At 39.7% G+C, this 1,153,433-nt stretch overlaps 7 protein-coding genes, 2 long non-coding RNA genes and 3 pseudogenes across 17 annotated transcripts; 4 read left to right on the top strand and 8 right to left on the bottom strand.

The window, feature by feature from the left end:
• Positions 1-13,936: 13,936 nt before the first annotated feature.
• NUP205 (nucleoporin 205) lies at positions 13,937-80,366 on the top strand. Of its 2 annotated transcripts, none has more exons than XM_016121107.2 (43): positions 13,937-14,167; positions 20,533-20,675; positions 22,007-22,178; positions 24,014-24,158; positions 24,544-24,703; positions 25,136-25,364; positions 27,043-27,207; positions 30,537-30,712; positions 35,303-35,419; positions 35,596-35,733; positions 37,298-37,448; positions 38,416-38,621; positions 39,677-39,859; positions 41,291-41,341; positions 41,970-42,179; positions 44,887-44,986; positions 45,428-45,565; positions 46,698-46,887; positions 47,605-47,725; positions 49,144-49,225; positions 49,677-49,841; positions 50,168-50,292; positions 54,692-54,806; positions 56,643-56,792; positions 57,350-57,421; positions 57,774-57,931; positions 58,448-58,528; positions 59,230-59,421; positions 59,927-60,194; positions 60,283-60,381; positions 62,735-62,883; positions 63,733-63,924; positions 64,823-64,944; positions 66,377-66,515; positions 67,616-67,742; positions 69,467-69,543; positions 71,055-71,183; positions 71,397-71,523; positions 74,588-74,754; positions 76,301-76,424; positions 76,905-77,033; positions 77,542-77,615; positions 80,015-80,366. In XM_016121107.2, the coding sequence occupies exons 1-43, from the start codon at positions 14,140-14,142 to the stop codon at positions 80,165-80,167; spliced, it is 6,039 nt and encodes a 2,012-aa protein (XP_015976593.1). In that variant the 5' UTR covers positions 13,937-14,139; the 3' UTR covers positions 80,168-80,366. The 2 variants fall into 2 exon arrangements, with proteins under 2 accessions (XP_015976593.1, XP_036086761.1); XM_036230868.1 differs by lacking the exon at positions 13,937-14,167 and adding an exon at positions 14,945-14,969.
• Positions 51,607-52,382, bottom strand: LOC107498237 (annotated as a pseudogene).
• Positions 80,367-85,075: 4,709 nt separating the features above from the next.
• STMP1 (short transmembrane mitochondrial protein 1) lies at positions 85,076-95,846 on the top strand. The gene is made up of 3 exons (XM_016121106.2): positions 85,076-85,184; positions 93,243-93,296; positions 94,222-95,846. Exons 1-3 carry the CDS (start codon positions 85,170-85,172, stop codon positions 94,294-94,296), a joined length of 144 nt encoding a protein of 47 aa, XP_015976592.1. The 5' UTR covers positions 85,076-85,169; the 3' UTR covers positions 94,297-95,846.
• Positions 95,847-99,139: 3,293 nt separating this feature from the next.
• Positions 99,140-137,586, bottom strand: SLC13A4 (solute carrier family 13 member 4). Of its 4 annotated transcripts, none has more exons than XM_036230866.1 (17): positions 137,543-137,586; positions 136,640-136,874; positions 131,139-131,267; positions 122,194-122,330; positions 120,104-120,276; positions 119,652-119,706; positions 117,115-117,154; positions 116,256-116,333; positions 114,352-114,536; positions 110,948-111,067; positions 109,767-109,868; positions 108,293-108,394; positions 107,373-107,470; positions 107,063-107,187; positions 103,758-103,919; positions 102,438-102,575; positions 99,140-100,322 (listed from the first exon to the last, which is right to left on the bottom strand). In XM_036230866.1, exons 2-17 carry the CDS (start codon positions 136,736-136,738, stop codon positions 100,185-100,187), a joined length of 1,881 nt encoding a protein of 626 aa, XP_036086759.1. In that variant the 5' UTR covers positions 136,739-136,874; positions 137,543-137,586; the 3' UTR covers positions 99,140-100,184. The 4 variants fall into 4 exon arrangements, with proteins under 4 accessions (XP_036086759.1, XP_036086757.1, XP_015976588.1 ...); XM_036230864.1 differs by lacking the exon at positions 137,543-137,586 and adding an exon at positions 137,367-137,531; XM_016121102.2 differs by lacking the exon at positions 137,543-137,586 and adding an exon at positions 137,405-137,531.
• Positions 137,587-138,882: 1,296 nt separating this feature from the next.
• Positions 138,883-154,069, bottom strand: FAM180A (family with sequence similarity 180 member A). 2 transcript variants are annotated; one of them, XM_036230867.1, is made up of 3 exons: positions 148,551-150,004; positions 144,134-144,234; positions 138,883-142,641 (listed from the first exon to the last, which is right to left on the bottom strand). In XM_036230867.1, the coding sequence occupies exons 1-3, from the start codon at positions 148,600-148,602 to the stop codon at positions 142,297-142,299; spliced, it is 498 nt and encodes a 165-aa protein (XP_036086760.1). In that variant the 5' UTR covers positions 148,603-150,004; the 3' UTR covers positions 138,883-142,296. The 2 variants fall into 2 exon arrangements, with proteins under 2 accessions (XP_036086760.1, XP_015976591.2); XM_016121105.2 differs by lacking the exon at positions 148,551-150,004 and adding an exon at positions 153,703-154,069 and having other exon boundaries at positions 138,892-142,641.
• Positions 150,045-150,163, bottom strand: LOC118611114 (annotated as a pseudogene).
• A 126,444-nt stretch (positions 154,070-280,513) lies between the features above and the next one.
• Positions 280,514-331,697, bottom strand: MTPN (myotrophin). Its single transcript, XM_016121101.2, has 4 exons — positions 331,382-331,697; positions 299,269-299,382; positions 298,351-298,434; positions 280,514-283,789 (listed from the first exon to the last, which is right to left on the bottom strand). The coding sequence occupies exons 1-4, from the start codon at positions 331,451-331,453 to the stop codon at positions 283,703-283,705; spliced, it is 357 nt and encodes a 118-aa protein (XP_015976587.1). The 5' UTR covers positions 331,454-331,697; the 3' UTR covers positions 280,514-283,702.
• Positions 331,698-443,031: 111,334 nt separating this feature from the next.
• Positions 443,032-949,697, top strand: CHRM2 (cholinergic receptor muscarinic 2). Of its 3 annotated transcripts, XR_004954036.1 has the most exons (6): positions 443,032-443,090; positions 483,577-483,678; positions 483,793-484,026; positions 489,382-489,438; positions 490,519-490,647; positions 513,309-514,241. XR_004954036.1 is itself a non-coding variant. In XM_016122881.2 (2 exons), exons 1-2 carry the CDS (start codon positions 930,043-930,045, stop codon positions 947,889-947,891), a joined length of 1,461 nt encoding a protein of 486 aa, XP_015978367.1. In that variant the 5' UTR covers positions 928,232-930,042; the 3' UTR covers positions 947,892-949,697. The 3 variants fall into 3 exon arrangements, 2 of the variants coding, with proteins under 2 accessions (XP_015978367.1, XP_036086756.1); XM_016122881.2 differs by lacking the exons at positions 443,032-443,090; positions 483,577-483,678; positions 483,793-484,026; ... (1 more) ...; positions 490,519-490,647; positions 513,309-514,241 and adding exons at positions 928,232-930,055; positions 946,444-949,697; XM_036230863.1 differs by lacking the exons at positions 443,032-443,090; positions 483,577-483,678; positions 483,793-484,026; ... (1 more) ...; positions 490,519-490,647; positions 513,309-514,241 and adding exons at positions 944,928-945,389; positions 946,444-949,697.
• On the top strand, positions 859,182-859,300 carry LOC118611110 (annotated as a pseudogene).
• On the bottom strand, positions 912,553-920,634 carry LOC118610770. Its single transcript, XR_004954037.1, has 3 exons — positions 920,427-920,634; positions 919,042-919,109; positions 912,553-912,868 (listed from the first exon to the last, which is right to left on the bottom strand). It is a non-coding gene; the product is annotated as an uncharacterized LOC118610770 (long non-coding RNA).
• Positions 949,698-1,006,467: 56,770 nt separating the features above from the next.
• LOC107499056 lies at positions 1,006,468-1,007,976 on the bottom strand. Its single transcript, XR_001594191.2, has 3 exons — positions 1,007,800-1,007,976; positions 1,007,436-1,007,549; positions 1,006,468-1,006,829 (listed from the first exon to the last, which is right to left on the bottom strand). It is a non-coding gene; the product is annotated as an uncharacterized LOC107499056 (long non-coding RNA).
• A 31,494-nt stretch (positions 1,007,977-1,039,470) lies between these two features.
• PTN (pleiotrophin) lies at positions 1,039,471-1,127,876 on the bottom strand. Of its 2 annotated transcripts, none has more exons than XM_016122882.2 (5): positions 1,127,473-1,127,876; positions 1,056,531-1,056,646; positions 1,055,493-1,055,666; positions 1,054,522-1,054,683; positions 1,039,471-1,040,221 (listed from the first exon to the last, which is right to left on the bottom strand). In XM_016122882.2, exons 2-5 carry the CDS (start codon positions 1,056,643-1,056,645, stop codon positions 1,040,166-1,040,168), a joined length of 507 nt encoding a protein of 168 aa, XP_015978368.1. In that variant the 5' UTR covers position 1,056,646; positions 1,127,473-1,127,876; the 3' UTR covers positions 1,039,471-1,040,165. The 2 variants fall into 2 exon arrangements, with proteins under 2 accessions (XP_015978368.1, XP_015978369.1); XM_016122883.2 differs by having other exon boundaries at positions 1,039,471-1,040,218; positions 1,127,473-1,127,758.
• Between the last annotated feature and the right edge of the window lie 25,557 nt (positions 1,127,877-1,153,433).

The raw sequence follows: 1,153,433 nt of genomic DNA, 5'->3' as shown, positions 1-1,153,433 counted from the left end.
AGGTAAGAGGAGTTTTTCTTGTCTCTTATCTGTATTTCTATGGTCCTTTATATTCATCTGTATCACAGAGACAGTCACTGTGTATGTGGTTATGTGTTTATATGTCTGTTACTCCTGCAGACCTCTTTTTAAAAATTTGTTTTTCATGGTGGGTTCTCAGTAAATATTTTTTGGATTGAATTTACCTGAATAGAATGTAATATAATTGAAGCTATTCAGAACTTAGAGCATATTTCACACACTCAGATCAACTAATGTATTCAAAAAGAGTTTCGAGTGGGTTAAAAATAGAGATCTGGATCCAGGCAGTTTTGTTCAGAGAATTTTGAAGGGGTGAAATGGCTCTGGCTGCAGGCTAGGGTCTTTGTTATGAGAAAAATGCAAGCACGAAGAATTGCACAACACTACCAGGGAAATGTCTGGGTATTTTTGAACCTTTGGCAGAGCTGTATTTCTATCTGGAATATACTTCCTTCCCTTCCCTCGCATCTGCAATCTTAGTCGCAGCTTAACCCAGTAGCACGTAATAAATAAGCAAGATTTATAGAATTCTTTTTCTAAATCCTGATCTCTTGAAATTATGACCCAGGAATTGCTTTCCCACCAATAATTCTGAAGTCAACACGGTATATAAATATGGCAACTGCATGTCCTGACTTTTCCGCCTCAAGTTTAATTTAAAATATTATCTATCGGTGTCAGACTTTTCTCATTTTTGGTTCATATTTATGAGGGTCTTATAATAAATAGTTTACATATGTGAGAAAACTACTACATAACATTATTTTAAGGTATTGTGCTTTATTTAATTATATTTTTTAAATATAAACTGGTGAGAATATTTGGATGCCTCAAAAAATTTACTTGAACAATGTTCACTACTACTCAGTGCCTGGCTTATAATAGAAACTCAATATATATTGAATAAGCAAATATTAGTAAATTCTAAGAAAAAAAATTCCCAAATGTCACCAGCAACAAAAAAATGCAAGTTAAAAATTTGACACCATTAAAAAAATACCTAATAACGTATATTTTAAATTTATAAAATTTAGTGTTGGTGAAATTTGGACAATCAGATCAGGTATCTCCTCTGGCAGGAATGTAAAGTCTTTAAAATAATTTTGCAGTATCTTTTAAGAATATTAAAAAAATTCTTGCATATTAATTAATAATGTTACTTCTAGGAATCCGTTCTAAAAAATGTGGGTAAAGATGCACACATGAAGATGTTTATTGAAGTATTTGTAACAATAAAAAAATTAAAAGAAATCTAAATTTTAAGTAATAGGAACTCAGCTACGTAAATTTAGGATTGTATATCCAGGCACTGGATTAATATGCTGGTTTTTGAATTCTTACCACATAAATGTTCTGTGATTGAAATAACAAAGTTGAAAATGGTGATTTTGAAGAATTTTTAATAATGAAAATAATAATATTCATCAATAATATTATGCTTTTATAAAGAACATAAGAAATAAAGTAAATATATAGTATGAATAATAACAACGTGTTCATCTGGAATTAAATCAAGGTCGCTGACTATGGGATTATGGCTAATTTCAGTTTTTATTCTTTGCATCATTCTGTGTTTTTTAAATGCTCTGTAATAATCATGTGTTCTTGTTATAATCAGAACAAAATAATTTTTAAAATTATGGAGGTTTATTCATGAACCTCAACATAGAGATAAATATTATATTAGAAGCTAAGTGGAGTGAGTGAGGGAGTCAGCAGAGGTTTGTCCAAGAAAGCCTTGCCTGGAATGGGAGTCACAGAAGACCCCTCTGCAGACCCAGGGGAGGGAGTTCAGCTTTGCCAATTACAACCCAGAAAATATTTAAGTACTGAGGACTCTAACCCAAGATCATGGAAGAATTAAGTTTGCACGTGCTTAAAATAATTGAAAACTTCTCTAGCAGAAGAAGTGGTCAGAGAAGAGACTACCCAGAGTTTAAAGAGGGCGTTAATGAAACTGATGAGTATGAAGTAACACAACAAAGCAGAACACTTGTCTCCTAGAAAGATCAGCCAGTCACCCAGGCAGGTCCCCCACCTCTGCCTGGGAAGGTGAAAATTAACCAACTAATTTATTATTCTTATTCTCATTCACTTAAATATTTATTCAGGATATTAAGGGCCTCCTAAGTTCCAGGTACTGTGCAAGGCCCAGGGAATATATTGGTGAGTAATATACCAGGAAGTTACTTGTAGTTGAATAAGGTAGCTTTATTAACCCTTTGCTGCGAGAGAGAACACACACCATGGAGAACCATGGAGCATTCTAGTAAGAAGCTGTTAGAAAGGACTTAAAGGATTTGGGTTTTGGTTGAGCGGTTTTGGGGGAGAGTCCAAAGAAACCAAACTCTGGTCTGTATTGGGTATTTTCAGGAAGTAGGAGTAATTCTATGATTGGTTATATCGATATATCATATCTGTAGGGAGGACAGACTAGAGTAAGACTGAGACTGTAACTGAGGAAGAAGTGGCAGTTACCATGTTAACTGGAGGGAGGATATTTGGTATTTCGTAGCTTGGATGATGTGAATATTTTCCTTCTGTCCAGATATAATTCCAACTGGTCTTGTTTTGGTCTCTATTCATCATGGTCACAGAGCGCCCTTGTCTGATGCTAATGTTGTGTGACATTGTTTAGGTTCAATGGGAAAATATCAAGACCTAGCTATGAGTCCCAAAGCAGCTCATAGCCATGCCAAGCCCTAAGTGATGATATCAGGTCTGTTCCTGGATAGCAGGGGACTGCTTTTCTCTTTCTCACAAGTAGATAAGTGATTATAGAACTTCCGGTTACGCTAAGTGCTATAAAAATGAACAGGATGCAATGACGGCATCGAGGGTGGAGTAGGATTCACTTCCACAGGCTGGTTGAAGCAAGCTCTCTTAGGAGGTAATGTTGCAATCACGACGAGAAGCACATTACATTTGCTTATGTACGTGTGGGTCCTGGATCACAATGTAACACACATTTCTTATTATGGATCGCCATTTTAAAAAAATTGAAAGCCATGGCGTGGTGAAGATATTGACATGGGTACAAGGGTAAGAGGTGTCCAGATCACGCAAGTTCTTATAGGCAATACTGTATTAAGTATTAGATTGATCAATGTAAAATTATTCATTTTCACTTTTGACCAGGGTTTCACTTGGCTCAACTTAATACAATGAAACATCGTTAAAGGTTTCTAGCAGGAGAGTGCCGTGACTGGATTTACGTTGTAATGGATTACCCTGGCCACTGGGTGGAGGATACACGGGAGGCAGGTTGAGAAAGCAAGGAGGAGAAGATCAGCAAGGATGTGATTGCTTTGAAATACCCTGTTCTGATACTGACTCTTCAGATTAGTTGGCTTGGATATCTGTTTTGTTAATTACCCAGCAGAATGTGGGCAGTAGGGAATCGACTCATGCTAGAAACGTTCAAAAGAGATTGATGATAGTAAAATTAGAATGCCAATTTATTAATTCACAGCAAGAAGTAAGACATCAAGCAACTGAATTCTTGTATTTACTGGTTAATGCCAACTCTTTACATGGGTAACTAAATTAAAATCAGTAAGTTGTTTGATGGAATTGCAAAAAATCAGAGCAAGGGGAATCAGAGCAACGGCTAGCACACTTTGTTAGCATGACTCCTAGTTAGAAATACATTTTGCATGGAGGCCTGGTTTACGCTACACAAAATATAGCTGAAACAAAATTTTTACAGATCAGAACATACCCTTATGACTTGTAAGATAATGATATTTTCTGTTACATTCTATTATCTTTTTTTTTTTCAGTTAAAATTTTTTGAGGAATAGGCCCAATAAAATGATTTCAAGATCTAGTAATGGTTCACAACTCACAATCTGAAAATCACTAAGTCAGTTCCTCTTAATGCTAGCTGCAATCACACTCTGATAGCCTAAGTTGGGATGATTTCCTAACAGTCTCACCTTCAGACTTAGGGTGAGGATGCAGGCTGCCCTCTGTATCAACTTCCTGGCTTTCACGTTTCAGAGCCTTCTGCAATCTCCCTAAGCTCTGTCTCCTATTATCCTTCATAACCTGCTGGGGGCCTTCCTTTTGTCAGCTCAGAGTTGGCTTCCTGGTTTCTGCCCAGCTCCCAGGTGATGAAGGGCACCTCGTTTCAACTGCTTCCTTTCTCTCCTGGTCTTGCCTTTACCTTTCTGAGCAATGTGGCCCTTCTCATTCTGGATGAGACAGAAGCAGAAAATGAGCCACCCGCACAGCTGACGGGCCAGTGCCCCAAAGCTGAACTGGGCTACAGCACTCCACATTTCAGATTCGGCAAGTTGAGGTTATATAAAAGGATGCAGTTTCACCTCCCGCAGAAGTCCAGGACTGACTAGGCCCTTGAGTTGCAGGTGAAACGAGTCTGATTGAGGATTCTGCAATTAGAGTCATGATTCAAAATATCCAAGAGCCAGAAGGCCAACAGAGGACCCTGCAAGTGAGATTTCACCCTGCAAGAGTCTTACCAAGCAACAGTCTCTGCTTGCTGCTGATTCAAGCTTCCTGCCTGAACAGCAAACAGACAAATGCTTCTCAGCTCCATTAGGTCCTGAGCAGGTAGGGCTGAGATGAGTTAAAGGTTAAGAAAGCCAAGATGGACTATTGGGGGACATGACCCTCTAAGGAGGCCCAGATACAAGTGTTGTCATTCTACCCTCCTTTGTTTAGCCCTTACGAGTGTGGTCTTGCATAGCTGAAAGCAATACTAGCATTCACATCCATGATCAGGTCTTGGATTGGTCCTCATTTTTTGGTTTCATTTTTTAAAATTAATTAATTTTTTCAATTTTTTTAATTATTTATTTTTCAATTAGAGTTGACATTCAATATTATTTTATATTAGTTTCATGTGTACAGCATATTGGTTAGACATTTATACGATTTTCGAAGTGATCTCCCCGATTACTCTAGTACCCACCTGGAACTATACATAGTTATTACAATATTATTGACTATATTCCCTGGGCTTTACTTCACATAGCATAAGGAATATGCTATGTGAAAGGATTTCTGGTTGTCGAAAGGATTCTTAGATTTTTTTCCCCAGCCTCATGTCTCTAAGGCAGGATTCTTCCTACGTAAAGTACTGACAGCATTACAAAAAGGGAAGCAGAAATTTTGTTAAATTGCACCTATAAAAATAGTAACAAGATAATAAAATGTCCTAGAATTGGGGAATTCGGTCAGGAAAAGGTTATCCTTGGAGATTCACAGGTTCATGGATTCCACTATTGAGCCAGGTACTTCAGCTAGTTGGTGAAGGTCAGCCGTGAGAGGAAGGCGAGAGGTGTCTGCTCTCATTCTCTTTTGTGAGAGACTTAGTCACTAAAAATAATTTACCAAGTAATTCATGTGAGAGTGAAACTAGTCATGATTATAACATAAACTAAAATAGTGATTACACCGTTTGCATGAAATAGTCACTTGCAAGAAATCACGTCTTAATCCAGTCAGGCTGCTATAGAAAAATACCACAGAGTGGGTGGCTTATAAACAACCATGATTTAGTTCTCACAGTTCTGGAGGCTAGAAGTCCAAGATCAAGGTGCTGGCCTGGTCAGATGAGGGCCCTCTTTCCTGCTGCACACTTCTCATTGCATTGTCATTTGGTGAAAGGGGTGCGCTAGCTCTCTGGAGCCTCTTTTAATAAGAGCACTAAGCTCCCTTCACGAGGGCTCCACCCTCAAGATCTATTCGCCCCGCAGGGCCCTACCTCCTAATGCCATCGCATTAGGAAATAGGATTTCAATATATCCTAATTTGGGGGCACACAGACATTAAGACCATAGCAAATCCTAAGAGACAGATTGCAAATATATTATAGAAATTTGGAAGACCAAGTCCAAACTCATGAAAAGGTTGAAGATGAAATTAATTCTGGAAAAAAATGAAAGATAAGACAAAAAATTGTTAACATAAAGAGAGTGGTCTTTTGGGGAAAAGAAGAGCAAAAAGACCTAGATTTGTGACTGCCAGCCTCCTGTCGAGAGAGTGCCTGGACCACCTCACCCAAAGATTTTTAGCTGGCTTGGTAATATCTCTGGGTAAATACACTAGAATACTCTTTTGCCATTTTTTCTACTTATAAAATAGAATTAGTATGAGTCAGTCCCTCTATGATTGAAAAGAAACTGCTAAAATTGAATTTTTAAAGCCCATTCGGTCATGATGTATTATCCTTTCTATATATTGCTAAATTAGTTTTGCTATTTTTAGTAGTTGTTCCTATTAAGGATTTTGACATCTTATGTTCACGAGGGATGTTGGTCTGTAGTTTTTTTTTTCTTATAATGTCTTTGACTTTACCAGGTTAATAATGACCTCATAAAAATTAACTGAGGAGTGTTTACACCTCTATTTTATGAAAGAGTTTGTGTAGGATTGATATTATTTCTTAAACATTTCTTAACCTTCACCAAGTAAGCCGCTGAGGCCTTGAATTTTCTTTGTAGAATAGTTCTTTATTACAAATTCAATTGCATTAATAGATATACAGCTGTTTGCGTTTTCTATTTTGAAAATTTTTGTCTTTTAGGGAAATTGACCATTTTATCTAAGTTGTCATATATACTGATATGAAGTTGTTCATAATACTCCTTTATCTTTTAATTGTCTGTAGCATCTGAAGCAATATTTTCTCTTTCTTTCCTGATACTGGCAATTTGTGTTTTTCTCCTTTTTTTCTCATGATCAATCAAGCTAAGAATTTATCGATTTTATTTATTTTCAAACATTTGGTTTCATTGATTTTATCTTTCTTATCTATTTCCATTTTCTTTTTGTTTGATTTCCATTTATTTGTTTTCTTCTTCCATATATATTTAATTCGCTTTGCTTTTCCAAGATGCTTAATTTTCATTTTGTTTAAGATATTTTCTAATTTTGCTTGTGATTTCTTTTCTTGGCCCCTTCTCAGTAGATCTTTCTCTCTTAATTTTACTCTGCCCTGTGCGCCAATATTTTTCATTTATTTATTCAACAACTATTTATTGATCAACTGCTATGGGCATTAGGTCCTATTCTCTAGGTACTTGAGGGACATGAGTGAATAAAAGAAATATCCCTGCCCACAAAGAGCATACATTCTAGTATGGGTTACAGTGTTATGATTTGGCCAACATTTATTCCTAAGAAAGGAGTCCTTTCTTTTGAAGTCTTGACATAGTATTTCCTTCCTATATCTCCATTAAGACTCTATAGTACTTATTTGTAGCTATGAAATGATACCAGTGACTTTTACATTTAAAAAAATACTTAATGCCTCACATTTATACCTGAACAGTTGATTCAAACCACTTGTCTACAAATATTTCCTAAATTTATAATCTCCTTTTTGAGAGAGATGATGTTTATTGAAAGAATTGTTCTCCTCTGTCTGAAGACAGGAAGAAGGATTGGATTTTCATTAGAATCTTTTAGCTTTAACGTTCAATCAGCACCAAAGTTTCCTAACATTGTCAAGCAAAAAAAAAATTACTTTCACTGTTTGAAAAATAAAGAAAGGAAGGAAGGAGCCCTTCCAAAGACTTAAAGCCTGAAATGTTGTTAACATCTTTTCCCTGGTCACTTGCAGAGTGATCCTAGTTTTTAAAATAATGCATTTTAAAACAAACAAGTAAATATAAAATGAAACAAAAATGAATACCTGGTAAGGGATTAACATTCCGACTATATAAAGAACTCCTACAACTCAACAACAAAAATACACAATCAGATTTTTTTAAAATGGGCTAAAGACCTGAATAGATATTTCTCCAAAGAAGACATACAAATGGACAATGGACACATAAAAAGATGCTCAACATCACTAATCACCAAGAATATGCAAATCAAAACTACAATGAGATACCACTTTATACCCAGTAGAATGGCTATTATATATATATAATATCTATATTTTCATATGTATATATTAAAATAGCAACTGTTAATGAGGATTTGTAGAAATTGGAACCCTTGTACACTGCTGGTGGCAATGTAAAGTGGTGTAGCTGCACTGGAACAGTATGGTGATTTTTCAGAAAGTAACCGCAGAATTACCATTTGATCCAGCAATTTTGCTTCTGGGAATATTCCCAGAATAATTAAATATGGGGACTTGAAGAGATATTTGTATACCCATGTCCATAGCAGCATTATTCACAATATTCGAAAGGTGGAAGCAACCCAGATGTCCATCCATTGGGATGAATGGATAAATAAAATGTGGTGTATACGTACAATGCACTATTATTCAGTCTTAAATGAGAAAGAAATTCCAACATATGCTGCAACATGGATAAGCCTGAGGATATTATACTAAGTGAAAATCACCAAGTCACTAAAGGACAAATATTGTCTGATTCTACCTATATTGGGTACTTAGAGCAGTCAGAGTCTTAGAGTCACTGAGTAGCATGGTGTTTGCCCAGGGGCTGGGAAGAGGGTAGAGTAGGGAGTGTTTAATGGGTACACGGTTCAGTTAGCAAAAATGAAAAAGTTCTGGAGATGGATAGTGGCGATGGTTACAAAACAGTGTGAATGTACTTCATGCTTCAGAACTGTGTACTTGAAAATGGTTGATTTTAAGTTTTGTATATTGTATCACAATAAAAAAAAACTGAGTACCCAATCTTGCCCTAGATACTATGTGGTATGATTTTAGAAACAAGAAGGAATAGTATTTCAAGACTAGGTTTTTTTTTTTTTCTTAAACTACATTTAAAAAATGATTACTTTGCTTTAGGATTGTCATGCTTATGGCTGGAGATTAAAATCTTAAAATCATAGTATTCTGATTTTCTCCAGCCACATCAATTTTCTATTTAATTTTAAAATCATTTAAATTAGTCTTATTACTACTTAAGTGCTTATTAAATGTGCAATTTAAAATATATAGGGCTGTGTGACATGGTTGAGTTGACATTGTCATGGGAACCTCATTAATAGAATTCATCGATGCTATACTATTATTAGTACTGTGTTCATCCATCTTTATCAAATGCTCTTATTCACAGTTCCTTTTTCCTTTCTTTTATCCCCATACTTTACCTTCATTGTTCTTCAATCTGATTGTCCTATTATTACAGCAGAATATCTTCTAGGTGTTTTATGTTAAATTCATATTATTTCACTGAATTTTTGGAGCAATCCAAGAAAATTATTATTATTTCTATGTTAATAGATGCAGAAACTTAAGCCCAGAGAGGTCGAATAACTTGCTCATTATCACACAGTAAGTCACTGGCAAAGTAGATATTTCGATTCAGGGAAACCTGTCTTAATAAAAGCCTCTCTTCAACTCCACCAGCATACTATACCTTATTTTCACTCTCTACCTGAAATCCCAACTCTTCCATGACCTGGGAAGAGAAGATACAAAACACACAACACTGAAGAATGACCGTAAGCCAAACCGAAGCAGAGAAATGACACACACGATAACTTCATGTTAATCTGGAATCTTCCTTAAAATCTTCTTTCTCTAATTTATTTATTAATTTTTGCATTTTTTTGCACTTGGGAATATCTCCTATTGTTCTTCGTTTCTGAGTTTACATCGCGTCCCAAACAGTGTGGTAGTTTCTTTCAATTAATGCTTTCTTGTTCCTTGCACACAGTTTCACTTGAGTATTCTTCTGATGGGATGAATGCGTGCTCCTTCTTCACACTCAGACGAATTCTGTTTCCCTCATAACTCCCCACTCTCCTTCACACACTCACTGCCCAAGATGGAAGCCAAATAGTCATGCTATTTCCCAGAGTACAATTCAGACTCTTTTTGATCAGATAAATTGACTTTGCCACCAGGACTTTTACACTACTCTGCTCTAGCTTGTTTCTCTGTTTTATGCCATGCACCATTGTGACACATGCCTTCTGTCAGGGCCAAAGTGCCCACATGTATTTTTGGTAAACCTCTCAAGAAGTTTCAGTTAATTCCTTAGCTGGAGCCCTGGTGTTTTCATAAAAGGAAACATGGAGTATCCTGTTCTTTTCAGGTCTATGTTTGTAGTCCAGGCATCAGGAAAAGTGAGGCCCAGACTTCTTATTCTAGAGTTTGCAGGTGCTTGCAAGAGAGATGGTCGTTTACGAAGCTGTCTTCAAGGAGCTTATAATATAGTCTGGCAATGGGTAGGAGACAGTAGTTGACCTTTCCTCAGCCTTATTTATTCAACAACTGTTTATTGGCTCTCTGTTGGGTACCTCTACTCTTCTATGGGGAGCTTTCAGCCCAGAGGGACAGACAAAGTTGTGGAAAATTATAATGCATTATGAGAGAGCATAGCATTTAATCCAGCCTGAAGTAGGGGAGTAGGGTGTGAGAAGGTGATACCTGACAAGAGTCACCGGACAAAGGGGAACAGGTTATTCTAGAATGAGAAGATCATGCCAACAAAGATTCAGAGGCAAGGAAGGTGTGATTACAGTAGCCAGAGGGAATGCCCCGTGGAAAAGGGGGCTGCACTGGCGAAGGGCTCAGGGAGCTGGAGGGGCTGACTGTGTATGTATCTAAGCATAATAGTCCCTCCTCATCTCTGGTTTTGCTTTCTGAAGTTTTTGTTATCCATGGTCAACCATGGTCTGCAAATGTTAAATGGAAAATTCCAGAAAAACAATTCACAAGTTTTAAATAGCATGATGAAATCTCAGTCGGTCCTGCTCTGCCCCGCCCAGGACATGGATCACATAACCTTTGTTAGAGTATCCATGCCTATTAGTCACTTAATAGCCACCTTAGTTATCAGATCGGTTGTATATTGTTCTAATTGTTCTATTTTATTGTTGTAAGTCAGTTCATCTTTACTGTGCCTAATTTATAAATTAAATGTTATCATAGGTAGTATGTATAGGAAAAACCAGTATATATAGGGTTCAGTACTATCTGTAGTTTCAAACATCTACGGGGGATCTTGGAATGTATTCCTTGCATATAAGGGGGGATTCTGTACCTCCATTTAGCACCCATTTTGCCTTGGAATAGTTTATTTCTATTTAAGAAACATGAATATAGCACTATGTGTTGGATATTTTTTTACATAGTGTCACAGGGCAGCAAAAGAACAAAAGTGGAAACAGCAAGTCCTCTTAGAACCTAGGCTCAGAACTCACCCAGTGTCACTTCCACTGCATTTTTTGGTTCAAGCAAGTCACAAGGCCCACCCGGACTCCGGGTGGCAGATGATTACAGAAGGGCTTGAATTAATGGATGCGCGGCTTACTGAGGGCCTTTGAATAATAATCTTCCACAAGAACCTAACAGTTTTAGTGGGGAGATAATCGTCAGAGCACCCTGGGCTGTAATAGAGGTGGGTAATGGTGCAATATGGACGTAGAGAAAGAAACCCCTGAATTGATTAGGAGGAATCAAAGATAGCATCAGGGAGGCAGCATTAACACAGGCCCCGAGACTTAGAAGACTGTTGTGTTTGGGAGGTTAACTTGGTGGGTGGTGAGCAGAGGGTTGGGGAAGAGAAGGAAGTACATTTCAGGCAAATAGAATAGCAGACACAAGTCATCAATGCATGGTACAAGAAAGCATGCTGTACTGGGGGAAATAATAGTCATATTCAGAATGGTCAATAAAGGGCATTTGAGGAGGAATGGGAGTGAGGAGTGTGAAAGAGGCCGAAGCTGATCAGAAAGTGGTATGAGTGACTTGCTTAAAAGTTTCAAGTATCGTCTACAGCCATGCCACCCTGAACAATCCTGATCCTGTCTCATCTTGGAAAGCTAAGCAGGGTCAAGCCTGCTTAATACTTGGATGGGAGACCACCTAGGAAGACCAAGTGCTGTAGGTGAAAAAAATAAATAAAAAAAAATAAGAGACTGTAAGCTGACAAGGTCCTTGCAATCTGTGAGGTCACCAAGGGTTGCCTTGCCTAAAAAAAAAAAAAGTTTCAATTATTACCCTTAGATAATAGGTCATTGAGAAATTTTGATCAGGGCAAGCACATAAGCTGATTTGTGTATTTGAAAATCACTTTGGGAATCCATGAGAAGAGGATAAATGGAAGTCAGTCAGACCGATAAGACAATTGCAAAATGCCAAGAATAAGAAAATGAGACCTGACGAGAACAATGGCCTAGAGAGCAGAGAAGAAAAAAAGGGTTCCAGAAACATTTATTAGGTAAGACAAACAGCATTTGGCGATCGAAGGAAGAATATGGAATGACTACCTGGTTTCTGACTTCGGCAACCGAGAGGATGGATACAGGTGGTAGAGTTTTAAGAGAAACGTGCTCTTAAGTTTTGGATTAATTGATTGTTTTTGAAATGCCCACGTGACCATCAGTAGAGATGTGGGGTAGACGAGTTGCATACACACATCTGAAGCACAGGAGAAAAGACGGCACCACAGATAAAAATACACAATTCATCAGTAAACAGGTGGTAGTAAGAAGCCATAGATTTCTATAGAATGAAAAAAATAGAAGCCGCGGATGACAGAAAATGAAGAGCTACATTTAATGGTGAGAAGGGGAAGAGAAGTTTCTGTAGGAACCTTAAAAAGAAGAACTAGAAAGACAGAAGGAAAACCAAGAGCGGTGGTACCCCAGAAGTCAAGGGAAAGAATGCTTGCTTATAAGTGTGATGATGGGTGAGGGGGAGTTGCGGAAAGTTAGAGTTCCTTCATAGAAAGTTAAGTGATCTACAGAAGGCGAAATGTGTGGGATTTAAAAATATGTGGAGGGGAAGGCTTATAACAGTGCTGAAAAAGAAACTCTTCTTTGAATGCCACTTCTGCCAAGTTTCTGCTCAATATTCTTTTCACTTTCACATTAATTTCAGGAAAAATTCCTTTGCCTTTTCATTCTCCCCTTCACGCCTTAAAACCACTCTCGTTGTACTCTGGCATTTGTCTGTGTATGACAATGGCTTTCGAAAAATCACCACTGACTTTTGCCTTCCACCTAATGTACATTGTGTCACTTCATACTTTTTTTCTTAAAAAGAATAAATATGCCTGACTTTTGTCTAAATTATTTAATTCTGATTTCAGACAGTGAAATGGGAATATAAACTATTTCCTCACAACCTCTGTGGAATGTTGGAGAAGTTGATAGTGAGGTTGTAAGGCACATGGAAATCTGAGATAAGTAGCTATAATTACATCATCTCCCTAATAAGATTGTTTCAGGGATTGAAATAATGAAATAATAATAATACATAATTATATATAAAACACATAACGATGTATAAAGTAATATATAAATATATAATGATACTATTATTATGTATTATTATTATGAAATAATGGAAAATTCGCAATAAGTATCTGGTATGTGATAACAAATGGTAATGACCATATTTTAGTTTGAAAATTAGCAAACTAAAATTTAGCTAGAACGAAGGTCCAGTTATTTGGGGGTGTTTAGGTAATATATGGTGTTTACAAAATGTTATGTCTGGAAATTCCTTCAAAATAATCTCCCGTGTTGGGGGTGGGGTGCCGGAATTGGCCATGCTACTGAAGCTGGGCATTCGTTATTCTAAGTTTGTATACATTTGAAAATTTCATAATAAAAAGTTATGACTTGTTTTATTTTGATTTGTTTCACGCTATGCAACTATGTTGATGCAATACTCTTGAAATATTGAAATGTACTAAAACACGGTTTGTTATCGCTCAAATAGCTTTTTGAGGTTTAGGCACCTTACACCCCGCTCCACTCTCCAAAGTAAAGGAGTAATGCCAGGAATAGTTAATTTGAAATGGAGATGATGATTTGAATTTGCGGCTTTTATATTGACATAAATAGGCATCATTTCTGAGACTAGTTAATAACTAGTCTCAGAACATCTTTATTATTGTTCCCCCTAACTTTATCCATCATTAGAAACTACAAGTCCCAGGGTGCACTGCACGACTAACGTCAAATCAAGGACCTCGCATCTCTGAACTGGTTGCCCTCGCCTTATTTGAGTGGGAAGAATCCTGGCGAAAATTGACGTATGTGGGTTAGAGCAGATTTTCGAATCGTCGTACGCCTGGGTCGGTCGAGTGGGTGGTTCTGAGGGGATAGCGTGGCACCTTTCTGGTCAGGTGTCGCCTCGGGCAGCCTCACCCTTTTCTGGGGCTTTCATGCGGCACAGGGCTCCGTTGGTGCGCATCCAAGATGGCGGCGCTGTTGGCGGTAAATTCGGGTAAGTGCGGCGGGACAGAAGGAAACCTGCAGTAGGGCAATGATCCTTTCTTCAGCGAGCTACCCGGCCTGTGAGGTTCTTTGGAGTCCAGGCTCCCACTTGTGCATAGTGCCCTCTTCTCTCTAGCTCCGGGCCCAGAGTCCCGCCCCTTCCCAGTTTGAATGGCACGCGTCGGCGCTGCGGCTTAGCCCTTGATTTGGGGTTTGAGGGTCGAGGCCAGGAGGCTTTGTCCACAGTAAACCTGCACGCTGTCTCTAGCAGCCCAGGTCTGAGCGTGCTCCCTCCCTCTCCCCACCCCACTTTGTGTCTGCTGTCAGGATTTCGCCAGGATACGCGAGTCTCGAGCAATGAGGCCAGAGGACCTGAGAAATTTTTCAGCCACGAGCGCAGGCTGAAAACTCGCACCCCAAAGTAGGCACCGGGACCCCTCGTGGGTATTAGAGGGCCCTGCAGGAAGCGAGGGCCCTCGATTATGAAGCCTGCATCCCGAAAGGTGCCCGAAAAGCGTCGCCACGGGCTCAGCAGATGATTCCCAGTTTTGCGGTTGTGGCCCTCCCCTAGTTGCTGCTGTACCTTTGGAACGATAGATCTTGGGAAAGGGGTAGATTGTAGAAGGTAGTACAGGAACTCTGTAAGATTTGGGGTGGGTTCTCTTTTGGCGATTCTCAACCTGGGGCGTTTGAAAGAGTGGGTGCATTTTAAGTGTCACAGTTCCCGGGAAGCACTGTTGGCGCCTAGTGGGCGGGGCAAGGATGCCGGAAAATGAATTGGCTGCTCAGAATGTCAGTGTCGGGATTGAGATGTAAGTACCTTCAAGGGCAAATTAAGAACATATCTGTGTGATTAATGCTTGTAGAGAATCTCACGCAAGAGGACTCTTTTGGGTGCCTTTTCTTTCTGTCTATGCAGTCATTTGTTGGTTTTTATTTTTATTTTTGGTGCTGGTTCTACTTTCCACAGGACTGATATTTTTGAAAAGTTATCAGAGTTTTGCACATCAAACCATTTCAGAAACACTATAATAAATTATCTTATAATAATGAAGAATTATCTTTTTTTGAGCACCTGCTGTTTCCCAGGCACTGGACTGAGTTGTACTTTTATCTCATCTCATTTAGTTCCCTTTATGTACCTATGTGGCAGCTGCTATTAAAGATCCCATTTTACAGATTTGGAAATAGAGTCTTAGAGTAGTTAAGTAATTTCTCCAAGGTTATACTGCTAATGACCTCTAAGCCAGTCTTTGATACTTACATGCTGCTACTTAAACACAATCTGATTCATTTTATTACATCATATTTTATATATCTGGATGTTAGTAATGAAGTTACTTTTCTAATATTGTTATCCCACCCTCCCACCCTGATGTTAACTTAAAAGCAAGGTTTGCATGTAATATGTGTAGTTATACACATTTTTTAGTACATACTCATGCTATTAAGCATAAATCACTGAGAGAAAAAGGAGTTGTCAACAGTCACAAAGAATATACATTGTGTAATAAGACCTGTGGCACAAGTGTTTAATTGGCAACATAGAAAGGAAACATTTTTATAAGCCAAGAATCAGAATATTTTTTTAAAAAAATTAAACATTTTAGGGAAGCAACCCAGAGACCAATGAATGAACATTGTGGTTTATACATACAGTGGAATATTATTGAAAAGGAAATTCTGTCATATGCTACAACATGGATAAACCTTGAGGAAGTAAGCTAGTCACAAAAAAAACAAATACTAATTATTCCACTTATATGAAGCATCTAGAAACAAGGAATGTTGGTTGCTAATGGCTAAGTGAAGGTAGAAATGGGGAGTTATTTAATGGGTACAGTTTCAGTTTTGCAAGATGAAAAAGTTCTGGAGATCTGATTTACATACACAGTGCGAATGCATTTAACATTTAAAAACACTTAAAAGTGTTTAACATAAACTGTTAGGTGTGGTGTTTGTTTGTTTTTACCACAATTCCAAAAAAGTAAACATATTAAAGAGTTGTAGAAGGGGCAAAATACAGAGGTTATAGAGTTCTAAGACTTATGCTTGAGTTTCGGCTGCATGATTTACTAGTATTACCTTGGCTGAGTAGACATAGAGCTCGTTAATACACAACCATTAACACTGCTTGACAGTCCTTCTGTGGTAGTCTGGTTACCTGTTCTCTTCACAGCAGGGACTGTTTCAGACCTTTTTATACTCCTCAAATCTTTAACTTCCAACTGATCCTTTAGTTTCATAGTCACAGAGCAAATAGAAGCCAACAGTCAGGAACTCTCCTTCTTTACCCTCATACCTACAAATCTAGATATATCTATACCCTTTGTAAGTCTCTCTCTCCAAGGAAAACCCCACCCTTTATGCCCTTTTCCTGTTACTCCTTTCTTATACCTGCACCTGTCTTCTTGCTCCTTTCCTTTCCACTAACCTCCCTTCTTTATCTTGATCTCATGACTCCAATTACTGCCCTTTTATTCCTCTTCAGTCAAACCTTTCAAAAGGTTTATCAGTGTTCACTGACTTCATTTCCATACCTCCTCTCCCCCCGCCCCCCTAGTATCTTCCCATCCTCCTAAATAGCTCTCAAGAAAGTTGGCATGCTATTCTGTTTCACAAGTCCAGCAGACAGTTTTAATCTTTATCTTGCTTGATCTTTTGGGGTAAAGGCCAGAATCGTTAGTATGGGCTAGGAAGCCCCGTGAGATATGGAAGTTGCCTCCCTTGCCAAACCCTTCTTTTCTGTACTCAAGATCTTTTGGGCTTCTCCCTAATTCTTTGGAGTGCAGTGTTCCCTCTGCTTTGGGAACATACATACTCTCTTCTCCTTCTGGAATGCATGTCCTCACTTCTGACCCCTCAGTCAACTCCCATCTTTTATCCTTCAGATTTTAGTCTAACCGTCACTTCCTTAATGAATCCTTCCCTTCTCTGACGTCCCTGGCTAGGTTGAATATTCCTGATCTCTGTCCTGGGTATCTCTCCTTTGTTGTACTTAACAAATTGGATGTTACACTTAGGTGTGATTGCATGATAAATACTACATGGTAAGCTTACTGACTACATGATGTATGAGCAAATAAATGTCACTTGCTGGGGTTATCCCTAAACATTAAGGAAGACAAATGCACAGTGTTTCTCAAATGAACAAATCATTTAGGTTAAAAATACATATTTAGTAATTTGGAAAAATTTATAGTCTTTCATTTGTAATCAATAACAGGAATATTTTTACTAAAATTAGTCAAACTAAAGATAAATCTTTGTTACAACTACTTTCTGTGATGTGTTGGTATTAATAATGGACTAAAGAGGCCTGTAGATCTGTGTGTGTGTGTGCGCGTGTGTGTATTTTTGACCTATTATTGGTTGCCTCCCCACAAAAAGAGAGGGGAGTGGAATTTTTCTGTAGAACTTCCTGTGTTTATTCAAGCTACATATGTATAGCACAATGAAATTGATTAGTTCTTCAGAGGTTCTATTGTATATTAAGTATTATTTTTATAGACAGAGTTACTTTTGTCAGCTCTTTGTCACATTTTTAAAATACCTGTGATAAGACGTTTCAGATTTGCCTAGGAGTCATTTTTGATACCTTTTCTTTACATCCTGTGCCAGTCAGTCACCAGTTCTAACTTGACCAACAGGCCTTGTCTGTTTTACTGTCCTTATCCTAGTTGAGGTTCTGTCACCTCGCGAGTGGCTTCTTGACACTTCTTAGTGTAATTAATCCAACAGTCACACCATTGTGTGCCAGTTTTCATTTTGTCATCTGCTAGTATTAGAAACTTTTCCATTTACTAATAGGAAAGAAGTCCATCTGGTATTGGAATCCAATGCTCAAAAACTATGCTATCCTTTGCTGTTAGAGAGGGCCAAGAAAATGAAGTTGTTAGTCACCATCCAACTAGGCATCTCATAGCAGGTCACCAGGATCTAGGGTTGGCCCTCGTTTTGGCAGGCCCAGAACTCTAATATTTGTTAGTTTATCTAGAGTTGATTATATCCCAGTAATTGAATTTCTCTAATTAAACTCATTAAAAGACAGACATATGCCTTACCAGCATGCCAATTTATTGATCTTCAATGGAAGGTAATCTGCGTGGGTACTCATGCTGGTTCGCCAGCACATTCTTTACCCTAGAAATTTATATGACAAGCTGTATTTTTAATCAGAAGATTGGCAAGTATGGGAGCAAAGCAGGGGGTTGGATGGTTGCTCTCTATGTGTCGTCTGGTCATACTGATTCTCATACCCCACATCCTTACACCAAAGACCTGATATATCGCTTCCTGCCCTACCCTTCAGTTTAGAGTGGGTGTTCTCAGCACTCCATACATCATTACATCTTTTATTATACTGGTAATTTGTTTTTTGAAGTCTATGTTTAATGTCTATCTCTTGTCAATCTTTAAGTTCTATAACGGATCCCGTCTGTCTTGCTCTGTGTATAGTCCCAAGCACTCAGAAGGCCCTCAGTAAATATTTGTTGAGTGAATGAATGATCTACCTTGACTGATTTAAGTCTTGTCCTCCCCCTACACATCCCCCCTTTAAAAACAATTCCCAATACATTGCATTCTTCTGGCAAAATTGTTCATAGGATTGTAATGCATTTAATTAGGTTATACTTTTCTTTCATGTTGTTCTTATTATCCTGGTAACTTTATTTGGTTTTGTGTTTTTTCAGATAGCAGTTAAATGTATTTATAGACCATCTATTACTTGTTAGGCTATAGTTCTGAGTTTCATTTGTCGAGCGATTGATTGGTTTTGACTAGTTTCCCTTTCAGAGTCTATAAAAACACACGTGGGAACTGTATCTGATTGCAAACAGAAACCTTAGACTTCAGGGTAGTGTTTTTCAAATAGTGGGTCTTGAATAAATTTAGTGGGTCCCCTACCAAAAAAGGAAAGAGAATACAAAATATGAGTGCATTGATGTAATAAATGAATGAATATTAGTATATTATATAAAACTTGTTTTGGTTTTGCATGTATATGTGTATTGGATTGAGATATGGAACATTTCTTACCATGGGTTATAGTCCAGAAAAGTTTAAAAGCCGCCAATCCAGCATCTTTAATCTCACTTTTGCTCTTTGTTGCTCTTCGCCACCCAGGTGTTCCTCATCCTTCAGCTTGCCGCACCAGTGCAGTCACCCCCTAGAAGTCCTTGCCTATCATTTCGATCTTTTGAAATTCTTACATTGTTTTGTGGCAACAGTCACGTTGCTTTTTTGTATTGTTATGGAAATAACTCACTGATGTACACTTTGTCTCAAAACTTGATTTGAGTTTTTATAGACCGGGATTGTTTATCTTATCTCCTATGATATTGTACTGTTCATTTGTGGAGCTTAAATATTTTTAGGTGAGTGAATTTGGCTGATTTCAGGTGAATTTGCCAAGGTATGTCTAGATATGATCTTAATTTCTTCACTTACCAGACTATTTACCAGATATGTCTGAAATACCTAAATTTATCTTATTTTCACTTTCTAAGTTTTATGTATGGAGGCTGTATAGCTTAGTGGTTAGGGCACATTCTGATGCCAGACTGCCTGGGTTCAGGACCTACTTACTTATCCAGTGTGACCTTGGGTGAGTTTCTTGACCTCTCTGCCTCAGTTTTCCTACATATACAATGGAGGAAGACGTAGCTCTGACCTCATAGTGTTCTGAAATGAAATAATACATGTAAAGAGCTAAGAACCCTGCTCAGTGGCCCATAACAAAAGTTTAGTAAGTATTGCTTATTTTTACATATTACCTTTACATATCAAAATGTGATCCTTTTTATGCAAATTTACAAAAGTATTCCATATTTCTATGCTATTTTTTGATAGCTAATATCCCAGCTAAAACAAAGGACTTTTTTTTCAGCTGCTAAATTTTGCAAAATTCGTTTTTTCCCCTGCTCCTGCTTTTTATTTGGATGATCTGGAGGGATAGAAAGGCACTTACATTTATTGTATGCATACAATGTGCCAGGCACTGTATTGTGTGTTTTATTTTAGTATATCTCATTTAATCATTCAAGCCTACAAAGCAGATGATGTCTCTGTTTTATATGTAAGGAAACTGAAGTTTAAGAGGTTATTTCTTCACTCCGTCTCATACAGCTAAAAAAGCGGCAAAACTAGGTTTAACTGATACTCCAATTTAAAATCAGGATTAACTTTACATTATATTTAGATAAAATCGTATGCATATTTTTACTTGCGAATACTAAGTATGCCTTTATGTTAATGTTTGGTTTGTATGTATAACTCCATATATTTAAAAGTAGCCATGAGCATGACTAAAATGTGCAGACAATACCTTATGTTATTTTCCATGATACTGATTTTATATATTTTTCCTTTAAGCTGCTAGTCTATGGGGTCCTTACAAAGACATTTGGCAAATGGTGGGGAATGCTCTCTGGAGAAGACAACCTGAAGCTGTCCACCTGCTTGACATAATTCTGAAGAAACATAAGCCGGACTTCATCTCACTATTCAAAAATCCAGTAGGAAGTTTTCTTTGTTGCTTCTCAGATTTGCTTTTTCCCTTCCTTCCTTCCTTCCTTCCTTCCTTCCTTCCTTCCTTCCTTCCTTCCTTCCTTTCTTCCTTTCTTGTTTTTTTTTTAAAGATTGAAGGAGCAAGTTAACTCTTAATGCATGTACATAAAATATTATTACTTGTCCTAGTTACTTGATTCAGGTTTTCTCTAAAAATGTAATTTTTCCTAGGAGTAGTATTATATTCTTTTTGTTCTCCATAGAAGTTAATAGTGTATTTATTTATCTCTAGCTAGCAGATATCTTAATAATATTTGAATACAATTTAACATGTTTAATATAGTCTAGAAATATGAGCTTCCTTGGAATTTCTGACTTACAGTTAATAAATACATTTAAACTCAGTAAAATTGATTATGTTATTTGTTTCTAGGCACATGTCAACACTTTAGCTCTTCATAATGTCATGCGGGTTGTTAGCTGAGCTAATCAATTCTTGCTCATCATTAATCACTGCTTCCTGAAATCCTTTTCAACCGGGACTAGAGTATTTCAGTGGAGGCATTTATATTTAGAAATTTTGTTTGACAGTTTTCTTTTATAAACTAACAAGGCCATCTAAAAACTATACATGGGTTTGTCTTGCCAGAAATGGCCTTTTGCTTTTTAGTGATTTTTTGTTAGAAAGAGTCCTACCCTGTGAACCAGTTGAGCCAAGTTCCAGTCTTGCCTCTACCACTAGAATTGTACGCCCACAGACTAGTCATCTGATTTCTCTGGGCATCAGTTTTCTCATCTGCTAATGGAGGAGTTAGATTAAATGCTTTTTGTGGCCTTTTTGAAGGTATAAATGTCTAAGATTTTATGATCCATCAAGTAATTCTATATGTCCTTTGTTAAATATTTGAACCAAGTAAGACCTTTTTTGGGGATAGAACTACATTTTAAAGAATATATTAATAAACTATCATTAATTCATATATCCATTTGCTATTTCCCAGTTGAAGACCTTAATTTTTTTATTCAATATATAATTGGAAAAGTTCCAATTTTTCAAAAAAATTTGAAAAATAATATGCTATTTTATGTGCTTTCTCAAAATCTTGTAGTTCAGAGTGTAACAGAAGCGGTTATTGAGAAGATAGTAGTAGTGTAAAAAGGCAAAGGTGATGTAAAATATCATCTTATAAAAGTCTAGTTGCAGATTATTTGTTAAGAAATGCTTTTTTGTCATGTTATCAGGCTGCTTATAAATAAACTTCTCTAGGTAACAATTTAAGATCTAGTCTCCAACATACTATTTTTCATTACATGATCTTATTTACTTTTACCATTGCAGCCAAAAAATGTTCAACAGCATGAGAAGGTTCAGAAGGCTAGTACAGAGGGAGTCGCCATCCAGGGTCAGCAAGGGACCCGACTGCTTCCCGAACAGCTCATTAAAGAGGCTTTTATCCTTAGTGATCTTTTTGATATTGGAGAACTGGCCGCCGTTGAACTTCTCCTGGCCGGTAGGTTATCATTTAACTTTACCTATGGTAAGGTGTGGTATAGGATTCTAGCATTATTCACTCAGAGTTTGAAGTGGTATATCATTTAGATTCCGAAATAGTTTTTAAGGATGTTGTTAGTTTGAAAACTGTATTCAAAATACTACTTTTCCGTTATCTTTGACTAAGGCTTTAAGTTTAGCGATTGGCAGTGTTAAAGGTAATTTACCTTTTTTTTAGATAAGCTTTTACATGGTAGTTCACTAGCAAAGAATTGTTGGCTGCATCTCAGAAATTTTATAGCACAAAGCATTTGTTGTCCCATAATGAATAAGAAGATAAGGTCATTGCTCTTTTGGAGTTTCTTTTTGAGAAAGTGATTCAGATAATGAATAGATCAAAATAAGATAATTTCAATAATATTGAGTTCTAGGAAGAAAATAAAACAAGGCAGTGGGTCAGAGAGAGATGAGAGCTGGTAGGGGTCAACTTTAAAAAGATAACTTAGAGAAGGCCTCTCTGAAATTGGAATGTTTGACCTGCAGCTCGCATGATGACAGGGTGTCGGAGCTGTTGGGGAAGGGCGTTCTAGGCAGAGCAGACAGCAAGTGCTGGAGGTGAGAAGAAAGGCATGCGAAGGGGTAAAAAGACCACTGTGGTGGGAACATTAGGAAAGACACAAGGAGAGTAAAGGAAGACAAGGATAGAACAGGGATCAGATCGTTTTAAATCTTATAGGCCATGAAAATTATTTGGATTTCATTCTAACTGCAATAGGAAGTTGTTGGCAGGGGCTTGAAGTAGAAAAATTATATGATCTGGAATAACTTGGAAATTATTTCTCTGTCTTCCATACAGAGAAAATAATGAAATTACTGTAAAATAAGTAGTTAATTTTCATATATAAGAAGCCATGTGGGCATTTTGACTGAAGGAAAATCTAAGATGTCTAAAGATATCATGTAGCTGCCAAGATCCCTTTTGACCTAAGTAAGGCTGCATTAAAAGAAGTATGATACTGAGAATGAGTAAAGTAGTTTTCCTGTTTTATGACAGAGATGTTAACTGAACATGTTTGAGTTTTGAATTTCACTCATTATTTTGACTTAACAAACATTTAATCTGTGCATACCATGAGCCAGGCACTGTGTTAAGGTTCCAAGGATATAAAGATGAATAAAACCTCAACCAGTTTAAAAGAGTTTGTAGTCTAGTAATCGAGAAGGACATGGAAACAAGTAATTACGACACCATTAAGTGTGTTAATGTAAATTCGTGCAAGATTTAATGATGGTCCAGAGGGCAGGAAATTAAATTGGCCTTGGATTGTACAGAGAAGTCTTCACAGAGATCCTGAGGCTTAAGATATGTGTTGAAAACTGAGTTAGGCAGATGTCAAGTGGAATAGTCGTGCAACCCAGGAGGATGTAGGGCTTTAAGACGGAGGCAATCAATCACCTGCGGAGAGGTGTGAAGCAGTGAGATACATTTGGGGAACTGAAGGGAGCGGCGTGAGGGAGTGACTGCCTGAGGGGAGAAGAAGCCATAGGAAATGAAATGAACTACAGGCCGGTACTTTAAGAAGGACAAAGTGGAACTTACTCGAAGGACAGCACTTAAAAGTGAAAATGAAACATAAAGCCTATTTTATTTTCAGAGAAGACTCTAGGGGAAGAAACTTCCAAATATTTGAAAGATTTCATGTGAAAGAGAATACAACAGGGGATGGATGTTTGAGGTAGAGGACCCTTAGGGCCTCTTACACCCTGATATTCTGTGAGTTCTTTGAACACTGGGATAATAATTTTTGTCTTATCTTAAACACAAAAGTATTTACTAATTATTTTCTTTTCCAGGAGAGCACCAACAGCCACATTTTCCAGGCCTCACCAGAGGATTAGTAGCTGTCCTTTTATATTGGGATGGAAAGCGATGCATTGCAAATTCCCTGAAAGCCTTAATACAGTCTAGACGAGGAAAGACATGGACCCTCGAACTCAGGTCTGTTTGCTTCTTAGGATTTCAGGGGTTATTTAGAAATTACTTTTGAAGAATTATAATTTTAGAAACAAAAATTTCTCCTTAATAATTTAAGTAATGTCACATAAGAAGTTAAATCATATATATTCCCTCATTCCGCCAAGAATGATAGAACGATTTAAATGTACTTTATTTCATTTACAAATAAAAAATAATTCACTTATTTATGGTTAGAAGCTTATTGAAACCCAGTGATCCCTAGAAAGGGAGAATTAGGTTATAATTCATCTTGATTGTTTCTAGTAATCCAGCATTATTGTCAAAAGAGCGTTTGCTATACCCATATGAGGATGTATAAACATTACTGTTCATTATAACTTTGCGGATTGATTTCTTTTTTTTACAGTCCAGAGCTGGTTTCCATGACAACACGCTTTACAGATGAGCTGATGCAGCAAGGGTTGACTTATAAAATCCTTACTCTGGTGTCACAGATTGATGTGAACAACGAGTTTGAGAAACTACAACGTGAGAGGGGTTTGGGCAGTGAAAAGCATCGCAAAGAGGCAAGGGTTCAATAACGTCAGATCATGGGTTGTCAAATCTCAGAGGCCGAAAAGTCATGACAATTAGAATTCTTTTAGTATAAGCATGACAGCATATTCTTCTGGTACAGGCATGCATATTAAAGTGTGTAGGCAGTTGTGTCTATGAAATAGACTTGTATTTCAGTTTTTTTCTAGTCCTTTATGTGCCATTCTTTTTTTTTTTTTGGAGTGAACTCTTCAAGAGATTGGTTGTCCCATGCAGGAGCTTGCAACTTAATGAGGAATTAACATATGGGTTTGTTCATAACTCTAGAGGTGATATCATAAGGTCCCTTGTAGATTCAATACTTTTATATAGTTAGCCTTTATAAAAGCTCGTTTGTATTTTGGAATAAGACCAGGCTTCACTGTCATCTATTTATACTGATAATCATACATTTTTATTTCTAGGTTTCCGATCTCATCAAGGAGTGCAGGCAGTCTCTGGCAGAAAGCCTTTTTGCCTGGGCTTGCCAGTCACCGTTAGGCAAAGATGACACTCTACTCCTGATTGGACATTTGGAAAGAGTGACAGTTGAGGCTAATGGCTCATTGGATACAGTGAATCTGGCTCTCCTCATGGCACTTCTCTACTGTTTTGACATCAGTTTTCTAGAACAGAGCACAGAGGAACGTGATGGTATTGGATTTTATACCTATTAGTACATTTATTTTTTAAAAATCAGATTTAAAATTGTAGAGAACATTTAAGAAGGGTGGTATTTTAACTAATACAATACATTGTTATATTTCTTTTTGTGCACTTCGTTCATGTTTGAATATTTAGATAGAAGGTCACATTTTAAAAATAATTGCATTCTGTTACATATTTCTGTTGTCTTTTGGGGTCTTTGAATGGGAAAGTGTTAAAGGTTATGTAATGCATGTTTATGAGTTATGTGTGTCTAATTTACTTAATTGCTTGTTGCTTTACTATTTAATCATATTTCAAACCTTTCATGAAAACATCCTAAAGGGAGATGACTATTTTTAGTAATATACCATCTTTGACTTATGTTTTCTTTGAGGCAGATAAAATTTTACTTGGCAACTGCATAACCAATTAATTACTGCTTAGTACTGGGGATTGCAAAAATGATTCCCAAAAAGCAAGATTATTGCCACTTAATATAGATAGTTAATGTAGATAATAGATATTTAGAATTATTCCAGCAGTTACCCCCTGTCCACTTTTGATTTTGTCATCCACATCTCTCAATAGGTATATGAGGAGACTAGACATCTTCCACTCATCTTTGGTGACCATTCTTAGCCTGAAGGAAAGGCTTATCTGACACACAGCTACCCCTTACCTCCAAACAAGTCGTCACACAGTACTTTGTGTGTTACAGAATAAGCAGCACGTGTAGAACTACTGCTAGTTAGTGCACTGGTCAGATTTCCTGTATTGAATGAAATGAAGCACAGAATTAAGTAGGGATAGGCTGTGTTAATGGAAGATTGTAAGCTGTGACTTTCAGAAGCTAAATGGAACGCTTGGACGTTTCATAGGCTAAGATATAAAGATTTTTTTGTATCAGGTAATCGTATTGATTTCAGCTGCTTATATCGATTAACTCATTCATAATGTCTGTTGGTTATTCTGTATATCTTTGTTTAATAAGTGGGAGAAATGAGTTAATGCATATACAGTGGAAGACAGAAACTTTCAAAATACAAGAAATTAAAATAATTGTGTTCTTAAAGGTTGGGAACCACTGAACTAATTATTCACAAGATGACATCAATAGGAAATATAAGCAAATAATGAAGTAAAATAAATTAATTCTTTGGTATTTCCCATTATTTTAATACTTATTCAGAGTCCTGTTCTTATTTGAAGTACCATAGTACAATGGAACTATAAATTGAAAATTCATCAATTATCATATGGCTTTTTCATTTATGCCATAACCAGAATAGATACTTGTTTATAATTTGCCTCCTTTAATTTGGTCAGGTTTTGCTTGATATTTTAAATTTAGGCTATTAGTTTAAGATTCTATTTTGATCTAAATAGCATTGATTTATATTTTAGAATTTATATACAGGAAACATGAATGGCTCTTTAACTTTTTCTAATTTATTTATAGTACACATATAAAAACCATTGAAAATCATAGAATTTAAGATCATCATCAGCTTCTTTCATTTTCGGTTTGCACAATTTTTACAATAATGTACTTTTTGGTTTATCAAACATTAATGTTAATTCTTTGATGAGAATACTCTTGATTTTCTGATTTTTAGACATTTTTCTTGTATATCAAAAGTGAGAATTTTCTTTTTGGTACAGTGATGTGTTTTTGTGTTTTCAGACATGATTCATCAACTTCCACTGTTGACAGAGAAACAGTATATTGCAACAGTTCACTCTCGCCTTCAAGACTCACAGCCTTGGAAACTGCCTGGGCTGCAAGCCACTGTTAGACTTGCCTGGGCACTGGCACTGAGGGGAATATCTCAGCTGCCTGATGTGACAGGTAAATCGATTTTAGGTAATTTTGTTATGAGAAAGAACCCATCAATTTAAATGTGTTTTGGAAGAGGTGTTATCTTTGTCATTTATAAGCATGAGCATAGGAAGATACTTAGAATTGTATTAGATTATGATGTTGTGAAATATATACTTTTTATTTTTCTATTCTTTTTATTTTTCTTTTCTCCGAAAAGAAATGATATGAAATACTATTTCCCTTTCTTGGAGCTTGTGACAATGGTCTTTTAGCTTCTGTTTTTCCTTAAGAGTTTTAAAATTTGAAATGACAGTATCACGATATCTTTGTTTCCTAATTACATTGATTTTAATTATTTATTGTTAAAATTTATTTTATTTATTTTTTAATTGAAGAAATGATTTAAATTCCCCTCCCCCCCACCTCCTTCCTCCCCGCCTCCCCCCTACTCTTTGGTAACCACTAGTCCATTGTCTGTTGTCCATGTCCGTGAGTCTCTGTTTGTTTGTCCTGTTCATTTGTTGCTTTTAGTTTTATATCCCACATATAAGTGATATCATGTGATTTTCAACTTTTTTTCTGGCTTATTTTGCTTAATATGATTATTTCAAGGTATTTTTTTTTTAATTGACTATTTCATTTTTTTACATTTTTCTTCTCAGTTTTGCTCACACTAATTTTTCATATTGTGTCAAATTGAAAAGTAGTATTTTTAAATACAACATATTAGAAAGGAGATCTTAGGATCAGTTAAGAATAGATGTGGGATTCTGACTTAACAATTGCAACTATTGCACATCCTGTTCTGCTGTTTATATTCATGTAATTATCATATTCAAATAGTGGTGTCCTCTAACAGGATGAGAACTGTGCTTTCATTGTAATTTGAAGCACAAAGAGTTGTCATTTGTTTTTATGACAAATCTGGAAAGCTTTTATTAAAGTTTACAGTTCTTATCAATGTTTTATAGTGAGCAGATTCCAGTATCTTATCAATTATGTGATTCCAGAACATTTTGTTCACTAGTGTTATACCGTTCTCAAGAGTACTGCAGAAAGCATTTTTGTGTGTGTATATGTTGTTTTTTTTTAGCTAAGTGTTTTTTATATTAAAGCTGATAAATGACTAATTAGACATTTATATTCATGCACAAATTTTGTTTCTGGAGTATTCCCCCTATTCATTTATAAGTCTTATTTCAGTACTTTCCTGAAATAAAATTTACCCTTTAAACTTCTAAGTGGCTATGTGATAGTTACTGAAATTCATAACTTACTATTGCCCTAATCTTGAGAGACACAGTAGAATATGTAATAGTTGGCTATAGAATAATAGATAAGAATAGGCTAGGAATCTAAACCCAGTTTCAAGTTCTAGATCTTTGGCTATTTAATCTCTGTAGTTTTATATGCTTATACCAATTTATAAGCTTTGATAATTAGGGGCATAATCCATATTGACATTTTTAAACTATAAAAGATTTTTTATAAATTTGAATTATAAAAATTACTAGAAAAGATGAAAAGCTTATCTTACATTACAGAAATAGTCATTCCTTGAAATAATACAAGTTTTAACAAAGATCTCAATTTTGAAAAATTATTTCTTACTCTATAGACTTCTGAAAAATTTATCAAACATGCTTATTACATTATTTTATAAAGAGTATGTTTGGAATTTTATTAAACTTTACAAAATTTGAATATACTGTTTTTAGACATTAAAACTCAATTTACATTGTTATTAATGCCACTTTATTGCCTAATTAATCTTTGAAAAATAGTTCTTAACTTGATCATCATGCAATTTTAATGTCAACGTTTCTGAATTCAAGTGAAGGGTTGGACTTATTGTTATAAATATTTAATAACTAATTTCAGTAACTGTTATTAGTTATAATAAGAATTAAGGGAGTTTGTATGGTTTGGCAAGATATGTAGGCTTTATTTCAGAATGCAAAACAAAACACAAATCAAAAAGAAAAGTTCTGTTTTCCTCTGGTTGAATTTATGCGGATTTATATCTATTCCTCACCCTTTTCAAGGCAGTGAAAATGTGCTTTCAGTCGCACTGTGTATTTGGTCTCTGTGACAGTCAAGTAGGATAAACTGGGTAGCCGTTCTTTTCCAAAGCCAGATTACCACAAAGTGACCTAGCAGTTTTATGTGTAAAAATTAAAAGAAGTAAACAGCAGTGTGTTTCTGATGGAAGGACACAATGCCACCTATAACATACTGTTACCAAAAAACCTGAATGTAAGTCAGATCTGGTGTCTCTAGATCCAACTGCCAATTTTCAGGATATCCAGAACACAGAGCAATATGTTAACCATATCACTGGGACACATGCCACACCTCATGGTAGAAAACTCTAAGGATAAAAGTCCCAGTTTCTTCAGCAAATAAAGGGCAAGGGAAAAATTAAAAAGACGTGGGAGAAGCCTACATATGTGTCATTTAGTTGCAACATATAGTTCTTACTTGGATCTGGATTCAAGTAAACCACCTGCACAAAAGATAAAAAGCAAAAACCCAAACCAAAATCTTATAACATTTATGAGACAGTTGTAAATTCGACTACTGTCTGGGTATTTGATATTGAGGAATTACTTTTAAGATGATAACGGTATTTTGTATCTATATGGTTTATTTTTGTTTGTTTTTAAAGTATCCTTTTGAGTTGTATGTAGAAATACTTATGAGTGAAATGTCAAATTGTCTGGAATTTGCTGCAATCTGATTTGGGTAGAGAGGGGAAGTATATAGAGATCCAGATAAAATAAGATCAACTATAATGAATGGATAATGTTGAGGCTCGGTGATGGGTACGTGGAGGCTTGGTCTTTTTTTCGATGTCTGCTTGAAATTCTCCCCCCCCTCCCCCAAAAGCTAAAACATTTACAAGAAGACTGGTTTGTTTTCAGGTTAGGATTCTGCTTTTCAGTTTTTGCTACTTGACTACCAAATTTAGTGGATACTTAGATGGTCTTGTTGTTCAGGTTCTGGTTTCACTTGTTGGCTGTGAAGCCTTTTTCTGAATGAAGCCTTAGCATATTTTCATGTTAATGTTTTGTTAATAACTCCTTGTCTGCATAAGTATTATATCATATATCTTTGAAGTAATTTTTTAAAACTCATGTTGTTGCTGTGGTGAGCTTGTGGTTTTCTAATGTACTTTTTCAGTAGTTCTTTGGGGTTTGTGAGTTCATTAGAGGTATATACACAGTCTTTGTTTTCTGCATAACACATGCTAGGAGGTTGAGAGCAATTTTGAAACATCAACAGAGTATTATGAGATATTATAATCTAGTTTAATAACTTCCTCCACATAACTGTTTTTCTAAATATATTTCTAGCTCTGGCTGAATTCACAGAAGCAGATGAAGCAATGGCAGAGCTTGCAGTTGCTGACAATGTTTTCCTGTTCCTCACTGAATCCGTAGTACTGTCAGGAAGCTTCTATCAGGATGAATTTTATATCCGTAGAATCCATAATCTCATCACGGATTTTCTTGCACTTATGCCAATGAAGGTTGGTGGAATAATATAGTATGAGTAAAAAGTAGTAGGAGAATTTTGTAAAATAATTTCAAACTAGTCAATTAACCTTATATTTTAGGAAATAATAAAAATCTTTTATTACAGAATTAAATTTGACAGTAGTTGTGCTACAGCTTGTGAATTAGTTTGTGATTCATGAAAATGAAATAAGATCTGTTAACTGAGAATAAACTAGGAGAAAGGAATATTTGACATTAAGAATGGTTTATAATGAGAAAGTAAGTTAAATGACAATGTTTGTGTGGGCAGAAAATAATTAATGACATGCTACCCTAGGGATTGATGCTAGGGATTGATATAAATAAGTTACCTTATTTATATTTTATACGTGATTTGGAAGAAGCATAATGGAAAAATCTCCAGTTCCATAGATAATTGTTTAGACTCTTTTCTTAAAAAATTTATTTCTTTTAATTAGTTTCAAGTATACAGAACATTGATTGGACATCTATATAGTTCGTAAAACGATCCCCCCAATTGCTCCCTCCCTCCCCTGACCCTCCACCTAGCCAACGTATTAATGCAAACTGCATTCCCTATGCCGTGCTCCCCATCCCTGTGACCATCCATCAGCTACTAATTTGTATTTCTTTAACCCTTCACCCCATTCTCCCAGTCCTCCAACCCCCTTCCCTCTGCCCAGCACTAAATTGTCCACTATAGTTGTGAGTCTGTTTTTGATTAGACCATTCTTTTTATTCCTTAGATTTGGCATATAAGTGAAATCATATAGTGTTTCTCTTTCTCTGTCTAACTTAAATACCTTCCAGGTCCATCAAAGCAATATCTTTTTCCATCCCCTTCCTTTTCATATGTAGACATCTTGTTTTCTTATCCTTTCAGCCACATTCTCTTTTGGTTGGAGCACTTAATTCTTTTCCATTTAAGGTACTTATTGATAGGAATGTAGTTGTTACCATTATTTGTTCCTGTTTTTTGATACATGTTTTTTCTTCTTAAAGAAGTCCCTCCAACATTTCCTATAATACTGGCTTGGTGGTGATAAATTCCTTTCATTTATTTTTGTCTAGGAAGCTCTTTATTTGTCCTTCAACTCTAAATAATAGCTTTGCTGGATAAACTACTCTTGGTTATAGATCCTGGGTCTTCATCCTGTCACATATTTTGTGCCAAGCCCTTCTGTCCTGCATAGTTTCTTTTGAGAAATCAGCTGCCAGTCTTATGGGTGTTCCCTTATAAGTAACTATCTGTTTTTCTCTTGCTGCTTTTAATATTCTTTCTTAGTATTTAACCTTTGGCATTTTAACTATGATGTGTCTTGGTGTGGGCCTCCTCGGATCCCTGATTTTTGGAATTCTCTGAGCTATCTGGGGTTTTTTGTCCATTTCCTTCAACAAGTTAGGAAAGTTTTCCATCATTTCTTCAAACAGCTGTTCAACATCTGGATTTTCTTTAGTTACACGAAGCAGATGGATATTTGAACCCTTAATAGTGTTCCATATGCTCCTTAAATTATTTTTATAGTCTCAGCATCTCATCTCTTGCCATTCTGGTTGCATGTCCTTGGCTTTCCTGTCCTCTAGATAGGGCATTTGATCCTTTTCTATATTCACTTTGTTTATTCCTTTGTTTATTCCATTTAATATACTTCTCATCTCAGGTAATGTGTTTTTTATTTCAGACTGGTTCCCTTTTACAATTTGCATTTCCATTTTTATGTTTGTTATCTCTTTGCTGAATTTATCTACACTTCCCAAAAGTTCATTGAGCATCTTTATAACCAATGTTTTGAACTCTACATCTGTTAGATTCCTTGACTCCATTATATCTGGATCTCTGTTCTGTTCTCTTGTATGGTTTCTGCTTCTTTGTCTTTCCATTTTGGCTGCCTTTCGATGTCTGTTTCTATGTACTAAGCAAAGCTGCTAAGTCTCCTGGTCTTATTAGTGTGGATTTGTGAAGTAGGTGTCCAGTGGCACAGTCTTGAGAGGGGTTCAGCTGCAGGCCAAATTTTGCCCTCCAGTTAAGATTCAGCAAGCAATCCACTGATGCTATGCTTATAGTTACCTTAAATGCCACACCAGAAACCGAGGCCAGCTGCCTCCAGTGTGAGTCTAGGCACTGCTCAGCAGGAGCACCTGACTGGCTGAGGCTGTACCTACTTGGATGTGGCTTGGGTGGAGCCGTGAGTTGGGGCAGGCGGGGTTTCAGGGAATCCTCTGGGCGGAACAACCTCTATTATCCAGTTTGATGACATCAAGGCTATAGTGGTGCTGTGTCGAGCACACTGGCAGTGAGGAGGGCTCAACAGGGAACAGTGAATACCACTGGTACTTCTGTACAGAGCATGTCTTGCCTTGGCCCTCACTCCAACAATGTCTTCCTTTAAGTCCCTAGTGCCCCCTGCACATTGCTGAATCAGCACTGGTGCTCAGAGCAATAAATCCGTCACCACGAAAATCTGCTCATGAATGCGGCCTCTTATTAAGAGGCGTCTGCCGCAGCCTCCCTCTCACTCAGCCACTGGGGACTGCAGCCCTGCATCCTCACCCTGTCCTACCTTCTGCTGTTGCAGGGTGATTTCTTGGATTTTTCCCTAGTTGTATGTCCTGTTCATCAAGATCTCAGGCGATGTTTCCTTGCTGCTGCTCCTTGTTTCCATCACAATTTCGATTTGGTCGCCAGAGGGATGAACAGAACCTCTATCATCTACACAATTTTTTTTTGGACTAGACTCTTAATTTTAGTGTATAAATGAGCTGCTTCTGTATGAATAAGATAACGAATTTAAGAAATTAATACAAAGGATACTTTTGAATAAAGGGCTCAAGCTGTAACTTTGTCTATAAAAGAATTTCTTAGAGCCATTTCAGACATTTCCTTTACAGCATATGCTCTGTGTGCCATTTTGTGCCAAGGAAGCCATCAAAATGGTGATGGGAAGTAAATGAGGGAGTAAAGCATTATAAAATCACTTTTCGTGTATATGTTGATGGTATCTAGAAAGTGAAGGATGAGAGAAGTTTGAATAAACAAATCAAATGGCTTGGATAGGGTAAACAATGAATTTATTCACACAAATCTGGGATATTAGAATTTTTCAAAATAGATATGACTATTTAGGTTATCTATTTCTTCTTGAATGAGCTTTAGTGGTTTGTGTCTATTAGCGAATTTGTCCATTTCAGTTAAATTGATTGGTATAAAGTTTTCTCTAATAGTCCCGCATTATACTTTTCGTGTCTGTAGGATCTGTAGTGATCCTACAGATAAAGTGTTGTTCAAATTTTTCCTCTTTCATTCTTAATATTAGTAATTTGTGTCTTCTTTTGTTTCTTAATTAACTTAGTTAGAGATTTATCAATTTTATTAGTCTTTCCAACGAATCAGCTTTGGCTTCATTGATTTTCTTATACTTTATTTCACTGTTAGTGATTTCTGCTCTTTATTATTTTCTTTCTTTTGCTTTGGTTTTAATTGGTCCTTCTCATTTCAGTTTTTTAAGGTAGAAGCTTAGATTATTTATTTGAAACCTTTCTTTTTTTCTAATACAAGCATTTAATGTTACATATTTATCTCTACTGCTTTAGCTGTGTCACATAAAGTTTGATATGCTGTATTTCCTTTTTTGTTCAATTTATTTTCTAGTTTTCCTCGAGACTTCTTTGATTGATGGGTTATTGAGAAGTGTGTCATTTAATTTTCAGATATTTGAGGGTCTTCCATATATCTCTCTGTAATTGATTTCTAGTTTATTTTTGTGTGGTTAGAGGACATACTTTATTGGATTTCAATCATGTTGAATTTGTTGAGGTTTTCTTTCTGATCCAGAAGATGTCCTATCTTGGTAAATGTTCTATGGACATATGACAGGAATGTGTATTTTGGCTCTGTACTGTGGAGTGTTCTATAAATGCCACTTAGATAAAGTGTTGTTCAAATTTTTCATATCCATACTAATTTTCTATGCGTTTGTTCTATTGAATATTGAGAGAGGAGTGTTGAAATCGCCAACTGAAATCGTGGATTTGTCTAGTTATGATTTTTCTTTTTAGGGGAGAAGTAGTTTTTTATTTCAGTTGGCTTTTATTTCACACAAATATTATAAGGTAATGGTTTTCAGCAAGGGCTGTAATGTCCTTCAGAACATGTTTGGGAAATGAGAAGGACTAGCCTTGCCTGTTACTACTGTGGTATACCACTAGAGTGGTATTGTTGATAGTAGGTAGTCTTCCATATATCTCTCTGTAATTGATTTCTAGGGATGCTAAAACGTTCTTCAGTATTCAGGATAATCTGACCCAGGGAAGAAATGTCCCGCCCAAAATGTCAGTAATGTCCCCATTGAGAAACACTGTAGTTAAACTCAACTTCTCTATAGCAGAAAATGCTTTGAAATTTTAATATATTATAAATTATGGATAATAATGTCATAATAAAATTCCTAGCATTTTTTTTCATGTCATTAAAATGGAATAGATATTTAAACAAAGTTTTTCTTTTTATGTAGTCACTTTTAGACAATCGCCTAATTTCCTAATTTCAGTATTAACCCATACAATAGACTTAAATATTAAACCTTATGTAATACATTTAATAGGTGAAGCAGTTGAGGAATCGGGCAGATGAAGATGCTCGAATGATTCACATGAGTATGCAGATGGGTAATGAACCCCCCATTTCACTTAGAAGGGATCTGGAACACTTAATGCTATTGGTAAGCCGTTATCTTGGAATTGTCATCTCCTTTCTTCTATTATTTTTTTCCCAAACTGGAAAATTTCAGATCTGACATCTTGAATAGACAAGTGAATTTAATAAAAATGTAAATTTTTATTTAAAAGTAATGTTTGAGTTATAACCACTTTACCAGTCTTTGTTTACTCTTTGCAGATTGGCGAGCTATATAAAAAGAACCCTTTTAATTTAGAGCTTGCTCTGGAATATTGGTGTCCCTCAGAGCCTCTTCAGACGACCACTCTACTGGGTTCTTACCTTGGAGTGGCTCACCAGCGACCCCCTCAGCGCCAGGTGAACTTTTAGTTTTCCTACTTTTCTACTCTGGGATGGTAATTGGGGAGCCTGAAAATTGAAAAATGTCATTTCGTGACGGTATTGAGATTAACACAAATGATCACTAGTGTAAACTTTAGAAATTTACACTTTTTCCTCTTATTTAAGGAAATTTGAAACTCTTAAATTTAAGTTCTGATCATTTTGGTGTTTACATAGTCAGCCTTTTTATAATATACTAAGTATGTGTCAAGTCATTAGAGATAGGAAGTTGTCTAGTCTCTTTATGTGTAACTTGTTTGAATTTTATTAGTATTTATTTGTATTAGTCTGTCCTCTGAAGTCATGACAATAACCAATACACATTGTTCTTAACAAGTTGGGGAAGTTAGGAGAGGTACAAGTCCTAAAGGACAAAGCTTGGAAGTTATAATTGATGACAAAATACCTATGTGTCAATAGACAACATAGGAAAAAGTCCAGTTTCTATCCTATATTAACTGAAGTATGATATGCAGTAGCAAATAAGATGGATTGCCATATCTGTCCTCGTCTTTTTGGAATTTCCTGTTTTAGAAGCTTTCATATTGTGTAATTTTCATTTATGCTAGAATCTAAGATCAGATGCCATTTCTTTTTACTGTATTTCTTACATTTATTGTTTTATTTTTCTCCCCAAAACATTAAAAAATGTTTTGGAGAAGGATTTGTTAAAAATTTTAAAGATGTAAATAAACTTTATATTATAAAAATTTTCAAAGACGAGAGAAGACGAGAGATTAATTATAACAAATATCTAACATCTTAATATTTAATAGCTGTTAATGTCTTGCTGTGTTTGCTTCATCTACTACTGTTATTTTTACTACTTTTATTTTGCTGGAGTCCTTTAAATTATAGACAGTGTAACATTTCACCTCTCATTAGTATCTTAAAAATAATTATATTTTTCTACGTGATTACAGAACCATTGTTACACCTAACAGATTTAACAATTCCCAAAGATCTATAACATTTTCAGTTCTGAGTTCCAACTAATGAATCTGAATAGTATTTTTTAGTTGTTGATAATAGATTTATGGAATAAGGAAGAGAAAAAGAAAAACTAATAAATGAACTTACAGAGCAGAAGTGTAGGAACATGATATTGGCTGGGACACAAAATGGAATATGTTTAGATTACCACCAAAAATTCTTTTGGATTACTAGATCTTTATACTAAATTTTACTGAGTTCCAAGTATATCTTTGGATTTGCTGGTTAATTTTCGATGAGTAAATTTCTTCAATGGTTTTGCATACTTGGAATGTGAGTAGTCTTATGTTTTGTGACATTGAGATGTTTTGAAAAAAATGTACCTTATGCTCACAAAAATATTCTATAAATGCATTAAATTTCTAATTACGAGCTTGAAGAAAAGCAAATTTTCATAAGTAGAATACCAGATTATTTTAGGTTTGGGGTGTTAAATCAGAGCACTTAAGTAGTGCTTTTAGTTAATACATAGTCTTTATTAGCTAGTCCATTTTGCCTTAAATTTAAGATATGCTTTATGTAAACTAATGGTTTTTCCCTATTTCAGGTTGTCTTGTCAAAGTTCGTTAGGCAAATGGGTGACCTGTTGCCTCCAACTATTTATATTCCTTATCTGAAAATGCTTCAGGGGTTGGCCAGCGGGCCCCAGTGTGCCCACTACTGTTTTAGCCTGCTCAAAGTCAACGGTGGTGGTCATGGTAAGAAAAACTGGATATTGTTTGTTGTGACTCTCTCAAGTTCAGTATCCCCGTCTATTAAAGAATATTGGTCATTTGTGATAGTTCTATAAACTGTTTTTATAATAATGGGGAAAGAAGTACGTCCATGGCTTTACTCATAGTGATGCATTGATTATTTCCAAGATTGGGAAGTTTAAGAAATCAGAATTAATGTATAAAAAATTTTTAAGAACATATCTGGTGCTCAAAGCATATACCCCTGCCACTTAAGTTTGATTTCTTCATAAGTGCTTGTTTTCTAAATTTCTGTATTCAATGGTTTTTCTCTTGACCTCCTAATTTCCTCATTTAATTTTTAGACTTAGCTCTGGTTAAACCAAAAACATGGCAAAAAGGAAGGGAAAAAATATTTATTAAACATCTGCTTTGTTAGGTAGAAGTGATTACTTTCATTTTTACATGTGAGGAAAGTGAGGTTTAGAGAAGGAATTTGCCCAAGGTCAGAAGCAATTGGGGAACCGTGTTGGAACCGAGATGTGCCAGGCTCCAAATCCAGCCGGTGTTCCGACTACTCTGTCGTGGCTTACTTGTCTTGGCTGCTGTGCTTTCGCTCCCTGTATCTCTCTCTAGGAATTTAAGCTCAACATTTGGGAATTATTTAGTAGAAAAAGTCACCCTGTATATTTACATGACAACACAGGGCGCTCTCCTGGATATAAAATACATAATTGACGTCCAAAATAATTTACCTTTGTATTTACATGGTCAGCACCCATTCTTAGTCCTGAGGAAAAATTAATCCAGAGTTCTAGTTCGCAGGTAGATTCTAACCCATTTTCAAACACACGACTTATATAGACAAGACAATACACTACTTACCTGGGACAAAAGCAAAGTTTATTGTTTGAAATTTATTCTCTCTTTTCATTTCCAAGCAAAAGCTGAGATGTTTTTGAAAGGAATTCTGTGCTGTCTGTCTTTACAGTTGAAAATATTCAGGGAGCAGGGGGCAGTCCTGTTTCCTGGGAACATTTCTTTCACTCCTTAATGCTTTACCATGAACACCTCCGGAAGGATCTTCCGAGTGCGGACAGTGTCCAGTACCGTCACCTTCCTTCGCGTGGCATCACCCAGAAGGAGCAGGATGGACTGATCGCTTTTTTACAGCTCACATCTACCATCATTACGTGGGTAGGTAACCCGTCCACAGCTTACGAGAGTATACTTTTATTTGTATTCTAGCACAGTGGATTTAAAGGAGCCCTCCAATTTTTATGTAATGCCTTAAAGTTTATTAGTGATAAATTTAGTGCATATATAGGATTCTGTTCTTTGTTTCTTTATCTTTAGAGGGTGTAGTTATGATACTCTTGCGTACTGTCATAAGCTTGTATGAAAATAGCAGCCTAAATCTGAGAGAAAATATTCAGAAGACAAATAAGGATCAGTTATTGGGTTCACATCCTTCTTGAAAGTTTCCCTATATAGGTGTGGATAGATGTGTGTGTGTTGGTGTGTATGCATACATAAAAAATATTTTTAATTAGAAAGAAAAGTTATTTACAAAATTACTCTTTCTTCCCTCTCCTTATACCAAGCCAAATTATTCTTTATAAAAAAGCATTCTTTTCATTACATAATTTCTCTGCTTAGAAATCTCTTCTAGTTGCTTCTGTTGGTCACCAGAACAAAGTTAAGTTGCTCAGTCTGACACTCTGACGAAGGATGAGAATAGTTTCTTCTAACTTTTTGGTTTTTCCAGTAAAGCTTAATATTATTAAACATCAGAACAAAGTTAGTAATTATTTCTCATTGAATTAAAATGGAGTGATATTTGATACCATATATATCTCCATTTTTTCCTCAGAAAAGGATAAGTATTTATGTTCATTTATATATTATGTTACAGTAAAACATACTACATGGTTCCGGAAAGGTTTTAAAGTGCCTAGGTTAGCTTATGTGGCCCTGGAAAACCATTGATGTCTGCATGTATTATTTCCCATGCTTAGGGCTGTTAAAGTAATTCTACAAAGGCTATTTCTCTTCATTCTCTACATTGAGTGAGCTAGCGATCTGATTTGATCGACTGGTAGACTTCAAATATAAGCCTTAGCTTTGCATTTGTACGTACTAAGCATAGGAATACTCACTATAAATGCTAGAAATTTAGGTGATCACTCGTCATTTTTTTTAGCTTTTAAAAATGGAAAGCCTCTCTTGTTCTTTCTGTGCTCCATGCTCAGAGTGAAAACGCTCGTCTGGCACTCTGTGAACATCCCCAGTGGACCCCGGTTGTGGTGATTCTGGGACTCCTGCAGTGCAGTATCCCCCCTGTTTTAAAGGCTGAGCTGCTGAAGACACTGGCAGCTTTTGGAAAATCTCCTGAAATTGCTGCTTCCCTCTGGCAGTCATTGGAATACACCCAGGTAGTGTTACGAGCTCTCTTGTTTATTACAGTTTGGAGTGAGGCTTTATAATATCGTAAAAGCAAGAGCATCCAATTTGAAACTTATACCATGAACTTTCAATTAGAAAGTTACTATTTTGGTATTGAGCATCAGAAAATAGGCTAGGGTTTTTCTGTTGGATCGGTGACAACTTCACTAGGTTACTGGAGACTGGTTCTTAAGACTTTGTTTTTCAGTGTCTGTAGGATGTTAATGAATGATCAGAATTTCTCAACTCTCTCTTTGAGACCAGCCTTCAGAAGTCATCTGTATTAAATATGGTGAATTCACACACACACACACACACACACACACACACACACACCATATTTTTTTACTGCTACTTTCTTCCATGCCCTCCTGTCCTATACCAGAAGGATGAAGTGTCTATCAGCTTTTCTTTTTTTAGATGTAAGCCCTATTGAAATTTTTCTGTCAAGATATACTGTGTGTGGTAAAGTAAAAAAGGAAAATAATATGCTCCATAGAGACATTTTTAGGAAAATGGTTAGGTGGAATATGTTTCGATCTTGGAAATAATACAACATAAGGGGGCCTGTGATTCTAACATTCATAGAAGCAACTGTTTTGAAGCAGTAAAATCTTCTAATTATTTTCTAACATATGTGTCCTGAAGATGTTCATGATACTTTATAAAAACAATAATTAAGGGAGTTGATATTTGCTGAGAGACCTAGTCTCATTTAGTTTAATATTGATACTTCATTTTTTCATTTGTAAGTGTATCAATATTGACTTATCAGTGTCCTAAGTGCTTAGTGCTTCATTTTACCAAAGATGAAATGGGATTGGATTTAGACAGTTCTATCTTTAGAGCAAGGCTTTTTTTTTTTTTTTTTGGAAAGGATACCATCTAATAGTATATTCTTATCTTGCAAGAGAGTTCCGTAACATGACATTAAGTATAATTAATTATACCATAGACTGCGTATGACCCAGCGACATCGGGATAGGACATCTTAACTCAGAACTCTGCCCACGTTAAGAAACCTGCCCTTATCAAATGTACTTCTTGATTTTTCTGATGCCAACAGTAGCACTGGTTATAAACAGACCAATGTGTAGGACACTGATGAGATGTCATATCCGATGATAAATCCTTTTGCGATTCATGCCTAAAATATCTGAGAATATTTGCTAAAAATACACCTTGAGTACACTTAGAAATTACCAGTTTTCTGAAGCCCCGTTCATTGGAAGCTCTGCCTGACCCTACACAATTGCTAATGAAAGTACGCAGAGACTTCTCAGTTGTCACTCCTGATCCTGATCGACCTTGTAAGATGTGTGGGTGTGGTGGGTGAGGAATATGACTATTATAGTGCAAAGCTACTACTTTGCATTGGTTAATGAAGAAGACTCCTAACATCTCATTTTTATTATTTTAAGATACTGCAGACTGTAAGGATTCCAAGCCAGAGGCAAGCTATTGGTATTGAGGTAAAGTTTTCCTTTTCGTTTAAATGCTGTATTCATACAGTCACATGATAAACTAAGAAAAATTATTCTTACCCTGTTAAATTCCTGTCAATTTCACATTTAATGTGTTTTCATTTAAAGGGTTTTCTGGTCCATGTTGAAATGGAGATGAAACTTTGTATGAAAGGAACCAAAGTACTTTAGGTTTCAGAGTGAGAAAGGATGTTACATGGCAGCCATCTAGACTGAAAGTTTGGTTTGAGCTCAGTTAAATTAGGTTACTTGGGTCAACCTTAAGTGGGACTTTACGTGTTTCTTTTCTCTCTATGCTCCCTCTCCCTTTTCTAAAGAAACATTTAAGATTTCTGTTTTTAATTCAAAGTTGGGAACAACATGTACGAATTTAAAATTCTTCCATCTGATTGATCTAGATGCACATAATACTTTTGGATCGCTTCTAGGCCTTTTGGCTACAATTGAGTGTGTAATACTTTGGTGTCCTTTCCTCTAAATGAATAATGGTAATATCTGTTATGTGTCTTCTAGCGTGGTATTATAGCAATGTTAATGAGTTAATGTCTACAAAATGCTTTGCACATTATAGCTGATCGTTTTATATCACCAAATTTTCTTTATTTTTCTTTGGAAGGTTGAACTAAATGAAATAGAATCCCGGTGTGAAGAATACCCATTGACTCGGGCCTTTTGCCAGCTTATTAGTACCCTGGTGGAGAGCTCGTTTCCTTCTAATTTGGGTGCTGGACTGCGGCCCCCTGGCTTTGACCCTTATTTGCAGTTCCTTAGAGATTCTGTGTTTCTCCGATTCCGCACAAGAGCTTACCGGAGAGCAGCTGAAAAGGTTATGTTCCCGGAAAAACATTTTTTCTCCTTACTCATTTGTTGCTGCTTTTTTCTGTTTGAGGTGGAAGATGCTAGAAATTCATTTTAGCTTTTGCAAGTTAGTAAGCTTCATAGTCTTAGCACTGGAATGTCTATGGTCTGATTAGTTTACATGCATTAAAAAAATAATTTTGGGCAATAAAACCAAAGCACTGACTTAGTGTTCAGTAATTTAATTGATATGAATTTGCATTCATTCAGATCCTTAACTGAACAAACTTTGACCAGAATGGAACCAAAAATATTACACTTTTGTCTTTTGAAAACACAGTATCCCTTTATTGGGATGATATAGGTTAGGGATCGAAGTAAATTTAATCTTAACACCAATTTCTTTTGATTAGTAGCACTTCTGGGTTGCGGAGTCTGGCTTAGTGGGAAAGCGTGTTATGATCCATTAGGAGTGTCTGCCATGGATAGAGAGGCTGAAGGGCCATTGACATTTCTGCCCATATTTGCTCTGGTTGCAACACATTCACAACTGAGCTTACTGTATATATCATCTTATGTAATTCCGATATTACTGTGAGGCAGGTACTATTAATATTCCCATTTTACAGATGGAGGCTTAGCAAGGTTAAGGAACTTGCCTAAGGTCCAGGACCAGGATTTGAACCTAGGACTCTGATTCCAGATCCAAGCATAACCACTAAGCTATGTAAGAGACCTTTCCAGGTTCTGACGTAATTCACTTTAGTCTATAATACTGTTTATTGCCTCACAGAATACACTTGGATGTATCTTGTAGGGATATTTCTGCTTTATTTTTATAGTTTTCTATTTTTGGACCTGTTGGGCTTATTTGTTTTTGTGTTGATAATTATAAAAATAATTAAGTTCATGCTTACTTGGGTGAATTTAGAAAATATAGAAAAGTATAAGAAATTATATCATCTATAATCTTGTTGCCAAAGGAAAGATAACTACTTCTAGTCTTTATTCTATGCATGTATACTTAAATTGGTATAATTAATTAACATTAGTTTCTATCCTTTTTGGCCGCTAAACATAGTATCTATCATGAGGATCTTCTTTATACATTAGATATTTTTGAAATAGTCTTTTTAATGAGTGCATAATCATTACTTGTCTCTAGCATAGTTTATTTGTTCATTGCCCTATCATTAGATATAGTTCGTTTCTAATTTAGTCCCAAATAATTGAAGTTCATTTTTTGTCAATTGCTTTATAATTTTTGCTTTTTATGTAGTAAAAAGAAACACTGAAAAGGGTATACATTTTATTTAGGCCCTAGAATTATCTTGTTAACATCCATTTCCTTATTGGATGAAATAATAACAGCAACCGTGCCTCATTAATAGAAGTTATTTCAGATGGATAATGGATGCTGATAATTGCAATCTCTTCAATAGAGTTCTGATTTTTTTTTTTGTATTTGTTTTAAATATCGTATTTTCCTTTTCTTAAAAAAGGTCATTATGACCTAAGTATTCAGAAATCCAGTTAGCCACATTCTTCCCAGTTATTATTTTTCACCCATGCATATCTGCATTTCAAGTGCTGCTGCTTGCCCTAGCTACCGTTAATTTCAGTTTCACTCCAGCATATTTACCCTAAGAAATTTTCCCTCAATTTTGTGAATTTATTTCACTTGAATGTCTTCAAGTTTAACTTAGAGCACTATATTTTAGAACACTGGTTTCTCACAAAAACAGTGCTTTGATTGAGCTAAGTAACAAACAGAATTAGAGGCGATCTGTATATTTGTCAATTCTAAAATTCATTATTATGTGGTGAAAATCCTTTTCTTAAATGATCTTGAAAAGGTTGGAAAATATAAAAAAGTGAATAATTTAAAAATAATATTTAAAATCAATGGATAGTCCCAGTTCCCAAACTCAGCCTTAATAAAATTACTTGCAGTGGAAATAGTAATTTTAAAATAATAATTTGAAAAAACCACCCTGTCTACAGTTACCAAACAGTCTTTTTAAAATTCTATGGAATGGATTTTTTAAAATAAAGTTTTAATTTTACTGTCTGTACCATTGTATATATTTTTCCTTTGGCATAAATATATTTTCTTGTTGTTTCATAGCTTTTAAAAAACATTTTTAACCAAGAGGTGATAATGGGGTCATTTAGGGCAACCCTGCCAATGATTTTATGTCTTCTTAATGTCTTTGGCTAGAGCAATGGGATAGAACACTGGTCTGGGAATTAGAAATCTAGGGCTTGACTTCAGTATGTTTGCTGCCAAATTCATGCTGTGAGGTTCACTGGCTTAACCTGGGAAATGAGAGTGATTAGATGAGATAATTTCTCAGATCCTTTACAACCTGAAATTTTTAGGGAAAATATGAAATACTTGGGAGAAGTGTCCAAAACTGATGTTTAATTATAAATTAACTATGGCTGGACACTATGTGCTTTAGATTTGTTAATGAAGCCCAAATATCTACTATAGAAATGTTTGGGAAATGCTTTTTCAAATGTTTTTCCTTGAAAATTTACCAGTTCCTTATCCTTTAGCAAAATAAAGCAAAATGAATTGGGATTGCAATTTTGCCTAGCATAAATTAATAATGTAGACAGAGGATGTCACTCATTTTCTAGAGAAAAGTGGGAGGAAGGAAAAACCTAGCAAGGGTTTCTATCACCTTGGACTGTTTTACTGTTATTGACACATTTGTATCTTTCTATAGTGGGAAGTTGCTGAAGTTGTTTTGGAAGTGTTTTATAAATTGCTTAGAGATTATGAGCCCCAACTTGAAGATTTTGTAGACCAGTTTGTGGAACTACAAGGTATTTTTATTTCTTTCACTTTCATACAAGGTGTCAACTATTGATAAAACTATTTATAATTTGTAAATTATATATTATAAGTAATATATGAATTATTTGTTTATAAATTAAATTAGAATTTAATCTTTTTTGTGACACCGTATTAGTCATTTTAATTAGCAAGAGAAAATAAAGTAAAATTGTACTGAGTGGAAGACCAAGAACATCGCCTTACAGATTCTTTAGAGAGTTAACATATAATAAGTGGCTAATTGCTATGTGCAGATCAACTTATTTGAAAATTACCACTGTATACAGTTTGTGTCATTGTCTCTAAATTGAAACTTCCCTTTATCTGTTGAGATGCCATTTAATTTATAAGTTTCAGACATTTCATAAAAATCAAGGGTGTGACAAAAATACTAATTTACCATATCTTGGACTATGTTATGTTCTGTTTAGGAGAAGAAATCATAGCCTATAAGCCACCAGGATTTAGTCTGATGTATCATCTTCTGAATGAGTCACCAATGTTGGAGCTTGCTCTTAGCTTACTGGAAGAAGGCGTTAAGCAGCTTGATACCTATGCCCCTTTTCCTGGTATGAGCCTGAATGTCTTTATGTCTTGAAAACAGTTTAGATATTTTCATTTTTGTAAACTGGGGGTTTGAAATAATCAAATGATCTCTGAGGTTCTTTTTCACTGTAAGATTCTCTCTCTGTATCTACAGTGGAGCTTTTAGGGAGTCATGCGATGAAGGTATATTAAAAGTGAAAACAGACTAAAAGACAGAGACTCTCACTATAACTGTCTCATTTTAGGATCTTTTATAGGTAATTATAATATCTTTCTTTCACTTTAACATGTTTAACATGCCTCAGTTTAAATCCAAAGTACTTTTTTGTTTTGTTTTTCATATAATATTTGTAAAAGGACTATACCTAATGTTCACTCAGTTTTACTTATTATCTTTATTAATACTTATTAATAATTATCATTTGTTGAGTGCTTACTTGGCGCTTTTAAAAGCACATTACATGCATTAATGCATTTAATCTGCACGAAAGCCCTTTGTGGTAGATACCATTATTTCCAGTTAACAGATAAGGAAATTGATGTGCAAGGAGGTTTTACATCTTCCCCCAGTGTCAGCACTGTGATTTGAACGTTGGCAATTTGGCTTTGTATTTTAAATTTGAATGATGGGATTATAAGTGATTCTTATTTATATTTTATATTCTTATATATGTTTTTATTTATTTTTTTTCCGCCGAGTTTCCCACAATGAGTATGTATCACTCTAATCAGTTTCTCAGCCTCGGCACCATTGACATTTTGTGCTGAATAATGCTTAGTCGTGCAAGCCGTGTGCCCTGTAGGCATCCACCCCCTAGAGGACCGTAGCACTTCCCCAGTTGTGACAACATAAAGTGTCTCTAGACATTGCCAGATGTCCTCTGGGGCCAAAGTCACGCCCATCTGAAAACCATTGCCCTAAATAATTATGGCAAAGATACAGGAAAAGTGACTGAAAAGCTATTACATAAAAGTAACGAGCCATAAAAATTACCATTACTTGCATGGGGGAGCATTTTCATGAAGTTGATGAAATATTGAGAATTTGAGGGCTTTTTGAATCTCGAACTCATCTTTTACCTCATTTTCCTAAGAATCGACTATGAGTTTCGAAGATTCATGTAGAATTTTCTAACTTGAACTTTTGGTTTCCAGGGAAGAAGCATTTGGAGAAAGCGGTGCAGCACTGCCTTGCGCTTCTCAACCTTACCCTGCAAAAGGAAAACCTCTTTATGGATCTTCTGAGAGAGAGTCAGCTGGCTCTGATAGTCTCTCCTTTAGAACAGCTTCTGCAAGGAATCAATCCCAGAACTAAGAAGGCTGATAATGTGGTGAATATTGCCAGGTAGGTTATATTTGTAGGTAGAAAAATGAAGAAATCAATCAGATGGGCATTCTAGCTTTGATTGCCAAATCTGGTCAGATCCCGAATGCGTCAGTGTTTTTTGGCCTCACTTTGTTCTTGCCTTCTCTAGCTCCTCTGATGTTAATTACTCTGAACCTTGTAATATTTTTTCCTCTTCTGGATTATCCTATGTCCTAAACATTTCTAAGTATAAAACGATATAACCTTAATGCTGTGTATCTCTTGTAGGGAATTTAGATGTTCGGAGGATAGGGCTGGGGAGCAGACTTTACACTGCCTATATATCTTAGCTTCTGGCACTTACCAAAGCATCACCCTGATCGCTGTCCTCAGCTTTACATGGCTTTACATGGCTTTCTCCCTATGTGTGTCAATGTTCAAATTTCCCTTTTATTAAGACACCAGTCATTGGATCAGGAGCCTTGCTAATGACTTGGTCTTAAGTCGATTGACCACCTCTCCAAAGACCCTGTTTCCGAATTAGGTCATTGTGGGTTCAGATATAAACATAGGGATGTTGGAGGAACACAGTTCAACCCACAAGAGGGTATGCTGGTTAGATGGGGAAACCACTGTCTAATTTACCCAAAAGCGCTACACGGGTAAGAGAAGCTCTGGTTCTAAGTTTTCTTTTTTGAGAACAGTGAGAAGCCAAGTTTCATCTCATTGTTTCTCAACTGTTTTCTTGTTTTAAAGATACCTGTATCATGGCAATACTAATCCAGAATTGGCTTTTGAAAGTGCCAAGATCCTCTGCTGTATCTCTTGCAACACCAATATTCAGATAAAATTGGTTGGGGATTTCACACATGACCAGGTAACTGATTTTGTTATTGTTATTGTTAATTTTTGGTGCATTTTCAGTCCATACAGAAGTCATAGTATCTGTGGAGGAATCTTATTCTTGTTTGTGGAAAATTTCTCTGACAGTAAGTAGATTTATTTATGATGGGTGAAAACCTACCCATGTTCAAATTTGTATTTCGACATAATACCAAATACCATTTATAGTGATACTGCACATACTGTTGTATGTGATGATACTGTATATACTGTAATATGTGGCTCTAGGGCTTAACGAGATGATTGCTATTCTAAACACATTGAAGTGATTAGGTTTATAAGTGCAACTTCTGTTTGGTTTTTGCATCCTTTGTTTCATCCTTTGTCAGTTGCCTCTGTTCTGAGTGAGCCTCTGCGATGCTGAATGTATCTCACTATTGTGAGTTGTCTACTGTGGTTTCCTGGTAATCCACATTTGTGTCACTTCATGTGATATTACACCATAGAGAGTTTTTAGATGTTCTTCTGTTAATCCAATTTATAATCTCTATTTGCTGAATAGCTACAATTGGGGAAGATATTTTTTTCTCTTTATAGACATTTGTCCCATTGTATCTTTATGTTGGACTACTGCTTTAGCTAGTTGAAGAATTTTATTGTGTATTCCACAGTATTCTGTAACAGGCTCCTCTAGCACTTGAGTGGAACTGGTCTTTACATCCTGTGTAACTGTCCATCATATTGCAGGACTTAGCATCCCTGGTCCCCGACCACTGTCTGTCAGTAGTAGCCTGTAATTGTGACAACTCAAAATGTCCGCATATTTTTAAGTGCCCCTCATAGTGGCAATACCATCCAGGTTGAGAACCACTATTTATAGTAGGATATAGATATCTAACCTGGTTTTTGGATGAGATTCAGGAAAACTAGGAGTGTTGAAGATGAAGCTTTTCAGTTCACTGGCATTCATTTGAGTGTGAATTATTACCAATGTTAACATCCTGCTAGATTTCTTACGGAGTTTGAGTGATATATAATCTCTCAGCCAGAAATGTAAAATTGATAGTAATACACTTTTAAAGAGAGAAGATGAGAATTTTATTTTATATTTTAGTTAAGACCCCATAGTAATGAGTATATAATGAAGAGGTCATGAAATAGCAATTTAATGTTATTTGAAGAAATAACTACTTTGATTCTTTGGAAAAGAAAATGAAGGAAACCAGTTTTGAAACCAATAAACTTTAAAAATGCTTTTTTATTTTTATAGAGCTAACTTATGGCAATTTAAGGAACTGAGTTTTCTGTTAATTAAAAATGTAGTTAAAACCTAAATACTTGGAGTAGATTTGCTTTTTTTCTTTATAGACAATTGTTTATAAATATATATTATAGTTTCTCTAATATTTAGAAACTTTATAATTTTTTTTTTTTATGTTTACATGACTGCAGAGTGTAAGTCAGAAGCTGATGGCTGGATTTGTGGAGTGTTTGGATAGTGAAGATACAGAAGAATTTATACGTTTAGAAGAGGGTATGTCTTAGGTTAATGTATCTTTTTTACTTTATATAAATACTTAATATAAAGAAAGCTATTAAGTGTTTAGTTTGCTAGCATAAATGTACAAGGCTTTTGGGAGACCTCTAATACAGGTCTAAACTCAATGTAATGGCTACTTTAGTCACCTGAAACTAAAGAAAACATGAAAGTTTGGAATATAAGTTTTATATTTAAAAATTTTTTTTTCCTTTTACCATTTTTTAAAATTCCTATCCTCCCATCCTTTTCCCCTTTTGTAACCATCAGCTTGCTCTATCTATGTGTCTGTTTCTATTTTATTTTATTTATTCTTTTGGTTTTTAAATTCTACATATAAATGAAATTATAAGGTATTTGTCTTCCTCTGGCTGGTTTATTTCACTTAGCGTAATTCCTAAATTTGACTTACGTTAACTTTTTATTGTTTTGTGATTTCCACATTAAGGATCAGAACTTGAAAAGAAATTAGCTGGAATCCGTCATGAAACAAGAATCCACATCTTGAATCTTCTCATCACCTCTTTGGAACGCAATCCGCCCAGTCTTGCTCTCTACCTGTTGGGCTTTGAATTGAAGAAACCTGTCAGTACCACAAACTTACAAGATCCAGGTATGGCCATGAGACACATAGGCATTTATTTCATGTTTATGTATCTAAATGGTCATTTATTGAATTTGGGGATCATGAGATAATTCACTGAAAGAAAGAAATAATGTATGAAAAGTAATGCGATGAGTCAATCTTTAGGGCTTAGCTCAAGTCTGGACAAACTAAGCCTTAGAAAATTAGAATTTATCCATTTTCTGTATCAATATTTGAAAGGCTGTTTACAGTAGAGCAGATGTTTATGGGATTTAACTTTTATAAAGGTATTTTCAGGGTTTTAATGCAGACATTTAAAAAGAAAAGTTGAATTTTCTTTTGGTTTCATATAGGAGTGTTAGGCTGCCCTCGAACGTGCCTTCATGCCATCTTAAACATCTTGGAAAAAGGAACGGATGGGAGGACAGGCCCGGTGGCGGTGAGAGAATCGCCTCAACTCGCTGAGCTGTGTTACCAGGTAGACTAAAGGCTGTACCACGTAGCACTTAATAGAAGAAACTTGCTTGACTACATCACAGACATGCAAGTATGACAGTAAGACTGAGTTGAAATGAATTCATTTGGCGGTTTGACCAGTCTTTCATTTGTGGATAAAACCCATAATCCACAAACCCCGAGAATCCTAAACATCTACAGATCCTATAGGTTGGCCACTTGAAAAATGAGAGAAATTGGATTTTTGAGATAGATTTTGACCAGGTGGTGTAGAAGCTTTATAATGATGATGCTTTGTTTCAAGTTGCTTCTTTTTGTGGGGAGAGCCATGGATTTGGGTCATGGAACCTCTGGCTCCCCTCTCTGCCCCTGACTAGCTAAGCCATTTCGAGTGTGCTATGACACGTCTCTTCAATCTGTGAAGTGGGGTCGTTGTTGGACTTAAACGAGGATGTGAGCATGTAAGTGAAGGCTCTTTTTAATAACTACGTACATTATGCAGCTCTGTAGTTGTATGTGAGGGGCTAGAAAGTCAAATTCATGTAAAGTTTAAGCTATAATGAGAACTTAGGTTTTACTTGTATTTTCTTATATTTATTTCTTATTCATTTCATAAATATTTTAAGAACTAGGCTTTGTAAGATAGGACTGATTTTTCAATTTAAGTGGCACCCTGATTCATATTTTCATAAGAAGCACAGCATTAACTTCCTGCAACATGGAGATTTTTCTTTCCCTTTTTATAATTTTTTACTATTTTCTTCTGTCTTCTGGCTGTCCAAACATCCCTTTATTGTAAGTTCTACAGCTAGGTCTTCCTTTGAATCAAAATTAATTCTTCCTTAATGGGGGAACAAACTTGATGTATATTTTATAGAATTGTAGAATCTTAGAATTGTGTTATAGAATTTGGTGTACTAGAAACAATGGATAAGGTTAATCATCTACGCTGAAGGAGCTAGGCAGGTGAAGAGGGGGAGAGGAGAATCTGACAGACTGGAGAACCCATGCCCGCTCCTCAGCCCCTGCTTGTTTTTGCCATGTTGGAATGTAGGCCCTGGTTTGCTAGATCCTCTGATTTTCAAAACACTGTACTGACCAAACAAAACATGTCTATACCAGCAGCCTGCCATTTTATCACGCATGCTCTGCTACTTTACTCTTCAAAACGTGGTCCAGCATCATCAGCATCACCACCAGGGAGCTTGTTAGCGTGGAAGCCCAGGCCCCGCTCCAGACTTGCTGAGTCAGAATCTGTTGTTTTAACAAGAAGCACTGTTTTGTTTTTTCCCCTAAATGTCACAAATGGATTTTGTCACCATGAAAAGTCTGAATTTTAAACATATTCTTGGACTGGGGGCTCATCTCCATCAGCTCGTTCAGCTTGAGCACCTACCTATCTTATCCCCAGTGGCTTTTCCAGAACTCCCTTCACCATGAAGCTTCGTGAGGTTTCCCAATTCAAATTTGGGCTTCTTCAGCATTTTGATTTTTCTAACAAAGACATCATGGAGCGGATAAATAGATTGGCAAGCCTTTTGTATGTCTTTTCCAATGGTGTCCAGAATTAGTTTATTGACCACTTCTTTTAAGTTATTTGTCTGCACTTCTCAGGTCATAATTTTCATCTTCTGGATTTAGCAGACATGTCGATGCTGAGCTTAAGAGGCCTTCTGAATCTGATTGTTGCATTTTCTAGTAAAACCAATGCACAATAAACAAAGCAAATATCACTGTCTGTAGTCTTCACATCTACATGTGCTTTGATCGTTGTCTGCCATTTTTTGACCTTGGAGCACATTTTGTCATTGGTAAGAGCCATGCCATGGAAATTGGGCAGTTTTACCCTGAACACGCTCAGAAATTAAGTTGAATTTTCTAAATGCATCTTCATCATTCTGCAGATCAGGTAGTCTCACTTCAAAAACATGACCCTCGAGACCATCAGATGTGATTTGGTTCCTTGAATCCTCGTGTTTTCCCAATATTTCTAATATCGAACATAGCTGGTGCTTTCATATCATACCAATCTTTCTTAGAAAATGAGTCGACCACTTCTTTGTCTTCTTTTTTGCCACTGTTAGGCAGGTGCTTGTCCTTACTAACTGCCATATTGCTGCTCAGAGCCAGAAGGAGCACTGTTCCATTTTTAATGAAAGGTGCTTCCGTCGTGTATAGGTTTCTCTTTCACTCTGCTTCAGAAGAAAATTCAAATCTCTAAAAAGAACTTATTTGTTTAAGTAAGTCTGATTGTAGCAAAGGGGAATCATTTGAGGCCTTATTGATACCCTCATTACCCAGCAATGCAAGGCTTTCTGGGTGAAGAAGTCGAGATAGCCTTTGCCTTTGCTCTCTTTTCTGTAAGAATGGAGGTTTTCCCCATGTGATCTTGGGAACTAGGAGGGATGTGGGAAACTCCCTTGAAAATGGCTCTTGGTACTTTGGGAACTCACTTTTTCTGTCCTTCTCCCTCTAACGGCATTACCTCTCCCACATCTTAGAGCATCTGTTCCTGTGTCTTTTTACCTGACCATCTAATACAAAGAACTGGTTTTTGTTTTGATTTAAGAAGTTCAAAACAAAACAAAAAATCAATTATTTTTGTTGTTTATAGAGTTATCAAAAACAATGTCAAAACTCTTTAAAGGACAAGAATGTATCTATGGCAGAACTATTTAAATTTTACCTAGTGTTCCTTATCTTTTCCTTTGTGTGTGTTATGTATATTTAGTTCATTATACTCAGTAGTCATACAGTTTTGTGTCCTTCCCCTCCCCCCCCATAATCTTTCTGTGTAGCTACAATGTAAATTATATTTTGGTTGCTTCTAGTTTTTTTTTTTTTACTGTGTCCTGGTGAACATCTTAAGCTACCTTTTGTTGTTTTATATTTTTAGAAATGTATTTCTAGACAAAGATTTACACTCAGTTGTTGTTTTGTGTTATAAATTCACAGTGAACACTGACTTGGTGAATATTAAACCATTGCTCCTGGGGAAAACAGGGTTAGAATCCTGCAGTCCTCAGGTCTCAACATTTTTGTCACCCGATGAATGCATAACTTTGTTTTACATGCATTTCTATTTAAAGACACTTTATTTACTATATTTTATTAATTCATTAACATCAAACTCATGGTCAGCAGCACTAAAACTCTTGCCTAATGGAACTTACTCAACACCTGTATTTTCTCTCCTAAAGCACATTGATACCTTCTTGCACTTAGGAACACTACACACCACTTCAGTGCTATGCTTAGGGGTCATTTTAACTAACGAAATATCTAACAAAAAGCACAAATGCAAAAAATGGAGCACAAATAGACTGGGAGAGGACACTTGTTTACAGCATGAGAGCTGAAACAAGAAGGCAAAGCACAGCCTTGTTTAACTTTAAATGAGAGCAGACAAGTTTGGCAGCTCAAATTTTTTGCTACTCTGTGCCTTTCCATGAATGACCACAAAAGCATGTGAATGTTGATTTTGGAGTTACAAATAAACTTTAGCATGTAGATGACTTTGCAAGTATGGAATCGGGCCAATAATGAAGATAGATTGTTGGGTCAAAGGATATGAATAGTTTTATGACTTCAGATTTTAATTCAGAAGTAATCATAACAATTATAGTGGGTATTAAATGGTGCCAATAAGAGAGAATCTAAAGTACCTGCTGCATGGAAAGCATTTAATAAATATTTATGAAATGAAACATATGAATGAAAGTTTTCACAACCACTTTGTCAAATACTGGGATTTGCTTTTTACATTTAAGCATTTTGCTTATTTACCATAGAGGCTTGCCTTATTCACTTAATTTTTTTTTTTAATTACTGAAAGAACCATACTTTTTTTGATTATGGCCATTTTTATTTTTTCTCATGTAAAACATTTTTTGCCATTTTATCTATTTGGCTCTCTTGATGATATTTATATATCTAATGGAGATCTTTATATATATTATAGCTATTCACTTTTTCTTATATTTGCTATAAAAGCATTTATGCCTAAATCTATTTTATTAAATTTTTATTTTGAGTTTATATTCATTATTTAGTTGAATCTGTAGGTCTTTATAATTCTTCAATTGTTTGAATCCTGGTTATAATAATTAAAATACTAAGACTCGTTAATTAACTATATGTATGTATGTACGTATAAATAAATATTTTTAGGGCGATTTCAAGATTAGTCCTACAATAATGTCTTCAGCACTCTTGGTTGTATTCTTATAAATGTTCTTGAATTAAGGTGCTACAGACTGCTTAGAACTCTGAGCTTCTAAGTTTTATACTTGTGTTTGTTCATTCTGCTCAAATTGTTGATGGGCCTTAGTTTCCACTTAGTAGATCAAAATTCACATTTTATCTTAAAATGTGTAACACAAAAAAATTGACTTGGGGATTTTCTTATTTTAATTCTTAAGGTGATATATCAGTTATGTGCATGCTCCGATACATCCGGCCCTACTATGAGGTACTTGAGAACCAGCCAGGATTTCTTATTTTCTCAATTGCAACATTTACCTTTTTCTAATAAAGGTAGGACTTTTTTTTCCTTATAAAAAATTTGTAGTCGATGTTGAACGATTTTATTTATATAACATTTGATTCTAGTAGTTAAAATATTTATGGAATTCTGTTCGCATTTTGTTACTTTGCCTGTTACTTTGGGTTGCTTTCGTAATTCGTGCTAGAGAAGATGATGTTTTAGCTGCTACCACAAAATTATTTAAAAATAGTCAATCGAAGTTGGAATTTGATCTTTTTCCTAATAAGTAAATATTTTAAATTGTGTTGAAGGATAAGAAAATATTTTCTGGAAAGTTATTTTGTAAAAATCTTTTTATTCCTTGTGTATACATTGAAAACAATTCAGTCTTGAAATGAAATAATGTAAAACTAATTATGGTGGAAACTGTTTGTAACTTACTTTGTTGACATGACCAAGCAATTATCCCAGGGTACCAATGTTTTCTAGGATTCTACTTTATATAATTTTCTTTTTGATCAGTTTTTAACAATTTTCTGAATTCACAGTACATCCAGACAGTGGTGGCCTTTGGTGTTTTTTAAAGTTTACTTTACATCATCTTTATGTTTTAGGAAATCTAGGTTCACTGATTTTGTAATATATTTCCATTGTTGGCAATTATCAGCTTCTAATTTGAGAGTGATGGTATGAGAGAACCTTGGGAATTATCTAACAGCAAAAATTATCTTATGGCAAAGAACTTTCTTTTCATAATAAATATCTTATTTTTAGTCTTAAATCTGTTTATATTAAGAAGCTTTTTTAAGAAATCCTCTTTTATACCTAAATAGAAAACTTAATCTTGACTATTATGGTATCTGTTTTTTTAAAAAATCAATCTAGCATTACCTATTATTAGTAGTAGCGGTAGCAGTATTTGGTGTATTTTATGTTTATACTGTCATAATTTAGGACTTCAAAGCCAGGCATTAAAATAATATTGGATTCAAAAATGTGTATAAGTGATTCCCAACCCGAACTATATATATATTTTTCCCCAGCCCCAATTATATATATATTTCTTTTTTCCAAAAAGGTTTTAATATGCACGGAGTGGGGAGGGGCGCAGTCCTCAGCAGCGGCTCTCCTCAGCTCCTCGCTCTTCCTCTTGGTGTGGACGTGCCCCCTCCCTTTTCTTGATGAATTCAAGAGCCCGCTTTTCCTTGGAGACCCTGAGTAGCTCCAGGCTCTCAGGAATCATGTCCCACACAAACTTGCTGTGCTTCGGTGAGGCGCCTGCGGCGGTGGCCGGGCCTCGGCTTGCTCACATTCTTGGTCACCTCGTGGCCCTTGTGGAGGCTCAGGGGCGGCGCAGAGCACGGCTGCTGCTCTCCAGTGGCTGCCGCAGCGGGAGGCCCAGCCCTAACTGTGTGTTTGACCGGGTGGCCTAGACTATGCTGAGATACCACAAAGTTGTGCAATTTAAACTTATTTTAATTTTTAAAAAATATATTTGTGAAATATAAAACAAACTAAGATAATTTTTTATAAGTTATGTATTTAAGGGTTTTTTTTTTTTTTAAGTATTAAGTTCTGTATTAATGTTAAACTATGACGGACCCAGAATTCTGTAGATCTATATGAAATTATCCTGGTAATGGACACTTGATCCTCTCCTGTTTTTCCTTTCATTTTGCTCATCTTTTACAGATACATATTAGCTTACCTTTTCTCCCTTGATGTCTGCCTTTTTCAGTTTTACAGAACGATAAATTATTGTATTTCCAAGTTTCATAAACTATTGACTGTGTTCCATGGGAAGATACCTGATGAATTAAAGAATTTAGGTCTGTTCTGACTTGTGCTATTATTCTGGGAAACTGACTTATGTATTTAACTTCTAGAATATGAAATATCTATGTTGAACCAAATGTCGTGGCTGATGAAGACCGCCTCGATAGAACTAAGGGTGACCTCTCTGAATCGTCAGCGGTCACATACCCAGCGGCTCCTGCACCTCCTGTTGGATGACATGCCAGTGAAACCGTACTCAGGTGAACATGCGAATTGTTGGCATTAGTTTTATTGTGCTGCTGACTGATCTGGGTGAATTTAAGCACGAATCTGAATCTTGTGCTTAGTATGTGATTGCAGGCCAACGAAGTTCCTTCTACTTTTAGAATTTTTTTCCCTTAAAACACCAAATTTTTAAATCATCTCATTATTGTTTGAAGCGTCCACATTTTGCTATGTTCATATACACAAATATTCAGTGGAGTTTGTCACAGAGAGCCAGCAAGACCAAAGGTATTTTATTATGTATTATACATGCAAATTAAGCATAAGCTTCTCTAACCATCTCATTGGCATGATTGGGCCCTGCCTCTCAGAGTTCTGATTATCCCCTTTACAATCGTGAAGTGGATCCCACAGGGACAGAAAGAATTAGATGAATGTTGTTGATAAGCCCTTATCACATTTGCATTTTAATTATCTATTTGCAGAGGGCTCTTTGACCTAGAAACAGTGACCTAGAAATAAGATACTTCAAGTGTGTTTTTTCCAAGTATATTGTTCTTTTTCTGGTCTGTTATTATTGATGCCTCAACAGATGGTGAAGGAGGAGTAGAAGACGAAAATAGGTCTGTCTCTGGGTTCCTTCACTTTGACACTGCGACAAAAGGTAAAACCCTTTGAATTTGTGGTACATTTATAGCTATATATTAAATTGCGTAAAATTTCAAGAGAATTATCATGCCTGTACTTGCAAATTCATAACAGATATAGAAAAGCTACATAAAGGATTCTTTGTCATCCATAAAAACCTTTTTAAAACTGGGATTGTAAGACAGGAAAATATTTTTGCAAATGGTTTTAGTAGAAATAAAATCAAATTTAGATTTCAGTAAAGCGTTTAGTTTATAGACTCCCTTTCTGAACATAGCACTCACTGTCTTTCTGAGAGTGAGCTAAGTACAGTGGTTTGCTCTTCTCAGTGTCCCAAGCAAAACTGAACTACTTTTTATTTTCTCTAGTGCGTCGAAAAATTCTCAGTATTCTTGACTCAATCGACTTCAGTCAGGAGATTCCTGAGCCTTTGCAGTTGGATTTCTTTGATCGGACTCAGATTGAACAAGTTATCGCTAACTGTGAGCATAAAAATTTACGGGGACAGACGGTCTGCAATGTCAAGGTGAGGATTGCTTTAAAGTGTGTACAGTATTAAGTGGCTCAGACTTTGAGTCGAGAGAAATATAACCGTTCAGTTGTTGTTTTTCTGATAGACATTGGTTCGTTAGACTGTGTTTTTCAATTTTCAAACAGCTGAGAAATAAAAACAAATAGTCCAAACTAAATTTGCCTGTTTGGAAGGTCCCCCATCACCTTTCTCTTAGTAGTCATGCTGCCCAACTAAAAGTACGGAGTGGTTTTAACTGTTTAACTCTACCAGGTTAATAGCATCAGTAGAAAGAAGATATTCAGGGCATTTGCACTAACTTACCTGCCACAGAGATTCTTTGGTACCACTCTCTGGAATGTGAGGGGTACCTAATATTTTTGATTAGAAACTAGACAGTGCCACTGTTAGGTTTTATTTAAAAGTATCCAAAACTTTTCCCTCTAGGACAGTTTATAGTAATTGCCACTGGTTACTGTTGTAATAGTGTCTGAAATGGTCTTATTTTTCTTTCTTCATCCACTTTTATAGCTTCTTCATAGGGTTCTTGTAGCCGAAGTTAATGCCCTTCAGGGTATGGCAGCCATAGGACAGAGACCTCTACTGATGGAGGTGAGCCTCTTGCGCATATGTTAGTATTAACGTTTAAATTACTTAAACTATTTAAAAATTTAGCTTTAATGGAATCTTTCACTTTTGGCTTTATAACTTTTGTAAACTGAACTGCAGCTAATGTCTGGATGCCAGAATAAATAAATCTTTTCTGTGAGGCTGGTTAAGGATTTTCAACCTGCTCATGTTGTGTATTAGACTTCACTTGCTCGCTTTCATTGAGAGAGGAGAGAGTCATTTGTTATCACAAGGTGGGAGTTAAGAGGCCGGTGGAAAGAACCATGTACAGGGAAACACAACAGGCTAAGCTAAAGCAAAAGGCAAAGAATTAAAAGACACATCCGGGAAACATGCCATTGAACTTGAGTTTTAGGCAACTCTAGTGCTCCAGAGTAAGTATAAGTAGACATTTGCAAGGAGAAAGAAGATAGGATTAAAAAGCTCATTTCCACCCATACGACCTTCGCTCCCTGCCTTTCACACAAACACACACGCACACATAGAGCTGTGTAAATTTTTCATAGCACTAACTAGCTGCATAATGTGATAAGTTATCAGCTGACTGGTATGCATGTGGAAGATTTCCAAAATATACTATAATTGTTTCCAAGTTAACTGACATCGTTCAAAACAGGGACCTGTTAGTAAAAGACATTATTTGCCTCTGTGTTAACTTTGTGATCCAATTTCTCTGGCTTCAGGAAATCAGCACTATACTTCAGTATGTAGTAGGAAGAAACAAATTGCTGCAATGTCTTCATGCAAAACGGCACGTGCTGGAGTCATGGAGGCAGCTGGTAGAAATTATACTGACAGCTTGTCCCCAGGACCTCATTCAGGCAGAAGACCGACAACTGATTATTCGTGATATTTTGCAAGATGTGCATGATAAGGTGACATACTTCCTAAATGATTTTATACTGCCGAATATTTAATTACCAGGTGAACATGTAGCTTGCCAACCTCCTTTTTTTTTTTTTTTTTTTTTCTAATTTAGATTAGGAGTAAATAAGAGTTGTGCAGTGCCGATGCTAAGACTTTTTTTGAGAAAGAAAAGTATAGTGGTGGCTCTCAACCAGAGTGCATATCAGAATTATCTAGGGAGCTTTTTAAAAATACACAGGGACAGATATCATTCCAGATCTACTGAATGAGACAGTCTAGCAGCGAAGCCATTTATGTGAATTTCCATTAAGAACCTCTAGGGAATTCTGGTAGGAATTCCTCTGGTTAAGAACCCGTGTTACCCAGCATCCTATTTAAATTTCTATATATTAGCTTTTATTTTCTTTGAACAGTACAGTTCTATTCTCATGGTAGTTGAAAAGCTAAACGTATACACAATGTGTCAATAACTGAAAGCAGGGTCTCACTCTGGATTTGTCTTCTTGCTTTAAGATCCTGGATGATGAAGCGGCACAGGAGTTAATGCCGGTGGTAGCAGGTGCTGTGTTCACCCTGACTGCTCACTTGAGCCAGGCCGTTCGCACAGAACAGAAGCATCCATTAGCCTTGGGGCCTGGAGAGGCCCATTACGCTTTTACGCTTGATAGTTGTTTCACCTCACCTCCTCCAGCAGAGAACCCAGCGGTGGGTTTCGCTTCTATTGGAGATTCTTCACTTCACATCATATTGAAGAAACTGTTAGACTTCATTTTGAAGACAGGTTTTTTATTCTCAATTTCCTATAAATTACAGCTTTTGTCTTTGTTTTGACTTTAATTTGAATAAAGGGTCTTACTCTGTCTACCTAGGTGGCGGATTCCAGCGAGTGAGGACACACCTGTATGGCTCTCTGCTTTATTATTTACAGATCGCCCAGAGACCGGATGAACCGGACACCTTAGAAGCAGGTAGAATTAGATAGGTTTCTAATCTTTTCTGGTTTTAGGGATTGGTTACTTTAAATTAAAAAAAAAAAAAAATCACTTTTTCTTCTTTTAGCTAAGCAAAGCTATAACCAGCGAGTATAGAATCAGTTAGGTGCTTACTATAAAGTCAAGGAAGAATGTTTAGTTTTCTAAAATTATGAAGATAGCACATAAGTACCGTCAAAACAAACCCTGAAATACTGCTTTAGTTTACACATTTCGGTTGCTCCCTGTCTCGCCCCTCGCCCCACTGAGTGATAAGCTGGGCGTGGTGTGTACGCCATCCTTTTCCCCCTGCAGCGTATCACAGTACGTATCTCGTTGCATCTGTTAAAGTGGCTATGTTATTCCATAATAGGGAAGTAACATTTATTTTACCATTGGCCTGATTCATAGGCACTTAAATTCTTCCTAATTTCACTATCACAAAAAAAAGCTGCATCAAATAATTTTTTATATGCCTCTGTATTTTTCAAGAAGGATACTTCATGGTAGAATTTTCATGTGAAAGAGTGTGCTCATTTTCTTTTAATAGATTCTATCAAATGGCCCTATACCAGTTTGAACTCCCGTTAATAGCATGCATATATGTCTTTTTGTTCTAATGTGACAAATTCTAAGTAGAACTTGGTCAGAAGATAAGCGTATTTAAAATATTGATATGTGCCGCTTTCTCAAATGTAATTAGTGTTTTTAATTGAGAATAATAAGCTGGATTCTTTGGTCTCCAGATATGAAACATGTTTTTAACTGTTTAACAGACAAATATATATAATGCTCTAAGCCAGAGTTACTCTGCTATTTGAGAACTTGTCATAAGTGCCTTCTGTAATGGACTGACTCCTTGTGCCCTTCGAGAACCCTTATGAGTGTTTGTTATTTTGTACATAGATTCTTAAAAACTATTCTGTGTGTAAGACCCAGATTATCTCATACTATTTTTTATGGGCTATATATTTTTACATAATATCTTCCTTAGAAGGTATAATAGCCAAATGATGTATTTATAGAAATGTCCTACCTAATTAAATAATGTACAAAAAAAATGTTTTTAAGGTCATTAAAAATAAAAGACTAGTTTAGAAAGCTTTTTAAAAGAATAGGAGATTTCTAAAGAAAGATAGTAATGGGGATCCCACTCCATCTTTCCCCCACAACATAACTCCTCCATTTTCCTCTTGTCTAAAATTCTTAACATTCTGTAGTTGCCTAAAATTATCGTTTTAACATCCAAATTGGCAAAATCACCACTTAAGCACTAGGTGGAGCTGTACGTCATGCTTTTTGTAAGTCATTATCAAGATGTGGTAAAGCAGTGTGACCATAAAAGAAAGTTCTCTTTTTTTTAAATTCCCAAATGATCTAATTTTACAGTAATTTCCTCCTTTAATTTTTTCTTAGTCATAATCACTGCTTATTTTGACTTATTTTAAGTAGCAAATTACTTTTTCCCGTAGGTAATAGAGTCTTTAAGTTTCGAATTAGAAATGCTAAATTTAATAAGTATTTACTGAGCATTTATTTTTGTGCCAAACACTGTACCTGCCTTCTGTTTATTAAAACTCTGAAGGTTTGCCTGCTGCAAAAACTTGTGCAAAAAGCTGCTATAAAAAAGTGCACTATAGACCACAATATGGGTTACTTTTATTTTTTATGAGTAAGCTTGCTTTGTTTTTACTCCATTCTGATCAGCTTATTTTGAGAAACTTTTCCCAATTTAAAAACTACTGCTATGCAATAGTTGGAAAAGAAGTCATAAGATTAGTTTCAAATGCAGGTTATTGTTTTACATAATGTATTTCTGAAACTTTTCTAAAGGGTTTACATGAATCTTATGTGAAATATATGATCATGTCTTCATTGTACATTTAAATTTCATAATGGGTATACTTTTTCTTTTTAATAAACATTTCAATTAAAAATATAAAAGAATAAAAATATCTGATTTTTGGGCAGCAGGTCTTTGTCTACTTTGTACCTGATCTTTTTGAGTGAAATTCTCATAGATCTCAGTAAAAGTTAAAGGTTGCTTAGCAGAATAAATACAGGATATTGGTTCTCCTGGAGTTTCATAATTCATTTTGATTTTTAAAGAATAGTTTATCCTTTTCCTAGTACCACTGTTATCTTATGAGTGGAATAGTGTCTGTGCATGGAATATGCGCATTGTGTCTTAAAGTTTACCTGCTGGGGACTCGTGGCTGGTGGACTTTTGTGTACATGCAGCATTGCAAAGATTTTGTTGTTGTTCTGTATAAGGTTTAATTAATTACTCAGTTACCAAACTGCTTTTTGTTGGAGTGTTTTAAATTTTTTTCTGTTGTAACTCTTTTAGCCAAGAAAACCATGTGGGAAAGATTGACAGCCCCTGAAGACGCGTTTAGTAAATTGCAGCGAGAAAACATAGCCATCATCGAGAGCTACGGAGCCGCCCTCATGGAGGTGGTCTGTCGGGACGCTTGTGACGGCCACGAGATTGGAAGGGTAGGTAGCCCCTGTTTAGTGCTGTAATTGAATAAGTATTTTGACTTATTTAGGTCTAAACCGAATTAACTTTTCGATGTTACATATCAAGAATTATTTTCTGCAATATATTTTAGTGAATTTGCCTATTTGCTATAATTTGGACTCTCGAGTTTGTTTATTCATATATTTTGTTTAATTCTGTTCAAATTCTCCATTTGGAATTCTCCCTCAGAATAATCTTTCTGTTGATTTCGAGGTTAGTCTGCCATTGGTAGAAACAGTAGAGACACCGCAGAGAACTTTTTGCTAGTGGAAAATGACATTGCATTCTAATCATGTTTTTGAAAACTGTTGGATTTTAAGAAATAGGGTAAAATATAAATTGCAGTAACTTCTCAATTATGTTTTTAAAAGAGTTTGTTTTTAGGCATAGAAAAAAGAGTAGAAGGAGATAGACCAAAATAGATTAATTGTGTTTATCAGACTATGTATTTCCTATATAACTTTTCTATAATAAGCATGTAAGATTTTACAATTAGAGAAAAGGCTATTTTTAAAAATTCCTTTCCTCTAAAAATTAATGTTTAGATTCTGCTAAAATATTTAATATTATTATTTCAATGTATTAAGTTTTGTTCTAGCTATATAACTTTACCCCCCCCCCCAAATTTCCCTTTTGTTAATAAATAAATCTAGATTCTAGATACATAACATTCAATTTTACACACAAAAAAAATGGAAGAAGAAAGTTTTGTTGCAACCATTCTCCTATGAGAAAAGTTCTAAATATTTCCAGATGAAGACGGTCTCTGTCGTTGATTTTTGGGAGCCATCCCGTGATTTGGACTTTGATTTATCTTCCTGCAGATGCTGGCGCTGGCTCTGCTTGATCGGATCGTCTCTGTAGACAGGCAGCAGCAGTGGCTTCTGTACCTCTCCAACAGCGGCTATTTGAAGGTGCTCGTGGACAGCTTGGTAGAAGATGACCTTACGTTGCAGAGCTTACTCACCCCACAACCTCCACTTTTAAAAGCCCTTTATACCTATGAATCCAAAATGGTGAGGCTCTATGTTCACTTGAAGCTGGGTCAACTGCTCATTTTTTCTTGGGGCTAAAGATATATTAAAGAACGTTAATGTGGCCTGCATTTTGAATATTTCTGTCATGTGAGCTGTAATCATTCTAAGGAGTTTCATATTTGGGGACATGTGCTAGAAATGTATCTTCTAAGCAGGCTAAATTTGAATTGAAATGATCCAGAGAGAGTTAGTTGAGTAATAAGTCTATGACTTACTCAGGGTGATGATAGTGGCGAATGATACGACACTCAGTGCTGTATGAGGAAAGCAAGGAGCAAAGTTGTCTTTCCACGACAGAATTCTGACTATTAGGTGCCTATTGAACATTCTGATGTAGATGTACTTGTTCTGTTTTAAACATGGGATTTTTAATACAGTCTATAACTCATCATTTTCTTTCCTCCAAATCTTTTCTAATTTCTCTGTTGTCTTCTGGTTAAAAATATCATAGTGTCACAATAATAGAAGTGCTAAAGTCTTAGATTGTTCATTAACTCTTTTTTCCATTCATTTAACAAATATTTATTAAATGTGTATTATATGCGAGGTGTGGCACTAGGTACTAGAAATACAGCTATGAGCAAAACAGATGATCTTCCCTGCCCTCCATAAGCCCACATGATGATAACAGGAACTACAGTTTAGTTGAATGTTTAATTTGTGCTAGGTACTGCATGTGGCACTTCAGATGTGCTATGTCATTTAATCCTCAAAAAATCCATAAGATAGGTGGTATAATGTGCCCCTTTATAGCTAGCTCAGCATTTCCCCTCAGTGATGGTTCAAATCAGAAATGTGCCATGAGAGAGTCTCATTTTTATCTAAGGTCCTTGGATATGATTTCTTAACTGATGATTTTTCTTGCATTATTTCTTAGGCATTTCTGACGAGAGTGGCTAAGATACAGCAGGGTGCCTTAGAGCTGCTGAGATCTGGGGTGATTGTGAGACTGGCACAATGCCAAGTTTATGACATGCGCCCAGAAGTGGACCCGCAGGGGTAAGTGTCCATATAGATTGTTTTGTTTTGTTAAGTTCCCAGTAGTAAAGGATTATTGAGGAAAAAAGGAAATTTCAAACAGTTTTGCCACTGGACTATAATTCTATTTCAGCAGTATTGTTTAATCTTGTTGTGGGCTTTTTTATTTTTTTTTTTTTTTTCTTTTTTCTTTTTTCTTTTTTCTTTTTTTTTTTGGTTTCTGGTGGTATACCCCGGCCACTTACTAATAAATGGGAGCTGCTAATAAGGGTTAAAGTGGGTTGGGACCTAGAAGCTTTACATTTTAGAGCAATAATGTAAGAGGGAAGTGGAAGATTATTTTGTTAGTGCATGTTTTTCTTTCTGACTGTATTGTTCAATAGAAATACAGGTTTTCAGTTATAGTGGTCTTTAAAGGATCATGGTGAAATGATTACCTGTTATGGATTTCCTATTCCTATGACTGTGATAGTATTTTATATTTTTCTCATTTTAACATTTACCAGCTGCTTGTTAACTTGAAAACTTTAAGCCAAATTAAGTTTCAAGCTTTTTAGCACATTTCTTATATGTTAATATGGGTTTTCTTTTTCCCTTTCTTTGTCTACATGGCTGCAACATTGTTGGACAAAAAGCCTGCCCTCCTAACTATAAATAACACTTTGGTCTGTTTTAATAATTTTCTTCAAAAGATCCATTGCCAAATTGAGTATTTGAGTTTTTTTAGGTTTAACTATAAAGAGAGCTATTTTACCTCCAGAAAAAAAATTTTTTTTATATTGCTTTCTTAAGTTTTAAACATCAGAGTTATTATTTTCACCTTAGATGAAGAGGATTAAGTTATGTTCCTTAGTTCATGGCATATTATTATCACTGTCTGTAAAATCTTTCTCTTATTAATTTCCTGTTATTTTCTATTCTACTTCATTCCCTTCAACAGGCAATCGTTTTCTTTTATTTAAAAGTTTAAATATAAACATTTGCAATAAATAATATTTTATTAATACAATGTGCCAAGACCTAACCTTTTAAAAGTCAAGTGATTTTACAACCTCATTTTAACTTTTTTAAATCTTGTTTTTATATACATATAATATTATAATGTGGATTCAATTTCGGCTTTGGGTATAGGAGAGGGAAATTTGGGGAAAAACTTGTTTTTCTCTATTTCTTACTCTAGTCTCTAAAGCCCAAGGGAAAATTTGGAGCAGAATAAATATGTTTAGGACGTTTCAAATATTGTGTTTTTAAATTATGCAGATTTTCTTTATTGAGATTTTTCAAACAAATAAGTCCATTTATACTGTCGACATGGGATGCAGAGTACTCACTTGTAGCTTCACATCTTCATCAGCCCCCTGTGGTGGCTTGCATGGAGATGGTCAGGGACGTTGGAGTGTTACCTTAACCCTGGGACTATTGCTCTCTCCTTGTTCGGTGGAAATGAATGAAGTGTGTTTGGCATGAGAGACCCCCCAGTGTTCATCCCTACTCCGGTGGACCGGTACCGCCAGATTCTCCTTCCGGCTCTCCGCTTGTGCCAGGTCATCCTCACGTCTAGTATGGCCCAGCACTTGCAGGCAGCAGGGCAGGTAAGAGGAACCCTTAGTGTAGAAATCGTCTAGTGCCAAATCCTCATTTTACAAGTGCAGAAACCCTAGGTATAGAAAGCGTAAGTGAATTTACCTTAATAGTACTGTTGGTGGCACACCTGGGTATCGAAAACAGGCCCCCTTGAACTTCGCTCTGAACTTCATTGGCCTGTTTTTGTAGTCTTGTTTGAATGAGACACTGCAGCTAATTAGTAAGTAATATGGAAAGCAAGAGTTCTAAATTTGTTCTATAAAAGGAAGCAGTTCTTGTGATAGGAATAAGCAGGCTTCTAAATTTAATTTAACCAGGTATTTATTGAGAGGAGACTATTCACTATATTAGGCCTTGCAGAAAATGCAAAAGTTGGATGATATGCCACATTTAGTCGTGATATGTAAAGAATGAAGTAGTTCAAATAAATGAATTTTCTAACTAATAAAAATATTTTTTGGAGCACCAGAAATTAGTTTTATTGTCATCACTTTTCAGTGAAACTTTCAAAAAATATATATTTCTCTGTTTCTTTAATAATGCAATATATAATTTAGCCTTTCACTGATTACTTAGGCTCATCATTATAAATCCGTAATCTTTTATTGTATTGCTCTTATTATTGTGATACCCTTAGGAGCTATGTCCTAATAACTTACGTTAATTCTGTCTGCTTTCCCTGCCATCAGTTCAGGCTTATCTCGCCAAGACAGAATGCTGCTGTTTCTAATGTGGCACCTTATTTTATGCTGCATTAGTCTAGGTGACATTCTACCCCTTACACATGTGACCTTTGAATCAGTTCTTTAAAACTCAGTGACTGTCCTTGTCTGCTACTTTATTAAGATTAAGCGTTCTTGAAACAGAAGTTGGTCCTCTAAACCCAGTCTTTTACTGATTATAACAGAATCCCCCAGGGATCTTTTTTGACAAAGACAGATTACTGAGTTTCATGTCCAATGATTATGGGCTAAGGCCAGGAATCTGTTTAAAAAAATAAAAGGGGACACAGTACCTAAGTGATTCGGATGTTTGGCTTGTTTTGCCATAGTCTTTGCGAAGGCGCTTCTAATCAAGTTGAGGAGACATCTTCTTTTTCTCGGCTTAGGTGTTGCAGTTTCTCATTTCGCATTCTGATACCATACAAGCAATCCTGCGCTGTCAGGATGTTAGTGCTGGGTCTTTGCTGGAGTTAGCTCTGCTTACAGGAATTATAAGTAAAGCAGCACTTCCCGGTGAGTTGATTATGTTGAATGGACTTTTAATAAATCTTTACAGACTGACACATACTCTTAATAGAATGACAATTTTTTTATTACTTTGCAGCTACATATGACTTCTTTGAAATTGGCCTAAGAGTTCACTGCCTTTTTTAAAGTACTGTTTATATTTATAAATATGACATATGCTCATATAAAAAATTCAAAGAGTTCAAGAAAGTAATTAACACTCAAAATCCCACTACCTAGAAATTATCAAAAGTTAACATTTGGTAGGTAACTTTTCATTTTGTGTCTGAACAATGCTCATATGTACATAAGAGAGAAAGAGAAACAGAGATATATAGAGGTAATTTATATGACTGAGATTACCTTTTAGATGAAGTTTTAGAAAATAATTTTAATTTTACATGACTTAACAGACAGAAAACTAATCGAAGAAAAACAAGACATTGTTGAGTTCCAGGCAAATGTTTCTTCACTACAACAGGACAAGAGATAATAGTTCTTAAAAATCACTATGATTAAGAAAAGAAAAAGATTGTGAAAAATTATTAAGATATTTTGTTATTTTTCAAATTTTAATTTTTTATTACGTGTACATTTTAGACAATCGATTAACTACTGATGTGAAAGATGAAATGATGAGTTCTTTTACACTTCCTCTTCCCCCTCAGATTATGTTTGCTAATATTATTTTTACTTTGTCAGGTTTTATAACATTTACATTCAGTCCTGAAACCATAGTACCATAATAGCTCTTTAGTTTTACTTGTATATTTACATGAATTCACTGAAAAACACCAATTCTTTTTTTTTCCTCTTATTTTGATTTATCTCTTGGTAATTTTAATGTGTACTGAGATCCCCTCAACCAAGAAAAAGTATATTACAGTCCCTGAATTCTTTAATGTTTATGAATGGCTTGAAGTTGTTATTTTTAAATGATAGCATGGCCAGTTGTGATTTTCTTTTCCTCAGAACTTGTAATATTAATAACAGCTCATATTTATTAAGTAATTAGGTGCCAAGTATTGTTTTAAACAGCATGTTAATTTATTTAATCCTCACAACTATCATAAGATATAGAGTTGTTGTAATCCACATTTTACAGTGAGGAAACTGAGGCACAGAGAGGTTAACTTGTCTAAAGTCACACATCTAACGCTGGTCATATAGGGTTTCTCAGGCAGTGTGGCTTCTAAGCTTGTGCACTTACCTGCTAGGCCGTACCACCCCTGTAGAGTTCATGGTGCCAAAGATTAATCAGCTCGATTTAGGAATCCAAACTGTGAAGCTGAATGCAAACTTGTTTCTACATGTGCAAACTGTACCTTGCTGAAGGAAAAAGAAAAATAGCAAATGATATAATATCTCGAAGAGGTTAAAGAAAAAAAAATGCATTTTATTTTAGTTTTATATTTTAAATATTTTCATGAGAGTAATTTACTGTTGAATTTAGAAATTTTTTACTTTTATGGCCATAGATAAAAGACTTTTCTCAAAAACTTTAAAAAGTGCCTTTTAAAATCACAAATTGAATCTAGATTTAGATTGCATATGAATGAACTTGGGGTAGTGTACTTCATACTCTTCGTAAAGCCATATTTCTCAAAAGTTCTTCACGGCAGAATCTGTCTTCCCAGTCACATAAAATATATATGTGAACATACTAGAACTGCTCTTCCTAGTTTTTTAATGTGTTTATTTTATTGATTATTTAACTACACATTTCATAGGTATATTAAGTGAACTTGATGTGGATGTAAATGAAGGATCTCTAATGGAGCTACAGGGACATATTGGAAGATTCCAGGTAACTGTTCGTATTCCTTTAAAGAGCAATCGTAAGACTTTTAACAAAATACAAAAATCCCCTCACCCTTCCTCCCCAATCTGCTCCCTGGATTTGGACAAAACCCTTTCAGTAGTTTTAATTGATTCTTTATTATCTCTAAATAATATGCTTATATTGCTACTACTTGATTTTCCAAATTGAGGAATCATCTATTGACTTCCATTGAGGAGGACGATCTCTTTAGTCATTTTCTTCCACCATAAAATATGTATATTTCTCATAACATCCCCTGAAATGCAACATAATTATAATTTTGATAAGATCAGTGTTTAGTGTTACAGTATTATTACTCTGTAAATGTCTCTATAAATTTATGGTTAAGCCATGGACCATATGTGACTTTTCTGTGTAATGTTATGTTTGCTTTAGAGTAAGTCATTTTTTTTTTAATTTGCTTGGTTTTTATGTACTTATTTCTCAACTCTTTTCCATTGTGTAATCTTTTCAATATAGTCAACATATTAGATATTTTATCAGTCTGGGAGCCTCTTGGACTGCCTCAATTGAACATCTTCACTTTTTATTGTTTGCAAAGTAATTATATTCATATACCAGAATTTATTTTCTATTATTTTTGATACTGTAGTTTTCTTAACCAGTACAAGTTTCCAAAAGAAAAATTTTACCATTATCATTTTTATGTACAAATGTTAAAACTATAACGTAACTGGTATCACTGGTCCCCAAGTGTATACATACAGTACGTTTTGACTCACTGTCACACAATGCACCAGAAAAGGTTGTGCTCTAACCAGTAAAACCCAAATGCTCTGGGGTTTTGGGGTTGTTTTTTTTTTTTTTTTTTTTTTTTTTTTACTCTTTAACTTTTTTTATTAGTAGGGAGAAGAAGGTATTTTTGATGCCAATTTCAAAAAAGCTCATTCTTTCCCTCTGAGAACCTTAGGAAAAATTGTGTTCTCAGGTGAAAAGTATCAGCATTTCAGGCAGGTGACAGTTGACAGTTGCATTTTATCTGCCAAGGCTACTTGTGTGTTTGTTCCCAGCCTCTTTATGAAGTCCCCAAAAGTGGCCACAGAAGTAATAGCCTTTGTATTCGAGCTTTAGTAGACAAAATTATCATGGATGTGCCTATTACAAATCATCTTCTATTTGCCATCTCATTTTGCCTGTCATTGTTTATCAACTTGTATTTATTTAATGGATATCTACCAAGGAATTATTTGGTATGATACAGAAAATTCCTTAGCAGACACTTAGATTATAGTGGGGATTAACTGCTGTAAAAAATTGGTATTCTTTCAAAGAGTTGACTGCCAAGCAAATAACATTTGCAAAAAGGTTAATATTAATAGAGCTAACTTAAGTTGACTCATTTGAAAGTAAGAAATCAGATGCTTTTTAGAGAGTGATTCCACTCTCCACTGAGTTTTTTTTTATATCTCAAGAAAGAGAGGTCACTAATTTTAAATATCTACAACTAGATATGAACACTTATTTTTCTTTCATAGCGCCAATGCTTAGGACTACTAAGTCGCTTTGGTGGCTCCGACAGACTCCGTCAGTTTAAATTTCAAGATGATAATGTGGAAGGAGATAGAGTGAGCAAGAAGGATGAGATTGAACTGGCCATGCAACAGGTAAGAGGAGTGAGAATTGTGTACCTATTCTTGAAGCTTTCTGTTTTGGGGAATACTTGATAAAAATAACAGATGTGAGTAATTTTACACATTGATTTATAACTTTGTTGTGAATTTTACAAATTGATCTATAACTCTGTTTTTCAAATCTGGATTTACATATCAGAGCATGTGGGGAGTAATGTTTTTGCTACTTCTCTTCTTCCACTGTAGATTTGTGCCAATGTCATGGAGTATTGCCAATCGCTCATGTTGCAGAGTTCCCCTACCTTTCAGCATGCCGTGTGTCTCTTCACCCCAAGCCTGTCAGAGACCGTTAACAGAGATGGGCCCCGGCAAGGTGAGCCTTGTTCTTTCTTTCCGTATTTGAGGAGTTAAGTTGCCATGATTATGACAAGCTCGAATTGGGTCCGGTAAGATGTGGCTTTTTCTTTAATAAATAACAATGGGAAAATTTTCAAGCAAATTTAAGAAGGAAGGGATTGCTGTTGTCAGACCTGTGGATAGGCTGGTGAGCTTGAGAGAAGAGAGGAATTCAAGATATTCTAAGGACAAATTAGAAGAGCCATGTGGGGAGAGTATATTTTTGAGACCCCAAAGAAAGGATCTAGGATTGGAGAGTAAGCTAGCTGGGTGAAAAATATGAAAATATGATGGCCCCATTCTCTCCAAACATATATTGGACTGTTGGATACCATATAATATGTCTCTAAGACTCTGTTCTTTTCTATTTTTTAATCTTCTCCTCTGTTCTTTTCCTTGAAAGTTTTCAGTTGATCTATCTTCAAGTTCACTTATTCCTTCCTCGATCAGCTCCATTTGGCTGTTGAGTATATCCAGTGAATTTTTACTTCAGAAATTGTACTTTTCCGTTCTAGAATTTCTGTTTGGTTCTTTCATTCATTTCTCTTTCCTCTACCAAATTTTCTATGGTTTTATTGATTATGAGCCTACTTTATTTTCCCGCAATTAGGATAGTCATGACCGCTACTTTAAAACCCTCATTCACTAGTTTCCGACATCTAGTTCATCTGCGATTGGACTTGATTGGCTTTCTTGTGTCTTGAGAATATCTTCCATTTCCTTAGCTGTTTGTATGTTGGGTGATTTTTAACTGCATACCGGGCAGTATGAAGTTGCGAAGTGTCTGGATTCCGTTGCTTTGTTTTCCTCAATGAGCGTTAGTTCTTTTGTTTGAGCTGGCAGTCATCATCTTGACCCTACCTGGACCATGAACTCTGATCCTTGGGTGGCAGGTGCTCTCTCAGTTCCGGTCTTTTCCTTTTACCTGAGCTGTTTTTGAGTGTTCCATGCGTGCGTGGTTCTGGGCGGTCAGTGATGTGGAAAGCTGTGGGGATCCCCTCTCTAGCTCTTCCTAGATTTGCCCAACTTTCTTCAGTGGTGGTGGTTTCCCAGCTTCCCACCGTCTCTCTTTCGGTTTCCTAGGCTCTGATGACTTGCTGTTTCCGTTGGCACACTCGCCTCTGCATTGTGGTGCTTGTGCTGCTGGCAGCTATGCTTCGCCCCGGGCTGGAGGTCGTGGAGGCGGGAACTTGTACATGTGTACGAGTTTCGTCGGCCTCCCAGTGATCCTGCAAGCCCGGCCAGTGTCTCTTTGCTGCTGTTCACTCTCTGGTACCTTCAGGGAGTTGATTTTATATTATGTCGAGACTTTTTAGTTTTCTGTCATGGGCGGGAGATGGGGAGTGGGCCCTTGTCTGGTATGGTTTTAGTTTGTTATACTTGGAAGCAAAAGTCCTTCATAGCTGATAGATAGCTATAGTTAAAGATACCTTTTATTCAGTGATTCATCTGGAATAGTCTTGCTTAGGTGAGAGTATGTCTTAAAGAAACTGAGGGAATAACTATAAAGATTTATAGTTATATTCTATAAGGTAAGTGTTCGTTAAATCATTGAGATTGGATATATACAATAGTTCCTTTGATTTAATATTAAGCAAATTAGTTCTCCATAGTTCTAGCTTTTGCCTATATTCAAAAAGACTGCTGCTAGGAATGAAGATCGCTAAAATAAAAAGGGCCACCGTGGAAAGGTTCCCGCCATGGGGAGCGCTGATCCCTGAGGCCTTCGCCAGCACGAGGGGAAAGCTATCTTTCTAGTCCAGGTGGCTCAGGAAACATGAAAAGAGATTGTTTTCACTTGGAAGAACATGGAATGATTGAGAATTCTGCCCAATGACATATTTTTATTCAAAATAGTGGTTTGCCTGTCACCCATCAGTGACATTTAACCTAATCTATCCCTTCTATCTGGCAATTTGTAAATGAATATGAATCTGTTTATTAATCCCTGTAAGAACTATAGTTTGATGGAGACCTCTAACTCTGCCTCAAGAGCATAGTAATCAGTCTTGCTCCCCAGCATATCAATTTGGCTCAGATACTTAAAAAAAAAGAGTAGTCATCTTTTTCTTTCCCCCTGAACCCTGAATCTAACTTTTTAAAACAAATTGAATCTGAACATAACATTTTCAAACAAAACGGTAAGTTTGTCATTTATCCTTCAGAAACATTAATCATATACTAATAATATATCACCAGTAATTATTAAAATTTCCTTTAGTTTCTTCTTATTTTGAGTCAGTCTTTCACATACCATTATCATTCTTTGATCCTTAATACTTGAAGATAAACTTACAAAGCCTTGTAAATTGACCTTTATTTTTCCTTAGACTTATTGAGGAGTTCATAAGAACGCTTCCCTTTGCCAGTTCTAGACACAGGAGCGGGTGGGTATGTGGTAGGTTCGAGAATGCCTAGTTATAGAGAGGCACTTTAACCCACTGGTTAAGAACACACAGACTAATGATGAACTGCCTAGATTCGAGTCACAGTTCTACAAGTGACTAATGATGTGACTCAAAGTTTAAATCCAATGGTATTTTTTGAATATTTCAGTTAGTGTTCTTACCTCTTTGGAAGAATGACTTTGAGCTGGGAATTCAGTAACCAGAAAGATGCAGGCTAAATGAATCTATATAACTAGAGCAGTAGAGTGAGGTAGGAGTTACTCACCTGGGGTCGGGAAAGTCCAAACTTGTGTATATGTCTTGAATGTGTGTGTGTACGTGGGGGGTGGGTATAAAGGTTTACAGCCAACATGGAGTTCGGAAAGGCCTTCATCGAATAAAGGATGAGCTCTGTGTCCGTCAGCCAAATCTCCTTATTCTCTCCAGGTCTCCTGCCTCATGTACCTACCTGATTGCAGTATTTCCTATCCACGCCTTTGAACTGTGGTATTTAAAAGTAGTCTTGGGTTAGTTTTAATAATAGTTTACATGCCTGTAAATTCCTGGGCATCCCTTGTTTTAAAACAGATCATTTGAAATTCCTATAAAATGCTTATGAGAGGAACATTGTTTTTTATCATCACCTCTTATTAGATACCCAAGCTCCAGTAGTTCCATATTGGCGCCTGCCTGGTTTGGGCATCATTGTCTACCTGCTGAAACAGAGCGCTAGTGATTTCTTCAGCTATTATGACAGCCACCGACGGAGTGTCAACAAGCTACAGAATGTAGAGCAGCTTCCACCGGATGAGATAAAAGAGGTATGAATCTTATAATGAGCTGTGAAGCCACCGATTTTACTAAGGGCCAGGGTACCGGTGTCAGACTTGTGCGTAAAGATGACATGTTCAGTGAGACAAAAGGAATTGAAATGATTTCTCTGTGTGGCTTGAAGAAGAGTCCCTCACCTTAAGCACCACGCCTCGAAAGTGCAGAAACTCTTGAAAGAAAGACAGTGAAGTTGCACCTGTTCAGGAAAAACACCTGCCGTTCAGTAGAACGGCAGCTGGCCTTTGAGTGCAGAGTTTTGGTAATTTATGGTCTAAAATCTGTGCTGAGAAACTAGGTTTCTGTCACAAGTGCTTATTCAGTAGAAGTGATTTCTTAGGCTAAACATCTCTGTGCGTCCAGTATCTTCAGTATCTTCAGTGTCTGTTTACCAGGTTTTTCAGACAATGGGCCGGCGTGTCAGGCGTGACTGCCTGCTCTCGATGACCGGCAGCCCTTCCCCGCGTTTATTGCAGCTGCAGATGCTGAGCTGCTCGGCTTGCTCCCTAGGCAGCCTGGCCTCTTCCCTGTTTGTTCAGCACAGCTGAGCTGTGAGGCGTTGCTTGGCCGCCACCGAAGCTTCTTGGTGTCTCGTGGCAGCCTGGGCTGTTTTGCCATTCCTGGTTCACACCAGCTTTCCTGAAAAACTCCGTATCACTCTTAAGAGTAGTCAAAGCCTAGTCCCTTTTGGCACTCTCCAGATAATCCTAGAGAACACATATTGAGTGTTTATGATGTGCTAGGCCCTGAGTTCTACGTGAATACACGAGGCAGATATTGCTGCTCCCATTTCTCAAATGAGGAAACTGAGGCACCGAAAGTTTGCATAACTTACCCGGAGCCACACAGCTAGCAAGTCCAGGTCGGGGCAGGAGTTATTGGTTGGGTTCAGGTAGGCCCTGAAATTACGTGGTTTACGTGTGGCAGCCCTTCCCCCTCCCGTGTGGCTCATGGTGGATGCTAGGACTCGCAAGAGGAACTGCAACGTCACAGTGAAGTCTGTGGCCCTCCCACTTCAGTACGCCGTCTGCCAGACCCAGTGTCTGGATTCTAATCGAACCATTGTGATTATAGGTATGCCAAGTAACAGGTGGCTGGGGGGCTTCTGGTGGATGATCATATTTTTTTATGCTCTAGAAGTCTATTTTACATTTTCTTCAGAAGATACATGACAGCTGTTACAGAAATTTTCTATGACATTATTACACCTCCTGCTTGAAAAACCTACTGTTTTGTTTTAATTTGACAGAAAATTCAGTGTTGGTCGGCCCATCAGCAGATTGCAAAACCTGTTTCAGGCGTAGGACTTTGACAAGAAGAAGATGAATATTCATTTGTGAATTCAACTGCTTTTTTGGTTCTTTTTTTAAGTTACTTGCTTCCTAACTAGATAATATCTCTTGTCTGCAAGGATGTTTAAACTTATTTGAATGTTTTTCACAGTACTTATCACAAGGGACCCTCTTATAGTAGATTTTCATTACATTTTTGTTGCAATTTATGTCATTCTTAATACTGTATTTGTTTTCTTTTTCTTAGTTATGTCAGTCCGTGATGCCTGCTGGTGTTGATAAAATCTCCACCGCCCAGAAATATGTTCTAGCAAGACGGCGTTTGGTGAAGCTGATCAACAATCGAGCCAAACTGCTTTCTCTTTGTTCTTGTATCCTTAATGAAATCATAGTGGGACTTGAATGGTGACCTTTAAGAAAATCTGCAAATATAGGAACTCTTTACTTATTCTCACATTGCTTGGGCATCAAAACCACATGGAAAGGGACATAATTACTGTTCATTTTTTCCCCAGTAAATGCCTGATATATTTCCAAATCAACATTTTTTCTTATCTTTTAGAGTGTCTAATAATCCTGATAATGTATACAGATACTTTCTGTCAGGACAGAAGACAAGGACACTGGAGAGAGTGCTGGCACCGTGCCCCACGGTCCCCGCCTCCTTCCTCCTAGCATGCCTTACTGCTTTCTGGGGGGACACCTGCAGTGGAATCTTACCCGTCTGTTAGACTGAGGTCGTGGGTACATCACTAAGTGGTGCAGTCTCCCCGTTTTTCTCTTCCTCAGAAACTGTTTTTTAAAAAAACATGTGACGGAGAATGTTTTCCTTTCATCTGAGCTCTCTGTAGTCATCATAGAGACCTGCCTCTTTATTCTCTGGCGCCATCTGGAGTACTACCTGTTACATTGCACGCCCACAGATTCGCAAGATTCTTTGTTCGCTTCCAGGACCTTGTTTAAAAGCAGAAGGCTACAAGGTAAACTTTTTTCTGCAAAGTAGTGAACCATAAATGCCTATAGATTTTAGAGCCTTGAAAAACTAGATCCATTTTTATTTATTATTTTACGTTTCTAGGTTACCGAGAGTGGATTGGGTAATAAAGAGCTACTTAATTATTACATATAGTTATTTTGTATTTTACTTCTATCTCTGTGGGGCATAAGAGCATCTTAGAGGCTGCTTCTCAGCTTCTCCTCTTCTTTCAGTTAAGGGGTGACCCAGGTCCCGAGTCCCCTGGTCACAAATTATTTTCTAGAAGAATTGAAGTGGGTCGGCCTAGGCCAGAATTCTTGTTGCTAGAGTGAGCCTCTGACTGATGAGCATGATTTGTCTCCCTTAGTGGGCAAGAAACAGAAGAAGAGCTTGGGAACCCTGGCCCAGACCAGTGAAATGCTTCCCAGGGCCTTCCATTTGTCGTCAGGTTCTTTTACTGTGTCGTGGATATATGCTTGCAAAGATGGTTTGACTTTGTCTTCTTTCTCTAGATTCCTTAGCTTCAGAAGCCAATCTAGATTTTAGAAGTGGACTGACTATAGTGAGCCAACACGACATAGACCAGGTAAGATTCTAGTCTCATACTCTATTTTTTTTTCTTTTCGCTTTGAAAGTGTGTTAGTAAGATTATAACTTCAGGGCGTATACAAAGACCTTATGTGAATTCTGGCACGGTCACCTAACAGCTATGTGACTTGAAACAACTTACGTAACTTGCCTCCATTTCCTCATCGAAAAAAATGGGAATAATTTATTCCCAGAGTTTTATCCAAATTAAATGAGGTTTCATAGGTGAGGCTCCTAGGGTAGTGTCAGGAAATAGTAAGCATCCAGTAATTAGTAGGCATTATGATCTGGAAACTCCTCATTTCTTTGGATTAACTTCGTAGAATTTTTAGGCACAAAGGGTCACTCAGTGCTTAATTTTTCAGAAAATAATTTAATGGCGAGGCTATGAGGAGCCTTTAAAAATTTCACCGTAATAGACTGTAGTATTATACAGTCTTGTGTCACTTAATAACAGGGATACGTTCTTTGAAATGTGTCATTAAGTGAGTTTGTTGTTGTGTAGACACAAATCTAGATATTGCAGCCTACTGCACACCTAGGTACATACTTCGGCCTATTGTGCCTAGGCTACAGGCCTGTGCAGCACACTTAGGCTACACTAACTTTATTTTTTAAAATTTTTTCTTCAATAAATTAACCTTAGCTTATTGTGATGTTTTTACTTTATAAACGTTTCCATTTTTAAAAACTTTTAGACTCTTGTAATAACGCTTAGTGTAAAACACAAGCACATTGGACAGCTGTACAAAAATATTTTCTTCATATCCTTATTCTATAAGCTTTTTTCTGTGTAAAATTTTTTTCTTTTTAAACCTTGTTAAAAACTAAGGCACAAACGCATACATTACCTGAGCCCACACAGGGTCAGGCTCATCAGTATCACGCTGTCTTCTGCCTCCACATCTTGTCCCGCTAGAAGGTCTTCGGGGCAGTAACGTGCATGGAGCTGTCCTCTCCTATGACGACAGTGCCTTCTTCTGGAACACCTCCTGAAGAGCCTGCCCTAGACTCTTCTTGAGGAGGCATACTCTTTTCAAAAATATGTCCATGTTGGTTTTTGGCTTATTTCTTTTTTTTCATCACAGATTTGCTTGTAAGCAGATGACATGACATGAATATTCCTCTCGGTTGATGATGGCTACGTAGCCACTAGGTGATAGGAATTTTTCAGCTCCATTATAATTGTACATGTGGTCTGTCGTTGTCCCAAACATCATTACCTGGCATATGTCTATATAGTATTATGTATTGAGTAATCTCTTGATCAGTAGTATTGGAATTGGATGAAGAGCATTCCAAAAACAAGTAAAATGAAAACCTCATAGGAAACTAATAGCAGAGTCTTATTAGGAACAAAGCAGTTATCAAGATGTGTGGTATTAGGGAAAATGAATTACAGCTAGATTGGCTCCAGGGCATCTATAGCATCTATATGTCCTTAGCCAGGATTTGATAAAGCTTCTGCTTGTCCCTAATCCCTCTTGGTCACTGCCTTTGTTAAAGCTGAAGACGGCTTCATCTAGGAAAGAGAGGCTCAGTTTCAGCATTTTCCAGATCGCACTTAATCAGACGTTACAGATACCAAATTCTCATCTCCACCCTACTCAGAAATAATAAATCTGTCATTTTATAAAACCCTATAAACTTATCTCTTAGCGACTTTATAACAATAATCCATTTTTTGGCGTGGTGTGTTTTAGGGAAGCCAATGTTACATGTACAGAATTAGCTAAAGAATAGATCCCACAGAAGTTTAATAAATATACATGTTGAATTAATGACTGATTCGTTAGGCTGGTCTATTACAAAGCTAGAAGGAACTCAGGCTTAATAAAACATTTTCTCACGCTGTGCTTTGATTTTACTCCAAAACCAAAGACAGGTAGAGTCATAATTTTGCACTAATTTTAGCATTTAAGTTTAATACCAAAAAGATCCATCTGAAACCACATAGGCATTCTAAAATACATCTGGATTCTAAAGTGTATACCATGTTCCTGTCCCCCATTAATATTTTTTTAAAGTAAAAGTGTGCAAGTGTTTTTTTTCTCAATTGCAAAATGAAGTAGAAAGTAAAGCTTCTTTCCAATGTACCCTTTGCTTCTTTCTTAGTAGGTTCTGTATGGCCCTTCAGGAAAGGTTTTGTGCACAGTATCCATAGTTGTTATTTAAAGCAAATTTAAAATTTTACACATTTACATACGAAAGGAAAGAGGGAAAACCAGTATTATATGAATAAAATCTAGGGTGGAAAATGTGTTGTTTGTTTAATTCGGTATACAAGAAAGGGCCATTTATAAAAATCCAAAGCAATTTTAAATGAGAAGACACAGAATAAAAGAAATGCTTGAGACTGCGGTTTTAATCATGAAACGTCATCTGTCTTACCTCCAGCTCCAGGCCGACGCCATCAACACGTTCGGAGAATCACTGCAGAAGAAACTTCTGGACATTGAAGGATTATATTCAAAAGTTCGATCTCGCTATAGTTTCATACAAGCTCTTGTCAGACGTATCCGAGGCTTACTGAGGATATCACGGAACTGAGCCATGCCTATTACGCTCTTCTAGGGAAGAGATGAATTGAGGGAAAACTGTCTCCTTTTTATAGATTAGTTTGTCTCTAAATTATGACCAAAAAATATTTGCTATTTCTTTCTTTATATATGGACATCTTTTCTGTAAACTTCTTTGCCTGGTTTCATCCTCATTAGTAAAAAAAATAAACACTTTTTAAAAAAACAAATGCACGGTTAGTATTTTGAAATTTTACCTAGAAAATGATTATTATCGGGAATCCGACAATTAAACATTCCACAATGATGGTTTTTCCCCTAGGGATATAATTTTGAACGTTAAAGTCATAGTCTGGAAATTCTTATTCGTTCTCCCTCTGTGCCTATGTTACACTTCTGTGGTCTTCAGGGTTACTCCGTGGGGCAGTGTGGGCAAAAAACTACAGCCATGCTCGGAGTGGTGTACTCGGTACTGTGAATAATGTGTTACAGAAATGCCTCAAAAAGTCGCACCATCTCCCATGATAAGAATGACGAGGAAGGTACGGACCTCATTTTGACTTTATAAACGCACCAAACTGATCAGATCAGTTAAAAACTACACATTAAGATCCTCTGCTTATTAAGTATTGCTGAGGAAGAGATGCACCTGCCCTTTCAATGCTAAAACTCCTTAAAACAAAATATCTAAACTCTGTTTCTATCCCTTTTCTTTGCTCAAGAGCACATGCTGTGCCCGACAGCCTCTCTCCATGCCCAGGCCACAGAGTGCTGGTTCCAGCAGCTTGTCCAGACCATCAGCCTCACCCCGCTGGGATTATTATTTCTAGTCAGCCTGCTAAGCTGCAAATGCAGCTACAGTTCTCCCTGCCTCTCCCTCCCCCAGCCTCTGATCCCTGTCCGCTCGAATTTTGGAAGAAACGATGTCCTTTGGTGGTGTACAAAATGTTTTGATTCTGTGCCCCAGGCTTTTATCTTTCACTCCAATTTAAAAATTGTGTACTGTTTCAATCATACAAATAATATAATCAACCTAACATGCAGATGCCCCCTGTATCCTCATGCCTTACCTAATTTGATCAGATCTTTAATCATATTTGCTCTGGATCTTTTTTTTTTTTTCTGTTAAGGAAGTACAGTGAGGCACCTGCAAACTCCCTGATCCCATCATTTTACTTCCTTTCCAGAGGTGACTGACCATTGGCAAGAATTCACTGTTGATCTTCGCATTCATATTTTATACTTCCGCTACATAGTTGTGTATTCATAGGCATTAAAAAGTGTTGTTCTACAGGTTGTTACCCCATTTCCCATGTATAAAAAAGTGCAGCTCACTGCCAGCATTAATTTAACATTACAGGTAGGAATGCTGTGTTTTCTGGAATTTGACACTTTTGGCGACTATATTTCGTAAATGGAAATACCACTACTAAAAACAGAATGCTATCAATAGAACGATGTCATTTGTTTCCAAAGACTATTGATACACTAGAGCGATGCGAAAATAATAATAAAAGCGAGATATTTCATGGCAACCGTTGGAGGTGAGTTTAGGACTGTAATCTGCGCGTTATCTCAGGGTAAACGCTGCAGCCACAAGCGCCACCGGCAAGTATTCTCGGGGCAAACGGGAGATGGATTCATCTTTATATGTGTGTCATACGATGGAGCAATTTGCAGGTTGCTTTTTTTGTTCAACATTGTTTTTGATAATTCCTCATTTTCCTTTATTACAAGGATTGAATAGTAGTGTCACATTTTACAAATATCCTAATTTATGCATTCTACTATTGGTGGACTGGTATACATTTAAGTTCTTAATATTTTGCTATTATAAATGTCTGCAACGATGATGATCATACATGTCTTCTTGGATGAGACATGACATGTAAGAAGGTCTCTCTGGATAATTCTGAGTTGGAGATTAAGAGCTTTTAATTTCATTAGGCATTGCAATCTTTTTCTCAGCATTTACAAGAATTTACTTCTATCAATACGATGAGAGTTCCTATTTGTCCACACCATCGATAACATACTTTTCCCTGCAGACTTTATTTTTTAAGAGCACTTTTAGGTTTGAAACAAGATAGAGAGGGAGACAGAGAGATCTCCTATTTCCCCCCGCCCCCACGCGTGCACAGCCTCCCCCATTATCAGCATCACTTATCAGAGTGGTACATTGTTATCAAGGATAATCCAACATTGACATATCGCAATCACTCAAAGCCCATGCTTTTTACCTTGGAGCTCACTCTCGGTGGTGTACGTTCTATGGGTTTGTATAAATGTATGAAGACATATATCCCTCACTGAAACAGTATTTTCACTGCTGTGAAAACTCCTCTGCACTCTACCTGGTCACATCTCCATCTCCCCTTGTCCCCAACTCCCTGGCAACCAACGATCCTTTTATTGTCTCCATAGGTTCACCTTTTCTAGAATTTCATATAGTTGGAGCCATACAGTATGTAGGCTTTTTAGATTAGCTTCTTTCACTTAGTAGTGTGCACTTAGGTTTCCTCCATGTCTTTTTATAGCTTGACAGCTTTTTTTTTTTTTTTTTTAGTGCCAAATAATATTTCATTGTCTGGATGTACCATAGTTATTCACTCACCTACCAAAAGACATCTTGGCTGTTTCCAAGTTTTGGCAATTATGAATGAAGCTGCTATAAAGATCCATGTGTAGGTGTTTTTGTGGACATAAGTTTTCAGCTCCTTTGGGTAAATACCAAGGAGCAGGATTGCTGGATATTGTTGAGAGTATGGTTAGTTTTGTAAGAAACCACCAAACTGTCTTCCAAAGTGGTTATGAACATGGTAGTGGATTGCTGAAGAGGTGTTGGGATGAAGGTCACCATTAGAAGTAAGGATTCTGGAAAATAAGTGTATAGAATCTTTGAAGTCACCCATGATTGTGTTAGCTTGGGACTAAAAGGAAGGCTGTTAGATGCCAAAGCACTATGCTGTAGTTCCTGAAACTAATATATAATATTGAATGTCAACTGTAAATGAAAAATTTTTTAAAGAATAAAAGAACAAAAATATGAGTAATAAAATGGCAATAACAAAAAAACAATGAATGAGGGGACTGCTTAGGAAGTTAGTAGATTAAAAGACATCATAAAGGGGTAAAGGGAAGACATGAATCTTAAAGGAGGTGTTTTTATATGAGGACATTTCAATAATCTCTCAAAGTAGTAAGAGTTCTGTCTTTTCCATGCCCTATGATTATTTGGGGGTATGGAGGAAAGAGCCTCTGAAAAAGCCTTAGTGGAGCAGCCAGGCTTCACTTAAGACTTTATCTGTAAAAAGGGGATAAGATTTCATACAAGGAACTTCAATAAATATTTAGTGTTCAGAGACCATGCCAGGCACTTGCTGGGCACTGGAGATGAAGTCATGAACTGAATAGATGAAGTCTTCACCCTCATGTAGCTCACGGTCAGTCTGGTGTCTCACAATTCAAAACATGGTCCACAGACCACCAGGAGCTGCATCACTTGAGAGCTTAGTAGAAATGCGTAATGTCAGGCCCCATCTCGGGTATACTGAATCGGAACCTGCAGTTTAACAAGATCCCCAAGTAATATGAATGCACATTAGAGTTTGAGAAGCACTGGTCAAGACTTGATTGAGTCATTTTTATCCAGACATGTTGGAAAGTAGAGTGTGTTATAGCCAGCTACCAGCTTTTCCTCTCTCTTAGCAGGCACTTCAGTCCAAAGAGACCCTGCCCCTTTTAGTTATAATAGGGGAGCATAGGACACCAGCTTGACCAATCAGCATTTCTTTCCCAGGTATTTGACAATGGTAAGGAAAGAGTGATCCAGCCTTTCTATTGGTTGGACCACTTAATGAGTAAATCAAGTAAGTTTCATTGGCCATATTCTGGAAATCAGAAAAAAACAGAAGGCAAAGCGAGAGAACAATGAAGCAGATGTATGGAGAAAAGCAGAAAAGGAGCGGAAATGCTGCTTAAATTCCTGATAGCTTTCCTGTTCCCCATCATTGGCCACTTTATGATATACTTTCATATGGTTTAAGCTCATATGATTCGGTTGTTATTATTTGGAACAAGAGTTCCACTTACTAAAGCAGATATGGGTGAATTCAGAAGGCTGAATGTAAAGAAAAGGGTGTCTTGCTTTGTAAGTGTGTGTGTTGCTGGAGGCTGTTGAAAGATTTGAAGACATGGGAGCAGGTGGTGGCCCACAGTATGATGTGGTAGCTCTGTGCAGAGAGATCAGGTCTTCCAGAGCTCATTGTCCACATCAGACACGTGACAAACAATTATTGATCACTCACTTTGTCTCATTTGATCCCTACAGCAACGGGACAAAGAAGGAAGGGGAGCTTCAGAGAGGTTAAGTACCTCGTTCATGGCTGCCAGGAAGTGCAGGACAGTCATAAACTGGACCTCGCTGTGCGAGAATCCAAAGACCTCCACCTTAACTACTTAGGCACCTAACCTCTATCATAGGTGCTCAGAGCAGGTTACAAGCATTACCGGTGGAACTTGTGCAAAATACAGCCCTCCTATTGATTCCGCGCGAGTCTGGGGAAACTGTGTTAAAAAGCTCCGCAGGTGATTTTGTTTTCCATCTAGGGAATCTGCCTCATGCCGTCCTTCTAGGTCAGGAAGGCCTGACCTTGGCTGTACATCAGAATCACTGGGGTGCTGGTAATAATATAGATTCAGGGGCCCAGACTGAGATTTACAGAGCAGGATATTGGTACCGGGGCGTCAGAATCTGAACGTTAAAGCTGCCCAGCCCTGCTTGGGACTTGGGACTTGGGACTTGCTCCTAGCTGGCCTTCTCGCGCGTCGGCCGGTTCAGGCGGTAATTCCGGAGCGCTCCGCCAGAGGGAGCTGAGGAGCCGTTAGCGGCTTCCGGGAGCGAGAAGGAGGGCGGCGCGGGGCGGGGCGTGACCCGGAAGGCGACGGCGGGTTCCGCCCCTCGCGCGTGGGGAGGCCCGATAGGAACGGCCCACGGAGCTACCACCGCCTTTCGCTCCCTTCTCGCCGACATCATGCTCCAGTTCCTGGTGAGTGGTGCTGCCGAGAGGCGAGCCAGGGGTCTGGCTCAGGGCCTTCGGGGGCTCCAGACCCGCCGAGTCGGCCCGGGGTCCAGGTCCTGCGGTCCGCTGGTTTTGTTTCTGCCTCGCTCACAGCCTTGGCCAGCATTTGCAGCCATTCAAGTCCCTAAAACTCTTGAGGTGTCAGACAGAACATGCATTTTCAGGGCTCCCTTACTGTGTGCGGTGCCCCGCGTCCCTCGTGGAGCCCTCGTGTTGAAGCTTTTGGATCCTTAATGACTTTTCGTAACGCTCCCCCTTCTCTCCAGCGCCGACCGTAGACACTACGCCTTCCCTGACATAATGTTGGAGGGCGGAAGGGTCAGGAATAAACTGTAAGTTAGTAAGCCACCTCACGAGGCACAGAAACGCAAAGTCAGAGTTAGAGGCTCAGGGTTTTTATAGCTTCAGGCTTTTTATGGCTTCCAGACTTCGAGGTTGGCTGGGTGCTGGCGTGAATCAGACCCTGGTCTACAAGTACTTTTTCCAAAATGCTTACTGTAGGAGGAGAATGAGTGTTACCATGAGTAAACGAATGATTTCTTATGGTTCTTTATTTCAGTTAAAAAAAAACTGGTTTTCTGGTCAAGCTCAGGGTATTTCAGATTGCCTGGTGGAGGTTTCAGGAGATCTTGCCAATCAGATTTCCAAGCGAAGGTCTTTCTTCCAAGTTGAGCCTTAACAACTTGACGTTTTCGACTTCTAGTTCTAGTAAGCAGAGGCAGTTATTCTGATACATTCCAGGTGGCCAGTGAAATCTGGTGTTCTGGGAATGAGATGATTTCTCAAATGTTATATTCTTTATCAGAGAGATTAGGAAAAAATGCTCCTTCTGCCCTTTTTGAGATGGTAATTGGTTTTAAATTCTCTAGGCCTTTTGGGGTAGATATTCTCCATGCAAACTGTCCAACTAAGACAGGGCTGCTCGTTTGCTTCTGGAGGTTTCTCCAGTGTCCTACCTAAGTGTTAGTTTAGGAGTAACAGCAATAATTACTGTTTTTTTAGTTGTAGAAAACAGTTTAAAAACAGTATCAATTTGCCCCAAAGTGTAAGATAATGTAATTGAGCATCGGGCTCCAGCTGTAGCTCATTGATAAAGTGGAGGGCATTGATTCAATTATACTTTATCAGTGCTTTTGCAGAGTGAGTGTATTTAGTTTTGGAATAAACTCGCTGTGTATAAATATGAATGTGACTAATTTGAAAATTCAGAATTCTCAGCATTGAAGGAGAGATACTTGAAGCCATGCATTAAATTCCTAGCTTGGAAGTAACTGGAGCATGGATCTTAGGGATCATCTACTTCAAGCGCTTTTAGCCCTTTCATTTAGAAAACAATGGAGTTGAAGTAGATGATCCCTAAGATCTCCCCTCTAGCTTTTAACCCTGTGACCAGCCATCACGTCCTAGTGTTTATGAGGTCAGTCTTCTGGGTTTGAACTCTAGCTCCATCATTTCTAAGCTGTGGGAACCTGGACAGGTTGTTCAAATTCTCTATGTTGCATTTTCCACATGTGAAAATGGGAATCTACCTCATGATTTTGTTGTGAAGATTGAAAACGAGTTAATATATTAAAGTACGTAAAACATGACACTTAATAAGGACTCGGATATTGTTCAATTTCTCTTTCACAAGATATCAGTAATTCTGATTTCGTTTCTTCTCAGAAATAGGGATTAGTTTACCTTCACAAGGGTAGGTGAAGGTAAAAGTTTGGGCAGTGATCGAACAGTCACAAGTTAAACATGTGCCCTGTCATCACACATTTTGGAACCTTCCAAGATGTTTCCTACAGTTGTCATTTCCTGGAACACTATTGGAAAACCGCTGCGCTGGATTGAGTTGCCTATGAATTGTTCATTCCTCTTTGGATTAAAATATGTGCCCATCATCCCAATCTCAAAAACTCGTTCCTGTGGTTCTGCTGATTCTCCCCCTTCCTTTTACTGCAGTAGCTTCCTTAATTGCAGTATGGGTTAGCTACAATTGTTGTAAGGAATCTTTTGAAGCTTTTGAAGGGAAGCCTGATATGATACTGCTGGGGGCTTAGTGTACGGTGCCTGTTGTACTGTTACTGAAGTCATGTATGGCTTTTCTTGCCTCTCGAAGTGGCGGCACTTGGTGCTCTTGATCACCTGCTCTTTAATCCTTCCTCAGTCTTTGCTCTGCATCTCAGTACTTTCCGACATTCTTAAACATTACAACACACATGGCTTTATTTTCGTGGAAGAACCTGCACAGAGCGAAGGTGTCCGGTCTGGCGCTGGCCCCTCCGAGGGCAGGGGGGATCAGGGTCTTAGTGCACTAGTTGGGAAATGGCACTCTCTATTCCCGAGTGTTCATCCTGGCTGCCTTTCCTGCCTTCTGGGCACTGGGTATTGGCCAAGGCTCAGCCTCTGGCTCTGCTCTTTTCTCCAGCCCACTCTTAGGAGATGCGTGCCTGTCACCTCACCTCTTTGCCATTATCTTCCAAAACCACCTTGAGTCCTTTTCCCCGAGTTCCTGGTCCCCGTTGTCAGCTGCCTACTAAACATCTCTTGTCATATCCTTTATCTCAAACTCAGCACGCCTGGGCTCGTTACCTCTTCCCCACGCTGCAGCCCATGCCCCACCCCCAACTGCTTTGTTGTTCCCAGTCCTGGCTTTCTAAAATTTGAAAGATTGACACAATCTTTTATTTCTCTCCTTTATTCTCCATATCCTGTAGCTGCTATGTCCGGCACATACATTTACATACTATGTAATCTTGGACAAGTCACCTGATTGCTCTGTGCCTCAGTTTCCCCACCATAAACTGGGCAGTAACTGTACCAGCTCTATAAGGTTGTGAAGAATGGGAGTCAATTCATGAAAAAGAGTTAGAATGCTACCTTGCTTATACTGTAAGCACTCACATGCTCTGTTTTAGGTTAGCCTTACCAACCTGTGAACCTTCTTGCCTTCATACCTTCCCTCGTGGTTTCTTTTACACACACACACACACACACACACACACACACACACATTTTTTTTTTTTTACCTTAATCCTCTTGCCTTCCCAACTACTCTTGATGGCCCAACTCCTATCTTATTACACGAGCCTTCCTGATGACTTTTAAGTTCCTGAAATCTTTATACCGTTACGATCTCATTTGTTTAGGTTGTACATGTCTTTCAGTCATCATTTTAAAAAATCTTCTGAGTAATAGTCTTGCCCCTTGTTTGTTATATCTATTTCGAGGTACTTTTTAGTTTTGTCCTGGTGAGTGGCATCCTTTTTAAAATTACATCTTCAAGTTTTTGCTGACGTATAGAAATGCGGATAATTTTGCCGTATTGATTTTGTATCTAGCAGTCTTCCCTGTCAGCTCCAGTAGTTTGTAGATTTACTTGGAAGTGAATCAGGGAAGGCAATGCTGTTAAGGCAGTCAGATCTCCGGCGAAGGCAAAAATGACAGTTTTGTGTTCTTTTCCAACGTTTATCGCCCCCCTGCCTAGCCCTCCAAACTAGGACTTACAGTAGAAACAGCGAGAGTGGATATCCAACTCTTGTTTTTCGTTTTAGTAGAAATACTTCTCAGGTTTTAGTCCAATGTTTGTGTTTCTGATATCTTCTAACAGATTAAGAAAATTCTATTTCTAGTTTATGAATTTTTATTGACTTTTATTGGCTGTTGACTTCTGTCATGCTCTTTCCTCATCCGGCGATCATGATTTTCTCCTTTAATATAGTTAATATGAGTTACATTAGATTTCTAAACAAAGCACTTAAACTGTGTGGCCCGTTCAGATTATTTGGTGACGTTCTGTGTTTTGTTCACTGCATTTTCCGATATTTTAGTCTTATCTTTCTAGAATAGATCATAAATTCCATGGGAAGAAGCTACATACCTTATACTTCGATTTCCCAAGCACATAGCACTTAGTTAATACTTTGTGATTGATTTCATTTATTTAATTAGATATTCATCTTTTTTCTGATTACTACTCTCAGATATTCATAAGATATTTAAATATTTGAATCAACTTGTTTGAGAACAGGCAAACCAGTTCTACCTGATGTACCTCTTTCTAGAGTTTACTGGCTAACATTTTCATGAAAGTCCCTATTTAATTTATTGGCTTGGTAAAGATTAATAGCTTTTTTTTTTCTTTCTTTCTTCAGTCTCTAAGGCAAATTATTGAATATAAAACCTAGCTTACATCTTAAAATATGTGCTTCTCTGTGATGAGAGTGGAAGAGATATAGGTTATATATCCGCAACACATTTTTGTTTTAATGTACAGAATGTGGGTTTTATTACTTGAAGCAGTTGTTAAACATCTGATATTGTTCCCCACACCGTATCTGAAGTGGTTCAAGACTAAAAAGAGCGTGATTTTTTTTTTTCCCTGCCCCATTGGAATAGAGAGGTCTTTTAACAGCCTCTGTAGCTGAGACTAAAATAGAGATATAAAATTACCAGTTTACCTTTTATTAATGTTAGATAATGCGTACTTCTATTTTTTTTTTTGTTTTAGATATCTTTTTAAATGTTAGTTGTAGCTACATTTGCTAAATAAAATGAAATTATTTTTAGATTTCATAAGTCCTTGTCAGTAAATATAACATGATTCGGATTCTGTGTCATAACTTGGGTTGGGTGTGTACTTTTTGAAGATGTAATTTGATGAGTCATTTCAGATCTGCCTAGTAGTATTCACCCTGGGGTATTGCCAGGAGCCACCTCAAGATTAAAATTGTGGCTTTATTTACTGATTTACACACGTAACTTTTTTATTGGGGAAGCAGCAAAATGATCAGAAATCAGACTGCTTTGGAGCTGGCTCTCTTCTTTTTGACTTAGTGCTTTCTTATGTTAATAGATGTAGTGTTGTGACTAACCCCCTCTTGTATCCGTACATAAAAACTAGTCAAACAGCAGTTTCTTTGGAGCTCTCCTATGCAAAGCCAACCATTTATCTGCGTGGTCCTTGTTTTTTACTCTGATATTTCCATTCCTTTAAAATATTTATCCAATTTGGAAACCTCGAAGTTGTCTTTGAGTTCCTCAGTTTATCCAATATAGCTGATATTTTACTAAATCTTACTGATTTATTTTTATCATTTTGAGATGTAATTCACATCTATGATTCACCCAAAGTTTAGAATTAGTAGTTCTCAAGATATTCACCGAGTTTTGCAACCATCACTATCTAATTTTATACCTAATATTTCATTACCGCCCACAGAGAAACCCGCACCTATTGGCATTCATGTCTCATTGCCCTCTCCCGTATCCCTGGACTCCCGCTAATTTATTTTGTGTGTCTTTGGATGTGACAGTTCGAGACATTGCCTTTAAATGGAATCATACAGTACGTGGTCTTTTCTGACTGCCTTTCGCTTAACAAACTGTTTCCAAGGTTTATCCATGCTCTAGCATGGATCAGTACTTCATTCCTTTGGCTGATATTATGTCCTCTGGACAGGCCACATCTTGTAAATCCATGTACCAGTTGGTGGACATCTGGGTTGTAGCCACCTTTTGGCTTTTATGAATCACCTTATTGTGAACATTCTTGTACAAGTTTGGATGTATGTGTCAGTTCTCTTGGGTCTGTACCCTGGAATTGCTGCATCATGTGTTAACCCTGTTTTCAAAGTTCCTCAACTTTTTGAGGAATTGTTAGACCGTTTTTCAAAGTGGCCAAACCATTTTACATTCCTCACCAGCAAGGGATGAAGTTTCCAATTTGTCCACATCCTTGCCAACACTTGTTCCTCTTTTCAGTTAGGTGGTACCTCATCGTGGTTTTGATTTGCATTTCCTTAACTGCTAATAATGTTGAGTATCTTTTCGTGTGCTCATTGGCCACTTATTTGTATATCTTCTTTGAAGAAGTGTCTATTTAAAGCCTTTGCCCATTTTTAAATTTGTCTTTTTGTCATTCAGTTATAAGAATTTCTTGTATATTCTTGTATATTCTTATCAGATATATGATTTGCAAATATTTTATTCCATTCTATAGGTTGTCTTTTCACTTTCTTGATGGTGGTCATTGAAACCCAAACATTTATTTTATTGGAAGTCCAGTTTACCAAATTTTTTTTGTCACTCGTGCTTTTGGTATCATATCTAGGAAACCGTTCCTCATCCTGAGATCACGCAGATTGAGTGCTATGTTTTCCCCTAAGAGATTTGTGGTTTTAGCTCTTATATTTAGGTCTTAGTTTTGTTTATGACGTGAAGTAGAGGTCCAGCTTCATTCTTTTGCATGTGGATACCCAGTTGACCCAGCATCATTTCTCAAAAATGTCTTTGCCCCATCGAATGTCTTAGCACCCTTGTGGAAAATCAGTTGACCGTAATTGTAAAGACTTATCCGTGGACCCTCCATTCTATTTAATTGATCTTCACTGATTTTTAGGAAGAAAAACAGTTCATTCACATTAGCTTGCCACGTCCTCTGCAGGGAGCGCTGTGGGGGACCACGTGATGTGGAGCGGGACCGTGGGGAAAGCAGCCATCTGGGTGGAACACTGCTCAGGCCTCCAGGGCTCGGCCTGGCAGGCATTACGCATTCGTGGCCTGCAGAGAGGTTTCCCATTCACTCAGGACCTTCTGTCACCTGCTCCAGGCTGATGTCTCAGGCTAATGAGTCACTATTCCTCAGATTTCTATTTTAGGTTTTAGATTTTTATTTATTATTTATTTATGTTTTTGTCTTCTTTCTGTTTAACCTTGCCTATGGAGCATCCGATGAACAACATATAAAAATGCTTTCGGACTTCATGTGTTTTTCCCGACATTTCTCTTAATGTGCAACATTTATCTTCTTATGTTATATGTTTAATTTTACAGTATCGCATTGGTAGACCAGGCAGTATTCTGAAACTGGAATTCGATATGACTTGTCTAGAGGTCCATGGTTTTGTTTTGTTTTGTGTTTTACAATAACTAATGTCTGATGAAGTTGACAGAATGAAGCCACATTAGATATACCACATTTATTTTGAGATCCTGTGGTAAGAACCAGGAATCCTAGAATGTTGGAGCTGGGAGGAACCTTGTTAGTGTAATGTTTTTATAAATCAGGAGTTCAAATCGGCAAAGCTCCAAAGAGGTTAAGTGTCTTGCCTACAGACACACAATTAGGCAATGGCAGAACCAAAAGTAGTTTATTTTTCTTGAAATATTTTCAACCCCAAATTCTTCTTATTTGTTGTTAAGAGCTAACGTTCTCAGTTGATTTCTTTCCCCTCTTCTTTTAAGCAAATATAATACTCTTTCTGGGTTTGGAAAACTTCTGTCTACCTAGTTTCAACCGATAGGAGAGAAAAAAAATCTTTTTGCCTCTTAATGCCACCTGGATAAAAATATGATTTCACAAGATGCGTTTGATCAGTCCGATGATCAGAAAGTGGTCTGTATTAGAGACTGGATAGCCTCCTTTATGCTTCTTAATTTACTAACAACAAATCAATTGAAATTATGCTTTTGATATGTCAGAATCTTCTTTTTTTCTGTCATCGTATAGTTTAGGTTTTGAGTGTGTGTTTGTATCTAGCTGAAGTCGCCCTGACAAGTCACTTCACCATCCTGGGCTTCATGCTCTTGAAATATAAAAAGATTAAACTGTGACAGTTCCTCCCTTTTCTAAGACCTTTTTAAATAGAATACCTTTTATTTGATATCATGAGGAATAACACTACTCATAAACAAAATTACAAAAAGAAAACAGTCAAAGCTTTTAACAGCAACAATCATAATTTTGGCTTGGGTTTCTAGAACTTACAGTCAGGTGTTTATGGGGGGCCCTGAGGGGCCAAGGAGAATTTAGAGTAGATTGGTTCAGTGCTACCATTTATTCTTTTGCAAGGACATTTTCTATGTTTATTTTATAGAAGCAAGTCATAAATTTCACACTGTGCCCTATCCAGCCCTAGACTGGACCCTGGGGTCTTCTAACTACCCGAGCTCCTTAGGAGAACATTGTCTGTATGGTTCGGTTTGGTGTCACGTGGCACCGAGCTCAGTGTAACTCTTCCTGTTCTGTTCTTTCAGCTTGGATTTACTTTCGGCAACCTGGTTGGAATGTATCTGGCCCAGAATTACAATGTAAGTGACCATATCCACATCCTCCATGATTCCATGTAACCGTTTTGTGGTGACTTGTCTTTGTTGAAGAAAGGTGTGCCTTCCAGCATCAATGGGGTCCCTAGATCTGAGGGAAAAGTCCTGAATTTTGTAGAAAGATTTTCCATTGTTTGAAAAAATAACAGGAGTCTTAGCAAGCGTCTGTCCTCCATATCACCACAAGAGGGCAAAATAGCATCACTTTAGATGGTCTCCCAGTGATCCTGAGCTGTGTTTGTTAGCCCAGAGAATTAAGTTAGATTCTTAAAATTCTATGCCAAATCATGTGATAAGTGAGAATTGAAAGATTAATTGAATAATCTTTTCAGTCTCCCTACCAGGTAGTACAGATGACTGAGAATTTTGGAGATGGATCTCTGTAGCACAACACATTTAAGGAGGGCAGAGCTTTGTGAAGTGGGGAGTAGTATTAGCCTCACTTTATAGATGAGGTAGTAGAAAGCCAGTAGCAAAACTGCCCATCAGTGGGGATTCTGGAAAGGTAATGCTCGTTTTAAAGGGACAAGGATACTCCCCTTTGTAGTGAAGCTTTTTCTGTGACAAAGGAAATTCCATCTGTCAACCTTCACTTGAGTCATGTGGTTTTCTAGGCAGGAGCATATCACATTTATTGGTTATATGTACAGCTGCTGGTCAGCACTGGATTGAGGGGCGACTGGGCATATACAAGCTGAAATCGATGTGGCTTTCAGGGGGTAGGCATCCTTTAACTTACAACTTCAGAGATCCTTCTTACACATTTATGAGGCTAAGAAACACCACTATGTAGCAGGTCTCTTTCAGAGGAAAATAACTGTACAATAACCATTTATCTTTGGAAGAAGAGAAGTAGAAGAATATTGATCAGTTAGATACAAAATTATAATAATCTCTTTTCTCTTTAAAGATACCAAACCTGGCTAAAAAACTTGAAGAAATTAAAAAGGACTTGGATGCCAAGAAGAAACCCCCTAGTTCCTGATGCCCGCTCCAGCACTGCCTCCAGGATCCGCCGATTCTACTCTTCTCGAGGGCCTCCTTTACCATCTGAACCAAAAGCTTTTGTCTTACCTTCCAGTCTCCGCTAGACCCTGCATTGCCTTACAGCACAAATGGGGCCACCAGTTAAGAATTACCCTTACTTTTCTAACATCCTCGCCTCTTCCTCCTTCCAGCTGCTTGGGAGGTCCTGAGGCTGGAATTACGGTGCTAGATTAGTAAACATGACCTTTAATTAGCAGTCTCTCCCTTATTCTTTGGGATATCTCCTGCTTTTTTTTTGAAAGAAAAACTGATGAGTTTTATATAGCTGATCAGATACAAATGATGCTGATTTCACAGTCTAGCCATTATAACAGGTGTTTAAACATTCGCTACTAAATTATGATGTTTCAAGGCAATTAAAGCTGAAATCTAGAAGCCAGTTTTGGTGAATTATCCATTTATTTTATACTGTTGTCAGTATAACTGACATAACTTCACAGTTGCTAATTTAGCCAGTAAACCAATTTGCTACTCATTAACTGAGAAATTATACTGAGAACCCAGTCAAGAACTGGGGAATTTAGAAATATGTAAAATAATGGCCTTTGCCCTCAGAATTCATAGTCTAGAATGCACAGTTTTCTTTAATGGTGTATTTGATTTGGCTCTTTTCCCTCAAAAGAATCATACTTATTTTAAGGAATTACAGGTGCGCTTCACATTACATGATGGATAAGTGACAAGTTGTCTACAAAGGACATTTTATACCTTTTCACATTAAAAAATTATTTAGATTATAACTTTATAGCGATTCTCATAAGAAAATTTTTTGAGGTTTTTTTCCTCCAATCAGAAATTACCATTGTAATTTGTCAAATGTATAATCAGTCCATTTTTTACAATTAAACAAAAATGTTTGAATACGTCACTTTCCCCCATGGGTCAAGATATGGGAGTGATTTAGAATGAAGGGCCTCTCCCACCCCTAACTCCTAGTTCCTCTTCCTGGGGGGCAGCAACTGTCACTATTTTACCTGAGAAAGATTCTGTGCATGAACAAACACGTGGGCAGGTTTTTTTTGTTTTTGTTTTTGTTTTGTTTTTTTTGTTTGTTTGTTTTTTTACACAAATGATAAAGTATACATAGAGCCTGCCCTAGCCTTTTTTTTTTCTTTAATGGAGATCATTCCATATAAGTATATAAGGAGCAAAGGACATCTTTCCTTTTTTGGCTGCATAAAATTCTATCAACTGAAGATACCATAATTTATTTAATCTGTTACTGATGAGTGTCAGGTTGTGTCCTGTCTTGTGCTGTTTTATCCTGGCGTGTGAGACATTAGCATTAGATTGTAATTCGGCTTCACCCTAGAGGTGCGATCATGGGCAAACGGCTTGTTTTTCTGAAACTGTTGTATTCTCTGTAAGATCGGACTCAATACCTACCTCATAGGGCTTCCATGAGAAATAACTGACAGAATGTATGTGATGTGTTGCATGGCGCTTTGCAGATTTGCCCAATAAATAGTAGCCCTTAGTGCAAACGTGCTGCTTTTGGTCAGAATACTTTTGTTTCTCTGCAGTTACTTTTAGAGCCAGTTTATGAACCATGCAAAATTTGTCATCATTTTCTAGTCACTCTCTTGATGGTTGATGAAAATCTACAGTATCCGCTTTGACCATACCACCTTGCTCACGAGATTTGATCTTAAATGACTCAATTGTTACCAGGATGAACTACAGCCTTGAAGGATAAAGGTTTATCACCCTTGGCGGCATTCAGAATGCGACAAGCTTAGTGTTCCTCCTTATGCGTTGTGATATGGTTATTTCTGTGTATGGTCTCCCAGAGTGGCTTCTTTGGAGGCGAAGGTCACTTAGATATTAGGAGATCAGATCTTTTTATATTATTTATACCTTATGGACAAAGTTCATTTGGACTCGAGAGTGACACTTACCCTCAATGATAGGCTCATTTCTACCAGTGGGAGCCATCCAGGGAGCCAGTTCTCGTGGTCACCTTCCCCAGCTAAACTGCTGCACGGTGGACACAGGCCGACTTAGTGGGCGCTGTTCAGACACCCTCTCCTTGTCTTAGGTGCTTGCAGCAGTGAAAAGGGGCTCAGCGTTCTCAGGCAGGATTATCTCCACTGAGATATAGAAGGGACCCGGACCACAGATTTTAGGGTGAGTAGAGCAGGGGGTTGCATGCCGCGACTGTGAACGCGGCACTGAGTTGAGTGCTCTGGGCGTTCCGTAGGGACCCTTGCCTCGTAAAACCAGTGGAGGGATGGGACGAGCCACCACGAGACATGCCTTTTGTTTTTCCTTTAAGAAACATTTAAAAATTGTTGATGTGATTTAAGCAAACTTATCGCCACGTCTGACCAAGAGGAAGGTTACTCACACGTGAAAAATTAACTTCAGGGTGGATGCTGGGAACCTAATGAATACATTGAACTTGAAAAGCTTATCCTTAAACCTCCCAAAGGGAGAGAAAAACCAAAACCACCTTATTTAAAATCATCAAAAGGGGCTGGATTTTATGTTATTTTATGTATTTTAGTTCCCATTTGAAGTCTTTAGGTTTTTCTTTGAGTTGATGTTTTATATGAATAAGGAGTTACGTGCTTTTGATTTAAAGGGACAGCTTTATTTCTTTTTATCGAACTCATTTAATTTGCATTTGCGTGACTACAGATAAAGTGACGATGTGCGGGTTTTCCGGCTGTCCGCGTTCGGGTCCGTGGAGCATCGATTCACACGCACGGTATTTTCATCGCCGCTAAGCAGTCCGCCCCCTCGACGCTGTGCGGTGTGTGTTTTTCCCCTGAGGCCTCCCGCATTTTAACGCTTTTTCTGTTTTTCCCCCTGAAGGAACACTATATACTGTCCTGGAGCAAATGAAGCTTTTCTTAAACTCCCCGTCTTGGACTTCGCACGTAACATTTCCATTCCTTACACCGATAAATGAATGAGTTCTTTTTTCCTTCCTGACTGTTAGGGCCTTGTGTGGAAAGGAACAGGGTGGCGAAGGGAAAATATTTTGAGACGTCGCCCAGTCTTAATAGGGGAGTTTGTGGCACAGATTTTCAAATGTTCAGTGTATAACTTTCCTAAATCTGGCTGCAACGCATTTTTTCACAAAACTGAAGACCCGATGGGCGGCCTGGTTTGCGAGGCTCTGGGAACCAAGAATAAACAGAAGCGCTTGGGGCGCCGCAGACCCCGAGTCCTGGGCCCGCCTGAGCCGCTGCCTCTGCGGTCAGTAAGGCCTTCCGAAGGGGCGTCACCCGCCGTGCGGGTTGCACAGGTTTGGGACGAGAAAAATGCGCCACGTCAATAGTGCGGGCAGTTGTGCCGCGTCCGTGCCCTGAGGGCAGCCCCAGGGAGAGCTGCCTGTGGACTCGGGTGGCCTCTGCTTCCTTCGTGAGCTAGCAGTGCGGACATCTTTCCATACCGAGAGCAAACTTCCTCAATCGTGGGCCCTAAACGGGAAGCCAACTGCTTTATTTGGTGCTCGACTGAAAAAAAAAAAAAAAAAAACCCACAAACATCTAGGCTGACACTGAAGGGAAAACTGGCACTTTTTATCGGAAGGTGGCACGTGCGTCCTCGTGCCGTGTAAGTGCTGTTGGAAAAGGTGTGCGCCATGCGCTTCACGGGCGACTTAGAGGAACTTCAAAGGCAGCTTCGACTAAGCAGATGTGCTTGATGATTGAGAATAAGATGCAATTATACTTAGTGTCTTTGCTTCTCAGTTTCATCGTCCGTCAGATGAGCTCATATAAGGTCATCATTTGCAGCTTTTCCATCCATATAGTGTTGTGATAAAAGGTAAAAGTCATAATCTGTTTGCAGGAGGCAAGGCTACGAAGGGGAGCTGTTACTGTCCTGCGTGGAGTGGTTTTAGATGACAAGGGGCTGTCAGTCATAGCTGACGTTTCCTGTCACTGCTATGAGCAGTCTTTTTGGCCTGGGTCTCTGGTTTGGGGAGAGAACAGTGCTGTTCTTTGGAACGGTCGCTAGCCCAGACTGCGCTCCGAGGCGGCTGCTGGGGTGCATCCGGGGAGCAGCTGGCAGCAGCTGCAGCCGGGAGCTGCACCGCCTTCCCTTTGGGGTCCAGTCGGGTTCTTGAATAGCTAGACAGAGGCCAGTCATTCTAAGTCAACTCAATTCCAAGTCAGCGTCCCTTCCTCTTCAGTTGTTTATACTCCTGGGATCTTAATGATGATCTGCGCCTTTGTCTCATCATCTGACTGTGGGGCTCAGTGTCTCTCTAACAGGTCAGCATCTGACGATTTGGCTGCCCTGACAATAGGAGTAACACTGTGACTTTCCGAACATTTTAGAGCAAAATAACCGTAGAGATCCCAGCTCCGATCAAACCAGCTATCGTGTACCTAATACTGATACTGTATTTGGGCTCTTCAGTTCATCACTTTTATAAGTGGCCAAATAATTCAACTTCAGGTAATTGACAGGGCAGAAGCAGTAATTTCCATGGTTAAACCTGGTCAATCACATGCTGTGGTCACAGTGTTGACCGTCACAAAAGGAATGTACAATTCACAGATACTCGATAAACTGAGGGAGTGACTTCATGGATAAATGATTGTGGGAAGACATACAGCACATGCTAACAATAGTAACTTGAAACCAGTTAAAAATAATAACTATGGGATATTCCTTGTACCATAAGCATGTAACTTGTGGAAATCAGAATTATGTAGCACCAGGAAACGGCAGGGTTTGGGAGCTATAGTCAGTCATACAGCAAGGACATCTGTAGAGAAAATGGCATGGTTTTCAGGAGGAAAAAGGAGGCCTTGATTCCAAAGTGGTTTTTCTCAAGGGAAACATTTATTGAGCAGTTACAGTTTACTATATTGTATAAGTTGCTGGGGACTTTGAGGGACATAAGACATCTCCTGTTCCCTCACGGGGCTCATCTACTTGTAGCAAGAGACTGATGTATTTAGACCTTTCTGTACTTGTCTTCTCAGGAACAAACTACTCATTACATCCAGAAGAAAGCCAGTCAAATATCATTAATTGCACTGTGGTCTTAATTATAGCTTTGGCCTCCTTAATAAGACAGGCATGAACATTTTTTCTCCCTCCGAGCACTTAACCGACACCATGGTATTGATGGTTCACAATGCGTATAGAGAGACGCTAATCGCAATGTCTTCTTTCTCTACTTCCTTTCCCTCTGACAGAACTGTACCACAGAGCCAGCCTTTCCAAAACGGGAACGCCTGTTTCTTTATAGGAATTTGTTGCCAAGGGTAAAGAGAAGCCATGGAAGAGAAATGCTTAAAAGTGAATCCAAGTATTGATAAAAGAGAGCCGATTGCCACAAACTGCCTTTTTGTGGCGAGAACTTAGGGATGGAAACAGTTAAGAGAAAGGAGCTAATGTGAGGTCTCAAGATCTGGGTAAGATTTTCCTCCCAAAGAGATGTCACTGGTTTCACTGTCTGTGCATAGGTGGATAAGTTGGCTTTCTCCTTCAACTCCTGAAAAGGGATTACAAAATTGAGAATGACATCACACGTAGTGAGGCTGGGAGGTTTGCGAGGCTTAGCCTGTGAGGGGCAACCGAGACAGGTTTTCTTCTCTTCCTGTCTTCAGCAGGCAGGGGAGACTAGGTAGAAGGAAGTGAGAAAGCATTAGGTTTTCTTGAGATAGGGCGCTAAGGCAGCGGGGCAGAGAAGACACAGCCAAGCCTGTGCGTGGTTGTCGGAGGCCTCCTGCACCTCACTTGAGGTGGTAGGCAGCGGATCTTCTGCTGGGGTTCGGTGCTCCTGGTGGTTTTCCTGGCCTGTAGGTCAGGTTCTGCTGGGCGCTGGCAGCTGCTTTGGTTGGCTATTTGCCCACTGCGTTAGGCCTGGTTAGTGATGTTACTGACTTTAGCCCAGGCTGGGAAAGTGTCCAAGTGGAAGAGGCTAACTCCCCATGTATTGATGGCCACCATCACTATCACTAGGCCAATGATATTGACCCCCAGGCCAGCTTTCACCTGCAGGACACAAACCAGCAGAGCCTAGTCACTCAGGAGGCAGTAGCGCAGATCCTAGAGTGCTCTCCACCAAGCCCCTCCACGCCACCTCCCCGCCCCGCCCAGCCTTGTGGCGATGTGATCACAGCCCACCCGCCTGGCCCTGATCTGCTCCGCTCCGGTCTCCGCCTGGAGTGCTCTCGTGCTGCCTCGGGCGGCACTGGACTGTGGAAGGGCAGGGAGGGCTTGGGGTCGCAGCGGGCCCTTAAAATCCTCTCTACTTGTAGCACTCCCACTGTCTGTGAACGATAAGTCACGCTGAAGAAGGGTCCTGCAGCTGCACATGGGGAAGCGCAGTTGAGCAGAATGCCCGCGTCTCTGAGGCAGGGCCTTCTCGCCGTCCCCCGTGTGCTGACACGTAAGGGACTCGTGGGAGGGGCTGCAGTCTGAAGCCTTTGCCACCGTGACACCCTCCCACCCCCGCCTTTTTTTTCTCCTCAAGAAACAGCTCATGGAAGTCGTGTGTCTTGGGTCTGTCTGGGGAAATAGGTCAGCTGCCTCTGCTCAGCCCTTGCCTGCGGAGGTGACACATGCGTGCTGGCTTTGCTGCTTTATTCCGAGGGACTGTCACCTCATCGACTCTTCCCCCTTCCATTTCTGCCTCGGCGTGGACGCTCACAGGTGGCAGGGGAGGGACGTGGGGGACGATGGCAGAGCCAGGAGGAGAAGTGTACCGCGAGGATAGCTGGCACCGCGCCAGGGGCACCCAAGCATGCAGCATGTGGCCAGGACAAGTTCGCTGCTGGCATTCAGCTGGGAGCGTTGCAAGGGAAACACGAGTGCTAGGAAATGGCTCCAAGCAGACAACTAGGCGTGTCCCCTCTCTGCTTTGTGGCTTACGCCTAGGACCTGTTAACTACCCGGCCCTGGGCCTTATGGCATGGAGAAGCACCCGTGTCCCCTAGCAGGCGAGAGGTGGCAGCTCCTTTAGGAGCTGGAAGGGACCATGTAGAGCACTTAGTCGGCTCCTCCTCATTTAGCAGGTAAGGAAATTGAGGTCTCGAGTCAGTGCCCAAGCTGGGGGTAGAACCCAGGACTGGCTCACTTCTTGTCATCTAGTGCCTTTGCAAATTACCACCTCTGACAGTTTGCTTCCAGGGTCGGAGGCCGGGGGTGAATGGTGGGGGCACACACAAGATGCGGGGGGACAGGAGAGTTGGGGCAGGACTCAATACGACAGACTGAGGGTTGTTCAGTAAGTTAGAGGGGAGGGGTGGCTGTGACCCTCCTTCCCCGAAGTATTACAGACGACCTAGGTGGGCAGTTTGAACAGTAGAAAGGCTCTGACTCTACCAGCTTGTAGCTCTTTCCTCCATGTAATACTTAGTGGGCTGCTGAGAACGAGTCTGAACTCTAGTGAAACACTTTTTGAGACCCTCAGCAAGGGCAGACGGGCCCTGTTTCAGACAGTCAGGCCCCAGTCATTTGTATCTGTTTTTCAGCCTTCCCAGCCCGTATCGGCCCTGGTTATTAAGAAGCGTAGCGGTGGGTATAGGCCGAGGAGTGGAAGGCGGATACGCCCAACACGAAAATCAGCAGCGCCGCGTCTCTTCAGGGCCACCTTTTGTGAGCCCAGGTGAAAACTAAGAAATGAGCTGTGGACGCTGCCCTTTGCCATTGCTGCTTTTCAGAGTTTCTCGCTTGGGGGAGAGTTCAACAGAAGGATCCTGTTCTCACAAAATCCTTTTTACCTTCGGTCTGTTTGCACAGTTTCTCCTACTTCACCTTTTAGGAATCAACCAGCAGCTTTTTGAATGAGTATCCCCACTGGTCCAGTGAAGAAACTGCAGCAAAGACTGCAAGCTCATGCCTTCTGGAGCTGGGCCACGGCCGGCATCTGTCCAGCTCTCTGTCCATGTCCCCACTTTCTCCCAGATAAGGGTGGGGAGAGCACATAATTAGACTGCTCTTGGTGTTTATGGACCAGCCCCAAACCGTTTCACTAGTACCATTCTTTCTGCCACACTAGACTGAGTGTCGACAGTCCACGGACAACTGCTACAAAATAATAAACTTTAGGAGCCAGTCGCCCTGGCCTGGCCGCCGGGCCTGGCGGGAAAGGCGCCTGCGACTCACCATGTCTTTGATCTGGCAGTGCCCGTAGCTGAAGACGATGGCGTTGGGGGGGTTGCCCACAGGCAGCATCACTGCAAAGGAGATGCACATGGTGACAGGGATCAGGGTGTAGAGCGGGTTAATGTGCAGCGTTTCGGACTAGAAGAAGAAAGAATCCACAGAAACAGTGTTGACGTTAGACCTCTGCTTCCCGTCTTTAATATCACAAACGTGCTTCTAACGACGGCTGGGTGTTGGCTGACCTTGGCCGGACGCCTCGTGCTGGGGACGGATAAAGCACTGCCCTCAAGGGCGTCAGCGCTGGCCAGGCCAGACGCGCCTGTGCTACCCACTCCCATGGAAGCGTGGGCTCGGAGTTACTCCTCGGAGGGCTGTTTCATTTTCATTTCTAAGGAAGTGCTCTTTAAATTTTATTCCTTAGCTGAGAAATTTTTTCTCCAAACCCAGATCTCATGAATACGCTGCTTTGATTGCAGTAGAGATCTGTCACCCTTGGGCTACAGAACTAACAGGCTTTTTTTTTTTTCCTAGGTAAAGTATCTGTTAGAAGGATTACATGAGTTTGAACCCAGGGGCTGGCCCTCGGTGTTGCCTGGTTTTAACTGAGTGTGCTCCATGCTCACACTAACGAGATGATGGAAGGGAGGGGGCTCAGAGGGAGGCATCCGAGCAGCGAGCCACGCGGCGGGGGAGTTTGGGGCCAGACAGAGCAGGAGCATGTTGTTTCGGTGGGGACAGGGAAGGAGCCTTCATTTCGTAGGTGCCACCTCACAGAATGGTCGGATGCAGCACGGTGTCCGGGGCCTTACCTCTGGGGCTGCTTCCCCCCCTGTTCCATCACTAACACTGTTCTGAGGTCACGGAATGAGGCTGGCCTTGCTCCCCGTTCTCAGAACCTTCTGGACATTGAAATTGGGTGGAGGTGATGGTAGTTAGAGCTGAGGTCTTGGGCACTGAGGCTGAGTCTACCTCCTCCTGGGAGCATTTTGCCTTCGTTTCCTGTCATTTCTCTGCCCTTATCTCAGGAGCGCAAGGCCCATGATGATTGTGGGGAACTGGACTCCTAGAGTTCTAAGGTGGTTTTCTCCATTCTTGTTTCCTTGCAGGGCTGCCTCTAAATGCCTCTTTTGGGAAAGGTTTTCTAGAACCTTATGGCTTCTTTATCTGTTTCTTTACCAGCTGCTCTTTGAAAAACTTAATTTTTTCATACTATGGTTCGAACACCAGTTTGCCGTGCAAATGACGAGGAGGGGGTACGGCCGCGGCCACTGCAGACCCCCGGGGCAGCCCGTGTGGACATCGGGAGCCTGCGCTACTCACCAGGCTGCACAGGATGGGCAGGAAGATGGTGATGGTGGCCGGGTTGCTCACAAACTCTGTGACAATGGACACCAGGATGCACGCCAGCAGGGTGATGGCCCACGGCGGCAGGCTGCTCAGGGACAGCATCTGGTGCCCGATCCAGGTGGAGAGGCCAGAGCTCTGCAGGCCGGGGGTGGGAACAGTGAGAAGAAAGGAGGAAAAGCACGTTCCCAGTGGGACTCTGAGAGCCAGCAGCTCGGGGGCGTTGGGGGCCGGGAGGAACCCCGGGAGTCTGAATGTCTCCCTATTTCCTGGCGGACGCAGCCCAGTGGCATGCTTGATTTTTGTGATGAGATCATTTTTCTAGCCCAGAAAATCGTTTTTTTATGATTGTATAACATTCAGTCTTAGGGTTTCCTGGTCAGTCGCTGTCCAGGGAATGGCGACCCTCCCACCCTAATGGCCACTAGCACTGCAGTGATGGCTCGGCAGGGGTTGATCTTTGGGGTGCTCAGCTCCTCAACTTCAATCTCTACTCCTTCTGCAGCCTCTGACACGCTCACTTTATGCATCTGATCAACAGTGCCCTCTACACAGACCGCCAAATGTAATCCTTAACTCTGCTTTTTAAAATCCATTTCTTTTATCGCCTGAGAGAGGGGGAAAAACGTTCAACATCTTTGGATACTAACCTTTCTTATTTTTCAGTGGGCAGGACTAAACATTAGAAATTTTGCTTGAGGAATGAAAGGGGATTATACATCCATTTCCATCCAGTGGGGAAGGTGCCTCCTCCTGCCCTATAACGGTCATTCACTCCATTTCAGGTTGGCATTCCATCAGGGCATACGTCAGGGCTGCGACCCGCCAGTGCTTTTTGACGACACGAGATATGAGGGCGTATTGCCACTCTTAAGCTTTTTGCATTAGCAGCACTTATCGTGTCTACGCCAATGAACGAATATTCCCACTTAAAATAATTCATTGGGTTGGAAGCTGTTCATCTGCCAGTAGCGAGGGCTCTCTCCCCCTCCCCTGAAAAATTAAAGTCATTTAGGTTTTTGTACTAAAAATTCCCAGGTTGCCATATGCAACCTCCCTCCTTCCCTCGCTCCTTCCTTCATCTCCCTTCCAAAGTTGACATGCTCTGATTTTGCCTCTCTACCCCAGAGACTGCAAATGCAATAAAGGGATGAAGAGCAGGGCATAAAGCGAGGTGAGACCGTTTATGATTCCTCAGGCCGTACGTCCTGCTCATGCTTTATTATTAAAGACGCCCTCGCCGCTTTGTCAGCAGCTACTTTTTCTCCAGATTCATCAAAATCTCATCTGATCACAGGACTTTGGCCACCTCGTGACAACCTCATACGCAACTGATGGCCAAGGGCCTTCAGAATTCTTTCTGTCATAGCCACTTTTACCCTCGAGGACTTCCCCCCTGCCATCCTGACTGAGAGTTGCAAATCCAATATGTGGAGACTACATCACTTAATAGTTGGTACAGAGCCTTGAGGCCTGCAGGAACTCTGTAATTGTTATCTCCTGTAACACATTAAACCAGGGTCTCTGGACAAAGACAGGGGAGGGAAAGCTGTTAGCTGAGTGGAAATATTACATTTTTGAAAGAAATGGAGTTCTATTATCATGTTACCCAAATAGCACTTGTAAGTAAAGTGAAATAATTTAAAGGCAGCAATTTTCCAGAAGAACTATTTTATACTATAATTTGAGATAAATTAATAAATTAGACTGCAAAGTTAGAAAAAGAACAAAAAAGGAAGTCTTAATTTTTTAAACACTTGGCGTAGAAACATTTTACGTTGGATTTTCCTCACTACTGTCAAGACTGAAATTATTTCATACCCAGTGGGAATCACATATATTGTACCTGAATTATTTTATTAGAATTAGTAGAGCAAGGGTCCTACAGAAATGTTAACTGTACTATCTGCCATACATGCACAATTTGAGTTTAAAAGAAAAAGATCTTGCCAGGCTAGGCTTAGAGGCCAAAACTAACACCGGAAATTCAATAAAGGTAAATATGATATCTTGAACTTAGAATTAGAAAGATTGACAGCACATATTCAGGACTGGTTGAAGGTCTTGAGGCTTAAGAGTGGCTAACAATTAAAAGAATGAAGGGTTTTAGTTGCCCGCAATTGCAACATAAATGTTGGCATGAGTGCCAATGAAGCCTTGTAAAAGCTTCCATAAAAATCCGGGATGGAGCTTAGCTCAGAGAGGAGGGATGGGGCTTGGGTAGTATAACTGGTCCACTCCGACCACCTCTGGACCACGTGTGAATGAGGCCACAGGCAAACTAGTGAGTCCCGAGGAGAGAACCAGCGAGGTAAGGGGACACTGCTTCTGTGACGAATGGCTAAGGAGCTAAGGAGTTTCGGGAAAAAAACGATCTAAGGGGGTTAGTAACTTTTTTTATTTTAATAATAATTACCTAGGAGAGTTTTCCAGAGAACAGAGGCAGAACAGTCAGTGCAAGACACAGAAGACCTGAGCTAAGAGGAGGGAACAACTGTTCTTTGTTCCTCAGGGAGTGTCCTGTCGCTGGAGGGGTGTCACGTTGGGTAGAGACTCGGTGTCCTCTAAGGTTCCTTCCAAGTGTAGAGCTGTGACGTTATTAACGATGCAGATACGCCAGCCCACAGTGAATGGGTAGTCAGCAGTGAGCCAAGGTCGGAATGGGTTAATGCATGCAGAGAGCGGAGGGAGAAACTGCGTGAGCCTTAACCTGATCCGTTCTTAAGATCCTTCGCTGCTGCAGAAAGGGTTGGCATTTCAGGAAGTTGAACTACTTCCCACTAGCTCCCTTTAAAAGAGCTCGTCCCAGATTCTCCCAGTCAGGAAATCAGGGCGCATTTCCATCAGCTGTAACATAGATTCTCCAAAGGGGTCCAGGACGTGCACATGGACTGACCGAGGGACAATTTGTTGTGTGTTACTTGGGGTGTCTCTGGGCCTGACAGGCACATCTATCACAGGCAAATCCATAGAAGGAGATGGCTACAAAATCCAAATACCCTAGTTTTGGGCAGCGTGGGCCCGTCAGTGAGGTATGAATGCTGTGTGCCATGACTATTGCACAGCTGGTCTGTAACTCGGTCCTCAGTAGCACTAGCTTGGATGCTCAGGGAGGACAGGCTGTCTGTTCCTGGCTGACTGCTCCCCTTCCCAGTGACTTGGGTGGACACTCCCCTCTCCTTCAGCTCCTTGGAATCTTCCTGCTCAGAACCGTAATGATTCCATTAGGTAAAGTAGCTGGAAAACTATTTGGCCCAATGAGAACAGAATTCAACGGTTACCTTGCTGCCCGAAGCCAGAGCATAGCCTCCTCCCACCAGAATGACAATCTCCCAGGGCATGGTCTTCTGGAAGTCCTTCCACGTGATGATGGGCTCCGTCCCCAGCGAGGACTCCCGGTCCTCCCCTGGGTCACAGGTAGACAGGAAGGTAGAACCAGATGAACCATAATGGGAGTGATCTATAGAGTAGGGGCTGAGCTGCTATTTGGGGCAGAATCAGAGGGCCTTGGTCAGGCGCCTTCTGAAACTTCCGACTTGGGCATCACGTGACTAGAGCCAGCCCCGGCGTCTCCCCTGGCACCCCTCTCACCATCCTTCTTTTTCCCAAAGCAAGGCTTCTTCGCTGGAATCAGGAAGAGGAGGAAGCCGAGGAACACGGAGACGGTGGCATCGGTGCGGTAGCCTTTCCTAGCAAGAGAGAAGCAGGCTGGAGGAGGGCGTCAGGCGGCCCCGGGGTAGCGCCGCGTCTCGGCGCGGTCGGAACCCGAGGCCTGCCGGTAGGACCTAGTCGAGAGCGGGCATCGGTCTGCGCCTTGCCCGTTTTGCCATGCCATCCAGTGGTGGATTTAATGGGCAATGGTTATAGTCCAAAGGCGAGGCCTGGCTAGGGAAAATGACTTCGTGTGAATTTATGGGCCCATCGACTGGGATGGGTCCCAGAAGGAGTGATGAGGAGTTGCTTAGGTGAAGGAGACTAGAAAAGGGTGCGTCCTCTTTCCTGCGAGGTCTACACCTCCACGTGTGTCTTTTCTCAAACTAGAAGCTGTGCCGGCAGAGCCACAGGCTTGTGGCCCTGGCCCTCGGGAAGATGCGGGGCAGGGGTGCGGCCGGACCCGTGTTCGCCTCTCCCTCCACAGGCCTCAGCCACTGCACGGCCACGGCTACAGTTGGTATTGTACTTTAGGGACATTTTCTCCTTTAACTCTCACAACAATGAGATAGATAGCTGAGGTCAGAAGAGCTTAAGTGACAAGACCAAGGTCACACAGCTGAGATGCATTAAGTGGCGGCGCTGGACCCCAACTCCTGACCTGGTCTCGAAAGACCGTGTTTTCTTCCTGACTGTGTGTCCTGCAGCTTCCCGAGAAAGAGGGGGCTTCCACGGGAACAAAGTGACGTCCTGGCTTCATGTCTGTCCCTGACAGTCTAGGCGGGGACGCCTCTGAAAACCGCCGGAGAAGTTTCCAGGACGGAGTTGTTTGTTCTTAAGGAGGAGACGATATCACTTACTTTTCAAAGAACGAGTCCCAGCCGGGAACGAAGCCAGGCTCCCGCGTGAACCACAGCACCGTCATCAGGATGAAGAAAAATCCGGTCACCATCTCAGGGTAGCTGTGAAAGCAAACAGACCTGCTTCAGGAACGGCAAACGTCGTTAGCTTTGTCACTTGTTTTGGGATGCTCCTCTATTCAGAGCGTCAGTACCGGAGGCATACAACGCAGTTGCTGCTTAAACACTCTCCACGGCCGGCAGTGAAGTGAAAAGGCGAGACGGTGTTAGAAAATGTTAAAACCGTGTTTGTTAGAGGCACTTAGGTGGGAAGGAAAAACAGCATCGCACATTTATGAAATAATTTAAAATACAGCCTGCGAGGAGAGTGCAGTAAAATTGGCCCCTCAAAACGCTGCTGGTGGAGGTAGAAACTGCAACAGCTTTTTTGAGGCAATTTAACAATAAATCTCAGGATCCTTAACTTCGGTCATTCCTTTTATCTGAGAAAATAACCAGAAATGCACATAGAACCGTTACCTATTAAAAAACTAAACAGTAAAAAAATGGAAACAACCTACATATCCAATAATATTCCATGACATTGAATGCAGTTCAACGTGCGTTGAAATGATAATCATGCAACTAATAATCATGTTGCTATAGCAGAGTTAATTACCTGGGATCCTAATGACAGTCTCATGCTAAGTGAAAAAAGGCAAGATACGAAACTGTTCAGTATGGATTGAATTCTACGAAAAATACATATACATATAATTATATAATACATGTAATTTTGCAAGAAAAAAGCATAGAACGGTACATCATGTTAACAGCTAACACCAGGACGCTAGAAACGCAAGTCGATTTTTCTTTTATGTTTTCCTGTACTTTCTAAGCGTTCTGTGATGACCATGTATTCCTTTTGTAAATTAAAGTTTAAAAAAATACAGCTTAAACCTGAATCCTTTTACCCAAAGTTGTATCTGCCAATTGCCAGAAAAGGAGGAACAGCTCAAAACAGGACGCTGGGGCACTACGGGAAAGCTGACAGAAATGGCCGAGAGTTGGCGAGTGAATTCTCGGACCTTCTGTCTTCGAATCTGTATTTGATACCTCCCGACGCTCTCAATACAGTACAAAGTCCCCAGCTCCCTAGGAGTGGCCACTGGACCTGTGGTGGCTCACGCGAGGAGTCCTGACTTCAGGGTGGCTGCACTGTCTTGCGTCGTTCCTTGTCCGTCTGCCCCACCTATGACTCTCCACGCCCCATGCCACCGCGATGCCTCGGACTCAGAATATAGGGAAGAGGAAGGGCGGCCACCTAGAATCTGGACCAGACGTGGGCATTAAATAGCATCTCGAAATGCCTGGGGCCGTGGTTGTGGGAAATTCCTCCAGCTCAAGGGACCATGGAGAACAAGGCTGCTTCTGTGCTCGCTTTCCCTGCCTCGCTCGCTCTCCCGAAGGGAGACGGCGAGTGGCTGATTCTTACCTGATGGCTCCCAGCTTTTCATATTCCTCTCGGATCCTCTTCTCTGACAACTCTTCCCTTTTGGTCTTATTCTTCTTGCTCAGGGAGCAGGTCTCTTTAAAACTGAGAAGGGAGAATGAGCAAAACGGTAGAAGAAACACACTTCTGAGGCCCAGAGGAGATCGAGTATTAAGCAAATACTAAACTGCTGGCTTGTCTGATCACTATTCTCGTCTCCACTCACACGCTCTGCCCCTCCAACCCCATCTATCATACGACTATTATTTGCCAGGTAAACTGCCTCTCATCAGCCTTCTCCCCTGGCCTTTTGGGTTATCCATCTAGTCTATCAATGGGAAGTTATGGTCTTATGGATTTATGCAGATGTATTTATGTGGGGTTGTTTCTACATACTTGTCTTTTACATAATAGAGAATGTGACACGGCCTATGTGTGTAGATGTTTATATATTTGTGTGTTGCACACACACGTGTGTTGATCTGTCTAGAGACAAGGCTTTTCTGGGGTGAAATGCACCTTGGTTTTCTATTTGCGACACCGGAGGTATCAAAATAGTCAGCTATCACTGATTTGACAACAGTCTCTGAGTAAGAAATCAGTCAGTTCTGAGAACACTCCTCGACCATTGGGAGCATCGGGTTCCATCGACAAGTAGCAAAGCCTCATTATGCATCTTCCCTTTAGGCGCTTGAAGCTGATTAAATCTGGATATTACTGGTTATAAAGAAAAGGTTTGCTAAGCAGATGAATATTAGAAATAACATTGCAAGGGGAATGCCGACTTGTCATCTTGAGGAAAGTGAGCATATTCCATACAAATGCTCGTTTTATAAAATACAGCTTAAGGCAACTTCTACTTGGAATCATATTTCTTTAGAAGTTATTTGAAATTACTCTCTATGCTCTGAGAGCAAAGAAACTACATGGAATACTCTGAAGAGTGTTCTTTTAGACTTTTTATAAATCGGACATTTCTCCTAACCAGTTGTTTGGAATTAAGGACAGTTCACTGTCGAGCTCGGAGTGAAGCGCAGAGCTCCTGGACGCTTAGAGCATCCAGAAGAGACGGTGCCTGCCTCGCCACCCAGACCCCTGTGTTCCCCTAGGGGTGCCCTCCAGGGCTCGTGCAGTGACCTTGGATGAGGAGAGCCTCTGCCTCGCTGGCAGGGCCTGGGACTCACTTGCAGCCCAGGAACAACCAGTGCATCCAAAACCAGCTGACCACCAGCATGATGAGGGAGATGGGGAAGCTGAAGAGGAACCAGGTGCCAAAGTTGACCACTTCTGCAGCTGGATACTGGCTGTAGGGGAAAGAACCAGGGCAGTGAATTTCCATGTGGCATAAGCTAAATGCTCCTTAAGAAGACACATAGCAGAGCTAAGGTAGAGATGATTTCAGTATGGTAGAACATTATCTAGAACACACTTTTTGATAGTTGCAACTGTACAGTGTCCAGCCACGATTATGAAGTAAGCTAAAAAAGGCACCTAGACAACCGAAATTAATGTTACTGAAGTGTATACATTTTGCACTTGGGAGAATCACTCAGAAGTGGTTTGCTTTTAATTTATGTAAAGATTCTGATAAGTTCATTCATCTGGTTTTCAGGACAAGAGGACGGAGAGGGCAGTCTGGTATACTTTGTTTATGAAGTCACAGAAGGAATGTGGGTTTTGATGGGGGGAGCCAAGGCATCAGTTCCTGAGAACTTAAGACTCTAGGGCCTCACGAAGGTTCCCGGTGTTAACTGTGCCCACAGGAAACTCCAGATCTCGTATCAACATCCTCTGCTGTCTTTGGGGGCTAGGGAGGTTGCCCAGAGGACTCCTCATTCATTGTCGGGCAGAGCTGCACCCCCCGGCCCAGGTTATATTTCCTGGGGGGCAAGGATGGACCATGTGTGAGTCATGACTACATCCAAAACAGTGCCTGCATTTCTTTACCCTTGGGCCGTTCTTGGGGACTGAGCATAGAGCCCCTCAAAGGTGGGAAGAGACTGTGCCCCTCTTTTTGTGGTAGGCATTGCATGGAAAAAGAGAGGGGTGCCAAGAAGAGTAGGCTCCCCCACAGAGAATGCAATGGAAGCACAAGATATGAGTGTTTAATGTCTGTCATCGCAGGGACATCTACTCTTTTGCATTATGGCCTGGTCTTGGAGTCACTAACATTTATGTGCCTCTTGGAGGAGTTACAATAGCTTGCGCCCTCTGTAAAGGCCAGGGTGGGTCACTGATAGCGGGCATTGGGAAGAAGGGCTTTTGCAGTTAGAAGGATGTCCAAGGACAGAAATCATTCAGTGACTTATTGGGGACTGCCCTGGGCTACCAGGCATAAAGTCTGTTGCATCATCTCTGTACATAGAAGCCCAGGCCTTGCTCCAGGACCCAGGAAAAGGAATGGACTTTCTAATAGATTAAATAGACCTTCGTGACTAAATGCAAGGGCCTAATACCATTTATAGCATCTCTAAAAGTGACCGTGTGTGTGTACACATATATATGTATGTGTGTGTATATATATATATATATATATATATATATATATATATATATATATGGTATAACAGCTAATTTATAGACTTTTGAATATCAAAAATGAACTCTGGGGGTAGTCTGTTCACCAATGCCAAGAAGAACAGCATGGTGGCACTTTGAGACCAGTGGGGACTCTTGGAGTTCACCTTCCTTTCATAGAATCCCTGTTGTCCAAGTAAGCTACAATTATGGGTAAATGTACCATTTACCACCCAAGAAGTAGACTGAGAGGATATGAATTGGCCCAACCACAAAATGAAGCAGAAATTAAAGAGCCGAAACTCCGAGCCCACACAGAGTTATGGGGTGTGAAGAGTTTATGAAGCTCGGATGTTAGGGAATTAGGTCTTAAACTCTCATTGATCTTTCCTCCTCCTTCCCCTCTTCCTCCTTTTTTCCTTCCTTCTTATCTTTCCTGCTAAAATGAAAGCTGCGTTTCTCCTCCTGTCCGTGATTGATTTCTGATTTCTTCCCTCTGCACTGGATCCCATCCCTTCTTGTTTGCTCAGTGATGTTGTTCTACCAAACCATCCCCTCTCTCCTAAATCTTTAATTATCCTCTCATCTGGATCATCCCTATCAGCATGTAAATGTCTTCCATCTCAAAAACAGCTACTTTGCTCTCCCTTTACTCTCATCCCATGTCTCTCTTCCCTTCACAGCCAATTCTCCATTTCCTCACCTCCATCGTACTCTTCAACTCACTGAAATTTGGCTTCTTTTCCAATCACTTGACCAAAGCGTTCTTGCCTAGGTCACCAGTAACCGCCAACTCCTCTAATTGAATGGATACAGTTTTGTCCTTATTTTGCTTGATCATTCAATCAACTTTAAACAACACGGACCATTCTTTCCTCCTTGAAACACTTTCTTCCCTTGGGTAAAATGACGCCAGATTTTTTCTCTTTCCTGTCCGATGTCATTGTATTCTTTTATAGTCTATTTTAAATGCTCGAGCTTAGTATTTATGTCCCCTGCTCTACTTTATGCGTTCTCCTTGAGTAATCTCCTTCACTCGTATGGCCTCAGTTTCCACCAGGACTGACTACCAGCTCGTTTGTGGAGCCCAGTGCAAAATGCAAATGTGGGGTCCCTTGTTCAAAAATTATTAAGAATTTCAAGTTGGTGAAGGCAAGCGTGGAGCCCTTCTGAGCATGGTGTTACAAGTGACCATACTGGTTATGGGTCCATGAAGGCGGCTCTGCAGGCCATTGCAGATCTGTGCCAAAGTCTCTAAATCTGTGCCTTCCGCCTAGATCTGTCTCCTAACTGGATACATCAGTCTCTAATCTTTCTCCTCCTTTAGGTCAAGGGCAGCTCTGCTCCCCAGTTGCTGAAGCCACAAGCCTCACAATCAGACTTGGCCTTTCCCTCTTTCAGGCTCTTTCTAATCCTACCATGGCCTGTCGAGTCTATCTCTGAACATCTCTCAAGTCCGACCATTCCTCCTCCCCACTGCCACTGTCACCCAGGCCACCATCAGCTTTCTCCTGGGCATCTGCTGCAGCATCCGAAATTGTCTCCCTGCTACCTGTTTTCTCCTTTCCAAGCTATTCTCCACTTTTAAAATCCAAAATGAGTTTTCAAAACAATAAAACTGATCACCTCACCCTCTGCCTAAAATTCTTCAAAGCTTTTTCACAGCCTTTGAAGTCCAAGTCCTTTAGAAGGCCGGTGGTCTGCCTGTCCACCTCCCTGGCTTCCTTTCGCCCTCTCATTTTCTTTCATGGGCTCTGCTCTCTTGCTCTGAGCCCCGCTGCACACAGTTTTTTTCTGGGAACTCTCTGTACATCGAGTCTACTCAGCTCACGCTTCAGGTCTCTATTTCGCCATTGCGTTTACACAGGGTGACCTCCCCCAGTGGGGTTTTTCCCAGAAGAATCCCGCCCTGCTCAAGTCACATTTAACTGTAATGGCTTGACTGTCTCTTTTCCCTTTTGGAACTGAAGCTGTTCTAGTCCCATTTTCTGCTGTATCCTTAGCACTTAGTCCCGTTCCTGACACGCAGTGGGCGGTTAGGAAATATTTGTCGACCAAGTGGATTACTTACTTGTTGAAGTGTTCCAAGAAAATGAGGCTGGTGGAGGTGCCGATGATGGTGGTCAGGCCCCCGATGGTCGCGGCGTAGGATATGCTCAGGGACAGGCACTTGCAGATCATTTGGTCGTGCTGGGACTTGTACTTTCTGTTGAGTTCCTGGTTCCTGGGGCCGGAGGTCAGGACTAGTGGCTTTTCCTGCCAAAGGAAAATCAGTGAATCTATCTGACCCAGCTCGGGTCGCCTGGCACACAAGGCATGGAACACGGGCACCGTGGTGCCGTGGGAAGGCTTCGAACTTGGGTGTCAGGGAGATATACATCCCAATGCCAATGCTATAACTTCTCAACTCAGGGGGATCCTCCAAAGTGCGCTTTCTTCTCCTGTGAAAAGGGGAAAATCCTATTTTCTCTGCCAGATTGTGGTGAAGAGTAGATGAAGTAATATGTATGTACGTATGTATGTATGTATGTATGTATGTATGTATGTATGTTACTTAGAACACTTCCTGGTAGTTAACGAATGGTAAGCTATCATTATTTTTGTCGTTAATATTAACAGCATGTTCTATCTTGTACTTGAACTCCAGTAGAACTGGTTGCTCTCCATTTTGTGTCAGAATATAAATCGAAGATGGTTGTTCTATGTGGAATTAGAATGACTGTCCTGATTGGGAGATAACTAAAAAAAATAAGCCTGGGATTACAGGACTCTAGTTTTCTTTAGGTAGCGGGTCTACAAGTGTCTCTCTCCTTCCTTACGTCCTCATCCGTTTCTCCTTTCTGCCCACTGGTTTTTCCCGCTTTCTCCCTCCTCCTGGCATATAAGCCTCAGCCTTGCTGTGGTCCTCTCAGGGCCTGCTTGGTCGGAAGTCGCTGACCCCTGGTTGCAGGTATAGAGTGAAGAAGCAAGTGTCCTTGTGCCCTGCAGGCCTGGCCACCCCTCATCGAGTCTTCACGAGACTAGGAGTGGCTGGTACATATGTCGGCAAGCCAGGTCGTGGGACAACCGCGGGGAAGGGGCCACTTTACAATATTTCTCGAAGCCCTTAGCTATCTTCCTAGGAGGGCCCAGGTAGGTCTGGATTCTTCCAAACCTCCCTGAGAGATTCATTGATTATCAGAGCTGGAAGAGACCTCTGAGATTCTCTGGTCCAATGATTCCACGATCCTGTTTTCTAATGAAATTTTACGCGGCCCTCCAATATATAAAATGTAAATGTAGCATTTCATTGGCATACATCTGTTTTTTAACTGAGGTATACACAGGTGGTCGGGGAGACTTGGATTTGAATCAGGGTGCTCCCCATGTTAGCTCGAGGCCTTGGGTGCCTCATTTGCAAAAGGGGGTTCAAAATTGCTGCCTCGTTGAGACAAAATGCTTGGCATAGTTCTTGGTACAGAATAGGTGTTTAATAAGTGGTGACATTTATGATAATGGTGGATGTTAAGTAACTGAGATCATTTTGATGAACACAAAAATTTGAATCACGTGATGGCTGCGGTTTGATACCAGCTTCGACATCTGTTTTACTTCCGTATTTTGATTCGGTGGTTCAGTACCAGAAAACTCTATTCTCACAGCAAAGCAATTGCTTTAAAATCTCAGGATCTTCAAATAAAACATTTGCAGCGTTCCTGAAGCCCCTTTGAAGAATAGTTTGGACACCTCTGATCTAGACCAACCTCGGCTTTCATACTTGGAGGAAATGGGGTTCGGATGGTAGAATGACTTGCCGAGTCAACAGCGAGTTAGCTGTTCTAGCTCCATGGCACAGGCGGGCCAGACACAGACGTGACTACGAGGCCCTGGCGACGGCTCACTAGCCTGGAGCCCTCACAACTTCGAGGCCAGGGCCCCTTGGGAAGCTCAGGCATTTCGCGCAGGAAACAGGGTCAGGAGGGGTGGTCTAGTTACCTGGGGCGGGTGCTGCTTCCTGCCCTGGTGGTTTGCAGTTCTGACAGGGTTGGTGACTGTGTGCGCACCATTCAGGCTCTGTGGGGACAAAGACCGTCACACCGTCAGGATGAGGACGTGGGGGGGCCTGGGGAGCACTGCCTTGTCATGCCAGGGGCGCCCCCCGCTCAGCACTGTGAGATCTGGAGACCAGAACCTGTGCTCCACCTCACAGGTGCCCGTCCGGGCTGGGGTCAAGCACCCCATTTGAAGAAGTTTTTAAAACTTGGCAGAGTATGGCTCTGTCTTCAGAGCAGACCTTGGCTTTCTGGCGCTTCATTCGCTAATGAAGAATCCTTCATTTTTCTTTAACACAAAATGAAAAAAATAAATAAAGTCGCACCACAACGAAGCCCATAATCTGGACTGATCAAAGCCCATCCATTTGGATGGATGTGAGATGTCAAAGAAGCTTTGGGGGAGGGGGCAGCCAAGCAGCAGTGTGCAGGTAAACTTGGCTTTCTCCTATAAATGTGTCTCTTTTTCGTAATCAGATTTTTGTAAATGGAATCCCCCACCTCCCCCCAAAGAAATCCTAAGGATGAATCTGGCCCTTTAAAATCTGGATCGCTGAGTATTGGATTTCTATGAAAGAAAGGTCAACCTTAGGCGGCCGAGCCCAGTACTCCGGGCTGCGTTTGGTGCTGTGCTGGCCCTTGCCAGGAGCCCATCCAGGCTCGGGTGAGCGAGAGCACCTCTCTGCCCTCATGTCCATGGAGGCCACGCAGCTCTAGGACAAACTGTCAGGCATCTCTGTCCCTGAGTTATCTCGAGGGGCTTTCAAGTATCTCAAAGCACAGAAGAAAACCCAAGGCCATACCTTGTTCTGCATCAGAGAAGCGAAGTCTGTAGTCGAGGTGCTGGAAAGAAGCGAAGGAAGTGGGAATCAACAGTGACCAGACTGTGCGGGACGGGAATTCTCCCCACATACCCGTGACCGGTTCAAGGGACCCCTCTGGACTCTGGTTTCCCAGGCTACGGGGAAGCGTGACTTCACCCTAGCCTTCCTCCCCTTCCAGAGATGCTGCCAGGATGGGTAGGGACAGAGCGTTTCTTTTGAAGCAGAAGCGACACCCCCTAATGACAGTTAACATGGAGCGCTTTGTAGGCGCTGAGCACTCAAATGTGGACTCTAATCCCCATGACCTGGTTAATGCTAACAGGTCCGTGGTACAAGTACCGCTACCTGCATTTACAGAGCAGGAGACTAGGCAGAGAGAGGGCACGAACTTCCCGCGAGCAGCAGGGCGCTACGCGGTGGTAGGAAACCATTTCTGTCTGCCTGGGGAGGCCTGGCCCCCAGCACATTCTCACCGGCTGACTCTGGAGGTCTTTATCTAGGACGAGAAACTTGTGACATGCTTATCTGAGGTGACAGGAGCAGAAAGGGCCCAGACTCCACATGGCGAAAGGCAAGTGAGAACAAGAAGATGGAAAAGAATTGCTGCTGAGCACCTGCCCCTCGGCAGGTGGCAGTCATCTGTGCTGCTGAGTCTCTCCCACACCTGTGGGTCCCCAAGCTTTGCCCGGAGTAGAGAGGGAGGTGAGAATTTAACTTTCAGCGGTGCTGACAAACTGGATGCTAAATAGATGTTTCTGGTTCGTCTTAGTTCTGAGGACAGTAGGTGCTATAACTCACCACTGTGGAGACCCTGAGAGGTGCTGGCCCCACAGGCGGGACTGGGGGCCCTGTGGCCATCATCATCCCAGGCTACCCCAGGGAAGGAGAGGGGGCTGAGGGGTTCAGAGGGAAGCCTTCTTTGGAGAGAGTCGGCCTGCGCGGAGCAGAGTGTGGGATGCTTCCCGCCCCTCCTTCCCACACTGGGCGAGGATGGCAGGCGAGGAACCCCTCGGGCCGCACGGAGGGGGCTGGCCTGGGAAGAAGACTGGTGTCCTCACACTGCCAGCCGCCCTGGCACCCACCGGCAGGCTCTGCTGCGAGAGTTCCAGGGACAACTGGAGCTTTTTTCTGGAGTTTGGGGACACATATTTGTCTGGAAATGAACAAAGGCAGGACGCCAGGGGCTGTTGCTTGGGGGGCCAGAGCGAGGAGACCCCGTGCCACGGGAGCGGCCCACGGAGGGCAGCTGGGCTGCAGCCATCCTGCTGCTCCCGGAGAAGGGGACCGTGGGGGGAGCCACCAGAGCACAGAGCCCAGGACGGGGAGTGAGCGTCGTCCAGAGCGCCTCACCGCCGTCGGCCCAGGCTGTGCAGAGGTGGCCTCAACGGACACTCGGCTACAACGCCTGCAGCCTGCACCCTCCAGCCTCCGCCCTCACCCCGGAGAAGTCGGAGCCGCAGAGTGAGTGGGGAGAGGAGAGGGAGGTGGAGGGAGAGAGAAGAGTTGGTTCTTCCCTGCTCGCTTTTACCTCTTACTCTGCAGACCTGGGCTGGGGCGGGGCTGGGTGCGGGCGTGGGCATGAGAGAATATGGGAGAAGCTTTGGATGAGCGCTGGAAGTTTTGATAGGGGTCTGGAGTGGACTGCCGACTATCTGAAAATCAGATCGTCCTGATATATCTGGCAGGAACCGGAAGGGTTATGGGATTTGCCCGAGTTATCATCAAGGGCCAGTGGGGGAAATGCAACGGGCCATGGTGGAAGTCAGCGGTGGGAAGCGAATCAAGCTGTCTCCCGATGCCTCCCTTCTGCGTGAATCCCACTGCGTGGGCCGGTTTCACTCCATGTGACGCCTCCATTTTTTTTTTTTTTTTTTTTTTTTATGACAAGAGCAAATTGCAAAGCTGAGCTCTAGTACCAATCCAACTTTGAAAGTATAGTACTCATCACGGAATACCTTGAAAACTCCATTTTGCTATCGAACCTCCAAAAGCGACCGGCTGTTACCGGGGTGCTCATGCGAGCATTTGAGGCTCCATTTCTCCTTTCCTAGCTGCTGCTTTCCATCATCGAATGGCTCTCTCATCAACGGCCCTCTAATCCCGTCGCCTAATTTTTCTTTGCCGTATCTAACAAGACCAGATCTAATATCTGTAAAACTTTGTGGTTCTCTAAGAATCTCCAGTGTTTCTCCGTCAATAGATGAAACGCATTTTTCTAAGAGGGGCATCGATTTAGATGCAACTCTACTGGGCAGATGTGCGGGCCCAGGTACCCCGTCAGATTCAGTGCTGTGTTCTTAGCTCTTCCCTCATCACTGCAAACCCTCGTGGTTAAGGGAGGTGCCCTCGGGGTCTTGGCAGGTGGCTCCAGGTATGGGGAGGCAGCGGTGTGGCAAGAGGTGCGTGTGGCCCACAGGTCTACAAGAGCTGTTTGTTTATGGGCCCAGGTCCCAGCTTTCCTGACCTCGGAGGGGACCAGGAGAGGCTCCGTGTGGGAGGAGGGCAGTCATACTCACTCTTCATTGACAAAGATGAGTTCCAGAGAAGGCTGGCTGTTGTTCGCATCGAGACCTACAGCAGCAAAGGAGAGCTGGACGTGAGCTGTGGGGGCGGGGCCCCTTCCTGTGGGGGCTGCTGCCTGAGGACCCCTCCCCCGACCCCAAAGGCACGGAGGGACTCATGGCTTGTCCTGACCCTCGAGCGTTTGGGGGAAAGGAGGAGAGGTGGCTGCTGTACGTTGGGGAAGAAGGAAGAGCTGGCAATGGGTTGGGGGGAGAGGGGGCGGGTCGCAGGAAAGCTTCAGGTTACAAAGGCTTGTCTTGGATAAGAGGGGAGGGAAGCGGAAGTGGCCGAAGACGAGGGGAGGGACGTAGGTGAGGGGTCGTGGGGCGGGCACCCAGCTGGGCGGTGTCCCGAGAGGAGGGCACAGGGGGCAAAGGGTAGGTAGATGAACGCCAGCAAACTGTACTGATGGGCTCGGCCTCTTCGGTGCTGGAGTTGCTGGCCACCAGCTGCTCCTCCTCGGCGCTGACCAGCTCCTGCAGCACGGCCTCCACGATGGGCATCACCATGGCGGTGGTGGACGTGTTCGAGAGCCACATGGAGAGCAGCGTGGTGCAGCACATGAAGCAGAGCAGCAGCCTGCGGGGCGGGGAGGCGGGCGGGGCGTCAGGGCCGGCGGGGCGTAGGCGTGGGCGCGGGGCGTCGACCGCGGGGCCACCGGGGCCCAGCTGCCAGCCCCGCAGGGCTCCTTGGGGAACGCCCACAAGCCGGGTGGCGCTGGCCTAGAGAGCCGGCGCTGGCGATTACCCAGAAAATCGTTTTTTTTTTTATGTCGTGCAGTCAGCTTTGTGCTTCCAGGGCGTGGCACAGAGTAAGCAGTAAGTAAATAGTGGTCGAATGAATGAATCGCACTTCATGGGCGAATGGCCTGAGCGGGGTGAAAGCCCTTACTGGAACAAAGGCTAGGTGATAGGGTCGGGAGATGGGCTTACTGAGTGCTCGTCTCTCTCTGCAGACATTAGCTTGGTGACGATAGGTGTCCTGTGTACAGAGAAATTCCAGTTTTGTCCTTGCACCGAGCAATTCTACAAGTACCGTGACAATCCTTGCCTCGTAGCCGAGCCATCGTGGGTATTAGTGACCAAAGAGAGAATAACGTATGGAGCCCACACTTCCGCCCATTCCTTGAGCCACCGCCGACCTGCCCCTGAGGTCCCAGAGGCGCCGGCGTCACTGTGCGCGCTTCTTCAGCGGGTATCGTAAAGAGTCAATGCTTAGAGGAAAATGGTCATGAAGAGAACTCTCCTGCTGTTCCTCTTTGACTTTGAAACGTGCAGCGTGTGTTTGCACAGACATGGCTGTCACGCCCATGAGTCAAGCCAAGGTAAGGGCCACTGCGTTTAGTACTTCGGGTAGAATCACTGACTTTGCACAACTGGGGACCGTGCATCTATCTAACCTGAGTCTCATGTCTGGGGAGGCCAAGGTCCTGATGGTGTCTTGGTTTGGGCTGACAGTGAGCCGAGTTTGCCTGCCCCAGACAGGCAAGGACAGCGACCACCGCGGTGGGTGGAAACGTGCAGGGGGATGAGGCGAACAGAGATGAGTGGTCGCACAAGGGGATGTACGTTCTTGACGATAACAAAGAGGTTTTAAACAGCCCCGGCGTGCCGACGTGATGGGAAGGAACGCCACTGTGCGCCTTGGAGGTCGCGTGTGGGGCACAGGGTTACTCCCAGCGAGGGGGCGAATTACGCCGAATCAAGCTGCAGTTAAGTGGGCGGCAGGAGCATCATTTTAAGTGAAACCTGTTCTCATCTAAAGACCGATGATGAAAATAAATCCCATATTATTTGCTTATATCCCATGTTACTCCCAAAGGAGTCAGGCAGCTTATGTAAAATCTAGCAAGAAAGTTGTAAACTGGAAGGAAGTGAGAACTCTTCTCCAAATGGAAGGGGAGAGGAGGGTCATCCAACACAGCGGGAGTGAGGTTAACCCCAAACTGTCAACCCCAACTTCCCTGCTCGGCCCCCAAGGCTGTGGGTCTCTCGCTGGCCCTGGCAGCAGGGGGAGAAGAGGAAGCCACTGAGGGCAGGCGGTGGGTGCATTGCAGACTCTGGGTCAAATGCGACATGGCTACAGGTCTGTGGTCTGAACACAGGACAACAACAACTCAAGGTGGATGGAGGAAGCCGTCACCATCACGTCTCCTTAAACGACAAAGGACAAGGCACCACGTCCTTGTCCGTCCTGCTTCCTGAGACACTGGAAAAAGGTTGGGAAACAATTTCTGTTGGTCCATCTTGGTTCGCCTCACGGGACCCTCACCTGCTGCCTTCACAGTCTACGTTGCTTGGACTGTGACCGTAAGTGACCCCAAAGTCACACACTCAAATCTGTATTCCACAGTCGCAGGCCATTTCACTGGAGGGGGAGGTGGGAGCCGCATGGCCCTGGCATGTCATCCTCTCCCCACGGGTAGAAGAACAACCCGAAGCGGAACTGTCCCTGCGGCCCCCGGGGAGCTGGCTGGACGCCCCACGCGCGACTTACATGCCCGGCTTGGCTCCGGCCATGATGACCATGCGCAGGGCAATGCGCTTGTGCAGGTCCCACTTCTCCACGGCCGCCGCCACGCAGATGACACCCACCAGCAGCAGCGTGGTGTTCTTGAAGTACTCCGCTGCCACCTGCGGGAGGCCAGCTCCGTCACCTCCCCGCCCGGCCCAGGGCCCAGCCCCGGCAGGGAGCATGGGCCGCGGCCACCGGTAAGACCTGTTCCCACCCAGAGGCTGGCGAGCTAGGAGCGGGGAGACGAGGATTATTAAAATAGCCAACTGTTATACAGACTTAAATAAATTTTAAATATATATCCATGCATATCTTGGGCAGGCATTATACTTCTTCTCCAAGAAGAATAAACTTATTTAGTTATGATATAACTATGATTTCGAAGAGTAAACATACTTATCGTTTTATCTTAATCCTTAAAAATTGTTAAAATAACCCTAGGTTTGGCCCCAAATCTCATTTTTCTTTCGCTTTTAAGAATATTATATTTATTTTTTATTAGAAAGTCAATACAGGCTCATTACAAAAAATTCAAAATATAGAAATTTAAAGATAAAATTACCCTTAATCCTACTACTACTGTTAATACTTTGGTATGTTCAATTTTTTAATGTCTATGTAGATACATAATTGGATTTAGACAGTCTGTACAGTTTTATATCCTGCTTTTTAAAAACTTTGCATCATACCCTGATCATTTTCTTATAAGATTTAAATTTATTGGAAAAATTCATGTTGATAGTAGTATAATGTGCCGTAAAGCTTATTTGGCCATCTTCTTTTTGTTGAATACTTAAGGTTTGGCTTTTTATTTTCCTACTGCAAATGGAGCAAAGAACAATTTTCTGCTTGAATTGTTAACCTTACGTAAATGTGATTATTTCCTGAGGATAGAATTCTCGAAGGTGCCTTTACAACTAGCCTTCGATCTTAAAAAAATATTTTTCCAACTTAAATAAATCCAAATAATCCAAAGTTCCAAAGAGTTCCAAAATGATAATGGTACACGGAATACCCACACGCCACCTGTCCGTCCACATCTTATTTTTCTGAACCATTTGAGGGTGTGAGTTACATGCATTTTGGCTCTTTACCCCTAATATACTTCAGTGTCTATTTCCTAAGAAGAGGAATTTTCTCTCACACAAGCACTTCCCTCTTTTTTCCCCTTTTCAACTTCTTCCCTCTTTTTAACGATGAGGACATCAAGAATGAGGCCTGTTAAAAAGACAGACCGTATGTTTGGGGTCCACGGCCAAACTCGTCATTGGTCCCGTCTCACCTGGAACATTCTCTTTTCTGCTTGTACATACCGAGGAGACTTCAAAGCCCAGTTCAGGCCTGGTGCCCTCCAGAAAACCTTCCTGGAGATTCTAACCTCTGATTCCAGAACATTTTCCCTGCGGGCGCCATTAATTCCACACATCGCAGCGCTCTTAGGGCAGTGCTTGAATTGTTGCTTCACGCTTGTACTGTTTATCTATTTATGTGAACCCCTCTCCCTCCCTCCCAACTAAATTTTAGCTGCAAAAGGCCAAGGACCGTGTTTCTTTCTATATCGTGTATCTCTGTCTCTTAATACCTATAGGATAACACGCGAAAGTAGATGCTCAATAAATAGTCGTCACATACATGAAAATTGTTCCCAACAGTGGAACCATGACAGAAATCGAGAGGAAAAGATATCTAAAAAAGTTTAGCTTCTCATTTTAAAACCCTCTTAAAGTGAGAAAACGAGAACATTTTTAACTGCAGGAAGAATAAAAATTGAGTAGAAAAGGAAGCGTATAGTGAAATATATAGTGTTTAAGTCACTCATATTTACATAATCATACTGTTAAACTTTGATTATTGAAGTAACAAAAACTGTGATATTCCTATCTCAGGGGGATAGAGGCAGGGGAATCAGGGGGTATAGAGAACAAAATCTTCATCTGCTATAATGGGGAGTCAATTAATAATGTCTAGATGTGGTAACTCGATAAAATCAGAATACGTACAAGAATGCAGAGCTTAATGCTAGAAGAAACAGTTAACACATTTGAAAGTTATTGACCCTGGGCAGGGGGAGGTGGAACTTGGTGGCGGTGCAGTGGGGAGGGGAGGAAGAGATGGTTGATTCTTCATCGTGAGCTTTTCAGCATTGTCTGATTTTTTAAACTCTGCACATAACACTCCGATCACACAAAAGTCAAAATAAAAGCAGTCTGCTTCATTTCCCCCTTATCTTATCCCAAGGTGATTTCTGGTGGATGAAGTTTGTGTAGGAGAAGGAATATATATCTGTCTTCTTCCTGGAGGAAGACCCCTCCGCTTCTGGTTAATTTGGGTCTTGTTCTCAACCCCAGTCCTCACTAACTGTCACTACGCTCCTAGAGGGCAGAGAAGGCCTCCTGCTCTGCTGGGCTTGTAGCTCTGGGCCTTGCGCATGGATGGGGATGCTGCCCCCTGGTGGGAGGTTGGAGCACTGCAGGGATGCCTGAGGCCTACAGCTGAGCTGGGAGCTTAGGATCTTCCTCCTGCACCCTTACCTTCTCAGAATATCTAAGAGGCAGCTTTGCGGTAGAGCTGGTGCTTAAATTTCCTCTATCTACCATGGAGGGAAGTCCTGACACTGGCCCTAAATACCTGTGCCCAGAACCAGCTTTAGGAGGATATTGGCTCTGTGCCCTTTTTCTTATTTGGTGTTTGGTGGGCTGGGATCTATTCATACGCCCTCCCTAGCCCCTCTTAAGCGATGCCACGTGCTTGGGCAATGAGCCCGGTGTAGTCTGTGATTATGAGATAATGTGCTCAAGTCACGAAGAGTGAGGGCAGTACAGTCTGCCAGGATTGGACTGTGTGACCCTGGGCAAGTTATTCAACCTCTCTGGGCTTCATTTTTCTCATCTGAGAATAAACAAGGATTAAGTGAGTCCCTACCTTTTGTAAAGCTGTTAAGAAAATTAAACAACACAGAAAGCAGCTAGCGTGGCCACCTTGGGACTTCTAGTGGTGCTTCCTGTTACTGAGTGGCCCCCACAAAGGCTGACCTGGTCCGCTGAGGTCATTAGCACATAGAGTGAGCCCAGGCACAAGGTTGCCTTTTTGCTTTTATAAATTAAAATCCCGTCCAGTGGTGGTGTTTGTTAGCCGTCTAGCCCACTGAGTTTTCTACAATAATACCGTGGTTACTCAGAACCCCTCAGGGAACACCAGGGTTCCAGGATTCTTGAGGATTATCTTAATCGTTTTCTAAAATGTGTTGTGTGCTCATGCTTGCCATAAGCATTCTTTCCCCCGACTATCCAATTCCTAAGACTAATATTCTGTGAGGTAGGAAACTCTCTTGATGGAGAAACTTGTTTAGAATTATTTGCAAAGACAGAATAGATCTTGACATGAGGGCTCCTCCCAGGAGCAGAATGCACGGGGTTTGTGGCATTTGCATGGGTGGTTTCGTTGCCTTTTCTGCTTTCTCTGCTCTGTGGTTTTTCTCAGTATGCCAAATCACTGAGCTTGGAGAGCAGAGGTGTTTCTGGACTGCGTTTTAGAAGAGCCGAGTCTAGGAGGCTGCTTTGAAAAGCTGGAGCAGGGTACAGCAATTAAGAATTTGGGTTCCAGCCTTCAGCCTGCCGGGGTTTAAGTGGTCGCTTTATTGGCCGCATGTCTGCTTGGCCATGTGTGTTGTATGCTATTGGACAAACTACTGCGCGCTCGTGACTTGTCACTCCAACCTTTCCATGGTGATAGTAATGTCACACAGCTCATTTAATCCATCATGGCATGGGCCTTCAGTCATGCATGCAGGCTTTTAGGACAGTGCCAGGCATGTAGGCAGCACTCAATAAATGTCCATTATGATCACTGAAGAAGGAAGAAAAGATAAGAAGCTTCGAGATTAGGAATCAGGTGTGCCAACATGATTGAATGAGGGAATAAAAGAAAGAAGTAAAAAAAGATGGAGCAAGGTGGACCTAAAAGACAAAGATCCTTCAAATTGTCTTAAGTGACGGGTGAGTGTATTACAAGAGCTTTCTGACCCAGCCTGGGTTGAGAGGCACAAAGATCGAAATACTTTTGAATGTAGTCTATTACTAATCAGGTCACTGTCAGTGAATTGCAGGTGACATCTGTCAGTGATGAGCTTTTAAAAACATTACTTTCTTTGGACACAGTTATTTATTGCTCTCTAGATAGGTTAGGTTTTTAATTTTTTAAGTTTTTTTTTTTTTTTCTTTTGAAAGGGAAGAAGGGAGATGTGGCTCTATTGCTAAAAGTTTGAGGAGAATGGAAATCCGGAAGTTAACCTCAGCCGGGCACTTTTCTCGGTAAGAATGTGTGTCTCCCTCTTGGGGCCATCTCTTGGGGAAAACAGAGACAGACCAACCGATCCTGCAGCTTCCTAAGCCAGGCGCTGTGATAGGTCGGAATTTCTATTATTCTCAGTTTTCAGATGAGTAACTGGCAGTTTAGAGAGGTTCCACAACTTAGTCAAGACTAGTTAGTGACAAAACGAATTCAAACCCAGTTCTACCCTACTCCCAGCTTGGATCCTGACCCTTTCTGCGTGGCCACTCTGCTTGCTCATGGTGGTGACAGCCAGGGACCAACAGGATGTGTGGGTCTGACTGCGTCTGTTCTCCTAACACAGGCATTTGGTGGCGTTGGTTCGGTCCCCTCAGAAATGCAGACAGTTGGCAGCCTGCGGCTGGCCTCACAGACCCAGGCTGTCTTTGCAAGTCAGCTGTGAGTGCGCCTCCTTAAATGGCAGGAATGTCAAAACCCCCCAGGAGACCCATGGTGGCCTCTGGCGATGGACCTATTTTGAGGCTTTTTGGGTTCATCTACATAATTTTGCAACGAAATCCTGTAGACCCCAGGAGGGGACGCCTGGGCTGGTTCCCCAGCCACACAGCCCGATCCGGTGGGTCCGGCACTCAGCCTGGCCCTGCGGGCAGGAAGGCTGGTTCTGCTGGGTAAGAGTGTGTGGGCTCCACCGAATCACCTGACCTGAGGACAGAGGCTTTCAAACCACACTCGCTGCCTCTGAAAGGTCAGGGGGCCCTGGCAGCCAGTCCCAATTTGAATAGGGACTTCCTCTTCTATCTGTTGTATGTATTCGGTGTCCTAAACTTGGTTTATAGGAAAGGTTTTGTTGCTTAAGAAAGCATCTTTTTTTTTTTTTTTTTTGCAAACTGTACTTTAGAGAAGTCTAAAGGAAAAAAAGCAGAAATGCCCAGGTGGGTGCTGACCGGGTCGGATGCCAGCCCAGCTCCTGCACACCTGGAAGCGCTGGCACGAAGTACCCCGGCTTCTTCGGGACTGCAGGAGCCACCCCAGTGGAGGAAACTGGGGCTCTGAGCCCAGAGGCAACGGGGCTGGCTGATTCTTAGGCTGATTCTTAGGGAATAGCTCATTCCCACAGAAACATTAGTTTGGCCTCAAAAGACTGCGAGTTCTGTGGGTTCCCGGTTCCGGTCCCCACTGAAGGCGTGGGCGTAGAGCTCCGCTCTGGGCTGTGACTGCATGGCTGTGGGTGACGGGAAGCCCGGGTCAGGCAGGTGGCTAGCCCAGATGCTCAGCCAACGTCCCCACAGGTCTGTATGCGGGGCGCTGGGGGGGCAGCCTCCATGGTGAGCAGAGGCCAGAAAGGCAGGGTAGAGAGCGATAGATCAAATGCCCCCGCGTTTGAACAAACAGAGGACGCCGGAGTCTAGGCATTGGTCAGGAATCCAGCGGGTCAGAAAGATCAGGAGCAAACAGGGAGGCTGATCATGACATCAGACTCAAGCGTCACTTGGCTGCAGTGGCTGTTTTGTTATCCCAGCCAGAGCTGCCTCGTTGCCTCTCTTGACCTGGTAGGAACTGGAATCTGAACAAGACTTGCCAGGGGCCTGCAGTGCAGGGCCACTGAGACAGCGGAGGGTGTGCTTGTGTGTGTGTGTGTGCATGTGTGTGCATGTGTGTGCACGTGTGCGCACATGTGCACACGGGATTGGGGGGAGAGAGAGAGCAGAAGTAATCACTCCCAGAAGTAGTTCCTGACCCTGGGCTTCCTGGAGACTGTCCCACGCTCCATCATTCAAACCAGGCTGTTTGGTTCCCCAGAGAGCCCTTTGGCCCCCAGCTCTCTGTCATTCTCCTATAAACAGTAAACTTCAGCCAGCTGATTGACACTGATACTGTCCCAGGCTACGGCAACACATTAGAAGGGCTTAGAGGACTTAAGAAGCAGATATAAGGACAGCAGTGAGAGTCACGATGGAGGTGAAACAAAACAAGACAAAAACCTTAAAACAAATCTAAAATATAGGACCGAGCTCTGTATACCAGCAGTAAGAAGTACTGGCTAGATGCTCACAAGTTGATCATAGAATCCTAAAGTCAGAGGACCCCTAATCCCAATCCCTCTTCCACGGCACGAAGTCTACCTCCAGCATCCCTGGCGTGGGCATCTGGCTTGTATTTCCAGGGATGGGAACAGCAGGAGCACGCTGTTCTTCCCTCACACAGAGTGGGGTCTCCCTCATGGGGCTCTGACTCTCTGGTTCTAGTTTGACCTGTGAGCTTGGCGTCTTGAGCTGTAGAAGCCAGAAACCACGCCCCTCTCGAGTCTTCTCTTCATTCCTCATGGGACTCATGTTCTAGATTTTTGGTATCTTGCCTACCCACCTCTGAATGAGCTCCTTATCTGGAACCTGATGCTCTGGACACGTATATTTATTAATTCAGCAGATTTCAGTAAATATTGGCCAGTAGTTAAGAGCACACAATCTGGCTTTGTACAATTCTGGGTTCAAGCTCCACTAACTAGCTGTGTGACCTACAGTAAGTTACTTAACCTCTCTGAACTTCAATTTCCTTCTCTGTAAATGGAAGATAAAAATAATAGCCACTTTGTAGAGGATTAAACAATATAATGCATGTACGGGACCTCCCATAGCGCCTGGCATATGGTAAATGCTCAAAATTTTGGCAGCCGCATTGTAGTGATAGATGACTCATGCTGAGTTTGTACTCAACTAAGAGCCAAGGGTCTTTTTCACACAGACCGCTAACATTTATCCTTATTAAACTTTGTTTTGTCAGTTTTAGTTCATTGTCTCATCCTGTCAACATTGATTCTGTCGCCATACATTATCTAGCACATCCATCTTTGAGTCATCTGCTAATCTGATAACACGACTTTCGTATTTTCATTTGAGGTCTTTCTCTAGTCTGGTGCCAATATGTTACTCAAGATTCTTTAAGTTCAACTGTTCAACCAGCACTCAAGTTACTCAACTCTGCTGTCATCCAGCCCACATTTTTTTTTTTTCCCTTGGAAATTGTAAAGGCTCCAAAAAAAAAAAAAAAGTTATTTTATATTCAACAATTTCTATTTAAAAGACTAGGGAAATTATGAAGCTTTTTAGAAAGAAAGACTTCAATCAAAAAGAGGTCGACATAAATTTTGGACACCTGACAGGGTAAATTTCATTTGTCTAGGACATTCCCTCATGGGGAGTTGTATAAGTCTCCGCAGTACCAGAAAGTGAGGGTCTTTTAGGTTTTTCCATGTGATTTGTACTTTCTCTCGGGTCGAATGGAAACTTCTCGAGGTCAGGAGTCATTTCTATCGTTTCCCATCTCTTTTCAGGACCTGAGTTTCGCAGAGAGAAGGCCGTCTAAGCCGTCTAAGCTTCCCACAGGACAAACTCTTATGGTGATTTGTTAATCACCATAAAAATTAACCACTTCTAGGCATGCCTCTAGCCAACAGTGAGAAACTTGGAAGGGGCAGCTGTGAGAGTCAAGAGGGCAGAAATTACGCATTTTGTGTTTGTCACTCTGAGGGTCCCTGTCACGTCCTATACTGCACAGGGTGGATACAGAACTCAGAAAATATTTCTTCTGAATGTTGAATGAAAAACATGAGCATCAAAGGCTGCAGTCCCAGAGTGACGCCGATCCTATTCAGATCCCCGCCTGCATGTGCAAAGTACACGACTGATGCGCGATCAAGAAGCACTGCTATTGAGAAACACGAATTTCTTACACTATGAAGAAACACCAGTAAGAGAGTGGCCTGCGCCGCACGCAAGCCATGGACTTCATTAATCCTGGAGGCAGGGTTTACACCTGGTGTTATTTAAAGGACGAAGACATCATATGCGCTCCGAGGGAAGGGAACAATACTTTTAGCCAAGGTTTTTAGAAAGGCTGCGCTGAACGGTTAACTGGGTAGGATTTTAAAGATTGAAGGAATTGGAGAGAACTTTCCAAGGTGGAAGAATGGCCTGAGTCTGGACAAACACAAGGTGGGTTTGGGGAGTGACAAGTAGATGCTTCGTCTGGAACAGGGGTCCCCTGCCAATGCCCCGCCTAGCTTTTCCTGGTGCACCATGGCACACGCTGGTGCAGGGGGGTGGCCAGTGGGACAGGCATTTTCTCTGTCCGCAAAGCTAACTGGTTCACATAGAGCTATACGCCCTATCCTAAAAGCATCTTCTTCAAATCTGAGCATAGCAGACCTGTTCTAAGCTGCTCCCTGCAACCCAATAGCTAAATGTCACCAACCACAGCCACTTTATCGGACAGATGGGGTAGGATTTTCCACCTCAAATGCAAAAACTCGCCCTCTGCCTCCCCCAGTGTTTCCCGTCTCCAGCCCCAGCAATAAGATGCCTAAGCCTTCACCTCACCAAGTCACCTTACTCTCGCAAACCCGAAAGGGGCAGTTCGAGGGAGAGGAGGGTGTGGGTGGAAGGAGAGGAATTCAGGGTCTGGAACAGCACATGCAAAGGCTTAGTGCTCAGGGGTTGTTCTGGAGGGCAAAAAAAAAAAAAAAAAAAAAAAAAGCCTTCTGCTCAACTGCTTTCTTTGTGCATCTCCCTTTACCCTGAGCCCTCTGTCACTGGCCTGGCAGGGACCCTAGCAGGGGGCTGGGCCGCAGGGGGTCTAACCTCGCTGGATCGGAGGACTCCGAAGAACGGGTAGAGGAAGGCGGGCACCAGGGCTGCAGCTCCGAGGGGCACAGCCTCCGACACCCAGTACACGGCAGTCACGATCAGCACGTAAGCACACGCAGTCTCCTGCAAGGGGCGGAAAGTGGGCAGTTTAGTCACGGGGACCGCCACTGCCCCTGAAAATCCAGATGAGACCCAGGACAGAGGCAGCAAGGACCCGAACTCAGACGTGGGCTCTGGGCCGCGGCCCTGGCAGGTGCAGCGCGGGGTGCGGGGGGAGGGGCTGGCAAGCTGCGTGGGCGGCGGATCCGCGAGGAACCCCCACGTTGGTGTATGATGTAATGGCTGCTCCTAGCGTGAACAGGTGCCTGGCATGTGGTCTGCGCTGGTTTGCAGCAGGGTGGCCGCTGGACTGTGATGACGTCACGCCTCTGCTGCTTCCTGAAACTGTCTAGGGCGGGGACGGAAAGGAACTGCAGTATTCAGAGCCAAGGTCATACACTGTAAAAGTGGAGTTCCCGGCTTTAAGTTGGACCCAAGCAGGACATTTTGGTGTCAAGTTAATCAGACCCTAGAGATTCTTGGGGTAGTTGAAGGTAGGGGTCGATTTGCGTAATCGGTTCCCATGTGAGCTCAGAGATGGGCCTATTTGGGCCAGCTAATTCCTTGCGGGGGGTGGGGGGGGGGCTGTCCCCTGCATTGCGAGATGTTTAGCAGCACCCCTGGCCTCTACCCACTAGGTGTCAGGAGCGGCTCCCCAACTGTGACAACCCCAAACCTCTCCAGACAGTGCCAGATGTCCCTTGGGGGAAAAGTCGTCCCAGGCTGAGAACCAGTGCCCTAAGCCATGTCTGGCTCTCATCGCTCTGGGACTCCTATCCACCTGTTTGATGCACATGGAAGCATTCTCTGACCAAGGGAGTAGAGAGTGCTGTCACCTGGAGAGAAGCACTGGAAATTAACCAGCAGTTTTCCCTGCCCGTTCACTTTGCTGGTCGCACAACCTCTGGGTGCAAAGAATAAATTAGTACAACATTCTTATAAAAAATCAGCTCTCCTTAACTTCGGCCTCCAGTCATGGCGGGTGCCCGGAATGGCACAGATGAACAGTGTTGAGAAAAGTCACTGGTTTACTCTTGGGAGAGTTCACTGTCCAAGGGGCAGTAACGATGGACTCGGAGGGCCACGGTACGGAAGAGCCGAGCTGGCTGTGGGCTCCTCGATTCATACATAGTTCTCAACCATCTGGGCTCAGGTCTGACCTGCCCTGAGCTGGCTGGCTGGTGATCAAGGAGCCTGACAAATCTTGTTCTGTTTATCTCTCCCTTGGGGTCAGAACAAGTGTCCTCGCTCTCTCGCACACAAATCACAAAAGGTCGGCAGCGATCAGTGAGAGGCATCAGGAGTGATTAACCCAGCTGTTCGGGACCTGGGACCTCAGCTCCCTCCTCATATGCATGGATTATGGGGTTGGGGCTTGGGAAATGGGAATTGGCCCTGATAGTTGTTGACTGTAGCTCCTGCTGAGAACTCCTCTGGGGCCAAAAGTTCAGAGAGAGGTGAAAATTTTTTGGAAGCGCTGATAAGATAACAGAATCAATAGTGGAAAAATAAAAAGGTTCCATTTGGAAAAGAATGCAATTTAGAGAAATACACCCTTTGTTGCAGCAGTAAGATTACCTAAAGGAGTTCAAAGCCCTTTAGCTCACTTATTTTCACCTCTTACCTGGGAAAGAGACAGAAGGGCAGGTATTAACTCCAGTTGAAGATAAAGGAGACAGAATATCTGTCCCGCACTGAGATGTGCTTATTTTTTCCCTAGAATCTTCGGTTTTTCTTGCCTTAGTCATCACAGGGCCATAAATTAAGGGAGGGAGAAGGGGAGACAGAGAGAGAGAGAGACTGAGACGAGAGACAGAAACCTTTCTTGTACCAGGCACCACTTTGGTTTGAATTAGGAGAATTTGGGTAATCCGAAGTAAACTTTTTGATTGTAACTGTTGCTAAGGATTAGAATAGGTTACTGGAGAAGTCACCATGCCACCTTTCCAGCAGGATGATGAACATGGTAAACTACCATCCTTGTTACTGGACTTTCCTTAGAGCAGAAGAAAAAGACCAAGACCTTGAGAGGGGCCTTTTCATGTATTTCTCACCCAGTTCACACATGGAATTTATATAAACTGTTTTTTTTTTTATACCTTCTCAACCTTCTCAAAATTTAATAGGTAAGCTTATATTCAGACACCCCCAAAATACTCTGTGAAGTTTTATTAAAGGAGTCCTGTGCCCCCACATCGGTCCAACGTCTGGCAGGTAGCTCAGTCAATGTTGGTTGAACTGAATTGGGCTCCTCTGTTGGCTGACAGGTCTCTCTTATCTGCCGGAGAAGATATTTTGAAAATCCCAGGCCCCTCCTCACTGCCTCTGGTCAGCAGGCATGCTGGGGGGCTGGCGAATGTTCAGGCAGTGCTTTTAAGCGATAGTATTTTCGATTGTGAGATTTTTTGATTTTTTGTTTGTTTTTGTTTTGTTTTGTGTGTGATTTTTTTGTTGTTGTTTTTTTGTTTTTGTTTTTTTGTTTTTTTTTGCTCCTGTTTACAAATGCAAGACAGAGTTAAAAAGTGGCATTTCCCCATTTTGGATGTTTCCTGACTCTGCTACTAATCGATGCTTGCCTCTGCTCCTTTTCCATGCATTTCGACCATCCCAGTGATATCACATCCAAACCTCACTGGTAGGGGCTTTTGGTCTGTGTATTTGATGTCAAGATGAACCTTCACTCCCTCACCTGCCACTCACCTCCTGCTGTGTGGCCCGATTCCTAATCAGCCATGGACCCCGGACCTCTGTAAATGACCGTAAATGACCGGGAGGCCTTTTTGAAATTTACTTTCAGAGTTAGGTGTAGCTTTTATCCCCTTGGGGACATTAAAGCAGGGTTTGCTTATAGATAACCCCTCCCATACCTCTTCTTCTGGAATATGGTAAACAGAGTCTGGGCCCCTGGTTTTAGCAAGCTGGGCTGGAAAAAGGGAAAAGGTCATTCTAACCCTACCTGGAATGTAGCTTTTCATTCTGGAGAACCTCCAGACCTGCAGGCCGGGAGCTGCTGCCCAGGTTCCTTCTCTCAGCTCAAGTCCAGAGCAAAAAAAAAAAAAGTCCATTTAGGAATCTTAAGGATTAAATATCAGAATCTAAAAGTTTCGTGCAAGAAGGGAGGGCTGGGTGAGAGACATTCTACATGCTGCTCTGGGACCTGCTTGGGCACTGGTCACCTCCAGGCGCTTTTACATCATCGTGGAGGAAAAAGAGGGCTCTTGTTGACACTGTGACACACAGAGAAGTCACCTTTGCAGGGCATGCTGGGATAGGCGGCAAGCCGGCTGCATCCCGTTCTGAAGGCATGGGCAAACCTAGGCTCTATCTAGACGTCCCAAGGGATGTGGGGGTCGATATTCTGCCCTCCACTCATCCGTCTGCAGTGACTGGGAAGCACCGAGGTCATGAGTTTCTATTTTCTTGAGGCACTGGTTCCTCGGCTGGGGACAGACAATGTTGCCCCCAGGGCATATTTAGTAATATCTGGAAGCCTTCTGGCTATCACGGTGAGGGGGAGGGGCAGAGGCAATGTGAGCCACTGGCACCCAGGATGCTGCTAAACATCCTACGAGGCAAGGGACAGCCCTCCCTACACTACGAAGAATTGTCTGGCCCCGAATGTCACCGGTGGGGCTGCTGAGACACTCTGCCGTAAGGTGGACTCAGTCTAAAAGAAGGGGCGAGGCCATGAAAGGGCCCTCACTGACTCTTGGTTTTAGCAAGCCCAGGTTTGAAAAATTATTTACAGACTCGGACAGAGCAGGGGCTCACCTGTCTTTTATCTCTCCTCTTTTTTTCCCCCTGCCGCAACGCTTTTTCCTCAAATTTATAGATTATTTTGCCTATTTTAATAATTCGTTATTTTACTTTTTTCCTTTTTTGTGGTTATTTCTCACTAGTCATTGGTAACTAAGAAGCTCAAAAATGAGGTCCCAGAATGAAATGTGGGGAACACTGCACCCTGGAGTCGGGGTCCCCAAGGATGCGGCTGACTTAGGAGGACACAGGGGGTACCAGATACTGCTATGAAGAAGAGGGCAATGAGTCTTCAGTTGGCAGTCCCTTAAATCCATTTGCTATTTAGTAAAAAAAAAAAAAGAAAAGAAAAAAGAAAAAAAAAGAAAAGCATGAAAGGAAAAGAAAAAAAATCAGCTCATTTGGATAAAGCAGAAAATTAGTGTACAGTCCAAGAAATCTGTCAGCAGTAATCGCTGTCTGCCAATCCCAGCCCGGGTTTAATCAGCGTCTCCCTGGCACTCTGGGGTATTTATTCTACTAAAGGTTTAAGCCAGCTTGTTTTTAAGAAGCTGCATCCTAATCCCTTCTATTTAACTTTGTAACTTAATCTTGGTTACTTTACTCTGGGAGATGGGTGGAGGGCGCTCTTCCCCTCCCACAAACACGCTTAACCTCTCTGAGAGTATTTTCCTTAAAGTCCAAGGGGGGCGGGGGAGGGGGGGTGCTAAAGCCACCAAGAGGAGGAGGAGGAAGAGAGGCAGGAGGAGGAGGGTGACAGGGAGGTGGAGACAGCAGGGGAGGGAAGGGAGGCCAGCGATGGCCTGAGAAGCAAGCCAAGTGCAGAGGCGGAGTGGTGGCTTCTCTGCTCACTCAAACCCGCTCAGAAATTAGGTCACGGTCTGCAGTTGGGGGCGCTTCTTTCTTCCTTTCTTTCTTTTTCTTTTCTTTTCTTTTCTTTTTTTTTTTTATCATGTCGCCTGACTTCTCCCCTTCAAGCGCACGGAGAGGAAAACGCAGAGGCTACAAATCATGAAAGGACCAGGGCAAGATGCTGAGTTCCCCGCTCAACTCAAAGTTTAGAGGGAACTTTGGAGATGAAGTTCAAAGCCTGGTTGTCAGAGCCCATGACCCACCCACTGGCGCATGCTAAGTGGTCCAGAGCCCCCTCAGGACCACGCCCTACCCCACCCCAGCCCTGCTGTCCCCAATCCCCTCTGTCCCCCCATCCTCTCCTCAGTGTCATCGAGGGGAGGACTTCCCGCATCTGCCGTTGCTCTCCCGTACATATGGTCACATGTCGAGTGCTGACAACTACGGGAGACAGGGTGTCCTTCTTCTTATCGGCACGTGGGCCCGGCCCTGCTGCGGGGGAAGGCTGGCCCACGGATTTGTTTAACACTTCAGCCAGCTCAACAGCCTCTCCTCTAATCTCTTTCCTGGCTGGGGGCTCTGGGATGGGGGACTGGGAATGAATTAGAGGAAGGAAAAGGGTAGTTTTTAGGAATAGAGTATTTTCACCTCCTCCAGGAAAACGCTCCCATTTCTTCAAATCAAGCCCGTTGAGGAACTGTGTGGGCACCCCCTTCCCTCCACCCACCTCATCTCCTTGACCTCCCACCTGACCCACTGGCCCCAGGAGGGGACAGGCCAGTACTCACGCTGCTGGGGTGGAGCATGGGCAGAGGCAGCAGCAGGAGCGGCACCAAGATGACCAGCAGCAGCTTCCTTGCTTGGAGAAGGCCCTTCAGCAAGCCCATCCTGGACCTCCGCGCTCCGGTCCCCCTCGGAGCCCGCCGGGCCGACCAAATAAATGCCTTCGCTCCTTGCGATGCTCGCACTGGGTCCAGAAATGACTTCTTACGCCTTTCTCGTCTTCCAAGCGTCCTGTTTCGTCTTGGGGCAGAATAGGAGTGCAGTTACAGCCCCTGCTTGCACAAAAGGCTGGGCTCCTTGCCTCCTGTTTTAGGTGGGATTGGTGAGCATGGTTTATGCCCAGCAAAAAGGAACTGGGAGAGAATGGTAAACCAGGGCATAGTGGGTTCCCTCTTTGCTGGATTAGTAATGGAGGAACTTCATTCTAGGGCTTGGCGAAAGCCCCCTTAATCAATCAAAATTAAACCTCTGCTGCAGCTGTTTGGCCTTGAAGAAGTCATTTAAAGGCTTTAAAATTTTAAAAATACCAACAGACTATCTTGCCCTCCATCATTTTTCCTCCTTCTGATGGCCTGTTTGGGGGCAGTACCAGTTTCACTTCCTACCTGTGCTCACTGTACCCACCCCCCTTTCCTTAAAAAAATTCTAGTACCCCCCCTTACTTAAATCAAGCTCCCCCCCGCCCCCCACCCCCACCCCTCTCCCTCGGGTTTGTCAGCGGAGAATGCAGACTTGGGATGGGGCTGGGCTCCTCTCCCAGGACCTGGCACCTTAACTCAGTTCAAATTTCTTTCCTTCAAATTGATTTCCCACTTATAAATTGCCTTGAGCCTGGGCCTCCGGAGCAGAAAAAAAAGTCCCCAAGACATTCTTAGTTGTCACGGGACAAAATCTTGCTGGAGGCCCACCTTAACTTTCATTCACCTATGGGAAGCCGGACAGAGGCAATGGCCCCGCCCATTCCTCACGGCCAATCAGTGCATCGGAAAGAATGAGTCAGTATCTCTTCCAAAGGCTCTTCTTGATTGGTCCCAGCAGGGGCCTGCTGATTCTGCAGAACCTAGGCAATTCGAAAAGCTTATTTTTGTTTTTCAAACATTCTAGGGACTGGAGTCATGACCGTCATTGTAAACATAATCCCACTTCCCAAAAGCACTGCTTTATCGTTGCAAACTGTAGGACACAGAGCTTTCTTGGGGAGGGAGCCTGCTGACCTCGTCTTTAGGAAGATGATGACCCTGGTGGCAGGGAGAAAATAAAAAATATATATATATATTTTTGCCCCGGAGTGTGCAATATTAAACCTTTCAGACTTCCCTAGTGGCAAAGCGTCTAAGTCAGCAGAGAGCGTCAGTCTGTGAGAAAGACCACAGACTTTTTGTGGGGAGAATAGAAAGACAGCTGCCTCTCTGGAAAAATCAAGACGCCGATGTCATGTCAGAAGTGTCTGGAGTCCAGACGTCAGTGGGCTTTCTGGCCGGAGTAGGTGCTCAAATGCGTTTAGCCAAAAAAAGAAGCAGAGGGCTCCCTTCCGCCGGGCCGCAGGGAAGAGGTAAGAGGGCAAGGAAGAAGTTGATAAGTTCAGAGACAGGACCTCCTCGGGAGCTGGACTTTGGGCTTTCTGCTGCTTGGAGATTGGGAGAAGCTGTTAGCCTTTCTCAGAAAGGATATGTGGACTTGGGGAAAGGAAAGAAAAGAAAAAAAAACTAGAAAACCCCAAATGTTCCTTAAGCAATGGCCCTCAGTAGCATTGCCTTGGTCTGAGAGATGCTGAGCAGAGCCAAGGGTTATGAAACCCACGTTCCCTTGCATTTATGGAATGCTAGGAATGGCGTTCCAAGGTCTATACCAGTTGGAAATGATCCCCAGGCTAAAGGTAAAGTAACTGGAGAAATGGCTCCAGAAAACCAGTTCTTCTCGACTTCTAAGGCAGGTGCGGTCGTGGGCAGCCTAGGTCCCTTTAGAAATTATTTTGCTGTAACAGGATGGGCTATGATGACTTATCTCTTTAAATGCATGTTAAAGACTGGCTACTGTATTTACTACATTTGGGACTTATTTTTGTGATGATTTTGAAACTCAGCATGAATAATACCACATGTGTGATGTTTTGGTAGCACATATTAAAAGACACTGGATCATAATAAATAGCTGTGGAAATCGACATTGCTGTTAAACCCATGGACCACTTCAAATTTCTTGGTGAGATAATCTGAGATTACAAAGATTCCACTGAGCCTAGTAACTCAATCATGACATATTTATTACACCATCAGTGAATATTTGTTAAATAAAATTAGGTTAAGGTGAATGACACACACTAGGACCAGTAGTTCTTCAGGACTCTGTCCATTTTTTCAGATGAAGAAAACATTTTCCAGAATACAAGGCTTAAGACAAACGCCACTGACATGAGGTATCTAAAATAGTCAAACTCTTAGAAACAGAAAGAGGAATGGTAGTTGCCAGGGGCTGCAGGGAGAGAGAAAAGGGGAGTTCTTGTTTCACAGGTACCATTTTTGCAAGATGAAAAAGTTTTAGAGATCTGTCACGGACCGAGGTGCATATAGTTAACATTACTGTACTGTCCACTGAAAAGCGGGTCAGATGGTAAATTCCTGTTGTGTTTTTTTAGCACGATAAAAAAAAAGTAAGACATTAAAATGAGTTAGGAGAGTAAAGGATGCCATGTAACGTCACGTAACAAGCATTTAATTTGAGACTGGTTTACCTATGGAACTCCCTTCTGACTTATGTGATTCTCTTTTAGTTAGATTCGAAGTGGAACGACAGAGCAGTGAAAGCGTCAGCACACAGATGTTTTTCAACGTCTCTCAAGTGACATCAGAGGTAGCCGTGAGGATGCTAACTACAGAGGAAACTTCCAGAATTTATAGGTCCTCAAATGTCCCAGCAGTATGGAAATTGGTTCCATAAGTCACAGGCAAGTTTCCACCACAAACGTTGTCACACCCCAAATTATTCTGTTGCTGAGTAAATATGACACAGTGTGACTTGGTTGTGATGTGGTATGTACAGTGTGGCATTAATGGGGAAAAATGGAAGCTTCTGTTTCTTACTCCAGTCTCCTACGTCCCTGTTCATCGGGCTAAGAGTCGGGTTTTGGGGTGGCGGTCATGAGCGTCATATTTGATTTTGCATGCAAATGAAGCTATCGTTATAAAACTTTTTGTGGATAAACAATCAATTTGTATTCAGACTAAAAGAGTGTTTAAGTATCTAGTTACTGAAAATGGAATTTTCATTTGTCTTTTAAAAAAAGCCATGCCTTTCTTATTTCTATTTCGTTCAGTCATATATTGCCACACAAATATGGGCCCTGATTTATGCCTTTATGTTTTTTATTGCAGGGCGAATGAACAACGATTGTTGTCACTGGTCTGAGAACCATCCTCCCGTTCATGGATCTCCTGCCACTGGGTGCAGCCATGCATATCATGACAGACATGATAGGCAGGAATTATGAGGGTGGGTCCTTCCAGCTGCTGACTGAAAGAAAGCTCTCAGATCCCTCCTACTGGGGCCGAATCACAGGGTGGAATGCAAGGCTATGACTGTCAGGATATTTATTGTACAGTATCTAGGGATTGCAACTTCTGCTGATCCCCTCCCCACCCCACATCAAGGAAAAGTACAAATAGTGAAGGTAGATGGTGAGGCTAATCTGCCTTCTGGGCAATCCCAACCCTCTCTGTACATCCACCTTTGTTTTCATCGGACAGCTATACCCAATGGAGATCAAAAGCCAGCGTGCGTCAGAGCATGAATGCGGGCCGCGGAGGAGATAGAGCGAGCAGATGTCGACCACAAGAGATGCCTCAAGAAATGGATGCAAAGATAATCAGAATCAGGCCCAAAGATAGAGAAGCAGAGACCCCAACTAAACTAAACTAAAATAATAATAATAATAATAAGAGATGAGCAGAGTGACCATGTCAAAGAGAACACATAATATTAAAAAGAGAAAATTGAACAAAAAAGCGTACATCAGTCTGCATTTGAGGGAGGTAACAGAGCGGTATAGTCAGGGAGTAAGAACAAGAGCACACGAGTTATTAAACTGAGCCTGAGAACATCGGGGTGCAAAGCTGTGTTTTTCTCTGAGATCCTCTTTCTGCTTCCTGGTATTTCTCCCACAAGATCAGGCTGCTTGTGCTGCTAGGCAAACCTCACTTGTTCGAAGATTTTAAAGAACTCTAGCTTTTGTCATCATCAAATGACAATTGTTAAATACCCATTTCAGAATCAAATTTAACCCAATGAATCCTCACTCATTCGAAGATCAGACTACTGGGAATGTTAGCCTCCAGGACCCACTGCAAACCTAGGAGAAGCCAGAGAGACCTCTGAGCTATTCAGGAACCTATTAGAACCCAGGTACTTCTCCCCTAGCCTTCACTGATTAACTCTTATTTAACAGAATTACAACAAGCCTAGCTATCTTGTTTCTTTTTAGGTGGTGGTAGCTAAGGGACAACAAAATGTAAGGGGCCAGTGATGTTGGTCACAAAGAAAATGCACCGTGATAGCCTAACTGAGAGGAAGGCAGCAGAAAAACTCACACTGGACACAGAATTAGCAAAGCTTAAAAACTTCCAGGGTTGGTACAAATAGTCCAGCAGACCTCTCGGGTCCAGCCGTCCCCCCCTGTAACATCTTATAGTTAGTCAAATGATTGCAGAAATCTCAGAGTCGAGGCATCTCAGAGATTACGTTATCCAATTCCTTCATTAGAATGTTTCAAAGATACTAAACAAACGCTTAAGATGTCACATATGTGTAGTTTCAAAAGATAGCAAGTCAACATTGCTGAAACAAAAATTTGGCATTCGAAAGGGTAAAATTCCGTCATCTGAAAATCATTTTTATTGGGAGCACTTAATTCTCTGATGATGCTAAATAATTTTAGCATTAGGATAGAAAGGTGCGGCCGTTGGTCCCACCTCTTTATTAGGACTATCTCTCTGCGTTAGCTTGGTTTCTCTGTTCAAAAGACAAGGCATAACCCCCCTCATAAGTCTCCTCTGATGAGACCAGCCTTCAGATGAGAAGAGTCAAGATTTCTAGGTCATAAAATTACCGATTTTCTAACTGATTCTTCTCAGCGACTTTCGGAAAAGTCGAGAAATATATCCTTGACTAACAACATGTTTACTTGGCTATCGCACTAGCTTCTTTATATCTTACTACAGAACCTGCAGAAAGATGTTCATTCAACACAGCGCCCTGATCTCTTAGGACCAAAGAAATCTGTCCCCCATCTTCCCGCCATGCTCAAACCTCTAGGATGTCTCCTCCAGCTCTGTCCTCACTCGTGGGTGTTTGTGGCAGTCACTCAGGGTCCAAGCGTATCTTAGCTCTGCATGTCACCCGGCACACTGCTTGGCCTCTGGAGGCCTCTTGGCACCACGTCAGCCCTTTGTTCCAGCCCAGTTCACATTACGTATGACCTGAGTCAGGTGTGCTTGTCAGGAAGCTACCAGGGGCAAAGAGCATTGGGCTTACTTATTTTATCTCTGTTACTCTGAGTTGGTGGCATGTGTTTTGATGCTGGTCCCTGTAAATGGAGTAGAGAATGAAGAATTTCTGGATTACTGTGTGTGCTGGGCCCTGATCCTCGGTCCTGGTGCGGGCCAGTCTCTCAGAGAGACACTCTGGAGCCTGAGGACCGCATCAAGTCATGCCTCAGGGCCTGGAAGAGGCTGAGGAGGGACTGGGCCCAGATGTCCTTCTGATGCCCTTGGGACAGGGCTGTGCGGTAGGCTGCGTAGGCCAGGGTCAGCACTGTCCTTTCAAAGTCCTCCTTCTGGAGGATGCCGGGGTGTCTGGAGAGGGTGGCACTCAGCCGGCGGATGTCTGGGATGCGTTTGGGGATCACGTCATTGCAGATGGTGCGGAAGGCAGAGGCTTTCCTCAAGGAGGCGAGCTCCTCGTCTTTGATGGAGATCTTCAGGTCAGGGCCGATCTCAAGTTCAGCTAGCAGGAACTGGGTGAAAACACAACATGTAGAAAGACATGAGGATTTGGGCGTTGCTGAGGACACCATTGTTTTCATTATCACATCCGTTCATTTAGGGAGGCAGCTGCGGAAAAAAGCTTTGGAATCCAAGAGACCCGGGTTCCAGTGCCAGCTCTCCCACTAACTGTGTGACCTTGGATGAGTTACTTAACGTCTCTGAGCCTCATTTTCCTCCTCTGTGAAAGGGTTAGCAACAAAAATGCCTCACCAGGACGTTGTGAGAAGTAAATAAGACACATATGGGCATCATCTAACACTATACCTGGTACAAAGCTACTATTTAATTATTACCTTTTGTTTCCAGTGTCCTGGATCGACCTCTTTCCCCCTTCCTCCCTCCCCCCCACCGAAGGTCTGAAAGCATGAACCGACTATTTTGGATAATTTTTAAGTCAGAAGCTGCAAGCCGAGGGATGGAGAGAGCTGTGCTAGGAGTTAAGCAGGATACAGAGTTTCGTCCTCCTTTGTCGCCTGTTGTTTTGAGAGTGGGGGGGGGTCCGTTATACGCATACATTCCCGCTCAGGGCCAGGAACCTAATTAATACCTCTCGGACTCAGGGTCCTGACTCCTCTGTCTCCAGCTTTCCCCGGCTCTAATCCATCTCCCTGCTACTGTCTGTTATTTTTCTAGAACAGATCTGTTTATGCGACTCTCATGTTCGAGACTTGGCAAAGTCTGTGCATTTTCCAGTTTGTTCCCAGAAGCAGGATTTGAAATCTGCCCCCGCCTCAACCGCTTGGCTGCAGCAGGCCGTCTCTTTCTTGGTCAGATAGTTCTGGTCCATGGAGGACATTAGAGGATGTCAGGGCAGGAGGGGAATTTTGGAGAGCATTGTAGGTTGAGATTCAGGCCCAGGGAGACAAGGTCACATAAGCGATGAGTGGCAGAACCAGAACTAAGGGTCAGATCTTGAACCTGGAATTTTACCACTGCACTAAACCAAACGGCCTGGGAATTTTACCTGTGGTTTGGAGGGGAGGTGGGGCCTGAGTGTCAGAGATGTGAGAGGCAGAGGAAGGACGCCTGGGGGATGGTCAGGAACGGGGCTGCCACAGTGCGCTGTTACTGGAGACAGGGCTCCACTCGTAACTAGCTTGGCGTCGCCTGAACGCTACTGACAAGCCCTGCCTCGGAGGCTTTGCCTGAGATCACTGCTCTCCTGCTTGGGTGCTGCAGCTGGCGCCTTGGGACCAAACCTAAATCTCTAATTTTGCCTCCACTGCCCTCCCGATGCCATCATCCCCTGTTATGGCATGTGGGAAAGGTGAGCAGAATGCGAGGATCACCTTGCTTTGGGATGGGCAGAATTCGGCGGCCTCCGCACGCTGGTCTAGGCCAGTCCCTGTGGGAGCAGAGGCCACTCATTTTCACGGGCCCAGGTCACGTCTCCTTCCCGAAACAGGCAAGTCGCACTGCCTTTGGGATGATGTGACTTGACCACGTCCAACCTGTGCCTACCTCATAGAGCAGTTCTACATCCTCCAGGGAGCTCTGCAGGACAGGATTCAAAGGCATCGAGGATGATTTCTTTGGCCGATGGGCCGCAGGGAAGAGCAGGGCTGTAAGAAATGAAGGCATGAGCTGGAGGGGCCGTGTGCACTCGGGCCGTCTCCCTCCGGGTACCAGGAGGTTAGCTGGCCAGTGTCGAAAGTGGCCGGCTGGAAGCGGCGGTGGCCATAAAGTGGGAAAGGCGACAGACAACTCTGGTGTGTCCCAGGCACGTCAGGGGTTCCTATTTCAGACCCAGCAGCTCGGCAGAATCATCTCAGAAAGTTTTGAAATACATATGTACATGTCTGGGGAAATTTATATTAAAATAAAACAAAATAAAACAGAAATAAGCAAACAATGAAAACCCCTCAAATTCAACAAATGAGTTCCGTAATGACACTGTTCCCTAATAGTACTGCACATTTTAGCACTTTATCAGTACGAAGTGCGGGTTGATTTTTATTGACAAGCCTTTTTAATTTTTATTGACAAGCCTTTTTAATCGGAGGATCAGACTTTTGGCTCCTCCCCAGCCCTCTGAAATGCAGCTGCAGGAGAATTTGGCCGCAGGCAACAAATTAACAAAGAGCTGCCCCCAAGACCCTGACATGTGGCTCTAAGGCCATGGGGAGCCAAGCTCAGGACTCCCCCGCAAGGGCCCCCAGACTTAGAAATGCCTTTGGGACAAAGTCTATGACTTGCTAATGCTGTTTGTCTGTGGGAGCTGGAGGGAGATGGGTGGGCGGCTACAGGTAGAGAGGGTAACAAGAATTAGAATTTGAAGAGGACAAGTGAAGAAAACACTATGTTATAGAAAGCAGGAATCACCATTATAAGTGGCGGTTCTCCAGAGTCACCTGGGGCTGGGAGCAGACAGCCCCGGCCACACACCCAGCCCCTCTGTGCAGAAACGATTGGCAAGCCTGCCGCCCGCGGATAGGAAAAGGTACAGATTCTTCCAGATGCTGGATTGCGATCTCCCAGGACACTGGGCAGCTCACTGAAAAATCTATGAGATTTCAGGGTAAGCAGCGCCCCCTGGAGTTGTGCGAGGCACAATTTGCGCAGCCACACGTGACATTTCTGCTTCTTGATAATGGTGCCCTGCGGCCATCGAGAAAGGTTTCTGTGATGTCCAGTGTGCCGTGTTAAAGAAGGCGGGGAACCGCATAAGCTCTTTAGAAGGGTTTCTATCCGAAGTGATCAAGATGAAACATCTTTGATATAAAGGCATTTATTTCCTGAAAAGCTCACTGGTAGGAAACTCGCACTTCCTGGAAAAAGCTGGTTGGGTGGAGAGCTGCGGTAACAGTGCTTTCTCTGTCCTCATTTATTATCCGTACCACAGGGTCCTCCGGGCCTAGGATAAACATGGTGTTAGGTGTCTGCAGCCCCGGGCGGCGCGCTAGGGGCCGCTGTTGGCCGAGCAGATCCGTGCATTGAAGGAGGCCTTGCGGGGCGGCCCCGCTCTGCTCTGCTGCTGCAGATCCGTTGTGCAGAAGGAGGCTTTGAAATCCCGAGCAATAATATTTCCTGGCCCAGCACTTTAGCAGAATTTGTTCTCTTTGCCAGATAATTACCAGTTTCCCACAGAATCATAGATTTTAGGGCTGGAGGAAGCCTTTGCCTCTGTGCACCTAATTGCTTCTGCCTGTAGTTTCAGGTGGAGCTCAGGGGAGCGAGGCGTCTTCCACCCCACGGGTTTGCACCCTTGACCGCACCCAGGCGGCTTGCAAAAATACTGATGCCTGGGTCCCAGCCTCAGAGGTTCTTATGTAATTAAACTAGGGTACGACTGGGACAGTAAGGTTTTAAAAAGCTTTCTAAGGGCTTCTAACGGCAGCCAAAGTTGCGAATCAGAGGCCGCTTGACCTGAGCGTGTACGGAGGCCGTGTGGCCTCTCTCAGGTCAGCCCAGTGGTTCTCGACCTTGACGCTACATTAGAATCACCTGGGAGTTTTTAAAAACCCAGATGCCCAAGGCCACTGCCCAGGCCAGTTCATGGGCATCTCTGGGGTGCAGGGAGGTGGGCATCAGGGCTTTTGATGGTACCCACGTGATTCGAACAGGCAGGCAGGGCGGTGACTGTTGGCTCTCCCAGATCCACAGCCAAGCCGATGGTGCCACAGTGCAAAGCACACTCCCGTCCGAGGCCTTCCAGGGTTCACCCGAAGAGACCAAGGCAAACGCGTAGAGACGCCTAGAGGGCGCGTACTTTGACTCCGCTCCCTCCTCGCGGGGAGACGACCCCAGGACCAGCAAGACATGCCCGCGGCCTGCCTGCTCTTCTCCTCCTACGATGAGAGGTGGACGCACCCCCTTCTCAGGATAGGATCTGAGAGAAATTTTACTTCTTTACTTCTTCTTCCAGAGCTTCCCTCTTGCTGTGAAATGAAAGGTCTTGCTCTCTTAAAAAAACAAAGTAAAGTAAATCCACACTCTGGCAGGTGACTCTGGCAGGAGGGGAGGACTATCCTGAGCACAGCTGCCTGCCATCTCAGACTTGGGGGGGCCGCCTCCCACGTGGCAGCCAGACCGGCGCTTTTTCTTCACTCGACTGTTCCCTGCGAACAGCAACACCCCTCAACGTGCTCACCCCGGGCGGACCCCTGGCTCTCAAAGAGCTGGGAAGAAAATACTCCCTGATTCAAAGCTGAGTCGAATGGGAAATGTTACGGTTTCCAATAGCCCTTGTTCTCATGCTTTTTAAAATAATTGCAGAATTTGGGGAAAAATTGTTAGAATTAGCTTCAGCCTCTAGACGAGGGGACCCATTATTGCTTCAGAGAGTATTGTGGGGAGCGCAGGCGTCTGCAAGACAGCCCCTCCGCCACCTAGCGCCCCTGCCTCCTGCGTACCCCTCCCACTGCTGTGGCTGTTTTGACAGTGTGCGTCGGCGGGGACTTTTGTGCCCCCTTGGGCCGGGGAGGTGCAGCCAGCTCTGGGCCCGATGTCTCGGCGGCTGCCCAGGCTTGACTCCCTGTGACAGGGATGAGGCCGGGAGAGCAGAAATCAGTCTCCACCAGAGATGCTGCAGGTGATGGGCGAGAGGTTGAGGTACGTCTGCTCTGTGTCAAAACATTTGGGTGAAAAGTTGACCATAGAGTCAGTCACTGCCGACGCTTTTGTCCATGAAGGCGAAGTCTGGACCTTTCCCGAAACACAAATGGCCGAAACAAGAGCTGACCAACTCCGAGAGGTGTGTGTGCAAAACTTTATAGGACACTAGACTCAGTCCTACTTGGTCTTTCTTCCTGTCCCTTCCATCCTAGCTCCCAGATTTACAGAGGTCATTTTAAGTTTGCCCACCTCCTCGGTCAGCAATGGCTGCACCGCTTTGGGCAGCATGGTCTTTGCAAGGCTGATAAGGGGGAGACCTGAGTGCTCCCCGCAGGTGGGGGACTGACCTTCCCTGAGGCAGGCGCGAGAGCGGGGAATAGGCTAGGGAGACCAGAGACCCCATTCCTTTCTGGGCGCCACTGGAGCATCGAGCCTCGGGCAAAATGGCTGCTAGAACAGTTTTTCCAAAATCACTGAGTTTATGTACTTTTTTTGGTGTAAAATTGGGCCAATTTGTTTCTTTCTTCTCCACTCAATGCTCCCCACCCAGCCCACTCTCTGGCTATTTCTTCAGGATGTGAATGTGCCCACGAGGGCCACTCCGTGTGCCCAGGGGACACCAGACTCGCCCAGGTCTCCCCGCAGGAAGCCTGCTGCCCGGGCTCGCCTTGGAGCAGAGCTAAGAGCCTCTCCCTCCTCCTTCATGCCCTGGACGAGCGAGCCTTCCCGAGAACTTGAGAGCGTATGATTCATCGAACCGAGCAGCATAGAACCAATGATTCACTTGCTAAAGGTCATGCCGCAGGCACTAAGCCAGTCTAGAGACCGGATCCAGAGGTACGGGGACCACGTGCGGGAATAACTACGGGAAGGATCACGTCATTAATTGTGAGTGAATGAATGTATGCGGTATAAAACGTAACTGAATCACACATGTTTAAAAAGCATCTCTAGCTTTGATTTATAATGTGATATGCAAGGTCAAGTCGCTGCACCCCTTGATTACTCTCTTGCATTTATCCTCACCTCCTTTGAGCTCTCTTTTTTCCTGTGCGATCTCTCGGCAGAAGTACAGCCCATCTCCTGACCTGCTCCACACCTGCACCGGTCCGCCCGAATGCAGCCGGAGGGAACCGTAACCATCACGTTAAGCGGTCACACTTGAAATCCAGGTCGTTATTCTCACACGGGCCCTTACCTGCCACCCGTCCGGTTCCCATATTTCCTGATTCCTCCCACGCTATTTTACTGTGAAACAGATGGTGATTTCACACCTTCGGCTGGCTTCCTCCTGAAACCAGTTACCTGCCTCTGGCCCACTTACCTGCCTCTCCTGTTATTGAGTCCACGCTCCTGTCTAGAGCCCACGTCTTCATGGTGTGTGTGAGCTCCTGTAACAATATCGCTCACCTGTCCACCTTTCTTACACCAGTGAGTTTTCCCTCTCTATTGGATCTTTCTCATCAGCATGAAAACATGTTACTTCTTCTATTTACAAAAAAAAAAAAAATCCCTCCCGCCTGGCTGCTCTCCCTTCTCCCCTCTGTCTTCTGAGGGGAGTCCTGGCCACTCTCATTATATTTCGAGGATTGACTTTTATATATGCAGTTGCCTGTGGGAATTCCCTTTCCACTGCGTAACTGTTCTCTCTCCTAATTCTCTCTCTCTCTCTCTCTCACACACACACACACGCATCTGCTGTGTCTGCTGTCTTCCTATCTCTCTCAGTTGCTCAGGCCAAAACCCTGGGAGTCATCACTGAGTCTTTCTTCACGCCCCACATCCAGCTAATCAGCAAGTCTCGTTGGCGCTACCTTCCAAACAGATGTGGAATCTGGCCGCTTCTTGCCACATCCCTGCTCGCCCCTGGCCCAAGCCTTAGGCACCTCTCCTAATAGCTCTCTGCTTCCACCCTTGGCTACTGTCCTCCTTCTATTCTTAACACAGCCATTAAAGTGATTCTGTGCAAACAGGCCCGACGATGTCGCTCCTCTGCCCAGAACCCTTGATGGTTTCCCGTCTCAGAGTAAGAACCAAATGTCTTCAAAGGGCCACCAGGTGCCATTTGACGTCTCACCGGGTCTCTGGACCCATCTGTTACGCTCCCCTGGCTCCTGCCGCTGCTGTCACAGGCCTCCTCAGTGCTCCCGGAGCATCCTAGGTATGCTTTGGCCACAGTCACCTCCTCAGGGAGGCCCTCCCTGACTACCTATTTAAAATGATCATCTCTGCTCCCCTCTAACCTGTCCCTACTTTATCGCTATCCAACAATCCAGATGTCTTATTTCTATATGTATTCGTTGTCTGTTCCCCCCACCCCAGAGTGTCGGCCCCATAAGGCATGGGATTTTGTCCCTTTTGTTCACTGTTGTATTCCCAGCGCGTAGCATCCCGCCCATGACTGTTTGTTGAATGAATAAACAATCTCCGCCTAACACATTAACTACCTTTGTCACTAAACTCCATTTTTTTTTGAACAGAAGGCTTCACTGAATCAATCCTCGTTCTGACGGTGATTCTAGCACTTGTGTGAGGTTATGGGTCCTGCTAACTATCGGAAGGTAGGTGTTTCCTGTTTCCAGCATGACCTCCGTCCAACTCTGAGGAGCCCCCGTTCCAGCCTGGTTCAAGGTCGGCACCTGTCGCCTCAACCCTTCGGCCCCTCCAAGCCTTCTTGCCCAGACATACAGGCAGAAGCGTCCCTAAATGGAGAAGCCTATTTTTGCACTTTTTTTTTTTGGCGAAGCAACCCTTGGTTGACCTCACAGATTGCAAGGAATTTGTCAGCTTACAATCCCTTATTTTATTAATTTTTTTACGCCTAAAGCATCTGGTCTTCCTAGGTGGTCTCCCACCCAAGTACTAACCAGGCCTGACCCTGCTTAGCTTCCAAGATCAGAGGGGATGGAGCTTGTTCAGGGTGGCATGGCCATAGACCTATTTTTGCTTTGAGCCTGATCTTCCCTTCACCTTTTTATGATTAACAGCAAAGCACAGCGTTAAGCTTAACCACGGTTTTCACCGAAAATGACACACAGCCTTTCTACAGCAGAGCTTGTCGGGAGGGATCTTAATTGCAGACCATTTCACGCCAAAAGACAGCCATATTTTTCATGAATCAGTTGAAGCGACTCCATGGAAACACCAGTGGGTGTGGGAAGGAAAAGCTCTCATTTATAAAAGATCTTTTGCCAGATCCTACTCATGCCATTTACTTGTTTGCTCCTGGGCCAGTCCTTTAGAAACAGTGACGTTCTGCGTGAGCCAGGGTCTTGGCCCCAAGTGCTGGAGGTCCAACAGGAGTGCTTCTGAAAGGGCTGCCTCCCTTGGCCAGGCCTCCCAGCGGTGACCCAGGGGCTGCTGGGAGCACGGGAGCCAGAGAACACCCAGAAGGGGTGGAGAGGGTGAATGACAGCACAACTCAGATGCTGTAGGCCTTGTGGGGATCGTGGGGGCATCAAAATCCAGCCCTGTCCTTGCTACCGAGTGCTCTGGGGCACGTTAACTTCTCTAACTCCAGTTCTGTGTAAGTGGTCAGAACAGCGCCTGCCTCGTGCAGTGACTGAGGCGTAAACGAGGTGGCTATGCATGGCGTGGTCGGTAATGCTACTCCAGTTAGTTCGTCATGGGGACTCAACACTGACCACAGGCCCTTCCCGTCATAGGAAACACTCACGAGTGAAGAAGCACGCAACACGCACATGGACACCCGAAAATGACATAAATTCCACCGCGTAACTGGAAGAGTACCCTTCCCTGTCACACTGCTTTAAAAAGAAATAATTTACATGTATTTCATAACAACAGATATTTCTATAGTAATTAATACGTAGATTTATTATTATTATTTTTTTAAGACAAGCTAGTGCCCCCCGGCCCTCCAAGCGCTGCTCCGGCAGGAGTGGGGGGTAGGGTGGGCGTGGTCTTGGGTCAGGTGTGGCCAGTTCCCTGGGCTGGCCACGCTCACCACAGGTGAATCATTTGGTCTGATTCAAGTCGGTGAGGCCGGCATGGGGATCCTGGATGCCAGCATGGAAAGCTACCTCCCAGGGCAGGATCCTAGAGAGCGCTTCTCCCAGAGAGGACGGGAGTGTGGCCGGTAGGAAAAGGGATGTCCTGGCAGTAGGACGTGTTCCCTTTGGGTTTATTTCTACGTTTCTACACGTGGGCGCGAGGCGTGGAGTGGGGGTGGGGAGGGGCGGCTGGGGCTGAGCCCGTGGCGTCTTTAGCGTCTTTAGCGGGTGGTCGCCCTGCGACTGTTTTCAAAGGCAATTCTTCGAAATCAGGCTCGGATTTGGAGGTGGGGGTGGGGTGTGGATAAAGGAGAAAGGAACATTGAGTACATTTGGAAAAATTATTTGGGTGTGATCCCTATTCCATCTTTTTTTTTTTTTTTTTAAAGATGGCAATTGTGTATTCCTTGTATAATTAGAAAAGAATGTTAAAAATGAAAATAATCAACTCCGTGGAAGACTTTGATGATGGCTGGAGGAACGCCATATCACTTGTTGACTCTGAGCACTGACGTGAACCACTAATCTAGCGCTTAGTTAGCCTCAGCTGCCTAGTCCTGGTCCCCGTGTCAGCTGTGCTGGGTGTTTTTAAGTAGGTGGTGATTGTCATTGGAGGGGGGAGCGACGGACCCTCCCTAGAAAGGGCAGGGTGGGGCCAGGGCAGCTACTCCCGGGGGTTGCCATAGAATGCTCCAGTTGAGAATCTCAAGCTTTCTTTAATGATTTCTTTTTTTTTTTTTTTTTTCATGTTTAAGCGGCTAACGTTAATCCAGTGCTCCTTACTTACAAAGCATTTTTTTGGCATCCGGCCCTCGCAGTAACACAGTGAAGGTTAGTTTCGTTACTGCTCATGTGGTACCTGTTGGTGAACTAGAGCCCGGAGAGTCTGTGAGACTTGCCGGAGATCACACAGCCCGTCAGAGGCAGAGCGCAAATCCCTGAGTTCCCTGCGGGGCAGATCGGGATGGGGCTTCTGTGTTTTCAAGCCTCGTTACAGATTAAGTCATCGGAAATGGTTTCTAACAGGGAAATGCCTGTGCATTTTTAGGAAGAATGGTTATTGTCATCTCTTTTTTATAGGCTAAGTAGGTAAGGCCCCCGGGGCATTCAGGTGTGAGCGGCTGAACGTCACTCCTCAGACTCTTTAAAAGTTTGTGCTCATGATGAGCAGGGGACAGGTGGTGGTGGTGGGTGTGTGTAATGGCCTCATCAGAAATAAATTAATTATTTGCCCCAGGTGTGTGTGTGTGTGTGTGTGTGTGTGTGTGTTTAATGGCCTCACCAGAAATAAATTAATTTATTTATTTTACATGAATTATTTGCCCCCAGGACAACAACCAATCACTTCATAGCTCAGCTAAGAGAACTGGCAGGTTCCTAATCTCAGACTTAAAAATGAGGGAGTAAAATCCCCAATAAGTGCAGTGGCATTTGCTCGCCTCACCGTTTCAGGTCCGTCTGCTCTGTGCACCTTGTTCCCACATGGCTGTTCCTCCGTTCCCCGACACTCTCCTTGAGAACCGAGAGGCTTCTCCTTAGGCCACCGTGCCAGTCTTCGTCCTATTTTGGATCTCTAGAAACATCCACGAGCCTGACTTCTTTTCCCAGTTCTGTCTGGGAGAGACCTCAGTTGACTTTAGGCGGCAGACAGAAAGGTTTCCAGTTCAGACCGGCTCCGAGTGGGTGGCACTATTGGTCCCTCACTTAACAGTGATAAACTCACTGGCCGGAGGAGCTGTTGGTGTCTGCCAGCTGAAGCCAGTCCTGGGGCATAGAGGGAGGATGGCATTCTAGCTCTGAGGAACTACGTCGGAGGGAAGGGCAGTCAGCCATGCGGGTCTGGACCACACTGGGCTCCCTCCCTTCCCAGGTGGACTGGCCGGCTGGTGGGAGCAGCAGACCGGCCGACATTGGGATGCCGAAGGATGACCCTCCCTTTCCTGCCACTGGGCCAGCTCTCCCCAGCCGGAAAGATGTGTCCACTCCTGCTTAGGAAGCAGTGTTGAGACCCCAACCCGGGCAGCCCAGACCCAGAGCCTCTTGTCAGGCTCCGCAGGTAGCACCCCGGCACCCACAGCCCCATCGTGTTGGCATCAGACCTGGGCACCTGCTCTCCACATGCCCTGCCCCGCTGCAGCTGCCCGGGGTCGGGGGAAACTTAAGGAAATGTGTCCGCAGTCTCTGAAGCAGAGACGACTCGCTCTGGTGTGTCAGAGGGATGCTCCCTGCGCTTCCCACCTGGACCATGGCCTCTCGGCAGCTTTGATTTTTTTTCAGTGCCATTTCCCCCCATCACCTTTTAACACCTTCGAACATGTCAGGCATAAAGCAATTGGCAGAGACCAGAGAGAAGGAGGAACGTGGGTCTCCTAATTTCCTTCCCTCACTCCACACCCCCTGAATTCCTAATTGCATTTAAGGACAAATGACGACCATCAAACAAATAAATAAAAAGCAACTCACCTCGGCCCCACCTGTGGGACGCGGTCGCTTGCGCATCATAACACAACAGCAGAAGCAGCAGTGTCTTCCAGCACATCTTTTCCTTCCACAAAGGTGAGAGGTTGCCCTCCAACCCAGCGGGACCCCAGGAGCTACAGGTATGGGGTACCGGTCCTCCCTGTGAGACGGTACGGTTCTTACCCCGCTTCCCTCCTCAGAGGAGCAGATGCCCTCTCCCGCCTCGGAAGGTGGAGGCAGAGGTTGCCTCCGGGGGGCACAGGAGTGGGGACCTCTGATTCCGATTCTCTCTGGGATTGGGGGACTGGGCTTCCACAGAGAGACTCTGTTTTTGAGCACATCTGGAGTGACTCACGGGGCATGTGATCTCCTTGGCAGTAGGGTGGATAAATATAATTTCTGTACTTGAGTTCCATGTGTTGGATGCACCCACTGGAATTTTTCTTTAACAAACAGACTCGTGGAACTTGTTAGAGAGCCCAGCAAAGGGCTGGCTGCTGTCCCTGTCCACACACACATACCAGAGCCAGGGCGCGGGCTGCAGGAAGGGCTGGGAGGCTTTCCTCGCAGACGGGGCTGACTGAGCCCAAAGTTGCCATCAGGACAGCAGAATCATTGTAGTGTCTGGGCTGAGTCTCGCGTCCTATCTCGGAGCTAGACCTCGCGATATTGGTGCCTACAGGCAGTTCAGAGCCTTCCCCAGGGTCTGCAAGGATGGGGAGTTGGCAGGCTGTAAAGATCAGATGCGGAGACGTGCCATAGTGTGTACGTGTTGTACGTGTGGGTGATGCCAGGGACCCACAGGTGACCCTCCCTCTTCATTCACATTCATGACGCCCTGCTTTCTGATCTGCGTCTAGACCTGGGATCAAATACTTTGAATCTCCCAAGCAAAATGGTAGTGTTTTTCCGTGATAATTTGTTTGTTTGTTTTGATATTTAATCAGTCAATTAATAATTTTTTGTTGAGGTATAATTGACATATAACGTGCAAGTTTAAAGTATACAATGCGTTGATTTGATACACTTACATATTGCAATATGATTACCACTGTAGCATTAGCTAATACTTCTATCACATGACTTAATTATTATTTTGTTTCTGTGGTGAAAACATTTAAGATCCATGATCATTTCAAAGGCACTGCCGTAGGCACCTTGGTTTTGTCCAGTACCACCGCCTTACCTTCTCTGAAATGACAGACGTGCAATGTCGAAGCTTGAAAAACACTTACAGATGGTGTAACCCTGTGGGTTTCCAATTCGTAGGTATGTCTAGGGTGGACGTGCCACTCAGAGGTGACTTTAAGGATGTCCTCTGCTTCAGTCAGAACCTCTTTTATCTGTTACGAGAAGTTTCTTAAAAAAAAAAAAGGTCGACTATAAAATCTGACCATCGACCTCACTAATATAAATAATAGCGAGTGAATGGTAATTTGTTCCAGGCACTGTGCTCCATGCCGTCCTTGGATTAACCGATTTGATACTCACACCAAGCTATGAGATCAGTATAGAACAGCACTCTCCAACAGAACTGTAAAGTCACAATGTAATTTGAAATTTCCCAGTAGCCACACTTAAATAAAGTAAAAAGGAACAGGTAAATTAATTGCCATAATATATTTTACTTAACCCAATAGATCCAAAATATTAGTCTACCCGTAGTCAATATAAGTATTAATGAGATCGTTTGTTTGTTTGTTTTTTTATACCAAGTCTTTCAAGTCCAACGTGGATTTCATACTGACAGCGCATCTTAATTCAGAGCTGCCACATGTCGAGTATTCCCTGGCCACATGTGGCCAGCGGCTGCGTGCCGGACAGTGCAGAGCTGGAAGGCGAGAGGGCTCTGGGGGCAAACGGCCTGTTTTTATTTCATATCCTGGCTTTCTCTATGGGACGTCGGCAGAATTCCTGAATCTCTTTTCGCCTCAGTTTTCCTCCTCTGCAGAATGGAGATAACAAGAGTCCCTTCCTTCTCCGTAGGGTTTTTGTGAGGAATCAATGCACTAAGGACGATCTCTGGTACCTACATGTGCGTGGTACATACACACGAAGAAATAGATTCGGAGGGGTTAAAATTTGCCCGCGGTCCCCCCGTAGCGAGTGATGGGGCTGGGATCCTAACCTAGGCCGACGTGATTCCGTAGCCCGACTTCACAGCATTGCGTTTGGGAGCCGTGTAGCTGAGTGCCGTTAACCAGTTCTGGAGGCGCGGGGGAAGTGCTGATTTCTAGCACTTGCCAACATCCTGTGGAAAATACTCCAACTATGGATGATTTCAGGCTACCGAGGGCTTAACAAACGACTTGTAAAATTTCTGAATAATTAATAGTCGGCTCTCTGGAAGCCCAGATGAGCCGGGTCCAGCGCATCACTCCTCTGACTCACGAGGTCAGTTCCACTGGCTCTGACGACTTCTCTGCATCTGCTCTATTGTTCTCTTTTTGTACTTCCTTAAAAAAAAAAAATTATCTTAAAATTTTTTTATTCTTATTTTTCCAGTTTTGTTGAGATAGAACTTACATATAACACAGGTGTACGACGTGATGATTTGGTATATGTTATATGCAAAATGATCACCACAGTAAGTTTAGTTAATGTCCATCACCTCATGTAGTTACACATTGTTTTCCTTGTGATCAGAACGTTTAAGGTCTATTCTCTTAGCAACTTTCAAATATACATTACGGTATTATTAACTATAATCATCATGCTGTGCATTAAATCCCCAAGGTTTACTTATCTTATAACTGGAAGTTTGTGTCTTTTGACCATCTTTACCCATTTCCCCCATTTCCTGCCCCTGGCACCCAACAATTCGTTCTGTTTCTGTGAGTTTGGATTTTTTGTAAGTGAGATCATACAGTAGTCGCCTTTATCTGTCTGACTTATTTCATTTAATATAATGTCCTCAAGGTCCATCCATGTTGTGGCAAATGGAAATATTTCCTTTTTTTATGGCTAAATAATATTCCTGTGTGTGTGTGTGTGTGTGTGTGTGTGTGTGTATGTATCACATCTTCTTTATCCTTTCATCTGTCGATGGACACTTAGGTCGTTTCCATGTCTTGGCTTTCATAAACAATGCTGCAGTGAACATGGGAGTGAAGGTGTATCTTTGGGACAGTGATTTTGATTATTTTGAATATATACCCAGAAGGTGAATTGCCGGGCCATATGGCAGTTCTATTCTTAATCTTTAGAGGACCCTTTATACTGTTTTCCATAGTGGCTGCACCAATTTACAGTCCTGCCAACAGTGCATGAGGGTTCCCTTTTCTCCAGATCCTTGTCAATACTTGTTATCTCTTGTCTTTTTGATGGTAGTCATTCTAAGAGATGTGAGGTGACATCTTATTGTGGTTTTGACTTCATTTCTCTGTTGATTAGTGAGGTTGAGCATCTTTTCATATACCTATTGGCCACTTAATATGTCTTGGGAAAATGTCTATTCAGTTTCTCTGTTCATTTTTAAATCAGATTGTTTGCATTTTCACTATTAAGTCATATGAGTTCTTCGTATATTTTGGATATGAATCCCTTATCAGATACGATTTGCAAATATTTTCTCCCATTCTGATTGCCTTTTGTTCTGTGGAGGGTTTCCTTTGCTGTGCATTGTACTTCCTTTTTAAATCTGCAAGGGTTGCCCAAAGGCCCTAGCGTGTGACCGGGTTCCCTGTCGTTGCCCATTGAAGGTCGTCGATGGGTGCTGAAGCCGAGCCAGCTCCGCTCCCCCGGGCTTTCGCCAGCAGTCCCGTGAGTGAGGAAGGAGCCGACGGGGGAAGATGGACATGCCTTCCCAGCCGTGGGGAGACCAGGACCAGAAATCACAGTTTTGGCCTCCAGTCCTGGGCTGTTTCATCTGCAGGCTCCAAGCACCAAACTGTCACCTACTAGTTACTAAGCTGGGATGAGGACCGGCTTCTGGATTTGGCCTGGGAACAAAAGCGTTTGTAACTAATTTCATTTCATAAGATGATAAGCCAGGGCTTCTCTCCCACCGCTGCAACTTGGCAGCCAGAGTCAAATGTCTACGGTTTCTCAAGAAGCCCGACTGAAGTTTTGGGAAACTCTGGCCTGGTGCATGGATTTTTTCATTTTTTTTCCTCTGTTTCTCTCTGTGTTTCTTGTTTTTTTTTGCTGCAATTCTGTGCACTCTGGTGCAGTCTGGCAAGCAAATGGAAAGTACCACTTTTTGTAACAAATCACAGCAAAACCACAACTGTGGAGCTTCCAGATCTGTTAATTACGTAAAGAATATATTTTTTTTTTGGGGGGGGGGATGTGCTACTTATGGCAACACTTTTCAAGTTCATTTTCACCTCTAAACACCCCCCAGGCCTACCTGTATATCTCTTGTCATTACCAATGATTTTTCCAGCTGAGTCATACCTACTCTTTACTGAGTTCTGACCACACATCTGATTTTATTTCATTCAGTTTCCACAGCAGTTTTGTTCAGTAGTCACCATAACAGAGGCCATTTTACACATGGCAACCGGAAGCTGAGAAAGCATAAATGACTAACTACTAAATGGTAAACACTTCTGTATACTGCGATGAAAACGACACCCATAGAGCTGCTTCTGTATGCTGCAGGCGGGATGCAGTAGAGGGTGTGTTAGATCGGCTCCGTGTAATAGCAATAGGTGTGGGGAGAAGATTCTGTTCACGCCGAGGGCTCCAGCACAGGAGTGGTATAATCAATTCCCATTTGTTTGTCCTTTGTTCATTCATGCATCAGTTTTCGAGCATCTTCTCTGCGCCAGGCAATAGGTATATTAAACCAAATAATACACAGTCCCTGCCATCAGGAATCTTCATTTTAAAGGGGGAACTAGATACCTCCACAGATATTTAGAATGTGTGATGCTGCGTTTAATGATGGAGCATCTAATGGTAGAAAATGAGAAGGGCGGAGTATCAGGGAAGGCTTCTTGGAGGTGTTGGCACCTGAATTGAGTTGGATTTAATTGTTGGAGAAGGTATGGTGAAGGATGGGAAAATCTGAAACCTGTACCCTGCTGGGAGTGGGGAGTCATGGAGGAGTGAGCTGGTTAGCTTTCTGGTGGCCGGGCTGTTGAGAGTGGATTTGACTCTCAGGGTAGAAACCAGTCAAAGAAGGAGAAGATGCAAAGTTCTAGGGAAAGATGGTTAGGACCTGAATCAGGGCAGGAGCTAGTGGTAAAGGAGAGGAGGGTATGTATTTGAAAAAGATCGAGCAGGTAAAATCAGAAACACGTAGCGATTTCTCGAAGGAAGAGCTGAGCATGGGAGAGAGGGAGCAGACAAGGAGTTCTGGGGTGACCCCAGCCGAGGCTGAGCACGAAAGGAAGAGGTGCTGCTTTCGTGGTCACTGTGCTTTCAGGGCTGGAAGTATGGAGGCTGAGGTGTGTGCTGGGCGTCGCTGTCACCTGGCTTCTACAGTGCTTGCGCCCTGGTGTGCCCTCTGTGACATGCCGCTCTCTACCTGCTAGCCTGGAGGTAGGTGGCTTCTTGCTCTCTCCTTCGGGTGCTCACCTCTGCATCCGGATTCTCTGCTGTGGTCTGCAGCTTTGCAGATGGGAGGCAGCGTGAATTCTTTTTTTGGAGAGAAGAGTCCCTTATGGATGGATTCAGATCCGAATGACAATAGATTCCCCACTGGAGAGAATTAGGGACACTGTGACATCCTTAAGAACCCCTCCTTTATCTGGTTGACTCTATTCATCCCTCACATTCTGGCTCAGGTGTCCCTCTCCCTGGAACCCCCTCCTGGCCTCGCTGACTAGAGTGATTCCCCCAGTTAAGCAGGTTTGTAGCTCTGTGAACCTATCTTTTGTATCTCATCCCAGTTATAATTTTACTCTGTGATCAGGCCTATCAGACTGCAGACTGTAAACCCTATGAAGACAGGGATTATGCTCGTCTTCTCACTGTTGTATCCCCAGCACCTTCTGGCGCGTACTCTGTTCTCTACCAGCGAGGCAATCCAGCAGTAGGGATCTGGGTCAAGGTCCTGGCAGGAAACAGGTGGCACGTTCTGTAAAGGAACTAGCAGGAGTCTAATGAAGGGACTATGTATAAAGGAATAAAGGGTGGAGGGACCAATCCAGGGAGTAGCCATGGCGAGAGGCCATTACTACTTGTTATGGATTAAAATTTGTCCCTCGAGTCTAATATCCAAAATAAACAAAGAACTCATATGACACAATAACAAAAAAAACAAATGATCCTATCAAAAAAAAATGGACAGAGGACCTGAACAGACACTTCTCCCTAGAGGACATAAAAATGGCCAACAAATATATGAAAAGATGCTCAACATCTTTAGCTATTAGGGAAATGCAAATCAAAACCACAATGAGATACCATCTCACACCTGTTAGAATGGCTATAATCAACAAGACAAGTAATAATAAGTGTTGGAGAAGATGTGAAGAAAAAGGAACCCTCATGCACTGCTGGTGGGACTGCGAATTGCTACAGTCGCTATGGAAAGCAGTATGAAGATTCCTCAAAAAACTAAGAATTGATCTACCATATGATCCAGCAATCCCTCTGCTGGGTATTTACCCCAAAGACTTGAAGACTCATATCCCAAAAGATATTTGCATACCGATGTTCATAACAGCATTATTCACACTGGCCAGGACATGGAAGCAACTGAAGTGTCCTGTGATAGCTCTGGTGCATATATACAATGGACTATTATTCCACCATAAGAAGAGATGAAATACTGCCATTTGTGACAACATGGATGTACCTCGAGATAATCATGCTAAGTGAAATAAGCCAGACAGAAAAAGTTGAAAATCACATGATATCACTTATATGTGGGATATAAACCTAAAAGCAACAAATGAACAGGACAAACAAACAGAGCCTCATGGACGTGAACTATAGACTAGTGGTTACCAGAGGGTAGGGAGGTGGAGGATGGGGGAGGTAGATGGTTAAAGGGGGTCAAATATAGGGAAATAGGGGGAGCGTGAAGTGGGTAAAGGGGATCAAATATACGATACTGAAGGAAACTGGACTTTGGGTGGTAAACACACAATAGAATATACAGAGATCAAATTATAATGTACACTTGAAAATTATATAATTGTATGAACTAGTGTTACCTCAAAAAACTTAATTTTAAAAAAAGAATTAAAAAGAAGAAAAGTAAAATTTATCCATAATGTCGACAATAAATACTGTTAATTTTTTGTGTAAAAAAAAAAAAATTAGTCCCTCGAGAAGGTATTTTGAAGCGCTAACCCCAGTTCCTCTGAATGTGATCTTATTGATGTAATCAAGTTCAGATGAGGTCATGGGGTGGGCCTAATGTGACTGGTACCCTTATAAGAGGAGATGAGGAGACAGACAGATGCACAGGGAGGGGGCAGCCATGAGGTGCTGAAGGTGGAGATTGGAGTGATGCGCGTATAAGCCAAAGACCACCGAAGAATGTTTGCAACAGCTAAAAGCAAAAGGAGGCAAGCAAGGGCTCTCCCCTGTGTGTTTCAGAGGGAGCATGGTATCACCAATGCCTTGATTTTGGACTTCTAGCCTCCAGAGCTATGAGACAATATATTTCTCTTGTTCTAAGCTACACATTGCCTGGTACTTTGTTATAGGAGCCCTAGGAAACTAGTCCACTACTCCAGGACCTAAAAGGACAAGGGGAGGAAATGATTCGCTTGCAATGATCTGTAATAGAGGGGCCACCTGTCAGGAGCTGTGGACCAGGTTGGAGAATGCAACCTGCTGCAGACTATGGGCCATCAGGGAGGGGACCAGGGGAAGAAGGCCTTGATCTTCTTCCTCTGCCACGAATTTCCATCTCCTGCCTCCCATTAGCCAGAGGGCAAGGGAGCTTGACATTGTGGTCTGTAGAAGTCCATAGCTGCCTAGGCACAGAGCAGAGTGGCCAAGGGGGGACAGAGATCTGGAGGGCAAGAAAACCCCTCCCAGCGCACAAGTACAGTATTGAATGAATGGAAGAATGAATGGGCGTGTGACGGAGACAGAACTCCAAGTTCATTCGCGTTGCTAGTTTGGAAAGAGACAACTTTGTTGTGGAGCTTGCTTTGTTTCCAGCCTGAGAAGAGAGGTTTTTAACAGTTAGGACTTTTGTGTCTAGCTTTAAGCCCTGCCCTCTGGCTCAGCCTCCGGGTTCTGAGTCTTATGAAGGCTCCCTCTTTGTACAGCCAACACCTTTAGGCTGGATTCTATTTTAAGGCTCTAAGTGAGGAAATTTGGTATGACAACCGAAACACAGCTGTAATTATGAAGTGCCAGCCTCCGAAGTAGAAAAGTCATCGGCCCTGGAGGGTTGCCAACGTAAACGACTCAGTGGTTCGTGCTCACTTGTGCCGTGCCAGGCCAGGCAGTCCTCCTGAAATGTGGAGGTCCACTGTGCACAGAGGTAAGGGAACAATCGGATAATTCAGCTCCTGTGCCGACGTGAGGCCTCAGCATCCGGGCCGTTGCCAGCTCTGCTAGCCAGAGCAGTACTTCAGGGGAGTGAGGGTTAGGCCCACCACTCACGGGCCAAGTGAACAAAATGGGCCAGGTCTCTCCTCTGCTGGAAATACGGTCCAGATCATGCTGCCCTGGCAAGCCCTCTGAAACTGGATTTACATGTCACTAACACACCCGCAATGCAGTCGGTTCGGCTGCTTGGCTTTGTATAGACTGTATACTCTCCATTCCAAAGGCAGGTGCCTTGTCTAGAGGCCAGAGAGAGAGAGAGACTGCATTTTTGTTTGACTCAGGTTAGCCTGGGATCTTTGCATTGCTCAGATTAAAAATAACCTTGCTACTAGGCTTTTATTTTATTTATATTTTATTTTATTTTATTTTATTTTTTATTTTACTTTATTTTTTATTTATTTTACTTTATTTTTTTATTTTTAATTTTATTTTTAAATTTTATTTATTTTATTTTATTTATTTTTTATTTTTTTATTTTTTATTTATTTTATTTTTTATTTTTTATTTTATTTTATTTATTTTATTTTATTTTATTTATTTTATTTTATTTTTTTATTTTATTTATTTTTTATTTTATTTTTAAATTATTTTTTCATTTTATTTATTTATTTTTTGTTTTTTGTTTTATTTATTTTATTTTTATTTTATTTTATTTTATTATTTTATTTTATTTTATTTTATTATTTTAGTAGGTTGCTAAAACAGGGAGATAGAGCATGTAGAGAGATTTAGATGGAGTAGATTTTATTTGTTCCCATCTATCCCCCAGGCTTTCAAACTTTATTAATGACACTACTCATTTCTCTCAGAATCACCCCAGTTATCTTCAGGCAACAAAGATTCACGTGTAAGTCACTGTGGAGAAAATATAAGTGGTGGCACTGCCCTCTGAGGGGTTCCAATTTTTTCCTTATTTAGCAAAAAAGAACTGCCAATCCACTTCTGCAAAAGCAGAACTAGATGGGCACCTCTGGGCAGATGTAGAGACGCCTAATTGACTAAGCAGATATACAGCAGGCAGGAGACCTAGAGAAAAGATGCAAAACAACTGCTTTGAGAAGCCTCTTTGGGTATGAAAAGCTCTGGGGAGGAAGTCAGCTGATTCGCATGAGGGGTCCCAGGGTATTCTGGGAGGGAAGGGTTGGATATTCGCTTTATTGGTCAGGATTTGCAAGGTTATGCTGCTTTAACAGATAACCCCAGTGTGTCGATGGCTTGCAATGATAAAGGTTTGTTTCTCACTCATGAAGCATAGTCATCATGAGTTGACTGTGGCTTTACTCCATGTTATCTTCATTCTGGGACCTTAGCTCATGGAGCAGCTTCTGTAAGAAGCACAGATTTGTCATCATAGCAGAGGGAAAAGAGCCATGTAGAATTGGTTCCTATAATTTATACTCCAAAGTGACACGCATCCACATTTCGCACATTTAAATGTCTAAAAGAAGTCATTGGACAATTCCTGAGTTTAGCAGGGCAGGGATTTAAATTCTCCCATAGGAGAGAAAAATGGAGTAGTTGCTGAACACTAATGCAATCTACCACGTGTATTTCACCTTTTGCCCAAGATTCAGGATTAGAGAGATCTGCTGGAGTTGGGGGCAGGCTACCTCTTAGCATGGCCAGTTGTGGGGGTGGGCAACTAGATCTCCAGAATGAGTTACCAGGAAGTTTGAGATAAATAGACAGACAGACAGACAGACAGACATCCAACTGATCCACCTGACAGAGACAGAAGAGAGGAGGTAATGGTTCTGGGTCCATGAGGTGCTTGCTGGAGCCCATCTTGATCCAGTTCTTCTGAGACTGACTCCCCCTGGGAAGTAGCTGAAAGAATCCTTGGGGGAGGAGCTCAGACCTTTGGTGTAGTTTTCTTGACGGAGCGTAGCCTCGGGGGATCATGCTGTGGCTTCCAGGAGGCACTCTGCCTGTCTTCATTGCAAACCCAGGGGTGAAACTTTACTCCAGCAGCCAGCCTGCTACTACTGTTGGCACAGGTAAGGAGGACTGAATAAGACTTGGCCCCGAGACCTCTCATTTTCTTTGCAATTTCTCCCCCGTTCCCTATCTGCGCACTAATAAGGACTCAGATATCTTTGGATATCTAAAGGCAAAGGAGTTGGGGCCTTAGGAAATACAGACTAAATTTTCAGCTACTGTTACCTCTGGTTGAAGCATGTTATTTGTGCTAGACACTGTAAAGAGGGACATCTCAGTTACATAAAAAATAAGTTGCAGTTCCTCAAAGAATTATCATCTAGAAGACAAGACATTTAATTTAGGGGAAAAAAAAAACCTCACAGTCAAGTCAATAATTGGTAAGTACAGCAGACGTTAAATGTGAAAGACAAAAACCCTTCCGTACGTCAATCCACTGAGATGTTGGGGATGTTTGTCACAGCGGTTAGGCCAACCCTGACTGATATACTATATGTGTGGTGTGGGGGAGGGGAGGGGAGGCCTGAGAGAGGTGGAGGTGATGGTGGGGTGATCCCAGAAGGAATTTCTGAGAATGAAAAGTTCTCTGGCGTATTTGGGTATCTTGGCTACCCTTTGGTTAGATGCCGTAGAAGGAGAAGACATTGCTGAGACTTTATAGAGGAAGCAGTTGGCATCTCTGCCAGTTAAAACCCACCATCTCCCCTGCCCTCTCACCTAGAGGAGACTGGCTGAGTAGAGGTGAACTTACACGGTGAAGCTGTCACTTACAGTAAGTGGTGAGCTGGCTTTGCTCAAAGCCAGTGGGTGGCTGGGCTGGGAACCCAGGAGGAATAAATAGCCAGGGAGGAGTTGGAGGTTCCTGCTCCCAGCAGCCTTTGGAAACAGAGGCTAGTTATGCAGAGAATTTCCTGCCTTTGCAATCCTAATGCCAATAACCACAGCTTAGCGAATTCACCTCCTGGCCACTTTGGGGGAATTTTCAAAAAATACCTCAGAAACTCTTTTAGGTTTGCCCTTAAAATCCCAACTCAATCCAAGACTAGTTCATCTCTGAACCAGATTTTGGTAAATAACTGACAACTAGTTTATTTTCATAGGCTCTCAAAATGGAAAAACTCTTTTTCTTTTCCTCCAAATTTATAAATGCTGGGGGAAAGAATTTATTTGTGAAAGAACAAGGGGTGGGTGGAGGATGGGGAGAGGTTAGAAAAATACCTTGGGTTTTGGATGGCGCCCGTCAGAGCTAGCGCTGGCCAGGGGCTGGATGGGGCTGACTGGGGTGGGGTGAGCCTGTCAGGAGCTGCTTATACATGGTGTTGTCATTTTAAGAATAGGGTGAGACCAGCTCAGGGAACAAGACGAGGAGGAGTCACGTAACAGACAAGCACCTGCCTGTCGTGAGCTCAGGGACCTATTATGTCAGCTTGTTAGGATCCCAGGGAATAGTTTGACTCCCTACCTTGGAAAAGCAAAGCGGGTGGGAAGTGTGTGTCTCGATTTGAAGGAGCTTGGAAAACAGTTGGACATTAGGTCAGCCGGAGCAGATGAGGTGTTCCTGGGGCTACACCTGGGGTAATTTGGGGGACAGGCGGTGCCTGAAAGGGGGACATAAGAATTTGAATGGCTTGAGTAAAGAAAGACTAGTTACATCTCCATCTGGTCATCCTCCTCTCTTTTTTGTGGCTCGAGAGAGAGATGATACTAATTAGGACAAGGGAGAGGATAAGAGAGGCGTGGAGAAAAGTGGGGAGGTTGAGGGCTGAGCTAGGAGGGATGAGAGAAGACTGGGAGGGAACGGGATGAAATACGTGTTCCCCCCACTGCCCTGCCCGTGGTATGTATTCTGTCCCAGGGTTCTGCGTGAGGAGGGGGACTTCTTTGGTTGGTACCCATGCTGCATGTTAGGTAGCTCAATAGTAATAAATCAGACTGTTAGGAGTGCAAGCGGTCGTGGTTCAATACATATTCATTGAATAAATGTAAGGCAAAGTTTTTTTTTTTTAATGTGTGTCATCCAAACGATTGTTCCCAATATTTTCTTTGCATGCCCAGGAAGAGAAGACTGTAAAAGACCCGTTCTCTAGTTAAGTGGATGCCTAAAATTATGATGGAGTTAGTTTGTGCACTGCGATTAGACTCACAAGGCATATAAATCCATTAGAGCGAGGATTCGACAAAATAAAAGAAAGAATCAGAGTGAATGGTAGGAGTTCATTTAAAGTTTTGTGAACCCCGTTTGATGAAAGCGCTTTGGAGACCTGGCTGACAGTCCCATCGTGGGCCTTATCCTTCCCCACATATCTCGAAGGAGAAACCGCTTTTGTTTCCTGTGGAGGGCAGAAGAATTGGCTGAAGTAGAGACGTTTGTTTACATCTCTGCTGGCCTCTTTCATGGTGCTTCCAGTGGGCAGGACAAAGAGCATCTTTCCTTCAAGATGGATGTTATCTACTGAAGGGCAATGGCCGTGCTTCTTGTACTTGGCCGAGACCTCCAGTCTTCGCTGGTGCAGTCACAGGTGCAGGAGTCACATCTCCGTCTATGGGACACTGCTCTGCAGTTCAGAGAGAACATTGTCATAACATTGTGCAGGTAGGCGCTTGACAGCCGCTCTTAGAGAACACTTTGAGTTAAGAGGATTTTATGGCTGGAAGGTCATCTGATCTCTCTTTCTGGCTCATCATGCTGTGACCTTTGGAGGTGACTTTCATTAAAGTGCCTTTAAATTGATAGAGAACAAAATTTAGTCAGGTCAATCTGAACATCTAACTGGCTTTATTAAGTGACTTATGAGTCGGTCAGCTTCTCCTCTAGCAACTAGAAGGCTGCTCCTCTTAGAAGTTGTACAAAATGGAAGGTTTTTATAGGCAGAAAGAGGACGAGACTGAGCATTCAAAAGAGTGGGAGGACACGTTCTCTCAGGGGGCGGCAGGGGTCTTATCAGGCAGATTACTTCACAAGTGTTGATCAGGAAATTTCAGAGTGATTGGTTTGAAATTATATTCCTGGGAAAGGCTGAAACCGCCTTAGTTAGGTTAGCCATTAAGTTTTGGTTTGGTGACATGGCTTAGCAAAAGTGACTCCATTTTCTCTCTCACTTTTTTTTTTTATAGAATAAAAAATTAAAATAGGTACATGAGACTAATGAAGAAAATTAAATAAACACAATAACTCCAAAATGAAAACAATGTAAATACCCATCAGTAGGAGAAAGGATAAACAAAATGTGCTTTGTTCATACAAAGGAATACTATACAACAATAAAAAATATAAATTACTGAGATATCATGGGTAAACCTAAGAAACATTATATTGAACAAAAAATATCAAATTGATATGAAGTTGAAGAATAGACTAAACTAGAATATGGCGCTAGAAGTAAAAAGATGGTTAATTCTTGGGATAGAGTGGCTGTGGAGTGGAATAGGACATGAGAGAACTTTCTGGAATGATGGAAATGTTTTATCTGTTTTATCTTTTGATCGGGTGCCTGCTGCATGGTGTGTGTGTGTGAGAGAGAGAGAGAGAGAGAGAGAGAGAGAGAGAGAGAGAGAGATTTAGCTGTACCCTTAAGGTTTATGCATTTTACTGAATGTAAATTATACCAGAAAAAAAAAAAAACTTAAACTAAAACCCATACAGAATGGGAAATATGTGGTTAAGTGATTTAGGAACATTTATATTGATAAAGCTCAACGAAGCAAATTTAATAGTAAACAGCACTAATAGAAGCCCCCTTGTCTAGCAATTTAAGTAACTTGGGTTTGTTACTCAACGTCTCTAAGTTTTAGTTTTTCTTCTATCAAAAAAAGGGGGCTCATATGCTCCTTGTGCACAGAATCTTCCACATCCAATGCCACTGGTCTAGCCATGCAGAGGACACAAAAACTCTAATGGCAGACCTTGATGCTATTCTGCCAATGCAGCGAGCCAGTAAACCAGACTAAATGCAGCCGCCAGTGCCAGCCCTGTCCGGCTCGTTTTTCCTGCCTTTATGGTTACAGCCAGCGCTGCAGGAGTGTTGAAAAGACCTTATGTTTAGGCCTAGAGGGAGCGTCCCTCCCCGCTCACAGGGCTTTGCTTCCCTTGTGCTCCGGAGCTGCACTTGTCCTCCAGCCCGATGGTCCTGGAAGGTTCTTCCTGCTTGGTGAATGAGTTTGAAGCCAGAGAGAGAGGAGAGAGGGGAGAGGGGAGGGAGAGAGAGGAGAGGGGAGGGAGATAGAGGGAGAGAGGGAGAGAGGGAGAGAGGGAGAATGAGAATGAATGAGAATGAGAATGAATATATGAATGAAAATATGAATGAATGAATCTGAGGGTGCTCGACTCACACCCAGCCCCAGTGCCCCTTCAGTGCCTCAGAATCCCCAAAAGGGAGAAAAGTAGGGTGTACGGTTTGAACCTAGTCACTGGAGCAGCATCTGGGGCATTTTCCATCTTGCTTCCTTTACTCAGTCTGTCTTTCTGACACAGGGAAGCAGACAAGTTAAGTGTCTCTTGTTTGCTGATGGCAAACTTAGGCTCTGAAGACAGAGGTGTTCTAACTGGAGGTCCTTGGCAGGGGTCACACTCTACCCTCCCTGGTTTAGACTCAGGCTCAATGCAGGGGACCAGCTTATCGCTTTGATCTGGAGCCCGCGTCAACGATCCTTGGCTAAGACCTCCTTCTATGAGGAGCAGAGTTCAGTGGCAGCACAAATATTAGCCCCATAAAACCACCGATTCTTAGATGAGAAGGTATGGGGAGGTCAGAGACTCCCTATTCTTTTATAGATGAGAAAACATAAGCCTAGAGGGCGAAGTGGCTTGCTGAGGGACAAAGGCACTCGGTGGCAATCAGGAACACGAGCAGCTGTGCGGACGCAGTTTCTTCAGCCAACCAGATAGAACTGACCATGTTATATCTGTCCCACTAGACCAGGGTTTTTCGACCTCGGCGCTGTTCATATGTTGGATAACTTCAAAATTCTCTGGATAATTCCAGAATCATCCAGAAAACTTCTTGTTGCGGGATACTCCCCAATGCATTGTAGGATGTTTAGCAGTATCCATGGCCTCTACCTGCTAGCACTCCTCATCTCAGTTGTGACAACTAGAGATGCCCCCAGACATCATCAAATGTCCCCCGAGGGACAAAATTGCTCATGGTTGAGAACCAGTGCAAGATTTAGTCAGTTCTTTTCAGTTCGACACATAAAGATACATTGTGATGCCTTTAGTATTTGTAGCGCTGTCTTGTGCATCAGTCTGTCAATTATTTGAGGTCACAGATAGGCTCTATTCACCTTCACGTTTCCTGTGTCTGGCTTAGTACCAGGCATGTGAGAGATACGCAATGAATGAATGAACCATCTTCCTGGGGGACCCTGATATGTCAACTTTCATTCACTGCATATCTAGTATTATATTAAACCTCCGCCTGGTGCAGGCTGGAGGGGAGGCAGGAGAATGTCCTGCATGCCTTCTATCCGAGGGAAGTGGGGGCCTCCTGTTTATTTTGTAGATGTAGGGACACCCAAGCCCGTAGAGAATTTTTATTAACATTTATTTGAGTCAAACGGAGGATACAGGCCCGGAAGCAAGATCTCAACAGACCTAGGAAAATGCTTTGGAGAATAACACTTTGCAGTTTCTTTTATGCATTTGGGATTTAGGAGGGGAGGTAAAGAAGGTCAAAGGGAGGTGGCAGAAAGCAAGGCGGGGCTGGGATTACAGGAGAGTCAAGATTGGGAGCTCCCGTGAGGGTGGGCACTATTAGAAGGAGGGGTCTGAACGGGGGGCACTTCAAAGGTGTGCTAACCTAGGTGCCAGACACAATGGATAGGACTTGCTTAAGGCAAAGATAAGCTTCTTACGAAGGAAAGGAAGTTGTAGGCATGGGGTGTGACTCCTCACCAGGACCTGGCTGGTTTGGAATTTGTGATCAGATCACCCTGTGGGGTTACTTTCCGTAGAACCCCTTTTCTGTCTACAATCTGTTTTGTCTTCCACAGTCACGGGCCATAGAGGTATCATCTTCTTGAGCTTGGATTCTCATGCTTGTCATTCTTACAAAACAATAGAAATAGATACTACACTGAAGAGATTTTTCTCACTGAGGATAAAGCCAGAATTCTGGAATGTTAAGCTTTGAGAGTCTCATAGTTAAAAGAAAAAAGCCCCCAAATACGGCCATTCTCAGCCACGAGAGCCATAGAGGACATTGGTTATAGAGTTATAAAATTTTGGCATCGGGAAAGTTATCAATGAAATATAGAAAGGAAAATGCCACAAAATTTTGTCTTATTGCTTTTTTTTTTTTTTTAAATCCCAGAAATTTTCACCAATGCTGTTTTTGGCCAAGCTACTAAACTCTTCTGTGTCCGTTTGCCAAACAATAAAATGCTTGTGAGGGTAGAGTCCTCTTTTGTAAGGAAAAAAGGGGGGAAAAAAAGGAAAAAAAAGTTATTTCAGAAGACTGTATACACAAAGTAAACACAGAAAGTGAGTTTCAAGAGTCACTGGAACTTTATATTTTATGGTTGACTTTGTAAAGACAAAATATTGGAAGAGACTGAGAGAGGAAATACAAGCTATTTGGTTAGATCGATCTTAAAGGGGAATTAATTTTTTTTTTAAAAAAAAGCACTGAACTTTCCAAGGACTTTTACTGGTCAATTTAATTCAAATAGACAGAATGATTTGAACATAAATAGTGAAAGGAAACACAGTTAAAACAGAAATAAGGACAAAAAAGTTAATAAAGACAGGGCGGTGAGAGGGAGGACGAATTTTGTAGAAGAATGATTGGGTAAAATTAGGTTAATATTACTTTAAAAGGGACTTTTACCAAGCTGCTGAGGCATCAAGGACTGGCCCATCAAGTCTTCAGGTCTGGCCCATAAAGCCCTCAGGTCTGGCCTGAGAATTCATGTAATCCCTTCCAGACTCAGGTTGGCTAGGTGACCATTTATCAGAGATAATGACGTGCTTATGATTGACTGGTCGCTCTTGGGGAGGTAGGAGAGAACCCAGGACCAGTGGGAGAGCCAGAAGGCTTTGCGTCCCTGCTCAAAGGAGGACTTCCATACGGGACCCATATCTGGGATGGGAGGGAGGGGTCAGGAAGTTGGAGAAAAAATGCCAGCTGCTTCAGGGAGAGTTGGGAAGCGGTTTGTACTGGGACCTCCATCGTGGGCAGGAGCTGGGGCAGGAGGAGCTGGCCCTCTTGGTGTCCTGGGAGACTGAACTTTCCCATGAGTCAGGGGTGCCCACTCATAGAATTTAGAACAAGAAAGGCTTTTAGGGTCTAGGCTAATCTCCCAATTTTCAGACGGAGCCCAGGGAGATTGATGTATGCACGTGGAAGTCCTCCCTCAAACATTTCACTATCTCTTCTGGAAAGATGGTCCCTGTTTACTCTGCGAGCACGGAACATGTTTACTGGCTTTTCGGGTGTGCAGCGTGTCTTAGGCTAGCAAATCTGAAGCAGCCAGACAAGAAGCCTCTCCCCGTGAGATTTCTCTCTCCCGCTGTTCGACGCCGAACACAGACCTGCATCGTTCTGTATGCTTCTGGTGTGCACCCCCACAAATCCTCACTTGCAGCAAAAGAATTCTGTGGTATTTTAGGTCCAGGATGGTGTGGTGGCCAGAGCTGGTCGTGGAGGAAGGTACAGGAGACGTGGGGGAAGAGGGAGATGATGTAATCCGATTGCCAGGTTTAGCTCAGTTGAATTTAAATTCCAGATGAAGAATGAATGATTTTTTTAAGAGTGCTGCAAATATTGCGTGGCATATACTTACACACTAACATATTATTCACTGTGCCTCTGCAATTCAAATCTGACTTGACCGCCTGTGTTTTATCTGGCAAATCTTTCTTGAGACCCTCAGCAGCTAAGAAGCCGTGATGATGATAATGGTGCCGAGGCCGTATTGTGCTCTTCTCATTTCAAACAGACAGTGGCTGCCACGTCCTACCTTCCCTCATCCGCACGTAGTTTCTAGAAGTGACAGGAAACCCCGATGCCTTTGAGAAGTCCAGGCAGCAGAGGAAGGAGAGATGGGAGCTTTTGTAGGTCATCGTTCCCACAGACTCCTTTCTCCAGTTCCCTTTTGTCTTGCTTCAAGCGAGGGGAAGGGCACACTCTGTTAAAGATTTGAGGACAGAAGGAAGCTAGCACCCACTGGAGCATGTGTCCCGGGGAGATAATGGCTCTGGACCTGCTAAAATAAATGGTCTGCTTTGTTCTTGAATAATAATCAGCTGGCAGCTTCGTCCTCTCTTCCCGGCAGCTGGATGAGGAGCTTCTGGTTTGAGAGGAAGCTCAGTGACCTAGGGCTGAGCATATAGGACAGAGGGGGAGGGGGATTTACCGCAACAGGCAACCGCCCCACCCCCTGCCATAGTGATGCGGCCCCCCTCCAACAGTTTGCCCCGACCTGTTGTAATGCCCAAAGGTCTGCCTCCAGTCTTAAGCTTAATAACCTTCTCTTTAAAACACATGCACCCTGGAGACACACAACGTATGGAGCCACGTCCCTGTAGGATGAATTGTCTTCGGAGTCTTTCTCACTCCACATTTGGCTGAGAGCAGGGTCTTGGGGTTATTGGATCCTAGAACAGGAAATTCTTGTGGGGACTGAGTGACACAGAGGTTGACCCATAATGAGTGTATGAAGAAAGCCCAGAAATTAAGGGTCTGGGCAGTTCAGGAGAATTGGGGGGAAGGGGGAGAGGAAGGAATGAGAGGAGAGGAGGGGCAGAGAAGGTGGGTGGGGTGAAGCTACCTGCCTCACTCACCACCACCTCTGCTAGGGCTCCCATGAGCAGAAGTGTCCCTAACTTTCCAGATAAACCTGGGTCGTGCGTTGCTGAGGTCAGGGCATCTGAATTCCTGTCCTGCTCTCCTGCGTCGGTCAGAGCCAGTCAGTAACTCTGCTCAGTTCTCTCGCCCCAAATCCTGGGAGGCAAACGAGACCACAGAGCTACAACTGGGGGAAAAGCATGAGGCTGCAGGCAAGACACAACCCGCGTACTGTGGCTCGAGCCTCTTAACGGCTTCCTCTTTCTCGTGGGACAGCAAGTCCGGAGTAGTCAGTACACACTGGCGTACTGCTCGAGCATGCCGTCGGAATATAGATGACACATATCGTCCTGCAGCTGAGGAGGGCGAGGGGCTTGGCGTCAGTGTTAAGTAAGCCGAAGTGCCCCAGGAGAAGGAAATCACTAGAGCGTCTGTAAGAGAGTCCTGGCATCCTGGGCCTGTCTCTGCCACTGTCTACCATGAAGAAAAGTCCACCGTGCTGATGTGGTTTCCGGCGCCACCCATCGCGATGGAGGGTGAATGTCCGTCCCCACCTCCTACAGAGGTGGGTGCCACCTGTGGGGTCCAGGTAGGTGCATGGACCTCAGTAGATTCTGTGGCCACTGGATGACCTTTTCTCCTGAGCCCTCTACCCAAAACCTACCGAGGAGCAGCCACAACTCTTGCCCCGTCCCACACGAAGAATTCTTATGCCGCTGTTGGTTCAGCTGCACTTTATTCCTGGAGATTCAAGGCGGAGAAAAGATTCGGCGTGTGGCCTGGAGGTCCGAGGGCTTGGACCACCTGGAGCAGTGGGTGCAGTCGTCCCCTGGGAAAGAGTCCTGCCGCCCGTCTTCCTTAGGAGATCTGTAAGTCCCCGAGATTCCCTCCGCTCGGTCTCGGCCAAGTGACCGAATATTTCCAATATAGATAACAGAAGCATTTGGACTGTCATCAGGCCAGTTGCAAAATTCTCTCTTCGGATGGACAGATCGTGGCATAAAGGAAGGGTAGGGTTTCCAGGCCCAGAGCTCGGAGTCGGACCCTGACTCGCGCCAGCCGTCCTAGAAGTGTTCAAAGGGTGAAGGATGTGTGGGTAGCATGTCGCCTCCATGTGATGAAAGCTGCCCGATTTAGTGACAATCAGAGCTGGGATTTCCTGCCCTTTTCTCGTTGAATGGCGCTGGACAGGCAGTTAAACTCTCAGAGACGGTTTCCTCTTCTAAGAGGGGTAAAAATACTGGCTGCCCGTGTCACAGGGAGGTCGTGGAGATGAACACACGTTTCAAACGCTGAGCGTACACAGCCGTAAGTGTGTTTCTCCCATTGCGATCACAGCCGTGGATGGAGAGAATCGATTTCATAATCAAGGGGCAGCCCACACGGCGCCTCTAGCCTTACTGTCCCTGAGGCAGTGATTTCTAAGGCAGCGCCTTGAACACAGTAGCCGCTGATCAAAGTAAAAGTGACATAAATTAGTCTGAGTGAATGAATGACAAAGGTCCTCTCATCTCTACTTCAGCTCACCCCAGGACTTGGGATGCTGTGGTCCACGTAGGCTGTTCAAAGGGACTGTCCATTCTGAGACATCGCACATCATTAAATGTGTCCACGGGCAGGGGCTGGGCACCGATGAGGCCAAGTCCCATTAAATAAACCCCTTCTGCCTCAAAGGACACATGAACCTGCTTCCGGTGGACGCCTGCATTGATTCGAGCTCTGATCTTGCCCAGAAACTCTAATTCACTACTGGAAAGTATCTTTTCATTTTCTGGTTAAAAAAAAAAATATGAGTGTAAAAAAAAAAAAAATCATCGGCTGTCTCCAGAATCATCAAGTGAAAGCAATTGTCTGCACGATTCAGGTGCAACCCTTGGTGGGGCCAGGCGTCCTGGGCATTGGTACGGGGCCTGCAGACGGACAGAAAACAGCGGCTCGTGTTTGCCGAGTAGTCACTGTGAGCCAGACACAGCGTGAAGTGTCTGCACACGTTATTGCATTGAGTCCGCACGACGACCCACCGGGGTAATACTCTTATTACACCCACTTTATAGATGAGAAAACAGGGGTGCAAGGAGAGCAGGGGAGGTGCTCATGCAGAAAGTGGCTTAACTCCAGCACTGTCACATACCAAAGTCCGTGCTCTCAACCACCACGCGGCGATCTCCAGTCAGTCCAAGAGGAAACATATCCGCTTCGGCCTCTGACGACCCGTGTGCCCTTTCTTCTCCCGGGCAGCCCTGGGTTAAGTTCCACGGCGAGGCCCGCCGGGAAAGGAGAATGGGATTTGGTGTTGAGCTCTGGCCCAGCCAGGCTTTGAAGTTCGAAGCAGCCTGGCACCCTCCCTGGCCATGGTTGTGCCCCCTGGCAGTCCTTGGTGAGGGGCAGAGATTAATAGGTCAGGGACAGGATGTTCTGCCACCGCAGGACACTCCCTGAAGCAGGCGGGGGTCCTGCCTCACCAGCCAACACTGTCCCAGGCTCCAATCCCACAGGCGATCCAGGGGGCGGAGCCGAAGTGTCTTCTCACTCTCTCCTTCTTTGAAATGGGCTTAACAAGAGGCTACCAGGGGACGGAAGGATGAGCATATGCATCGTGCCAGTTGTCTTGGAAACCTCGGAATCAACTCCCTGCCTTCTCACTCCGCGATCCAGTGCTCCTGCTGCTCTTTCTCATCGTATCTCAGCCACAGTCGCGGTTCTGGGACGTCTTCCTGAAGACCCAGGCCGGGTTAGGGCGCCCCTACCCCATACATTCCGCTATTAGAGCGCATCAGCACATCAATGCTATCAGAGCATTAATTACCGGGATACTTGTCAGTCACCCCTGCACTGGACACCCCCTCAGATTGGGGACTGTATTTCCTGGTGTGTAGCAAATACTTAGACGTGCCCATTCATCTGAACCATTAAACTGAGTTGGGTAAAAAAAATATATATATTACAAGGATTTTTTTTGGGGGGGGAGGGGGTTGTCGTCGTTTTTCATGTTTGTGTTTTAATCTCCGACTCTTCCTCAGAAATGTTAGTTATCTCTGGACGGTCCCTCGCCTCATTCAGATCTCCTGGTCGTGATTTAGTGTTCCACGGAATTCCCGGGGCAAAAAAAAAAAATCATTTGCTTCCGCAAACCCTAATGTCCACTGTTCTGATAAAGGCTCCCAGCTGTGGCAAAGAGATTAGTTACTTGAAACTAATGAGCAAAGCTAATTACTGCAGTAGATTTGGCCAGGGACAGAGTGTACCAGAGCAGGCTGCTGGCAAACATGCCCCACCCTCTGACTTGGCAACTGAGCCAGTGAGCCCAGCACCTTTCGGTGTCTGAATTGCCTGTTCAGTCGCAGACAGACTTTAAGATCATGGTTTGGGGCTCAGTTGTTTGACAGGAACCAAGAATGAATTTTTGTGGCTTGTTCTATTTTGCCCCTGATTCCAATTTTTCCTAAAATATATACTAAAACAATTAAAGTCTGGCTGTTTTGAGGGCGTGGGATTTGGGATCCACCCATCCCTACCACAACTTCATTCCTCAAAACTCCTACAGGGCTCCTGTTCTCGAGAACAGGAAGCCTGCTCCTTGTCCCTTGCTCACACATGGCAGATTTCCACGGCTGAGGCTTGATGCTCCTTTCTCCGCCTGGAGTCAGAACCATGTCCCTCCTCATGCAACTCAAACTCACCTGCCAGGAAGTCATTGCCACGGACCCTACCTGATGATGCTCATGCCTTTATTTGGCATCCTGAGCTGCACTTGTACTGGACGCCAAATCCCATTATTAATGAACTATGTGCAACATTCAGATTCTTTCCTTTGGGTCAAATTTTGTGAAAACTGACCTGTGAGGAAGTAATAGTGGTTGGTATAAGATGAGAATTAAATACCATAAAGTGCTTAGTCCAATGCCTGGCATAATTTATATACATATTTTAGACATTTAATTTTAATATTCATCTTTAGAATATCCACTGTGAAACCCAGTCTTGGTGTCTATACTGTATGAGGAAAAAAAAATGCACGCATAAACCATCATCTTTGCTCTCAGAGTGAGGAATGACAAGGCATGTATGTGTGACAGGCGAGAAACAGTCGTCATGTGATGCGCAGGCTACAGGGAGAGAGATGGAGCAGGTAGAAGGAGTGTTGGAACTTAAAAGTGAGGCAAAGACAGCCATGGATGAGGTTAGTTGGGAAGGAGAGTCTGAAAGTGTAGATACTATTTTTACCAGAAACTATTGGAGAAGTCACTTAGGTGAGAGGAGAGGTGTGTAGAAGCCCAGAGACGGTTACCATGGAAACAAAGGATGAGAAGATTCAGAGGTGCAGGGTCATTGATAGGGTCTGTAAGAGCCGAGGGTAGGATGGCACCTGGGGTCGACTCTTTAGCAAAACTGTCAGGGACCCGAGCAGTAATGGCGTCATGAGAGGGGTTGGGAGATGGTGAGTATTTCAAAATCTGAGTATGGCAAACGTTGGTCTTCCTTGGACTTGTAGGGTGAAGCACATCATCCAGCTAAGTTAGAAGCAGTCAGAGGTGGGGTTTGAGAGGAATGGGGCCGAGGTGCGCTCTGGAAAATGGCAGATTCGGCCAAAGAGACAGTGGAGAGAAGAGGTGGAAAATGACCTATAACAAAGGCGATTTACCTCCAGGAGCCGGAGCTCCACCGCGCAAACCACAGAGGCTGCAGCAGGAAGCTCCGGGGCCAAAAAGAGTGAGCACCCACTTTTTTCGTTTTTATTTTTGCATTAAATCAACAAACACGTGCTGTGCTTTGAATCCATAAGGACTAATAAGAACTGTCATGGATCTAAGCTCTTGAAATTTTGTTTAACTTACAATGGAGGGATTCTCATCCCGTACAATTGGTCAAACTAAAGAAAAAAATGTTGAGGAATCAATACAAAAATAGGACCTGTATCTCTTAAACATTTTATTCTAAAACATAAGATGTACATTCATTCCCTAAGATTTTAATGTTGAATCTGGGCTTTTTTTTTTCTTTTTTTTTCGACTGTGGATACGCTGATTGGAGTTCCTTTATCTTTTCTCTCAGATGAGCCACATTCATAACGGATCGATAATGACCACACATCCTTCTCTATTCCTCTCATCGAGAGGTGGAGTCTAGTTTTCTTCTACTTGGATCTGACCTTGCCTTACTGATTTTCTTGACCAACCAAAGGCAGTAGAAGTGTCATTTTGGGGTTTCTAGGGCTAGGTTTGAAACTCCCCACTGGAATACCCTCATGGGAGCTGCCATGTAAGAATCCACTACCTCGAGTTCTCAAGGCTTGGATGATCACATATAGGTGTCCCAAAGGACAGTTCCAGCTGCGCTCAGTCTTCCAGCCATCCTCGTGAAGGTGTAAGCCACATGAGCAAAGCTGTCTCGCATCCTCCCTCACTGATACCACACGGAACAGAAAAATTGAATGGCTGAGCCCCGTCTGCATTCCTAACCCATGAAATTGTGAGATGTAACAAAATGGTAGTTGTCTTAAGACACTGAGTCTTAGGCTAGTTTGTTGTGTAATAGATACCTGGAAACTTGGCTGTAAAGAAGCATGGACACACGTTGATAGGACTGAGAGAGGATTAGAGATCAGGTAGTTACATTCTCTGATTTGCACATAATTCTAAATATTGTCAAAGGCCTCCAGAAACTGCCCACAAATTGCAATGATCAAAAGGAAGCTGCCTGAGCCTCTTTATTCACTTTCACCTTTCCTGCCCTTGAAAGTGAAGGGTCTCTCCTCTGTTTGCCTTTCCCGGATAACCTTGCTTGAAAAGTCCCAGCAAGCAGAGTTCGATGTATGGGTCAGTGCATCGTCTCGCCCTGTAAAGTTGTTCCAAGAATCTGTTCTCCAGTGGTTGGTGTCTGTCAGCCTCCCCAAGGCCCCGGAGAGTCTGAGATCAGAGACTGCGTTTCTTGTTTGTCTGACCTCGCTCCCCTTCCCCTCCTTCCTCAGGGCCTAGAGCCCAGTGCGGGCCAGCAGCCCAGCTTAGGGAGAACCCAGAGCTTCCTTCCTGCCTGAATGCTACGGCTCCCAGAGATGCTCCCATGACCAGGTCCAGCCCCGGGGGCCTATGATACATAGAGGAGCCCATGCTTGATTTAATGCAATTCTATAATACATTATTCATATATTGTGTGTTTACCCAAAGTCAAATCTCCTTCCATCACCATATATTTGACCCCCCTTCTCCTTTTTCTATCTCTTCTCTCCCTTCTTCCCTCTGGTAACCACTAACCTTGTTTGTGCCTATGAACTTTTGTTCGGTCTATTTATTCGTTGCTTTCAGTCGCATATCCCACAGGCGAGTGAAATCACGCGGTTCTTGAATTTTTCCATCTGACTTATTTTGCTTAGCGTGATAATCTCAAGATCTAGTCACGTCGTTGCAAATGGCGGTGTTTCGTCTTTTTTTCATGGCTGAGTAATATTCCATTGTATATAGATATCAAACAGGGATCCTGCATTTTCCTTTTACACTGGGCCTTGAAAATTATATGGTCGGTCCTGCCATGTGGTTGAGACCAGGAGCCACGGCTGTTTCATTAGTACAGCCTATACTATCTCGCTGAGAGCCAGCGGGGAGGTGGGGTCCACGAGGAAGGAGCATCCATATGGAAAGACGGATGCTGTTTACCCGTTTCCCTTGTTAAAAGAGAAACTGAGGGGTATTGCCATTTTTATGAGTTCATGCAAAAATCAGCACCAAATCGGAAGTGGTTAGGCGCACTCAGCTGACAGGAGCTGAGGGAAAGGCTTACACAGAGGAGCAAAGAAAGGAAATGATTTGACTGGCTATAGCTTCAAGCCCTGTTGGCTCTTTGTGATTGGTTGTCCTTAGCGTTTTGATGTCCTGACTTTTGAGTCGTTCACAGGCTTAGGTTTTGGTTTGCTTACGAAGGCTGCCACGCCTTAGAGCCACCTCAGTCTAATGTCCTTCTTGTTTTATTTATTTGACACCCTCTATATGACAGATCCCAATCCTCGCCCCTCACAATTGACAAAACGACCCAGAGTCTGGCAGGGCATGAGGGATGCTTGGCTGGGAAGGGGCTGGAGGCAGACAGTGCACTGCAGCTCAGGCCTAAAAGTGCTAAACCCAAAATAAGCTGACTCTCCAACCTCCTTCAGGAGGAGCCATGCTGAGGAAGCTTGTTTCTCCACCATCTGGGTTTTCCTACGAGATGCTGCAGGGCAGTCAGGAGCAAGCATGGCAGTGATAACCGGGGTGGAGTGGGGTGGGAGGGAGCAAATGAGAAGGGCCCCACCCGGGGTTCTGATAGGACCGTAGGAAGCTGGGGCAGCCCCTGTTGCGCCAATGCAAATCCAACTCCTTTGGCCAGCGCCCCTCCCGTAATAAACCGCTCCTCACTTAGAAACCACGTTTAAAACTGTCTTCTGCCTGCTCTCAGCTTGCCCTTTCATGTACCTGCCCAGATCCAGACACGGCTGCCTCTCCTTTGTCAACCAGCCTTGTCTCGAAAATCCAAGAGGCTGGTCAGAGGTTACCTACTGACGATTTTTTGCTTTTTTTCTTTCTCGCCCTAGGACAGTGATTCTCAAAGTGTGGTCCTTGAATGGGCAGTATCAGGATTACCTGGTAGTAATGCTAATTCTGGGATTCCACCCCACACCTACTGAATCAGAAACTCTGGGGTGAGGCTGGCGATCTGCATTTTAGCAAGCCCTCCTGGGTGCTTATGATGACTAAAATGGGAGAACCATTTTCCTTGAGACACATGGCTGAGGTTAAAACCCTTGATCAGCACCCAAAATTTCAGAGTTGATACCCATGCGATGGATGGGGTGTCCTTTTCACAAGGAAAAGTGATAGTAATGCTTTTATGTTCAATACCCGCCACCCCGCCACCCCAAACACACACACATAAATACACATGAAAGGCAGAAATGCTTTGCTTCTCATTCCTCCTCTACTTAACATCTGTTACCCATGCTTGAGTTATTTGAACAAGAGAACCAGCGTTAGAATAAACTTGCTCGCAGGGTGTCTGGAAGGCAGGTGCGGCCTGCCACTTTTAATGCAAGCTGAGAACAAACACAGCACACGGAGTCCAAATCAGCCTTCCGCTGCTAGAGACAGAGGTGGAATGTATGTGTTGCTGGGATGATACCCCCTAAAGTGCCGCCTTACCTTGGGGCCTTAATTAGAAGCAGCAGTGGCCCTCAGCCCTGCTGGGTTTCTATTTGATGTGATTGCACAGAAGAGCTGAGAGGGAAAACTCAGCCTTTTGTTAGTTCACACATTCCGGAGGGCTTTTTCATGGAAGTCCCTTTCCAGTTTCTTATGCGCGGTCACACGCACCAGGGTGATTTCAGGATGATTTACACAGAGCGAGCAGTTGGCGATGTCTGGTTTTCCCATGTTCGCCGTAGATGATCAGATTCAGTTCGCGCTGTCTCGGCCGCTCCGCGTCTCTCTCACAGGGCCTCTCCCTCCCCAGTCATCCCTTCTCATCGCATAGGCTCATCGCTGCCTTGCCTTCGCCTCCTCCCTGTGGGTCTGTCTCCTTTTCCCTCGGTTCTTCCTGAAGATGTCCTAGTGTCTAGTATTGGTATGGAAGCTTGAACGTTTAAAAACATATTCACTATAAGAGAGAAAACACCCATTTGAGATGTGGCCGTTTTAATTCGGAACCCACACCCCTGAATCGACCTGATAAATCAAACGAAAAGGCTGCAGAGTTTTTTCTTGTGTTTTTATTTATATCAACATAGACAATAGAGGACATACTGCAGGCTGTGAGCTAATGGATAAAGTGCATAGCCGAATGAATAACATGAAGCTGGAAAGACGAGAGATGTGGCTATCTTTCTGGATCTGCCACGTATACTGTAGAAATGAGTTCATGGGCTTAGCCCAGTGTAGCTCTTGGCTCAATGTCCTGTCTACTGTGTGGTACTTCTGGTATACCCTTACCCTGGGTTAACGGGAAACATAGGAACTGATGTCTTGACATATCAAAGTGATCTTGCACCTTAACACCGTGGAGCTGCATCGATGGAACAAAGTCTCTTACTGCTCTCTTGTCTTGACGCTCTAGGTTTTCAAATCATAGCTTACTTCCCCCCCGCCCCCTTTAAACTCGTTTGGCTTTCTCTAAGTACAAATGGGAATTAACTGGAAGAATGCTGGAGTGTCTCACAGAACCCAAGGCTAAGAACTACAGCCAGAGCTTCATGAAGGCCTGGAACCAGGAAGTGGGTGGGAAGTCGTCAAGAACCTCGTTGGTTATTTCGCCCTTACTTTTCTCTCATTTGGGCTCACCTGGACTCTTTGCTTCTTTCTCCGTGTTTGATCCCTGCTTCTTTTTCTCTGTAGACCAGCTTTACTTCTTTGGCATGACCACAACAAACATGGCTGCCACAAAATGGCATTCTTCGCTCCCTAGTTCCAGTGGGAGCCTTGAGGTTGTGCCAATTCTCAGTAGCTGGTAGAGAAGCTGAGTAGGCTAGGTTGGGTCATTTGTGACCTTGGCTATGGCCCTATCTGTGTGATACCAACATTACTGCCATGTTTCATTTCACTGGGTGGGGATTTGTTCTGCTCTGAAAAATTATCTCAGATTTGGAAATAAGACAAAAGGAGAACAGCATGTCCTTTCTATGTCATACTAGAGCATTGTTTAACCACCAAATGGTTCTTTAAATACCTAGGGGACTGTGCCTTTATTTGACTCACTTTCTACTTCTAATTAAAGGTCCATACTCTGTGAAGTTACATGATAATTTTTCTCCAGTAAATGCTCAAATGATTTCTATCTGGTAGAAAATATAGCCAAAGGTTTTAGTTTTATTACTCATAAGCACATTAACTAGTTTTGTACCTACCCTAGCAATCTTATTCCAATATCTTCTTTCTTTAATGACTATATAATCCTTAACCGATACTTCTCCTTTGAATTGGCCTCACTATCCTGCCGATTTCCTCATAAGTAAGTTGAACAATTCTTGATGTATGCTTATTTTGTATTCGTATGAGATTCATGTTTTTAATTTTTTGAAAATTATATTTTGTTCTTAGAAAAGAGAAGGAAGATTGATGTGACTCCTCAGAAGTGTTCCTTATCTTCCTCTTTGGTTCCTGTGAATTTCCTGTTTTTTGATGGCTTCCACATTTTACCAATGGCCTGGTCTTTTGCTTTAGGGAGGGTCTGCTTTTAGTAAATTATCTCAGTTTTTGTTGGTCTGAAATACATTTACTTCATCCTTGTTTCTGAAATGGTCATCGATTATACATTCTAAGTTGATTCTCTATTAGGTCTTTCAAAATATTATTCCAATCATTCCACTGTCTTCTGGCTTCATTTGGTGCCATTGAGGAATCAGAAATCAATCTAATAGCTATCATGTGATAGGTAATTTTTCTTTTCTCTCTGGTGGCTTTTAAGGTCTTATTTTTTCCTTTGATATTTTGTATACTGACTGTAAGAATCTTAATATGGATTCTGTCTTATTTGACCTTCTTGGAATTCATGGGGCTTCCTGATTCTGAGGATTTGTGTTTTTCATAAATACTTGGAAAAGTTCAGTTAAAGCTCTTCAAATATGACTTCTTCCTATTTATATTACCTTTTTCTTGAATTTTAAGTAATTATATGTTAGATATTTTCACTCTATCATTCATGTCATTTAATATTTATTTCATCATCTTGTTTTTCTCTCTGTGTTATGTTCTGGGTAATTTCTACAAATCTATATTCCGGTTTACTAATTCTTTCTTTAGCAGTGGTTAATATTCTCTTCTACCTAATAAACATATAAAAAGGTGTTCAATATCATTCTAGCCAGGAAAATGCAAATAGAAATTATTACACTCTCATCAGAATGGCTAAAATTGGAAAGAAAGACACTTCCAAGTGTTGGTAAGACTTGGAGAGGAGGAGTTACACTACTGGTGGGAGTATAATTTGATACAAGTGTTTTAGAAACAATCATCACTATTTACTAATGTTGAAGACTTTCATACCTTTTGAGCCAGTTAATTATGCATGTATAGGTATATAATGAACAGAAACAGAGGAACACATGCTTTAAGAGACTTATAAGATTGTTCATAGCAACATTGTTGATAATGATCCCAAACTGGAAACAACTCAAATGTCCATTAAGAGTAGAATGATAAATAAATCAATAGATGTTCATATAATGGAGAACTATAAGCAATTAAAATGAACAAACTAGCTATAAACAATAATGTGGATGCATCTCACAAACCTGATATCGAGTGAACAGAGCCAGATTAAAAAATATATATGTATTTTGTATGAGTCCACTTACAAACAAGCATAAAACTAAACCAAAAAAATTTGCAAAACTGGACTTGTGTTTAGGGGCAAACATTTAGGAGTTAAAACTATAAAAAAGGGAAAAGGTAACCAGAAAAGTCAGGATAGTGGTTAGCTTTGGAGAGGGTGGCATAGTGCAGTTACTAGAAGGGGACACTTAGGAATTTTCTGGGTACAGGTAATATTCTATCTTTTGACCTACGTGGTGGTTGCTTAAGTATTTATTTTTTAATAAATCGTGGAGCTATATGCTGTCATTTGGAAAACAGAATACTTTGATTTGTAAAATAATGAAAATACTACATATCTAAATTTGCGATGTGCAACTAAAGTGGTATTTAGAGGGAGTTTAATAGCCTTAAAATGTAAACATCGTAAAATAAGAATAGCTAAATTAAGGAATTGAGCCTACAGTTTCAGAAGTTAGAAACAACATTAAAATAGCCTAAAGAAAGTAAAATGAAGAAAATGACAAAGATTTGAGAAGAAATTAATGAAGTCGTAAATGACTATAGAATAAAAATGGTGATCAATGCAAAGAGTTTGCCCTTTGATGTGACTGACTAAATTAACAAACTTCTGGCAAGACTGATAAAGACATAAGGAGAGAAGACAGAATCAATATGAGGAATAAAAATGGGAACAGGCAGTGACGATTACAAGGAGACTGCTATGAACAAATTTATGCCAGAAACACAGACACTTAATTGAAATGGACACATCAATGGGGAAATATTGGTTTATCAAAACTAACTTACAAGTAAAAGAAAAAATTAAATAGTTCCATAATCATCAAATCATCGAATCACATAAATTGAATTAGTAACACAGAATCTTCCCATTAGGAAAATGCCAGGCCTAGGTAGTTTTATAAGCGGGTTTCAACAGAATTCAAGAAACATTATGAAAATATCACACAAGCCTTAAAGAGAATGGAAAAAGAGGAAACGCTCTCCAGCTCAGTTTACAAAATGAGTAAAAAATGTTCATTCCAAGAGCAGATGAGGGGACTATGAGAAAAGGAAGATTATAGGCTGATTTTCGTTGTGAACATAGATACGAACGGCCTAAAGAAAATATTAGTAAACTGAATTAACAATATGTAAAGAGACAACAAATCATGACTAAATTGGATGAGGGTTTTTTTCCCCAGAAATACAAGACTGGTTCAACATTTAAAACTGATGTGATTGACCACGTTCACAGATCAAATGAGAAAATTCACATGCTGTTCTCGCAATAAAAGAAGAAAAATTGCTCGATAAAATCCAACTTATGATACAGACGCTTAGTAAAGCAGGAAGAGAAGGGAACTTTCTGAACCTTATGAAGGACACCTATGTAAAATAACTTACAGGAGGCGCTACACATAATGACGAAATAGAAAAAGCAGACCCTTTAGCAAGCAGGAACAGCACAAGGATTCTCGCTTTCACCAGTTCATAGTCAGTACAATGAGGCAGAAAAAAAAGGTCGATAAGGTCTAGGGATTAGAAAGGAAGAAACAAAACTGTCATTATTCATAGATTATATGATTGTTTACATAGAATCTCAGGCAAGGTGTTAGAATAAACAAGAGAGCTTAGCAAGGCTGCCAATTATAAGCCCAATAATAAATAAGTCAATTGCATTTTATATACCAGTAACGTTTGTAAAATCTAACTAGATAAAGCTATCATTCACAGTAGCAATGAAGTATAAGGAAATAATATCCATTTTTCCAAATTGGAGCTTGAAATTTAAAGCATTTCCAGTAAAAATTCCAAATGTAGATTCTCATGGAAGCTGGCCTGATTCTAACAGTTATGTGGAAGGACAAAAGTACAAGTTTAGCCAACACAGTTTAGAAGAAAAAAGGACAGTGGAGAAGGATTAGTTTATTAGCTATCATGCCTCATTAGAAGGCAATAATAATGAAGTCAGTGAGCTATTAGTGCAAGGATAGATAAAAAGACCACGGGGATGGGGAGGGAGGAAACCAACCAGAGAGCCCAGACAAAGACCAAAGCACATTTGGAAACTTGATAAAATGACAGAAGTGTCATTATCGAAAAGCAAGGGGCTGCTAGAGTATTCAGGAATTATCCATATGGAATGTAAATGAAACTGGAGCCCTGTCATTCCACACACAAAACCAAGTCTGGATTGACTAAGGACTCAAAGTGAACAGGTTAACTTTAAGCCTTTTAGAAAAAACATAGACCATCTTTAAGACCTCAGGGTAGGATTTCTTAAATATTACACAAAAGGACAAGCCACCAACGACAAGACTGATAATTCTGCTACCTGAATTAAGAACCATTATAAGATTCTGGAAAAAGAGAGTGAGAATAAAAGCTCCAAACAGGGAGAAGACATTTGTGACACACGTTGATAATTATCCAGAATATATAAAGAACTCCTAAAAATCACTAAGAAACTGATAAACCACACAATATATCCACAGAAGACGAGAACAGGAACGTTATAGAATAGGAAACGCAGATAAGAACGTAAGAGAAAGACTCAACTTCGTTATTAATCATGAATGCAAATTAAAATGAAGAGATACTGTTTTATGTCACCGGACTGGCAAAAATGAACGATTCAGACCATGGATTGGTCTGTGGATGTGGAGCAAAGCATTATTGGTGGCAGTGTAAATTAGTACTTTGAGAAAAAATTGGCACCCTCTAGAAAAGCTAAAGATGCACAATATCACAGTGGCCCAGAAATCCCGCTCTGTACCCCTAGAGAAATTCTTTTCCAAGAGCATCAGGAGAGAGATGCACAAGAACTTTCATTAAAAAAAAATAATTTTCATTGCAGAGCTGTTGCTATTAACAAAAAACTGGGGAAAAAACCATAAGCATCCACCCAGGAGAAAATGAATATATAAATCATGCTATTTGCAATGAGAAATGAATGACAGCTCATGCATTAACCTGGAAAAAAAAAATCACAGCAACGACGTTGAGTGAAAAGAGCCATTCACAAATGAGCGCATACCCAGTGACTTTGTTTTTATAACATTTGCAAATATGAAAAAAAAAAACAAATGAGATTTCAGTCAGGGAGACGAATATATGCTGAGATAGTTTCGAGGTGTGCCTTGTAATAGACACATTCTGTTCAGACGAGGCTGTTCTCTGCCCACCGATTTCGGCAAGAGGCCCCTTGCTTGCTTCTCTGAGAGAGGAGGGCACTGCAGGCAGACTCAGGCCTGTGCCTGCTCCTTGCTGCACGAGGACCAGCCTGGCTGTCTGAACTCTCCCATCCTGCCAGAGGGGCCAGTTAACACTCTCTATTTTTATTCTCTTCTCTATCCACTGCTAGGCTCTGGGGTTGAGCCAAGCCCTATTTTTGGCAGGGAAATGTATGGATTCCTAAATTCCAAAGAAGATGCCTGGACGTGAATATAGTCTTGTTCACACCGATCACCTTGGTTCTATGGCTCTTTTATCTCGCATCTATGTCAAACCAACACGACACTTTTTTTTTTTGTTTTAAAAACTAGGATGTGATCTGAGAGGTATACCAGGTAACATCTGGGTACAACTGAAGTGAAAGTCAGTAAACTTGGTCCTGCCTGTCGGTAGCCACTGAAAGACACTTTCTGGCCATGCCACATCCGGGCAGGGATCCTGTGACTGGTGAGCAGCTCACGCAGCTCTCCTCGCCAGGGCAAGTGTCTGGTGGGAGATGAAGGGGAGGAGGGCAGGTGACAAGGGAAGGCAAAGGAGGACGGGTAAGGAGGGAGGCGGGTGGAGTGCGAGGGGAGGGGACCCAGGCCGGCCTGGGAACGAAGCTCTCCAGTGGCTGAGCCAGAACTCCTTGTGCAATACACCCAGACTTCTTCCAGCAAGTCTCCAGGCAGACCCGCCATTCATCTGGACGGTGCATTTTTCCTCACAGAAAATAACCATTCATCAGCCAGCAGCTCCTGGAATGCAAGCGAAGGAACATGGTCCAATGGGCCGGTCCTTCTTCGCCCACTGACGCCAATGGCTGTCAGGAGGTGACAGCGAAGGCTAAAAATAGCCTCGGCCTTACCCGCACCCTTCCGGGGCCTACGCTTTCCAGGGACTCCCCCCATGTCAACTTGGTCTGGGAGGGTATTTCTATCCTGAACTGCTTTTTCCCTCCAAGTACGCCAACTCGAAAACAGTGGTGTGCAGTGAAACATTCAGGGTGAAAAGAGGCGATTTCTGTGAAGTTTGAACACCTGATTCAAAACCGAGCTCAATCAGAGGCCAAGTTTCTATCAATGGTGGTGTGAAGTGAGACTCACACTCTCTCTCTCTCTTTCTCTCTCTCTCTCTCTCTCTCTTTTTCTCTCTCTTTCTCTCTCTCTTTCTCTCTCTCTCTCTCTCTCACACACACACACACACACACCCACCCACCCACCCCTAATTATGCAAGAGCCAAATGCTAGAAATGGGCCCACCTGCGAGTTGGTTGGCAGAGTTGCCTGAGAATGTCAACCTGATTGTTCCTTAAACTCAGTGACACTTTGAAACTCAAGAAGAGTGACCCCAAAATAACGATAAACCTTTCAACCTTTTCTGAGTTTATTGGCAACAGACTTAAAGATCATCTAACATTAAAGTGATCGTTGAGTTAAAACACGTACAGCAGGTGCTTGAATAACGTCATTCTTTTCAAGGTCATTTTGCTACAATGTTGATGAGATGCCACAGGAGCTTACCTCTTGTCACTTAGCCCGTGGTCACACTGGTTTCGTTGTATGCCATTTTGCTCTCTCTTGCTACCTCCATCTGTTTTTCCTTAGATGGTTCTCGCTTTACCTGTTCAATCTTATTATTTGTTTGTTTGTTTATTTTTGCAGTTACTCTTGGGTACCTTCTGTTCTAGTCAGGAAGGAATTTGCTCACACTCTTCCTCCAGCCCTGACTCTGGGCCTGATTGCTCTTCTTCCTTCTCCTCCCTGATTTCTGACTACCATTCTCATAATTTGGGCTTTATTCCTCAACTTTACGTTCCCCTGCTAGCTCCTAGCTCTGCATTCTCAGGGGAGGGGTAGGGAAAGGGGAAGGAGAGAGAGGGCCTCGCTGCCACTTCTTTGATGGGCTTGTCCTAGCCGCTTGCCACCATTTGCTTCTATCTGCTCTTCCCCAACAATCCGGATCTTGAACTTCCTTTCTTTGAGGTCAGCTTTGCCACGGGGGCCTTTCCTGTTAGAGCACATTATTCTCTTGCCTTTTGAGCTCCTGCTGCCCCCGTCGGTACAGTTTCTATGACTCAGGTACTTTATGGGGAAACATGGTGGTGTGTTTCTTCGACTGGTCACGCCCATTGTCAAGTTAAAACAATCTAATTAAATATTTGCTACCAGAGATCGAATTGCATGGACAGCTTAGATCTCTGGGCATTTCCTCCTATATTTGCTGACGGTAGAAGACAAGGCTTGAACTCTGCCATCTCCTCACCACTGGAAGGTCAAATTTCCTCTTTAACCTCATCATTATTTGTCAGATCTTTGCTGAGTACCTCCTGTGTGCTAGGTGATACATTTTTGTCTTTCGGGATTCAGGTGGATAAAGCACAGCCCCTGGCCTCAGAGAGCTTACCGTTTAGGAGAAATTAGCCACTGCAACATGCAGAGAGTAGCCTGATTTACGTTTATGGCCGGGTGTTTTATAAGAGTAGCTTTAACAATTTGTCTTAAGCAAAGGAAATACCATGTAATTCCCCTTGTTCAGCATATTCTTTTTAAAAATTACCATTTAGAAAAATAGGTAATACATTCATATAGTACAAAAAATGAGAACTATACATAGGAATGGTAAAATGGCACCTTCCCAAATCTGTCCCCAATCTCCTCAGTTTCTATTCCTCCAGCAGGTATCTAGTATTGTTTAGTTTCTCAGGGTTTGCTTTAGGAGGTATCGTTAAAGCAGGTACAAGCATTATAAATATATAGTCTTTCCCAACTCAGAAAAACAAGCAAACAAAATAAAACAACTAACAGTGTTCCTGGTATACCTTACTTTTTCCTCTTAACATCTTATGTTGGAGAACTTTCCATATCAGTTCTTTAAGAATTTTCTCATTCCTTTTTAGAGCTGTATAGTATTCCATTTTGTGTTCAGACCATAATTTATTTAATGAGTTTCTTGTTGATGAACATCTCAGTTGATTCCAATCCATTGCTATTGTATGCAATGCTTCAATAAATAGTTTTGTTCATAGGTCATTTTGCACATGTAAAAAAACAAAACAAAACTGTAATATAAACCCCTAGAAGTGGAATCATTGTGCCAAAGGGAACATGCCTTTGTGATTTAATGGATTTACTGAATTGCTTCCAAACAGATTGTATCAGTTTATATTGCCACTAGCCATAAGTGAGGGGACCTGTTTCCTCTACAGACTTCTGCCTTTTTAAACATTTAGATTCTTGCCAATTTGTTAGGTAGGAAAATGGTGTCTCGGTGGCTTTAACGAGGTGAAGGATTTGTATTTCTCATTTAGCCGACTATCCTTGCCCATTTTCTTCGGGCCACCGATCTTTTCACTGGTCAGTTTGTAAGGGCTTTTTGTACATGTGGGATGCGAGTTACAAACGTTTTTCTGTTTGTCATTTGTTTTTGTTTATAATAGTTCATTTGGCTGTTTGTTCTTATCCATGAAGAAGTTTCAATTCTTTTATAAAGTAAAAAAAGTTGTAATCTTTTTTTTTTTTTTTCCATGACATCTGGATTTTGGATCATTTTAGAAAGGTTTTACCCATTCTGAGGTTATAAATGAATTCTTTCATGTTTTCTGGTAGGTGTTTGTTTGTTTGTTTGTTTGTTTTGGTCATTATATTTAAATTTTTGATCAGTTTGAAAATGATCCTGGTGTATGGTATAAGGTATGGCTTACCAACTTTCTCTGGATGGACGACCCAGTTGTAACAGCATCTTTTATTTACAAGTCCATGTTTTTTCTCACCAATTTCCCAAATTTATTATATACCTGAATCCTTTATGTCTTCGAGAGTATTTCTGGATTTTCTATTGTCACATTAGTCTGTCTTCTTACTTATACGCTAGTACCACACACTTAAAAATTTCGAGGAGTAATAATATCTGTGAATACCACTCATTCCTTTTGCTTTTCCTACTTTATTTTTCACTGAGGACTTTAAAATTATCTTGCCTAGCTCCAGAAAAAAAAAAAGTCTGTTGGCATTTATGTTGATATGATGTTAAATTTATGAATTCATTTAGAGGATATGGACATATCACAACGTAGTATGTCTTTCTATTTGTTCAAATCTTCTTTCGTTTCCTTCAGAACTGTTTTCAGTTTTTCTTCCTATAGGCCTTGAACTTTTCTGGTTAAGTTTATTTTATCTTTTTCTTCTCTGTGGTTCTTGTTGTAAATGAGACCTTTTCCCCCGTCTGTCTTCCGACTATTTATTGTTTGTTTATTCTGTGCCTGTTACCTTATTAAATTCATATTTTTGAAGTAGTTTTTCTGTCATTTTTGAGGGGATCGTCTGGCATATCATCATAGAATCCATAAATATGATATGTGCATTAAAAAGTTATGTTTTATTTATTCCTTTCTAATTTTTATATATGTAACTACTTTCTCTTTTCTTGTTCTCAGAAAGTTATACATAATCCAAGCAAGTTCACGGTGATAGAGTTTGGGCACAGTTACATCTGCAGCACAGGCGTCTCCAAGGAGGGAATAGATAGAGACTCTAACCCTTTCTTTAGGAAATTTAGGTGGGAATGTAAGTTGGTACAGGCGCTATGGAGAATAGTATGGAAGCTGCTCAAAAATTAAAAATAGAACTGCCACATGACCCAGCAATTTCACTTCTGGGTATCTATCCAAAGGAAACAAAATCACTGTCCCAAAGAGATATCTGCACCCCTATGTTCTTTGCAGCATGTTTTTGATAGCGTAGACATGGAAACAACCTCAGTGTCCATTGATGGATGATTGAATAAAGAAAATGTATGTATATATATTCATATATATTTAAAATTCACATATTCCCACCAGCAGTGCATGAGGGTTCCACACACACACACACACACACACACACACACACACACACACACAATGTTGATCTTATAACTGGAAGTTTGTGCCCTTTGACCAATAACTCCTCATTTCCCACAGTGGTGTTAAAGCTTCGCTCGACTGAGTCGCATCCTACTGATGGCAGTGAATCCAGGGAGGGCTCGTTAACTCGAGGCCGGTGGTTCTCTGAGATCTGATGCTTTGAGCAGGAGCGCTTACGTGCCTCGCTGCTATGTGGTGAGTAGGCAGGGCTGCCCTTTGGTGTGCATCAGCAACCCCGGGATTTTGTGGCATATTTTTTTGGAAGGAAGTCCTGGCTTCTTACTAACTCAGGCAGCTGAGGGCTTAGAGACTTTATAAGAAATGTGATTTCCTTCTGCGTCCCCAGCGAGCGATGGGGAATATCGCCGTTCCATCCTGCCCTTTCTTCCAGGCGTTTCTCTCTCTGTACGTACTGTGTTCTGAGCAGCGTTAAGGGCACAGAGGCAATGCCATAGACTCCAAAGTACGTAGTAGCGAGGACTTCTGATTTTTCACACTGTTCCTCAAGAGGGTGGGAACTACCATTGCCAAACCACCAAAACTGGCTGGAAGCTCTCTCGGTAGCAGCCCGCTCAAACAGCCGGCCCTCGACCCCTGGTTCTCAGCCAGAATCTGGTGTCCGGTGTGTGAGTGTGAAAAGAACCGGGAGACTTGGTCGGGGGTCTTCAATTCTGGCCACACATCAGAAATTTAAAAGCTCATGGAGCGTTTACAAGTCCCCGTTGCTCAAGCCTTTTCCCCGGGAAGTCCTGTTCCAGTGGGGCAGGGTTGGGGCCCAGGGAGTGACTCGGATGTCCAGCCCAGGTCAGAAACCCCCTGCAATCGCTAGGGAGCTGAGTGGCCTTTGGGCAATCACTTGACTCCCTGGCCTGCAGCTTCCTCACCTCTAAGATAAGAACTCAGGTTGGAGGTCTCCAAGCCTGGCCGCAAATCAGTAACTCCCAGGGAGCTTTAGAAATACAGATTCCCGGTTCTGCTCACACTCACTGAGGCTGAGTCTTCGGGACCAGGCACCAGGAGACCGTATTTCTGAAATTGTAAAATACACAACACAAATGTTTTGACTTTTTTTTTTAAGCCGTACCGTTCAGTTCTGTTAAGGATACTGACATCGTTGTGCAACCAAGCTCCAGAGCTTTTCCACTTGCAAAACCGAAACTGTTTTTGAAACCACAGCTCCCCATCCTCCCCACCCCCCACGCCTGGCCCCTGGCGAACGCCATTCTGCTTTCTGTCTCTAAAAATGCCATTGCTCTAGGTGCCTCATAATCACTGGATTCATAGAGTGTTTGCCTTTTCGTGACAGGCTTATTTGACTTAGCAGAATGTCCTTAAGGGTCATCCACATTGTAATACGCTGCAGAATGTTCTTCCTTCTTAAAGCTGAAAAATATTCCATCGTGCATATGTATATTTTGTTTGTCCCTTCATCTGTCTATGGACACCTGGGTCGCTTCCACATTTTTGCTGTTGTGAGTCACGTTGCTAGGAACTCAGGTGTACAAATATTTCTTCGAGACTCTGCTTTCAATTCTTTTAAGTGTATACCCAGGAGTGGAGTTGCTGGATCATATGGTAATTTTACTTCTAATTTTTTGAAAAACTGCCGTACCGTTTTCCACAGCCGCTGTACCATTTTACGTTCCCAACAACAGTGCACAAGGATCCCAGTTTCTCCACGCCCTCCCCAGTCCTGATGGGTGTGAGGAATCTGCATTTTAAAGATGCTCCCAGGAGATTCTGGAATAGTCAGTCGTGGGGTAGGGACCGTTGGACTCAGTGGTGCCCTGAGCTCCTTCTCGCTCCCTGAAAGTGCCTACATTCAAATGACTAAACTTACACGGAGCATCAGCGATTGTCATGATTCGCCTATGCGCTATGTCAGTTCGAGATTATTTTCTAGCTCTTCTAAGTACGAGCACTTTTTCTGCCCGTGTTGACTAAACCGCTGGCGTCAGTGCCCGGCACGTGACAGATGACTCAAAAGCTAAATGAATTAATGAATGAGTAAGTTAAGTCCTGAAGGCAGAGATTATGCCTTCTGTTTACTATGAACCTCTCCGCGTACCCAGCAGAAGCGCTGGGATAGAGGTCAATACTAAGTGTTTGAGTGTGGAACAGACATGTACCTATCATTTATGCTAATACAGAAGTTAGCACATCGAGACGGCTGAGTGCAATGTGGCCCCCAGGTCACGGTGCTTGAGTGTCTTCCTTTTATGAGAGTTAAGGTCAAGGCAAAGCTTTCGCAGGCAGCATGAGAATGCACAGGGTCTAGAAGATGCAGCCAGGTGAGTCTGTGCATTTCTCTTCCTGTAAACAGAAGCTCCCAGGGCTAGCCAGCTGTTGGCACACAATAAGGAGGTCGCCCTGGAGCAGAACTCATGCTCCCAAAAGCCTCCCATTCAGTGTGGCTTGCCACTGCCTCATGGGAGCTGGGGCCCTTCCGCTCAGCCTGGCCCAGAGAGGCAGAGGGGAGACTGGGCTTTGTTCTCTGGAGGGTAGAGCAGGCGGTAGCACCTCAGCTCTTCAATGCCTTGGAGCTCACAGCCTTGTGGATGGATCTGGGGCTGCGTCCGTGGGTCCCCCACAGCCTACAGCCCTTCCGGTCTGGACTGTAGTCATGCAGCTTCTTCACATCACGGCCTTCCTCTTCGGTCCCCTGTCCCGGCAGGGGCAGGCCATCGGCTTCATCACAGCTGCTTCCTGCCTCTTAGATGCTCCCATGGTTACAAATCAGATCTTCCCTTGGAGTGGATGGCCTCAGAGTTTACTAATCATATTTACAGACAGTGTCATATTTAATCACACACAGTGTGTTGTTTGTTAACTTCGCAGGGCGGCGAAGTGAAGAAACGCGTTTCTTTCACGGCCTTGGCCAGAAGCATCTGTGTCATCTGCTCTCGACCCACTGATCGCTGACTATGCTCTGCCTTCTTCCTTCTCTCTCCAACACAGAATATTTAGTAGAACAACAGGCTCTTCCGGCCTTTCTGACACGGAGTTTTATCTTGGAAGTTAGCCATGAGTGAACTACTGAACTGATTTAAAAACCAGGATGCGTCTAGGAGACGGTCTTTAGAGAAGAACATATAGATCCATAAAATTAATAGCAGTGCATCCACGACAGTAACTGACATCTACATCGTGTTGACTCAGAACTGGCTGTTCGAAGCCTTTTCTCTCACACAGAGGAGAAAACGGAGGCCCAGAGAGGGTGGGCGACCTGCCCGCGGTCACACAGCGGGTTGTAGCAGAGTCGTGTCCTCTTGGTCATGGTCTAGTCCCCTCTCTCCACTCAGCTGCTTTCTCAGATGTCTTTGAAGGTCTCCTTTGTTTTCTATTCCTTACTCCACGCTCCCGGCACTTAGAAAAATTGAGGCTAAATTCACATGATGTAAAATTAACGCGTACATTCTAATGTGCACAATTCAGTGACATTTAGAACATTCACAGTGTTGTGCAACCCTCACCTTTCTCGAGTTCTAGAACATTCTCATCACCCCCCAAAGAAGCCTTGCACCCATTAAGGAATGGCCTTTCATTCCCTCTGTGCCCAGCCCTGAATAACCACTAATCTGCTTTGTGTCTCTGTAGGTTTGCCTCTTCCGGACATTTCATATAAACAGAATCCTGCAATAAGTGGCCTTTTGTGTCTGATTTCTTTCACTCAGCGTAATGTTTTCAAAGTTCATCCATGCTGTAACTTGAGTCAGTACTCTGTTCTTTTTTTACGGCTGAATAATATTCCACCGTATGGAGATACCACATTTCGTTTATCCATCCACGTGTTGGTGGGCATCTGAGTTGTTTCCACCTTCTGGCTGTTGTGAATAGTGCTGCTGTAAACGTTTGTGGACAAGTATTGGTTTAAATACCTGTTTTCAATGCTTTGGGGTATATGCCTAGGAGTCGAACTACTGGGACAAATGAGAATTCTATGTTTAAATTTTTGAGGGCCCTTCTAGCGCTGTTGAGCACGGCGAGTCTTGCCTTACTCTAAGAAGTCTGGGACAGGCTGGTGGTACAGAAAATGCCGGGGCCCGGCTCCTTCCTCAACTAGAGCCAATCCTTTGGCCTCCCTGTCTTCATGGATGACAGGAAAAGCAACTGGAGGCTCTGTGCTGGGTCTCTCAGGCTGACATAGCAGAGTGCCACAGACTGGGGGGCTTCAACAACAGAAATTCATTTTCTCATAATTCTGGAGGCTGGACGTTTGGGACGTAGGCGTTGGCGAGGTTGCTTTCTCCTGAGGCCTCTCTCCTGGGCTTGTGGATGGGCCGTCTTCTCCCTGTGTCTCCAAATGGTCTTTCTGTGTTTATCTGTGTTGTAATCTTGTTTTCTTATAAGGACGTGGTCACCCACCCATTTGACCGTGTTTTCCCTTAATTTTTCTCTCAAGGCCCTACCTTCTCATATAGTCCCATTCTGAAGTACCGGTGTTAGGAACTTCCACACAGGAATCTGGGGAGACACAATTCAGCCCATGACAGATGCTGTGAGGCTTGCCCACAGTGTTTTGAGTTTGAAATCTAGTTTCGGCCCTGCCAATTAATAGGCATGTAAATAAACATGGATGAAGGACGTAACCTTTCTAAACCCTAGTTTTCTCGGCCGAGAAAGGAAGAGGGCAATACCAGTCTTAAAAACCATCTTCCTCTACAGTTTGTCACATGGTCACCCCTGCTCTAGCTACAAGGGAGGCTGGGAAAGTGAGCATTTCCCTAGGGCATGAGCAAGAGGGAAAGGAAGTAGGAATGGCAGCTGGTTTGCCCACCACTGCTCTCTCTCTCTGCTCCAAATATACTCTTTGTATCTTGATCTCGGCACATTTACTCTTTCATATGGCAGTCAGCAGTTCTTTTCGTGTTTATCTTCTCTGCTAAACCAGAAACTCCTCAAGAAACGTCTTGAGTAATAGGTTGTGAGTAAGCGAATTGAGTTTAAAAACTTGCCTTTTGTGTTGCTTGGTTAAAACATTTTGTATTTTCTTTACGGATATTTTAGAATACAGACAGTCATTTCAGCAAACATCTGCATTCTCACCAAGCAAGGGATGATGCTTGTAAGATGCTCAGCACACTGTAAGGACTCAGTAGACATTAGCTCTTGGCATGCCCTTCAAGGCTCACAGCATTCCAGAGGAGCAGGCGCCGTTATTATACTCGCTTCACAGATGGGTTTCAGGCAAGTTAGTCTTCTGTTCTCAAACACTCAGTTGCAGAATTGGGCTCTGAATGCTGATCTGCCTGAATCCGAGGTGCATGAGTTTAAACTGTTATGCTATTTCCACTTTAAACTACGTTTCCTTTTCTACTTCCTCCAAGACTTGCAATTGAATGGCGGTTATATTCTTGGGTGCTGAGTTATATCCTTCATACTCTTTCTGCCTAGCTAGACAGGGGATCAGTGCATTTGCCTGGATGACACCAAAGGAAACCATCTGTCCTTGGCAAGCTGAAGTTGGCCCGAAGAGATGTTGCCTTGAGAGGGAGCTGTGAACTGTAATTCTTAGGGACCAGGGAAGTCCTCCGAGAAAGCCGTTCCTGAACAAACCCAGGAAATCCATGCTCTACAAGATGGTCCTCACCAAACCCTCACCTTCAAACTGGTCCTTAGCCTGAATCTGATCGCGACAAGACTCAGTCACGGAGATGGTGCTGGACCTCTTTCCTCTTCCTTCTGATCTTTGAGTAATTACTTCTCAATGCCTTACTCCCTTGGCTTTGTTTCTGACAATAAAGTTTGGTGTTTCCAGCCTGGTTGAAAAAATCTCTTGGAACAGTTTTCCTTGCTGTCAGATCTTCCTGTTCTTGGCTGCGTCAGGTCGAATTTGAATTCCACTTTGCCCCCAGCAACTGTGATCTCATCTCAGCTCCATGATGGGGCTGCCGGTGGCCCTCTGCGATGGGGGGCTTTAGACTAAGTAGAGCTTCAGCTCAAGAAAAATGTTCACCAGCTCTTAAAATACACACTGACCTAGATGAAGCACTGTTCCCTCTTAGCACTAGCCAGCCCGACCCATTCTTAGGCTTTATCATGAAAACTTAACTGTCTTTACACAGTGCCATATATCTGAAGGAAAAGTCAACTGTGTGCATGTTCTCGATGTCTTGCCATCCAGACGTTTGGCTCTAAGAGAACGCTGGAATCTGTGCGCATTCAACATATGGACACCCAATCGTTTGGATGAAGAATGAAAAGCTTAGAACGTACAGGGACACTTGGCGTTTGCAGAGAGAAGAGGTGAATGGCTGACTGGCCTTTGGAGCTGTTTCAGGCCGGTGTAGACAGAGCCTCAGCTTTTCTTATATCAACACAGACTCTGATTAAAGACCAAGCCAGGTCAAATGACATGAAAATGGGGGAGGGGTGCAGAGTCTAATTCTAACCTCTCTGCCCACTTCTTCCAGCTTCTGAGCTCCAGGGCATGTGTCGACTCGCCCAGGCTCCGTAACCTGCTTTCTCAACTCTGGCCTGACTTAGAATGCAAAACAACTCCCTTATCCCAGCATTACCACAGCTGCTTAGATGTGGACATTTAACCTTCTTAAGAACAAAATCCCATTACTCACCCTGTCCATTATTATATTGGCAAGAGTGCGGCCTCATAGCCTGGTATAAGTAGGCTAGCTAAAAATAGCTCACCTACACTGCATCTATGCTAAAAAACTGAGGCCTCCATTAAGCTGATAATTTCCGGAGCGAGTGCCTTTGGCCTGAGGTCGATGGATAAGGAGCTTCTGCTCGAGGCTGATGGCTGTGCGGCTTTGCTTTTTCTATCGTTCGCATTGTCTTTGGGAGGCAGTGGAAAGAGAAGAGACGTTGGTGCGAGACTGGCCTGGACTCAAGTCTTGGGCCCAACGCTTTCCAGCTATGTGACTTTTCTCCGTGATCCTGTTTTGGTTTTGTTTCGTTCTTACGAACTGAGATACTAGCTCCCTCTGGGTTGTGGTGAGGATTGAATGGGGGAAGGCGTGTAGTTAGTTCTTCTCTGTGTCAGGCATGTCGGTTCCCCATGCGGCTACCCTTCACCCCTACCCCAGGTAACATTCATTCTTCACACCTGTTACGTGTTTGTTATTCATGGTTTAGGGGGTGGAAGACGGAGGACACGGCCCAGTGAAATGCCGTCTCCATGTTCATGTAAGATCAGATGCAAATCTTGCACGTTCTCGTCTATCGAGGTGTTCCACACGCCTTGCCTCCTCTGGCCTCCTCGTTTTCCTTTTCTTTCTACGGCAAGATGAATTAGGTCACCCAGAAAGCACATTCTTCATCCAAAACATCAACACACCCTGTTTCCTTTGAACAGCAGAATCAAAGGAAAGCAAACAAGCAAAGCAAAGAAACCCATCCTGCGTGCAGGCCGGGAAGATCCTGGAGGCCTCTGGAATGCTTGGATGGGGGCTCTTCACGCCAGTGTCTGCAGGCAAGGGAGCCCTCAGGGCAAGCGCCATCTTGTCTCCTGCAGGACAATGTCCCCTGCCTTCAGAACCCCTTAACTTTTCTCTCATAGTTCCAAAGCTCCTGATGGCTGTCTATCTCAGCTCATAGGGACTCCTTCCTGTCCTCCACACACATTCGCTGTGTGCCAACCGTGGGCTAACGGTTGCAATCAGCCAAGTGGTTGGCGTTGGATTCCCAGGTTAATGGATCGAATGCTGGTTCTGGCACATCGATTTAATTAGCCTCAGGCAGAGGGGCGTCTTAAAGTGTTTACACTGAGACACGGCCAAAGTAGTAAACTACTTTGCTTCAATAGCATAAGAGTAAATTCTCAGTCCCTGAGTCTTCAAAATCTAAATAAAGATTTCTTCCAATCATTTGTAAGCGGCAGAATAAATAGCCTTCTAGTGCGATACGTAGAAGTCATTTAAGTGACGGCACACGTACCCAGCCAGGCTATTTCTAGGGCGGGGGGGGGGGACGTCTTTCTCTCTCTCCCACACCGCATTCCTGCCTGGACGTGTCCATGCTTTTAGGAGAACTGGGAGAAGCCTGCCTTTCTCTCCCTCTGGCGCTCGGCCCCCTGCCCAGGAGAGAGGGCGAGGTGACATCGAGCTGGGGAGAAGGGCCTCTGAGCATGTCCGCTGCTGCACCTTCTTGGCCAAGGGAGCTCAGACGCTAAGTCAGACTCTGGTTCTGTGAATCGTTCTCTGGCTCTGCCCGGGCTGGCATGTGTTTCCTGCTCTTGTCTAAATGTATATGAGCCAGATGCCCGCTAGAGCTTCACGAGGGTCGCACTCCGTACAGCTAACCTTGGCTTGAACTTCCGGTTTCTTCGGCTCCCAGGGGTGGAGAGGAGCCGAGGGAGTCAGAGCCCCTGGAGCCTCCTGGGCCCCAAGTCGTTGGATGTGCCTCCGGCCCACACCCCAGCTGCCCAGTGGTGGCCGCAGCTGCTTCTCCAGTTGCCAGATGGTCCAGGACATTGTTCCCTGGAGACCTTGGCTGGGCCTTTCCTCCTTCCCGGGCCTTGCTGACAGAAGGGTCCCATTTCTTCTATTTGGAGTACTCCTCATCCCTCTGGAGTCCCGACCATCCTCTGCTCCCGTCCTCAGAGGCCACCATCCTTTCTCTCCACTTCTCCAGGCCTCTGGGGAGAAAATTTTTGTCTTTTGCTTATGTGGAAGTTCAGTGTCTTCTTTGGACTTTTGATTCTGCTTTGGTGTAAACTGGGGGAGAGAAAATGGTCCTGCAGTACCAGGGACAGAGAGGAGGGGCAGGAAATACACACCTGGCCACGTAAGGGTTTGCAGGTTGTGCACTGAACAAATCCAGGGTCCTTGTCATACGGGCAGCGATGGGATATGCAAAATGGAGTTCGCAACCCGAGGAAAACGCTATCTTTGAGCTCTGCTTTCTCTCGTTCAGGATGGAATGGATGTATGGAGAGAGTAATAGGCTTTGATCCCTAAAGGTCCCAATCTGAGTCACCCGAGTTCTGTCACTATCTCACCGAATGGGCCTGGCTGCTTACTCTCCCAACATCGGAGAACCCCAGTTTCCTTATTTATGAAAGGAAAGCGAGAGCATCTCCTTTACAGAGTTGCTGCAAGAAAAAAAAAAAAGAGATCTTTTAATTGTCTGCTCAGTAAACGCCAATTCCCCAGGAGGGTTGTACTGGTTGCAGTGTTTGCCAATCTCACTATTGGCTTTTTTAAAGGGAAAATATGCAGGGCATTCCAGAGATGCTGAGGGTGTATCTGTTGGAGCCTGAAAAAGATACAATTGAAGAAAATAACAAGTTTATCAAGATATGTGGCCTGCTGGGCATTCCAGAAAGTTACAGTCTTAACCACAGCAACTTACTGAGCGCATACCATGGACACTGTTTGAAACACTTTCATGGATTATTGCGCTGGCAAAAATCAACTCTTCTTGGACACAGCATCCCAGAGCTTGTTCCAATAATTCTGTGTCTCTGAACAAGAGAGAGAAGATAACTCTTCTTTGCTTTCCAGTCTCCTTCCCATTTCTTTTGTAGCTCTTTGGGTCCCCAGATCTGGTCTGTTTCCATCAGCCTTTCTGTCTGTTTTGATCAGTTACTTACCTCTGAGCATGGACACAGCATCCCAGAGCTTGTTCCTGAGCATGAGCAGGAGACATTCTTCACAGATGAGCCCAGGACGTGGGTCTGTGAGCCAGTGGTGTGCTGGAGCCAGCTTGCATCTGCTGACAGGAGCCGACGGGGTGCGTCTCTCCCCAGCTTGGCAGGCGTGATGTCACACGAGTCCTTGAAATGTACCATGATGGAAGTATTTGCAGCAGGGAGACCAGCAGATGCTAGAAAGCTGGGAGCTGGTTTACAGTCACTCCACCGACTTGCTCACAGCAGCATGATGGCTGGCCCCCGGCCTTGCAGAGAAAAGCTCAACAGAGTGTTTCAGATTTGAAAGGGAGAAGTTGTAGAAAACCTTAATGCACAGACATGCTTTACATGGAGAATTTTAGGTAGGCAGATTTTTCGCATCTGTTAATCCCAGAAGCAAAGAAGACAAGTAACAGGTCATCAAGGGAGCAGGTGCATCTGAAGCGATGCCTCCTGCACCTGAAAACAGCTGAACATGCTCAGGGACACCTTAGGTGTCTTATAAAATGCAATGTTTCAGTATAGTCCGGAAATTAAACAGGAGGGCACAGACCTGGTAGAAACCTGGTGAACTAAAGGGAAAAAAAAAAAAAAAAATGGATTGGCAGCGTCTGAACTTCAGTGTTTCTACACAAGATGGCGCTCTCGTCTTAGGAGAAGGGGACAATTAGACCAATGCTAATTGCTGAACCAGAGGCCAGAGCCGGACGTCTGCATGTTGAAATCTATTGCATTAGGGCAATCGGTCTGAGCTGAGCAACATTAGGGTCAAAGTCACTGGCCCGTCGCTTTATAAATGTATTTCTGTGATTATGAGTCAGCATTCATTATTTCCACCCCTGGGGGGGGAGGGGAGTAGAAAAAAACCCAGCCTCGAGGCAAACCCTATTGCTGGTGAGTCTTATGTTTATAGATGAAGGAGAGGAAACTTGAACTCATCCCCTACTTTCAATAATTAACCCAAGGGTTCCTCTGCCCCTAATCAAAAGACAAAGAAGGTGTCAGAGATCTCTGTCGACCCTGCACGTCTGAATTCATGGTTTCCTCGGGCTCCCCTCCTCTCTGCTGGTCCATTCTCCTACCTTCTGCACATCACCGATTGATTTGCATCCACAATTAAATCCTACTGCAAGTTGCAAGGATTAGAGGGAACAAATATTGCTCAGATGAGGCTAATTCCAGACACCATACCTTGTCACTCCTCCAGCGTGGCACAGATGTGGGTGCTGACCAGTTTTCTCTGGGTACTCCCTGTCAGCTCCTCTCCCTTCAGTTGTCTTGTCATCGTGGCTAACCCGCAGGCCCTGGAACCCCCGTTCTCTGGGCCGTCCGCTCTACCCGAACACCCCAGCCCAAAGCCAAGCTTTTTCCTTGGGCTCGTCTCGGTCACAGATGCCAGCTCTCACTCTCTGACCTGGGTGGAACAGCGCTCCTGGAGGCTGCTTGTCCCGCTGGCCTGGTTGGTGTGGTGTTCCCTCTAGCTGTCACCTCCAGTGTCGTGTGCCGAGCTCTCTGCTGATTAAGGTCTTTCAGTCTCTTCCCCTGCTTCCCTGAGCTGAGCCCTTCTCTGGCCATTGGAGGCCATCGCCATCTCTTGGCTCCCACTTGCCTCATTGACCTGAGCTCCTGTTTCCCGAGCCCTTTGCTTCAACCAGGCCCCCTCGGGTTATTCCTCTGCCTCTCCAGGAAACAGAGACATTCCTAAACTTTCCGCTCTGCTCTCAGCATGGCCCTTTCAGTGGAAGTCATCCTTGGGCAGCAGAGCCTGGGCAATTTTATGAAATGAATCACCTCTTTGTTAAGTTTTGAGCAGGCTGTAGACACCCCGTGTATGTCAGATTATGCCACACCTCAGAGTCAAGAGAGGAAAATATGCGATAGTCTCATATTCTAACCTTTGCAGTCTTTGCCAATGACACAGGAAGGTCAAGATCTCACCTCGCCTGGTTGTGACCCAGACCTTTCGCTTCCAAGTTCAATCTCATTATGCTAGTTTGAAGGGAACAACCACACACAGTTGCCAGTATTCCTTGCTCTCTACCTACTCCTCCTCCTCTTTACATTTCAAGAATGCCAGGAGCAGGAGGAGCGTATGAGGTCCAGCGAGAGTTTATTTAAGGGGAATAAATCATATTTGAATGCTGCGGGAAAAGATCCAGTTAGTAGGAAAAGCAAAAGTATTCGTGATTGCCTGCAGGGAAGATCCCGGGTGTGGACAGGGGCCGAAGAAGCCAGGTCAGTTTGTGGCTCATCAGTCTTTCTGACAGTCAAGGCTCACTTCTCCTGGTGACCAATTCTGCCTTTCCCTTCTCAACTCTACTGTCGCAATTTCCTTCCTCAACCCAAGGTCTCCATCTGTTCTTGGAATTCCAATCTCTTCCAGCCTTTTCTATTTCGGGTACTGTGAGAGGTCGATGTCATTAATGGCCCCATAATGACTTCTCTCCATACATGCCTTTTGCCATGTAACTTTGCAGTCTCTACCCACTCCGACTCTGGGACAGGTGCCCTGCTGTGGCCAATGGGACTTGAGCAAATTGGATGAAAGCGTAGGCTTGCCAAAGACTTGTTTGCTTCCTTCTTTGTCTTCAACTCCCGCTTATGCGAACACACCAGAACCAGCCTCCTGGTGGATGACGGACAAAACGGAGGAGAGCTGAGTATTCGGAGGTGAGGCCGTGTTAAACCAGCTGGCCCCTCGCCGACCTGCCGGACACATAAGTAAGCCTGCTCTGATTAGCAAGACAGCTCAGCCAACCCATTAACTCAGGAGCGAAAAGAAATGTTTACTGCTGTGCTCCACTGGGGTTTTGTGGTTGTGCAATAACACTGTGGCAAGAGACAACTGATACTGCCAGAGAATACTTCAGAAGTATTCTGTGCCGTCAGAAGTATTCCTTCCCGTAAGATTCTGGGAGTAATTGAGCTTGCCTCGTCCATCATCCTTCTCTGTCTCTCTAGGCTAGCGGGAGTAAGTCGGGAAAGTGCTGAGAGATTCTGGTGACCTATTTTAATGATGATGATGATAATAGAACATAGAAGATCATGGCTCTGTGAGCCAGATGTGTGTAGGGGTGGCTTCTATCTGAAAACAGGGGCTTTTTAAATCCTCACCTGCCCATATGGAACTAAAGTCTAACAGTCAGGGCTTTGCCACCTGGATTATTGCAATCACTCTTTAATTTATTTATGTCCAGGTCAATGCATCCTGCCCACCACTGCCAGTGTTATCGGTTCCAAATACCACTTCACTTCTAAATTCTCTCTTTTCTCCTCAAGGAAATATAGTAATTTCCCCATGGCCTTCTGGGCCTAAGCCTAGGCTCAGTCTGGTATTTCAGGAGCCCTGCAATCCGCCTCATCTTTGTTTACTCCCGTCTCTCATTATTGCCTCCTGCCCGGCTGTCCTCACACACTCTGGACCATTCCAGCCCTGTGCCTCTCCCGATTCCTGTCGGCCTCCCTACCTGCTCCACCCAGCTCCACATCCCGACTACACCTGCGTGGAGACTACGTGCCCCTCGAGTTTTGTCCCTGCCCTCGCCTTGTCCATGCAGCTTCCTTGGGGGAACTCTAGAAGATACCGATGTTTGCCTTTTCGAGAACTCATAATATTTGTAATGGGAAGGGAGTGTCGCAGCCTCCCCTGTCCTCAATGGCCAGCCTTCAGAGGGCAAAAGCCACCATGGAGAATTTAGGTGTGTCCTCATTAGGGTGCTTAATTCAAAGCTTCTCTTGTACCCGAAGGGACAGCTGCTAAGGAATGTGTGATCTTTTTCTCATTCCATAAGCCCAAAGAGGAAGAAAGTAAGCACTATTCTTTATTATAATATGATTTCCCAATCTCATGAATGGAGATGGCACTTTGGAGATTATGAGGGAGTTAGGAAATATTTCCTTCCTAGTGGAAGCAACCGTCTCTGAGAATTAATATTTGTAGTAGTGTGTGTGTGTGTGTGCGCGCACACGTGCACACCTGTTTCAGCAGGTGCAACAGGTAACCCATTCAGGTGAGTGATCGCAGAGGCAGTCTGATCTAGAAGACCCTTCCGGATCCACCTGGAAAGCAGGATGTCTGAAGCTGTTCTAACTGGACCACTCTGCGGGATTTGGGGTATTCATGGCCACCAGTGACAATCTAGGAGAATTCTCAGGACCTTCCTCTGGACTAAGTGATTTAGACTCGGGGGAAATATCCCAAGGGGGAAAGGAGACAGTAACAGGCATGGTGGTCAACTTCAGTGCACGAGGGGAGGGGAGGTCGATTTTCCCAAAAGGGTGTAGATCCCAAGCTAGGAGGCTTGAAGAAGAGTTGCTTTGAGGAGAGGTGAGAATTCCAGGTCTGGGAGCAAGTGGGGAACAGACTCGTGTCCCGAGAAGGAAGCCTATGCGGAAGTGTCACCCTTTCAGACACCTCCCCTTAGAAGCCTGGGAAAGTCGTCCTTCATTTAGGGCTCAGCTGTTGAGTTTATCCTCTTAACTGACCTAGTTCCTGTGAGTATGCCCTCTAGTAGTCTGGCGTGGAGAAGTAGGGGAGATGGAAGGTCAGAACGGAGGGTTATGAGTGCACCTCAGCATTCCCAGGGGTTCATGACTTCTTTACAATATATATTTTTTAAATTCATGATTTTTAGTTCTGTGAAACTCTGAACACGGTTCATCTAAGATCTTTTGAATGAACATCCTGTAACCCAAACTGTTAGAACACTTCCATGCCTGCATTTCTACTTTGTATCCAATCCCATCTGCAACAAGCGACATCCCAGGGGCTGTATGAACCAAGCTTCCTAGCTGTAGCTTCGGCTGAGGAAGTGAGGAGGGAGAACAGAGCCATCGCGTGGCTTACGGTGGTGCAGCACGTCGGATGCCACAGACCCTGCACCTGCACCATTGCCATTTCACATGTGAATTATCGGGGGTCCTCCGGAGAAACAGAACCAGTTATAAATATATTAATATAAAGAAAGGGACTCATTATGAGGGCTTGGCTCGCGGAGACGTGAGAGGTCCCATGATCCGCCATCTGCCAGCTGGAGGCGCAGGGAAACTGGCAGCACAGTTCCCATCGAAATCCAAAGCCCTGAGAACCAGAAGCATCAGCGTCTGAGAGCAGGAGAGGATGGATGTCCCAGCTCTGCTTCCTCTACCTTTTTGTTCTATTCAGGTCCTTCATGGATGCGATGGTGCCCAACCTGTGCTGGTAAAGGCAGTTTTTCTTAGTCTAGTGATTCAAATGTTAATCTCTTCTGGAAATGCCCTTACAGACACACCCAGAAATAATGTTTTACCAGTTATCATGGCATCCCTTAGCCCAGTCAGGTTGACTCAGGAAAATAACCATCAGGACATATAAGCAGATAGAGTGTGTGGCCCAGTGGAGTTGGGTACTTTGTAACTTGCAGGTCGTTAAAAGTAAGTATAGTACTAAATTTACAACAAAGATTTTTTTCTTCCTTAATAGGGACAATGATGGGATTAAATTGAATGTCACAGTGTTAATCTTCAATGGGATTAGACAGCTTTGCAATGTTCTGAGATGATACATCATTAAAATAGGCATTTGAGCATGGCATTCTGCAAGTTTTGGTTAAACATGAGGTCTGCTTCTTCGGAACTGGCACACAAAACCTTGAAACCATGACCTTAATTTTGAACAGCACTCTTATGTAAATAGACTCTCTCTGAATTAGTTTTATGAAAGTCAAACTACAAAGCCAAGCCGATTAAATAAAGAATCAGCCCAGAGGCTATCGCTTTTCTATTATTAAACTCAGCACCACTAATTTGGTTTCAGCAAAAGAGGATCATTAAATTAGTGTTGTTAATTTAAATATTATTGTGTTTTCAGGATTTTTTTTGGTATGTAATTTGTAAATTCGCTTTGGTATTTATAAAATTAAAAAATTATACCAAATTTTATCTTTATACATATTCAAGTAATAGTATAAAAAATGTTAAATCACACTAGAAGGTCCCTAAAATGTTTTAGGGGCTATTCATTACTCTAGTTTGAAAAAAAAAAAAAACTGTGATTTGAGAGAAAGATTCTTGGGTTATGTACATATTATTGGCTTTATGCATGATAAATTCGGCTCCCCAATTATTTATTATGTTTCTTTGGTACACCTCACAGCACCTAGCACCAGAGTGGGTGTATAATAACTGATCTGTGAATACTGGCTCCATGGGAGTGGTCTAGTCCCTGCGAGTGGAGTGAACCTGGAAATGGATTGGAAAGAAATGGAGTGAAATGCATGCCTGTCTTGCAAAATTCTTTAGCTAGGCTGGAAGTTCTGACAGTATAAGGGCCTTTGCATCTCCCATGGTGCTTAAAACAGAGGCGACCCTCAGTCAATGATTCTAAAGTAAAAAGGTCTTATCCTCGACAAAAGGAGTAGAAGAGTAAACAAGCTCCAGAGTCCTGCTGAATACCCTAGTGTTTGTCATACACCTATACTTCTAAATGTGCGTGCATGCGTGTGTGCACGTGTGTGTGTACACACACACACACACACACACACGCATCCACACGCTTCTTCACAGGGCAGTGCGAGGGGCCAAAGCAGAACACCAGGACGGTGTCGTCCACCTGAAGCCTTGTCCCCAGAAGGCCTTCTCTGCATCTGGAAATCTGACCTGACCAGCTCAGAGGGGGTAATGTAATCCTCGGTCACATTTTCAGTGACGTCTCAAGTATCAGCAGCCTTTCTGATACGTACCTGGGGCTGAATTTCCCCCTGGGCTAGCCCGGGCTGGCCAAGCATTTCAGAACAAGAACACAGCTCCTGCTGGCATGGGCTTAACCACAATGGGACGGTGGGGGAGCTGGGGCGGCTCGGCCCTGCTGGAGGTCGGGGCTCTGCAGTTGGTTAAAGGCCAGGCAAGCCCTGGCTCATGTGCCCGGCGGGGGCTTTTGGCTCCCCGTGGGCTCTGTGCCATTTTCCAGGATGCGTGAAGAGAGCCAAAGGGAGAATCCAGCTTCCCCTCACCCACTGGAACTCCAGGGCTTTGGGTCCAGACTGGCAGTAGGACAAAAAAACAAAAAACAAAAAACAAAAAAAAACCCTCTGCAGGAGGGCCCAGGAATCTGAATTTGAAACCAGATCCCCGAGTGATTCCGACGCACACTAAATTTGGAGGATGACTGAGTTTATTAAAGGCGATCAATGCGGTGGGCCCCTCTGCGTGGCGGGGGTCCAGAATTTCTCCCCGTCTCTAGTAAAGCGCCAACCTCGAGATGGAAATGGCCTGGGAATAGAGCCACGGCCTGCTAAGTGCCCCGCCGCCCTGGTCCACGGCTCCCTGATCCGTGGTCTTTTGGGCCGCGGAGATGTGCCCTGCTCTAGTGTGTTTCTCACTTTCCCGATTTAAAATGTCGTGATCGCAACCAAGGACTTGCCCTTTCCCCCTGGCTTCCTCCTGCCTCTGCGGCTGTGTTTCCTTTTTCTTTTGGGGCCGTCGCATGCCCGTCACAGAGAGAGGAAAGAGCTAACGTGGCCGCTGTGATATCGTGTCTCTCGTCTGCGTCCTGCGTTCTGAGCTGTGAGGCAGGCCCAGGGCAAGGGAACGATTGCTGACGTTAGCCAAAGGCAAAGGGCCGAGGAGGACTCCCTTCTCTGGTACCGGCTCAGGAAGAGGGAGATTAGGGAAAGGCACCAAGCATCCTCTCTGTCCTCTCTGCTTCCCGCCTCTGCCTCTCGTCCAGCTTTCCGCTTCCTGTCACGTCACTGTGACATGAACGTAGAAAGTGTACATGACAGAAGTGAGGTTGGCCAGGGCCACAGACCGCTCTACTTTTCTGTCCTTAGGCTCGCCTCGTACCCATAATAACTGAACCCCCTTCCCTGTGCCTCAAAGCCGATGGAGAAATTTGACACGATCATGTTCTTAGTTGAGGGTGCTGGTCATCCTCTAGGTAATCACTATTATCCTGAAACACAAATTCATTCATTCCAGAAAAAATTAACCTGATAATGTCCACGTCTCGGGCAGCTCGATAGTGTCTCACTTTTAGCACACAAGTTTTTATTTCTCTCTCTCTTTCTGGTCGGGTCTACTAGGCGGCTAGATTTCAATGTGCTTTCAACAAACCGAGTACTCACTGCATGTTCTTTATTCTCTTCAGCGGCTTCTAAAGCTAATTTCTCATTAGAATCACTCGGGGGAGCTTTTGAAAGGTAGTTTGCTACTCCTTGAGACTCTGCTCCCCTGAGTCAGGGATGCGGCCCGGGCATCTGCATTTTTCTTTGTGATGAGTTTGGGAACCACGATCCCACACCATGGTGAGTGCTGTGGGGGATACGAAAGGATCACAACACCACTCTTGCCTTCGGCTGGGGATGGGTGTGTTAGACTCTGTGTAGCATCATGTTCTATCAAGTTAATAAGAATACGATATAATATAGAGCCTGTGTTGGAAAAAATATGGAGGGAGTAGGAGAGAAGCAGGTTCTTCCACCTTGTGTGGTTGTGGGGTTAGATGTGAAATCTTCTTATTTCCCAGAACGTTAACAGGTCGATCGTTTTGTCGAGGGTTGGAGAAAGTGAGTAGCCTGCCAGGCTCAGAGTTTCGCTGAGCTGGAAGGAGCCTTATTTATTTAATCCAATCCCTCGGTTTGTAGTGGAAGACACTGAGTTCCAGAGAGATGGGGAGACCTGCCAGAGGTCACACGGCAAGCTCCTGGCGGAGCGGGGCGAAAGTCTCAGGCTCATGCTAGAGTCACAGCATCTGCTGTTTGGGGAGAAACGAGCTCAGCACACACCACGAGCAACTTCATCTCTGGAAGGAAGCAGAGAGGGGAACTTTTTCACAGAACCCGCTTCTGGGAACCTCACCAACTCTGCTCAGTGGGTTCCCCGGGCCCCTGGTACTTTGGGTCTTTGTTTCTTTCCGCTGCCACCTCATATAGCGGTCAAGTAGAGGACATGCTCAGGAATGGCTACTGGACTTCGGCAGCGAGAGCCAGATTTGCCACTGGAAGTGGTTAAGCGCATTTCACATTGGGGTCCAGGGCCTACCATGCTGTAAGGGCATCCCCCCTCCGACCTGTAACACTCCTGGGAACGTCTAGTTAAAATAAAAATAGCAGCTTTGAAGCAGAGAGAGCCAGCATTCGGACCAGCCATAAGCAAACTGCTTGAGGAGGAGAGACAAGCTGTGAGGAAAAGTTGTGTCGGAGGTGAGGAAGGGAGCAGAGCACATGGAAAGGAACAAAAGCTTGTTTTTGGAAGCCAAACAATTGTCTTCCCTCTGTCTTTGGTGACAGGAGAGCGTGCTAGGAGATGAGATTTCTCTTGAATCTTATTCTGAACAGACCGGGGACCCTCTGTCTTTGGTGACAGGAGAGCATGCTAGGAGATGAGATTTCTCTTGAATCTTATTCTGTACAGACCGGGGAGTTGTGTCCATCCCCTCCTCTACCTACCTGCTGCTGTCTTGAGTGATATGACCCAAAATAATTATACCAAGGTGATATGCTTTAGGGAGGACACTGCTGCCTCTGGTATTTCCATTGGATTGTGAAATTCACATTTCTCACTTTTATAACATGTAGCAGTGTTAAGAAACATCTCACCAGGTCTAGGGGCTGAGTGGAACTGGCCTAGCTTTAAAAATCAAGGACACACAGACGCACATCGAAGATGAAGAAAGCAAATGGACATCTCTACGAACTCACCAGAGGATTCTTCCACCTCTTGGTTTTAAATGTATGCAGAAGGGCGATAGTGCTAAGACAAGGCTGCTTGTGAATTATGTCCCCTGTCCCTGCCACATTTCCTGCTGTGAGCTTGCAGCAAAAGGGCTGTGTGAGGATTTGACTAGCCGTCTCCTTTCCAACCCCCTATTTTCCAGCTGGAGGCAACTTGTCAATTCGGGCCACCTACTTGTCAGTCAGGAAACGCTGAGGACCCCGAATTCAGGACTCGTTCTGTGCCGGCTAGTTCCTTCCTCTCCGAAGACAGCTCCTTGCCCACCTGGGTCTTATCTCCACTTTACAGACTTGATCTCCTCTGCCGTTCACAGGTCGTCGGCCGACAGGTGACAGTGAGCGCCAGGGGCGCGGGTGCTGGGGGGAGAAGCAGGAAGGTGGGCTTTGCCTCCTCGAAATGGCATCATGGTGACATTGTGAAAAGACTTTCACGTCACACGTCTTGGTGTGTCCTGTGAAGTCAGGTGTCCTCAACTGTTTTTAAGTACATGATCTGAGGACACAGGGGGCCAGAAACAGAGGGTTGGCATTCAGAAGCGGGCAGCCGGGCTGGCGGTGAGCTTGGCTGAGAAGAGCCACGTCCGACATGAGCCCCTTGTGGCTTTGACCGCGTGTGGCCCAGTCAGCTTCCCACCAACTGGCGTTTTTTCTGAGCCTGGAGATTTCACTCTGAGCCCTGGGCTCTTGGTGGCCTAGTCCCTCTGCAGGAGGCTTGCATCTTCTGTGGACTTCAGTGTCATCAGATAAGATATAAGTCTCCTAGGCTCAAAAATGTCTTTGAAAAATGTCCGCCGCTATTGTAAAACTCTTATGTGTGTAAAATCCTGGGCCACGTTGTATGGCGTGAACATCTAATGCAGAAAGTCACATCCAGCATATGATATATAAGAATTCGTACCTATGCAAATATAGTTTCACAGTATTTTAAATATAGTCTCCCCGAAAGAGAAGGATCTTTAAACACAGGAGTCATGCCCGCAGGGTGACTGACTTTCCCAGTTGCCGAGAAATGTCCTAGTTTTAGAGCTTAAGTTCTGCATCTCAGAGCCGCTGACAATGTAAGGGGCCCGTAGGGACCAAGGCCAATGGTGGGCTTTGTGTTTCCCAGGAGGGCTGGAGGACAAATAAGCCTGCAATTCCTTCTTTCTTTCTCTCTCCATCCGCCTACCCATGGCACATGCAATGGAGCTTGCATTTGCTGTACGAAATACCCTCAAGACACGACTGCTTGATGCTCCTGGAAAGGCCATAAAAAATACAGGCTTTTCTACTGCGAAGCCCTTGACGTCACCTGCAGAGCCGAAAGCCAGTGCATGTGTCTGGATCTGTGATCGGTGTGTGCCTAGTGATGTGTGTGTGTGTGTGTGTACACGAACATGCATGCACATGTGTAGGAGCAAGAGGGAGCTTCTAACGGGTCTCACACATTCCCGTGCTTGTCAGGTTCATTCTACTAACTCCCGCTGAATAAAGTTGGCACTTTTCCTGGATGGGGTGGCTCCCTGAGTTGGGGTGTCTCACAGCGTCAGGAGGGCGGTGCCAGGGCCACATCTCCTTGTCAGATCTTGGCTGGGACAGGGGACAGGTGACCGGCAGCTGCTCCCGGCGCGTGCTTGGCACTTCGCTCCACTTGGCTTTGGTCTTCATGATCGCTCATCAGACCCATGCCTTTTGCTTTGTGGTGGTGCCGCCTGGACAGAGGGCCACTTAGAAAGGTTTCGTCCCTTCATTTCCTGTCTGACGTCAAGACGGTTTTGACAGCAGAGCAACGTCTGGTTCTGGCAAAGAGCTTCTGTGGTTTGGGGCCAAACTAATGCCAAGTCTGGGATCGAAGCAAAGGGATTTGCACACTGTTTCTGCTTATATACCGAAGGCTAACGAAGGGGTTAAGCAAAGCAAGGACTCGGAGTCTCCCCAGGAGCCTCGAAGGGGGTGACATAGGACCAGTGTAGTGGCCAGAGACAGGGACAGGCCAGACGGGCAGCCCCAAGAGTGCCCACCACGCAGCTCACCTGTCCGCTGGAGGAAAATATGAGAACGCTCTAGTCTGGATTCCTCGCGGGCCCAGAGTGCACATCTCGCACTCTCTCTTTTCTGAGAAGTAGGCTGGGGGACGGCCCCCTCCATCTGCATCCCCACACCAGTGTTACTACGGCCTGGCGACCGAATGAGTGATTTTTTTTTTTTGAGCTGGTTTATATGTAATTAGCCATTTTCTCATTATCTTGAGAAATGTAGGAGTAACATCTCTGCTTCTGTAAATGAATCTATGAGCCGAGAGACAAAGGCGAAGTGGGCAGGGGCCGAGGAAGGCAGGTCGGCTGCAGGTCCCGGCGGAGGAGTGAACGGTGCTTCACGTCCGTGTTTGTTTCTGGCACCAAGGGAAGCAGAAAGAGTCGGAATGACGCTAGCGCTGGGCCCTAGGATATCTTTCGGGTCAACTCGAGTTCCTGTTGTGACATGGCTTCTGCCAAGCACTGCTCATAAATTCCCGTGTCGCTCTAAGTCAATATCATCAGGCCCCTTCCATCCAAAACCTGTGCAAAGCGCTCTGTCGGCCCAGCGACTCCCTGGGGAAAAAATCTCATCTGGGCACTTAATATGCATTTTAATTATGTATGTATTTGTTTATTTACTTGTCGAATGCTCGTCTGCTCTCTTATTCTGAGGTCCAGCGAGAGAAGGGCTGTGGCAGTTCTGCTCAGCACTGTGACTTTGGGACCTAGCATAATACCCGGTGTAAAGTTATAAACACAGGTGACCCTCAAACAACGTGGGTTTGAACTGTGTGGTCCACTTATAAAGGATTTTTTTCAATAAATACTGTAACTATTTTCTCTTATGATTTTCTTAGTAACATTTCATTTTCTCTAGCTTACTTTATTGTAAGAATACAGTATATACTACATATAATATACAACATATGCATTAACTGACTGTTTGTGTTATTGGTAAGGCTTCTGGTCAACAATAGATTATCAGTAGTTAAGTTTTTGTGGAGTTAAAAGTTAAATGTGAATTTTTGACTGCGCAGGGGATTGGCGCCTTTAACCCCTGCAGTATTCAAGGGTCAAATTTATTGTATAAACAAATATCCTTTCCTGTGAGGGTCTGTCGACGTCTCCCAGGAAGGCCAGCACGGCTTGCTAAATGCTCGGGCCCACGGGTGAGTGGCTGTTGAAACGAACAGAACACAAACAGACTCCCTATTTTTGTTTTCGGAAGATGTATCCAGCGACGTTTTTTTCCCATCTCACTTGGTCTCCACTAACAAGCTTAGGATAGAAAGCAGAAGAATCTGATGCCTGTTTGTCTTTCAGGCCCTTTAAATAAGCCACTAAAGGAGGTTCTTCTGGGGACGGGGAAGGCAGGGAATGCTCTGTGGAGAGGCGTTGGCATACGGAGAGCCGGTTGGTCCCAGACAGGAGGCTCCCAAGTAGTTTGCTTCCGGGCCCTGTGGCCGTTCCCCATGCCCTGTGAAGGAGCAAAGGGGCAGACTGAGCAACATCTGCAGGATTCAGGGGATGCCGAGTCAGGCAGATGGATCCCCTGCTCGACTTTTCACGCGGCTCTGAGTTGCGGGGGAAGGAGTGAGGCCAGCAGAGTTCACGCCTGCGTAGCTCCTGCTTCCAGTTCTCTTGCCAATTAAACCCTCCTCCACCAGACGGGAGACAGAACCAATCTCACTGACCTCCTTGAATCCTGGCCGCAAATGAAACGAGGTCATTTGCAGCTGCTCACGGCCCCCGCTGTCGGGATGGCCCAGAAGGGCTCTGTCTCCCTTGGAGGCTGCCTAGCCTGGAGGCAAGGTCACCATCCCAGCAGGAGCTGTGCCTAGAACGTGATTTCACCCTGTCTGTGGTAGTTGCTGAAGGCTGATCTAACGGTGGAATAAGCTTGTATTTGGGACCCTGAAGCCAAAACTTCCCTCTATCCCTAAGAGAGAAAACAGACAAATCCTCCATGGAGCATGTCTCCTCCCCACCGCTGCGGTGTTACAGTGATTTCCTGGGATTTTGATGTCTGGGCTAACAAGCGATTCCCCAACATCAGTGCATTTACAGTGTGATGTTGTCTCTGCGCTAAAATAGTGTCACACTGTACATTTCAGTAACGAGGCGCTGATGTGGCTTCTGAGCCATCAGAGCGGATGGGCGATTAGACAAACTGATGATTCGGGATGTTATCTCACAGGAGGAGTTTGCGTCCGCATCAGGGCTGGATTTGGTACATAGGGAGGATCTGTGCTTCATGTTTATCTCTGAAGACTTGAATCAGGATGTGCTGTGCTCCGGGGAGATGCGAGAAGCAGGAAAAGGGGCCAATGCGTTTGAGGTCCTCGGAAGGGCCAGACGTCGTTTTCAGCACTTTCTGACGATCGGCTTCATCTAGTCTGATTGTCCCTGATCCTTTTGGGAGCAGCAGGCGGGGGCAGGCCAGAAAACTGAGTTTTAAAATGTTTGGAGGGTCAGTGATTGAGGAAACGACATGCCCACCTCCGCGATGACTCAAGAAGTGAGCACGAAGGTGCCGACTCAGTCGGCATTCTCACCCGCTGCGCTGGCCGCCCATGGCCTGCGTCCACGGCCTTGGAAGCCGGGTCTCAGGTCCGGCAAGGGTGGGCACTCGGCGTGCCTCTTGCTCCAGAGCCGCGGTTCTCATGCTGCTGACCTCGGAAGCACAGATTGTTTCTCGTTCAGCAGGGCTGGGGGACGAGGGCTGAGAGCTGGCATTTCTAACGAGGTCCCAGGGGATGGGCACTGCTGGTCCAGGGATCTCGGCGTGAGAACCTCTGCTTCGAGCATCCCGAGAGGAGGCCCAGGACTTGCAAAGGGCCGGGTGTTTCTGGGGAGAGCTGGGCCGAGGAGTCCTTCAGCCCTTCCCCCGACCCTGTTGCCGTCCGTCCTCACTGAACAGGCTGCTGAGTGTAGGGACAAGAGCAGATAATCTTCTCCTTCTGATGTTTCGTAATTCAATCCTCTCAGCAGTTTGCAAAGCCTTTTTATTTCTCTCAATAAAAAAAAAAAAAAAAAAAAGAAAGAAAAGGATCCTGGTGTCCTTGAAGACAGATGCCTTTTTAGCTTTGCTTTGTGGGTGAGTGGGGGGACTTTTAGCTGCCTATAAAGTGAGCATCTTAGGGAGCCCTGTCTCTTCAGCATCTAGCAGGGGAGCCAGCGAACAGTCGCTGTCCTCAAAGGTCAGGCCGAGACCCCAGGCTCCCGCAGCACTGGGTCCCCTGACCACTGCCATTCTGAGGCCCAATCTTTTACGTCGGCACCGGAGGAGCTGCTGGTGAAGGCTGTGCCAGGCACAGGGAGCCTCTTGGCAAACGTTTACTTAATAGAAGGGTGGAGTAAGGGGGGGCTCGCACGGGGTGGAGGGGGCTGCTAGGTTCGTATCTGGGAGGAAACTCTCTTCCATAGCAACAGACTTATTTCCAAGTGCTAGTCTTGTCAACCGACCCTTACTGGACAGAGGGACGAAGGTCATTGTCGAGAGCCTGGGCTGGACTCGTCTAAGCCTCCTTCATAAACGGGGCATAATGGCAGCCTTCACACTGTGGGGAGGGGACCCCTTGAATGTTTAGCACTGGGCCTGGCATGTGGCCAGCGCTCCATAGCTAGTGACCGTTCTGCTCGTGGATTTACCGCCCGAAACAGGCCTTTAGCTTTGCACCGTTGGAGAGCCTGGGAACAGGGTCCTTCTGTTTTCGTTTCTGAGCGGCACTGAGGCAGATGTGGCCAGGCAACAGGTTTTGATTATTAACTGGGACTCGAGCAGCCACGCTGGGTGAGGCTTCGGATCTGAAAGTCACTGTGTGAGTCACTGTGCGTCCCTAGAGAAAAGCCCGGCCTGGCCTTCACAGAGCTCAGGGAAGCAGCAGGAATTTGGAAGCCAAGCCCGGCCCCTGCCCCCCTCAGCGGCGTGAGGCCTCTGGCGGGAGCTCCCAGTGCTACCTTGGTTTTGCTCTGGGAGCAGGTGGGAGGAAGGTCGATGTGAGGTCACGAGGCACCATCTCCGGCTGCCCGCCAGCCACTGCTCACATCCTTCTCTCTGGTCTCATCAAAGAACCCAGGGGCCGAGGAGACCCCGGGGGCTGGCGACTAAGGGCGGGAGGGCAAAGGCTGGCGGCTCCTGTGGTCTGCTTTGCCACCTGCCGACTTCCTGCCCTTGGCACTCTCTGTCTCAGCGGCCCCTTCCCAGCCACTGCTCCACACTCTGGGTCCTCCCCTCAGCGCCCACCAGGGACTTCCACTTCAGGACGGGCCCTCTTTTGTCTCAGGTCTTCACGTCCTGTTCTGTAGTCTTTCATTCATTCATTCATTCATTCAAGCAGTAGTGATTACTGAGTGCTTTCCCTAGCCTCTGTGCTGAATGAAGCCAGGACCTACATGCCAGACTCACTCAAGCACATGGATGGTGGTGACAGATGTGGGTCCCTGGCCCTCAGGGGGCCCACGCACTCCTAAGGCCTTGGCAGCAGTAGCCTGGGGGCTCAGCCTAGGTGCCCACAGCATGAGGGGTGAGGCGAGGCAGCCGCCAGCTCCCCACAATAGGCAGAGGAGCAGACAGAAACCGTGTCTGTCAAGAAGGTGACGCTGCTTCTTACAGAAGCCTTGATGGTGAACGCTCGCTCTCCTCGGCTTCTTTTTGGGTGTTGCACGTTTGAATGAGAGACTTATTTCTCTGAAAAGGAAACGACCTTAACCACTTTCCATACAGGGAAGGAGTAGCTAACCACGTTCCATACAGGCAGTGGCAAGCTCTGGGCCCGCGAGTGTGTCTTAGGCAAGCAGGAGGATGTGCAGAAGCACCAGGGCCTCGCAGCCTTGGGGAGCCCACACGCTCCTCCCCGTGTCCTGGGGCTCCGCCTGGCTTTGTCCTTTGTCCGAGGTTGGCCCGGTGCCCAGCCCCAAGAAGTCAGCAAGTGCTTTCTTTAGTCTTCTTTCCGAAGGGTCAGCATGGACATTTTAGAATCTGGGGTGGGAGGGGAGGCATGTGTCCTGGAGCGGTGGAACCGAAGGCCTCAGATGATTTGATACACAGTTGCCTCTGTCCACCCCACGCTGAGAGTCCCTGTGTGTACTGAGAAATTTCTCACAGGGACATGTCGCGCTTTTGAATGATACGACAGACAAAGCAAGAAGGTGCCATCAGAAATGACGTTGGCAGGCCCCACCCAAGTTTGAGTTCAAAAGTGATGCCCCGCCCACTTCAATTATCAGAGCTAGTGGCTGTGTATCCCCCACACGGCTATGATTGGTCCAGCTCTCGCAACTTATGGCTAGTAAACAGCAAAACCAACCAACTAGCTCCCTTTGTTCTCATTCTAGGCTCACCCTCATGGGAGAAGAGGAAAGGGAGAGAAACAATCATTCATTCATTCATTCATTCATTCACTCACCCATTCACCTCCAAACCACTTATCGAGCCCCTACCAAGGATCGGGCATTGTCTTAGGCACGGGGATGTTGACATGAACAGCAAGCTGCCAGAAAGCACTTGCGGACATTCTCGGAGAGCTTGACTTCAAGGTGAGCCTGTAGGAACCTGGCTGGAGGAAAAAAGAGGCTGACAGCCCCTCCGTTAAGTTTGAAAGTCATCACTGTCTCCCTGGGGACCCCACCCTCTATAAGATGCGTGGAATCAGGAATGTCCGAGGTGCCTCCATCAGAGATTTTCCACTCAGTTGACCTGAGCTGGGTACCCAGAAACCTGGATGACCTGTATTGTTGATTTAATCCTCAGAGACGACAAGCAACCGATTAAAGAGGCAGAACCAATCACAGGTAGACAAGTCCTTGGTTCTGGAAGATGAGGCTCAGGGGTAGCCCCATACACTCCCAGAAAACAAACAAGTGGCAGTTATGGGTATGGCGTGAAGTTCGACAGTGAGGCATATACAAGCCGGCAGACTCAGAGGCCTCACGAAATGCCACTGGTATCAAGACCTCCTTGAGGTCTCGGTCTGCCCCCAGCCTTAATGGCTCAAAATTCGATGCAGCCAGCACATCCAATTCTTGAGAAAGATTTGCTCTGATCAAATGTGATTGGCTTATAGATCAAGTCAGAATGCCACCTTCTCGATTTATACAGAAAAACCACACCTATCATGCAGATAAAATGTGTCATAATGGTCGGTACCTGTCTCTTCCTATAGAGCAGTCTTCAAGCCAGTTGCCAACAGTAGACTGCTGGGTGAGCTTGGAAATGCGGACAAAGGGAGCGAGTTAGGTGGTTTTCCTGTTTTAGCCGTAAGTCGTGAGAGTTGAACCAATCATAGCCGTGGGTGGGATACACAGCCACTAGCTCGGATCATTGTAGTGGGCGGGGCACCACTTTTGAACCAAAGCTTGGATGGCACCTGCCAACATCATTTCTGATGGCATGTTCTTGCTTCATCTATGCTATATCTTCAGTTCAGCCTTACTGGTCTGGGAGTCATTTTGTCTCTTTTAGGAGACTTCGTCTCTACTGTCTTCCTTCTTGCATAGAAACAGCGGTTTGACAGGACAGTCTTATATCCCCTGGGGCTTTTGGTTGTCCCTTTGTACTGCAGAACAAAAAATTAAGTGTCCAGAACCCTGCCCATTGGTGACTGGTTTTGAATTGACTAAGATTTAGGTCAGAAATTCTGTCTTTTATAGATGGTAGAACTTTGTCAGTAAAGTGAGGAAGTCTGACTTACCCGAATGCATTTGGTTAGAGAGTTTTATTATAGGTATGACTTGTCCAGAGAGAGTTCTTTTCCCATGCTAAATTCAACAAAGTTATCTCTCTTGATTATTTTTAAACCAGGAAAATGCTACAAAGCTTTCTCAGTGTGATGGTTAATTTTATGTTAATTTGACTAGCCTCAGGGTGCCCAGATTATGCATTATTTCTGGGTGTGTTTGTGAGGATGTTTGCAGATGGGATTAGCATTCGAATCCTTGGGCTCAGTAAAGTAGGTGACCCTCCCAGTGTGGTGGGCCTGAATGGGATAAAAGGTGGAGGAAGGAGGAATTCATGCTTTTTTTCTACCTCACTATCTTAAACTGGGACATAGTAGCACATTTTCTCCTTGCTCTTAACTGGGATTTACACCATTGGTTTCCCTGGTTCTCAGGCCTTCAGATGCGGGCTGACTTACACCACCAGCTTTCCTGGGAATCCAGCTTGCTGATGGCAGATTGTGGGCCTTCTCAGCCACCATAATAGCAATTATGGAGATCGATGTGTGTGTGTGTGTGTGTGTGTGTGTGTGTGTGTGTGTGTGTGCGCGCGCGCGTGTGTGCGCGCGCACGCGCGCTCTTGCTTGCTTGCTTGCGTCTTTCTGTCTTTCTGTGTTCCTGCCTGTTTGTCTCCTACTGGTTCTATTTTCCTGGAGAATCTGACTCAGGTGAGAAAATCTCTACAAATTGGATTAGAAATTCTCAAACTATGAGGCTAAGTTTTAGGAGACGCAGAACACAGACTTCCTATAGAACTGCAAGAAGGCCAGGCCGCCCCATGTTCAATGGAGCTTGTCTTTGTGAATTATCCAGGATGATCCTACTTCCTCCCTTGATGGAGACTTGGGCCACCCAGTCTCCAGGAAAGCTGATGACTCTTACATTGGGAAGAACAGGGGACTTCGCACCAACCACTTCCGCTAATCTTAGGAGGCTTTATCCTACAGCCTGGACACTGCGTATCCGAAGCCTTAGAAAAAAAATCTAGTACCCTTTAGCCAATGGGTACTTTGTCTTTATTTATTCAGTGCATTTATTCAACACTAACTGGTAAATTCTGTGGAGAGACAAAAATAGTGTTCCTGCCCCCAAGGAGTATATGAGACTCGGGACCAAGATAGCTAGAACTTTGGGCTTATGGGTTTCAACTTAGCAAATTTGCGTTCCAAGCACTTTCTGGACACAGCTTTCTAGCTGTACAACCTTGGGTAAACCTTGTAAGTTCTCTGAGTCTCAGGTTCTTCACTGATTCATTCACTAAATATTTTTCTGAGCCACTACTATGTGCCGGGCACTGCGTCAGAAGCTAGAGATACAGTTTTGAAACTGATAATGCACATACGCTGCTCTCAAAGAATTCTAATCCATTAGAAATATTTATAAACTAAGGTCATGATGAAAGACGTTCGGGAGGCTGTGGGAACCTCTAGGAGGGTTTGTTCTCTGAGTGGGCCTTGTTCCTTTCCAGCTCAAAGCCTTCCACGAAGGGGTTCCTGTGTCTGGAATATTCTCCAACCCAACTGTTCCGACTAGTTGACGATTATTTATCCTTCAGACTTCGTGAAGTTTTTTCCGCTCACAGCTCTAGCTCTGATCTCAGTTCGTAATTATACGTAATATTTTGTGGTTCTTCGATGAATGTCTATCTCCTCCTCTCATCTTCAGTCTTCCTGCAGGCAGACAGCACGTATAATGTTGTTCATTTTTGTATTCCCGGTGATGAACAGGGTTTGAAATAGCCACTCCATAAGTATTTGTCGAGTAAACAAGGAATGATGAGCCAGGGTCTCTGGGGTGAGTATCCTTTGGTAAAGGAGATCTTGAGTTCAGGGGCTGGGCATGCTCTGCGAAGAGGGAAGTCATGGTGCTAATGGAGAACGTGGTTTCCCTGAGGAACCAGAAATGGGAATGACTGGATGGGGCGAATATTAAGAAATCAACAGGGACCAGGCCATACAGCTACTTGCAAGCCATCCTGAGAGCAATGGGAAGCCATCTGTAGGTTTACAGGTAGGGAAATGGCTTTATCTGTTTGGCTCCCTTCGATGAGCACGAGGGGAATGAGTTGGAGAGGGTGGGAATGAACCGGAGGGTGGGAGACCAGCTAAAGGCCCTGCTGCAATCTGGACCCAAAGGTTCTCAACCTTGACTAAATATGGGAATCACCTGGGGAAGCTTTTAAAAAATCCTGATGCCCTGGCCCCACCCTGAACCCGTTAAACCAGACTCTTTGGGGCCGGAGTCTGGGCGTCAGCCGTCAAAGCTCCCCAGGTAATCCTGGTGTGCAGTCGAGGTCGAGACCCATTGACCTGGAGGGCACAGAATGGCAGCCCGAATGAGGAAGGCAGCAGCGGGGCTGGAGAGAAGAGATTTAGGAGGTGGAATAAATTGAATTTATGGGAGGGGAGGAGAGGGTGACCTGCCTCCTAGTTTACCCCTCTGAACCCCTGGTGGTTGGTGGCGCAATTCATTCATTCCTGGAGATGCTTTAACAGGAGCATTTGCTCTGGCCCCGCAGGCTCTGGGCGGAGCTAAGCGCTTTCCCCGCCACCGATCTCCACTCCCCCCAAGTAAGAGCTGCCTCACGTTCAAGGTCGCTGTGGCACCGGCATCCTGTGTCTGCTCTCCGGGGTTCTGACCCTTCTCTGTCCTCCGGCACCACTTCCTCTTTTGCCTCTTCCCAGCTCACCTGGTTTCTGATTCCTGCTTCCCAAATCTAGCCAACACCTTGGCCAGCTCACCCATCCTGGCTGCCATGTCATACCTGTAATTTGCCAACGGCCGCAGCCGCGGTGAACAGGTAAATGAGGAAACTGTGGCTGGAGGTGTGAGGTCCCCTTCTCCCACGAGACCATCCAATGACTCAGTCTGTCAAGAGCAAAGCCTTTTCTCCTGAGACAGGTAGGCTTAAATGGAATAAGACTGGATAAGATATCAAAGCCAGACTCTTCATTAAAAGAGAAATTTGTTGATTTTTTTTGTTGTGATGTGGGGAAGGATGCTCAAGGTTGCAGCCTCAGTGATGGTGGGCAGAGGGCTCCTTCTTGGCCACAGACCTGTTCTGACTTGGGCCTAAGTACTATGCCTGGCCCCTTCTTCGGCTCCCTGGACGTGATTTTACTCAGGCCTGCTTTAATGTCTGAAGAGCGGGATACCTGCCTGGTGTCCTGTGTTCCACACCTGAACTCCCACCTGGGTGTTCTCTTCGGCCCAGTAATTTATTTCTGTTAAGTATTCTGGAGAGGAAACCAGTCAGCCTGTATCGATGTATTTATGGAGCTCCTATCATGTGCTCAGCACTGAGTGAGATTCCAGAAGATGTGTGGGTCACCTCCTGGGATTCTATCTGTCCGTACATTCGACAGCCGCCTGGGAAAGGCAGGATAGATAATGCTCAGGATTTATATGGAACTTTCATAAGCCCGCTGGCCTTTATTTTCTTGTCCTAGTTATGATCATCTCAGCCTCTATTTCACTGCGTGCATAACTCCCTGGGCTTTTTCTCCCTAGGTAGATGATAGATAGGCATTTCTTGGCTTCGGTTGCTCACTCAGTCTAAGCTTAAGTTTACGGCCATGGCTGTAGTTCCCGTGGGGAGCCACGGCAGGGCGACCTTGGGAAGAGTGCAGGCTGTCAGCGAGCCAGCCACCTCCTCAGGGGATCAGATGGGCACTGAGTCTCTGTGGAGTTTGGGTATGTTTGGCCGGGGCGGGGGAGGATAGGGCAGGAGTGCAGGAGCCACAGTGAGCTGGCAGGTGCCAGGGTGGCCTCAAGAATGCACAGCCAGGGTTCCTGGGAGCCAGGGCAGCCGAGGTGGTGGTGCGGGAGGCTCATGGCAGCCACCGTTAACCAAAGGATGTCATCTACCCTTTCCTTCCTTCACTGTCGCCTTCCATTCCCTGCTTTTCCTAACAGATTCTCTAAGCGAACCTCAAAAGGCACGTAGCAGGGAGCTCTCCTTCTTCCTGTTTCCGAGCCCTTTAACTTCATCCATCCTCTAGCCTTCATGCTAGCTGCGGAAACATCTACCCCACGTAATCTGTTCGTTTACAGCCTCATGAACCCTTTCGAGACACATTTTAAGATCTTGGAAAATGTCTCTTCACCTGGAGGGCCTGCCCGTCATCAGAGAGCGTTGGCTGACAGGGCCAGGAAGCTGTCTCCCCTGACATCTAGGGCTTTCGTGGTGTGAGCCAACCCCTGGGCACCGTTGCATGGAGTGCAGTGTGTGAGCAGCCCCGGGCGGTCTGTAAGGATGCTTTCTGCTCTAGCCTGTTGCGTTGGGCTGTTATTGCTCTGCTTATGCCAAGAGTTCCTGCCTGGTCACTTGGAGGAGTGGGCCACCACCAGCAGGACTCTACTCTGAAGAGATGGGCGTGAAGCTGCTCACCTAGGCTTCCTTATTCTGGACTGGAGCTGTGCACTTGTGCAGGGAGAACTCAGAGCTTCGTGCCTGAGGAGGGACAATCAAAGTGAGGGAGGCCCAGGAAGGCGTCCGCGGTGCCAGGAGACCTTCGGCCGTGAGCCCAGAGCTACCACCCGCCTCGCCCATGCAGAGGCCACACGTCTTTTCTCACTTTGTCTCTCTCTAAACTTTTCCCGTGTGAGTAGGGAGCTGCTCTCTTAACTTCTGCCAGGCCTCTTGTCCTCAATTTTCCTCAGGAAAGAAGAGGTGAGTAGAGGCTCAGCCAGGCAAAGCAATTCATTTCAAAGACTCAGACTGACCTGTGTTCCCCGTCCCACCTCCAGACTATTTGAATCTTGTAAACAGTAATGACATGTGTGTCCGTGCGTGTGTGTGTGTGTGCGTGCGTGTGTGTGTGTGTGTGTGTGTGTGTGTGGAGGACAATTTCGTTGTTTACTGAAGCAGTTGAGTGATAATTGCAGAGAAAGGGGAAAGCAGAAGGCTTTTCTCACACACTGTGCTCCTTACTGTCATTCTCTATGCTCATGTGGGCCCCGGTCCTCTGTCTGGTGAGTCAGGATGACAGGCGGGGCGGGGGGAGCACAGCAGGGGATAACGGGAGGAAGGAGGGAGGCAACCTCCTCCCACAGGTTGGACAGTCACAGGACTGGCTGACTCCTCTGGGGACGCTGTCAGCATGGTGGTTACAGCGTGAGGAAGGTGGCTATGCAAATCATTGTCTGCCCACAAGATGAGGTGCTGGTTCTGCAGGGAGCCTTCTGAGATAAAGCCACGATGGAAAATTCCTTTGGTGTCAGATCAAAAAATATTATTCTGTTGCAGCATAAAAAAGGCCGGAGATAGACAAATGGAACGAATATGAAACTATTATAGTTAACCTTCGTAGGTTAATCTGTCCACTTCTGTGTGATTATAGTTCATTAAAAATTTATCCTGCTTGAAATATCAACGCACATTTCTCTTTGATAACATGTATGCCTTAAATCAGCTTTTTGTCGCTGCCCGATGCAGAGAAGTTATTGAATGTTCAGGGGGTGTAGGGGTCAGGGCTGGAAAGTCAGAGTGTGATTTATGGCCACGTCAGGGTGAGAGAAAGCACAGGGCGCTTTCAATGAAACACAGCAAACGTTAAAATGTTATGTTGACGCCATGGCTTTGTGGACGTGGCTGCAAAGCAGCCTGGGATATGAAGAGGTGGTGTCAACGGCGGGCACAGGGGAAGGGATCCAGGGCTGAACAGGACCTGGTCTTGGGGGCGGTACACCCACAGTGTGTGATGCGAAATGGGGTTCACAGACTTCTTCTGTTAGGATCACCCAGGACTGGGGACGATGAGCGGATGGGCCAGGCGCCTGGGTTGGATCTGCAGTGGCGGGCATGGGACTTCTCGTTTTAACACGCTCCCAGGCATTCCGATGCACACGGACATTTGAGAACCTCTGAGTACAGGGCGCTCAGGCAGAGGTGACTGTCCACGGGCCCCATGGAAGATGCCATGACAGCAGGCAACCGTGGCAGCAGGCGGTGTTTGGGGACTCCAGATAATCTGTCCAGTTGAAAAGCAGCCCCCCAGGCCCTGACTAGAGATATGGGGTCTGCTCTGTTCCCCCAGAAGAGAGGGAGTGACGAGAGCAGACTCGGTACCAGGGCCTCAGTGTACCTGGGGGAAACTGGCTGTGCAGCAGTGTTTGGCAGGGGTTATGGCCTGGTGGGCCTGAGGCTTGGCATCTCCTTCTTGCCTTGCTCAGTTCTGGCTCCAGCACTGGGTGAGGCTGAGCTTGCAGGTGAAGCACACGGGCTGGTAGAACTGAGCCGTGGGGTGGGGGTGGGGGCAGGGAGCCAGAGGCCAGAAGAACAGGGATGACCCTAGAAGTGAAGGCTAGAGGTTTTAAGGAAAAGCTCTCTCTCTGGTGGAGCACTTTTCCATTTCCCAAACAAATCCACAGGAAAAGGAAGACTCAAATATCCTGATGGAAATACTATTTATAAGATTTTTCCTTGGGCTTGCTTAGGTGAAAAAAGAATTCTATGCTACAAATACAGAATTTCCTAGCAGGCCTACTCATACCCAGGGAGACCTTGACTTTGCCAGAGTGTCAGTGGGAGCAGAGTCACGTCAGGCAGAGGGAAGGCCAGCGGGCTTCTTTTTCTGTTCCTGGAAGAGAAGGCATCTCTCATCCCTCCACTCATTTTGAATCTGAAATCAGGGCTGCCCGTAAGGGAAGGTGCTCAGTTCCGGAGCAGCTCACCTGGACCTCTACCGCTTTACATTGAACCCCCCAGGATTACTTCTTTTGGTTAAACTTCCCTTTTTGATTAATCCCCAGACGAAAGTTCTACAGCAAGCCTGTCCAATTGCAGGGTATTTGACTCTTAGGATTCTTGTCTAAGAGAGTCCAAATCCTCTCTCACCGAAATGCCAGGACCCTGTTACCCCAGCCTCTCGTTTGTTCTACCTTGTCATGCCTTTCTTGAGTCAGGATAAAGAGCAATTTTCTGGAACAAAACAAGCAGTGTCTGAGACAGGCTCCATTGTCTCTTGGTATTTGCAAAGCATCCACAGGCACTTCCGGGAAGGGAAAACTTTTTGAATCACGCCCAGCCTACTTCTCCAGGGCAGGCTTACACCCACACCGGCTCGCCCATCTACGTCAGCATGCAGCCATTCTCCTCTGAGGCAGGAGTGCAGAGAAAGGGCAGGACTTTCCATTACAGCTTCTTTTGGCACTTAAAGTGTGACTCTGCGAAACACCGTTTCGTTTGGCCACTAGGTCTATGAACTTGCTCATTGACTGAATTTATTTTTTTTAAAGCAATTTTCCCTATCCCCTACTCTTTTATTAACCTGAAGATGTTTCTGCTTCTGGGGCACTTGATGTGGGTGAAGATGGGGGAGGTCATTAGGCTGGCTAAACTTCCGGTCAAGCTCTCCGCCTTTCCTCTCCGGCTCCCATCCTTTGTCTCATCTCAGGAAGAACTCAGGTTGCTCTTGAATGCTAAGAAAAGACGGATGTTGGTAGGTAGTTATCTTGGGACTATTTCTTTGAGCTCCCAGTTTAATCAATCTGTAACTACCTAAGTTTCTCTCTCTCTCTCTCTCTCCCATTTGTCTTTCCTTCCTTAGAAATAGCTGCTCTTAAGAGTTCAGTTTGCATTGTTCCAGACCCTTTTCTATGCATTTGTACACATACCTATGTGGGTTTTTAAAACGTAAACTAGATAATTTAGTATGTACTATTTTTCAATTTCCTCTTTTCTCATAATATACCTTATAGATTTCCCATAATTTCTCATAATATACCTTATAGTGTCCATTCTCTTAAATCCCTGTGTAGCATTATTTAGTATGGATGTACCATATTCTATTCCTCTTTTGATGTCCATTTAGATTTTGCCAGCTTTGGCTATTATAGTCAATCCTGCAATGAACATGCCTTTGTACACGTGAGAATATTTCTCTACCACAAATACCTTGAGGTTGTAATTTTGGGTCAAAACTACTTTTGGGTTAAAATGACTATCCACAAAAATCAAATAAGTACCTCCTTGTCAGAGTCCTTGGGAATCTTATTACTGTATTGATTTAGATTCTGAAAGAATTTGAAAGCCGAAACCATTTGCTTCAATTGGTTTGAGCATGAAGCCAACGAAGCCAAGAAATATTGAACTTGGTCCTCAACTAACAGTAGAGAGGACAATTACATTCCATGGTCACGGACTTCACCCTGAACCTTGACTTGCTGTTCCTCAAATGTTTATCATTGGTCCCCAAAGCACGTGGGTTGGCCTGACTGGTGCTGTGGCGTCACGTAACTCTGTTGGCATCATTATCAGGGAATGTAATGTGGATATAGCACTCCCCAGAGTTGTCAACGTCAAGTGCATGACAGGGCTTGTTACTTAAACTCTTTGAGCTGTGGTTTCTTCATCTAAAAAATGTAGGTAGCAATACCCGCCTTCTAGAGCTGTAGAGATGATTCAATGAGATCATGCCTGTAAACTTTCCAGCACTGAATCTGATGCATACAGCAAGTACTCATTAAATAGTTCTAGCTGTGATCACCATAATCACTCCTATCAATGTTTCATTTCTAAGTCCAGGGCAGAATCCAGATACCTGTGGGCAGAATGGCTGCTCGGGCCTAGGGAGAGAAGAAAAGAGGTTTGCAGGCTTGTCGCTTGGCTGGCAGCCACATATGCAAGGGCGGACTAGAAACGGGGCATTTCATGTTGCTGTTTGTCTGCGGTGTGACAGCTGCTCAGTGCTGTGTCGTGACTTCCGGGGGCCCTCTGATGAAACTTTTGCCATTCATGCGCCTCCTCCTGCATCAGAAAATATTGAAATGAAACATTGATAGGAGTAGGAGGCTTGAAGGGGCAGTGCTACTGGCATCTAGTGGGTAGCGGCCAGGGACGCTGGTGAAAATCTTACAATGCACAGGACGGCTCCCACAGCAAAGAATTACCTGGCCCCAAATGTCAGCAGTGTCAAGAGTGAGAAATCCTGCCTTAATTAGGAATAAGTTTGTCCATTTAAGAAGTAGAAAGGAGGCCCGTCTCTGGGCAACAAGGAGCCATAGACGAGTGAGGGGACTTGGGTCCGAGAGGTAGGCAGGAGCAGATGACAGAGGCCTTTGAAGTCTTAGAAGGGCTTTTATATTCTACTTCCTGAGTGCAAGGGGAAGTCATTACAGGCTTGGAGGCTGGATTTACCTTTTCAAATACACTCTGGCTGCCTTAAGCAGACTGGTGATGAGAAGACTGTCCAGGTGAGAAGAACAGGATGCAAGTAGGAAGCTGGGAAGAGCCGATGGGATTTTTCTGATGCATCGGGTTTGAAGGTTGAGGGAAAGTGAGAAATCGAGAAATACTTTTAAGAGTTCGGTTTGAACAGCAGGATGAGTGGACGGGATGAGCAGACTGGGCAAGGTTTATACAGAGAAGTTACAGATGGTTTGCAATGTCACATTTTTCACATCGCTGTTAGAAATATTCTAATTATCTAATAATAGAAAATTAATTCGATAAATTATGAAACCAGCATAAAGTACTATTATATAATATATCTATTAGCATGGAAATATGGTCACAATGCATCAAGTAATTTAAAAAAAGATCTTAAAATAGTATGTAGTTTAAAAGTTCATCTTTTATACCAAAATATTTACTCTATGAAGTAACAATTTAAGAGTAAAAGTGAAACTGTAAAAATAGTAGAAGAAAATATGACCAAATATTTTTATAATCACAGAGTTGTGAAACTTTGCATAGTGTGATATTAAAATCAGAAACTATGAGGAAAAGATGAATATACCAGACTATATGAAAAATTAAAATTCATGGAGGAAGAAAACCCATAGACAAGGTAAAAAAGAAAAAAAAAACGGAAAAATTTGCAGTCAGCATGACAAAATTAATATCTCTAGAAGCTAAATAAGTTTTATAAATCGATAGAAAAGAGAAATAGCCTAGTAGAAAAATAGACACGACATAATTCAGAAATTCCTAGGAGAAGAAATAAAATGGCCAATCAGTGTCTGAGAAATTCAGTCTCTCCAACTATGAAAAAAAAATGTTAATTGAACAGAAACAATGAGTTAAATTTTTACCTATCAGATTGGCAAAAACGAAAAGATGGATAATATCCATTTTTGGAGAGCGTGAGGGAGTGGAGACTGGCACAATCTTTTTGGAGTGTAATTTGGTACCATCGAAATGTAAATGTGCTTCTTGTGTGACCAAGCCGAGACGACTTTTGACTATTCAGCCGACACGAATAATGAGACAATGGTTCAAACATATAGGCACAAAAGTGCAAAGCTGCATTTTTGGCGATGGTAAAAACTTTGAAATACATGTTTCTCAGCAAGGACAGGCTAAAATAAATCGTGGGCCATGCGCAATAAAACAATATAAACTGTCGAATGAGATCCATCTGGGTCTCTTGATTTGAAAAAGCATTCAGGGCGTCGTTAAGCAGAAAAGCAAGTTGTAGAACGATTGGGATAATATCTCACTTTGTGAAAATAATTAAATAAAATAATGTCTTGGTAGGTAGGGTTATGCATGTTGAGAGAAAGTTCTGAGAGGCTTACATAAAATTATTTTCCAGGGAGTGGGATTTTGAGTTTCTAGTGTTACTTTTCTTTTTTGTTCATTTATTTTTAACATAGTGACATGTGTCTCAATATGCTTGGTGCAATATAAATTATATATTGGCACATTGGCAAGAATAGACTTAACAGAATTACGAGTGCAAGATATATTCCCTACGTCAAAAATCGTCTGCTTAGAATTTCCACCATTGTCTCTTTCTATCTAAATATCGCAATATATATAATTGGAAAATAAATAATAAGGTGTTAAGTAAATATCGCATATTTTAGCTCCCACTGTTTCCTGACATAAATGGATGTGCCAAGTTGTCAGAGAGCCCTTTCTTTAATAATAGAACCGACGCTTTTGTAAATCTTTGGAAAACACAGAAGTAGCAGAAAACAAACCAGTTTTGATTTATGTAAGATGTGCAAAGATAAAAGAAAACAGCAAAAAAGCTGAGTGAAGAAGGCTATAATATTTTACAAGCTCACTATGCAAAGAAAGAGTCCTGAGTAGAGAATATACCTATGTAAATCAGCTATTTGCATCATCTTCTATAATCCTGTTTTATTTTTTTTTGAGATATCTATTTAAACCTGCTAAGTATTTACGAAAATACATATATAATTTGTATATATACATATATTTGTACTTTAAGCAGTATATATGTTTATTTATGAATTTAAATTTATTCAAATCAGCACTGTAATAATGAACATTTGAAATAATGTGATATATGTGTGTATTCTCTGTGTGTTTATCTCTATATCTACACATGAATATCTGCTCAGAAGGTAACCAGCGACTACAGATATCATTGACTTGGTGTGAGTGGGTTTACAGATTTCATGTTTCCATGTCCATTTTAGTTGCCTGAAGTGTCCGATTTTTCTGTAATGAGAACATTTGCTTTTACAATAAGAAAAATTTATTTTGAGAAAAAAAAAGGAGGAAAAAGATGCCAATGGTGACTTTGTCTGAGCAGTAATAATCGGGGCAGAAGAAGGACGGCTGTGGGAAATGATGACGTAGAGGCAGAAAGTCTGAAAACTCCTGTAGAAATCTCCAGTGAGGATGAGGAAGACGATGAGACAAAGCTAGAAGTCGAGGCGGAGTCCCGGGGAGGTTCGTGCTTCTCTCTAAGCACGTCTGCCTAGCCTCCTGTGATGTGTCAGCACCGCTGCGAGGTTCCTTAAAAGCAGTCTCTCTTTCATTTTCCGCTGTCCCTTTAAACCTGCTTCAGGAGCCGCTTACGTCTCTGGTTCCTCCTACGTAACAGAAAGTTCTGACTCATGTCAGCCACAGTCGCAGTTAATTTAGAACGTCTGCTCCAGAACAATAACAACAATCAGTACTCTGGGCCTGGTTTAATGTTCGATCCTCTTCCCCGCGCCTCAGTTGGCCCCTTGATGTGATGCTGGGGCTCACTTGGTCCGTCTCTCCCCACTACCCACCTGTCCCTGGTCCTCTGCTCGTCCCTGTGCCTCAGATGCAGGAGGTGGGATCAGAGACAAGGTTGGCCCTGTGGTCAGATGGCTTTGCCCTCTCTGGGCGTCTCCATGGATTCCTTGGCCTTGTTGCTTCGAATGACTCTCAGTTCTCCCTTCAAAACCCACCCTCCTACCTGCTCAGTCCTGTTACTTCCAGGGTCTTCTTTTCTAGGGATCCTCTCTCTGAGCAGGATTCTCGCATATGGTCCCCATGAGCAAAGTCACCTCCCAGACCCAGCCCTCTGCTCTGATGCTGCGGGCTGGTGTGACTTCCTCAGCCACGAGCCAGGACCCAGTCCCTCCATCCCCGGCTGCAAGGGCACACATAATCTTTCCAGTGGTCCCACCGAAGCTCCCTCCCCGGGCCAGAGGAGAACGCAGACATCTCTTCGTCCTTCCATTTTTGAGGAATGAGGCCCACAGCCTTCTCATTAGAGAACCGTCATCCATTCAAAAATCCTTATGACCCTCAATCCTTTGACCCTTTTTATCCTCCACATGAGTGAGGGAATTTAAAAGTCATAATATAATGGTTCTTGGTTACTCTACTTTGAGATTTCACGCGTGGTCTAGAACAGCTTTGGAGAGTAATCTTCGTGATATCGTGGCTCTTCGGTCCCAACTTCTGATTTAACATTTGATTATATACAAATAGGGCTGAGCCGGGGTTAATACAGAGGGAAAAGCCGAAGCTACAGGAGGGAAGCCAACAGAGCTGGGGTCCAAGGCCTTGGTGAGGAATTGGTCTAGGAGGGAAGCGAGCGAGAAGGCAATTCTTAGATCAGCGGAGGTGGGCAAAGAGTACATAGAGCTTCCATCTGATGATTTCTATTTTCTCCACAAAATAGGCAGTTAGGGGTTTATGAAGCACAGCGGCGAGGAAAGGTCTCGATTGAATTGGTCTGACTCATTTGTAGGATGGAATTCTGAGGGAATTTCCAGTCCCTCTTAAAGTCGTGAAACCTGCTACAGTGACGTAGGCTGCTGAGATGGCCGAGATGAGAAGCTGAGGCTCACACTTAGCCTCTGCCACTATCACTGTCACTATCAGGAGAGGAAAGATGAGAGGGTACACACACCAAAGAAAGAAGGCTATTACATGACACAGGTGCACCAGGAAAGCCCAAAAGTAGCCAGAGTCCCTGGTTTAGAGAGGAAACATTTTATCTTTGCAAATAGACTCAAAGTTCAGGTTTGAATGTCCTGAGTCACAAAAGCCTCGACTATACACTAACCAGCACCCTGCTGGATCCTACAGCTCAAAAGAGGAAGACGACATGAAAAACAAGTCCTAATGTGGTCTGCAATTACTGACAGGTTTTGGGAAATGGTGGGAGGGAAGGATGAAGTCCTCTGTGCTCCTTCAGCCTTGGAACCCATCGTCTCAGAACCTGTCAGTTGTTTGGACCTGGCCAAACACTCCCAATTTTGTTTGAGGAGTACATGGATAGCCACAATTGACAAAGAAACTTTTTGATGTCTCAAACACCATTCCCTCTATTGAAGGTACGGATGATTGGGACTTTATTATTAAGTTGGTGTCATCTATGACTGAGCGTCATAATAGCTCCTTTAACTGTAGGAGATCAAATGATAAGAACTGAAATTAATATTTTGGTGGCAACCCAAGGCCAAGGGAAGAGGGAAAAGAACCAGAAAGGGAAGCATAAGAAATTTCCTCAAAGTTAAATGGCTGCTCACAATCTGAGAGATTAGTAGAAATTAATGAGCTACGATTTTAAGTAGGGACAGTTTCTCGGCGTTGACTAAAACAAATCACACGGGCAAACTCTACTAAGCCTAAGTGACAGGCTAGTCTTCCTAATTTTGGGTCTTAAATTGTTCCCCCATCTTTCAGGGAGTTTCATGGGGGTGTGTTGACTGACCTGGGCCACGGAGACACCATTTCGAATGTGCAGGAAGATGAAAACTCATATCCAAAGTAGAACTTTGCCTTTTCTTCAGAACTCCTAGTCCTAGACATGTCACATTGGAGAGGGAGGTGATAAGGGTCCCTGGCTTTGTGGTACTGAGTATATGTACGTGATCTGCATGCAATTTTCTCTAAAGGGAATAACAACTTCAGTCTGAACAAAGTGAAATGTGTCCTAGTGATTTTTAAAAGCATTACCACCCATAAAGACGACATCTTACAGGCAGTAGAAATAAAGGAAAGGACAGAGATTTCCTCAGGGAGGCTCAAAGCTTTCTGATTGCAATACAGTTAAAATCTCCAGTGCTAATTATTGTCTGGATTTATTCAGCCGAGAAGCTTCTGAAGTTGGCTGGCTTGACTGTGAGGTACTCCATTTCAATGTTCCAAAACCTCCCAAATAACCACCAAAGCAACTGTCTATCTCAATCTTCACTTAAAACACCTGCTTACTGATAGTTGATTATGTGTTTTGAGGCCTGTGATTGAGAGTCTAACACCTGGCTTATTAGGCTGACGTTTGATCATGTTTTGAAATGCAATTTTACTATTTAGCATGTAGTTTTATGCTGCAATACCTTAAGTGGATCGGAGGCCTCAAGACTCTTGTTTTTTTTTTTTTTTTTTTTAAATAATAGCTTGTTTTCCTTAGTGAGGAAATGAACTTTAAAACTCTGACACTATAATGCATCATTGTTCATTAAGACAGGGGGTTTCAAAATATGGTACAAACTGGAGTGGAGAAGCTTCTTTAAAATTTAGCTAGAGAAAAACTTGAGAGGCTCAGGGCCATGGTTACTAACCATGGAAATGTGGTTGCTGTCGCCTTTAAAAACAGCCACATACTTTCTTATTTATTTTATTAAAAAAGGAGCTAGTACGTGATAGAAAATGAAAGTGTTTTAAAGGGGTATGTTGATAAGTCTTTCTCCACTCTTGGCCTCTGTCAGCTCTCTCTTTCAAAGGCAAGTTGTGACCAGTTTCTGTGTGTATCCTTCCAAAGACATTTTATGTACATTTAGGGGTGTAAATATATTATTTCAACTATCCAAATGGTACCTTACTGTGCACAGTGTTTTTTATCTTTTTTTTTTTTTCATGTAATGGTATATCTTTGAGATTATTCAACAACAGACAAAAAAGAGCTGCCATATTATTTTTAGTGGCTGTATAGTATTCCTTTGCCTGGATTTTTGTTTTTATTTATACATTTAGCAAGCCACCTATCAATAGACCTGGAATTTGCTTCTAATTCAGTGCCATCATTAACGGAAAGAGTGCTGTAACAAGTATCCTTGATCATGACAGTCAACGATTAATTGCTTCTGTAGTGATGTACCAGTGTGCACTCCTGCCAAAAGCATAATAGTGCCTCGTCCCCACAGCCTCGCCAGAGTCCACCCTCCAATTCAGCTACAGTCAAGGGTTGTTTAAGCAAACCCCAACTTTTTCTAGTAAATCAGATCCTCTCCATCTTACTTCCTTACTGGTCTCTTCCTGGCTACCAAGGCAAAACTATTCTCTAGCCAGAGCCACTTCCTGCCTTTTTTTTGCTACTTTTGCTGAGTCAGCTCATTAGCTTTAATTGTCTACAAAATGATCCCCAGCTGTGTCATTCTTTCTGGCCCTGTGGAGTTATGGGAAATGCTGTCAAAGCCAGGGTGTGTCTGGAGGGATAGAGCAGGGTCTGTACAACCATTAGGCAAAGTTGGCAACTAGAGAATAAGTCAGATTCATTCATTCATTCATCCATTCATTCATTATTTTGGCTTGAAAACAGGTCAAACCCACAAAGTCAATGAGGAGCCAGAGAGCTTCATGCCATGGCAGCCATACTAGAGTTCAGACTTCACCCTTCTAATATCCAGAATTGCGTGTGAATGCACATCTTTAAGGGCTGTTCAAAGTCCCAGCCCCACATCCATCATCCCCACTTCCCATCTCCAAATAGATTGTACATATAGAAAACTAGACGTGACTCCCTCCAGGTCTCTTCCAGCCAGGAGTGTGCTGGAGATGGCTTTTATCAGCCTTTGGGAGCTAATTAAATTTTTAAGAATTTTGTGAGCTGGTTGTTAAACATATAAATTTCCAAATAAATGTATTCATTAAAAACAAAGGTAATAACTACCCAAGACACATCACTGCCTAATTGAGTTTTTTTACATCAGTTTTATCTATATGGTAGAAACGCTATGCAATGGTGTGCTAATGTGGTCTCCTATCAGCTGGGAGGCTGGTGCCATCACTTTGGTAGCTTGAAATCAGCCACAATGAGAGTATTTACACCAAGGAAATTGGCAAATGGTAGAAATCAGTGCTTAATTTATCTTTTGACTGTCTAGCCAATGATCCCCAACTTTTTTGACACCAGAGACCAGTGCTCGTATGAGAATCTATTGCCTGATGATCCGAGGTGGAGCTGAGGTGGTGATGCTGGCGCTGGGGAGCGGCTGCAGATACAGATGAAGCTTCGCTCAATGGCCTGCCGCTCACCTCCTGCTGTGTGCCCGGTTCCTAACAGGCCCCAGACCAGTCAGTACCTGTCTGCGGCCTGGGGGTTGGGGACCCCTGGTTTAGACTTAAGAAAGTGAAGGAGAAAATATTAATAGTGTAGATTAAATTTAAGTCTGTCATGACTCTAGTAGAAGGTGAAAGAGGATTTAGTTCAATGAACATAGTTTGTATAAGAGCAAGTTTATCAGTAGATCTCATCCTATTTATTGACAATAAATTTATTGGGCAAAGAGTTAGCAGACTGAAATGCAAGTCCATATGTCAAACCATGGTTGATTACAGATACAAGGCTTCAGCAAAAATCAATGAAAGCATCCTGGGAGAAGAACATCAACTATATGGGATCTGGGTATTCTATTTCTATCTGTGAATTATATATTATAAATATACATTCTTTATATCAGTAAAATGTACAGCAGCCTTACATATGTGTGTGTGTGTGTGTGTGTGTGTGTGTGTGTGTAAACATATATATGCTTTCACTTTTTTTTTTTGAGAGTTGGTCGTTAAGTATTTACTGGCACACCACCACCATCCCCAGCTCCAGAATTCTGTGACTGTACATTAATTCTTTGCCAGTATCTCAAAAGGCATGATGTCATTTCCATTAGTCCACATTCTGTGCAGTGGGAATAAGAGATGGCGAAGATACCATTTGCCTCTTCGCCTAAGGAATAAAGCCAGGGCCTGGAGAGCGTCTTCACGTCCACCACACTGTGTCGCTAACGACTAAGAAGGGGATTTGGCTTGTGGGGAGGAGCCAAGTCCTCATTAATTCACGCCAAGGTGGTGTGTGTGCCGGGAATACATTTTAACTTTCAAAAGTTCTCTCTGTCAATCCAGGATCTGGCTGAAATTACTCTGTAGAAGAATTCTTTTATTAAGACATAAAACCCAAGATACACAATTTTTTTTTACACTCTTGACATGAACCGAAGTTCGTTATTTTGTCCCTCATCTGCGGGAGATTCTTACTTATCTTGCCCTAATTGACTCCAGCAGTAAGACAGGTTCCTTGTGCATCCGTGCTCTAAGTCAATGCGTCAGGGGCCCCAAGAAACCGTGTTGGCGACCTGAGGGTCAGGATGAATGCCAGGCGGGTGCCAGGGGCGTTCCTGAGTATGTGTCATGTATTAGAGCGTATGGGACCGTGATAGTTCTTTAACTCAGTGTGTCATCCAGAACTCATCAAGGCAAACAAGAGACACTACCTCTGCTTATGTAACTAGTGAAGAGATTTATTGGATGGAGATTAGATTGGCCAAGGAACACTTCAGAAGGCATAGAGCCAGGTTTGGAAAGAGCCTCAGCATTGGCTAGTCACATTCCAAACAATGGCCTGGTGAAGCCCCTACACCTGCTTTTGCCATCACTGGACTCTGGGACCTCTGCTTATTCCACCTCTGTGGCTGGCCCAGAGCACTGATGTCCCTGCCCCAGGAAACTCAGAGCTGCTGCCATTCACTGCCACACGGCCAGAAGGATGGATGCTCTGCCTTTTTTTTTTTTTTTTTTTTTTGCGTGCGTTGTACTAAGACCTGACAAAGTCCAGCACGCACAAGTCTAGACCCCTTGCCTTTGTGGAGCTGCAAGGCAGCCTGGGAAATAGATGATTTGACTTTTTTCAGGATCTCTAGTGGGAAAAAGGCTCCGCTTTCCACTGAAAGCACAAAGGGGGGTGTGCCGTAATCAGAGGGAGGGGATTGACGGCTGCGCGGCCAAAAAAGAAAAATCGTACATCCATGAGGCCACATACTCTGCAGATGTGTATAAGTCACAAGTCAGCCGGGATGCGCCCAGGTCCATGGGAACCTTCCGGTCCCCTTTGGCTCCATGGCACTGCTGCTTCCCGTGCCTCCTCTCCTCTAACCAGGGTACTCTCTGACCCCTTTCTCCTCTTCTGCAGGCTCAGGGATGAGTCTGGGAGAGAGGCTGGCTCATCTCGTTCCTGTTGCATGCTCTCCTGTCTCTGTCAGGGACAGCTGGCTGACGTCACTGCTGCCCCATCACTCGGAGACCCCCTCCCCCCACCACGGTGGGTGTGTAGTCCCAGGGGCGGGGGCCTTACCCCCTCGTGCTTCCTGGGGGGGTCTCCACTGCCACAGCACAAGTCCTCTCAATACTGTGGCCCACATGGCTTTGGGATTCACAAGGGAGCCACCCCTTGCCTTGGTGCTTCATTTTGAGAAGCGCCTAGTCATCGCTTTGGGTTAGACAACTATCGAAATAACATGTTACATTTGTTTGGCACCGTAGAGTTTTCAAACATTTCCATAATGACGAACCCGCTTTGTTGTCTTAGCCACCGTCTGAAATAGCCATTATTATCTCCACCATGGGGGTCAAGTCGCTGAGGGCCCGAGGGCCCAAGGTCACACAGCTGCTAAGGGCTTGCGTTGGCTCCAGCTTTTCTCACACCTCGCTCAGCGCTCCAGGGACTGGATCATAGCGTTGTGAGGCTCCTAATGACAGTGGCACGTGCTGCTCTAAAGAAGCCGGTTGCCCAAGATCCAGTTCCTTGCTTGACAGCCTGTGCCTCCCCGGGCCCTGTCTGAGTCGTCCTGGCTCTGGGGCCAGATCTCATGCATCCTTACCAGAGGCGGCTGGATGTCTCAGCAAGAGCAGAGCTGTGGATCGAGTCCCAGACCCGCTCTTTGCCTGCAGCTGTCACTCTGCGCTCAGGACTTTTCTCCATTCCTGCTAGTCAAGGACTCTCTCGGAGGCAAGGCCAAAGCAGCGGCTGGAGCCGTCGCTGTCTTCGAAGAGGAGACCAATGGGTGGCATCCGCAAGCCCCAAAGTTTGGAAGATAAACGACTTCTGTTTCAGACAAACAGGGGTGTCCCATCGAGTTGTTCCAGCCTGATGAGATTACAGCTCAGAGGATCATGAGGAGTCAGTTCCTCCAGAGGAGGAAACACAGCTTGCACAAGAGCCCTGCAGGGCCTTCTGCTAAAGGTAACGTGGGGTCACGTGCTGAGACGTCCCAGGTGACCATGGGGTTAAGGCAAGGAGGAGCCGGCACGTGAAATAAGCCCGCAGCGTAGTGAGTGGTGAAGCCAGGCGACGTCGGGAAGGTTCACACACGGAAGCGTGACTTCGACGATCTGTTCGGACACAGCGAAGGAGCGATCGGAGTCCGAACGGGAATGCCGAGGGCTGTCGAAGGCGAGCAACGGAAACACGGAGAGGGGAGAATCCATAATGTCGATGCCATTTTCACTTAAAATTTTGGAATTTTGTTCATCATGAATGTTTTCGCATCTTTTTCATTTTTTTCTTTTTTTGATAAAGCATATGGAACGCAACAGTTACCATTTTAGCCATTTTTCATGTGCACAGTTCAGCGGCCTTAAGTATTTTCACACAATTGTGTGCGGCCGTCACTACCGTCCATCTCCAGGTCTCTTATGTTCTCAAACTAAAATTCTGTGCCCATTAAACTCTAACTCCCCGCTCTCCCCTCCCGCTAACCCCATTCTACCTTTCGTCTCTGAGAATCTGACCTCTCTATATACCTCGTGTATGTGGAATCGTATAAGATTTGCCTTTCGTGACTGGCTTATTTCACGTAGCACAATGTCCTCAGGGTTCATCTGTGTTGTAGCCTGTGTCAGAATTTCCTTCCTTTTCAAGGCTGACTAATATTCCGTTTTACATACATACCTCATTTCGTTTATTTATCCATCTATCGGCACATGACTTGTGTCTACCTCTTGGCTGTTGCAAATTATGCTTTGATGAATATGGAGCCACAAGTAACTGTTCAAGTCTCTGTTTCCATTCTTTTTGGGTAGATACCCAGAAGTGGAATGGCTGGATCATATGCTAATTCTGTGTTTAGTTTTTTGAGAAACCACCAAACTGTTTTCTACAGCGGCTTTTGCATCAATTTTGATTTTTTAAATATTGCATCAGAATACTATTGATCTTGATCACTAACATTTTCAGGACTCACTTCAACCTGGTCCCAACCCTAGAACACAGTGTGTGATGCCCGGTGGTTCATCCAAGGCACTGTGCCGAGTGAAGTCACAGAAGGACTCCTTGGCTGGTCTGTTATTTAGTGTTTTGTCCTTATTTGGGAAGATGACGCTTTGGGTGGTTTTTCTTGCTGTGAGACCAAGTAACGCCAGTCTGCTGCCTTGTGAAACTGGCAGAGATCTGTAAAGAAGCTGCCAGGGTTGGGGTGCGGTCTGTAACAAAGAGATATTGTTCTGATTGATAGGATGCACACTCGATCCTAAATGTTATTCGCAGCCCTTAATTCTATATGGTCCCCTTAGTTTTCTTATTTTTTTCAAGTGTTTCTTTTCCATAAACCAACTGGATTTTGATCATTTTGTCCAATCTTTATTTTTTGTTTTGTTTTTATTATCGGTAAAAAATAAATAAATAAAAAAGAGCAGCCCCAACCCTGGCATAAAATATGACCTGCATTTTGACACAACCCTTTTGGACAGCCTGAGCACTTGCTGGAATTACAGAAACAAAACGGTTCTATTCGTTGTTCCCAAAAGGAGAGAGAAAGTGCTCACTGATGCCTGTGGTGGTCACCAAGTGCCCTTTGGGACTGGAAGGTACCTCGAAGGTGGACACATCGGGGAGGTACCCATTCACTTCTTGAGATTTCTCCCCGGAAGGGCAATGCACTCCTTGGCTTTTTCTGTTCAATGTGGGATTCCCAGGTTGTAATTTCCATCTCCATTTTGGATGTTCCATGCTCCAGGAGGCTGGCGAATGGTGCCTTTGTTCTCATGCGCATCCGAGGGCACAGGAGCTTTCTGTTTACTCCTCATCTCCCACCCAGAGACTTTCTTTTCTTTTCTCACCTGCTTGGAAACTGGGTAGGGAACAGAAAATGGCATGTGGCTATTGGCTTGGGGGCGGATGAGCCACTTGAGAGCATTGTGCCTCAGTTTCCCCAATGGTTCAGCAATGACATCTGAGTTCTCACTGCCTTTTATCTATTGGGAAGGGTTCCTTTGATGTAAGAGGAGGAGATATTAATTAAATATCAGAGAGTATGACTGGCAGGCTACGCGTATTAATCCTACAAATAATTATGGGAGCCCCACTATGTAACTGACACCATTTCTAGACACAAAAGGTATAAGATTGCTAAAACATGGTTATGGTACCGTTGAAGAGGCGGACAGTAAAAGGGTTTGATAGAGCATACTTTTAGTACAGTGCCTAGTACAGCTCAGTAAAGGTTAGTCCCTAGTTCTATCTTTCTCTTCCTCCTCTTGCCTCTCTCCTTCTCTCTCCCTTCTTCCCCCCCACACCCCGATGCCCCTGCTTCTCCCTGTCTTCACCACCATGCCTTGCGACAGGCCTTAGGGATACAAACATGGAGTTATACTTCCTTCCCTTAATTTGCTAATATTCCAGAAGGAGACAGAGCTATGTTGACTGCAATTTGTATGTGTACAAGTAAAAACTATCAAACCCGGCCGCCTCCTCAGCCACCCCTCACAATAATCCCTTTACGGATTAGGAAGCAGGCTCAGAACAGTCAAGTGAGTTCTTGCAGACATGCAAAGAGTAAAAGCAAAGCCAAGGTCAGACCCAGGTCTTTCTGGTGCCAAAGCCTGAGCTGTTCTGACTTTTGGAGATGTTGGTCCATGTTCGTCCAATGAATATTCATTCATGGGATGCACTTGAAAAAGCCCAGAACAGGTAGAGCGGGAAGGAAACACAGAGGTGCTTAAAAGATTTTAATAGAACATTGGCCTTTTTTTTGTTTTCTCCTGCAAAATGTATGTAAAAAGAAAGGAAGAGAGTGAAAACAGAAACCAAGACCCATCTTCTATGCATCAGTAGCAGAGAAAGACAGACTTCGTCAAAGACGCCAGAACATTCACGACCCCCTCCTGAAGCTTAACCCCGCCCCCCACCCCGCATGGCTGTATTCGGAGATGGGCCTCTGAGGAAGTAGGTTAAGCGAGGTCATAGGGCGGAGCCGCTGCAAGAAGAGACACCGGAGAGTGGAGCAATCACTTGCGTTCTGTCCGTCAGTCTGTCTGTGTGTGTGTGTGCGCATGCGTGTGTGTGTGCGTCATGGGAGGACACAGGGAGAAGGTGGCTGTCTATGAGTTAGGAAGAGATCTCTGGCCGGAAACATCCTGGCAGGGCAGGCGGGCTGCCGCGCCTTCCTTTTGAGCGACCAAGCCATTTGCTGCCCCTGCCGACTTTGGGGTCAGTCACCTGCGTCCTCTCTCTCCAGTCCTGATCACTCTGCTTTGCAATTGCTCAGCAGAGACGATTTTCTTAGTTTTGACTCCAACTACTGTTTCTCGCTCTCTCTCTCTCTCTTTTTATTTTTATTTTTATTTTTTTTTTTACATATTTTATCTACTGTGAGGTGACTCAAGTGTGAGCATACTGTTTAAGATCCTTCACGGTTTCTAGTGACAAAGAATCACGAGGAGACAGATGTGTTATTTAATTTTGTCCTTACTGTATTGCTTTGTGTGTGTGTGGGGGGGCGTGAATGTGGGCTCAACTGGTTACTACTCCATAGTTACTAATTATTTCCAGGTTCACTATGAACTAGTATTTTCCAGATCATCCTGGGGGAGGGCGGTCCTTCCCCTTTTTCCAACCCCCGGTCTGTTAGTTGTGGCATCTCTCCAACCACAGCCCTTCGTGTTTCCTGTCCCACAGTACCACCAGCTCCAGGCCGCACCCTCCCAAGCTAAAATACAAAGGTGCATCTTTTCTTTACGTACCTAAATGAGACGCAAGTTGGGAAACTAAGTTACAGCGATGCCTTGTTTGTGAATGTGAGTGTGCGTGCGTGTGCGTGTTTACTTCACATCGCTGTTTTTGAAGTGTGAGCTGACGTTATTGATCTGCCCACATAGGGGAGACACACCTGGACATGAGGTGTACCTGCTGGTCCCTCCTTCTGCTCGCCTACTGGTGGCTTCTTAGCTTGCAGATGCAAACTGCTACTTACAAGCTCTCTAAACACTTGTGGTTCTGCCTCACAGCCTTAAAGCAGAACTGGAACCTTTTCCTAACATTAAGCTGTTTCTTTCTTATTGCTACAGGATTATGTAGTTGTATCTGTGGTTGTTCGCATTGTGGCATTAGTTCGACAGCCAGGGATCAAATGGAATGAATGGCTTCCGATGCAGGGGGCTGTGTAGGAGGGTGGCAACAAGATAAACTTTTGCGATGCTCAAATCTTATTCATCTATCCGTTTAGCCGTGTGGCCTGAGACAGATCTGTGGCTTCGCCTGTAAAGTGGGCATTATGATACAGACTCCCAAGGTGGGCGTGAATGTCAAATAAAGGGGCAGCTCCCAGCCCGTGCCTGGAGGTGCCCAAAATCTATTACTTTCCCTCCGTCTCTCCCCTGATCCTTCAACAGCTGGCTGCTGTATCTCCTCGGTCTCCCCATCCCTCTGCAACAACTCTTTCTAGGCATCAGTGGAAGATGTAAATCCAGTGGTTTGATTACTCTGAGGTCCTTCTATTTATATAATGCTGTGACTGTGATACAACAGCTGTTGTTTTGGCTACTGAGGGGTAGTTTGTCTGGCTTGTCCCCTAGCCCGCCCCTGCCATGATTAATTAATTCCTTGGTTAAGGGGCCAGGCAGTTGTTTATGACAACATTGATGAGGAGAAAACTAGAGATCATTTTTAAAAAGGCTTAAAGGGAAAATGGGGAGGACTAGAACCTGCCAGAAGAGGGTATAAAACTCGAAACTGCTGAACACAGCACTGGGGACAATCCCTTCTCCATGTGAGGCCGACCGAGTGACTGATGTTCTTGGAACATTCACTGGAAGGAAAAGGAGAAAAGAGCAGACTTGACGATTTTGGCAATTCTGAACCGTGGAAAATCTACAGAGAAGTTGGACTCTGTCCTTGACACAATGTCACCTCCTCTTTTTAGTCCTTCTCCCTCTGCCCATCATTCTGTCCTCTGTGGTACCCCAGTAGGCCTGACTTCCTCAGTTCTCACAAAAGGTACCTCTTCTTCCCTCAAATTGAGTATTCCAGGGGTGCCCAGTCGTCAGACTTCCCACCACGGAACTGGATCTGAGACATCAATTCGCAACACGGTTTCTCTCTATAGCATTATTTGTAAACGCTTCCAGAGGCATTTGCATTGTAACAAAATTGCTTCTTAATGAAATGATGTGTTTAGTCGGGCAGCTCTATACTAATTGTGGAAAGAATCGATGATGTGATTGCGATGGCCTCATGAAAGCGGCACTAACGTGATCACGGTATGAAGCATGGAAGAGGTATCAATCACAGTCTCACTCTGTGGGATCCCACTTCCCCTGGGGTTTTTATGTGTCTTGGACTCTTCACTTTAGGAAACACCTGGGCATCTGCATCGGTGAAGAGTGAAGAACAGATTCAGCAGGCTTGGAGAACTGCCTTGCTGTCTCATGAGGGACGTCATTTAGGAAAGGTATAGCCCTGGTCAGCAGCAGGTCACGGAGAGGTAGAGCAGGACCATTGGTTGAAACGTACAGGGAGACGGGTCCCCCCCTCCTGACTCCCCCAGTGTGAGGATGGCTGTTCTTGGAATCAGAACTGCCCAAAGATTCCAAGGACTGTCACAAGGGCTGCTCTCCAGGGGAATCTAGCCCCGATGGCTGATTGGACCTTTCCATCCTCCTTCCTGCCTCTTGCAGCCCACATCATCAAGGCTCCGGGAGTGAAATCCCAGGGAGCAGCCTGTGGGTGGAGTAAATTTTCAGAGGAGAGAGATACATCTTCCCGGTGGTTTATATTAGGTCCCCAGGCAAGTGCAATGCTGAGCCTCTAGCAGAGCTGGTGTTATCTAGATGAGAGGGGAGAAGGGGGTGTGGGGGCGGGGCAAAGCCTTCTTCCTTGAACTCACATGGCCGCCCAGTGTGGACAATGGACATTTCATTGATTTGCTGTGGGGGCAGCTCTCTGCAGGCTCCAGAATGCTTTTGAGTATGAATCATTTTTATTTTATCTCTGCAGACCACGTCTCCAGCAAGATAAGGAGGCATCTTGCCAAATCTAGATATGCCATTTAGGTGGGGGAATAAATTCAGATTCTTTGAGAATCAAATTAATTTTACTTTTGACCCCAGACAGCCTCTCTCTCCCAAAGAAAATGAATCTGAAAAATTTATATAAGGTATTCATGGTTCTTTGGATCTTATTATGCAAGCTGGACTCAATCTTTAGTATAGTAGAGGTTAAGAATTAAATATTCTATGAACTAGCAAGATATGAGAGAAAGCAGTATTTGATATTCATCTGGGAGTCTTTCCCAGTCCAGAAACTTAAAGACCAGTATAGTTTTATGGGCAATATTTAATAAGCTCTTTATATCCAATTATGTTCTTTTCCTATTTCTCTTATCAGAATTCTTCCTTTCAAGGATCTAAACTGATATTTAAAAAACCATTATTTACCAGAATGATATGCAAAGCTTTCTAAAGTGGTTATAAGTCAAATAAACCAGACAATACAGCAGTCAATCAGATAAAATCAAATATGTGGATGTTAAGTTACAATTTAAAATTCCCATTTGACATTTCTGCTCTTCCTAACTCCCGTAAATAATACTGACAATACTGAAAATTAAGTATCTTTTATGAATAACAAAAAGATCCTTTCTAATAAACTTTTTTTATAGTGATTGACTGATGGAAATTGAGGTAATATCATACTTAATGATGAAAGACTGAATGCTTGCTCCTTAAGATGGGCAACCAGGCAAGAAAGTCTGTTTCTACCATTTTTATTCTGAGATCAGGGTGTCAGCTTAGTTGGATCCTTTCCTGGTGGGCAGGTGGCTGCCTTCTCACTGAGTGCTCACACGACCTCTTCTTGTGCATGTGCTGAGAGAGAGAGTGAGCAAGCTCTCTGTAGTGTCTTCTCTTAAGGGCACTAATCCTATCAGACCAGGGCCCCACCCTCACGACCTCATCTAACCGTGATTATCTCCCAAAAGCCCATCTTCGAATACCATCACTTTGGGGGTTAGGGCTTCAACATATGACTTCTGAGGTGGCACAAACATTCAGTCCATAGTAGCACTTGGTATTCAATAGTGATTTTTAAATTTTTGAATGTATACTTAGTCATGAAAACAGATTATAAACATAACTTTCAAAAGACCCGCGTATGACATCCGATTCCATCTAAAGACATTGTTCGGTGCACAAATGAGTTTAAATAACTCCTTGGACCTAGGTCAAGACGGGGCATGGGAATCATTACTCTTTCTGTCTGCTCCATTCTATCCATGGAGCAGTGTCCAGGTATTGCGTGCCCTCTCGGTGTGGGTGCACGGAGTATTCTGCACTGGGGCTGTGAAGGTGACTGTGTGATGGAGGCTGCCCTTGAAGAGTTCACTTCCTGGACAGGAAGTCCCCGCAAGGCAGGGATTGTGTCTGGCTTACCTCCGAGCCTCAGCACTGGGCTTCACCCAGAGTCACTGCTCTGTACACATTTATTGAATTAATAAATCTAAAATGTGACAGTTCCTTCTGTTTGAGCAAAACTTCTTTCCCAAGCAGAAGAAGAGGCTTCTTTCAGTGTCTTGTGACCTGCTCTCTTGTTTCAGGTTAATTTCCTGAGTCAAATAATTCAGAAAAATTGGGAATAAGGGTCAAAATCCAGGCCGAAGCAAACATGTAAATGGTAAAAATTTCTCCCTAACTTCCATCCTGCTTTTCTCTGTCCTATTCTGTAGAACTTTAACCTATTCATCTGAGGCACAAGTCAGCCAGTGCTTTTTTTGTAAAAAGCCAGTTAGTAAATATTTTGGCCTTCCCAGGCAGTTGGGTCTCTTCTGAAAGTACTCAACCCTGTTGTGTTAAAGCTGTTAATGCTATGTATAACAAATGGGCATGGCTGTGTTCCAGTAAAACTTTATAAGAACAAATGTTGCATTGAATTTGGCCCATGAGCCATAGCTTTCTGACTCCTGCTTTAAGGTTGAAATCCATTACCCAGCATTCATCGAAGTCATGGAAGCTACACATCAGCCCGCAGGTAATGCGACTGATATTCCATGAAGGCTGCCTAGTTCTCTGGAAAAACTTTGTGAGACCCATGTTGAATCATACGTGAAAGTCCCTGATCCAGAATGTGAGAAAGCCGTGCCGGGACTGCCCACACTGACATTCGTGAGGTATCTGTGGTACTCTGACTCTTTACAGCTCCTGTGGTGGTGTTTGATGGACATATGCACGGCAAGCACTGTTTCAGTGGCGTGGTGAGGATGGAAGCTGGACTGTCTATGGTGGCAGAGGAAATGGGAAGTGATGCCAGAGAGGGAGGCAGGTATAGACCATGTCCCCAAAGGCCCCCACGTTCAGAGATACATTAGAAGCACATGAGATGCAGCGTACGATTGTACTCATCACTAAGAGCAACTACAGTAATGTGATAAGGATGCGCATCTAATCATAAGGGAGAAAGGCGCAGGCAGGGTCTGGAGGAATCTATGTGCAGGCTGCTTACGATCGCTCCTTCCCATGAGGGATTTCAAAACGCTCACTCTTCCCCGCCAGTGAAATGCGGCAATGTGTGTGTGATATTTCTGCCTAGGGAATTGCATTGGAGGCCCAGGGCCCCAGGCGCCCACTGCGGGTATCAAAGTTCCAGGCTCCCAGAAGGAAAGCCGTTTTTCAGCATAAGCCACATCATTTGCCTACGTCGTTCAGGCATCGTTAACCACCCTTATCATCTAGGGAAACCATGAGCGTCTAGCTCCCCGATGCCGGCCTTGGAACCAGACCTGTCTAAGGGGAGCAGTCTCGGGCCTCATATGTTAACTCTTCTACACTTACCTCAACTCTGGGAAACTGGAATAAATAAAGAAGAGGAATGATAGGGCAAGACGCGAAGGCCAGGGTCGTTTTTTGTCTCGTATGAACGTCGAGTGTTCGTGATAGCGCAGTAAACGCGCCCCAGTGGGGCCAGTGTGATCTGGGGCCACGCTCCGCCTCCACGGGACGCCGAGCCTCCTTGGTTCTTACTTACTGCCGTTCTCGCCGGTTGGAAGCAGCTTCTCTCAGGCCTCCCTGCCTGCCGCCCACTTGTGCCTTATGCATGGGTCGCTGGGACGTGACTTCTCAGCTCCTCGTTTTTCTTATGCTGCTGCTTGTGTTGAAGAACCGACCTGCTGCCTATTTTACTAAGAAAGTAAGACTATTACGTAGTCACTTAACCTTATTTCCTTGTCTTGCGCTACCTTTTCCCTCTTCTCCTTTGACTCGGAGAAGAAAGGTTCTCTCTGCTGAAGGCCGACGCCACCTCCTGTGTTCCAGATCTCACCTTCTGACCCTCCCCTCCCATCTCTGGGGCCTTGTTCCTTCACTCATCTCTTCTCTCCCACATGCAACCTGGACGTTCCAGAAGGACCTCAAGTTCATCGTATCCGTAACGGAATTCATCATTTCCCATTTCTGGGGCGCCCTATCTCATTTAGAGGCACTGCCGCTCACTAGGTATGCAAGAGAGAGAGAGAGAGAGAGAGAAGTCAGTATCTTTATTTTCTCCTTTATTCACAAGTTTCATCTCTCTTCAATCACCAAGTCCTATCGATTCCATTTATTATCTCTTCTTTTTTGTTAGCAATATCTTAGTTTCGGCTTCTTCTACTCTTGCCTGGATAACTCCCAAAGCTTTCTGATCGGTCTCCTTGGGACCCGCCTTACCGCCAACAAATCCATTCATCCAACACGTGTTTATGGGACAGTTACCACACGCACTGTTCTAGGGGCTGGGGGGATAGTGGTGACCAGAAGAGACAGGGTCTCTGCTGTCACTGCACTTATCCTATGGCAATGTGTGTGAGAGAGAGAGTATGTGTGTGTGTGTGTGTGTGTGTGTGTGTGATGTTTAAGTGACTAAATAAATACATCTACATTCATAAGACAATTCCAGATACCAATAAGTGCTCCAAAGACAAGATAATAGGTTGGAAGCTGACTGACAGAATACATTAAATTTGGGTATTCAGGGTAAGCCCGTCTGAGTAGGTGACGTCTGAGTCGAGACCTGCATAATGAGAAAGAGCCAGTCTCTGGCAGATCCGAGGGAAGAGCAGTCTGAGCAGGGAGACCAGCAAGCAGAAGGGCTCTGAGGCAGATCCACGTTTGGTGTGGCCGGAGCATATCATAGGAAGGGAAGAACAGTCTGGGATGGGGCAGGAGCATCTTGGGCCTTGTAGGCCATGGGATGGGTTTAGGAATTTAGAATGTAATGAGGAGCCACTGGAGGATTTTCATCAGGAGAGTGACATGACCTGAATTACCTTCCGAGAGGGTTGCTCTAATTGCCGCACGAAAACAGGTTGTAGGAGCACAGGTGGAGGTGGGCAGAAGGTGGATGCATTGTTCCAGGGAAGAAGTGATGGCAGCTGGCCTGTGGGGGCAGCGGTGGAGATGGAAAGAAGCGGCTAGAACTGGAATAGAATTTGGATGCTGAATCAGTAGGACTTGGGAAAACATAAAGGATGTCTCCTTCGGCCTCCATCCCTGACTCCGGAGTAATTTTATACACACAGCTCAAACCGTAGTTCTTCCACAATTCCGCAGTAACCCTCGGTGGTTCCTCACAGCTTATCAAACGAATTCTCAACACTGTAGCCAGAGATACGAGGCCATCCCTGGTTTATTCCCGCTTTTCTCTCTGGAAGACTTGGCGCCCCTCCCTCCCTAGCTCTTAGAGGTCTCTTCTTTGTGCTCCAGCATGCGGGCGTTTGGTGTCTCTACCACGGCATAACACTGGGTTGAAATTGCCTGTGTGTGCGCCTATAAGCTCCTGAAGGTGCAAAGATGTTGTCTTGTTGGTTATTTTATTTCCACTGTCTAGCTCCTTGCTACTTAAAGTTTGGTCCTAGGACTGACAGCAAAGGCATCACCTGGAGCTCGTTTGAGTCTGCATTTTAGCAATGAGATCACCAGGGGACTCAGATGCACCTTGCAGTTCAGGACACTGGCTCACTTTCTGGATGCAGTAGGCATTCGCCGAATGTCGATCCGAATAGGACCAGAAATCCAATCGCAACTCCTCAGAGCCCAGCAATGATTTCCTTTGGCCAAAATAGATCCAAGTCATGAAATCAGCTTCTTTGAAGTGAATTAAACCCTCCTCGATGTGGTGGATGCATTGAAAGTGTCTGTCACCACACGGCTGATGGCATTAGTTTGAAGTAACATGGGAACAATGGTTATATTTACTTCAGCTTGGGCACTAGAGTATCAGCCATTTCAGGCTAGATTGGCTCAAATGTACTTTTCTTATAAGAATACTCTGTAACTTTTGTAAAGTTGCCCACATATTGTAACACCTAACTTTTCCCTTTGAATAGTTAAAACTCTATTTAATTAAGTGTCTAGAATAAACTTCTAAGTACCAAAGGCAGGTACTCTGTTGACATACAAACTATTAGCAAACAACTCATAAGTGCTAATTAGCTCATTAACACTTCACTGTTATTTTTTGAGATGCTCTCAATTATCTTTCAGCCTAAATAAATCCATAAGATCAAAAGTTCCCAGTTTTGCCTTGTCTTTCTTATAAATTCAGACAAGTTGCTGTACTTCCTGTCACAAACTACAAAGAAGGACTAAGTTTGTTCCCTACCCAGCTCCCCAAGCCCTCAGGGAGATGAAGGTTTAGGGTCTCACATGCAAGAATTCTGATGCGTTTCCCAGGAACCCCAATACTCTGGTCACTCTGTGTCCCTTAGGCCTGGGGGGCCAACACCAGAACCTGAGGTAGCTGTGCCAGGTCAGCTCATAGTAGAAGAAGGGACAGGGACCTAATCTCTTCAGGGAATTCAGTGCTGCTTGAACTCAGAAGTGTCTCTTTGATATTAACTTTTACTACTTCAGCAACTTTAGCCCTGCAATGGACTGAATGTTTGTGTTCTGCCTACCCCCCCGCCCCCCAATTCATACATCGAGATCATAATCCCCAGTGGTATTTGGGGCTAGGCCTTTGGGAGGTGTCCTCTAGCATCCCTTCTCATCCCAACATTTGGGGACTCTCTGTTTCTGTCTTTCCTTGTCCTTTCTGGGGAAAATTAAAAAATTAAATGGCTCTGACCCTTTGTGAATGTCCATAAAATCCCAGGGATTTAATAAAAAGTTGTGGCGTGCCGGTAAATGTTTCACATATTAGCCAATTTCTGTGGTGTAAATAATCTCACCATGGATGATCTCTAGCTCTCAAGGCAATGTCAACTCACTCACGAAATTCCTGAAAGTGTAACGCTCAGTTCTCAAGAGCTGCCATGAACTGGCTCCAGCTCACCGCTGTGAAAAAGCCTCCTGGTCCATTATTTGCAGAAAAGCAGGACTCACAGCGAGGGGCAGAGATGCTTACTCATTACCTTGGCTCTATGCCTGGCTATTAGGAAAGGTCAGCATGGACATCAGAATATTGCAGAAGATTGGCATTGAAAAGTGCAGTCAAAGCCTGAGAATAGGGATGATTCCTGTTCACTGGGATGTCTCACATCTCTCCCAGGGCCTTCTGCCAGAAAGGCATCATTCCTTTATGCTCGTAGAAGGGCACACAATGACACTCGGAAATTGGATTGCCAATAAGAATTGTTCCAAGCAGAGAGCTAGTCTCTTCCCATGTGCCAGATGCAAGAAAGTTAAAGAGTAGGTGCAGTACAATATTATGTTCAGTGGACTCTCTTTTACTTTAGATTTATCCTCATTAACTAAAATCGGCTTTTATTCTGGGACGGCATCTCTTTCTATTAGATATGCAGTCATCTCTTCCTGTTATTTCTGAGGGCTAGTATTTTAATTTTTTTCTGCATCTGTTAAAAAAATTCGTTCCCAGGATAAAAACTTAGTTCTCAGAGAAAGAGATCCATATTTTACTCTTATTTAACCGTAGTCGAAAGCATAATGGAAATTCATAGGTTTGGTTCAGCCAGTGAGTGGTACTGAGAACAATCCTGTCTTCTGGCCATGGACAATAATGCTGTTTAACTGTAAGAACTTGGAGGAGAAAGGGTGTTCTGTATGTATTCTGTCTTCTGAGGTGGATACCAGTGTCAGGTGGGGCCGGTCCTCAGTGAAGTTCAAGTATCAACAGACCCAGAGCTTAACAGTCCTGCAACGTAGAAACAGAGTTCAGTTTGCAGATGCTAAACCCTGAATGTTTTGGTGAAGACTGGGCAGGAAGTGTGGTATAAAGCATAGCCCTGCAGTTCTTTGTCCCCTTCCCAGGACAGAATGAAGTAGCCATTAAGGTTTATCACCACTGGAAACTAAGCAGATGAATTATGGGGTCTATCTGTACATCGATTAGGAGGCAAAAAAATAGGCACCCTTATCCAAGGTAAGAAAACCTTGATGTAACCTTAGTCATCATCTTACATATGAATGTTGTTGGGCTCATGGGAAATCTGGTAAAACTACGTAAACTGGCTCAGTGAGTCCCATCTTCTTAATGGACACCCCCCAACCCTCCCAAATAAAAGCATCATTCTATCTTTCCTGGAGTATGAATGAGGACCCCAGGAATCATCTGTGCAAGAAAAACAGCACGTCAATGAGGATTTGCCTGAAAGGCAGAGATGAAAATGAGCTGGTATGTGAAGAAGAATTGCTCTAATGGGAAGGGGAGTCTACAAAATGATGCCTATGTTAGAATTATAGTCATTGCAAATAATTATTCAAACGGATAAAATTTGGAAGGGGGTCCAGAGAAATGAAATTAAAGGTGAGTCGTCGGTAAGATTATGAGCGACTATTTTACAAACTCTCCTTTCCTGGTTTCATAATGCTGTTTGAATATATCGATATCTTTTGTGAAAGGGCGTTCTCCATCCTCACCGGGAAAACGCTGAGCTGGCATTTCCCTGGAGAGACTAAGTCAGAGGTGAGGAGGAATTTCTTTGTGGGACGATGAGGCATTACCGCCTTCAAAGGTCCCTCCTTCACTGCGCGGACGTTGTTGTTGGGGGGGATCGACCTCGTTGTTGCCGGAGGACCCTCCCCCCTGGAGATGGTGGTCCTGACACATAGCATTGACTAGACATAAACGCGACTCAGTGAGTTGGTGGCAGAGCCGTAAGCAGGCACGTGTCTTCAGCAGGGGAAAGCCAACTTTCCTAAACACCCCAAAGGGAACACCTCTTGGGTGCAGAGAAAGACATCGGGAGCAGCTTTCAAGAGGGGGGAAGGATGTTCCTCACACCGCAGGAAGAAGCCCCTCCGCACATGCCCCTCGGGCCATCCTTCTGCTCCAAGGTCAGTGGTGCCGAGTGTGAGCTCCTTTCTTCCAGATGGGAAAGTCGTTGCGGTAACTTGGATAGTACTGTGGATGCATCTGGATAGACGGATAGTACTTTCCTAAGATGTAACGTAATCCTAGAGTTCAAGGTCTCTTCTCTTCCCATGCGGCACATATATGTCGCAGGGAGCTCACTGTGCGTTTAGGGTGCCGACAGGCTCTGCGTGAACCTGGGCCTCACTGCTTGTTTGCAAGCTTTCCGGGCCTCACTTTTCTCATTTGCACAGTGAGGCTCTCACCTCAAAAGGTCATGGCGATAAAGTACGCCGACAAAGTGCCTGGTATATAATAGCCCCTTGTTAAACAAGTTCCCTTGAAAATTTAACAGTCAACAGAAATAAAATATACTTTTGATGCTCTTGTATTGCTTCCTGTACCCAGTCATGACTCATTCTCATTGCTGACCAACGCACAGAAGGTGACAAACACCAGAACTTGCTAGCTCTGAAAAGGCGTTTATTTTGGTGGCTGGCACCCCTTGCTGTGACGCTTGGGTTTAGCCACAGGTATTACTAAAGTTTGTCTCAAAAAAACTGTGGAGGCCTCTTCCTCCCGGGCTGCCGTGAAATCCGGTGAAGGTGCCTGTTCCTGGCCCTCGGTCTCCACTGGGACTTAGCGTTGGTCCTGAGCCCTTGGCACACCCTGGGGCCATGATGGCTGGTCTAGACTTTGGGCCTGGAGCTCACCAGCCCTTGCCTGCTGGTGGATGAGACTGGTGGCATTAGTGCTGGCTGCCCCCGCCCAGGGGCCTGGAGCGAGGCGGTCAATTAGTCGCAGAGAGTGGGAGGCTGTTCCCAGAGCTGAGGCTCAGCTGGATCTTCTCCTCGGTGGGGTGGGAAGGACAGAGTCCATTAGAGCAGAATATTATTGTTATTATCATCATCATCATCATCATCATTATCATCATCATCATCATCATCAGACTAAGTGATTGAGGGAATTAAGTGAGGTATTATTAAGCATGCAGCCCAGGGTACAGAACGCTGTAGCAAGCTCTCAATCAATGTTCTCTGTACCTGTTAGAACCAGGGACCAAGCTCTTTATTACTATGTCAATAAGTGTTTGCTTGATATACCGACTCCTCCCCCTCACCAAATCGTGGCCACCTTCCACTTCATTGTTTAGTTTAAAATGTCCATCTTCTAGAAAGTGGATGCTCGTCAAGCCTTGTGAAATGCATAGCCAAGGTGCCCAGCCCCAGCCCCCAGGGTGGCCCAGCACCTCCTGGACAGACGTATGTCTGCATGGCAAACACAAGTTCACATTCACAGGGTGCAGGGAGCAGAAAAAGTCATTTATTTGACGAACAGTTACAAAGTGCCTACTGCATTCCAGGCTCTGTTGTAGTTCTGAAGATACAATGATGAAGAAAACAGACAGAAATCGCCACCTTCCTGGGGTTGCCACATTCCAATGAGAGAGCAGACAATAAACAAAGGGAAAAAAGAAGTCTGTAGTATATTTAATAGTAACAAATGCTAGGGAGAAAAAATAAAGCATGGAAGGGGAATACGAAGTGTTCTGGGGGACCTTTGACATTGTAGATGGGGTGACGTATTAGGTTGCTAGGTTGCCATAGCAAAGTACCGCAGACTTGTGGCTCAAACAACAGAAGTTTATTTTGTAACAATGCTGGAGGCTGAAAGTCTGAGACCAAGGTGTTAGCAGGGTGGTTTCTCCTGGGTCCTCTCTCCCGGGCCCCTGGATGAGTGCCTCCTCCCTGTGTCTTCACAGAGTCTTTCCCCTGCATGTCTGTGTCCTGATCGCCTCTTCTTATAAGGACACCAGTCATACTGGTTTAGGGCCCCCCCCTAATGACCCCAATGAAACTTGACCTCTTTAAAGACCCCGTCTCCAAATGCAGTCATTCTGAGCTACTGGGGGGTTCGGCCTTCAGCATGTTGAGGGAACACAAACCAACCCATGACGGGAGGCAAGGGAAAGCCTTAATGACATGTCGCTGTTGGCTCAAGACTTGTAGGAGGTGAGAGAGCCGTCGTATGACAGTCTGGGGGAAGAGTGTTCCAGGCAGAGGGCACAGCAGGTGCAAAGACCCTGAGGCCAGAGCACGCCTGGCTCTTAGGAACAGGGAGGAGATCAGAGAGGCTGGAACCGAGGGGTGGGAGAAGAAGTCATGGAGGTAACAGGGCAGGTCACAAGGGCCCTGCGGGCTGCGGTGAGAACTCTGTCTTCTCCTCGTAGGGAGGCGGAAGCCAGAGGAGTGACAGGATCGATCTGACTTACAGGACCGCCGTGACCGCCGCGTGGAAATAGACAGGATGGGGACGGGGTGGGAGCAGAGGCTGCTGCAATGACGGTGGAGAGCAGGGCCGTAGCCGCGGGGCTGGTCGCAAGTGGTCAGGCTCTGGGCAGCTCTTGGAAGTCGAGCTGACAAGATTTGCTGCTGAGTCTGATGGAGGAGGGAGAGTGAGAGAAAAAAAGTCAAGGCTGACTGCAGGGGTCGGGGTCTGAGCACGTGGAATCAAGGAATGGCTATTTATTGAGATGGGAAGACTGGAGGAGAGAGCGTTCTTTGAGGGGGAGATGAGTCATGTTTGAGATGCCTACGAAGATTCCAGATGGGGATATTGAGTAAAGATATGCTGGGCAAGTCTGGCTGTCAGGCGAGAGAAGAGTTTGGGAGCCATTAGCATGCAGATTTTATTTGAACCATGAGACTGGATGATATGGCAAGGGAGAGAGGGTAAATGGGAAAGGAGAGGTTGTCTGAGGATGAACTTCAGGGATCTCCAACATTTATAGAAAAAAAAGTCTGTATTAAAGACGTATGAAACAACTTGTTTTAGGTCTTCAAGTTGCAGTCTTAGCTGAGGCGGTTCTTGTTAAGAGTCAGACCAGGAGTAATTTTTTTTTGGTTCCTTGTCGAGTTGGTATAATGGCCATTCCCAGAACCTCTTATCGGTGTCCTGACCACCAGTCCTTGCTCGTACCCACGTCATGGCTACAGTGGGTCGTGGAAGGCCGCACAGCGCGGGCCGCACAGAGCCTTGGAGTCTGAGACTTGGCTTGGCCTCACGAGAGTGTGCTGAGCACACACCTAGTTATAAAGCTTCCCATCTCGTCAGGGCCAGTGAGTGGGTCTTCATGCCCCTGTGTTCGCATGGAGGAAAACCACAGCATTGCTACCGGCCTGGAGAGGACCGTGAGGCTCCATGTGCTCGCGGCCCAACCTTGCAGGGAGAGGGCCTGTCGAGGCCGCTCTGTGAAGTGGCAAGTTGACATGATTGAAACAAGCGTGGAGGTGGCAGATCGGGGTTTGGTTAGACCGCGCCCTGGTTCTGTCCCACAAGAGGAAATCACCCTTTTGCAGAAAACCACCCTTTGGGGCTCAGAGCTTTGACGAGCGGACACAGAGAGGTTTTAAACATCAAAACAGGATTTAGTGTTTGTGTCTGGTCTTAGCTCTTGAGCCCGGTGGGATCTAACGGTCTTTAGCACTTTTCCAGAGATAGACACAGGGCCACCTTGTCATTCCTAAGACTTGGGGCGAGTGGGACATGGCCTCCGTGTGTCCTTTTGCACAACATTTCCAGAAGGAGGAGCTGGCGGGATGGTGTGTGTGCTGGGGGTGTAGGTGGTACATTGGGGCAGCATCATATAATGTCGGCTCACAGAGACAATTTGTTCTTTCAAATCTCTTTTAATTTCTTTTATTACATTAAGACACATCAGGATGTGGATCTTAAACACCTCTCTTGTTCTTGCAAATCTTCCTTTTTCATGCAGAGAAAGGCTCCAGGCTCAGCATTTTAGGAAGACCCATAGGAGTCAGTCAGAACTTGAAGTCATGGCTTTTATTTTAAAACATCTTTGCATAAGTGATAGTTGGTTTCTCAGAGTGAATCCCATAAATAATTTAAGTTTAAAAAGTGGCTCAACCTAAGAAAAAATTAATTTAAAAAAATAGTACAAGCTATTAATTAGAGTCAAAATTATGAAAGTAGTAAGTGAATGACTGAATTTTGAGGAAAATACTGGCACAGTGAAGTCTCACATCTGGGTGCATGTGCCTTTAACAGCAGTGGCCATTTCTAGAAATCATTGTCCCCAGGAATTCTGAAGACATTACTCCATTGTCTTCTAGTTTCCAGAGCTCCTGGGGAGAAGTCAGAAGTCACCCCAACTCCAGATCCTTTACAAGTGATTTCGTCTTCCCCTCTCTGGAAGCCTGTGGGACCTCCCGTGAGTCCTCGGGGCTCTGAAGTTCTGTGATAACATGCCGTGGTGTGGCTCCATTTTCATCCTTTGTGCTGGACACATGGCAGGCCCCTTCTCACCTGGCGTCAGCCCTGGAAAATTTTCTTTACTTTTTTTTTTTTTAATTGAGATACATTTGACATACCACATTGTCTAAGTTTCAGGTATACACGCTATTGATCTGATACATTTATATCCCAATATGCTTGCCAAATGAATGTTAACTAATAGCTCTGTGGAGTCATATAATGATCATTTCTTCTAGTGTCGAGAACGATTAAGTTGCTGAGCAAGTCGAATAATCGTAATACAGTTTTGTTGTCTATAATTCCTGTGCAATGTATTAGGTCTGCAGGACTTATTACTTAGTAGTTGCGAGTATGTAGCCGTACACATTGTCTCTCACTGGGCCCCTGGTAAACACCATCTTACTCTCTGCTCTAATAATAATTTCAATTGTGTGTGTGGTTTTTTTTTGTTTTGTTTTTTTTTGGCGGGGAGGAGGCAGGGGCGGGGAAGGTTTCCACACGTAAGAGAGATGATTCACAATAACCAAAAGGTAGAAACAACCTAAGTGTCTGTTAACAGACGAATGAATAAACAAAACGTGATGTACACATACAATGGTATATTATTTGTCATAAAAGGAATAAAATTAGGATACACGCTACAGTATGAATGAATGTCGAAAATATTATACAAAATGAAATAAGCCAGAAACAAAAGACAAGTATTGTGTGATTCCACTTTCATAAAATATCTAGAATAGGCAAATACATAGAGACAGAAAGTAGAATAGAGGTTACCAGAAACTGGGGGGTGGGGTAAGGTGGGAGTTATTGCTTAGTGAGTGCAAAGTTTCTGTTTAGAGTGAATATTGCCTAACATTTTTAATGTATTTAATGCCACTAAACCATACACTTAAAAATGGTTAAAATGGCATATTTTACATAATATGCATTTTTACCACGATAGGAAGAAAAGGTGGTTGGAGCCCTGAGCCCCTGGGTAGGGCTTACTGACTGTGAGGGTCATGGTAAGGGGTTCTGGCTAGGCTGGTTCCGGGGGACTTCGGAATCCTTAGGTTGAGATTCCCCAGTGCAGCCTCTTTCAAGGTCTTGCCTGAAACATGCAAACCTGGCTGCTGCTTCTGAGAGCGAGTGGGGAACAAGCTGGGAGGGGAGAGTGTCAGTCAATACTCAGTATAAGCTTCCACCGAATCTGCTGTCTACGTATGGTTAAGCCTCCACCCGTGCCTGGTGTTCCCTGGACCAGAGCGCCCTGCCTTTCTCTCTCCAGAAAATGCTCCTCCAGGCTGCCCAGAGGGGAGGAGGGGAAGGGGTGGTCAGCTGGCTGTGCAGACGTGCAGAGGAGAGGGTGCCCTGAGGTCTAAGGGCTTCCAGCCAAGCCCCCCATTCTCAGACCTCTCTCCATTCTCGATTCCAGAGCTTCCTGGTTCCTATAATGTCCCGATCCTTTGGGAGTCCTGAAGTTAAAAAGAATTGGTTGCTTTTTTAGTTTTTTCCTCTCGTTGCAACTTAGGAATTAGATTTTGTGAACACACACACACACACACACACACACACACACATACACACAAACACAAACACATATATTTAATCAGTTTGTTGTTTTTAATGAGATATAACCTCATATATGACTTATTTGTGAGCACATTCATTTAAAACAAGTTTCAGCTTTTTTTTTTTTTTTTTGGTAGCTGATTTCTGATTTAAATGAATTATGGCCAAAGACGAAGTCTCTCTATGGTGCATGATGTACTATACGTTCTATTGTGATGTACTATATGTTCAACGTTCATAAATGTTCTCTTGTATAATTGACCCTTTGAAATAGGCAAGGTGCAGTTCTTATTCTCATATTATAGGCAGGTAATGGAGGGCCTGGAGTATTTTAAAGCCTTGCCCCCTGTCACACAATAAAGCAAGACCAGAACTGAAGGATCAAAGACATGGAGTGTAACAGTCGACAGCATGGACTCCAGTCCAGTCACTCGGGTCCCGTCTAGGCTCTGCCATTTACTGGCCATCTGCCCACTGGGGATTTTTTTTTTTTTAATTTTTTTCCTCACTGGGGATTATGAAAGTTCCTACTTCTCAGGGATGTCGAGAAGTTCACATTTATGGCACATAGTAAACTATTATTATTATTTCTACTTTTATTTTTTTTTCCTAGGGTTTTTTATCTTAGAGGAGTTATTCCACTAAAGACTGTATCTTTCTAAAGGTCTGCAGCTACTTCTCCCCCAGAAATTTCTATTATAGTCTGAAATATTATAATAATAATAATAGTAATCAGAAATACTATCATCTAAGTATAGACAAACTTTCTGGATATAATCCATAGAGGGCACTCAAGTCAATTTAGCAAGCTCTTTATTGAGCACCTCCATTCTTAACCAAGAATTATTTTCTGTTTTCTGCAGCTCATGTATGCCTTCAATAGGGTAGATACTCAAACAAAACAAAACAAAAACAAAAACAAAAACAAAACCATATAAATCACAAAAAACCTTTGTAAAATGAACAACAGCAACAGCAACAACAAAACTGCTTAGAACCACGAGGTTGAAAGATGTCTGGGAGAGTGGCGGGTGGGGACGGGACTGAGCCTTCACTTTGTGGTGGAGCAGCCTAAATAAAAAGAATTATCTGGGCTGCCCAGACTGTCAGGTGCTCATCCCTGCAATAAGCAGTGAGCAGCTCTGCAGGCCCCAGAATCATCTAGCAGGCAGGGAGAGACGCCAGTGGTAAATGTGCAGCGGGCTGTTCGTGTGGAAGCAGAGTCCTCTCTCTTTTGTGGACATGAACAGCTGACGGTCTTAAAACATGAAGGGGCCTGGCTCGCCTCTGAGCTGGACACCTGGAAACGGGCCAAGCCCCGTTTCCCCGAATTGCCAATTCTGTGCTCCACATCTGTCTCTGTGAAACTGGCTTGTAAAATCTGTCTTTCACTTCGAATTGTCCCAACCCCTGGCCCCCTCTTTCTTCTTGTTGGGAGGAGAAATTAAGCAGTTACTCCCTTCTGTACCATCTCCCCCCACTCCTCACTTCCTCCCAAAAACATGGCCGATGATTTATTTCTCTATTCCCACCACTATTGCAAAGAATGGGACATGCAGGGATGTTTTTTAAAAAGCTTTTCGTTTTGAATGAGTTTTAGACTTAGAGAAAAGGAGCAAAAAGAGCACAGAGCCTCTCAGGAGAGCCTTCACCCGGCTGCTCTCGTGTACCATCTGAGATGACCACAGCACAGTGATCAGAACCGAGAAATTCACGCGGACGCAATACTCATCACTGTAGACTTGATTCGCATTTAACCCGTTTCCCCATCAAGGTTCTTTCTCTGTCACAGGATTCAATCCCAGGTCTCATGCTGCATTCGATTGCCGTGTCTCCTAGTATCTTTAAGTCTATGACAGTTCCTCGCACTTCTGAAGAGTACTGGTCAGTTTTGTAGGCAATTTGGGATGGTTTAATGCTCTTTCGTGCTTAGATTGTGATTACGCTTATGGGTTTTGTTTTTTGTTTTTTGTTTTTCAAATGCTGTGGACTGAATTGTGTTCTCTCTGAATTCATACACTGAAGCACCAAACCCTAGTAGGACTATTTGGAAACAGAATTTTTAGGAGGTAGTTCAGTCAGAAAGGTGGGACCCTAATCTAACAGCAGGGAGCGTGATATCATTGGGTTTTATTGCTGGTGCTTTTTCTTTCGTAGTTGGCTTAAGGTATGTCTGAAGGGATTTTCCACTTTTGTAAAGTTATGATGTTTCCTTTTGTAACTAATAAATATCTTGGAGGAGATACTTTTAGATTATACAACTGTTCTGATTTTCCTCAAACTTCTGCCCACTCATTTGAGCATCCACTGGTGGTTTTTTGCCCACAGTAGTCATTACTGTAAAGTTGTAATGATGATTTATATCTTGCTTGCTGTCTTAGAGTTAGGGAGGGCGGGAGGAGGAGGGAGGGAGGGAGGGAGGTGAGGGAGGGAGGGAGAGGGAGGGAGGGAGGGGAGGAAGGAAAGGAAAGAAGGCAGGAAAGGAACGGAAGAAAGGAAAGGAAAGGAAGGAAACGAAAGGCGAAATGAAAGGAAAGTACACCTTCGAAATTACGTCAATTCCTTCTTCTTCTTCGTCTTTATTCTTTCTTCTTTCTTTCTTTTTTCTTCTTTCTTTCTTTCTTTCTTTTCTTTCCTTCCTTCCTTCTTCCTTCTTCCTTCCTCCTCCTTCCTTCTTCTTTCTTTCTTTCTCTTCTTTCTTTCTTTCTTTCTTTCTTTCTTTCTTTCTTTCTTTCTACATTTATTAATTAGATTCTTTTTAAGAAAGAGCTATGCCTTATTGCCAATTATTTGTTCAATTATTTTTTAATATCAGAATAAACTCATGTGTTTATTTTATTCTAGGATTACAATTAAATATTGTTATTTTATTGCTCAAACGGTTTCAGCATGGGCCATTGGGAATTCTTTTAGGTTGGTTTCTATGCTCTTTCATTATTTCTGAGTGCTTCCTTACTTTCTAGCACCACAAAATGTTCCGGGATCATCTAGCATTTTTCTTACTTAGTCCTGGGACCAACTACGTCTAGCATCATCTATTTTTCTACATTTTCTTTTACTATATGTGTCTTTACAGTTAAAGTAGGTTTCCTGTAGGCACCATATAGTTGGGTCATGTTTTTTTTTTCTTTACTCTGACAATCTCTGCCTTTTAATTGATGCATTTAGACCATTGACATTCAATTATTGATATAGTTGAATTAATACCTACCACATTCATTAGTATTTTCTATTTGTGGCCTTGTTCTTTGTCACGATTTCTGTCTTCCACTCTGCCATTTTGGTTTGAATTGAGCATTTTATATTTATACTTAGCATATCAATTATACTTATTTTCTTTTTCTTTTTTTACTCTTTAACAGTTGCCCTAGAGTTTAATACATTTACACTGAGTCTAAGGCTGCATTCAGATAACACTATATTACTTCAAGTATAGTATGTGTACCTCCTAATAACCCTAATTCCTATCTCCTGTCCCTTGAATTATTGCTGTCATTCATGTAATTTATATATAAGCATATACATATTATATACACATAAGTATACATATTGAATACATTGTTGCAATTATTATTTTGAAAAAACCATTATCTGTTGGATTAGTTATGAATAAGAAATTGAATGTTTTTATTTTACCCTCACTTATTCCTTCTTCAGTGCTCTCCCTTTCTTTATGTAGATCTGAGTTTCTGACATATTTTCCTTCTCTCTAAAGAACTTCTTTTAATATTTCTTGCAAGGCAGGTCTACTGGCAACAAATTCCCTCAATTGTTGTTTGTCTGAGAAAGTCTTTATTTTTTCTTCATTGTCGAAGGAGAATTTCTCAGGGTACAGAATTCTAGGTTGGTGATTGTTTTTCTCCATGTTTTAAATATTTCACTTTATTCTCCTCTGCATGGTTTCTGAGGAGAAATCAGATGTTCCTTTATAGGGGTAGGGTTTTTTCCCCACTCTGGCTCCTTTCAGAATTTCTTTTTTTATCTTTTATTTTGTAATCATGAAAATGATTACGAAAATGACATGCCTGGGTGTGTACTTATGGGGGCATTTAATCTTTTTGGGGTTCTCCAACTTCCTGCATCTGCTCTGATATTAGTTTGGGGAAGTTTTTAGTCATTATGGTTTCAAATATTTTTTCTGTTCCTTTCTTCTCTGTCTGATATTCCCATTATGTGTATTTTAGATCTTTTGTAGTTGTTTCATTGTCCTTGAATATTCTGTCCGGTTTTTTTTTTTTTTTTAATTCAGTCTTTGTTCTGCTTTCTGTTTTTTGAGGGTCTCATTGATACATTCTCTAGTTCAGAGACTCTTTCCTCAGCCATGTCTAATCAACTAATAGGCCCATCAAAACATTCTTCATTTCTGTTCCTGTTTTTTTTATCTCTAGCATTTCTTTTTGGTTGCTTCTTAGAACTTCAATCTCTTTTACATTGCCCATCTGTTCTTGCATGCTGCTTACTTTATCCATTAAGGCCTTTTATGTATTAATCATGGTTGTTTTAAGCTCCCAATCCAATAATTCTAACATCCTTGCCTGATGTTTGCTGTCTATTCAAATGATATTTTCTGACTTTTGGTAGGCCTTGTATTTTTTTCTTTATAGGTAAATGGAATAGCTGTAAACAGGATTTGGTGATGTGGCGATGAAATGTGGGGAGAGGGGAGGGCCTTCTATAGTCTTGTAGATCTCAGGCTTTCAGCGAGCCTGTGCCTCTGGACTGCGAATGTCACAAGTGTTTCTCAGGTTTTTTATTTTTATTTGCCCTTAGGTGGGGTAGGTGGGTATGTCCCTTGCTGAAGTCAATTAGGCTCTGATAATACCCAGCAAGTTAGCCTCTGGTTAACTAGTTTCACCTGAGGGCAGGCCTCATTGAGAAGAGCAGCATCCCCTGGAATATTTAAAAATGGCTTCCTCTCCCTTTACCCCTTCTGGAAGCCGACAGGATTTTTTCTCACTTATGTCCTGTGGGAACCTGGTTGAGCTCCCGGAGGTTAATTTCACAGTGCGGGCATGCCTCAGAGCTATTGCGGGTTTGGCTCCAGACCGCGGCAACGAAGCAAGTTGTAATCGTTTAGCTGGAGGAGGGTTTGGCCTTAAATCTGTTTTTTAAAACAGCAACACCTGTGGAGCACAATAAAGCAAAGCGCAATAAAACAAGGCCTGCTCGTATTGGAGGAGCTCTCCCAGGGAGGGGTCCACCTGGAGCTTTTAACCAACCTACTCTCAGTCATCATTCCCTCGCACTCAGCCGCCAGCCATTGCTCTGGGCAGTTCAGGCTTTTGCCGGTACCCGCGGACTTCTCTGCTCCGGTGAGTCGAGATTCCTCGTTTTCGCCCGTCTGCTTGCTTAGTCTTGGGGTCAGCAAACTGCCCTGCGTCCTCCCTGCTCTTACAGATCCTGGAGTTGTTGTCGATTTTTCAGTCCGTTCAGGGTTTTCCTTGTCGTTAAGATGGAGTGATGACTTTTAAGCTTTTTACGCGTGGAACTGAAAATTGCAAGTCTCTCTCCTGTTGCTCTGACTTCAGACCTTCCGAGTGTGGACCTCTCCTCCTCCCAACCTAACACTCTGAGCATCGAGTGGTCAGAGAATCTGTATCGTGAAGGTCAAAATCAAGGTCTACGACATAGCTGTCTATCGAGGGAGGCTAATTGGCATACTTCGGAGGATGTGGGTGGAGGAGGAGAGTGGGGAGACTTAGAGGGGAAATGATGTGCGGAGTCGAACAGTAACGACCTTCCTCTGGGCTCCCTACCTGGCTCTGACCCCCCAGAGTCATGCTGTGGCCCCCTCAGTCTCTCAGGTCTGGCGTCATGGGTATCTGAATGACTTACCTGCTGAGCAAAGGTCTCCCACCCTGCAAGCCTCGGGCTCTTTGAAGAGCCCACTGCACAGCTCTATTACCTGGAGACTTGTGACAGCACGTTAGTCTGTGTGACTCTGTTGGAAGGAAGTGGCACTTTGAATTATGAGGCATTTCTCTGAAGAGGGGAGGACAGGCGCCGCCCCGCTTGGCATTTGTAGTGGCAAATCATGTTTAGGAAGCCGTCAGGAGTCTCAGCGTTGACGGAATCCTGAAGAAAGGAGACCAGTCGCTTATCACTTATTTATGCTTTCAAAGAGCTTTGGAAACAGGTGACCATGGGACGAGAAAGCAAGCCCTATCATGTATTAATGAACAGGAAGCCCGGTAGCTGCGTGGGGGATGAGTCAGGGACTAATAAGGCTCCCCGGGGGTCCCTGGGGCTGGCCCCTTCTAATGACTTCTTCCTGAGGTTACCGAGCAAGAGAATGGCTTCCCCCACCTGCCCTCCTTTCAGCCACCTATGTCTGAAGAACTTTTAGGTACTTCATTAGCAAGTTCTTTATAAGAAGGCAGATACTGCTTCACCTGGGATGGACTCAGGACAAATCTACCTGGAGGCTGGATTTTTAAAGTGAAATAAGTAAAAGATTTCTTGAAAGTTTATAAAGTACTAGGCACTGGGGACACACAACTTGAAACCGTGGACTTTGGCACGTAGCTTGCAGCCTGCCCAGGTGTTTTAGGTCAGTGGCGCAGTATGTGAACAGGTCACCTGATCGATTAATCTGTAAGTACTTTTGGAGTATTCATGTACTCAGGGGAGGTTTGCAAAAGCCCGCTTCTCAAGGGACTTATGGACTGGTAGGGAGGCAAAAACAAACATACTCAGTATAGTGAGAGGATGCTTTAGTGGGAATATGGGCAGCGGGACTTTGAAAAAGAGAGAAGCCAGTGGAGGTTGGAATTTAGAGACGGTCGTGAAGAAACAGGGGGAGATTCACTTCTACAGGGAGGATGCCACGGGCAAGCGCAGGGCCTCAGGCACCGGACCAAGGAGTTGAGCTTTATACGATGCGGGACTAGGAAGCCCTGAAGGTCTCAGAAGGGGGGGGGGGTGATCGTACCTGGTTCCCAGGGCTGCCGTAACTACTGCCCCCCCACCCCCATCTCTCAACACAGCGGGAACGTGTTATCTCACGGTTCTGGAGGCCAGAAGCCGGAAATCACGGTGTCTGCAGGGCCACGCTCCCTCTGAGACTCTGGGCAGAGCCCTCCCCTGCCTCTCCGCAGCTTCCGTGGTGGCCTTCGGTCCTCGGCCTCCCCCGGCTTTCGTCTGCATGCGGCGTTCTCCCCTCAGGCCTTCCCAGTCATCTTCTTCTTTTTCTTTTTCACTAAGTTTATTGGGGTAACATTGGTTAATACAATTATATAATTTTCAGGTGTACATTATAGTTTGACATCTATATATTCTATTGTGTGATTACCTCCCAAAGTCCAGTTTCCTTCAGCTACCATATATTTATTTGATCCCCTGTACCCACTTCACCCTTCCCCTCCCCCTGTATATTTGACCCACTTTACCCCATCTACCTCTCCCCTCCTCCCCCACCCCCTACCCTCTGGTAAACACTAGTCCATTCTCCATGTCCATGAGTCTCTATTTGTCCTGTTCATTTGTTGCTTTTAGGTTTATATCCTACATATAAGTGATATTATGTGATCGTCTGCTTTTTCAGTCTGGCTTATTTCGCTTAGCATGATTATCTCGCGGTCCATCCATGTTGTAGCAAATGACAGTATTTCATCTCTTATGGCTGAGTGATATTCCATTGTATATATGTGCCACAGCTTTTTTAGCCAATCGTCTATTGTAGGACACTTCGGTTATTTCCATGTCCTGGCCACTGTGAATAGTGCTGCTATGAACATCAGTGTTCAGATACCTTTTCGGATATGAGTTTTCACGTCTTCCAGGTAAATACTCAGTAGAGGGATTGTTGGATCTTACAGTAGATCAATTCTTAGTTTTTTTGAGGAACCTCCATACTGTTTCCCATAGTGGCTGTACCGATTTGCAGTCCCATCAGCAGTGTATGAGGGTTCCTTTTCCTCCGCGTCCTCTCCAACATTTGTTATTACTTGTCCTGTTGATGATAGCTCTTCTAACAAGTGTGGTTTTGATTTGCATTTCCCTAATAGCGAGTGATGTTGAGCATCTTTTCATATGTTTGTTGGCCATTTGTTATGTCCTCTAGGGAGAAGTATCTGTTCAGGTCCTCTGCCCATTTTTTGATTGGATCGTTTGTTTTTTTGTTGTTATTGAGTCATATGAGTTCTTTGTACATTTCAGAGATTAGTCCCAGTTATCTTCTTATAAGGACACCAGATGTAGTGGATTAAGGGCCCACCCTGCTCCGGTGTGACCTCATCATAATTAATTACATCTGCAACCCTGTTTCCAAAGAAAGTCACACTTTGAGGTACTGGGAGTTAGAACTTCAGCATATCTTTTTTTGGGGGACACAATCAACCCATAACACAGGTGAATTGGCAGAAGTGGGATATTGATGAGTTAGCCTGAATGGAGTATTTTGATTGGTTGATATGCCAGGGCCTTTGCCCCGGGGGTCATGACAGCCTCAGGGCTTGCAAGGGGCAGCGGAGTTTTCAGCCTGGCCATGGAGTTTTTTTTTTGGGGGGGGGGAGGAGAAATGACAGCAAGAGAAGATGGAACTAAGAGTGTGCAATCAGGCAAGCTTCATTAGGTTTTAAATCTACATGATTAAAAGAATATTGTGACATGTTCGATTCATCGATTTTAATAAGCATTATTATATTTGGGGGAAAAAGTGTTTCTTTTGGGTGGGCAGGGAGTGAAGATTCTGAGGTCAGTTTTGGATGTAGAAGGTTGTTGGAGATTAAGATGCAGATACAGGAGTCATTTTCCTAGGAGGGGCTCCCGGAGCCCCTGGGTGATTGCCTGCACCCTGAACTGGCGTTCGAGTGGCTGTTTTTTGTTTTGATCTTAAGTACCTGTGTTAGAAACTCTTCTAGTTGTCCACGGCTTCTCTCCTTAAGAGGGTCGAGACTCCTGTCGTAGCAGGTAAACACCAGAGGCACCGTGTTGATGGCATGACAGACTTGCTGTGGGGATCGCCTTCCTGAGGATGAGATACACGTGCCTGATGAGTTAGGTTACCGAGGAACTGTATCAGTTGGCCGAAAATTCTTGTTTCCAGGGTGTTCGTGTTTATGGCTCCACGTTCCCGGAACTCATAATTGTTGAGATTGAAAACGGATGTTTTCAGATCTCCTAAAACCTAACACAACTGTTTTCTCGAAACATAGTGTCTGCCTTTAAACATCATGAATCATTTGATAACCATGGTGTGCTGCACATCGATGAAATATGAGGCTCTCTGTGCTTTCTTGCCATTTGATTACCCACCAGCGTTTGACCCCATGAGTCAATCTAGTTTAAATCTGGATCACCTGTGCCCACTCATCAACTATTTCTGCTAGTCCACGGGGGCCTGGACAGTCTTAATTGAACCTTATTAGACCCATGAAACATCACTAGGCAGAAAGCAGGATTGGGCAATGAGGCCGTTTTAATTCGGTTTTCGTTGGGCGGGTTTACTTACGAATGCATAGAACTTGGTCGTCGATGTCAGAATCGTTTCTGGGTTCCTGGGAGACACATTTCCGTTCAGCCAAGTTAGAAGCTCAAGAAACCTCGACAAATTCATCTGTATGCTAAGGACTCACGTCTCTCATGCAGGGAAGAACCTAACACAATGAAAAAAGGAAGTGCTACTCCTCGGTGGTCAGCTTGAGTTCGGTCTCACGCAGCCCATCACTCTATATTTGGAATCTGCTTCCACACCCTTTCCTTTGACATAATTAGCCCAGAGGCTTATGAAAGCCTGTATTCCTTCTTAACAAGGAGACAGCAACTTCAAAGAGAGAGAGAGAGGCCGAAAATACAAATGTGATTTTTGGCAAAAAAAGATTGTCAAGTTGATTCATGATGTGGCAAAGCTCTAAACACAATTCTTTCCTAAAATATGTCAGGAACCACAAGGCCATCTTTAACCTGAATAACCCTGGCAAGAGAAAAATAATAGATTTTTCCTTTTGTCCAACAATCTATAATTTAGCAGACATGTGAAGTCATGTATTTGACTCTCATAATAAAATAGTGACTGTTTCAGGAAAACAGAAATATATTTAATCAAATGAAAACGTTCTGGGTCAGGGGTACTAGATTTAAAAAAAACCCACCCTAATATTTAATCGGCAAGATCTTTTCTTAAAGGTCATACCCCTTTAATCTTCTGAAATGAGGGAGTTCAAATTTGTAAAAGATAACTAATTTGTGTCACACAACCAAAACACAAGCATTTGGTTTGGCTAGCCTCAGAAGAATTTCTTTTTCCCCGTTGCACCATCAAAAACCACAGTCATACCTCCTGAGTGAGACGTTCAGTCGCCCGTGGCAACTGGGTAGCAGATGTCCAGATTTGAATTAGGGTTTTTATTGATGATTATTGTGAAAAGAATTGCTAATAATGGCATGAAATAAGATTAAAATTCATAGCTGTGTCATGAGATGAACTACAGGATTTGTGTAATGGTACATTCAAAAAGAAAAGGAAGGAGAAAGAAAAAGGTGCTCTGTGCTCAGCGCGAGGAGTAGATACTAGGACACGCATCAGCCTTGCGGGATGGAACCCGGGGGCTGTGGTCCTGTTTTATACAGGAAGCAGGGAACTGGCTGTGCTCTCCCTGCACCTGGAAGCCTTATCAGCTCCCTACAGAGAGAACTGGGCTTCTGTCTCCTGCGTGGTCCCATTAGGGCCATCTGATTAGAGGACTCTGGAGCAGAGCCCTCAGGGAGGGGCCCCGCTGCTGATCCTCATCAGTGAGCATAGGTAATGCAGAGAGATGGCGCCGGAGCATTGCTGCTCTGATCAGGGGGGTGCCAGGTGGCCCTGGGGGGCCCGCTCAGCATCTACGCTGGTCTCGATGCTGCTGCCAGCTGCCACCTCCCTCCTGCATCTTAGCCTGCATCGGTGTTATATAACGCCATCCACTGGGAAGTGGGAAAAGTCTAACCAGGTGGAGCTTTGCTTACCCGAGACCATACATATCATGCAAGTGCATGAGCCAACCCTGAGTAAGACATGGGCGTTTGCCCTCCACCAGCCAGGAGGGCCTCCCCGCCACCCCCTGCATGTTCTCCAGTCCAGTTTGCTTCAGTTTTGCCAGTGCACATCAGGGCTTGTAACGCTTTCATTTAGGAGTAGATTTTCTATTTTGCTTTCCTTCTTTCTAGGATATAAGCCCTGCTGGGCAGGAATAATACTGGTAGTATTCACTGTGATATCCACAGTACCCACGACAGTGCTTGACACACATTTAGACAAAATGTGTTGAATGAATGAATGAGCTCACAATTTGGAGAGCCGACTATGCTCACTGCCTCCCTTTATTAAATTCATGCGCCGAATTGGCCTCATTTCTTTGGTGGTTGGATTTTCTGGGCATCTAATAGATATTATGGCTCCTTTATCAGTCACGTCTCTCTTTCCCCTGACCTTGAACTTTCCCCTCCCCTCTTTCCCTTGTACCTAGAGGCATTTCTTAGTTTCTGGAGCCACTGTGGCTGGTACTGGCACGGGTCTCAAGCAACCTGCTTTGCAGGGATTCCACAGTCTTTGTTGAGAGACAGAGCTGCGATGAAGTGAAAACATTGCAGGCGAGAGGCCTCATGCTGCTACCATGGCTCTGGATGCAGCCATCACGCCCACATCCCGCTGGCCACAGCTGAGTCCCCCCTGCCTTCAGCTCTGGCGGGAAGGCCAACACCTCCTCGCCTAGTGGTTAGCATGGGAATCCCCCATGAGGGTCTTAGCCCTGGCGTGCCCCTTTGTTATATGCCATGCTGCCCCCACTTTCCAATCTCCCTGCCCCAACCAATACTATTTAAACTACAGCCTCTTCTCATCATTATAATATTTTGCCTTAAAACCCCTAACTGGCATATGTATCTGGCGCTTACCAGCAAATCCCCACTAGACTTTAATTCGCCCAGGAGGCAAAACAAACAAACAAAAACCCTACAAGGATGTAGGAGACTCTGGGCAGATACAGGGATAAAAAAGGATTCTAATGATATACAAGAGTTTATTAGTTATAACCTAACCTTTCCTAGACAGAAGGCAGATGAGGTTTTGGTTTTTAAATCTATCTCTCTTTCCTTCAAGAGTCTGAAAGAAAAGGAAACCCTTTCTGGTATTTGATTGGTCTCTCACAGGTGTGTGTGTGTGTGTGTGTGTGTGTGTGTGTGTATAAAATCGTTTTCCTTTCACTGCCCAGACGTATTTTCTTGTCCCTAGGTAATGTGGGTGACCCCTCATCAGTAAATGTCCTTCAGCTAGGGTGTTGTATCAGTTATCTACTGCTGCATAAAAAACCACCCCCAAACCTAGTGGCTTAACACAACCGCTGTTCACGAGTCTGCAGTTTGGACTGGGTTTAGCTGGTGGTTCTTCTGCTGGTCTCACCTGGGATCACTCATGAGGCCACAGTTATCTAGGGGCTCAACTGGAGCTGGGCAGCCCAAGATGGCCTTACTCACATGTCTGGCAGTTAGCTGGGGCTGCTGGCTGGGACACCTCAGATCTTCACATGGCCTCTTCTGGAGTACAACTCCAGACTTCTTTCCATGCTGAGATCTAAGGAGGCAAGCCCCAATGGGAGAGCATTTATTCAGGCTTCTGCTGAACATGTGGAAGCAGCCATAGACAACATATAAGTAAATACAGCATGGCTGTGTTCCAATAAAACTTTATTTACTGAAACAAAATAGTGGGCCAGGTTTGGCCTGTGGGACATAGTCTGCGGATTGTTGACTGATATCATAATTTTTAGACTGCCAAAAAAAATGTGTACATTACACTTAAGTATTGCTACTTCTCAAACTTGAAAATGTTATCTTCGTAGAATTTGATTTCATCACAAGAAGTGATAATTCATGTTACATAACATTTTCCACCTAATTATTTAAAATCATAAAAAAATTATGAAACATTTTCTAAGTATTTTTTAAAGAACTTGGTAAAAGCTATGTTCGTAAAATAAAATGTCATAAGTTGGTTCAGTAAAAGTCGGAGAGGCAATATAATAAAGTGTAGAGAGTACAACTTTAGAGTCGGACTGTCTGAGTTCAAACCCTGGCTCTACCACTAATTGGCTGTGTGACCACAGGCAAGTTACTAAACTTCTCTGAACTTTAGTTTTCTCATCTGATAATAGGGATGACAATAATGCTATCTTGCAGAGTTATTATGTAGATTAAATTAGTTCACATAAATATTTAGAATGATGCCCAGATCATAGTAAATGCTCATAGTTAGTGGAACAAACATCAAAATATCATAAAACTCAAATTCCCTCCAATGGTAATTCTTGATAAGCACAAACAAATAAAATCATAGGCATGTTATATTTTTTGGGTTCATAGTGTTGTGGTATAGTTTTGAGAACTTTTAATTTTATCTTTAAACTATTAGAACTAATAAACAAATTTAGTAAAGTAACGAGACGGAAAATCAGCCTACAAAAATAAGTTGCATTTCTATATACTAACAACCATCCAAAAAAATGAAGAGAACAATTTTCACTGGCATCAAAAGGAGTAAAATACTTAAGAATAAATTTAACCAAGCTGAGAAACTTGTACAATAAGAATTATAAAACTTTGATAAAAAAAAAGACACAAATAAATGATAGGACATCTCACATTTATTTGAAGAATCAATATTGTTAAAATGTCCATGCTTCTCAAAGCAATCTATTAGATTCAGTCCCTAACAAAATCCCGTAACCTTTTTACAGAAATAGAAAAACAATCCTAAAATTCTTTTAGAACCACAAAAGCCCCTGATATTCAAAGCCGTTTTGAGAAAGAAAAACAAAGCTGGAGGCATCACACTCCCTTATTTCAAAACATATTATGAAGCCATAATAATTAAAGCAGAATGATATTATCACCAAACAGACATATAGACCAATGGAACAGAACAGAGAGCTAGAAATAAACCCTGTCATGTACAGCCAACGAAGATTTGACAAGGGAGCAAGAATACTCAATGGGGAAAGGATAGTCTTGTGGATAAATGGTGCTGGGAAAATCGTATATCCACGTGCAAAAGAATGAAATTGGACCTTCTGTCACACCATATACAAAAATCAACTCAAAATGGACAAAAGCCTTAAATTTAAACCCTGAAACAATAAAACACTTAGAGGAAAACACAGGGAAAAAGCTTCTGACGTTGGACTGGACAATAATTGATTTGATATGACATGAAAAGCACAAGTAACAAGCAAAACTAGACAAGTGGGACTGTATCAATCCGCATGGCAAGGGAAACCGCCAACAAAATGAAAAGACGAGCCACGGAACGGAAGGAAACGTGGGCAGACCATATATTTGATAAGGGGTTAACATGCAAAATATACAAGGAACTTCTGTAACTCGATAGCAAACAAAAAAACACCAAATAATTAGAAAAAAAAAATGGGCAAAAGGCCTGAACTGATATTTTTTCCAAAGAAGACATTCGAATGGCAAACATCACTAATCATCAGGGAAATGCAAATCGAACTTCGGTGAGCTATCACCTCACACCTGTTAGGTTAGCTATTATCAAAAAAAAAAAAAAAACAAAGGACAAGTGTCAGTGTGAACGTGGGGAAAAGGAAGCCCTTGTATTCTGCTAGTGGGAAGGCAAATTGGAGCAGCCACTATGGAAAACGGTTTGGAGGTTCCTCAAAATATTAAAAATAGTTAAATTTGATCCCACGATTCCATTTTCAAAATTTTATTCAATTATAATTGACAATGTTGTTATTAGTTTCAAATGTAAAACGTGATTAGACATTTATATACCTTACAAAGTGATCACCCTGATAAGTCTAGTACCCGTCTGACACCATACATAGTTACTACAGTATCATTGGCTCTATCCCCTATGCTGTACTTTATAACTGGCAATTTGTAGATTTTAACCCTTTTTCCTTTTTCATCCTTTCTCTATTCCCCCTTCCCTTCTGGCCACCATCAACTTGTTCTCTATATCTGAGTTCGTTTCCGTTTTGTTTGTTCATTTTACATTCCTCATTTAAGTGAAATCATACAGTGTTTGTCATTTTTTGACTTATTTCACTAAGTATAATACCATCTAGGTCCATCCATGTTGATGCAAATGATAAAATTTCATTCTTTTTTATGACTGAGTAATATTCCATTTTGTATATGTACCACCTCTTTATTTGTTTGTAGATGGACATTAGGGTTGCTTCCGTATCTTGGCTATTGTAAATATTGTAAATAATGCTGCAGTGAACATAGGGATGCATATATCTTTTCAAATTAGTGTTTTGAATTTCTTCAGAGAAATACCCAGAAGTGGGATTGCTGGGTCATATGGTAGTTCTACTTTTAATTTTTAAAGGAAACTCCATACTGTTTTCCATAGTGGCTGCACCAATTAGCAATCCCACCAAAAGTACATGAGGTTCCATTTTCTCCATATCCTCGCCAACATTTGTTGTTTTTTGATTTATTGATGATAGCCATTCTGAGAGGTGTGAGATGATGGCTCATTGTGGTTTTAATTTGCATTTCTCTGATTACTGATGTTGGACATTTTTTTCCAAATGTCTGTTGGCTATCTGTATATCCTCTTAAGAGAAATGTCTATTCAGGTCCTCTGCTCATTTTTCAAGTGGATTGTGTTTTGGTGTTAAGTTGTATGAGTTCTTCATACATTTTAGATACTAATCCCGTATTGGATGTATCACTGGTGATTACCTTCTCCCATTCAGTAAGTTGTCTTTTCGTTTTTCATAGAACTAGATGGTTGATGGTTTCCTTCATTGTGAAAAAACATTTTAGTTTGATATAGTCCCATTTATTTATTTTTTATTTTGTTTCCCTTGCACAAGGAGACATATCCAACACTAAAAGTGATATCAAAGAGTTTTCCTGGTTTCTCTAGGAGTTTTATGGTTTGGGGTCTTACATTTAAGTCTTTAATTCATTTGAGTTTATTCACTTGAGTATATGGTGTATGAAAGTGATTCAATTTCATAAATCTATCTAGTTTTCCAAACATCATTTATTGATGAGACTGTCTTTACCCTATTTTCTATTCTTGCCTCCTTTGTCATAGATGACCATATAGGCACGGGTTTATTTCTAGGCTCTTCTCTCTCATGTTCTATTGACTTATGTGTCTGTTTTTATGCCAGTACCATGCTGCTTGGATTACTGTAGCCGTGTAGTATAGTTTGATATCAGGTAGCGTGATACCTCCAACTTTGTTCTTTTTCAAGATTGCCATGGCTATTTGTGGTCTTTTGTGGTGCCATATAAATTTTAGGATTTGTAACGGTTCTGCAAAAAATGCCATTGGTATTTTGAGAGGGTTTGCACTGAATCTGTCAATTGCTTTGTGCAGTATGAACATGTTAATGATGTTAATTTTTCCTGCCCATGAGCATGGTATATGCTTCCATTTACTTGTACTTTCTTCATTTCTTTCTTCAAGGTCCTATAGTTTTCTGAGTACAAGTCTTTCACTTCCTTGGTCAAATCTATTCCTAGATATTTTATTCTTTTTGATGCAATTGTAAATAGGATTGTTTTCTTAATTTCTCTTTCTGATAGTTTGTTATCAATGTATAAAAATGCAACCGATTTCCAAATACAAACTTTGTATGCCACTACTTGGCTGAATTCATTTTTTAGTTCTAATAGTTTTTTTTTTTTTTTGGAGGGGGGGTGAATTCTTTAGCATTCTCTATATATAGTGTCATAGCAATCCCATTTCTAAGTATATATCTAAAGGATTTGAGATTTAGGTCTGGAAGAGTTCTGACCTATATTCCTGTGTTCATTGTAACATTGTTCACAGTAGCCAAGGCATGAAAGCAATCTAAATGTCTATCAGTATACGAACAAAAAGAAAATGTGGTATATACATACAGTAGAATATTACTCAGCCTTCAAAAAGGAAATACTGCCATTTGAAACAACATAGATGGACCTCGAGGTCATTATGCTTAGTGAAATAAGCCAGACACAGAACAAATGATGCATGATCTCACTTACATGCGAAATATAAAATACAGTGGTACCCCACTTTTCTGCAGTTTTGCTTGCTGAGGTTTCAGTTACCCGCGGTCGATCACGGTCTGAAAATATCATACGGAAATTTCCAGAAATAATTCCTAAATTTTGTGTGCTATTATGAGTTGCGTGATGAACTCTTGCACTGTCCTGCTTTGTTCTGCTTGGAATGCAAATCATCTTTGTCAAGCGTCTCCACACTGTATACAAGTCCAACGCATTAGTCACTTAGAAGCCATCCCAGTTATCAGATAGACTGTCATGGTATCACAGTGCTTGTGTTCAAGGAACCCTCGTTTTACTTAATAACGGCCCCAGAGCCATCCACGTAACTTTCATCACAGTATATTGCTATAATCGTCGTCGTTATTAGTTACTGTTAACCTCTTACTGTGCCTAACTTATAAACGAAGCTTTATCAGAGTTATTTAGATGTAAAAGAAAACGTAGCATACACAGTTTAGTACTATCTGTGGTTTTGGGCATCCCCTTGGGGTCTCCAACTGTATCCCCAGGAATGACGGGGGACAGCTAGAGTCATCCTCCTAGAAGCAGAGAGCACAATGGCCGTTGTCCAGGGCTTGGGTGAAGGCGGAGAGGGGAGGTGTTGCTTAAAGGTTACAAAGTTTTCATGAATGAGTTCTGGAGAGCTGTTAAACAAAAAAAAAAAAAATGAAAGCATTGAAACCAAAGAGCCCACTGCCCACCCCTCCCCACCCTCCCCGCCTCATACACCAAAGCAGCTTTCTGCAAGGGAGTGGGTTATGAGCATTGCTTTTGAACGTCTGGGTGAGAATAGCTCTTATTTTCACTTAATTTGAAGGAGCATGGGCTCTCAAATGAGACAAAACTAAATTTTACTGTTTATAAGTTTTTTTGTACTGGCTGTGAGCTTTATTTAACCTCTTAGTCTGTCTCTCTTTTTAACATACGGTTATTGTGAAAAATTGAATAAAGCAATGTGGTAAAAAAAAAAAAAATTCTCAGCACTATGCCTAGCTCCTATCATGCAATAAATGTTAATTAACAGAATTTAGTTGTAAAATTAATGTAAATTAGCTTAGATTTGAGTACTTTGAAGCCTCTTGACATTTGACTAGCAAATCACCACAGGGGATGAGCAGAAACATATGGAACGTTATTAGAGGTCAGGAAGGGACTTACACATACTAGATTTTGTTAGTAAAACCTTAGAAAAAGGCAGCTTCTTAAAAAAAAAAAAAAAGATTCTAGTTTTCTACTAGTATCCTCAGAACTGGCAGCGAGTGGCCAGAAACGGTCTGTGCGTGATTTTCCTTTGTGTGCTCAGGTGCTGCGGCCCTGGAGCCTGACATGTGACCCGTCGTCGTTTATGGGGCTGTTCTTGCTGCTGCAGCTGGGCAATGCGTAGAAGCTGCTCGGTTGGACAGCCCTTTGTTTCGCGACTGTTTACAGCTGTGCTTCAGTATGTGCCACAATGGCTCAGTGACCTGCACTTGACCCCATTGGGTCAGCATTTCCTCAGTGAATCGCTGTGACCGCGACATTTTGCCTTTACTGCATCGCTTTGGGTTTGCAGTATCAGTAGTTCTTAGGAGCCTGCTTGGCCGGTATTTGGGTATAACGATGCTAAGATGTAGTTCTGTGGTTCTAAAAGCCAGTAATCCTTTAGAGATGATTTCCTGAAACAGCTTATCTCACATTTGACAGTAATTCAGAACAAATCCAGCGAAGGTCTACCATATGTGTCAGGTGCTGTTAAAGATGCTGCTAAATTTCATTCTCAATTAGTAATTACATCTCAATAAAGTAAAAGCTTTGAAGAAAAATATCCTAATGCTGATGTATGATGACCTGGCTAGCAACTGGGGACAGACAGTTGACCAGAAGGTGGTCAGTTGGCATGAGGTGGCAGCCATCGCAATGGAGAATCCATATTCACAGCACTAATGCCAGCACAGGGCAGTGGGGCTGAGAGCAGCATTTGGCCTCGCGGAGTGGCTCTCTCCTGCCGTGGGACTGGCAGGCAGAAGCCAGCAGGGACACAGCCAGGTGACCGGAGCAGCCCCACAGTGACGTGCAATGTGGAGAGCACGGAATAAGGATTTATGATGCATCTCCCCAGATTCCCGGATGCTTTCCTCACCCGTTTGGAATTCAAGGAAGGAGCTTGGGGAGGGCTTAGGTCTCAGTACTTCAGCAATGGGGGGACTGTAACCTTGGGCTGCTGTGGACTGTGGAAATACTGTCCACAGCAATTAGGAGGACATCCTGCAGGGAAAAACCCTAAGAACAATGAAGAGCATAGTCGTTCTCACCAGCGTTACATCTTTGGAGCCATCGCTACATCTTACCCTGATTTCTTTTGCCCTGAACATAACTTTTAAGATCATAGCTTTTCTTGGGTGTCCAGAGCTTCTGCACTTGGACAGTTTTGCTATGTCGCCTGTGTTAAAAGGCTTCCATTTGCTTCCATTTCTCTCCAGGAGGCCAGCCTTGATGGCATCGCACTTACATGCTTTTAGACGACTTCTCTTTCTTTCTGGTCTTGCACACTGGCCCTCAAACTGGAGCGCGCAGCAGAATGACCTAAAGGGCTTGTTACAGCCTGATTGCTGGGCCTGGCCGGAGTCTGATTCAGTGGGCCCGGGCTGGGCATTTCTATCAAGCCTCCAGGTGACGGTGATGTTGCTAGTCATTTTAAGAATGACTCGTCTTGCAGAAAGAATATTATAACATTCTGGATATACTGTGCCGTGTGATAGCTACTCTCTAACCACAAAAGAATTTCAGAGAAATTTACCCAAAGCTCTATATTTTCTCTAGATGTGTGCCTTCTACTAGATGCTGGTCTGCTCTTCAATTATATAAGGGGGCCCTGTCTCCTTTAAAACATATTTTGCCAGACTTAAATGCTTTTATAGACCTTAATTCTTAAAATGAGAACATCAGTGCTTATAAAATTTTCCATGGACACTCCCACCTACAGCCACACACCCTACCCCACATTTATACTTCAATCGGCAAAACACGAAAGTTCTGGAAGATAGCTTTTGCTGTATTTTAGCATCTGTGTATTTTTTCTATCATTAATGGACCATTTCAAAAGTCAACTACAAAACAGTTTGAGGGTGTTGACAAGATTATAATAGAATCAAACTAATTTTACGTACAATCTTGTTCAGTTCTGAGGTTAAAGTGATTTAATGTTAAATCAGAACGTTTGTCCTAAAAAGTACACCTTAAAAAGGGCGCATTCAAGTGAGTTAGGAAAAAAGATGACCCTCCAAGGAAGCTGCAACCACTTAAATGAGCATCTGAAAGGGTCAGAACTCTCACCATGACTACTTTCTTTAACCCCTGTTTAGAGCCTGATCTTGCCCATCTGGGATGCTTAGCTTTACCTTGCTCCTAGTAACGCGGCTGAACATTTACAGCAAAACAATTTGTATCGTGAGACTTGACACAAAAGCAACACTTCTCAATGAAGTCGTTTATTTCAAATTGTTTCTATGTCTTTCTTTCCACTTATGTTTTTCCAGAAGTGGGATCCAGGGAGAAATTTTAGATTAATTAAAAGTTTGAGTCAATCAGAGTACTGGTTCAGCTGCGGAGAAGAATGGAAAAGGAGAGCCATAGTAACTGAGGGAAAAAATGCTGCCGACACGTGGGCTGTAGCACAATTCAAGTTTATTCCATTTGTTCTTGCAACACAGAACTTAAACACAGTATTATTTAGCATTCTGATGTACATGAACTAGGATAATATGAGAAACCCAATTGTGTCAAAAGTATTACATTGTGGAAAAAATGAACTCAAATATATCAAAATGCACAAAGCACTAGTCTTCCTCCATTACTGCTTAGAAAGATATGATTGTTTCTCCATTTACAAAATAGAATCAGGACCATTTAAATTTTTTAAATTTTGCATGCAAACACTGCAATTGCTTATGTAGGAGGGCACTCTCACCAGCTTCTTCTATACACAATGGAGTATACAATATTGCATGGAAGAAAACAGCAGCTCAGTTGAAGTTTTAGGGAAAAAAATCAAAAAGGTACATAGAAATTTAAAATCCATTATTTGGGAGAAAGAAACGAAGAAAGGACCTACTTGCTTGCAGCTTCCACACACCGCACACGCCCACCTCTCCTTCAGGCCCCACTGGCTTGAGGTGAGCTGTGCACAGAAACACTACTTGGATCTAGTCAGGAGCTTGATGTGAACTCTAAGTCTACAGACACCGGTCTGAAGCTGCAAGGGGGGATTCGGTAGCATACGAAGGTGAACAGGCAAACCACCTGTTTTGACTTGATATAGTGCATACGGAATGACTGACTCAATACAAAACTACAGAACATGCAAGGTTTTTGCTGAGATGTTAAATATAACTTCAGTGGAGAACAAAACTTACTTAACCTTTCACTAATGCATGTAGTACCAAAAAGCAGACATGGTTTTTTAGCTTCCTTTACTCAAATATGAACATTTAAGTGTTGTGAATTTTTCTGCCAAGTGGTTCAGAAATACATTATAAATAACCTAGTTTAAAAAAAAAAAGAGAAGAAATTGTAAACCATCTTGGTCAGTCTAGTCTATGTTTATGTTATTTTCTCAAGCAACCTCTTCATAATTATGGGGTTTACAAAATGGCCGGGAAAGAAGAGGGAAGGCGAAGTAGCCTCTACTGCGTCACGAGGAACATCAGGATAAACTGTACAAAAAATCACGTGGTTTCGGTACCAGGTGACTGTAGAAAGCAGACCAGGTTTAGGAATGATAGGATAGTGCACTCTCTGCAACAGCCAACTGCAACAGAACACTGAGAATGGAAAGGTGAAAACTGTAGAGGGTAAAACCCAAGCCTTTCAGATAGCATATGCCAAGAGGTGGAAACAAAGATATTAAACACTTTGTCACTATGTTGACAGTTAAAGACTGACAGAGTGCCCTCCGTCTTTAATGAGGATGGCTCCAGGTTTCAGTTCAGTGATGGCATAAGGTACTGATTACTGACTTTTAATCAGACTCTAACAGGCTGCATTAAGGCAGCAGAATTAGCAAAATATATCAAAGTATTTAAACCATCATTTTGTGATTGTTTTCTTGGATGAAGAAAAATTACAGGGTTGGGCTAGTTGTAAGTGAAAAAGCCACAGGATAAAAAAAGGGTTCATGGGGAAAAAAATACACGCACGCGCGCGTGTACACACACACACACACACACACACACACACACACCCACTCACCCACCCACACCAACCTACCAACCAACCAATCAGCATCTGATCAATAAGATCTGTTATTAGCCAGGCTGACTGTTCTTCATACTAGTTTAACTCTGCTGTTGAATGCTACATTGCCTTAAAAAAATCATCAATTCTGTATTATCCATAATCTGAATACAAGTCCCTAACCCACCCTCCCCCCTTTTTAAAAATTTGAGGTACATTCAATTATTGCATGATGTAACTAAGAAAAAAATCCTAATATTTTAAGTATGCGTATATGGATGGCAGGTCAAAGGAATCTTAATATTTTAAATGCACAATAGCAAAATTTAAGGGCATATGTTTTAATTAGTTGTACTGCTCATGAAATGCACATTTGAAAATGTGTCTAAATATTTTCTGCAGGTCTTAAGAACACCATTTTAGGGCACTGCATTTTAAAGACACAAAGTACATCTTGAAGGTGTCACACTTAATGCATGACTTAGAAAAGAAACATACTACGCAAGCGGGCTGGCGGATGTTCAGCAGAAGTTATCAACTCAGGGAAACCTGGTAACAAGCATGTTTTTGAAGGGATGGGGTACATGTGTCCAAGTAGCACATCTCACCCCAGTGACAGCTTTGGTGCAGGAAGTAATCAGCATCCGAGATGGGTCTGAGAGAGGCATTCCACAGTGTCCCTTGATTCTCCAAGCAAAACCGAGGCTAATCCATTCAAATAGCAAGTGAAGAAAATTCGTAGGTACTAAGACAACTGTTCTTTCTTTATGTGATACTATCAGGCTTATGGCTATGATTCTATTTTTAAATCCCCCTTTAAGACCAGCAGGAGTTCGAAAGTGTTTCAATGTTATGTAAATGTGTAAATCTAGAGGAGAAAAAAAAAAATACGTGTACTGGAATGATTTCTCCTTTAGACTTCCAAAATTTAAGATTTCACAAATAAAACTAGTCAGTTTTACCTAAAGATGCAAGAAATTCATGTGAAAGGGGAGAGGAAATCCAAAGTTCAGTCATTCAGCAATTTAGGAGTGCGCCCCTCCTGACCTTAACTCAGCTTTCACACGAAGCTGAAAGCCACCGAGGGAAGATTTGGTCGCCAACCATGGGCAGCGCTCTGAACTGCGCCAGGAGACCCCCAAGCGAGTGCACCTTAAGGCAGAAGGCTATAGCTAATTGCTTATCTCAGCACCCTAGTTTACATCGCAGCAGCCGCCACTGCTCGCACAGTGGGGGCTACCAAATATGGGTAGTTGGCCTTTGTATAAGCAGACCCTGGACACGATCTAGTTAATAAATTAGCTAGGGAGCTGAAAGGGTCAAATGTTACCGGTATATTTTGTCTTTGCTTTTCCTTGGGTAGAAGCCGTGTATTTTATTGGAAATGGAAAAGAGGCTGACTTGATCAGGGATCCTAGTAAAGCCTGATCATGGTTTTTTCCTCTTCTCCCATTGTTTTTTTTTTTTTTTTCTGGTAGTCTGATTTGTTATGAATTTCTCTCTCCCCTCACCCCTCGTAAAATATTTAGCTGAAGAAGCTGGCAGATAGAGAGTGACAGACAGACAGGCAGCAGTGTGAGGCCACAGGAGAGTCATTCTTCCAGAGCTGTCAGCCCGCCGTCCATCACTGAAGAAGTGCTTTGATTGCCTGGTCGTCAGTGGCTTCAAAGGCAGTTAGTCCATCAGGACCTTTCACAGTCTTATCAGCGCCCTGGAAGAGAGCAGAAAGAGCCTTTATCACTAAATGAGTCCGCAAGTGAGAGAAGAGAATGAAAGACTAGCACTTGGCACAGGCAGATGTTTAAGTCGAGAATTAAAAACTCTTCTACTTAAATGGAGTCATTCAATTGAAGAACAAAACCCCAACAATGAACGAACTTATAAAAATGCCAGATTATTTTTCAGGCATTAGAAATTGTAAACTAGACACACAACTAACTTGCCAATGACACCGGCGATGACTGCTTTTTATACTATCATATATTCACCCAATTAAGCTTTAAAAAAAATCCCTCTATGTAGTGTAAAGATAGGGAGGGAAAGCAACGTTTGCTAAAGAAGCACTGCAGTGACAAAACTACCTTTGCAGTACGTTTTAAGTGTTACCTATTTCTAAAATCCAGAGCTTGTAAAATTTGGGGCAAATTCCTGGTTAATATGTATAGCCACTGGCCATTATATTTACGAAAACTTAGCAGTAAGTGACCAGGATGAGGGCCAAGGGAGGGTCCTACGCCCCGGGGGGATCCTCTCCGGCCTGCTCGGCGCTTCACCGGGACAGTGATGCTCTGGAACATTTCACCTGCCACACGGCGCTGCAGGTTAGAGGATGCGGACGTTTGCATTTGTGTCCGTCTGTCATTCTCATGTCTTCCCTGACTGGAATAAAAGCTCCACGCGAACAGGAATCCTGTCTGTTCACTACTGTGTCCTCAGAACCTCGAAAAGTGCCTAGCGCATGGCAGGGGACTCTCCTCCCAAACTAGTTCCGACCTCTTTAGCTCCCAGAGATAGCAATATTCACCGCCTGGGGGTTTTCTCTGCTAGGCGAGACCAGGATTTTAGTCACCAAACAGCCTCCAGTGTCCTGTCCTCCGCCCCTTGCCAAATCTCACGAATTCTTCTAAGAATTGTCTCAGCTTGACACAGATGGTCTTTTAGAGATCAATCCTGGTCAAACTCACTAACCAGTCTCTTCTCCCATTCATTTTCTTTGCTGTAATCCTATGGAAGTTCTCATCATTCCTGAACATGTGTTGTGCGTTTATACAAGTCGGGGTCCACAGGAAATGCCTTACCCTCTTTCTCTGGCAAATCCAGTTACTCATTTAACAAATAGTTACTGAAGGTCCGATGTGAGGTCACTGTGTAAGGGGCTGGAGATTCAAACAAGAACAAGCTAGTCTGCCAGTCTGGCTAGTGTGGGAGACGGGCGATCAAACAGCGTGAATCAGAGGGATGAGAACAAGTCACAGCCTTCTGCACAACAGTGGCCGTAGGGTGAATGGGGCGTGGTAGGGGGGCGTGAGGAAAAGTGTCTTTTGGGGTGAGGTAATGCTTGAGCGGAGTCTTGATGAGTAAGACGATTAGGTAAACCAGGAAGGAGAAGATGACAGAGTCTAGGAAGTGGTAAATTATCACAAAGCCCTCTTCAACATGACTATAAAAGTTGCTATTTCCTGTTTTCTAATTTAATTTAACTGCTGTATGGAACACATGGAACTCACAGTTAAGTGGGAGAGAAATCTGAGAATGTCAGTGTGGTAAATCCTCTAACATAGGTTAAGCGACAATAACTGGGTTCATTGTATTCAAAACAAATCATTTCTTATGTTCAATGCGGTTTTCATGACTAGCATTGTAAACTATAATTCTGCATTAACAGAAGTTAAATACTACAGTGAACATTGATTGCTTTTTTTAGTTGCCAGAGTACATTTTCTTTCTTTTGGTAACAGCATCCTGATTTCATGTGCGGGAATCATTTGTCCCCATTGCGTGGTCCTGGGACTGTAACTCAGGTGCTGTGGACTTTCCTAAGTGTCAAAGACTTATTTTATTCATTCAGGATGCTCACTTCTAGATTGTGAATTTTGATTGGAGAGATCAAAGGAGAGAACAAGAAGTCAGTGCTCATTTTCTGTGACATCAACCAAATGAGACAGTTCAGAAGTTTCTGCTAACTAGAGTCCTACAGCGGCCACAGCTCTGGCCCCTGGGGAGCCTGGTCCTCCAGCTTTCCTGCTGGTTCGAGGTCCAGTTTCTTCAAAATTCTACTTGAAAGAGTCAATTTCTGCTGTCTGCAACCCCAAAAGTTTAGCTTATATTTTTAAAATTTATATAATTTTTCCTAACTATAATACAAACTCATCAAGAACTCAGAATACACAGACAAACATAAAACATAATTCCATAAATCAGACATAATTGAACACTTCAGTGTAATTTTTTAGTGTTTCTGTCTACTCTTTTGTTCTAAATGAGTAATTGTAAGAGAACTAGAGTGACTATCAGATAAAAGTTAAGTTTAGGACAAAGAAATGTTACTAGAGACAAAGAGGGACACTTTATTTCAAAATGCTGTTTAATATTCAACTTTCAAAAACAAAGAAAACATTCCATTTAAAATAGCATAAGAAGAAAAATGTTTAGGAATAAATTTAACAAAGTTTTGTCAGTGGCTAAGAATGTTAATGTTTTGGTACTCGATGCAGTTATTGGAGTATCAGCTGGCCTCCACAGGGATGAGAAAACTATTATTTTAAGCCATTTGTTCTCATGATTATTTTCATAGCTCTTGACCTATGTTGAAGAGCTTACTGCTCAGGTTTTCCTCTAGGAGTTTTATCGTTGCAAGCCTTAGGTTCAAATCTTTAAGCCGTTTTGAGCTGATTTTTGTGTATGGTGTAAGATAGCGGGGTCGTTTCATTTTTTTTGTATGTAAATGTCCAGTTTTCCCAGCACCGTTTATTGAAGAGACTATCGTTTCCCCATCGTACATTCTTTGCTGCTTTGTCATAGATTATCATGGGTGACGATATATCTGTGGCTTTCTTTCTGAGCTCTCTATTCTGTTCTTCTCCTGTGTTCGTTTTTATGTCGATAACACATTGTTTTGATTCATACAGCTTTGTGATATGGTTTGATATCAGAAAGTGAGAGGCCTTCGGCCTTGTTCTTCCTTCTCAAGACTGACTTGGCTGTTTGAGGTCTGTTATGGTTCTACACCAATTTGGGGATTATTTATTTCTGTGAAAAATGCCAATGGAATTTTGATAAGGATTATACTGAATCCTGCTTTGGGCAATATGACATTTTAAACAATATTCTTCCAATCCATGAGCTTGGAAAATCTTTCCATTTACGTGTGTCTTCTTCAGTATCTTTCATCAATGGCTTACAGTTTTCAATGTATAGGTCTCTTGCTCCTTCAGCTAAATTTATTACTAGGTATTTTATTCTCTTTGATGCAACTGTAAGTGGGATTATTTTTAAAATTCATCTTTCTCATAGTTTTTTAATAGTGTAGAGACAACTGATTTTTGTATATCGATTTGATACCATGCAACTTTACAGGATGCGTTATTTCTCCCTCATAAAGTGGTCTAGTGCTGTGTACTAGGGTGGCTCTGTCCTGTGAGGCTCTAGGTCCCTTCTATGTTACTGTCCTCATCCGTGTGGCTGAAACGGGCTCACTTCCCCTCCAGCATGCCCGATGTGGGAAAAGTCCACGGCAAGCGGCTTCGTGCTCTAGGCGGTGATCTGGAAGTGGCACACGCCATCCGTGCGTGTGTCATTAGCCCAAACTCAGACACGCAGCAAGAGCCACCGCAGGGGGAACCGAAATGCAAGGCTGGCTAGGCTGCCAGGTGCCAAAATAAAACTCGAGGTTCTTCCTAAAATGAAGAGTGAAAAATGGACCGGAAAGACAATTTGCAGCTTAACCTATACCGTCCTGACAATACTTTGGAGTAAGTCACTAATGTCCTCTAAATGCCAGGTTCAATCAATATTTATGGTATCTGAACTGTGATGACAGTTTTATTCCTAACTCATTATGCCTTGACTCTAATTACAATATCATCTCCAAGTTGTCTGTCTAGCCTGTCTTTCTACCTGCACCAGCTCCTCCCATTCCCCCCTCTCCTTTTACTTTGTCTCTAGCTTTCTTTAAGTGCTGGAATTCTCCATGATTCTGGTCTTTGGCACTCCTCACTACCTGCGCAGTATGCTTTTGCCTGGTCATCTTATCCAAGTTATGGCTTGGCTTCCAACCTTTATCTTCATCCCGAACATGTACTCTGAACTTTAAGCCTGTGTTTCTGTGTCTAGTCTCTGAGACTTAACTATTTTAAGTCCCACAAATACCTCAAACTCCACCATTACTGAAATAAATTCATAATCTTTTCCTTTTCTGTAAGCTCTATCCTGTTAAGAACATCACCATCTTCCAGGAAACGTGGAGACACTGCAGTTTCTCTTGTTTACTTCCCACAGACGCAGTCACCAAGTCTTTCGACCATACTATTCTTAACATATCTCACCTGCCCTCGTTACCACTACTTCCTTAGTTCAGGATTTTCATTCAAAGATCCTAATGCAATACTTTCCTATCTTTTTCACTCCAATTCTGACTCCATATATCCGTTTGGGTGATCTTTGCAAAACTCAAGTCTGATCATACTAAGTCACCTACATAAAAAAACCTTTAACAGCCTCCTCACAGACGAGAAAGAAGATAAATGACATGATACATAAGGCATGATGTGCTCACTGCTTACTTCTCTAGTCTTATATATTTTGCTAATACATCCCTTCTAGCCTTTGTTGCAGCTCGCTGAACAATTACCTTACTCTAGGCGCCATGATCTCTCTTTCGTATGCCTGTGACTTCTTGCATCACTGCTGCTGCATGGAATGGTACCCCAGTTCTCTACTAGGTTCTTGAACATTAAGTTTCTAAGATTCAGGTCAAACGTCATTACACATGTGGTACCTGATGTTGTAATGACATCCTCATCTGTAATACACTAACCAGCTTAGACCAGGGGTCCCCACAGCAGGAGGTGAGTGGCAAGCAAGCAAAGCTTCATTTGTATTTGCAGCAGCTCCCAGCGCCAGCATCACCGCCTCAGCTCCGCCTCAGATCTCCAGGCATTAGATTCTCATATGAGCACCGGTCCCTGGAGCCAACAATGCTGGGGACCGCTGCCTTAGACTTCCTCTTCCTTCAGATTCCTACTGTGCAACATATAAACTCCTGCCACAGCAATCACAGTACTTGAATGCATTTGTTGTTTTACGTATTTATCTCTTTACTGTTGATGGCAGGAACCAAAATTATTAGTCTTTAAGTTCCCAGTGCCTTACAGTGTTAATACCAGGCAATCAAGAAATGTTTATTAAATTAATTGCTATAGGTCGGGACTATATATATATAACAAGGGACTGAATAAAACAGTATTCACTGAAGACGAATTACTGTGGGTAGATGAGCAACACACTGCCATTGTGAATAGGTTGCTCCTTAGCACACTATGTATCTGGACTAGGCTCATCTGCCTATACTTAACGCATGATTCGAGTGATAAAGTTTCTTGGAGGGGGAAAAGGTTGCTATGGCCAAGTTAAGTGGTACAAATAGAGGCTAGACCCTTTGTTATTCTACAGAGTAAAGGCTTTGGGCGTTAGAAGTAATTTTCAATCTTCAAATGTCACAGTTTCTGATAATCAAGTATTTGACAGTAACTGTAGAACATGGGAACGTTAAAAAAAAAATTCAAGTCACGTTATCTCTGTCCTGGAATAAGTTTACAATAGAGCTAAAAAGATAAGATATACAGGCAGGAAACAAGAACGTTCCTTTATCTGTTCGTTACTTTTATCTACTTACTTCAGACGACCCGAATCTGCTTCATAATAGGTACAAATGGGCCAAGGTGGCTGGATTAGTAAATTTCAAGAATAAAACTCTGCAACTTGTATTGACATTATATGACGTATGGTATCTTGACAGAAGGCTTTTGTGGTGAAGGTACCGATTTATAGTTATACTGATCAATTGTCAGTAGACCAAGCAGCTTTGTTTCAATGCTGAATTTATAATTTTAATTTAAAAATTAGTACTTGGATATATGTATACACACACTGTTTTCGTGAACATTTCTGTATCTGCTGTTAGACACTGATTTATAACCTTAGAATATCACCATCACCTTGAAAAAAAATTCTGCTGGGGTAGCAAACTCACTTTTGGAAGAAAGCAGTTTAGTTAAAAATTGCCTATGGTTTTTCCTCTAAAATGTTAGCATGAAACCCAGATTCTAGAATTTATTATCTTTAGGTTTTCTCAACTTTTTGGGGGCCTTTTATAAGAAAATGAAGAATCTCGTACAATTACACATATTCTGTGTTATCTGTTGGGCATCTTCAACTTAAAGGACATTTTCCCAGACATTCAATTCACAAGTCAACAAATATTTATTGTGTTTCTATTAACTGCCAGACATAGTTTTGTTAAGTAAAGGTTTTGGAACACAGCCATTCTCATTTGTTTCCATGTTGTTTGCCAATGCTTTTAATCATATGGTAGTTGTCTGACTTCTTTCGTGTAGCATAATATCCTCTGGTCCCTCTATGTTGTTGCAAATGGTAAGATTTCACTCTTTTTTATGGCCAATATTCCACTGTATGTAGGTACCAGCTCTTCATTTATTGATAAGACACGTTGCTTCCATATCGTGGCTACTGTAAATAATGCTGCAATAAACATCGGGGTGCTTATCTTTTCAAATTAATGTTTTGGATTTCTTGGGATAAATACCTAGAAAGCGGAATTGGTGGGTCATATGGTAGTTCTATTTTTAAATTTTTGAGGAACCTCTATACTGTTTTGTGGTGGCTGCATCAATTTAAAATCCCACTACACCGTTTTGATGACTATAGCCTTATAGTAGTATAGTATGATCTCAGGTAGCATGACACCTCCAACTTTGTTCTTTTTTCTCAAGATTGCTTTAGCCATTTGAGGTTTTGCATAGTTCCACACAAAGTTTAGGGTAATTTTTCTATGAAAAATGCCATTGGTATTTTAATAGGGATTGCAGTGAATCTGTAGATTGCTTTGAGCAGTATGGGCATTTTAATGGTGTTAATTCTTCCTATCAGTGAGCATGGTATACCCTTCTATTTATTTGTATCTTCTTCAGTTTCTTTCTTCAGACTCTTAGAGTTTTCCAAGTATATAGGTCTTTTACCTCCTTGGTTAAATTTATTCCTAGGTTTTTTTTTTTTTTTCCTGCAATCATACATGGAATTATTTTCTTAATTTTCTTTTCTGATAGTTTGTTACTTGTATGTAAAATTGCAACCAATTTTTGAATATTAATTTATCCTACTGTAGTGAATTCATTTATTAGTTCTAATAGTTCTTTGCTATAATCTTTAGGGATCTCTCTATAATGTCATTTACAAATCAGTTTTACTTCTTCTTTCCTATTTGGATGCCTTTTCTGATTGCTATGGCTAGGACTTCTAATACTATGTTCAATAAGAGCGAAGGTGGACATCTGTCATGTTCCTGATCTAAATAAGAGCTTTCATCTTCTCACCATTGTGATGTTAGCTGTGGGTTTATCATATAAAGTTTTTGTTAAGTTGAAGTATGTGACCTTTACCCCCATTGTGCTGAGTTTTTATCATTAATGGATGTTAAGTTTTGTCAAATGATTTTTCTGCCTCTATTACTGTAATCATGTGGTGTTATCGCATTCATTTGCAGATACTGAACTAATCTTGCATCTTGCGACTAAATCCCACTTGATCTTGGTATATGATCTTTTTAGTGTATTGCTAAATTTGGTTTGCTAAAATTCTGTTGAGGATTTTTGCAACTATGTTCATCTGGGATACTGGTCTGTACATTTCTTTGTAGTTTTTGTCTTGTCTTGTTATCAGGGTAATGATGGCCTTGTCAAATGAATTTGGTAGCCTTCTGTCCTTTTCAATTTTTGGAATGGTTTGAGAGGGACAGGTGTTAATTCTTCTTTGAATGTTTAATAAAGTTAACCTGTGAAACTATCTAGTCCAGAGCTTTTGTTGGCAGTTTTTTGATAACTGATTCCATTTTATTAGCAGTGAATTTATTTTTCCTTGATTCAGCCTTGGAAGATTGTATGTTTCTAGGAATTTATTGCTATCTTCCAGATTGTCCATTTGTTGGCATAGAATTCTTCATAGTATTTCCTTATAATTTTTTGTGTTTCTGTGGTGTCGGCTGTGATTTCTCCTCTTTCCCTCCTGATTTTATTTGGGTCCTCTCTCTTGTTTTCTTGATGAATCTGACTAAAGGTTTTTCTTTTTTGTTCATCTTTTCAAAGAACCAGCTCTTGGTTTCACTGACCTTTTGTATTGCTTTTTAAAACTTTTATTTCCATTCTGATCTTTATTATTTCCTTTTACTCACATTTGGTTTTGTTCTTTTTCTAGTTCCTTTTGGGTTAAGGTTATATTATTTTAGAATCTCCTTCTTTCTAGAAGTAAGCCTGCATTGCTATGAGTTTCCCTCTTAGAACTGCTTTGGCTGTGTTTCAAAGATTTTGGGTCATTGTGTTCTCATTTTCATTTGTCTCAAAATATTTGATTTCTTCCTTCATCTCATTGTTAATCCATTCATTTGTTTGGTAGCATGTTATTGAGCCTCCCTGTGATAGTGTGTTTTTCAGTTTTCTTTTGATAACTGATTTTTCATTTCATTGCACTGTGATCAGAGATGTTTGGTATGATTTCAATCTTCTTGAGACTTGTTCTGTAGCCTAACTTGTGGTCTATCCTGGAAAATGTTCCATGTGCACTTGAAAAGAATGTATATTCAGTTTCTGGGTGAAATGTTCTAAAAATATCCATTAAGACCATTTAGTTGAATGCGTTGCTTAAGGCCACTGATTCCTTATTGATTTTCTGTTTGAATGATCTATCCATTAATGTCATTGGGGTGTTAAAGTCCCCTGGTGTTACTATATTACTGTCAGTCTCTCCCCGTATGGCCATCAAATTTAGGCGCTCCTACACTGGCTGCGTAATGTTTATGAAAGGAGTATCCTCTTGTTACAGCCCTCGTTTTTAAAGTCCATTTTGTCTGGTATAAGTATTGCTACCCCACCTTTTGTTTTTCCATTTGCATGAAATATCTTTTTCCATCCCTTTACTTTCAGTCTCTGCATCTTTTGACTTGAAGTGAGGCTCTTGTAGGCAGCATATGTACGGGTCTTGCTTTTCCTTCTTATCCATTTATGTCTTTTGATGGGAGCATTTAGTCCATTTAAAGTAATTATTGATAGGAAAGACCTATGAGAGATTTTAGGCAAGTGAGCCAAGGAACTGTAATTGTGTGGAAGAGCTGCTGGAAGCAGCTTGGGCTAGGTGCACAATTGGTTGGGGTTTCAAGGAATCACCGGGGCGGGAGGAATGGTGTTAGATCTGGAGCCTGCCTGTGCCTTCTGTGTGGGATGGGGAAAGGCTCAACAAAGGAGCAATGGCACCTGCTTGCACTTCCATCCTGGAAAGCTGCCCTGCCCCTCCAGCCCTCGCCCTGAAGTCAATTCAGTCCCTCCCCGTATGTCCCTGATGCTTTCTGAGCTTCTGCAAGTTTAGAGCAAGTAAGTTTGTGAGCAAGTGAGTTTGTGCGTGGGCCCCTCCAGAGGCCCTCCGTCTCACTAGGATGCCATCACTGTTGGTTTTCACAGCCGCAAGTATAGGGACTCCTCTTTCTGGCACTGGTTTCATCGTGGCTGCTTCTTTATGGCCTTAGAGGACTTCTGTTTAGCTAGTCTTCAGGTGATTCTCAGCAACCGCTGTTCTATAATTTAGTTGTAATTTTGATGTGGTTGTAGGAGAACAGTGTTTACTTATTCTACTATCTTGACAAACAGTTTTACACATTTGATTCTCAACCAGCAAAATCTGTACCATAAACACTGCAATAATTTGAAAACGCTGATATTCGAGAGGGATATTCAAGCTTTATCATTAAAAGGCTGCTTGCCTTTGAAAAAATGTAACACCGATAATACATTTAGCAAACACATCAATGTTATCAGATGTGGTTTTCTATATTTTATTAGAAACTAATTTTTAGTATGGTTTATTGCCTAAAGCAACTGTACATTAAAGGTTTTGACTTTATAAAAGGAAGGCAGTTGAGTAAACCTTTGTTCTGTATCTCACTCATCCCACGCAAAGCAGGAGCTGTTAACGTACAGTGGTCTGAAACAGGTATGAGTCACTAACATGAGTTGCATAATCAGTGGTCATGTATTTTTTGTTGTTTTAAGGTACAGGAGACTCCCTAAGGAGATAAATTTTTTGACCTAGTATGAAGCAGGAACAGAAAGGAAAAACAGTTCCCTCTTGAGATACTGCTTAGTATGCTAAACATCACTAACAAATATCAGTTTATAATGTCTAACATGATAGTGTATTAATGCCACAAGCAAACTTATTTCCTCTTACAGAATTGTTTTTTTAAGCATGGAAACTTGATTAAGATATCAGGTTATTCATGCAGATGTGAAAAATAAATTTTGGACTTACTTTTAGTCAGTGGACTTTTGTAAGTATCATAATTCAAAAGTACTATTTCATGATTAACTTTTGAAAATGTTCATGCAACACTGCTATTACTGAGGTATTTGAGATTTTAATCAGGAAGACCAGCTGAGTAATGATGAAAATTTCATATCACTGTCCTGTAAGCTCTTGTTTGGTACATTAATAAAAGTTTCAACTAATAAGCATTAGCATAGTCTATTAAAAGCATCAGGAACGATACACACTCATATCACTTGGGATGTTTTCTAGTGAGCAGTGGAGTTGTGAGTTGGTATGCACTATAAATTCCAAACTAAACATGAGCCAGCACAGCTGTCAGCAAATTATAGCCCAGAAGCATGTTTTTTGTAAGTCCAGTTTTGCTGGAATGCAGCCACACCCATTCGTTTCTGTATTTATTGTCTATGGCAGCTTAGAACTATAGCTGCAAAATGATGACAGTGACCATATGGTCTCTCTCTTATTTGGGCTTCTGACTCCTCTGCTACTGCTATATTTCCCAGGATGCTTCTCGAGCCTGCATTTTTACCCATTTCATCTCTTTTTACCAGTTTTAGTAATGTTTTTCGTGTACTCTGGATTTGGTAAAAGTACCAAGAGCTTTGATCATCCCTCCTCCATCTAACAATTCGGTAGTTTCAGCTTATTAGAAAATACACACTTTAGTGTTTGTTTTGCACTTTAATATAATATTTGTTTAGACCTAGTCACTAATTTCTTGCGTCTGTCTTTCCCTTTGGTTTAATTTGCTTCCTCCTGAAGTGCATCTTGCTCCTTGCCTGCTCAATGCTCGGGAGTGCTGACCCTCCTGGGCTGGGAGCAGCCTCGCCTTTTGCAAATACTCTCTTGCTCATGTTGGGGAATGTTTTTCCAACCCTATACTGCCTGCTTTCTGTATCTCAAGGATTCATTATAATTTCTTGTCTAACAAAACCCTTTGAGTGGTCCAGAGAAAATACTGATTCATTCATTTTAAAGACATCTTTTCTGCTGTGGCGGGGAAGGAAGGCTACCATGGCATTTGCTCAGACCTCAGCCTTGAAGTGGAAGTCTCACCTGTGTTCTCTGCATTTGTTTCATTACCAACTCACTAATTAAAAATCAGGTCAAATAGCTTTTATCTACAGAAATATACATGTTTCATTTCTTATAACTGTTCCTGACAGTAATTCTGAAAGGCAATCTTTTGTAGAAAGAACATGGACTTTTGAGTCATAATCTTGGAACAAATCACCTTCCTGAAATAAATGGTTCCCTTGTCCATAAAATGGAGATGATTATACCTATGTATTTGAGTTGTGAGAAATTAACAGAGATTACATACAGAGTGCTTAATATATATTAGATTTTTCCATAGGGGTAAAAATCAAAAATTTTACATCTTTGCTATATGGACAATCAAAAATTAAATGCTTTAAATTTCTACTTGCATTAGAAACTTCACCTTCAATTGCATTACATTAAAAAAAAAATCTGTCCAGTAAGTGGATATGGCATATTACATAGCAGATTGCTAGAATATTTGAAATCACTTTTTTTTGTTTTTGTGATTTTTCTTTTTCCCTTATGATCATACTGAGTTCTTATTTTGGCCTTTATCCTATGTTAATGATATGCCAGCTGGATAATATTCTAGGAATGTCAATGAATCTGGTAAACTTCAAGTACTTTAAATTCATAATAATCTATAAGAATTCTACTTTTGATAAAACAGAACCAGACTTCATAATACAGTGAGTGTAACGTTAAAAAAAGGGACCGAAACAGTCTTATTTTAGTAACTATGGATTTTTAAGAATTAAAAAAAAAAATGGGCTAACAAAACTATATGGTATCCATTAAAGAAGGCTATGCAATAATAAGATCAAAGTAATTAATTTTGAAAAAGCAAAAGTAAATCTTACAAGGCTGCTTTCATAAAGGTTAAAAAATCTTTCATTTAAAATAAATAACAGCTCTACATGGTTAAAATCGATCTGCCATCAATAGAGCCATCTTTGAGTGTCATTGACTTAGCTATATAAAAATCAAGGCTCAGACACAAAAGAATATTACAGCTACAAGTGAAAGAAAAAATAAACTAGTTAAAAGCACAACTTACAACCAATAATTGAGCACCAAGTACATATTTATAGAGACCCTTCTAGGATAACAATGGGACCTAATGTACCTGCAAATCAAGCCAGAAGATTCTTAAATAATGGAATCGCATAATCACAGGGTATCAGTGACCTGGAACATCAAGTTTATAGAACAATGAACGGTTCAGGCCCTCTTTAGCCCAAGAATAATTGTGTCTTATTTTGTTTGTCCTACAGAAAGAGAGGTGTATCAGAAAGATAGTTCGGCTCTAGAGTTTGAGGTATGGCTAAGAAGAGCCCGCTTAGGGGCATCTCATTTAGTAAGCGATCAGAACCTAAGGACCTAGTGGAGGTTTTGTTTTCAGAGAACAAAACCCTTGGCTGGGTAGAAAAGGTAAGGGAAAGAAAAAACAGGAATGAAGAAATCAATTTTTGTTTTTATTCCGATTTATGAATGTTTTTTAATTGAGCTATAATTGACACATAACACTGTTAGTTTAAGGTATACCCCACAATGATTTGATATTTGTATATACTGTGAAATGGTTAACATCCATCACCTCATTAGTTTTTTTGTGTGTGATGAGAACTTTTAAGATCTACTTACTCTCTTAGCAACTTTCAAATATACGATGCAGTATTTTTATCTGTTTCTTTTACTATACAGTCCATGCTGAAGAACAGAGCTGAGAGGCAAAAGGAAATGAGAGCCTGGTCCTGTGGCTTAAACCCGGGGTTGGGCTGTCCCTCAACTATACTTATGTGCATCAACAAAATCTCTTTACTTGCAACATAAAGTGTCCTAATAAAATATTTGAATTTTATAAATTTTTCATGAACTGTAAATCAATATTTGTAGCCTGCGAGAGCCACTTTTTAATATAGTAAACCAAAATATTCCCCCAGGGATGAAAATATTTAGTTTACAAAGGTTTTTAATCTTTTCATGAGTGTGGGGGCGACAGTGACTGGAAATCTTTGTGAGCACACCCACCACGCTGAATCTACTCCAGGGGCAAAAAATACTTCTATTCTGGCTTTTGAAGAACTGTATCACTTATACCAGTATGGTGTGTAGTACCTAAAAATTACTGTTGATATATACTAAAATAAGCAAAACCACCACCCATTTAAAGAAATCCAGTAATTGTGTTTAACATGAAGCTATGGGTAAAAAACCCCCTGAATTAACTGTTTTCAGAACAGTATCTTTAAAAAGTTCTCAAAGTATTACAAGACAAATGTACTACCTTCTCTCCCAATTTTCTTTAAATCTTATTGAAGCTCATTCTGTGAAGCATAAAATCCTCTTCGGTCTTAGTTATAAGAAAAGCTATTCAACACTTATGTGCCAGGCACTGTGGCAAAATGCTTTGTATACATTTATTCATTTAATTCCTATTTTTCTTTTAGCAGGGCTTATTTTACAATGCTAAATGAAATGTTATAAATAACACTTCAGTTCCTAGACTATGGCCATGAAACAATAAGCCTGGGATTAACATCTGTGCCTTATTAAGATTTCTTGTCTCCTAACATTTGCAGGTCCTAACACAGCTAGAATGGTTGCAACTGGTTCACTAATCTCTGAGGCTGGATTCTGAACTCCATCTAAGAACTTACAATATAAAGTCAATAACATCAAGAAAAAACCAGGTGACTTGGAGAGCCCTCACTTACAGTGAACTGCTCCTTCTAATGAACTTGCTCAGTATGTACTACAGAAAAAGAAGTTTACAAATTTCAAACCAGGGCTAAAGTGTGGCCTGTGAGCCTGGTACCAGTCTGCAAAGTCTTACTAGTCCATGACAACAACATGCTGAGTTCGGCTAACCTTTTTTTTTTCCCTATAGCAAGCTATTCTTGATAGACAGTTGGCTTCATTTATATTCCAGTCCAAGCTCCTTACCCATCATGAACTGGTAACAGCAGATCAGCTATTTTGGGTAAATGTTCTAGACTTTGGTTTTAGATACTACTTTCAGCTTTCTGTCCCTGATGTCCAACAACATTTAAATTAACAACCAAATACTGAACTTACATAATCATAGAAAAAGCAATGAAAATCAGCAACTGAGCTCACCTTCGAGAGAAGCAATTTCACACAGGAAACATGACCTTCATAGACGGCAGACAGAAGAGGGGTGATATGATGTTTATCTGGAGCCTGTGAAATAATAAAGGAGATAAACCACCTTATCTTTCTTTCATTTCTTCCTTCTTTCCGAATATAATTAGGACTCTTGTGACTACATTAGTGACTACATTAAAGTCAGTGTTTAACTATTTGCCTTTCTATACAAAAGCACTTCCCAGCTACGAGTCTCTAGCCTCCAGAGGCCCAAGCCCACAAGCAGCATTTCTCCTTGGAAGTCAGTGGAGTGGAGCCAGGCTCTGCCGCTTACTGTGTAACTAGTTTACCTCTACTTCCCACTAGTGTAGAAATGCCATGAGGTCCTGGAAGGGGGAGACAGGAGAGAATGTGGCCAACGCGGAGGTAAAACTGTCACACTCAGCCCGGGTGACATGGTCTGCCCTGAAATGTGAAAAGTTCATCTCACCTGTTGTCATGGTACTTAAACCTTTCCCTGAAGTGCAGAAGCTACAAAAGGCAAGAGTCAGGGGCCGACTTGCCCATCTGACCGCCTGTCTACTGATCTTTCTCCAAAAATCCAGTTTAGATTCATCGTATGACTGCAACGTCCTCTGCTCCATTGGGTGATAGCCACTTGCTATCTACAGATAGTGCTAAATCTCAACTTGCTGTAGAACTTGCAAAACAACAGCCGAGGGGGAAACGTCCTGAACCTCAGATTGAAAAAGTCAGTTTGTTCTGCTGACTCTTAAAAATCCCAAGTCACGGAAATTTTGGAATAACTTCAGACTGTATTCTCACTTAAAATAAAGTTCCCACAAGTCAACTATTTTCTATGTCTATAGAAAATAATTACCCAAACCACACAACAGGAATTTTTCTAGAATGACGATGCTCTTTACATACGTTAATATCTGCTCCTTTCAGCAGCAGGAACTCCAGGATTTCCAGCTGCCCACAGTCTGCCGCGTAATGAAGAGGTTTCCTGCCGCCTTCTAGTGTCCGGTTGACATCTTCTCCCTTCAGAGAGAGACCGCATGAGAATGTTTACGTGGATGGTAGTTTGAAGATGGGAAGGTACTTGATATTTTTTACTTTCTTAAAGCTGTAAGAGTTTCATGAAACAACCGCATTTCTTGCAAAGTGATGTCAGTAACCAAAAACTGAAAATGAACTCTGCATAATACAGCAGTTAGCGCGCAGTCTGAGCAATTCAAATCATGAGTAGTCAAGCTGAAACCAACACACAATGATGCTAAAGGTAATGAAATATATTACTGTGCTCTAAGAAGTTCAATCAGCATCATAGCAAGGTGTAGCCACATGAGACTGATGGGTTAAAATACTGGTATTTTACACAGACCGCAGGACACGTTATTTTAATTCTTCAAAGAAAGCATCACGACTTTGATGCAGTCGCACATCATTATCACAAAGTAACCGGTATCAACTATTAAGAATTCATTCATTCAACATTTACTAAAGCTATTGTATGGCAGGCACTGCACAGAGAAGGGACAATGGTGAGAAAAGTCAGACGTGATTCTTCTGATTGCAGGGAACTTAGCATCTAGTGTAACCACATGACTAAACGTGATTTCAAAAGATAACTGCTTTTACTGAAAGGAACTCAGCGCTATATAAATACTTAGCAGAGGAACTTAATCTTGGTGATGGATGGGGGTGGGTAGTATCCAAAAACGAACTTAATGCCTCAAAAAGTAGTTTTCATTAGACTACTGACCAGCCATTACAGGTTTGGCACTGTGCTGAACGCATTATCTTTAATCCTAACAGGAGAAAAATCTCCATTTAACACATGAGAAGTCTTAAGCTGAAAGAGGTGAAATAAAGTGGCTTAGCAACAGTAGAGATGTAAACCCATTCTCTTTCTATACTACCACGATTGCCTCCAATTCAGTATTTGCTCCTTCCCTCTTAAGTAACGTTCAGCTCTTATAGAGTAGCAAAGTGTTTAACTTTTTTAAGGTACGATTTATTGAAAGTACATTTTAGGAGATGGGCCACGCGAGGGAAGGCTGCAGCCCTGTGGAATCTGGGAGAAGAGAGAAGACTGAGGAGTGGGTTTTCAGCAAGGAAGCTGTAACCAAGAATTTATTTTCTTAACTACTATATCATTCACCTAGCTTGGTTTGGTGAACTCAAGTCATATCCTGAATCGAGATGGTCAGAGCCCTATCATTTAATAAACATCATAAGGTGTTCTTTCAAACGTACTCGAAATAATGTAGAAGGAGGGTGCGTAACGTGTTTCCGATCACTGGAGACAGAGTCAGCGCTCCAACCCTAGCACTTAGTGTGGGACCTTAGACCACTTTCCAAATCTTAGTTTTCTTATCTGTAAAATGGGAATTAAAAGACATATTGCACAGGGTTTTAGTGTATCATTTAAGGAGATACATGCAAAGTGGCTAATAGTGTTTGACGGGGCAAAAGGTTAACTTTCTGTGGATCCCTGATGTTGGTTTCTACATAATGCTGGAATATAAACAAATTGTGATTTAATGTCATATACTTTATTTTTTAGGAAAAAATCTAAATGGCAAGAGCAATTGGGTGTATCATCTCAGCCTTTACATAGAACTGCAGAAATGTGGCAAGGATAAGATGTTGCTTAATGATTCACAGATAAAAGATGTTTTCCTTTCATTAAGACTTCCTTTCCATTATTAATATTTACTGGATAGGTCCTGTCAGTGAAACAAAGAAATAATCTGTCATGTGCAATCGACAAGATGGCTTTGTCGAAAAGATATTTTCCTGAATCAAAACATCTGACAGCTTCCTTCCCTACTCAGTACAAGCATGCAAACGAAATGAAGCTGTTGTGTTTAAACTTTCTCCTTTGTCCCTGCAGACATCGACTTTATGATTCTTATTTTAGCAGACAAAAAATGACAATACTGGAAAGGCTCTGTGTTATTGACAGGAAGGAGAGGGTCCTCTCCTGCAGGGCCTCAGCGAAAGCAGTACTTAATGGAGAAATCAATCTACAGCACTAAATGCCCTTATCGGAAAAGTAGAAAGATCTCAAAGTAATGATCTTTGTACTTTCACTTTTAATATTGCTGTGAACCTAAAAATGTTCTAAAAAAATAAAAGTATTTAAAATAAATCCAAAGTAAGCAGTTGGAAAGAATAAATATCAGAGTAGGAACCATAAAATGGAAAACAGAAAACACAGAAATCAAAAGCTAATTCTTCGAGATCAATACAATTGATACATCTCTAGCCAGTGACCAGAAAAATAAATGAGCAAAGACACACAGAAACTCTGAAGCCCCAGGTGGTTACAGTGGTAAATTATAGCAAACATTTAAGAATAAAAAGAATAATTCCAATTCTTCACATTCTTCCAGAAAATGGGAAGCATCCCAACTCATTCTGAGGTCAGCATTTCTCTGATTTTAAAACAGGATAAAGGCATTACAAGAAAAGAACACCACAGGCCAATATCCCTCATGAACACATTCTAAATAAAACTTCAGCAAACCTAATCTAACAATGTATAAAAAAGATAATACACCATGACCAAGTCGGGATTCCCCAAGGCATACAAGGTTGGTTAAATATTTGAAGAGTCAGTCAATACAATCCACCACTTGAACAAACTAAAAGGAAAACTGTATGATTATCTCAGGAGATGAAAAAGCATCTAACAAAATCCAACGTCTATTCCTGATAGAAACTCAGCAAAGAAAAGTTCCTTGGCCTAATAAGGGGTTTCTACCAAAAAACAAAAACGACAACAACAACACTACAACCAACACCATACTTTGAAGACTTTCTGTTCTTACCACTTCTAGTCAGTGTTGTACTGGAGGTCCCAGCCAGGGCAACCAGGCAAGAAAACATGCGGCGTCCATTTTGAAAAGGAAGAATTAACACTCTTATTTGCAGATGACGTGGTTGTCTATGTAGAAATTCCAAAAGAATCTACCAAAAAGCTATCAAAACTAATAATTTTAGCAATGTTGCAGGACAAAAGGTTGCTGCATTTTTATATACTAGCAATAAATAACTGCAAATCTAAACTAACAATAATTACATAGTATCCAAATGAATAAAATGTTTAGTGATAACAAAAACATGAAATATCAGTACGTTGTAAACTACTAAATGTTGAGAGACATTAGAGAGAACCTAAACAGAGAAATATACCACGTTCATCGGTTGGAAGACTCAACATTGTAAAGATATGAATTCTCTCCATATTGATGTATAGATTCAATGCAGTATTGATTAAAACACTAGCAAGTTTTTTTTTTTTTAGAAATTGACAAAGTGACCCCAAATTTCACATGGAAACAATCTAGAATAGCCAAAACAACTGTGAAAAAGAACAAGCTGGAGGCTAACACTACCTGACTTCAAGATAAGAAAGTTCAGTACTCAATGAAGTGTGGTGCTGGCATAAAATTATAAACTTTTCAAACAAACCTGTTGTAACAGAAAGCACATCAGTGGTTGCGGAGGAAGGGAGTGGGAAGGACAATAGGAGGAAGAGACTAGGAAGGGGCACTTGAGACTGATGGATGTGACCATTATCTTGCTATTGGTGATAGTTCATGGGTGTATAATTAATCAAATTGTATGCTTTACCTCCAATTTGTTGTATTTCAGTTAAGTCTCAATAACATCAATTTTTCTAAAATCAAATTTCTGTGGCTCTATTCTTATAAAATGAGGTGTTAACAAATCAAGATTTCAGGTAGGATGGAGCCAGGTATGACCAACAGTACCTTCATGGGAGACTCTAAGAGCTCCTGACTTCTATATACTATAATTCAACTAACGACATGGAACAAGAAGTTTTAAAATGGGAAAAGAGAGAATCAATGTGAACCCTACTGGCTGGGTGGTGGGCTCCAAAGGTCGAAACAATGGTCTGGATTGCTTAAAAAAAAAAAATAACTGGCACCCCAACTTCCAGCCCAATTTTGCCTACTCCATTCTTTACAGCTTTAGAGATCTTTCTAAACACAAAACAGGACTGCATCATTCCCTTCAAAAAAGTGCTCTAACAACTACTACTCACTGCTCCTAGAGGATAGAGTCATCTAGCTCATGAGGACCTTTCCAACTTCAATTCTCACAGCATTCCACCCTGCTTACCTGTTTATCTAACGCCTACTCATTCTTCACAATCAAGTTTTAATAAAATTTCTCCTGGAAATTTCTCTAACCACCTCAACTTTGAGCAACGTGACCCTTTCAAGTGTGCCTTAAGTATCTTGTCATAACATACAACACTCTACTCAAACTGCCTGTATCTCTTTCCTCTACGAACACGAGTCAGGTACCACGTCTCCATTATTTACGTTTGCATCTCCAACGCCTAGCATAGTTTCTGACACATAGTAAACATTTACATAATAGAAGCTTTTTGACTGAGCAAATGGTAAAGTTGCTCAAGGAACTGACTTGGAAGTCATACATGACATCTTCCATTTCAAGCAAACACTGATCATGCATTAGTCATCTAGTAACAGCAGCAGTAACTTGAGATCAATGATACGTTTACCAGTGTAGGGGGTTTGAATGACAATTTCACCCGGTTTTCAGCAGTCTGGATAGCTTGGTAACTTCGGCAGTGGTGGTACAATAGGAAAGGAAGATAATGTCCTAACTAGGTCCTTTCTTCCTACCCTCCACCCATGTTCCAGGCCTTAGGGACATCTAATGGAGAAGTTAGATATCTATTCTGTAATCTTGATTCTAACTTCATGAAACATCACCAAGAATCGAATCCTAATTTTCTCTCTCAGATTCAGGGGATAGAGGAAAAAAATTTTCTGCACAATTCCAAATCTCTTAGCATCACAGGACAATCTTACCATGTGTTCTTTATCTTACTCTGCCACTTTCCATGAGACTAGTGTAATTCTCCTCTACTTTTCATCAACCTTAAACTTCTCTATCTCCTCCTACCCTTTCATTCTCAGCAGATAACCTCAGACCCTTCTTTACACACAAGACTCCCTTCAGACATCACCTCCTGCAGGAACTTCTACCTCATCTTCCTACAACTGATAAATCCTCTCCTATCTAAAGCCCATCCCTTACCTATATGTTTTGAATACTGTCCTTGCTTGTTTTCTTAGAAAGCTTGCGCCTTTCTCTCTTCTTGCCAGTGTTTTCGACCTTTCCTGCTCTACTGCCTCTTCATCAGCATATGCCATTCATAACTCTTCCACTAAAAAAAGCAAACAGCAACACGAAAACACCTCTCCTTGGATCTGATACCTACCTTTGAGAGAACAGTAGTTCTCTCTCCTCTCCTTTCATGGCTAAACTTTCCAAAAAACACTGTCTATATTTGCTATCTCCAATTTCTCACCTTCCATTCTAATCTGACTTCCATCCTTAACACACCATGCCAGAATCATTTTTGCTGAGATCAATGACCTCCACGTTATGAAATGCAAAAGGTCGTAAACCTCCCAACGGTGACAAAGTTGAGCGCTCCTTCCTTTTTTAAACACTCTCCTGGCTTCAGTGATACATTACTGTAATTTGCCTCCTCCTCTCTGCCTGCTGCTTCCCTGTTTCCTCTCTTGATTCATCCACTTCGAGTTGTTTAAAACAAATTTTTGGAGCCTTGGTTATGATTTCAGATTGTCATCATATGTAATTCAAACAGTTGATAAATTTGGTTATCCTTATACACTCTTGCAATAATATCTACATAGAAATACCCTGATTACAGAATTTGGGGGGAATACTACTACCTTCGGGACAAAGGTCATATATGTTTTTAAAGACTTCATCATGCAGTAGTATGTGCCACAAAGTTTGTCAGCAATAACATTCTTACCATGAAGTGTAGGGTCACAGATAACTTGGTATGTAGCTTTTTTCTATCTGCCACGTTCAGCTGAGGTAAAGCAGGCTGGCAAACTTAATTTGTCATCACATCCAGGCCCATCTAGTTTCACCTTTCCTTTTTAGCAAGAATAATTTATCCAGTTTCATTTTACTCTCCTTCCTTTCATTGCAACATGAAGCCTATTTGTTGTCAAACACACAACATAGGTTTTTATATTAAAATTGTATTTTTACCACATTTGCCTTCTAAGTTTTGAAGCTATTTTTTCTAAATATGGTATATTCTAGATATGTAATATATAACACATATATGTAATATTGTAGGTATGAAATAATATTACTTCACATTTTCCGGTGGGCAGTTTAAATACATGCCATCCAAAGCCACCATGGTCAACCTAGCTCCTGGTACCTCTCAAATAAGAAGGGGGTTTAGGTTACGGCGGAGAGAAAGGCTTATGTGAAATTCTAAATCAAATGCAACCCAAGAAGAGTTATACGATTACTCTATATTCTAACAACTCAAGATTAGCTTCTCTGTGTCTTCCCTGGTCCTAACTGGAATTAGTCTTAGAACTAGAAAAACAAAAACAAAAACAAAACCCAGTGATAATGCATGACTAGTTTACATGATTTTGTTGGTGAGTTCTAAGTTGGGAGAAGAATCTAATTATACAATCATTTATTGCAATGTCAAAGAGTGACATTTTAGGGTGGGACACTGGACAGGTTTTTCAACTTTTTGAAAATTAAATGACATTATTAACATTTGAGAAAGCCATGCTTTCATTTCTCAAGTACCGCCTTTCTAAATAACCAAAAGCCTCAGCTACAGTGATAAATTTTCTTATTTGACTAAAAACTTAGCAGAGTAATGGTCTAATTCTATCTTTCATATAAATCAACTAGTATATACTGAGAAACCATGATCTGAGCCTTGTGCTAGGCACGTTAACAGTACAAAAAAGTGGAATTGAGGGTTTCTGCTCATAAAAACGTTATTCACTGATTATCTTGACAAAACAAATATTAATTGCTATATACCTCATCCACTCGAAAAAATATAAAATCGCCTACCGCAGTAACTCTTCACCCGGTACTTCTCAAACTTTTTCACTGCAGCACTCCAAGTAGCAAAGGAGAGGAGAGAGATGCTTCTGAATCTGAAAGCAGAACCTTAAACGGGCAAACTAAAGATTCATACAAATACATCTGCATGAATATGCACGTGCCATATGCACTCATGTGTCATCTGTTTTAATATCAAACCCGCAACCCAAAATCTACAGCTAGTATTCCTTCTCCTCCTGCCCACGGATGCAGGAAGTCCGGCCACGTCTACTCTGTGGCTTAGAGCAACTAACTCCCTGGAAGACGGCTGGCTATTAAAGAGCACAGCACCCTAAAATCTGCCTCAGTCTCACCTACTTCTGCTGGATGGATATGGTACGATAATTACTGATTCTGTACCTTTTCTTGAGATCTACGGACCACCAGACGATCTACGGACAGACTTTCAAAGAGTCCACAAATTCTTTAGTATGTGTATACAATCTTCTAGGTAGAGTCCGCGTCACCTTTCATTAGATTCCCAAAGGGAATCGTGACCCCTGAGGTGTCAGGAGCACCTTCCCCTGTTAGAATGCATTTTCCTAGCTAAGTCTTACCTTCCTTCACTGCCTCCTTAAGTTCTACTTTCATGAAGAGAAGTATTGACTTGTGGAAGAACAACAGACGGAAGCCTCAGCTCTAGGTACCTCTGTTACGGCCCATACTGGAGAAGTAACAAGCCCGGCAGACACTAGTTTCCTCACTGAAAAGTCATTGGCTGGAGTAGATAACCCTTAAAGTCTTTTATAGTTAGTTCTCATGTGTTTGACTTTTATGGGTGAAAGCAGCAGTTCCCAACCTTTTTGGCCCTAGGGACAGTTGCTCCTATGAGATCTACTGCTTGATGATCTGAGGCGGAGCTGAGGCTCCTGCTCACCTCCTGCTGTGCGGCCCAGTTCCTAACAGGCTGAAGACATGTACTGGTCCACAGCCCAGGGGCTGGTCACCGCTGGGTTAAAGGTATGTGGGTGATCGTGTAGATCTATTGTTCTCCTCTCCCCCATCTTACATTCTAGTCCAAAAGAGAGGTTTTTCTGCACTTATGACTATGAAAACAAAGTAGTTCAAGAGACTGGATGCTGAAAATGGCCAACGCAGTATACTTAACTTTCCACAGGAGTTGGATCAAGCAGGAGGATTAATGCAATGACATGAACAATGTACAAAGGTTATATATGTACATTTAATGTTAAAATGTTTTTTCTTTTAAATCTATTATTAGAGTTTACTAACAAAAGTACATCTGAATTTTAAAAGATGAAGAAACATCACATTAGAAAAAGACACTGTTTACAATTAAATTTATTCAACAAATATTTACTGAAACTACCATAAGTTATGTACTGTGCTACTTGCTTGGGATAAAACAGGGAGGCTTGGCTCTGACTCAATGAATTTGCTGCTTCAATAACTTAATTCACTGCCAATTTATCTTTTATGGCAATTTAACTTTTCATGTACTTATACTTTGCGTTGTTAACCAAATTTTAAAGGCCATTAAGGGTCAGAGACCACATCTTATACTTTTTAAATTTCTAAACGAGAACCACATTTCACAGTGCCAAATCTGGTACTTTGTGATTGCTAAGTGATTATGGTAGCATATTACAAAAATGCTAAATTAGGAAATAACAGTATTCACTACTGTGCCTATCGATTTGGAGAGTGTGGGTGTACGCGCATGTGTATGCGAGAGAACATGCCTGAAGGAATTAATATATTATAGTGTATGAAATTCCCATAAGCTAATTTGAAATTCAGGAGTTGCTAATTTGTAAAGTATCACACGGCACTGTCGTGAGGCTTCATTAAAACATTAAGGTGCCTGGCATACAGTAAGCACTCAATAAATGTCAACCGCTATTCTTATCAGAGGCCTCAACAGTTCTCATCCGATTAGCTTTCTACCCAATTTTCCATCTTCAACATTTCAACAAATATAAAGCAAGTAAACCAATGTGCATAAAGAGTTAATACCAATCACACTACTCCAATCACACTACTTTCTCACAAAAAATTTCAACTGCTCCCTTTTGCTGGATAGAATATCCTCGTGGCGACGCTCAAGTCATCTTTATTCAACACGACCTGCCATCCTGGCCTTCTGACTCACATACACTGTTCCCGACACACGAGTGCTTTCCCACTTCCGGCAGAATTTCCGTTGCTGCCTTTCTCTGCCATGGCTGCCCCAACTTCCACTCAGGTCTTGATCTACTGACCCTTCAAGATCTATTTTCTCTGTAAAGCTTGTACTCAATACCCTTTTTTACTTATACTCCTGATTTATAATTCCCTCCTTTCAATCCTCATTGTTCTTGTTTATGTCTCTTACTACATATCTCTTTATTCAATTAGGTATTTGTTATTTATGAAGCTTAATGAAAACTCCGTTAAAGGATGGAAAATGCCTTACTTATTAAATATGTCACCTAAAACATCCATGGGTGACTTGTACATAACGGCATAATTTAATGAATTAGTGTAGTAATTTATACTATCTTTGTCACGACACGTAACCTGTTGCTTACCAAAACAAATACCACTTCACAAAGAGGTATTTTAAAAACAATACTAGAATGTCTGAAAAGCAACAGAATCTCAATGTTCAAAGGCCTCTGAATGCCATCTAATTCATCCACCCATCTGTGTTTGAATCCTTGCTTGTCTATGTCCAACCTACAACTGAACCTCTCTAATGAAAGGCAACTCAAAACCTTACTGATCAGTCTATTCCTACTTTAAATGCTGGGAAACCACAGTTTACTGGTTCTGGTTCTATTCCTTGGAGACACATGAAACAAGCAATCCCTAATGTGTCAACGACATTAGATTATTAATTGTGTTTAGCAGCCACATCACATTTTAACTAAAACACAATTTTTTTCTATATGATTCACTATTATCTAATCTTCAGTTACTGATTTTCTGAGCATACATGTAGGGACATTAATTGCCATTAAATCTTATCTTATAATGCTCATCTTATTTTTCCACGCCTTCGAATGCTTTCTGGATTCTTACTAAAAGGAATTCATTAGTCTTCATCCTGCCCACCCCACCTCCAGCTGCACCTCACCAATCTTCATATTTGTAAAATAATTAAATATTTTAGTGTATAAAATAATTAGTATTTACATACTAATGAAGGATATTTATAAAATAATTAAGATATTTATAAAATAATTAAATAAGAAAATACTGAAGGATAATCCCCACCAGGGTTCAGGAAACTTCCTTCGGTTTGCTACATAAAGAGAGGGGAAGTGTATTTGGGCACTACCATTCAAATAAATAATCCTGAATCTGGTTCTTTACACTCTCATCCAAATATCGTTTGCCATCATCCCCCCACACGTATCACTGAAACATCCACATTTCAATGAAATGTTTGAGATTTCTTTTAACATTCTAGGAATTGCAAAAAAAAAAAAAAAAAAAAAGAAAATTAGTATAGCAGGACTTATTTCTAAGTAATCCCTTCATAAGTGTTACAAACAACATCACTGCCACCAAATACACATTTAAAAAATAACAAGTTCATTAAATAAAATTTAGAAAATAAGAGATGTTTCTTCTAGTGAGTCCTGCTATCCAAAATACAACCATTTTTACTACCTTTCTGTAATTGTTTTTTTCAATGAAAGTGTTTAAAAATTTTTTAAATTTATAATTACACAATTATTTAACACATGAGATAGCTTGTTATAACTCTTGGAAGCTACATAATATTCTGACAAGTAGCTGTGCCATACTTTACTCAAATTTTCTAATTCTGGGTATGCACTTTAATACTAAATACCCTGTAACATTAAAGTTCTTATTTTATAGAACAGAATAATATCACATTTTACTGATTCTGAAGCACACATTTCCTGTAGTTTAACATTTCTGAAATGGGTCACGAAATAAGAAAAAATAATCTTAACACTTTGCCTTGGTGAGTACGGAAGTGTACGCATAAGTTATGTGGTTTATAAAAATATTAATAGCCACTGCCTATGCCTGCCTTTAATACAGAAACTAATACATGACTGGGTCAAGGTGCTATAATGTGAAGTACAGAATTAGATCAGGCTCAATTCAGAGACCATAAAATGGTGAAATTCACTAAAAGTAAGACCTGGCAATACTATTATCAAGAAAATCAGGTTGAGTGTGCCACTAATTTTGTTTGGAAATTATTCAATAGAAAATTCCATATTTTTAACAATGCAATGAAGATATTAAATAAGTTAGAACTGAGAGAGATACATTAAACCCTAATGTTAATACTAAATGTATGGACATTCTGACTTTACCTAAATTATGACCGCAGAATGAAAAGGAAAGCAAACTGACCTCCAGTGTAAATAGCATGTTCTCAGGGAAACATACCCTGATATGCCTGTCCAAATGTCTGTAAAAACAAACAGAAAAAGACAACCCAAAAGAGCTGAAGGAAAACAGTATGGGGGTGCAAAAAACTAATCACATAGCACAATAAAAGGAATGTTAAATTGAAAACTCGAAACTTCCCTTTAGAAAGCATTAACAGCACGATGAAAACGCAATCCAAAGGACATGGTTTCTAAAAGGAAGTTATGTTAAAGACGAGAACAGGCAAATAAGTACACAGAGTGAACACAGGGAGATGCAGGCTGATTGCAGAAGGGAAAGTGAAATATGTGAAGGAAGCTAAACCTGCGGCTGCAAAATTAAAACGTGCGCCAAAGTCAGTAGAGTTGGTTACCACCACCGAAATGCAGAAAACTCAAAGAACTGAGAACTTAAGAAATTCTCGCAGAATACTGAGGTAATAAGAAATAAAGATAACTTTATAAAAGATGATTGTTACAAGTGTGAAGTTCAAACCTATAAATAAGATAGCACCAGAAAAAGGGCAGAAATAGTTATAAAAGTAAACTTTCTGAGCTCAACAAAGGCCTGACCGTGCATATCATAAAAGCTCACTGTACTGCAGCTGAAATTCAGCGCTCCACCCTCCCCCCACCATTAATACAGCTTTGTACTTTGTTTAACATAGAGGGAGGGAGGAAGGGTAAAAAAACACTTTAATGTTAATAGAAAATTAAGTTAGCCTGATTCTCTTATTTTTGACTGCTCTACAACACTGAATTCCAGAGGAGAGAGAAACTACCTATAGTAACGACATCGGAGAGGGCTTGGGGATCGGATCAGGTATAATCCTGACACTAACACGGACTGGAGAGCCTGCGAGGCGTCTCTTAAATACGTTGGAGGGGAGCAGAATGTGGGAAATGTGGTTTATAATTTGGAGAGAATCAATGATGACTCCTGCATTCCACAACAAGCAAATCAATACTCCTGAGTAAAGTCAGTCTTGGGTATCAGCAAATTAGAAAATACACCACCCGCACTACCCTGTGTTTATATGGGTTATATCTACGGGTAGTTATCAAATTAGAAATTAAAGTAGAAAACCTTTAAATATTAATTCGTTTAGAAAGAACAAAAAGAAACATTACATGTTATCTGAGATTTTTAAAAATAAAAAATAAGCATATTCCCTCCCAAAATGTGAGAAAGGTAGTATTCCTTGCATTTTTTTGCACATCTTTTTAATGTTCTATAAAAGATAGCTAGATTCTCATATCTGCTTCCACATTCAACTTATTCTGATATATTGTTTCGGCTGAACTATAGGAAGAAAATTTGGCCTCCCACCCATGTGTAGCTGAAACATTTTAACAGCCTTTTCAGTTCATTATGGATATTCTTCTTTGACACTACCCCTAAATTTAATAAGCAATAGTTTGTTTACAGTGTGGAATCTGAAACTATTGATGAACTTTACACTCTGTTACATTAAAATCTATCGGTCTACTTGCACTTTGAATGGATCTTTTATCCATGCATGGTTTTGTAACGTCATGCATTGGTCACTTAAAAAATACTGATATATTCTTCGAAACGTTGATGTTGTGTAAGGAATTATACAATATCAGAATGATCACATTCACTGGTATCACTTCCAATCTCATCACAAAAGCGCTTTTTTTTTTATTAGACACCGTCAGGCCCAAAATGGCAGATATAAATGTTCCAAAATTTGAATTTTCTTTTGAAAGCTCCGATTTCACTATTGGCATAAAAAGTATCAGTTGTTTTCCATGAACTGACAGCTCACTAAATTCATTTTTAAGAAAACGTCAGTCAAATAGCCACGTCTGACTAACCAAATTTATAGCTGATTAGTTTTCCCTAATAAAAAGAGGGTTTCATTAAAAAAAAAAAAGTGCAGCTACTTCAGGTTGCAACTCCAAGAACTGTACTATGTAATCAATTTAATAAAAGCGAACTTTCGGTGCTTCATCAAGGGCATTCTGAAGTGAATCTGGCATATTTTTAACGGCGCACGAGTGGGGGTTAAGTTCACGATCACTAGCAGTGACCTGGTGTAACTGCTTTGATTCACACAGCAGTTTTACTCACTTTTGCTTTTATGCCATCAGTAAAAGTGTCATCACAGTGAAAAGAGCCAATAAAGTTTTAATGTAGTATGAAAACAGTCTGGAAAGCATCCATGGGTAAAAGAGTCATTCAAAATATAAGTACTTGATATCACAGATTTTGATGTCGCAGAGCATGAAGTTCACTACCTCTTGAAGAGGTCTCACTCAGGGCCCTCAGAGATCTTACAGTACTTTGAGAACTTTTACTCTAGTGAAACAAAAGAGATGAATTCAAATTTAGGACATAAGAATAAGGAGTTTGGGCAAAAAATTAATGAAATAAAAGCAAGCCTTTGCTTAAGCAAATACGGTTAAAAATTAGATGCAGATGTTAAGATGAGTCTTGAGAGAAAAGATACACAATTTAACAAGCCATATAGAATTACACATTTATACAAAACAAAGTAGATGAGGACATAAAAAACCCTTCTAGACTCTGTAAGACAGGGCCTTATTAAGTGACATGTTCACAACTATATGTTGTATGTTGGAGGCTTTTAAATAAATGATGGCATATCCTCTGTGAAATATTAAGCGGAATTATTTAAAATGAAAATAACTTATACTCCTTGAATGCTTACCATGTGCCAGGCACTGTTACAAGTTTTCTAGACACTAATTCACTTAATTATCACAAAGCTTTCAGGAGGCCATTATTATTACCAGTCTTGCACAAGGAAACTGAAGCACACAGACGGTAACCCATTCAAGTTCTGTACTGTTGACATGGGGAGGTGACCATGTTATTGAATGAATAAAGCAGGTATGATTTACTTCAAAACTTAGAATCAGCATATGCTTACATGTAATCAATTTCAGAGACTATATAGTATGTTATATACAACAAATTTATTAACAGTCATCTTTAGAGGACAATTATGAAGATAGTCTCACTTTCTGAATTTCAGTATTACATTTTTAAAATGAGCGCGCATTATTTTATGAGGAATTAAAGCCACACAGATATTTTTGTTTTGAAAAACCAAAACCAAAGGCAACTGCTTATTTGTTAACTTAGCAAATTTTAAACTCAAAACGTTTTTTTCTGATGAAATTTAAGTTCTTGTAGGCCTAAAAAAGATGATTACTTCTTAAGTTGTGGAAAAAACAAACAAGCCAAGAAAATAAATTCCTACAGCTAAAAAAAAAAAAAAAAAAAGGCAAAATGAAAGTTAAGTTTAAACAAAGAAAATTCAAAGTCTAAAAGGCAGAAAATTTAAACTGATCAGTTTTGACAATAAACACAAACAGATTTAACTATCAAATTTAAAAGAGAAAGAATCAATCTCGGATTTTGTTAAACAACAAAAAGCAACAAAAGTCTAACTAGAAGCTGCTATTCAAAGACACACCTAAAAACAAAGTGATAAAAGAAAATGTGAAAAAGAAAAAAGAATGGGCAAAAATATATAAGGCACATATATCTAAAAACAAATACAATGTTAATATATGACAGTAGAAAATGGTAAAAAGACGTTCATTTTACATTTTACAAATATTTAAGTCATGAATTTTTATGTGAAAATAGCCAAAAATCCTGACAAAAATAGCACTGTAGTGAGAGACTGCCATAATTATCTGTCTTTGGCAGGTGAGGCTATAGCAGACATAATGATTAATTAATGAAATTACATTAATATAGATTAAACTTTGGCCTTTATTGAAACTACCTTCTACTTCCACTGAAGATTAACACAACTTGATTATGACAGACCAAAGAAAATGTCAAACATTCCAAAGTTTAAAACCTTATAGAATCCATTCTCTAATGCCAGTGCAATCAAACTAAAAAATACTAAAAACTTTTGCACAAGCACAACACAAGAAAACCAAAGGAACAAAAATAACAATACAAACACAGAATAAGCACACACGCGACCAAACCGATACTAAATGTCCCGAATTGCTGATGGAATACATAGGAACTCAATACTAGAATTACAGACTATTTTGAAAATAAAGGTCAAAATATTATTATATTAAAGGTAGGACTATTACTTATGGATAGAACCATGACTGATGAAAAAATGAGCGAGCTTCTGTGGGATAGTTAAATTAATATGAAATTATAGGGCTTTTAAAAGTCTGCCACAGTTCTTTTACTTCACATTAGACTCTGAAAACATTTATAATTTTGCCTAGGTCTTGCGACAACAATAAAATGATTTTAAAATACTAATTCTGATAACTTTTCACATAGCTGAAAGGTAATACAATTTTTACAAATCTAAAAATCCATTAAAAAATCTATCTAGAAACATCATCTTATCCATTTTGTTTACTAAGAAAATTAACCTTGTAATGTCTGAATTCAAATTCAAAGATCAAGTTTTCTAGTTTTGAAAAAATCAGTATTAAGAGTTTGTTTAACAGAGTTAGTTCTCAATGTGTGAGGGAAAAAACCCAGTATTTATAATGTAGTATATGTACATATACCCACATACATATATACTCCATTACTATTTCCTTTAGGATAATTATTCCCAAACCTGACACTGTTTCAAGTACATCCCTATAAAAATGAATACTCAGAACGGAAACAAAAGAATTAACTGCTGAAAATCTCCTCCAAGTTTACTTTAAAAAATCAGTCTTACTTAATATTTTATGTCAAAAGTAGTTGCTGATTCATCTTTCATTTTAAACAAAACCAGCAAACTAAAACTTGGCTTTACTGGTATTGTGTAAGAATTTGATTGTTACCTCTTGAAGAATAAATTATAAAAAGAATAATGAGCAATGTTCTGTGTCAAAGGTAAAGCAATCTTATAAGGATTTACGTTAAATTGTTAATGGCATCTAGGAACACAGAGCACCCCTAATGCGCTGAGTGACAAGAGTTAAATCTTATGGTGATGTTACCTTTTTCCTCCTCCAGATCTGTATCCCTTTTCTGCCAGTTTGCTAATGCCAAGATGGAGGTGAACTGGTTCACCCGCATTCTGCCTCTGCTAGCACCCTTTTCCTGTTTAAACTTTGGACAATCTTCTTTTCCTGCCATTTAGACTCCAAATTTTGCCCATGACTTTCACGGGGATCTGATACTGCTTCATCTGATCTTGATTTTGCTTTCTGGATAGAGAAGGACTGTAAGCCCTTTCTATATAAACTCCTCTTACCCTGGTATACACAACCGTAGATCTTCCGTAAGACCTTGAAGCTTTAAAGAATTTTTCAATCACTAATCATTTATTTGGTCATTCACTCAACAAATACGAGCTCCCACTGTGAGCTAGGCATTATTCTAAGTGGTAATAATACAGACGTGAACAAAAAAGACAAAGGTCATCAGGTCAAGTAAGTAATGGCTGTAAACCCGCTCAGCGTGAGCTGGACTATGGTCACTGTGGTTCTAAAAGTTTCCCTTTTGACAACAGGCTTGTGCTGAACCACAAACAAAAATGGAAACTTCATTCCTCCTCTGCCTTCTCAATCTTTTTAAAAAAGTATTCATGTTCATATAATGGAATGAGTGGTTTCTGGACTCTAACAAATCTAGAGATAAATCCTGGCCCTGCCACTTAGGAGTTTGTTACCCTGAACAAGTTACTTCAATTTCTTCAAGTCTAATTTAATCTGCAAAAACAATCTTTCATGAAGCTTTTTTTTTTTTTAATTAAATTTTTATGGCAATGAAATGAGAAAATGGAGACAAAGCACTGGGCAATCACTTAGCATTAAACGGTGGCCATTAGAATATCATTATTATTATGTTTATTGCATAAAACAGTGCAAGTATTAGGTCTCTGGTTTGCTTTATCAGTATTCTAGGGATATTATTATTCCAATCACATATATGGTCCAGAGAGTAAATTTTCTTCTAGTGGGCTACTATTCTGCTTCATTGCAAATATACAGCTTCTGGAAGTTTAAGGTGAACAAGCGGAAATAGGTTAGGTACAGGCCCTGCGATAGGAAATGTGACATCTCTAATATCTGTAATCCAAATATGGGTAGAGTAGGTCAACAAAACTCTGGTTTACTTAATATTTCTATTTTTTAGATGTCTCACTCTTCCTATTATCAGATTTTTCTCGGCTTTTCTCAAGCTCCATTTTTTCCCAAAACTATTCTCCTAAATAGTTTTAATATGGAATAAAAACATATTTACAAATATGAGGTCTAATTTTAATAGTTTCAGATTTCCTGCCTCTAATGATAAAATCTTTTATATGCATCTCAAGAGTATGATTTGGTGGGGCTATTTACCAGATCTCATAGTACTTCTTACAGAACTATTACACAGTACTGGTTCATCTGAATAATAAACATTCAGATGGGACAGCAGTCCTTAAACTGTTTCTAAATGAAATGGTCACCTGATTCCTGCAGAGAACGTTTCTGAGGCTTTCTCCATTTAGGCAAAAAGAAACATAATTCTCTTCCTTTGATCTCTAAGACATGTACGCTTTGCCACAACTGAGTTCTAAGGCATAAGTACATACTGTACTGTCACAAGAAACCAGTGTCCTCAAAAGCTACTTAACAAACAGTAGACTAAATTAGCATATGTGTGACTATTTTGTAGCACAGCGTGTAAATTAATACTGGACACCTGACTGATAAAATGAAGCCAAACTATTAAATTTAACAAATTCTATAGAATTGAGTCAATGTCTCCAATATTTCAGTCACAGCTAAGTATTACCTTTCCCCAGTTAGGATTCAGAATTCCTTAAGACTGCAGTGTTCAATGACAGATCATTTTGAAAATAAGATGAATGCTACAGTCCCTCCCTTCCTGTGATCCTCTCGCTCTGTCCCGCTCTCTACCCTGGCCCTCAAGGTTAAAGCCCTTACTTTAGGATATAACTTTGCCAAAAGAATCATATATTAGCATTCTTTATACTGCACTGGTGACATGAGTGGGTATACGGTACCAGAATTCTAAATTACAACAAAGTAATGGATTCTAATGTGTAACCTACCACTGAGGGGCAAAGCAAACAGAAACGTGACATCACTTTTAATACTTTATCTGGAACTTTACAATACAGAAAAAAAACGAAGGCACAACCGAAAGGCAGCAGGTCTGAGACGTATAAAATCAACTTGCTCTTACTCTACATATTTTCTGTAAGGTTAACATGAAAGGCCTGTCTCACCAAATGCATCAAACTTTCAATATTACAAATAAGAATTTATTTCAAAGTAATGAACAGTAATATTCATAACAAATAACCATTTATTTAATGAGCACATATTTAATAAATATAATGCCTGCTCATAAAATACTTTAAATGTGTTTTGAAGAACAGTTTCCTATTACTAGTTAAAATCCATACTAGGTTGGTCCTGACCAAAGTGATTACCTTTTAAAATCTAACAGGCCAATCACGCAGACATGTTCTGAATTAACGGTTTTCACTGACAAAAATTACAAGACATGCTTGAATGGTAGCGATCACAGACTCTAGCAAAAAAAAAAAAACAAAAAAAAAAACAAAAAAAAAAACCAAAAAACTGGTTCACAATAAAAAAGCAGCAAAATATGCCTTGCTTATGAATGAAACTACAAAATAAACGAGTCCTGTGTTTTTAACATAGTTATACAAACAACTATGTATTTCTATCTCTGGAATTTTTAACCCATGACTATTCAAGGTTCTAAAATATATATTCAAGTTATACGTCCTTTTTCATTAGTTTACTTACCAGGATCACATGAAAGAAATGTGAGCTAGAAAAAATTTCAGTGCAAAAATAATACTTAACTCTTATAAGTATTTTTAACTAATAGAAGTGTTTAGCATCTATCTTTCTTACTAACAAAAAAAGATTTTAAATGGAAGTCGTGATGGTTAAGGCCCCAAATCTTATGGTATATTCCCTCATCTATACATCTACATAGAACTTTTAATGCACATTTTTCTCCCCAAAGTGACTACATTAGTGATTTAGTTTTATACGGCTTATTTACTTACTAAATGCATATTTTATTTTTCTTTAGTCACACTTAGACGTTTTCTAACTGAAAAGAGTATTTTTTTAAAATTTTACTGGCGGTATAAAATTAAAATTTCAATTTAACAAAATGCATGTATTTCTATGAAGAAAGACTACCCAAATTGACAATCCATTCAAAACATTATAGTAGTATCTCACGTTGGACAAAGAATTAATATGATCAAAAAGTAGCTTCATTTTCAAGAAACTAACTCCACAGTTGGAATTTATTCCTAAAGTCTTATGTAAGCCTGGGAAATATCTCATGTCCCAATCCAATGGTTTACATTCCTAAAGGCTATATCTGTAAATAAACCCATGACAGAAAGGGAGAGGGAGAAAGGAAAGGAGGGGACAAAAGGAGAGAGAGACAGGAAAAGAAAAGCTCGATCTGAAGTTTCACATGTGATTTCTGCAGCGATCTTTTGAGTGGGAAGGGGGATCATGTTTTAAGATCGTTTTTCTGTTGCCATTACACATGAACGACAACTTGAATATTTTTCACATCTCATTCTTGACAAACCTGGCTGTTTCACTGTTTTCCAGTACTGTCTATCAGAGAAAATAATCTAAAGGTAAATTAATTTTACTCCTTGAAATTTATATTATCTTGCCCAAAGGTTTACAGAGTAAAAGAAAAATCTTTATACTCATTTTAACAAGGATGTGTCTTGCTCCTCATTTATCAGTTTTGAATAAAGTGTGGAGACTATTTCCAATCTTGGATCTTCTTGGTTTGGAAAAACTATGTCTTTGCCTATATTTTGTTGGTTCAATATCAAGTCTTTTATCTACTTAACACTTAATCTTCAAATTTTTTTCACCTATGTATTTTACTGGTAGTTCTGAAACATATCAATGCAAATGATGGGAAAAATATTCTTTTGGAATGAGTCAGATCAAATCCTGTCTTTTCACTATTAGCTGTAGGATGTCAGGCAAGTTTCTTAATTTCCATTTCCCTAACTACAGAATAGAGAGAAAGCCTACCTGGGTAGTTGTGAGGATTACATGATATGCATATCTATATGTATATTAATTTATTATGAGGACCATACCTGGCAAGAAGTAGGTACTCAAAGAGAAAGCATTCTGTTCCCATTATCTTCCATTTTGAATTTGATGTTTGATTTGGTGTTGATTCTCCTCTATACTGCAATCAAATATGAATTTTTCTTGGATCTTAAGACAGTTTATTCTTTTTATATAGCTATATGTTTTCTCAACCCATTTGTATAGCTATTTTCTAAGTTGTATTCATATGTCATGCATTAAATAGAGAAATACTTCATTCAGAACCCATACAATCATCTTATTTATCTTTCCTATATACATCCTTTTAACTGAACCTACCAAAGAAAACTCATTTTCAGAAGAATTATTCATTATTGTATTTCCATGGCTATTGAATACAGTGGCAGGCACTGCAGGTGCTCAATTGATATTTGCTGAATGAATTATGAATGAACCAGTGAAAACTGTGCTAACTGCCTTCTCTTTCACTTCTGGAGTTGGAAATCAAGCCAGGTCACAGGACTGGCACTAGGGCCTGGGAGAGAAAAATTCTGGCACATTGTTGGTGAAGGACCTTTGACAGCTGACAAGATTTTGTAGAAGTTCCTTTCAGTTTAAGGATCTAAGTTAGTTTGTGTGCATAATTACAAGTAACAATTCCTAATTTCCAGTATATTCTAGGCTTCTCGTGTAAGGCTGAAATTTACTGCAGATTCTATGCTTTCTCTTTTAGAGAATTTCGTTCAACCTCTCTCTTGCCCCATCTTCACATGGCTTTCTATGCCTTGCTTTTCCCTATATTTCAATATCTTTCAACCATAAAGGTTTCTGATTCATATTTTTGGAAATGCTGATCCCTAAAATAAATTTTATATTTGATCATACATTTAAATTATTTTAGATCTCAAAAACTCTCAGGGAAATGAAATTAAATCTGGTTTATTAGACAACCCAGTTTTTGCAACTTCAATGTTATACAAACAATGTGAGCAAACATTCACCGGCCAAATTCAGCCTGTAGGCTGTTTCTGTAAATTTTTACTGGAACATAGACATGTTTATGTAGCCTCGATGACTGCTTTTGCACCACAATAGACATGGTTTACAAAGCCATGTAGTCTCTAGTCACAACTGCTCATTTCTTAGGAAAGGACCTACATAAAAACAACGCAAACAGTGAATATTTACAGTTCCAGTGTGGTAGCACTGCTTTGTGGATTTTACATTTACTATCTCTTCTGAAAATTAGATTAAAATAGACGAAATGGGTACCTTTTATAATTCCTATTTGCAGACGAGAAAGCCGAGGTTTAAATTAAACAACTTGACTAGGTTAATAAATGGTAGGGTTCAGAGTCAGACTCAGGTCTACTGGAATCTATAGAGGGCTTTAAAAGAACAAATAACAAGGGTATTTTCCACAGACTTAGTTGGCAGCTAGAAAGCTTTCAATTGTATTGGTTTGACAGTGCACATGCTTTTTTATATCATTGTAAGTAATGCGGCATTAAGTAAAGGTTTTAATATTTGTTCATTAATAACAATGAAAAAGCACTGGTGACTTATTCTTCACAAGGGAAGAGCATAAAAACTACCTTACTTCTACTGAGATGGTGTGATTTAAAAAATTCTCAACTGAAATTCTAAAACAATGGTGATGAGATTACAAGTGGAAGCTGGCATTAATATTTATACAACTATTGTCAGAACCGCATTCCAAAACTACCGCAGCAGTGTGGAAAAGCTAGATGAAGTTCATTGACTTTAAAACAATAGAGTTTGAAAACTTACAGCTATTTCCAAGAGAGAAAATGAAGGAACACCATCTTTACTAAGAACATCTGTAACAAAAAGGTATATGGTAAAACTTTGAAAACAACAAAAGTGTTAATTCCTAGAAATACAAATTAAACCCAAATTTAACTACATTATATGCCAGTTAAGAGACAATGTGATAAATACTGGAAATACCAAGATAATTCCTATTTTCAAAAAGTTCACAGCACAACAGGGGAGACAGGAAGCTAAAAATTAATATGGGGTTCTCAACTGCAAGAACAGAAACCGATTCACACTGATTAACAGAAATGTAATGCATTCAAAAGATGTTAAAAGTAGCTCTCGGATTTGCTGGGAAGGCTGAAGAACCAAGCGGAGTAAAAGCTCAGGAATCAAGGAGGTGTGAAAGTAAGAAATAAAATCAAAATCTGTCACAAGAACCACCTGGGTACAGAAGAGATGCCACAATGGGCACACCACTACTTCGGTTTATAGAAACAATGTTTTATTGCTGCCTCTACATCTTTTACTGCACCTGAGTCTATCAGCTCCAGACGAAAGCATCCAATTAGCCATGCTTGGGTTAAAGGCCCATTTCCTAAGTACGGGCAGGAAAAAGCAACTTATTTGTCCTTTTTGGCTTTTGTGGTTAGTGGGAACCGGGATTTCACCAAGATTCATACCAGGAACTCCTCAAACACAAGAAGGGAATGCTGGGAAACCCCACCCCTACAAAAGACAAATGCCCCACTACAAACACTGTATCTTAAATCAAGACCTGCAGAAATATTTGGTGGGGGGGGGGGGGGAGTCTCGGTTCTCAAATTTAAGAGTTACTATTCATATATCTAAGTAGTAAAAAAGACCTTAGTCCACATATTTGAGTTTATTAAGCCTCTGGTCTTCAAATTCAAGTCCAGTAACTTGCCAGTCATGCCAGGAGCCCAGAGCTCTCAAGCAACTCTGCACTAGAGCATACACACAATAGGAAAGTTCTACATCATACCACGCTGGCATAAATGAGGGATTAACTACACAGTCAGGGAATGCTATGTAGAATGAAAGCTTTAAATATAAGCAAAAATTTACAAAATAGAAGAGACAAAAAGGAATATTCCAACAGAGGTAATAGCCAGCATAAAATATTTCATTAGAAAACACCATAGTGTAGTGGAAAAGCTGAATTTAAGTCCTAATCTTAATTAGCAGTATGATCCTGGTCAAGCCTTTAATTTCTCTTCATCTACAATATAAGTGCACTGGATGGTCGTTAAGCAGTTTTGCCTCTAAACAAATTTATGGTTATTATCAGTAACAATAGCTAACATTAGCATTCACCACAAGCCACCAGGGAAAATGGTACATAGTTTACACATATAAAGTAGGTATTATAATTACCCTAACTTTTCCCAAATGAGGAAAATCAAGCTCTGAACTGTTAACTATCTCACCTAGAGTAATCCAGTTAGTAAGAGAGCCAGAGCTGCAGGGTTTAATTCCAAAGCCAATATTTAAACACTACACAGTGGTTTCACCAATAATGTACTTTCAAAGTCCCAAAGGACAGTGTTGTAGCTTCAATTATATTATGAGTAAAAAGTTTATTATCTGCAACTTTTTTTGGGGGGGGGGGATATTTAATTTTCCAATGGCCAAGTTTTGACCCAAGTATTAAAATGTTTGTTATTTTATATAAGCAAACAGAAATCTTTTCAAAATATATCACACATGTCTCTGACTTGAATGAGAGAAGTGTAGACCAAACATAAACTTTTCTTGAAGCCTGAGGTTGCATTTATATATATTACTGTATGAGCCTCGGAACTTTTAAGGTAACAACATGACTTTGCCCATTCAGTTTTGGGGAGTCAGCTTATGTTTTGATTTTTTCTCTGACTGATTTTAGGAATCAGTTTCTCTTCGCCCTTGTAATATTATGTTGACTTAAAAAAAAATCAAGTTTCTAAGCATCAGAACTATCTACATACAGTTGACCCTTGAATAACACAGGTTTGAACTATGCAGGTCCGCTCTTAGGCAAATTTTTTCAATAAATATAGTCAACCTCGATCTCCCTGGGTTTCACATCTGGGAAGTCAACCAACTGTGGATCAGAAAACAGTATTTTTGATCCAAAGCTGGGAATCTGCTGATGTGGAGGGCTTACTGTATACATCAATCCATGCCGCTTTATATAATGGATTTAAACATCCATAGATTTTGGTATCTGTCGAGGAGGGCGGTCTTGGAACCAAATCCTGTAGATACCAAAGGATGACAGTTAAATTTGGGCGAATGAAAAGTTATATGTGGATTTTTGACTGCATGGAGGTCGATGACCATAAACCTCACATTGTTCAGGGGTCAACTGCAGTAAACAGAGTCATGAAAAAATTACTTTCAGCAATATTTCTCATTACAAGGTGGTCTTTAATGTAATACTACAAAACAACTCAATTATCAATTCTGCTATGATTACCTAAACACATCTTGTTTCAAATACTTTGATATAGAATATTCCCATACTGTACCATATCCTCCTATCCTAAGATATTTCAAAAGAATTAAAACCTAATGATTTTCTTCAGATCGCATGCCAGCATTCCAGAAAAAAAGCTGAATGCTTATGGGTTAAATGTGAGGTAAGTCCAAAGAATCCTCACATTTTTTTTTTCTGAGACAACAGAAAAAGGAAAAAACTTTAAAGGAACCACCTTCAAATATTCTGAAGAGAACATCAGAGGGAAAGTGGCTCTATTCCAAACTAAAATGTATTACGAAGCTATGATCATTAAAACGATTTAGTATGGATAGAAAAAGAGTAAGAAACCCAAAGAGATATTGGCATTCTGTTTATGATAGAGATAAAATTCAGATTAGTAGGTAAAGAGGAATTATTTAATAAATGATGTGGGAACTGTTAAAAAAAAAATCAAAGTATATTCCTATCTCATGCTTTACTTCAATATAAACAGAAGGATTAAATGCTTAAAATGCAAAAAAATAAATAAAATAAAAAAAAGCCTCTAGAAGTTCTAGAAGAGCAAATTTATTAATAATCTTAGATGAAATAGGTCTCTAAATGGGACACAAAAACCCAACTCACAAAAGGGGGAAAAGTGACATATTTAACTACATTGAGGGTAAAGTTGTTGTAAAACAAAAACAACAAAATAGATGAAGACAAGTGATAAACTGGGAAAAATATTTGCAAAATATATGACAAAAATTAATTCTCTTAATTTGTACAGAATCCATACAAATCAATAAGAAACAACCAACTGCCTAACAGAATAATGAACAAATTATTAAAAAAAAAGAAATCTGGAGGAAAAGAATACAAATGCTAATAAAGTTTTAATAAGATAATCTCTTTATTCAAGAAATGCAAATAGAAACAACACATTATTTTCCATCTATCAAAATGGCAAAAATTAATAGTTCTGATGTCGCCTAGTGCTTCAGATGTCGCGAGGGCAGGATCAGTCTCACGCACTGCTGATATGAGCCTAAGCTGATAAAACTCATCAGGAAGGTACTACAGTCTCAAAGTTGTCACGGAATATACATAAAGGTAATCACTACAGCATTAATTACACACACATAAATGTTTACTGTAGATCATTAAATTGTTGTACAACCCCAAAATGGAACGCTATGTACCATTTCAAAAAGGGGCAGGGTGGAACTTAAGATGAATTATCAAAGAATTTAAAAAAGCAAAATGCAGAAGAGTGCACAGAAATTTTTTTTAAGTGGAGAAATGGATGAGTAAGTGAATTTGCAATGCTTTCCTGAAATTAATTATGTGGCTCTGAGGAATGGCTGGCTCACTTTGTTCATAGGATGGGGGGAGTCACATCAGTTGCCTTTTCTAACTTGTACCTGAAATAATTTAATTTCACTTTTTAAAGTTAATAGAAATTATCTAGATGGTAGAATCATGGGCCAATTTTTATTTTTTTAATACTTTTGTCTTAAAAATACGTAATAAGTTTTATATTTTAAAGAAAGATATCTACCACCTGTTGGAGGAATAGCCAATGGGACACTTTGTTTTACTTTATTTAATGCAGCTTTATCTTCTAAAAACTAAGCATGTATTACTGTATAATTGAAATTGGTTTTATTACAGTCTTGTCTGCACTAGTGTAAAGAAAGTTTAAAAATCTCAAAGCAAAACACACATAGCATGCACATCTTCCTTTATATTCTATTCCAAGAAATAAAAGATAAATAGAAAGAAAAGTATCTATACTAAACTTTCTGTATCTATTGAGGGCACATATATCTTATACAAGCTGATACACTTGCTTGCTGACTGGGTCATCAGCCCTGCTGTAGAAAGGCATAACACTGAAAAGTTTTTATGATAAGAAACTAGTAATTTTAAAAAGGAAAAAAAGAGAAAACCACATAAAATAATTGCAAGAGAGACTGAATCAGGACCTCTTTTAAATTACCCTTTTTTATTAGGAAGTGAAAGGGATCCCAATTAAGTCTTACAATTTCTAAAAGATTAGAGTTGATAACTTTTCTCAGGTTCAAGAGATCCTATCCTCTCACTGGGTGTACCACTGTGGCTTCTCAAACTTACCAGAGTGTCAAAGGCAGACGTAATTAGAATGGGGGTTGGAGAGGGAAAGGAAACCACAGAGAAAGGGGAAGTTAGACACCTGATGTATAGTATTTCACAGCAAGTGAAATAGAAGCACAAGTAAAAAAGAGAGAATGTATATCAGACCTACTGGAGATTATATGGGACTACTTAGCAATTTGACTTAGAAACCCTCATCGCGAAGAGAGCTGGACCCGCAAAATCGACTGCAAAGCTCCCTTCTAAGTAGTCTCTATGGATAAATTTCATCCAGATGTGATTATTGATTATTTTTCACACTTATATACTCAATAATATAGTATCCCCTGAGTTATGTAGCATTCTTGAGTAATAAAGGTGAATGGTATGTAGTGTAATAGCAGGAGCTTTGAAGTCAGTGACGGGTTAAAATCTCAGCCTCACTACTCACGGGCCTCAAGTTATTTAACCTTTGCTCTGGTCTCTTCATCTCTAAAACCTCTAAAATCAGCTTATGCTTATGGGTTGATTAATAAGTGATGTTATACCTGTACACAGCATCACAGAGCTCAAATATATAAAATTTTGAGAGCATATTGTATGGGAAAAAAATGCTATTAATTTAAACCATTCTGAATAGAAATCGCAATACTTTTGTTTCTTCCTAAGGCAAATGGACACAATTTGACTTTTTCTGTGCTACACAGGATCAAAATTACAAACATTAATTATAACATAAGATTATATGGAACTATAAATACAAAGAAGTTTCCATAAGTTATCAAATAGTCTCTTCATGGTCACCCTTTGAATCAAGATAGCCTCTTATGAGATTTAGTTTTCAGAGCTGTTATCTCTATCCTAATTATTTTCAAATTGTTACATTATTTTTTTAAATTGTGGCCATTTTTTCTATTCTTCATTCATAGTCAGAGATAACTTGTGCCTGCCTCTTACAAGCTCCTTTCTCATTTTCTCAATGTGCTGATGATTCTAGCTTACAGTGAGCTAAGAAACCAGATAACCATTTATTTCAAGGCAGACTGATACAGTGAAAAATATATGGGCTGCAGATTCAGAGCGCTCAGGGTTTGAATGCCAGTTGTGCTACTTACTTTGTGACCCTGTTAAGTTACTTAACTTCTCTAAGCTTCAGTTTCCTCATCCTTGAAATGGGAATACTATTATCTATATTGAAATGCTGTGGTAAAAAGCAAGTGAAAACTTAGGTAAAAATGTTACAGAGTGCTTTATAGTACCTGGCAATAGAAGCCATCCTCTCAATGGTAAATGTCATTATATAACTAATGAAGTATATTGTAACTGTAGCTAATAAAAATAATTTATTTAGAACGTATGCTTTCAATGTGTGAAATTCCTTGGCACTATACTGAAGATACAAGATGGAAAATACATATAGTATCTACTACCCTCTAGAGGCCCAGATCCTAATTAAAAACAGACAATTTGATATATAAACAAAACACAGAAATTTGACAAGTGAAACCATAAAAGCAGCAGCTCTCCATCTGAAATCAAAATGTTTTTCTGGAAGGGGAGAAATTTAAGTTAAGAGGATAAATAGGAGCTCACCAGGCTGAGAGTTAGGGATAGGGGTGAGCAGACTTGGACAAGGAGGATGACGGAGCACATGGAAAGATGGACAAGAAAGAAACAGCATGGCGGGGTCTGGAGCAGAGTCCGCAGGCGAAGAGGTGGGTTTAGAAACACAGGCACAGGCCGGATCATAATAGCCAAGTGTGCCAAATCAAGGAGGAGTTCATCATTTTTTTAAACAAATAAAGGAGAATCACAAAAGTATTCTAAGAGGAGTGAGGGAGGTTAGTAGAAAAGACTAACAAGCTCGGATTCATATTACGGCGTGATCCCTCCAGCTAAGACGTGCACGGTGACGAGGACGGAGGGGAAAACTGTAGTCAAGGAAAACACAGTCTGGGTGGGAGAGAAGCAATAACTCATCTACAGTAGCAATGAGAATGAAGAGTAAGTAAGTGAGAGAGACTAAGAAGGCAGAAAAGGCCCCAATTTCTAGTTTGGGCAAATGGTTGGGTTGTGTTGGAGGCAACAGAAATAGAAATAGTTTTGGAGAAAATATGAGTACAGTTTGGAATTTATCTGAACAGAGCTAACCATTAGGAAGTCTAAAGCCTAGGTGAGGGCTGAATTAACTCCAGTGGGAGAAATGAACATCAAGGCAAAAACAGGAGTCAAAGGCAAAAATAATGTCATCTAGAGGAAACATACAGCTTGAAAATGAAGCTATGAACATCTACTGTCTCTGCTCATGAATATCTTATTGACTGTCTTTCACTTTTCCAATTGGACAGACTGAATTTTGTGAGGTGTTATTTATAATTTGCATACGATTTTAAAAGTATGGAAGCTTTTTCACGTAGGTCTGCTGAATATAGATGCTTAAGTTTCTCAAGCATTGAATCCAACTTCTTCGTGATCATACCAGATCTAGCAAAGTGCTTGGGACCTGAAAAGTGCCCAATAAAAATGTTAGAACTAACTATAGTCTTTAGGTCAGTCAAGAAGCCAAACTATTTCGGATATTGTTTTAATGTTACAGGTGAACATTTAATACGAAATAATCTAAATTTTTCTTTATATGCTGCTTTTTCCTTTTAGAACCATACAATTTTCAATGCTTTGGGAACTTTGAACTGATTATTAAATTAAGAGTTTAAAAACTTACCCCAAACAGATAATTGATGCTTATCCATACTTCAGATTTCTATATAGAAGTCAAAAGCAGGTGGATAAGTACAATTATTAATTTTTTAATATTAATTTAAAAAGAGAATACTAAAATGCTTCACTTATGGGTCCATTCTTTTATGTTAACAATGTGAGAGATCTTCATAGGAGTGCAGGCTAGAATATTTTAAAGACTCTCGCCCCTTAGAAGAAAAACTAAACAAGTCCAAATGTGTCTTCATGCACTTTCTTTGTGCACACTTACTTAGATAAATGCACACTATATGAACTCAAAAAACAGTTCGAAAATTGGTGGATGAAAAAGGTGAGTCAATGAACAGGCAAGGAAGATGGCTGCTGAGCAGAAGAAACTGTTCTAAGGACTGGAGAGTGTGAAGAGACATAATAAGAGAGCTCAGGAAGTAAAAACCGGAATGCTAGTTTTTGGTTTGTCTTTTTTGTTGTTAATTTTCATTAAAAAGGGTATTTTAAGAGGCTCAAGTTACTCAATAAAAATAAGAAAGGAAAGAGCTCAATGATCTGTTCATAGGATTACGTTACAGTCAAACCTTTTTGGATAAACCAGTTCTTAATACTTCCTTTAACCTGATATAGGGGCCTGGAAGAGACATGTCTCTTTGAATGTCTATCCTTGTTTTCATTCACATCTTTTTTGTAAATGAGAGTAGGCACCATGGCAGTGACATGAAAAAACAAAATCAAACCGAACATAATGACCTAACTGAAAAACTAAGTGAAAACAAATTAATTCATTTTTTTTGGCACATATTTATACATGAATGTTTTTGCGTGATTAAGAACTCTTTACTTTTAATTTCTCTGCCTGGATGTAGACCTAGGAATGGCCTACTAGAAATGATGGTATGTTTTCACAATTACATTTTAGATTGTGAGAGATTGCATTGAGAAGTCAGAGACTAAGTTTCAGAGTCAGCAGTTTAGTGCTGGCTTCATCTTTTGTTATCTCTGTAATTTTGGATTTTTTCTTAAGTACCTATGGGACTAATAAAAGGACTTAACTTCACAAGACTAGAAAGGATGATATAAAATAATGTATGGGCAAGACACTACATAAATTGTGTTACTTTTGTCAGCTCAGTATTTGTCAACTTTTTATATTTCAAGTTCCCACAATAACCTAAAAACAAAAGCCCACTAACTTCCAGTACTACAGTGTCCAATCACTGGGACGTGTACCACAGATTGAAGTGTTGCAAGTCATTTCTTCCCTTTAATCTTACATCGAAACATCCAGTAAGTCAGATTTAAGACTGTCACTAGCAGAGAAGGCAGTGAACAGTGTCCTAAAAATCCACTACAAATAACAACTAAGCAAATAATTTGCATGCAAAAAGTCTAAATGTAATGGAATTAAACAGAGTGAAAACTATTAGTTTGCCTTGCACAATCCTACAAGTTTTAAGAAACTGCTTCTGCTTATTTGCTTCCTTAACACAGATCTCTGGAACATAAACACAGCACCATACTGGTGTTCATACACCTTGAAGACCTAAAATCTAGATTGGGTTTTCACACTTTTTGGTGAGCAAGAGGCACTCCGACGTTATGTCATAAAGTTATACTTCTGTTTTAGAAGATTCCTTTTTAGGTTATAATATCAAAATCACATGTAAGTTCTCATAATTACAAAAGGCAGTTTCAGGGTCCAAATGCAGGCCAGCATGGAATTTTACCAATCTACCACCATGTGGATTCAGTTTTATATTTTAAGTTTAGTTTTGAGATCAGCTGTCTTCATGATCTCATCCTCAGATATACTGACTAAACTGCATTACTACTGATTGCAAGTGTAAGCATTTCAGATGGAATTAAGGAGAAAGATGAAGTAACTTAAGTTAACATTTGTTTGAAAACTACTCAGATAACTTAAACACTCCCAGATGCTAATTGACAAGCTTACCACTTGAAGCAAGTTACGTTTTTGCTGTAGTGGGGGAGAGGAAAAAGGCCACACCCAAAGTTAAGACTCCCGCAGTGAAGTGATACTAAGTTTCTTTTAAACTATTACTATTTTGGCTACTCTTTTTCACGGTCCACGAACATTAAATTCATTAACAGCCCACAGTTAATAAAAAAGTTCCTCTGATTCTAATCACTCAGGTCACCTCATTCACTAAACGGGCAGGTTCAAAACAGAGAATCGTTTCATCCCAAAAGATTTAAGTAACTCTGGCGTAGAAGAGGGCCTAACTCAAAGGATCGGGGCTCAGAAGTGACTCAAAAGAGCCGATACCTCTCCTCCCCATCCCTCCCCCAAGAGATCAAGAAGCAAGAGCCCGGCTGTACCAACACAGCAGTGACCTGACACAACACGACCGAGGTATCCAGACCCTTCTCTCAGTTCAGACGATCCCTGACTCCCCTCACCCCTTAGTGCCACCTCCATTCAAGATGCCTCTACCCCCCACCGCCCCCAACCCCCGCCAGCCCAGCTCATCAGCTTCCTCAGCCTCATCTCCATCCCATCTCTGTGCTCTCACCGACTCCATTCGTCGCCTCTTACCTTGGCCACATAGTCTTTCACCTCGTCCAGGTCTCCGTTTTTCAGGGCCCACATGAACTCCTTGTCGCACATCACTGCAGCGGGGCGGGCCGGTTGGCCGGGCAGAAGACGAGGTGGCGGTGGCAGCAGCAAGCGGAGATCGCCGGGCAAGGAGCAGACGAGGCCGCCGCACGGAGCCGGAGAGGAGAAGGCGGGGGACACTGCCAAGCGGGCGAGGCAGTTGGCCGCTGAGACCGTTGGGGCGGGAGAAAGTTCTCTTGCGGCCACCGGGCCCAGCCGAACAGGTTCCGCCTGGTCGAGAAGAAGTAGGAGGGTTTACACTTCCGGTTCACTCCCAGCTAGGACCCTCCCCCAACTTCCTCTTCCCCTCCGCTCTCCGGGCCCCGCCCCGAGAGAGCAGCCTGTGTGCGCAGGCGCAGTGTGCAGTGGCTTGACAGGCGGGCTAACGGGTGGGGGAGCAGTGGGCGGGACCGGGAGGCCAGTGAGAGGGGACAGGGAGGGCCGAAAGTGAGTGAAGGGAGAGTTAGAGTGTGTTAGATGGGATCAGAACGTTTCTGCACGCCATAAATAGGAAAAGCTTAAAAACAAACGTAGAGGGAATCATTCTCACCTCAAAGTGTCCAGTGTTACTGTTTGAATTCCCTTTTCTTTCCCTCTCCCCCTTTTTCTCATTCTTCCCTCTCTTTGCCTTTCTTCTTCTTATATCAAGCATCCCTTTTAACTCTACTAGAACGTAGTTAAGGAAGATGAAATAATTCCTGCGCTCAAGGAACTCTTTAGTATTATGACAACTGTGAATTTAGTGTGCCAATACGATATATAATGTTCTGTGGACAGAAAACTTCATTTCTCTGACAGCAAATGATACCCAGCACTAGGACTTCTTCAGTGTGATGTTACAGAGCAGAGCAAACCTGACTGTCTTGTACAATTGCATTTTTTAAACTTTGTGTTCATTTGTTTTAAAGAGTTTGAGACTTCAGGATCTTTCTAGTGAAGCCAGTCTACTCTTCCCAGAATTTGGCTGTAATACCTTGAGGCATAGCCACCAGGCGAATTGTACCTCAACCTTAATGATCCAGATGTGCACACCTGAGCACAGTGAGATCCAATAAAAATGCTTATTGGAACTATGATATACTTAAAGTCCATTAAATAAATGAACCAAACTACTTTACTATAGGCTTGCTGCCATATAGTATAAGGATTTAGAACACAGACTCTAGAACCCGATTGCTTAGATTTCAACACAGGACCCAACCCTCAACAACTTTGTTTCACCTCAGGCAAGTTACTTAACTCCTCTCTGTTCAGCTTTCCACTCATATAAAATGCAATAACAATAGTGTTTAATAAGTGTGATTTGGGGAGGGGCTATCATTTAGAAATAGCAAATAGAGATAGATTTCAAATCAAAAGAAAAATTTTGAAATATTTAACAGCAACATGATTGTTATTTGGTTCATTTTACTTTGCCACCATTAGAAATATGACTGTATACCTAATGATGATACAGTTCTAGAACCAAATCTCAAGTAGGGATTTCTTAGGTAAGTCCTAGAGTCTCCATCATTTTAACGCCCATGTGTGTGATCTTTGAATTAGCTCAAGCTGACAGTTCTTGATTTATAGCTAGCCCAGACTTCTATGTGACCCATTCCTATATTTAATTTTTTACCCATCTGAATGTCTCAAACTTAACATGTTCAAAATAGGAATTTATTCTCCTCTAGATTTTTAAACCTAGTTGTCCCCTAGACTTCCCTATCTCTATGAATAACACCCTATCACTAAAACCAGAAAATTGGTGAAAATTCTCTCCTTGACCAAACTCTAGCCAGGTTCCTGAGTCCTCTTCCTGACTAGGCCTCAACCTTCATCTGTAAAGACTTGAACAAACCTGACATGGTTTCTAATAGCTCAAGACCACATCCCTAATATGGCCCTAGTCATTCTTAAAGTTTCTCCTTGATAAAACTTAAAGCTGCTTAAAATTTTTTTTTTCACCATTTGTTCCAGCCGATACCTAAAGATAGGCCCCTGTCTCCCAGTTTCTGTAGGAGGATAGAATTTAACTTCCGTAATTGCCAGCTAGCATACACAACAGGCCTAATTGTATTTACACTAAGCTTCCTGAGCCCCCCTCCCCCCCACACACAAACAAATTTTTTACTTCCCTAAGACCTCACTCATCCCATTCCCTCGTTATCCCTTTAAAGCACCCAGTCACTTCTGTCTAAGCAAAGCTGAGTTCGGTTCACAGTACTTATTTACTGATAAAAATCTTTCCTTACCACTTTAACTAGTGCCTTGCTTTATCTTTGACAGTGTGTATCATAAATAACTCTTACCTTTCCCTCTTATTCGATCCATCAGTAAGTCCTTCAGAATAACTCTTACATTGTTCACTGCTTGCCATCTCCACTACTGACACTACTTGCCATCTCCACTACTGAGTTACCCTCCCCCCTGCAACCCACCCCCACCTCTTCCCAGCCCTATCATCTGTTGGTACTGCTACAGAGCCCCCTGGCCCACCTCCCTATTTTCACTCTTACCCTTTTCCAGGTAATTTCCCATATAGCCAGAGTCATCTTTTTAAAACACAAATCAAAGGTGCACATCTTGTCCTAAGACCTTTCCTATTGCGTTCCTATTGCATTTGGGAGAAAATCCTGATTATTCGTTATGGCCTTCAGGCTATTCTGTGATCTGACCCTGACATCTCTGTCTCCTGACACGCTCCTCCCACTTCCATTGCTTCTTTAGTCTCCACAGATCTCGTCTTCTGCCAGAGTCAGGAAAAAACAAGCTCATTCCACCCTAGGGTCATTATATTTGTTGTTTCACGTCTGGAATGTTCTTTTAATTCTTGTCCCTCCTTCTGACCTTTGAGGTCTTAATGCAAATGTCACCTCTTCAGAGAGGCCTCTCAGATCACCTACTTTAAGTAAGTTTCTCAACTGCTTCTACCATATAGCCCGGTTTTATTCCCCCCTTCTTCTAATTTATCACAGATATTTTCATTACTTTTTTGTTTACCTATTTCGTTAGACATTCATGATGTTCGACAAATATTTCCTTTTGTCCGCCTGATCTTCCTGGCTTCCTTGTGGTTGAAGTGTGTCATGTAACTAATTTTGGCCTATTAGTTATGAGCAGAAGTAATATGAGTCACTTCTAGGCTTACCAATGCAAGACCCTTCAGAGCTCTTTAATCCCTCTGCTATGGCAACCAGCAACTTTCAAGCCAGTGGCAGTGGCTCCAGTCAGCTTGGGTTCCTGAGGGACTGGAGTGAGCAGAGCTCCCCTGCTATCCCATAATGGATCTATAATAAAAGAACACACTTTTGCTGTTTCAGGGCGCTGAGGTTTTGGTGTTTATTACTGCAGTAACACTGAGCCAGTCTTGACTGATATGGAGATTATTGTCAGAAGGAAGCTGTTACTAGAACAAAACTTTAACTATGCTCAGAGAAGTCACTCCTTCATTAATTAATTCAAGAAACATTGATTGAGCACCTACTATGAGCTAGTATTTTGATAAATATCTGGCACATAACTTACAGCAAGATTGACAAGATTTTGGTCCTAACCAATCCTGATTTCTAATGCAAGAGGCAGACAATAGGTATTTTATTCACGATTGGCTGATTAGTCTGCAATAACATATGAACCCCCTCCCCCCCAAAAAAATCATAGTGGCTTAAAGCAAAAGGTTTATTTCTTATCAATGTTATTGGTCAATCATGGAATCCAGGCTGAGGGGTGCCACTCTTTTGGAAAAAGTACATTAGAGGAACTCGCGATGGCAATTACATGTTTAAATGTTCTGGCCTAGAAGTACTTTACATCACTATGTTTACAACTCAGTTGCTAAAACTAGTCACATGGCCCCACCCAACCACTGGAGGGTGAGAGAGCCCCAAAGGGTGAAGCATGAGCAGACAAGACTAGTGACAGCCGCCCTCAGCCCTTCTGATTATTAGACATTAAGTTTACTTTTACTCCCACATGGTATATGCATACTCTCTTCCAGAGAAATAATCTCAGAAGTCCTATCCTACCTCCCAAAAGTTCTACCCTATCACAGTATTAAGTTCCAAGTCCACGATCTCACAATAGTTGGGCCTGGAAGTATCTTCTCTTGATACAGAGACATATGAACTAAATAAAGTATCTGTGCCCCACCCCCTCCATACCTAATATATAATGGTAGAGTAGGAACGAGATCACCATAAACACTCTCATTTAGAAAGGAGAAGAATGGGATACAGATAGCATCAGTCTGTGGCAATTCTGGAATCTTTCCAGGCAGACATTGCAAGAGTCTCTACGCTGGGGTAGAAATATCCTTTGATTAGGCCCCAATTCTTAGCCATGGTAGCCACCCGCCCTCACTGCCTTGTATACTGTGGTCCTTGGCTGTACTTTCAACCTTCTAAGGGAGTTCTCTTGCATTATCCCAAATGTTCCTACATCAGAATTGAGTTGAAGGGTAGTATACCTACCTGGTGTTCAAACATTCCTTGCTGGTGTAGGAAACCCTATCTGACAACACACACATGGTGAGATTGGGTGCAGAACCCTTAGTTGTGCACATATAAACTTAGAATAAAATACTAGAAGGAACCACATATTAATCATGCCATTCTCTGAGGTGTGGGCATGTGGTTGATTTCTTGCTTTCTTCCTTATACTGTTCTGTATTTTCTAAGTTTTCTAGTAAATATTAAGAATCAAAAAATTATTTTTATTAATTCACGTATCTGCATAAGGCCAGAGGTGATGAGAAAGAGTAATGAAGTGGACGTAGTTCTTCCAGATATTAAAACATAACATGAATTTACAAAAATAATTAATTGAATAAATGCTAATTTAGTGCCCAATGCTATTTTAGGAATCGAGAAGAGAGCGGTAACTAAGACAAATAAGATCTCTACGCTCAAAGAGATAAATATTTGAGTGGGGGAGATAGATACTTAACAAGTAAATAAGACAATTTCAGTCATATTCGGTGCTATGAAGAAACTAAAGAAGGATGTTATAATGTTGCTGTGGGGGCAACATTAGCTAGATAGGGCCGTCAAAGGCAACCTCTCTGGGAGCAGGATATTTGAGTTGAAACTTAGATGAGGAATTAGCCACTCGACCTTTCGCAGTGAAAGTATTCCAGGCAGAAGGAACAGCAACTACAAAAGCCAGTGCAGGTATAGCCTTGGTAGAATAAGGGGGGGCTCAGCTAGTAGGCACATATCAGTGACAGTCCTGACAATGATGTAGACTTGCTGAAGGTGTCGTAGGGACTTTCTTGGGGGAAAAGAAAGTATGACCTATGGAATATTACTGACAAACTTTTCAAATGTGGTCAGAACAATGCAATGCTAAAATGGCATTAAGATCACACAGAAAGTCTATGTGAGTACAAAATTCAGTTTTCTATTTCTCTCACATCTCTCGAGTTCTCATTTGAGTCACGTGCCTCATGTAGATTTGCTGTCACGGACAGCTTATGTTCTATCCTTAGAGAACTAACGTACTCTATCCTTACCGAGTTCCAGGCAGCATGTGCTCATGAGTCAGTGAGCAAGAGTGAGACAGACTACAGGCCATGTTGTGTGTGTATGTGCATGGGGTGGGGAGGGGACAGTGGTGGCCATTAAACTGGGAGGCCACAACATTTGGGCTGGATGCAAAACTGGAGTGATCAAGCATGGTGCCTGAGCTGCCTCAGTACTTCTGCTGCAAAAAATCTAGATTCATTTTCAGAATGGGAGTAGGCTGAGCTTGAACAGCCTTGGCTATGGAAGGTGAAGAAGATCAGGGACTGGAAATCATAGCTCTGGTCCTTCAGAAACCTTCATCTAAGGTTTGGGTCATGACGACAGCGGCAGACTCAGAGTTTGTCTGGCTTAGCTGAGAGGAGATGAGCCATTTTAGGGAGATGGTTGAGTTAACTCAACCAAATGGAGACATTTAGTTCAGAGATAAGGGGAGATCCTGACCCATCATAGATGCTTCTTTGTGAGATGTTTGAATTTCTTCTTTGTTCTGAGTTATGTGTCACTTTGTATCACTACTAGCAGATAATTTAACACTGTCCCCTTGATTATGAAAATAAATGTATTGTTTAGACAAACTACTATAAATCGAAAAGTATGCTGTTTTTTCTTTTACTAATTCATACCTATATGGATTCCCATGCCAGGCACCACTACTCACCGTGGGCAGTATCTGAATTTTAGGGTTGAAATGAACAGCCTCTGAAGCGTTAATTTTGCAATCCTGAACCTGCAATAGAAAAGGAAAATGTCGCACCATCACCAAGACAGCAATTGCTGAAATGGACCCTTAGAGAACTATACCAGACTGGATGGTTTAAGAGACGGACTTAGCTTGCAAAGTCTGTCACATTGAGTTGAGTTTGTGACACAACTAAAGGCCTCCTAAAGAGCCGAATCTCACTGGACTATTAAACAATAACCTGCCTTCAAGAACAGGCATCGGCAAATCGCCAGTGCTGATTACAGTGACAATATGGAGACAGTACGAAGTCATTTGATCACGTGCAAACGCAATAACTTCCAAAAACATGCCTGTGGCCAGAGGGAAATGGATTTTTGATTCGATGTTCATACATGAAAATGTCTGTATTTATAACATTCCCAACTAATTTTGAAATGTCTTACTTCATACATACTTGCCAAAGAATACATATAAAGGTGAAGAAATCATATTTTATAAAATCGAAAGGCATATAAAAGGGGAAAAAAGGAAAAAGTAATAAAAAAATAGAAAAATCAAAACAATAAAAAAAATTTAAATTAAAAAAAAAAGTGAAAAGTAGGTTAATAGGGTAACTGTGTAATTAACACCTATGATTCACCTCGTTGTGAATTGACTCACTCATTCCACAGTCCCTGAAGTAGAGTGTCTTGCTGTTGCCGCTGGGCAGTAACTCAGGGGAGCAATATGAGAAGGGGGGAGGAGAGTGTCTCTGTGGCCTCCTCCTCAGAAAGCTCTGTGCTTCATCAACAGTCAACCCATTAATACCTTCCAGTGCTCAAAGCCAAAGGACTGCTAATTGTCCTTTATGCCTCTCGTTTCTCTATAGCTGTCCTTTGGCGGTTTGTTTTCACACCCAGGGCTGCAGGATAGAGGCAATAGGGAACTCAGTTTGGGAGCGGGGAACCTTCAAATGCTTAGATCTTATGATGCCTGTGAATGATGGTCTGTCTCAGCATCGCCAGGTCTTCCGAGGTAGATGGGAAGACTGATTATTTCCACCAACTTTAATTTACTAAGGAAAGAAAAGGACAGCAATTCAAACTTCCACGATCTGTGTTTTCATAAACTATCCAAGCCATCAATAAAAAAAGTCTTATGTTAAGACTAACAAAAATAGTATGTATCAATATGTGTAACACATTTGTGTTTATTTTCCATGGCTTGAAGTATATTTCTGTTTTAAAGATTATACAAATTTGTTTGTCTTCTCTGATTTGATGCCATATACATTTTTCAACCGCAAATCATAAAAGATTGTTCTTAGAGAAAATATGGTATTGAATGATTCATTTTATTTCTGTCCGCAGGCATCATGCAATAAAAATTCTGAACCATCTGTAATTTATTTTTTCTAAATTTGGGGAAGGTCCAATTGTAGTGTAACCCCCTCTCTGCTCTTCAAAACACATGACTATGTAGATTCACTATCTTTATGGTTAGGAGCAAGTGTAATAAAAATGCACGTTATAAATATGCTGATTTGGTTGCTAAAAGCAAATGTTTAACTGGTATGATGTGCGATATCTTTATCAGGGAGGCCTCTACATATTAACCACAAAGAAGTAAGATATGGAAAGGAGGTGGAGGGAAAAGGAATAATGGTAAAAACAACCACTCTATTGTTTTATACATCACTAAATGTGTTTATATTATCTCTTCTGATCAAACTACCCCGTGAAGTTTCGTTTTACTATGTTATTCTGCAGATGCAGAAACAAAGTGGGGGAGGTTACAAGACTTTCCAAGGCCACGTAGAAGCTGGGTGCCCATCAGGTTTTAGTTGATACTGTTTAGAAAAACTGGGGCCAGACACACACAGGAGTTGGGTTTGTTAAAGTCTCAGGTTCAAATACACATAATCGAGTAAAAGTATTTCAGAAAAGGCTCAAAATCAAGGAGTACTTACCAAGTTCAATTTGCTCAAAGACTTTTCAGAAGGGGAGATCAGGGTGTGGCTTCATCATCCGCAGTTTGGGGTTGAGGATGAGATCTGTGGAGACCACTCAGAAAGAATCTTGCTTCTGTAAAGACCCAAGAGCCGGAAGAGATTCCTCTGTAGGCCAGGGAGGGAAAGAGGTATAGAGTGAGGAAGGAAATACTGAAAATGCTGTGAGTCATTGTGTTCACATCAGGGTTTCTTAGCCTCGGCATTTGTGACTTGCTGGGGTGGGGTAGGGGGGATAATTCTTGGTTGTGGGGAGCTGTCTTGTGCATTGTTGGGTGTTTAGTGACATCCCTGGCTTCTACCCACTAGATATCGGTGGCATTGCCCCCACCCCCCCCCCGCCTCATCCCCATCTGTGACAACCAAAACGTCTCCAGATATTGCCAAGTGTCCTCCAAGGGGAAAAGTCACCTCCGGTTGAGAACCATTCTTTAAGGTGAAGCAAACCGAATTAAGTAACCAAGACTGTACGCTTCAAGTTTACCAACCTGCACATGGATTGCATTTCAACAATTTTTTTTCTAACACTGTCGTGAAGTATTTTTAAAGCAATGCAATCAACTGGCCAAATGTATGCTTTTAAGCAAACTTCTACGAATATGTAATATCAGGGAAAAACAAAAGAGGAAATTATGATCTCATAAGACCAGAGAAAATTTTCAGATTTTGAGATAATGGCAGTAGAATATTACCTGAAGCCGAAATCTCCCGAGTCTCCTTCTTTTATATCATATATAAGCTGTTGGTAGGCATGCAGAACAGTACAATCCATTTGGAGGACCATTTGGCCTTGACCTTGGTGCCAGCGGCTCCTTCTTTAGTGTGTGTAAGAGACTCTATTTCATATTAAGCTCACTGGTGCCAAATCACAAGGGCTCAGAGCTGTCCTTTGTGAAGTTTCTGATGAGAGAAACTCTCACGACTGTCTCCTAGATAAATAAAATAAAAATACCACAAGCAATAAGATTTTGAACTTCTTCCAAGGAGGTCATGAACAGAGACAACTTAATTTTTAAAGGGCGGACGCCTGCAATATCACAACTTCTGCATGCCGAGAGAGTACAAGGCTGGGTGGAGAAATGTAATATGCAATTAATGATTTTGTGGAGGAAAATCCATTGTGGAAAAAATAATAACGCAAATAAATCAGTCACAATAACTAGCATTTCAACCAATCTTTCATTCTAGCTCCAAGAGTACCATTTTGACCTAGGAAGGAATATAACGAGAGAGATAAATCTTTGAGAGAACTTCTTTGCTAGAACATACTGAGTTTTCAATATATGGATGAAAAAGATCATGCTCATTGTGGAGAAATCATTACTGTCTCCTTTAGGGCACACTTTAAAAATTATTTTGGCTGTTTAGCATTGGGACGCTGTTTTGAAAATTCTCCTTCTAGTGACTCTTGGAAGGAGGCATGCCTGTTCGCAATATAGAAGACAATGCCATCCCCTTGCTGTTCTGGCACCTGAGACCTAGCCTCCATCTGTCAGAGGGCGTCAGCTGAGGACCCAGTGATGCGGCAGCCATGAGACTTGAATGCTGTGGTCGCGACCACTGAAGGAAGACTGAGTTCCTTAGGGCAGTTGAGCTGAGGTCCAAAGGTGACAAGCAGGAACAGAAGGGAAAGGGCATCTCTCCAGACGGGTTCTGCGTCGTGATTTGGGGTGTCGCTATCGGCTGCACAGCCCGATGCCAACTCTAGTTCTTTTAGTGATTCTGAGAGCCACTCCTGTGTTTTTAACAAATCCTGTTTTCTGCTTAAGTCACCTGGAGGTGGTTTTTGTTGCCTGCAACTGAGAACCACAAGGGATGCAATTGTTAACTTATAAGAACCACGTTAACAGCGACAGAAACAGAAAATCCGTTTCCAACACAGATTTCAGCGTAGTAGCAACACCAATAATAGTTAATATTATCTTGAGTGCTGACTCTCTGCCTGGCACAGAGATGTACACTGCCGGTAAAAATGCAGAGTTGAGCGTTGGATCTGAGCGATTCGATGCCGGGACCCACGCTCTTAACAGTTACCAAGTAAAGATCTGCCATATTTGCTAAGAAGCTTCCTTCTTTTATTGTTCTTTTAGTTTTTCTTATTTCTTCAGGGGAAGAGCCTCTGTTCTTCCCTTGATAATCTAAATCAAGAGGCTTTACCTTCCACAGTGAGGAATAAGGACGCTACGACTGGCACGACTACTCAGCCAGAGTAGCCTCCCATCACTTGTTTAGTGAACATTTAGTAACCAGCTGTACCAGACTCCTGAAATACCCCTTAGAAATATGATGAGCTATCACTTCCATGGTCAGTTTACGTAAGATCGTAACCTCTGTCTCACTAGCAAACTCTGTATCCTTCTCGGCTTGCGTGGCATGGAACCGCCATGCTGGAGAGGCCCACGTGGCCAGGAACCCAAGGCGTCTTTCTTCTGGCCAACAACCCGCTAGGAACCAAGGACCTCATTCTAGGTGAATAGAACTCTGCCAAAAGCCGTGTGAACTTGGAAGCACACCCTTCCCCTGTCAAGCTTTCAGATGAGACCCTAGCCCTGGCCAACACCTTGACGGCTGACCTGTGAGGGAGGCTGAATCACAGCATGCAGCAAAGCCATGCCCAGGATTCCTGACTTGCAGAAACCGTGATAGCAGAGACGTGTGTGGTTTTAAGCTGCTGAGCCTGTGATAAGTTGTCATGCAGCAATAAGTACCTTTTTGCTCCCGCCCTCATGAAACTTAGGAGAAAAGTGGACATATCTTCAGGGAGTGCTCTGGGGTACAGAACAGGCTTTCGAACTGTTCAACAGGGTAGTTCCTAACTGCACGTGGGACTATTTATTTTAAAATAAATGAAAATTAAAGTGAAAAATTCAGTGCCTTAGCTGCAGTAACCACATTTCACGTATTCCATAGGCATGTGTGGCTTGGCTTGTGGCTACTGTATCAAACAGCACTGATTACAGTATTCACATCACAGGGCTTCTGTTAGACAGTGCTGTTGCTGACAATGACTGGGGCAAGGAAGGACTTTAAAATGAGATGCTGGGGAAGGTTTCTCTGAGAAAAGTATTTGAGGCTTGACCAGAAGGACGAGAAAAACAAACAGACCTATAAAGATAGGCAGAGGGAAATGCGTACAGCCTATCAGCTGGGAACTATTGTAGTGTGCCTGAAGACAGTGTGGTGTGACCTGACTGATGCAAGGTAGAGGAGTAGGTAAGGGGAGCTAAGGGGCCGGCAGCACAGGGTCTCATGGTCCAGGGTCAGGAAGCTTGGACGTTTTAAGCATGGGAGCAACCATAATGTGATTTACTTTCACGTTCTCAACAGATCACTTTGGCTGTTTTGTGGAGAACTGATTGTTGGAGGTAACAGGTAGATCACTCAGGAGACTATTATTGCAAGAGCCCAGGTAGCCCAGACGATTATAGAGTGACTTGAGGAGATAATGGCTGTTGAGATAGAGAAAGATAGATAAGGGGTCTGGTTTAGATGCTCAGCCAACAGGACTTGATGGACTGGATGGAGGAGGGCATGAAAAGGGAGTAGTCAAAGACTGTACCCACAATTTTGATTTGAAGAAAAGGTTAGAGGGAAAGATGGGGTGGGGAGGGGAGGAGGGAGAACAGGTTTGCAAGGCAAAAATGAGTGACTCTTCTCTGGTCATATTAAATCTGAGATGCTACAGGACACTGAAATGCTGAGATAAAGTGGGCCATTGGGTATGCGTGAGGAGCTCTGGGAAGTCAGAGCCTGGGACATAACCTGGAGTCGCTGGCATATAAATACTACAGAAAGTCCTGGGACTGGAGATCACAGGGAAAGCTCAGAGATAGGGCTGGGCCCTCAGGGCACGTGAACCTTGGAAGAGGAGGAAGAAAGCAGAAGAACGTTAGGCATGTCACACTGTCCTGCTCCCCTTTTCCCATTTTTAGTTTGTAAAGAACTGGGTTAGTAGTAACGAGAGTAATTCCTAAGATGGAGACCTACCAGACTTTTGTGTAGCAGTACCTATTATTTAAAAAGCAAAACTGGGGCCTGGAGGTGGTGGTGGGAGGGAGAGGAATTACAAGAAAATTCTAAAGCATTCGTCACAGAGGCCTAGAAGGTCCACCTCTCCAAACTCATCTTGTGATCTACCCCTGGCTCGCCAGTGGTCTTTCAGGCCCTCGACCAGGCTAGTCTGTCCCACCACAGGACATTTGCACATGCTCCTTTCTGTCTGCCCCTTTTTTCCCCATCTTCACCAAACTACCTATTGTAAGTCCTCCTTGTTTTCCTATCACAGCATTTTTTTTTTGTTTCCTATATAGCACTTATTACAATATAAATTATTTTACTTTTTAGCTGCCTCTCTTTATAGAGTATAATCTTTGTAAATGAAGAAACCTATTTGTCTTTTTCATCCTTATATCCCCAGTGCTTGGAGATAAGCACTCGTTGGATAAATATTCTCAGTGCCTGGGGATAAATAATTATTATATAAAGAAATTTATTTGAGTGTTGGACCCTAGAAGTTTTTTAAGAAGTTATATTTTATTTAAGCCACTCAACTCTATGGTATCTTTTAATTCTCATTTTACAGATGAGTTGGCAAAGACTGAGAAAGTTTCAGTAACTTGGTTAAACTCACCCAGCTAATAAGTAGTTGAGGTCAATCCAGGCATTCTAAAGCGGGGGGAGTAGAAATGGGTAGGAATATGGCAATGTGGGAAGGCAGAAGCTATGCGCCCGTGAGGACTGCCGATTGAAATAGAATCTGGGCCTGAGTTGAGTTTCAAAGGGGCAGCTCAGTGGTGGTGAAAGCATGAGACGTGGGCTATGCTGTTTAGCTGAGCTGTTCAAGAACAGATTAGGGAAGAGTGGACGCCAAGCCTTTTCTTGGAGAAAGGGCACAAAAGAATCAGACAAGCAAGTCAGTCTTAGTTCACTGACTGCAGTAACCCAGCAGAATCCTGTCACCTGGAAAAAATAAAAGAACCGTAGATATGAAGAAATCTGGTAGATAGACACATGATTTTTAGGGGTATAGTCATCCTTCATGTATTTATATCGTGTTTGTTATTATGTAGTTGGGAGATTATTGTGTGTGTGTGTATGTGTTTTGTCTCTCTGTAGACTCATTGAGGGTGGTTTGTGGTTTGCTTTGCTCAGTGTTGTGTTATAATGCCTAAAAGCACTAGCAGAAACCAGTAAATATTTAATGAATAAATAATAACAAAAATGATAGTAATACTAATGGGAAACACATATGCTATTGCACCGGGCTCTGCTTAAATATTTCACGCCTATTAACTCAACTACTTCTTGCAACTACTCCATGAGATAGATATAATCATTTCCCACATTTTACAGGTGAAAAAAATGAGTCTCAGGGAGGTTAAGTCACCCCACATAGCTAACAAGGGCAGAGTTGGGAATGGAATGTTGTTCTAGAGAACATGCTTTTCACCACTTTGCTGCAGTATCTTTCAATGAGTGGACACATGCACAATGATTGTTCTAAGGACCACCTGACATCTCTGCCTTTGGACAGGGAGCGTTCTAAGACTATTTTCAAAGCTGATTTTTCTTTTGGGGATGAAGATTGCTGATATCTTCTCAGCCTGTTGTTTTATTAGTTTCATGAAGGGAGCACTTTGGCCTGCAAATAACTGGATGCCCAAGGCAAACAGATAGGATACAGCCAGAATGAGAGAGGCACACCGCAAATAATGGAAGACTTCAGGCAAGGAAGTTGTGAGAATATAGTTCAGGACTAATATACAATCAGAGGAAAGGTGTGTGAGCTCCCCTAACACGTGGGTCACATTGTAGAGCTGGACAGGACCCTGCAGGTGTAAATTGAACAGCATTTTCTAAACATAATTTTGTTTTCAGACATGAAGATAAGAAGATATAGGGATGAAAAAAATTCAGTTTTAAGTTACCATCCAAATGAATGCATATGCATTTTATTTCTTGGTTATAAAAAAGAAAATCTTGGATTAAGATCTACATTTAAAATGTTATAACAGAGTATGCCTAACTATATATAGAAATATTACAAGATGTGATTGATAATCCTACTTCTATAACCACGTGTTGTGGTCTTCATTATGGTTTATGAAATAATGGTAGAGTTTAAGGTCTAATGCTTGTAAAAATTCTTTTTATTTTTTCTGTGACTAAGCTATTTCCTAATGTATTACTAATAGTAAGAGTCTTACTGAAGGCCATTTAAATATAATTTAGTTCTCCACATTACTCTGAAACCTAAATTGAAAACAAATATTTCTTAAAAAGAAATGACATATTTTAGTGCTTATTACTTGCTCCACATATATTACAAAAGTAGAGTGCTTTATGTTAGAGAATTAATATGAAGTCACTCAGCTAAATTTACTATTCTCTGTACTTGTTAGAAGAAGTAAAATAATAGGAATATTAGAATTTAGGTATTTTTATCATGCGTGGCTAACTATGAAAATTAACATTTGAAAATTCCTTCATTCTATTAACATCTTGCTATTGTTTAACCACAATAAAGGTAACAAAATGAAAATATTCCAGATGGTTACATCTTAGGTATAAAGTGGAAAATTACATCAATAAACATAAAGCATAATAATGTCTGCATAGGATTTTGAGAAATATTTTTCATATATAGTATTCTTATTTAATACTTGTAACAATTCTAGGAAGTTCATAACATCATTATTTTCATTTTAGGGTTTGGGAATAGATTCCAAGGAATAACTTACCCACAATAGTAGATGGTGAACTTGGAATTGTAACCCAGTTTTTCTGACTTCCAGCTCTGTACAATTTTCATTACATGAAGCTGCCTTCATATAGAAGAACTACGGGGAAAAGAGCTAATAGATTAAGAAAAGGTAATAGATTTGGATCTCAACGTTGAGTTTAAAGTGATCTGTGGATTTTCAAAAATAAGTGTTTGAGAAGTAGGTATAGATATTTGGTCTACTGTTTAAGAAAACTGCCCAAAGTGAAACGAGTCCTGTGCAGCCCTAGGTACATTACTGTGAACAAATAAGTAAATCCACTCTTCTAAAATTCAGTTTCCTCATCTACAGAACGTGGATGAATAAAATACCTACGTGAAGCGGTTTTTAATGAATTCAGACTGAAATAGTTTATGTAAAGGTAAGCAACAAATTGCATTAGGAATACTATTATCTAAATGTCCCATTTTGGGAGCTGAAATGCCTCCAAAGAAAGAAAACCAAGTATGCGTGAAATATTTATTTTAAAAAAATTTGTAATTAAAAATTATCGGAGTGACATTAATAAAATCCAATAAGTTTCAAGTATACAATTCAACAGTATGTTGTATATATATTGCATTGTGTGTTCACCACGCAAAGTCAGATCTCCTTCTGTCACCGAATATTTAACCCCTTTTAACCCTTCCCCTCTCCCCTCTGATAACCACTCATCCACAGTGTGTCCATGAGTCTGGACAAACATGACAAAACAAACATTTGTCATGTTTGTTTGTTGCTTTCAGGTTTAATGATATGGTTTTCAACTTTTTCTGACTTAATTTTGCTTAGCATGATTATCTCAAGATCCATTTACGTTGTTGCGAATGGCAGTATTTCACTTTTTCTTATGGCTGAGTAATATTCCATTGTACATATGTACCACATCTTCTTTATCCACTCATCTACTGTAGGACCCTTTGGTAGCTTCCATGTCCCTGGCTACTGTGCATAATGCTGCTGTGAACATTGGGGTGCGAATATCTTTGTGGATAAATGTTTCAAACTAAAAGCTTCTGCACAGCGAAAGAAATCATCAATAAGGCAAAGAGGGAACCATCGGAATGAGAGGCTATATTTGCAAACAATTAGGCCTCTAAGGGCCTAATATTCAAAATATTAAAAAAACTGATACAACTCAACAATAAAAAAAACCCATCTAATTAAAAAATGGGCAGAGAACCTGAACAGACCCTTCTCCCAAAAAGACATACAAATAGCCAACAGACATAGGAAAAGATGCTCAACTTCACTAGCTATTAGGGAAATACAAATAAAAACTACAATGAGATACCATCTCACACCTGTTAGAATGGCTATCATCAACAAGACAAATAGTAAAAAGTGTTGGAGTGGGTAAAAAGGAACCCTCATACATTGCTGGTGGGAATGCAAATTGGCATAATGACTGTGGAAAACAGTTGTGGAGGTTCCTCGAAAAACTAAGAATTGAATTACCATATGATCCAGCAATCCCTCTTTTGAGTATTTACCCAAAAAACCTGAAATATTTTAATAGTTAAGACATTCAGGCGCAATCTCTAAATTGAAAAATTATCATGTTCAAATGGAAAAAGTATTAGCAATGTGACATCTAAACTTTCTGAAAGAGTCTGGAAATCTAACTCAAATATTTTGTGCCGTTGTTCACATAAGTCAATGTATTTTTGAACCAAAAATGCTGCCACTCTATGCCTCTGAAACTTTCCCCTGACACAATGACAGTGAGCTTGCGGCTGGTTTCTGGCTAAAAAGATGCAGAGGACCTGTAAATTGGGGGCTAATGTGAGATTCTGAGCATCTGCCAATATTGACTTTCTGGCCTCAATATGGGAGTTTTGAGTGACTGCTGAGCTGCTCAAAGTATCACGAGGAGTTTCAGGAGGACCGAGGATAGTAAATTAGTTTTTACCATGGTTAATTAGCTAAAACTAGTCTCAGGAACTGGACATTTGGAAATTGTTGCAATGGCTATTTTTACGTCATTGATTTGCATAGATACATCCATATATCATTTATTAACAGAGGCAATTTATAGTGTTGATTTCTTGGTATGCTTATTATTTGAACCCAAAGAGCCCTTATGTTTGTATCTCTGGATACTGGAGAATTTGTGCTTCATGATGATGTAATATCACTAAGAGAGCACTGAACCTCTGGGCATTCACTGATGTGTTTGGACCCAGTTTTCCTGGAGCCCAGGCACTGGGACTATGGTGTGGGGGAGGTGAGGATTGGAATTTCTGGGTTGATTTGTGTTCCTATCATATGAATGAAATGTCCTGAGATTGTGTGTGTGTGTGTGTGTGTGTGTGTGTGTGTGTGTGTGTGTTGTATATATCTAAATAAACTCATTCTTTAGATTAGGAAACTGGATAAACTGGGAAGGCCTTTTATAGGTTGAAATAGCATAAGGCAGTTTTTCTTTTAGCTGGTCAGAGTGACTATTTTTTCTTTTGTTCGCAGGTAAAATATGTTTTCTGGGAAACAGACATGCTTTGTGTCTTTCTTTGTCCATCCCATTGTGCTCACTGCTTGCCAGATTCATCTGAAATAACCCTCCATTTGACATCACATTTTAGGATCTGAATGGGGGCTGAGGATGTGGAAAGTGTCTGAAAATTTGAGAATGCTTAGCTTGTAACAAGAGATATAAAGTTATGATCACTGTTCTTAAATAATTGAAATACGATCCTTCAGATAGATGCAGACAGCAAAACTAGAAACAATGAGAAGTTACCTTTGAGCTTGATGTACGACTTTCATATGATGAGAATGCTCAGGATGGAGTGGGCCGCTTTGAAGTGTAGAAGGCAGGTAGCAATCTGTCACTGCTTGGATGATGCCTTTTCGGAGGTGCTGCTGAAGAGGCTTCCGCTTTGGGAAGAAAGTTAGATTGGCTGACCTCCTGAAATTCATTTTAACTCTAAGATGCTATGATTTCACAATCTTTAAGAGCTAATCCTGGGGGCGGGGGGGGGGGGGGAAGATGCCCTGAGAAATCACTGTGTGACATGGACAAGTCCCGTCTACTCTCTGAGTTCTAGATCCCTCATCTGCAGAATGAGATAGTTGGACACTAGGTCAATAATGTGCATTTCTCAGCCCTTGGTTGCATCTAGCCTGAAATGTTAAGAAAAAAACATTAGAAGCTGCCGCCATGTTTTACTTCTCAAATGTGTTCAGACAGTTATGTTCAGTGGTTCATAAAACAGTACCGACCTTCTCATTCGCACTTAAAAAATCATTAAAGTTGATAATCCGAGTCGTCAGAACGGTTTTCTCCTATAAGATGCAATGTATCATTTTCACTCGAGAGAAAGGAAAACAAAAATGTAATCTGAAAAATCTTGATTTTTTTTTTTGAATTGGTTCTTGCCCAAAACCATTTGACTGCCATTGCTCTAGATGATGTTTATGGTCTCTGCATCTTGAATATTGTTTCCAGTTCCCTCATCACTCTTAGAACAATAGATTCTAAGACTAGAAGTTTGAAACTGTTGGCATAGGAAGATTCCAACTCTAGGTTGGCCATTTCCTCTAGGAACCCAGCATTGGCAGGGTCTCAGGAGAGGCGAATGAAGGAATAGGGGAAAGACATTCCTCAAAGCACAGAGGAGAACAGTTTTTTCCAAAGCACTTAGGTTTTCAGCAACCAAAATCAGCCCTTCCTCAAATAAACATCCTAGTGTTTATAGCTCTTACTTAGGAAAAGATGATTATTTCTAGTAGAGGTAGGTAAACATTAGATATCAGATTCTAAGTTCCATGAGAATGAAGTCCTTTCTACTGTATCCCTGGAAAGTAACAGAATTTGGCAGTTAGTAGGAACTCGCTATTTTGGTGAATGAGTAAGTGAATGAATGAACAACTAACTGAGTGGATAATTTTTTAGAGCTTTCCCCCTCTGCACTTCTAATGGCGAGAGAGCCCCCTGCTGGAAGAATGGATATTATATACATTATCTATAGCTATGTGCAGTGTACTGAAAATATTTTAATCACCCGTTTCTAGACCAGGTCACAGGGAAAGGGTGGCACCTTATTGGACAGAATATTGTAAAAAGTTCTGTGAAGATTCACGGGATAGAACAGGACTCAGTTTGTACTAACCGGGGATGTTATAGAAAAAACAATAAACTTCCAAAGTAAACCTCATATCCCAAATTTCTGACACATTAAGAACCTATAATTTGTAATAAACAAGTAATACAAGCAGCAGGAAGCATCATTACCAAATGAAACTTATAAATTCATCTGATATATAAACACATATATTCATGCAGCACAAAATGATATATAATCATATTATATGATAATTATGCAAACGATTCAGCAACTCATGAAAATTGCTTGGTATTACTTTTTATGGACTCAAGGCAAAATGTTACAGCTTTTCTATTAGTAATTCAAAACGAAAACCACTCGTACTTTTAACATCCATACACTCTTTCTCCTCTCTCAGTCTGGAACTAACCTCTCAATTCTGCAAATTCCTCGTGCACCTGTCGTCTCGCTGTTTCATCCGGGTGTCCTCACATCCGCCCAGGGGTCTGTAACCGACGTCCCAGCGTTTCTTCAACTGCGGTGCTCTGGGTGCTCTGGATGCTGGAGGGCTAAAGGAGAGACTGGGCGGAGGAAGGGGGAATGAACTTTGCGGAAAGCAAAAGCGCCGTTACCACGCTTTGGGAAGAGGCTAGGGTCAGGCAGGAGAGATTTAAGCAGCAGCGTCTATCATGAGGTAGGATGGGAGCTCAGCCAGATGGTGTACTGGATACTGGCGACTTGGAGACTCAGGTCTGGATGAAAAGACAAAACATGGAGAGCGTGACTAGGAGAGGGTGCCTTTCACCAGGGTATGGAATAAACGGAGCAGGGTTGAAGAGTATCTGGAAGGAGGGGACGGCCAAACAGGAGCGCTCCAGGTCCTTCACCCATGAGGAACACTCCCTCTTTAATCAAAACCCACAGGAAGAGGCCTTCACTAACCACCAAGTGCCAGGGGTTTTCAAACTTGGCTGTATGATGGAATTATCAGAAGAACATTAAAAACTCCCAGTGTTTCCCCCCTTCAGAGATTCTGATTTAATTGGTCTGGGGCGTGGGCCGGATATTGGGAGGTTTTAAAGCTTGTTAGGTGATTGTAATGTGCAGCTAAGCTTGAGAATCACTGGTTTGTACTCGTTGAAAAAAGGAATTTCTTGCAAAGAGTTAATAGGTGCACTATTACTTCTGGTTGTTAACTTATCTTTTCTATGCTCTATTTTATTCTTTTCCTTTTCATCACTGTGGTAGGCAAAGTAATTGTGCTGTAGAGAAAGGGAAAATTCTCCCTTCCTTCCTCTGGTTCTTTTGGCTGGTTGAATAATCAAATCAGCATGACAAGAGAAAATCTAATTTTGTGCGCACAGGAACCCCATATAGGTGAGAGAGTCAGAGACCCTGCATACATAAGAGGTTCACAGACAGAAAGGGAAAATGAGGAATATAACATATTCTGAGCTAGGGATGAGGTAAGGTACCTTAGGGCTTCAGAAGGTCATTGCAGATAGCATGTGCTCAGGAATTAGTTTGCCCTGCTGTACGGATAAGTTCAAAGGGCGATCTTCGATAATCTCTTACTATGGCCTTAATTAAAATTCCTCTAGGTAGTTAAGGAGAGTGGAGAGAGTTTCTCTTGAGCCCACAGGGTCTGGGTTACTTTTAGCTCAAAATAATTTGCATACCACAGAGGCACATCTTGGGGTGACTTGTTCTAAACTGTATTCCTTGGAACCAGAAAATATATTACCTTACATGGCAAATGGGATTTTGCAGATGTGATTAAGGGTCTTGAGATGGAGAGATTATCTTGGATGATCAAGTATAATCACAAGGGTCCTTAAAAATAAGAGGAGGAGGTAGGAGAATCATAGAAGGAAATGTGATGACAGAAACAGAGGTTAGAGACATGAGATTGCTGGTTTTGGAGATGCAAGATGAACATAAACCAAGGAATGCTGGGAGTCTTTATCAGGAAAGGACAAGGGATGGATTCCCCTCTAGAACCTCCAGAAAGCATACAGCCCTGCCAGCGACTGGAATTTAGTTATTTGAAATTCATTTTGGCTTTTTGACCTCCAGACCTATAAGAAAATTAATTTACATTGGTTTAAGCTATTAGATTTGCAGTTATTTGTCACAGCAGTAATAGGAAACTAAAATAATCAACAATTTTATATTTCTCTACTTAAGTTACCTCTTCCATCACCATAAGCATCTACTGTGTTTACTATATATACTTGGATATGCAAATATGTATCCTTAAAGCATACATACGTTTTACCTAAAGGAAATAACCTATTGTGACGGTGGAGGCTTTTTCTAAGCTTTAATAGAAAACAAAGCCTTTCTCGTCTTAATTTTTACAAAGGTTTAAATCGCAAATGCTGGCTGTGAGCCTCGGTTCACTTTTACTAAGGCACACCAGACAGAAGGGTGTGCTACCAGGTAACTTCTGGTTTTACAGGGGTATTTGGATGGAGGACTGATTACTCAAGAGCAGAAGGACAGGGAATAAGAAGGACAGGGAATAAGAAAGGCCGTGAAGCAGGGAGTAAAGAAAGGAATAAGAAAAGGGGGACAAGGGAACCCCCAACAAGCGTCCACTGCTTCCCAGTTAATATCTCCAATTGCGTGCCAATAACCCGAAGCCACATGCAAACGCATTTCTCCAAGCGCAGCTGCTCAGGCACGGAATTTAGCAGGAATGCTGGTTTGTGCAAAATAACTATCCTCTTACTCAACAGTTTTCTCTGGTCTTCTCATTTCGCTAACGATAAGATCGTTCCATACATACGTTTTTTTTCATGCATTCGGTGGGGTGAAGAAGTATCGTGCTGGAGGGAGCTGAGATTTAGTGCGAAGGACCCAAACTGTTTAAACACAATACCAGCTGGAAATCAATAAGTGGCAACAGACTGGGGAAAAAAGAGGACTCTTTTAAAATGTAATTTCTTTACATTGAAAAAATTGTGTAAATAAAAGGCATAATCAAGAGAAATCAAGAGACTCTTCCTGAAAAAAGCACATGCTTTCATTCTCAACGTGTGTATATACATGTTGATAAACATATGGATTAAGACATACATATCCACATACTTTCACATACATATGTATAGCCATACGCACATATATCCCCTTTCAGAAATACTTAAATTTATCTCTGGGATTTTTTTTTTTTTTTTTTAAATAACTCTGCGGAACTAGAACCTTTGTCTTAATCCCTTCCCTAACTGAAACACATTATATCTTAATTTCTTTCACAAAGCTCATGGGGTACGCAGAATAAAATCCTCATAAACACATTTTGGCGTTTCTTGACACGTCCGTACTCTTAAAGAAGGTACGAAGATGAAGTCTTCTCCCATGAGCCTTTACAAATAAAGAGCATGAGCGGGGGGGGGGGACCTTGTGATGGGTCACTGAGGGGAGAAGAGGGTGGTTGGTCATCCAAACGCTATTATCATGTTTTTGGTCATGACTAAAACTTGAGCAGAAGTCTTTTAAGAATCACGTGAACTGACATTAAGTTACATTTAAGTTTTAATTCAAAGTTTCTTTTAAATTCCATGTCCTTGGTGATATCTTGGGTTTTTTCCTCTCTTTAATGAACCCTCATTTCCATAACAACTAAACTGCAGCAGCTCTTCGAATGATTCCCTTCAAAACCTTATGGGAAATGTTTTTTAATAAACACTGAAAAGTGTAGTTCTATTTTTTTTAGCTTCTACCTCAGGTGTCTGAAGAGTTCCTACGAGCTTTCTTCTGGTCTTTTTAGTCTAATTCAGTACAAAACAGGAAATCAATTATACGAACCCTTTTCTAAAAGAGTATAAAATGGATGCTTGATTTAAAATACATGTAAACATTAACATATTTGATACTATTTGAAATTTAAACAGCACATATTAAGATGGCACTTGTCATATATATTTTGATAATGTATATTAATCTTATAGCTGGCTGCTTCTTTATAAAAAAACAATTAAAGCATTTGTTTCAAGTTACAAACAATAGGGGGCTTAAATATTGAAATATTATTCTCTCTTGGAACTTTGACTTAATCAGTTAATTCTCTGGAAGAGTGAACATAGGTAGAAAGTAGGGTGAACACAGCATTTCAAGAGAGGCTCAATAGTGAGATTTGCTATCTTCAGAATATTGCTATAAACTAATTCATTAAACCATAGAATTAGAATTACATTGAGAACCTCAATAGCAAATAGATTTATGAATTATGCTTATTGGAAAACTTAAAAAGCTCAAATTGCTTAGGGAAACGCGAATGAGAGAAGAACCCAATTTAACTTGACTAGAGATGTAGTTATTACGGCTTAATTTCCAAGTGATCACATGCTTGTCAAGAGCTTTCTAAAGGCAGAGGGAGAAGTGGAAATGCGACTAGGGATTGTAGATTTGATAAACAAGCTCCAAGGAAGGAGAGAAAATCGAGCATTCAGAGAATTTATTCTTCGCCTTTATACTCCTTGGTTTGATTCTGTGTCTGTACAACCTTCTAAGTTTCTCAGGTAAATTCAATGTTGCTATAATGAGTGGGCCTAGGACTACTCGATTCAATTTGGGAAATACTGGAAAGACCATGGATGTTGAGGCTAGGCAACCTTGGACTGGAATCCTAGGTCTACCAGTTTAGTATGTAGCCTTGGGAAAGTCATCGAACCTCTCTGGGCCTCAGTTCCTGTATTCGTAAAGTGGGGATGATATTCATTCATTCATTTGACATGTAATAACTAAGCTGGCACTATTTTAGTTGCTGGGGATCTAGCCGTGAGCGAGCTAAGTACCTGTCTTCAGTGAGCCCACACTGTAGTCAGGGTGGGAAATGGACAGAGAGTATGTACGTAAGGTAATATCACACAGTGATAAGAGGTATAAAGCATCCAGAACAATGGGATAGAAAGTGACAGGAAGTAAAGGCAGAAGTGGCACTTTAGCAGGTGTGACCAGGGGGAAACTCTCAGAGGATACGTGGCATTTGAGCAGAGACCCAAATAAGAAGAAACCAGGATGATGAGCCAGGAGATGTGGGAGAGAGCTTGTTGTATCTCAGGGACCAACAGAACACTCACGTGACTGGAATGCAAAGAAGGAAATGATGAGGTCTGCTTTGCAGGGATATTTAAAGAGCTAAATAAAGTGTCCAGGAGCCGCCCAAAAAATGACGAGCATTATTTATAGTGCATTATAGAACATAAATTCATATTTTACAGGTTAAAGAGTTAATCTATTCTAAATAGGACAGTTTTGTTGATCTCACTTAGGTTCATTCCCTTTAAAGAGATGAGCTAGCAAGATGACCATTTCAGTTACCTGCTTTGTTCACATTTATTCTTTGCAAAATTTTTCTCAGTGATGTTTATGGTGCGTTTCCTTAATGATCTCAGGACATACATTATTCATACAGTCATAGAATCTTTACTTATTAAAGCCGGTAATACTTTAGAGATCATCCTGCCTCACTCGTTTTTCTGGTAAGCAGGATGCAGCCCAAGGAAATGATGCTATTTAAGATCATAGAATTAGTAGCAGAGCTCGTGCAAGATCCCAGGTCCATGGACTCATAATTGTCTATTCTTTTTATTATCCTAAATTATTCCCTCTTTTACTTCCTCTCCCTGGTGTACCCTGGCTTTTTTGTTGCTATTATGATTCACGAAATGATACTTAGTTCTGGGTAGGGTTATATACAAGCCAGTGATATTAGCAGAAATTTAAAGCGTTTTAGACAGATTACATCCTACCTGATGAGGCATTGTTATGGACTGAGTGTTTATGTCCCCACACTCCCAAATTCATATGTTGAAGTCCTAACCCTCCAGCATGACAGTTTTGGGAAGTGGGACCTTTAAGAGGTAATTAGGTTTTGAGGAGGTCATGAGGGTGGAGTCCTCACAATGAAATTGATGCCCTTACAGGAAGAGGCCACAGAGCTTACACACTCTCTCTTTGCCATGTGAAGAAGACACAGTAAGACGGTGGTGATCTGTAAACCAAGAAGAGAACTCTTTTTACCACAACCTGACCATGCCAGCACCCGATCTTGAACTTCCCAATGTCTGTGGTTTCGTCTATCAGTCCGAGCAGACTAAGACAGGCCTTCATAGTGTGACGTTTAGGATATTGTTGAATATTTACTAGGGTGGGAGGGAATAAAGCAGTAGGCTGCTTGCCCCAGAAAACCTGACTGATGAAATTAGGTGAATTTTCTTGGCTCAGTCTGCGAAGGTTTCCCACCTTGCTAGCGAAGTGTTAATGTCAAGGATACACACGCCTTAGAAAATTGGCTTGATTTTATGTTGTGAAGGCAAAAACTGAAGATCTAAAAAAAAAAAAAACCACAACTTAATAATGTGATCTTGGGGGAACTTGCAAGGTCTTCTAATGACTTGGCTCACACTGATGAAATGTGTCACTGTCAGGGAGTAGTTGAACTAGATGTTCTTGATACAGGCTAAAACATAGGACTCTTTTGTGCTTGTAATTGAGAATTGGATCTTTGCTAGTCATTTTGTTAGTGATATATGAGTCAGAGAAAAATACAATTTTCTTCTAAAACCACATTTAGGCCTACTGCTGGCACTGGGGGCGGAAAAGGTTTTGCCAGTAGATAAATACAATACAGACACAATGAATTGATATATATGGTAATATTTGTACTCTATGAGTTTTATAAAGTCCTCTGGCCTACTGATGCTTAAGAAAATATACTGCTAAATAGCCCCTTGAAAGGGATGAATTAGTTGAGATCTTGCTTTTCAAAATTTAGACTCAATTGCTCTCTATAGAAGTGGCCCAAGTCCTTAGGACTGAATAACAAATGAAAACTACAGGGAACTTTAGTGTATGTATCAGTCAATAATTGCACACCCTGTTTTTACATCTTCCTATATTTGTGAATTTGTTTGCAAAATATTTGTAGTAATTCTTCGATATTGGGATAATGGGAAGAGCTATGGAATTGAAGCCCCTTCCTGCATATTGATCTAAGATTTCATTTCTTAACCTTCAAAATAGGAAGATTAAACACTCGTATCTCAAGGTTGTAAGAGTTAAATGAGATGATGTATGTGAAATGTGGCCTAAAAGACAGAAAACAGGTGGTTAACATGCGATGGAAGTGTGAGTGGAAAGAGAAGAATCCAGCGACTTAGTTGAAGGAAGCTGGTTTAGAGGTCTTGCCATCCAGAACCTGGGCAGGAAAGCTTAACCAGCAGAGAAATTAGCTGCCTTCCTGGGAGCCTGTTTGGAAGGAGAGCTGGGGCCTTCTTTTGACCTGGCTTGTAAGTGAGAGCAGCCTAACACATAGCAGTTCCCAGGGGCAGGCCTGTAGTAGCAGAGACCATTAGGGTGGAAGCATGTCTTCTCTGCCAGGAGATTTGGCTGGTACAGATGGGTGAGGGGCCCAACTTCCATCACTGTCCCCAATCCCACCCCCATACACACTGATCTTAGTAAAAATATAGCTCGCTCTGCAAATGTCGCCTTGAGACGTCTCCATTCCATCTAGATTGCCCCTAAACTCTCCCTGTTCAGAACTTCTGGAGCTATCCCTTTCTGCCCTGTTTTAGAAGAAAAAATGTCTCTTGTTATATCTGTTTGGGGTTTACTTTTTTTCCCCAGACGATAAGCTCCAGGGGATGTGCTCCCTGTCAGTTTTGCTTCCCACTGCGTCCTCTGAAACTGGCACAGCGCCTGACACATTGATGCATTCGTATAGTAGACAGAATGAATGCGTAGTAGAATGTAAATAAGACGAATATGTACACAGGAAAGGAGCGTGGCCTTGGGGAAGTAACATTTACTGATTGCCTTTTTTGCATTCCTTCACTTTAAACCTTGGATCTACCCTGGAGATAGATGGGATTGTCCCAGTTAGTAGATGAGGAAACCAAGACTTGGAAAATGTATCAAACTTGTTTCTGTTCTCATACCTGGTAAATGACGGAATTTGGACCAGATTTGACCTATGCCAAAACCCACAATCCCCCAACTGCTGAGCTTGTCCTTGAACAGCATCAATGATGACATAAGGAGGGGTAGATTCAGATTCTATTCTAAAGGTGCCCCAAGGGGTGCCCAGAAGCCAACTGTGATTTGGGGGATGAGCAGAACCGAATTTTCTCTTTTGTTATTAAATAAAGCTTGTATCTGTTTGAACTAGCACTAATTCATTTGTAGCCCAAACAAATGAAAAAAAAATGAGTGAATGAAAAGGATAATCAATCAGAAGGTGGCCGATTTTAACCTAAAAGCCACACAGATGAGCCTGACTAGCAGCAGGAAAATAAGGCCAACGAGGAAGAAACCATAAAGATGGTGAGCCTGAATATAATAGAATGAAATGAGAAACAAGGCAAACGCATTAAAAACCCACATTATAAAGGTTTCCCTGTCTTATATTTAGTTCTCTAAACAATAACAATGGGCTTTGTCTTCAGCTCATTAAATAACCTATTTAAAAAACCTAACCACAGCCTTTGGAAAGTCAATGAGGCTTTTTAGGATGGGTTTCCCAGCATCAGAGGAGGAATCCTATGAGCCCTCTGGTGCCCTGAATGAGTTAACTCATTCAGATTGCAAATTTTCTAGTGCTGTAATTATATTAATCGTGAGCTTCATTTAGTTACTTTTACTCAATAGGCAAGACGTTTGCTACTGGCTGTAGCTAGAATAAGGCCTCCCCACCAAACCCTGGCCCTGTTGGGTTGAGGAAGCAACATAGTTTCCTAATGAAGGATATAGGCTCCCCGAAGATACTAATGTCCCTTAGAAAAGCCACAGGGTTTGGACTGTGCTCTAACATGTTGAGGTGACACTTTGCTGTCCCGTACCGCACCCCTCAGTACCGTTCCTGGAGGTAGAATCCTGAAGGAAAAGGACCAGGGACCAAATGTCGTGTTCATTTGCTCACTTTCCTGTGAAAGTGAGGGTGGCAAAGCCCTGTAACTACTCAGGCTGCTGCTCATTCACGCTCTGTTTTGGCCACCTGAGTCAGTGGAGGCGAGGAAAGAACTCAGCCTCACAAAGCCCTAACCGTGAGCTGGTTTTCACTCGTTATCATTGGAATCGGATCTGTGAATTTAAAGATGAGGATGTCAAGTACATACGAGCAGTGATTTATCCAACTTGGTAGCAGAAGTGATATTGACATACACGATAACTACTAACTGGCCTTGTCCATATTATTTTTTGGAAAAACAGTGATAACTCAGCTAATTGAATAATAGCAAAATGGATTAATTCATAGTATTAATTAATCTTATCATTTACCTTATCAATTAATCTTATCTAGTGACTTTTGCTATCACACAATTTAGAAGCATTTTGATCCACTGATTACACACATGGGATTTGGAGTCATAGAAGCTGGCCTTAAATCCTGGCTTGATAATTTTACTAGCTCAGTGGTCTTGGGGAAATTGCTTAACCTTACCACCTCTGTTTCTTCATTTATAAAATGGGCATAAGAGCAGTAGCTTGCTAAATTGTTGTGAGGATTAAATAAATTAAACCACGTGAAGCACTTAATTAAGAGGTCTATCACATACTGTCTCAAACAAAGACTACCGTATATCTGCTGGATGGCAAGATGTACATTTTCCACATTTTGACTTTTATGAAATTGGGACATGTTTTAAAATCTTTCCAAAGAGCCTGTCCAGGTGCCAACCAGAGAACCTGAGACGTTATCAATGCCCATCGCCTGTACCACCTTTGCCAGGCACCAAAAGAAGGCGTTCACCTCGGCTGTGTCAGTACCATTTGTAACATCGCCAGCGCATTCCATTTAAAATGAAGCTAGAAGGGTAATTGTAAAAATCAGTAAAAATATTTGTAAACAAGTTCACACCATACTGAAGCACTGAGATGAAAACACAGTGTGTGCAGAAGACTGCCTGTCACATGTCAGACAATGCAATTAAGGACATCAAAGAAGGCCACGTTTTTCAGAACACATCACAGGGTTTTTAAAACTAGGTGATTGTAACCAATTTTGTGAAGGTCTGTCACTCAAGCTCAGAACATCAGCTAAAAGCTTTTAGCTGACTTTCAAGAAAAGCCGTTTAAATTCCAATGACAGGTAATTCAAATTAAAAAACCCTGTAAGTATAATCAAAGCGGAAATGTAGACAAAATTCCAGATTCTTTGCTATGCTTTTAAATTACATTACCAGTCCAAAGAGTGCTACGTCCGTCAAGACAACGGGCATGGGCAATGAAAATTAGGATGTCTTTATGATCCAAAAGTACCACAGAATTGCTTTTATACTTTGTCAAAGAAGCATAGAAAACAATTTTGATGGTCATATTGACGCTGGATCAGAAAGTGGTAACGTGGTATGGACAAATAGAAATTTTGTAGGCTCTTAAAATAGATATGTTTAATATGGTGTTTGCTTTTCCTGAAAAGAGTTGCCAGAGTAAGTTGATGCTTTTTATAATAAATGATGTCTTAGAATATAATAAAACATAAATCAAGAGGACTAAACATTTCATGTCGGAAATGGCAGTATATTTTTGGAGTGTGTGTCTAGCTCATTGTGCTTCTCTGGCGGCCACTTTTAACAATGGAACACATTTCCTCTGGCCTCCGTTGATCGGACCAGCCACGTGCCCTGGTGCAAGGTGGTCCAGAGTCCTGTCCCCAGAAATCTGGAACTGGGACGTAGGAAGGAGTCTCTGAACTTGGGAGGGTTGACAGCCTGCCATACACACAGAGTGTCGGAGAGGGCGGCTATGCCAAGAAAAAAACAGCAAAGCGGGCGGGCTGCGAGGAGCAGCAGTGACGGCACAGGCAGAGGGACGAGCCCTTTGCCTTGATGACTTTCCATTTCTCAGTTCTAATCCTCCCCAGGATTTAGCTGATCCCAGTCCTGTGTTTCTCGAGTTACCCCTATATTGTTAAAATAAATTATCCATATTTTTGCTTAAGGTAGCTCAGGTTGTTTTCTACCATTTTAACTAAAAGAGCCCAAATAGATTCATTTGTCTTGTCTCAGACTAAGCCGACCACATTAAGCTGCTGCGGTTTGGGATTCCACAGCTGGAAACCCAAGGCCGCGAGCAGTGGGGCTCCAAATACCCTCCATTGTGCCCACTGTGCCATACAACATGTTATTGTTTCCTGCAAGGACTTGATGTAAAAGGTTAGAAAATACTGGTTTAATGTAGGTTTTAAATCAAATCAACATTGAGGGAAATGACGAATAGATGTGACTGAGGCAAATGGACTTTTCTATCCAGGGCTTCTTAAAGCATAACGTTTAACACTAGAAGAAAAAGCATTTTCCTCTTTTCAAGCTTCTCGCTTCCTCAGCTTTCATCCTACTTCTCTGGTCATCCCTTCTTATACCCCTTCGCTTGCTTCCCCTTCTCAGCTAGTCCTCTGATTCTTGAGAATGGGGCTCTTAAGGATATTCATTTTTCCCTTTACCGAATTTTCTCCCTAGGTGAATCTCATCCATGTTCAGGATTCAAATACCATTGTAATGCTGAAGAACGAATTTATGCCTCTAGCCCTGGTCACTCGCCTGAACTCCAACTTGTATATCCAGCTGCCTACTTGGCATTGCCACCTGAATGCAACACAGACATGGCAAGATCTGTGGGTTCCAAATGGATTCTTGATGCCTTGTGCAAACCTTCTTAATCTTAGTCAAAAGCTCACCATCTTCTCAATTACTTTGACAAGAATCCTAAGAGTAATATTTGATTCCTTTCTCTTCTCTCCCCTGGCTGGTCTATCAGAAAATTCCGTCAATTCTATTTCTTGAATATGTCTCGATCTCTCTTCTCCTCTCCAACTCCATTGCTACTATTTATTCCAGGTCAACGTCTTCTAGTCTCGTGCTAATTCGTCATTCGCACATTGTTCCAGGTGATACTCTTAAAACAGAAGTTGCATCAGGTCATCTTCCTGCTTAAAACCCTCAGCGACTTGCTATTACAGCTAGAACCAGTCTGAACTCCTAACCACAGGCTCCAGGACTTGCATGATCATCCCTTCTTCTCTAACCCTATACCTTGCCTTTCTCTAGTTTAGTGAAGGGAAATTACTATACTTTTTTTTTCTTGAAAATGCCATGGTCATTCCTGCTCCTTAGTCTCTGCACAACCTGTTTTGTCAACCTTAGTTTCTCTTTTGCTCACTCTTGAACTTTCACTCTCAGCTTACATAATATTTTTTAAGAGAAGTCTTCCTTGACTGTCGAAAATCAGGTCTTCTTTGTTATGTTACACGTAAGCCTCTCTCTTGTTTCCCTGATAGCATTCAACATAACATATAATTATTAAACTATTTTATTTATTTGGCTTTCCTCCTTATCCTTTTCTCTTCCAGACTGTAAATTCCCTGATGTCAGGGGTCAACAGCTAACTCGCTTTTCTACCTTGAGCACCTATAACAGTTCCTGGCGCAGTTTGCTTCGTAAATGAATAAGACATTTGGAGAAATTGGTTTACATAGAGGCAGTTGATCAGCAATCTTTTCCTGTCTGTAGGTAAGATATTCTCCGATCATTTGAATGGCATAGAAAGGAGTGGTAAATTTTCAGTTAGGAAAATTGTTGGGTAATTTATAAATAGTACAGGTAACATAGGAGTATCTGTAAATGTGGTGTTTTTAGGAGCCTCTGTAACCTGAGATAGTTGAGATCAGACTTATGGAGCTGGCCCCATTAAACAATATTTTTGAACTGCCACAAAATTTTCCTTGTATTATCATTTGGCTGCTAGTGACCTATTTCATTAAAAAAATATATTTTTTCTTGGGAATTTCTTGGAGGACAAACACAACTCTGCTTTCTGATTTTTATAATTGCTAAACTTCTGTTTACTTTTCTCCTAATGAATATGGGCAGGAGGTAGAGGCTTATTAATCACTATGACATTTCTTTCTAATATATTTCAGGCCCAGGTGTTGAGCATGTGTCATGTTTTAATCATTAGCACTTGTTTGTTTCATAGGGCATATTGCTATTTTGTGTGTCTGGGTATAAGACATTCCTCTTCTTTCTCAGGTCTCTTTTTTTAAGAATAATTCTTTGGTTTTATGAAGTATGACATTCACTCTAGGTACAAAGATCTTCCTGGATATTTCAATTCATGGAAGAATATTCTCACCAATGATATTTAGAGAAAAGCAGAACTTATCCTAAGATTATTTTGCAGGAGTTTTTAATTTTATTTTGAATTGCCAGTTCCATGGACAGCTAATCATAGCTGTATAATAATTGGATAGAAAAAATGCATCAACATGCATATACGTATGTTTTGGGTGTGCATTTCTGAGTTAGTGAACTGGCTGAAGCCCATTCATTATTCCTAAGCTAAAAAACACTGTTCAGCAACACTCTCATCAGACAATAGGACATTCCTTTAGTTTCCACCCATAAATTTGACCAGTCAACTGTTTTTGATAGAGAATACACATTTAAGGCCAGAGCATGAGCGTTTAATTGCTCTTGCCCCTCTAAGTGAGAGTTAAGGGTCATCTTTTACCCTGAGATTAATCCTCTAGTATTGAGAGTTACATTATATAACACCTACCATACTAGAACACTCTCTGAGTGTCTAAAACTCCGCAGAACATCTCAAAGTATTTCATTTTTATAATACACTTTGAGTTACATAAAACCATTCTTATTGTCACAGAAATAAATAAAATAGCAGAACTAAATTCCATAGCCAGAAGAGAAGATTAGGATAACAGACAGAAGAAGTGCTTCTGCTCTGGGTAGCTGATGTTCCTATTAGTTCATTCCATGAATCTCTCCTAAGACTATATAATGAAATTTATACTATGCTAGAGTATCTGGCTATCACCAAACAATGTCAGATAGAGTTCATGTCTTCAGAAAACTCATGGTGCCATTGGGAAGATGAGAAAACAGTTAATAAAGTGAGGAACTGGGTTCCTTGCTCTGATGAAGCCAAAATAAGACCTATTTTTGTACTCAGAACACCTATGATCTGCTAGAGGATGCTGAGGCAGACATACGGCTTTGACACAAAGGCAAATAAGTGATGGACAAGTGATATGAACCCAATGAGACAGGCTTCTTGGAAAAGTGAGAGAGAGGGTGGCAGTCTGGACCTTTATGCTCTCTGTTAAGTCCCCTGAAGGAGACTTAAGTCCTCTATGGGGACCTAGGTTAGCAGACAACAGACCGTCTGTATCTATAGACCTGTAACACCACCCACGCCCACTGACCTGCCAGATCTTTGAATATAGGGCCTGAATCTTATTTTTTAAAACGTTTCTTCAGGGCTTAGCCTAGTATTTGCCAAAGAAAAGGTACTCAGTAAATGTTGGTTGATAGAGTTGAAAACAAAACACCCCCCAATCCCCCCCCCCCACAAAAAAACACAACAAAACAACCACCAGCACTATCACCAAGAAAGGAACATAGAAGCCCACTTACATGTGCTGTTGTCCTAAATGCTAACCGAGAAATTACTTGACTGCCTAATATGGACACACTGATGTAGAGACAGGAAATGCTTTGTATGTATGCTGGGCCTCCTTACTGTGTAAAGAAATAATCCAACTCTTTGGAAGAGAGTGGAAAAAGGAGACTCTGTACTTAGTTATTTCTATTTATGTGGCTGCTTTATTTTGTGTTTTGTCCTATTTGGTACACAGTCATTTAACTGGCTGATCATCATCTAAAAATATTGATTTGTTTACTAGCTGTTATAAATTCCTCTATGCACAGACCATCTTTTAATATGGATAGACTAATTTTAAAGATATAGATAGTATTTTATATAAATATGTAACTACTATGGTGTATACCAAAAATATAATATTGAATGTCAACTGTAATTGAAAAAAAAAATCAGCTTTTATTCTTTGCCATAATTTCAAGTCATTTCTTCATTGTTGGCAATGCTTACATAATCACTTACTAACACCAATAGGAGTGAATCACAGTTTATTCTGAAGATTTATGGTGTACCTACAGAAAAACTGCCTAATGACACAAGCATTAAGGTTTAAATGATCTCCTAAAAGTCTCACAACCAGGCCATGGGGCTTAAAGGTCAAAACTAAAAAGGAATCTATTTAAACTCCCTTCTTTATTTAAATAATGAGATCAGTTAAGAAGGATCGAGAAATGTCATTAGCAAGCAGATAAGTTATTCACGACACAGTTGGGATAGAAAGCTCCCATGTGTGGGAGGGTTATGAATCTTTTCAGTAAGTGTAAACTCTCTTCCCCCTACACTCTGACTAGCAATAAGAATACGGTTCTGCAGGTCCGCTCAGATCCTAGGTAGCTTTTCGAAGCAACTGCTTTGCTTTTTAGCCACTTGTATTTGCCACAGTTCCTGGCTGTGCTGTCTAGTTTTCTCCCAATAATAGCTATCTTCAGCATTCAGTAAGAATCTTGCAAATATTCAGGACAGGAGCAGGGGTCGGGGGGCTATGTAGCTACATTTATGACTAAATCTCCACCCCCCCCCCCCTTCTGCTTTTGCCCTTCATGGCTTCTCTCTTTTCTGGTCTCTCTTTGTGTTTCTTCATTCCTATTTCTCCCCTCTTCCCTTCTATCTGACTCTGTAATTGTCCGTTACCTGTCTCTCTTTTTTCACTTGTCTCTGCACATCTTTATTACATGTTATCACATGCCATGCATTGGATTACGAATTGGGGACTATAAAGATTACAAGGAAGACAGTTTATGCTTTCCAGACTTCTCAGCCTAATAGGGTAGGGGTTGAGAGAAAGGAAATGATGTAGAAAAAGAACCAATAGCAATGAATAGAGGTATAAACAAAATATAACAGTAGCACAAAGGAGTATTTAACTCTGCAAAGATCACATTGAAGTGAAATTCGAACTAAGTCTTTAAGCATAAGCAAGAGTTTCTCAGGTGACCAGTGGTGGGGCCAGGAGAGGGACCATTCCCGAGGGAACAACATGTACAATGGTGTGAGGTGACAAAATATCAAACGTTGTGGAAATGGCAAACGGGGCACTCAGAATCAGAAATGAAGGGGGCCTCATAAAGTAATGGCACCTGCAATTCACCCTTACATACTTGCCTGCACAAATCCTGCACGACTGGTAGGTTTTTTTTTTTTTTTCATTTTCTCTCAATAAGCACTCTGAAATATATATATATACACATACATACATATATATATGTATATATATAAATTAAATAAATAACACAGCCAGGTGGGGAAGCTGCTCTCCCCCTCAGTCTGAATGGATGGGGTTGGGCAAAGGGGAGCCCTCTATTTCTGTGACCACAGGGGTCTATGCATTTTCCTAAACTGAAAGTAGAAACCAAACGTTGGAGAGTTGAAGGCAGCCAACATATGATTCTACTTTGCTTTCTATGGAGTTTTGTACTAATTAAGAGAGAGAGTAAGGCAAATGGAATTCCAACTATCCCCTTTATTAGCAATAAAGGCTGATTTGGAGAATGTGGCTCAGGCATATGGCAATGGGGCCTTACCCCAGAATGGGAGGCTCACCTAGCCACGTATAGGCAGGGCTGGGAAACAAGGGACATTTCTGCAACCCAGGGGAGCTGGAGGATCAGACCAGAGCTCTCTGCAGCCAGGCAAGAGAATAGGACATGAGGCTGAAGGACTTCCTAGTCACATAAATTGCCCACCCACCACAGGTCATCGGTGCTATGCTGATGATGTCCCACAGAAACCTGAAGCCAGTTAAGTAAGGGTGTCCCCACCAATTCCAAGCCTAATAGTTGTCATCCCTCTTCCTCCCATAAGAAACTGATATTTGACTGATAAGTGTGTGTGAAAGATGGTGTTGGAACCATTTTTATTTGGATCCCTGGCATGAGCTGGTGTGGTCAGCAGGGATACTATTTGTAAACATGATGTTTGTAGCTACCTTCTTCCTTAAAGTAGAGGCATAATGTATTGACTTCCTAGGAAACTCCCAGCTCTGTGGTTCTAGATGATTGTACTCTTACTAAAGGCAGTGCGTTTGAGGAGCACCAACATTATGGTTCAATAAGTTTGAGGGACCTAGGTCTTTAGCAGAAATCTAGACTTTAGCACAAGATTAGAGCTATGTGGCAGTGCAGCCTTTTGAGTAGACTATCCATTTGGAAGGAAGGTTCTCTGGGTGTTTTTGAGACTTCAGGCTCTGTTCAGTACCTTTTGTTCTGGTAACATTTAACTGCACTCTGTCAAGCTAACAACTCCCCTCTCCAGCTCACAAGGGCTCTTTGCTTTTCCTCTGATGTAGATTTGGTTGAGATGCTGTGTTCTTTCAAGATGAAGACAGCCACTGCAGTTTAGAGATGCCTGCATTTTCGTGTCTTTGGTATTTTTAAACAGTTGAAACAAGATTTACAATTTCATTAGCAAGGCGCTATAATCTGTCAGCACTCCATGCCTTTAATAACTGCAAAGGGATGCTCGTAGGAGAAAGCGGACTGCAGTTCTTCTGAAGAGTTTGACCCAGGTATTGAGACCCTAACATAACCTTTCTGGTTCTGTGGCCTTGTCCCTGGGTCCCTGCCAGATTTCTTTACAATCTCTGCTTTACATCTTTGCTCCTTCCCAGAGTAGGCATTTGGCTTATTGATTCCTGTTTTCCCTGATTCTACTTTCTTTTGAAGTCAGTAAATCTCTAGTGTGAGTGTATCAATCACTTGAGGGTGATTGGGGAGTGGTGCTTATTAAAAATGCAGACTTCTAGGTTGCACCTTAGAGATGCTGAGGTGTTAGGTCTGAAAGTGGCCAGGAATCTCGCTTTGAATTAGCACCCCACGGGGTTCTGAGGAAGCTGGCCCACAGACCTTGCTTTGAAAGCCACTGCCAAGTACGATGGCCTGTGTCCTGCTTTAAGCTCCAGTGTGTGGCCTTGGTCCACCTCCAATTTCTCTCCTTACCACTCTCATTTAGGTGCTAACACCTGAAGGAACTGTACTTCAATTGCTTGAGATAAGATGACTTCCAAGATATGCACGCTGGGGAAGAGAATCAAGTTGGGGAGGTGCTTTGAGATTAAAGGCTGACAGCCTAATTGTGTTGTTAGCAGGCATTTTCCATAAGGCTAGACGTTTATGGTATGGTTCAGCTCTCTGCAAGTCAGCAGAGTTGCTGACTCTCAGGCCCCATGCTTCATGATGGGGATCCAGACCTCTTAGAGCTCAGGGTTTGAGAGCGATCACTGATAGAGGTCCCTGTTTTTGCTCCCTGAGCAGTCTGCCAAGAAGTTGGTCGGCTGTTGAGGTTGTTGTCCATGATGTCATTTTTTCTGGTTTTGCTTAGTTGTTGGAAATCTGTTCTGCAGAGCTTACTTTAAGACACTCTGCATCTGTTTAGGGATATTTGCTCAGGGGTATCAAGCCTCATGAAATTGCACCAGTGACCTTCGGTTAGGGGACAACTGACTACTGATTATCTTGCTACAAAGGACGCTACTTACTGTTTACTTCTCAATGAGGTCTTAATCACTGGACTTCCGCATTTTCTAGAACTGTTTGTCATTTTATTTTCTTTCTGGTAGTCTCTTAATTGATTTTTTATTTACTTTTAAACTAGTCTCACACTATTTAATTCTAGAATATTCTTTTAACTATTGTTCATTTTTATTGTTTTCATGCTCTCAGTTTTCCATTTTATCATTGTCCTTTTGTTTCGAGTCTATTTAATCATGCTTTGTTCAATACCATTTTATAGCTATATTGTTCACTCACTTCTTAAGTTTTAATTTTATCTGCTCAATCCAATCGTTTCATAGCTATGACTTTTTTAAACAGTGAAATTAAACTGTAGGTGAATCCGTTGCATTTTTGTTTAGTAGAGGATTTAGTCAGATTTATTGTACCAGTTTTTGTAACTCGCTTTGTCATCATCTCCGCTTCCTATTTATACTTTCTTTATAAGAAGCATGTTTCACTCAAGAGTTGTTTGAAATTCAAGCTGTTCACCAAGTGCTGCCCTCGGGGAAGTTTTATGAGAAGCTGCCTCTGTTTAGGCGGGTGCTGGCTTGGCGCCGGCCCGGCAGGCATTTTCTGTATGGACTAGACTACAAGGTGGTGTGACCAGAAGGCCAGACACTTAAAATTCCTGAATTGTCATTTAAAAAAATATATATATATATTTGTGTGCCTTAGTAAAAGGCAGGCTGCATGGAGTATTAAAAATGGCTGCTATTATTATGGTTCACGTCAGGTGAGGACTGCTCTCTCCTTAGCCGCCCTTTGAGAGAAGCTGCACAGCAAGCCGCATTGTGCAACACTTGTGTCATAGACTGAAATGGCCTGGGTTCATTTTAAAGATTGTTTCACTTAGTTTGAGTGCCTATCCGAACACCGGGAGAAAATCTGTTCCCTTGCTGCCCGGGGTGTTGACAGCCAATTCTCTCACTTGCAAGGATGCTGGCCATAGTTTAGTAAAAGAACCCTATTTTCAAGCAAAAACAAACAAACAAACAAACAAACAAACAAACGATAACTAGATTTTAGCCAGTAGGAAGATCAGAACAGTAGAAAGTTCCATGAAGTCTATGTGTGTGAGCATCACTAGAAAGTTAGGGCTCTCAGGGTGAGCCCTGAGGCCTCGGCTGGGCTGGGAATCCTAAGCTACCTCGGCTCCTATGGCGCCAGTGCCCGCCACCTGCTGTTTACAGGGCTCTAGTCATTCAAGAGGCACTTGTAACCCACTTCTGTCCCTCTCCTGGTCTGGTGAAGTCTCTAACCTGACTTTCTCTTCCACATTTGAAATAAAAGAGGAAGCTGGCTTTTAAAGACAAGTAATTTTTTATTCGCTTTGGATTAATCACGCTTTTACCTTTGCATGGGTGTTTGTTACTGAGAATTTATACACACTCATGTCCTGTTCTCCCACTTAAGGTAGAAATGACACTTACTTTTAAAATCTGCCAATCTGCCTCCAGTAACAATGACTAACCTATCAATGAGCAGATGTGATTTTCTTTTCTTTCTTTCTGGTCCACCTAGCCTCTCTTCATTTCTTTCTTTAGATAAAAGTATCCTGTATTAGAGTTCTCCAGAGAAACAGAACCAATGTAATATCTCTATCTCTAGTTCTCTCTCTAGCTCTATCGCAAAAGATATTTTAAAGAATTGGCCCATGCAATTGTTGGAGGCTGGCAAGCCTAAAATGTGCAAGCAAGGTGAGTAGGCTGGAGGTCCCAGGGAAGACTTGAGGCCCAGCTTGAGTCAGAAGACAGTCAACAAGCAGAATTCCCTCTTTCTTAGGGGCAGGAAGATGAGGGTAGGGAGAAGTCAGTTTCTTTTTTTATCTCCTCTTAAGGCCCTCAACTGATTGGATGAGGCCCACCTATAATATGAAGGTTAATCTGCTTTACTTCAAGTCTGCTAATTTATATTAATCTTATCTAAAAAAAATACCTTCATAGCAACATCTAGCTTAGTGTTTGGCCAAGTATCTGGGTACCATGGCCTAGCCAAGTTGACACATAAAGGTAACCATCATATAACTCAACTTCCTTTTGGAGAACTGCTCTCCTGACCCTTATTCCACAGGCTTCAGGTGGGACTAACCTCATTTTCTGCTCAAAGGGTGAGCATGTGACATAGGTGCATCCAATCCCAGCATCCAATGACCCTGGTTAAAGAGATGGCTTCAAGGAAGGGCACGCAACCAACCAAGGTCAATGGGAGCCTTTGGTGGGCTTTCTGCTAGAACTACTAGGAATGAGGTTTTTGTCTCATTCTCAAAGTCTGGGTGCTAAAGGCCTATAAGCCTGCAGTTTCAGGGGGTCATCTTTCCTCTGTGTGAGAAAAACTTGCTTGAAAATCAAGCCAACCCAGGGGAAAGAAAGCAGGATTGAGAGATGGAGAATAAGAGAATTTCTTGCAGACATTCTATAAACATTAATTGAAAACTTGACTTCAGCTATCTTGATCCATGGATTTTTCAAAAAGTTGGATAACACATTCCTCTTTTTGCTAAAGCTATTTTGAGTTTCTGTCACTTGCAATTGAAATAGTTCTGACCGATACACAATACGTTGGACACTATTCTAGGTGCTTCCCAGAGGCAGACACTTCCAACAACTTTAGCTGTTTCTTTTCATATTTATCTCCATATATCTAAACAATATGCCTTTACTGCTATTTCTTGATTGGTTGATTTTAGCCAGTAGTGATTGATTTCCTGTTATGGTGATGGATTCCCTCCTCCCTCTCCATTTCTCCTCCCCCACTCCCCCTTTCTCTATAGTTATGATCAGTTAAATCACTAGTTAGGAGCTACATTATCCTGACTTTATAAAGATTGTTGACAGTGAACCAAGTACTGGTATATAATTGTGTCTTTTCTCTGTACATTTAAAAATTTTATCTCAGAATTAATAATTATCCTGCTTTTGAATTTCTTAGTTTTCTACTTACCAATTGGTATATACTTTTCCTAAATGCTTAGACACATCTGTTGACAACCCAGAAAAATATTTTCAAACAATTGAAATCATCAGTTCTACTCTCTGTCACACCTCCTCCCCAAAGCCACCGTCTTATCTCTCTAGATTGGAGCTGAGCTACTGTCCAGGGACTTCATGTGTTGACTTGTGTAGGAAAACCTATTTTTTGGATCCGAGTCTTTCTTTCGTGATTTTCCCTCTCAGTTTATTAAAGCATATAAGCCAGTAACTTCCTTTGAAAGGGTTCATGGGAAGTAACACTTTTTACATCTTGCATAGCCATATATGTTGTTATTAACTATTTATACAAACATATGCAGTTTATTTTCCTCAATAACAACAAAAAAAAATAAACAATCCAATCAAAAAATGGGTGGAGGACCTGTAGAAACACTTCTCCCTACAGTACATACAAATAGCCAACAAAAAATTGAAAAGATGCTCAACATCACTAGCTATTAAGGAAATGCAAATCAAAACCACAATGAGATACTATCTCACACCTGTTAGAACAGCTATAATTAACAGGACAACTAACAACAAATTGGAGAGGATGCAGAGAAAAAGGAACCCTTATACACTGCTGGTGGGACTGCAAATTGGTACAGCCAATGGCAAACAGTATGGAGGTTCCTCAGAAAACTAAGAATGGATCTACCCATATGATCCAGCAATCTCTTTACTAGGTATTTACCCCAAAGTCTTGAAAATCCATATCCCAAAAGATATTTCCACACCGATGTTCATAGCAGCATTATTCACAGTGGCAAGGACATGGAAGCAACCAAAGTATCGTACGATAGATGATTGGATAAAGAAGCTGTGGTAAGTATATACAATAGAATATTAGCCATAAGAAGAAATGAAATACTGCCCTTTGTGACAACATGGATGGACCTCGAGATAATCATGCTAAGTTAAATAAGCCAGAGAGAAAAGGTTGAAAAACTACATGATATCACTTACATATAAGATATAAACCTAAAAGCAACAAATAAACAGGACAAACAAACAGACTTATGGACATGAGCTAGAGGTTACCAGAGGGTAGGGAGTGGGGAAATAAGGGAGGTAGATGGGGTAAAGGGGGTCAAATATGTGGTGACAGAAAGAAATCTAACTATGGGAGGTGAACACACAGTGTAAATATATATATGCCTTACTGTTAAAGTGTACGGCTGAAACTTATTGGATTTTGTTAACAAATGTCACCATAAAATAATAAATTAATTAAAAATAATAATAGTTTTCCTGTAGAATTTTATAAGCAGGGCTTCACTTTCTCCCTGTATCCAGTGATGCTTTTGGGAAGTCAGATGCTATGCTGATGAAAGCAACTATGACTTACTCTTTACACTTTGAGCCTAATGACATGATTATGGGATTTACAATTTTAAAAAGATATATATTGAGGTGGGCGTTTGCTGGGCCTTTTTAATCTTGACGCTTGTGCCCTTCATTTTGCAAACCTCCTTTTTAATATTATCCCTGTTATAATTTCCATTAATCTATTTCTCCATTCTTCTTTTTAGAATTCCAATAGTCAAGGATTGCTGGGAACTCTTTGGTCTTTTAATTTTTAAATATTTTCTCTATTTTTCTAACCCTCTATTTTTTTTAGGAGATTTCTTTGACCTTGTTTCCATTTCTTTTATTAAGTATCCTATTGTAATTATAATTTTAATTTCTAAGCATTTATGCTTGATTTTTAAAAAACTATCTTTTAAATTTACAGATGCATTACCTAAGCTCTGATAGTAATTGCAATGTTTTTTTTGTTGTTGTTGTTGTTGAGTTTCGCCTGCCTTCATTTCTTCTGGGCTATTCGGTTTGAATTCACTTTTTCACATCAAAGTCTTTATTTTCAAGCACTTGATTTTAAGTTGTCTCTTCATACATAAGAGGATTTAGACTGAAAATGGATTGGAAAGCATGTGTGCGTGTATGTAGGGGTGGCCTTGATAATGCGTTTAACTTCCAAGCAAACTATCAGGTCTCTTTGTGAAGAGATCCCCAAATGTATACAAGGCCAGTTGGTTTAGCTTTTCAAGGTGGGACTCCTCTCATCTCCTGCCTTATGGGTGGTCAAGGTGATGAAGGAAGTAGTATCTTCTACCTGCCATATTCCGGGGTGCAAGAGGGAGACAGGAGATTGATATTCCCACTATTGATATGTATTATTTACTTCATTCCTGTGTTCGGCCTGGCCTTTTCTGTCCTTGGATCATGCCCTTTAGCCTACCTATTACCTCCATATTGGAGTCCCAGAGTTGCAGGGGAAGATGTCTTGTCTGTCTCTCTGTCTGCAGGCACTTAGCACATAACTCCCCTCGCTCGGACAAGTCAATTACCACTCCTCCTCCCACTTTTTCTCTTCATAAGATTTGTTGGAATCTTTCGTCAGCTCTTGTCTCCTGTTCTCCATTCTTTTTTTTTTTTTTTTTTTTACCATTATTCTCTTTTTAAATTCTTTTATTACATTTTAGTGGGATTAGGAATGTAAAGAAACAACAAAATTGCCATTTGATATCATTCATGTGCTTGATTGGCCAATTTAAACCAGAATTTCCTTTACGAATCTTTATATTCTCACGCTAAAGAAAACTAGAGATTTTCTATGGAAACTAGAGATGCAGGAAAGATAATGTATCGTGGGTGCGGTTTATGCAAGAAAGTAGATGCTGAGCTCTAGTTAGCAGACTCATACTCAAAGAGAGGCTTTGGCATCAAAAGATTAGCGAATAAACATGCATTTGTGTTTTAAGTTAACAAAATATGTGAGGATACATCTATCTTTCAACTCACTTTTCTGATTAACCATCCAACTGCTGGTCTGCATTTTGAGAAATAAGAGGGCTTCTACCAATTTCCCTTTTAATATTGTCACTGATTGCCTGATTAGAGTGCAGGCAGGGACAATGTCTGCCTTTTTCATCACTTTATCCTCAATCCCTAGAGTAGTGTCTGGCTCACATAACGGGTACTCTATAAATATTTGTTGAAAGAATGAACACCCTTTTAAATCTTCTTAACTGTTCAAGTAGTTTTATTAACCCCATCTCATAAATTGGGAAATTGAAACTCTAAGAGATTAAGAGACTAGTCACACACCTAGTAAGTGGCTGAGTAGGTAAGAAAACTGAATATAGCATTGTATATTTTATGACATGATATATATTTTTGTTACTTTCTTTGGTGCGATAATGGTATTGCGTTTATGTAGGAGAATATCTTTATTCTTAGGTGGTCCATGCTGAAATATTTTGGGGTGAAGTGTCATAATGCCTGCACTTTCCTTGAAATGGTTCTGTAAGTGTGTTTGTGTATGTATGTGTATATACAGAGAGAAAAAGAAGTAAATATGGTAAAATGTTAATTACTGAGTCTAGATAGAGGGCATATGAGGGTTTACTATCTTATTCTTTTAAAATTTATGAAGTTTGAAATTTTCACCATAAAGAGCTGGGAAAAACAAAAATAAAATAAAGAAACCAGTAAAGAATTAGGCTCAAGTTTGCCCAACTGCAAAATATCAAAAAAGCAACTAAAAAGACTGAATCACGAAGAAATAGAATATGTGAACAGACCAATTACTAGTAGGGAGATTGATTGAATTAGCAGTCAAAAACCTCCCAACCAAACGTCCAGATGGCTTCACTAGTGAATTCTACCAGATATTCAAAAAAGAATAGCAATCTTTGTTACAATTCCCCCAAATAGAAGAGGGATTAAATCCAAATCTATTTTGAGTCCAGCATAAACCTGATAACAGAACCAGACAAGCATATCACAAGAAAAAAAAAATTACGAGCCAATGTCCCTGATGAATATAGATACAAAAATCCTCAACAAAATACTAGCAAATCAAATTTAACAAAAGGATCATACACCATGATCAAGTGGGATTTATTCCAGGGATTCAAGATTGGTTCAACATCTGCAAATGAATCGATACACTGCATCAACAAAATGTAGGATAAAAAGCATACCATTATCTCAATGGATGCAGAAAAAATACTTGATGAAATTCAACATTATTATAAAAACTCTTAACAAAAAGGGTATATGAGAGACTATACCTCAACATAATAAAGACCGTATATCACAAGTCATCAGCTAACATCATGCTCAACAGTGGAAAGCTTAAGTCTTTTCTCTAAGATTAGGAGCAAGACAAAGATGCCCATTCTCACCATTTTTATTCAACTTAGTATTGGAAGTCCTAGATAGAGCAATTAGTCAAGAAAAAAAAAAAAGGCATCCAAATTGGAAATAAATAAAACTGTTGCTATTTGCAGATGACATTCTATATAAAAAACCCTGAAGATGCCACCAAAAACTTTAGAACTAACAATTCAGTAAAGGTGCAGGATTCAAAATCAATATACAAATATCTGGTGTGTTTTCATACACTAACAATGAACTATCAGAAAGAGAAATGAAGAAAACCATCCCATTTATAATTACATTAAAAAATATAAAATAACTAGGCTTAAATACACTGAAAACTAGACAATATTAATAAAAGAAATTGGAGACACAAGTAAATGGGAAGAGTCTCCATGCTCTTGAATTAGAAGACTATTTTTTAAATGTTCCCCAAAGCAATCTACAGATTCAGTGCAATCTCTACCAAAATACCAACATTTTTCACAGCAATAAACAATTTTAAAATTTGATTGAAATCACAAAAGAAACAGCCATCTTGCTTTCACTATACCATTGTTATTTGAAGCCAATGAAATATACCCATGTCCGTGATTGTGGAGCTGCAGTGTCAACATAAACAATCTGTGCTCATCTCAGGATATTCCAAGGATTGGTAGGGCCTACCTACTAATGAATTATTTCTATACTTAGCCACACAGCTCCCTGAGAAAGGACTTTTTTTTTTTTTTTTTTTTTTTTTTTAAGGAAAGAGAAGGATTAAATACATATTTGGTTCAAGAGTAATGGCCACCAGGGAAGGAGTCCTGATTCAAAGCCTGACACAACTTCTATTTGTCCCAGGCAGAGACGAGGTGAGAGCAGTTCTCAAGAAATAAGCAAGCCAACACTAAAACCCATAGGTTCACTCAAATACTTGAGAAGTATGGAGACTACAGGAAAGGTCTCAGCAGGTTGGCGGCAGCGGTTTTGGCAGTACTGAGGAATGACTTTGGTGTCATTTGGAGTGTTTTATTTGCACCCCCGACTCGTAAGCCCTGGCAGCCACACCGCAGAAAGCGGTGGACTCCTGGAGAAGTAGCTACTCCTCTGGGCTTCGCCAGAAGTAACTCCGGGGGTGGGGGGCAGGGGGCTCCTGTTCTTAGCAGCTATTGGAGATTTTCACCAGACTGGATAAAAGTGGGACAGGAGAAAAATATGTTTCTCTGTGACTAAAAAGATTAGTCGCGCAGCCTATGGAAGACATCACCGTGGAACAAGCTCTGTGGCAAATCTGAAGGTAGGTGAAGAGTTGGTCAGTTTTCTCAGAGAAACTGGAAGCCGAGCCCCCCAAATTTTACCATTTTACGACTTTTACTGTAATCTTATTCTTATCCCAGCAGGAAACCCCAGGAAACTTGAGTGATATTTGCTAGGTAGATATACAAACAAACGTAAGGGATCATTATAAAGGTATTTTACAAGTACATTTGTGCCTCTATCTGCTAAGTAGGCCTTGGAACGCGTGAAATAGGGAACCAAAGCCAGCTTTCAGAGCTCAAAGTCGCACTGAGTGTTCTTGGATCACAGAGATGTATCTTTAAGTTTTGCTGGTCTTTTTTTTTTTTTTTTTGTCTAAATATGTCAAGTTAATGCTTTGAAATCAAAATCTAAAAATATTTGTTAACTGTCATCAAACCGAATAGAAAATGCACAAGCTTTTAATTATTTAAAACCGAATTGCTATGCATTCATTCATTCAACAAACACTTGCTGAAACCACACAATGCGTCAGGCAAAATGCCAGGAAGTCACTCATTCATGTTTATTCAATGAACATTTAGTGAGCACCTTGCCCTTGTCACTGGGAGACCGTGGAGACAAGAATGTGTCACTGCTCCCATGAAGCTTAATTTAAATGAAAGAAATCAACAACAACAAAAAACGAATAAGAAAAATATCATATAGTAGTAAGTTCCATGAATTAAATTTATAAAGGCGAATATGACAAGGAATGACTAGGTGGCTACTTTAGATTGTGACATCGGAAGAGGGAACGTTTGTTGATATTTGAATGCTGAGAAAAATCGGCTGCGTGAGGGGAGGTGGGGGCAGTGCGTTCCAGGCAGAGAGGTGAGGGCAAAGGCTCTAAGGCTGGGATAAAGTTGACCTCTCATACAGGCAGAAAGAAGTCCTCAACATGAGGTTGGCAAGGCAGGCAGGCAGGCATCAGATTTTGCAGGAGTTTGGAAGTCACATGAAACCAGTTGGGTTTTATTGTACTCATGCTCTGTGGCTATTGTGCAAAGAGGCATTTTAGATCGCAGGAGAAGTAGGATGCTGGGCAATAACCCAAATGAGAGGTGTTGAAGAGTTGGCCACTGATGATAAGAATGACTATGGAGTGTAGCAGGAGGATTTGGGATAGAAATTAGAAGGCAGAGTTGACTGGATTTACTGTTAAGAACCTGTGTGGGGGTTTTAGGAAAGAAAGAACTCAAGGGTGACTCCTGGAGGGGAGAGTGTTACCCGACACAGACATCTCTAACTTCGCAGAGGATGGAGGTACCTTTTAGTTAAATAACTCTATAAATACCAGTTAACAACGATCGTGTCCTGAAGGAGAGATTGTCAGAACTATGAGAGAGTCAAAAGCAGTGATGAGATCGGACAAGGGAGGTCAAGGAGAGCTTGTTTTGCACTAAGATCTAAATCTGCAGTGCAAATTTAGAGAACATCCCATTTCCTCAAGCCTGGGACACTCTGCCTGATCTGGGGGAGGTTGTTTGGCAAAGGAAAGAGTCAAACTCCTGCCCAGCGCAGCCTCACTCCCATACTCCCCTTTATTCCCGCAGTCTACAGAAAGATAAAAGAGATTTTTAAAAAAGAAAACGGTAAGGAAAGGGAGAAACTATGTGTGAGAGAGCTCCCAGAAGCTGTCAGATCGCCCAGGCTCTGGGGTGCAGAGATCAGGTGCAGCCTGTGTGGTTTTTATTTTTTTTTAAATACAAGGTCTGTTGAAAAGAGCAACAATCTCTCTTCTTTCCTCAGGAGTCTGCCAGCCAAGAGGTAGCAATGCTGTTTCTTTTTCTCTATCATCTCATGAGACCTTCTTCACTGGGATTTGAGAAAAGTTTGAAAAGATTAATTACTGCATAGGATTTGGTATAAGGATCCTGAACTTGCTCTCTGACTCTACTACTTGTTAGCTGTGTGTGTGTGACCTTGGGTAACTTTCCTAAGGCTCCATGTCCTTACCTGTAAACTAGGGATGGCAGTGGTAACTACCCCATAAAGCCGCGGGACAGAGTGAACCCGTGAAGGTTAAGCTCTTAGCAGAGTGTCTTCCTCATGGTTATTGGAATGTGCAGCCCTGACAAATTACTACAAACTGGGGACTTAAGCCAATTCCGCATTATCATACGTTCTGAAGTTCAGAAGTTACAGTAGGTGTTACTCGGCTAAAGTCAAGGCGTGACAGGGCTGTGTTCCTTCTGGAGGCTCCAGGGGAGACTCCATATATCGCCTTTCCCAACTTCTCAGGATGTCTGCATTCCTTTGCGTGTGGGCACCTTTCCTCTTCAAAAGCAGAATTGCCCCCACTTTGACTTCTAACCTAGCTGGGAGAAGCATTGAGGAGGTTGGGAGCATTCCTGGTGGGGAGTCTAAACCCACGGTGGAAATGTGGGGATCTCTATGGCCTGTCTGGAGGGGAGGGAGTGACTAGGGAGGGAGACAGTGGTGAAGTGTATTGACATCAGATTCTGGCAGATCTGATGCATTTGGACAGTCTCTCCAAGGCAAGAGGAAATCTCTAAAGATTGTACCCAGGTGAATGGGATGTTCCAGGAAACTGTTTTGAGGCTAATCTGATGGGCAGGACTGATTGGAGATGGGAGAGACTGGGAGCCCAGTTAGAAGGCTGTGGCTTTAGTGCTGACATGAGGTCAAGAGCTTAACAGTGGGGTGGGTTTGATGGAAATGAAAGAAGCTGATCCTTAAGAATTTAAGGCGACTGGATGTGGGGCAGAGAGGAAAGGGGTAAAGAAAGGTTGTCTCCAGTGACAGGTGTGAATGTGAGGGACAGGATCGGAATGCTTGGTGTTTGGCAGTGATGGAGCGAGCATCGGCCATAAAGATTTTGTGCTAATTTGCGTGTCAGTTAAACCTGTTTTCCCACAGTAATGTTTTGTAACTTTGTAATAGAAAAGAAACTCGGCATGTTGAAGGCCTGAGTCAGTTCTCTTTCAAATGAGATAAAACTAATACTTTAATACTTTTTGAGCCTCAATAAGGTCTTCCAGCTGTCATCTGTGATGGAAGCATTCACTTAGGGCAGGGGAGGGAGCTATTTCCTTCCCATTAACTGCTTAGATGAAAAGAAATCCTACCATAATCACAGGAAGACTAAAATTCTAATCCTCCTCTTGTCTTGAAGAGGAGAGAGGTGTGAAGCCACAGTGCAGCCTTCTCTGTCCTCTGAGTCCCCTGAGGTCAACGTGCAAAGGCTGAGGGTAAGCTCAGGGATACTTAACGGAGCCACTCTGTGACTGTGACGTCCAGAGCTGACCCCAGCGAGATGCGGGTGGCTGCTTTCAGATCTTTCCAGAGGCGCATGGAAGGAACCTCAAAAAAAACAGGAAGGTAAAACATTGAAAAACTCCCTAGGTCCGAAGAGGGGGCAGAGAGTCAGAAGTCTTGGGAATTCTGAGGGCATTTTGGTATCTGAGAGCTTACTCCAAACCACCAGTTTGGCCTCACTGAGCACTCACGTTAGATATAAATGCAACATATCCTCTTCCTCTTCCTCATGCCTCACCTTGCGAACAGAAGTAGAAGAACCACAGCTGGGAAATGAAGAACCTCCCACATTTATTTCTGATTCTCCCCCGAGTCACAGAGTTGGTGCCCGTGTGGCGGTTTGCTGCACTCACTCACCTGAAGCAGAGGTCAGTACTGTGCGTGGAGCTTGCTGGGGGCTAGAAGAGGCCCTGTGACAGGTTAGCCCTGACTTCTGTCATTGCTCAGACTTCTCTCTCCCTCATAAAGCCAAAACAAACAAACAAAACGAAAAACTCAAAACCAAACCAAAACAAAACCCAAAAAACGAACAAACAAAAAAAAACAAAAAAATCTTCTTATGTCATCAGATCAATGACTAGCTCTCATACACTGGAGGCAGCCCCAGGTTTAGGCCTGTTGTCCTGGACAAATTAAGAGTATCTTGGTTTGGATCATAAATGGTATGGTCACCCTCTCTTTAGCACTATCCTCTCTCACTGTACCGTTAATCTGTCTCTTGACGTGGGGAACTGAACCCAGAATTTGCTCGTGTCTGACATTTCCCCTCTGCTCTGCCTGCAGATTTCCTATTCAGAGGGTGACTAAAATCTGAACCCTGCCTTGGGGAGGTGGCCCTCCAGAGGGGCCCAGAGAGAGAGGTCCTGTGATTGGCGAGGAACTGAGTTGTTCTCCTGTAAATGAATACTAGAGAGTTATACTGAGAATAATTTGTCTTAGTCGCTGCCCTGAGGCCTGCAGGTCTGATTGCATTTCATAGAGGAAGTTTGGGTCTTGCTCAAGCTTATTGTGGTTAATCTTGTGTTTGCGTGGGGAGAGGAAGAGATTGTCACCGCCACCCTGGGTCCTCTTAGTAACCTCCTGGAAGGCAGAGTCTCAGACCTTAATTCTTTGGTACTAATTACACGCAGAGTCTAACAAAATATCAGAAATATGTAGCAATTTAATAAGAAATGCAATTATAAGTGCGCAAGAATTATTTTAACTTCATGCTAGGCTACCCCCCCCCCCCAAGCTACTTGGCTTTATTGAACAGAAAATTTAGTTCAGCAGCTAGAAATGCTGCTCTCAATCTACCAAATCCAGGGCACTGTTTTCCCCTTGAGGTTATTTATAATTTCTTCTTTTATTAGAAGATTTTTTTTTTTTACAAAGCAAAGTTTTATAAATTGTATTTTATAGGGAACCTTATGAATTATCACTGAAATTAAGATGAGCAATTATGACCTATAATCAATTTAGAAACATGGTTTGCTTTTACGAGGAAGGAGAAATTATTGCTGTCTTCCTTGTGTAGTCTTCGGGCTGGTAATTAATTGGTCTTTGGTGGAAGAAAGTGGCAGCTTAGCTTAAAATGGTTTCCCGGATTGATTATAGGCACATCTCTAGATAGACCCTTGAAGAATGTGTTTGTGTGAAAACCTGTTCTCAAAAGTATAAGATTCATTTTAGTGATAAATGCGACTACATTACTGACGGCAAGAAAAAAATGATAACATATCTGAACAATTTAGTATAACAAATATATTTTCTGATTTTTTTCACCTTTTCCCTTCATCATCTCCCAACGAAAATTTCCAACTTCGATCAATGATAAAAGCTTCACTTTTTGCTTTCTAGACTTACTAAGTAAAACTTAAGGATTAAACTGTGTCCTTCAACTCTCTAGCAAGCTACCCAGCACAAGGAGACTCTATCGCCAACTTTGGTGTTCCCTAGACATCTTACGGAAGATCCTCAGATGTATCATTGCAATCCTGAGATAGACTGCAAAAATGGCTACGAATTCCTGAATGACCTGTACCAACACCCTTGCAGTACCACTTCGTAGCTTCTCCCATCAAGAAGTAGTAGCTTTCTCTACTCCTTACATTTGAGCTAGGCTATGGGATTTGCTTCAAAGGGACAGTAGCAAAAATGACAGAGACTTGCAAAACACCTGTGCGTTAGGCCTTGCCAACTTCCTGCTCTTGGGGACTTGAGCTGCCATTTGAAGCCTGGGCTACCTTCTAGGTGATGAGACATAGAGCTGAGTCACTCTGCTCGCCCCAGCAAACAGTTGATTAACTGTTGGATGTTTCGAATACAATATAGGATAGATTTAAGAGGGTTGTCCCGGGGGGTTTAGCTGGCATCTAATGCCCGGGACCAGGCTATAAAAGGAGAGAGGGTCAGCAATGAAAAAGAAATTATAAGTTAATCTTTGGTCATTTCAAAATTTTGTGTCTGGCTAGGCATTTCTAAGACTCCTTTCCCAAGTAAAGGTGAAGGTCAGGTTGGAGGTGTTTGTCACTTATCCTGAGCTTCATTTTTGATCACCTTTCGTGAAGTTTTGTCCACTCCAGAAAGTCACCCTAATGAATGGGTGGTGTGGAGATAGCTTCGATTCTCTCCAAACTATCTTTGGGCTTCTTTTCCTTGTGGATATACTCAAGTATAAGAGTAGTTTTCATCTTTCTAATGGACTCAGCATAGGGACATAGAGAGCTAGTGATGAACATGTGTTTCAAAGCAAAATTTTGTGGAAAGAGCATCCAGTAAAACCACTTCTCCACAGAACAGGCAGCTGTCTTCACAGTGATCTGGGAGATGCCATCGAAATGACCCTGTTCCCAAGTCCTCTCCCTTCCCACCCCTCGCCATGGCCTCCAATCCCAATCATGAGAGCTTAGTTCCCTTAGACTCAAACAGCTGAGGTTTCTGGGATGTTTCTTTGAACCTTAAATCGCCGTAAGTGGGAAGCGAGGTAGGGGAGGGAGGAGGCATTTTATCACAAATGAATTCATTGGCAACCGGCAGGCCAGTTCTGAAACAGGGCAAAGGAAGCAGTAGTTGCACACTGCATGCTGATGAGCGAAGGGACGAGCGCAGAGAATGAGCTGCCCTATTAAAGAAGAGCAGAGCGCTCTACAGCAGGGCCTGAGTTAGCAAGAGCTTCTACCGAACGCCCAGGAGGGAGGCGTCTGATCTGGTTTTTGACAAGCCTAGAAAAAGAGGTGAAGGCAATTGAAGAACAATTTTACCTAGTTCTGGCCTAAGGCTGTTCCTGCCCATACTAGTTTAAGCTCTGACATCTACGGGCCAATTACGATGCTTTTACAGTTTTTAACCACATGTGCCGGGCACTGTTCTAAATGTTTCACGCATATTAACTAACTGGATTTTCGAATAGTCACTTGTGGTTACGACCATTAATTTCCCATTTTACAGATGAGGAGACACACAGAGATGTAACCCGAGCTCACATAGCTGGTAAACGGCAGCCCTTGGAGTTGCACCCAGGTTATCCAGCCCCACACTTAGGCCCTTAACACCTGTACCATCCTATCCTTCCTATCTATTGTTTCTCTTAGGAATGACATGTGCTGCTCCTTATGCCTGTTTCTTCATTAAAAAAAAAAAAACCAAAAAACCTGTCTGTTGAACTAGGTGCTCGGGTATGGGGACCAGCTGCAGAGTTTTCTGGGATGAAGGACTTTTAGTGTTGAAACTGGGACAGTCTCAAGCAAACTGGGATCGTCTGTCATCCCAAGCTAGGAGCACGATTGTGATAAAAATAAAGAGCAGACCCGCCCTCGTAGAGCTTGCAGCATAGTGGTAAATGATTGCACTTGTGGTTGTCAATTTGGATAAGGGAAAGAAACCAATGTTTTAAGAGCGCAGGTAACACAGGAGCGGTGGGCATTTTGCCTTTTATTACAAAAGCAGGAGGTCTCCTTGTGTGTCATTTGTATCTATCTCTTGGCTCAAGAAGACAGGTTTGGGTTAATTTTTCCCTTCAGAGTGATTTATATTGTTACTACATTATCAAATCAGAGAAGAGTAACCAATAACCAAGACTTATACTGCTAATGCCTCATTTATCCCGAGGATGCATTCATATTACTGTTTAAACCCGATGTGTGACACTTGAGATGATTATTCAAGGCGCGGGTGTATTTTTTAAGTCCTGCTTTTGTTTTTATAATTTACAGCTACAGAGAGCCCCAGGAGCTGTTTTTAAAGAGGATTAAGGTACTGCATCAAGAAGCTTGCATTTCTAATCAGCAAAATCCATTGTTGCCATGGGATTAAAATTAAATATCATTGCATGTTTCCCAAGTTCAGGGGGCCATGGAGGTTAAAAACAGACAGATTAAGAGCAGCAGGGATGTGATATGTGGGTGGGAACTCCAAGGGGGAGACTCTCCTGGCTTTTCGTGATTGCAAACAGTGCTTGGCTTCTTCCGAGCCCTAAGGCCTACGGCGGAAGGACAGCCACTGCATTAGGACATCGTGCCCGATCAGCTCTTATTCATTTTCGGGACGACATTGGTTAGTCACGTGTTGTTAAGAAAAACTGAACCAGGAGACACCTTAATTGCAGGTCGAGTAAAGTAAAGAATTAATTTAAAAAATCAAGCTGTGCGTGCTCATGGCTTAGTCAACTTGGGCTGCCCCAATGAAACGCCGCACACTGGGGGGCTTAAACGACAGGAAGTTATTTCTCACCGTTCTGGAGACTAGAAGTCCAAGTTCAAGGTGCAAGCCGGGCTGGCATCCGGTGAGGGTCTCTCTTTGGGTTGTCGATGGCCTTCCCTCCATGCGTGTGGGGGCAGAGAAAGAGGGAGCGGCAGCAAGCGCTCCGGTGTGTCTTATAAAAGCACTGATCCCTGCACGAGGGTCCCACGCTCATGACATCATCTGAACCTAATCACCTGCCAAAGATTCTGTCTCCGAACACCATCATACTGGGAGTTAGGGCCTCAATATACGAATTTTGGGGGGAAACACAGTTCAGCCCACACTTTACTTTATTGGCAAGATCAGAAGGATGTCTTTTTTTTTTTTTTTAATTTTGATTTTTCAATTAGAATTGGCATTCACTATTATTTTATATTAGTTTCAGGTGTGCAGCATGGTGGTTAGACATCCACGCAATTTACAAAGCGATCCCTAATTAGTTTAGTGCCCACCTGGCACCATACGTAGTTATGGCAACATCACTGACCACATTCTCCATGCCGCACTTCCTGCGACTACTCTGCAACCCCCAATCTGTGCCTTCCAATCCCCTCGCCTTCCCCACCCAGTGCCCCAGCCCCCACCATCTGACAATGATCAGTTTGCTTTCTGTATCTCTGCATCTACCTCCGCCCTGTTTCTTGGTTCATTTTGCTCTTTAGGCTCTAATAAGTGAGATCACATGGCCTCTGTCTGTCTCTGTCAGACTCATTCCACCTAGCACAATACCCTCCAGGTCCATTCACGCTGCTGCAAACAGCAAGATTTCATCCCTTTCCATGGTTGGGTAATATTCCACTGTATGGAAGGATAAGTCTTAGTTTCTAGGAATTGATAGAGGGCAAGAGATCTTTTCAGCTGGTTTGGAGAGGCTCATTTAACCCCAAACTGAAGACCCAGCACTGGACTGAAGATATGCCATGTCCCTCAGCTGGAGAGCATTCCAGCACAGAAGCAGCGAAATGTAGGAGGTGGGAGGCTGCATTCTGGTCTACCTCAGTTTGAGCCTCTGAGCTGCCACGTACAGCCAGGTTAATGGGAGTTACCTGTGCCTCAGGTAAAAGGCAATAATGACAGTAACTAATGCCAAGTGTTGCTAGGTGATTAAAAAGTCAATGGGAAGTGTTGTGTAAGGGATATAGAGGGCCTTCACAGAAAACCCGAGTGAGGGGGCCACTGGGGGAGGAATGATGAGCTAGGAGCTGGGGATTCTGGCCAGCTGTGGAGGCTGGACTCAACAGGGCATAGACTCTCTGCATTTGGTCTGTTGAGATTATATGTTTCGATCAATACATATGAAGAAAATCTGGCTTCACATGGATATGCAGTTGAAAACGAGTGGGGATGGATGGCCCTTATGATTTTTCAAATCGTTCCCCGACAGTCTCTTTCTAGCAGCTGGGGAACACAAATGACATTCATTCTCTTTGTCTACTGGATTGCCTAGTCATTGTGAATAAGCTCCAGTAGAGTTGGAACTGCATTTGCTTGAGAGAGTCATTTGTACTCAAGTCCTGAGCTTGCATTCATAACTACAAGGGGTTTAAGTGTGAAGGAGAAGAAAAAAATGTTGGCTTTTTGGGATTGCAACTAAGAGAGTCTGCTTCTCTGACACAGAATTTTCTTCTGCGTTCCGTTTTGTATAGCGCGCCTTATATAGTGCTAAAAGTCTGTATAGTATATCTTCTGGTTTTAATTTCCTTCTTGATTTTTCCATTCCTTACACCACCCCCCACCCCCATCTTGTTTTCTTTATTTTCCGTAAAGAGATGGCCCATGCGTAGCTAGGGGAAGGAAAGAAAGAATAGCTCAGTTCTGCTTGCTTTCCATCCTCTCAAGCTTTTTTACCTCTCATACTATTTGATATTTACATTTTTTTTTTTGATGTATTGAGCCACCTACTACTGTTTTCCCGCCACTTACAGTGTCTGTATCCACATTGGTCATGGTGTTTAGAGGAGGATCAGAAAGACATTGTTTTTAGAACTAGAAGGGATCTTAGATCACCTAATCTAACCTTTCCCATTTTTACAAAGGAAGAAATTGAGGGCCAGATTGGTGAAGTGATTTGCACAAGTTCAAAAAATAAAAGGCAGACGGAGACGTCCTCAGTGCAGGGGTGAAAAACTAATGTCTCTAGTGTGACTTCTGTGATTCAGGTGCTGCCCAATTGCTACCTCACTTCATGTCGGGCAACCAGCTTGCTTTATAAGTGATGAAATTGAGGCCCCAAATGCTTAAGATGTCTTCCTTAACCCAAATTGTGAGACACTGGGCAGCTTGACTGTAAATCCTACATTTCATCTCCTATCTCCTAGCTGTCCTGCCCACCCTTGATTGTTCCCTTGTCCCCAAGATTAAGATCAAATATTAATATGTCCCATCAGTTTATGGGCTTCTACTGGTAAGGGATGCAGTTAAAAATACTATTCAAAAAGTGGCAGAACTCTGTTCCTTTAAGACCTAGAAAGCTGATCTATGAAAATAAACTTTCTTAGAGACTTCATGCATGACCTGAAAGTTCATTAAAAATATCTCTTCAATACCACTCCACTTAGCTGGGTTCGTGCTACAGAAGAAAAATGTTAAGTATTAAATTTATGCATCGGTATTTTAATCAAGTCAGAAACTTCCTTCTTGGCTGCTTAACATGGGAGTTAAAAATCTGCATTTAAATTGTGGTTCTAAAATATAAATCCTAAGGACCCAAGAGACCCTTCCTCTGAGGAACGGTACACAGAGAGTACGAACTTTTTGCTTATCTTTGATTCTGCCAGCTCTCAGAAAGTTCAGGGATGAGCTGGAAGGAGGAACAGCTTTAGGAAATAACCAGAAAATGCTTAGGGATTTGGTGTAAAACTTCATTTAATGATAAGATTTTCCCAGTCATTTATAAGGGCTGAATCTACATGATCTGACATGAATTATAGTGTGGGACTACTAATGGGCAATTTATTCAACAGCTGTAGGCAGGGTTATTGCTTTCTGTCAACAGTCACACATATTTGTTTTGCAGTGACACCGGCAGCTGCTGCAGAAGGATTAGGGTCCCTTAAGTGAGGTGCACATGGGCTTCTCGAATAGTCAGGCTTTGCATAGGCTTTGCGCGCAGGAACAGACCCTGGCATGATTATCATTCAAAAGGAAATTAAACTTCCATTTAGAAATAGCTTTGTTTGTAAAAATAAATAAATAAATACACAAATAAATGAAATCATGGGTATATACGTGTGTGAGAGAGAAAATTGTTCTTGCCATCCCATAATTTTTCTCTAATGTATCTGCCTAGTCTCTAATTTTCCACATGTGTACGACTTACATATAGATCATGATCAGATTAGTTCTCCTGAAGCCAGCTCTGAAAGCATGTGAGAAGCTGGACAGATATACTCATTGACTTTACAGCATCGTGGAATCGCAACACAACCTCTCCGCCTGGTGTTCGAGGCATTCTTCTGCAATATGAACCCCACCAACCTTTCCATCCTCACCTTCTCCTACGTAAATGACACTCATCCAAACCAAACAACTCCTTTCAACTGTACTTGTACCTTGTACTCTCTCGTTTTTGTCATTGCTCATACAGCCTCCTCTCTCCTTTTCCCTCTTCCTTTCTTCTCACTGTCCATCAGCAAACCTGTCCAGTACATCTAGAACCTGGAACAGACTCTTGCAAAAAAAAAAAAAAAAAAAAAAACCCTGACTAATCACTCAATCAAAGTTATGCATTACATGAAACTCTTTGGGACTCAGTTTCCTCATTAGAATTGTTATTAGCATCAAAAAATATCTGTGGGAATGCTTTTTAACTATAATAAACACATGGGTTTTGTTTTGATGTTTTTGATGATGGAGGTAATGGATAAAAAACCAGTGAGAGATAAGGTTAGACCTATGTTTTCAGCACAGACTGAGTCAGCAAAATGTTCAGTGGGAAGTGTAGTCAGTAGTAGGCGGGGCTGCTTTTCTCTCGCTCCTCTTCCTCAGTTTTCAAAAGAGACTTTCGAGGTCACTCGCAAATGTCGACATAACTTTTGGGGCCACTCAGGTCCCTGGGGAAGTGGGGAGCTAAATGATCGATCAGATGGGATCTGCTGATCGTGCCATTTTCAGTTAATTGCTGTCATCATGTTTTTTTTTGTTTCTGTTTTTTTTTTTTTTACACCACCACCCTTTGCCAAACTCCATTTTGTTTACTACTAGTGTATCTTGGTTCTTTTTTTTAATATTTCACAGAACTCCCACCACGGAATTGTCCTGCGCTTGTTCAGAAGATGACAGATTTTGCTTTGCGAATAAATATCAGGGTTTCATCTTGCGGCATGATTGCCCCTTTTCATTCAGGGTTCACATTATTTAGAAGTGATCACACCTGTTTAGAGAAAATAGCGATTCTTTACCTTGTTGGCTAAGTTTTAGTGCCACTCTCTCCGCTGAACTTGCCATCATCTCCTGCTGGAACTAATAAGTCCTTCGAAGCTGACCTGGTTACTATGTCTTGATTAATTCCATGCTGCAGCCTTGCGTCGCTGTAATTGTAGCATGCCAAAGCAAAAATCTTAATGATTTACACCAAAATCAGATGCTGGAAAATTGCTTTCGACAATGCTATTGAAGATGATTTCTCTGGGGCTCTGTTCGTGGTAAACATTACTTAAATGCAGCGGAGCCGTGTCATCTGAGTTTAAGAAAGTCAAGAAATTGATGAGTGGAAAAATTGGCTCAACAACTTAAGGGTAAAAAGTTATATTTTTTGTTTTGTGATGTCGTGTGTGAGTGTATGTGTGTATTATGCTTACGCATTTTTTAATGTATCGGTTCGAATTAGGTTTGCGTCACATAATGTTAAAATCCAATACGAAAGAGTCTTGAACAATATAGAAATTATTTCTTTCTCCTGCACAAGAAGTGCAGGTTAGGTACGTGGCTCTCTGAAGTCCTCAGGGACCAAGGCTCCTAGGTCTCACCAACCTTAGCTCATGACTTTTATCATTATGGTCCAGAGTGGCTGTTAATGCTTCCATCTACACAAATAAGTACCAGGTACATAATGGGAGAAGAGAAAGATGTGTCTCCTTATGTCTACAGAAGCTTGTCAGAAATCCCACATGACATTTCAGATAACATTCCATTGGCCAAAACACAATTATATGACACACTTCACTTCCAGAAGGGATGAGACTATAATCTCAGTGAGGCAGCAGAGAGATCAGCTAAGCTGGGTTCCATAATTAAGGAAGAAGGGCTTGTTGGATGTTGGGAAATAACAGTTTCCTTCACACCAATCACCGTTTCCCATCATCCCTCAGTTCCAACTACCTCCTCAGTCAACCTGTCTCCTGAACACATTCGCATTTCCTTATATGTCCTTTACTCCTGCAGGTTTTCTCTGCTTGAAAGGAGTTGTCCTCTGATGCTTCCAGTGAGTGACAATCACCTTTTTCATGAATCTTTCCCTGAGTGCTCCCCTGTACCACACTTATTTTCTCTACCTTTTAAATAATATTGATCACGCCTTACCTTATATGACAATCATTTGTGTCTACTTGTATAAGTTTTATTGATAGTTTATCACTAGACTCCGGAGACATGAGGGCCTATTTTAGGCATGATTACAGTCTCAAATATATAAGACTTTGCTTCAATCATATTCACTCACTCAGAAAAACATTATGACTACCTTGTGCCAGACGCTGTGATGAGTAGTTGAGACAAGACAAGCTAACATACAATTACAACGCAGTGTGGTATGTGCTTAGGAGGGAACTTGCTAGAGAAATAAATTTTACCCCCTTGCTTCACTTATTTTACAATTCTAAGTTGAAAATGTAAGACTAATTGTCTTAGTCACTGGAGCAGATGAACACATTTTTAGAGAGCCCCAATGATGAGTTACGAAGAACCTGAAGTAATGAGATATCCATATTCATAAGAATATTTCTTGTAATAAGTAAATAATACAATATGCTCAGTGAGAATGGAGAATTTGGGCTCCACCTGCTCTAAGGCATTCTCTCTCTCACCTTCTCCCTTTCCCCCTCTCCTCTTTTCTTCTTTCTCCTTTTATTTCTTTCTCTTTCCTTGCTCTTAAAAAATACGTGGGGACATTTATAAACAGATATATAGCATATAACGAGCTAAAATATAGTTAAACATAAGAAACTCAAGCAATTGGATTTAAAAAAATTGAAACAATACATTGAAGCCAGAAGTGAGGCTAGTAAGCAAAACGAACTGACGAATGTTTTTAAGGAATCTTAAAATTTTGCTGGGAGTACACTCTAAATTTTGACCTGAACTTTTTAGCAGCCAACCCAAAGAGGACAGCCCGATCAATTACATGGTGTAGTGTCTGTTCTCACAGGATATCCGTGAGTAGATGAAAGGTCTGATTAATGCACATCTAATAATCATTTCATAACTAATTATCTGTAGGAGTTGCATGAGGGTCTACTGCTCGTTACAGTGGTTCCCTTGTGGCTCTGGCTTTGGTTTCTTAGAAATGCAGATGGCTCGAGGCATTGGCTGGTAGAGGCACGTTCCCAGAGCTGCCACTAAACTCAGGCTCCTCTGTCCGCTGTCCACCGTTCCAAGCTGCCTAAGCCAATTTGCAGAGCTTTGTATTGGCCTTCGGGAGACTCTGTCTTCTTATAGTTGTAGAAATTCCTATTATCGCTGTAGTAGCGTGTGTCTAAGCCAAGGAAATTGTTTAATTGTTTTTTAATGAGCCTGCCACAATGATAAGTGTAACAGAAGGTGAAAGAAGATGACCCTCCCTCCTCGCTTGGCTTTTCAGAGAGAGGAAAAATCATAGTTCCTAGAAATATGAAGTATTATAGCTATGAAAATTGAAAAATACTTATTAAAACATATGACTAAGCCAATTACTAACTTATCCAATACACCTTGAGCTCCCCTTCAACTGATGGTTGTTTTATGAGTATAAATGACATGTCGAGTTGACTGAACTCAAGAAAAGTGGTTTGCAACCTTAGGTTTGCATCGGTAGCTCATTTAGAGCTTTATAAAAAGTATATAGACCCAGGTTGCATACCTAGGTATTCTGATTCAGTAGGTCTAGGGCCAGGTCTGGGAATCTGTATTTTAATAATGTTCTCTAAACTGCCATAGCAGAGATGTGTTGTTCTTAATCTCACTGGATGACCCTGATGTACCACTCAGGATGCCAAGGGGATCGATAAACCAACAAAACTCCAGTGGCCCAAGTCTAGAATATGGGCCAACTGTAGGATTTATTGAGTTATTACTGGTCTGTAGTGCTCTGTCATGTCTGGTCTGCAAGCATCCCCGATCACGTGTGCTGACCAGAAGAGAACTGGCTTTGGTTTTCTTCATATCTGATATGACAGGCACTATGGCACCTTGAAAAACACACTTGACCTCGGAATCTGGAGTCCTGGGTTCAAATTTTGGCTCAATTACATATTAATCCTATAACTGCAAACAAGTTATTTGGATTTTCTACATTTGGTTGCTTTTAAAATGGAGATAAAATTACCTTTCCATCTCATAGGATTATTGTGAAGATTCTGTCCCATAACCTTCGAAAATGACCGATGGACTGTCAAGTGCTGTATATATGTAAAAAATTATTTTTAATGAGATCCCTTTTCATCAACCCATTCTTTATCTCTTGTGGATAGAAAAACCGTAGCCATTTTTTAATTCTCTGGCTTGTCACTTCACGTGCCTGTAGTGTTTAGGGTACCAAAACTATAGTAGGCATACCTCAAAGGCCATCAGGTGAGCATCAGGGCCAGAATAATTAAGTGCACTGACAAATTCCAAAGACTGAGGCAGACACCTACTGAGCGCTCCCAGCATAGAATCCCTCCTTCTCTAAGAGAATCAAAGAGGGCGCCTGTATACATACACACTCCTCTGGTCTAATCAGGGATAGACCATGATCCCAACTAGACCAGGCAGATTTTTAGAGCAGAAACTAGTGCTGGGTATTTAGAGCCCCAAGCTAAGAATCTAAAGGGAATGTATGTGTTTGGAAGAAAATGTTTGGGGTCCAATGTTGAGGGTCATTCCTTGACAAGGGCTTCTCAAAGGAAATACTTACTCAGAATCTTTTTTTGTGTGTTAATTCTTGGTAGGTACACCTGTTTCCAGTGGGCGGGAAATCTGAAATCTATTAATGTATCTTCCTGCTGAGAGAAAACAATCTGCGTTTGCATTTGTCATTTCTAGTAGTTTCTGGAAATTATGGGATTGAGAGAGAGAGATCCCTGTTTTGTGTGGTTAGTTTTACTAATTTCAAGGCCTAATCACCTTAGAGGGTGTGAGGTGACCAAGTATCAGCATTGAAAAAGAGCTAGAAGTAGATATTTGATAGCCGTTCCCGTCACTGCCTGTTACATGGAAGAGAATTTGGATAAATTATAATACAGTTAAAAAATGTAGACAAAACCAAGTATGACTAACTATTTAACTTTGGAGATGAAGTTTGGTAAGTGGGAATCTTTCTCTCAGACAAGCACGGCTAGGAAATACTTTTAAATTAAACTTCAGGAAAGGGAGAGGCGGGAATGGAGCAGAAGGAAGCTTTGGGAACGTTCCATGTGGAACCAGCCCCAGGAAGGATTTTGGGAAAGCTGATCTTTACTCTCTACCTTCTTCATGGCCCTCAGTCCTGATGGTGATCTCAGTTCCCATGATGCCTTCTGGCCTCCCAGTCCTTCTCTTTCTTAGCCTTTCCCCATTTTGACCAGGCCTCTCTTTTAACACTTAGAATCGCCACCCCAATCAAGTCGCATTTCTGTTGTGCCTTATTTCAGATTGGTTCTGGGAGAAATAAAGCAACCTAAGGAAATTAATTTGTACTTCTGTTTGCCATGAATTTAAGGTTGCCTTGTATTTGGTCCAATGCGTTAGTCTGTTCAGGATATTAAGAACTTCCCTTTCCATCCTATTATAATAAATTCAAATGTAAGCCAAGACTGGATACAGGGACAAACTTGCTGTCTGTGCTGATGTATGCTTACTACAAAATTTGTGGATTCTAAACATCATTTTGATATTACATTACTTCAGAGTCTTCCTCCTTCACATCGGTTTATTCTGTGAACTGATTTGAAGTTATCATTGTTATGACTTACTACACTAGGTCAATTTATTGTTGCTTGATGCAAAATGCCTTTCATTATCTAATGAGGGGGAATTTATTCATTCTTTCCATTAATTCATTATTCCTCTTAAAATCTGAAAGAGGTTACTTGGTAAAATCAAAGTCAGATGGTTTTAAAATCTCACTTTTGTTTTGCTCCAGCAAATAAAATCCCAGGATATCCAGACCACTGATTTAAATCCCTCAATCTTCTTGGAGAATCATTGCATTAAAAAGGACTTAGTACCTTAATCTATGGGAAGCTTACAGCTTCATGATCCTGTATAAAGTTATATGTAGAAAAAAGGTATATGAGTTTTCTTCTCTGGCAGAAGATAGAACTCACGAGACTTTAGGGTAGAAAAATAATGTTTATTTGATATCTATCTTGATATTTTCTTGAAAATACCTTGACTTTAGTCATTTTTAGTCCTGGAAAAAAATAATTACTAATTTACTGGAGAGTCAACCTTGTTGCCTTAGGTCTCCTTAAATTTATATACTTAGATTCCGCATTGACAAATTAGATTTAAAAGATGTGTTTTGCCATTATTAGAAAATTTCAGCAGATTTTAAGATTAACAAACCAAAGTTTTTCCTTCTAGAATTTATTTAAAAAGAGTCATATTCATCGAACAAGAGCTTGTTTTCTTCCCCTGCATTTCCTCCCTAAGGAAACCCCATAATTTATTGAGTGTTTATAATTGCTACAAGCCGGTCAGAAAAAATGAGGTAGAATGGTGGACTTGGGTGCCACCACACACATGTGTCTGGTTTGTGTTAAAAACATCATTAAAAAAGATATTTTACTGATGAGTTCACTTGATCACCTCTCAGGGACAGGTCAGGATTGAAGGACTGGGTTAATCGGCTTTAGTGAGGATTCTTAAACATGGCTTGTGTGTATTTGTGTTCCTTAGGGGAGCTTCGGGGTAAAACATTCGGGAGATCTTCTCTCTGTTGCCAAAAGCCAAATATTTGGAAACTGGCTTACATAAATGTTTTTTTTTCTTTTTCTTGAATCTGGTCCTATAAATAATATATGATTTCTTTCTCAGTCCGTTTGTGAGGAACCTAATGTTTTGAAGCTGGGTTGAGCAAAAAAAAGGGAAATGGGAGAAATGTACTTCTTCTGTATAGCTGATAGAACTCACCTTCAGCAATGGAGAGTGCTCTGGGAACCTTTTTTCTAGGATAGACTTTAGGTTGTACCTGAATTTTTTCCCTTGGTCTTCTGATGATGAATAGCTCATAGTTAATGAGCTAGATAGCTATGATTAGAGTTCAATGTCTGTCCACAGAACAGAGAGAGAAGCTAAATCTGCCTGGTAGTCTTGATTTCATTATTACCACGCCAAAAAGCAAGCTGTGTATCTACTGGCAGGATCATTTCCAGACCAAACCAAACCAAATGAAACAAACAAACAAACAAACAAACAAAACTCAACTAAAAAAAAGAACAACAAAAACATGAGTCCAAAATGTACATCAAGAACAACATGGGTCCAAAATATACATAAAAAACTATTGAGAATATGAGTTGAGGGGAGAATAGTGTGAATGTCAGTCACTAATCTTATTGATGGCAGTGACCTTGGGATTGGGGAAAGCAAGGTAGGACTGGAACTCCCAGTAGGATGGATAGGGTCAGAGGTCACAGCCAAACAGAATATGAGGGAAGAAGGGCAAAACCTGACTCTTGGCTAAAGCCAAGACACAATATCATAATAACTGCATTTCCTTTTGCATCCTGTAAATTGTAAAATTTGAACTTGAAGAAATCTTACAGATCACAGTCTAATGCCTACGTTTTTCAACTGAGGAATCAGAGAATTGGATGTTTAAGGGACTCTCCCCAAATCGGACATCTAGTTGTGGCAGAGCTGGGACCAGAACACAGGTCTCCAGACACCCACCTCACCAACCCCTTTCCCACTGATGCTATCGTCTCTAGATGCTCTGTCTTTGTGTCACAGGATGCTCATGGGTTTAGAGAAAAATTATTCAATAGAAAACAAAGGGCCTCATCATTCAATAGCTACCTATTGAGTGCCAACTACATGCCAGGCTCTGTTCCAGGCACCGATGTTTCTAGAGTGACGTATTCATGTTCTTCATTTTCCCCTGTGACTTTCCTTTCTTCTGACACTTTTCCTTACCAGCACCTCTCTGAGACTCATTTCCACCATTTATGTTAGCTTCCTGATAGGTCTTGCTGGAGTGGGGTGGTGGCGGGGCGTTATTGACAGTTTCAGGGGAGGGAGTATCTGATGTCTATTGGAAATGATTGCTTATAACTTTGTATGAAAAATATCCACAATGCTCACATAGGTTTGTTTCTTAAGTCTTTTAGAAAATCAAATGGGCATGATAGATTTTCACAGAGGAAAGAGAACCAATATATCTGGGTTGCATTTAGTTGCAAAAGCTGCCTCCTGAATAAAAATTTGCAAATAGATTCCTCAAGAAATTTGAAAAAGGCAAACGATTTGAGAGTGCGCTTGGAATAGAATATCTTTTGTATCATAAAAAGTAGATAAATGATTATTTCCTCCTGTAAAATAAATATTATGCAATTTATTTTTCTATGACTCTTCATGATATTCCAAGTGGAAGATTATTTTACATTTTGCAAATAGCCAGAGGTAAGCATTCTTCATTTCTATCTGCTGCAGAAGAAAGATGTACCTCTACTATTTTAACTTGATGAGGAGTATAAATATTGCATTGATAAGGTTATGACAGAAATTTATTTCATATATAAATAAGCCACTTTCATAGCTCAGAGTTTGAAATTAGAATTATCTCAACATTTTGAAGAACTTTGCTATAGATGAGACAATTGCCTACCATTCACATCAACGCAAGACTCATTTCATAGTGGGCGAGCACTCTTTGATTTTGCATCTTCGGAAAAATTTTACAAGTAATAATATAATTTGTTAATTCTGTGTAGATTAAGCCTTCGTAGTAGAACTGTTGGGATTCAGGATTAGTTGGTGCGGTGGTAGGAATTGCGTTAACCAGCCCAGAATTTGGGAGATGGATTTCTGAAAAGAGAGATTATATCCTGGTCAGCTAATCAACATCTTTTACAGGGAAGAAAACCATGCAGAAAAGGAGAAGCTTGATGTGGCTCACTGTAACTTCATTTATTTTTTCCTATCCGATGCACTTATATTTGATTTATTTTTAAAACTCTTCAAATATCTGATGTACCCAGGATGAGGAAATATATTTTGTATAGGTAGATGTGGTGTATAGTATAATGGCTTTCCCCCGACCTATCAATCTCCAAAACTTGCGAATATGTTACCTTACTTGGCAAACAGGGTTTTTCACATGTCGTTAAGTTAATGACCTTAAGATAGGGAGATTTTATACTGACTTATGGGGGAAGAGGAGGTGCAATCTAACCACATAGGTTCTTAAAAGAACCTTTCTGGGCTATGATCAGAAAGAGACGCGATGATGGAAGAAGGAATGGAGAGATGCTGTGTTACCGGCTTTGAAGATGGGAGAAATGGAGCCACCTTTGGCATTAATGACTAACGTAGGGAAGGAAGCAATATGGGGCAGAGGGAGAAGTTGGGCCGACATAGATTCTCAGTGAAACACTTCAGTTGACCGCAAGGGGAGCTCTGAAACTAGGATGACCCTTCAGAGCTGTCTCAAATTGGCGTGAGGAGTCCGGGCCTTTATCCCTCTGCGTAAAGCAGTTATTGGGTTCTGGCTGCCTGGGAATATGGTTACTAGATTTATCAAATAAAATACGTGATACCCAGTTAAGTTTGAATTTGAGATCAACAATAGTTTTTGTTTGTTTGTTTTTCTTGGGGTGTGTGTGTGTGTGTGTGTGTGTGTGTGTGTGTGTTCCATGCAGTATTTGAGAAATATTCATACCAAAAATTATTTGTTTTTGGTCTGAAATTCAAATTTCACTGGATGTCCTATATTTTATCTGGCAACCCCACCAGGCAAGAGAGCAGGGTCATCCAGAGAAGGAAGGAATATTTACTGGGGGAATCTGGAAAGGCCTCTGGAAGAAGATGGTGTTTGAGCAGGGCTCTGGTGGGCAGGCTAGATTTGGATGTGCAGAGATGGACGGCCCTCGGGAGCACTCCAGGGATACAGGGGGGTCATGGTGCATTTGGACCAGGCACCTATTGCCCCAATAGAGATGATTCCCAAAGAGGCTAACAGGTGAGAGAGGAGGTGGGCAGCAGTCCCAGCACTTGGGTATATAAGTCCTCTCGTCCTCAAGGGGGATCTGTACTGTGTTTGGTAGCATCCACAATAGACACACATTTCTTCCTATTTCGTATCAGCATTAGCTGTCAGTGTGGGAGGCGGGTAAATGAGCATGGCTTTTATGAATCAAATAATAGTATTAAGTGGGGATATACAGGGAGGTTCTGTGGTTCTTTTCTCTCACTTAAAAAAATGATACACTTCAAGATGACCCAGATGAATGATCTCTCTTTCTCCAACCCCCGAAAGAAAGAAAAATATATTTTCCTAGATGCCAAATATATAGTTTTATTGTCAGCAAACAGGACTAACTTGACAACTGATTCTGTTATATAATACTTTCAGAAAGAACAGTTGCAGAGCAATTGTTATCAAGCGAAAGTTCCCATATTTGATATTTAAGTCCCCTGTGGAAAACATCCCTATCCAGCAAATAAACTTATTTGCTCACTTAAGTGTATATTCTGCAATCATAATACACTAAAATGTTATGTTACTTTGTGGGAGTCTTACTAAGATGTATGGTTCAGATGAACATTTGGGTATACTGCTTTAAATTTTTCTAGGCTAAAATCTTAACGGCTATTAAACTACAGCATCAACTTTGGGGGCTGTCATCATCTAATTGTCTTTATGTTAACATGACTCCTAATCTTCTTATGAGAAAAATTTTGGCTCTTGGCCTTTCTCGGCAGGTATCATAACTTATTTTCAGGCATATGTCATTTTTTATACTCCTTATTCTAATTTCTAACCCAGCTTAGCTGAGCAAAACCGTAAAGCTAGATGTGTACTTCACAGGAGCAAAAAATACTTCTTTTCTAACTGCTTTCAGGAGATATAACCCCAACTTGTTGCTTCATTGTAATTATCAAGTCTATATTTATGAAAGATTGTTCAAAAACTTGCAGTTTATCGACTCCTTTAGATGTTATGAAATTCATATCTTGAGTACCGAAAGCCACGTTTTCATACCACATTGTTTTGACTTTCATAGATTTGCCTTTATAAAGCATTTTAATTTTATCCTCTGTTTACCTTGAAGAATATTATATAAAAGAGTTGTGTGAATGCTGCTAATAATAATGTTAATAATGATAGTGATGATAGTGCTTATTTATTATATGTTGGTAATTCATGAGTTCATTCATTTATTTAATAAATACATATTGAGCAATTTCTACATGCTGGATATTCTTTTAAATTCTGGGAATACTGATGAATGAAATAGACAAAAATCTTTGCCTTCATTGAACTTATATTTAAGTTAGTAGGGGGAAGACAAATTTTAAAAAAAGATAGAATACAAGTTGATGATAAGCTCTATGGGCACAATTAAAGCTAGGAAGGGGGACGGGGAATTGTGATTATAAATAGGTGGCCATGGAAGCCCTCCAGTAATGCCCTGTATAGCACACATGCCTTGCTGAACATCTTAGATCAGGATGTTGTTCTTGATTTAACCCTGCGAAGATGCTGCCCATTGTATTATGCAGTGTCCTCTTTACAAGGACCCATGGGAGAGCTTTTTTCGGGGTGGTAGAACTAGTGATAGTTGTGCTTCTCCTGAGTAACTGGTTTCTTTTTATCGCTGGGTAGCAAGAATCATGTGACAGATCATGTTTGCCTCTTTGCTTAGGCTACAGGGAAACTTAAAACGGTGACATGAACTGGGAGTACTGATCTGACCTGGCTTTGTCTTACTTTTTCTACTTCATTTCAGCCTTTGTCCCAATTGACTCACCTACCTATTTTAAATTTTTATTTTATGTCATCTTTATTTTGGTAAGCTTCCTCAAATAATTTTTTTGAACAAAGTAAAGCATGGATAAAAATAAATACCCAAATACTAACTTGACAACTGATTCTATTATATAATACTTTCGGAAAAAATAGTTGCAGAACAAATGTTATCAAACTGAAGTTCTCATATTTGATATTAAAGTCTCTTCTGGAAAACATCCCTATCTGGCATATAGACTTATTTGCTCACTTAAGTGTATATTCTATGATTATGATACACTAAAGTGTTATGTTACTTTGTGGGAGTCTTACTAAGATGTATGGTTCAGATGAACATTCGGGTATACTGCTTTAAATTTTTCTAGGCTAAAATCTTAATGGCTATTAAACTACAGCATCAACTTTGGGGGCTGTCATCATCTAATTGTCTTTATGTTAACATGGACACCTAACCTCCTGAAAAAAATCTTGGCTCTGGCTGCTAGTTATCCCTTGGCCTATCTCGGCAGGTATCATAACTTATTTTGCATGTACACACACAGACACACATTCATACATGAATAAACAAATCATCAGGTGAAGATGCAGCACATCTTTTTGGTATTTCACTGTACCTTGGACCTGAAGTTCTTATCTGAGAATGCTTTCCATGCTTCATAGTAACTAGGTTTATATAGGTGCTCAATAAATATTTATAGAATAATAATTTTAGTAGCAGTTATCATTTAAATGAGAAAGGCCTTGATGAATATTTTAAGAGTTTTTCCATTTGAATATCAAGTAAATTTTACTGGTTTAATTTTTTAAATAATTATATTTAAAATATAATATGCTTTTGACTATAAATGTTTGGGGCAAATCTGAAGCAAGATTGATACGTATTTACGAATCTTCTAAACCACTGTCTACAAGTTTTCAATCACTGGGTTTAAGTAATTCTGGAATGATGAAACCCTTTGAAAACTATCATTCTCTTTTCAGGCAAACTCAGCCACACAAAAAATTACGTGCAGTTTTAGAGGCGTCATAAATACCCCAAAGCCTATCCATCAACTAACCCCGGGTTATGAAAGCTTGTTATATATTTTTCTTTTAAAGTAGTACTACATGTTCTTCAATTTTTAATAGCAAAAAGCAGAAAATCTGAAAAATTACCTTTAAGGCCAGTGCCAAGAGACAGCTATTTTTCACAACATTTGAGCACATTTATCTTTGATCCTTCTATTTTCATTTTTTTAAAACGTGTCAAGCCTATGCTATTGATACAATTTTTATATCCTGATTGTTTTTGTTTAACAATATATAGTAAGTAGTACGCAATGGAATTAAAAATGTTTGTATGTATTCTTTTCAATGGTAAATATATGCATATATTTATAAATATATACACTATTATATGTGTATAACAATTGTGAAATGTTACACAATTATTAAAAATCATTTGTAAAATATAATGTCCTTAAACGTTTTTCTAATGTGAATTTAGGTGTTCTTTCTTATTTATTTATTTATTTATTTATTTATTTATTTATTGCTATAAAATTGCTATGAACATCTTGGAGCAAAACCTTTGTTGATGTATTCGAATTTTTCCTGAAGATTTCTAGAAAGAAAGTTACTATGTGAAAATGTATATCATAACGAAAACTAATGATATACATATCCAAATTGCTTTTCGGAAAAACTGTTCCAATTATACTGGTACCAGCAATGTGTGAAATCATCTAACAAAATATTTATTTTATCTCACTCTTGCAAGTATTTTTTTTATTATTATTTTATATTAGTTTTAGGTCTGCCAGTATTGAGTAATACCATTAAAAACAGAATTAATTAGACAGACAAAAAACCTCCTTTAATTTGCTAGGTAAAAAAAATGCTGTCATTTTTACTTTAATCTGCATTTCTTTGATTACTAATGAGGTTTATTTCCAAAAAAAAACATTTTCTGAAGTTTGCTTTTTCTCTTTAATGAACGATCATGGATTTGGTTCACTAAAATGTTGAGGGCTGTTTTTTATTTATTTGTTATGTGCTTTTTATACAACAAAGTCTTTCAGTAAAGTTTAGTTCTTTTTCACATAAGTCCTACCTTTTAAAAGTTTATTCTTAGGTGCTATATTTTTTTGTTTCTGTTGCTGTAATGCAAAGGGAAATTTCTTTGATTATATTTTCTAACTGGTTATTACTGCCATACTAGGTGATAGATTTACTGCCATAAAGGGGATAGATTTTTACATGTTCATTGTTCCAATAGACGTTCAATTGATTCCCTTGGAATTTTTATTTGCAAAGAGAGATTCCTCTTTTCTAAGATTTATGGCTCTTATTTCTGTTCTGTGCTTCATAATGGTTAAAGCTTCCAGAATGTCAAATAATGGTGATGATTTTGGGTATCATATACTTTGTTTCTTATTTTAATGGTGATATTTCTAATATTTCATTGTTAAGTGTGTTATCTCTAGACTTAAGATAGATAATGAGAGATGAATTTGAAATTTTATTAAATGCCTGTTCTACATATGTTATCATGCTCTGATGGTTTATTTCCTACTGGCTTATTGGTTTGGTACTTTTAATTTTCTCATATTGAACTATTTTTGCATTTTGGAGATACATTTTATTTTGATCACAATGGATTGTTTGTTCGAAGTTCAACCAAATTGAATTTGCTAGTATTTTGTTTTAAAGCATCATATTAAAAATAATACTAGTGTATAATTTTCTTGTTTAAAACTGTTTTTGTTAGGTTTCGGTGTCAGAGTTGGTTATGCTAGCTAGATTCACAAAATGAATTGGGTCACTTTTAATCTTGTTCTATACCCTGAAAATAATTATGTAGCCTGGGAATTATCTCTTCCTTTAAGTATTTGGATATGTAGCTAGAAAGTATTTTAACTTAGGCTTATTATAGAAAATGGTTATTTGACAACTTTCAATTTCTCCTGTGTTTATTGACTTCTTCAGGCTAATATTTTTAGAATTAGTTTTGGGAAAGGTGGGGTGGTGTTCGAGCTGCGTAGCAGGGATGCCTCAATCGGTGTTGGTGCTGAGAGCTCTGGTTTGAGCTGAAGGGCATAGGCAAGAGCCAGAGATTGAGAGCCAGTGTTAACACGGACACCAAAGATGTACATATTAAATAAAGCTCTTGGAAATGTGGGAAACACGCTAGGGATTGTTATCGTTATTGATGCTGTTGTCATTATTAAACAGCAATTGCCCAATCTATTTTCCTTGTTTAGAAGAAAATGGGAGAAATTTTAGAAAACCTGCCATGCCGTGCCTGACGAAGTTGGTCAGAATCCAAGCAGCACTTGGAGGTACCCCAGAGGCTGGAGGCAGGTGCAGCTGAAACAGTCTTAAGTGATACATAAGAGGTGCCCACGCCACTGGGGAATTGCAGTTTGGCAAGAGGTGGACTAAGGCAATGTCCAAACCCTCCCACTACGAAGACATAGAAATACTAGATAAAATAATTTCGAATACGTAGTTCTTGTTCATGAGAAAGGAACATCAGGTATTAGAAATGAAGAAAGAACTAAAATCAGAGTGTTAGGAACACTGATGTATCTGTCCTTGACACAGGTATAGTTAGGGGGTTAGTGAAATGATGTGTTGTAAAAGAAACCCTTGCGTAAAGTAAAAATCCCCAAAGGATGGAACCCTTAATGCAAGAGGTGTCTAGAAAACAGTCCACCATTGGAGGGAGAGGAGGTTATCTCTCTTGGTCTGAGCTCTGGATTTAAAAAAAATTATTCTCAGAAGAACCTATAACTCAGGACTGTATCTCACAAACTATTTAGGTGTCTCCAAAATTCCTAAACTGAGAAACAAGTAAAGTTCATCACTGTGCATTGATATCCTTGGGGTATGTGGCAGTGGCAAATGCAAAACAACTTTGAAAATATACTCCCATAGCCAGGCTCACAGTTCTCTTGTAGAAAAGTCAAATCACCCTAATTATTACCTCCTACTCAAAATCATAAATTATGCGAGAAAACAATTGTGGGAAAGAGAGAGAAAGAAAGCAAACACAGTACACATGGAAGGTAGAGTCCCTAAACTCAATAAAATAATCTGCATGAGAATATAAAATAAATGCTGGTAAGGATTAAAGAGATAAGCAGCATTATACTGAGAAACTAATAAAAGAATTTGAAAAAGAACCAAATAGAATCTCTAGATATGAAATTTTAGCCAATAAAGTTAAACTCAGTGAATGGGTTCAACATCAGATCAGACACTACTGAAATGATAACTACTTACCTGGAAAGCAGAGCTGGAGATATTATTCAGAATGTAGCACAGAGAAGTGCAGAAATAGAAAAATCTGAAAGAGAGGCTAAGAAGCATATTGTATATAACGAGAAGATACAGAATATAGCTAATGGGATTTCCAAAATAAAAACGAAACAAAAAATAGAAAGAGGGAGAGGAAATAGTAGAAGAGATGATGGCTGAACATTTCTTAGGATTGATTAAAGATACGACTTTTCCTATTCAATAAAGTTGATTCATCCTGAATAGAATGAATAAGAAACAAACCTATATGGCAATACACTGAGAAACTATCAAAGGAAAGAGAAAATCACAGAAGCAGCCAGAGAGAAATGATTTTCTACCCTCAAAGAAACAAAATTTATCACACAGAAGTTTTCTCAGAAGTACCGATAGACATCAGCAGACAGGAGAATATTATTTTTAGTGAAAGACGAAGGATTTATGCAATCTGAAGAGAAAACAGAGAACAAACTGTTGATAGCCAAATGGGAGGGGGTTTAGAGGACTGGGTGAAAAAGGTGAAGAGATTAAGAACTACAAATTGGTAGTTACAAAATAGCCATGGGCATGCGAAGAACAGCATAGAGAATATAGCCGATAATATTGTATTAACTGTGTGCAGTGCCAGGTGAATACAAGATTAACTGGGAGGATCACTTTGTAAATTATAGAAATGTCCAATCACCATGCTTCATACCTGAAACTAATACAAAATAATATTGAATGTCAACTCTAATTGGAAAAAGAAGAAGAAGAAGAAGGAGGAGGAGGAGGAGGAGGAGGAGGAGGAGGAGGAGGAGGAGGAGGAGGAGAAGAAGAAGAAGAAGAAGAAGAAGAAGAAGAAGAAGAAGAAGAAGAAGAAGAAGAAGAAGAAGAAGAAGAAGAAGAAGGAAAGAAGAAGAAGAAGAAGAAGAATAGTTTTAATATGGTCAAGGGAAAAGAAAGAGAATATAGGAGTGACCAATCAACCCAGTGTGTCCAGAACTGTCCTGCTTTTAACACTGAAAGTCCCCTGTCCTGGGAAATCCCCCAGTCCAAGGTAAGCTGGGGCAGTCGCTCGCCCTACACCACACTATATAATTAAACTGTCATTAGACAATGAGAGTGAAAGATGTCATCTGACAGGGACCGAAAAGTTCGCCTCTCACAGACCACTGCCGAAGTGCTCTGATGGGACCATTGAAGGATAAGCCAATAAAGCATAGCGTTCAGCAAAGAAGAAAACCGAATCCAGATAAAGGGAGTGGGATATAAGAAGCGATGGGAGACAAACGAGCGAGGTAAAATATCGATCATTATATGTAAACATCAACTATACAAAGTGGTCATGAAGACGTCTGTAATTTTAGAGATATGAAAAAAAAAGAAAGAAAAAAGAAAAAGAAAATGCTCTGACAACGATAACATGTAAGAAGCTGGGTAGAGAGATGCACTGATGACTAGAGTTAAACTTTCTAAAGTCCTCGAATTAATTAGGATGAAGATGGGATTATTGCCTAACTTTATACTTTGTTGAGTACGCATATCAAAAGTCTCCGGTGTCCCTTGACTTTCTTCTTCTCTTCCCGAATAATCCAATTTTAAAGCCATTAGGGCAAGAGAAATATCCATGCCAGGGTTGACAGCTGTTAAAGTCGTGGTGGCCCGGAGTGGGGTGACAGAGCCCAAGCAGAGAAAGGGGAGCATCCATGCTGTGGGTGGTTGGGCGCAGGGTGCGGAAGTTCGAGCTGGGGGAGGAGGGTGTCTGCATAGGCGCTGCCTGGCACAGGGTGCAAGGCCAGGCCAAGGGGAGGAGGGAGTCCAGAAAGAAGTGGAGATTGGAAATTAGCTACATATCGAGTGTTGCTCAAATAAAGAAACACATTGAAGGATGATTGGGAGCTAGAGAGCAAGAATTACAAAGTAGAAAGAGACAAAGCTGTGAAGAATCCTGTAGCAGTTTAATTGAAATTGGAGGTATCTACGTGAAGTTGAGGTGTTCAGCATAGATGTACAGAGAAATCAATATAGATTTAAATGTATTACATGCATACATAGTTTCCCTTAGCTCACTCCACTGAAATGGCCTAGGAGCCAAATAGGGGACAATTTGAGCATCACAGTCACATCAGCTTGTGATAGTAACACTTCACAACATAACACGTGCCTACTATTAGAGGTTACCAAATGAGCGAATTGAAAATTTGATGAGCTATGGGAAATTTACATAATTTCAAAACCCCCACAAAATGCCGATTAATTATTGAACAACAAAAGCAGGGCCCTTTATGGCGGAGTGGCTTGGTAGACACAATCTTATCCAGAGAACAAGGCGGACGTTGTCGGTGCTGGCACATATTAAAATCGTGTGCCATCTGAAATAAAAAAAAAAAAACCCCACAAAAATAACAACAGAGTCACTTTTGTGACATTCCTGCCAAGGATGATTACGATGTAACTCTCGCCTTCAAGATCAGAGTCGGGCGATGACTAACCTGTTTGCAAATCCTCTCTGAACTTTGAGAACAAGATCTGTTTCGGGTACATTTTGTCTTCTCTACTGAGCCCTGGGCTCATATTTCTGGCTGCCTAGTAAACCTTTTCCCCAGATGTTTCATGGTAACCTCACACTAAATGTCAAAATCATTTTCTCTTATTTTCAAGCCTTTTCTCTTTCCAATTTCCCTGTTTCTCTCTGACCTGGTTTGAAACCCCAACTTTCCATCCTCCTTCCTTATTCCTTCAATAACGCGTTAGTCTTCAACGGTTACAGTTATTTTCCATTCCCGGGGCCGGGGTTATTGGCACTCAGGCTCTCACCATCTCAATTCTGGACCACCCTAATTGCCTCTCCCTTAATTGGTCTCCCTCTCTCTATTTTCTCCCTCTTTATTCATCCTATTATTGTTGGCAGACCCGTCTTCCTAAAATATCCCCTTAATCATGCCACATCGCTGCACCCAGCCGTTCGATGGTTCCCTAGTGACGAAAGGTGCCAGCCACCATCGCGCCCCGACATCCACTGCCCTTCATTCTATGTCCCCGACGACCCGCCTTGCCAAGCTTACCTCACATTCAGGTAAACTCAGTGCTACTGTTTATAGGCGTATAAAGTGAAAGAGCATCTCTGTTGCAAATTTTATTTGATTGTAACTTCGAACTGTTCACATTTAGGAGACATTTCTTGCCTCTGTATTGCATCCCTCTGCAAACAATCAGCCTAGCGACCTTACATCAATGGTTCGGTGTACTGATCTAAGCTACAGTGTACCTTGAAATTACCTGGTGCTGGGCGCCAAGCTCGCCAGTGTTGTAACATAGGACAAACAACAACAATGACAACAGCAACAGCACAAACAAGTTCATGAAATATTTGTTGACCACTTTTGTGCTGCGACTTAGGGAGTGACCTGGTATTAGGCTAACCTTGCTATGTCGTGGCCCGGGATCTTACTGATAACTGCCTTCTTTAGTGCAGAGTTTGAAGAAGAAGAGAAAAATCTAGGCTTCTAAAACCATCCTCTGAGGGGGTGGGTTTATACTCTAATTTGGATTCTGCATTTTTCCATCTCCTTAGGAGGTCGCTAAGAGAAACACAAATAGGGGCCCTTACTTACCGTCACGGGCAAATGAATCATGTTCTAATTGCAGATTATCAACAGAATGGCTACAAGTGTGTCGGAAAAGCCAAGAAAATTATTGCTATAGACGAACGAAAAGTTCTGATCTTTAGTGTTTATTTTTAGATAAACAAGAAGCCTATTTTGTGTTCGTGACCAATTTGGCGTCTGAAATATTTTAGGCACTCACATACTTTTCTATGTGTTAGAAATTAAGCCAGACAATAAAATTCTCTAAGATGATGTGTTTAAAATAAAGGAACATGTCAAGGAAGAATGCCAAAGCCTGTGTGATGAACTGCAACTTAACGAATGGCCAGTTACACTGATACCAGAATGTATCGGGCTTACTATTAACACGAAATTTCTTTCTGGCCTGCAAATCAAGTTCGAATGACTTCCAACAAACTTTAGGTCAAATGAGCAAGAAATGTCATTGGGAAGGTAGTTTCGAACTTTCATTTAGGAATGAAAAGCATTGCTCTTCACCGAGTTATGGAGCAGCAGCTTTAAGTTACTAGAGGTCTCAAGCAATTTATTTTGTTCTGTGCAATTTGGGAATTTATGGTCCTCAATTTCTCCGTCTGTGAAATAAGGTTATAAGAATAAGGGATAGTGTTGTAAGTGTTGTAAGCTGCTATCTGTGTACACGTTATTCTTATTGTCTCTAGATGTTATTTTATAAAAACCATTGTTGTATTGGTTTGCAAACTGAAGACAGTAAGTCTTGTTCCCTGAATGGTTCGAGGTCTTACTGTAATTGTGCCAAATGGCCACGGGGGAGGTTTCTTTCTAAGTGGGAAGGTCCTTATAGGTGGAGGTCTTAAATGTGACCGGCATTGCAAAGAGGACTGGTATCACGCCAGAGTTTTTTTTACAGTTTAGTTCTTACCAACCCACTGGAATTTTTTTGTAACAAGATATTGAGAATGATTTTGTCCTTTCGTGCCGGAATCACCGCAAAGGCATGAAGCTGAAGATGAGCACAGCCAAGTACTCCCCTTTCTGAAGTTACCAGTCACCGCCATTGAGGCCTTTTAGATTTGTTTACTAAGAGATGGTTAAACCTGCCTCATTACCATTCTCTGTCCTCTCTCACTCCTCAGGAGAAAGGAGGGTGTCATTGGGGCCCAAGTAAGAGGTTTTCCTCTCTCTTCACCATGGAAGCCAAGTGAAGATCCTCCAGGGAGAATTGGTCATAGGGTTGGGGCATCTCTTGGGGGACCTGGATCCTCTCCCTGATGTACAGGTACTGAGCTACAGGACCTGCAGGTACTGACCTTGGAGTGGTGCCGAGCAGGACAAGAAAGTTTTAGGTGGGCCCTTCTGTGTCCTTTGAGGACACACAGAGCTGAGGGCAGAAGCAGGAGCATAGCACAGCTCAGGTGGCCTCTGGGCCAAGCAGGACATCGCCCAAGCCAGAGAAAGAGCTGGATGTATGTGCTGCAAATGGAACAGATGAGAGGCAGGAATGTTCCTTTTTCCTGGGGGTCCTCAGGATTCGAGGGGCAAGGTAAAGTTGAGCATTGCCTCCCCCAAATACCATGCACACTGTCTACGCGGAGACCAGGAGGCCAGGACATCTACCCTCAGGGTCATGACCTCTGCCTTCACTGCCCTCTCCTCCCTGCCCCTAGGGGGCTAGAGGAGCCAGACTGTGAAAAGAGAGAGGAGACAGGTTATTGCTGAGTCAAAATTCATTCTTCAATCCAAGAGCCTATGGCTATGGGTCAAGTTATCGTGAAGAAGGGGAAATAAATAAGTTTTAATTGGCTAAGATATTAGAATGTTGAATGGGAGTACTATTAACAATTGAAAGTGACTGCAGAAGGTGCTACGAGGTCATGGGTAAAGAGTAGAACATGGTTATCTGACAAAGCACGATCGAAAGAAGTGTTTTAAAAAATAATATTTTCATTTTAATAACCTCATTAAGCTGAGACTCCTCCACGAACTGTCCACATTTGAAATGTCGAAATGTCCTTAGTAATATTTGTAACCCGAATCCTGAATTTGGGACTTGCAGGGGCCAGGACAAAGGGAGAGCAGGAGCTTTCTATGTCTACTTTTCAGTGACAGTAGCTAGAGAGAGATTGAGGGGCAGAAAAGGAGATCGCAGCCCTTTTCTGGAACCCGATGCTCTGGGATGCCCGAGGCAGGGGTGGGAGCTGGGGGCTAGGGGGAGGAGTCAGTCTGAGGATGAGGCCGCCTTATAAGAGGAGGGGAGCTGGAGTAGGAAGGCAGGGTGAGCGGCACTGAACCTCTGAGGAGGGAGGGTTGTCCTGTTCAGCAGCGGAAGCCTTCGTTCTCGCTTTCTGGAGTCTCTACTTGCTATTGGTGAGGATCGAGAGCAAACGTTTGGGGGTGGGGGGAGAAGCTTCCTTCCCCTACCATTAGCTATTTAGAATCACACAATTGTTCAAAATTGGAACTAGAAAGTATTAAGGAAGTCATCTGATACCCTCATTTTATATAATCCCCATTGTGCTAGCACCAGATCTGGGATGATGACCCCCTGCTTTTACCTTCCTATACAGGTGTTTCAGAGAGTTCCCCATACACTGAACAGCCAGAGTCTGGCCAAGGCTCTCTCATTCGTCGCCATGTAGTTCTTTGTTATTTCACTCCTCTTACCCAGCTCTAGCCCCATTACCTAGCGGTATCTTGAAGTATCTCGAACATCCATGGAGCACCACACCCTACTCTCCCGCCAGGCACCTTGACCCTGCTGCTGTGAGCTGCCATCACTCCTGCTGTCTCTGAACAGGCATGGCCATTGCAGCCCATGCCCAGGACCTTTCAAAGAGCCAAGACTTTTAAAAACTAGATCAAGGTCATCGTGGCTGGCTGCCTTTTATTCTCTTGGGATGTACTCACTCTCTCTCTCTCTCTCTCTCTCTCTCTCTCTCTCTCTCTTTCTCTCTCTCAATTATTTCCTCAATTACTTTGTGGCAAGCGCCCCATTAGTTGAGCAGACATGCCCACACCTACCTGAACTTCATGGTAAACCCAGTTTAGGCTCAAACTGGGCCACCTTTCTTCAGACTACGAAGAAATGGACATTAAGGACATGTAAATTGGGAGCCACATGACACGCGTGACAAGAACTAAAATGTCCAGTAAGCACAGTTACTTAGAGGCACTGGGGGTGGTGAGAAGGATGAAGAAGCGAGCCCACGTCTGCTTTCCGGAGCCACGAGAAGATGGTGGTGGCCCAATGGCTGAGCGAGGCCACGAGACGGAACTTTGTCCATGTAAGGCCATGTACTACCATGGTGTTAGGTGACAGCTGAGATTCAACCTGACTAGTTTGCTTTTATATTCTTCTTAAAACCTTGAACTATTTTTATTTTATGACTATTTATTTTCTCCTCAAATGTGAACATTTTCCATGGAAAATATGAAAATTATTATTTTTTTTAATATTGAGCAAATCTGGAGATTAATGATCTCAGATCCCTTCCATATGAAATTCAGCTGTGTTAAAGGGGTCTTATGTACAGCCCAGGTCTGGATTCCTGGTGGTGTCTGGAACTGCGGACGATGGGTACGTGTTATGTTTTACGTAAAGCATTCAATACTGTTTACAACTCCGGACTTTTAATTTTGAATGGACAGATTTACTATTTCAGAGAAGGGTTTCCTGGAACTGTTATTGTGGATGATTGTGATTACTCTGTTTGCTCTAGAGCGAATTGGAAAATTGTTTTTGAATATCATAATGAAATTCTTCTTTTCCCCTGCACTCCTTGTATACTTAGGTAGGTGAGTTTCTTTCCTAAGACTAAAGGACATTTTCTGTGAGGTGTGGATTCTGGGTGCTTAACGGTTGGTTAAATTCAAACTCAAATTTAGGAGAAACATTGTCCTCTTATTTGGTGAACATCCCTCTAGAATTGTTCTGGATTCTATTTTTGCTTCAATCCAGAGGTGGGATGTAATCAGTATCTCTTATCTTAGCCCTTTCAACTGTGATGAGAACAGGAACAAATATTTAAAGAATTCTTATTCTTGATGCAATGAGATGGGGAGCATTCAGCGGTTTCTAGTGCTTCCTCCCTCTGTAGGAGTGCACCCAACAGAGGTGGCTGTCGAGCCCCTGGATCAAGCCATAATTGAAATACATAAAGTGGCTCATTTTATCTTCAGTTTTAATGGTAAAAGGATGGGCAGAATAAGCAAATTATAAATAAAAAATCAAGAGCTTGAGCTTGGAAGTTGGTGAAAATAGAGTATGATTCCCGGATTTTTCGGTTACTAGCAGTTTGATCTTTTGTATGTTTCTTGGCTTCTCTGAGCCCCAGTTTCTTCCTTGGTTAATTATTATTTGCCTTGTAGGATTGTTATGAGTCAAATGAACTGAAGAGCGTGTAGCACCCAGCCCCATGAATGACATATATTAGCTCATTAATGAACATTTGCTGGCTTGACCACCAAGCATCCATTCTTTCGGCAATAGTACCTAATTTTCCATTTTTGAAACCATGTTTCTCCTGCTTCAGAGAAAGTGCTGCTAGCAAGCTGATTCTATGACCCACTTCAGGTATATAATGCATAACTCAAAATTGGATGAGCAGCTTAAATTTGCTCCAGGCCGTAGAGACTACTTCAGGGAATGACATAAGTTAGTCCAATCGAAGCACAATCCAATGTGGGAGCTAACAGGAAGAGATATCTTTTCCCCCTCCAAACTTGAATACAGAGAAGGATGAAGCTATTCACAGCCATTTTGCCCTTAGCGAGCTTTAGAATTAAGCCAATATATGGTAGACGGCAAAGCCAAGAGATACAATTTGAGACAAAATTTGAATTACTGATCCCCAAATGTTTCAGCTAAATTAACCACTATTTACTCATTTTTTATTTAAGTGATTTACTTATACTCAAACAGGTCCCAATACACAGCAAGGTACATCATAGATGTACACCTCTGCTAACACCCTTCCAGGAGAAGCCTGCAGAGGAAGGATGAAGGCCATTGTGTGTCCTTCCAGAATTCCTACAGGAGGCAGATAACTAAAGGAAGAGCTTTCCAGACTCCGCAATTTCATATACATAAACAACTTCCAAAATATATTTTCATTAAAAAATAAAAATCATAAAGCACCAACAACTACCATGTCCTCGCAGTATTTTCTCATAAAAGAAAGGGCTTTTTCAATATTCTAAAATAAGAAGTACAGAATATAATAAAGAATAGTATTTTAAATGTAATAAATCTGGCTTTCAGGAAAATACTCTGCTGCTATGTCCTTTTTTCTTTCATTTCCCACAGAGCAGTGAAAATGTCAGTGGTTTTATAAAATTATAAGCCTGAAGTAAGAGTTTCTGGAATCAGATTCTGGTTCTACTACTCACTCACTAGCTCTTCCTTAATTACTCTGAGCTTCGGTTTCTTCCTGAGAAATAGAAATAATAATAGCCTCTATCTCAAGAGGTTTTGGTAAGGATTAAGGGAATTAATGTATGTCGTTTGTGGAATAGTGTCGGGTCCACAGTGAGTACTCAATAGATGTTATTATTGTTGTTGTTGTTATTTACATCCTTATTATCATTACTAACCAACATGCAGTATAAATGTCTGGGACAGATATCGGATTCTAATTTCAGACTCGACACTAATTCTGCGACCTTGGGCAGGTCAGTTCAGCGATCAGTTTCAGAAGGTTTATGGGTGGAATGCAGGAATTTGGTTAGATAAACTCTAACACTCTGCGAACACAGAAAACCACCCACATTTTCCCGTTCTGCTCTTCTCCCGGGGACGAAGCGCCATCGCTGGTCACCCAGCCCTCGCACAGGACGGGTAGGCTTCACAGCCAGGAGACCAGCAATCCACCTTGTCCTAGGATTCCCGTCAAATGGCTGCTTTTCTTTTTGGATGACAGAGAGAAAAAGCCTGTTGGAAGTGAGAGGAGAGATTCAGGGTTGGAAGTTTCCAAAAAATGAAGTTGGGACAATTTCAGTGATGACATTCATAGCGGGCAACAGTTTTGGGGAACAGAGTGTTATTACTTGTGACCTCTCCACTGCCCTCTACTGGCAAAGCCTAGTGGCTGCCGAGAGGTTCTCCGCCTTGAGTGTCTAGTCTGTTCGGGAGGGCAATCAATCCCCGTCTTCTGTGGGAAAGTAAAGATGAAGTGGCGAAATGTGGGTGTTTGCTGATTAACTTTGCAAGGGGAAAAAGGAGGCTTAGGAGATTGAAATAGAAGTTAAAGGCTCTGCTCAGCTGACATGCAGCAGGGGGCATCTTGCGGTTAGACAACTCCTTAGCAGAAGCAGGGTGGGAGTTTCCACAGGGCCAGAAGAGGCAGGTATGTGACTGTGGTCTTGTCTCAAGTTGCAGTTTCCTTTCACTGAAACTGCTACAAAACATGTGGTTGGAAGATTTCGTGTCTTCATGACTCTTTCTTGGAATCATGAGCTCAGTCTCAGGATAGCGGCTGCCAAAACTGTTCTTTAGAGCGCTCTCCGCCTTGGGGATTGTCTGCTCACCATCTAATGCCACTTAAGGTGGGAGGGGGAGATAGAAAAGAAAAACAAAACAGGAGAAAGAAAAAGAAGAGAGAAAATAAAAAAAGGAAAGGGGGCTAACGTCAAAGTAGGCAACTGGGGCCCAATTTAATACTTTTTCAACTTAAAAAGGAAACATTCTCCAGTCTTAAGAATTTTTCTTGACTTTATTGCACAGGCAGCTTTAAAATGCATTTTTTCCTTTGAACTTAATATTCTCATTCTTATTTCCCAAATAGTCAAGTAAGGGTTTTAAATTTTTCAGTAAGAGAGGAAGAGAGCTAAATTACACGGATGTGTGTCTTATTATTCTGTAAACTGTATGTATGTGTATAAACAAATACTTCCTTATGTACATTATATTTCACAGTAAGAAAATGTCAAAAAAAAAAAGGGCAAGAAGGAAGAATATTTAATATAAGAATGAAAAAGAAAATGAAGTTTAAATCTTACGATAATTCAGTTCATCCTTTTTCGGGTCAGTTATATGTTTTTCTCCTAAGTGTCAAATAGGGGAGGAAAAGATAGGAAGCAATAAAGAATTTCAAGAACTTCAAGTTCTGGGAATTGCAACACTGACGCAAGCTCTGATTTTTTTTTTTTATATTGACATCGTTTTTGCAGTTTATGAAGCTAATGAATTTCCATTTAACACTGGTGGGGAGCAATTTGGAGTACATCGAAGAGTAGAGAGGTTCTAGTACTAAGATGAATGTGACATTTCGCTGATGGTGTGCTTTATGTTTACGGGTGAAATCCACATTTACAAACCTGCCCTGCTCCTGGCTCCAGACTGCTTTATTAGTCTCTTTTAAGATGTACACTCACTGTGTTGCGTACATAAGGAATGAATAGATGCTTTCTTGGGAAACCAGCTCTATGGGTATATCTTAATGAAAATGGATTGAACTGTAATTTTGAACCCATACTTTTAAAACCCAAGTGATAGTGATCCGGCAGATTTCAAACTGGAGGCAGAGCGTTGAGGAGAGTGCGGAGGCGTTGAGGAGGAAATAGCCCATAAGACTAACTTCTGCTTTAGCCCAGGACTTAACCCAAATAGGAATGTGTTCTGGACTGAACGCTTGTGTCTCACCCCCGACCCGCTCCAAATTCACATGCTGCAATCCTAATCCCCAGTGTGACGGTATTAGGAGTTGGGCTTTGGGGGAGGTAGCTAGGTCATGAGGATGGAGCCCCCATGAATGAGATTAGTGCCCTTATAAAAGAGACCCAGAGAACTTCCTGTGAACCAGGAAAGGGGCCTTCCCTAGTCACCAAACCTGCCAAGGCCTTGCTCTTGGACTCCCCAGCCTCCAGAACTGTGAGAAATAAATGCTTGTTCTCTAAGCCACCTCGTCTATGGTATTTTTGTTACAGCAGTCCAAATGAAGAGAGACTGAGTGGAAAAGAGACAGTCACATCTAGCACAAGCTTATTCTCGGTGGCACTTTTTCCTGTGTCCCTGAATCTCCCATGTCCTTATTTCTCTCTCTCCTGCTTTAGCTTTTGTCATGTTTAACACCCATCTGAGATTCCACAACCATTCCACCCTACCCCTATTTTCTTTATCTCTCCCTCTTCCTCTCTCTCTACTTCTCTCTCTCTCTCTTCCTCCTTCCCTCTTTCCCTCCCTCTCTCTAGTTATAAATGTCAAGCTTCCTCAGAACTAGCAGTCATAACAGGAAACATCTAGTAATCAGATACAAGTTTGGCAGCATGAAGAACCTTACCTGTTTACTAGCTTTGGTGTTCACATTTCACATCAATTAAATCCAACCAATATTTTTGAGAACTCCAGATGTGTAGATACTGGTAATGGCAAGGTAAAAGATGTGGCCTCTGTCCTCCAAAAGCACAAAGTTGGTCACATTTGGGGCCCGTTTCTATTCCCTAGAGCAAGTCCACTGAACAGAGTGACTTTTGCATATACTGAACTTCAGTTATCCAGGGATGAGAATGATTCATTTTGTAAAATCTATGAAATTTTTAGGTTTTGCCTTTTATGTAATGACTTTATTCATAATGATTAAGATGTTTAGATAAAAAGAACACCATTCAGTGAAATGGAGCAATTTAAAAATTCTGCAAAATGGACAATGTCAAGGTGGTAGATTAAACTTTCAACTTTTAATTTAGATGTTGGTATGTTGCTAATCTTAATGTCAGATATCTGAGTTTGAAATCTGGCTCCTCTGCTTCTGACGTTATCCTGACAAGTTTTTAATGTCTCCATACATTATTTCTGTAAAATGGAGGTAACGAGAGTACTAATTTCATAGGGTGGTTGTGAGGATTAAATGAGTTTCTTAAATAAAATATTTAGAAGAGCACCTGGCACAGAGTATCTCTCTGGAAGTGTGTCATCACAACCATCATCATTATCCCATCACCATCATCACCATCATCACCATCATCACCATCATCATCACCTCCACCATCATCACCATCATCACCATCATCACCATCATCACCATCATCACCATCATCACCATCATCACCATCATCATATCCTGGCAGGTTGATTGATTCAGCATCAAACTTTTTTTTTTTTTTCCTATGATGAGGACTAAATTTGCATTATGTATCTTTCAGAGAAGTTCAGCTAAAATTGCCCGTGATTAGACAACTACAGCCCGTGAGAACAGTCGTCGTACAAACGCACCTCATGCTGCCCGTCATTTAATGTGTTCCCTTTACTCGGTATTTCGCAACCATTTAATTCACAGACGACTTAAATGACTAAAAGAACTTTAGCTCTTTTATCTCCTTATTTGCTCAAGGTCGAAGCACATAATAGTTTTCTTTTAAAAAGAGAAATTAGAAAAAGGGTTTATTTTTAATACATTCACTCTGTTCTATCTTTCTGGCTTTACGGAGAATAAGAATAAACTCCTTAGTGAGCGGGACAGAAGGAAGCCTCACTCTGACTCCCTTCTAGTGCCTCTTAATGGCCAGACTCCAGAGCCAGGAATGTATAAATTCATTCCAGAAGAAATGGCTTTGGGGGTGGCCTCAGGAAAGGCAAAGACAATTGGATTTATTTAATAGGGATTAAAGACCACAGTATTCAAATACATACATAATGAATATATAGGGACTACTGAGCCCATTTATTTATCTACTGAAGACAAAAAACGAACAAACAAAAAAAAAACCAGAATATTTGTTGGGTTGTCGGGAATAAAATTTTATGTAGCTGGTATGAGGCGAGCAAATCTAGAAAGGGGCTTCGTTGGGCCAAGGGGTTTGACCTCTTGTGAATATAGTGTGTGTTTCTTATTTCCACTTATTAATATAGGACCTCTAAAATGTCTTCCTTATCCACCGCTCTCACTGCTAACCGCCATCATCTGGCTTATCTCATGTTTGCTTATTAATAACCTACTGTGTGTAATTTGTGATTTCCTTCCTCTCCTCACCTTGGCCCTGTGGGTGAAAACCATGGACAGAGTTTTCACTGATTTTAAAACTGCCGTTTGTGAATAGCTTTCATCTGCAAAGCCTCCGTCTGAGCTGTCATTGACTTGCAGAGACTCCATTAGGTATGCACGAGAGGCCCCCACTGGCCATAGTGCAAGAGTATTTTCTGGGGCCTCAACAAACCAAAACCAAGCTGGGTTTGTGCAAAGGTGGATCTTGCCTCCTTTACTGTTAGGTTTTTCACATGAGTCTCAAAGCAGAACTATTTTTCACTCAATGTCTTATAGAAACATTAGTGAGCTATACTTTTATTTTTTTATTTTATTTTATTTTATTTTATTTTATTATTTTATTTTATTTTATTTTATTTTATTTTATTTTATTTTATTTTATTTTATTTTATTTTATTTTATTTTATTTTATTTTATTTTATTATTTTGACCTGTAGCCCCACCTGTTTCCTAGAATGCAGAGCACGCATCTATGAGAAATGAACCAGAAGGCAACTCTGAGCCACAGACACCATACTGAAGTCAGATGGCATCTTCTCTCCATGCCCGAGGCCCTGTTATTGGCCCATGTCTCTGTGTCTGACATCTTGGGATGAGTTCTGCTCAGGCTTCTAATGAGTCATCCATCAGCAAGCGTCCAGTCATATGTAGGAGAAGGCGTGGCCTGGGCTCAGGCTGGACTTACGCCTTTAAAGTTTTGATGAAACTCGATAAAGCTTCTTCAGCTTCTTGTTCTTCGGGATGATCGTGAGTTGGGGGAAAGATCAAGCCTTTAAAATATCATGAGAGCCTGGTAGTCAAGGAAATTGAAATTACATCAACACATTAGCAATGTTAGGCTCTAGTACACACATTCACATGCAAAAACATATTTAAAAGTTAGGAAGGAAATGTACGAAATTATAACGGTAATTTTTTTGAGGGGTTGTAGGATCATGGCTGATTTTTATTTTCTTTATAATGCCATGTTTTTTACTTTTGTTTATGATTAGCATGTGTATTTTTAATATTCACAAAAATATTAACTTTATTTTTAAGTAGAATAAATATGAGATTTTAGACTAGCTAGTAAACGATAGAGGTAGAACTAAGAGATAATGATGACAATGCAATACAAAGACTATGTCCCAATGACTTAATATTTTTATGTTAATTCCTTGGTCTGTTTTCAATCACATTAAGAAAACTCAGGCAGCTTAGCAGGCCCGATATGAGCAGTCATGTTTCAATCTCATTGGAGGAATTTGCCTTGGGTATAGTATTGGCAGGGCCTAAGAACATGCAGGCAAAGGTGAAAAGTGGTCAGTCAGCCAACACTTACATTCCTGTGTATAGTCCACACGTCAAGGTGATTTCAGCTTCGAGTTTTTTTCAGGTGCTTTGACATCGTATACGCAGAGTGCTGATGAGAGAGCTTTAAAGGAAATAATATGGAATGTGAATAAAACCACGTCTTTTTCCTCTCAATTATTAGGGCTAGGCAGCTGTCTTTAGGGAGATATCTAGGAAAGAAACAGGAACATTCTCTTTCCCACAGAATTCTGTTTAAAGAATAAATACTTAATTTAGGCCAAAGCAGTTCAACTAAAACAGGATTGAACTTGCCTAGAGCTAAGTGTTTATTGCACGTAAGTCCTTAAAGTAATACTATATGTGAATAAACCCACTCCTAATCTCTTAGAATCAATCAGTGAAGAGATAACTTAAAAGCAGCTAGAAATGAAAATGTCATCTTGTCTCAAAAGTAAACTCTTTCAGGGCAAAGTCCCCTCAGGCAGGTAAATCTTCCTTAAACATAGTTCCCATCACACTTCCTTGTTCTGACCACACTTCCTTGTTCTGAAACTTTCAATGACTCTTGCTGAATTATTATTATTATTAATTTTAGGACAAGGAATTTTTGTTTAAACAAAATTATAGTAGAAAGTGATAGAAAAACCAAATATTGCGGCAAAATGTTGACTGCAAGTGTTTCTACATTTTAAGAATTGTGTCAGAATTCATCTTAGAAGAAAGGATATCCCTTCGCTTGAGAAAACAATAAGTTATGTGGAGGCCAGGCCTATGCATGGCCTCAAGGGAAGGGGTGAGGACAGAGAGGAGCATTATGAAGCAAAGAGAAGTTTCTTCGGTTTGATTCTTCTGGTGGCAGATGTGGAATGGGACAGGCTAAGGCCTGGAGGTTTCTGAGGCCAGCACCCCGCCTGCTTCTGGAAGCCTTAACATTGCCTTCGAGTTTGTTTTCCTTTTCTGCATTATCATTCCCTTAGGATATGCTTGGATTCAGTAAAGCTGATTATCATAATAGTCTAATACCTGTCTCCTTAGCAAGCTGCCTTGGGGAATGCAGGCAGCTGCTGACTGCGTCTACCCAGCTCCCATAGATGGCACTTACAAAAAGGATGACTCATGGAGAAGCAGGTGAGAGACATCCAGGAGCGATCTGGGAGAAAGAAGAACCATTTGGCTTTAGAAAACAAAAGAATCAACTAAGACCTTTCAGTACATCCAGGAAGTCCCCAGAAATATTTAGAAAGTGACTGGATTTCTTAGTGATAAGATGGACATTGAGCTTATTTTGTTTGAATGTTAAGAAAAAAGCACACTTGAAAACTACATGGTATCACTCATATGTGGGATAGAAATCTAAAAGCAACAAACAAACATAACAAAGAAACAGAAACTCATGGACATGGACAGTGGACTAGTAATTACCAGAGGAAAGGGGCGGGAATAGACAGAGGTAAAAGGGATCAGATTTGTGGGGACAGTTAGAAATCTAACTCTGGGTGCTGAACACGCAATGCAATGTATATATGACATATTATTGAATTGCACACTTGAAACTTACTGGATTCTGTGGATCAATGTCACCCCCGATAATTTTTAATAAAAAAAGAACATACGTGAATGACTAGATCATTTAAAAGTACTCAGATTCTATACAAAATGGATAACACTGGAGATGCTCTGTTCAAAAGGGGACTCTGCTTTCACGAAAGGGTTCTCCAGGCCAAAGACTTAGCACTGTTCCTGACATACTGCTGGTGATCAATAGAGGTTGGCTGAGTGAGTGATTACGCAAATGAATGACCAATAACCAACAACACACGTCCTCTGTTTAGAGGCGATGGCTAAAAGAAGTGTTGTCAGAGTCTAAATAACTGACTGAAAAATGAAATATTTAGACAATTGTGCCCTAAGACCAGTTGTTTGAGTAAAAAAAAAAAAATCATTTTTTCCTAGATAATTCTAGAACAATTGTTCTATTTTGAGATTATGAAAATAAGCTGGTTATATTATCTAGAAAAATGATCAATTGATAATCTGGATAGTTTTCTTTACACTAAATAAATAGAATTTTAAAAATTTATCATCTCGTTTTTTAATTTGCTGAGAAAATGTGTCGGCTGCTTCAGTATGTGTGACAGAATAAATAAAGCTTACTCATTTTATAAAAATATGTTTTCTTTAGACATATTACCTATTAAGTCCTCATGGTTTAAAAAATTATGCACGTATGTATTTATTATACAGAAACAAAAGAATAAGCCTAGAATGGGTAAATATAATGTGTATATAAAAAATTCGAAGATAGAATTGTATAGGTGAGGCAGACAGAGCTGCTTTTCTCTCCATTTTAGGATAAGCAAGGGAAGGCCTTGCTGTAATGAAAATTCATGAGCTTTGTTTTTTTGTAAGAGAAATAATAATGAGTCCTGGAGGATATAGGACAGACACTGCCAGCTCGGGACCCCCAAATGTAGCACTGTTTGGAGGGAAGGCCGTAATGACAGGGTTGGATCGATCTGTTGGACCTCGAGCAGTGTTTTGATGGGCTTTTGCCGTTGTCCCCATGGTATTATCTTAGTGGAGAAGAAAAGAAAGAATTGGTTCTTCGATCAGACATTTATCAAGACTCTAAATGTCCTTCCCTCCAGATCTAAGTCTTAAAACTTTTATTGACGACCTATTATATGCCAGGCATTATGCTGAGAATATGCGTGGGACATAACAGTAAACAGAGTGCATAGCCTCTGCCTTCATGGAGGCTGGGCCAGAGGGATACAGCAGCACATAAATCGTAACTGCACAGTGTTAGCTGCTAGGAAGGAAAGGACGTGATGCTCTAAGAATGTGTCGTGGGTAGAAGTTGGAGTTGCTGTGGGTGTGGATGACAACTGATGGTAAGGGAAGTCATTTGGGAAGACATGACAACTGACTTGAGGTCATCGAGGACAATTGCCTTTATTTTAAAGAATTTACCATACGACCCAGCAATCCTACTCTGAATAAACATCCAAAGGAAATGAAACAGGATATTAAAGAGATATCTGCACTCTCATGGTCTTTGCAGCGTTAGTTATAATAGCCAAGATATGGAGACAACCTAAATGTCCATTGACAGTTGAGTGGATAAAGAAGATGTGGTATATAGACACACCGGAATTTTATTCAGCCACCAGGAAGAAGGAAATCCTGACATTCATGGCAATGTGGATGAAACTTGAACACATTATGCTAAATGAAATAAGTTAGAGAGAAACAAATACTGCATGGTATTGCTTATATGTGGAAAAAAAATCTTTAAAAAACTAAACATAAAAACAGAGAGTAGAAAAGTGGTTGTCAGGGGCTGGGAAATGGGGGAAATAGGGTACGAATCTTCAGTTACAAGATGAATAAGGTCTGAGGATAACCCTGTATTCTATAATTGAAATTTGTTAAGAGAGAAGAACTTAAATATTCTTACTAAAAAAAAAAAAAAGAGAGAGAGAGAGAGAGAGAGAGATAAAGATATAAGGTGATGGATGTATTAACTAGATGGTGGGAATCTTTCACAAAGCATATGTACATCAATTCATCTTTCACAAAGTATATGTACATCAATTCATCACAATATTATACTTTTGTATATCAATTATATCCCAATAAAGCTGAAAAAAAAAACCCCACCTTGATTTTCTTCATTCAAAGAAAAGATTTTATTACCTCTTCATATCCTCCCAGTAATCTAAGAGATTAAATGCACCCTTTATGGAGGGAATACTGAAGTCCCCACAGAATGACTGATTAAGATCAAAAAGTGAGTGGTTTATCTGATATGAAAATCCCACTCTCTAGATTCATAGTCTCCTTAATCTCACCGGAGGAAGCAGGCGACATTAAAATTCCAGGTGGACACATTGCAGGGATGTGGTACTTATAAGTCTACATCAGAATTCTTTCTGGGGGAAAAAAAAAAGTCAATTTTAATTTTCATATTAATAGCACTTGAATTTATAAAGATGAGGATGAATTTCTCTTTACAGATTATTTCTTGGTAGACAGGGCATCTGGTAGCTTCTACTGTTTTTTAAACTCCACGCTGACTTTTTTTTTCCTGAAGTCTATGATTGATTTAAACCAGACTGACAGTGGCAGTAATGACTCCGAGGTCTTTATCATTCCTTTCCGGTGTTTTCATTCTCTTCATGAGTGCCATTCTCATTTTGTGCTGAGATATTTTAATGAGTTTCTGAATGACTGTTTTCCACTTTTCCTAATATCCCTGCTCGGGTCACTAAATTAGAGGAAAGTATTTCAGCAAGTGGGGACGGAAACAAAAAGTATCATTAGCAGGGGACTGCTGAAGTCACAGCTATTAGGAACGTGAAATGTCTCTTGACTAGATGTGAGGAAAACAGCGCCAGATGGAAGGGTTAATTACTAGACGTCGGCTTCAAAAGAAGACAGGGCAACTTCTAAGATCCATTTGTCAGCAGCGGGAAAGAACACATTTCTTCGCCTGTCGCATTGTGCCGTGACGAAATGCCCTCTCCCGGAACGCAGTAGATGGGACAGACAGTTGCACAGACCTGTATGTCCCACTCTTCTGTGGGGGTTTCATCAGCCATAGACTAGGAATCCGGCTTCTAGATGCTAGAGAATGTTCACATGTAGAACAGGGGAAACTAACGAGCTGCAAAGTTTTGTAACTTGGTATGTTTTAGAGTGTGTTCTCAAATTTCTCTTTTCCTGTGCCTACTCATAGGGCATCTGAATTTGTTCCCACCCAAGGAGTTAATCTAGACAAAAACCCCGGTCTTTTCTGAGTATAAAACATCGATCTGAAAAATATGTATGATCACAAAAAGATACCACATTCTATAGTTTTGAGGTTTTGTTTATTTGTTCGTTTGTTTGTTTTTTAAATCAATTTCCGTGACAGGAATTGGGTTCTGGAGCAGTGAGATTGTTCTTGCCATGCAAATCACAGACGGCATTAGGAAACCAACTTACGTTGCCGTCATATTGGTTCTCCTCGGGACTGGTGTTGTGTGTTCATTAGGTTCACCAAATTGGTTTGTTTAGTGGTTCAAATTAAGGCCTATGTATGGCGTAGTAGGCATTCGATAGGTGTTTAAATTAATTACATTCTATTGTTTTGGAAATCCTGTTGCAGGAAGTGATGGAAGAAATTGGATGCTCAGACAACTTTGTTAGAGGAAGAGAATTTATTAGCCGACGGAGAGTGTGGGGCATTCAACAGACCAAAAGCACAATCTCATTTTGGTTAGATTTCTAATTTTTAATTTTTTTTTTTTTTAGATGAGGCAATGCTTGGTTGACCTCACAGATTGCAAGGACCTTGTCAGCTTACAATCCCTTATTTTTTATTTATAAGGCCTAGTCTTCCTAGGTGGTCCCCCATCCAGGTACAAACCCAGGCCTGACCCTACTTAGCTTTTGAGAACAGATGGAATCAGGCTTGTTCAGGGTGGCATGGCTGTAGACTCCCTTGGTTAGATTTCTTACAGCTAATATACCCTTGCAGTGTCCATGCAAGGGGCACATGATTTCTTTGTCTGAGCTTTCACATGTGCTTCACATGACTCAGGATGGGGAGAGGGAGCTTTGGGTACGGGGCTGCAAGGGGGGAAGAATTTCCAGACCACTGGTCTTATCTATTTACAGACCATTGTGCCTTGTGGAACCTGTGACCTTGGCGTTATCAACACTGTTACAGGATTCTCAGAGAGACGGGACTCTGAGGCTATAAGCAGAAAGTACCACTTATTGATGCTGGCACCTTCTCAGTGGATTCCTATCCAAAGGCTGAGCTCTAACTGTAATACAACAAGAAGTTTTACACAATCTTGTTATTCCTACACAGCTACAGAGATAGAACATTGGTTGGATAGCAAGCTATGAATCAACAGACGTGAGCGGGAGAGTCCTTGAGGTGGGGGAGATAGTTATGGGAAAACATGTTAGCTGGAGAGCACTGGGCAGCATGAGGGGAGAGAGCAGTTTTAACAGGCTAAGTCGGTCATTTCTGCAAGCCCTTTCCTTTGTACTTCTTCAGATACCTCCTCTCCTCCCTCAGGCCCTAAACCGAACTGTGAATCAAGACAAGAGAGGAAGGGCTCTTGTATTTGCCTCTAAAGCGTTTTCTCTGACAATGGAAGGAAATGGCTTCCTTCCCAATTTAAGAAATGTCAAAATTGATTGATGATGGAAAAGGAGACGCTCCAATGAAACCTACAAATTTACAAGTAGGTAGCCACCCACTCACAGTATAAAATGAGCTCTATTTAAAGTCTATGTATAGCTGCGGTTTATTTCCACGTTCCTGTACGGGAGAGACTATTCTTGTTGTATGTGTAAAAACCGGTTGTTGCATTTAGATGTGAATGTGACTTCTGCCAAAAATGCAGTACTAGGCATTGACACCTGCAGATGCTTGGAAAAAAGTAATTAGAAGATGTAGAAATGAGGCCAGTGTTGTAAAGGGGTAAGCTTGGAAGTCAAGCTGGAAGAATCGAGGTGTTTAAGACAAGTCTAATGTTAATTACAGGGATCTGTATCTCCACAGGTCAAACAAGACACCAGTGAGTTCATTACCAAGACTCCTGGTTCTGGGCTAAATTTTTACTTTCAATCTTCTATTAAGTAGCATTTTTTTTTTTTCAGTTTAGAAAGTAAAAACATTCATGACAATGTCCAATATGGCCTAAAAATGCTTTCATAATGTAACTCCATTGTAATTCGATGTCTGTTTGTCTCTTTGCTAGACTGTAAATCATTGAAGGCAAGAAGTCTGTGTCTCTTTCATTTGTCTCTGTATCCTCAGTGTACGTGGTAGCATTAAAAAATTGTGCATACCTGTTAATGTCATTATATTATTAGTTACGAGTAGGCCTATACGAAATAGAATACTTGCCTTTTAGTAAAATCACTTGCTGCATTTTACAATGTGATTTTGTTATATCCATGTTCAACCTTTTATTCCCAATAGAAGTTATTTCAGCCTTTAAAATAGAAGTCCAAGAAAAATATGGTGAAAACTCTTGCTGGGACACTTTAATTCTGTGCCTGAAAAAAAGTGGATTTAAGTGATAGGGCATCTATACTGGAGTAAATTCTTATTTGAATCATTGGCAGTACGACTTGTTCTCAACTAGAGAAGACCCTTATGCGACAGTAATACACACATAAAAGTATAATTTTCTCAAATTAATCGAAATGGGAATCTGAAGAACTTTAGTTTTCGTGTCGTCACTTCAATATTGAGCGACCCGGGATAAGAATGTCACAGTGCTTTACCGTTCATGTCACATTAAATAGAATTAGTGGTGTCTGCACTTAACTATTTAGCATACGAGTGGGATGAAATGCTCCCAGTTCCCGTAGTTGGGCGTAAGTAGATCGCCCAAATGGCGTGTGATAATAAGAGAAAGGGTCAGAGGCAGCTGTGGGGGAGACTGTAGAAAATTAATTCAGCCTTCAAATGTTTCTGAAACAGCAGTTATGAATCAAGAGATCTGTAAGGAATGAAGAAGGGATAGAGACAGATGGCAGCCCTGTGCTCCTGGACCAGGGCTCTTATGTAAGACCAGGTGAACAGGCTTCAATCCTGGCCAGACCGTGCTCTGAGGAAGCAGGAAAGTGGGAGCATCTGGTTCAGGTAATGAAAGTGTGGGGTAGAGAAAATAGAAGCTTCTGGATGGCAGATTTTGAAGCACAGGTGTTGTCAACTATATTATCATCCAAACCTGAAAATTTGAAGCTAAGTATGTATGGAGCTTTGATCCATGGCATATGGTGTTTCAAATATAAAACTTACAGACCATCTGTCAAATCCATTGAGGCTTAACTCTGAAGACTGGAGAACCTGCTACATCTTCACACCCAGAAGTGACTAGACAATCAATACATATTAATTGAGTAGTCATCGGGGATATAAGTCTAGTTGTCATAAAGGGTAATAGAAAATGTAAAAAATATGCTCTTGTCCTTCAGAACCTTAGGGAAGGAAAAAACAGAGGGGCAGACAGAGTGCATGGCTATGGCTTTTGATTATTTCTAGTTCTTAGGCTTCTGTTTTGTGGCCCATCATCATAATTATGGTGAATGTATGTGCATTCGCTATAAATTTCCTTGCTCCATTCTCTCTGGCTTCCTGCTGGTTGCTTGGCAAAGCCACAGCCTTGGACAAGTAGAACATCTCTTCCTTTCCAAGCCTGACCCCTTGCAACTGAATATCTCTGGAGAAAAACACACAAGCCAGCTGTCAACTCATTTTAAATTTATGACCATAATCTTTTGGCATTTCCACTTGGGAGTCTCAAACTAGGCTTGCGTGAAACCAAACTCTTGATTGCTATGAAACTGTTCCCTCTACCTACTCCACTTGTAGTCTTCTCAAACCCGGTTGATAGCAATTTGATTCCTCTAGTCAACCTTGCAGTTGTCTTGGGATTTTCTCTCTTTGTCACAACCCACACTCAATCTATTGGGAAACTTTTGAATTACATCCAGAATCGAAGCATTTCTTACCAATCCCCTGTTACCATTCTCATCTTAGCCATCATCATCTCTTATCTGGGTTACTGAAAAAGCCTCTGAAATGATCTCTCTTCTACTCTTCTATTTTCCTGCAGACTATTTTCCACCCAAAGGCAGAATGATCCTGTTAAAATGCAAGTCCACTCATTAGATTCCTTCTCTCAAAATCCCATCTCACTCAGAGGACGCAAGGTGATCTGGCCACTGTTATCTCTCAGCATTTTCTCTCCCTACTCTCCCAACTATGTCAACCCCCTGAAACACACTGGCCACCTTACTGGGCCTCAAACTCGGTCAGTCTTTACTCCTCCAATTACAGGCCTTGCCTGGAATGCTGTGCCCCCAGACATTCTCTGGGTTGAAACACTCGACTCCTTCAATAATTCGTTTATCAGGTTGCTTGTTTATTGTGTCTTTCCCCTGACTCCCAGTGAAATTCAGTGAAGGCAGAGATCTTTGTTTACTTACGTATCCCGAGCTTGTAAGACTCTGCCTGGTATACAGCATGTGTTCAATAAATACGTGTTGAATAAATGAATGAAGGGCGGCAGCTCAGAGGTCATCATGTATGCTAAAATTTGTCCAAGTGCTTCTTTGCTACTCTTCCGTTTTCTGAGTATATTTCTCAAATGTTCCTGAAAATTACATAACCATTAATCCCGGATAATTGTTGAGGTTGAAAATTATAGGCCTCTTATTTCATGGATGAAAATATAAATAGCATCTATATTTTTAAATGAATTCTTAGCTTTCTTTGGCCTTGCGCTTTTTGATTTGATTCTAGCAAATCATCTCGCCTAAGGCCTTAGAACTATAATTCTTCACAATGAAAGGGTCCAGTAAAGAAAGAAACTCTTTAAATTCAAATGCAAAAGGCCAATTGTGAAAAACTTTTGGGTAAAGTTGAAAACATATGGGGATAAAATTCTGTTGTGGATTTAGTAATATGAACATGTACTTTCGGTCTTTCTGTAAAAAAAAAAAAAAAACTTCTTTTGAGACATCTGGACATTAAATTCTAGTATATTGAGAACAGAATGTAGACTTCAGGTTCTAAAGGATACTCATATTAATTGATTATCAGGGATAAGAATACTTAAATTATTAGTTGTAACTTTGGAAAATATATTATTGCACTGCTCTTTATAAGACACGAGTCTGATCTTTTTTTCCCTTTGTCTTTTTTCCCCCTTTGTGCAGAATGGTAAATGAAGTGATGACTTCAGGGTCAGTCTCTTTACCTTGAATATTCTTTAAATTTATAATTTACTTCTCAGCTATGTTTATGTTGTTTTGAAAAAAAAAAAGCATCCTATTTTAGATTTAATTAATCTGTAAAGCCAAGGAGGTGATTGCTATGATTAAATGTCAGTTATTATATTCGATCAAAATTATTGACTTGAAAACAGTATCAGTATCTACCTGAAAACTTCCTTTGTTTATCTGTTCAAAACTTTAGTGTGTGTACTTTGATTAAAGGTGTGACCAGCCTGGCTTTTATTCTTGTCCTCAGCAATCTGAGGACAACTGATCCGAGTTGGTGACTTTGGAATGTGCCACAGGAATAATTTGGGTCTTGTTTTCCTTAGACATCCATCACTTCTCTGTCAATAAACTGGAGAAAGTGTCATCAAAATTTGATATCTAGAGGCTTAGTGTGAAAGAGCCTCCTATTTCCTTTTCTATATCAACCTGTTAACTCTTGTCTGCTGTTTCTGTAAGAGCAGAAGCCCCTTTTCCACCATTGCATACTCTTAAAACAGCACAGTGTCAGGCACTGAAAGGATATTTACTGAGGAAATGAATTAATAATTAATTAAACAAGTACATGAATGAATAAGTGAACAGAAAAGGAATTTTGTTTGGGTATCTTAGCATGAAGAGTGATTCAGAACATGAGCAACTTTACAAATGGAAAGGTGAAGACACTAAGGTAAAACATATAATAAGACAAAGATTCAATTTATTTCAAAGGCAGAGGCTCAGTTATGAGGAGTGGGCAAGGTCAGAGCAAGAGCTGCCTTCAGGCTGCCCTGGCTGAGCTGTTGTCCTAATGGTCCTTAAATCTTGCCTGATTTTGTAGGAATAATTGAAATTCATTTGATAACAGAAACCACTCTTTTTCTTCCCCTCATTGGACAAATTTTCTCTTTTGTGGTTGGATTTTTTTTTTTTTAATTTATAGTTAGCCTATAATGTTATATCTGTTTCAGACGTACAACTTAGCTATTAGACTAAAATGCCCTTTGGGGCATTCGAAAATGGCCAGGGGCTGTTAGGTTGTCACTATGTCTGAGAAAAATATTAGTACTTAGTTGCTTGGTGCATCGATGCTAACTACCCTGAATGCACAGTCTCACGTAATGAAAAATTGTCCCGCCTCGTTGCTCCTATGGAGTCTTCCACCTGCGAAATACCACCATAGAGGCAGATGATATAAATGAAGATAATGTGCTGACGTAGGCTCCTTTACCTGCATAGAACCAGTCTTTCTTTTCCCACCTTATCAGTAATAGAAACACCACTCATCCATCTATTTGAAAACGGTATCTTGGCAGCTAGAGTAAATAAATGACTTGCTTTTTAAAAATAATGAACTCTTTCTCCCCGTATTGATTGGAAGTGAACTGGGCAAGTTCATACACCATTATAATTTTGTCGAAAGCGTTTCTGGTCAGGGGCATAAGCAAAGGGAACTCTTCCTAATAAATAAAGTGGCTCGGGGACCAGGATAAAGAACTGGCACTGCATCTACCTGACTCTGCTCCCTCAGTCTGCCTCTGATGCGTTCATGGGGCAGGATGGAGAGCTGAGCACAGGAGGCTCTTAGAAGGGTGTTGGACCAGAACCTCTCATTTAACCTCAGGGATGCCATGTTTTTGGCAAGCAAGGAAAGGCTAGCTCCTTATTTTAAATGCAAGCTGTCTCAGGCGAGTGAATAGTTAAGTTTCTTGACATGGGTTAGCAAGGATAAAAGGTTTATTTTTCTGCCTGTCTGTGATATCAAATGATATTCTAGCAAAAAAAAGTGACATTAGTTTGTGACTCAAGGTTTGTTTATCACACAATCTTGTATATATTGGCAGCAGCTTAATAACTAATTATGTTTAATCTGTCCAACTCATACTTTTCCCTTCTTATGACTTCCGAAGCAGCCCTAGAACAGATAATGGCTTGTCACTTTTAATTTCTCTTTAATCTGAGGGAAAGGCTTCTGATAATGTTTGAAAGGCAAGTAGATATAACTTTAGTCAACACTTTATCACTGAAAGTCATCATCGCAAGCTAACATTTAATCATTTTTATAAACTTTTAAAGTACAGCAAGTATTTCTCTATCCATATATTCATTTTAGGACAGTTTCACTCTCTCTGTTTCTATTTCTCATCATGCTGAGTAATTGTTGAGTAAGACCTTTAGTTGCACATGTAAACCATCTTCCTTTAGCTCTGACGAGTTATAATTATCTCCTAAAACTAGCCCCCTTGGCATGTGTCACTCAAAGAGAGCAATACAGGATAATCTGAATTCTCCACATAATTGGCAATAATACCTCATGTCTCAAGAGCATTGTTGACTTGACAATAGACCTAAGTCCTGTCTATTTGACATGCATAAGATGAGTGAAAGTCACAGTCACAGAGACATCTTATTGTTGCCGGGAAAAACAACAGTATGAAGGACCTAAGATGAAGAGACGAGTGAAATGTTTTGGTTCTTGGTGATATGGCTCTGTCATGTGACTCTTGTACTGGGGAGTGAATATTGGCAGGAACCATTCGGGAACCTTACTGGGGAAGGTCAATGAGGATAGATGGCCCTGAAAAGGAAGCTGATCTCTCTAGTACTGTGGTCAAAAGAATACTGCTCAGGCTGGAGGCAACTGTTGTGTCTACTCCAATGAAACAGGGCAGAGTAGGGAAAAGATCCAGAAAGCTGTCATTCATTTACTTTCAACTGCGAAGGTGGTAAATGGAAGGGATGGAGAGCAGGATGCCTTTTTAAGGGGAAGACAGCTAAGAGGAACCCAGCAGGACACCACGGCTTGCAGTTGCTTGTGTTTTTTAGGTCCTGGGACAGGGGTGTCAGAACTGGAGTGCTTGGTGGGGAGTTAATAGAAAAGTCCAGCTTTTCGATCCAGATCAACATAGTATGTGGGAAAGAATTGTGTCAAATCTAAGGCTATATAGGTACAAGGATGCCCATGTTTGGTGGTACAAGAATTTGAGCCCTACCTACTAGATCTTAATTTTAAAACTTTTTTTTTACTCACTTTTTTCTTTTTGATTTAAAAGAATTACATTAAGCTTTTTAAGGTAACTTAGAAAATACAATGAAGTATAGTGATAACCCAAAATCCTTTATGGCCTCTCTTAACTTGTTATACTACTTGTCCATTTGTTTATCTAGACATTTTCATTCATTTATCTTTAGCATGTAGGATGAAACAGAATTAAACTGTTTTAAGTTGGGAGTTTTTCCCATGTCATTACACATTCTCTGAAAGCAGTTTTAAAGAGTTTGCCAATATTTTGTTGTGGAAATACAAGTTGATTTATCTTCTTAATGTTGCTAGGCACTGTCGTGGGTGCTGGGAATACTTCAGTGACCAAGACAAAGTCTCTGCCTTCCTGGAGCTCACAGTCTAGCTGCTCTACATTCCAAATGTTGCCATTTCCTTTTTGCCATTATAAATAATGCTGAACACAAATAATCCTTGCAAACCAGTCTTTGACCCCATCACTAATTATTTCCTTGGCCATATTTATTTCAATGATATTTTCATTTTTATTCGAGCTTTCTTAAGAACACTTAAAAATGCAAAACCATTGGATAAATAATACCCTAAACATATAAGAATATACATGTATATGTATACACACATATAAGCTCACACACACACCTAAGCTCACACACACTTTGGAAAGGAAATTGAAGACTCATGCCATTTCATGTCAAAATACTTCAACATTTGTCTTTTAAAAATGGAAAGTTTCTCCTATATAAGTGTTATCACCTAAAAGAATTACCAATCATTATCTAATATTAACTCACATCCTGTCAGTATTCAAATTTGCCATTTGCTCCAAATTTCAGAGCTTAAAAAAATCCAAGCAAGGTGGCATATTGCAATTTGTTGTTATATCTCTTTAGTCTTGCTCATACTCTCTTTTTCTCATTGAGACAGTTGTAGATTCACATGCGGTTGTAAAATATAATAAAGTTCCTTGTACACTTTCTCCAGCTCCTCAAATTGAAGCATTTTACAAAATTATAGTAAACTGTCATAACCAGAATGTTAACATAGATTAAAAAAAAAATTCGCCTCACCTTATGTGTACCTGTGTGTTAAGTTCTGTATACATTGTATCGTTTGTGTAGGTTCAAGCATCCAGCACCAGGGTCAGCCTAACTCCTTATCAATAGCTTGTTCGTGTTTATTACTGAGTAGTACTCCTTGGTATCTTGTCATGATCTGTTCACCCACTCACCAGTGGATGGCCATGTGGGCTGATTCCAGTTTTTGGCTTTTATAAAGCTGCTATGAGCATTTGTGTGCAGGTATTTTTGTGAATACGAGTTTTCATTTGTCTGGGGTAAATGCCCGAGAGTATAATCGTTGGGTCCTATGATGGGCTTGTGTTTATTTTTTTCAGAAATTGCTGAACTCTTTTCCAAAGTGTCTTTGTTTCCACGGCGGTGCATGAATATTTCAGTTTCTTTGCATCCTCGCCAGCATTTCGTGTTTTCGCTATTTTTTATTGTAGCCATTCCGATCAATGTCCAGTGGTAGCTCATTATGGTAACCTCAAGGGAACTACAGGTGTTGATAAGAAGCAATGGGAGCACAGAAGGGGAACATCTGGCTCACACTATGTGCTCACAGGCCTGTGAGAGTGCACGTGCGTATGTGCGTTTGTACGCACGTGTGCCCGTGCACATGCTGACATATTCACGTACATGTCGAAAAGATTCCTAGAGGAACTAAGCTCTGTCTACTGTGGTTTTAAGGGTTTGGGGGAGTTAGTGTGAGACACAGAGTCCCGGTGTATTTTGCGGTCTTTAGGATGCGTTTCGGAAGTCAGGATCACACTCACTGGACTGGACTCTCCATGTCACCCAAGAGTTGTATGGGGGCTCTCTTCTTTTTTGAGGTTTTCTTCCTCTGCAGCAGGGAATAGGTCTCAATATTTCATTTTTGCTTGTGTGCAGTTAAGGCAGATAACACCAGAGTCACTCCTGCAGGGGTCTGTTCACTTAGTCACGATTCCTTAAACAGCACCCAATGTCACACCTCCACCTACCGCCGGGCAGCCAGCTGCAGTGCCCCTGGCTCCAGAGCTCCTTGCTTTTCCTGGTGGGTTACACTGTCCTTCTCAGTTCTTCACAACCTGCCCCATTTTGCTCCATTTCATGTGAACATTCACAGGCTGGTTAGACATTCTGCTGTCACCCAGCATCACGTCTCCTGGTACGTGGTTATTGCTGCGAGCTCTTTGAGATCATCCGTGGCTAACTGTTTTCTCCCTCTTTAATGTGCAAAGGTGCACGATGCACCTTCGGTAATATCTCTCGTGCAATCATTCTCCAAGGGGCTAAGAGAGGAGACATGGGACATGAGAGGAGGCCTGTGAGGATGGAGGTAGACTGCAAGAGATTGATAATGCCATTCTGGCTTTCCCGCCCTGGCCTACTCTCTCTCTCTCTCTCTCTCTCTCTCTCTCTCTCTCTCTCTCTCTCTCTCTCACACACACACACACACAGTGGGAATTGTGCACTCACTGCCTTCACAGCTCCAACCGGACCAAGATAAAGTTTTGTTTACACATAAAAACCAAAATGTTTGATTCAATTAAATGCAACCAACATTTCTCGAATTCTTACTACAAGAAGGGCACGTCCAGGTAAGTATTGCTGAAAAGATATAGCATCTGCCCCAAGGAAACTTCTAATTTGAGAGAGAACAGATACACACATAATTATACTGCCTGGTAAAAAAAATGTGATCATTTCAGTTAACTTTGGGGGCTGAGGAATGATGTAACGTTAGGCAAGTCTTCGGCTCACAGGAGATGTGGCATTAACTCTTCAGGAGGAAGAGCAGAGTTCGCCAGGTGGGTCTGGGGTCCTGTGGGGTGGTGAATCACAAAGCCTGGACCAGGAAAGACATGACTGTAAGAGCAGACTGGATCTCATGACACAAAAGACAAGGATCGATGTAAGAAAATTTCCTTTGAAGATTGTTAGACATTATTAGCAGCTCAGGAATCTGACCCAGACTGACAGACCTTCAGGAGAGGCCATATCATGACAAGGGCAGGAAGATTTGACATGAAGTCAGTGTTCTGGTACAGCTAGGAGCTTCTCACCTGCTTGTATTTCCCCACATTTCTAGGGAATAGACAAACAGTTCAGGTTTGTAGGCAAAATAGCAGGGTGACGACATCTGACCAACAAGGGTGAATAAACCGCAGAAGCTGACGACGGTTAATCGAGCACCTGCACTCACTGATGAGCACAGAGCAGGACACCGCACCAATCAGTGCTTAGCTCAGTCGTAGCCCAAGAAAAATGCCCTCTTGGCGCCATATTATTCTGCCGGGGAGGAAATAAATCCACCTGTCACAGCCTGCTGTTATGAATCTGTGTAAAAGTCTTAGAGGGGAGATTCAGTGTCATCGACCCGCCCTACAATTACTCTGAAGCATTGGCTGGGGTTTCACCACCAATGACATCTTCCTTAGATTTATAGGCTTTAAAGAATGGAGGTGACGGATATTGAACATCGGAAACGGTCCTTGTCTTGATGAGGATGTGCTGACGCAGGATGTTTTTTTTTTTTTTCCCTGAAGGCTCAACCGAGCTTTTCTCTTCCTCTGAATCAGATAAGTGTTAATAATTCATTTGTTTTGTCTTTTATTTCCTGTTTCTATGAGACATGTATAGTCTTGGTCAGGAACGTGCACAAGGCGTAATCACAGCCCCAGCCTCTTTGGCTCGTGGGGGAAGGAATATTGCGTTAATCTGACAGCATGAAAAAGGTGACAGAATTGCCAGGTGGCGAGTGAGCTCTTCCCGTCACTGACCCCAGGCACGCGAGAGTCCAGGAAGAGGGGAGACAAAGGTCTAGCTCAAACAACTGATGCATTTTAATGAGAACATGTTAATGGATAGGATATAGATTATCATGGGCATATCATTGAAAATTTTTTCACTTAATACAGCAGATAGGATTCTCTCTAAAATACCTATTCCTGGTTAAAGAGTGTGGCACTTTTAGAAGTGGTCGCCAGGCAGTGGATAGGTTAGTGTCACTCCAATGTGGTCAAACATGCCAGTCTCCACCCGCTGTATTTTATGATAAATGACAGTATTTTAAAGAAAGTGCCATACGCAGGCTAATCTGTACTGTAAATGTTTGTCTAGAGATAAGGCAAGACTTCTTTTGTTTGTAAGTATTGCACTTCAAGTTTATAGGATGGCAGAGGGACTGTATTTATTTACTCCCCTTTTGTCCGATGGCTTTGTCAGGCTGTGAGTCCACAACCTCAGATCAAACCATTTGACATGTAACTGGTCCAGTTAATTAGCTCATGTTTTGCTTATTTAATGCTCCCCTCCTCTGTCCCCAAATAAATAAATAAGAAATTAAAAGGGAAGAAAAAAATCCTAAAGCCAACTATTTATTTTTAGAAGCAACTGTATCCCCTCCACTTAATTAACAAAGCTTTCTTTATTTTTCAAAGATGTGTTCCAAGCAAACTGAAGTGTTCGGGCATTCTTGGCAAAGCTACCTGCCTGTTGGGCTAGTTCACAGATGTCACTATCTGTGTGGGTAGTTTAGAAGTGTGGGGGCATCAGGACCAAGCTGGGCATAACGAGTGTTACCACATTAGGAGCCCATGTCTTGTCAAACAAGAATTGGGACATATAATAGGGAACAAAGTGGATAAGTCATTAATAGTGGAAAGGGCTGGTATATTTCTTTGGTATCTCAGAATCTAGCACTAGAGAAGAGATGGAGGATAAAGGGAATAAGAGAAAGAATAAGAGCCTTGGAGCTCTGTCCACATGGAAGTGGTCCGCCAGATGGTGATGAGGATCTATGAGCTATTTTTGATGTTTCTAAATATCTAAGATAAATGACATATTCATAATAATGTTGCACAGACTAATTAAAATGTCAGGTTTCTTTGCTTTGGGCTGGGATTATATAAATTCACTGTCATAATGTATTTATCTCAATCTATCTAGAGTTCTGATTATTGGCAGCTGCATTTCTTAGATTAATGAAAAGGGGAAATGAATTATTACTTAATATGTGCCTGTACGTAGACAAAAATCTTTCAAACCATGAGGTAGATCTATGAGAGGAAACGATAAGAGCTTTAGTGCTGAGTTGGTAATTACTATGCTAGGGAAGAGAGACTATATCTGGTGGATCTGATGAGTTTCTGCTCTACTATGAGGCTTTGGGAGTGCTCAGTGATTATATATATTTAATATTTATTCTAGTTGCAAGACAAATATATTTTAGGCTTTCTGAATAGAGACACGTTGGAGCTAAACAAATACACGAAGTTCAGATTTGCCATCTCTCAACAAAATTAATTTTACAAGGGAAATTCCTTTTAAAAGGTTTAGGGACTTACTCCTTATAGTTGGAAATATAAGATGAATGATGCCTTCATCTTGGACAAATGCCTTTGTCTTTAAGGAATGGCTGGGCTGGGAAAGAGGCCTTTGTGAGTCCCAGCTGGGCCATTGGTCAGCTTCATCTTTTTAGAAGAGTCCCTTCTGTCTTCTAATCCAGGACAGAATCTGGTATTGGAAAATACAAAAAGATTTCAGGGAAAGAACTTGGGTCCCTCTAACGAAAAGTTTTCAATGTATATTCATGTATCAAAGACTTTTAAAAATATAAATACCTGGAAGAGCTCAGCAGGATATTCATTTTCTTCTAAAGTAAATTCCTTTATTGATTGAACGAATGATTGATGTCTAGTTCTTTTTGAATTTGAAGAAGAGAAGAAAAACAGTATATTGATTGGATAAACCAAAGAGCTTAAGAAGAAGGGTAAGGAAACAATCGGAAAGAGAAAACCTTGAAACATGATGTCCTCACTATTTTCCCAGAGAGAGTTCTGTGTGGTTTTCATTGTTTAAAGACTAGCGGAAGCTTGTGAGAAGGTAAACTCCACTGTAGTTATATGTATAGGGTGCAGCTTAGAAAGACATGATGCCCAGAAAGCTTCTGTTTCAAGCTTTTTGACTCTATTGTGAGGAGGCAAACAGCAAATAATCAACTTTCCCTGAAGTACCATTTCTCCTGTAACAAATCTGACTTCCAATCAAGAGAGCATCTTGGACGTGTCACAGTGGACTCCATAGACTGCCTTGTGCCTCAGAAGCCCAGAGCTCTGTGAAGAGTTCTTAACATGACACAGCCATAGAGCACGTAATTAGTAAATCCCACAGTTTGGAAGTCTGACCCCACTAATGATTTCTAGCCTTTTTTTTTTTCTTTAAAAAGGCTGAGTTTTTATTTTTTGATTCAGAACTATTTGAATATTGCAGAGGAATCTTTAAAAACAGTTATGAGGTGTTTCTTCACTGGAAATAGTTCTATCATCCAAAGATAAGAAAAATCTGCCACCTCTGAGATAATTCTGATATCCCTTAACCACATTAAGGGGATGCAGGACGTGATGATTTGCTGTAACAGTGAAGGGTGTATTGGATCCAATGCCATTCAATTACAAGAAAATAAGACACAGATTAAGAATTAAGCAAAAACCATCAGTCAGAGGAAGAGGGTTTTTTTTTTTTTTAATTTAATGAGAACTATGTGTGCTAGAAGCTAAGATGGGAAGATATAAAAAAATCAACTTTTTTTTTTTAAGCTCCAGGTGAAAGATTGAGAAAAAGAAACAGATTTCAGTTTTTATAAAACCACTCTTCTTTCCTACACTCTCCACCCCCGAAAACCAGACCAGCCTTTGAGAAAAACTTTAATTAAGTTTCCCTGAGAAATATCTGAGTTTTGCTTTTTTTTTTTAAATTCCATTTTCCTATAGTGGGCCTTTGGGGAACATAGTTATTGAGTACTGTATATATATTCCTTTTGTTGTCTAACTGTTCCTGAAAGAGTTTATTTGTCTACCCAGAGTCACCTCTTTTAACTGAAAGCTGTTCCATCTTGCCTCAGGGGCCCGACCTCTTGTGGTGACAATGCTAAATACCTCTGCCTACACCCAGGGCGACCCTGCAGCCCGTGCCTCACTTCCAAAGGTAATTGATGCCAGCCAGCAGTTCAATATTTTTAGCTTCAATTATTTTGTTTTGTATTCAACTCAGTGCTTACTTCTAAAGGGACAGCAAAACATGCAAGGTTATTGCAAAGTTCCCAGATTTAAAAGAAGAATTTTATTTTAGCACCTGCAATGTTTTCAGCATCTTTTCAGTGTCTCAGGGTCTCATTATTATTCACATGTGAAAAATCTGGGGAAAAATTTTCAAAAGACCTCAAACATTCTTCGTCTTTCTGCACATAGGTAATTTAATAGCTAATTATTCAAAATTCAAGCTTCCCAGGGAGTGAAATCTCAGGATTTAATAATTGTTTTGCTCTCATTTGGATGGGGAGGAGGAAGAATTTAACAACTGAATAAGAAAGTTGATTTTTCAAGGTAAGGAAATGATTTTTATTATCATCATCTTTTATATATAAAAAAATATAACAAAAAAGAAGTTTCGGGAAAGAATATAAATGATGAATAATGAGCTGAAAATGATGCTACGAAAATAATGGAGACTGGTTTTCTTTTGGAAGAGAAGGCTAAGGTAACTATCATCTGGGAAGAGTTTTATCCACAAAAACGTGAACACGTTTTCCTGTCAGTTAAGGACCGAATAAGATGGAAAGGGCTCACACTAAGGCAGGAGAGATTACAGTAGGATTGAATGAAGAACTTCAGGAGTGTAAACGGATCAAGTGCTGACCTGGAATGTTCAGAAAAGCCACTTATTTTCTTTTCCAGTTGACCCCAAGGAAGAAAAGAGGTAAGTATTTGTTCTGAATGGTTTACCCACATAAAGGCAGAGACACAGACGACAGTTCAAAAAAGTCTATGAGGCTTAAAAGTTTCTATTCTCCGATAGTTCATTTAACGTTGTTTTCCTCTGAGATATGTCGTTTTGCAATGGAAATGAATGTTTCCTGTCTTGGGTAGCAGCCTTCTCATCCTCACCATCTTCCCTTTGACAAATTTCGAAGTCAGTTTTTTACTCCTTCTCTCCTCCTACCACACCTATATCTATTCTGCACCGATCCACTATAAATGGCTCCAACATTTAAGATGCTGGGCACGTGTCAGGTACTGTGCCAGGTGCTGCTTTCCACAGCTAAATTCTAATCCTCATAAAAAACATTCAAGAGAGCTGTTATCAGTCTTCCACTGGATAAAGTATACATGAAGCGAAGAGGCTTGCTTAAGCTAATTATAGAGGGGAACTTTAAACTCCAGTTTTTTGCAATCCAAAATCTGCACTTGGAACACGTCGGAAATTGAGAAACATCTAGAAGCCATTACTTAACATAACTCTTAAGCTGTGCAACTTTGAGAAAGTTACTTAACCTTTCTGACCTCAATGTCCCCATTACTCTGGGGCCTGATCCTTGTTTTTGGCTAGGATATACAGGAGCCCTATGGGGAATTAAAATCATAGCTTAGTTTTATATCTTATGAGATCTAGCCTTATCTTAACTTGACAGTCTTTTTCTGTCATGTACTTTCTGTTCATATTTCCCAAGAAAGAAGATCTTTTTTCCAAGAGAGAGATCTCAGAGGTGGTTGTCTTTCCTTGTGTCTAGCTTGTATGTAATTATTTTTGATTTATGCATTCTACTCTGATTATCAATTGTAGTCAGGGTGACTGGTTGGAGTCAATCCCTGCCAATGGTTTTAGCCAAAGAAAGTCTATATGGAAAATAGAGCTTGGATTGACTTTTCTTAGAAGGACTATGTGTTCGTGACTCCTGTTCAATGTAACACTTATAAAACTTAGAGTTTGTAGAGTATTTGGAGGTCATCTAGTCCAAAGATGGCAAATATCTTATGTCGTACAATTTCTCCCCAATTGACTGGATTTGGCTTCTTGGAAAAAAGTGAGAAGAAGGGTTTCTAAGACTGTATCCTGGCTCATTCGTGTTTGCCATGGTCACACAGGGTGGGGGTGGGTGAAAAATTTGTGTCTTATAATTGTTATCTCTAATGCACCCAAGTTTACATGTATAGATGAGACAACTGCCATCTAGGTAAGGTGCTGTCTTGGCCAATAAAGGGTCCAGGGAGATTTATTAAACCCTTTCATAATGCTAGAAATAAGGTCAAAAAATTTCAATTGCCTAACACGCAGAACCTCATTACTGCAAGAGTAATGAAAAACAATATTTTTTAGCCAGGCTTCCAGTTGCTATATGAAAAAAAGAAAAAAAAAACTTTTTTCAACTATTAGAAATATAGCAATAGATTGATTGTTACAATAAATGTACACTGAACATTCGTTTCTTTCTCTCCTCTCCTCTCCCTGCTGCAGAAGGTAAGAACATTAACCTGCCTCTTTGGAGAGTAATGGTTGGGAGCCAATAGCCAATCACTTTGTATTTAAGTTAGCATCATCACAGGGCATGTTTCGATAGCACTTTACTGTGATTTAGTGCTTTTCAATAAAAGGTACTCCAAATGGTAGTGAAGAACAACTCAATACCTTTGGGGGCCTGGGAGTGTAGACTAAAGTGACTCTCATCAAGTATAAAATTTCCAAGAAGCCTGGTGTTTTATCCTACAATTTACCTGAACTTTAGAATCGTTCAATAACATACCCAAATTTGTTTTAATATAATTAGTTTTAAATGAGATTGGTGTTCTGGGACTAACAACAACAACAATAATAGCTGACATTTATTTATCCTGCGGTTTTATGCACACACTGGCACATGATTATATTTGTGCCACAGACTGAGAGTAATGGAAACAAGGGGTTGCATAACTCAGCTAGTAAATTTTTTAAAGATTTAAGCTAATGAAGTTCTGAAAGAGATTGGCTATTGTATACTTGCCCTGATCCCCTTCTGTCCTGTTTTCAGGTTTATATGTGTATGCTGAACTATATCCTGGCTCATTCATGTTTGCCATGGTCACACAGGACGAGGGGTGAAGAATTTGTGTCTTATAATTGTTATCCCTAATGTACTCAAGTTTACCCGTTTTTCATTTATTTATAACATGTACAATAAAAACATTTACAAGTTTTTCATTTACTTATTTCTCCTTTTTATCACCTTTTTATTTAATTGTCTTCGTTCTCAAACATTGTCACCCAGTCATCCATGACTTTAATGCCTTCCTTAAAAAATTCCTTTGTTCTTAAGCCAAACTTCATTTTCACAATGTTATATGGGGTCCCAATGCATAACAGATAAATGTGGGATGAAGTGAAGGAAGAAGGAAGCCTTGACTTTCAGTATGTCCACCTCCCTCATCTGGAGTGGTCCCTTCCTTACCTCCTTAGAAACTTGGGACTCTGGTAATCACAGTGTGCAAACAACTTTCTTAAGTAATCTAGTTAGTTATTAAAACATATGCTTCATTTTCTTTTCTTTTCTTTTTTTTTTTTTGCATACAGAGAGACAAAATTCAACCCTTCCAATTTCTCTGAAATTTGGCAAAACAATTTTCTTTGGATGTTTGAAATTCTTTAAAAGTCACTCTGTTTGTACATTGTTGCTTAAATCATGAATAAAATGTTAATCAATAGTGCGTTATTATTTTTAGGGGTGCTGATTTTGAAACAATGTCGCATTGTATTTCTAAAAGCGCAGTGAGTTGAGAACTAGATTAACACCCTGGTAACGATGTCAGGAGGATTTTTTTTAGCAGTTCAGACAAGGAGGTGCATCAAGACACTACCATCCTCCTGGAAACAGCTTATCCTAATTATGGTCAAAATCGGTAAGAAAATACAATGAACTTTTTGAGAATTAGCCTCAGAAGCCAGACCTATGTTATTGGAAATATCACAATGCAACACCATTCTCTCTCAACCTCTAGTCTCAAAAAAGGCTTCTTTAGAGTGTTTCTAAAACATCAACTTTGAATTTTTCTCTTAAAAACATCTCTGCTTTTTTATTCCTGCAATTTTTCTTTTTAGTTATTATATTTAATATCTATAGTGAGAATATGTTAATAGATTCACAGCTGCTCTAGAAATATTTTTAAAGTGTCTCTTTATTGTTTGTTTTTCTTAGAAATTTAGCCTATCAAACAAACCTCTTCTGAGTTGGGAAAATGTTCATATTTAATGTATCTATATGTTTAGATTGAATTAGTGCCAACATACAGTAAATGCTTTCTTAAAATATAGGAATTAAGTTCTTTCAGAATGAAGTATCCTTGTATTGAATATTTCCTTTAATATCTATGTAGAGAAAAATTCATCTAATGAAGTTGCTTTACTTTTTTAAATTTTAAAAATTCATATTTAATTGTAATCTTTATAATTCTTATCGTAAGCTACATACCTTTTCCTTGATGGTTTGTTTACACATTTGATAATAAGATTAAATATATTTTATTTATAGATTAACTTCTACAGGTAGAATTTTAGGATAGGCAGGCTAGAGATTGGGCAGACTTAATTACTTGGTCCTTTTTTTTCCTTTAAGGCAATAACTCTTATTAGATGTTAAGTTCCAGGCAAAAGTGTTTTCCATCAAGTCCCTTTTATTTTCTACATGGAATTATAGTAAGTAACAATCAGATACCCCTGACTGCTTTCTGAGCCCTCTGCTGGTGAGATTTCTTTATTTTCTTTCAAAGTTTGAGCAGTGACAAACCCTTCTGTTTTAATTTTAAAAAGTCAAAAGAAATTTCTCATGGTCCAGATGTTTGTTTTTTTCCCTTGAGCACTGCTTGCCTGTGGTCACTCTTTGCTCTTTTTAGAAATAGAGATGATTGTCCATTCGAATGTCTAATTATATTTTTTCTTTCCCCTGAAAAGCAAGGTTTATCTTCTGATAGAGCATTACAAAGTAGTGTGACTAATTTATTAGAAGAGTGATATTTAAGAAAATTACAGAACTTTCATTTTTTAAAAAAATTCCCTTTCCTATGCTGTAATTTGAATCTATTGTTATTTTTGCAATGAAGTGGCTGATCTTGTGGTACTTATGGAATAGGGTGATATTTGAGTTTATCAACCTATCTCTTCCTAGAAACAGAAAGTTTGGTCACATGGCAAATGATCAAGAGCCTTGGTCTGCAGGATTTTTCAAGGTTCTCTTGGTTTAGTTGCTTGGTATATATGGCAGATACTAAATTGTAAAACTGATGAGACAAATCAGAGGATTGGAGAGAACTTACACCATATGAGAACCTTGTGACATTCTGAATCCGAACGAGGATAAACAAATTAATTAAATTCCTTCCTTAAAACCACTCACAAGGAAACAGGAACCAGCTTCCTAACAGTACCCGGGACCTCACAATTAGCAATGTTGCTTTCTTTACAAAACACAATAGGGTTTATATGTGCATATAATTATTCTCGCTATTTTAAGAGAATTGCTCTTAACAGGTCCAGAATTATTATTATTATTATTTTTTTGTGTGTGTGACAATCTAAAGTCTGTGAAAATGCAGTGTGATTAGATATATGCATACAGAAAAACTTATGGCCATTGCTTATCGCTCATAACGAGGCTCACTAGAGGAAAGATTGGAGTCATGGAAATGAAGAGTTAAACATAAGCAACTGATCGTCCTCCAATAGGAAGGAAAAGAATGCTATTTATTATTCGCTTCTAAAGATGCCACGCGTGGCCGTTGCAGGCGGTCACGCAGCGGACGTGGCAGCAGGTGGCCCGCGAGCTGGATCCGGGTACTTGGAGGCCCCTCGGCCCCGCCCCCTCCGTGGCAGGTGCCTTCCCGCGCTCCGTCCACGCTCGGGGCGCCATTTTTAAAACGCGGCCTCGAGTGAGGAAGGCGGTGAGCCGTCTGGATGGGGTAGGTGACTGACCCTCTCTATAAACTTTTAAGAGTCTGATGGGCGGGGCGGAGAGCAGCTCTTTCTGCGGCGCGGGTAGATATGGGCATTTTATGGTTAGAGGTTTTTTTTTTCTTTTCTTTTCTCTTTTTTTCATGTTAGGTTTTGGGAAAGAGGATGCAGACAGACGCCCGGTGTTAGTTGTCAGAAAATGGAAACTCAGCTCGTGATTTTTCTTCTCATTCTATGTGAAGAGAAATTTCGATGCATTATAAGGACCTGGTTCCAAGATTTTGTGTGTACGTCTTATTGTGAATTTTTGTGGGACCAAAACCCATAATTTTCATTAATTTTCACAGGGGGCTGTGGCTCAAAAAAAGTGGATTTCCAGCTTTCTCTGTTTGCAGAGGAGATATCAGGGGATGCCATCCTATTTTCTATACCGATTACTTGAAAAGCGTATGGAAAGATTTGACTCTAATTAGAAACAGACAAAGGCATTTTCTATGCATTAGGAAAGTTCTTAGGACAGAAGTGGCTCAGGTTATTATGATAAAATCAAATGTTAATCTGTAAACGACTCCTTTTTAGTCTTAAACTAAATCCTCTTATCCAGAATAAGCAGAATCAGTGAAAAAAGTAATTGCTACTGAAACCTCTCAGTCCCATGAGCTGTCTCGAGGATGAGTCAATAACAGACGGTAGCTGAGGTCTGACGCAACCAAAGTTGATTTTTCTGTCCCCTCTCAATTCAGGGAAGGGAAATCTGGTACCATGATTAATAAAAATATACTATTAAGTGGGAGATTAAGTGTGTAAACACAGCCCTGAGTACTTTCTTAGTATTTTTTCTTTGTAATTTTGAAAACCTGGTAAATAACCAAGAATGTTGGACCGATAGGGGCACCATAAAAAAAACTGTTGCTTTAGACTCGTACTGGAGACAAGAGTTATTTGTTCTTAATATACATCGAATCACAGTAATTCCTAAGATTTTAGAGATTTTTAAGTGTTGTGAGCTTTTTTTTTTTTTTTTTTGGCAGTTTTTAAATCTTTTGGGGAGAAAAGTTATATTTTTATCTTGGAAGAGTAATCTGAAACGTGAAGAATCTTAGAGCCAACAGGAGCCTTTGCAGCCACCCAAGGTCATAGGAAGACTAGATTTTGGAGTGTCAGAGATCTCGGTTTGAATGCTGGGCTTGCCTCTTATTGTTTCAGCGTTCCTTTGTGGATTAGCTATTGGTCCAATGTCAATATTTAGCGTTGGATGGGATTTACCTGTTGCTTTCTTTGGTTTAATCCCAAATACCCAATCCTGGTGAGACTGGTACAGAAGAGTCAGAAGCGGTGGTAGTCCTCATACTTGTAAACTGCTTAATAATCTCTAAAATTTTGCAGACATTTTTTTATGGTTCTTGTCCTTTATGAGTTGTGTGTCCTTGGCTAAGCTACTTAACCTCCGAATCTCAGTTTCTTAGCTGTAAAGTGGGGGATAATACCTACCTTTATGGTAGAAGAGCTGGATATGAATCCTCTAGCACAGAGCCTGGCTTCAGTTGTTAGCCATTTGGTTCTGGCATTTGACATCTAGCTTGTACTTGAAAATATTTAGGAACACAGAAGTCTTTGCTTTGTGAAAACATCTCTTCTATTGTAACTCAAGTCTCATTGATGGATCAATTATTGGTCCCGTTTGCATTCCCAGCAATAACAAGCTCTTAGATATGATCAGCTTTCAAGTGTTCGAGGACAGACATTCCATCTCTTCTCTAGATTTTACAGTCCAGTTCATTAAGCAGTTATTGCAAGAGATTATCTCAAGATGCTTCATTCTTCTGGATACAATTTAGATTATTTGTCTTTTCGGTTTAGTGTCTACTAAAATGGTACGATATGCTGGAAATGGTATGAGCAACACAAGCCTAGAATCAGTATGCCGTCATTGGCAGACTGAGTCATCTTAGTAAATTTTATATTTCAAATCTTAGGGCCTCAGTTTTCTCATTTACAAAATGAGTTGTTTGAACTGAACAGCACCTAGATTTGCTTCTTGCTTTAGCATTATGTAATTTAATGTTATTCTTGTGTATCAGTATTTTATAACATGGCAGAGTTCTTGACTTTAAATAATTTCACTAACAGTTTTTTTTTTTAAATTTTTTTATTGAGTCTACTTTGGGCTAGATTCAGTGAGCAAAAAAATTTAAAAAAGCATAAAACTATCCCTCCTCAAGGGGCTTATGTCATTTAGTGATAAGACAGGAAGCAGAGAATTTTTAAAAAGAAAGGATGACAAAGTGTTTTGACTTCAGTTATTCTGCTTTCTCATGGCACATAGTTTATATCATTAGAAAGAGTTAACGATATTGTCAATAGCAATACTCATTAACCGACAATAAAAGTGACATTGGAAAATGAAACATCTTACAAAAACATATTCGAGGCTCTTATCTGCAGAGACAGTGGAAGAAGCCGATCAGTGTCCTGTAACTGGTATTATATTTCAGGGCATTCACTGACAGAGTTAGAAAAAGAATCACAGTCCCGGAAGCAGCCTATATTATTTACTTGAGACTGAGAACTATTCCTCCTTTCTGAGGTAGTATCAACAGCACATCAAAGACAGTGTTTTTCTTCGACCACAGTGATTTAACATATAGATGTTGTCTGATGAACTTCTCTAATTTTCTGTTTGAGGAGCATGGAAAATTTTTAGACAAGCTCTTACCTTGTGAATGGGAGGCCTTGCTCTCCTGTGCTTGATTCTATTTTCCCCCACCTCTTGTGTTTGCCTGATGTTGTAGATATTAACAGGCAGATGGTTGATGGGAAGCCATGTTTCAACACCAGATGAGACTGGTAAAAAATGTTTTTGGAACAGCAAGGGAAGAAAATCAATTGTTTTTAGTGTTTTCTTTTCAAAAATTGAAAGCTATGATTCTTTGAGATGAAACATATTTCAGAGGCTTCTCTTACTTAGGTTGTTCTTTCCTTTCTTCCTTCCCTGGTCAAGAACAAAAGACAATACTACAAGAGCAGAGCTGCCTATTCCAGAGGACTCAGCTGCTCATGTGCCTGGGAAACTCTTATACCCTTTGCCCCAGGTCTTGCCTAAACTTGAGAGTCTGTAAATGTCTTTGTCTCTCTCCAAAGGGGACCAGGGCAGAGTCCTGGTATTTTTAATGACAACACGTTCTGTAGTGCATCTGAAATCCTTCCCACCTCCACCCCCTGCAGACTTGTATCATTCTGGGCTTATTTTGCTCTAATTTATTCTGGGATGTATGTTTCTGCATCTGTCCATTCAGATAAGAGGAGAGTGTATGTGTATGTGTGTTTTGTATGCATCTTTTTTGTCTTTCGTGAGTTGATTAAAAGCAACAGATAAATAGGCCATTCAGCACCAAGGGAGGCTAACCATAGATAACATGTGACGACCTCGAAAGGTTTAATTCTGCTTTTGTTTGAAAGGCGGAAAACTTGAAAGAGTTAGTGTATCTCAGTACGATATAAGAGGATCACAATTCACATTGGGAACAGTTCTTCCTCAGCAGACAGATTTGTGAACCTTACAGTGTTTGTTGTTTATTGGGACTTCAAAGTCCCTTCTCTCTCTTCTATCATGGTCTGTTTGAGGCCGCTGTCCTCCAATGGCATCCTCTCATGAGCAGTTAAACTTGCCTACCGTGCCAGCAGACTTTTTATTAGTCTGTAATTAAGAAACTCAGTCTTATATGGGTCCTATAAGATCTTTTTGTCAATGGTGCAGATAAACACTTCTACCCCGGAGTTTTCCCTGTGACAGGAACCATATGTCATCACCTCCAGGTAAACATCTAAAGCCACTTGGTTATTTTCTGCAGACTTGACTACCCAGCTTTACCCTTAGTATCATGTATGGTTCATGGTGTGTCAATTATGTCTGAGGCTTGAACAAAATGGAAATTGACTCGATTCCCATTTGGATTAAAATGATGAATTCTTTTAACGTGTTGGGAAGCCAAGCAATGAGTTGAAGTAAATGCCCACATAATTCACCTGAAAAAGTTTTGTTTAAGAAAAGTAGTTTATTTTTTGTAACAATTAATCTAGTTGACAGAAATTAGCCTTGTGGAATAAATTCATTGGATCATTGACCAACGTTTCAAATCACTTAGCACAGGTGGTTAGACCAAATATTGTCAAAAGATTTATGGTTTTGCTCTGGGATATGGGAGTCATATGACTTATACAGACCTGGTTGTGAAATCCAGGACTAGAAGTCCAGCTAACTGGGAAGCATCTGGCAGATGTTATGAAGTGGCTTCTTCACTGATCTGTTGCCATTCTACCTGCTTGTAAACTGACTGATGGCTCCTAGTATATCCAGGTCTTAATCCCTGGAACAAACAAATATGACCTTATATGGTAATAGGATTTGGCAGATGTGAATAGTTAAGGGTCTTGTAAAGGGGAGATTATCCTGGATTACCTGGGTAGGCCCAGTGCAATCATAGGGTCCTTGTTAGAGGGAGGCAGAGGGAGATTTTACAACACAGAAGAGAGAAGGCAATGTGCCTGTCTCAGCAGAAGGAGAGATATTTTAAGATGCCACCCTGCAGGCTTTGAAGATGGAGGAAGGCGTCCTGAGCCAAAGAATGCTAGGAATACATCTCTAGAAGCTGGAAAGGAGGAAGGAAACAGCCCTCTTCTTGAGCCTGTGGTGGAAGTATGACCTTGGTAGTATCTTGGTTTCAGTCCATTCTAACTGATTTCGTACTTCTGATCTCTAGGACCATAAAAGGATGCATTTATGTTGTTCAAAGCCAGCCAGTTTGTGGTAATTTGTCATAGCAGCAATAGGAAACTAATACATCACCTTCGAGTCATCCTACACATTTCAGCTAGATTAATATTTGTAAAACCCAGTTTTGTTAACATCCCTTCATTGCTATGTGTAAGGGGTACAGACACCAGGAAGCAAGAGTTCTTGTCACCTGGTGGCCTATATTATGTTGGAGAAAATACAGAAACTAGTAAAAATGTAAATAAAAGTCAGGGATACTTTATGAGCATGCAGAGGATGCTTTGGGTACACAGAAGGGTGACAACTTGTATGGTATTCTGGAATCCTCAGTCCAGGTTTTGTATTGTGTCACTGATTATCTGGAGAGAAATCAGAGGAAAAACATCTGCTGTAGACTGAATTGTATACAACATTGTGTGTTGAAGCCATAACCCCCAGTATGACTATATTTGGACTAAGGAATTAAGTGATGTCAAATGATGGGGCCCAGATCTGATAGGATTAGCGTCTTTCTAAGACGAGACATTAGATCGCTTGTGCTCTCTCACCATGTGAAGTCACAGAGGGAAGGTGGCTGTCCACAAGCCGGGAAGAGGACTCTCACCAGAGACTTGAGTAGGCTGGCATCTTGATCTTGGATTTCTCAACTTCCAGAACTCAAAATAAATTTCTTTTGTTTAAGCCACCCAGTCTGTGATGCTGTGTTATGGCAGCCCATGCTAACTCAGGCAATATTTAGATTTCTTTTTAGAAGGAAACATAAGATCAGAAATAGGACTTTGCCTTTTAAAAATGGAAGTTAGCTTTTAATCAGTGAAGTGCTTACTAGCTAGATTGAAGACTTCTGTCAAGTTTTTTGACATGCAGAGAGAAGATAAGGATCCTCCTGGTGCTAGTAAACTTTTTAATTTACTTTCCTTTTATACACATTAAGACGTTTTATAAGAAGATTCCCTAGATCCAAACACTTGTGCAACATTATTTGAATAAATTACATAAGTCATAAAACAATGGTTACTGTGAAAATTAATGGTTTAAAAATTGCATCGGTTGAAGTAAACAGTAATTTTACTAAGTGTTTCTTAAAGGAGCATTATAGTCAAAGATTATAGATACCTAAGTTGGTGATTGTCTTATTATAAGAATAATTCTCTTTATTTTCTGACTGCAGGATACATTTGAAAATAACTTGGCACTTGACTTTTATTTTTTACTCTGAAATTTAAACATAACCTTGTGCTTTTGCTTATAGCTGTGTAGCTTTCCTTTAAGACACATCTTGGTTTCTTTCCTTCTCACATATTATTTTGCTTGCCATAGTTTGTTGGGTTGTCTCCTCTTTCTCTCTCTCTCCCTCTCGTGGGTGATTGTGATATTTATTTAGCAGTTGTCGTGTATTATCCTTCATCACTAGGAGTTATGTGTGTGTACAGAATTACGAAGTCCTTGAGAGCATGGATGTTCTCTTGTATCCATACATGTCTATGTCAATATATTCAGACCTTACTTTGTTTGGTCTCTTTGTAATGATCAGTAAGTGTTTGTTGCTATAATAAAAATGAGTTTGGGAATACTTTGAATTAGGTCTCATTTATACAACTGAAATTATCTGCATAATTTGGCTTTTTATGCATATAAAATGATGCTTCATTAATTCAGTCTCAAAATATAATTGCTTTCTCTCAAAATGTTCAGCTTTGGGAGGCGGTAGAGTGCCAAGCAATATTTTAGGAAGGAAAACTAAATTGCTTTTGAACATCATCAGTCAGCCAGACACTGTACTGGGCCCTCCATACAAGTTATTTAATCCTCACAGTAATAGTTCATAATTGGGATTAAATCTTTTTTTAAAGATGGGGAGTTTAGGGAAGTCCAGGGTGATTAGAGTGAGGAAAGACTGAAGTAGAGAGTCTAAGTAAGTTAGTGTTTTTAACTAACCTCTTGGGCAGTATGATCAAGTGCTGAATTAGCCCAGGTAAGTGAGAATGGAGAAGTGGAGAATGGATTCTAGAAATGTTTAAGAGATAGAATAAACAGATTATACATCTGATCGGGAGGAATAGGGAGACAGGTATCTGAAGTTTCTGGCTTGAGCCACTCAGTGAACAGAAAAATGAGTCCTTTTGGGGCCAGAGATCTCTTTCTCTGGGACAGTCAGGTCAAGTCAGGTGACAGAAATACAGGCCTAGAATTTAGAGGAGAGGTCTGACTGAATAAACAGTCTTAGAATCAGGTAACAAATGTATTCATTTATTCAACAAATATCTATCGTCAATACCATACTAACAGTGGGGTGGTGGGAGCAGCTAGCCCAAGGCGTAGGCAGTAAGACGGTGCATAATCTGTATAGAATAAAACTAATAAGAGCTGGTCTTTTTTTTTATTCTCTTCATGAGCTACAATACCAGTAATAAAATATTTCTTTCTGAAAAAGTTTTTTGTTAGTAAAAATTCTAAACAATTGCTGCATTTACCATTGCATTTTAACAATATAAGCTTCAAAGTAGCACCTTTATATTCTTACCTTTTTATAAACTGCCTTCTATATGGGTAAGGTAGTTCAGAGACCTTCATGTTATTATATTCAGCTCCTGACACATGGGAACTCAACCACATGCTTTTGTTTCAAGAGTAAGTTTATAATTGTTTGGAATCATTTGAGCTCACTTCCACAGCAGGTCTTGTCTGCAGGCTCTGTGATACTACATGTTTTTGCATTCAAACAGTAGATTAGAAATAAGCTCTGCTAGTACAGTGAATTATGAGGATGAAGAAACAGAACTTGAGTTATGCCAATTACATCACACCGTTTGTCACTTGGAGTTTTTTGTTTTCAGTGTAAAATAGTGTAAAACTGTTAAGTCTGAATTTTAGTTCATATAAGAAATATTTTGCTAAAATTGAATAATTTTGAAAAATTGAAATTTATTGTACATTGTTTTAAAATTAAGTCAATTAAGAAAATGATTACTACTAATTATTTTGTGATGACTATTGAAAATGATTGTCGTATAGGGAAGACGGTGTTAAAAGTGGTCTTCTCTGAATGTCAAATAGGTGAGCAGCTGCTTACTATACACCTCCAGTGTCTGAGGAGCTCTGTAGACTTCGAAGTAAATGAAGCTATAAGAGTGTAAAGGTTGCTGTGGATGGAATGGTCTAGGGAGAATGAGTAGGAGAAGTGAAGACTACCCAGTGCAGAGCTCTGAGAAAACACCAGTTTCGAAGAGACAATTCAAAGGAGCAGGCCTCCAAAGGATGGACAAGGAGCAGATAGAGCAGCAGGAGGAGAGGTTAGGGAGTACAGTCAGGGACTTCAGCGGAGAAGGTGTTTCAAGAAGGAGGGAGTGGTCAGCAGCGTACAATGTAACTAAGAAGACAAGCAAATGGCTGGATAGTACCCACTGGGCATGAGCATCAGAAAGTGATTGGTGACCTTCCTTCCTAAGGACGTTTCTGTGGTGAGGGGCGCCTGAGGAGAGAATGGGGGTGAAGTTCTTTAAATAGTCTTTGCTCTCAGTGGGGAAAATAAGATAGCATAGAGAGAGTGTTAAATTATTTTTCCTGATTCTAAAAGACATAACATTTTTGTGGGTGGAAGATGTGGATAACATTAAAAATTAAGGAAACTATAAACTCATGTTTCTTGACTTTATTAGCCTTTGACTATAAAATATTTATGTCTTAATCACAAAGCCATAAGCTTCTCCTCGTGGGGTAGCAAAGTCTCAGGCCTTCTGCAAAGTGCCCTCATTCATTATTTTGGCACAGACACCAGATCCCATCACCTCTGTTTTTACCTATTCTGCTTCACGTCCCAAGTATCCATTTCTGCCAGTCACGAGATACTTTGGAAGACCTTCGCTGCCACCACTTATAAGACACTGGTATCTGTGCCGAAGGCATGCATGGTCCAGAAATTGCCAGGCTCCATCAGAAGCAGGCCTGCTCCAACTCTAGGCCGTATTTATGTGGCTGCCTGGGCCTCCACAGAGCTCATCTCCGCCCAGAATTGCTTCTGGTCTTGGTGACGATCTCTGTCACCCTCTGGCCATCCATCCCCTGTGCATCATCCTCTTAAACAAGGGTGCAACACAACCCAAAGAACTAATAAATGTCCTCTTCATTGTTCTCCTTTCCTCCAGTTTCAACCCTTGACCTCTTAAAAGCAATCTCTTCCCCGAAAAATGCTGCCCTCTCTCTTTCCCACTTAATTTTTTCACATCTTCAGCCTCAGATTTTCCAAACTGCTCCACTTGAGCAGAGTTTTGTCTTTATCCATTCATAATTTAAAAAGACTGACAATAACTTTTTTTCCCCCAAAGGCCCTGTGTGTCCTCACAGGTGAATGCAAATGTGAATTCAAATCCAAATTTCCACCTCTTATTAGAAAGTACTTGAAACTGAAATTACACTCTTTTGGCTCACTTCTATTCTTCCATTATATCTTAGGGCACATTTTTATTCATGACTATAGCACAAAGTACTCTACTATGTGCTGGTCTGTTCTTCAGCAATTTCTGTGAAATAGGGAAACAATAATGAGAAAAAAAAAATCAGTCGACCTTAATTTTTACTCACCCAGAAATCTTATAGATTATCTCTTTATAAATCCTGGCACATATTTGATAGTAAATATATGTTGGCCGAATATAGATATTTATATGGAAATTGGTATCAGTATAAATGCATCTTTTTATTTTTCTTCCACAAAATTATACTGAGTTTTCTTAGACCTTAACCGTACTTAAAATTTTTCTGTTATCACTCCATATCTTTTTAGATATAGACATAGCATACATTAATTAATCACTTTCCTATTGTTAGGCTATTGTCACACTGCTGTAGATTCCCTGTACATAAATATGTCTGGATTTCCACCAATTTTCTTTGGATACATTTTCGAAAGTGGAATTACTAGATTAGACAATTTAGAACAGTGCCCAATGCTTAGTAAATATTCAGTAAATATTTATTGTATGATTTAAATGAATATTTTTGATATTTGTTTCTGAATTGTCCTGTAGGATGATTGTACATCTGGGCATGCCCCTCCGGCACTGCAGCCGCCTCCCTCGGGCTGAATTTAACTGCGTCTCCTTTATCATATAGTATTATCTTTTAGTCTTTGCTAATATTATAGGTGAAAATAATGTCTTGTCTTTGAATTTTGTATTTCTTTGAATACTGGTGAGGCTGCCTGTACTTCCTTCCATCCGCTCACTTGACCCTATTGCTTTGTGCATTGTCTAGTCGTGTGTGCAGCTTTCAAGTCTGTTTATGAATTGGTGAGAAGGGACCATAACCTGCCTTTACCCTAAGTTTCTAGTCTCTTGTTGTGGGATGACATGTCCCCCAAAAGCTATGTTCTGAATAGCCGTAGGAGAAAAATGGCGAGAGAGTTAACTGTATTGCAAGTTAAAGTGATATGACAGAGACTTGGCTATATGTTCATTAATCTTATTTCCTCTTCCTGGACACACAGGAGGCCTACTTTTCCTAGCCTCATTTGAAATTAGGTCAGGGTCATATGACTCAGTGCGGGCCAGTGAAACATGGGTGCAAGTGATGTAATTCACCTTTGGCCTGACCCTTAAGAATACCTCTAGCAAAATTTTGGTTTTCTAGTTTCTCCTTCTGAAAAATATCAGAGGTCATGTATTTAGAATGGAAGGCCTCTGGATTCTAGTGTTTCTGCCACAGACCTGCCCAACTTGCATTTAACTTTGAGCAAGAAAAACCTTTTATTGTTTTAAACCACTGAGATATTGGAATTGTCTGTTATAGTAGCTACCATTAATTACCCGCTTAGCACATAGACCACGGGGCCCAGGAATGGATGAGAAATCAAGAGGAACTAATGACTTGACAGAAAGAACATGCTCAAACCATTGAAGGTTTCAGTGAGGTAGAAGGATAGGTTTTGAGGGATTAAGTGTTTATTGTTAGAAAGCATTGAAATGCAGTATTTTGGAGATTGAGAGATTTCAGGGTCTGTCCTTAGAATTGAATGTTGGGAGGAAATGCAGTGAAGGTCGTGAGAGTTGAGAAGGCCCATGAAAGGTAAACCATCTAAATGGAACCACACAGGGGATGCTATTTCTGCTGTAGATTATCATTTTTTTTTTTTATATTGCCTTAAACTTAATGTGGATATTCTCGCTTATCTTTGTGTGTGCCCTAGACCCCAAAGTTACCAGTTCAGAAGCATAGCATTTCCCAGTAAAATACTTATCAGAACAAAAAACATTAAGTAGTCATGTTTATGTGGTAATTGAGCATTCTGTTATTATCGTTAAAAATTTCTCTGTCAATTTTGCAGATTGTACTGGTAGATGATTATTAATTAATTTAATGCAGACCTAACTTCAGTGTGAAGTTGAGCCATGTGTGGGATGTGGTTGGTTGAAAGTTTCCTCATTGGTCAAACATCCAGATTTACCCAATGGGTTCTAGTTTACATTTATTGTCCCAGCCTAACTATTAATGACATCCATTTCACACTAAAAAATGTCCTGATTTAGATGACAAATTATATGCTTAATCTAATCATAAGTATCATTCAAAGGCAATAAATTGATATGGCCTGTTTGTTTAAAATAGTTTGTTTTAAATTTAAAAGTGTGTTTTAGATTTAGCTAAAGTAATTGTTGAATACAGTTACGATGTTAACCAAGCCTGAACTTTTAATGCTCTGAAATGTGCTTTAAGTTTTCTACTTGGTATAATTTGCATATATATGATTAAAAAAAAAAAACTATTAGCTCACTATACCTCTTTGGCAGAGTTACAAAACCTTTATGGAACAAGCTACCAGTCTTCATATGACCCAGTTTCCAGTTAGAGTGTAGGCGTGGCTGAGCGTGCGCCTCGCCCACTTCTGGCACTCTCTAGCGTTGGCACATGTGCATGGATTCCATTCTGGAAACAGTACACAGAATGAAGAGGGTCCAGGCGCCCAGTATCTCGAAAAAAGACATTATTCTCTACTAGGGAACTTTGAACGTTAGTGCTATTTTCATTATTCATTCTGGTCTTTGTTTTCAGTTTTAGTGGGACATTTTATTCTTGAAATGTCCTTGAGGAAAAGAATATTTCTACTTTTTCAGGGTCTCAGACTCTCCTGCTACTATATAACCAACCCTCGGAAGGACTTCATAAGTAGGCCAGTGCTGCATCAGCCACAGTCTAGGTTAGGAAAATTAGGCCTGTGACTAAAATTGGTTGGTACTTTATTAATGAATACATTTTTGATTATAAAACTGATACATGTTTATGGTAGAGAAGGCAGACAATACAGAGAAATTTAAAGCAGAAAAATGATCCAAAATTTATAATGTTTATAAATGTTATTTTTGTAATTTCCCAAAGTTTATTTTTCCACTCAAAAATATACTTTAAAATATTTTTGGAATTATATTATGTTAACATATTTGTATAAAACGTTTTTGTTCCATACCACATGAACAACTATGCCACTGAATTGTTCAAATACTTAATTTATTAACAGCTGCGTAATACTGTACCATATGGCTATTCCATAGTTTAATGATTTTCTATCATTTTTCTCTCTCCTTTTCACTATTTCAATTAATGCATATATTTTTGTATATAAATGTAAATGACATTTCTGATTATTTTCGTTAATGTAATTTTCTATAAAAATGAAAACACTGGGATAAAGAGAATACCTTTTTAAGGTTCCTGATAGATATTCTCATAGGGCTTTGCAGAAAGTTTTTACCAGTTATACTCTTCCTAACAGTGATTGAAAGCTTGCCTCACTTCATTTTTATCACTCAGCCCTGAGTGTTTTTCTTTAAAATATATATCAATTTAGTAGGTATAATTATTTTTTGTACCTTTATTAGTACAGTTGGGCTTTTAAAATTTCTTCTGTGGATGGTCTATTCAAGTTTTGTTTTTTGCATATTGGGATAATAGTGTTGATTTATATGAATGTTTTAACTATTAAGAATATTAATTTTTATCTATTTTGTTAATTCTTTTATGTACCTATGTATTTTATTAATGAATTTCTGAGTTGATGCTTTAAAAGTTTATATATTCAGATGGACCATAGTAAAGATGTCAAATTCTCCCTAAATTGATTAATATATGTAACACAATTTCTATCAACATTTCAGCAAGGTTTCTTGTTGGGATAGACAAGCTTATTGTAAAATTTATATTATAAGGGAAAGGCCCTAAAATAGCCTAAAGAGGTAGAAATGAGGAGAAATCACTCTTCCTATTGTTAAGGCCCACTATTCAGCTATAGTTATCAGGACAGTGTGATATTGATGTAGGGGCAGAAGATAGATAAATGGAACAAAATAGAGAAATGAAAAACACAAATATGACCAATTGATTTGGGACAGAGGAACAAAAGCAACTTGATAGGAGAGGGAATGGGAGAGAGAAAGCCTTTCAACGAATGGCGCTGGAGCAATTGGACATCCATAGGCAAAAAATAAAGTAAAACAAAAATATAATAAAATCCTAAACTAAATCTCACATCTTATACAAAAGCAGTGCAAAATGAATCATGGGCTTATGTGCAGAGCACAAAATTATAAGACTTCTATAAACACACTTAGGAGAAATCTTTGGGACCTAGATAGAACTAGGCAAAGAGTTCTTAGACTTGACCTTGAAACAGAATCTTTAAAAGGAAAATTGATAAATTGATCTCCACAAAAAATAAAACAAAAAACAAAAACCTTTTACCTTTATTCAGTGAAAGCCAGGTGAATAGGATGAGTGTGAGAAAATATTTGCAAACCACATAGTGAAAAAAAGACTAGTATCTAGAGTATATAATATAAGGAGCTCTCAAAATTCAACAATAAACGATCCAGTTCAAAAATGAGCAGAAGATATAAACAGATATATCACCTAACAGGATATACAGATGGAAATGAAGCATGTGAAAAGATGTTCAACATCATGAGCCATCCAGGAAATGCAAATTAAAACTACAATGAGCTATTGCTACACACCTATCAGAATGGTTAAAATAAAAAATAATGACAACACCAAATGCTGGCAAAGATGCAGAGAAACTGGATTGCTCACACATTTCTGGTGGAAATATAAAATGGTACAGTCATTCTGGAAAAAAAAGTTTAGCAATTTCTTAAAAAACTAAAAATGCAACTACTATATAATTCACCAATTACACTCAGGAATTTATTCCAGAGAAATAAAAACTTATTTTCCTACAGAAATGTGTATATTCATTTTCATAGAAGTTTTGTTTTTAGTATCTGAAAACTGGAAATTATCCAAATTTCTTTTAGCAAGTAAATGGTTAAACGAACTTTGGTCCATCTATATCATGAAGTAGTTAGTACTCGGCAACAAAAAGGAAATCACTGCTGATACATACAGTAACTTGGATGAACCTCAAGGAAGTCACACATATGACATGATTCTACTTATAAAACATTCATGAATTATCATAATTATAAGATGGAGAACAGATTAGTGGTCACCAGGGATTAGAAAGGAGGGGAGGAGGTTATGTATGCGACTATAAAAGGGTAGCAAGAAGGAGCCTGTGGTGGTGGAATACTTAAGTTTCTTGATTTTTCTTGTGGTTAAGCAAATCTACATATGTGATAAAATTGTATAGAACACGCACACACGAATGAACATTTAAACTGGTGAAATTTGAGTGCTTTGTACCAATGTCCATTTCCTGTTTTGATAGTGTCCCCTAGTTACGCAGATGTTACCTGTGTTGGGGAGGCTGTGTTAAGGGTACATAGGACCTCCCTGTATATTTTTTAGTAGCTTCCCATGAATCAATATTTTAGGGTAAAAATTTTAAAAATGTTGCTTTTTTACATTAAAAAATATTTGCGTAACTAATAGTTTTGGGTTCTGGGCGGTGTGCTAGATTGGGGGGGGGGAGAAAGGATGTTTCCCACTTTCCACAATTGTTCTACTTTAAAAAATGTGTTATGAGTATGCCTATGCCTATGCTAAGTACTTTTCCAAATTAAACACCTCTTTGAATTTATTAATTTGGAGGAGAAATCAACTCAAGCTTGACGATAAATAATGTTTCTGGAATACCTGTTCCCTGTCATTGTCCATATTGGTTCTTGAATTTTTTTCCCCAAATACTGACTTGAAATGTATCCCGGTTTTTGGAGCTTGGAAAGCATCCGGTACAAGTCCACTGAATTCCCCCAGGCCCTTTGCAGTGGCCGTCAGGTTCTTCTGACTGTGTCGCAGTCACACAGGGCATGCTACGTTTCTTCACGTGTCCTCTAACAGTCTTCTTCCCCCTCCACGAGATGCTGCTCGAAGGGCTTTCTTATCTTTCCTATTCTTGTCTTGTTGTCATTAGACTCAAGGCTACAGTGTACAATCTCTCATCTTCTGTGTCAGAATTTATATTCTGCATTACATCATCCAAGGATCTGAAGAGAGGAAAGCCTGTGTGACTCTTTCTGGCTCAAAACATTGATCCCAAGAGGTTGGGACAGTTACAGGTTAGTGTGCTGTTAAGGCAGTCAGAGTCCTAAACTTCAGGAACAAACAGAGATTCATGGGCACGGACAGTGGACTAGTGGATGCTGGAGGGAAGAGGGGTGAGGAAAGGTGGATACAGGTAAAAGGGATCAAATAAGTGTTGACAGAAAGAAATCTAACTTTGGGTGATGAGCACACAATGCAATATATATATGGCATACTGTTTGTTGAATTGTACACTTGAAACTTGTTGGACTTTGTTCATCATGCCAGATTTTGTCTTTTTTTTGCATTTTTAAATGTTTTAGCCCATTTGGATTGCTGTAACAGTAATACCATAGACCGGGTGGCTTATAAACAGTAGCAATTTATTTCTCACAGTTCTGGAGGCCGGGAAGTCCAGGATGAAAGTGCCAGCAGTTTCCATGTCTGGAGAGAGTGCGCTTCCTGGTTCATGGATGGCTGTTTTCTCTCTGTGTCCTTACATGGTTCAAGGCAGGAAGCAAAACTGTTATTGCTCTCTGGGGTCTTTATTTATTTTTTTCTTTTTTAAAATCAGGGCACCAATCCCATTCATGAAGCCTTTGCCTTCATAACCTAATCATCTCCCACAGGCCTCTTCAAACACCATCACATTGGAGGGATAGGTTTCAACATATGAATTTGGGGGGAACACAGACATTCAGTTTACTATTGTTTCCATGATAAAAATGAGTGGGGTTGGTAGTCATATACAAAGGTATGAATAGGCAAGTTAACATCCTGCAATACAGGTTTTAAATGAAAAATATATGAGGAAGAAAGCAAAAAGAATTCAAAATCACAAAGCAGGGACTTTTCAAGGTTAGAATTCAAGATCACTGTTAGAACAATAACTTGCCGTTGGAAGATGAGCTAATAGCACTTTGCTTTGTCAGATAGACATAAACCTCACTGCTCATGTTACTTTGATCTTGGTAAATGTGGTTATCTATTTCTTCCAGTATCCCCAGTGTCTATATGATGTTCACACTAGTTGATGTTTCCCCAAAACTTCTAAATTGATTGGTGGTAGACAGGAAATAGGAAGATGTTCTTTAATGTGATTACAAGGAAGCTTTACCTATGTATTGCGTAGCTAATGGCATTCTAGGTGATTCAGATTATTTTTGATTATGAGAGAGGTAGTAGAAAAAATTTGCTTGCGTTTGGAGTGAGAGTAAGCCTGAGAAAGGGTACAAGGAGCCTCGAGATGGAAACAGACAACAGGGTGTCAGTCATGGAGAATTTGGAAATTGAAGTTGAATGGTGCCATTGCTTTGAGTATTTGAGACTGCAACATCTGGGATTCATAGGCATATTCTTATTATCCTATGGACTATGCCTACAGTCCATTCATTCAACTCTTAGTTATTGTGTACCTTTTACATGCAAGCTGTGTACAGGTGTAGGGAGTTGTGAACAAGGTTAACATGTGGAAAGAGGATAGCAAAAGGGCAAGGATGTGTAATAAATCATATTATATGCTAGAAAGTAATATGAGTAAGAAGGTAACTGGAAGGGTGGGTGCAGCCGCAGTTCAGATGTACTGTTCCCAGCAACATTCATTGCCTCTGTTATTTCAATGGCAATTTGAACAGTTGGGATTCTCAGAGGCATGGGTAACTGGATTTGTACTCATAATTTCAGTCAATGTTAAAAATATTAATTTATTTACATAAATGTGATAGAACTTAAAAGAGTTTTTAAAGAAACACACACCTAGCACAAGGTAATACTTATTTTATTATCTTTTACTGTTTCCAAAATTTACCTAATGCAACCCAACTCTGTACCTGTGTTTGAGTTTAACAATGCACCCTCAATATTTCCTTGTGTATTTGAAGTTTATTCATGGCTCTGAGACCCTGTAGCAGCCCCACTAGGTATGAAAGCTTCTATAATTTTCTTTTAACCGAAAGTCTCTACGGGCTGTCCTGTACTGCTGCCCTCCATTCAGCACGCTTACGCTGTATTCGAATCATGGAAAAAGTGCTTTATGCTCCATTTCGCTCTTCAAAGGCCAGAAAGGAGGGATTACCAGTACAGTATGCACACTGGTCACTGTCCTGAATCCTGCTTTAATTATTTTTGTATAAATCACCAGAGAAACCTCTCTCCTTTCACCAGGTATTTGTTTTTACTGATTATTTCCATCTATTTTAAAACTGATTTTCTTAGAAACCTCTCTAGCTAACTTCTTGATTGTGGTCATTGTTAGAAAACTTACCTGGTATGAAAAAGTTTATGCCTCTATTCCTGTGAATATTTTAATACTTTAAAACTGATCTTAATGGTGTTTAAAGCAGAGATAGTAGTTGAAGGTCACAGAAAGTGAATTACAGGGTGATGGGGGTGTAGCAGAAAATGAAATTTGATAGAGTGGAGAAAATGAGCAACTGTGAAGCATTTGGGAACAAGTGTAGGTGAAGAAGGCAAAAAATTATCAAAGTTAAATAATGTGTTTGAAGTAGTTCAAGCGAGTTTTACATGTTAAGTGTCACATTTTTTTCTGAGCCCTATATGCATCTGAGATGCTACTGCATTTTTGGATAGCATCAGCAATAAAACTAATCTTATCTCATCTCACTTATCTTATCTCATCTCACACATCTTATCTTATCTTATCTATCTTATCTTATCTTGCCTATCTACCTATCTAATCTATGTATCTTCCCAGCTACATATCTATAATCTCTTCATATAAACTGCCTTATGAAATCCCTTGTGATCACAGTGTTTGTGGGATTAAGCCCCCAAAGGCCTGACTTCCTCAGTGAAGAGGTCTTATGAGATATATTTCCATAATGACATTCAATTTACCTGTAAAATTCTTGCAAGGAGGGTAAAATAAATTGGAAGGAATTTTCGATGAGTGTTTATTTAGAATAAAGCATTAGATGGTTAAATAGGAGCGTGGAGGGATGAAAAAGTGGGAAGATGAGTGTCCAACAACTTGCCCCTCTGTGAATTTCCTGGAATCCTGCTGAGAAAGAAAGGGTTAACAGTGGGTATCCTTACTCTGGGACACTGCAGGCCGTTTTTGTGCATTGGCTGGGAAAGTTTATAAGCTTGAAGATAAAAGTGGGTCTTGTAGTTGTAATGAACTGATTACTAAACTAAGAAATATTTTAGGGATGGATGTGTGAATTGTTTTTTGTAAGCAAATCTGAACTGTGTGGTTTAATGGGATGCAGCCACACTTAAAGGTGGAAGTCGTTATAACACTAGTGAGACCTCAAAACCAACTAAACTTGCAGCCCATGGTAGGCCATCACGTCCCAGTGCAGAAAAGGGGACTCAAGGCCTTCTAAATCGCTATGTGGTATGTGCAGTAGCTGCTTTTTGCTCTTTGCTAATCATTTGCAAAGCTCAGTGTTGGGTCAGATTTATTTTTCCACATGAGTTTGATTGACAATTTGGCCTTTTGTGCTTGTAGATCCAGTCATCCTAGCACCTGTCCTTCTGTGAGTTATTTTCTTTTTCTCTCCATGAGGAAATGGGTACAGAGACTCAGCAAATACAGGTGCGAGTTAACCTAACTCATCCGACCCCTTAATCTTTTTCTGTCTTCTGAGTCCTTGAAGGAGCGTAAACTTTTTCTTTAAATAAAAATGTGTAAGCAGTACAATGTACTTATTAGCATAAGTTTATTGTAGAGTTCTAAGAGTGGTGATTTACAAATTCCTTAATACTTCTTCCCCAAAAGGTAGAATTTAATTCCCCCTCCCTCGTTGAATATGGGCTAGATCTAGGGACTCTCTTCCAACAAAGAGAATGTGCTATGTGACTTCCGAACTAGGTCACAAAAAGACTCAGCTCCTGCCCCATTTCTCTGGTCTCGTATCGCTCACTCTGGGGTGAGTCATTTATCATGTGATGAGGAAACTCAAGGAACCTTATGGAGGGACCCACATGGAAAAAAACAAAAACCTCCTGCCAGAGGTCAGCACCAACATGTCATGAAAATGAACTACATTAGAATCGGAACCCCAAGTCTCAGTCAGAGCTTTAGATGACTGAGGCCCGTCTGATTTCTGACTGCAACTAGTAATATAACTTCTGAGACTCTTCCTTATGTGGAAATGGGAATAATAATACCTACCCTTCCTACTTCATGATGTAATGAATATAAAATGCTTTACCAATAACGATCGATTGCTTATACACATTACTCTATTTTTTTCCTTTGGCACAGTACTTCTAATCCATAGCCTTACATCTCCAAACTTAGTGAAAGTCATGTTCTGGGTTATATTGAATTGAATGTGATTTGCCCGATGAAGACAGTTCACTTTGATTACCTGATAAAACCTTATGTCTAGTTCGAAAAATGGCAGGGTGTCTGTCAGTTAACCTTTAGCTCTGTGGTTGAATGCTTTTAGTTGCTTTTCTTTCCAAATCAGTGGAGCCAGTTGGTACACTGACCTTTATGAAAATGAAAACAGCAACAAAAAGGAAAGGTGTATTTTTGTTTTATCCTCTTACCTATTGAACATTTGTCAGAATTGACTCCAGTTCATTTTTAGTGAGGCATCAACAGGAGTGTGTGCGTTTGTGTTTGAATTTATGTGTTTGGGGTGAGGATGGAGTATTAGAAAGGACTTGATGCTAAGAAAATAAACTTCATGAAGGAAAATTCTAATATTTCTAGAAACTAATTCTTTTGTGTAATGCACAATAAAAATATTTAAGCTTAACTTCTTGCCTTATTTACCATATGTTTTTTATTTTGTAGTATTTGGTACTATTATTGACTGGCTGCTTGAACAACCCTTCTCTATGGTTTTCCAGACGTTGTTCTCATAATTCTCCTCCTATTTCTTCAGTTTATCCTTATCAAGTATTTTAATGGACTCTTCTTCTTTTTTTGTCTGCCCTGAATATAGCAGAGTTTCTTGGACACTATTCTTGATCTTTTTCCCTCCCTGTTCTGCATACTGTTCTCATCCATACATGGTTGCACCACCTGTATGCTCATGGAACCCAAACTTGGTTTTCCCCATCCCTGTGAATCCTCTTAATTCACCCCACTTGCTCTTCTTAATTGGCTGATGCTCATTAGGTTGGAGGAGAATAATTGAAAATTAGAAGTAAAGTTACAAAACCAAATTTTACTGAGAAAGGATGATATTGCCAAATTATATCAGTCTTTATCAGGGTTGAATTTTAAATTTCTTTAACAGGTACTTGACTTTTCTCTTTTTAATGACCAGTACATGTTGAATTCAGTAACCACGTACTTGACAGGTGTGGAGGGAGGAAAAAGATTTTGGTGCAGTGTGGTCAGAGGGAAAGCAGCTTTGAAAACTCATTCTGCTGTGGTCCATCTTCTTTTTGTACTTGACCCCTCTCTTCCCTTTCTTCTTGTTGCAGAGAGTTGGCCAGAATTTCAGTTTCCCTTTTTCTCCCAAATTCACCTTAGAATTCTTGAAACTTCAAAATCAGTCTTATATTTCCAGGGAGGATGGAGGCAGTTCAGAAATGTCTCTTCTTCCTAGGCAGCTACTGTCAACATTTTTCATCAAGTATTATGGAAAAAATTATGTATGAAGAACATTTTTCTAACATATAATCAGTTGACCGAAAGTTCGACTGCTTAAAAATTATATACCAGTCTGCTCCTCTATACTTTTAGTGTTTCGGTTTTTCTTTTTTCCCCAACATTAATTTGTATGCTAAGTGTGGTCCACAATGTATTAAGTCTTAGCAGATAAATTTTCTTGTCTGTGTTTTGACCTTGCTTTTTCAATCTGTAGTCTATCAGAGGAAAATTTCTTCATCTCTTAATTCCTATCAGTTTCTTGTCTCTATCAGATGCATCCTCAGGACTTAGAGAATAAGAGTGCATTGCTTTCCTTTTTAAAGCTGTTGTCATTTAGTTTCCAAATCCCAGACAGCACCATCTCACCTTCCCCTGAGACCAGAAGTAGTTCAGAATCCTCTTAATTCACCCCACAGGTTTTCATTCAGTAAACATGTTGAATAAGGATTATACTAGCCACCTTGCCAGGTGCTTAGAATACAAAGTTGTATAAGTCATGGTTTCTGTCCTCAAAAAGACCTCATCATCCAGTAGGGAGACAGGCACAAAAACAGGAAATTACATTATATAATGATAAGTACTGTTGGAAAGGAAGGCACAAGGCACAATGATCCAAGGAAGAGAAATTAATTCTTCCTGTGGAGAAGGGAGAACTTCACAGGAAGGCAGTGCTTGAATTATTCCTTGAGTGATGGGTGGATTAGAAATCTCTGTTCAAGAATTTTGTTCCAGTTAATATAGAGACACAGCAAAGGGCAACGGAACTCTCCCCTGCTCCTTCGGTGGAGAACATTACAAATGATTCTGAGTTAGAACATAACGTGTGGTCTCATACAGTTCCTCTGGAGAGCTGGTCCCCGAAGTCATTTCAATTTTTAATTTCTAATTTAAGTCCTGAGCTTCACTTGTGGGTTCCCATTCCTTCACTTTCCATACGTGGGCTTTCTTCTTTCACTTAGTCATCATCATCTCAATGCTTTTTAAAATTATTGTTGTGGTAGGCAGAACAATGCCTACTGCCCAAGAAGTCCACATCTTAATTCCAAGATCCTATGCACATATTACCTTTTATGGAAAAGGGGAATTGCAGCAGCAGATAGAATTAAGCTGCAAATTATTTGATCTTAAAATAAGGAGATTGTCCTGAATTATCTGGCTGGTCCCAATGTAATTACAAGTGTTCTTATACATGGAAGAGGGAGGCAGAAGACTGTCACCATGATATGATGTGACAATGCCTCAAGTGGCCATTGCTGACCTTGAAGATAGAGGAAGGACCACAAGCCAAGGAATGCTGGAAAGGGCAAGGGACCACAGCTTCTAGAAGTTGCAGAGGGCAAGGAAATTAGTTGGAAAGGGCAAGGAAAGGAGGCCCTAGAGCCTCCAGAAAGAATGCAGATCTGCCAACACCTTGATTTTAGCCCAGTGAAACCCATTTTGGACTTCCGACCTCCAAGAGTGTAAGACAATAAATTAGTGTTGATTTAAGCCATCCAGTCTGGTAATTTGTTACAGCACCAATAGGAAGCTAGTGCAGCTATTTAAGTCTAGCCTCAGTTGTTTGCTCTTTTTTTTACACAATGTGCACACTCCAGTCTGTCCAGGATTTCACAGAGCTTCCCTACTTCGTTATAATTTTGACCATCCCATCAAGGCATTCAGACTGTTAATCCAGCCCACCAAACAGAAATTGTTAATCAAGGAATCTTTGCCTAATTTCTGGTTGGTCCTGTTTCAACACAAAACAATATTCAACATTCCACATTTATATTTTTTCATATTTATTTTCAAGTCGACATCAGGCTTCTATCTCTAATTATTCTATACCTTGGATCTTACCAGTCTCCTTTCCCCTCAAATGCACTAAACTTTCTTACTACCCATTCAAACTTCATTCTTCTTAAAAAGGTTCTAGTAGCTCAAATATAAAGTGGTGCATGGAAAGCATCTATTGATGGAACTGGGTGATTATCTCAGGGTCCAGAGTTGTTCCTGGTCTACCGCAAATTGAAACCATTCCTTTCAAAGTAGTGGTAAAGGTTGGAAGAGAGTAGGCAAGGGCAAGTATTGGTCAAGTATAAACATACTTCCAAACTGAATAAGAGGGCACAGTTACCTGTTTTGGTGTACATGTCCAAATTACTGTCCTCTCACGCAGTTTCCATCATTCCCCAATCCCTGCCCATCGTATCGTGGTTTACCAAGGCATGGTGACGGGGACGTGCTCATTAGGAGATAAGTGTGCCTGATTCCTTGTGAAGCCCTGGGAGACACTGCTGGGAGACAAGTGGGTAAAAGTTTGAATGATAGGAGGCTGAAAGAGAAAAGTTCTTTGGGGGCATTTTTAGATCATAGACCTGACCATTCTGGCAACTAAAAGCTTTCCTGTGAGTCATTTGTGGATGGAACAAAGCAGCTCATCGATCTGAAAAGCTCTTAGAAATAATGCACTACCCCCAAATTGCATCTTCTCCACAAGTTGTGGAACAAGTTATTTCAAGTTATAGCGAAGGAGGAAATAACGTCCAAGAATGTGCTGGTGGGAGGAACACAGTCCGAGTCCCCGTGACCCTTGGAGGTGAAGTTTATTGACAAATTTAGCCTACTGTGGTCCTTGTCACTTGTTTTGTGGCCACATCTTGTGCAATCCCCCTTTCCCTGTCCTTACCTTGTAGTATTCTGTTCATTTTATTTCAGTATTTGATTTCACCTGGGTTTTATCTTATTTCCAGTTTGGGAAAATATCTCATGTCCTAGAAGCGATTTAAGCATAGGAACTACCTGGAATCCTGTGTTAAAATATAAATGTATAGTTCCAAGAATTTTAAAAAGTATGGTAATGATGGTTTTTAAAAAGTCAGTTCTATATTTCAAAAGCATGAGTAAGATATTAAGAGGGAAATAATTTCCTGGCGGTGGTAGGAGTTGGAAACCCAAGGCTGAGGTGCATGTGGACAGGTTGTAACTAGAGGAAGAAGCCAGTGAAGAAGTCATGGAAGCTGAGAGGGTGAACTATGACCCTTATGGTAGAACAAGTATCCATAGTCATAGACCCACAAAGGATACCGTGGAATTTTTTAATAACAGAATGATAATATAAAAAAATCTCAATTTTAAGTAAATTTAATCAACAAGGTGTGGGGACATCAAAGGCAATCTCTAGAGCAGCGGTCCCAAACCTTTTCTGGCATCAGGGACCAGTGCTCCTATGAGAATCTAATGCCTGATGATCTGAGGCGGAGCTGATGCAGTGAAGCTGGCGCTGGGGAGCGGCTGCAGACACAGATGAAGCATTGATGCCTCGCCCGCCACTCACCTCCTGCTGTGCTGCTCAGTTCTTGACAGGCCACGGACCAGTACCGGTCCATGGCTGGGGCATGGGGCCCTCTGCTCTATAGTGTTGTAAGTTATAGGCTAGAAAAAGAAAAGAGACGAGGGAGGGTTTTACCCATTTGAGAACTAAAGAGGGGTGCCCAAATGCTTACTTTTCCTAGGAGTGTAATTTTGGCTGAGCCAATCTCACACCAAAACTCAGGCCTGGGAATAATATTGATATGTATGTATTAGGGACTGGTCTACAGTAAGAGAAACATTTAATCCTAATAACAGTCTTAAGAGGTAGATACTATCACCCCCATATTAGAGGTGAGAATATTGAAGCGTGGCAACTTGCCAAAGGTGTTAATGCTTATAAGCAGTAAGTGTGAGATTTAAACCCAGATTATTCAGTGCCAAGGTCAGTAACCTTCATCACTACACCTTACTGCCCGGGGAGGAGTCTCTTGGACTATAGGGAGTGATGATGGCTTGCTCTAAGAATGGGCTGACACAATTAAGACAGAGGCATCCTTTGCATGGCAACAGGTTGAGAGTCAAGGCTCAAACCTTGTTTCATCATATAGCAAGGTAACAACAATGAAGAATAAAGGCAGCATTCCATATTTGCAGTGTCAAACTTCACTAAATTTTCAGTGGTTTTAACAGTCTCCATGATGCTAGATTAGTAGGTGGAGCTTGGAGTAGGACTTCAAACCAGAGATTCTCAGCAATTGGCAGTACGCACTGAATGGGGAGGAGAGGTACGAGGGTGAGAGCCAGGACTGTGTTGCAAAAAGTCGTAGTCGTTACCATTCGTGACTTTCGTTGTTTTGGTTGAAAGCAATCTTGTGTTGTATGTGTCATTAATCTTTCCACCACAGGCAATTTTGGGGCCGCCAAGTTGAACAACTCCAGAGGGCACCACTCCCGTAGAAGGTTGTTCCTCCTGGAGTTGGGCGTAAGTGGCCTTGCTGACTTGTTTGTGTCAGTGGAGAGAAGCCTGTAGAGTTTGCAGCAAGTGCAGCTCTACTTCTTGACTTTGGAAGATGGGCGTGGGGTAGTCCCGGTGCTCTGTATATCTCAGAACTCTCTTCAGTTGATAAGCACTTTCCAAATGGTCTTTTTCATGATCCGCCTGCCTGCTTTAACTTCAGACACATTCACATTCGTCAGTCTTGTCTTATCTGAACAATGAGCAGGGACCAGCACCAAGCACAATGGAAGAGGTAATACAAAGAGGCTTTAATTACATTTATACTTGAGAAGCCTCTAGAAAGAACACTTTGCAGGTTAAGTGTCTGTGCTAGAGCTGCCACATACCTGTCTCTGACTTTCTGATGAAGGGCAGTTTCTGTCAGGGGATGTGGTCAGGGGATACCTTTTGGGGTTGCTTCAAGTGCTCTCTTTGTAGCATCATAGTTCTGGCTTTCTAGAAAGAGATGCCATAGCCTGGTTACTTTGGCCAGGGAGTTGGAAGGGTTGCACACTGTCAGTTTGATGCAGGAAGCACTGATGGAGCATCTTCTGTGTGCTAGCTTCTGTTTGGAGTGTTGGGGATGAGAGAGCCATGTTCCTTGCCTTCGGGAGCTCACAGTGAAGAAAATTGAAGAAGATCATGGAAGCAAATCAGTGCAAATCAGTATGAGAGGTGCTAGAAAGGAAGTAGTTTTAGGGAATAGAGGGAGATGTGGTCAACACCACTTTGGGGAGTTGAGGGAGGCCTCCTGGGGGGTGATACTTGTGCGGGCTTCCTCCGTTCCCCCCCTTCTAAGTCTCTGCAGCAACGTGAGATCCCTCTATCAGAGGTTCTTTGTCTTGTATGCACTTCAGAATCACCTGGGAAGCTTTGAAAGTGCAGAGGCTGCACTTCGAAAGTACGCAGGCTGCAGCCCAAACTCCGTGCTCTCTGGGGATAGGATCCAGGTATAGGTGCTTTGCAAAGTTCTTCATGTGATTCTCGCGTGAAGCCACCTTTGAAACCATTGTCCTAGAATAAGAATTTGGTAACTCAAAAGTAAAAGTTAGGACGAAGGACCATATCAAGGTTTGGAGACCCTGTTACTATATTCTGAGAATCCTGGTGTGAAGGGGAAGGAATATCGTCGTGTAGTGGGTGGCAGTGGTTGCATATGGCTAGGTTCACGTACAAGAGTGTCATAGAATCTAATGTGAAATCGAGGAAAATAGCACAAGGAGCAAGGCATGGAGTATTCGCTGAAGCACCTTTAATGTAAGAGTCTTATACAAGTTTTGTACCTGCCTGCTCTGGAAATGTCTTAGGGAAACTTGCTTTTAAAAGTGTGTTTAAGTTAAAACTGGAAAAGTTTTCTAAACAGAGGAAGTACATGAATCTAGGCATCAACCTTCAAATTATGGAAATTGTTTGCATGTTGTGCCACCCTACAGAGCTATTAAATAGTAATAATGGTAATATTGGTTATATTTATGTCATGCCTACATATGCCGGTACCTAACATACCCACAGAGCATGAGTTGGGGTATAGGCCCGGTGTGTCTGATTCACAGCTGTTCCCTGTCTTACCTCTCTTCATGTGTAAGGGAGAACCTTAGTGTAGTTGAAAGGAACCTGGTATTAAGAAGATAAGAATTCTATGCCTGATGAGCTGCGGTGTGTTCTTGAGTTAGTCACTCAACTTCTCTGGACCTTAATATCATTTTTAAAGTGACCAGACAAGAGACGGTAGCACAGGTTTTCTTCTAGTAATGGGTTGTAATGAGAATGCAGGCTTAAAATGACTTTAGGATCTCATAGACATCTCATTCTTTGGAAGGGCATTGTTAGGAGAAAATTATATATATATATATGTGTGTATACACACACACACACACACACACATTTATGTATATATAAAAATTTTCCCTGAAAAAAGAGTACAGGAATTCATTTGTCTTTTGTGTGTGTGTGTGTGTGTGTGTGTGTGTGCAAAAATGTTATAGAAAAAGTAATTTTTTTCTTTTATCAGAAAGTACCATCCTTCCTCCCCATCTTCCTAGTAGTTGTGGAAAACTTGTCTGGAATGCAGGTATAGCCAGACTGGTTTAACTTTTTTTTTTTTTATTATTTTTTTTAACACTAATCCATCTTCTACAGACATTGTCCCATCTGGTGCCCTGATCCTTTGCGATCTAAATGGGTCTTTTTTAGCTCTTGATCTGGAGTGAGATGGTTCTGAAATAAGTGGCTTAGTCTCTTTGGGAAATTAAACAGAGGAGGCAGTTCTATATATGTAGGTACATGAAGGGAGTTTGGAAGTTTGTCTAGCTTGATAGGAAATGGCCTGGGGGGTAGTCTGAGATGGAGGAAGAAATACAGACGAACAGGGCTAAGGCAGGCATTGAAGTTGGGAGTTGCCTAGATTGTTTTATATTGTTAGACATAGAACAAATTTGGTCCCAGGAGATGCAGTCCATTTGGTACATGACATTGATCACACTGCGTATAACCAAGTAGCCGGGCACTGGAGGATGCCTGGTTAGCCCCTACCTTCTAGTAGAGTCCGTGAGATTCTTTTATCCAGCCTTCTGTCCAAGACGAACAAAACTCGATAGGTACGGGTATAAAGTTGGAATAGATCCATGGTCCTTGAGGACTTGTGATGTGTGATTACCTTGCAAAGATGATGGGAGAATGAAGAATGAGTGCTTTCCTAAGGGGATAGAGCAGAGGCCAGAGGGGGTGGTGCTGGGATTCCCCTCCCTCCTTGCAGAGTCACTTTCACTGTCCTTAGTTGTGTTCGCTGTCTTTTTCCTGGACCAGTGCCACAGACTCCTGTCTTATAGGCTTTCCTTAAGCCTCTTCGTGCCAGTTCAGCCTCTCCATTATGACCACAGATGTCTTGTCAAACTCAAAGCTGATTACCATCAGTCTGAGATCAAAATTCTGTAGTGTCTGACTTCCAGCTTCCCTGCCTCCAAGGAGGGGCTGGGTCTTGTGATAGGCCAGCCTCCCATCTGAACTGGGTACTGGTCTCCCTGTAGGGAGCTGAGAAAGACAAAGGCAGATGGAGTCACATTCTCTTCTCTCTATTCTACGTGTCCCTGCTCCACTGAGACAACCAAATGTTTGGGATGGATCCTACCTTTAATCTTAAAGGAGTTTAAAATACGCAGTCCTATAATGCTTTCTCACTCTATAGTCTGTGTATCCTCACAAGTCAAAAAGATTCTGCCAGTTGTGGACTTCTGTAGTTTATATTAAAAAAAGAAATCTTGAATATGAGTTTTTAAGCTGCCACATATACTTCCCACTTCCAAAAAATAATCTAAAACAGTATCTCCTCTTACTTAAAAGTCACTACCATTGGGTAACATCAAACAGTTTTAAACGATAATCCATCAAAAATATTTATTAAACTTTTAATATGGAGGTAGAATCAAGCTTGGATTCACACACACACGAGTTTACGTTTGCCTCTGGTTTTACCCTTTCGGCCACCACCCTTGACTCCAGCCAGCGGGAGATTTACAGTGAGACTCTGTGGCGCTTCAGTGTCAGGGCCTCTCACTTGACTGCGGCCTTCCAAGTGTCTGGTAAGAGTCCTAGCAATGTGTTACACGATCAAGTATGTTTGTAAAGTTGTAAAAGTAAGATATTTTAACTGCAGTTAGATAATTGCCTCTTTCCATTTTGACTTCCCTTCTGTCACACTTCCTTTGTTGTCGGGCAGTGCCGAAATGGGCATTTTGGGGACTCAGGTGGGGGAAGTTAAAATGAGGATACATTTAAGGAGTTTAGTGGGATATATTCATGTACTTCACAGTCATTCTTCTGTACAGTTATTATATATGGACTCATGATATTCTTAAATTTATATAAGCTTCAAGCTCCAGAGACCCGACAACCTGATTCCTTCATCTTGAAGGTTTCTCAGTGTAGTCTTAGATACCGTTTCTCAGGACAACCTGATATAGATGCGGCTTTCTGGTCTACACCCAGGCTCTACTGAATCAGAATCTCTTGGGACAGCACTAGAGGCCAGCTTCATAAGGCCAGGGGCTCTGGTTTTGTGTCATGTGTGTTCGTGTTTATTTGCTTCCCATTGATTCCCTAGGAATGCCTCGGCACAAAGCAGGTATTTAATAAACACTAAATTGAGTTTTTATTCACGTAATTACTTGAGAATCTTTGCCTCTGCTTGTTTAATGCCTTCTAATAAATTAAGACTACCGATCTAGATTTTCCAATATGGTGCTGATTTTTATGAGAAGAGATGTGAGAAACAGAAAACTCCTTGGAGAACATCAGTTCAGTGGCTTTCAAATGGAAGGTGAGGAAGGATAGCAATTACATGTAGTACTTTTTCAAATTACATGTGCCCAGCTGCCCCATATTCTGCCGTGTTTTCATGTGAAGGGAAGAGGGTAGGTGATATCTGAATCTCCTAGGCAATGAGATGGATGGTGTGAGTTTGGAAATTCTTCATGGTCATTCTGATCCCTCTTCCCTCAGTTAAGATAATTGATCTAATTCAATCTCTTTTTTAATAAACATGGCTCCTGAGACGTAGAGCAGTTAAGGTAAGGGCTCCTATGTAGTTGGGGAGCAGAGTCAGGGCTAGGACTCAGTTCTTAAAAACTCCAGGTGCACTGTTCCTTCCTTCTATTAGCTTACATGCAGGAAGCTCTAGGCTGCTTTCTTTTTCTAAAAATTCTCCAGTATATGGAGGGCACATACAACTTCTACTCTTATTCTCTACCGTTTTACATTACTCATGGTTTCTTGTGCGTGAATATGGTATTTTCTTATATTGTAAATTTATATTTTCTTATATTAAATTTCCTTTGTATTTCTGAAGGTAACTAGCTCAACGAGCTAATAAGAAGACAAAAATAGTTGATTAGTTTATTAATATCTCAAAATAATCCACTTGGTTTGGTAAGGTACAATTAGGTACAACATTTCAGGTGCGAATGTAATTTTTGTTAGAAATATTGTCCACATGGGGGAATTCAGTTTAATTAAAGATGCACATGAGCTGTAGGGCATAAGAAGAGTGCAGCGTTTACGTATCCTAGCCCAGAAGGAGTTACCTTTGGGGGTCCGAGATGAAGAGGCAGGGCGTTCTCACAGGGCTCCCAGGAATTCTAGGGCAGCCAGCACTCAAAGGGCAAGGCTTGCTGGCAGATGCCTCCAGGGAACTCTTCTGGTTGATGGCTGGGGCCTGCCCCGTCCGTGGGGGGAACACGGAGGCCACCTGAGTAGGTTCAGGATAAAGACAGAAGTCCCCTGACCAGAACTAGGGTTTTGAGCATGAAACTTATATCTAATTTATGAAGAACTTCATTAACTTGTTGTAAATTTTATGCTCTTATATTCCCTCTTCCCTTTTCATTTTCATAAAATGATGTGTTTATAATTTATAGCCAGAAATTTAGATTACTGCCAGACAAATGTAGTCACTTGAATTAGGCAAATTAAAATAAAAATTATTTTGAGGGGTTGTTAAAATTTGAAAAATGTTAACACATTGTTCTAATGTGCTTTTATTTTTATTGTAAATGTTGTTTCATCCTTAGCTCAGTGCTAATTGTTAGTTTGGGGAATGATTTACATGTTTAAAATTATGCGAGATCATTTTGGCTACAGTTAAATCTTTTTTATTTTCTTGAATTTTTTTTTCTCACACAGTTCTTGCTTTTACAATCACATAAATTTTGATTTGAACCTGAAAAAATTTAATAAAATGAAAAGATTTTTTTTTGTCCTGCTCACTCTTTGTATTTTAACCTTCACTTCTCAGTCCTTGGTCAAAGGACAGAGAAATGGACATTATTACTGTTGTACTGTGATATCCTTTGCTTTAATGCTGATACATTCACATTTTATCTACACTTATACATTTTCTCAGAAATTGTACTGTCAGGCACATGAGGACAGGGACTATGTCTTATTAATTCTGTCTGATAGCAGCAGTTTCTAAACAAGATGTGTCAGAATCACCCAGGGTGCTCTTTAAAAACTTTAAGGGCCCCAGCTCCAGAGATTCTGATTTAGAAGTTTTAAGGAGAGTCCCAAGAATCTAATTTTTTAAAAGCTCACCCAGGTAATTTTTATGCATAGTTGGAATTGAAAATCGTTGTCTATAGCATGGAATTCTGCCTTGTATTGGATTCAGTAAGTGCTCAAAATATTTGTTTTGAATTATTAGGAATCACTCAGGTACGTGACATGAACTGGGTCTAGCTTGCTTACTTCATTTTTTGCTCTTTTCTGTGCTTTGCCATGCTTCACCAACTACCTGATAAAACCCAATTCAGGTGTGTTCCTTTTGTTTTTGTGCAAGATTATAATAAATAGCAAGACTTTTCATTGCCCTTTCACAACTACCTGAAAAATCTGATAGTGCTTTTTAAAATTTGTGGTAGTCCTTTGTGGTACAAATGACCCCTTTTTGACTATATTCACTGTCTGAAAGTGCTGGATATGGCTGGGAAGACCTATGGGTGACAAATGTCTGTTCCACAGTGTGTATCCACAGTTCTTCAGATCCTAGCTGTTGGTGCTATTTTCAGTCTTTCGCTGTTTTAAACATAATTTAAATGATGTATTTGTTCCAGAAAGCCATCTTATCTCAGATTGCTCTCTCTGCTATCTGGCCTTATCATGTCTCTTTCAGTTTATCATATTGTAGTTATCCATTCTCAGTACCTGGCTAATCCAGTGAAACTAACAGAAAGCTGCACTTGTCAGTTGAATGAATGACTCGTTTCGGCATCAAGTAGTTCAGTCTTATTCCAATATTTTTTTGCGGGTGACCCTGTCTTGCAATTTAAAATTTAATAAGCATTGTTTGTGGCTTTGAAGAAACTTTAGGAAGCCTAACTTATTGGTCACTTGGTGTATTGAGGTTCTTACAGCAGGGTAGAAACGTGTTCCTAGATTATATTACTTGGATTAGGAGCAGAGCCCCTAGTGGTCAGGAACAAAAAAAAAAAAAAATCAAAGAATGACAAATCAGCTGATGGAAGATCAAGGAGAGAAGTAACAGAGAGAGGAATACATAAGGGAGAGTCAAGAAGAGAGGGAGAGGTAAGAAAATAAAGTCATAACAGTAACATAGAGAAGTTTCCTTTGTCGGTTTTGCTGTAAGGGGATAATTCCCCAAGAACTTTTCAATGATTTTATGTGAAATGCGATAACACTTGGGTCCACTAGTCTTTTGCAAACTGCGCTGTGACTCTCAGTACATCATTCACTATACTTATTTATTTCCTTTGAAATGTTCACAAGCAGATTTTCTTTACATCCATCTTTTTACAAAAAATTAGTCTAATGCAGGGGATTTTACTATATAACTTGTGGATTAATGAGATGGGCATTGGTCCACAAATCCTCTAGAATTTTTTTGTAAAGTTTGCACTTTACCTGCATTTTTCTTTTCTAGGTAGAAAGCCAAGAATTCATCAGATTTTCAAAGGGGTCACTGATCAAAAAATATATCTTTTCTTAATTTCAATTTTAGAAGACTAGCTAGTAGAGGACCCCAGCCATAAAAACCTATTCAGGTAGAATATGCTCTGGACAACAATGAGCACAGCTCTGAATTAGCCTTACTACTGTTGCTGGTCCCAGGCTGATGCTTCTCGCCTCTTCCCATTAATAGTTGATTTAGTGTATGATTAACCCTCATCTTCCCAAGACTTGAAGTCTTGAATGAATCTTGAAGTCCCAGATGTAATTTTTCACTTTTCTGTTAGTAAATGTAACAGTGACTTTTATTTTTACATAAATAATTAACATCGGAGACTCTTTTCAGGTCTGAATTACAGGTCTAAGTTACATGTATTTAGGATTTCTTTCCTGCAAGATGGCAAATTATTTGCATTTGCATTTTTAGCCTTTTCCATTTTAAAGTCTGCTCCATTAGTTGATTTGCAAAATATTTTATAACTATTTGAGTGGAAATATTTTCCCAGGGTCAAGTTCAAGAATACAACTTTCAGGGCATACCCACCCCTAGATGACCATGGTTGTCATTAGGGCTTTTGATACTGCCTATAGTTTCCTTCTTTGAAGAGCTTTACTGATGACAGGAAGCATACTCTGACACAGCGTTCAGATCCTCTGGAAGCTTCTTGAGCATATCTACATAATCTCTTATGGTAATTTATCAGTCTGTGACAGAAACAAGATTTCTATCAGTCTGGCAAAAACTTCTGAGCTGATAAATCATTTGTTCTGAATTTACTATCCAATGGGATAGCTGCCCATTCCTATAAGTCCTGAGTTCCTGGGGAGAACCCAACAGAGACTAAAAATAGGAAGAGAAAGGGGATGAGGTCAGATGAGATGCAATTGAATAGAACATCTTAACCATCCGTTGCTTTCTGTGGGTGGTACTGGGTGATGGCTTAGAGAAGGAACAACCCAGTCTACAATGATCCCAGCCATGACTGACCATACATCATGGGGAAATTTTTGTGTATTCTTTAAATGGATTTTATTCTAGAGTCAATGCTGCAAAGATTTGTATTTTGCATTTATTTACTTAATTTTTTTTTTTTTTTTTTTTTTTGCAAAGCAACATTAAAACCTCGATCTACATGGCTGAATACTTCATTGTTTGTAGTAAATTTGACCCCTGAGTTTTTTCTTTTAGCTCCTCAGTGCAGGGATCAGGATAGCATTAGAGTAGGGCCTGAAAATTGTCTAGGAAGGAGACAGATATTGAGGTCTAGAGAAGTCAGGGAGTTCATGCACCAGGACAACACATCAGGTTTAGGACTTTAGCGAGGACAGGAAGGCACACAGAAGAAATAAAGGCAGGTTCAGCCATATCAGAGTCTGGAGGAGCAACCGTAGAATGCTGGAGCCTGAGAAATATATACATAGGCAAGCTGACAAAGGTCAGATAGAAGAAATTCATGTACAGACTCTATGTCCAGACAGCAGATTTAATTAGAAAATATATAGCAAAAAGAATGACTTTGGTAACTAGAATATATTATGAGCCTTATAAGGACCAGGACCAGGCCAGCATGTAGGCAGTACGGAGCCCACAAGCATCACCTTTGGCAGCATTTCATTGGATCAGATTGCTTATGTTTACATTTTCTAGATGTCCTTCACCTTTTCGATTTATTGGTTCATAGCATTTGTATTCCATCACACAGCTCAGGTTTTCAACCCTTTTGCACTTTTTTTTTTTTTTTTAGAAAAAAGGAAAACTGTTAGGATGCGGTTACTGTCCGATATTTTCTGATTCATTTCAACTTTAATCTATCCAACACTAAATAAAATACAACCCTCCCATCCCATTTTTAGTAGATATTGGATTGATGCTTTGCTGCCATTATCCCATGAGTGAAAAAGAGTAAAAGGAGTTGTTATGAGTTGGACTTTCAAAGTCAACATTTTTACCTCTGGGTGCTTATGGTTGGAAACAGCCCCAGCTATTAGCCCCCCTCATAGAGATAAGCACATTTAAACGAGTCGAGTACAAGCCTAGGCATTGCTTTTAAGTCTAAAGTGTAGACTCTCACCTTGGATTGAGGATATGTACTATAGAGATGATGATGAGCACAAAGCAGATGTTCACATGACTGAATGTTCCTTCTCGTTTGCTGGTTTGATTTGTCTTCTGAGAAGGTTCACCTAACCCTACTGAGTCTTCTCCCACAGTGGTTGGATAGGGATTTCAAATGGTTCCAGCCAGAGCGAAAAGGTGAAAAAAATGTCAGGAGTGGAAATAGAGCTGGTAAATAGCCCATTGCAAGAGTCGTGAGGAGTAAAAGTCTATTTTTTACATGTTGACTTTATCCATAGAAAAATCCTATTTTCTTATAAGGTGGTGCAAAAACTGGCTAGCTCCCCAAACAGAAAGATGCCTCATCACAGGAGTGACCCTGGATGTCACTCCAGGTGTGGGAGGCAGAGGGTGGGCAGTCATGACAACAGGGAGAGAGAAGAGCAGTGTGCGCAAGGTACCTCCCAGGTGAGAGATCAAGTTCTCCCAATTTCTTCCAATCTTGGCTGTTTTTCAAACAGCTCCTCCTGGAGTCTCCCTGCCATTGCCTTGTCTTTCTCCAGGCCTTTTTTTTGGTGGCATTGACCCTGTTGCCTCCAGTCAGCCTTTGGAAGTTAGTTATTTTCTGTTGGCTTTTGGTTGGAGGACGCGATGACCTCACAGACGGTCCTCACCTATTGGCCACTGTGCTCCTAGGAATCCTTTCATTCTACTCCCTACTTCATCTCTTCGACTCTGCCTGAGTGAGACCTGACTCACTCCATTAGTCATCTCGGTCATTGCAGGGTTTCCTGCCATCTCTCGACTGTATCTCCATCAACTAAATTTGTATAAAAGTAGATTTTAGATTTTCATTTTTTATCACTCCAATTCATTACTTTTCTCCTTCCAACCCATAGCTATCAACGCAGCTAAATGCAGCCAGCCCAAACCCTTTGTAATTTTTCTCTTCAGTGATTCACAATATATGTCCTTCCTGATTTGGCAGCAACTTAATTTTAAGAATTTTGCTCTTAAAATTTCATATAGCACTATTGGCTCTGAGTTAGGGAGTGGGTATTATGCCAGAATACTTATTGTTCCTATTTTGTGACTAGCAAGGTGGGAATTCTGATATATGGCTATTTCATACACACTACTGGGAAAGTCTGAATGAACTTTAGAATTATCTTGAGAAGGCAGAAAGGGAAGGGATTTACATTAAAGCAAGAGAACCTCCTGTTTCCTACCACAGTTGTATTGAGGCTAATGAGTCAACTAATTTGTGGCTCTCCAAATACAATGAACAATACATAAAAACATCCGAGTATTGGAGGCCTCTTTGTGGCCCCCAGGCAGTTGGACGGAGGCTCACAGGGGCTGTAGCTGCCTCCTGGGATGAGGAGGTTATAATCCCATGTAGGATTATGTGAAACTATGCAGATATTTGTAATTACACTTTGAGGGAGAAATTAGACGTGTGGGTATAGATTTTGGAGCAGGAGAAAGTGCAACGGTACAGCAAGAGTAAAAGGTTTGCTGTGATTCTGTTTAGCAAAACCTCTTCTGAATGAAAATACCCTCAAAGAAACTGGAGCAGAATATCCGCTTGACGGCTCTGTGTATAGCATCGTGCCATATGGATCAAAAGGAGGTCTAAGCTTTTGATCCCTTTTCTCAGGTGGGGAATGGGATTTAGACGTATGTCAGTATCTGGAAATTCAGTTCTAAGATGCTAGGAAGAAACTTTGAAGCCAATAAAAAGCACAAGGCAGGATTTCATTAAAAACAGTTATTCAGGAACACAGGGCAGTGGTGCGGTGTATCAGGTGGGACCTGAAGCATGGGATTGCGCGTGCGCCCTGAGGCGCCCCTGCACCCAGCCGAGCCACAAACTCTGAAATGACTGCTGTTGAAATGCAGATCCTGGGAGGTGTCAAGTGACACCTCATGATTCTGGGAACACTGCCCCAGCCTGACGCCTCAGTGACTAGTCAGGGGCGGATGGCCACAGTCCTAATGAGTCCATTAGTACATCATCAGAGATGAATGAGCTCATTTCACACAAAGCCATTACAGAATCCATGGGGTGACAATGTAGACAGTCATGAAACCAAAAATAGTGATAAGAACATCTACCAAAAGTCTAATCTCATGTTTTTGTTGTATAGAAAGGAATAAAAATTTGGCTTGGTGATCACACTATATCATAGTGTCCATACACTCAACATTTGGATTACTAAGGCCCTTTGCTTCACTCTTAACAATTCTGAGATAGTATATTTGTATAATTTGCTAAGGTTCTCTCAAAAGTAGTAATTACAGTACCTTTAACAGTTTCTAGTTCATAGAGCATTTTCTCATATATTACTTCATGAAAGAATTAGCTTCTCTGTAAACCAGAAAACAAATGCATGGTGTTCAGCTTTGCTGTGGGTTGAATTGTGTCCCCCCAAATTTCCCATTTTGAAGTCTTAACTCCTAGCACCTCAGAATGTGACCCTATTTGGCAATGAGGTTGTTGCAGATGTGATTGGTTAATTTAAGATGATGTCATTAGGGTAAAACCTAGTTCAATATGCCTGGTGTCTTTATAAAGAAGGGAGATTTGGACACAAGCACACGGGGAGATATGAACATGAAAGCTGAGGTCGGGGTGATATGTAGATAAGCCAAGGACACCAGAGATCGCTACCGAACCACCAGAAGCCAGGGGAGAGGCACAGAGAGGATTCTCCCGCACAGCCCACAGAAGGGACAACCCTGCCAGTGCCTTGATTCTAGCCTCCAGAACTGTGACACCATAAATTTTGTCGTTTAGTTTACTCAGTTTGTGATATTTTGTTGTGGCAGCCCTCGCAAACTAATTCAGCAGTCATTGTAACATCCATGTTATATTGGGCCACAGTCTTGAGAGTTACAACCCTTCTTTTTCCCATTTTCCTCTAGAGGCATTTGAAATTGGAGTTTCATTTCCTTATAGAAGCTACGAGTGCTGAGTCATTGGTAAGGATAGTGAAGTTCCTGGCCAGCTGGATGGGAACATGTGCAGGGAAGGAGGGCCGAACTGGCAGAGGATGGTGAATGTTGAGCTGGAAGGAATTGGTCAGCGTTTAAGAACTGGTGTTCTTTAGGTCTCCACACTCAGCCCCTTTTTCTTTTCATCTTACACCTCTCCCTGTCACTCGTCGGCATCAGTCCCCACTCACCGATAACTCCCCAGGCTTCAGCTGTAGCCCACACCCCTCTCCTGCGCTTTCCATCCCTGTGTTCACCAATCAGTGACCTCTTTACTGGAAGACTCACAGGCAGTGAATGCAACATTAAGTGTATTACCTTTGACCCAAACCTGTGCTCACTGTTTGCAATACTGTTTAGTTCTATCTCGGTGTACTCATATCATAATCACTCAATCCAGTATCTCCGGTTTCATCTATGACTGTCCCAGCTACATCTGTATTATTACAAATAACTGTTAATTATGCTTTCCTAATGTCTCTCAAATCTATCCCTTCTTTTACATTTTCGGGTCCTACCTTAATTCAGATACTCATTATTTCTCAGTAACTTTCTCATTGAATTCTTTGTATCAAACCTCCTCTTTCCCCTACAATTGCCAGAGCCATATTTCTAGAATATGTATCATATCACTTTCTTGCTTATGTGTTCAGTGGCTGCCCAAAACATACAGGTTTATGTTTAAATTCCTTGGCATGTCACTTCTTCATTATTTGGTTCTTGCCTGATTTTCCAATTTTATCACCTATCCTCTTTTGAGCTCTAGCTGTAAGGAACTATTAACTAACCAGTTCCCTGACTGTATCATGCTTTTCCAGATGGATGTGAAGTTCTACTTGTTTTTTCTTCTTTCTGGAATGCCACTCCTTTGGCTTCTACTCCTGTTTGCTGAAGTTCACTTATCCTTCAAGACATCCCAGGTATGGCACTCCCCTTTTGCTGCATGCTAGGCATGTAACAGTGAGGCAGACAGTCACAGTCTAGTGGACATATACATCTAACAAATAATCATAAATTATTGTTATTATTTTAAGGACTCTGAAAGAGAGTGACCAACCTGAAATGGACCATACCTGAAATGACGGACGTGTGAAAGCTTCTCTGTAGAGGTGTTTTTAAGCCATGATGTAAAGGCTGTGCAGAGGTTCTCCAAGCAGAGATTGGGCTAAATGCCCTCCTGGCAAAGGGAACAACATATGCAAAGACCCCGAGGAAGGAAGAAGCTTCCTTTTCTTAACTCACATGGTATCTGGAACATATGCTTGCAGGTAAAACCATCATATTTGTGTAATAATTAACTGGATTGCGAGTCCTTTAAAGGTAGAATCTATGAAAGCTATAGTCTTTTGTATTAGCTTTCCATTCAACTAAATATTGGTTAAATGAGTAGAAATCGAGATTTCCTAAGAGTAAGTCAATAGCGATAGCTTATGTGTTTAGGCTTCAAGAATTTTACCAAGTTTTCTTTTGGAATAATAGGAATCTATCTAAAGAAAATGTAAGGATTTGGACTGAGGTTTAATATTAATGATTACAGTAATATCATACATTTATATATGTACTTGAGAAGATAGTTTTCAAAAGTGACAATATGTAGTATCCCTTCAGAGAGAAAATTAAAGGAGAGAGAGATTATACCTCACACAGGCTCCAAGGTCGTCATTTCTCCCCGTCTTGCCAAAGCAGGAAAATAACAGACATGATAGATAGCTTTTAGAGCTGGGGTTGTCTCCTGCTCTGTTGGAAACAGAATAAGAAGGCCACGCTGACAGTGATGGATACGTGTTGTGACATGAGCTGGCACAAGTATAATAGTCGTCATCGCCATGATGGGATGTGTTCTTGTACAGTCTTTCCTGTAACAGAAACATTAGCTTCTAATGGAGAATCTTTGCTTCCTCGTGTTATGTGACTGTTTTAGCTGTGTCAAGTGGTCCCTGGCTCTCCTGTAGATAGAGGAGACAGCCATGTGCGTTGGATGGCTTAGAGGTTCACTTGCCTGGAGTGGGAGAGTCTGTACTAGATGTTGACTCTTGGGCCCAAAGTCCATGATTCCTTCCTGGAATGACTGATAAGCTCTGTGATGCCAAAGGTCATTCCTTCCTCATATGTTGGACAGCAGCTATTGCCCTGCTGAGCTGTCAGTTACTTCTTTCTAATTGGAGATGGGAGATTACCTGCTCAGCCTCCTCAAAATGGCACCAGTCTCCACTCCTCCCGTCACTATTCCTCTGAATCATAGGGCTCACATGCAGGTTGTCACAGAGGGTCAAGTCAGCTTGCTAGCACATGGCTAACCTGATTTTATTGTCAGGTGAAGGAGGAGTACTTGCAGGCTTAATGTTACGCTAACCATCTGAGGAATTCAGAGCAGTTCAAAAATATGTGGAGTAGGAAATGTAAATCACTTTGTCGGAAAATGGACCATATCACTTTTCACTGATTCTTCTTCTTCGTGAGTGTAGAATAATATCATGAGAGCATCATTTGTTTTCTTTTTTGAAATTTAATTTTATTAAATTGTTAGTTTCAAGTATACACTACATTGGTTAGACATTTATATAGTTTAAAATGATCCCCCTAATTGTTTTTTCTTTCCTCTGGGTCTCCACCTGGCCATTACATTAATGCAAACTGCATTCCCTATGCTATGCTCCCCATCCCCGTGACCATCTATCAACTAGTGATTTGTACTTCTTTAACCCTTCACTCCATTCTCCCAGCCCTCCCAACTGCCTCCCCTTTGTCCATCACCAGATTGTCCTCTATATCTGTGAGACTGTTTTTGATCAGTTTATTATTTCCGTTCCTTAGATTTCACATATAAGTGAAATCATATGGTATTTATCTTTCTCTGTCTGACATTTCACTCAGCATAATAACTTCTAGGTCCATCCATGTTATTGCAGATGGTAGGATTTCATTCTTTTTAATGGCTGAGTAATACTCCATTGTATATATGAACAATAACTTCTTTATCCAATTGTCTGTTGATGGGCATTTAGGTTGCTTCCTTTTCTTGGCTATTGTAAATGGTGCTACCATGAACATAGGGGTGCATAGATTTTTACAAATTATTGTTTTGGTTTTCTTTGGATAAATACCCAGAAGTGCAATTTACCATGCCAGGTTCCTTTTTCTTGTCATATATATTTAATTTTGACAGTGAACAGTTCATTAAAAATAACATTATAGCATCATTCTAGTTAGAGCCTTTTCAATTGCTCATCAACATAACAATGAAAACAAATGTCAGGGTTACCATGATGTTGCCCAGTCATGATCTCTTTTAATAGTTTTCTTTGAGTGTCACATGTACTATCAATTGATCATGGAGACTAACTTTTTTTTTTTTTTAGATGGGATATTTCTACCGATTTCTAATGATCTGTAAGCATTGACCGAGGATGCCAGGTTAAAAGCATAAGAACCTTAATCTTAGTTAACTATATTTCATCCCATTTACCTTTTTATCCATAATGTACTGTTGAGTCACTGATTTGCTTTTGAAATTTTCCTTTTCCTTTATTTTCTTTAGTATTTTTGTATGGGCAAGGAGAGATTGGGAATAACAAAAGAAGCAAACAAATTTTTCTAAGAGTCATGGCCAACACTATTTAGAACTTAGTAAAGTTCCTAGGAAAGGTTTTCTGTATCTCCAAAGCCCCACACACTTTACTGAGTACTGCACGGAAAGTAGGTGTTTGATCTATGTGTGTAGCGGTTGGCCAGAGGGGAGGGTAGTTATTCCAGGGCCTCCTCTTGGGTTGCCGTAAGCCAGGAAAGACTTACGATCATTTGCGGTGTCTTCATCCTCCTCTATCAATCCAATGGTGGTGTCATAGCTACAGGCCACATGGCAAATATGAGGTTTATGTCCCCTCATTTATGAACATTATCATGAGTAAGCGCTTGACGTCTTCTTTCATGAAACTGGCTTCTGTAACTGATAGATCATATTTAGATGAACTTTAAATATACTTTCAAAAACCTGATGTCTACCTCATGCTATAAAATCATTCCCAGTGAACAGAACTTGAAACTTCCAGAATAGAGAGCAATATTTACTCCTATTCCTACCAGCTTTCTCCTCCCTAGAAAATTATTTCACTATCAGGATACGATTTGGATTCAGAAAAGCTTATCTTAGGTATAGATGTGGATAGATTTTTGATTTAATTAAATGGTAATTAAGTCAATATGTAAATGTTATCAAATAACCAACTAGCTGATCCACTTGAATGAATCAACTCACCAAAGTCTAAGAAAGGATGGATCAAGAATACGTCTAGGTTGTGTGGGGTCAGAGGCTTTTATGATTTGAGGAGATTTTTTAAGAAAAAGAATACAGTTACAAATGCAGCTTTAAATTAGGCATGAAAATATTTATGTAGAATGAGAAAGAGCAAGTTATGCATTTAAAAAAGTATACAGATACCCAAATCATCACAAAATCCCCCAAACAACACAATAAACTTACTAACTTATTAACTTCCTGATGTACTTTTATAATCGCTACATTTTTTTTGTTGCATGCTCTTTGCCTTTTTAAATGACAATATTTTTTAAATATCATTTTTTAAAAAGAGAGTAGATACTAATTTTTCCCCTTAGCATGATTAGTTCAAAATTGATTTGTATTACTGATAGTTCAGAAACATTTATTTCTGCTTAGCAATGCTCTACTGATAATGTCATGCAAATGTTGAGAATTTTTGTCAAATTAGGAAAAATCTTTTTAAATTTTGCTTTGTATATAAAGTTTTAGATATCTGAAATTTTCTTAGGCAGTATCTAATCTGGAATATTATGTGATCTGACAACATTCATTAAACAGTACAAACAGTGGTTTTCTTCTCTACAACACTCATCTGCTTTTGCTTTTCTATTTCTTCTTAGAGACTGTTCTGGTATAATTCTTTTCCTTGTGTTCATAATACTGATCTGTAAGTTTTAATTTTCATAATGATATAATAACAAATTTTGATGATACTGAAACTTAGGCCACTATTCTCTTTTAGTTTGCATTTTTGGCTTTTTATCACATTTAAATTTTGGTATTATCTGTAATTTTGCAAAAATATAAAATTAATCTGAAATTAAAGCATAAAAAGAGTAGTTCAATGGTTTTTAAATTGCAGCTATATTATGTTGAGGTAAAAGTTCTGTAATCACATGAATCCTGTATTACATATAGTGACTTATTAGTGAATATTTGCACCTGTTTCTTCATTTTATTTCACTGTGTTTGTGACAGTATTTGTATTATTTCATCTAGAACCACTAAACTTCATCAAAATAATATGTAAGAGATCATCTAAGATGCAATGCAATATCTCGGGATGCATAAAACATGTAACAGTTTTAGGTTTGTGCCCTACAAACACACAAATTCTGGTAAATGCCATAAAAAAATTCTTATCAGAAAAGAGAAACATGCATGGTGCGTTCACATTTGTGTATGTCATAATTAAATATATTCTTGATAGGAGAAAACTTTAATTTTGATCATGCAGTAAAGAGAATGGAATCTTCTGCATAAAATATCACATAACTTAGTTTCCTGTATTTCAAACCTTGTTCCCCTCTGCCGCCCCCCCTCCCTCCAACCCATATACTCTGTTGCTAGGTCCACCATAAGATGTGCTGACTAATATCATTGTGTAACTTCTGGTCATGAGTCTCAGACCATGATGCTAGGTAGGTTGGCACAGTGAACTGTAGGAGTATTTTTGAAAGTCATTCCTATACCAGAATGGTTGAGTACAACTTAACATAAATGACTGGAAGCTACATAAACATTCCCTGTTGAAGCCCAACTCAGTGTGCCCCTAACCCAACTTCTTAGCCCCAAACCAAAATGATTCATGATTACACCAACATCACCCAACATGGGAAAATGTAACAGATGGGAAGTCTGAGTGGAAAGAAATAATAGTCTAAACCATTGCAATTTAAATATCTCACATTTGTAAACTTTATGAAATGGTATGATCTTTTCTCAGGGGCTTGTAAGGTGCAAGCCCCATTAGCCTCCCAGTAAACCTCATTCTGGGACAGGTCTCTCTCTCTCTCTCTCTCTCTCTCTCTCTCTCTCTCTCTCTCTCTCTCTCTCTCTCTCTCTTTCTCTCTTTCCTTTTTCCTCTTAAGTTCACTCTGCAATTACTAGAGCATGATTTCATCCTTTCAGTGTGAGGGACTACGCTGGCTTATTTTGAGAAAGGAAGGCAATGAAACTGTGGAACAGTGGTCTATATATGGCACACACTTGATCCTTCCAGTGTTTTTCAGGGACAGCAACTTTCCATTTGCTAAGCGACTTTTAACTGTGCTCGTCAGTTTTTTCTAGCATGTTCTGTAGGAAGCAAGGCCCAATACTTCCTCTGTAGAGAAGCAGTGAAGCACTGCCGGGCTGAATAGATTGTCCAAGTTTACGTGGTGTTTTAATAGCTGCAGCATTTGGGGGATGCTCCACTACATAGTTTTATTTAACGTGGGACTTCCTAGAACCTTTGAGATGGTAATGTGAACATCAAAGGTACTGCAAGAGGGGATCAGGGATGCCATGTTTCCTAAAGTTATTTGATCGGGAATTTTTTTTTTTTTTTTTTTTTAATTTGCAGGGTCTTCCGTAGAACTGACTTTGGAGAGAAATGCATGCTTGTATTGGCCACCACCAGGTGAGGAGTTGACACTGGTATTCCTGCCTGAACCAACTTGAGAGTCACATTATTCGATATAGTTTTCAATAGAAACCTGTTCCTAATTAAACCATAATTATTCATGAGCCTTTGCTAACTAACATGTATGTAGATTTTTAAATAGATGGAATTCAGAACAAGGTTTAAATAACTTCAAGTTACTTCATCTCAATCGTGGATTATAAACCCTCGCTGTATAATCTTAGTCATCTGTCCCTGCTGTGCTCTTGATGTCCCAGAAGGATTTAAAGCCAGGTATAAAGCTGAGTTTAAAAGGGAAGAAAGAGTCAAGAGTACGAGTCAGTAAACATGTTTGTAAGAATGGAAGGGAAGAGGTATATAGAACTATGAAAAATAAAAGATGGAAGCCACTTCTAACATGTCAAGGTTCAGAACAAAAGCTCCGTTAGACAGCTGTGTTGCTGACCAGTTACCACAGAACCCTTAACTGGAGGCAGAGTCTGTTCTGATACACTTCTTAAAACTGAACCTACCTCTCCACCTCCATTGCCGTTGATCAAGTGCAGCCCTGCTTTGTATTAAAACTGCCTTTTATTTTTCTAACTGGAACACCTGCCTTAGGGTTTATTTTATTCCAGTATAGTCTCTCCTCACTGCTGCCAGAGATATATTGCCATATGCAAATGTAATTATGCTGTGGACATCCACATAAACTCTTTAGAGAAAAGCCAGGATGAGTGCAAAGAGAGAAGAGAAAAAGGAGAGGAGATAAGTTGACCAGGGCTCTGGTCATCAGGGCATATAGTGTGGGCCAGGTCACAGGCGAAGGCAGAGAAAAGCAGTGCCCTAGTATTGCATGAGTATGTCCCCGAGCCCTAATTCCTGCTAAACTCCTGTTGGGATTTCTCTACAAATCAAGATTTAGGGCAAACTGCTATTGGGGAGTTGAACTAGTTTCTTTCCTGTATTCATCTGAGCCTCATCAATTGCAGACAGACACAGCATGAAGTATAGTATGTGTCTGCTTGTCTAAGATCAGTCATAATTCTAACTCATTTTTTCTTTATTTTTCCTAATGTCATTTTTTTTTTTTTCCAGTAAGAGCCTCTTCTTGTTTGACATGGCTAGTGCTTGACACAAAGCTTCTGAACTTCTTCCTGAAAATCAAAGCCTACTGCTGTGGAACAGGATGGGAAGAGGGAACTGGTGACGGAAGAAGGAAAAAAGGTACGATAAATAACTGTGTTCTACACTCTGGTGAGGAGTCGTAACGGCAGTTTCCAGCTAGAAGTAAGGAGAGGAATGAATGGAATCTCAGGTCGAATGACATTAGGAGACCCAACTTTAGAGTCGCACAGTTATGTGTTCAAGCCCTCCTCGGCCAACTTATGCCTCTGTTAAAATGTAAAAAGTAAAATGGGATTAATAGTGGTATGCATCCCAAAGGGTGGCTGTGAGAATTAAATATTTCAGGGACTTAGTGTTGAATCAGTGTTAGCTATATTACTCTTTGTTATTGATGATAGAATGATCAACAGAAACTAGGCTTGAAGTTAGAAAAGCTAGCACTTAGGGAAAAGACGAAGATTAATTCCTCATCTTTTCCCACACTGATTGACTTATTGACAGTTTTGTTGTTCTCATTTTTTATATTTTGGAGCATCTATTAGATTCTAGAGCAGATACTTCAAAACAGAAGATACACTTGAAAAGTGTAAAATGTAGAAGCTTAGAAACACAGCACTTTAAATCCTGTTTTAGAGTAAGGCATAGATCATTGAAATATCAATTGAATAATCTATCAGCAGATTAAAATTTCAGAACGCTGCATCTAAAAGAAAGCTCACGGGTCATTTACTCAAACCCTTTCATTTTATAGATACTCAAGGTGAGTTGCATCATTCATTCACTCGTTTAACATTGTTTATATTAATGATGTCTCCATAGTATCTCCATTTTGTCAGGTGCTATTATCTGACAGGTACAATATTATCCTTGGGGCATAGCAGTGAACAGAACAGACATAATATATTCTTTATTGGAGCTCCTTTTCTTACTGGAGGGAAGCAAACAACAAACAAGTAAAATTTCAGGTGGTGAAATGTGCTATGACAAAAATAAAGCAAAGTAAGGGTAATGAGAGACAGGAGGTATGTGTATATTAGTGGTGTGTGTGTCTTTCATGGAAGGCCCCTATGATAAGGGGACCTTTAAGTGGAGACCTGATGGAGGTGAGTACTGGATTTGCTTGTTTCAGAGCAAAGTAGCACTTGAAAGATGACTCCTGACCAGACTGGCCTGCTCAACCTTCTCAAGCGTAGGTTAGCTTTGGAAGAGTGTTTGAAAATGAAGGGAGGAAACGGAAAGGATGTATTGGAGGGAAGGTGACACCAGTGCACCTGTCATTACTGCTCCTGATAATTCTCATTAGATTACATGAACCCGTTACTGGCGGGAAACACAAGTCTGAGGGTATGGAGCAAAAAGACTAAAACTACACGCTTTTTATTTTCACATTCCCTTCAAGTTTTTTGACACATGTGAGTGCTTTTTAGTGTGAGGATATCTGAGACTACTTTGTCTTAAAGGAAGGTGAAAGGAAAACAGGGCTTAGGTTCTAGAGTGTATTCTCACTGAGGCAGCAGCATAACAATTTAAGAGCCCCTGACAGAGCCAGTTGTTAGAGAGCATATGTGCGAATGAAGCGAGAAAGGCCTCAGCCCCTACTCTCTGCCCTCGCCTGCGGGAGGAAACTGTCAACAGAAGGGCATCTTCAAAGACAAGCTGAGAATGAGAACATGTTCACTTCATACCCTCCACGTCAAAGTCATAAATGTGAGTAAGGCACTGAGATTTATTAGTGGAGTGGCGCACTGTTGACAGGGTGTGCTCAAAAGACAAGACAAAACAAAACAAACAAACGATAAACTTAATATGTCCAGCCTGGACATCAGTCCTCTGGACAAGTCTGTGGTAATTCGTTGGGCAATTCTATGGTAAATACAATCTGTAGGAAAAATGTTTTAGAAGCACCAAATTATTCTCATTGTGAGTTTAATAAAATTGGGCAATGATGTAATCTCCTATGTGAGAGAATATCTTAGAGGAAATCAGTCATAACTAGCCCTGCAACAATCAACAGAAGATCTGACTGTGGTTTGCTAATTGCACATCTGGCCTTTTCAAGTAGGAAGGTAGTTTCCTCAGTAATCTCTTATCTTCCTTTGAACAATTAGCAGCACTGACCTTAATGGCCTTCGGCATAGAACTTTCTTAAGAATCTTTGTTTCTTCATACTATACTTAGCACTTGAGTTCTCCAGCATGGATCAGAAGTATGGAAATTGCAGAAATCCTTATATCAACTAGGAGAAAGAAGAAATAGTTAAAGACAAAAGGAAGTCAGGTCATCAGTAGGTAGTGCTGTCAATTACTGCACTTATTGAATCTGTAATGGCAATTGATTTTAAGTGGTATCATTATTTTGTATAATATTGAAAACAGTGTTTCCCAATTAAACTATGACACCATGTTTCTTACACCTTAAAGTTTTTTTTTTACATCATCAAGAGACTATTTTAGACATATTTAAACTTAGATTTTTTCTTTTATTATTTACCATCTTTATGCATGTATAAAAAGGAAAATGAAGTAAAATAAACTGGTTGTTATTGCAGGAAGATGTACAATTGCTTTTTATTTAATGCTGAATAATAGTTTTAAAGATAGCAATGAAGCTCATCATTTGCCAACAATGCGAATAACTGAAGTGACAACCATATAAAGATCTATGACCAAGCTTGCACATGTGTAGGTAGTTACAGCTTCATCACAATTGCCACGTGGGTGACAATGATTTTAAGATACTGTCCATTTAAAATGCCTATCAGTTTCAGAGATATTGAATATGTAAGGGGAAATGCGTAGCCAACTTTTGACAGAATATGATAATTACAGAAATAGAAAGTGACAAAGACCTGTGATGTTTTCTAATTCCATGGAACAAAGGGGAAGAAATGTTGACCAGAGCATATATGACTTTAGGTGAATATATTCCTAATTCTGAATGAACTCTGGCACATAGGAGCTTCTCAGTATAAGCCTCTTAAGGGAATGAATGGATAACTAAAGTTGATTTTTCTCCCCTGAAGAAGAGGGCAGGTTGTTATCGTTGCTGCTGTTGATTTATAATAACAACATAAATTAATTTTGACAAAAGACCACTAATGACCTCACGGTCCTAATATAATTATTTTTTATATTACATCCTAATGCTTATCTGTATACAGTCTTAGTTTTCATAGTTGTAATCATAATAATGAATGTAACATTTTATATGTTTCCAGTGAATATGATATCAAGACAGTATAATTATAATTTTATGGCTGTGTCATAGTCCATTGAATTATACACAATTTATTTAAGCATTTCTTAGTGTTATACATTTAGATTCCTTCTGATGCTTGGCTGGATGGAGCTGCAGATAACATTACAATAAACTTAGTTGTTCCTTCTGTTGCATTCTTTCCTTAGGACACATTCCCAGGAGTGGAATTTTTGGGTCAAAGAGAATATACATATTTACAGCCCTTGGTATAAATTGCCAAAAGAAAGACTTCAATAAAATTTCAGTGGCAGTTTCTCCTTGAAGATCCTGTAGGACAGGAGACTGACTGCTTTAGTCACTTCACAATACTTGTCTTCTCCGTTTTCTGGGATGTGTATGTCACTGGAGGCAGGGCTTAAGAAGGGAAACAGATAAAATGCTTTGCTGTGGTTAGTTACTGCAGTGCTCTCAACTTCCGTACAGCCTGGAAGCTGCAGTACAATTCTTGCCTCGACTTCTCTAGCTTTCTTGGCTGTAAGGCTCTAATGGGCTCTGAGTTAAGGGAAAAGAGGCATTATTAGGTAGAACATGGAGCAAGATTCCTTTTGAATCCTTCAGAATTTAATAGAAAAGGTAAACTTCATTTAAAAAGGGTGAATTGGTTATGAAATAATTTGCATAAATACTCTATGGAGTTACTCTAATTCAGAGAGTCAAAATGCTGATGTGTATTTTGTTGGATTCAAGATAACTTAAATACTATCCTGCTATGAAAACAACAGCTACAACCACCAAATGTAGACTTCAGCTGTAAGTTAAGGACAATGCGAAAGTTGTGTATGAAAGGTGTGGAGCAGAATTTAGGACAGAAACGTGCGCCTCACTGGGATGTGTGCCATTTTGGAATTTTTTCACAACCCTTTAAGTCATATCTGGGCTTCTACCATTTCCTTCTTATGATATAGAGATGGTCAGTAACTACAGTGATAGAGATATTTGTTTCCCATGACACTGAAGGAAAAATACACAAGCATTACAATTCACACGGTTCTTCCATGGGCCGCGTTCTTCATGCAGGAGGGCGCACTGTTGACCTCTCTGTTGGCCTACTGTAAGATGAGCTCACACTTTGAAATCTTAGTTTTCCAATAAATAGTTCATTTTATGTATGTTATCTCTTTTCCTGCTTACAAAGGACATTCTTTTTGGGAGAAGGCTAGCTAGCTAGGGCTAAGGGATGCAACATAAAACTGGCTCTAGAGGATGTCATCATGGTCACCATGGGTGTTAGGACTCAGAAACTGCTGTTTGTTAACCTCTATTACAGTTGTCATAGTACTAAATCATAAAGAAAGTTTCAAGACACTGTGTGATATTATAACACTAGATAGGTTAAATCTGATAAAAATTGACTTCAGTCATTTTGTTTTTATAGCACTTATTGTAGAAATGGGAAATTATCAAGTCTGGGTCTTTCTAGCTTTCCAGTTTGTAGTCTTTGGATTTGACATGTTGTGTTGTGTGCTTCTAACCATGGACACACATTTGTGTGTTATTAGTCAGGACTTGTTCAGGTACAAGCAACAAAAACTCATCACAAAAAGTTTAAAACAATAAAGAGGAATGTATGGGTTCATGTTATAGGAAAGTTTGAATAGTTTTTGGTACAAGTGGATCAACAGGCTTGAGTAATGTCATCACATTTCTATTTTAACCTCCATTTCATGGCTCTGTTCTTTTTATGTGTGGCTTAAAGTATATATATATTATATATATATATGTTTCATATATGTAATATATATATGTTTTATATGTACATATATTTTGTGTGTGTGTGTGTGTGTGTGTGTGTGTGTGTATTCTAGCCACATGTTAGGAAAAATGAACAGTGGTAACACCAAGTATACACTCATTGCTTGTGACTCCCCCCAAAAAGAGACATTCTCTTTTGCTCGGCATCCAATCTCAAGATAGGCTTTAATTGGCCACATTGGCATAACACATCCATCCCTGAACAGATTACTCTAGTTAAGAAAATAATGCCCTCTGATTGGTAAACCTGAGTGATACTTGATTCCCCTGGTGGGGTGGGGGATGGGGTATCAAGATTGGCTGTCCCACAGAGAGCATGTGGAGTAGAATAAGGAAAGGTGGGGTACTCTTAGCAAAAGAGGAAGAAGGGATTCTGGGCAGACATAACAAGTGGTCATTACAGGATGTTTCTAAATGCCAGTAAGACTAAAAGGATGAAGTGGCCTTTTCCAGTATTTTCTTTTCTTTTGGATATACGTTCTGTTGCCTCCTAGGTAATCTGACATTTTGAATCATGTGTTTAGGAGACTTTATTAACTGCACACTCTCTCTCGTACATAAATAAATAAGAGCTTTAGATCAAAGGAAGTAAAACCCATTATCTCTTTCCAGTGTTTAGAATAGTTTATTAATTTTTCTAACAGCCTTTGTTAGTGGAGTTTGATATAGTCCACACAAAACTTTATTCTATAATTTCGTAGTTGGTATTCATTGGTTTCCACACCTGAAATAATAATGATATTCTGTTTTTGTCCCAACTTCTACTCTACATACCAACATAGTTAACAGAGATAGATCAAGAGCTCCAACTTTAATGATTTTTCTCTTGATAGAGATTTAGTTGTTAAGTGAACCCTTATACGTGCATATTCCTAAATGTGGATGCATTAGAGCAAGTGACCTCTCTCTAAATTTTCCCTAAGGAGTCATGAGCTTGTAGATCACCATGTAGTAAATTTTCTGTTAGAATGAACTTCTTTATTCTTTCAGTAATATGCGTTATATTTTCTTAAGAAATCTTGATATAGAACTTGTTAGCTACTTGTAAGCAACTTTAAATTTCTTTGTTCTAGCAACAGACTGTCAAAATGCAGAAAGAGGCATGTTCTTTTAAGTTACTGAGTTGTAAATAAACGGCCCACAGAGACTATCTTCAGACTTACTTTAGTTTTTCTATTTTCATGTTGAGGATTTGGACTATAGTGTGATTGATTATTCTATAACCAGAGGAAAGGAAAAAATTAGTATGTCCTAGGAATAAATATCTGATCTGTGGGTATACAGGAACACTCCAGTTTTTCAACAGTATTGCTTAAATTTGGGTTTATCGTTTTTTCCTCTCCCTATTCTACTTTACTCCCTCTCCAGTCTTTCTTTCTCTCCTTTCCTCCATCTCTCTCCCTTTTTATTTCTCTCTCTTTACTTTCCTTCCTTCTATCCTTCTTTCCTTTCTTTCACAGGAGTAATGAACAGATCAGTAGCTGAACCAGTATAAATGGGTCCAAAATAAAAACTAATCAATGTCTGAAACAATAGTGTTACATCCCATTGCTGAATATTAAAAAGAAATACTTAATGTCAAAGAATAGGAGATTTTTCCAAAGTTCATTGAGCAGTTGATATTGATAGAAAATTCAGTTTAAAAATAAGCTGCAATTAAAAACTGTAAATTCCGTGAAAAATCTCAGATAAAAGGCTGGCCATGGGAAAACAGTAATGTTTTCCCATTAAGATTAAAGTTCTAGTGGAGATGGACTAAGGAAGATTTCTTTGTAATGAATGTTTCTTTTTCTGAAAACATAATGAATCAGCCAGTCCCCAGTACTGTCTGGGCTGAAACGAAGAAGAAAAAAGTATACAAGATGGCCTCTCACTTACCTCTGTGACCACTGTTCTTTTCGAGAGAGCAACTAGCCTGTCCTGAGTAAGTCTCCTTGGTGAATGGGGCTGAGGGCTTGTTGATCTCTGCCATCTACCATCTATTGTTTATTCCTTAGAGGAGTTGTACACATGTGGTGTTTAACCTCTTGATTATCTGTCATGGCTCATTCGTTTCTCTATTGAATAATTCCCTAGATACACATGATTACTAACATTATAAAATTATTGCATTTTATGTTTTTTATTAAAAACTTTTATTTCTACTACATAGTATTTTGTGGGCTCTCCTGAAAATCTAATTATCAAAAACACAGTAAACATAATTAATGTTGTTTACTTCCAGCTAGCACAGTGCTTAAAGCTTGATTAATATTCATTGGATGAATTTTTTAAATTCCAAATAGTGGCTGTAGTATTGAACTGTAAGACAACATCTCTTCTATAAGTTCACCCAGATTGTTAGGTCAAAGTAAGATTATGATGGATCTTAAATTCTAGGATTAAAATCAAATATTAAATTTTAGTATTGAAGTCAAATATTAAATTATCAACTTTATGATAAAAACCAATTATATTTATTTACCTCATACTAAAATATCACACATTATTTGAGTTTTTAATATAAAAATTGAAAATTCACATTCCCTGCTAATGATTATGACTGCCACCTAAGTACATACTGTAGCATATCATTAGCTTTGATCACATACATTTATGAATAGTACTTACAGACTTAAATATGTTAGGGTCCGCATGGAGTCTTATGTATTCTAGCAGGTAATTTCATTTTTTATAGATAATAAATTATAAGTAAAATTTATATAACTAAAATATCTTGAGCATTTACCTTTTGCTGGAAAACACAATAATCATATTACATACATCACCTCATTTAGCCCTCACAACACTAAGAGAAGTTGACGTGCAGCTTAAAATTAATGATGTAAGGTCACGGAGCAGAGTCACTTAATAGCAAACCTGAGATTTAAGTCAAAGTTTTCCTTTGACCATGAGTCTGAGTACGTGCCATCATGTTGCACTGCATATGTGTATTTATAGCAGATATTAAATTATTTCTGCATGGTGGAGTCTGTGAAACCCCATTCTATCCTTTATTGTCAGTCTGGGGTCTAACATAATTAAAATTCTCTTAGTTGAAACAAAGAGATGTGCAAAAGCATGGGTAACTAAGTTACTCCTTGATTGACATGGAGAGTCAAGGGGTGATCAGGCCTCAGGAATGTAAGGATGAGTCCCCCAAAGGAGGTTATAGCAAATGATTATGAGCAGGTGGTTTGAGTTTAGTTTAATAGGACAGAATTTTCCCCTAATGTGTACACAGTTTTCTATCTATATAAACTACTTATATGTTAGTTGGCACCACCAAGGTGAGACTTTATAGCTTTGATTTAGTAGTAGCCAAATCAAACTTCTTTGTATTTTATGTGTCTACTGAGAAATAAACAGGAATGCTCGTAAAAATTAAGGTTAATGGTACTGGTTGACTTCCCTTTCACAGGAAATTAGGTTGCTCTTATGATCATTTTAAATTGTGGGTTTTAATGGCTGTAACCAAAGATGACTCTGACAAGTCCACCTTCACCATTGCGTTTGTAAGATATAAAGAAATAAAGGATGAACAGAAGTGCGATGAAGTTTATTTTTTTATACATTTGATTCATTTAAAAATTAAAAAGTGAATAAAGCACATTTGCAGAAGAAAATTAGCAAAACCATTAACTGACAGCTGACTTATAAAATCAGGTCCTTAAATGAAAAGTTATGTACTGCTTAAACGAAAAGCGGTTCCTAGCCTTTTTGGCACCAGGGACTGGTGCTTCTATCAGACTCTAATGCCTTATGATCCGAGGTGGAGCTGAGGCGGTGATGCCACTCACCTCCTGCTGTGTGGCCTGGTTCCTAACAGGCCACAGACCTGTATCTGTCCACAGCCTGGAGTTTGGGGGCCCCTCATATACAGTAAGTTACTTAGCTTTGTTTACTCAATAAATTATTTTTAGTCTCTACTACCATGGTTAATGATTATATATTACATAGTTTTTATTGAAGAAACGTGATGCTAATTACATTTCTTATTATTTGAGGTAGAAGATTAAAAATTAAAGCCTTTCTTGAAGCAGCCACGTGGAGTAAAAAGCTTTGACTGATTCCTATGAAGTTACTTCTACATTAAGATACAGTTCACATAAGATAATGCTACATAAAGCACATTTTACTTTTCTTTCTATAAGGTAAATAGCAAGATTGGAAATAGCTGAAACCAGGTTAAAAAGTTCAACTTTTTCCCTAACTTATTCTTTACTCATCATGTTTATTTATTTGTTAAAAATATAGTGGTGCTGATAATAGTGTTGGACAAGACAGGAAAGTCCCAGCCCTCAGGGAGCTCATAGATTATAAAGGAAAGTGGAACTGAAGTAAGTAATGGTGAGTGCCATAAAGGATGTCATGAGAATTACCAATAGGGAGACAAACCCAGCTGGACATGGGAAACAGAAGACCAAGGAGGAGCCAAATATGTGCTGGTTAGATGTTGGGAGAGGTAGGCAGAATATTCCTGGCAAAGATTATGGAGGTCTAAGGTGAGCAGGGGAATTTGAGGAAGGGATAATGTAATATGACTTGAGTGTATAGACTTAGGAGTGAGTGGAGGGTGAATGGTGAGAGTTTAAGTCAGTAAGACAGGCAAGCTGGTCCTCTAGGTTTTGTGAAGAATTTCAGTAATCCTACTTTTGGGATATATGTACAAAGCAATTGAAATCTGAATCTCAAAAGAGAGATCTGCACTCCCATGTCCATTGCAGCATGATTGACAATAGCCAAGACATGGGAACAACCTCAGTGTCCATTGACAGATGAATGGATAAAGAAACATGGTATATACATACAGCAGGATATCAGTCAGCCTTAAAAAAGAAGGAGTTCTTGTCATTTGTGACAAGAGGGATGAGCTGGAGGATGTTATGTTGAGTGAAATAAGTTGGGCACAGAAACACAAATATCGCATGATTTCACTTGTACGTGGAACCTGAAATAGTCAAATGTACATAAGCAGGGGATACAATGGTTGTTGTTAGAGACAGGGGGAAGGGGGAAATGGGGAAGGAGTTGTCATAGGGTACAAAGTTTTCCTTTTGTGAAATAAATGATTTCTGAAGATCTATAAAAAATAGGACTTTTGATGAACAATTCTGCATTGTATACTTAAAATTTTGGTAAGGAGTGGATCTTTCGTCAAGTGCTCAAATGCTCTTACTCAAAAGGAAAAAAAAAACACCTCTAAAACCAAAAACACAAAGGGAGCAGATAACTTTTGGAGGTGAAAAGCTTGTGGCATTGATAGTAATGGTTTCATGGGTGTATACTTATCTCCAAACTCATCAAATTGTATACATTAAGGGTCTATAACTTTTTGTATATCAGTCATCTCTTTTTTTTTACGTATGTATCTATACATATGTGTATATAGGATTTTCAGCTTTAATCTCTAACCCAAAGGGAAGCAAATGAAGGATTCTTTCAATGTCAGGAAGCTTTGAATAAGAGAACAGGACGACCATTTCTTCTCAATTCCTTTATAAATTGATCTACAGTGGGAATCCATTTCGAAGGATGTGATGGTTGCAGATGAAGAAATTTTTAATAAATAGTAATGTAGATTACCTCGTGAGCTAGAACTTCTTACTCATTAAATTTACACCTTTATGTTTGGTCTCTAAGAACATGAATTAAACAGCATTGCCACCTACACGAAGAAATGAGCTTCTGGCATTGGGCAGTTCTGAGTATTAGATCTCAATTGAAACAGGTATTTGCAGGTACCTCCTCCCCTTTGCGTTGATCTTTCAATATTCTTGTTCAAAAATAGGCCCTGAGAGCAACCATGTAGAATGTTTGTTTTCATTAATAACTCCAAGTGGCTGCGCAAAGACCTGTTTTTTGGCATTAGTATGCTTGTGTAGACCGAAATATAAAGGGCTCATTGTTAATATCTTTTTAGGAATGGAAAATTGAGTGTGAGTATGGCCGTGACCTCAGCCATACCAGAGGGCTATAGATGCTTGTATTTCCAGCAGAATGCACATTGACTTCTGAACAGAGGAAAAATACCTTTATTTGAAACCTTGCCACACATTGTATCCCTGAAAACTCGTAAAGCAGTTTCTGATAAGAAATAACTATGTCACTTGCTTTAGAAATCAGTCAACAAATATTTATTGTGCACCATATTTAAGACAAGAAGCTTACATATACTTTCAACCCCCCCCTCTAAAGTTCTAAAAATTAACTATTTCAGGCATCTTCACATTTTTCATCAAACTCGGTACCAGAGAGGTAAATTTGCCGTAGGACGCAAAACTAATAAGTAGTGGAGATGGGATTTAAACTTCGGTCTGGCTGTTTCAAGAGGGGGTACTGTTTTCACTGCCATGCACTGACTCCAAAGGGTTCATTTAATATTTATTAAGTTACTTACATGGACTGGTTATTTTTTGGATCACAAACCTGTGCCCGCAGGTCATGAGAAAAATGAGGGAAAGTTGTAAATTATTAAAACATTTGCTTTGAGGAAGTATTATTTGCTGTCCTGGAGCAGCATTTATTATAGTTCAACTGGCTGAGCAAAAGGCAGAATCATGGGGTAGTAGGTTTTTTACTCTGCTTAAAAGATAGTTTGTACCAGAAGAGGAAAATGTTCATGCTTGTTTATTTGTTTATCATTTTCTTAAAATATTATACCTAAATGAGGAGGATTAATGAAAGTCCAGGCTTCTTTGCAGTGTTTCATTAAAATATGATAGATAGTAAATATGAAACAACAATAAATGCACGCAGTTATTCTTGGGCGTTTATTTAAAAAGGAAGACTAGCACTTCTCAAATTATGTTTTGCTGAAGATCCACATTCTGTTAGATGTTAATGAGTGTTCTGTCAAAAAGTGGTTGGTCCCATGGTGAAATAAATTTAGGAAATTCTAGATGATACACTGGCAAACTTGATCTTTATAATTGGATTTCATAGAACATTTAATAGGTACATTATAATTACTAATTCCCAGGCACCACCCCAAGCCCATTCAATGAGACTCTCCGGGAATGGGACTCGGGCATCACTATTTAAAAAAGGCCTTCCAGGTGATCTTGGTATGCAGAAGCACTGTTGTTTTGAGACATTTTTTTGTATCCATGCTTAGGTTAGAGGCCAGTTGTTTTTCATACCCAAAAGTGTTTGTCACAATGGAGAAAAATGATGATAAATAAGACAAAGTAGGAAGGCTTTTGTAGTTTGTCGTAGATTCAGTTCTTTATTCAATGAAAGTCAGCTTGATCCCATAAACATCATATGAATCATTAGTGATGAGAGAACAGGGGGAGCCACTGTGAAGGAAGGAAATGACTGGAAAATAAGCCAACTTCCACCCTGTCTGTCTTCTGATTTCTGGCCATAAAGCTTCCCCTTTCTAGAGGCAGCAGCCAGGGCTGCCTCCCGTGTCGAATGCCCTCTGCTGCCGTTGCTGCAGCCCTCTTGGGGGCTGAAGTCTGAACTTCAGCTTTCATCTTTGTACTTTAGTCCCTTGATTCTGGCACAGGCTTCAGGTGCTATGAAGTGGGTTCTTTTTCTCTTTTAGATTGTTCTGTATGTCTGAAATTTTGTGAAATATGTTTATTAAAGATGAGGGCTGACTGCCCTTTTTAATTCCTTCTTGGAGTCCAGTGTCTCCAGCTTGTCTCCAGGAGGGATGACTCCCCATGCTCTGGGCTTGCTCTCCTCTCTAGCCACGTGTCTCCCGACTCTTTCCAGCCTCTCTGCCTCGTCGCATCCCCTCCCGGCAGCTCGTGAGCCCTGTGCTTTCTCTCTGCCTCAGAGCTTTTGCGCAGATGGCTCTCTCCTCCTCGTGAGCACTTCCTTTGTATTTTCTGGCTCGTTCTTATTTGGTATGCCCTTCACAGCTCAGCCCAGAGACCACCTTTCCTGGCACTGGCCACCTCCTCCCTCACAGCCTCATCCGGGTTAGGGGCCCCTGATGTCTGCTACAAATAGCACCCACTGCACGGTGTCACAGCGGGGATCTACACCTCTTTCTCCCTGGCCGGGTTGTATGTTCCTGAGCGCGGAGTCTGTGTTTTGTTTCCCAGTTTCCAGATTAATTCCTGGCATATCAAAAATGCTCAGCTAAGGAAAACACTCTCTTCCTTCGCTGTTCCACACACTGAACACACCTGTTCACATATTCGCAACTGTATATCCGTTTGGAACCCTTTCTCTTTTCTAAACCACCTTCTCTCTTTGTAAATCAGGGCTCCAGTCACACCTCCTCAGTGTTGACATTATATTGATTTCTACCGGCTAACTCATTTTTACTTTGCAGTATGTATTTAATGAAAATATCACATGAGTTTTATATTACCAAATGGACTGTAAACTTTTGAAGGTTACTCGTCATTCTCCCACCTCCAACTTCAAATAGGTACTGAATTGGCTGTACAGTTCTGATGGTGCTAACTCAGGCCTCATTCTCTTCGCCTACACATATACTTTCTCTCCTTGAGCCTCTTACTTACTGTTCCAGCAGTTAACTTTCTGTTTGCAGATGTCTTCATTTATTCTTTATTTTAATAAATTAATTTCTTCTTTTAATATGTATATACTGAGCACCCCTTCTAGGTGTTGGAAATGCCGCAGAAAACAAAACGGATAAAAATTCTTGGGCAGCGGCAGAAAGAAAACAAGATAAACAGGTAAAATATATAGTGTTACGTGGTAATGAAGGTATTGGAGAAAACGGACGTGAAAGGAGGATTGAGGATGTTCAGGGAGTTGCAATTTAAAATCGAAAGACATCATGATAATGTGGCCTTTCAGGAGCATGCTGAGGGGACGAACCCCGCCGATATCAGGGGAAGAAAGCAGCAGGGAGAGGGACTCGGCAGGGCAAAGGGGCTGTGCCGGCTACGCCCGAGGGACAGCAAGGGCATCGGCGTGGCTGGAGCAGGCCCGGTGGGCGCTTTGTGAGAGAGCGAGCCAGAGAAGTAACGGGGATGGGCCTGCAGGTCGTGATGAGAACTTTGCCCATTTATCAGAACCTTTGGGGGCACTCACTATAGACCCAGGGCCATTTTCAGTGCTTTGGAGGACGTGGAGATGAGTTAGGCTGAGACTCTGCCCTCAGTGAGTTCAGACTGTCGTACCAGTAAAGCCCCAGTTTGGCTGAGAAGTATCTCGGGTCCCAAATAGTGAAGCTGAGTGTTGACTTACATACACTGTCAGTGCGGGTGTAAACTGATATGCTCCTCCTGCCCCCGCGTTTAGTATGGCAAAATGTATACGGATTTCAAATATATATTTTCTTTGATCCAGCAGTTAAGCTAGTTTTTTTCCTAAGTAAATAATGAAGTATACAAAGATATATTAAGCATGTTTATAATGCCTTGTTTTTAATGTGAAAAATTGGATATTCAGCAGTAATCTTAGACAAATCATGATATCTACAATTAAGGAAGTACTTTATAGTTATTGAAAATGATGACATAGTTATTGCTACAGAGAGGTGTTTGGGATTTGTAGCTAAGTGAAATAAAGTTATAAAATAGCATGCAAAGGTGGAATCCATTTTTGTAACATATTCAAAGTGTGTAATTTATGTATTTTGGAAATCAAGATGGATATGAAGCAATGTGTTAACAGTACTAACATATGCATAGTGGAACTTAGGGGGATTTTTTTGCTTTCCTCATACCTCTCTTTTTAGTCTGATTAAATAAGAGGGAAATGACAATGAGAAAATTATTTTTCATTTTTAAAAAGAAAAAGATAAACACCTAGTTCACAATGAATCCTGTGGTCAGTGTGGACAGTACTTTTCAGCTGGTCCCTTTGGTCACATGGGTGGGCTGCTGGGTCTCCACGTAAGAAGACTGACTCGCCTTGTTAATCTACTTCCGTCTGCGCGACCAGGGCAGGGGTGAGGATACATCAGTCTGATTCGTGCTGACTCCTTCTATTTCCTAAACGTCTTTTGACATTAGCTACTCCATAGTGAAAACAAGAAATTAAAATACCACAGCATGGAAGCCGTGCTGATCAGCGGAAACTGCGTAACTGATGAGCTGAGCTGATGTGTGCTGGGCCCACTTTGGGACTCCTTGGTCCTCAATGGGAAGACATTTCTGGCCCCCCAGGACACTTATTACTAATGGTTGTTACTTCTTGAATATTACTGGTGCCTATTCATGATTTGATTGAAGAATTTTAAAAATGGATTTGTCTTGCCCCTTGCCTGTCCCCTATAGAGTCCTGACTCAGCCGAGCAGAAAAAAATTAATAGAGTTCTGAAAGGACTGAACGAAAGCTAAAGTTTCCAGCCGGTCCCCTGGGGGAGCTGGGGGTGCCTGGGCTGTGGTTTGGAGGCGCTAATCCTGCTTGCTTTGACTGTGCCAACTGTGTTTTATTTCTTTTTTCTCTCTCACTGGGCGAATTCATTGTAGAGTTTTGTACATAAAGGAAACATTCAGCATGTATTGGAGCTTCCCGCATGTGCTTAGGTAGCAGATGCTGTCGAAAGCACTCAGTATAAGAACAGAACGGCTCTCATCAATGGCATTCTTTTTCTTACTATGGATTTCTTAGCTCTCTGATAGGCTGCACCTTTGATTTAAGATTTCAAAAAGAATTTAATCATGAAAGAAAGCTCTGTGTGCCTGGCGAATCCTCTTGAAAGCAATTGCCTTTTATATCTTCAGGTTCTTAATCACCCCTTCAGTCTGCTCTGCTGTTTTATTCTCTTTTATGTTTGGATCAACAGGTAAATAACAGAGGACGATGGCTGATGCTACTTAAGGCAAGTGTAATGGAAAGAAAGGTAGGAGTGAACTCCAGGCTCAGCGGTGGGAGGAGAGAATGTGCTGTTTGGGAAACAAAAGTGATAGGGTACTGACCCACTGTATCAGAGGATGACTTTTATGCCTAAGGTTTTGCATCAGAAACACGAGAGTATTCCATATTCATTTTCCCCAAAGTGAGTGGCAGGTAACAGTAGTCCTATGACGTGTCCTAGGATGGTGTTTCAAAGTCGGATGTATTTGGGGAGTGTTATGTACTCTACACTGTGCTTTGTGGTTTACAATGTGTGTGAGCTCTGAGCAGATTTGCCATGAAGTTCTATTTTGTTGAATATAAGCATTTTTCTAACTTACTTGTTGACTAAACTCTTAGAAGATCCACTTACTACCACCTGAGTTTTAAGTTCCTTTCTTTCTTTTGGAAATATGAAAACAATAATGAGTTCCCTATAATTGAGATTATACACTGGAGTCCAACGTTAGCGTAAAAATTCGTTAATATACTAAAGAATCTTCTACTTTATATATAATTTCATGACTCTTTAAAAAGATGCACAAAAAAAATGTGACAAAATGTTAACAGCTATTTTGAATAGAGCTATTTTTTGGGTTATTTAAATATTTCTAAAATGGATATAACTGAAGTACCCATGTTAGATTTTTACGGGTCCAAGTGAGAAATAGACACAAAAGACAGATATATGAGGTCAGTATATCTCGATGTACCTCCATCATCATCATCATCATCATCATCATTTAATCATTATTATTATTACTGCTACTACTGCTACTACTAGAGCTAGACCGGCATGGACCTGCAATCACAGCTATGCTTTCTAAAACTTACTCCCTGGTTGGACGTGCTGTCCTTCCTGGAGAGCAAGTTATTCCGTGGATACACAAAGGCAGGAGAGCAGAGTCCATTCTAACACCCTTCATAGCTCCATCATAACTCAAGGTCAGTTTCGTTGCCATTTCAGAAGTACATTAAATATGTTCTCAGGTGGCGGCATCCTTTCTAGATGCTCCCACCGTGGTGGTCTGCCTGCTGTTCTCTCTTTTCCTTTCACCCAGGTGGTTTTCATGCACTGACTTCTTCACATTTGTAGATTTACATTCAGTTACAAATTTTTTCAGCGGTAATTTTATTTGTTCCCATTTTTATCTGACTGATTCTTTTGAACAGGATATACCTTTTGATCACTGTCTTCACTATGAATGTATACCACCAAATCTCAGTTATGTTTATGAGGTAAAAGTGATTTTCTTTGCTAAGCCTCAACTTCACCTTGACTTTTCCCCCTAACCTATATTTAATACATTGATATATCTGCTGAAATATATGTAGGTTTTTCTACTTTCAACTATGTTTTCCTTTGAATTACTGGGCACCTCTTCCATTGTCGTCGTCGTCGTTGTTATTATGTCAGAAATGATGTTGACTTAATATTTTTCCCATTTTAACTGAGAATATTTCATGTTTCTTTCCAGTTTTAAGTTAAAGTCTTCTCAGTCAGAATAGAAAATTATTTCGTTAGAGGCATTCTGTAGTTTCTGGGTGGAACTCAAGCATAAATGCCCTGCTCTCTCTTTCCACAGTCCATGAGGAAGAGGTGTACTAATATAATATAGATATATCTTCACCTGAGAATTAGTGGCTTTTTGTGGGTAGAGGAACATCTCTCAGAACTCGATGACATCATTGGAGCCTCTTTTTTCCTTATTTTTTGCAAAATGACTGGAGAGGACTTCTGTTTAGAAGGAATCCAGGTCATGGAAGAGCTAGAAGAATGAGGTGGAACACAGAAGAGGAAGCCTGGCAAGGACACCTTAGATATGCTCAGGTCTGGAACGCTGGGAAAAGGGCCTTATTTTCCATGCTGTCACTATGAGAGTAGTAAGATTTAGAAAGCCAGAAGAAAACCATTTAGCTTCATTTTAGTTAAACTTCAACTTAGTAAGGTCTAAAGCTAAAGGGCTTTAATGCCCCAAACTAATGCCCATAGCTCACCCAGCCCAGTGTTCGGGAAGATATTATAAACCTATCCTTATTTTTACATATAGGGGCTTCTGTTCCATTCTTCAAGAAGAAACAGCATTGGAGAAACACTTCCTGCCCTTTTATCCAGCTTCTTCCTCTAACAGGAAGAACGAGACTAATTCAGTTGGTGAGGCTAGGGAGTCCTTGAAAGCCTTTGAGTCCCATTGATGGGGGCATGGCCACTACACTGTCACTTAGGTGACATGGGACATCTCTCTCATTTATACATGCTTCCAAGGTTGGCAGGGACTGGCACTTCTTTACTCTCTTAATTTGAGCTTTGTCAGGACTCTTAAACTGCATGAGCAGATCATCAGGCATTAGATTCTCATAGGAGCACCGGTCCCTGGTGCCAGAAAGGCAGAGGACCACTGCATCAATGGGTATGGCTGTGTATCAGTAAAACTATATTTACAAAGCAGGTGGTGGGCCAGATTTGAGTCATGCAAGAGTGAGCACTTTCCGTTCAAAGTGGTCTTGACAGAAAAGGAGAGCTTTTGGAACTTAACACCTTGCGTATCAGCCTGCTCTTCTATTGACCTAACACACACCTGTAAGTCAGCTCTCTGCCAAGCTACCAGAGAGCTTGCTACCTGGAGTGAACCTCCGGGACCAGACTCTGGGCTCTATTATTCATTGCATGTGCATCTGCAGGAGTAAGAGTCCCAGCCGCTATATGTAAAGTCACAGTCTCCTATTCTTTACCTTCTCGGTCAACTCCAGTAGAGCATCCATCCCCACCAAGCTTTTGAAACTGTTCTTGTTTATTGGTCTCCGTGTCACAGAATCCAAGGGGCACTTCTCTGTACTCTCCCTGCTCAGTCACTCTGCGGTGTGCATGTAGCTGACTGCTTTCTCCTGTCTTGATGCTCTCTTCTCTTGGCTTCCATGACTTCATTTTTTCTATTTTCTTCCACTTCATTGGCTTCTTTTTACTGGTTGTCTGCGTTGGCTTCTTAGTTGCATTGTCTAAATGTCAGAGTGACCCATATTTGGGTTTTGGGCGAATATTCTTCTCTACTTGCTCTTTCTCTATAACTAATCTCATTTAATTTTTTGGTTTAAGTAACATTTATATTCAGTGATTCCAAAATTTTTGCTTCAGCTCTGGCATTTTGCTTCAAATTTAGAGCCATCTATACAATTACTTTTTTGGTGTCTGTGTTTGCATGTTTAATAGTTCTTTCAAGTTTAATCTTTTCTAGACAGAAGTAAACCAGCATTTTCCTCTGTTTTCACTATCCTTCCAGCTGACCAGGTAAAAACCCACCTCATTCTTTCTTTTTCTTTCTCACAAGCTCTACTTCCCAACCACAAGCAAAATAGAGCCCCAAACCAACTGCTTTTCTCTACTAATCCAAATCATCTGTCTGCTGGACCACTGTGACAATCCACTGACTCCTCCAGATTCTCTTCTCTTCTGGTTACAACCTGTTCTCCATGGAACAACCACAGTGCTACTTTTAAAAGGTAAATCAGAACATGTCTTTCTCTGCAGAGAACCTTAATGACTTCTCAGCACACTGGGAGAAAACCTGAAGTTCTTAGTTATTTGGCCCCTCCCAGACCCTCCAGTCGCATCTTCTCTCACTTTCTCCCTCGCACCTTTGGTTCCAGGTTCATGGCTTGTTCTGGTTGTAAGGTGTGTTGTATCTGCTGTTTCTTCTGTCTGAAATATTCTTCCTCCTAAGATCTTTGTATGATGAGTCCCATTTCTGAGCCTCAGCTCAAAAGTCATCTTCGCAGGCTTTTCCTTATCAAATATTTGTCACTTCACTCAACACCCATAGACAGTGCCTGTCGTACCACTCTTCTTATTTTTTCTCATAGCACTGAAACCATGATTAGAAGGGCATATGTTGATGTCTTTATTGTGTGTCTCCCACTACAGCGTAAGCTCCTGATAGCAGGGGCCTTGTCTGTCTAGTTGTTCTCTGTCTGTCTGCTAGCAGTGCTTAGCAGAGGGTTGCCTGTCAGTAAACATTTGTTGAAAATGAAAGAATGATATAGCTAAAAAAAGGTTATTTTCCTTTTTAAATATCTGTACCAGGAATATTGTTTACTATCTGCTTGTTCGTTTCACAAGCAGTCAGATGTCTCAGCAGCGAGTCAGAAACTTCCTTCCACCAGGCATCTCTTCTTCCTGTGGCAGTTGATTGGTTTCTGGATCTTTCTAGGCTGTTTAATCCTAGACACAGAGAGTATGGTCTGCCTTTTTTTTGAGAGAATCGCTCTAGACTGTCTTTTCTTTCCTTCTTTCTTTCCTTTCATAGTTTTCTCTACCATCCTTTTGGTCTTCTTGTACTTTTTTAGAGTATTTTGCTTTTGAATTTTCATTGATTATGGTACATAGTTATAAGTGGTAAAGAGCCTGATTCTTGACTCTGAGAGGGGCAGTTCCAGTTCACACTTGTGGTCTCAGCATAATTATCAATGGCACCCCTTTTGTTCTCAAAATTATCTCAGTTCAGGCGATATACTATATTCACCCTTAACTGATAAGCCTATGTACAGTCATTCTTGTTCTTTTGTCATTGAACCTCTGTTCTCCCAGTTTTTATCCCTCCTGGTGAGAGGTCTCAGGTGGCACTACACTCTTAGTGGATCCCCAGGGAACTCTTATTATGAATTGTCACAGCTGGCCGTTGAAGGCCAGTGTGGGCTCTGCAGCCACTATCTTCTCATACAGGGCAGACAGACTAATTTATCTAGGTGAGATAAATTAGCAGTGAGCAATTAGCCTCCTTAGAGGTACTGAGCTGGGCTTTGTGCAGGGAACTGCCTGCCTCTGATAGCTGAGTCATCAGCCCAGAGCCCACAGCCTTCAATATTTGCAAACTTCTAATTTCTCTCTACCTCATCTTCTGCCAGACGAATCGCTTGCTGTTTATTAACAGGTCTGCTAGTCAAGACTGAAATAAACTTTATTTCTTTTTTCCTTTTGTTTTTTCTTTTTTCATCTTATTTGTTCTCTTTAGCCTGCTTGTGCCTCACTGGCATACCCTTCGTGAATCAATAGTAAATCATTTTACTTATTGGTTATGTTAGCAAAATCTTTCATAGTCACAATTTGTTAGCCATTGATTTGTATGACTTGAAATGCTGTGGTATACTTTTAAATAGTCTATAATTCAGATTTCTAACACTGAACTCTATTAGTTTTCAGCTAAATTAGTTTTAATTTACCTCATTTCACAAGGGAATCCTACATGGGGTGATGTTTCCCTGTGGCAGCTGTGATTTGACTCTATATCTCCCATAATAAATATTTTTTAGTTATTCTAACATCATTTTGATAATGTTTTCTGCTAATAGCATATACCATTATATCTTTGCCATCATGTAGCCTATTTAATATCAGTTTACTTTGGGAGGCTATTTTTAGTCTGAAGATTTCTACCAATTCTGTTTTTGATGCTTTAAGATGCAAGTTCTAATTCTATTCATTGGTGTTTAAATAAGTAGATTCTGAGGTTTTCATTGTGTTACTTAGTTTTTGCTGTGTAACAAATTGTCTCAAAACTTAATTGCTTAAAACAATAATCATTAATTGAGCTTATGCTTCAATGGATTTGTGGTCTGGGCCAAGTTCAACTTGGAGGTTCTTGTGTGGATCTTGGCTGGGCTCACTCAGGCAATACAGTCACGTCAGTTCTGTTCTCAGGGCTTGGCTTGCAGTAGGCTGGAGTGGTGGGGCGAATGGGGCACATGTTCTCATCATTTAGCAGACTCTTCTGGGTTTATTCACGTGGCTGAATGGTTTCCAAGAACATCAAAATGACATGCTCCAGAATACAAGTGATTTTTAAGCCACTGCTGTCATATTTACTAATGTCTAATTGGCCAAAGTAAGACTTATGGCTAAAATCAGAGTCACTGTGAGAGGGCAGTGCAGAAGGGCATGGGTACAGACAGAATTATTGTGGCGTTTTTTTTTGCAAGCAACTGAGCAAAAGATTATACACCGAAACAGTGTCATAATTATACTTCATGGGTATAATTTAGTGAAATCTACTCATAAAACTTATGGAAGTGTAGTTACAAAAGTCAGAAGAGGACTTTATAATTTCACCCAGTTATCCCATGATGTAATCCTAGAGAATCATGTTTTAGTGAGGCTCTAATATATTTTAGTAAATTTTATGGTCTGAATTGTGTTTCCCCCAAGTCGCATGTAGAAGTCCTGATTCCTAGTGCCTTGACATAAATTCCCAGGAACTGTACTTGGAGATAGGGCCTTTAAAGAGGTAATTAAGATAAAATGAGGTCATGTGAGTGGTTCCTAATCTGTCATGACTAGTGTCCTTATAAAAAGGGGAGATTAGGACAGATATGTGTATGCCCAGAGGAAAGTTCATGTGAGGACAAAGAATGAATGAGAACATCTACAAGTCAAGAAGAGAGGCCTCACAAGAAACCAAACCTGCCGACTCTTTGATCTTAGACTTTTCAGCCTCCAGCACTTTAAGAAGGTCTGTTGTTTCGGCCACTTAGTTTGTGGTACTTTGTTAATGCAACCTTAGCAAACTAAGACGACAATTCAATTATATATCACAGAATGCATTCAGTACTTAAAGAAATGCTCGTTCTCTACCCAGTGTTATGTTAAGATATTAAGAATGACGCCGAAGAAAAACACATTTCAACCACTCTCTCAAAAATCATTATTAAGTTCTGGCTCCATTTGAGAAAACTATGTTAGCATTTTTGTGATTTCAGCACAAATAGATATAGATGGAGATATAGATGCATAGATATAATGCAGTTGCAAAGATAGGACTGAGGCTTGGGGGCAAATATATGCTTATGTAACAGTGTGCTAATTTTTCATTATACCTATTTCTTTAAATTCTTATTTACTTATTTGTTTGAACCCTCACAATTCCATGTGTTCCTGTAGGATAAACAATGTTTTCTTTACCTTTGTTCTCTGGTACATAACAATCGATGAATATTTTTCGTTACAGCTTTACCTGATATGAGCTAGAACAGAGAGAGAGAAGGGTGTCAAGAATAGTCTGGGAAGGAAGATAACATCAAGGGTGGTTGACTGGGAGTAATGACAGCCGATGACAAGGAGGCAGAAGAGCTATTCTCGGGCTCTGGAACTGGGAAGCTCAGGTATGAATTCTTTTCAGCTGTTCCAGGAAGTAGATAGTTATGTCAGATTGAAATAGGTTTTATTCCAGTGCCATTTATTCCCTATTTCTTAGTGGGTTCAATTTGTTTTTGGGGTCTAACTTTGCAAGCTCCGGTTTTCATCTGCTATTATCCTAAATGTTATGGATTTCTTGAAAAATGCCATATATAAGCACACAATGTTCTGGTTCAGCTAGTATCCAGAGATGCAAAGGAAATTCCCAGGTAGAGAATAGATTTATTTGAAGACCCTATGGGAAAGGGAAGCCATAATTATTTAAGCTATAGACATAAAAGAGTTTTTGATTCTTTTTCTAGGATGCAGAAACTCATATTAACTTTGTACATAGAGGCAGTTCTCATTCAAAATTTGTGCAAGGAAGGGAGATTGCCTCTATATTTTCACAAGAGCAGAAGGTTTATGGTTATGCTTACCCATTTCTCAGGATGACTGCTCTTAAACCTAGCAGTGGTTTCAACATGTCAACTTCTAAACCATTTCCAGTTGGAATTAAAGCCGGTGTGAAATTCCGAAGGGACAAGAGCTAAAGGGAAATAACCTCTCCTGAAGCAGAAAATGCAAAGTGAAAAATGTGAATAGAACTTTGAAAAAAACATTACTTTTTATAAGGTGTAATATCACTTTTGGTAGACTCAACTTTAGCCAACTTAAAGGGTCATATATGCCTACCAGATAATTTCACATAGACATAGACTGTTAAATGCATTACTTTCGTAGGCACTAAAATTAGCAAATATTTTAAAAAAATTAGCAAATATTTGTAAAATTAGCATATATTAAAAAAATATTTAAAAGCTTCAGAAGAGGAAGATGCCAATATTGATGGGAAAAAGTAAGCACCTCTGAACACTGAGTGATATGCATTTCACTGTGGAACACTCTTATGTAAGTAAATGATATTGATTTTAAATATAAAGAGTGTGGGTGGAAATCAGAGGAAAAAGAGAAAATAGAAATTACAAGCAAAGAAGCTTGCTTAACCAGGGTATTACTTCCAGATAGGAAAATGAGACTATGAGAGAAAATGGTTTTCTCCTCTGTAAGAAAATAGTCTCCTAGACGACTATGAGAGATAAAGCTCTGAGAGGTCTCCAGGGGGCCTTCTTACTTTGGGGGGAGGGTAGTAAAGGGAGAGAAAGGCTGTCTTTCAGGCAGAGAGGGATGAAGAGAGGAGGAAGTGGAGAGCCAATGTCCAGGAAGAAACTTTTCGGTCTTCAAAGGGAATAAAACATGAGCTGCTAGGTGAAGCTATTCATACCCTGACCACTTTTATATTAAATTTATTTATTTGAATAAATAATACATTCCTGTGGCAAAAAAAAAAAAAACCCTTGAAAGGTACAAAATGTAAACTGTAATTCACCCTCCATTCATTCCCTATTTTTTTTTTTTTGAATTTTTATAATAGTTTATTTGAGCCAAAACTGACAGTAATTGCCAGGAAGCAATTATAAACATATTTGTAAAAATCTCAAATACTTCACTCCATTCTTCATTTTTAACCTTGAATTTCCCACTTCCCCGTTTTTTTTTTTTTTTTTTCTATTTAGAGGTAATCTAGGAAAAGACATGATTTATTTTCTACCCAAAAAAGAAAAAGAAAAAATAAACATAAGTGGTTGATAACACATTAGCAATGGAACCTTGGTTTCTTCATTTAACATCCTTTTGGACGTGAACCGTTTCAGTACATGTAGAAACATCTCATTAGAAAAAATGCTCGAGAGAAATCTATTTTATAGATACATATCAGATTGTTCCACAGGTTTTATAGCTATATTTTAATATTTGGGTGTGTGTTTTGCTGTCCTACCTTTTTGAGTCAAATGCTTATTATGAGTTTTTATTTTTTCTTCTTCAACAATAAAGGCATTTATGACTATAAATTTGCCTCTGATTTCTTTCACAAAAATGTTTCTATATTGTAGCCTCATTGTCAGTAATTTCTAAAATATTCTGAAATTTTCAGTTTTGATTATTCTTTAATTGAAAGCTATTTTAAAAAGTTCTTTCTCCTCCAAGGTGGTAGTCTTTTTATTATGCTCTGGCTATCAAAATATAGTTGACTTCCTATGTATAGGCTGATTTACTTTGCTGTTGTAACAATGGATGTTTCTTAGGAAAACACAAAGCATATTCCACCTGGAAGTAGTGCTCTGCGCTAGTCTCACGTGATAATGCCCGAGGAATTCTTTCTGGCCCTATTGTCACCAGCTGTCAGAATTATATAATCTCACAAAGAAAACACTGAGATTTAGGCAATATCTACTGCATCCAGCCAATAACAGTGAGGATGCCATGCAGAGAAATCACACATTTCCATGCCATGAACACTAAATGTAATTCTGTTACTTAGTCCAAACTAGTATTTGGTGTTTCCTGCCATATTTGAAAGATTCATAAATCTCATTTTTTTTTTCTTGTGTAACTAAAAAGAAATTCTCTTCTCCTTGATGGAAAACATCCACTTTGGGGAGTAGGCATTGCATTCTCTGTACCCTCTCTTAATTCGAATTTCACTCTCTTTCCCACTAGAATGCCAGAGGGCAAGTGTTTCTTTTAAGGTGAACTATGAAAACTGACCAGGACCGACTTGGCTAAGAGATTAAGCCTGACTTCTCAGAGGGCCATTGTTTGCATTGTGGATGCAGGATCCCCTCCTCCTTTCACCCCCCCCCCCGCCCCCCCCAAAAAACATTCATTTACTGTAGTGCCATGTAAGTGGATGTGAAGCATCTAGTTACGAGGAAGATGTGTGGTCCATATTCAGGCACTGGGTGGGCCTTGCTCAGAGAAATGTCGCTGCATTTCTCAGGCATTTGTGTATCATGGGTTGTACCCAAGGGATGGAAGAAAAGCACAAGTGCCCTTTCATTTTATGAGAGATATAGTAATTTGTGGATACACAGGGGAAAACAGAGCTTTCAATAAATCACTAATTTTAGAATTTCCAAAACATAGATCGGTGAGAGAACAACAGGTCCAAAAGAATGAGTAATGGTTAATGTAACCCTCATTTCTTTTATTTCTCACTTCTTTTCTTCTCCAAGCTTACAGATGGTTTCTGGGCAAAACTAATTTATTGATTATAAGACATATACTTTTCCGGGTTGAGAAATAATATTAGCTTACATAGTGTAATAATTCTGTTAAAATATCTAATTAAGTGATTAATTCTATTTAAGAGTATCTTCTGATACCTGTGCCTTACAGTCATTTACAGACTGATAGGCTAATAGCAGTGAGTAAAACTTGAATACAATTAATTTGAAATAGTGTAGCCTGTTTCCTTTTTCAGGAACAAGACATTTCTTTCCCCAAATGTAAATCCTATACGAGACTCCTACACAAATTTACCGAATTACAGTTGACCTTTAAACAAAATGGATTTGAACTGCGTGAGTCCACTTATATGCAGATTTTTTCAATATTGTAAATGTATTTTCTCTTCCTTATGATTTTCTTAGTAACATTTTATTTTCTCTAGCTTACTTTATTGCAAAAAATACAATATATAATAAACATGACACACAAAATATGTGTTAATCAACTGTTTATGTTATGGTAAGGCTTTTGGTTGACAGTAGGCTATAGTAGTTAAGTTTTTCAGGAGTCCAAAGTTATATGTGGGCTTCAGACTGGGCAGCAGGTTGGCGTCCCTAACCCCTGCATTGTTCAAGGTCAGCTGTGTTCATGAAGAAAACTCTGCCTTCGAAGAGTGTTACCAGGTAGAAGGCGGAGTGAGCAGAGCCTGGGAGGACCCCGGTTCTCATGCCGGCTCTTCAGCCAGCTCAGCGGGGGATTCTCTGCATGCCATTCCACCTCTTTGGGCTTCAGTTTCTTTGTCTCCAATGTGAGGCAGTTGGAATAGAAATTCAAGGTTCCTTATAACTGTGATATTTAGAGACTGGAATGAATATGAGCTACATTCCCCAGAAGTTTACAGACCAAAAGTATCATTATTTGGATTTAATGAAAAATGTATGGCTATTTTTCCTTTTATGTAAGAACTCTTCATGAAAAGTTGTTTCAAATGGAAATTTATTTCTAATGGGAAAAATATTTTGAATTACTACTGAGCAGTTGATCATGGGGATTTTAATATAATGAACTGATTATTTTCTTATCCACAAGCAGAAAAAAACAATGTGTCTCTTAAAATGACCAAAGTAGCCCCCCAAACCACATACAATGAGATACAGATTTATATATACAAAGTGGCCATAACATTTTTTTCTTTCAATTTTTTTTTTTTTATTGTGGCAAAATACACCTAACAAACTTCACCATCTTGAACATTTTGAAATGTACAGTTCAGTGGCGTTAAGAGGTTCATATCATTGTGCAACCATCACCACCATCCGTCTCCAGAACTCTTTTCATTTTGCAAAACTGAAACTCTATACCCATTGATCAGTAACTCCCCCAGCCCCAAGCCCTGCAGGCCCTGGTAACCACCGGCCAAAACTTTGAATTCACAAGGTCAGTTGCCTTTGTTCCATTCTCATTCTCTTTTACCTCTTCATGGCATTGGACACCATTGACCAACTTCTACCTTTTGAGCTTTTTTCCCCCATAACCTCTCTTTCTGTGTTCGTCAGCTGCTCCCCTTCTCGCAGCATCTTGTCTTTTTCTTTCTTCCTACTTGGATATTCAGAGAACCTCAGCCATGATTCTTAGCCTACTTCTCTCACTACGCTTTTCCTCAAAACATCAATTTTGTATGTGTGTGACTTTAACGTGTATTTGGACAGTTCAGAAATTTGTGTTTTTGGTCCTGTTCTGCCCTCTAATCTCTTGTGTACACCTTACCATTCAGAAGTATTGCTGTCATTTCATATTTAATGTGACCAAGGATTTCATCTATTATCGTCTCTTCCAGAACTTGTTCCTCTGTTTTCTGTCTCTCTTTTGCTGCTGTCTTAATTTATGTCATCATAAGCTCCCAGAAACTCAGATGCTTCTTTATCTCTTGTCCCCACTCACTAAGTACAGTCAGTTCTATCTGTGAAAATATTCTATCTTTTACTTTCTCTTTCCACTGCAGCCACTCAGGTAAAACTCTTGGTGGGCTGCCTCGGTCGAACAAGCATTACGCTCACTCCTGCCTCATTTATTTTCCCCAAAGACAACATTCCTTATGTTTTTCACTTCTCTGAACCTCTTTCCCATACACATGAAGGCCATTCTAATTCCCACTGATCTCCCCTTTCTCTAAAATTCTGTAGTCATGGCTGGTACCACAAGAACCTTAGCATTACTTAGAGCCCTAGATTGCTTGATCTCTCATGTATTTTGGGTCCCTCTCATTTAATTGCAAATTTCTTGAAGGCATAGTTCTACATAGCTGCTTAATGACTGAAGATGTTACATCAGGTAGCAAAGTCATGGATTTGGTTAGCTGTAGACAGGACAAGTTTAAAAACGTATGGGTGAAATTTGTAAAGCTTCTTTTAAAGTAAAGGAGTCTTGGTCAAATAGTGTTTGTTTTTCAGGTTGACCTTATTGTAGTGCAGTTAATGAGATCAGGTATTAGAAAGTAAAGCTATAGGTTTTAGAAGGAGGCCAGAAAGAGTCAGAAGCTGGAGAAAGCTCCAGTGTAGACACCAACCAGATTATGATGTGGCTTATCAACAGGTCACCTTTCACATGCTTGTGGTTAATTTGTGATCCAGCTCTTTGTCTTAAAAAGAAAGTTCTGGAAGACTCTGTTGCATGTGTATCACAAACAGCCATAAAGCTATGTTGACATTAGATTATTCTGAAGGTGAAATTTCCCCTTTTAAAAGGAATTTTCTGTATTGTCTATACTCTGACATTAGATGGAGATAGAGAGTTAGAGACATAAAGTCCAAAGATCTAAGGTCACAAAGTTTAAGGCCTAACCATCCCTCCCTTAAGTCAGAAAATGGGATGAATTTACATTTGCATGATCTGTCTGATTTGAGATTTATCAGCTTTATTCATCTGTTTTTTGTTTTGTTTTCTCTATTGTTTTTCTCTTTCTCTTCAGTTTCTTGTATTTCTTATCTTTAAATTTCTTCTGGTTGCGTTGGTTTGATTTTTTTTTTTTCTAGTTTCTTAATGTAGAATCTTCTTTTATTGATTTTGGAAATTTCTTCTTCACTAATATATACATATAATGTTAAAAATAGTCTTCCAAATGTTTTAGCTTCCAGAAATTTTGATATAATTCCATTTTTATTCAGTTCTAAAGATTTTTTTAACTTCCTCTTATGGACTGAATATTTATAGCTCCTCCAAATTCATATATTGAAACCCTAACCCCAATGTGGAGGTATTTGGAGGCTGGGACCTTGGGTGGCAATTAGGATTAGATGAGGTCATGAGGGTGGGGCCTCGAAGATGGGATCAGTGTCCTTACAGCAGAAGAAGAGAGACTGAGGTCAGCTCTCTCTCGCTCTCCAGCATGTTGAGGACACAGCAAGGAGGGAGCCACTCGCAGGCCAGGACGAGGGCTTTACTGTGAGCTGCTGGACGTCTCTGCATCTAGAACTGTGAGAAATAAATGTCTGCGGTTTAAGCCATCCGGTCTGTGGCATTTTGTCATAGTGGCCTGAGCAGACAGACACACTTCTCTCAAGAATTACTGTTTGACCCATGAATTATTTAAAAGTGTGATGTTTCATTTCCAAATATTTGGAGACTTTCCTGATATCTTTCTGTGATTAATTTCTAGGTTAATTCCATTCTGATCAGAGAATATACTTTGTTTGATTTCAGTTCTTTTAAATTTGTTTAATTTAAAAGACATGGTCTGTTTTGGTGAATATTTCATGTGCACTTGAGAAGAGTATGTTCTGGTTTTTGGGCGATGGGAGAATCACCTCTAAGTGTCAATTATGTCAAGTTGTTTTTGCTATAGTTTGTGTCTTCATCCTTGATGATTTTCTTTTAACTTGTTCTATAATCTTAGATTTATCATTTTCTCCTTTTGGTTCTACCGATTTTTGCTTCATGCATTTGAATGCTCTCTTGTTAGGGTCATTCACATTTAAAATTGTTACCCATTCTTAGTGAATTGATCCTTTGATTATTTTCTAATATCCATTTTTAACTCTGGGTGTCTTTATTGTTTTTAAGTCTAGTTTTTCATTTCTTACGTTAGACCTTCCAGCTTTTTTTTTCTTTGTATTTATTTACATGGCATATCTTTTAAAATCATCTCGTTTTGAACCTATCTATATCATTATATTTAAAGTGGATTTCTTATTGACATGATATATTGGGTCTTATATGCTCCATCCAACCTGTTAATCTTTGCGTTTTGACTAGTGTCAGACTAGGGTTGGCAAACCGTGGCCTGTGGTCTGTTTTTATACTTCCCATTAGTTAAGAATGGTTTTTACATTTTCAGAGAGTGGTAAACAGGCAAATGTAGAAAAATATGCAAAGGAGAGTGTGCCCCGAAAAGCCTAAACCACTTTTTATCTGACAGTTTACAGAAAATGTTTGATGACCTGGTTCCCTCTTGCATCTGCCACGTTGCGTTTTGTCCATGCGGTGATGCATTGTCCCACACAGCAACATAACCTATTGTAAAGGAGTCTGCAGGTGAAGTAGGGTCAGTCGCATTTGCTTTATGGCATTACCAAACAGGTGAGAGGACTACAGGACCCTCAGCGATGCATGAAGTCAACCATTTGCTCTGGTTTCTCCAGCTTTCAGGCTATAATTTGAAGCTGAAAGAGATTGTCTGGGTTCAAGCAAGCTCTTCTGTTGCCAGATGAGGGAGACGAGAGGATCAGGCTTATTCCAGACCCATGAGGCAGGATTTCTGTCTGTTCTTGAATGAATTTTCAGGTGTCCTCTTTGATTCAGAACATTCCATTCTCTAGACCTACAGAAACTGCAGATTAGGGTCACAGACTTATTCCCTTTTTCCTCCTTGTTAGAATCATTTCTAGACAGGGTCTTTGAACTTGCCCACACTCCCACATAATTATTCAAGTGCGGGTGGTACTCTAGAGGTGGACGGTAAGTAGCTTTGCCTGCCCTGGTCACTAAAAGTACAGTAAGTCCTTACTTAATGTCGTCGATAGGTTCCGCAACTTTTAAGTGAAATGACATTGAACAAAATGATGTTATTCGAGGACCTGCAGTACTTCAGAATAAGGAAGTGATGAACAAAATGCTTTCATTTCTTTTTTTTTCTTTTATACCCTATGCTATGCTCTCAATCTTCATGACTATTTCGTAACTACCAATTTGTACTTCTTCATCCCTTCACCTTTTTCTCCCAGCCTCCCAGCCCCCCAGCCCTCGCCTTCTTTGGCAGTCACCAGTTTTTCTCTGTATCTGTGAGTCTGTTTTCATTTAGTTTGTTCATTTCTTTTGATTCTAAAAGCTAAATTGTTGATACCATTAAGTTATTTGGTAAAAATTGCGTGCAAAGATCATTCCCTGTGATTTCCTTCTGGAGACACAAGAAGGGATCTGTGTGCTCTACATTGGAAAAGTGTTGTGTTTCCTCTCTCTTAAGATCTTGAAATTCAAATAGTGTTTGGGGACATCAGCACTTGAAAAAGGAGTTGGTAATGAGAAAGAGGGCAGTTTAAAATGTAATCAAGGAAAACAGTCTACCTCCATGTCTATTACTGATAGAAAGATTTAGAAAGCTGAATCACTTTTTAGGATATATATCCTCATTCTCAGATACAGAAATACACGAGGACATGTGTAGTGTTACTCCCTGTATATGTTAGAAGTTTAATCACTTGGGAGTGGATAGGTAGCTCTTTCTGCAGAAGATGAAATGAGGGAGAGAAGATGGAATGAGGGAGAGAAAATGAGAGTTGGAAAAGGGCAGACAGCATGGTTTTATAGCCCTTAAAGGTTGAGGTGTAAGAAAGATGACCAATTGTAAATGATTCACAAAGGCCAGATTGAGCCTATGGGAGAGCAATGGAAAGATTGCGTTGGGGGCATGGCATACTCCTTGTAGTACCTTGAGCATTTTTCTTAGCTTGAGAGGAAAAAAAGGCAACAACAAAATAGTAAATATGACTTCTCTCTTCCTCGCTGTCTGAAAGTGCAACTCTGCTGTTTCCTTGAAACAGAGTCTTACCCTCAAAGAATAATTGATGGTCTAGTTTGAAATGTAGCTGATCTTACAAGGGGAAGAAAGAGAAGGTGGAAATATATAATAAAGGATGGAAGGCGTATGACTGCCTGTGATTTAGCAACGCCACTCCTTTTATTTTATTTGTGTTCTTCCAAATGCACCATCAGATATTTCTGAAAGACAATTATTATTCGGCATTTATGGTATAGGTACAAGTGTCTAATAGTATTTTCTACTGACTCTGTAGCCCCATTCGAAAATCAAAGAAATTACAAAAACAAACAAAATAGGGCAAGTAAAGAATGGACAAATAAGCATAACTTATGAGGTGTCACGTATTGTGATAGCTGTTATTTATATAATATCTAGTTTCACAATTTATGAGATTTATAATTTTTACATTTTTATGAAAAATATATAACTTAGTTTAAGAAATTTCTCCTATTTTGTTTTAAATGGGAGAACCAGATTTCAAATGAAGCTTTAAGTGCCTGTGTTCTTTCTGATAGAGCCTCTAAGGAAGAGATGGCAGGGGGCATGCTAATATAAGCCAGACCAAGCACAGAGGGGATTAGGGATGACATCTAAGAAGAGATGAGGAAGCAATTTGACTAGGAGCGGAGGCAAAATTAAGCCAAAGAATGAAATGCATTGATTCAGGGGTTATGAGTTGGAAGGGGACTATGCAGTTATCATTGGTGTGAGAGGCCTTGACATAAGCTTGTCTGCTTTTGGAAATAAGTTAGGTTCCCAGAGCTGTACATGTTCCTGCTCCAGAAAGAGGGAGGGGGAAAGAGGGACACATAATTCTACACCCATGGGGATTGAGGAGCCCAGTTCTAGTGGAGGTGGACCTTGTATCTTGTGAGCAGAGTGTTGGTGGGGTTTGTGCCAATGGTGGCCTCCAGCTCAACATGTAACATGAAATTAAATACCTGTTTTAATTTTGAATATAGTAAATATTAGTAGTTATAAGCCACATACTCAAAAGCTGTTTGGAGTCTGCCATAATGTTTTAGAATGGAATTCTTTCTGAGACCAAAAGGTTTGAGAACTTCTAAGCTGACGAGATAGTTAGAGGCCAAAGCATGACTGGCTGTGTGTACAAAAGCTAAGAAGTTATAATTTCATCTTAAAAATTGTGGGGAGCCTTTTAGAGATTTTAAATAGAAGAGTGACAAAAATAATTTACTATTTTATGTGGTTTGAATACCAGTCTGCCAGTCCTTTGGTGACTAGTTCGGCGGTTTAGTTCAGCGGAGGCTTTGAGGAGAGGCATAGCCATCAGGTCAGGGGCTGTTCTAGCAGCTCATGCTGAAAGTGGCGAGGGCTCCCAGTACAGCAAGGTAGAAGTCAGGATCAGTTTGAGAGGAGCTGGCCATAGGACTCAGCGGCTGGTACGATGCAGAGGATGCATGAGAGTGAGGACTCCAGGGTGACTAATGCGCTCGGGGCCGGGGGTCTCAGAGGTGTGGACAGTGCCCGCTGCGCTCCCACCCCCTCAGCACTCTGTCCCCTTCCCAGGACTCGGTGCTCGTTGCTTCCGTGGAGGACAGCTCCATAGCTCCTGGGGGCCTTTGAGCACATATTGCAGAGAGCTGCAAGTGCCTGGCAATTTATGTTCCCCATTCCAGTCCCAAGATGGCTTTTAGCCAGAGCCTGACTGCACAGGAATATGAAAGCTCTGCTCCCTTGCCTTGAGATGGCACAGTCTGAGGGATGTGATATTCACTGCAGAGCTCCCTGGCGGGATCAGGCTGAGGCGAGAACTTTTGCTGACTGGCTGCCACTTTGGCCCATTCCTCTTTCCCTCGTTCTCTTAGAGCTTTCTCCTGGGAGCATGTCCTTGCTCTGGGCCTGCATCTCCCTTTCATCTCAGAGTCTGCTTCTGTAGAACCTAACCCAACACAAGGATCACGTCGACCTCGCATTTTCCTCAGATCATACCAGGTACAGAACAGATTTTAGAGGAAGAATAGTAAATTCAGTTTTGGTTATATCGATTTTAAGTGCACTTGGATTATTATGTGGAAATATAAGTAGTCAGATCTGAAAGGGAAATACTTCTTTGAAAGTCATCAGGATATAGATGGTGGTTGGAGCCATAGGTGTGAATCAGGTTCATTTAAATGAGGAAAATGTGTGGAGAATCTGGACCAGGCCATGGGGAGGTTCTGACAGTGCATATTAACATGTTCTTCATAAAAAAAACCCTTTTCACACAAACAGCACCTTACATTTTCATATTCAGAAACATCATAAATCATTTGACCCTTGTAATGAAAAAGGAAGGGGGAAGTCTCTGTATAATTATTGTTATTATTTTTCACATGTAGAAATTGAGACTCCGGCAATTCATGTGCATTACCCAAAGTCGAGAAAGCTACAGGACCAGCAAAAAAAATCTAGGTCATTTAATTCCTAGCACAAAGCTTTTCCTGCCACCCAACTGCTTTTGAAAAAATATCATTTTTTCCCACATACTCTTGCAGGGTGTAGGCAATTGTCTTGTCTCTTGCAGATTCAGCATTCTTACAAACCCATATTACATCTGCTCTGGCTTTTCTGGCATCCTCATAAATTTATCATGCTCTTCTGCAGGATAACTTTGTTTCCTGGAGTCCATTTCCTTCACCCTGAACTTCAGCCTTTTGGTTGTTTCGTATTTAATAGTCGTGAATTTATTTTATAGCATATTATTTTTCACGTTGATATGCTGCTTTTGAATTTTTTTCTTATTTGGATGCTTTTGTTTTCCTTTCACCAACTATATTGTAATCTTTAAGATATTCACTTTTATTACAAAATCAATACATTCTCATTGCATTATAGACTTTTTGAAAATATAAAAAGATAATCTGTAATCCTAGATTATAACAACTATTTTTTTTTGTATATTTAATTTCAGACTGTTAATTTTGTCCACATGCTTATGCATTTGTTCTGTGTGTTGGCATTTCTGATGTTTGCTGCTATTTACCCAGGTTGCTATTCAGTGTACAAATGTGTTTTATAATGAATTTTGATTCTTCCTTAGTATATGATACAGTGCATCGAATAAGGATTAGGCATCTGCTTGGGAATTTGTTAAGTGGAAGAGAGATTTGTTAAAGGTGGCTCAGATATTTAAGTCAGGTTATATACAAGCAAAGATTGTCAGAGAAGAGATTTATTAGAGGGACATGATTTTTTAATTTTGGGGAGATTTTGGCTTTATTAGAATTAAATGCTTAACAGATTTAATTGGTTCCATTGTCTTCATTCGTTAGGATGACCCTGGTGGTGAGCTTTCATTTTTACTTTTCTGTCCTTATTGGGACTATTTAGACAGCTGAGGGTGTATTAGAGCTACTAAACAATTTGGTCTTATCCAATTCTTATTCAGCTGTCAAAACATGATCATGACCTCCTTTCAGAGTTTAGTGTAAAACACTTTTCTGGACTTTGATGAATTATTTTAAGAGAGTCCTAATAGGTTACACATTTCATTTGTAGCCAAAAATCTCTTCAATCAAATTTTCCATGTTATTCTATGAGGATTCTGGATAAAATCTTTTCTTGTCATAATAACATCATTGCATAGAATTATGGGTCACCATTAATCTGGATGTATTAGACTTTCAAGCATTAGTTCCTCCAAACTATATGCTGCCTTTGCACTTTGCTGGATGACATTTCAGCGGTTTGCCTGGACTTTACATATTCCCAGCACAGCATGAAAATGCATTTACTAAGCGCTTAGTGCCTGTGGTTTTAGATGAAAAAGGAGTAAACCTTCTTCTCCCTTGAGATGTTTAGATTAAGTTTAATTGATTTTTAAAATACATTAGCATGATCACAACACTTTAACAAATTAACTTTTTTTTTTTCTTTAATAAAGCAGGTTACATTGGGGGGTTGACTTTCAAAGCTTTGAAATACTGAAATACCAAGGAGCTAAAGAGTTTTTTTTTTAACTTAGAGAATGAACAACACACTTGAAAAATATTTATAATTTATACTTATGCTTCCAGAGTTTGAATAGATATAAACGTGCTTCTAGAAAGAAGAGTTTTCATTTTGAGGGACTTCAAGTTATAAGCCTTTTCACAAGACAGTTTTGGAAACGTATGCCCTTGTTGTCAGACCAATGCAAGTGTATTGACTTAAGGCTTAGAAAGAAATCAGTATATTTTCGGAGACACATAGAAGATGGTAGAATTTCCATTTATGTATATGGCGACATTTCCTACCCAGGCGTCTCAAGACATGATTCATGATCTAGTTGCATTAGCATCTCCTAGTACCGTATGTGGTATTGAACATATGGCTCTCTTATAATCAGTATCGCTGCCCACCTCGACTCTTGCTGGAGTGCTTGACTTCAGATTGTCTGTCAACCAACTCCTGCTTCAAATCCTATTGATATCAGTGCCTTATAAGTAAAATAGTCTAAGAATCATGGTATCTACTCACTCTTCCAGGTAATCTATTCTTGAATCAGAGCAGAACACTGGAAAATTATGTAACTCTTTCATATTAACTTATCCCCTGAACAACCACCTTTACTGTATTAAATTTAAATGTTATATCTTCAGTTTTGTCTGTATTTGGTAGGTAATTTTGGTCAAAGATACATTGCTTATTATTCTTATATACAGTCACATTTGAAAAGTTCATTTAGAATTTATAACCAGGGAAGAAATGCATATGCCCACTTGTCTATATCTTTTTCTCTGACTTTCTGTTTCTGTCTCATTTTTTTTTTCTCTTAAAATTGGTTTGCTTTTGTCAAACAAATAACTAGACGCATTCAACATATTGCAACATGTTGTTTTATTTTTTGTCTCTGAGGAAACTCAGAGAAAAATTGAATAGGCAATCAGAATAATTATATCACACCTCAGGCTTAGCATTTTTGCTTTCTTACTCCTCCTTATATCTTTGATATGTTATTTTCTTCCAGAACGTTGTTGTATATATGCATTTTGTTTTAAGATTCCTTAAATTCTTTTTGCAAAGCAGAAAGTGTAAGCAAACTGTTAAGGGTAGGATAGAAAAGGCTGTTCAGAGGGTCAGGGGATAATAATGATTTTATAAACACAAGAAACACAAAAGGAAAATGGGACTTTCGATTGTTATTTTACTGCTACTGTGACTCCAGCCCACAAATGATCATTTATTCACTAGTCATATTTAGCAGCTTGTGGTCACACCATATAATGTACTTTCCTGTAGACTTTATTGATTGAGGGAAATAATGGACATGGACAATTATATCTAGATTTAAAAATCTTTATATAGGATTCTTTTATAATAGATTATGAAAGAAAGAAATAGGGCTAGATATTTGTGTCAAATGCAAACTCAGTGAGAATTAAAAAAATTGACTTCTCTAATAAATTTCCAGTATTGTTTTTTGATATTAAAAAAATATTTCAAAGGATATAAAAAGTTGGAATCTTTGGTCATCTGAAAAATATTATACATGAAGCTAAGGTAATTTTAACAGAAATCAAGGAAGAAATTATGATTCAATTAAAATATATTTACATGTGGTCTTTCAAAATTACATTTATTTCTTATATACAGTTCTATCTATGCTCTTACAATAATGTAGATACCAATAAAGGATAAATTTAAAAGTGAGGAGTAGAACTGAAGGGTTAAAATTGGCTAATTGGCTTGAAAAGTCATTTATTCTAACCTCTCTTCTGTGTTTTAACCCTTAAACAACTATTTCTTGGTTGTGAACTAACAACTTATAGAATACAATCATAAATTGATTGTTTTTTTTCCTTTCCATTGAAACTTCTCTTTAGAGTTAGTTCTTCCTCTTCCTGGATGAAAAGTCTGGTAGGTTGTGGTTACTGTTATGGAATTTGGAGTTTTTGTATCGCTATAAATCACAAGACATTTAAAGTATTTAAAGATACTATCTCATGCAGCAATCAAAAATTTTTTTTTTCATACTAAGGTTTTTTTCTCTTCTCATAATATGATTTTTCTCTTTTTATGACTGGTTTCTTCCTCAAAGATCAGACAATGGGAAGGAGAAGAGGAATGGGGCTGAGGTTGTGATCTAGATTTCTTGCTTTCTAGACTTGGCAGGTGATGAAAGCTCACTTTTCCTCTTGAGGCATGCTTTTTTATGGGTTATTCAGAGATTATCCCCTTTACTAGGGATCACTCAGCTGAAGTTCTCTGAAGAATGGCGAATGCATCTCTATTTCTCTTAGCCACTTGATTCTTCGTTAAACCCTTTGCGTCAAACAATACTTGATTCTTTTTCTCTCTCTCCTTCAGTCTCTCACTTCCTCTTTGTCTTTGCCACAGGATATACTCATGTCTCAGCAAACTCTGAGAATGCTGACCCTTCCCAGCAGAGCCAGTTTTCACTTGTTCCTTCATCAAAGCAGCCAGCAACCCTCTCTCCCCATCTGTAGAATTTCTAGGTAGAAGTCAGACACTATTCTACTAGGTCTCCCTAAATATGAGGCACATATATTAGCTATCTAAGGGGCCTTGTTGAGGTCCCTCTCTTAGTGAGTGAAAGCTTTAGAGTAATACATTCCACTTGACTTTTATCTGGGGGAGGGGAAGAACTGTCGGAACAGTCATGGTTTCAGAGTCTTCTGGAATCACACTCTTAAGTTAGTGAAAGTCTCTGCGACCATGGCTGCAGAAAAAACATAAAATTTTATCACATTAGGCAATATAACATAAATGTGCAGGTGAAAGGAGCTGGGATGTGATGGGCTAGAAGTTAGGTGATGAAAAAGGGACACTAAACCCTTTACTGTGGAAAGTAAGAAATCCAGAGCAAATCTCTAGCTGTTTGAATGAGAATTAAGTATTAAAATATATGATTTGAAGTTACAAAGGTAATAAAGATGAATCGTAATAGTGGTTTGACTAGCAGAAGGGAGAGGGCTGTGTAGTTGAATCCTTATTGGAAGTAGGTGATGTTCAAAATAGATAAATTTTAAAATATATTAGCACAAGTGTATTATTTAGAGTCTTGGAGGTAATTCCAGATGAGTGAAAAAACAAAAACTGTCACAAGAATGAAACCTAGTTTCTTGTGGGGAGCAGGACTAGGGGTGGGAAGGGCGACTTGGGGCTAATTGCGTGCACTTCTTCTTTCATCTTTAAAAAAAAAGTGCATTACTCCTCTACTAAAATTTTAAACTTAATTTAAAAATATGTTTAAAAAATGATGTGGTAAAATACGTAAGAATATATATATTTTAATGTGAAAAAAATAACGAGTTAAATTGCTGCACAATATTAGATCAGTATAAAGCTGTATAACATAGTACTCAATGTGATTCAATCATAGACCTCTTCAGAAAGATGATAAAAAAAGAACAGAAAAATACCAAAAAGATATTTTAGTACGTATATGAATAAAATATATGAAAATGTTCTATTTAAAAAAATCTTTGAGGAAGGGCAGGATTATTTAGGTCGTTTACTTTTAAACAAAATATTGTCTTCAACTCTTATTCCATATTAAAATAAATTCCAGATTGTTATTTACTTATAAATATTAAGCTATAAAATGCCTAGAAGGAAACTGAGAGTTTGTTTATCCGAGCTCTACATTGGATAGGACCTTCTATACTTAAACCAAACAGAAGAATTTGCAAAAGAAAATAAGGAGATTCAATTGCTTTTGGGAATTTAAACTGTGCACATTAAATTAAAATATGGTGAAAACATTACAAAAATATGAAAATACTTAATAATATCGATTTATAACGAAGTAATTCAATTAATTTTTATTTGGTCCTGTACAGGGCTAGGGTTCCAGCACTAAGCACAACAGATACGGTACTAAAAATCAACAAGAAAAACCCTGAGACATCAATAAATAAATGAACAAAGATCATGCATACCTATTTCATTGAAGAAACAATGCAAATAACCAGTAAACACTAAAAAAGTAGTTGGCTTATTTCATAATCAAAGCTTACAAATAAAAAGGAGACATAAATTGTATTAATTAAATATACAAAGATGTTTTCAAAGGGAATACCCAGTGTTGGCAACTGTCGTGAAGTGGGCACTCCAGGCAGTGCTGAAAGCACACGTTGTTTCAGCCTTTCAAGAAGGTAACTGGGAACACGAGTAAAGAGTTTTAGAGATGTCTATATCTTAGGGCCAAAAACTTAATTCCTGATGTTTTTGTAAGAAAATTTGTAATAGTGAAAAAAAAGTTAAGACTTTCTCAGTGCTCAACTAAGCAACTGCAAAGTAAGAAATAGTATATTTGAAAGAATGTGCAGTCATAAAATATGATATTCACATGTAGTTTTTAAGGATATGGAATATACTTATCACAAAAATTTAAAGCAGAACCCAAAATGGTATGAAGTATGCAAAGCAATATGTCAAGAAATCAAGAAATTATGATGACATTTAATAATTCCTCTAGGAATTGGGGTTATGATTTTAAAATAATTTGATTATTTCTTCTACCTTCTACTTTATCCAAAATGAACATTTATTATTTTAATCTTGAGAACAAAACCCAGATGATTGGCTGCTTGTCCAAGCTCCACAATTCGTTAGCTGTGAGAACTTGGGCAAGTGACACTTTTTGTAGGGCCAACATCACAGTCCACACAGTTTCGCTGGCAGCCTGTTGAACTGTAATGGGCCTAAGAAGCATAAATGATTATGAAAATGACGGTTGTGATTTTGGTAACTTTAGGTTACAGAGTTCAGTACACCTCCCCTTTTCATCATCTCAGCTTTCAGAGCATATCAACTGCATTTTCTTTAATGTTTCCTGCATTTTGGAAACAAATTATACCCAAGACTAGTGAAAAAGTCGATTACATCATCTGTATATATGCCCACCATCTCCAGACCTGGACTTATGAACTGAGTTTGAAGATTTGAACTCTTGCATTTTGTAATCTCTAACCTGGGTTGGTCCACATTCCTCGCTCCTTTTTAAATGTGGCCTTTTGACTTCCACTGTGCACCAGTATACTTTAATTAGAAAGGGGCACAGCACCCACTTTATAAGAACCCCAACCTTTCTGTACTTGAAAAATAAACCTCTTGTCCACCTGACTTCCTCGTCGGGTGACCTCTGGTTCTCCTCTCCTGACGGAATTAGTGTTTGCACCCGGCAAGCTCTGTGCTATCTGTCATTCTTTGATACAGCACTCTTCATAAACCTGGAGCCCAGGAGAAAAAGTGGAGGGATAATTTAGGCTTGGGGCTGAAGGGGCTATTAACAAAAATGACATTGGCTTTTGAGTTTGAAGAAGTTTGTTCTTAAAAGAATGTAGTTCAAACAGCCTTTTGAGCCTCAGGAATACAATAAGTTCTTGACTTTTTCCAGTTGGGAACGTAATAATGTGCTAGTCCATTAAGTCGGGACTTAATCTTTTGCACAATTCATATTTTAAACTTTAAAGAGGCTCACAACTGAGCTTTCACAAACAGTAGCTGTTTACTTTCTTTCCACTAAAATAATCATTGCAAATACCCCTCTGAGAATGTATATTTTCAGATGCCAGGTAATCAAAGCTTAGTTGTACTCAGAGGCTTTTTTAGAACCAAATGGAAAATAATTGCTTTAAAGTACCCACTTGTGAGAATTTCTGCTCATCAGTATAATTGCCAGCAGCCACTGTCTTCCTACCACAATAAATTCACAATGATTCATTAGCTTCTATTGGGGGGATGAAATAGAATCATCTTGTTAACATTAACTTTGATTTTTAAATGGCTTCACTTGATTTCATATTGGAATTACAGTTTGCACATAAACTAAATAATAAATGCCCCCTACGCCACTTTAAAGAGTAGTGTAGGTAGTAGAAGAGGATAAAATTAGAACTTAGCCAACCTTGCAGGATTTAGATATGAATTTTCAATGTGAATATTAGCTTTGAGCATTTTTATTTTTGCTTTTGTCAAAGGAATTTAATTTCTTGACTATAAGCCTTTGCACACAGTTGGCAAATAACTCTTAGGATGTTGTCTCAAGTATCTTTGTCCAGCCATCTCTTTGGTATCAAATGAACAGGATAATTATTGCACAAACAAACAAACAAAACACACACTGCTGGGTGAAAATGTGTACCAAGAACTCTGTAACTTCATTTAACAGATTCCTGAGGTTATGGGATCATAATTAATGTACCTCAAGACTACTTTGTATATGTGGGATTGGTCAAAGATACCTTTGTTCATATGCTAGTTTTGAAACAGCTTGAGAAATATATTCTGTCTTTATCTTTGTCCTAAAAATGATTTGAAATGAATACTTGTATCAATTATCTTGCTAGGATTCCATCAACTGAGAGGTCAACTCTAGCTTCCAAGGTCAACACAAGTGGCATCTAAGTTGCCTCCAAACTAGTGCATGTCCTGAGTATGTGAATGACCAAGTGCATATCTGGTGACTGCCTCTCCGTGGTACCATCCACACTCCTGCTCCGTTCTCAGCCTCCCCAGCCAATCAGAGAGTCCATCCTCCAGTTTTTGTCTACTACAGTTGAAATAGGAAACCTAAATAAATAAAATCCAATGACTGCTCATGGGGGATTTTAAAACTTCAAATTGAAAATACAGATAAATCTATTCAAGATTGCTTCAAAGACAAATCAAAAGACTGAGAACCAGTTTAACTATTTTAGGCTACTTCAGCGTCACAGAATAATACATGAAGGACTTCAAGGAAAAACTGATTTTGTGAGATGTTACAGATTACTTCAAAGAGATGATCCAGGGCTGAGAGGGACCTGTTCATCAACCACTGGTGAACCAAGCACAAAGCAAATAGGAGATTCTGTTGAGGACCAAAAAAAAAAAAAAAAAAAAAAAAAAAAGAAAGAAAACAATGAAATGACATGAACACTGGCCTTAGGAAGTTAACATCAAGTGACACAGTTCAGGACAACAGAACAGACAAATCACAGGCTCTTAACTGGCACTGTGAGCAGGGGCTCACTTCACAGCAAACCCAGCACACCCGATGCTGCGTCTGATCATTTGTTCTGCAGGCTGTAGAGGTGGCCTATATCCAGCACAGCGCCGGTGACTTACACAACTACAGTGAAGGGAAGCAAGAAGCATTTCTTAAGAAAAACAGAAAAACAAAACAAAACAAAAAAAATCAATGGGTATTTCTGATTTGGAATTTGTGAAGCGGTAACCTAGTTTTTGGGCTGGCACAGGGAAAAAAACAAAGTGTCTAATTTTTTCAATGCTGGGTCATTTCTAGAAGAAATAACTAAATAAAAGGATACCCATCAAAGTCTTTCAGAGTTAAATCAGGACAATTTTCAGCTGTTTGGATGAATAACCTTAATTCCCATTAATATAAGCTGCATTTGTCCTGCAGTGGAAGAGCTGCAGTGTATTGTGATGTAAATTTAATTTGGTGGAAAGTTTGCAATGTCACTAAAATTCTCAAAATCCTGATTTTAAAGAATTTTAAAGCCAGCGCTGAGTAAAAATGGCTACATTGTGCACTCTGGATTAATAATTTACCCTAAGAAATGTTTCGTTAATTTAGGTAAGGAATAGGGGAAAATATTTGGTCACATGCAGTTAAGCCTTTCTACCCTTAAAACATCAAAGACTTGGATTTGGAAGAAAGAATAGTTATAGAATTGTGGGGCAGCCATCTGTGTCTTTGTTGCAAGATGAACATGGGTCAAAAGTGGAAGAAATACCAAAGCTTGCATTTTGCATTTATTAGCGGTTTTATAAATATTTGTCTGATTTACCAGCTGAAGGAATAAAAGAAGTAGACTTTGTTTTGTGTGCTGTCCAAGTCATCTCATGTCTCCTTCTTCTGTGCCTACCACTGCATTTGTCATTTATTGTACCTCCATTGAGCACCTCATACAGGCGCCTCATCTCTTAGGGATGGGTGGGCCAAGAGGAGATCCAAATGTATTCTGGCCATCCACACGCACTATCAAAGTTATTCCCCCTTCTGTAGCTTACCAAGCCCTGGAGAGATATCTTGATACAGTACTTTCTACTACACAGTAAGTTATCCTCAGGTAGCTTAAAATTTACCCAAAAGAATGAATATCTCCTTTAAATTTCAGAAGACAAGTATAGGGGTGGAAGCTCACTGAGAAGAACCCAGATCCACTTCAAGATGTCTTCCAAGAAGCCATCATAGAAAACTTCTGGATTTTAATTCCCAGTTGAGGTGAAAATTGAGAAGAGCGTTCTCAGTTTAGGAAATAAATTTCTACCTCAGATAGTTCAGTGACCACATACTATTTTTGATTGGTTCTAAGGTGCAAATTTAAATTTCTTCGTGTTAGGTTGTATTTTATAATCAATAGCATCAGGCGGTTGCTGATGGTCAGGCCACAGCCGTTCCAGTTGTTATTGCCTAAGCTCCCAAAAGAGCAAAAGCATCATCATCAGATGTTGCAGAATGACTGACAGCTGCTTGGAAGAAAACCCCAGGGAAAATAATGGGTCACTCGTTTAACCTAGGAACCGAGTAGTTACAGAAAGAAGGGGGTGCCTAGCTGTTCGTGACTGCTTGAAGTTAAGCACCAAAGGATTTTAGTTCTTTTGTAGATTCTCTTAAGAAATACTGTATTGACAATACTGTGTAGAAAAACATGAACATAAAACTCCGACTCACAAAAGAGACTAAACAGAAAGAAGCAACATCAATCAATATATTTCATGTATGTACAACAGTAATATATGGTAAAAATCTGGGTTAAATACCCAAAAGAGCTTTCTCACTTTTGATATGATAAAATTCAAAGTGATAAGGACGCTTTGTGGCATAGTTTCATTAGCCGTGTTTTCCTTTCTGGTTGCTATATAAAATAAAGGGGCCCCTTAAAGTTAATCTATGGTTCAAAGACATTCGAGATATTCTTCTAAAAGTTCCATGAGAAATCCTGAAATCCTTTTTATTTTAGGATTTACACATTATTCAAAGTAGAAAAATTAATGACTTCAATGCGCAAAGCTTAAAATCTAATCCACTGGTAAAAAAAAAAAAATCACATTAAAACTAAACAATGCAATATTAGTAGCTGTAGAAAGAAGGACTGACAAGTATTTTGGTAAATGGATTATATTGGAATTTCAGTTAACAGCCCTTTATTGCAGCTACTGTGCGTGCAGCACATACCCTGGGTTGGTGCATTTTCCCTGAAACTAATTTGAGATGTCTTCAGTTTCTGACAACCTGATGAGGGAAATAGGCCATTCCTCTGATTGTTCACAAACCTCACAATCTCTCTTTTTTTTTTTTTTTTAAGGAAGAACGAAGTTATTTATACCCTATTAATTTAGCTTAAATGATTCTAGCTACTGCCTATGTGTAATCAGCTTTTTCTTCCTTTCTACTTAGAGTTGGCTGGAAACACATTGGATGAACAAATTAGAAAATGTATTGTTTAAGAGCATCCAGAACTGCCTCTACCGCCATCATACAAGTGTGCTTTCCAGGCCACATGCAAAATAGGCAGATTCAATCCTCTGTGTAGGAGGCCACCTTATTCCCTGGTGCTTACAAATGTGTGGACAGAGAGAGGCTCTTAATTTGAGAAGTGCCCCCTAATGTCACATGGAATAGAATTTGAGTGTGCTCTTCTGTATTTTCAAGTACACATTGCTAATTCGCAGTAGGAAATTTTACAAAAAGATTTTGAGGGAGATTCCTGCTGGGAGATTAGGGAAGGGATTATTAGTGGGGACCACAGAGAGTTTCCTTTTTTCCTTTCTTAGAATGCAATGTCCATTATAGTTTATTGGGCCAAATTTGTGTTAGAATAGAAATGGGTGTCTTTTACTTTTGAGGTCCTGGGGAGATGGGCAGACAGGAAGAGAATTTTGGGTCCTCTCCAAAGGTGGGATGGACTCGGAACCACCATGCCATCAACCCAATCAACCTAGTGAGTGAGATGCTCAGGAAGTGCTCACCCTGGCTGAAAGCTTACAAAGATATCACCTTTCATATGGCATCGTTCATATAGGGGCACTCTGCTCCACACGGGCAGGGGTGTGAGAGGATTTTGACTTTGTTGTCAAAGTAATTTTAAATTTTGAGAAATGCTGCCCAAATAGCACAACTAATTGTTATTACATTTGGGGAAATGTTATATCTTTTCACGTTTAATTTATTTTTTCCCCTTGCAACCTCTAGAATTATGTTTTTCTGTCTATAATTGTTTGTCTGTCTGTCTGTGTATCTGCTTTTTTCTACATGGTCTGAGGACTCTGACTTGGAATCCAGGACTTATCCCACCACTTTCAATTTGGAGGCAAGATCCCATCAGCCCGACCTGACGCCAGGCTTTCCCATCCCTTCTCATTCACAGCTAGGGCCCCGGGGCACTCAGCTCTGCTCCCGGGTCCCAGTGCCTTGGCCTCCCATGAGTCCAGTTGGTTCCAGCACCACATTCTTCAGCTTAATTATCAGACTATTCTTGATTACTCTTCCTCCCTGACATATCAATTAAAATTGGTACCAGCCTTCCCAGAATCAATGCCTGCCCATCCCTCCTACCCCCCATCCCTTGGCTCCTATCATTGGGTCTGTTCATAAGTGCACTTCTGGTCCAGGGCCTTGCATCACTTTTGCCAGATGCACTTCCTGAATCTGTGCTTGTGGACAGGCTTCCTATTCCTAGATGTTGTCGCCCTACGCTTGAGACTGAGGACCTATCCCTGTTGGCCTGTTGCTGGAACACTTGACCACGAGCATGTGCTTATTCATCTTTTCATTTCATCCACTTATTTAGTTGCTGCATCATTTAAATGTACCTGTTCCAATTTGCTTGGATTTTGACCAATTATTTCTGTATCATTTAGACATTCTGCTTGAGTGTCTCCAAGACATGCACCGTCAGCCCCAGCACGTAGGCCTGTCTCTCTCATCCCTGCTCATCTTTGCGGTGGGTCTATTACAGACGGCCTTGGCACCTTCTTTGATTCAGAAGTGCAAAAATGGCTAATCTTTACCAAATACTTCTAACCTCTGTACTTATGGGCCGCATATTGCAGGGGGATTGACCTCTGGTTTGGGTTGTAGTACAGCTGCTTTTTAGTTATGTGATCTTGTGTCTTTTTCTTAACTCCTCTAACATTCATTTTCCTCATGTGTAAAATGAGGATAATATCTATTTCGTATTTTTTTGTACATGGACTGAATGAGACTGTCTGAAGCCTTTAGCAAAGTGTCTTGCACATAGGAAATGCTTATGAATTCATGGTAGCTATTTTTATTATTTCAGTTCAGCTGAAGTGTTACACAATTATCAATACAATTATAAATAGTAATGATGTGTAGGTTAGGTGCTGGAGATGGGTAAAATGTGTTTTGGGAACAGGGTCCCGGGTGCAGAGACATTTGACTCTTGAGAGATATGGTGGAGGGTAGTTCAATTGGGCTGTAGAGAAAAGGTAACGGTTGAGCTGGACTTTGAAGACTGGATAGGAGTTTGCCAGAAAGGGCGGAGGTGTCCATTCAGGTAGGCCAGGATTTCTCAAATCTGGCACTGTTGGGCTTGATGATTTTTGGTTGTGGAGGGCCTGTCCTGTGAATCATAGAATGTTTAACAGCATTTCTCTCTTTTACCCCCAAGATGCCAGAGCACCCTACCCGCCCCCTGCTCCCCTCACGACAATGCCGGATGTCCTCTAGGGTCTCATCCCCGCTTGGGATTCTGAGTTGGGCCAATAGGAGAGTGGGGTTGCTTTCAGTGCTTTCTCATTTTCACTGCTGGTCTGTCAGCTTCCATTGTCAAGAAAATGAGAACTTATTCTGGTTTTTCAACTCTGTTAAGAGACCCTATTTCATATCATTCCTCCAAATGATCACATATTCGTCCTTTCTAAAACGTATCTCACCAAGATTATTTGGTATTTAGTCAGTGTTAAAGGCTATACAAAGTCCTTTCTCAGTCATAGTTTATGGCTGAGGTTCAGGGCTTGAAATTTTACTACCTTTTTTTAGTTTTATGCATGCCAGCCAATCTTTCATAATTCTGTTCTAATTTTCATATAATTTATTTTCACCATAAATTATTCTTTAACTTGTTACTACTAATCATTAACTCATAAAGATTATAATTGCTAGTATAATTATTAAACATAAAATATTAAGTGCCTATACTACCATTGATTTAATAATTATCATTAACTTTATGCATTCTCACAAGGGCTGCTTTCGGCTGTGTGCCTTCTCATTCCAACTCTTGGAGACCCTTCTGATCTGAGTTTGGGACAGGGTGCATTAACTGCATCATGCATCAAATTTTTTAATCCCAGTCCTTTCTAGTTTCTTTTGCTCAACACCCACACTATATTTATATCCTATTGGTTGATCTGTTTTCTTTAGTTAATACCTGGCTCTTCATAACATTAACATTCAGAATTCCTCCCTCACTAAACATGAATAAGATTATTATTTTTATAATAACAACAAAATTTAAAGGTGCTCACATGCTAAGATATGGTGTCAGGCCAGCCATGACAGTGATGTCTGAAATGTGGGCTTGAGTACAGTATGTACACATGCATTCAACTGTAATGACTATAAATGGTTCAGGAGCAATTCTGTTCTCTAAGTAATATCAGTTGAGAGCTATTAAATGTCACTCTGAACATTAGGTATTTTACAAAAGGAGAATGCTTAATTCTCTACAATTGCAAGATAGAGGAACCTAGATCCCCAGTGTTGTGCATGCGTGTGTGCACGTGTGCATGAGTGTACTTTGGCCAGTCGTGATTCTGCAGAGGGCTGTATGTCAGTCTTTATTTCACATCAACTTAGTGATGAGAGCTGTGGCCCTCTTGGTAATAACGCTGTGTGAAAGGACACCTCTCCTGAGAATGCTCACCCATTTGGAAACAAACCCATGCTTTCGTGAAACAGTAGCTGCCACATTTATTAGCATAAATTCAACTTTAAATTTTTTTCTGTAACTTAGAAATTGTTTCTTGTCTAGATGGCAAAATTAAATTTATTTATAATGGTTCCCTTTTAACGTAGCTTCCTTCTAGCATAGTTTTGCCATTTTTTTCATGCTGGAAGCTGATATGGAACATAAAAATGTTTAGAGTTGTCTGACAACTCCCCAGGAAACTTTTAAAAGCTGTTAATTTAGAAACAATTTTGCTTCTATATTTCATTTCTCAATTGATTGTGATGGAAGTAATTGTCATACCCAAAGGGAGAATCGTGACTTCAGGCAATACATAAACAGCTAGACTCTTTGGAAACAAAGTCTTATTTTCATGTAAATACCCTAGTAACAAAGAAAAATAGAATTAAATCTGGGAAGCATAATGCCATGACAGGCTCTTTCTCAATAATCATCAAAGTTATCAGGCCTGTGCATTTTACACTTTAATAAGAAGAAAAGACTGATTTTGTATATCAAGCCTTTATTGCCCAAGATGACTGATTAAGTGAGGTTGCATCTATATATTATCCACTCATTTATTAAACACTCAACAGAGAAATTCTTGATATCACCAAACATTTGGGATTTCAGTATCAGAAAATAAGTCACATAACTTATCTGAGTTTTAATTTGTTGTTTTAAGAACAAGGACAAAGGTACCTCCTTTGTATAATGGTTGGGAGCACAGACAAGAATAATATGTACAAATCAGCTAGTGTATGCTTTGTGTGTGCTTAAGAAATGATAGCTATTTCTGCCTATTGCAAATATTGTCTATGTACATTTATGTTGCAGAGCATAAGAAAAATATATTCTGGCCCTCTGTTTTTGAATTTAAAATATAAAAGTTGGCTTTATATTTAATAGTATTATAACTTATGATCTGCCCCCCCCCCCAACCCCCAGCTGGAAACTGCATTTCCCAGCCTTACTTGCAGCCTGTAGGTGGTCATGCATTGAAGTGTAGGCCAGTGGATGTCTAAGGAAGTGGTTCATTTCCCTTGTCCTGAATTCTTCCCTTTCCAGTGGGCCTGGAATATGGCATGCTTGTGAACAGTTTGCATGGGCGTGGTGGCGACCTGTTTTTAACCATGTAGATGAAGAAAACACCTCTGAACATGGTGGAGCAACCAACTGAAAGGTTCTTGGGTTCTTGACTGATACCATGAAGCACAGTTGCCCGGCCAGTGCCAGAAGGCTCGCTTTATTTTTTGGTATCTCTGTTATACAGCAGTGAATTCCATGATTAACCTAAGTCTCTCACGTGTACATGTTATTTGACTGTTTCTAAACACTTTAAAATATGTTACTTCATCTCATTGGTTCTTTTTTTAAAAATAGAATGCCTGATGCACGATCAGCCCTCTCCCTAGGCTCTGAGGATATAGTAATGAAATTACACATTGATCAGGTAGGGAGTAACTGGGAAGGGAACAAAGATGATTTTATTAGGATGATAGAAATTTGGGAAGACAGGGCATAGTGGGACTTGAAGCACCAGTGCTGAGGTTTGTTTGATACAGAAGGGGATCTGCCTCTTTTCCTTTAATTCAGTGGCTCCCGGCCTGTGCTCTTTGGACCAGCAGCATAAGCTGTGTCTGGAAACTTCTTAGAAATGCAACTTCTTGGCCTCCCGACCCAGACCTACTAAATCAGAAACTCTGGGGCCCTACCTCCAGGTGATTCTGATGCATGCTAAAACTTGAGAATCACTGTTTTAGTTCTTTCATCAGCTCTGGAAACTAGTCATTTTATATATGAAACAACCTTCCTGGTAATTTGGCAGCGGTTTATTAGAAGCTTGGGGGGTTGGGCAGTTTGCCTGTGGCAGTGCAGCTGGTCAGTGGCGGACTCTGGGGCAGAGTCTGAGTTCTGATCTAGTTCTCATGTACTGGCCAGCTTGACTCTCCCAACTCTGTTTAAAGGATCACAGTTGGTTCCACGTATAGCATCTGTGCACAGTGGCAGCGGGGAAGTAGACTTGAGACCACAGATGGAGGGGGCAATTGCCGTTGGCTTCTGCAGGTGGAAGAGACGGGTTTGTTGCAGTTGTTTCTCCTTGGGAATCTGCTGCTCTTCTCGCCTTTGCTTAGACGTGTTTCAGATTGGCCCCACACTGGGCAAAAGCGGGCTCAGGGGCCGTTCTACAAAAATCTGTTTTCTAGTTCTAAGTGGGTCTTAGTGGTGTAAGATGCCCAAAAGGGACCTTTCCGCACAAGTTTATTTGGTCACAGTGATTTAGCGGTGGCCTTTCATGTCCTCCTAACTGGTAGCCGTCCTGGCGGCATCAGTTCAGCAACAGTGTACTGAAACAGTACCATGGCTCTCCAGACGGTACCCTAAGCAGAGGTTAAGAGAGTTGTCTCCTTGTTGAGATAGGTGTGACAGTCACTTCCAACAAGCTGATTTTTCGTCATGGATGAAGTTGACCTGCACACATGTAAAAAAGTATGACAAGCAGTATTTTTTATAGTTTTAAACTAGATGCCAATTTCAAGGTTATCTTATCATCCATTGTAAAACCTGTAATGAATTAATACTAAAATCATCATTTAAACATTTTTCTAATGTTCTTTTTTCTTTCTAACAAAAGGATAGAACAGGATGTGAGTGATGGCCTCAGTCAAAATGGGGAATAAGATTTTTAATTGTTGTGCTGCTTCTTTGTAACTCCATCAATGTTGGTTTTCGTAGATAGGAAACAATGCTCCCCAGCTGTCAGAAGAGAAGCAGGTCTAAGCTATGTCAAGGGCGGTGCTGTGGAAGTAGACTTTTCTGTCTAGAGAGAGAGGTGATCCCAGAGACGTATGCAGCCTTGTTATACAATAGCCACTGCTTCTGTGAGGCTCCTGAGAAAAAAACACCGCATGAAGGACAAGGCCGCGACAAGGAAGCCCGGTTATTAGCTGGGGCTTTGGGCCCAGACTGCATTAGGAACAGTGATTTTGGCTGGATTGCAGGCAGGGTGGCTTTAATCCAGGCTAGAAATTGACTTATGTTCTCAAAACGTGAGCATTGCCCCCTTCCTCCTTAGTGCCCCCAGGAATCTCAGTCCTCTGTGAGAAGGCAAACAAGCCAGTGTGGAGTAAGAATAAGAAAGTAATAACCTCAAAATCTAGAGTTCAGCTGGTCTGAGCAGGCTGCCCCCAAGGGGAACCTTCTACAAAGTGCAGCATCAAAGAGAGCTTGCCAAGGAGAAAGAACGCATTGAGTCAGGCGCATCGCAGTGAGAGTTCTACACTCAGGTGCAGTTGACCCATAAAATGTTCTTTCTTTTCACCCTGACCCTTTCTTGGTAGAGAGCGAGGATGGGGTGTGAGGTGAAAACTCCATCTGTGCCTGCTCATTAAGGAAATAAATAGTCTGTTTGGAAAACTCAGTGGAGAAAGTATCAAACCAATTAGTAGTGCCTTGCAGACAAGTGACCTGACAGAGTTTTTTACTTTTATGTTTGTCTCAGAACCTGGAAAATACTCACTCATTCATTTGTATTCACCTAGCAAAACTCTGTATTTGACGCTACATGCCAGAGTAGCATTTGTGTTGCAAAGATCACTAAGAAATGGTCGTGACAATGAAGAACTCCTTTCACTTTTGAGAGACACAGTATCTGAGAAAGAAATTAAACCAAGTGATTATTGCTCAAAATGACAGAAGAAAGAGAGAAGCCGGATCCACCTGAGCACAGGTGGGTGTTCTCATTTTTGTGGTATATTGACACTCGAGGAAGACCCGCAAGCCTCTTCCTCTGAAAGACCGCACTGAATAAACTCCACTGACTCCTGTGTTTCCAAGATGCATTTTGCCTGTGTTCTTTGTTCTCTGTTTTTCAGAGCTGACCTTTTCTTAATGATATTTTACTGTAACCTAGGTTCATGTTGCATCAAATGGTATGTTGCCTCAAATGGTATGTTTTTAAAAAATATCCCATAAGACTTTCCTGGTAATTTTGCAGCAGTTTATTAGAATTTTAAATACCTCAGAAAATGGACTTTAAAAATCCACTTGAAAGAATTTGAAAGAGAAAAAAAAATATTGACCTTTATAATAAATTGATACTGTTATAAAAATATACCTGGGAGAACACTGGAAATGGTCATTTAGAGTTGGACACTAGCAAAATAAGCTCTTTAATGTATCTCATAAATATATTTTATATGCCTTTCAAATGGTGAGAGAATAGTGCAGGGCATTTTTTCATCCATAATTATTTTCTTTGCATCACAGGGATCCATTCAGTGTAATTTGTACATGACATTTAGGTGGAAGTGGGAATATTTCCATTTCCTGTTCCTCAAAACTTGGGCATTGACAGTGTCAACCCGATCTGTGTATTATAATAATAATTCCTGTGGTAGTTACACAAAGATGAGAATTACATGATGCTCTGTCTAAGCTTCTGTCTCTGAAAAAGTGGTCATGTTGATTGCAGTTTTAACATAGAAATAATGTGTTGTCTTTTCAAATATATAATGCAGGTCCTGGTTTGAGATTAAGCAGAGTTCACTCCAGGCATGCTTAGGCATGGAAGAGGTGACATGCTCCCTAAAAATGTTCTCTGCCTCTGCTCACAATGCCTCGAGGGATCTTTGCTGGTCCTCCTTTTTTTTTACGCCTCCGATGTCCTTGTTTTCATCAAGGGCAGCCAAGTTTATACTCTGGAATACAGATGGCCCAAGAAATGAGGGAAGATACGAAGGCTCAACTAGAAAGTGGGAATGGGATCTTAAATGAAGTGCAGGCCAGCTAGGGAAACGGGTTCATTAGGCAGAGACTGGTGAGGTCTGCTGCAAAAGTAGGTGTAGTGCTGTAAATACTGAGTCCTCAGGTCTCAATGTCTGAACGCGATCAAGGTTTGTGTTTTACTCACTTGAAGTCCAACAGCTTGTGGTGTGTCGAACCCCGTATAGTCCCTCTTCTGCCCAGACACTAGGAAGCAAGAACATCCCAGCATGTGCCCTTTGAAGTCACTGTGACGGAGGTAAAGAAAGCTGGAGGGCGGCTCATCGGCTCTTAAATACTTTGGCTCAGATGGGACACAAGTTCTTTCTATCACTGTCCATTGCCAGAGTTAGTTAAATGGCCCCCATTTACAAGGGGCGGGAGAATGTGCATGATACTTAGCGAGCAGCACCTGTCTCTGCCATACAGTTGGGAGGATTATTCCAACTATAGAAGTTGTATGGCTGAGCCAGCAGCTCAGAGGAACTGCTTCGGGCCTGAAGCTGGTTATTACATTGGCAGGTTACAAAACTGGTACTTTGGACCTGGTTTAGCCTGTGCTTACACCCTTGGCATTGGTGCCCTGGAGTGTCCCTTCAGTTCCTAATTCTGCCTTTGCCTGTCTTCCCTTAATATAGCCACTGTGGGCCAGAGTGGTGGGAAGAGACCACACACAAACATGCCGAGTTCCTGGTTTAGTTTGCCTATCATATTGATGGAAGCAGGATTCAAGGCAGTATATTTGTGTGTGGTGTTTACTTTGTCTGCAGTCTCCTCTGGGGTACATAGTTGTCTATAATACTTTTAGTTCAGGAAGCATATCCCAGAATTCAAAAAGCAGCCAGATTCTTCTATACTTGCCTATGTTTCCATTCTAAAAATGGGTACTAACAATCATAAGGGAGAATTTACCATGGTTTGGCTCTATTTGTTCAGTATCTGCATGGTCTTATTCCATGGAGGGGAGGGAGAAGACTCACTGCCAGGGAACCCTGAATGCTATCTCTGTCTGCAGCTCTCTAGCAGCCTAGAACGCCTAGCCAGTCCCTATCCTCAGGCCAACTCATAGCCAGTCCCCATCCTCAGGCCGACTCAGAATCTCAAGCTCCTGTTTATAATGGTTGGACAAACCTGCACCTCAGGGCAAATGAAAGGGCACAGCCAGGTTTGTTTGTTGCATGGGTGACTCGGACATGGTTTCCTCCACTTAGGCATCTTCTGGCTAGTCTCATGACTTGTGTCAGAAGCCTGCAGGAAAGAGCAGCAGTGGAGGACCAAGGAAGCATTAACAGGATTGGACCACTGAGAATCCAAAGCATCAGTAGCATGCATGCCAAAAAATTTCACAGCAACAGGAGACAATGCCAGCAGCTTTTGTTAAAACAAGAGACAGGGAATTCAGCACAGATAACAAGACTCATGACATCAGGCACAGTTGCCCTCTGCTCAAATGTCAGTCCTTGACATGGGGCACTGGCAGCCGAGTGGTGATGTTGGCAGGCGCTGGCACTCTGCAGTGCTCTGGGAGGGCAGGTGTGGAGGCTGCGCTTTTAGAAGGTGCCAGCAACAGATTTCCTGTTTTTGGTCTTGCCAGAGACGGGGGGCTGGATCCACAGACAGCAGGGCCAAGGGAGGGGTAAAATGGCCTGTGCTGTGTGTCACGCAAGGGGGCTCATTCACAGAGCACCCTGGAAATTCCATTCACATCTTCCAGAATCACTTGGGAGAGATCTGAGGAAGAGTTGGGTATGTGCAGAGGGCTTGAGTGTGCCAAACTATAGTTTGGCTTACGGATGTGACCTAGGACTCCAAAGAGACATATGGGCATCCAGGTGGCTCTTTTTTACTTTTGTTTCTTAAGTATTTGTTCAGTACTTGGGACAAGTAAATGTTGTTAACTGTCTATTTCAAAGTGAGGGATTTCATGTTTTATTTAATTATGATTTATCATTTTTATTTCATTTATAATACACATTCTGTGTAATTATTTTGAACTTGACATCCTTTTGGGAAGCAGTTGGCACCACTTCACTTTGTAGGATGAATGAATAATTTATTTCTGCTGGCAGCATTGCACTGTACCGTACCTGGCCTCAGAATTCCAGCTGGTTCAATGACATCAAATGGTAGCTTCATATCAGCTACGGTAGAAGTATTTAGACCATGAAAATCTGCAGATGTAAAAATTAGAATTTATTTTGAAAGCCATTATACAACTACTGTCCCTATTTAAACTACTATCCCCAACGAATATTATGAGGTACAGAGTGTTAAATCAAGTTGAACTTTTCCCGTAGACAGCCGAAAGCTTTTGAAATTTTCAAAGACAGTTTTATGGATATTAATCTGGCATTGATACTTAGGAAATGGAAATGTTGAGAGACTTACGTAGCCAGAAAATGGTTATGAACTTCTTAAAATAATCCAGGAACAGCGAATTATGTATTTGAATTTGAGTAGCAGCGGTGTAAATAAAAAGGAAGAGATGAATCAAAGAACCTTTTAGTGAAGACCTTGATTTTGGCAAAGAAGGTCAAGGTGATTAACTCTTAGTAGATTCCCTTTAAATATTTGTTGAATTAAATATAATTTGAATGAAACATTTGTTCACGAATTTAAATTTTGTGTTTTTTTCTTTTCCACTGTTCTTTACATCTTTCTTCATTCCCTTTGACCACTCCTTATTTATACCTTTTCTCTTTCTCATATTTCTCTTCTTTTCCCCCTCATTTTATTTTTTTCTGACTTTAGTCCTAAAGTAATTAGAAACCAATTTTACTAGCTCCTCAGAAACTTGGAGAACAAGATCACTTGGCAGAAAGGGTGGTAGGTCCATTCTTCCCGGAGTTCAGGTATTTGGTATTCACCACACAAGTGAGGCAACACAGGCTGTTTCTGGACTGAAAAGTGCTTTACACTCTTAGCATGCTTATTTATCTCATTTCAGTAACACTTTATAGACGGAACAGCAAAATGAATGAAATATGAGTCACCTTTAAAACTTGCAGCGTGCCTGTCAAATTAATCGCACAGTCTCAGCACCAAATTCATTCCTTTAATTGAATGTCTTATAGGTGCCACCCTTCAGTGTATGCTATAGTTAATGGCCATTTGTTGCTATGAATGATTTAACATTTGTATACACATGAGATGACATGCCATAATTCAGGGAAATGGCAGTGCTGTGAAAAAAAACCCACAAACAGTGATAAATATGCTGTCAATTTCTATATAATTATTCCAGATCCGTCATCCTGTATTGGTATGTTGAAATGCATTAGTGCATTACAAATGCACATCATCCCAGTGATCAATATCCTATTTCACATAAAAGCGTGTTCCTGGATAATTATCATGTTATTTTTTCTGATGATGTTTATGTCCAGTTATGTTGTGTTTCAGTTTAAAAGTAAAATCACAGATTGTCTAGATGGATTAGAATGACCATACTGGTCATAATTAACACATGGTTGACATGTACAATTTTAATTTAGACATTAATTATGGCTTGTGTGACTTTACTTACATGTTAGATGATTTAATTTGTCCTCTTGAAATAGTCTCTTCTGACTGGCTGTATTATGGCTCAAGTAAATCTGATCCTGAGCTTTGATCTGAAAACTTTTCTTTTTAGTGTGTTACTTTGGTCTTTTCTTCCCTTTTACTTTGCCATCACTTTCTTGACTCTGTTTATTTCATGTTGCCGAGGTAGTATTTTCTAGGTTAAAGATAGAAATCAATTAGGTAGGGCCAGTACTGGGCAATTTAAAACTACCTCTCTGACAGGCAAAAAAGATAATTTTTGTACATGGAGATAGTTTAAGAATTTTCTGATAGTTTCTGGAAACAATAGAGGAAACATAAACATCTCAGTTTTGCAGGCATCTGTAGCCTAGTAATGTCCTCATCAGGGGACAACACGGTACACTTTTAGGCTCTACTTAGCACCCCTAAAGATGAGTGACAGGGAGTCACCACTAATTTGACTGAAGCATGAGTGTGGCTTGCCTATGCTCCAAGATCGTGAGAGAACTGGCTGACCCCGCAGCAGCTGCCTCTCAGAGCTGCTTCGTTGTTCTCTTGCAAAAACAGTCAGTTATTTATTTATTAGATAAATTTGGTACGTAGCATATACATTTAAGGTTTACATTGTGTTATTTCAATACATTTATGTATTATAATACGGTTGCTATTTTAACAGCATTTATTGCATCACATACTTATAATACAATACTATTTTCTATGTTCATCAAAATGCACATTAAATCGCTATGACTGTTTCAGTACTTGTTACAAGTCTGTACCCTAAAAACCATCCGTCTTATCCCCCCACCACCATTCCCTGGTAACCACCATTTTACTGTTCTTTTTCCTTTTACGTGTTTGATTTTTTTTTTAGAGCGTACATATACGTGACATTGTCTTTTGGCTTATTTCACTTAGCATAATGTCCTCAGGGTCCATCCATGTTGCCCCAAATTGGGGTTTCCTCCTTCTTCATGACAATAATATTCCATCGTGCATATATATCACGTCTTTCATCGGTTCATCCACTGATGGGCATTTGCATTGGTTCCATATCTTGGCTGTTTGAATAGTGCCAGGATTGTTTTGAATAAAGCTAGGAATGCGTATATCTTGTTAAATTCCTGTTTTCAGTTCCTTTGGGTATATTTCCAGAAGTGGAATTTTAGGATCGTATGGTAGGACTATTTTTAATTTTTTGAGGAACCTCCATATTATTTTCCACAGTGGTTAGGCCAATATACATTCCCATCAACAATGTATAGGGGCTCCTTCACCACATCCTTGCAAGTACCTGTTGTCTCCCATCTCCAACGATGGCCATTCCAACAGGTGTGAAGTGGTATCTCATTGTGGTTTTTATTTGCATTTCCCTGATGATTAGCGATGTTGAGCATCTTCTCATTGGCTATTTTGATGTTTTCTTTGGGAAAAGAAGTCTATTTCTGCCCATATTAAAATTTAATTGTTTCTTTTATTATTATTGTGTTCTTTATTTTGAATATTAAACTGTTATTCAATAAAATTTTTTACAAAAATTTTATCCCATTCTGTAGTCTGCCTTTTCATTTTGTTCATTGTTTCTTTTGCCATGCTGATGCTTTTGGGTTTGATCTAGTTGACTTTTCCTTTTGTTGTCTGTAACAAGCAGTCATTTTTAGAAATATATAATCTTTTTGAAAAAAGTTGCCGTCCACCGAGAGACAATATTCTAGTAAAGGTTTAAAAAAATGAGTTAACTTGTGGTCTGAACATCTGAGCAGGAGGGTGACCTTTGAAAGAACAGAGGTCAGAATAGAGCGAGACACCTGAGAAACCGGTAGGACTTTTTCCAGACTTGTGTTTTTGAGGATGAGGTTCTGTCTCTGGATACGGTGTATGTGCCTGTCCAAAGTCTATGGCAAAGGGATTATAGCAGCAGCAGGGCTTCTCGGCAGTTCTCTGATCTCTCTATGACTCTTATCAACTCTTTCGGGCTGAGGGGAGTCCTGTATTCAATTGACAACACAAAGTAGAACAGAAAACACACAGTCAGTAGCACTAGGATAACTCTAATTCAGCAACATTTCTGAGGGCTCCCTGACCTCCGGGGCTCTGTCTGCAGGTCATCTTTTCACACCTGTAATCCAAATTGTTTATCTTTGCCTGTTATTTCTTTGGATGTAAGCCTGACATTTCTTTTCAGTACATTTCAGATGTCTCATGATCAACAGAATTTATTATCTGAATTCTTCCTTCTTTTTTCTGTCGCTTCCTAATAAGAATTTTAAAATAGTTCCTTAACGACTGTTTAGCCTGATTTCATTTCTTCATCCACGCTCTCTTCATTTCCGTTCTGCTGGCCATCTTTCTGTCCTGTGCACTGGCTATTCTCCATCCTCGGGCTTTTGCCTGAGAGGAAACAATTCTTTTCTCCAGTTTTTCCTTTGTTAATTCTTATTCACCTGTCACATAAATCTTGGTTCAAATGCCCTTTTCCAAGAGAAACTCTTCCTAATTTACCTGGTTAAGTGAAAACCTCTTATCATGGCTCTGCATTGCATTTTTACGTCTGTTTGGTTATTTGGTTAATGTCTCCCTTTTCCACTAGATTGTAAATACCTCAAGGGCAAGGAACAGTTCTGTTTTTGTTCATAATACCTGTTAATATATTCTCCCCTGCCTCCCTCGCCATGTGTGTGTATTTAATGAATTGATGGATGGATGAATGAATGGCTAAACGAAAACTCATTACAGAAACTTGTAATTGCACTGGGAAATAAATATAATAATAATGACAACAAATGGCAAATATGGACATTAGTAAGAAGGAATTGCAACATAATTTCAAAATTTCTGTAAAATAAAATATCCCTAAAGCCATATAATAATTCATTTCTAAAAAACAGAATACATAAAAGACTTTTCTATACATTATCTTATTTAATTCTCAGAAGAGCCCTATCTCCATTTCAGAGTTAAGGAAGGTGAGATCAGGTAAAGTAAGAAACCTTTTCAGAGGCAGCATTTGAATCCAGAATGTCTGACACCTAGGATAGATCTCTTTTTACAACATGAAACGTCTCTCATTTCTAGTATAAAACAAGGCAATATTCTCAGTTTACTATTTTGTTTAATGAATATTACCCATCACATTGTATTTTATGTATATTTTTCCATTTCTGTAACATGAATGAATTTTTTCTTTAATTATGCTTTGCAGTTGAACTTTTTTTTATGGTAAGATATTAATAGAGTTTGTAAGGTTTTAGAGCATACCCACCCCAAAGTATGCCATTTCAGCATATTGATTATTTTGATCTAAAGGCACTTGAAAAAAGAAACAGATACTCTAAGAAGGGCACCCAGACTTTCCTTTTTCTTCCTGAGACAAGAGATAAAACTCCTATGTGGAAGGCGCCCTTCCTGTACCTGGGAGAAGGAAGTATTCTTCCATCAGAGGCAGGGCTTCGAGGCCAAGGGAACTCTGTACAAATAGACCCTGTTCAACTAACCCCGCCCTTTCCGGTTGCTCTTCCACAGTTAACTGCCCAAGCCCAATCCCCTTGTCTTGTCACCTTTCACAATTTACTGTTCTTTTTCCAACCTAGCATTTGGCTCTAACTGCTTCTTTGAGCTTTCATTTTCCTTGTGAAGTCTCTGATCTACATGTAAAAATTATTAAATAGAAGTAGTATGTTTTTCTTCCATTAATCTGTCTTAGATCAGTTTAATTATTAGGCCCAGCTGGAGACCCAAAGAGGGTAGAAGAGAAATATTTCCTTAGAAGGTCAATAAAAAGATTGGGATACTTACCTGAAATATCGATTTGTGTAACATTTTCCAATAACACTGTTATAAACTAACAAACCGCAGCTGTTTTTGATGACATAAAATGGAAATGTTTTGCTTTTCATCTAGAGATTTTCAAACATCCATATGTTAAGCATTTTAGGCCCGGCAGGCAGATTATGCATGAAGACAGAAGGTCTGAGACACAGCCAGGCATTTCTAAGATGAGTTTTATTAAATAGACACAAAGCTGTGGGTAATATTTGTCTTCATTCACTCTCTATAGTGAAAGAAAATTCACAAATCAAGAATGTCATAATGGTTAATTTTATGTGTTAACTTGACTGGGCCATGGGGTCCCCAGACATTTAGCAAAACTTTTTGAATGCGTCCATGAGCATGTTTCTGGATGAGACTGACGTGTGAATTGCTAGACTGAGTAGAGCAAATTGCTCTTCCTGTTGTGGGTGGGCCTCACCCAATACGTTGAATACCTGAATTGAAATAGTAGCCTGAATAAAAGACTGCCTGACTGTTTGAGCTGGGACATTGGTCTTTTTCGGCCTTCAGATTTGAACTTAAAAATTGGCTTTTCTTGGGTCTCAAGCCTTACAGTTTCCAGACTGACACCATTGGCTCTCCTGGTTCTAAGACCTTAGGGCTTGGACTTGGATTCAGACTATAACTAGGCCATCAGCTGTCCTAGTCTTAAGCTTGCTGCATATACACTTACCCTATTGGTTCTGTTTCTCTGGGGAACCGTTACTGAAACAGATTTGGTACAAGGAGCTGTGGGGGTGATGCTGCCATCCCAGTGGGCCTGGAAGCCTGGACTTGGAGCCAAAGAGGATTATTCTTAACCTTGACAGAATTTTCCATGCTAGATTTTGAACTTGCTTGGGACTGACCTATCACCTCTTTATTATTTCTGACTTTTCTTTCTCTCTTTCTAAGTAGGAATGTCTATTCTATGCCTGCCCCACCATTGTATTTCAGAGGCACATAACTTGTCTGCTTTCAGAAGTTTATGACTGGAGATAAATTTTGCCCCAGGGTCAATTGTACCATTTCTTTCCTATATTTGATTTAGATACTTAGATGAGATTTTGGATGTTAGATTTTAGAATTCATACTGGAACAAAATGAGGCTGAATTTAGGGCTGTGAGAATGGAATAAATGTATTTTGCATGTGGGAAGGACATGTAAAAATTGCAAAATATGGCAACATATAAATCATATAAAGGATGATTATATGATGATTAAACATTACAAATCAATGAAATATGGATCATTCAATAAATCATGCTAAGACTTGCTTATTCAATATAAAATATTAAATGATTAATCAATGCAAGATTTTTTCAATAGCACTAGAGTATATTCAATGAAAATTTTAAAGTAATAGGCTTAATAAAACCTTGAACCATAAAAGACTAGATAAATATAAATAAATATTTATCAAATCTCCGCATGGGCAGCTTAGATTTTGAAAAGCAGTGAAAGGAATTACTTTGGGAGTGACAGTAGATTTCACTATAATAAAATGATTTTTAAAAATCCGTGGCTCAAAATTAAGACTAGTTTATTAAGTAGCCTAGAAATTTAGAGAATATTTACAATACGTATTACAGAGAAAGGGCTAAAATGTCTAATTTACAAAATTTATACAAGACAGTCTTGTATAAGTTGCACACTTAGATTAAGATACACTAAGATTCCAAAAAATAAATGGTCGGCATTTTATAATAGTGGAAATACAAGTGGAAAATGGCTGAAAACATATAGGAAAATGTTAAGTCACAAGTAATAAAATGTCAATTAAAACATCAAAATAACATATTTTATATAAGTGTATTTAAATTTTTAAAATGTGAATAACAATACCGGCAAGAGTATTTTTCTCATATACTGCTGTGGAAAATGTTAAGTCACAAGTAAATAAAATGTCAAATTAAAACATCAAAATAGCATATTTTATATAAATGTATCTAAATTTTTAAAATGTGAATAACAGTACTGTCAAGAGTATTTTTCTCATATAGTGCTGTGGGAATGTAAGTCACACAGCCCTTTGGAAAGCAGTTTTGCAAAGTTTTTTGAGACCCTAAAATATTTATTTTCATTCACTGATAGTAGTTTATCTAAGGAAATAAATTTATTTAAGGAAATAAAATGTTTCATGCATCAAAATAATCCTGGAGATACTCACACATGTATATGGAAAAGGTTTAAATAATTAACAATAAGGAGATTGTTAAATGAATTGGAATGAATGATTATAGAGACATTTAAAGTGATGTCTGCAAAGAGCACTTGTTATAATTTAAATGAAAAAGAAACAGATATTATAGTTTAATCTCAACTATGCCAACACAACACATATACAAGATAGATTAGAAGAACAAATAACAAATATTAATGTTAGACCAGTCAGTAGCTTTGTTTCAACATAAATACAGTAGCAGGTTCATGTTGTTATTAAAATTTAATAGATGTGCTTTATGAGAGCAGGTGTTACTGCCTGTCTATGTTGATAAGAATTTGATTGAACAATAATGTCTTTTCCACCATTTGTTAACTGAATTTGGAAAGCAGCTATCCAATCTATTCCAGCCTCAGATTCCTTAGCTCTCATTATGATGTTAAAAATTATACCTCCTCTCAGGGTCATTTGAAAGATAGAATAAGGTATGAATATGAAAGTGTGCTGAAAATGGCAAGTAAACGCTGTATATTTTCATTAAATAGTTGATAATTAACAAGTATCCTTAATTCCTGACAAACTCAATCACAAAGGTAACTTCACGGCTATATTCCTATAAAAAGGTACATTTGGAAATCCATCAGTAGTGTAGATTTGGCCATCAGCATCAAATCAAAGTTATATTCATGTCAGCAAGACGTTACATACAGAAAGAGCTGTTAGGTTGTTCATATAAAAAGTACTGGCTAATTAACAAAAGTATTCAGTTGAAAGATAATGGAAAGGCAAGCTGCCAAGGTGAAGAGCAATGTGAAAATGAACTTCAGAGCATGACACCTAGAAGTTTTTCTGAGGGAAAACTCAAAGATTTTGGTATAAAGGACAAGAATGACAGATTCAGTCTGAAGGGTAACAGCCCACTGAGCAGGAGACTTTGATTGATTATTTTTATTCATCTTTAAATGAAATGATTTTCATCGTATATGTGCAACCTGTTATAAAAAGAATAAAACTCAGGACACAAAAAAAATGTAATGGACTCAGATACAGTGTGAGAAGTGAGAATGGGCTAAAACATTATGCCACTGCCTCTCTCCTGAACCCCTAAAGCTTTATGGCAACCGTGGGTGGGGCTGGAAGCATCCTCTTTAGGTAAGTCTTCAGATAAGTCCCACAACATCATTTCCCTTGCCAGGATAAATTGCCCATCAGAGATAAACTAGGAAAAAGGGCAGACTTGTGAAGTTTATGTTAGACATTTATCAAGTGTATGGGGAGGGAGAGAAAGAAGAAGAGGTGTGTTTGTGCATTTGGAGAAGAGAAGCATAATTGTGAACACCTCATGTCACTTTTCCTTATATGACCAAATGGACACAACCAGGCATTCACTCTAACCGTTGCTCTGGTTTCTGGTGTAAAAGAATCAATCACCTTTTCTATTTTTAGCCTTGCTCTCCAGCTGACCATATAAAAGGCCAAAATACCTGGTTAGTATGGCGAATTCTGTTGTAGCTCTTGCCAACTGATTTTGAAAAAAAATTGGCCCAACTTATTAACTGACCGAATTGACTGAATGTACCATTTGTCAAACGACGGGCTGCACTGCTGCCTGAATCTAAAATCACTGTAACATCAGAGTGTGGGAGTAGAGCCTCCTCATCTATACTAAGTTCCCTGCCATTCAATAAATTTTACTGTTTATTTTCTATTCTAAAAGCAACAATTCTCATTAAATAAAAGTTTTCAAATAGAAAAGGGAATAAACATCATAGTTATATTATTTAAAGTTACATGTTTACTCATGTGTTTTTCTCTGCATATTTTTTAAAAATACATATTTTTAAAAATGTATTTTTGCTTAACATAAGCTGCAGCCAGTGGACAGGGGCTGCTTGACAGGCGCTGTGGCCGGAGGTGGAGGAATACAGCCACAGCCAGGCCCCGGCAGTCCTCTGTCTTCCCCGTGATCACTCAAAGAGGAAACGAATAACTCTCTATTATTATAGTGTGGTTGCAATTAATACATGAAAATGAGATCTGCAACTATCTTAGTTTGGTAACAAATCACGATTACCACTGGGTGATTAGATGTGCAGCTAGGGATGGGGGGAAGAGTGCGCACAGTGAGGAGAGAGAGAAAAAAGAAAACGAGCGTCCGCGAAGGCGCTGTGGGATGGTACTGTTCTTCACGGTACAGTCGACTTGGGTCTAAGGTGAGTTCCCATGCTTCTTGTTGACTCAGTCAGTTGGAATCAGTGTTTCTTTTCTGTAGTCGTTCAACTCCTCCTAATTCTCTCCTACCACAAACTTATCTCATTACAAGTCTATGAGTGTGTGTGGTTCTGTGCATTTGTGCACACGTGCAAGTTTTTTTTTTTTTTATAATTTACATAGAAATTTTCAAGGTATATTTCCACTTGCATAACCACGCAGTGATGTTTCATTGCAGATCAAGTGTAGGAAATCTGACTCAGTAGCAAAATGTTACCGTACATATCATTTTTAGTAGACATGTTTAAATGTGATTGGGGATTCAAATAGTGGAGCATTTTGTGTCTTGCCACAATGTGAAGACTGAAAAGATAAATACTTTTAGTAAAGAACTTTGAGGTTCAGCCAGCAAACTATGACAGTGAAGTTGGAGTGATTGCTATTCAGCAAGAGTAAGATAATAGAAGAAATTTAATGATCTGAAAAAATTAGAATTGATTGAATGAGTACAGAGCAGAACAATTTTAGAGATGCAGGCTGTGGTGTTAAAAAACAAATATCAAATTTTTAAATCAGACTTACAATAGAAGCAGCAAATGACGTGCGTGTGTGTGTGTGTGTGTGTGTGTGTGTGTGTGTGTGTGTGTGAGAGAGAGAGAGAGAGAGAGAGAGAAGGAGAGATGAGGAAAGAGATCAAAATAGACACTGAGAGCAGAGAGAGATGGGAAGAGAGTCAGTGAGACGAATGAAGGAGAGACTGTGTGGGTACTGAGAGACACGGGAAGAGGAAGAACGAGATAAGGCAAGTGCCTATGTAATGTCTAAAGTGAAACGTAGGAAAAAAGTGACGGGCCTGATTCTTTGAGGAAGAAACCAGATTATGGCCTGATACCGATCTCTTCACACCAGAGCTGTTGCTTGGGATTAAAAATTCTAACTGTGGGGGCAGGAGTTAGGGCCTCAAGGAGCTTTGTGAATGCCCTGAAATTGTATGTTACGTTTTTATGTGAATGTGCATAACTGCAGATCTCTTATGAGGACAAGATCCACAGCTTTCATCAGATTCTCAAAAGGAACTATGATCTCGACTTGCTTAAACTATGAACAAAATTTCTCCGTTTTGATGGATGGGATCCTGGTGGTGCACTTAGATCTAGTCTGCCGAATAACTCCAGTCATGCAATGCTATGTCATAAACTCAGTGCAGCACTGTGTGTGTGTGTGTGTGTGTGTGTGTGTGTGTGTGCATGCGCTCACGCGTGTGTGTGTGCGTAAGACTTCTGTGTGGTAGGACTTTGACTTGGTTTGGCGGGCTGTATATGGGGAATATTAGGTGTGGGAGCAGTGCTTGTTTCCATGGCACTAACGTGTGGAAGGAACCTTGTACTGTGTGGGGACCAAAGTCTCTGTGGAGTCATCTGTAGAGACATCAGAATGACATTTCATTTTTGTTTACCTGTGGAGCTTTAATTTAAGAAAGGTAACAAAGGCCCATTTTTGGAGGATGAAATAAGATCAGTGCATTTTGGAATTTGGGGACTCATTTGCCTGCTGTTTATAAGGCCTGGGAAGAGAGCGAAATAGCTTTCAGCAGTGCAGTAATTAGTTGTTCAGCCTGAAGACCTGTGTGCCATCAAGTGTCACAGTGTAAATTCACCATCATTCAGAGGCCAGTTCCCATTTGTTAGATTATTTATCCTTTGACTCTTTCCTTCTCTCTATTTTCTGATGTCTGGCCATAGCCACACTCCCTTAAGTGATGAGAAAGAGAAAACTGATATAATGAGACAAGCCAAAGTCTTCTTCAGTGTTCCATTCTGTGTGGGATTTTATAGTTATGAAAATTTATCTTTCTTCATAGTAAAGCCCTTTACCAGGCAAGCCTGTTATATGATTAAAGGGAAAGATGTGATATGCACAATTTCAGAAGCTACTTGCCTCTCATTCAGGAAGGGGAGTTTCTTTAAAACTTTAAAACAAGATGACCTTGAATGAGGCATTGGGCACTGGGTAAAGGGGAGGTAGTCAGAGGCGGCACAGGACCTAAAAGTTGACTGGAAGTCAGTGAACTTGTATTTTCTCTTTACCTATCAAACATAAGTAAAATAATAAAAATATAGCAAAAAAGAATAACATAAAATTATACATTTTTTTCTAGCATTCAGAGATAGACATTTTTTAACATTTTGGTAATTTATATACATATGTAATTGTTATTTGGTGAATATTTTAAGCACATATCATGGTTTTTCAGAATAAATCTTAAGGAGGTTTTATAAAAGCACATCGGGGAGGTAAAATAAAGAATGAACCTAGAGGATTATATGGATGATTTCTTAGCTGATCAGAGAAAAGCGAAACATGGAGGAGAAAAATTGGGGATTCGGGACACAGATGAGATTGTGGGTAAAGTCAGGTGAGGCGTGACTGATATGATTTAGAAAGCTCCTGGGGTCAGATACAGAAAAGGTAAAAATGTGCGAATCAGTAGTGAAGATAAGGCTTTGTATCAGACTCTTCAGTTTATTAAGTTTGAATTGCTGTGGGTGTCCTCATTCTATACCATCAGCTCTGTAGCCACCGCATTTGCAGCTGGCAGGCGGGTGAGTGTGAGCATGCTGGGCTTTATGAATGGGTGCTCTGGTAGAGATGGTTAGCTATCCAACAGAAATCTGTGCTCCTACTCTGGTGGGGTGGTTGTCACTGGAAAGAGTCTGTCCAAGCAACAGCCACACTTCCCAGCATTCCTTTCATCTAGATGTTAGCCATAGGACTATGTTCAAGCCAATGAAATGTGAACAGAGGCGACGTATGCCTCCAAGTTTGTTCCTCCAAATATCGACTGAACTTTTTGTTTTTATATTTGTTTATCTTCACGCTAGCTAGGCTATAGACACCTCAGGACAAACTGGGAAGCCACCTATCGAAGATGGCAGAGCCTCTACCAGTTTGGGTTCCTGAATGACTTGATAAAGGGTCTACAAGTGTGTCCATCTATCCAATGTTATTATGTGAGCAAAAAGATAACTTTTACTGGGTCGTAACCATTATACCATGTGGGGACCATTTGTTACAACAATTTGTCAACACTAATACAAGCCTACAGTATGATTCCATTTTAAGGAAAAATGTGGGCTTTAAAAATACAAAATACTGAAGGATAATTTATTCATTTATTCAACAGATACTTATTGAGTGCCTAATAAATGCCAAGCACTAAGCACTGGAGATACAGGAGTGAATAAGCTAAAATTGTTGCCCTTAAAGAACTCACAATATAACAAGATTAACAGACAGTAAACATCCAAGCAGATGCATAAGTAATGTCATTCCAAATGGTGACAAGTTTTAGGAGGAAATATAAAAGTACAATAGTTTGTGAAATGATGAGGAATAGTCAGAGAAGGCCTCTTCTGAGGAGGTGATATTTGAGGTGAGACATAAATGTTTAGCAAGAGGCAGCCACGCAGTAATCTGTACAATAGGCATTCCAGGTGGCGGGTTTGGTGAATGCTGGCACCATAATGAGGAATGAGATTAGTGTGTTCAAGATGCAGAGAGAATGCTTGGAGCACTGAGAACGAAAGGAAGAGTGCCTGGGAGTGAAGCTGGTGAAGACAGACCGTGGAGAGCTTTAGAGGCCATGGACAAGGGTCTCGGAAGCCCTGGAGGGTTTCAGGCACGCTGACGTGATCTGATTTCTCTCATTGAGAGGACCTCTCTGGCTGCTGTGCAGAGGCTGAATTGCAGCAGGACAAAAAACAGGCATGTTGTAGTAATTTAAGCAAGAGATGTTGGAGACTTACACTTGAATAGAAGCAATGGAGATGATGAAGAGAGACTGGACTTAGGGTATAAAAATAGACAGCATTTGATCTCATTATTGGTCACTGTTACATTAGGACATAGGAAAATGAAAGTTAAGAAAATGTGAAGCTGATGAATATGACTTACTATCTCTATATGATTATTTGATTCTATTAAGATTTTCATTTTAAAATCTGATTATACTAAAGGGCCAAGATCAGCAAGCTATGTAGCCTGTGGGCCGATGCTGCTTTTTGCTTGTTTCGTAAATAAAGTTTTTTAAACATAGCTATCCTCTCATTCATTTATGTATTCCATATGGCGACTTTTGCATAATAAAAGCAGAGTGGAGAAGTAACAAAGGCTTTCTGGGCAACAAAGCCTAAAATATTTTCTATCTGGCCCTTTACAGAAAAAATTTTCAGACCTCTGCTAAAGAATTATTCTTTACGGTTTTTTTATTTTGCTTATCGTAAAAGGAATCTGGCATTGAAATACCAAAATTACCTAAGTCACAGGCAGCTCTTTAGATCTCTCAGGATTCGAGCTAGGTACCACTTCTTCTTTTACCCGGTAGTAGCATATGTTCGCTTTTAAGCAGTCACTAAAATAAAAATTGATGCTAATCAACCATTATGCCTTAGATTTAGAGGAACCTTCATGGTCATTTGGTTTAACTCCTTAATTATTTTAGAGGAGGAGATAGAACTCCATGGTCTTTATGTTACTACCTCAGGGCTACGAAGTCAGTGACAAAGAGACACCTAGGATGACTGCTTCTGCCCCCCTAGTCCGCTGCTTTTCCCATTACACCACACCGAGCCTCTTAAAAATAGGTATGAAAAGCCTTGATTATCACAGATATGAATTGATAGAGATTTTCTTCAAAAGTCATTGCATATCAAATTTAAAGTCTCCACAGTTTATTTCTTTTTAACTAGGTGGTTTTTCGTTTCATAAAATGATGCAGTTTATCTTATTTTTAGCATTTATACTTTGGAAAATTTTAAACTCAAGTAAAAGCAAAGTGAACCGCTGCGTTCGTGTTACTCAGCTGCAGCAGTGAACATGTGGCCCATCTAATTTCATCTGTTCCCTCGCCCTGGCTCTCACCCCCACCACCTGCATTATTTTGCAGCAAATCTCAGATATTCCATCATTTAATTTATAAACATTTTAGTTATCTCTAAAAGATAAGGTCTCAAAGAATTATACGGTAAAAACTAACAATAATTCTTAACCATCGCCAGTGTCCATCAGTGTTTAACTATCCCCATTATCTTATACATTTTTTAAAGTTAATATACAGATTCTCCATTTGTCGTTAAGGAAACTGGGACATTTGTCCTGGAATTGTTTGACTTTCTGAATTTTACAATGACATCCCCATGGTGAAATGATTTAATTTAAATAGCTATCCTCTAATTAATGTAAACATTTGATTTAAAAAACATGGAACTTAAGAGTTTTTCAAATAACACATTTATTGATTCAGGTGTGTTGTGTAGCATGTATACACACAGCCTACAGCCTCTTTAAAACTCCTCTGCTGGAAACCCTTCAGTAGTTTCCTGTGTCATTCAGAGTAAAAGTTGTTTCCTGACTCTGGTCTACAAGACTGTACATGATTTATCTTTAAACGATCTCTCTAGCCTTCTTCCATTATTTATTCATCTTTCACTGGTCTCCAGCCAGTTGATTCATTCCTTTAAACTTATAGCCACTCTACTTTCTCGGGAACTTGACACTGGTGGTTCTCTTTTCCTGGAAAGTTCGTCTCCCAGATGCCCACATGGCTTGATCCCCTCTTTCCCAGATATTCTCTCATCTCTTTCTGCTCTTAGTCAGATGTCATCTCAGCGAGGCCTTCCGTGACCAACCTATTTAAAATGCCGTCTCTGCCTAGCACTTCCCATCCATTTTCTCTGCATTATTTTTTTCCTAGCATTTATCTTATCTGGCATGTTATAAATTTTACTTATTTAGTTGATTGGCAGGCTCTATTTTGCCTGTTGCTTTATTCACAGTGCCTAGGACAGTGCTCAGTTCATAGGCATTCAAAAAATATTTGTTGAAGGCATAAATGAATATATGTAGACATATTTTTAGTAGAATTTTATGAAAATGAATACTATTTACTTTAGATCGGAATGGCTTCCCTGAATTCTTAGCTATTTCCTTATTCAAGTTAATTAGGTAGGCCAAACTATAAGAAAACTTTACCCTTTGAGGCTGGGACATAGAAAAATGTAGAGTAAGTCCTAGTACACTGTCACTTGCTTTTTTTTCTTTTCCTTTCTGGACTTCAGTCTGGACCAGTCTGTGTTCTTAAGAGATACAGGTTCTTCATAAGCCAAAGGTACCCTCTGAAGAGAAGAATACACATCAACATTTGAAAACAAGCACTCCAAAGCTCCCTCTCCCAGGAATCTTCATAGTCATATAGTAACTTCATTTTAGAGAGAAGGGAGACATGTCCATCATTTTCTTCATTTTGGAATGTGATTCAAATATACTACCTTACCCCAGCATTTGTTCCTATTTATAATGTATACTTTGATAATGTCTGGGTATCATCAAATGTGTCATTTCTTCTCCTTTGCCCGTTTCTGCATCCCTTCTTCTCCTGTAACATTTCCTGTATGTGGTGCTTTTCAGGGCATCCTAGTTAAGTCTTCACCCTGAGATGGGACGGTGTGATATCAACAGTAGGCTAAGGAAGTGTCTTTTAAATTTCTAGATAAGAGAAACTGAGGTTCAGGGGGCACAAATTCAGGCTTTCAGGTCTCTTACTCTAATACTCTCAACTTTGTTGTTCACTGTCAACCTTTGTTATGTGATTTGCTGAAATTAGATCTCCATGGATACTTTACTTGTGCTATCTCTGATTTCTTTAATATGAACAAATTCTCTTCAAACTCGAGAGTGTGGCTGATAATCACAGAGGATATCAATCTGATTGGTGAAAACATCTTTCATTGGCTGGTTTTTTATAGTTTGGGAACTCCAAAGACACTGAATAAATATTGATTAGACTGATGAAAAGAAATAGTTTATGAATGTAAAATATTCAAAACAAATCAAACCCATTCATTGCATATAGAGAACAGGCAACTCAACTTATGATTAAAATTTAAAAGAAGATTTAGGCAGACAAAATATAAAAGAAAAATACACTTTCCTTTGAAGCATATTGAACATTCATTAATTTATTTAGTCATTTGTTCCACAAATACTTGTCAAGTGCTTACTGTGTCCTAAGCACCGTTTTTGATGCTAAGTATACAAGATGAGTTAAGCATATTTTCTTTTCTTAAGGAACTCTGCCCAGTGGAGGAAGCAGACAACTAAATCAGCAATTACAAAGTAGTATGATAAATACTATACTAGAGATAATGGGATGTTGTAACATAGATTAGTAGTACCAACTCAGTTTGAAAGAGGGTAATCAGTGAGTGATTCTAAAGCTGAATATTAAATGTTGAGTAGGAATTAGACAGAATGGTTGTCAGAGGAAAGGAGAGGATGTGAAATTGTTCTTTAGACCTAGGAAGCAGTAGATACAAAGCACAGATTTGTCTTATGGGAAGAGTGAATATTTTGGCGGTAGCTTAGGGAAGTTATTGAGTCATGTTTTGAGATGAGGGTGGAAAAAGAGAACACCATGGAAGGTTTTGTACATCATTGTAAGGAGTTTGAATTTCATCATCAAGTTATGGGCCACATTTAAAAATTTTAATAGTAGAAGTAGGTAAAAGCAGGGAGATGACATAATATAGAGATTAGATCATATGAGAGTAGAAGCTAAGAGTAAGCCTGAATAAAGGTGGCAGTGAATCTAGGAGAAAGATTTGATAGGTATGCTCGACAGGATTGATGACTAATTAAATGCAGGGGTGGGCAAGCAAAGAGCGGCAGACAATGAGAAGAGACAAGTGATGTATAAAGATTCAATAAAGGATGGAAGTTAAAATGAAGAGGCACTTTTAAGAAGGAGGAGATGATTAATGTGACAAATCACAGAGGTCAAACAGACGAAGAGTAACCTGTAAATTGATCAGTTAAGAATTAAATTGTGATCTTTGTCACAGTAGTTTCAAAGGAATGGTTAGATTGAAAGCTAGTTTTCAATGTGTCGAGGCAGGAATGGTTCCAAATTATGGGTGGCCTTCAGCTGTACACTTTGGGGTCTCTTTTATAAGAAATTTTAAAAAATGTTAAAAAATATATAATTATGAATTCAAAACCATGTATAAAGCCTTGAAAGGAGTCCATGCAATACGGGAGGGGCCCTGACCTACAGCTTTATTTGCTTTTTAGCAAATTCATCTCTGGGCTGAAGATGGTCATGGATGATCATGAAATAGCAAGTATTGGTTTCTCCTCTAAGAACACTGGATTTCAAGGAAAGGAGAAAACCTGAGAAATCACTGGTGGATGTAGAGAGCGAAGGGCATAGGAAGAGAGAGAGGGTCGGGGGGAGTGTGTGTGTGTGTGTGTGTGTGTGTGTGTGTGTGAGAGTGATATGGAGTGATGCGAGCATACTGATTTCATGACTCGAGGTGGTAGGGAGGTAGGGAAGATACATAAGAGAGAACATAAAAGGTCTAACAAAGTCCTGCCGGGCATGGGAAAGGACAGAAACAAAAGAAAAAAGGACAAAGGGAAGAAATTCAGGGAGTGACTCAAATTACAGGATTCATGGGAAAGAGACTGAATGTACTTCTACAAATTTGGAGACTATGTCGAAAGGATGGTGTCACAGAATCTCAGGGAGGAAATTCATGAAAATCTTGGGAATACAGTGCTGATCAGGTCAATAGTGGTTGGGAGTGGGGTCTAAGATGAAGTTTCAGTATGGCCAGTACTATTTAAAATCAGAAGGCCATTGCCGGCTTATATTAAGGATATTTTAGTGGAGCGATGGGGATAGAAACCCAATGAAGATGAGTTGAAAAGTCAAGGGGGTGGGTATGAAGTACAGCAGTTAGTGTGGCCTCAAAATTGGTTGTGTTTTTCAGGGGAAGAGGAAAGACAGGGCAGAAGCTAGGGGACTATGCGAGGTCGAGCAGGTATTATTTACTTATTTAGAGGGTGCAGTAAAACAGAGCATGCTTATGTGATGGGGGACTCAGATCAGGAGAGAGGAAGAAAGGGTGTGAGAGAAATGTATCAGGAAAGAAGCCTTGGTTTAAAAAATCATTGCCCCTTTTCTTTGGAAAGTAGTATGTATAGGTAAAGCATTAAAACAATAAAGAAATAGTATGTGAAAATCTTCTATAATTATACTTTCTAAAAGTAAGTACTGGTAAAATTTTTATTTGATTTTATAATTTCAGACATTTTTCTATTATGAATATGTAGTACGTACATATATACGAATATACAGGTAGAAATATACTTTTTTTTCTTAGAATTAAACAGCACATTCAGTATATTAACTCAATAGTTTCACTTAAAATTGTGGAGTGATGGTCATATAAGTACGTAGAAATCAAGCTCATTCCTTTTGGTGACAAATCATTATTTTAAAAATCAGTTCATTGTTGATGAGTATAATTGTTTTTAGTTTACCGCTATTATAAACAAAGCTACAGTTGGCATCTTTGCACATTCATGTGAATATTTATATAGAATTTATTTCTTAAAGCAGATTGCCAGGTCAAAATGTATGTAAATTTATATTATTACCAGATATTTCCAAATTTCCTCCTCAAAATGACATTATTGTAATTTATACTTCAGCCCACAATCCATTGTGTGCTTGGAAACTCATGTTTTGTTTTTAAACTTAACTCGGTTAAGAACCAGACTGATCACACTTTGAAGTCCTCTGAATTAGCCAGAAATCCATTGCAGAAGTGCTTCAAATATCTTAACTACTGACTTATCTTCCTCCAATTGAATCTTTCATTGAAGAAACTGAATTCAACAATGAATAACAAACATTTTATATCGAATTTTGTTATCGTTTGCTTTGCTGTTTATTATTTTTGTTTCATGTATATGAGTATTTTGGCCATATTATAGGTTAAATATGTGGATTGTTACAACTTTAGTGGTGGAAAGGATTTAGAGAACTTTTAGGTCAGTAGTCTCATTGTAGAGCTAAAAAAAATAAATTGATGGCCGGAGAGGCTGGGTTTCCTCATGTGTTCCCAGTAATCTGAACGACTGCTTCTTTTTGATGTCGTTTTTATCTGGGATGCCACTTCCTTGATCTGTAAGACTTAGCCTCACACTATGTGTTTGTGTGATATTGACCAGACTCAGCATGGCATCATAAAAGCTTATTTCTGTGCCTGTTTCTTGTTTGCCATACCTTAAGCTATACGATGTTTTTTTGAGCAAGACCATGTCTTATTCATTTTTGAGTCCTCTGTTTCGTTTCTATTCCTCGTATATACATTATGACTTGCCTAAATCTTTTTCAATTCCCACAATGAATTAAAGAATCTAGATAATTATAATGGATTTTTAACATTACAAAATGGAGACATTCAATGATTAAATGCCTTCTAATGAAGGTACATACATCACTTTCCAAAGTATTGTTGAAAAGTAATAAAAAAGGAACCTGAATCTAATCAGGCATGGGAAAGAGTAACATACTAAATGACCATAGGAATAAAATCAGCAAAATCTGGACTGGGTCAAATATATGAGATTTACAAATAGGCTCATTTCTTTGACAAATGAATTTTAATGAAAAAAGATGGAGAGCAGAGCTTACAGATTCAATAAAACTTTAAAAATGTGTCAAGCAAGTGTAGTATGTTTTGATCCTAATTTGAGCAAATGCCTTATAAAAAAATTGAGACAATTGGGAAAATTTGAAGACTAACTAGATATTTGACAGTACTAAGAAAGTATTGCTATTTTTTGGATAATGTTATCATAGTTAAATTTTTCAAAGAATAATGATGTCATATTTTTAAAAGTACATACTGACATATTTATGGATGAAATTGGGATTTGCTTCAAAATAATTAGAGCTCGATGATTGTTGAAGCTGAGTGATGGGTATGTAGGAATTATACTAATTTTTTCAACTTTTATATATGTTCAGAATTGTCTATGATAAAAAATGAAAATGTTTTTGGGTGCAGAGGAATATTATAATTTGCCTTTTAACTTATACTGGCATGATTTTTCTCATTCCCATCTCTGTCTTTATTCTCTTCCAGAAGCCTGACTATCATAGAAGTGTTTTTTAAATAAGCTTTGAGCTAGGAAAGATACAGATACTTTTTTAATATGATAAGATGTAGGAGATATTTTGGTAGTAGATTCATTTTTGCAGTAAGTTCTTATTGGTGTTCAGCTATCCACTTGAAGCCCAGACAACTCTTTCTTCTATTTCCTCCCTATGCTAATTTTAGGATCTAAAACTCTCTCTACCGCCCCCCCCCCCCCCCCCCCCCCCCCGTGCAGTGTGGAATCAAACGGAGGCATGAAAGGAGCAGGGACTTTGGCATGGGAGGAAGAAGAGGGAATGGGAGGCCTATGAGTGAACATAGGGCACTGAGCCTTTGGTATTGGAGAATAACTCTTTCCCTGGCTCCATCTTTTTCTGAATGATTAATCTCTTAGGGGATTTTTCTAAGACCTTCAGCTATAAACATTACCTGACCCCTGGACAATCTCGGGCATTTCTGAATACCAAGGTACCTGTAAGAGAGACCACTATGACCCTGCTACACTGCTTTTGTACCAGATTTTCCCACATCGATGCTGGGGAATGGAGAGTTCCCTCACTTTACCCTTCTTGAGTTCTTCCGGCTGGACTAATAATAAAATTGAAACGAGACTAGATTAACAAGAGAACGACCAATTTAATATGTGCACGTGGGAGATCATAGATGATAATCTCAGAAATGATGAACCTGCCAGATTTTTGTACCCTTTAGACAAAGAATAAATTTATGAAGAAATGACAGGACAAAGGCACTTTAGGTTGGGGTGCTCATTGGTGAGGAATCTAAACAAAGTTTGGACTTGGGTAGTAAATTAGTAAAGGAGTAACAAGGTTTGTTACTCCTTAACTCTAGTGATGAGGGAGTAGATTTAATTTTTGTATTTAGGGAGACAAGGGAGGCTCAGAGAGACCTTCCTACACCCATCCCTGACAAGTAACTTTACTTAAAAGGCATCAGTAAGCCATTGTAGGATATTTTAGGGTTGTTTACCCTGGGCCCCGACATTGGCATTGTACAGTCCCCCACTGCAAGGATCTTCAGTAATTTGGAGAACTGTTGATTGGAGTTTGCTGTTACTTAGCTATTCATCAATATAAAGACCTATTTAAAAACAAATGGAAAAGTAGGTCTTCAGGGAATACCTCTCAAATACCAAGTATATTTATGGGACACACAGTTTCCTTGGTAACTCACGGACTGGGGAGAAGAAGGACTCTGAGCTTGCTCCCACAGAGATGGAGGGTGGGAGCTGTGGGTGTTACAGTGTTTTCTCTACATGGTTGAAATTCACAAAAGGGTTGCTACCAGCCTGCTTTTGTACCTATAGAATAAGAAGAGAATCATTAGGAGATAAGCAAGTTTTGTCTAACTGTACCTTTTCTACATTTGAATGTTCAGCAGAGTAAGGTACCTACCTGGCTTACATTCCTATTCACTGGTTAGAGATTTGTTAGAGTCTTATTTTGGGTTCTATTAGGTTAAATATATATAAATATATATATATATATATATATATATATATATATATATATATATATATATATAGTTCTTTAAGAGACCCAGTCTAAGTGTTTAGTTAGAAAATAATATCCTACATGAAAAGGCTGTTGGAATAGGGATTATTTAACCTACAAAAAATGGGTGTACATTTTCTCAATGTCCGAAGACAGATTTGGTTGTTTCTAATTACTTGATAGGATTGAAATGTTATAAAAATGTACACACAGTTGATAATAAAGGCAGAAAGGTGAGGATGCCTGAAGTCAAGAAGAACCAATTAATCACCATAGTGATTAATTGCGAATGATAAAATGTTAGAATTGGTACCTAAAGTTTTTTTTTTTTTTAAATCTCTAATTGCCTTTAGGACCTATGTGGAGGACTTTTTGACTTATTCCTTACCTGATAGATTGAACATCTCAATTCTGGTTTGTAATGGTCCTGCAGATTTTGGATTATGTAAGATTCTCTCAATTAGGTCTGTTACCTGTGGCAAGGAAAATTGAGAATGAATCTTTCGTTTAGGAAATTGGCTGGAACTAGCTTGCGGGCCTGTTCTTTTTGCTTTTCAGTCATGTTCTTGTCTTTTCAAGAAAATGCATCTGTTATTTTTCTTCTTAGCCCCTGGCTAACGAGTGATTCTAAAATTGAAAAACAATAAAAATTATATATAATAGCAAACTTAGTGATATTAAGCATATATTGACCTGAAATGCTCCAACTTGCAAGGATTAGATATTAAATGAAGATACAGGTTATTTTGAAAGAATCGAGGTCATCCACAAAAAATTAAATGTCCTGAAAAGTGTTTTCCAGTATATTTTTTTTTTTTTTGTAAAAAAACACATCTCTTCTTTAGAAGGAGAGGGCCAATGTTATTTTCGATAATTTGAAGTTAGGACTAGAAAAACAAGAAAACTTTAACCTGGATGGTCTCATGAGGTGTAGATACGTAAAGTTCTTCCGTACCTAGCCTCAGCTTATGAATCACTGTTCACTCAAACCAGTCCCATCGCAACTGACCGGCAGCTGCAACCTTATCAAACTGAAGCAGCATTTCCTATGCGATGCCTATTTATCAAGCATGACGCTGCCTTCTGTACTGATGCTTCCTGGGTTGTGTAATGCGGGAGACTTAAGTTTATGCGCTTCTTGCTTTTGTCCATCCTCTCTCCTACCTGCCTCCCCCTCCCTCTGAATTAAATTCCTTCTTTGCTAAATAGTTAGCTAAATAACTAGCCAAATAGTTATATTAAAAGACAGGAAGAAGAAATATGAACTATGGAGAAATAATATTTTAATAGAACAACGCATGATTTGACATTCATAAACGTAAGTTATTTTCACAACTGAGGGTAATTATTAAGCAATATGATGGGTCTGAAGACTCCTGAAGCAATTTATTTGGAAATATTGAAGCAGGCACCCTTATAAGAGCCACACAAGTGCTACCTAAGTTACTGTGCTAGTCAGCTGAGCGTAGCGGAAACCCTTCTCCCAGTGACAATCAGCTCCTGTATTAGAGGTAGTTGTGTATGTAGATTGGATGGGGACTTCTACTAGAGGCAGAATTGCAGAGGGGAAGGAGACTGGAATCTGATATCATAGGTGGAAGCATACTAAATATTTCTTTTTAAAAATGAGGATCTTACAGGATAATGAAATCTGTCATCTTGACTTTGGGAGAAACAACATAAAACTATTATAAAGACATGGGCATTTTTTGAAAAAAATTCTCCACCCTTAACTATTTCCACCATCTTTTCGGTGAAAAAGAGAAGTTTCACCAGGGGCGTTTCCAGTGTAGGAGTTTTAAATAACTGCCCGTACATGCCAGGGGTAGCATGTAAATGGGAAACCGCCAATTCCACTCAGAAGCTCTAGAATAGAACAATAATAGCTATCTGGGAGCTTGGGTTGAAACTGAGATCCATGAGTAAAGGAAGAGAAGATATTGTTTTCAGGATTTTGTACAAGTTGGTTATTATTAGATTAATAATTTATTTTGGAGAGCTAGGCAAGGGGTGGCAGTCATTTGGGGGCAGATAGGAAGTTAGAATAAAGGATTTTGGCCTTTTCAATGGAGGGAGGACTGAGAAGAACTTTGCATCAGAATAACATGAGAAGTGGGTACAACTAGCAAGCAAGAGAATGTCTGCTTTTATAGGGAGAGAAGCACTTGGTCAGGAATGGAATGAATTTAGGAAAATAGAAAAAGATTAGGAAAAAGTTTAAAGATTGTTAAATGCTCTAATTTAGGGATTGTTTCGAGTTTAGGGATTATTAAGTGCTATAATCAGCTCTATGTGTACATTAAACCTTTTTGCTGATTTTGCTTATTGTATAATATGGTATTAAAAAAAAAAAAAGGTTATTACCTAAACCCCTGGGATTAAGATTGCTTTTATGAAGGGAACTGTCTTTAGCTGGAATTTTATCTAAGTGTTTGCAGGAGTCATGCTGGTGCCAAGGCGTCAGAGAAAAGGGCAAATAGTCTAGTTGAAAATACTTTTTTGCTCTTCATAAAGGGAAAAGAGAGCTGAGGGGGTCAGGGAAGAGAGAAAGGTAGAAGAAAAAGAAATTGTAAGATGATGTATTCTGGATACTCTCTCAGGAAAGATCTAGACGACTCCTTTATAGTAGACTGACCGTAGAGTTCTTTTGTGTAAAGAAATTTCTTAAATTCAAATGTCTTTCTGATCCCTCAACAAACAAACAAACAAACAAACAAACAAACACCATAGTCTAAGCCAAAATAGTGAGTTTGTGTGCTAAAGCATTTTAAAACTATGTTTCTTACCTTTCTCCCTTTCCGTGTAGAAATAAGGAGCTGCAACAGACTCTGGCTTTTCAACAAAATCTATTATATAACCAAATTCTTTGTGTGGATTGGATTTTGGGGAAAGTGATTGTAGGGACTAAGTTCCGTGTTAATTTTGACGCTGTGCTATTAAGTCACTAACTCCATTCACACTTTTTTTTTCTTTAAGTAGTACTGAAATATCTTCGTTTTTAAAAGATACTAGAAACATCATTCTTTCAGATCCAATCTATTGCTGACATTCTCACACACATCCTCAGTGAGATATAGCCTAATTGTCTTTGAATCGTTTAAAATTATCAAACAAAAAAACAAATCTAATGCGGGTTAAACACATCCCTCCAATCCCAATTGGCTGATAACTTTGGTCAGAGAAAATTTGATATTCTTTCGAGTCTACAAACAAATGTCTATCTGAATACATAAAATGTATTATTTGTCATAATTCTCTTTTCTAGTTTGAAAACATTTGTATGGTGACAAAATGGCTATGAATCAGTAGAAGAAGAGCCAAGACATCTGGGTTCTAATCCTAGATTTACCAATAACTTTTCTGTGACATCAGTAAATTAGTCTGCCTTTCTGGCTCTTAGCTGCCATACTTACAAATTAAGAGGGTGAGATTTGACTCTAAGGACCTCCCTTCTCCAAATACCTGTAAATATTTGAAGCTACAACTGAATCAGATGACTGTTTAGAAGTCTTATAAAGGTGTCCTAAGGCTGTAGTTATACCCTTGGAAGAGCGGCTGCCGACATTCAGGTGCTTCACATCATTCAGTTAATTTAATTTAATCCCTAGGTAATTAAAGCAAATGAGTTAGAAACAATATATGAATTTGAGCAGTTAAGGCAATAGGCTTGGATCTAAGCATCTCTGAAAGCAACCACTTCCTAATCAGTTTATCCAAAAAGATTACATAAAAACAGGTAGTTAATAATTACAGTAATTACAATCTGGCCTAAGTTTCAAAAACAAAGTGCATTTTGAGAGGAGAATGAATTCATCTAAGAGTAACTTAGCTAAGTCTTTTAACAACACAGATAAAATATTCAACATCACTAGTTAGAGAAATGTTAAGTTAAAACAAACTTTTTTGCCTGTATGTTGAAAAGTCTAAATAGAACAAAAATAACTAATGCTGATGAAGGTGTAGTGAGGTGGGGAAATACAAATTAGAGCAACCAGATGCAGAACTTTTTAAAGCAAAGAAAAATAAGTTATGGCTCAAATACTGCTACTATTAACTCAGTGGTATTCAGACTGTAGCTTTATTTTAAATCAGCAAAAGAAGTGGCACCCTGCACACATATACATATATTATATATGTGCATAATTAGCATGTATTACCCACGTGCATCAGTGCATGCACGCACACACACACACAGTTGACCCTTAAACAATATGGATTTGAACGGCTTGGATCTACTTATATGCATATTTTTCTAATAAATTATTTAAATGTATTTTCTCATGTTTTTGTAACATTTTTTTCTCTAGCTGTATTTTAAGAATACAGTATCTGATAATATAACATACAATATGTGTTAATCAGCTGTTTACATTATTGTTAAGACTTTCAGGTAACAGCAGGCTCTTAGTAGTGTAGTTCTTGGGTCAAAAGTTATACACAGATTTTCAACGGCCCTGGGGGTCATGCCTCTAGCCCCTGTGTTGTTCAAGGGTCTCTGTCTGTCTGTCTGTCTATCTGTGTGTCTCTCTATATATATGGCACTGAGATTCAGAATCTTGAAAATACAGAAAGATGATCGATCAGTATGACTACTATTAGATTTAATAAAAAAGACAGAATTCTGATACTTGGTCATTGAGTGAAACTCTAAGGGAAAATCTGATGTTGAGAAATGCATTGGAGATGGCCGTGTTAGCCTAGGGGTCACTTTGAAGCTCCGACTATGAAGACCAAGGGAGCAGAAAAGGAGTGGCGGCGGCTAGATCCTGATGGAGGATCAAGGGACAGAACTTCAGAATTGTCTGCGGTGTTCGTATGCATTCCGTGTCGCTAGAGAGAAGGTTGTGTACATCCCTGTCAAAAATGGTGACATCAATAAATGTTTAAAACCTGAGAACTGGTTTTCCATATTTGAATTTTGCCATTAAAAAAGAATATTTTAAGGCTAGTTGTGTAAGAGGTATAAGGTCTCACTGGGGAAAATGGTTCTTCACCTGATAGTATATTTCTTGAATATAAATATAAAGGTCAGAATGTTTAATAAATTATGGTAGATTTTTCTCCTAACCTAGCTTAAGTAAAAGTTGGAAAATCCTGCATAAGACTTCTATTTCCAGCAGCATAATGGGAGATGTAGTCTGAGGGATCCATTTGCTAAAATATAATGAGATCCATGATAAATTACCAAAAATGTAATATTTAATGAATTATCTGATTCACTATAAAGAGAAATATCCAAGGGCAAAAATAAACTAACAAAAATAAAATTCAGTGAGATGAAAACACATTCGAGAGAAGTAAGGTGTAATACAGAAGGCAACCTGGAGTATGGTAAGGTATGGTTACAGGAAGGAAAACGCCTGTAGCGGCGCCGGGATCTAGGGGGTTGGGCGCCTGGTAAAGTGAGGAAGCCGAACCTGAGAATCCTGCATTAACCTCTAACAGACTTTTCTTCCTCTGTGGTATCTGGCGAAGCCTATAAGTTTCTTCACATAATAATGATCCCCAATGCATAAAACAAAATAGACACAAATATAAGAAAATCAATTACATAGAAAGTTATCCAAGTATTTTTTTAATATTTGTGAAAGTAATATATGTGTTCGTATTAAGTAGTGAGATCTAGTAGTGGTTCTAATAACTATAATTTAAAAGTAGGTATAAATGTAAATAATATTTTGAGATTCCTGCAACTTTATAAATATAATATGTAATAACTGTAACTGTTATTAGACTCAAATACGAGTTTGGCTTCTTTTCCTACTGTAAAAGAACTTAAAATTAATGACCTAGGTATTCATCTTAAGAGGAGAGCAACAGAATATACACACGAGAATGTAGAAGAAAGGCTATAATTACATTAGAAACGTAGATTAATTTTTTTTTTAAGTCAAAGAAGAAGAAATGGGAATGACACAACCAAAAGTTGTTATTTGAAAAGATCAATGAAATAGATACCTGGTAAAATCAATCAAAATTAAAGGAGAAGGCAAAAATATAGAGTATTAGATATGGAAAAGGGCTATAATTACAGATGCAGAAGATATTCAAAAGGTAATAAGAAAATACTATTCACAAGTTTATTTTAGTAGGTTTGAAAATTTTAATGAATTACACAAATTCTTAGAAACACATAATTTATCCAAACTGATTCCAGAAGAAATAGAAAGCACGCAAATTTCTGTACCATTGAATAAACCAAGTAATTTAAATTCTTCCCACCAAGAAAAAAACTAGTTGCAGAGTGTGTCACAAATAAATTCTACCAAACTTTCAAGGCATAGTTCTAATATTGTACGTTTTCAAAATAATGGGAAAATAAGAGAATATTCACTCAACACATTTAAGGAAGCTAGAATAATATTATTTCCAAAGCCAGACAAGAGCACTTTGAGAAAATAAAATAAAAGACCATCTTACTCAGGAACATGGATATGCAAATTTGAACAAAATATTGGCAAACTAAATCTAGCCCTGCATATAGCAAGATTATATAGCCTTAGTAAGTAGTGTTCGCCTCCCCCCAGAAATTCTAGTATTTTTTCTTAAGCAGTCTACAAATTAAATTCACTATATTAACAGATTAAAAGAGAAACAAACATATAATATTCTCAAAAGTTGGAAAAAATGTGATTAAATTCAATATCTATTGTAAATATTTTTTAAACTAGGAATAGAAGGAAAATTTCTCAACCTGGAGAAAAGCTATTACTAAAATGTTTTTAAAACGTCATTATTAATGAAAAATAGAAATATTCTCTCTAAATTAGGAAGAAGTCACTAATGACCAACAAATTGCCTCTATTCAATATTACTTTCTATGTTTTAAGTGCAGCTATAATAGTAAAAAAGACAAAATAGATTAAGAAGGAAAAAATAAGTTTTATTATTTGCAGACAATGATTGTCTGAATAGAATAATCCAAAAAGTCTTCAGACTTATTAGAATTAATAAGAGTTTAACAATTAATAAGAGATTTTAACATCTACAAACAGATGTAATTCAGAAATTATAATCTTTACACTAGCACTAAAGTAAAAAGGTATATTGGAACATGTCTAACAAAAATGTGTGAATTGTGTCAAGAAAATTATAAAACTTTTGAAAGACACCAAAGAGTAATTGAATAAATGAAAAGATGTAATATGCCAATGAACTGGAAAATTTAGTATCATAAGATGCCTGTTCTTTACAAATTAACTTAGAAATTCAATGCAATTTTAATAAAAAATATCAATAGAGATTTTTTGAGAGACATGACAGGCTGATTTTTAAAATTTAAGAGGAAGAAAAATGACCAAAACTTTCCTAAAGAAAAATCTGGTGTAAGAATTTGCTTTATAAGATATCAGGACTTATTCTATATTTACAGTATTTAATGCAGTGATATTTAAGCTTGGTAGGCAAATTGACTCATGAATAAAGATCAAGATCCTCAAAACAGAACCTACAATTGTGATATCTTGATATTCAACAGAGGTGGCATTATAAATCAGTGGGAAAATTAGCGCTAACAATTTGTCGTCTAGGGAAAAATTAAATTCAATTCTTACATCACACCGTACACATTAAACAATTGTGGCTTACTTCTGAAGGGCAAAACTGTAAAGCTTTTAGGAGAAATTATGAAACTTTATAATGGGAAATATTTCTTAAAATTCCTGAGAAACAAAATGTAGAAGAAAAGATTAATGAAACTGTCTGCATCAAATTAAGTACTTCTTTTTCATGTAAATTTACCAAAAAGAAAGTGAAAAGACAGGATATTAATTGGAAGATATTTTAACAATGTACAACAACGAAATATTAAATATTAATAGCTGTGTCATGGGCAAAAACAGGGAAGATGAAGACAGCTGGCGTCCGGGTCATGAGTTTAAGAGCTCTGGAAGCCACAGGCCCCCTTCCTCTTGGACATTCGATACCACATTGAATCAGATCTTTAAACGCGTATTCATATTCTACTGCAAATATATTTTTCTATTACAATTGAAATAATTTCTTATATTTATTTTGAGATTGTTTTTTCATAATTAATTCATTTAATGGTAATATATCTTCATCACAGACTCAGACAATTCAGACCAATTCTGTAATGCCAGTGATTTGTTCTGAAGAGGACAGAAAGGCCAGCGAGGTGGGAAGGTTATTTGCCTAACTTTCCCTATAGGTTTCTGCTTCTTTTTTTGGCAAAGTTAGTCCCACAGATTCTGGGATTTCAGTTAAACCGTATGGTTTTGACTGTTCACGTGGGCACTATTTTTGACTTGGCCTGCTAGTGGGCAGGACCCACCAACTGCTCACACACTAGCTAAACAGAGCAGCTGCCTCTCAAGAGAGGTGCCAAATGTGATATTTCACTGCTTTAAATAATCAGATACTTGTGAGTCACGACTGGGGCTTAGGACGCCAGCTTGTTGGGTGTTTGTTAGTGCTGAGGATTACTGAGCAGAGAGTGAACATGACAGGTGAGAGTTGAGAGCAGGGATCTTTTGCTGCGTTATGTACGGACTTGAGATGGGGGGAGGGAAGAATTCCAAGTCACATTTTATACTATCCTCTGTGGTAGCCAGAATTTTTAGAGACTGGTTAAAAGTCCCCAGTTACTTAAGCATTGACTAGCCATTTGTTGGGGTTTCCATAGCACGAATTCCCTACTGACTGAGAGATTGGACCAGGATCACCTCCAATGTGTTTTCCACCTATAAATTCCCTTGGCCTAAACAAAGTAATTATGCAAATGGGGTGGTGATAGGCAGGGCGATTTTTCATATAGGAAAAGAAGTCCTTTCAAATTAAAAACAGCAACTTCCTTTGAAAAGAATTAGAAATACATTTAATACCATATGGGGAGCTATGAAATACCAACTCCAATCTGTGCTCGCAAAGCTCACCAGGCCGACCTTGCACATAATGTCCTGTAACTAGGCAGCACTAAAATATCTGGTCATCCCAATGGGAAGGTTAATCTCCTGATTATCGTGGGGGATGGGTGTTTTGTTTTCGGAGGACTGCGTCAGCACCTTTGATGCATGAAATGTCCAGTGCGCCATTTTCATTAGTAAAACGAAAAAAGCTTGAATCACACCACTATGAACCATTTTGAAATATCACAAGTTATAGTCCTGTTTTAGTTTTACAGTTTCTATAAAATGAAAGATATTTGAAATGTATTTTGAGCTAACATTGTTAACTTAGGAGGCGGCAGAGCTTGTGCAATTCAAGGTAAATAAATAAGAACTATATATTGCCCTTTTTTAAGAAAGGTGACTGTTTCTCGTAATGTTCATCTCTCATTCCTGTTGGGAGTAGGGAATGATGAGACTGAGTGGGAGTAAACAGCTTCCTCAGGCAGGTAGCTGGAGGACAATCACAGAGATATAAACCTGCGGACATGTTTTGATTGGCCTACATAGAATTTTAAAAAGTTAAAAAAGATTTTGTTTGCCAACATAGCAGTCTGACTTTTAACACAAAAATTTTACTAGCTTTTTTTTGAAAGACTCAAACAATGCGGCAATAATAGGCCTGAGTTCCAACCGTTGGCTGCCCAGTCGGAGTGGTCACTGCCGTCTTGGGTGCGAGCACACTCTTCGGTGCCTCATCGACCATCTGTAGTCCGGTCGGCTTCAGTCATGGACATTATTTAGTTATGTGTCCAGCCCTGTAATTTATTTGAGTTTATTAATTATGGCATAGTCTTTATCTCTAGCATCTCCACCTACCAGAATGAGTCTCTCCACCTAATAGGCCGCGAACAGCCTGTTTCTTCATGGCGTCTGTCTTCTCCTCCCTGCCCACCTCTTACCTTTTTCATTTTACGTGTTGTAAAGCTCAGATGGGGTCTACAGCACCATTGCTTTCTTGTTTTAATATTTTCTGTGATGGCTTCTCAGGTAGTTTTCCGGGATTCTGGGTAGCAGTAGTTCTGTTGGCTGAGTTGAATCTGTCTTTGGTAAATCATAGCTCTTTTATCTTTATTGCAGCCGTCCTCACTGGCACTGGTTGATATGTTCATGATCTCTCACTGGGTACATGGCTCCCTAGGTGCAGACTGGGTCCATTATTTGCTTCCCTGGTCATTTCTGTTTCTTCCAGGCCTTCCTGTGGCTTTCTGTGGAACTCTCCAGAGTTAATTCCTCTGTGCTGTATGTTTTTTGGGGGATACTGCTTAAACAGAAATTATTTAAGGTCTTGATGATTGTCTAGAGTAAGAAAGACAATCTCAGATCCTTTTCCTCCTTGAATTTCTTCTCTTTACTCAGAGTCAGCCAACTCTATCCCCATTGGTGACTTCTTAATGCAAACAGTATAGAACATGTTACTTTTTTCAGCAATGTCAAACTTCAGATTTCTGAGGAACTTGGCAATAATTTCAAAGTTTTTTACATTTGTACTATGAGCAAAAAGGCATATATATAAAATAGAAAAAGGCTTGTTTTTAAAACCCAAAGTAAATATTCAAAGTGTGCTCTAGTAACCACTTAAATTAAAGCAATCTATATGGATAAAACTTCATTTGTATAACATCTTAAATCAACACTTTCATTCATTCAGTCAGTTTGACAGACCTAACTAATCTTCATGTTATAAGTTTAAGGTCCCAATACTGTTTTCATAGTGGAGACTATAGTCATATATTAAATAATTTTTATTTCTAATTCAGCTTTTTGAATTAAGTTTTAGTTTTTGAAAAACTCTATATTTAGGATAAAAGAATGATGTTACCGAGTAGTCTTGGTGAGAGTTATCAGGGTTATAATGATATGTCATAGGCTTTAAATAGGACTCAAATCAATGGGGAAAAAAACATTAAAGACAAAGATTTTAATTCAGAAATTCCACTTCTAGAAATTTAAATTAAGAAAATATTTAATAAGAAATTTGAATTAAGAAGGGTTGACCTTGGCTCTCAAATTGCACCGCTGGGTTTTCTTCTCATTTGTTCTCTGTGCACGAGCCGCAGCTTTGCACGGCCCGGCAGTGCGGCTGCCTCCGGCCCAGCCTCCCCTCCAGCAGCCGGTGCTTCTCCGCGCCGTAGGCCCTCCCTTCTTCATTGTCTTCCTAAGGCTCTCTGGGTCTGGTGCATGTTCTGCAACTGTTTTCAAATCAGTTGTATCATGGGACAGATGAGGTATAAATGGGATTTTAAAAATATCACAGTATTTCAGATCCAAATTTAAAATCATCGGTTAAGCCTGTTGTGGTTCTATCAATTACCTTTCCTTAAAACAAACAAACAAACTCCTAATATAACAAAGAATTTATAAAATAGACAAATTACAGAATAATCCTTTACAAGAAGGGCCTAATGTTTCAGAAATGAGTTCATTCAGTATGTTCAAATCGGAACTTGACCAACTGCCGTTTAAGGTAGTAGGATTTGAAGGGAGGGGTCATACACAGTTAAAAATCCAAGCTAGATTGGATTAATGCTAATAAAAATGTGAAGGACTGGTGAATTAACGAGTACACTGGCAAACACTTAAATTCAAAAATCTGTATTATGTGCTCTTTTGAAGATAATGCCAAAAAAGTAGAGGTTATATTTCTTGTTTTAGAAGGATTAATTTGTTTGGGAAACACAAAGAGATGTGTATATAGCTTAAGGGAGTATGACATATGGTCAGCCACACGCATACAAACACTTACGTTTTTGGGGAGGATAAGGAAGAACTCATTAAAAGTGGTCAGAATTCAGAAGAGATATTGAAAATGGTGTGAACTGAGCCAACTGAATATCTTTTTTATATTATTTGAATTGTAATATGTGTATGTTTTATTCTTAAGGAAAACCACTCCAGACTCTTATCTGGGTCTATCCAGTGCCTGACATAGAGCTAAGCGTATCGGAGGTACTTAATGAGTATTCATATCTTGCTCTGCATGTGAAATAACTTTCAAAATGTTAAATGGGATGAAACATTAAAATCAAAACTACACAAAATAAGAAGAGTGAAAAATGAGTAGGAGTACTGATTGAATGGAAATAGTTGCTTTAGTTGCGTGATCATGGTGGTTTTTGTTGTTTTGGTGAAGTGGATATTGCATGTAAACAAATTTGTAAACCCATTTTGCAAATGTTCCCCTGGGGGCTTCGGTATGCCTGTGGCAAGAGGTGGGTCCTGCAGAGAACTCCAGAGGAGAGCGCTAAACAGCTATTCACTTTAATCTTGTGTTTTGCATTCAGATGAGTATGCAAATAGGTTCAGTGAAATGAGCCTGGTTACAATATCACTTTGAAACTCATGTTAAATTATTTTAAATGGGCAGAATACAGACTAGCTCATGAGTTTAATTTATCTCTTTTTAAATCATGTGGTTTTGGTATCATTTTGAAGTGCTGCTGATTAGTCCGTTCTGCTCCTTACCACTAGTTTTCTCTAGTTTTAAATTAAGAAGCTCTGACATAAGGGCAAATGAGGAGTAAAACACCATTTTTTAATTTTTTTTTTTTTTTAATGAATGGCCAAATGCCCAATAGTCTAACTCAATGCATTTCTTTTCTGTTAGAAGATGCTAGAATATCCTTTAGGTAGGTTAGTATGGAAAGCTAAGTAGGGGCTCCTATTAGTAGTAGTCATAACTTCTACATATATAAAAATGGCTGGTCTAAAGAGCAGAATGCCAGTCCGCTTACCCAACCAACGTCATGGTCAAGATCTGTACCGAGGGCTTTGCCAAGCCATTGGAGGAGGCATGCACGATCAGAGAGGAGACCACGTCTGGGCCTGTCTGGGCCTGGCTGAGGCAGGCAGGAAGACAGACCGAGAAACCACAGGAGAGCCCAGTGTAAATGGGCCTCTGGGCGTGAGAGAGAACATACGAGGCTCTGTGCCTTTTAGGGTGTAGCATCCCAGCCCACTCTAAAAAATGGGCTCAGTTATGGTCTCGTATTCTGCCCATCAGATGAGGAACTTGTCCTCAGACTGGAGACAACCTCAATGAGACTGGACGGAGAGCAGAAAGTATTCCTTCGTAGTGAAGTGTGGGCAGGGTTGCCCATTCCTCACTCTCTGATAACACCAGCGATGGTGGGAAACTGTCAGAAAGAAGAAGAAGTGTCACTAATGTGGTTTGGCTTGTGCCACTTCAAACAAGTTTGCAGAAAAAGGTACATTAAAATGAGTTATTTATTACAGAAAGGAAGAGAAGTGGCTTATAGAAAAAAGAAAGAATTTTTCTGGGAGGAGATGAAGAGCCGTGCTTTCAATTGGGTGGCAATTAGGACTCTGTGGGTTTCCACAGGAGAGGTTTGGGGACCTCCCTTCTGGAGTGCAGCCATTAAAATGATTCCATTCCCACGACCACATGTCACAGTCTAGAGATGGACTGGATGACTCTCAGAACCAGCCCAAATTTCAAAGATGAGCACTTAATTGCTCCAACTTGGTTTACATACTGACTACTGGTTAATCAGTTATTGCCACGTCACAGCCCTGTGATAGTGACATCATCATGGAGAGAAACAATCAAAAGAAATACTCCCAGGGAAGTGTCCCAAAGAAAGAGGAATTGTTGTGTGTGAACAAACACCTGAAATGTGTATCCTACAAAGATTTTTTTTAGCCTGTTTTCTTTGTCACTGATAACGAGGGGTAATTTTTAGCTACTCCCAGAATGTAAAGATCTTAGTGAAAATGGGATTATTCTCATAAAGAAACTTTTGGATCACAAGATTTCAGCCTCATGACCTACTTAATGTTATCCATCGCTTTAGTACTCAACAGTGGGGATAACGACAAACAGTGGGGCGGGAAGTAAAATGCCTCTGGGTAGAACCTTTCAAAGAGACAGGTGGCTAAGCCTCCCCGTGCAGTGAGGCAGAGTAAGCAGGATTTCTGTACAAGGTCTGTCTCACTTCCTTCAGGGAGACCTCAGAGCCCATTTCCCTACTGTCCATTGCTCCGTTGGCAATGATGACAATGAAAAAAAATCAATGCCCTATGGTAAGCATTCCGAGTAGGGAAACTTCCTTTGGGTAAATATTTTCTTTTTTTAGAGCACTTTTAGGTTTATTGAGAAAAGGAAAGGGAGGTACAGAGATTTCCCATATACTCTGTGCACCCTCTCATGCTTACCTTCCTCCATTACGAATGTCCCCCCCAGAAAGGCATATTTGTTACATCTGATGAACCTACATTGACACATCTTCATCGCTCAAAGTATATGGTTTTTGTTAAGCTTCACTCTTGGTGGTTACATTCTATAGGTTTGGACAAATGTATAAAAATGTGTATCCTTCATTATAATATCATTTAGAGTTCTTTTTAAAAGGCAAGTGATATGTCCATGACTTAAATTTTCTTCTGAGAGAAGGAGCATAACTTCCTTTAGTTTCTAAAACCAAAAACCCTTGACAAGGAGAAAAGTTCTTGGAAAACAGCAGTAGACTATGAAGGCAAACTAAACCAAAGGATCAATTGGTCACAGTCTCCTGTGTTCTGATAGAAACTCTACCAAAGTTCAGTCTTAGTAATGCATTAGCAAAATTCAAAAATTCATTTTGATATCTTTAGACAGAAATTATATTTTCTAGGCTCCTAACAGAGTCGCCAGGAGTTGGAGCTGACTCAGTGGCACTTAACACACATAGAAGGGGTTAGATTAATTTTTTACAATCATCTCTCGGTTCTTTATTTTTACTTTAACTCATAAGTAGGTTGATTGGGAGGATTCTCTCCAGCCACTGTGTCGATTGCTGGAAGTTGAACTCGGATGGCCCATCGAGAGGGAAGTTCAGATGTTTGGGGAGGGGGGGGGGCGAATTAAGGAGGAGCACACAGTTTTACCTGTGCTATTGCTTGAGAGTTCTCATCGTGAGTGAGGTTGTGTGTGTTGAGCAGATTGGTTGGTTAAAGCCTTGAGAACTAAGGGTTAAAGTAGTCTGCTTTGTAATTATGCAATTAGTTTCCAATCCATAGATTATGTGGAGCAGATGGAACAATGTGGATTGAACAATGCAAATCTGCTCCTACAAGTCATTTTCTTTTTTGTTTATAGGATTTTTTAGATTCATAATCAGAGGTGTCCAATAAAGAGAAATACGTTTTCTCTCTTTTGCTCTACTTTGTCTTTTGTGGTTCACAAAATTTAGGACACTAATTATAAAATCTATTATAAAAACTTAAGCAGTCAAATGAAATCATTTCCAGTAATTCTGAGCTGAATGGTTGTGACTCAAACCTGTGAGGTTTTGTACAGACTTGCCTTCATCTGGGGTTGTGTTTATGGAGATATTTGGAAGTGCTAACCAGGCTAGCAGTGTTAGGGGTCTGCCCATAGAGTCCTTCTGAACTGGTTATGATTAAGTGCAAATTGGGACCATTTTTAACTCCTCTGTCAGCTATTTCTGGAGGTTCACTCTTCACATACGAGGCTGATCAGGCAGGAGAGTCATGCAGATGAGTTTCCTGGTTAAATCCAGGGATGGCCGTGTCATCTGGGTCATTCATTTATTAAGTCGACAAATACTAACCGAGCATTTACTTAGTACTAGGCACTGATTATATAGTTGCAAACACATACTTTTCTGGAATAGAGTTTATTGTCTCATAGAGGACATACATGTTAAACAAATAATCACATAAATTATACTTAAATGGTAATAAATTCTGGGAAAGAAAGTTCAAGTTGTTGTTAGAGAGTAGAAGGGGCCTTAATTTGGCTGGTAAGAGTTTCAGGAAGACAGTTCAATGTTTCTGGGAAGCTAGAATTTTTCTGTGGCTCAGAGGGAAGTAGTTCTTTAGTCTTTAATGTTTCTTAAAGTTTCCTAAAGTTTCAAGTTGGCATCGGAATCTGTAAGTGAGGACACAGGGTTCTTGGAAGGGCCGGGCTGACCACTAACTCCTCCCGCTCACCCGAGTGCACCTGGCTTCTGCCGTCTGTTTCGACCCTCAAGTCTGCCCCGTCTAAACCCCCAGCTCTCCACGCTCAGCGTCACTGTCCTGCTCCCGGATCCCCCCAACCCCTTTCCCTTGCTAACCCTGTGTACACTGACTCTGCAGTATTCACATAGAGGCCAGCCTGGAGGGATCAGCTACTTCGTTTGGTGATAGTTGACTATTAATTGATTAGTTTCATACAAAAAAATTCTAGGAGATAACTATTTACTCTCAAAAAAGTGATAGAGAGAGGAAGGGTAGGTAGAGTATGCAGAGTGGGAGGTTACATAAACATGTCTGGGGAGACAGGTGGAATGCTTTGCAGGGATGGTCTGCTGCTGTCTGCGTGCAACAAGGGGTGTGTGCTTCTCGGCGGGAGTTCTGGGGAGGGGGAAGGGCAAGTTTCTTCCCTGGAGGGGAGGTCGTCAGGATGGCAGACGTCTGTACCGATCCTCCACTTTTTCACTTCACGCAGAATCACTCATTACTTTTGAAATGATTTGAGATAATGATGTTATCTTAATAAAGAGAACTTTGGCGACATTGATAATATATAGAATGATAAAAAGTAGAAAATAAAAGGATGTATAATCCTATCATCTGTGAATAGCCATTCATACGCTGTAGATAATTTTTCCACAGAGAGGTAAAGTAGCTTGTAGAAAAGCTCTTTGGGAAAGAATTCCATCTTCAACTGGACTAATGTTAAAATGGCAGATCTTTTCCATACTTTTACTTTCAACTTGCTTTATATCTGTAAAGCAAGTTTCTTATAGGTGTTTTTTTTCCCCCCGTTAAGTTATTTGATTATGTTAACTATTATAATTTTTGTTTTTATTTAAGTCCAGGAACTTGACAGATCACTTCTAAAAGCTTCACTTGGTCAGAGAAAACTCTTAAGTAAATTATTCACATTTCATTGAAGGTTTTTTTAATCTGTGGTCCAGTGTGAGTTCAGAGAAGATGCTGGCTAAATGTGAGAGGATGTTTATAACGTGAAGAAATGTTGAAAGAAGCTTTTTAAGTTATATATAAATTTACCTGTTATTCAGAGATGTATTTTCTCAATGTTGGTTTAGGCATTCAAGGGATAAACATTTTTTAAAAATTTTACTGATAATAGAAATTGATACTTTACATTTTACAAGGCACATGTAGATATATTGCTTCACTTAATTAGTAAAACAACACAGCATGGAAAGTGACACATAACTGATAGAAACACTGAAACTTTCAGAAATTAATTCCCAAATTTACGAAGTTACATTGGCCAACCTAGGACTCACTTAAACTTGGGACTCTTTAACTCCGAGTCTTGTGTTTTTTGTCATATCACAGGTAAGAAATAGACCATGAAAGACACAAATCATTTGAAATGGTATCCCTGTTACACGTACAAAAATTATCCCCGTGATTGTGGATCTGATTCTTCCTCCTGGTAAAAGAAACTTGCAGTCAGTGTGTTTCTCCATTAGAGGGCGCAGTTCTGGATTCATCATTCTGCAGGAGAGCAGGAGAGAGTATAAAACGTTTCAAACGCTCTGTGCTCTCTTTCTTCAGCTTTATAGCGTTTGGTTGAAACTCTGAAGCCCTGGGCATGGAATGCAATGAAAAACGCTTTTTAATTCCAAGTGGAAAAAATGAAAGTTTTACTTTTCTCTGCTTGGCAGTGCTTTCCCGAGGATGTATACTGTAAACCGTGGCACCTGTTAGAACATGCTGTTTCACTATTAAGCAAAGCCTTTTTTTGTCTCTGATGTTTGTTAGATTAGCAAGAAGAATGAAAATTTAAGATCCATTTTTTAAACTACATTATTTTTGTTGAGCCAAGAGACTCCAAGTAATTAATATACCTTGAATGAGTTGATGGTTCTCATTTGCTAGAGTTGATGAAGAATAAACATGAAATAATATTATATAGAAATTCCCCGAAGCACAGAAGATCAAACCTGGAAAGGACTTAAAGGGTCCAAATTCCTCATTCTGTGGATAATAAAACTAAGTCACAGAGTGGGAAATGCTTTGCCCTTAATTAAAAAGACCTGGGCCTAGGACCAGTATGTGGTCTTATGTTTTCGTGGTCCTTGCCAATCTACCAACCTGTGTACAAGTATTTTAGTGATGCTGGTCACAGAACCCTGTTAGTACAGCCTGATCAGAGATTCCTGATAATGCATTTTGTGATTCCATCGATTTCCATCAGGAAATACTGTTGTTGCACCAGTTGGTCCACAGCTCGGTAAGATAGTGCCCATGCCCATTAGATCTCAATGCAGATGGCTCCTAAGAATATCCCAGAGATGCATGTTTCCTCGTGCTGAGATCTTCGGAAACTGAGAGCTCCCAGATTATCTAACCTTACTGATTAAGGAGAATTGGTTAAGTAATCTCACCTTGCTTTAGTTGTGGGAAATAGGATAGCTTCAGAGATGAGGTTGGAGACACGGGGAATAATTTAAGATTGCTGCCCTTTTTTCATCTGATGATAAAGTACAAGAGGTCTATGTGATTCATTCAGGGCTTTGAAATTAGATGTCAGAAGAGGCATTACATAGTGCAATAGAAGCCTCATAAAACTTGCAGTCACATCTATTGTAAGTAGTGACTTCAGGATATAAGTGACTTCTCAAGCCTGAGATTCACCTGGACACTTTCTTTCTTCAAATGTCTTTATTTTTCCCTAAGTATTATCGAAGTGCTTCCTCAATATAGTCCCCTCAAACTCTTTCCTCTCCATCTCTATCTCACGCCTGTTTCATCCTTTGTGTCTGCCACTCTCCAGCTCGTCGCCAATATTCTGGTCAGTTAGTCCCACCCCCCAAACAAACATGATCACACCTCTCTCCTGATTAAAATTCTTTATTAGCACCCCGCTGTCCATACTGGTAGCTGTTGACCTGCATTTCAGATGGGAGCAATTCTGTATATGGAGCCAGAATATGTCCTCCTCTTCCTTTCCTCATTTGCTTTCCAACCTGAGAAGCTTCCTCTCTGGTTTGTCCTCCATTTCTTGCTGAAATTACATTTCTCCGTGATGAAAGAGACTGGAAACTGAGGGAGATTTTTTCAGGAAAGAAGTTAGTCTTAGCTTCCTGCGGCAAAAGGAGATATGGTACTTTTAAGTTAGGAGCAAGAGAGGCCTGCACAGCATAGTAAATCAAAAAAAATCCAAAAGGTTACACCTCCAAGAAAAAATAATACACACACTCACGCACACACACACATATACATATATACATACATACGTACGTACATATGTACGCACGTATGTACATATCTAGGATGAACAGTCACTAGGATCCCAATGTCACTTGTCCTACATTCTTTGTCCTCCGGGGGACCATGTAAGTGTGCCACCTCCTTTCTCCCCTCTACTTGCCATACTGTGGTGTTTCTGAACATTTATATTCCACCTCCTTCTTTTATTTATGGTAATTTTATACATGACAGCTACTAACAAACTAAGGGAAAATGATAGAGGGTCCTATTTAAATGATAAATGCAAGGCTGTTAGTACAAGCAAGTTCTCTGTAAATAGTAGAGCATCCTTGGCTAAATTTTAAAGTAGGAGAGTAGGAGATATTCCATAACAAAGATTTTTAAGGCAGAGGAAACTGGGGCTTCACTTCATCCCAGATTACCCACAGATACACCTTGGAGTTGCACTGAATTACATTTTCGAATCCATATACTAGACCTTCTGTACTGCTGCCCCTACCATAGATAAAGGTTGGTGAAGGGATTTTTCTGATTTTTCCATGGGACAGGAATTTGTAGCAAACATAAGAGGTCATTCAATAATTTGTTCTTTCAGCTTGTATTATTACATAGCTCCCAGTGGCCAGTACCTTGCCAGGTTTTATGGCTGGAGATACACAGATGATGAGTGAAATGGCCTTATCCTCCATCCCCTTACAACGAAGGGACGCTGCTTTTCAGGGAAACTGGCGCATAAACCAGTATGCACACGGTGTGTTATATGCTGTAATAGAAACACATGTAAAGCACTGCGGAAAAGGAGTGAGAGAAGGCAATGCTACAGGAGGCAACTGAGGCAGACTTCCTGGGGAAGATGATGGTAGCGCAGGCAGAGACTCAACTGTGAAGAGGCAGAAGACGTCACTTAGGAAGAGGGGCAGCATGGGCAAGCGTGTGGGTTTCTTTAAGTCTGGCTTATGCAGTAATGTGGAGTCACGGAGGTACAGGGTTCAGATGGGCTGTGGCTTCCTAAGTGGGAGGGGGTTGGCCAGGAAGCACTGATGGACATCAGGAAGTTGACCAAGCAGTGTACAAAAATTCCCTTTATCCTTACCTTAGTTTTCTCTTTTAATTAAATTATTATTATTCATCTTAATTATAACTAAGTATAAAGTGGCAGAGGATATCATTCTGCTAGTCAGGTCGTATATCGCTGTCATATCCAGGGTAAGCCATCCAGACCAATTTACAGTTGACAGAATGAGAGGAGACCTACCCTAATAATAAACTGGGTATCCGCCTTGTATAATATTTGGCTCTCTTGAAGGTAGAAATGTGGAAGAAAAGAAAGCCCAATGAAACGTAAGTATCCTTTGAATTTCCTTTCATCATCAGTTTTGATGGAACACCAAAACTAAAGTGTTTCTCATGTGATAAGGATCTTGACCACAGAAGTATGAGGTCAAGAAAGCAAAGAACACTCTTTACATTAGTCAGTTCTGAAAACATGTCAGAATTGAAGCTCTAAAGTTTATTTCATGTCCAAGCAGAGGAAGACATACTTTTAGAGAATCCTTGGTGAAATACAAGGACCTAAACCTCAGTTTGTTACTTACAACCCAGGAAGAGGTAGAAGTGAAGTCTGCTTGGGGTTTTTTGTTGTTTCCTTGTTTCCAAAAATAGTTTACCATACACTAGAGAGTATTGAGGAAACAATAATGCTATGAGACTTACTCCTTAGTTATATTGATCAAAGAGGAAAATACTTTTGCTATGTGAATTGATGCTATTTAATGTCTATATGCTATTCAGAACCATTTTGGAAACATCTAGGAGCGTGCATTGCACTATTTGAGAAACTGGCCCTATTCACATGTTTGTGTTTCATATTATTCCAACCATAGAATCCTACAGATCCCAAATATCTAAACTGATTTTTGCCTTAGAGCTGCCCCAAAATGTATGCCACAATTTATAATAAGGGTTTTCAAGTGTTAGTGTCAAATTAATCTTTTTATGGGCTATGAAATACCTTATGTTGATTGTTGTTCAGATCTATCTGGTCGGTCTATCATCTATCTATCTATCTATCTACCTATCTATCTATCTATCTATCTGTCATCTATCATCTATCATCTATCATCTATCACCCACCAAACCATGAATCATACAGTTTTATGATTTGGCATGTGAACTGACATGCATGATTTCTGTTGTCTTTTTAATTATTGTTGGGAGAAATGCACCCTTTTTTCTACCTCCTTCTACTCATAATATTCCATGGCCATTGACACTTAAGGCTAGATCTATATCAGTTAAAAATTTAAAGCTTTGTTTCATATTTCTTTGCTTAAAATATGACATTGTATAGATGTTTGCTTCTAGGCAGATTTAAAATATCAGAAATTTAGTTTGTTTAAAGCATTTTAGGAACTATAGTCTTATACATATGCAAAGTGGTTTTACTAATGTGTTTCCAGCATAAAAAGAACAAAAGAAAAAATATAAATATGACTGTCTAATTGAATTTTTAAATCCCTCTAAATGACTTCTTTTTATTTCACTATTTTCACCCTCATGTTCTTTTGCACTATTGATAATTTTTATAATAAAACTGAAATATAAGTGCTTGACATGTGAAGAATTAATATTTAAGTGATTAAAATAATAGAATTCATAAAATAGATTTAATAAGAGTTCTAAATCATTACAAATGTGTATATTTTATAGAGCATTCTGATTTGTCCATTGTTGGGTGCCAGCTATTAGTCATTGGCCTATAAATGACCACAGCTACACATGTTTTTTAGGATGGAAGCATGGAAAGGACAATTACAGTTTACAGTTTGCCAATTGGTTCATTTGTTGGTTGGACATCATATTGTATTTTGACTGTTACTATTCCAGTTTATGTACACTGCACAGAATGCTAGAAGGAGGTCAAATGCATTGAAAAATAGTGAAAAACACCCCTTAAATATCTGGACACTTGCCAATACTTTCTATCATAAAAGTGTAATGCATACTTTATATTTTTTAATGGGGACTTGCAACATGAGAACATTTATTTGCCAGTATGTGAGGCAACATTGCTTAGGGAAGACAGCCCCTTTCCTCCCTCCCTCCCTCTGTCTCTTTCAGAATCGTTTATAAGCTGAAAAACGGTTGCCCTATAGAGACTTTTGCCAGCAAATTTTAATCCATTGTTTATCAAAGTTGGCAAAATAACATATGTCCAAGACAGATACATTCAGGCTTAGTCTGTATAACACATCTAAATCAACTGTTCTGTCATTAATTTTTATTTTCACTATCATGATAGACAATGAACAAATAATGAAGCAGATCACTGCTCAGTTTATCTGAATCTGTTTTTACAATGACAGGAATAATTATCTCAGCTATGTCACGGATTTAGTGATTTCAATAACCTCTAAGAACAAATCAAATCCTCTATATTTCAATTCAATTGATGTTACAAAGATCAGTGATTATTTCAGTTAAGAAAATGAATTGACTGTGACTTAGGGCTATCACTTTTCATGTATCATTCTAGTATAATTTAGCTGTCCTTCCATGAATTCAAAGAGAAGACAAGTTTGATTAGGAGGAGTGTAGATGATCTGGAAAAAGATCCAATGCAGGTTCAATTACTTTGGATCATGCCGATGCCACTTGGTCCCCCACTGGACACACAGTGTAGTGACTTTTACTTTGCTCAACTCGGGAATCTGGGAATTTTAGAGATTGGTAATATCTGCCCATTTTGAGTGATGAAATCCAAGTGAATGCTAAGGAAGTCAGTAGAGTGAGAAAGTCTGGGCAAGGCCATCTCGTTCATAGCTCCAACTCAGGGCTTCAGGCATTTCGAAGCCCTCCAACAGACGCATCCCCATGGGACCATTTTGGTTGCTGAACAAAGACATTTTGTCCAAATGGATTGTCAGCTGATCGAGAATAATCAATTCTCAGTTAATTACATTACATATCCATTCTCCTTTTGGGTATGTAATGAAAAACTGGTAATCTAAGGACATTTTTCCTTTCCACCCTTTTCATTTCTAATTGTGCTCTCCTAAAATAGATATTGATTTAAGAAAGATGGAAGTTATCTCAAACGAGGGCTCCTGGCAGTATCTTCAATAAATCAATTTAAAGAAATATAGCCACACATATATAGGCACTGTATCTCTCTGAGGGGAGGATCAAAAAGGCAGCTACTTAGTATGGAGAAAAATAATACCCCTACTAGTTTAACTGGGCCGAGACTCCTGCTTAGTTTAACCAGGAGGTTAAACTACCACTCTAGGTTGTGTTCTGACTTCTCTAAATTATTTTCTACATCCACATCCAGGGGAGAAATGGCCCAACCGATTTGATTTCTAAACTAGTGGTGGATAGAGGTGAGAAAGGGAGGGGGAAATGAAGGAAGAGGTGTAGGGCAGGTTCCTGGGTAGAATTTTCCATACAGGTGTGCGATGACTGTTCACACAGTACACCGTGGGGGAGTTTTAAAAGTGGGGGTAGAGAGGTTATGTATTTCTTTTCAGCTCAGCGTGTTTACTGTTCCCAGAAGGTAGATTCTCCTAAATGTTTGACTCAGAAGGGCATGCCTTACTAGAAGGTGGGAAGAAGGGGAGTTTGCCTTTGGTTGGAGCCTTGCTTCTCTCTTGCAGCTGTAGAAATATCAACTCCCACCCTTCCCATCCTCGCCCCCCCCAAAAAACAAACACTCATATACTGGCTCCTCCAAGGGCAGATTTCTTTGCTCTCTCCTGCCTGCCTTGAGTGTGGAGTGGCTTCTTCCAGGCCAAAGCTGGATCTCTAACAGACAACTAGGACCTGATATCTTACTTAGTAATACACTTATAAATTGCGTCTTGGCCTGAGTCCGAGGGAGTGTGAAGTGGATTTTTATTGTTAGAGTCATGATGTCCACCCTAGGGCAGTTGATCAACCCTCCCTTTCCTAGAGCTCTCCCAATTCAGTGAAGGGCATATTTGCTCCTATGGCTCTAGGTCTCCTGGTCCCTAAGGGTTCTGGCTGTGACAGAGGCCAGCTCAATCCAGCTCATGCATATACTCTAAATACTGATTCTCTGTAAAACAAAATTCCCTCTTAAACAGGATATAAGTCCTTACAGCTCTCTCAGTAACCACTCTTAGGCACAAATATCCCATGGAGCATGGAGTTCTAACCTTGCAGTTCTGTATTTCTTGAGTCCTATTTTATAACTACCTTCCCCTTCCCTTTTTTTTCTGAAGAGAAACAGAGGAAATGGGTTTCACTGTATCATACACTCCCACCAAAAAGCAGTTCAACAGAATGCGGAATAGACATGCTAGGAAACAGGTTAATGCATAATTCCTAGCCTCCTCGTTGTAACCTCACCTCTAATTCCACCTGTCGTGGTTGAGTAGTTGGGAATCTGTGTTCTAGAGCAGCATTTCCCAAACTTTAACATGATTATGGGCCACTTAGGGAACTTATTAAAATGCATAATCTGATTTGGTAGGTTAGGAATGAGGTTTAAGATTTTGTTTTTTTCTGGCAAGTTCCCAGGTGATGCCAGTACTGATGGTTCATAGACCATACCCTGAGTAGCAAACCTCTGGAAGATAAAGCCATATACATAATCTGGCCTCTCTGGTTCTTAGAATATATTTATGTCTTGACATGTCTGTCTCTATGTATTTAATGTTTTGGTATTTTAAAAACTAATTTATTATTGCATTTGTCCCTGCGTCCTGCAGGATAGCCCTTGCGATAGGAACCTTGTTATCATCACTATCCTTAGTCACTATTCAGAAGAAAAGATCCAGACAAGGTATCTTGCCATGAACTCTTATCCCCATTTACTCTCTGCTTCTTCTCCCATATTTTTTGAACCAGTCCAGAACGTACTTTCTCTAAGCATTCAATTATCATTCAAGAACTGGTGCTGTAACTGGCATGCAGTAGAGGCTCAGTAAATATTTATATGAATTGAAACAACGACTCTGCGTGGCCCTCTGACTCGGTCTCGCTGGAGAGCAGGGTCTCCCTAGGAGCCATGGTCTGGAGTCACTTCACTGAATGGCATGGTCTAGTGGCGTGGCTATTCTCCCAGCGTCTTTCGGCTCCTTCCTGACCATCACTTTTCCAACTTTATGCCAAAAGTCTTGATCATTTGTGATTCATGCCACTTCAGTACTGCCCTCTGGCTTTTCTTGTTCATTACTTTCTGGATTATTAAAGTCATAATATGATTCACTCTCTTTCTTCTACTCAGTCTCTTGCCATCATGATGTTACGTGCATGACACAAATAGTTACCTAGCCTCAAAGATGATTAAACTCAACTCCAGTGGCCTTCTCCTACATTCTTCTTAGCCCCTGCTTGTGTGGCTACAACTTCAATTAGGGAATTTGGAGTATACTCCAAATTTTTCTGACTACAAAATAATAAAAGTTCATAATTCATAAAGTAAAAGCCTGTCTTTATGGACTAGAAAGTGAAAACTACATAATTTTAGCCAGATATAATTAACATTTAAAAACCCTGACTTTTTCAATTGAAACATAGTAAATATATAGTGTAGCACAGCATCTTGTAAATATATTTCAGTCTCATTTTCATTTAATATATATAGTGACATAGTAATACATAATCATAAATTCATCCCTTTAAGCAGTTACTCAGTATTTCACTTTACAGTAAACTGTAATTTATTTAGTACAGTTTCCTCATTGTAGATATTAAAATTGCAGTATTGTAACAGTGCTTCTTCAGACATTTTTGTTTTTACTTCTTTGTATTCTTTCCTAACACCCTTAGAATATTTGTCTAGAAGTGAAATACTGAATCAAAAATTTGTACAATATATTAGATTGTGATTCAGAAAGTTGAGAGTTTTATTCTCTTACAATTTGCCCATCTCACCAATCCCCATTACCAAGAAATATTATTTATCTTAATTTTTACCTATCTATTAGAAAGACAATATCTCATTGAGTTAATTTACAATTATTTGACTTGTACTTAAGTTTTATATATTTTCATACATGTATGTATTTTGTCTATTTGAAAATGCTGGTGTTTGATTACAACCTTCATTTTTTCCTTTATATAAAATACAAGAGCTTGTGGGGTTTTTTTTTTTGCCTCTTGCCTTAGGCTTTGGGAATTTAATTTCCTTTGGTCTTTTTAGGTAAGTCCAGTGTCTGGAATTTTGAATGCATAGGGTGTAATATGCAGGTTAAAAGTAAAATTGTCATGTCTATGACTTGATGACTTCCATCCTATCCAATGATAATAAGAAGCCAGATTTCTATATATGTATATAAATGTTTAATGAATCTCTTCTTATTCTCAGATTCTCTCCCCCAATGCTGCATTTAGATTTATATTTTAATCAAACAGAGTCAACATTTAATTTTCACTTGCTTTTAACTATTGTGTTCAATGAAGCCAAAAATTCATTCATTTTAACACATACAGAGAAACACAAATAGAGCAAATAAAGAACTTCAGACATGCCGTGTATGCTCTCCGTCTCAGAACAAACGACAGCTCGAAATGAGTTTCTTAACATGCCCAGAGTACATGCTATGAGCTACCTGGACACCTAAGATCTACTCAAAAGATCAGTTCTTCTTTTCTCCTCCAGGTGTTGCTGTGATTGTTGATGTTATTCTACTATCCATAAATTCTTTATTTAGATGTCAAGTACCTCCCTCTCTTAATTTTCTCTTACATACAATGCTAAATCAGAGGTTAGCATTAAATTTATCAAACCCAAGTTAGGATTCGTGTTTGATGATAATTCTACTTTATCTTTTGGTCTGTTCTTTCTCAATTTTTTCCTTCTTTCTCTTTCTTCATGGAACTGTTTGCTCTCTTAATCTAAAGGGCAAATTATATAGATGTCTTCCCTTAATTACTCTCCTTATTAATATCATGAAAAAAGAAGCAAGACATTCGACTCTGAAGTGTATTTGAAAGCATCACCTTCTAGGTTTTGGCTCAGCATACTCAGATATTAAACTGTCCATCCTAACATCAAGGCTTTTCGTACTTACCCAGGCTAATTTGGATACGTTCCTCAGTAAGAACACTACATTTTAGGCAGCTTGGTGTCTTCTGCTATTCTCTATATATTTGACTCTTTAAAAAGAAAACTTTGCAGCTTTGTATCATGATGTGTGCTGTCCCTCCTCCCAACATACCCCTCTTCTGCTCCCCTTTTTCTTTGCCATATGTTTTCCACCATTAAGGCCGGAGCAAATTCTACCTTCCCAGTATTCTAATCAATAACTTCTAGTCCCACTTCTCACCAAATGGTACAGTTTCTACTGTGGTATCTCTATCATTTGAGCCTGCATCCTTTGCACAACTACTTCCAATGGCAGGTTGCATGTTACATCAAGAGACAGTTCGTACCATTATGAACTAGCGTATATATTCAGCTTCTTTCTTGTTTTAAGGTATTTCTACCTCTTTGTAACTTAAATTGATCCTAATTTCTAAAACAGTATACTTTGTTTCTCTTTCTCTTGTGTGTTGCAATGCTTCAAATATTTGGAATCTACTGTGGCTCTCTTCACTTCAGTCTTCTAATTCGTGAGATGTTTTGGACACTCTCTTATGAGATTTGCCTCTTTTACAGGTATTCTCCTTCTAACCTGCCATTCATAATTGAACATAATATTTCAGATGTGCTCTGACTAGAATAGAACTCAATGAGGCTATAATTTACAATGTTCTGGTTATTTAGTTCTCTTCATATAGTTTAATATTGCATGGAATTTTTAGTAATTATTTGACAATCTGGCTTACTCACTTTGCAATAAATTATATATATATATATATATATAATTATACACACACACACACACACACACACACACACACACACACACACATTCACAACCCCAAAGGTTCCTCTTCTGTCAACAGCCTCTGTACTATGACCCCAGGCGACCACTGATCAGCTTTATGTCACTATAGATTAGTTTGCATTTTCTATTGTTTAATATAAATGGAATCATATACATGATTATATAATCTATTACAAAGAATTTTTCTCAACTGGGAAATAGATTCTTTTAAAGGAAATCAGATTATCTCAAAACTGTGTTTGTACAATTGAATTTTTAAACCTAACTTCAAGTGATTTGTCATTTTAAATTTTATCATGTTGGTTTCAGTCCAGCGTTCCTCTACGTCAAAATGATTTTGAATCCTGAATCTGTCATCCAAATTATTAGCTAGCTATCCTTTCTAGCTGTCAACTTTCTGTAGATTTGATAAATTTGAATACATTATTGCAGAACTAAAAGAACCTAACTCATGGATAAAATAGTGATCAGAACAGCCAAGGATAAAGGCCTGTGGCCATATACTGGATATGTCCTATTATCCTATCATCTTGATTTAGAGCCAAGGGCTGGCTTCCTCCTTTCCTTTCTACCTTACTTAAAATACTATTACAATTATTCTATCTACCACTAAGTTTAACACGTTTTCAAAGACAAATAAGCTTGTCTTCTAATTCTTTCACCATCTTCTTCATTCTCCCCAAGTGCCTTCTCTCTGTGTCTGTGCATTTAAAACCTTAATTTCTTTTTAAGTATAATTCACATTTAATAAAATTCACCCATTTTAAGTGAAACTTTGATGAGTTTTGACAAACGTAACCGTTTATGTAAACTACTACTCCAACCACTATGCAGAGTATCTTCATCACTCCAAAAGTTCCCTAAGTTCCTTTGCATTCAATACCTCTTTACCTCTGTCCCAGGAAACCACTGATCTACTCGATGTCTCTGTATATTAGTTTGCATTTTTTAGAGTTTCATATGCAGTATGTATTCTTTGTATCTGACTGGCTTCTAGGATGTTTTTGAGATATATCCATGATATTGCCTGTACCGGCCTTCCTTTTTATTAATGAGTAGCATTCCATTGAATGAGTTTGTTTATTCATTCATCTGTTCATGGCCATTTGAGTTGTTTCCAGCTCTAAGCTATTATGAATAAAGTTGCTATGAAAATTGCTATACAAGTCTTTCTATGGCAATGTTTTCATTTCTCTTGGGTATATACCTGGGAGTAGAATTACTGAGTCATATGTTTAATTTCATAAGAAACAGTATTTTTCAGAGTGACTGTACCATTTTCCATTCCTACCAGCAGTATATGAGAGATCTGTTTGTTCCATATTCTTGCCCACATTTAATTTTCCTTTTAGCCATTCTGTGGCTGCACATTATAACTAATTGTGGTTTGTATTAATATTCCCTGATGAATGATAGTAAGCATCTTTTGATTTTTTTTTTTTTTTTTGCCAGCTATATATCTTCTTTTGTGAAGTGTCTGTTCCAATCTCTACCCAGGCATGACGCATAGCAACACCCCCCCCCCACTCCCACCTTCTGACTCACTCACTCCCTCCCTCACTCATTCACTCACTGAGTTGCTATTTCATTTTTCTCTCAATCCTTATTATTACTATTTTTTGTATGGGACGTATCTGCTCAAAAACATCTTCTCTGAGCATAAGAACAGTCTCAGTTGTTTACCCAGCAGTAACACCAATCCAGGGTTGCGACTGGGTGAATGTGTTTACTAGAGGGAGGGAAAAAATGCACCATGAAAATGTGCAAAATGCTTGTTCACTGAACAATCTTTCTGGCTGGTCTCTCATATAAAGCAAAATAAATCAATTTTTAAGAGACAGTTGGAAATTTCTGCCACATAAATATTGGGCTTTGAGTTGAAGTAGGTCAATAAAACTGAATTAAGAAAAAAAATCTCTCCTGTGTTTTCCTGGGCTGATGTCATGGAATTTGTTAATAAAATGCAATTTGGTTTTGATTTTTAGCATCTCTTCATGAATTCTTTTAGTGTCTAAAAGCTGTAACTCATCTTGACAGTAATTCATAGTCAACATTTTCTTTGAACAGATTAGGAAGTTTCAGTTTCTTAGAGATTTGTTTTGCCAACTACTTTCAACAATTTGAAAAATATTTTTCTTGGGATCTCCAACATTAAAACATAGGAAAAAATAGGGTGGTTGACTAGTGAGGAACACAGTTAACCAATTAAAAGTCATAGCACTGCATTCCGCCTCCGTAAGTTGGTCAGACCGTGGAATAGGGATCCGCCCACCGCCTAGTATGGCGCATCGATTGCGCCTTATCCAGGGATTGCAGAAAGTCTGTCATTAGCATGTTCCCTTCAGTGGTTTTCCTCTCCCTGTCTGGAGCCCTACCGTTCCCTGGTGATCCGTGCGTTCATGCTTCCCCCTAGATCTCTAGGATTCCCACAGCAACGCGGTTCCCACCCAGGCCTGCCCTCCCAATGATTCTGGTCTGAATGATCACATTTCCAGATTTAGGGGTAAGGACACAAATACCAGTTCCTCTTTCTCTAGGCTTCATATTCATTAAAATATGCGAGCTTGGTTTTTTCAGTTTTCTTATTCTTTTTTTAAATTTTAAACATAAACAAACTCCCTACATTATGTTCCAGATATATGACATTAAACTGTCTTGAGTGTTTGTATTAGTTTGGTTCAATAGTTTGTATCTTTGTATTTTTGTCTATTTTATTAATTTTTGCTTTTTAAAAAAATCCCTGTCTTAGTCGACTTGGACTGATCTAACATAATACCACAGACTCGGAATTTATTTCTCGTATTCCGGAGGCTGGAGTCCCAGGATCAAGGCACCAGCACGGTAGCGTTCTAATGAAGGCCAGCTTCCTGCTTCATAGCTGCTGTCCTCTTGCTGTGCCCGCACATCGTGGAAGAAGTAGGGGATCCCACTGGAGCCTTTTTAATACGGGCATTAATCCCATTCATGACGGTTCCACCCTCATGGCCTAATTACCTCTCAAAGGTCTCCCTACTAATAGCATCACCTTTGGGAGTTAGGGTTTCAACATATAAAGTTTAGGGGGGACAGACATTCAAACTAGAACAATCTTTTTCTTTCCCCTATATTTGGGGCTTATATTATTAGTTTAACTTTTTAAATTGAATGCATAGCTCACTATTTTTCAGTTTTTAAAAAATTTTATATATTAAGTTTGATGATTAAATTTTTCCTTTAAGGATAACTTTAGCTACACTAATACATTTAAAATATTTTCATTGGTATTCACTTTTAAGTATTTTCTAGTTTCCATTATAATTTCTTCCTTAAGATTTTTTTTTAATTTATACAATATAGTTTTTCTCATATTTTAAATTGATTGCATTGTATTTAGAAAGAAAGCATAGTCCATATTTTTTCCAATTCTTTTGATGTGTATGATGTGTATCATGGCTTAGTTTCAATAAATATCCCCTTATGCTGAAAAAGAATGGTCTACAACATCGAATATGTGGTTTTGTACAAATCCATTGATCAAGTTTGCTAATTGTGTGGTTTGAATTTTCTTCATCTTAAATGATCCCTTTTTTATTTGCCTGATCTACTAATTACTGAGATTCATCCATCATTGTGAGGATTTATCAACTTCCTCCTATATGTCTTTTAATTTTTGCTTTATTGATTTTGAAGCCATATTATTTGGTTCCCACAGATTTCAAATTGATATATCATTTTGGTAAATTGAATTTACCTTTATTAATGTTTTTTTCTTTAGGTTTTTATTTACCTGAAAGCAACAGTAACTTCATTTTGGTTAGCATTTGTCTGGTACATAATTTCTCATCCTTTCTGTTTTTATGATATGTGGGTGTCTTTTGAAAGCAATATAGCACCAGAAATTTAAAAATTTTTGAAATTTTTTTCCTTCAATGAATAAGCTTAATTCATTTAAATTATTTGGATTACCAACTTTATTTTATCATGTTATTTGTGCTTTCCATTTGCAGTACATTTTGTGTTATTTTTCCTCTTTCTTGTTTAACTTGACATTAAATAATTATATTTTTATTTTTTTCCTACTTATTTGGAGGTTATATACTTTATTTTTAGATTATTAATGGTTACTCTTGAAATTTTATTGTACATATACCTCAAATACCCTATTTCCCAAATATTTTACTACCTGCTCTTTTAATATGATTTTACTTGGATAATCCTACAAATTTTATCTGATTATATTTATACATATCCATGTTGACACATTTATCCACATGCATGCAATTATTTTTGCCTGTCATTGCACCTTTCCTAGTAGACCTTTCTTCTGGGATCATTTTTTTTCTTCCCCAAGTACATCTTTTAGGCTTTTCTTTGATGAGGGTCTATTGGTGGTAAACTTCCTCAAGATCGTTTTTGTTTTAAACCTGAAAATATTTTTATTTTGCCTTCAATTTGGAAGGACAACTTTTTCTGGGTATACAATTTTAGGCTGACAGTTATTTTCTGTCAAATCTTTGAATATGTTTTTTCACTTTGCTTCTAGTTTCCACTGTTGCTATAGAGAATACAGCTGTCAGGATAAATATAGCACTTTTGTGGGTCATTTCTTTCTTTTTTTTCAGTCTCCTTTTAGATATTTCTCTTTGGTGTCTGCAATTTTACTATATATATATTGCTAGCAAGGAGTTCTTTTAATTAAACTACGTGGTATATGTGTACTAACTCCGATGATTTTATCTGTCATCCATTTTGAATATATTCAGCTATCAACTCTTCAAGTATTGCTTTTCCCCAGTCTCATTTCTCTTTCTGTAACTTACTACAAATTTAACTTTTTAATCTATTCTCTATGTTTTCTATTCTTTCTTTTATATTTTCTATTTTTTCGCCTCCTTGTTGCATATATTATTTTACAGATTTATATGCTAATTCACTAATACTTTTTTAAAAAAAACGGTTACCTATTTTTAACTTACATGTTGATTTTTAATTTAATTCTTGTATTTCTTTTTCTACAAAAGAGCTATGTCAAAATAATGTAAAAAGACATGCACAAGGCTCTTTCGTGAAGCATTAGTACAATGGCAAAGGAATGTAAAGACCAAATGCCATTGGTAGAGGAGGACTATTTGTCTAGCATGATATGGTCATACAAGGAGTACCATGAAGCTTTATATAACAATGTTGAGTATCCATATATATTGCTATGAAATGGTATCCAGATACTAGTGAATATTAAAAAAAAAAACAACCATGACGATAAGTGAGTATAATATATTGAAGCATGTATACTGTGTCATTAAAAAAATTTAGTGCCTTAAAATAACCATTATTTATAATTTTCTTATGTTCCTAAGGGTGGTTCTTTTACTCTTTTTGTCTGGGAAGAGTCATATGGCAATCGACAGTTGCGTGGCTATACTCACTTGTATGAATGAGCCTTAGCTGGGAAGCAAGAAAGCTTTACTTTAAAAAACAAAAAAAAAAGTAATATTTATTTTTACTGCAAAGCAAGGATGATTGATAAGAGTATGTTAAAAAGACTCAGGAATCAGCTTGAAGAAACTACCACTGGCCAAATTTAGGACATGTTTATAAACAATAAGAAAAACAAATGTAGTGGATTAAAATACATCACATATATTTAAATCTATGAGTTAATAACATTAATTAATAAATAATGATGTCATTGGATATTGCTGAAGAATGGTAGAGATCCAATGTATTGTTTTGAAAACTGGTGAACAAAGGAATGGAGTAAAACTCCATTTTATCCTGTTTTTCCTTTATATTTTGCCTCAAGGTAATCAAATGTAGTTAAGAGGAAGTTCTCTTTATAGATCCATTTTAGCAAACGAATGAAGAAAGAATGATAGAATTGAATATTAGTATTTCTGTAATCCCTACTGAAATAATGGGTCTAGGCAGTAATTATGAATTGTTAACATCAAAAAAGAGAGGCAAATAGGCTTTATATGTTTGATCGAATTATGCAAACCACTCATAAAACATTATTGCCAAAAATAAAAATAAAAACAATAAAACTTTGAATTAAGCCTTTAGATATAACTACCAGTTTACAGATTATACAGGAGATAGAGGAACATATTAAATGACCCCACAGAGAGTCATCAATAAAATTCAGTTCGTAGTGAACTGTATAAGATAAATGGCCTAGCTGCTTCAAGGAAAGGAGAAAAAAAGATGAAAGAGCGCTCTATTGATTAAAACATACTTAAGGGGGATTGCATTGAAATCTGTATATTGCTTTGGGTAATATGGCCATTTTAACTATGTTGATTCTTCCAATCCATGAACATGGAATATCTTTTTATTTCTTTGTGTCTTCTTCAATTTCTTTTAATAATGTCTTGAGTTTTCAATGTATAGGTCCTTCACATTCTTTATTGTTTATTCCTAAGTATTTTATTCTTTTGGTTGCAATTGTAGTTATTACAAAGGGATTTTTAAATTTTTTCCCCCGAGATTTCATTGTTAATATATAGGAACACTATAGACTTTAATGCATTGATTTAGTATTCTGCAACTTGACTGTATTTGTTTATTGTTTCTAATAGTTTTTAAGTATAGTCTTTAGGGCTTTCTGTATAAAGCATCTTGTATGCAAGTAGTGACAATTGACTTCTTTATTCCTAATTTGGATGCCTTTCTTTTTCTTTCTTGATTGCTCTGGCTAATACTTCCAATACTATGTTGAATTACAGTGGCGAAAGTGAACAGTCTTGTCATGTTCCTGATCTCAGTTTTTCACCATTGAGTCTGATATTAGCCAAGGGTTTGTCATATTTGGACTTTATTTTGTTGAAGTACTTTCCTTCTATACTGATTTTATTAAGTGTTTTAATCATAAATGGATGTGGTATCTTGTCAAATGCTTTTTATGCATATATTGATATGATCATATGATATTTATCCTTTATTTTTTCACGTGGCATATCACATTGATCGATTTGCATATGTTAAACCACCTTTAAGACCCCTGGCGTGAACCTCACTTGATAGTGGTGTATAATAATCTTTTTGATGTATCATTGTATTTGATTTTCTAATATTTTGTTTAAGATTTTTGCATCTGTATTAATCAGAGATATTGGTCTGCAGTTTTCTTTTTTTGTGTTATTCTAGTCAGGATAATGTTGGCCTCATAAAATGATTTAGGAAGTATTGTCTCTTCTTCAATTTTTTGGAAGAGTTCGAGAAGGACAGGTATATCATCTTTGAATGTTTGGTAGAATTCACTGGTGAAGCCATTGGGTCCTGGACTTTTTACTTTTTGCAAGGTTTATGGTGATTGTTTCAATTTCCTTACTGTTGATTGGTCAATTTAGATTTTCTAGTTCTTTGTGAGTCAGTCTAAGAAGGTTATATATTTCTAAGAACTCATCCATTTCTTCTAGGTTATTGAATTTGGTGGCATATAGTCAATCAATTACTGCCATTTGCAATAACATGGTTGGATCATGAGAATATCATGCTACGCAAAATAAGTCAGATGGAAAAAGTTGCGAACCACATGGTTTCGCTCATGTGGAATATAAAACTGAAAGCAACAAATGAACAAGACAAATGAACAAAGAAACATTCACAGACACCGACAACAGTACAGTGGCTACTAGAGAGGAGGGGGAGAGGCAGAAAACTGTAAGGGATCAAATATGTGGTGATGGAAGGAGATTTGACTTTGGGTGGCGACCACACAGTGCATTATACAGATGATGTATTATTAACTAACGTCACCCCAATAAATTAAAAAGCACACTTAATGAACATAAAAATAATCACAATGTATGAATCCCATTTGAATCCCGATGAAAACAAAATAGAAAATAACATTATGAGAAAATTGGAGAAAACAGGAATCATTTTCAAGGGTGATATAGTATTGTGGTTTTATATTTTTAAAGAACATCTTTTAGAGATAAATACAGAAGTGTTTATAGGTTAAATAAAATGATGTCTGGGATTTACTTCAAAATCCAGTAGGGATAGTGCAGGGGGAGAGGCGATGGATAAACAAGAGTGTCTTTTAGCTGATCACTGCTGAATATCGTTGATAGGTAAATGGAGATTTGTTATATTATTATTTGTTATATTATTCTCTCACTTTTGTATATGTTTGAAGATTTTGATCTTTTCAAAAAGTAATGCTGAAAAGGAGGAAATAGTTTTCTGTGACAAGCTTGAGCTTTGAACAGAGATAAGAATAAAACCACTGTGGACCAGAAAAAGAAACAAAAAAATCTGATGAATGTTTGTGGTTTCATCTCCTTGTTACCAGCTCATATCTTTGATTGCCTGTTTCACCTCTTTAAACATACTAAATTCATTTTTAAAAATTATATTTTGTACTTAATAATTATAATAAATTTGGTATTTTAGGGTCTTACACTGCTCTGTTGTTTGTGTAACTCAGGTTCTTTAATCATCTGCTTATTAGATTCTCAAAAAGTTACTTAAATCAGGAGAAAGTTAAAATAACACCACTTAATAGTGAAATCATCTAAGGAAAGTAAGATGACTTTCAAATCAGAAAAGAAATGCACTGTGTGGTCGCCACCCAAAGTCAAATCTCCTTCCATCACCACTAACCATTTGAACTTGGACAGAGTATTTAATTTTTTTACATTCAAGTTTTTCTCATCTGTAAAATATAGATGATAATGCCCACTTCATAAAATTCCTATGAGAATTTATGAATAACGCTTGGAACACAGCAGAATACCAGACATGCTTAAGCATTCTAAGGTGGTAGCTTTACATATCTCTATAATTCCTGAATTATGGAATAGTGTAGGTAAATCTCATATTTGCATGTAAACCCACCAAAGGATTTTTCTTTCATTTATAACACCCTGACGTCTTACCTGCGGACTGGGAAATTAGATATATAAATAAGAATGCCACATTTAAAGCTGGGCTGGGACTGTACAACTGACAACAAATACTCTTAAAAAGCATATTTAACATTTTATACCAATAACATTGAATAGCAGAAATGAAATACACTTGCTCTTAACTTTTCTTAAATGGATTATTTATCTTTTCCATGAAAAATAGATAGCTAAGGATTGCCAAACTGTTGATGAATTTATGTTGAGTGGTTTAATCCTTGGCAGAGATGAGATGATTTAATTCAGGGCATGGGTAGAATCTACTATTGATTTCTGAATGATGGTCTTAGTTATGGTCTAAGCATTAGAAATTAAATCATTGTGTAGTTTGATTTGTTTGAAATTAGAGCTTTCTTCCTACCCCAAAGGACTACAGGGCAAAACGATTCAGTTTTAACTCTCTCAGTACACCAGAGTCGGTACCCCAGTGCTGCCTTGGCCCGAAGAGACAATTCTGCATACGTTCCTTCACCAAAACAACACAGGGAAGAATTTCCTACTTGGGTTTGTACTTCGTATGACGAAGTCCTTAGACCATCTTTCAAAATCTCAAAGGCAGGAGTTGTATTTTTGTTGGAATGAAAGGTTTCATCTACAAAGAAGACAATATAAAGAATGACAGTGTCTTTCCATTTGTCATGCTCAGTAACAATAGTACTAAAGGAGTCATAGAGGAGGATCTAGCACATTCTTAATCTTTTTTTTTTTTTTTTTTGTCTGAAGGCTTGCAAGATATCTCACTCTTGTGCGTTAATGTGGAAAGTGGAACTTATTTTAAGTAAAAGTGTAATTCAAGTTCACACACATTTCTGTGTTACTAAACATGAAATTTATTCTGGTCACCAATTATTTTACCTTTTCCTCCATTAGAAGACCAAGATTCTGTTGGGATCCAGGTAAGTTTCCCTTGTCCTCTGTATTTATCTACGCTGAGATAGGCCAGAAAACCAAATAGTTAAGATGGATTTTTCTTGTTATTCATTTATTTCACAATCATTCAATATGTACCTGTCAGCCACGCTATAGGACCCAATCTTGAGCCTACTGGAAAATATCCTAACAAAATATACTGGGTCTCAGTGCATTCGAGTACAAACACGTGAAAAACATGAGAGGTCAAAATAAAATGAGCATGTGCATGTGGCATTCCCAGTGTCCATGCAGTATCTCCTTTCTGTCCCTCCACTAATCCTGGCAAGTAAATTAAAATGATAACCAATTTTTAAAATCACCCTCAAAGCTGGCCTTTGTATTAATATTTATTGAATTTTTCTTCTTTGGGATACAGAAAAATGAGGAAGATCACATTTGGGGGCCTCTAAGCTGCTGGTTGCTGCACAGGGGCTCATGGATGCATCCTCAGAAAGAGAGTTTCATCGTGTGGGGCTATTATGAAATTGAGGTTAAAAAAAACCATATGCACTATGTGTATGTAAAAGGGTGATCCTTTGTCTATTCTTTATCTCAGCAAGAACTGAAGCAAAATTGTCACATCTCTTCCTTGCAATACACATCACTTTGAATTGCTTCCTTTTTATAACATTTTCTCCCTTTCAAAGCTATCCTCAGTCTGAAAGTAGAAAAGCACCTATTAACCTGTTGAAGGTGGGAAGAAGGCGGCTGTGATTTTTCCTGGTTTGTTCATCTATTGAAGACAGAGACTTTTTCTAGGGAGCCCTGAGATCTCTTAATAGCACTGTATTTCCAAGACTATCTTTATGAGACTATTGATTTTTCTCCCAGCTACTTCAGCTTTCTCCTAGTTACTGGAATTTTTAAGACATTTTAATAGGACCATGTTTTTACATGATGATGTAGTTAGATTATGCATTAAGGGCTTATTTGTGGCTGCTCAGAGGTAACCTTCCAATACTGGGAACTCACTGTTCTGTTTGCTATGAAGTTCAGGAGAGGGGAGGCCAGAAGCCAGGCCATAGGACACACTAGCCATCCCTCCAAAGCACACCAGCCAGGGGAGAATGAGACCACATCTGTCCAAGGATCAATTTGATGAAATATTTCGTTGATTTGTTTTGGCATTATATCAAGACACTGTTGCCCAGATTCAACACATGAGATTTCCCTCTTCAAATATTTTTTGTTCAATATTTAGACTTATTTAAATGTATTTGAAATATATGCTTGGAGACAAAATTCCATCTATTTAAGCAAATTCAACCCCTTGGAACTGATAATAAAAAGAAAAAGTTTGATCATTAAAATGTAATAAAACATGAGGCTGTCAAGTTATATCACATGTATTTATTAAATCAGGAAGGGGAAAAATTGTAAAAACCCAGCCATACAGCTTCCCCAGAAAAATTGTCCTTATTTGATGGTGTTAGAAGGTGCAGTCATAGTCTAGCTACCTTGATAAAATGCAGTTGGCTAACAGATGGTACAGAATCCAATCTTAGATAATAGAAAGAGCACTGAACCATTATAGCTTTATGGTCTTGGGAGAGGCCAAGTTACAATATAATTTTAAAGGTACGTCTAGTTCATATTTTAAAAATTTATTTCTCCTTAATATGTGTTTAGCCAACAAAATGAGTATAATTACAGTAATCATTCAGCAATCACTTTATGCACTTGGCCTTGCCGAACACTGGAGAAAGGCTCAGACTATGAAAAGCCATACATTTGTTGACTTGCTCTCAAGACACTAACTCTCTGAGGAATCCGAACTAATATAAAATGCACTGAAAAATGAGTAACAGAGAGTGAGCTATCACAAAACGTTCTAAGAAACCGTGTGCTTGTGGCAGACCTTACGTAGAGACCTGCCATTCTTTAGTGGGATGCGGACAAGTGTCCTGGTTATGACTTGCATCACTTGTGCCTTTCAACTGCCTGGCCTTGGTCCTTGTGAAGCACAGGCCCCCTGAATTACTCTTTCATTATGTTAAAGATAATGGAGCTTGACAGTACAATTGTTTACAACAATGAAAATTTAGATTTAACTGGAATGTCCAAAAATATGTTGTTAATAAAGAATTATGGAATATTTATCCAAAAGAATACTATGTAGCTATTACAATGATTTTGGGGCTCTATATTTATTGATGTGAAAAAAGGTTAAGATACCCAGTGAAAACAGCAGGTTATAGAATTTTTGAAAAACTATTATATAAGAATTTTTTCCTTCCACATTTGGGATATAAGAAGCACCACATTTTAAAATTTCACTGATATTTATTCAGGTGGCAGTTCATCTGGCCTTATCGGCACGGGTTTGTCTGGGCCCAGAGTCTCCGCTGAGCCTGATTCGGGCTCCTGAGACGTCATTGCGGCCATTCTTCTAGTTGCCCTGTCCTGTCCTCTTGGGTGGCCCAGGGGGATCCCAGTCCCGAGGGACCTTGGTGACCCTCTCCTCCTAGTCAAAGAAAGTTTCTTTCCTTAAGGGATTGGGAGAGAAGCCCCAGGTGTGGCAAACTGAGTCTGTGAAACTGAATTTCTAGATTTCCTGGGAAAGAAAACATGAATCCATTCTCATTCTTTCTGAGCTCTGTATAATCATAAAATTAAAGAAAAACCGTCAGTAAGTCGTCTTGCTGTGCCATATAAGCACATTGTTTTTTATGCATGTATTTTATGATGCAAAAATTGAATGTCCGGAGGCATGGATACACCAAAGTATCTATAGGAATTATTTTAAAATGTCAAATAATGGCATTTATCTTTACTTCTTCCCTTTAAAAAAAAAAAAAGATTTGTCTCATTTGATTTTCCTCAGAATTGTTTGAGACTAGATATAGATTGTTTCTATAAAAACAAAGTGATGAATTTTGGTGCTAGAGTCTTATCTTCATTATCTTTAAAATTACTTAAAAATATTTCATGAGTAAGGGATACATTTAAAAAATAACATTTTTAATCCTCACAATAACACCCCAGTGTAGGTATATTTTCCCCCATTACGCATGTAGAAACTGTATTATGGGGATTAAAGATTTGCTCAAAGTAACCTGAACTTATAAATGGCAGTGTGAGAATTTAGAGCCATGCTATCTCAATATAAATGTGTGCTTGTTTCTTTCACCAGTCTGATTTTAGGGAAAAATACTAATTTGAGTAATTTGTCCTTGGAAAATTTAAATTTATAGGACACATCTGCAGAGCATAGATTTTCCCTTTTATGGATCCTTCGAAAATTGCTTTTGCTATTTTAGAGGGGGAAGAAATGGAGTGGAGAAGATAAGGAGTTATTTAAATACTAGATTGGTGTTGTGTTGTGGCTGTAACGAATTATCACAAATTGAGCACTTAAAACCACCCAGATTTATTATCTCACAGTTCTGTAGGTCAGAAGTCCAGAGGCTGGAAGAGCTCTGCTTTGGGTCCCACAAGGCTGAAATCATGGTTCTGGCCGCCCTGGGCTTTTTGGAGCAGGCTTTGGGAGAACATGTTTCCTGGCTGGTTCAAGTGGTTGGTAGAATTCGGTTTTACGTAGTTGCAGGACTGAGGTCTCGATTATCTTGCTGGCTATTTGGTAGGGGGCATTCTCAGCTTTTAGAGGGCAACTGGCTCCCTTTCAGCCCCTCTGCCTCATCTTCTCTGACTCCGGCTGGACAAATTTCTCTGCTTTAAAGGAGACAAGTGATTAGTTTGGGCCCATCTGGATAATACAGGAGACGTTCCCTAATTTGAGGTCCATAACCTCAGTTACATCTGCAAAATTCCTTCACAGCCCTACCTAGATTGTGTTTGATTGAATAACATGAACACAGGATCCTGGCAGGAACATCTTTTGAATTCCGCCTACTGCAGCTCTTCTTATCTTCATAACTTGGGATAGAAGTATTCACATTCTTTTAACAAGGTTAATGCAATATTGATAACCGTCACTGCTTATGCCTAAACATTTGTTATGTTTCAAGTATTCAGAGAGAGAGGTTCTCCCAAATCCATACCTTGAATAGTTTTGTCTGTAGATATTTCAAAGTGGATTTTTAGAAGTCTGACATGAGTACCTTTTATCATACTTGTTGAGAAAATGGAACACAGATATGCTGTTCCCAGAGGATATGTAATTTCACTGAGAGTTTGGCGTGTAGGGGACTCAGATAAATTCTAGGGTCACGAGACATTGTTAATACACACATGACCTGGTTATTACACAGGTTTACATTTTCAGTCTGTTTTCCAGTTCAAAGGACAGCTGAACTGTTAAGTCTCAGCTCTATGTGTTTGTCTTAATCTGAACTATGTTTATCACCTTTACTCTGGCTGGGATATACAGTTTTACTGTGAGTTTGTTTTTATGGACATAAACTAGATTCAAAGAGATGAACTCCCAGGATAGTAAACATTAAGTCCTCTTCTAACCCTCTTTTTGAGAGTAAGAATTAAAAAATTCTCATTGTCTTTTTGTCCTTCCTTTCATTAAAGTAATTTAATTTGACTTTATAAACTTTATCCTGACCTACCATAGACCACTTCCAGAAAAAGTATTACTTTCTTTAAGGGATAGATATATTCCCACAAAATAGCTAAAAAGTGGATCCCATTTTGCCATTGGGAATTATATATTCCTCTACCAAGTTGCTTTCTTCCGTCATGGGGGAAAATACTAAATAGGGAGGTAACACCTGACAATAAATCAGAAATAGATAAATAAGTGGGTAGATAGATTAATAAATTAAGGGCAGGAGGTAATATGAACCTAAGCAGTTGGACAATACATTTTGACAAGGAAGGCTGAATGAATCACAGAATGGAGATAAAATAACTGGATATTAGTAAGTTAGATACATATTTTGGGGAAATTAGTAAAGAAAGCTTTAAACTTGTAAGGACTAAAGTGTCCTTCTGAAAGGAATTAATGAGCAAAGTAGACTGTGGCTCTGGTTCTCAGGGAAGGGACACAGAATTTACTTTGCCCTTATCCACTAGCAAGAGGCATACATGGTGGGAGCAGGACTTCCTAGTATAAAGGGCCGTGATGCCAGCATTACACCTGCTAACTGCTGTCATGGTCTGATACATGACATACTTTTTCTGCTGGAGCAGGTATATCAGTCAAGGTTCTAGAGAAACAGAGCCAGAGTGGAAATTTATATTAAGGATTTGGCTCAGATGATTATGGAGGCTGGCAAGTCCGAAATCTGTAGGGTAGGCTAGTAAGCTGGAAACCCGTCAAATCTGAAAGCTGTCCGTTAGCAGAATTTCCTCTTGCTCAGGGGAGCTCAATTTTTGTTCTGTTCACCTTTAACTGATTAGACGAGGCCCTCCTACATTATGCAGGGCAATCTGCTTTACTAAAAATCCACTGATTTAAATATTAATCTCATCCAAAAATATCCTTACAGAAACATCCAGAATAATGGCTGATGACATATCTAGGCACTGTGGCCTAGCCAAGTTGACATGTAAAATTAACTCTCACAGGAGAATCTAAGTTTTATCTTTGGAATGTTGTCATCTGAATTCTTACCCATCTAAAAAATTTAATTAATATACTACAAAAATGTCAATGCTACTTGTGTTTTAGGTTTAGACTACTTAGCGTAACAACAGCAAGTATATGCAAATTATTTCATATCTATTATAAATACTAACATCTGTCATCCCAAGTACCTACCATGTGCCAGGCACTGCAGTGAGGATTTTATGCAACAAAGCTATGCAACAGGTAATATTACCCTCATTTCGTAGATGAGCAAACTATTGAAAGTAATTGCTGACCTATATAAGACACAGAGTTAAGTAGCAGAGGTGAAGCTTAAAGCCAAGTCTTCTCTTCTGAAATCCACACCATATGGCTCTGCCTTCCATATACCGTGAATGCTACCAGGAAACTCGTTCTCTGTTATCTGTTTAGGCAGTCGTCAATCTAGCTCTTCACATCATAGCTTAAAAAGTGTAGAAACATCATTTATTTAATTATAACTTAAATTTAATTAATGTGATCAATGGAAATGGAAATGTTTAAAAGAAAATGTTTAAAGAACCTGATTATTATGTAAGTCTATAATTGTTAGCTGAAAATAGGATATATTTTAGCATTCTCAGATGGTTCTTATCTAATTAATATGAATAACATCACTGCCAACATTTCTTGAATAATTGTGTATATTCCACATAAATGGTTGCAGCAAAGGGACTGTCAGAACAGCAAAATAATTCTCTCTTGTGTTGGTAGAAACACGTCTAATTTAAACCTCAGTATAGGCTAGCTGGGCTACTGTCTTGCTGATTCTATTAAAGTCAGTGCTCTTATCTGCCCCTCTGCGTTCATGGCAAGGGCCATGTGATAGTTCCCAAGGAACCGAATCTGAGTAGTCCTATCATTTATTTGTTCATTTCATCCATTTATGAAAGGAAACAAGAGCACCAGCCATTTGGGAAAGGATTTACATAATTTAATTAAATGTGATCACTGCCTTCCTATCTCAATCTGCTGATGCAGCTGATAACATCCAAATGTCTTTAGTCCCTGTCTCCTATCTACCTTGAAGTCCCTATGCAGAGATGGGGGAGGAGATAGGTGTGGTTTTAGTTGAATATGAGAAATGAATCTATATTTTAACAAGAAGAACATATTCTTCTACTACCCATCAATTCTGACTGGTAAGTATAACAGACACTCCTGGTTTCCAGCGCAATAGCCTTTCCTCCTTCCTGGCTGGTTGAGTGATTTTTCATTGTAACTTAGGTATTAAACCTGATTTGCCCAAGTGATTCATACTAATTCCATTACCTTTCTTCACTGATAGCTTTAGGAAGGGGAACATAAGGAAGTCCTGGCTCCTAAAACGTAGAAAGTTAGCTGAGGATTTGGGGGTGGGGGCGGTGAAGGATTTATTGTTCTGAAAAAGGACACATAGTAAGAAATGTGCCCCTTTTTTGCCCACTGAATCTTGTTATATCTCTATAGATGAGTTGCTTGGAGCAGTGGCAGTCACTTAAGTGACCATGAGGGGAGCTCCCTTGAATCATTGACATATCATTGATGTTAGAGTAAAAAATATCCTGAGTTCTTGATATATAAATGAATCACTTGAATAAATCAATCCTAGAGATGCTCCCTCTGTCTCATTATTTGCGATAAAAATGTCTCCCAATTTCTTAACCTGTTGAGTCAAGGTTTTTCTGTGACTTTTGCCTGAATGTAGCTTTGACACTTTGAATTTCTCTTGGTTGTTGTGTCTTTTCCTTGGGGGATGTATGCCGTATTTACTCGGTTTTTCTACCAGCGATCTTACCCTTGAATGTTGGTGAGTCATGAACAGAGTCTCTGAGTTCTAAAGAAGCATGTGTTGTGGAGGATGTGTTACACGAGAGGCAGGCTCGTGCTGCACTGTCAGCTTGCTGCCCATGAGTGCCTGTGATGTGTGCAGAATACTAACCAAGTATATAGTATGGGTGAACTTACGGATGAACTGCTACCACCAGTTCCTCCTCTAGCACACATGTACACGTGAGCACATATTCACAGGGAAGGAAAATAATTCCCAAGAATTATTCTGTGTTCATTTGGAGCATATGGCTAAAGACATTCACAGTTCTATATGTGTTGGAGGGAGAAATGGTGGTAGTGGTTAACTGGACCACAAATAGTGCAGTAGTCCAGAATATCACCTTTGTTGTTGATTAAGACCAGGATGGAGGACTTGACCTTAGGTTTATGAACCAAATAGAATTGTTAATACCAAACTCAAGAGTCAGGCAACTTATCTCCCTTGGCCCAGCAAGACTTACAGTATGTACGAGCAAAAGAGGACTTCGATTGTGGTGGGCGGGCTCGCTTCCAAGATCAGAAAGAGCACTGAGCGGAGCATACTGCTGTGGATGAATCATGTCCTCCCGCAATGTGATGGCATTTGAAGATGAGGCCTTTGGGAAGTAATTAGGTTTAGATAATGTCACGACTCGGGGGGACACTCTCTTAGGAGAGACATAAGAGAGTTTGTTACCCCCACTCCCTACTACGTAAGGACATATTGAGAAGGTAGCCTTTTGTAAGTGAGGAAGAGAGCTGTCTGCAGGAACCAAATAGGTGGGCACCTTGATCTCGGACTTGCCAGCCTACAGAACTGTGAGAAATAAACATGCATTGTTTAAGCCACCCAGTCTATGGTGTTAGAGCAGCCTGAGCTGTCTAATGAACGTAGCAGTAATTCTCCCAGACTTACCAACCATACAAAACCTCCCTAATGAGTAAACAACTAAAGAATGCCCGAAGGTAGAGTATTTGACCCCCCTTCCCCAGAAGGAAACTTTAGGAGTGGAAAAGATGGATTTATTATTAAAATTGTATTTTTCTTCTTCCTCTTGATGTGAACCTCTGTGGGAGCAAGTGCAGTGGTTAGTGGATGTGTGAGAGGAGCCATTATTTCCTTCCACAGTTCAGTTATTGTGCAACAGGGTTTTTCTTTTGGACTTTTTTTTTTCCTGCCCTGGAGAAAATGGCCCAGTTGGTAGACAAGAAAGGGAGGTGACGTTTGTCTGATGTACTCCTGCAGAGAAGGGGGGAGATTGAAGGAGGACCCCGACTAGTATTGCTGGTGCATTACAGTGTCATCTAGATACATGGGGTGTTAGCCTTGTGAAGTTGAACTCTTTGACTCTGTTCTGGAAAGCTGAGACTTGGGTGGGTAGTCGTGTGCTGACTCAGGCTACTCGTGGCAGAGTTGGGGCTTCATGGCACCTACTCCCAGCAATCAAAGATACATGCTTCGGCTGCCACTTAACAGGCTCCGTCTTCGTTATATTTTGAACCTTTTGAAGCTGCCAATGACAGGAACAAAAGTTACTAAGCATGAAATATATTTTATTCCTTTCACTCTCATGAGTTTATTGCTAAATGTCTCTTAGTCTTTAATTAAAGAACTAATGTGAACCTCTTTTTGTTTGTCAGAAGATCTCCGTGTGAAAGCACTTTACATCTTTGGTTTAATGCTTGTCCGGATTTCTTAATAAAGTGTTACGAAAGTTCTTCCTATAGTGTATTCCAAGTTGAATGGGGAAAAAAGAGAAACCCACATTTATGTTTTCATCTTAAAATTTTTTGGAAGTATAAGTAGGATTTTGTCAACAGCATTTACCTCTGAGAAGAGGACTGGATTAACTGAGAGTAAGGGTAGAGGGGAAGTTATATTTTTGACTTTATATACTTATAATAAATTTTCTCTGAGTTTTGTTATAAATGATTTGTTCTTTGGGAAGAGAGCTGTATAGGCACTTAATAAAAACAGGTTTTAGCCTCCGTAGGAACCTGAATAGTTCTCATTTATTCTACTTCAGGAAGTTATTAGTTGTTAAGAAAAGCACCTATCTGAGGAAAAGTTTGAATATGAAAACCAGATAGGGCTTGACTTCTGATTCTGCCTCTTCCTGGATGTAAAAGCTATTGAATTGACGTAAGCTATTGAATTTCTTTGTGTTTCCTCATATATAAAATAAGGGTAATAATAAAACACTATATAACTTTTATATGAATTAGAAATAGTGCGATTGACACATGAACAATGCAGGGGTTAGGGGCACCAAACCCTCACCCGCCTCCACCCCCTGCCCCTGCTGCACAGTTGAAATACACATAACTTTCGACCATACCTACTAACAGCCTGCCCCTGACTAGAAGCCTCACTGATTACATGAACAGTTGATAAACACGTATTTTGTACATGCATTATATGTTGCATTCTTGCAATAAAGTAAGCTAGAGAAAAGAAACTGTTATTAAGAAAATCATAAGGAAGAAAAAATATATTTATAGTATTTATTGAAAAAAATCTGTATATAAGTAGCCCTGTGTAGTTCAAATCCATGTCCAGGGTCAACTCTATTTGCATCACATCTGTTACAAGGTAGACATTCCATATGCGCTGGCTATGTATGTAGGGGCCAGGTCATGAACTGCCACCTGCGGAGACTGTTGATATCTTGTGACAGGGGCTGTCCCAACTTACCCATTGTCCCCCCGTAATTATCATTAGCACCCTTTTTATTCTCAAATCATTAGATGAGTAATTACATGGTCACCCTATTATAAGCCATGCTAAGGAGTTTGGACTTTTTGCTGAGACTCGTGGGGAGATTCTGAGGGAGTAGAATAGGCCCCAGAGGCAGTGTGGTTTCTGAAATTTTCACCAACCACAGGGACCCGTATGCATGTTTGTAAAGTAGACGGTGGTGTGAGCCTAGAAGGAGGAGACTCCGATGGTCTACGGAAGTGCTGAAAGATGAGTCTGTCTGGTGGTGGAAGGACACGGGTATGAAATGAGGTCACTCTGGAGCTAACCTTGGTACAGCCGCCTGGCTCTGTTTCTGGCTGGTTTGTTTGCTTTCTGAATTTCAGTACTGACAAGTCTGAAACTGAGTGTTCCCACGAATTCAGATTAAATTGAGTCCACTAGCTAAGACAATGTTTTTATTAGAGACTAAATCATTCACTCTGAAACCATTATCTGATCCATTTCAGAAATAAACATTTTGTAGATGTGCCACTTTTCCTGTTTTTATTTGCTGGTTGGAATACAAACATCGAAAAGTCATATGGCTTATGAATTTGATGACAGGGTCATCTCCGTGGACATAGGCAGACATGAAAGGACATCCCCAGGTAGGGATTTGGACTTAGGGACAGTCTCAGGTGCAGACATTAGCAAGTTACTCTTTCAGGGTTTTTTTCGAAGCAGGGAAGACTGTGCACAGGCTGGGTATGTCTCTGTTTATGGAGGACTGAAGAATCAGATCAGGTTCCATTTTTGTTCTTAGTCAAGGGATGCATCAGCATTACCCAAGAGCTTTTTAAAAATATACAAGCTGAAGCACCACTCGAGACCTACTAAGTTAGAATGGGTGGGAGGAGTAGTAAAGAATCTCGAAAACCTTCCAGGTGAGTCTAACATATACCCTGGGTTAAATATTAATGATGTAGCCTCTTGGTTCTTAAATTTTTGTGTGAATTAGAATGACCTGAAAGTCATGATGAAACTCCGATTTCTGAGCTCTACTTCCACGTCTTCAATTCATCTGTGTAGAAGAGTAAGGCTTGAAGATACACATTTTAACCAGTTCCAGGTGATGCTGATGCCACTGTCCTGCCCACACGTCATGGCCGTTTGTCTGAGCCATAGTCTCCTTCACCCCCATCCTCGCTGTCTATTTCAGGAGGTCCCCATCATTTCATGCTTGGACGATTACTTTAGGTTTCCATCTTGTGTCACTACATTCTACTCCAAGTGCTTCTAAAGTGATCTTTCTAAATAGAAACCATATCATGACTCAATACCTTAAAGTATTTCAATGGATTCTGACATAATCAAGTCCAAATATCATCTGTGGAATGGCACTCTGGTCCCGGCTTTCGTACCAGCCTCATGCTCCGATGCTTACCTTGAGAGGAGACCAGCCTCTTCCAGATGGTAGTGCTTTTACTATGCTGCTGCAAAGAAGTTAGAATCACAGCCTTCCAGAATTCCTATTCAAACTTCGACATATCCACTTCCAGCTTGTAGCCTTGGACAAGTTATTTTTACCTCTTTGTTTTCTCATCTGTAGAGTAGAGTTGACAACATAGTTCTACCTTTTAGGATGATGTGAAGATTAAATACATGAACATATACAAAGCATTTAGAACAGTACCCAGCAAATAGTAGACATTGAGATGTCACCTGCTGTGGGATCATTTCTTTCAGGGCACCTCCCACACATCCTTGAATACCAGTTTGCATAACACATCCTTTGAGTAGACAGTCATGTATTCTCTACATAACGTGTTTATTTCCTTGATCACAAGCAGTATTTAATTTATGTTCCCATTAAAACACTTGCTGGTTCTCTCCATTTATCTTTGAGCCTCTAAAGTGCAGATTTTGTTGTCTTTGGTGATACTGCTATTCTGGAAGCCCAGTTACAGTGCTTAAACATCCTGGTTGAATGATCACTTTGTTGAACAGCCAACTGATAGATCCTAACCATGGGGTCCTGGGATCTTCAGAACATGAGAATAATGATTATGAAACAAGAGAAAACCTGAAACAAGGACACTAACGCCACGTAGAAGAGAGCTGGCTGCCAGTCGCCCTCTTTTTATTTCTTTCAAACCATGTATTGGCTGTTTACAAAGTCTATTATTTATTTTTTCTCAAAAAAATCTAAGAAGGGAAAGTCTTTAACAAAGAGATGAAGAATCATAAATACTTGAGGTTTTGTGTAAAAAATTAAAATAATTAAAAGACATTTGGATAGGTTTTATTTTGAAGCATAGAATATACACAGTAAATGCACAAATCTAAGTAAATGCTCAAATCTAAATACACAGTAAATGCACAATGCACAGCTTGATAAATTTATACAAGGTAAACACATCCACATAACCAACACTCAGACCAAGAAATAAACATTTCTCTCACCTCAGAAGCTTCCTTTATGGCCCTCAATAGCCATTCTCCCTAAAAGGTAACCACTGGTTTTATTTCTATAATCACTTTTGCTTCCTTTTGAATTGTAAATAAATTATTGAAGTATTGGAAAATGATTTCTCCTGTTATCATTGAATGGATTTGGTAAAGCCATTTATTCACTCATGCCAGTCCTCATTAGGTCTCTTCAGAGTACTGTGCTTCTGAGTATGAATTTTAGTTTCAGGAGGATCTGGATTCAAATACAAGCTGTGAAGACTGGGAAAGATATCCAACCTCTCTATCTCAATTTTCCCAGCTGTAAAACATCCTTAATAGTATCACTATGGGATGACTGAGGATTCACTAAAATGATCTCTATAAAGCACTTTACATAGAATCAGGTACACATTAAGTTTAATAAATATTAAGTTATTATCATTTTATTTGGGTTAGAAATGTAAGTGATATTTGAAAAAGCTGCCCAGTGGATTTTGTGTGCCCATTTCATCCTTTCAGCTTCTCTGTAATAGTTTTCATTGTAAGAACCACAGATTTATAGAATAAATTTAAATGGCTTACCACTGTCCAGAGAAGGAAAAATTTTTCTTCTTCACGAGGGTGAATTATGTTTTCTTTCTATTTATTTTAGTAATCTACAGTTGCATAACAAAATAGTACAAACCTTAGTGTCCTAAAGCAACAAACAACTTTTACCTCACAGTTTCTGTTGGTCAGGAATCAGATGCAGCTTAACTGAGTCCTATGGCTGTAATCAAAAAGCGTCAGCTGGGCCTGAAGTCATTTCCACACTCAGGGTGCGTCCCCTGTCCAAGCTCGCTAACATGGCTGTTGACAGGACTGAGGCCATTACTGATGGTTGGCTGGAGGTCAGCTCCTTGACATGTGGGCATCTCCATGTATTATTCACAACAGGGCAGTTTGCTTCCTCCAGAGCAAGGAATGGTGGGGGGGAGGGGGTTGCAGAGAAATAGGTAGTTGGGTGTAGGTGGACATGGAAGGTACAGTCTTCATTAGCTAATCTTAAGAATGACATCCCATCACTTTTACAATATTTTATTAATTAGAAGGAAGCCACTAGGTTCAGCCCACACTCAAGGGTGGGGATTACACAAGGTCATGGATATTAGGAGATGAGGATCATTGGGCACCATCTTAGAATCTGCCTACTATTCCATTGGAATGAAATGGGAAGGGAGGTAACACCAGGTACATACCAAATGGAAATTGTTTTATATATACTTGCATGCAACACTCATCAACTTCATGTATTAAATATTTTTATCATAATGAAAATTTGGAAGAAGTAATGTAACCCTCTCCAGCCCCCTTCCCCTCAAAAAACAAAACAAAACAAAAAAAACCCTTCCAAACCTCTTCATTTAAACTCCAAAGATTAATAGGTTAATGTTAACAGAACTGTTACTATTAAAAAATAAACAAGTAGCTTTTTCTAGATGACTTTAAATTTTAGAAAGGATATAGATGCTGAGCTTCCCAAGGTTAGGTGGATAGGACAATATCTTGCCACACCTGGGCATTTCAACATTGCAACAGCTTCCTATTAATCTAGGAAACAGAATTGTCTCTGAAAAACAGAAGAACTGATTAAAATTTCTGTCTCTGTGATTACTTACAACATCTGCTTTGTGCCCTGGGGTCCTCCTTTATCCTTAATCTGTCTAGAGTTTCAAAGATTTCTTTTTGCACCTGGTATCAGATGAATCTGTGACTCTCATCAGAGAAAATGTTAGAGTTAATTTATTCCACAGAAAAGTAAAGACACCTATGCTCCTCAAAGGTAACTAGCACTGAAAAAGGAGCACAGACGTTTCTGTTCTTTTGTTCTCTGTTTGTATAAGGCGAATAGCATGGGGAGTTTAGAATGCAGGCATGCTTAATTTAAATTAGTCCAAGGATGCTTAATTATAAAGAACTGACATGCAGATAAATAAGGGCATTTAACAAAAGTTTAACTGCTAAGCCCTGTCCTTCTTTATGCTTTAGGCACCCAAAAGAGTTGTTGAGAACACATCAGTCTCTCTGAATGGATGTCATCTTCTAATTTTGCATCTTCAAGAATGGCTTGGGATCTAGAACCCTGTGGGAATCTTGAAAACTATGGACTCTCTTTTTAGAATAATGCACATAATCACATGCATGTAAAATTTAATAGATTTGGGGGGCTTCGCAGACTCATATTAGTCTGTACATGGACTTCCAACTGAGAAACATTGTTGGGAGGGAAAATAGAAATTTACAAAATCAGGACAAGTCTGCTGGAAGAGGCATGTATTTGAGGAGGGCTTTTGAAAGTTTCCTGCGAGATCTTATGTGAGGACAGCATGTTGGAGCAAAGGAGGTATTCCTGTTGTAATATTTATCAGACTTTTTCACAAAAGAGAATAACCTGAAAGATGTGTTAAACATGTGCATCCCTGGGCTCTACTAACCATATTGATTTTGTGGATCCTGGGTGAGACTCAAGAATTTGACTTAAAAGAAGTTCACAGGAGTTACTAAGCCAGGGAGCCCAGGAACAAGCTTGGAGGAATGTCTTGGAGCAACTGCCATCAAATCAAGTATCAAGGTCTCTCTCCCACTCAGATGAGCCAGGAGCTGTGTGTCATTATTCCTGCAGTGAAAGGGAACAATAAATAAAATATAACAAGTGTTGAGATCTGTTCCCTAACTGGCTTACTAATATTAGACTCTAGAATAAATCAGAATTACCTACCAGTACCCAGGAAGACTCCCACCATGTAGAAGCAGTGAAATCTCTCAGTACAGACTCTCCCAGGTGGTCAAGGGGGGTACACAAGCTTGCTCAGGCTTCATTCTCAGGTTTAGCAAGTTGATAAATCTCTCCACCTCCCCCGAAGTGAGTAAAGGCACCAAGAGTGGAGCTAGGAAAGATTACTCCTCTTGGACATGAAGAATGGGGAAAAAATATTCCACCCAAACATCCTTGGTTCTGTCAATACTTTCACTCTTTACTGTGATTATTTTTATGTATTTCGATAATTATAATGTTATAAATAAAAAATGTTATATTTTTTCCCTCTTAAAGGGCCTCAAGTTTAAAAAGACAAAGCTTTCTCAGTCTCTCTTTCTCTCCACCCCCCCCACACATACACACACACAGACATATGCACACATGCTACAGACAAAGTCAGGCTCGATTTACTATATATATTTGGCATGATGCATATGGCCAAATGCAAGAAATTGGCCTTTTAGGGGAGGAGGTTGGAGCGGACGGTTTTCTGAAGTATTGCATTCTTGAAGGGTCTGGAGAGTAAAGGTCAAAATGTGATTTCATAGCTAAGGCATACAGCTTTGAATAGTACCAGTTTTATTATTATTGGTTTTTTAAAATTTCTTCATTCTTACATAGGTTTTTATTAGAAAAAAAAGCCTTTTGAAAATATCTAAAATATCAGGAATACTCATCAAAAATGACTATAACTACATGACAAGAGAGGCATAACATTTAGTCGGCAAAGCATTTGAAAATTGTGGGGCTTCTGTATAATTCTGATCCTGAACACATGGGTGATTTTGATTATTTTCATCCCATCCTAGCCCTCAATTTTTCATACATTATGTTTTAGGTAGACTACAGCTTCTTTCAGGCAAAACAATAGCAAGTTGATTTTCTAGGCATAATGCTCTCTAGAACCCTTTGTCTCTGATGGCAAGTGTGGATCTGTGCAGGTCTCTGTCGTGGTTGGGACTGGAGTGGGCCCAGCAAGACAAATTGGCTGTAAATCCAGGAAAGCCAGGTTCATTCAAGGATCAATAATATTCTTCAGAGTTTCCACCCTATACACACACACACACACGCGCGCGCGCGCGCGCGTACGGAATAAGATCAGTCACCCAGATTGTATCCTCACAAATGTAACTGACCACTAATGAATTTACCGTGATTCTGTTACTTCATTTCTCTCTGTTTTGCTTTTCTGACCTGTAAGTTCAAAATCATCTCAAAGGCCCCTTCTGGTTTTGTGATCAAAGGTTTATTCTGGTATAGCCACCTGTTTTAAATTCCTGGGACTGTCAAGACTTCCTAGAGAGTATTCTGAGCCCCCGGAATCAGGTGGCTTTCCAGGATCCAGCGTGACTTGGATCAGACCCTCCTTGATGAAAATGCTGCCATCCTTAAAGAGAATACCACATGGACACTGGTTTGCCCCCCTTTCTGTGTATTAACACGCCCCAGAGTTCTTTCCGATCAAAGATTCCTAGTCTATCATGTAGTCCCTGAAGCAGGGGGATTGGAAAAGTGAGTACTAGACGGATTGAGGCTTATAAGATGTAGGAGAGAGCGATGGCGGAACACCAGGACTAGGACATATCTCGATTGTGCCAAATCACCTGGGAGATCTCCTAAAATGCGTGTCCCAGAGTGCAGCGCAGACCAACGAGCAAGGACGGGGGTAGGAGTGGGTACACTCTGCATTTTAAACAATTTTGCCAAACGTATCTTATTTGCATTGATTATTTGAGAATCATCAGGCTGGAAGTTCAGGACTCAGAGAATTAAAATACTGGGAGGAAGTAAAAAAGTACCTTAGGGGATAAATAGAGTATTAACAATAAGGCAAGGAGAACGTGGAAGGGTGTCCTGCAGGCCCGCTTATTCGGGGCAAGTTTTAGTGCCCTCCAGGCCCCGAGCTTTCTTCTGTGGGACTCTTTCCCCCGGCCAGGCCTGATGGTGGCGTAGAAAACAGCTGGTGGCCCATTGCGGGGGTAACTGCTCCCCTTTACACATTCGGCTCAATGCTTGTTTCAAAGTCTCTCTCTCCTTGTGAGTTTATGAAAATCCTGGCAGGGTCAAAAAATCAGCACAGCTGCCTGTTAACTTCAGTAGAACAAGAATAGTTCCTAATTAAACTCTATGTCTTTGATTTAAAACTCCATTTAATTAAATTATTCACCAGCTTAAGGCAGTTGTTGATTACAGGGAACGTATACCCTGAATCATTGTGAGTTATAACCCCCTTCAAGGCCTCATCAACCTTCCCAGAAGGAATACAGCCCATGCCTTCTTAAGGAAAGCTGAAAATCTCTCCACATTTGATTTCTTCCTCCTCATGGCTCTTTCTTAAATCATGGAGAGGCTAAGCTGAATTTCAGGCGTAGACTATCATCCTTGCTTTTCGTAATTTCCAACCTGACTTTAGGGCCTGCAATAGCTGCTGTGTGATTTAAGGATGGAGATAAAGTGCAAAGCCTCTAGGTTGCTAGGAAGCTAATTGTAGTGAGCAGATGAGATGGGATAGAGGCACCTGGGGTCTGTTGCTCTTCGGGGTTTTCCTGTCTCAGGTCCTGTTCCCACCAAGTCCTTGAGCAGAGATAGGAAGATCACTTAGGAGTCCTCTCCTGTCCCTTGTCTTTCTCGGGCCCTTCTGGAGGCGGCTGTTCCTAGGGCTTCCTCCTCATGGTTGTCTGTTAAGGTGTAGTGTCAGGAAGAGAAGACGGTGGTAACTGTTCAAAGAGAGTCGTTTAGGAAGGGCAGCTGGTGACCCTGTCCTATTAGAGTCTTGGCCCAGCCAGCTGCTGGTACAGCTATTTAGGCTCAGTGAACAGCACAGCTGTCTTTGAGGCTGAGCTCTGGGAATGTGGTAGTGCAATACAGGTAAGACCCCTCATTGGGTGTTTGTCAAGATGTCATAGTTTGACTCAGAAGCTCAGGAGGGGTCATGCAATACAGTGGGAAGCATAACATCTTTTGTCTAAAATTCATGGCTTTTACTAGTTGTTTCTAAGATTTATTTTGAGAGGTCAGTCAAACTACCTCACTGCCTCACTCTTAGCACCTATCAAATCAACATTTTTTTTTTTTATCTTTGTGCAAAAGGTAATGTAAGATGCATGGCTGACATTCATCAACACTTGAATTCTTGGTGTGTTTTGAGGTGAGAGGGCTTATGCTATTCAAACAAGTGACAGATGAAACAATGTCACGGGGTTAAGGGATCTTCTTCTGCTGTAGAGGAAGCACAGACTTGAGAATGGAGACTACATTTACCAAGCATAATAAGCCATATTTTTTGAAAATATGAGTCATGCCATATAGACCTATATTAATGATACTTAATTCTTGTCCTGCCTCTGTCAGCATCATTTTAGGTGTTCTGAGTAATGTCCAGCTCCTGTAATTTTAATTAAGTTGTGGAGAATGTGTGGATAACATTCAAGCTGCTTCATTTTTCTGTTTTCTATCTCTGAAAGAGTCAATTATAGTAGATCAAGCTATGAGAAGCAGTCATTTCTATACGCTTAACAATCTAATTATGAGGATAAATTGCCCGTAGAATAGTGTGGGATGCAATGTGCTCCAGTGCTTTCTCCTCAGCCTTTTGAGATTAATTCTGCTTTTCACTATATTAGAGGCAAAGAAACAAGTTTAGGAAATTTGAGTAATTTGAGTCCATAAAGCTAATAACTAGTGGCATTAGGATTAAAACCTAGGTTTGTCTTAATTTATATTAAACTTTGATCTATGCCACAGTTATTTGCTATGAGTTTCTGGAGAAACCAGTCTGGTATGTCATTTTCATATGGTATTAACACATAGATACCAACTGGCTATATGTAAAGCTACTTCAGTTTAATAGATGGTGGAAAATGACAGACAGTATTGCCACAGTGCGCTAGCTCTTCTTCCAAGAAATCATCCTCCAGTTTTTGTCTGATTGCTTCTAGATGACTCCAGACACATTGATATATGCCATAATGCTATACTACAATCCGTTGCCAGCCAACAGCTCTGCTATCTTGAGAACTAGTCCAACTTTCATTCCAAAAAAATGCTCTTATCCCAGGTGAGGTGTCTCATTGCTGCTGCTGCCCTGCCTCCCCCTTCACCTGCTTTAGAGGGTTTTCTATTAATATCTCCCTCAGGAGGAGCGATGTGAGCAGCCAAGCCATCCAACCCACCTGGATTCCAGTTAGCTCTACTGTGTCCTCTCCACAGAGTTTCAGGTTCACCGTGAGACTGATGGCTGGTACGTGGAGGCATAAGTAAATCAGGGGCTCCTCCTCGCACCCCACCCCCGCCCCCGCTGCTGCGTGGGTGACATCTCTATGCAGGTTCTTGGAGTGCTGAGAGGAATTCTACTAACTTCTGACGTGGGGCCGTTAGTTCCACTCAAACGGATATCCACCCTGGGAGCCACATTCCTCTACGCCTCTACATCGGCTCTTATGTAGCCACACCAACTCCTTATATAGACACAGGATCTCCTCCCCCACACATCCTGATAGATTTCAGTGTGTAAGTCACAGGAAGCTCCCTTGCCAATTCCCATTTACCGAGTAATTCACTCGAGAGTCCTCTTTAAGCGTCTGGTTGCCTTTGGGTGGCCAATCAGGAGATGCTGCCTCAAACCTGGTACTCTTCAGTTCAGAGTTGGCGCTCTTAGATTTCCTGTGACGTTCGCAATCCCGCGAGTTACTTTTCTTGTTCCTCTATGGTTTTCTAGCATTAACATTCTCAATGTCTGAGTTTAAGTTTCAACTACAAATTATTCTCCAGATCTATATCACATGCCATCTGAAGGCTGCTGAAACATCAGCTGAGCCAGATTCTTCAAACAAAGCTTATTCTTTTGATAACTCGAGCAGTGTGTGAGTGTGGCTGTAGGAGCACCTGTGGGTTTTGAACTGAATGCCAGGGGCACTAGAAAACTTTAGGTGTAAACTACTGTGACCAAGTAGAGACAAATTCAGTAAAAATATAGAGTTGTTAGGAAGAGCGCAATAGCCAGCCCTTCGAAACTGCATAGAACAACACAGATTTTTCTCGGGTGTTAGGAAAGGCAGGGAAAGAATAAAGTATAACTTGTAACCATGCATTTAAGTTAACTGCTGAACATCTGTGTTAAGGATCTAAGCCCTTCACGTTACAATTTTAATTTAAGAGGTAGTCCTTTTCTTTTTTTAAAGTGAGGTAATTATCAGCTATTAATAATGACTAAGACAACTGGCATATTAGCTTTTTAATCAATATCCATGTCTCTTAAGCCGTATTCTTTCCTAATTAAAGAATCTAGGAGCATTCTCAACCTTGGCTGCATGATAGATCATCCGGGAAGCTCTCAAATTCTAATATACAGGCACTAACCCACAGCAATTAAATCAAATTTGAGGGTGTAGAACTTGGATACTAATAATTCTCTTACCCTGGTGATTTCAGTGTGCATCTACAATTGACATGCTCTGGTCTAGAATAAATACTATTAACAAGTAGTTTAAGGAAAGGTTAAACTAATATCTACTGTCGTCCACTAAATCGTATCTAACTCACTTTATTCAGTAATAATACTAAACTTGGAAATAACATTCAAAGCTTATTAATATACCTTCTCAATACATAAATCTGTCATTATATAGGTGACATCTGACACCTGTATTACAGGTGGCTTCAGTAACTTAGTTCCAATTTAATCTTATTAAATATAGGCTCCTTAAAAATTATCAGAAGTTTTCTTTCTTTAGTGCTCAGAGTTAGGCTTCAGTAATTTCTCCAAAAAAAGTTGCCTTCTAGGTGTTAAAAAAAGAGATCAACTCAGTAATAGATTAAAGAAAAGATTAGAGTTATCTGTAATGGGGACAGAGCAGTGAATATGAGGCCGGAAGCTCAGATGGGCTTCCTCCAGCTTATCTTGGGAAGTTCTATTTCTACTCTAGCTTATTCAGGTAGAAAAGCATACATTTCTAGTGTGAACTCAGTTTGCTGTCTTTACTAGGTATGGAGCACTACAGCCAACACATTGTCTTATGTAGGCTGTGCATGTAGTACACCTGGAGCTTTATTTAGTGGAGAGGGAATTCAAGCTCTGAGTAACATGTAGAGCACTTGGAGCTCTCTTTCGCTTGGGCCATCTTTACCATAGGGGATAAATGCAGCTGTGTTTGGTCAGATACCATAATGGTCTTTTCTCCTAGGAAAGTGAGAAACTTGCCTTTTAAATTTTTAAATTTATTTTTTTCCCCTCTTACCCCATGCTTTTCTTTTCTTTTTTTTTTCCTCTTTTTTTTTTTTCACCCTGGCCTAGTCATTTGATATAACCTAGTCTCTTTGCTCCTATAAGGAACTATAATTGGAACCTCATAATTTGAGACTATTAAAGATTTTTCTTAAATCTTGGATGTAGACTCTGCTCGCTTTAGGGATTTGACTTTACAATATCTAAACATAACAAGTGGGCAGGAGAAGAAGGAGTAGAGAAATAGAAAGTGATAGAAAGCGGGACATCAGAATCACTTAGAGAGCTTTGTCTACATACCATCTTTATGCGCCGTACTCATACCCAGAACTGTGTCTCAGAACAAATAGTTAAGTTGTTTTGGACCAGTGGCAAAGAGGAACAGTGCTGAAATTGTCTCACTTTTAGGGGTGCATTTTATATTTGAGTTGTAGAGAAGTCTTCATTGCCTTTTTTTTTTTTCCTCTCTTTTTTTTTCATTGCCTTTTAAAATCCTAGTTTTGAGGGAGGAAAATTAAGCTCTGTAACATGTAAGTACTTCAGCTAACTGTACTATAGGCATCATCGGAGAGAAGAAAAATAGGTTTCCCTAGCTGTGGGCGTTTGGGAGAATAGCGTGAATCTGGTTCTGATGACAGCCTTGGCTTACGCTCTCCTGGAGAAAGAAGATAAGCACAGTGCCCCCCTTTTATGGCCGAAAACTAACTCAGGAATCCTTCGAAGAGACAGGATAGCGGGACATAAGTCTCTTAAACAATCTCGTGAAGAAAATGCAGAAAAGACAAGTTCATTTGTTTCTGCTGAGCAGAGGAAACCACTTTTAGATGACAGGGCTGTGCGCGTTACCTAATTTGCATTGACCATTTCCAGGTTTGGCATCTTGGTGATTTCTCAGAGTAGAACCATAAGCTCATTTTAACAGAAAAGCATTACTTTCTTAAGTCAAGGCTGTAGTTAATCCCTAGATTCAATCTACAAATGCAGTGATAAGTCAATGCAGAAGCAGCTTAGTGCATAGGAATGTCCATTAGGGACTGTGTTATGTTGCCAGAATTGAGAACCAAAAAAGGAAGAACTGAGACCAAACAAATCAGCTCAGCTCTTTAATTCTGGCTTATATATGAAGAATAGATTAAAGTACTGGAAACTTTGAGGGTGGCTCTAAAATATTAGCAAGCATTAGAAAAATCACTGGGAGTGCTGTTAAATCTCAGATTGTCAGGCCCCATATGCAGAGCTGCTGATTTAGGAATGCCAACAAGAAGTTCTCAAAGATGTGTGTTTGTGTGTGTGTGTTGGGAGGGGGGAGCACTGGGGGGCACGGAGGAGAAACTTGAATCAGGTGAACAGTTTGCAAACCAAGGAAACACAGCCTCCAATGGAAACCAAAAATACACACCACAGAGACGCAGGGGAGGCTGCCCTTTATGGACAAAGTTCCCACCCAGGTTTCCAGCTGGTCTAATTTTATGCAAACGCGCTTTCCAAATTTCTACAGTTCTTATTAGTCCAAATTGAATTATGCAATTCTCATTGGTCAGTATTGTGCATTCTGATTAGTTGTATATAGCAGTTCTGATTGGTCAGTTTAGGTGAAAATGAGGATGTCATTATTCAGTGTTGATTGACAGGGCAGGTCTCAGTCCATTGCTTGAAAGATAAAACTAGCACCTCCCTTAGAATAGTTGACTCAGATGGCAGAAGCATAGGACAAGAGGTCAAAAGCTCTGTTTAGCTTTTCTTCAAAATGCAGAGTGGGTGAGAGGCCTCTGTCAGCAGTGGTGCTAGATTCTGGTTATGAATTTGAGTCCAGTTAACCACAAGAAGTACTTCTTTTAGATATATTTTTTGAGGGGTTGGGGGGGGGGTGGTTCACAGGAGGTCTGAGAATCTGCATTTCTAACGAGTTCTCAGATGATGTTCATGTTGCTGGTTTCGGGACCACACCGGAGGACCGCTGGTTTAGCGACAACCTGAGGCCTGGTGTTAATAAGAACATAGGTCACTCTTGGTAAAGAAAGGGTTTGCCAAAATTCTCCAGTCACTGTTATTGCTGTCTGGGAATTCCTGCAACATCTCATACCTTGCCTACTCATCTTTTAATGAGACACGTGACTCTTTCCCCTTTTACTCTGGGTCAGAATTTTTCTTAGCCACTGATACGAGAGTTGGATGCGGAAGTAAGTTCCCATCTTCAGTTCTTGTTTTCACACTAACTTGGGACTGGGTACTTCTTCCTCCTCCACCTCGATATCTTCTGGATCTAACAACATTTAGACTTTTTGGCATATCCTCTGTTGAAGTAAGCTAGAATTTCCTCATGGGTTTTTCTTATCCCATAGCCTCTTGACGATATCTTCAGTAAGATAACCTCTCATCCTCCTGAAACTCTGACACTCTACACTCTCTAAGATGTCTGTCTTGTGAGTTGACAGGAAAGAAATTTCATTAGTGCTTGCTTCTGATGCAATCTTTGGCATCCTGCTGTTTGCATTCCTAACACAGCAGTACCCTAAAAACTGTTTCTGGCAGCTCTGCCTCAACATACAGTGATGTACCCCCCATTTACTTCAAATACCGTAAAACTCAGGCTAACACTTAACAATTGTTGATGAGAACTAAATGGTGGACCTAATAGCATCCATTAGCACTTTCCAGCCCATATCAGGTCAAGGACGCTGCTCTGTGATTTGTATAGATACCATCGTTTCTCACAGAGGGATCATTTACACGCTTAGTCCTTATTCTAGCAACAAGTTCGTAAGCCACAAGGTATGGAATGTGATAGATTTAATCTAATAAGGTATTCATATTTTTATTTGCCAGTGATTTGTCTAGGGTAGGACATGTGACTAATTTTACTAGTGACATAAGGAAATCTTGGGTCTGTGGGGGATAATTTTCCTCACCCAGAGAGAGGGTACAAAAAAGCTCCCTTTCTCTCCACTCTTTTTATTTTTCCTTCGTATACTGCTCTGTGAAGATATGTTGCTTGGGACCTTTGCAGCCATCTTGAGACCATGAGATAAAAGGTAATTTCAGAGGTGCTCACTCAAAATCCTAATATTGCTGAGCCACTGAATTTTCTCTAGAACTGCCTAACTTTGGACCTCTTTTTATTTGAGAAAATATCTTTTACATAAGCCACTCTCAGTATTTTGTTTTGTTTGATTATTGAATTTGAATCAATTTTAACTGGTCACTAATGAAAGGTATATCAGGTATGTATTAAATAGCAAAAATCCTGGTCACTTATTTTCTGGGTTTATTTCGGAGTGTGGCCCCTGCTTCCCCGAAAGGAGTAAAACTTGGCCTTCCTTTTTGATAGGGAAGCAGATGAATGACTCTTGGCCCGAACTCACCAAGGACAGTGAGAACAGCCTGGCCTTCTTGAGCCTTAATTGGTCTCACCTGGTTCACAACCTCTAGAAAGATTGCTTGCCTCATTTTTTTTAAATCATCAAGTGCTATGGCAATTACCATAATATTATGACATTGCTAATACAGTATTGCCCAAATGAAATACAAAGCACTCTCTGGAGAGAAAAGTAGAGAGGCTTTTGGTTGAGCTAGTTTTGAACTTTCTGTCCTACCTGACAGATGGGGAGATGAGATGAGAGGTCAAAGCGAGGCTCCCCATGCTTTTCTGTTCCAAACCATCAATCTGCAGCTATAGTGCTAGGACACCTATTAGCTCTGGAGATGCCCCTTGGCAGATCCTGTCAAACAACTCATCGCTCAGTGACTTAGTGTGTTGGCTGGCTCAACCGGATGAAGGGTGAGTGTTTTCTAGCCAAGGACCATTCCACCAACTGGGCAGAACTTTGGCTCTAAGGCCCTTCAATCCCCTTCACCTTCTACTTTGCCGCAGAGTCTGAAATTTTTCTCACTGGTCTCTCTTTTAGGTTTAGAAGTTATGTGCAAAGGGCACTCTGTGTGTGTATGTGATGGCGGTGGGGGACGGATTGAGAGATGTTCACATTTTGGGGGAATAAGATGGAGAATAATAATTTATTCAAATAAGGACTTTCTAGCCATGCAAATGGACTTCATTTCTTTAGATCAGGTGCTGGTGTAGGGATTAGAGCCAAGGACAAGTGATCTGTTATCTAAAGAAAGCCTGGAATGTAAACTAGTTGGGATGTTATGTGATACTTGGAAGATATAGTATACAGGCTGGGGGAGGGACAGCTTAGTTCTCCCATGCTATGACAGTAATCAGGGACAGGACTGATGATGGAGGTATGCTGTCTTGGCTTCTCTTACCACTGCCCCTTAGGCTCCCAGTCCAGCCACTTTTGCTCAGATTACCACGATTTTCATCCCTGTCTGATAAGCAAAATCATTTAGTAATTTTGTTAAACTATAGATATAGGTTCTACACTTGAGCTCCTAAGTCAGAATCACAGCACGGTTGGTTGGGAACTACTTGCTCTTCTTGAGGAATTACTTTTAGAATTTAAGCTCCTTTTTCTGTGTTTCTAAAGTCTAGGTGAATCCTAGGGAATGTGTGAACTTGTGTGACCTCTCGTTATGGGGATCTCAGCCTGGATGATGGCTGAGCATGTCTGGAAACTGTCTCCCAGTCTCATGGTCGTGCTTCCTTTTTCTCAAAAGACCCTTCAGAGGCAAAGGGAACTACAATAGGCAGACTTAGAAAGCAGGAAGGAAAGGCACGTTCAGAGAAAGGTAAATGGACAACCGAAGTCATAAAGCAGTGAGAGGTGATGAGGTAGGAAGTATACCACTTTATCGGCCGCAGAGAGCTTTCCAAGTGAGGCTGAGGTTTTAGCAGTTGGAAATAGAGTGTTGGTGAAAGTGTGAGTAGCGTGATTTAGGAAGATTACTCAGTAGCGACGTCTGGTATCTCTTCAAATGGGCATTGATTGGAGAGGGAAGCCAGTGTAGATTGTTAATGGTGGCCCATGCCCCCTGGATTAGGATGGCAACTGTGACGGCTGAAGCAGGGAATATGTGCTAATTGAAAGACTGACTAATTGTGGGAAGCAAGGAAGAGAGGCAGCAAAAAAAAAAAAAAAAAAAAAAAAAAAAGAAAAGAAAAGAAATTTTAAACCTTGTACTTCAGGGGCAGTAGAAGACTATTAATTGAATTGGAAAAGATTTTGTCGTTGGGATGGAGAAAAGTTTAGTTTTCAACATTATTAAAGAGATGCTAGCAATACCCAGGTAAACAAGTCATTATTGAATTAAGGCTATTGGTAGGAGGTTGCACATGGAGGGCAAGGATCATTCTGTGTTCCCTGAGCCAAACATGTAGCCAGGCACACAGCCAGCCCTTTAACGGAATGGCTAGTAAACCCGGAGGAAAAAAAAAAAAGACAAGTTATTAAATGAGTTTATTTAATGGGTTTAACTTTGGCATAAATGAAAATGGTTTTATGTTTTCCGGTCACCATATTTAAACATTCTCTGGATCTCATTTCCAGGTCTTTCGATGACATCTTATTACAGATTCCATGGTTTCCTAATTACTTTAGTTATTAGAACAGTCTTGTTTTGATTGTTTAAAGTCTTGTTGGTACTAAAATTCAATCCTAAATGACTTAAAAGTTAAGAATCTCCTATTCATATCATACTACTTCCCACCTCTTCTGCCCCTCAGAGATGCATGGGAAAGGAGTGTAATCTGTTCTCTTACATTTTCTAATCTTTCAGTCTTCCTCTCACTGCCTGACCCCCAGGTCTCTGAGGTCATCAGCAATGGGGTAGGACAGATGGATATGAGAACAAGGAACTAACGTCTCACCTGACTGATGTTTTCTATAGTTATCTGTATAGCAGGCATTTAAAAGATGGCTGTCTTCTGAACATACTTTTAGGGGTTCCGTGGCCAGCCCTTTTCAAAGATCTCTTCTAAACAGTTTTATCCCAGAGAAAATACACTATCTGACTGACTGCATCCCACTTAGGTCCTCCCCAAGCAAAGCAAAACTTTTAAGCAAGCCAAGGTCCAGCCTGTGTTCCCTCATTTCTCACCACCTCCAGCCAACATCTTCACAAGGTGTGTTTAAGATCTCCTGAGCCTGAGCTCATGCATTTGTTGTCCCAAATAGCAGAAATACACATCCAGCGCTCTCTGACCTTGCCATCAGGCTTCTCCAGAAGCCGCCTCCTCTCAGAATACTCCTGCCCAGAAAGAGACACTACGATATTCTTGTCCTCAAGTGTTAACATCAGATGTACAGCTCCCAGAGGCAAGGTATGGGCTAAGGCCTGGGAGTTTCTGAAGCTCAATAAGCAACCAGTTGGGAATCAGGTGTCCATTACTTCTTCTTCCAGACCTCCCATTAGTTTGAAGGATAGGCCTCTTGGAGCTGCTGTCACTTGGTTTGGAAGGTAGGACAGAAATAAGGCAAAAATAATCTTCCTGCCAGGCCTATGGTTCTTTGATTCTGTGACTCTCCATCTTCTCTCTACATAGGCTGAGGGTAGTAGGGGAACAAAGTCAGTGCACATTGTAGTAAATCCTATGAGCATATGTCTACTAACTTTTCTTTAGAATGTGGGCTTGTCGATTGCTTATTGTCTAGAACTTTAGCTAAAAAATTTGAGATAACAGGAAAAGCTCCCTCGACATCCTAGAATAGATGTATTCAACAAACATTATTTACTGCTTCTACTAAGTGCCAGACACTGTTCTAGGTACTGAGGATCACAAACAAGATCTTTGCTTTTATTGATTGAGCTTATATTCTTGGAGAATGGGGGGAAGGTATAGGAAGCAGGTCATAAATAAATAGGAAAGTAACAAATTGATATCCGTGTTATCTATGCAAAGTTAAAATGGGATCGATCATTGACTGGATGATTAATGTGAAGGGGGTGGGGCAAGCAAAGAAAGAGGACAGAGCTATTAAGTGTTCCATATCCATTTGATTCGTTGAGGCCTTGGGAATAGTTAGGCTTACACAGTACAGTCAGCAAACTATAGGGAGCCAAATGGAACCTCCCAGTTGTTTGTATAAATAAAGTTTTATTGGGACACAGTCACATCCATTTGTTGACATGCTGTCTTTGGCTATTTTTACACAACAATTGCAGAGTTGGGTGGATGAGAGTCTGCAATCCTAAAATATTTCCTCTGGTCTTTTACAGAAAAAAATTTGCTGACTCCCTGCTATAAGAAGAAAATGTGTCGCAGTGTGAGGACACATTAAGCATCTGAATGTAAGTTATTTTTATTCTTCAATGAATTACAGAGTCATATTTATTCCTGCTGTATAATCCATCACAGTGGGTTCCTACATTCAGTGGGTTCATATTGATTAGAATCACTTATTAAACCTGTTTATTGAATAAGCATCTGGCAACCGTGGGGATTTTCCTGGTCTGCCCGATATAATTTGCTTCTCATTAAGGACGAGTTTTTATTGATTCAGATGATCCTGAATCCGTCATAAATGTCAGAGTTCTCTTGCAGCAAAGTTGCATCCTCACTTCTGGAATGTGAGTATATCGGCATTTGTGCCAAGGAATGGCTTTGGAGGTGCTTAAGACTGCTTCCTTGCATATTTTCTTTCTGCTCTTTGGTTCCTATAAAATATTTTTAAATGTTTTGTCTTTCTAATTTGTGCCCTTTATAAAATGTTTGTCAAATATTGATTTCCTTCCACAATGAAGCTTGAATACAGCTGACGGTCATTTTGTTTCACAACTTTGATTCATGCAGCTCTCGATGCTGCCAAAGTCCTTCTTTGTGTATCAGCTTCATCTATTGACCTCAGCTCTGTGCTGGGAACAAAATTTGTTTAATGGTTGCAGCTGGGAGTCACATAGCCTTTTCCTGATTTCATAAGTTGTGCTGCTATAGAGCTTTCCGTCTGTAGTTTCAGTGCTTTTTCCCAGTGTTCTAATGGAGGTGAGCACACAACAGCCCTGCTGGAGGAGATATGATTATGCTCATCCTTTTGTGCCGAAGCAAAGAACAAGGTAAAGAGATTTGTCTGAGTTCATGTAGGGAGTTCTCAGTGAGCCACAGACCAAAGCATATGGCGCTACTTTTTTTTTCCTGCCAAATATGCAAATGTAACCGACTCTTCTCTGTGGTGACAAGTGTCTCTCTTGTTCTCTAATTGCCACCATTCCACCTCTTGTTAATGGCTTTCCTGTTTGTATTCACCAGTTCTTCCTGCGCCTTCTGGATCTTTTCTCCTGATGTGACCTCAGATTGTAAGCCCCAATATCTATACTTTTTAAACTCTTTCTGCAATATCTATACTTTTTAAACTCTTTCCGCACTGGGTCCTGGATGCATTCAGATAGGCGTCGGGGTCCATGCTCCTTCATGCTTCAGCTCTGAGCCCTCGGGACCCTCTCTTTGCTGCTGGTGTTCAGTATGACCAGGCTCGCCTGGTACAGCATTCATTTTTCTGGTGTTACTTTCTCTGTCATTGTTATTTTTTTTTTTGTTTCATCTCGTTCTTTTATTATTCTTGGCCTTCATTTGTGTTTCCTGAAAGAATATGTGTTCCACAATTTTTTGTATTTTTTCCCCATTCTTTTTCTTCTTGCTTCTGATTGACTTCATGATTACCCCTTTCATGACCAATGTTCCTTGAAATAGACCATTCCTTGTCTCCAAGCCTTCTCTACACTGGATGTTCTAGCCCAGCCATGCAGAGTAGAAGGGAAAGTTTGCTTGGACTTGAGAATCATCTTTTTCACAAAAGATGATTATACTTTCTTATATGGTGTAGTCCTTCCTAGGTTTTAAGGAAAGAGAATGGGAGATCTTTTTTTAATGAGTTTTGTTAACATTATAATGTACTTTGGAAACTCATGCTTACAGAAAATCAATTCCAGCATGGAATGATGGTGTCAGTTAAATATATCCTGAAGTCGAACAAAATATAAATAAATATTTATTATATGTTTTCCAGTTAATATGATCTTTCATTTCAGAAATGAATACCATGAGAAGAGTATTAAATTGAGCCTTGGGTTTATTTTTTTAATATTTCATGTATTATTTTGTTAGTTTTTTTTTTTCTTTTCTCCTCCAATCCTATTGCTACATTGCTTGTCATAGTAATCTCTATAAAATGTGAATCTGAATCTGTGATTGCCTTCTAGGTGCACTGCCTAGATGTTGAGGTTTATACTCTATAGCGAGCGATGCACACTCTTCATAATCTGACTATCGTTTTTACCCTTCTCTTCGGAATGCCCTCTCTGTCCCTCCCTCACCCCTTCTCCTCACTTTCTAATGTAGGAAGGAACACTCACTAATCTGCCAGGATTCAGTACAAGCATCTCATCCTCTTCTGCTTCTTTTATAACCCCTTTCTCAACTAGAAGAATTGACCATCTTTTCCTTTCTGCTGAAACGGTGTGAATATAAGACTTATGAGCAACCTCTTCATTCACCTATAGGGAATTTTACATTATTTAATGACAAGTTTGAAGCCAGATAGTGGGCCTCAGATATAAGCATAGAACATTTTCAGAATCCAACTAAGTATTTGAAATGAATGAACTCATGCTTAGCCAACCCACATGATGGACTTTTGTAGTGTGTGGGATGTAGACAGATATGTGACAAGTCAAACATGTTAGTTTATTATTTTTATTCCAGCAAAACATCTTAACCTGGAACTGAAGTGATTATAACTGCAGCAAAAATGCTGTGATACTTAAACTATGTGTTTGCTTCATTCTAGTGCTTGATTCTTCTATTCATAACTAGACCAATGACGCTCCCGATATCATGGGCTTTATTCAGCTGACTGCATTGCTGCAGTGTTCTGTTTGGAACCTTATCCCAAAAAAGAAGCACATGTGAGACAAATCTTAATTTCTGTGCTGACAATATTTGATGTCTCACAACCTTAGACAAAGTAGTGGCTGAGATAAACATTATTTTTTTAAATGTTACAAGATATTTGTTTTCTCGAATTATGTCTATCACAAAGTGATTTATAAACCCTTTAGCTATGAAAAAAAAGAAAAGTAAATTACTCATGAACTATTTCCTCCATCCTCCATTCCCAAAATACATTGTTATCATTTTGTATTTTCTTCTTATACCTTCCACATTTTATGTTCCTATGAATTTTTAAAAATTCTTTTTTTATAAAACGTATATATACATTTATATACCTACATATACATATATACATGTATATACATATATATTTTTTACATATATATAAATTTATATATATGTAACTGTATATGTATATATATAAATATGTATATGTATACATATCTATATATATTTTTAGTTCTGATTTCTGAATTCAGACTCAAAGGCTATTGAAACTAAAAGGAACCAAGATGATCTCATTCTGAATGTCTCCTTTCACTAAGAGGGAAACTGAGACTTCACAGATGTCACATACCTAATAAAGCGCGGAGCCAGAGCTCGGATTCTGATGTCTCTGTATAAAACTAAATTCTGCTATGAAATTGAAATACACTAATAAAATCCAATCATTGTTTGTATTATTCATTTTGGGTTATTATAGTTTAGTGGTGACATGACATGATTAAGGAAATAACTTTACATTAGCATACATAAATAGAAGTCTACTATTTTGTTTTCAGTGTACATTTGGTTTTATTAGACTTAGTCATGTCAGGCATTCATAAAATCTGGCCAAATATCTAGGGTAATATAAAAGCAGGATGTATGCTGCTTGGGAGAAAGTTCTCTATATTTATCATTTCAATAAATTGCTCAGTTTAGCATATTGGGGAAAAAAGGGAAAAAGAATACTCTCTTATGATGCTGCATATTTCGAAACCAAATTAAAAGGGCTTGCAAGGGCAAGAAACCAGTCATCTCAGAATAATGTCAGTCATTAGTCACTATCACTAATTGTGTTTTATGTTTTTAGAGTGCTGACGGTAGCCACACCTTGTCTTTAGGTCAAGGAGTGACAAAGGAATAATGCAGGTGCCAGAACAGACCTAGGCGAGCTTGGCTGTCTGTTCGCAGTCCCTGGTTCAAAGTGCCTGATGTTCTCCTGTAAATTAGCAGCCTAAATCTACACTTTCCACTTAGATATACAGCAGTATAAAGCTTTTATTTCCTCTCAAAAACTTTAAAAGTAATGGCTACAATTTACTTGCCATGTTCTTTATCTTGATTCCTCCCTTCCCCATCATTTATGCTTAGGTGTGTATATATATAGAAGCTTTTCCCTTGCTAGTCACCCATCTGCTTCTTGCTGAGCTCAAACTAGGTAACAACCTCCTCTCTGTGATCAAATGCTATACTCCTTAGCCACATATCATGAAAACAGTGAACATGCCAGGCAGGAGGAGGGAAAGGTGGCTAATTTTAAAGACTGGAAGCTGTGATTTGGACACAAATAGGTTGGTAATAATCCCTGAAAGTACCTGCCATTTAGAACAAGGGGGGGAAGCCAAACAAGCAGAGTGGTTATGATAAATATAGTTCTGACTTCAGACTCCCAGGGTTGTAAGGAACTGAAAATCGTTCCTTTTATGACATAACAGTGAGGAAGTTGTCTAGTACATATGTGCCCACCTCCAGGGAAGGATAGGCCTGCATGGTTCTGGCAACCAAATGTATAGTTGAAGGGTTTCTATGGTGCCTGGCCTTGGGCTGCCCATAATTCTGGTAGGGAGGAATTACTCATTTTATATGGCAGCCCTTCCATTCTCTGCAGAACCCTCATCCCCTACCCCAAGCCTTCTCTTCTCTAAAACAAGCATATTATCACTTCAGACTTTAGGTTTTCCTAACCATCTAATTAATCCTAGAACCTTTCCAATGTGATAAGTTACCTTTACTGACAGTGATGTTACAGTGGGTACGTTCTGAGGGGGAGCACACTGGGACTGGCGCTTACCTTGTCCTGGTACATGGCTATGAATTCACTAGAATATCTGCTTGCTTTTTGGTGGCCACATCGTGTGGTTGACTTCCATTGAGCTTACTGTCTACTAAATTGTCTCATATTCATGTGCTATTTACAGAATTCATTATTTTGATTTATAATTGTACAGAAGTGATTATTTATATATATTTCTATTAATTTTTATTTTAATAGATTTTATCAATCATTCCATCTTATTAAAAATATCTTTGGATCAAAACGTGAACATGGAATGCTTCCAGATGACAGGAGAGGATACTCGGCAGTAGATATATTGATGATCTGGTTTTTGTGACCATTTGGGGAGGAGGATATTGATTTTTTTTTATGCTTTTCATTAATGTGCCAAAAATGAGATATTGAACTAAGGGCCGTGATCTATGAGGCTCTTAGGATCATCGAGTCTGTTTCTCACACATTTGACTGCAGAGTTGTACCAGGAGTATCTTTCTTAAGGGGACAGAGGAGGCATTTTCATGGCCAGATGAATTCTAGATTTTGCCTTCTAAAACAAAGAGAGTTTGATAAAAACCGAAAAAGAAGACTACAGTTTATAACTTGGTTTCATATTCAAAGATGAAGCATGGAAGTGCTTTGTTGAACAATAGAATAGGTCATACCACTAAGGAGTAATGATATAGAATTTCAGCCAACCAAAATAATGGTTTTAGATTAACCATGTTTCTGTTTTTAGTGACCCTATACTCAAAGTCCATAATAGTGCCCAAATCAGGTAATCAGAGTGATAAGCATACATGTAAATTATGATACAAATATCTCATATTTGTATAATGTTTCAAACTTCCTACAGTGCTTTAACTTACATTATCTCCCTTTGATTGCAATCTTTATGACAGATGTTTAAGGGGAAGAATTAACTCAAGGATTATGCTAGTGAACTGTTACTTTCTGGGAAAATCTCAATGGGTATTGCATCTTTATGAAAGAACGATGAAATTTGTGAAATAGTAGACAGATACTCTCCCATTTTATTCTGGTAGTCTTGGTGTTGTAGTCCTGAAAAAAATGAAGACAGATTTATAAAATTGAAATAGTTTTGATTTTCATCAAAGTGATTCATTTTCTAGAAAAATATTATACTAAAAAACCTTTGTTAGACATCCTTTTTAAGAAAGTGAACAGAACAATGTTGAGGAGCTAGAACCATTCTCTATGCTGGAATTTAGGAATCCGAGAGCATCTTTCATTCACCTTCTTGGTACCCATGGTTGTAGCTGATCTCATTAGTTGCAGTATGCTTCTCTTCTTACCACACTCCCAGATGCCAAAGGTGTGACCATCAATGAATGGTTTGAAAAATTAGAATATCATTTATTTCTGACAAATTGTCAGACATGATTCTAAATTCCAGACCATGGGTCAAGTGTTAGAATGTTCGCGGCTTAAGCATCACTAAACTGTATGAGAGAAGGTCAGCTGCTCTTCTCGCTGTTCTGTTACTCTCCATGAAGCAGGTGATGTGGAAAACACTGTTTTCTTAAACCTTCTTTTCAAAAGGAATTGCTGATCAAAAAAACTTCCATTAAATAGACACGATTATTGACCTTAACCAAAAGGTTTAATGTTGACATGTTAACTCTAAGCCACGAAATCTTAATAGTTTCTGCCTACAAAGCCCTTTCGTAAAGCTTTCATCTTTAAATGCACATAAACTGTGAGGTTTAGAATCTGCTAAGGTGTCCTGATTACCATGAGTTGCTTTTATGGCTACCTTTAGCAACGTTTTTTTCATATTAGATTTTCTTATTTGAATGCCAGTAATTTCAGAAACTCCAAGACTCTAAAGGCTTATTGTATATCTAAATTTTGGCTAACAGTTGGCACTTACTAATTGAATAATGAGGTCACTAAGTTGCCTGGTATCTAGTACCTTTCCAACAACTAACACTTTTAAATGCCGAACTGTTTCAGGTCTAGAGCATCCTCAAGGTTCATCAAGGAACACTGAGAGGGCAACAAGTCTCCACCTTTCAGTGACAGTTTTTAGGAACTTGCCATTCCTCTGATTAATGTATGCATATTTTTCTCTAAGCCTCTGCTTTGCTGTCTTCTTTCTAGTTTTACTGTTAGGTGAGTAAATTCCTCTTTGCTCCAAGTCTCTGTATATGCTACCATGGGTTTCACAAAGCTAGTTTCTCACAGTATGTCATAGCCAGTTGTTTAGGTTAGTCTAATTATCAACCTCAGCCAACAGAATTTTTATGCACCCGATTTATAAAAACAAACTCTAATACCAAGGAGCTTCTTCGTAGAAATTTAGGATTTGTCTTCTGAGCTTGTTCAAGTCATACTTTCTCTTTATACCCCATAAACAATTTCTACCTCACTGGGAATGCTATTTCTGTAGTTAGTTTGAAAATACAATGTCTGGTGCGAAATCAGGCATGTGTAGAGATAAATGAGTGGTTGGTTACCTTACACAGTGTCATAGACGCTCCCTAGAAACCTTATGTTGATGAAGGAGCTGTCAGAGAATGAGAGAGACCAGGATAAAGGACTTTTTGGAGAGAAATGCTATATATGGTCAAGAAGATCTACAGTTATTAAATTCTTTAAAATAAAATTTCTTAGTACAGTTAAATAACCAAGAGATTTAAAAACAGATGAATGATGTGGAGGTTATGTTAAGAACTTTTCAGCTAATGTAAGGAACGGTCATCTGAATATTTGGGAAAAATTATACATCTTTGAAATACATTTCCACAAAACAAGAAACAACAAAAAAATGAAAATGCATCTTCTTTGTAATTTTATGTTACGAGAGGCTTAAATATACATTTGAAAGTCCTTAAGGTTGGTAATTGATAATTTTTTATTAAAAAATTATATCAAAATTTCTAATCGCTGAAAGATAAAAGTAAACAAAACCTAGACCAGAATGTAAGATAGATGACAAAGGAAAAATCAAAAAGGGATGAAAATTTGAAGTACAAAATATGAGGAAATATAGCTGTTATGACAACATATTTAAATGGTAAAATCTAGGTTTGTTATAAAAGTAGTGTTTGGAATTGCATTAAAATCAACAACACAATCTGACACTTGCAAGATATATAATAGAAAAAAGAACTTAAAGGAACGGTCAATGTTATAAACAGGAAAGGGGATGTCAATATTATTAATCAGACAGTGTGGAAGTCAAAGATGAAGCTAAGTCACCGTGTCAATAAAAGAACTATAATGAAACAGTTTTAATTTCTACTGTTACCATCCACAGCGTATGATATAAAACTTATTATGTTTTGAGGCAGTCGGGAATCTATTTGTGGAAGATTTTCATTCCTGTTGTCTAGTACAGACCAACAAGATGTAACACTGTTTTGGATAAGGCAAATAAAGCTCAGAAAACACGCAGATTTCTTCTCATAGAATGCAATTATGACTCTGAGTTGCATAAATTTAGTTTTAATTGGATAAAATCTTCAGTTTGGGAATTTATTTGATTTCAATTTAGAAGATGGGAAAATTTTATAGATAAAAATAAACTGGTGGCATTTTAAATTAAAAAAAATACACAACCAAATATTCTTTGATTGGATAATTATAGAAAGTTATTTGGTCATGGAGGGACTGAGGATTTTATTCTGATGTTTGTCTTGACCCAGCGTCCATGTTACAGGATATCCTCTGCTTTTCTCTTATTTGGGAAAAACTAAAGAGATTGCTGAAAGTGACTGGAAAATATTTATAATTTTATTGGAAGATAATTCATATCTTTTGATGTTTCATTTTAGAATATGAGGATATTAGTACCTCTGCCCTTTCTTTTACTTTTCCTCCTTCAGTTCTGCCTTCTAACTTTAGTCATTTGTACTTTCATTTTAATACTCCTAAGGTTGGAAATATTAAAAAGGAGACAACATGGGATACAAGGAATAGTAGCATAAGGGTAAAGGGGTCAAATGCGTGGTGACAGAAGGAGATTTGACTTTGGGTGGTGAACACAATGCAATATGCAGGTAATGTGTTATTATCCAATTGAAACCTCTATGCAACCCCAATACATTCTTAAAAAAGAAATAGTAACAAATGAATCATGATGTAGATCAAAGTAGAATTAGCTCGAGATAGTTAAATCCTTGTGCTCAAATAAAAGGTGGCAGTCTGCAAGCCAGGAAGAGTCCTGAAACCAATCAGGTAGCACCTTGATTTCTGTTGTTAAGCCACCTTGTCTGTAGTATTTTGTCATGGCAGCCACAGCAGACTAATGCAAGTATCTAAAACAAAGCTCACTATAGACGTACATTGTCTTTGTTTAGAAAATTATAAAACTTTATTGGAAGACATCGAAAAGATTTAAATAAATTGAAAGACTAGATATTATAAAGAAATTGGTTGTCCTTGAATAAATCAATGAATTCAGTATGATTCTAATCAAGACAGAGTCGAAATTTTGATCAAAAGCAAAGGTCTAAGAATGATGAAGACACATTTAAAGACTAATGGGAAGGGACTTGCTTTACTAGGTTCCAAGGCTTATTGTTAGGCTTTGAAAGTTGAGTAGTTTATTGCAAGAGAGCACGACCGGTAGATCAGAGAGAAAGATAGAGAGCTCAGAAACAGATCTGTGCATGGTGGTGACCACTTTATATCTGACCAAGGGTTATTGTAGACCAATTAAGAAAGGATGAACATAAAATAAATGGTGCTGGGAAACACATAAAGAAGTGGATGTCTACCTTATATTATATGCAAGGATACCTAAATGTGAACAAAAGTAAGTTTTCTAAAATAAAACATGGGAGTTTATTTTTTTGAGCTTAGAGCAGAGAAAAATGGCCTAAATCAGGAGATAATTGCAGCAAATGTAATCAACAAAAGGTGTGCTTGTGTGTGCATGCGTGTGTGTGCGTGTGTATATATGTGTGTGTAGAAGAGGCAGAAGGAGAGGGGAGAGAGAGAGAATATCACATGTACCTACATAATCAAGAAGGAAAGTCGATAGAAAAATGGACAGAATATATGTATAGTCATTTCACAGAAGAAAAAACACAACTGGTTAATGAATGTGTGAAGAGATGCTCAATCTCAGAAATGTTCATGTAAGCAAAAATGAAGACTATAATGAGATTGGATTTTACCTGTCACAATATTGGCAAAAGTAAACACACGCATAAACACAGAACTACCACCACCACAACTAATGATGTCACATATTTAGAGAAGATGTACTGAGGTAGGAATTCTTATACACTGTTAGTAGGAGTGTAAATTTGGACATTGCTTTGGAAAATATAAATTGGCATTGCCTGGTAAATTCGAACATATCTTTTTATCTGTCAGTGACAGCCCTACATACAGAAAATTTTACATATGTTTACCAGAAATTTGAACAAGAGTATATATAGTAGAATTATTTGTGTTAATAAAACGTAATAAGCAAACCAAACATCCATCAATAGAAAAATAATTTGATATTACAGAGCTATGGTATGTGACGAACTAGCAATATATGGACATATCTGATAAGTATGGTATTTAAATGAAAAGAATGTTAGAGAAGACTATAAATATAATCCTATTTATTACATTATATAAAGATAAAAACAAATAAATTTAGAAAAATAAATTGAGGAAACATTTAAATATAATAAAATTATGAAGAAAGGCAATGTTAGCCATAACGTTCAGAACAGTACCCGCATCACTGAGAGTGGGAGGCAGATGTGACTGGCGAAAGGCACACGGGGAGGCGCAGTGGAACAGATGACACTCCGTGAAGCTGGGTGTGCACGTCTACATTGCTCTACTTTCATCATAGTTTATATATATAGAATATAATCTTTAAGATTTTTGCATACTTTATGTTATGCACACTATTTAAATATGTAAGATATCACAAAATAATAAAACATTTTTATTTATCAAATTTATGTGGTATCTTTTGATTTCTCATTATGAAAGAAAATATTTTGTGTAATTGTAGTGATGTTTCTTGCCATTACTTCTTTCTCTCTGACCTTTAGATTTTATTACACTGGCTAGTATATTGGGCTAGTGTTGTTCTATTAAGTAGATGTTGACCCTCTTGGAGTTCTTCTCTCTTACTTTTTTACAGGATAGGTTATTTTATTATATATTTTTTTTAGCTCTAGAATCTAGAAGTTTACAAATTTTAACTTTCAAATTGGCAGTTTGGGCTTTAGTACTGGCTTTTTTATTATTTAGTTGATTCACTAATCTCTCCTCTCTCTCTCTCTCTCTCTCTCTCTCTCTCTCTCTCTCTGTCTCTCTCTGTCTCTCTTTGTGTCTTTCTCTGTCTCTCTCTATCTATTTGCCAAGAATTATGTCATAACATCCTATCTTGTTTATAGCCATGATTCTGAAACTAGATTTAATACCTGATTTAATTGCAGTTTCAGCCTCTCCCAGAAATATAATCTTTATCAACCAGTCTAGAATTTTCTGGTCAACACCAATGAGATAAACTGTCACGTGGGCCTTCCCCGTAGCCCCCTACACCAGAGAAACAGAAGGAAACCTGAGTGATAATAACCCTTCCAGTTTTCCCCGGCCCTCAAGAAAAGAACTCCCAGCCCCCAAATAATCCTTTCTTTTGTTAATAGCTTCCTTGCCCCACCTTCTTCCTATAGAAACCTGTCATTTTGTAACAAACCCTAGGAGTGCCCTTCTACTTGCTAGATGAGATGGTGCCCTGTTCATGAATTGCTTAATAAAACCAAGTAGATCTTCAATTTTACTCAGTTGATTTTTTTTTTTTTTTTTTTTTAGCAGAACCAGGGATCTAATTGATTAGTACAGGTGATGGGCATGTCACCTGGAAGGGATGATATTATACTCCATGTAAATACCATACTGACAGGCAGGCTTCCCTGAAGCTGCATTGGAGGTTAAAAAGGCCCAAGTCTGCAAAGCAATGGAGATTTTAATCTGGAGTGTGTGTGTGTGCATGAGCGTGCATGTAAGCTCTTGGACTGTTAAATTGCCTGGTGATGAAAAATGGTACTACTCAGATTTTTACACAGTGCGCGACACAATATGTACTTCTGTAATAGTTAATTCTGTAATAGAATTAATAAGTGATTGTTTATTTTTATTCTTTGCTTTTTTTTTAGTTTTCTAACTTTTGTTACTTGTTCTTTGAGTTTATGTTTTTCTTATTTGGAGGTTTTGTAATTCTAATTAGTTACCTTTTAACTTAATAAAGTGATGGGTTTAAAGCTATAGTCAAATATAAATGTGCTTATATATGTATGTGTGTTTATATATGTGTGTTTGTGTAATATGTATAATGTCAAACATAAAAGCAAATATATTGATTCCCTTTATTACACATAATAAAGTTAGTTCATTTGCTACTTCCTTTCTTCTATTTTTCTACTTTCTCTATGCATGTGATCTTAGTCCTATCCTAGTCCATTATCAACAACTTATTACCATTAAAAGGTAGATTTCATTCAGAATTTATAAAATATCCACATATTTATCCTCAGGTGTATTGCTATTGACCTTTTTTATATATTTAATCAGATTTATTGCTCTCTGCCAGGCCTTTCTTTCTATAATTTAACCACTTAACCAATTAGAGTTTCTTTATCCTAATTTAGCTTTTGGTTCCCAGAATCTTCCATCTTCAAGTAGGTATGAAATGAAGGAAACATTATTGCTATATTTCTTGATTTTTTTGCTTGCTTAGGTAAATGTCTTCCAGTTCATGAAAATATCCCCCAGCTAGAATAAAAACTTAGACGTGCACAGAATTTTTGAGTTATATCCCTTTGTACCCAACACTTTGTAGATCAGTATTGTGATATCTAATGTTGCTGGGAAGAATCAGCTTTATTCATGAAGTTTTCTTTCTGAAATACCTGTAGGCTTTGCCTGGATAATTAGAAAATCTTTATTTTGGGAGGTTTCTGTAAATTCACTGGGCTACATTTTCGTGCACGTTGCTTTCAGGCACCTTTCCTTTGACTCTCATTTTTCAGGTCTTCTTTTATTTTAGGAAATTTTCCTTCTACTATATGTTTGAATTTTTTTTTCCTTTGTGTGTTCTAATTTTTCCAAGAGCAATTATCCATCAGTTGGATCCATTCCTTTTTTTTTTTTTAGTGGTGTTTTCTGTCAAATTATTATGATCTTATGTGTATTTCTCCTCCCCCACCTCCCAGCTTTACTTTTCCTATCGCCGAATAGGGTTACTCTACTGTAATTTAATTTATTTTTGTAAGTCAGTTGTAATGGAGTTTCAAATGCTTTAAGGGTTTTAATCCTCTTCAGTTTCTTATTTAGGGTTGTCAGCTACCTCTCCATTGTATTCTGTTTTCAAATCTTTGTTGATATCATGGATTATTTTTGGTCTTTTTCGTTACTTGCTTTATGGACTCCATCTCTTAAACATATGAGAAATGGTGCCTTAAAAATACAAGAAATGGTGCCTCACATTTTCTTCTGTTTCCTTGGGATGCATTTTCCAAAGAGTTTTTCATCTATGTTGTACTTATGTCTTTCATTGTTTTATTCTTTGTTTGACTTATTATCCCACATGAATGAATGCAATTCATTTCCAGCCTTCTATTTGCCTCCAAATTGTAAAAGGTACATTTCTTGACTTTCCTCTTTGTTAATTGTATCGTACTTTGGATTGTCCCCTCAATCCTTAATTAGGAGAACTATATGCTGATACTTAGTATCTTTGATTTTTGTCATTCAACTATTGATGGGAGTGGGAAGGAATGGGCTTGGATCATGTGTCACCAGCAGCCAGAGTCTGACTGTTATTTCTGAATGTTTTTCTTCTATCCAGAGCAGGCTGGGGAAATCGAAGACTTAACTACAGTAGTATTTTGGCACGTGATGCATAAAGGATTAATGAATTATTATATGTAAATTATTACATGTAAATATTTCTATCAAGATTTTTCAAGTTCAGATTAAGCGCATTCTCTTTTGTGAAACTTTTCGCACTACCCCATACTCCAGTGACATTTCTCACTTTGGTATTCCTGTGAAGCTTCCTGTCAGCATGTAATGCCATGTTAAATGTCTACTGCCATGTACTGCTTTCCGGGGTTTCTCCTGAATCAGTCATGACTTCCCAACTTCAGGTAGGCTCTCTGTAACAAAAATGGTGGCTCTTACTTCTGTTTCTTCCATGACTCCCAGCACATTTCAAGTATATTTCTTTAGTCTTCTGTATGGTAATGCCGTAAGTACACAAATAATGCTTCTTGATTGGTTTATTGAATAAATAAACTATTATCTTTTGTAAAAATAAGGTTGGATTACTTTTTTGACTCAAGTAATTAGGTTGGAAGGGATACAGGCATGTTTAAAGCATCTACAACATCCCAGATAGTTCTTGGGCACCATCAAATACAATGCATAGTTTTTATCCTTTGACAACCTGGTAAGTATTACTAACACCATTTTATAGATGAAAAGACTGTGGCCTGGTGATGAATTAACTCCTTAAGTTCTCACAGATATTAAAGGACAATTAATAATTAAATGAATCTTTCTAATGCCACAGTTTATGCTTTCTTCCTTAAGGTATTCAATAGCATAGCTGCTATTATTTCTTTTTCGTTGTTTCTGTAAGATATTCTTTCCATGATTTGAAAGACATTTCCTCAGAGTTCAGATAAGATATATGTTTTAGAATATAGTATTTTGAAATTTATGTCATGCTATAATTAAGCTGAAGAAAGTTTCATAATTTTCCTAGTGAGTCCTGACACTCCTAAGGTATGGAACTCATCTCATGATCCAGTGCGGCTGCTGGCGTGACAGTCATTTATGGGTCACAAGCAGCGCAGTGGAGGGGCAGGAGAAAAAAGAATGTCCTCAAAATCATTTGGCCACTTCTAGTTCTTATTTAAATGCTAATTTCTTCAGAGGTACATAGTGACTTCAAAGAATGGGCACATGAAACAGATGGCAATTAGAGTTTGGTTCTTACAAAACTCACTGCAGCCTGAGAGGGCTGGAGATCAGTTATATGACTGGAAGCTGAAAGAAACTACAGTCAGCACCATTTAATAGATTCAGAAGCTGCAAAAAGAAAGGAAGAATAATCGACAGTGCTTTATGCTAGAAATGCATCTTCGAAGATTATGATGAAGTGGCCTTGGATAACACGATGCCCATTTCGAGAAATACAGCTTCTTTACTAAATGAGGGGACGCCTGAGCATCATGTGGATCTGGATCTTTAAATCTATTCATTCATCCAACAACTACTTTAATAGCTTTCCTATGAAAGTGAGATATAATTCACCTGCTATAATATTCCACCATTTAAAGTATATAATTCAGTGGATTTTTAGTAAACTTATCGAGTTGTACAATTATCACCACAATTTATTTTTTAAAAATATTTTCATTATCACAAAAAGTATTCATTAGTGTTCATTAGTAGTTATTCTCGTTTCCTGCTCCTCCCTCTTCTTTTTCCCCTGGTAATAACATAGTGGCATTAGTCATATAGTTTAGACAGACAGTCACTAATCTTTGTGTCTTTATAGATTAATCTATTATGGATGTATGATATACATGGAATTATATGATATGTAGTCTTTGGTGACTGGCTTCTTTAACTTAACAAATAATTTTAAGTATCAGTAATTGATTCAACAGGTATTTTTGGTTGTGAATTATGTACCAGACTCAGTAAGACATTAAGTATCTCACTACAAATGGGAGAGACATGATGCCTGTCCTCAGAAAGTTTTTAGCCTAGTGGGTGAAGATTTTAAACAAATCATTGCACCAATATCTATATCACTATAATTTTGATAAAGCTGCTACAGAAGTCGTCACAAGGCTGTCAGAGTTACTGAAGTGTTGAGGAAGGCCTTGTGATGAAAGTCATGTTTAAATTGAGGCCTCAGGTCTGAGAAAGAGTTGGCCAAAGAAAGAGCTAATAGCTCAAGATATGTGTCCTATTAGGTATCTCATGTATAGTCTCTAGTATAAAGATAAAATATACCCCTCTGGAATAATTATTGAGCTCCTGCTCTGTACCAGGCCAAATGCAAGGTCAGGCATCAGAGAGTTAAAGGACGTGGTTATTGTCTTGAAGCAGCTTATGACAGAGTGAGCCATCACAATAAATAAATATGTAATGTACATATTGTGATAAATTCCATAAGAGTGCTATACTCAGTGCTGGTTAGGAGCTAGGAAGAGAGGCATCTGATCTGGCACAGCCAGGGGACTGAGGCTTAGATAAGTTTTTCTGTGAAAGTTGATGTATCAGCTAAGTTCTAACAGAGAGAAGAAACCATCCACTTGAAGAATGACCAGAAGGCTGTTCCAAACAAAAATAGCAGAATCGGCAGAGCCTTGGATGATAAGAGAGCAGGCTGCTTTCAGGAAATGCGTCTTGTAGCAGAGCTTCTGGAGAGGACTCTGATTAATTCAGGGATCTTTAATGGGTTCTAATCTTTTGTCTGTTTTCTAACACCATTTAACTTTGGACTGTCACCAGTCATGAAAGATGCAGCTCCATATTTTGCATGTGTTCATTTTTTACAAAGTATTTTAATAGAAGCTGCAGTGTTCTAAGAATGTAACTACCTTGTCACATGAGATTGTTCTGCACCGTTGCATGTTAAAATGAATCACTTACTCCATATCCGGGAGATTACTCTGTAGATCCATATTTAGTTAGGCTTATTGAGTTTGGCTCATATTGTTAACATTATTATGAAACTAATAATGGATGCGTGTTTCATTCTCCACTGGCGGGGAATTCTACTTATAATACTAGAACAATAGCTCAAGATATGTGTCCTATTAGGTATCCCATGTATAGTCTCTAGTATAAAGATAAAATATACCCCTCTGGAATAAAAATTTAAGTTGACCGAAGTGAATTTAACTTGATGAGTAAAGGGATATTCATTGAGTCATGCCAACTCGATCTTTGAAGTAAAGGTTAGAGGAGAAAAGAACTCAGAGTTGGGACCAAGAACTATTGATCAAGAGCTCAGCTTCCAAATAACAAAGCAGATCTAATATATCAGCTGAATAAGAAAATTCACATGAGGAATTTGGGAAGCATTTGGATCCTCACTCTAATTCTGTGTTCTATTTCTAGAATGTAATATGGAGAGGGATTAATGGAGTGGGTTTGGAAGACAACTGTGAATGGTCAGCAAAGTGAATCCTTCTCATAGAAAACTTTTTTTTTTAACCTTCATTGTTCAGAATGTGTTAGAGGGAGATGAGGAGCTGTAGCTTCTGTTGCTTTTATTTGAATGGGTTAAGATCTCCAACATACCTGTTATATAATTAAGGAATCCTCATACTTCAGTTGAAATTTGGGGAAATATAGATTGCTGGGCCAAAATGGAGGAAGTCAGTCTCCTGCACCGCTAGGGGGGACCTTATCTCTGCTCTCATCCCAGTTACCAACTCAAACTTATCAAGTAGTTTTCTACAATATTTTGTTTTGGTGGTGGTTTATTTTTCATTTTTTTTTTTTTTGTACTTGGTGCCTCAGCCTCAATAATGAATAATGTTTAGCAACAGAAATTACTAAAATATATCTTCATGTATATAAATACAAATGGGATCTTATGAGACTTATTTACCCAGTTAATTTTTGTTGAACAGCTACTATGGTCCAAACTGTCTTAAATGCATCTGATTAGAAATGAAAAAGAAAAACAAAGTCCCTAACTTTGTGAAATGCATATCCTAGTGTTTCATCTCAATCTACATAGGTCACAGGATTGGGAAGGGGAATCGTGACAAGCTGAGGACCCTTTATATGCCTAGATCACTTGCTCCCTTTTATTTAGTGTTCCGAGCATGCAGAGGTTGAAGGAGTTGCATTTAGGTGGCAAGTATTAAAGAAAGTGTCTGCTACAGGAAGCCATAAAAGGAACTTGACTAGGACACAGCTAAAGAGTAAACTCCTTTTTTAAGGAAAGATAATCTAACTTCAAGTTGCTTTACAAGCTCTTAATTTTGGTTTTCTTTGTCTTTCTTAAAGTCTTATTTTCAATTACTTATTTTCTTCTACATTTTTTTATTAACTCATTGACCTTCCACCATTAAAGTAGCTTAGTTGTTCTATATTCCTTGTCTCTAGAGATAGATAAAACGACTTAAAATAAAATAAAAAAAAAAGGATTTTTTTCTTTAAGCTGTGTTTCAAAAGCTTAGGTCCTGAGGAAAAATAAAATCACATACAACAAAGGTAAGAGAATTGGATGCATAAAGTAGAAATAATTTGACCAGAATCATCAATTTCTCTGGATTGGCTATTCCCCTGGATAAACCTGCGATGAAGGAAGAACTCCTTGATATGTCTGAGAACAAGACGTATCTGAGAACAATTTCTGGGAGCACAGATCTCCCAGGGAAGACACTGAGACCCTAGGGAAGAAATGGCTGAATGATATATCTGGGCAGAGGTAATCTCACAATTTCCTAAGCCCTAGCATGTTGTCAAAGCAGCAAAGTGATTGCTTTGTACTTAAGATGGCAGAAACATAGTAGAAAGGGCTGTCAGACCTGAAGGTGCCGTATGAACAGACGTGTGCCGCCTCTGGAGCAGCCTGTGGCGTCAGCTCTCCAAGGACCAGGAATGATGACAGGTGCCTTGGTGGATTCATGTTTGGTCCAGTTATATTGACTGTCTGGCACTCACCATTCCCACAGAAGTATCGATGTAAGAATGTCCAAACCTGTAGAAGATTTTATAAGAGTCCATTAGAGTTTATGCGAACCAAACTGAGGACTTGTTCAGAAGCAACGGACTGAGAAAATGCTTTAGAAAATAGCAGTTTTGTAGTTCTTTGTATACGTTTATAATCAAAGGAGGGAACATAAGTAAGATAACATAAAATCTGCTGGTGGTAGATTGAGGAGGAGGGAGAAAGCAAGGTGGGGAAATCTCTATGATCGGATAAAAAGTAAAATGGAGAGATACACACTTTACATTTATAAATACAGGATAGTTGATAGTTAATATTTACAATAAATAAGGATGCCATATAAGCAGCAAGATCTTGTGTTCCCTTGAGGGTGGTTACACTTCCAAAGGGTCTGGAAAAGAGAATTACTCTGGTATTTCAAAGATGAACAAGAACAAAGGACAAGGCTTGCATAAGGCAAAGATAAACCTTTTACTAAGAAAGTTGTAGGCCTGGGCGTGACTACCCACCATGACCTGCCCAGATAAGGATTTATGATCAGGTCATCGCATGAGGTTAATGTTGGTCACTGAGCTTGTAAGATTTACTATAGAGTCCCTCTTTCATTCACAGTGGGAACCATTTTCAGAGACGCAGCTGTGAGAGAATAAGGTGCTGTTGAGAGCATCTGGACTAAATATGTGGCAGAACCCCATTAAGGCATCTTTCTAAACTTTCAAAGTTCCGGCTGGCACAGGTAGAGATGGACTCGTCTTGTGGATGCCCACGACAAGCTTCGTAAGTAACTTCCTCTGCTTATTAGGACTGCCACCTACTATGCTGCCTCTTTCTTTAGTCTCCCCCTGAATTCTCTATTTGGGGGCCAGTCTCAGATTTCACCCAGGAAACTCCCAAGTTTGCAAATCAACAAGTGCATGCATGTAAGCTCTTGTCTGATATCTGCATAGACAACCCCCCCCCCCACCCCGCCTCCTGTGGCAGAGACAACTCCAGCTAGATAAAGGGTCTGAAGTAGAAACAATGAGAAGGAAGGAAGGAGGGAGGGAAGGAAGGAAAGAAGGGAAGAAAGAGGATGGAAGGAAGAGAGGAAGAGGGCAAGCAAGGAAGGAAGATAGTCTGTGAATGGAGATCCTTTCTTGTGGTGCTTGCTTTCCTGTTTCAGCCCTGTCTCAGTGAGGCTGGAGGCCATTATGGGAAGGGCATCGAGGACCAGCTTGAACCAGAGTGTTCCAAAGTAACAGAAGCCCCGTCTTTTCCCCAGAGCAGTAGCAGAGAGAGACTCATTGGTAGGGTGATTTGTGGGGACTGCCTGATGGTGCTAGTTCAGGTCACTTTTCCCATGTGAAGGATGTCCCTTTGTTTCCAAGTTTTATAGATCTGGCTTTGAATTAAAAATGTAGTGATGTATTTTACTGTAAGGCGTCACTTCCTCGTAACAGTAGTTCTATGGTATTTGGATGCTCGTCGCACCCTACTGCACTTGGTTTTCTCCAGAGCCATCCTCTAGCCTCCTCCTCTTTTCATGCTTAAACAACTGTGAGGTAAATATAAACCGCTTTCCATCTATGTTCCACATTTGTGTACTTCATCACTTAATAGAAGCATATCCTTGACATATTTTAAAACATAACCTGGATCTTGAGGGATGGGGCTCAGGTCACTTTTGAATGATTATTTCTCACTTTTCTGTAACTTGCCAAGTCAGTGTCTCAAATTAGATTTCCTTCATTTATAAGTAAAAAAAGACTTTTTTTTTTTTTTTTTTAAACTATACAAGGCTTTGGGGTGGGTGGGTGAAGGGAAGCACTACAATAAAAAAAAAAATTGGTACTTTTAGTATGTATTGATACTCTTAAGAATTACCTCTTAGATTCCTTACTGGGAAGATGTGTCTTATAAAAAATGAGGATAAAACTTCTCCAGCCTTATCGCAGTTTAATTATATCTCTAAGCACCTCTCTAATTGAGTTTTTTTTCCTATTCTCTCTTCTTGAATAATTAAGATCTGTTATGTGTAGTGAAGAACGAATCTGAAAAGGCACCGATGGTTTTCATTTAAAAGATACAAGAAAGGAATGGGACGCTGTTATCGAAAGCTTTGTTAGGTTGTTAAATGAAATGGAAGGTTAAATAGGAAATCCGTTGGAAGTAAGCTATTGGGAAGATGTATTTGTAGTGGCATTGAATAATTTTACCTTCACTTTTGAATTTTATATTTAAAAATGTCTCTGTGAATAATGAGATGTTTAGGCTGATAAGTATGCTGAGGCCACAGGGAGAGGAAATAACTCTTATATGTGATGTACAAGAGAGGGCCGATGTTAGTTATCTGGATTCATGGATTCTGTGTGAGAAGCAGGAAGGAAATCCAGCAGGGGAATTATTCTGTCTGGGGCTGCTCTGGTGTGTCTGTTTCATTTCAGCAGATGGGAATATGAACAGTGTGTGTGTGTGTGTGTGTGTGTGTGTGTGTGCGCGCGCAAAGTGTGACTATCAAGTAATCAGAACAGGTCTGATAAGGAAAGGATGGTTGTGGAGTGAGCTTCATGAATTTATGTTTTATTAAAGGGTTGCCTGCGTGCCCTGTCAGTGAGTTATGTTTTCTCTTGGTTCGAAGCATAGAAAAGTCCCCCTAAAACAAACTCCATGCCTGATAGTGCTTCTCTCTGGAGGTTTCTGACATGATCGCAGAGGCTTCCGTACCTCTGGACAGTTATTTGTCCTATTTTTGTTCTATGGCATAAGCCTCACACTGGTAATGAGGGATTGGGGTCAGGCTGGTAAATGCTGCCATCAGAATTTTCCTGTTCGGTGTTAGATTGACTCAAAACATTCCCTCTCAAACTGGAAAGCATTTTTTAAGGAGTAGACAAATCAGCGTCTTTAAGAAATGTAGCACTAAAAAAAGAATATAACAGAAGGAAGATAAGCCAATTTTCAAGAAAGGTGAATGATGAAGTTAATTTTTCTTCAGTTTACTATGATAGAAGTGACTTTCTGATGTCAACATTCAAAAGAGAAAAAATGTCAGTATTTTATGTAGACTGGTAATGTTGGCTTAAATTTCAGGTCTAACATACGCTTGCCATGTAAATTCAAACGAAGCAACGGAGATACCATGTTATCTTAATTAAAACATTTAAATAAAATGATGTCTCTGAAAAGCACCTGCTTTAAGATAGGCTTTTGTCTGTTTCCTCCCATTCCTATTCTTGCTCAAGACCGACGTTCACGTTCTATGCTGCCATTTGGGTTTCTAGCTATTTAAAGTAAAAGTTTTTATCAGGCTCGATGTTACTGTTGAATTTCCATCCGTAGCCATATTTTGGCAAGGAAATCAGAGCCTGGCAGCCTTTTTCAATAATTTCCTATAATGCAAAAGGCCTTAATGCTCCTATTATAGAACTGATTCTATTATACTCTTCTTTCCAGAACTAATGGAGCACTAGACTTACTCATGTTAAAGAAAATGATTGAATATGAAAAGCTTCCAGACCTTGCTTCTTGCCAGGATTAAAACCCTTCTGTCCTTTATACTGACCAGAAAAGTTACCCCTTAATTAAGTTTATTGTTATTTTTCACCTGCCAGGAAGTCCCGTACAAAGCATACAAGAGTGCATGTGTTAGACATTATTTGAGCTCTCTCTTTAAAGCCCTTTATTTTTATTTTATAATGTACAATAATAATAGCTAACATTTACTGTGTGCTTAAAATGACAGATACTTTTCCAGCTTTTTTATATGAATAGATTCAGATGATTCTCACAAAAACCCTAAGGAGTAAGCACTGTTATTATCACCATTTTATCAATGAAGAAAGTGAGACTTGGAGAGTTTAAGTAGTAAAGTAGAATAGAAATTTAAATAAATACCGTTTGAGCCCTTAACTGCTATACTAAATTATTTTCCATTTAGCTAAAACCTTATGAAAGTGAATTCAGCTAGTGAGTTGAGAATCAACTTATTTATTCAAAATTTACTGAGTAGTTGCTATTTGCAACATAATCATAGCAAAGTAGGCTGCATAGTCAACTGGGTAAAATGTAGTTGCTTAACTAGATGAACTTTTAATCTAGCGAATGAGATGAGAATGCACAAAAGCTAATTTAAATGTGAGGTAGGGTATATTGCACTATAATGAAGTACAAATTGAATAGCAGGTATACAGGGAGGCATTTATTGTAATTATTTTTATGGTGTCAGACAAAGCTTTATGAAGAAACTGACATTTGAACATGCCCTTGAAGACACGTGGAAGATTTGGACAAGTAGGATTATGAGAAGCGATTTCTGGGTAGAACGTTGCATATGAACCAAAGAAAAGAAAGTCCATCCTTGTTTATTGTTCCTTATTTTAGTAAGGCTGAGGAATTAGTTTGACATTTTTATAATATGAAAAGTAGTATAGAATAATATAATGTTCTTCTTGGATAGGTCCACAGAGATTATTACTCTACATAATTTTCACTGAGGTAGAAATTAAAGTACAAAGAGATTTTAGGCACCCATTTTATTTATATGAACTCTTGTAGAAAAAAATGAAGGTTGCAGAGAGAAATTTTCACTTGAGAAGGATAAGTGGTGTTCATCTTCTGGATAGAATTGAATGCCCAATTTAGGAATTTAAATTTCAGTGGAAAGTTATGTCGGCAGGCCGAGTTGGTCTGTGGTTGTTAAATTGCAACTCTCACTTCTTATTATGCACTAACCCTATGATTATGGTGGTATTTTCTGATTATTTCTATATCCTCTGTAAAAAACAAACAAACAAACAAAAAACAAAAAAACTCATCATAAGGAGTTAAAGGCTTGAAGACAGAAGGAAAAGTATACCACAGTTACTCAGGGGAGCGAAAAACCGAATGGCCTAGGGAAGCGTCGTGGCATTGCTGGTGACCTTTTGGGCCCACTTGGTAGTGTTATAGGTGGTCAGGCATTTAAAGTGAGACCAGTAAAGTGTTTGTAGTTTTTCTGGCCGACTTTAGACAATCAGGGCCCGGGGAAGAAATGTACAGGAAGGTTTGGTTAGATCCAAGATCGGGGGATTCTCAGACATGGTCAGTGGAGAGAGAGGAATATGAGAGTTCAGAGTGAATTCAGAGTGTGATTAGGGTGATAGGACCGGAATGTAACCAGGGGGAAAAGGGCGATAACAGGGTGAAGAAGAGTGCCACGAAGAGTGAACTGGAAAGAAGGAGGTGGTGATACTTGATATTTGAATAAGAGAGAGTATGTTGTACATGGTCGTGCCAAGATCTCAGATACAGCCAAGGGATTAGTAGTCTGGGCTGGGTAAAGGAAAAGGCCATCATAGGAGAGGAGTCCAATGAATCAAGAGGCCAAGGCTTTGGAAAGATCATCTATCTGGATGTTAAGAGTTCTAGTATTTATGAAAGTTTTTGGATGGGGGTCCAGTGATCCATGTGCTATAGTCTTCAAAGGCGAGGTGATGAATTTCTGTAGATATCTGTAACAATGTACGGTTTTCGGGAGAAACGATGAACTATGATCTATCCCCATAAATAGCCACATTTTGGAAATATTCACTAAAAAGGCTGAGGACACAGGGGACTTTTCAGGTGACTGACCATGTGGTGCAGAGGGCATGGTGACTCAGTTTGGAATTTGGGATAGAATATAAGCTTGAGTCAATTCAGGGGTTTAGTAAGCCAAATGGACAGGAAAATTTTGTAATGAGAGAGAACTTGTGCAGGGGCTGTTTTCTGTGGTGTCTGACATAAACAAGGACAAAGGGCTTGATGGGATTACTTCTGGTGGTCTCTGAGGCGGATCTGAATGTTGATCATGCACTGCTGGACGGAAAGAAGGCTGCACACAAAGTTCTGTTTTCATTCCTTGGCATCTTTTTCAAAGACAGTTTTAAGAACCCGAAAGGGGGTCACAACATAGAAAACTCTGTGAGAGCTCCATTACCTTTGATGGTATTGAGGCTGAAAATTTTATTTTAAGAAAGGAAAGGAAGTCATAGCAAAAACTATTCTGAACATCAGTGAAAAGATGCTGGGTGAATTGGAAGTGATTGAAACCTTAGCAAATGTGCTCAAGCAGTGTTTGAGGTTAAAATGTTAAAGAAAATTAAATACTAGACTTAATCAAATATGTGTCATAGACTTTAGAAAACAGAATTAAAAATGTTCAGTGATATCGCAAATCAGTGAGAAAATAGGAACACTCAAATATAAATAAAAAAATGAGTAAGGGTCAGAAAGCAAAAAAGTCAATAAAAAATAAACAAGCATAGAGAAATGCAGTCAACACAACTGTCACTCAAAGATATGCACAATAAAACTCTTCTTTTAACATATTGCAAGCTTGCAATTAAATGATACATACCAAATGTATAAATAGTAATAGATAAGTATATTAATATGTTTTGTATATATATATTTTCCAGTGTTTGATAAGAGGCAGAGAAATGAAATATTTCATATATTTCTGAGGGGAGTACAGAGTTAATTTGTAAAATGTTCCCAAGAGATAATCTGAATATACCGAGCATTTAAAATGTTTATATACTTTGACCTCATGATCCACATTTGGAATATATCCTAAAGAAACCATCAGATATATACTCAAAGACTTATTTATATGTGTGGTAATTGATATATCATCAAATGAAATATTGGAAGTACTCTAAATATCCAAATAAGGATAGAAAGCTATGAAGTTTCTAATCTTCAAAGTCTGTTAAAGGATATTGGACAATACTGACAGTTTTATAAATAAATTTTATGATGTAATATTGGATCCACATCAAAAAAGATATGTCACATGCATATATAAAATTTGAAGCATATTTAAAAAAAACATGCATGAACCCCCTAACAACTTAAGCATTAGAATCTCTCAAATATCACCAAAGTTACCTATAGGATGCTCGCCTATCCCACCAATTCACACAAGCTTATTCCTAATATTTTTATTATGTTTATGGTTTTATCAAAGTATAATATACACACAGAAAAATGCTCAAATCATATATATATGATTTCAAATATATATATAGAGAGAGACAGAGAGACAGAGAGAGAGAGAGACAGAGAGACAGAGAGAGACAGAGACAGAGAGACAGAGAGAGAGAGACAGAGAGAGAGAGACAGAGAGAGAGACAGAGAGAGAGAGAATGAGAATGAATATTGTGATTGAATGTACCTGCGTAACCATTACCCAGATCATCAACCTGAACATAAGCAGCAGCAGAGACATTCTCCTTGTGCCCTCTTCCTGGTCCTTCCCACTCAAAGGATAATCATTATCCTGCCATCTAATACTGTAGTGAGTCATGCCTGATTCTGAACATTATATAAATGAATTTGTGTAGTATGAATTTGTGTAATTTGTCAATGATACTAGACATTCTACAATGCACAAGCCAGATTAGCAACTTTAAAGAATTGTCCTATATCATTAATGACCTTCAAATATCCTGCAGGATGTTGCTATGATAAGTCGAAAATTTATAATCATCTAACCTTAAAACCTAACTTCATGTAATGTAAAATCTCAGTATTTTTTTGTAAGGTATTAATAATATAATGAATTTTCCAGCTACATAACTATGTGTAAAAGGAAAGATTGCACCCTGGTTTTTGTTCAGAACTTTACCAGGAGCTTGTTTACAGTTACAGAAAATTATGTCATTGAAAATCATACTATTCTCTCCTGTATCAGCTGGCATTTGAGGTTGGTACATTAATGGGAATTTTATGTATAGGTACCATCATCATCTCTTCCCTTTGTTATATCTGTCATTGTGGTCTTGTGAAAGCATTTGCATGTGGAAGTACACATTGTTTTATGACATGTTACTTTTAAAAAGGCTCACTTATGTTAACTTAGGATATTATTTTAACTTTTTGAAATTATTTTTATAGTTAGATTAATTTTCTGTTAATGTATTTCAAGGATATTAAAGAGAGCATTACAGATGTTCATTATAAAGAGAGGTATTGAATCACATAAGGTTGAAAACCGTTGCTATAAATGTGGACATTTCACCTATAAAAAGATTTGATGTCCTCTAGAATTTAGAATTATAGTCGGTGTAATGGTTCGTGATATGAAAACAAGGAATCTAGAATATAGGCCATTTATCTGGGGAGGAAGAGGATGTAAGAAGAAATTTATTGAACATGTATTATTTACCAAATATTATACTTATTTTCTGTCATGAATTTATATCATTTTTTAATGTTCACAGTAACCTGTTTAGGTAGAGATTATTTCCCCATTTGAAAATGAGGAAACAGACTCAGAGCATATAAGTAACCTGTTCAAGAGCAAAAACTATTGCGTTGTGAGTACAAGATTCAGACTCAGTTCTTTCTGGCTTCAAAGCTCATGCTGTTATCCACTGTGTGAGACAAGATTCACAGGAGTGTAATAGCTCTTCCCAGTTACTGAAAGGGCCGATACTCAAAAGGAATAGGTTTCACCCGAGCCATTCCAGAGGCTATAAAGCTCACATAGTGAAGAGAAGTTAAAGAGAGGTAGATTTTAGTTCAATTTAAAGAACTTTATCACAGCTGGTTATCCCTGTACTTCCTGGGGCAGCCAAATAGACTGCCCTAGGAAGTACAGACGTGAAAGGATCACAACAAACAGTAAAATCCAGGCTGGATTATTGTGCGTCAGAATTATTATGAAAGTTTTCTGCATTCGGGTAAGATATTTCATCTAGAGATTAGCTTACTTTTAGCTCTGAGATTCAGCGAGTCTCCTGAATTATTTAGTCCTATCTTCTGTGTGGAAGACCCTTCTGCAACATCCTGTCATGTGGTCTTGGAGCCCCTAGGAGACTACTGTCTTCTTTATATTCTTGTCTACATTTAATCATGTAACTTTCCACTATTTTATTTGTTTTTGACTACCACTGTAAATTATTTTGGGAACAAGCTGGCAGGGAATCATGTTTCCCCAGAGAGTTCATGCCATCATTATAGCACAAAGGAGCAGAAAGATTTTTCTTACGCTGACCTTTTTTATTTCTCGAAATATTTAAAGATAATGACCACATTTCCAGACAGTCTTTGATAAGGAGATATTGCTTGTTTGATTTGGCTTTCTATTTGTTGGCTAATCCTATCTGAAAGATATTTTAATTTTTAAAAAATGCCTTTTTTTTTTTGGCATGGACACTAGGATAAAGCAATTACACATATAACATCTTTGCATATAACTCAAGGAGCTTATTAGCTCTGGTCAGCATCTTGGCACTTTTTTCAGAAATCTAGTGAGCCCAAGGGGTTCAAATTCTAAAGTATAAGAAAAAATCAATTATACCAAATAAACTATACATACTGACCTTTGTACTTAAAAATTTAATAAACACTCTCATGATAGATTATTATTATCCAGTGTAGCACAAAAGTTTTGGGCAAATGAAGGTACATTTTTTTTTTTTTTTACTCCAAGTGCATCAGAAAATAAATTCAAAAACATTTAGAGCCTTTCTGTTCCCAAAGATTCACCAGTAGTTTTGCCTTGTAGCTATAAGTGGTAAAAGCAAATAAAAGACAATAAATTGTTGACCAAAGAGTCAGTGATGGATTTCCACAGAGTTGCCCTCGGCGCTGGTGTGGAGATTTTTACCGTAGAGTTCTCAGACGTTGTATTTCACCATCCCCCACCCCCACACCTTTCTTGAGTATGGTGCTTGCCTGCTTCTGCATAATATAGTGGAAAGGAACATAAACTTCCCTTCGGTTAAACATTGATCAATCCATGTAAGGGACATTTGTGGGAGGTTAAACAGTATGGATCACTCATTCGAAAAAGTATTTTCTAGTTGCAGGCCAAGTACTTAGGTTGCGAGTCACCAGTGTCTTGAGTTCAGTAGCCCATGTCGTAATGTTCAGGGATGATGGCTGTTTTCCGACAGCAATGAGAAGCAGTTATGTTCATATGATGATAGTACATTTTTTAGAATTTAAAAGAATGGTTTCAATATGAATGTTGTATAGCCTTGGATGAGAAGATGATTTTAGAGCCTGTATGAACCTGTGATCATTTGTTATATTTTCATCGCTGAATGGCTAGAATCAGTAAATGGTTTGCCAAGGCTACACACCTCTTGATGGCAATATAGACTGACTGACCTACATGTGACTTCTCTTGACAACCTGCTTGATTCTCTTTCCATGGTTCCATATCATTACGAGATGTTGGAGCATAGGATTCACATATATTAATTAGTCTTTCTATACTTAATGTACCTTCAATTTGAAAAGACTGTGGTATGTGTGTGTTGAATTGAATGGACACCTTATATTTTCCCCTGACCTAAGCTGTTATTCCCAGTTTGCCTCCCTTAACAGTAAGACTGCTTGTTCTTTGTCTTTTCATTCCCCCGTAAAGTTACTCCTGTAGAAAAACTGTGAAAATGCCAACTGAGAGAAAAATGAGGACTCAGAGGGGTTCTTCTCAATTATAATTATAATATGGATTTCTTAGTACAGTAAATCCTTACTTAATTAACATTGTTACTAGGTTCTTAGAAACTGTTACTTTAAGCGAAATCACTTATAATGTTACCATAATTGATGTAAACAAGAGTTAAGTTGCTATGGCATATTTCTGGTCACAAAATCATCACCAAATATCTAAATAAAGACCCCAAACACTTCTAATGCCAAGCATTGAAATAAATGTGAGCTGTACTTACATTTAAGAAAGATAAATAAAAACAAGGAAGAGAGTTTTTTTTCAACCTGCTTATTCCAACTCAGGGTCGCAGGGGGCCAGAGCCTCTCTCAGCAGCTCAGGGCACAGGCCAGACCCCACTCTGGACGTGATGCCCTTCCAGCACAAGGCCACTCACACCCACCCACACTCACTCACACCGGGATGATTTAGATATGCCAGTGAACTTCATGTGCACATCTTTGGGATGTGGGAGGAGACTGGAGTCCCCAGAGAAAACTTGCACACAGACATGGGGAGAACGTGCAAACTCCATACGTGCAGTGACCCCAGCCAGGAGTCATTTCTTCTTCTCAACATTATAGCTAAATGATGTTGAATGAAATGACTTTATTTGAGGACCTGCTGTAATTTAGTTAATTGATCACAGTTAAATGCTGTAAGAATTGTAAGCCTCCTTTGAATGGTGAAGAATATTGTTATTTCTGATGAGCTGCTGAGATTAAGGTGCAGACAGACAGTGGGCAAAATGAGAAACTTTTGAGAATTACCCACAGATATAAACCTATGGCTTCAGAAAAATCCGGTGTTTTGTCATGCTAAGCATAGATGAACGACCTGAAGAGGGTCTCAGGCTTTTGACAGCACAAAAAAAAGTGTCCCAAAGGCTGCCCTGGGACACTGAGCTGTGGGTTTGAAGCCTTTAAATGGGAGGACAACTGACTTAGGCCTTGGGAAATTTACTTAATCCACAGTGTTGCCCAGAGAAGACCTTGGATTTTCAAGCCATATCCATCAAACAAAGAAACCAGCACAACACAGGTAGACAAAATAGCACAGAACCACTTTGCTCACATCCATAAATATCCGAGTAAACACTGAGCTTCAACCTCAAGCCTGCTTGCAAATGATGTCATTATGCAGGCCTAGCTTTGGCATGAAGACATAATTAGTATTCAGTCCGACAGAAAGCCATTTCATTTAATTCCACTGGCTGAGATCCAACCAGCAGTATATATATGACAGCATACGAAACAGGCACTTTGGGTAAAAGCAGGCTTGGCATTAGTATGCTGAACAGTGACCTGGAATGGGAGCAGGGACAGAGCAAGGTTGGAAGGGGCAAAGGAAGAGAGAGACTTGTCACTCCAGTTCAGAAACCCACCGAGTTTGTGTGTTAGATGCAAAGAATGAGGTTTATTTAATAAAGAGTCTTATGCCCTGTTAGTCATGCTGTCTGACAAATTTATGAGCATAGTCATGATTAACTTTTAACCTGAAGGAATTACAGAAATCCTCCCAGGGATTCACCTGGGATGAGACTCTGATCCCAGATGTCAAATGTGTTTTACAGTGTGAACTGAAAGCTGTTTGCTGTTTCTTTAATGTGCTCATAGTTAACCAATGAGGACATTTAATGCTCCAGATCCATTCTCCACTCTTCTCTTTCCTGTTGTTCCCTGTCCTGGGAGAGCACTGTGTGTGGCCTCTGTTAACAGGCTTCTTTGTCCTGTGGCTTCCAGTTGGATTTTGTTAATGGGAGGCACCACCAAGTGATCTGGAGTCTGGGACAAAGTTCCTGTGGGTTCCCCGTGGGTAGCTCTGCCATCTGCTGAAGGCCGCAGTTCCGCTTGGGTGGCCCTCTCCATAGGGCACTGTCTCTGAGCTCTGGTATTACTCCTGTCCCTTCTCTTTTTCAAGCCTAGGAGTAGTGCCTCACCCGCAGATTGTCTGTTTTTGGTTTGTCATCTGTTTCCTGATGACCGTAATTGACAGTGACAGCTTCTGATATTACCGGACAAAAATCGGAATCATCTAGAGGAAGAAAAAGAGAATGTAACCAGAAGAGGCCAGGAGTTTTTGCTTCACAGGAGTGGAAAGTAGTAGATTTAATTGGTGAGAGTATGAATGGAAGTGGGGGGGGTCTCAGATTTCTGAGCTCAGTTGATAATTTATCCGGAAATTTGTGGTCAAGTATGTTTCTATAACTTTATCATCAATAGAGAATGCATTTTGATGATTATTATGAAAATGAAGACAAACTAAGGTTGATTTATATTTTAATTTTTATTTACATATATATTTAGGGATTTGATGGTCATGAATGAAAACAATAGGTTTTACTTGGTTAATATGAGGATCAAGGTCTCCATGTGACCTTACTAATATCTTTTTTGAGCCTCATATCTCAGCATTATCATCCATGCCAGCTTTTTCACGGAGGGTAATTGGTGATGGCATTTCATCTTTAATTGGGAGTGGCCTCCTGGCTCACTTTTCTGGTCTTTTGCCCACTTTTTCATTAATTTACTCTTTATTTTCTAGTATATAAATCTGAATCATTAACTCAATGTATCTTACCTTTTTTATTTCCTGTTTTAGTTAGTTCTTCTATTCTCTCCCTTTTATAAATATTTTTGAAATGAAAAATAAAGAGGAACTGAACAGGGAAGAGAAAAGCAGAGAGATGTGTGAATAGAAGAGGGACAGTTTATTGTTAGAAGATTAAACAAAGGGAAGCAGTGACTGAAAGGCATAGCAAAACATTCTGCTTCTGTCTGTGCCTGCTGAGAATTCCTGCCTCTTATACCAGGTTCAACTCGGGTAAATACTAGAATGAGTTGTATGATAATAACAACAAATACGACCAAACTATTCTGCAAATCAAGAGAAAACTTAGGTATTTTCACTTATTAACCTTAACTGCAACATTGCAAAGAATATGCATATTTATACGACTAGCACCTGACAGTTCATAATATATTATTTCTTTGAGCCCCTAGTACACGTGAGGCAGTGTCATACATGCTGGGCACATAGCTGTGAATAAACTGAACATATATCCCCGTTCTCATGGATCTTACATTCTAGTCGGGGGTAGACAGTCAATGACACACGAAGTTAAATACACAGCATGCAAAATAGTGACTGTTGGAGTTGACCATCAAGAGGACGTGACCACTGGCTGGTTTGAGAGCTGGGTCTGGGCAATCGGAGGCTCTTCCACGCCCCCCTGTCCTTGGAGTGTACGTTCCACCCACCGTTTCCCAGCGGGAGCCATTTTCAAGGATGCAGCCTTGAGAACAATGTGTTGTTGAGACCATTTGGACACTATATGACTGGACTCTGTTAAAGCCACTACATAAACTTTTGAGATTCTGGCAGGTGGGTGCACAGGTTGAATCATCTTGCATTCACCCAAGATAAACCTCATAAGTAAGTTCCCTTGCTCATTAGAATTGACACCTACCAATCTGGAGTGATGTGCTCTTTCTTCAGTCTCTCCTTGCCCTTTGATTATGGGGGCTGGTTTGCAAATAACAGTGATAAGTGTCTAGAGAAAAATGAAATAGGGAAGGGATGTAGGAATTGCTAGGAAGGAAAAGTATTGCAGTTTTAAAAGGGGCAATCAACAAAGGCCTCATTGAAAGGGTAGCATTTGAACAAAGACCAGAAGTAGGTGGAGATGTCCATCTATGTATGGATATCTAGGTAAGGCAAGGCATTGGGAGTAGCTTATGCAAAGGCCTTGAGATAGAAACATGTTGGATATTGGGGGTAAAATAGCAAGAACATTAATATGGTTAACGTAAAGGAGATCAGAGAGAATTAGAGACAGACAACTTGTGTATGTCAGGGAATAGCAAAAAAGAACCAGATAGTAAATACTTTAGGCTTCACAGGATGCATAAAGTCTCTGTCTCAAATTCTCTTCCTCCTCCTCCTCCTCCATCTCCTTCTGCTCGTCCTCCTCCTCCCTCTCCTTCTCCTCCTCCACCTCCTTCTCCTCCTTCACCTCTTTTCTTCTACTTTTGCTTCTGCTACTACTTTTGCACATCCTTAAAAAACATTAACGATTCTTGGCTTGTTTGCTACAGTTTGCTGTCTAGATTTGACCTATAGGTAGTAGTTGGATGACCTCTGATACAGATTACTTCGAGGGGGGTAGAAACCAATTATGTTTCACTGCTATTGTGAGAACAGACTGTAGAGGACTAAGACAGAAGCAAAGAGACAGTCAGCAAGTCCTGCCAATTATCCAGCCACAGATGATGATGGCATAGACTCGGGTGGTTGCTATAGATGTGGTGAGTTAGATTCAAGAGAGCCTTTGAAAGCACTGCTGACAGGATTTAATGATCAATTGGATGTGGGGTGTGAAGGATCCAAAGAAGAAATAGATGACTTTTTTTTTTGAGTAGGTAGAGAAGGGAGTTACCGTTTATTGAGATGGGGCATCTTGATGGTAAGTCAAGGGGGAGGAGGACTGAAAAGTAATCATTGGATTTAGCAAATACAGATCACTGCTGACTTTGAAAGTCGTAGTAGTGTTTTGGGGGACAAAACCCTGATTTTGATCAGACTTTTGGGAGACAAAGAAGATAAAGAATTGGAGACAATGAACAGAGATGACCCCCATAAATTTCTTCTAATAAAAGAAAGGGAATACACGGTTAGGAAGGTTTTTTTTTCTTCTTCATTTTCTAAGATTATAGAACTTATAGTAGGCCTGTGTGTTTACAGAGTGTCACTATAGTGTAGGGAAAATTGATGAAAAGAGAGAACTTGATGGAATGATGTCTTTGAGTAGGTGAGAGAGAATGAGATCTAATGAACAGATGGGAGGGGAAGCCTTAGCTAGGTTTTAGACACTCAGCATTATAACAGGGAGGAAAGCAAGGCACAGATATAGGTAGGCAAATCAATGTGTTATGGGAAATTGTGGAAATTATCCTTGATTTATTCTGTTTTCTTGTTGAAAGGGAAGCAGGATCATCATCTGAACATAAATATTGGGAAATAGGAGGAGTTAGGGGTTTAAGAAGAAGACACTTAAGAAACGGTTGTTCCTGAGGAAATGTTGAAGGGCTACCATGAATGGGCCCATTTGAAATTAGTGGATATCAGTTGAATGTGAGACTAACCCACATGCCTGTACTTTTCTCCAGCCCCCTTTCACCTGCAGAATAGCAAAAGCATTGGATTGTACCAAGTAAGTTGGGACAAGAGAGAGACAAAAGATTTGAGGTGAATGCAAGGGGCGATTATAGTTGGACCATGATGTTTCAGCTGGTTAGAGAAGGAAATAAAAGATTGAGGAAAATAAAGGGCAGTGAAAAGGAGGCAGGATTGATGGACTCGTAGGTACTGATTGGGTTGAATAATTGTAGAAGTTGAGGCACTAGATGGGAGGATATAGAAAGACAGGAAGGAGAGTGAGATGCATGAAAATGAGATTTGTGAGTTTCGTAGTTTTTAGTCGTAAGATCCTGGGATATGACCATGAAGTTGTGGCTGCAGTAGAGTGCTGAATAAACTCATTTTGGAAAATTAAGAAATTAAGAATCTGGGTTTCAGAATAATCATATACATAAAAATTTAAACTACAAAGACTTCTTCAAGGCATTCTGTTGTAGAGCGTGACATCAGCCAGAAGCTGAAATCTTCAAGGGATAAACATGAATGACACCTTGGCAATGATAAATGATTATAGCAAGACAAGATGGCAGTAATATAGTTTAACTGCAGGACATTCAAAGTTTTCTGTTTTGTTTTTCGAGAGGAAGGGGAAAGGTCATCTGGGATCAGCAAGGAGCGCTCAGTTCCAGTACTGGGAGGAGTGCAAGACACCACAGGCATTGATTAGCGGGCCTGCTAGGAAAGCCAGGTTTCGGTAGAGAAGAAAGTTGGAAGAGAAATGTAGAAAAAAGAGAATATAGGGAATTTTACTGATGACTGACTATGAATTACAGAAAGAAGGGTGGATGGGTTTTAGGAGTTGAACAGAAATAGGAGATGAGGTGTAAGGAATTTCTAAGAAACTAGAGTTGGAGGTTGAGGGGTAGCCCGGAAGTTTGGGGCTTCATTCGATGACTGAGGAAAACAGGGATGAAAGGCACAATAATCTGGCATTGTCAGTCTCCAGGCAGGTGGGCCTGGGTTGCTGGGAAGGACGGGGAGAGATCTCGGCAGGGGCATGCAGAGTTTTGGGCCCGATTTTTGCTCCTGCCAGAGAGTCCTGGAGGGCAGAGGCTTAGGGGTGTGTGGTCTTATGCAGATTAATATGTGTGGGTATATTAAATAATCTAAGGAGTAAAAGTTATTGTCATGGAACTAGATTAGAACATGCACTGCCATCATCATCTTCTCTATAACCCTGATACGTCAAGTACTTATTTTCCACTAGGTATTATAATTAGAATTTACATGAAGTTTATATTGTTAATGTATCACAAAAGTCCTAGGAAGGAGACTCTGTGAACTCCATTTTAAAAACTCTGTTTTTAAACTTGAGACCACCGAGACCCATAGAGATTAAGGAACTGTCTGAGGCCTTACAGTACATAGAAAAATAGAATTCAGACCTGGGCCAGATAGTTCCAAATCACTCTTTTTTGGTGATATTAACTGCGTCTTCACTAATGCACACACACATTGTCTGTCTTTTTCATGATCTCATTTAGATTTTCCTCTTCTGTGACACGAGCTGGAAATCTACACATTGAAAAAATGTAGGCTTTACTATTGAAGGATGATTTTTTAAGATGATAGTCTTTAGAGAAAACTAAATATTAACTGAAAAACTATTTTATTAGTAATGCCAAACGTAATGATTTTCCCTAGGTTTGCAGTCTGACAGAAGCATTTCCAAATATAGACTAATTGATTTTTGTCATAGCTAAAACAAATAGAGATTTCCATGATCTTTGCTTGAAATAGAATGCAATTATCCTTGCTTTTATTTGTGTGCCCTGCCCCTGTAATCTTCAAGTCTCTTGTTTCATTTAAATGCCCTCTTCAGTAATTTACCTCTGGACTTTCTCTGGTGATTAATGCTGGGTTAATTTAATCTGTTAGTTTGAATTTGATTATCCAAGGGACCAGTACTCTAGAGAGTACATCATCTGACCATACAAAGGCACTCCTCATCATAGCTTAATAAATAACATACCTTCACTTGGGCAAAAGTGAGTCATCTACTGTAGAACCTGGCTTTATCATGTCCCTCTTTCAGGTTTAGAGTGACAGTATTTGCTCAAACCAAGATGCAAAAAGCCTTTCTTATAGAACATGAAAGGATTCATGAGTTTTACACATTTCAAAACCTTCTGTATTCTATTGGGATAGAGTTCCTTGTTTATCTAGGTTTTTCCTTGCCAATCTCTCCATCTCCATGTCTCTCACATTTACACTAATTCTTCCACCTTAAGCACATTAAATAAATTAAATAAAATTTTAAATACATGACAAACTGTGAGCAAACATTGATCAAAAGCAAAACACTTAAATGACTCTTTTCTGAAGGAGGAACAGCTAACTACCTGCTCTAAGACTATAGACTTCTTTGAGGGTGTAAGATTGTGATTTATAATAAGGAGTACTCTATATATTTGGTCTTTGACCTCATTCCTGGCCCTGAGCTCCTAAAACCCTTGGAATTTGCTGTGATTAGAGTCATAAAGTCTCTCAACTGACTTAAGGATGGGGAGCAAACTTTGTAATTGGAGGCTTGGAGCTTTCAGTACTTGTACCCTAGCCTCTGGGAAGGGAGAGGGGCTGCAGGTTGAATCAATCGCCAATGGCCAGTGATTTAACCAATCATGACTATGTAATGAAGACTCCACGAAATCCAAAAGGACAGAGTTGGGAACGTTTCTGGGCTGGTGGACATGAGGAGATTTAAGGGATTTAAGAGATGCCCTCTGCATCTCTTCCTGAATTATATCCTTTTATAATAAACTGGTAATCTAGTAAGTAAAATATTACTGAGTTCTGTGAGCCACTCTGACAACTTAATTGAACCCAAGGAGAAGGTCTTTGGAGACTTCAGTCTGAGCCGTTGGTTTGTCAGAAATACGTCTGATAACTGTTGCTGGCATCTGAAGTGGAAGGGGGAGCAGTCTTGTAGGACTGAACCTTTAACCTGTGGAATCTGATGTTATTTCCGGATAGTGTCGGAATAGAGTTGAATGCTTGGACACACTTTTGATGTCTAAGAATTGCTTTTTGGTGCTGCGGAACCATCTAACTGTCCCCACCCCACTCCGCCCCCCGCTATTTTGGAAGTTGGTGACCAAAATGTTAAAATCTTATAGGATCCACTCATGGAATATGATTCTGTGAGTCTCATATTAAAGGACATTAGCTATTTTCTATGGAGTAAGAGAGAATTTATGACATAAAATAGTTAAGGTAATGTTGTCTTCAGGGCAGAACAGAAAAGCCAAGATTAGCAATTATTTCTGAACATTAGAAGCATTCTTGCAATTGCATACTTTGGCCATCTTATTCGTTTCCAGAGAAGAGGCATCTCTGCATCAGTGACTATATATAGTATGGACTGTATCTAATCAGAGACAAATCAGAGACTTGCTAGGTCTTCCACCCATTCATTCATTCATTTGTTCATATATCTATCTTAACAACAATCGTGTAGCAACTATGTGCATGTGTCAGACACTGTGCTAGGTCTAGAAAGAGAAAGAAGAATAATTTATGGACTGTATTTTCAATTTCTCATGCATTCATTTACTCATTGATTTAACAAGTATTTATGAAAAGTACACTATTTGTAAGTCATTGCTTTAGGCATTCAGAATACATCAGTGCATAAAACAGAAAATCCTTGCCCCTTTGAAGTTTATATTTTAGAAGAGAGAGACAGGACATATATAAATAACATAATAAATACTATATAAGAAAGTAATAAGTACTATGGGAAAGAAGGAATAGATCAGCACAAAGAAGCTTAAGGGGGCCAGTGCTGGACAGGCTGGTGACAGACTGCAATTTTAAGAATAGTAGTATGGTTAGGCTCCATTGAGAAAGTGACACTTGGGCACAGACTTACAGATGGAGTTACCCACATGGCTCTCTGGGGCAAGAACATTTCAATAACAGAAACAGCCAGTACAAAAGCCCTGAGATGTTATGATCCAGTAATGTTAAGAAGCCAAAAACAGTGACAGGCGAAGTGAGCAGGTGAGAAGGAGAGGGAGCTGAGGTCAGGGAGGGTTTAGGGAACTTGATCATATGGGCACTTGCAGGATTTGGCATTGTCTCCATGTGAAGTGGAGCACCACGATCGCGTTTGGGGCAGAGAAATTTAAGCTGACTTATATTTTAGAAGGGTCACTCTGGCTGCTGGGTTGAGAATGGATTACTTGGAGTCAGGAGAAGACCTAGGGAGACCATGGGAAAGTTATCGCAGAAATCGAAACTCATGCTGGTCACTCAAACTAAGAAAGTAGAGAGGAGGTAGTAAAAATGACCAGATATTATAAAACATTTGTATTCTGTAGAGCCAACAGAATATCCTGATGGACTGTGTGTATGTTAGGAGAGAAAGAGAGGTCAAGGATGACTCTACATTTTCATAGATTACTTAGAGAAATGAATGGGAAAACCAATGGTTACCATATAGTGCTATAGGAAGGTATAAATAGCGTCTAACAGAGACTTGAATGGGTAGATTGAAATTAGACATTGTATTAAGGAACATTCTCTAGAAGAGGTAGTATTTGAACTGACTTTTGGTAAGAAGAGTAGGTATTTGTGAGGTGAAGTAAGATAAGATAATAGTAATGCAGCTCGCAGAGAGATAAATGAGTAAAAAGCAGGAAGGAGCAAGACATACAGGCGGTGAACTGGTGAGAGAGGGGGATAGAGGTATAGACAGCAGGAAATTATGTAGGACTTAAAGTACTAAGCAAAAATTCTTAAGCTTTATCACAAGTGTTTGGGAGATCGTCTGGAGGGTGTTAAGCAGAGGTATGGCATAATAAAAAGGATGATTTGGGGAGTACTGTGTCACAGAAAATATTCCACTGAATTGGCATTATGAATGTTATTAGTCACACCCTCAAAACGTTGTTGTGGTTTATGATTCTAGAAGACACTGGAGAAGCTTCTAAACAAGGGTATGCAGGGCATGAAGGGCAGTAGTACCGAGAAAAGGTGAAAATAGACTCACAATTCAGAAAATAAGTCAATTTTTGCAACTCTAAGTAAATTATATTAATTGGATACAGGAATTCAATATGTTTGGTTTCTTTAATCTTTGCCTCTAAGAATATCTTCTCTGTTTTTATATGTGTGCCGTGTTATTAAAATGTGTTTGCTGTAGTCAGAACCTGAGAATTCGTTTCCTGGCTTCCTAGGCTTTTGTCCATTTTGATTTTTTGTGGCAGAAAACCCATTTGAGGAGGGCCTGTCATGTAGAAAGCATTCACTCAGTGTAAGAGAATAAAAGTAAAAACAGTTTCAGTTCAGAAGAGATGACTGTTTACTTTAAATCTTGTCAATTGGTGGCAGATACAGAATGTTTAGAGTAGGAACTTTTTCACAGGCACAGATCCCCTTCATTTCCAACCATGGCCATCTCTACGCAAATAACGCCGTTGGATATGAACAGTAAGGTGGATAAAGGTGAGTGGTTCAGAATGAAGCATTTTCCTCTTAGAAAACCAGCACAAAACAGATTTTCCTGCTGATGGCTGGGTCAGAAAGGCTACATCACATACACTGTTTTAGAAATGTATTCGCTGCTGTGGGCCTGCTAAATCTTTGTCTAATGAATGTACTTGATTTCTTTTCAACTTATACTTTACATATTTTAAAAATAATTGTTATAAATTTTCTGGAAGTATGAATAATGCTAATAATAGATGAATGGAATACAGAAAAGATACCCAACTACTTGTCTAGTTGGAGGATTGGTCCAAGTTAACACTCTTCATTACAAAAATGTAAAAATGCCTGCAGTACATAGGAGTAGAGCTTAAGTTAAATCTGACCTAACTTCAAAAAGTGTGTGAGAATCTTTGAAACTAAGCAGGGTCGGGCCTGGTTAGTACTTGGATGGTAGACAACCTAGGAAGACCAGGAGCTGTTGGTGTAAAAAATAAAAAATAAGGGATTGTAAGTTGACAAGGTACTTGCAGTCTGTGGGGTCAACCAAGGTTGCCTCACCTAAAAAGAAAAAAAAATGTGTGTGAGAGATAATTTTGTCAGGGACCTCAAAAAAACCAAGCACCCATAAGTAGATGTGACTAAGGGTAGATTTTCGTGAGTATACAGTCCAAGCCATTCCTGTCCACTAATACCTGAAAGTGATGGAAATAAACATCTACCATAAACACTGATACAAAAAAAAGTTTTTAAAGGTAAGAATGTTCTTGGAATAATGTGTAAAGCTACCACCTTAGACAAATAACTGTTCTTCTCCTCAGATATTTTATTATATTTACACTCTCTTTCTGACCATGAAGGTAAAGAACATAGATCAGAATCATTAACATCTGTTTTCTCGTACTCTTGTTTTGAACACTTTGTCCCAACATTTAGTTTTTCTTTCAAGTCTACAACATATTTTATGCTTGAATCGCACTTTCCAGAAACCTCTTGTAACTCGTAACTTACCAGGCTTTTCATGGTAGACACTGGAGGGATAAAACTGTGGTATTGAGATTGTGAGATATTTATGCATCAAGCCAGAGGCCATATGTCCAGTCTTTGCTTCTTTGCGATTCCCACTCCTGGGCACACTGCAGTTTGCCCTGACGTGGAGGACAGGCTTAGACTCTGGAGGTCCAACAGCTGCAAGTTGGGCGCCAGAGAAGAACAGGTCTTAAACTCCGAGTAAACATAGATCCATAAATCTCTACTCCACCTTTGTTTCCAGTGATTCCTGATTCCTGTAGCCTCTTTCACCATTCATTTTATGTGCACAATATTTTATTTATTCATCCAAAATGTATTGAATGCCAGTTCTGTTTTTGTGGTAAGATGACAGTGGTGAGCAAGATACTCATAACTCTAAAGAATGCTCAGCATGGTGAGAAGAACAATTAGTTCTTCCTTACAGAGGGAGGGGGCTTACAGGCAAAGGCGTGGGGAACTGTGTGCTCTGAGCCTTATGGTGTGGAAGAACACAGGGAAAATATGCGATGAGCTGTGTGCTGCAGACCAAGAACTATCCTGTACTACTTTTGCATTTGTCTGAGAGCTCAAGGTCCCTACACAGATATTCTGTGGTCTAGAACACTTCTAATGCAACCTTTTTGTTTATTTTTTTCCCATGAGTTTGTCCCTAAGATATGGGATCCAAGATACGTTTAAATTTCAGCCCAGCATTGTATACTTTTGCTGTTCAATAAGTTTTCAAACTTTCCCCAATTGTGACTTGTCAAATGGGTTTCAGATTTTGAAGGCCGTTCTTACCATATCCACTAAGAAGGTTTTCCTGTTGTCTATATTAATTTTTTCCCTTGGAAACTCATATAACACTTTGTTCCCCTTTTATAGCAAATTTTCTTATTCTAAATTTTACAATGTGCACTGTTCTTGATTTGATGATTTTGAGGGGGTAACACAGTTCTTTAACACTAACTAAAAATCTCACAAATTGAACAGCCCTCTGAAGCTATTTCCTTCTGCCTTGCCACACCGCATATACTTGTCCACATTCTAGAAGAAAGGCTGTAAACAGCCCATAATCCAGGACCTATCTTGGTAAACCCCATGACAGAATTTTCGTTACACTCAACACAGTTGTCTGGTGTCGAACTATGACTCATTTTGAAGCTTAGTTATCCTTGGAGGTAGGATTTTTGGACTTGATCTCTTAACTCCTACAGGGCAAAAAGAGTAATAAAATAATGGAAGGGACTCAAGAAAGTTAGAGAACAACACACAAGTTAGAGCTAGGGGTAGTGTCCTACTGGGATGTGTTGGGGGGTGAGTCTCCTGTAAGATCAGTCTGATTGATTCCCAGGCCAGGGTTTGGCTGAAATATTAGGTCTTCGTTGTAGACCTATGGTTGTGCCTCTGACATTGATGGTACAGTGGGTGGCTGTTGAAACTTTGTTCCTGCTCTATAATATCCATTAACATTTCTCCTCTCCGCCTCCACACTTCTTACGTACAGACAGTTGATGTGTTCTCTGTCTCATGTGCTACGCAAAGTAAATGACAAGTCTTCTAGCTGAAGACTGGCTCTATCCCAATGAGATTTCTTACCATAATATTACCACATGTAGAAATGTTGAACCTACCAGAGGTCATAGTAATAAATACATACACAGCTTTTCAGAAAGTCACCTGAAAAGCTGTGTATGTATTTATTACTATGACCTCTGGCTGGAGTCTGGACACTGATAAGGCCTCCTAAGCAATGTGTTCTAGGAATCGATCCATGGCCTTACAAAGCCTTCAGATTCATCTTTGTCTTAGGACTGTAACCTTGGACAAATAGCTTAATCTCTGAAATGAGATCTGTATAAAATTTGTACTTACCTTGTAGGATTATTGTGTTAACTAAAGAATGCATGTAAAGTGCTAAGCAGAGTGACTAGCACATGCTAAATACTGAAAGAGTGTAGGCTCTGTTGATGAAGGCCATTATTATGCCATAAACTTATTTGTTCTCAGATATTATCAGTAACTGTCATCCACTCTAAATCTCTCTCCTGCCCCTCTCAAAAGTATATTGGAATAGATTCCATATTCTCCAAATTAAAATATACCTATCCTATGCCTGGGGAGTACCATGGAATTTCTGAACTAACCAACTTTAAGTTACTTATTCTATAAGGGACAAGAACCTTCACCAATGGCCTTAGATTGACTTTAAAGTTGGACCATCAACTCTACAGGAGAACTGGGGAACTGGGGACCATCAACTCTACAGGAGAACTGGGGAACATTTCATGTCCTAGCTAGTCCTGAGGAAAATGGAAAGTTAATTCCATTTTGGTGAGTGTATGTGTGTATATGTGTGGAGATATGTATGTATATATTCTTTCATACCCCACCTTTCTGAGATCTTTTAAAATTTAACCAGTCCATTTGTAGGTTTGATATCCAGAGGGTATTTATAATATAAAATTATTCTCTTATCAGCTAGAGGTTTGGGTATCGAGCTCATAAAGCAAGGACACCTCGCTTTATTTTAACACTTAGAAAGGCATTAACTCAGTGATAGAGGTGGCAGAAGGTGAGGGAGTAGCATTGCATTGCAACAAGCATTTGCAAATCTTTAGAACTTAAGGCTGTACCAATAGAATTGACCAAAAATGGAAAAGTTATGGCTATTTTTGATGGATATTCCAGCAGCGATGTATTATGTTCCTTTTAGATTTCTGTTTATTCAGCTTGACTAAGGATATAAAAAAGGTGCTTTTGATTAAGCAGTTTAATATCTTACATTTATATAGTAGCTTTCACCCCAAAGGACTTAATACACTGTGTTTATACAGCTTTATAAATCATACAGAATTGGCCTTTTCTGCACTAGGAGTGGTAGAAAGCATCCGTGGTAGACCTCTGCCCACTGAAGGGGGTAAGGAATTCAGGCCAAGCTCACCAAGGTGGAGTCAGCTGGTGCAGGCATGTGTTTAAATTCTAACTGTTGGGTAAATCCTGGCTGGGCTTATGAGTTTAGGAGAAGTCTACACATAATTAAAAATATGTTTCACAAAGTTTTAGTATTTTGTGTAAAAAATCATTAACTTATTTCTATCAGCTTGATCAAAAAGTAAAAATAAATCAATTTTTCACTTAAACTTTCAAGAATATTTTGTTCAGGACCCGTTTTTCCTATGGGTAGAATGGAGAATAATGGTGCATATATATGTCTGGGCCATTATAAAAATAATAAACATGTACTAGTATTTTAATTTATATTTATGTTATTTATAGTGAAGATGATTTTAATAAATACTGTCTTGACTATAGCTACTAGTGGTAAGTAAAATGGAAACTATTATTGAGCTTTATATTGTGGTCATTGGGATTTTATTACAAGAGTTATGTTTTCATAATAGTTACAGGTGCTCATTCTTTAAAACTAAAAACAGCCGAAATACAGCTGATTATATATAAGAATGAAAGTAAAATTTTTAATGCAATACATTTATTATATGTTTTTGAGACTTTAGGTAGTATTTAGTCTTTAATATTTAATGTGAAGTATATATCTCATGCATGTTCACACAACACACATACACATGCATCCCTCATTGATAGAATGCTGAATCATGATTCAGGACACTTCTAGGTTAATCTTGATTTTTGTCACTAATTAATTTGCTGATCAATCTCTCTCTTACCTCAGTTCCTTAGTTTATATTATATCCTATGGAATGCGGTAGTGGAGAAAGTCCATATATTATGATAATTGTATATTAAATGTATGAGTCTTCTGAGGAATTTGTATGACTTCAAAATCTCATATATCAAGTTAAAAATCACCAAGTTTTTCTAAGTCCTACAAAATCCTTTAGTAGTATGAATTTTTCAACTTTATTAACTTTTGTAGGCCACTGTGTTATCTCTTATTGCATGAAATCAGGCATGAATGAATTTATGAGGTTTTAAAGAATGCCCACTTTCCAATTGGGATCTTTAAAATGCTGATTTATTTGGTATATATCTATGATACATTTAGTTAAATTGAAGATGACAACAAATTCAATATGTTGTTTTATAAGAATTATAAAACACTTTATGAATATCTGTATTTTGGAAGGACAAGACAAGATCTACTTTGAAATACATCTAGTTTGTAGCTATAGTTTCTCTTAGTCGGTGTTTCAAACTTTTATGTAGTCAAATTTATGTATAAACAACTGTCGTCCTTAGGATATAACATATTTGTTTAATTTATAGTGATGACTCCCCCCCATTTTTATTATTTTGTTTTACAATGACTAGTATCATAACTAGTCATATCTTATTTTATTTTATTTTTGACTTGTAGTCAATTTTATTTATTTATTATTTATATCTATTGGGGTGACATTGGTTAATAAAATTATATAGGTTTTAAGTATACAGTTCAATAACATGTCATATCTGTATTGCATTGTGTGTTCATCACCCAAAATTAAATTTCCTTCCGTGACAGCAAGTTCATATTTCAAATCAAGAGATTAGACCAGTATTTATAAAGAAGAAGCTAAGTATCACAGTCTGGAGGGAAAATCCATGTGCGCTGTTTCATTATATTGTGACAGGTGTAATTTCAGATGACATATATGTTTATCTTGTTGTTCCTGAAGGTGCAGCAATCTCATGCCTTCTTCCCACTTAGAAACAATTACCTTTACTTTCTTCGTAGCCTATATATTTCTCAGTAGATTGCTCGTGTAAGGAACTCCCCCACATTAAATTGCTGTGCGTCAAGAAATTGATTATACTTGTGTTCTTGGAAACAACTGATTCTGTAGGCTGGATTTCATGGGAAAATAAGAACCAAAAAGAAAATGCATTTTGGCAAAGTCGACTAGCTAATACAATTTCTTACATGAATTGTATGCATGCTGGTTTTTGCTGGGTGCCATCATTGTAAAAAATCAAGGCCTTTAACAGTAATATCTACCCTACTGGGAATGCCCGTTCATATGAAAATAATTAGAGCTAAAATAGTTTAACTAAACACTTTACTGAGCCCTTATTTAAAGTGTTCTGTATTACATATCATTAGAAAACAAAGACCTGAATTCTACTGTCTTATGTAACTTATTTTAGTCTCTGCATTGAAGTAAACCTAGCTAGTTTATGTAAACCATTATTTCTTCTCCAGAGGTCGAGGACTCTGTCATTACCATTTGTGTTTCTTTCCTAACCCAAATACCATGCTTTGTGTGCAGTAGGTACAATAAATGTCTGGAACACAGAACACTTATTGTACACAGAACACTTGGATGGTCATACATTCTGATTTTCCCAGACTGGACATAGTTTATACCTGTTGTTTAGCCATATTCTTAATAATTCCACTTTTCACTTTTATAAGTGTATTGATTTCAATTAAGTGCGTGGTCACCATAATTTATATACATATTTATGGATCTGTGGTGTTTCTTGCTTCTATATATTTTGGAAAATTATTTTCAGAGCTTCTCTTTGCCCACAAGTGACAAATATTCGGGTACATTTTTCACCTTTAGATCTTCTCTCATGCAACCTAGGAGGTGAGTTGGCTTAAAGTTTTGGGGAGTTTCAAGTTTCCCAAGAGCTATCTAAAACCGGAAGAATCATGGAGACCTGGTTGGTTTAGATATTCTTAGGAGCAGTTCTCTTGATTCCATTGGGGCAGTTTCAACTCAGAGCCTTTCTTTGCATAATGCTAGAACATTCTGGATCTAACTTAATTGTTAATTTAGGACTGTAGTGACTGACTCCTTCTCAGACTGTTCTACAATATCCAAAAACATGGTAGAGTCATACCAGTTTGTTCAGAGTACATTCTATTTGATGTGTGTTCAATAACTCAGGAATTCTTTTATTCATTATAGTAGTGTTTCCAGAATAATTCGGGTATCTTCTGAGGGAGCTAAGAGTTTTAAACCAGGGAGTATCGAAAGACCACAGAGTGTACATTTGGAGAATTAGTAACTTTGATAAAGTGTAGTTTCTGTCTACTTCCTCAGATGGTAGCACCCAATAGGAATGAATTCAGAACATCTACCTGGGTGAGCTTTTTTGGTTTATACAAACGTGGATATGCACAGATTTACTGAACTTATGCCCATGGTATTGCCTTCATCAGTGGTTTTCTGTTTGCTTGCCTCCCACACCATGGCTTTGTTTTCAAATTTCCAGTTGGATAGTAAACATTTATTTTTCTTTGGCTCAGGAAATACAACTCCTGTCACAGTTAATGTAAGGCAACTGGCATTTATTAAGACAATGTTGCTCTGAAAGTTTAAACAATAGTTCCAGTTCTTTTTCTTGGCCTTTAGTTTTAGCCTGAGCATATGGGAGGGGAGTAAAGTTCACAGTTCTTAAGGTGTTAGGAAAATAATTTATTCTGATGCTGTCTGTAGAAGCAAAAGAGCTGGGGGAAACCTTAGATTGTTTCATAGGAGCCAAAGGTACCTGTGGCTACTAGAGGTGCTTGCTCTGTGTCTCATAATAGGAATGTGAAAAAAGACTGAAAAATAGCGATGTGGTAAATTGACTTTATTGTAAAGTGAGAGTGAGCTTCTTTGCATAAGATCACTTAGGAAAACTCATCAAACTTATTGGACCTGTTCTTAAAAACCTTGACCAATACATGTGTGAGTTTGTGTGTATGTGATCATACACTGTCTCTTGAAAAAGTTTCTCCAAGCATTTTAGTGTCCCAAGAAGAATAATTAAATATTCAAAGTAGATAAGGTTTGGAAAATTTTTAAATTATATTAACCTTTTTTCCTCCAAACTCATGATGTTTTATATACAGGTCTATATGTAGTTGTTTACTGATTCTCAATAGGAAAAAATAACAAAAATAGAAAATATTCATAAAGAGGGAATGTAAGTAATCTGAGCAATAGAAGAAGAATCGAGTGAAATTAAATGTTGGATGGATAAATGAAGATTGAGAGGAAACATACTTGTTATTCATGAAATTATGAGTTTCATATCTATCAAAACCCCAAATAACTGGTTCTTGTTTTTTATTGCTATTTTTGGGATGAAAAGATTATATCCAAGAGTGTGGGCAACATTAGGAATGAAGGATGTTGAGGTATCTAGATTCCAGCAATAATAGGATGCCATTGCCACCTATAACCCTAAAGGAACTAGGAAAAGAAGTAATGCTACTGGAATCCACAAAGATCTGGAGCTACCGAGAGGTGAGCTTCCAGTAGGAGCTGGAGAAGCCATAGGACACAGCCTGGGTGAATTAGGGCCAGAGTATTTTAGGCAGTTTGGGCTGCTATAACAGAATATCATCAAGTGGGTAGCTTATAAAGAACAGAAATGTACTTATAGTCCTGGAGGCTGGAAAATCAAATATCAAGGTGCTGACAGCTTTGGTGTCTGGTGAGGATCTGCTTCCTGGTTCATAGATGGCCATCGTCTTGCTGTGTCTTTACATGGTAGAAGAGGTGAGGGAGCTCTCTGGGGTTTGTTTTATAAGGGCGCTAATCTCATTCAGGAGGGCTCCATCCTCTGGACCCAATAATTTCCCCAAAAGTCCAACCTCCACATAAAATCACATTAGGGATTAGAATTTCAGCATATAAATTTCAGGGTGGGGAAACATAAACATTCAGTTTGTAACAGAAAGAGGAAGTACTCTGATCTATCTCTTACCGTTTCTAGATTTCCTGCTATGTCTCTCCTTAACCGAAATCAGTTAAAAGACCGAGGACAAGGGCTTTTATGCAATTGAGTCCTTGGAGATCAGTTCTCCTAGGCTACAGAACAGAATCAAGAATATTGAAAAACTGTTCTGTGAGTAAAGGAAGGGGAAATAAGGTAGAGAATTCTCAGCATAGATTTATACAACAATATTATCACAATTTTTATTATAGTTCCTATTTTACAGATGCAGAACCTGAGTCTAGGATTGTTTAAATAATTTGCCCAAGATCACACAGCTAGTGGAAGTCAAACCACTGCCTTGAATCTTTTTTGTTCAATAGCCAATGCTTCTCACTGTGTTATATAGCCACTGCAGGATTTGTATTTTTTTCAGTCAATTACCACTGTCAAAAATACATATTTAAAGTAAATTTATATATATAAAAAATTTATTTATGGATAAACTAAATCTAAAGCAAAATAAGATAAAAAAAATCTAGATTTTGTCTGGAAGCAGTATCAGAAAAGTTAGTAAATACTGCTTTAATCTTTTCCATTCTTTGCTTACATCTCATGGTTTATTTCTTACATTCCCCTAAAAAGCTTAGAATTCCTGTCACATCAATCCCAAATTAGTTCTTGCAGGCTAAAGGCCTTAGGCATGAATGTTCCTGCAAATTGGATAGAAAGAGCATTGCAGTGGTTCGAAGGCTCCCAAGTCAGCCCGAATTTATAGCACAGCCTGGACCACAGCCTAAGCTGACAGTCTGCGATGTGAGAGTGTGAGGGAAAGAAGTTCAAACTGTCTCCTATTTCATATTTTCAACATTAAACAGAAACCAGGAGGGAATTGGTTCCAGTATTTTATCATGTATATTACTTCTTATCCATTCTAAGCCGATGATATCATGTAAATGGACTGTAGCAAATGAAATTTTCTCAAATCAAAGTAAGAAACAAACCCGCATGATCTTGATTATAAAATGTAAACTATTATATGTACTATTTCCATGAATAAATATTTTTCTGTAGAATGTAGCTCTAGTCAATTTTACTACCACATGAAATTAAAAATTTCCATTATTTTAACTCTTAGTACAATGTGGCATCATGACAAACCATAGTCCAGAGTTGAATAAATTTTGTTTAGGTGTTTTTTTCAATACCCAAGGTCAAATAGTAGAGACAGAGTCAATGACCATCACTAATTATTGAACAAGGAGTTCATTAGCATCTGCAGAGATGAAACAGGAGGAAGGGGAAATCCAAAAAGGCAGCTTTTCTATTAAAAGAAGTAGGAAATGTGTTATCAAACAAAAGAGACCAAAATAGAGGATGTAAACACATCACTAATGTTTTAAAGGAGGAAAAAATGCTTACTAGGGAAAAAATAGCATTTAAAAAAAAATCAAATATAAGAAATGTGACATGAAAAAAATGGAGAATGAGCCGTCAGTAGGAGAGGGAATGTGTTCTAGCCAGAAGGACTGGCACGAGCAAAGATAGAGTTTGCGGGGTGGTGGGTAATGGAGTTTTCTTGGAAGAATCCTGTCAGGATATCAGTGAGGAATGAGAACCACTAGGTTTTGGTTAGGCACAAAGAATAGTGAGAGAACATGGCGGTTTCCAATCCGAATCAAGAGAAAGGAAAAGGAAAATAAGGGCTGTCTGGCACTGGGGCTGCGGCAGGAGGGACACATTCGGGCATTACAGGTTCTTGGAAATTAACTCATTCTTGAAAGACACATGATTTTTCACAAGTTATATATAAAATTTGTGTGTAAGTTGCATGTAACCTCCAAGGCCTTACTATTTTTATTACTATGTAGATAGCTACATGAAAAAAACATAGGTATCTAATGTTGCCTTATATGCGCCTTCGTTTCAGTGCATAGTCAAATGCTTTCTTTCTCTAGTACTTTTCTGTATCTATATCAATCTTTTTGCATTTGAAGATGCATTTTTGAGATTTATCAATTCTATATGCAAAAAAACATTTTATTCATTTCATTGCTGTATAGCTATACCTCCTAAGGCTTTATTACAATTTATTTAGAGATATTTATATTTTGTCCATTAAAACAATGCTTCAGGCACTAGCATCCCATAATTGGGCCCTATGCCCTCATTACTCTCTCTCATGGGAGACTCCATGAAGTGATACTTGGAGTCCTGTAGACTTCTTGTTTTTGCTCAGAAAATAAGAGAACATTGAAGAAGTCTCCTTTCACACTTACAATAAGAAAAAAAAACTGGACAAACTGCAATTTGAAGACGAGTCTTGATCTATCAGAGAGCTTAAGTCAGAGGATGAAACCTTACACAAAATCTGTAAAGAGATGGGAATTTACATGGAGAAATAGAACCTCACCATTTGCTTATTGGGAGGTTATTTAAACTGACAAAAATATTAGGTAGAAAATTTTAACAAATGACTACAGCCTGACATGAAGTATGAATGTCACAGGGAACTTGGGCACAAGGGGCTTCACACTTCTCTTCAGACTTTTCCTTCAAGAACCACATCAGACACTTTTACAGAGAAGATCAGGGAGAATATTGAGGAAAATAACCCTGTGGTGCTGGCTGCAGGAAGAGGCTAGCAACCTCTGCCAAAACCTAGCCACACTCTTCTCTATCTCCACGAAAGAATAAAAGCCTTAATCTGATGAGGAAATACAAATTGTCACCAGAGAGAGCAGGTGAGAATGACCTTCAGCTTGGGGAGAGGAAGAGGAAAAAGAAGCTTAAAAAAAAAAGTTCTGCATCCAAGGCAGGTCTAGGAATACATGGTGATCGTATCTCCAGGAAGGGCAGAAACATGTGATTACCATGCCCCTGAGACCCAGGTACACAGTGCCTGCCTAAGGCTGAGGCTTAATCACAATATCAGAAAACAGTACCCCCTTCCACACACACCTAGCCCAACCACCATCACCATCACACTAACAAGCATTAAGTGAAAATAGTAGTGTAACCATCTCAGACTGCTGGAAGACACAAATTTTGAGCTGCTGCCCAAAGAAAAGACTCATCATCAAGTGAGGGGGCGTGCAGCCAGGCAGGGGCCAGACATTGAGAACAGTCCTTTGGCTAGTTAGTCCTCACCCTAAGCACAAATCGCATGAGAAATGGGGAGCTCATGCTGAGCTGAGGATAACCATGAGCAACAACCATCTTCAGTTCAAGCAATGCTCCTGACTAGACTGACAAAAACTCCCACACCAAAGGTCTGACAGAAGGAAAGTCATGTTCATTTTCATGATTAAATATTTTTTACTTCAGTATCTTCTGTTCTATAGAACATATTGGGTTTTCAACAAAAAACTAAAAAGGCATACAAAAAAGGCAATTAAAAGCACAGAAGAGACAAAACAGTCATCTGAGTAAGATTTGTGACATAGACATTGGAAGTAGCAGACAGATAATTTAAAATAATTATGCTAAACAGTTAAAGGCTCTCATGAAAAGGTAGACAGCAAAAGAGACTATGTCATTCCTTTCAAACTCTCTAGGTAATTGGTCACTGCACATTGTTCACAGACAGGAGAGTTGTTGGTTGCCTTTCTTTTTGTTTCCCAGTGATAAACCCATGTGACATTTTACTAAAATGAATAATCAGAAGAGGAAATTGGTCACCAAAGATGAAAGTGTAGCCTAGAGATAAGAAGAGATAATAGTGAAATAGATAAGACATGAAAATTAGAAAGTGATTGTAATGAAAAAGGGTGTAGATGTCCCAGAGCAAGTAACACTGGCAAAGCTTTCCCATTAAAGGGATTCTTGGAGATACTTCACAACATTGAAAGTGCAAAGGATAAAATGTTAGAAGCTAATCTACACTTAGAAAGGAGAATGACTATTCACCCAGGTGTAGAAAAGCTCTCACTCTGAGTCATATGTTATACAAGAATGCAAGCATTATTCAAACTACTCTTGAAAAGTACATTTGTTTTTAGCAAAGAAGTAAAACATTTCCTTAATGTTTACAATATTTTTAATGGCAATGTGCTTAGCAAATATTAGTTTTGATATTTTTTCATTTTCTATACATTTATGACCAAAAATAAGGGAGTTTTTTAATATTTCAACAAAAAATTTTTAAAGATAACGAGTATAGTTTTCCCCATATGTTATTATCATATTCTCACTTTTAGCTTGTACAGTTTTGTAATCCTGCAGCTACCATGCAAAGGTAGGACTGAGTGTATATGCACTGTATATTGCACATATGCAATATACAAATCAATAAAGCTAGTATTTATTACCAACTATTTATAAACATTATTTCAAAAAGCATCACCATAATACATTAGAGAGAGAGCAAAAAAATTAGAAAAAATTTCAGATCATATGCTATAGGTTATTATTGTTAGTATAAAAATGAACAGTTAGAAATCAATGAAATAAATAGACCAGCTGAGTAGAAATTTGAGCAAAAGCACATGATTCAGTTAACTCACAACGGTCAATGAGCTTATAGAACTATGTTCAGTTATCAAAGACATGCATATTAAAATAACGATGGGAAGTCCTACGCGGCAGTAGTTGTCATGTCTGGGTGTGCACCAGAATCGCCTATGGAAATCACTGTATACATTCAGGCCACACCTCAGAGATGATGATAAGAATAGGGACATTCCTACCCTGACTGAGAAGCAAGAAATTTTCTTCTCATATTCTACTTTTTAGGAAACACTCTCAGAGTAAGAGACATGTCAAAAGCATGAGACTGGTCAAATGATAGATCTAAGATTTAAACCTGGACTCCACCACCTAAAAGACTGGACTAGAGTTTTGTCATATCAAGTAGCCTTTATTTCTTTTTCTTATTTATTCATTTAAATTTTGTTTAAGTTTTCAATTACAGTTGGCATATAATATTAAATTTGTTTCAGGTGTACAACATAGTGACTAGACATTTATTATAGCTTATGAAGTGATCACCCCGATAAGTCAAATACCCATCTGACATAGTACCCTTTATATCTTTTGAATTAAGAATACCGTGTCCTGGAATATCATATTCTTGACACTGTTTCTATTCCATCAAAATTATAACTAGCTCTAACTCTGAGATCTTCTTTTTCCTCTCATGGACCATGGTAAAGAGATGAATATGAACTTTACTTTTGCATAGCTAATGAGATTCACATACCAGAGAGCTCCATGCCATTAAAATATGTTAAGCATTCCCTAAAGGGTATAAAAAGGCAGAATTAAGATTGAGAGTCATCTTCCAGTATAAAGAATACAGATACGATGTTGTGGAGATTGAAATCAGGAAGAGTTTAATAGCCGATTTCCATACAAACCTGCATAGAAATCTGTATCTTGTCCATCATTCGTATCAGAGAAGTGGCATTAATAGAGATTCATATGAAATTGGGTGAGAAGAGAGGAAGAATAATCATGACATAACAGAGCAATTCAACTGCAAGGGTATTTTTTTCCTGGACCACTGCCCTGACCTCTTGCCAGTTCATACAAAGCCAAACATTTTAGACTTAGACTTAACAAGATGTAGGTAGGCCAAAAACAAGAGCTGCGTATCTCCTAGGCATGAAGATGGGAAATTACAAAATGTATGACTCATAGTTTTCTTTCTTGCAATCCATTCTACATAGTTGGATTTTAAATGAATGCCAATATATTGCCTTTGTTCTACAGATTTTCAAAGTTAAAAAAATCTCAGAACACTGTTAACAAATTCTCTACTCTCTCCTTTTCTCAGGCAAACTTGGGATTGCTCCTGTTGCCAATACTATTTACTTTTCACGGTTGATTTCATGTTCTCTTTTATAGAAATTAAACAATGTCACTGAAAAATGTGTGATAAATGATGCTGGACTTAACTCTAATAGTGACTGTTAGCACACACACCATGAACAAGCAAAGAACAAAGTCTACCCATTTGTAATGTGGGAATCAGTTAGAAAGATTTCAAGTTAAGCCTTGGGAAGTGGTTCATCCATGTTGATTGGTCCAATAAACTCTGACCAAGCTTCAGGGAAGTACTTTTATATTTTTATTTTTAAGTAGTCTGTTCCTCCACATTCTAGAATCTGTATTGGATGTTAAATTACAGGGAAAATTTTCTTCTCTATTCATTCTTATGTTTAATCTTAACTGAATTGATACTGACAGATTTTTCTCTGCATTCTCAGTTCTCTAGGAAGACCATCATTTTTCTATTTTAAAAGTCTACGCTACTAGAAAGTATTTCTGGTAAAGTTTAAAACTTCAAAGTGATCAAGGCTGTAGAATTAGCTACGGAAAGTACAAAAAGTACTGGGTATAGAGGGGTCTGTTGAAATATGCCACTATCATATAATCTGTGAAATACAAAGTGGAGGAGATGCTGCATGTCCATGGGGAGTAGTTTCTTGAACGAATAAACTGGAAAAAAAAAGTAATAATGGAAGGGAAATCTATAGATTAAGAGATAGTATTAACCAATCACATCGGATGGACCTTATTTGGATTTCGATTCAAACAAACTCAAAAGAAAAAAACTATCAGAGAATTTCGAACACTACATTTTATCAGATTAAAGGATTATTGTTTATTTCAAGTATTATAAGAGCATTGAGATTATGTTAAAAGGGTCATTATCTTTAAAACATAGTGTTGTCTAGGGCCATGCTACCCTGAACAAGCCTGATCCTATCTCATCTTAGAAGCTAAGCAGGATGGGGCCTGGCTATTACTTGGATGGGAGACTACCTAGGAAGGCCAGGGGTTGTAGGCATAAAAAATTAAAAAATAAGGGATTGTAGGCTAACAAGTTCCTTGCAATCTGTGAGATCAACTAGGGTTGGCTTACCTAAAAAAAAAAAAAAAAAGTGAGTAGTAAAACAGTGTTTATGGAAAAATTATAGGATATTAATGAGTTTTGAAATTGGCATTATACTCAAGGGAGTGTGAGTAAAATGTGGAATAAATGATGCAAGATAGGTGAGGAGTTGGTGGTCTTTGAGGCTAGGTGATGGATAAAGGGGATTTAACGCACCGCTCTCTACATTCGTGTATATTTGAAAATTTCCTTACACTTCAAATCAGCAGAAAATATCAGCTATTTGATTTATCTTTCAGGCATTTTGTTTTCAGTTTTCTTTCTCAATCTACTTGTTCAATTTTTAAATGTTTTAACATAGTTTAAAATGTGTTTAATTGTGACTGAGCAAATAATAGCTCTATGCTTCAGTTTTCTCAGTTGTAAAATGGAGGCAATAATACCACTTCCTGAAAGTATTGCTGGGAATATTAAATGATAGAGAACACATAAATTGCTTAGAACAGTAAATGCCGGCTATTAATGTTACATTGGGTTAAATGGTCGCCTATATACTCTTATACATCTAAATTTTTACTAATTTCGTTCTGTTTTATTTTTTTGACTGACATAAAATGAAGTCTTTGTTATTTATTGTAGTAAACTGATGTCTGAGAGAAGTGACAAACAAAATCACATTTATAAAAGAATATTAAAAGGAAGGAGATAGCTGTTCTCTACTTCTTTTGAAAATGGAATGATAATTTGCACAAAGATGTTTCACACATACAATTGTCAGCTATCAAAGCAAATAATAGAAATAACAGAAAGAATTTTTATCTGTGGAAATGAGATGGGAGGTTCAAACAAAGATAAAAATATGGAATTGCTCAGGATAATTTCTGGAGTCACTTACAAGCCCTGTGATTTTAAGATCTGATATTGTTTATAGTAAAGTCCATGGATAGAGAATGTTCAAATTGTGACAGTTGGATATGAAATCCAGTATGAGATTAGAATGGGAGGGCGTTATCACTATGGAAAGGGGGGAGGAGGTAGACTTCTAAAGGAAATGAGAGGCTCATTTAATAGCAAGGGATTTTGCTTATAGGATATTATTATTATTATTATTATTATTATTACTGGTATAAATACAAATAAGCAAATATATTCAAATCTGGTGAAAAGAATGAATATGAATAAAAAGTCACAACAAACGAAAAACCATTTTATTCAAGGAAACTACACTGTGGACGAAAAAGAGCATAGCTCGTGTTTTTTGATAACTTAAAAGTATAAGAATTATGATTATAAAGTAACAGTCTGTTACTAACTACAGTAAATTCATATTTTAGGGGTTTTTTTTTTCCTATTTTGAAACTATTTTCCCTACAGAGTTCCTATACTTATCTAGGAAAATTTCCTTCTAAGTAATGCTTCAGCCGCACCCCATACTTTTACAGAGGGCACTGCCTGAGGCAAGCACACAGCCACCCTGGGGCGACAGCGGTTCTAGCCAGGCTCTCTCTGCCTGCCTCTCTCCCTGACGTCTCCGCTGTGCGAGCTGCCTCTGCTGGTATCACACTCAGCTGTTATCCTCCATTAATTGCTGAACAATTGCTCTATTGTTCGTGTGAACGCCCTGGACTTTAAATGGTTCCACAGTCTGATCCAATTAAATTCATGTCCCTTCATATAGATAACCTTGGAGGCCATCTTTGAGGTCTGTGCTGAGCCTAGTAGGCCTCTTCTCTGATGCCTCTTTCCCTGGTTCTAAACTCTTAGCTAGTTTATGGTTTAGCTTGTTTGCTGCCATCTCCTCTTAGTTGCTTAGCCCACAACCATCTGGATGATCGACAGTCATCCCTGGGAGGGTGTTCCACCCCCAGGATGTCCTGTTAGAACTCGTTCATTCTGGAAAGCCACATGGCTATGAAGTGCGTTCTGTCTTTTGTGGTCGGCGATGGCATACAGCAGGCGCAGGGATGTACCCCACGCAGGCTGACAGGAACAGAGCTCTGTTCATCTTTTCCCGAGAGAATCTCCCCGCTGAGAATGCGGGCTAAGGTGAAGAGTGAGCCCCAGTTCGCTCAGAAACTCTTTCCTGGAATAGAGTTTCTGCAACTCAGAGCCAAGAAGGGTGAGGAATGCCGGTGGCCGGCCCCTCCTCAGGAGGTGCTGTGGTCCTTGTTTGCTATCTGGAGGGAGAAGGGACCTTGAGTTCATAGCGGCAGCTGCCCAGAGTGAGACCTTTATATTGCTGAGCCGGGAGGAGGGAGAACGGCAGTGGGTCATGGCACAAATGTCACAGACTTCTGCTTTTCTTGCCAAAATTTAGTAGATTTTCCCAAATAAATGCGTCTGCTTCGGCTGTGTGCTTTTAGGGCAATTTCTAGAGATTTGAAATTGTTACTGTTTTTTAAAAACGTCCGCAGTTGTTTTGCTGTGGAGAGAGTCCCCAGAGCTCTTCACACCGCCCTTCCAGAAGCCGCCGTGGTTCGTTCTCGCTTTGCCGCGTCGCATGGATCACGGTGCCTGTGTTGGTAGTCACGTCATCAGTTATTCGAGTGCATTTTGTTTTAGTCTTAGTAATTGTTCTGCCTTGCTTATTCATTACTACAGTGGCCAGAATAGCCATAAAGACCTACACTTTGTCTTATGGAAGAAACTTTATGATAGTATATAAATAAAATAACTCCCAGTACTGAGATCCATGCTAAGCCTTTTAAATATGATATTTCAGTTAGTCCTACAACAGATTATGAAGAAGAGATCATGATCCTGATTTTACACTGAAGAGTTTTAGGTGTGAGAGATTAAATCGCTTCTCAGGGTTGAAACCAGATCTACCTGTCTCCAAAGTAGATAACTAGTCTTCTCCTTGCTGCCTGAAAAAAAATAAACCCATGATTTGATTATAACCAAACAGAATATTTTTCTCTGGAGTTGTTTAGTTTAAACGATGTAAGCTAAACATAGATGTTCTCAGTAGCACTGAGACACACCGCAGAGGATACTGCTCTCTCTCGCTGTCTCTCGGTCTCTTTTTCTGTTTCTCATTCTTTCTCTCGCTGACTCTCTGTCTCTTTTTCTGTCTCTCTCATTCCTCTTCCTCTCTCTTTCTCTCTGTGCACCAGCACACCCCTCACACACTGTCTCCCCTGTGTTGATACACTGCTCTTTTGTTAGTCAAAATCTGGAAACTTTGAATGGCTAATACATTTCAACAAATGGCCATGTAACATTAACAAATTACATAATCTTGGATTCTTGTATAAGTTTTATTTAATTTCTTGGTGCCAACAATTTAAAGCCTTTGACTCTGTCCAACTTTGAAGAAAATATCTTTGCTGCATTTAGGACACAGGATCTTCTTATGGGCTACTTACCTGAAGGTTTAGATTGTCATAGACTTCTGCTCAGTTCACAGACTTAATTCTCAAATAAAACGTTATTTCAAGATCTATACAAGAATGACAACAGATGTCCAAATAAGATCCACAAAAATTATATCAGATATCAAAGACATGTTAAATAATTGAAGTGTAATTTTGGCTTAAGATTTTGAAGTTTACTTATTTTTAAGACATCACATAAAGGCAATAATGTTATGTGGGGTTTCCTTTTTTATAAAGTCTGTAGCGATACACTGTTCCCCTAGAAGCCTGGAATGTCTCCCTAGAGCTTAGTTAATCTTTAAAATTTTTCAGAAGCTGAAAGGGAAAAATAGCAAAAGAGAGGTGCATTTGTAGCTCTTGTTCAACAGGGAGTTTAACTAAGCGAATATTTTGTACATATGGCAACATAGGACACCAAATCTCTATTCGCGGGGATTTCCTTCTTAAAGATTGTTTCCTTGTTATTCGGCATGCTCAGTGTTTCTCTGCAACAGCACGATCAGCTTCAAATAGTTTTAAGAAAGGTTGTATAAAGGCAATGAATATATTTAGAGACATAATTACTTCCTTTAGAACAGTTTGAGCAGAGTGTTAAGCTGTGGACCCCAGGCCAAGAAGCGATGAAGCGTCAGCTGAATATTGGCGAAGAAGGTAGAGGTAGTTGACCGAATTAATAACCGAGTTGCTTGATAAGTTAACTTTTTCTCATTGCTAAGAAATTGTCACCGAATTGAAAACAGACTTTATGTTTGTCAAAAAAAAAAAAGTGGTATATATATTCTGTCTTAGAAAAATAAAAGAATACAGAACAAGAACGAAAAAAAATATTAGATTAATTCCTCTTGCATAACAGAGCAAGCTAATTAAGTGACATGAAAACCAGTAAGAAACCCTGACATTAGTGACTTTCAATTAAGCAAGAAGCTGAAGTAAGTGTGATAAGACTTTTGAAACACAAACTACAGCTGACTGACTGGTCTGGCATATATTTTTCCAAAGCTTATAATAAGAAAAAGTCAAAGTTTTACTAGAAAGACAACCAAATTTCAGTTAAGAGATTATTTATGAGTGATAGCAAAAGACAGTGTCTAAGATGTCAGTTTATACTTACATTTTTGCTTCTTTCAATCTTTCTCTAAATGACATCTTTTTTAATGTATTCCTAAAGGTTATTACAAATGTCCAATAAAAATATCTATGCTACTTACTTAACAAAAAATTTATAGGAAAAAGATGGAATTGTTTATTGTTATTTGTGCTTCCAATGGTTCATGCCTAAGGAAAATCCCTGTTGTAGGAAGATTCAGATTGAAGTTGACACCTTCCAGAACTGTAGGCACAGTACGTACTTAGGAGAAAAATGATCAGTATCTGTGGGGTTAGTCCTACATTTCCAAATGTGTTAAGTGACAGTGAACATCAAAATTCCCCTTCAAAGAGACCATCTTTTTTTCACTATTCACTGGAAGAAAAGAGATAACAAAAGCCTGTTCTTTTAAATACAGACACTTTTCCAGAAAGGCAATGTGTCTGAAATCACGTCAATGGCAAGTATTAAGCTCATCTGCCTGAAAAGCACCAGCACAGCTGCTTGCCTGTCAGGCTTTCTGATTTTCAAAGAATGAACAGAGCTAAGATACATGTAACCCTTTTCACAACAGCTCATCAAGTGTTCAGGCCCTCTGCACCGTCCCTCTCTCCTGCTAGGCAATTAGAATGGTCTTGAGCTTTTCAAAGCAGTGATACAGATCGTTTTACCTTTAAGTCCTGATTGCACAAGGCTCTAAGGTAAATGCTTCTAAAGAGGTTAAAATACAGCGATCTCTTACAAAGTCATAGTGCAGCCCCAAAACCCAGCTCCCTGCAGCGAGTCACAGGGAAGAAAGCAGGGGAGACAATTTGACAAAATGATGTAGTCGATTTAATAAATATTTCTGCCGCCTTCTCCTTAGAATAGCTGGATCTGTTTTCAGCATTGTTATCTGTTCCTTCCAGACTTTATTTCATTGAGTCTTTATAATTAGGAAGGGATTCATTGACACCTGGGGAAAGGCATGCCAGGCTCCTCTTTGCTCCTTTTCAATCCTCTCCTCAGTCATTCCCTAAAAATGAGCTGGAATTAAGGTCAAGTTACCCGACCCCAAGAAGGAAATGCCCAGATGTAGACCAGTTAGAGTTCAGGTTCATGCCGGACCTTAGTCCTAATGCAGAAGGATCTGTGCATAGCACCAACACAATGACAGCTAAGAACGTTCTTCCTGCCCACTCCCACTCGGTGACCAGGCCTCGGCCGGGCTGGCGCGGGCTCCATTCCAAGCTTTGGGACAAGTGGCCTTATCTCTCTTGTTCCTTCTCTTTTGTCACCAGGAGGTACAGTTTGGTTTGTTTATGTATGTATGTATTTTCACCATTGAAATGCTGAATTGAAATGAAATTTAGACTTTGAGGTAAATATGAATGAAATAGGTCTGACCCGATTTTATTTGAGGTCAAAATAGAAAAAGCAGACTTTCCACCTTATATCACCAGATTCTGTCATGGAGTCTGGACTCAGAACCCCAGCTGGCCCTTCACAAGCTTCATGGACTTTGTGGGCAGAGGTGACCGCATTGAGGGAGGATTTGGGCTTGTGGTTCTGGTTAAATTCCATGATGTTATCTTCATCACAATACAGCTCACTCACCCTCAACAGTATTGCTGTTAGTTTTACACATGAGAAAACTCAACAGCAGGGAGTTTAAATAATTTGCCCGAGCTCACAGAGCCCTGATACACTGCAAAGGCAGCTTTGCACCCAGCGTCCTCCGACTCCGAAGCCTTTACTTTTTCTTTTTTTTTTTTTATTCTCGTTTATTGAGGTATAATTTATAAATAGTAAAATCCACACCTCTGCTCTCTTTTTAAAAATTATTTCTTTAATTTTCCACGAGGTGAAATTCCCATGACATAAAATAAACCCTTTCAAAGCGAACGGTTCATCGGCACTTAGTGCAGCCACAGTGCTGTGCAGCCACCACCTCTGCCCAGTTCTGCACTTTCAGTTCTACAGATTTTGGCAAACTCAGGCAAGAAGGAAATTCTGCAGTGTGCAGCAACATGCATAGACCTTGAGGACATTATGCTAAGTGAAATAAGTCATTCACGGAATGACACATACTGCACAATTCCATTTATATGAAGTATCCCAACGAGTCAAATTTGTAGAATCAAAGCATAACATAGTGATTGCCAGGGGCTGTGAGTTAGGGGAACCGAGAGTTACTAATCGGTGGGTATAAGGTTTCAGTTAAGTGAGGTGAATAAGCTCTAGAGATCTGTTGTACAGTGTTGTAAGAATAATGTGTTGTGCTCAAAGCCTTGACTCTTAACAATACCCCAAACTAAAACAATTTTTTAAAGTGTTAGCCATACAGATCATGTACAAATGTCAAGCAAATGAGACAGTGGTCAGTTTTAAAGGAATTAAAATGAAGCAGCCGTCGCAGTGGACAGTGAGTCTTCATTAAGGAGCTCCTGACCCAGTATGAAGCCCAAACACTAAAAAGTGGGAAAAAATAAGCAGGAAACAGAATTAAGAAAGGAGAAAGGCGGCCCTGTTCAATACGGCATGCTATCGGTGGGCCATTCGTAGCTGGTCACATTTATGTCCATATCCATATAAAGCTCCCAACAAAATAAACGAGCAGGTAATCGGAAGGTGACCAGAAGGTGACCCCACCCCCACTCCAAGAGTCCTTTCATCCTCTCCTCCCCGACTACTGATCCCGCCCTTTCGAAGAGCTGAGTGTTTATTTTTGTTATTTTCTCCAACCAATAAAATGAAAATACATGGCCTATCATGTTCAAATATGCCTAGGAAAGCTCTGGAACAAAATATTAAAATTTGGAAAATTCTGACATTGTACCCGATACACCAAAATTAGCTCCTCAGTTATAAGGAATGACCCCCCAAATCAAGATACTCTCTCATCAGTTTGGTTAATATAATGAGTTGTTCTTTCTGAATATTTGATTTTTAAATTAAGGTGTTATTAAACCAAATGAAGGAAGATCTAAATGATGTGAGTTGTGCCCAAGTTATAAAGCCATATATGAATATGAAGTTATATAGTAGAAAATAATGTATTTTTATATTTGGTATAAATTTCCTGGAATTCTTTAAATAGTATTATCTTAAGATCATGGTAATATAACTTTTTTATTTTTATGTAAATATGTAATGTCTAAAATAGCCTCTGGCAGGCATTTGTTTGAAATTTATAAAGCTTTTCTGTTTACTATTTCTTCGTTATGTTTCTGACATAGTCTAAGTTATCTTTGTTTCTTAAGCACTAAATATCATTAGAAAATAACTTCAAAGACAGAGATTCTTATCTGATAATGGAGAAGAAAATACTTCAGCTATACTTTCAGAGCTGGAATTTTTTTCTATGAAGAATTTATTGGCCAACATTTTTAATTAAAAAGGAAAAGTTTCTATAAGAGCCAATTTGCTACTTCAGAGAATTTCCCATAGTGCTTCATGCACACGTACAAAATTTTTCTCCTTCAGGATGTCTTATTTATCTTGGTATAGTAAAATAGTAAAACCTGGTGATGATGATGGAGATAACAATAAGAAGAAAAATAAAGTATATTTCAGAAAAAAGTGCATGTGCTTCAGCTTTTGGTTTGCCATTGGGTTTTAGATATATATGTGTCTTTGTGGTAGGCTGAGAGTTCTCAACTCAGAATACAGCTGTTGTATGACTGTTTTTTAAAGAAAAGTGCAAATTTCTCATTCTACCTCCTCTAAGGCTGTACAGTAGTCCCTCTTTATCTGTGGTTTTATTTTCCACAGTTTCAGTTACCTGGAGTCAACTTCAGTTCAGAAATATTAAATGGAAAATTCCAGAGATAAACAGTTTATAAGTTTTAAATTGTGTGCCATTCTGAGTAGCATGAAATTGTCTGCTATTCTGCTTTGTCCGGCCTGGGATGTGAATCGTCCATTTGTCCAGCATCTTCATGCTGTATTCGCTCCCCACCCATTAGTCACTTAGTAGCCGTGCTGGTTTTCAGATCTATGTCTCAGTATCACAGTGCTCGTTCAGGTAACCCTTATTTTACTTACTAATGGCCCAAAGCACTAGTGATGCTGGCAATTCAAACATGCCGAAGAGAGGCTGTAAAGTGCATGTATGTATAGGAAAAAGCAGTATTTACAGGGTTTGGTACTATCTGTGATTTTGGGCATCCACTAGGGTCTTAGAACATGTCCCCTGCGGATAAGGAGGAACTAATATATTTGACATGTTCAAAATGGTTAGTAGGGAGAGAATGAGGAGAGTACATACATTTTTAAGCTGGCGAGTTTGAATTTCTTTTTAAGAACAGGACACTTCTTTTTTCAGATAAAGCCTCCAAATAGCTGAATTATATATGAAACCTGTCACTAGACTCTATTTTGAGTAAAATGGTGCTGAGGTCCAGATTCCTGTTCACTTAGAGTCTCAATGGGACTGTACATGAAGCAACTCATGGAACTCTAAGGCTTGCCCAGAAGCAGTTTGAAAATCTGTTTTCGATTACATGTAAAGCTTATGGGAAAGTGGAGAATTTCAAATATGTCTTCTTAAACTGGAGGAAATAAAAAGGAAAAATATTCAAGACAGGAAGTGAGCACAATCTGGTTGTCTTTAAAAAGGCATGTACTAAAAATCTATTTAGAATTCATTGTATCAGATGGTGTTAAAATGATGCGTAGGTCCCTAACCCAGTTCTTTTAATACTCAAACGTTAATTGAAATAATAATGTGGCTGACGTGAATCCATTAAGACCCTTAAGACCTTCTGAGACTTTAAGACTACACTACTGGTCCCATGTCTTAGCTTTATGAACCTTCTGATTCATGAGGAACCTCAGATCTTTCAAGTCCTTGTGTCAGGAAACCCTCTTTGACATTACCAGCAAAAAATATAACCTGGTAGAGAATATAAAGAGAATTAAGGTTCAAAAATGATGTATTCCTGATTTGGAAAGGCAGTGTTAATTTAAGGTGGTTGTTCCTGTGGTCAGACCACTTGCCCCAATTTTTGGTTCAAAAAATACTCAGAAAAATTTTATAGTTCAAGAAAATATTTGGTTCAGAAAAAATCGAGTTTTTATATGTGTGTGTGTATGTATCTTTAGAGTTCTTATTTGATGGACATATATGCTGATATGTTTACAAATGAAATAGTTGTAATTTTATTTAGTTCAATTTACAAAACAAATATACAAGGGAACTAAAAAGAAAGATTGAGAGAACAACATGTGTAAAATGTACTTTACAAAGGAATATATTGTTTTAGTAGTTACAGGGGTTTTAAAAATTAATCCCACCGATAATATTAATTTCTTAAAGATTAAATTAAAAATTATTTTTTGAGTATAAGCACAATGAAGTAGAAATTAATAGTAATAGAAATAACGTAAAACTCTCTTAATACCTGGGTCAAGAAAAAATAAAACTATGAAATATAGCATATTAAATTACAATATATAATATGTTGTTGAATGAACATCTTTAATAAAAGAAAAACTAACTTAGCTCATCAGTAGAAGAACAGTAATGTCACAATATTTATAATAAATGACATCCTGTTCACAAAGTATGGATTTAAAAATTTTTTAATTCGAATTTGGATTGGATCAGAAATTATAAAATTAATAGGGGATTAAAGAGGATTTAGAGAAAAGGAGTGTCTTTGAGATATGTGTTTGGAAAAATGCTTTGTCCTCTTAATTTTATTTGGCCAGGGAGAATTTCCCTCTGCCACCGAATTAAAATTTGACAGTCCTGTCACTTTGCTTTTCACTCTCGGGTAATTCAAGAAGTGCGCGAATGCAGTGTCTTATGAGGAAGAGCCATTAGGATTGAAAGAGGACGTGGCTGCCTTCTTTCTTTCCTTTTTGATTATCTCTTTCACCACCTGCCAGGGTAACAGTGGAATTAGAGGTTCACATCTGACTGAGATACTGTTGTAAAATATCTTCCCATTCTCTGGAATGGCAGATGTGTTAAGCTTATTTTGTTTGTTTGTTTTTATGCACATTTTCTTACCAGACTCTTCTGATTGCAACTCCTGTGAAATGATACATTCTATTTCTTCAGAAGTTACTCCTCTTTAGTCCATGGCTTTTCAGCAGTCCACTCATTATCTTCCAAAGGTTCTGTTGGACAAGGGCCAAGTGACTCGAGCCCAGCTGTATGTATTACTGTGGTTCCCACATCTAGTCCCCAGGATTCTCACTATTCTGTTCAACTGGGGAGTTTCTTCCCAGACACAGTATCTCTGCTACTTTAGTCCTCTCTGACAAGTCTTTTATCTGATTAGTTCTCAAGTCTATAGCAGACAGCTGTCCAATATGCTCTCCAAATTCCTTGGGAAAATATCAGTTTCTTACTGGCTTCAGCCAGTTAGAGGGAAGGCAGGCACGTAGCCCTCGCTCTCGTGGTAGGTTTGACTCATAGTGCAACTTGTTTGAAGACAAATTTTTATCACAAAATCCACTCTCTGCCAAATCATTCTTGTCATAGATTAATTTTGAAAGTAGTTTTTGATATTTTTTATGAAAAAATTTTACATGCTAGTCAGACGCTGGAGTTTTGATTCAACTCTAGGCATTCTGGCTTAAGAGCCAAGGACTCTAACCACAAATCTATACTGTAAGTCATTATGAAATGCTTCCTGATAACATTTTCCCCTTCATGTTATATGTAGAGGTATGTGTTTAGGCGTGTGTCTTATATCTTCAGTTAGACTTCATTCATCTAGAAAGTGGAGATTAGGTTGTTGGTCAGTATTATTTTTATATCTCCATAGGAAAAAAATCTTATACAGAAATGGTATCCAGGTACTTTCAGTTAGTGTGGCTGCCATGACATGACAAAGCTACTCCATTCTCTCTCCTACAAATACTTAGAAATTCTGGATAAAATAAGATAAAATTTATTTTAAATGAATACACATGTTCAAAATTTTGAATGGAAAAGTATCAGTTTATTGAAATAAAGAGGGAAAAGAAAGTCACAGAACAGAGAGAGCTTAGGTGCAAATACTCAATAAAAGATCAAAAGTATAAAAGCCTTGATATTTAGTAACAAGCTTCAAACACCTTTTGTTAAAAAAAGAAGGGCATTTGGCTCAGAAGCATAGGTGAACCTGGTCGATTACCATAAATCCAGAATTAATGGAAGGCTGCCTTGTTCTAGAAATGCAAATTAGATGAGCCCTATCTACCAGCTAAAGAATTAAAGAGAACATTAATTTCTGATCAACATAACTAAAATCTTATTTTAGATATATGTTAGTGAAATCCTATGACATGAAATGAAACATTAAAAGTAAAGAGAAGAAAAAGAAATTACTTTTAGTCTGATGATAGCATTCGATCAGATCTTTATCTTTCAATTCTAAGAGGAAATGACTTTTAGCCTAGGCTTCCACATCCAGCTAAACTATCATACAATATTTAGAGTGGAATAAAGATAATTTCGAACAGCCCAAACTGAGAGTTCAGTATTCTTATACTTTTGCTAAAGGATAACTAAGTGATATAATTAAACAAAAAGTTCAAGAAGCAAAATTGAGTGAAAAAAAGAACTTTTAAAATATTTTGTATTTTGGTTCTATGATTTTTATACTATGTACATATATGTTTATAAAATAATTTTATATTTTAAATTTATATAAATATCTTGCTGTCTTTATCGACATAAAATTTGTTTTTTTTTCACTCAGCGTTAGTTTTTAATGAGTTTATTTCTGTAAAACTAGAAAATAATAACAGAGTAACAAAGGATATCAACTCAATGGGTAATATTTTTCTTGTAATTAAAAATAACTGGAGCAAAAATAACTAAATTTTAAAACTTATTGAAATCTGAGTGGTAGGTATACAAGTATTGTTATGTTTTTGGTAACTTATTCATTTAAAAATAAACATAAATGAGCTACACATCCAAAGAGTAGAGTAGGGAAAGGGAAAAATGATGAGTCTGCATTGAAGAAACCTGACAAAAACGATCTGGTCATATTTTCCCTAAAAACTCATAACCTCAATCTGATCATGAGAAAATAAACATTATATTAAACTTGGATTAGGGACATTTAATGGAGTACGTGGCCAAGACTCAAGGTTGCCTAGATCATGAGAAACAAGTAAAGACTAGAAACTGTCGTAGACCAGAGATTGGGGAGATATGACTACTAAAAACAATATGATACCTTAGGTTTGATCATAGAACACAAAGAGAACGTTCATGGGAAACTGATAAAATTCGTATAGTCCGGAGTTTACTTAATGTACCAGTGTCAGTTTCTTACTTTTGAAAAATGTAACAAAATAATTTCAAGTGTTAACAATGAGGGAATAGAATTATACAGGAATGATCCAAATTATGTTTATAACTATCCTATAAATCTGAAATGATTCTAAAAAAGTTTGTTTAAAAAGTTAAAAATAAATCATTTTAAACTTAATAAGCAATATCCATAATTGTAAATTGAATAGACAATATTTTATATCTGAAGCAAACATGATACAGGGAGGAAAAAAAAAGAAATGTGCTGTCCCATTTTGCCTGAGAACATGTTAGCTAGTTAGCCTGAAATATTTAAATAATTAACTCTCAGAAAACTGTAGTCACTTGGATCTTTAACAGATATTCCATGGCTTTGCTTCATGTGGACTACATTATAAGCTTGAATTCAGTTAGGAAATTACTTTCTCTTCCAACAAGTTAGAGGATATTAAACTATTTCCATTGACACTGTGTTGGGCAGATCCCAGAGAATATTCAGACAAGCAAGAGGCCCACGAACGCTGATCACAGAGCAGAACACCGGCTCAGTACATCAACAGATGCCTTTTCTAGATTAAAGCAGGAGCTAGTATTTCACAGAGAATGTTGAGAAGGAACAGTCTTGTTAGCAGTCTTGTAGAAAACTGTATTTTAAACCTAAGCTGTGAAGAACTGTTGACACAGAGACTAAGAATTCTGGTAAAATTCATATAGTCTGGAGTTTACTTAATAAAAATGCACCATTGTCAGGAAATGCTAACTCAGCACAGACTGGCCAGGCTTATCGCTGCAAGGGGCACAAAGGGGAACATTTGCAAAGCCCGGTGACAAAGCAGAAGAGAACAGAGAATATTATATTAGTAATCCCAGTCTAAGGATTTCACTAGCGTCTTAGAAAAAATTAGTTTCAAAACGAGCACCTAAACTTGAATCTATGTATAAATATCTGTGTTTAAAGTTACTGAGATTAGCTTTACATTATTCTCATTTATTTGTCTCTTTAAAATTCTTAGTTGAATAATATTTTCAAGTATAGTTATTAATAGATCTGCGTATTTTTTCCATTGACATTCCCAGCACCTAGGACAGTCCACAGCACAAAATAGCTGCTGAGCAGATATTTGCTGAATGACTAAATGAATGCCACCCTTTCAGGTGCTGACAGTCACTGGTGTCCCTCAGTAGGGGCAGCAGTCTCAGGTTGAGTAGGGAAGGAAAGTGTGTCCCTTGCCAATTATTGTTAGTCGAGCCCCTGATCAGTCCCCCTTGCTGGTGCCACCAGTCTGTCTCGGGTTGTCAGCAGAGCTCCCATTCCACCTAAGGAAGCTCCTGTTCCATTCAGGTGGCCTGCCTAGGCCGCTGTCTTAGCTCGAGTTGCTGTAGCGAAATACCATAGACCGAGCGGATTAAGCAGTGGACATTTATTTTCCCACAGTTCTGGAGGCCACAGGTCCGAGATCAGGGTGCCAGCATGGGCGGGCGCTGGTGCGAGCGCTCTTACGTTGGCTGCCCTCTCACTGTGTGCGCTCATGTCCTTCCCTCCTTGCAGGCACATGGAGAGAGAGATCAAGATCCCTCTCTCCTCCGGTCATGAGGGGCCTGCCTGTAAACATAATTATCTCCCGAAGGTCCCAGTTCTAAATGCTATCACATTGGGAGTTAGGGCTTCACACATGAATTTGGAGTGGGGGAATGCAGACATTCAGTCCCTAATGGCCACCTTCTGTCGCCAGCGGGGGGGTTCCTGGAGACACAGGGTCTGGACCGCCTGCCACGGCTGCGTGGGAGGTCCTAGAAGCCCTTGATACTATTCCTCAGTCTTCAGCCAGTTTGCATTACTCTTTCCGTTTCTCAGGGTTCTCCTTTGATTGCCTCTTGTCTTTTTTTCAGGTTGTTTTTGTTGCACTTAGGGAGGTAGAGTAGGGAAAAATGAGTCTCTGCTCTCTTGTTCCCACCAGAAATTACGTTTAATTTTGAAATCCAGCTAAATCTCACTTCCTTATTTTCATAAACATCCTACAAATATTTGAGAACTTCAAGTCTTGATTTTCCTGTTGTGATCCAGGTTGTACCCAAACCAACTACGCTCTTCAGGAATCTCTCAGCTGAATATTATATGATTATAAAACTTCTTGATCAGCTCTGCTTTTAAGCTACTTGATTACTGTGAGAGTGGACTCACTATATTGAAGAACGAAAAGTGGAAAATTGTTCTTAAAAGTCAATTTCGGTCATTTCTTTCTTACCCATAGACATAGAAATTGAGCTGCCTTACTGTGGGATTTTCCCTGTCTCTCGTTGGCATGACTGAGTCTCTTAATTTTGATTTCTTTTCATTTTATTCAGTGAATTAAGTCATCATTCGTGTATGTATGAAAATGTTTTAACTGAGCTTATTATGCCTGAAAAGGAGTGACGATAACTATTTTGACTTATTACTTTCCATTTGGTTAGGATAATCAAACATTCGGCAAGGGAGGATAAAAGCACCGTAGGTGGTATAAATGAGCATGAAAAAGAGCTTCCAAATATCTCTTCCAAATAGAGAACACTTCCCACTCCCTCCCCTCCCTTCTTCCCACTCCACCCACGTCCTTTCCCTACTTTTAGACCGTTCTTAAACCAGGAAGTAAAAGTTGTGAGTGGGAAGGGTTGGGAGCGTGTATGTGTAACCAACAAGGGAATTTATTCTCTTGATGAATCATAATGATTGTACTATAATCACATGTTCCCACATACAGTCCTGAATTCCTGTGCCAGCGTTCAGCTAGCTGCCTTTGCAACCAGGCGAGCTGGCTCCTTCTGTGTCCTTCTCCAGCGTTGCAAGCAATTGGTATAATCAGAAAATTAGAGCTATAAGGAACCTTGAGACCATCGAATTCCAGCCCCTTATTTGTAGGAGATAACTTGAGGGTCTAGTACATGATAAGAATCCTTCATGTTCACATACTTGGGAGAGATGGAGGTGAGGTGAGAACCTGTGGCTTTCAGGCCAGCACTGTTTTTATGATACTGGGTTGTCTCATTCCAGTTGTGGCCACTAGGACTGTTATGCTTTAATACATAATATTTGGCATATAAGAGGCTGTCTCACTGCTCCTTAGAACTATAAAAATGTCAGAAAAACAAACACAAATTGCAGTGACAATTTATAACTTGAAATGCACACTTAATACTTACGATTCTTGCAGCTAGTACTTTTTGTGTTACTACATATATCTCATCTTTTATCTTTTCTTTCCTTTGCTTATGAGAAAATAGAGGTATTATGAAGGTTATGGGGATATTTTTGTCTTAATATTGAAACTCTTCTCATTAGAATGGGACAGAGCGCCTCACAGCTGAAGCCCAGATACATGTGGAAAGAGAAGAGTCCAATGGTCAGGTCAGACCAGGGAGCAGGTTCTATTTTCTTTCCTATGCCCAGCTCGAACAGAGGACGTAGCATGTAGGAAATATTCAGTAAACACTTATTTTAATAAATCCTTGAACGAACATTTCCTACAATCAAAACATATTTCATTCCAGGCTTTATGTGTTGGAACAACACAGTTGACACAGATGTTATTAGAGGGATCAGAAAAAATCGGAAACTGGTTGCAAAGTCTGTTAGATTAACTGTAGATAACAGGAGAGTCAGAAACTGAGAGCTGATGAAGTGGGAATCCCACCTTTCAAAACCTGATTGGTGCCCAAGAAATGTACACCATTGTTAATGGATCAATTATTTGGGAAAAATGTATTTCCTATAAAGCTAGGGTGAAGTAAAAAATGGACAAGACCAAACAGTTCTCCTCCTTGTTCGTATGGACCTAGATATAATCCTGGAAGAATAAAGAGTGATCACAGACAAGTGTAGATAGGTTTATGCCAAATTAGGTAAGATTTGATTTCTGGCCATCTGTGTGTCTGCAGAATGATGCAGCAGTGCGTCCCCACAAGAGTTTTACAAATGAGCGCGTTCGACAAAGGAAATTTTCTCAAGGGACAATGAAGAGCTAGGGAAATAGAAATAAATTGATGTTAAGTCCTATCCGATCATAAAACTAGGGAGGAATTTGGCAAGCTGTTGAAAAAGTCAGTTGAAAAGAGAAAATTCAATGAGACAGTAACTAGTATATTCAAATACCTGAAAGATGATCACGTGGCAATGAGATTAGACATATTGAGAACGGCACCAAAGGGCAGAACTGGACAAATGTTTCTGTGAAAGTGAATGCAAAGTTTCCAGTAGCTAAAACTGTTCAAATTTATAACGGCCTATCTTAGGAACTAGTTTACTCTCGCAGGTAGTGTTCAGATATAGGCTTAATCGCCACCTAACAACACCATCATGAGGGCACTTCAAGAATATAATAGATTCATAACTATAAGGTCCTTCATGGACTCCTGTGCACCAAAATTCAGCATGCTATGATTTTGTGATTTTTCTAAAACCGCTCTTTGACTAGTGAACATTAGGAATAGAACAAGCACCTGGCTGGCCATTTTACTTCGTTCTGGAAACAGCAACTCAGTACCTTTTGGAACTCTGTATGCATTTCAATGCCAGTGTTCCATATCAACTTGGCTTTCTTAACATCTCCGATTCAGTGAATCAATCTGTATTTTCTCAAGCTACACCAAAGTGCTTGTGTTCATGTAAACACCTACACAATTACATCTATGTACTTATTGTTCAAAATGGAAAACAAAAATAGAATCCTTTCTAATGGGTATAACAACTACCTGTTATATCAGTAGGGTTCTTGATAGGAAACAAAATTCATCCCAGATTATTCCAATTAAGACACTTTAATGAAGAGACTACTCGTGAAATTGTGGGCAGTTGTTAAGGTAACCGATAAAATTCTGAGACTGGCCAGAAGGTGTTGCTACTTAGGTTGGAGGGAACATAGGGATTGCTCAAACTTTATTTAGTTCTAAATTACACAGGCCTAAATCTGGCAAGAACACACACTGAATTACATTTAAAAAACAATACTTTTTTAATGCTTCAAAGAGACAGGTTTGGATTAATTGTTTGGGAGAAGAAATGATACATAGATGTAGATATAGATCTCTAAGCACAACAAAAACGAAAATGATTTAATGTCACTTGGCAAGAGTTGGAGAAAGAGAGAAGTTAGGGAATTTTTTTGTTAGTATGTTAACATCATTTTCCTTTTCAGCAGTTGGTATCACTGCATGTAAACCTAGGGCATCCACAATATATAAGTAATGTTGGAACTCACAGTAAAGGAAGGCAACAGGAGATGTATGTAGCAGGAAAGATTCCTTTTCTGAAAAGTCACCATATAAATGTCTTGAGGAAGGAACCAAGAAATGATGGTCCTGATTTTAAGATATATAAGGTTCTATTGGTGGAAGTTACAGCATAACTTCCGTAACATGCTGCTGCTTTGGTCGTAATGCATTTGGAACTAATTTCTGTCACTTATCATGGAAGTTGTTACAGTTCTCTGAAAGTTTATGGGCACTGCAGAAGAAGGCTGTGTAGAGTTAGAGCTGGAGTTAGAGAAGGCTTATGTGGGCTACTGCTGGCTTCTGTTGCATTTGCAATTCTTCTCCAAGTTATCTATCTGCTCCACCGAAAAATAAAACAAACAAACCGTGAACCACTTCTGCATTTCAAGGCAAAAAGAAGCTTTTCCTTAGAGAACATGTAAGTAGACCACTAAATCTTTGCTCATTAGTACTAGGCCTTGTGCCCTGGAAATTTAACACTCTTACACAAAGTTGTTCTGTGGTGAGAAAGACAATATTTCATCTGTCTTAAGACTGATATTTTAAATTTTTAGCCCTAAGAAATTAGGTTCCAACTTATAGTTGAAGGTATCTAAAAATAACTGTAGGTCAGGCATTGATGTAGTTGTCATTTCTTCACATGTTCAGACTTTGTTATCTTTCCTGCTGGCATGACTGGACAACTATCTAGTCAACGTAACAGTCAATAAACTGATTGTGGCCCACTCGAGGACAGAATCTATGTCTTGTTTGTTATAGAAATCATCTATTGACACCCTTGAGTAATATTTTTTTAAAAAAGAACTAATATAAAAATGTACAAGTGGGACCACAACCTAGTGGAAAATTCCATAACAATATGGGACACTCTGTTAAGAAATATTGCATCATCAAACATCTGCGTAGTGCATAAGTTGCTATTGCATGGAAAAATGAAGATACTGATACTGAAGCCATAGGAAGAAAGTAGAATTTTTCTTGTTTTTCTACCATAAACAGCTAAAAGCCTGGACTGCTTCAGATATTGGACAACTGGCAACACAGGTCTATGATCAGGGAGGAGAACCAGTGAGAACCAGTCTGCACTGAACCAGATGTCTGTGGAGCCACCGGTTTCTGTTGGTGGTGCAGAGAAGGGGAACCCCAAGCAAAGCACTAGGTATTCGCAGAGCTGAAACAATTCTGAATTTAGGAAAATAAGTCAGAATTTTCGAAGCTGATTACTACAAAATAGGCAGCTAGGCAGGAAAACATTTAAAAAATCCACATGAGTCTTCTCGAGTCTGTTTTTAAGTAAGAAGCTCGCATGCCAGACAGAGAATGTCAGAGAAGCTGAAAGCTCACCAATTCCCAACGCTCATCCAGAGCTGGGACATATTTAAGTTTATTCAGAGAAGAAAATCTCCCTGGAACACAAGGGCATTTAATAGAAATCTCAGGTAAAGCCTTAGAAGTATGGCTAAAATAGTTCTGGATTTAAAACTCCTAGAGAACTTTCTAAACAAACCTGGAAAATGTCAAACTAATTTGATTTGTAAGTAACATAATTGCTAACCAAAACAAAATTCCATACACTTTAAAGAAAACAATAAAATCCAGACATCAGCAGTATAACATCTACAAGCTATACATCAAATAAAAAAATCACCCAAAACATAAATAAACAAGAAAATATGACCCAAAGCTGGGAGAAAATTCAGTCAATATTAATAGACACACAAAGGAGAGAAATAAAACAATTAGTGGAGATAAAATTTAAAATACTATAAAAATATGATTAAGAATTAGAGGAAGACGTGAACATAACAAGAAGAGAAATAATAAAGAGAAAAAAAAGAGGCAAGTACTGTTTCTGGTGATCAAAAATAGAGATTCAAAGTAAAAAAAAATCACCAGATGAGCTTAATAGCAGATTAGACACTGCAGAAAAAACATCAATAAGCTGAAAGAGACAGCAGTAGAACTACCAAAATGAAGCGGTGAAAGAAAAAACAAAACAAAACAAAAAAACAGTGACTCAGTTATCTGTGCAAAAATATCAATTAGTGTAGCAAGTGAATTGGAATTGGGAGGATGATGGAAAAATATTTGAAGAATTAATGGCTAAAACCTTTCAAATGTGATGGAAAGTCTAAACACACAAATCCAAGAACTTCAAAGAAACAATATTCAAGTAGAATATTCAAATATTCAAACAATAAGCACAGAATACACTGTGGTAAACTATAGTACAGTTGCTGAAGATCAGCCATGAAGACGAAACTATTAAAGACTGCCAGAGAAAAAGGAAACAAAGAATCAGCACACACTTCCTGTCATACATGCGAGCCATAAAACAATAGAATTCCTTTGTTCAAGTGACAAAAGAAAAAAACTGTTAACTGAAAATTCTATGTTTAGGGAAAATCTCCTGCAAAAATAAAGACAAATACTTTATCAGACACATAAAACCTAAGAGAATTTGCAGCTGGCAGACATCATGGCCTGCTTATAAGAAAAGTCCGAAGATGTGAAAACTCGTCAGGTTTTTATTGGTTTGTTTTGTTTTGTATTTTGTTTTTGTTTTAAGAAAGGGAATGTGGATCCCAGAAATGACATGAAAACTTATTGTTTGTTATTGAAAAAAAAAAAAGTTTTAGAATGGATTTTAGCTAAATAGCCTATAGCACCTAGAAGAGAAAATGGCATCGGCACCAGCTAGGATAAACTTAGAAAGAATGAAGACATGGCAAACTCACCTCATTATTTTCTCCTATTAGTTTACTTGAGAGGCAGAATTAGAGTACGCAGCAAGTCCAGCATATCTCGATTTCTAAACTCACCTTAGCAAATTCCCTCATGATCCCCTCAGGGTAAGAGGACAAGATTCATATATGATGACAATACACGTAAGTGTTTTCTTAGCTGATTGAGGATTATAAAGTTTGATAACAGAAGAGGGAAAAAATTAACAATGAAACAGGGTTTTTGGATGAGTTTTTAATTATTAAGAAAAAACAGTCCTAGTAAGATATCAAATATTCTTTTATAATAGAAAAACACTTTGTGACTAATTAAAATATATATTTAGACAGAATGAAATTATAGGAAAAAGCATTGATTAGAGAGTAAAGTGTACAATCAATCTGTTCTTCAGTCACTTATGAATATCTTCATGTCACTATATTTTACTGTGCTTTTACAACTTCATATTTTGAAAAAGCATATAGTTTTTGAACTTAAAAATTTCTATAACCTTTGTAGTTTAAGTAGTCTCTTTTTCTATATTTCCATAGTCACAGATCTATTTTGTTCATTCAGGTGCTCTAAAGTGGAGAGGTAAGACCACAAATAAACCTAGGCGCTGGGACGTCACAGTAATATAACTCCAGATATTTTGTTTAAATTTGAAACTCATTTTAACATTTTATAATAACTTATTTTGCAAGGTTTTTCTGAAGTGGTTAAAAAAACCTTTTATAAACTGTAGGTAAAGGCAAATCCTTTAATTAAACATTGCTGCATCTGCCTAAGTACACTAACTGGATGGAAAATTAGAAGGCTTTTAAATATTTAAGAGGGAGGAATATAAATTGGTAAGAGAATATTATTAGAGAAGACAGGATGCATAGAGAATAGTCAAACAGAGATTAATTATTTCTTTCCTCCCCCAAAATAATAGACATAATTACTGACTGTGTAGAAGTTCAGAACTTGAGTTCTGCTCCATCTTTAGCTTTCGCTTACTTCTCTTTCTTCAAGAACTTCTTTCATTGATTTATGGGATATTTAACAATGACATATAAAAGATGGGAGGTCTGATCACACACACACACACACACACACACACACACACACACACACACACACACGAGTACTGATATTTCCCAAAGAGGCCTATATGCCTGAGTATGTAGCCAAGAAATGAAACCAAGCAGAGTAAGAGTATTCGAATGCAGACTTCTAAAGAACGTGATGGTTAAATTGCTTCAAATAAGGACATCTCAAGAAAAATATTTAAAGAATATAAATGCCTTTATTAGTCTCTGTATATTACTGGATATTGAACAGCAGTTTTATTAAACAACCCAATTTTTATAATCATATTCTTATTCATCCTTAATATTATGTAGACACATACTTTTAAAATATTCTACAGATAAAAAACTTACCATGGAAATTATCTTGATTGAGCACTTACATCTAAATATCTAACACTTTTACTCATTACTGGATTTCACCAAGGACTCGACCGTCACCTCAAAGTAATAACGTTTCAGTCTCTAACTGATCATTTATGCGTAAGGAACAGAAAGTATCATAAGTTTGATGACTTGGAATAGAAAACTGAGATTGTGCCTTTAAGAGAGAACTTTTTGAATCTATTACAAGGCCCCAGGAGAAACAGTAACACTCAGAAGTCTGGCTGTGGAGGAAGAAGTACGAATATTAACTACCATAGTTCAATTACTGTCTATATGCTGCTGATGCTTAAATATTTATCTCTAATCCAGATTTCTCCCCTGAGATGCAAACCCGCATGCCTCATTGCCTGTTGACATTTCTACTCAGATGCTTCAACTTTGCACAAAATGAATTGTTTCTTCTCTGAAACGTTCTCTTCCTCTTGTGTTTTCTATTTCTATGAAAGTCCTCAAAGACGTAATGTGACTGAAATGGGGTGGACAGTGCTGGGGCAGGTTGACTTTGGGTGGAGATGGGAAATAATGTGACCTTATATGGTGGTCATTGGTTTTTCCATGAAACAGCACTTGTCCTTTTAAGAAATTTTACAACTGTAGGAAAAAATGCTGTGAAATGTTTCAAGATGTTTATAGCTAATTTCATGTATGATCAAGTATACACTTATCGCAATCTAAAAGTTATAAGTATTTCCTCCATTCTTGGATTCGCAATGCAACGTGACAAGACTTGGAGGTATGTTTAATAAGATACAGAATTTAAAGAGGTTCCATGGGCTGCCGCATCCCCTGATTCTGTGCTTCAGGTGGCACCACCACCTGCTGTATGCGCCAGGACAGAAACCTGTGCGTGGTCCTGAATTTCTCCCCCTCCCTCCCACCTCACGATCAGTCATCAGCTCCATTGGACTATACCACTCAGTACTGAAAGGAGTCTGGGGTGGGATTTCGTTCACTGAAACTCACTCTTCTCTTTCTGCTACTCCACATCTCTCAGTCATATGAGCGGAAACAAAAGAATGGGAAGCTAAGTGGAAAACGAGGTATCACATGGCAGTTATTGGTGAGGTTCACCAAGTATTTACGGCTTTTCACCTTCCTGGCGTATGGTTGGACTGCGCCTCCATACCATATTTTGACATTAAGTCTTGCTTTGGCAAGGAAATGTAAGGAAAAATGACATGTATCCTTTCCCGGTGGGTCCTTTAAAAGCCAGTGAGGGATTCATCACCTGTCTCTCACTTCTGCAGTGATCTGGGTAGCACATGCTGACATAAAGCTTTAGTACCCCAGGTCCCTAAGCCCTTTGATGAGCAGACTCCCCCTCAGCCCACACTGGACGTATACCAGCAGCAAGAAATAAACTTTTGATGCATTAAGCTACCGATTTTTAGGGGTTATTTATTTTTACAATATAAACCAGTCTATCCTGACTGATATTTGTCATCTAACTGACAGTTGAGCAAATACCTAATATGTTTCTCCTTCCCACACTCCATGGACAATTTCTCAAATGAAAGCATATTGGAGAGTAGTAACTTAAGTGAAGTTTCTCATTTTGTCCTTTTAGTGTAAAATGCCTAGGACTGCAGAGTAAACTGTTTCCATCAGACATCTGACAAAAGGATGACAGGTCCATACCTGTGTCCCCAATTATCTTCATCCAAACCATAAAATAGGACTCCTCTGTGAAAATTTTATCACAGTGTTTGTTGTTGATACTTCTTGCCTTCCCCCACATCTCACTATTGGGCTCTATATATTCAGGCATGTCTGTGAGGAAATAGAATGATGGCTGGACCTCAAAAGGGGCCCTGATTCGCTGGCTCGCCCCTAGAGACAAGGCTCTTATGCAAATATTATGGAGGCAGAAAATGAAAGATTGAGATGCACCATGGCTCTTTTCACTAACCCATAATAATGGTAAACACTAGTAAATATGTTTTGTTTTGTTTTGTTTTTGCGTATCTTTAGCTTTGACCATAATGTTAGCCTCTTTCTTCTTAGAAAGAAGTTAGAAAGTCATGCGAGGAGACATATTGAAAATGTGGGTAAGAAAGTTTCTTCCTTCCCATAGGAAAGGTAGATTCTTAAAGAGACTTTCTCCCCTCTGAACTTTCTCTCTCACTTACTGTCATTTCTCTGCCCTTACTGCCACTAAAGAAACTCAGGCCACCATGTTTCCTCATTTGGGCTATACCAGCAGAACACTGTAAGGCCACCTAGCTGCAGCCAAGGTCTTCTTCAACAGTGCTCTGTATTACAACCCAAGTGATTTTTTTTTCTAAAAATACAAATCAAAACCTTCAAGATATTAAAATGCTATGATGCTTTCTTATCGCTCTAATCGTAAGGTCCCCAAGTTCCTGTTCCGGCCTGGAGGAGTCCGCAGTGTCTGCTCTTCCTCTCCTCCTTTGCTCATCTTGCACCACTGATCTTATCATTTATTTCAATTACACGGAACTTATTCTAATCATTGAAAAACACTGTTTTCCCTGTTGTCCCGGGCAAGTGCATTGACCATTTCTCTTTTAAAACAATCTTCCTTCTCTTCAAGGACCATCTAATGTCTACTAATTCTTCAAGTCTCAAATGTAAATGCCCTTTTAAATGCCAAGTTGACCTTGGTTAACTGCTCTATGCACAAATTATGGGGAAGAAATGATCCTTGCGCCATCTCATACTTGGAAGGTTTTATTTTTCCCATCCTGACAGCGGTCCTCTGAAGCCTAGAGGCTCGGCGGGGATGCTCTAGAATTTAGAGAGAAATTTGGACTTATCTTTCCTATTATCATCTGCTGGTGGGATAGCAGATGATATCTGAGAGTGTTGCCAATAGAGATAAAGGTCACGAAGGTCCACTTCAGCTTTGTAAGTGTAGGTCTTGGCCTGATGAGGTTCACAGAAGGCCCGTGTCCAGGGTTGCACATAGGGAATTTTGGCAAAGATCTTGTAATGATAAAAACAGATATTTTTTTCTAGTCTAAAATAGTCTTTAAGTCCAGAAATCTCTTCTTAACTTACACTTCCAAGTTTTCCCTCTCCATTGACTTTTCCTCCTTGATCTAAAAATATGCTCATGTTGCCATAAATGAATTATTTTATTTACTTTGTTATTGTTCAAGTTATTGTCTTTCCTATCTGTCTCCTTCCTCTTGACGTCACCCCCCTTGGTAGAGTAAACTGCAGCAGTTACCCTGACCCATCCGACATCCACTGTTCTCAGCCAAGAATGGTGCAGCCACATCCTTCACACCCTGCGCCTGTGACTTAAACTGACCATCGGTGATCGGGACACTCCGTGTAAGCCAGAGAGGACGACGTTCCCTACCACTATCTTACGTGATCTCTTCACTGTGTTCGATTGTGTTAATACATTTCCCCCTAAAATCCTCTCTCTCTCTCTCTCTCTTTTTTAACTTCTAAAATCAGTACTATTTTGATTCTACATCCTTTCAGGTTACTTCTCCTGGGAAAGTAATTTTCCACTTAAAAAATTATATTTTCACTCTCATTTTTTCATTATTTCTTAAATAAGTTTTTCAAATAGCTTCACAACTATATTTTCAGCCACAATTTATCTATCTATCTATTTATTTATTTATTTATTACTATCTGATCAACACTGGGCTAGAATTAAGAATGTAAAGGTGATTTAGATACGAGTTCCTCCAAGTCCCTCCGAAGGATCTGATTCAGTAGGTGTAAAATGAGATACAAGAATCTGCCTTTTGAACAAGGGTCACAGGTGACCAGGTGGGTTCAAGAAATTCTGGTCTGGAATAGTAGTTCTCAAAGTTTAGCGTCCCCATGTATCACTTGGGAAGCCTGTTAAATAAGTAGATTTCTGGGCAGGATTCTCCTACATTCAGATTTAGGAGGATTTAGATGGTGCCCAGGCACCGGCATTTTTAACAAGTCCCTTAAGTTATTCTTTAAAAGTGGTATGAAGACCACTCTGTAAGGAACATTGGCATAATGCTACAGTAGATACAAAAGCAGATGGCAAAAACATACCATGAGGACAGACAAATACTGTGTTTCCTATGGTCCTACTGAGTTCTCTTCCTTTTCCCTCCTGCAAGCTTCTCAACGATCGCTTGAAGCAAAACTGAGGTTATGGGAACTCAAAGCGCTTAGCTGATACCAAGAGCATTAGTATGCAAACTCATCTGCTTAAACTCAGGTATGAAAAGATCTTATTTCCAGCAGTGGAGCTTCCCCTGTAACTTGGTCAGCTAGCAACTGCCTCTCCCCTCCCTTCCGATCCCACTTTATAAAGACGTAGGGTGGTGAGAGCAGAGTCCCTGTCCTGGAGCACACTCCGGGCGCGTCCAGCTGTGCCTGGCTTAAGCACGCCTCCCAGTGGGGTAGTGAAAACTAGGAGGGTTACATACGCTTAGCTAGTTACCTGCCTGTAAATGTGTTAATAAACCTTGCCCGGTGTGTCACTAGTAGCTCGTGTTCCTGTGTCCCTCGTGCTGACTACCGTGGACACACCACATTTTATTGCCATATGGCTTTAAGGAATGAATGAGTTCTGGCAGGCCATCCTGGTGACGAAACACCCTCCAGGTGATGACTGCAGATCTCCAAGGTGGCTGGTGACCCGGTGACTGTAATAGTTGTGAGACATAATGGCCTTAGAGTGGCCAGGTCACTGATCAGACTAAAATGCCTCATACCTGGTACCTATGCTGTTCATAAGCTGTCATATCTATAGAGTTCCCAGGTCTCTAATGCTTGAAAGTAAAAAAGTCTTTTGGAAATTCTAAGAGAGTGTATTAGCCTCAGGTTAAAAACAAACAAACAAACAAAGAGACTAATAAGGCTGCTCATAGCCAAGGGAAAGGGACTTGTCTCATCAGAGCCTGGGAAGGTCCGGCAGGGAAGCTTGGACACACACATACAAGCAAAGAAATTTATCCCATGTCAAGGAGGTAGAGGGGAGCACAGAGCAGATTATGGCCTCTGCTTACTCAGAACAGACTAAAGAGAGACACAGAGAGACTGCCTTGCTGTTCTTTTATGAGACTGTGTTAACCGATTTGGACTTTCTGAGCTCCTTAAACCCAGCATGAGTGAGAAGGCAAGCTGGTTAGACGGAAACCACTGTGACCTCTGTTGAAGGATTCTGTTGCGTTTGGCCAGGGGTGTTGCTGAGAAATGACTGTCATCCTAAAACTTACCACAACCATGCAATTGAAACTACTACTTTCCAGGAGTAGAGAAATAAATTAGTCTCCATATAGCAAACTTAATGCAGGCAGGGATGTTACACAGCACTGTTTCGCAGTTTAACCACTTCGCCTTAAAAAAAAAAAAAAAGGCACCAGTACTTCACTGTGATTGTCAGGTCTACATAGAGAAGTGTCCACTATTGTTCCCACAGTGACATGTATCGTAACAGTGTCTTAACAAATCACATGTGTCACTGGCACGTGGTGTGCAGCCTGGGACCGGCTTTCCCCCATCTCCTCCTCACCCCCCAGGGGCGGTGGACGAAGCTGCCTCTGTCACCCAGTGAATTCTGACTGTCCGCACTTCGCAGCTAGTGACGCATCATCAGTGGGTTGGGGAAACCACAGCGTGAAGTGAATTGCTTGTTGGAGTCCAAATGTTCCCTTATACTGCCTTTAAAAAATTCTTGGTTCAGAATATTTAAATACACACAAAAGAGGAAAACAGTATATTAAACCACCATATGTGCATCTCATAATGTACAAACAAATATATTCTTAATATCAGCATTTATCAACATTCTGACATTCTTGTTTCATTTATACTACCATGTTTTTCCCCCGACAGTATTTTAATCAAGTTTCAGATTTATATTGATAGTAGTTTAGAATGGTTCCACTAAGGAAACTGCTTGCATGTGCGTGCCATTCAAGCACAGTCAGCTAAAGATGGATGAGCCTTTTATCAAGACAAAAATCCAAGACCCTCAGCCCAAAATGACATTCCCCAGCTTAGTAAGAGCAATCTAGTGGCCTTGCAGCTACCACCTAAAACAAAAAGGACTCGATACCCCATTGGCCTCCCGAGAGATGAGAGACAGCGGACTCCATGCTGGCGAGTTTTACTGTAGCCAGGTCACCACACAGGTGATCACATGGGACCCATGAAGCAAGAACTCTTGAAAATACTCCAGGCCTCAGTAAAACAAACCACGTCCTTTCCCTCCACTGTACCTTTCAGAGTCAGCATGACCAGCGTCTGGGAACAGTCTTAGAGATGACCAGGCCGGTGTCTTGCCTGGGAAGCTGCCCATACTCACTGGCCCTTGTTCTTAGAATTGGAGGATTTCCTCCCACTGCTGACCAGTACCCACCTTCTGAACTGGGACTGCCAACCGATTTTGAAATCATATAGTCCCCCCGATGGAAACATCCTGACTTCAGATTCCCATCCGTCAGTGGGACATCTCCAAATCTAAGTCCATAATTTGAAAGAGCTCCCCAAAAGCTCTATATGAAAATGAGTGTCTATTAAGAGCAAAGCTTGGTTCTGCTTTTATCTTATATTTGCCATTATATTATTATAATGCCAAGACTTGCCTATTTTCATAGCTACAGGGATGCATTTGTACCTGTTTTTGGCTGTGGTTGTGGATAAGCAAAATCCTGGATTTGATATTCAGGGTTCTCCAGAGCTGGATTCTAACCTCTCTTCTCAGTCTATCCCTTAAGCCGTCTTTATCCACCGCATCTGAGAGCCCCTGTAAAATGTTTGATTTGTTCACGCGATCCCTCTGCATGGAGCACCTCCCTCACTCCATGTCCGACACTCAAATCTTATTGATCTTTTCAGGCCCAGGTCAAATGTTACCTCATATTCTCTCCTCCGACCTCCCATAGAACTTTATTTATAGTTCTTTTATGATACATTCTTCATTGTGATATAGTCATTTGTACTCATGACAGACTTTTAGCAATCTTGTATCAGGAAATGAATGGTATGAAGTTCAGCTCTGGGAAAGAACAAGAGGAAAATCTGTGACCCCATGGAGACCATAGTTGAACAGGATGGCTGGACAATTAACAGCTGCTGGTGTGGGGCGTGGCGAGGTCTCCGACAGGGATGTGTCAGGGGGTCTGTGGCAGAGCAAAGGGGGTGGCGTCTGTTGCCGACCTCGTCATTCAAGGTCCCAGAAAGAAGTGATACTTGAACACAGACTGAAGGACGTGTAGCAATTCCAGCAGAGCTAAGCGGGAGGAAGGCGTGCCAGTCCAAGCGTGTCCCTGTGTCCCTGTGTGCTACCCAGGGGTGAGCCCGCTGACGACAGTGGTCGTTCCGGTCTTTAAGGCCTCAGAGCACCCTCCTGCCTGACACAAAGGGCAGGGTCAGTGAGTCTGTATTGTCTGAAGGAGATTTTTAGAGGACGTGTGGTCACACAGCACGCGGAATTTGAGTAACCAGGAGGCAGCAAAGAGGCAACCTCATTGGATGCTCTGCACAGTCACCTAGACTAGTCCTGCTGTCAGGAAAGTCGGAGGCGGGCGGCGGGCGCCGCTGTGGGGTTGCTTAGCCGTCTGGGAACACAGCGCGGTTCTCGTCTTCGCATTCTGAGTCTCTGAGACTGACACTGTTTCTCACCATCATTAAGAGCCCTGTCCTCTCATGAAGAGTGGATACTACTGATCCGTGACCTGCGGGTTGCCCAGGATGCTAATGAGGTCTATGAGTGTACGAGCGTCCATCATCCTCTCTGGCAAGAGCGACAGCTTCACCGTAGAACCCGGTCCCTTTGACCACCCACCTTACTCATAACTCTTTGGGGTTTTTGTCAGTTTTCCAGTTTTGTCCACAGGATCTCTCTCCTGCTGAGATTTCTTTACATATTCTTCTTCTCCAGAGATTTATCCTCGTGTTTTTCTGTTTTCGCTTTTAATACTCTGATGGCTTTAATCTTCTTTTCCTTGCTTATGTAAACACTGACAGAAATAAACGGTCATTTTAGTGACGGCTTCTGGCCTCCAGATTCACGTATCCAGCTGTACTTGAATGTCCCTTTGAACATTCCAATTTAGCACATTCAGAATTGAGTTTCAGGGCATTTTATGTCTTCAGTATCCACCTAGTGGCTCAAGTCTGAACACCTGGAGCTTTCCTGTGCTCTGTCTTCACCTTCATATCCTTTGTGCCGTTTTTTTGTCACAGCGCCCCCACTGCACTTCAGGGAGACCCTGAACTGCTTCAGCCCCCTAAGTGAGTCACCTGCCTCCAGCCCTGTCCTTCTCTAACCGTCTCCCAACTGCTGCCAGAGCGTTAAAACAAACAACGAAAAACACAGAACCCAAACCAGACCCCCGCCAATGTGGGAATGCTGTGAACTGACTAAAATACCTTCCCGGCTTTCCACTGCTTCAGGCCGCCTTCCAGCCTTCCAGAGAGGTCGTCCCTAATCCGGCTGTCCACATCCGCAGTCTCATGAGTTGCCACTCCACTCGGGACCCTGCGTGCCGGCACCTTATACCACTGGTGGACTTCTTGGTTCCCTAGTCATGTAGAAATTTGTTCTTTATTATGTGCTGCTGCTGCTGCCTTGACTGCCTTGCGCAGTTCTTCATCTAATTAACCTCATTGGTCCTAAAATTTTCGTTATCGACCTATTGGTAGTTGTCCCTCTGCCCTCCCCCAGCCACCCAGCCACCCACCCACACACACAGCTAAACTGGATTAGCTGTCTTCTTTTTTTTTTTTTTTAAAAAAAAAAAAATGTATTTCCATAGCGTTCTGGACTTAACTTTCTTGCTAACAACAGTGCTCTATTTTAATTATTTTTTGTATATCTCCTTACTCTTCTGTTTCTCCTTCATATTGGCGTTGTGCCTTAGTTTTCTTTCTCATCTACCACCCAGCATTATACATGGTGCAAAATGTCTATTCACAGCCTTCTGAGAAAAGGGATCTGTGGTTTATAACCAGTTGTACCCTGTGACAAAAACTACCTCTGTGTATCTCAGGTTCTCCATTTATCAAATAAGAATTATAGCGATATCAACCCCACTGGGTTGTGATGATTAAATGAAATGTTACACATGCACAGATTTTCAAACTATGAAGCACTGTCTTTTTTTAAAAAAAATATCCAATCAGAGTTCAATCCTTGATTATAGTCCTTAGACAATACAAATGTGTTTACATTTCTCAAATATGTTTTAATTTCACAAAATGTGCATGCCTGAGAACGTAGACCCAGCAATCACTTTCATAGTCTGAAAATGTGATAAAAACAGAAGGCTCTTAGGTGAGTCAATACATTTAGGACTAGAAATGCAATCAAAAGTGTGATACATTAATTTGCTGATGTTAGCGCCTAAATATGGGTGTTATTTTATATGTGTGTGCATGTGTGTGTGTGTGCGTGTGTGTGTGTGTGTGTGTGTGAGAGCGAGAGTGAGTGAGCGAGAGAGAGAGAGAGAGAGAGAGAGAGAGATTTGGATGTCTTCCTCTTGCAAATAAGTTGTGAAAATACAGCCCAAAAGAGCAGCTTTATACCGCCTTTTTTCTTACATTCGTCTGTTTTTCTTAAAGTGGAAAATAAGGTGAACACACTGCATTTGAAAGCTTTCTCTGCAGGATGACTCAGTCTTCTGGCTATTGTTCATTCTATTTCTTTTGCTTATAGAGCCACTAGGAGGTCAGTTTAAAGTTTTCAGGAAGTCAGTGTGCTCACCTCTCAATTTACTGTTTCAATAAATAGCAAGAGTTAAATGGTTATCTTCCAAGAGCTGTTACATTCAGAAAATGACCAAGCAAAACACACTGAGCACCATATTGTTGTAGAGCTGACATCTTCAAGGTAAAATGATTTTCTTTATTCGTCAAAGCAGTTTCCTGTCTCTGTGCAGTGAGTCAGGGAGCCGAAGCTGGGAACGTTAAGTTGTTCTCTGCCTCCTGTGTCATAGGGTATTTGGTCAGGCCCATCCGACTATATAAGCTTTAGAGGCTCATTTCTAAGGGTCAATCAACTCTGAGGTCCCACAGTTTTCAAGAAAGAATTGTCTTCAAACTACAGTATTTTTTTTTTTTTTTTATTCTGGAGAAACAGGATTTTTTTTTTTTTCCAATGAATCGAATGACAATTCCAGAGCATGGCAAGTTTGATTTTATAAAAGTTTATGAGGGCGAAAGGGAGAAAAAAAGGTTTCTTCCACCCTCTCAGGTTCTGTATCTGAGATCTACAAATTAAACTGACAAAAAACAGATTAACGGGAGAAACAGTTTATTATGTGTGCATTCGGGGGCCCTCAGAGAAAAATAGTAAAGATTCAAAGAAGTGGTTAGAACCAGAGTCTTACATTACCATTTTAACTAAGAGCGACAAATTTGTGGAGAAGTAACAAGAAAAAGGAGAACGGGTTTAGGCTTTTAGAAGCAGTCAAATGTGGGAAGGTAATTATAAGAATATGGGAAGAAACTAATGGAGGATAAGGGTTATTTAGGAACATCCTGTTTATGCAAATTCATAATATTCAATCTCCCACTGGTACCAGGGAGAGGGGACACATTTCCAGAGGGAATTTTATGCCCTGCTGTCAGGCATAGAAGGAGAAGGCAGGGTTTTTTGTACCTGCTGCTTCTGAATTGCTTTCAGCTCAAAATAATCATTATGTCAAAGTGGCATGTTTTGCAATGGCATATCATGATCCCCATCAAGGGCATGTCTTATAATTCATATACATATGTCATTTTAATTGCCAGTTACAGTATGGAGCTGCAGGCATTTTCAGTGTTTCCTCTTCCTCAGACCTGAAGATTATTGATTATTGGAAGGCTCTTTCAATACACTGGAGAATATTGTTTCTGAAACCCTTTTCTGTCCAAATTTTCTTCCTTTTTTTCTCCTTACAAACTTTCAGTGACGTATAGAGTACAAAACTACTGGATCGTTATTACTTTATATCTATCTTTAAAGTGTTCAGCTATTTTTGTTAAAAATTATTCAAAAGGAAATTGTAAAATAATTCTTGTAGTGGGAAAACTATTATCACATATCACTCACAGGTTACTGTAAAAATGAAGCAAAATAAAAATACACAATTTTTGTTTTATTCTTCCCTATAGTTTTTATTTCTCTGCTAAGGTTACCCTTTTGGACTTGTGTACCGTCTATTTGATTAGAAAAATTAGCATATTAATCGTGGTAATTTAAATTCCCTGTCAAAGAGTTCCAACAACTTTCATCTTATCCAAATCGAATTCTGTTGATTTATCTATTGAGAGTGTATTGCTTTTTTCTTTCTTTCTAGCGTGCCTGATATTTCTATGTTAATAGACAGATATCTTTTGTAGGATAGTGAAGGGGTTCAGAGCAGGCCTGCCCAAGATGTGCCTTTCAGCACGTGGATTGTACTCAACTGAAGGCAGTCAGGGCCCCGCGGGTGCATGAGAGATTTTTATCTTTCCCTTAAAGAATTTACATTTGTAACCTTACCCATAATAAGAGCTACTACCAGAAATAACTTTTATGGCCTATCTGTAGGGCAGGGCAAACTTCTCATTACTGAATATCTGCTCTTCTTATTATCCTTCAAATTACCATCCTCCCCTCTGAAGCTCCAGGTCTTCTGACCTCATTCCTTAGAGGCTCAGGATGCCGTATATACCTCATTTTACTTTCCTGACTCCAAACCATTTATATATGTGAAGTTCATGCACATATGTATGTAATCAGATTTGGTTATTTTCTCTTGTTAATTGATCTCATATTGATTTAATGACTAGACCAACTGAAAGAACCTAGAAGTGTAGAGGGAAGTTTCTTCCCCCGTGACAGCAGTACAGCTTTTATTCATAGAAGTTGGCACGCTTTCCTTCTACTCGCACTGTGGTGCGGAGGTTTGTAGTAGATGTTGTTCTGAGCTTGATGTCTGTTGTCACTGTGGCCACCCTGGACGCACCACCGGCTTCGAATTCTTCTAGCGATGGTTGGTGTGTAGGGTGGGGCTGATCTGCCGGAGGGTTTGTCTCAGTGTCAACTCTCCGCTCAGCATCAGGTCTCCTCTTCGTATGTACCTCGAGGGAGTGTGTTTCTTACAGCTCCTCCAGCAGTAGTCAGAGTTTCTTTTCGCTTAGTCATCATTACTCTGGTAGTGGGAGTCACCGCGACATTCGCTTAAGCCTCGGTCCCAGCACACACTGCAGTCCTCAAGTTCTTCACCCACTACTGCAGCTGTCATTCTGGGTCCAGGATTTATTTTCTCCCCTTTACCAGGAGCAGATGATTATTTTCTGTTTCTTTCAGTTACAGTGGATTTTTACTGGTGATCTATGAGAGACAGTTCTCCCCGCCCCATTTTTCTGAATATTAAGTCTTTCGCTGCATAGGAAGGATGGGACCGTAGGGTGCAGTTATAGCTCTGTGCCCTTTTCACAGTGGCTGTCTTCTGCCCCAGTGGGTACCACCAAGGAAGCTTTCTCAGGCATCTCCCCAGTTCTCCCTTTTAGCACCTTGAACAAGTTGTGAGTTACCCAGACACAAGTTATCCAGGATACCGTCACGTACTGGTTTCTCCTTCCTTTCAATAACTGCAGAATGGTCTTGTCAACATAGAACTGGGAGGTTATTGGTTTGGCAGATATGAAATGCCTGACATTAGTTTGGCTGAAAAGCACAGATTTGAAAAGTACTTTAAGACTGTGTGTCTTAGAATGATGAAAATGTTCATAGAAAGGTGAGATGAAAAAAAAAAAACACTGATAATGAGCAACGAAGATAATTAGTGAAATTTAAATGTTAAACTGTCACTGCCAGGAGGAGTGGAAAGAACTGACTTAATTTTCAGCAGTATCGTCTGTCTCAGAAATAATGAACAGTTTTCAAATCGGAGAATATTTATGGGCAGGTAGGATTTACGGATTGTGCGAATGGACAGACTAACCGAATCTGGCAGTGTCGCCGTTCACTGTGGCGAAAAGAACAAGGCCCCGGCCCAAATCTGATTACGAGCAGGAGGCCTCGGCATACGTTTGAGAATTAAGCAAAACAGATATTTAGACTGAGAGACGTTCTTAGCAGTAAGCGGAGTAAATGCACTACAAGTTGAAATTCGAATACTTTGTAAAACCACACAACAAATTGCATTTGCTTTTTCAATACTCTGGAGTGCCAAAAACAATAGCAGAGAGGAAAAATATGAAAATACACCCGATGTCTTTGCTGTGGTATGAATGTTTGTATCCCCCTAAAATTCACGTGTTGCAATCCTAACCCCCCAAAATAGTAGTATTAGGAGATGGCCTTAGGGAGGTGCTTAGGTCATGAGGGTGGAAGAACTCGATCATGTTTGTACCTTGATCTTGGACTTAGAGCTTCCAGGAATGTGAATGATAAATTTTCATTTCTAAACTACCAAGTCTGTGGTGTGTTGGAATAGCCACCCCAAACGAACTGATAGCCTTTTCATCTCAATATTACAGATCCTTTTTCACGACTAAAAATGAGTATCTCATCACATAACTTCACAGTTATCATAGATCTAGTTGTCAATGTTTAAGATTTATCTTAGGCTGGTAGTAAATATTTCCTCTGTTCACAGAAAGATTTGTTTTGCTAAAGATAGTATATTGCTAGGGGAATTTTTCCAATTTTTTTTCTTCTTCATGAATCATAAGCTCCCCAAACCAAAACTTTGAATAATAGAAAAGGAAAATTTCCTAACTTCCTTACAGTGTGAATGGAAAAGGGCATAATAATTCATTAAAATCAAGTAAATAGAAAACTATAAATAGTATATTAATATATTCTCTACCCAATAATATTTCTTTGCTAGCAAGAGAACTTTATCTTATTCCAATTGCATGTAAAGGGAGAAAGTAGCCAAATTTGAGAATAGTTAAATGTCATTCTTCATTTGCCTACTCCTTCATGATTACGATTTCTCAGTGTTTTTTTTATCTTCTAATCATTTTAAGCATCACACTATGAAGCCATCTGAATTCACAAACTATGAAACCAAAGAAAACCACACAAAGACATCCAGGTACTAGGATGTGAAAATGGTTAAGATCAACACATCCCCAAATCTTCCTCAAAGGGTAGATGCAAGTGGTAGGTGCGGTAAAATGGGCACGTATTATCCTAAGAAAAGTCTGGTACAGTATATCAAACATACGGAAAAAATGCAGGGACTAATATAATGAACACTTAGGTACCCACATGCCAACTCGGCCAACTATTGGTACATTTTTCCATATGTGGTATGTATGTTCTTTAAAAAATACAGAAAGAGGTTAATTCCCATATGATTCCCTCCCCAATCCTTTTCTCATCTCTCCATTCCAAGAGTTAGTCTCATCCAAATTTTCTCTTTTTATACTAGAACTATTTTTTTATATTTACTAAATTTATTGGGGTGACATTGGTTCATAAAATTATATAGGTTTTAAGTGGACAATTCAAGATATATATGTTGTATTGTTGCATATGTTTGTACTGGTAAATAATTTACATTTAGTTTGTATTTATATTGATATATTTTTAAGTGTGTCACTAAAATAGAGAACTTTAACATTATTATTTCTTCATTAAAAGTATTTATTAAGTTAGGGACACTGTCATCCCATCAGGATGCAGACATGGAGCAGTGTTAGTGGTTTGGTCTTGGAATCTGGACCAATGAGAACCCTACCTATTATGGGCTAGTAAACAATCATGGAGAAATACATTAGATATATAGGTATAATTAAACAAGCAAACTCAGTGTCACAACATTATGCAGACTGAAAGGGGCCTTAGAGATGATCAGATTCCGTAGTAGTCAAATTTAATGCATAAGAATGAAATATAGTCAGAGGTGACTAGTTTTAGTCACGTGTGGAGACTTCTAAGCAGAAAATCAATATTGATTGAATTGGATGATACCTCTTCCACTTAAAGTAATAATGTTATTTTTATTATATTTATTTCCCGTGTTAAAAGAGAGCGAAGGCTTTCTCTGCTGAACGTGATTAGTGTTGAAACTGGCACTGCTGGAGCAAAGTCCTGATGGGAGATTTTCTCGCCCTGAGGATGAGCCAGACACTTATTCACGCAGCTGTTTAATGTAAATACGGACTTCTCTGCCAGCCACACGCCTCTTCTCCGTTGTCATAAACTGCTGCTGCATGCGCATCGGTGGCAGAGCTGTTCCTGATTACGTGGCTGTTTTCCTCGTCTCAGATCAGGGCCCCGACTGTTTGCTCGTTCTGGGGAGTGAAGGAGCTGACGGGTCAGGCGCTGCCAGCAGCTCGCTGTCGGGCTGGAGACGCAGGGGCTGCTCGGCCCCAGGGCGGGGGCTCCAGCAGCCGCTTCAGTCGCTGGTCCCGCTGGGGTCCAGGGCTTGTGTCTCACACTACCAGTCTTTCAGCTTCCTCTGGGAAAAGATCCGTAAATCTCAAAGGATGCGGAGGGGAAAGAGAGCGGTGCAGGTTATCATTGTGCTGATTCCTCAGTCTGCGCCACAGTATAAGGCTCGCTGTGATTTATTCCGCCCGTTCCCCCGGGCACATCCAAGTCGCTTGAGTTTCGAGCTACACGCATTTATGCAGACAGAACCGCTGCACATCTGCTCGAAGCGCCTCGCGGCGTGCTGGTGCGTCTGGCAGCACTGAAGTTGGCGTGTTTTAGTGGAAAGGACACCAGACCGGAATCTAAATGATCTGGGATACAGCCCTGACTCTGTGATGGATTAGCAATGTGACCCTGGGCAAATACTTTCAGTCTGGACCTCAGTTTTTTCAGTTGTAAAGTCATATGGTTGTTAGGTGATTGCTGAAGTTTCTTTTTGCTCCAATTCTATGATTTCTCAACAGGCGATTACAAGAACAGCTACAATGTATTGAACATACACTACTGGCTGGACACTGGTCCAACTCATTTACATGGATTCAATTGTTTACTCCTCAAACAGCACTTTAATGAAGTTAGGTGCTGCTGAATAACTCCTTCAAGGCTGGTAGTAGCTTATTGATGGATTAGTAAGGGCAGAGCTGATACTCGGACCCACATATATCAGATATCAGAGTCGGCCCATTAAGTTTCTATGAATAGAATTCTTGGGCCTGTAGAACTGGACCTCAAAGGACCCAGGTTATCCTAGAATTCCTGTGTTGGGAATTTCCATAGTATTTCAGAAATAGCTGCTATCATGTGCCCCTTCCCACACCAAGATGGTATTGGACTTGGACTCATCGGAATTGTAAAGGCACTTTAGTGATTTCCTTAGAAGTCTTATGTAAAAAGAACTGCCCACCCCGTGAACATCTCAGTTTGGAATGCTGCCTATAAATTAACAGAGAAAGTGGCAATTAAATTAATCTTATTGTTGCATACACTTGTGTATTCCTAATCAACTCTGCAAGGTTAAATTCTTATTAATGTTTTAATTATTGAAAGCATAAAATGCATGAATACCAGTACAAATATTGTAAACTAATAATCATTAACATTTTGGGGGGAAGAATTGACCAATAAATATTTTTTTTCTTATGATTTTGCTTTTTTGATAAGAAGTAAAAAGAATTGGTAGGATTTAATAGCAGATTCCAGAGTGGCCTCTAATTCTTTAATGGCCCGAGTCTATTTTAGTTCACCATGGGTAATATCTACTTCAGAAGCACAAAGATAATAATAATATATGGAGTCATAGAGTTACCCTAAAGATTTACCGCTCTCCTCAATTATATTAATAGCCTTCTCATGAGCCTCCGTATCACCAATATATCTTTATTTTATTGATTTATATCAAAGTGATCATCGTGATAACATATATTACTTTTTAGCTTAAAACTTTCAATTATTCCTCTTTGCCAAGAGAATCGAACAGGCTTTGCAGCCTGGCACGCAAGCCTGTCCCGTCCCGCGGCAACGCCCCCTTCCTCTTTCAAGTCCTCACGTGAGAGCCCCGCTCATCTCTCCTTCCCACACTCTTTCACCTACCCCGAAGATCGCATGAGTGTTTCAAAGGCTGTTCACCTAGGACTCTGGTTGCTGAAATAATTTCCCCATTGTTTCTCTGATACCTTCTTACAGGGCCAACTTCAGAGTGTTACGCTTTTTTTTTGTTCCTCCGCTGCACACACTCCTGCCACAGAGCCGATTCTCATGTCTCTGCTGTATTTTATGGATACCTCTATCCATATATTTGTACACAACCCAATAATTATTCTATATCCTCCCTGGTGACAATAAATTTTTCCTGTGGCTCTGAAGGAAAACATTGTACTTTGATATTCCTAGGAAATGAATCCAACCTTATATAGAACATTTTTATATTGGTTGAAAAGTAATGTTTTTAAGTTTGTTTTGTATTTTACTCCTAAGTTATTAAAATATCTAACTAGAGCTTTATTTAACCTTAAATTCAACAAAAAAATTATATGATCATGGTCATATTTGGGAATAGCCAATCTAAAAAATGTTTTCTTCATAGTACAAGTTTCTTTTAAAAATAAAGTATTTTGGTAACTATAATTAAAACATCTCCTTCACTTGACAGAGGTAGATCGTATGCTTGATTTTTCCATGATCTGCCAGCTAGCAAACTATTGGCAGTAATTATTTCGGTCTCTACAGTTGCCGATGGCGATGTTGCACAGAGAGAGGGACTAAAGTAGAAGCGTCAGCTTAGCCATCTTCTTGTTTATTTATTCTAGCGTTATTGGACGAGGGTCAAGCCACGGTTTCCGTACAGGAACTTTCTCAGGGCTCTTTGTGTTTTACGAGAGCTCATTAAGGTACATCATATGGCATGATGCATAAATTTACTTAATCAGAAATACACAAACTTCAAGTGTCTCAATTTTCTGATAGCAAATAAGTGTTGCATCCCAACCTTCCTAAAGATACTTCACTTTCTGTAATGACATGTGACTAAGTGATGGTATCAATTTCTCTCTCTAGATATAGATGAAATAGAGATAGAGATAGAAATATCTGTATTTATATGTGCTTATATATCTATAAAACTTAACTGCTTTCTTATTATATCTGTTAAATTTTTTTTTCTATTGACACCTCTATAGATTCTTTCACATGAGCCTGGAGACCACTTTTGTAAAAGTTAGAGCAGCAGACAGGGTAGAGCCCAGTGAAGAGGAGGAGAGAATGTGGGCTCTTGAGCTCAATGGAACCTCACTTTCAGGGATTCTTTTAGGGTAGGATACAAAGGAATGGTCAGGACAGAAGCCCAATCTAGAATCAAAAGTGTCAAAAATGAAATGGAGGAGAACACCAATAAGTGGCCTACTTTTTGTTCAAAGCAGTCAGTTTTCTACTTGATTATGCTCTGTTATTGACATCTCCAAGGCTCAGCATTCGTACTTGTGGAGCCCCAAGAGAGCATGACGGGGCTGCAAACACAGGCTGAAGGAATGGGACATGATACCTCACAAACACAGCACATATGTGACTTTTAAGGACAGACACGCACGAAATTATAAAAACCCTGCCCGAACAAGAATGTTGAGCACATCTAACGTGGATCAGGATATTGTCCTTGGCCCTTCTGCTGATGGCCTTTTCTTCCCTTGAATCTGTCAGTTTAGTGATACTCATGCTGATGCCCTTCTGATAGACAGATGGAAGAACCACGGAGGAGCTGGGGTTATTTGCTGCTTCCTTGTCTGTGTCTTTGTGTCTCTGGCCAAGTTGGGACACTCTGATTAATATGAGATACAGATGTCAGCTGTGCAATCACTGTCTGACTCTGGCTGGCTGGCAGGCTGATTTGGCTGTGCAGGTGACAGTTTCCATTTGCTTGGGCTTGTATCAGTACCTTTTTCCTCCCCAGGAGAAGAGGGTCTCCCTGTGGCAGTTCAAGGATGATGTTCCTTTCCCAGACTGTAAGGATGCAAAGGCCAAAGATCAAGCTATTGCTTATGAGATTATTTTTGTAATGTTTCCAGCAACTAAAGTAGACTTGTTAAATCACTCTAGACACATAAGAACCTTCTACTTTCATGCCAGCAAATTTCCAAATGAGAGGAATAATTCATGTGATTTATTCAATATGGATACAGATTTGGTTACAAATCCTGTATCTGCCAATGATAAGCCGTGCGACTTTGTGGCAAGTTAAATACTGCATTTGGAACCTGACATTCTGCAACCATGAAATAGGAATGATAATACCTACGTGATACACTGTTGAGAAGATTAAATGATGTGAGGCATAATAATTCTAGTGACTCACAGGGGGTTCTTAATAAATGTTAATTATCCTTGTGTCTTTTTTCTATTCTTCTTAGATTGTGTAGAAAACACAAACAAGTGTCCAAATTTAAAACTTAAAAAAAAAAATAACAGCAATAAGATTATATATTATGAACTCATACATACAAAGCCAGTGCTTTGTATATGTCATGTAGTTTCATTTCCCCAGTAACGCTAGGAGATATATAATATCCTTATTGTTATCCTCATACAAGAGATAAGGAATCTTAATAAAGCGATAGATTCAAATCCAGCTTTATCTAACTCCGTGGTCTTAGTAGCCCTAAAGATGCCAGTCATGCTGTCCATATGTTATGGACATTAATAAGATTTTAATATCAAATAACTAGTTAAAACTTAGCTATTGCACTCACTAACACCTGGGTGTGCATGAGTGCAGAGACCCCCATGCAAGTACACACGTGTACATAGCTGTTAAGAACCCTGCAGTTACAAACTAGAGGCATCACGCATCGATGCTATTTTTATTCTCAATAGAATATCTGAGTCTCTTAAAGATGGGGCTCAGTCACTGGCTTTCCAGACAGTAATCCAGTTTGTTCGCAGACATGAAATACTTCGATTTCAGCTCTGTCATTTCATCCCCCAGAAAACTGAATGACTGGCCAGGAAGTTAGTAGGCCCCGTTGCCACCTTCGCTCAACTTACAATGTGGTCATCTCAAAAAAGCTTTTAGGTTCAGGGAAGTCCGGGAAAGCAGAGGCTGGTTAAAGAACAATAAAAAACCTTCCGCAGTTCTTAGCGACCGCGGTCATGTGTATTCCTTCCTGTGGTTTCTCTCTCACTGAACAACACCTTCTCCTCTCCAAAGTCAGCCACTCCTGCTCTGTCCGCCCCGAGCCCGGGCGCCTCTGTCACTTTGCTGCACACCCTTGTCCTTGAGTGGCCGCCCCATTTCAGGTGGCTGCACAGCAATCTGGCCTAAAGCAATCAGAATGCAAGTCCTGGGTCCGTACCGACCGTCTCTCCGATTCGTCTGTCTGTTCTTCGTGTCCTCAGATATAACTTCAAGGTGTTTCACTGAATGATTCCCAAGACCAGGTTTAACGTATTTTATTATTTAAGCCTTGAGCCCTCTACACAGCTTCCCCCCATCGACCTCCTTCTTCACAGCACCTGGCACTTCCCTCATCAACTCCCTGGCCCCTTCTCAGCGGCAGTGACCGCCTCTCTCAGTAACTTGGTGCTGTTGCCGTCCCTTCTCTGTAAAAGCTTCCCTTCTGTTACCTCTGTGACATTCTCTTTTCAGTTTTTCCCTTTAACTGACAAATTTGTCTGTGGTGCTTAATTTCAGCTTCCATGATGTTCTGAAAATTCTAGAGTAAATGTGCAAGCATTGCCTCTGAGGTGATACCAGAAGGCTCAGTGATCAAAAGAATTTTGACTCATCCCACTTAACCGTGGTTATGCCTAAAACCACGTGAGCAGAGAGAGCCTCAGTAATGATAATACCTATTTGAACATGGTGCCTTAAAGACCCCTACACGCTTTGTCATTTGATCATTAGTACAATATAGGGGGCAATTTGTAATATGAAGGAGCGTGTTAGGATATGCTGAAGTTAAGGAAGCAGAAATGAAACCACCATCAAAAGATATCTTTTGAAATTTTACATAGCATAGTCAATATATAGGTATACATTTTTATTCTTCTGATTTTGACTCTGTAGTGTAATGAGAAAACAACATAACTAGTTATCAGAACATCTGGGTTCCAGCCTCAATTCGTCTTGTTCTAGCTGTGTGACTTGAGGCAATTTAATAAATTCAGTAAGTAGTTTTAATGCCCATCATATACAAGAAACATACTAGGTACTGTATGATAAAAAGAGAAAAAGAGAAACTAACACAATCCTTCCCCCTCGAAGCTTTACCATTAAATTGGAAGGAAGGAAGAACATTTCTTCCCCTTCGTGTGTTGGCTGAAATGCATTATTTTGAAGATACCTTATAGCATCTTCGATCTATTCTTCAATCTAAGAGACAAAAACATAGAGAAATATTATTGGAGAAATCAAAGGTCCTTTGAGAGCCAGATAATTTTATACAGAAAACCTGCCCTGGTAGTCCTCTAAAACCTTTACCTGGCTACCTTTACATTGCACTTTTATTGAGTACAGAGAGTTTCCATGTGAAGAAGTGTGTGGTCTGCCTCGTACCCATCATCCTCATGCCTAGGAGAAGCTGGTGGCCCCAGCCACTGATATAACCCTCCTTCATGGAGGCGGGGCAGTGACCCAGGGCAGCTGGGAGCCCAGACTGTTTTCCATCTGACGCTGGAGAAGGGCTCAGTGAAGCCAGCATTCCACATGCCAGTGAGCGAAGCCAGCACAACCGAAGGTTTTCGGTGTCACCGTTGCCAAAAACACTAGGGAGCATCCAAGCCCCCTTTCTCAGTTGTGTCTCGGTTACTTTCTGATGCCGTATTTTAAAAATATTGGAACCTTAAAATAGTATTAATTCCGAAAGTGCTGCTCTGACTTTGGAAATGGTGTACTTGCTCTCGTAAATTACACCGCTTAGGAGGAAGAAATATGTGTCAGTCACACTGCGGATTGTGGCGGCAGGAATAGGGTTGTGGAGAAAAACTGCTTTGCCTCCAAACCAGGAAGTTAGCTGGCCCTCGATCCTTCTGAAATGGAAAGGAAAGGGAGAACATTCTTCTCAGTTTCATCTCCAGCCTCTGGGACTGCGCTTGGTGAGAAAAGAGATTTGCCAGAAAACAGACACCTCTTCAGACTGTGCCGTGACTTTTCCTGCCTGATGAAGCTCTGCATCCCTGTCGGCAGTCACATCCTTGGAAGGAAGATTCACCAAGGCAGCCATCTGTCAGGGGAATGGATGCCCGTGTTTACTCCAAAACCGCCTCCTCCCTGACTCGCCCTTGAGATGGTTCTCGGGCTGGAGCAGGTTACGGTTTGCTGTCGTGTGGCTGCACTCAAATCGCATCTCACATGAATGTGTATGGCAAGGCCCGACATGATAAACTCCCATGATTCTATGGTCGTCTTGACTGGCTTTGAATCCACCCTGGTCCAGCCACTTACTTAGCAAGATGGACTTTGTCCATCATCCAGCCTTTCTGAGCCCCTGTTTGCTCATACGTAAAATGAATGCCAAGTTGTTGGAATTACCTAGCGTATAGTTTGCCCTCGTCATGGGTACTTACTCCTGGAATTCTGTTGGTACCAGCGTCTGGAAGGACCAGATGTATGAAGGAGGGCGTCACCGGTGCTGCCGTCTCCGGCCCCAGGAGTACAGGAAGCAGATGTGAGATGCGGCCTCCCTATGCCTGTTCCTTGCCAGCCCAGAGAACCAGAGGCTTAGGGACACAGGAGATCAACCTCAGAGATAAGCACGATTCATCACACGGTGCCAGCTCTTCCATCTCTGTTTCCCAGCCCAGGCTGGTTGAAAAATTCTCGACATGGGCAGAGTCAGTTCTCACAAGGCCAGACCACTTGGCAGAGCTCCCTGCACTATCAGGCCGCTGTATCTATCTTAATAAAATCCTGGCAGGCATGCTGATTTAGAGGGAGTCCACACTGCCCCCGCAACATAATAGCTGTCAATGGGGTTCTGTTCTACAGAGCCTAAATCAGTTAATTCCATAAATTACAAAGTATTCACTGTACAGAGAGTCTTCCCAATGGTGAGATGTTAGAATACCATAGATAGGGTTCTAGCAAACTTTTAATTGCCAGATAACTCCTTAGTTGTTTCAAATGGGTTACTTACATCCCAGTGATATGATACGCAGAGATGTCGAGTGGAGTGTCAAGTGATACTCCAGCCTAACAGATGACCAGAGGCAAAAGAAGCACTTGGAAGGTGAGTGTGATTATTGCTTTCAAGATATTGCCATTTGAAGGCTTAATGCATTTGCTATTAGGCACAGAAGGATTTCTTCATTTTCCTAAAAAATAGATAATCACCAGATGTAGTCTTTTCAAATTCAGTGTCGCGTTGGTATCAGACAGCCAGCACCTGGAGAAGGCCAAACATGGCTGAATACGATGGCTCCAAATAGCACAGATAAATTTAGAATCTTCACTCATGAAAAGGGGTGCGATTCCTCTGGCTCTTGTAACTGGTCGTGTTCATGTTCTAAGCTGAAACGTATTGCACATTAGCATCCCTTGGTCTCTGTGGAGCCCACTCACATTTCCTTTATCTGTCTATTATCTGCCGTGGTCCCCGTCCATCATCATTCCACTCTCTTACTTCCCTGCCAGGCCTCCTGCTTATTCACTCACATCTTTAACTACTCTGTTCACTTCTTTGAATGCATGTAGGTGTTAGTAAGTTCACTGTCACTTGTTTTTGTTAGGGTGTTTCTGTGGGTTTATATACATGTGCATGTGTTTACATATATGTAAGTGGACTTAAGAAATCTCAGTCTACAGTTGAGTATCCACCTGAATCTTGAACCCCTCCCCTCACTTAAGCGTGCATCTCGGGCATTGTTCCAGATCAGGTGGGGGAGTCATTTCTCTGGAGGATGACATTTGCATAGTTCACTGCTGGTGGATTTTGGGGCAAGGTTCTTTGCCCCCCGTTTTCTCTTACCTTCCTGCTTAGTATTGTAAGCAGTGAGAAGAGCCCTCACACATTTAGGAACAGAGAGCCATTTGAATTCTGACTTCAGTAATTGCTTTAAGGGGAACAGGAATCCTGCATGGGTCACAGAGGCATCAGTTATGGTATTCCAACACAGAACCGAGAGGAGGTAAAACCATTTAACACCCCAGCCATGAAACAAAGCACCACAGACGCCTGTGAGCTGGGCCCGGCGGTGCCACTGTTCCATTCCAGCCTGTCCTGTTGTTTCCTGGGATTGGTGACCCATGCCAGGCACACCAAAAATACCTTTAATTATGTGAGAACATAAAAGAATATTTTAATTCTGAAAATGTTTGAATGTTTCTTATAATATGAAGTCTATTTTGATACAGAATAAAAGAGAAAGAACAATAATACTACACTATCTGAAAACCTAAATTGAGTGCCTATCATGTACCAGGTATTTTTATATACTTTTCTTCTCAATATTTAAGCTTCATAACCATTCTGCATGGTGGCATTACTGCTGAAAGTTAGCATGACTAAGTGACTTTCCTTATGCTATATACTTATTAAGTGGCAGAACAAGAATAATAGGTATACCCTTTCTATCAGTGATCATCTATTAAACTAGAAATACAATGGGTACAGAAGAAAATTTCCTGTACCTTTCTTCCCTTCCTAGGCCTTAGTAACATGTTAACAGAACTGAAATCCTTTGTTATCTTTTATTCTCAAGTTAGGACTCTCTGAATTGTGGATCCATATAAAACTCAACTTGGCATCAAATACAATATAAAGTTGATAGCAGGTACTTAAAAATGTGTGTCGGTATTGACTCTGCATCATTTCTTGAATAATGCTTTATATCTCGGCTTTCTTTTCTTCTCCTCTTAATTGACTGTCTTCTGTCACTTCTTATTCCTGTATAATCAATCGGCTCTCTAACTCAATAGGATAGAACTGATTAATTGTATGAAGTTTGCACAGTTTTCAGACAAGTTTAAAGAAAGCATTAAATACATTGGAGCAAGATGCCTATCAATTTAAAAAAGTAACTGTTGGAATTAAGTTCTTTTTCATTTCTCTGAAAAATTTCCCTATAAAACAAAGTGTATGAATGATAAAAATTGTGCTGATAAAATTTGTTAAGTATACCAAACATTTCTAGAATTACAGTCTATTTCTAGGGAACGAAGCTTTAAATTCTAGCTACTTACATGTTCCGCATATTTAGAAAGTGCCTACTTTGTGCCAGATTATGTGTTCACATTAGAATATAGAGAGTAAAGACATGGTTTCTACCTTCGAGTAAATTCAGATTGAATGACCTTAATTCAGGAGCATTAGACATATGATGTCTGGATATGTGCACTAACTATCGCATTGCCATGAGAGAAGTACCATGATAGATTTTATGCAAGTGTTTTGGGAGAACAGAATAATGGTATCTAATTGAGACTTTGGGTCAGGAAAATTTTCCTAGGGAAGCTGGCTCACGACATGGGGTTTGACAGTGGTCACTCGTTCCGTAGGAAAGGGAGAGAGACTCAGAAGTTAGCAACTGGATAACTCTCAAGGTTCATTGTTCTGCACTACACAGGGTTAGACTTGACTTAATCTGTTCATTCTCCAGACTAGCCTCTTTAGATACGTGAACAAACTATTTCTATAATTACTTTTTTTTTTTTAGTTTGTTAGACTGAGTGAATTCACAATATAATTTTTAAAATGTTAGTCCAACCTCCTACTTCTCTCCAACTAAATGAAATGGTAGCATGGGTTCTGAATTTGTAATGTCTTAATTTGTGACATTTTAAAATGACATTCTGCTGTCATGAAGTCTGAACCAGTTTATCAAAGCTTTGCCTGGTAAATATCCATACTTCCTTTATTGTTAAGACAAAATTTGTAATTAACATGTCAACTATTGAAACACAGATGCTCTATGTTGATTAAAATAATTTCTTCTCTTAAAATGGTTAGCCTCTCTGCCTGGTTTGTATATACCATCCAATTGTTTAGAAATATATTTTCATGAAGAGAATACATGTGAACTCCAGCCCAGCTCATCCAAAATGATAAGTTACAGATGAGCATATTCCAGAGTAATGTGGTATAAAAATCCATATAAATAGACATTCGTTATTGCAGTGTAACAGGATTTAGATTTATAATATTTAAAATGCAAAACCAGCAAGGAACATTTGCAACAACTTTATCTAGTTTAATACTATAACAAGTGTAATTAGAGCCTACACATCCATATTAATGAGGGGCCTGGGATTAGATAATGGATAAGGAGAAGAGAAGAAGGCAGAAAACTAAATAAGAATTGATCCCTTTGGCTGCAGATGTCCAGATCCTGAGTGATGAGCTCATATGGATTTGCATGTCTATTGAAACACTTCACAAGTTTTACCTAATACCAAATCGGGTCTTTGTTCATGTTCTACTACCAGCTGGATGTATGAATTTTTCCCATGAGTACATTAGGTGACCTTTTAACCTTTTTCCTCTGTTATGTGTGTAATTCTAATATGTATCTCCTGTCCAAAAGATGACTGGACAGATTCTGTAAAGGGTTAAATGCTACCAGGAAGTGAGCCACAGACCTTGACAGATATGATTCCTCTTTTAAGACATTCTTCTTTACACCTTACAAATGCACAGAGGTGGCAGTTTCCTATTTTTATGCCCTGTTTGTAGTACTGGTTGCCTAGTGTTATGTCGTCTTATATCAATTCTAATATCTGAATAATACACTTAATTTTTTTTAATTAACAACCTCAGTGAATTTGATAGCAATATAAATAAGATATAAAGAGAAAATTAGTTAACTATATATCTGAATAAATTACCCAGGATTAATCAAAGATATATTACTGGTTGGAATGTGAAATAGTATAGCCATTTTGAAAATGTTTGCTAGTTTCTCAGAGAGTAAAATATATACTTACCTTACAACTGAGCAATACTACTCTAAGGTAAATACCCTAGAAAAACAAAAATACATATTAATATAAAAATTGTATGCAAATGTTTATAATGACTTTATTCATAACAAAATTTTTAAACCATCCAAATATCCATTAATAAATAAATGCATAATTATGATAAATATATATAATGGACTATTACTCAGCAACAAAGGACACAAACTATTAATACCTGCAACAGCATGGAGGAATCTCAAATACATTAAGCTAAAGGAGAATCTAGACTTAAAGGTAATATATGTTTCCTTTTATACAACATTCTAAAAAAGGCAAATGTAGGGGCAGACGATACCTCAGTAGTTGCTACAGACTTAGAGATGAGAGAGACTTGAAAAAGAGTGAGGGAATTAGTGAGGGCAATGAAACTTTCATACATTTTGATCGTAATGATAGTCGCGTGACTGTGCAACTCACCAAAACACATAAGACTTTACTATATAAGCCGAAGGAGTAGCTGGCTACAGTTAGCTAGTGTCTCTCTGTCTCTGTCTTTCTCTCACTTAATTTTGTCCTAGACGCATGTACATGAGGGATTCAAAGTGGGAAAGAAAATTAAGAAGTTTTCAAGATACTGGAAAATAAAGGTACCAAGTTCAAAATATTGGATAAGCAAAGCCACTATTACACAAATGTCACTTGATGGGAGAAGAGTTAGTGCGTACGTGTAGACATGTAGATTCCTTCCTCCCCCCCCCCCACCATTTATTGAAAATGCATGTCCTCAAATTAACATCTTGATGGACATTTTAAATTCATAGGTCATGGATTCTGAATTAGTTGAATGATGGCAAGGCTAAAGAAAGGTTTTCTCTATCTATTTTCTCAATCAATTACCATTGAGAATGCATTATGATCTTTGGCCTGCTCCAAATACGGGCTCTGGTAATGTAATTTTGCCTGGGATAACTGCTCTAAACCTTGAAGATTTTTTATTATTTGGTGAATGTAGAGTTGGTGTTGTCATACTCTTGAGAAATCCTATTAATGATATGGATTCTAATATGAGCAATCTCAGAGACTTGGCACTGATCAGTTTAACTTCCAAAGACTCAAAGACATTCTATCCATTCCTATGGAAGATAGTCCAGGCTAAAGCCACTGAAGAAAGTATATTAAAGCCATATGTAAAATTTATTACATCCCAGACATTCTCTTAAGGACTTTACATATATCACTTTAGGTAAAACTCACATCAACTTCGTGAGATACATATGATTATCCTTTTCGTTTAACAGAATGGCTATCTGAGAGACAAATAGATTTGATAGTTTGTCCATGGTCACCCAACTATCAAGCAATGCCCACAGGATTCTAACCTAGGCAATCCAATCCAGACTCTGTGCTTTTATCTACTAATTTGACCAACTAGACAAATACGACTAAGCTTTGAAATTGAGGAGAAATAAGAAATTGGGGAGGACTTAAATTTCTTTGGACTGACTATTAACATTTAAGGACAATATGATTTAGTTTGGATCTACAAATCTTTTGATCTTTGGGCTTTGACTTACAATGGAATTTAATAATTGGATTTGTTTTCTACCAGGGAATTTGATGATGGCAGATTTATATTTGTATCTGAAGCACCTCTGTGTTGTTGGAATTTTAATATTATAGTATCTTTACGTAATTTACTATTGAAATATGTGTGTGATGTCGTTTGGTCTCTTCGAGGGCCTTTGAAAAAGGGACTGGACATAATATGAAAAGAGAAATAGAATAAAGAGTGTTTTTTCAGCCTTGAGTACAGCGTGGCCTTGGAGATGATTTAATTAATGCACTTTTCTAACCCATATCCAAGAGGAAAGCCAAAAAGTTGTAAAATGCAGAGTGGCATCGTGGAGGATTGTTCTGATGGATAGCTGATCTCTTTCCAAGAGGGATGTAGCACATTCCCAACTACTTTAATGGTTAAGGCAGTGAGTTAGGAGAATAAAACCTGAGTAGGCTTCTACCTTACTCCTGATGATTGCCTCCATGTAAAAGGAGATCCTTTGGTATAATTCTCTCTTTGGCTTTTTGCTACCTACTTGATAACCCCACCTGAGAGGAGGTGGAATGCTCTATCTGCTGAGTGAGATTGGAAGGAGAGAGAGGGCATGTGTAGCCAGCAGATTCCTTTCTTTCTAAGGAGCCTGCAGACTGCAGGTCCCATGCATTGTGTCTTGGATCCCTAGCAGCTCTGTCTCAGGGATGGTGTCCTGCTCCTGTCCAGCACTGCTGGCTGGTGCCTAAGTCTCTTCTTTCTAAGATTTAGTAATATGAGGTCTACTTCCTTGCAGATAAAAGAAACACTATTTAGTATCATCATTCACAGTTCAAAATATTTATTTTGTTTTCTATATTCCTCTTTCTTTTGCCTTATTTTTGAAATGGTTAATACTTAGGCAAGAAAAAAGAGACCAAGTGATTGTCTCTTTACCAAGTAACCCACCAGTGTACTACTGACATGATGGATGGATGGATGGATGGATGGATGGATGGATAGAGAAGGTGAGGGGGCAGAAGGGGGAGAGAGAAGATTAATTATTTTAATAATTAACATCAATATTAATTTACAAACCAGGATATTCAGAAAGTAATTATAAAACAATCCTCTTCTCTTCCCCAAATCTTGGAAATTAAACATATAAGATCAAAAATGAAAATAGTAATAGAAATTTTGGAAAATAAAGTTTCAGAAAACTACCAGAAAGTAGAATAATAACAACAAAAATAAAAAGATAGATAATAGAAAAGGTAAGATAAAGTTAGAGAATCAGTCATAAAGTCTAAATATCCAAATACAGGAAGTCTCTGTTGAGGAGAACAGAAAACGCAGCGGGTGGGAAATCACCAATGATACTTCAAGAGAAATACTGAAAACCCAAAATAAGTTTGCTGATTAAACATGCCTACCAAGTGCCCAAACTCATGACAGTAGAACAGGCTCATACCAACACACATTATTGTAAACTTTTTTAAAAAAGAAAATAAGAGATTATCAAAGTTTCCAAAGAGGGGGTCGGAAACTTGTTACGTAGAAAGCAGTGAAAATAAAAATAAAATCAAAATTTTCCACAGCAGTAGAAATTTGACAATAATGAAACATTGTTCTCAAATATAAAAGAATCCAACCTAAAATTCTATTCTCAGTCAAGCTATTAGTCAATTTATAAAGCCTCGATCTATCTCCTAAGTGCCCTTTCCTAGGAAGAGATGAAAATAAACTATGAAAGAGGGAGATGTATGATTCAGGAAGGAGGGGCCGTAGCTCAGAAGAGAGGAGAAAGATCTTTTCACCATTATGATGAAGAGGTGCCAGGTTGACAATGATGCAGTTGACCTAGAGGAAAACCAGCCTAGGTAGGTCATAGTACTGTGGGACTGAGGTCTCCAAGGACAAGGTGAGTTTGAAACAACAATCGATGTGTGAAATACATTCAGAGAACATATAGAACCATAAAACTCACCTGGAAATACATACAGAAGAAACATTTAGAATTATCACCCTAATTTCCTTTGATTTCTCCTATTAAATTATAATCAGAATCCGATGAACAGAATTTTTCTTACTCCTTCCTTCTTTCCTTAACTCTGCATCAGAAATGATCTGTGTTTATCACTTTTTGCTATAATGACAGGGGAATTAGTCAGAAAAAAAATAAAATAGATAAAAATAACACAGCAAAGCCCTGTGTACCAGCTAGAGCTAGCTAACAAAATGCTTGGATCAGTATCAGACTAGCATAATTAATGTTAATATTAAGAACTTTTAGAAAACCCATACAGAGGGAATTGACTCCTGGTATTTTAAAGCTTTTCAGGACTGTGATGATGGGGGGACGGTAGTGAAGGTTTCGAGTACCTATCAGATTTCAGAACATAGGTGACTACCTGCCATACATCTGTGCGGGTGGAGAGCTATTCTTCTGGAAGGTTATGCCAGGCTCTCAGAGGGATCCCTGTTAATGCCTTGGGTGGCTTCATGGCCATCTGTCTCAAGGTCCAAGTGGAACCACACAGTTACAGATGTGAACATCAAAGAAAGGGAACACATGTATTTGCTATGCCCTCAAGCAGTTTAAATGCGAGGTTGAGAGACACTTCCTCTTCATCCAAGGAGACAGGTTCACTGGGTTGATTTTTTGTACTCATCTGTTCTTACTCTGACAGATGCCCAGAACTGCTTATAGAGTTTTCAAAAAGAATTATTCACAATACTTTTTAATACTTTCACATAACCCAAGACTTGGTTCTACAGTCTTTTCTTTACAAGGCATATGTCTTACAACACAATGGTCTTTTTTTTTTTTTCATACATAGGTACAGTTGCCACAAAGTCTTAGAAAAAGTAAACATATTTGGATCTCCAGTTTTTCTTGGTGTGAAATCCAGCCTTAGTAGTCATTGGTTTTTCTTCTTTGAGAACGTCTTTATCTTTCCATCTCAACATAAATACATCCAATCAACTTCTTTGTCACCTTTGTTTCAGATTCACAGCCTCAAAGAGGGAGATATGACCCACTCACACATTATCTTCTTGAAAAGGACAATCCATTTTTGATGCGAGGGTCAAGGGTTGCATACTAAGGAATTCGGCTGTCTGTGAAGTCTTTGTAATGGAGTTGCAAGTCTAATGCCCAAAAAAGCTTCACTTGACTCCTAGAGGTCAGGATTGCATGTCCATTTAACCCCCATCCCAGGTATGGGATCATTTTGCACAAGTATTGCATATTTCTATGTGAAGTAAAGTAATAGGCAAAGTTAACATAAATAATCCCTATCCAGGTAGATGCAGAAGTGCTAGCATTTTTATTTATTATACATGGTTTCCACTTACTACAAGTTTACTTGGCAGTATTCTGATAACTGCCGTCCCTCCTCACATGTCATAAGTTTCGAACAGAGTTAAGGGAGCTTAAAACCTAAGCTCCTTTTCTAAGTGAGACCGACGAACACGTGATGACAAAGGAGGTGAGCATCTCACGTGGGTCATCCTTTACTCCTCCAAATTCAGACTCTGCAGTCTGTTAACTGCTTAGTTGTGAAAACAGAATTTCCCGATTTTGTCCTGCTTTACCGTGCTTCATTCGCCATTCCCTTCTAAAGCAAGCCTCTTGCCCTATCTTTGCCCTCTTTTCCATGAACGCTAATCACAGATGTTGTCATCAAGTAAATTCATTTATTTTGAGAAGTAAAGTGATATTTGGAAGGAACGACAGTTAGGCGGGGTCGGCCTGGAGGAGGCAGGCCTTCCGTCCCTGTTCCGCGCTGCTGGCGGGAACTCCTGCCCTCAGGAGACAGCACCTGCCCTCAGGAGACAGCACCTGCCCTCTCCTTTCTTCTTCATGTCACATCTCTTCTCAGCAGATGCAGCAGGATGCTCAGGAATAGTTTCTTACCAGCCCAAAGAGTCCCTGTGGCTTTGGGTGAGTCATAGGCTCCTTTACTAAATCTTCATGCTTTCTAAAAAGAAGGGAACATGGGAATAATGTATCAGCAGATTCTACCAAGTTCATTAAAACAGGCCCCAGTTTATACTGATTTTATAATTGACTGCTATGTCATCAAATAGGGAATATTGTCAGAGTACAGAATGCCTAAAGAGGGGAAATATCAGACCTTCCAGTAAAGTAATGGTGACTCGTCTCAGAATGAAATGTTCATGTACATTAAGCATTCTTCTAAATTTAATTTCGAGAGGTTCACAGACTCCCATCATCAGTCTGTAGAGGATATACCCCTCGACTAACGTTAAAACTGGGGCGAGTCCAGGCACTTTCATGAGATGCGGATTTCGTCTCCCTCCTCCTGGTGTCTCCTCCTTACCTCCATCCCACACTCCTGTGTATCCAGTGTTTGGAAATTGGAAAATCTTGCTTCCTTGAAACTCAGACTTGAGTAAAGAAAAATGAGCAAAATTCAGTAGCATTCTGATTGCATAAGGGAATGCCTTCGTCTCTCCTGCTGAATGATCAACAGAGGTCGAAGGCCGAACCATCAAGCCAACAGGGAGTAAGGATGTCATCCTTACTCTAGGCGCCAAACCAGAAGGAAGAAATTCATTTGGTGTGCTTTGAGAAAGGTGGCACCCATAAACAACTGACTTGACAGATTTATAGCAAATGGACTGACTAAATTCCGAGGTAAAAATGAAAGTAATAATCCCGAGCTCCTGCAATGGTCCCCTCCTGTCCTCATGAGGCACCTGCTGGTCTTTTCCCTCTTTGCCACTCATTCAGTAGGATTTGTTCATTGCAGCACTAAGCTACTTCTGTGGAAGTGTGAGTTATCATTGTGTGAACATGATATTTTTACTGTAAATGTCGTGTGTGTTGTGTTCCAGCTCTCTTCTGATTGACTTGGGCTTTAAAACATGAGTGGTGCCATTGAAAATTTTAGCCTGCTAATCTATAGTATCTGAAAACACTTGAATTATTGCAAATCAATTCCTGAACTACTTTTCCATTTTTTTATGATGCAGCAAAGTGTTTCAGGAAAAAAAGTCTTGAAAAAAAATGTTTAAGCTACTTATTAACTCATTCCCTGTTTCACTAATCCAACACATATCTACTGGATGCCATTGTGTGCCTGGCGCTGCTCAGAAGCAAGGTGTATAGCAGTGAAAGTGAAGAGCAAGATCTCTCCTGCTAGAGCTAGAGACTGTGGGAGAGTAAGACGATAAAACAATACACTTCATCATAAGCAAGATTTAGTGATGACTTAGGAGTGGGTTGGGTAGGCTCTGGGCTTAGACGTTTAGAAGAATGTTTCACAGAAGCTTTGAACTGAGGATTTAATAAGAAGGAGGAGAAGCTATGGGGATTTCTGCAGGTAGATCGTGCAGACACAGCAGGTCTTTTTCATCTTGGCAGTACTGACATTTGAGGGCAAATAATAATTTGTTATGGGGGTTCTGTGATAATAGGATATTTAGCAGCATTCGTAGTCTTTACCCAGTTATTACAACCAAAATGCCTCAAGAAATTGCCAAATGTCCCATCAGGGCCAAAATTGCTCTCGAGTGAAAACCGCTGGGATGGAGGCATGACAGAATGCAAAGGCCCTAAACAGCAGCAAGCTAAAGAGGCATGGAAAATGGTAACGTGTCTGGAAGGTAGTGATTTAAGGGGAGAGTGGGATGGAAAAAGGTCTGGATGTCGGCAGAGGCCAGATCACATGCAAGCCTTGCAGAATATGGTGAGGACCTAGGATTTTACTGTGAGTACAGGTAGAAGACACCGGAGGATTAAGGAAAGCAAATTCTAATATGAATTATGTTTTAACATCACTGTGGCTATATGTAATGTTGCCAGTGCCTCATTTTACTAACTTATTTAAATTAGTAGATTTGCTACCGAAGTTCAAAGCTAAAACTTATTTTAGCTATTTGGTAATCATTTTTATTTTTATTTTAGGGATTTAGATTTGCCAACTGAGCACTCCAGAGGCTCTTTCCCCCAAAGATATAATTAATCTAGGTAGTCATCAAAATATGGTGTCTTAGCCATGCAATAACTTTCATAGCCATGATTAGAAGTTAACACACGTTTGCATTTAACTGCTACTACTCTACACCTAAAAAAAATGGGGAAAAAACAGCATATAGCCATTTATCAATTACTAAGTTACTCTGTACTACTGAAAAAACAAAGACTCTCAATTACTGATGTAACACTCATACAATTGAGTTCTTCGTTTCTCTGTTTTAGTTGAGTCAACCAGACCTAATAGATGTGGAATTTCAAAGTAATATGCCAGACTGCTGAGTAGATATTTCCCAGCAGGCGTCTGAAGATAGTGAACAAGTTCTCAAATTCGCAGGGAAGATAGAAACAGGTTGGGAGGTGAGAGGTCAACCTGCGGACGTGTGAAGAGTCGCCGCCCGTACTCTTGTGTCCAGCTTTCTCAGAATGAGGGGATGTTCTCTTCTGACATCAGGCTGAGTGACAGGCAGTGTCATGAAACCGTTCTCTAGAATTAGGATGCTCAGTGGATAAAGTGTCTGATAAAAGTCTGGGTTATCTTAAGAGACGAAGGGAGGAGGAGGAGAGAGAAAGAGATTGACTTGGAACATCAGTGCAAACTGTGCTCTTCCAAAAGACTAAAGGTAGCATCTTAAAGAATGTCTGAGTTTTTCCTATGAATTTTCCCAAAGTGCAGAGTCAAAGGAGTGAATTGACTTGGAGTTGTTACGAAACTTGTGCTTCACGTGCCTGGAGTAGCAGTGGGGATTTCGACAGGGAGAGTTCCTTGTGTGATGAATCCAGAAGCAAACAGAAGGCTAAGTCAGGTGCAGCTGCCTGATAAGGAAGGTGAACACAGCCCACCTGGAGCAGCCCAGTGGAGGGGAAGAGGGACTGACAGAAGTGCCCCCAAAAGAAGGATTTAAATGTCAGGTGGGCTCAGCAGACTAGTCAGTTAATCTCTCTCCTCATCAAGAAAGGTGTATGGTCTCTCTCAATTCAGTCAAACTGGACCAAAAGCCTTGATTTGCAAGAAGGGGAAGGTGGAACAGGGAAGAGTCCAGGGGGCAGTACTTTTTGAGTTGACCAGGTTCAAGGTTCTGACAAAACCGGAGACCAGGCTTCTTCGTTAACAAGTAGACATGTGCATTGTGACTCAAAGTATGTTAGTTCATTGAAAAAAAAAATAGTAGAGAACAAAAATATATTTTCATTTTATTATATCCGACTCATCATGTTCATTTAACATCTCAGTTGTAATGTCGTGAGCTATGAGTGTTACTCTTCATTCTAGAGTATTCCCACAGGATTGAGGGAGACACATCACTTTTGCTCACCTGGAACATTCTTCATTCAGTGATGCCAGGTTTTGTCTAGACAGAACTAGGACCAAGTAAGATTTTTCTTATACTTTAGAGCATTCAGTTATTTATCCATCCATGTATTATGTGTTTGTTGAGGGCCTAATATACATCAGGTACTGTTTTTAGTAATCTTAGCTTGAGATGTTAGGTACTCATGTAGCTTGAGAGAGAGGTTAACACCAAGGGAAGCAGGCTTCTGGGTCAGGGGACCATATTTCAAGGCCATGGAATGCTCGGGAGATAGTCAAGTAAACATGGTACCCAGTGGTCCACTGTCCAGGGGGCACAGTGGAGAATTATGCTAAGACGGGGGTGTATCTATTCTTCATACACCCCTTCTAGTCTTCGATTCTCTCTCTTAAACCTAAGACATGTCTACTTCTATCTTAATCTTCAATGTGATAAAATACTAAGAGAGGTATCAATTAAGAAATATTCTAGAAAGAAGCCATCGACAATAGAAAATGCCACAGAACAATGCAGGTTGAATTGTGTCTCCCAAGGGAATATTTTGAAGTCCTAACTCCCCTACCTCTAATCAAACTTCTGAATGTGACCTTATTTGTAAATAGTCTTTGCTTATGTAATCAAGTTAAAACGGATCATATTGGGTTAGGGTGGGCCCTCATTTGGCAACTGGGAGAAGGAGATGGAGATGCACGGTACAGGGATACGGACACACGCAGAGAGGAGAATGCCCGGGGAAGATGGAGACAAATTGAAGTGATGGACCACAAACCAGGAGATGCCAGGGGTTCCTGGCAACCGCCAGAAGCTAGGAGAGAGACACGCACCAGATTTCTACCTCGTGTCCTTTGGAGGGAGTGGCCGTGCTGGCACATTGATTTTCGGATTTCTAGCCTGCACAACTGTGAGAAAATACATTTTGTTTTGTTATGTTTTAAGCGCCCAGTTTTTGTCCTTCGAAATAACACAAATTGTAGATGTAGCAAAAAAAAAAAAAAGAAAAGAAAAAAAAAGAGAGAGAGAGAGAGAGAGGGAATAATGAGCATGGACTTTACTAACTTTTCTTTGAAAATGCTGGAATCAAACAAGATAACCTTGTTCTGTCCGATCACAATATGTTCTGTGAATTAAAGTTCAGAAACAGATCAAGTCACGATTTAGTAGGCAGACATAGGTGTTCAGAATGTAGTAACAGGAGCAGTAACAACTACATATATTTAAGTATATAAAGGTGTTTGTAAACTGTTAGATGCTCTAAAAACAAACGCAAAACAGCGGTGTTGCTCTTATGCTTTCATTCCCTTTAGTTATAAAAAATTAACTATCTGTTTATATAATCAATTAATTTTGCATTGGGGAATATTTTTATTGTCTTATTTCTGGGTCCCAGTCAAGTTCCTTTATGATAGAACAAATTCTAACATTATCCGACGTTTAAGATGGACATGTATTACTTTTGTAATTAGGAAATAAAAGTAACTTTTAATTTAAAAATAAAAAGTTGTGATCTATTGAAGTGTACTGGCTATTTCGGTTTGTTTCCCTTTGGAAAGTGCCCCAGATTAATGTTAGTCAATAAAGCCCTTCTTTTAATGATTAAGAAAGTAGCAGGAATGAAACTGGGATGGTGTGACATACAATATAATTTTCCATAAAAAAATTAACTTTTTATTTAGACTATGTATTTAAATTTATAAGTATATACAAAAAAGAAATACAAATAAGATTAGAAATACACAGAAAATATTGCAGTGAGTGCATGCTAGGTAAGTGATACATGTTTTTTAAGATTGTGAAAAAAAAAGGTAATACAATTTTATTTTGTAAAGTCTGAGACATTTAGTGTATTATATCCTCAGAAACTAAATGAATTCGGTGTATAGTTTTGGATTAGAAGAAGGTGATTGATTTCCTTTAAGATGCTTTGTCTGCAATTAAAATATGTTCCTACCAGGTTTTCATAGCGATGTTTTCATGGGTGACATAACCTGCACCAGAGAGAAATGGAAACGACTAAACCGTCTGAGAGAATCATTTACTAGTTTAACACCGGTTCGAATCTATTTATCATCCCTACAGCATCAGTGCTGTGGAACAGCGGCTCCCCGAACGCCTCCCATGGTTTTGGGGAGCATGTCACGGCGTCGTTATTCTTCCTATACGTTCACTATTCCTTCCATCTTCTTCAGTGAATGTACCGTCTCTTTTTACCCCTTAAAATGTCTCAGATACCTTTGTACATCTCACTTTTTAAAGTTCCCACAGCCTGATTCAGGACGGTCCACTCACTCAGTGGCCTCGGACAGATGGTGCAGTGCGAAGGTGCCTGGCAGAGGGGGACAGAGGGGCGTGACACTTCCTCCGCTGGCCTCAGGACGGCACTGTGTCCTACTGGAGAAGGGGGTGCCTCCTCCTTCCCACAAAGAGAATATCCGTTTCCTCCAATGCGTGCCTCTGGGCTGTATCCTCCTGGAGAGAACCTTTATTCTCTTTTTAAAAAATAAATCTGCCTAGAGGAAGTACATTTTTCTAATTTACCCAAAGACATCATATGAGAGTAGAACCTAAATGTTCTCATACATACAAAATAGATAAATATATGAGGTGTTGGGTGTATAAATTAACTAGATGGGAAGCATCCTTTTAGAATGTATATCAAATCATCATGATGTACACTTTCAACATCTTACAATGTGATTCATCAATTGTACCTCGATACCAAAAAGAAATTAGGTATTTCAGAAGGATATGAGGCAGCTAAGTGTTTCTAAACTGTTGGAAAAGAGGAGAGCCCGAAGGGAGAAGGCAGTGCAAGTAAATGCAAGAAGGCGCTTCAGCTGCTTAGGCTGAAAAGCGAAGATGCGTCTCCTAGGAGCCATAGAGGAGGGAGCCTCAGAGCCGCCGAACCACGGAGCTAGGACCAGGGGTCCGCAGAGCCCCAACACTGCGGCCTCACTGCTCATATCTCAGCAGCTGCCTGACCCAGAAGCAGGGAAAAAAAGGGGCTTTTCTTTTTCTCCTGTTTTCCCAACTGGCTGCCAGTGCTTCCCATTGGCCGAATTTAATCAACACCCAGTAAGCAAAGGAGTCCGGGAAAACGTTTTGGAGGCTTCCAGTCCTTGGAAGAATAAAGGAGTGAAGAAAAAGGCATGTTGTGAGGCTGGGAGCCAAGAGGGACCGGTAGACCCAAGAACAGATTATAACAGAAAACATGGGGGAAACAGTCCTACACCATTTACCTATAGGCTCTGCATGGTTTGGGCAGCCTGACAGCTCCGGGGCATAGGTGAATGGTTCCTGCAGTTTGCTGTGCTTTGAATCACCTGGAGTCTTTTTAAAAAGTTCCCAAACCCAGTTTCCATCCTCTAGACATTCTAATTTAATTGATAAGGGCTGCAGCCTGAGCATAAAGATTTAGAAAACCTCCGAGATGGTTTTGATGTTTAATTCATTTGGGGCCAGTGGCCCTGGGTGGTGGTGGCGGCCAGGGTCCCTGGTGGGCAGGACACAGCGGCAGCAGCAGGGGACCAGTGAAACCCCCTCAGCGCTCCAGAAACCGCAGGGAGCTGCTGTCCTTCATAAAGAGAGCAAATAGGGCCACGGCACCTGGAAATACAGACTGTGCCCGTGTGCGAAAGTCAAACTCCTAACGAATAGGTTTCATGATCTATTCCCATTACCTACGACTCCTTTACAGCACAAAACATTCAAGATATGTTTTCTTTTTAATGTACTGAGTAGTCTCATATGTTTGCACTGTGATTAGTTTCACATTAAGCAGGTTTGCACAATATCTTCAGGAACATATCTGCTGTATTTTTCAAGAGCATTTAGATGAAAACAAAACACACAAAAAAATGTTTTAGAGGAAGGGAAAATGAACACTGAACTTTGATACAGACCAAAATAGTGAATTAGAATCCATGATTTACCTTTATGTAATTATGTATTTCAGAGTAAGAAGTTAAACCCTTGGAACTCTACCAAAAAAAAAAAAATCTGTAAATGATGTATGAGAACCCTTCTGGCCCAAATATTGGGCTTGTTTTGTCATATTATTTATCATGAGATACACTGCATAGCTTTTGCACTTTTGACATATCCCTCTAAAGCCCTTTCGAGGGAGGAATCGCTCATTTACGGGAGCAGGCTCCAAAGCTACAGTAGAATCTTCTGAATTGGTTGATCTAAAATTATGAAATGAGCCCTGGCCTGCTACGGGAACTCTCTCCCTTCTGTACGTCTTCTCTGGGGCAAGAGAAGCAAAGAGAAGGAAGAGAGAGCTGTGTAGCGGAGGGCAGAGTCACGGTCTACGCTCACGCACTCAAACCCGTGGCCTCTTCACGCCATCATGGGGTAGTCTGTAAATGCACTATCAATTTTATTTTTAAAAAATAAGTTTTAGTAAAATATTATTAAATTAAGAATGAAAAGATAAGTGTACATTTTTAATAGTTACACTGTTTTCTAACTGTGAACAGAGGAATAAATGTACCTTTTTCTGTATTGGTGCTGGGGAAATTGAGCAATGAAACAAGATTCTACTTGCATTTCTTATTCTTTATTTCCATTAAGTGAAAATGTTTTAAGATACAATTGCAGAATGTTGGGAAAAGCAGCCAGAATGTGATGGTTTTGTCAGATAGTCCTGGATAGTCAAATGGAGTAAATAGTTCCTTTCAGCACTCCTCTCTGGATGCCAAGTTGGCAGGTATATTTCAGTCAAAAACTGTTAGTTTGACTAGCTAAGCTCAAAGAATGACAGCGAACGAATTGCTCATCTACTTTATAGAACGCCTGAGCACTCAACAGGAGTTTCTACACTCCGCAGTGTCATTTGAATGTGATTTTAAAATATCCCTAATAATTTATCATTGTTTTCTTTCTTGAGTGAGTGAAGAACATAATAAAGGGTTAGGAAAAGACAAAACTTCCAACAATCTAGTTATTTACCCTCTGTGGTAGTTAATTTTCATGTGTCATCTTGAGTCGACCAAGAAGTGGCAGTCAGGATCATTTCTGGGTGTGTCTGTGAGTGTGTTTCTGCATGAGCTTAGCATTTAGATAGGTGAGCTCAGTAAAGTAGTTGGCCCCCCCAGCGTGGACGGGCATCATCCAATTTGCGGATGTCCCAAATAGAAGGAAAGACAGAGGAAGGAGGAATTTGCACTTTGTGCTTCTGCGATTAAGCCGAGGCACCTCATCTCATTTTCTCTTCCTCTCAGACTGGAACTGACGCTGTTGTCTCCCCTTGTTCTCAGGCCTTTGAACTTGGACCGAATTATACCACTGGCTTTCCTGGGTCTCCAGTTTGCAGACTGGTGAAGGACAGATGGTGGGACCTCTCAGCTGCTTTCATCACGTGAGTCAATTCTTTATAATCTATCTTTCTAGATAGATGGGTAAATAGATACATACATAGATACATACATAGATAATCTACGTATGTCCTATTGATTCTGTTCATCTGGAGAATACTGACTAATACACCCTCAGGTAGACGTTTTTCCTTCAGATATGTTGTTGTTGTTCTTTTATCCCCAATATCAAAAATAATATTAAGATCCTTAAATAATACATTCATACTCAACACCATGTCACTAATCTATGCCTAGTGTGTGCCACTCGAGCAAGCCACACAAAATCACAGGACCATTTGAACTTCCAAGATGAGAATATTTATTAAGGAATGGTTTCACCTCATAGTTGGCTATTTGAATCTGGGCGAGCGTCCCTAGCGCTGACGTGTGCTTGTCTCCGCGTGCGGAGGGGGCTGCTGTCTGCCACCTGCTCCTTGGCCCGGCCTGCTACGAAGGTGCAGACCCAGAAAACGTGCTTCGAACGTGTTTAAGAAATTCACTGTTCCTTTCATCCACTGAATCATAATCCAGAAATCTAATTCTGACTGCCAGCCATTTTTTGGGGACTAAAACTCTGTGTGGACAGGCGCTTCGGGTCAGCGTTTTCTCACATGGAAAAGCGCTTTCTCTGTACACACGTTGCTGCCTCTCTGTCACTACCGATATCAGCACCATCTTCTCCAGCTAAATTTTGGCACACAAAACGCATATAAACCAAACAGAATATATTTTCCCATTTTAAGAACAGATTTGGGTTTTTTTAATAAAAGGTCACAGAAGTTCTAACCGAGACTTTCTCCTCAGTGTAGGTACCACATATGTTCTAAGAGCAGGATCATATCCCCTACGTCAGGGTTTTATACAGCTCTGGACCAAAATATCCGGTGACCACGTGATAACAGTTGCTCTTCTGTTCTGTATGTCATGAGCACTGTGTCATAACCGAAACATCATCTAATGAGAGAAGTTTCACTAATTTTCTCATTAACTTTTTCTGTTTTCTCTTTGAACGAAACGTTAATTCTTAATTTTCTACCTGATTTTGCAAGTGTCTTGCCATACTGTGATTTGTACTTGTTTTAACTCAAGACTGCAATTTTGAGTGATACAGGGATAGCTTTAGTTTCTTCTCTGTATTTATTTTTATAACTCATCTTTTTTTTTTTAACTGGAATCTACTAATTCAGGAAAAGAAACCCTTTAGGTCATCCTGTGTTTTTAAAAAGTCTACTTATACAGACTTTATTGGCTCTATGCCAATGTTTAACTGGCTCTTCAGTCTAATAATAGACAATGTTTAGATATTTATTATCATATATCCTGACTGAAATTTTCCATTTTAGGTGCTTTATAAATAATCACACTTTTATGTTAACTTGTCACTACATTAACATATTTGCTTTTTTCATAGCAGATTCTTGCCTGATGTAATTTGAGACATTTTTTTGAGTTCTGTAATTCATATTATGCGTTTCATTACTAGTTTTGTGTTTTATTAAAGTATTTCTGAGACACTGATACATTTTGTGAGTAGTTAGTAAGAGGCAGCATAAGCATCAGAGCAAGTGGCACAGTTCAGCATATGTAAAAGTCGGCATGAAACGACGTGATCATATTTTAGGGAAGGCAAACTTCAGACAAATTGACAGCTAATACTGTCATTCTAAAAAATGATTCGCCTTTAATAATAGCATAATTAAAAAGAATGTATTTTCACACAATTATAATTAAACTTACATTTCAAGTCTGTAAAATGAATATAAATATAGTTTTGATTTCTTTCTTCCTCTTTTAGTACTTTTTGGACAATTGATAGACTCACCATCTAAGACAAATATGGCTGGCCAAATTCTTAAAGGAACATACTTTTACTCGTCAATAGAGGAAGAGTGGGTGGTTGATATTTTACAGGTGTCTTTAAAGTCCTGTAATTAATCACTTAATATCTAATTAACTATGTTACCTCGGGTAACACTTAATTTCTTGGGAGTTTAATTTCCCTTCTGCAAAATGAGGATAAGAATGTGTTTATTAATTCCTGTTACAAAAATATGAATATCTAGCACAAAATTACTGTAATTGTGTGATAAGTGTTAGTTTCATCACTCATCTGAATTATCTATTGTACTGACTTTAAGCTTAGGTTGGCCATAATGGAAAAGTAAAATTTCTTTGTGAAATATTTTAAGAACATAATGTTACATGGAATTGCGTGTGTTTCCTTTTCAAAAAAGTGATCACTAAATGCTTATTTGGGAGGGTCGTATCAGGAAAGGTGCAAATAAAGTGAAGACTGGAGGAAGGGTAATGACAGTGGCCTCCTTCTTGGAGTGTTTTCATCCTGGCCTCAGCCAGGGAGAACCGTCTATTGATTAGCGAATATTCAGAGCTGAGTGTTTGGTGGTTGGCTTTGCATTTGCTTGAACACTAAGAAAAAATAAGGACGCCTAAGAGGAAAATTGATAGACCGTCACTGTCTGCAGGCTTCAGATCTTCTAAAATGATTCTTGAAAGAAATAAGTCCCCAATTCCCTAACCCTCCTAAGCTTCTTCCTCATTCGTTTGATACTTGTTTATGTTTTGGTTCCCCAGGTCTAGCTTCGCTTAAAATACTTCTGATGGGGATTGCAGAATGTTCCAAGGCACAATTCAAGGCACGATTAAAAAAACAGTGTTGGGGAGGGAGATTTGTTCCTTTGACTTCTGGAAAGGATAACTTTAAATATAATGATTATCGATAATTTCTTTTTCATTATACAAAAATCAGCTGCATATTTCTGAGCTCTCTGATTCCAGGTCATTAGCATGCATTAGAGAATTATTTTGAGCACAGATTTTTTCAAATATGCTAGGTCCATTGAAGACCATGTTTATATATATATTTTTTCTATTTCCAAGTACTTGAAACACTTCTCTTTATATCTTTTCTTTATTAAAACATCTGGGCTAATGTTTAAAAGTATCTTTATCAACACAGAATACATAATTATAGAGAAAACATCAGTAAAAAGGCTTCATTTTTTAACTTCAATATAATAATTGTTATGTTTTATATATTATAAATATACTTCTATAAGTAAATACATAATTATACATAATGATATATATCATATATAATTTACATATATCTTAGAGTAATTCTTTCAGAAGATTTCTTGGTTACCTTTGAGGATTATATTTGCTTTAACGTTTTTCATAGAATAGTTTAAGTTAATATTGCTAATAAAAATATGACTCTTCTGATTGAAAGCACAATAGATAGTCATAAAGCATTACTTACTAAAGATTCACATAGTAATGACTTCTTTCATTACCCCATTGTAATTTTAACAGTGAAACAACATCTTGCCAGATATGATAAATCACAAGAAACAAAACCTATTTAAGATAGCTTAAGCAAGGAGGATATTACATACTAAAGAATAAAGGGCATCTAATTGAACTCAGTTATAACTATAGTTAGACCTTACTGGACATGAAGAGTCAACAGGTTAATATACTTTCTAGCTATGACTCCAGAAATGCATGGTCTTCTGTCATTCTTATTCTCTGTAACAACAAGTATCATCGTAAACCCCATCAGTGCACGGGGACTAGAACGGCCTCCACATACCCCAAGTTCATTACCACAGTTTGATGCTTAGTTTCTTGGTCCTTAATTTAAATTTTCACAAAAGAGGATCTGATTGGACGCATCCCTGGTCTAAAAAGTTAGACCGGTACAAACGTAGCTGTAGGACTCTGCCTCTTTAGCCGAGGTCTGGGTTATGGGTTTGCAGAGAGAAAAATTAATTGAGATGGAGAAGTTAAGGATTAATCTGTCCTTAAAGACAAAGCTGATGATTTTTATTACGGGGTATGTTAGTGGGATTAGGGGAGGCAGTTTTTCCTAATATCTCTCATCAATACTGTCTAGAATGTTTTTCTTCACTTTATTACTTTGCATTTAATTTCAAATGTCAGAGGTTCTTGTGCATTAACAAGGGAAAATTTCTAAGAGAAGATTTAAACTTCCAAGCACTTACACTTAAATAAAATAAGCTATGCCAAATAATTGACATTGAGAAAAGGTTGGGTTACAAAAGTGAAATGAAATCTGATTTTGAAGAATTTAACCACATGGAGAAATCCAGGCCTGGGCGGCTGTCTGTGTGCAACTGTGGATCGCTGCTAATACTACAGCTACCACCCAGTTTAAGCGAGTGTTGCCTCTTCTTTATTTAACTTTTTCTCTGACTGTGAGAAACTTGGCTCTCATTATTCACAATATGTTTACATATTATTTCAGCCCTAGGATACAAATAGTTTCACCTTTGCTAAATTATACCTCCGTAAAAAAGAAAACTACTAAATATTAGACAGTTTTCTTCTTTAAAATGGGAGACACATAGATGGTAATACTTTGTTTGACTTTTGCAACTTTATGTATGCCTGAAATTATTTCAAAACATAAAGGTAAAAAAATGAAAATTTAAATCTGGCAATCACTTTTTCAAAATGTCCTTTGAATTCTGTATTTTGTTCCCAAAGTGGGGAGGAGAGGAAAAAAAAAAACCTTAGGCCCCTTCCCATCCAAGAGTATAAAATATTATCTGATACTTAATTCTAGGTGTTCTCAGATCTTGATTTTTTTCTACATCTTTGATTTATGGGAAATTTGTTTTTATGTTTTATATAAGGTAGAGAATTGACTACATTATGTTTTTGTTTTGTTTTGTTTTGTTTCATTTTGTTTCGTTTTGTTTGATATGTAGACTCCATTGTCCCCAACCATTTATTTAAAAGTTCATCTTTTTTTTCTGGCCATATTTAAAAAAACAACAACAACAAAAAACACCTTTATGATATACCACCTCACTATAGATATGTGTCTGTCTGTTTCTGGTTCTTCTGTTTTCTTCCTGAGTCAGTTGTCTATGGACGTATTGGTACCTTTGTGTTTAAAGTGCTGTGTTTTTGGGTTGTGACATCTGCACCCGCCAGGGCATGACTGGTTCTCCCAAAACAGGCTCTGAGAGGGACAGTAGTTTGCAGGAAGTTTATGAGTGAGTGCTCTAGTGACCAGCATCTGAGGCAGGTACGGGCAGAGGGAGCAAATGATCTTGAGATTTCACAATGAAGCCACAGTCGGCCCCACAGGGAGCTCTGAAGAAAGGAGACTTCTTTAGATTTGTCCAAAATTGGGGTGAGATGGCTGAGGTTTGTTGATACTCTTGCATCAACCAGTAATCAGATGCAGGTTACCTCTTAGAAGAAACACAAACTAGGTAACCTGGCTTTCTTCAGCTGAGAGATGATTCTGGAGAGGACAGGCTGCTGCGGGCTACTGGCAGAACTCTACACGGCAGGACGGTCTGTCCTCAGTCCTCGAGAGGGATCTGGGTAGACAGGAACAGCGTTCACCATACAGCACATTATATTTTCACAATTTTTTTTGTTATTTTATATTTTTCCTTCCAAATGAATTTTTTAAATGGCCTATCAAGTTCCTTTTAATTATTGTTTGTAAATTCCATTAAATTAGAGATTGACTGGCTATATAAAATAATCCATCCAAAGTTAAACATGTAGATATTCCCTTTTATCCTTGAGGATAATACCTTTTCTCCAGAATGTGTTTAAATAACCAACAATCTTGTAAAACATCTGGTGAGGCCTTTTCTCTGAAGACTCAGGTGTTTATTGTGATTCCCTCCCAGGTGTCTGTCTGTGATGTATCACAGTGCCACTCCGTGTGGCTTAAGGAACAGGATTCGTTGAGGAGGGGGGCCACTCACAGGTCTAGGCTCAACAGGAAAAGACGCAAGCCAAGCACAGGTTTCCCTTCCCGCGACCCACAGAAGACCGTCCTGGCCCACAGCGTGACTCTGAGCTGCAGTCACGTTCACTCCGCATCTGCTTTGCTGTGGTGCAAACAGGAGGACAGTGTTTTCAGGGGCGGGAAAGATTTCTTGGCATTGGGTAAGGAGGAATCATGGCGCCCACCATTTGTAAGAGTTGTCTGGGAAACCGGCTGCCTAGCACCTGGGGACCTTGCGCTTGAGAGTTTTGCAGTCCCTGTGGCTTTGGAAGCCAAGGTTAGTGCAACATCCCCAGAGATAAGAGAAGCCAGTTTGCCCAGCGAACCTGCAGGACACAGGGTCACCTTTAGACAGTCTGCTATGGCACCACATGTATTTTCTGGAGGATAAATTTTCTTTTATTTTCCATCATTCCTTCCACTCCATTCTTTCTCTTCTTTCCCTCTGGAATGATTATTTGATTTCCTGGGTATATTTCTCATGTTTCTTAACTGCATCCTCATAATTTCACCTGTCATAATTTTTATCTCTTTAATTTTGAGGCATACCTCTGTACAGTCTTTAAGACAAATGTCACTCTGCCCCTGTGCATCATTCGACTTTGGTTACACTCAAGTGAAAGTTGTATTTTATTTTTTTTTTTGTTTTGTTTTCAATATAATGCTTCAGAGCACAGTTTCCTTGGTTACTTTTATTTCATAGTAGCCAGTTCTTGTTTTAGAAGTATGCTGTGTTGGATGCTCTCTTCCATTTACTTTCTTACTTTCTGTTTCCATGGGGGTTTATTTATTCAGTCTGTTGTCTCTCTTTTTTGCCTTCATTTTTCTTCAGTTGTTTGAGGTTTTAGTTTGTTCCTAATTGTAATATCAGCCCAGACTGATCCACATGTTAGGTTGAGGTATCTACAAACCACAGTCAAGTAAGCTTTCTCTGCCACAGTGAATGCTGACCTGATTATGAAGGACCCTGGCTGAGAGCAGGGTCGGGGCCTGGTGAAAATGAAGATGGCTGTGTGTGTCTGGGTTCTCGTTACAAGGAGAAGGAAATTTATGGGCCTAAGAGTTTTTGTCCACTGTTGCAGCTTTTTCTTGACCCACTGTCCATGCAGAGAGTCTGCTTGGGCAGAGCTTCCATTTTACTTAGAGTAGTACGTACTTAGTTTTAGCTTCTAGGAAAATTGCTTATTGAGAGACTGATCCAGCTGTCCCACAGTCCCCGAATTAACCAGCCAGCTGACCACCTGACAGGGCCGGTCCCACGCCCCATTCCAGCTGCCTTTGGAATAGGTTAACTATGGAAATTGTGCCCAGTACGTTCACTTATTTGGTGGATTTTTCCTGTTTTTTTTTGTTTGTTTCATTTTGTTTGCCTGTCATGAATTGTACGAGACTAAGCTTGGTTGCATTTCATAAATGGTCTGTTTTATGCTGTAAAAAACCCTTCTGTGCTCTGACAATGTAATCATATCTCGTTGGCTTTCCAGTGGCATAATGGCTTTAGTGGTGCAAAATTGTTTATAGAATATTCTCACATTTCTGTGAGGTTTGAAGGAGGAGGAGAGGTGGTCATGGATGGATAGGCAGCCATTCTGAATAAGAATCCCTAATAGAAATTTGGAAAATGGAAACCAAACATTTAAAATCCCACTGACTAATAGAACAAATGTTTTCTCTCATTAAATGGTGTGTATTTTTCCAAAAGATAAATAGTAAGCTAAAACATACTTAAGAGCAGATGGAATATCTGTGGTGGAAACAAAACCCCAGAAAAGGCAAGAACAGAACGAGTCTGGTGTCTAGGGGAGGGAATTCAGCCTCGAGAAGTGAAAAAAAAAAAAAATTAATTTTTTGAGAATTGAAAGGATAACGCGAGACATTTACTTTAGTGAAGATAAGTGCTTAATAAAGCTCATGCAAATTGTTTTCATCTTCTCCATTCAATAAAAAGCTTAATTGTTAATTAAAAGCTAAGAGGAGATAAATGGAGTTGGAGATGAAAGATATAAAATTATCCTTTTGGGGAATGTTTTTTAGCCATAGAACACTGGAATTATGAGAATACTAAAATATTTATAATGTACCATGTGGTGCAGTCAGAGAGAGAGAGAGAGGAACGCTACGAACAGGAGCACAGCCAGCACCGGAAAAGTTTGGGGCCGTAGGAAAATCCATAGTGTAACAGAGTAAACGCTAGTCGGTGAGCGTGTATGGTATGGAAGCGTCTGACCGGGCCGCGAGAAGATTAGGGAACTGGGGGAATGAGGTCAGCTGATTAATAGTAATTTAAAAGAGATAAATTTAATAGTACATTAAATTAATTTAAATTGATTGATTCCAAATCGACAAGCCAATTGAAAATATTATTTTTCCCCTCATCTTCTCAGCCATTTATAACGGGGAAAAAAAAATTGAGAGGATAGCCCATGCTTTGAGGATCATTCTTTTATCTTTTTTTTTTTTTTTTTTTCCTGAACTCTTTCCTCCTGTGTGGTTTCTTCTGCCAGAAGCCCACTTAGTGCTTTAAAGAACCCAACCGCCGCCACCGTCGTCGGGTGTGTGCCCCGCCGACTCCCACGCCAGGGGCTCGCGGCTGCTGCTGCGGTCCGGGCTTCCCTCGGTGTCTGCCACTCCCATCCTCACCGGCGGAGAAAATCACAAGTAGCCGCCTCGCCCTTCCTTTTCCTAAATTCCATGTCTTTCTTCGCCCCATTCTTTATGGAAAAGATGGTCCGAATTTTTCAGAAAATTCCAGTGATCGCTTATCACTTGAAGGATCAAATCTAAATTCCTCAAGTGGATACTTGAGGATTTTCTCCGCTTTCTATCTTACCAACTTCCCCAACCCGTGCCCCCAAACTCTTCAACTTCACTACCTACTTTCACGTGGAATCGCTATTCCAAGAGGCCTGGTTTCTTCTTTGCCACCGGCTGTTCCCCGATGCCCCTTACCTGCGAGTTAGTCATAAATACTCTAGCTCTACCTGTCCAAATTGAGCCCAGCATCCAAAACACACCTGATTTATTCGCAATGACAATTTTCTGTCTCCTGTCACCTGTGTGGATTGCTTGCCCCTCTGAATTTTGACAACCCTTATGGGACTGTATTTAATTTTGTTTTCTAAATGATAGAAGGGTATGGATTAGTTAAGCTTCTTATTTAATAATTCTTTGAAGTGACTTTATTCAACTTAGGTCTTGTTATGTCGGGGAAAAGCTTGTTAACAAAAGCTTTTTGACTTTAATTCTCTTCAGCATCTTTTAAATGTAAAACTAACAGAATAGAAACTTCTCTAAGGACCAAAGTAAGTCAAATAATATTTTTTCATTTTCCATTAAAAAAAAGAGTAACAAAAATAACTAATTTCTTAATTTAAGTACGTTTGCAAGCATCTCCAATTTGAAAGGCACTCTTGTAAGTCATCCTCTGTGTTCTGGGGTATTTCATGGGAGGATTCAATAGGGTGGAATCCTACTTTTTGTTGACGTTAGAGGGATAATATAAAGCTGTCTTTACATAAGAAAGAATCATTTGTACTGTTTTACGAAATAGTACAATATGTTATAAAGAAATCTGTGCCACAGTCAGGGCTGTATGGAACTCAATTAATCTGTAAGCCATTAAGTAAATGAAATCTTACAATGTTTCCTTGCTTCTCCGAAGTTATCAATACATTACAGCAGTCTGGCAAGGCTCTCAGCCATTACAAATAATAGAGTTTGAGTGCCCACACACTCATCATTCTCAGGGAGCTCAGCCCGCTCTCTCTCCTCAACTGCAGAAAGAAAACTATGCTCACTATTAAAAGGGGAGAGGGAGAGACATAGAAATAACCTTTACCTTTTACCCTGTATCTCTGGCAGTCTTTTTCGGAACACACTATTGGCTCTTCCTGCTTCCACCAAAATGCCCCGGGGAGGCCATTTGCTTCGTATGAAGCTGAAGAGTAACACTTTTCACACCCCGGTGAAAGGCCTTCTGTAGTGTAAGTGGGTCGGGAAGGTGCAGGGAGGTGACCCAGGCCATTGCGCAGGCGCTGGGGGTCCCAGGCAAAGCATCTCGGAGTCCGCACCCTGTCTTTTTATTAGTGACGGCATGCGCTCGTTTCCCTGTCATCCTGTCTTGTCTTTTCTTTTCTTTTCTTTTCTTTTCTTTTCTTTTCTTTTCTTTTCTTTTCTTTTCTTTTCTTTTTTAAAGAAAGTATACTTCTTAAATGTGAAGAAGGAAAATCAACTCACTGAACACACCAAAGATGATTTGAGGGTGTAAAATAGGTGTATTATTTGCTTAACATCTTTCAATAAAATGCCTGTTAGTTTGAGTATTGACCAAACCCGGTAGAGAATTGGGAGTGATAAGAGTGAAATGAAGAGCGTCAGGAAGAGTTCTGGCTTCCAGGGCAGGGGAGGCAGTGGGCTGGGGAGGCAGTGGGCTGCGGGCGTCCGAAACCCCGCAGCCATAATGCGGGAGGCTGTTCTTACAGTGCTCATTTATAACCGACGCTTCATGTACGATAGTACAGAGGACTTATTGTTAGCAATGGGAAAAACAGGTTTCCAAATTTAGAGGCCACTCAATGTTCATTAACTTAGGAATTCCAGGCAAACTTGAAGTCTCTCGTTGGCATCTGAGTTGATTTATCCTTGGCAAGAGACTGCATATTTCTTTTCTTTTCTTTCTTTTTATTTCTTTTTCAGATGAGTAAAATAGTTGCCTCAACCAAAACTTAAATTAGTGCTTTCTTCAAGTTGTTTTTATATATACACATATTTGCTATACTTAGGCATTGTGGAAAGTCAAGAAGTACAGATAATAAAAAACATAAAATAATAAAAATGTATACTCAACGTTAACACCTTGGTGTATACCCTCTGGATCTCGCCTCCGCTTCCCCTCCATCCTCGTCCTCCTCTTCCTTTTTCTCTGAGCAAGGTGAGTCCTCTCTCTCTCTCTCTCTCTCTCTCTCTCTCTCTCTCTCTCTCTCCCTCCCCCACCCTCTCTCGTTAGATGAATAAAGCATACACACGTCTGTCTCTTTTTATCAAAGTAAAATCACACACTATATATATATTTCTGTAACCCACTTTTTCAGTCAATAAGCTTCACCTTTCCATTTTGTTAAAGTATCTCCCTTGATCATCAGAGAGGGGGTCTTGGAGCAAGAGGACAGATGAAGGTAAGGGGCAGCAGTGAGCGATGGCAGTTTTCATGTTTAACGTGGTGACTGTATTTAACCTTAAACATATATTTATAAATTCACTGACGGGGGGGAAAAAAAAAAAACAGGCACACTATTTGAAATCACATGCATTTCAGAAAGTGCTGACAATTAGTTCACTGTCTATATAGCTGACATATAGATATTTTCCGATTAAGTAATTTCGAGTTTTACAAATGAATATATTCAGCTCCTAGAATTACATAATATTTATATTCTTAAAATAAATAAATGGGGAGAAAATAATATGAAGTGCAGAGGAGATGGCAGTGGTTTTTGAAAATACTGTCTAAGTTAAAGGCGGAAGAGGTAGAGAGTTGGATTCTTAAGTGATATGTCGAGAACACTCGTACTTAATATAATCTCAGAATGCTGTTCTTGTTTTGCATGTGTGCGCATCCACTATAGTTAACGCTACACAGGGGGCAGGCATCGGTAAGTTCTCTGCTCTCTACTTCTAAAATATGTAATTGTTAGTATTCTCAGACTTCCAAAGAATTTAATTCCTTTACTTTAAATACAAGGAATCATGGCAGAAGACTGTGTGTGTCTGATTTTATGCATTATATATATATATATATGCATATATGGATGGGTGTACATATGTATATATATGGGAAAAGAATTAAAAAATATATATGTATATACACACTTAAGATTTTTTTCTCTCTTGCATTTTCAAAATAGCTTTTATTACATATCTTCTAGAATGACATAATATTTGTATTTTTAAAAAGAGAGAAAGGAAACATAAAAATGCTGTGAGGTGCAGAGGTGACCATTATTTTGGGGGCTAGAGCGTAAGTAGTGATTTGAGGGGCTGTCACAGGAAGCAACTGCTCTCAAAAGTCAGGGAAAGAGGAAAAACCAATATGCGGTTTTTATTGGGGTTTCTACTGGGGCTGCTGTGAAAAATTTGTGCAGTGCTTATGAAAGCATTCAACAGAAAAGAAGCCTCTGCCACCTTAGGTGGAGAACCGCCCCCAACCCCCGGGGCGGCGGTGGGGAGGGGGACATTAACCCTCCTGCATCCACACTGTGGTTGAGCCAGGGCCTCTCAAGCCCCCCTGGGGCTGGATGAGGAAAGACTTGAGGCTTGTGCACCTGAAGTGTGGCTGAGATTTCTGAGGAACTGGAGAGGACTGGAGTGTTAGATGGCCGGCGGAGAGAGACTGAGCCTGAAGGCGAAGGCGAAGGTGTAGGCTGGCCGCAGTGCGTAAACAGGAGCAGCGCGCGGTCCTCATGCGGTGTGAGACCCTGCGATGGCCTGCTGATCCAACCCTCCCGTCCTTTGCCTTCTTCCAGGCTCCACCTATAGAGTTCCAAGGTTTGGGAGAGGACTATGGTATAGATGGAAAGCATAGGCCTTTGTTATTAGGAACCCAAACAGCTCTGTCGAGGAACTCTTACAAGAAAGTTAGGCATGAGAAGCGATGTTGCTCTCCTGGCTGAAAAACATGGTTAGTACCAGAGATACAGGGGCCAGTGACCCAGGTGAGGTCAAGAGCATCACCAGCAGGTCTGCACGTAATAGATTCCCAGCACACATTTGTCGAATGAGTCAGCCATCCCAGGTTTCTCCAATAATACTGATAAAGCATCATTGATATTGTGCTAAGCGCTTTTGTATTAATCCTCATACTCCCTCGTAAGGTAATTACTAATAACTCTTTTCATCAAAAGAGGAGACTAAGACAACAGAGAGTAGACATCCTGGAATCACATTGCCAGCACAGGGGCAGGCCAAGATTTGAACCCATGCCGCCAGCTCCAGAGGCCAAGAGTAAAATTTTTCTATTTTACAAGTTGCTGTACTTTTTCCATGATATGCATTTGGCCCTATGCTCTCCTTCTGTCTACACTGTTCTACCACTGTTCACCGAGCTAGATTCATTTTACTTTTTATTGCATCTTAAATGTAGCTTCTTCAGAGAGGAATCCCTTGCCCACCTGGTCTCGTACGCTGCCCTCTCTTCCGCGTGCTTTTCCATAGCCCCTTGTTCTTTCCACTCGCAACACTTGCTGAGGTTCGTAATGTGCTTCCTATTAGTTTAATATGTGCCTCCCGCTCCCCCTCCCCCCATACAACTAGGTTGTAAGTTCCGTGGAGCATGGAACCATGTCTATTTTGCTTACCGCCGAAAACACAAACTTACCTCATGCGCAATGTACAATGGGTATTATGTAAATCAGTTAGTACAGGTGGCTAGTTCGCCCATGGCTTACAGAAGATCTATGGGGAGAGGTGTTGCCTGATTTTGTGCAGCAGCTTATAAGTTACCTACAAGTAATAATGATAATGGTAATAAGGACAGTAAAATATCATTTAGCAATTCTCGTATTGTCTGGCACTGGTATAAATGCTTTAATGATCTCATTTTAAAGAAGAAAATAAGAAAATACAAGGCATGCGTATTATTGCTGTGCAAGGAAAAAACTTTTAACATGTTTCTGTTTATTTGAAATTATAGATTTTACTGAATATCATCACCGAAGGAAGAAAGAGGAAAAGACATAGCAACTTTTCTGTCTTTAAGGAGTGTAGAGAGTCTGGTTAGGGATAGAGAACAGGGTCAACAAGCGAACGATGCTTCATAGGCTGCAGAGTGCAAGGTGAGATTTACTGCAGTCAGTGGGTGCCAAGAGGAGAATCTGTGAGAAGAGTTAACCTCAGGTGGCATGCATCGCAGTGGTCAGACAGGCAGAGGGTGTCGGAGAACCAAGGGACCAGCATGAGAGGAGCCCAGAGCTGCTTTGGTTCGGGTCTAGAGGCAAAGAGCTTGAGCCCAGTGCATTCTCTTATTATTTTCCCTTTTACTGCGCCTTCCTTGGTGTTCTAGGGAACCCCTTCACATCCGGCGTTTGGTAACGACTTCTGTTAGTGTTTGAACGTAAAGACCTCTCACTGGGAACGTGTTGAGTCACTTTTTGAAAGTCTGTCGTTTCTTTTCATATCTTCCTCATTTCTGTCACTTTGGATCTCATATTACCTGTCTTGCCTTTTTAAAAATCCACTAGTTTCTGCTTCTCTGCTCAACCTGATAATTCTTCATTCATTTCAAGAATGTGTCTTCCCTCTCCCCCTTTTTTGATTTTTGTTCATAATACAGTCTCAATCTAAAATGCCTCAAACCATTCTTTCTAACTAACTGTGTTCCTTGCAAAAAGGCTTGAAATTAAATTCTGTTAGGTCTGCCCAGATTAATCTCACACAGTGAATGATCTCACACAAACAACTAGAAAAACTATCATTTACAAGGTAATTATAAGGAATTCTTAGGATTGTTTTATTTTTGTTATATTTTTCAGTCCATAGTACATCAATACTTGTTCGACAGACAGATATGCTATGTTGCAGCACTCTGAGCTTGAAATTGGAAAATAAATATAATAAATATTCCCTGCCTTTAAAAAGTCTAACATGGGATTTAGACATATTTGATACTGATCTACATTTTCCTTCGTTTGATGAGATAGATAAAACGTAAGCACACATCATCGCGACACTCCAGTGGAAAGGGGGAGTCCGATTCCCTGCTCCTCAGCCAGCGGAACGTGGTGGAAAGGAGGTCGCACAGCCCAGGCCTCGAATGGACGTGTGTGTTTCTTCTCTGTCCCCTTGGAATGCTTCCCACCTAATCATGAGAAGTTTGCCTAACCCGTGAATGGTGAAAGACCACACAGACAGGGAGCCCTGCGGACAGGCAGCGCCAAGGCCCAGACGTGGGAGTGAGGCTGTCTTGGCTCCTCCAACCCGGGGCAAGGGGCGGGCTGGCTGCAGATCGGTGAGGGACCCAGGGTGGATGAGCAGAAGTGCCCCACCCACAGAGGAGTCATGGCTGGTGTGCTATGCCTCACTAGATAAATGGTGCACTTGGCATTTCTTTTAACTCTTCTTCAGTCAGTAGAAAGAACCAAATGTTATCGATATTCTCTTTATAAAGTTGCAAAGAAGTTTATTCTGTTTTATTTTCTTGAGTCAGAATTGTAATTAGATTCTTTTTATATTAATTCTATTTGCTGTATTTCTGTATCTTAATGTTCCTCCATGTAATTCTGGAAATATTTTGCAAAAACAAGAAAGAAAGGAAGAATGGGAGAAAGGGAGGGAGGAATGAAGAAAAATGGAGGGAAGGAGGAGGAGAGAGAAGGGGAAGGAGAGAGAGAGGGAAAGAGAAAGGAAGGGAGGGAGGGAGGAAGAAAGAAGGAAGGAAAGTGAAAGGAGACGTGGGTAGCAGCATAACAGTTTCCGGCGTAATTTCATAGCGTTAGGCTCCGTTCTTCACCATCTCACCCGTTGTCTGTTCATCACGTTCAAGGATTTGATGTGTCAGGAATTGAACAGAGTCAAGGAACCCAATTAAATCCCACCTCTGCAGAAAAGCACAAAATAATTTACCATTTTGGGTTGTTTCCAAATAGAGTGAAAATGAGTTTGGTGGCGGATTAAAGAGAGAAGGAAACATTAATAAAGCAGGAACAACCAGAATCACAGGAACCGTTAGCGTTGACTTCACTCTGGGACGCTGGGTCAGCCCGCACGCTGGCGCGCTGATTGAGGAAGGTGCAGTGGGTGCCTTGGAGGATAAGGGCAGCAGATGCAGAGAAACTGGACGGGGATCAAAGCGACAATGCCAGAAGGGGCAGCCCAGACGGCGTTCAGCATCGGGGCGGTTTCTCTGAGTCCATTTTCATGTCAGGCTCCTCGTTCTATTTCTCAGTCAGAATTAGGCTTGCAAACTACAAAACAGGCCCACTCTTATTTGATCCTTTCCCACAGTCTGATTTTTACTAGGACGTGGAATGCAATGCATCCCTACCCACATTCCTCCTGCCGGTGGGGATTATGTGAGGGTTAGTGCGTGCTTTTGAGGTGAGAGGGTTTGGTTTGGTTTGGTTTTCCACAATAGTTATATCCACCTTAGTATCCGGTTTACTTGATTGGAGTCTAAATTCAGTTCAGGTACTTCATACAATATCAAAATGTTTTACTTCACCAAATGTGAAATTTCTTCTTTCTTGCATAAAATCAGTATTCATTTTGTAATAAAGTACGCCAAAATAAAATAACAAAAACACTATTTTTTTTTCATTAGGTCAAATTAAATTGGATCTAAGTCCCATCTGGAAATTTGGTATGAGCTATTTGTGGGATCACCTCTCCAATCGCCGTACAAAGGTCTTGATGTCTTGTTTTGAACCAAATATTTCAGAAGGTCTTTTCAGACTTAGATCCACATTAGTTGCCACTAAGCAACGTATTTTCCAAGGTTTCGTGGTCGTTACTCTCTGGCAACTGTCTATTTGATGACATTCTTGGGACATAAAAATTGCCCGGGCCTAGGAATGCCTGTGCTCAGGGTCCTGCCTTTCTGTTCTCCCCTTGAAGTCACCACCGCCGAGACTGCCCGCTGGGGCGCTGACGCAGAACAGAGTCCACCCCAAGCTGGAATTCAGTTTCTCTCCTCCTTTCCTTCCCTGAAAGTCTTTTGCTTTCTCTTTCCACTTCTGGACATCTACCATTAAAGATGCAAAAGTCCTGAGACTTTCACAAAAACCACTAGAAATCTTTTTAAGTATAAATTCTACTTCCTACCCAGAAAAACACACAAACCAAGGAATATAAGAATATAATGACCTGACCATCTGCTTATGGGTGACAGTAGTGAGGGCTACACAGGAGAACAGATACTCATTGATATTACAATGAATTATCTTTCTCTACTGCCTCCTTGGTCATTGGAATTTTTAGAACCTTCTCATTAACTTGCTGTAGTAAACTCTTATTACTGATTACAGATTCTTTTTTTGGTTTTAGCACTTTGATAAAAATCATTTCAACATATTTAAGCTACTAACAACAAAAGGAGGGTCCCCACGATGGTGAGCTACATAGGTGACATATAGGACTGTAAATCCTTAAAATTATGTGTAAAAGTATACGTTTAGATTTTTCTGGAGATAAGGCCATAATTTTCAGATTTTCTTATGAGAGTTTTTACTCCAAGAAGTTTTATGTTGGACCATCAGTCTGTATCTAGTCAGAATTATTGTAACTGTTAATATGCGTGAAAACATACAGTAGGTGCTGAATTTTGTTTTGTACGGAAATAGTGTGGTATTTCCTTATATCTTCTCATCTCTCCTATCAGGAGTGAATGATCCCCCTGTGACTGGTTCTTTCTGCTTCCCTGTACACTGTTTCCCCATCTCCCCCTAAATTCTCCTTGACAACTGGCATATGTTTTATAAATATAGGGTCTTATTTTCATTTGGTTGATACATGATTGTGGAGCCTAAGAGGTTTATAAAATGGACCTTAGTGTGAATCCTGTCTCACAACCTACTTTCTGTGTGCTCTTAAAGGTTTTCTTAATGTCTCTGTACCTTATTTTTTCTCATCTATGGAATGAGGACAATGCTTATGTCTACTCCATGGGGCGCTTATAAGAATGAGCTTAATGTGTACAAAGCCTTGAGAATAAGACCTGGCACAAAGTAAGCACCACGTTTGTGTCAATTGTTATTTATAGTCTAGGAATATTTGTGTCTCAATAATTTGCTCACGAAACATAGTAATTTTAAAAACTCCCAAATTATTAACCAGGAAGTATTTTTGGTGCCCTTGAACCTCATCATCTACTTTTACGCTTCTACCACGTTACTGTGAGCCCATTCAGGACAGTGTCTTGATGGATCGCATGGTGGAATTTAGCGAGGTCACAGTGATGAGGTGGATGGGCGGGCCACAACATCATAGCGAAGAGACATCTGACCCAACATCATATTGAGGAGACGTCTCACCCAGCCAAGGGCACTCGTATTTATCCTTCGGGTTTCAGTCTTAACATCGGTTCTTTGAAAAGGCTTTCTCTGATCTCCATTTTGATAGTCACCCCTTTTGAAAACTTCTAGACATAATCATTTCTTTAATATCTCTTTTCCCCCATGGAACATAAGCTACACTAAAGGGGAGGACTCTGTCTGCCGTGTTCAGTCCAGCATCCCGCAGAAGGGCTGTTATAGTTCACCTGCTCAATCACTGCTTGAAAACTGTAGATCATACCCAAGGGTTGCAATGAGTGGCTACTTCAGCCCTGTTACACCTGACTCGACAAGGTTACTGGGGGAATTAAGCTGAGTTATGTGAATGAAATGTCTGTCATTACAGATGGAACAGAACCCTTGATCTATGATCACTTTTTATAAATGGGCATTTGCTTAGGAAAGCCATTTTTCTGTAGATTGAGTTGTCAAAATTCCTCTTTTCATTCTCATTTGTTCTCTTCCAGACCTGTAAACTTTGCATCTCATTTCTGAAATAATGTACTAAAGTAGCTAATCTCTTTTTTTTTTCTTTCAAATTCTTCTGACATATGGGAGAGAAACAGTTATCCTGTTAACCACTAGTCCTCAGCAAAATGAGAAAATCAATCACATTGGAAAATGACTTTTATTGAAGTCTGAGTAATCTATTTTCTTCCAGGTAGGTCATATCAGGATTTTCATAACAGTGTCAAAGAGAACAGGAAAGAGAATTATAAAAATGTCAGCCTTCAGTAACAATGGAGATTGGAGCTGATCCTTGCAAGTTACTTCAATAACGTGGCTGGATAATTACACAGAAAGAGCTGCAAAAGCATTTACTCAAAAAAAAAAAGCTATCTTAAAATTATTCTTTTAATTTCCTTTCTCCACTGACAGGAAATAAATAAACATGAATATAAGGTATAATTAGAAGGAAAGTTTTCAAAAATTTAAATCAATTTCTCTTTTCTATTTTACCCAGAATGCCTTTCTCTTTTCCTCCTATTATTTTTATGCCAATTACTTGCATAAATCATATTATATCTCAAATTCACTTCATGATTACAGGTGCTTTCATCTTCTGCTGATACTTTTCAAAGGAGCCAAGAGATTGGCATCCAAGGCACCAATGGTCCTTATTATAAAAGTCATCTTTGCCTCACCCCTTCACAGGACAACAGATAGAACTGTTCCAGGGTAACTTTTGTGAACAAGCATTCACTGAATAAAGTGTACATTGTCTTTTTTGGACTTCATATTATTAATGTAAATTTCACATTTACAAGTGCTTTTGATTGTCAATAAAATGCCAGAAAATGAAAAGTGCTCTAGGTTTTCTGGTAGGTGGAAATTCAGAGGTGAAACAGATAATGACTGGAAAACCTCAAGAGAATAGGAACCAGTTTCTCATTAAAAGGGTTTCTTCAAAACATATGGAGTGAATGCCATCTGGCCTGGTGATATCCTTATATTTAATTTATCCCATAGATGAAGAGCATTCTGTGAATTTAGCATTATTGGGTTGCTATCTCTGACCTCTCAAGTTCAAAAGACATTTCAAAAGCGGGATATTCTATATTATTACTTTAGCTGCCCACACAGGTATAGATTTTATTTGGTTCCTCTAATTTTAATCTTGTTTTTATCTCTGCAAATGTCTTTTTTAAAATATGCTTTTTATATCAACATGCAATACAATTAACTTGTGCTTATACAGTTCTCTGTCTTTTGACACATGTATAAATTTGCATAGCTGACATGTCACTCAGAATGCAGATCAGTTCCATCACCCTAAAAGACTTCCATTCGCTATCTGTTCATAGTCACACCCTCTCTCTTACCCCTGCCCCTGGCAACTGCTGATCTGATATAGTTCTGTCTTTATAAGAATGATACATAAATAGAACGTATCATTGAGAACGGATTGAGAATGGATTCTCTCCCATCAGCAAAATGCTGTTGAGATTCTTCCGAGGTGTGGCAAGCATCAGGAGCGCATTGCCTTTTATTGCTGAGTGCTATTCCAGCGTATGAATGCGCTACGATTTGCTCATCCCATCACCCATTAAAAGCCATTTGGCTGCTAAAAACTTTTGTGTACAGTTGTGTGACTATAAGTTTTCCTTCCTCTAGTTTGAACACCTGGGTGAGACTGCGAGGTCGCATGGTGAGCGGGTGTTAGCTTTGTAGGAGATCGCCACGCTGTTGCCCTGGGCGGCTGGCCCGCGTCCCGGTCCCGCCCACAGTGTCCCCAGTTGATCCTCTTCCTCGCACACACTTGCTGTTGTCAGCATATTGTATTGCAGCCATCTCGTAAGTCGACAGAAGTACCTAATGGAGGTTTTAATTTGCATTTCCCTTGGTTCCTCTAGGTATTTTAATACACATATTTAACTTTACTGATGTTTTACCCCTTCGAGTAAAACCTACCACCATATAAATCTCTCCGCCCTCCCCCCTTTATGTTGTATTTGTCTATGCATTACATCCACATGCACTGAAAACCTCGTCAGTGTTACAATTTTAGCTTCCAGCTGTCAAAACGTATTTATACAGCTAAATAGGAGAAGAATGGTTTATTATATTCACCCTGATATTAACTGATATGAACATTTCTAATGTTCCAAGTTTCATTTTGGTATTTTTTTTCTCTTGTTTTAAGAATTTCTTTACAGTTCTATGACAGCATGTCTGTTATTAATATACATTAGTTTTCCCTAATTGATTTTATTTTATTTCATTTTCATTCCTGAAGAATATTTTGGCTAGATATAAAATTCTCCATTATTTTTCTTTCCATTTAACATGCAGGAATGTTGTTGCTAATTTTTCTTTCTCTCTGATTTATGACATAACAGCCACAGTCATTTGAATCATTGTTCCAGTAACAGGAGGCATCATTTTGCCCTGGCCGCTTTTAAGATTGTTTTCTTTATCTTTGGTTATAAGCAGTTTAATTATGATATATATAGATGTGGATTTGGCGGGAGGTGAGAGAGCATCTTTTTGAGATTTGCTGAGCTTGTTGAATCTGTAGGTTTTTTTCTTTTGCAAATTTGAGAAGTTTTTAATCTTTATTTATTTATTTACTGGCACTGCATTCTTTTTCTTCTCGGGCACTAATAGCATGAATGTTAGACATTTTAGTACTTTCCCACATGTTCCTGAGACTCTATTTAATTTTTCCCATCCATTTAAACTTTGTTGTTTATATTGGAAAATTTCTACTGATTTATCTTCAAATTTGCTGAGTCTTTCTTCTGTCTTTCCCATTCTGCTACTGAGCTTATCCATTGAGGTGTTGTTGTTGTTTTGTTGTTGTTGTTGTTATTTTTCGGTTCTAAAATTTCCATTTGGTTATTCTTTAGATAGAAAAATATATATCTGTGCCATTTCAGTGTTTAAGTCTGGTTCTTTCTCACGCAAGTTGAGATTTTCCTTGTTCTCCATATGCTGAGTACTTCGGAATTGTATCTTGGACATTTCAAATGTCATGTTACGAGACTGTTTAGTTAAATTTCTATAGAGAATTTTAATTATATTTTTAAGCAAGCAATCATCCTGGTTGGGTTCAGGCTGCAAGTCCTGACCTAACTTTCTGCAGGTTGTGATTCCAATGTCAGTTCAGTTTTCAAAGCCTTAGCTGTACTATTAGGATCCGTGCCGTGTGTGCACCACCCAGTGGCTGGTCTGGGACTTGAACGGTGGTCCATCCCTTGGTTCTTTAATTATTAGAGTCTACATACATTATTTAGGGTTAGATTCATATGAGCTCAGCTTAGGGACGAACCCTGGTGTTCATAAAGGACGTTAGGGAGTCACGTTCCTATGGTCTTCCCTCTTTATAACCTCCTCGGCACTCCTTTTTGGCTACTCCATTGCAGAAGCCAGGCTTTATATATGTTGTTGTGCTGTGTTCTTCCTTGGACTGTTCCTGAGTCTGAGGTCAAGAGGCTGGAGAGCAGAGGCACAGAGAAGTAATGAGAGTTTCCCCCTGCTCCTTTGGGACCACAGCTCTCTGATAGGAGAGAAATTTTTTTTTTCTTTCTTTCAGAGTTTTAGGCTTCTGTGGGTTCCCATCACCTCTGCTATTATTATATCATAGGATTATTTGGAGGCCAAAAAATAAAAGGGCGGTATTTCCTCCATTTTATCTGAGTGTTAGAAGACCCTTTCCTGATCTTTTGAGCCAGACTAAGAGGCTTCTCCAGAAGTTCAATCTGCTCCGATGTGCACTTCAGGATTTAGGGGTTGAATTGAGTTTAGTTTTGGAAATAATGGAGGAGAGTCATGGTAAACTCACCACCCATTTGGTGGAATCTACTTACCCATCTATCTGCTACTTTTTTTTTTTAACAGACTATGTTTTAGAACAATGTTACGTTTACAGAAAAATTAAGCAGATAATACTAAGAGTTCCCATATTACCCCTTCACCCCAGACACCATTTTCCATATTATTAATAATTTATTATGCCATATATGTTATAGTTAATGAAGCAATATTGCTATAATACTATCTAAAATTCATAGTTCATTTATATTTCCTTTGTTTTTTACCTAATGTCCTTTTTCTGTTCCAGGATCCATCTAGGATACCATATTACATTTAGTTGTCACATCTCCTAGGCCCCCCTTGGCTATGAGTTTTTCAGACTTCCCTTGTTTTCGGTGACCTTGATAGTTTTGAGGAGTACTGGGCTAGTATATTGCACGATGCTGTTCTTTTGGAATCTGTTTGCTGTTTTTCTCAGACTGGGGTTATGGGTTTGGGGTGAGAAAAAGCACTATTTTTATCATTTCAAAGACACAGGTCGTATGTGGATATGGTAAAAATGTGAAGGCATAATACAAATTGGTAAGGTTTGAAAGCACATTTCTATTCTCATATGATATTTTCACTTCTATAGCACCCCTTTGGCATTGTCTCTATGTACCATCATTGATAGTTTTTATGACCCCTTCTACCTATAGGTTGTTTGTTTGTTTGTTTGTTTGTTAGTTTTTGGAGACTATGTGGCTTATTCTGTACTTTATAGTAAAGTGCTGTGTTCTGATTGGTCCCCACATGAGTTAAACATACCACACCTTCCTTTCAGCTACGCCCCAGTTCTTCTGGACATGCCGCCATTACCGCTGGGCCAGCAGCTAGTTTATGAAAAGCCAAGGACACTTGGAAAACAGTCTAGGTTTCTGCACTTGGCTTAAATATGAAGAGTGAATTGCAGTCTAAATTAAAGATTTCATCCGAATTTCTTAAAAGGCCCCTTGATAATTTTATAAGGGACTCTTCAATTCTGTATTCAATAGAAAAGCTTTAAAGAGTAAAGAAAAATAGGTTGTGATTATTTTAAAATATTCAGCCTGGGTTTATTCCAGCCGGTGTATGTAGAAATAATAGAATAGGACTGTTGGTTCTCTTCCAAGCTATGTCCGTATGAAGGGAGCAATTAGTAACAAAACTTAGGCCACTGAGTTGCCTCCCAGTTCATATAAGAATAGCTTATTTCTAATGTTTTGAAAATGGATAAAAACAGTAGTTTCATCTTTTGCTCTGAGTGGAGATCTTAAAGAAGCTAATATTCATTTATCTTTAAGACTAAATCTATAAACAACAATTCAACCATTCACTCTTCCCTCTAATCTCTTTTTGAATTATGAACAGATAACTGTACTTCCTCCAAAAATGAACTGTAAAGACATAGAATCATAGCATCTTTGGCCAGAATTTAATGTCGTAATCAAATAAAACAAACTGCTGTCTGTCACTAATGTGATAGATTAATTGCTATGTAATATTCTGTGTAATAATTAGGCACGGGCAAAAATTAATTTATGTAAATTTTGAAATTCTTACTTTCATAGTAATGTCAAATTTAAAAAATCTTTATTACCTCTAAATTGTATCAAACCAACATATTCTTTATATTTACATATTCGCAGTAATACTTATTCAAAGGTGACATTCTAATTCTGAATTTTCATTGATCTCATGGCTTAGCGCTAAGATCTTGCAGCTCTCTCTTGTTCTTCTCTGTCTTTGCCTCTTACTTGAATTGTCTGGGAGCCTTTTCAGCTATTCCTCCTTGGAGACTTGATACTAAATGTTCTAGACGATGATAAAAGGACTGTGATTATAGTAACTCTCCATCACTCGGCTTTGGGTCTGTGGTCAAAAGCCTAAGAACATGATCGTGTGCTTGACCATGGACAGTCACAAAATGGAGGGGAAGAGGAAGAGGCACAGGATCATGACCTGGGTATGAAGACAAACTAGGGCTCAGGAAAGAGAGCTCCAAGTTCAGGTTTCCTGGTTAGAAGCCTGGACTCATTCCTTCTGGACACAGGCTCCTCCATCTCTCCCTGCCAGCTCAGGGTCTTTCAAAAGGTTCTTCCCTAGGAAATGGAAGGAAGTTTAGAAAAGGGTTCAGAAAAACACAGCTAGCATTCAGGGATTAGAGACAAACTGATGTTTTTCCTCAGGAGTCAGCCTTAGAGGAAGGTTTGGTAAGATTTTAGGAGCAGTAGGAAGCATTCTGTAAGGCCATATGCCTACATACCCCTTTACATGGCAATTATAATTAATTCAACCGTTTCTGCCCCATACTCACTAAACTTGGGCTTTTTTAGCCCTTTATGACAACATGCTTTGATAACTCTTCCGGATTGTGTGAGAAGGTTTTTGGATCAAGGTTCTCATTCACCCAAGTTTACCAGGTTTATCCTCCTATCTTCGGTGAGTTCTCAGATTTGTTGCCAGTGTTTTGCTTGGGTTTCTGAACCTGATTGCCAGGCTCTTCTCTTGGATTCTGTAACTGTTGTCTGCACTAAATCTAAGTGTCACCATCTACCTTTGAGCGTTTTTCCAAATCGACCTACAGCCACCCAGACCTTAGAGAGGTTATCAGTTACCCAATAAGCATTGCTCCGTGCTTACCAGTGCCCAGTACGCTTTTGAAAGCAAAATGTGAAGACAAGGTAATGAGGAAACGCAAGGAAGCCCTTGCAACCTGAAAAAGAATCCAAAAGGGCATAAGTCAGGTTTAAACAAAACTTAAAGAAGGTTGAATAAAACTTGGATTACTCACTGTTTTGCCTACAGCTAGCTCTTTTTACTTCCGATCATGAAGGAAAGCTGGCCCTCTGGCACAGGACTGCTTTGTGTTATGCGCGGCTATGCGCAGTACCTCTTAAACAGGCTGCATCTCCAGTCAGGCACTAAATCGTGAAATGTGAGCGCTGGAAGGGACTTCGGAAGTCATCTGTTCCAACGTCCTCATTTTACAGATGAGGAAACTGGGACTGAGAGAGGTTAAGCAGCTTGCCCAGCATCAGTCATGATGACTCCGTGCGCAGAAGCAATCAGCCACATCATTAACTCGGTGCCTGGAGGACTCTGCACCAGAGCTGCCGTTCTGAGAGCTAAAACCATTTTCGCTAATCTCAGAAGCTGAAGCATAAATTTGTCCCCTCGATACTTCTTTTTTTGCCTTAAAGGGAAACCACTCTGCTGTTCTTTGGACGCTTTGCTAATCATCTCTGACTTCTCTCTGCTAAGACATTCGGAGTCACCCCTTACTCCCTGTGTGGAAGCTGATTTAATTAGCCATGACTATAAAACTTCTCATCAACATTAGCAGATAGCAAATTTTGGGCACTAATTTTTCATAAATGTAAGTTTCTTCCCTTTTGCTTTATGACTTTTATGTCACTTAATACCTTTAAGTTTATATTAATATAAAAAAGAAATAAGTATTTATTTCTGAAATCTGTAGTAGCTTGGCAAGCATGAGGCAACTGCTGTGGGCTTCTGTCCATTTTCTTAACTCTTAAACAAGTCTATAGGACCAAAGATGAGAGTCTTTGTTCCAAAAAGGACATCGTCTCCTCAGCGTCTTCATCGGGCACTAGGCAGTTCTCACTGCCGCTGCCCTGAGGCCAGCCCAGCAAACTGTAATGAGGCCCACAGCTCACGGCTTTGCACCATCCAAAAGCACTTATGAAATCATTGCACATAGCATTCTAGAAGGAGGTTGCAAAAACTAATTTTACTATATAACATTTATTTTTAATTTTAAAATCCTAAGCTATTTTAACGGCAACTTGGGTTCTCTTACACATCCAAACTTTATAAGTGCAAAAAAAAAAAAAAAAAAAAAAAGACCGTACTTACAAAGGTTCAAAAGATTGTTGTGAGGAAAAACACTCCCTTTCTTCCACTAAAACCGAAGAGTTCGTTTCAGCTGGTTGGTATGGCTGCTTTCTCTGGGTGTGGGTGTCTGTGTTTGCAAGCCCGTGTATTTGGATGCATACAAATAAGAGTTTGTGTGTGCGTATATTCGATTGAATAGATCTCTATGTTTAGTGAATGCAAATGTATGTCAGCTGTAAATAAATGTAGAGAGATGCTTTTTCTAGGAAGGATAGCTATAAATACATGCATGACTGAAGAGGTATGTGCCAAAGCATCTTCGTGTGCATGCCTTAGGTCTGATTTTAAATGAGGGCAAAGACATCCACTTAGCCTCTGCTCTTCTCCCTTCAGGAGCTCCATTGGATTTTTAAAGTACTGTTTTCTTACAGTGATATGTTCTTGTATACGTATGCCATTTTTCCTATTCTAAAAATATCATTTGGCCTCTGTAAAAGAATTGGAAAACACAAAAATATAAAAATTCGAATTACAGTATTCCTTTTTCATGCTATCCCTTCGCCTTGCCTTTTTTAAACCTTCTAACTCCTAGGCTGGTCTTCTTTACGTAACTCACTGTCTTCTCTCCCTTCATCCCACTTCTCCTGCCATCTTTCCGTGTTGTCAGTGTAGATGTCCTCTTAATGCCACAGAGGGGAGATAGCAGTCAGGTGTTTGTTGCAATTCATTGGCTTAGGGATTGGCCTGTAGCTTAGAAGTTATCTCTAGCTATCATATGCTACAGATATGGAGCATTTTAGAGAAATACAATATTATAATGTATCACATGGGAACTTTGCATCTAAGAGGAATGTAATACCAAAGATGCTAAGCAGACTACTTTATATAAAATAAATACATTTAGTCTAGATCAGTTATAATAGTAATGTTCATTTATTAAACACATAGAGTGGTCTAGGTGCTTTTTATATGGATGTCTTTCAAATTCCTCGAAACAGCCTTATGAGGTCATTCTATTTTCTTCTATAGATGAGGTTAATGAGGCTTATAAAGAATGTTCCTAGGGCACAAAAAGTTTCCTAATCAATGACAGGATGTACATTTACTCCCAGATCAGATTCTGAATCCCCTACTCTTAACTCCTATTCTATATGCTAAGATGTATAGGAAGAGGAATTATAAAGAAACCATAATGAAGAAAGTAGTAATTTTGTGTCTAAGAGGAACTGAAAAATCTTCTATTTCAATTCTTCCATCAACAAAGGAGAAACCAATGTATTAAGGGGTCGATTTTTCCTAATATCACACAACTAGTTAGTGGCAAAGCTGGAGTCAGAACATCAACTCTCTTGAGTGTCAGAGTCACACTCTGCCATGTAGGTCAGTTGTTCCTTTGATGCACAATTGGCTCCACATCTTCACAGGGTAGATCCTCATAAGCCTCTCTATCTGCATATTACCAGCAAACAACCTGTCCCATGCCCTTTTCTACCTGAGATTCATTCTGATTTCTGCTTAGCTTTCTGAGTGAGTTTAGAGGGAAAGATGGATGGGACAAAGTAAAACATGGACAGATAGTTCCAAATTGGAAGAAGGTACAGATTCTGAATGGGATAGACAAAAGGACAGAGAAAAAAATAAAGCTCAAAATTTTGACTTTAACTCTCCCACTAAATCTCCATTCCTTACCAGCATGTCCTTTACGGCGATGTATACTGAGCCACGCCTTCCAGATGTGGGAGGTAACGCAGTACAGACGCGGTAAAGGATTTGGTACTGTCCGAAATGGCGACGTATAAGATGTTTAGTTGATCATATGTCTCTGTATTTTTGCTTATAAACTCCAAATTATTACTATTTCTGACTATTTAATACCAGAAAGGAAAAAAAAAAAAAACGATGTAGCTGGTCCCAGATTATCACATTTTAGGCCACCATCAAGTTCTCTTCACCTTTCTAGGAAGAAGCACCTCATTTCTTTCTGATTTTTTGTCTCCACCCCTCTTTCTAATAATTTTATATGAGAAGCCTTTACATCTTATACAAAACTTATTTAAAGTATGGTCATACACATGTTAACAATGGGGCCGCATTCTGAGATTTGTGTCATGAGGTGCCTTTGTCATTGTGAGAACACCACAGGGTGCACTTACACAAACCTGGATGGTAGCTCCTCCTACACACCTAGCTACATGGTACAGCCTATTGCTCCTGGGCTACAGGCCTGTACAGCATGTTACTGTACTGAATACCGTAGGCAATTTTAATGCAATGGTAAGTATTCATGTATCTGAACATATTAAACATAGAAAAGGTACAGTAAAAATATGGTATGAAAGATAAAAGTGGTACACCTGTGCGTGGCACTTAGTACGTCTGGCCCTCGTAGGACCAGAGGTTGCTCTGGGTCAGTGAGTAAGTGTGAATGAGTGTGAAGGCCTAGGACATTACTGTACATTACTGTAGACTTTATACACACTGTACATACACTTAGGCTACAGCAAATTTATAAAGCATCATGAGATTAAATCAAGCACAAGAGAAAATGATACAATCGAGAGACACATAAATAAGAGAAATATGATGCTGCTGCCAGTGTAACATGGCATTCTATTTTATAGCGAATTTTTTTTATAAGTAGAAAGACTACCCTCTGAAATAATGATGGTCAGTATTGTTGTAATGGCTGTGTGTAGTGACAGGCAGGCGCCGGAGTCATCGGGGATCACTTCATAAACCATGGAAATGTCTGGCCATTGTACTGTTTACCTGAAACTAATATCAAACAAAAATATAAATAAGTAAAATATAAAGTAAATAAAGTAATGACAAAAAGTATAGTATGGTAAACACAGATTTTCTGAGTGTTTTCCTAACTTCCTTGAAAATTAAAATTAAGAAGGTTAAACCAAATTTAAAACAAAACAAAACAAAACAAAATTTCTTTGATAGCACTGTTTAATTCCATATTAAATTCACTATTCCCTGCCATGCTGAAATTTGAGTTCTTCCACCCATCACAGAAACTGTCTGAGAGTTTCCAGTATGAGGTTTAGCATTAGCTACACAAGGAGGGGTGGAAGGAAACCTGTATGTTTCAGTTTCTGACATCTCTGTGGCATGTACTGTCAGACAGGCAAAAATTATGTCTTTCAGGAGTGATGAAACTGAACTTTGGAAAAGCTGACTTGTTCATGGTCCTGTAAGAGTCAAAAGAGATAAAACTGGGATTTGAATCCAGGTCTTCTTGCTCTGTGTGTGTGTATGTGTGTTTCCTAGAGGACATTTTTGTACCCTCCACCCTAAATAATTGGCATTAGAGTAACACCTTCAGCATTTTCTGCTCAAGCATTCTTTACCTGATTTGTATTTGCAAAATAAACAGTGACCTGTTCCCCAAAAAGCACCTGCATTCATAGCACAGCACCGTGTTTGTGTGACTAAAAGATAGAAACCGTCTTTTGGCAGAATACCTCAGATTCTACCCTGATGGACCTCAAGGGTGAGTTTAGACCGGAAACAAATGCACTGAGCCTTGTTCCACCTCTTTCATTCCATTTGGCGTTTGTCACAGATTGAATACGTTAGAGGTATAAAACATCTCCTTGGAACAGAGATTCATTATGGAATCCTCTGTCTTCGAAGCCTGTGTAAGTAGAGCAGCACCTCCTGGGCCATCTTGCAGAATAACTAAGTAAATGCCTTGTTTCCCACAAGCTCTTATTTTTAAAATACTCTCCCCCAAACACACACTTTTTCTTCAAAGCTGCAATAGGAAATGGAAAACATATGCACACATAAAGAAGTCACATCTATTTCTGATCCAGCTTTTCTTGTTCTGACATGAAGGGACACCAGAGCTGGTAAGCATACTCTTACTCATTAAGACTGGTTGGAAGGAGAAGCACGTAATTGCCACATTTACATTTGAGGATGAAATCTCACAGATGCGAGATAAATAGACACTGAAACTAACACATATGGGACATCAACTCTGTACCGGTCCCATCTGTAAAGTTTATAGTCATTATCTCAATAAAACTACTCAGAGTACTAGAAATTACATAGTCACTGTCATCTCCATTTAACAAATAAATGAGGACTAAGGTTTGAGGCAGTTAATTTTGCCCAGGTTTGCACAATTAGAAAATAACAGAGTGAGCTTTAGATCACAGATTTATCTAACATTAAGGGATATTCTCTTTCCACCAAACTGTTACCTTTCACGTTAAAACTGCTAAGTCCAGGAAGGATGATTGAAATATTTTTAAAATATATGAGATCACAAAAAAAAAAAAAATTCTCTAAGATACTTGGGGTTATTCCAGAGAATATATAATTCTTCCAAATAGGGGATAATTGGATATATTTTCCTCCAAGAATTAAATAAGCACCATTTGAAGTTAGCACATTGTATGCAAACATCTGCTGCAAAATTAGTTTCCAGAAGAGCTTATAAATAGCTTGTCACATTTTTAGAGTAGTTTACACCTCATATCTTGTTTACTCTAGTGATACAATTAGCTAACAGCTTTTGTAAAATATGATATCTAGTAAAATAAAGATCAATACATATTGTACCAATGACAATATGTTTAACTATTAAAATTTAGCAAAATACCAGTTTGCCTATATATTCACTTGACTGCTCAAAGGTAAGGGTCTGCTTACATAGCAACCCCAGAACTGTCTTATTGAAAAGGTGCTGAATTTAAAATATCAGTATTGAATGTGGGGTGCGTGTGTTTGTGTATGTGTTTAAATATGTGTATGATGATTATAGACATTTCCAAATGTCAAAATTAATAAGGAAACTGCTTTCTTCTACACTCACGATGTGTTGTAATGATGTGTTTTTTAAAAAAAAGCTAATACAAAGATATAGGCATGTTCAAATTCAAGGTGAATATCTCCATGAACCAGAAAGAGAATGAAAACATGAAAAGGCAGACTCAGTCTGAAGCCCTGTGTTGATGTTTCAGGTGTCAGTGGCCTCCAAAAGGCACAAAAAAAGAACATTCTTGGCAGCTTTCTTTATATTGCAAACACAGGTAATACCTAACTGCCTATCAACAGTAGAATGGATAAACGAATTGTATCCTACTTACTCAATAAAATAGTACACAGCAATAAAATACTACACTACTATAAAAAAGAATCCAAGAAAAGAGAGTAAAAAATGATTAAGAAAAGGGGTTGTAATATGAGTCAAGAAAAGACAATTACAGCACATTACTTAAAAATGGAGATAAATACCAGAAGACACAGCTAGAAGACATCAGTATAGCTGCCTGGAGGAATCAGGACCAAAGGATGGAAAAGGGGGCAGCTAATTACAGTTTTAAAGACAGGCAGCCCTCACGCCACACCGCGCTGCAGGGTCATAAAAGCGACTGAACCGGAACCGCGCAAAGCAGAGTTCATAATCAGTGGGGGACGTCACGGTGGATCTTTAACCTTAACACGTTTCTGTCAGATCATTAAAAAGTCTGCCAATTATAAATGTGCAGGGAAATAAAAATATAATTAAAATTTAATAAATGTGTATTCAATTTTTATAACTATGAAATCATAGAATTTTTATTAAATCGTAAGACAATTTAAACTATATAGCATTGCAATTATACATTTATAAAGCAATGATATTGCTATATAAAATTATGAATTTAATAATTTAAAATGTTCATTATTTAAATATTATACTGAACACATGTATATTTACTACACTATAACTTAAAATAATAGAAACCTCAAGAATCAAAATGTATTTACTTGTAAAAAACTTATCAAGAGTAATTTGAGTAGTGCTTGCCTTTTTCTTCTCGTCATATAACTTAAAATAAAGATTGAGTATCGTCCCTGTGCCTTGGCAAATTGCCACACTGCATTCTAAGTTCGGATCAACTTCCAGCATTTTATCCCTTATGCTTTCAATGCTGTGAAAGATGTCTGAGAGATCTTTTAATGTGAGGTTTTTTTTGTTGGTCTCACTTCCTCTGGGACATTGTCATCCTTTGGGCCACAACTGCCTTCCTCGTCTGCGCCCGGCGCTGGGCCTTCACGGAGGCCTCCGACGGCGCCTCGTCCGCGGCCCCGCGCTCAGCCGTGTCTGCTGTAACCTCATCTATGTCAGATGCAAGGGCCACTTCTAGCACTTCTCTCATTTCCTTGCTGAACTTTTAGCTTTGTGGACCAGTTCCCTCTTTCAGTTATTTCTGAATGTCATGCGTGTATTGCAGGGAGACCGGAAGGCAACACAACTAACTACATGCTTTGTTGTCTGTGGGTGAGCAGAATGACCGATGCGCAGTAGCCATCCCAAAAGATTTTGAAAGAAGTGACATGATTGGTGGCTGCGGAAAATGTGCACTTGTTATTTACATAGTGATTTCTGGACTAAAGAGCGAGCAGGAGAGTTTGTACTTTATGCAATTATTCACAGCTAATATACCAAAGTAACTGAAATTTGAGTCATGCTGTTGGGAGGCTGGTGTTGTTTAACTAAACCATGGAAACTTAACTACATAAATGTTCTGGTTGTGAACCTTCTGTATCTCTGTTTGAAGAAAACGCATTTACAGCTGCTCCTGGCTTCAGCGAGTCTCTCTCTCTCCCTCTTTTTTTTTTTCTTTTTTTTTTCTTTTTTTTTTCTTTGTCTTTTTTCTTTTCTTTTTTTCTTTTTGTGACATTTCCTCTCTAATTCATTTTTTGAGGAGACAGAAAGGAGGAGAGAAGCTATTTTCTTCAAAACTTATAAAATGATTGCGGGTCCCATGATGGGTCAAAGTAGAAATGCTGGTAGAGGCAGAAAATGTTTCCTTCTATAGTGTGAGTTTGAGTTCACGCTCCATAGTTGTACATGCTGTTAAATAGTAGTTTTCTGGAGAAAAAAAAAATCCCTCTACCTAAACTCAATTAAATTGTTCTGATAATGAGACTGTCAGGCCAGGTGGCAAGAGAATGTTGGAACAGGGAGTAGTAAGGGTAGCACTTGGGGGCGGTAGATCTTTAACTTTTAAAATTATGTCTTCACATTTCCCAGTGACAAACAGAATATTGAGAACTATCAATGTTGATTTTGTATGTCTAGTATATCAGCTTATGCTCTGCATGTAACATTGATTTTTTTTCCTCTTATAATCTGTGTAGATTTCCCATACTTTGGTTAGATTCTCACCCTCTCTCTTTTTAGGTTGGCAGCAAATATTTGCACTTTGGTATTTCCTTAATTTGCAAAGAGCTATTTGTGTGTGTTAAATAATGAAATAGGCTGGGTCTGTGGTTCTGGTCTTTAACAGTTCTGGTGCTATTTCCTGATTCAAGTTTCAGGGAACATGAGAATAGAGTAGGTAAATAGTAATGTGAACTTTAGCATCCATTTTGCCTCTAGATACACTCGTTATACATTTTGGAATGAGTAGATTAGAAAATGCTACAGGCAGTATACTGCAGTGAAAGGAAGTGTGGCAATCCTACTGCTCAAGCCTCTCATTTTACTGATGGGCTCAGAGCAGTTATGAACTGTTCTGGAAACCAGTGGTTTACGAAGGGCTATAACCTCACTCATTTGATATCAGGTCATTGATCTTTCTGCCACATCGTGTTTCTGTTGTCTGGTGATAATAAAATCAGATACAAAGATTTAAAAATAGTCTATAAGTATACTAAAGTAGATATTGAAAAAGTGATCTCCAAATAGATTGCCCCTAATGAAAAATAATTCATGCCAGATAGGACCGTAGTAACTTATAAGCTCTTGAGACAATTGCCCTGTGCATCTCTTAGACATCTCAAACTGTCTATTAAAATCCAGTCGAACTGGTCCCTTGGTTAACTACAGTGACTGCACAGGTTTAGTTAGCCCGACTGGTTGAGTGAAGGTGGATGGCTGAAGAGATCCAGATAATTTACCTGGAAATTAGGTTTACTCACAGATGGGGTCATAGCGAAAAGACAGGAGTTTTACAAGTCTGTTCTGAGTTCCCAGAAACTCTGAAGTCAAGGCCCATCATTTATATATATTACCGATTGGAGACACATATTTATAATAAATCTCGTACATTTGCGCTTGTACTGAATTACACCATCGGTTTTCCTGGTTCTCCAGCTTGCAGATGGCTTATCAGCAGAGAGTGGGACCTCTTAGCTTCTGTAATCATATAAGCGAATTCTCAGTAAATCTCTTCTTTATCTATCTGTCTGTCTGTCTATCTATCTATCTATCTATCTATCTATCTATCTATCTATCTATCTCTATGTCTATATCATTGGTGCTTTTCCTCTGGAGAACCCTGACTAGTAGACACAAGATCCAGAGTATTCTATTTCAGAAAGTTTTCACCCAGGAAAATCTGACTAGGCAGTATATCTACTAGTTCTCTAGTTGGATATCTGCTGAGTGTTCAAACAATAATTGAGATACAGTGATAATAATTAAGAATAAGCTTTATCTTTATCTTCATTTTTATCTCAATAAATATTATGCTTTGCTAGAAGAGAGGTCTTATTTCAAGGATAACTAATAGAGAAAATAACTATAATATCTGCAGCATAAGAGGAAAACAGTAGCAGGGTTAACATACTTTTGAGAAAGTATTTCAGAGAATAGACATAAAATTTAGAATTCTTCAGTTCTTGTGTTCTTTATAAAGCTGAAGAAAATATGACCTCTAAGAAATGAGCAGTGAACAGCGAATTGATAAGACTAGCATCTGAGATTAGAAAAGGCTATGAGAAGCAGTTATAAATAAAATGCTGATAAAAAATGACATAGTAGCTCATAATAAAATTAAAAATAAAAGGACAGTAAAATATGTCTGAGACAAGTAAGGGCAGAAAGACACTATAGAAAATTAAATTAGTGATGAGCAAGATGAACTTGAGCTATTCCTTAAAGAAATACAGAAGAAGTGGAGGAAATGAAATAGATCACATAAAAGTTGAAATACTTCCATCTTTAGCAGTGTGGCCAACCAGGTGCTCAGACAACCTCTGTTTGTATCTTGAATAGGGCACATTTAAAGAACATTTCTGGGTTCACAATTCTACTCAGGCATTCAGAGAGTAATGGGATTTTGTTGGGAATGGTGAGCAGTGGAAGAGAGTCCAAGAGCTGGATGTGAGCTGTGGGTCATCTCTTACAGCAGCATCACCTTTGGGATTCTGAGCCTTGAGCCAGCTGAAAGGCACAGGTGGGAGCCAACAGTTGTATTCTAAGCTCAGACTTCCCGTGTGCTAGACTGTGGCTTCTGGAAGAAACCAAAACTAACTTTCCTTAGAGGAAAAGCATCCTGAATTTAGCCTCACAGACGTCCCACCAATTAGAATCAAACAACGATATCCAATCAGAGATCTACAAGTGCTCAAAGAGACAGAGCATCATAAGTAAAAATCAGCAAAAACAAAAAACACAGATTCCAAGATTAAATATACTATAATTGTCAGATATAAATTATAGATTAGTGTATATGAAACTTTTAAAGAAATAAAGGCCAAAAACAAAAATGCACAAGTAAGAATAATAAAGTAGATCTTTAAAAAGGAGAGCTTCAAAAAATGAAATAAAATTGTGAAATCTAAAACTCAGTTGATGGTTTGAACATCAGATAAACACAAAGTTAATATTAAAAGTTTTCTAATCTGTATATCACAATAAAATAAATAACAAGCATAGGAAAATCTTAAAAGTGAGCAAAAAGAAATGATAGACTCAAAAAGAATGCCAATTAGACAGACAGCAGACTCAGAAGCAGCAATGGAAGCTAGATGGGAATGAATAAATTGATTTCTTTTATTAAAAAAAAAAATGACTGTCAAGTACAATTGCATATCTGGCAAAATAACCTTTCAGGAACAAAGTAGAAATAAAGGCATTTTAAGTTAAAACAAAAATGAGAGAGTTTACCAAGTAATGGAACTTCTCTAACAGAACTTCTGTGTATCAATAAGAAAACAGTCCAACAGAAAAGTGGGCCGAAACACAAATAGACTATTTACAGGTGAGAGCACACATGGTATATAAACATGCAAAAAGACACTCAATATTACTATCAGAGGTATGTAAGTTCAGAGCAGGAGGAGATAGAATTTTAAACCAATTATATTGCAAAAATTACAACTTCTAAAAATGTCAAAAGAGGTGGGTCAGCCTGAATTTTTATAAACTAATAGTGGGAGCATGAATCTATGTAAGCAGATTGACGACTGTGGTATTTGTAAACATGAATATTCGCATTACCTATGACAAAGCTGTTATACTCTTGGACAGACTCTGGCAAAACACTTGAAAGTGCATCAGAAGATACACACAAACTGTTTAAAAACACAGCCCTAGGTTTAAAAACAAAACTAGGAAGCAATATACTTTGTCCATCGTCAGAATGGATAAAAATAGTGTATCACATGACGGGCTAATATAATGTAATGGAAATGAATGAACTATAGCTAACAGTAACATGAAAAATTTGGAAAACATCATATTAGATGGTCGGGGAAAAATAAAGGTCCCAGAAATCTATAAGCAGCTTGATACCATTTTTATAAATCTTAAAATTAAGCAAAATGGATCAATGAATTATCACGAATATGGATGCATTAACATAGATGTATAATTTCTAAGAAACTATTTTAAAATGCAGAGGAATGGCCCGAACAAAACGAGACTGACTCCTTAGAGATGCGGAGTGGAATAAGGGGGAGCGCGGAGGAGTGGAGCATGGTGAGGTCTTAGTTGTGCAGCGGCACCACAGGATTGCTAGTATTTTGTATTACGCTTTATAACTTACATTCATGTTATCATTATTTTTTTGCATGTCAACTATCGTATTAAAATGTAAAGAAAACATAAGTATGAAAAAGAACAGTTGACTGATCTGTTAAGAGTAAGAGAGAAGAGAAAAGAAAACTTGCCCCTAACAGAACCAGATTCAGAATTCAACAGGCTGTCCAGGCACAAGGAGAAATTAGTGAAAACAAATTTGCATTTAAAAAAAAAAAAAAGAACAGTTGACAAATATATTTCATTTTGAATATGTTACTGATAGTTCGGCTTTCTTCAGAACAGAAAATAACAAATGAAAGTGAAACAGTCACCACAGTAGAAAAGAAAAAAAAAATCCAGAGTGAAAGAAAACATGAGTCAGTTAAAATCATTTAAAATAAAATGTAGTAGTATTTGTTTCTCTTAAAATGTGAACGAGTAAACAATCACAGGAACATCGAGACAAAAATAAAAAGTAAATAAACCAGAACAAAAGCAAACAGAAATAATAGGTTGCTTACAAAGAAAGAATAATCAGATTCTGAATAGAACATAATTTTTATTTGTTTCCGAGTCTCGTAAAGCAAAAGAGAAGAGAGAGTTATTTGCCTAGCCTTACAATGGAAGGAGAGAGGATGAGTGAGTGAGGAGTGTAACAGGTTAATAACAGGAAGAAAGAGCAGGCTGACTTCAGAAATATCTTCTGTAGTAATAAAATCAGGAAGAAAATGAAACCTCTTGTAAACAGAATTACAATTTTCACAGTGAGAAATGGAAGCAATTCAAATGACCGAGGATTTGTTAGATTTGGTTATGTCCATACCAGAAATAACATCTATGCCCTGAAAATAAGATTGCAACCTGACCAGATCTCCTCAAAAACAATCAGGTCGTCAAGGACAAGGAATGTCTGCTTAACTGTCATGATCAAGAAGAACCTTAATCCCAAGCAGTAATTAAAGATGTGAAAAGAAGATTTTCAAACATAATTGTTTATTTCATACTAGTGAGAATATGGAGCAATCTAAATATTGAATAATAAGAAAATAGTTTTAAAAATTCCAATATACATGCATGCTATGAGGTGCTATTCAGCCATCATTAATCAAGTTTTATGACTTTATGAATTAAATGAGATAATTACATGTCAAATAAAAAAGCAGTTTCCTGAATAATATACAGTATAATTTCTGCATCACTCAGGCCTCAGAATATTTGACATGCCTATTTAAAGTTGTTTGTTGTTTTCCTCGAATTCCCTTGCTGACCTGGATACAGCAGATAAGGCTATAGTGGTCGTTTGACCTAACAAAGCTCTAGGTTAGCCAGTGGCCTAGGATGTGTTGGGTACAAATTTTGGCCATTCAGGGATACTACTGAGAACAAACAGATTTACTCTATTCGGTCATTGGAATTTTTAAACAGAGTTAAGCCATCTTAAGCAGGCATGTAAATAAAACCAAAAACAAACAAAAAAATGCCCAGAAAACAGCCTTGATGTGGAAAACACCCAAGTCATAGTAGTGATAGAGTTTTGGATCATGAAGCCAATATCTTCCTGCTGAAACCTGATAGATAGCCCTGGACGACTTTCTCATCCCCAATCCACATTCTCGCCTCCATAAGGATAAATTACATGAATATTCCTGAGTACCTGCAAGCTGTTGCTTTTTTCCTTATATATCCTTATGCTAATCCTGAGTTACCAAAAGTTATTCTGTTCCTTATAACTAAAAAGCCCAACAGATGCAGTACTACACTGCCCCAATTTTGTAATTGTCTATTTTTGGATGATAAATCTATGTACACGTATCCACACACACACTGAAGATGAACTAGAATGAAATATACCAAAATTTTAACACGTTTTTTTCAAATATGTATCGAGTGCTTGCTATGTACCCGATACCATCCCAAGCACAGGAATACAGCAGTGTGAAGCCTAGACCTGCCTTTCTGAGTTTGCATTTTGGTGGGATTCTGACAGTAATTGTCCTCTAAATGTTGGGGTTACAGGAGGCTTTTGTTTATACTATTTTTTAGATTTCCAAAATTTCTGCAATACACATTTGTTTTTTACCATAAATCAATGTTAGTTTAAAATATAGGAAATATGTCTCTCTGATTTGCTTCTGATTTTTGCCTCTCAGGGGAAATGCTCTAACAGGTAACAAAAGTCAGACTCTAATAGTTTTTTTTCTTAGATGATATCAACAGAGAGAATAACATCCTATGAAGAAAAGATTCTCTTCTTCTGACACACAAAAAAAGGCCATGAAAATAGTTTAAGAAGAGCAGCAGCATGGCTTCTGAACTGTACCCCGCTTTTGAGTCATGCTGTAGTCACTCTAACACTCTACATTGAAAGAGCTTCGCTGTTATTTGAAACATTTCCTTCTATTATTCTCTCCATAATTTTGAGAGGCAGGCAAGGCAAAAATTATTTCTAATTTGCAGAGACATCATAGGTTAAGAGAAGTTAAGTTACTCTCCCTAAGTTGCACAATTTAAAATGGCACAGCCCCGACTAGAACCTTTGTTTTTCTTACTTCCTTTCATTCTCTTTCCACCACATGGTGTGACACGTGCATTGTAGTGCGACTGGCCTTTGTCATCATTCATCTCGATTATACTACTTTGGGGAAAATTACAGTTACAGTGTTAGGAATTATATTCTAGTGAGTTTTCCAGCTTTAAACAGGCTTTCAGAATCCCTGAGTTTCAGCTAGCACATTGAAAGACCAGGTTACAATAAGGTGAAGCAAAATATAACTTTTTTCTTTCCTGTTATTGTTCTAAACCCACTACTTGGGCTCAAGGTTTTATTTTTATTGCCCTTGGGCAGATCTTCTACTTTGTCTTGAATATTAAGAAAGTCCTCTAGTCCCATTAATCACAAGAAAAGTTTCCATTTCCATAATTAAAATTCTTAATCCAGTTCAATCACAACCCCAAACTATGTGCTAAATACTTATCCCTCCCCAGTTTAATGCAGCTTCAAGCTAGGCATCTTTCAATGAAGACATCGGATTCTCCAATTTTTCCCCAATTCCTTGTCTGTTGCTGTTTCTTGAGTTACCCTCTTTTCCCCATACAGCTTGGATGTCTTTGCGAGCATTCCTTTAAGTCTGCTGTCCCCCGGCCATGGCCCTTATTCCGGCATGAGTGGCACAGGAGTCCCATTTGAATGTGGTTTGTCCCAAAAAGATGTAAATGTCAACAAAACCTTGGACAACACAAAGGTTCTTGTAACCAGCCCGGCAGCCCAGCATGTGCAGTGTGGGTACGGGTGACAGGGTGGCTGTGATAGTCCCCTTTTCACTTGTGCTAATGACAGCTAAAAACAGGCGGAAGAATGCCACCTCGGAGCTGGCGTTTTCCGTCAGTCGACTCCCCACCTCACTGCCTTTCTTTCAGAGATGGGACCGAAGGGGATGGGTATTGGTCACCACTTAAGAAAGGCCCCAGTCGCAGTGTCCTTTCCACCTGAGGGTATCGAGGTCTTGTGACAAAAGCTTGACTGAGGACTGCCGTCAGGGGCATGCCCGTCCGTGTGCCACAGACATCAGTTAAAATGGTGATGCGCTGGAACCCACGGGGAGGATCCCATCATGGGGCATTGTGTCAGCAGAACCTTTTTTATGTTGATAAGTTGTCTGGCCCCTGGCTGGAGGAGTAAGAGGGGCCTTGTGGAATAAAACAGGGGCAGATGAGGTCTTAGCGTGTCAAGCTGTGGCCTGCTGTAGGTGTTCTCTGGGGTTAGCGGGTGTTGCAAGTTTGCTTTCCTGCGTGGTACTTGACGGATACCTCTGAGATTCTCCATTGGGATTGTCTGGTTGCGTCTCTCTCAGGGTAGGCGGCAGCCCCTCCTCCAGCCAGACCCTGATGTGGCCACCGGAACAGTTAGTTCCCTCTGCCTTTGTGTCTGAGGGTACACTGCAGCTTCTTTCTGCTGAGACAGCCTCTCCCTGGAAGGAAGCCCTCTGAGATGAGATCCTTTTAAAATGACCTGCTCCCCACTGCATGGCTCTCACGCCATCCAGGACACGTTCTGTCTTGCTGCTGGTGGAAGCTTAATTGACACCCATGGAGATTTTTCCTCTCTCCCATCAACTCTAGCCATAACTTTTGCCTTCAAAGTTCTGAGACACCAGACAAAAATCTGTCCCTAGTGTTTCTCTGAATTGCGAGGGATATGTCTCAAGCTCTCTGAGTGATCCTCTTAAAACCCCTCTCACTAGACTTGGAGTGAGAAAGAAATAACCTTTTCCTTTTCCCATGGGAGGGGGGTGGAGATGTGGAGAAATACCGCAACTATCTCACAATTTAACACCTAAAAAACTCTCCCTCAGAAGATTCATGACTTCTCTTCAATAGCCTGGAGGTTGGTGACCATCACAGAACTGTTTCGTACATCACTCTTGCAAGTCCTGTATAGATGGTCTGATACCTTTTTGGAATGGTGTAATTCATTGACCCTTCTTGTGCTCCCTCTCACTGTGAGGCCATTATAAAACCTAGACAGAAGAAGCCCTGCTGAAGTGAAAACGTAAAGACGTAGCACCTATGGGTTCTAACTCCGAGCTTTAGAAACTGTCCCGGGAAAACCAGGGAACGCAAAGAAAACTCTCAAGAAAACTGAAATATGTTAACCTAGTTTCTTTTACATCAGTCTGTCAAAATGACACTATTTACCTCTAGTAGGTATTTCAGTATAATACTGTGAATATCTTTTTAAAACATAAATATACATCTCCGACCCTTCACACATCGCCAGCTGCCTCTCCACACATTTGCTTCTGCTCATTACCATCTCTCTAGAAACATAATTATAAGGAGCCTCAAAACCAGTGGTTCTCAAACCTGAGAGTATTACCTGGGGAGTTTTTAAAACATGTCAATGCCCATCTCCCACCCTAGACGAGTTAGAGCAGAATCTCTAGGACTGAATTTTTCAAAACTCCCCAGCTGATTCTAATATGTATTTAGGGGCGAGAACTGCTGTTGGAAACTCTCAAAGTGGGCTTGCCACTTAGAGCCACTCTGCATTCAATCTTTTCATATCTGTACATATAGAAGGATAAGATGCTTCTTTCTTAAGTGGTCCTGGTTCTTCTCTGGACCTCCTCAACCCAGATGGTGTCATGGTTCAGGAAAACACGTAGGCATGGAGGGCCCGAGGGCCAGGGAGCCCGGCTACCTGGCTTCTGATGTTTCTGTCTTTTCCCCTGGAGACTTGCTCTTGACCCTGCAGGGGAAGAGGGAGGGTGGACACTAGATTAATCTTCCTGAGTTTTTGCTAACGGAATATAAATGCCTTTCATGGTGGAATCATAAAAAGCAGATGTATGCTAGAACCAGGTTATAACAGCTCAGGAGAGACAATTGTTAGGTTTTCAGGGATTTTGGAAGCTGTTGTCACATTGAAATTGGCCGGGATGGGAATATTTACACCACAGAAACCAACAAATGCTACAAATCAGGGCTCCCTGATTTTTCCCCCTAGAGAACCAACTGCCAGTTACCAGCAAAACACTGGACGTAAAAGGTGCTTCTCAAACTTTGTCTTCACTTTTGAAGTTTGAGGCAAAGAATAAGAGACTTCGCAGCTGGGTGGTTCCTTTCCTCAGCGAACCTGATAGAAACTACCTCCTTGAGAAAATTTTATTGGACTGAAGAGGAGGGAAACATGAACCAAAGTTCATGGTGATAAACTATATGCTTTCTCATATAGATCTACAAAAGTATATTTATCACAATAAAGACAGACATGTCTCAACTTATTCAAGTTAATCAGGGCCCTTACAACAATTCAGCTTTGCTAATTAGCATCTAACTACCATGTTTTTCCACCTATAAGTGAGGAGGTTGTGTTTTTTGTTTTTCTAAGTGCCATGTTTACTTCTTTAGTTGTTGATGTGAGAATATGTTTTAAGAAATTTTTAAAAAATTGTTTCTGTAAATTATGGATAAATACCACCTTTCTTCCTCTGTAGAGTCAAGATTCATTTTCAGAGGGAAATACTTTATACAGGATCATATTACTTTGTAAGAACATGTCACTTTCACAAATAGGATGAAGACTGTGGTTGATGCATCCTGAGACAGCTAATTTTTTTAATCTGCTATCGCAGTATTTTCTCTTCCATCACATAAATGAAAAACAGAAAATTATCTTAATGCAAATACTCAATAAGACCAAAGAGCCAGGTGATGTCAGCCGTTTGCTGTGTGAGTAATGATAACTGTTACACGCATGAGTGGCAAATGATAAACAAACAAACAAACAAATAAATAAATAAATAAAGTGAGTAAGTAAGTAGGTAGGTAGGTAGATAAATATCCTGACCTTGACTTTATCAAACTTGAATGCTTCATAAGTCCTAGGATTTCTCATGTCCAGCAAACCTCATGCTCCTGCTACGTCCAATCCTCCTGTGTCCATCTTCCGGTCTGTGTGACATACCTCCTCCTCCCGTCTTGTGCTCATTTTCCAAAGGACTGCCCCATGATCCCACTTTTCTGGGACGTCTATGGGGCCGGTGCTCGGTGACTCGGAACTCCATTATGGACCACACTCCCACATCCTTTACTCCATCCTCCAGCCCCCATTAAAACGTGTCATTCCTGTGATTCCCCATCCCTTCGAGGACTTGGTACTTATATTTACAACAGAGGACTTTCTGGAAAAGTCAACGTCCAATCCAAAACATCTATAGACAAAATTTCAAACAAAATCATAGGAGAATGTTGGAGCAATTTGAAGGGAGACAGTGATTTGGCAGCACCTATAAAATCATGTCCAACTTCCTTTGACCTTTCTCTAAAAATTATCCTTGGTAAACCCACAGCTGGATTGGCAGTCTTTGGTGAGATTAACTCTTGCCATTAAAACATGCTGCATGTAAGGTTAATTCTTGCAGTAAATATTTTGCCAGTTATTGAAACTGCATCTGTAGCAATGTATTCAGCTTTTAAGCTTGCATATAATAGGGAAAACTTGGGGTGCGGTTTGGTCAGCTTATGCAGGACCCACTCCTCCTACGCTTTAGACTGTACTTAGAAACCGCTTAGAAATCCGAGTCTTTTTTAACTTTTTTATTTTATGTTCGACTGATGTAATTATTGTATACTCAATTCCATTTGATTTATGAAGATGCATTCATTACATGAGAAAATTAAGGATACAGTAAATGAATTGATAAACACAGGGCTGGTAATTGTTCTTTGTGATCATAACTTAAAAATATGCATGGGGAGCAACCATTATCTCTGGTTGGCGTGATTACTGGTGAATGATATTTATTCTCTCTACTTTGTTTCTAAACATTAACAACGAATGCATGTGTGAATACATTTTTTTTTGTTTAAAAATATGTTTATTGCAGAGAAATTCCTGATCATGGGCTCTTCATAATCCATTTAACTAATAGGAGCTATAAAATTAGCCAAAATTAGTCATACAAGGGATGAGTTGAGCCTTACAAATTAAGGGGAACACTCGTCATCTGAAATTTTTCATATTAGCTTATTAATACCCGATAGTGTTTTAATAAAGAACCAATTATTTTGTTCTCTGTTTAGAGCAACTTATGTCCGGTAACAATCTCACAGTCAAATAATAAATGCACATACGTACTGAGATCTAAGGGGTCCATCCTGAGGGCCAGAAGGAATTCAGCTCCTCTCATTCCTTCCCCACGCCCCACAAAGGGTCATTAGAGATACTGCAAGACATTAAATCAGCTCAGAGGGGCCCTACTCTCAGCACGTCAGTGCCATCACAAGTCATCTATCAAAATCCAAACCAACAAAGAGCTCCTTCCCCTTCTCTTCACACGCCCTGCCTCCCAGGTCCCCGGGTGCAGGTTTTAGTTCCAAAGAGCAAACTTTCTAATTTATTTTATTTTATTATTTTATTTTTTGCCTGTGCAACTGCTGCCTTGTTATCTTTCCGGAACTCATTTCATTGTCTCTCTTTTTAAAATTTTAACTACAATGTTCCATCTGCTGTCACTAAACTAGAATGTCCCCAAAATGTAAAGTGAGTCCCACTGGGAATTGCCTCAAAGAATCATTTGCCTATTAAATAGCAAATCACAAAATGGGTTTTAACTTCTTTCAATTAATGACAACAATAAAGGAGAAAGGAAAGAAAAGGAGACAAAGTCTTGTTCAACTTGCATTGTAGGCACTTCTCAATCTACTTATTCTTTATGTGCGGAGTGATGTAGCTGTTGAAAGAGCCATAAGACTTCACACTGCATGGCAGAGTAGCTGGAAGTTCTTCTGGGGTGAGGGGTTGAACAGAGAGGAAATGCCGCCACATTTCTGCATCTTATTAGGAGGGATCTCAGAGTACTAAAAGCTCCCCCTTTTAAAGTATTTCTCCATATAACATTTATAATGAGAATGTTTTGCCTGCCAACATGTTTGACAGAAAGGGAAGTGTTCCTTTTCTCTTTTGTGGGAAAGTTGTACAGTTTTGGATGCTCCAGATTTGTAAGAGACTAGATCATATATTCAACAAGTATACAATGAGTGCCTGCTATGTGCCAGAGCCTGTGCTAAGCACTGGGTAAATTAAAGCGTATATATAGTTCCTGACAATTGAGCTTACTGTCTGATGGAAGAGACAAATATTAATAAACAATCATACAAACGAATACACAATTGTAACTGTGACGAGGGCCGTAAAGGGGTGGCACGTGATATGTGAGAGCCTGTAAAAAGGTTTGTCCGTGAGATGGGTCCAGCTATGCTGCTCATCTTGACACTTTCAACGTGCACTGTTTAACATGCATTAGTGGATCATGCCTGGAGCAGACATTACTGAGGTTAATTTTTATGTCTCTCGATCTTTCTATATTTAATATTTGGAATTCATCTGTAAGGAAAACCTTCCATTCTCTTCCATTTATTTACTTATTAAGTTATTTACTTATATCAGTTTGGACTCATGGACACTTATCTTATTTGGGGAATTATAATCCAATACTATCATTACTTATTTTCTTACTCAGATCGTTCTAGCTTTTAACCACTGGGAGCTCTTGCAGATTGGTTCTTACATCTTTTTTTTTTTTTTAATTTATTCGGTGTCATTGATTAATACAATTCTATAGGATTCAAGTGTACAAGTCAATAATACATCATATGTATATTGCATTGTCTTTTGGCATGCTTTGACATCATTTTCGAGTAATTCCTTGCTGCCTGGCACCAGAAATGTTGAACCGATCTGGCATTTCAGGGAGGAACTCCACTCATTTGTGACACATCAGCTCTTTTATATATTGCTGGATTCGAATGGCTAATACTTTGGGGTGGGAAGTGGGCGTGGCTATCGAAGGGTAACAGGAGGTATCCTTGTGGTGATAAACTGTTCTGCACCGGTATCGACATCAGTGTCCTGGTTGTGACATTGTACTGTATGCTTCGGCAAGATGTGACCATTTCGAGGAATGGGGTAAATTTTACACAGGGTCTCTCTGTAGTATTTCTTATAATGGCATGTAAATAATCTACAGGTAACTCAAAATAAAACTTAAAAAAATAGGTGACAATTATACAATGACAGATGCATGAACAATAGAGATACGCTATTTTTTATATTTTATATTTATATTTACATTGTATCTGAGGTAGTGTAGTATACTGTAAACCTTAAAGGATTCATTAATGTGTATATACAGCAAATAAATATGCATATATAAAGCCAATGAAAGATATAAAACGAAATCATAAGAGATAATCAATTAAAAAGAAAGCATAAAAAGAGAAAAGAGGGAACAAGGAACAGATGGAAAAATAGAAACCAACTATCAAGTTTGTAGAATTTAACCTTAAAAAATACATTAATATAAATTATTTAAACTCACCAATCAAAAGGCACAGCTTTTCAGACTGGATAAGCTACTCCTCACCTTAATCTACAAAATGTCCACATAAATTTAAATAGTATATTATGTTTATAAATATGTATGTATAAAATATAATTTATAAATAAATAAATATAATTTATTAAAAATAAAAGGATTAAAATATATGCTATGATAATATTAACTTCAGAAAAGCTAATCCAGTTTTGTGAATTTAAAAAAAAAATCACTTAGAACAAGGAATATTACCAGTAATAAAGGATATTGCCATCAATTCATCAGGAGGACATTACAACTCAAATGTCTATGCACCTAATAACAAAGCTTCAAACACATGAAGTAAAATGAATAGACATGGAAGAAGAAATAGAAATCTATATAATTATATTTGGTGATTTCAAGAGCTTTCTCAAAAATTGACAAATCAAGAAAACAGACAATTAGTAAAGATAAAGGTATGGGGAACGATTTCTTTGATTATCAAGCAAATCATAAAATATTACACATATATTCTGAAAACAATGTTTGTTTTATATTAGAGATATGTTCAAAGTCATTCACTCCAGATGTCAAATAGGCCACTGTACTATAAGAGCTGTTCTGTTTTTCTGGCCGCTTTTGCTCAGAAGTGTGTTTAGGAGACTCAGTAATGTTGTTGTTATGCGTATCTGAGTTAGTTTCTTCTCATTGCCGGGTAGGAGTACATTGCCAAATGTTCCACTGTCCTTTATCCTAGAGAGGAAGGAGGAAGAAAAGTCATGGCTACTTATCGGGCATTCATTTGCCGAGCAGTGGGCTTAGCAATTTATATGTATTCACGTTAATTCTCGCAAGGAACCTATAAAATAGGCAGTGTCGCTATTCCATATTTACCAATAAAACAACTGAGGCACAGACATATAAAATACTTGGCCAACATCATATTGCCAATAAAGTGATTGATCATGGATTTGAATATTTGCTGTATTTATACCCCAAATCTTGACAACCATGAAATATTTCCTCTTCCCCTACCTCCAAAGTGTGTAAAAAACTGTTTCTTTCTACCTTAACCACAGCTGTTGTAACAAATGATCTTTAAAATTTTAACTGCTATCTTGGACTATCAAACCTTATGTCGATAGCAAAAAATCATAATTTCAGTCTACAGAGTAAAGTCAGTTTTTTGGTATATTCCAAAAACACTTCTAAATTCTTCTAAAATCATTTTCATAGTACTTTAGTCTCAATTCCTTCTCTTGGAGCTCTCTGCTTCTCACAACGTTGAACTTTTATAAAATTCCAGAGGAAGGTGAGTCTACAGTTGGTTTAATATTGATATCTAAACAAGGATTGCCAGAGCTAGTAAATAAAAATACAAGAATACCCAGTTAAATTGGAATTTTGGATAAATAATGAAAATGTTTAAAATGTACTTATGCCTCTGTGAGATTTTGGGGACAACTCATATTAAAAAATGATTTGCTGTTCATCTTAAATTCAAATTTAACTGGGTGTCCTATATTTTATTTGGCAAGTCTAATGTAAACTAAAGCAATATAGTTTCCGAGATTTCCCCCAATGAGAGATAATCCTTTGTGTCCCAGGCAATTAAAAGCATACAGCATTATCACAAATATTGCTTCCCGGGTTTGTTTGTATAAAAAAGAACATCTAAAGTCTACAATTAAAAATGCTTACTCCTCTCCTCTAGAAACCTTCCATGTCAACTCCTCCTCCTTCCAAATACTTTGAGGTGAAAAAATAAAAATAAAAAATAAGGCACCAATAGCATGCATAAGTTACTTTAAAATAAACAGGGTCTGCTCTTTGTGCAAGGAAAGGTGCCCTCATGGACGTAAGCGACCGTAAATGCAGGCCAGCCTTCTTGAAGTGGATGTCAGCAGTTGGGGGGCCCCCTCTTCACCCGCTTCTCTCTCGCTCCATTTTCCCACTGCTCTGAGAACTCGAAACAAAACTGGAAACAGCAGTTTTGCAAACACAATGAAATTAGTTGCAAGTAGCTATCGCGAACTCCCCAGAGTAGGATGTCTTTACCAAATAAGATCGGTAAAGATATTAAAGGAAGGCAATTTGAGACTTCTTTCCCTTCCTCTTTTGCTTCGAGTTGGTCAGGGACCCTTAGAGTCATCAGCTTCCTCCTCACACTAGCCCCCAGCCCCTGAGGTTCTCCTGGATGGCACTGGTACTCAACATTAACATGCCATTCGCTGCAGTCTATTTAAAACTTTGTTAGGAGCTTGGATTTTTCCTCCCCTATAATTTAGAAGGCAGAACAGAGAGGCAGTTTGCTCTTAAAACAATGCAATTGTGAGCTCCCGAGCTGTTGTCAGACTGACTTCTCTTTAACGGAAAGTAACTCCCTAGATTAATGAGAAGATTCACACAGCTTGTGCCTGATTCTGGACGTGGAAAAATAGTGAAGTGGCCATAATAGGAAAAATCAAGGAAGGGACTTGAGTGGCAAGCAGGAGATTAGGGTCTAGTTACCTTTTTCTCGGTCTCGCCACCCATTTGGTATGTGACCCTAGGTTAGTTATTTATCATCTTTGAGCTGCAATGTCCTCTTCTGTAAAATACCGAGGCTTGACTATATTAGTATAAAGATCCTTTAGGAACTGGAGGTTTGTGGCATTTTACGTTAGCTTTTGTTTCTCTCGAGATTCTTGCGTTATGTTCAGTTCTTCCAGCTTCGCCACTGCTTGAGCAATAGTCATATGTCACAGGGCTTACCGGCTCTCCAGCAACTCTTTTAGAAAACCTTTACGTAACAAACCAGCATAAGAAATACCAAGGGCTGCTACCTAAGGGGCCTCTGGGAAGAAAGGTAAGGATGGATAATTCTTTTAGGAAGGAAGGAAGGGAGGAAGGGAGGAAGGGAGGGAGGGAGGAAAGGAGGGAGGGAGGGAGGGGAGAGAAAGAAAAACCCAAAGCGCTGAAGTATAAATGAGAAAAAGAGAAATATATCAGAGGGGAATATTCAGATAATTGGACAGCAGTATGAGTAGGAAGAAAACACAGAGGAGCGTTATAGAATGACAGGGTTAGAATGAGCTGCTGCTGCTTGGAGGGGGTAATAAAGATGTTACACAGGAAGAGGGTAAAAGAGGTTGTGACACCAAGGAAAGGAGCAAGTCCAAGCTGCGGAAGTAGAGCCGTGTTCATTCTTCTGGCGAACGGAAAGGCTATAAAGTTTCCCTGAATGTTCTTGAGAAATAAAACACGTACAGTCACATACCCAACTCCCAATTTCTCTCCTTGGGTCGTTGGGCTACATGACACAAAGGGGACAGAGAGGCACGGTGATGGGCGGGGTGGGGTAATTGAGGAGCGGCTCGGATCATGGAATGGAAGAGATTGGTCGAGTGGGAGTGGGGACGCAGCGGGAATGATGGGGAAGAAGAGCAGCGGTGTGTGTCCCTACCCCCTGGGAACTCCGAGCAGCAGCAGCCTGTTCGGGCACTCTTGACAGTGTTGGGGAGAGAGCTCTGGGTATCGCACACTTCAGGAAAGAGAAATTTCTCAAGATTCTTCCTATCGAAAAATGTATAATTCAGTGACAGAAGAGAAAGAATATTCAATTTGACAGGCACTTGAGTTAGATTCCGTGGATTTTCTTGCTTGGCAGATGACGGGCAGCCGCTTCCTCCAGCGATATGCACTCGGTTGATCCCGAGCGGCACGGGCTCCACGAGGCCGTCTTTTCTTGAGATAGACACAGGCTTCACGGCAGAAGGAACAGATTATGTTGTTTCCCTCTCATCGCACCCACTACGTCTATTCATTCTATTATTTTTTTCATTCTTCTGCATGTAAAGAATGAGGTATTGTCTCATCCGATTAAGAAAAAAGAACTGTCTTTGACTCTTACTAATCGATGCAGGTGTAGTTCATGTTTTCTGCCAAGAACATGGTGTGAATGTAAACACGAAGGCACAGAATAGGGAGGAGCTTTAACACGTGCATCATTACAGAGTGGAGGGGGATGTGCATCATTACAGAGTGGAGGCCGTGGAATAAATAATGAAAAAGGTTATTGTTTTCCAGGCAGCACTATCTTGTAGGTCAGTGAAGGAGATGAACATCCCTAACTCCATGGAATGTTTAAAGCTGACCTCCTCCTACAACCCACGATGCGTAAACTTACTGTCCAGTCAGGGCCATGCACTCCTGGCTGTAGAGACACGACATTAGATTGGAGAAAGGCTTGTCACAGACATGGTCTGCCCTCTCAACTGCATAATCCAAATGCATTTATCCTCAGTTATCTCTTATTTGTTTAATTCACCTTTCAAAATTGATTGCTAGACAATCTGTCACACAAAGGCAAACTGTAAGCGGTTACTGAACATCTACTTTGTGCAAGTTCGGTATTAAAAATTCCCGAAGAAACAAAGAAAATCTCAGTCCTAAGTTCTCATTCCAACTTTAAAAAGGGAAATCATTTAACAAAGCTAACTCATAGCAAAACAGGTAAAAGAATGCTCAGAGAAAGAATGGAAGAAATGCTGAAAGTAGGTAAAAGACAGGAAGTATATACAGAAAAAGAAATACAGCTTAAAAACAGTCGAAAAGATAGATGATAGATAGATAGATAGATAGATAGATAGATAGATAGATAGTAGATAGACAGATACATAAGTAAGTATGTAGATATTATAATAACTAGCATTTCCATCAGTCATATTGGTAAAAACTGGAAACATACAGAATGGTGAACATGAAGAAAAATAAATCCTCAAATGTGCTGTTGGCGAAGTTTGGAGGGGAACTCATAAACTTAATCTAAATTTTTGACACAACAATTCCTTTCTGATAAATTTCATAAATGTTATTTAAGTATTCTGTACATGAGTAGAAATATTCAATTCATCAAATTGCTCATCATAGCGAAACATTGGAAACAATCCAAGAGATTACACACACACACACACACACATACCATCACATTCAAGTTGTGTGTGTGTGTATGTGCGCGTGCAAAGGCACATGTATGCACACTGGGAGAAGAGGACAAAAGAGACACTAGATGCAGAAGATTGAATGTGAGCTCTGTGAAGAACAGACTGGCTTTTACTAGATGTGCTAACTGCATACATTAGCAGATGCATAGAAAAATAATTCTCAACCGTAATACATTCTTAGCAGTTCTCACTCTGGGTAGGTAACTTATAGTTAGTCGTCTTTCTGATTTTTCTTCAAATATCTCCATGCAGTTACAGTTTATTATAGCAAGTAGTTAGTACTTTTGTAACTTAAAAAATTGATAGGAAAACTTAAGAAACATCACAAAGATACCACAATGGTTAATATTCAGGTGAATTATAGAAACAGTTAAAATGCTGTAGGGATTCAGAAAAGATAGAGCAAATTCCCAACTGGCTTAATCTTGAAGGATTGATGACAGGGTCACACTTGAGTTAGGTCTCCGAGAATACTGCATCAGAATGCACGGCATCTGGGTATTAGCCTCGTATTAGTTGCCAGCTCACTGTCAAGTGATGGACGGTGGAAATAGCATAGACATCAGATTTCTGAACTGTGGGTCCAGAATAGGCGCTTTCAGTCACTGTAAGAATTGGGTCTGCCTAATCTTTCTGTATCTCTGTTTAAAATGAAGGGCTTTAGTTATCTCTGAAGATCCTTCGAGTTCAAAAATTAGTGATATTTGAAGAGGAATGAGCCTTTCTTGGAGGGGAGGAACAAGAAGGTGGAAGGATGTAACTTTAATTCTGAAATTAGTGGGTAAGCTTTTTTTTCCCTACAGAAAAAGGTCGATGAAGAAGAATAATGGCAAATATTGCTGAAAAGGTGTGAATCAGATTGTAGATGGCTTTGAATGTCAGGCTAAAGAGGATGAACTTTATCTAATGTGAAATCATTGATGATTTCAGAATAGGAGTCTTACGTTGCCAAACTAATGCTTTAAGAACTGTAATTTGGCAGTGAAGTAAAGAAATACATAACTAACAGTGTGGGGAGGATTATTTGGAGGACATGTCTGTGGAAAAGGTGAGGTAAAAATACTTGCATATTGGCCATGGTTATAGAAAAAAAGGAGAAATATTGGACCTGGTGTTAGAATAGGTAATGGAAGCCTCGGAGTTGGAAGAGGTAATCTTGTTGCTGATATTTTAGTTGAGGAATAAAAATATCTAACAGAAATGTAAATGTCACTACAGGATCTTGTTGTGGGAGAAAGAAAAAAGATTCAAATAAGCTCCAGGTAATATTTATTCGTGCTTTGGTCACTAAGTTATGAATTATAGGAGAATTTATTCAAAAATCTGTAGGCTTGCCTGCAAATGGAAATGGGATGATCTACCCAGCATTAGCCACTACAAATACAGTGCGCTAGGAACAACACACAAGGAAAGTCAGAGGACCCCTCATCCTCCATGCTCAAATTGTACAGTTTTTTCCTAACAAGTGGAATACTGGAAAGTTTAAATTTTGCCAATTTCATGACAGACTGTTTTTGTAAAGAGGAAAAATACTTCTTATTCTTGTCCAACCTTTTAATTGCACCGCCCTTGGAAACACATTGACTCCTTGGAATACGCATAATGTTTTGAGCTAAGGTGCTGGGTGTTACAACACTACGTGAGGGGACTTTAACTCCCAGAGCCTGTGGTGATGTCCCCAAAGGCCAATGGCTGAACAGTGGTGGAGGGGGAGCAAGTGCTCAGTCTCTTTTAACATAGCGACTCTGGTAAGTGTTTCCCAAGATGCAGTGACTACCAAAAAGAGGTCTCTCATTCATCCTTGTCTAAACATCGGCATAAACACAAATGGTTTCCAGAAGAAAAAAAAAAATTGATTTGTGATTGCACTATTAGGTGTATTACGTAACCACCTATATATCAAGGAATAAAACTGATGCATGTCTTCATCGCTGCAGATGAGGTCGTCACTCAGAAGGTGACGTCCCTCCCTCCAGTGTGTGCGACAGGCGCAGCTGCCCGGTGGGCAAGACGGTTCTTGTCGGTTCTGACAGTGGACATGGCCCCAGCATCCTCCCCTGTCTTCTTTCATTCACCTAGAGCTCCATGTCATTTGTTCCTCTCAAGCGAAGAGAGAGCATATTACATTTGTTCACATCATGCCACAATTTCTAGAAGTCTCGACACACGGTTATTTTCCTATTATAACCATACCAAAAATTAACCAGGAAGAATTGCTCGTTAGGGAAAGTATCCTTTTTGCACATCCTGAGGATGGATATAGCCCGTGTGAGATGCCACTGGAGTGATTTCTGAATGTCTGTCGGACACTTAATGAGGACTAGTCAAAACTTTGGATATTTTGAAAGTTGTGTTGAGTCTTGTATTTGACTAAGAAATGGTGAGGTGGAGGTGGGACATTCTGCCACATGTAAAACCTTTACCATTCGCACTAATTTGGATCGCTGAGAAGCAGATGATGGCATGAGCCTAGATGTGCGTTTGGGAGTTTTATTCACTGCGGGGAGGAACGCGAGATCCTTGAGGCAGCAACGCAGATCTCGCGTTTTTGGAAGGTAAGAGGCACGGAAGGAGGATCGGGTGAAAAGAATCTTGGACTGTTAACACAGTTCCAGGCAGGTCCATGGATTCAGCCAGGTCCATGCAGTCCCTGAGCAAAGTGCCCAGACCCAGCAGCCCTGCATGTCACCGTCTTGGCCTGCGCTGGCGCCTCTGCCAGCTTCAGTGTGTGGGAAGCACGGCCTCTGTGGAACCGGAGCATCAGCACCTAGGCGTCAGTCAGCTGTGCGCACCACAGCCGGCCATCCGAGCCTCACCTCATGGCCGCTGCACGTCGGCCGCCCCGGTCCTCTGAAACACGTCCCTCTAGAACAGCTGTGGTGTCCTCGTACAGTAAGATGTCCCCAGTGATTTGCCATGAGAATCAAGTGACCGATTATGAAGTCAAAGACACTGGATGTAATGTGCTTTTAAAAAACTACTTAACTGGAATTATTATACACATCTTGATTGAATTTGTTTTTTGTTTTGTGTATTTATATATAGGTGCTTAAAGACAGAGCTCTATGTCATATAAAATATATCCTTAATATATTGAATATTTCATGCATATCTTCTATTCAAATTCACACTTTATGTAAGAAAGTTATATTGACAAGTCATATTGACATCTCTATAGTAACAGGACTAATTGGTGGCTCTTAGAGGGAAAACTTGTGAAGATCAATGGCCTAATGATTACTGTTTCCTGCAGTGTGTATTAAGAACTTTGCAAATGAGTCTTAAAAGCAATAGAATCTTTTTATTTAATTTTCTACTTGTTTCAAGTCTACAGAGGAATTTGTGAGTCTTAATGAAAGAGGGATGCCTAGTCACTAAAACAAGGACATTAAGTTTTAAATAAAACTTTGGTATGTCAGGCGTGTGTATGTATGTGTGTGTGTGTGTTTGTGTGTGTTTGTAAATATTTATGTTTATATGAAATTAGTACAGTCATTAATAACTGGATTTATTCTTAATGAAGAATGAAAAGGAACATGGCACAAAAAATTCAGAAGCACTGAGTTTGGGTGTCACTTTGGCCATGTGCTAATGACAAGTAGCCTCAGACAAGTCTTTCTAATCTTCAGTCTCATCCTTTAGAAAATAGAGGTAATCGCTCATGTGCCTTCTTCAGTTAGTTTCCAGGAAGGTCTAATGAGCTATGAGATCACACTGGAGTTACTGGATGTTTCTGAGAGAACATTAAAAATGAGAGTGAAGATGTGCAAGATAAATTAGCAATAGGGGTTTTTACAGTGAGGCAGCATTCTTCCTTCAAAGGAGTTGCATACAGCTCCTGGAGACCACTCTGTATCATTCCCCAGTAAAAGCATATACAATCCATCTATGTCCATAAATTCTCCTCCACTAGGAGAGACCACTGTCTTCTCATTCATTGATTTGTTCAACAAATGTTAATCAAGCACCTTTCAGGCACTGTTCTAGACATTGGGAGATGCAACAGTGGGTAAGAGTGAACCAGAGAGATGAAGACACAATTCTCATGGAACGTATACTCCATGGGAGAATCATCTTCTGTGTCCATGAAACAGACTCTGAAATGTATACAAGAGATTTAACAGGATCGCCACATGTCAGAGAGTGAATGAAGCAAGTTTGGGCAGAGGGAAAGGCTAAACTGAGACTCAGTTGCAACAAGGGCCTCAGAAAACCCCAGAAGAGGCGTGGAGTTGGGATGGCCTTTGCACTGACATGTACTCGATGTGGTCGCCCCTAGAAATGGACAGAATCCTGAGTGGGGACAGCTTCTTTTAGCCAAGGACAGTATTGAGTGAAGCGGGTTTATTACCCATGATCTCTGAGTAGACAACACTCCACAGCTCGGAGGATGAGCGTCTAGTTCCCGAAGGGTATCTGAGAGGTGTGTCACAGCATCCGGTACAACAGGTGAATGGATGCTGCATCCAGTGTGACTGATGCTATGGAGAAAAATACGACAAAGCAAGACATCAGTGTCTCAGGGGTAGAGGGGCTTTTATACAGAAAGGGGTGTATTGAGAAGAGACCTCAAAGAAGTGAAAGCATGAAGCATGTAGATTTCTGTGGTCAGAACTTCTCAGCTAGCGGTGAAAGTAACTGCCAAAGCTCCGAGACAGGAAGTGGTGGTCGATGTGTTTGGTGAACAGCCAGAAAACCACTGCGAGTTAAGTGATATGAGTGAGGAGGAGTCAGACAACCGGTGTAGGGGAAATGGAGTCATGTAGAGGCGTGCTTGCCAAATACTGAGTTCCTGCCATAGTCGGGCCTGATGAGCAAGCCATCACTAAGCAAGAATACCAGCTATCTGCTGTCGTGGAGTTTGTTTTCAGGAGGAGGGTTGGAGAGCATGGATCAGTAGATAGTATATAAGAGATTATATTCAGTAGTGCTCAGCACAAAAAAAGGAAGCTTCTAAAAGGATAAAGTGACAGGAAATGAGTGAGATTGAGAAGTATCTTCAGATTGTGTCATCAGGAAAGCAGCTTTGAAGGTGATATTAGAACTGAGACCTGAATCGCTTAAAATGACATCAGAACCTACATGTAGATTAGTGAACAATGTAGAATCTATGTACAATGTATATGTGTTCATCTTTTTTCTTTTATTTTAATTAATAGCAGGTAGACTTTGGGAAGGTTCTGTCAGGCATGGTTATCTTTAATTGTGCCAATCTCACTAGCCAGGTACAAGATGCTAAAAGACTGACTCTTGAAGACAGACCACCAAATCCTTGGGTTCATTTTAGCTCATTAAGATCACCCTGGAATGGAAGGCCAATGAATATCCAGGCAGCAAAATAGATAGACCTGGTCTAGTTGAGCCACTGTTTATCACTTTTTAATTACCTTATTTAATTAGAACTCGGTAAATGAGACTAAGGCAATCTCCTCTGTGAGTCAGTTACCTTCACCCAGTTCCATAGTTACCTAGCAAATTTATTATCTCAACTAATTTCAATTTGATTCACCTCAAAAAATGCTTATTAATGACTGATCATGTACAAAGCACAGAGCTAGATGCAATAGGTATACTCAGGTGATCAATATATGTTCCCTGCCCCCGAGAAGATTACAAGAGGATTAGAGGAGGTGATATTTAGGGAAGATGGAGTACCAGACTAACTGTGATAAGTATAATGGAAGCATAGCGGCTAATTATTAATAATTAAACACTGCTCTTCAACATGAAGAAGATAAGGCAAGTGAACTTAAAGCAACCCATCAGTAATGCTGAAATAACATTTAAATAGCATGGCTTTGAACAACATTAACAGCAAGTGGAAAATGTAACATTTATTAGATTATTTACTTTTTCATATTGCACAGATATCAAGTTCTATGGGTTATATTGTATCTCCCCAAAATTCATAGTGTCAAAACTCAAACCTCAATGCTTCAGAATGTGACCTTTTTTGGAGATAGGGTCTTTCCAAGTTGAAATGATGTCATTAGGGTGAGCCCCAATTCAGTATGCCTTGTGTCCTTAAGAAAAGGGTACATTTAGAGACAGTCTTGCCAGATTTGGAGAACACCATGTGAACACGAAGACAGCTTTTACAAGCCAAGGAGAGAAGCCTGGAACAGATCCTTCTCTTGTAGCCCTCAGAAGGGACTAACCCTGCCAACACCTTCATTTCAGACTTCTAGCTTCCAGGACCATGAGACAATGTTTTCTGTTGTTTAAGCCACCCAGTTTGGTATTTTGGCAGCCAGGCCAAACCAAGACATTAAATTTAATACACTAAGTTTGAATGTGCGCCCAGCTAATATCTAAAGGCAGGAAAGACTTATCTAATACAACAGTCCCCAACCTTTGTGGCACCAGGGCCTGGTGCTCCTGTGAGAATCTAATGCCTGGTGATCTGGGGTGGAGCTGAGGCGGTGATGCTGGTGCTGGGGAGCTTACCTTATACCTGTGAGGCCCGGTTCCCAACAGGCTGCTGGTTGGTACCAGTCTGCAGCTCAGGGTTGGGGACCTTTAATCTGATGCATTGATTAATCCATGCTTTATATATTTAACTAGCTCACATGTTAATGAAAGGTTTAGGAAAGGTTAGCTTTCAAGATGACTAAAGCTTACTCTCCGAGTACTACTATTTTTTTCCTTTAAAGCAGTTAATATAAAATGTGTATGAGTTTTTCTGCCCCTTTAAAGAGTAAAATTAACATAATTCAACCACAGGATCATCAGAATGACCCAAAAGTATTTAGCCAACTTCTAATACAGAAAAACTTCAAGAGATATTGGGGTGAGAATGGATGTATGTTGGGGCCTTGGCCACAGAGAACTCTGCTTCTTGAGGCCTTGGGACAATCTTTTATTTGTTTGTTTGTTTGTTTGTTTGTTTGTTTGTTTTCCCACTCTTACCAGGTCCTCCATTCTCCTTAGTGTGCATTCCCGCTTAGCAGTTTTTATAATCTGATGCAGTTAATCTTCTTTCCGTTGGGCAATCAGATGAGAGAGTCTATAAGAGTTTATGGACAAAGAAAAAGAAAAAAAAAATTGGATCTAAATGTCTGAGGAATTCCCCCATGAAACATATCTTATGGTTTTTTTTTTAAACATATATTTTTAAATCAAAAGAGATATCTGTTTGCTTGTTCACTTGGAACATAAAGACATGTTCCAAGCACTACATTTGGTGGAAGTCTTTTTTTTCTGACCAAGCGATTGCTTTATTTCAGTCTTAAAACCTAAAGCTAGCTGATGTCCTGTTCCCACAGGTACGTTAATCACCTGTGTAACCCTGAGTGCACTGCGTGCGATGGTCATGTGCTTAGAACGAGTCTCTGTTAATAAACACTCAACTTTGGGACAACTTATGGGAAAAAGAGAAGTGGCCCATTTTTAAGATGAGAGCTGTCCTTCATTCTCTAATGCAGATAAGCTGAATGATTAATTTAGGAAGAAAATTCTCTTGCAGAGAACTTACTTCTTAAAGCCTTGTCCCTGGCCTGTGGTGGACGGGAACCCAGAATTCCTGGCGTTTGTCCTGGTCCAGCTCTGGTTCCCGCCCGGCATCTTCTGCCCTTTCTCTGCTTGCGGTGCTCGTCTTCCGTCAGTCCCCTGCCTTCCTGCCTTTGTTCCTCCTCATTCCACCATCTCTCCCTGAGCAGTGTCAGCCTTACCCAAGGCTTCAATTACCTCCCAGGAGGAGCAAATGGCTCACAAAGTTATATATCTAGCTTAGATCTTTATTTGAGTTCCAGAGCTATAATTTTAACTGTTTGTCATGCCTCTTGTTGTCTGAAAGGTCCTTCAAATTCAGTAGACATACTGGAACCCCCCTCTGCGAGCTTCAGTTCTGCCAGCGTTTCCAGTCTTACTCAGCGGCATCGCCCCCTCAGATTGCAAAGAGTCAGCTTTGAAATCTCCCTCTTCCCCCACCATATCCACTCTGCACATCATGGGATACTTTAGAGTTCCTCACTTTTCTCTGTCTCCACCACAGTGCCCCAAAGCTGTTCATTGGTCTTAGGTAATGGTCCTGTCAACCTACCTGCATTTGCTCTTGCCTTTCTCCCACCCATTCTCCTCGTTGCAGCCAGAACATTTTTCAACATATTTGACCACAGTCATCTTTCCTCATACCCGCTTAAATCCACCAATAGCTTCCCACGACTTGATTATAAAGACAGAGGTCCTAAACAAGGCCATCCTTCAGTGCATGGCTTCCCTCTGTCCTGCCTGCCCAACCCATCTCTTTTCATGCCAGACATCCCATCCCATGAATCTCCGTATTTCATTCATACTGGATCTTTTTTTTTTCCTCTATCCCCCATGCTCTCTCCCACCACAGGAGATCTGACCTGTGGTTCCCTTTTCTTAGCAAATATTTTCTTTCGCTCTTCAGCTGATTAATTCCTCCTCATCTATGAGTTGTCAACTCAAGCTTTACATTCTTAGGCAACCCTTCTCCAACCTCCCTGGCAGATTCAAATCTCCCTATTATGTATTCTCAGAGCAACATGACCTCTATTTCATTACATTTATCATAGTTGTCATTTCCCATTGAGTCTGCGCAATTACTTCCTTAATATTTTTCTCCTCCACTAGACTGCAAGTTTTATCTTTGTTTACCATTTTATCTCAAGTGGTTTGTCCAGAATCTGGCATATCGTTGTTGCTTAATAAATATTTATTTAATAAACAAATGGATGAAAAAATGATATTACAGTGATTCTGGGGCTACCTGGGCTCCTAAGCATTGCCCTGGATGACAAAGAAAACTGTAAGAAAAGTGACAGAAAAGTGATGGCTCCTGAATAGAATCATCGTATAGGTAAGAAATAAAATCCTCAGCTGTATCGCTCGGTTTGAATTTTTAAGAAGTTAAAGATACTGGTTCAAACATCTACCCTGTTTTTCGAGACAAATATTAGTATGTGAAGAAATAGTAATCATTAGGCAAGAAATAGGACAAGAAGAAAACTGGCATTGTTCACAGGTATGATCCGTGTTCAAGCTTAGTTCAGATTTGTGCAGTGCTTTCTTCGAGCCTGTTTGAGACAAGTTCAAAGCCTTTACACCAGCTATTTCTACCGTCCGAAATATTCCTACCCCAAAACTTAACACTGATTACTTATTAACACTATTCATGTCTCTGATGAAATTTTAGCCCCTTAGTGACATGCCTTTCCTATCGTTATCAGTCAGAATGTATAGATTATGTTGTAGATGGAAAGACAAGTATTTGTGGCATAAAACAACAAAGTTTTATTTTACAACCCCTGTATACATGCACTCTGGTTAGTTGGAGTCACTCAGGGGCCTAGACTGTAGAGCTTCTCTCTTGACTGTTGCCGGTTGCTGTATGGGAAGGAAGGGGAGCTCTTGGAGGTTCTTACACTGGTAATTAAATAGTCAACTTTGAATCACATCAGTGCCGTTCACTCCTCATAAGTAGGACTATTCACATGACCCTGTCTCACCACAACTGCAGTCTGACTTTGTGCCTGTAAAGAAGGAGACATACAGACATTTAAACTAGTCTCTTTACTTGCTTTTGCATTTTTTAGTAATTGTCATTGTTTGATATTATTCTATCATCTATCTGTCTACCTACCTACCTACCTATCTATCTACCTACCTACCAACCTAACTAATCTATCTATCAGGCTATTTACTGCCTGCTTATTCTTACAACGTGCCTGTGAAAGTGTGATTTTTGTATTTATCTCTAGCACAGAAAACCATACATGGCTTATGATAAGCAGTAATAAATATTGTCTATTAACTCAATGAATGGATAATACATGTTGGCTTTTTTTAAATTACATCATTTTTTTTATCCAAGCCTTCTGGTAGTGAGCTTGTATTACAGTCTAGCAATGCTCTTGCTTTTATTCTAAGTCAAGAGCATTGCTAGACTGTAAAAAACATTATAAGCAAGGGCTATGAGATTCAAGGCAGAATTTGTGATGCACATGGGGAGACATAAGGAAGGCAGTTCTGATCAAGAAATGTCACAGAAGTTGCATGTGGTATGCAGCATTGGGTCAGAGTAAATCTGACATTTTAGCTCCTACTGGCTTTCTCAAAACTCAGATGAGAGAATTTGATGATGAGGCAAGAGCTACTCCAAAATGAGGTGACTTTACACTTCCTTCTCAAGTTATGCTCAGCCTAATCACTCTCCAAATCTCAGAGATCTTCACAGAGGCTGGCACCACAGAACATTTGACCAGTTGGGCTTATCTTGATAATCTACTACGAAAGCATGTGTCCTGTTCTCTCTCCAAGGTACTGATTCAAAACTGGCAAATATGGCTGAACTGTCCTAAGTCCTGAACATTTCATATCAATACACCGCTTCCTTAAAGCTTTTACACCCCCTACTCCACCCCTCACCCTAGGAAGTTTATTGTAGCCACTATACTTGACTCGGACTTTCAGGCATAGTACTTGGCACAATTATATTACCACTAACATAAGCACTTTATAAGCACTGAGAATTTGGACAAGCTAAATTACTGTTAAGCCTATGAAATGCAAATCACTTTCTATAGCACTAGTGGAAACTTGGTATATTAGTTCTCTATGGTTGCTATGGCAAATTATCATATATTTGGTGGCTTAAAACAGTGCAAATTTATTATCTTATAATTTGGTAGCTCAGAAGCCCAATACAAATCTCACTGGGCTAAAATCAAGTTGTCAGCAGGGCTGCATTCCTTCTGAAGCCTCCAGGAGAGAGTCTGTTTTCTAACGTTGTCCAGCGTCTACAGACTGCCTAAATTTTGGCACATGTCCCCTTCCACCATCAAAGCCATCAATGGCCAGTCAGGTCCTTTTCACATCCCATTACTCTGACGCTGTGTCTTCTGCCTCAGTCACTACTTTTAAGGACCCTTGTGTTGCATTGGGCCCAACTGAACAATGCAGGAGACTCTCCCTATTGTAAGACCAGGTGATTGGTAACTTTAATTCCATTCGCCATCTAAATTCCTTTTTTTTTTTTTTTTTTTTTTTGCCATGTGGCGTAGCATATTCAGAAGTTCCAGTGATTATGATGTGGACATCTTTGGATGGGAGAGGCATTTTTCTACCTGACATACTTAGTACATATTAATATTGACGATTATAAAAGTCATCATAAAATTGACCAAAGGACTATGATGAATAGCTGGATTTCTCAAAATCTAATAACTCTTGAGGTACTAAAATATTTTTTAAATACTCTAGAATCAGGATGAATACGTTGCCATTTTTCAGATAAAGGGATTGAAGCATGGATGAGTTAAATTACTTATTCAAGGCTATATGTCTTGGAAGAATTGGGATTAGGAGCCAGGGCACTCTCTCCTAAGATGTCACTGTTGCAATCCATTTAGGAAGCCAGGCTATTTCACAGTACATTTTAGAAAAGATCTATCAAGTGGCTAACATTTGTTTTAAATTCATGAAGACTAAAACCATAAATGTACAATACTAGAGTAATTCAGAAATATAGAATGAGTTCATCCTTTGATGTTGGCCAAATGATCATTCTTCTAAGTACATGATTTCAGTGCTTCAGGTGACCTGGTTACAAGAGCTGATGTTCCCAGATGTGTCCAGATGTATTCACTCAATTCATCTTATTGCCGTTGGGCTATACTGGGTACAGGCTACATCCTTTCTATGAAAAGCTGAAGTTAGTCATTTGCTGATCTCACCACACAGAAATGTGCATATAAATAGACACATGTTTAGCGAATTATTTTAAAAGTCGAGATGGGTGCTGTTAAGAAAAAACATAAGTATTAACAATGATGGGAGCAGACTTGGGGCAAGGTGAATGGAGACTAGAATTCTACTCCAAAAGAACCATTCATCTATAAATTTACGTTGTTTGGAATTGTATCATGACGTATTATCTGTACAAGAGGGTCACTTTTCTTCTTCAGAGGTAACTGAAGGCTAAATAAATACTCTGCATGTTTATACACAGTCACACAGAAACGCTTCAAAAGTGCTGTCTCTCTAGCACTGCTGTGCTTCATGAAACTGGCATTGATACTGTTTATATCTTTAATAAAACATTTAGATTAATGTTTCTGGTTCACCACAGATCCATTTTGAGAAACACTGTGGCATGGTGGTTTGGGGAATTAGACTCTGACCCTCATCCTCAGCAACTAGATCACTACACATTTCAATTCTCTCCTCCACGCTGCCACCACACCCTCAGTCTCTCTTGAATAAATTCCTTTCCTCTCTGCCATCAGGTTTGTAAAGAGGCTGACAGAGAGGATTGTCACCGCACAAGGAAGAATGTGAGCAAAAAGAAGAAAAAAATAGGAGCTTTTTCAGGACTATTTTTGTCTTTGCTACTTATTTGCCTAAGAAGCTCAACAGAATAGGTTTATAAAGTGCATCTGAGGCAGCGAGAACTTTCGCGTTGGTTTGAGAGAGCCATGTTGGAGCAGTTTAGCAAAGGAGCACAACATAACCAGGGCTCCCGGCCTTTTCCCGACAGCGTTTGTTTGAGTTTCCCATCCTCCCATGGGCGCGTTTTGTGATGGACACAGGGAGCTACTTTCTACTTGTGTGTCTCTTTGAAATCATGAGTATCGGCTCCATTAGGATATCTAATTTCAGTTGATAAGTACCTTTTTCACAATTTCTTCCCACATTCTTTTTCTCTACCCTAATCTCTTTCCATCCTCTGCAATCACGTTAGAACTTATTCCTGTTTTTCCGTCTTCATTAATCTGTTAATTCACTGCTTTCCTTTCAGGTCACAAGTTAGATTCACCAGGGATATCTCCAGATTAGAACCGAAAATAACAATCAAAAGTTCTGGAGAGGAGAGAGAATGAAATAATAAATGTTACCAATTCTAACATTACATAATAAGTCATTGTCACTAAGCAGTCACAAGTGAAAATGTTTTTAATGTGCCGGGGTTATTTTTAATGATATATAAATAATGCACTTATATTAATATGCATATCATGTTTTGGCCACAGATCATAAGCCCAGCGCCAAGGACAACTCATATTCCAATATGAGCCTAACATTCCCTCGTGAGAATCATCGTCATATTCTTATAATAGTATCCTGAGAAATGCTCTCTAGAGTTGTTCAAGTCATGAGCAATTAACAACATTAAAATAAAGTAGAAATTGATATACTTAAACAAAACTGGCTTGGTGATTGTGGATAAGGGTCTACTATGCTTACAGCCGCAGTGAGCACATCTCGATTTTATAAGAAATGTTGTTAGATTTAAAAGAGATGGCAGAGGTGTATTTATGACCAGGAAAAAAAAAAATTTAATTCAAGAAGGAGGAGTCCAAGTTCAAACTTTCACAGAAGCACTAGAAAGTAAGGGAGTGAGGTCAAGGTTATCTGGTGAATTTCAAGTCAATCAGTGTACTTCAAGCATAAGAACAGAGCAGCAGTTAGACCTCAGAGAATGTTTATAGGAAAAAGGCTTGAAATGAAAGAATATTGGTGAATTTAGCTGAGTCAGCAAGAAAATCTGAATTTTCTGTATAAATGCATGGATTTGTAGGGAGTTTTTCTATATCATTTTACTATCACAACATACTTACGTTCTGGAGGATTAGAAACTAGTCTCTAGAGTTAACAGACATCACTACTTGTATTTTTTAGAATCCAGAGCAAAGCAATTGTTGGGAGTTGTGTTTTCGACACAGGACAGGAGAGCCATCTTTGTTTTAGAGGAGAAATTTCCCCTTTTTTATTGAGAGCCATACGAGGACAAGGGTTACCTAGATTTGATACCATAAGCTGATGAGAGTTAAGAAAGTAAAGAAATTGTGATTTCTTCATCTTTCTGGTAAGGATAGACAAATATTCTTTTCTGGCATGGTGTGAGTAAACAAGCTTAACACTCTGTCCCCAACTTTTTCTGTCCCTAACTACATATTAGCTAGTATTCTCCTAAGTCAATGTTGTTTTTCAATTAAGATGGAAACACCTCCCAGGGGAAAGTTGGAATTAGGTGAGGAGAAAATAAATCGGTTATTCACATCACAATTTAATCACATATACACAGTTAATAATAACACACATTTTTCAAAATGTTTTTTTCCCCCAAATGCTTCATTTAATCATCATCATGACCCTGAGACAGAATCTATACATTATTCACATACTAGAGAACTGAGTCATAAAGTAATTATACATTTTGCACAAGGTCACATATCTAATAAGTGGCAGTTTGAACCCGAGCCTTACTTTGCTGTGTGGAGACTTTTAGATCCCATCTTTCTCACATATTGGCCCAAACAACAAGTTTATGCACTAGCAATTTTCTTCTAGTATTCTCCAGGTCATCCTGCTTCAGAAATGATGATAAAGAAGCTTTCTAGAAAAGCACCGATCTTAGTGGCTGAGTGGCATAGTCCTACTTTCATCTTGGAAATGTATGACCTTTCTCCGGATTCATTCTCTCACTCATCACTCTGGGCCAGCTCTAGGGCAAGACGTAGAGAAACCTGAGAGAACATTCCCAGAGGTAAAACTAGTACTATGCTGCAAACTGAACGTATAAACTGTCTGAAAACGGGTTTCCATTCCTTGAAGTCCATTCCATGAACAACTGCATTCCAGTGCTTAATAAGGTTACCCTCATTCCTGATGCCATCGTACAGTTAGAGTAAGCTGTAACAGCCCTGACCAAAAAGTTTTCTTCCCTAGAAATTATGGAGATGTCCATGTGCCAGAGACAGTTTTGTTAAAGGAGACAGAATTATGGGTTCACTGCAGGATTTATTAAAATTTCACAAGCCAACAGCATACAGGATAATGTCTCTTAAGAAGCAAAAAAGAAATAACACATACAAAGCAATGATAGATTAATTACACTATTGTTTCAGGCAAGGGGAAATGAAAGGAATAAGAGGCAAATTTTGTTGAAGTGTACCTCTGTAAGAGTTGATACTAGGGAGAGACTGCCCAGCCAACCGAAAGCTGACTTCCTAGTGCCTGCGCAAAAGTAAAAGTCCCTCGGTGCTGGAGCATGTTGCTAGGGAACTATGGCACCAGTGTTGCCAGGCAAGATGTTCTGCTTCATGGGACCACTGCGTGGTTTTCACTACTGCTGATAGGAGAGTCACCATTACTGCAGCAAAAGCTAGTGCCCCAAAGGTCTTTGGAGAGCTATTTAGATCAGCAAAGGGTAGCCTTGCCCAGGCCAAATGGGTCACATCTACTCAGTTTTCCGAGCTTCTTCTGAGTCTGTTGTTTCTTTAAAATAACCAGTTCAAAATACTCCATTCGCCAAAGAGGCATATTTGGGGCGGCATGTTCTGCTCCCCTTCAATGGTCAGTAATACATGTCTTCAGTTTTAACAGCGGCTTCCTGGTGATTGCTTTAACTATGTTAATTATTGCTTCATCATCCAGAGTATCTCCCTCCCAAGCTCTAACTTAGAGCTTCCAACTCCCAGGGAGAGCCTACCTTAGGTGGGATCCACTTCTAGAATCGGCTCCCTGGTGGAGAAGTGTCAAGGCCCTTTCACGAATGCCCCACGGGTTACGACATCAGCAATGCTGTCGCAGGTGCCCACGAGCAACAGTCGTGGCTATGTCGCTCTCTCCAACTGCGCTGGCTTCTGGGCAGCAAGAATCCTTTCTTATTTTTGTTGTCGTTGTTGCGGCCACCCTAATATCTAAGATAATATTGAATAACATGTAAATATCTGTTGAACCAATCTCAATACTTCAGCTTATGGTAGGCTTTTGAGAAACACTCAAATCTCAGAGACACGATCTGGCATTGTCAGAAGTGTCCCCTGCTGAAGGAGGCGAAGCAATGGCAGTTTGTGTGAGACTTGCTCAAGGAAGAAACATTTCCAGGAGACTACCATCAAGCAGGAGAACCTGTGCTCCATATCCAGGGACCCACAGAAGGAGAGGATGTTGTGTGGCTGTGGGCTCTAAGGGTAGGTTTAGAGTGGTTGTTTTTGAAGACACTCAGCGATCACCAGTACATGCTTATTGGGCATCGTTTTTAAGTTAACTCACTTTCTAAGAAAATGTTTGTCAGTAAAAGCCTTGTGAGAATGTAGCACGTACATTGACTTTGCCTGGGGCCTGAACTTATTCCTGTCTGCAGGGATTCATAGAATATTACTCATGAGATTTTGTGAGTGAGGCCCTAAAGCCAAAACCTGTCACCTTGCTGAGTAAATGAAGAAGAGAGGACGAAGCATCCAGAATCCGTTTTATTAGGCACAGTAAGCCAAGGGATGTGTTAGGGAATGCTACTTTTAGGTGCACTAGCAGGGATAAGGGTTTGCTTTTAAAGTTTTGAAGAGGTCTACACAGAGTGACATCAGGCACGCTCAGTTGAGTCTTGCCTGGCACAACGCACCTTTCTGCGTCACGATGCTCTCGGTCTCTCTCAAGAAATAGAGGGTAGATCACATTTAGCGAGGAGACTGTCCTGTGTTGTGGTATCTCCTGGGATGTGTTTTTCTGAAATGTGTTAGAATTTCTACCCGTCCCTTGAAGGGGCCATTCTCGTTAGCTTAAGATCTAGGTAAGTATATGATCTGGGAAATTATCTAAATTCTCATGTGACAAAGTGATTAGTTTACTCTAAATTCTTTAAAAAAATCAAGTTTCCCTACAGGCAAAAAAAGAGTTTAGGTATTCCTAGAAACTAGGGGGAAAAAAAGAGCCATTGATTCAAATAATTTGGGGCCCTACGCACAGAGAAGAGCGTAAGATTTTCACTTTGAAGCTCCTCCAATCACATCCCCACTGGAGAGCCCAGCATCTGACTTCAGCTGGGCAGAGGGGGAGCTTAAGCTGTTCTTCAGAACATACCCTGATTCTGATGTGGTCGAACCGTTTCAGTTCTCCGTCTTAGAGGTTCACCTCTAAAGAGGAAGCCAGCATTGTTTCATCCCAGCAGGAGCAATACACATACACGGAATGCTTCTCTAAGTAAACATGTCCCAAATGGCCTTTTTCTTCTGCATTCTTAACCCTGATTTATCACCGTTGCAGCTGCTTAACATTTTGCAGAGCGAGTTTTCATTCCCCCCCACCCTCCTTCGTGTTCCCTGTTTGAAAAAGAGCTCTGTATTTTAAATATTTTAGACTCAGCAGCAGTAAATGTTTCCAGGCTCCGGTTAACACACCACCACCGCTAGGAGAGGAAGACTTTAAAACAGCTGCGGTGCCAAATTTCAAGTAAAAGGGAAAAGAAAAAAATAGCAAAGCATTGTTTGTTCGGCTGTCAGCAAACATCGCTCAGAATCAGTCTTATTTGTGTATGGAGACTCCTGTTGCAGAGTCTGAAAAAGGAAAGCTTAGGATTTTCTAGGAGGAAAAAAGATAATCTTTTCTAGCTAAAGAACTGAAGAATTTAAATTACTTTCTGAAAAGGTTGTAGAGAAAATAAATAACTCTAAGAAGAACAGTGTGTTTATTATAGCACTGTTATTAATATTTCAAAACAGTGAGGGAGACTGAAGAAGCCATTTTGGGCATGAATGTCATCAGGTGGATGTCCGCCTTTAACCTGGGATTGTTATATTTCAAATGGAGATCAAGGAAAAGAAAGCTTCCTTTGGCGTATGTTGGGGCGGAAAATTTTTCCTCTGCCCCACAAAGGTTCTCTGGCTGGTCCAATAATCAGATTGACAGGACATAAATTAACAAGAGAAAAACAAACTTAATTTCATATGTACAAGAACCCCACGCACATGAGAGGTTCAAAGGCGGAAAGATAAAGGGAAATAGAGTGTACGTGCCATCTTGAGCCAAGAAGTAAGATAGGAGCCTAGGGCTTCAGAGGGGAGGTGGGTAATTCACAGGGCGATAAGAGGAGCAGATGGCCAGTAATTAGATGTTCGCTCTGCCGTACAGATAGGGCACAAAAATTTCTTTCTGATAATAACGCTTATTACAGGCAAGGCCCTCAATTTTAATTCTTTAAGGGAAGGTAAAAGCATATCTTGAGCCCGCAAGGTCTCAATTGACTTAAGCTCAAAATAATCCACATGCCAAAGTGGTGCATCCTGGGGAAACCTTTTCTGAACCCCTTCAAATTCATCAGATACATGGGCCTGTCTTTCCTAAACCTCCTGCTGATAAATGCTGTGCTTTCCTAGTTCAACTCTTGAGCAGTTTGGGTGAGTGGGAGACGAAGGGCAAGGCAAGGTCTCTAGCTCTTGGCTCATTTTCCCCATAAATGCAAAGTCCTCACCTTCATTTTCTTGATTCTTTGAAAGCAGAAAATTAAGAAAATGTAAGGGCCGCCATACCTGGTGGGAAATCACTCAAGTTGAACTTGTCACCCTCTTAATCCACTTATGATGATAGAGTGCTGATTTGCGCATCCAATTACTGGAGGCTAATTATTGCTGCACTGAAATCAACGTGGCACAATAAAATATGCACCACCTTCTTGCGGATGAGGCCTGTCAGTCATTCCCCATCGCCTCACCTTAGTGGTAACCTTATTTCCAGGCTTATTCAAAAGTGAACTCTGTCAAAGATTCAAAGTCATCACTTCCAGGCCTCTGAGCTTTTCAGCACATGCCTAAAACTAGCTGTATGAAGTTGCAGGTAATGAAGTTTGGCTTCGCAAGCGGAAATTACTAATTTATTAGTGTTCTTTGAGGTGGAAAATAGGCATGTAGATAAAGGGAAACCCATAGATACATTCTACAAAGTCTTTAAAAAGCACTTTTGAAAATGTTCCACACCATGGGTTACTAATAAATGTAAACGCTGTATTCCTAAGGTCGGGAGTACTCTTTTATCTCAGAAAACGAACTATCTTAAGAGATAACAATAAAATGGTCACAATACACATAATCTTGTATAGAAAAGATCTAGAAGGGGAAAAGAATGGGGTTTCTTGGGGTTAATGTTAAGATGAATAGTGTTTAACGTGATATTAATGGTTTTCATTGTCAAGATTCACACCTACATGTTTTCTAACTCAGTAGTCAGGTGCGTGACTCTGGAATCCCTGCTTTAAGTTCCTGGCTGACAGTCTTAACAATTAGGGCTATTTGTTTTATGCCCTGCGCTCTTCTGAAAACTTCCCATGAATTAACCCTGTTGTTCCTTATAACAACCCCAGGAGGTGTTCCTGTGTCCCCTTTACAAATTAAGACTCAGAGGCACAGAGCAGTTAAATGATTTCTCCAAAATTACATGTCAAGTGGCACAACTACAAGTATATATAAAAAACATTTTTTTCAGTGATGACCTAGAAGAAGACAATGGTCATCATTGTTGATTGTTTGCTAAAAATGCAAACAGTCCATTTCTAGCTTCTCTCCAAAAAGCCATAAGTATAGTGACTTCTTTTTGACATAGAAATGCAGTTACTCATGGACTCAGTTTTATTCAGGTTTAAGAAAATATTTGTTAGCTTTCATTGATTTTTTTTTTTTTTTTTTTGCTTTGTTACTCTTTTTGGAATGGGTAGCCCTGTTGGTAAGAAGGCACTAATGATATGAAAGAACAAAGTATTGACTGGTAACTGGATTTTCCTCTTCTCTCTTGCCAGTCAAGGACTCATTCCCCTTTCTTTTTCTGATGTGTGTGTGTGTGTGTGTGTGTGTGTGTGTGTGTGTGTTCAAAAAAGATTCAAGCAACTCTGTGGATTTATGGAGGCTTAACAGACAGAAATAATGGAGTAAGGAAGGAAAATGTGGATTCATTTTCAAAAGAGCACCTAGAGAGTAAACGATGAAATCAGATATTTGATGTAATGGACCAAATGCTGGGGGAGGTTGAGATCAAAGCTCGACAGAGCTGTCCTGATTTTCTAACAAGTATTTTATCTCACAGTGATGGCCGCATGTGAGGGCGTGGAAGCCGAAGGTATTTAATGCATTATTTCAGGATGACTTCAGTTGTGCTGAGTCCTGCTCGGTGTTAACTGAGTTAACAGAAAGGGCAGAAACTTTGAGCTACAGAATTTCCATTTATCAATGAACTTTTATTACAATATAATTAATTATCTTGATTGTCAACTGTTGTGTAGATGTTTCATATGAGTATCTTTCCTTGCCAGTAGTATTGGACCTTATAAAGAACAGACAGTGAGTGACCTTTGCTATTATCTAGGCTCTGACACTTAGCAAAGGCTCGGGCATGGAGAATTGAACTGAATTTAATTGGTTATATTAAACTAATGCATCTTTAACCTGCTCTTTGCCTGTCTTTGTGATATAAAAAGGGATGCATCTAATTCTGTTACTGAATTTGTTTCAGCTTTTTCATTTGATTGCTGAAGGTAGGTGAGAGAAAATGCAGCCTGTAAAACCTATCATACTTGGTGTTATCTTCATATATACACATAATGTCATGAACGTAAGTCTTGTCCTAAGCTTTAGAACTGTCATCGTACCTTTATTAAATGGGTTAGTGCCTGAAAATGATGAGTACTTTTTAAAGGAATTTCTCATTAAAATGAAGAAATAAAAAATCTAAGGCTGCTCTGAACACAAAAAGTTTGCATCATAATGTTTTTCGTGGAGCTCCAAAAATTCCATGAAGCACCATACTTTGTGATCTATTGCCTGTGACAGAAAACACGGGCATTGACTGACATTTAAAACAAGAAAAAAATAATAATACCTCTCCCTCCTCTAACACATGTGTCAATGTCCCGGGGTGATAAACAATCCAGGAATAGTTTAGCAGGTTTATGTGTTTACAAAGCATAGTGGATTTATTCTGGCGTTTCCCCACCTGGAAAAACTGGGTTTAAGCACCTTCTGCAAAGGAAAAGCAACATCGCATTCTTCCCAGTGTGTCTTGTCACTTTAATAGCAATCATATACTTGCACGAATGGGGCTGGATGGTGGTGGTGGTGGTGGTGGTGGTAAGTGTAAAGGTTCTGCTTTGGAAATTGCAGATGGAGAGCTGGGCTCTGTGGATGGATATGGAGAGGAACGGAAAGGCGCCTGGAGAAAAGGCTGTCATATTTGCTCAGAAGAACCGCCAAATCAGAGAGCAGAGAAGATCTCATTGGAGGAGCGCCTTCAACGGCAACTAATCCTGTCATATTGCAAGAAAATTGTAAATGTTCTCTCCAGAAATTGTCCGCCCGTTGCAGCTAATGGAACGTGCACTCACGAACACCGAGCCGCTCTCCTGCCATAGCGAAGGCGCCTGATGCAGAGACCCGCTCGAGCGAGCGCACGCGCGCTCACACACACACGCACACGCACACTCACACGTACACGCACACACGCCAGCCTGCGGGTTGGCCAGAGCCTTGAAACCGCAGATCCCACTAGGAAACAGCCACAGGCACCGAAGTAGGTGTTGCCCCTACACTAATTACTACTTTCTCAAGCACTTCGGCGAAGAAATGAAGCCCGCCGCGCTCGCCAGTCCATCCAGATCTCGGGTCTGTTTCGCGCTCCAGATGCATCTTCTTCGTAAAAGCCAGGTTTGAAAGTCCTTTTTGCGTCTCCTTGGGTGGTTTGGTGTGGAGGGCGGGGGCAGCGTCTGCTTCCCTTCATTCCGAACCGCGGAGGGGTCCCTAACTCGCCAAGTGGCTGCCACCCGTGCGAGGTGCGCGACTTTGCTCGCGCGCTCCGGAGCTCGCCAGCCCTCGCTTGAGCCTTCGGGTCAGCTCACTCCCCGCCTCCCCCGCCCCACCCCTCTGGGTGTCGTGGCACCAACTAATCTCTTTCTTTTCTCTTGCAAGATCCTGGGAGAACGCGAGCTGGCGGCTGGCTTCGGACTCTGAGCGGTGCGCAGCTCGCGCCGGGGCGGTCAGCCCTGAACCCGCGAAGGTCCCCGCGCCGCCGCCGGCCTGCACCAAGGAGATCGCAGCCCGGGAGGCAGCCGGAGCCGAAGCGGCGGCAGGTAAGGGCACCGCGCTGCCCAGCGCCCGGCTCGCCGGCGCCGGGGGCCCCGGCACGGCGGGGTCCCTCCCAGTCTCCACAACGGGGCGCGGAGGGGTCGGGGGTTGGGGAATCGGAGGACGGTCCTCCACAAGTGCAGATTCTCAAACGGAAACTTTGGCTTCTAGGGCTTGGCGGGCTGAGGGCAGCAGTGGCAGGTCTGGCAGGAAGGGGCAAGTGAGGCGCCGCGCGGGCCGGGGGTGCGATTCCGCGGGTCGCCGAGTCCCGCGGAAGGTGGAAGGCAGCCTGGAAGTCGCGCCTGTCCGGGCGTCGCCCCCTCTTCCAGCCCGCCACCCCTCCACGGTCACCTGATCCCCCTCTTCTCCCCGAGATGCCATCACGGAAAAGTCGAGAAGCGCTTCGCCCTTTCCCACCCCGCACGCTCCTTCCTGCCCCGAGTCTGGCCGAGCCTTCCAGGCGTTTGGGGTACAGACCCGGCTCGCCCCGACTCCGCACAGCACCCCGGTTCCACCCTTAGGTGCTGCGGTGCACGGCAACGGCCAAGGGGCCTGGGGTTCAGGGCTCCAGGTCGGAGGACGGGGGAGTTCTCCGCAGCCCCATCCGTATTTCAGCTCCACGCACGGCCGGCTGTCCGCCTCGGCTTGGGGACAGGGTCTCAGCCCGGAGCCGACGAGGTCCCAGACCTCACGATAGGCCCTGGGCCACCCCGGCAAGGCTCGAGGCTGTGGATAGGGGGCCCCTGCGCTCCCGATGTCCCTCGCTGTCCGCAACTGCGGACCTGGGCAGATGCGGGTAACTTGCAGCTCGTGGCACCTGGAGGTGCGGTCTCAGCCTCCGCTGGGTGGACCTCGTGGAAATTCCACCTGTGCGCTCCGCCCTGAGCCCTTGGGGCGCCCCCCACGGGTCAGTAGGGGGCTCGCCCAAGACAGCTCTCACGGGTGGAGATCCCCCCAAATTATTGGCAGAGAGTGACGCACACACCCTGCCTCGGTCCCCCTCCAGTGTCCCCATCTCTCTACCCTCCTGCCCTTCACGGTCCTCGCGGCTGCCTCGAGCCGTCAGATCGTCCAAGGGAGGGTCGGCCGAGCTCACCAGCCCCAGGCCCAGGGGCCTGTACGGAGCTGTCGCCTCAGTGCGCTGCGGAGAGGCGGGAGGAGCGCAGAGACATGGGGGTAACCGCCTCGGCCACAGCGCTGCCCGCCGACACCTCACCCGAGTCGCCCTCCGGTGTCCTTATGTCAGTTCACGGCCCAGACACGTCTGTGACTGAGGCCACCGAGGGCGACGCGTCTGCCAGCTCAGGCGCGGCCAGCGCGTCAGGAGAACACCGCCTGCCGGTCCTTCAGCTCCGAATCCCCCACGCCGACTTTCTATTTCCCTTTCATCTCTTTTCTTTTTTTGGCTTGTTTTGCTTTTCTTGCTCTTTTTCTTAGCGCTGGGTGGCAGCCAGCCGTGTGGTGTGTCCGTCTCCTGGTACGCGCAGCCAGCGACACACACGCACGTCCCCACGCTCTACCGCACACCGGCTGCGCGTAGCCCCGGCTCGACGGCCCCCGCGCGCCTGCGGCCATGGCCACCGCCAAGGCCACGGTCACCGTCACGGTCACGACTGCGACGGCCTCGGCTCCGCAGAGATGGGGCCGGAAGAGCGCAGGGCCAGCCCTGACTCCAGAGAGAAACCGTGGGCGCAGGAAAGGCCTGCGAAAAACCTCCCATTTGGGTTGGGAGTGGGGGGAGGCTCTGGGGGGAAAAAGTCCCCAGCTGTTCCCGCCCCGCTGCCCTGTGGAGCGATAAGAGGCCTGAGTCTGTGGCCCTTAGCCTCCCCCCCCCCCCACACGCTTCCACCCTCGTGCCCCAAGCCAGTCCACCCACGGGGCAGGGGGCAGCCTCTCCCCAACATACCCAGGAAGTCAGGCCGGCTGGGTCCTGGGGTGAACTAGCACCTCACTGCTCATTCTGCTTTGCTGACTTTGAGAGGGCTTTGAAAGTGGGGAGACTTCTTTAACACCTGATACACAACCCCGTAAAGGCCTTGCATGTTTTATTTTGTTGGAAGTTCGTATATATATACACATTGTATTGAAAAGCATATGGTAGGGAGAGAAATATAGTATGTTTTCATTGATAAGCATATAATAAGGAGGATGATTCACTCTACAAACTACAAACAAGTGCGTGTGTGTCTGCCTGGCGTGTGTGTCTGTGTGAGATCTTTGGGATGATAACTGCAAGGGCCCTGATAATCATAGAAGTAAACCAGTTGTTTTGGCCAAGAGACAGTTTCGAACTGGTAACTGTATTAGGTTGCAATTCAGAAAATGTACTTTTGAGACTCTTGTCAAATGAATGGAACAATTTTGTGCCAATGATGTCGCAGCTTTGCAGAATTTGGCAGCCGAGGACTAAAGAAGCAATAAGTTAAAACCAGGTGTCTTTTTTATTGTTGTTGCTATTATTAGTGATGTGTTCTGGTTGTGACAGTACAATAGAGAAGCGAATTCTGTTGACTGTGTATACTTTACTGGGCTAAACAATTATGCCAATTAAAACTGAAAAGTAAAACTTGACCCTGAAAAGGCATGGAAATTCTGGCCAAGTCCACGTGACGTTTTAAAACTCTGAATGAGATGGGAGTGGGGAAGAGTCTCAGGACCCGAAACTCAGGGTGGGCTTCCTGGCGGATGCTTTGTCTACGGAAGAAATAGGCCTGTTGGTTTATGTGAGGGTGGCTGAGGGTGTCTGCGGGGGGTCAGAGTGACAATATAGGTGGATTTAAATATCCCTGTCATAGTTCAAGTTCAAGAGAACCCAAAGAGCATGTTTGCACTTCTTAACTGACTTCAGGAGCAAAGGCGGAAGAGACTATGATGCCTTTGGAATGATCCCCACAGTCTCAGCTTTGGGGGGGCAGAGATTGCTGTGTTCACATTGAAAAATTATGTTGCTCCAAATGTGACTCTTATTCCCTCATTTGCCATGATAGCCCCCAAGGTCAGGCAGGTGATGTACATTCAGTGGGAATTTCTAATTCCAGTTCCAGGGTAGCCAGCCCCTAGGCCCAAGGGGACAGACAGAAGGGGCAGCTTCAGAGGCAGGAAGCAAACAGCTGTCCCAGCCTCCTTCCTGTCTGGCAGGGAGGGCCAGGAGGGCATGGCGTTCACCTCAGAGGACGAGGACAGGTGGGCCGATTCAGATGCTCGTGTGTCTCTGACCCACAGCGCAGAGCAAAGTTTAAGCAGGTGCAAATGATGAAAAAGGGGACAGTAGAAAAAAGAGAAATGAAGAGGGAATGGGAGAAAGAAAGAAACAAAAAGAGAGGGTGGGACTCTGTGGGTATGCTGTCGCCGGCCACCACGGTGCTGGTTCCGCCTCTGTCACTCGATGGCAGTCTTCGTTTGGGGTATGCCTGTCGTAATCGTCAGCCCGACCACTCGAGCCCCACTCTTTTGTTTTTCTTTCAAAAATTATTACTGAAATGTCACTGACTTACAATATTACATTAGTTTCAAGTGTACGCACACCGTAGTTATTCAACAGTTATGTATCTAAAGAAGTGATCACCACGATGAGTGCAGCAGCCTTGTGACACCGTGCCGTGTTATCGTATCTTAATCTCTCTTCCCGTTACTCAGCAGCATCAAGGGCCTGAGAGAAACGTTTCGTTACCCAGTTCCCCCGAAGGACTGGTTCTCTTCATTTAAACTTATATTCATAGTGGTTGGGCATTTTATGATGCGGACTCTGTGACTTACCTCAGTGGACTCGCATATCAAACACCGCCAGCCTCCTTGTAACTGTTAACACGTGGCTGTCAGGTCCTATCGCCTGCCCCCGTTTTGTCTTCCTTTGGTTCACTGAGCAGGTGTTGGGACAGCTTTGATTAAAGGGTATCAGAGCAAGGCTAGTGACCACATACCTGAGAGCCCGGCTGGGTCACGTGGTGGTGGCAGCGGTGGTGGTAATTTTAGCAGCGTGCGTTTTGTGAGGGGCAAAGGAAACAGGCCATTTTTTCTTAGAAATGCATTTTCAAAGCGCGTGTGTTAAGCCTCCGGCACTGTCCTAAGCACCTTGTATGTATTATGTCTGTTCCGTCAGAGCTTTATCCCCAGCGTTTAAGGTTGTGTCTGGCACATCCTAGAAGGTTACTGAGTATTCGTTGAATACATGGATAGATGAAATCAGTATGCTCATGTTATCATTGCAACAATTCTATCAAGTAGATGCTATTTTTCCCATTTGACAAAAGAGGAAACCAGAGTTCGGGGGTTCAGGTAATGGCCCAAGATCACCCAGCTAGTAAATTGGATTCGAACACAAGCATGTCGGACTCGTCTGTCGTTTGCTGCGCCGGCTCTTTCCGTGAATACTTGCAGCTCCCTTCTGTCCTGCGTTTGGGGCAAACTCTGGTGTTCAGAGTTCAGCAATGTTCTCCCCATCCTTTTAACTCAACTCTGCATATTCTTGTTGGTTCTCCCAGACCCTAAGCAAGGAAGATTCAGTGCCAACTCAATTCTTACTTGGCACAGCAGGCTCGTTCCGATTTATCAAGTGATTGCCTCTGGAAACAAGGTCTGCAAAATTACCTGATGTTTTGGCAGATGCTATTTCCACCTATAGCTGTACTGAGATTTTCTTTGTCTCGTGCAAAAGGATGAAAGAGAATTTTGAGCTCTTCCAGTTTAATTCATAACAGGCACTGAAGTGAGTGAAGAGGCTCCCCCAGTGCGATGCCACTAACCAGGAACTGCCCACATTCCGACTTCCAGTCTAGTCCATCGCTTCTTCGTTTTGCCACGCTGGATGCGTTCCTCCTCTTTATTAAGATTGCTAGTGCTTAAGGGTCTGAATTTCAATGGAAACTTTTAATTTTAGTTAGAATTTGTTATCCACCTTTGCTTTGAAAGGCATAATGTGACTCTGGGAAATTGCTGTTAGCAAAGAGAGGTAAGGTAAGTTCTGGCTGGTTTGCCTCCCTTCACAGTTTATATATTCTTGTCTTATTTTATTTCATTTCCTTCTCTCCCCCCACCCCCCCCAACATGTTCAAACTCCTTCTTTTATACTGTGACCTAAATATACAGTCATCTTAACTGGTGCTTGTTACCATGGTAATGTTTCATGGTAGATAAGGGTACACACTAAAAAATCAGTTTCTTTCATTAGCAATGGAATTCCTCCCCTCTTTCTCCCTCTCTCCCAAATCTAGACTTTCATGAATGATGCCCTCTGGTGTTCAATGACAGGAAGCACATTACTTTGGATAGGGCAAGAACATTTTTAAAACTTTGATTTAAATTTCAATTATAATTTGAAACGGACAAAAGCAAGGAGATAATTCGTATATTTTTAAGCAAAGAGATTAGTAGAAGACATTCATTGCCTGGACATATTAAATGCTGTTTGCTATGTAGAATTCTAGAGATTTGCAGGAAAGGGGAGGTATTTATATACCCTTACATGTGAAAATATTGTGAAAATATTTCTATGGGAGACAAAGAGATTCCATCGCGATATCTCTGGAAGAGGAATCTAATGGAATCTTCTGTGTTTAAGTCTTGAAAACTTCAAAATGAAAGTCTTCTTAAAATGGGAATGTTTTTCTACTGTCGCCTATAGATTATGGTTTTTTATTCTATTTTTGTATTTATATGTATTTATATTCTATTATATGTACACTTCGTTGTTGTTTTATGGGAGGAATTTGGAAGTTTTTCTCTCTCTTATTGTGTGAATAGTAATATCAATCTGCACGTGATTATTGATCACAGATCACAGGAATTAGAAGTGAGGTCAATATGCTATAAACATGTCCCCTTTATTCCTCACTCCAGATTCTACTGTCACCAGCTGACAGTGTCGCCAAGTGAAACCTGTCTCTGAGTCTTGTCTAGAATCCATCCCCTCCTTTCCATCCACACACCTTTGTCGGAACATTAGCATCCCACACGAACCATCACCGGAGCCTGTGTTTCTAACTGGGTCCCACTTCCAGTCTTTCCCTGGTACACCCCATGTTTCACACGCCCAGACGGACCGTTCTGAAACACAAATGTGAATGTGTTATTCTCTTATTAAAAGTTCTTCACTGTTTCCCAACTGTTTAAGATAAATTCTAAAAGCAAACCCACACAAGATCTTCCGTCACTGATCAAAGCCTTTTTGCCAAGCCCTTTGTCCCTAACTGCACAGGAGATAATACATATAAATAGCTTAGGGTCATGACTGGTACAGAGTAATGTTAAATAAATCGGGCCAACATATTTCTTCTTTCCTCTTTATTCTTCTTCTCTTCTTCTCCCTCCTCCTCTTCATCTAATTCATTATAAGCATCGCACTTATACTAGGCATCCCCCTGATATCTTCCTAGGAAGATACCTTTATGATTCCAAAGACATCCGTGCCCCCTCCTGTCCAGCCTTTCATTACTAATAGACATTTCGTGTCTACGTTTCATCACTAACCTAGCTGGACCACCACGCACCAGGCCCTCTTCCTCTTCCCGTCTCCCAACCTGGTGGAAGAGTTCCCGAGAGGGAGGAAATTGTCTTAAATGGTAATGGATGTGCGTTTTGCTGTTACTATTGCAAATGTTGGTGCAGTGGGATGATCCCCAGGAACAGCCTGAGGTAATACAACACCCCCTCTAAGAACAGAGAAGTGATAACGATTTGTCCTGGCCTTATCACTCACCCTTGGTTGTGAATATCATTCTTCCACTCTAATAAGCTGAGAAGCTTTCCCTTACCACCCCCCACCCCCAGCTATGCCGAGTCAACAAGCAAGATGGAGTAATGTAGGAAGACGGGCCTATTATTTCCTGATTATTTAACTAACTACAAAGTTGCTCTTTAGAAGGAGAGATGGGCAGCTAAAGAATTACCTGAAGGCTAATTTTCCCCACTCTTGATAAAAACTAAGCATGAAATAATTTGATGGGTAGAGGGAAGAACATAAATTTCACACAGTTTCATATTGCTGAAAACGACGATGGTTTTCGAAACTCCGTGTCTTCCTTGGCACTGCTACAGAGGTAAGAGGCTTCTGCCATATAACTAGCCTGAAAATAGAAAATGGTAGGAATACTGTACTTGTGTTCCTCGGAGGCTTCAATGCATTTGGTTTCATTTTAGAGAGAACATAAAGACCAGCCCCAGGGCCAAAGTGTTTCCCAAAACTACTTTTCTATCAGATTTTATCAGTGGAGTGGGCATCTGTGTCTTCATGTGGAAGCCTAAATATTAGACTTTTTTTCCCCCTTTGATCTGCATGCTGGGAATACTGGAGGCGGAGAGCAGTGGGTGATGTAGGTTTAATTTCTGTTGTCTGTCTGAGGGCTGTCACTCGGAGGTAAACAAGGAGTCACAACTTGTGCTTTTATTTTAAAGTGAGCATGACTGAATATTTTCCATGACTAGATATTTCTGTGTTAGGGAAAATTTCATAATTTTGGACGAGATGTTTTTCTGTGATAGTAATAATGACAGCGAAAAACAGTGAAATGGCAGCCGCTCTTTCTTGAGTGTCTACTAAGTATTAGGTCCTGTGCCGTTTCTTTATATATGTCATTCCTATACCTCATGCCAACCCTATATGGCTGATGTTTGTTATTTTTTCTTTGTAAGTATAGGAATCGGTGCCCACTGACACTAAGTAGCTTGTTCTAGCAGTGAGTTCATTCCTTTGGGCATCAGCCTCACGTCTTAATGTCAAAGATAAGTTTAAAATAATTGGGTTTGGTTTTACTATTCCATAAGCGGTTTCTTTAAAAGAATATCCCATTATGTTATTTGACATGTAATGCTGATAACGCTGAAGAAAAAGAGAGGGGGAAGAAAACAAAATAGAGACACGTCACGCTTTGAGTCAGTGTTCAGAAAATGGAGTCATGAAAACAGAATTCATATCAGAGGAATCGGGCTCCGAGGAGATTGAGACTCCATCTTGGCCACCCACCTCCCGGCTTAGTCCTCAGATTTGAAGGTGCTTTTTCCTTCATGGGCCCTGGGAGCTCTTTCCAGGCACACAGAGAAAGAGTCTCAGTAAGGCTTCTAGCTATGGAAAGTCTAAGGCATAAAATATGATTTTATGAATATTTATCAAGCATATATGTTGGAATGTTTCTGTTCACTATAAAAACACTATGTTAGTAAAATCTTATTCTATGATTTCTTCTATTTTATATTGTTCTATCCCATTTCTCTGCAAAAGAGTTGTTATTACTTAACATTAACCTCTGCATTGCAGAAGTAAAACAAAAGGCCGAAGGAGCTAATTATTCCGAGGGAGGAACCATCAGTGAATTAATTCTGTTCCTGTTTACATGTCCACTGTCAACTCTGTTTCTGCGTCCCAAGTCTCCTGAGGATCATTAGTGTCTATTGGTAAATGATAATACCAGCTAATTTTTTACAATTAATTGAAATTTCCCACTCTTACATTTCAGTGTCAGTCAATATTTTTACATACTGACACTTTTAATCAAGGATTATCTTTCACAAGGGAACAACAACAGGGCCCTAATTAATTAAAGTGATAATTGCTCCTCTCTCTCGCAGTTTGTTAGTTACATAACACATTCTTCAGGAAATTCGCGTCCTTAGCATTCCTCTTTAAAATTTCCCCCTTTATAAGGTGATTCCTTGGCTTCTATCTCTGTAAGAATTTACTGAAAGTTCAAATTACTTTTCTTTCAAGCAGCTGCATAGAAAGGAGGTCATTTTTGTTTCCCAGCAAGTTTCCATACTCCTGACAAAATAAAATGACATCTTTCTATCATTGAAATGTTCACATAGAATCCCGGGGGGTCCTCTTCATGGAAGAAAGAGAGGTTGGCAAATGTCTCCCCTTTGATGTTCACTGGCTTATTTTAGCTTCTTTATCACAATGCAAGTTTCCATGGTCCATTCCTCGTGGATCTGGCTTTCGTTTCTCAGCCCTCAGCTACTTAATTGCTCCTGCCTCTCTGCGGCTTTTTCAGTGCCTGAGTTTTGCTATCTTTTCCCTCCGGTTTCTGGTGTAGTCCCATTATTTTAGTAAACGTCAAATCTAGAGAGTTGCCTATAACTAGAGTCCCTGCTCTCTTCTTTAATAGATATTGCTCTAATTCCTATATTTTGGCATCTCTTAGTGAGAGCTGCATTTTCAGAAATAATTGATGATGACCGAATCTGTTGGCTGATTTTCCTAAGACTTAGGGATTGCAGATCATTGAAATCACTGCACCATGTATTGGTCAGATTTTCTGAAAGCCATTAGCCTTGTTTGCTTTTTTTTAAAAAAAAAAAATTAAATTAGTGTGACTTTTTCATTACACTTGCAACAAATATTTGACTGCTTTTAAAATTATTTTTTCTCCCAAACTCTCATATGCTATTACTTTACCAATAAAATTGAAAATGAAGCCATATCAATAGCTTAATTATCTAAAATTCAAACTTTTTTCATTACTATGTATAATAATTGAATGATAACTTTTCTCTCTGCACTAGTTCTTTTTAATAGACTATTTTTAGAGTGGTTTTAGGTTCACAGCAAAATTAAGTAGAAAGTACAAAAAGTTCCCATTTGCCCCCTGCACCCATATACCAACAGCGTCCCCCGCTACCGTCCTGCGCCAGAATGGTGCGTTTGTTGCCATGAATGAACCCGCATGGACACATCACGACCACCTGAATTCAGGATTTACTTTCGTTTTCACTCTTTGTGTTGTCTGTTCCGTGAGTCTCGACAACGTCTAATGACCTGTATCCACCGTTACGGCATCACAGAGAGTAGTTTCATTGCTCGAAAAATCCCTTGTGCTTCCCTATGCATCCGTCCCTCCCTCCCAACCTTTGGCAAACACTCATCTTTTCACATGTCTCCTTAGTTCTTGCTTTTTTCAGAACGTCATGTAGCTGGAATCAGAGAGCATGTAGCCTTTTCAGACTGGCTTCTTTCGCTTATTAATAAGAATTTAAGTTTGCTCCTTGTCTTTTCATAGCTTGATAGCTCACTTCTTTTTAATGCTGAATCATGTGTCATTGCATTAGTTTTTCTGTGACATTTTCATTAAATCACTACATGGTTTCCTTTACTTTTTGAAGATAAATTTTAGCTATGAATTAAAGCAAGGCTTTTTTCATTTTGGCATGTGTATTATTTTATTTTTGTATGGTGTTGGATTTCCTCTCATCTTACCTTTTCATTTTCTTAAATTCTGGGACTTTCTAACATTAGCCACAGAACTTAAGTTCTGACGAGATTGAGCATGTTCAGGGTGGTGTGGCCATAGACTCGAACTTACATTCTGAATGTTTAATTCCACCTCTTTTTCATTTTCCTCTAACTCACCTTGCCTCTGTTTCATCACTTCGTGAGAAAAAGGCATCGCTACTTGGCATCTTGGGATTTTTATTTAACTATTTTTATTTTCCAAATGTTATTTTTTTTTCACAAGATTTTCTTTTTCTTTCTTTTTTTTTTTTTTTGTAATTCAAGTAACAAAAAATTTTCACCTCTTTTTGAAAGACTTATACGGTTAATTTATCTAGTTTGGGCAACTTCTCTGCTCCCTTGAGTCTATAAATACAAGAAGAAGGAAGAAAGGATATCACAGAGCTGTTTCTTTTCCATTTGATCTTCCAAGCCCCAGCAGTTACGCTCATGACGAAGCTAAGTAAAAAAAAAAAAAAAAAAAAAAGCCAAGAACTTATGTAAGATATTTCTCCTGACCCCTGAATGGAACACCGTAAGTCTTATTTGCTTACCAACAGCAGACAGGGTATTCTTATTTCCATTCAAGAGGAAAGAGACGTCTAAGTGGCCGTTCAGGACTCCTCTGGACTGTGCCCTTTTCTCTGTTCTCTGCCTTGAGGAAGACTGATGCTCTTCCACACGTTGGTCTAGTTGTTCCAGCTGTTTAGACATGTCCTTTGCTCTGGAGGCTACTGGTATCCACTTTTTAAACTTGGCTTTTGACATCTTTTCTTGAACCTGCCATTCAACTTCCACGGGTGCTTTATATTCAACTCCTTTGTGCAACGGAACCGCAGTTGATAGTCTCTGATCTCATTAGAAACCTCCATGCAGTCAAGATTTGCATTTTTTACCTTCTCCTCAGCATTGAATCTTGTGCCTGTCTCTATTCTTGTCACATAGCAGAACCCAATAAATGTTTTTTTTTTTTTAGTGATGATTTTATGCCACTACTCTGCAAGAAGACTGAAGTTTCTTACTACTCCAATCTGCTCTTCTATTGGTTTCATAATAACAAGTCATCATTTTCTGAAATAGCTCAAAGAAACTCTCTAGGTAAAAAAAAAAAAAAAAAAAAAAATCCCTTCTGGCAAATTTTCCTGCTTTTGAAACCAACACTTCATCTAAGCCTGAGCAAAATTATCTGTGGGCTACATTTGTAGGTGTATAGTTGCATTCTTACTTGATTTAAGCAGAATCTAATTAATATCTAGGACATAAACTTTTAAAGGGGTTCACTGTGTTTGTTTTTGTGTGTAACATATCTTGGAACAAATTTTCACTAGCACAGACCACAGAGCACTTTTTTCCCTACACCAGGATGGATCCACAGCACCAATGACTTGTGTTTTTGGTTCCATCAATAATATATGCGACCAGAGACAGAGCAAAATTTACGTCATGAACCCAAGTGCTATTCCGGATAACTTGCCAACTCTGGCTTTGGTCTTATGCATGGAATTGGAGTGTTCATTTATTTTTTCTTTTATTCATTCAACAGTTATTTTCTGAACATACATTTTGTGTACATACTCCATTGTCAGGCAGTAGAAAATAGTGGTTAAGAATGTGTAATTTGTACCATTGTCAGTTTGTCTTTAGTTCCTTCAGCATTATAGATTCAAGAATTTAGTGAATTGTTCAGCGTCATCTAGCTTAGCACCTTTATTTTGCAGTTAATGAGACTGTGACCAAGAAATAATAATGAATTGTCCTATGAGTGACAATGACTTGAAGTGATAGAGCCAGGTTTTAACATCCTGACACCCAGCTCATTGTCAGTTTTATTGTCCAGCCATGACTACCCCTATGAAATGTTCCACATGGTTATTTTAAATCTTAGAGTTGAATTCCTTCTTAGAAAGATCTGAGGTAAAAACAACAACAAAAAACCTTATCATACTTCCGTATTTGTGTGGGGCTTCCAATTTATTTTCCATCTCCTCACTTTTGTTTTTCTGACGTTTTACAAAGCAGTCTCATGATGTAATGGTAAGTTTTTGTTGGAAAGGCCAAGGTTAAAACAGGAATAATTGTCAAAACTTTAATGGCAATATGACATGGCACCAACCTGTCAGAATGTGGATCAGCCATATGTCATTCTTCTGGGTCCCTGCTAAGAATCAACCCTTGTTCAATGAGCTGCTCCAATCTCGAGAGTATGTTCTTTCCTGCCTTTCAGAAGTTTGGAGATCTCATCTATTAATTTTTGCTTAATTGCATGTATGTATTTAGGGTTTTCATTCATCCCTAGCATATATTTGGACCAGTATTTTTTAATAATGTCGATGCTTAACCTTTTTATTTGACATAGTAAAGAATAATTGAAAACAAATTACACAATGTGATTTTTACTGAAGCAAAGAGAAGTATAATGGAGAAAGCCTTTAAGAAAACAACATTAAAGTCTACTTCTTTCTTTTGCTTCCTCATTTCATGAGGACATTAGGATAATCTATTGTCACATAACCTGCCAAGTTGGCAAAAATTGTCCATGCAGTATCTTTAAAGTAAGAAAAAGACAAACTGGAAAGCTGTAGTTTGATATCATCCCTCTTAATTCTGTTGATGTACTTTTCTTTCAAATAGCAGATTACTCCATCTTGAAGCCCTGATAACCATAAATGTAATCTGCTTTGACACAAATGTGTACAAAATGAAATGCCCATTTTTTTTAGAGTTGTCTTTCTGCTTTGTTTCATATAAGAGGAAAGTGGAAAGGAGAAGCAAGTGGTAGTGAGTTGAGGAATTGGTGCTGTCTGGGACACTGGGCGTTTCATGGTCCAGAGAAATTCACGATAAGGTGACAGAATGCTCTCTCGGACTGCTGTCACTTACACTGGAACGTGATGTGCTCCTGGGGAATCTTGGGAAGGCACTTGCAAAGCTATTTTAAGAGGTGTTTGGAACTGTGAGAGGACAAGGAAGTACAGGAGAACATGCCAGACGCCTTGTTTGCAAATACTGTATTCTCTTTAGGGGCTACTCAGTGACAAAACCAAAAGCCTGTTTTGCCAGGAAAGGAAGCTGTTTATCTTGCCTCACTAGAAGAGAATTTCACACTAAAAGAAGACCTAAAATTAAAATAGAAACATTTCCACAAAAATCTCAGGAAATCTTTTTGTTTATGTGTTGGGTGTTTCTCTGGTGTGAGCTCCCCAGGCTCATCAACGAGCTGGTGCCATTAGTTGGTACCAGTAAGTAATCCATCAGAAGACAACTGGAAGTTTGCTTTCAGTGAAACTGTATTTGTGGAGACTGAAAGCTAATTTGCCTCTACCTTTGTAGAAAACGTTTCGCTCAGCTTCACATAGGCTCAATGAAAAAAAGATTTGGACACAAATGTCAGTTCTCCTTTGGCAGATTGCAGCACACTAACGATGAAGAAAGGGAGGAACTAATCGGACCACAGCGTTTCCCACCTTTTTCATCTGTAGAAACTCCTACAGATTTCCAAAGGAACTAGATAGAGCCCAGCTTGCTCACGAGATGAGCAGGACTGGGGAACCCCCTTCACCTCCACCCTCGTCTGAAAAAGAGCTCAAATTCCACAGGTGTCAGCTAATGTGGACAGTGTCCATATTTAAAACTGAGAAAAAAATCCATCACTCACGTCAGTATCCTTCCCATCTCATCGTTCTGTATCCTTGCAGTCTTCAGTCAGTTTTTGTACAAAAAGTTGAAGTGTTTTATGAGGCACAGATATCGATACACAGGAAATACTTGTTTATTCATTTATTCTTCAAACATTTATTGCTGCAAAATTAGGTACAGGCAGGCACTCTGCTGGACATCCAGGACATAAAGATGATTCATCATAATCTCAGCCCGTACAGCCTGCCCTGGGAGATAAGGTGAGGAATAAACAATGCTGCACACTACACAGGTGCTGTGAGAGAGGCCTGAGGACTCCTGGAACCCCAGGGGAGGACGGGCGGCCAACCTCGCTGAAACCTGGTTTTGTAGAGCACTTAAAGAATGAGGTGGGTTTTACCGGATTGGTGGAAACGTCTTAGCCAGCTTAGGGTCCTATAACAAACATACCGTAGACTAGGTAGAACAGCAAGTATTATAATTGAGTGCTTATTGTGTAAGGTATTTTGAAGATACAGATGTATATAAAATAATTCTAACTACAAGCACGTGTAAGATATGAAGAGAATAACTGCTTTCACTTATCAAGCAATGACTGCCACAGCAGCATAACGAAAAAGTATTAAAATATGTAAAGTACACATCAGAAGGTCAGAAAAACAAGAGCGTGTGTTTGAGCAAATAACCCCTTGTATTTGCATATGGTTTTCGAGTTACTATAGCTCATCATTGCATTATTTTAGAGCAGGGATTAGGGCCAAGTACAGCTTTCAACCTGTTTCTATATGGCCTCTAGCCAAGAATGTTTTTTTGCATTAGTAAAGAGTTGTTTAAAAATCTCGGTGTGATATGCTCGTGGAACATACTAGAGATTCTACCTGCTATTTGTAATATTTCCTACTCTTGCTTTGCATTCCTCTGGTTTCCTCAGTTTATGTATTTTTCTTTTTTATCGCATAACTTAGAAGCTACCCCAATCTCTTGAGACATAATTATAATAAATACTAAAAATGAAAAAAGGAAGAAGAATGCACAACAGAGGCCAAACGTGGACTTCAGTGTCTATAACATTCACTATTTGGCGCTTTACGAAAACCATTTTCTGACCCCAATTTTAGATGAAGTTTCACAGATGCCTGTAGTGCCTCTCAAAGTGCAACTCGCCAGCTTATTTTTATTTCTAATGGAACCAAGGCAAGATGGGGAAGCGCAGTGGCCTGACGTCACATGGTTTGGGTTAGAAGAACTCGATTCAGCTGTGGTGGTTCTAAATGAGAAATTCTGTCTTCCGTTGTCCCGCAAATGTAGCTGGTAGATCAGATGTCTCAGTTTGCATTTCAGAACATATGTCCATCTCTTTATCTTTGTTCCTGGTTCCCACTTTCTTGAAGTCATGTTTGTGGGTTAGTTAATAATGATTTGAAACAAACAATACTTTATTTTAAAAAAGCAAGCCTTTCACTGACAGTATGTTATCAGTTCTATCACCTCATTTTATTCTAACAAAAATTCCAAAAGGTTGGTGATAACAGATTGAGGTCATTCAGGATCAGCCGTGTCAGACTGTCCCGGGGGAGGCTGCTGGAAGGAGGATTCCGGATCCCCCAGTCCTGCCCGGTCGTGTTTCTCCTCCTTCCTCACAGAAAACCCTCTGTGTCATTGCCAGAAGTGCCCCTGAGTGTGCAACAAATGTCATGTGCAAACCCGTCTGTGATAAATCCTCTAGATGGGTTACAGAGAAGTAAGTTAAGAATGATGAGTCCAGAGTTTTTCTCTTGAATCAGCTCACCCTCCAAGAACAGGGATTCCTGTGGAGCTCAAAACCTCACTGCCCTGCCCCCCAGGAAGGGGCCTGTCTCCCTCCTGAGGAAACCAAGTGTCCCCTGAGGGGAGACAAGAACGAAGCCTCTGGTGCTTGATCTCAGTGAGGCGGCTCTTCTTTGTGGGACACTCAGGATATGTTTTTCAGAATTTTACTTGGAATCATTTTGTGATCTGACTGTGGCCTCATTTTACATTTGAAGAAACGGATGTGGAGAGGAGGATTTCCCTCTCTCGGGAGGCTCCTTCATGGCTACCCTCAGTTCACTGAGACGGCCCCAGCCTGGGAGTCTGTGCGCACATGGATCTGAAGGTCAGCCACCTGTAGGACCTGAAAGTCCTCTGGGCGGAACGTAGATTTTCCCCGGGGGGCCCTAGGAGAGCTCTCTGGGACTCCCTCAGGGCCAAATTAAGATCACTGGTCCCATTCTCTCTTTCTGTGACTCTGCTGGATATGTTGCTCTGACCTGCTGTGTTGAAACCATTGAATTTTACTCACGTGCTGCCATTCCCCACAGAGGACCAGAGCGTCAAGTCCTTGCTTAGTCCACGATCCCTAGTATGAAGCCTAAGAAAGGCCTTACTGTTTTAAAATGGATAAGAGTTGAATTCCCTCTTCCCCTGTAATGTAGGGGTCCCCAACTCCCAGGCCACAGACCAGTACCGGTTTGTGGCCTGTTAGGAACTAGGCCACACAGTAGGAGGTAAGCGGTGAGTGAGCGAGCGAAGCTTCATCTGTATCTGCAGCCGCTCCCCAGCGCTAGCATCACCGCCTCAGCTTCACCTCAGACCATCAGGCATTAGATGCGCATAGGAACTCTGGTCCCTGGTGCCACAAAGGTTGGAGACTGTCGCTGTAATGTACAGTTGTGTCCATGCCTGCCCCGGGGAGAGGAGAGATGTGATATCTCAGAACCTTCCTGGTTTAATCCTTGCTTCAGCCTAAAGCAATCAGTTGACTCGTGGTGTTGGAAGGTATGGGAATTCAGTGAGAAATATAGCAGGTTTTAAGAAAACAATCACATATATGAATAGGAATAACCTTTTTTCAAGTCACACCAATTATTAGCCCTCAATCTTCAGGGCAAAAGTTCTCTCTGGTAGGGAACAAATTTTGAGAAATAAGGGATTAGCATTCCTCCTCAGACTGTTTGTTTATTGATGAGCCTCGTGGCTCACAGTTAATTCCCTTTAATTTGAAATGGGGTTATGATCTGTTTCCCTTCCTCCAATGGGAAAATCATAAGAATAGTTATACTTGTTAATAAAGTGACTTGGGAGCTTCAAAGAAATGTTGATGTGATTATTCCAATTAAAAGTGATCACCTATTCAAAAAACAAAACTTTTCTGTCTCACAGCCCAGTTCGTACTGTCCTCATTTCCTTCAGCGTTCTCGCTCTTGAACGTGGTTGCGGTGTTCAGTGCCGATGGGTGGATGTGTCGGGAGGAGAAAGGCTGGCGGCGTGAGGTTGCGTGCTCAGTTATCACTGAACGCTGGTCTTGTACAGGTGGCTCCTGGTGCTTTGGGAGCCACTTACACAGAGGTGGCTCGACTTCGAAGCATGCCCAGCATTTCTTAAGCTCAGGAAGACAATAACCATGTTACACCGTTTAATATTTACTATTTTCACCTGTGGTTCTGCGTCTGTTGCTTACTTCACAATCCTGTGCGGTAGGTGTCAGTTGTCACCGATTTCCAGGTGAGGACTACAAGTGATAAGAGTTTACGCAGTCTCAACTCTGAGTATCTGACAGAATCAGGAAGCAAAGCAGTTTTTCCAACTCAGGTGCACCCCACCTTTTTCCAGAAGGGTGGTGCTCAGGACAGCATCTCACCCTGCATCTTCTCCACGTCCGTAATGGGTGTTACCGGTACCTCCGACTTCGGAAGATTATTCAAGAGTCAGAAGAAGTCAGCTTGGAAACATTTTGTAAACACTTGAAATGCTGTGCAAATGTATGTGCTAAAATTATTACCATTCACAATAACTTAGATTCGAGTAAAACCTCTGACCATTTTTATTTTGGCGTGTTTAGCTATATAGGACTCTTACAGGGATGCTGTTTTTCCCTATGTTTAATGTATTTTTAAGGTATGTTTCTTGTCTTGTCAGACGATGTTCCTATTCCTGTTGAACCCAGTGATGTTTCCCAAACGTTGAGCAGACGTGATACCTTCGCTGCCTTCTGAGGTAACCTCAGAAGGGATGAGGAATGCTCCCTGCCCCAGCATTCCTTATGGCCGGATGGTCCCAGGCTTTCCATCAGATTCCAGCATGAACCTCATCATTAATCTTCCCGTATTTATTTTCTAACCTGGGGTCACAGGTTAAAGTTATTGCTACAATTTCAAGGAGATTCCTTTAAAAATGAAGTAGTATATTCCTATTTGTGGGGAAAGTTATGAAATGTCTAGTTCGTACTTAAATGTGACTTCCGGAAGCTCTGAGTTGCATCTTGCCGAGATGCATTGGGAAGGAGGGGAAAGAAATGGGATCTAAGGAAAGCCATGGGCACGTGGAACCCGCTGTGATGTCACCTCGATGTCATCCACGTCACTGCCTCTAACGCAAGGTAGCATCTGCTGTGCATGCACGGCGAAGAATGACTGATGATATTGATCATCACATTCAAGAAAAAAAGGTTCTGAACAGTGTATGTTGTGACCATTAGCTACCTTTCAAATTAAATAGGTTTTCTTTGCAGAATCCCCCAAAGGGTGTCAGTCTCAAAAAGGAAAATTGCCATGTTCTGCAGCAGAGGGAACTTGTGACTCAGAGGCAGAGAGAAACACTGTTTACCAGGGCGAAGCCCGGAGGACCGGCTGCCAGAAACCATAGGTTTTGCTCTATTGAGTAATAAAACCTTCCAGCCTGAAGGGGGTGCAGGGTTTGCAGCTCTTACTTTGTCCGTCTGAAGAGAATATGACAGATGTCTCTATCCAAAGACACTGTTAATAGTAATGAAACTTCATTACCCTTCAAGAAGTCCACCTTAATGTCCAGTATCTATCTATCTATCTATCTATCTATCTATCTATCTATCTATCATCTATATATGTATGTATTTAACTTAATCAGTCTTCACTGAAACCTGCAGGAGAAATGTTATGTCCATTTTACAAAGAAGAAAAATGAGGTTTAAGGAGGTCAAGTACTATGAACAAGGTCACAGAGCCAGTAAAAGCTGGAGCTAGGATTCAAACGCAGCTTAGTCTCTTTGTCCTTTTGTCGCATAGTCATCCTTAGGGGTGGTCAAGAGGGGGCGAAGGGTGTTTAGAGAAAAGCTGCCTGGGAAGGGCACTTAGTCAAGCAACTGAAAGTCACTACTTCCGAGACGCGGTCCTTGACTTTCCACGTAGACCAGGTGCCCGCTCGGCCTTCGCTGTTCTTTTCAGCACGTCTTGTTTTTCGTGTGTACTTTGGGTTTGTTATTACTACATGTGTGATACGGAAAAGGATAATAGAAGATAAGTTGGGTCCCGGCTACCCAGAGCCATTGACCCTTTTCATTGAAGTGAAAAGTACATAACATAAAGTGTGCCGTTTTTAAACGTATAGTTCAGTGGCATGAAGTACATTCACACTGCTGCGCAGACGTCACCCGCGTCCGTCTCCAGAACTGTCGTCATCTCCAACTGAAACCCTGCGCCCATTACACAGTAACACCCCCCCCTCTCCTCCCCCAGCCCCTGCACCCACCAGTCGCTTCCTCGTTTGCTTCGTAGGCCTCGTCTGGACAGGCGCGTCTCTGTGGGTGCCTCACCACATCTCTAACTTGAAGTGCTCTAAAGTGAAATTTTGCTAACTCCCGAAACTTGTTCCTCGTCATCCCGCATCCATCCCCACTCTGTTTCCTTGTCTTTCTCATTTTAGGAAATAGCACCGCCATCAACTAGTTCACCAAGTATAGAAACTTAGGACTCGTTTTTTAAAAATAAGCTTTTTAATTTTAGCATTGGCTTAGATTAAATGGAAGAGTTACAGAGAGAGCGCAGAGAATTCCCGTATACCCCCTCACCTAGTTTTCTGTTTCAATATATGTTAAGATGGAACATTTGATACAACCAATGAATCGATATCGTTACATTATTATTAATTAAAGCCCTAACGGTCTTGGGGTTTCCTTAGTTTTTACCCAATATCCTTCTGAGATTCCTACCAGGTACCACAATAAATGAACTGGTCATGTTCTCCGTAGGCTCCTGACACTGATAGTTCCCCAGACTGTCCTTGTTTTCTGATGACTTTGACAGCTGTGTGGAGTCCTGATCAGATAATTTGTGGAATGCTCCTCAATTTTGGCTTGTCTGATGTTTTTCTCTGAGGCTATGATTTAGACTGAGGCTATAGTTTTCTGGGCAGGGAGACCACAGAGGATCAAGGGTACATGGCACTTTTGGAGAAGGGAGTTTCCCCGTTACCCTACATGAGTCTTTATGACCCCTGGAGTAAAAATAACATTGGCACGAGATCAAATTAACAGGAGAAAAACCAGTTAAATACGTGCAATCGGGAGATCATAAATGATGCTCAGAGAAATTATTGAAGCAGGCAGCTTTTTATACTTTTTTGACAAACAATAAATTTGTGAAGAATTGACAGAACCGAGAAACTTAGGTTTGAGTGCTCCTTAGCAAGCAACCTAAACAAGGAGAGAGTTTGGCGTAGTAAATAAGTAGGGAGTAACGAGGTTCGTTTATACAGGCTTTGGGCCCTGAATTCCTTAACTCTGGTGATAAGAGTGTCCCAGTCAGTCCTGTTGGGGAAAGGAGGGCACAGTTCACCAGGGAAATTTACTTCCTGCATTCACAGAGACAACAGAGGGACAATGTGCCCTCCCATCACCGGTTGCTTTTCAAGTAACTTTAGTTCAAAATAATCAATATGCTCTTATGGGATATTTTGGGGCAGCCCTGCCTTGGGCCCAAAAACAATCATCATGACTTGTCGTCGATGATGTTAAGCCTGATCACTCAGCTGGGGAAATGTTTGCAATGGCTCGTTCCTTCCCTCATCACACTCCTTATCATGGTCTTCAGTGCGGGATCTCGAACTTCCCACCTCTCCAGCCTCATCTCGAGCCTGCCTTAATCACGTTTTAGCCATACTTGTTTGCCTTTCAGTTTTTTGAACATGATATGCCCTTTTCTGCTCAGAATATATGCCATATACTGTTCTTGTCACAGAGGACCTTCTCGTGCTTAGCATAGAAAGCATCTTCTTATTATTCAGTCTGATTATCTGCTACTCCGCAAAAAGCCTTTCCCTGCAAATCCAGTCTAAAATAATGGCTTGGTTTATAAGCTATCTTAGCACCTTGTCTAGTTCCTTCTTGGAATTTAATGCAGTCATTTGTGTAACTTTTACTTTATGTCTTTAATATCCCACTGGAAGGCAGGGATAAGAGCCTTCTAATTTACCACTGAATCACAGGGCCTAAAATGGTATCTTGTATATACGTAGATTTTAACACTGGTCGAATGAATGAATGACTCATATTGTCTTAAATAAATGCCAAGCTTGACTTTGAAAGATGAGGAGAAAGACACAAGCATTGGATAATTCTTTTTATATTTAGAGAAATTCTGTCTTCTTAAATTACTGATGGTTGGCGAATTGTGTTCATTTAATTTATTTAATATCAGTTATCTTCCTTGCTTTGATACAGAATGAAGAATTACTTTCTGTGACAAAGAAAAACTATTATCTAACTCATCAGTGAAATGATATTCGTCTTATCTGGGTTATTATGCTTGATGGGCCCTGAATATCAAAATGGTGCAAACCAATAGATAAATCTTAAGGGAAACAAACAAATGAACAACCAAACATCCATAGCATGAGCAGAATAGAGAATAATTGCCTGAGCCTAAAAGCAAACAAACAAATGGGTGTCGATAAGTTAATTTGGGCCTAGATATCGTAAGAGTAAAGCACCAAGACGGTGGAAAGTTCCAGATATTTGAAGATGTGTAAGGGTGATGCCAAGGAAGAAAAAATAAGATATTCTCACCACAGTTCTTGTACAGTGACATTAGATTAAGGGTTCATGTCTCATCTGTCCTCTGTCCTGTGAAACAAAGAAAATCTGTCCTCCTCTCTTTTTAAAGCTGTCATTCCACTGACCTTGAAATTGCCATCAGACTTCCTGGAACAGCCTTCCACTCTACTCACCACCCTCTTCCCATCCGACCTCCATCCTCCCCCACTTTACTAACAGTGCCACGCACGTTTTTCTTAGTTCTGTGGTCTTCCTAGGGCTGATCATTTTGCACTGGTGAGAAATACTGCAAAGACTTGCAGCAAAAATTTGTCTGAGAACGCAGGAAGCAAACGTCTTCTTTCCATAATGCTCCAGCACTTCTGGAAGCGATGCAGGACAGGGCAAATGTCCCCACGTGACAGGGGGACCAAGCTCTGTACCGAGAGAAGAAGAGGGTCCTTTGGCAAGAGAGTGCAGAAAAAGTTCAACACACACACCAAAGTTAGAGTCAGAAGGTCAGTAGAAGAGGGTAGCGCTCCACAGACAGGGTGGTCTCCTCGCAGAGGCAGAGAGTGAGAGGGGCAGTGAGGGAGAGACAGAGTAAAGACTCAGAGAGGGACCCTGAGTGTTCAGAGAATTCAGTTCATATGTCATCCTTTAGTTCCCACTTCCTTTGATGTGGACATACAGTGAGGAAGGGGAAGCGTATGCAGCATGAAAAAGGTAAGAACATGTAGCGCGAAAGGCCCACGCAGTTCCCAGCCTTGAATCCTTAGGTTTCACGTGGTTTTAACCACAGGGAATGACTCATGGCTCCTGTTTCCCCTTCACAGGTGTGGGGAATGGGTTGTTAGCAATCCCAGAAGAAATCTTCCCTTGCTCTGAAGGTGTCCTCCTGGCCTGACTGCAGGGCTGATCAGCATATTGCAGTCTCTGAATGTAGCTTGATTAACATTTTAATTCTCTTGCCTCCTCCCTACATTAGAAGGCCTCATCAGGACAGGCAGTTGCCTGAATTAAAATAATCTTTCCATTGATTAATCATAATGATTTAGAGTTCAGATAGTGGTGCAAACTCCTTCTTTTACTACTTGCTCACCATTTAGACCACAGAGTCACCAGTTAGGTCAAGGTTGCCTGGGCCCACCTTTCTCCTTCCCGCGTTGCTCCCGGATAGAGTTTTTGCTTCTTCAAGGGCTTGTGCCTGATAATCAAGCTCATTGAGACCGCTGAAGATCCAACCTCGAAGCCAGGGAGGTGGATCTCTGCCGTCCTGCTGCCTATGGGAGGAGGAGGTGTAGGCAAAGAAGCCTTTTACCTGACATTATACCTATCTCAGCTTAATTTCAAGTTGTTACTATATTCATAGAACACCTTCCTCCCTGAGGGAAATAGGGGATGGGCTGAAGGGTTATGCTGACCTAGGAGCTAAAAAGAAGGGATTTGGTAGATAGGGAAGAAAGGAACTCTTGGGAGTACAGGGAAGTAATTGTAATTGATTATTGAGTGTGAAACACTCTTCTCCATAAATCCTTGAATTTTATTCTGCCCTTCTTTTATATCTATGTCTGCAATTTTTCTTCTTTCATTTTTTTCTCACTATATGCTCTCTCTGCTCTTGACTCTTGACCAGTTCAAGACTACGTTTTCTCCTACCCTAAAGTCATGGTATTTACTACCAAAAAGTCTCGTTGGCTCTTCTTGGTTTCATCATCATCATCAAAAAACTATGCTCAATTTGGAGGTGACACCTCTTCATATGGATTATTATATAAAATCATGGAGGTTACAAAGTATTTTAAAATGCTAAAAGCAAAAGTAAGTGATCTCAAAATATCCTCTCTGACCATTCTTCGTAGAATGATACTAATGATAACATCACGATCATCATAATAGATATATCAAGGGTAGCATGTGAATCAATAAACTTTCAAATATATAGAAATGCAATACTGGTCATGTCTCAAAGAAAAACATAGTGAACTTTCATTTTATAAATTTTGGAGTTCTATTTTTGCAACATGTATGTGTTTACTTCTTCATCAGAAAGAAAATGTCCTTAATGTTTTCAAACTATAAACAATTATGTTAGCTGTTGCATTGCATAAGCATCCAACACTTCACTCTGCCCATCCACCAGTCCCCAAGAATTCTTCAGAAAGGACCATATTCCTCCAGCAGGGCCTGATTGCCATTGTTGTCAAGTAGCGACATACGGAAACTAACGCACTGCAGGCTGTCATTGAGTGTGCTTCACATTTGCAGCTCAGCTCGCTTAAATTTTCTTTTTCCTGAGTCGGTATTCCATAACTTGCAGTGCTTTGGAATATATAGACATCTCATCGCATCCTAGAGTTGGAAACTTTTTCGAGGATCAGCAGAAGAAATTAAAACAGAATATTTTTTTCTGTATGGATTCAGATATTCCTGGAAATGTATGCATATATACTCACAATGTTATAGAATTATACAAAATATTTTCATAATATTAGTCTTTATTTGATCTTTAATTTGGGCCTGTGTTTAGAAACATAAAGCTTTTTGCTTAAAATTGATCTCATTTCCAATATGATAAAATTTACATGTGTCCTATAATGCATAATTTTGCACATATATAATCAGAATCTAAGTTCTAACGATTTTACAGAACGCTCTTAAAGTGAAATATAATTTGCAATCTTCCAGTTTTTAGCAGTTCAGTCCTCCGCTGTTTCTTGGTATAAGCTTAGAGCTACATTTCCCCTCATTCCATTCCCATCTCCCCATTAGACCAGGAGTTAAAATGCAGAACGGATAGGCAGGTTCCGTGAGCCTTTTCTGATGTTTCTGCTTTTTTTTTGGCCATGCCGTTTCTCTCTATGGCTCAGTTTATACTTCTTAGGATGGATTCTTTGAAACTAAATTTAATAATTCTGTTATTAAACAGTTGGAGTTTTATTCTTAATTTGCCCATTGTCCTCTATCTATCTCCCCCAGTTGCAGTAGCAAGATTCGCCCAGTTTAAACTTTCCTGTTCTTATACCCTCTTCACCTTGCCTCTAGCCCCTAACATGATACTTCATTGGTAAGTTACTTTGTCCTTTTTATGGCAAAGGCTCAAATGTCAAATAGTGTTTGATGGGTTAATATGCCCTTTTGCTGATAACGTACTGTTATTGATGTGATTCTGTTTTGTCGCAACTTTGCTTTGTTTAATGAAATACTTGTAACCCTCTTTTGCACCTTTAAAAAGTAAAGAATCCAGTGGGATGCCCAAGCAATAGTCTTAACTATTTGATGTTCAAATAAAGAATTAAATGGAAAAAAAAAAAGTTTAGTCACCATTATATAAAATATGGATTGGTCTCCAGTAATTTTAGGAATATAATGCTTGGCTTCTCTCAGGGGCTGGGAGGAATGAATGCGTGGTGTGTGCTGGGTTGGGGGGACTTCTTGGGTGGATTGTTTCCTTGAACATAAAATTTTTGTTGCCTGTTCCATGCTTCGTATAGTCCAGGGCTTCGAGAGTATAATAAAGACTTGTTTCTTTCTTGTAAGCTAATGCAAGAGGGAAATGAAAACATTTGAACAGTTAGGAATTACCTCTAAATCTTTCTAAAATAAAAATAATAGACTGGTTCATAAAGAACCAGTCATCTGGGATTCAGTCTCCTCACCTGAAAAGGAGATCGTTGAACTAGATGACCTCTAAAATATCCATGAGACGATATTCATCAGAGGGAGCTGGAAAGTCAATTTCAGTTTCTATTGTATAGAAATGCCCTGTCCCACAATTCTTTCATAGATAGAACATGATTCCTCAATGATTTTGAAAGGTGAAAATAAATGTTGCTTTCCTGAATTCTCATGAATCCCCTGAATCCCTTGGTGTAATCTAGATCTAGGAAAACATAATGAAATCTTCTAGTATTTCTAAAGGGAACGCTCATTTTCTCACAAGAATCTGTTATTTTTCTGGGTAGAATGTTATATTCTCCAGCCCGGAAGATTTTTAAGTAAATTATAAGTCTTTACAACCTAGAGAGTGATAAAGGTCAGTGCTTAAAGAGCTAGTAATTCTGCCTCTGTGTGTGTATGTGTGTGTGTGCGCGTGCACGTGTGTATTTTCTTGTGTGCACACATCTCTGCGTATTCAGAGTAGTTTTAGCTAAAAATGAAAAGCACGCAAGAATATCTGTAGGGTTATGGAATCTTAGATGAGGCTGAAGAATCACTAGTGAGGGAATATGATGTGTTTGAAAAGTAAAGTAGTTCAGAAAAACTCGACCAAGTTGATGGGGCGGTCAGTGGCGGTGATGTGGCTTCATAGGTCAGTAACAACACACTATCGAGAGCCTTTTATGTTGCCTGAGGTTGAGCAAGGCATCATTAAAGGTTAATCAAAAGGTAGGAATGACTGATTTGTGTTTAAGAGAAATGACTAATTGAAGAATGCAAAATGATTTCAAAAGAAGAAAAGCTGCAAAGAAGGAGGCCAGATCAGTCAATGAGGTGACAAGAAAAGAATGGATTGGCCTGGGTGGTTGGGTATTTGTGGTGGAGGTAGTGGCTGTGGAGGTACGTTGGCCCCCAAAATGACCAGAAGAGCAGTTAGGTGGGACAGGCAATCGGGTGATGGAGATGGGGCCGGCCTCCTAAGACGGATGATCAGTTCAGTTCTGAATATTCGAGTTTGAGGAAAGCCCATGCGTGCTTGGAGGAGCGTTAGGGTAAGCCGTCAGACATACAGGTCTCAGGAAAGAGATCTGGACTGAAGAGAGGGAGTTCGTATTCACCATCACCTTCAAGGCACACTGCCATTGCGTGTGTATATTCACATGTAAACAGTTTATATTCAACGCATTTTTTGTCTGCAACTCAACAGCTCTCACACTATTTTCCTTCAGGAAGTAAAATTGCCACATGGTGACAAAAAAGGACAGATTTGCAATGAGCTCCTGAGCTGGCAAGCGGCGCTAGGTCACTTTCCTTAATTGAGAACAGTTTATCTTTTATTCATTTCCCTGCTTTTGTTTTCTGTGTTTGCCTCCTGAATATCTAGGTGTAACTCAGAGGATAATTAAAGGGTGTGTGGTTGTACCACTGTTAGAGCCATTTTTAGCAATCATTAATAATAGTCATGAAAAGTAAAAACAGACATGGCTTTTGTGATATTTCACATGGGAGAACTCGAATTTGCATATCTGCATGTCACCATTTTTACTTTCATGTAAACCTAATCACAGTTTCTCCCCACTTTTGTTCTTCATTTATATCACCCCTCGGTGTGTTCTTCGCAAGTTTTTAAAAAATAAGAATGCCAGCTACAAGAAAATAAAATTCCAAATGTCACTGCTTTCTAAACTCAACGTCCTATCTAGTTTTATGCCCGTTTCTGCAGTGGAATCACAAAGGCTGGCTTATACTGGGATATGTAAGCTTCTCTTAAATACTTTGGGTCGCATTGTGATGGCAATAAATGCAGTCCCGCGATCTTATTTTGGTCATTAGATACTTTGCCTGAAGCATTGAAACTTAATTTGACAGAAAAACAAAAGGTCGGAATTACCATGGAAGAATATGAAATATTTTTTCAAGGTTTATGTATTTCTCATGTCCAAAATTTTTTTGTTAGGGGGCGTGGGATATTTATTTGATGAGCTCATGTTGGCATCATGCACTTAATTACAAGTAAAAATAAAAACACAAATTTATCAGTCGTTAAATGCTCTCAATGTGGTGTAAAATCTAGAAAATACATTTAATTTGTTGACAAGCTATCTCCATTGACATGCGCTAAAAACATTTAGCAGATGAGATTAAGTCCTATCAGTAACCAGTTTTTTGGTACATTGATTTTATCATTCATGCAGTTAAATATTTCACATCGTTAAATCTCTGAGACTGTGGCTTGAATATTCAAGTGTGTGTTGATTGTGTGTGTGTGTGCGTGTGTGTTAATTAATAGATTATCTGGAGGCATTTCTGTGAGCCCGCTAGAGAAAGGATGAGCCAGTTCTAATGTCTAATTCACTATCAAGGTTAGAGAAAAAGTAGCTGGCTAGAAAGGACAAGACATACCTTAATACATAGTAAATAGAAAGTAGGATAAAGGTTTTATTCAGTGTCTGTTGAATGCAGTAGATTCTGAAGGTAGCAAATTGATGATGTGATATAGCTACACAAATTGGTAAATTAGAAGGCTAAAATGAACAGTTCTTATTTGTCACATGCTAAGCAGAATAAGTCAGAAAAAAATTGAGAACCATGTGATTTCACTCATATATGGGATACAAAACTGAAAGCAACAGATAAGACAAACAAAAACTCATAAACACAGACAACAGTTTAGTGGTTAGTAGAGGGAAAGGGGGGAGGGAGAGGTAGATAAGGATAACGGGGGTCAAATGTATGGTGACAGAAGGAGATTTGACTTTGGGTGATGAACACACAATGCAATATATAGATGATAGATTATTGAATTGCACACTTGAAACCTATATGATTTTATTAATCAATGTCGCTCCAAAAATGTAATAATAATAAACCCATCACTGTTAACTATCGAGATGAACACTTTAGTGAAAGATTTCAAAGAGCTTTAACTTTGGTTGCTAACATAAGAACAAACATAAAACAATTACAGAAGAACAGAAAATGCTAAAGAGTTATAGAGAATATATTTTATGTGATAAAGTTGTGTTGGCTTTTTATGGCTTATTGTGAATTTGTTGTGCTACGCAAATGCAAAACATCAGTTATTATTCTCATGAAAATTACCACTAAGAAATATGTCACATCTTTGCATATCTGTTAGTTACCTAATTAATATCATGAGGGCCAGAATATGTCATTCAGTCCACTTAAACAATTAAGAGGCATTGATTTAAGAGGCATGAGAAGTATTCCACCACTCCTTTTAAAAACGATGTAGCAGGTATACACAGAGAATATTAAATTCTGCATCCTTCTTCTGGATGTGTTTATGTGCACTGTATGTAAAATATAAAATGTAGTAATTCATCCCCTGTTTTACAGTTCCTTGAGGGTAAAGACTTGTATTTGAGAACATCAGAATCTTCAGAGTTAATATTTGGAAGCAATGATACTAAAAGAGTAATATGGATTAGGTGAGAAACATTAGATATAGTTACATTCATAGCTTTAAAAGCTTGTGTTGATGCAAATATCTCTAGCAGATTCCTTGGGGAAGAGAAATACTGAAAAGGATCTGATTCAAGAAGAATAACCTCCTTTAATCAGAAGTGCTTAGTTTTTATTGTTCTCATTACTTCTCCTTTCGTTTTCTAGAAGGCATCAAAGACTGTTTAAATAAACAAAAACACAGAAACCTAGTGAGCCATTTTGTTTGCATGAATTAATAGGTTCTTGAAAAAGAAATGTACAGTGGGTTTGTATCTGTACTCAAGGTAGAAATGGACTGAGGCAATTCAGACACACAGGGGCTTGAAAGGCAAGTGTCATTGTGGTTTTGCCATCTAGACAGATTTGAAAACACGCTAAATACTGATCAAAGGGGAAGAAAAACATGCATTTCTTCATTCGATAGATATTTATGTAGCATCTATCATGTGCCATGGTTGAGTGAGAGAAACAGACCAGCAGCTGCTCACATGATCCTGGGGTACAGTGACGTGTCTATCAGTGATCTTTGGACGTTGATGAAGCCACTTTGGCCCTTCCCTCTGCCCTTCTTCCTCCTCTCCATTACTATTACTAGAAACATACAACTGCTGTTTGATCCCATTTGTTGTAAGGACCTATTTCTTTAGCTTCTCGATGAGTTAATTTATTAAACCAACAATATGAAAATTTTCTTAAATGTATAAGCTTTACCACTTACAAAGAATTTGCACACACACATTATCTTATTTATACCTCACAAAATTCCTCTTCTTGTTTTCAAATAATACATGGAGAGGTAGGAACTCAGGGGCTGAGTGACTTGCCAAGATGCTGCTGGTTATAAATTGTTAGAGCCCCAAGATGAGACTGAAATCCAGGTTTCATAAAACAAGAGTGTGTGCATATCTCTGAGTGTACTAATCTATTTCATAGCCAGATAGGAAGTACTGTCAGTGGATTGGCTCATTCTTTCCTCCTGTACATAATGAAATGGTATTCTTAGTTAAATTAGATTAGATAAATGAAGAGCTGTCTTTAATACATCAGCTTCCCATTACCAGATCATTGTTTTTTTTCATGGCTTTCAACAGGCCCCAGGATCTTCTGTGTACCATCAAAGCCTACTCTCAGATCAACTATGAAAATAATCATTTGCTACTAATATTCATACTGTGATCTTTCTTTTAAACTCAACTGTCTGTCTACCCACCTATCTATTTTTGCAGTCCATTGCCAGTAATTAAGATACTCAGAAGCAGTTCAGAATTAATAATTAGTATAAATTTCAGAAGAGTTTTGATTTAGACAGCAACTTCATAAGAAGAAGTTAATCTGTAGTGTCTTCCAAGGGTATTAGCTTTTAATTTTTATCTCTTCTCTAATTGAAAAATAATAGACATAGCTGCAGTTAGACACATTTGAAAATCAAAAGCAGATGGGATACATCTATCTATCTGTCTATCTTTTTAAAGTATAGTTGGTATACAATGTTATATTGGCTATATTAATTTCATGTGTACGCTATAGTGATTTAACATTTTTATACCTTACAATGTGATCACCTCACTAATTCTAATTGTCTGTCACCGTGCAAACTTATCACAATGTTATTGACTATATTCTCCTTTACCATTTTCACCCATCTCTCTACCCGGTCCCTTCTGGTAACCATTCCTTTGATCTTGTGTCTATGAATCTCTTTTTGTTTTGTCTGTTTGTGTTGTTTTTTTAAATTCCACAGATAAGTGAAGCCATACAATATTTGTCTTTCTCTCTCTGGCTTATTTCACTTAGCATAATACCTTCTAGGTTCATCCATGTTACCACAAATGGCAAGATTTCATTCTTTTTTATTGCTGCATAATATTCTATTGTGTGTGTGTGTGTGTGTGTGTGTGTGTATAAACACCACATCTTCTTTATCCATTCATCTGTTGATGGACACCTAGAATCTTGGTTATTGTACATAATGCTACAATGAATATATGAACATATGGGTACATATGTCTTTTCAAATCAGTGCTTTTGTTTTCTTTGAATAAATACTGAGAAGTGGAAGTTCTAGGCCATGTGGTAGATCTATTTTTACTTTCTTTGAGGAATCTCTAGAATGTTTTCCATAGTGGCTGCACCAGTTTGCAGTCCCACCAGTGGTGCATGAGAGTAAGTGTATTTAAACACTATCCTTCCCTTGTCCTTTAAACTCATGCCATCTATACAGTCACTTCCTCTCCCTATGCCTTAGGGACATCCTAGGGACAGTGGCTGTATTTTGGGAAGATGTAAATGCAGAGCTCTGGAGCAGCCAGAGTACTCATCTGTAAGGGGCTGAGGAGCACGGCAGGCGTAAGCAGAGCAAAAAGCAAAAAGCAAACAGACTCCAAAGATCCCTTGAAATGCAGCTCCAGGGGTGCCAGGAACAGGCCACAGTAAGGATGGAACAGCCTTAGGACAGCTGTGAATGTAAAAGGGCAACTAGCCCTTAAAAGTTGGTTGGAGTCCCAACCCAAAGTCAGTTTTTACACATGACTATTCCCTGGGCATCTTCTTCTGATTATATAAGTACAGAAAACAACTAATTAGAAGCATAGTCATTGAACTTTGAAATTCCACAGCAAGATGCAAATGTTTGGCCACCAAGTACAGTTTGCTATGTTTGTTATGCAGCAACCAACATTTTGTACTCTCTGGACCTTTATGATGATAAGATAGACAAAGCATGCAAATTTTTTGCTGGTTTCCTTGTTCATTTTTCTTTATTAAAGGCAAAATGTTCAAGCTTGGCATTAATCTGGAGTCTGGGAAGCATACATCATGGCCAGGAGCTTTAAAGTGGGCCAGAAATGGAAAACGGATGAGGAAATTCTGACAGAGAAGACAAAGGACAGAACCTGATCTGGGCTAGTGTAGATGTAGGCTGTGTGTTCTCCAGCCAACGATGGTGAAGAGGAAGGCGCTCCCCTCACTTTATGGAGACCTTGCTGGTTTGGAAAGTTCACTGTTCGACACCATGGATCTCCAGGTGGGTCACGTTTTGAGATACACCAACCTGGAGGACTCCATGCTGTTGAGCTGTTCACAAGCACCGGACACTTCTAACCCCATCTTCTCAGGAATTAAACTGTGTCTTCCATAATGTATGCAGATCTTCTTCAAAAAGAAATCTCTTCCCTCTTTCAAAAATGGTGGCACGCTTCCCACCTCTGCATCAAAATATGTTGTTTTTATGGGTATTATTAAAGTCAGTGTCACAGTGTACTATAAAAAGATTAATCTTCATAAAAGCTAATTAAAAATGAGTAGAAGCACAATATTTGTGGATTTTACTCATGGATAGCAGGGGTTTTAATTAGTAGGTGAGTCTAGCATATAAAACAATGCATTTTTTTCAAAAATTTGAATTTATTGGACTTGGTATATGTTATTCATAAATAATGAAAAACTGTCTCTGCAATAAATATATTTTTTGATTTATTTAACATCCTTTTAAATTGGGTAGATATTTTATATTCCTGCTATAAAACTGTTACTAAAACTATTGTTATAAAACAATAATGTTGAAGCAGTCATTATTGTTATAGTTTAATAAGAATTCTATTAGTCTTTTATCAGTGATATGGAATTGGCATTTGGATTAAGGTAGTTGTTACATATGATATTATAAAATTGACTTTTTTCAAATTGTTTTTAATGCATTGGGATTTTTATATATACTTTTATTGGAACTGTTAATTGTTATATCAAATTTTAGTTTTCCTAATAGTAACATTTTCAAATTCAGTGGTTTTAATTGTCCTGATATGTTGCTCTATTAAACGTACTGTTGAATTCCATTTGCTACTATTTTACCAAAGCTTTGTGCATTTCATTTACTAATGAGATTACTTTAAAGTTTAAAAAGATGTCTTTGAGCTACATTTGGTTCATATTTACATCATTCACACAGATTGCAAAAAATTGATTGGTGGCTTCCCTCTTTTCCTTATGCTGTTGAAGAGTTCGTAGAGCATGAGGGTTATTAATTCTTTAAATGTTTGAATAATCCACCTTTTTTGGTGAAAAGCTCAAATCCTTTTTTACAAACATTTAAAAAATTGATACTATTTTTCTGAGCCATTCAATTCATATTTTATATACCTCCATTCATTAATTCTGATAAATTATGAATTCCCTATTGAATATCTATTTAATGAAAATGCTTTGTCTATGGCCATGCCGCCCTGAACAAGCCCCATCTCCTCTGATCTCAGACACTAAACAGGGTTGGGCCTGGTTAGTACTTGGATGAGAGACCACCTAGGAAGACCAGGTGCTGTAGGCATAAAAAATAAAACATAAGGGATTGTAAGCTGACAAGGTCCTTGCAATCTGCGAAGTCAACCAGGGGTTGCCTCGCCTAAAAAAAAAAAAGAAAAGAAAATGTTTACAATTTTTATCAAATAATTGTGCACATGATTCTGTTAAACTTGATTATTCTCCAAATCTGTTCTTTTCTTTTTTCTTTGTCTAGTTTTAGTTGTGCTTTTCTCATGATTTTTCTTGGGAAGTTTTGCCACAGTTTTGTGAATTTTTATTTTCTTAATTCTGTTGCTTTTGATTTTATAATTTATTACTTTATTTTTTGTAGTTGCTTCTTTCTAATTTCATAGGGATTTTTGTGATCCTCCTTTTTAAAACATCTTGATTTGAACACTAGTTTCTTCTTTTTAAAAAAGTCTTACTTGTTCAGTATTGAGAACATTTACAACTATGAATTTGTCTCAAACAATTGCTTTGGTCTCATCTAAAATTTTTAAATGTTCTGGTTAATAAGAACATGAACCTAGAGCAAGGCAGGCTTAGGTTTGATTTTTTCACATATTGTGACAGGAACTTTAACTTATTTTCTTCACTTGTAATTTATAGGAAACATACTTGCCTTACCATGCTTTGCAAGATTAAATGAGATCATCTATTTGTAAGAATATAGTACAATGACAGCAAAATCAAATGCTCAATACAAATAGTATTTGTTGAAAATTATAGTTTGGTTTTTCTTTTAACTCAATCAATAATCACTTTAACATTTAATATCGAAAGTGTTGAATATTTTTTGCTTTTCTCGTTTAAAACTTTCTTATAAATTTCAAATTTCATTGCATTTTGGTCAGAAATGTGGCCTTATAATGTCTATTTTTTAAAATTTTCTCAGTTTTTCAGTTTCTGATTTACTCAGGTAATTAAATAGAAGATTCTACTCTTTATTAAAGAGAGCCGAGATAGATAAGGGTAAAGGGAGTAAAACGTGGTGACGGAGAGAATTTAACTTAGGTTGTTAAGTGCACAATGCAATAGACAAGCGACGTATTAGTTGTACACTTGAAACCTATACAATTTTATTAACCAGTGTCACTCCAATAAATTTAATTTAGAAAAAAATAAATAAATAATTAAAAGAGAGCCAGTTACATACACACATATACAAACATGTTATATATATGTATTCCCCATATCCATTCTATTATTCATTACTTTCATTCATATTTTTTAAAAATCTACATGACCTGTAGCTGCATTTGCATTTCTTTCTCCTATTGTGTTTTGGTCAAATTTTAGTAGGTTTTTTTTTTTGACATTTTGAATTTTATAGATAATTTATTATTCTATATTCTCTGTTCTGTTTAAAATATTTGGTTGCAATTTTAATTTATATGAAACTGATATTGCCACCTACCGTTTCTTTTCTTTTGCTTTGAGAAACATTTGTAATACTTTTATTTTTGAATTCTGTCTGCCACTTTGCTGAGGTCAGTTTCTTTTAAGTCATGTGTAATTGGGTTTTATTTATTTTTAATCCTTGAATATTTGCTTTCAAATTCACAATTTAATCCTCTCCTGTTTTCTCTTGTTTTCATTTTTCTGCTTTAATTTTATACTTTATGTTTAATCTCTTCTCTATCCTTTGCTTTAGGAATAGTAGTTTGCAGAGAGTATCTGTTTTTAAAATTTAATTAGCTCTTAGTTTTACTTTGAAAAATTGTATTTTATTATTTTTATAGTAACTATCAAATCCAAGGATAAACTGTAATACTTTTTGAATTAGTATTTGCTTATTTCACGCCGAGCTTCAGACCTTTTGTGATATAACATGAAGGTTTAGAGTGAAACTATTGCTATTAAATGTTTGTATTTTCATTACTGATGCATAGACATCTCTGCCTGTTTTCTCTTATTCCAGGACCGTCCATCAGTTACCCTGTACTGCTCTGTGGCCATTACTTTCCTACTTCTTATTTCACTGGTATCTGTAATTACAAGTCCTTGTATAACAGGATCTCTCCATTTCTAAATTTTTTGTTCTGATTCAGTCTCTTGAAAAATGGTTTTCATACTTACTCTTGATTTCATGAATTTAATATTTCTTGAGTCACTGCATACTTATGTAGATCTTTCTGTTACCTTCATGCATGAATGTCTTAGATGACTATGAAAACCGCAAATGCAATACCTTTTATCCCTCAAGACTGTGAGAGCTTCTTAACCAGTTCATAGACGTGGAGGCTTCTCTCTGGGCAAGAATGGGGTTGGTTTGCCTGGGTGGAATCTGAGAACTCATCACTCCACCAAATGGATATTTGTGTGAAGTACTCTAAGCACTTCATTTCGTTTGACATTCCGATTATTAAGAAACACAAAATCTGAGATGTCCTCGCACATTCTAGTTATATTTATATTTCGACATTTCACCCCCAATGTCTAATTCATTCATATCCAGGAAAGAGCAAATTTTTCATACAAAATTCTAAGTGTCCTGTGGTGCCTCTCTCAAGCCTTGAGCCAGCCTGGATAACAAGCTTGTGCTTTGTACCCTGTGTCAGCGAAAGGTACCTACACTACAGGCATTACCAGGCCAAAGAATAAAAGAAGGGAAGATCCAAAATTTCCGACGAAACTATCCTAGTCCCCTGTTTTCTCAAGTTTTTTTGCCCCGCCCTCCCCATTTTCCACCAGATGGCCCATCTCCTCAGAGTATGAAGTTGCCATCAGGGATTCAGGGAGGAGAAAGCTGGTCTCAACCAGCTTTTCTTCCAGGGCAGGGAAGAGTTCATTTCTTACCTAATTTTTGCTGTATTTTCCACCAGCATCATTCTGCCTCTCCCTAGAGATGCTTCCTCAAGTCTCTATAAGGAATAATTTGCTTGACTTCCTTGGTGATGTCATGAGGATTTACAAATGAATCACTTGATTTTAGATATGAATATAAGTTTTCCAATTGGGAAATAGGAAAAAAGGAGTTTTAGGCATGGAGCATAGGAAAAATAATAGCTACTACATGGTCGAGGACTTAATATATGTCTGAAACACTCAGACCTTTATATTCTTCATCTCATTGAATTCTCAAAACAACCGTATGAGATGATAGTTTTAACCAGCATCCTCCAAGGGGACAGAATAATTGAGCCTTGAGTAGACTGTTCATGATCAAACACCTAGGAAAGCAAAGGGCGCAGTTACAAGGTGCTTATGCTGAAGTCCTGTGCCGTTCTGCCTCAATGCTTTAGTGCTTTTGGCCTGAAGGCACAGCAGGATAGGGCATATGTAATTGTGTTTATTCATAAATAAACGAATTGCAGATGGTATTGTGGTAGCATTTATTAACTGGGCTTTTAAATATAGACTGTGGTGAAGATTTTACAAGCCCGTGAATTGGCAATCAAGCGATTGAGTGGTGGAGGTGAGGCCGCTTACCCTGATGTAATGGGAAGGCGTGAGCATTCTGACCAAGTTATTGAAGAACTTTCACTTCTTCTCTTTGACCATAGCAGTATGCTAATTTGTATTGACTGAATTTTTGAATGATCAGGTGTTATTTCTTTTTTCTAAATGAACAACCCCATCCTGATTTTCGATGCGGAATTTTTGACAAAAGGAAAACATATTTGCAAATATGTTTATGTGCAAATTAAGTTATTTTTTTAATGACTATCTTATAAAACATAAGCAGAAAACCTATTTTCATTCTGTACAAGTCTTCTGTATATGTCGATGAAAGGAAGAGTTGAAATGTATATCTAAGGAGAATGAAAAATAAGGCTGATTTCTAATTTATACATGAAATGCCTTAATACACACAGAATTTGTAATGCCTTATATTGGCAGTGAACAACAGGGAAGTTTTCACATTATTTTGAATTCTGAGTTTTCAAGTTTGTTTTCCCAAAGGAGTTGGCAAGTCTTTGCCTAGGTTTTTGGCTTCATTTCTGTGAGCTAGTTGTGTGCGGCTATGTTTCATACGCTGACCAACCAAGGACACACGTGATGCTCACCGGGATTTCATCTCACTGACTCCAGGATTACCGTGGGCTCGATAATTGCTTCCATCCTTCCGGTCTTACTATACTAAATTCTAATAATGGAGGAGGGGCCAACATTTACAGGGGGAGAAAGAAGAACAAATTAAATGCACACATGTGTCATCTGACACTTGCATAGCAAGCACGGTTGTATTTATCAGACAGAGCGTGTAGCGTTTCTTTTTCGATGGAGATACATAATAGTATTTACTTATTACTCTGTACCGTGGCTGAGCCTTTTATAAGATTCCTTTACTTAATCCTCATTACAACTACACAGATAGGTACAGTTATATGCCCACTTTATAGATGAAACTAAGGCACAGAGAGTCTAAATAACTTACTTAAGGTCACGCAACTTATAAATGTTGATCCTTGTATCTGAATGCAAAAATTTGAGCTGCAGAATTCGGGTTGATAATTATGCTACATTGAATCCCAAGATCTTCTATATGTATATCTATGCATACGCACATATATACACACATAAATACACATGTAGGGAGAACATATTCTCGAAGCCCATGCTCTCCAAGCACGTCTGTTAGTCTCATACACAAACAACCTGAGTGTACACCTTTCAATGCACTTCCTTTTTAAATTCACACACATATCTATCACATAACGGGCATAAATCTATACAAATGTGCATGGATAAACAACCGTTTTTGTCGGAGAAGCACTGACTTTAATGAAATCATCTTGTACTAGGTCCTTCGCATTGTGTAACCAACACTGGGTGAAAGAAGTTTTATTACTTGAGTAAAATTTTCCTCTAAGATAAAATTCTCTCCTTTCCCTCATCCCCTTCCCCTTCCCCTTCTCTCCCTCCCCCGAGGGCCATTTAAATTTAGTAGTTGGGTGATGTGGTGTGATTTTTAGCCAAGTTGAGGGGTTCGGTTGGGGCTATGGGAGCAGGTAAGCAGAAAACAGCAAATACAACATTGCAGATTATTCAGGTAATTCAAACAGACAAAGAGCTGCCTCCAATCATTTTGTTCTTAATATTTAAAATATTGCCCAGTTCTTTATATAGTGTCATAACTTTATAAATACTCAGGAGGTATTAGGTAGCAATGAATCTGATTAGCATAGTAAGCATATACGTATTGATTCTTTTAGTAATATTCTGTGTCCATATGACCTTAATGCTCCCTTATTTTCTGCCAGTTTGAATTGAAGCCGGGTAATTATTGTTGCAATTAGATCCTCCGACAGGATTTTGAATCCTCCTTAAGAACTTTAAGGTCCTTGTATGAAAGCACCAAATGTTCTATTGGCTCAGCTACTACACCTGTCACCTTTGTGGGATGTGAAGACTGCGAATCTCTTTTCATCACTGAGATTCTCAGAATAAAGCCTTTCGAGTTTACTAAGGGGGAACATAAAAAGGAATGTGACTGGAGGTGTGTTGATACTTAGACACAGCTAAACCTGCCGCCACTCTCCCCTCTCTCCCCAGCAGCGGGTAGCCATCTTCAAAAACTTGAGTCTGGCTTTTTGAGTTCCTATTTCCCAGTGCTACTGATGTTTTGTTGGTGATGAGTAGTTCCTAACTCCTGACTGTATCATTCTAAGGTTTTGTTAATTAAAATTAAGTGGTGTGTGTGCATGTGTGTGTGCGCATGTGTGTGTAAGAGAGCAAGAAACAGAGAGAAAGAGAGGGTACCAAATTGAATGGTTTAAATTATAGTCACTGAGTTGTCATTTCAAATGACGTTTTTTTATTTCGTTTTTACTTAACAATGTAGTTGTTCCAATATACAAATTCTATTCCTGCTCATTAGAGCTCTCATTTCATTGTTTCTGTCACTTCCAGAGAGAGCTAGCTATTTCTGGCCAATCACATCCAAATAGGCTTAGTTTAAAAGGCAGTAACAGAACCAATAACCTTGATATACAATGATGATAAATTAATAATTTGAAAAATTATTTTTTTTTATCCAGCAAACAAAATATTGGGTTCCAGCAATGATATGGATTAAAATTTAACATTTTATCATTTCACACAACTACAATCATAGTTGAACATATAATACCTAATAATATACCTGATGTCATATTCTTAAACATCACAGCAGCAAAATCAACAACAAAAAAGCAAAGGTAACTTTTACTACTCTCTGTACATTTAGTACTTGCCTGAGTATTCTACGTGTACAACCCCTCTATAAATTAGATGCCACTATCTTTCCCAATTTACATTTGAGGAAACTAAGAATCAGAATTCTTATTAAATAACTTGCCCAAAGTTACACAGCTGGTTTCTGGCAGGGCTGTGCCCCAAAGCCATGCTTCTCCCCACCGAGCCGTGCTGACGCTAATATATTTGGATCCTCAGGCTGTATCTTCACGAACACACTGTTTTGGAGGCAGAGAGTGGAAGGATTGTATTTGTTTAAAAATCGTGCTTAGTTACTAGTTACGACCGAGTTATAAAATATCTCGGTTCAATTAATGTCTTCTTTTCCAAATTTATGTAATATTTATGATTCAGGTGAATCCTATATGTATGTGTGTGTATGTATTTATTTTGCTCCTCTATACATCTTATAATATTCTTGTAAGTGTGGATTAGAACAAGTCTTAAGGCAGCTTTTTAGATATTCTGTGGACAAGAAGGTCTCCTTTTTTAGTAGATCTCACTGACTTGTCAAATGGCCACCCATAAAATCTTATGTTTCTTTTTTACATATAACAACCATATTACATATCTGTTTCTGTAGACAGTGCTTTCAAAACAATTAAATAAGTGTAGAATAATAGGCTAATGAGTATTTCCCATTTTCTTTACAATAATTTCATTGTTGTAATTTTGTCTTTGCAATAAAAATATGACTAAAACATAGATCTTAATTTTTATACCTTTCTATGAGAGGCTTTTTATAGAAAAAGGAATTTTTAAATATCGATTTTAAAAAATCTTATATCAAAAATATTTTTGAATACTTTTAATATGTTTCTGACCTTTCTCCCTCAATAATGTTATGAGGTTTTTAAAGCAAGATACACTTAAATATTTACTTCTTTAATATTGGATGTTGTTAAGGAATAAAATAGTTGTTTGAGTTTTTTCTTCCTTCTAAATATATTCAACTCAGCAAATATTTATCGAGCACACACCACAAGTTATCTTAGATTCTCTGTTGTGTTTCCATCAAAGTTTCACATGTTTCACAAGTAACGTTTTGACAATAATATTTCAGGGACGAAAGTCTGTGAACGTTTTCCTTCCTTAATAAATCAGAGCAGATCTATTTTAACCTTACTTGCAATTTAATGGACTCATTTGAGTGAGAGAAAAAGAAGTAGATTATATTTATCGCTTGTTAGTTTCTGAGCATCCCCTAAGGAGTGTCCCTTCTCTGACCCGTGTGTGTCACAACAGGAAAAAAAAATATCGCTGTGAAAGAGAAAGATAAACGCTGCTTCTTGTCTCTAAGGGACTCAATCCCCAAGTCTCTTCCCTTCCTGTCAGTGCACTTTCTTCATCATATTTAACAGGATTGCCACTCTCGGTTGGTGGGGACAGCTCCTAAGTCCATGTAGAAGGTCTCCTTTTTCTCATCGATGGGTAACAAAGGCGAGACTTGAACCTGGAACTTCTGGCTTCTAACATAGCTTATTAGGTGGCAAAGACTTTACCACCTAAAGTATTGTTACTTTGAGAACTAAGGCTAGAGTCTACATTATCCCATGGAAATACCATATTAATTCTAAAAGGATAACTAAGTACTTGTCATTGCTACCCAAAAGATGCTGATTGACCTTACATAAATTTAATACCAACATACATAACATTAATTTATCGATGCCTTAGTTGCATCCTCTGAAATGGGGTGACAAGGACGCCTATCTCATAGGTTACTGTGCAGGATAAGTGAAATAATCCGCCGAAGAGCTTGCCATGATGCCTGGCCCGTGAGAAGCCTCAATTAGCGTTATTGTGTTATTGTTATCATAGTTTTATTTAGCTCATTACTATTATGTACAAAATAAAAGGAAGGGAAAACCTAGAATGCAAGTGGAAAACTGATTTTCATATATTAATTTATAATAAATAAATTTGTAATTAATACATTTTAATCTGTGAAGCTCAAGACAAAATGTCTGCTTAATGAATATTCAGTATCCAAATACATTCATGATATGAAACAGACTATTCAATGAATTTATATGATAAATGTTTTGGAGCACCTTCTTTATGACTAGAATTTTTCCAATTGAAAGATTTAGAATAAAAATAAATTATAAATTAGCTTATTTATTATTCAAGGCAGCAAAATATGTTTTCTATGTTTACAAGAGGAGTTGTTTAAAGGAATCCTTTTTCAGAAGCAAAAAAAAAAAAATCTTTAAAAATCTTGCTGAAGTAGTCTCCCAGTTTCTGAAGAATTTCTCTAAAGCACATTCGTCTATATTTGAGGAGATAATTCTTTTCAGCTCATGCCCACAGCGAATAGAGCTGAACTGCCTGTGCCCTCAGAGACTGGAGACCTAATAACCAGCTACCGTTTTGGAAGTGCACCAAGTGTCCATCACTTTAGCGACATTTATTTTTTGTGTTTGTTTGTTTGTTTGTTTTTAACATTTTGAAACTAGAGCTCAGAGAAGTGACACAACACGTAGATAGCAGATCTGGGAGTGACCGCAAATGTCTTTCTTTGTCCATAGTTTATTTTCCACGCAAGTCTTATTTCCCCAGACCCATTTCCAAATGCAGGAACTATATCTGGCTTGGTAGCACATTGTGCCAAGAACAGTGCTGTACCCATCTGGCCATTCATTCAATGCCATTTTAATATACTGAATGAGAAGTCTGGACCTCATTTCAAAAGATCACACAAATATGACTGGTGAAACCTGACTTTGACTTCTTTCCTCTCATGCCTGACTCAATCTCTTATCTTGCATTGGGATTCCAAAAATACACATGCAATTGTTTATATCTGCTTCCATCTATTTCGTGTTATTATTGTTCCAATTTTTCATCTGTTTTCCAGTTCATGCAATTTTTCTCAGTTGATTATGCAATCATTGAAGTAGCAACATCAGACTCACCTACCCTCCAGTTGATTGCAAAGAATTCATAAAACAGCCTCTAAGGAAAGGATATATTTGGAAGAAAAACAATTACAGCTTTTATTCATTATCATACGATACAGTGGTTAGTAAAAGAACAAACGCCATCAGCCTGCTTATTCAGAAAGGCACAGTAGGGCTCCTTGGACGATGCCACAGTGCTGTCGCATCGGGTCCCCATTTGGAATGACTTCACCTCTCCCACTTCAGAAGGTGGGATCACATAGGGGCAACGTGACCTGCACTCGGAGCAGCCCGTGAAAGGAGGCCACCCCTTTAAGACACACAAAGTAAACGAGGCAGAATTACGCAGAAGGAACACGGTGTTGGACACTTCAAGTGTGACCTCGGTGGTGTATTGGATAGCTCTAATAAGCAGTGGAATTTTGTGCCTGTTTCCTCATTTTTAAAATACGAATATTAATCAAAATCTATCTTATCTCCCATATAGAACTGTTGTGAGGGAACAAACGAGATAATGCAAATGACAGGTTCTGGTAAATTATAAGTTACATCCCAACATTTGTTATTATAATGCAAGTGACTCTGCCGAGTGAAGGACAAATTCAGTCCTTGGGTACTTTTAGTTCTTTTAGATAATTGTTGATTTCTTCTCAGAACAGAAGAGGTTGAGATCCTATGTGATACCCTAGCGGATTAAAGGGATGGATTCATGCACCCACCAAAATGTCCAGGTGTGTGATTCACAGAAGTTTTAAGAGTTAGCATCAGTAATTAACTTACAGACTTCAACTACAACACTCAAATCATTCCTGTAAAAAATGCACATGGGGAGAAAAGAGATATATTTGAGAAGAGAGATGTAAAAGCTTATTTTGGTCATTCAGGGAAAACAAGATACAAGAAAAAATGCCTGGGTAAAGTTACATTACTCGCTTAAAGTCACAGAGTACATCTATGCATCATCAATCTCAGGTGCAACAGGATTAATTAATTAAGGCCGTGCATGCACGCCGTAAGATAAATTTACTGAATAATTCACTAGGAAAAGTCTTTTCAATTTTAAAGCATGCAGACTAATGAATCATTGACATGACTAATATACCTTCCCTGAATTGACTGATAGGTTTTAAATTGATACTATCGGTAATTTGAGCATATTGATCTTAGTACATCACATATATTATTAAGAAATTCCAAGACTTTCAAAGGACTGGAACATGTTTTTCTTTACAGAGAGATTGAGAAATCTCGTAACTTTCAACTGGAATTTCTTCTTTAGACCCACATATATCAACAAGTCCTAATTTTAGGTCACAACTACTGAATCGAGAGAAGAAGGCAGAATTCTCAGGAACTCAGGGAGGAAAGCTGACAGAGAAATGCCTACTATTATTTATTTTTGTCCACACTGCCAGCGAAGCGACTAGCCTAAATTCAGTACAGCATGACACCAGACGGGAACGTACGACAAGCACGATTCTGTTTTCCAACTCAGGAGACATTTGGAAAGAAGCTCTTTTTCTTTTTTTTCTCAGCCCTATGAGATAACTACTCTAAAACGTGTATTAGAGAATCACACTTTCTACTTCGGAACAGAAGCCAGGGGAATGAGATAGGTCCTAATGGCTGCGTCATACTCATCTTTATATAATAGGTTCCGTCTCTCTCCAAGCCTGGCTCATGGTAGGTGCTTATAGATAATTCCTGAATTAATAGATTAATGATCGGAAAAAGTAGAGGAATGGATGCTCTAACTAAATGGTAGGTCCCATTGACAGAAACCATTACTGTGTTATCCTCACTATTTCATCCAGCCTGGGTACCTCTCATTGGTACCTGTGTTGTTCTAGCTTTTCCTTTTGCACCATCTTGGTTTACATCACTTGGGAGCGATGTAAGCCTACAAATTAAATCTGCTTTGCCTTCTTCAGAATCTCAAGCTGAGAAACGTCTGCATCACTTTAAAATCAAGTTTTATCTTAGAAAGAAAGATAAAGGAAAATAAGGACAAATTTTCATAGCCTTTGCTTGTGTTTCTTCATCTGTTTTTTAATCCTCATTTTAAATACTATACTATTCCCTGTAGAGAAGCTTTCACTCTATAATAGGTCGGCTTTATCCTTCATTGAAATATTTTTTTTCATGTATTTAAAGAATCTCATCTTAAAGTGCCCTTGAAATATGGATTCTGAGGACCATATTACTTAGTTCGATTGAAGGTTTGTTTTATGCCTGTTCTCTTTCTGTTTTTTTCTTTAGGTATTGCTACATTTCCAGTTGTCATGACATATTTTTTTCATATTTTCTGTTTTTCTTCTGTATGCCCATTCACTTTAAAGTTTGTGTTTTCCTCACATTTTCCTTTTTATTCGCTTATCCCCTTTCTCTTTAAATGTTCATTTTTAGACTTTTCCTTATTTTTAATATAGAGTAGGTAATGTACTTCTGTTTTCATAAACAACCATTACAAATATTGTTTACTATATTATATGAAGGTCTCCATATAAAGACACGAAAGCTAAATTCCTGTTAGATTCAGGATTAAGGGAATTTGACAGTTAATTGTATTGTTTTCCCCCCAGGCTCCCCACTCTCTGTAACTGTGTACATGTGTGTAGTTTCTTTAGCTATCAGGAAGCTCAAGTTTAGAGCCAAGTTTCGATTTCTGTTTTAGAAGGTTTCTTTGTTAGGCATTTCTTATGAATCACTTCTGCCTCTTTTTTTGACAACTCCTGTTTTCTTGACCATTGTATTGATGGTTCTATATGCCTTTAGTTTATTATAAAATCTCACCAAGTCTTTTTCAGAAATAGGTATATTATGAATTTTAAAAGAAGACATGATAGCTTTTACATACAACTAAATCACATTCGCTGTTTTCAACTTTCCTCATTTTCTTTGCTTTCTCTCATAACTTTTTAGGCTTGTCTACTTATCCACTCATCTTCTTCTTTGCTTACGTTCCTTTTCTCCTCTTCTTCCTCGAGTTTCAAATCTTTTCTCTGTTCAACATTAGTCACCGTATTCTTAATTTCCTTATCCTTTCCCATGATCTGATGCAGGGAAATAATGTGTGAATAATGAACTTTGTGTCTCTTCGCTTCCTACAGCTTCGTAATGTGAGAACATATTACTAGTTTACCACTTGAAAGGAGAGACTGGTTGCTGGCTGTCCCCAGCTCAGGATCACAAAGGGGTCCTGAAAGATTGGTTGGCTCTGTCTTCTGCAGTTTTCCTCTGTATTACTAAACACTCAGAGCAGTTTTATACACATTTACTGTCGTTCACAGGGAGGGGATGAGGTAAACAGGTGTGGTTGGTGGACTGCTGATACCTTTCATCAGAGCTCATGTACAGTCTTAAGCATAAACCCAATAATGAATCAATGTCACCATTGTCCTAGAAAATACAGGAGCAGCCTAGGGAAAGTTGTGATTAAGATTTAAAAACTTTGATCCCATCTTCCCTTTGTCCCTTCATAATATAATGGCTCAGGTAGCCGATAAGATCAGGGTTATTAGCCTTAGGGAGTAGGTGAGATCCAGCATAAAAAAGGCCAGTGGAGCCATACCGGATATGAATATTTCTGGTGGTTTTCCTGGGGTCTTAAACATGTACATAGTCTGCCTAATGGATAATCCATCATGGAGCTAAGGTAATCAACTTGAATATTTACTAAAAGTAGACAGATAACATATAAGATTTTAGAATAACTGTGATTTCTGCTGAGAAGAAGAAAGAGCTTGTACGAAAATCTGACTTTGGGTGGTGAACACAGTACAATATACAGGTGATGTGTTGTGGAGTTGTACACTTGAAACCAGTGTCGCCGCAATAAATTTAATAAAATTTTAAAAAAGAAATGGGGAAAATGAATGAAGAGAACGAGAAACAGATATAATGTGCGTGTGGAACAAAATGTTTTGTCTTTCCAACCGGGCTTATAAACCACCAAAGGCGGACACTTTTCACCTGAAAGCTTTGTGTCCTTCGGTGGCTCGGAAAGGTTTATCAAGCAAATGAATCAGATAATAATTATTAACTCCTCAGGAGAGACGGGAAGTTGAAATTCACTACTTCGGCTCATGCATTATGCACTCTATTTACATAGCTACTTGATGAAATTTTTGCCTGTAAATTACTAGCTACTAACAACTAGTGTGTTGTTTTATTCTTTTTCATATTAAAAAATAGTAAAAACTTAGACTATTGAATTTTAAGTTTATATTGAAATTCTAAGATTTATATACTGCCTTTTAGGATTTATACCCGTGCTCATCCATCTCATTGTCGTTATCCTGAAACTTACATGCTCATAAATTGGGGGTCATAATCACCTGATGAAAAGTGTCCCCTGGAGTGGCATGCGATGTTGTCAGCAAGACTGTTGATTCTCAAGGCTGGTGTTATAGAGGAATTTCCGGCATCCCGGTGATTTATCTTTCTGTGGGACCTTCATGACCCTGTGCTTCATTCCTGGGCAGTGGGAAAAACACAAGTTAAAGCAGATGCCATGGGAGAGGTATCCTAGCAACGCTCCCAGCCCACTTCATTGCTGCTTGCTCTTCAATGATGGATAGATTTTGTTGGTGGTTTCTCTTGGGGAGAACCACACACTGAGGTCCTCTAATGTCACTGCATAATGAGATCTGAATATGAGCGAATCATGCTGAATGGCTTCTTAACAAAGTAGAACTCTGGGTGTATCTGGAGAAATCGCTATTACTAATGGTCCAAATACTTTTCCCAGGCAATGAACATTTATAACTTTTGTGTAGCTAGCTATTTCTGAAGTGCAATGTGGCAGAAAACAGTAGGCCATTTCCTCTGCATTATGCTGAATGGACAATCTTTTGAAGACTCTTAGGACATGTCATAACAATTTATTTTGCCTGTTCTCAGTTCAAAGCATGGTATGGAAACAATAATTTGTCCAGCATTACTGGAGAGGAAAGATGTTTCCGTAAATGAATTTCCAAATGACTGTAGCATACTCCTTTAAACTTAAATTTTTGAAATGGGATCATATTAGGATCTACTCGTTTTTATTAAAACTTTCAATTGGATAGATGTACTTCTTTAAATGTTATACATCCTCATATATTCTTAGGTGCTCATGAATATGGTTTATCTTAATTAAAAATCATCATTAGAAATATCCATTAGTATTAAACAAGTTATTTCCTATTTCACATTTATTTTCATAACGAAGTTAGGGCGCTTTTTCCAACTTGCAAATCCAGTCAGGTCAGCCTCTTGCTTAGAACCCTTCAGTAATAATCTGCATTCCCTGCCCCCAAGTCCATATTCCAACAGACGCTTCAGGATCCTGCCTCTCCTTAACACTGCAGTTTCTGTTCTTTCTCATCAACCTTAACTCTGCAGCCCTGTGAAACTATACACAGCGCCCATGGACCGCAGGGCACACGGCCCTGGGCCTGGATGCTCCATCCCAGGAAGCCCTTTCACTTTGCGTCTAGCTGGACCGAGCTCTCCCTGACCCACTGCTCCTTCATTCCCCCTCTGATTGCCTTGGCCCTTTCAGCCTCGTCGTGTCCTACATACCCTCTTCACAGCTGTCCTCCATCTTTGGATTGCTTATTTGTCTACATATTTCATTCATGGTGACGTACTCTTTTTTTTCTTTTTTTTTTTTTTTTTTATTCCTTAGTGTTCTGCAGTAACTGGGTTGTCCGGAGACCTGGGGGACAGTCTGCTGTAACTAAATGACCCCGGCTAATCTGTTAGTTGCGTATTTTGTGACTGATTTTTATGGGGGATTTTTTTTTCCATCTTTTCCCACTTTATCAGGCCCTTGTCAGTTGCTGCTGTCAGTGTGTACTCTTAAAGTACCTGAAGCCTTCTGTACCTCGCTTCCTTCCTTTTGTAGCTATTAGTGTAATAAATTGGGGGAGCATAACAAAGTGATTAAGTGGTTGACACCAATGTTTGTACGTGATTCAAACTTTGAACGAGACCTCACATCCATTTACTGCTTGAGAATATAGTGCATTCATAATCACGGTATTAAGTGCAGCTCATCAGTTCCGCATTGTGAGTCCACATCTGTGAGGCTCTGCACGCCATTTTGAAACCTCAGCTTAGGCCCTTTCTGGGGTCAGTGTTTAGGTGCCTTTTGCCCTCACAGGCTCAGATATACTCCCTTCACACACTAAAACCTGAGCGTGTGTACATTAGATTTGCATATTAATCATTTTGGGGGGAAAAATGTAGTCACCTTAAACGCACCACACCTGAAATCCCTAGCATTGTTTCTTAAAGCCCAAGCTGGTATACCCTTCCTGACTCAGCTCTCCTCGTGATCTTAAATTCATGGCACTCAGTGTTTCTTCTTCCCAGACACAAACGCCTCATCTACCCACTTCTGCGAAAACTTCTCACCATCCCCTCCACGTTTCTCATTTCTGCCATGAATAATTTTCTTCTCCCCACAGCTCCTTCCCTAAATACCTCCCGATCTTAACTGGCATCTTACTGTCCCTTGAGGGTACCATTTTACCCGCAAACATCTGACCTGGAAGGTACTTAACTTTTTCACAGCTCAAGACCTCGGCATCTAGATGTGGATATTGAAATCCTCAAACCTCTCCAGTGAATGCTTCCAGAATGACTTCTACGCAGTGATGTAAACAAAGAAAGCCTGCTCTCCTTTACATTTCTCCTACCAATCTCCAGGTCATTTTGTCTCCTTCCAGAAAGCCTCAGCACCTGGCCCACACTCTTATCTCCTCTTTGAGTCTTCTGGTCAGCCTGGATGGCTTGAATGTCCACCATCTAGTAACTTAAGCTCTCAGTCCCTTCTCCCCATTGTCTCCAGTGAGGCTCGCCTCCGCCCATTTCAGTTACCCAAACACAGAAGATACTGTTAAGATCTAATATCAGACAGTCTACTCTCTGTCTGCGACTTCCTGTCTTTGTAGCTCCCTATTCCAATTACATGCACGCACAATAGTATAAGGACCTTCAGCAATGTCGGCCCTCTAACTTCACTGCATTGCCGGCTTCCTCGTCTCACTTCTTTTTCTCGCTGGCTTAAATTCCACAGCCCAGCACAGCAATACTCTCGTGACTCCGCCTCAGTCTCCCCACCGCCTTCTAGTCACAACACTCAGAAAATCTCCTAGCCTAAAAACAGCGACAACAACAAACAAATCTACGTTCTCTGAGGCTACATTCTGACCCACAAGTGGCATTGTAGAAATGTCCCCTTCATGAAGACGGGGCCCAGCCACTACGAAGTCCTGGTCTGCAGCCTCGGCTGGGCCTGGGAGATGCTCAGGAATAAATAAGATAAGATTCCTGTCATATTTCCATAGCTAGCATCGATACCTGTCCTACAGCCTGAATCCCTCTGCTCAAGCAGCAGCTTAGATGTGACCCCTGACTCTGCTTCCTTTCATACAACACATCTCTCATCAATCAGAAATTCTGTGAATTAAACACAATTTTGCTACTCAGATCTCTCTGCATTTCACTGCCACTCTCTTAGTTCAGTCACACGTCGTATTTCCTCTAGATTACTGTAAGGACACTCTTCACCAGGCTGCCGACTGGCCCTGCTCCTCTCCACAGCGTAACTCGCATGATCACCTCGCAGTGAGGATCCGTCCACTGCCTTCGAGGTGTTCTCCTTGCGCTTCTTAGGAAACAGCCAGAGCCCCTTTATGTAACATTCAGCATCCTGTGGGATGTGCTGCCACAGCTCGTCACCCCCGCCCGTGCCTTTCCATCCTTCCTGTGTCTGTACCTCGCCGGCCGCGGCCTCTTCACAGCCCTGTCCTCCCCGAGCTCTGTAGTCCTAACGCTCAGGTCCTCTCTGTATCCCGGCAACTCCTTGTTTACTCCTTTTGACAGGCTTGGATAATGTGGTTGATCTTTCAAGTTTGATGTCATTCCTCTGGAAAGCAGCCCTTGACTCCCTCCTCGGCAACCGGGAGAAATTAGAGAGTTCTTGCTGGCACCCTGATTTTCTTACCAAAGGCCCTGGATGTTGAGTTGTTATCTCCGCCCGCCTTGCATTTTTATGCTGAGGTGTGGCCTGACAGAAGACAATTTTGTTTTTTCTCTTTCGGAGAAAAATACACTTTACAAAGAAATAAGAGAAAGTGACTCTGTCATATACTTGCCAAATCCTGAGCCTCGATTTACTTCTCTACTGAATGGAGATTATAAGAGGATGTATATGGGAGCACTGTTATGATCAAGTGAATAAACAGCTAAATGGTTAAATGTTAACCCTTAAGTAAATTTTCATTACAATGTCCTTTTAATTACACTGTCATGTTGCAGAGGATTTGTAGGTCGTGTCGGAAATCCGATGCCAGATTTTACGTAAGATGTTTCCTTTAAGTTATCTACCTGCACATCTGGCAACCACAGGGATCATGCTCATGCTTCTTACAAAAACGGAGGTCATGAATGATGAAAAAAAAATTACAATAATGACCTCAAACAAGTCACCATTTTTTTTTCTACTATAATCAGTGAATATGTGAAATTTTCAAGCCAGTTGTGAGTCCTGGTGATCCCAGGGGGCACGGCATGGACTTTGGCACGCAGGTCCCTCGCATCATCCCAGGAATGTGCTCCTTGCTCTGCGTCCACAGTTTGGATGAGGCAGTTGGGAAAATTCCTTGTCAGTCAAGCAATGGACGAGTCGTTACAGTCCAAACAGCTGTTTACCCTCACTCAGCCGAAGCTGGGCCCTGAGAGATGGGTGACTCCTTAGAACTGGTCGCGAATGACTCCACCTGGAGACTTGGAGACTCTCGGAGAGACTCGCATTGCATTAAGGAGCCCCCAGGGCTATGTGGCAGGACCCCTGTGCCAGTGTCTCAGGGGGCGTGCGCATATTCTACGCATCCTGCTGATATTTTCCCTAGTGTTGCAAACGACTTTTTAATGTTTTTACTAAAAAAAAAAAAAATAGCTTTCATAATTTAAGAAAACCAAATAAAATGAATTGCATTTTTTTTGGTAGTCTCATCTCCTACAAGTAGATAGGTTATAAATAATTTTCCATCTGTTCACCTAAATACAAGGTTCCTATATGAAAAATGTCTGTGTGTGTGTGTGCACGCACGCGCACGTGTGTGTGAGTTTGTGGGTGTGGTGCGTACACATCTTATTTCTAAAATTCTATAAAATGCCACCCCACTGATATTCTCACAAGAGGTTCTGGATTTACAATTTACAGTTGTCATAACATCACAGATTTATTAGTGGAATAACGCAAATAGTTACGTTGGCAGATTCCCCGCACGAGGCGGACATTCCCTCTGCCCGCTGTGACCAGCGGTCATCCATGCCGTGCTTGACACCCCTGTGCAGTCACACCTTCGCTCTCGTGGTTATGAAGCTCCTCTTCACGGCAAGCCAGCTTTTGTCTTTCATAGCGTTCATCTGTCTGCCCTCTGGAGTAACACAGCGTGTTTGAGAAAAAGTTCATTGTATTTCACTCATTCTTCTCCAGAACCAGCTTTTGTGCTCGTACATACTGTGTCATGGTTTTATAATCATTCATTCACTCATCCATTCAACAAGCATTGATCAAGTTTTTACTGAATATAGGGTATTGTTTGTGGTACGATAAGAGACAGAAAGATACGCAGACATGACCCCTTCCTTCAAATAGCGAAAACAGCAATTTGTTCATGTTTCTCTTAAAATGTGGCAGACTGATTGGAACATAACCCTCCAGACGTGTTCTGAGTTAAAATAGATTAGTAGTTCTCATGATCTGAACTCTGTTTCTAGTAATGAGGTCTACGTTTGTGTTGACTTTATCATAACTATCATATATTGTGTTTCTGGTCAAATACAAACAAATCGTTTTTCCAATCTCATCTAGCTGACATAGGTGCTGCTCATAAATTATGTCTAACTACTCGGGCCTCGTTAGAGGAAGGTGAGGCCCCGGAAAGTTGTATAACATTCTCAGTGTCACGGAACAATTAAGTGATAAGTTAAAAGGAGGTTTAACTTCTCAATCAATATGACAGTTGATGACTCTTTCATTTTTTTCTCCCATAGTGTAACAGTCCGAAAGCTTCAGAAGTTCCGTGTGGGTTCATCCATAACAGATGATAGGCGTGTTTTGATATATAGCCTTTTATGACCCTCCATCGTCTCCTCAGTCTGGCGGGATCTATCTCTCCGTTGACCGGGTGTGGGATGCTGGTCCTCGGCACTTCCTGTATCTGCAGATGTTCAGGGCACTTGATCTGAGACGGCTCCTGTTTCACCTTCAGGGCTCCTCGTCTTTGGCTCATTGCGTCTCCTTTTCCTCCCTCTCTTTTTTTTCTTTTTCTTTTTTTTTTTTTATCGCGACATTTGTTAATGAAATCCAGTAAGTTTCGCATGTACAATTCAACAGTAAGTCCTGTATATTTTGCCTTGTATGTTCACCCCCATAGTTAGATTTCTTTCTGTCACTATGTATTTTGACCCCTTTTACTGCATCTACCTCCCTCCTCCCCCCACAAAAAAAAAACAAACAGAGACTCATTGACGTGGACAATAGACTAGTAGTCCTCTCCTGACTGCATGCCGGACACTGAATATTCCTTACCGTAACCTAAAACCTTTCCTGACCACCTCTACGCTGACGTTTGCCAGCTATGTATACACCTTCTGTTTGCCTCCTTTAAGGAAATTGCCTGCCATTTTTAGTTTCTGATTTCAGGTTTGGATCTGGTCCTTCTATCCTCTACTTATAGTCCAACTCAGATTAATTTATTCAACACATATTTCTGGGTACCTACTATGCATCAGGCAGGAATAGACCAGTGCTCATAGATAGGTAAATTTATATATGTTTTGGTGCCAGTATCTGGGGTGGATTATTGAGCAATAATCTGTCCCAGTGTGGAAATCCATGCTTTCTAGCCCTTCACATAAATCTATCTTTATAAAGGTCAGATCTTGGACTTTGCACATTAAAGTACTTCTAAGTAGACATTAAGGTAAAGAAGTTAAATAAGGAGCCACATTATTCCATCTCTTAACCGAAGCAGTATAGTTGCTTGTGAAAGTTATAGCAACATGTAACATTCCGAAGGAGGTAACAAGAATGGGTGGTATGAAAGAAATGAACTATTCGTGGAAGAGAATTAAGTCTAAGGCGTCTATGTGTCTCTATTCCTCTATAGGCTTTAGTGTGTGCTGTGCTGTGAGCATCCAGGAACAAGGCAGTTACTGCGTTTGCAATGCCTCCTGATGGTGTTTCTACTGCAGCTGTCAGATGGATGGAGACATAATTAATGAAATTCTATTTATACCCAGGGATAAACTTAGAAAACCAAGCCATGCCGCCTAAACTAGCATATTCAGTGGATCCCCGTGCTGCAGTCTCTACCATCCGAGTGACAACAATATGCATTTTCTGTTTGCCTTAAAATCTCTAAATTGGTTCACATGTTGGAATCCGCTAATACTGTAGTAGGAATGCAGCTTCTGATGTCAGAAGGCCTGGATTCGAATTTTGGATCTGTTCAAGAATATGATCTCGAGCAAATTTATCAACTACTTTACAGGTAAAATGAGAATAATAAATAGTGTCCACTTTACAGTGTTGTGAGGATCAAATAAGCCACATTATATTAAGCTCTTAAAACATTGCCCACATACACAGTAAGCACTCAAAATTCATAGTTATTTTTATTCTCATGGTTGTTCAACTTCTAGTGCAGACAGAGGAAAGGGTGGTGGGTCAGAAGGTACTCCGGACCAGGAGCTGACACATCTGGTTTATGATCTCAGGTGCACAACTACCAAACACTATGACTGTATGACCTTGGACAAGTCATTGAACTTCTCTGAGCTTTAGTTTTCTTGTGTGTAAAATGGGTGTACTTGCGGGGGTGGGGTGAAGTTACAGTGTTCTAAATATTAAGGTTTCTTCTGATCACCATCACCATCAGTTGATGGATCCCTAGGTAATACAGCTTAAAAAAGGAAGATAAATATTGTTCAGGAAATTATATGCTTAAAGGTTCCCATAGGAGATGTTCCTTATGCAGGAATATACACATTCTAGAATAAGAAACCTGATAATGCTGCACCTGTGGGCAGCGCTGCCCAATGATATGTTTACTCAAGTGACAAGCTACTCGGTGTCATTGTGGAAACATGGGCAATAGAGTTCTGTTCCTCAGAGGAGTCGGGTACACCCTCACTCTCGTTCTCATCACTACTAGAAATTTAAATACAGGTGTAGGAGTGAAGATCGTTAAATCCTGTGCAGAGAGCATCACCATGGCACAAGGATCTCACTCTAAGTTTGCTACTCCTGGGAAGCAGGCTCATAATACAGACTCTGAAAACAGAATTATAAATTTAGGGCTGTTTCTCTGTTGGCTATAGTGTCTGTGGGGCAAAGTTTTCTTATTGATCCGAGTAGAAATCAGGCTTTACATTCCACATCCCAAATCTTTTCCCAGAAACAGAATGCTTTCTCGTTCTGTGGTATTACTGGGCAGAACCTTGCATCCTAGAGTGGATCAGGAAAGGGAAAAGCAAATGTATAAGAACAAGAAAACGTTAGTCTAAAGAGGGGGAGGGAGGAGGAAAAAGAAGTTGCTGTAAGTTGCTACAATGGTCGAACCTGGGATCCAATTCCAGCTTGCTGACTATGACCTTGGGCAATTTCTTTAAGTTGAGAAAATGATAATATGTTGATAAAAATAATAATATTTTAGTAGAAAGAAAATAACATTTTCTTTGCTGGATTTTAAAAGAAATTAAATACGTAAAGTATCTGACATAGAGACTGGAAAGTAGTAGATGTTCCATAGCTCGTAGTGATTATTTTCTGAACGTTAAGGGGGAAGTTTGCACATGCTGTGCTATGTTGATCCTGGAGCAAAGTCACATGCTCCATAATTCTTCACAACATCAGAGGAAACAATGTTTTTAATATTCACCCACTTTGCTTGTATTCATTGTAAATAATGGAACTGATTGACTGAGTTAGCAGTGTGGCCATTCCAGCTGCTATTTCTTTCTAAATGAGATTATTTAGTAAATATTCTTCAGAGAAGAATTCAGTCATGATTTCAAGACCGTGGAGCAAAGGGGCTGCGGCTATACCATTCTCGACAATGTTGTACATTGGAAAGAGCCCGTGATTTTGAATCTTATTTTGTTTGAATGCCAACGAAACCACTTACTGGCTTCTGTTTCAGGGGTAAAAAGCATTTAACATCTGAGAACAAGATTATGTAAGATGAAATGGAAATGGAAACAAAAATAGCACCTATCTCGAAGGGCTGCCACGAGGACGAAATACAGATGCACATGGACGTGTTCCTTGAGGGAGCAAAGCACTGTAAATGTTGACATCGATCATCAGCCGCGTTTGATCCAGGACCACGAGGAGATGCGCTTCCTCTGCTCTTAGATCCTGTTACATGCGTGAAATGCAGGATGAGTGGAGGATTCCTCCGTCTCCTTCAGGAACTGTTTTTACTCCCGGCGCTTCGAACGCCAAATGTGTGTAGGTTTTTTTTTTTTCCCCACACCAACCAGTTCTTCAACTCTCCAGATACCAACTGTGTGTCCTAAAATTCAGTGGATACCGACCACGCAGATTAGTGCAGACCTCCCACTTAACGGCTCAGTCTCATAAGACTCCCTCCCACGTCCGCTCCCAGTCACAAGTCCAGGGTCTTCTGGACTCCTGGCTATACCTTGAGGTTCCCATGACCCCCTCTTCAGGTTCAGTAATTTACTATAGTGACTCACAGAACTCAGGAAAAGACTTTGCTTTTACTGGTTTATTATAAAGTATGCTATGAAGGATATAAACAAACAGCCGGGTGAAGAAAGATGTAGAGCGAGGTCCAGAAGGGTCCCGACCATCGGAGCATCTGTTCCTGAAGAGTCGAAGTGTGCCGCCCTCCTCACAGCCTGTGGGTGCATTCGTCCACCCAGAAGGTCCCCAAACTCTGTCATTTAGTGTTTTTTGTAATGGAAATTTCATCATATAGTCATGATTGACCATTGACTCACCTCCCCCACCCCTCATCCCTCTCCTCTCTCTGGAGGCTGAAAGTCCCAAGCTTCTAATCAACATTTGGTCTTTCTGGGTACCAGCCCCCTGCCTGAAGCTATCTACGGAACCACCAAGAGTTGCCTCATTAGAACAAAAGATGCTTCTGTCACCTCTATCACTTAGAATGTTCCAAGATTTTAGAAGTTCTCATGCCGGGAACCAGACAAAGACCAAAACTATGATCCTTATTATATCACAACATTATACCTTTTCCCAGGATTAATGGAGGTATAGAACCTTTTTACTTTTTGCCTTACCAACTTGTTATATGGAAATAGCTTCCAGTTTATTAATTGAATTAAGTCAACCTTTTTCATTTTCTCCAGCTCTGTTGAGCTGCAAATCAGGACTCTCATGAGATATCACCTCACATCTGTTAGAATGACTGTTATCAAAAAGACAAGGGATAGCAAGTGTTGGCGAGGATGCGGAGGAAACAGAGTCCTCAGGCACTGTTGGTAGGAGTGTTCATTGGCAGGTACGGCCTATGTAGAAAATTCTGTGGAGTTCTGAGCTTCTTACTATTGGGCCACATTAAACACTTTGGAACTCTCTGCTCCAGAGGCATGATAGTTTTTCTGAACAGAGCAAGAAGAAACGTGGGTCTTGCATCTTAATTTTTGTAGACGCAGCTATGCGTCTGTGAGAGAGGTTATGTGTGCTGCCTCAGCCCACCCATATTTTCACTACCAACCCAAGGAAGCTGGAGGAGATGAAGGCAAAGATCTAATAGCCACCTCCTCAGCTCTGCCGGGCTCCATGGTAGCCTCCTTCACGAAGTTCAGGCCCTAGGAAGAAGAGAGCATCCCACATTTGACCACTCTTGCTTTTCCTGGTTCCTTGTTTTCTTCCCTCTTTCTTGCCACTTGGAAACTTATTATCCCTCCAAGGCCAGAGATTCCAAGTGGACAGGAGATGATAACCTGTGGATTAATTAAACGAGGAAACCCTGAATCAAGGAGAAAAGAAAGATACACATGGAGAGCGGAAACAATGGTGTTTGAGGCACAGAGCAAATTGTAAGAGAAGTGGGATATTTGGCATTCTGTTTTCAAATAATAGTGGAAAAATTTATGTCTGAGTTAAAAAAAAAAAGGTTACTAATTATGAAGAGGTAAATGAACCTCCAAGTTAACAAGGACAAAAATAGAATAAATAAAATATTCATCGAGTCAACAAAAATAAGAGGATAAAGAAGAAACCACAAAGGGGAATAAATAATAATCATATGAAATGGAAAGGTTAATTTCAAGTCTGTTAGTCATTACATTGCATATCATGGAATGAATGTTCCATTAACTGAGAGATTGTCATTGTATTTTAAAAGGAAAGCTCGATACATGCTATGTGTGAGGAACTATTAGAAGAAAGAAACAAAGAAAGGTTGATCTCAAAGAATGGGCACCACTAGCAGTGATAATCTAGCCAAATTTTAATTTCTTAAACATTATTTCTGTTTACATAACATAGATTTAAAGAGATACAACCCTAGACCATTTGATCTATAGGTTTTCTGAACTATATATTTTATATTTTGTATTAATCCTTTTATTCAACAAATAAATAGCGACTCTTTCCATTCACCGACAAAACTGCACATAGCGACTAATTGAGAACTTTCTTTGTCAGCCCAGAAGGGGCTTGCGATTGGTTCAGCCTCTCAGATCGCTGCGCCTTTCCCTTTGCCCACTGCTCCGGCTGACAGCGGAGCTGCAGGTTTTGTTGGGGCTGATATGATCTTCTACTTGGCATTCTTACGGACTACTTTTTTTCAAACTAGCTATACTAGAAAATCTTACATTAAATGTCTGAGATCCATTTTGAACAAGAAGGGGCATTATTAATTCAGTAATTAAAATTCTAGATTATTCACTAGTTGCCTTCTTCTTGTCATCTTTAACTTTAGGACTTTGATTTCCATTTTCTCTTTAAAATGGAAAACAAGGTTTTGCTATTGTCCTTTGCTGAATTGTCACATGGGTGAGCCAGCAGTGAAAGCTTCAGAAGGATCTTATTGAGCTTCAGCTTCATCTAGGATCTACTTGGAAATGCAGATGCTCAGGCCCTAAACCTTCTGGAACAGAATCTGCATTTTAATAAGTTTCTCACCTGATTTCTTTGCACATTAAAATTTGAGAAACACTTCTCTTGGTGACTTCTTTTTTTTTTTTCTTTTTTCTGTTTGGTTGCTCTATTAATTCTGCAACTAAAAATGTCATTGATCACATGGAAGAAAATAATGGCCAGAAAGGTTTTTACCCCATATTCCTACTTGGCTTTATCTGTAGGCGTCTTGAGATTTAAAGGGGTGTTCAGTCACAGGAGTTACCTTATTCTAATTTTTCTGGTACAGTTACCTTTCAATGTACATCACTGGGATCATTTTAATTAATTTTTGGTTTCAATGGCCTTGATATATACATGGTTAATGTTTATAAACAGCTTCAGGACCTATTCGGAAGTGAGTATAAATAACAGAAAACTAATTCAAAAATGTGTCTTTTCTGATAGCAGAATTTAAGTATGTGGAGAAGCGACGATACTTTAGTTTTCTATTCAGTTGAACCATTTGGGCACAAAGACAGAAAGAGATTTTTGTTCCAGCAAATGCACAGCAGAAACAGCTGAAACCCAGAGAGAGATAATGCACTAAGTATAGCAGTTAAGTGATAAAGATTGTGATTCCTAACGTGGCAGCCTCCAAGCATCAAAGTAGTAGGAGCGGCTTAAAGCAGCAAATAGAAATGGTAAGTATCTCCTGGAGCTATGAAGATGCCTTTGGCTACTGTGAGAGAGGAGGCCAAGTGAGGTACATCCTAAAGGGATAATTACAGTTGGTGGCAATTGATCAGAGATCATACAAATCACCATGCTATACTAAGATACCAAATCCAAGGATCTTTTCGAAATTATTTCCTGTTTGCTCTACAGTGTTGTGCATTCCTAGACACTCCTGTTTTCCCCTCCTTGACCTTGCAGACTTGGCTTACGCTGTCCAGACTTGTCTCTTTGACCTGATCCCTTGAAGACTGCATTTCTTTTCTTAACCACTTAGATGTTTTGCTTTAATTTTCACTTCTAGAGAAAGGAGTGAAAAATACATTTCAAGTCCAAACATCTATACAAAATATCCCAGATACACCTAAAATTCAGTAGGTTGATCAGAAACAAACAGCAAACTAACTTATGATGTTTAGCTCTACACACAGGACTTCTAAGTTGTGTTCTGTAACATCATAGGGTATTACTAAGAGCCCCCAAGGGGACTCTTACTGAAGACAAGGGGACCGAACTGCTGAGATTTTTGGAGGAGCTCCCTTTTTATAAATTTTATATGTTGGTAGTTATATAGGTTGCATTCGGTAAAATGATAATAATGAGTTGCATTAAAATTTACATTATTGGCATGACAGAAATAAAAAGGACTATAATTGAATACTACAAACAATTGTATGGTAGTAAGTAAAAGATCATAAAAAGGATGAAGTCCTGGGAACAAACTAATGAAATTGGCTCAAAAAGAAATAGAAGATTTGAACAGACATATAACAGTAAAGGGATTGAATTAGTCATTTTAAAATTTCCCACAGAGAAAAAAGCTCAGGCCCAGATGGCCTCAGTATTATCCTGACAGCAAAACGAGACCAACAGATCACATGAAAAGCAGAGAATAATATCCCTTGTTAATATAGACATAAAAAATACCCACAAAATACTAACAACTGAATCCAACATACAAAAATAATCACAAAAAATAACCAAGTGAGATTTGTGTCAGGATTGCAAGATTGTTTTAACATCTGAAAAAAAATCAGTGAATGTAATACACCATATCAAAATGATAAGATATACAAAAAAACATAATCATCTCAGTAAATGCAGAAATAGCATTTGACAAAGTCCAATATGCCTTCGAGATTAAAAAAAAAAAAAAAAAAAAAAAAACACTTAACAAAATAGGAATAAAGAGAATGGCCTGTATTTAATTGTGAAAAACTGAAAGTTTTCCCTTTAGGTCAGGAACAAGGCAAGGACGTCCACTTCTGTTCGACATTATATGCAAAGTTCTAGCAGGGGCAGTTAGGCCTGTAAAACAAAAAGGTAAAAGAGGAAGTAAAATTATCTCTATTTTGAGATAACATAATCCTTAAGTGGAAAAGCCTAAGGAATCCACTGAAAAAACTATTAGATTTAATAAATGAGTTCAGTCAATACACACAAGAAATTGTACTTCTGTACCTTAGCAATGAAAAATCTAAAATGAAATTAAGAAAATAGTCCATAGGTACAAAATCGTACTAAGAAAACTATAAAACATAGTGGAAATAAATGAAAGGAGATCTAAATAAATGGGAAGATAGCCCATGTTCATGGATCAGAAGACTTAATTTTTGTTCAGATGGCAATATTCAAATTGATCTGTTATTTCAACATAATCTATCAAAATTCCAGATGTGTTTTTATACAAGTTAACAAGGTAGTAATTCTAAAATGCATACAGGCATGCAAGGGGACCCAGAATAGCCAAAATAATGTTGAAAAAGAGAGCTAAAGTTGAAGGACTCACTCTTTTCAATCTTGAAGTTTATTAGAAAGCTAAAGTAAGCAAGACACGGTGCTGGCATAAAGATAAACACATAGGTCAACGAGAGTACATTTTCGTGTACTAACTTTGGGTTACACAATAGTTCTTTAGATATAACACACACAATCCATTTTACCATTTTCTCAAGCCCCAAGTCCCCATCTCTGTCATTCCATTGGCACTCGAGTTGTGTAGTCTAGAGTTGAGTGATGTCTTATGTCTGTATGCCGAGGCTCCCTAACTCAGCGGCTGTCAGCCTTGCCTGCGCATTGGGATCATTGGGAGGCTTCAAAAAGTACTCCTGTGTTCTCACACTCAGAGATTCTGATTTCATTGGTATGGGGTGCAGCCTGGGCATCAAAATATTTTAAAATTTTACAGGTAATTTTAATATGCGACCAAATTTAAGAAACTTACCCTAAGTGAATAATGAATTCCTTATGACCAAGACTTGCTTTATGATTCATCATATTTCCATCACATAATATAATACCTAACATGACAAAGATGACTATTTTTAATCATTGCTGAGCAAGCATTCTTTTATTATAATTTTCTTATTTATATATTCATTTCTTAAGGAAATAAAAATGATCAGACTTAAAGTTTTGAAAAAAGTTATGTAGCATAAAAGTCAGATGTTTTAGCTTCATATTACTCTCCTGAATCCATTAATAGGAAGAACTGACAAGCCATAGTCCTGCCCACACTGGAGGCATCACTGACATTGGTGACCCATGATCCAGATCAGAGACATCACCATTGCTACTGGACATGACTGGCTTAGTGGTCATACCCGATGCTGTAAACTTTTTGCCCTTGGGCTATCATTGTAGAAATAAAAGCACACAAGAAATAGCACTTGTCTTTAAAGAACTCGCAGTCTAGTAAAAGAGATAGAACTTAATGAGCCAGATATCTGGTAACATTGTATTTCAGAAATGATATACTTAACACTGGGAGTGTTTCTTTTAATATTAAGAATAAAACCATGACGTCCGGTAATATAAGAATCATTTTGACAGTGCAGGGAGATCGTGACCAGCATATTGAACAAGGAAACAAAAATTAGAAGGATAAGGCTTAGAAAAGAGTAGATAAAACGGTCTTTATAATACAAATAATGTGATTTTTTTTTTACATAGAAAAACCCAATGCAATATTCAGATATATTATTAGAAATAATGAAATAGTTTATAGTAAGGTGACTGAGCAAAAGATTAATATGCAAAAAAGAAATTGCTTTCCTATGCCCCAGCAATAAATAAACCAAAAATGCAGCTACAAAGAGGACATTATTTACTATAGTATCAAAAATATCAATAATCTAGAAATATAAAAAATTAATTGCAAATCGGAAAAATCATAAAACTGTAAGAGGCATTAATAACCTGCAAATAAAGGAAGATTAGATTTATGTTCAAGGTTATGGAGACAAATTTTAAAGATACCAGTTCTCCCTTAGTTTTATGCTTCATATTCAGTGAAATTCCAATTAAAATCTCTAATAGGAATTTTCATGGAACTTTATAAGCAAATTCTAAAATTCCCATGGAAGAATAAGGAGCCAGGAGACAAAATTTCTGCTCCACCAGGTATTAAGACTCAGGAATTTGTATTAGTTAAGGCACTCCTCTCCAAGGATAAACACATTGGCCAAAAGGATAATATAGAGACCTCAGAAATTGATGTGAACATACATGGAAGACTGTCCTCTTATAAAAGTGTGCAGCATCAATTATGAAAGAAGTCCGGTAACTCAGGGGTTAAACCACGTACTAGGATTGGGTGTGTACACGTTAGCCTGGATGTGAAATAGTAGATTAGATAATAATTTCAAATCAAGCTGGATTTGATTTCACTGGGAGATCTCACAAAGCAGCTGAAAACCTAATGATGAGGTATAAACAGGCATAAAGAGGAAGCTCAGCTACAGGGGCCAAGACTAACAGATTGACTGTCTTGAATTCTGAATTTGTCCTCTCAGGGAGCAAGGATATTCATAGCCTGAAGCTATTTGGGAGACTGTTCTAGAATGTGCTATTTGCTTAGATGACCCTATCCTGCAATTAATTCTGTTCGATTTTTACCAGGTTACGTTATACTGGAGGCAGGGAGCCCTCTTCATAACACCTATTGTTATTTCCATCAAAAGGAGAACTGCCCTGTAGCACAGGCTCAGGTGTCCAGGTGAGTGTTAGGATCCTCGGAGAATGTGGTGGACTTGGCTAGATTAGGACAGGGAACCTCTCATTTCCTAAACATGAGACTTTCGGAAACCTAGTCTTTCCTGAGAAAGCAGAATGGACATAACCCAAAGCCAGAGACGCCCCTGTTAACCCTCAGTGATATTTGCATCAAAAATACTTCCACGAGGATTGCTTCCTCTATTGCTGCCTTGCCAATGACATCCCTGCCTCGGCCACTGGGGGGGTGCTGCTTCATGCTGGTGTTTCATTCGAACTCTTGACAAAACCTTGTTTTTAAGATTCAGGTCTGCGTTTGGGTCAGGTGAGGATTTTCATCAGTCTAGCTGCATGAGCCACGTGATACATATGACTGTGTAACATGCCAGCATATGTAAAGTAATATCCCCTTCCAAGCCCACGTACCCTCCTAACATCAAGCAGGTGTTTAAATCCTTTGAGTGATGGTCTGAATGGTGTCTCTACCTGTGACATACTTCGGAGGAAGATGTGTATGTACCTGAGACAACTAGAGATCAGGGGATGTTTAAAATGTCAATCAACCTCTGAACCTTCCATAGTGAAGAACAAAGATGGAAACTGCAAATGTCACAACACATTGTACTGTGGCCGGTAATAGGTGATTAATAGGCACCTACTAATCTACATGTTAATGTAGAAATCGCTTTCAAATGAATGACATAATTTAAACTGCAAATCAGTCATCGCAGAGTACAGATCAGTCAAAGCTAAGCTAAATCATTTGAGACCCTCTTCTGTGTGTGTGTGTGTGTGTGCGCGCGCGCGTGTGTGTGTGTGTGTGATGTGTGCATAGAAATGAAGAACTGAAGTAATACAGATTACCTTAAGTACAATTATCATTCTCTTTGTATTGTTTCTTTATGTTCTAAATTTTCTGCAGTTACCTTATGCTATTTTATAATCAGAAACAAAATCAATTATAATTTTCGAATACCTGCAACATTTTTATATAGGTTGTAATAGTACATTTAACATTTTCTTTTACATGACCTCTGTATGTCTAAACCTGCTTTCTTTATAAGTTGAAAAGGCTCTGAATCGAGGAGTCTGGGTATAACTGGAGACACTGTGTAACTTTTCTCTTATAATCTACTCTATTTCAAACAGATCAAGGTCACACATGCCTTCAAGTCCCAAGATCAAACCATTTCTATCAAACCAGTCGACATGAATGGAGTTTCTTATAAGCCCAGTGATTTAAACTAGGAGTACATTGCACTTTATTACATTCTGAATACTAATATACATCAGCTTTTCTGTCTGGCCCCAAAACAGAGGTTTTGACTAGAATGAAAAGAGGTAGATTTTGATGTTTGCTTTTTTTTCTGATTTATTTGATGATCTCAAAAATGATAAGCGTCTCAATGGCCACACATTCTCATTGACTTACACATTGGCTCAGGACAGTTAGGATAACTTTAGAGACAAGGAGAATTTTGACTCTTACCAAAAAAAATCATTTTTTGCCTTTTAATCCTTTTGTATGAACACGAAGCCAAACCAAATGATATCAATAAGTTTTCTAAGTACTGTCTTACATACAGATTCACTATATTACAGTATGTTCCCCCCCTTTTATCTAATAAGCTAAAAATAAGAGAGAAGGCAATGACTATGATTACACTGGACTCCAGCGCCCTGTGTAGAGTCTGAGCAGTTTGAATTGACATTTGTGTTATTGTCAAAAACCAACTGCTTGCCACATCCATTGGTGTTAAACACATCTGGTCCCGTCTAATTAGGTTTTCAAGTCAGTTGATGAGAAAATGAGCCTTATGCACTTATCTAAATAGAGAAGCATGAAGAATTTTCTTTTGACTGATGTAAATATATGAGTTGAGTTAAAAAAAAAATGAGAATTAGATCTTGAAATCACACTTTTGACCTCAAACATGACCACTGCATAACACTTAGGAAGAGGAAATAGAGATCAAGTTGTCTTTATCAGACATAGTCGATCATGATATTTCTTGTATGAAGTGTAATGGGAGAGGGTCTCCTGTGGTTGTTTGTTAATTGAGAGTTTGTCCCAGAAATAAAGGGGAACTGAGCCTGGTGGATTCATGATGGCCCGTGCGAAGGCATCAATGTGGTTGTAGGCAGGGCGGTGAATGTACCTGGATCACTGGACTTCACCCTTGGTGAGAGAATGAAAGGCATATTTGGAGTTGGGAAATAGCCAGCCAGGTGGAATGGGGCTAGGTAACTTAGCGCGTGCTTCTTCTTGTCAGGATCTGAGTACTGTCTCCGAACGTTGCTCTGGAATAGTCCATTGTGCAGGGCGTACTTCTTCAGAGTAGCCTTGTTATTGGGCCCTTTGCTAATGGCTTCAGAAACTTAACAACAAAAACAAAAAACAAACAAAACATTTATGAAGCAGTTCATTGTCTAAATGATGTCAATTCTGACAGGATTACCAGAGACAACGATTGTGGTTTAGGGAACTTCTTTCTTGTTCTTCTTCCACGCTCCTAATTTCACCTCCATTTAGCCACTGTTGACATCAGCCTACCTGTCCCCATGCAGAAGCAGCAGCAGAAAGGAAATGCGACCAGGTCCTCTTGCTAGACTGTCTCCTCTAAGAGAAGTTGTTCTGTTTCCTTTTAGAAAGAATGCCCTTTTTATCTTGCCTTTTCTGGGCTCACGCAGGCGTGGAGTCTGTTTAACCTGTAATTTCATTCGGGGCGTTACTGGTATTAATAATAGCATGTACTTGAGTTAAACAGACTTCAGCTCAAGTCCTAGTGGTATCCTCTTCAAGTTATGTAGATTTGGGAAACAAACCTTTTAAGCATCAATATTTGTTTGTTCAGTTTTAATCGGTAAAGAATAATATTATTTCCTCTACCCAACTAATGGAGGATCGTGAAGACTAAATGAGAACTAAATATGCAAAAAGTCTTTTTATAAGTTGTTTACGTAAATGTTCTTCCATTTTTTTTCTTTAAAATAAAATTGTGAGATTGAAATACCAACTAAATAATTTTAGTTCTTTAATCTGAATCAAAGAATAATTAAAATAAGTGAGAGCAGGACTTACTATCTACATTTTTCAAGTGAGGAGACAGAGCTTCGTTTAAATTAAATGAATTAAGGTGACATAACTGGTACAGTGAAAAAATAATACTCACATTTTAGTGTATTTTAAACTGGTATATGATGAAGTTTCGCAGGAGGACCTACGCTTGCAATGAAAATGAAGTATTGTGAAATGTAAGAGGATTTATTCGAATGAGTTTATAGCCAGTTGTGCAGTTACCTCCAGTGAATGGTGAGTGTGTGTCTGTGTTGGTCCAGGACCAGATCACTAGTTGGGTTTTTTTCTCCTCTCAGTTCTTATGCTTTGTAGTATGTTTATTTAATGCCTCAGATACGGCCCAGAACGTAAAACAGCTTAGTGTATCGTGGATAACAATAGCAGAACAGGGTAATTTTACAACGTAGAATAAGAAATCTAAGTAGCACCATTAGGTTTAAATAATAAGCCCAAGCCAATTAGATCATATTTAAGATATTAAGGACAGTATTGTACACTAAGTTTCAAAAATAAGCCAAATAGGAAAAAGACAGTAGTTTGTAAGAAAGAGTCGCTTAATTTGATGACAAAGTCAGTATATTTGTGATGTGACTCAGATGCTGTAAAGCCACAAACACAATCTTAGGCAACAAGTGAAGTGCGACTCTCTTGACAGACTGACCGTCCCTCGAGAGAAAACCTCATGAAGTGGCCAAGGGTGCGGAATCTGGAGTCAGATCGCCTGGTTAAATCCTTGTTTGTGACTGGGGGTCTTCTAGTTGTGTGACTTTGAGGAAGGTACTTAATTCTCTTGTGCCTGACTTTCTTCAATTTTCGAATGGAGTTTGGAACAGTGTGTGGCATATATAGCATTGTTACAAGGCTTCATGGCATAGCCCAAGTCTCAGAATGGGTCTTGGCACAAAGTCAATTAGCTATTACGATGGTCACCATTAATTGTGAATCATGGACTAAGGAAGGCTCTTATAGTCTGGAATATTTCCAGAAGAGGCAAGTAGGGTGGCATACATCACTATTTATCGAACATTTATTAAACTCCTAACCACGAACTTAAAGCATCTGTATTTAATCCTTTCAAAAGCCCTGAGAGTAAAGTAGTATTGTTTTCATATTGCGTATGAAAAAAAAAAAGCATGAATTAGAAAGGTTATATAACACAGCCAATAAGTAATAGATGTTTGATTGACTTTGAAATACCTTTACCCATTAAGTAATGCTCCTTTGAGGATCAGATGACACAACCGAGGAATTTTGACATGGACAAGCAGGGTAGAAACATACTGAAGTAGAAACATATTGTCCCCTAACATTTGAAGGACTGTCAAATAGAACAAGGGTTTGACCCTGCCCAGCTAATAATACAGTCCTACATAAAGATTGCAGGACAGGGCTTCTTTTTATCCCCTTATCTGTTTAGGCCCGGGTTTTCTGCATTAACCTCTTATCTGAACTTCATACCACTAAGCTTTTTTTAGTACAATTTATCTTGCATCCTGTTATGAGGTTAAATCTTCCAAAAATACTACCGCTGTTATATCAGCCTCCAGCTGAAAACCCTTCAGTACTTCCTCCATGGTAGACAGGATAAACTCCGGATAGCTTAACTTGACATTCAAAATCTTCCATGACCTGGTCACAGCCAATACCTAGAATCATTTACTTTTACAACCCAAAGATGCCTCAGACATAATGTAGTCCTGGCCCATCAATATCACCTGAAGAAAATGAAGCTCAGAAAATGTATGTGATTTATCAAGAACCCACATCAATTTAAGAGAAGAGGGTGATGAATACCCAGGCCTCTATCTTGCTATTGCAAAGAAGACATTCAAAACAATGACAATAATTGAAGCAAAGCAAAGTGCCTTGTCCCAGACAATATGGTGGATTTTCCATACACGTTTCTTCCATGCAACTCAGAGAGGTTTGTCCTTTTTCTTCTCCCCAGTTGCAAAGTCTTATGTTTTTTTAGAGCAGTTTTAAGTTCACAGCAAAATTGAGAGTAAGATACAAAAATTTCCTATAATTCCCCGCATCCCCCTGGCCCCCTTCACGTGCAGAGGCTCCCCCATTATCAGGACCCCCCTCAACAGTGGTACATTAGGTACAACTGATGAACCTGCACTGACACACCATAAACACCCAAAAGTCCATAGTTTATGTTACAGTTCACTCTTGTCATACATTTTATGGGTTTGATAAATGATTAATGACTTGTGTCCACAATTATAGTATCATATAGAGTATTTTCGCTGCCCCCAAAATGTTCCCTAGTCTGCCTCTCCATCCATCCCTCCACCCCCACCCCTGAAAACCACAGATCTTTTCACTGTCTCCACTGTTTTGCCTTTTTTAGAATGTCATATAGTTGGAATCGCTAATCATGTAGCCTTTTCAGAGTGGCTTCTTTCATTTAGCAATATGCATTTCAGTTTCTTCCATGTTTTTTCATGGCTCAAAAGTCTTGTCTTTTCACAACCTGTTATTACTGTCTTCCTATAGTTTTCTTTGAACCTGTAACTCCATCTAGACTGGTTGGCCAAAAACACATCAATGTAACTCTAAGCAAAGTCAAGTGAAGGGCCATGTTACAGTCACAGATTTTTGTGCTTTTTGTTTTTGTTTTCATTTATTTGCCATTGTTAACTTTGAGCCCCGTGTAAAGATGAAGAGGTGTCCTGGTAGTAGAGAATCATTCTGCATAGTTGTCAAAATACATTCCTGGTTTAGACAGTTCCGGTTCTGGAGTCGAATGGTCCAGATCTAGCACCTTGGCTCTGCCCATTTCTAGCTGTGTGACCTTGGCCTGATAAGTATACTCAGCCCTAACGGGGATCTTTGTATCTTACTTTCTGATGGCATGTGAGGTTTTGCTGGAGTACTGAATTGAAAATACCGTACAGACTTGAGAGGTTGAGTCGTGTGCCCAGAGGAAGTGAGGTACACGGAGTCCAGCTAGCCTCGTTGTTTTTCCTTTGAACACCTTATATAGGTCTTCGCATATTAGCCTAATAGAATAATGAAGTAAAAAATGCAGCATTTATGGTCTGCTGTATTTCTCTTATTAGGACCCACCGCCATCTCACTAAAGAAAGGTCCCCAACTTCTGACAGAGCTGGAAGCCCCCGTGAGAAGGGCTCCCCCCTCGCCCCATCCAAGCAAAGCACAGCAAGTGTTTCTTAGCTTTCGCTTTGTGCAGCGGGGAAAAGCCGGCTTTTGTCCTGGCAGCTTCCAGAAGCTCAGTGCTCTCCATCCCTCAGGAAGGCTTCCGGTCAGCGGTCCCAGAGGGCCGTTCTCAGTCCCATTACTAAAACCCAGACACAAACGGCACCCCGCAGGACGCAGTTTTCAAGGTACCTATTTTGAAAGATAAATCGCATTCCTGTCGGGAGGCCCAAAGCGCGGCTCTTGTCATTCTTTCGGAACTCGCTTCGTTTCCCTGTGATGTCTGGCATTTTTAGTTCTCTGGTCCCCTTTACCCCTTCATCTGACACGTCACTCCTTGACAGAGGCTCACCTTCACTGTCAGGGAGGAATAACCCCGGGGCAGGCTGTTTGCCCATCATCCTCCCTGGCGAAGAGGAATGCAGAGAAATAATTTCGTTTTTCCCAAATCTCTTTATCCTCTTTGAGTTTTTTTTTTTTTTTTTTTTTCATACTTTGTTGGTTTGCCGGCACTCACTGGGGTGGCCACGGACAATGCGCCAGAGAAATTTTTTTTTTATTTAGTTCTTTTCTTCTCCTTTCTTTTCCCCCCCCCTCCCTTCAAAAATCTGTCTTTGTCCTTCACATCATTCTCTAACCTCTCACTGTCAGAGTCTTCATTCCATGCTAGGAAATATGATGTAGTCACGTTTCCATTTTAATCATAGCCTCCGAGGGGACTTAGAGGGAAGGGGACTTTGAGGTCGCCGGGCCCAGTTTACACGGGGGCTCTGTCTTCAGCTCGTGGACCAGAGAGCCAGTTAGCCTTTTCCGTGGACACCTCCAGGATGGAGAAACTCCCTGTTCTGCAGCGTGGCTCATCCCGTCACGGGAGCACACCCATCGTCAGGGATCTCTTATTTTTAGCCGTCATCTGTTTCCTGGTGACATCTGACCATTACTGAACTTGCCTCTGGTGCTGTAGAGAATAAATCTATCACCTCTTAGACGTTATCTCTTCCTGTGTGCGCCTCTCTTTATATCTGTGCCTTCGACCATTCCTGATATAGCGTAGCCGCCTGATTTGTTTCTTTAATTTCTGGGGGAAACGATTCAGCTTGCGACTACTGTTTTCTCCCCAAAACTGAGAACAAAATGCACAATAGCAACATGACTTTCTGTCACTGGAATAGCATTTTTGTTTCTTTCACTAATGCAACCTAAGGCATTTTGCATTGTAATATGAATTTTTTATTATGCTAATTTATGCATCTCTGATACATGATGTTCCTATTAGGTTGGTAACAGATGCCAGGCTAATATTTCATTGACCAAAAGTCTGTTCCTGAATCAGTGATTCTTTAACATCTGGGAACATTTTAGGGCAAGAGAAAAAGGAGTTCTTGCAGACATCAAGAAATGGAGACAGGAGCCAACAGGCTCTTCGAGGTAGGATTATGTTTTAAATTGATAGTGTTGGATGATCTCATGGGAACTCAGCAGGAGAATGGAATAGAAATTAAGATGGTCTATATACTCACTTATGGAGAACACAAAATATACAGAGCATCTCAAAAGGAGAGAACCTGCCTCCTAACTACACTTGAAACACTGGCTAATGAATGCCTTTCAGGGAGTGTGATACATATACACACACAGAAGGGGTCGTCCAGACACATTCATACGTAAAGGCAGAGCAAAGTGAAAACAGCATCCAGCTCTGTGGCAAATAGAATTCTCAGGTGTGCAAACATGTTCTTACTGACCACGGCTGCAATACTGGCACCAGTGTGACCTCCAGGTTGGTTTTCTACATGGAAACAGGGGCCTCGGTCAGTTAAAAAATGAAGGAAGCTGGTAGAGAGGCGATGCATCCGGCAGGCCCTGAGTGGGCTGTGCACTGAGAGTCACCCATAGGTGCGGATACCCAGGTGCAGAGAAGCCGGCGCGGAGAAGCCCCAGGGGACAGAGGCACAGGGCCGAAAGTGCAGGAAGTGGTGTGTGAGTGGCTGCGTGACAGAGACAGGTCAGCTGGAAGAGAGGGGAGATTCAGGAGAAAATAAAAATAAAACCTCGAACTTGCTATCAGTCAGATGTGCAGCATGGAAAATCTTCCTGGAGATTTATGAGAACACGTTTCCCTGTATTTACTAATAGTAACTATTATGTTTCAGCCATCACTTATTGGACACTTACCATGTGTCTCAGCAGATTGAGGGAGGATTCGGCCTGGCTTATGGCTAAGGCCAGGAAATATCTGGGACACCATGAAATTAGCAGTTATAAAAGCAGTTTAGAACGAGGGTTTTTTCTAGATGCAGAGGTGGCCGAGAAAGGAAAAACGTAAAAAGAGACATATTAAATATAGGAAAAAAAATGTATGTTCCTTTTTTCTTTAAGTTCTCCCATTTTTTAAGATCTAGGGATGGAGAGTATTAGAACAGCAGAAATGTTACAAATAGCCAGAATGTAAAATCAAGGAAAAAACAATATAATAAGTGAGGTATTTGGATTTTTGTTCTACTTTGATTATAACAAAGGTTAGTGCAGACATGCAGTAAAATGATTATTATGGATTTTTATCACCTGAAGTAACAACAAAGCATCCTCCATTGAAAACTGATTATAGCTCTTTTATGACTGCTGGTCTGGGTTCGTGCCCAGAAGGCCTCGTCAGTTGCATCGTGCACCTGTTAACTGACAGGGGTTCTTCCTGTCATGGATCACTGCTAAGAGGCTCTGCTTTTTAAAAAAAGAAAAAAGAAAAAGAAATTGTTTCTTTCAGTAATATTATTATCATTGCTAATTTACAGATCGAGGAAAAGATATTAAGGACCTTGAGGAGGCTGGAGTTGATGGGATCTAGTGCTGGGGTTAAGTGCAGCTGAAAGAGGTTGCCTTCCACAGAGTAAGGAGTAAAGATTGGGTACAACGAGAGAGAAGTCACTGGGTGGCTTCTCTCTTGATAGCTTTAATTCCTGAGGATGTAGGAGACACAATCGTGAGAGTTGAGATAAGGTGAGAAGTCAAGGTTTGAAATAGCTACCGGGGGAGTTTGGATGGAGAGGTGACTAAGGAGGACCCAGATGAGGCTGGATTCTAGTCTTCATGGTTCCAGTCTTCATGGCTGGGTGATTTTCTACAGCAACAGGCAGTAGCCAACTTTGCCACTGGAGCAACTGGCATGGCATAGTTCACAAGAATGGTTTGACGGAGGGCAGGAAGCGAGTGGTCCAGGTCCACCGATGGGTCAAGTTATTGGCGATAGAGTATTGTATAGATGGGATGGAAATGAGAAAATGAGGTTAAGACAGAAGTTATTACCTGGATGGAAAATAGAGGATGGTCTCATAGGGCTCTTTCTACATTTAAGAAGATAGTATATTAGATGTAAGAAAACTGGCAAGCAAGAATGCTAAGTTGGACTCAGAAAGTAGAATATTAAAGTTTAAGATGTCAAAGGTGAAATAATTCTGGTCTATAACAAGGTCTAACTTGCGCCAGTGGGAGTGGATCACTGAAGTCGAGTGGAAGTGAGGGCAAATGGAGTTAGAAGTCAAGGAAATACGAGTCCAGGACATTCAGTGTGTTCATTGTGCGGACATTTAAATCACCCGGTTAGTGGGATCAGAAGTACAGAAAAATGTCATGAGTCAAGTGCCAAGCCAATAGATGAGCGTGGATTAGGCTGAGTGGCAGAGGAGGTAGGATTAAATGGCAAGAATGTTTCAAGTTAGTGAGAAGATGAGCATTCTCCAGTGGATAGGCAGCGAGCGGGGGGCCAGGAAGTAAAGGCAGGTGAGGTCACAGTGATCCGCAGAGAAATCAGAGCGGGAGGGGAAGGGAGGGGAAGCTGTGGAGGGTAACAAGGTGGGATGAAGGAGGGCGGGACCCCGAGGGGCTGTGATCTGGGGCGGTGATGAAGGGCATCAGGGACAAGTGGCAGGGAAGGATTAGCCAACTGGAACAATGATTTAAAGATGTGCTTAGTCATACGGAGACTGTGGGCGGTGTCCCCAGCAAGATGGCATTTATTGTCTGCGGCTCATTGCAAAATAGCGTGTGTTACAGAAGGTAAAGAAGTCAGAAATGAATATTCATCTCACTGTAAATAAATTATCTTATTTAATCTTCATAAAATCCCTGGAATCTCTGGAATGTAGACATAATTATCCTCATTTTTTAAGAGACGAAGACACGGAAACTCAGAGAGGTGAAATAATTCTTCCAAGGTTATTAATGCCAGTGCTTAGTACAAAAATAAAAATCCAGATCTGTCAGAAGGTTCTTTCTCTTATACCAATTGAAAATAAACAGCTAGCTCTGGACCCACACTTACTCTAGGTAAGACAATTAATTCTAAGTCTAATTCTTTATAAAAAAGCAATAACATCAACTTTTGCTAACACTAGTTGACTTTTTAAATGATCAAGTGAAATGTTTATAAAAGTAGTCTGAAATAAACAGGTAAAATTATACATACATATATTAAATTCTTCATGAGTCTTTCTTTTTTTGTACCATTAAATTCTTACAAATACAGGGAAGTAAATTACTCATCTATTTGTTAACTTTAAATGAGTTTCTACAGTATAAACCTATACTATGAGGAATGACTAAGTGCAGAAAGTAGAAATAGTCACTTTTATAAGGGAAGACCATATTATTTTCTATAAGGGAAAATTTTTCCAGCAACGTGGAAGGGGTCATGCTTGCTCGCTTTCCTTTATCACTTGGGTATTGTAACATTTCCTTGTCGTTGCCCATCTAGTGGGATTAAAATAGTATCTCACAGTGGTCTTTGCTGACATTCCTCTGATTACTAATAGGGCTGAGCATCCCTTTCTTTATTGGTCGTATTTCGTGAAATGTCCGTTAATGTTTGCTCACTTTTCTATTAGGATTGTTGCCTTTTTCAATCAATGCCCTCTCATTTAATAAGTGCTGAGTTTACGTCAAGACCATGAAGTAAGGTGCAGAGTCCCACAGTCAACTGGTGGAAGAGCTTGAACTTGGATGGAAATAGTCCAGTGCGCTCACACTGTGTCCCGGCTTCCTTTCCACTGAGCGGACACGTCTTCCAACAGGGGGCACCTGAGGGAGGCCATCTGCATGGGGCCATGGGGAATATCCAGTTAGGATGCTTCTTGTGACTTGAGCTCTATTCTACCAACAGAAGTGAAACCAAGTGTGCCAGACACATCAATTACGAGGGAAGCCTGTCAATGTTGATGATGCATGGTATCTGTTGTAAAGCAACCACTGGCGCAGAACTCTCAGTCTGGAAAGAGGCGGGGGCCGACGGAGACGCGATTTGAAACCTCACGCAAGATAGATGATGGGCGTCAGAGGAATGACAGTTGGAGCAAAAGATAATAACATGTGACTTTCTAGAGAGACGGGCTGGTCGTATTTAGGAGGTTTTATTACTGCAGCTTACGTTTCATGGTATTTATAACGCACTCGGTAGTTCGTCATTCTTCCTCCTCTGACTGCATGTGAGAAAAGAGAGTGGGAGTTGGCATATGAGAAGACAGAAGTGATTTTCTATCATTTCCTAATGATATCCCCAACTAATAACTTGAAATCTGGAATGGAAGAATACTGTACAAGTGCAATGATTGAGTGGATTTACTCATTTATCGATTCATTCATTCTCTCCATCCTTCCCACCCCTCTCATTCATCATTTTAAGAACCGAATCATTTTCCTTCAGCAATATGCTGAGTTGAAATAGAGGAAAATCATATTTTTCTACTGAAATAGCATCCCGTGGTCTCCTCACATTCTTTGCTTTTCCTCCTGCCACCCCATCTCTCCTTCTCGCTCTTTCCTTCCTCCTCCTTCCTCAGTGGCTCTCAGATTGAGGAGCATATAGTGTCCCTGGAGCTGTTCGTATGCAACTCAGATGACTCCCCCATCAGACCCACAAGATCCAGCTCCCTGGCCACTTAAACCCTGGACTGAAACTGTAGATCCACAGGGTGGGCGGGATCAGAACGTGCATCGTTGGCTGGTCCCACCATGTGTCCTGTGGGTTAAATGCCATGGTTGGTGGGCTGGTTTCCACGACAAGGGCAGAAGGAGATGGGAGGGCCCATGGGAGTGTGAAGGGTGAAAAGGGCAGATAACCCACAAGTGAAGTTTTGAAGACATCTAATGATCTCCAATATTTGATGCAGGACAAATAGTTTTTTATTTCTAATATGACAGAATAAAATTTAATATCTATAACTATGCCATACTTTATCAGTACAGAGTGCAAAGTCTTTAAAAGCAATATTTTAATTTAATTTTTCTCTTTCTTCCCTTGCAATTTCTTTTCCTTACTTCTGACTGCTGTTATTTCCATATTCACTTTATCGATTTATAGACTTACTTGAGCTATTATTGAAGAGTTTATAATCCAACCTTGTCACTAAAGGCCAGCGGCCTTGTTCAGCCTGCTTAAGGTCTGAAATCCTGAAGCTCTGATCTTCTGACTTCTAGTCTAGTCTAGTATACCCTACTCATTATGACCAGCATTTATGGTCTAGAAAACTCTTTCTCAGACATCTTCTTGGAGACTTGCTCCTTTTAAAATTTTTTTTTGAATTTTCAGAGATCAGTTGTCTAAGTGTCCAACATTCTCCGCAGTTAGTTGCTAGTAGCAGAACCAATGACTTTGTGGTATTCACCAAGGAACCTTCCAGAGACATCTGAGCATCATCATCCTCTACGATAGCTTGACAACACGCATTTCACTGTGGAGACAGCTTTTCTGGTGCACTTGTTTTCTGGGTTTCTCCAAGATCGAAATATCTTGGTTATGCGAGTGGTTTAATTTGTTTTACCTATCCTTAGGAATCCATATATGGTAAAAATTTCACATCAAATGGGACATTTAATTATGTCACAGGAATGATCATTCATTCGGCCAACGTGCACTGAATAGCTGTCATGAGCATTCAGCTGACAGGCATGAACATACAGAGGACAGATATGACACGTGCCCACTTGCCCTCTGAGAACTCATAGGCAGTGGCAGAAACACACATACATACCAGAATTTTTAATCTACGCCAGATGAGGCATTGCATAACCTTAGGAATGAGCCTTTTTTTTTTCAGTCAGACAAAGCAACCCAGAGGAAGTCCCGGCAGCATCAGAGAAACAGTGCCAGTTGGCTCAGGTTGTGCCCTGCTTCCCCCTCAGCACGGGTCCATCAACACGGCCAGCTGATCGTGGAAGCAGGAAGTCTTATCCAAGCAGGATACTGCCTCAGAGAGGCACGGACGTTCCGCCATTTTCCAGTCCGGTGTCGCTTGCATCCCCTCACTGTGATGGTGACGGGGCAGCTTGGGCCAAAGCTGAACTAGTCAAGTGTGTAACAAGAAATGAATCTTGGTCAAGCGATGGCCTTTTCTAATGTGAGGAGAGCCTCCAGGGCTCAGCTGCTCACATCAGTTGACACTTTGTGTTCTTCCTTTGTAGTAACAAGAGATTGTGAGTGGCACCTTGACAAGCTACCAAAATGGAGGAGGACACAATCCAAGGCCAATATATCTCTACTGTTGTTTACATTAACACACACACACACACACACACACACACACACACACACACACTTAACCCCACAATGTCATTGTTAAAATTTAGTGACCTGTTCTCTGAGTAAATAACCAGCTACACATGGTTAGCTTTGTGTGAAATCTCAAGTTGTCACCATTCTTTCTTTTGTTTATTGTTCACCATACTTCTAGAGTCAAAAGAAAGTAAATCAGCTCACAATTCCACCAGCTTCTCGCTCCATATTGCCTGTCTTTCCGTAAGGTCCCATGGACTTGTGTATTGTCTTCTACACTTGTTAATTCAGCTCATTTTATTCCTTTTAAGTAGCTCTCACATACTTTCCTCTTCATTATTAATGGATTTCCTTTCTGATCATTTCTCCCCATGATAAATGAGTTCATAAGACTACATATAACATAGGAAAGCCAGAATACAGGAAAAAAAAACTTGAAAGACTTTTGAAAAGGCAGGTGTGCTGGATATACTTGATTCCCCACTCTTTCTCCACAGTCAGTGCCCAGGAAGCTGACCCACATAGCCTGTATCCACGGGTTCTCTTCCCCTTTAGCTGCCAGTTGGGTTCAACCAATGGGAGTCACCAGAAGATGATCAGAAGATGGGAGAGCTAGATGAGGGTATTTATTTACCTCATCTCTCCTGCCAAGTTAAGGTTACTACAGATCGTTGTATCCCTCTACTGGGTAGCCGTCGTCACAGAATTATATGCTGGTTCCAGGGATCTCTTCTTCTCTTCTCTTTCAAGCCTAAGGTTATTAATGACCCCTGCCGGTACTGTACGCTAAGTACTGCCCTTTACTTTCTTAGTTCCTTTAAAGCTTTCTCATAGATCTGTGTTGGAGAGGGTCAGATACGTGAGCCTGAGGTTCGGAATATAAATTCTAGGATGAAAGTATATATTAGTAGTTGATCTGTGGGGTAGTGTGCAAAACAAGAAAAAGAATGGTTGAGGAGAGAAGCTTGGAGAATGCTCACAGATGTCCTAAGGGATTTTTCTCTTGACGTTCTCCCCATAGAACCCTCTTTGTCCTCTGCATGAGTCTTTCTTCCATTCAAGAATATATAACGGTTAAATTGTAGTCATGAAAGAAATGAGTGATTACTTAATGAGCAAAAACATAAGTAAAACACTTTTTCAAATTCTGACATGGCATATTTGAATCTGTATAATAACAAGTTTTACCAGAAATTCTTAACATGCGCTATGTATTGGTGGAGAGAAATGCTTTAATTAGACTCCCTTTTCCCTCATAACATTTCTCACTGTTTCAATTGTTTGTCCTTTTTACAGCACATTCGTTTAAATGGAGCGGGTCTTGATCTCTATTAGAATTTTCATGTAGATGGATCTTGATTATTTTCATAGGTAGAGGAACTGTGAGATAAACCACTTTCCGGTTTCCCTTACTGCTCTGGTAGTCCCAATTTCCATGTAGACATAAAAGAGTTTTAAATGCTTGTGTTTTCTTTAACATTGGGCAACTCCTTTTTGAGAAAAACATTCACTTTTCCTCTCAATTTCTCACGACTAAATTCAAAAATATGTCCTGACTGCTTCCATCACTAGCCAACATCTTTTCTACTCCAGTCATATCAATGCATTAATTAATTCAGCTCTTATAAATTATGGTGCTAATCCAAATAATACTAATGAAAATGGCACTTTTAATTACTATCATTCCTTCGGTGTTTCAACTTGGTACATGTTTACTTCTTTGGAATATTCCTGCCCTCAGTCATTCAGATTTTGCTGGACTCCTTACCATCTGCCAGTGACAAAGTCTCAATTTTAACAGCAGAATAAAATGGGACACATTCTACTGTATGGATTATCAGCATATTATTCATCAGATTCCAACTATGAGTTGTATATCCACAGTAACGATGGAATGTGGTTTAGTTTTACCATTTCATCTTCATGAAGAGTGTCTTGGCCTTTTTTTCTCTGTTATTAAGGAGGCACATTTGTTTCTGTCCTAGAATCCTGGAGACCTAGAAAGCCTGGTCTTTGGTCTGAGCAGTGGGTTTTGCACATTTTTGGACTAACGACTGTTAGCACGCTGATATTTGGGCAATTGTCTATGCTCTTTGCTGCTAGTTTTTGTTTAATACTATCTTGAAACTAAGTTGATAACAGTTAATGAAGACCTAGTCTCTTGAATTTTAACTCAGCGCATATTTTAATTCAATATATGCTGTCTGGGCAAAGTGTCATAAATCACCATATAAACACTAACTATACCTATTGTCTGTATATCCGAGCTTATATGTTAGTTTCTCTGTCACATATTTTCTTTTATTTGAGTAAATGAGGATAATGCATCAACTGATATGAGCTGAGTAACTTCTCTCATCTTTATTCTACTCTTGGTGTTAGAAGTAACTCAAAAGGAAAACTGTTTAGATTTCTAGTCCACCCTGATGTCGATTTTTGGTGGGAAAGAGAAAGATACTAAAACTGTCATCGTAGAGAGTAGAATTTAAAAATAACTTTGAACAGGGAGGGTGAGCTCGTGAAAGGATGGCATCTATTTCAGGGTTCTGGAATAGCAATGGAACAGACTGTAGCGTGTGGCCTTTACAAGAGAAGGGACAGAAGGGATTGTTAGTGGCCTCTTTGTTTTGATCTTTATGCATTTTTTTCTGCATTTTTTTTATGTACCATTTCTTTTCTGTTTGGACTGTTTTCTAGATGATCCTTAATATAAATGTGCTGTTTAAGGGGAAATGCCAACTCTTAGTCATCTAGAAAAGCTGCTCTACTCTGACCTAAGATTAATGGGTATAGATAGTAACAGGAATCCCAGATTAGAAATAGACCTGGCTTCTGAATCCTCCGTTACAGAACACTAATATCTAAAATAGATAGATACACGTGGAACTTATCAGTTGCAAAAGGAGACGGGAAGCGTCTACCTATATTTTCATTCCTCTGCCCAAAGGGTTTGAAAATTACTAATATGCTTCTTTTCTGTTGTTAGAGCATTTTTGTATTATCCTTCAGTATTCAATAAACATACATATGCCTCAACTAAGATCCCTTTGCCTGTGGCTATATAGTCAGCTGCCAAGAAGTTCGTTTAATGAAAACTGAATAACAAACCAATGCAGACAGGAAACAGAGAGAGGGAATGGGCCGTAAGAAGTTTTTTTCTTTTGTTATTATTATTGCCGTTTTACCAGAGTAGAATGATGACCCCTTTTTACCACAGACCCCTCAGCAAACACAGGACATCCACTGCTCAGACACTGTATTTCAGGTGATGAGAGGTTAGCACTGGAATCCAGTGCTCAGGAAAGCTGGGTGACCGTCCCTCCTCCAAGTCCCCTCCGGAGCACCTGATGGGAGAATAAGGTAGCGGCCTGGTTAGCAACTGTCCTGGTCGGCCCATAGATCAAGTGCCGACATTCCACTTTGGTTTGTGCTGAGTAGGCAGCATGATAGGTCAGGAACGCAGCAGGGACAGGAAGCCAGGGCTCTGGCCATTTCTGTGCCTTGTCCAGCACAGCTTCTGGAGACAGTCCACCCCTACTAACACTAAAGCTGTCATTGTGTTTTTTTTTCTCTCTCTCTAAACCAGCTCTATTATTTAAGAAATCAAGTAGTTTCATTATTGGTGAAGTATTCAGGGGTCCCGATTTCCAGGTTGTTGACTTATTACGTATCTACTAATTTGACGCTCCTGCAAATGAAGCAAAAGGAAATGAGTTTATTTCTTTGCTGTGCAAGGACATCCTTAATATGATAAAAATATTGTTTTGTTTTGTTTTGTTTTGGGCTATTGCTTAGTGACACCTGAGAGTAAGAATTTTCAAGAAGATGTACATGTGTCTGCTTGAGATTATGCAGTCTCTTCAATTGGGGGACACATTTTGAAACTGGCTACACTACTGTCATTAAAAAAGAATTTTCTAATTGTCTAATGAGAATTTGGCAAATTATTAGTTAAGAGCACATTTGTAGGCTGTTGGGAATGAGCCAGGCGAGAAGGAAACAGAGAATTAGTGGAGCGACATCTTAAAGTAGACCTGAGAAGATGGAATCTAGTGAACAGGGCGATGTCCCTAGCTCGGGTGTAGAGACTTCATCCTCAGTAGCAGCAGCTTGGGCAGAATATATGGGCCCTGGTGCTCATAGTTATGTAAATGGCACAGTGGGAACACGTGGACTTTTACTTCAGTTTATTCCTATTTTATCACTGTAAGAAGAAGGAACAGGGTCATTTGCTGAGAGTGAGAATGGATAGGGAAGTGCTGGAGACGGGAAGATTCATAAATGACATGACGTAGTCCTGTAATGGAGACAGGAAGGAAATGGGCCACCAGCTTCGTCCTCACCACCTCTTCAGCTGACACTAATATTATTGCAGAGTTGTAAGAATTTGACTGTGTGCCTCTGATTCTAGCCCGTGTGAGGCCCATCAGTTGTTTTCTTGCCTTTGAAAGAAGGTGGCTGAGAGACTGCTTTGAGGTTTGTGCCCTGGAGACCCTGACCTCTGCCGGGGTAGGCACCGATGTCACGTGAACAGCGGTGACCTAAGTCATCCTCCTTGCCTGTCTTCCCTCATCTCTCTCCTCTCTTCTTCACATGTAAATGACCCACTCCTTCCCTGAGGTCCTTTTCCTCTTCCTTCTCTTCAAATTCTCTTTCTTCTACTTTTCTCTTACCATCCTTTCCCAGATTCCTTTCTCTGCCTCTCATCTCTAGCAGTGTTCTCTATACATGTCCTTCAACTTAAAAAAAAACAAAAACAAAAACAACTTATTCACCAATAAATTTTAACTTAACAATAAACATGTATCTGCTACTGAACTAATTTTTACATTAAAATATATCTCAAAATATAAATTTTAAAGGGAGAAAATATGTTTACTGAGATAAGGGTGTCTCAGAGATGTGGATACCAACACCTGGTTCCAGGATGGCTGATCCCCCCTCCCCCTGGCCTACATTGAGCTCCAGCAGGGTGAAAATGTTGATGATGGAGAGAGAGTTATCAGGGGAGCTTCACAGTGTCCCCCGAATGTGGAGGATGTGCTTAAACATGGACACAGAAACCAGTGTCCACATTTGTGGGTCCAGGTGAAGATCAGATAGTAGAGGAAGGGCGAGAACTATGTGGCTGTTCTACAACCTGGCCGCCAAGCATCTGTGCCCCAGCCTGAGAATCAGTTAAGGACTATTTCCAGTGGATAAAGTGCTTCTCTGTCACTGGGCCTTAGGAAATAGAAAGGGCTGGAATAAAGCTGCATACTGCCCTAGAAAACCACCCACGTCAGCCACACGGAGACTGCCACATCTCCTCCAGCAGCCCATGGAATGAGCCTGAACCTAGGACTGCCTACACATAACGCAATTGTAAAGAACTGTGCAAAAGAGTCTCTCTGCTCCCATGACGAGAGCATCCCACTCACTCATTCCAGAGTGCTGGAGTACAAGGAAGAGACAAGAAGATCAGAATCCGGGCCCACTCAGCAACCAGAGAATTAGTCCCTGCTGGCCATGGGGGACGTTTTAAAGTGGGTGGACTGTTTTAGTAGCTAAAAACAGCTAGGATCTCCCCAAGGCAGCGTTAAAGAACGATTTGGTCAAGCATGGCTGAAGCCAACGGTTAAAAAAATATTTACAATTTCTCACTGTATTAGAGTCAATAAATCAATCTCACAAGTATAGGAATAAACTGAGCTTAGAAATATTTAAATTATGGTATTAAAATCGTTTCCCCAAGATATTTTTAAATTAACTTTAACCAAGTTATTCCCACAAAAATATTTTTAATTATACATTTTAATGAAGGCAAAAAGTTTCTGTTCAATTAATAAATTAAAAAGTAACAGTTTAAGATATTGGTTTTTTCTTCCCACATTCTTTGAAATTTCTTCCCTGGGGTATATTTTTACATAAAAATTAAGACAGTAGTTGATGTGTTTATAAATCATTTATAATTATATAAATTTGTTGTTGAGTAAATTCTCAAATTTTATTTTTATTTTTTTGCCTTTTAAATTTGTTTTTCAATTACAGCTGGCAGTTAATATTTTATATTAGTTTCAGATGTACAGCATAGTGGTTAGACATTTATGTAATTTATGCAGTGATCTCTCCAATTAGTCTAGTACCCACCTGGCACTATACATAGTTATTAAAATATTATCGACTATATTATCTATTGTGTACTCAAACTTTTCTTTTTTAATCAAAAGAAGTATCTAGATACACACTGTTAGAATAAAAGGGTAGGAAAAGGGGTCTGGAAAAAGGAAGATGAGACGAAGGTAAGGAAAGAAATATGAAGAGAAGGAAAGGATGAGAAGTCCGAGACGAAGGGCCAGCCATTTTTATGTAGAAAGGAGAGGAGAGAAGTTGGGAGAAGGGAAGAAACACGTGAGGGGAAGACAGGTGAGGGAGACCGGGGTCACCACTGTTCACATGGCATCAGTGCCTGTCTCAGAAGAGGTTCAGGGTCTCTGGGCACCAACATGAACACAGCTTCTCGGAGACCTTTTCCAGACATCTATAAAAGGGCATGCAGCATCTGGAAGGTCTCACACAGACCGCACAGAGGGGCATACAGCCACATCTTTGGGACTCTGGAGTACCAATATTATTATCAACTGAATGGGTGGTAGAGGGTGGAGTGGTTAGGGGGGAGCGGAGGGGAGGAAAACATTAGTTAAACTCTAAATAAGAACAGAAGTCATCTGTTAGGTTTTTCACATTCAAATATGAAAACATCCTTTCAATTCAAAGTTAATGGAAAATACAATTTTTAGAAAGAGTGAGAATTTTTAGTCCCTTAAAATTGGTTTGCAAAAAACAGTACACACTTTAAATGATATGCTTCCTCTGCTGGAGAATGGCATTATATTGGGAATAAATGGCAGCATCTACGTTATAAGAGCCTGTAAAGGTCTAATAAAAATATACTTTTATGCAAAGTGCTTTCTGTACCTCCGAGAAACTGCCTCAAAGTGATTCAGAGCTCACTCACAGAAAAATAATCCTTGAAAGTCAACAAACATTTATGCAAGGCTTAAAATATGCTCTCTAGTGTAGTAGAAATTGCGGTGGATATTAGATAGAGTCCTTGGTTTCAAAGAATTTGTCTACTTTTAGGTAAATTGCAGATAGAGATTGCAATATAGGTTTGATACAGTTATGAGTAAGCACTCCCGTTAGTATTTATGAAGAGAATGCTGGACTAACTTAATAGAGTTGGGAATGAGAGAAGGGAGCAGAAGTGTAGATTGGAGTAAGAGAGAGGAAGTCACTTTTAAGGCAAAACATTGTCCAAACGTTCAGTAAAAACAAAACAGTAAGAAACAGAAGGGAAGATAGTAGGAAGTTTAGACCAGGAGGGAAAGAGAAAAGATGAAATAAGGATTATCTAGAGTAATGGAGACCCCTGAGTCTGAACGCTTGCTCATTTTCCTTATATTTTCCATTAGGTAATACATCTATTGAACAACCATTTATCTCGTAAGCATCAGGCAAGGTTATGAGCAATGAAGAAAAGGAGTTAAAAATGATGTGATCCCTACCCAGGAAGAAATCGCAACTCAGGGGAAGCAAAATAGTAAAGCATTGGTTATATGGCAGTGGGTGATGAACTCTTTGCCAGAAAAAGGAGTTCATGGGAACTCGAGAGGAAATTAATTTACCTACAAGGTCCGCGTGCTCCAGGATCTCAGATGTTTTATTTTCAAGGATAAAATTCGAAGGAAAAAGTGTGCTGAAATTAATGCATGAAGTTGATTTTTCTTTATTTAAGAAAAACTTATCCACTAATCTAGAGAAACAATCTGTGGTTTGTCTGTTCCCACCTAGGAGCACGTTTTGACCAACCTCAGCCCTGATTTCACATTAGAATCACCTGATGTGATGCCCGGCTCACTTAGGTGGAACCTAAGGAAAGGCATTAATTTACAAACTTCCCCAGACGATTCTAAGGTGCTTCTAGCGTTGAGACTCACCAGCCCATAAATAGACTTGGACAGACTCCTGCTACAGCAGAAGCTTATCAAAGTTTTCTGGCTCGGTTCCAGATGTTATAAACAGAAACAGCCTCTGTTGGTGACACTTACATCCTGTCCTTATACTTCCCATTTACAGACCGCACCATGTGGTTGAGTCCATATCACGTTTGGTCTTGAGGAAATGGATTTTATTTGAAGAACATTCTCGTTTTGAAATTTTGGCTATTTATTACTGGGCCATACATGTTGGCAAAAAATGTAGCTAGCCAAACAATTCTTTTCCAAGGATATCTAGTTTAAAAATTAGTTAATTAATTAATTAATTGATTTGGACAGTGTAACATTTTCGTGAGAATATAGTATTCAAATAATTTATTAGTATCAATTGCAATCACTAAGAAATGGCTAAATATAGCTACACATCAATATATTTTAAAAGAATTAAGAACAAATTAAGAACTTTTATATGAAATATGTTACTGCTATTTAGCAGAAAACTACTTCAGCTTATTCTAATGCAGAGTTTAACTCTTGATAGGTTTTGTAGACAATAAAGATTAACCCCAACCTTGACGTCCTGTGACCTCTGTAAACCTTCTGAATTCTGCCTGTATTATGATCTTGAGTTGGCCTTTACAGTTTAAGGGTTGGAAACAAAACAGTTTTCAGTTGTCTACCTACAAAACAATATCAGGAAATATTTCGAGACTAATGAGCATTGGCAAAATGCTTTCTTCTTTCTTTGTCCAGTCTCCCACAGGAAATATTGGATTCCTGCCTCCTTTTCTTTTGCAGTTAGAAAAAAAAAAGGGGAGCTGACAAATCTATTGAGACAGCATTATCCCCACCTTCATAGGCTCTCAGCCAGAGCATGCCCTCGCAGGGGTCTGAGGCACAGGGGTGACGTACCTAGTCTTTCTTCTCTCTGTGTCTCTATTCGGTTTTCCTCCCTCCCCTTCCTGACCAATGGGCCCAAACCAACCACAGCTCTCTATTTCCCTTAAAAGGAATTAAGCTCCTTTTCCTTCTGAAATTTTTAAATATAATTTGAACAAATTATTTTCTGGGTACTGTAGAGACTGGAAAACTTGTTGAGTAGGGCTCATGGCTGATACAATAATCACAGAAGTTATACTTCATTTAAATAAAATAGATGTAATATAAATGGTGAAAATTCTGTTAAGAATTGTATCAAAATATATATCTAATTTAACATTAATATATAAATATTAAATCACTGTGTCGTACACTGAAACTAATATGTTATATGTCAATTACATCTCCAAAATTTTTATTAAAGCTTAGATCTCTGTAACAAATGCATAGAAACATTGTGATAACCTTTTAAAGCGTGATAAATTAATAGAGAAACAGAAGCAATGGTAGTTAGGGTGATTTATGCAGACTGCCTCATCAAAATGCTGTCTTAATTCAGCTATGAAAGCCGATGCACCAAGGATGCACATTAAGTGTAAGGGAATTCAAACATCTACGTGTTAGTTAGGAGTCAACTTTTGCTAAATAGAAATAATCTAAAAGCAAATCGATAGATGAAATAAAAACAGAAAGAAGTTGTCAGAGAGAGTTGCCAATGCATTTTATTGTGCATAATAATAATTACACTTTGCAAAGGAAATTTCAAAGCAGAAGAGGAGGCATAAGTAAAAATTCATGTCCAGATACACTAAAAGAAAAAAAACAGCTGAAAGTAGATGGAAGGGTCCAAAATATAAAATTAGAACAATATAATTAAAACAGTCACGATGAAGAAGAAAGAGAAGCTCCTACAGATACAAAAATGAATTAAACACTTTCATCTGAGTTGAAATCACAGTGCAGTCCTCCAAAATCAGCCTTTTAGTCACCAGCTATGGAAGCCATTATGATGATGAGTCTCTGTATTAAAGAGATATGTATACAAGTGAGATGTTAAATACATAGAAAAAAATAAATGCAAAATAATGACATGTCGGAAGGTAAGAATAATATTTGGAGTAAGAAGATCTTAATAAACTATGTTTAAAAAAAAAAAGAGGTTAAAGTGGGTGGCAAAAATAATCTTAAACCTTCATTTAGAGAAATCTCGAGGAAAGGTAAGTCCCTGCCTTTAAGATATGATATAATTTTAACAGATTACCAAGGGGGAATAGAACTCAGAAAATATCGTTTTGCTTTTACATTTTTCTATGAAGGAAAATATACTGTAAACCAGAAAAGCCAGAACAATAATTGATGCTAAAAAAGAGAAAGTTAGCATAGATGAGTCTCCATGGTTTGCGTCACTAGCTCCTAAATGTTTGTCTTCTGCAAAATTAGAAAAAGAAAAACAATTTAGTTGAATTTATTTTATAAAACTCTAATTCAAGAATGTCCTTTATTCTTATACTATTTTCTTCATTCGCTTTTGAAGTTTTTACATATTTTTGCTTTTGTTTTCATGAAATATTGGTGACGATAGATGTAAGTTAGCTGTAATGTCTTTCTATAATGAAATAAAAAGTAAACAATGTTATGTTAGTTCCTATTTTTAAGTTTTATTGGGTCACAAAATCTAAACACCTGGGATTTACTAGATTTTGTAAAGGTCCTTTGAATGAAGAAGAGATGTACATGATAAAATTGAAAAGGTACATATAGCCACGTGGCCTTTTGCCCACCTTTGTCCTCCAGCCTCTTGTCCTCCCAATTTCCTTCCAGAAAGGCAACCACTGTAATCAATGCTGTACATAATTCTGCACAAGTTATGAAATTCGCATAAAATTGCCTGTGCTTTTTACACAAATAACAGCATACACACCTGATCTGTATCTTGCTTTTTTTTTTTACATAAACTATATACATCCCATAGCCCAGAACATAGGAACCAATTTTTTCATTGTATTTTGAGTTGAAACCAAATCTCGATAATAAAATAATTTATTGTTTTATTATAAAAATAATTTGTGGAATCATTGTCAGAAGTTCTTAAGAAATACTGTAGAATGAAAGAGGTGTCTTAACACCAGAAAGGTAAAAATGTTCGCTCGCTATTTTACAAAGCAGAAAAAGAATAACATAATAAGTTACAGACTCGTGCGCTTAGTATCATTCATGAGCAAAGTTCATGTTTAGACTGATGGCTCAGCCACACATTGAATATTAGGATCTGGTTATGATTGGAGAAATCATGAATTGATATGACCGTATGCAGAAAGGCTTCATCAAGGTTCTGAACTGATATAACAGAAGAGTATCATACGTCTTGTACATTTTGATTATAACTAGTTATTTGACAGTATTTTTCAAGATCTGTGTTTGGGCCAGACTATGCAAGATAAGGAGAATAAAGTATAACTCAACCGATTGAAGTTTTATTTTGAGAAGATTAATTAGTTACTTCCTGGAGGGACTTTAAATGTTAATTTACCCAATAGAGTGTTATCTCTTAGTATTTTATCATTCATTGCATTGATGACAGATTGAGTGTGATTTGCAAATTTATGAATAATGCCAATATGGGAGAAAACCTGAATGGGTATCTTATCGGAGTCAGGTCAAAATGATCTTGACATTATGGAAAAATAAACAGATTAAATGAAACTTAAATTTCAAAGGAGTTCAAAATACCAACTATCTAAGTACAGGAAAGTTGATATGATTTAATAATTCATATAAAGAAAAGCTGGGCATTTTATAAGTTAACTGCAAATACATCATTTTTAACACACGTTAGGCCCTTCCAGCTTGAAGAGTGGAACTTTATTTGAATCTAGAAGTCTCCTTTTTTCTCTTCTATTATTTTCCCTCTGACGTTATTTCTGTTCTCTATTTCTGTAATTTCTATTAGATTTTTGTCTCTAACCTTCTCCCTTTCGATTCCTTGGTGCCTTTTCACTCTGCATCCATACTATAAGCTTAGCATTCCCCCTGAAACTACTGTTATGTTACAAATAATCTTATCCTTGGATTTCCATTCTTTATGATATGATCTCAGATATTTTTATCTTGTAAGATTTTGTAAATGCTGGAACTGCTGATAGCTTTCTAGTTCTGTTATGGATTTTCTTCACACATATACACACATATTTATATTGCATGATAGGAGTTGGAGCGATAAATAGGGTAAACATTGTGTTCACTGCTCCGTCTTGACCCATGAACACAAACCAATAATACCAAATGTGTTATATGATCATATGCGCATTAATGGAAATTGTTTGCTCAAGGAGAGAGCTGTAATAATTTCACTCATCAGAGCCTATTTGAATATTATATTCAGTTCTATGTATAGTAATATAGAACTAAGTTATACCAGGAATGTTTGAAGGAGGTTGTGATATCTTGCTTAGAAAGAGGCAGGGATATTCATCTTCAGTTATCTGAGGGGATGTTATATAGAAGTTTAACATGTTAAATATCTGTAGAAAACAGACCTAAGATCAATTATTTTTAAATGAAGTGGACTTCATGTTAGGATAAATAACTCCTTAATAAATGGGCCTGTACAAAAGAAGAATGAGATACTTTTATAGTTGAAGCACTAGAAATGTTAAAACAAAGACTGATGGATAAGTTACCATAGAGATTTTGAAGAATAAAACACTTATTTACCTAATAGTACCTCCTAAACTTCCAATCCCAAATTGTCTGTTTCTCAAGGTTTCATATAGTCTCTCTGGCCCTTGATTAAAGTTTGTTTTTCTTGTCTGGCTCTATCTAACTCCTATTTATCTGCATGGTGACTACCTTTGCCTTGAACTCTGTTTCCCATGACCCTCCAAATTCTCAACCCACTGCTCAGCCAACTTCAGTTCTATGCCTCGCTTACTTCCAGACCCTAAACACATCTCACCTCAGATTTCCCACTTGATTCTAAAACCTCCTCCTCAAACTACCTACCAGGTTTGATGTATTCTTTGGACCAGGCCTCGCCTTCATGCCTGTCCTCTGCTCAGTGCTTTCTTTCATGTTGTAGGCCCCAGAGATAGTGCATTGTTGCATTTGCTTTCTACGAAGCCTTCTGACTGGGTACTACCACCGCTCTCATTCCTCCTTCCTCCTCGTTTGCCATAAACTAACATGCACCCTTCCGGCACATTAATCTTTTAAAATGCTTGTTTAATTATTGCTTATCTTCCTGAAACTATTGTCTCCAAACCAATATTTCCCACTGTCTGCAGACGGAAGTGTACAGCAGTCAACTCGGGCTACCATGGCAAAATATCATGGAATGGGTGGCTTAAACGACACAGAAACAGGAAGCATTAGATTTAAGACCAGATCTTAGAGGTCATCTAGATCAACTTGTTCATTTTCTAGATGATGGAGTAGAAATCCATAGATGCTAAATGGTTGCCCCTAAGATACAGAGTAGCCAGCCTAGAGGAAAACTCCGACTGGCCTACCCCATCCCAGCACTCTTAACTGTGCCCTATAATTTAGACCACTCTATTTCTGTGAGTTTCGGTGGATAACTTAAAGATATGCTGAAGGAGTTTGGGGAAAATTTTATAGAACAGGATAGTTTTAAAAAGACTCAGGAAGTAAAAAATATAAAAGGGAAGAGGGTAGACTTACTCTAAAAATAATTGATTTATTTCTTTCATGACTTGGTAAAAGTTCTTTATTAGAACCAAAGGACAAACTGAAAGAGTCTTGTGTTTCTTAGAAGCTACGGAGTTTTTGTTTTGTTTTGTTTTGTTGAATCCACTACTTGCCTTTGTATTTTTGGTATTAGTTTTCAAAGGGAGGAGACAGTGGTAAAATCTCTAAACTCTTTAACTATTTGAAAACTTCTGCTTTTGTTGACATGATTTTAAAAAGGGCGAAATGGTTTGACTGTCTTATTTCTGATTGATCTGGTATTTGGACATTATGCATACCGAGCCTTAGAGGAATGGTAATGCAGCCGTTTGGGGAATGTCAGCATGACACTTTTTCACCCTGGTTTCTCTCCTAAAGTTCAGTAAAGGCCGTCTTTTAGAAGCACATAAATCCACTTACAGATAAAACAAAACCAAAGGACTTATTTTCTTTATGTGAGAGTAAACCCTTATTTACTTCTTAAATACCTCTTCTACCTTCCCCCTTAGGGGAAGTTATCTGTGTTCATTTTAAGCCTCTCTCATCTGTCCTCCATCTTTGAATGTCTGCCCTGTTTTGTCCAACCTCCAGGATAGCAGCATTTATGACTTTCTATATCTTGTTCCCAGAAACAGTAGCCCATGGTACTTTCATTATTTATTCTCTCTCCTTATGTCAGTGACATAACAATCTGCCAGTTGCCAAGAACTCTCCTTTTCCACACTAGTGATTCCATTCCCTCGAGCATTTTCTCAAGTTTAATATCTTCTGAAAGAAAAAAGAAAAAAAGTATGGCTGATAGTTCTGCCAAATGGAAACTCAGCATTGAACAAATTAGGCAGGACTTTTAATTTGTGCTTGTGGCCAGCATTTGAATTGTTAATGAAGGCATAGTGGCGGTTGCTGTGATGGAAGGTAATGATGATGATAGTGGTAAGGATGGTGATGATGGTGGTAATGGTTGTGATGATGGTGATAATGGTGGTTATCGTGATGATGGTGGTGATAATGATGTTGGCAGTGTTGGTTATGGTGGTGATGATGGTAGTGCCTACTTGTTGGTCTGCTTTTTCTTCTAAAGAGCCAAGTGATTCTTGGGATGATTTCATCCCATTCTAGAGTGATAGAGGAAAAAAATGTAACAATAATTTAATAGCCTAACATGACAGCACATAATTTATAATCAGCATTATACTATTTATCTGATTCTCAAGAATGGAAAATAGTTCAATTACTTTTCTTGAGAATAAAACGTTTTGATTTATTGTCATTCTTACTGTCTCTTTGGCTACAGTCTCGTGTTTTTCTTATTTTTCTATGGGAGAGCCCATATTTATAAGAAATAAAATTGGAGATTTATTTGTAAAATTTATTTATAAGATTTATTTATAAAATTGCTCTCACCTGAATAAATCAGCCTTCTTACCAGAATGTACTTAATAAGCTTCTCCCAAGCAAACAACACTGATTTTGGCACTGAGAGGGTTATCATGGTTTTGTTTTCAGGTTAATATAATTTAGGCCCAAAGATGTGATATTAATTTATCCTATAAATATTTATTGAATATCTTCTATGTCTTAGACACTGTGCTAAGTAGAGGAAATACAATGATCGGCCGAGGCATTCTAATTGAGAACATAAAATTGCAAAGACTGTTGCATAGTAAGAATTTTGTTAGAATGGAAATACACAAAGCATACTAGAAATCAGAGAAAACCCATCTAAGTTTTACTGTAATGGAAGGCTTAATTTGAGGAAGGAACAATTTAGTCAGGACAAGAAGGGGAAATTTAAGCAGTGGAAGCATTCAATAGGAATTCACTGTCTTGAGAGCATCTATCTTATTATGGCAACTGCAGTGAATTCAGCATTGCTGTAGCATGTCGTTTAGGCTGGAGTGTAGTGTGGGAGAACAGACCTGAGGTGAGGCTTAGCGGTCAGGCAGAAGCCATTGCAAGAAAGATCTTGTAGGCCATTCCAGGTTGGGATTTTATTCTCCCCTGAGTAATTGCAACAGCAGATCGGCATATTTAAGTTTGTAAGTTAGAAAGACCATTGAGAGATTAGAGTAGTGAATATATTTGAATGAGTAAAACTGAAGTCAGAAAGACCAATTGGGTAGTGGCCTTTGAGGGTGAGAACTGGTGAGACTCTGAACTGACATAGTGATAGCAGTAATGCAGAGGTGCTAAATGATACCCAGTATATAAAAGAAATCGTATCTTAAGCAGTCGGACTTTTTTTTTTTTTTTTTAATATGGAAAGATTTAAGGATGGTTTTCAGTTTTCTGGCTTACAACATGGGACTGAATGATACATCATGGTGTATAATTAGTTCCTGAACTCTGCATTTTCAAAAATAAGTACTTGGAAGCTCATAGGAGTGAGCAATAATTGAAAATAACCCTTTGCAGAAGGTGTTAGGACGTAAGTTGAGATATCAGATACGAAGTACATATAACTGTGTAAGAAAGTAATTTTCCTAAGCAACTTAGAGCTCACTTACCTGTTTCCTGCCTGTTTCCTGGAGAGTCACTGGACTCCCACAGAAGAAACTCTCCCCCTTCCTTTACTCTGAAAAAGAAGGGTAAATTGGTTTAGACATGGTCCACAGTCCTTTCCCAAATAAAATTCTATCTCTAATTGGAGAAATACATAAGTCCTTCATCACAGGTCTCAGTACAGAAGGACAGAGGAAGAAAGAAGGAAAGAGTTAATAAGTAACTGTTTTCACAGAAGATTGGGAAGGAATCAGAGAATAAGATTTTACTTCTTAGGCTGGGAAAAACTAATCTGCAATGCCCCAATACAATAAAGTAAAATTCGACAATAAAATAATCACATCAGCATTCTCAGATATTAAAATGTCATTTTTCACTGCCTTCATACAGGATCTACTACATATGGGGTGTATATTTGCTACTTTATTAAGAGTGCTGTAATATTTTCATTTACTTTTTCTCTTCTTATTGGCTTCATTTTCGCAATTTGGTGCAGTATTTGGAGAAAAGCATGTAAGATTAGTGTCCATAATGCAAGAGTCAGCTGACAGAAACAAACCAAGAAAATAGAGTAAGACAGTTTATGACCTTCTCCAATCACACTGTGGGTAGATCAGGAAATTCCAATACGCTCAAAAATAATGGCTTACTGTTCATATTTTCCAGATGAATGTACTGAGATGGGTCTATGTAAACTATACATCCGTAGCTGTGTTGTAACACAGGGTTATTGTTTGCTTCAGAAAATAGAGTATCATCTTTATAGAAACGGTAGAACGATCTTTCGAGTGAAGTTCCACTGGAACTAGATCCTGAAGAGTGGGGTAGAAATTGACTAGCTAGAAAGGAGAAAAAAATATATTGTGAAAAGAAAACCATGTATACAGAACCTCAAGACTGGACTAAGGGTTCGGTATGTTTCGTGTAAACTTAGCAAACCTCCAGAATGAACTTCAGACTACACATCAAGGAATTAGTGGGATATTGAGTATTATATGCGATGAAATAGTTTAAAGGTTAAGAATTTAGATTTGGGAAGATCTTAAAAGATTTTTGGATAGAAGGAGCGAGTGACATTACTGCTTTATGAATGATAAAATATTCACATTATTAATAATAATGAAATAGCTAACAGTGCTTATTATAAGTATCAGACACTAAATAAATAATTGAATACTGATCATACTCTGTGATATCATTATCATAGATTTGTAAACTGAGAAAGTGACCAGGGAACTTACACAAGAAACACAAGGACCACCAGAGAGAGAAGGTTCATGAACCCAGCACAGACTGGCACCTTGATCTCTGCATCAAGTTTGTTAATTTTAGGGCAACGTGCAGGGGAAAAGCAAGCCGAGAAGCCCCTTAGGAGGCCTGTGGCACGTACCGTGGCTGAGATTTCGAGCTGATGAGTATTAGTGATGACAGAGGAGGTCCACATGCAAGCCATTGGTTTTCCTTTTATGCAGAGCCAGGTGTCTGTTCAGGTCCAATGTAAGTTTATTTAAAGAGAGGAACTCTTGGTTCGTGTCGCAGAGATGGACCTCCCAACCAGACCCGAATCAACTTGGAACAATGGCCCTAATTCTCTCAGTGCAGCCACTCGTAATAGTTTCTTTCCCTCAAGGACAATCATTTTCTTAATTCCATTCATAGAGTTTTGTTTCTGGAAATGTCACAGTCTATTGACTATGTAAATGGTGCAGTTGCTTCCCATGAAAATGAATAAAATTCCTATTGTACTATGTGTACTACTGTTGACTCTCAAGGGGAAAAAATGTAAGTAGCTCAGCATCATTGTGGGAGACAGAACATCTGTTTGCTTTGGACTCCAAGAAAAGTCTCCACATGGCTTCCCTCTAAAGCAGATTAGTAAGCAACTTATGAATAAATTATCCCAAGGGCTTTCTTGTCCACATGACTAAGAGTTTAATGTTTCCTAAAACCAATTTTATTATATTGTTACATCATATCCATTCTTTCTAGGATAGATTTCTAATGGTAAAGGGAAGCTGTGGTTTCATTCTGATTCCGTAAACCTCCCTCCTCAGAGCCTTATTATGCCTCTTTCTGATCAGCAAAACCTCTCTGGGGATACAATTCCCTGAAACTGTTTGGATTTTTTGCACTCATCCATTTTTCAAACGTTCGTTTGTCATTTCCCACATACAGGGTCTTATGAGAGGCACTAGGTTTACAATAGGGAACAAGGCATGGCCAATTCATTCAAATAAAAAGAAGTAAAAGAATTGTAAGTGCTAATATAGAGCTCATCCACGGCATGAGGAAAAACCAGAGGACAGGAACCCCAAGCCATTTGTAGGTGTCATGAAAGGCTTCTCACAGGAAATGACTTTTAAGCTGGGACTTGAAAGGGCTTATCCAACATGGGGACAGGGTGGGGGAGTGGGTGGATTGCGATGCAAATGATCAATTGTCATTCCAGGGAGAAGGAACAGTATGTGCCTATGCGAGGAGGTAAAAGAATCATTGTCTCAGACTTCAATTATTTCAGTTCAAATGCCCATCCATTTATCGACTCATTTAGCACAGTGTTCCCAAAGTGTATTCTGTGGCATATTTTTTTACGAGATATTAATGCATATCCTGTGAAAAGACATTTTTCCTGCTCAAATATTTCTCAATATTTAGTCTAAGTGAATGGTTTCTTTACTACAGCATTTTTTAATACATCGGTGTAAATAGTGACTCAGCAAAAGAAGAACTGAGGGTGTGACTTTTTCCAAATTTATTTAACAGTGAAATGGTTTATTCCACAGGACGTCTTTTAACAACTTGTGGAACTCGTGTTCTCTAGAACAAAGTTCGTAGCTGCTGGTCAGCATCCTGGGAAGGTGTTGGAACCTCTTTCTATATTTTCACCACACGGCATTGAGAAGAAGTCTGCAGATGTCATAACGTGTGCATTTCAACCATGTTATTTTTGACCAGCCACTAGGATTTTAAGATTGCTAGAATTCAGTTTGAAAGCTGGCTCTAACATCTACAGTACCTGACATCATGACATTGATGAAACCAATGAATTCTGTGCTGACCTGAGACAGGATTACATTTCAGTTTTCTGAGAACGTTTCTAAGGAAGGACTGGATCAGCATCTCAGAGGTAGCTCCAGCGTACCCTGTGCTATTTCTCATGTCTAGGACATACTATAATGTGAGCGTTTCCTCTGGTTCCCCATGTGGCATCCCGCCAGAGAGGGCCGGGGCTGCGGTGGGTTTGCCGAGTTACCTGGAACGCGGTTTCTCTGCAGACCTGTGCGTGATGACACCAGTGGCTACATCAACGTTTCCCATATTCATTTGCCAAAGACCAGCTTTCGCATTGAGGAACTTTTTAACCAGTGAGCAAGGCAAACAAGATCTAGGGGCTTTTCCATTGCTGTTCCATAGGGTTCCATAACATGCATATCACATAGCCATTAGATAGCAAAGGGTTAGGAGGGAGGGGCATCTTGAGGATTGATGACACCTCTTATTGCTTCTCTTTGATATAAATGGACGGATCTTCAATAACTACATCAACTGGCCCACCCCGCGGCCATTCTAGAAATCAACAGAAATACAATCAGCTGATTTGCAACTCATGTTTCGGTGATGATGGAAATGGAGAAGATCTTCTTCTGATCAGGCCTGAACCCACCCCATAACTATTTTTTAAGTCGAACCTATGTCTGTGTAAGTACCAAAGCACTTCCTTATTTTGGCAGGGTTTTTTTTAAAGTATTAAATATCCAACTCTTTACATTTTTGTAGGTGCTCTATTTTTTCCCTCTAATACTAAACTATTTATATGGATACTTTCCTAGTTCCTAAAAAGTCTAAGCAATGTGCACATAGTCTCGAACGTGTTATCAATAGATTTTCAGTACAAGCTCTCCCTTCAGCATAAACACAGGAAAGCAGGGCATATTTACCCGTTGCACAAGGTCCTTATGCCACGTTAGTTCAGTTCATTGTAAACCATTCAACTGTCTGGCAAACTCAGGCCTCCTTTCTTTGAATGTCTTTGGTTCGCCCATTGTTACATGTTTGGCCAGTTAGGATCGGCTATTTTTGCCCTTCCGTAATTTGCCCGATCATAATTTTGACACTGTTTGGGTTGTTAAAAATTTCGGTCTGAATGTCTGAAGACATCCTGCTCCGAAAATGTCAAATAATGCTTCCCTCAGTCCCGGCGGCAAGTCTGTTCTTGAGCAGGTTCACTGAGGAGAACTTACACAGTGACAAATACCTTACGTGGGTCTCCCTCATCCACGGGAACCCTTTCCACTTGTAGGGTGAGTATAGGTTCTATAGTTGTTCAAAATCACTCTGGTTATACATGAAATGTACCCATCCTGTATTAGACTCGGTTTGTTGATTAGGACATTCATTCATTCAGTCACTTGTTAACTTAAGTTCTACCTGTACTTTTATGCAAATATCTCACGCCCTTATGTTACATAAAACCAAAACAAACTAGTAGAACCAGAACAAACAAAACAAAAACGATTTGCTCTTCTTCTTGAGTGTCCCTTCAGTGTGCCTGACATAATTTCTTACTGTCTACAGGCATTTGTGCTGTTTTGATTTTTGGTTTTTGTTTCTCTCTTTTTTTTTTCTCCTCCTTCATCCTTTCCTCCTTTCCCTGAAGTCCAAGTTCACAGCCCCCTTTCTAGAGTAGCGTCAGGGGGCTGCATTAGAGCAGCAGTCGCCTACATTCAGGACTTCATTCTTTTGCAGCAGACAGCCATTCAGAGGGGCCCTCTTTGCTTCAGACATCAACTCAGTCCCATCATCACTAGGCTTCTGCTTCTGTTTCACTTCTGGGGGGGGGCCGCACTTGTGATCTACTCATCATACCCTACATTTTCATAATCCAAAAGCAGAGATTCCCCCTTTCCTTTCAGAATTAGAGGTCAGAAGATGGTTAACTTAACATCATTTATTGCTCACCCAGAGTTTACCTACCATGGTCCAGCATTGCAACTACAAACTCTATAAGGCTCTCAAGTGAGTACATTTGCCAATGAACTTCACGGTTACCAGTGGACTGAGATAGGGGAAAGGAATAAACTGTACCTAAGCAAGGACACATCAATTAGCGCTTGAGTGACTGTTTTCAGGAGATCAGCCTCTTAAATTTGCATCCCTCTATTTTAGTCATAACCAAATTGCCCTCTCTGGGGCCACTTAAATATTCTCTTAAACACGTTCAGGCTTTAATTAAGTCCTCTGTCTTTCAGGGACTATGTATAACACTTTTTATTGATCTCAAGGGTTTGCACGTTTTTATTTTATTACACTTTTTTACAGGCAAATAGGTAGGGAAGAATCAAAGGTACAGAGTTAGCATTGTATTACTATTTTTTCCTTCTAGAATGAGAAGGTATATTGTATATGTAAATCATACTTACAAGAATAAATACATAGATATCTCATCTCCGCAAAATTATAAATACATACACACACACACACACACACAATGTATATTCCAGGAAAGTTTCTCTGATACACAGATATATCCCAAAATAATTCAGTTGTCATCAGTCAAAGTGGTTTCTTATTGAAAAGGAAAGGAGATTGAAGGAAGGGAAATAAAGGTCAGGGAAGAAAAGTAGAAGGAAGGGAAGGCAAGGAAATAAGTAATGTGACAGACTATATAATGTGATCATCTGTAGAAAATGGAATTTAAATGTACCAGTTTGTGTACTGACAGTGAACATTTTTGAGTGCTCCCCGTCTGTTGGTGTTTCTGCTACATATTCTATATTATTATCTCATTTAACACATTTATCATTTTACATGAGCTACAGTGCCACGAGTTTAATGTTAATGAATCAGCAATATGTTAAATGAGATGTCTTTAAACAGAAACACACACATACATAAAACAAAGTTATATGTTGATTCATTGACAAAAAAAGTTGTGACCAGAGGCTTGCAGGCACCTAACACTGTATTTCAAGTAGGAGCAAGTGGTTCAGTATTTACTAACTTAGTGTTCGTGTGGACTTGTGGAACCTAACTACCACACATAACAAGGACTGACACTATGCATATCTATCTACCTCTATCTGTCATCTATCTATCTGTCTGTCTGTCTGTCTGTCTGTCTATCTATCTATCTACCTATGTATCTATCATCTATCTCTCCTTCTGAAGAGATTAATTTTAAAGAATTGGCTCATGCATTTGTGGGCCTTGGCAAATCCGAAATCTGTAGAGCAGGCCAACAGGCTCGGCACTCAGATAGGAGTTAATACAGCAGTTTTGAATTTCTTCTTCTCCAGGACACCTCAAATTTTGCTCTTATGGCTTTAACTGATTGGGTAAGGCCCACCTGCATTATTGAGAGAAATCTCCTTTACTAAATTTCAACTAGTTATAGATGTTACCCATATCACAAAGCACCTTTAGAGCAACATTTAGATTCATATTTGATTAAATAACTGGGTACTGTGGCCAAATCAAGTTGGCATAAAATTAATCAGCATCATTATGACAGGTATCAATGAGCTTCGAGTGAACCCAGTTCAATGTGAGTGTTTTTATTTATAGAAGTGAATTATAACTGTACAGAAAGAGAGAGAGAGAGAGAGAGAAGACGCTTGGACAAGTGAGAAGTTTTACATGATCAGGAACATAAGCTTTGTTACTAGACTCCCTTGGTTTCAGATCTGGGCACCACCACTAGCTGACACTAGAAAACTCACCTCCAGGGGCCTTAGTTTTCTTATCTCTAAAAGGGAGAATAACAATAATAGCCCCCATGACAGCCTATTCAAAAAATGTTAGGTCTTCTCAGCACTAGCTCCTTGCAGAGGGTGGAGAGTAGTATAAAGCCATGAATGTGCGCAGACTCTCTTGAAGACGAAGCCACAGCCCCTTGCCAGGCATATGGAGAAGGGCCAGAGATAACAGTCCACAGGAAAGCAGCCCAGTGGCTTTCTGCTTGTCACCTGAATAAGCCTACTCTAAGAAGAACGCGGGAATGGGGTAGTGCAAGGATTTGACCCTATTTTATCAGTAAAGGGAAACTTTCATATATGTTAGGCATGGAATTCATATTGCAAAGTTCTATGGTCAAGGAAATATAACCCAAAGCAGAGGGCAATAAGTATAATGGGGGAAAATACAGTTTCCAGCTTTCCATATCTGATTTTTTCTTCCAAAAGAAGAAAGCACTCACAAAATCAGTCCACATAGAAATTACACCCACCAACTGAAAAGTGAAAAATTCATTCAATTAGCACATGTACACAGTGCTAAAAAAAAAAAAAAAAAAACAGTGTCGCCATGTTTCTGCTGTTTTGTTTAAAGGCGGCTTGCTTCTGTGTGGCTGGTACAGGGCCATGTGATGCAGAAGGCTCAGTAATGAAAGGTGGAATCGGGACCCTGCTGTTCCAAATGCCCTCGCTGCCTCCCTGAGTGTACCTGCTGCCAGGCGCCATCCCTGCCCCGACCTCCCCATCACAAAGTGACAGACCTTCGGGAGGAGGAGGGGACATTCTAAAACAAAAATCAACCTGTCATTTCTATAGTCAGAAATGTCAGAGCTCCGGCATCAATGGCGATTCAGAAGGGTCGGGAATGTGTTTTGTGCCTGTGCTGATATTCAGTGTTTATTTTATATGCCAAAGTTATTTTCAAGTTGTTCGTGCATTTTCACCAAACAATGTTGTATCTTGGGCTTAAAAATACTATTTCAACCTGGCTGGGTCATTCTGCATAAGCCACAGCAATTCCTTATTTAATACAGGGGTATTTATTTGTCTATACAGTATTCACCAAGTGTCTTCTGCCCCTTTCCAACAGGGACACGCTTAACTCGATCGTCTCTACACAAATAATTGTCATAATTATTAGGTTGTTTTTCAAGCTTTATATGATTAAAGAAATATATTTAATATTTTAGATATGAATATTTTTAATTGATTAGTATCATTAATTATGTGATAGTTTAACTTCTGACTGGAACTAGATTTTATACAAGCTCAAGTAGTTTATAGAGTGAGATAGTTGTTTTAATTGGGAAGAGGTGCCGTGCAGATTTACATGCTGTGTTCATTATTTTGCAAAATTTCAATTCCATACAAGATAAATCTAGAGGCAAGAGAATGACCATCAAATTATTGCAATAATCTCATTCAAAGGTGAGAAGGCTGTGGAATAATATGAACTTTAGCAAATAAAAAGCATAATTTTTAGTTACTATATCAGCTATTTATACATGGAAATTGGCCAGATGTTAAATAATAGCTTTTGCATACTAATATGTCCTATATACAGTATGTAGAGAAGGCCAAATACACATTAATAATTTTATTTTATTAACATATCCCCTCTAGTCTATGGATTAAGTACATATCATAGATCATAGTTAGAAATATAGTACCAAAGATTCTATTCATTGTGAAACTAGAAATAAGTAAGGTCAATCTTAGCAAGATTGTATTTCTATATACTATATACTATACACACACACACACGTGCATGTATATACACAATATATAAATATATACATGAATATAAATATATATACAAGTATGTATATACATAAAAATACATATAAATTTGTATGTATATATAAATATATATACACACAAATACACATGCAATCACAAGTCCATAGTAATTTTATGTTGGGTATATACGAAGAAACCTACAAGACATCATAGAGGGACAAAAAAGAAAATACAAATGAGTGGAAAATATTTCTGTATAGGAAGATTTCATAATAGACAGTTGTTAATTTTTCCTGTTAATTTATAACAGTCCAGTAAAAGTTCCATAAGGATAAAGAAGTTCACAAATATTCTAAAGTTTATATTTAAAAAATCATGAAAATGTAATATAGATAATGAAAAGCAGTATACTAATAAGATGAGGTTTATAATTAGAGCCTCTAAATATATTATAAAATTACGATAGGAAAAATAATGTTATTGGTACAAGGATAAAACAGATAAAACCATGAAACAGAATGGAAAGCCCAAAAATATACCTAAGTTTATGAAAGTATTTTGTAGATGATAGAAATAGCTTTCAAATTTGTGGAGAAAGTGTAAGTTACTCAGTAAATGTTGTTGGGGTGATTTTTCTTAAACTATTTGGGAAAAAAATTAAATCTCTCCTTATGTTATTCTAAAATATAGTTTATACAAATTACAGTTTTAAGTATGAAATATGTGAAATAATTAAAGGAGATTATCTTAAATATTTACTTATTTGGAGTAGAGAGAGTCTGAATTTTTGAATAATACCATAAAGTTAAACATTAATAGAGATAACATATGTTCAAAATTCCCTTGTTAAAAGGGCTAATAAAAAACATCAATTGTCAATAACATAAAAAATACAAAACTTCATAAATCAATAAAGCTAAAACTTCAATGGAATATTTTATCTGATTTACAATGGTTTTTTTGAAATAATTCTTATTTTTATTAACAGCTATAGGAAAATAACATAATCATCCATTGCTGGTGAGATTTTACTACCAAAAACAGCAAATGTATTATTTTGGTCAATGACTCAATTCTTTTAGAAATTTATTGTAAGAAAACAATCAGAGATCTTTTTTTTTAAATTATATACAAGGACATTCATTACACTATTGTTTGAGTGAAAAATTGGAAGCGACCTGTGTCACAGAGGATTGTTTGTTTAAATTATAGTATGGCCACAAAACTAAGTATAAGGAACTTATTAAAATGATGCATTAGAAGATTATCTAGTGCCATAGAAAAATGTCCATGTTTATCTTTATTTGAAAACGTTATAGGCAGTAAATGCCAAAGGTCATAACGGGGGGCCTACAGGCCGAATCTGTCCATGCACGAATGTGTTTTGCTCACTTGTCAGTATTTACTAATGTAGCCAAGGTTTTAAAATTGGGAGGATACACATAAAAACGCCAGTGTATCTTTACAATTCTGAGTATCTGACAGCTCTGTGTCCACATGCCCACATCAGCTGGAGCCGAGCGGCGGAGTGGCTGCCACCCCCTCCTGTCCGCCTCTCCAAGGCCGGCCTGCCATGCACGAGTTCACGTACACTCAGCTCGTTTCTCTCCCCCTTTCAGTACCCTGTCAGGTGAATCCATGTATACCCGATATGCCGTGCGATCTAAACTTTTAAGGTTTGTATGTGTAGGTAGGTGAGTGTATTTATTGCATGTTCATATAAGCACGTAGGAAGATGTATGACAAAATTTCAACGCCAGTGAAAGCTCATGGGTGCCTACATCTATACTGTAGGGTCTTCGACAGCAGGAAACGAGTTGATACTGTTCACTATTTTATCCCCTGGTGTTAACTGGAAGGAAAGTATCTATCTGGCGAATGGTCAAGTAAGGAGGATAGTAGCTCTCATGGGTCAGATGTGAATGATTCAAAATCTTTTTCCTTTTGATTTCCTTTTCTAATTGTTCTAATTGGAAAGAAAATTCATGATAAATTTTACTTTTTTAATGACCAAAGCAGAGTGAACTTTGTAAACACGGTGAAAATATGCCGTAAATAAATCTCATTTTTAAATAAAAAAGAAAAACACACCATGCTGAATTGAGATTTCACACAGAAATCTCTGGCATTGAGTTCTGCTCTATAACACAAAACATAATACAAAAGCCGATTTATTCTTGTCTGATTTGGGAATTTTGTTTAGATTCTGAGCTTTCGATAGAAATCATCAAAATACCCTTCCTTACCCTTTGCAAGTTGTTGCATATCTCAGACATACCCTCTCCAGAACCTTCCTTTCATTTTCCTCTCTCCTTACAGGAATCCTTAGGCAGCGATTAAAGCAGTGCTATACAACCAGCATGTAAGTCACTGGACGACTATTTCTAGTCTGCCCTCTAAATAAGTCCAGCATGAAGTCACCAGCACAGAGATGTCAGTTAATTGTAGAATCAGACAGCCAGAACAACCGGACTGGGCAAGAAAACAGCCTTATCCCAAGGACACCTTTGCTCTGACATTGGAGAGAATACTCGAATGAACTTGCCAAGTAAATTGCTTTCTTTCCTTCTCTAATATATGATCTCTCGCTTTAGTGCTGAAGTCACTTTTTAATGAGTTGGTAGGTAAATATGGAGCTAGATTGGGAGAATTAGTTCATGTCTGTACATTTTCAATATTGCAAGTGAAATGAAGATGCAGATAGCAATTCAAATCTAATTTTCAAGCTTTCATGGATGAAGGGTCACAGAGGGAGGCCGAGACGTACCAGGATATTGAGGGTGGGAGGCATGGTGGTGGTGACAAAGAAAACCAGCTGACACAAAGCAGAGGCCTCTTCAGTAAGACCAGCAAAGCCCAAACAGTATGAATTCAAGAGAGAGGGAGCAGTTGGGAAAATTCAAATGTGAGGCAGAAGTCAGCGAGGCCATCTCCGACCTCCCAATCAGCATCACATGGAATCTAGTAAAATTAGAATCCTGGAATGCTTTTATAGCCGAGACATTAGAGTCACACGTCCTCACTGCCACAGAGGACAAAAAGCAAACTCAGAGAGGTTAAATGCGATCTCCTGGATGAGAATGCAGATAATTTAACGTCACAGACCCCGCTCTTTGCACGAGTTCAGACCAACGCCGCTGTCTCAAGACAAACAGATCCTGAGAAATGGAGTGGGTGGAGTGGTTTCACGTCTGGCCAGTCCTCTGCAGTTCCTGGGGAGGACACCATTTTACATCATTAAACTTTATGTTTGGGGGATGAAACATCAGATTCAAAACGCCTCCCGGATTGTGCCCCCAAGTCCCTAAATTAAAAAGTGAAAACCGCACACAGTGGCTCAAGAGAAGACAATAGGACCAGCTAGCTCCAGGAGAGCAAAATCGGTGGTTGGCATGACAATAAGGGCCGGAAGGAAGCCTCCTTAGACTCAGTCATTCGGCTGCTGATGTTGGGCAGTATCAAGCCCTACGATTAGAGGGAAACCTTCGCTTAGATAACTTGATGATTTGGGGCTGAGGCTTATTTCATATACTAGGTTTATTTAATTTAGTCATTGACTCATGAACATTATTTTCTAGTCATAATCCCCTTCTTTCTATTTATTTGTTTTCCATCCCATAATGTGGAAATGGAAAGTATTTGAGTCATCGTTAATAACGCCACTTACTATTTCTCATCCTTCGAAACGCGTTAGCAGTTAAACAGAAGTCATATATGCCACGCTTTTGCTCCGGATGTTTGTAATCTGACGCTGTTCATTCTGCATAATGGGATACGCAAACAGAAGTCGGAGCACATGCTCCCTTTTCGACATGTACACCGCCATGGTCTGGCAGCTTAGGGTTCATTTCTGGTTAACATTAGTGAACAGGGGACGATTATTAGCAAACCTGTTTATTAAAAACTTGTACAGAGCCCAGTAAGAAATGGTGATTATGTGAACGTAAGAGGTCGTGACTTCCTGAACGTGGTTATTGTTCGGGATAAATAGAGGACATCTGTGTAATTCCCGTGAGCCTAAGAAATTCAAGATAGTACTTTCTAAATAACAGGAAGTAGTCAAACGACAGTTCAAACAGAGCTATCGTGCCGTTAATAATTTTACAAACTGGTGGGTAATTCTCTTTCCAAATTCTATTCCCGCCATGGCCAGAGACAACTGTTTCTTAACTGTGTGAATGAATGCCGAGGAGCCTGGACTGGAAGGCCTGGTGTAAATCCCTTTGTGAGTTTTACCTCATTTAATCCTCGAAATGGATCTGCTGGCCGGGTGTTGTCACTGTACAAGCAATGAGAAAACTTATTCTTGGAGAATTTAGAAACTTACTAAAAATCCGTAGTGAGCTCTGTACTCAGACTGGCGTTTGGAGCTGTCAGAGAGAGGGCATCAGACCTTCTGGAACATCAGCTCACGCCAGGGCTGAATCCAGAGAGACACAACGATTCAGGTGGCAAGGGTTTGCGTTTGAAATCCAGGTCAAGGTCCTGGTCTGTGAGGTGACTCTTGAGGGCAGTTTGGTTGATGATACTGATAGTTCACCATCGTTTCTGACTTTAAGTGGCCGTCTCTGCCATGGAGTTCCCAGTCGCCATTATCCTTAAGTCCTGCTCTACCTACCCTCTTCCTACTCAGTAGACAGGCTCTCTGAACCCCCTGTTCCTTGATATCTCCAAAACTCCTTGAATCTTTTCACATCCTGAACCCCTTCCCTTCCGTGCGCAAGATTAAACTCGGGGGCCATTCCGTGCTCACCCCACGCCCTGCACGTACCACTCTCCTCTGCTTCCCGAAGCTCCTGCATCACCAATGATACTTACCGCTCTTAAATATTTAGACCACTCGCCAGGGTTTTCTCCCTTCAACTTAAGTCAGCCTCATGAAGAAGGAAAGGGAAGGTAAAAGAAAGGAAAGGAAGAAAATACCAAGCCAAAAATTTTTAAAGGCCTTTCCTAATCTGCTTTTCCTTCAAATCATCTTTTTTTTTCCTACCTTGTTTTACCCTCAAGTTACAAAATAGGAGACTGTCTGTCCACCCTGTTATTCTGTGACTCACACCAACCCTGGCTTTTATATTAGAAAATTTTCATTTTATTTTTGTCTTATTGGAAGTAAGTTGTAATTTTAGAATTCATTTAACCTCGATGTGTGAAAATATTGTTTAGCTTCTGTAAATCCATTGAGTCTCTTAAAGTAGCCATTCAAAAGTTTGTTTTTGTTTGAGAAGGAATGTTTACCATTTAAACTAAGAATAAAGGCACTGGCTATAGGTTGAGTGTTTAAAACTTGGTTAGAAAACTTGGCATTATATCTAAACAGAAATTAAACTTTATTCAAGTGGCTTCCAATCTCTATTTTAAAACGCAGTTGGGAAATTCGAGGCTACACTGGGCATTGCGCCACACAGAATGAAAACCACCCCACCCCGCTACACCATCCCTGCCCCCACCGTGACTATTTTTGGTATTTCTTTTGTCTAGCTGCTTTCTCCTCCCCCTTAGACAGGGCTGCACCACTCTGACTTACTGTTTTGTACACAAAGTCATTTGTTATTTTAATAATAGTACCAAAAAAAAAAACATGGTGCAGAGCAAATCAAGCTGTCACTTTTAGCTTTGCAGTGGGTTTTGGAAGCCACCAAACAAGGGAAGAGCCAGAGGCAGGCTGCACACAAGTTACGTTCCTAAACGCAGACCCGGACATGGAGCGGAGGACGTTTTATCATCAGGAACAGAGACTGAGGGGCAGCCCACGAAAGAGCCTTTCCTTGGAACACTTTGGTTAAGTGTTCCCACCCCAGTCACCACACATGACCCACAGTGAAGACAGACTGGAGAGGCATAGACCTCCCACCCAGGCGGAGGATGAGAAGTGAGCCATCGCACTGTAGAGGGTCTTCTCCGTGGTCTGCGGTTAGCCAGCCGATCCTCAAAGGACTGTCAACACAGTGGGTCCCAGGGCTTCATCTCTCTGTTAGAGGTCGGCTCTACCCAGGTCATGACCCCTGGATTCTAAGAGGATGAGGCTACGCCTACTGTCCGTGGAACAGAATTTCTAGATAAATGTTTCGTAGTCACTATCATAAACTTTAAGTTTCTTATTTCATTAAGCCAATGATGGCAGAAGAGTAACATGACATTAGAGATTAAGAAATTGGCCTCTAGTAGCAGTTCCTCAAAAAACTCATGCCATCTCCTACATGCTACAGTTACTGAATATAGGGAGGATGAGGGAGAGGGTGAATAAACATGTAGAAGATAAGGATTTAGATAAAATGATTGGCGAAGCCAAGAGAAATAAGCATGAGGAAGCAAGAAAGGGCTTAAAACAACTCAGTCAAGAAAACTAGAACTTGGCATAATGAATACTCTATTTTTGTTGTTGTTGTCATTATAAGGTATTTACTTTCAGCTAGCAGAACTGCTAAGATGAAATTTTAAAAATAGTTGTTTCTTTGAAAACAGCACTTAGAGTGATATGGTAAAAGTAAATCACAGATTAATTTTATGCATATTCATAGACCATGTGCCACATTGCTTTAAGCACTCAGAGTTTGACATTGAATGGAATTTTTGCTGATTTTATATTTGTTAACAATAAATCTCCTAGTTTCATTATTTGTTCTAAATTTATGTAGGGCAGAAATCTTTCATTGTCCATCAAAAAGTTCAAAAATAAACTGATCTTCTTTCAGCTAAAATATAAGTATACAACCTCTAAATGATCTTTCTTGAATGAACAGCAGGAATTTTAAATGGAAGTTTACTTGTCTGTAACCTTCTGGCCTTTTGGTTGGGAAGAGAACTAGTTACCGATTTTTAGGTGAAAGTGTTTTAAAGTTTAGATTGAAGACTCTTACCATCTCAGCAGGAGTCCATAGAATGATCATAGAGTTTCCTGGACCCTTAAAATGAATGGAAGCAAATGATAAAAGTGGCCTAGAACATACTCACACAAAAATAAAAATTGCTTCAAATTACTTTCTTGCTTTCTTGGGAGAAATACAGAGTGGATCCGTCATTCCCTTTTCTTTCTTTCTTTCTTTCTTTCTTTCTTTCTTTCTTTCTTTCTTTCTTTCTTTCTTTCTTTCTTTCTTTTTTCCTTTCTTTCTTTCTTTCTTTCTTTCTTTCTTTCTTTCTTTCTTTCTTTCATTTTTATGCTCTACTTTTTGGTTAAAACCATGTGTTAAATGATAATGGAGTTAATAATAGTGACTTCTTAATGAGCACTTGCTAGGAGCCTGGTGTATTGTATATATTAAAAAAAAATAAAACAATTCTGAACAGCAAATTTTATTTTCCATATTTTTTTTAGGTGTAGAAAGTGGGTCAACTGATTTAAGTTCATGCAACAAAAACCTAGCAGAGATAGATTTTAGTCTCAGATTTAACTCCAGAGCTTTATCTACTGCATCCAGAGACCCATGATAGTTATTTGTATACAAAAGTTATAGAAGGAGAAGCTAGACCACCCACAGGGAGCAAGGAGGCCAGCACTTCTGCAGCTGGTCTCCTAGAAGGGTATCAAAGCCTGGTGGCCTTGGTGGCTCTCTCCCTCAAGAGGAAGCGATACTTCCTGAGAAATTTCCCTTAGACTCTTAATCTTTTAAGAGCAGAGACTTTCATTCTCTCTTTTCTTCTTCAGTGGATTAGCAAGCATCCCTTCTTTCCTAGCTAACATGCTTGCCTTGTACTTGCACACGCAATGGTTAGGTAAAGGAGTCCAAAGCAAATTCTTTAGCTTCTTATTGCTTTTCATTTTTTCATTGTTTTGTAGATAAGTGAACTTTTTATAGAACCTGACTCTAACAAGTTCTGTTAACTATCCAGCTCTGTACGTTCCTGTCCCAGCAGATAACACAAACTAAAACTGCTTTGCTGATGGAGCCACTGTGCTGGAAGGAGACATAAAACATCCTGCCTTGCAGATTAGTGCACAGATCCCAATCTGTTCATGGTCTACCTATTTGGAGATCTTCCCTTCTCATGCATTATTTAAGCATAGACATTGTATTAAATACCTCTACAGTGTGAACTGCTCAAAGTTTAGCTACTTTTCCTTAGATGACATGATGGACCTGGGGATATTTACTAGCCAACGAGGTATAATTCAGGGAGGGAAGTGTCATTTTTGTCATAGCTTTCACACTGGGCTCATTCAACATGTAATCTCCCTCCTGGGTAAAGGGAAAGATGTGGGTTTATAATTCTAGCTCAGTCTGAATGAGAGATTTGAGTTTTCAAAATGTTTGGAGAGTCTGAAGGTGAGGAGGAGTTGGGGTATTTAAATATTTAAATAGATTTGAACTAATGGTGTGGAGCGGAGGAAGAGAGGGTTGGGGTAGCACGCGATGGCATATATTCTATATATTAAATTATGTCGTGATTCCCTCCACCGTTATCACCAAGAAAACGGTTTTATTTCAGGCAGGTAGGAAAACTGACTGTCCTGATTTACCACACAAAGCGCTTCTTTCTCTCCAACCAATTTGCTTTATTTTAACTCTAAATTAGTGCTTTACATACAAAAATCTTTGCTGATTGATGCAGCTTTTTATGGCCCCTCATCTCAATTGCCATTAGATCATTTAGTAAAGACTTTAATCTTCTCTATGCTCTCATTTTACAAGTTTTAGTGGGATAACACTGGTCATTTTGCTCAGTCTAGAAATAGGCTGCAATCAGACGCTGAGGAAACAATCATTTTGTCTTTCGATTGGAAATAATAAAAATAGTTGCTGCCCGTTACTCTCTACACTTCATTACTATTTTATTTTTATAGCCTCATTGAATCTGGTATGAATCATAAGCATATGAGGCCTGTGTCATTTCTGTCATTGCAAAGTCAAAGGACCCAAGAGTTAGCCTTACGGAGGAGGATTTGAGTCTTGGTTCTCTATCCCTACATTCTAGGAATGGTAGTGTCTGTTGAGCTTATACTTATGGGTGCATTTGTTTTAAGAAGTGGTAACCCAGAATATCATGTCTATAAAACGCAATATGCTTACCTCTACCTCTCATATGCATGTATTAACTTTTCCTTTCTCTCCATAAGCCATGCAACTTTAAGTTGAGACGTGCTTAAAATAAATATAGATTTCTAAGTACACCTAAGTGTCCTTCTCTCTACTTACCTCTTAGAAATGTGTTATCTAAATTTGTATTTTCTTTGTACCCAGAAAAGGAATTTTCCTGATACATACGCTTCCTAATCTCATCACAGCTTCTGATCCCAGTTATTATTAACTATTCTAGTCTACTCTTAACTTCCTCTCTTTAGCTCTTCTCTGAGCATCAACTGATTTTTGTTCCTCCCTTCAAAACTGCCCTTGATCTACTAACCAAAACTTCACATCGCATTGTGCTCTGTTTCAGCTTCCAACGGAAGGCACGTGCACCATTGAAACGGATCCTTAAAGGTTGCATTGTTTGGAATTGCTCAGCTTCTCTAGAACAACAGCTTTCATTCCAGAATGTTCCATCAGAGTCATAACAAGCCTCAATCCCTCTGCAAATTTGATTCACATGTTTAATTCAAAGCAATGAATTAACTAATTTAGAGTTATTAAACCAGCAGCCTGCCGACTTTAGGAAAAAAAAATAAAACAAAATAAAAAAAGCCGACTATACATATTTCCAACTTCTCAAGACAGTAAGACACAGACATCGATTCAAATACAGCTGCCTAATCATACACGACGTTCAGCAGCTCTCTGGGGATTGCTTCCATTTTCTTTCGTTAGAAGGTCCACCCCACTTTAGCTCTGTTTGGTCAGAGCGCCCCCTTCAGACAGCACCATTTACCAAATTACATTCATTGTCAATACTGGAGTTCTGTCCGATTCCTGGTACAAAAAAAAAAAAAAAAAGCCTACAGAGCTTACTCAAATGGAATTTTATTTTTAAAAGTCAGAAGAATGGTTTATTCCAATTGTGTTTCATTTATAATTGTCCAGCACCCTTTTCTTTTTGTGTGGAAAAATAACCAAGAGGTGCCACAGACATAGAGACAAGTACAGGGCACTAGTTAAATCATTTTTAGGCCCTTTTCCCTCTTCATCATGAAGTTTATCTAGAGTAAATGGTGTTTAGGATGTGTTTTGAAGAAGGGAAGAGATAGTTTGGTGAACATGGACGGAAGTTTGTTCAGCGTCAGTAAGAAGAGTATTCTGTTTGACAGGCAGCCAAACTACGAGCATGTTTACATCATAATAAGTGCTTGGAAATTCTTTAAGGTTTTCACATTGGAAAAATGCATGAGTTCTCTAGTATTTATCGTAACGTGGGAATCAAAGTGCTGTTTCGGCTACATCACTCTTATCTACCATTTGCTTTTACGTTTTTTCTTTCTTTGAAAAGAGTGAAACTTACATACTGTAAAGTACACAGATCTTTAGGGTACAGCTTGATAAATGCAATGTGTTTTACGTATGACTTTCTTTTTTCAAGTATTTTACATAATGCCTATCTGGCAAAGTCTGCAGCACCGTGCTGCAATTTCCTAAATGGAAAAAAAAAAAAAAAAAAAAAAACAACGCTTTTGCTTTCAGAATACTTTTGACACATATTTTCAGATCTAATTAAAAACTCAGTATAGGAGAGTCAGCAACTAAGTCTCATTCTGTGTTTCTGAACCGATAGGTTGTCAGGCTCACTGCACTGGAGTCAACGTCCATCATCAGTTATATGACACCTTCCTGAGAAGCCACTATAATGTAGAATCTTGAGAACAGAGTAAAAAAGAAAATGTATACAAAATGTCACACACAGCAGACGTTGAGGGGAAGGAGAGAAAGAGAAGAGAGGTACACATATATGTGGAGGGCTTCCGGGAAGCCTCCTGTGTTTGCCTCATCCCCATCTGACCAGCCTTCTTCCGTGGATACTTAGTCTTGGGACTTGTCATGGTATCGGTCCAGGTAGCTGGGAATTTCATCAGCAATGTGTGTCTCTCCCAGATTATAAGCTCCCTGTGGACACATAAGCTTTGTTATGTTTGATCAGTAAGTCCCTCTTGCTTCCATCCTCCACAACCTTTGAAGGCATATACAGATCTGATCACGACAGAAGTTCAAAATGATGTTTTAGAACAAAGAAAGAAGCAGAGAAAGCCCTGGTGTCCCAAGGGGCCTTATTGCTCCCTGCAGCTACCACGCCCAGCACAGCTGCTCTTTAGAGCAAAATTCGGGATCTCATGAAAAAGCTCTCAGTCTGTGCACTGACTCATAATGTGTTGCTTGGCTGGAAGGAAAACCTGATTAAAGGGGGGGAAAATGTGGAAATTACTCCATTTCTGCCTTACGTTGTCAAAGTATCAGTGTGGAATATCAATAATGCCAGCTATGAAAGCCGCATTGTTTTCTGAGCCCCAGGCCAGAACTCCCCCTTATTTGCAAGTTAAATTGAAAGATGCTCATAATATAAGCAAGCTGTGTTATTATCTAAGACATTAATATTAAAACTCTGTATGTTGAAACCTTTCTTTAGAGAAGGGAACCTGGTTCCCAGGACATCTTTCAAATGCCTCTCTCTAGGTCTCTTTTCTTTCTTTTTCTCTCGAGCATCACCTATGGCAGGAGCGACTGGTCACTGACAGAGGAGCAGTCCTATCAAAGCCTATTAACTACCTAGACCAAAGCTGTTTATGAATTAGCGGGATTAATCGAATGTTTAGAAGATGAAAAAACAGAGTATAGACTATCCAGCTCAGTGGTCGTCTCTTCCATTATCTAAATTTTAAAATAAGTTTCATTAGCTGTCTACTTGATAACAGTGCAAAATTACCACATCTAATAATAATATTAAATCATCAATGATGATAATATTAATAAGGCAGAGAAGAGGTGATGAGTAAGTCTCCTAGACTGTCGCCTGCTAATTCCTCAGTAGGTATAGTCTTATCTCTAATGACAGTCTAATATGTTACTGTATTATCCATATTTCATTTTGTCCTAATCCTAGTATTTTATACTGAAAATGAGATATCTAGATATAATATTGTTGAAGTAAACTTATTATCGTCTCAGGATAGACTGGGGTGTTTAGCTCTTATCCACACAGTTTAAAAAGCTAACATGGGCCTTATTACTCTATCCGTTGAGAAAATATCAGGCAACACCAGGGAGGCTCCTGATTTTACCCCTAAGTTTGCTCAACGATTAGGCTGCTTCTTAGAGATCGATGTCCGAGAGAGGCAGACGAAGAACACTCAGGACGCCCTGCCATTTTTGGTAATGTATTCAAGTGGCAGCAGAAATCAGAAAGCTATACAAAGTATATACACCAAGATTACATTTTCAAAACAAAAGTTAAATAAATACAAACAATCGTAAATTCCACTTCATGGGAATTCCTCTTGATTTCTCGTTCTGAAGTTTTGTTATACATATCTTCTGTCTCTAAAGTCCAGTTATCAATCATGGATTTCTTTTTTCCCCAACTTGTCTTATTCTTCTAGAAAACTTTTTCAGTGAATTGGGTTTTGAGTCACAGTTTGGCATAGTAAAAAGAACGTGGCCCTAGGAGTCGGATACTACCCAGTGTTTGCTGGCTCTCTGATTATTGTCATCTGTAAAACTGAAAAAGACTATACTAATTTTCAGGGTTATTGTGAGAATTAAATGAAATTATGTGAAAAAAATTCTAGCACTTAGGTTATTCGTGTATTGATAAATTTATTATTAGCTTATCACATTGCAGATGCACCTATGAAGTGGTCATTATATATTGGGCATCCTGCATGACTCGGGCAGAGTGTAAAGAAAGTCTCATTTATGTTATTTAATCTCCACTATATATCTAAATATTGATTAGAATGTATTTTTTAAATATTTTAATTTACATTCCCTCTGTAACTTCATAAAAATATTACTATAAATGTTTAGAACTTCTACGTAAATGATATTAATACTCTTGTGAGAGGTTATATATCAGTTAACGAGGTGATGATATATTTTTATGATGATTGCTTTTAGGAAAATGTTTTAAATATTAATTGATACATATTTTCATGGATAGAGACTCACTCCGTGTCTTATTGTGAATCTCTGCTACCCAAAGTCACAATTCTAGCCTGGACACAACAATCTTGTATTGTTTACACCAAGGACACAACTTGTAATTGGGGCAAAGGGCTTGGTCTCAGCAGGTCAGAGGGGCAAATGTATAGGGCGCACATTTGCTGCTAGGTAAGACTGTCCCTCAGACAAACAATAAACGTTTGTAGCAGAGTCTGGAGTCAGGCATTTGGGGTTTGAATTTCAAATGACTTAATTAATTGATTACTAGTTCAATATATATATTATATATATGTATATATATAAACACATATATATATAAAATAATAGAAATTACCCCAGGAGTTGCTATGAAGAGTAATCATACTCAGTACATGTTAATTATTATTAATATTATCATTGATAATTATTATTAATATCATTGATGATTTAATATTATTAATGATGTAAATCATTGAGAATGACAGTATTATAACTATCACTCCATCCCATCTCTCCTCAGTCTGAATCTACTTCACACACACACATACACACACTTTTCTGTGGCCTATTAAGAAGAGTGATTAATTTATACCCATTTAACAAATGTGAATATTAATAGCATTTATTTAATAGTTAACATTTGCCAATCATGTTTCAGAGACATTATCTCACTTTGATCCCTACCATAATGCTAGAAGAAAAATAGGACTATTATTATTCCTGTTCAAGAAAAAAAGAGCCATAGAAGTTAAGTGACATGATCAGACTCATACAGCTAATAATTAAGAGTAGACATTAGAACCCACAACTTTACAAGAATAATATTAGATCATGATACATTCCTTGCCTGTACGTGTAAGAACTCAAGTACTGAAGAAACTAAGGGCAGAAAAATTTTTTCCTCATAAATTTCTATAATACTTTCAAGACTTAGTCATCAACATTGTAAAATACCTAATGGATTATTATACACTTGCCATATTAAGACGTAAAGTCAGTTCTTTGAAGTTCCTCTTCATTGTTTAGTCTGCTGCGATTATGTTATTTCATCAATGATAGAACAATTACTGTTTTAACAAGATCCTAGGCTGCCACGCCAGAAGCAAAAACTTTTACAGAAATGTAAACAGCAGAGGTGACAAGAGGTTGACAAAAGGAAGCTGTTTTCCATAGTAGGAGAGGGGCATTCCTCGCCTAGCTAGTGCATCACACTGGGAGAAAGAAACGCAGTCCTCAGACGCTGCTTGCTTCTAAGTGAAATGCTTTCCATTTTTACACACAGCATTAGTTGAAACAAGCAAATGTCATAATTGTAAAAATGTAGAGGATCCGATAGCAACTAATGATATTAACCATGAGACTTTTACCATGTTCTACCTGGGTCCCTCAAACGGACTCTGCCTTATCTGATGTCCTCTGGGGACGGTTCACCATTGTACAGATGCTTAACACTTTCACATATCATTGAGTAAAATATAATTCTCAGACGGGGAAAGGAGAGAAAACGTGTCCCACTGAAGGGTAAAGATGTACATTTTAGTTGCAGATGGTTTACTCGCTAGCCTCGAAGCCAAGGACACTGTTTAATTTCTTATCACCTCAGCTTCCTTCTTCAGAAAAAGGGGATGCTAGGACCTATTCTGTATATTTTATGGAGTTGTTTATATTAAGGGTGACAACATATGTTTGAGAGACCTACATTCGTGTTTTCTTTTAGATGTGAGTGTGTGTGTGTGTGTGTGTGTGTGTGTGTGTGTTTAGTTGAAAATGCACTGCATACTCGTGGTAAACAAGAAGGAAAAGGAGGAAGGGAAAAACAAACCAAAATAAACAATATGAAAAGAGGTAGAGTGAGAACCACGAAACTCAGTGTTACTGTAAAGTTTTAGCATAATAATCATTACTATTGTTAGCACAAGTGAGAGCAAAAACCAGATGACCACAGACAAATCATTTATTCTTACACTTTTTTAATGTATGAAAGAAGAGATCAAACAAGTTTATTTTTACCATAAATGGTATATTTACACATTATTCTCCAGAGGAAGTCACCAAACAGCTTTTTAAAACTATAGTTCTATATTTTATTAAAACAAATGTGAAAAATAAAAGTGTCACACAGGACACTCACAAAATAAATATTTGGTATTTTCCAAAGTTTATTAAAATGAACATTTCGTGAACTAGAATTAGATATAATTCAATTTCAAAAATGTCCGTGAATTTGATGAAGAGACAAAAGCAAGCTTATAAGCAAAGGAGAATTCTGATCCTACAGTGTCCTTAGCTAATAAGGAAATGGCTGGAATAATGATTGAATTCGTGAAATTTTAAAAAGTGAAAGAAAAGTCCTATTGAAACAATTTCGATTGGGTAAATAAGGGCTGCAATAATAATAAGTGTTGATCCTGTGTTGATTCCACAAACATTTTTCGAGCACCAGTTAAATATTTCAGGCAGCGACCTGGATGGTCGACAAAGACTAAGAAGTCAAAATTCACTGTTTTTCTAGTGAAGGAGAAAAAAAGGTGGCCATATAAACCGGGGTCCTCTGGGGTCAAAGGTATGAACAAGGGATCTACAAAAAATGGAAACCCGAAAGGCTACTAACTATGTGAAAAAAGTGCTCAGCCTCTCTAGTAATCAAAGAAACGCAAATTACAACAAAAAGCTACCCTTTCCCTCTCTGGAATTGGCAAGTATTAGGAAGTTGCGTCATCACGATTGTTTGAAGGTTATCGGGGAAATGGGACTGACCTGGTCAAAGTGGGGAGCCGCTGCAGCCGTCCAGGAGAATGATACGGCAATAGTCAGAATTCACACACCCACACTTTGATCCAGTGGTCTCACTCCTGGACATACACAATAGGGAAATGCGTGCTCGTGGCCATGACACAATGTGAAAATTCCAATTTCAGCACCACTTCAAGCAGTTGGAGACAAACCGCATACTAGAGAAATATATAAGAAAAACGTCATGGGAGCAGTGCTTTTGAAATAGCTAGAGCAACATAAAAACATTGTATTGAGTGAAAATGAAAAGAAACATCAAAAGTTAGGACACAGTATTGTTTAGTAAATTAAGATCATGAGGAAGAAAAACATATTTTCCAGAGTTGACTATCTAGCCAAAGAAATAGCCTAAGCAATCCATGCAAGTTCTAATGGAGAGAAGGGGTAATGAGACGTGAGAATTAAAAATGAAGGAAAGAAAATATTGATAAAATAAAAATCAGAGGAAGACCTTGCAGAAACTAATGAGGATGTTAGTTACAGTGTAAGGAGTGTGATTAACTTGGCTTAACAATTGACATTGAAATAACTTTAACTGCAACAAACAAGGGACTAAGAACAACAGAACAGAATAAAATGACGCTAGATGTGCAGCGGAAGCAGAGAGAAGGTAAAAAAAACCATCTAGGCCAGGAGCTAACGAAAGGATTTCATAGAGTCGATGCCTGAAGGCTGAGTAAGAGGCGCAGGTGAGATGTGAAGGTGTGGGATGAAGGATGTGGGGGAGGTGATTTTAAGGTAGGAGAGAGGAAGAGAAAATGGCATGAATTCATAAAATACAATGTCGTGTTTGGAGAACTGCATGTAATTTCCTTTGATGGGGGCTATTTAGGGAAGTGTCTCAGATACTTCTGGAAAGATGCAAGGGGGCAAGATTATAAATTTTATCAAGGGCTTAATTATGCCAAGGATAGAGGTAGGTAGGGCCTGACTTAAGAAAATGGGAGTGAAAAAGGTATAAATTCAAAAGATCTTTCAGAGGTCACAGGAAGAAGGTGAGGCCAAGAGACAGTTCAGAATTTTAATTTGAGCACTTTGATCATGGTAATATGATTCACAGAGATGGGTAAAACAGGATATGGAAAATTCTGAAAGGGAATATGGTAAGTTCCATTTCATCTAAACTACTCTCTCAAACTTTTCAAATTAGATTTCCAGACTAATTCAGACTCCCTGTGTCTTCTATTGGGACTTCGTAATGAGAACTCTATATGTGTCTCCAGCCTTATGTGTTATGATTTAATAAAACCAAACTCCTCGTAATACCCAGTGAGGAATTTAAGATTAAAGAAAGAGTACCCTGCTCCTAAACTCAGTACACAGGGGACACTGGGAATGTTTATGGGATGGATGAGGACTGAACCAACAGAGAGGTTGTGGTATATGACGGTCAGACAGTTCAGAATGGATCAAATTTTAAAAGAGATAAGGAAAGAGAGGCTTTACCAGTGTTTCGTAACATGGCTTACAGGTTGCGAATCGGGAGGTCTGGGGAAATTAGGTGCTTTCTGTCATGTGCTTTATAAATATTGTTTTCCAATTTTTATGTTTGTTTTTGTTCTGCAAAAGTTTCAAATAATTATGTAGTACTTACACATATTTTTTGTTGTTGTTGTTCTGGCATCTGTTTGGGGTCTTTTTTTTTTATTAAGGCCAACCTCTCCCCCCAAAAACTATTAAGTTTTTTTTTTTTTTAAATGCTTGAAGATAACTTGCTCTCCATGCAGAATAAACCCTTTGTTTAAAAGCCGTACTGTGAAGGTGCTCAGCAAATTATTTTGCTACATGGATTTCAAGGAAAAACCACCACCCCACCTGGAGTTCATATCCTTATTTTGTAACTAGTGGGATCTGAATTAATAGAGATGTCCGACTTTTGAAATTCTATTAATTTCTTAATATTTTCCGATACACACAACCTGCATTGATTTGTCAACTTGGGCTGATTTTTCTTTCAGAAGCTGCGTCTCCAGAACTATGTCAAAGCTCATTTGATGGACTCTTAACTTTCTTTACTATGCCTCCAACATACTTTTTCCCTTATGAACAATTACTCAGCTGTTACCAGACTTCAGTGGTATTATCTGGAAAACGGTGATTATGTCTTTACTTAAACACAACAGGGTTTGGCAGCAGAGAGTCCACTCGGGTTTAATAGTTGCTTCTTAACCAACCCATCACTGCCAGCAGTGAACATGCCTCTCCCAGGCCAGAATTTGGTCTTAATCATCACTGAATACCCAGCATATATATCACAGTACCTAATAAAGAGAGGTTACTCCATTAGTATGTGAAGACAAAGTGAACAAAAGAATGAACAAACTTAGGTTCATAGTCTCATCTCTGTCATTGACTTGATATGTGTATAAATCCTTTAACCTTGCCGGGCCACGGTTCCTCCTTCTGCTAAACAAATATAAACCCTAGCCTGATCACCTACAGGAAGAAGAGAAAGATGGTAAACTTGGTGGTGATTCAAAAAATAAGACATTCAGGAAATCGACACAATCGTATCAATATACATTTAATAAATAACTTCTTATGAAAGATGTGGAATATTAGAAATGCTAATTATGTGATACTGGCTATAAATGTAAAATAGAGGTCAGAGAATAATATTCTTTGTGTAAAGTGTATTGGCTAATAAAGTACTATTATATTATCTTTACTATCGTTAGCGGTATTATTACAAAAAAGACAGAGCCGCCAGGTGGATTGATGTTATTAACTATAAAAGTCACAACTCAATATTATAAGTTTTATGCTTTCTTCCATAATTTTGTTCCCACATCGGTTTATTAATTGTTTTGCCCATACTAGAAACTTCTTGAAAGTTTTATGTATAATTTTGATTTATTTAGGTCACTTCATAAACATTATACTTAGTTTAATTGATTGACGATAATAGAACATTAGATAGCTGGACAGACAGATGTTCTTACCTATTTACGGTCACGTTTTCACTGTTTTTAGACTTTCAATACATTGCCGACCCGAAAGGATCTTTTGAATCATTCTTTTAATTGGGGTATGTAGGCCCGATAAAAATGTAGGAGAAGGAAGAAAAGCAATATGGTTCAAAAGGGAGGAATCTAATATATTTTAAAGCAATGTTTATATTTTTTCATTTTATTCTATTTCCCTGCAGGTTTAAATGTTTGTTTGGCTACTGGACTCCTGATTAGAGAACACAAAATGAATAACTCAACCAACTCTTCTAACAGTGGCCTGGCTTTGACCAGCCCTTATAAGACATTCGAAGTGGTGTTTATTGTCCTTGTGGCTGGATCGCTCAGTTTGGTGACCATTATTGGGAACATCCTGGTCATGGTCTCCATTAAAGTCAACCGCCACCTCCAGACCGTCAACAATTACTTTTTGTTCAGCTTGGCCTGTGCTGACCTCATCATTGGCGTTTTCTCCATGAACTTGTACACCCTCTACACTGTGATTGGCTACTGGCCTTTGGGCCCTGTGGTGTGTGACCTTTGGTTAGCCCTGGACTATGTGGTCAGCAACGCCTCGGTGATGAATCTGCTCATTATCAGCTTTGACAGGTACTTCTGTGTCACGAAACCGCTCACCTACCCTGTCAAGCGGACCACGAAAATGGCAGGGATGATGATCGCAGCCGCCTGGGTCCTCTCCTTCATCCTCTGGGCCCCGGCCATCCTCTTCTGGCAGTTCATCGTAGGGGTGAGGACTGTGAAGGATGGGGAATGCTACATTCAGTTTTTCTCCAACGCGGCTGTCACCTTCGGGACCGCCATCGCGGCCTTCTATTTGCCAGTGATCATCATGACCGTGTTATACTGGCACATATCCCGGGCCAGCAAGAGCAGGATAAAGAAGGACAAGAAGGAGCCCGTGGCCAACCAAGACCCGGTTTCTCCAAGTCTGGTTCAGGGAAGGATCGTGAAGCCAAACAATGACAACACGCCCGGCAGTGACGATGGCCTGGAGCACAACAGAATCCAGAACGGCAAAGCCCCCAGAGACGCTGTGACTGAAAACTGTGTCCAGGGGGAGGAGAAAGAGAGCTCCAACGATTCCACCTCAGTCAGTGCCGTCGCCTCTAATCTGAGAGATGATGAAATAACCCAGGATGAAAACACAATTTCCACTTCCCTGGGCCATTCCAAAGATGAGAACTCTAAGCAAACGTGCATCAAAATTGTCACCAAGACCCAAAAGGGTGATTCGTGTACCACGACTAATACCACTGTGGAGCTGGTTGGTTCTTCAGGTCAGAACGGAGATGAAAAACAGAACATTGTGGCTCGCAAGATCGTGAAGATGACGAAGCAGCCCGCAAAAAAGAAGCCTCCTCCATCTCGGGAAAAGAAAGTGACCAGGACGATCCTGGCTATTCTGCTGGCCTTCATCATCACGTGGGCCCCGTACAATGTCATGGTGCTGATCAATACCTTCTGTGCGCCCTGCATCCCCAACACGGTGTGGACCATTGGGTACTGGCTCTGTTACATCAACAGCACCATCAACCCTGCCTGCTACGCACTTTGCAACGCCACCTTCAAGAAGACCTTTAAACACCTTCTCATGTGTCATTATAAGAACATAGGCGCTACGAGGTAAAACGTCTTAGGGAAGAAGGAAGACCATCGAGGGGAGCTTGGGAAGAAGAAAGGGGTAAAGAGCTAGTTTTAAAATCTCTGCCATCGCACTTCATAGTCTTATTGTGGACGCGCAGTTACGGAGCCCAGCAGTGACACTCTAATCCTGCCTATGCCCCAGTGTGAGGAACTTGCACCTTATAAACCTGCAGGTGCAGGGGCGATGAGGCCGTGAAAGAGACGTGTTGGAACTGTGGAGTGAAAGGATGAGCCACATTTTCTCCTAGTCTCTTGAAGGAGGGCTTTTGAATCTACAACTGTTACCAGTCTCTGCACAAAAAGAAAAATAACCTCGCTCCTTCCCCTCCCCCCCTTTTTTTGTTTTGCTCCCATGTGTTTATATAAGGATGAAAGTTACAAGCTAACACGGAGACTTAAAGAGGTAAACAATGGGGAAGCGAGGAAGGAAAATCAAAAGGATGTAGAAATGGTCTCCAGTGTGTTAAGCATATATTATTATTTTTGTTATGGTTTTATTTGGAGGATTGCAATGTAATAAATGCTTATTTTTTTAGCTCCCCTTTTCCCGCCATCAAAAGGAAGCAAGCAGATAACCCAACTAGATCACATCGTTATTTTTTCTCATTATGGCATTGGTTTTTGTACTTTCCTGTTCTACATTGTATAAGGGCAGATTCTGCAGGACTATCCCAAAAATCCAACCAGGGACGGCCATGAATATGGGCATTTCACCCCTGCCCACTCGTCCTTTGCATTGTTAGAGAGTATAAAGCCTGTAAGGATGTAGTTCACTTATGGTTATTTATGTGACATGTTTTCACCAGTCCGGTTTTCTCCTAAACTAGCATCTTATTTTAATAGCCTTCATAATACGTAAACATGCTTGAGAAACCAAAGTGATTTATTTTTTAATCGAGGTGTCATCAAGCTAAATAATAGTCATTCTAGTGGAGATAAGAAAATAGGTTGAAAGGGCAATTTGTTTCAACCTGAGTCCGCCTGGCCCATGTATAAAATGCTAACTTAGAAAACATGAATTCATGACCTTTGTCAACAGGAAGAAGATCTATTTTCTTTTTTTCTTTTGGAATTCCAAATAGGATTAAGGTACTCACATGGCACCAGTGACTTCTGGGTCACTTCCCCAGAGATTAAGACCTTCTCTTCAATGCCTTCTAAGGCCGATTTATAGTCAATTTATAGTCAAGCAAAGTTGTTTAGAACCATCCTGTGACCCAGTTGAGGGGAAAAAAAAAAATAATTGAAAACATTAACTGAAACCACATGTTCCGCATTGCTCAAATTGTCAATTCTCCCTAAAATTTTTTAACTTCAAAATTCTATCAAGAGAAGAAGTATAGTAACATTTGTGACAGAAAAGTGGTGGGTAACTAAACAGAGGCCAGATGAGCTCAATCGAATCTGAAAGAAAATTGTAGGTGGCTGTACTTGTGGCTTTATGAAGAATCGCGTCCATGTAGAGACTTTTTACTTGGTAGCCCAAATAAATATATGATTATATTGTTCACATTTAACTAGGTATTGTTATTCATCATTTGTTTTCTTACTATATTTGCTATAGTCTTCAAATCAGATTTTCTAAAGATGGCCCAATCAATAGAAATCAGACTTCTAAAAGCCTTTCTAATTTCATATTTTACCTTTTAGAATTATGGACTTTATATCTTGGCCAGTAACATCTATGTGAGTTGCATGGTAAATTCGTCAGTATTAGACCTTAGCACTTTAATTAGATTTATTGTGTGTGACTTGCCTCACGGATGGCATCTCAACAATTTTGAGAGTTTAAAAAAGCACAATGTAAACAACAACAAAAAAGAATAGTGAGGAGCAAAATGCCAACAATATTTGTACCTAACTTACCCTTTATACAGATAACTTCCTGTCTGAATAATTTCAGTCATTTTCCCCCAAAATCTTCTGTATAAATATATTGCATCAATTCACACGGATTTCTTTACAGTTATATCAATGTAAACTTTTACATTTTAACTCTATATTTATTTTTATTTTATTTCTTCAAATCAATGAATAAATTGAGTAGAAGGAACCAATGGAGTGTTTGGTTCCCCGTAAACAAAACAATTGATTGGCTGAATATTCCACTTATTAACCTGTACTATTATGATGTAGATTCAGCTTTAGTCGGGATGAACTCTGGGATTCAAGGATTCCAGATTCTGCATTTGGTTCTCTTTTTGTCTGGCCTGACAATCCAACTCAGCTTGAGTCAAGTTGGCTGTTCCTCTCCCTTGCCATTGCGTCCTTCCCTTTCATCCTTTTATTTTTGATTTGTGCCATGGCCACCACGACCTTATTGAAAGAGAAAGCATCAAGTATTAAAGAAAAGAACTGAAGACAGACTGACACATCATGGAAGCTTTGTCAACTGGAATCAAAAAAATGGAAAGAATACTGAAAATGGTAGATGACGAGAAACATGGAGACTGGACTCACTGGTCCTCATTAACTGCTGCTGGATTTGTTTGCGTCAGCGGCTCTCAATCAGGGATGATTTTGCCCCCCAGGGGACACTTAACAATGTGTGGAGACATTTTTTGGTTGTCATAGCTGCAGGGTACCTAGTGGACAGAGGCCAAGGATGGCCTCTGAAGAGATTACAGTGCACGGGACCGCCCTTCCCACCCCTCATCAAAAATTAGTGGCTCAAAATGTCAGTAGTGCCAAAGTTGAGAAACTCTGGTCTGTTTTAAGGGATTCTAGAGCTTGCTTTGTAAAAGTGGGGAAATAATCCTGTATCACTATTAGAACATCAATGAAAATTGCTCACCTGTTTGAAAAAGGTAATGCTCACCAATCGTGTATCAGATACACTGTCATCTGTCCAGTCTGGTGTATTTGTAATTCACAGATCGGGAACACAGGCCACATCTACATATCCAAAATCATCATACCAGGCACATGGCATGTTGTTTCCAACATCTTAATGTCAGATTATGATTGCCAGAGACCAGTTAATTGAGGTTTCAGTAGTTGGCCGTTAAAATGGTTGTGGTTGATGTGGTCAGTTTTCTATGAGCTGACATTTTTTCTTTCAAAAACATTAAGAACCTCTTTCAGAAACAATATGATTCATCTCCTCTGTTTTCCCTGGAAAGGTGAATATCGGTCAAGAATTTCTTCTCTCCTCAAAGCAATAATGTAAATATCACAGAGTGGTCTTATAAGAAGAGGAGATTAAGAATGTGAAAAAGCCAGGTCATTTCTTCAAAAAAGAAATGTTTGCCCTTGTACCAGTCCATCATTAACTTAATGGCATATCTCAAGTGTTAGGACAAAGTCACCGATATGGTAAGCCCCCTGGGACGAGCTTTCCCGTTTGGATGTGGACACCGGAGGTCCCACATACTCCCGCTCTCTGTCCGTTCACCGCTTTTTCGATCCTGAAGATCTGACACTGGGGGAGATGGGAGTTCAAACCGATGACAATATACACTTAGAAAAGCGATCTACTTTTTTTTCCCTCCTACTTAGTTCATCGATAGTGGCCTTTTCCCCAGTTTGGTAATGTCCCTTTCAACAACCACAGCACCAGTTTTGCAAATAGATTAGGGAAGCACCCAAAGCTGGATGAATTGTGCAAAGCATACTTTCAGCATGTATATACAGTACCATGCCTCTTCGATATGCTTCTCTGAAAAGGGTGCACGCTGCAGCATGAGCTGTGTGCATATTTAATGTATCTTCCTGAAATATGCTGTATGCCTAATATATACATATTCTATAAATAAAGTAATGAAATGTATAATAGAAATTCATATTTCTGTATGCAAATAAATATGTTATACACAAAATCTTAATATGAGATATAGTATATGTTGCTTCGGAGGAACAAGAACAGATTTTCCCATGCCCAGTTGTCAAAGTTTGATTTGCGTTTGAAGGAATTGGTTTAAGAATGGCCCAAATCCTACCCATGTTGCCATTAATCTGTTTGATTACTTTGGAAAGCGCGGCGCTGATTTTAAATATGTCGTTAAGGCATATATTAATAAATCTTTGCTGGTGTCACCCCATGTGACGACAGTACTTTTTGCTCCTGCGCTTCTGCCAGCCCTGTGACTAGCATCTTCCTGGCTTTTGCCACTCCGGCAGCTGTGTTGATCTCAGTCTGATTGCCTGATGACACTGCGGCCAGTTCATTGACACACAGCTTCGCTCCCCTCCAAATTAACTGATTTTTGCCAAATAAAAAATAATCACACTGGGAGGAAAGAATAACCTTCAAAATGTTTTTCGTTCTGAAAAACAAGATAAAAATTGTGCAAGCACTGTATTTTCTAAACCGCTCTTTTCAGTTTGGGCCCAATACAGCATCCCATACATTAAATATCAACAACTTTTAATGTAGTATGATGTCGTGAGTTTCTCTAAGAAATTACTAAATAGATGGTTTGTTCATGAGTGTCCTGCATTTTTTCCACAGCAATCCTCTTCCGTTTTTTTTGTTGCCCACTCAGCTACCCACATTTTCCAGAACATTTTCTTTCGCCCAAAAACTTGAGTTCTTAATTAGCAAATATCATTGTGATATTAGTTGATACTGGGCATGAAATCCCAAGAGATGCTTGCATTTTAACAGAAAAATTATAAACACCAGATATTTGAAAGATTCCTATTTAGATAACAAAGCAATGCAGCAAAATTTCCTTCAAATTTTATGACATATTTCAATGCCTATTCACTTCTTAAATTTCTCCTTTTATGCCACAGTCCGCCCTTGTGAATTGCTGTCCTTTATCTGAACCAAAATCATTTCTAGAAAAAGAAAGAAAAAATTGAGTTTTCTATCAATTCTCATTAGTTTCTTATTGTTCCAGCGAAATGTTCTCATTTCATTTTTTAGAATTTGAATTGAATACTGTATCGACGAATTGTCAAATGCTCTTCCTGATTAGATGGTTGCAAATACTGAGACAGGAAAAACATCTTGTCTTATTAAAGGAGGAATTGGCCACTTTATACCATGTACCAGTCATTCTCAACTCAAAATGGAAGAAGCTGAATGTGGTAAGTTGTGGAACTCAGATATTTATTAAACAGGTGACATTCTAGGAAATCAGTTCTTTAGCTTCGTAAACACACTCACACAATAAGCCATGGGAAACTGTGAAGGGGAAAACGCATTCATCTTCTATATTTTCACTGTATACCTAGCAGTTCATCTTAAACTATATCTTGTCTGGAAGTGTGGATATCTTTGGAGATTTTGTCAAAGGATTTCTTTTTTAATGAGTATCTCACTTTTACTCTTTTAAAGGAAATTCCATACTGTTTTCCACAGTGGCTGCACCAATTTACAATCCCACCAACAGTGCACGAGGGTTCCCTTTTCTGCACATCCTCACCAGCACTTGTTTGTTGATTTATTGATGATAGTCATTCTGATAGGTGTGAGGTGATAACTCATTGTGGTTCCAATTTGCATTTCTCTGATGATTAGTGACCTTGAGCATCTTTTCATATGTCTATTGGCCATCAGTATGTCTTTTTTGGAGAAATGCCTATTCAGATCCTCTGCTCATATTTTATTATGTTTTTTGGTGTTAAGTTCTTTATAAACTTTGGATATTAACCCCTTATTGGATCTTTCATCAACAAATATGATCTCCCCTTTGGTTCCACTGCTGGGCACTTGGAACTCTGTGAAAGAAGACATTGACCTCTTGGGTCAGCTAAGTGGTATTGAAGAAAAAATGCTACGGTCTCCTCTTTGTGCTGTGGTCAGTAAACTGCAGAATTGTCTCACAGTTATCAGGTCTGTCTACAAGTACAAACCTTCACTGTGGTATCCCCAGACACTATACAACTATACAATACGGTACTTTTAACATTAACATGACTATCTAGAAAGTTGAGGAGACAGGAAGTGATGATATCTCAGCACATTCCTTCTGAAATCCCTCTCAGACATTCTCCTTAGGTTGCTAGCTCTTGATGGATGGTATGGAAACGCAGAAGTGATATTTACCAATAATTAGAACGTCTGAGATCCTGAATTAGTAGACAAGAGGTCAAGCATGCATGTCCCATCTTGCAAAAAAAGGAAGATTACCAACTAGGTTATTTTTAGTTTTCTTGGGATTCTCACTATTTCAGCTTATTAATAAAGAAGTACAGGGGAGCATTTAAGGACTAGATATTAAATAGCTGAGAAAAATCATTTTATTTTTTCTCAACCCTATTGGGTAACTCAACCTACATAAAAAAATATAAACAGAAGCAATAAAAATATGACATCCTGGTGAGGGAAAATAACCATCAGCTTATCCTTAAGCCTTCTGAAAGGAATAACAATAAATATTTAATAGAATTTTTGTCCATATTCTTTGTATTTTATTTTTGGTATATTTACTTCATCTCTTTTTTAGTATTTTTGTTAAGGTCTTTACTAATGGTGTTTTAAAAGTAATTTTTATAAATGTTTTGAGAGGCAGATATAAAAAATTGCTGTTTTCCTAGAGCTTGTTTTTAATTTTATTTTGATGATGTTTTCCTAGGGCTTGTTTTTTATTTTATTTAGTTGATATTGCTACTCCAGAAAGAAAAAGAAAATTAACTGCTTATCCTGTCACATAGGCTTTCAATATCAAAGCAAAAAACCACAGCAAAAAAGGCAGAATTATACCTTTAAGTGCAAAAGTAATTCTGTGAAACGATGGTTTGCATATGTAATCATTTCTGAACAACATGGCACTGATTTCCTCCGTGGTCACACAGCTGTCCTCAGTGTGGTAGACACTGGCCCTCAGTCACCCTGAAAAGAGCTCAGAACATATCGACGTGCCATTTTAAACTAGCCCATATGGAGACCTGAGTGGGCACAATCACCATCTGGGATCTGGTCATGTTTAACCATCAGGCCCATGCCAAGAAGCCTGCCAACCCCTTTGTTAAACACAGAGTGTGTGAGAAACTACATTATCAAAGACTTGGGAGAACTGAGGAAGAATAAAATTATTGAAAATTTCAGACATGATGAAAAGGGAAGCTAAAGTTTATGTTTAGTGTACACACTTCTATTAGGAAGCAAATTTTAAGAAATATAATAGTATTCCTTGGCCATGCATGCACAGGTTAAATCTTTTATGTAACTGACAAATTAGAATTACAAGTTACATTAGCTATAATTCCTACAAACTTGTCATCACAAAGGAACTTGGTATCGGCCCTGTTTCCATTGTTTTGCTTTTTATTTAAGAGTAAGAAATAGAATGTTCATTAGAGAGAAACTCACACATGGTATAGAGTTCCAGTCTTCTTAAAATCCTGTATTAAAAGATAGTTACTTAATGTATATGAATTCCAAAATACAGAGTGAAATTATTTAATAAAAGAAAAGTACACACTAGAATAACTGAAAACTATATTCTTAAAGAAAACATTTTATCTTCTATAAATTATATGTGTACTTTTTGATAGAGTCTTTGACGGTAATCCAATTTACATGTAGATTGAATTAGATATACACATATTATTGCTATAAATTACATATATTTAACATCTGTATACTTTACAATTTATTTATAAAAAGAAAAGAACATTTTCAAAGAGACAGCAATAGGAATTTAATGGAAAGTGATTCACGAATACAAGGAATAAGGTCATGCCAATGGAAAATATCCCACATTCCAAAGGAGTGTTGGCTTAAGTGTTGGTGATGCATGCGGGCGAAACATTCCAACTTCCAGATCTGGCGAGGAGGAAAGGGTGGTACAAATTCCAGAAATAGTTGGAGGATGATAGCAATTACATTCCGTGCCCTTGGATGTCTTTCTGCCAAGCTGTATTCCTAAACAAAGCATTATGCCCGTCAGAAAAGTCAACAATGAAATGCCTTCTCACATGATTCGTCATGTTTGGAATACATTTGTGAGCATCTTAGAAGTTGGATTCTAGGTACTCCTGAGTCTTCTTTAAATCTTCTGTGCATCTTTTCTTCTTTTTCCTGTCCACAGGGAGGTGAGCTACAATTCATTGTATATATACTTATACAAAGGGAATACACTTATACAAAGGGAATACATATATGGATAATGATTAGTTTCACTTTGGTGGATATGTCATGTAAAATATTTAAATTGTACATAGTAGGGGTAGGAACAAATGTTAAAGAAACAAAGCATCTCCTAATAAGAAAGAAAAAGAAAGGAAGGAAGGGAGGGAGGGAAGGAGGGAGGGAGGGAAAGAAAGAAAGAAAATACCACCTAATGCAAATTCCTCATTCGAGAAAGTACTAATTTCAATGCAAAATGGTGGGAGCTCTGGCTAGCACTTTTGCTGAGAGACGCAAACTGCTCCCAAGCTCTGCTCTCCACCTCAAATAACAAAAGTGTTGGATAGAGAGATTCAAAATTTGCTCAGGTTTCTAGAAGTACTTGGTGGGTTAGGTGCGTAAGGAAGCTTTCGTGTGTGTGTGCATGCGCGCACGCGCACACTCTCCCCAAATGGTTTCCTTTGTGCTATTCATCTGGAATCCATTTCCTTCTTCCAAACAAGGAGAAATCAGTCAAAGCCCACACAGATTAATACCAAGTGTTCTCAAGGGTACAGGCCGAGACATACAGGGGCGAGTGGGCTTAGAGATGACCACTTCTTGCCAGTGGGGTGGTGCCAACCTCAGGTCTAGGAAACGATTCATTCAGACATATTCATTCACTCAAGTTTGTGGTAAGCTTAGATCTTTTGCGTCTTGGAGTTGGTCAGAACATCATTTGCCAACCATTCTTCTCTCCGTCTGAGAGCAGAAATTCTCTGGCCTCCCTGATGGTCATAAAGACAGATTCAGCCTTCCCAGCAATGGACAGTTCAAGTTCCTCATGACTTTATACTTGGCTCTCTCTCATCTCATTATTTTCTCCCAACAGGATCTCATCCATAACTTCAGCTTTTCTTATTTTAAATGTGATGAGGCTTAAATATTATCTCCATTCCAGCCTTCTCAAATGAACCACCAACCTATCTAACTTCCTCTGAACCCCTCTAGGGTGTCTCAAATGTACCTCAAACTCACCATACTTAAAAACTCACATTCATGACTTTATCCTCAAAATTGACCCTATTCTGCTGTTTCTTAACCCATCATCCACTAGGTCACACTCAAATGGAAACCATGGCGTTATCCTTGACTGGCTCCCTGAATCACACTCCAAGTTCTCCCCATTTTACCTCATAAATATCACATCTGTCAAGATGATCAAATTCTCCCATTTCTACTAATGTCACTGTATAACACAAGTGGCCTAAACGACCTCGCCACATCAGCTTGGACCACATGCCGTCCATCTCATACTCTGCAGCCAAAGCGATCGATGCAGAGGGCAAATCTGATCATGTCATTCCCCCTGCTTAGTGAGTTCCTCTTTTGCCAATGCCCAGCCTCCTCCATCCAATCTACGTCCCGTGAGCGCCTTTCTTTTCTCCCTCCTCGCCTTTCACCAAGGTCCCACGTGATTTCATTGCTCTTGCCATGGTCATGAGTCGCACTTGCCCTCATCATGGCCTCTCCTGACAAAGGACCTTTGCACATGCACTTGGAATAACTCTGCCTGGAAAGCTCTTCTCACACTTCATTACTGGGCTAACTCCTGATAATCCTTAAAATCTCAAATCAAAGATGGTACCTTCAGCAATGTCTCCCCTGACTTTTCTAATTATATCAAATCCCTCCACGATAGCACCATAACATTTTTCACGATTGCACTTTTATTTACAAGATTATTTGTATAAATGTTTGTCTCTGGCAGTAGACGGTGAGCTTTATTAGTACAAAGCTCATGTCCACCTTTGTCCCCCTGAGACAGTGTCTGATACGTGGTCACTGCTGTCCCTCTCTAGCCAACATTTCTTTCTCCACTCACTAGTTATTTCAGCTTGAGAAAGTCATTTAATTTCTTCACAAGTAAATATAATTCGTATTTATATATACATGGTATTGCTATGAATTATGTGTGTGTGTGTATTTATGTAATCGATATTTTGAGGATTAGAAGTAACTGTGAGGAATTTGAAAGGTTCCTAGCCAAGTGCCTGGCAAATAGGGCACCTGATGAAAACTGTACCTTTATAACTCATGTTGCAGTGGAAGACTCTAACAGGGAATAAAGGGTTCAGGGCTTTTCAAACTGTACTTTTCATGGCCGCCAGTAGCCCATCAACCCAGACAGTGCTTTACTGAAACAAACGAGGCTTCTGGACCCTCAGGGCCCTTCCCTCAGAGCAGAGAATTCACTCAGAAACACCCAGGATCCAATTATTCTTTCCTTTAGTGACACGGCTCAAATTCTTTAGTCGTTTGCTTAAATAATCAAACCTATCCCCGTAATAAGATTATTAATATCTTTCACAGATATAGCGCATTTTATATGCCAGGGGTTTTATTATTTAGATCTGACCATAATCATATGGGAAGTTGTTATTATACCCTTTTTATATGAGGAATTGGAACCTCTGTGAGACCAAGTAATCGCCCAAGGTCACAGCTGGTACATGTACGGCCAGGACTCAAATCCTAAAAGTAGTTTATTTCAAGCAGGAAGCACATAGAAGCGACTTGACCTGTTTTCCTGGGTCCGGGCCTGGTTTATACTGGCTGATTTGATATAATTAATTGCGCCTCTTATTCCCATATATAGCAGTACAGCTCTTAAGAATTTGCAGCTTTGATAAGGCTGAACATTTTTTTTCCCCCTTAAACCCTCCCAAGTTTCTTACATTTATTGAAATTGTCGGAACTTCTAAGATTGTCAGATACTCTGACGTTTGCCTTCAAACAATTCCTAGTAACCTCAAATAAGACAGTGAAACCATCAGGGGAACAAAATGCCCCTTTGTAAATGCCTATGGACTTTTTCAGTGAACTTGACACTTTTTACCCAAGCTAATCCCTATACCTACTCTTACAAGTAGTTACTATTATCCCCTTTTTCAGATGAAGACTATGTGACATTAAATAATTTGGCCTTCCCCAGTTTGATTGCCTGTAAATGAGAAAATAAATTGCTCTTTCACATTCAGGCTGTAGAAAATGAACAGACAATAAATAGATTTCATATATGCTTACGGTAGAGGATATTGTATATTCCTTGCCAAATAAGTTCACATTTGTAAGGAAACTTTTAGGGGCTACTCTCAGGTATGAGTCAAGATTTCGGGGTATTGTCACGGGTAAACAGATCTTGAGGTCATGTCATTGCTGACCAGTTGGCTATGGAATCCTCAAATGGGGCTTAGTAAGGCCGACTATAGGATCCAATGACTTAATTTTTTAAATTTACTTCAAAATAATATACCCAAATAAATCACTACTATCTTTGCTTTTCAAAAACCATTAAAAATCACTAAGATTTGTCCAACTTGCTACAATTAAAATCTTTTCTCTTTCTTTTTTTTTATTTTTTATTTTTATTTTTTTTGGTAAGGAGAAGATGAAAATATAGTTGTCAGTTATCTTTAGAAATATCCTAAGATAAATTCTGATGAAGCTGTTTGAGGTTTTCAAATTAAATTATTGAATATGAAAGCTAAGAGTGTAGTTGTCTCTGCTCCTTATTCACTCTCAAGAGCTCTAATCATATTTCTTACACTAACTGCCTCAGGAGTCAGAAACAATTTTTCAATTTAAAGTAAAGTCAGACCCACAAGGAAAAGTCAGACAGAAGAGATGGATCGGTGCTAAGGACTGTAACAAACTGTCCAGAGCGATCTCATTAGTGAATGACAGAGCAAGAGCAGACAGTTGAAGGGAACAGTAGATGGAGATCTGTCCAGGAAGAGGTTGGTCGAGTACAGGAAACACAGTGAGATGGGGACTTTATCACTGCTCATTAGGCAGAGTCCTAACATCTGGATCCCTGACGACATACAGTAAGGTGTGTCAGATATTTTTCTTTAGCTCCTCCCAGTCTGCTCTGTGGATCCTGAGAAGCTGATCTGTATGCCCTATATTAACATGCTCTTTTGCCCTCTAGTTTCTAGCTAGAGTCAGCCAGGGGAACTTGCAGGATGTCAGAGGATAAGAGGAAAATGCGATCATATTTATTTTCCTGGACTAACTTCCTTTTGCTCCACTACAACCTGACCCTTCTGCAAGAGGTATCCAATAACTTACCCATTCCTTAGGCAGTGGGGCCTAAGGGTGGGAATGACTCCTCACCATGACTAGCCCCGGGTCTTGCGCTAGACTCTGTTGGATTTCCTAAACTCTTTTGGATTGCCCTCACTTTTGTGCATAGTACCGTTATTAAACTTTCCTCAATGCACCTATTTTAATTGATTATTATCAACTACGTCCCTAAGTGATAAGCAAGGACTGTTCATGAAAGTAGAAGAGTCTCTGATTTCCATGAAATGTTTAAAAAGATAATTTAGAACACTAGTTCTTAAGCAATGAATTCAAAAGGAAGAATATCAGGACAGACACTTAATTTGATGAGTAGGCCAAACAATTCAGGAGTCAATTATTATTAATGCTTCAATTTCTTCATAAAATCATTTATTTAGCTAATGTAATATTCAATGAAAATGCTACGCCTGGCTCTGCACTGGGTACTTGAGTGCTGCTTGGGGAAGAGGTGAAGAGGTCTTCTCGTCACAGACACCTGTGCGGCCACAGGAGAGTGAGTCGATGGGGGTCCAGGAGATGGTCTATGAAAGGTCTTGTCTATGGACGCCCTGGCGGGACTGAAGTAAAGATATTCAACTTCACGCCAAGCTGTCTTTGAAGAGTGAGAGCACATACTCGTAGTTTGTAGACAATGGGTGGTGACAGACACAGAGAGATCCGTGAGGGGATTATCACAGCAGTCAAGATTTCTGTCTTGAGTAAGGAAGTGATTAAATGTGCCATTTGCTGGCATAGTCAATGCTCTTTCTTGTGAATGTTTGATTTTCGGAAACATCTAAAATTTAATCACTTAACCGTGGTGGCTTCAACTGTCCGGCTTGTGCCAGAAACGTACTACTTAAAAGAAATGAGATACTTGTTTAACTTTTTGTTGTGTCTGATGTTGTATTCTGTGAACAATCTTTAAGGAAGTATATAAAAAATTTAAACAAAGTTTCAGTGATTATTTATGCAAGTATTTTGAAATATTTATTCATCATCATCTGAAATGACATAGGATTAATATATCTTCCCTAAAACAGAAGATAAAGAAGCTCTACATAAGTAATAGATAACAATGAACACAATGAAACAAAAAATGGACCATCATTCAAATCTTCCTAAAATATTTGGAATGTTGAATAGAACAAACAGCAAAATCCATTATAAGGAATTACCAGAAATTTTATATTTCGAGATGTTGGAGTTATTGCAATATATAGGCAACAGATCTAGTTCTTACATTATGTAGAGATGAATTTATTCTCTTTATCCAAAGTCAGGGATAGTGTTCTTAATATTTTAGAATACTTGGAAATATTCCCCTGAGTTTGGGGAAGTCTTTTACATTATTTAGATGCTAAATCATCTGTGAGAAAACTTAAATATTCTGATTTTCTTGGATTTTCTTTACCTGCTGCTTCTGTTGTTTCTGACCTCCTTGTCAAGGTAAAAAAAAAAAAAAAAAAAGAAGTGCTTGTTTTAATATGTTCTTTTTTGAATCAAACATAATAATATTTCTGGTTTATTTTTTATCTTATTTCATTTGGTTAGAGATGCTTAAAGGTTAGAGGCTGAAAACACATTATAATGTCCATTTATCTCAATGAGGAAAAGTTAAAGTTCTTTACAGATGCGGTCAATTACAGAATGCCCTCTGGAGTAGCTGTTATCATTGGCCCCCGTTTTCATCTCATACATCTGAGAAAGATGCTTTAGAAACCTAGGACTTTGATATCTAAAGCACAAATCGCAAAGGAAAAGATTTTCATGTTTGTCTTTGAAAATTAGTTTTAAAAATCTACGTTACATAAACCTTCTTAAACAAAGCTAAAAGACAAACTGCAAATGGTTTGTAATATATATAAAAGAAAACAATAAATATTCTTAATATATAAATAGCTTTTGCCCATCAATAGACAATTGGATAAAGCTGTGGTACATATATACAATGGAATATTACTCAGCCACAAAGAAAGATGAAATCTTACTATTTGCAACCACACGGATGGACCTAGAGGGTATTATGCCAAATGAAATAAGACAGAGAAAGACAAATACCATATGAGTTCACTTATATGTGGAATCTAAAGAACAAAATAAATGAACAAACAAAACGAAAGCTCACAGATACAGAGAACAAACTGACGATATTTAGATGAGAAGGGATTTGGGAACGAGTTAAAAAAGGTGAAGGGGTTAAGAAGTACAAATAGGTAGTTAAAAACAGTCACAGGGATGTGAAGTACAGCATAGGGAATAGTGTTAATTATATTGTGTAACTATGTATAGTACCAAGTGGGTACTAGACTAATTGGCAGATCGCTTCATAGGTTACATAAATGTCTAACCACTATGCTATACACCTGAAACTAATATAAAATAATATTAACTATCAACCCTAATTGAAAAATAAAAATTAGCAGAACAAAAGTCATAAAGTGATCTTACAGTAAAAAAAAAAAATCACAGTGATTAATTGTGCTTTATTCCAAGGATGCATAGCTGATTCAGTATTTGAAAATCACGCAATGTAATCCATCATCGTACTAAGCTGGAGAAAAATCACATGACTATGTGATGTTAAAAAATAGCATTTGACAAAATTCAACACCACATAACCTTTTGGGACTGGACATTTTTAGTCAGCGTAATTCTCCAGGGATTCATCCAGGTTTCTGTGTGTTTGAATAGTTCATTCCATTCATTGCTGAGTAGTATTCCATAATATAGACAGACCACAGTTTAGCATTCACCTGTTAAAGGACTTCTGGGTTGCTTCCATTTCAGAGCTATTGCAAACAACGTTGCTATAAACATTCCTGTAGTGTGGAATGGTGCGTGAACATAAGCATTCATTTCTCTGGCTAAAATTGCCAGGTCAGATGATAAATAAACGTTTGGTTTTTAAGAAAGTTCCTTTGTTTTCCAGCATGGCTGTGCCATTTTTCATTCCCATCGGTAATGTGTGAGTGATAGTTTTTTTACACATTCTGACTGGCACCTAGAAAAACATTACATTAGCAAATGGAAAGACTTCAATTATGTTTGGATTTAATCGTAAAAAAACTTCAACACCTTTTCGAGTAGATTTGTTCCTCAAAGGCACTATATATAGCTTCAATCTGATAAAGTTTATTTCCAACAGAAAAGTAACAGGTACTGTTAAATGCCTCTCAAAATTTTACTATGAAATATAGAAATAAGAAAGATCTAATTCCTTCTTTCCCCACACTCTGAAAGTATATCTGAGTTTTTCAATCTGTTAAGGAAAGCTCCTTTTCCTACAGATCTGTATTCTCTGGATGAAAATTCTGCTCGGTTTTTTCAAATAAATGCCCTCAGCTACAATGTGCTAACCCTGCCTTTTAAGCATTTTATTTAGTATGGTAGTGGTAAAAGCTATAATTAAAAATTAATTGTAAACGGCTGTACTGTTTAAGGGACAGAAGCAGGTCAATGATACTGTAATTTGAAATTAAGCTAAATGCCTGCTTCCCCTTACCTCTCCATCAAAGGCCCAAGACATTGTTTCTCACTTTTAAATCCTGAAAAATAAAAAGCCAGTCATTAAAATGGTAACTTCTTACAGCACAAGGCTTTTCACACTTTCTTTCTGAGCATACATGTAAGAAATATTCATTTCAACCCAGATGAAATATGATTTTTTTCAACAAAATTTCAGGAAAAAAAATAATGAGGAACAATAAACAAATCAAAACATATATTATTAGACTCATAATATAAAACTATAACTAGTTTACCTTTTAAATACCCAGTGAAACAATTTCAATGCTTTTTATCATTCTCAAGGGTGGGACAAATCCCTTGGAAGTGTGTTTGGAAATATTACTGCAGAAAAAATAATATAATTGAAGGGAAATATAAATACTCATGGGGGAGATGAGACTCAAAACACACACACACACACACACACACACACACACACTAAAAAGCAAAAACAACAACAACAACAAAAAACGATTAGCTAAGGCAAAAAACCCAAACATCTAATAGAGTCCAAGTCCCTGCCTTCAAATATATTGATCCAGTGCACATCAAAGATTCAATTTGTCCATGAAAGACCATCCAAACCTATAGAAAAGCTTTATAGTTCATTTGAGCCAAAATTTCGAGGACATGCCTGGAAGCAAATCTCAGCAAACTGAGAAAATGCTCCAGAGAATGGCAATTTTGCAGTTCCTTTTAAGCATTTAGAATAAAAAGAGAAAATGTATGGAAAGTACATGAAACCCACTCATTGGTGGTCGATTAAGGAAGTGAGAGAAAGCAAAGAGAGGAAATCTCTAGGATCTGACAAAAAGCAAAATGGAGGAGCGCATACATCTTTTACATTGGTGGGTCAGGCTAGTTAATAACTAACATTTGCACCACACAGAGCCGGTGTGGGGAGAACAAGATAACCATGCGGGGTTCTGTGGTCTCCCACTTTGGTCCTGGTGGTTATGCCTTCGAGGGGTAGGAAAAGGACATTACTCACTCTGACATTTCAAAAGTATGTACCCTAGATGCACGAGAACAGCATACGGAGCTCATGCTAAGGAAAGTATAGGCCAGGGACGTGACTGCCAAGTTAGGAGTTTATGATCAGACCATCATAGGTGGTTGCTTTTGGTCACCGTGCTTGTCAGGCCTGCCATGTGGCCCCCTTTGTCACATTTATTACATAGCCCCTTTTTCCATTCACAAATCTCTTCACATTTATTCAGCATCTTGTAATATATAGGGCATTATGACATACACTGGGGTAGAATGAAAAATATAGCATACTCCGGGCTCTCTCAAAGTTTCTATTCCTCTGGTAGGAGATCTGTAAATAGGTGGTGAACACAAGTTATCCATGAGGGAACGAATAGATTAATGAATGAATAAATTGATTAACATTCTATAAGAAAAACTTTATACAAAAAGAGATCATTGAAATAGTCATTGTATAGCAAAAAAATTAGACAGTGTCTCTGAAATTATTAATAACCATTGTGTAAATCAAACATTCCCCTTTTATTTGATTTTGTTATAAATGTAAATATCTACTGCTTATCAGAACCCATGATAACAATTTGTTTATTCAGCACATTGCTGAACTTCCTAAACTTAAAATAGACCCTGGCACATAGCGGTGCTCAAGAAGTCAAGAAGTGTTTACTGAGTAGCTATAAATCAAAAAACATTTTTAAAAACTACCTTGTCACCAAGATCTAGGATCAAGTCATCAAGTCAGTGGTACCAAGCAAAGCACTTTTTGAGCTGTAAGGATTTCCAGTCCCTGTAACCAAATAATAAATTTTGAATTGTAAAAGAGAAAGTAAAGTTGCCCTTCTCTCTCTCTCTCTCTCTCTCTCTCTCTCTCTCTCTCTCTCTCTCTCTCTCTCTCTCTCTCTCCCTCCCTCCCTCCCTCCCTCCCTCCCTCGTCCTTGGTATTCAGAGGCACCATGAAGTCAGCTGGAAATGGTGATTTTTTTCCGACACTAACACTTCTCCATCACTCTGAATTAGTATGCACAGCAGCTAATGTGCTATGAAAGTCACTTACCAATAACAATGCAATCTCTGAATACTAATCTGAAAGGATACCAGCCATAAGGAAAAGCTGCTAATTTGATTGGATGAAGCTAATAAGGGAGCCTTGAGCAAAATAAGTGATGGATTCTTATTTTCATACATCTCTTCCACCCTGCATTGACTCACCTCTCTGCCTTTCTTTTCCATTCAAAGGAGAAAAATCAGCATCATTTTACTAAGACAACTGTATATCCAATCCTGAAATTCCTGCTACATCACGTATCTATCCTGCGATTGTGATACAGGAGTATTTAGTCTATTAGTAGAACAATTGCATTTGGCTTATCTTCTCCTGGAAATTAACAAATGGCTCTTTTAAAATTTTAAGATGTTCATCTTTTCTTTCTTAATTCATCTTTTGGGAAACCCAATGCCTACATTCCTCAATAGATTAGATACATTAGTCTCAAGCCTGACTGCACAATTTATCTTATGAAGATCTTAAAATAATATTGATGACTTGGTTTCACCTCAAAAACAATGAAATCTGAATTTCTGAGATTGTGGCCCCCACCTCTGTATTTTTTTTTAAGCACCCTAGTGCTTGAGGCACAGTAGGAAATGAGAACCATTAGCTGTGGTTATTAATTTATCCCTTGCAGACCTAATTACATTTATGGACCTTTTTAAGACCATAAACATCACTCTTGTTCTTGGAACATGTGTCTTCTAGCACATGGGAAACGCAGGAATAAAAGTTATTGGATGGAGCGAATACTTTCCCACTTTATAGGGAAAATAAGTTTTTCTAACATAGGGACCAAAAATGGAATCTGTGTAAGGATACCATCTTAAGTTCTTTTTTAACTCTTTATTTTGAAACAATTTTAGGTTAACAGCAAGTTATGAAGACAATACAGAGAATTCCCATATTTCCTTCACCCAGCCTCTCCTGTTAACATCTCACTTAACCATAAAACGTAGACTAAAATCTTAACGTTGTTCCAATCCTATTAAGTAAAACACAGGCTTAATTTGGGCTCCTCCAACTTTTCCACTATTGTCTCTATTCTGTTTCGGGATAGAATCCAGAATACCGCGTCGCCTTTACTCAGCTCATCTCTCCTTTGCCTTGACTCAGCTCATCTCCTCAGCTTCACTCTCCTTTATGAGAATTTTTGTCTTTTCTTCTTTTGTATGATTGATACTTTTGAAGAGTACTCACAGTGTTTGGCGGAATAGCCTCAATTTTGATTTGCCTGATGCTCTCTCATAATTAAACTAGGATTACGGATTTGGGTGAAGAAAAGCAGAGGGGTAAGGTGTCCTCTCATTGCTTCAAATCAGAGGTGCATGATGTCAGCATGATCCGTCGCTGATGATGTTAACTTGCTCACCTTGTGAAGGTGGTGTCCATCAGGTTTCTCCACTATAAAGTTACTATTTTTTAATTTTCTTTCCATACTCTATTCTTTGGAAGTGAGTCACTAAGTCCAGTTCATACTCAAGAGGAGATCAATTGACTATTATTTGAAATTCTTCTATAAGGTTGATTTGTTCCTTTTCCAACATTTGTTTATTTCTTCAGTTGTTTATTTTTATCAGTATGGACTCATGAATGTTTATTTAATTCTTTGTGATAAAATACAATATACTCATTATTTATTTCATTATTCAAATCATCTTAGCTTAGGCCATTGGAAACACTTGGAAGCTGGCTTCTGTGTCAATTTGATATGTCCCATTTTTGTTTTGATTTATTTGAACATTTTCTTACTTTTTGGCATTACAAGAATCTCTAGCTCGTTTTGTATTTTCCATACCCCAGTTCTAGAATCATCCATTTCTCCAAAGCGCTCTGGTTTTTTTATTGGAATATGTTCTTTAGATGACAGAATCTGAGCACTAGGTCTGTTCATTATTACAGGAGTGTCACTATGATAAGTCTTTTTCAAATAGTTTTCTTTTCTACTTAGCAGTTATACCTAAATCCTGCCTTTTGAAGAGCTATAAAAATTCTCAGAATCTGCACATTAATAGTAAAAGTAAGATCCACTGTAACTGTGAGACATAAATTCTGTTTCTTAAACTGTTGCTAGGTACCTGGGCATTTTTATAATCTCGACTTTCTTTTTCTAGATGTTTTTATTATTGGTTTAAAAAGATATTATGACTGCTGTGGATTTTGCTAGACACAGTGGATGCTGTCTACTGTCTTTTCTTGAAAATGATACTATGATACTCTATCATATAGCTGGAGAAAAATATCGTATATGTGGATGACCCTCTTTGGCCCTTTTAGTAGTTCTCAAAGTGGATGGATATCCTCAAATTTCTGGCACACCTAACAGCTGACAGCTGAATTATTAACCCCACCTCTTAAACCACCTCTGAAGAGCACCACATTTTAGTGATTCATTTTTTTTTTAAATCATTTATCCCTTTTTCGTTTGTTTCAAATGCCTAAAGTGTTCAACAAACAACAGCTGTTTCTAGCTAAGGCTTTTACAGGAGGCTTGGCAGATTGGGATATGGGTTAGTTTTAGTGACAGCAGCATTTGGAGTTTGTACTCATTCCAACAGTGGAAAGGACTCGATATCAGAAATCGATATTAAATCTCAATCGTTAAATCCCTCCATAGTAACAACAGAAGTACTTTCTAGAAAAAGGAAACGAAACAAGGGAGAAGCATTCAGGTCCAGTGCAATCGTGCCAGCGGGGAACCCCATCAAATGTTCGTAGCAATTCAAAGACACGAATCACACAAAGGAGGCGTGGTCCGTCCCAGCTCTGCAGACACCGTGTCCATTTTTCCTCTTCCCAATGACACCACATGGAAAATAGCCTGAGTAGAAATTCGATGTACCAGCTTTCAAGAAGACAAGATGCCCAAAGGTAGAGTGTCATTTTTCTTAGTGTGTGACAAATAGCAACCATGATGAACAGCTTATACATTATTCAGTGATATTTGTTTTAGTTGTTCTGTGAAACCCAAATTACTACAATATGATGTTGAAATCATTTACATAGATCTGGTGACTCTGAGATGGAGGTGCATAAATCTGCCTAGAAAAATTGTAAAAGGCTGCAAATGACCAAACCGAGTCTTCGAGAGCGAATGGGTATGGAAAAAAAGTACAAAGCACATAGAAAGAAATAGAGTTTAAACGCTCAATCGTCTCTCAGAGGAATAGAATGTCGATCTTGGAAATGCAAAACTGAAAATAAGAAAAACAATTTTTTAAATGTCAGATATTTAAAAATTAAATTTATCAGGGTAACATTGGTTAATAACATTATACGTTTCAGAGTTTTAACTCGGCTTTCTCTAAGGTCAGCCTCTCGGTGCTCTGCAAGTACTTGTCTCCTGAAGGGCAAACTCAGGCACTTTCTAATTATTTACTGGCATTGCTTCCAGGACTTTATCTGTGGTTTTAAAGTCTTGACTGTGGCATGACAATCAGGAATAGTTTACACACACACACACACACACACACACACACACACACACTCTCTCTCTTATGAAAGTAATTTATCTGCTCCTACTGAGAAGACAATTAGTGTCATGAAGAATCTTTTAGTCTAGAATCAAAATGCCCTCATTAAAAACAAAACAAGAAGAAAATTTCTAATCTCATTATGCTGTTACCAGAAAGAACAGTCCATTTCTAGTTCGGCTTTTTTTTTTTTCCCCCTGTTTATTTCCTTTCTGTTGCAGTGAAAAGATGGGTTTTGCTTTAACAAAATCCCAATAAGTGAGAATATAAAATAATCACAATAAATCAGAAGGATTTGGTTACTTTTCGCAAGGATTTTTCCAGGAGCCTCCCTTCCCGAGTTGAAATCCCTAGTGCAATTGGAAGAGAATTTGATGTTCCAAATTAATTGACAGGAACCTTTTCACTTAAAAAGACCATTTCCTTGGATCTTACACCTTTCTAGTCCTGTGGTTACCATTATGTGATATATTAATGGTACCAATTATGATACTGGGCTAATTGCAACACTAGGTCAGTTACTCTGCATTGCTGTTAGGTTTCCATTCTGTGCTCTGGAAGATGCAAAAGAAATAGAAAGCTCAATTCCATACTCAAGAATACCCCAGATCTAATGGACTTATCGGCACTTCATACGCATCAGCATGAAAAAAAAAAAATAGAGCTCATAAGTTCTAACAGGATAAAACAGAAAAAGAGGAATGATTCAACTTCATTCTGGCAAAGAGAACAGCAAAAGATATTGTGAAGATGAGACGAATCCCGTAGCACTTGGTACAGCTATTTCTTATCTTCTTTTTTTTTTTTTCCTTAGTGAGTGACCTGTGCAGGTCCATAATGACACTGTAAGGGTATAGAACAATCCATCTTGTCATCCAGAAATCTGGCATGTAAAGGCAGGCCTCTCGGGGGACAACTATGCAAGTTAGGAGAAACCACTGGACGACATCTCTTAGAATCATATTATTTAAGAAGCTGGGTTTCCAAATACTTGGAATATTTGAACAGGAGGGGACTTCTGAAGTTAGATCAAGTTACACTAGACACTATCAGTCAGTGTTTTCCTTCAGACTCCTAGGGTTATTTCCCAAGAGGTGCAGAATTCTACATTTTTAATAGGTTTCTCTAGATGATTCTGCAGAATCATTACCCAGGGTGAAGCAGGAGCTGATAGGGGCCAACGGAGCCTGGGATGCACTGAATCCATCCAGTGCAACTTTGAGCAGTTTTAAATATTAGGTTTCTGGGTAAGACTTCTTTTGAAAATAATAGTGTTGTTGCTTAAAAATAAATACAGACATGAGTGGACATTTTTATTTTAATTCCGTATCCAACTCATCTTCCTGTACTAAGACTAGAATTGCCAGGATCTATTCTAATGAGAATTTCTTCCAATTCTTTTGTTCAATGCCCTACATCTCACTAGAGCACTTAGCGGTTTTTTGGTTTGTTTTCTTTTTTCATTTTTATCACTTTTTTAGAACTTTATCTAATACCTGTTTTAACAAAAGATATCTTGATTTGCAGAACAGAAAAATTTTAGACAGATATTTTGACAGCAAAATGTATATCTCCTAAAGAAATAAAGGTCTATTTGCTTATATATTTTGGCAAGAAATTGTTTTCTTTTGAAGATTTTCAAATATTACTTAAATAATTTTTAATTATTTTTCAAGGAATAAAAGCCTGAGTCAATAAGGGTCTGAGCACAAAAAATTTTGGCTCAAGACTTTGATAATTTTTTCGCACATGATTTCACTAGAATAGCATGAATTTTGAAAATTTCTGTTTGGCAAAAATGAACTAAAAATTAATATCTGTTTTCTTTCATGTTGTCATAGACTTCTAGTTTACTAGGACAGGATATAAATTTAGATCTGCTTTTCCTAAAATATGTTCTATACAATATTAAGGGGCTAAAACATTTTCATAGGTTTTAATGTAAAAATGATGCTCATGGCAAAACTTTTGGAAAAGAGTTTATAAGTGACATAAGTTTGTTTACTGATGGCTTGTTGGAGAGTGTTAGTATGCAGAGGGTCCCAAGAAGAAAACAAAATAAACTGCTTAGGGAATTCTTTCTTTCAAGGATTATCTCCTGGGATTACTGTTCTGCAAAACACTTTTAGAGAATCACTGGCCTAGATATTTCCCCCATTTAAAAAAATTAACTATATTAAACACTCATGTATACACGGCAGAAAGTGTTGATGAGATACAGTTGGAAAAATTCGTTGGTCAGTTTACTGGAAAATTAATTTCTTTTTCAAGATTGATAAATTATAAATTATCTAAATAACTTATATTATTTTATTTTGGCCATTTAGAAAATAACCTCTTTTGAAGGCAAAATCGATTTATTTCTACTAATTCTTAAGTACCTTTCTAAAATAGTGTAAGTATGGATCTGTTCAAAAGTAGTAGGATGAAAGTTGATTCCGATAACCCACTTTAGGTTTGTGGGTCCCTGGTCTTTATCACTGCAATTTTTCTGTTGTCTGAGATTCTAGAAAAAAGATTTTCCAGCTCTACCCATCACTGAAGTATTACCTGATTGTCTTAGTCCAGGCTATTATAACAAAGGACCACAGACTGGGTGGCTTATCAACAACAGAAATTTATTTATCATAGGAAGCTGAAAGTCCAAGATCAAGATACCAGCATGGTCTGGTTCTGGTGAGAGCCCTCTTCTGGGTTGCAGATTGCAGACTTCTCACTATATCCACATGACAGAAGGGGTGTGGGAACTTTCTTAGGCCCCTTTTATAAGGCACTAATTCCCTTTATGAGGGCTCTGTCCTCATGATCTAATCACCTCCCAAACACTCCACTTTCTAACACCATTACATCGGCATTAGGATTCCAATATATGAATTTGAGGGTTGCACAAACATTCAGACCATAGCACTGACTGTTACCGTCATGAGCCTGCTGTCCAGAAAGACTCATGGATTTCTGCATCAGTAGAGATTGAAGGACTGGGGTAGAGTGGAAAGAGCAGCATCTCCATTGAAGCCCCCATGGTCAGTGTTGCACTGCCTCATTCTTGAGCATGACTGGATGATCCAGAAATGCAAAATGTTGTAGTAAAGCCAGCAACATGGAATAGAAAAACTAAGCTAAGCAAACAAGAAAAATAAATACTGGGAAGAATCAGAAATAATTTAGGGAACAAAGGAGAACTAAAAACACACACATACACACACACACACACACACACACACACACACAAAAAACATTTAATTACATCCTTCCAAGAAATTCAAGAAGATATACTTCCCTATGTTATAAGGAGTGCTGTAACTCTAGATCTGATGGATGGGCCACAAATCTCTGTCTAGCAATTTTTGGTTGAAAGCAAGTTAATGCCTATAATATATTGTATTGACTCTAAGTATTATTTGGGTGTTTTTTTTTTTAGGATATTTTTGTCATTGTGATAATAAGCCATTAACTTGATTTAACTGAATCTGTGAAATTTGTCTCATATGCAGAGTGCAGGTATCTATACCTTATTTATTTGTTTTCCTTGCTTTAAATAGCTTGAAGCTATTTACAATATCTATCTCTTCTGCCTACATAAGGAATAAGTTCAAAAACAGAGAAAGTTTGTAAGATTCCTTAGACTTTCAGATTTTTTTCTACTGGATCTCTTATGTGAGTATATAATTCATCAATCAGCCACCAAACGTGGACTATCTGTTATTTCAGCTTCCAAAAAGCTCTCCCTTACACTAAAAACACTTCTTATTCTGCTGCCTGTCTTTGACCATTTTCCAGTGTCCTTCAATGACAGTTTTTAGTATTTTTTTGATATATGCTTTTTTCCGCAAAAAAGAATCACATAATGTTATCAAGCTGCTGAAAGCAAGGTCATTTATATTTTTATTTCCCTGACCACTGTGGATGAACATCTTGTTTTTATGTTGACCTTGTATCTTATGATTTTTCTAAACACATTTAGGATTTCCTACATGGACAAATCAAACAAATAGCAAAGTGGCAGACTTAAATAAAAATATAGCTATAATACTATAGCCATAATATTAAGTACTATATATAATACAGTATTAATATTAAATACTATTAATACTATAACCAATAATATTAAATGTAAAAAGCCTACATATTCTAATCAAGAAGAGATTGTTCAACTAAATAAAAAGGCAAGAATCAACTAAAAGGTATCTATAAGAGAGGTACTTAAAGTCAAACAAAGTATATATTGAAAGTAAAAGGATTGAAAAAATACTTTCTATCCTTTTACTTTCTGTATATAATAAGCTATGGGGAATAGCTAACCTGGAAACTTAAATAAATTGAGGTCTCAGGCTCTACATGAAGTATTCCTCCAGTAGGTTCAGCTTGTGGCCATCATCCTACTCCAAATTTGAGAGAGATTGGATACAGTATATAAAGACCACCCCTTAGGAGCTGAATGATCCAAAAACCTATAATCAAATCCAAATGCAAGAAGGCTTGCTCTAGATTATTTGAGTTAAGGAGAGAGATACTTGCTTTCTCTCTTCTGAGTTTACATATAAGAATTTCCATGGAATGTACAATAAGAACTATGACTCTGGACTTGATTAGAAAGCCATCGGCTGAGAGCGTCACATTTAGCAGTGGTCCAGTAAGCGACACAGCTCTGCGATTATGTTTAGGGCAGGCAGCTGAGAGAGAGTAACATGTAGATGGAATGGGTTAAAGTCTGCAAGACTTTCGGGGTCTAAGAAAATATTAGTCTGGATTGGGGATCACAGTAGAAGAATGGAAACTGAAAGACAGCAACCTAACAGAAAATTGGAGACAAGAAGCAGTCAGGTCCCAGCGAGAAGGCTTCAGCAGAAAGTATAGGGCATCAATAGGAAAAATGGAAATCAATGCTAAGTCGAATACTCTGTGAGTCATAGTTTTTCTCCCTCATTCAAGATCAGACTGTCTGAAAGTGGAGATCCAGGGGGGCACCTGACCTTAACTTTGAAGGGCAATAGGGTGAGAAGCAAGGTAGTTCTTGACAAAGGTCTATACAATCTATGTTCCCAGCTATCTCAAAGCTCAGTTTCCTGGTATCCTTTCCTCTTGAAATTTGCATTTCACCACTGTCATATCATTATCGGATTTTGATGTAGATTTGAAATAATGAAATACAATAGCCAGATTTTTAAATTACTTGACCTATCTGCCTGTCTCTGCTCACGAAAGAGGGCAAATGAATGTGACTTCTGCAGCCCCCTGGGATTGGCCTCTTGTTGGCAGACAATCAGAGAGAACTGGGTGTCATCAAACCCTTTGAAAGCTTTTAAGTAAAGGTCTTGTGATTTCCGGCTTCCTTCCAAGTGTAATTTGTAATGGATGGAGATATATTTAAAATGAGATTTAGCTATGCCTGATGGACTTAAGCTGACAGCGCCTTCCACTCATCTACCTGTCAGCCATAGTTTAGAAGCTCTAGTTTGCATAAGAAAAAAGCTCATTGCCAAGAAGGAAGGAAGAGTTAGTTTGCATATCTAGTCAGGTTAGCCCTTTGGATTGTCTTCCTGGTGGGGGATGGGAATTCATCCTCAGAACGAAGTTTTGGAGGATTTTTGTTTATATCACACATCCCTTAGCAAGGAAGGGGTTTATTTAAAAGCAGCATACTTATAGTTAAAATTGGGAAAATTATTTGAAATTATGTGAACCCCATTTCACATTCTTAATAAATTTTTTTGAATTCTGGATTCTAGTCATTTATTAAGAAACCAATCAAAATGTGTGGGTTTTTTTTTTTTATGATGTAGCTTTTATGTACAGTTTGAATTTTAAAACTTAATATTTGTCACTATGAAAATGAATGACAGGTATAAACAAGAGAAATAAAATAAAAATTCACCTGGTCTTACTTGACAATTTTTATCCATATAATTTTGAGATCAATCCTTTCAATTATTTTTATACACGTATATAAACAAACATTATAAAACGGGGGTTATAGAATATATGCTTTTAAAAATAAAAATATATTTTATTTTTCATAGTAACATATCTTCAGGGCTTCTCTTTATCAACATATATTCATGAAAAAATGGTCACAAATAATTGATTATGCACACATATATATTCTGATTTACCCACAAAATTCCACTGAGATGAGAGTGAAGATTTATGCTCTGAAGAGGATAATTGGAGGGCCTCTGCCCCGGAGAGATGGGGAGACAAATGTAGTTGAGGCATGTGCCAAAGTGAAAATGAAGAAATAAGTGTAGGTTTATATAGTGAATGTTGAGTTTCCCTCCCCCCACCCCTACCACCAGCACTCTAGATTAAACATTCTAGATTAAAGAAATTGAGAAACTATTTTCTAGAGAATCTGACCCACCCATAAAGAAACACATAACAATATTTACAGCAGGGTCGTCTACAATTAAACCACAGCAAACCAGCCACACCTGCATTCATAGTTTACCATCAGCATTTCAATCTACTCGTAAACATGAGTGAGCAGACAACCAAAGATTACCTGCCATGTGAGGAAATCCTATTAAATAAAATACAAAACACGGACAGAAAAAAAAAAAAAAAAGAGGTAACAGACAAAACGGACTACAGGAAAAGAATACATTTTCTCAACTTTTATCTTGAAAAATATCGAACCCAATGAATGTTCTCCTGCCTTCCCTCTCATGCTGAATCAAGAAATTTTACTCCTAAATAATTCAGGATATATCTCCTAAAAATAAGGATTTCCCCTATATATTATTTGCACATCTAAGAAAATTAATAAGAATTCTTTATCATTTACCTTCCATATGATCCCACTGGTGACTTTTATCGAAGCTTCATTTTCATTCCACAATGCAATCAAGATTTCATAAATCGCATTTTGTTTTTGTGTGATTTTAGGCTCTACAATAAAACGGTCCTTCTTTCTTTTGCTTTTTGTGACATTTAGTGTTTTCAGGAGCCCAGGTCAGTTGTCTTCTCGATAGAACAACCTATATTTTGTACTTGACTGTTTCATCACCATGTCATTTAACTTATTTTCCTATTTCTCATATTTCCTAAAAATTGATTTACTCCGTGGATGATGTTATTTTATGTTCATGTTAGAAGAGCCTATAAATTTAGATCAAATCACTAATGAGAATAATGAATGATGCTAAATCCCATCACTTGGTTAATGCAACAAAATTTTGGAAGCTGAAAAGATCTAAGAGGAGAAATAGTCTTTCTGGTTAACCAGATTTAAGAAATCTGAAGGAAAGGAGCTATAATTAACATCATAAGAGAGAAAAGATTTTGCAACTATGAAATAAGAAAACAACATTTTTACAAACATCAAGGAATATTGAAAAAAATCAGATAATATCTCTTTAAAAGTAAAGCATAACAGCAGATCTTCAGTATAAAGTATAGTAAAGAAAGTTGAGATGTTCACCTAGAAAGAAGAGAGGGAAAAAAGTCTGAGTAGGAAAACAGAGAAAATGTAAGAAAGAGAAAGAGTCCATGAGATCCAACATACGTCTAAATGCACTTCAAACTTAGTAGAAAAAGATCGAAGGAGATAAAATTATTAATAAATAATTCATTAAAAAAACCTGTGGCTGATATTGATTTTTTTCTCTAAATTTGCTCCATTAACCTGTCTTTTTACATCACGTGATTTTATTTGTTGTAGCAATATATGTTTATGCTTGGTAGTGTAAGTCCCTCTTCATTCTTGTGCAAATTTTTTTTGATTATTTTTATTCATTTAAATCCTATCATGATATTTAATGTCATTTTGCAAAACAAACAAACAAACAAAAAACTCTCTCCCAAAGCCTGTGTGTATTTTGATTTACATTGTAAATGTAAATCTGAGTCTAAACCTTATTTTTTAGATAATAAGTTTTCCCATTCAAAGTCATTTATTTTATTACATATGGTCAAGCCATCTTGTAGCCTACAATTTTTTGCTTAGTTAAGTCATAGGTACTTTTGCTATTATAAACGGGATCTGTTTCCACTACATTTTCTGCATGATACCTCAGCCATAGATTTATGAGAAAATCAAAAGCGAGCAGTCAGCATGAGTAAAGCTGCAAACGGCCCTGCCAGGTGGGTGCTCCATGTGCAAACCAGCATCTAATTCTCACTGCCCAAACCAGAGCCCAGATCTGCTCTAGACTGATGCTGAGATGCCAGGTGGCACAGGACTAGGGTGATTCTGCAGGAGCGTTCAGGCGGAGATGACGTAGTAGCCTGGCTGAGATATCAAGCATCTCATGATTAGCTTAGAGATTGGATTGCAAAAGTAGCAACCGAGGTAAGACTATTTCCCAACTAAAGAACATTTGAAGAATGTCTTGGTCTTCTCTACCTCATACCTTCCCTTAGTTTCACATGGAAAATTATAGCTCTAAAATTTCCATATCCTCTGTTTAGGTATCTTTCTGTGCAACACTTTTAAGCAAAATGGTATAGCAGGTCCAAAAGAAATAGCTACTTTGGGGAATGAGAAAAACATTTTAAAATTTATGTTTAATATTTATTAAAACAATCAAATTTAACATTAATTAAAAACCAAAAATATCTAGAGAGAGCTCTTAGAGAAAACAACATCAAGGAAAAATTTCTCACTCATTACAAATTGTAAATACTCCTTATTTTCTCTTTTTCCTTGAAAACCCCCCAAAAAGAAACAGTTTATTTTCTTGCTTCTTTTTTTAAACTGGGAAGTTAAAAGACTTCACTTTGGCTCTCTCTCCTGCAGTCTGTATTCAAATATTACTGTGGCTAATGCACACAGATGGCTACCAGGTTTCTGAACCCCCAAGTGTTCCATTTCGAAGGGTCTCATTATACATAAGCATTGAGCTTTATTGCAACTTGATTCTGTATAAATAACTTCACATTCTACAAGGGAGAGAGAGTCCTGGCAGAGAGTCTCTCTTGGCATGGATATCCTAACTATAATCCTTCCCATCTCTTATATGAAATTAACCTATTTAAGCTTCTTATTTCTACCTGGGTCAGTTTTGCTAAATGATAATTTCCTAGGAAAGTATTTCCTTTAGATTTTCTTATGTGTTGCAATAGAGTTGCCTATAATATTTTTACATACAACTAAACCCATAACTTCTGTATTTGTGGCTATGTGTCTTTTCTTACACCTAATATTAGGCAACATTTTTGTCTTCTTTCTTTGTTGTTCATCAGATTTGTTAAGATCTAAACAGAGAAGGACTCTCTCACTAGAGGAGCAGTACCAGAGATCTCTGAGTGAGGATCAGAATTTCTCTCCATAGCACTAGTTGTCAGAGGAAAACGAGAAAGAGTATACAGACTTTTCAGGACAAACAAAGACACTCTACGCTGCTGAGCTGTTACTCACACTGCACTGCATGGCAAAATGTTCACAGATCTGCCCTCCTCTCATATTCCTGTCCGTGAGAAGAGAGGCAGTTATGAAGGAAGGATGCAGCCTATCTGATACTAAGTGAAAATAATAATGGAATAAGGAATTCACTGAATAGAAAGGTATGCTATGACGATTCAAAAACGCAATTAATTCTTAACATTTTTTAATTAAAGAAGATGCTTTATGCTCAAATATGTTTTTAAAAATAAAATCAATATGAATAATATTGGGCTAGACAGAATAAATAGGTCTGTAATTTTGAGCATGTGTCCTAAGTTTTTAAGGGTAGAAATCAATGTCCTCAATCACGCACAGTCCTAGATGTTTCTGAGCTTTTGCACTATAACTCCCTGGCAGACAAGAGTTTGGAGGAAAAATAATTGATCCCCAAGCTCCTTCAAGCCTAGATAGGTCTGTTTCTAAATCACTGTCATTATTCAGATACAGAAAATCTGAATGAGGAAGAGTAAGAAAGAGAAAGTGAGGGAGACAGAGGGAAAGAAAGAGTAAGAAAAAGACCAAAAAAAAAAAAAATCAAGATTGAATATGAAAATGGAAAGCAACATGAAATAAAAAAGAAATAACGAATTATAAAAGAATACCATGTGTGACTTGTTGAAACAACCAAAATACTCTTTGGAAGACTGAGAAAGTTCTATAACGGACAAAGTCTTTGCCTGGTTTCTCTGGATGTGGTAAAGGAGAGTGGAGGGAGTCAAGCTGCCCTGTATCTACCAAAAAGCATGAAATATAGAGTAGAAGTAGCTTAACTTAGCCATTCTTAAATTTCCTCACAACCAATGCAAGAGTGATATATTCTTGGGACTCACTCAAAGCCATAGAATCAGAATAATTGTAAACTTATATTTCTTTAAGAAATACATGCAAGGAGAGATTCTTATGATTAATCTGAATTGAAACAGAGAACCAGGCAAATCTGGTTGGTTTCTATTGCCTTGTTTCTATATCCCTGGAATTAACAAGGACTAATGGATGATGGATGATTAAAAATATATATTTTACAAAGCAAGAAGAAACTCCCATGATTAGGGGAGACACACCCTTCTCTCTCACACATACACATACACACACACACACATAAAGAGAGAGAGAGAGTTAAAATAGCCTTCATTCCTCCAATCAACTTCCTTCATTATACAAGTATACAACAGGAAATAAGCAAAGGAGGGAGTCATGAGTTCATGGTCCTATCACAAAGGAGGTGGAGTCTGTTCCTTTTCCAAACTCAAGGCAAAGAGACTTCATCAAGATTGGTGATGTCTCTAGGCTGGCAATACCAGCTTCTCATTATCCGGGCAGATCAATACAAGGCAAAATACTTGCTGAGCTGACTCAGAACAGGGCTTAGGAAATAGCTAGGGAGAGGTCGCTGTGTAAAGAGATGGAAGGTCTGCTTGCTTGCGCTTTGGCACATGAAAGTTGTATGCTATTTCTATGCTTCAAGTGGGCAGTGAGTCGCCATATTGTAAATGCAACAAAGAAGACTGCTTGCCAGGTAGGGAGATGCCCAGAGCTAAGAGGGTGTGGAGGGTCTCCTGCCAGTAGTGGGGTCTCTGAGGAAGTCACGAGAGATAGGCCAAGCCAGATAGACCTCCCATATGACATAAAGAGATTGTGCAGTGCTGCATGAAGGACTCAGCATGTAGACACCTACCTCCTGGACCATCACATAGCAGGCAATGTTAAGCAGATGATGGCAACCATGGGAAATTACATAAAGGGCATCACCCTTCCTCCGCGATTCCCTGACACATCCTTTGGCACCAGAGAAGCTGGGCGCTGATACAGGAGGATGGTCAGGGTCCCAAACCAGACCAAACCTTCTTCAACTCTGCCTCCTTCCTGTCCCTTCCCCTCCGATGGACTGAAGAGGAGTATGGCACATCCTGTCCACTCCAAGTCCCTCAGGCCAAGGCTGACCTGGATCTAGGGGGAAGGGAGATGACATTTAAGTAGGAGTGTGAAAGATGCTTTAAACGGAATGTATATTAATTGAAAATGACAGGAAAGCTACGGAAGCTGCCAACAAAGTCGTCAAGGACAGGAAAGAGGGCCTTTGTTAGAGCAAGTTTAAAAACAATAATGAGGATTTAAAAAAAAAGAGAGAGAGAGAGAAAACTTCTTTATATTATTATTTCTGCTCATTATCTGATTACACACATATTAGAGTGAGGGATGACTATGGCTACCACGTGTGAATAAGATACCAGTCCAAGATTCCCCAGCTACATAGTCACATTTAGGACACATGAAGGTGACTCAAAATGAGACGCATCTACTAAACTTGAATAATTTATCTGTAGCTCAAAATTAAGCATTTGGGGGGGGGGGTGGTTTACATGCAGTTCTAAAAAATATTTATTAGATTTAGGATGCAATGTTTTCATCAAGTATTTGGTCAAAAAACAACTACAACAGGCCACAAAAAATGTTTATATGGAAAGTTTTAGATATGTTAGAGAGTTTTTGCAACTCCAGTTCTCACAAAAGATAATGTTGATGAAGCTATTAGAAAACAATGCAGTCTAGGCCAAATTCATATAAATATTTTATCACTGGAACATTGGAAGTTAGAGTGCCACTGAAGCCTGAACTAATCCATCCCCACCTGGAGAGTTACATTTCAGGGAAAACATGAACAAGCTGGTTCTCCTCAGAGTATGAGTTGATGAAAATTCTAGAAACCATACCATATGAGGAAAAACACATGGGGTTATCTTAGGATCATGGTAGGGCAGCAGTTAAATCTTTTCCATTTATTTGAAAAATATAGCAGAAAAAATATGCCTGTCCTTTGATGCTCCAAAGAGCAAGAACAAATAAATGTGACAGGGATATAAAACTTCTATACATGTGGGGAAAGAGCTTGGCAGTGATAGCATCACATAGAACAAGGCTCCTTCCTTGTGGTGGTGCTCATGGGGATGTGCCGAGTCTCACGTGGCTAGAGTTTTCCAGCAGAGAGAGGCTCAGTGACCATATGTCAGAGATGTAGCCATTGGACTTTGTGGGGGTGCAAAAAATAATTTTCCTCCCATGTTCTAAATTCTTCTAGCTTAGAAAATTAATATGAGATAGATTAACAGGAGAGAACATTCAAAGTTTATTACCAGTGTACGTTCAGGGGTGCCATAAGAAGCGAGACCTGCGGAGGCATGGGGACATTTGAGGTTTATATGACAGTCTGGAGCTAAGAAGAAGGAGAGGGTTGTGGTTTGGGACTTCAAAAAGCAGGAAAGCAATTCACATGGGGACGAAAAAGCAAACGTTTGGTAGACAAATGTTTGCTTGGTTATCTTCAACAAGGGGACACAGAGAGGACTTTGAACAAATGGGCCTTGCTCAGTTCCTCTCTCTCTATCCCACACCAATTACATAAAACTATCTGTGATAAAATCTCCCTCCCTGGAGCAGGTCTTCTATCTAAATTCCTTTTAGAGAGTTAAGGGGACAATCGAAGGTGTTTCCTGCATCTTTTGTTCCTTAATAACTGGCTTAAGATCTATATCCCAAAAGGTGTACTTTGAGATGGCAACCTCTGCTTCCCTTAAACTTTCTGCACCTGGCGAGATGATCCGGTCAATAATCCCACGGGGTCCTTCCAGCTGCAAATGCTGTGCTTCTAATTGGGCCATAGGCGCCTGGCCTGGCTTCATCTTTCTCTTCCAGAAATGTGAAAAGGAATCTTTATGAAAAACAAAGAGGTAGAATTTTTCCAAAGTTAAAACAAAAAGTAAAACTAGAACACAGAGTGACTCTGATGGCATTGTTTACTCGGTGATTTGGGCTCTTTCACAGGCTTTTCTCATCCGTCCCTCCCTCCCTCCCTCCCTCCATCCTTCCTCCCTTCTTCCTCCCTCCTTCCATCCCTCCCTTTCTTCCTAACTCCTTCCTTCCTTTCTTTATTATGAAGGAGGAGAAAATCTAGCTGGAAATTTTCAGGCTTCTATAATTACATCCATAGAAATCACATTTTAATACACTGCAAAACAGTGTCATTATTTATTTTTGTACATAAATAATTGGAGTGGAATTAGTACAATAACAGGTTTTGACTTTTTCATAATTTTGTATTTCCTGGTACTTATGTGCACTTGCTTCTCAGGACAGGTCTAGATCACTGCCCAAGCCTGGAATCTGGGATTCCTCAGTGCAGCAAGTTGTGGGGAACACATTTCAGATCTGCTTTATCGATTTATGTTTGGTCTATTTAGTATGTAAAAGTCTACGGATGCCTCAAAACATTTCATTCATGCCTAAATTGGCAGGAATTTTCTCTTTCCTTTTGGCAAATATCCTTCTTGCTGGGGTTTGTGCAGAACTAATGCCAGACTTACTCAGCGTGGTTAGCTTGTGTTTGTGCAACAAGCTCATCACCCACAATGAACACATGGCTTTTAGACATAGAAATTAATCAGTGCTGGAGAGACGCTCTCCTGGCATAGACTGTGAGCTGCCTGCTTGCATAAGCCTACATTTGGTATCTATTATACAAAGCAGGATCCAGAGCTGCAGAGCGTAGAATCCCACAGTTCTCTGTCACCTCAAACTTTGCAGAAAATGCCTGTTTTGGGAGAAAATAGTGAGAAATACGGGGTGGAGAGTTAAAATTGGGTTAATAATATGCCTGTGTTGCAGAGTTGATGTGAGAATCAAATAGAATATTATATGTGAAAATACTTTAATAATGTATGCCCTGCCTTTAAAAAAAAAAAAAAAGGATTTGAAGTAGTTTATTGTGACGCATAAAATATGGCAAGATAGCATAAATTTGAAATAGATGAGGTGGGGGGGTGGGAAGCACAGAGAGATAAATGTAAGGTAAGCGAGAACGAGACTAATGGAAGGAAGCTCTAGGCCCTTGCTGTTGGTTTGCGATGAAATTGCATTTAATTATATTATCAATTAACATACAGGACATCTGATCTGTTCCTTAGTGCGCAATGACTATATGCCTAAATTGCTCGAGAGAAGCACAGTTATTCCCTAGATTAAGGCAGCGAGAAGTTTCTTTGGTGGGTCTTCCGGAGCAGAACACCCTTCGTTCTAGCGAACGACATCCTCTCCTAGAAATTTCATAGTGTGATTGTGCCACACTGTCATTCGAAGCGATTCTGGCAGGGCCAACAGGTTTGCAGGGCTCTGCCGGTTTGTCCCCACACAGACCGGAAATACCAAGAGATGATGATGATGATTGATGGATGTTGAGATACTTTGTAAATTGCAAACCAGTATGTAAAGGCAAAGTATGGGGATTTTCATTATCGTACTGGCTTTGAAAGCCAGGTGGTGAACTTGGGGCAATGGAATGAGATACAGGAACTCTAAAAGACCAACAACAAGATAGACTATAGGAAATCTTATTTTCCTTTCTTCCGTTTCTCTTTTTCTGGGAATGTTTTCCTCCCAAGTACGTATGATTCTTTCACAGCAGAATCCAAACTGGGAGAACAAACTGCTGATTTACAAACGAAACCTAAGGTCACGACTTAGAACTTCTGCATTTGTCTGTCAGAGACAGGCCGATATAAGGAGAGAGAATTTATTCATGCGGCAGAAGCAGAAAATGGAAAAGTGAATACTTTAATGTTAATTTTATATTTGAATATAGGTATGCATGATATTTTAGAAAGCACCAGTAATTCAAACAAAATACAGATACTAAAAGCAGACACCAGAGATCCTTGTTGCAAACTTTTATGAGAAGGGCCTTTATGATAATGACATGAATCCAAGGCACATCTATGTAACTTGAGCTTCCTCTCTGTGAAAATATTATTCATCTTATTCTCATTTTTACTAACATCAGAGGAAAGAGTTTTGTTTCTTTCTTTGCTTTTAGTTTCTTTTTTTTGTTTTTAGTTTAAATTATTATTATTACTTTTGGGTTACTGAACAGAAAGAGAAGAAATGAATGTTTTCAATTTATTTACAAACTGTTTTTAGACCTTTACCGAACTAGGCACTAGGTGTAAAACACAATTCCTGTCATCATGGAAAATAACGGGAATAATAAAAACAACATTTGGGGCATTTAGTCGGCCAAGCACAGTACCAAGTCCTTTATATGCAGTGCCTCATTTTATCGTTATGGCCTATAAAACCTATAAAACAGTTTCTGTTATCATTTCTGTTTAACAGATGAAAAATTAACGTGTAGAGAGGGTAACTCAATTGGCCAAGGTCACAGAGTTAGTTATCGGCAAAGATGACAACGGTACAGGTATATTTAGATTCTGGAATCCAGGCTTTTAATTCTGACTACATAGAGGCTCATCACTTCCTGGTAGAAACTCAGAAATAAACAGAGAGGCACAGTGGTTAACTTGGAGATTATGGCACTTTGAGGGAAGACAAATATATATATATATATATATATATATATATATATATATATATATATATATATATATATATATATATAAGAGTCTGTCGAGGAGATTTAAGCTGAGTCCCAAAGAACGTGCAAGACTTAGTCTGGTAAAGGAGCAGCGGTGACCGAGGAGAGGGAGCTCTGGGTAGAGCAAACAGTACATCTCTGCCACGTCTGTGGACTAAATCTAAATTCAGTGTAAGATACAGTGCACGAAGCAATGCAAGAAAGAAGTAAGCTAAACAACTCCCTGTCTGTAAAGAAATGTGATGCATTGTCAACACAGCCATTGAAAACAAAACAGAAGTCCATTAGTGAGAAAAACAAGATGACGTTTGATTATACTGAGATCTAGGGATATATATTATTTTTAATTTTTCTTCTCCTCTATGATGTAAATTAGATATGTTTTTTATTCTCTGTAGAACTTAAAGTGCCTTCAAGGACTGTCTCACCTCCACCAGCTTATCCTTCTGCTTTATTTAGTAGTCTTATCCACTGACACTTGAAATATTGTTCTAATTAAAGTGTTGGCACTTTAGGGGTGCTGCGAAATTTCTCCTAGAAAAGTGCCCTCTTGTCTTTCTTATCATGAAACTGGGGGGCGGAGGGGTGGGGAATTAGGGACTCATCAAGTTTCAAATCTTTTTAAAGCTTCTAGCAATTCATACTGTAATCTTTTCCCATGAATGATTGTCAGATCTGGGGTTAGAAATCATCACGCTAGACCTAAAGGTTAGCTTTCTCAGCATTTTTATGCTTTTCAAAATTTCCATAAGAAGATAAATGCTGAAGGATCAGTAAGCTCAACAGCTTGGACACCCACTGCTGCCACACAGGCGTGTGAAATGCCTCCGTGTGACTCAGAATTAGAGATGTAAAATTGTCATCTAGCTCAGGATTAGAGCTTGGCATTAGAAGTGTTTATAATGTGTGTTAGCAGAAACTGTGGGCTTGGAAAAGCATTTCTGGAAAACTGGAATTCTTAAAAGAAATTCCAACAAGCTAAAAGGCTTCTAGGCAGAATATGTAAATATGGAAAAAAATAGTCCATCTGCTGGATATCTTCAAATGATCTATATATAGTAATTAGTCATGTAAATAATACTTTTTTATCCTTATTTACATTGGAAATAACTGTATGGTTTTATATCTTCCTATTTTGCACCTTTGAAACGCCAACCTTACTTTAATCAGTTGTCTAGCCTGTATATTGATGCATACCACGGATTCATTGATTCATTTAAGAAACTTATGACATACCTATTATGAAACAGGCAAACGGCTGTAAAGTCAGTAAACACTTTTGAAAAAGAAAATATGTTTCAAGTGAATTGTGAAGTCCCTGAAGTAGGACAGATCTTGGTATATTCAAGGACATAACAGGAGTCCCACGTCATTGTGGCTTCATGGATGGTGACTATTGAAATGAAACGAGGCTGGTAAAGAGGCAGAACCAGATTCTTAACAGCTAGATTTCTGGGTGGTTCTTCCTACCTGTCACAGATGTAACATGTGAAATGAAATACAATTTGTTAATTAAGATAGAAGCTTTTACGGATTTTTTTTTTTGAGCTAAAAAATGAAATTTTGTTTCAATCCTGGCTGTTTTATAGATTCCTTTCTAATCAAGTACATTTCAGACTTTGATTTATATTTGGGAATTGTTAGTGTAGTGTGGAAAGAAATACAGTCTGCTTGGAAATGTAATATACTGGGAGAAACGGCTTTTTCTGTCATAGTGAGGTGGATCGATTGTCACCAGGGTTTTGAATTCGATATTTGAAAAATAATATATGGCGGCTAATTCATTTTTCTCTTTTGACATTTGAATTTTTATTTGACCAAATAAGTTCATTTTGAATAAAATGACCAACTACTACTTCCATCATTTCATAAAACAAAGGAAAATTTTACAACAAAATTAGGAAAGATATGACTTAGAATCTTTAAATTGGATAAATTTAATTTTACGGCAAACTAACTAAATGTCCTTACTTGTCTCGTTTCACTTCAAACCCAGGATAACTTCCCAATTGACCAAGGGCCAGGATTTAGTAGTTATCGACATAAATGTCATTCCATAAGAATTGAGGCAAGAAATTTATAAGTTACATATCCTAAGTTCTGACACATAACTCTCACTACAGAATTCTAGTAATGAGTCAACGGTTCAGTTCCTGAAGTAGATGTATCATCGTGTTCTCGGAGAATTGGAAGAGGGCAGGCTCACTGGGCGCAATAACGGGGCTCCAGTATCCTTCAGGAGAAGACAAATGGGAGAGTCAGCCAGAAAAAAAATGCCATCTAATGAGCACACACTCCAAGAACACTGGTATCAAAACGAGGTGCTTGCTGTGAGATACGTGGAATTCAGCAAATGACAGGAAGCCGAAGACATGCAGAGGCTCAGGACTGAAGAGCAGTCGGTTCACAAGAAAGTGATGTTACGATCAAAAGCGAAAGTTGGGCAGACAGGGTCCTAATTGGCTCACACAAGGCACCTGCAGAGCTCTCAGCCGGAGGCTTTGTCATGCTTTCCCCTGTTCCTGTGGCACAGTATTATGGGGCTGGAACCAATCATGTTGTGACTTCCACATTTTTGTTATTATGGTGTCTGTCTTTAAGGGTAAATATCTGACCTAAGGGAGAAGCTGGCAAACGGTAAGGCTCTTTGGCCTTTTATCGGGTTAGATGAATTGGGAATGTATTTGTCGTATTTCTATGAGTTCTCAAATTTCTTATATTCGAAGTTCCCTGTCTCTGTAGAGAAAGTAAAGTCTTGAACATCAGTCCAGCCAAGGCTTTCTCCTGTCTGTAGACCAGAGAACGATCTCCTGTGTCTCTGCTCCCTGGAATCCAATTGTTTGGATATCTTAGTTTGAGCCTTTATCTTATTTTCTCCTCTCCTATTTTTCTTTTCTTTATCGTTCCATTCTGCCGGAGAGTTTCACATCTAAAATTTGCAAATATCTTATCGAATTATAAAAATCAGCCGTAATATTTTTCCTCTTCTAATGTTTTTATGTATAAGTGTTTTGAACTCTTTTGTACAACATTGTATTTTATCTCATGGATTACACACATATGTATGGTCTCTCTGAGTGTCTCTTGCAGCTTTGTACTGTCAATTAATTTAAGTCGGAACTCTGTTTTGCAGAATTCTCTTGTCAATTGTCCTAGGTTAGACATCAATGTAGGGCACCGAGTGAAGCTCACAAATATCGTGACTTATCTACCGGCTACTCTTGGTAGTGGGGCCACAGACCCTCCAAGTCCTGCCAGATGGCTTTCTTCAAACTCTCTAAGCCCTGATCAGGTGTATCTGCAGTGTGTGGCAAAAAGTACCAGCTCTTCTGCAGAGGACGGATCATTGAGACCAGAGGTAATTAGAATCAGGTTCGATTTCTTCTTCACGAGTTCTAGTTTATTCTTGCTGTCTTCTGCTTCACCTTCAGCTTTCCTTCCCAACTGCTGGTCTTCCCGACCCACAGCAATCCAGCACCACCATGAGATACAGAGGCAGCAACCTTCCATAGACACCTTCACCAGCTCCTGTAACCGTATGAGATCTAATCTCTATAACAAAGGCCTATTCCATGTCACTAGAATTGTTCTGCTGTCCTGCGTGAACTCTATGTCTTTTTGGAAGGTAAAAAGTACAAATCAAAAAGATCTAATGCTGGGAACTGACATAGCCAACCAGAGAAAGCTGAGAGCTCTGTGTTATTCAAAGATAAACAGCAAATACTGATTTAACCAAAGACTTCATTAACTGTATTCTGAAGACAGGGAGTAGGAGTCTAAATTCTCAATTTTTCATTTTAGGACATCAAGAAATAATATCTAAGTCTGAAAAATAGGAAAGATTAGCATAAATGTTGAATAATAAAACGGTGAAGTGGTAAAATTGACCATAAAACAAACAAAGAGAGAAAGATTTGCACATACACACACAAAAAAAGCAAAAGCAGTGAAAAAATATATTAGACAATTTAAAACCAAGCGGTGCCTCTAGGACATCACAGAAGATAAATAGTTGGTTCTTTGCATAATTTGAATTATAAAAGTATGCTCTGGCTGTACAAGCTTGGAGGAAAACCAGTTAGCACACACCAAAAAAGATCCAATAAAATAATGACATGGTAGTACAAGAAGGGGAATTAATAAACCTAATTTAGTCATGCAAGTGGGCAGGACCACAAGGCCATTCAGGTAGCAGCAAAATGAAAGAGGAGTAGATAGGAGGAATAATGAGATAAAAGGGGGGAGCTTTTTGTTATTGCTGCTGTTGTTTTTAATAAAGATGAAAGTCTAAGCATGCAAATTTGATTATTTCTAGCATGCTCCACTCCAGTCTGGTGTTTCTCTAGCTCAGTTCCTTGTGTGTTTAAATAAATCAGTATAGGCATATTTCTGTTACTTTGCTTCTTCTCTTTCTTCACCAAAGAATTTCTATGCAGAAGCTCATTTTTTAATTAGGAGTCACTGAAGTTCCCTCCCTGGGCAAAGCCTGATGACTTTGGATGTCCTGGTGACTTTGGATGTCCTGGTAACTTTGGATGTCCTAACAGAATTGCATTCCCTGGTCTTATGGACACAAAAGAAGCCAGAGTAGAAAACGTTTCCATAAACACCAGAAGAAACAACTAGAAGAACTGAAAGTTAGTTGACTGTGGAGAGTAGGAATGGGTTGAGTGGGGGCAGGAATGGAATAGGGGAATACTACTGTTGTAATAAGACTTACAAAATTATATACTTTAAATTATTATTCACGGGTAGCGTTTTGGTAACAATAAAAGTAGAATTTAAAAGATCACAACAACATAAAAATATAAACATGCTAACTGCCCACATCGGACAACAAAGAGCAGGCCCATGTTTTAAACATTCTGGGAGAAAACTACTTTCAATCTAGATTGCTATACCTAATCAAACTATTAATCAAGTGTGAGGCTAGAAGAAAAGATATTTATAGACATTTAGATATTTATAAAATTATCCTCCCATAAATCTCTCCTGGAAGATACTAGAGGATGCATTGGCCAAACCAGAAGAGGCAGAGAAAAAGGATGCAGGGAAAAATAAATCTGATTCGAGAGGGCGCTGGAGAGACTATGCAGATGGCCGCTGTAGAGCAGGCCTCGAGAAACACCAGTCTAGATAGGAACAGGAAGATAGAGGAAATAATTGCGACTATTGACAAAATGCAGACTTATAGATGCTCTAAATTAAACACTAGAGAAGCTCATCCATAAATTTCCAGCAACAATACGCATGGCATATTAAAAGCCCAGACTTGCCCTGGAGAAGTTGGCACCATTAAAAAGCATCTACATTATTGATTAGCCTCGGAAATGTCATCTGGAAAGTAAAACAAATTCATCTTGCTGTCTGCCCATGCTGCGTCTTTACCGTGGAGAACTACATGGCCACTAAAAAAAAAAAAATGACATGTATCTATATTTACTGACATGAAATAATAACCTTGATAAATTAGGGATAACAACAATAATAAACAGACCTGAGAAAACATAACTTGATCGGCCATTAGCTATTGTCTTCCAGCCAGCCTAAATGTGATGGGCTAAAGTCTTTCTCTTGAGAAGGAAGATGTGAACAGAGAGTAGGACCTGGTGTAGAAATGGTGGGCAATTCTAATTCGGGAAGCAGAAGGTAGGCACTTACGGCTCTTAGGTTTGCTCGGCCAAATCCCTCTGGACCAAGCTGGCAAAATAAGGGCCAAATAGAATGCTGGAATCCCTGCTACTTTGCTGAATAATTTAGCCAGAAATGGGGGCTGAATCATCTTTTAGTTGTTTAAACAGAAACAGAAAGTTGCACCAGGGCAGACAGCAAACCTTAACTGAGACGAGGGAAGTTGAGGCCCTTGTTCCCTGAAGGCTAATCTGGATTATTTTATTAACACCCCCAAATAATGCAATCTCAAATTTTATCTGACTTAATTTTACACTCTACTCATCATGTTATGACGAAGGCTTACATATATTTCTGAATGAAAAATACAAGATACCAAACATATAAAGTATGCTATAATTTGGTATAAAGGGGAATACTTGTATTCATACACACATACTCGCTCATATATGCTCTCAGCTTAATTGGGGAGGATAGTGAGAAACTAATAATAACAGTAGGTAGAAGTGAAGAAGAAAGGTGGAGAGGATTTACGTTTGCTGCACATTTTAGTCCTGTTTGACTTGTAATTGTTCACCAGTTATTTATAATATTTATTAAATATAATTTTACTTTAAAAGAAAAATAAAAACAAAAGGGCCCATCATGATTGTACAACATTTATTTAAAAGAGTCAGTATGAGGGGTTGGGGAGAGCTGATTCGGGATGACCACAGATTGCTACGCAAAGAAGGATTTACAGAGTAATGACTGCGCAAAACATTGTGAATAATAAAAGCTGAAATTAACCTACTTGAGAAAAATACAGATTTCACAGTAAAATTAAGGATAAAGAAAATAAAATTTTATTTGTATTAAAACATTACTTTTATTCATTTGGGAATTTTCTTTAATCCTACTCTATTTCTATGGTGAGCCTGCTTTTCAACTTCGTAAGATTATTTCATACCTTCCTTTTTGAATGTTCGATTTTGGAAAAGTGTTCTACTTTAAGGGAGCCTTAGAATAGAAATAGTAAATAATCTCAGAATGCAAAAAAAAAAAAAAATCAGTTTTCTTTGGTTAGAAGTCTCTAAACAATGGAACCATTCCAAATTCAGATCCCTTCAGACATTTTTTAGTAAGGCTATATGAGGGAGAAAATAAAAATTAATGACATCGAAAATCAGTCAATTAAGTTGAAAAATTAGGACTTTTAATAGCCATATAAGTTGCAATTCCTTAATGGTTATATCTTAATAATGTATAAATTACATACAATAAGCTGCAATATTTAAAGCTTACGATTTAATGTTTTGATACATGTAAACACCCATGAAACCATCACCCCAATCAAGACAGTGAATATATCTGTCGCTCCTCAAAGTTTCCACGGCACTTTTTTTTTTTTTAATTTTCTTAGGCTGGAGCAAAGTGGCTATTCATAGGCGCAGTCCTGCTACTGACAAGCATGGGAGGTTTGACCGGCTCTGTTTCTGCCCTGGGCCGCTTCACCCCTCCTTTGGTGACCCTGTGGTCCCCCACCCTGAGAGGTCATCATATAGGTGCTGAAACTAGTGTAGGCAAGGGATGCGCACACCACACTGTCGCCAGCAACTCCCGCGTCCAGGCTCCCTCCCGCGTCAGCTGCCCTGGTCCACGCAGGCAACTCTCTGGCAGGTGATCCCATGTGTTGTAATTGGCATCTCAATCACACAACAAGGAGAATTTCAAAATACAGGTCAATCAAAGATTTCTTAGGTTTTCTGTGGTGGATGTCTTTGTCATTTTTCTTCAATACTAATTCTCTCAGTTCTTTGTTCTTTTCTAACCATCCCAAGATTCTCCGGTACGTTGAGCACACAGAAGCTCTTGAGGCTGGTCTGTGCTCTCTCTGCTGACATCTCATGCTTCCGTTGGGCGTAGCTTAAACTACTTTGGCCAGGCCAGTTACTCTTCACGCTTCCTCTTCACTCTCTCGAATTTGCTGTTCTGACGAGCTCACCAAGCAGATCCTTTCTGTAATACTTGTCATTTCCAGATACACGATCTGTTGCTCTACACGCTGTTTTTCCAGGTGAACCTATCTATGGTGGAGAAGGCCTCCAATAAGCTGAGGCTTTCGACAATCTTGTGAAAGTTGAGCGCCAACATTGCAAAACCCTCTGAATGAGGAAGGACTTTTCTAATTTTCTCTAAATCGATATACTCATCGATCTCCCACACAATGTCAGAAACAATCCAGTTTTTTGTCACTTAGATCAGGTATCATATATTTTCACTGATCAAGTGTTTTGGGGATATATAGCCATCTCAACTGCAGATCCTAGTATGAAATGTGGAACTATAAGAATCTTGCAATTAACCTCACTGGCCAAATATTCCTGCAAGGCTAGTAGTCATATTTAAATGTAAAAAGTTTCAATTTACATAAAAGAAAGTTAGAGGGCTTAAAGGCTAAAATGATATCCTTAATTGGGATCTTTGAAGCTTTACGGTAGGATGATGCGAATGATAAATAGTTCAGAAACCTGATGCAGGTTTTGTAGTGGAAAGATCCCTTTTATTCCAGGGTTGCGGTTCACCTAAGGATTGGCAGACCTCACAGCAGCCTGGTATAGTCACCACATCCCTCCAATGAGGTCACACAGGGATGCAGAAGCCCAGCCCAGTGTCAGCTCCATTCTGGCTCCTGCTCCAGGAATGATGCAAGAAGTGGCCCTCAGCAGCAAGGGCATGAAGCAGCCATGGCGGCACACTGGCTTAAGCAAGAGCCAGCACGGCACTCCTTCTCAGTCCGTCATGCAAATGGCCACCTCCCCCTCCCTAAGCAGGGCGCACAAAGGATCCGTGGAGAGCAAATGCATGTGCCCAGAACTTCTCCTTGTGCCGCTTTTTAATCCTCCCTCCCATACCACCCCATCCCCACCACTCCAGGCAGCCATCGATGTTTTCTGTCATTCTCTATTAAACTGCATTTTCTAGATTTTATATAAATGGAAACTTTATGGCATGTATTTATTTCTGTCAAACTTCTTTCATTCCACACAGTTAACATTCATCCATGTTGTAGTACACATCGATAGTTCACTTTTATTGCTGAGTATTATTCTACGCTATCGACAGGACACAGTTTGTTGATGGATCTATGTGCTGATGCACATTTCTATTGTCTCCAATATTGGCGAGTCCAGACAAAGCTGCTAGGCACACTCATGTTCAAATCTATCTATGCATATATGTTTTTGTTTAACTCGTCCAAAGCGATCATGCCATTTTATATTCCCATAAACAATGTGTGAGAATTCCAGGTTCCCCATTTCCTTGCCAACACTTGGTATGAACGGTTATTAATTTTAGACATCTTTGTTTATCAAATTTCTCCTTAGTTTTCCTTTCTATCTTAAATTCCTTAGTCGAAACTCTCTTTTTTTTTCATTTGTTTCAAACATGCTTATAATTGTGTATTGAAATATTTTTATGCTGACTGCTTTAAAATCCTTATTAGGTAAATCTGACATCTCTGAGTCAGATTTTTGAGTCATCTCCCTGCATCATTTTTCATTCAGCTTGAGTTGATACTGGTTCTAGGTTTTTATGATTTTTAACTGATACTTGAATATTTTGGGTTCTATGTTATGAGACTGCATTTTATTGAACCCTTCTATTTTAGCATGCTTCTTCTAGCACTGCTGCTGTGGTTGAGGGAAGGACCACCTTATTACTGCCAGGTGGAGATAGAAGACCAATTTTTCCTCTCACCATCTGATGACACTTGAGGTAGAGGGACTCCTTGTTATTGCTGGGTGGGAGTCAGACTCCACCACAGGCTTCCACTGACACCTACCTTCCTAGGAGGTGATACTCCATTACTCTACTCCACCTGACCTCCACTATCACCACCTGGGTGTCCTTGTTACTGCTGAGTGATGATAAAAGTCTTGACTCTCCACTAGGCCTCTTCTGAGACTCCTCCTGCAGAGGAGGAAACTACACATCGTTATCCTTGGTGGGATGAAAGTACAGCCTTTCCATGCGGTCTCTGTCACTTCCTAGGGTAGGTGGCTTTGTCATCTCTGAATGGAGTGCAGGGATTTACCCTCCACTCCGTCTGCTCTGACACCATGCCGTCAAAGGAGGGGAGGAAGTGCTCTGTTACCACGGACTAGGTGCAGGTGGAACTCCCAATAGTGGGGATGCAAAGTCTCACGCCATATTGGCTTTTTCATTTTCAGTGTAGTGACTTTGTGTCTTTTGTCAAAAATGTAGTGATTTAGCATGCTTTGATCCAATATTATGTGCATTCTTGTGTATCGTTAACGCTTCATAGTAGTAAGTGTTATTCTTACACGTTGGTGTGTCTCCAATTTTAGATAATCTCTACTGAATGTCCCAGGTTTCATTGTATAGAAATTGCCATCAGTAATTCTTTTTCAAAAAGTTGTTAAGGATATCTTTTCAGATTCTTTCATTTTTTTGTACAATAAGGCCCTAAGTTTTATACTCACTACTTTTTTCCCCAAGATTCGTAACCCCAACTATTTACAAATGTATGATCACAAATTCTGTGGTAGCATGGGCATTTAAGAAGATTGCAGACTAAGTAGGTAGTTATAACCCAAATTACATGTGCTGTACCTCCTAAAGTTTTAATACTCAGAGCTTATGGATAATAATACTACATTCACAGAGAAATAAAAATTAAGATGCTTGATATTTAGTCATTGCTCAGTAAATATTAAATCGCTTTCTCTCATTTCTAAAGTTTATAGGTTTTAAAAATTTCAAGATATGAGAGAGGGCTGAAAATTCACATTTGGTTTGTAAATACATAAATTGGTGGTTTAAACCCTGTATTCAGTCAGCAGGCTCTTTTTATCTTTCCAGTGATTCTGCTGAGGAAGCTCGTAATGAGCACGTTTTAGAGATCACACAAGAAAAATCGTCTAAGACAATAAGCCTTTAATCCAATGCAATTCAACAAATACACTTTGCCCATTTAGTTGAAGGCACCGGACTAAGTACTGAGGAGGCTACACTTCTAAATAAGACCCTGTCTCTGCCCTCTACCATGGCGAGAATGAGTCATTGACAAGGGCAAGAATGGAAAAGAAGTCTATTACAGAGTTGTTGCAAAGCACTGTAATCTCGTGCAAGTGCACTAAAGGAATCAGAGATAGAGCAGCACAGAGAAAGGGGAACTGTGGCAGGATGCTGGGAAACTTGCACACGGGGTTTTCTAGGTTTCCATGGAAACGGTTAGACTTGCATGCATGGGTGCATACGGCGGTCTTACCAGGTGCTTGTTGTTGGTTGGGAGGAGGGAAAAATTACATTTCTATGACAGTTACAGATTAGCTGAGCAAGTAGCTTTCCAAAGTGATGTACTTGCAAAAAACAGATAAACATGGTCCAGAGTGAAAATGTTTGTATTCTTCAGTGCCAGCTGGGTAATTAGATCTCCCCTTAGAAAGGACCAGATTGCAGTTTGTACTTTCTGACCATTTTACTCAAGATAGCGAGATCTTCGACACAGAAGCAATTTTTGGGGTGGGGTGGGGGGAATCTCATAATCTGTAGGTAGGCAGTAGGAAAAGAAATAAAAAATGGGAGAAAAATTGCCCCAAAGAGAACCATGCAGACATTTTGGAGGTTACTAAAATAAGACAAGGAGTAGGAGTGTGTGTGTACACAGAGGAAGTTATGAAATATTTATAATGGCATGGAGACATTGAGGTATTTGGCAGTGTAGTGAAGCAACACTTTCTGTTCTGAATTAGGACGTAAGAAGGAAACGCTCAGCCATCCATCACAGATCAAGGGGTGACAAAGAAAGACAAGAAAATTAGACAATGCGGCAGAAGGAATCCAACTATTTGGGTATAGTATGATTTTAGAGTTTAATTTCACACATTTCAGGGACACCGGAGACAAAATGTTGTATTCTCTCCTTCCAAACAAGATAGATAATAATAATAATAATAATAATAATAATAATAATAATGGATGGATGATAGGTAGGTAGGTAGGTAGATAGATAGATAGAGATAATAGATGATAGATAGATAGATGATAGATAGATAGATGATAGATAGATAGATAGATAGATACATGGTTAACAGACATGCTATTTCTTTAATGATTGAGTTAATTGCTTTTTGAATCTTAGTAGAATAGATAAAGTTACAGAAGTCAACATAGTTTTCCCAGGAACATAAAACAATGCTATTGGCAGGCAAAAGCCTATCAAAAAGTTACAGCATATATTAAGGATTATTTTTTAAATCCTGTATCATAAGTATGGATTGGTCATGTGAAGGCAAGTCAGCAAAAGGAAGCTGTTGGTCCTGGGTGGTCTCCATTCACAGTTACAATGTGATTGCTAAGCTACCTTTAAGTGGCATGTTACCTCTCCAAGCTGGTATTTTTACCACATTCCCCTGGCCTGGGCTTTCCATATCAGACTTCTAGTATAGAACCAAAAGTGTAGGTCCTGGAATAGATATAGGAAGAATGATGTTGAGATAGGTTTAACCAGTCCTCAACCTTATGTTGCTCTATAAAACAAATTATAGAAGTAATGTAGCAATATTGCTACAAATGTATAAAATATAGAACATATAAAAATAACTTATGTATCCTGAATCCTTACATAATTACTTTTTTTTGGTATATTCTTCTTTCCTTTTCATGATTTCTTAAGATACTCACAGTATATTTTATTGAACGGATATGTAGAAAAAATAAGAACTTAACACCCTAGTGTGCTTCTTTAAGGCCTGTGCGAGGAAATAAGATGTAGAAGCTTAATGTTAAGACTCAGAAGACCAAGAAGATGGCAATTAACTAAAATTAGGCTCTCTGAAACCATACAGATATAGAACTTACTACCGGCTCTTATGATTACTAGCTAAGGGAACTTGGCCAAGCAATTTAATATTGATGAGCAACAATTTCCCTGAATGTAAATTGAGGATAATGGTGTCAAACCCAAAAGGTTATTGTGAGGCCAAATAAAGTTGTACAAGTCATTTAGCTCGGTATCTGATAAATATTAAGCAATCAAAATTGTTAGTTATTACTATTTTTGAAAGCAGGTCCAGAGGGAAGATAAGCAACAGGGGAGATTGCCACATTGTTTTGAAAACAGGAAAGATGTATATTGGGTAAAAGACTTTCTGAGAAGAGAGAATTAGGTATAGTTTCTAGGGACCTGGACAGTGGAAAAGGCTGTGAGGAGAGTTAGGAAGGATCCTCGTTTAAGCTTTGTAGGTATTGAATATTTAAAATGCACAGACAATTATATTTTTAACATAGATGCACACACACATGTAAAGAATAAAATCAATATAGCCCTCATCCTATGTCTATCATTAATAGCCTATACATAGAGCTCTGAATTTATTGGTATTGTTTTAATTTTTATTAATTAATAATGAACATCTATGAATACACTGCTGAAACTAAGGACTAAAATATTTTCAAAAATTTATATCTACCTAGGTATTCCTCCCATGACACATCTTCTTATGTACCCTTCGACCAAATTGAGTTCGTTACTTTTTGACCTTTTTTAAATATCATAATTTATATACATATATAGTTTTGTTACTATTTTTTGAACTTCACATAAAGGACATTATAGTTTATGTTTCTTCCAAGCCTTGCCTTTTTATTTGGCATTATATAAATAAAATTAATCTATTTTGCTGTATTTAATTGGGGTTTATTGATTTCCAATTCAATCCATAATATTCCAGTGGGTGTTTCTATCATATCTATCATTTTTTTTCTCAATTGGTATTTTTTTGTTTTTATGCCTTTGCTAATAGGTACAAGGCATCTATAGGTTTTTATACACACATCCTGGTACACGTATGCTAACGTCCTCTTGGGCAGGTAGGTAAGAGGAGAAATGCCGGGTCACAGCATGTGTGAATAGTCAGCTTTAAAAGGGAATACAAATTTATTTTTCAAAGTAGGTCATAACCATTTGCTGTCCCACCATCAGTGTTTAAGGAGACACTGCAAGTTCCCATGACCTCCTCCTTAGTATAGATTACTTTGCCAGAGTGGCTCACAGAACTCAGGGAAACATTTTACTTACTAAATCACAGGTTTATTATAAAAAGATATAGCTCAGGAACAACCATATGGAAGAAATGCATAGGGCACGGTATGGGGATCGGGCACAGAGGCTCCATGCCCTTTCCAGGTGTGTCACCTTTCCAGCACCTCCACACACTCGCTGACTCAGAAGCTCTTCAATCCTCTCCTTTTGAGGGTTTTATGGAGGCTTCATTACATAGGCAAGATTGATGAAATCATTGGCCATTGGCTATTAAACTCAATCTCCAGCCTATCTCCCTGCCCAGGAGGTTAGTGGGGCAGGTGGAGGCAGGGGGTGGGACTTTTGGTCTCCAATCGTCTGATCACATGGTTTGGCAATCAGCCTTCATCCTTCATCCTAAGGTGCTGGTCCAAAAGTCACCTCAAAGAGATACCTTTATTGCTATCTCCTCAGAGGAAATTCCAAGGGTTTTAAGAGCTCTTTGTGAAGAACAGTGGTTGAGGACCAAATACACATTTCTTATTATAAATCATAAATCACACATGACAAAATCAGGCTTACGCCGATGGATACAAATACTGGTACCTCGATATAGGGAGTGTTATATATAACAACTTTACTCTAAATGGCATTGACTTAATGGGTCATTTGGAAAATAGTGAGGATAATTTTTATTACAGATTAGAAGAGTGAGCATTCTTATTATGTAGTGGCTAAATACTTGGTAAAGGGGCAACTATAGTAACTTAGTAGGCAATATGAGGCATTCATACAGGCTCTAGGTGTCCACAAGTAAGTAGAGAAAGAGAGAGAGGCCAGAGGAAGAGACGGAAAAGAAATATCCAAAGTGAGAATTGTGACTCAGGAGAAACTTAAGTGCAGTCATTGCTTAAAGTGCTGACGGCAATAAAATAGAGAAGCCAAAATTATGTTTTAGAAAATTGTGTTGTCCAAAAATCAACAGCTTGGACTAAAATAGACCAAGATTGTTTGATACTTAAAAAGATCTTGGAACTCCCAATCATCCATAGGAAAGAAGTGAGCTTGGAGAGCTGTTCAGATTCCAAGAACATCTTGCTAATGTCCAATTCAGATACAGGCACCAAGGAGGATAATAAAAAGAAAATTCACAGAATTGGAGTCAGGGAGAAAAGTGGATGAGTTAGCTACTCCCAAGAAGGAGAACTAGAGTCAATTCAAGAATCATTTCCCACCCACTTCTGAGGAGAATCCTTAATACATCTTTTAAGAAGCTTTTCAGAATTGCTATGGACAAATTTGTTATCTGGGACCAGTGTATGCTGTATGACTCCAGCTCTTCTTCTGCCAAAATGCTTACTGCACTTATCTGTCATGGTTCCATTATTGTATATTGGATTTTAGAGAAGTTCACAGGCCTTCGAATCAAAAAGAGCCACATTTAGACCTATTATCAAGATACTGCACAAAAGCACCATATTCCTTAGATTTTCTGGATTGTAGAATTGATGTCAAAACTAGAAAGAATGTTTATATTAATTCCTTTGGAAGGAGCATATTATGTACGTGGGTAGGAGAGAGAATAAAATATTTTCTAACCAGAAGTACGGACTAATCAGTAGAGCTATTCGCCAATTTTTTAGTTGTCCTCCTTCTGCAAATCGAAGGGGAATACTAATTACCTAATCCTTTGATGAGAGCCATGGCCATTTGACCTAGTTTCAGCTGAGGAAATAAGAGTAGCTATTATTTAGGTAACTTCTAGAAAAAAATCTTTAATAGTGATTGTATAGTTTGTTATGTCCCTCCCTCCCTGGTGACTGGTGATGTTCCAGATGGTGAACGCTCCATCACCCTAAGTCCCTATATGACTGATGTGAGATGAGGATGTAGCCGGAGCAACAAATAAAACCATGATATTTCAGCCACTTACATTTTGGGAGCATTTTTACTGTGGCATAGCATAATATACCCTGAGTAATACAATCCAAAACTAGATCAAATAAATTAAATATATTTAATATTATAGCCCATTTCCCCTCACAATTTCAAGAATCTGAAACAAAATATTAGCAAAGGAACACAATATTCTCAAAAAATGCACCATAAACAAGGTGGATCCATCCCAGGAATGTAATGTTTTAATATAAGAAAATGTATAAATGTAATTCACTGTATTAACAGATTGTAGAAAAATCCAAATGCTCACCTCAATAGATATAAAAAGTTTTTTTGATAAAACTTGACCAATTTAATAAGGTAAAAACAGAAGGAAACAAACTGAACTCGATACAAAATAACAACAAAAAACCCTACAATATGCGCAATTATAAATGGATGTAATTATCTTTAGATTTAGAAACAACACAAGGATTTCTACTTTTACGACTTTTATTTAACACTGTATTAGAGGTCTGAGACTGGAACAAGGTCAGTAAAATAAATTAAGTGCATGAAATTGGAAAAGAATAAATGAAAGTGTTATTGCATATGTTATTGTCGTCATAGGAAATTTAGAAGTACTTAGAGACAATGAATAGAATTATAGCAAGGTTGATGGAAGTCAGATCGACACACAAATAAAAGTTCGCATCTTGTTACCAGCAACAATTAGAAAGCATAACACATGTCAAAAAGATACCACCGTTTATAATAGCAATAAAAACTATAAACTATCAAGGAATAAATCCAACAAATGATGCTCAAGATATGCATGTTAAAATTATAAAACTTTACTAAAAAGCATGAAAAATACTTAAATGGAAGGAGAGAGCATGCCTACAGAAATTGGTATTGTAATGATAGTAGTTCCACCTAAATTTATCTACAGAGCACAACACACACACACACAAACTTTGGCCTGTAAACTTTTCTTTAGATAGATAGATAGAGACAGAGAGAGACAGAGAGAGACAGAGAGTTAGTTATGAAGAATATAGCAAGAAGATACATGTGAGAAGAGAGACAATGTCTATGTATGAAGCTCTCTGGAGATGGAAAAAACATAATCAAATTCTATTTAAAAGCTACAGCTTCATCCTCATCCATGAAGTAAACTCAAATATGACAGAACTGACTGCTTCCCAAGACACATAAATACCATTATTAAATACAACTCCCATTAAAATCTCAAGTCATTTTGTGAAAACTGACCAGTGATTATAAAATGTTTAAGAGTACACAAAGAACCTCAGTAGCCAAGCTGACCTGAAAAAGGTTAAAGAGAGGAAGAATTGCCCTGATAAAAATAAAAACTTATAATAAAACCATAGGAAGTAAGAGACTGGGGTATTGTGACATGAATAGGAAAATTGACTAATGTAAGAGTAAATGCAATATCAGACCCAAGCATATTTCAAAGATACATGTTTAAAAGAGAAAGGAGGGCCTAGTTAATAAGTTGATCTGGTGGCTATCCATATAGAAAAAATGAAAATGGATCCTACAGCATAGCTTAATGAAACACCAGTCTCTGAGAGGCAATACCATCTAATATCAAAAATGACATCTACCTAGATATTAGAATCCACAGGTTCCCCAAGGCTGCCCCCTCCCTCCACTTCAGATGCCAATCCCAAGTTCAAGCTGTTGCCTGTGCTTCTGACCACTGTACCACATGATTTTCTTGAAGAAGAGCATAATTAGTGCAAAAGAAGGTGAAATTAAAACAAACGAACCACAAAGTTCTGAACTAAGTTGTTTTAAAAATGTTGTATGATACAAGATTAAACAGCTGTTTTCAATAGTTATTTTCCATATGGTTATTTCTTTGCTAAGTGAGATTGCTGAACTAAATTCAAAACTGGTTCATCTTATGGGGAAAAATATATAACCTCCAGATTTATCTTCTTTTCTGGACAAAATCATTTGCATCTAATTATCTTCCTACAAATTAACATCTGACTTTAAAGAATTGTCAAATGTCTACTGTTAATAAATGGTACATCAAACACAGGAGTGTGCCTCAAGAGTCAGTCAATCTTTAGCACAATTATTAGCACAGCATGACAACGAAGATCATGCTATCATCCTTTTGCTGTATAATCATTTAGCTTAATCTTCCTCAGTCTTTCCTTGTGATAAAAAGTAATCTCCAAATTGTATTTAAGTTATGCAAATGGTATTAACTATGATTCTGTGAATTCATTTATTTTTCTTTTTCTACAATATCCCTTTTTGCATTAGGTAGCTAGAGAAAGGGAGAGAGAGATTTTATTGCTTTTGACTAATGCACCATATTCCATCACATGCTTGCACAAGGTGTAGAGCTATAGTCAAGGAACTGCAAAGAGTTTGATGTTATTGGAATATGAGGTCAAGGGAGAGAAGTCTAGAAGATAATGCTGGTCAGGTCGACTTAGGACCTGAGTTGACCTGATGGCCAAATGTGTAATATAATGGCTCTTTGTGATGGTTAATGTGTAGTGTAATGCCTCTTTGTTATTGTGAATGATAATGAGGTTACACTAAGTTACTGTCCTTAGAAATTCATCCATTTTTTGGACTGGTTATTTCATTCACCAAATATTTGTAACGGGTAATGTAAGGGGGGGAAAATGTAGTAGGTGCAGGACAAAATGGCCATCTAAGAAAATAGGTTTTAGCTTCCATTCATCAAAATGAAAAACATTACAAAGATGAATCTTTCCTAAGGTATATGCTACCTTCAATTTCTTACCTATAAATGCCCCTTCTCATCCTTAGGAGCTGCTATAGATGCTATGTCCTTGGAGGAGATCTCTCTGATTATCCCAAGCAGAGTTAGACACACAATTACAACCCTTGGTAGATATTTCTATTATTATCACAGTGTGTTATTATTATTGGTTTACTTATTTGGCTCCCCACTAAATTTTGTCTTGCACCTATCATATTGACTTTTGTTTGGTAGACACGTTACCCTTTATAAATGTTGGGTGAATTGAAAAGTCAGCGAATAAATGGATGAATTCTTTAGGACAGTAACCTAGTAACAACAACAATGAAAAGCCATTATAAATGTTATATTCTTTTCTTTACACAAAGGACAGGTAGTCCAGGAAGCTAATCTTAAAAAAATGATTAATTTTAATGTTATAATCCATTGCAATGTTATAAATAACAGTAAAAATTTGAAAAATGAGCCAATGACATATATTGGCAGCTGACCGTGTATATAATTATACATCAACTGGTTGATACATTATTCATTAAAATTACATTTTGAAGAGTTGCAACAGTATATAACATTCTTGGGCTAGTTCTCTATTTAAAACATAATTATAAATAAAAAAGCCTAAAATGTTTATATTCTCAGGAAATTTAATTATATAAAAATGTACTAATGGGTTTGACAGCATATGTAATAGTTAAATCAGGTTCTGATAAAATCAAAGATATTTAATTTTGTAATTCCACTTATGTTATATAGCACTATGACTACATATAAGAATTAAAAAAAAAAGAATTTAACCAAACTAACCCACAGGTATATGAGGAATAGAAGATGCTAAAAGAAGTTTTAAAGGATAAATTATTGGAAATACATTATGTTTTTACTGGACATTTAAATACAAGTGTTGGTTTGTATAGTGAATTGGACTTATTATTTTTCTTATCACTTTCTATCCAGGATCTTTGGGGATGACCAACAGTGAATTTTAATGAAGGGAAAGTGGGCATGATTAATATGGCCCCTGGGAAGAGTAATAGGAGCTGATCCCTATGATATTGGGGCTTTCTTAGAATCAGGAGAATGTTCCAGTTTAGTTCCTCTTCCTCAAATTTATGTTGACTCAAAACTAAAATATGAAAAGAAGCATATACCCAGGCTCATGGGTGGTTCGGCACCAACTCTGCTGTCTTCGGTGACATTGTCTTGTCAGCAATTGATCATATTTTGTTGTTTTAAGACCTTTCACAATGTTATACATTTTTACACATCGACAATATTATGCTAACTCATTTTTATATATAATCCAAACCTTTCTTCCTAATTATTTTATTTTTCCACTCAATAAGCAAATGCCCCAGTTACTTCAAACTGCTTTTTTTTTTCCCCCTGCAGAGTTTGTACACTTTATTTACACTGCCTCAGCAAAATGATTAGCAAGAATGTCTTATCACTGTGAAACGATAGCGTCCCCAGGCAGACCCTGAAGTCTTTCTGGAACTAATGCTGGCAGAAGCTATCGATATTTTTATCCAGTGGTAGGTGAGACAACAGAGACATGTCAACACAAAGTGTGAACAGAAGGACTAGCTGGACTCGTTAATGTGGCACAGACGAAAAGAGTCGAGAGGGTGGTCATAGGGTACGCGGGAGAATAAAAACAGGGAAACTAGAGCAAGTGATAGGAAAAGCCAGGAAGAGAACTAACCCAAGAACGGAGGAATGCAAATAAGACCAAACCAAGAATCAGAAAGCAGTGTCTCTAAATGTAGAGAAATTAACGTCTAAGTAGTTGGTGGATAACTGGCATCTTCATAATCCTACAGAGATGAAGAGGATGCATTCACGGGGATGGGATTGAACTTGAGCATGTGAGCCAGGCTAGGACATTGCTTGCAGATAACATGAGTATGTTTTCTATCTATAATCACTAGCTTTAACCAAATGGTCCTTGAACTCACTTAGACTCTGCCAACCCAGGAAGGCTTTGGACCAGGAAACATGTGACAAATTTATTGAATGAGAGGAGGAAACCCAGGACAAACGGTGTATTTATAATAAACCCTCTAACTAAATTCTCAGCCCTCCCCCATCCAAATCCGTTATATTCCTACTTTCATATTTTGCTTCTACCCTATGTTATAACATTTTTTACTCTTCAATGTGTTCCTGTCGCCATGTCGTAAAACTCTGTTATTGGCTCTCACCAGCTCATTCTTGATTCCGCTCTGTGGATGGCAGACTGAAGTTGCAGCCTACCTGCGGGTGTAGCTAGAACCTAGAATACTTTTGGCTTCTTACTCAGCTGGGTCCCAAACCCACAGTGGCTGAAGATGTCACACATTGAGAAGATACGTTGTTTGGAAAGTGCTTAGTGGAGGTAGGCCCTGGTCGTTACTGTTATTTTAAATACAGGAATAGAGTTTTAATAGTATTCCAGAATCCAAATAAACACATTTTAGACAACAGGGCTAAGAGCCCTTGTTGAACTGGGTACAGAAACCCAGAGTTAAAATTATACCTCTAATTATGGTTGCCCCTTAATTCACTTGAATGAGTTGAAATTCTGAATAAAATAGAAGAATATGAAATTAGGACAGGAAGATTGCCCTGGTTTGAGTTGGGCAGAGTTTAGAAAAGCTGAGAAAACCCCGAGAATCTCTGAGCTCTTTGTTCTTTCCCCCAACTCCACCATGAATGCCGGAATTTCCCTTATAATGCCATCATTCTTATCATTAATATTTTTCCTGTTTTGCCATTTTTATGAATTCTGTTCACACTTAATCCTATTACTGAGTCCATTGGCTATTAGGTCGTAATTTAGAGGGACATTTCCTTGAAGGTATGTTCTTCATTGAGGTCACTGTCAGCAGCTGAAATTCAACTGACCAGTAGGGAATGACCAGTAGGTCTTTGCACAGGAACATGCCTGTTATGCCCGATTATGGACTGGTAGGACACCCAGAAGTCACGGCCACTATGTCTAAGGGATCTTAGTCTCCCCCACACCCAAAACATACTCAATTTCCATAACGATTCTATAAGACAATGTTTGGAAAATACAGAAGGCACGAATGTAGTATATTACCGAGGTCATAATAAATATACAAAGTGATTCACGCACAATGTGTTAGTCACGAGACACTCTGCCTCCTCTAAGGGATTTTTTTAATATATAGTTTTACTATAAAATGAAAAATATGTGCAGTGGAATAGTGAAATGGAAAATATATTTAAAGGAGTAGTTCGTTTTTTATCGAGGGCAAAAAAAAAAAAAGCCACAATATTGGTTCTATCTTTTTATTCCAAAATGGAATAAGACCGTTTTACAATAAATCTATTTAAAAATGATTCTTTTAAAAAGAGGAAGTAGAAGAGACCCATAGACGGGACTATTTTAACCTCCTGTGTGCAAAGGTAAACTACAGCATTCTAAAATTGTTATTTTATTTATGTCTTAACAATGCATTGCTGGGCAATCTCGCAGACCAATACTCTATGATGGAGCTGGGGTTCCCCTTGTAAGACTCAATGCTGCTGCTTTCCTTCTCTATTCCACTTCTAGAAGTTGTGCTTTTATGATGCCACAATGTTCGCAGACGGTACTAGACGGTGTGGTGGGAGTTTCTTGAGGACCAGTCCCGCCTCTCATACTTCTGAGAAAAATGACAGAATGGGGCCATGATTACTGTTTGAAGTCAATGAGCATTACTAGGAGAACTGGACACATAAACAAGACGTGTGGGGGAGGGAGGCTGTGGTTAACGTAACAAAGAGATCCTTTCGATAGCTGCAATTTATACACACATCAGTTCCCGGTCATTCCCAGAAACTGGTCACAACAAGACAGTCAACATAATCAGATCTTTTTTTCTCATTTCCCACCTTCTATGCAGAGTACATTGGAATGAGTTATTGAAGGAGAATTTAAGAATAGTAATACTATTAATTTACACATGCGCATAGCACTTCACAGCTTGCAAAACACATACATACACATTACCTCGTTCGTCTTCACAATCATATGAGACAGATTACTAATATTATTGCCATTTTTACAAATAAGAGAAACGAGGTCTCGCATGCATAAATAACTCTCCAGGATACCATGGCTTTTATAGAGTGGAGCAGGAGCTACAATATGTATTTTTTATTGCGAGTTTGGGGGACTTTCTACACCAAACTAAAAAAAGGACCAGCTAGCTCCAAAATTGGAAGATGCCCATCTGTTAGGCACAGTCTCTGATTGTCACACACATTACCTCTGCTGAACTTCAGCTACCCACTCCAGGCACAGAAGCAGAGGGTGTTGGATCATCCGATGCCAGTTAGAGCCATGCTCCTTCGACCATACTTGGATTTGCTCTACAACCGATCTGCAATGTGACAAGAACCAAAATTGGGAGTAAGCATTTGGGAAATTTTGTGGCAAAAGAATTTCACGTCTGTTGAAAAATAAAAATTTGAGGCTTGTATTTCGTATGGCCCTTAATAAGTTTAATTTTTCTACTCATTAATGTTTATTGTATTTTACAAAAGGATAAGGCCACAGCAGATGGGAGTGAGGGGGGAGTTGGGTCCCCCTTCAAATTTTGTACGAGAAGCGCTTCTTTGGAGGATGCTCACTTTGTCCTGCCAGACAGCGCATCTGTGTTCAAATCGACGAGGATGTCCTCAGCTGGATTCTCTTGGTGGTCTCCCTTCTCAGTGTTTTCTAAAGAAGTCTGAGTTTCCAGAAGCGTGTCCTTCAGGATCTGGAAGGCCCCCTTCTGAAGAGTGGTTGTCTTAGTTTTCTACCGAAGCCTAACAAATCACCACAAGCATAATGGCCTAAAACAACACTGGTTTATTATCTCGCTGTTTCTGTGGGTCAGGAGGCTGAGCACGAGTTCTCTGCTCAGGGTCACAGGAGGCTGATAGTGAGGTGTTGGCAGGGATGTGGCCCATCTGGAGGGTGAGGTGCTCTTCCAAGCCCATTCAGCTTGTTGGCAGAATTCAGATTCTTATGGGACCGAAGCCCCTGCTTCCTCACTGGCTGGCAGTGGGGGACCACTCAGCTAGCTCATAGGCTGCTCTCTGGCACTAGCAACATGGACTTCCTCCACTGGCCATTCACAACACATTTTGTTTGTTTGATTGGTTGGCTTTTACTTTCATCCAAACCAGCAGTACAAGGTTTCCAACCTTTCACCTTCTTTTAAAAGGGTCACCTGATTAGGTCAGGCCCCCCAGGACAATTCCCCTTTTAACTCAAAATCGACTGACTAAGCATCTAATCACTGGATTGATATCGTATCATATTTACTGTCCGCAATGACATTAAAGAGGAGAGAATTATACAAGGTGCACACATCAGGGGCGAGAATTTTGGGAGGGGTGTCTTAAAATTCTGACAATCGCAGTGGTCAACATGTGATCAAAGACACAGGAAAATACATTGCTTTGTGTACTTGTCTTATTGTTCTCTTTAAATAGTTTCTCTGAAAATACTATCAATTAAAACGAGTAGGGCTCCATTTATGATGAATTACACTGATTCTATGCCTACCCATGCCCTCAGTTTTAAAGCAGGAGGAATCATCTGTCCTATGAGACATTTTGATCCTCAAATACTAGAATAACAGAGCTCCGTAATGCCTCCATGCAGCATTTTCTCAATACTGTGGCACTGCCAGATTGTCAGAATTATATTCATCATAGCCAATAGTTCTGAGACTTTGGGACTGTAGATGGAATAGAGCACATAATCTTAGAACAAGGTCAGAAAAAGTCAAGCTGCGAAACTAACAAAATCGACGCATAATACAACCTCCCGTGACAGCGTCTAAAATTCAGCTGGCAACGGGGTTTTTGAGAGCGGTTACTTCTGAAGCAAAGGCACCAAAAGACAAACATACAAAAACCGAACATAAAATACGCTGCAATCATGGACGTCATAATAGTTCTATCATGGGGTAATGTTATAATGACAGAATGCTTAGCGCCCTGGTAAGAGACTCTGAAGAAGTCATGGAAAACTAGGTATTTTTCTTCTGCCTGCAATACTACCTAAAGTTAAGAAAGCTCCAAGTTATTGCCTTTGAAATAAATCAATGCCTTTGGTGGTTGTATCGCCAATAGGAAGGAGTATCACCAGAGATTTAATGACTATTCTCTCGATACCATTCAATTCTATTCATTAGCAATAGGCGCTAACATTTATATGGTACTTTCAAAAAGAATATTTCGTTATTTCATAGGCATAGTTTTATATGTTCTAAAATCAAAATCTCAAAACAACCTCATTATTGTTTATTTTGTCAAATAGATTCTTATCGTTGAAAAAAAATACTCTGCAAAAGTCAGAACTCTGGTGCAAGTAACAGATTGCTAAAAATAAGCAAAAAAAAAAAAGGAGCATTTATGAAAAGGAAGACAAAAGATAATTCTTAAAAAGGAATATAACCATGGCTCTTCCACAGATATAGAATAAACATATGTCAAAGATTTTATCTGACTCATTAATTAATGAGGAAAACAGAAGATGTTACAACTTGTTCAAAAGGGAACACAGCATTGCACATTTATAGTCACATAAGGAATGCTGACGCAAATTTACAAACGTATGCGGTGACGCTCGGATGAACTGAATACATTTAAATTTTGAGCTGAGCAGAAAAACCTGGATTTCTTTGTACTTTATCAAAGTACAATCTATCTGTGAGACTCACAGAGAAAGAAGAAGGTGAATTACTTAATGTTAACATTCATCAGGACTGTCGCATGATCGAATCAGCCACGGAGATGGGCTGGAGGTGAGGGAGGAATTACAGAACTAAACTATCTCTATCGGTCTATTTTGCCAGTTCAGGGATCTCATGTAAATTAAAGCTTGGATTTCTCTGCTTATTGTTTGAGTGAAAACAAGATTTATAGCTTCTTTTTTAACTTTCTGACTTCATCTTATTGTAGACCTTTTCTTCCCTAAAGATAGCCTTCCTGCTCCAGATTTGCTGACAGAAGGGGACACCGTGGGAACATCTTGATAATTGAGACATCGTTAATCTAATTACTTATGTCGTACCCCTGCTTCACCTTCGCCCTCCCCCATTTCTCGGAGAAGCATCTGCTAAATGTCAGTAGTTAAGATGTGTCAGACAGAATCCAGAGCTGCATAGCTTAGTTAGTTGGGAGGCAGCCAGAGAGCAGAAGAGGAAGAAAAAACATTTCTTTCAAATTCGTTTTTCAGTTGTCGTTTTGATTATTTTACAGAGGGAGAAGAATCCAACAAAAATCTAAGGAGAGGATATTTGTGTGTCTGTGTGAGTAGAGTGTGCATGGTGTGTGTGTGTGTGTGTGAGAGAGAGAGAGAGAGAGAGAGAGAGGTGGGTTTACCAGTCAGCCAAGGGGAAGGGCGGGGAAAAGGCATGACGTCATTGGCATGATTTATATACCCGTTAATGAGTTAATGATTTAATGGCTCTTTAAATAGGGCAGAGTGGAACACATATAAAACTTAGCATACCGTTTATGTCCTGATGGATCAGATGTTAAAATTGAGCTACTGAACTAGATGTCAGTCATCTGTGTGTCTATTTGGGCATGATAGGTAATGATCAAAATTATATATAATAGCTATAAAATGCAAAGACGATATAAAAGCAACAGTTTCTCTCATCTCCAATAAATATTTTACCCAGTCTCTTTACACGTGGGAAAAGGTAACTATAAAACAGGCATTCTTTCCTCAGTTACTCACAGGAATGGCTACTTCATTGAAGCAATCACCATTTTTGTGTCTGTGGAAGTTAAAATCATTTCAGAAAGAAAAATCTGTTTGTTCAAACACTGACACTTTATTTTTTAAATAATGATGTCATCCGCAATCACTAATATGCAGATCCAGTCTCATAAAACAGTGGTTTTCAACTATAGTGCCCCCAGAGGCACATAATTCCATTTCAGACCAGCTATGTCAGAATACCCAGAGGACACAGCACTCTCTAATCTCAGTGAGGGCAGGGACTTTGCCATACACATTGCTCTACCTTCATGGTTTAGGACAATCTCTAGCAGAGAGTATGGACTTCATAAATATTTGTTGGATGAAAGAATTGTGTCCTCGGAGTAAGAAATCATTTGGGGACATGACTGCCCTGACCCAGACACACTTTGATATTTACATCATGGGGATTTTTTTTTCTGGATGGAAAACTTGGCCATTCTCATAAATGGTTACAGCACAAATACCTTTCAAGGCTCATCTACCCCATTCTCCACAGCCAGGGCCACATAGTAACTGTTCCCCTTCCTGTCAAGTTCAACACCCCTCTCTGCTCCCTAATGGGAGGAACCTTCCATCAAACTGATATTCCCTGCCCCAAGATCTGAATTCTATTTTCAGGGGAAAATAACAAAAAGGAAAAAAAGGAAGCTGAAATTATGAAATGCCCCTTGTTTCTACTACCTTCCCCCAGGTATACCTCTTTAAAACCTAGTTTCCCTTTAGAAAGAGGTTACTTTTGGCCATGAATTCACTCTTCCTTCATCCAATTATAGCAGACATTAACAAAAGCAGAGTTTTTGCTTACTTCTCTGGTTTCTATAATTTACTATTTGGCTAAGGCTTTTGGTTGAAACAGCTCTGAATTATTAAAGGGAACAATGTGTTTTTCTTTCTCTGGACACTTTACAACATTTAATAAAACAAACTGACTCATTCACTTAAAGATATTTATTGGACACCTACTATGCTCCAGGCACAGGGGATATAAATTGAATAAGACACAGTCTCTGGATGCTTTCTAGAGGAAGAGATATAGAATTAAATCAATGATTATCATGTGAAAGCTACCCTGGTGGAAATATAGAGATAGTCCCATGAGACTATAGAAGAGAGATCTCAAAATGCAACTGGACTCTAAAGAAAGACTGCTTAGTGGAAGTGATACTTGCGCTGAGCTTCTGAAGGCATGAAGAAGCTACATGATAAGCATGTGTGTGGTGGAGGGAAGTAAGATGCTCTTAAGGCAAAGAGAATGACAGTATTAGGAATGAAAGTATGAAATACAGGAAGGCCTATTTAGGAAACTAGAGTCTGGTACGGCTGGAGAGTATATGGAAGTGTGAAGGGAGATTGGATGAGCAAGAGCAGTAGAATAAGATGGCGAATGAATAACAATGAGATATAAATAAATAAACTGATGAGTCGAGCATCCGGAAATAGACTTAAATATAATTAAGAATATGACAAAAGTGTTATTTAAAATATGAAAAAACAATTGATTCTTTTATAGAAGCTTGGCCAAATGGCTATTCATTGGGGGTAGAAAAATAAAACTACAGCTCTATTTCACTTCTAATAACAATTTAAATTCCAGATGAGTTAAAATGCAAAAGTCAAACCATACAGTCCTTAGAAGAAAATATTGGTAATGATTTTATAAGAGATTGAGAAGAATCCTTTCTAGGATGTGACACCAAAAGTAAAAACATTGTTAACATTCTGCTGACTTTCAACAGAAGAACAAGAAGTTCTGTATGTCTTAAAAACAGTTTAAGAAGTTTAAGGTACAATTGATAGACTAGAAATATATGTGCAACGTTTTTTAATCATTATAATATTGGTAGCAACTATGATTTATCAATTGTCAAGCAATATTTTAGCATTTATATTTATCATTTAGTTTAATCTTCTGAACATCTCTGTACTCTAACTTTACAAATAAAGGCATCATAAAGCTCAGTGATCTCACTCAAAGTCCCAGAGCTAGTAATTCTAGGAAATGGAGTTTGCACTAAGTTTATATTAAAAATATGTGTGCTTAACAGTTATAATACTGACTCATAAGAGGATAATTATTAATTTATGCAAAAATTCATACAGATTGATGAGAACCAAAAAAAAAACAATCCCAAAGAAAAATGGATGAAATATAAGAACAAATGATACCTTCTCTCTCCCTCTCTTCCCCCCAACATTTTTATCACTCCTGTGTTGTTACACACACACGCACACACACACACACACAAATTGGTACTAAATAGTAAAAAAAAAAATTAAAAATATTTACTATTAATCTAAAACCAAAATTGAAAAACAAGAGATTACTGTTTACCCATCTGACTGGCGAAGATCAAAAAGGCTATATTATATCTATTTGATGATAATGTAAAGGAACATGCTCATTGTACTTTTATTGGGAGTACAAATATGCATATGCTTTTGGACAGTGTTCTGGAAAGGTTTATCAGAGTTTTGGTTGTGCATCTCCCTTGACTCAGCCGTCACATCCAGGAATATTTCCTAAATTGATGAATGGATAAGCACGCAAACATAGAGAATTACTCATTATCATTTATAATGTTACAAAGGTTAGAAACAATGAAATGCCCTTTATTATAGGATTGGTTAAATATAGTCCAGACATATATGCTGGTCTTCCTAGGACAGTTCCAGTTAGTGGCTCATGTCTTGTCATGATTAGAAACAGTGCTCACTTTCACGTTCAAATTGTCTCATTTTGTAAATTAAATCATAAGACCAATCTACTTAAGTATTTTTTTAACCGATTTTCTCTATAGTCATTGGAAATGATATCAATCTATATCCTCTCATGTTACATGTCATGTAACATAATATTGAGTTAAAAAAAAGCAGTGTATAAAATAGGTTATGATATATAACTACTACATTTATTTAAGTATATATTTATATGCACGCTCATCTATTTACATCTTTCTGTGTATATTTACTAATGCACTAAATAAACTACTGTTGACTTCAGGTATATTTCATTATTTATATTTCTATGGTTTAAATTTTTATAATAAACATGTATGATAATAAAAAAATTAAGTTTTTTCTTTCCCAAGAAGAAAAGCGTGCCATGAACATATAGATAGCTGGTAAATAAGACAATGTAGAAGAAAATAATAAGTTAGCTAAGTCACTTTGTGCCCATTAGATGTTAAATTTATTAAATTCTGCCACTTTAAATATATTTAGTATTAATGTCAAACATATATATTTTATGAAAAGATACAAAGCTTATAAATTTAATAAATGTCAATCTTATTACTAATAATTTAATAAAGAGATAGATGACATTGGTTGATAGATGAGATAGATAGATGGTAGATAGATGATAGATATAGAGATAGATAGATAGATAGATAGATAGATAGATAGATAGATAATAGATAGATATAGATAGATAGATAGAATATAGATACAGAGATATAGAAAGATAATGGTTCAAAAACTAAAGTTACCAAGAATTTCATCAAGAAATAATTTGATGATTTTCATGGAACTTTTATTTTTGGCATTGCATGGGCCAGTCTTAGGCCAATTACTAAGTAATAATTACTAGGTACCAACTGCTACCAGATCAACTAAAGCTGCTCTAAACTGTCACCAGCTTCTAGAATTTAGTTACAAAATAGTCGAGAATGGCAGTAGCCTTAATGGAAAGAGTTTGAAAGAAACAAGAACTTCTTTTAGATCTATCTTAACCCTCATGTTCCTTTTTCTGCACCTACCCTCTGCTTTGAAAATGGTGACAAGAAAGAAATTCTTTAACAGATAGAAAGAAAGATGAGGCTGAATTTCCTTTCAGTGTTGGATGACCATTAGCTATTTTCTCTGTTTTTCCATATATTAGATTTTTTTCCATTTATTTTATAGAAAGTAGATGAGAGTAAGTGTTAATATAGAGTAGTATGCAGAAACAAAACCCAAACCAGGTCTCTGGCTTTGCTTGTCTTTTATTGCAATTGATTTTTATTTTAATTTGCTTGCCTGACAAGTTTCACGTGGAAAAAGCATCATTTCTCAAGGAGAGTTGTAAAAGTCACCAGTTCTTCTGCAGAATCAGAAACATTGCTGGTATGCTATAAAACAACTGTCTTTAGTTCATAAGATTCAGTTTGAAATTTTGATACCAATCCTATTAATTATAATTAAGAGAAATAAATTATGATTAAAAGTACCCTTGGGTACTTTGATGGTAAAAAGGATATATATTCTTTTAAAGTCTGTATTTCTTTTTAAATTTAAATCAAAGAAGGTCATAGTTTGAAATAATCTAAAATTCTCATGTGAATGCATAAGTATGTGAATTTCTTTCAAAATTAAACAATTAAATTGAGATGTTCATCTTATAGCAATAAATATATATTTAGAATATTTGCTATCTTTCTTAAAAGCGTGGTTATGATACTAAATGGTATTTGCAACCAATTCCCCTTTTGATACCAGCATTTAATGTTCCAATCTTTCATTTATATCTAAATAAAAAACTTTAGTGAGACAGTTCTATACCATCTTTTATAGCCATACTAGTGCTAAACTTTTATGCTTCTGTGGTTCAATTGGAAAATGGTTCTATTGCTATATATGGTATTTTGCTCAGCACGAAGAGGAAAAAACCTTGCATTGGAATTCTTATCCCCCATGAATGCCTAGATGGTATATGGAGACATGCAAATGTTTGTGTACGATGTTTCCCGTTATAAGATAGATGAGCAACTGTCTAGGTGTTGCATGATTTAACCAGAAACAGCAAAAACTGACAAGCAGCAGGCTGACATCAGCTTCCACAATGAAAAATGTAATCATTTAACCAATATTGGCCAGTTTTTTAATATGTTGCGGTTTCCTTTCCCTTTCTAAATAAACATTCATTTTTGTGCCTAATTGTTAATTGCCTTCATTTGGGCTTTGATAGCAAAAATACCATAGGTGGGGTGGCTTAAACAACACTTATTTCTCATGGTTCTGGAGGTGAGAAGGCCAAGATCAAGGCACTAGAAGATTCTGGGTTTGATAAGAGTCCTCATCCTACTTGCTCACACGGTGGAAGAGGCAAGGGAGCATTGAGGTCTCTATTGTACGGCCATTAATTCCATTCGTGAAAGCTTTACCCTCCTTACCTAACTGCCTCCAGAAGACCCATCTACAAATAGCATCACATTGGGAATTAGAATTTCAACATATGAATTCTGGGAGAACACAAACATTCAGTCCACAACAATAGTCACAACTTAACACTAAAAAAAAAAAAAAAAAAAAAAAAAAACCCTTAAAATTTTTCTTGAGATTGCAAAAGCTCCAGACCCCATGAAATCTGGATCCTGTGACCAGTGAGTGCCTTCATTTCTACTAAGATGTCTACGAGATCACAAGAAACAGTATACAAGCTCACAAGCACAATAAAACTGAAAACACGAATTTTCCTAGTATGGTGGTAGTTAATGCAAAATATAATTTGTGACCAATCACTACTGAGTTACTAGAAAGAATACAAGAGACTTCCTGACCTACCTCTCCTTGACCAGGAATCCTCAGAAAGTCAATCGGGAATTTCCTCACTACATGAAGGCTTGGTTTTTTATGCTCTCGCCCGTCTTTCCCTACCTTTTCCCACCATGATCTGTCTTTCAGCTAGTGGGACACAATTTCTAGAACACAATTAAGCAGGATGTCAGGGGAAGGCGGAACATCAGTAATGGCCCTGGCGTCGGAATGTTCCAGTGTACTTTGTACTCTTTCAGTTTAGAACAGGGAATCTAAACCTGGAGGATCCAGATCCGTGGTATGTGAGATTGTATACAAAACATTGGCTACATATTAGTAAGCGGTTTTTTAAAAAATTTTCTCATTGAAATGACCGAGATCCAAAAAATTTATGAACTTCTGATGTGGAGAGAAAATCAACAAGAGAAGGCGAGCTGTCTCAGGGAAGTATAGGAGGCAGAATCTCAGGCCAGACTGGTGGGTTGGGATCTTGACTCTCCTACTTACCAGCTGAGCGATCTCAAGAGATTACTTCACCTCCTTGTTCCTTAAATTTCTCTTCTGTAAAATAGGGATAATAATGGTATTCATCTCAGAGGGCTTTCAAGAGGATCAAGTAAATGAAATACATAAAGTTCTCAGAACAATGCCTGGTACACGGCAAATGCTATGTACACATGAGCTGCTATGATGATGATGATGATGATGATGATGATGATGGTGATGATGATGATGACGAAAGTCTTCCAGGCACTTGGAACAGAGCTTAAAATTTCTTGCTTCCAACGATAAACCAAAACAGAGATTTGACTTTTGGAGATAAAGCAGAGATAAGGCATTTTGTTCCCCGCAAAAAAAAAAAAAAAAAAAAAAAAAAAAAAAAAAAAAAATGTGTCTAGAAAATAACTCTCAGTATTAGATAAAGGAATGGAAAATTTAAAAATAAGAAAAAACTACATGTGGATTCTGTAAAGATACAGAGGTTAAATAAAGAGAATTTCAACTTAAAGAAATTTAGAGAAAGACCATCTTCTAAAAATATATGTTAGCCAGAATGTGTTTAAATTATAAAACGTGTTTTAATTCTCTGAAATGTAAATGTAATATATATATATGTATATATATATATCTCCATATATATCCATATATATATTTCCATAGAATAAGAAAGCCAGAAAAATAGCATAGACTGTTTGAAGACAAAGTAAGGTATAATATATTAGAGATGAGTGGGATAAAAAATAATTTCATGGAAACTAAAAATACAACTGAAAAGAATATTAATCTCCTTTGGCAGCAGTAAGGAGCAGAATTGGCATTGTAGAAAATTGAATCAATGATATATTAGGCAAATTCGAGAACTTTCCCATAAATCAGAAGGAAAAGACAAGATATGAAAACAATAGAGATAACAGTAGATAATGAGAAGAAATAATGCAGATACAAACTAAGAATAACAGTGGTTTCTGAATGATCAACAGAATAGTTAGTTGGACCCAAAACTATAATAATAAGAAATATAATTAACATTTCCTTAGCTGGAAATCAAACCATTAGAAAAACATGAATGTGAGGATATGGTTGGATCATAATGTGCTAGAGAATTCAATGAAAATAAATCCACAAAATCTTATTTTTGTAATTAATTACAAGTGCAAACGAGAATTTCTATAGGTATCAAAAAAAATAACTGTCTAAAAACAAAATGTTAGAAATAGAAAAGCTGGTTATGTTTAAGAAAACCAAATCTACCTGTACTTAGACTACCTGCTGCAATAAAGCAACAAAACAAACTCAGTAATGATCTGAAGATGGTAAAATTGTGGGTCTAGAAGACCCAGGTGAACTAACAGAACATTTATTAGGAAAAAAATTCAGGAAGTAAAAGGGCTGCAGGGTGGCAGATTATATATGGATTATTATTATATACAATAATCTGTATATTGGTTAATGTGTCTACAGAATCACTGAAAATTGGCTATAGTTTTTATTTTAGCTAAGGTTTGGAATTATCCAATACCTTTTCTCACCACCCATTTCTGTTAGTCGTATTATATACTGATAATTAAAGTACGCCCTCATTGAAGAGTTCTTGGTACGTTGACAAAGACTGGTCATACTCTTTTCCTCAAGAAAAAGCCCCAGTAAATTTCAAAAAGAAAAAATTATGTCATAAGCTTTGATAAGACAATAAAACTAGAAATTAAGCCAATATTTGAACAAATATAACAATGAGAGCACTAAGAAATTAAATTACTCCTAAGTAACTCTTGCAATGTTTCAAAGATTCAAATATGAACTGAGAGGATGACCTGCCTGAGGAGAAAAATGTCCCAAAGTGTCTCATTCTCAAGAGAATTGTTTCTCTCTGGCCAGCAAACGGCCTTAGCACATCTTCTCTCAGGATCAGACAGCTGGCTGGGGTAGCTTCTCTGTCTTTCTGCCAGGCTAATGATTGATTATACATCTTCATTACCTAATCAATTTGTGCACTTGAATGTGGAGTAGATTCAGCGGTCAGAGGAAGAAGTGGAAAAACAAGGTTCTAATCATTTAGAATGTGACTTAGGTAAAAGCTCTGTTTTCAGCATCATCATCCTAAGTATCCTATTTGGCCGTCCGAAAAGGTGTGTGTCCCTTCCTTTCAATTCAATGCAAAATGCTTCAAAATGCTGAAACCCAAGAAACAGTCTTTGCGGAGAGAATTCAGCAACCAAGTCACCCCCTCTTCTCAGATGTCCCCTCAATACAATTATTAAAAGTGTTTTATTAACAGAAACCGATTTTATCCCTTGATCCCTTTCAAAATGGGACGACTTTATACCAACTGCATTACTGAGAACCAAGGTAAGCCACAGTCTGAAAGAAGGAATATGGCCGAATCTCCACACAGCCGGGGAAAACCTTTTAAAAAACCATGTTTGCTGTGTTTTTCTGAAGAACCAAAACAATTGCAGAATGCTTGAGTCCCTTCTAAACGAAAGCTCAGCGCTCAGCCCTGGAAGGAAGACTGTTTCAATAATCAGAAGAAACAGTTATCAGTAGGAAAGGTAAAAGCTCTGGGACCTCAATCATTGGTCCATGATGACTATTCCTCACTCCTCAGCAAGCAATGAAATTTAGTCTATTAAAAATAATAACACCAAAGGCCCTGAGAGGAGGAACCTTGGGATGAGAAGAAGCGACATTCTCAGTTGTCCCCTCAACACCTCCAGAAAGATGAGATGAGATGAGATGAGAAAACTTAACGAGGAAGTGTCCAGAGAGCATCTGAAAAAGAAAAAAATATACAGAAAGCCAGAATTGGAGAAGAGACTTTGTTATGGGCCAATTAAAAGCTTTAAGTTATCCTGGTGTTTTAATTCTATGGGGCGATGTTTCAAACAAGAACAAGATGAGTAAAAGGGTTAAAAAACTCTTACCAAACAGGTGAAATGAGCTCTGGCTACATTAGGTGCCCCTCCTTTGTGGTACTGTAATGCTCCATGTTTGTCCCTTAACCCATTGTAATATGATTGTTTGAATATTTGTGTTTAGTTCCACTAGACTCAGAGAAAGGCCTGCTGCCTGTCTGTGGGGTGTGCAGTGCCTGGTGATAATAACTGCTCATTGGAAGAATAAATGGCATGTTGTTGTATAGATAAGAATTAGCGACCATACACATAGTCAAACTTCGACAGAGAGCTGGTAATTCAGACTCCTTTGAATAGCTTTGGCAACGAAAAGCTCATCACTTGTAAAGGCAATTTTGAGAATTTGAGTAATTTAAATTATTGGGGAATTTAATTGACTGATTTAATTTATAAAATTACTAAGTGAGTAATTTAGATTATTAGACTATATTAAATTAAAATCCCTTTTCTTGCTTTTGATTCAAAGATAAATAGAATATGCTGACTTCTGTGTATCCATTATTTAAAAATCTAACTTCCGCTGGCATCTCTCATCTTTGTCATTATTTTTGTCATTTTTTACACTTGCAATTTACAGATGCAGAAACTGAGGCTCAACTAAAATAAATAACTTGCCCAAAGTCAGATCAATCACCAGAGTTCATGGCAATTCTAGACCTTGAACTTAGTTCTTTCTAATTCCATAACATACAACCACTCTGCTGTTCTAAAAATAACTATAATTCCTTAAAACTCGCCTTTTAAAAAATGGCTGCTATGGCACCCTCCATCTCAAAATCCTTTCTCCACCTACCATTTATCAGTATCTCTCTCAAAAGGCAGCAGAAAAATAAACACAGTATCTCAGATGTCATCTGGCCAGCACAGAGTACAGTGGGATTATTACAAAATTTGATTTGATCTCAACAGCTCTCTTTCAGTAAAAGAAAATTGTGTGGGCATTACCAAACTCATTACCACAACGTACATTGTGGTAAACAAAAATTCCAGATTATTTTTACATGAGTTGTTTCAAAGGAATGTCTTCCCAACCTAGTTGTCAAATTAACAGTTTTAACTAAGATGCAAGATCATTTATCTTTGTTAAATTCCTATCATTTTGGATTAGGCCTGCCACAATCATTTAATCGTTTTAAAATTTGATTCTGACGGTGATCATATTAGCTAGCCTTCAAACTCTATGTCATCTGCACATCTTGTCCAATAGCTATATTGTCTAAGCATTTAATCATGCATGGCTAAGATAGTAAAGGGACAAGATGAAACACAGAATTTGGCAATATTCTACTAGAAATACCCTCGAATATAGAAAGAACTAAACATCTCTGGAGAAATTGCTCAATAGTTTGCAGGACAATAGTCAGATTATATTTCCCCATATTATTAACCCGGAAAAAAGAGTAACCTTTGTTTAAACACCATGTTGAAATCATTATGCCTTACATGTCGATCCTATCAAAACAGGCTAATTCGTTCTGACATACGCTTAGTTAGTGAATCCATATCGGCTCCTGGCAACCACATAATCTTTTTTACAGGCTCAGAAAACATATGGTTAATATGTTCTGGAATTTTCTGAGGAGCAAAGATCTGTGTACTTGAGGGTCTTTTCCCCCCTCGCTTTTAAAATAATGCACACAAATTTGTTTGATAAAAATAAAATTTAACAAACATGAAGAAAACGGGCTTTCATTTTTAAACATACACATATACATGTTTAAAAATGTCTGAGCAGCTAAAGGTCAAAGTGATGATAGTATCACTGGTTGAAGTTAATTACTTTTTATTTTTATTTTATTTTTGTTTGTATTCTTTTTTCTTTCTTTCTTTCTTTCTTTCTTTTTTTTTTTTTTAGATATTATTTCTGGAGAAGGAAAACGTGACCTTTCAGTGGATGATTTGGCACGAACACATGATGATGTTATTCGCGGTACGGTGTTTTTGGACATCACATGATCTCTCATTTTTCTCTACTCACACACATCCTGGTCCTTTCATTAACTTTGTAATTACGTGAGCCTATATTGTTTTGGGTTCGAATATTTTGAAACTCTTATAACATCATACACAATGTCACGGTGTTTTAAAACGAGAGGAATAGACTAGGTGTAGAATAGAGACCAGCTAAGTCCCTTAATGCCACCAAAGCACTCTGACATTCAGAAGACACCTTGTCACTCAGATCTTCCCGATGACTGAGTATACCATCTCGAATACTCTTCTGAAATAATAATTCATCATCCTAGACCACTTAATTCATTCAAAATCTCTATCTCCTCTTACGATAAAGATTTCCAAAAAGTCTCCTGTTCAAAAGTGTGAATTGGACCCAATACTATGCTTTAAACTTCTCCATGTGAACCCTAGTCTCAGCGTGCAGACACATTTGTAGAAGGCCCTGTCTTTACACTTTAGGATTTTATTGATTTTGAACACATATTACCTAGTTATTTCACTCTTCCGTTATTTCTTTTGAAACAGTTATGGTTCTTCTCTGAACCTTCTCTGAACCTTCTCCAGGTTTATCTCATATGTGTGAGGAGTGTTGAGCAGGAATTCTTGACGTTTTTCTCCCAGTGAGATGCCCGGATAACTTGGTCATTTGTTTTGCGTCTCCCCGCCCTGCAATGGGAAAAAGTCAACCTCACTGCAGTTCCGTCAGGCTCCACATGATGGTGGCCTTGTCTCCGCAAACTGGACTTCAGGTTCCAATGTGTTCTAGAAGTTTGCTGGCCTCAGTTTCAAGCTCCTGTAATAAAGCAGCTGTTCACTTGCCAGAGTCCCCGTCAAATGGCTGAGGGCGTCAGCTTGGGCTCCACCACCTGTGAGATGCAGTTGGTGAGCTGCACGATGCCTGCAGAGAACAGTGGGAATATCTGAACACGCTCGGATGCTTCATAACCGTGTTTGCGTTTTGATTTTGATTTTTCTGTTGGATATTTTTCTAGCACAATTCAAATTTTGAGGATGGTGGATAAAGATGGATAGTGAAAACTTAAATAATGCTACAGTCCAAATGGAGATCTATAGTACATGTAAAATACACACAAGATTTCAAAGTCTTAATAGAAAAAAAGATAATATAAAATTACTTTTATTTAATATGAAAATGATCATAATTTTTAGGTATATTAGGTGAAATAAATATATTCAAATTAATTTCACTTGTTACTTTTAAAAATGTTGCTACCGGAACATAATAAAGCTAATAATAAAAACTAGACTGATATACTTTTTAAGTATCTGCTAGATGTCACAAATAGTGCTAATCACCTTTTATACATTATTTCACAGCAATTCTTTGATAGAGGTAATATTATTGTCACTGTTTTGCTTATAGGGAAACTTAAGTTCCTTGAGTTTAAGTTCAGAGTCACACGAGAATTAAAGAAGCTGATATATCAGACCAAGTTGTCTAGTGATGTTATTCTCAAATGCATTGAAGATTATACCAAGAAAATAACTTTTTACTAAGAGCGAAACATCTTAATTATCTAAAATGCAGCTTCACCAAGGCTCAGAACAAATGCTTCCTCACCTTGTGAAATAATTGAATTGACCTCACAAAAAAAATAAAAAGGAGAGCTCATTGTTTGCATATATTTTTATCTGCATATATTTTTCGGGACAAGTTTCTTCCAAATTGTATGAGTCATGGGAGCAAATACCTCTTTACAGTATAAATGCATTCCACAACTTTAATCAAGATAAAGGTGTTTATCGACAAAATTTTCTCCATTCCCTCAGCCTTCCATTCCCGCCCTTCTCTTTCTATATTAGTTATCATTTTCTGTTTCAAGAAAGGACAACAACATAACGCAGGCTAGTCTAGGATCCCTGGTGAGAAAGAGTGGAAGTTCCCAGCAAGCGAATAGTCACAACAGAAAGATTTAAATCCCTGAGCTCCAGTGGCTGTGAGACCTAAGACTGTGTGTATGCACTTCATTGAAAGGGTGTCGGTATTCCAGAGACAAGCTACCACCTCATACTTACTCTTCGAACTCTGCTTTATGGACTGGGATAGAACAAAGCAAACTCATGGCTCACAAGTTCCCTGAGGAAACCGCGCTTTTGGTTTTACGTTCAGTAGATATGAACAGGGGGAGGTTCTCGAACTGTCATGCTGCGTTTATATCTACTTTACTAATTGAAGTGTGTGCTAACATGTTTAGGTGTTGTCACAATCGATATGTCTTCCCAATATCCCCAAATGGCACAAAGTCCCAGTTATTCTAAACTAATGGTTCTTGGGTAACAAGATTACATTTACACCCACTAATTCCTGGCCCAAAGCCATACTGTTCTGATTCAGTTGCTCTGAGAAAGGCCTTAACATCCTCATCCTTATTATTGTTTTGGTTTGAATACTTGTTTTTGCTCTCTAGGCAATCACAATATGCGGTTAGATTCAGTTCACCCATTTCTCCCACCCCTCACCTCTGGCAACCACCAGTGTGGTCTCTATATCTATGAGCTTGTTTTTGTTGTTGTCCTTGTTTTGTTTTTATAGATTCCAGGCATAAGAGGGGCCATACCATATGTGTCTTTCTCTGTCTGACTCAGTTCACTTTGCATAATAGTGCCTTCGGTATCCTCAAGAGACAGACTCCAGTTCCAGTTCGTCTTGTTAGAGTTTTCTTTGCTTTCCGCCCTTCAACAAGCCTTCAAGCCCCACCCAGCCTCAAAGGCGACAGTTCCCATAATTGGGTATGGTCTAAATCTCTCGTTCTGTATCATTCATAAGGATAGCTTCTCTGAAAAAAACTCTGATGTCAAAAGTTGGTACCAAACGTGGTTCTAGAGTGGTTCTTAAGGAGGGTTCTGTTCTCTGAATCGATTCTGTATCAGTAATTGTTATTTCATTGCTATCGATATTCTGATTAGATTGAAAAGCATCAATGACCCTATTTTAGGTGCTAAAGAAGACACAGATAGTCCATGACATATGTCAGCAAATGAGTTGCTTTAATTGCCACTAGAGACATCTGTAATGAAATGCCCATTGAACTTTGGTAGATCACGTGGTTGCTGCCATGAGGCATGTTGGAAAAAAATAAATATAAGTAGATTCATTGGTTGGTTTCTACGCTACAGAATTTGGGGAAAGAAAATCCCCGCTTCAAGGTTCTAGGTGAGGATCAAAATAAAAAATTTATTATTTACATTTTTTAAATTTCCTATTTCCTGTAGCTTCAGGGCATAAAAGTCTATAAACTAAACTTAATGTTTAATCCTGAAAGTAAATTAATTATAACACAAATTGCATTCCTAATCTCCTGTGGTCTCTTAGGTTTAATTTAGTCTATTAATTGTGAAAGAGGGTCCTCTGAAAATTGGAATGAGGCCATGTGAGCTGACTCTGATAAAGTGAGGGGCCTTTTTTTCTATTTTATGCCAAGTTTCCTTCACTCATATAAGCAGCCCTTTATGTCCAATCAGGGAGTTAGCCTCCTCATTCCTGAAGACCTTGTAATGGCCTACACTGATATAATTTCAGAATAATTTAATGATTTTATAAGTCCAGGAAACTACTACTCCTCCCAAGGAATTGCCTCCAATACTTCTCATTGTTTCTAGTTCTATAAACAGACTCAAGTATTAGCATTTTCCGGAGTGTAAAGTACAAAATGTAATCTTTGAGGGGGTGTAATACACATAAAAAGAATTGCAAAAATGTATCAATTTCTATTAATGGAACTCCTAGGAACATGTATGGGAATGGATCTTAAGGTATTCAATGAGGGCAGAAGGAATATTCTGTTGGATCGGGTTTGAGGCATTGTTATCGGTAAATTAAGATACAATTCTGTATTCAACCTGGCAGCACAGGTAGCTGGAAGATGCCCTAGCGGTCATTTGGTTGACTCAAACCTGGACTCAGAAACAGTCTACACAGAAGGAAGATGAAATGCTTGCTAGACCTTCCTTGTATGTTGTAAAGAAAGGTATCCAAAATTTAGGAAGACTGGAACACTAGAGTGGAGTAAGGCTTGTTCACCCCTCCCTAAATACATCCCTAGAGGGTCCAGATGTCACTTCCTTCACTAGGGTTGTGCCAACGACATTAGTGAGCAGAGCCCTGAGATCCTATGGTGACGACTGTTGCAGGCCAGGGGAGCTGGTGGGAATCACTGCTATAGGACTGGACTGCTTGATTTCAATGATGATGATAGGATTCCTGGGTGTCACGGGCCACATGATGGCACTAAATCACCAAAGACAAGAAACATATGACTTACTGGAATGAGAAGCAGAGCCAAAATCAGTAACTGAAATGGTCTCACTGCAGATACATTTGGTATTAGCTAGCTGTTCCTAGTATCTCTAGAACTGTTCTAAATGAACAGCCTACTAAAGTTTCACTTCATCTGTGTGAGTAGAAAGCAGTAGGTTTGATGAACCGGGGGATGACCGAAATGGAACAGAGGGTCCAGCTGAACCTGGGCAGTACAGGCAGCATGCCCAGCTGTCTCTGGTCAGGGACTACCTCTCATCATGGAGTTCAAAACAACCTGTAATTGAAATTAAAAAGCAATTGCAGAAGAGAGATTTTAGTGATATAGTAACATCTCACCCTGGTGGAAGAATCATGTTGGACATTACATCTCAAGATTATGCTTTAGGGTTGCAAGTATTACTTATGCTGAGCCTGTGAATTTAGTAATTTCTTGACCACTTGGAGCCCTGCTGATGTGAGATGGACAATATAAATAGAATAGTGAGCAAATTAAAAGGTATTAAGATAGGCAGACAGGGTGTACCTGATTTCATATTCATTGCGGAACACTAGAGGTCCATGACCCGCTGCTTTCGAGGTTTTTGAAACTGCCAATAAATGAACATTTTTAGTTCTAGTCTTGGTGAGGTCCAGCTCTATTGAGATTTCTCTGTATCCTGATAAATCTTTGTGTTTTTCATGTCTAATAAAACCTGTTACTAGAATAACCTTATGCTCCTATAATTCCTTTAATACAACTCCACAGCTATTGATTTTACAATTCATCAGAGAGGTCATTAGGGTTTTTCTTAGGATTGAGTAGGTATTAAGGATCCGATTTCTGTTCGGCACTGCGCTGTGATGTTTTGATGTTATATTAAAGGTATCAAATATGTCGTTATCATAAGGTAGAAGTTCTTCTACAGCAGCTGTTATAGCTTATGTGTTTGCATCCCCCACCCCTAAAATGTATGGATGTTGAAACCCTGATCCCCAGTGGAATGATATTAGGAGTGCGTGTGGGTGGGGTCTTTGGCAGGTAATTAGGTTCAGATAACGTCATGAGGGTAAGCCCCCTGGATGAGATTAGTGTCTTCACAAGAAAGCAAAAAGACCAAGCTTTTTCCCTCTCTCTTCCCCTCCCCCTCCCCTCCACCTCCCCTTCCCCTCCCCCTCCCCCTCCCTCCCTCTCCCTCTCCCTCTCTCTCTCTCTCTCTCTCTCCTCCCCTCATCCCCCACATGAGGACATAGCAAGAAGATGGCTCTCTGCAAACCAGAAAGAGGAACCTCACCAGACACCACATTTACTGGAAACTTGATCTTGAACTTCCTAGCCTCCAGAACTGTAAGAAATAACTGTCTATTGTTAAAGCCACCCAGTCTATGGAATTTGTCACGCAAGCCCAAGCTGACGAATACAGCAGCATAGGTCACGCTGTGTTCCTTCAGGCAGCCAAGTGTGGGGTGTGAGGGCAAGTGCACATGCAATATTCATTTGGCGATGTGTTAGAGTATTTATTTAAATAATGATATTTTAAATAACTTTAAGACAGGACAGTTCGATTTATGTTCCTGGACAGGGGAACTATGGGAGAGATTTTGATGGAAAACCCAGAGGGCAAATTCACTTTGCTGTGTATCTTATTCAATTACTCAGGATATTGATGGGAAGACCACACCTCTTATATATTTTCCACATTGCCAAGATATTTTATTCCTTAATAATGCTGACTGTGGTTAGTATATCTTGGAGTATCGCTAAAAATGAGCCTGTTATGGAACAGGATGACAGAAAGAAAATAATTCTCACTTTAACTACGCTATCCATCTCTTCCCTATGAAATTTTCCTTCTCAAATTGACCTTTTGATTTGAGAACAAGGTCAGACGCTTTGATAATGACACAGTCTACACACACATTTTCAACGAGGCTTTATGCAGCTCATATAAACACTGTAAGAAGTGTCATTCTGGTCTTGAAGATTTTTCTTGATACGTAAGAACTCTCTTCTCCCTGCTTATCATCTTGACGTCTCTCTTTACTCTCATAAAATGTGAAAAGAGGCTTCTTTCAGAAGGTTATTAAAGTTTGTTTTGCAGTCCACTGGTTAGAAATGAGATTTCCTAGTAATTTAATTTTGATGTGTTTCCTAACAGGTTTAATTCTATTCACCCCAATAAATATCAGAGTAAAGAAGTATATATTACCATGAATACGAATTATATTACTATGAAGTTGATGATATTTGAAATAATTTAATACAGAGCACTTTCTACGCTAGTAATTTTAATGACCCATATCAACCATAGAAAACTCAAAAACAGGTACATGAAACAGAATTATCGCTTGGGAAAAAAAAAGGCAAGTCGCACACTAGAAATTACCCCAGGGGGCAGCGTCACATCGACTGGTATATCATGGCGTAAGGGCTGACCCCAACTGACTCAAAGATTGAATTATCATCACACTCACACTAGGTATGAAACATGATGTCCACGTATTAATTTATATTAATGAAAACAACTATATCTCAGGCTGCGATACTCATTTTGACATAACGATGATTTTCTTCCTAGCTGTAGACCTAACGGTGGTACGGATATTTTCTCAGTGAGATCCATCCGTCCTGTCAAGTCAGTGGTTTGGATGTGGTAGGTATTTTCACTTAAGTTTCTTCCTCCCCTGAGCATGCTCATAATGGCACTACAGTAGGGGTTACCTCAGTTCTCTCCTTTCCCTAGGCTGCCCATTCCTCATCATGCCCCTCTCCCCCGCCCCAGCCACCCCCACTTCTTATTCCGACCCCCACATCCTTGTTCGGTGACTCTGTGACATTAATTTCACACCACTACATTTCTTGATCTAACAACCATTCTTTTTAAGGTGGCTTTGCATGTGACCTATTAAACATGGATTTCGTAGATTGACTTTTAGATGATAATCTATTTCTTTTTTAAAATATGTTTTCAAATTGTTGGAGTCTTTCTCTCTGTAGACTCCATCTACAGATTTTGACTTTTTTATAAAAGGTAAAAATAATTTTATATAATTGATTAAACATTGAAATGTGGTAACCGAAAACAACTCTGAAAAGAGAAACAGCATTGGGAATTATGAAGCAGAGTTCATGACAGATGGCCATGAAAGAAGCCAAGTTCAAGGTAGACGTCAGAAAAAACATCTCAATGATTCTTGAAAATGATGTGACATCCTTTTGAGAATCACACATTTATGACAAACACTAAACAAAAGAGAAAAGATTTTAAAAAGTGAAAAACCCACATGTAACTTTTCCCACCCTAATAGTAATTTATAATATGAAAAATAATGCCATCGCAGTCTGGAATAATCACTTTGACATGGAATTAATTTTCCCTCTTATGTAGAGATTAATATCTATTTCTTCAGACTGAACTAGCCTTATCCATCACATAGACAGTAGCTATAGGCTCCTTAAACTCGCAGACAGCACGGGCCCGTGGGCCCCGGGGGATGTCTAGCTTCACCGTTATAGAGAAGAAACATTCCTGCTAAGCGGAATGATCTCGCCACAGAAAGTGGATGCTAAATATAAAAACAGCCACTGGGAAGAAAAGTAAAGAATATGATTGCTCACCTATGAATCAAAAAAATTTAATTTTTTCCTCAGACATTTTAGCATCCTCTAGACTTAATATCTCATAGACAAAGCCAAAAAAGCAGCACGAGACAAATCATCTTCAATAGTCCTAAATATGTCAAACTCAGCCACCTAGATTTGTTATTATCATTTGTGAATGTTGCATGTATGTATTTACTTATATAGCTTTTTATTTCTTTTTTTCCCCCAATTTTACTACCTAAAGGTCTAATCTCAAGCATTGGGATATTAGTGGTGTTTTGAGAAATCTGAGGTAGGAATAATCAAAAATATAGAAAAAAAATAATTGTAAAGTATCACTTGGTATAAATGTTATAAAATTTCCTGAAGCTTCCTTCCTTCCATATTATCAAGCTTTATTTTCCCTGATTTTTTCCCCCTACCTTATGAAAAGCTGCTGTCTACAACAGACAAAGATGCTTTAAACATGAGTTTATTTTTTTCCCATATGAATAGCGTAAAAATTAGTTAAGGTTGTATTTATTTCTTAAGAAAGTTGAGAAGTTTGACACTACGAAGCACTGATGAAAACAAGGAGTAGCGGAAACTCCCACGGTCTACCAGAGGGGATGGAAATTTTGCACAATGGATCCGCCAGAACTCGCTACTGAATCCCAAGGGCCTGTCTTGAAACTCTTTCCCCGGCACCTGCCGTAGCTGCCTATCACATCTCTTCCCATGACTGACATATATCTGCCGTGCCATAGTGTCTGCTAAATCGTAATGCCCAAACTTCAGGGCGGCTTGTTCCACAGCCTGGACCTGTCACTGAGCCCTTTCCTAATTAAGGTCCCACTCAAAGTCGACAGTTCTGTGGGACCTATGAGCCAGCGCAGTAATTGCTAGCTGTGGAATATATTAACTCCATAACCCAAAGAAGCCGAACAGGCCCTGTGCTTCCTTTGCGCGCAGATGCAAGTGGGAACCATTCATCTTTTACTTTGGAGCAGTCGATGTCCCGGCAAGCCCCTTACCATTGGACCCCCGAAAACTTCACAAAAGTGTCAGTCCCCTGAATTTTCATAGGGCTTCTCTTTCATTCTTGGTAACACAAGTGTCATACCAAGATCTCTCACTTATGACCCGCCTATTACTCATCCTGCCTACTTTGCCTGATATCATGAACATAATCGATTGGGCTGATGTTTTATAGGATATCCAGGTGTCCCAGGTCTGTTCAGACTAGATGATGACAGAGAATGAGTTAACAGAGAGCTGAGGCCAAACTATAAATGAACAGGGTCTGTTCCCTTCACGCAAACTGTGTCTGATTCTCTTTTCTCACTAGAATCAAAACAGACACAGTTGTCAGGTCAACGGCTGCCTACAGTGTACCAGAGTCATCATTAATCTGTCCCCAAAGTGACACCAGGTCTGGCACAGCAGCTTCACCTGGGGCTCTGGTTAAGCTTGCAGAAGTCTACAGTCATTTTTCAAAATCCGGTCAGTGTTTCCAGGGGCCATACTGTCCAATTAAAGAGAGCTAGGCTCAGGGCCACTCCCCACGTGCTCTTTAGGTTTATAATGGTGGCACTTGTCCTGAGGATGTGATACTGTTTGTGATTAACTATACTGGCTGCAGTAGGAGGGCGGTATCAGAGGTTTTCTATGACATCATTTACTTGAGGCCAATGACCCAACAGGGGAGTTACTCTCATTGCTAAGACATCAGTTCCAATGATCCATTATGGGATTGGATAAATGATTGCTGGGTGGTCATTTACCTGGAATGGGGACCTTGTGACCTGAACTTTATCCATGGGACCATTTTTGATTGTTCCCCTAAGCCCCCACTCGAGCCAGAGGTGGGGGTAGGGGATCATGACGATTTTGATCTCTGGGTATCGATCTCAAGCTAGACGCTTTGTCAGTTTCTCAAAGTGTGTAGGTATTCTCCTTTCCCTGGTTTAAGGTCACCCTTTTATGTGTCCACAGGTCCATCTGGGGAAGGGCTAAAGGGATCATTCTAGCATTTTCTTGCCACAGTGTTGCTCTCTTTCCTTCTCACCACCTGGACATCTTTGCAGTCATTGGGTTCTGAATACTAAAATTGGTTCAGATTTAGTAGCTTAACAAGGGATCCTAACTCCTTTGTGGGCAAACGCCCTCAGTCTCCTGCTCTTCTGTTCCTACTTCCTCCTGGTCATGGGTGTTCAGCAGCACCACAGTTGTGGTCAATTGTCTTGCCTTACTATTTATCTCTAGAAACACCAGGCCCCATTCATCATCACCCAAACTCTCCGATGGTAAAGTCCAATCAGCTGGTCATTAAGATAACCACAGCCACCTGGCTGCTGACTTCTAAGCATCCATGCTGTGGTTACATTAGTGCAAGTGGGACTAGCATTTCAAACAGAGAAAAGAGCAGAAGCACAGGCACTGGGGAGAAAGGAAAGTCTGTGTTTGCAGCTTGGCAGAAAGGGCAGCCTAGCGTTTGGGAAGAAAGGCAGATCCCAGTCTTATGAAACCATATGGACCCACTGAGGAGTGCAATTAACATAGACCCATTATGACGCTCTGGTCTGGCCTATGATTGTGACTTCCTTTGGAGCAAGGTTCTTAACTTATGGTACTTGAAGTAAATCTGGAGGTCCATGACTTAACTAGGAAAAAAAATCATGTTTATTTTCACTCATCTCTAACTGAACCAAAATTTAACATTTTCTTCCATTGAGAATGTAGACAACAAGCCACAATACTGTTAACAGTGTTTGTGACCTTGTCATGAATAGAAATCACAGAGTCTCATCATATTACAGTTGTTGCCAACATCTATGAATATCATTTATATGCATAAATACTTTCAGTCGTCATTAGACTTAACTCTAGATCTTGTTATTGAATGTTTAAACAGCGAAGCAAAATATTTCCATATCAAAAATTTGTTTTCTTAGTATGGTAACTGTACTTCAATATAATTGAAATGATTTATAATCCAGTATGATTTTTTTTTAAGCATTTAAAAACACTATTCTGTGAAGGGGTCCACGGGCTTCTCCAAACTGCCAAAGGAGTTTATGGAATAAAAAAATGTAAAGAACCTCTACATTAGAAATAGCATTTTGGTTTTAGCTTTCTTTATCCCTTTCTCTATCAAATCAGTTCTCCAACAGTCTGCAGGTAGATGGCTTCATCTATTAGTTCTCTCTAGGGTTCTTACATAATTGATATCTAGGGCAATTCCTATCATTGTGTGGGTAAGATAAAATTTTTTGCATTCCATTTCCTATTGTTTTCTATTGCATTTAAGTGAACCCCCCTCCCCCATCTCAGCGCATACCTGGAGATGAAGGGGATAACTTCAGGCAGGTAGGAAGGTTCAGAAGGGCTTACGTCTGGAAGCAGAGATCGTTACACGTGGATGGGAGCTGCTGAAAGGAGAAAAAGGAAAGGAAAATTGGGGAGGAGACGAAGTTGCAGGCGGTAGGAAGGAAGTCCAGACCAGCAGCCAGAACCCAGCACTCAGCATCCGGAAGATACAGGTGTAGGCCATGGATTCACCAGAAAAAAGAAAAAAATGAAAATGTTTGCTAAAATGTAGCCTGGAGAACAGGGAAGCAGGTACTTTAAGATGAGCAAAATATGGACACATGTATCCTGGCCTGGAGATTTGATTTTTATCAGTCACGTCTGTTCGGATGTGGTAAGAGATTTGACAGAAAAACTACACCTGGGGTGGGCATGGTGTGATGGGAGAGGACATCGAGAGAGGGAAACAGCCCAGGTTAATAAGGGCGAGAATACTGGGATGGCTGCAAGGAAGTTAATTAAGGACGGGGTGGAAAAGGGCAGGAAGTTGGAGGTTTTATCTCAGATGTAAGGCGTGATCCTAATTCTTACACCTGGGACACAATGCAAACCAGAGGGAAGATTGGCTTGATGTGCAATTTCTTATTATTGAATCAGATAATCTTAAATAATGAAGAGAGGACGGTTCGCAAAGCCCGTAGTGGTACTAAGTCTGCTTGTCAAAGTGACCTGATTCATGCTGATGGGAACGGAAGACAGTGAAGGCAGAGGACCAGGATGTTTATGACAAGTGGTCAGCTCCGAATCTGCTTCGGTCTTCGAGCGATATCTACACTGAGTGACATTAGGCTCCCAAAACATGAAGCAAAATGTGTCATTAAATCAGATTGCCTTGGATCGCAAAGAAAATAATAAGGCAACAGTGGCAGAAGATGAGAAAAAGAAATACTCAAGAGAGAAAATGACTGGGTGGCCAGAGACAAAATGTATGGCAGATCCAAATGGCCTTCGTTATTTTTCAGTTGGAAAATTCCAATAACTCCCTAAGCCATCTCCCCATCTTAAGTGCTGCTTTATTCAAATGTATCTTGTAAGCCAGTTGCAGGTGACTGACTAAAATTCTTCAAGTGTAAACACTGTTACTAGCTTGGGTCTTCTAAAAAATACCAACATCTCTTTGTTGCCTTTTCTTGGCATTCTAATTTTTATACTATATGATTTTAACACGTGTCAATGCTTGTTTCCTAGTATTCCCTATTTTTAATAATATTAAACAATTAAAATAATTAAACTAGTTAATATTCTACTACACTATTTCTAATATTTCTTTTTATTTCTGACAAGTGTGCCTTTCTTCGAAGAATTGTGCTACTTTGGTTCCATGTGATTCTGGTGGGCTGCCAATCTGATGACGATGGACTTTTGGCCACAGGGTTGTTACCAACCAGAGTCCCCTTCTCAGAAGGAATGTCCCAGGAATGGAAGGACACAGAGGGACTAATAGTGATGGGAACTGAATCACGTGAAAAATTCTTGCGCTGCTCAGATGTTCAGAGTATGTGTGTTCTGTATCTTTCTATTTCTTTTTCTTTTTTCTTTTTAAAATTAAATTTATTGAGGTGGCATCGGTTGGTTTTTAATGGAATACATTACCAGTGACGAGTTCAGCTGATGCCAAAAATAAACTCTTCTGCCCAAATGCAGTTTATTTCCCATCCACTTCCTGTTACTATGTCAACCTCATCAACATCGACGGGATTTACAAATGTCATCATGCAAAAAAGTACCTCATTCATATATTTTGTTTTATTTAAAATTAAATTTTCTTATACCTTACTATATTTTAGGCCTTTTTTCTTTTTAATTTAATTTGTGTGTGTGTGTGTGTGTGTGCACGCGTGTGTGTGTGTGACATTGCTTAACGAAATCCAGTAAGTTTCAGGCATATCTTTCTTAATGTTCCCCTTATCCTCCATTCTTCCCTAGGTTCTTCTACTCGATTGTCTGAATTATTGATTATCCTTTCAGGAAATTATTTAACGCATCGTTCTTCCTTGCCCTATTGAGCAGACAAACTAAAAACAAAACAAAAAATTATTTTGTGCATGCCCACCTACACTTTGGTGTAAGAACAGTAGTTTCTATTGCTTGCAACCAAGGAACACTAAATGCAGAAATGAGGAAGGGAGGGCCGCTAGGGAGAACAGGGCACAGACCCCCAGAGATTATGGAGTAAGTGAAATTAATTATTGAGCTACAATGGCATAAAAGTCAATGGGATTGACATTTATAATCCAACGTGGGAAATGAAGAGTCCACAATATACAGCAGAGAGCTGATAAATAAAATATTGACCAAGTTGCCTAAGACACTGAGGGTGAAACTTTTAGGGACTGGTGGCTTTTGCAATACACTGGATAAATTAATCGGAGTTGGAATTATGAGCTCAAAGGTTAAAACTGTCACTTTGAGCCATGGACAAAAATCCAGAGTCTTCTCGTCACCAGGCCCCAAGCATATCTTTTTTCCTAGTTGTCATAGGACTAAGATCGATCAAAATTATACTCAGAGAAGGATCAGTTCACTCGTTAAATTAGATCTGGTCAGTTGAGAATGTTGCCACATATCTTACATAAATCTTGAGGACATTAATGGGATATGAGCGGTTTAGCAAGGATTTGAAAAACCTGAAGAAACCAATGCTCTTGGCCAACATTCCTAGTTTCCTCTCTTGATCCAGGAAGCACTGTCTCTCGCAGAAGAAATAAAATGATTCCTCTGGCACCTGAACCCCGTTAGTGTTGACCTCATTTCTCATTACTCTGATGATCTTTTATTCCTTTTCCCTTTGATTACTCCATCCATGGAGGTCTGCTTTTCTTCGTATTGAGATATTCTTGAATTACATTATTTTACTGGAGTCGCTAACAGGATTGAACATTTTACTTTAGTTTTGGTGCCTTGTTGGGAAAAGTGAAAGATTGGGAAGAACCGAAACTGTGGGGAGGGGAAGGCTTTATAAGGTTTGGATATGTTTTTCTCTGAGTAAAATGTTCTACGTTTTATTTTTAGGGGAATTAGAGTCCACATGTTTGAGGCAGGCATCACTTGCTGGTTGCTCTGAATAACATTGCCCCTTTCTCCTCCTGTAAATATGTTCCAAGACTCTGTACCTTCTTTGACAGACCTGGAGCAGTTACTATTTGATATTAAGGTTTCCAGATGTAAGAAAACAGTGTTACCTCACTTTCTATTTGACGTGGCAGCCTGGGTCGAATGGAGGAATATAGGAGAAAAACATAGTAATACAGGAAAGGCATGGAGAGGAATTTTGCAACTTAGAAATAACCTTGTAGACAATAAAGAGCCTGTTTTACTCCAAAGAATATAAAGTTTGATTTTATATGTGGAGTGTTGGAAAATGACTCCCCTACATCTTTGTCTTCTGAATGATTCCACTTTTAAAAGCTTAAGGGTTAAAACTAATTAAAAGCAAGGCAGGGGCAAAAATAAATAAATAAATAGATAGATAAATAGATAGATAGATAGATAGATGATAGATAGATAGATAGATAGATAGATGATAGATAAAGTAAAAATAAATAAAAAGGAAAACGAGCGTTTTGATATTCTACGTTCAAGGATGTTTATCTTATTATTTTTGGAGATTAATGAGAAGAAAACCCTTTGCTTCACTCCATTAGAAAATTCCATGGTTAAAGGTTGATAGAGTCCTAATTTTTATGTTTGAGAACTATTTTAATCCACTTCCCATTTGCCCCGTGAATACACACTGGTAGCACTTGTAGCTGCAGCGTTTACCCCAAGATAACAACTCATGGAGAGCAGTCCTAACCTCACCTCAAAGTTCGCCACAAAAATATCCCACTTTTATTATTTTTGCATCACTCTAGTCTATTGACAGTCTTTGGAAGCAAATGACATCATCTATTTATAGCATTCTGTTTTTAGTAGTGGTATTTCCACTACTAATAGTAATTCTCGATTGCTGAAAATGTCAAATCCTAGAAAACGTAGCATTCCTACACTTGATGTGAACATTGTTAGCTGAAGATTCATTTGATGAAACAGATTTATGTATACATTTCTGTTACATTAGGATTAGAGACAAGTTCTGTTGAGCAATAAGTCTAAGAACAGTTTTTACATTTTATTTTCACAATGAAAACTAGTCAGATTTGCTTCAGCCTCAAAGAGCATGTTTATGTAAAATTAAATTAACACTGGCAGTGAGCAAGCGGCACTTTTTTTTTTTTTCTAAACGGGAAGTGGGTTAAAATAATACAGTTTGTGAAAGGTAGTATTTTCTATTGCTTCCTTCAGTGCCTCTTAAAGCATATTTGCTACTGTCTTTCATTTAACGACATTTTAAAATAATTAAAGACTTTCAGAATTGTAGAGCCAAGAGTTACATGTTATGGGAACAAAATGTGTATTCCATATTTCTAAAGAAATATCCATCTTCTCAATAGGAAAAGAATTGTAGCTCGTCTTTCCTTAAACGAGGCTCCTTATACGCAAGGACCAAGAACCAAAACTAATTTTTTCATGCTAATGCCTTCTCATCCATAAAATTTAATAGAATTTTACTTGATAAATACTCGAAGTATTAAATTCTGTTTGAGGTTCCTCTCGCAGAGTTAACAAAACGTTAGGATGTCCTTCCAAAAATGTCAAAATGTCTTCAGCCAAGATCCTCTTCTTGATAACACCTGTATATGATGAGTTATGACAGCATTCACGTACTCAGGATAAATCAGAAAGCCTTAACAGAGGACAAATGTGGAGGATTCAGTCACTGAGCTGAACAAGGACACTTTCTGGTCACTGAAGGATTGTTTTGCTAGGGGTTGGGCAAGGCAGCTTTACACCCTTGGAATTACTGGAAGGAAGCTTATCACCATGCTCTAAGGCCATTTAAGGAAACACAGTTGACATTTTTACATTTCCCTTCCCTTCCTCAGGGCTTAATTAACTTTAGGGTAAAGTTGATAAAACTTAGAACATTTGGGAACTGATGATGGTCTTTGTTGTTTTTTCTTTTTGTGAGAATCAGTGATTTTTGGAGCTTGTCCTTTTGTACTTATGTTTTCAATACGTGGGTAAGATTTAGCAAGATGTTGAAAGCTGAGGCTGGGGTAGAGTAACTCTCCAGACTTAGAGGAAGTCTTACTTTCATAGACTCTGTGATGGAGATCAGCATTCTAACCCTATTTAACAGAGAACTGGGGACTTATCATTATAGTTAGGATTCATGGTCAACACAGCAAAGAACCCTGGCTTCTTCCGATGCCCTGTGAATAAGGAGGTGTGCCACAGTTATTTACAGGACTAGGCTTCTTTTGGGAGATTTTGTTCTAGTTCGCCTTAGCTGATTCCTGATTCACGAGCTGCATTTCAGGTAAATGCTGATGGAGAAGCAATATTAGGAGAGAGGCTAACAAAATATGCTGTAGACTCTTCCATCATCCCTATCCTAATGGGACTTTGCTGTCAAAAAATCCACTCAAGACAATGCCTTTCTTTCATTTACTCCATCCATCGTCATGAGTTTTATTTTCCTATTAAATTCTGCTTATGAAAGAACTGCATTCACTATTCATGTTTCTGTCATTTGCACTTTACAAGGCACTCTGCTTATATTAAGCACCAGTCTATAAATTGTTCAGTGTATGTGCCCAGAAGCCCATTCCTTTTCCTACCTTATCCTCCTCCCCCAAACTAGCAGTTGGCTATGACTTAGTGTGGAGGTATGGACCCTCCAACATTCTTAGCTCAAGTGGAGTCTTCAATTAGATGGCAGAAACCATTTAGCTTCGAAGATATCCTGGCTGCATCATTGGATCAGCTTGTAAATATTTTATGGCTAGCCTAAGATGTGTTGAAACCATCATTTCTGAAAATGGACACAGTTATCCTAGTAGATAGGTGTTTGTTTATTGCCATTTCACCACTTTAAAATTAGGGGTGACTTTTTCAGGAGAAATACTTTGATGCTAATCTCAGGTGATTTCCAAGACTTTATTTCCCTGAATAAGAGAAGCACAGACTTGTTTACTTAAAGACTGTGCTTACAGCCCAGTAGATATGGGGGGTGGGGGTAGTAAGTACAATAGAGTAGAAAGTCTTGGTTTATGGAAACCAAGCACAATGTACCATTTTGCATTGTGTTACTCTGAGCCTGATTTGGACGGTGGAAGCCCAGATTTATTAAATACAAGAAGAGCATTTTCCTAACTAATAGATCACTGTGGGACTTTTGTTCAATTCAGGAGCACCAGTCTAACCCACGAAATATTGGTAGAAAGTTAAAAATACATAGATATAGACATCTATATAAATAAACCCTCTAGAACATTTGTGCTCAAGAGTGAGTTAGTGTGTATGATAAATTCTCACTGCTAATAGGTTGACTGGGGGAGTGTAGTTGACAAATGCAGGAGGGTGACAATATCAAATTATTGCACACAAAAGCACCTTTTTTTTCAGCATCACCTTGATTTATTTTCCTAGTCATTTTTTCCCTCAGATGGAAAAATAGTTTCATCAAGAAAACAAATGTTTCTGCCAAAGTGAAACAATTTCATGTTTTAATGCTTTTCTTAAAAAAAAAAAAAAAAAGTCAACACTGAACTAGTGCATGCTCTGCCCCTTCTCCCTCTTACGCCGACTAAAATTTTTTAATCTACTGGCAGAAATCAAGATACTTTCCTCAAGTGGGATGATTATATTTTATTGCTGCTTTGTTTAGTATATGTTTTTCTCGATTGGGGAAAAAAGTCTAGGTGAAAAAAATTACCTAACAAGAGAAGTAGTTTACATGGTCATAACATTTAACTTGCTGCCAAAAGAAAAAAAAAATGTAAAAAAAATTTAAATGTAAAATATCACATAACTTCAAAAAACTTACCTCAATTTCCTATCACTTATCATGTACTATAAGTCAACTTTCTAAACAAGATTACAGTCCTTTATTATAAGCCCCTAGTGGTACTATGGTATACATTTAAAAAATGCTACTACAAAAAATGTTCTTTTCTTTTTGTTTCTGCCTATTGTATACTTAAGCTATAGATAATTTTTGAATAAAAAGCCTACAGTAGGTATAAATGTAATAGTTAACTGATCCTGTTTCGCTGATGTCCTTTTATGCTCCACAGAAGGTGGCCTCTTTTAGTCCAGCATCTTCTCCTGTTTCTTGCCTTCCTTTTTCTTCTTCTTCGATTCTGCTGTGATTAAAAAGAAAAAGAGAAAGAAAGAAAAACATCACATTAGTAAGCTATGGGCAGAAAGCCACTTTCCTTATAATTGGCCAGGAATGACATGATTAGATGATAGACAAGGTACCTTTGAGTGTGTTGTGTATGTACCTGTTCTTGCCAAGAGAGTGCCTATGAGAAGAGGCAAAAGTGATACGGTCTAGCTCTACGTGGACATCTATAAATGCCTGTTATCTTATTGGTTGCCCTGCTTAATACACAAAATACTGTCTGGGGATCCCAGTTGGGGAATAGAAACACAGCAGGTATCTCTGAGAGAATGAGCCGGATCACTGCTCAAAGGAGAGCTATGAGAGCTTTGGTTGGACCCCTCACTTCCCGCCTTCTTTTTCCATGGGACTGATGATGAGCATATTTTCTGATGGAAAATTTCGACGTGCTTCCACTCCTGATTTGCCCTCTTATTCCACAGATGGCCAGCTATTCACATATGAAGGACCAGCTATGAACCACAGGGAGCTTGGACCCTGTAGGGACTTCTTCTACTCTTTAGTGAAGCAAATAGAATGTACTAGAATGGGCTAAACCAGGTAAATAAAATTATGAGGTTTTAAATCAAAAGACTCCACCTTTTCCATTTAATCACCTTGCCATCTCCCTTTTCCTAAGCATACGAGAATGCAGAATAGATAGGACATGTCAATTTTGGCTCCAATGATAAGAATGGTCAGAAACACTGGGCCAGCAAGTGAAAGGATATTGCTAAATGCTTTTGAGATCCTTCCCCCATTTGGTCTACAGTAGTGGCAGAAACATCTGGGTTAGGTACAGGCTCTGGAGCCAGATTGCCAGAATTTAAATCCTGGCTCCATCTCTAAGTTATGAGACTTGGGGAAAGTTAATCCATATATTTTCGTCTCAGATTCCTCACCTGTGAATGGACATATGAATAGTACCACTTCATAAGGTCAATGGCCAAGTAAAATGAGCTGTATTAAATCCATTGAATATAAAGCATGGCACAACGGGCTGTGCTCAATAGAGGTCAGCGGTTACCATTAGTGGGATAATAGACTAAGAACAAGAGGTCATTTCTCTGTATTATTAATAGTCTTCATCATCACTAGGACATATTGACCGAGCAGGTCATTGAATGTGCTAAGCAACAGAGGAATACTGGGACAAAAGCAATGGCCAGCAAGGATCAGGGCCAAGAGGGCTCTTAGATTAGCGATGAGGAGAGCCATGATGCTAATCACAAATGTTATACAAATCCCACTTTATACTTAAGCAGAGCTTGAGCTTCTTCCATTCTTATCCTTATTACCTCCTCAGATAAGTGCTAAACTTCATAAACTAAGGGGGTAGTAGTCCTACAGCTTCCTTTGCTCAAACTTCCAGAGTGTACCACACACAATTAGGTCAGAACTTGCTAAAATCCTGCTAAATTGCTCCTCACAAGTACGTGTTTTGTTCATGCCTACCCTCAGCTTCTTCCTCTCTATATCAAAGAGACTTAACACTTTCACTCTCTTTTTGCTTGTCATTATAAATGTCTCCTTCTTTTGACCCATGAAAGGTGAGATAACCAGAACTTCCAAGTTCAAGGATCCCTATCAGGTCAAAGAAAGTTTTCTGTTTAATCTCTGAACAAATAGCCAGTGACCGAACACTTAATAATGCCCAGTCTTTGGTTGCATTTTAACCACCAGTTGTATATCAGAATAGTGTCCTCAGGGAATAATCTAGGATGTTCACTGGGATGTAACTCTGGTTTCCCTTGTCTCAATTTCTCCAAATTCCTTACTGGGGAATGCTCTAGCTTTTCAGTACAGTGAATGTTTGTGGCAAGAATTTGAATAGTTGGGGCAACATGTCCCTCTTTCACACAGAAGTCTTAATGGATGCCTGTTGATCAGGTGTTGGTATACATTTATTTCATAAAGCTTGAAGTTATTCTGATACTAAACACTATTTGATCTAACTAATGTAGGTTGTTCATTTCAGGGAACATTTGGGAAAGAAACTCTCCGCTCAGTTCTCCTAGGTAAAGGAGAACATCCTCTCTCTGTTACCTGAGATGGACATTTCTTTCACATCCATTAACTAACACTTTGCTAAATACCAAAAAATCAACCTATTGCCCATCTAATCTGCATAATGTCAATCAATTTATCATCTCTTTTGACAAACTGCCAAGTCGTTATAGCACTTGTTGGACGCACTGCAGACCTTAAGGCCACTTTGGGCTCAATCTAAGTAGAAAAGTGAGGTATCTTCAGTAAAAAGCAGTGCGAAGGAGGAAGAATTTGCATTTGCATGAGGTTAATTTGACTTCTCACACATCAAAGCATTCAAAATTTTAGAGTAAAGGAGAAAATTGGGTCAATAATATTGCTTCCGATCAAAGCAGTTTTTTGTGTGACTTTTATGTACATTTTGCTGACAGACTAAATGAGCTTTGTCGCTACTTGTCTCTGTGGCCTCAAAAACTATGGACAACCTTTCAAGCTTTACTCTGTCTGTGGAGGGTTTTTAAATGGTATCATGGACTCTGTGCACCTTAAAGAACCTAGTTTAACTCCCCTATGGAATGGATGAGGAAATAGAGGCCACAGAGCATCAGTGGCAGCAGCAGAATCAGAGGGGAGGCCATTCCCCATCGCTTCGTCTGACGTCTGCATCGTCTCCGTTAATCACATCTGTGGTAACTACCTGTTGACCTTACTTTGTGCTTCTGTCTCGGCCATTGTTCAAATCACCTCCCGTTACCCGAACCTCTACATTTATGCTTATTTCCATCCCCCAAGCCCATGATTCTTTTTCTCTCCTAGTCTTTGACCTTCACAACCAACACTTCATTCCGTCAATCCCACTACTATCTCCGTCTTGTTAACGCCTCTCGTCCTTCAAGTACCAGTTTTGACACCCCTTATAATTTGTTGACTCTTTGCTTTTATTGAGAAGCCATTTCTCTTTATTTCCCCTATCAGAGCATTTATCTCCCATGAGAGGGCGGAATCTCTACTCATGGTTATATCCTTTGCCATAGCACAGTGCCTAATGCGTTATAGTTGATTAGTAAATATTTAATGACATAAATAAATCTGTAGCATGGAAAGAGTACATGCCTCACTTGTTCACCATACATGCATCTTCCTTATGGTGGTTCTTTGAATTTTCCTTGGTAATTTCCATTTCAGCTTTTACACATCATGTTCCTTCTACCTCAGCGTTTTTACTCCTACTATCTCAATTTTGCTTAGCCAACATCTACTTATCCTTAGGATCTCAGCTTCAATTTTACTTCCTCAAGGAAGCCTTCCCAGAGCTCCCAGGTTAATTAAGCATGCTTCACCCACAGTTAGCTCCTTTCATTGTGCCTCTCATTGTTCCTACTAAAATTGGAAGTGAACTATTACTTTAGTATCTAATTATTTAATATGCGTTTTCCTCGTTCTACGAGGGTAGAGACTGTGTCTGTCTTCAGTGTCTTCAGTGCCTTGCACACGAAAGGGACTCCTGAAATACTGGTTGCGCACAGAGGGAAGAGATGAACACTTGAATGGGAAATAAAAAAAGTCAATCCATTAGTTTATAGAAAATAGTCTTTTCAAGGAAAGTAAGGAGTGTAAACTTAATTAGAATCTTGCAGTGTTTCGGTTTTTCTTCAAACAAGAATATTTTATAAAGCATAAAATTACAAACATATGTATATAAACTTTATCCAAATTTCTCAACACTTTTTTTTTGTCTTTTGTTTTTAAATAGGTAAAAGTAATATCCCGTTTTAGCAGCCTTTCAAGGTTACAGTAAAAAATCTTTACTATGCGTATGACGGTCATGAATTGGCCAAGAGCAGGGCTCTCACTGAGTAACAGCAAAGTGCTTTGTAATTGAGTCATCACGACTACTCTCAAAGGTTTTAAGAGCCAATGTGATCACTATTTGATGTGACACAGTAGGGCACCTTAGTTCACACTGAGAAGAGTCAAGGGAAGAAAGTATACACATGCTACACATCAAATAACACCCCAGGCTACATGTCACTCTTCCCCACCTGCATGAAGGGTGTAAAGCAGAAATGGATGTAAACAGGAAATGAGCTATTGTCAAAATTGTGAGGAAAGGGCACCTGCCTGAGAAGTGACTTGCTCGGTTCCCTCGCTTGATCCCTATCAGGATGTCATTGCGAGGGAAACACAGTGGTGCCCCCCTGTGGCTGGGTTTACAATCTTGCATCCTTTTGGGGGACAATTTGCAAGTTTCTGAGGGATACTACTCACTTCTCATGGTAGGTATGTCAACATTTTTATTATTTTAATAGAATCAAGTTGTTTTAAGATATGTTTGAACGTGTTCAGAAAATCCTAAGAATCTCCTAAAAAGAAATACTCTAGGAAGGATTTGAGCTTCTCATATGGCTATGAATTGCACATAGCACCTGGAGCGCCATCTTTACCACCTTCTATGCAGAAAACTCAAAGCTAGCCCAGACAATTCTCTCACTGCGTAAGAACTACTGATAGCAAAGAAGAGAGGCTATGAAAAGAGGCATGCTACAATAGATTCTGAGCCCATAATTTTTTTTTATTCTGAATAGAAAACAAAATCTGTATGGACACTTAAGTAATGAGTGGCACCATGGCCATTTGTTTGGTAAGGCAATGAAGAAACAATTCCATTAAGACTACACCAAGAATCAAGTCTCCGCCTGGGGAATTGTTTTTAATCAATGTCTACCTACCATTTACCGCCTCTGGGATCTTGGACAAATCAATCATCCTGCACCTGCTTCTTGTAAACTGGGGATAATAAAGCCTGGTACATCCTCCTCACAGGGCCATCGGGAACATCTGGCAACTATGTTCTCTAGATTCTATTTTACTGCTACTGTTCGAAAACAAATTTGTTTAGTGAACACACACTTTATATCCACTCTGTATCAGGCGCTGTTCTAGATGCTGGTGTAAAATGGCAAACAAGACTAAATTCTTTCATCGGGCTCACATTCCAAGTCAGGTTTTCAAGATGGTTCGATGTGAGGGTCTTTCAACAGTGTAAAGTACTCTAAGAGCATGTATTTATATTAAAGATCATGAGTATGTGGCACTTATTTTGATGGCTTCAATGCCTGTTTCTCTCACTGCTAGTTACTATGATCTCACAGATAAATGTGATGTAAAAGACAGAGACTCCACAGGGAGAATCCATTACTAGGGAGAAAAAGTATATCTGTAGTAGATTTAGCCTAAAGAGAAGAGAGAGTTCCTCCTCCCTGAGTTATTTCATCCTTCTTTAAAACATATTAATTACTTTTCTGGATTTAAAAGTAATATAGGCTTACACAGCAAAATGTTAACAGAAATTATTCATAGTTTTATAATATAGGGATAACACTTTTAATAGTAGGTTCTATTTATGTTTCCTTTCTATGAATATAATATACTTTAACTAGGAATACATTGTCAGTTGATAAAGTATATTACACTAAAAATTCTATTGTATTATTTTCCGTGCCATTGCATATATTTTGAAACATGACCAAGCAGTATTTCTTTATGATGTTCCATAAAGATTATTTTTTATAATCTTTCTTCTTTGGTTGCTCAGGTGGTATGCTCTCACTTTTTGTTATTATATGTCATGATTTGATGTGGGGTTTTTTTTTTTTTTACACATAAACTGTTGTATGTTTAAGTTTTGCTTTAGTACATATTATTAGAAGGAAATCTACTGGATCAAAGAACAGGCTATTTTTAAAACTTTAGATATGTATGAGCAAATTTATTTTTTTAAAGGAAGTATTAATTTAAAAATTTATCAGCAACTTTAATATTAGAGCCTCGTTCTCAGAAGGCCAATAATCAAACAGCATGCATGATCTCTTCTCCATTTATTCGCTGGCCTTTTTAGGAATAGGACTGCCATGTAGTCGATACAAGTAAACATCCAAATTTTAATATTAGGGAAATCTTGGCCAAATAGGGGTGTGAGTGGGCCTTGAAAGAAAAGTGTCAATTTAAAGTTTTTTTTTAAGATCTTAAGGGGGAGATGTTATTTCAAGAAGTGGAAGAGTTGAGAATTCTGGAATAAGCTTATCTTCATTTCCTTTTTTAAAGATGGGCATGCTGTGTATACAGAAAACATAAAAAGGAGATTAAGATAAAGAATTATTGAGAGGAGCCTGCATTTTAACTAAAGCGAGTCAACCTGTTATTACCGATCTATATAAAATGGATCTGGGTCATGAAAACAATGGGAGGAAATATTAATTAGAATAGCAAGAAGACTTCCACACTTTCTAAGAGGTAGAATTCATCTATGAGGAAGCTAAGGACACTCAAAAATGGACACTGTGGATTCCGAGGTCAATGCCAGTGGACAGGGACAGCTGGCGGTGTGCCATTGAGATCACTAACACTTAGCTATGGAGACTCATTCAATAAAGCCTGACAACCGAGGAAAATGGAGGAAAAAGCCTGGATATCGCTGAGATCCTGTTAATGCCTCAGAAGCCTATTTAAAGAAACTTGTCCGTACTTAAGAATTATCTGCTCTGTCACCTAGTCCCTTGTACGTTGTCAGCTGTGACTCAGAACTGATAAGGCTTTTTGCATCGTGAATATACAATTCAGTGATTCATCTAGAATCCAGGTGCTGGTCCTGTGAGTGCATACACAAACTTAAATGCTCCTGTGAGTGCATACACACTCACTCACACACACACACACACACACACACACACACACACACACAGAGAAAACCATAAAAACTATAGATGGGGAAATTAATGTTTGGATTTTCTCTGTTCAGCAAAAGCATCCACCGTTCCCCTATCTGTAGACCACTCTCAAGACCCAACACTTCTAGACAGTGATCTCCCCACACACAGATTCACTGGCTTTTTCCACCCCAAAGCAGAAAAGAAGAACATTTATTTCTGACACAATATTAAATATTTAAAAGCTTGTTTCTGTAATAATGAGGGCACAGTGGAAAATTCTCATATTGTAAAATTTCATAAATTATATTGGTAGCCTAAGTCTGAAATGGAAATGTGTTATTATAAATAATAATAAAGTTCCCACTTAGCACATCATTATTTTCAATGATCATATGCATGTTTAATATTATACAGCTGGTGCCACTGGAAAATCAAACGATGATTTATGAAAAAGGGGGAAAGCTTGAACTCTAGAATGTTTAAAATTTCAGAATGTACGGCTCCACAAATCATGTTTTATTTGCTTCCAAACGGACTTTTCTTTTCAACTGTTATGGGCCGAATTACGTCCCTCTCAAAAACTCATGTTGCAGTCTTAAACCCCACACCCCAGAAATGTGAACATATTTGGAGATCAGGTTTTTTAAGAGGTAATTCTGTTAAAAATGAGGTCATTAGGGCTCTACACCTGTGAAACCGGTGTCATCGTAAGGAAGAGAACATTTGAGCACAAAGGGAAAACGATGTGAAGATACAATGAGCAGACAGCCATCTAGGAGCCAAGAAGAGAGGCCTGGAAAAGAGGCTTTTCTAGAAGGAATCAACCCTGCAGAAATCCTGATCTCAGATTCTCGGCTCCAGAATTATGAAAAAACCAAGGCTTGTTGCTTAAGCCCCGCCCCCAGCCCGCGCTACTTTGTTATCACAGCGGCAGCAAACTCATACGTTGCTGAATTAGATTTCACACTAACTTTCATTTTTGTGTTATCTTTCTGAGAGCCCTCATTAGCTGTAGAGGTGCAGAATACACGTGAGCTCGTCGTTATTTTTCACGTGTCGCCGAGAATTTTAAATACACGTCATTTTAATATGCGACTTTGGTACCGCGTAATATGGCATTTTATGCTTGCTAACGGTTTGACAAATGCTCACTAATCCTTTCCCTCATTGCCACTCGTCTTCCAGATTTCAAGCAAATGAGCTACGTCCCCTGCACACACACCCCAACATGATTCTTGGACCCCATGCATCCAACACTCTGTCTACAGCAGCAGCAGCAGCAGCAAAGATTAAATCCGAAGAGATCCCCCAGATTTCTCTGCAATTTTTAGACAGTAGGCTTCATAGCAGTTTCACTGATTACTCTTATGTATCTGGGTGAAGATCTGAAAATCATGTTTTTCTATTTTCTGTAGAATGAAGACAATTTCCGAAGGCCTCCCGAGAGCGATCACTGTGAGTGTGTTAACCTCTGACCAACAGTCGTGGGCCTTGTCCCCTGGGGGCCTGAGCTAGAGGACGCCGGGAACATTTTTACCTGCCTCGTGCTCTTCGGATCTCTGACGAGCTCTTCTACAACTATTATTTACTCCTCTGGAAAGAGCCTTTTTTTTTTCTTTCGTTCTCTGCCTGTGTGCGCTGAGCAACCACAGTGCCGCGTGTTTTGATGTCCCTGTGGGTTCCCCGAGGCTTTGCATCCGTGCAAAGCCGGCCGCAGTCACTGCGCATGTGCGAAGCATCTCTGCTGGCAGCGCCTATCATCAGGACAGCAGTGCCTCGGACCCTCGTGAAGCACCAAAGTCGCCGTGAATCTCGCAGCCGGAGAGGAAGCGATCCTGAATTCAGCCCAGGGTCCAGACTGGGAGGTGGGGAGGCCGCTGCATGTAGTGAGCGCTTCGCACCGCTATGTCTTACTCTCAGGAATGCTACCCCTTTAAGGGACTCTCCCTTGAGAAATGTAGCGCTAAATGTTATCGTGGGCTTTGGTGCAATTATTACATAAAGATCGGCTTAAGCCGAAAGTTATCTGACGTGACTCCATGATAAATCACCTCAAACATGCTTATATGAATACTTTAGGATGACCACAGAAAGAAAAACCAAAATTATTAATTTTTTAAAGAATACTCGATGAGCAGGGAACATAGCTTGGGAAGCATTGTTATTGTCACTGTCTGACTTCAAGTTCGAACCTGAACTCTCACTGGCTGGGTGAGCTTGTGCTAGCTGCAGTCTTAATGCACTTTTTTTTTTTTTTTTTAATAAAATTTGAACAAAACTCTTAGAGGCTGCTGTGGGGATTAAGCAAGACAGTGCATACTAAGAACATAGTATAATGTCTGTCACATCACAAGTAATTAATAGGAATGACATTGATAACGCTTAAGAAATGCTGATGACAGTAGATACGACAAAGCAGAAACTCTCGATCCATCTCAACCCAGGGAAAGTTAGAAGGGAGAAACGCAAAAACTTTAGGGAGGGAGGCGGGGGAAAGTCCCTTAACCCAGTAACTAATTAGTGTGAACATTGTTCTATTATGCAGCCTTCCACAATACTAATTATTATATAGCTGTTTTGTGTGTGCCCAGCTAATGAGCCTCTGAGCGGGGAATCTGCCAAGGGAGATGAAAAAGGGCGCAGAGTGCGAAGTAAACCATACAAATATTTATAGTTCCTGGTTCTCACATCTGTCCTGGCAATTAGGATTAAAAGTTCTTTAATAAGGATGGGATTAAAATACCCAGATAAATCTTCCAGGTGAGGGCATTGTGCTTTAACTGTGATTTCTCTGTGCGTTTTTGCAGCCGATGGATAAGTCGATGATATATCCCAGCGAGCCAGACCAAGACTTAGTTGGACACATCATTCACTCAAGTCAGTACTATTCACTGAGTTCCTCTCGTGAACTAGAGACAATGAGATGTAGTAACTTAGAAAGGCGAGTGAGATGTGGCTCCTGCACTCAAGAGATTCAGTGTCCCAGAGACAAATACGCACTCCCTCGGGACTAAAGAATGTCCTCTTATCAGATGTGTGAGTCCTCCCCGCAACCTGAGGCTTGAAAAGGGAAGTCTGGCAAGTTTTAACACTGATCTCTTTTCTAGTTCTTGAATAACCGGGAAGTCTGGCAAGTTTTAACACTGATCTCTTCTCTAGTTCTTGAATAACCGAGGCTCTCTTTGGCCTCAGAGACTTTGAATTTCCCCTGGTTTCATTTAGACCATTAACCTGGCTAGCCCCTTCTCCATTTTCAAGACCAAGTTCAAAAGTTATGTCTCGAAGAAGCTTTGCCTTCTTTCTCTAACTTGGCACAATCCCACTACTCCCAACCCAGCCACTCCAGCACTTGGCTCTTTAGTTTTTAAAACAATTTACTCTGACATGTAGTTATCATTTTAATTATTGATTGATTCTGTCACTCTTGTTTAGTCACTACCACCAAAGGACAGAGCAGTGAGAGAGAAAGAAATTTGTCTAGTATCACTAGCATCTAACACCCTGCCTGCTCCAGTGCAGGCTCCTAGTAGATTTTAAAAATAAATGAATGAATTAGAAACAAAGCCAAAGGACCATATGCTTCTCTCTTGCTCAGCATTTGTCATTCTGTGCCGTACCTGGGGATTCGTCCTTCTGTTTCTCCTCCTGCATTATAGGTCTAGCTAGGTCTTTAATTTATCCCTGGTGCCTGCACTAGCAGATAGCACTCACCCAGTAAATATTTGCTGAATGAACAGGGTAGGTTTTACAGAATGAAATGGATGAAGTATGGAAGAGGGGGAATAGTTTACAGGTTTCTAGAACCACAGGTACAGAGAAATGGACATAGAAGAAATCACAGCTCATTCAGCCACCCCTGGGAGTTTGGTGTGGCTGGGGCACAGTATATGGGACAGTGTTTGGAGCAAGGATCAGGCAAGAGTTAAATCAGCTGATGCCTGAGAAGCGTGTCTTGCTAAGGAGCCAGGATCTGGTTCTGTCGCTGATGGAAAGCCACCGTAACAGGGGAAGTTTAGGGAGAATAAGTGGGTCTGAAATCCATGACCTTTCTTAGATAAGAAACTGAGATCACCGTGTGCATAACAGGGGAAGGGGTTGTGCATAACGACGGAGACCCGGAGTCAGACTGCCTTGTGATTAAGTCCTGGCCCCTCTGCTTATTAGCCGTGTTACCTTAACTAGGACTCTCTAAGCCTCAGTTTTCCCATATGTAAAACTGGCAATGGTAATAGTAGCCATTTCAGAGGTTTTGTGACAATTCAATGACATAATGTATGAATAATGTACTGAATTATAATCCAAACATACTAGGCTCTCAATAAATATTAATTATACTTACTATTATTGTGATTATCACTTTTTTTTTTTTGCCTGAAAATATGTTGAGGGAAATACCCGCCTCAAGAAATTCATGTGGCAGGAAAGAAATCCTCTTAAAAATAGTGCATATCTATCAAACATTTTTACTTATAGTACTTCATTTCATCTTTACAACAGTGCTATGAGGTAGGTATCCATTGCAGATTCCAGTTTACAGAAGACGTAACGAATATCATTCTACGAGGGAATGATTAGAATTAGTTTTTCTCACTTCACATACAGTATCATGGATGGGAAGTAAAATACAGATGTTCACATACACGAGTGGAACAGAATAGAGAATAGAGAATTCAGAAATAAACCCACGCCTGTACGGCTAATTAATCTATGACAAAGGAGGCAAGAACACACAGTGGGGTAAAGACAGTCTCTTCAGTCAATGGTGTTGGGAAAACTGAACAGACGTATGCGAAAGAGTGAAACTAGATCGCTTTCTTCCACCATATACGAGAATAAACTCAGGATGAATTAAAGATGTAAAGTAAAATAAAATAAAATACACATGTTCAAAGACTTCCACAAGAATAAAAATCAAAACTGTGAGACCAAACTGAATAAGAATGCTTCTCACTGATGGAGAAGAACAAAACTCCCACAAGGTACCCCTGGCCGCCTCTCTCTGGTCAAACGCAAGGGCAGCAGCCATCGACCCGACCACCCCTCCCCCCATTCCGGAGTCTCAGTGGGGAGCGAGCCCCAGCCACACGGTGGGATTCTGCCCCTTCACCTCACCCGGCAGAAGTCTCTTAGCCCAGCAAAGCTCATCCATAGAGCATTGTCGCGTTCATTCCTAAAGGATGTCAGAGCCCAGAAAATAGAAAAAAAAAAAAAAAGTTGGGGAACATTTTTTTATCTTTAAAAGAACTAACAAAAGAATCTATTTAGAGGGGAGAGAATTGAGAATGCTGGGAATATCACTTTGCTGACCCCTTTTTCTATTTAATAATCAGCTGCCCAGTGCTGTGTCCCACACACAGCTGAGTCTTGCACTTAAACGGTTGCTATTCTTTTGATCTTTAAAGATGAATTGCCAAACCTTAAAAAGGGCTAGGCAACTGCCACCTGCCCCCCGCCCCTACCCCAAAAAGAGCAGTGAGATTGCAAAACTTTTAAAAATTGCTGGGAAGAAATAAAAAGAATTATAGGTATCATGAGCAGGAAAACGTAACAAGGGTCTGGGAACAGCAGAGCATGAACTGGCGGACAGGACTGCAGGTGGGATTTACACCGTCCCCTGGGCCACCTGTCTGTCACACAGACATCTGTCCATGGGCTCCTGCTTCTGACTATACCAGAAACCATTTGAGAATACCTTTCCGCCAGGCCGACGTCATGCCATGCTGTCCTGTTGATATCAAAAAGAGCTTCGCAATATCCCTTATTGATGTAAAAAGTAGACTCACCCTTTGCTTGTCAACGGTAACTCAAGATTCTAGAATGTTCCAAGATGATTATTAGGACATGTCACCTGTGGCACTTGGGGAAATCTCAGCTCACCTAGGGGTGATAACTAATGAAAAGGGCCAGGTTTAGAGAGATTTGGATACTCCAGCAAGAAAGGAGAAGGGAAAGTCTGATTTTGCAGAAGTGGAGGATGGCATCAATGATGGAGGAGTTTCAGTGTTCAGTTCTTAGCATTCTATGTGCCGAGCAGGGGGTGATCTCAGAGGGAGGGGTTTGGCTACACCTGCAACTTGCGGAGTGATTAGACATTTCTCTTGGACTTATTGCCTTTTTCTGCATTATTCTTGGAAATGTGGCATTCGGGCCTGAGCCTCTGGCCCTCCTGGAAATTCTGTGAGCTATGTAACAACACCCTTGAATAAATCCTTAACTTACTAGAGTAGATCGTGCTACAACTACCCCCCCCCCCAAAAAAAAACACAAGGTTTTATTATGACTTTAATACTTATGGGCTTCATGTTCATTTTTCTGAGTTTCTCCTTTTAATTAATCTGGCCACTATGAGTTCTCAGGCCCATTTTAGAGCTCAAATCTGAGCAAGAGGACAATGAGATATTTTAATTTAGACTTTGCTGAGGCCGTTGTATTTATTTGCTAGGGCTGCCATACACCGTACCACGGAGTGAGGGCTTAAACAATATTTATTTTCTCACAATTTCTGGGGGCTAGATCAAGGTGCTGGCAGGGGTGATTTCTTCTGAGGCCTCTCTCCTCGGTTTGTGGATGGCCGTCTTTTCCCTATGTTTTTACCTGGTCCTCTGTTTGTATCCTGACAGTCTCTTCTTATATGCCAGTCATATTGAACTAAGGCCACCCATATAACCTCACTCACTGAACTTTAATTACCTCTTTAAAGGCTCTGTCTCCAAATACAGTCAGCTTCAGAGGTACTGAAGGTTAGGACTTCGACATTTAAATTTGGAGGTGGAGAACATAATTCAGCCATAACACCCATGAGATAAAAGAGTTTAATACGTCTTTGTCTTCCCTCAGCTGGGCTTCTACTTGGATGAAACCATGGCCATAATACTATGTTGGTTTACTCTCTCCCGCATAGGCAGAGTCTGACTTTTTGGAAATGAATAGAACGATAGCTCCACATAATTTAAAAATTCCATGATAAGTGTAGTTGTAAGCTAATCTTGGTTATATTTTTTTATATATATATATAGATAGATAGATATGTAAGCTAATCTTACTAAAAAATAATATATATGTATATATGTGTGTATATATGTGTGTGTGTGTGTATATACATATTTATAGGCTATGAAAGAAGAAGAAGAAGAAATATGGAACCTATCGAGTTACGTGGTGAAAAAAGGAAAAATATAAAATAATTTAGCCAATTTTATGAAAACTCTATATGTTGGAAAATCTAGGAGAGACTTGATTTTAAATTTTCTGCCCCACGATCTTTACAGTGTGTTCATACGTGTCAGGATGTAGTCCCAATTTAGGGCTTGGAATATATGGTCAGTCACCATACAACTGCCTTAATTGACCTGTTTGGCTGAGCAGGTTTCTTTGTGCTAGAAGGCTGTTCCAACTCCCCCCATCCTGCAGAGGACTTCAATTTGAACCCGTCAATCACCTGCTGAAAAGGACTTGTGAGATGTTCAATATAAGGAAGGGGAAGCTTTTTCAATCCCTTTCTTAAGGTAATTCACCTAAGACTTCTTGCTTAAGTCAATCAACGCATTCATATTAGAATTGTGGTGTAAGGGCAGGAAGCTACCTTGAGGCTTGGGCTTAGTCAGCTTCCCACAGGGCTTGGAGATGGTGACGGTCTTCTGGCAGTCAGCATTGTGGAGGGCTCGCTTCAGACTCCCAGTTCTGGTCTTCAGGGCAGTATTGAGGTCGCATTCTCCCCAGGCCTGGAACTGGTATTTGCACTCCGCTAAAAGGCAGGGTGGGACCAAACAGAAATCTTTGAAAGATCCTATTGTAGTGCCCTGAAAAGAAAGATCTACTTTTGTTTTTAATTTTTTGTGTGTGTTGAGATCACTGTAGATACACAATGTATTACTTCTAAGAAACAATACAGAGAGATCTCATACACAATAAATAATAATAACTACAGAACAAGATATCGATTCCCTCAATTGATACCTTGCATAACTGTAGACAGGAAATTGACGTGGATACATTCCACAGAACTTATTCAGGTTTTACCAGTTGTACATACAGTCGTGTGTGTGTGTGTGCGCGCGCGCATTTAGTTTTGTGAGACTTCGTCCTATGTATAGACACAAGGAAACACCACTATGACATAGAACAGTTACAACCAAGGGTCCCTGTTACAGTTCTAGCCTATCCATCTTCCTTCCTTCCCATCTCCTTAACCCTTGGCAAACGCTATTCTATTCTCCAACTGACAATTCTGTCATCTTAAGAGTACTATGTGAACAGAATCAAACAAAATGCAACCTTTTGAGGTTGGCTTTTTTCACTCAGCATAATTTCTTATGGCACCTACTCAAAGTTATAACAAAATGAAGTTGACCAAAAGACTTTATTTGAGGACTTGCTGTAGTGCCAAAGTTGAGAAACCCTGGAGTTAGGTAAGGTGTCTCGTTATTGTGTACCCGACAAAATAAACTTATTTAAAATAAATGGTAGTCAACATCAGAAAGACCTTGGGTAGAAGAAAGCAAGACGATCTCTGATGGAAGATGAACTCAACAGGCCCACCGTGGTGGGACTCACCTCCGAATTGCTTTTTCCAGTTGCAGGGGATCTTACATCTCTGGGTCTTCATGGTCTGCTTGCACTCAGCTCCAGTCCTGGTGCCCTCCCGGGTGCCCAGCCCACAGTCCCCGCTGGTGGGCACACACACACTCCACTGCCATTCTCCACAGTCGGACTTCTTCACTTTTTTCTCTACAGCAAAAAATAATCAACATCCAAAACACTCTTTAACTCCTAGATGTAACCAAGGTCACTCCTGTGCGCCTTAATTACAGAGTCTGTGCTTTTCACCTCTGTCTTCAGTGACCAGTAAGTAGCAGATAGGTGTTAGCTGAACGATTGAACGAATGAATGACCAAGAGAAGGGAGAAGGAAGACTGAGCAAGGAGCTAGAACTAATATTAATGTAACTCTTATTATGTGCCAGAGACTCTGCTAAATGATTTACTGACATCTCTTTTCTGAAGCGAACATTTCTGTAAAAGAGAAGACGGTCAGGAAGTTAAACCTAAGAAACGAGAAAACATTCTATTAGAAGGAACGGTCGTCAGATCAGCTTTTCGATGCAAGTCGATGTTCCTTTCTGTCTTATAGATGGAACAGCATAATATAAATGTGGTGGCTCACGGAGTAAACAGGCTCCCAGCTCCACAGACTATCTGAGGCATTGGGAGTTACAGAAAAGGTGCTTTATCCTCTCTAAGCTTCAGTTTCCTTTTTTATTAATGTGAGATAAAACAAAAATTTCTCAAAGGACACGTTTGAAGAGCAAGGCAGCATTAGTAAAACATCTGATTGCTGGACAATGTTCTGTACTTCGTAGCGGCTAACGTGCTACTTATCGATAATGATCATAATAGATCATTATCTATATTTCAGGACTTATAATGGGGGGAAATGAGAGGGAATGATATTCAGGTTCCTCTAAACACTTGGAAGAAAGGAGAAAGGAAGGAAGGGAGAGAGGAAGGGAGAGAGGACAGGCAAAAATTAGGTAGTCGGCTTAGATGGACATCAATCAATGAAGAGTCCTGCCTTCTTAACTCTACTGCTTACCCGGTTTCTCTTTCTTCCCAGCTTCAGCAGTGCCCACAGCTGCCAAAATGAAAATGAATGCCAAGAAGGCAGCTGCAAATTTTCGACGCTGCTGCAGGTACTGTTGGGACTGCATCCTAGGAATGAACAGAGAAACAGAAGAAGGCGGTGTCAGTCTAAGTCAGAGAAGAAGGCTCATTGAATGACTTGATGGAGGGCTCCATTTTCCATTTCTGGAATATAAGATTTTAGAAAGATTTATATCAGTTATCTTGGGCAGAATTCTCTTTTTTCTCTCCAACGCCCACTGAAACATATGCTCTTCTGCAATCTGTTATGTATTCACTGACAAAATCCAACAGTTCTCTTTACACACAACCATTTTCTAGGTATGACTCAAGAATTACAGAAGTAAGAGTGTTGATTGTGTTTGAGCAGACTCCTACAGGTAATCTTGCTGATAGTGATGCTCGGTAATGTCAATAACTATGGTCTTCATAACTCTTGACAGTTCCTAGAAATGACCATGGTGGTGTCCTACCTGTGGATAATTTAAATGGAGACAATGAATGGATTATGTGTACAAGTATTATGTTAGCTATTATTTCTAGACTGGTATCACTATTGACCAACATCTCTGATTTTTTTTTTTTATCATTTCCCATGATTGTAATGATCTTATCATCACTGTTCCATTATTCGTTGGTCCACCAAAGAGTGAAGCATAAACAGAAGAACTAGCATAACTTTGCTATACATCGAACACATAAAATCATATGTGCCGAAAATCCTCTAAACTCTAGGATGTAATGAAGAGTTTATACTTATTCATAATTTGAAATTCTCTATGTTTGATATGAATCAAAATCCCAGAATAACATTAGAATAACTCCCAAGACCCGGGACAACCCAAGTCCTGGTGGCTGCACCAAACCAGTGGTTACAGCGACTTAACTGGCAGAATTTATCTCCGTCTAGTGAGTTCTTGGTATTTTAAATAAAATGACAGTAATGACTTACATTATTAGCTTTGGGGATTTTTTTTCCCCCAGAAGTGGTAATAGATTAGTTTAGATGATTTTATATCCTCTTGAGTGTGAACAACGAAACCTCACATTTATATATATATATATGATTGAGATCATTCTGTTCTGCATTGTTTTTCTCATTCAAAAATAACTGTGAAATAATAACCTTGTCAGTGAATTTGTCTCTCTTTCTCTGACATTGGAAATGCTATCCTTTGTTAATGTTTTGTTTTGTTTTGTTTTTAATTGATGATTTTGGATTCCATTGTATGGATGAAGCATAATTTAATTTACCAATTAAATTTAATATTTTGGTCATCTGGTTTTTTCACTGAATCATAAGTCTTAATTAGCTGCTCACCATCTCTTACACTTCCTAAAACCTAACACTGGGTGCTTCATTCCTCCTCCTAATGCTAAATGTTTATAACCCTACTTTGCTGATGGTCACACAGGAAAGTTCCTATTGATTCAGTGTGACTTTTCCTGTGTCATTCATGGGGTAGGAATGAGATGAGAAGCCAGTCCTATCTTCTCAAGAGTTGAGTTGTTGGCAAGTCAACTCTTGGTTGGCAAGTCTCCTCAGAGTTGAGTGCCCTGGTGTATCTATACTACCATACTTTTTAAAATCATATATTTAAATATGATTTACAATTACTAGGTGTAAAGTGAACCAAAGTGGAGACCTTCTGTTTTTTTTCCTCCACAATTGACCAACAATCTCTCAGAAACTAATCACTTTTCGCTAAAGTGTTCTTAAAGGGTAAGCTAACGTTTAAATTCAGCACCTTTAAATTTTAATGTACTTCTTTCCAAGTTAGAACTTGCCTTCATGTTTAACAACTGCTCGTGCATATCTGAAGTATTTAGATTGTGAATTAGATTAATGTGAGAATTCCGACATTCCCACTGAGAAAGCACAGCTCTTGAGAGAACTTTCTGACCAGACAATGGGGTGATCCTCGTAGAGTCTGATGATAAATACTGCAGGAAGAGGGGTCAGGAGCACCTTGGAGCCCCCTGAAGAAACACAGCCAACTGGTAGAAATAGAAAGAACTCTTCCTTCCACAAATCAATCAATCTCTCTCTCTCTCTCTCTCTCTCTCACACACACACACACACACACACACTTTATTAATAGAAAGATGCCATCACTGGCTAATTTTCACTTCAGTATTTCTTTTCCAGTCTTTCATTGCTAAGCTTTTATTTTATAATGATTTTCAAAAAGCTCTCTCATAGTAAGTTCAATTCATTTAATTTCAAGGGAAAAAAAATCTCACATAAGCCAGAATTTCCCAGCCATAAAATATTTTTGAGTCATAGGGTGGCCTCTTACAGACGTTATCTTAAGCACAGTGTGAGCCCAGAGGAAGGAAGGAGGGAGACAAACTGGGATGAGAGTCGGAGCCTTAGTAGAATGGAAATGCACTCCATCTGCTTCTGATAATACTTCAGGACAATTCGGAATCTTAAAGTGGGTAAATGGTGAATTTCAGCTTTTAGGTGTTTTAAGAAAAAGTGCACACAGGGCGTCACCTATGTAAAATATCTGATCAGCAATATGGTTGAATGGGATAGCATCTTACTTCTATCTTTTGTTTGGCATTCTGCTTAAGCCTATATTTCGAGAGCTTAGATTTTCCTGGGTAGGGAAAATGAATAAAGGTTATTTGAAAGAAGAGTCAGGGGTTTTGAAAAGGCATGATGAAAATTATCCAAAAATTCAAGAGTGCCCAAACAATACCCAATTAGCATGTCGGTACCTTGTTGTAGTAAATACCTGAGTAATTAGTATGTGTGTAGGTAACAGTTCCCCTTGCTGGAGGAATTTGCATAGTTGATTGTGTATTTGTCCTTAGCATCAATCAAGTAAAGGCAAAACCTCTTTCCGTATATAGCACCCATTTATCTGGTTTTATATTTTTAACCCTGCCTGCTCTCCAACAGAGATATTAAGAAAATGGTCAGGATTATGACTTATTTTTCACACGGAGGATTTAGGCTAGCTACGTTGGCCTAGTTCTTTTGAATAATTTACTTATTTTCACTCCTTCGTACTGCCCGTCTTTTGTTGGACTTGCACTGACAGATTTAATTTCATAGGGTTTAACGGTTAATTTGAAGACGATCACAGATAGGTGCTGGTGTCTGGGAATGACTGTTGAGAAATCTCAATCACTAATAAGTCAGAGGCTCAAAGATGAAAGGAGAAGAAAACTAAAGAAACCAATTTGGATGAAAAGTGTTAATTTACTAAATCCTGATTTCTTCTCTAGAGAGATAGCTGATTAGAAAGAGAAGGGGGCTCCCTTTATCCTTTAGCATTTTAATAAGACCTAGTCGTTTTAAAGCCGATTAACATCTGGTATAAACAGAAGACAAGGATGCTGGGACCTGTCCTTTAGTGATCTGTTTGGAAAGACAAACATGGACTTTAGAGGCAGAAACTTTGGCTCAAACTTCAGGTCCACCATCTCATTTTTAGAATGTTCTTGGGCAAATCACGAAACCATTTGAACCTCCGTTTTGACATCTGCAAAGTGGGAGTGATTATAGCAACCACTTGACAAGCTTGTCATGAAAATGCAAAATGTAGACACAGAGTTCACTCACAATATTAAGAAATAGTTTATTAGTTGCTGAATAAAGTTAATTCACCCCCATACTCACTTACTATAAGGAAATCCTTTTGATTTACCTTTTTAAAATTAATTGAGGTATATATAATTGACATATAACATTGTATCAGCTCCAGGTATACAACATAATGATTCAATATCTGCATTCATTGCGAAATAATACTACGTCTTTTATTGAGAAATAACAAGCATCACACTTTGAGCTATCTAGTACTATGCAAAAACAGAGAAAAAAAGAGAAAGAGAGAGAGAGAGAAAGAGAGAGAAGATAAAGAAAGATGATTTAATTAATGTTAACAAAAGACTTGTTCTGCCTTATCAGGACACAAATTCTTTCTGCCTTTTGACTTCCCACAAGGCTAAAATAAACTCAAAGACCTTCATCCCACTATTTCCTTGGAGTTTATGAATGTCAAGAGGCTCCATGTTGAGAATTATGAAACATGTCGATGAAATTTTAACTTGTGCGAAATTTTTTAAAAATCTCACTTTGCAACTGTATTTTTTTATACCCCTTGGGTCGAGAAACCATTCCACCTCCCTCTTTTTATTTCAGAGACAGGGTCCCAGCATATAGGTGCCGTTCAGTAAACTTTAACCAGTGAAAAATATCACCAAAATATGTCATCCAATGGAAGAATTAATTATCCCGCCGAAATGAGGTCTCGGTCCTTCGTCTCTGCCACAGGATATGAAATTTTCTGAAGAGGCTGGGCTGAAAACAACAGCCAGAATCTCAAGCAGATCATGCACCCGAGAGTGATCAGCGAATGTTTTACAATGCTTCTGCATCGTATATTACATATCACTAGACCTTCCCAGATATTTTGTGATCTCCTTGCCTAAATTCCTGTGAAATAGTAATTTTTTACCTTTTTATTCTAAAATAAAACACGACATACATAAAACCACACAAGGCAATTCTATAGCTTAGTGAATTATTACAAGATAAATTATTTTTTCGAGTCACATCTGAAGGCTTTATATGTTCCCAGTTCCAATTATAGCTCTATCACTCCCAAAGTAACTTATATAGTAATTACTTCTTTGCATTTCTTAAGGATTTTATTCGAGTGTGCTTCCCTAGACATGTCTAATTTTAAAAACTGACACGTCTTTTAAGTTGCTTTTATTATATAGGCTTGTCCTCCATCCTTTCTTTTTCTTGCCTTTTACTTCTTACAGAAACCAGGCCATTTAATCAGTAGAATCTCACATTCTGGATTTTGACGATTACAAATTCATGGTGAATTCAATTCCTCTGTTCAGCTGCAATTCAGCAGCTGGATGCAGAGATTTATTCAGACCCAGGTGCCATCCCTTTGGCAAGACTGTAAATGGCATTTTGTTCTTTCACCAGGAGCTACATAAGACATTTGGGTTTTGCTTTTTTTGCGACGTTAACAGCCAATGGTACTCATTTATTGTTAATGAGATATTATAGACTGAATGTTTTATCGCCCCATTCCCCCAACCAAATCATATGTTGAAACCCCGCCCCTCTCCACATGATGGTACTAGGAGGCGGGGCCTTCGAGACGTGATGGGGATCAGACGAGGTCGGGAGGGTGCAGTCCTCATGAATGGGATCAGTGTCTTGATAAAGGTCTCAAGAGAGATGGCTTCCTGTCTCTGCTCCCTGCCATGGGAGGATACCATGACGAGTTGGCAGCCTGCAACCCAGAAGTGGGTTCTCACTGGATCGCAACAGTCCTGGTGCCCTGATCTTGGGTCTCCAGCCTCCAGAAGTGTGAGAAATGGCTTTCTGTCATTCACAAGGGACCCAGTCTGTGGTGTTTTTGTGACAGCAGCCTGAGCTGGTAAAGGCATGAGGGTCACAAACATCTGTTTGTTTGTTCTCTGTATCTTTGAGTCTGTTTCCGTTTTGTTTGTTCATTCGTTAATTGAAAGATTAAAAAAATTAATTTTTTAAAAAGACACAGGGGTCACGAGATGGTGATATTCACTTATTACTTGAGATAATTTCATAAAGAGCTATTTCTTCTCGCCTATTATTTTATCTTGTTTACGGTTCATAAAGAAATGTAGGCTCAAGGCTTAATTCTTTCCTTTTATTTATCTAATTTTCAAGATGATGAATTTGCTCCTTTATCATCATTAGAATATGGCCAATTATTTTTTCTCTTGCATATTATTCTGAATTCATAAATGTATGCCTATTGGATGGATTTTTAGCTATCAGATTTTAAAAGAATTTTTGTTGAAGCTCTAATTGTCTGGTCTTTGGCCGGTCTAAGTGTCATTAAATTGGCTCCTATGTTCTTTTGACATGACCCTTATAATCTTTGATAATGTCCTTGCTCTCTGGTGCGCAAAGATCTTCCAGGTCTATCTGTACATTTTCTGCCTCAGATCTGACATCAACCATTCCTTCAAGAAGCCTCTTTTGTTTTTATGGTAAACGACATTTCAAAACAAAAATGTGGGCACGTGGGTTGCTCAGCATTACTGAGTTGGTCTTTAGTCCAGGCCTTTTTCTGTGAGCAGAGCTAGGAAAGTACATAGGGAATAACAGAATTAAATATTATAAAATTAATTATTAGATTTATTTATTACACAAATAAAAGTCTCAGAATAATAATATTATACTAAAATCACCAATTTGGATACAGATAAAATTACTTTATTATGCTGTCTCCTTCTGCCCTCATCTTTATGATTGCTTCATATCTATGTTATCAGACATTTTAGTCATTCCATACAATGCCATCTCCCTTTTAATTCTCATTCATTTTCATTATTAAAGCAGCTGGATAGTTAGTGTTGAATACCGGTCCTTAGGTTGCTGTCTCTCCAGGCATTTTGCTGGTCTGAAAGGATTCTCTACTAAAATTCTTAGAAGAGCTTTTGGAAACATGATTACTTGAGTTCTTGAATGTTAACAGATTATCTAGCCAGCTCTTTCTTCCTTGAGCGTCCATTCTGCTGAATGTTAACATTCTTGGCTTACGGCTTCTTTCTTTAAGTATCCGAAATACATCCCTCCATTTTCTTTCACTGTGAAGTGTTACTGTTGAGAAATTTAATAATAATCTAATTTTTCTATTCTTTATGAAGCAATATCTTATTTTTGCTGAGATGCCCAAAGGATCTTTCTTCTTCAAGCTACAAAGATTTTCCTAACATACGACTTGGTCTTATTCATTTGGGGTTGCTAATGAAGAGCTCTTTTAACATACAGCTTTAGACCATTTATCTTTTTTTTTTAAATGTGAATGAGAGTTTTTAGTATTAGTTCTATTACCTCTCTTTGGCTTTCTTCTTCAGGATTTCATATTAATTGTGAGCCCATTCTTCTTTGCCTATTGTCAATATCTATAATTTTATTCAAATTCACCTTTGTTATTTAAAAAAGTAAAATATTGCTTGCTTTTATCTTCTAATTATCATAAAGTATTACTTGTGTTTATTCAATTTTGTGTTCCTGCTAGTTTTTAGTATTCATTTCTAAAATATTTTAATTTTTATAATTTTCATATTTCTGTCACTTTATTCCTATACTTATTATGATTTTTATCATTTTACATTTTGTATCATTTCCTTTTATTCTAACTCATTTTAAAACAGTATGTTACCAGTTTTTGTTTTTCTGTTTCTTGAGCGTGTTCAGACATTCTTTCACTGCTTTTGGGGGTATTATTCTGCTTTTTATTCTCTCTTTTTAATAGTTACTTTATAAGATATTTGACTTCAATACATTTCTCTAGCTCATGTTTACAGCCATTTAACTTCACAAAATTCCTTCTTCGCCTCTTTCCATAAAATAGTAAAACAGGATAGCTATCTTTTTGAGGTTTCTTGGTTCTGTTTTCCTGTCCTTACTTTTAGTTGGACCCGCTCTTTCTTTTGTTTCTATTGTTGCTCTTCTAATCAACCTTGATTTTATTACCAGCTGTTTGTCCTCACTGCAGGTACCTATCTTGAATAAGAGTCGTGATGGGGTCAGCTTCTGTTCTCAGATTGGCTCACCATAATTTACGGTGAATGTGTATGGGCTGTTCTGGCGTTCTCCCATTGTTGGACGTGCCAGGTGATCTGCTGCTTCCCTCTTTTGTTCAGACACCAAGAGCATGCAGATCTCGTTACAGAGGTTTGTGCCCGCTCACTTTTATTTTGAGGTGTGTAGGAGACAATCTGTCCTGAGTTTTGCTTTTAAACCTTATCCCTGGGTTTTAGTTTTGTTATTCTCTCACGCTGCCTATCTGTTTTTATGTGAGGACTCAGGAAGATGTTATGTGAGGATTCAGGAAGATACACCCTTCCTCCCCAAACTGGCACATTATTTCATTAAACATTTTGGAGACACCTGCCATATGCCAGTCATTGACCTGTAGTCTCAGGATACAATAGTGACAAGTGATAAGATAAATGTTTTTAATGTTTTTATTTGTTCTCATTAAGCTTGCACTCCAATAAAGTGTACACTGGCAAATAAGTAGCCAATTATAATGCACCATGCTCTGATCAGAACTACAAAATGGCATAAAGTATAAATGCAAAGCAATTATTTTGCATTTCCCTTTCTTGATTGCGAACAAACTTAAGACAAGGATTCTGTTAAGGCCAAAGACTTAACTACCCTGAAGTTCCCTATGAAGCAAAAACAAACAAACAACAGAACAAAACAAAATAAGAACACTTAGAGCTAAAAATTCTGTTATGGGACATTAACTATTAATCTTGTTTCAATAATTTTAGTCATAGAACAAAAAAGTCTATCTTCTCTTACTTAGCATCAATTATTTTAACTTCGTATAAGGAAAATTGGTCAGCTTTCATTAGTCTGAAAGGTATTCATTTAGTTAAAATATATTTATTTAGTTAAAATATATTTATAGTACTTAATTAAAACAGGTCCTCACATATAGTTATTCATAAATATTGATTTATGTTAATATTAACTGATATTTGCATTTTTACAGGGTATCCATCCACTCAATCATTCAAAAACCATGTAGTATACGTAAGAGCTGCATCCTTTGTCGCATAAATTGTCCTAAGCAGTGGAGACAAGAAGTTGAACAAGATCAATGGGATTGCTGACCCCACGAGGCTTACATTTAGAGGGCAGGTTTGAACATAACATATAGACATAGAGACAATGAATACATTTAAAAATAAAATATAAAATAGCGGTAAATTTTGTAAGAAAAAGAAAAAAAAAAAGATGTGATGGAGAATACTCGAAGAGGAACGACTCCTTAGGGAGCATGGTTATGATGGCTTCTTCCATATGCCTAAGAAAGAGTTAGTGAAATACGATATCTCTTACTGACAAATATTTTCTATCAGAAGCCGCCAATGATCGCTTTTCCTCAGTCACTACTGTTTTCTGAGATGAAAGGCTCTTACTTTTACCTTCAAGCTTTTATATTTCTTTAGGAATTCAATAATCAGCCACCCCCTTCTCCTGACTGACCTGTTCTCTCCACTTTACAACGATGTCTGGACCCGAGGTTTGACCAACAGACAACAATTTCTCACTCCCAACTGCTCACTGGTAAACAACTCAGTCGAACCTGCAATCTTGCCTAAGCTTATAAATCTGTGTTAATATCTGATGTCATATTTTTAAAATAACTCAACAAAAAGAAATGTTTACCTTTCCCAAGAAAAATACTGGTGATCGTTTATTTAATTTAAACATGATATCTCAGCGTGCCCTTTGATTCATGTTTTCCGACTTGGTAATATAGCGGGAAATCCATTTTGACTAAAAGCATGTAGCCTTTTCACCTCTGCCCCCTATTAATATTTACAAGATGTAGGTTTCTTGAAAATTGCTTTCTACTTCAAATTCGTCTCTAAATACACAAACGAAAAAATAAATCAACTGGAGCAGGTATTCAATGGAGATGGATTCGGTTTCTCTTTATAAAATGACTGTGATGTGAAGGTCTGTTTATTCGATTATTTTTTTGGAGCCAAATGAGTTCAAAGGGACTCGAATTGGTTATATTATTCCTTTACTGCTTTTATTTCTTACAATCAAAAGTAACTGGAGATGGACTTTAAGAACTTTAGAATTTTCTGGTTTCCTTTTAATGCTTTTTATATTTACCAACTGCAACTTGATACAGAGGAATGAGAAAGGGTTTGATAGCAAATTGAACCTGAGTTAGAATCCCCACTCTAGCTATGTAATGAAGCAAGCCATTCAGTTTCTCTAAAATTAATTTTCCTTAATTGTAGACATGGATATAAAGTCTGCCTGTCTCACAATGGTTTGAGATTAGAAATTATGGAAAATAAGCAACACAGTACCTGGCACATGGCAGACCCACAATACCCTCTCTCGGTAAGCTTACACTGCAATCCCCTTACCCTTTCATCTTGATCTGTGTGTACTAAGATGACCAACGGACATTTTGGATGGAATTTTCCTATACTGGAATGCAAAACATTGAATTCTCACTGTGCGAAAATGGCAACCCGATCTCCCTGTCACAGATTCTTGTGCTATCTTGAATTCACCTTCCTTCCACCTTGCTTGTTTCCTTCTACTCTCCTTCAAAGCGACTCTCTAGACTATCTCAGAATCTTTCTTCCTTACAGAAATCCATTTCGCTTTGTCCTCTTGCCTCCTGTATCTAATATATATTAGATGGATAGATGGATAGATGGATAGATGGATGGGTGGATGGATGGATGGATGGATGGATAGATAGATAGATAGATCCAGAAAAAAGTACTTATAATTCTCTTATAATTCTCTAAACCCAGGCACATTGCTTCAATTAACTGATCTTTTGCTCACACTGTCTCGAGCAATTACAAGTTCTTTCCAAAACTCTTCTACCTGGCAAACCCTTTCACCTTCCAAGGTCTAGTATAAGGATTTCACCTCCAATGAAGTCTTTGCTGAGACAATATTGTCTTTATCTTTGATGCCCACTGGACCGTACCCATTCCATAGACTCTGGTCATTCACACCCCTGAATGTACAAATGGCATATTATCGACTCTATAAATAGTAGCATACGAAACTATAAAAAAATGACACGAGCCCTCTAGGACTTTATTTCTAGTAGCCATCACTTTTTTTAGGCCCTTTTGATTTTTTCCCCTTTCATTACCAGTACTAGCAGTAGACTCTGTTATAGAACTACTTCTTCCTCGAAATAACAAAAACAAATAAAAACATACATTGCAATGCACGAAGGAAGTAGAGACTGACAAAGCTGTCCTGAATGGCAGACACCAAACAGTCAAGGAAGGTTCCTACGTTTCCTCACAGTTATCTGACTGGCTCCCAGTTGATGCTCATGTGGCAGGAAGTAAATCCTCATGAGAAAAACAATGAGCAACACAAGCCGTGGACCCTTTGTGGTCCTGTTAGAATGACTGGCTTTTAGAATATCCTCTTCATGTCGAAGTGCTATCAAAAGCCTTCGGCACAACAGTCTAATTTTCACTGTACACACGTGCGACTGTGATTGTGGACGTGTGTATGTATATAATACTGTGTATGTGCGTGTGTGTCTTGCACACAAACACTTGTATACACTGTCAGTAATCCATAAGTCCTTTAAGGGACCGAATAACATCTTTTTGTTAGTATGTTTATTTAGAGGATTTAGAATAGTGTTCAATGCACAGATTTGTGTTAAATCAGTGAATAAAATAAAAAAAATAGGGAAAAAAATAGCCTTGTATCCAATACGATAACTGACCATGCAATTAAAATAGCATCCACTTCACATGTCTATGTTCCCTCATCTGGCTTTATTTTTTTCCTTAGCACAAATCAATGCTGGATGTATTACAGCTTTATTATCTTTATTGCCTTTCCCAAGATGGCAGGTCTGGTCATTGAAATCAGATTGAAGACCGGGGGTAGAAGGATACAGAAATGGACAAAGACATCCTAGGAGAGCCACTGAGCTCTGGAAGTTATCTGCAATAGTAACTAAAATACATTTCAATTATTGTTTTTTTTAACAGCTAAAGAGCCTTGATTTTTGAATAGCTTTTTTTTTTTTAATTGAAGTCAATTTTCCACACTTTGCTTATGAAATGCAGAGTAGTATTGGAGATAGTTTTTTTTTTTTTAAGTTTCCCAAGACAATAGGTCAGTTAGGCAAATCTGTGCCATTTTTATTTTATCTTTCTACTTTATAAATTTATTTAATTATTACGGTGATTTCTTCTGTCTCCTACACTTCATTTGAAATATATTTGTTCCTACAGGGGATTTAGTAATTTTATTTTTCCTTATTTACAGATCACATTTCTTTCTTTCTTTTCACTAACTCTTCTTCAAGTCCTATAATCCTCACATTAATTTTCTTCCCAAATGGTATGATCATTGCCTTAGATTCCTAAAGTCTCATCTAAGCAGGTATTATGTTTATCATGGAGTCTTTTGCTAAATCGGTCCTTCACTTTGGCCTTGTTAAGCGTTGGGAAAACTTTGTCTCAGGCATTTGTGTGCATCACCTGAGGCGGTCCCCACGCACAGCACAGAAGCGACTTCAGCGTGCTTCGTCTCTGATTTCAACTAAGCGCATATCAACTAGATAAAGGAGGGCATTCATTTAATTTTGTATAACTCAGTGTCTCAAAAACAGGCCAAGACCTTTTTAAGGCACGGTGGCACCTGCTGGAGAAGTGTGATAATTCGGCACCTCTGTTTACCAATATTGAGAACACCTACTAAGCGCTGGATCTGTGCTGGGCATGGGAATATGAGAAATGAATACGATACAGAAATGAATATGAAGTTGACCTATAGTTGACGTCTTCGAAGTAAATAAAGGAAGGAAGAAAGGAAAGTTCAGGCAGAAGGGACCACATAAGCAGTTATGTGAAAATGAGGTTTATAATATATTCAGTAACAAAATATGATCGGAATATCGCATATATAGTAGCAAGCAGCAATAGATGGGCTTCAAAGGGAGAAAGAGAAAATGAGAAAATCCTAGGAGCTGCGAGGGAGAAAGACAGAGAGGCAGAGTCAGTAACTACTCTATAAGGAGAGAAGAGAGGGAAGGCCATTGGCCGCCTGTTGAACAAACATGGTTAAAACCTTAAGTTACCCCGAAGGGGCAGCCGCCATACTCAACAGTTTACCCAGATATACTCTGTATAGTACTTTAGTTACCTTCTTGGTTCTGTTATTATTTTTACCAATTTTGTGGATGTTTTAGTTACTTCGGTTCATTTTGGGGTATTTTTCATTATGAAAATACTATTCTTGGGAATCAAGAACAAACTCCAGGGCTCAAAAACTTCATATAGACATCTAAAATTTTTTTTCTCTGATTTTTATTAGAAAAACAAAGCAGAGCTCAAGCAGTGATTTGGAGAACACTGGTGTTTTCCCCAGAGTCAGCTGCATCAAAGGCTCCGCCTGCCGGGTACCTGAGAAGGTGTGTCGAAATCCACCCACCTGCCCCGCCCTCTCTCAGCTTCAGCTAGAACGTCTCCTCTTAAACTGCTTTCTTTTGTGGCATCCTTGTAAGATTTCATTTGTCAAAAAAGAAAAATAAATTTCAAAGTCGCTGGTCTAGCCAGTCTCAAAGTCTAGCCAAAAGGGGATATGACAATGATACAAAACAATACTTGTTTAACCAGGCAAATGTCTCAGGGATGGTGATGTCAATATAAAATATATTTTGGGTATGCGAAATGCCTTCCTTGTGGTAGCAAAAATAGGAATTTTACAAGTGTATATTTCAACTGTTCCATACTTTACCATAAAGTTGGACATGATTTGATCCTAAGTCTAACAGGTACGATTATGATTATAATTATGAAAAAAATATAAAAATATCCTACAGCACTTAATAAAATATTTTTAATACTATGGAAGGAGAAGAAGCTTTGGAGCCAGCACGATTTCTTCCACATCAGTTTTCATCACTTATATCTGTGATCTGGGCAACACAGTCCATCTCTTTTATTGTCAGTAGTCTCCTCTATAGAAAGTTTTACTATGTGAGCTCATAATTGATTTGAAGATTACAGTGAGAAAACAGATACAAAATGCTTGGCATCTTGTCAGGAGCATATGAGGTGCTCCGTCAGTGGTAGTTCTTGGAGGAAGATAATGGAGGTGGAAGATGTACATCTTCTTCAGAGGATATCAGCGGCAGCTTCATAAACAGGGGGACAATACGACCTTTTATGATGGCGTGGAGTCTGATAAGTAAATTTGGAATAGAAAGCATTCCCAACGGAAGATATGGAATAAGCCAAAGTTTCGAGTGAGAAATCAAGAGACCAATTTTAAGTAAATAGTTCCATGTAGTAGTAAAAGAAGAAAATGTGGTATAAACCTGAACTACAGCAGGCTAGGCTTTGAAATCATAATTACCATTGGTAAATATTTGGTGACCACCTACTATATACAAGATAATAGACTAGTTTATAAGGGAGATACAGATGTGAATTATATTCGATCTCATGAACCCTACGAGATAATAAACCCATTACAAAAACCAAGACAATAAGAGTCTACACCATATTTTTATGTGAGATAAATGCGCAGTAACTAAAAGCAGCAGTATTTATGATGAAAGAGGAATATCTAATATTCCTTCCCAAATCTCCCCTGTGAAAGTAAAAGGACACTTCTCAATTTTTGGCAGTAAAAAAAAAAAATCAAAAGAAACGTGTCTGCATTGCCAAACTAAATTAGTTTCTCAAAGCAAGAGTCAATAGTATTAATAAGTCAAGGATAAATGCCCAATGTTGACTGAAAACACAAATCCATACTCATTCACTGTAGCTCAGTAAGAAACCACATTTAAAAAGATATAGATCTCAACTGCAAAGAAAAAAAGGTATTTCTGTCAAGATAACTACCATATTTTCATACTCCTCTAAACAACTCTCTACAGCTTTATTAACTACTGCATTCAGATGGCATCTCTAAAAACTGGTAGCTTTATTTGTTCAGACGAAGTGACTCAGTTACTCAAATATAATTAACAAAACAGCATGCAGATTTCCATGGTCACTAATATACAGCTAAGCAAATGAAGACTGTCACACATTATCATGTATTTGGGAAGAGGTAAAGAATAAATACCATATGGCTATGTGAGGTAGAGGCTTCTCAGGGCAGCACGGAGCACCCACTCAGAGAAGAAGCTTTCCCAGCTTTGCCACAAAGTCAAATACCTAATGAAAGTGTCCCACCTGGAAAGTGAGAATTTTAAAGAGGAATCTAAATCTGTGAATTGGTCTGAGTGCAGACTGCTAAATTTAAACCATTAAAAGAACTGATCATTACTTATTATGGCAAAGAAATCATGGAAAATCTTTACCTAATACATCTCAATTGTATCTGAGGAGCTACACCAAGTTTCTTAATTTAATACCTCGAATGACCAAAGAGCCTGTAAGAAATAGGATTCTATTCCCAATTCAATGGAATTACCTAAAAAAAGCTACCAGAACTAATGAGCAAGTTTGGTAATATTGCAAGATACCAGATCGATATACAAATGTCAATGATATAGCTATATATTTGCAAAATATGTGTCGGTCAAAGGCTTTTTGTCTGGAATACACAAAGAACATTTATAACCCAATAATAAGAAAATCCAAAGAAATATGGGCAAAAGAATTAATTAAACAGCTTGCAAAGAAGAGGCAGAGAATGGCAAATTAGCACATGAAAAGACGTTCGAGATTATCAGGAAAACCTCAGTGTGCCATGACTGCACACCCACTCAACTGACTAAAAGTTTGAGACCAACCACAGCAAGTGTTGGCAAAGGCGTAACTTTGACTCTCGTAAACCGCTGCTTGCCATCCACTCTGTAAATCATTTGGGCAGTTTCTCATGAATTTAAACACACACCTATTTTATAACCCAACTTCTCTAATTAGGCATTTTCCCAAGAGAAATATTTTTTTGCATTTTACATAAAGCAGTGTAATGTTAATATTAAACAGAGAGTTATGTGTCAACAATACCTATAGCAATTCCTAGAGCAACCTCTAATAAAAATAATTCAAAGTTATAGCTGAAAAGGAGTAGAAAAATTAAAGTAGAAAACTTAAATGAGGTTTAATTACCCCAAAATAATCAGGAAAGGAGGGACAAAGGAACTAAGAACAGATGGGGTAAAAATAAATAACAGGAAAGTATGTTTATACCTAAACATATGAATAATGCAAATTATTTAATGCAAATACACTAAACACATTAATCAAAAAACACAGATTGACAAGCTAGATAAACAAGAAATACTGAACCATATGCTTGCTATCTACAAGAGGTATATTCTAAATATATTTATTTTAAAAGGTTGAAAGTGAAAGGATGGGAAAGTTATTCCACAAAATCAGGAATCATAAAAAAATTGGAGTGGTTACAGTGGTATTAGTCAATGCAGACTTCCAGACAGGGAGAATTAATAAAACAAAGAGGGACATTTTTTAATTAGGAAAACATCTATTAATCTAGAAGATAAAATAATACCAAACAGGTTTACACGTAAAATTTCAAAATACATGAATTAACCACTGACAGAACTAAAGAGACAATTCCAGAATCATAACCTGGGGTTTTAAAAATCTTTCTGCTCAATTGATATAAATAGAAAAAAAATCAATATGCATGAACTTGACTTGATACCAAAACCTTACAAAGACATTAAAATTATAGACCGATATTCCTAATAAAATTACCATAAAAAAATCTTTTTTAAAAATTAGTAAATCAAATTCAACAAGTATAAAACAAAAAGCTACTAAATCATAACTAGTGGTATTAATTTAAGGATGTGATTGTTTTAACAATTGAATGCCGATGTATTTCACCTCATTAACAGAAAATGAGGAAAAATGATAGGATCTTCTCAACAGATACAGTAAAAGAACTGAATCAAATCCAACATGTTCTTGATAAAATTATGATGCACTAAAAGTAAAAAACTGCTGTAAAAATTTTTTTAACGGGCATAAAAAAAATTACCTAAGTATGTTCATAGACTTTAATCTTCCAGAGAAGACTCACTTTTTAGTCTCAAATAAGAATTAAGTGATGGGAGGAAGAACATTCAGGCAAAAAGGTCTATGTATTTGAATAAGTGTGATATATTCTAGGATTCACCAATGAGCTAAATACAGCGGGAGTGTTAGTGAGAAGAGCTGAGAAATAGAAAACGAACAGTGAGAGAAGAGACTAACCTTGACATTTCTTGCTTGTGGTACATAAGAGTCATATGGGAAATGTAGTGATGTTTTACATTAGGAGATAATGGAGTATGAAGAATTTTGAGCATCAGGGGAACATGATGATCTGCGAATTTGAGAGAACACTCAGCAAGCAATAAGCAGAGTAAATGGAGGTCACGGAGACTTAGAAGGGCCATTTGACAAAGTCCAAATGAGACATTACAAAGACTTAAACTATGACTTTGGAAAATGGGAGGAGAGAAGAGAAAAATAGAAGTTATATAAACGATTAAATTTATTGGACTTATCAAATTAATTGGATATTCCATGGGAGGAGAAATCTATGTTGTCTCCAAGATTCCGATCCTCAGTCCAGAAGTAGCAAGAGGTGAGAATTTCAGTCCTTACAGAAGTGAATTCTGGGTAGCATCAGAGGGATGAGAGGAACGCAAAGGGAGCTGAACCATAGAAACCAAGCAATCAGGAAGTTTGAAACGATGTGAGAAACGATGAACAAGGTGCAATTATAGATGGATATCTGGAGGAATTAGCAATAAGAAGTCAAGAGTAATTGGAATGAGATATCTTTTAGCAAAACTGTGACATTAGAAAAACAAATAGCTGATTCGGTAACAATCATTCAGCACAAATAAATTTAGTTTGGAGACTTTCTGACCATCCTGTGTGACTTGGCCAGGTTTCCGTAGAAGAGCCTAATAAATATTCAATGTGACATAGTCAAAGGCTTTGAGAACTGACACAGTTTAATGGAATAGATTCTCTCCAAGTGTTCAAGGGACCAAACGCTTGCTAAGGGAGCCAGTATGACTCAGAAGGACACCGAGGACTGACTCTTGTCAGAAATAGACTCCTATCGGATGCTTTCAGGTAATTCTTGTTAGACAGAGGAAGCTTTGACTTGTAAAAGAATAAGAGAAATAAGAGACCATCTCACTTATTTCAGTTGTGAGTCAGGGAGTCTTAGGCACTAGATCTTTGTGTTTTCTGAAGATGGCATCTAGGTCTCTCCTTCAAACTCCTTATAGTACAAAGTGTTAACTGCTAAGGACCTGCCACATGCACATCAACGGGAAGCTTGTTAGAAATGCAGACTCTGAAGTCCCTGCCCTACACATTCTGAATTAGAACTTACATTACAACAAGGTCAAGATCCCAGGTGAACCTATACGCTCATGAAAGGTAGATAAACCCTTCTTCTAAAGCATAATTTCTTAACAATTATTTTAAAATTAAATATTTGCTAATCATTTGTTTAGTTACTTACTTCGGTTTATAGTCCAACTTTTCCCACTAAGTTTAAGGTAGCTGCTAAAGATATACACATTCTAGAAAGATGAAAAGATGGAAGAAAAAAGACAAAGGGAAAGTTAAGTATAGGGAAAGAAAATAGCCCTCATGGATGAAAGGTTTTGCTTTATGCCAAGAGCTTTATCTAACTTTTGTCCTCACATCTTCAGAAGGTAGTCAATATGATTCTAATATTATACGTAGATGGGGGAAACATAAGTTAGAGAATTTAGATTACTTTGCCAAAGTCACAAAGCATCATAGGTAGGGTTTCAATCTAGACTGGCTAAAACCAAATTAAATCTGTACTTGAAAGTACAAAGTTGAATAGTGCGGGTAAAATGCAAAATGCCTGGTATGGACTCTCACGCTAATTACTGAGATTTACCCTACGTTGGGCTCTAAACTTTCTAGAAGCCGATGTGAAGAGAGAATATAAAAACAACACCCACAGAGTCTGTATTTAATTCGTTGTCTGTCACAACAAACTGAAACATAGACCGTGGATTTGAGGTCCTTTTCCTTAACTAACCCGTATAAGAAGTATCTCCAATGAATTTTGAATAGCGTAGCAAAATCTCGAACAAACTTTAAATCTGATCATTTATTATTCTGAACTAAAAAATGGGGAAGGAGGGAGAGGGGAAGTTTTAGTGTAGAAGAATAGAGAATCAGGAACTAATCCCTCTCATTCATGGCCATTTTATCCAGGATTCAAAGCATCTAGCGTCATAGGCTTTGAAGAGGCCTTCAAAAATGTTTGCGATATGAAAAAAAAAAAAGTCTCTAAAACAAAAAAATTTTAAAAATCAAACTTACTATCTAATAATGGCTGCAAGACAAAGCATAATATCCAGTTCACAGTGGATAATATTTAGCAATAGAAAAATTCACTATCTTTAAAAATCATTTTTGGATTAGATTTTTTTTCACTTTGTAGGAACTCTTGAATACACTTTGTAATTGTCTAGAAATAAGTTACTTGATGGCAAATAATTTTCCAAAGCCAAAATTACAAATAAGTTTTCCCCCCACAAACATATGTACATATCTCCTGAGAAAATATTAGAAGTCCCTACCTTTAGTATAGGTACCAAAGGGTATGGAGCTGCCTGACACAGAGCTCCCAGTTTCTCCTCTGTCTAGTTTAGATTCTCCACTGGGTCAGGATGGAACAGGGAGTATCAGGGAGCCTGAAGCTTGCCCCGTCTAACCACCCACCCCACAAGTGAGGCGAATCGCTTCCTACACAGTTCCCACGCCACCAGGAAGTGTCCAAATGGGTACTAAAGCCACCGCCAGGTAGACATGAGACATGTGTTTTCTTGGTTCAGCTTGCAAAGGCTGGGTTATTAACGCCTGGTTCCATACCAGGGACAAAACCCTCGAATCATGGAACAATTGCCCAGGAAGCCATTTTGAATGGCACTAGCCTACTCTTGAAGGGACGGAAGAGCTGAAACTTGCCAGCTTTGATTTGCACGCTTTTCAGCCACTATTTCCAGCCAATTCAGTTCATACAACTCCAGCTTTCATTTAAGGCTGAGCTCATTGACTAAAAAAATAAAGAAGAACGGAAAAAAAAAAAGACTAGAAAAGAAATCAAGGAAAGGCTTAGTTAATTATGCAGAGTGTCACTTTGGGAAAGGGGAAAATCTTGTTAGAACCCTGGCAAACTCACTTCATTAGGGACCTAGTGACATTGCCTAAAACCAGATCACTACATGGGGTTAGTTAGAACACTACATCGAGTGGCCTATAGTTTGGTAGGGACACCCCATCCTCATCCACTCTGCCCGTCTCATTCTTTGCATTCTCCATGATGCTTTTAGCAATGGTGAAAAGTCTGCTACTAAAAATATGCTGAAAGAAATGTGGTTTATTGGAAATTAGCAAAGTGAAAGTCAGGGGCTGTGATTCTGCTCACTCGCCTTGTCCCCTAAAGGCTCACTTTCTTTTTCTGCTCCCATGGCTCTTTCTACCTCATGCCCTCATCCCACTCTCTTATACACATGGTCCCCACTCATGCTCCTTTCTCATAATTCACCATATGCAACGTGGGTAAATGGATGTGGATACGAGAATTAGGTCTGCTAATGGTGCGCGATTATTGCTTGTTTCTTGCGCCTTTGGAGGTGCGTGGAAGTTCTTCCACATGAGAAGAAGGTGGTTGTTTTGTTCTTGTTTTTCTTCTTTGGAAGCATCAAATGCCCCACTCATTGAACTCCCCCTACTCTAGAAATAATTGGACTAAGGGCTAAAACTATTATTGAAATTTATAAAAGAGTAACTAAGAGATCAAAATGGTTCTGTCATGACAAATAAACCTTGTCTGGTTGTGTCAAAAAGTGGCTAATAATTGTAATCTTATGGCCATTGAATATTTTGGTTTCAGGACATTTTGATACCTTCTGAAAACAACTCTGAGTAAGATAGTGAAATTTGAACCAGGCAATCACATTTTGAGGAGGATATACCGTTAAATAATTACCATTCCAGGAGTCAGCCTGGGCAGAGGCCTACGAGAAATTCACAGAAGGCTCCCTCTTTAACTCTGGTCTATAAAAAGTTGCACTAATAATTGAAATAAAAACATCAACAGGATTCTAGTTAAGTGTATAGGCTACTTACAAGTAGGGCAAATATGAAATTATGATAATCAAATCCAGATTAATTACATTCTCAATGGACAACAATATTGACTTGAAATAAACTAATTAAAATAGGTGAGAGAGTATTACCTCCCAGCTGCATATTTTAACGAGATAGAAAAAGTAGTTGCTGACATAGATCATGTTTTTTCCTTAAAACCATACAATGACATCTGGTTTTATTGGCATCTGTTTTTTTTTTTTTTTTTGATACTTCTTGTATCAAAAACCTGTGTCCTATAAATCTTTCCGCCTCCATACTTAATAAAGTACCTAGCATTTAGAAAATATTTACTAAATGAATGAAACAATGGAACAATGAAACAATACCACATGGTTAATATCATTTGGATATTAATCATTATCTTTTGAATTTTACATATCATTCTGCAGGCTTACCTATTTGGTTTTCAGGTCTATAGTAAATTCGAAGGACAAAAAAATAAATGCAGCTGTCAAATATATTGGTATCACCATAAAAATAAAAAAAATATGGAAAATTGCTTTTAGAGACTCATATTCATATATGGGCCATTTAGGGAAGAGTCAAACTACTCCTGAGGACTAAGTTTTTCATGGTTAAGAGCGCACACAGTACTGGTATCTGTAATGTAGCCAAGATCATCGAAGTATACACATTTATAAAGCATCGTGCAATCAGCAAAATAGTAAAGTATGCACAATAGCTTTACAAGACCTCCCCCACAAAGTATGTAAAGGCGTAAATCCTCCGCTCTCTAAAAAACACCAAACTCCGTTATTTGCAGTTCCTTGCTTCCTCTGGGATACTGACAGCCTCGGTTATCACACTTCCAGAAAACTTCCATAGAAATTCATGTTACTAGTTTCTAGCAGTTTCAGTTTTCACCTCAACTATCATAACACCTCAAAGTGGTAGAAATGAGGTCATTATATCCAATTTACGGATATGTAAACACAAAAGAAGGCAAATCGGGAGGAAGCGAGGCCAGTCCATTCCTCAAAGGTAAAGGTCTTGTTTTTTATTTAGACTGAATAAATCGATGATGCGGGTGATGCAAATGTGGAGTAAAGGCTACTCTTTCGAAAAAAAAGACAAACATTTGGTGGAAAAGCTTCAGAATTAGTTAAAAATAGTAAGGTTTGATATGTATAAAATACCACATACATGGTTCTAAATGTTTTTCTTGAAAGCGCTTTTTGTTTTTAAGCACTAATTAGACTAAATAACTATTAACTATTTTTTAACCCCAAAATGGTAGGATTCTGTCTTGTTCGATTACACAAAAGCACTGTGAGATAAACAATGGCAGATATTGTTATCTGCAGTTAATAGACTATGAAATTGAAGATTTAATAGATTATAATTTAGCCCAAACCACACAGCTGTTTGATAGCAAAGCCAGATAAAAACTTGCTCTGAATCCTAATCAATCATTCTGCTTATTATGTAATATGTCACTTGTTTTATGATGGGACATCATCGGCTTTCCCATTTCATAGATTGAAATCTCATTCTGGTGGTATGCTTACGAAGTCGTCGATTGAAAAAACGAGGCTTGTTCCCCAAATGGTATAATCTCCACTGTCTGCAAATAAAGTTTTTACGTCTCCTCTCTTGACATTCCATATGCATAATTTGTGAAAAATTACACTGTTCATCTCTACTTATAGTGCTTCTTTTAAATAAGTGCTGTTTCCAGAAGACTCGTAAAAAGTAACTTACGAATTACCAAATCTGATTACTATGTATATTTAAAGTTCGTCAGCTATTTTGGGGATGACATGGAGTTCCTTTCTGCTTAGGGTCATTCAAGATGTGATCTAAGTACAAACGAAATGCCCATTTTTTTAATAGAGAATCTTAGAAAGGAGAATGACCTTAAATTAATCCTTCAGCTCTTCATCCATCAATCAGAATTAATTGAGTGCTGTTATGTAGAAGACCCCGTGGACATTAAAACATTTAATATAATATGTAACCCTTATCCATAAAGAATCTAAACTAACACTTAAAGGTTTTCATGAAAATTTAAATGCATCTCCTTTGCTTAATAAGACAAAATGTCCCATAGAATTAAAAGCCTTGTGTTGCATGTAGCTCTCAAAACATTTATTTACAGTGCAGCCCCCTCTGAAGCCAAGGAGAGATATTCGATGACTTTTCTTTCAAAGTTTTTTCTTCCAGATCATAAAAGGTATGTACGGTAATTATTATAAACTGTCAACGCCCTGCACAAGAAAAATCTATTAGCTAAGCAAAACTAATTTTACTAAACTTAACTATGGTCAGGAAAAATAGAACTTTGACTGCATCCTGGGCTCTCAGGAGTCGGTCCAGGAGGACATTTACAGGGCTTTCGAGTCTGGTGTCAAGTGGTTGAAATTAAATCTTTGAAGGCAGGGCCTTGAGTAGGACTGAGTAAAGTTCTCCGTGTAACAGCTGAGTTAGGTGAAGGTCTTAAAGTCAGTCTTGATAAGCTATCTGCTGTTTAATAACTATACTGTTTACCCAGATAAGCACACAATGGTTCTGGTAGGAGAGTGATTTGCTCAGAGAAGTAAATTGTGTGTTTGGATATATTTAGGAATTTTTTGAAACAACAAAGTTATGATTTGGTTTCACAGCCCTATCTTCCTGGCCAAGTATTTCCTAGAATGGAAGTAATTCAGGAGCTCTGCCTGGCTTCATTCTCAGTTTGGTTCCTCACTTTCCAGCTCGCTTGTGTGTTAAATATGATCTGTGATCATGATTATCCTTTAAAAGGTATCTGGCCACAATCTAGAGGCCTCCAATGAAAATAGAACATACATTTATTATCAAATGTGTTTGTTTAATGTTATTGAAAGCCAAATGTATTTTTCAGTATTTTTAACTTAGCGTTGTAACCTAAAAACCAAGGATATATATTTGCGTAGAGACGAAAAGAAATATTTATTTGAGGGAAACAAAACTTTCACTTAGAGTTTAGAAAGTCTGGATCTATCAATCCCCAAGAAAACCAAAACGATATATAATACACCCATTAATAATATTAGTATGGGACATAATATTTGGTTTAAAAAGTACCCAGAGGCAGAATCAGCCTTTCTGCTGGACGGTGGACTTAATTTTAGAAGTTCAAGAAAAGAAAATCATATAAATCTGCATTTTTTTGTTTCCCTCTGCACAGAAACAACATTGCAACTACTATATATTTTGCATTTAAACGCAAGGGCTATACTAAAGATATGTACATATATATTCTTTTTTAATAGTCACTATGTCCTTACAAAATAGGTGGTATTATCACCATTTCACAGGTAGAAAAATACAATTGAACAGCTTAAGTGTGTTGCCCAGTCCGTACAGATCTTGGTAAGCAGAAGACTTGCTCGTTGTGTATCTCATTTATAAACCTGTTCTCTTAGGATTGATATGAGGTCAGCATGGCTGTTAATGGTGGATGAAGTTAGAACCTCAGTAATGAAAAGTGATCACCCAAGTCCCTAGAGCTCACGCCTACTAGTGACTTTGGCACTGGAGGGTGCCAATTAGCTACCTAGACCTGGACAGGTACACTGAACAAAGAAATGAGCCCGAAGGCACTCTTGTCAATCCCGACTCCGTTTCTTCAAGGCTCCAACTGATGTCAAGTGAAGGGAATTTTGTTCCTTCACTTTCTCCTTCCTGCGCTGTGAGAACGCCAGACTCTTTTTAAATTGGACTTCCAATCACAGTTGCTAAACCCTGTAAATTTCTAGCCAGGGCCAGGAGTGATAAAAACGACTGAGTTCTTTTGCCACACTTAAAAAGTAGGTGTAACTTGGCCATGTTTTCGACTGCCCACTTTTATTGGGATTGTGTTTTTGGCATCCCTCTGTAGTGACCTAATGTCATTCACTCCCCGTGTTCCTTTATGTCTGAGGAATAAAACCAGATTCTAACAAAACGAGGACCCAAAAGCCTAACTGGCCGTAAACCAAAGAAAATACGTATGAATTGAGTAGTTTCATGTCCACTCCCTCCACTGGAATATATTCCGTTTAGGGTTAAAACGCTTGAGCTTTGGTGATTTGGTGGGGTCACATTCAAAAAGGGAAAAAGAAGTAATCAAATTGTGGAGTAAAAGGTGATTTTAAAATTTTAAAAAAGAAAAAATACTGAATCCTTTGTCCTAACACCCTAGCAAAATTGGTTTAATTTTTAATTCCCTTCAAAACTTTACCCACTTTCATAGTTATTTTTACATAGTTACCATCTCACAAGTTTCACTGTTCTCAAAGTTTAACCAAACGTGACTTTTTTCATGCTTCTTTGTTAGGTCTTCACTTCTATTTTTAATGGCTGCAGAATCCCTACCAAGTAGAGGTACCACAGTTTGATGTCAATTATATTTTCCCTTTGCACAAACTTCCACCAATTCATGCCTATACCTTAGGCTGAGATATGCAGGTAGCCAGCCCATGCCCTTCCTGCAGCCCCCCGGCCTCAGATTAGCTGTTCCACATGTCACCGCCAGAGCCACTTTCCTTTTCTCTGGCCACTCCTGGTCCTAAAACAAGTTAATATCAGCCGGGTCTTGTGATGCAGATGGACAACAGAGTTCGTTTAGGCCTAAAACTGCTTAACCGCAAAGTCGGGAGATAAGAGAGAGAAAGGAGAATCTATAAGCAGCCGGCGCGGAACCAGCCTCTACTTCCTGACTCATGGGACAGGAAATAAGTAACTGAAACTAGTTTGTGCTGCCTAGGGGCAGGCATTCTTTCACTTCCCAACAGTGCTAATTATTTATTAGGGAGAAAGCAAAACACACGCACCCCAAAATACCTTCACGAGCCATTCGTCATACAACGGATAAAGTTTCTGGGCTAGCCTACCTGAAATGTTAGTAATTAAGGGTGCATTCGTTGTGCAGGCTGCAGAGGGCCCATGGAAATAGTTTATCTTGGGAGGTAAAGTTTTAGATGATTCCACCATGAACAGCACCCTGATGATAGCCAGCTGGTGTCCTGACCTTACTTTCTAAACTAAATGATTTCTTACGGAAACAGACAGATCACGTTAAGAAACGATAGAACAATGGATCTTAAGTGTTATTTTTATTAGGTGTGATAATGACATTGTTATAATTTTTTAAAGATGTTGATCTTGGCATTTTTACATGAAATAATAAAATGCCTAGGATTTGCTTCAAAACACTTAAGAAAAAGTGTTGGCATACCGCCCAAGCAAAATATGTTGACAGAGCACTATGTCTTGAGTTTGTTTTTTAAACATGCACTTACAGAGTTGCTTTTTGTTTTCTATTTCCTAGAAAGAACTAATCCCCACTCACATTTAGACTAATTGCAGGTATAGAAGGGCTTCCACATTTTCGACTTTAGCTGCAAACTGATTTTCTTCACTGTTGTCATTCTCTATTTTTATTTATTTATTTTTTTACATCTTAGCAGATGTTCCTCCTCCCGGCCATAGCTTGAGTGTTGAGGACTGGTACTTAGGTTCTAAAGTGGGCTGTTGATGTCCCATAAAGTGTCCTTGTGCAAAAGTTAACACTGTGCCTCTTCCTCCAGGTGAGTGCAAGCCACCAGCAGGAGACGCTGGGTGTGTATTTTTCTACCCATTTTCCTCCTGGGTTGGGTGCCCCTGGGCAGGGTGCAGTTTTGCATCATGTCACACAACATACAACGGTCATGTTCCTGAATACTGATGGTCTCTTCCTTACTTAGTCTCTGGCTGCTTTGCTTGGCAGTCAAGTATCTAGTCAGCAGCCAAATTAGGATCACTTGCTGCCCACCAGGACATCTCAGGCCCCATCAAGAGAATTTGGCTGGTTAGCAAGTTTCTCTGCCATCCGCCTCGGCCACCTGAGAACAAGCCAAGTCGCAGTTACTGAAAAGCCCATTATCTATTGTGTCTTTAATGTCCCCTCTCAGTGCTTCTAGTTATGTGTCCTTCTGGTACCGCACACTTGTACATTTAAGCAAATAAAATGTACGCCACCTCCTCCATTAGCCAAATGATTTGGATTGTCAGTGAAGGTAATAGTAATTGCTTCAGTTAAGTAAGTATGAGGTTAGGTGTAGGTATCAGCTATCTCTGTTTTCTGGTTCCTCTTTAATAAGGTGACTCAGAATTTTAAACTGAAACTCATGCTTGCAGAGAGTTGGCAAACAAACAAACAAAAAATAAAATAACTTGCCCTTGGTTGTATATCTGGTGACTTCTGTTGATGACAGACTCAGACTTATATCCTAACACTTTATACCTATCCTAACACTAAAGCCACTGATCATATGTGGCTATTGGGCACATGAAATATGACTGGTCTGAATTGAGATGTGCTGTAAATGTGAAATGCACACCAAATTTTAGACTTAATATGAACAAAAACGGGTGTGAAAATATCTCAAATATAGTTTTCTCATGCATTCAACCAATAGTTCATTTATTCAAGAGGTGGGCACTGTGCTACCCATTAAAAATAGAGCAATGATTAAGATGAGCTCAGTTCTGGACCTCATGGAGCTAAAAGTAGAGGTTATTAAAATTTTTCTTCCCTTATTGGTTAGCCTTTTGAATGAATACTCTATACTTCTGATATTATCAAAGCAAATACCCTATAGCCCTGACGCAATGTCCAGGACAGGGATGTGTGTTAGGAGCACATCACCAATTGCTACCTGCCAAAGATGCCACTTCGTGCTGTTCAATAAAATAGCCACTTGCCCAAGGTGAACACTTGAAACGTGACTAGCCTGAATTACGGTGTGCCGCAAGTATAAAATACACACTGGATTTCAAAAACAGTATGAAAAAAAATTGATTCCATGGTGAAATGGTAATATTTTACATACATTGGATTAAATAAAATATATTATTCAAATCAATTTTACCCGTTTCTTTTCACTTTTTAAAATGTGGTTACAAGAAAGATGAAGTATGTAGCTCACATAATATTTGCGTTGGCCAGCACTTCTCCATACTGATTTTTTCCCATTCCGCCACATCGGATGGAGCTACGCCCTCCAGAAAGCTGTGTAAGAACGGATGGAGGAACTTGAACCTCGCGAGGGCACTGTAAGCTGCCTCTTTGTGTTTCAGGATCACTTGTACCTTGAATGATTAGTGAACGTGATTAAAATGTCCAGTAGCATAAAACAACGGAGAGGTGGTAGCTACTAACAACAGCTATTAGAAATCAGAAAACCTTGATCCTTTGGTCTCAGAGTTCTCACTTAAGGAAAGAGCAAATCATGCGATCTTGCAGGATCTCCATCTCTTTAGATATTAATATAAAAATAATCCATTCTCTCTCTTTCAGATAAAATTATAGCAAGATAAACATACGTGAGACCACTTGATACATGATAAACCATATTGTCATTATTGTTCACAATAATAATAAAAATAAATGCTTTTATAAGCAAGCAGGAAAACTAGAGATATACAAGATCAAAATATCATAATTCTGGGAAAATGCCAAAAACAGCAGAAATTTCAATAGGAACATTAAAACACTAATGCTCAGGAAGTAAGGCTGAAAAACGAAGAGATGACTTAAAGGAATGGGAATCTAAACGTACGAGCATGTAAAAGAGTTTTAAAGGGACAATTTGGTTTTGGAACTCACCCCTATAGCACACCAATTGCCTGATGCCATGAGATCACTTTGATATTACTTACTTTTCCAATGAATGTTCTCTTACACATACTACTGATTGCAAACCAACATACCACTTATAATGTGGTCAATTGTTTGAATATTTCTGCAGTAGCAAAAGGTGGGTTGCAGGCCTCTGATTTCACACTGTCTAAGCTGAAGCTTGTTGAAACAGAGGGCACTTTGTAAAATTTCTGGCTTAGTAACACCAGGCACCGCACCACTCAGCCCATAATTGCACACTAGTGAAACACAGAGACGCGATTATTTTTCTGGGTATCTGAGCAGGTCCCGACATTCCTGCTCTCCATCAAACCCTGAAAATCAAGGCAGATCTGCTGGCTTCAGAAGTCCTACTTTGGTTGCGCTGGCTGTAGTCTGGGAATTTTGCTGTACTGTGGAAAATCGAGCTTTTTGAACGCTTGCTCGGCTGTACAAAAGATGCAAAAAGTATTCCCAATCAGAGATAATTAAAACCAGTAAAAACATTTTCCATAGTGTGTACAGTGTATGTAACAAAGAGGTAGACATCCTGGGAAATGCATGGAATTGAAAGAAATGGATTTTGCACAAGGAAGCTTCCATATGACATAAACAGAAAAATAATGTTGAATGCCATTTTTAAAATAAAGCATGTTATAAAATAGTACACGATCATTTCCCCCCCCCCCCCCAAAGATTCTACACCATCGCTTTTCTCTGGAATGGCTAACCAGGTGAGTATTATTAAATTTGGCTTCGGTGTAGTTTTGTGGTACGAACGGGCATGGACATTACGCATGTGGAGGTAGAAAAGCCACAGAGGTTATTTAAGAGACAGTGAGTGGACCCGCCCGAGGGGAACAGAGGTTTCACGCGGTCGCATAGAGAGGAGACCCCCGGCAGGAAGCAGCTGTCATACTCAAGCGGATTCACCGAAGAGGGTTTAATGAACGCATTCGTTAAAATGACGGGAGAAGAGCTAAGCAAAACCAAGGGGAGATGCTGAAACATCCTGAGGTGAGCACCAACGACAAGGTTTTACCACCTTCAGGTCTGAGGCGGAAAGTGGAGTGATAACTGAGAGAGCCTCCAGAGAGCTGGGACCCCAGGAGGCGACAGCCTGGCGAGGAGCAGCCTCTGGAAACAGACGAATGAGCAGGGAGGGCGGGAGAGAAATTTCATTCTTTCATTCTCTTCCCACTCCCTGATCTCTTCACGGGAGCTCCACTGGCCAAAGCCAACCAAGAGCCAGATGACAAGGGCATCTGTTGATGTTTTCCGTAAAGGCCAGCCTTCCGGTAGTCGGAGCAGACCGGAGAAGGTTGGAGATGGGAGCTGAAGCGGTAAATAGAACATATATCAAAGAGCTGACAAGTCAGACCAAGAGCATAGCGTTGGGCTAGACGCTTTCCTATAGTGGGCAGGAATGGGGAGATGTTCATATTTCCTGTCTGTGCCCATTTGTCCTGTCACAAGCTTGCTCTGAATCTATTTCCTATTCTCCACATGACAGAAGTAGCTCATGCTGTAGGCAGCAAAGAATTGTTACAAACACCTATTCTGCAGACTTTCAACATTAAATACCTAAACCAAAGAGCCGGAATGAACAAGAATTAGGTCCAAATGCAACTTTAAGAGTTCGATAAGACTTTTTAGATATAAAAACATCATTGTTTCTAATCTTGAGTTTTCTACAATCCTGAGATTTAGGCTAATCCAAATTTTGATTAAATTTTGATTGAACTAATCCCAAACACTATATTCATTAGCTAAGTAAATATGCTTTAGATTTTCTTCTTTCCTGCCATAGCCAGATATTGATTTGAACTCTTCAAAAGCTTACTGAGTCTCTGAGTAGACATTAAACAGAAAAAAGTGTCCCGGTCATTTAATACAGTAGGATGCTTTGATGTGATCCCCGCCACCTCCCTCAACTTTCTGATCCTCTCACAGGTTTCAGCATAAAAGCATCGGTAATTAAAGAGTTATAAACCTATTATAACTCATATTAATAGCTACATGGCCACTGGGTGGGGTGGCTAGCCACGGAGGCGGAGGCACGGTGAGGTTCAGTCGAAATTCTATGCACACTCTTGGTGGCTTAGCACACTGTATTGAGAACAGATTGTTTTCATAGAAGCCTTGCTTTATTCTGAGCCCTGTCGCCCATAATTATTGTAAAGCAGGACTATTTCCTGCCTTCCTGCCCAAAATAGCAGGAAGCAGCCAACTCTTTCAACTCACTTTCCTCATGGCACCACCTCTCCGCAGGGGTTAGGGTTCACTGCCAGGAATTTCAAAAAAGCTAACTAACTCTGTTTTTGGTTTCTTATCCAGAACTTAGCTTGCGAGCAAAGAATTGAAGCGAGGTCTGTAATATATCCAGGAATTAGAGAAACGAGACGGCTTCGGGCCTGGTTCATAGCACCCGGCCAGGGGCAAGACCACAGCCCTTGTGGTTTTCCAGATCCCACCTTGGGAATCAGTTCTAGGTTAAGACCTGCTGGGCCTCTGGCTAGTCAGAAACAACTGGGGAATGACTAAGAGTGGCTTAAGTACGAAGAGCAATGAGAATGGCCACTGCCTTCCTTCCTCTGTGGGTCCGTGCTACTTACCAGTGGGCGTTCACAGCCACTATTTGGGGGCAATACGCCCAGCCTTCGGCACCCCCCGAAATGGTGTTATTCAGGCATCCCAGTGCCCAGAATGCACTACTTCTAACTATAACTAGAAGTTAACATTAACTGTTAGTTGCTGTTATTGTTGTTGATGTTTATCTTTTTCTTTTTTTTTGGTTCTGGGCACGATAATAAATGCTTTATGTGCTCTTATTTAATCCTTCCCGTAACCCCATTAGTTATCGCCGTTAACCCCATTTCACAAATGGGAAAGTTGAATTTCAGAAAGATTGAGTCATTGAGCATACTTCATAGGGAGCAGAGCTAGGGCCCACATCCTGATGAGACCACCAAATACAGTGGTCAGTTAGTTACCTTCAAAGTGGAGGCAGAAATTGTGACTAGAACTGAAGATCCTGCTCTGGTGTGAAAAGACACACTCTCATCAAGTGTATAACCTTTGACCTTAGAGAATCTGCCTTGACTCCTTATCCCTGATTCTACCTTGAGAAAGGGATGCAGTAACCTTCTATTTTTAAACTACTCTGCTTGAGAATCAACCCTAAAGAACTAATCTTATGAGACCCTGTCCTGGCCCTGCAATCACAGTGGCACGCAAGGAAAAAGTCACTTCTTATAAAAAAGGCCAAGAAAGCCCCAAACCCTACCATAGGAACCAGATTCTCCAAAGTTCCCTTTATCAGGTCTAAGCTTAAAATCCTTTCATGGATACTCCATGCCTATCGCTCTAGTCTTATAGTCAAGGCAACATGGGACCAAAGACCTTAGGTGAGGTGACTACACTTCTGAGGTAGCAGTATTACTTCTTTTGTCTTTAAAACTTGAATCCTCTTTCTGGATAGATGGATAGATGGATGAGAGAGAGAGAGAGAGAGAGAGAGACGATGATAGACAGAGACAGATATAAAAAGATGACAGATGATAGATAAAATGAACATTGGTATTACATTAAAATTCACCATTTTATTTAAATTCTTTTCCATCCCATTTGACTCAGAGTTTTATGATCATCGAAGTGGCCTTTAGGGCCTAAAGTACAAGTGGCTGATCCCCACAGTATAATGTGAGAAGAAAAAAAAAGAAAGAGAGAGAAAAAAGCATCAGCTATTTCAAAGGAAATAGCATTTTTTTTTTCTCTTATTTCTTCACGCGTCCACTCATTAATATTTATCAAGTGCTTTCTAAGTGTCAGCCCTGGTGCAGAGCAAAACACGACATGGCATCTGCCTTCAAGGAGATCACAGCCTGGTAGGGGAAACTGACAAACAAGCCAATAACAACAGAGAGGATAGCGGGCATTATGGAAATGGAGCAGAGCAAGGACCCAACTCTTCCCTGGGAGCCAGGGTGAGATAGAGAAGGTGTTTTGGAGACAGCAAAGCCTGGTGAACCCTGGAAGGGGTGAACATTAGATGAAGAGGAGCCTGGCAGGTCAACTCAGCATAGTAGGTCTCCTGGTTGGTAAGGAAGAGCTAAGAGGGTTTGGAGAAGGGTGCTGCCGTAGGAGCTTGGAGGCGGATCTTCTCTGTGTCTCGCGTCACCTTCAATTTTTGCCAGAATTTATCCTGCTTCAACCCCAAGGGATCATAACTTCATATGTTGATCATAACTACCTTGCGTAGCAGAAGGTTCCATTTCCAAAACCCTATTCTGCATACAGTACAAAGTCCGTCCAACCTACTCCTGCCATGTTATCAGAGATTTAATTCTTCCACCTGTGCTTGAAGCTGAATGCTCACTCGTTCCTCATTTTTAATGATGTGCAAACAGGTTCTTCAAAGATGTTTTGGATAACTGAAGAGAAGACAGGCCCAGGGTTTGGAGAGAAAAAGCACAAAGAGTATTGTGCCATATTTGCTAAAAATGTGGCTCATGCAATCAACATATTCATATCACTAGAGTGTCCTAAACAGTAACCTGAAGGTTTGCAAAATGTGTCAGAGAGAAACAAAACAAAACAAAACAAGGCAATTCGGGGAATAGAATCGACACGTGAAACGAAAGCACTCCTGCAGGTCAAGACAGACGTGGAAAAAGACGGCAGGAAGGAGAGAGCCCTACATTACAGGGAGAACCCCAGGGGCGGTATAAAGAACACTGAAGATGGGGGATGGGCCAGACCGTCCCTAGGACCTTCACTGTAAATGCCATAAACCCACCAAGAGAGAGACAGCAGTGGGAGGAGCTGCCACAGTGCTGGAGGTGAACCAGCTTGCATAAAGGCTGCTCTGGATGTTTAAAAAGAGAGTGGGATGGTGAGCATACGCTGGTCAATTCCGTTAATTAAATAAGTCATAAAATAGAAGAGTCCACAGTTTCTCTGTGAGATACCGCCAATGGCTGAGAATTACATATATATAAAGTGAACAAAAATGTACAGCACGCCGCAGAACATGAAATGTACCAGAAGTTTAAATTTTGGATTCTCATGGAAACGTTCCAATGAGCTCCCTGACAGATGCAGAATAAGCAGAATTCCAGGAATTCAAAATAAAACCACAAACAAACAATCAAACATGCAAACCAGTTTCTTGTTCTTTGAAGCCGGTAGCAGGATGTTCCGTCCTGTTTTGTTTTTTTAATTAATGTCATAATTTAAAAATATATCTTAGTATTTTAAGATCAAGACCTAACAAAGTAAAGGTAATCCCAAAACTCTTTACTCTTGACTCTCAAAAATCCAGGATAAAAATCATAATATTAATATATGTCCCGTAAGAGATCTAGGAATTTATTATATTTGGTTTTTCAAACAGCACATTTTAAAAGCATTCTTTTTACAAATAAATATTATAAAAAGTATTTCTGCGTAAACAAAAATCATGCAGAGATTTAAAAGAAGTCAATATAATAAAGAAGTTAAGGCTTAATGAGTCCCTACATTTATTAATTTACGGTTTACAAAGAATGTTCTGTACATTTTATTTGATCCCACTCGTTCTATGAAGCAAGCGGGCCTATTTGTATCATCTTCATCTTCCAGAGGCGAAACCTAATACTCAGGGAAGTTAAATGTCACGAAGATGTTGACTCAGCTAGTAAGAAACAAAGCCGAGGCAGCATTCCACATCTGAAAGTTCTTTTTTAAATTAAATTTATTGGGTGACATTGCTTAATAAAATTATACAGGTTTCGAGTGTACAATTCAATAATACATCATCTGTATAGTTCATCGCGTGTTCGCCATCCAAAGTCAAATCTCCTTCTGTCGCCATGTAGTTCTTAATTTCCAGATAACTTAAATGTTGTCAGGATTGTAGCATGATATTTAACTACTGGTAAAAGGAAGAATTTGGCTGCCTTTAAAATGAAAATAAGCAGTTCTAGCAATCAGGTAGAATTGAGTAAAGTAAAATTCAGAAGAATGGACTAGATAAAGCAAGGAATGGAAATCAGAAATGGATGCAAAGGACTTGAACGTGCCACCAACTAATGCCATCTATTAAAAGGGGTTTTGTGGACCATCGCCCTCTCCCTCCAGTCACTTCTAGGTGTATCCCCCCAACTAATACTTTTAATAAGAAATGTCAAGAGGTATTCGATATTGCTGTTGCTGTTATTGAATTGAAATAAAATTGTGTTAAGAAGACCACATAGTGGATTCCAGCCTACACTTATTCGGTGCCTTTATCACTTTAAGCCCTTTCCACTTGAATTGTCTCATGTTATTGTCTGGCTAGGTGGTTGGAACACATAGCATTCAATGGTATCACACAGTTGCAAAAATGTCTCACTCTATCTCAGAAAGTTCATCACGTCGGCCTTGCTCTCCCCACTCTCGATGTAAACTCTGTCAAATTGAGTTCCTTCATGAAACAATAGCTATTACTTATATGGCCTCAAAGAGAAAGCACTGGACGTCCATGTTTATTCATTGTATAGAATTTATTGCAATCATATCGATAAGGCACTGTTTCTATGGGCCAGCTGCATGAGACATGAAAATAACTTTGTTTTATAACTCTTTGTATTTTTTTTTTTTTTTGCTATAATGAAATTCTGTTGTATATGGCTCTGAATTCTACTGAAGTGTTTCAGACTTGGAGAGTTTATTTGTAAGACTTATTCTCTCTTTACTTGCCCTGTGCTATGAGAGTAGTTTACGGAACAAGCTGCCCGTCAGAATTGCCAGTTATGAAGCCCAGGGAGAAGCATTTTTAAGTTTCCTAAGTGATTCTACTGAGTTGCTAGATTATAAAATGAATGATCCATGGAGCATCCTTTTTTCTTTTATTTTAGACATAGATGGAATCATTGTAGCTTGAAGATTGCATCTAATTATTATTATATTATTAGAATGTAAACCTTTCCCCAGATAAAACTAAAGCCTAACTTCATGAAAACTTCTCTTAGTATGATCCTTCATTTCTATTAGGATCATTTGATAAAAACCAAGCAATATCCTCACGTGTAAAAAATGCGTAAGATGCCTGAAAAATTCTTAAATCTCCTTTGTGTAGCATACATTCTTTTCACACACAATTACTGAACACAGCTGAGGTTTGTGCTATGGGCATAAAGTCAAAGAAAATGAAGACCAAGCCCTTAAAAATTCAGTGGGAGAATTCCAATTTGTTATTGATATTAATTCATTCCTCATCCAAATTACATTTGGAGTGTTAAAACAGCACATGTAAGTGAAAAACCAAGCAAATCTTATTCACTGAACTACTTGAATAGAATTTCTTACAGTTTAGTCATAAAATGATCACAAAGACACTAAAACAGACAAACTCAAGTGCATATACAATGTCCAGTAGGATACAAACAGCCTCTTTAGTGTTGGTCTTACAAAGTCTGTAAGAAGTGACTATAAATTTAACATGTAGCATAACCCCCCGCCAACACACACACACGCACATAAAGCTTTGACATTGCGCAATAATTTGCCAACTAATTAAATCGTTTTAAACAAAACAGTCTATCTGGTAGGAAGGTTGTAATTTTCGGTATTTAGACTGTAAAGTACATTCCAGGTTCGACCCTTGAGAAGACATGCAGAGTGGTACAAAGCATAATGGCTTTCGTATGGGGTCACCGAACACTATCTTAAAAAACACTGCAAATAAAGTTAACTGACCCCAGGGTCTGCGTCCCTCCCTTTCCCTCTGATCTTTCCCTCCTTTCTACTCCTCCCTCCCTTTGCTCTGAGCCTTGTGACAGCCAAGTACTTGCACAGTTACTTTGGGTTACAATATGTTATCCCCAGTGGAAATCAGACGCTTGAATTCAAAAGGTGGCCACTCTTGACCTCTGACCCCGGTGCCTCCCACCCTGCTGCTCGCCTCCATTTTCTGTCTCCATGGAACTGAATAGCCGAGTGGAAAAATGGGAGCAGGCAGAGTCTATAGCTATTCACAGACCACCCCACTGCCCCTCCCCCACCCGCCCAAAAAAAGAGAGAGAGAGAGAGAGAAAGATGAATGAAACTCATTCAGCAATAAGGAGGAGATGAAAAAGGAAAGCCCTACTGGCGAAAAAGCAAGCTAAGAACCAGGGACGAGGGCCAAGAAAGAAACGGAGAGGAGCGAAGGAACTGGTGTCGAGGGCAAGTTCTGCGTTCTCAAGAATAAAAACCCGGACGATGAAGAGCAGCCACGCGCAGTGTCCCCCAGAACTGAGTTATCCAGAAGGGACCGACTGTTTCAAAAACGAATTCCTGTTGCTCGTGTTACACCTTCCTAAAATGCAAGACGGAGTCGGAAGAAGAAAAAGGGGTCAGAAGGAGAAAGCACGGAGCCTCTGGGACTGCCCCTCCTTTAAGCATCATGGTGCTACTGTTCGGAGCCTGGGAGACCTGCTCAGAGGTTTGGGAGCTGAGAACTCCCCAAAATTCCCACACTCAGCCAGAGGAAACGTTTCTTACACGTCGCAGTCCAAGTTGTAGCACGTATGGGTTACACGTACAGCTGATCTTCATTTCAGCCACCTCGAGCAATTCAATGTCGCCAAGATCAAACAGCAACGTAAGAAACTGACCCAAATCAGACTGACCAATGGCCGTACAGTCAGCCACCTTGGTAACAGCACAGAGGCCGGCTGACAAAAAGTATTTCCTCTCAATCCGAGTGAAAAAAACAAATCAGCATTACATTCAGATCCGTCTCAAAACTAGACAAATTTCAATGATCCTGCAGCATTCACTGTATTTCTTCCTCCGCTCACAACATGTAAAAGCATTTCCTAATTTGTTAGTTATCTATATATAACCTGTATTTTCTTCCTTTTTTTCATATGGGTGCCATCTCTGAGATTAGTACTCCACAGTTTTTATTTTACGTGCGTCAAAGCCAGTGCCACATGCATTTGGATAAAAAATGTTGGGGCCAGATGTTTCCATCACTTTCTAGTCTTCCAGCAAAAGGACATCACCTCCACCATGACAGCTTGATAGGGTTTGTACCTGCAGAAAACAAACTCTCCCTACTTCCTCGCTGACATATTCCAGCTACTTTCAAGTAGAATTCTAAAAGTACTTTGCCAGAAAATCTGGCATTAGTTCTAAATATGTTTGTACTTTTCCTTTTTAAAAAAAAAAAAAAATCTCTAGTGACACTTTTCTGACGGTCTATATTTTCTAGCGCTGTTAGATTTTAAGCATAAGAATATGCACAAAGGAGGTGATGCGGTTGCGAAAAAAATACAAACAAGGCCGATAGAAGAATTGGCAAATTTGCAAGAGCACGAATCGTCATGTGGAAAAGCTCATGGCCTTACGTACGTATACACACAGACCACCGTGGGGGGCCAAGCCCTTAACTGTTTCCAAAAGCCAGAGAGATGAGTGTGAAACAATCAGGCACTAGTTATTGTCACTGTACTAAAAAGGAAAGAAATTAACCTGTAGCAAATGCGCTGGTGATTACCAGCTCCCTGCCCTGTTCCTTCCCCTTAAAATTCTACAGATCCTCATGCAAAGCATTGAAATAGGGAAGAGAATGTAGAAGCAAAGTAAATTCAATTCCTTCTGGGCTTCTGCCAGATTCTCATTAGGTCCTGGACATGTGAACCGATGCTGATTTCTATGGCCGATCTACCCTGGATCTGCCCTTCCTGAAATACTTGCTTTTGTCCCTGCAGTCACCGTCTTTAAATGGGGATTTGGGTGAGAGCTATACCAAAGAGAACGTCATTATACACCCATTATCAGGAAATTGATGGGCTCTAAGTCTTTCTGGCTGAAAGCTCTGACAGGGTGAGATCACAACAGATTGCAGAATCATTGCTTTCCCTGATAAATCTGGTTACAAACGACAACTAGAATTGGGAGGGAGGGCAAGGAGGAGGATAAAGGAAGAGTGTTTTTCCTCAAATTCACCTCACTCCATGCTGGAGTGAGAGGCCCTCCATATTCACGAAAAGCTAATTATATAAATCAGATGCCCTGGCTGAGTTTCCAACCCCCTGGGAGCAGGGAGAGCTAGGAATAAATGAGGTCTTCTGCGAAATGAAAGAAACCCTTTGAAAAAATGCCAAAACCAATGGTTATACAGCTTAACTCACAATTTTTTTTTTTTATAGAAACAGAAAAATCTGGACCAAGGATAACAAAAATAGCTGAGTTTTCATCTTCCAACAGATTTGAAAATGTGCTCTGACTTTATTTACCTCCTTGCTCGTATCTACTTGTCTTTACTTTGTATCACTAAATATGACAACTTGTGAGATTGTTCGGATATCTAAATACTTCCTCAAAACTAAATCTGACTTATGTTTTAGAAAGATCACATTTGTGTTAGGATGTCATGGTAATGGCCATTGTTCAAGTTGCCAAGGCTAAATATGTTAGGGAAAATCACAGTGCGAAGAAGAAAGAAACAGATCCTTTGTTCTGACTAGCACTCATTAATTAGCAAACAATCTTGGGCACTTCGCTTTCCAAGGGCTCAGATTCCTCTTATGAAAATAATGGCCTTGACAGACACTAGCAACGAGCACCACTTAATCTGTGACACTGATTTTCCATACTTTGCTACAAGCAGTCAGTGCTCAAATGAACAACTGAAATTTCATCCAAATGAATGGTGCGCATGCCCGTGACTCTGAACATCAGATTTCAAGTTTGGGCTTCGGTGGATGCTGGCACTTTATTTTCCCTAAGGATAGTCTCAGCCTCCGTGAAAGTTCATTTCTGTTCTAGTCCCAAAGCACAGATACGGCATCCACTGAAGTATATGTAGCATCTGAGAGCTATTTGATTCTTGCCACTGTATGTACCTTTTTAGGACAAGACATGAAAGGTACCTGGCTTCCCCAACCTGGTGTCTGGAAGCCACTCAACACTTGTTTGTTGGAGCAAATCATAACATAAATGTATGAGTGGAAAGGCTACTTAAATATTTTTTTAAATGCCTCTCACTGGATAGAGGGCTGTCTTTCTCATACTCATTTTTCTTTCCAAAGATCCATTTTTCTAATTTTTATTTCTGACCAGACCAGCTAATTAAAATTCATTCTTGCCTGATTAAGAACTCAGACTAAACAGAGAGACATAAGTTGTCAAAAATCATACAGAAGACGTGAAAACAGACTACTGAGACCATCTGGTCTGACCCAGTTTTCAGAGGTAAGGTGCGAGAGGAGACGAGATGTCTTGCTCAAAATCACGCGATCATACATACGACTTGTGGCGGGGCTGAAATCAAAACTCATGTTTTAGGATACCTAAATATAATATTAATCTACTATTAACTATTATGTAATATGTAATATTATATATTAATTTAATGTATGTCTTTAATGTATATATATCTTCGATATATATTTAATGTGGGTCACACAGTTTGGTGTTTTCTGTGAATAATATGGCTTATAATTCCAAGATTAGCATCCATAGTGTGCCTTAAAAAACACCACCCCATCCGATAACACAGACGCTGCCCAGTAGAAAAAGGTGCTGATTAATTTGCCCAAAGTCACTGATAAAGGGCAGAGTCAGGGGCAGAACATGGCTTTGAGTCCCCCATGTCACCCCTTCACGGCTGCTTTGAGTCCTGCCTTATTACATGCAAAGTGCCAGGGGGTTGGAATAAAAGGACATTACGGGATTTGCTGTGTTCTTTGGAAGTCAGAAACAGCTGCATCTGTCCACGGAATCTCTAAACTATCTAGAATTATATGTTCTGTCCATTTTCCCCCAAAAGGAGGAGTTACAAGATGCCTACTGAGACACACCTGTGTTTTAGCAATCCTGTGCCCTCTGACTTGCTTTTCTTAACGGCTTGTAAAACTTATCTAGTCCAGGGGGAAAAAGAACTCTTACTGAACAAATTCAGTGTTTACTGCTCTAACTGTTATGCCCTGAGTCCCACGGCTTTGGAGATCCCCAAATTGATTGCTATTCAAAAGTTATAAAAATATCCCTCTCTCTTCCTGTGACCTGCTATAACCATTTTCTCTTGAGGGTTGCATTATGGTGTTCTCTAGCTGCTCAAAGGAAGAAAGGATATAAGGAAACTAGAGTTAACCAGGAGGAAAAAAATCGGGACAGAACTAATTCTTCTATTTCACATCATTATGTCATAGAAATGCATACATATTTATGTACATTCATACATCCTGCCAGTGGTCATTAGAGTCTCAAATCAGGTGACCAGTACCTACTGAAACCACTAGAGAAATTAGCCATCCACATCTTCCTTCCTTTTCAGGGTCCCGTATGCCAAGCTGCCAGTGAGTTCTGGGGTTCAGAGCTCAGTAAGGTAAATTTTGCTCAAAGACATCACAATAGGGATTCCATTGGGGTAGTCTACAGCCAAGATAGGTGAGGATTAAAATCTGTGCAGCAAACAGAATGACCAAGGATAAGCTGATCCTGACCCAAACTCCATCTCTCCATCTTTCTCCAGCACACTGGCTTTCAGTAAGTTCCTAGAATGCAGACATTATGCTAGGGATGGTAAAGATTAGAGAAGAACAAGAAGGTTCGGATCAGTTAGCTAACCCTAAATTTACTGGATTACCCTGAACTGTCTGAGAGTGATATTTTGCCACCTAACAGGCTCAATGAAGATTAAGTTACTTCCAGACCTTGACTCATTCTATTGTTTCAAATGGCCATATGAAGCTGAGACAGAAAAGAGAAAGAAAGTAAGATCCAAAACAGACAGTGAAACGAATCCTAAAGCAGAGTAAAGAGTGAGAGTTGGAGAATTTCTCTGTGAACTAGGCGGCTGGAATGCATGAGGAAACTGGTTTGTATCATTGATTGGCCATGTCATACGAAAGTAGATGGACCTGGTTTTAAGATACAGGTGGCAGTTCTGAAGCTCTAAGAAATCCATAAAACCTACCAGGCATTGCCAGCATGAGAGAAGTGTGATGTGTCCTGATTTGAACGACAGGATATTAATTATTGTCTATTTTTCGGTGCCAATAGTTTTCGAAGCCCATTTTTAAGTGATACAGTTGTAATCATTCTCCAGTGAAAATGGATATAAATTAGGGTGTGCAGCAATGAGGCAGCCAAATGAATCCATCCATTTCTCTTTGGGGAGTCGCTGCAGTGTGCATTTCTTAGGGCGGTTTTATTTGAAGGTACTTTGCTTGTTTTACCACTGATGGAGAGCAGCGTAAATGAGGTAAGAAACTAGGTTGTGGGTGCCTACTACATGAGAAGTGGAAGATGCTCGAAGATGAATTTTGCCTGGTTTCGCATTTTTCAGGATGGTTCATTCTGCCCATTTGTTTCCTTTCCCTGATGCTTAGTTGCAATCACCATAGTTTCTGAACCACGCTCTTTATCTCAACTTTCAAATTCGGTTTAAATACCTACCTTTTGAAAGATCGTTGCTATTTAATTCTTTTTAACTACTCCCCCATGTTTATTGAAAATAAAAGTTATTAACACTGGAGATATTTTCAACATCTGGTCCAACGGAAGACAAAATGTTAAATTTTAAATCCAGTCATACTCTAGTTGAAAATAACTTCCTAAAAACAAATGTATAAAACGTAAATTTTGGAGTGAAGGAATTAGTTAACATTAAAACTAATTCAACTACTCTGTACCTACTTCGCAAGATTATTATGAGAATCGAATGAAAAAAGATTGAACGTAAGAAAAACTATAAAATACTGTTACACTGTGATATGTTATTTACACTGTGATAGTCACACAATGCTTCTAGGTGCTTTACTTAGTATCCGTAACAATCTCTTTTTTTGTCCCTCTTGGATTCCCATTCCTCACCCATCTTGCTGAAGCCTAGAGCTCTCCTGTTTAACCTCACTACTCCCTACTTACATCTTCAAAGAAATACTTCTTTGAGAGTCCTCTGACTTTTCTGTCTCCAAGTCTGTATCATATATATTGGCTTGCCAAACACCCACCCCAATACTCTTCTAGGAAGCAGACAATGAAAAGCAAAAAACAAAAAGAGTAAATATATATTATATATATATATTAAATATATATGTGTGTGTATGTGTATCTGTATATATATATGTGTGTATGTGTGTGTGTATATATATATTATTTTATATATTTTATATATATATTTCCTAGCCTATCTTAGAGCTGTTTTGCAGGTGACTTAAGGACTTGCCAGTCAGATGTACTCATAAGAGACTTTGGGAATTAAGTCACCAGGGGATAAAGACAAGGTGTGTGGGTCAGGACCGTGGCAGGAACTTGATACTGGAGACTGCAGCTCTGTTAGGTGCCTTGTGAGTCAATCAGGGGTCCTGTTTCCCCTCCTTTCTGTTAGAGACAGAAATGATACCACAGCTGTGAGGGCAGCTTCTGGAATCTAAGTTTTTTTGATTGTGGCAAAGGCAGCAACTCTTACAGTGACCCAGCTCTGCAGTGTTTTTTTTAAAAGTTATTCCCAAAAGCTCAACCTAGAATCCATTTTTTCTGCTCTCCCAAGAATTGTGGGAACTATATCCCTTAATCAATTTTCCACTGCTTAAACTAGCCCAAGGGGATTTTGTTGTTTGCACTAAAAAAAAAAAAAAAAAAAAGAACTAAACTCACTGTTTCCATGATCAATTTTTGCTCTTAACCAACCCTTTCATAGCTATCAAAGGATGAAATAAATTCTTACCAAGATTTTTTATCTCAGCTCACATGTAACTATTCTGCAAATTTATTTGAAATCTAGCGTAGTATAGGTATCCTATCTGTTGGATTGAGAGGCTCTCATGAATCCACTTAGGAACCCAACAAGTATCCAAACTCTCTTGGAATATAACCTCTTCTCAGCATTGGATGGTAATCACATGCAGTCTCACCAGACTGGGCTAGTCATAGGTTTATTATTCGGCCTCTTTAATTAGCTGCTGGGTGATGAGCAGGAGCTGGGCAATCACATTGGGAAGGCAGAAGAAAGTATCTATTTTGGAGACAATGAAAGGTAGCTTTAGTATGCAACCTAGCCAAACTTTTCAGAAGGCTGTATAATACCTGAAAAGATAGAATCTCAAGACGGGCTCTCCAGAATAGGTCTCTAATGAGCACTCCATGAACTAAAGCAGATTCAGCAGTATCGGGACTCATTATTCTTTTTCCTATTTATTGACCTACTTTGCTCCATGTATTAGGGCGTATGGCAGAGATAAGACTCGCCGCTGAGGAACCCATTGTTAACGGAAGACAGACATGGATAAAGATATTTATAGCACAATGCAAGGTTGGCATTATAGAAGTAAGTAAAAAGTGCTCTAAAAATACAGGCTCTGTCTCAGGAGATGTGACAGGCTCAGAAGTCAAGGGAAATTATATATACAGATGTACAGTATACATCTTGCCTCTTTTAAAGTTATCTTTTAGGTCTAAACCCGTCCTTCTACATGCTACTTTGTGATGTTCTGTGTTTCCTTAGTGTTTTATTTTCAGTAACCTAGTCAATAACTTTATACACAGTTGACTGGTATTTATATTCATTCTCTCTGTTAAAATACTTGGTGTGGTTTCTCCCTTGGCTGGTCCTGATTGATACAGAAATTGGCAGCAGGCATGAGATCAGAAATCTGACTCTCGTGAATGGCATTTAGAGACTGGTTTGGTTGTCCTTGGGTTTGGACTCAGTGATGGGCTCCATGCCAACGGAAAAGAGGATGCTAACAATTATGCAGTGCAATGACATCGCAGTGGATCAAAGGACACCTGTGGTTAATTGTGATCAAGGGCCTACTGAAGAAAGGGCCTTGAGAGCCCAGATGGCCACTGTCCTTGGCCATGATCACAGTGATGATGACTCCACAAGGACTGTGGAACGGGCCGGGCTCTTCTGATTACTCTGGAGTGATTATAGAAAGAAGTGACCAGCTCAGGTCTAAACTCATCACAAATCACAGAAAAAGAAGTTATGTGGCAGCTCTTTTAACCTCTGGATGGATATCGCTGAATTATCCAGCGCAGCATTGCGTTGTGTGCCTTCCAGAACTGCAAATTATGCTGAAGTCACCATTTCACCAGGGTTCTCGTTTGCAAGGGAGGGCGATGTTTGGGAAGCCGAGTTCCCAGAATTTGGAAAGGGGAGATCTGGTCAGACTCAGAGAGAAGCCAGGATCTTCATCCTCTGAGTTACTCTGAGTTGCCTTCTGGTATATTGTATTGGCAGCCTAACCTGGGGCCAAGTGGCAACAGAGAAACTTGGTCTGCAGTCCCCCAACTCCAGCATCACAGGGTAGACTGCAGAAGGGTGGGCTCGGAGCAGAGAGACGAGAGCCCGGCACACGCGTGTAGCTAAATCGCACAGAGTAAGAGAGGTGGTGTTAGACACCGGAAAGACCCAGTCATGCACATCTGTGATCTGAAGTTTCTGCCTCTGTTTCTTCATTTGTACATTGGAAAAAAAAAAAAAAATGCCAGACCAGATTGGCAGTTTCGCTTTTGTTTTAAGTCGCAAAGTCCTCTTATCCAATAAAACCATGTATAGAACTCCGATCTATAAGAGATAAAAATCAGCTGCTCTGATGATCTCTTGTACAGAAATGGGGGACCTCCCCTTGTCTCCTGCTTCTCCCCTCAGGCACCTCTGCAGAACCAGAAAGGTCTACTGAATATAGCCACTAAACCTCTCATTGATTCTCTTCTTAAGATCCTTCTGACTCTGAAGGTAACTGATTCTGAGATGCCCTCTTCATGTCGAAAGTGCCTGTGCTCCAAGTGTGGTCCTGAGGCCAACAGCGTCGCATGGCCCAGAGACCAGGTAGTAAAAATTCTCGAGGCTCTGCAATCGGCCTGCCTCAGCCCAGCTCTCAGCTCCTCGCTCGCTCGCCGAGTGCACGTGGAGCGAGGCACTTTTCCCCCCCGCTTATTCTCATTTCTACCTCTGGAATTTCCATCTTGAGGGCCTCCTCCACAGTAAGAGAACACGAACCACATAAGAAAATCCCTTGGGAGGACAAATGAGCAGTGTTCCTGAGAAATTCTGAGTGAGGCGTTTTCCAGGACTCCACGTGCCAAGGAATGCAATGGAAGAGACAGGCTTTATAAAGACAGGCCGAGGTCACCTCACATTTAAAAAGGGCTCTCGAGTCTTTCAACCAGGAGGGGGCCGAATGCAAAAATGACCAATGGCGGATTCCAAAGGATCAAGAGAGCCCGAAGGAGAGTGGAAAACGCTTTCTTTGCTGTAGACTCTGGCTGGCAATTCTGCAAGAACAATAAGCTGGCGGGGGGGGGGGGGGACGAAAGGCCTCCTGGGAGCACTGGGTTACAGAGGGGGTTCCCAAAGCATCACCTTTCCTACAAATCAACCAGCTGCCAGATCTGGCAAACATCATCAATCTCTAAGAACAGGGCTGTACTCAGGAGGTAGCCCAGGTGTCTGACCATCGAGGATGTTGAAATATGCAAGGCCAGCACGGCCTCTGCCAAGTGGGTCACAGCCAGCCCTGTGTGCTGGAGTTTCCCAGGCCCTTAGTGGAACTGCTCACAATTAACCGCTTTGTCTGTCACCAAGCCTGCCTCTCTGTTGGACATGGGGTTCCTCTCAGGTTGGTAGTCTCTCTCTCACCCCCTCTCTTTCTTATTTCCACACATGCATAGCAATCTTAATCAGAAAGCACAGCGGATACCTAGAGCGTTTTTGAGACTGTTAGGATGTCGGGCCTGACGAAGAGGCTCCGGGCGAGTGAGGAGGGAGCAGAGGGCTGGGAAGCGGACCCAGGCTGCTAGCCCTCTCCCCTGCGCCCCGGCCTCCGGACCCAAAGCACCTCTGACCTTTGGTATCCTCGGTTTAGGAATCGCAATGTGATTTTCAAGTTTCTTCCCACATGGTTGAGAATGCAATTTGAATATCAAGAATGTTATAAATGCCTGAGCACACGATTTCCTTTTTCAACTTTCTAACTGAGCAGTGGGTGCGAGGTTGTGGATGAAGAGTATTAGAGGAATCCCGGAGGTCCCCAATGTGGCAACTCCTAGACCCCGACACTCCTGACCGCATTCCCAGAAGTCCAGCTTTGAGACATCTTGTAGACTTTGGGAATTTACTGACTTCCATTTTCCATCTATTCCAGAAATTTCAAAATGTTCCAGTCCCATATCGATAAATACAGTGATGGCTAATCATGGGCCTCTTTTCTTTCTCTCTGGGTTTTCTAGGGCCTTCTTGAGAGAATACCTTAATTGAATACAGTGAAATAATTGTATGTAGAGCACTCAATATGTAAATAGTGCTGTCTTGCAAGGTAATGTGAAATACATATATATATATAAAGTTTACAGTCTTTGCAGGAAGAAGATGTATCAAGTAAGAGACAGTGACATAGGACATATGAATGGGATTGACATGAATGGGTACATTGGGAGCTCAAGGAGGGGATGGTCAGGGCTCCCGGAGGGTTTAAGGAAGATTTCCCAGATAAGACAGACTTGAACCCTTCTTCACAAGAAGAATCTAGCAGCAGACCAAGCTTTGAAACAGACTGACAATTTCAGTACCTCGTTATTCGCACACTGGCCCTGGTAAGAATTTCAGCAATTCCAGCGATTTTAAAGAGTAGGAAAGGCAGGAAGAATTCTATAGATTCTTTTATACAGCGTTTCATTATGTGCGGCTCCACATTAAATATTAACTTTCCTGTCCTTAGGGCTCATTATGTATAATTTTAAGACAACAAATGTCATTTAAATGCGTTCCCCGGTGTCTCAGAGACCTGACATGTAAACATGGATGCTGTGAATGAATGAGTGAGTGAAAAAAGGGCCGCAGGCTTTTTCGGAACGGGGTGCTAGCTACTGTCGCTCCATGTTTCGGGGTGTTCACTCGCATTCACAGTAGGGTTGTCAACAGTATGGATTTTGGAGTCAGACAACTGGAGCTCAGACCTGGCTTTTGCTCATTACAGGCTGATGACTTGAGAAACCTACTTAACCGTTTGGAAACCTCAGTTTCCTTATTTTTGAAATAGGACGCTACATTTTAAGTGCCAGAAGGTGCGTGAGTGCAGTGAGCACGGTACTCAATACGTAGAATCAGCTTCTCTCCCACCACCGCCCATGTTTCTTTGCATTTGTCTGACTAGTGTCCTTTGTCTCTCCCTTTTTACACTAAATAAAGGAAGAACCTTTCTGATTCGTCTGTCTATTTACTTACCTATTTCTCTATCAGTCCACCCCATTAATACTCGAGCTATGTTTCCACTGCTGCCGTGTAAGTGCTAATGGCCTGAGTTCTGGCATAATACACACACTTGCTTTCAAATCTCATCTACTAACCCAAAGACCTTGTGCAGTTTGTCCACCTAACAACTCTCAGCCTTAATTTTACCATCTCTAAAATGGAATCGATTAGTTTCTATACCTTATCGAATTAGTGTGAGGATTAATGGGAGTCCTACACATCAAGCATTTACCACACATCCTGGCACAAAAAAAAAAAAAAAAATGTTAGCTATTGCAAGCTTAGCTTTTTTCCCCTTCCATTTCTTCTCTGGAAGCATCAGTCTCCACGATTTTAATGCCCCTAACCCAAGCGTTCTTTCTGAGTACTTCCTTAAAACTGGCCATCGAATCGAGATACTCCAGGGATTGAAAGCAAACATCTCTCTGTCATTTCACCAAGACAGTCATGCTCCTCACACAGCTCACACTTCTTTTTTTTTGGCGGTCCAGCTTCCTCTGTAGTCACTGAAACGGAAACACACGCCTTCTCCCCTGTAGGGTTGTATTTCCCACTTCATCAGACTCTGCCCGAGATCTCGGACTATCTCTCAGCACCCACAAAGTGTCTTCGAACCTGCACAGATGAGGAGAAAGACAAACTGCAATGATTTTAGGACCGAGAGGCTGAGAGCAAGTCTTCTGGGTTATCTTGCCAAAGTGGGCGGCAGCCTACCTGTCCCCCTGACTCACAGATCCTTTCTAGGACTCACTGACATAACATTTTGCTATATTTAAGGCAGGATTTAAGTGACATCGAGGGTCAAAGGGAGTGTTAGGATGGTCTAATTAATTTTTTTCAGTCCATACTCAACACTACTGCCCTCCGTGATACGACCCCTAAATACATATTTCACTAATTAAGAAGCCACAGGTCTGAATTGCCAGGATCTTCAAAAATGCAGAAAACAAATTTCTTCCTCTTTCTAGCTCTGAAATTCCCTTGCATGCTATATATATATATATATATATATATATATATATATATATATATTTTCAATATGTCTTCGCTCACTCAGAGGATACAAATATATGCATTTATGTTTAAATGCCCACTACTGAGCATTCTGAATTTTAAATTATTATTAATTGCTATTATTATTTCATGCCATGGGGAAACACTTTTTTCCTTTCCCACTCGTCTTTTTTTAAAAAAAATTTTTATTAAATGTATTGGGGTGACATTGGTTAATGAAATTATACAGGTTTCAAGTGTACAGTTCTGTAACACATCATCTGTATAAAGCACTGTGTTTTCACCACCCAAAGTCAAATCTCCTCCTGTCACCTAATATTTACCCATTTCTAGGTCCCCCTGCCTACTTTTATCTCCTGGCAAGCACCATACTGTTGTCTGTGTCTATGAGTTTTCGTCTGTCTTGTTTGTTTTTTGCTTTCAGTTTTACATCCCACATATGAGTGAAATCATGTGATTTTTGACCTTTTCTTTCTGGCTTATTTCGCTTAGCATGATAATCTCAAGGTTTATCCATGCTGTCGCAAATGGCAGTATACTGTCTTTTCTTATGGCTGAGTACTATTCTATTATATATATGTACCACATCTTTATCAAATCATCGTCTCCATGTTTTGGCTAATTTCCCTACTCATCTTACATCACAGTCCGCCCCCACACTCACACGCACCTCCTCCCCCAAGCTCACCTGCTCCTCACTCACCTGACGGAAAGAATAAGAGCCACACGTGGGGTATAAAATCTTTCGTTAAAGCAGAACATCTTAGTGTCAAATTTAAAATGTGGACCATATTGTCTAACTATCCTATCCACTGTATTTAATTATAAACTGGCTTATTTCCCACTTCTAGGAACTTTTACACTGCTGTTTTTCTCTTAAACTTTAATACCCGTCCTTGCATTCATAAACATTATTTACTGTAAAGATGAGAACGCTTTTACTCCATCTAAGACTTAAAGCTATGGTTGGGAGAGCTAAATAAAAGAAAAAAAAATCTCTGGAAGATGTTTAGATAGAATAAAAAGGGCTAATACACAAACGAGGAGGACTATAGAAAGAAATATAATGCTGGGCGCTGAAAAAAGCATAATAAGAAAACTTATTTTAACACTCTGGGGTTTTTATTCAAGTTGGCATTATTCACTTTCTGGATTTTCTGACATTAGCTTGTCGACCGAATTTCCTTCTAACAGCAGTAGCCTTCCACAAACCAGCACTGCGCCTTCTCTGGTCCTGAAGCTCACTGTCAACCTGCTCCACAGGGAACCTGGCTTTTCCTCTTCAGATGTCTCAATGTGCAGCTTATTCATCTCCGGAACAAACCAGGACTAGGAGAACCCTCTGTGTTCTAACTCCCAGCTCTCCTTTTCAGACTCAAAGTAAGCTTTGAGGTGAGCTGTACGTGCTGTGGCTCTGTAATGAGTATTCAACAATATACTTTATGTCCACAGGTGTCCACTCAGAGCATCCAAGCGAATGGACAGTTAAGAAAATGACCCGACAGCTGGTAGGTAGGCTTCCTTTGCCATTGCCAATCTTGCTTTTGTGCTCTGGGCGGTGCTGAATTATACGATACATACACGGCTAAAGAAGCAAAGCGGCTCTATATTCTCGACTTTCTGCTCCAAACGCTAAGATTAATACCACTTATCAAACTGGCTTCGGGGCAAGCTTTATACAGCCTCCCAGCTTGGCTAAGAAGCAAAGAGATGTTTGTTTTAAGAGAAGAAGAATCATTAAACCAAATATGGTTTGGATTTCTGTATGGCTTTAAAATAGTTTTTAGCAAAATACTTTATAGATTTCTCTCTCTATATATAGATAACAGATATATAGATACATACACAGATGATAGAATGTATATCTTTATATATAGAAAAATATTTTATATATAGAAAATATATTTGTATATGTTCTATATTCATATATAGTCAGTTTCATATTTCACCATCTAAAAAGTTAACCCAATATCTTTGTTCATGTCCATGTGCTTAATACAAAATTCATGTGGCAACAGTGACGATATTTCTCTTGTCATTAATAGTGCTGTCATTGATGGCAAATATGGGGATTTTTCATTTCGCTATAATAATATTATTTTTGCTAGATATTGACTAAAGCTTGGGTGGTTTTTTTTTTAACGTTATTTTTCTTCTTGTCCAAACACTATTTAATATTTATTTCTCAGCTGAGCTATGACCATAGCCTTTGTAATTCAAACATATAAGCCCAGATGTAAATATATATAATCAATAGAAAGAAAATAGTTTAATGCTTAAATTATAGATGAAAAAGTTCTCATAATATTGAGTTCAGATTCTGTTTATACATGTATTAGGTTTTTTGTTTGTTTTACTGAAAATAGGCCATGCATGACTAGAGTAAAACAGGATGTTGAATATGAATGCATATATAATTGTCATAAATATATTCCCACAAGGTATACGATAAGAAGGTTGGACTTAATCACCTGAAGTGCACGAGATGAGATTTAACAGTTGTTTTATCCCTTTTGAGGGACAGAAGCATGTGCGGTGGGGACTGAATTTCCTGATCCCCTCCTTCCCAAACCACGTCTCCTTCCCTCCCCCACACACGGTCATCTCCATCTTGCGACTCCCTTTTATTTCTTCATGACCCTTACCACCAACTCAAGTTACGTCTACTCTTTCCGTTTTTACCCCTGTGTTGCAGGGCTTAGAAAACTAGAAGTGGGCATCCTATAAATATTTGATGAGTGCGAAAGGGATGGGTGTTTGCAAGTCGTGACATCTATACTTTATTTTAGACGTACAAAATATAGAATCTCGTGTAGCTATTTTTCAGAAGGAATATGTAGACAGACATACACTGGCAGTCCTCAGGGTGCACGGTCACGTGGGATTATCAAAATGGTCGTATAACCCGAAACCATGGAAAGCGACCCTAATAATCAATGAGAAAAACTGTGGTTTTTTTCCTTGAACTTTTACAAGTTTTGCCAAATCATTAAAACCTTTTACTGTCAATTATAAATGTTAAAGGAAATTTAAAAACACAGCCAAACTAGTATTTAGCATACTGTAATTCAAAACATTAGAAATATTGAGATTTAAAGCGTTTCATTTTTCATAAAATACTTATCGAGAGTATTGTGAACAGCTTGCTCTCTTTTTCTCATTGTATAAATTACAGCAGAGGGGAAGCATCTTTTCTTTGCCTTGGCAACTTGTCATCCAGCTTTCTAGGTTTGGATTAGCCTCCAACATCTTATTCTCCATCCTTTCACTGCTGTAAAATATACCCAAGAATTCCATTGCAATGAGGTTTTCTTCCAGCATCGATTCCTTTGGGACGTTTTGTCTTATCTGCCTTCCTCATTTATATTAACAAATATGACTTCACTTAGCGCCTTTGGCTGCACGTTCAGAGCCTCTCAAACGGTTGCAGGGTCAATACCCCACCTTCGGTAAGTAACGTCTTCTCTGACTTCATTACGTTTCAATTAAATTTCACTCCAGTTTTAAATCTCATTTTTTGCCTGTACTTCACCTTAGTTGGCCAATTTTTTTTTTTTTTTTTTTAATTATCCACTTTTGGAAAATGCCGTGTGGCTTTAGCTGGGAGAGAAAAAGGCAACAAAACTACATGCTTACTGCCTGAGCACATAATGAATAACAGATGTCGAGTGACCCATTACGGACAGACTATGATCAGTGACTGGACCCTGATCATAAATCATATCTCTTATTTATGTAATGATTTGTGCACAGAGCAGTGAAATTTGTATTTTATGCAATCACTTATGGTTAATATACTAAAATTTGAACAATATTTGGGGGCACCTGATGTTAATTAAACTGTGGTAACAAAAATTCATGTGTTTGGAACCAGGAAAAGCAAAAGACTGCCCATAACTGAAAATTTCATTTCATCGCCAAACTTTGATTTCGCCTCTAAATACCTTTATGTGTGGGAGAAGCTAATTTAGAAATACATAAAACTGGGTTTTTACCCCCAGAAGCCATGTATTAAAAACAGAGACACTATACTTTTCTTGATGTCTTTCCCTGAGAAATGGACACCAATACACTTTTAGTCATAGCATAAGTCTAGGAAAATAAAACGTTGTCATTGTATAGTTATGCATTTGTCAGCCGGATCGGAAATGCTTCAACCAGTGGTTCTGAAATTCTGTCATGTATTGAAGTCAATCGAAGGGTCTCATTAAAACACAGAGAGCCGGCCACATCCTCAGAGTTTCTGATTCAGTAGGTTCGGGATGTGGTTCCTGACAATTTGCCTTTCTATGGAGTTCCCAGGTGAAGCTGATGCTGCAGACCCAAAAACCATTTTTGAAAACCACTGCCTTAAACACAATCCAGAGGGAGGTTCAGGAGGAAAGAATCAGGAGACCAAAATCTGGAAAGTGCACAGATACTGCCTCAAAGGATCTTAGAGATCTTGGAGCCTGAGCCCCTTGTTTTACAATTAAGGAGATGGAAGCCTACAAAATTCAAGCAATTTAATTAAAACACCAAGTTAGCCAGTCATAACAGTCTGGTCTAGAACCTAAAATCTACTTCCAATGATTTGTGGAAGACAACTAGCATCCTAATAGACCCTATTCTCAATGGATATATGCTGAATATATTACACACACACACACACACACACACACACACACACACACCCCCCAAAGAGGTTCTCAAATGTTACTGCTTATGAATATAGTCCTGTGGCGTCGTTAAAAATTAAGATTGCTAAATTCTCACCGAAGGCTCTGATTTCTTAGGTGGAGGATGAGGGACTTTTAGATAATGACCCAACGATATTCAAATGCAAGTGGACTATTCTTTAAGAAACAGTGCTCAAAAACTGTGCAAGCCAATATTTTAAGTCACAGGATCCATACACAGGAAAAAAGAGGATACTAACTTATCTTTGAATTTTTTTTTAACAAACTAGGTCCACAGACTATAGAAACTCCCAGAAATACCACTCTCCCATCTTAGAAAAACCTGGGACAAGTCTCCATTCTCAAAAATCCCCTTTCCTCATCTATATAAAGGGCAGTAATAGGAAAACCGATCTCATACAATTGTTTTGAGGATAAAATAAGACGTTGGAAGCAAGTTGCATATAGCAAAATTATTGCATGGATGTAAGTTGTGAGTTTCATTATAGAAAAGCCTCCTCAGAGTGTGATTTTATTTTAACATCGAATGGGTCATCTGTAGTTAAGTGTCTTAATTGTATTATCACAGATTCATCCTGGCAGAAGCTTACTAATTGGTCAAAGGACTAGAAGAGGCAAAACCTCCATGAAATCACAGGCCCCAAGTTCCGTGGATCAGCACTTGCAGACTCAACCCTAATCTGGAATAATATTAGATACAATATATCCTGGGCTGGACAGCTTTCTTAGACATTACCTTGTATAATCTGTCCCTACGACATATCCTGCCTCTTCGGACTCACGATTGAATTGGGGATTGAAAGCCAGAAATTTGTAACTTCCTGAGCTTTCTTTTCTTTTCGCAAAGCTGCAAAAATAATGTTTAAGGAAGTAAAATAAAACTGATCCACTGACCTCAACTCTGCCCCCTCTATGAAGGAGGATCCCTGGAGCTGGATTTAAAAAATGCCAAAAGAGAAGGGAGAGTCTGCATGTCCCAGCAGGGTGTGAGGAGGAGGAGCTGACTGGGGCCAGCAAAGAAGCCACCGCCTTCCAAAATACCTTTCCAGGACAGAAGCCCTTTCAACAAAGCACATAAGACATGTTCTCTCTTTGAGGGTCCCGCATGTGTGTTTCTCCACATATTTTTAAAATAAATTTATTTATTTAAATTAGTTTCAAGTATACAGTACGTTGGTTAGACATCTATAATGTTCATAAAACGATCCCCCCAGATTGCTCCCTCGCTCCCCTGGCCCTCCACTTAGCCATCACATTAATGCCAACTGCATTCCCTCTGCCACTAATATGTTGTTTCTCCACATATTTTAATCAGTATTTGGTAAGCCGTAACAAACCGGCTTTCACTGTCACCCTTGCTGAGTTGCGTGAGGAACTACTCTTTCCCCTGGCTGCAGAAGGATTATTCATTTAAGCAAAGAAACACCAGCAGTTTCAAGGAAGGAGCAGGCATCTCGGTGTGGGTGATCAGTAAGCATCTAAGATGCGGTTACTCAATCCACAGAAGGCTCTCGGAGGCCAGAGGATCTCTTTTGGGAGGTGTGGCTTTCCCTGTTCCATGTGCATGTGACACGCCTAGACCTGAACGCAGGATTTTCTTGAAAGCTGAAGCAGTCAAAGAAACTTTAAAGTAAGAAGCGAAGTAATAATTTTTTTTAAAATTCCCCTAGATAAGACAAAAACGTGGCCTTACCTCATTCTAGCTAAAGCATGCTACAGGGTCTCCCAGGGAGGAAGATGCATGATGAACAGGGAATTTGAGTTTAGCTGGGAGCCTGGTCACATTGACAAGTAAGTGCTACCTGCCTGAGACTCATTGTCATCAGCTCCCCAGAACTGAGGGCGCCCGCAAAGTTCAGAGAGACCTGTGAAGCCTGGGTCCGGACCACGCTCAGCTCTGAGGATCATCCTGTCTCTCCATCACTCCTTTGTGCCCAGAACCCTCACCTCTTCCCCCAAATCAGCTTTCTCTAGATTTCTTCTATTCGGGGCCCTAGAATTCTCCCAAACTGATCAGCTTCGACATCTCAGGTTTCACTCACCCTTCACTAACCCACCTTCCATCCTAACATCTGACTTCGCTTAGCTTTTATTTTCCTTCATAGTGTGTCCAGAAAGGATTCCTCATCAGTGCCTACTTACACGGAGGCATCAAAAACTTCCTCCCTCCCTTCCTCCCTTGGTTCTTGTGCAAAGCATTAGGCTAAGAGTTCTGTAGTTAAGTAAGGAAGACACAGTTATCGAAAGTAACTGTTACATGACAAGAAAGAAGTCAGGATTTACACCACTGACTCTACATACAACTCCCACTTTCTCCCTTCATCTTCTTCAGTCATCAAACAGGAGACACTTCCTCCTGGAAGCCTGCCCTGAATCCACTCCCAGCTGAATTAAGCATCTCTCCTAAGGTCTTTCAAAAGTGCAAATCTAGGTCATGGCATTGACATTGCACTCATTAGCCGGTTCTGTACCCGCCCCTGAACTAGACTGTGAGATCTAAAGACAGATTGTCATCACCTCTCTGTTCCTAGTACTTAACATAGAGCCCAGCATGTTGTGTTCAGTACATATTTTTGAATAAATGAATGAATAGATAAATAACTACCAAAGAAAAATAGAAAGGTATAGAACAGAAAAAAAAATGCATATGTATTCATTTTAACTAGGAGAATAAAGACAACTTTTTATGGAGGAGATGGTATTTAAGCAAGGCACTAAAGCATGGATAGGATTTCTAGAATTTGAAAAGATCAAGGGCTTGTATGGTACACAGAGGATTATTGTTAAAACCTAACTGATTCTCTCCACCTCTGATCTGTTACTTTTCGAAAAATAATCTTTCTTTTACTCTACCCAGTTTTTTGTTCTAATCCTTCCTTGCTGGTGGAGACCCTTCAATGATCCCTTCCTATCTGACAGGATAGAATTCAAGCTGAGTCGTTTGCTCTTCAAAGGTCTTGCTCTTATTAACCAACAGTCTTTAACCCTAACTTTCACTCCCTGGCCACCTGCTCTCTCTGCACATTTCAGGTGCATCTGCTCCCTGACGCCCACCAGTATCTTGCTTTTGATAATCTCTTTGGCATTCTTCTTACCTGGGATGCTTTTCCCCTGCATTTCTGCCATATACAGTACCCCTCTGTCTGAAAGTCCTACCCCTTCACACAACCTCCCCTTTCTACCCCAGACCCGAATACCTTCTTCCTCTACATACCTTGATTGAACCACTCATTGCCAAGTCAATCATATGCTACATGGTATGGTTTTCTAACCCTGAGTCTGCTTTGTCCCCCTTACAAGGACCCACATCGGGTGGCTGAGACCTTGTGGCTGAGATAATGGATGGTGTCTTTTTGTAACATGCACGGTGTCTCAGACAAATATTCTATTGATTAAAAATTCTCGATAAATTAAGCACTTCAAAGGCTATATGAGGGGTCTTTATTTCAGGCAGACATCTTATTATTCAGCTACCAGTGGATAGGGCTGCTCACAGTAGCTAGATTTAATATATTAAGAAGAAATAAAATCCTATTAACAGTTTATGGTATGAAATCACTAACTTTGCCTTTGCTATGAAATAAAAACTTCCTACCTCCCTCTTTTTTTATAGTTGCTAGAATTATCGTCATAGTTATTTTTACCTCTTCCATGCAGCCAAAGTAATAACTTTGTTTTTCTTGTTTTTCTGTGTGACTAGCCCTTTAAGATAAGTGCATCCTTTTCTCTGTTTTTACCCTAGCTCTTATAATCATGGTGTTCCTTCATGCCTTTCAGCCTTCTAGCCTGTGCCCCTCGTCAAACCGTATCAATATCAGTCTTAAATCTTAATCATAAAAGACATCGAGAGGGCCAGAGGCGCAACACTTCACGTGAAGGAGTGACTTCATCACACACGACGGGAGGTGGGGCATGGAGAATCCATTGCTTAACCTTTCCCAGCCTCTGTCCATCTATACACGCTTGACATTGAAAGCCTTCCAATGGGAAACTGTAGCAGGATTTTCTTTCCTGTCCTTTGGTCCCTATTGTATGTTCAGCTGCACTGGAGCTAGCTGCTAATCAAAGCCAGAGACTCTCACACACAAACAAACATGGCGTCGTGGCCTCCCCCAGGGCTGCAACACAGCAATCTAGCAAACAATTCAGGCAGGTGATAGCAGCCTGGAGAAACAGACAGAGCATCTCCCAGACACCCTCCTGCCTACATTCCCCAGTCCCCTAGCTCAGCATAAGCCCATTGAGCCTCCAAGGCAGGCAAACCGGTGCTTGAGAGAATGATGGAGAATGAAACAATACATAAGAACATGCAATGAAAGAGGTCTAATCTAAGGATAAGACTCTTTGTCCAGGAGAGGGCATCTACCTGGACACTGTCTGTGGGGAAGAAGGGAATAATGAACCAAAATATCTTCAGGTAGTCGCTGGGCCCTTGCCGTAGAACAGGGGGATAAAGCTAGAGCATGACATGAGGATTTGTGGTTAGAAATATTAGGACTGTGATGTCAGCTCTACCTCTTCCCGGCTTATAATCTTGGACAAGTTACTTAACTATGTTGACACTCGGTTTCCTCATTTTTAAACTAAGAAGGAAACTAATCTCTATGCCATGGGTTTGGGGGAGCATTTAACCCAATACTGAATTTAAAGTTCCCGTCATCTAGGAAGTGCTCAGTAAATATCAGATCTGATTATTAAAGTGGGTGAATTGTGCTCAGAGAAAAAGGAGATGAAAGCAAAACCTTCAGCTTCCAGAAGTCTCTAGTGATAAAAGATGGAGGCTCCCCTCTGGTCCTGGAAGTTCCTAGGGATAGGGATGCGGAGATGCTGGCAGGTCCTGAATTATGACCTAATGCCATGTGTCCCCAGAGCATATCAAGGGAATCGGGGGTTGCCAAAGGCCGGCATGAAATCTGGATACGAGGTGTCTCCACGCAATAGCAGAAGGCAGGACTCTGGGTGCCTGAACATGGATACAGAAATATCCCTGATTCTGAAGGACGGAGCAGAAAAGAAAAGCCGGAGATGCCAGAGAAAACAGTTGCAGGCGTCACAGTGTTTGGCTTGGGCAGCCAGTTAATGTTGAATCTCTCCAGGGCTGGTGGAGGGAACGGGGCGGGTGGGAGGAGTAGAAACCAGGCAAAATGTTATCCCAATTCTATGCAACAACAAACATGAATTGAGGACCTACTGTGTGTCAGTTGCTAACTGGGTAATGGTTAAGTAAAAGAATAGTTTTAGTATCTTCGTTTGGAGACCTCTAAACGGAAGCGATGTCACTCGGATGCCATCTTGAGGAACATAAGACCTGCAGGTTCGCTTCCGGGAACACCAGTCAATATTTCCATGCCTTTTCCTTTCTAGTATGTACCTTAAATGTCCCTCCACCGCACACGGCGCTCCTCATCAGAAGTTTCCTCCTTTCAGTAAAAGTGATAAACTGCAGTTCCACAATTTTTCCATTTCCAGCCACTGGGAGAATTTGTTCCTTGTTCCTCAAAACCTTACTAACTGGTCGACACTTCACTGTCACATCTGTCACTTTTTCCAGTGCAGAGGTTCTTGGCCTCTCTGTAGGTCTAAAGGACGCTCCAATCAGACTACAGCATTATGAGTCACAACAGATAACAAATATTCAAACATCCTCAAGGAACAAAGTGCGATTTTGCTTAAATTCCACTAAGGGATAGGCAATCCCATCTCACAGCAGTGAGCGACGAAATGCAGTCCCTTTACAGAATGGCCCGCGCACTTGGGCTGGTCTTCCTCCCCAAAGAGACCTTCCAGTCGCCTTCAGGTGAGTCACACCTTCCCCTTGTTCTGCCCTTCCTTGTTTTCAATTGCTGCTCAGGTTCTAATAGACGGTGGTAAACCTGCCTATACCTAGGTGTGGACTCGAAAGTCAGATGAGGAAGGGGCCAGTGTGAGATGGGAGGAAAACGAGGGAGTAACACTAGTCCTGCAAAATGAAATTGTGCTTTTTAACAGAAATCTCTCTACACGTTGTCTGCTATCAACGGGACACTCAACGTTACACGTCACAGCCGGTGGCTGGAAGTCACGCGTGTAACCTAAGCAGGGAAGCTCGCTGGCATGTGCGTAGCTGAGCCCTGGACCAGGAGGGGTTCTGCTAGCTCCAGCCCTTGAAAAGGAGCCTCTCCACGTCCTCCTTGATCCCCTTTCCTGATCATCCCTGAGGCAGGGGAAGACAAGGATGGTGACAACAGAGAAGAGGGAGTTCCTAGATGAGGCAGGGACTCTTTGCTGGAAAAACTGATAGTCTTCGTCTTCAAGCACCTCCTCTGAGAAGAGCAAGAAGGGACCAGAGCTGCTCCCCATGACTTCACGGCATGATGATACCAAGAGATGTCTAGAGTCCAGGAGACAATGCACCCCTGAGAAACCTCCTCACGAACCCCAGATCGGCCCAAAGGAACCAAAGACATTTGCCCAACGGTTTATCCGTAGAGACAGAAACCTCAAGGCCGCCTACTAGAATTTTCCATGAGGTCTGAGGTTATTCCTCCCAAGCACATGGCTTCTGTCCATCAGATTTTTGGGTGTTTCTCCTAAGGTCTCAGTTCAAGTCCACTTCTATTTCTTTTAGCCTTGGTTCTGCCGCCTTTGAAGCTGACCATTCTCATTTTAGCCTCTTGCAAGAAAGCAAGCATCGCGGGATGAGACAGTAGAAACCCACGGAGTGAGCCTGCTTTTAGAAAATGTGGATCTAGTTAGAGAGTGGTAGAAATCCACCTCTACCCACTTATTCCTGCTAAATCACTTTTAATCTATTTCTCCAAACCGAATTCCTTTACCACAGCCTTGACATGCATCTTCGAACCCCCAGACAGCACACATCACAGGGCAAACTCCGTGACCCCTAACCATCAGACTAAAACCCCTATTTAAAAAGGCTCAAACCCATTTAGATTCAAGTTGGTGGGAATTTCCGAACCGGCCTCGATGATAACAACATTTAACTTTCACCTTTTCTACAAACAGGAATGTGGTCGTCATCCCAGATTTGATCCGACTCACTTTAAACTAGAGCCAATTTGTACACTAGTCATTCCAAATAATAACAGAACAAACAAATAACTCCCCTTAGGGTTCCAAGCCCTGGAGCAACATGAATCAACGCTGCTCCCACAGTTTCCCAACTGTAGGGTACTGGGCCCACCCCTCTTAGCCCAGAGCTGCTTTGAGGGTCCCCAGGCGCCTGGGACCTGCTGAAGGGGTTAGATTGGACCTGAGTGCGATCAGGCAGCTGCAGTTCCCTGGGGAGGCTTTTACCCCTCCCTGCCCCCAGATATGTATCTGGAAGAGTCCTCAAGGCTAAGAGTGGAATACAATGTTTATTCAGTTTGACCTCTAACTGGCACAGGCTGAGTTCCACAGGATTATCTGTTCCCATCTAAACAGAACAGCCTTTGCTAGGACAAAAGATTTTTTCGTTTGTTTGTTTGCTTCATAGGATTATGTTTATTTGTTTGCATTTCTCTATTTCCAACTTTTTGTGAGAGTCCATAATATGAATTCACTAAGATTCGTTTATGATTCAAATTGACCCAAGTTGAGCTAAATAAATTGACTTTCCATCTTAAGTGGCCCATCTGGTAGAAATGAATGCCCACGTTAAAAGTGCATACGGCTATTAAAAATACAGTGTGCATCAATTATAATGTTGACTTAAAACGCAGGAAACAATTACCCAAACAACTAATTTTAAACTATAATATCGAAACAACTATAATAGAACATCAGAGAGTTAACAAAGGTATCTATTTTGAGCAGGATTATAAGTGAGTTTTTTTCCATCCTTATAATTTTTAAAAATCTGAATGTCTTGTGCAATGAACACATATTTTTCTAGAATGTGATAAAATAATGTGTTTCTTCAGGTATATATATGTCTTCCTAATAACCAACATAATGAAAAAACCATTTTCATTATTTTTCACATGATTAAAATTAACCTTTCACAAGTCTGACACTCATTGAGGTGTATTTCACTTTTCTGAATATTGCCAGAGACATCGAATTTAATAGTTAAATCATATATCATAACCAAGAAAAGAGAATAGGGAAAAGCCTTTATTTTATTGTTTCAAAATTTAAGTACTTAGGCCTGTTAAAATAATCTAATAAACTCCTTGCTTTCTTTCCTATAGCAGCTTCAGGCTTCCTCATTTGAACCCCTTGGACTATATCTAAAAAAATATATTGCACACAGAAGGCAACATTTTTTTATAGAAAATATATTTTGAAGAATTAAATGGATCCTTGCATAAGAGTCTCCAAAGCTTCAGGGTATTTTTTCTTAAGCCCAAGATCCAAGTCCTGGCTTAAAAGGGACAACCCATCTGGCCAGCTGGCAGACACCCAGTGGAACCCCTCTGATGTTCTAATGCTCAGAAATAAAGACCACAATACATTAAAGCCTCCCAGATGATTCTTTGCTGTTGGGAGCAATAACCGCATGGCTAGGTTTAGAAAAGGCAATATTATTAGCAAAAAAGGAAGGCCATTGTGAAAACATTGTTCTAAAGTTTTGTGTGGTCTCCATTTGTTTTAGCCTGAGTGAAGATTTTCTTTGTTACCTAAGATCGTTACCAAAATTGCTACCAATGAAGAATGGTTCCCTATTGATTAAATCTGGACTCTGAGGCAGAAAGCTCTGGCTCCTTCTGGGGCAGCCCAATGTCCCCCAGGAAGTCACATAGGTGAAAGATACCTACTCTACTTCTCTTATAGTTTGGAAGGGGACAATCGAAAGAAGTAATAGATGTTCAAAGCCTAAAGAAGAGGATACTCTAGCACAAATAAAACATACTATATTATATCCATTTTATATAAGAATGAAGTTTCCAAAACATTTCTCACTAGCTTTTAAGGCAAACTAAAAAGGCTCCATTTGGGTCACTTACACCCTCTCCGGGGAAGGGCTCTAGTGGAAGTGTTGGTAAAGAGACCTGAGTCCACACCTGGAAAGGGGCCAATTAGTGGACATTTGCTCCTGTCCAAAGCATCCACTGAGACATCTGGTCAACGCCGAAAGGTCCATGATGTTTGGTCCTTGACATGTGCCATTACAAGTTAGGCTACTAAGGCAAAAAGGGTTATTACTGGTAATACAGCCACAACACAATTACTGGACCAACAAAATGTGATCATATTTTATATGTCTTAATCTTGTAAACCAAAGTATAAATAAATGTTATGGGTTGTTTGGATCCAGGAATATTTTTCTAAACATGGATGTTTTTGACAGGACCAAATTCCAAGGACCTTTTGGCCTCAGGAAAGCTTCGACTGGATCCAATGTCCTGTGAGGAAGGGGCCTTTTACTCGTAAGGGGCTTCAATCATGTTCATAGCAATTCAGACAGTGACTGCAAATTCCTCTCATAAATAATCGAACATTGTAAATATTACTTGGACATGAAGATATAGGCATGAACAGCTTTTGCACAGAGTAACAAGGATTACATTGTCCAGGACCCTCATGCTTTTATTAAGCTATAGATTTCATGATCCCTCTCTCATTTTCTCTTTCGTCAAACTAAACCCTAGTGGCTGGCTACTGGCTGCTCAAAGTAAGGTCCCTAAGCCAGCAGTACTGCTACCTCCGGAGAGCTTATTAGAAATGCAGATTCTGAAAGTCCACAGGAGACCTATTGAATCAGAAGATTTCCAGGTGACTGCTATGCACATCGAAGGGCGAGACGCACAGCGATAGTATAAATAAAGTACTGCTAATCAACTGCAAAGACCGAAATTTAGTGAAAATAGCCGATTGAAAAATTTGCTACCTACCCTTTACAACGCTTAGGAAGAATGATAACATAATATTTAGGGAAAGGATCCTTTTAGAATTGTCTACTCACTTTACTTTTTTCACTATGACTCAGCTTTCCGTCTCTTCACACCTGTCACACACCTTCGCTCCTACTTAAACTTACCTTCCAGCATCTTAGGCAATCTCTAGGTGTCCTGAGAAAAATGACAATGGCAAGTAGCAAAACTGGGGAGAAAGAAAGAATGGGCCCCATTGACTTTATTAATAATAGCCACATTTAGTATAGAAGCTTGCAACTTATAAACATTGCATTGTCACAATTTACCTTTATCACCTACCTGCGCCGTAGGCAAAGCAGGTAATACCATCATTAGCATCATCTCCATCTGACACCTGAAAATCCTGAGGTTCCAGGAGATTCAGTGGCATACTCGGCATCCACACCAAACAACAGTCAGCATGTGATGAAATGACACACATTCCTGCATCCGAACCTTGACCCTTGGTGGCGGCACGGGCCAGGGAGGATGTGGTTACGGGCATCGCCAATGTCAGCATTACAGCGGCTGTACACACGTTGGGAGTGTGCTCAACGTTCTAGATGCCATGGGAAAGGCCAAGGTTGACAGTCTGACTTGGGGACCTTACGTGTCAACTGCCCCAGCCCTTGAGCACGATCGCATGTGCTGCGTGTTTCTTTTCAGAAGAAAGGAGTTTTGCATCTGCATTTAGAGAAAACGATCTGAGTGTGTAGAAAAGAACCATTTCCGGAAGCAGAGTCTTACCTCACTTCCTGTTGGTAAGTCTGCTAGAGAACCCAGCTGGGCATGAGAAACAAAACCATTTCGGGGAGGGCGTGCGAGGGTTGACTTTCATTCGGTGCTGCATCACCACGATCGGCATTTTCATCATCCTCACCAAACAGTCCCTAGCAATCAGACTCTGGGGTCAACACTTCACATTCGTTTTCTAGATTCATACTCATGTCAATCTTATTAGACAAGTACTAGTGCCCTCACCTGAGAACTAAGAAAATCGAAGAAAGACCACAATATCCGCTGATGGTTACGTAGCTAGGAAAAGTGTAGCTGTGGTTTATATCTTGATTGCTTTGACCCTGAACCTCATATATTGAAATGTGGGGGCTAATGTTTCTAATGCGTCGGCTGCATTCTGATGACATGTGTCCAGGTTCCTTGATGTCACCTCTCAAATCAGAATCTCTGGGGTTGGGCTCCCAGCTAAGACATGACTCTACCTCTTCTGATAACCGCTGAAGACAGGAACCATTCCCTTGGGTTATTTGGGCTTTTACTATCCACACATTGAAGTTTAGGTTTGATGGGAAAGGCAACTAGAACATAAAATTAATTAGCCAAAAAAAAAAAAAAAGAGAGAGAAATAGTGTTGTTATATTGTAAAAGAGAAAAAAAAAACAAATTAGGAATTTTCAGGACTTTGTTTTGACATTTGTATGCCTTTTAATGGGGTAACACTAACCTCTCTAAGCTTATGTGTCCATATTAATTTTTTTTCACCTTGCTTTGACTACCTCAGTAGAATTGTTGTGACAATATGAGAAAATAAATGTGAAGAGTTTTAAAAAGCAAATGTTTTATAGACACATCGGAGTTATAATGAAAATAATGCTTCAAGTGGTCAGTCTTGTAAGCTTTGCATTATCTGGCTCGTTAAAGAGCTAGGTTGGATTTTTCTCTGCATCTAAGACCTGACAACGTTTGGTGCCGTAAAGTCCAATGGGCAGGCCTATGTTACCTTAGGAATGAAAGAGGTGAAAATTAAAAAAAGAGAGAGATGGAGCAGCTTGTTCTAGAGAATGGGGGTGCCCAGGTTTACACAGGAAACACCACCAGGTGACGTTTAACGGGCTCAGGTAGAGTGGACAGCCAAGGTCATTGGAACATGAAGGGTAGAAGGAATGGTATTTGGAGTCACTTACTGACTTGTTCACTCCTATGCCAGGCCTTTCAAGAGTCTTTTGCTAGATATCCTAGGGTTCCAGCAGTGAATGAGCAAGTACCTGCCTTCAAGGGCTGCATGGTGGAGGTGAGGGTGAGGGTGAGGGTGAGCTGGTGCTGGTAGTGATGGTGAGTGATTACGAGAGGTTAGAGATGTGCTTGACCAGTGTCTGCTGGGAAAGCAGAGGAAGGGGACACGGAGAGGTTGAGAAGTAGAGGGGAAGAAGAGGTTGAGAAGTGGACGGAGGAATGAGAGCCCCGCCTAGGGAGAGGATTGTCTGGGAAAACCCTCCCTGGGTGCCTTCCATCTCTAGTTCATTTCCGGTTTCATCCAAATTCCACAGCGGATGTTGGAGGACTTGCCATCTTTCCCTCCACGTCTATATACTCACTGAAGAGCAGTCATCTCATGTCTGTATCTCATGTATAAATTTTCCTGAAAAGAACATCTTGGGTGAGGTGTTGTGCCTTTAAAATTATATTTATTCTAAATAACTCAGACTGAATTCTTAAGTGTCACTTCCAACAATTGTTTTTCCGCTCCCGTGTGGCAAATGTGAAATGACAATAGGAAGGAATTGAGAGTTCAGTTTCTCAGAATAAATGACAGCGAAGCAACAGAGAGAGAGTGATGCTTTTAAAATGAATATCACCTTCTCCATTTCGGCTTTTGTGAGTTACTCTGCTTTTACTCATAAAAAATGTGTTTTTACGTTTGTTGTTGAACTGCTTAGGGCAAAACTCTTGTGTGTATATATCTTGCTCTAACTTGTGTTGTTTGTGTAATTTGCATTTTAATCTTATTATTCACTGAGTTGACCCTAAGTTGCTTGAAGGCATATTGATTTATTTTTGTCACACCACCTAACATATAATAGGGCAGTGGATACCTGTAGTAGTCTGTTAGGGATAAGAATAAAATAACAGGAAGTCCTTTACTTCAATCTCTTTCGCAAAATAGGATTGTGCCCGAATCATTTCTTTTAGTGGTCATTCAAAAAACAATTAAAAATGCAAGACAAAAACTCAATAGAGAATGAAGAGATTTGAGAGTTTTCTCAAGGAAAATTGGAAGAGAAATTTAAAGAAGGTTCGTGATTAATACTGAAGCATTTGGAGGAGGGAGTTAAAGAGGGAGGTGGAGAGGGTGGGGAGCAAGAGAGAGAGATGGAAATATTTGGAAATAGATATCTACATTTGAAAGTTGCAGGGCGGTGGAGGGGGTGGAGCAAAAATAATAATAATAATAAAAAAAGATGAAAGGAGTGGCCAAAGAAGTTGGAAAGAAATTAAGATAAAAATATGTCAAGGTGGTTACAGTAAAAGGTAATTCTAAAAAGGTGGTATTAGCAGAAAATATTGCTGTATATTAAGGGAAATGAAGAAATGCAAAACATCATTGGTTTGACAACACGAATGTGACTTCTAAAGTGTTTCTTTCAGAGATGCGTGGGGCATAATGGATTTTCATTGTTTGAGACGTTTTTTAAATGTCTTCCTAATAAAGAATTTCACAAGTTAGTACCATTTACCAAACACAGTGTTTGGAACTGTAAAACTGTGAGCCAGAGAGAGAGAGCAAGAGAGAGAGAGAGAGACAGAGAGACAGAGACAAAGAGAGAGAGACAGGGAGGGAGCAAGGGAAGGAGCGAGAGAATTAGGACTTAAACACTTTTTAAATATACTACACTGGCCGGCACAAAATGAGGCTTCTGCACATACATAATAAATATTGTTTATTATCGTTAAATTGACTTGCCACGGCAGCAAGAAACATTTGCTGTTGAGGTCGGACCTGCGAGAGTGTGGCGGAGGTGAGTAATCCTGGCTCCACTCCTTCACTGAAACTGAGAAGCTGAGAGAAGAATAAAGTCAACATTTATGTAGTGATGAAAGTGTAAGCTGATCTCAGCCAGGGTCTGAGTCAAAATAAAAAAAAAAAAAAATCTAGTGGAGTCTCTAGAGAGTATGTTGGCCCTAAAAGCAAATTTGAGCAAACCAGGTGAGAAAAAGGTCCAAACTGCAGCTAGCAAGATTCAGCCTTCCGTGGAGTCCTGGGTGTGGGCAGCCATCCCTGACACGTACCTACGTGAATCACAGGTATGGGGAAGGAATTAGGCAAGGCACCATGGGAGTTGTTAGATGGGAAATGACAGCAACTGGATCAGTAAAAAGCAGAAATGAGAGCCAGAAGTAGGGAACAGGTAAGTTTATAAGGTGAAAGAAGTGAGAACAAAAAACTAGAGATAAAGCATGCTATCTGTGTTTTAAAACGATGTTTTGGTTTTTACCAAGTACCGCTCTTAGAATTAAGAGCTCAGGTGTCAGTTACTGTGACTTGCTTCTTCAAGATCCATATAAAACAAGAGTTTTTTTTTTTTTTTTTTTTTTTTTTTCTAAGTATATGAAGTTTACCAATCTAAGGATTCTGCTTTCAGGAAACTCATTATGATGACTTTTTCTTATTTGAGGTGTCACTTTACCTAAACCTACTGTGCAAATATGGCTCCAAAATAAAGCCCAGTAGAAGAAATGAAGTTTTAGTTCTCAAAATATCTCAAGCATGAACTATTATTCACTGTACTCCTTGCCTACCCTTTAAGAAACAGGGACTTGTGGTGAATGTGATCTGTGTAATCAAATCCACAATAGCACCACAATTACAATGCCCCCTGATAATGTCACACGATAGCTACCCCTTTTAAACTACGGAAATTTTAACTTCTTATTTACCAGATACTAGAATCAGAAGGAACAAAAGGCTTGTTATACCTGACAATCTAGAAAGACTGTATGACACCTGGAAAACTATGCCACATAGAAGCCTGGCATGAAAAGCAAGGGAAAATGGCCCCAGTGGATGGAAACTTGAATTGGCCATAAACATTCAAAAATGGAGAACGTCTTTCCAAAGTGAGGCCATGGCCCAAATTCCACTTGAGCCAATTGATTCTGGATGGGGAAAAAAAAAGCAGGCCCAGCTCATAAAGAAAAGGTCCGTATCTAAATATTATTTTACCCCAGGGCAGTAACATGCCCTTGTGCCAAAGGGAGACAAAAAGATCTTTTGATGATTCATTAGAACAGCAGCCAGAGCCGATGACATTCCTCACGCTTAGAAAGGAGCCTCGCATCGGAGCCATGGAGTGAGGGCCCTGGGAGAGCCCGGACTTAGCCTGAGGCCCCAGCGTGAAACACACCTCAAACTGGACAGAGGTGCGCTCAGGTGGAAGACTCATTTGCTCAGCCATCACCTCGGGTGGTCCCTGTTTGGACCTCACTGTCAGGAGACAAGTCAAGGACGACTCCCTTTATCGCTATGTGCTATGCCGTCATCCTAAAAAGCATGATGGGTGGGAGTATAGGATTTATATTCTGAACTCTGACCCTTGGCCCTCAATCCACTGTTAACTTTTTTTACGTCATTTTGAACGAGGCAACTAAACTCAGACTCCTGAGAAAATTTTGAATAGTAACCAAAACTCCACATGGCAAATAGGAATATGATCAGAATGCATGTGAGAATGTCATTTAAATGAGAACAAGAATATCTTCAAAGGGAAAAAAAAAACAATTTTTAACTTAAAATATTTAATTTCTAAGATTGATTTTTATTGATAAAAGCTTTTAAACTATTTGGGGACCTTTTTCTCTCAGGTTATTTCCAGGAACGGGTTTTGTGAAATGCAAACCAGGCCTTTGGCTCTACCGGAGAAAAAATAAAAAGCTCGTTAAAAAAAAACGTGGTTTAGTGCTACATATTGCCATATGGAAAGACCAAACTAGGTGCATCTTCAATAAAATAGTAAATATATTACTCTAAATATCCTGGAAAGAGGACTAGGAAGCCATCGAATTAGATATTATCATATAATACGTGTAATAGGTTATAGTATATATACCATTAAATATATATTATTCTCATTTCTATATAAAATACCTCATTTAAAAGTCAGAAGGTAAGTTATATGTGACCAGTTTCTCTCACAGCTGGAGCTTTGAAAGTACCATGCAATTGTGTCCACAAGCGAGCTGGAACACAGCTGAGTGTGGCTCCAGGTGAGCGCGCTTTGTAAAGGACTTTTACTAAAACACGGAGAAAAATGCCCTAAAAATGTCCTAAAGAAAAATGGCCTCAAAAAAAAAAAAAAATGGCTCAGGAACAGCAGGAGAGGAAAGATCACCTTCTAAAGATTTAAAGTACAATGGGAGAACTCAACGCACAAAAGTTTCTTAGAGCACAGCATAATGGCATTATTTTTAAATAAAAGAGTAAAAAAATCTCATCCTCCAGTTTAAATGAGGAGTACACACACTGCCACTCTGTAATAATTCATGTCCCAAAAGAGGGAAAAGATAATCAAATTCCATTTGAATTGAACTGGACTATAAATGTTTTAAATAATTTGGTCTTTAAAGTGCTTAATTTAATTTAAAAGGAGCATAATGAAGATGGGAAATACAAGCTTGATTTTCTATGCTAGCAGATACTCCCATTACCTTGTAATATTTCTACATATCAATTCATCCTCAAATAATCAATAATCAAGGGCTTCACTGTTTTACCAATTCTATAATGCCTGGGATCAGAAAATTCCTTCATGATGTTATTTGTTCAAAAGCTCTTTCTGGGAGTTCCTGAATCTCCTCCCAGGCCCTTCTCTCCAACACACACACACACACACACACACACACACACACAACACAATCACATGCACCACACACACCCCACACACACAACACACGCACATCACACATCACACACCACACACATCCTTTCTCAAGCTGCTAAAGCAAAAAATCCACCAACATGAAAGATGCTAAAAAACTAGAACTTGATGTCCCTCACATTGTTCCTTCTCCCCTCTCGTGGCTGCCCCTCCCCCCACGTGCCACTCCTATTTTTTTTCAATGTATCCCCGGATTTACAAAGCGGTTGTTAAAAGAGATGGAGGTGAGTTAATGACAGTGTACATAAACTCGGTGTATGTTCTTGAGTTCGTGTGTGTGTGCATACGTGTGTGTGCGTGCGTGTGTGAGACAGAGAGGAAGTTTTACGTTGTGTGTGTCAACTATCGGAGTTGAAGACATTCCTCGCGTTAAAAAATATTTTGTGAACTTATTAGAAACATCGATTAGAAGCGAGAAATCTGGCAAATCAGTAACAAAAAATACCCGAGCTTTGTGTGGATAAAATAGAAAGCTCAAATGCTTGCCTACAGGGCAGGTATTCAGACCAGCATTCAAATGAGAGATGGGGTTAAAAGGTGCGTCTTTTAAACTTTGGCCTTAAGCATTTCTAGAACCATCCCTGGGCCCGCAGGCAGGACAGAGCGTGCTAGATGCAGCGTGAAAGATGCTCAGTGTCAGCTGGCGCTTGGAGGACCCAGCACCCACGTCGCGACTTGAAATGCCAGCTAAGAGTCATGAGCCAGCAAGCCCTGGGGCGACCAGAGAAGCGGAGAAGGACGGGGACAGGCGGCCTGCTGGCTCAGGTGCCTCACTTTCTCCCTCTTCCCTCCGCAGCCACAGACACACCTACTCAGGCAGGTTTAACGAAGAGCGAAGCTCCTGCAATGTCCCCCAGCTAGGAGCAGGAACACAGCCCAAATGCATGCACGACATCACGAATGCGTGCCTTCCACTCATCTCAGGGCGCCCCGACTCTCCTCACTCCCCCCTCCCCCCGCCCGCGCCCCCAAATATGCCTCAGTTTGCCTCGCGAGCAAATCGGTTTTGTACACAGCCCTGAGAGGAAAGCCTCCGAGGCAGCCTCTCTCCCCCACTCCAACCACCATCACCCGCTGACGCCCGGAAAAGTGGCAGCAGGCGAAGGAAACTCGCTTGCAGACACCTTGGAGCAGCGCGCGCCCCTTTCCACTTACTTGGAGTTGCAAACGTGCAGTCTGCGCGCCGGCTGCCTTTGTTGCAACGGGCGAGGTTTGCAGCTCGGCGTCCAGGTGCCCGATCGCGGCTGCAGGCGGCGCGGCGGCTGCTCCCTCCCCGCCCGGCCGGTGACTCACTGGTCTCTTTCTTCCCCTGGCTCCACTTCGGGGTTTGCTCTGCTCTGCAGCTCCTTTGGCGGGATTTTCGGACTGGAAGGCGGGGAACCTGATCCTGCCTTGGACTTAATTCCGCCCCGACAGGGAGGGAACGGAAGGGAAGTGGAGAGAATGGGGGGCGGGGGGGCGTGCGGAGCCGGCGGGGCGAGCACGCAGGCCGGCCGAGGGAGGGAGGCGGGGAGGGAGCGCGCCTTTCCCTCGCGAGCTGATTGGGAAGCTGAGTAAAAGCAGAATTCTCCAGGGGCAGGCTCTCCCCGCAGGAGCAGGCACACCGATTTGAACCAAGAGGCCAGGGATGCAACGCGGCTTTGTTTGTAACGGAGAGCCCCACACGATATATGTCTTTTCTCAACTTTCTGCATGACCTGTTCCATGGGTGGGTGCATACCCTGGTTTATCAAGTGGGACATCTTTAATGGACGGTTGGTGGCATTCTGGCCATCAATTTGATTACAATTTGGCCCCAGACAATTTTTTTGAAGGTGATATTCAGAGTGTAAAAGTACAATCTGCAAAACCAGCCTCTCCACCCACCCCACCCCAAAAGGCCCTCCCTGCGCACAGCTCCGGTGAACTTCAGCTGTCTGGCCTGGCCCACCTGCACATCGAAAGATGTGCAAAGGACTTTTTTTTTTTTTTTTTGCTCCCGTCACAAAGAGTGACAGATGTCTAAAAGTTCCCAATTAAATGCCATTTTCCTTTAGGGGGCTCTTTCCTTTTTTGGCTTCCTCCATGCCTTTAGTGGCCTAGTTGGTGACATGCCTTTGACATCCAAGAATTTAGGGGATTGATCAGTTGTAGTTCAAACTCGGGAGATTGTAAAACTGAGGCTGGGCTTCGTGGCTTTCTGGAATTTCCATTTTGTTCACATGAGGAAAGATGCTAAGGTGATATAGCTAGGATTGTTTGAGTAACACGCAAATGAATATTTACGACACAGATGAGATCAAAGTACTGTGCAAAATGATTAAGTATAAGACAAATTTACCCAAACATTGTCAAAAAGTAGCATCAGGAGATTCTCTGCCGTTTATCAGTCCTTTTTCCTGATCTTCATCTTGTACTTTTTACTTCCTTTCAGCTTATCGTTTGATGGCGTCCACCCCGAAAGTGACTGCAAAGTGTACCTCCTTTCCACATACATCCGAGGTCACATCCCTTCGATTCAATTTTATATTTTTTTTATTGAGTGCCTTATATAATTCTTAAACTTTACACTTACTTAGAACTACACCTAAATCCCCAAATTGGAAGCTTTGTTTATGGCAAGTAGTTCTTAGCGACTCTGGGCCCTTGTATTAACTGCTACGTGGACAAAAGTCCCATGGAGGTGCCTGGTGGAGACAAAGAAGTATCTCTCTAAGTAGGGCTCAATCAATCAATCAGTCAACCAATCATTTTTTCTTAAAGAGGCATCAGAAATTCACTGACGCACCTCCAATCTATCCCCATAACCAAACTCTCCATACGCATGCCACTTTCCAAACTCAAATGAAATAAATGAATAAAGTACTGTCTTCTTTCTACACACAGACTCCAGGCAGCCTGTTTCCCTTTCGAGGTTTTATTTACCCAAATAAAGCAAAGTACTATTTGTTTTCATCTGATTTTACCTGTATAAATTATGAAGGAATGCACAGTATAATAATAATTATTATTTTTCCCAGGCCCTCTAAGAAAGAAACTCCACAACATCCGCCATCAGTCTGTAGTGATAGGGTTCCTGGGCCATTAAACTAGGGGTTATCTATTTTCTAGTTCTTCCTAAACTTTATCTTAACCTCTACAGATGTAACTTGTTGCTACCAGTTATTACAGTGCTTATCTAAACGGTTGATAAAGTAAGCATGAGATGCGCATGATTTCCAATCTATCACATGTGTTATATGAAAATTATAACCCTTTGTTTGAATAGGAATATATGAAAATTATTTACATCATTGCTTTTCAACCAGGAGCAATTTTTCCATCTAGGGAACATTTGACAATGAGTGGAGATTTTTTTTTGGCTGTCAGATCTTGGGGAGGGGGTTACTAGCACAGGACAGCCCATCAAAACAGCCCATCGCCCCATCAAAATAGCCCATCCCCCAACAAAAAATTATTTGGCCTGAAATGTTAATAGAGCCGAGACTGAGAAACCCTTACTAACATTATTAATCATTGCATTTTAAAAATATAAAGGAAAGTTAAAGAAAGAGAGGCTTTTTAAGAAATCAAAATTTGTGAGATTGAGATTAATCAAAATTTAATTCAACCCAGCATGTACACCAAAATTTAAGTAGAAGATAATTTCTAATGCACCCTGAGAAGTTCGACTTTAAATCCAAACTTTATCCTACGGCATAGTCATGGGTCTGCTGGTTTATGATTTCAAGGCATTTCATTCATTTAGCCAATATTCTTTGAGCAGTTAAGTTTTTTGAGTAAATAGAGCCATGAACAAAAACAGATGAAAATCCTTACGCTCATATAGCTCACATTTTTGGTTGCATAAATAAACAAGAAAATGAAATTAATTAAATAATTCTTTAAAATTTTAAAAGATATGAAAAGCACCATGGGAAAAATAAAGCAATGAAGGAAGATAAAGTGCCAGTTTGGAGCAGAAAAGACTTCCTGGGGAGAAAGGTGAATGAAGACTTAAAGTGATGAGGTTGCTGGATGAGTATGTAAATATTTGAGAGAAGAACTTCCAGGTGAAGGAGTCAGCAGGTCAGCAAATGCAAAGGCCCTGAGGTCAGACTGTGCCCATGTGTTAGAAGACCAGCAAGGGGGCCACTATGGCAGGAGCTTGGTAAGTAGAGATGGGCCTCAAGGGCTGGGAGGGAACTGACCAGATCTTGCATAGCCTTTTTCACTGTAAGGAATTCCACTTTTATTCTGAATGAGGTGAGAAGCCATTGAGAGTGACAGGGCCTGACTCTGCTGTGTTGACTAGACCACAGAAGGGCGAAAGTGGAAGCAGAGATTTTAGTTAGGAGGTCGCAGTAACCCCCTGTCTCAACTTTCTCCCTTTGTCCCCCGTTTCTTATGAAAAACAACTAACTCCCAATTTGCCCTTTCATACTTTCTCTGACCCCCAACGCTCCTGTCAGCAGTTTCTCGGCTTATGCTAAGCCTCTCCTTCTCTGCTGGGCCCCAGCCTCTCCAGGTATAATTAACAAGCCCCCTGCATGAGGGTGACCAGGCTAAAATATAACTAATGCAAGATGATTCGAAATCATAGAAATTATAACATGTCCTAAGGGTGTTTCGAAAATGAGGTTGCTCATTTTGCAGTGACAAATCCAAGGAGAAGTGTGATCAGCATGAAATTTAAAAATGTGAAGGTTTCAGACAAAAACTTTGTCAGCATGTCTCTCGAGTTGCCTACGTGGCAGGGTGTTTAGATTCTTGATGACCACTCCGAGATCCTCAATATCCTTGGAATGCAAAAAGATGATTCATCCAGCCACACAGTTTGATGGCAGTCCCGTTAACACATTGCTCTTCCTTTCTCTAAAATAGTTCAAAGGTAATTAAAAAAAATAATAACTTGTATCTTTTTTATTTTTTGATTGTTGTGATTGATTACAGAACTCTGGTAATGTTTATCACAATTATCTTATTTCTATTATTATAAAAACACAGAAAATGCAACTAAGAACAGTTTAAATAATTGAGGAATTTATCTCACAATTAAATGGGTTGGTAGAGTCGATGTTTTCGAGTCTTTGAGTTCCCAGGTCTTTCCATCTTTTGACTCTGCATCTCAGTGTGTGAACCAATGCTCTTCAATGTGGTTTCAAAGAGCTTCGGGCATATTTGTCTTAAAGGAAACAAGGCCCAAATCCCACTGGAGAATAAGGTCACCTTTCCTGGTCACCTTTCTTAGTCACATATCCACACAGACTGCACCAGCAAAAAGGAAGAGGTAGAAAGAATTTGGGAAGCAATAGACATTGAATGTTACAATTTCCCCCCGAGATTGTAAAAATTGGCACGTTACCAGTCATTTTCCTAAGAATCTAAGTAGCTTGACTTAAACCCCTCGATCTTGTCTTTTTTGTCCGGAACTGCTAGAATCAAGGTCGGCAAAGCTGAGAGGCGGGCCTTGACGATAGCTTCACCCAGACTCATCCAGGAAACCAGGCCCGAAATACCCAAGAGTTTGATCATCACAGCATGACAAGAAAATAAAATCCACCGACCCAACACACTTCATAAGCATGGACACAGAAGTCCTTAACACATATCATCGAATCAATGCTAGCGATATATAAAAAAATATAACATTGAAAATTACTTTGGCTGTTTATTCCTCTATTGCAAGTTTGGTTTTACACATAAAATCAAAGTATATCATTCACCATATTCACAGATTAATTAGAGAAACAAAAGGAACACACTAAACATATTGGAAAATATTTGAAAAATTCAACATGCATTCATGAAAACAAGTCTCAGCAAATTAAAAATGTAAATGAATATACTTATTCTGATAAGACATATCTGCAGAAAGCCTCCAACATGATACATAAGAATGAAAGTGAATGCTTTCTGTCAAAGATTAGAAAAGAGGCAAGAATGAGCACTCTTACCAATTTTATTCAATTTTGTACTGGAGATCTTAGGCAGTAAAACAAGTCCAGAAAAAGAAGTTAAAATAATGGAAGGAAGATGTACAATTGTCTTTATTTTCATATGAATAAGTATGTACATAGAAAATTGACAGGAATGCAAAGAAAAGCTTTTGCAACTAGTAAGTGTCTTTAGCTGGATACAAGTTAAACTATAAAAATTGATTTTATGCAATGAATCATTGGATAATGAAATATTAGAAAGTATATATCAAACTTATGAATTACTTGTGGGATAAACTTAACAAAATATGTTGAAGGCTTACACACTGAAAAATGCCAAAGATTTCTGATGGAAGTTATAGAATACCTAAAGAAATGGGAGATTCATTACATTCATCGATTGGAAAATTTAAGATTATTAGGCTGTAAATTCTCTCCATATTTATCTATAGATTCAATGCAATCCAATCCAAATTCTTTTATAGAAATTAAGAAACTGATACCAAAATTTATACAACAGTGCAAAGGATCTCAAATAGGCAAACCATTTTTAAAAGAAAGAGCAAAGTTAGAGGACTCACTGTTTGTATCAGGTCCTACTGTAAAGCAAAAAGAATCAAGATTATTGTGCAATACTGACATAAAGATAGACTTATGGGTCAATGAAGATCGAAACTATTAATTCACAGATGGACTCAAACATATTTCAATGGGGAAAAGATAGCAACTCCAACAAATGGTCTTGAAAGAACTGGATACCCATATGAAAAGAAAGAAATTTTGATACCGTAGAGAAAAATGAACTCAAAATGGCTCATAGACCCAAATGGAAAAGCAAATGCTATTAAATTTCTAGAAAAATAGTAAGAGAACATCTTTGTTACCTTTCAGTAGGCAAAGATTTCTTAGATAGGACATAAATAACACAAACTGTTATTCAAACATTGATAAACTGGACTTTGTTAAAATTAAAATTTTGCTGTTTGAGATCCTTCATTAAAAGTAACAAGAAAGCAATCCTGAGAATGCAAATAAATATTCTCAGAATTCCATGTCTGACAAAAATTGTGATCCAGTTTATTAAAGAGTCCATAATAACTAAATAACCAGAAGTCACTCAACCTAACAACAACAACAAAAAATTGCCAAAAGATCACGACAGACACTTTACAAAAGAAAACATGTAAATGCCAAGAAGTATATGAAAAAAATGCTTAACATCATTTGCCCCTTCAAGGAAATGCAAACTGACACCCCAATGAGATACCACCGCTTCCCTACTCAAAAAGCTAAAACTAAAAAGACTGACAATCCCAAGTGTTGGTGGGAATATAATGAAGTATAACCACTTTGAAAAACCATTTGACAGCTTCTCATAAATTAAACACACATTTACCATATGATTTAGGCTTTTCACTCTTAGGTATTAACTCAGATTAAATAAAATATGTATGTATTTCCATGCAAAAATTTGTACCTAAATGTCTGACATTTTTATTCATAATAGCCCCAAACTGGATAGTCATCAATTGATGAATGTGTTTATAAAAGTGGGCATATTTATTTAATGAGAAACTATTCGGCCACAAAAGAATAAACTACTGAAACATGCGACCTCATGGACTAACTTCAAAAACACTACACTGAGCAAAACAGGCTAGACACTTATGAACACATCCTCCATGATTCCACTAGATGAAATTCTAAAAAAAGTAGACTTAATCTACATTGACCAAAAACAGATCAGTGGTTACCTGTGAATGTCGGTTGAGGTTGGGGAGAGGTTGATAGAAACATCGAATGTTCTACTGATGTAATGGTTACATGGAAATAAACACTTGTCAAAAATCTTTCAACTGTATGCTTAAACTGAGCGCATTTGATCGTACATAATTAAAATTCTTAGATATACTTTGATAAAGTTGTTTATAAAATAAAATAAAGAGGTAGCATGGTATAGTGTTTACAGCATTAACTTCTGCCTGATTGCCTGGTTTCAAAGCCCAGGTATTTCGCTTACTGTCTGTGTGACCTTTGGTAAATTACTTAACCCCTCTGTGCCTTGGTTTACCACTTGAAAAGTATGGATAATAACAATGCCCGCCTCAGGACTTTGCTAAGAAAGTTAGGCTTTTAACATGTTTAGAACACTACTTGGTAATTAAGAAACACTATATTATCAGTCATTAAATCAATGAAGAAATTTTAAAATCATTACATTAAATTCTGGGCCAGACACTGCATTAAATTGAGACTAGATCTATGAGAAAAGAAATGTATAGGGCAAAGTACGAAATCCTTTAAACATATATTCCTTAAAAGAAAAGCTGTATCCTAGGACTTTCAAAAATAAATTGCTTTATTTTAAGAAATCAAATATTCTTGGCTCATTTTCCAAAATAGATTGCTAACTCCTATTATTAATAGATATTCAGCTGATACTCACCCAAGGACGTCTGCAGTGTGTAGGGGCCTGATTAGTCACCCCTCAGATTCTGCTTCAGGACAAGCTTGTGTGGAGCAGCCCTGGGGCCAGAAATACACAAAGACAAAGCCACATGTGAAGACGTGCTCCCTGTCCCCAAAGAGATTACCCATGTAGCACTAGAGTACCGACATACGCACGCGAGTTGATAATGAAGGGTCCTCAGTTCAGAGGGTAGAACACAAACGTAAAGGTCAGGAAAAAATTTTCAAACATCTAATGCTTTTAATAGGAAGAGGAAGTGTAAGGTTTTATACTGGGTTTTGAGGAACGAGTTTTCAAAAACATGATGCGTGAAGTCAGAGCTAGCAATTATTCCAGCTGAGGGAGGCTACGGAGTCCAGGAAGAACTCTCTGGGGATGGTTTGTAGACCATGCTGGTCGAAGCGGAGGGCCAGATCTGAGAGCAACCCTGAGCTGGAGGGAGGTTCATTCTGTGGCAGATCTTAAATTTAACATTACAGAGACATCGGGGATTCTGAAACAGACGGGCATGATGCAAGGAATATTTAGGAAGATTAAACTGGCAGATATATAATGAATGGAGACGGATTAAAAGGAAAGAAAATCTCTTAAGACTTTCTCTCGTCAGTCTTTCATTCAAGAATTTCGACTCTGGTTGCAGTAAAAAAAATTTTTTTTTTAATCTGGTAAAATTACTTGAAAGGCGTCATCTAAAATTTGACCTTTAATAACACACTTAATTTCTTACAGTCTCTGAGAAATTATGTCCGTGGTAGCCAGGGAGCTCTCCTCAGGGTCTCTGTACACAGCATGCTCCTTTATGCCTCACAGATTCTTGATATTTTCTGTACTGACATTTTATTATAATTTTAGGAATTTGGAAACCTTTACCTAATGTGTATTAACAGGAACAAAATTCATCTTCCTTTTAATCTTCTCTTTAAATATTACCATATTCAAGTGCTATAGAAACACTACTTCCTTTGAATCATGTAAGTTTTACAGTCTTTTGCGTATAATTTCTCATTTGATATACATCAGGAACCCTACAAGGATACATATAATTTCGACTTCAAAGCTGAGGAAGCAGGAGTTTAATTCGATAATGAGGACAGTGACAACTTTTTCACAGAGGCATTTATATGTTATTTAAGCATTCTCTCTCTCTCTCTCCCTCAATCTCTCTGCCACTCAGCAATTTCCAGAAAGTGTATATATTTTATATCTGAGATTAACTAATTTCTCACTAATGGAAGTTCTGTCATATAATAAAAAGAAGCTCCATGATGCACATGTACTCAATTTAGACCCACCTTAAGACTTTCTTATTTCCTTTCTTGTATCAGAAGATTTTTTTTAGGGGAGTCAGGCAGAGACATGTAAGTCTGAGTCATTTTGTTTTGAAATGTTGGGGCTCTGTGGTTTATTTTAAGATTGGTTTCTAGTTAGTAATTCATGGTTCTAGTTTTATTTTGGAAACATCTTTCAGTTTCCACTGGCCATGAATATTTTAGATAAGATTATTATTATTTGAGATTAAAGTTTATTCTATGGAGCTCAGCAGAACATCTTCCAAGACTCAAGTAGAACGTGGCTGGAGGACATAGTCTTATAAATGGAGTCTCCAAACCATGCAGCACACACCTGCACATGGATACACGATTATGCACGTACATGCAAAGGAGGAAATCTGTCAACAAATGACATATTACATATGGCTGTTTAGCAAAGAGTACATACACACCTAAAAACTGAAGGAAATGTGTCCACAAATTTTACTTACCAAAATTGGTCCTTGAGATGAAATTTTAGAATAGTCAGTAGTTTACTAGAGAGAGAAAGAGAGGAAAAAGCAGAGGGAGAAAGCAAAAGAAGTCTTAAGATGCTGAGCACCTTGTTTGTCCAAAGTTAGCGTGAAGTATCTTATAGCTATAAAGCAATTGCCTTTCAAGGGTGTACCAGACGACCCATTTCCTGTTAAATGGGTGTAACAAAATGGATACAGACATTGGATAACTGAGTTGGAAGTGGAAATTTTCTTCTTATTCTTGGGGTCTAAGAGCTCAGAGCTTGAAGCAATTTTTGCTACTGCCTTCTCCCCCCGCCACCCCCCGCCCCCCGCACGGGTTTGGGTTGTGCATGAAAAGGGAGATTCTGTGACTAATATCAATGAGACAAAGAAATGAAAGCTCTCTAATCCTTGGGACAGGCGCCAGCCGTCCCACTGTACGGGGCCATTGGCCAGAAATCCCACTGTATGCTGGGCCCGACGCCAACCAGCGTTGGATACAATGAGTTTCACAGCCACCTTTTCAGAACTGACAGCAAATGTCAGGGCACCAACAGCCTTTGATAAAAGCTCCAACTTTCTCTCTAACATTTCTACCCAATAATAATAAAGCTTTTTTTTTTTTTTTAATTTATAAAGCAGTACTCTCTTGAAGACTGCTTAATGCTTTTAGAGACACAAACTCATTCATCTTGATGCTTATAGTGAGAAAGGTGGGGAGGGGGTGGGGCTAGTGGCCAAGAAATCAATATTCTCTTCTTGTCGAGAGAGAGGGGGAAAGAGAGAGAGAGAGAGAGAGAGAGAGAGAAACACATTACTTTATGCAACAGTTCATTCTATTATTGAAATTTCTAGACAAAAGTCTCACATGAATATCCTTCCTTAAATCAAACGTGTTTGTCGTGAGCTCGCTAAACCTTGCTGCGTGATTCCTGATGAGTTGTTTACTTAGAATGCCTTCTCTCCTCTTAAGACAGGGGTCTTTTGAAAGGCCAAACACATACACAAACCCGTTAGTACTGGCACCCCTCACCGAAGTTTCTGGCTGTTTCAGATTTAAATATTGATTTTATTTTCTCTCACTCCCTCTTGTCTCTTCACAATGGCAGCAGCTGTCAGGAAGTTGGGAACCTCGTGCCAAAATAGCACCCAAGAGAATATGAAGGCCATTAAAATATTTTTTACTTCTTACCGTTCCTCTCTAAAGCTCTTGAGTAGCTAGCTGGATATTGGGTAGCCCAGAAATGCTGTGTCTCCACTGGGGGAACACTGGATCTGATTTCCATTAGAGATTCTGAATTATTTAGTGGGAATCGAGTGCCCCAATCAGCTGCTTCTGAGTAGCTGCCCCAATGTCCACTCAAGCTGCGTGCGTACTGAGGCCTTAGCCTCCTGAAATCAGAGCATGCGCAATCGGCCGCTCGTTCATTTCCATTTCGGATGGGTTGGGGGCGGGGGGGGGGGGGACACTTAAGTTCCCAAGAATTTGGTTGACTGTATGTAATACATGCCTAGTATGCAAAGTGAGGCAAAGGATATTGAAAACTGGAAGAATTGCGAGTACCTCATTTAATCACAACCTGTTCTCATTTCCAAATCCAGTCATAATGTATTCCGGCATATGTTTTTGAGATTTTGCATTCTTTCAAACTATAAATGAATAGTAATTGTTAAGAAGTTAAATTCCCAGCACTCATGTTACCTAGCTAATTTAATAGGCTGACGTTTTTGGTTGACACTAGTAGAAATTTCAGTAGAAATCTAGACAAGAAAATAAAAGGTTGGGTTGAAGGAAAAAGCCAATACATGCATAATATCCCTTTATATATCTCTATATATGTGTGATAGAGTAACCAAAACCGAAACAGTACAACTGACCACTTTTTATAGGTCTGCCTTTTTTTTTTTTTTTATTACCTAGCATGGTTAGAAAAAAAAATTGTAGGGGACAAATCCTAAGGGATGAACATGGGTCCAATCTATGGATCACCTTGGAACGTTCTTAAGGCAGTTCGACTTTATTTTTGTTATTATAGGCATTCCTTGATATGTTTTAAGCCACAGAGTACCATATATCAGACTTTCATTTTAAAGGTCCCACTCTGGCTGCATTGGGTAGATAGAGTAAAAATAGTAAAAATGGAACATGAATAACTGTTGAGCTAATTCAGGTGGGAAATCATGGCGGTTGAATAAGTAAACTATCAATGGTGTTAGAAGAACAACAGATTAGAGAGAAAGGTATGTTAAGAAGCAGCTGATGATTGACAGATGTTGGTGCCAGCCTTTGCGACAGCAAACAGGTTTGGACAACTAGACATTCGCCCACCTTTAGAAATGCTGAATTTGGAGGTTTATGTGAGATTTTGTTCAAGTGCAGAACATATGGTTTAAGCAAGATTTAGAAGGAATCATGGCACAAATGAACAATTTTAAATTCACCTTTTATGTATTTTCAAAGAATGATTCAAAACTACAGTCCACTTGCTTTAATTAGTCCATATATAATGCTTCCCTAAATCAATTTGTGTGAGAAGCTTTTAACTCTGTAATAAAAATCTTTCCAAACTAGAGTCTGCCCTTTTAAAAGGAGTGTTTAATTCATTTTTGGATGCTTCTATGTCTACAGTGAAGAGGAGAAACTTTGCTAACGACTAATTCTTTCATTTCTCCCCCACTTGGCGGTAACCATATTCTGGCAATTCGTTGTATCAAAGTGACTGCAGAAAAGGGAAGTCATGTCTTTGTTTAAATAAAAATGTGGTTATCTGATACTTACGTGACAAAATTGGTAGTTTAACTAAGCCTTTTTTCCCACCCCCAACCCCCCACCCCTATTTCCCAGGCCAATGTCCATCTCTTATCCAGTTAAACAATTATTCTAATGAGTACTTAGTAAACTCGTAAGTGATTTTTGCTATTGCCTGAAGCCTATAATTTCAATGTCTTAAATTCTGCTTGATTTTTGTTTTGTTTTATTTTGTGCATGTTGGTGAGTCTTTTTTTCTTGTTTTGTTTTGTTTTTGTCTTTCTGTGTGTATATGTGAGAGGGTTAGTGTGCTGCTTTAATTTCTGCTCCATTCCTCTCCCCCAGCTAGTTGATATTTCTCTGGTATTGTTTTTGTGTGTATAGGACTGCGTACCTATGTCCAGTTAATTTTACACCCCTTTCTTATACCTTTCTCTCTCAACTTCCCTTATGCTATACCAATTTTGGCTCATCCTAGTTAGAAGTGTGAGGGAGAAGTTGGTAAGAAGAATGCAACGGTTGGTTTGTGAATCACATCTAAAGGATTGAAATAAGTGCTTAGAAAAAGCATTGGTACCAATGGGTATTTTGTCAGAAAGAAAAATGAGTAAATTTAAAAACTAAATACAGAATAAACGTTTCCTGAAAAACTGGAAAACTGCACAGTGATATCAAGAAGAGAATAAAATTGAGCATTTATTTCGCAAATTAATTCAAGAATATAATTCAGGCACTGGGGTGAGCAATTTATAAATATCACACGTGATTCTCACAACAACCCTATGAGGTCAATGGCCCATTATCCTACTTTTTAGATGAGATCACGCAGCTAGAGCTGGTCAAGTTGGGATTTGAGCCAGGCCTGGCCCAGAATTACTCTGCTCTTTTCTAGTCATCATCTGCCCAAGAATTTCATTACACTTTTGCCACAAACTACAACATCTTGATGTGTGGGGAATTAATCATTATGCTTACTTACCTTGTGAAGCTGTAAATTATTAGAGAAAAATCATGATGGAATTCAGACGAGAAGATAGAAGTTTGTCTTAAGCGTGGTTGCCATTTCTAGGAATAGTAGGAAATGCTTTCAGCTTTAAATAACGGAAAACCAGACTAATAATGTCTCGCATAACAAGACTTCTGGAAATAATTGGTCGCTGACATTAATTCAGTGTCTCGAAAACTTTGAGGCTTTTCAGTGTCTCTGCCATCTCGATGTCCTGTAGCTTATGGTCTATAAGATGACAATGTCTTGGGGGATGGTGACGGCAGAGGGTTTCTCCTTGAGTAACTCTTTCTCATAGAGAAAGAATAAATCCTTCCAAAGGCTCCCAGAAGACTCCTTCTTACATGTGTGACCTTACCTGGAAAAAAAGATTGAGTAAATCAAGGGTAGGGGTTTTTTCAGCCTCTGTAATAGAGGCATAAGGAGATGGAGGTTGCAGAAGGCTATGGGGTAACAAACAAACGCATGTGCTACAACCATGACAGAGCACGGGCGGATCGCTTTCCCTTCAATATGACGAACAAATCGTAATAACACGACCTCTTCCCAAAAGACCGAATACAGTTACTCGTACCTACGTGGGCTTTTGTTGCTTACCTGTTGAATTTCATCTGTACTGTTTGAGCAACATTTTTTTTATTTCCTATTTTAACTGCCATGGGCTTAATAAAATGCTGTTGCAGTGGGAAAATAGATATTTCATTCTTCATTTTCATCAGATCACTTCTAACTGTGCCAACAGTTTTTAAAGTTATGGGTATTTTTTTTCCTTTATACTTTTTATTTTCTATTTCAGGCTCTTCCTTTAGAGTTTTTGGTTGATCTCACCTTTTAAGCTGTATTGATAATTAATTTGCATACACTGAAGTTGGCAATGTATTTTTGAGATATTTACATATTTGTTTCTCTAGATCAAGAAAGAAAAGGTAAAATTAAAAGTACTTTTTCTGTTATAATGTTTAGAATGGGAAAATATTAAGAGCAAAAATATATTTTCATTAAGTCATTCTAATGTCTCATTTTGCTAAATATTTTGTCTCCAACAGATGTGTAGTGTGGCCAAATGTTATTAAAGGGAGTGACATATGCTTAAAGATTAATTTTTCCTGTCTAGCCAACCATGTATCTCTTGTTGATAAATTCTCTATAACCCAATTGTTTCAATTCCTATTTCTTTTCCACTTTAAGGGTGGGAAGATTTGAAGGAACCACAAGGAACGCTAGCCTGTGGGCTCTGTCATTCTAGAAGCCAGTAATAGGAAGCCCAATGGTCCTTCCACACGAGCCACGCTTCCAATATCAGATTTATCAGTAATAAAGGCAATATTTTGTGTTCCACTTGGTTTGTCCTGTTTTATTTTTATTTTTAATTTCTCAGTTGGATTAAAACTTGAGCAGTAAGGTGGTATGTTGTTTACTGGCTCCTTCTTGAACTCCACGAATAAACAACTTATTAAAATAATCGAGTCCAGGAAATCACAGTCAACCAGAGACACAAATATGGGATTTCTGGTTCAAGCAATTTATACCAGTGAGCATACGACAACTGCTTCTGATGCAGGCTCCTAACGTCTATCTTTTATTCTTTGAAAATAAAATTACAACAGAACTAATAATCGCTGAAAGATTCATTTCTTGAGTGGACCTATTAAATCAAATGACTAGCTCGTTATCCTACTACGAACTACATGGATGGTATTTAGTGTTTGTTGCTCGTCCAATCTTTACTCTCTACTTTTTTTTCGACGAGATAAATAGACTGGGAAATATGTCCTGGGTTAGGGTGAGAGCTAGAAAATTCCATTCTTTCAATATCGCCCTTCTCTTGACAACTTAAACGGCCATTTCACGTTTGGTGATTAAGTATGTACTTTTTGCCAGAGGCTACTGCTAACAGAGTTGAGAACCCCACTCCTGATTGCCTCTATCAGCGGAATAAGTGTGTCGTTGGCAGACAGAGCAGCTGTAACCTCTTCCTGCAACGAGCCAGCAGCTCACTGAGCCAGCACAAACTGCCGCCATTGATTTTTCTATACAAGTAATTGAAAACAGCTCGTACACGATATTTCATACCCATCATCAGTGACAATGAAAAGGCCTTAATTTATGTGAATATATCATGGTCCTCACTGCAAACCTTAGGTTTGGGCTGAAGAAGCATTTTCCTTTCTCTGGAAGTATATGTATAAAAAAAGAAAGCTAAATTCAGAGGAGCCAGGCCAAACGATTGCAGAGCCGAGAGGAAGGGTGATGGATGGAGGGAATTTAAAGAGAGACTTCTAGCAATGGGACTGGACACAAAGTGAAACTGAATCTTGTGGAATATCGGAGTACGTAAAGAATTTCAGTACAACTTAAGTATTGTCAGAGGTTGTAACATATAAAAGGAATCTTTAGGAGTTTGGGTCTATTCCATCTAAGTTTGGGCATCTGGTGACTCTCAGAAGAATGATGATATTTTTAAAACAGGCAAAGTTCAAACGAGAAGACTATCCAAAGATTTTAAACTTAAATCGTTGATATATGTCATGCATACATGCATTTCCGAAGGGACAACACAGTGATTCCTTCCTAAATCAGCAATACCCAGACCGACATAATATGAAACCAGACTCAGGTCATTTTTTTTTTTTTCATTCGAACTTTTGGGTATATTTATTCCACATATTTTCTCTCAATCTAAGTTTTCAGAATTGTACTTCGTTTATCACTGACAAAGTTTCATATGTTTAATTTTTAAAGACATTTTTACAAATTAGAGGGAATAAAGAGGTTTGAGGCAAACTTTAGGCTAGGACTACAATGTCATTACAAAAAGAATTAAGCAAAATGACTAAGTTATCCAAGGTGTGAGCATAGAGACCCCCCTCCCTTAGCCTGTCCCCTGCCCCACAGTGCAGAGAACGATGCTAGAAATACAATAACCATTTATATCAATGTAATTAGCCCCAGCGTATTCTCAGAGGAATAAAGTGCTATGTGCTAGGCATTATTCTAAGTATTTTTCCAGCCAATATCTCATTGAACTCCATTTGGTTGGTGGTGTTTTCAATATTTCTGACGAGAAAACTGAGATTCAGGAAGCGAAAAGAGTGTTACGTGACCAAGCTCACCCAGTTTGCAACCAGCAAAATAGGTGCCAAACTCAGGGCTGTCCACACCAATCCAGAAGACGTCAAGGGGAAATGACATCACAGGACCTAACTAGATAGATCAGTGAGGAAACATCTTTTCTTATCATCATTACCGTATCCTCCATGCAGTTGTAACATGTAATCATCTTTCAGCATCTGTGCTCTGTGTACGTTCTGGTCCTTTTTATCTGTTTGAAACTGAACTAATTATCTTTACGCCTTTGAGGTGATAGCCTGTAGAATCATGGACTTAGCAACCTATAGCTTGATGTACTAACCTCTGAAAATAACCACAGATAAAGTTCTCGAGGGTTGGAGCCTACAAAAAGGCTGTGAGGGTTGAAGTTAGATATCTTATTTGAAAGATATTTTGGATTTAAAAAATGCTGATCAATTAAAATGGCAAAGATTTCTCAAATGACATACTTGGGGGATGGATTTAGCGAACTTTCCCAAAGCGAAGGCCTTTAATGGAGATCATTTTGAGGCTTTTTTTTTTTTCATCTACATAATTAGCCTTCTATTTAAAAAAAAAAATCTCCTTTGGAGAATCCCATCCCTTGAGAGAAGAGACTGAAGACCGGTTATCGTACAGTCTTGTCTGATGGATGAGGAAACTTGGGCCCAAGGAAAGCAAGAAACAACCACACTTACAACTCAGGGCAGAGCTGGGGCTGGAATCCAGTGTGTTTTTCTTTTCCAGCACAAATATATATATTTTTCATCCTACTAGTGCCTTCAAGTAGAATCTGAAGCATTTGAATATGGCACTGATATAATTTGCAGATGAGGAGTCCCCGAGCTTTGGTGACATCTCCCTGTCACTAGTTAGTTGCACGATCTTGGGCAATGTTTTCATCTCTGAGCCACCGATTTCTCCTCTGTAAAATGATACTGTTCCACATGGTTTCTAGAGTCATTTTGCTACTGTAAGATGTGACTCTGTGATTTTAATCTATTTGTGAACAAACTTCTACTTTTTACAAAGCACACGAGCCTTGGTTTTCATTATTAAGATTTTCTGGATTTCTAATGAAAAAAAAAAAAAAAAAACGTTGGAACCAGAATTCCAAAGACAAACTCTAAGTAAAGGATCAAATAGACATTTTCAGACATGCAAGAACTCAGAGAATTTATTTCCCTAGGGCCTAGTTTTAATAAGCAATTCGTGGCTATACTCCAGCAAATCAAGAAACTAAAGAATGTGTGAGTTGAGAAGTGATTAGATGAATTGGGAAGTCCAAAAAAGAAAGTCTTAAGGCGAAGGTTGTTCAGCATGCCTAGCAAACAACTTATCACAATTAGGACGGGAAGCCAGTGGACTTGAGAAAAATGCCTGCAGGATAAAGAATGAAATGGATTCCAAAAATGATTAGAGAGCTAGACGATTCTAGTAACACTTTGAAAAAGTTATGTGTGTGTGTATGTGTTTCATCTTTCAGCAAGAACGGAGAAAGGTAGCCAACACCACGAAAAAGAAATTCATAAAAACTGTCAGAGTCCAAATATAAAGCAGAGCAATACAAAAAATGTAAGAAAAGATAAATTATTTGATACGGGTCACAGGGACATTGTGTTTCATTGGCATCAGGGTCATAGCCTTGAAAAGTTTCAAGGAAGAAAAACGTAACCGTAGCACATTATTTTCCTCTGTGGTACACATTAACATGCCACGCCAATGAAACTCCGCGTTCTTGGCTTTTGACTCTTAGAGTGGAAAACCTTGACGCCACACAGAGCCTTTTAATATTGGTACAAGATAAAATGTTTACATCTGTGCCAAGGAAAATAGTTAATGGAAGCCAAGAAGTGGGGGAAGGGAGCGGAGACGGGGATGTGCGAAGATCCACACAAAACCGTTATGGTGACTGACGGCCTCTGTGACCAGAGATGGGGAGTGGATGGGACCGGAGCGGCCACGATGGAGATGGCCATGTTTTACTAACAAAAGACGGTAAGGATGCAGCGTGGCTGGTGGCAACGGGCATTCTCTCCAGCCTCGTGTGAGCTCGCCCATGTTCCTTCTAAGCAGGTTCGATGGTTCCATTCTCCAGTCTCAGTTACTGTCCTCACACGCACACACTGGGGCGCGTTTTATTGAGTACTTTGGAGGGTTCCGTGCAGGTCTGCAGGGTTATTCCTCTCTGAAGTTCTTTTCTCTCTGATACTCTGCCCTGAGAGCTCTGGCTGCCTTGCTCTCCCAAACTCTCAGCTCCATCTCAGGAAAATCTGCCAAACTCTGCCTCGATTTCTCCTCACTGTCCCACTGCCTGGAATCTCTCTGAAGTCTGTGTAATGGAGCTATCATAGGGCTGATCTTATCTGATTTCCATCTCTCGGAGATTGCTATGAGGTCCAGTGTCGTAACAATTATTGTTTTACTATATTTAAATGTTTTTTTTTTTTTATTTAGATGGGAGGGTAAATCTAGCTTCTGTTAGTCCATCTTGAAAGCAGAAGTCTTTTTTTTTTTTAAATCTGCATTATTGGGGATCTCTTTTAGTTTCTGCCTTCCTTAACAGCCAACTCTTTGCTTCCCTCCTCCTTTTGAAAATCTAATTTAACCACCATTAAGCATAGCATTCGCATCGACTATATCTAGCAGCCAGCAACAGAAGAAAGGAAACGAATTATATTTCTTAATTTTTATTCTGTACATTTCCACGCAATTCACAATACAGAAAAAAGTATCCAAAAAAGTAACTGTAACTAGTCCATTTCTTTTTCAGAGATTAGTTCAGTCTCCCAAATTGATTCCGTTGAAAATCTCTGTAGAGCAACACAGTGATCGAGATACTTTATATAAATAGGAAATGCAAGAAAATTAGGGAAAAAATACTTTATGACTTTGTTACAAAAGAACTCCATTCTTCCCTTCCCCATCCCACCCTTCCCACCCACCCTCCCTCCATTTCTTAATATCTGGATCCTACTTTACCTGGAAATAAAACTTCATCACCCTACTGCCACGGCTGCTACATTTTATTATTATTATTTTTTTAATTCCACCTGCCAGCTGGCAGCTTTGCAAAAGCATGGCTCTGGGATGTGATCAGAAATCATGAAAGAGCCCTTTATAATGTGACTGCGACTCTCCAGACAGATGTAGCCTTTGAAAGTGGACTACCGACAGCCAAGAATACTCTGGATGCCCAGAAACCTTTTCCCACTCAGAAATCAAATTAAATAAAATACAGTCATCCTTATGGAACTGAGATTGTCCTCTCTATTCCTTCATTATTTACAGGAATGGGTTTCCTCACTTTTCGTCAGCTATGGTCCCCATAATATTCAGGTTCATGGCTGCCCACCTAACCATTGGTAATTTAAAAAACCCAAAAAACACAAAAACAGCCTAGCTAATCTTTACTAAGACTAATTCAAACCCAAACTTTTCAAAATATTCTAGACAAATAGAATATTTTGTCTATTAAAGGTCCAAATCTCAGTCCCCAGAGAGGCGAGAACCCCATACCTCCCAGCCTATGTTAGCAAGCATCGATCTAGGTTCTAGTTGAATTGATAATGATCCATGTGGTCTCAGTGTATAAATGGGGGAGGGGAAGCAGTGAATCAAAAGTTTTGCTGTTAATAAAACCCAAGAGGTCAGGAAACATTTGTATTCATTACATAAGGTGCAGTAAATATCATAGAAAGAAGGTATCTTAAAAGTGATAAACCTCCCCAACATACGTGAGAGAACCACCCATACATTTAAAACAAAAAAATAGGGTAAACCAATTTACAGTTGTTGTTGGTTCATTGTTGCAAGTGAAGGCGATCTGCAAACATCCCCTATCTCTAGAATTTTAAAGAAGGAAGGTTGTATGCAAACCCCCAATTAAGAAAGTCATAGACTCTGAATTTGTTAGGATTAAACATACTTAGATTTGTGAACAACTCCCTCAACCATCCTTATTTTTCCTAACTTTTATAATAAACCAACACAAGTCTGTGGCTAGCTCTAACTTCCTATGAGGACTTGGAGAAACTCCTTCAAACAAGCCATTCTTTTAGAAAGCTCTATTAGAAAGTTCTATTAGCGGGGCCTGTTTCCCCCTAAATGTCAAACATAATCTAATTCTTCTAAGCTGCATATATTGAAATTTTCGTAACACTACTCCTTGAAGCCACTCTAAACAAGTTCAATCTTTTTCTATACCTTCTGAATTCGCTTTTCATGAGGATCAAAGTTAGCCGAGAGTATGTATTATTTATTTGTGGGTTGCCATGCAATTTGTGTCAAGATCCAGAGCCTTTTTATTGTACAACTCTTGAAAATCTTTTTCTCCTTTTCCCCTAACTCTGCCGTTCCTTTGCCTTCCTAAGGCAGGGGCAAGGAATGGGGCGGGGGAGATGGTGGCCTGGGGACAGTTCCCTGAGCTAGACTCCAGGTATGGGCTGGCCCATTTCTTAAGACTATCTCAAGTGTAACCCCTCCTCAGCTAGCCAACTTGAAATGTAAGACTCAGGCCTGATTATTATGAAAATAAGGAAAGATGGGCAATTAAAACAGAAACATTATAGACACACTAGTCTGGTGATATGAGGTTAAGTCCTATTTAATGACAATCAGTTACAGAAATTGCCTCCGTGACTTTTTTTTTTTAACCCCGGAAACATGGAAACCTGCTCCTTCTACAAGTCCTGGTCCCAACTGTGCACCTCAAACAACAAATGGGTGGAAAGAAAAGGAAAATGAACACTAGGTCCTTTGTTTTCACTCTCATTCCTGAACTGGAGGCTGTTCTGTCTTAGTAGAAACACATCTTCTTCAGGAGATTTGGGAATTGGCTAGCAATGGGCAGTGTGTGCGTGTGTGTGCATGTGTATGTGCGCGCATGTGTGTGTAAGCAAAGCAAATTGTTTTTATGCTCATGCAGTACCTGCTTCTAAATAATCTGGGTTCCATTTGCAATGGCTTGTGTTTTTACAAAAAGTCTTCATTGCCATCCATACGGCAGGACCTTCGAAGAGAAAGGGCTCTAATTGAATTCTGCTTCAGTCTAAAGTCACAGAAATCTAAACCTGGACAATATCACAGAAGTCTTCTACTTCAAGTTCTCTCACAATCAACAAATTGCTCTTACACAATCTCTGATTCCGTTGCTCAATTTTCACTTAAATACTAGAAGAAACACCCCCTGCAGTAAGTTCACTTTGTTTTTTAGAAAGCCCAATCCGTTTTTTTCTGGGTGTAATGTTTAGGAAAAAATAAAACCTTATGTAAGTCACAAAGCCACCCCTTTTCATGTCTGTTCCTGATCCTTTTTGTCCTTGTTTCATCCTGCAAATTGTCCTCAACTTACAGCCTACTCAGCCTGTCTCCTCCAAACATCCCTCCTATTCCGAATCCAACTATGACTTCTCTACAGATCAAACATCTCTCTTCTTCATATTACCAACCTGTCCACAGAGGTGCCTTGTAAACGATGCCATTCAGAACTGGAGAACATCTCAGGCCTGTTTGTCTTTCCACTTTTCAAGCGAAGCACAACTTCCCTCAGGCCTCTGTGTAGGTGATTGTGTATGAAAGACTTAACTTTGCAAACTCACCCGTAGACTTAAAGCCATGTCAACACTTTTAGGTACAGCATTCTAAAATAATGTCCTTCCAATAGAAACGTCCGAGAAGAGAAAAAGAACGTCATAGACAGGTTCTGAGACTTCCAGGGGAATGACATGTAATGAAACCAGCTTTATCCTAGGTGAGTTGATATAAACAAGAGTTAAACACCTGCGGCATCTCATCAAAACCATAACAAAATGACACCGAACAAAACAAAGCTATTCGAGGACCTGTGATACAAATATCTGTAAATGCTGAGAATCACAAAATAGAGAAGCCAGTCAGTCACCCTCAGGGCTAATTTCTTGTGAAATCCATCTTGGAATCAAAAGTTTTGACTTTTTTCCCACTTGAAATATGATAGCAAATATTCTGAATTTATAACTTCTTATTCTGCCTCAGTTCTAACCAACTCTCACTGTGTGCCCTTCGTTAATATTTTTTCAATGAGGCACCTTCTAATTTATAGAAATCTGAATGAATGACGCAAAACAGCATTGAAGACAATGGGAGAAAATTATTTAATTAGAAAACTTCTATTGCACACATGTTAGTCTGCAATTTCTAAAGACCTTGGTTCTGGCTGCAGTTTTACTAATTACTATACAAATCTGAGCAAGTTGAACTCATTGCTCTAATATTCCATTTATTCATCTAAAATGTATGATCTGTATCGTCCACCTCATGTGTCGGTATTGAAGCTCAAAGGTGCCAAAAACGATTCAAAACGCTAAAGCACTAACATTTTTACAATTACCAAAATTGTTATACTAAATGGTAGGATTTAAGGTGTTTAAGCTTTTTTCGATTGCAAATTATATGTGCTTCACTTAAGGACTGAGGGACAAGACAGTTTCAGTTGTCCCCACCACCAAAGGCTCCCATTTCAGATGCCATTTGGCTCCAAATAATAAAGCCTTGAAAAATGGGGAAAAACCAGAATCATCACTTTCTTATTTCTATGGGTAAGTAAGCTATCGTTAGTAATTATCATGCCAGTAGCAGAAGCCAAGGCATTTTCCATGATTGCCTTTTATGTGCATGACTTGGCTCCCAAATATCTTTCAGGCAGAATTTTCTCCTGTGGTTATATTAGATTACATTGAATTCTAAGAATATCAAATCACAGCACTTTTTTTTTTTATATTGGAGAGTAAAACAGATTTCTAATAGGACTTTACTTATGAATGTCTAAAAATATTCATCAAAATCCATAATTTTCCAGAAGTATGATGGAGTAAGTTATACCTCTTAGTATGTTTTCTTTTCAATAGCTCTTAAAGCCATGCTTAGTTGGTTTAAAAATGTCTTACATGATAACTAAAGGTCATTCACGCCAAGATTTTAAAGCCTCTCGCTTACAAAGTGATGTTTCAAAAATTAGAAGTCAAGATTTTCAGAAATTTTTCAAACAAAGTTCTGCTATGTGACAAAGTCATTTTAAAAGAAATAATTTCAAAACTCTCAGAATCTAATTCCAGCTCTCAGATCACAGGTCCCAGTGACAACATTCCTCAGAGTGGTCGTGTGTCCTCTGTTTAAATACTCTCAGCGGCCGAAAGTTTGTAACCCTGTAAAGGTGCCCACCCCACCATTTGACAATATTTCTTCTACTTCATCTTCTTTATATTTAGTCAAAACCCACCCACAAATTTTGCCCGTTGTTTCTAATTATGTCCTTGAGATACAGGCTATGTGAATTTTAGCTCTTAGGTTAGTGTTTCCAAGTCTTAAAGTCTCGGTTTCTAATACATTTTGAAAACCAATACCAAGACTCCAAAGAAAAGAAAATGTAAAGTATCATTATTCCCCTTGCATAGTCATCTCATTTCAGATTTCATAGAACTAAAACGTCGGGAGCTAAAGAGTGATTGGCACAATAAGGCGTTGATCGATCCCACAGTGCCCATTCCCCTGAGCTTCTGCATAGAACATATCACACTGGCATTGGCCTTTTCTCCTAGACTTCCAGCTGCATGAAGTCAAGTTTCGTCTCTTGCATGCATTCATTCTCATGTCCTTTTCATGGTGCCTCCACCAGAGTAAGTGGTAAATACATCTTAACAATTAATGATTAAATACACAAATGCATGATTGGTTCACAAGCATGATTGCTTGTGGAACGACTAACTAAATACATACATAAATAGGCTCTGGAATCTGTCCACCATGAGGATAGCATCCAATATTCCAATCTCTGCTTTCGAGTGTAACATTTCAACAGCCTAAGCATTACTTGTTTCTGCTTCTCTTTGGGAGCTAGTGAGGTGACTCTCAGTGTCCTGGGAAAACAGGTTGTCCAGGGGTAGAGTTGCTTAATTCCTATGTCGGGACAGGCCTTAAATCCATAGATGGCCAGTAGGGTATAACATTATATAATCCAGTCATCTGGGTGATTTCAAGAGAGCACATCGTTTACATCATTTGACGTGGAAGAAGTTGCCATAATTGTGTACTCTCATGGGGTAGCTAAGACAGGAATTTTCTAAGCCCATTTGGCAGATTACGTCTTAGAATAAGGCTTGATGGAACTGTTTAAGATGATCAAGGTCAGTGGACATCTATTTGTCCTTCGGGCAAAACATATACTTGTCTCGGAGGGTAATTTCACCTTGATCCATTTTGAACATAATATCTGGGGTCTATTTTGGCATCTGCATGACAAAATTATTGAAAGTAGAGGCAGAAAGTCCAATAGTAGGACTGTCGTCATAGTCTGACAATTGGAGGGACTAGAGATGGGTGACAACTAGGACACAGAAAAGGGATGAGAGGGCCAAAGTCAGTCCGAGACACCTGGTGGAGAAAAAAACCCGTAGGACTCATCATGAGCTGAATATGGAATTCATGTAAGAAAAAGGAGACTCAGAGATGGTTCTGTAAAACTTGGGCAGAATCAATTTCATACCAAACCAATGTTTAAGGTCAATCAGAAAATTCTCTAATTTGATAGATGTTCTATTTTTTTTTTCTAAAATGAAAATAATCCATTTAAGTAATTAGTAGTTTCTTTTGATGATTATGATGAGCTATTTTAACAATGATCTATTTTACTTTTAAATCTCATAATGGCATAAAATATCACACTGTTCTCAGTGATTTTATTACAGCCCATATCCAAGTTACTATACCTTCTTAGCAACAGTTTGCCCTAATTAAATAACCTTAGGACAACTATCCTGAGTGTTACTCCTGTAAACTCAGCCTCTTAAAGTGGTGTCAGCATCACAGAGGCAGGGCCTCTCTACATGAGGTCTAAAAATAGCCTAGACGAGTCTCTGGGCTCAGGTAGGCTTCATGCTTCATGGAAGGTAACATAAACAATGACAAGACCTCTTGGTCATGGATTTTATGACAGAGGCGACAGCAAGTGCCATGTGTGCCAAGCTTAGAGAACTAAGCTTAGTGATAAGAGAAAGAATGATGAATAAATGGAAATTTTATGTTGCCTTATCTTTGCCTGTTGGTGTTAGCTATGCATAAACAGATGATCAGCATGCTTCTCAAATGTTTTCTCCATTTTAAATCTATGCAATACATGTGTGTATGGTATATATACACATATATGTGTACAAATAAATGCATTTCTATATGTGTGTGGGGGGGAGGGGCTTGGCTATGCAGGGTATTTCTGATGTAACGTACAAGCAGCAACGTTTACCAGGGAAAACGCTGTTTTCTCCAGAATGTGGGCCTGAAGACACCAAGCCAGCACAGAGAGCAGCACCTTGACTTTGCCTGTGACACCCATCTACGGTATTAGAACTTCTTATAAAAAGCAGGTTCTACTTGTATAGTTTAAAACCAATCTGAATATTTTGAATAAAATCGACACAGAAAAAAAATAAAACAGCTGCTCCGCATTTTCTAAGATGTGGATGCTAGGAGGAGTCTAGTGGATGAACTACAGAAAGCCTTTCGGTAAAGAAACGGTTACTAGGTCCACACGGAAAGCCACCATCTGCTGAGTACGTTCTTTGCAAACAGATCTATCTACCTGTAAGCACTGGGCCAGCTCTTCTGAAAGGGTGGGGAGCAACGGGGCTGTAAAACACCCCCTCAGCCGTCGCTCCCTTTATGGCCGTGAATGTGCCGGTTAAATCCTGTTTCTGAAATTGTGTTGGTTTTAAGTCGTAACCTCTACAGAGGGGACCAGAACCCGCCAAGTGCAATTCTCAGCCATGGTGTTTATTTCCTTCCTGGCTCCTGTTCTTGGTCACGGCCTCGAATGAGATAAAGCACAGAGCTTAACTGGGTTCTATTTCCTTACATGCGTACTGCTGGAAAATGAGGCTTCGGAAATGACTACCTGTAAGGTTATATTCACTTTGTCTTTTCATAACTCTCCATTTCTCATCCCTCTATCAGATAACCTAAAAATGGATTCCCAGGACAGACGGGGGCCCCCAACACAAAGGGCTCGTTCGAGTCAAACGAAAAGGACTGTCAGCCCGGCCAGCCGCTCTTGCTGCACTGTCTCAGCGGGTTCTGTAGAAAATGCTGTTTCTATAGGTATACAGTTT

This window comes from Rousettus aegyptiacus, unplaced genomic scaffold (genome assembly GCF_014176215.1).
Source record: "Rousettus aegyptiacus isolate mRouAeg1 unplaced genomic scaffold, mRouAeg1.p scaffold_m13_p_13, whole genome shotgun sequence".
NCBI classification, from domain to species: Eukaryota; Metazoa; Chordata; class Mammalia; order Chiroptera; family Pteropodidae; genus Rousettus; species Rousettus aegyptiacus.
This window is presented reverse-complemented; position numbering and strand designations above follow the sequence as displayed.

Coding starts and splice junctions, on each gene's coding strand:
- NUP205 (XM_016121107.2), top strand. CDS start 14,140: ATGGCGGCGCTGTTGGCGGTAAATTCGG. Junction 27,208..30,536: donor TCAGCTGCCTGATGTGACAG/GTAAATCGATTT, acceptor ATATATTTCTAG/CTCTGGCTGAATTCACAGAA. Junction 71,184..71,396: donor TTGAACTGGCCATGCAACAG/GTAAGAGGAGTG, acceptor CTTCCACTGTAG/ATTTGTGCCAATGTCATGGA.
- STMP1 (XM_016121106.2), top strand. Junction 93,297..94,221: donor ATCTGGCCCAGAATTACAAT/GTAAGTGACCAT, acceptor TTCTCTTTAAAG/ATACCAAACCTGGCTAAAAA.
- SLC13A4 (XM_036230866.1), bottom strand. CDS start 136,738: ATGGGCTTGCTGAAGGGCCTTCTCCAAGCAAGGAAGCTGCTGCTGGTC. Junction 119,707..120,103: donor CGAAGAGGCCGAGCCCATCA/GTACAGTTTGCT, acceptor TTGCTGCTGTAG/GTCTCGATGCGAACAACAGC. Junction 103,920..107,062: donor CTCTGGCTTCGGGCAGCAAG/GTAACCGTTGAA, acceptor CCCGGCCTGCAG/AGCTCTGGCCTCTCCACCTG.
- FAM180A (XM_016121105.2), bottom strand. CDS start 153,778: ATGTGCTGGAAGACACTGCTGCTTCTGCTGTTGTGTTATGATGCGCAA. Junction 144,235..153,702: donor GTCCCACAGGTGGGGCCGAG/GTGAGTTGCTTT, acceptor CATTTCTTACAG/CCCTGCTCTTCCCTGCGGCC. Junction 142,642..144,133: donor ATGTAGAACTGCTCTATGAG/GTAGGCACAGGT, acceptor GTTTTCACCCAG/TTCCTGCTAGCTGAACTTGA.
- MTPN (XM_016121101.2), bottom strand. CDS start 331,453: ATGTGCGACAAGGAGTTCATGTGGGCCCTGAAAAACGGAGACCTGGAC. Junction 298,435..299,268: donor TGAAAGGAGCAGATATTAAC/GTATGTAAAGAG, acceptor ATTATTTCACAG/GCTCCAGATAAACATCATAT. Junction 283,790..298,350: donor TGAAATTGCTTCTCTCGAAG/GTGAGCTCAGTT, acceptor GCTCTCTTCCAG/GGCGCTGATAAGACTGTGAA.
- CHRM2 (XM_036230863.1), top strand. CDS start 945,338: ATGAACAATTACTCAGCTGTTACCAGACTTCAGTGGTATTATCTGGAA. Junction 945,390..946,443: donor GTGGTATTATCTGGAAAACG/GTGATTATGTCT, acceptor ATTTCCCTGCAG/GTTTAAATGTTTGTTTGGCT.
- PTN (XM_016122882.2), bottom strand. CDS start 1,056,645: ATGCAGTCCCAACAGTACCTGCAGCAGCGTCGAAAATTTGCAGCTGCC. Junction 1,055,667..1,056,530: donor TGGGAAGAAAGAGAAACCGG/GTAAGCAGTAGA, acceptor TTTTTGCTGTAG/AGAAAAAAGTGAAGAAGTCC. Junction 1,054,684..1,055,492: donor CTGGAAAAAGCAATTCGGAG/GTGAGTCCCACC, acceptor CCTGCCTTTTAG/CGGAGTGCAAATACCAGTTC.